Genomic DNA, 1,153,433 nt, shown 5'->3' with positions numbered 1-1,153,433 from the left:
TTTTAAATTCATAACTTCTGCAGATCAGATGTCTGACAATATTGGCTACATATCAGTTTCAGATGTTTGGTTGACACTTAATGACCAGAAAGATGAGCAGGACTGCCACGCACCTAGTATTGCTGAAGAGAAATGTTGGCCCCAATATGTCTCTTGCCTTTGGTTCCTTTTTTAGGCTGGTTTTAAACTTGAGGGGTATGGTGTGGTGTGTGGTTTTTTTTGGTTCCCAGGTAAGTTCAACTCATTTTCCCCTTCAACCACTTGCCGACCAGGGGAATTTTCACTGATCGGTGCTGCGTGGGCTCTACAGCCCGCAGCACCGATCAGGAGTGCAGCAGGGCGATCAGACTACCCCCCTTTTTTCCCCACTAGCGGGATGTCCTGCTGGGGGGGTCTGATCGCCGCCGGCCATTAGTGGGTAGCGGGGGGGGGGCTCCTCAAAGCCCCCCTCCGCAGCGTTTTGTACGCTCCCTCCCTCGCCTTACCTCCCTCTCTCTTCCTGGGCTGCGCAGGACGGATATCCGTCCTGCGCATTGTGGGATAGGCTTCAGCCTATCATATGCCAGCGATCCCCGGCCACTCAGAGGCCGGGGATCGCCGATCTGCCTTACGGCGCTGCTGCGCAGCAGCGCCGTATGATGTAAACAGCGGGGATTTCTTCCCCGCCTGTTTACATTTTGCCGGCGAGCCGCTATTGGCGGCTGTTCACGGAGACACCCTCCGTGAACTGACATGGAAAGGCCGCTCGATCGAGCGGCCGTTTCCATGGTAACCCGCAGACCAGTTTACGCCAATCGGCGTTAGCTGGTCGTCAAGAGGTTAAGGTCAAGTGCAGATTCTAAACCGCTTCTGTGACAGTATGATGCAATCTTAAACATAAAAGCATTGAACGGAAAACAAAAATCAGATTCATTTCTATGTTCCTAATGCTTTTATTAGGGCTTTGTTAGGGCTGGTGCACACCACAAGAGCTTTTTAAATGCTAGAAATGTTTAAAGCAATGCTATGGGGGATTTTTACTAAATCTCATTGCTCCAGTGTGAACACACCCAGGATAATATTAGCAGGAGCTTTTAAAATCTCAAAGCGCTCAGAAAAGCTCTTCTGGTGTGCACCAGCCCTCAGTGTGTAATCCCCCGCATGCAAATTCCAATTAATCAATAGTCGCGCATGCAAACTTTCACATCAAATGTTTCCTATGATATTGCTATGCAGAATAAAAATTCAGGTGCATTTAAACGGTGCTTAAAAGAGACACTGAAGCGAAAAAAAAAATTATATGATTTTGTATGTGTAGTACAGCTAAAAAAATAAAACATTAAGATCAGATACATCATTCTAATTGTTTCCAGTACAGGAAGAGTTAAGAAACTCCAGTTGTTATCTCTATGCAAAAAAGCCATTAAGCTCTACCACTTTCAAAGTCGTGGAGAGGGCTGTCTTCTAACTTATCTCAACTGTAAGTAAACATCTTTTTCTCTGCCAGAGGAGAGAGAGGTCACTAGTTCACAGGCTGCTCTGAAAGAATCATTTTGAATGCTGAGTGTTGTGTAATCTGCACATATTAGAGAATGATGCAATGTTAAAAAAAACACTATATACCTGAAAATAAAAATGAGAATATTTTCTTTGCTGCTAATCTTCTAGTAATTATTCATAGTACACAACCAATTCATTATATCATATTTTTTTCCGCTTCAGTGTCTCTTTAAAAACTGCATGTGAAACAGTGGAAATGGGACCTTTTCTAACATTTTGTAGTACACAATGTATATTTTCACTTTAATGAGTTATCCTTAGTGTAGAATTAGCTGGTTAATGGACTAGCGTATAATTTCTTAATTTTTCTGTCCCATAGGTATTGGCACAGTACCAGTTGGCCGTGTGGAAACTGGTGTGCTGAAGCCAGGTATGGTGGTAACTTTTGCCCCAGTCAATGTGACAACTGAAGTAAAGTCTGTGGAAATGCATCATGAAGCTTTGAGTGAGGCTTTGCCCGGTGACAATGTTGGTTTCAACGTAAAGAACGTTTCTGTGAAGGATATTCGTCGTGGTAACGTTGCTGGTGATAGCAAGAATGATCCTCCATTGGAGGCTGGTGGATTCACAGCACAGGTATAAAATAGTAACTGGATATTTTGCAACTCTCTGTAGAATGTGGAATCTTGCATTACCAGCAGATGGGACTTGGCAAACACTATAAATGGTTTGATTTTGTTTTTTTCCCCTTTCTCCAGGTCATTATTCTGAACCACCCAGGTCAGATCAGTGCAGGATATGCCCCTGTGCTGGATTGCCATACTGCTCACATTGCCTGCAAGTTTGCTGAGCTGAAAGAGAAGATCGATCGTCGTTCTGGTAAGAAACTGGAAGAAAACCCCAAGTCCCTGAAGTCTGGTGATGCTGCCATCGTTGAAATGGTTCCCGGCAAGCCCATGTGTGTTGAGAGCTTCTCTGACTATCCTCCCCTTGGTAAGTACAGACTGCAAACACAAAATTGTGTGTATCATGGTTATGTTCTTAGGAGTCTGCAAAGAGATTTTTTTTGGGGGGGTGGGGGGGGGGGGGGGGGGGGTGTTTCACGGTTTCGTTAAAACCAGGCAGGAAAGTGAGGTTTTCTGCACCACAAAAACTTATTATACCCCTGAATGTCCCTTCTATTTTTCTTTAAGTCAAAAAGGAGTGTCACTAAAGATTTTTTGTTTCCTAGGTCGCTTTGCTGTGCGTGATATGAGACAGACTGTGGCTGTTGGTGTCATCAAGGCAGTTGAGAAGAAGGCAGCAGGTGCTGGCAAAGTCACAAAGTCTGCTCAGAAGGCAGCAAAAACCAAATGAATTTTTCAACTATCCAGCACCACCTCAGTCTTAACCAGCGGTGGAAGATCGGTCTCAGAACTCTTTGTCTCAATTGGCCATTTCAGTTTAATAGTAAAAGACTGGTTAATGATAACAATGCATCGTAAAAGCTTCAGGAGGAAAGGAATATTTTGTGGACCATTTGTTTGTGACAGTTTTAAGTTATTAGTGTTTTAAATCAGTAATTTTTTAAGTGGGAACAACTTGACCAAAAACCTGTCACCAAATTTGAGACCATTAAACAAAGTTAAAGAGATGTTGTTGCTTTTTAATTACAAAAAATGTGTAGCTGTTTTAAAGTCTTAAATTAGAAGTCTGCCTCACTCCCATCAACAGCACAAGCCAGCACCTGGCATTATTTTAAAAGGAAGAAAAATGCAGTGGCCTCAAGCACTCACTACAGGCCATTATAAATGTCTAGACTAGAACTGGTCTTACATTAAAGGACCACTGATGTGAGATTAAAAATGGAAAGTGGAGGACCGCTCTATAGTGTAAAACCAAATTTATTTCACTAAAATGCACATAAAATTGCACTTACTAGACAGTAGATGTACATAGGCATATCAGATATGGGCAAAGCCCTGTCCTAGAACTTGAGGAAGCCGCCTTTTGTGCTGGTGATGCTGCCAGCACGCTTACACCCCTGTCCCTTTCCATCTGGACCAGGATCACCGCAAGCCACGGTGGTCACAGAACACTGCTCCCCCAGGGTTCTAGGACAGGGCTTTGCCCATATCGGACATGCTTATATACATCTGTCTAGTAAGTGCAATTTGTTTTATGTGCATTTTAGTGAAATTTTGTTTTACACTATTTACAGTGGTCCTGTATACTCTCATTGTTTCCATTTTGGCAGTGTTGCAACTGTGTATAACTGATTTGATCATTATACATGTAGAATAGTATCAAAGTAAGGTATTTGACTGGTTGCTGGTTGTATTTAGTTGCCACCCTAGTCCTTGATCCCATGAAGCCAAGGCTAACAGACTTGCCCAAGCTAAGATTTGAGTTAAAGCACACCTGACGTGAAAGGGATATGGACTTGTATTTAAAACAATGCACATTGCCTTGCATTGTTCGTCTGTCTTTAATACTTTTAGCTATAGACCTTAAACAAGCATGCAGAGTCTCTTGGCTGAAGTCTGACTGGATAAGCTGCATGCTTATTTCAGGTGTACTTCACACTGCAGCCAAAGAGATAAACAGGATGCCAGGCAACTGGTATTGTTTAAATGTTAACCCCCATGGCTATGTTTACAGTTCGTTGACTTTCTGTACAGTGATTGGGCCAAAAATACTGCCTGTAAATTGTGCCACTGTCCTGGCTTCAGCAGTTTCATTCATGCAGTTAATTAAGTACATGTTAGCACTGTTGCTTGTAAATAACCTGTTAATAATTTGATGCAGATATTCATTCTGCTTGAAATTGGACCTATCTGCATGTGGGGGGCTGAACCATGTAGCTAGGTTACACTTCTCTCACACTATTCAGAGGGATTTACTGTTATACTTTCCACACACACCCCACCACCTTTATCACATATATGAGAACAGCTGAGGGATTTTTGGATACAGAGACACAGGAACAGGCACACAGAGCTGCTGCAGATGATTTACACACATTTGAAACTATTTATTTCATTCTGAACACATTTTACTTGCAGTATAACAGCCAGTGAAGATTGTGTACTGGACAATCCTCCACAGTGAATAGTTTTCTGTAAATGTCTTCACACAAAATGTACAAGATCTTTTTATGGGTGTGCACATATATCCAGATTTACCACCTCCATGTAGTATGAGCTCTTGCCTACTGAATCTGTAGAGCATTTAAATTCTGTTGGCCCTCATACTACATAGTGGTGATATTGAATGTGTACGCATCCCACATTACATGTACAGTTGGTATATAAGCCTAAAGGCTAGTGATGGAAATTTTCATCTCCCAACATAGGTTGATTTGGGCTTATTTTCAGACCATCGCGAAGTAGTGCATTTACTGCTCTCTGAATACCCTGTATTCAACACCTTTAGCTGCTCATGTATTTGTCCTCAGCAATGTGCAAAGGCATCTTGGGTTTGGGCAGTAGTTTATCGCATTCATTGGCATTTGAAAACAGTAACTTCAAAACCTGAGGGTGGTTAAAGGCAGAGTATCCTAAACATGACTGACTGAACACGCGGAGGGATCACATTTGGGTCTTTGAAAAAAAATGGAGGATGTTTTAGGGCTTGTTCACGCAAATAGAGCTTCTTTTTTTTTTTTTTTTTTTTTTTTTTTTTTTTTACCACTTCGCATTCAGACCTTGTTTTCCCCCTTATTGACCAGATCAATTTTGACGTTTTAGCTATGTCCCTTTTTAATCAGCCATAACTTTATCCCTACTCACGACACCTAAATGATCTAGGTATCGTTTTTTTCATGACAAACTAGACTTTTATTGGCGGGTATTTTGTCCCTAGACCAAAATTTTCTATGCATTTTTAATGGGAAAAAGAGGGGGGAAATTAAAAAAATGCATTTTTGCTCAGTTTTTATCAATTCCAGTTTAAAAATAAGTGCCACAGAAGATAAAAACATGTCACCAGTATTCTGTCCCCCAGTATAGATGGCAAAATGTGTCCTGAGTATCAGACCCCCCCCCCCCCTATAGCCAGATGTGTCCCCAATATTAGTCACCCCCAGTATAGCTCGATGTTTCCTTGTTTGGCACCTCCCAGTATAGATAGACAGATGTATCCCCAGGATTACTGCCCCTCATAACTAAATGTTTCCCCAGGAATAGTGGTCCCCCATTATAGCCAGATGCGCCCTCAGGATTAGCGGGTGCACCCTGGATTAGGGGCCCCCTCACCATTATAGCCAGATCTGCCCCCAGTATAAAATTATGCACATTAAATAAAATTGTACCCCCTCTTACTTTATCCCCCCAGCTGCACATTTTACCCTTCACCAGGGCTCAACAACCCCCATAAGGGCCAGCCAGATGTCCCACCCCCCCCCCCCCCACCCAGGCAGCCCCCTCGATGGCCAGATCTGTTAAAAAAAAAAAGCATTAGAAAGCAGCCTGACTCACCTTTTTCCTGTTCCAGCCTGCAGACCAAGCCTCCGATCGCCGCTCTGCACGCAGCCCTGTGATGCCGGGTCCCGGCTTGATGACGTCATCAAGCCGGGACTCTGCTATTCAGCATCACAGGGCTGCGTGCAGAGCGGCAATTGGAGGCTTGGGCTGCAGGCTGATCGCTGGAACAGGAAAAGTATTGAAGGACAAAGTGGTTAAAGAGCTTTGTGATTTTAAAAGCTCTTGCTAATGTTATCCTATGTGCATGTTCTCACTGGAGTGGTGGGTTTTTTTTTTTTTTTTTTAATTCCGCATTGCATTAGCAAGGGCTTTTCAAATCACTTGCTTCTCTTGCAGTGTGATTCAGCCCTTAGTGAATTTTTTTTTTCCACATTCATCATGCTGATTTGAGTGGAAATTACACGCGCTGTTTGAAAGTGTAGCAAAGTGTTTTTGTGCGGGTGTGCACTAATGTGAGCCAGCTTAGTGCGCTTTACTTTATTTGGCTGCTAAAAGGTCAAAGTGAGTGCTCCAATTTGGCACAATAATGATCAGGTAAGTTATCTACAGCTGCACAAAGGATAGGTCTGTGGAAGGGCCTTTTTCCAAGGCTAGTTGAAGTCTGCAACAGGAGTCTAAAACACTAGACGTCTGGAGATTTGCATTCTAGGCACAAGGACAAGTCTTAAAATGGCTGTTCAAACAGGTATGTTAATTTGTTATACCACAAAAAACACAAGATGTGGCCCTTTAAAGGCAACTGAGCACCTCAAAACTTGCCAGGAAGTGTATTTGGTGCAAGTTTGAGATGCATAAATTACTATGCTGGCCAGTCTACAACCGGATGACTGTATCTGGTGTTGTGCATAAGTGTGCGCAATACATAAAAATGGACCATTCTAATTTGGTGATGATTGCAATATCAGTCTGCATACAAATTGCTTCAGGCCCTGTTCGGTGGTCAGTTGTGTTGCAAAATAATTTTGCATGTCAACTCACTGCCCATACAATTCTGAGGCTGTTCACAGTACTGCATTGTCACTGATCATAACTTGCATATGCAGGCTTTGTATCACTGTTAGGCTCCATTGCAGTACATTTACCACCAGTTATGCAATTGACCACTTCTAAAGGTTCCTGACATAGCTGTCATGTTGATACAGCAGTAACTTTTTTTTAATAACTTATAGGACCAGAAAAGATCATTTACTATATCAGAATTGGTCATACATTGCATATTTATATAGATGCTATTTGCTGGGACCTGAGGACACAGTTTACTGTATCCAAAGGTTTACTATGAAATTTGACTGTACCATCTTAGTGATGTTTGTATTGTGGTTTTTTTTTTTTCTTCTTTTTTTATGTACAATTTAGGCCAAAACCTATTTTTTATAGGCTTTTTCATGGGGGGGAAATGAGGCATGAATGCAGCATATGCATTCCATTTTCAGCCTTCCTTATTTTTTATTTTTTTTTACTATTTTTTTTTTTTTTTTCTACAGTAGAGCTGGAACTTTACAACTTTTGTTTAAAAGAGAAATCCTTGGAAATTGAACGCCAGGGAGGTTAAAGGCATTTTATGACAATTTGAAAATCTAACCTAGGAGAAAACTTGAGAGAAAAAGTGAATTGCATATGGGCCTAGGTGTGCATCAGCCCTAAGTTGCATTGTGTTGGGATTTGATGAGTTAAAGGGGCACTACAGCAAAAAACTGTAAAATATGTCCAAACCTATACCAATAAGTACATTTTTTTTTTCCCCCAGAGTAAAATGAGCCATAAATTATGTTTCTCCTATGTTGCTGTCACAGTAGGCCGGGCTTTCTCAACCAGGGTTCATTGAGTACTCGGCAGGGGTTCCTTGGCATTTTCCCCCATCGTGGGCATGTATAAAGGGAACCTAAACTGAGGATATGGATTTTTTGTAATACTTTTAGCCATGCCCCCTCAACAAGCATGCAGATCGGGTGCTCTGACTGAAGTCGGATTGGATTAGCTGCATACTTGTTTCAGGTGTGCAATTCTGCTACTGCAGCCACAGAGATGAGCAGGACTGCCAAGCAACTGGTATTGTTTAAAAGGAAACATCCATATCCCTCAGTTTAGGTTCCCTTTAAGGTACATATAGTGATGATGGGCAAATTCAACCAAGAGACAAATCCAGGGGTGGCATAGTGGTTAGCGCTCTCGCCTTGCAAGGCTGTGTCCCTGTTTCGAATCCCAGCCAGGTCAACATCTGCAAGGAGTTCTCCCTGTGTCTGCGTGGGTTTCCTCCCATATACCAAAAACCTACAGATAAGTTAATTTGCTTCCCCCTAAATTGGCCCTAGACTATGATACAATACATAGACCTATGACTAGATTGTGAGCTCCTCTTGGGGACAGTAACAAGACTATATACTCTGTACAGTGCTGTGGAAGATGTCGGCGCTATATAAATACTAAATCTCCCTAATTGAATCTGACTAGAGAGATCTGTTGGCTGCCCACGTACTGCAGGTTGATTCCTGATTAATTTCATGCTAAAATTGATCGGGAATTGGCCTTATGATGCCGCCGCTCCAACACAATGTGCCATTGAATAATGCAACCAATTTTGGGCTGAAATTGGTTGGATTGTCGGTCGGGCATGCACTTGGCGGCACCAATTTTAATCCAATTTGATAATCAAATCAGATGGTCGATTGGCCGCCAAGTCGCCTGATGTATGGCTACCTTAAAGATGCTAAATCCTAGTACACGCTTTAAATTATTCAAGTATTTATAAGGTCCAACCACTGACCAATGTTACCACAACCATGTAGTATGAGGGTGAACAGATGTTGAATACTAACATATTTCTAGAGTTGAGAAGTAGAGTGTGCGCTCCAATTATTCAAGAACAAATCGAGTTATACTGAATACTACCGTATGTGCAGATTTGTGAAGGTGTAAACACTCATACTACATGGATGTGATAATTGGTCAGTGATTGGGCAATCATAATTGCTTTAGTACCAGAATGTACTTGCATTCTTGCTTGCTGCTGTAACCCCCGCCTGTCACACTTCCCACAACCTTAAATCAACAGGATCTAATATCTTTACTACCCATAGAGTCCAACTAAAACGGAAAATTGTATACTTACTTATCGGTAATCTTCCTTTCCTGATGCATCCATGGCAGCACCTACGGGTAGTTGCTCCGCCCACTCACCCCCTATAGGACCAGTAACTAGATAAATTAAAGCCACCCCCTTTGCTACCTGTCTACTCCTTTTCGACCTCACCGAGCAGTAGGGTGGGTCCTCCCACCTGTTCTCCCAAATTCAACAGAGGAATTGGCAGCAGGGTCTACCTTATAGTGATGCATAAAGGTATGTACAGGTTTCCAGTTGGCAGCCTGACATATTTTGTCTGCTGAGACTCCTGCATATGCCGCCCAAGATGTGGTGACTGATCTGGTGGAGTGTGCCGAGATTTCTCAGGGTGGCTCCAAACCAGACTCTATAAGCTGATTGGATGGCCTTAATTATCCAGGATGATATGGACCTTGATGATGCCGGTTCACCTTTCCTGTAACCTGCTGGTATTACTAATAATTTTTCGGATTTTCTGAAAGGCTCGGTGACCTGTAAGTAGTGTCTCAGTAAACGACCCATATCAAGTTTGTGAAGTACCTCTGAGTCCTTTTCATGAAAAGTAGGTAGTGTCCAATCCTGGTTAAAATGGAATGAGGTAGACACCTTTGGTAAGAAGTGTTGCATAGGTCTTATGACTACCCTATCAGGGAAGAATGCTAGCGAAGGTTCCTTTATTCCGATGGCCTGTATCTCTGACACTCTTCTTGCGGATGACACTGCTAGGAGAAAGGTTGTTCTGAGAGTCAGATTCCATAGAGCGCAGGCGTCCAATGGTTCATATGGTGCCTTTGTTAATGCATCTAGCACTACAGGGAGATCCCATTTGGGAAAAATGTTTTTCCTAGGTGGTTTGATCTTCATTGCTCCCCTTAGGAATTGGATAACTAGAGGGTTCTTTGCCCATGTTTGACTTGTCAGAGCTGAAATAGCTGTAACCTGTACCTTGAGAGCGGAGTAGCTCAAGTGCTTATCTAGCCCTGATTGTAAAAAATCTAAAACCTGATGGACCTGTGGATGGGCTGAGTCAAATTGTTTTAACCTTGCAAATTCTATAAATTTGTTCCAAATGTTGTGATAGGTTCTGTTTGTTGATGGCTTACGGGCTTTTAGCAGTGTATCTATAACCTTATCTGAACACCCTACTGTCTTTAACGTTTCCCCTTCAATAACCAGGCCGTCAAATTCAATTTCCGTGGACTCGGGTGTAATATTGGTCCCTGGTGAAGTATGTTGTCGGTCGCTGGGAGTGGCCAGGGAGGCTCCACCTTTAGATTCCATAACAGGGGAAACCAGGGTCGATGTGGCCAGAATGGCACTATCGCTATGACTGTTTCCTCTCTGATGATATTCTGTCGAGGATTCTGCTGATCATCGGAGTAGGGGGAAAAACATACCCCAATCGAAAGTCCCATCTCGTCGTTACTGCATCCGTGGCCTCCGCTAAGGGGTCCGGATGTCTCGAGAAAAATCTGTGGCATTTTGAATTCTAGGACGTTGCCATGAGGTCTACCTGTGGGTGGCCCCATCGTTTGCATATGTTGTTGAAGATCTCCTGGTTGAGTGCCCACTCGTTGTTGGATAAGCGATTGCGACTCAAAAAGTCCGCTTTCAAGTTCTGATTCCCTGGTATATAAGTAGATCGAAGACTGATAAGGTGTTCCTCCGCCAATCTCATTATGTGTGCTGTCTCCTGGAGTAATCTCAAGCTCCTTGTTCCTCCTTGCCTGTTGATGTACGCAACCGCTGTCCTGTTGTCCATTCTGAGAAGTACCGCCCTGCCTTTCACATTCGGTAAAAACTGTTGCAGCGCTTGACTGGCTGCTCTCAGTTCCAGAATATTTGAGGGTTGTCTGGAGAACTCCTGACTCCAGTAACCTTGTGCTGTTTTGGAACCAAGAAAAGCCCCCCATCCTCTGGTGCTGGCATCTGTTGTTATGATTAAGGGAGTTTCCTGGGCAATGGGCTGTGTTCTGGAGAGATTGTGTCTCATCTCCCACCAGTCTAGGCTGGCCTTCATGCTGTCCGTGATCTGAATTCGTTGATTCATGCTGGTTCCGTCCCACTGTGTGAGAAATTCCCATTGGAACCTCCTCGTATGCCATTGAGCCCATGGGACCATGAAGATGGTGGAGGTTAGGACTCCCAACAGGCTCAGACATTGTCTCGCCTGACATTGATATATTCGTTTGGCTTCCCGTACTCTTTGTATTATAGTATCTTTTTTGACCTCTGGTAGTCCTACTGAGTTGCGGAGAGTCTGGAATCTTGCTTCTAGGAATATTGCGTCCTGTGATGGGATCAGTTGACTCTTTCGCCAGCTTATTATCCAGCCAAACGTCTGCAGAGTGTCCAGCAGGATTTGTCTCTGGTGTATTATGATCTTCTTGTCCTGGGCCAAAAGAATGATGTTGTCCAAGTAATGGTGTGTTCTCAGCCCTCTTAATCGTAGTAGGGCTATAATTTGTACTAGGACCTTGGTAAAGGTTCGAGGAGCCGTATTTATACCGAATGGTAGGCATACAAATTGTAGATGTAGTTCTCCTACACAGAATCTTAGGAAACGTTGATATTTGTGATGAATGGGTATATGGAGGTATGCGATATCCAGGTCGACTGATAATATCCAATCTGCACGCTTCATTGATGTTATTATTGAATGTAGTGATTCCATCTTGAACTTGTGTAATCTTATGTGTTTGTTCAGTTCTCGAAGGTCCAGGACTGGTCTTAGGTCTCCTGTTTTTTTCCTCACAAAAAATAGGGGTGAATATAGGCCCCTGCCTCGTTCTTAGTGCGGGACAGGCACTACCGCTCTTTTCAAGATTAAATCTTCTATGTACGCTCTCAATATCTCCTGTTTGTCTTGTGAGGATGGTATCTTTGTTGGAACAAATAGATCTTCCGGTGGATCTGATTTGAAACTCCACTGGTGACCCCTGATTATGGTGTTTATAACCCAAGGGTTGTGGGTGTGTTCCGCCCATCTGTGTCCAAAGTGGCGGAGTCTTCCTCCAACTGGGCACAGCTGGACGGAGACACCATCAAAAGCTCTTCGATGTGCTTGGTGTAGGTGCTGTTGATCTTTGTTTGTTCAGCCTTTGAAGTGTGGCTTGGCCTCCTTGCCAGTTCCTCCTGAATTCTTTGCCAGGTTTGTAAGATTTTGAATTTCGGAATCTAACCTGCTGAGACCTGTATTGTTGCCCTGGAAAGAACCTCCTTGTCTTCCGATCCTGGGGAATAAGGCCTGATCTTCCCCGTTACTTTAGAAATTGCGGAGTCCATCTTATCCCCAAATAGCGTCTTCCCATCGAACGGAATCCTACACCAATTTTGTTTGGAGGTGGAATCTGCTGACCATGATCTGAGCCATAGGGCCCTGCGTGCTGTGACTGCATACATCATTGTTCTTGCTGAACTTCTTACAATATCAATGGCGGCTTCACCTATAAAATCGGCTGTTAGATTGAATTCCTGAAGTGACCTTATTAGCGTTTCCTTGTCCGTATCTGCTGCTATGGCTGTCTGTAGATTTTCTGTCCAAGCCTTTACTGCTCTGCTTACTGACGTTAGCGCTACCGCTGGTTTTAAGGCTCCTCCTGTAATCGCGTAAACTTTCTTTAGGTCGCTATCCATCTTTCTGTCATTAGGGTCTTTGAAGGAAACTGCATCCTCAGTTGGCAGCGTGACGTGTTTAGCCAGTCTCATGACTGAAGCATCTACTGTCGGGACCTCCTCCAAGTTTTTAACTTTCTCTACCGGTAATGGGTATAATTTATTCAGACGATTGTTCATATTGGGTTTCCTATCCACCTTGCTCCATTCTTCCTGGATGATATCACTGATCTCCTCCATAAAAGGGAAGAATGTGCTACTCTTTTTTAAATGTTTGTAATAAGTTTTTTTTCTGCTTGGCCTCTGGGTTTTCTTCCTCCTCTTCCCATTCTATGGCCTGTCTTACTGCCTTAATGTAAGGTTCCACGAGTGTGAAGTCAAATCCTGTCACTCCTTCCTCTTCTTCTTCAAATTCCTGCTGTGACGTAGAAGGGGTTTGCTCTGTCTGGGATGTGTGAGGAATACTAGCCACATAGCTTGCCATAGAATCTTGGACTGCCTTTTTATTTTTTTATACTCTTTATTTATAAACATAGAAAAAAGTTTCCATTTACTCCAAGTACAGAAAGGAAGAAGCAATCACCAACAACACCTTTTCCATAAATTATCAGTAATAATAAGTATATTGCAAGTCCATGCCAAAATCCTATAGTCCCCTTGTATATTGCCAACTCCTTGCATACTTACAATTCTATAAGTTTCCCTCCACCCTCCATTCCCCTTACCTGGCCCTCCTCCACTGTTCCTGTTGTCCCCTTTCCCTCTACCCAATTCCTCACCCCCGTCCTATAGTAGCCCAGGCGGGGGGGAGCCTACCAGGGGGGGTCCTGTGTAGGGACTGCCTTTTTAATCAGTTCTGACACTTCCATCGGTTGCTGCTGTTCTGCCGACATTTGTGAAAAGCATCTATGACATACAAGTTTTCCCGGCAAGGGTGTCCTTCCACATGCCCAGCAGTGTTTTGAGGATCTATGATGGTGATATCGATAACGTTCATAATCTCTTGGCGATCTGCTTCTTGATCTATATTCATAGTAATATGAACGTGATCTTTCCGGTGATCGAGTCTTTCTGTAGTAGTCTTGATAATCTGCCTCCTTATTCTGTCTTCTGGGGCTGTCAGGGGACAAGAAAATGTCCTTTAGTTTCTGCACTCTTTTCTAGACCGATACTAAATACTTACCTAGTGCACCCTTACCTTTCTACATATTGCTGGTCTTTTAACTGATCGTCTTGGTCCTCCGCCTCCTCACCTTGTGAGGTAGCTTCCTCTCTTTCCTCCTCCATCTATGTATATGTAAACATAACAATGGCTATGTTAACTACCTAGCTAGAGTCCTTTGCCCGCGCCACCCTCTGCCACATCCGTTAACAACGATTCCTACCTTAATCGTAAGTCCTTAGTTTGCCTTGTCGCGTCCTGTACCAACCGCACACTGCGATCTATGAGGACGCGGAAGCCGGAGTTTGCTTCCGTATATGCGGCCAGGCGCCTCCCCTTGGGCATTCCCCAGTAACCTCGCGCCTATCACGTTGCCGGCGGAAGTGACGTTGCGGAAGTGGCTGGTGGAGCGCATCGGGCCAGCGTAATCCGGAAGGGGATTAGAGGGGACTGGAGGAGGAGGAGAGAGTGTGGAACGCAGCCCGCGTTCCTGTGACCCGCACCGCTCTGGACTATTAGTCCTATCCGCGTATATACAGATTAGCATGCTGCAAAAAAAAAAAAAAGCTATTAGCTTTTACCTGACAGCCCCGTCAGCAGCCATACCAGTGACCCCCTAAGACCAAGCAGAATGGGGGTCTGCTACAGGTGAACCATTGGAACACACGGAGCTCACCAGGAGAGGCTGAACCTGGGAAGAAAACCATCCATAGACGGCCGGCAGGGTGCACCTTTGTTACTGTTGTCCGAGGTGAGGACGAAAAAACAGACCGGTAGCAAAGGGGGTGGCTTTAATTTATCTAGTTACTGGTCCTATAGGGGGTGAGTGGGCGGAGCAACTACCCGTAGGTGCTGCCATGGAGGCATTAGGAAAAACCATTAGGGCCAGAACCCTCTGTGATGCTACTCTACCCTTAGGAATGTTTTGCTGCACTAAATCTAGACTGCTACAACTCTGGAGGTGTGGAGGCATTCTTTAATTGTACTGTATGCCTCACTGCATGGTTTCATTGCACCATGCAACTATTTGACTTGTATTGCAATGTGCTTAGTGTGAAAGGGCCTATATACTCAAGTACAAACATTGCAATGTGCTGTTTCAAGTTACAAATCAGGCTTTACATCACACATCATTCGACTGCATTGCACCATTGAATGTAGCCTTAAGGTAGCCATACACTGGTCGATTTGCCATCAGATTCGACCAACAGACAGATCCCTATCTGATCGAATCTGATCAGAGAGGGATCGTATGGCTACCTTTACTGCAAACAGATTGTGAACCGATTTCAGCCTGAAACCGATCACAATCTGTTGTTGTGGTGGTGCTGCCGCCGCTCCCCCCGCCCACATGCATTACCTGCTCCGCTGGTGCGACTGCCCCCGGTCACCGCTCTTCTTCTCCGTCTCCGCTCTGGCCTCCGGCATGCTTCCCTTCTTCCTGTCTGGGGGAAGTTTAAACAGTAGAGCGCCCTCTACTGTTTAAACTTCCTGCCGGGACAGGAAGAAGGGAAGCATGCTGGAGACCAGAGCGGAGACGGAGAAGAGCGGAGACCCGGGAGGCTCGCCGGCGGAGCAGGTAATGTATGCGGCTCTATTGCGTTGGTCGTCGGGCACTCGAACGCCGCTAGCGATGCGCTCTTTACCCGCGGGCGATCGACGGTTATTTTCCGCACGGCGCGATCGACGGGATTGGACGGAATAGATCGAAATTCGGCGTGTATCGTGAACGATTGGCAGCAGATTCGATCCCAGTGATCGAATCTGCTGTCGAAACGGGCGCAAATCGGGCCAGTATATGGCCACCTTAAGGCCTCTTACACAGTAAGACGTTGCGTTTGATGCGATGTTAAGGTCGCATAACGTGCCCCCAATGCAACGTATTGAAAGACTTTTTAGCCCTGCGTTTGGTGCGCCGTAAAAAAAACATTTACTGAGCATGTGCAAACAGTCTAACGCAGCTAAAAACATGTATAACGCATAGCATGTAGCACTTTCCTTTCATGTGCAGCGTTAGACACCAATGCAACGTCTGCACGGGGAACAGCCCATTTTCGTTGCTGTAAGTTACTGTTTGTTACATGTTGTAACGTGCGACTTTAACGTCGCACTGTGAAAGAGCCCTTAACCACTTCCCGACTGCCCAACGCACAGAGGCGGCCGGGAAGTGGACCCTGCAAGGACCACCGCATGCACAGAGGCGGCAGTCCTTGTAGGGGCATGGGCGGCGCGATCGCGTCATTCGTGACGCGATCGGCCGCCGGGGACTGGCTCCGCCCACCTCGCGCCGGCGGGTTACTAGCACCCGGATCGCCGCATACAAAGTGTATAATACACTTTGTAATGTATACAAACAAACAAACAAACACAGAACATTTATATCGCGCTTTTCTCCTGGCGGACTCAAAGCGCCAGAGCTGCAGCCACTAGGACGCGCTTTATAGGCAGTAGCAGTGTTGGGGAGACTTGCCAAAGGTCTCCTACTGAATAGGTGCTGGCTTACTGAACAGGCAGAGCCGAGATTTGAACCCAGGTCTCCTGTGTCAGAGGCAGAGCCCTTAACCATTACTCCATTCAGCCACAAAGTGTATTATACAGACTGCCTCCTGCCCTGGTGGTCCCAGTGTCCGAGAGACCACCAAGGCAGGCTGCAGCCACCCTAGTCTGCACCCAAGCACACTGATTTCCCCCCCCCCCCTGCCCCCTGATCGCCCACAGCACCCCTCAGACCACCCCCCTGCCCACCCCCCAGACCACTGTTTGCACCCAATCACCCCCATCAATCACTCCCTGTCACTATCTGTCAACGCTATTTTTTTTTTATTCCCTAAACTGCCCCCTGCTCCCTCCTGATCACCCCCACCCCTCAGATTCTCCCCAGACCCCCCCCCCTCCCCAGACACCCCACCCCCTGTGTACTGTATGCATCTATCCCCCTGATCACCTATCAATCACCCCCTGTCACTGCCACCCATCAATCAGCCCCTAACCTGCCCCTTGCGGGCAATCTGATCACCCACCCACACCAATAGATCGCCCGCAGATCCGACATCAGATCACCTCCCAAGTGCAGTGTTTACATCTGTTCTCTACCCTAAACACCCACTAATTACCCATCAATCACCACCTATTACTGTTACCCATCAGATCAGACCCTAATCTGCCCCTTGCGGGCACCCAATCACCCGCCTACACGCTCAGATTGCCCTCAGACCCCCCCTTATCAATTCGCCAGTGCAATATTTACATCTGTTCTTCCCTGTAATAACCCACTGATCACCTGTCAATCATCAATCAATCACCCCCTGTCACTGCCGCCCATCAATCACCCCCTGTCACTGCCACCCATCAATCAGCCCCTAACCTGCCCCTTGCGGGCAATCTGATCACCCACCCACACCAATAGATCGCCTGCAGATCCGACGTCCGATCACCTCCCAAGTGCAGTGTTTACATCTGTTCTCTACCCTAAACACCCACTAATTACCCATCAGTCACCCCCTGTCACTGCTACCTATCAGATTAGACCCCTATCTGCCCCTGGGGCACTCAATCACCCGCCAACGCCCTCAGACCCCAGCCCTGATCACCTCGCCAGTGCATTGCTTGCATCTATTCCCCCCTCTAATCACACCTTGAGACACCCATCAATCACCTCCTGTCACCCCCTAGCACACCTACCCATCAGATCAGGCCCTAATTTGCCCCGTGTGGGCTCCTGATCACTCGGCCAAACCCTCAGATCCCCCTCAGACCCCCTTCCGATCACCTCCCCAGTGCATTGATTGCATCTATTTTCCCCTCTAACCACCCCTTGAGACACCCATCAATCACCTCCTGTCACCCTAGCACTCCTATCCATCAGATCAGGCCCAATACAACCTGTCATCTAAAAGGCCACCCTGCTTATGACCGGTTCCACAAAATTCGCCCCCTCATAGACCACCTGTCATCAAAATTTTCAGATGCTTATACCCCTGAACAGTCATTTTGAGACATTTGGTTTCCAGACTACTCACGGTTTTGGGCCCGTAAAATGCCAGGGCGGTATAGGAACCCCACAAGTGACCCCATTTTAGAAAAAAAGACACCCCAAGGTATTCTGCTAGGTGTATGACAAGTTCATAGAAGATTTTATTTTTTGTCAAATGCTAGGTCGCAATAGCAGCATAGGGGGCAATATACAGGCTGGGAACGCGAAGAATCACTCGCGTTCCCATGCCTGTCGGCCGGTGACGGCCAAACCGGAAGTGTTCACCGGCGGGTGCAGAAGCATCTGAGCGGGGCTGCGAGGGCACCAATCGTCTGCAGGGGGCTGAAGGAAGCCCCAGGTGAGTTAATCTCATTTTTTTTTGTTCACTTTAGGTTCACTTTAAAGGGCTTACGAGACGAAATGTAAAAAAAAAAAAAGTTCAGTACCTGTAGCAAACTTAAATGCACAGAGGACGCCATCCGTGCCCTCTTCAGTTCTGCCGGGTCCCGACCCCACAGCCCGGGTCGGGCTCTCATGCCTCCTGTAAAATGTCCGCCTGAGCTGTCCGCAGCTGCGCTGTCCGCATAGACGTGAGTGCGGCTGCGCAGCTCTAGGGCCCCCGCGATCCACGCTACAGGAGACAGCCTGTAGCGTGGATCGGGGGAAGGCCCTAGAGCACGTGTCAAACTCTGGCCCGCAGGTCAAATTTGGCCCGCAGCGCAAGAAAAATTGACCTGCCAGTGCTTTCTGCACTTTACATTGTATTTGGCCCGTGGCGCTTTAAACAATGGCCCGCAAGAGGATCGTCATAGCCCGCGGTAACGCTCGCAACTCCTCCCCTCCCGTCTGTTGTCTTTGGGTGGCCAGCGCTCCTCCTCCATGCAAGTGATAGAGCGTTGCTACGTTCTATCACGCTCTAGCTTCGTGCTCCGCCTCCCATTGCCACGGGTTCAGCGCGGAGCTGTCAATCGGGCAGCGTCTTTTCCGCTTCCTCCACCTCCTCTTTCATCCTTGCTGGCTGCTGTACTCTCCATGGTGGCGAGCGGCAGCAGTTCTTCAATTTGCACACCAGCGTGACCCCCGCACACAGGAGAGCGGTGTGTCCCTGCCTTCGAGCGCGCGTATACAGCAAGTTCCTGTATATGCGCGCTAGCAGACAGGGACACACCGCTCTCCTGTGGCTGTGTCATTCTTCAGTGCAACGGTCATGCTGGTGTGCAGACTGAAGAACTGCCATGCCAGAGAGTACAGTGTCCAGCAGGGATTCAAAGTCAACCAGTGGAGGTGAGGAAGGGAAGGGTGGTGGAAAGGGGGCACAGGCTGTCTGGCTTTCTATAGGGGGCACCTACTATGCCTGGCTACCTATACAGGGGCAACTGCTATGTCAAGCTACCTTTCTCTGGTGTTTTCCATGGCAGCATACTAATGGGTAAAGCCTCGCCCCTTTTACCCCATGCAGGACGTCCCAAGATGTTAAAAGCCCTCCCCTTTGCCTCCTACCCCATTCTAATTTTTTTCCTCGCCTCGAGCAGATGTCCTGAGATGTCTTACGTTTGTCTTACCTCCGCATCAGCGGTATCCAGTAGGTTCACACTCTCCTACTGAAGTCTGTGTCTTGGGCTGATAAATTCTCCAATAAGGCACAGAACCCCTCTGGCTTTTCTCCGGGTTTAAAAAAAAAAAAAAAATAACCCCCTTTGTGTGGGGTGGTCTGTGTGCCACGCTACATACGTTGTTATGGTGGCCCCCTGTGCAGCTTGGCTGGTATTATATGTTAATTCATGCGTGGGTTTAAGTTTTGGCAGTACAGATAGGTCTATTATCTTTCTGTCTCTCACCTGAGTAATGGTAGTGCGAACGGTGATCTGTGTCGCTTTATGGTTTTTGTATTTCTTTCTTTTTCCGCGTTTGTTAGGCGGAGATGTTAGGGCAATAGTTCCGCTCCGTTTCCGGTTTGAGAGCCGATGGCGTCACCTATACTGGGCACCTGCTATGCCTGGCTACATATACAGGGGCAACTGCAATGTCTGGCTACCTATACTGGGCACAGGGGTGTAACAATAGGCCCTGCAGCGCCTGCGCCCGCGGGGGGGCCCGGCCCCCCCTGGGGCCCGCTCGGGGCCGTTTTTTGGGGGCTGGAGGGGTGGCAGCATGAGGGGAAAGCCTTGCCCACAGTCGGCGGGGAGAGGGGAAGTTCCCCCCTCTCCCTCACCTCGGGGCTCTCCCCTCCAGCTAGTGAACCTGTGTGGGCAGCGAGCAGCAGCGGCGGCAGGATACATACCTTCTTCCTTGCGTTCCATCGCCGCTTTCTCGCTCTAGCGGCTGACGTCACTTCCGCTTCCGGAAGTGACGTCAGCTGCTAGAGCGAGAATGCGGTGATGGAACGCAGGGAAGAAGGTATGTATCCTGCCGCCGCTGCTGCTCGCTGCCCACACAGGTTCACTAGCTGGAGGGGAGCGCAGAGGGGAGAGCCCCGAGGTGAGGGAGAGGGGTGAACTTCCCCTCTCCCCGCCGACTGTGGGCAAGGCTTTCCCCTCATGCTGCCACCCCTCCAGCACCCAAAAACCGGCCACGAGCGGGCCCCGGGGGGGGCCCGCTCTGAAATTCTGCAGGGGGGCCCGGTGGGGCTTAGTTACGCCCCTGACTGGGCACCTGCTATGCCTGGCTACCTATACTGTGGGACCTGATATGCCTGGTTACCTAAACTGGGGCACCTGATATGCCTAGCTACCTAAACTGAGGCACCTGATATGCCTGGCTACCTAAACTTGGACACCTGCTATGCCTGGCTACCTGAACTTGGGCACCTGCTATGCTTGGCTACCTAAACTTGGGCACCTGCTATGCCTGGCTACATATACTGGGGCACCTGCTATGCCTGGCTACCTATACTGGGGCACCTGCTATGCCTGGCTACCTATACTGGGGCACCTGATATGCCTAGCTACCTAAACTGGGGCACCGGATATGCCTAGCTACCTAAACTTGGACACCTGCTATGCCTGGCTACCTAAACTTGGGCACCTGCTATGCCTGGCTACCTAAACTTGGGCACCTGCTATGCCTGGCTACCTAAACTTGGGCACCTGCTATGCCTGACTACCCATACTGGGGCAGCTGATATGCCTAGCTACCTAAACTTGGGCACCTGATATGCCTAGCTACCTAAACTGGGGTACCTGATATGCCTAACTACCTAAACTTGGGCACTTGCTATGCCTGGCTACCTAAACTTGGGCACCTGCTATGCCTGGCTACCTATACTGGGGCACCCGCTATACCTGGCTACCTATACTAGGGCACCTGATATGCCTGGCTACCTATACTGGGGCACCTGATATGCCTGGCTACCTAAACTGGAGCACCTACTAGGCCTGGCTTCCTATACTGGGGCACCTGCTATGCCTGGCTACCTATACTGGGGCACCTGCTATGCCTGGCTACCTATACTGGGGCACCTGCTATGCCTGGCTACCTATACTGGGGCACCTGATATGCCTGGCTACCTAAACTGGGGCAGCTGATATGAATGGCTACCTATTCTGGGGCTCCTGTGCCTGCTGCCTATACTGGAGGCACATACCTGGCTAACCTACATACTGGGGGCACCTATTCTTGGCTACCTATATTGGGGCAACTATACCTGGCTTCCTATATAGGGGTTACCTATACTTGGCTACCTACCTACAATGAGGATGTATTTTGTTTGTTGACTGTAACGTTGTGGCTATCACGTGCAGTGCAAATTGTGGGGTGTTATGCGATCATTCCAAATGGGGGGGGGGGGGGGGAGAGTATACTTATCGGCCCTCGACCTAGTCTAAGTTTTACATTTTGGCCCTCCGTCTATTTGAGTTTGACACCCCTGCCCTAGAGCTATTTCCCTGGTGTTCAATTGGGATTTCTGTGCAAAAAGTGATCCATTCAATTTGAATTTTCTATTTTTACCTGTAACTTGCCAAAATGTGTCACACAAGGGTCTAGTACCTAGGTTCTCAACATGCGGTACGCGTACCCCAGGGGGTACTTCTGAGGGTTCCAGGGGGTACTCAGGCTTGATATACTTAACCAAGTATAACAAATTTAAAGATTTAGAAAATTATAATTCTTATTTAAACAACACCAAATTAGTATTTTTGCTAATTAAAAGCAATAATAAATGCTTGGAAATTGTTTAGAACCAATTATCATGTACTACGATTAAATATATATTTGTCAAGGGGTACTTGTGATCATGTTTACTATGCTAGGGGGTACTCGATGAGTACAGGGTATTAAAAGGGGTACACACTAATAAAATGTTGAGAAACACTGGTATACAGTGCAGGAGAGTATTCAGGTGTATGCACAGCAATACTGTTTTGTATTGACGTGTATAACCGTTAATACCGCTAGGAAGGTTAAATAGTCCCAGTTGCTGATCTATTTGACTGTAGTAGTGTCTGAATAACAACAAAAACAAGCATGCAGCTAATCTGTCTGACAATGTTAGAAACATCTGATCTGTTGTATGCAAACTATTTGAGGGGTTACTAAGAGATACTATACATGACTTCATAGTAGAAAATAATCTTATTTCTCAGCATCAACATGGGTTTACTAAAGACAGGTCCTGTTTGACTAACATGCTCAGCTTTTATGAGGTAGTGAATGCTAATATGGATATTGGGAATGCTGTAGATGTGTTATACTTGGACTTTGCAAAGGCCTTCGACACTGTTCCCCACAAAAGTCTGGTACAAAAGTTGAGGATGCAAGGACTGGGGAAGAGTCTGTGTTCATGGATAGGGAACTGGCTAATGGACAGAAAGCAAAGAGTTGTGGTCAATGGATCGTACTCAAAATGGGAGACTGTTAGCAGTGGGGTCCCACAGGGGTCTGTTCTGGGTCCAGTGCTCTTCAATTTATTTATTAATGACCTAGTAGATGCAGTAGTGAGCAATGTTGCTATTTTTGCAGATGATACAAAATTGTGCAGAATCATCAACTCTCAGGAAGATAGTGTCATATTGCAACAGGATCTGGATAGGATGGCTATATGGGCACATACATGGCAGATGAAATTCAATGTTGACAAATGTAAAGTCATGCATTTTGGACGTACTAATGGTCTAGCACCATACAAAATAAATGGGATACAGTTGGGGACATCAAACTTGGAGAAGGACTTAGGAGTACTCACTGACAACAAGTTAAATAATCGTACTCAATGCCAAGCAGCTGCAGCTAAAGCTAACAAAATTTTGGGATGCATTAAAAGGGAAAAATAAAAAATTGAGATGCTAGCAGAATATTGCCCCTGTTTAACTCTCTAGTAAGGCCACATCTGGAATATGGAATTCAGTTCTGGGCACCACATTACAAAAAAGATATTGCAGTTTTAGAGCAGGTGCAGAGACAAGCAACAAAATTGATGCGTGGGATGGAAGGTCTCACTTATCAAGAAAGGTTAGATAAACTGGGTATATTTAGTCTAGAGAAAAGACGCCTTAGAGGGGATCTAATTAACATGTATAAATACATCAGAGGGCAATATAATAGCTTGGCGGATGAGCTTTTTGTCCCTAGGCCTTCTCAAAGGACTAGAGGACATGATCTGCGCATGGAGGAAAAACGTTTTAGCCATTTATTTAGGAAAGGGTTCTTTACAGTAAGAGTGATTAAGATGTGGAATGCATTGCCACAGGAAGTCGTTATGGCAAACTCTATACCTGCATTTAAAGGGGGCTTAGATGCTTTCCTTGCGTTGAAAGACGTCCATGGCTACAATTACTAGGTAATGCCTAATGATGTTGATCCAGGGATTTTATCTGATTGCCATCTGGAGTCGGGAAGGAATTTTTCCCTTTAGGGGCTAATTGGACCATGCCTTGTAAGGGTTTTTTCACCTTCCTCTGGATCAACAGGGATATGTGAGGGAGCAGGCTGGTGTTGTACTTTATACTGGTTGAACTCGATGGACGTATGTCTTTTTTCAACCAAAATAACTATGTAACTATGTTGCATGCGTGTTCAGGGTGTATGGCTAAAAGTATTAGCGGCAGAGGATCAGCAGGACAAACGGGCAACTGGTTTTGCTTAAAGAAAACCTGTACTGAGAAAAACCTCCCCTGGGGTACTCACCTGGACTGGGGGAAGCTTCCGGATCCTATTGAGGCTTCCCCCGTCCTCCTCGGTTCCGTGGCGGTGGAGATGAAGCTTCCCGAACAGCGGGAGTGTAAATATTTACCTTCACGGCTCCAACACAGGCGCAGTATCGGCTCTCTGCCTCGGAGATAGGCGGAAATAGCCGATCGCTGTTGGGACGCTCTACTGCGCAGGCGCAAGTCTTCTGCGCAATAGAGTGGACCCGACGGAGATCGACTATTTCCGCCTATCTCCGCGTGGAAAGCCGCAACAGCTCCCCCGCTGGAGCCAGGAAAGGTAAATAAATCAGGGATTATTAGCGCTTGTCGAGGGAGGATTCTGGGACACTTCGGGGAGCCAGCGTTGGACTGCCTGCAGCTACAGGGGATGGGGAAGCCTCATTGGGACCCTGAGGCTTCCCCCTCCCGAGGTGAGAACCCCCCAGGGGAACTTTTTTTTTTGTTACAGGTTCTCTTTAAAAGGAAATAAATATGGTAGCGTCCATATCCCTCTCATTACAGTTGTCTTTTAATACATCCAAGGAGATTAAAAAACAAAAATGCACTTAACCTGGGGCTTCATCCAGCGCCTGGCAGCTGTCTTGTGCCCTCGCTGCAGCTCCGGTGGCTCTCGGTCTCCGGTGCAGATGCTGACCTCACCGGGTCTGCTTTTTCTGCACTCCAGCGCGCGGCTCACGTGGTTGCGCTGACGTCATCCGAACTGTACTGCGCAGGTGCCTGCACAGTACAGTGCGGATGACGTCAGCGCAACCATGTGAGCCGCACGCTGGAGCACAGAAGAAGCCGACCTACTGAGGTCGGCATCTGCACCGGAGAAGATCGGGAACCACCGGAGCTGCGGCGAGGTCACAGGACAGCTGCCAGGGGCTCGAGGAAGCCCCAGGTAAGTGGATTTTTGTTTTTTAATCTCCTTGGATGTATCTTTTAAGGCTAGGTTTAGTGAATGCATTGCTGCAGAGCATAATTTGCCAGGCACAATTCTGTGTCTGTCTTAATGTAATGGCAATGGATCCGCCATGCACTGAAAATGCATGTAGTAGAGCATTGTGTGATCCAGCAGATGCATTGGCCTCAATTCACTAAGATCATGCTGGAGATAATAAGGCAAGAGAAAACTGTACCACCACACAGTAAGAGAGTTATCTTATCTCTTCATTCCTTAAGTTGCCTCCTCTGTAGTTAATTTACCTCCTCTGTAGTTATTTTCACACGCATTTAATTAACAGCCTATCTTTAACACTGGAGTTATTTTAAGGATTGAAGACAGAAGAGTTAACTTTAGGTTTGCCTGAGGTAAAATGTTTCCTGAATAGGACATGACTCATCACCATGGTGCATATATTGTCAAAAAAAAGTATCCAAAACTTTATTAAACCACCAAAAACATATACAATTAAAATCCATAAAAGGCCCCCATATAATCACACAATATGTGGATCGCCAGTCAAGAATAAAGTAAAATTTGATATAGATAATCTAAGCTCCTAATCAGACATCAAATATAAAGTGCTGAAGTGAATATCGAGGCAACTAAATGACAATAGGATTGAATTTAGTGACTGTTTATCAACCAGTTAATCATAAATTGTGCAAAATTGCAAAAATACAAAGTCCTGCAAATAAATACAAACACACTCCCTGGACTTGTGGGCTGCAGTACACACCCAGAAAAACCGGGATGCGCGCCGCAGTCCACAACTCACCTGCAATGCCCACAATCATATACATATAATATACATAGCATACATAGAAAACCTTACAAAATACAAAAAATGATAAAATGTGGGAGCCAAATGTATAAGACTCCCACCGCCGTGCAATTTGTTACAAACAGACAATCAATCAAAGGTGCATAAATGTGCTAGATAACTTTAGAGAGAGCTTTACATAATCAGTGAAGGACCTGGCGTGGGGGATGCCGCCTTGCGCGCTAGCAAACCTCCGTTTGCTTCTACCGAGGCTAATCTCTGTTATGAGTCTGGTTGTTTAAATATAGGTCGGGCAGGGGGCGGGTTCCTAATATTCGAAGTACGTGGCCACGTACTTGACTGATACCATACGGCGCTAGCTATCTGCGCCGCTGGTATCGTCCTATCAACTAGGATTTGGGAGGAGCTGATTGTACAGGGGGTGCGGTAAAATCAACCGAGTTCAAGGCGATTGGTATTTCGCCGGCGTGCGACCATGACGTTGCTCGTCCGCACGAAAACAATACGCCCACCTGGTCCCATGTATCAGATATAAAGAATAATGTGCGGCGGTGCGTTCCAGTCGCATCGCAGCACGTCATAGGATCCAGGTATTCCTTACTCCCCGCAACCCACTTCTTTAGCCTGTCCAGCCTAAATAAATAAATCAAAAATAGTTCTTGAACTTAATATGCACAAGAATCTGACATTATTTATGTCAAAAGACAAGAAAAAAAGAAATTTAACAATTGTATTAAAAAAACATAGAATCCTCGTAGACGGAGACACATATTGTAGTGCTGGATCCTAAAGTAATACTGCCATTCTGTGGTGGAGGCTGAAAGGGCACCATCCCCAAAGTTAATTCCTCTAGAAGAAAACTTAAATACAGGGATATTTGTTAGTACCGTATATTCCGGCGTATAAGACGACTGGGCATATAAGACGACCCCCCAACTTTTCCAGTTAAAATATAGAGTTTGGGCTATACTCGCCGTATAAGACTACCCCTCTTCCAACGCACACCAAATTAAAATAAAAATAAAAAAATCATGTACTGGTGCTGTGTATGAACAGATACTGGTGCTGTACCTTATGTGTTACCCAGTATATAACAGTATATAGTCAATTGACTTGTTGCATTGGACAACTCTCCTTAAGTAGACTGGTCAGCTCTCCTTGTCTACCTGTTTATCAGAGCGGTATGGAAGAATAGATTGCACTCCCTCAGCAGGAAGATCTGAGAGGCGGTAACAGGATAGGGTGCATCACCCGGCATCAATGACACCAAGCGTATAAGACGACCCCCAACTTTTCAGAAGATTTTCAAGGGTTAAAAAGTAGTCTTATACGCAGGAATATACAGTACCTCATCTCTACAAACATATTCCAAACTTCATATGATCAGACAAGCTGAAGAAGGGGGGAAAAGGGGAATTTCCTCTACTCACAAAAGGATCCCCTGAAAACAAAAAGAGTCTGAAGGAGTGAAAAAGGAAAAAATCTATTTATATTATTCTCCAAGACCCTGTGTATTGTGCAAATGATGGAATCATGCACAGCAACCACACAACAAGGTGCCTAATTCACCAAAAGACAGAAAATAACAAACAATTTTGGATCTAAACCACCTGCTACTCACTTGCAGAGGTTTGGTCTCTGTACCTACCAACAGTGACCATGTATTACTAGTCAAAGATCACACATATCAAACACATACAAACATACTTACCTCATCTCTTTTATATTGCTTATATACTTACCTCATCTCTTTTATATTTCCTGCTGTGAATTCTAAAATAACATATAAAGAAAAATTACATACATATGTGCAATCTATTTAAGAAAGCACCAATGTATGTAATTTTTCTTTATGTAATAACAAAAGTGTTTGTTATTTTCTGTCTTTTGGTGAATTAGGCACCTTGTTGTGTGGTTGCTGTGCATGATTCCATCATTTGCACAATACACAGGGTCTTGGAGAATAATATAAATAGATTTTTTTTCCTTTTTCACTCCTTCAGACTCTTTCCACTCTTTTTGTTTTCAGGGGATCCTTTTGTGAGTAGAGGAAATTCCCCTTTCCCCCACTTCTTCAGCTTGTCTGATCATATGAAGTTTGGAATATGTTTGTAGAGATGAGGTACTAACAAATATCCCTGTATTTAAGTTTTCTTCTAGAGAAATTAAAGCGGAATATAACCCTGCATTTCAACTTTGCTCTAAAACATTATTTACAGCATATTATATGCAACCAGCATTTTTTTTTACTAGACCAGCATTGGAAGCTGTAAAGTTCCTGGAGAGAACTGCAGACGCATCCGAAGCTTAGATAGATACATTTAAGCAAAACAAAATGTAACAAGTGAGGAATGTTACACACTCTTTGGCTGTTCTCCAACTCCTGCACAGTCAGAGAGAGTGAGTCACATTCCACAGTTGTTACATTTTGTTTTGCTTAAATGTATCTATCTAAACTTCGGCTGCGGGGAGCAGTTCTCTCCAGGAACTTTAAAGCTGTGTGTAACCCTTCCAATGCTGGTCTAGTAAAAAAAAAAATGCTGGTTGCATATAATATGCTGTAAATAATGTTTTAGAGCAAAGTTGAAATGCAGGGTTATATTCCGCTTTAACTTTGGGGATGGTGTCCTTTCAGCCTCCACCACAGGATGGCAGCATTACTTTAGGATCCAGCACTACAATATGTGTCTCCGTCTACGAGGATTCTATGTTTTTTAATACAATTGTTAAATTGTTAAATTTCTTTATTTCTTGTCTTTTGACATAAATAATGTCAGATTCTTGTGCATATTAAGTTCAAGAACTATTTTTGATTTATTTATTTAGGCTGGACAGGCTAAAGAAGTGGGTTGCGGGGAGTAAGGAATACCTGGATCCTATGACGTGCTGCGATGCGACTGGAACGCACCGCCGCACACTATTCTTCGTATCTGATACATGGGACCAGGTGGGCGTATTGTTTTCATGCGGACGAGCGGCGTCATGGTCGCACGCAGGCGGAATACCAGTCGCCTTGAACTCGGTTGATTTTACCGCACCCCCTGTACAATCAGCTCCTCCCAAATCCTAGTTGATAGGACGATACCAGCGGCGCAGATAGCTAGCGCCGTATGGTATCAGTCAAGCACGTGGCCACGTACTTCGAATATTAGGAACCCGCCCCCTGCCCGACCTATATTTAAACAACCAGACTCATAACAGAGATTAGCCTCGGTAGAGGAAAACGGAGGTTTGTGAGCGCGTAAGGCGGCATCCCCCACACCAGGTCCTTCACTGATTATGTAAGCTCTCTCTAAAGTTATCTAGCACATTTATGCACCTTTGATTGATTGTCTGTTTGTAACAAATTGCACGGCGGTGGGAGTCTTATACATTTGGCTCCCACATTTTATCACTTTTTGTATTTTTGTAAGGTTTTCTATGTATGCTATGTATATTATATGTATATGATTGTGGGCATTGCAGGTGAGTTGTGGACTGCGGCGCACATCCCGGTTTTTCTGGGTGTGTACTGCAGCCCACAAGTCCAGGAGAGTGTGTTTGTATTTATTTGCAGGACTTTGTATTTTTGCAATTTTGCACAATTTATGATTAACTGGTTGATAAACAGTCACTAAATTCAATCCTATTGGCATTTAGTTGCCTCGATATTCACTTCAGCACTTTATATTTGATGCCTGATTAGGAGCTTAGACTATGTATATCAAATTTTACTTATTCTTGACTGGCGATCCACATATTGTGTGATTATATGGGGGCTTTTTATGGATTTTAATTGTATATGTTTTTGGTGGTTTAATAAAGTTTTGGATACTTTTTTTTTTACAACATATGCATTTGGATCATTTGTCATATACTTCCAGACCAGTTCTTTAAGAGGGTACTTGGTTCTTTCCTTTTGGTGTAATTTCTCATATATACCCATTGAATTGGAGCTGAGATGATTATTAATGCTATGCTCGTATGTATGTGTTAAGTCATCACCATGGTGATCACTCTAGAAACGTTATTAAAGACAGGAGGACGCCAATGGCCTCAATTCACTAAGCTTATCTCCTGTCTTTAATAACGTTTCTAGAGTTGTTACCATGGTGATAAGGCATGTAGTATTCAGGAAACATTTTACCTCAGGCAAACCTAAAGTTAACTTGTAATGATCTGCTCAGCTGCCTGTGCAGGCAGGCAGCTTTTTGACCATTGTTCAGGTCTGCATTCTGCAGGTCTCTGGAAGAGAGACCTTTTGTCAGTTTTGCAGCTTGCTTCTGCTGAGGAATTTGCATACGTTTGTCATGCAAAGTGCCTTGCCACATCCCTTGTAGGCCTGCTCTATATATACCATGTGATATCACAGACCTTGGCTGGTCATAAGCATTTAGTCCTGTGTAACACTCCTGGAGGAGTGTCAGCCTTGCTCTTTGTTTGAAGATCAGCTTAGAGTAATTCCTGGGATTGCACTAGGCAAATTCCCTAGTGCAGTTAGGATTGCATATCTGTTTTGTTCGTCTGTTGCGATTGTCCTGTCCCAGCGGTGGTCGACAGGAAATCATTCTGTGTGTCTGGGTGCTAACCGGAACAGCGGTTGTTACTGGTAGCCCCTTCTGATCTGTTTTCTTGGATCGCACTCGCCTTGCGCTGGTGCTGTGGATCCTTCTGTTCTGTCTTCCTGGATCGCACTTGCCTTGCGCTAGTGCTGTGGATCCTTCTGTTCTGTCTTCCTGGATCGCACTCGCCTTGCGCTAGTGCTGTGGATCCTTCTGTTCTGTCTTCCTGGATCACACTCGCTTCGTGCTAGTGCTGTGGATCCTTCTGTTCTGTCTCCCTGGATCGCACTAGCCTCTTTCGCTAGTGCTGTGGATCCTGTTTCTCGCTTGTTCCTGTTTTCGTGTGCCTGTCTTGTCTGCTACGAACGCTTGCTGGAGGCTCGGTGAGGTAACCGTTAAGCAAGCGCTCACGTCCTCTGTTTCATGGTTGTCTGTCGATGGTTAGTTAGGCGTGCTTGTCTCTAATGTGCTTATCACATGGAGACCGCGCATGAACGCGTGCACTGTTGCGAATGAGTGCGGTGTTCGCGTTCAGTTAGTGTTTGTTATTTTCCTTATCTCCTCATTGTATGATTTCCTGTGCCTTTGCTACTCTCGTGCTCCGCCTTGCTGTAGCCTTGTGTCACATCTGGCGATCGCACCTCTCGCGATCACGTTCCTACTTCATATCTGCTGTGGTGTGTGCACCGTCACGGGTTGGCGACTAGTTTGGTGCACACACACACAATCTGTCTCTGTGCTCACTCTCAATCGCTTCTCTTGCGATTGCGTTTCTTTCCTTCGTACAATTCCTGTCTGGCGTGTGTGGCAGGGCAGAGGAGCTGTTCCTCTGCACTCCACAGCTCCCCCTGTCGACAGGAATTTCCCTCTACAGGTGCATTGCACCTTTTGCTGGGTTCCCGCAAATTATACGCTTGTGGAGGATTTCCGCAGTGTCAGCGCACATCTTGTGCGCTGATCACGGAGAGAATCCCACAATCGTTACAGTATGACCAGCCCAACCGAAATTCCCAGTGTAGAGGGAATTTCTGATTTGTACGATTTTGTTGAATATGGGTCCTGTATCTTTAAGAGGTTTAAGATACTGGACTCTGAAACCAGAGATGACTTTATATCAGAATGTTCCAGATTCTTAGCAAATCCTGAATTTCAGGCCACCAATATTTCCACTTGGAGTGGTCAGATTGCTTACAATCTTTTCTAAGATGATTTGTTTGTGTGGGCGGATGAGTGCGCCAAACACGTGAATTTGAGACATAATCCTCGCAGATTTAGGAGTCATGTATTTTCTCGTAAGCTTAGAATTCCCCTGCCAAGTCATTTCTATGAGTTTTTTTCCTGCAGAGCATGATGCTGATCAGATTAGCTTATGCAACATTTCTGTGTCATTATCATATGTTAATGAGTTGGTGCTTGCAGGCCAATCTGCTGATTTGGCTTGTCAGTCAAAAGATTCGTTGCCCATGGCAACCAAAAATAAAGAGGTTGTTTCTGTCAAGTCTGAAATGTGCAAAACCATTCAGTATGATAATCAGTTCAATGTTTCTCGTGCCACTTTTGCTTCTAAACAGATGCAAGAGAACTGCCTGGATACGTTTTTTGCATTTAACCAGACATGCAAAGGGGCTAAAAAGGGAAAAATTAAAAAGCGCAAGCATCTGAATAAAACACTCCCTAAAGATGTGTGCAATGATTTTGCTCAGTCTCCAGGTTTTTGCCCCAATCCAAAGCTTATGTGGATCCTATTATAGGTAGGATCGTGCACTATATTAAAGCAGTTAAAAAATCTGTTCTGGTTCCTGAACTCCACCCATATGGAGATTATCTGGATACTGGCCTGTTTGAACCTCCATTTGCCTCATGGGACATTGGGGCCTTGATGGAGGAATTCGATTTTGATTGGAAAGCCTTTTGCGATTTTTACATCGCAAAAAGCGAACATGTCTTGAATGATTGTCTCAATTCCGTGTACACTTTGATAGATTCTGATGAGTGTGACAGATGCTTTGTGGATCCGGTGTTGTATGTGTGGCAGACGATTTTGGATGAGTTGCACACACACCAATCAATTGATTCCAATAAAGAGACATCGTTGTCGGATGATTGTTCCTGCATTTCTGGGGTAAAGCATGTGAGTCGTGACATTGTGCGATCTGAAATGAGTGGGTGTGCCACTGTGGTTGATTCCTGTGCGAATCCTGGAGGATTCTCTCCTGACTGCGTGCAGTTTAAATCTGTGCGATCTGATGCCTGTTTCTCTGATGTTCCTGTACATTGTGATCAGCATGAATGTGCCAGTTTTCTCAAGGATGTGTGGGACCCCTTATCATTTAGAGACAGATCTTTAAGATCTTCCATCTGTGATTCTGCCATGGGGAAAACTCCTAAATTTTGCAGCATCAAAAGTAAAAGTAATATGTCTAATAAAACTTTTCCTGATGTTGTCGCTATTTCTACTGCAGATGCGTCTTTGTCTCACACTGTTCACACCTGTAGGGGCCCATTGCCTGGTGACAGTTACTCCAGTGTTTCTGTCCTGAACACCTTACAGTCTGCCTCGCAGATCGCGGAGGTTTGCGCTATGGAAGCGTCAGTTTCACAACCTAAAGCGATTTTTGATTCGCAGGTTTTGCGTTCTGGCTCCTCGGATTTGACATTGTTAGCCGAATCTAAGAGTGAGACAGCGGTTCGGTTTTGCGAATCTGACTCTGAAGCATCTTTGCTGGATCCAGAGAAAGTTTCTCTGAGCCTGTCCTGTACCATGAATAACAATATGATGTCCAATCACACTGACATTTGTGAGTCCCTTTCTTGTTCTGAGGAAAATGCTGATTTTGCACCCTGTACTCTGGATGAGTTAAGATGGCCTTGTTTAGAGTCTCCTGCAGTGTCCCTAGAGGCTCGTCTAGGTATTGCCACTATACTCACCTGTTTTTCTGCAGTTTTGGAGTTACAAGCTAGTTTGACTGCTACGCAGAATTCTGGGTGCAGCAAGATTAAAGTTAGGGAGTCAGTGTGTGTTTCAGCAAATATTCCTGTACGTTCCGCTCATGATGATGAAATTCAGTCTCAGTTTATGGTGGAACCTTCCCTGGGACATCTGCCCTGTTCACAAAATAAAGTTCCAGTTTTGCCCTGTAACATGGATAGTACAGAATCCTTCTTAGAAAACTTGAAAAATGATGTTCCTGAGGTCTTGCCTGATTTCCTGGAGACCTCCGAGTTCCTCCCAAAGGGTGCAGAACTTGTAGGAGATGTCTCCTGCCCCCCAAGCCCTACTGAGGTGTTGCCCACTTCAGTAGGCATTGCTGCCTTGCTGACTACTTTTTCAGCTCTGGTGGAGCTTCAGTTATGCGTAGTCAACGATGAGTTTTTTCTTGAAAGTCCAATGCTTGAGACCACTGCTCATGATGAACCTCTGCCCGGTACTGGTTTTGGTCCTGTCGTGCCGGACTTTGAGGTTGGCAGTTCCCCGACATGTTCTGAGGTTTCTCCTATGCTGGTGTACCCCAATGTGCTCTGTGACCCAGAAAGCCCAAGTGTGCCTCGGTTACCAGCATGCTCAGATGCTTCTTCGGTGGAGACATGCTCTGATATGGCCTGCCTGCTTGCATGCCCAGAAGTGGTCCCTGAAAGTCTTGATCTTGATGGGTGTCCTCGAATTCTGAGTCTGGAATTGTCATTGGTTCCATAGGGGTTCTTGATAGTTCTCCATGTGAGCCTGGTGATTGTTCTGCCCTCTTGGGATCTCTGTGGAGCTTCAAAAGGTTCTGGGAGATTCCGGGAGAAATTTTGCTTGGTACCCTGGGTAAGATCAACGGTGGCTTTTGTGTTGTAAGGGACACTTCGAACAGGTATTGTGGCAGGTTTGGTATTTTCGGACGCTCCTTGGAAGGTGGTGGGTATTGTCTGGAGGGTGTCGATGGCTTCTTCTCTGGCGTTCACAGTCCTGATGGGTGTTATACTGAGACTGGTAGTACTGATGGGCATGTTTCGGTGGCGTTTGCTTCCGATGAGGTCGGTTTCGGCTGGACTGACTCTGGAATTGGACCTTGTCGGGCTGTCCTGACCTTCATGAGTCTTCAATTTGAGTCCTTTGCTAATAGCCGTTTTGAGGGTCGTCTGGAATTCGACCCTAGGGGGGGGGGGGGGTACTGTAATGATCTGCTCAGCTGCCTGTGCAGGCAGGCAGCTTTTTGACTATTGTTCAGGTCTGCATTCTGCAGGTCTCTGGAAGAGAGACCTTTTGTCAGTTTTGCAGCTTGCTTCTGCTGAGGAATTTGCATACGTTTGTCATGCAAATTGCCTAGCCTCATCCCTTGTAGGCCTGCTCTATATATACCATGTGATATCACAGACCTTGGCTGGTCATAAGGATTTAGTCCTGTGTAACACTCCTGGAGGAGTGTCAGCCTTGCTCTTTGTTTGAAGATCAGCTTAGAGTAATTCCTGGGATTGCACTAGACAAATTCCCTAGTGCAGTTAGGATTGCATATCTGTTTTGTTCGTCTGTTGCGATTGTCCTGTCCCAGCGGTGGTCAACAGGAAATCGTTCTGTGTGGGGCGTGGCTGCGGCGCGCATCAGGCCAGTCGCATGTAGACGGAGCTCCGCTCTCCGGCCAGTCTTTATGGATTTTCCCCGGAGCTTTTGCACTTCTCATCCTGTTTTAAGATACTCACCTCCGGGAGGACATTGAGGTGTATGAGAGGGAGGAAGAAACACCGAAGATCGGGGTCCCAATCTACCCTTGCGGCCTACTTCCTCAGAACGCGCCCGAGCATGGCGGCTACTCCTCATGGCGCACAGCCTCGAAAAGCGGGAATCCGGCGGGCTCCTCCGCTTCAGCCTCTCAATCCTCCCAGCCCTCGGAAGCTCTGCCTATTACCAAGCAAGTCCTGGATGAATCCCTGGACCGAATCTACAGCAAATTTGTGAGTAAACTCCAAACGGAGTTAAAAAAAACTGCTGACGCACTTACTAAAGAAATCGCTGAGATTGGTGCCAGGACTGATGTCCTTGAGCGCAAATATGATAACTTACTCTCTGATCATAATGGGCTTATGAAAGAGCATAAAGATCTTAAACAAGTTGTGGGCATTTTACAACTGCAATCGGAGGACTTAGATAACCGTAATAGGCGCAGTAACCTGCGTTTAAGGGGCCTACCGGAAGCCTACTCCGAGCTAAGGCTCTCAGTCCCTAAGTTATTTCACTCCATGCTGACAGACGTCCCTGAGGAGGACTTCATTTTTGATCGTATACACAGGGCCCTGAGAACAACTCCGCTAGAGGGTCAGCCGCCACGTGATGTAATTATGTGTTTTAAGGACTACTTGCTAAAAGAACGTGTCCTACAAGCTATGCGGGCTACCCCTGATCTTTCCTTCGAGGGTTACGCAATTCAAATATATCCGGATTTGTCTCCAGTTACGCTAGAGAAGAGGAAGGCTATGAAAGAGGTGACTGCTGTTCTGATACAAGCCAAAGTAAAATATCGCTGGGGGTTCCCATTCAAACTGATCGTAATGCAAAATGGCTCCGTGCTTTCTGCAACTACACCTGCTGAGGGACATAAACTCTTGGACAAACTAGGATTATCTGCTCGGGCCTCTACCTCTCCACGATCAACCCCCCCACGCTCTCAGAATGTGCGTGCTGCCTCTCCTATCTGGCATAATCATAACTCCTCTTCCCCTAAGTCCCAACGGTAGTACTTTATAAGTAGCCGAACTGTTCATTAGTGAGGGAATATGGCATGATATGCCCTACCCTACGAACACAATCTTATACGTACTTTATGTTTTTATTATAGAAAAATTCTCCCTACTCATACCCCCTATGTCAATGTTACCATCATTTGCTATGGCCTGGTCTATGCTGGTTCTGCCTAATTTCCCCCCCCTGACTACCACTGTACTGATTTTTTATCGCACACTATTTTCAGTACTGGAGTCATGGTTTCCTGGGTGCTTATGTTTGTTATTATAGCACTCAGAGGTTATTTTCACCTTTTATGGTTTAATGCTTTTATAGATGTTTTAGTGTTCATAACTTCTTTTTTCACAGGGGATTTAAGTATTCAATTGATTCCGAATAACTCTCAGATGGATCTACTATTGAACGGGGTTCCACCATGACAATGCTTAAATTAATATCTCATAATGTGCAGGGCTTTAATGAGCCATGTAAAAGGCGTAAAGCGTTTTTGCATTATAAGAGATTGGGTGCTACATTATTATTCCTGCAGGAATCTCATTTTCAACACAATAGAGTCCCTGCCTTCTTTGACAAGCACTTTATGCGTGGTTATTTTGCCACATTCTCATCGAAATCTCGTGGAGTGGCTGTGTTTCTTCATAATAAATTGTCCTTTGACCTCCAAGACACATTTCAAGACCCTGAAGGTCGTATCTTAATACTTAAAGGGACCCTTCAGGGAAAGTCCACTACTCTGTGTAATTGTTATGCTCCTAATACTGGGCAATCTGCTTTTTTTTCTAAACTTAATACTCTGCTTGAGCAATACCATTCTCCTAACATGATAGTTGCAGGGGATTTTAATGTAGTGGCAAATCCCTCATATGATAGGAGTGCCCTCTCCCCGTTTGCCCGATGTTTCCCCAAATCTTTAACTAGACTGATCAATTTACATAGATTGCTAGATGTCTGGAGATCATTCAATACAGGGTCTAGAGAATATACCTTTTATTCCAATTTTAGGAAATCATACGCTCGTCTTGATTACGTCTTGCTATCACCAGCATTAGTTGCTAATACTTTTAGCTCCAATATAGACTATTGTGCTTGGTCAGATCATAATTCAGTCTCTGTAACTTTTAAGCACTTTGGTACACCCTTTAACTATAGCAATTGGAAACTGAATGATAGTCTCATAGCCACAGAGGCAGACTGCTTCCCCTTTGCTGCAGCACTAGAGGAGTACTTCTGTTTCAATACATCTGCTGATATATCCCCGGGACACCTCTGGGCAGCTCACAAACCGGTGCTCCGAGGTTTATTTATCTCCCAAGCAATTGCCAATAAGAAGTCTAGGGCGGCCAAAATCCTACAACTCACCACAGAATTGGAGGCACTGACCAGGCAACATAGCCACTCCACAGAACCTGCTCTTTACTCACGTATTTTAGCAAAACGTACAGAACTAAATTTGTTGCTCAGCAATAGAACAGAACAGTCGCTCAAGTTTATGAAGGCCAGATTTCTGTTGCTGGGCAACAATGCATCTACAATGTTTGCTCGCAAGTTGAATAACTTCTATAAGTCCCCTCATGTGTATAAAGTACGGAACAGCAGGGGTAAATTAGAAACTTTACCACAGAAGGTTATGGATATATTTGTGGCATTCTATACCAAACTGTTTAGCCAACCAGCAACCATGGATGCTGCTCAGGTGTCCCTGTGGCTTTCCTCATTAAATTTGCCCAAGCTGTCCCAAGAACAACTGGATACTCTCAATGCTCCTATTAATTTGGAGGAAGTGTTGGGATCTATTAAAACCCTTAGAAACTCTTCCGCCCCAGGACCTGATGGCCTTACTTCACTCTACTATAAAAAATGTGGTCCCTCTTTGGGTCCTCATCTAGTAAATCTGTTTAATATGGTACTAAAGGGGGGTCATTTTCCACCTGAGATGCTTCTTGGGAATTTATCTCTTATTCCTAAACCAGGCCTAGACCACTCTTCCCCTTCTAATTTTAGACCCATTACTGTTCTAAATAACGATGTCAAATTATTCTCAAAAATTATGGCACAAAGATTAGCATCCATGGTTGCTGGGATAGTAGGCATTGAACAAACAGGGTTTATCCCGGGTAGAATGGGAGCAGATAATGTCAGATTAGCCCTTAACCTTATTCAAGATGCTGAAATATATGATGAGCGGTTTCTTATGCTTAGCCTAGACATTAGCAAAGCTTTCGATAGTGTGAACTGGCACTATATGCAATTGGCTCTTCAGTCATTTGGGATTACGGGAGGCTTTTTGTCGGCGATCTCGGCCTTATATCAAAAACCAGCCACTATTATTAGATTACCGGGGGTAGTTTCTAACCCAGTGACTCTTGCGGGGGGCACGAGGCAGGGGTGCCCTTTGTCGCCCCTGCTTTTTGCCCTTGCAATTGAGCCACTGGCACAGGCAATTAGATTGGACTCCAGTATACATGGTTATGGCCCTTTTAATGACAAATTGGTACTTTATGCAGACGACGTGTTGATGTTCTTATCACAACCTGTCACTTCTCTCCCGGTTCTGTTGCAACTACTTAACAAATTTGCTGACTACTCTGGACTTTCAGTGAATACAGCTAAATCAATGGCTATGCCAGTAAACTTACCGCATCTAGCTATTAAGCTACTTGAAGCTAACTTTGACTTTCAGTGGCGGAAAAAGAAACTTAAATACTTGGGAATTTACCTATCTCCATCTTTTGATGGACTGTTTGATGCTAACTACCCTGAATTGTTCTCTCAAATTAACAAATATCTAAAAGATTGGGCCTCATATAAAGTATCATGGTTGGGACGCAGCCTGGCCTGTAAAATGACACTTTTGCCTAAATTGTTATATTTTTTTAGGTTGCTGCCTATCCATCTTACCAAAACTCAGCTTCAACCTCTCCAGTCACAATTCAATAAATTTATTTGGAATAATAAAGCCCCTAGGGTAAGAGCCACAACATTGTATAGACACAAACGGTGCGGAGGCATTGGCCTCCCCCACATTTGGTCTTACTATCTGGCAGCAAGGTTGGCCCAATCGTTAGATTGGAGTTCAGTAACCCCTCCTCCTAAATGGGTCCAATTTGAAGCTAACTCAATTCTACCGTTTCACCTTCCAACCCTCATATCCTCAGCCTCTCAAACACAGGTACCTCAAATTTTTTCTCGTAACAAAATAGTAGGCTCCTTTGTTAAACTTTGGTGCCTAACTAAACTAATTTATGACTTAGCCCCCCCAATCTCTAATAGACTATCCTTTCTGGGTAACCCAGAATTTATACCTGCCTGGGAGTCTCCTGCTTCCTTCTCATGGTGGAAAGACCAGGGGTTGGTGACGGCTAATAGGTTCTGGATCGCCGACAAATTCCTCTCGTTTCATCATTTTAGATTCTCCAAAGAAATTCCATATAAAGAATTCCTAAGATATTCACAGATTGAGCACTTTCTTAAATCTCGTTTTCCTTCCCCTCCCGTTACCCACCTTACAGGATTTGAGAAACTATTTTATAACGGTGGGCGACACAAGGGATCAATCTCACGCATATATGATCTTTTGATTAATAGACATAAAGATAGCAAGCTGCCGTATATGTTAGCCTGGGAAGCGGACCTGGGAATATCTATCCCCCTCAAAACTTGGGATTCCATTTGGGCTAATGTAGGGTCAGTCACCCACTCTAATATACTAAGGGACACCCCGGTTAAGCTAATGTTAAGATGGTATTATACCCCAGTCAGACTCCACAAATTTTTTCCTTCTACCTCTCCACTATGTTTTCGAGGCTGTGGAGCGGTTGGAACGTTGTCTCATATATTTTGGGACTGCCCGATTGCCCAGAGTTTTTGGACCGACTGGATGGCAATGGTTACGCAAATCTTCCACTTCCCGATCTCTGTGACTAAGTTGCAAGCACTATTATTTGCCCCTAATTTGGATATCTCGGGCCCGCTTTTTAGGCTTTATAAGTTCTTGTTATTGGCAGCTTTATGGGTGATTGCATTTAACTGGAAAACCCCCTCTCTCCCACTTTCCCAATTAAGAAATCGAATGGACACGCTTAGACTGTCAGATCGAATTTTTTATTCCAGTATAAACAACTTGCCCAAGTTTGAAGCTGTATGGGAAAACTGGGTCTCATATTGCGCTACGCTATAGATTATGGTTCAATGTTGCCCCCCAAACTTGGGCCTTAACATTATGTACCTGAGCTCTGTTCAAAGTAATGTAGTCAATGATATTTTGGATAAAGTGTATCCCCTATGATTATAAGTATAGTTGTGTTATGATTTCTTGTTTTCTGTTCTTTGTCTTTTATGCATCACTCACTTTGTGTGAGGTAATATGCTTTTGTATTGTTTACTATGATATTTTTCACTAATAAACGCTTCAAATAGGAAATCGTTCTGTGTGTCTGGGTGCTAACCGGAACAGCGGTTGTTACTGGTAGCCCCTTCTGATCTGTTTTCTTGGATCACACTCGCCTTGCTCTAGTGCTGTGGATCCTTCTGTTCTGTCTTCCTGGATCGCACTCGCCTTGCACTAGTGCTGTGGATCCTTCTGTTCTGTCTTCCTGGACCGCACTCGCCTTGCGCTAGTGCTGTGGATCCTTCTGTTCTGTCTTCCTGGATCGCACTAGCCTCTTTCGCTAGTGCTGTGGATCCTGTTTCTCGCTTGTTCCTGTTTTCGTGTCTGTCTTGTCATGAACGCGTGCACTGTTGCGAATAAGTGCAGTGTTCGCGTTCAGTTAGCGTTTGTTATTTTCCTTATCTCCTCATTGTATGATTTGCTGTGCCTTTGCTACTCTCGTGCTCCGCCTTGCTGTAGCCTTGTGTCACGTCTGGCGATCGCACCTCTCGCGATCGCGTTCCTACTTCATATCTGCTGTGGTGTGTGCACCGTCGCGGGTTGGCGACTAGTTTGGTGCACACGCACACAATCTGTCTCTGTGCTCACTCTCAATCGCTTCTCTTGCGATTGCGTTTCTTCCCTTCGTACAATTCCTGTCTGGCGTGTGTGGTAGGGCAGAGGAGCTGTTCCTCTGCACTCCACAGCCCCACCTGTCAACAGGAATTTCCCTCTACAGGTGCATTGCACCTTTTGCTGGGTTCCCGCAAATTATACGCTTGTGGAGGATTTCCGCAGTGTCAGCGCACGTCTTGTGCGCTAATCACGGAGAGAATCCCACAATCGTTACATAACTCTTCTGTCTTTAAGTTAACTCTTCAATCCTTAAAATAACTCCAGTGTTAAAGACAGGCTGTTAATTAACTGCGTGTGAAAATAACTACAGAGGAGGTAAATTAACTACAGAGGAGGTAAATTAACTACAGAGGAGGCAACTTAAGGAATGAAGAGATAAGATAACTCTCTTACTGTGTGGTGGTACGTTTTCTCTTGCCTTATTATCTGCAGCATGATCTTGGTGAATTGAGGCCATTGTCTTTACATTGTACAGGCACACATTTAGCCTGCAACTGATGAGCTGATTCAGTAAAGCTAGCCTTTGCGCATTTCAGGAAAGCATATAATGATAGATATGCAAGATCAGAAAATACATATGGCCTCAATTCACTAAGATCATGCTGGAGATAATAAGGCAAGAGAAAACGTACCTCCACACAGTGAGAGAGTTATCTTATCTCTTCATTCCTTACGTTACCTCCTCTGTAGTTAATTTACCTCCTCTGTAGTTATTTTCACACGCAGTTAAGAAACAGCTTGTCTTTAACTGTGGAGTTATTTTAAGGATTGAAGAGCTAACTTAAAGACAGAAGAGTTAACTTTAGGTTTGCCTGAGGTAAAATGTTTGCTGAATACTACAAGCCTCATCACCATGGTGACCACTCTAGAAACGTTATTAAAGACAGGAGATAAGCTTAGTGAATTGAGGCCTATAGACTGCACTGTTACTTTTCACTTATGTGCTTCTCACTACTGTGTGCATTTTTGCAAAATTCGGCACTGCACAGGTAAAGTGCATAACTACGTCCCTAAAAGGGCGGTCCAGATTTTACCTGACAGCCTCGAAAGGCAATTTTATAGAGACATTTTATGCACTCACGTTGGAAGCCGTTCAAAAACTATGTAAAGAGGATGTCCACTATCCTTCCAATCTTACCCAGACTGAAAAGACAGCACTCAACCAGCTTAAAAGGAACCCCAATCTCATTATAAAACCCGCAGACAAAGGGGGAGGTATAGTGGTTTAAAAAAAAAAGGATTATGTGGAAGAATCCCTTCGTCTCTTAAGCGATTCGAACAGTCATGAGACACTCATGGAAGACCCTACACATGCATACAATAACCAACTCAGAACATTCATCAACAAGGCTCACATGGAGGGACTGATTACCAAGGGGGAACGTAATTTTATTCTGGTTGAAAATCCATCAATCCCCTATTTTTACCAACTCCCAAAAATACATAAAAATTTACAAAAGCCTCCCGGAAGACCGATAATATCAGGCATAGATTCAGTAACTTGCAATCTATCCAGATTTGTGGATTGTCACTTACAAAAACATGTCCGAAAACTTGACTCATACACAAAGGACTCAAAACATTTGATAGATATGCTCAAGGATTATGGGTGGAGTTCTGAGTATACTTGGCTGACATGCGACGTGTCAGCGTTATATACCAACATCTCCCATACATTTGGGATCGAGGCAACACAATATTATCTGAATTCTGACACTGATATGCCACAGATACAAAAAATGTTCTTAATACAATGTGTTGAATTTATTTTAACACATAATTATTTCTCTTTTATGGACACCATGTACCGTCAAGTAGGGGGCACAGCCATGGGCAGTAGTTTGTGCCCAGCTATGCCAATTTGGCCATGGGACTACTTGAAACATTATACATTTATCACAACAACCCTTTTTGGGAACATATAGTACTGTATAAACGCTATATAGATGACTTGGTGTTTATCTGGAGAGGTGACTCATCTCTTATATCATCATTTCTGGATCACCTTAATTCAAATAGAGCAGGCTTATCCTTCACAGCACAGCACAACCACACATCTATGAAATTTTTGGATCTAGTCCTGTTCCATGAACATGGACAGATTAAAACCAAAACACAATTTAAAACAGTTGTTTCTAACAACTACATTCATTTCAACAGCTTCCACTACAGACCATGGACGCTCAATACCCCATATAATCAATTTCAACGCATTCATAAAAACTGTACAGATTTAAAGGATTATAACACACAATCAAAAATTCTGGTAAAAAAATTTCGAGAACGTAAATACCCGAGAAAACTCATACAGAATGCAAGACTCAAAGCCAGATACCCGCAAATGACTACTAACAGAGATACCACCACACATACAGAATCGGAGAATGCACTCAGGTTCATTACGAGGTACAGTGCCCAACACAAGACCCTTAAAGACATACTTACTAACAGATGGGAGATCCTGCGACAGGACCCTTTTCTACGTGAATCCATCCCGGTAAAACCGATCATGACCTACCATAGGGCACCTAATCTTCGAAACCTCCTGGCCCCGAGCAAATTTAAGATGAAAGATTCCAAACCAACACAACCAGCAGGTTCCTATGCGTGCCATAAGAAGCGATGCTTAGCATGCAACTTAATTTCCCACACAAAACAGATTGTAGCATTCAGCAATACCAATACTTACCCCATTCTCAAATACATTGATTGTGAAACCAGATTTATAATTTATGTGGCATCGTGCCCATGTGGATTGCAGTATGTGGGACTATTGCGGGAAAGAATAGGACAACACAGACGCAACATTGAAAAAGGCTTCCCCAATCATAGCCTCTCTCAACATTTTGATAGTACCCATAATAGAAATCCAGCAGAGGTGTCTTTTACCGCAATAGAAACCATCAACCACACGGGTGTGAATGCATTTCAAACATTAAAGAACAGAGAGATGTTCTGGATCCAGACCTTGAGGACATTGGTACCCACAGGTCTAAATGAACAATTAGAAAAAACCTTTTAGCTTCTTTTTCTGAACGAAGATGATAGCTTTTAATTACGGTATTCACACATTTATATGTATTGGCTTACTAAATTGCACAAGTGTTTTCAGGCTTTATTTATTTATTATTTATTTACTAATTATTTATTATTCCTTATTATTATTATTTTCCAATTATGTTAGTGGCAAATGTAACACCATCCTTGCACTGCTATTAACAGTAAAAGGGGCTCCTTATATATTTGTGAGAACAAAGTACACCACTAGATGGTGCTATGATACTATATCTTAGCACAGAAATAGCCCAATAGTCTTTTCTAATGGTTAATTTGCATATATTCAGCAGTGGTGCCTGGAAGACATCTCGAGCTCACTCCAACCTGAATTATCGCAAATTCTTTCTGTTTTAGGAAAGCAAACTTTTGTTAGTCTTTTCTATTAATTTTATTTTCATTATTTTTCTAGTTATGTTTTTCCCAAATACGAATATTTGATTAATATGGCTATACTATAGCATACATGCGGCCATAGAATAAATTATTCTTTATATATGCCCCTCACCCTAGAGCGCATTGGATACATCAATTGTATCCTGTTTTTTGCACATACACATACATGGGTATAATAACATATAGTAGTGCATACGTTTCATATATATTTCCTGTTTTTTGTTTTTGTTTTATTCATTTTGCGAATTAATTATTTATTATTATTATCATCATCTATTAAGTTCTTCATCCCTTGCTTACTATACACAAGAAGAGTCAGACCTTTAGCCCAGCCCTGCTCAAACATGGAGGCAGCGGCAAGTGTGCCCTTAGGTGACACACTTCCGCTTAGCCACATGTAGTTTGTTTACCATCTAGAGGTCGGGGCGGAGAATTCCGCTCTGACCATTGCCCTTTCCCAATATGGCGGCTGCAGGAAGTGTGCCCATAGTTGGCGCACTTCCGCAATACCGCGAGAGACCTATCCACATCGCGGGGTTGGAGCGGGGACTTCCGCTCAGACCACGCCCCCTACACGGAACTCCCGCCGGCCACGCATTGGGAGATTGGAGTGAGTATATCAGATGTCAGTGCAGCGCCCGCTCGTAACAGAGGCGCTTCGCTTTGCTGCACAAACTTCTGAGGTAAGATACTTTTGAGTCACATTACAGGGGAGCACATATAATAGGTATTATACCATTAATTTGGATATCATCTCACAGGGGATATAACATAATCTATGGTCATGGATAATAATGTGTATAGTAGAAATGCTTGCAATATTATACTGTATGAGCTAAAGGTATTAATGCATATAGTAGATATGGTCGCAATATTGTATGAGCCAAAGGGAGTATATATATATATATATATATATATATATATGTATATAATTTTTAGGAGTGGAACAGGCATATTCTGCCTGCATGCGCTGTTTTATATTGACTATGTTGCTTACATTCAATGTATATTTATATTGATAATCTAACTTATATTGATATGTTCAGTTCTTATATACATTGCATATGGTCTTTTATTTGTGTACAGCTGCTCCTTTTTTGTATTTTGCCTGAGGAAGCGGGCTTGAGACCCGCGAAACGCGCAGCAATTGTTTTATTTAGAGTACAGATTAAAAAATGTTTTACCTATACTTATCACAGCAGTTGTGTTTTTGGATTCTTGGGAGGTAAGTCCACCCTTACCCCCTTGATTTTATTGTTTTTATAAATAGTTCTTATTTTTTTCTGCTGGCGCATCGGTGTTTTACTGCAGGTTTGGAACCACGGATGGCAACACAGATGCTGTACATTTTGTTGTGAACGCATGGCCACACCTGCACTGCACAGTGTGAACAATGCCAAACTCTGATGATCTCTCTGGATGTTGTCAACAAGCATGGGCGAATTCGTGATTTATGTGAAGCTTAATTGCCCCAGGTGTGCAGCTGGGAGAGAAGTCTGCTGCCATAACTCTGCGGTCTTCTATGCATTTCAAACGTCTTGCACGTGTCCTATTAGACGCATTGCAAGACTCACTACCGCGCACTTTCTCCTTCCGGCTTGAAGGAGGAAGTGCAGTAGTGAGTCTTGCAAGTGCAAGATGTTTGGAACGCATAGAAGATAGCGGATTTATGGGTAAGTAACCCCCTCGCTCCCAGCCGCACACCTGAGGCAATGAAGCCTCATTTAAATCACGAAATTAGAGTCCTTACGAACTCGTGAGCCCACTACTGGTTGTCAGTCATTTCAACAGTACTTACAAATGTTTGAAACCTATTAACTGGCTGACCAGTATGAAGCATAAAACATTGTTCAATGAGAAGAACACAAGTTTTGTACAGCTACATTCACTTAAAGGAAACATCGGGCAAAAAAAAAGGTAAAATCAGCTTTACTCACCTGGGGCTTTCTTCAGCCCCTTGCAGCTGAATGTCCCACGCTGATCGCTCCGCTCTCCACCACCGCCCCGGGCTCCCCGCACGCTGTTCAGGCCGACCTCGAGGTTGTCCTTACTGTGGCTGCGTGAAGCACCACTGTCAATCATGTCCGCGGTGTACTGCGCAGGCACAGTACGCCACAGACAACGTGGCCATTATTGACAGCGACGCTTTACGCAGCCGCAGTAAGGACGACCTCAAGGTCGCCTCAACAGCATGCGGGGAGCATGGGATGGCGGCAGAGACATCAGCGTGGGACAGTCGGCTGCACTGTCCACGTTTTGATTTTAGTGATTTTTCTACTGTAAAAAAAAAAAAGAAAATCCTTCACATTTCCCATTTTAAGTGCTATTTTGGGGGGGGGGGGTGTGGCTAGCTGGGGAGCTGAATGGAGGCTTGATCTTACAGCTCCACACTGAATACAGCAGCTCACAGCACTTAAAAACCCTGAAAACACAGCATTTTGGCAGGGGAGCATTCACTGATCATGTTGGATTACCACAGAACAACTTTTAAGAGAGGTAGAAACAGCCCTAAGCCAAGGAGGCTCACAGATCTGTACAGCTCTGAAAACCAAGATGGCCACCGCTGCAGAGACACAGAACAGAAGCATGCAGCCATCCAGGCTTATCTAGGGTGACCATATTTTGATTTCCAAAAAAAGAGGACGATCACAACAGCATGTGGGCGTGGTCATGGGTGGGGCCAAATACACAAGACCTTAGCAGTGTGCTGTCCAACTTCGCGGTCATGGAGGGCCTTTTTTTTTTTCCCAGACCACATGGTGGACCACAAAATGCAATGAGATTCGCAGCAGATTTCCCCACAAAATGCAATCAGATTGGCAGCAGATTTCCCCACAAATGCAATCTTATTGGCAGCACATTTCCCCACAAATGCAATCTTATTGGCAGCACATTTCCCCACAAATGCAATCTTAATGGCAGCACATTTCCCCTTAAATACAATCTTATTGGCAGCACATTTCCCCACAAATGCAATGAGATTGGCAGCACATTTCCCCACAAATGCAATGAGATTGGCAACACATTTCCCCACAAAATGCTCTTTCCCCAATGCTGCGTGCGGCTGCCTAAACATACCTCCCTCGCTCTCCCCTGCGGTGCAGCTGCCACCGCTAACACACCTCAGTTCGGCGGTGAGCAGGAGATAGGAGTCAGCCACGCCCTGGTGAATTCAAATGCAGGAAGTGACATCATCGGTCATGTCCAGCATTTAAAGTCTCCCGTGCGGCTGCTATGCGCCGGTCTGGCTGGTTCCCCTCTCCTGCTCACCGCTGATCTGATGAGTGTTAGCGGTGATGAAGAGCCGTTTTGGGAGCCAAGCGGCCGAGCCAGAAGAGCCGATGCTTAAAGAGCCGGAATTCCCATCACTAGACTAAGACTCAGTCTAGTGATGGGAATTTCGGCTCTTTAGAAAGCATCGGCTCTTCTGGCTTGGCCGCTCGGCTCCCTTTAAAGAGCCGGCTCCCAAAACGCTCTTCACTATCCGGACATTTCTAAAACCCTCCAGGACGCCCTGGACAGGTCGGAAAAAGTGGACCTGTCCGAGCAAAAGAGGACGCCTTGTCACCCTAGGCTTATCAGTATCATAAATCACTGTTTTCAGCACATTACAGTGTCCAGACCCCAGGACAAGCTGATCTGCAGCAGAGAGAGACTGGAGACACAACACCAGACACCCCGACCTCCAGAAGTCCTGCAAAATCAAGACTGCGCACAGAGCAACATGAGGATCAGGTAGGACCTGTTATACACATAACATCTCCAAATGAGACTGCATCAGAACAGAAGACAGCGTGTTAGACTTGGTAAACACACATCAAGCTCTCTGACAGTCAGTACTGGTGCACCCCAGGGCTGTGTGCTTTCCCCACTGCTGTACTCACTTTACACCAATGACTGCATCTCCACAGATCCATCTGTTAAGCTTCTGAAGTTTGCAGACGACACAACAGTTGTTGATCTCGTACAAAACGGGGATGAGTCTACATACAGACATGTGGTGGGACAGCTTTCCTCCTGGTGCAGCAGCAACAACTTGGAACTAAATGCTCTCAAAACTATGGAGATGATAATAGACTTTAGGAGATCTCCCCCCCAGCACCTCCCCTTAACCATAAATGGATCCACAATAACCCAAGTAGAGTCATTCAAGTTTCTTGGGTCCACGATCTCAAACGACTTAAAATGGGACAACAACACTGCCACTATTGTCAAGAAAGCGCAACAGAGAATGTACCATCTTCGGCAGCTGAAAAAGTTTGGCCTACCTCAAAATCAAATGGTGCAGTTCTACACTGCAATCATCGAATCCACCATAACATCATCTATGACTGTATGGTTCGGCTCCTGCTCAGCATTAGAAAAGGGGAGGCTGCAGCACATCATCCGATCAGCAGAAAGGATAATTGGCTGTAGCTTACCTTCCCTGCAGGATCTTTACGCTAGCAGGTGCAGAAAGAGAGCAACCAAAATAGCCTCTGACCCCTCTCACCCAGCTCACTCCATCTTCCAGCGCATGCCTTCAGGAGTAAGATTGCGGTCAATCGCTACCAAGACCTCTAGACACAAGAACAGCTTTTTTCCTCAAGCGGTAGCCATACTTAATGCTGAACCACGTTAGAGCTGCTAGGACTGAAAGTAATCAGCACAGAACTAAACATGAACAATTCACACATTGCTTACTGCCACTATACTTATAATGTCCTTAACTTGTAATATTCACACTGTCTGTCTGTAACGATCGGTGTAACACAGAGAGGATCTGATTACCGGTGATCTGCAGTATCACCGAGAATACAGATATATACCCGATTATTGATGATCTGCAGTATCACCGATAATCAGATATATCTCTAACCTCTGGACACCTGAGTAATATGAGTGTTTGGTGCAACAGTAATACTTTGAGGAGGGTCCCCGTAAAGGGGATACAAGGCAGTATGGGATACTGCCCGAAGGACAGGCTCCTTCCTCGGCCTGAGGCTCCCAAAACTCACTGACTTGACCAAAAACCAGCGAACTGATTAGTATCAAGGCCAGTGTGCAACTGACTCACTTTGCCTAATATATCCAGGAGGCAGAGCAGATCCAGCCCCCAGGATGCGAGACCTTTGATGCACTGCCGGAGGGATGCCGGGGATGCCTTCAGAAGATGTTGGAGGGAAGGACCAGAGTGTGAGTGACACCAAGGGTGGAGTGTCACTGACAGATCTGTGAACTATCTCTAAACAGAGGAGATAGTTCTCGAGGTCGGACTAGCCAGGTCGGCAACAGACAGACAGATAAGGTACAAAGACAGAAGGCTGATTCGGTATCCAAGACAGGCAGGGTTTGGCAACGTGATATCAGATATGCGTGGTACCGAATCAGAAAGCAGAGGAATGGTCAGGAAAGCAGAAGGTCATAACAGATAATATACAATGCCTAGTCTCGGTGTGAGCTCCGTGATCATCAACACCCTGGAACTAGTCTGAAGAATAACAGAATGATAATATAAGTCCCTAATCTGGGTGTGAGGTCCGTGATCATCAACACCCTGGAACTAGTCTGACGTATAACAGGTTGGTAACACAAGTCCCTAATCTGGGTGTGAGCTCCTTGATCATCAACACCCTGGAACTAGTCTGAAGTATAACAGGTTGATAACACAAGTCCCTAATCTGGGTGTGAGGTCCTTGATCATCAACACCCTGGAACTAGTCTGAAGTATAACAGAGATATAACACAAGTCCCTAATCTGGGTGTGAGGTCCATGATCATCAACACCCTGAAACTAGTCTGAAGTATAACAGAGATATAACACAGAATCTGACAAAAGGTCTGAGTGCTTCCACGTAGTGATCGCAACGGCAGACAACCAGAGAATGACCAGCACCCAGTATATATAGCAAAGCGCTCTCCAGCGCCTCCCCTAAGTGCTGCACTAATGGGAACTGGTTGAATCGTCAGCTGACCGGCTTGGTCAGCTGACTCCCTTCTGGCTGTCATAAAAGTTCTGCCTCTCTGCGCGTCCTTCTGAACCTGTGTGGACTATCAGTCCCAGCCACACCAGACATGTGTTGCAAATCACCTGCCGTGCTGGACGCGGAATCCGCCGCACCGCTATCAAGGCATGCGGCGGTTCCTCTGCATTCGGCCATCTTACTGGATGTAGGCCTATGCGAGGAAACCGCCGTGTTGGACGCGGAATCAGCCGCCCCGTTCTGAGTACACGCGGTGGCTTTTCCGCGTTTCCTCACACTGTCCTTGTATTGTTTTTGTTTGTGTTTGTTAAGCAACTGCCAAGACAAATTCCTTGTAGGTGCAAACTAACTTGGCGAAAATAAATTGATTCTGATTCTGATCAGATCCCCTGGCACAGTTTCCAGCCACTGATCAGCTGATTTCTCAATCATTCCTGAAAGACTTTATGTTGTTCTTTAGAAGCACCCTGCATGCAGATCTGAAACTGCTATATGATCAAGTGTCTCAGTCTGCTATAGACACAAACACCAGAGTTACTATCATAGAAAAGAAGATGTCTAATGTTACAGTGGCACACAATGAACTTGTTGATTCTCATGAGGAGTTAGTGGAAGAGGTTAGATGGCTTAAAGAAAAAATGGTCGATTCTGAGGACAGTATTCGTAGAAATAATGTGAAGATCAGGGGTATTGTTGAGACTGTAACAAATGATGGTTTACAACAACATGTTATGGAAATCCTCAAGACTACCCTACCTGATATCCGAGACAGTGAGCTGATCATTGACAGAGCTCACGTTACCTAAACCCAGTTTTTTTTTCTGATAAGGTACCCAGAGATGTGGTAATGAGGATACACTTTTATCACGTTAAAGAAGCCTTTTTGTCAGCTACAAGGAGAGGACAAAACTGCCTTCACCGTATCAGGATCTGACCTTGTACTCTGATCTCTCACAAACCACCCTTCAGGCTAGACGTGAGTTTACACCTGAAACATCCACTTTGAGAAGTCACAAAATTCCCTACAGGTCGGGTTTCCCCACAAAACTACTTATTCATAAGCAAGGAACTTTGTTTGTCCCGAAAAATCCCAAAGAGGACCTGGATTTGCGTAGTCAGTGGAATCTGCAAGTGGTGAACCCCAGAGAAGGAAGACCATCATCATTTAAGCCAAAACATATGGACTGGTCTGTGACCTCAGAGGAAAATAACAAGTCCCCTGTAGCATCAGGAGGTTCCTGAAGAAGATATGGATTTCGGTGCTTCACCCACAAACTTTTTCCCCCCAACTGAACCTTTCTCCTCTGGAAAATTCTGAGAAGAAGTTGTTTGTTTTGTTGTTGATCTGTTCATTAAGTATTATTTTTTCCAAAAGTGCTGAGAATGATGGACTGATGATTCTAGAATCAACAGATTTTGGTAACGGTATAAAACTGATTTGCAGAGTATATGAGGTGATAATATATGTGTTTCACAGTGAAATAATTATTGACTATGTCACAGGATCTTAAAATACTCTCTCTAAATGTGAGAGGGTTGAACTCTCACAGAAAGAGATACTTATTGCATAGGTTGAGCAAAGAGGAGAATGCTGGTGTGATTTGTTTCCAAGAGACTCATCTTAGTCAAGAAGGAGCATCTAAATTCAAATTATACCAATTTAACTCCATTTATCACTCCACATTGGAGAAGAAAAATAAATCTGGTGTCTATGTGGCGGTTAGGGGCTCCTCAGGTTTTGAGGTTTTAGACTCTTACAGCAGCAGTGATGGAAGAGCAGTAATAATCACAGGCAAAATTGGAATACAATCATTTATAATAGCCAACTTATATGCCCCAAGCAAAAATCAAATCAGATTCTTAAACAAAATCCTAAAAAAGATAGACAACCTCTCTAAGAGTCATCTTATTATTGTAGGCAGGGCCGGGCCGAGGCATAGGCTGGAGAGGCTCCAGCCTCAGGGCGCAGTGTAGGAGGGGGAGCACAATTCATTCAGCTGTCATTCCTAATTGTGTTTGAAGCAGAAAGAAATAAGAAAAGGGGATACATGGCAATGACTGCAAGCCAGATATCTAGATATTAAGGTGTTGGGGAGGTTGAGGGCCCTGTGGCGCCTCTTAGTCTAATAGCAATCAGTGTGTGATGGCTGGGGTGGCAGGGATGGAGGGGCGCACTTTGGTGTCTCAGCCTCGGGTGCTGGAGGACCTTGTCTCGCCTCTGATTGTAGGCGATCTTAATGCTGTAGCAGACTCAATCACTGACGGCTCATCAACAACAAGAAAGACGCCCCCAACTTCAATACAGTCTATCCTATTAAAACATGAGCGCTATGATGCTTGGAGGTGTCTTTAGACCAAAGAGAGAGATTACACTTTCTATTCTCCTCTTCATAAATCATTTACTAGAATTGACTATTGTTTGGTTGATAAGTTCACACTTCCCCTAGTAACAGGTGTAAAAGGAGGTACAAGATCATGGTCAGACCATACACCATTGACAGTTAAGATCTAATTAAAAGGTTCTCCATCAGCAACATATCTCTGGAAAATGAACAAAACAATACTTCACTCAGAACACACTGCCCCATTGATTAAGAAAAATCTTGAGGATTATTTTCATATAAATTATACCAAAGAAACAAAAAAGACCACTTTTATAGAACGCCCATAAGGCCTATATAAAAGGAGTTTTTATCAAACAAGATGCCATACTCAAAAAGAAAAAGAAAGAAAAAACTGATACACTATTAAAGGAAATTAAAAAACTAGAGCAAGACATCTATGCTGGTAAAAACTTAGAGATGTTATCACACTTAGAGAAGCTTAGACAAGAGTTAAGAGATGTATTATATCATCAATATGACCGATGGTATGCCATTTTAAAAGAAAACTGGTATGTTGACCGAAATAAAGCAGGAAGAGCTATGGTCCAAAAAATAAAAGTAAAAAGGATAGCACGGAGGATATATAAACTCAAACACCCAAGTACAGGAACAACTGTACACCATCCCACAGAGATTGTGGACACTCTGGTATCATACTATGAGAGTCTCTACAATCTGAAACAAAACTCTGGTACTCACGAACCCACTCAGAAGGAAATAAGTCAATATTTAGAGAATGTACAACTCCCCACATTAGCAGAATTTGAACAAAAACAAATTAACATCCCCTTTCAGCAACAAGGAATAGAAGCAGCAATAAAGACCCTTAAAAATTATAAAACCCTAGGGATTTATGGATTTATAAACGATTACTACAAGAAATTCATCAATACCCTTTCCAAACCATTAACCAAAATGTTTAATGAAGTAGCAGCCCTTGGTAGTTTTCCTACGGAATCATTAATAGCAATAATAACAACAATCCCAAAAGAAGGTAAAGACCTAAGTGACCCAAGTAGCTATAGACCCATATCATTATTAAACACAGATATAAAAATGTATGCCAAAATAATAGCCAATAGATTAGCTCCCTTAATTCCTCAGCTGGTTCATTCTGATCAAGTGGGATTCGTGAGGAACAGAGTAACTAATGATGCTACGAGAAAGGTATTGGCTCTTTTGTATAGGGATTGGGCTGTGTCGGACGCCTTCCCTGTTTGTCTCATTGGACGCAGAGAAGGCGTTCGACAGGGTCAACTGGAGTTACTTGTCAAGCGTACTAGAAAAATGTGGTTCTTCTGGCTATCTACACAAAGCCATTATGGCACTATATTCTCAACCTTCTGCAAAGGTATTGTCATCTGGATCCTTGTCTGCTCCACTTAATATTACAAATGGTACCCGTCAGGGATGCCCATTATCCCCATTCATTTTTATTCTCACCCTGGAACCACTTGCACAAAAAAATCAGAAATAACCAACTAATCCATGGTGTCAAGCTTGGTGAAATAGAAACAAAACTAAGCCTGTATGCAGACGACATATTATTATGCTTACAGGACCCCAAAATCTCCTTATCCAATCTAAAAAAAGAATTAGTCTCTCAAATTTTATATTATAAGCTCAATGAAAATAAAACTGTAATCTTGCCCTGTAATCTTGACCTAAAAATAACCAAACTACTAAATAATAAATACCCATATTCCTGGTCTGATAAAAGTATAAAGTATTTAGGCATATATATAACCCCCACTATATCTAAATTATATAAAGAAAATTATGAGCCATGGATTTCCAAACTTAAAAACCAACTTGAAGCACTGTCAAAACTTGAATTCTGGCTAGGAACGACAGCAGCTTTCAAAATGATGGTGTTACCCCAACTCTTATATCTCTTTAGAAATCTCCCAATTAAAGTTTCCAAAAGTTTCAATTCACTACAATCTCTAATCAATAAATTTGTTATGATGAACAAACACCCCAGATTCTCCAACAAAGTATTAACATTGCATGCGGTAGATTCTGGTGTTGGTGTTCCAGATGTCGAATTATATTTTAAAGCATCAATATTGGAACAATCTTAAACAATTTGGTCAGAAAACACAGCTAAACAGCGGTTTAACCTAGAACAGGCCCAAATACCCTATACATCATACACAAGTCTACTTGAAACGCAATTGGAATGGAAAAAAAACTAATCAATAACTAATCCTGTAATATCAACTACTGTAAAGGTTTGGAAAGATATGATCAAAACAAATGCTAACAATCCACTAGCTTCCAAATTTCCTATCCCATTAATGAATATCTCACAACTCATTAAAAACTTATCAGTAGATAACTGGATTACACTAGGACTAGATACAGTAGACAAATTATTTCAAAATTCAACACTCAAAACTTTTGATGAGCTAATCAATCAATATAACCTCCCCACATCAGATGCTTATAAATATAAACGAATACAAATATATTTTCATACCCATCCAATAACACCAATATTGCTCCCTTCCCAAATAAGTCAATTATTATCCCCAGAAAAGAGTCACCAAAAAGGTACCTCAATATTTTATAGAACATTTTTATCCTTTAGAGAAGGAATTCCCCAATGGCAACTTAAAAAATGGCAAAAATACTTTTTGCTTGACTTGGACCAGAAAGAATGGGAAAAAGCAGTCAAATCTTTAAGGAAATCTACACATTGTGTATCCCATCATGAACATCTAATTAAGACCATATGGAGATGATATTTAACTCCTGAAAAGATCACCAAGTTTGACACCAAGGCTTCCCCCCTGTGCTGGAGAGACTGTAGCCAGACAGGCTCTCTTGAACACATCCGTTGGGATTGTCCTAAAAGTCAGGGTCTATGGAATAAAGTAGAAGATTTCCTAAAAAGCTCCCAGTAAGCTTTACACAGATTCCCTCTTACATGGCCCTTCTACACATCAAAACCATTGATATACCACTAAGAGAGAGAGTGATATACAACCATGTGTTTTTGGCAACTAGGACTCTCATTACAGAACACTGGAAGTCTAAGTCTATTCCCGAGATTGAGGAAGTCCTCAAGAGAGTAGAGTTAAACTTACAGGCTGAAAAAACCCGGTCAATAAAAACAGGAAACCTTCAGAATTTTTTGAAAAAAACAAGCTTATGGCCCTCTATGTACCCAAACAGTAAGATATCTGATGTTTATTAAGACATAATCCTCTCACAGAGAGCTATCTTTGACCTATATAGCTCTGAAAAATATACCACCTATCAAGTAATGTGTTAAGCTTGGTGGTGTATTCTCCACAGTCAGCATGCAACGCATGAGCTGACGTGGAGGAGGTACACACACTAGCACAAGGAAACAGGCTATCCCTAGTATAGTGGAGGGGAGGACTGACTCCAATAGGAGATTGTGGCGCACAGAGCCGGTGCAGATCTGACAGTCACAAACAATGCTTTCGTTATAACGTCTCAGCGCAAAGTAGCGCTGAGCGCATAAACCAGAACTGAGGAGATCAGGACAGGTAGACAGAATGAACGCTTGCTAGCTAGCGGCTACTTAGCGACAGCAAGCGTCCAAAACAAGACAGACTGGAATGAGGCAGCCAATGCGATTGCAGCGATGGCGTGCCTCACAAAGACAGGACAGGATAGTCAGGAAATAGCAGGATCAAGATAGATGAACGTAACACAGACAAATATACAATAAGTATGTTTTCCTAGCGTATTACAATTACAGCTATCAATGAAACTATTTGTAACGTCTGACTAACATATGTATATATCGGCAATGAACCGATATATGACATAAGCAGGAACGCTCACTAGGACTGGAGTAATACAGGGAACAGGACTCAGAAGGATTCGCTATCTCTTCGCAGAGATGAACGCAATCCACAAACGGTAACAGAACAGGATTCAGAAGGATTCGTTATCTCTTCGCAGAGATGAACGCAATCCACAAACAGTAACAGAACAGGATTCAGAAGGATTCGTTATCTCTTCGCAGAGATGAACGCAATCCACAAACGGTAACAGGACAGGATCCAGAAGGATTCGTTATCTCCTCGCAGAGATGAACGCAATCCACGAACAGGACCAGGAGCAGGATACTAGCTCAGCACGGGTGCTCACGATACGCGCAAACTACCAAAACGTGCTGGAAAGCTGACTAACTGCACACAGGATATAAACAGTTCGTGTACGTATACATCAGCGACACTGATGTATCAACGTAACACGAATACAAGGAAAATAATAAACGTGCTGGTATGCATATATATTGGCAATGAACCAATATATGATGCAAAGACCAGCAAAGTATCTTTAGAACAAGAAACACGATCAGGGGCTGAAGCGACAGCAAGACAGGCTTAAACTGAAGCTATGAAAACCCGAGGAGTCCTGCAGGAAGCAGATCTTTATACTGAGGTCATCCAATGGGAGCAGACATGCAGATTCCCACACAGGTGAATGATAATCAGTCACAAGCTGACAGCAGGGAAAGGCAGACAAAGCTATGCAGCTTGCATGGAAAGAGATCAGAACTGCCTGAGCTGCAGCACTACTACTTCCAGCAACACCTGCTGCAGCAGCGATCATTACAGTACCCCCGCCCTTAAAAGCGGATTCCAGACGCTTTTCAAAACTGAAATTCCCAACAAAACAGTCTGACTGATAATTCATGATGACCGGGACAGCCCGGCAAGACCGAATTCCAGAATCAGTCCCCACAAGACTGGACCCATCAGAACCAGAACCTACAGAACCATGCCCATCAGTACTACAAGCCCCAGTGTGACACCCATCAGAACCATGATTTCCAGAAGAAAGCCCTCCGAAACTCCCTGAGCGATACCCACCGCCTTCCAGGAACCGTTCAAAAACGCCAAAGCCTTTGCAATGCCCACCGGGACTGTCTTTACCAACACAAAACCCACTGTTGAACCAGTCCAAGGCACCAGGACAAGTTTTCTCAGAGACCTCCCAGAACATCTTGAAGCTCCAAAGAGATCCCCATAGGTCAGAACGCCCCTTAGGCTCACATGGAGAACTATCAAGAACCCCTATGGAACCTAGGGCAATTCCCGAGTCAGGGCCACAAGGACAAACATCAAGATCAGAGCTTTCAGGGACCAGAACCATCTCTGGGCATGCAGGCAGACTGGCAACATCAGAACATGTTCCCACTAAGGAAGCATCAGAGCACGCTAACACCTTAGACACACTTGGGCATTCTGGCACACAAAGAACATCTGGGCACACTGGCACAAGAGAAACCTCTGGGCATGTCAGGGAACCGTGAGCCTCAGGGTCAGCCAAGACAGGACCAAAACCAGGACTGGCCAAAAAAAAATCATCATGACTAGACTTCGCAACTACTGGACTTTTACACGAGAATGCAGGATCAGACTTAGATGTCGCTGATTCCAGCAAAGTCAGTAACAAATCAGATTCAGGGGCACTAACAAGACAGGACAAATCTTCTGATGTATGCACTGAACCAGATAGGGACTCCACAACTACCTCTGGACTGGACAGAGACTCATCTAATACACTGGATTGGAGCTCATGAGGCGCTGCAGAACAAGTCAGTATTGCAGCAGCCCCCACTGGACTAGGCAAAACTGAGGAATTCCCTGGACAGGAAGGGTACTCTGGAACCTCTGCCACAGCGGCCAGAGAACCAGAATCTTTCAGGATACAGGGCTGGGTTTCAGGAACACTCATCAGACCGGACTGAAATTCTGAGATTTCTATTATTTTGACCAGAGAATCAGAATTATCCATGTTACAGGGCAAGACTTCTGAAACATTCAGAGGACAGGGCTGGAGTTCCTCGGCTGTTACAACACTGGAGAGGGACTCAACAACATTGGTTAAATCAGACTGTGTACAGGGCAAGGTATCTAACACACTTGCTGACGAGGAAAATATTTCAATGGCTTCTGCTTTGCTGGGCAGAAATTCATCAAGTTTTATTAGAGCAGACTGTAATTCCAAAACAGCTGCTAGACAAGTGAATATTACTGCAACACCAACTGAAGTAAGCAGTGCCTCAGACTCCTCTGCTAGAGGGTTTGAAGTATCCAAAGTACTGGGTGAAGCATAAGACTCTGCGACCACAGCTTCACTGGACAGGATCACTGAACAGTCCATATTGCAGGGCAAAACCATGGAAGCACCTGCTGGACAGCATAATGATTCTGTGACCGGAGTTTCATTGGAGAGATCTACTGCACAATTCATGGTACAGGGCAAATTTACTGGAACATTTTCTGAACAAGGTAATAATTCTGCGATTTCAGGTTCACATAGCAGATGCTCTGAGCTATTCACGATACAGGGCAAATTTACTGGAATATTTTCTGAACAAGGTAATAATTCTGCGATTTCAGGTTCACATAGCAGATGCTCTGAGCTATTCACGAAACTAGAGCGAGGTGTAGAAACAGGAAGATCAAGACACAATGTTTGCGCATCTGAATCACCATTCATTTGTAAAATTGGAAAATTCAGATGCTGGGGTTCTGAGGTTTCTAGACAGGATTGCTGGGACTCGGAAACTGATGTAGTGCATCTATTGGCATCTGCTGGATCAGACAGGAGTTGAACTTTATTAACACAGGTAATTTCTGCAGAAGTGTTTGCAGAGGCAGGCAAGATTTTTCTGGTGTCTGTTTCACTGAACAAAGAGTCATGAGTACTGGCTAGGCTGGACTCGGAAGTCAGCAGGACCTCTGGATTCTCTGCTGAGAAATTTGCGCAGGACAAGGTTAATAAGAATGTATCAGTGGCTTCTGTTTTACTGGTAAGTAACACTGAGTTATCCATGGTACAGGGTGGAATTGCAGGAACTTCAATTTCACACAAAAAGAGCTCCGAATCACCTGCTGAATCAGCCAAAGGTGCTGAAGCAGGCGGGTCAGAACGCCAAATTTGCGAATTCGGAGTCACATAAAAATCATCCAAAATCAGTTCCCACACATCAATTAATGGAGCCACAAAGTCATACCCACACACACCAGTTTTTATTAGGTTATAGGCAGACTTAATGCATGCATTCAATACTAATTCACTTTTTGCACTGTAAAATTGACAAAATGAACTTGAATCATTCTTCCATTCATTGACCAGAGCTTCCATCTCTCCTTTCTCAAATGGAGGATTCCAAGCATACTTAACAGGCAGATCATGGTTTGCAGATGTGATTGTAGCAGGGACATATATTGGGTTAATTAGCAGGTGATTGGCAGATTCCTTATTCCTAAGAATCTCCAATACCTGTAGCAAGTGCTGAACTGTAGTGTATGCAAACTTTCCTTGCTTCACAAATAAGTTGATTTGTTCAATACTCTGTAATATCTCCTCATAATCATACTCAGATAATTCTTTTAAACAAAAATCTTTATTTTCCCTAGCCAGGGAGGAAAGTTCATTAGTAGTTTCATAAGTCCATTTAACTCCCCTTAAAGACAATTGCATTTCATTATCTGTTAATGGCAGAATCTCATTATAGGTCTCAGTCGCTAAGGATAACGACTCTGCAGATCGGACACGTTTCTTAGAACGTTTGCGTTTTGCCTTAGACCCTGCTGTTTTTGGTGATTTATTCAAGGCTGCAGGAAAATTATCAGTAACACTTTCTGCTTGCTGAACATTTTTGCAAGCAATTGAAGGAGTAGCTGATTGGCCTGCTGCCAGGAGTTCATTAAGAGGAAAAGGCAATGGATCTATGCGCAACCAGTTATGGATCACAAACGCTAGAAATTCCAGCGGTCTCTCTTTCAAATCGGAATGATTGAGAACATCAAATGCCCACTGGAATAATTCCCCTTTAAACAAAATATAACTTAGTTGGAGTGCCCAGGTTGAAACAGGAGTCGCTTGGAGATCAGGATTGGCCAGGAACCTGGCACATTCAGAGAAAAACTCATTTTCTGTTTCAGAGCTAAGTTCTTCAAATGTCTTAAAGGAACAGGAACCATAATTAACAGTGTCATACTTTCTGGGAATTCCCCCCCACAATGGGGATTGGTAATGGGGTTTTCATAATGTTAAGCTTGGTGGTGTATTCTCCACAGTCAGCATGCAACGCATGAGCTGACGTGGAGGAGGTACACACACTAGCACAAGGAAACAGGCTATCCCTAGTATAGTGGAGGGGAGGACTGACTCCAATAGGAGATTGTGGCGCACAGAGCCGGTGCAGATCTGACAGCCACAAACAATGCTTTCGTTATAACGTCTCAGCGCAAAGTAGCGCTGAGCGCATAAACCAGAACTGAGGAGATCAGGACAGGTAGACAGAATGAACGCTTGCTAGCTAGCGGCTACTTAGCGACAGCAAGCGTCCAAAACAAGACAGACTGGAATGAGGCAGCCAATGCGATTGCAGCGATGGCGTGCCTCACAAAGACAGGACAGGATAGTCAGGAAATAGCAGGATCAAGATAGATGAACGTAACACAGACAAATATACAATAAGTATGTTTTCCTAGCGTATTACAATTACAGCTATCAATGAAACTATTTGTAACGTCTGACTAACATATGTATATATCGGCAATGAACCGATATATGACATAAGCAGGAACGCTGACTAGGACTGGAGTAATACAGGGAACAGGACTCAGAAGGATTCGCTATCTCTTCGCAGAGATGAACGCAATCCACAAACAGTAACAGAACAGGATTCAGAAGGATTCGTTATCTCTTCGCAGAGATGAACGCAATCCACAAACGGTAACAGGACAGGATCCAGAAGGATTCGTTATCTCCTCGCAGAGATGAACGCAATCCACGAACAGGACCAGGAGCAGGATACTAGCTCAGCACGGGTGCTCACGATACGCGCAAACTACCAAAACGTGCTGGAAAGCTGACTAACTGCACACAGGATATAAACAGTTCGTGTACGTATACATCAGCGACACTGATGTATCAACGTAACACGAATACAAGGAAAATAATAAACGTGCTGGTATGCATATATATTGGCAATGAACCAATATATGATGCAAAGACCAGCAAAGTATCTTTAGAACAAGAAACACGATCGGGGGCTGAAGCGACAGCAAGACAGGCTTAAAGCGGATCCGAGATGAAAAACTAAATATAACAAGTGACTTGTCTATATATCTTATCTAAAGTTTAGATGGTTTACACAGCAAATCTATCTTCAAACCGCTTCAACCGTATATTAATAATTTTTCCTGTGATACAATGGGAGCAGACATGTTTTCTGCTTGTCACTATTACACAATTACACACACAGGCAAGCTTATCTGTATCTAGGCATGCTAATCTGCATATTCTGTGAAAACTCCACTCTTATCTCCTCCATTACACAGGCAACTGATCTGTATCTGCACTGCAGCTCTCAGATTGTGAAAACTCTGCCTCTGAAATCTATAGCTAGTAACACCTTTTTCACCTGCCCAGACTGAAATCCCACAATCCCTTGCAAGCGCCAAGGCACTCTGGAGAAGCTGTGGGTGTGGATTATTTAGTTTATAGGAAATTAGGGTACTAAAACAAAACAAAACAAGTATTTGGCTTGAGGAATGCCCTATAAACTATATGTAAGGAACACAATTATGCAATGAGTAAAAGTTCATCTCGGATCCACTTTAAACTGAAGCTATGAAAACCCGAGGAGTCCTGCAGGAAGCAGATCTTTATACTGAGGTCATCCAATGGGAGCAGACATGCAGATTCCCACACAGGTGAATGATAATCAGTCACAAGCTGACAGCAGGGAAAGGCAGACAAAGCTATGCAGCTTGCATGGAAAGAGATCAGAACTGCCTGAGCTGCAGCACTACTATTTCCAGCAACACCTGCTGCAGCAGCAGCGATCATTACATAATGGCTAAAAGAATTCTCAGTAACTAATAAATAATAAGCTGTTGTTTTGTTTATGCTATAGTACAAAAGGAAACTATTTATTGGGGTATTAGACCGACACTCAGACTCATAAATGCTATTGATTCTCAGGAATACAAAGGAACACTTGACTGAGAAGCTTAAATAAAGATGGATGCAACTCTTGGGAATTCAGCAGGGTGGTTTCAATCCCCCAATTCCCAGGAAGATCTGCTCCCTACAACAGATACCCTTACAAGGGTATGATAGTCAAGTCCAAAAATATGTTCATTTATTATTCCTTTTGATCTATACTTAAAAAAAGTCCTTCTTATTGTACCAACATAACTGTGACCAGCTTTATAGTTGGTATAGATCAGTGTTTCTCAACATTTTATTGGTATGTACCCCTTTTAAAACCCAGTAATCACCAAGTACCCCCTAACATAGTAAAAATGATCACAAGTACCCCTTGACAAATATATATTTGATTGTAGTACATGATAATTGGTTCTAAACAATTTCCAAGCATTTACTATTGCTTTTAACTAGCTAGAATGTTAACTTGGTGTTGTTTAAATAGTATTTATCATTTTTTAAATCTCTAAATTTGTTATTCTTGGTTAAGTATATCAAGCCCGAGTACCCCCTGGAACCATCAGAAGTACCCCCTGGGGTACGAGTACCACACGTTGAGAACCTAGGGTATAGATAACTGCCACTAATGTTATCAATGTTCATTATTCGTTCAAAATGTAAACTTTATTGCGATACCTACATGATGCCTAAATAGGCTGTATTTAAAAACAAACAAACAAAAAAAAACCCTAATAACAATTATTGAAACTTAAGTGCTATTTTGAAGCCATTCCTGATGTAATTTCCTGCCCTACTCTCATCTGCCTGATTGCCCGCCGGTCACTACAGAAAGTGCATTTTCCTTATGCCTCCATGGCAGCACATTGGGTAATGGCCCTGCCCCTTTACCCTTTACCCCATAGGACCAGTGAATATTTAAATGAGGCTTTGAGGAGGTGCTGGCAGTTTTCTGCAGAAAATTTTTCTTTTGCACCTGCCTGACTGTCTCTTGCAGTCCCCACACACCTGCCTCCCTGTGTGAAGGCCCCCTGTAATGCCTTATAAACTAGAGTTATGGTGGGCACCCCGTTCTGCGGATCTTGGGAGTCTTGTTATAGGTATGCTGCCATTCTGGGCATTAATAATGCCTTTATTTCAGTAGCTATCTATCTTATATCTTTAATGACTCTAAAAGAGTCTGTTCTGGCCAGTGTCCTTCTCATCTTCTATTTTTCTCTGCTTGCGGCGGCCAGTGTGCGTTTCAGCTTGCACTATGCTGGGATGCATGTCGGGGGGCTTGTATGGAGGCGCGGCCATGTCCTCAGTGTCCTTTGTGTGTCTGCCGTTCTGTCTCTTTCCTGATTGGTCAGGCGGCGCGACTCTGTCCCGCCCAGCATCTGGTGAGGTCACACCTCCCTTCTGATTGGGGGAGGCTCTCTGCAAGGCTCCTTTTGTCCGACCCCTGTCCTTTCTTCCTAGGAAGTATATTTAAAGTGGCGGCGGCGGCAACGTTCGCCGCTGATACATTCTGACAGCATGGATGCGGGGGCTGAGGAGCAGGAGGACGTTATTATTGAGGTGGAAAGGTATGGCAAACAGTTATTATCATGCGATTTAGGTTATACCCATGCTCTTGATGGTCGCATTGGTTTAGTATATGGGAGCCAGGGGGACTATCGGGGCTGGGGGTATGTGGTTAGGTATGTAGTTTAATGGTGCTTGCTGTTTCTTCTAAGTCTATTCTTTCTTCCTTTCAGCTCTCATTTGTCAGCTCTACCTTCGGACACTGTTGCGCCAAAAACAGATCAGCAAACTATGGATAGGTAGGTGCTTTTCAGGTAGGTTACATTGATTTGGGAGTGCACTTGTCCAAATAGTCATTATTTTGACTATGTTGTGCAGCCTGAGAACAAGACAAGGCTCAAGCTCAAAGGGCGGGAAGGCAACCAGAAAATCATCGCCTCCACGTTACTATTAGTACTACAGCGAACAGAATGGCATTCCTTCTTTTAAGAGACAGTTTTTTTTTTTTTCCTTTTCCCAAATGGCAGGAAGCCTTCAGCAGGAACTGTCCCAGGCACCCAGCTGTGCTAAGGGCCCATCCATCAGATGAAGTTAGATAAGTAGCCTGACAGAACCAATTTAGAGGAGAGAGAGTGGGACTCCTCGGCCCCGATCTCAGCAGGGAAGCCGACACGTAGCCTGCTGTCCTAGCTTCAAAGAGCCCTTCACCTAGAAATGACCTGCTGTAATTCCTAGATGATGATATAATAAGTCATAAACTGCTATATTTGTCATATTTCCTGTGTTACAAGGCTGGCAGGCCCTCCAAACTCACAGCGCATGCCGGGCTTTGCCTGGCGCTGGTACTGAGAAATTTTCAGAACATTCTGAGGTAAGGGCTGTCAGTTAGGCAGTTCGAAAGTGCCCTGGTGATACCACAAAGGTCCTACCCCTCATGTTTGGTATCAGGGGGCTGGGTAAATCGGGACGGACCTGAAAATGTTAGTAAATCTGCCCTGACCTGTACGGTTCTGTGAGATAGAGCCCATATATGGTTAGATATGATTTTTGGTCCCCAGGAAAGGGGGAGGACTCATCTCATGTTCTAAGGGGGTGTGTGGTTCCCGCCCTCACTCCCTCCTACTGGATCAGGAGTATAAGAATGGCAGAGAACCCAAAATCAATGTCCTCCACTTTGAAACATCATCCTGATTACATCCTTGCCAGCTTGAGGACATGCTGGCATCTGGCTTGTTTGGACTTTAAAACTGAGTCCTCCACTCTGAAACCAAGGACTTAGCATTTCTTTCCCAGCAAGGACATATTTCCACGAACCTAAGTATTTCCTTCCTTTTATTTTCATACTGGCTATTAATGTTTCTATAATTGTTGATTTTAATGATTTTCTGTATATATTAATTATTTATATTGCGTTTTTAATAAACAATGCTAATGTCCTTTATTTGTTCAGCTACCCTATTATTCAACCGCACAAACTGAACCCTGGCTTCTGAAGAGTCGCTACTATTGCTAGCTAGACAGAATAGAGTGTGTTTAACTGTTTTATTTACAGGTCTACAATTAGCCAGTCAGTGGGCTCCTCTGTCCCATAGTAACAGAGGTGGTGGCAGTTATACCCTGAAATAGTGTGTAAATTGTATTACCGTAACTCACAGGCTCCCTTCTAATCGGTCTGCTGCCAAAATTCCAGCGTTTTCTGCGCACCGATTGCGACCACAGCTTGCATGGTCTGTGTGCTGAAACCGATTGGAAGGCATTTTGCGGTCCGGCCACTAGGGGCCCTGTGACACCATGTACATCTGGAAAGTTTCAAAATGGAGTCAATCCAATCTATCAGCAAGGCAATCCGCGTAAACAACTGGATGCTGTCAGTAGACTTGCAGGACGCGCGTTTACACATCCCGATTCGAGAAGATCTTCAGATGTTCCTGAGGTTTGCGGTAGGGGAATGCCATTACCAGTTCACATGCCTCCCCTTTGGCATTTCCACCGCCCCTCGAACTCTTACGAAAGTCCTAGTCGCTATCATAGCAATGCTCAGAGTTCAATAATTGCGAGTATATCATTATTTGGACGACATCCTACTACTGGGCACTAGTCAAGAAGAGATTCTTCAACACAGAGAAACCCTCTTACACACCTTGATGAGATTCGGATGGTTGATAAACCGGGAAAAAAGTCAACTAGTACCAACCCAGGACTTGGTGTTTCTGGGTGCTCGGTTTAGACCCATCTCAATTCAATATCAATTCCGCCAGAGAAAGTCCCTGCCATTCAAAACAAAGTGGAAAGCATGATGGTCTTGTCGACAGCTTTGGCAAGGACTTGTCTGAGCCTGTTAGGCACCTTATCGACCATTCCTATGCTTCCGTGGGCCGACTGGCACATTCGAGACTTCCAAGTAGGTTTTTTGGATCAGTGGAACAGATCGAGTCTCAATCAAGATATTCTCCTCAAAAAATTTATGACAGAAAGTCTTTTCTGGTGGCTACTAGATTACAATATCCACCGGCACTTGCAGTTGATGCCGGACCCCCCTGTAGTAATAACTACAGATGCCAGCAAGAGGGGATGGGGAGCGACATGCAATCACTCCGTAGCCCAGGGATTCTGGGATCAGGAAACATCAGTGGAATCATCGAACTCACGGGAGTTAAGAGCAGTGTTTCATGCCTTACAGTCCTTCCTATCTCTCATTGTCAGCAAAAATTTGTTACTTCGAATAGACAACAAGACAGCGGTGGCATACATCCAGAGACAGGGAGGAACACGAAGTCATACATTTCTGCAGATAGCCAGTCATATCTTTCAGCTTGCAGAAGACAATCTATTATCTCTCCGGGCGGTGTATATCCCGGGGTCCCTGAATACAGAGTCGCAGGGATCTGGACAACAACAAGTGGTCACTGGATCAGGATTCCTTCAATCTGATCTGCAGATAGACATGATCAGGATCGGATTTAGGGAAAGGCCCCCAAGGCTGGTTCCTAGGGCGCCAGAATGTTTGGGGCGGGTGGGGAGCCGCCTGTGCCATTTCCTATCCCCACAGACCGTTCGGCAGTTCCATCCACAGCCGTCCGCTTTGCACACTGCTGCCTGTCCTTGTGTGTTTGCAGTCAGCGGGCGGCTACAGAGAGGAGTCTGGGGAGGAGTGGCAGCAGTATTACAGTGGCCAGTCTGCAGGGAGGGACAGCAGCTGCGCCTGCACGGAGATCTCTCACACCGCTGGAGCTACACAGATAGCAAGTCGGAAACCCCCAGAGCTCAGGCAGAGAGATCTCCGTGCACAAATCAGCAGGACCAGCCACAGCAGCTGTTTGTCCCTTCTCACCTCCCCTTCCGAGGCCGACAGGAAAGCAGTGGGGAGGAAGAGAGTGATCGGCTGCTCGGAAGTTGTGAGTGGGACTGGAGCTCACATGGGAAGAGCCGAGGCAGGAAAGCATGGCTCTGGGTGCAGCTTTCTCATACACTGCACAGAAGAGGCACCTCAGTGCAGGAAGCTGGAGGATCGGATTTCTGGCTGGGAATACTTTTGCATCCTGTGACTGCAGCAGCTGCCAGCTTGTGAGTTTCTGCTTGTATGCAGCTGCTGTGACTGCATGCTTGTCCCATACCCCTCTAAAGTGTGCTCCCAGCATGCCCCCCCCCCCCACTCCACAGAGGCACCACTGCTCCCAGCATGCCTCCCCTCACTCCTTAGAGGCATCACTGATCCCAGCATGCCCCCTCACTCCTTAGAGGCACCACTGCTCCCAGCATGCCCCCCTCTCCATTGAGGCACCAGTGCTTCCAGCATGTCCACCCTCCCCACTCCACAGAGGCACCACAGCTCCCAGCATGTCCCCCCACTCCACAGAGGCACCAGTGCTCCCAGCATGCCCACCCTCCCCACTCCATAGAGGCACCACTGCTCCCAGCATGCCTCCCACTCCATAGAGGCACCAGTGCTACCAGCATGCCCCCACCTTCCCACTCCATAGAGGCACCACTGCTCCCAGCATGCCTCCCACTCCATAGAGGCACCACTGCTACCAGCATGCCCCCCCTTCCCACTCCATAGAGGCACCACTGCTACCAGCATGCCCCCCACTCCATAGAGGCACCACTGCTCCCAGCATGCTTCCCACTCCATAGAGGCACCAGTGGTTCCAGCATGCTTCCCCCACTCCATAGAGGCACCAGTGGTTCCAGCATGCTTCCCCCCCACTCCATAGAGGCACCAGTGGTTCCAGCATGCTTCCCCCCACCCCAGAGGCACCACTGCTCCCAGCATGCTTCCCCCCACTCCATGAGGCACCACTGCTCCCAGCATGCTTCCCCCCCACTCCATGAGGCACCACAGCTCCCAGCATGCTTCCCCCCCCCCACTCCACAGAGGCACCACAGCTCCCAGCATGCTTCCCTTACTCCATAGAGGCACCACTGCTCCCAGCATGCCTCCCCCACTCCAGAGGCACCACTGCTCCCAGCATGCTTCCCCCCACTCCATAGAGGCACCACAGCTCCCAGCATGCTTCCCCCCCACTCCACAGAGGCACCACAGCTCCCAGCATGCTTCCCTTACTCCATAGAGGCACCACTGCTCCCAGCATGCCTCCCCCACTCCAGAGGCACCACTGCTCCCAGCATGCTTCCCCCCACTCCATAGAGGCACCACAGCTCCCAGCATGCTTCCCCCCCCCACTCCACAGATGCACCACAGCTCCCAGCATGCTTCCCTTACTCCATAGAGGCACCACTGCTCCCAGCATGCCTCCCCCACTCCAGAGGCACCACTGCTCCCAGCATGCTTCCCCCCACTCCATAGAGGCACCACTGCTCCCAGCATGCCTCCCCCACTCCAGAGGTACCACTGCTCCCAGCATGCTTCCCCCCACTCCATAGAGGAACCACTGCTCCCAGCATGCTTTCCTCCACTCCATAGAGGCACCACTGCTCCCAGCATGCTTCCACCCACTCCATAGAGGCACCACTGCTCCCAGCATGCTTTCCCCCCACTCCATAGAGGCACCACTGCTCCCAGCATGCTTCCCTCCACTCCATAGAGGCACCACTGTGCTTCCTCCCCAATAGAGGAACTGCAGTTCCAAGCATGCTCCTCCTCCATGTAGTATTGGGTTGTCCCCTAGGGCTGACTGGCGTAACCCCCTGATCTCTCCCGGCAGACCACTTTTCACATTGGAGGAGGCCTGGCAGCCAGCTCTGGGGCCCTGGGGGACAACCCAATACTATAGGGAGACGGATGGGCATGCTAGGAACTGTGGTGCCTCTGGAAGGGGAGGAGCATGCTGGGAGCTGTGGTGCCTATGTAGAGGGGAGGCATATGATGAGAACTGTAATGCCTTTATGGAGGGGTAGGGGCATGCTGGGAGTTGTGGTACCTCTATAGAGGAGGGGACATGCTGAAAGCTAAAGTGTCTCTATAGAGGGGGGCATGCTGGGGGCTGTTTGCAGTTTGCCCCTATGGAGACACTGACCTTGGCTAGACCATTTATTTTTACCCTACCCTGGCAGACATCTTCCCTGTAAACTCCCCTAGTAGTGGGGAGCCTCTGGACATATCTCCCTATACCCCACTATTCTAGTTCTGTAACCCTCTCTGGACGAATAGGTATCTTCAGTACGCAAGCATGACCGTATCTGTACTGGGCATGTGCAAATAAGGTCCGCACATGCCCAGTAAAATGCTTGTGCATGGAGGAAAACAGCTACGTGCCTTAGTTCTACTGGGCATGCACCAAACTCACTTACGCATTCCCAGTGTGGACATACTTGTCCTCAGCCACGCTTGCACAATAAAGTAACCTATTCGATCAGAGAGGGACCCAGTGCTAAATGCTGGGATATCAGAAGGGGGTTGTTGTGTTTTGCATTTGTGTATTGATATGGTTGGAAGGGGGGGCGGCTGGTGACAGTGGGCCTAGGGGGGTAAAAAGTACAAATCCGGCCCTGGACATGATGGCAACTCATTACAATACCAAGTGCAAGAGATTCATAGTGAGATACTCGTTCAAGACTGCAGAGGCAGTAGACATCTTGACAGCCCCTTGGAACTTTACAAACGGGTATGCTTTCCCACCAACTCCAATGATTTACAATCTCTTGAGCAGATTACAGCAGAAGCTGGTCACAGTGATAGCGGTAATACCGGACTGGCCTCGGCACCCATGGTACCCACTACTATTGAGCCTGAAGATAGAGGATCAGTTTATGCTTCCAGTAAAGAGGACTCTCCTATCGCATGGGGCCGGTCCTACACCCAAATCCGGCTCGGTAGAATTTGTGGGCATGGAGGTTGAGAGGGAAAAGTTTGAACGATTAGGATGTTCCACGGATGTAATAAATACACTACTGCAGGCCAGGAAACCTTCAACCAATAGGACATACCACAGAATATGGGAAAAATTCTCAAGCTTTGCAGCATCATCTTCTTTCGATCCTCTACGGCCTCTACCTCACCAAGTGTTGGCTTTTCTTCAGACAGGAGCAGACAAGGGGCTAAGTTATCATGCGATAAAGGTGCAGATTTCAGCAATTTCTGCCTTATCAGACTGTAGATGGGCTTTGCATCCCTTGATAAAGCAATTTATGTTGGCTGTGATGAAGATTAGACCTTCAAGGAAGGCGTCTTGCTCTAAATGGGATCTTCCTCTAGTACTGGATTTCTTATCAGGAAGTCCTTTTGAACCGTTACATTCCTGTTCATTATGGAATTTAACTCTGAAAACCTAATTTCTAGTGGCGATAACATCTGCTGTAGAGTGTAAGAACTTAATGCCCTTGAATGCAAGGAGCCGTATCTGTGCTTTTTCCATGACAGATTCCAGTTGAAACCGGTAGATTCATTCCTACCAAAGGTGGTTACATCTTATCATATAAATCAGGAGTGGTCTCTTCAGGCCTTTCCGGACGACACAGGCTCTGCACTATACACCCTAGATGTGTCTAGAATACTGAAAGCTTACTTGCAGGCTACAGAGACTATCAGAAAGTCAGACCGTTTATTCATTGTCCCATCAGGATAAAGAAAGGGACAGACAGCCTCCGCAAGGACAATATCGTCATGGTTAGTAAAGACCATTCAGGGAGCGTATCGGGCTGTCGTTTTGCAACCCCCAGATTCAATCAGCGCGTACTCTTCCAGAGGTGCATCTGCCTCATAGGCAGCTTATTCCAATATCTCTGCATCCAAGATTTGTCAGGCCGCAAATTGGTCCAGCATTAAAACCTTCATTTCACATTATAAAATTGATGTGTCTGTAAATACTTCCGTAGAGTTTGAGAGAGCGGTTATCTCCTCTGTGTGTACTAATGAATACATTTTCTGTTATTTTTGCAGCATATTTTTGTTTCCCTCCCTTATTTTCTAATAGTTAGATCCCAATGTGCTGCCATGGAGGCATAAGGAAAACGGAAAATTGTTACTTACCTATCGGTAATTTTCCTTTCCTGGTGCATCCATGGCAGCACATGGATCCCACCCATCTATTCGGTAAAGATCCTAGTTACAAAAACAGCGAGCACCTCCTCAAAGCCTTATTTAAATATTCACTGGTCCTATGGGGTAAAGGGGCAGGGCCATTACCCAATGTGCTGCCATGGATGCATCAGGAAAGGAAAATTACCGATAGGTAAGTAACAATTTTCCGTTGCCTCAGCATGAGAAATATTTGTCAATCAGAGAGGAACAGAGGTGTGAGAGGGGAAAACAGGAGGGAAAGAGGCTTCAGCCAATCAAGCTGCATTAGTTAACTCTACCAAATAAGAGTCAGGTAAACTGGGGAATGATCATTTATCAACAAGAAAAGTAATAGTGATTTTAACTTTTGGGTTGCCTTTGTTAGCATCCTTATTACTTGTTTACCAGATAAAAATAAAGAATTGATTTTATGCCCGACAGTTACACTTTAAAGTACAACTGAAGCAAGAGGAATATGGAAAATGCCAAATCTAGTTTCTTTTTTTATCAATAACAGTTGCCAGGCTGTACTGCTGATCCTCTGCTTCCAATACTTTTAGCTATAGACCTGAACAAGCATAGGTAGACCAGATGTTTCTGACATTGTCAAATCTGACAAGATTAGTTGAGTGCTACTTTCTTGATTTATTTAGACACTTCTGCAGCCAAAAAGACCAACAGTGCTTCCAGACAAAAGGAAATAAATATGGCAGCTTCCATATACCTTTCAAGTCAGTTGTCCTTTAAATAGCCTTAATTAGTTCGCATTTTGGGATGTAGATTCTACATCAAAAAAAGTCCCCTGCTGTGTTTCTGGACCTAGAATCTACATCCGCTGATTAAAATCTACTGATCACTGCCACATGTGCCATTTAGGCCTCTTTTCCATGAACTGTTGTTGATAGGCAGTGAAATGCCTCTTAAACTCTCACAACTGATCACTGCTGCCTGGTATCTTCTCACTGCTGCCTGTTAACTGCTTGCTGAGCATTCTGAACATTCACTTTATACATACTGTATACTCCTCTTATGTTTGTGTGCTGCCTACCCCCACCTCCTTCCAAAATAAGGACAGGCCTTTTCTTACCTCAATGGAGGAGGTTGCATGACAATGCACAGGTCACGCACACTCACAAAGTGACTGATACACCAGTATAAATTCAATTCAATTCACTTTATTGTCATTGTGTAACACAACGAAATTACTTTTCAAACAAATATTGAACCATTTCTCTTTTTTCTATAACATTAAATATACATAATTAACAGTTTTTCCATGTACCCAATATCACATATACATGCACTCCAAATGACTGATCATACATTACACTGTATTTAATTTTTCCTATCCTTATATTGAGTTTCCTTCATTTCTTCCTGGTAGTATAACATCCTTCCTGACATCAAGCTTGCTCACTGAAAAGCACATGGCAATACTATCTCAAAGGACTTCTGTGCTGCACACATGCATGCTCATTACATATTACACACTGAGGCACCTTGCTGAAAGCAGTGTTTTGTGCAATCACAGGTAGTTAATCAGCTCTGCTGAGACACTTATTACCCCACCTGTGTATGTTTGTGGTTTTCTGCAAAACATGTACTATTGGTGGGCCTTATAGAATCGTCAGGCAAAAAAAAAAATGTGTTTCACTTACCTGGGGCTTCTACCAGCCCCATGCAGCCATCCTGTGCCCTCATAGTCACTCACTGCTGCTCCAGTCACCTGCCGCCAGCTAGTTTCGTATTTGCCGACCTCGGGGTCGGCGGGCCACATTGTGTACATTTTTACGCATTCCCTCTGGTGCAGGATCATTAACACATACATTTTTACGCGTTACCGGTGCAACGCATAAAAAATATGTGTTAATGTTCCTGCACCAGCTGGAATGCGTAAAAATGTACGCAATGCGGCCTGCCGACCCCAAGGTCAGCAAAAATGAAACTAGCTGGCGGTGGGGGACTGGAGCAGCAGTGAGTGACTACGAGGGCACAGGATGGCTGGAAGAAGCCCCAGGTAAGTGAAACTTTTTTTTTTTTCCTGAAGACTCCTTTAAGGATAGGGTTGGGGAGCTCTGACCTAGGGCTCAAAAAAAATAAGCTGAGCTATAGCCCACTTGGACTGCTCTCAGTAATGCCTGGTACACACCATGCAATTTCCTGTCAGATAAGAAGGCATAGGCAAACGCAGGGGGAAATTACAGCTGCCCAGAGTCCCCCCTCAGACCAGGGCCGGTGCAGTGCCCGTGGACAGGCACAAGTTGAGACACCAGAATATCTGCAGGCTTTCTGCAGCTCATCGCACCATCCCCTTTCTTTACCTGCTACAGTTGACTTTGGATAGAGCAGCAGTGTGTGTACAGAGCATGGAGCAGCTCTGGGGGAGTCAGGTATGAGCACAGCCCTGTGCCCTGCTGTGTGAATGCTTCACTTTCTCCTTCATTAGCAATGCATCCAAACTGCTCCTGATCGATCCCATTGTCAATTGGAAGCAGATCGGACATTTAGGAAATAATTGTCAGATCCTGTCAGTCGGATTGGAAATTGCATTATGTGTACCCAGCATGATGTCCTACCATATTATTATACTGTATTGTGCGTGGCAGGGGTAGACCTTTCAGGAATCCCCCCCTCCCTTTAATATCCTGGGTTTGACCCTGGAGAGGTCAAATCAATAATTTCTGACAGGTCCGAATTGATTTCTGATCAATTTTCCAATCACTTCTATGCAAAATCAATCAGATCGTACCTTTTGAAACTTTGACTAGACCGGTCGGACCGGAAATTGCATGGTGTGTACCAGGCATAAGCTATCCTAATCATGTGTTACGTGTGTAGCAGTCATTGTCTGAAGCCTCTTTCATGAGGGCTGGTTCACACTACAAGAGCTTTTCTGAGCGATTTGTGATATTAAAAGCTCTTGCTAATGTAATCCTATGTGTGTGTATTACACCAGAGAGAAAATGTGTGCATCAACCAAGTGAACCTGACAAATCTGGCTTTGCAAATTTGGCCTATTGGCTAATCCCGAGACATTGCTCATGCAAATATGCATTTGCTTTCGCATGCCAAAATATGCAGGGTCAAAAACCAACACCGCAAAGCAATCGTCCTGCGGGAATTAGTTCATGCTACATTAGCACTATCCAGGGGCGCCACGAGGAGGCTTCCCAATGCCCCCATACAACCGGGGGGTCGGGGGGGGTACCAGGCTCTCTTACTGCCTGGAGCCCACACAGTGGCACCCCGGAGGGGGAGGCTGGGGGGTGCAGGTGATCTCCCCAGCGTGGCCAGCGCCGGGAAGAGCCCCCCGCACTCACCTCCCAAAATTAAAAACAGGCACTTACCTTAACATCCATTGCATTCTGCTACATGCGCATGACCTGGGCGCGACACATAAGGGGGGGGGGGGGGGGAGGACAGGCGCAAACAGCCTGCTCCAGGGCTCTCACCTCCTAAAACAAGCCATTCACCACTTGCCTCCAAAGGAAAGAAAATGCAATGCAAGTTACACCAGAAAGAAAAAATATGTACATCAACCAAGTGAACCTGACAAATCTGGCTTTGCAAATTTGGCCTATTGGCTAATCACGAGACATTGCTCATGCAAATATGCATTTGCTTTCGCATGCCAAAATATGCAGGGTCAAAAACCAACACCGCAAAGCAATCGCCCTGCGAGAATTAGTTCATGCTACATTAGCACTATCCAGGGGCGCCACGAGGAGGCTTCTCAATGCCCCCATACAACCGGGGGGTCGCGGGGGTACCAGGCTCTCTTACTGCCTGGAGCCCACACAGTGGCACCCCGGAGGGGGAGGCTGGGGGGTGCAGGCGATCTCCCCAGCGTGGCCAGCACCGGGAAGAGCCGCCCGCACTCACCTCCCAAAATCCACTTTAGTGATGTGTTTTTGTAAAAACATCCCAGAGCATTGCATTAGCAAGAGCTTTTAAAATCAATAGTGCTTAAAAAGCTCTTTCAGTGTGAAGCAGCCCTTTCTGACTATACTAGTCAGGAGAGATTCTCAACACACCTTTGAAATGAGGCCAATTATTCAAGGCAGGTGCTAGTAACCCCAGCTGGTGGATGCAGTGGTGGATGACATCACCACATGTACTAATCAGTATGGAAAAATATGAGTCAGCACTGACATGAGTCAGGAAACAGAATATAAGGATTCAATGTCACACAGGCTTACGATAAAAATAGAAGAATAACCTAAGGGGCCGTTTTCACTTGTGCGGTGGGAATCGCCGCGGGAAAAATTTGCATGCAGATGCGAATTTCACATGCGGTTGTATGCGAATTTTCATGCGAATTTGCATACAATTTCGCATGGATGACTATGTATGCGAATTTAACCATTGCAGTGCCTGTGTGCTTTTCAGTTGTTTCTATGCGAAATCGTATGTGCATTTGCATGACAATTCGCATACCAAAACCGCATGCAAATTTCCTATTAAATACATTGCATGCGAATCGCATAGCAGTATGCGGTGTACGAATTCTGATGGCTCTGCCGTGCAGATTTTTTCTGCACAGCAAAACGCTCAGAAATCCTGACAAGTGGAAACAGTCCCATCCACTTGTATTGCCCATGCCAATTGTATTTGCGATAGTGGAAACTGACCCTAATGTCTTTCTCTAAATGGCTGTAAAAACAAGCACAGCGTGTAGTTTCTGCAAGTGACACGTCCACAGGACAAGCCCCACGTGTCAGCTGTAGGGAGGACAACATGGGGTAGGTCCAGACCTTAGAGACAGTTCATTATTTCTATGATGATCAATCCGTTCAATTGAAGTCTACAGCCAGCCAAACAACCTGTAAAATGTATAAATAACCCTTACTGCACAGCAGTCCAAGGGACAGCTGAGGAGGAGGAGCACAATAAATGCCTCACATGTTCAATGAAAAATGTTTTTTAAATGCAGTTTAATCACAGTTAACGTATTATTCTTACCCATATTGCAGATGTACATGTATCCCTAGCAAAAGCAGTGAATTTACTGCTGTATAGGGATCCCTGGCAAATAGACTTATTTGCATGAATACATTTTTTTTCTTTAAATGACATATTCCCCCCTCCCTCCCAAGCCTCTTAAACCCATAGTAGCCAGAATTCAGAGCTTCGACTGTGGGGGCTGGTGCCAGTGGCGTAGCCATAGGGGTACAGAGGTTGCGACTGCACCATTGGTCCTGTGCTGGTAATACACTTCTATACATGCTTTGTGCTTCTTGCACACAGGGACGTTACAGGCGCACGTTAGTGCAGCCTGTAACGCTCCCCCAACGCACAGCAATGTAACACAAGTGGGCTGTTCACACTGCCCACGTTGCGTTACACTGTAACGCAGCAAAGTGCTGCATGCTGTGCGTTCTATGCGGCTAAGCCGCGTTAGACTGTTTGCACATGCTCAGTCATGTTGGGGAGGAGGGGAGAGCGGCCGGGCACATGGCTAATTAATATTCACTGCTCGCAGTGACGTGCAGTGTTTACTTCCTGGAGCGGCCGCTCTGTGCGGCGATTGGCCGGGCGGGACCACGTGATGCCGCATGCGTCCAAGAGTATGCATCACAGACGCCAGAGTGAGCTGCACAACACGGCTCACTCCGATGTCCACACCAGAGAGCACCAAGCGTTGCGTTGGGGGCACGTTATGTGCCCTATAACGTCCCCTAAACGCAACGTCCTGGTGTGTAACTAGCCTGAATGTACGCCTGAGACACTGCTTGTTATGAGGCGAGGAATGATTCTTGGGATCTCCGAGGAGGCTGCGGTCTGCTTACAAAGTAATCCGTGAGTTTCTGAGGTTTTAAGACACCCAATTTGCGCTTTCTTGCGGCATCTGAAGTCATCTCAATTTCCTCCGGTAGGCTGGTATTGTTTGCAGCGGATTGAGCCATGCTTTTAGCCGATTTTGTTGTGCCGAGGTAGAAGCTGGCCTGTTATGCGTCCGTCCTGTCTCACGACGCGGCCACGCGCCCTTCTATACATGCTTTACATAGTGGTTATCATTAACAAACTGTTCCCCATTCCCTTCTTGCACCTCTTACACTGTGATTGTCCTTGGCAGGTTTTGTTGCGACAGATCAATTATTATGTACAGGGGTTGGACAAAATAATGGAAACACCTTGAAAATCAACAAAATATATTTTAATATGGTGTAGGTCCACCTTTTGCGGCAATTACAGCCTCAATTCTCCGAGGTATTGATTCATACAAATTGTGAATTGTTTCCAAAGGAATTTTAGCCCATTCTTCAGTTAAAACACCCTCCAGTTCTTTTACAGACGATGGTGGCGGAAATCAACTGCTTACTTGAATCTCTAATAACCTGACCTTAAATGCTCAATAATGTTAAGGTCTGGGGAATGTGGTGGCCAGATGAGATGCTCAACTTCATTAGAATGTTCCTCGTGCCATTCTTTAACAATTCTAGCTGTATGGATTGGGGCATTATCATCTTGAAAGATGGCATTCCCTTCCGGAAACAGTTCTTGAACCATAGAATGAACTTGGTCGCCCATAATTCCAAAATAGTCTCAGCTGTTAATTCTTCCATGAAGGGAAATCATTGGCCGGATTTCCAAGAAATAGCACCCCAGATCTTCACAGAACCCCCGCCATGTTTTTACGGCTGGGAGAAGGCAGTCTGGATGAAATGCTTCTTTCGGCTGTCTCCAAACGTACACTCGGCCAGAGGTCGAAAATAAGGTAAACTATGATTTGTCAGAAAAAAATCGAATTTTTCCACTGCTCGAGGGACCAATTCTGGTGGTTTCTACACCACTCTAAACGCTTTGAAACATTTGTCTTTGAGAGCAGAGGTTTTCTAATTGCAGTTCTTACGTGGAATCCAGATTTGTGCAGCTCCCAACCAACAGTTTTTGTGGAAACTGGGTGCTGTAGGTGTTTATTCAGCTCTGCAGTGATTTTAGGAGCCGTGGTCTTGCGAGGTTTTCTATTTAGATTTAGAGTCCGAAGGTCTCTCTCACACAACTTCGACTTTCGGCCACAACTGTGCTTTGCTCTTTCAAAGGCAATCATTACTTTTGAGACAGTACCTCTTGAAATGCCAAGCATTTGGGCAGTTTCTGTTACAGTAGTGCCTGCCATACGAGCACCAACAATTTGGCCTCTTTAAAAGTCTGAGAAATCTGCCATTTTTATAATAAAATTATAACCAACTTTGGTTTAAATAGCTGTAAAAAACAATTATTTTAAATAACAAAAATAATAAAACAAGAAAAATTTAACATGTAAAGTTTTGATTGCTTAAAACATGTTCAAAGATTATGATGCCAAAATGTTAGGTGTTTTCATTATTTTGTCCAACACCTGTAGAGTGCTTGGAGGAGGGGGGGGGGGGGGGGCTCTGGCTGCCACCATGAGCTATAACAGTCACATGATATGGGGGGATATCTCTGGAAGAGAGACCTGACAGCCTTCTCCTCTCACCTATTTTTTTGTCCACAGCATGGGCAAGGGTCTCATCCCACCAGAATAGAATGTACGGGGGCTTTACACTGAACCAAAAATATGCTCTTGTGTGACTGTACTGGTTTAAAAGTGTGTCCCAACCCAATCCCAAACCTATAAGTAGAGGCCTGTAATACAGTTTATGTAAAATGTAGAACAGGTAGGATTAATAGAGTGTTCCTGCCATCTAGTGGTTTATAAAGAACATGCCATTCCTAATACATTATACAGTGTGATGCGAAAGTATGTGCAACCTTGTTAATCGTCATGATTTTCCTGTATAAATCTTTGGTTGTTACGATAAAAAATGTCAGTTAAATATAACATATATGAGACACACACAGTGTTATTTGAGAAGTTAAATCAAGTTTATTGGAGTTACAGAAAGTGTGCAACAATTGTTTAACCAATTGAGGACTGCAGTGTTAAACCCCCCTCAACACCAGGCTCACTATTGATAAATTGGCCACTGCAGGTTTAAGGCCAAGCTGCAGGGCCGTACAACACAGCACACGAGTGATCCCCCCCCCCTTTTCCCCCCACCAACAGAGCTCTCTGTTGGTGGGGTCTGATCGCCCCCCCTGTGTTTATTTTTTTTAATCAATATTTATGTTTATATTTTTTTTTTAATAAAAATGCCTTTTTTTAAAACATTTATTCCCTGCTCCCTCCCTCCCTCCCCCCACCAGCCAATCAGCGTGATCAGCTGTCATAGGCTTCAGCCTATGACAGCCGATCACTCCCCAGTGTATGGAGGGGACAGCCGTGTCACACGGCTGTCCCCAGTACAGCGCTGCTGTCGATCGCAGCGCTGTACAAGTAAATAGACGGCAATCACACCGTCTAACAGTCTCCCGACGGCGATTGCCGCTCCGAGACTGAAGAGGGGGCGGAGCTCTGCCCTCCGAACATGAGATGCGCGCGCAGCCTGCGCGCGATCTCATGTAAATTAGAGCCCCAGGACTTGACGCCAATTGGTGTTAGGCGGTCCTGGGGCTGCCACCGCGACTACGCCCATTGGCGTGGGGTGGTCTTTAGGTAGTTAAACAAAATTAGGCAGGTGCATAAATTTGAGCACCACAAAAAAGAAAGGAAATCAAGATTTAGTAGATCCTCCTTTTGCAGAAATTGCAAGCTCTAAACACTTTCTGTAGGTTTGAATGAGAGTCTGGATTCTGATTGAAGGTATTTTGGACCATTCCTCTTTTCAAAACATCTCGAGTTCATTCAGGTTTGATGGCTTCTGAGCATGGACAGCTCTCTTTAACTCACACCACAGATTTTCAATGTATTCAGGTCTGGGGACTGAGATGGCCATTCCAGAACGTTGTACTTGTTCCTCTGCATAAATGCCTTAGTGGATTTTGAGAAGTGTTTAGGGTCGTTGTTTTGTTGAAAGCTCCAGCCCCGGAGCAGCTTCAGCTTTAGCTTTGTCAATGATTCCTGGACATTGGCCTCCAGATCCAGAATCTGCTGTTATTGTTGTTTTTCCTCCATGCATAACGCCCCTTGTTATGCCCAAATAACTCAATTTTAGTTTCATAAGTCCACAGCTCCTTATTCCGAAATGAAGCTAGCTTGTCCAAATATGCTTTAGCATACCTCAAGCGGCTCTGTTTGTGCTGTGGTATTTTTATGCATCACTCTCGCGTACAGCATCTCCTTGAGTAAAGTGCGCCGAATGGTTGAACGATGCACAGTGACTCCATCTGCAGCAAGATGATGTTGTAGGTCTTTTGTGCTGGTCTGTGGGTTGACTCTGACTGTTCTCACCATTCGTCGCTTCTGTTTATCCGAGTTTTTTCTTGGTCTGCCACTTTGAGCCTTAACTTGAACTGAGCCTGCGATCTTCCATTTCCTTAATATGTTCCTAACTGTGGGAACCGACAGCCGAAATCTCTGAGACAGCTTTCTGCATCCTTCCCCTAAACCATGATGCTGAACAATCTCTGTCTTAAGGTCATTTGAGAGTTGTTTTGAGACCCCCATGTTGCTACTCTTCAGAGAAAATTAAAAGAGGAGGGAATCTTACAATTGACCCCCTTAAATACTCTATCATAATTGGATTCACCTGTGTATGTAGGTCAGGGGTCACTGAGCTTACCAAGCCAACTTGAGTTCCAATAATTAGTTCTAAAGATTTTGGAATCAATAAAATGACAACAATGCCAAAATGTATGCACCTGCCTAATTTTATTTAAACAATTATTGCGCACTTTCTGTAAATCCAATAAACTTCATTTCACTTCTCAAATATCACTGTGTGTGTCTCCTACATGATATATTTAACCACTTGCCGACCGCCCACACCCGATAGGCGGTGGCAAGGGCTGAGCCCAAACGACCGCAATATGCCCATCGGCGGCGGCGGCGGGCGTGGTTATGCGGCGATCGCGTCATCCTAGCTACCCGATTGTCACATACAAAGTGTATAATACGCTTTGTAATGTATACAAAGCGTATTATACAGGCTTCCTCCTGCCCTGGTGGTCCCAGTGATCGAGGGACTACCAGGGCAGGCTGCAGCCACCAAGGTAAGCACCCAAGCAAGCACACTAATCTGCCCCCCCTTCCCTCTGCTCGCCCACAGCACCCCTTAGACCCCCCGCCCACCCCTCAGACCCCTGTGTGCACCCAATCACCCATCAATCACTCCCTGTCACTATCTATCAACGCTATTTTTATGATTAGGTCCTAAACTGCCCCCTGGGGGCTCCTGATCACCCCCCCACACTCTCAGATCCTCTCCAGACCCCTCCTCCCCCTGTGTACTGTATACATCTATCCTCCCCTGTAATCACCTGTCAATCACCCGTCAGATCACCTCCAAAGTGCACCCGTCAATAACCCCGTCACCACCTGTCACTGCCTCCCATCAGATCAGACCCTAACCTGCCTCTTACGGGCATCTGATCACCCACCCACACCATCAGATCGCCCGCAGACCCACCCTCAGATCACCTCCAAAGTGCATTGTTTACATCTGTTCTGCCATCTAATCACCCACTGATCACCCATCAATCACCCCCTGTCACCACCTGTCACTGCTACCCATCAGATCAGACCCTAATCTGCCCCTTGGGCACCCAATCACCCGCCCACACCCTCAGAATGCCCACAGACCCCAGCCCTGATCACCTCGCCAGTGCATTGCTTGCATCTATTCCCCCCTCTAATCACACCTTGAAACACCCATCAATCACCTCCTGTCACCCCCTAGCACACCTACCCATCAGATCAGGCCCTAATTTGCCCCGTGTGGGCTCCTGATCACTCGGCCAAACCCTTAGATCCCCCTCAGACCCCCTTCCGATCACCTCCCCAGTGCATTGATTGCATCTATTTTCCCCTCTAATCACCCCCTGAAACACCCATCAATCACATGTTCTCTGCTGCCATGTCCAGGTCACGATTTGAGAAGATCCTGCGCTTCTTGCACTTCAGTGCCAATACAACCTGTCATCTAAGAGGCCACCCTGCTTATGACCTGTTCCTCAAAATTCGCCCCCTCATAGACCATCTGTCATCAAAATTTGCAGATGCTTAGACCACTGAACAGTCATTTTGAGGCATTTGGTTTCCAGACTACTCACGGTTTTGGGCCCCTAAAATGCCAGGGCAGTATAGGAACCCCACAAGTGACTCCATTTTAGAAAAAAAGACACCCCAAGGTATTCCGTTAGGTGTATGATGAGTTCATAGAAGATTTTATTTTTTGTTAAAAGTTAGCGGAAATTGATTTTTGTTTTTTTCACAAAGTATCATTTTCCACTAACTTGTGGCAAAAAATAAAATCTTCTATGAACTCACCATACACCTAACGGAATACCTTGGGGTGTCTTCTTTCTAAAATGGGGTCACTTGTGGGGTTCCTATACTGCCCCGGCATTTTAGGTGCCCTAAACCGTGAGGAGTAGTCTAGAAACCAAATGCCTCAAAATGACCTGTGAATAGGACGTTGGGCCCCTTAGCGCACCTAGGCTGCAAAAAAGTGTCACATGTGGTATCGCCGTACTCAGGAGAAGTAGTATTATATGTTTTGGGGTGTATTTTTACACATACCCATGCTGGGTGGGAGAAATCTCTCTGTAAATGGACAATTGTGTGTAAAAAATATATTTCTCCCACCCAGCATGGGTATATGTAAAAATACACCACAAAACACATTATACTACTTCTCCTGAGTACGGTGGTACCACGTGTGGCACATTTTTGCACCCTAACTGCGCTTAGGGGCCCAAAGTCCACTGAGTACCTTTAGGATTTCACAGGTCATTTTGAGACATTTGGTTTCAAGACTATTCCTCAAGGTTTAGGGCCCCTAAAATGCCAGGGCAGTATAGGAACCCCACAAGTGACCCCATTTTAGAAAGAAGACACCCAAGGTATTCCGTTAGGTGTATAACGAGTTCATAGAAGATTTTATTTTTTGTCACAAGTTAGCGGAAATTGATTTTTATTGTTTTTTTTTTTTACAAAGTGTCAATTTCCGCTAACTTGTGACAAAAATAAAATCTTCTATGAACTCACCATACTCCTAACAGAATACCTTGTGGGGTTGTCTTTCTAAAATGGGGTCACTTGTGAGGTTCCTAAACTGCCCTGGCATTTTAGGGGCCCTAAACCGTGAGGAGTAGTCTTGAAACCAAATGTCTCAAAATGGCCTGTGAAATCCTAAAGGTACTCATTGGACTTTGGACCCCTTAGCACAGTTAGGGTGCAAAAAAGTGCCACACATGTGGTATCGCTGTACTCAGGAGAAGTAGTATAATGTGTTTTGGGGTGTATTTTTACACATACCCATGCTGGGTTGGAGAAATATCTCTGTAAATGGACAATTGTGTGTAAAAAAAACCAAAACATTGTCATTTACAGAGATATTTCTCCCACCCAGCATGGGTCTGTGTAAAAAGACACCCCAAAACACATTACACTACTTCTCCTGAGTACGGCAATACCACATGTGTGGCACTTTTTTGCAGCCTAACTGCGCTAAGGGGCCCAAAGTCCAATGAGCACCTTTAGGCTTTACAGGGGTGCTTACAATTTAGCACCCCCCAAAATGCCAGGACAGTAAAAACACCCCACAAATGACCCCATTTTGGAAAGTAGACCCTTCAAGGTATTCAGAGAGGGGCATGGTGAATCCATGGCTGATTTCATTTTTTTTTTTTGTCACAAGTTAGCAGAAATGGAAACTTTTTTTTTTGTCTCAAAGGCCTGGTGCACACCAAAAACCGCTAGCAGATCCGCAAAATGCTAGCAGATTTTGAAACGCTTTTTCTTCTTTTTCTGTAACGTTTTAGCTAGCATTTTGCGGTTTTGGGAAGCGTTTTTGGTGTAGTAGATTTCATGTATTGTTACAGTAAAGCTGTTACTGAACAGCTACTGTAACAAAAAACGCCTGGCAAACCGCTCTGAAGTGCCGTTTTTCAGAGCGGTTTGCGTTTTTCCAATACTTAACATTGAGGCAGAAACGCATCCGCAATCCAAAATCTGCAGCAGCCCGGGAGTATGCGTTTCTGCAAAACGCCTCCCGCTCTGGTGTGCACCAGCCCATTGAAATACATTACCCTAGCGGATCCGCACCCGCAAGCGGATCGCAAACCGCAGCAGAACCGCTCTGGTGTGCACTAGGCCGTAGTGTCATTTTCTGCTAACTTGTGACAAAAAATAAAATCTTCTATGAACTCACCATGCCTTTCAGTGAATACTTTGGGATGTCTTCTTTCCAAAATGGGGTCATTTGGGGGTGTTTATACTATCCTGGAATTTTAGCACCTCATGAAACCTGACAGGTGCTCAGAAGTCATAGATGCTTCAAAATGGGAAAAATTCACTTTTGGCACCATAGTTTGTAAACGCTATAACATTTACCCAAACCAATAAATATACACTGAATGGCAGTGTTGCTCGGATTTCTCATTATCCTATTCGAGTTTGGTCGAATTCGGATAGTAAACTATCCGAATTCACTCGAAGTTCAATATTCGAGTTAATCGAATCTCCGATTCGACCTCGGATATCCGACGTCACTATCCAAGTCTGTATTCGAGTAAAATATTCAAGCTGGCCTTAAATAGCTTTTAAAACTTGTATTGGAGGTCAATGATGCATGAAACCACCTTTTTTATGAAGAAAAACATCAAGTGATTATGTGGTGATGTAGTAGTTATAAAAAAGGTATAAAAAAATAGTAAATTAACTTCATGAAAAGTGTTTGCATGAGAAGGTGTGTCCAAAATGGTTGTTGGAAGTCTTCATTTACGTCGTCTTCATCTTCTTCTTCTATATCTTCTTCTTCTTCTATATCTTCTTCTTTTTATTCTTTTACTCAAATCTTCTTCATCTTCTACTTCTTGTATCTTCTTCAATTATCTTTTTCTTCTTCTATATCTTCTTCTTCCTCTTCTTCTTCTAGATCTTCTTCTTCTTCTATATCTTCTTCTTCTTCTATATCTTCTTCTTCTTCTTCTATATCTTCTTCGTCTTCTTCTTCTATACCTTCTTCTTCTTCAATATCTTCTTCTTCTTCTTCTTCTATATCTTCTTCATCTTCTATTTCTATATCTTCTTCATCTTCTTCTTCTATATCATCTTCTTCTTCGTCTTCTTCTTCTATATCTTCTTCTTCTATATCTTCTTCTTCTATATCTTCTTCTCTATCATTATGTGTCTTGGTTTTCCTTTCTTTTGTAATTTTTTTTTTTACTTCATATTTGTGGAAATATGTTATTTTAATAACACCATAGTTATATATTTGTGTTGATGGCATAATAGGTAGGTAGTGGCACATTGCAAGCCACAGCGCCTTTTTCTGTGTACCCTGGCGGTGGTAAAACACAGACATCAGCAGGAGGCGAAAGAAGTTGCAGGCTTGCAGCTATTGTAGTGTGATAATAGCTGCCGGTAGGAGAGTGGGTGGGCAGGTGGCAGCAGAAAATAGTTCTTCTTCTGTTCTCCCTGGCAGTGGTAGCAGCACACAGACAGCAGAAGCTCAATGCAGCTACAGGAGGAGAAGTAGTGTGTGTCAGGCAGTGTGATCTGTGATGTGACTGATATAATAGGCCCTGGTTCCTAGCGGTGGTTCCAGGGCCGTAAATACACAGCATGAGGTTCCAAACAGCGGTCGTGAAGCCCACATTGTGTCCAATACACAATTGGGACAGCACAGTTTTCAACCCGGACACCTCTAAAATAATTACAATTTTTTTTTTCAAATTAATGCAGGCAGCTATTTTTGAGCGTAATAGCTGTTGGCGCATGGGCAGCAGCACCTTGTAATGTGTTCCCTGGCAGTGGAGACACAGACAGCAGGAGGAAATACAGCAGCAGGCAGAGTGAGGAGGTTGAGTGTGTGGCAGACTGGCAGCAGGCAGGAGGGCAGGCAGCGAGACATAATAGGCCCTGGTTCCTAGCAGTGGTTCCAGGGCCGTAAATACACAGCATGAGGTTCCAGACAGCGGTCGTGAAGCCCACATTGTGTCCAATACACAATTGGGACAGCACAGTTTTTAACCCGGACACCTCTAAAATAATTACAATTTTTTATTTTTTCAAAGGGATGCAGCTATTTTTGAGCGTAATAGCTGGTGGCGCATGGGCAGCAGCACCTTGTAATGTGTTCCCTGGCATTGGAGACACAGACAGCAGGAAGAAATACAGCAGCAGCAGCAGCAGATGTAATGTGTGTGCGCCACTTCATGTCCCCCTCTCGCCCGACAACAGGGGCCAGGAATTCGCTTTCCACCCAAGCCTGGTTCATTTTGAGAAACGTCAGTCTGTCCACAGACTTGTGAGACAGACGAGATCGCTTCTCAGTGACGACTCCACCGGCTGCACTGAAGCAACGCTCTGACAGTACGCTGAAAGGGGGGCAGGAGAGCACTTCCAGGGCGTACTGCGCAAACTCGCTCCAGATCGGCAGGTGCTTGACCCAATACTCCATGGGATCAATAGGGGCCACGCTGTCAAGCCCGCTGAAGGACCCCATGTAGTCAGCCACCATGCGGGTCAAGTGCTGCCTGTGACTGGAGAAGGATGCTGCTGCAGGCACCTCCTCTCTAGTCCTTGGCAGCTCTACACTCATGTAGAGCTCTTGGGTCAGAGACAGCAGGTCTGTGGTGCACGTGCGCTTGCTGCTGGTGGATGCAGGCACCTGCTGCTGCCTCTGTGCTGGCTGGACAGTGGGGGTGGATGTCTGAGGGAAGGCTTCCTCCAAGCGCTCAACAAGGGACAGCTTCAAATCCCTCATTTGTTGCGCACGGTCTCCTCCTGCAGCCAGGAACTGGCTGAGCTTCCCCTTCAGACGTGGGTCCAGCATCATGCAGATCCAGATGTCCTCCCTCTGCTTCATCTGGATCACCCTTGGGTCCTTGCGCAGGCACCTCAGCATGTGCGCTGCCATTGGGAAGAGTCTGGCCACGTCTATTGGCACATCATCGGCAGCCCCAGAGCCGACAGTGCTGTCCTCTTCCTCTGCCTTCTCCACCTCATCCTACCTCCACCCCCGCACCACTCCAGCTGCACTCTGCTGCTCCCCCTCATCAGCAGCAAGGTCAGGGACCTCCACCAACTCCAAGCCCTCCTCCTCAGAGGTGGCCTGTGAAGCTTCCTGCAGCTCCTGCTGGTCCAAGGCTGCCGCTCCCTCTTCCAGCAGTGCATACAGGGCCCTGTCCAGCACACACACCAAGGGTACCCACTTGCACACCATTGCATGGTCCCTGCTTACCATGTTGGTGGCCTGCAGGAAGGGTGCCAGGACTGAGCACACCTGCTGCATGTGCCCCCAGTCCTCCGTGGAGATGATGGACGGGAGGTTGGTGGCGGCACGCCCAGTTGCAGTGATGGAGGCAACTGTTGCTCATGCAAGGTACTGGCTGACAGCCTGCCTCTGTTCAACCAGATGCTCCAACATCGCCAGGGTGGAGTTCCAGCGAGTTGGAACATCGATCATGAGCCGGTGCTGTGGCAGGTGCAGCTCCTTCTGCACCTCTTCCAGGCGAGAGCCGGAAATGACGCACAACCTTCCTTGCCGCCTCAAGGAGTCGGTCCATCCCCTGGTAGGTCCGCAGGAACTTTTGGACTATCAGGTTCAGGACGTGCGCCAGGCAGGGGATGTGGGTCAGGTCTCCCCTGCTGATTGCAGCAACCAGGTTTGCCCCATTGTCGGACACCACCTCTCCGACTCTGAGGCATCTGGGGATCAGCCAATTCCTCTCCTGCTCTCGGAGTTTGGCCAGGACATGGTTCGCCGTCAGTTTGGTCTTCCCCAGGCTGACCAATTCCAGCAGCGCTTGGCAGTGGCGGGGCTTCACGCTGCTGCTGAGGCGGGGGGTTTGGGCTGGTGTGCCGAAGGATGGAAGCGGATCAGAGGAACCTGCTGCAATTCCGCTGACCCTGCATGGTGGCACCACCCACTGCGTTGTTGGTGCTGCTGCTGCTCTGACAGTGCCCGATGTTGCTCCCCCATTCTCACCCCCTTCCACCAAGCTGACCCAATGCGCGGTGAAGGACTGATAGCGGCCTGTCCCAAACCGGCTGCTCCACGAGTCCATGGTGACGTGGACCCGTTGACCCACCGTGTGCTCCAGCCCTCTCCCGACATTGGCCATCACAGAGTGGTGAAGTGCAGGGATGGCCGTGCGTGCGAAAAAATGTCGGCTGGGGATTGGCCAATCGGGGGCTGCACACATCAGGAGCGCACGCATGTCGCTCCCCTCCTGCACAAGGGAATAAGGCAGGAGTTGGGAGCACATGGCCCGTGCCAGCAAGCCGTTCAGCTGACGCACGCGACAGCTGCTGGGAGGCAGAACCCTGACCACCCCCTGGAAGGTATCGCTGAGCAGGGTCTGGCGACGCCTTTTGCTGGCATGGGAATCACTGGAGGGAGCAGAGGAGGCCACTGAGGACTGGCTGCCAGAACAGGCCTCAGTGTCGGCGGCAGGAGTTGCAGAGGGAGGAGGAGCAGTGCGTTGCTGACGCACTCCTGCTGGTGCTGCTGGAGGAAGTGGAGGAGGGCGGGTGGCTGCTGCCGACGGCTTCTGGAGGAAGTGGAGGAGGGCGGGTCTGCCACTGCCAGCTTCCTTCAACTTCACGAACTCTTCATGCTCATGAAAGTGTTTCCCTGCAAGATGGTTGACCAGAGAGGTGGTGCCAAACGCAGAGGGCTCCCTCCCTCTGCTGAGCTGCTTGCGGCACTGGTTGCAGGTGGCATACTTGCACTCCACATATGGCAGGGTGAAAAAATTCCATATTGGGGAGGTGAAGTTGCCCCTTTGGCTGGAAGGTGCTGCTGCCACTGGTCTCCCTGTGGTGGTTGGGGTGGGGGGGGTGTTCTTGGTGCGGCTGGTGGTGGCACTGGCAGAACTCGTCTCCGGATCAGCACGCTGTGTGGCCTGCATACCACGCCCACTTGTGATCCTGCCCATGCCTGCGATGCTGATCCTTCTAGCAAGGCCCACAAATGCATCCTCCTCCTCAGAGCTGATGACATCCCCACTCCCAGGACCTGGCACCCAGTCTCTGTCCTTCACCCTGTCATCATCATCCTCCCCCTCCGCAAACATGTCCTGATGAGATCCCACAAACTCCCCTTCTGCATGCATGGGCGGATGGACAGTCACCACTGTCTGACTGTCCAAAGCATCATCCCCCAAAGTGCCCATGAGCATTCCTTCCTCCTCCAATTCTGCCGCAACAGCATTCCATAACCCCACTGCGCTTGGGGATAAGAAGGTGCTGAGTGACAGGGTGCTGGTGTCGCTCGCTGGGGCTGGAGAACTGCACTCCTCCTCCTCCCCAGGCAGTGCTGGTCGGCTGCTGCTGCTCTTGCGAACAGGAGTGGTGGAGGACTCGGTTCCAGAGCTAATGGTGGCCTGCTCATCCACCATCAGTTCCACCACAGAGTCTGCGTCCTTCTCCTCAATAGGACGGCTACGACCTGGCGGTGGAAGGGAGATCTGCGCCACACGCTGCTGCTGCTGCGTCTCTGCAGCGTGACTCCCAGCTGTTGGGCGGCCAAGGCGTCCACGGCCAGTGGCTAATGGCGGAATAGCCACTGGTGCAGATGCAGAACTGCGCATGGTGGTGGTGGCGCGGCTGCCACGCCCACGACCTCCTCTCTTGGGGATGCCCTTGCTGCCCCTGCCCAAACCGCGGCTGCCAGTGCCAGACATCATATATTTTTAATATTATACAAATGTAAAAAAAAACTTATGTATGTAAAGGCGGGTGGGACAAGTGGGGTACTTTAATGGGGTGGGACTGGTGGTGGTGGGTGTGTAAGGTGACGGACAGGTGTACTCTACAGCAGAGATCGGTGTAGCGCTAACGAGAGAGTGCGCAGTGCGCACACAAAGACCCTAGCTGACGCTGACTGACGGTGTCCCTATACACAGACTACAGTACAAGTCAACAAATACACAATAGAAGTAATAGAAAAAAATAGGACGGGTGTAGCACTAACGAGAGGGTGCGGACAGCGCAGACGTGCACTGCGCACACAAAGACCCTAGGTAACGCGGTGACGGACGGTCCCTATACACAGACTAGAGTACACTACAGTACTACTAACTAAACAATAGAAGAATCTAGCTAAATAATAGAACAGGTGTGACTAGATTACAGAGAGCAGATACAGGACAGGTATAGCAGTAAAGCTGGGCCTTGCTAACTACAAAATAGTACAAATCTATCTAACACAGAAGTAGTAGTACAGTAGAGTAGGACAGGTGAGAGCACAGGTAACTAGAGACTAGAGCACAGAGCAGGGCAGGCTGCCTTGCCTAGGCACAGGGCCTAGCTGCTGGCTGCAGCTGCAGCAGTGACAGTCTCCCTCCCTAGTCCCTAATCACACAAACTAAACTGCCTAAAATACAATCGATCTACAATACAAAGCAATACAGTTGTATATCAAGTGTTGGCGTGTAAAAACGCGTGGTTTAGAACAATATAAATACACTTGCACACAGACAAAACGCACTGGAGCAGTCTCTCAGTACAGTTAGTCAGTAAGTCGCAAGCAGGACGAGTGAGGCAAGATGGTGTCCGCTATTTATAGAGGGGGGCTTGGACAGGCTCCGGCTCTGTGATTGGCGGCAGTCAGAGGGCTGGGAGCCCTCTGATTCGCTTGTGAGGACTCGAGGTGACGTCAGACGTGACGCTATCCGAGCGGATGACGCTATCCGAGCTCGGATAGCTAGGATATCTCCGGATAGCTGCTTGCTATCCGAGTGCGCTCGGAAGCACAGCCTGGATAGCTAATACTATTCGAGCTCGAATAGTGAAAAAAGTGCTAGGATATCCGAGTACCTCGGATATCCTAGCTCAGATGAGCACCACTGCTGAATGGTTTTTATTTTATCAAAGACATGTAGCAGAATAAATTTGGACAAAAATGTATACAGAAATTTTACTTTTTTTGACAAATTTTATCACAGAAAGTAAAAAAAAAACATTTTTTTGACAAAATTCATGTCTTTTTTGATGAATATAATAAAAACTAAAAACTTGCAGCAGCAATCAAATAGCACCAAAAGAAAGCTGTATTAGTGACAAGAAAAGGAGGTAAAATTCATTTAGGTGGTAGGTTGTATGATTGACCGAGCAATAAACCATTAAAGCTGCAGTGGTCTGAATGGAAAAAAAGGTTTTGGTCCTTAAGGGGCGAAAAGACTGTGGTCCTTAAGTGGTTAACTGAGATTTTTAATCGTAACAACCAACAATTTGTACAGGAAAATCGTGGCGATTAACAAGGTTGCCCAAACTTTCGCATCCCACTGTATCAGATAAAACAAGGATCTTTCACAATTACTGGGGAAAGTGACCTGCTACGTATTCACAGTACTGCGTTGTAACTGATTGCGCTATTCTACCTCACTGCATGTAGGCTTTGTATTAACCACTTTAGGACCATAGGCTTACACCCCCCCCCCCCCCCCCCCCCCCAAGTGACCAGATTAGGGCATACTACTTAGCACACAAATGATTCCCCTCCCCCCTTTTCTGCCCACCAACAGAGATTTCTGTTACAATTAAAAAATACACAGACATGCCAGCAGGGATCCGAGCCCACCAACAGAGATTTCTGTTGGTGGGCTTTGATCCCTGCTGGCATGTTTGTGTATTTTTTAACTGTTTTTTTTTTTTTTTATAAAACGTAACAATTTTTTCTTTATTGATTAACCCCTCCCCCGACAGCCAGGGACAGCGATCACCTCTCATAGGTATTAGCCTATAAGAGCCGATCACTCTGTGAGCCTCTTTAGGGGACAGCCGAGTGACACGGCTGTCCCCAGTACAGGCTGGGGCTGCCACACTCCCAACACCAATCGGCCTTCAGCGGTCGGGAGGGAGTTAAAGTCTAAGGCCAGTCTCCATTGCCGTTCTCACTCATAATGTGTGCATTATGCAAATAACCACTGAACATAGCCTAAAGGGATACACCTTTATACTGGAGGGAGTTAAGGAGCCAACATTATGGATCCAGCCATTTTCCAATCTCAAAGATGGTTGAACTCTAGCTAGATCACAAAATAACTAATCAGATACTTCAGAATTATGCACAAAGATGTAGCCAGCCCATACCAGAAGGAAGAGTGAATCCCACAAACACTCTGGAGATCAATGTAGTTGTTCACAAATATTTATAGAAACAAGGAACACCAAGAGCCCCAATAGTGTAATATGTACTGGTAAATGGTTACTAGATAGAGTAAATATTAATACTCACAAACCAGGGTTACCATTAGGCAACCACTGTAAAGGCAGGTGGGGAGATTTTCCTGACCCCACTCAGGAATAAGAAGTCGCTCTCTGTAGATGAGAAAAAGGGGGTTCAACCCTCCACCCAGGGTGGACTCAATATTATGCAGGAGAACAGAGGCGCCAAAAGGATAAAAGGAAGCTAAATGAGCTTAAAAACCAAATTCTTGGTAAATAGAGGAGGTAGTGGTGGACTTACCTCCTCCAAGTAGACACACAACGACTGTAGTAAACACAGTCAATATATTTTATTTATGAACTTCAAATATGCAACGCGTTTCGCAGGTTTGATCCCGCTTCATCAGGCAATAACAACGGAGCAATAGCATATGTGGTCAGTAGAAGAGCCAGGCACCTCTGTTCAGTAGAAGAGCCAGGCACCTCTGGCCTTCTACTGACCACATATGCTATTGCTCCGTTGTTATTGCCTGATGAAGCGGGATCAAACCTGCGAAACGCGTTGCATATTTGGAGTTCATAAATAAAATATATTGACTGTGTTTACTACAGTCATTGTGTGTCTACTTGGAGGAGGTAAGTCCACCACTACCTCCTCTATTTACCAAGAATTTGGTTTTTAAGCTCATTTAGCTTCCTTTTATCCTTTTGGCGCCTCTGTTCTCCTGCACAAATATTTATAGACATGAACTCTCATTTTGTTACAGGATTGTCCCACATACAGTGACCTTGCAATAGGGTGTGCAGAGGTTGTGCCTTCAATGGGGCCCCTGGACCAGAGAGCCCCTTCTAGAGCCCTTCCTCTCCCACTGCATTGGCTCTTGATTGGTGCTATGTTGGTAATGATCACCTCCACATGTGTTTTGAATTGTAGTAATTCTTAAGAAATTTCCCACACTCTCTTCTTACACCACTAAAGGTGCATACACACATCAGACTATAGTCTTTGGAAAATGAAAGATCACAGACCAAGCTTACCACCCTTCATGTAGTATGAGAGCCATACTCTACACAGTCTTTTCTATGGAGCTGAACTCCACATTAGAAAAAAATCTTTGCAAGATGCTGCACACACAGATGCTGTACAGACACAAAAGCGGAAAATTGTATACTTACCTATCGGTAATTTTCCTTTCCTGATGCATCCATGGCAGCACATTGGGTAATGGCCCCGCCCCTCTACCCCATAGGACCAGTAAATATTTAACTAGAGTTCAGAGGAGGTGCTCGCTGTCTTTGTAACAATGATCCTCACCGAATAGTCGGGTGGGATCCATGTGCTGCCATGGATGCATCAGGAAAGGAAAATTACTGATAGGTAAGTATACAATTTTCCGCTTTTCTTATGCCTCCATGGTAGCACATTGGTATCTAACTATCAACAAAAAGAGGGAGGGAGACTATAATATGCTGCAATATAACAGAAAATTTATTCCAAATTGAAAGCAGAATTAAAGATAACAGCTCTCCCAAATTCTAAGGATGTATCTGCAGAAACATTAACTTTATAATGCGAAATGAATGTGTTTATTGTAGTCCAGTTAGCCGCCTGGCAAATCTTCGTTGCCGACACATTCGCGTAAGTTGCCCATGAGGAGGCGATAGCTCTGGTTGAGTGCGCCCCTATTACCTCTGGAGGATGCAAACCAATAGCCCTGTACGCTCCTTGTATAGTCTTGATTATACATGAGGCTATAGTTCTTGCGGATGCTTCCTGACCTTTCCTGTACCCTGAAGGAACTATGAAGAGATGATCTGACTTTCTGAATGACTCTGTAGATTTTAAGTACACCTTCAGTGTTCTGGCCACATCCAGCGTATGCAAAGTTGAACTAGTCTCCTCAAAGGTCGGGAGCGACCAATCTTGGTTGATATGGTAAGACGTAACAACTTTCGGTAAGAAGGAGTCCACTGGTCTCAATTGGACCCCATCATGGAAAAAGGTTAAGTAAGGCTCCTTACAACCTAGGGCACTTAACTCTGAGACCCTGCGGGCTGAAGTTATCGCCACCAAGAAGACAGTTTTCAGTGTCAGATTCCACAAAGAGCAAGAGTTTATCGGCTCAAAGGGACTTGCTGATAAGAAGTTGAGGACCAGAGGAAGGTCCCATTTTCCATATGTCGGCTTTCTAGGTGGTTTGATTTTGATCGCTGCCAAAATAAATTGTTTAACTAATGGGTGTAAAGCCCATCTGAAGTCTAATAATGCAGAGATTGCCGAGATCTGAACCTTCATGGCGTTATAGCTAAGACCTTTGTCAATTGCTGTCTGCAGAAAGGCCAAGACATGGTGGGGCCTAGGCTGATGAGGATCAAAACTTGATGTGGTAGCAAAGGATGTGAATTTTTCCCAAATCTTGTAGTAAGTCTTATTTGTTGAGGGTTTCCTGGCTTTGAGCATCGTATCTATAACTTCTTCCGAACATCCAAGTTGTTCGAGCTTCCCCCTCTCAAGTGCCATGCCGCTAAACACAGTCAACCGGGGTTCGGATGTAGAATCGGTCCCTGGCACAAGAGGTCTTTCCTCAAAGGTGAATCCCAAGGTTCTTCCACTGTCATGCTCAGTAGTAGCGGGTACCATGGACGACGTGGCCACTTCGGTAATACTGCAATTACTGTTACCGACTCCTGCTGTAGTCTCTTCAGTAGTTTGTATATTAGCGGTATCGGCGGGAACACATATCCCCTCGAGAAGTTCCAGGGGCTTTTTATATAACCGGAGGAGCAAGAGGGGGCAAGAAAATTGTGTGTGTGTGTGGGGGGGGGGTTGTCTCAGGGGCTTGGTGTAGAAAGGAATTGGGTTTGCTGGGCAGGGATATAGAAAGGGTGGAGCATCGTGCTGTATTAGTGCTTGATATCAAGCACTAATACAGCACGATGCTCCACCCTTTCTATATCCCTGCCCAGCAAACCCAATCCCTTTCTACACCAAGCCCCTGAGACAAACCCCCCCCCCCCCCACACACACACAATTTTCTTGCCCCCTCTTGCCCCTCCGGTTATATAAAAATTCCCTTTTCATCACCCCAGTTCCCCAAAACCACTCCCTAACCCACATATATATACACCACACAATAATGAAATTGATTTATCTATTTATTTATGTAATACGTTTTGTCCGAACACACACCAATATGTGCCTTTTTGTTCCCAGCTGTGTGCTCCTACTTTATACTGCCTGATGAAGCGGGTGTAGACCTGCGAAACGCGTTGTACTAAACCCTTTGGAGTGTACCATTAAAATTTTTTCCTATATTGAATTACACAGCCTTCCTGTGTCTGCTTGAGGAAGGTAAATCCACCACTGCCTCCAGAAGCAATTTTTAACATTTTAAATATTGTTTTTACTCTTTTGGCGCCTCTGTTCAGTCTATAACATATTATATATCCACCTTTGGTGGAGGGGGATACCCCTTCTTTTCACGTCTACAGAGAGCGACTTCTTAATCCTGAGTGGGGACAGGTCAATCTCCTCACCTGCTTATACAGTGGTTGCCTGGAGGTAACTAGAGTTGGGCCGAACCTCCGATTTTAGGTTCGCGAACTTCCGCGGAAGGTTCGGTTCGCGTTAAAGTTCGCGAACCGCAATAGACTTCAATGGGGATGCGAACTTTGAAAAAAAAAATAATTATGCTGGCCACAAAAGTGATGGAAAAGATGTTTCAAGGGGTCTAACACCTGGAGGGGGGCATGGCGGAGTGGGATACACGCCAAAAGTCCCCTTGAAAAATCTGGATTTGACGCAAAGCAGCGTTTTAAGGGCAGAAATCATATTGAATGCTAAATGACAGGCCTAAAGTGCTTTAAAACATCTTGCATGTGTATACATCAATCAGGTAGTGTAATTAAGGTACTGCTTCACACTGACACACCAAACTGTTCACTGAACAGAACAGGTATGCAGTGGCGGGTTCACTAAACAGGTATACAGTGGCGGGTCCACTGAACAGAACAGGTATGCAGTGGCGGGTCCACTGAACAGAACAGGTATGCAGTGGTGGGTTCACAGAACAGGTATGCAGTGGTGGGTTCACAGAACAAGTATGCAGTGGCAGGATCACTGAACAGGTATGCAGTGGTGGGTGGGTTCACAGAACAGGTATGCAGTGGTGGGTTCACAGAACAGGTATGCAGTGGCAGGATCACTGAACAGGTATGCAGTGGTGGGTGGGTTCACAGAACAGGTATGCAGTGGCAGGATCACTGAACAGGTATGCAGTGGTGGGTGGGTTCACAGAACAGGTATGCAGTGGCAGGATCACTGAACAGGTATGCAGTGGTGGGTGGGTTCACAGAACAGGTATGCAGTGGCAGGATCACTGAACAGGTATGCAGTGGTGGGTGGGTTCACAGAACAGGTATGCAGTGGCAGGATCACTGAACAGGTATGCAGCCAGGAAAAGCTAAGCCTAACTAATCTTTCCCTATGAGAGACAGACAGCAGCTCGCCCTACTCTCTCTAATGCAGGCACACGAGTGGCCGTAATGGCCGCCGCTGCCTGCCTTATATAAGGGGGGTGGGGCTCCAGGGGCTAGTGTAGCCTAATTGGCTACACTGGGCCTGCTGACTGTGATGTAGAGGGTCAAAGTTGACCCTCATAGTGCATTGTGGGGCGAACCGAACTTCCGGAAACGTTCGCCTGCGGGAGGCGAACGCGAACCACCGAAGTTCGCCGGGAACCGTTCGGCCCATCTCTACAGGTAACCCGTGTTTGTGAGTATACATTTTACTCCTTGCTCAAATATATCAATTGCCTTAACCTACTACACCATATTGGGCTCTCGGTTCTCCTTTCTTTATATACCTTTGGTGTGAATAGCTCTCCGGTGAGTGCCTCCTAGGTGGAGAATTCCATCTGTTATGATAATAGCAGTTATCGTGACTGTCACGGTAATCTCTTCTGGTAGGAGAACGACTTCTTGATCGATGTCTTCTATAGCGATCCGAGTAGTAGCGGGGAGGAGATGATTTCCTTGTCTCCTTCCTTGGTCTGGGACTGAATTCCCATTGATCTTCTGGGCTGAAAAACATAGTCATAGTAGACTATTAGAAAGAGGCACTCCCAAGTTTAAAGGCATACCTACCTGACATGCACCTACCTATATTTGGTTTGCTGATCTGTTAGAGGCGCATTTGTGTCCAGAGAGGAAGAAGAAGTTGAAGAAAAATAGCTGAGAAAGAGAAAAAAAAAATTAATATTATGCAATATAAAGTAAGGATAGTCAAAAAGACAGCCAGCTGCTAAAGAAAATTTACCCTCCTCTGTACTGTTCTGCCTTCCGCATTACACAGTACCTTAATATGAGGAGGGATGCTAGTTCAGCTGGCCTGTGAAGGAAGAAAGATGCCTTACTCCTCTGCAACAATGGAGAGTTCAGCTCCCACTATCGGCTGGCCGTTCGCCATGATGCCCCAGTGTCTCCGAGTGGCCGGACTGACATGCGACCCAACGCTGACAGGAGACGCCGCCGCCACCGCAATATACTTAAATCTATTTCCTGGAGGCGGCGGCGAAGGATGCAGGAGGAGTTAGGCACGCCTCCGTCTAATCAGAATGCGGACGGTGACGTCACGGGCCGCCGAGCATCGGGGACGTGGCCACGCCCCCCCAGCACGCCCCCAATGCGCTCCACAGACGGAGAAGGCTGGGACGCACGCCAGCCCGTGGGGACAGCGAGACAGAAGGCTGGACACGCGCCAGAGAGGTGACACATTTAGTGTCTTTCCATAATTTTAGTAAGCGCTGGAGCTTCCCCAATGCATAAGCAGTTTCACTGCCCTGGATGGGGAAGGCAAACAACTTACCAATAGGCCCCCAAGATCAGCAGAACGGGGCATCCACCATCACCCTAATTTATAGGATATACAGGTGGATCATCACACAGGGAGGCAATGTGTGGGGACTGCAGGAGACAGTCAGGTAGGTGCAAAAATACAAAAAATTTATTTCCTGTAATAACTGCAGCATCTGATCCTATGAGGTGAGGACAGGGAAAAAAAAGACAGCGAGCACCTCCTCTGAACTCTATTTAAATATTTACTGGTCCTATGGGGTACAGGGGCGGGGCCACTACCCAATGTGCTGCCATGGAGGCATAAGGAAAGATCAGTATCTGCAAAAGATCTGTTCCTGACAAAAATCCATTCCTGCAAATTGCATTCATAGTCTATGAGATCTGCAGATCATCATACACACATGATTTAACTGACATTCATCTGCAGATCAAGCAATCATCCGCAGATCTGAAAATCCATCCTGGTGGATCTGATCTGCAGATGAATGTCAGTTAAACCATGTGTGTTTGATGATCTGCAGATCTCATAGACTATCATTGCAATTTGCAGGAATGGATTTTTGGCAGGAACAGATCTTTTGCAGCTACAGATCTTTTGAGTGTGTGCAGCATGTTTGTGTGCAGCATCTTGCAAAGATTTTTTTCTGATGGGGAGTTCAGCTCCATAGAAAAGACTGTGTAGAGTATGGCTCTCATACTACATGGAAGGGGGTAAAACTGGTCTGTGATCTTTCATTTTCCAAAGACTATAGTCTGATGTGTGTATGAGCCTTTACACTGACCTTGGAAATCAGATTCTGGCTTTCTTTATTATACCATATCATGATATACAGTTCTGGTGGGGCCCAATGTAAAACTAGCAATAAGGCTCATGAGTGCAGCTATGACCCTGCTAACATATTTTTTAACACAAGGACGACATTGAATCACCTACATTACTGCATGAATTATACAATTTATACAATGGCCTTCGATTCATAGAGCTGTGTGCCGTGACTGTAAAATGCTCGTTAAGTCACAACATTAGGGATTTTAGACTTTGGTATGCTGATTCATAAAAATGCTCAGATGTGTAATTGAAGCTCGGTAATCTACCGCTTCAATAGACAAATCTCTGTGCAGGGACGGCATTACAATGCATCCCGACATCCCTTTAGATGTGCACGTTGTGCTATACTGTTTACTATACTGCCTCTGCTCGGCTCTGAATATGTCTATTAGTCTCTCTTAACATTTTATTTAGGGCTGGTTCAGACGGACGTTTGGAGGCGTCGCGTTCGTTGGCGTTGCGTTCGTGATGCGTTCAGGCTTTCAGCAGCGTTCGCATTGCGTTCGGATGCGGTCGCGTTTTTTCTTCCCCTAGAGGGACATTACCCGTCGCGGTTAACCGCCCCTGGAAGCAACATGTAGCTTCCAGGGGCTCCTTGAACGCCAGTGAAAATCGGGACCCGAACGCCGCGTTTGTGCAAACGCGCGTAAAAGCTTGGTACAAACGCTCCCATTCACTTGAATGGGAGCGTTTAACGCCAAGCCCCGAACGCTGGCAGTAAACGCTGGCAGTTAACGCTCTGCAAACGTCCGTCTGAACCAGCCCTTAATTGCCACAGCTTAAATTAACTTTTAGGAGACGTCACACATGCCCTGCTTTGAAGACAAGCAGCTAGTATAGGGAAAGCATCTATCAGAAATGCAAGAGGTTAAACACTGCTGAAGGGCTGCAAGGGAAATTTTATTTGTTCCTTTCTCTCTGCTCACTATGTGGGAGGTAGAAACTTTTGTTCCACCTGGGAAGCATGCGCTTACTATCAGCATCGGATCAACAGGACTTGAAGCAGACAGGAGCTGTTTCTATTGGCTCTGCTCCTGTCAGTCACAGCTTATCCCCTCTGCTTGTGGCTTTCACAGTGTTATCGCTCTCCTATCACTCTCCTATCGCCAGCCCAGAGCAGCTGGTAATTTTTCGGCTTGTTATGACATGTTCCAACTTTTATGAATTGACATTTACTGACATATTTCCCACTCAAATCGGGAATTTACCTCACTGCTCGGTAATTGTAGCTTTTCATGCGGTAACCGCTTTTATGAATTGACACTTTCCTAAGTGCTCGGTAAAGTCAGCTGTTTCCAGCATTACCGCATGCGGGAATGCTTTATGAATTGAGGCCAATGTCTCAACAGCTATGTTCAAAACCTCAGTGTTATGTATTTACACTACTGGTCAAAATTTTTAGAAAGCCCTAATGTTTCCACTTTGAGATTGAAATTCAAACAGTTGAATTCCAATGAATAGCTTGAAAAAGTACAAAGGTATGTGATGAATTGCCTGAAGTTAAAGTTAAGGTTAGCGTATTGGAAAATATTGTTCTTTTCAGAATTATTCAGAATGGTCTTTTGCAAGGAACAAGAAATAAGTTAACAATTTACAACTGTTCAGAAGCAATGGAAGCCTTGAGGGCTCGTTCACACAAAGGGTGTTTTTGCCCTTTTTTCAAACGCAGACGATGTTCAAAATCGCCCTAAAAACGCTTGTGCGATGATTCCCTATGAAAAAGTTCACAGCTGAGCGGTTCGTTTGCGATCCTCTCAGCAAAGCGGTGCATGTACCATTTTTGAGCCGGTTTTGCCTCAATGGAAGGTATAAGAAAAACGTAAAATGCTCACAAAATTGCTTGGTGCAGTAATTGCGTGAGCGTTTTTAAGAATAAATACATTGTATTTATTGTTTTACGGGTCAAAGAGAAAGAAAAGCGCTTTTACCACAAATGCAGCGCGCAGTGGAGTGCCGGGGGGGGTGGGGAGGGAGTGCACAAAACGCAAAGCGTTTGCGTTTTTGATTTTAGGTGAAAGTTGTCGTTACCAGTTTCTACAGGTGTCCCAAATTTTCCTGATTACTTACAACCCTTTCTGTCTGCATAAAAATAGTATTGGAATACACTGTGATACCATAAGGTGCGTACACACATGCGACTATAGTCGTTTGAAACGATCGTTCCCCGATCGTTTCAAACGACGATCGTTTAAAAAAAAGCAACCAACGATCATTAAGTCTAATGACGGACGAGCTAGATCGTTAAAAACAAACGATCTAGCTTGGCGGATTTTTTCCAACGACGATCGTTTGCAAAAGTAGTACATCGTTGGAAACGGTCGTTCGTACTAGCCTTGACATGCGCATGTTGCTATTTCTCCATGAAACTTCTCATTTTTATGCGCAAGCGCAATAGTTGCTTTACGTGATGTAACGTTTGTTCTAACGATCAGATCGTTACACACATTTAAAAACTAACTTTACTTAGGTCGTTCTTTCATCAATTAAAAGTTTGTTCGTCGTTCACAATGAACGATCGTTGTCGCATGTGTGTACGTAGCAATACCCTTGTGAGCGTTGTTTGAACTGTATTGTAATGCAATAGAATGGAAGAGAGACAGACCATCATAACACTTAAAAATATAGGTCTTTGCTATATAGTAATTGGGAAGAAAGTCAAGGTTGAAGTGACTACATTCTCCTCTGCCAGGCCCAAAGCAACAACAACATCAGAAAGTCAACAGCTTGTGTGATAGGCAGCTCATGGGACTACAACTTCAGGCCACATTCACAATGACTACTGCATTGCATTCCCTGTAACAGCAGGAATGCGAACAGATCGGGAAACTGGCACCACACATTACCCGCACAATGCAGGGTCGGGCCGAGGCATAGGCTGGAGAGGCTCCAGCCTCAGGGCGCAGTGTAGGAGGGGGCGCACAATTCATTCAGCTGTCATTCCTAATTGTGTTTGAAGCAGAAAGAAATAAGAAAAGGGGATACATGACAGTGACTGCAAGCCAGATAACTAGATATTAAGGTGTTGGGGAGGTTGTGGGCCCCGTGGCACCTCTTAGTCTAATAGCAATCAGTGTGTGACTGGGGTGGGGGGGATGGAGGGGCGCATTTTGGTGTCTCTGCCTTGGGTGCTGGAGGACCTTGTCCCGGCTCTGGCACAATGTGTTGCACACAGTGAAGCATACAGGCTAATGAAAAGTATGTTTTACTGTCACCACATGCATTTTTCAGTACCATGGTGCACCTCGTCATAACGGAACACACCCAAACTATAAACATTGCATAGGTGGTGCATTGCAGAGTGGCAGTTCCGCCTCAACGCACCACTGTGAATATGGCCTAAGGCTTCTTTTCCATGGGCAGCTGATGGTGGTGAATTTACCGCCTGTCAGCTGTTCCTAACCACTGGATGGATGCTTGCTAGCACTCAGAACGGGCAGTGGGCAGGTGGCCCCCATTTATTTTCCATAAGCGACAGGAGACGTTTTTTGGCCGCTAGGTAACACCATGTGACAACAGTGGTTCGCAGTTTTACCAAACGCTTCCATTTAGCTGCATGTCATTGCAGCCAAATGGAGCTTGTGGCCAGCAGCCGAAAGGCTGAACTGGTCAACAAACGACATACTTGATATTAGGTACACTTTCAGGTCGGTTTAAACCAGGGGTCTCAAACTCGCGGCCCGCGGGCCATTTGCGGCCCTCGATACAATATTTTGTGACCCTCACCGGCAAAAGCTTCCTTATAGTTCGCTTCAGTGCTCCCAAGTAATCTGCCACATCCCCGCCGCTAAACGAGGGCTGCAGAGCCCCCAAATTGCCCGGGGGGCAATCCACCGGCATTTCCTGGAAGGGGCAGAGCTTTCAGCTTCAGCTCTGCCCCTCCTGACGTCAATCGCCGCACGGATCTAGCCGGCTCTCCCCGCCCCTCTCTGTGAAGGAAGAGTGAGAGGGGCGGGCAGAGGCGGCGATGCGCCGCGATTGTGAAATTCCTTATGCGGCCCAGCCTCATCCTGACTTTTCCTCCTGTGCCCCCCCAGGTAAATTGAGTTTGAGACCCCTGGTTTAAACAGTGTTTGTTCAAGCTGGAATGGGTAGCACAACTGATGTACTGTAACCTTTTGGTCCATTGAGGTGTTCTGTGTATATGGAGGCTGCCATATTTACTTAAAAGGAAATACATATGGCAGCCTCCATATCCCTCTAATTACAGTTGTCCTTTAACTTACCTGGGGCTCCTTCCAACCCCCTGTAGTCACTCTGGTCTTTTGCCGCCATTCAGCACTTCTCTGTTTAGCTGCGGTCCCTCTCGCATTTTTTTTATATTTAATAAATTTGCCAAAAACGAATGAAATTTTTTTTTTCACATTGACGTTGTGTGTAGAATTCTGAGGAATAAAATGGATTGAATCCATTTTAGAATAACATAACTACAACATAACAAAATGCGGAAAAAGTGATGCTCTGTGAATTCTTTCCGGATGCACCGTAGGTTAATCCGACCAAAAACACCTGCTGGAAAAGCAAAGGATCAAACATACAGTGCTCATAAGCTTACAGCCAGCAGCAATGACACAGCCAGGGTTGGATTTACCTATAGGCACTGTAGGAGCGTGCCCACAGGCGGCCCATGTATAAAAGGTGGCTCATAACAGTGCGTCACATGCAAATAATGAGAGTAAGGGGGGGGAAAAATACTTTTTTTAATCATTATTATTGCCACAAATCCTGTAATCTAGCCGTGTCCTGCTCTAGCGCTCGGCCCGATGAAGACATATGTAAGATTTAAATGCGTTAGATGCACACCTACCTATTCGCTTTACCAGACTCACTGAGCCCTCCTCTGGTTGCCTCCGTTGCGGCCCTGATGCAAAAAGAGTGAGACCCGTACTACCCCACCCTGCATCCTTCCCAATGCAGGAAACGTCTTAGAACTGCCATGAACTGGAATTTCAACAGAGCTGACCCACTTATGTGCATCAATGGGGGCCCCCTTTAGCCAATCTGAGCCTCACAATATGCTTATGGCGAAAAAGTGGGCATGACCAGGTATTGCATGCAACCTAATATTTATCCCCTTTCCCTGCTGGTCAGTTTTCAACCTTAATATGTAAATGCAGAGTTCCCCATGCGTCTTCAATATGTTTTCTGCCTGCAGCCCCCCTACCTCTTCCCTGGAGCATCCCTGCACTGGTTGACTAACTCCCCTATTTGAAAGGCTGTGTAAAAAGCCAAAGAGAAAGCCAGCTTGAAGAGATTCCTTTTGTAGTAATCTCTACACACTAAATTCACTCCCTCCAATAGGTCATTTAGAAGTGCAACAGTGATTGGCCGGGGTTGCTGATCCCCTTTAGAAACCTTTTACCCCGTGTAACTAAATAGTCTTTTGTTACATACCTACCGCCTCTGAGCTTGAAGAGAATCTGTACTGCCCGATTTGTAAAATAAAAAAAAATACCAAACGATCACTGTAATCTCCTGGATCCCTCTTTGCCGTTTCCGCTGCTCCCTGCCGTGATCATATATATATATCGAGAGCAAGAGCGAGCGAGCGAGAGCGAGCGAGCGAGCGAGCGAGCGAGAGAGAGAGAGAGAGAGAGAGAGAGAGAGAGAGAGAGGGGCTGCTGCAGCACACAACAGAAACCAGTGACAGGGGCTCTTGGTTACGCTTTAACGCGCTTAAGCTCACCAATTGCGCTAAAGTGTCCCCAATCTGGTGAGTCCTACTCTAACCAGGCAAATATGCCAGTTTTTATTAACAGTCTAGTAGGAACTAAACCAAAAACCCAGTCTCACTAGACTGCTAATAAAAACTGGCATATTTGCAAGATTAGAGTAGGACTCACCAGATTGGGGACACTTTGGCACAGCTGGTGAGCTTAAGCACTTTAAAGCGTAACCAAGAGCCCCTGTCACTGTTTTCCTGTTGTGTGCTGCAGCCCCTCTGTATTTATATATTTCTTATGGAGTTTGGGGATCTCCAGTGCTGCGTGCATGCTTTGCACAAAATTGCATAAAATTTATGTATGTTCTCCCATTATAATTATCCAGAAAGTCATTCAACTCGCGATTCCAGATTTTGTCCTTGATCTCTGCCTTAACAAGAGCCCCCAGCAGTCCTTCAAAACACAGATATGTGCTGCCCTAGCCATGTCTGAAATTGGGGCTCTATCCCTTTCAGCATCTGGCCGCCCACCTTTTCACACTCCACAGGGCCCCGTTCTGCTACCTCTGGACTAATCACTGATCCCTGTAGTATTACAGAAACACTACACCCCAACATAAGAGTATCCTTACCCTCCCGGGGCATTGATAAAGTGAAGCCGCCTAAGCCCCCCCCCCCCCCCCCCCACTCCCCCTCCCACACGCTGTTATACCATTTTGCACAGATCTCTTGGCAATGCTCACAGGAAGTTAGAAAAGTCTACAGAATTTCATGTCCTACGATGTAAATTTTGAGACACACCACAGAGCACGTTTTGGATTGTTTTTTGTTTTTTCAAAGAAAACCACCCATTGACTTGTATTAAAATTGCGGCAAAATAGCTACGATCATGATTTTCTTTAAAAAATTGTGATTTTACTGCATTTTTAATGCAAGTCAATGGGAGCCTTTTTAAAAAAATTAAAATGACCCGAAAAGCACTCTACAGTACACATGCCCTTGTGAGACCCCCACACAGACCATCAACCTTGCGTGAAACACCCGCACACGCACCCTCATGCCACACACATACAGCAGCGCCCTTGCGCAAGACACACACACACAACCTTGTGCAGCACACAGGGCCAGGCAGAGGCAAGAGATGCTCCAGTCTCACGGCGTAGTGTAGGAGGAGTCGCACAACTCACTCAGGTACCATCACCCTATTGTGTTTGAAGCAGAGAGAAATAAGAAAAGGGGATACATGGCAGTGACTGCAAGCCAGATAACTAGAGATTAAGGTGTTGGGGGCCCTGGGGCGCCTCTTAGTCTAATAGCAATCAGTGTGTGACGGATGGAGTAGAAGGGATGGAGGGGCGCACTTTGGTGTCTCAGCCTTGGGTGCTGGGGGACCTTGTTACGGCTCTGGCAGCACACACAAGTGCTGTCGAGTGATACACACACCCCTGCGCGTAACACAGACAGGCACCTTCATGCAAATCACACACGTGCCCTTGGGCGTCACACAGAGACAAGCACCCTCGCACGACACACAGAAAGACAAGCGCCATCATGCGTCACACACATACAAGCACCCTCATGAGCAACACATACGAGAGACCTCATGTGACAAAACCTAAGCGCATCATACAGACAAATGCCCTCGGACTTCATACAGACTAGTGCCCTCGGGTGTCACACACAAACACATTCGTGCATCACCCAGACAAACACCTACGAATGTTACAGACCATTGCCCTCGCAGGCCACAGACAGGTGCCCTCCCACACACACACAGACAAGCACCCTCGTGCGTCATTAAATTTCCACCCTTTTTTATTTATCTTCTTGTATCTTGTAGTCTACTGAAAGCTGGAGTTTGCACTGATGAGGCATGCAGGGCAAGGCTGGTGCTGTAGATAGGGAGTAGACATTAAGGCACTTTCACACAGACAGCTGACAAGCAGTGAAGCCACCGCTTATCAGCTGCTCTCCTGCACCAGCCGGGCACTTGTTAGCACCCGGTGCCGGCGCTGTGCAGGGGCTCCCCCACGGAGAGAGATCTGAGCACTGCTGCAGCCGTGCTCAGACTCAACATGTCGCATTCCTCCCCCACCCAGTAACACCACCGCGTACCAACGCTTGACATGTTACAACTGCTGAAATTTGGCTGCATTTAAATTGCATCGGAATTGCAATGGCGGGCAGCAGAACTGCTTGGCAAACGCGCAGTTCAGACGTCCATGTGAAAGAGTGAGGCTCCAGCCTCAGGACGCTGTGTAGGAGGGGGCGCACAACTCACTCAACTATCGTTCCCCTATTGTGTTTGAAGCAGAGAGAAATAAGAAAATGGATACATGGCAGTGACTGCAAGCCAGACAACTAGAGATTGAGGTGTTGTGGAAGTTGCGGGGCCCTGGGGCACCTCTTAGTCTAATAGCAATCAGTGTGTAATGGCTGGGGTGGGAGGGATGGAGGGGCGCACTTTGGTGTCTCAGCTGGAAGACCTTGTCCCAGCTCTGATACTGACACATCTAGATTAAACAGATGCTGGGTCTACTTCATTTAACTAGCCCCTAGACCTAGATATTTCTTAGAAAATGTATGTGTAAGTAATTAAAGGGATGAGTTGGCCATACTGCTTCCTCATTTTGCACATTAAAGAGAGCCCGAGGTGGGCTAAAAAAATGTAGGTTACCTGATCCAAGGGCTGAACGGATCACAGGTAGCCGCAAAAAAACGCCGCTCCTGTGGGCCGCACTGGCCCACTTTCACTTTCGTGACCTCTGGTTCATGATGCTGGAATGAGAGACTGTGTCTCTTACTCTCAGCATGAAGGGAGGCAGGGGGCGTGGCCGGGGAGAGAGAGCTACCCAATGGCAGCTCTGGAAACCCTGCAGGAACGCCTCTGGCGGGTGTTTTAAACAGGGAATCCCTCTCCCCTATGTTTACCCCTGATCTCGGGGGGCTATAGTGAGGCGGGGGGAGGGGAAGGGCAGAGAGCGACGATCTGGGGACACAGAGGAATGTCATGAGGTAGAGAACATGCCTCTGTGTCCCACGAACTACCTCAGGTTCTCTTTATACAAAATGTAAGCAAAATATGAACACAACCCTGTTTGAGCTAAACAATATGCTGTATATTTTGCTATACGTTTCTGTTATTTTTATGATTGTTTTCCTAGCCACCACTGTTTTTTAATAATACTGTACTTCCTTCAAGGAATTGTCAGTAGAATGAATCACACATAAGTGATAAATCTCGGTGCTTCCCACAACAGCATTGCAGCGAGTGACATAGTTATGGTTTCATTTCCCTGCCTAGAGGGCACACCTATTTACACTGCAACAAGTTTCTGTAACTGGAGTTCAGTGCGTGCTAATGAGCAGCAAGTTATGGGAGACAATGACCGTGGGAGAGGCAGAAAGGCTGCTGCCACTGACTGCCTACAGCAGCCTAGGGGTAGAGGCAGGGGTACTTATAGCGCTCTACGGTGTGTCTCCAGCCTAATAGGGATCCTGGATGTTACACATGCCCTTGCACAACACACACAAATGTGCCTGCCTTCACACAACACACACACACAAACGTGTACCCTTGCGCAAAACAAGGCAGAGCTATCCCGCGCCCTCGCATTACACACACACACACACACACACACACACACACACACAAGCACCCTTGTGCCACATGCATACTTGCCCTCACGAGACACAAACATAAGTGCCTTGGCGCTTCATGCAGACTTGTGCCTTCGGGTGTCACACACAGACAAGTGCCTGCACGTCACACAGACAAGTGCCCATGCGCATCACACACACAGGGACAAACAAAAAATTGCAATTGGTCAGTGGGAACAGTTTTTTTAAAAACAAAAATGATCCGAAAAGTGTTCTGTGATGTGTTTCCAGCCTAAGGCCCCTTTTACATAGGCAGCTGACAAGCCTGTCAGCTGCTCTCCTGTACAGGCAGCCTATCCACAGAGTAAGATCTGAGCGAGGCCGACACGCATATCAGTGCCCTCTTCACACACACACACACACACACCAAGTGCCCTCATGTGAGGCAAACATAAGCTCCCTCGTGTGTTACACACAGACAAGCGCATATGTGTCACACGTGTGCGTCATCATAGACAGAAAACACCCTCCCAAAACACAGACAGAGAAACGCCCTTCTGCAACACAGACACCTGCATGCACCACACCTGCATGCACCCATGCACACACAAGGCAGGCACACGTGCTTGAGCAACACTGATAAGCACCCTCCCACGACGCACAGATAGACAAGCGCCCGCACACAAGCTTGTGTGACACTGACAAGCACCCTCCCACAACTAGAGATGTAGTGAACGGTTCGCCAGCAAACGGTTCCAGGCGAACTTCGGTGGTTCGCGTTCGCCAAAAGCAGGAGAACTTTTGCGGAAGTTCGATTCGCCCCATAATGCTCTATTGAGCAGAACTTTGACCCTCTACATCACAGTCAGCAGGCATATTGTCACCAATCAGACTGCACTCACTCCTGGAGCCCCACCCCCTTATAAAAGGCAAGGTCCTTGTGCCGTTTTACTCGTCTGCCTACACTAATTAGGGAGACTTTAGTTAGGCTTCTCCCTTTTCCCTCACTCCCCTCCTCCAGAGGGAGGAGGGTCTCATCTTCCAGGGAATTGTACAATTTCAAAAGCCAGCTTACTTACCTTGGCCGGGAATTGAACCCAGGTCTTGGCCAGGGAGTGAACCCAGGTCTGAGTGCTTGGTAGTCAGCTCTCTTAACCGCTATACCACCACCAAGACTACATGCTGAAGGCAGCCTAGCATGTACCATTATGATATATCCTAGAGAAAAATGAGCTTGCTTAAAGATTTGTAGGCTTTTAAAAGCCAGCTTACATTCCTTGGCCGGGAATTGAACCCAGGTCTGAGTGCTTGGTAGTCAGCTCTCTTAACCGTTATACCACCACCAAGACTACATGATGAAGGCAGCCTAGCATGTACCATTATGATATATCCTAGAGAAAAATGATCTTGCTAAAAGATTTGTAGGCTTTTAAAAGCCAGCTTACATACCTTGGCCGGGAATCGAACCCAGGTCTGAGTGCTTGGTAGTCAGCTCTCTCAACCGCTATACCACCACCAAGACTACATGCTGAAGGCAGCCTAGCATGTACCATTATGATATATCCTAGAGAAAAATGAGCTTGCTTAAGGATTTGTAGGCTTATAAAAGCCAGCTTACATACCTTGGCCGGGAATTGAACCCAGGTCTTGGCCAGGAATTGCACCCAGGTCGGAACCCAGGTCTTGGCCGGGAATTTAATCCAGGTCTGAGTGCTTGGTAGTAATGTCTCTTAACCGCTATACCACCACCAAGACTACATGCTGAAGGCAGCCTAGCATGTACCATTATGATATATCCTAGAGAAAAATGAGCTTGCTAAAAGATTTGTAGACTTTTAAAAGCCAGCTTACATACCTTGGCCGGGAATTGAACCCAGGTCTGAGTGCTTGGTAGTCAGCTCTCTTAACCACTATACCACCACAAAGACTGCATGCTGAAGGCAGCCTAGCATGTACCATTATGATATATCCTAGAGAAAAATGAGCTTGCTTAAAGATTTGTAGGCTTTTAAAAGCCAGCTTACATACCTTGGCCAGGAATTGAACCCAGGTCTTAGCCGGGGATTGAACCCAGGTCTGAGTGCTTGGTAGTCAGCTCTCTTAACCGCTATACCACTACCAAGACTACATGCTGAAGGCAGCCTAGCATGTACCATTATGATATATCCTAGAGAAAAATGAGCTTGCTTAAAGATTTGTAGGCTTTTAAAAGCCAGCTTACATACCTTGGCCAGGAATTGAACCCAGGTCTGAGTGCTTGGTAGTCAGCTCTCTTAACCGCTATACCACCACCAAGACTACATGCTGAAGGCAGCCTAGCATGTACCATTATGATATATCCTAGAGAAAAATGAGCTTGCTTAAAGATTTGTAGGCTTTTAAAAGCCAGCTTACATACCTTGGCCAGGAATTGAACCCAGGTCTTGGCCGGGAATTGAACCCAGGTCTGAACCCAGGTCTTGGACGGGAATTTAATCCAGGTCTGAGTGCTTGGTAGTCAGCTCTCTTAACCACTATACCACCACCAAGACTACATGCTGAAGGCAGCCTAGTATGTACCATTATGATATATCTTAGAGAAAAATGAGCTTTCTTAAAGATTTGTAGGCTTTTAAAAGCCAGCTTACATACCTTGGCCAGGAATTTAACCCAGGTCTGAACGCTTGGTAGTCAGCTCTCTTAACCATTATACCACCACCAAGACTACATGCTGAAGGCAGCCTAGCATGTACCATTATGATATATCCTAGGGAAAAATGAGCTTGCTTAAAGATTTGTAGGCTTTTAAAAGCCATCTTACATACCTTGGCCGGGAATTAAACCCAGGTCTTGGCCGGGGATTGAACCCAGGTCTGAGTGCTTGGTAGTCAGCTCTCTTAACCGCTATACCACCACCAAGACTACATGCTGAAGGCAGCCTAGCATGTACCATTATGATATATCCTAGAGAAAAATAATCTTGCTTAAAGATTTGTAGGCTTTTAAAAGCCAGCTTACATACCTTGGCCGGGAATCGAACCCAGGTCTGAGTGCTTGGTAGTCAGCTCTCTTAACCGCTATACCACCACCAAGACTACATGCTGAACGCAGCCTAGCATGTACCATTATGATATATCCTAGAGAAAAATGAGCTTGCTTAAAGATTTGTAGGCTTATAAAAGCCAGCTTACATACCTTGGCCGGGAATTGAACCCAGGTCTGAGTGCTTGGTAGTCAGCTCTCTTAACCGCTATACCACCACCAAGACTACATGCTGAAGGCAGCCTAGCATGTACCATTATGATATATCCTAGAGAAAAATGAGCTTGCTAAAAGATTTGTAGACTTTTAAAAGCCAGCTTACATACCTTGGCCGGGAATTGAACCCAGGTCTGAGTGCTTGGTAGTCAGCTCTCTTAACCGCTATACCACCACCAAGACTGCATGCTGAAGGCAGCCTAGCATGTACCATTATGATATATCCTAGAGAAAAATGAGCTTGCTTAAAGATTTGTAGGCTTTTAAAAGCCAGCTTACATACCTTGGCCAGGAATTGAACCCAGGTCTTGGCCGGGAATTGAACCCAGGTCTGAACCCAGGTCTTGGACGGGAATTTAATCCAGGTCTGAGTGCTTGGTAGTCAGCTCTCTTAACCACTATACCACCACCAAGACTACATGCTGAAGGCAGCCTAGCATGTACCATTATGATATATCCTAGAGAAAAATGAGCTTGCTTAAAGATTTGTAGGCTTTTAAAAGCCATCTTACATACCTTGGCCGGGAATTAAACCCAGGTCTTGGCCGGGGATTGAACCCAGGTCTGAGTGCTTGGTAGTCAGCTCTCTTAACCGTTATACCGCCACCAAGACTACATGCTGAAGGCAGCCTAGCATGTACCATTATGATATATCCTAGAGAAAAATGAGCTTGCTTAAAGATTTGTAGGCTTTTAAAAGCCAGCTTGCATACCTTGGCCGGGAATTGAACCCAGGTCTTGGCCGGGAATTGAACCCAGGTCGGAACCCAGGTCTTGGCCGGGAATTGAAACCAGGTCTGAGTGCTTGGTAGTCAGCTCTCTTAACCACTATACCACCACCAAGACTACATGCTGAAGGCAGCCTAGCAGGTACCATTATGATATATCATAGAGAAAAATGAGCTTGCTTAAAGATTTGTAGGCATTTAAAAGCCAGCTTGCATACCTTGGCCGGGAATTGAACCCAGGTCCTGGCCGGGAATTGAACCCAGGTCTGAGTGGTTGGTAGTCAGCTCTCTTAACCACTATACCACTACCAACACTACATGCTGAAGCCAGCCTAGCATGTACCATTGTGATATACCCAAGAGAAAAATGAGCTTGCTTAAGGATGTGTAGTATGTCAAAAGCCAACTCACATTGGCCAGGTTCAATTCCCGGCCAAGGTATATAAGCTGGCTTTTGAAATTCTACAATTCCCTGGAAGATGAGACCCGGGAGTGAGGGAGGAGGGAGGAATACACTGCCTGATATTGTAAAGCAGTGTAGGCCTGTAATTGAACATTGCATGAGATCTGTGACCTTAATAGGGGTTTATGTGAAATCTAGATGTTTGCCTGGGACTTTTGATGTGTATTTCACTCAATCATGTCTTTCTCCAGGTATTCGATTCCTTCAAACATGTTTTCTATCATTTTTCCAGCCGGTAGAAATTTTTCTAAATTTTGAAGTTCGCCTCCCCATTGAAGTCTATTGCAGTTCGCGAAAATCGGAGGTTTGCAACATCACTACCCACAACACACACACTTCCTGTTAAAAAGCATGCCTTTTAGTACTGTATAAGAGTTGTTGGAGGTGAAGGCATGCTTATCATATTTACCTAGAATTGTCAAATTACAGGATTTGAACAAGAGTTGAGGAATTGAACTTTCTTTCTGGGTGGAGCGTGCTTCTGCAGGCTGTCATATCTCCACAGTGATATGCATGGATTGTGGTAGTTGTCAGTATGATAATTACATTCTCACAGGCACTGAGCCACCTTCAACTAGCCACTGCCATACATACTCCCTCATAGAGTTAGCAAATCATCTCCTTAGGCCTCATTCACACCTAAAATTGCATACGCAGTGGAGCCCTCCCGGCGCTCCACTGCGCGCTGCGTTTCTTGTAAAAGCACTCTTCTAAGCACTTTTCCAGAGTGGTTTTGTAATTCACTCCCTGACGCAAGTCAGGAAGTGAATTCTTTGACCTGGAAAAGAATATATACAATGTATTTATTCTAAAAAATGCAAACACAATCGCTGCTTAAAGCGGTTTTGTGAGCGTTTAGCGCTCTTCCTATACCTTCCATTATAGCAAAAATGCCCCCAAAATGGTAAAGGCACCGCTTTGCCGCGCAGGAACTGCACTGATATGAACCTTCTCATAGAGATTCATTAAACAAGCATTTTGTGGGTGATTTTAAAAATCACCTGCGCTTGAAAAAAGCCTGAAAATGCCCCTAGTGGGAATGAGCCCTTAAAGAGAAGGTCCAAGCACCTTATAAAAAATCCACTTACCCCGGGCTTCCTCCAGCTCCCTGCATCCATCCTGTGCCCTCGACGCAGCTCCAGTGGCTCCTGGTCCCCTCCGGTGCAGATGCCGACCTCGTCAGGTCAGCATCCAGGTCGGCTTCTCCTGCGTTCCAGCATGCGATTTACGTGGTCGCGCTGACATCATCAGGTCTGTACTGCGCCTGCACAGTACAGTACTGATGAGGACACTGCGACTCTGAGAGCCACTCGTGCAGGCGCAGTGGGCATCTTGCCCTGAAGGGGACCCAGGGCCACCGGCGGTGAGCAAAGCTGCGGCGAGGGCACAGGATAGCTGGTAGGGGCTGGAGAAAGCCTCAGGTAAATGTTTTTATTTTATTTTTAGAGTGCTTGAATGTGTCCTTTAAGGCTGGTTTCACAGTGGGACATTAAAGTCCCACGTTACAGCAGCTAGTAACGCAGCCTAACTCACAGCAAGGATAAATCAATGGGCTGTTCACAGTGCCCACATTGCGTTACATAGTAACGCAGCACGTTTAAAGGGAACCTAAACTGAGAAGGAAATGGATTTTTCCTCTTAAAATAATACCAGTTGCCTGACTCTCCTGCTGATCCTGTGTCTCTAATACTTTTAGCCACAGCCCCTGAACAAGCATGCAGATCAGGTGCTCTGACTTAAGTCAGACTGGATTAGCTGCATGCTTGTTTCAGGTGTGTGATTCAACCACCACTACAGCCAAAGCGCTCAGCAGGACTGCCAGGCAACTGGTATTGTTTAAAAGGAAACATCCATATCCCTCTCAGTCGGAGCAGTGCTTTTCAGCGCTGCTAGATTTGGGCGCAGCCGGCGCCTCCATAGACTTCAATAGGAATCACTCCTATTGAAGCGCTCGGTGAGTAACGTCGGCTCCGTCAGAAGACAGTGCCGAGGTTGCTTAAAAACATAATAATTCGGCCTCCAGCAATCGCTGGAAGCCGAATTATTTCATTCCCCCACTATCCATGGCGGCCTGGAGGGGGAATAGTTAAATCGGCCCGGACTTGTGCAAAAGCAGGGTCAGCTATATACCGCTGTATCCTGTGCCCAAGTCTACCGGCGCCGATTTCAAATGTACTCCTCTCAGTTAAGGTTCCTTTTAAACAAAGTGCTGCATGCTGTACGTTATACTCAGCTAAGCCACGTTAGACTGTTTGCACATGCTCAGTAATGTTGGAGGAGGAGGTCTCCCCTCCTCCTCCTCCGCAGCGAGCCACATGGCTAATTAATATTCACTGCACTGTGGTGACTCATGGTAGGACTGTAGTGTTGTCCGGATCATGAACGAATCGTTCATTTGATCCGGATCTTTTTTGTGAGTCGAATCATCACAATGAAAGATTCGGTTCACAGTGGATGTCTGTCTGGAAGAAACAGGAACATACAGAATGTACAGTGCAGGGAAAGTCCTGTCCTGCTAGTCATTTCACCCCCAGTCTGCTTCCCTAGTAAAATGATTCAAATGATTCGATTCAAAGATCCAGATCTTTTAAGTGATCCGATTTAAATGATCCGAATCCTTAAAAAGATCCGGACTTCCTATCACTAACCTGGAGTGGCTGCTTTGAGAGCTGCATATCGCAGCTCAATCTGACGTCCAACTTCAACATTACGTTATGCATAATGCATTACGTTAGGGGCACGTTATGCGACCATAACGTCCCCTAAAACGCAACGTCTTGGTGGGAAAGTAGCCTCAAGGCAACTGTAGTGAGAGGAATATGGAGGCTGCCATATTTAGTTCCTTTTAAACACTACTAGTTGCCTGGCAGCCCTGCTCGTCTATGTGGCTGCAGTAGTGTCTGAATAAGGCCCAGTGCACACCAAAACCTCTAGCAGATCCGCAAAACGCTAGAGGTTTTTGAAGCAGATTTCAGAGCGATTCTAGGCATGTTTAGTGAGTTTCTCTAAACATGCCTAGCGTTTTTTGGAGCGGGTTTGTGTAGCAAATATTGTTACAGTAAAGCTGTTACTGAACAGCTACTGTTACAAAAACACCTGGAAAACCGCTCTGATCTAGCGTTTTTCAAAGCTGTTTTCCACTTTCCTATACTTTCCTATACTTTAACATTGAGGCAGAAATGCCTCAGAAATCTAAAAAATGCTTGCGTTTGTGGAAAAAACGAACCGCTCTGGTGTGCACCATGCCATTCACTTTCATTAGCCAAGCAGTTTTCCCCCCGCAAGTGTTTTAAAAAAACGCTTCAGAACCGCTCTGGTGTGCACCAGCTCTTCCACCAGAAACAAGCATGCGGCTAATCTTGCCAGATCTGACAATAATGGGCTCTATTCTCAATGATTTACCGCATGCAGAAATGCACTTGCAGTAAATTCCTGACTGAAAAAAACCCATCTTGACATTCACAACTGTTTACGCACGAACATTTACCGCATGCGTAAAATTGTACGCATTAGTTACTCGCATGCGTAAAAAATGCGGTAATAGTCCGCAAAAGTCGGTAGTTTCCTCAAAAAATCAAAATTTACAAAAAAAAAAGGCGCCTTATTTCTGACTTAACTACCGAATTTTTATCACCTACTTCCTACTAGTACTTGGTGATATATTTCGCTTCCCATTTACTTAAATGGAGTCTGGAGCCTTGAGTGCTCTGTTTGCTGGACTTTAAAGGATACCACAACTGAAATGTGACATAATGAGATAGACATGTGTATGTACAGTGCCTAGCACACAGATAACTATGCTGTGTTCCTTTTTTTTCTTTCTCTGCCTGAAAGAGTTAAATATCAGGTATGTAAGTGGCTGACTCAGTCCTGACTCAGACAGGAAGTGACTACAGTGTGACCCTCACTGATAAGAAATTCCCCTTTTTTACCTCTTTCTTGCTCTCAGAAGCCATTTTCTGCTAGGAAAGTGTTTTATAGTTGGAATTTCTTATCAGCGAGGGTCACACTGTAGTCACTTCCTGTCTGAGTCAGGACTGAGTCAGCCACTTACATACCTGATATTTAACTCTTTCAGGCAGAGAAAGAAAAAAAGGAACACGGCATACTTATCTGTGTGCTAGGCACTGTACATACACATGTCTATCTCATTATGTCACATTTAAGTTGTGGTATCCTTTAATTGTTTTTTTTGGGACAAGTTTTTTATGCAACTTTTTTTTTCCGCATGGTTTCCGCATGTTTACTATGTAATTACGCATGTTTCCCAAATTTTTTTTTACACATCGTTCACACATGCGGGAAACATGCGGAACATTTTTAGTGAATGTGGTAAAAAATGCGGAAATTATCACTGGCGGTAATATAGCAGTAAAAAATCTCTTACCGCATATGTGATTGAGAATAGAGCCTATAGTCAGAAACACCTGATCTGCATATGCTTGTTCAGGGTATGTGGCTAAAGTACCAGAGGCAGAGGATCAGCAGGATAGCCAGGTAACTGGTTTGCTTAAAAGGAAATAAATATGGCAGCCTCCATATCCTTCTTGTTACAGTTGTCCTTTAAATAGTTGCACATCTAAATTACACATGTGCTGGGGCTACTTTCACATAATCCGTGGCAAAATTGAATTTAACTAACCACAAGACCTGTATAATTCATGTGTCAGTAATTAAAGGGATGAGTTGGCAAAACTGCTCCCTCATTCAGCACATTCAACAAAACATAAGCAAAATATAGACACAACCATGTTTGCGCTAAACAATTTTCTGTATATTTTGTTATACACTTCTGTCATTTTTATGATTGTTCTCCTAGCCACCACTGTTTTTTTAATAATACTGTACTTCCATCAAGGAATTGTCAATCAAGTTAATCACACATAAGTGATAAATCTCGGTGCTTCCAACAGCAGCATTGCAGCGAGTGATATAGTTTCGGTTTCATTTTCAAGCCCAGAGGGCACACCTATTGCCACTGCAACAAGTTTCTGTAACTGGAGTTCAGTGCGTGCTAATGAGCAGCTAGTAATGGGAGACAACGGCCGTGGGAGAGGCAGAAAGGCTGCTGCCACTAACTGCCCACAGCAGCCTAAGGGTAGAGGCAGGGGTACTAACAAGCCCAGTGAAGGAGAGGAGAAACCAGGGGTGATTGGAAGTGCTGGAAAACAAACCACTGGTAAGAAGGCTCCAGAGAAACCACTGGTGAGCCTGAAGCCAGAGAAGGATCGCGTGTCCTCGGGACAGAGGGGAAAGGCAGCGGAAACTGGAAATGCAGCAGGACAATCCACTGTCAAGAAAAAATTAAAGGAGCCAGTGCAAGTGGCACAGCAGAAGAAAGTCAATCGGAATACAGAGGAATGTAGTTTAGTCCGACCAAAAACACCTGCTGGAAAAGCAAAGAATGAAACAGACGGCGCTCGTAGGCTTACAGCCAGCAGCAATGACAGAGCAGTACTCTGCAGGTCTATTACAGGTAAAGGAAGCTACCTGAGGGCCGTGGTGGAGAGCTTGAAGTTGAAAATGGGAGATATCTCCTGTGCTGCTGGGAAAGTCAACGACATCGTAAAACTGATCATTTCCGAGGTGTCCAGGCAAGATAAGCTGTTCCAAGGCATGGACAAAATGTCATCCGGGAGCTATTATGAAGGTGTGAAGGTAAGGGCCCATTCACAAGAACATTTCCATTGGCCTCTATTCATAAAACATTTGGGGAGAAAAAATTTGTGGAGGGAAAATACGGCATCGGTATTTTAGACTTCTGGGTGGTCATTCATAAAAATGTTTCCAGCTGCGATAGCAGTGCGGAGATTTCCCGCTGAAGGCTGTCGGTAGGCTTGCGGAAACACAGAAGCTGGCAGAGTCCCTCCGTGCGCTGCTCTCTCTGCTGCTGCTTGGGAGGTCTGACCCATTCACTTGTATGTATTCCGCGCGCTTCTCGATACATTCGAGGAAGCGGTATTTCCCGTCCACATAGCGCTTCCTCTAATCTTTATGAATGGACATTTTGTTACTTTTTCTAGATAAATCTAGAAAATCACTGCACAAGGCGGAAATTTATCGCTCTGCTGGGGAATTGTAACTTTTCATGCGGAAACAGCTTTTATGAATGCACATTTTGCTAAATGGTCGGGAAAGTCAGCTGTTTTGAGTGGTAAACAGCCACTACACTCATTGTATAAACGCTGTCCATTCAAGTAAGGCCTCCTTTCCACGAACTGTTGAGCTGTGTGCTCAGCAAGCAGTTACCAGGCAGCAGTAAGCAGTTGAGAGAGTTTGAGAGGAATTTCACTGCCTTTCAACAGTTCGTGGAAAGGAGGCCTAATGCTGCATACACACTTGAGATAAAAGTCTCTGGAAAAGGCAAGATCACAGACCAATTTTACCCCATTCCATGTAGTATGAGAGCCATACTCTACACAGTCTATTCTATGGAGCTGCACTCCCCATCAGATAAAATCTTTGCAAGATGCTGCACACAAAGATGCCTTTACACATTCAAAAGATCATTATCTGCAAAAGATCTCTTCCTGCAATAGATCCATTTCTGCAAAATGCATTCATAGTCTATGAGATCTGCAGATCCTCATACACACCTTGTTTAACAGACTTCATCTGCATATCTGGCAATCATCTGCAGATCTGAAAATCCATCCTGGTGGATCTGATCTGCAGATGATTGCCTGCTAAACAAGGTGTGTATGATGATCTGCAGATCTCATAGACTATGAATGCATTTTGAAGGAATGGATCTATTGCAGGAAGAGATCTTTTGCAGATAATGATCTTTTGAATGTGTACGGGCAACTTTGTGTGCAGCATCTTGCAAAGATTTTATCTGATGGGGAGTGCAGCTCCATAGAATAGACTGTGTAGAGTATGGCTCTCATACTACATGGAAGGGGGTAAAATTGGTCTGTGAACTTGCCTTTTCCAGAGACTTTTATCTCAAGTGTGTATGCAGCATTAATGTACAGCCACTGGCATGATCATTTACCATGGTTCACACAGTTGTGACGTTCCTCATTAGCTTGTTTTTCTTGGGCACTATGGGCTCTATTCATAAAAAATTTGTGGCGAAAAAACTCCTGGAGGGAAAATACCGCAGCGGTATTTTAGACTTCTGGGTGGTAATTCATAAAAATATTGCCAGCTGCGATGCAACTGCGGAGATCTCCCGCTGAAAGCTGGTGGTAAGCTGTCGGAAGGCATGCGGAAACACTTCAGCCGGCAGAGTCCCTCCGTGCACTGCTCTCTCTGGGAGGTCTGTCCCATTCACTTGTATGTAATCCGCAAAATCAGAGGAAGTGGTATTTCCCGTCCACATACCGCTTCCTCTAATCTTTATGAATGGCCATTTTGTTACTTTTTTCTAGATAAATCTAGAAAAACACTGGAGAAGGCGGAAATTTCTCGCTCTGCTGGGGGATTGTAGATTTTCATGCGGGAACAGCTTTTATGAATGCCCACTTTGCTAAATGGACGTGAAAATCCGCTGTTTTGAGCGGAAAACTTGCGGTAACCTTTTATGAATAGAGCCCTACATGTAGCGTTCAGGGTTGGGTAACCAGGGTTCTTCCATGTCCCCCTGCGAGGGTCGAAACATGGTTCAAAAATCAAATAAAGTGAAACGCCCCCAGAAGTTCCTAAATGCTTTTCTGTTATGCTGCATACACACTTGAGATAAAAGTCTTTGGAAAAGGCAAGATCACAGACCAATTATACCCCATTCCATGTAGTATGAGAGCCATACTCTACACAGTCTATTATATGGAGCTGAACTCCCCATCAGATAAAGTCTTTGCAAGATGCTGCACACAAAGATGCCCGTACACATTCAAAAGATCATTATCTGCAAAAGATCTCTTCCTGCAATAGATCCATTCCTGCAAAATGCATTCATAGTCTATGAGATCTGCAGATCATCATACACACCTTGTTTAACCTCCTTGCCGTTATAAAAAATCCGGCAAGGAGGCAGCGCCGCACTTTTTTTTAATCTTTTTTTTTTTTTAAATCACGTAGCGAGCCCAGGGCTTGCTACATGATAGCCGCTAAGCGGCGGCATCCCCCCACCCACTCCGATCGCCTTCGGCGATCAGAGTATGCAGGGAATCCCGTTGAGAACGGGATTTCCTGCAGGGCTTCCCCGGTCGCCATGGCGACCGGGCGGGATGACGTCACCGACGTCATAGACGTCGTGACGTCAGAGGGAACCCCGATCCGCCCCTTAGCGCTGCCTGGCACTGATTGGCCAGGCTGCGCAGGGGTCTGGGGCGGGGGGGGGCGGCTCGGCGCGGCGGGTAGCGGCGAATTGGCGGCGAGCGGCGGCGATCGCGTACTACACGCAGCTAGCAAAGTGCTAGCTGCGTGTAGGAAAAAAAAATTATGCAAATCGGCCAAGCGGGGCCTGAGAAATCCTCCTGCGCAGGTTACCCCGAGCTGAGCTCGGGATAACCGGCAAGGAGGTTAACAGGCAATCATCTGCAGATCAGATCCACCAGGATGGATTTTCAGATCTGCAGATGATTGCCAGATATGCAGATGAAATCTGTTAAACAAGGTGTGTATGAGGATCTGCAGATCTCATAGACTATGAATGCATTTTGCAGGAATGGATCTATTGCAGAAAGAGATCTTTTGCAGATAATGATCTTTTGAATGTGTACGGGCATCTTTGTGTGCAGCATCTTGCAAAGATTTTATCTGATGGGGAGTGCAGCTCCATAGAATAGACTGTGTAGAGTATGGCTCTCATACTACATGGAATGGGGTAAAATTGGTCTGTGATCTTGCCTTTTCCAAAGACTTTTATCTCAAGTGTGTATGCAGCATTAGTTTGCAGAAAAGCATTTGAAGTGAGATGCGGCCGGGCAGCTGGTTCAGAGGCCTGTCTGAACCAGCCCCGAGGAATGACTGGCCACAGACGATGCAAGAAAATTATCCATTTTTACTGCAATTCAGCAAAAAGATACGTTAAACAGAAAAATCTAAAGCTTTTTTTTTTCTTTTTTTTTAATCAAATGTCCCCCCTTTATTTTTTAATTATTTGTTAAAGCTGATCAAGAGTGGCAGATTTTTTGGAGCTAGTATGGCTGAGGTGACCCAGCAAGAAAGTTCACAGCCAATGTATAGTGAGGCCATATCATCACTACAACTGATCTGAACCCTTGATGTTCAGGAGGGTGCCGTCCACCCAATCATGTCAGTGAGACTTCAGTATGGGATTTCTCACTGGGTCACCTCAATCATACTAGCGCTGGTTTTTTTTTTCCTGATCAATTTTTAGGAAAATTAATGGTGAACTAAAGTAGATTGTCAGTGTGTGTGCGTGTTTTTATAATTCATAATTTAGCAAGGAGGAAAAGTGAATGTATGTGTGTGTTTTACATTAGTCAAATTTAAAAATCAGAAAATGTATTGTAATTCATAAATTCATAATATAAAAAATGTATGGTGTGTGTCCACCTTTAGTTAGATATACCAATAGAACCAAAAATTGAAAATCAGGGACTTGTAGATGATTTACTACTGATTGAGGCTAGGTTCACAGTGGTCAGCTGCATAACTTGCACATTATAATGACTGTGAACTGCAATGGAGACTGGCCATAGATTTTACTACATAGCCTGCATTCAGCGAGTTTGAATAACATGTTCTGTTACTGTGAACAGCCCCATAGAATTGTATGGGAAGTGAGTTGACCTACAGAATTATTCTGCAACGCAACTGACCACTGTGAACCTGGCCTCACAGTTTTGTTTTTTTTTGTTTTTGTTTTTTAATGAGTTGCTAAAGGTTTCAAGTTGATGCAAATATATGCAGCTTAGAATTGGACCCTGCAGCTGCTGCATGTTGATTGGGGAGTTAGGATGGTTGAGGTGACCCACTGGGAAAACTGCTGATGCTCTCTATGGGCCAGTGCACACCAAAAACCTCTAGCAGATCTTCAAAATGCCTAGTGTTTTTTGGAGCGCTTTTGTTTTGCAGATTTCATATATTGTTACAGTAAAGCAGTTACTGAACAGCTACTGTAACAAAAACTCCTGGAAAACCGTTCTTCATAGTGGTTTGAGCTTTTCCTATACTTTGAGGCAGAAACGTATCTGCAAACCGCAAAAATGCTGCAGGAGCCACATTTGCGGTTTGCTAAAAACCTTAAACCGCTGGTGTGCACCATCCCATAGAGATACATTAGCCAAGAGTTTTCACAGGCGTCAGCGGTTTTGAAAACGCTACCAAAAACGCTTGGTGTGCACCAGCCCTTTATCATGTTTGTGCTGTGCACACTGCGGCCTGTCTAGCTGAAGCTGCATGGTTTCCCAGTGGGTCACCTCAACCATAGTAGCTGTAATTCACAAATACAGGGAGCCTGAAGTGAGAAGTATATGGAGGCTGTCATATTTATTTCCTTTTAAAGGATACCTGAACTGACATGTGACATGATGAGGTAGGCATGGGTATGTACAGTACCTAGCACACAAATAACTATACTGTGTTCCTTTTTTCTTTCTCTGCCTGAAATAGTAAAATATCAGGTATGTAAGTGGCTGACTCAGTCCTGACTCAGACAGGAAGTGACTACAGTGTGACCCTCACTGATAAGAAATTTCAACTATAAAACACTTTTTTTTTTTTTAAGCAGAAAATGGCTTTTGAGAACAAGAAAGAGATAAAAAGGGGAATTTCTTATCAGTGAGGGTCACACTGTAGTCACTGCCTGACAGCCTTGCTGATCTCTTCAGCTGCATCAGTATCTGGATCACACCAGAAACAAGCTTGCAGCTAATTATGTCAGATTTTAGAAAAACATGTGATCTGCTGCATGCTTGTTCAAGATATATGGCTTAAAGTATTAGAGACAGAGGATCAGCAGGATAGCCAGGCATGGGTTGGAAAAGGATGCCTCATACCCCCACACACATCCAATCAATTGAAAATTACTCTGAGCAGAGGACCAAGCACTTGGTAAAGGGCATGTAGCCAGAAACATTGTGCTGTTTTTTTTTTTTTTTTTTTACGGTTATGTAATTGCTTCTGAGAATGCAACAATTAATTCTGGAATTATCCATGAAATGGTTGAGTGCGGTTGGAGTCATTATTCATTGATCACATGTACTAGGTGACCTAGATGAGGGAAGCCGATTAGCCTTGGCAGAAACTTTGGGCCAGAAAGGCAGAAAGTGTGTGCAGAGCAGAACATGGCGGCATTGTCATTGTCCTCTGTATGGGGGAAATCCTACCTCTCCCTCCTGTCTGGCCACCTGCAGCCCCGCATTGCGGAAATAGTAGCCCTGGCAGGGAGAATGCAGATCACAGAGTAGGGAATTGCTGCTGCAAGTTGTTTTCTGCCCTGTGGAAACTTGCTGGACAGCAGGCTGAGGAGCCCCTGCGGGAAAAGGTCAGATGATTGCTGACGTGTTATGGCCTGTGTTTACTATGTATTGATTTCTGGGGGATGATCCGTGCATTCCCTCTATTCTAATTGCTTTAGGTTACAGCACATATCTGCTGTGGATTATAAGTTAGTAATGGGAAAGGAGGAGAGAGGATCGTGTATCTTCAGCTAAACTGGAAGCTGTGTGCCCAGCGCAAACAAATATCAAGCTGCTGCAGTTTCTCAGTCAGTAGCTCCTTGATTGGTCCATTAGGCAAGGAGTACACTTATTTGAATAGCAGGCGGTTTGCCACATAACAGAAAACATACATGAAATCATGTACATTGGAAGTCTATGGGCCGCACACAAAATCGCATAGACTTGCAAATTGTACAGCTTTTTAGCTGCATACTACATGCAAATTGTGTACGTTCTCCAACGGAGATGCAATGGGCTCTATTCACAAAACCATGTGCGGTAACTGTTTTTTTTTTTTTTTTAGGTGAAAAATTACCACCAGTGATAATTACACTTTTTTTTTTTTTCACTAAACATTTACTAAGTGTGATAAATGTTTGTGCGGTAAAACAGGTGATAAAACAGTCAGCAATATGTACGGGAAAAAAAGCTTTCTTGACCACTGTAGGGCAGTCCATATGCTTGCCACCCATTACACAGAGACGACCCAGGAAAGCCTGTCACATTTAAAGTGGGGCCTCAACTCTTGCGCAGGATAGAAGGAAAACATATAGAAATGCACCCTGTATGTATATAATTTAGCCTGTCTAATTCCCCCTCATCTTTGATTAGTAACAACTGTAATTTGAGCTCTCAGCTGTGCCAGCTGGCTGCCTCAGCAGAGCAGCTAATGTGTAAACACAGGATGTTAACCCTATGTCTGCTTCCATGAAAGCAGAAAGTACACACTGGAGATTTTTTGTTGGATTTGTATCAGCTGTAACAAAAAAGTTTTTCTTTAAAGGTTATTATGCTGTTGCTTATCTTTTAGAGCAGAGAGGAATTTCCTCCTCGGCATCTATAAAATCCTCCAAAAGACTATGAGGTCTGAAAGCGCGCCTTGAGATTAGACGCACTCATCTTCTCTGCCTTCTATGTAAAATTGACATAAACTCGAGCGAACAAAGCTCAAAAGGCTCCATCCTGAAGGCCAAAAGCAGAGAAGTGAAAATTATCTCCTACCATTTGTAGGTGATAAAAAAATCCGTAATTAACACCAACTATTCAATTGAGAATCTCAAACTGGAGATACATTTTGAGGTAATTACCACACTTTTACCGCAAGAGGTAATTTAGGGAGAAAATAAATTGTGAATTTAAAAATGGAGATATTTTGGTTGGTATTTATCACTACCTAAATTACCTCATGAGGTAACTCATTGTGAATAGAGCACAATAAGGGGTGTGTTTTTGAGTACATTTTTATATAAAACAGATCTAAAGATGTATTTACATATCCTAATCTCTCTTGTTGAAAAAGCAGATTGGTAAAAGGGCAAATGCATGGCTAAGGCCATGCAATTAGTGGAATGATGTTTTCTAACAGTTTGTACACCTTCTAACAGATTACACGCGCACGCGCACACACGCAATTTTTTTTTTTTTAAAGCTAATGCAATGCTATGGGGGATTTTTACGAAATCACATCGCTCCAGTGAGAACACACACATAGGATAACATTAGCAAGAGCTTTTAAAATTACAAAGTGCTCCGAAAGGGTAGGTTGAACAAGCCCTAGGCAGCTTGGAGACTGAAGAGGGGAGCTCCGCCCCCCGAGCCTGGGAGACTGTTAGACGGCGAAACCGCCGTCTAAACACATAGTATAGCGCTGCGATCAGCAGCAGCGCTGTACTGGGGACATCCGTGTGACACGGCTGTCCCCCTGGGGGAAAAGAGTGATCGGCTCTAATAGGCTGAAGCCTATGACAGCCGATCGCGTGATTGGCTGGCTGGAGGGTGGGAGGGGAATAAGTTAAATAAAAAAAAAAAAATGTCCATTTGTAAAGAAAGCAAATATTAAAAACAAACAAACACCTGGGGTTTACCACTGTGGTCCTCAAGTGGTTAAACTAATATAGGTACGATTTTAAACCAATGTGTTGCAAAATTGTGCTCTTGTGTTTTGCAGTGTAAAGGAGCACTAAAAATGAACAAAAAAGCATTAACAGTTATGCATATAATTTAAAATGCGTGGAAAGGTGTACTCCCTGCCTTACCAAGCAGCATACATATATTCAGGGCCGGGCCGAGGCATAGGCTGGAGAGGCTCCAGCCTCAGGGCGCAGTGTAGGAGAGGGCCCAGAATTCATTCAGCTGTCATTCCTAATTGTGTATGAAGCAGAAAGAAATAAGAAAAGGGGATACATAACAGTGACTGCAAGCCAGATAACTAGATATTAAGGTGTTGGGGAGGTTGTGGGCCCTGTGGCGCCTCTTAGTCTAATAGCAATCAGTGTGTGACGGCTGGGGTGGGAGGGATGGAGGGGCGCACTTTGGTGTCTCAGCCTTGGGTGCTGGAGGACCTTGTCCCTGCTCTGCATATATTACCATTACATTATCCACCCCTGCTAATTTGCAGTGCCTCTGGCTGATCCTCAGAAAACTATCTGGGTAGGACACACTAGGCAAAATCGCATATGCGTTTTTCACGCTTCTGCCTAGTTTGTTCCTATCCTCTATGTTCACTTCAGTTGGTCTGGTGACCCATCTGTTCTAAGGTACCCTGACCAGATGTCCCGTTTTACCTGGAACATGTTCCAGGATCAGGGTCCCCTGTCCCAGGCTGCAATGTGTCCCAGGTTATGTCCAACTTTTGGCTGTCGGGTATCCCAGCCGTGGGACTCTGTGGCCGCATGAGGTAATGTTTGCGGAAGGAACGGTTGCTACAGTTATTATTTGATGGTTATAGAGGCTGCATTTGCTACTTTGGGGTTATTGTTGTAGCATTTGGCATTTTGGGGGGGTCATGATTATTAAATGGTATGCTAATACTGTAGCATCAGCAGCTTCTGCAGATTTTGCGCTCAATCTAATCCCACCATAGACCTAGTCTAATGTCCTACAATATTATGTATTTATATAGCACTGGCATCGAAGGCAGCACTTTACAGATAATGTAGTCCTGTCCATGGCGGAGCTCACAATCTAATCCCGGCCATAGTCAGTCTAATGTCTAATAATATCATTATTATGGATTTATGTAGCACTTGAATCTTCTGCAGAACTTTACAGAGTACTAAGTCATGTCATGGACTGACCTCTATGATGTAAATCTCCCATTTCACCACATCATTGTGGGAACACTGCTTTCTTATGCGTTTGGGAAAACATTGCCTAATTACCTTTAGGCTGGTTTCACAGTGGGACGTTACAGGCGCACGTTAGAGCAGCCTGTAACGCAGCCCACCGCACAGTAATGAAAAATCAATGGGGCTGTTCACAGTGCCCACATTGCGTTACATTGTAACGCTGCGTCACAAGACAACGTGCTGCATGCAGTACTTTAGACGCGGCTGAGCCGCGTTAGACTGCTTGCACATGCTCAGTAATCTTGTGGAGGAGCGGAGAGCGGCCAGGCACATGGCTAATTAATATGCACTGCATGTTGTGACGTGGAGTGTTTACTTCCTGGAGCAGCCGCTCTGTGCGGCGATTGGCCGGCGGGACCACGTGATGCCGCATGCGCACAAGAGTGCGCATCACTGACGCCAGAGTGAGCTGCACAACGCGGCTCACTCTGACGTCCAGATCCAGCACCACCAGGCGTTCCGTTAGGGGGACGTTATGCGACCTTAACGCCCCCTCTAACGCAACGTCCTGGTGTGAAATTAGCCTTAGGGATACTTTGCCTATCTATGTTTTGGGAGGAAACTCTCGTCCCTGCCTCAGAGTTGCATTACAGTTTGCCCCGCCTAGACCTTGTCATGGTCACGCCCATTTTACCACCACAGTTGTGGGCAAGCCCATTTTTTTGTGTGCGCGCTGCACTAGCACCCCCCCTCCCGTCTCAGATTGAGCCAAGAAAAATCTGATCACTGTATCTAAGGGCTCAAACTCACTAGCAGCCTGTTCTAAGCGCTAGTGATTTGAAAAGCTCTTGCTAATGTAATGCTATGGAGGATTTTAATAAAATCGCATCACTCAAGTGGGTTCAAATGCATAGCATTACATTAGCAAGAGCTTTTTAAGGGTAGGAACACACTAGGCAGAATCACATATGCATTTTCCATAGCACATAGTGGCAAACGCATATGCGATTCTTCCTAGTGTGTTCCTACCCTAAATCACAAGTGCTTAGAAATGGCTTAGTGACTTACTGCTAGTGGGTTCCAGACCTAAGACATGGAAATGACGGCTTTCATGCTATGCTATTTCCTGTTAAAACTCATGCCTTCTAGCACTGTATAATAGAGTTGTTGGAGGTTAGTGGAGACATGCTTATCATACTTACCTAGAATTGTCATGACAGGATTTGAACAAGAGTTGAGGAATTTAACTTTCTATCTGGGTGGAGCGTGCTTCTGCAGCCTGTCATATCTCCACAGTGATCGGCATTGAGTGTGGTAGTTGTGAGTATGATGATTACATTCTCACAGGCACTGAGACTCCTTCAACTAGCCACTGCCACACATAGGCCTCTTTTCCATCTTCCATGGCCTGTTGAGCTGTGTGCTCAGCAAGCAGATACCAGGCAGCAGCAAGCAGTTGTGAGAGCTTGAGAGGCATTTCACTACCTATCAACAGTCCGTGGAAAAAAGGCCTTAGGGCTCGTTCACACTTCGCGTGATTCCCGCTCACCGCAAACCGCTTGCGGTTTTTAAAAACCTCTAGCCCATGTAAACCTATGGCAGTGTTCTCACTGCCGCAATCGCGGGCATTTTGCAGTTGACGTTAACCACAAATGCGTTACATACAGCGTTTTGGCTGCGATTCCTGAGCGACCGCGATTAGCATGTATAGAACCGCTAATCGGGATGGTTCCCAAAACGATAGTGTCCAGTGATTTTTCTGTCTTAATCGTGAAAAAATCACTCCCGCAAAACGCTAGTGGTAATCGCTAGCATTTTGCGATTTTAGATGTGAACGGGGTCTTACTCCCTCACAGGGTAAATCATCCCTTTACATACTGACACATCTAAATTATGCAGGTGATGGGGCTACTTTCAGTGGCAAAACTGCATTTAACTAGCCACAAGACCTGGATAATGCATGTGTCTGAAATTAAAGGGATGAGTTGAGCAAACAGTGTTGTCATTCAGCAGTAGTGTGAATGTGTTGTATGAGGCCCCTTTTACACCTGGCCACTTTCTTCACCCAGAGTATTGTAACAGCAATTAAAGTCTATAGGGCCTAGTACACTTACCCCGCTGTGTCGTGTTGTGCCGAAAGTTCCCGACACGCCGCAAAGTCATTAGTGCCTCACCATGCGCCTTCGCTGTGACGCAGTGGCGGAATGCATGTAAGTCAATGGGCGACGCAGCAATTTTAAAATTGTTGGACGCAAATACGACAGGACAGGAAAGCTGGGCATTCCAGATATATATATATATATATATATATATATATATATATATATATATATATATATATATATATATATATATATATATATATATATATATATATATATATATATATATATATATATATATATATATATATATATATATATAATTTATATTTATTATTTTTCACGTTTCGTGAGTTTTCCAAAACCCCTTTGCCAAAAAGTAAAGCAGACGGAGTAGACAATTCTACCCTATAATGATGCATAATGTGGTAATGGAAGACCAGTTTGCAGCCTGACAAATTTTTTCTGCTGACACCTTTATAAAGGCTGCGCAGGTTGTCGACATGCTCCGAGGGGAGTGAGCCAACACCTGTTGAGGAGGTTCTAAGTTCAGAGACCTATAAGCTGTTTGTATAGTTTTAACAATCCATGAAACTATAGTCCTGGCAGACGCAGGCTTCCCCTTTCTATGGCACACCTATCATCCACTATTTGTATGGGTGGTTGTGTAAGATATGTCAAAAATAGGCACCCCATAAAAATAAACTAATATCTATAGCATTGCCAGCCTCAGCAATCCAAGATAATGCCAGCTATATCAGGAAACAATTCATGACCCTTTAGTAAATCACGATTAGATGGCAGCAGAGTGTTAAGACCTTATGACAGCACTGCAAGGGAGGAACAGAACACACCGATCTTTAGTTCCTGGGAGGACAGGATATACTGTCACATTCCTGTAACTCCAGACTGATAAAGACATGTGCTTGTTCATTACAGAAAATGTTCAACAAACACACTTCTGATTTCACCCAGCCCGCTCCCTTCGCACATTGGAATTATTAACCATACTTTCAGCATATGTGCAACAAAATTGGTGGCCCGTACGGGGAGCGGGTGAAGAAAGTGCAGTCCCGGAAGTGAAGAAAACAGTTAAAGGAATTCCATCAAACTTTTACTTTTTTCTGTAAGCACCATACATCAATTTGCCAACAACAGTAAGGATGAGCACAGCATATATTTTTGCTGTGCAGAGTGTCTTTGTCTTTATCTAACTACTGTCAGCTGTCCCCTGAGAAAACTGACGGCGACGGGGAATTGGGGCAGTCTATTATACAAGAGGGGAGCCTCTTTCTGAGTACAGCTGTGGTTTATTCTATTCTGATGGTCCCCACACAGCAGAGCAAGTTATACAGCATGTGATCCTTCTTATAAAGTTACTGTGAGGAGACCTCTCTCGCTGCAAGTCTGAAGGAGACTCTGCTGAGCTGCCGCTGCGTTACTACACAAAGGTAAACATATGAGCTGGAGGAGGGCGCGTCTTTGCTCTGAAGAGGAGCCGTAGAGGAAGATTTATTATGATAATAAATCTTCCTCTACGGCTCTCTTCAAAGCAATGACGCGCCCTCCTCCAGCTCATATGTTTTCCTTTGTGTAGCAACGCAGCGGCAGCTCAGCAGAGTCTCCTTCAGACTAGCAGCGAGAGAGGTCTCCTCACAGTAACTTTATAAGAAGGATCACATGCTGTATAACTCGCTCTGCTGTGTGGGGACCATCAGAATAGAATAAACTACAGCTGTACTCAGCAAGAGGCTCCCCTCTTGTATAATGGACTGCCCCAATTCCCCGTCGCCGACAGTAGTTAGATAAAGACAAAGACGCTCTGCACAGCAAAAATATATGCTGTGCTCATTCTTACTGTTGTTGGCAAATTGATTTAAAGTAGAGTGACCAGATTTTTGTTGGTTCAAACTGGGATGGGGTGGGGGGGCGCCGAAAAATGGGGGGATGCACGCCGCGCCAAAAAAACGGGGGGATGCGTGGCACCAAAAAATGGGTGTGGCCATGACATTGTATGGGCGGAGCTAACATAATGATGTAACAGTGAGGCATAAGAAAGCAGTGTTTACGCCATGATGTGGTCAGACGAGGTTTCGCATCATGGGTGTGCAGAAACTGTGTGATGCTATTTAATAGTATACCGTAACCCCAAAGCAGCAAGCATAGCCAACTATGACCATTAAATAATAAATGCAGCAACAGTTACCCCAGACACCAGAAAATAAACGCAATGTGGGCAAAATTTCAGCACAAAATAAATGCAATGGGCAACATGTCAGCACAAAATAAACGCACTGTGGGCAACGTCAATACAAAATAAATGCAATGCGGGCAACATGTCAGCACAAAATAAACGCACTGTGGGCAAACATGTCAGCACAAAATAAACGCACTGTGGGCAAACATGTCAGCACAAAATAAACGCACTGCGGGAACACGTCACCAGAAAATAAACGCACTGCGGGCAACACCTGGGGAAAAAAAGCATTTGCTCACCTGGCAGAAGACTCCTCTGACGCGCATCTCCCCCGGACGATCCTCCTGAAGTCTCCCGTGCTGACAGGCAGAGCAGGGCTACGGCAAGATGGCGCCCGAAGCCCTGTACTGGAGACACGAATAGTCTCCAGTACAGGGCTTCAGCAGCCATCTTGCCGTAGCCCTGCTCGCCTGCCGGTGTCTGAACACCGGAAGACTAAGGAGGCTGGAGCGGGGTTGCGGGCAATGAACTGGCACTGCGTCTATAGACGCCGCTGCCAGTTCATGAAGATAGTGGCCAGAGTCCCGAGGCCGGGACGTCCCGCTGCTAAAAGCAGGACGTTTCCCGGGACCTCATGCAGCCTGGGACAGCGGACCCCGATACTGGGATGCGTCCCGGGCAATCCGGCATGAATCAGTGTAAAGCAAGCACCCAAGGAGGGGAAAGGAAATAGATGTGCTGTGGAAGATGCTTGTCATGCTGTTTTAAACAATAAAGAGCTTTAATACTACAGATGGTGCTGGCTTGACTGTGGAGGTCCCGAGCAATCCGGGACGTCTGGTCACTCTATTTAAAGTCCTTACAGAAAAAGTAAAAGTTTGATAGAATTCCTTTAAGCGAAGCATTAGAGGAGATAGTAACCTCTGCAGCACCGCCAGCAAACACCAATGGATGTAGAGAAACTGCAAGATGAAATCAGTGGACACCTAATCTACCTGTCAGTGGGTAAACTTACCGATATTTGCCAATTCATCAAAGTTCCTGATGCCAGCATGGCGAAAGGGAAAACTCGGCGCCATTTTATGCGGATCATTAATGAGGTGATAGATGAAATGGTTGAGGTTGAAAGTGAGGAGGCGGTGACACAATTTCTGCAAGCTACAAACAGATTCATTTGCGAGCTAGAGGAGAAGAGGGACACTGCAGAAGTCCAAACCTTCAGAGAAAAAGACACCCAACCGACACAGCAATTGGCCGACTTAAAGCAACAGTACCACAAAATGCAGGAGAAGTTCCAGGAAACGTCCAGAATAATTGAGGAACAGATTAAAGAGCTGAGTACCAAAAGTAAAAACTCTAGTAACAGTCAGCAAAAATCAGCGTCAGTGCCACTTACTCAGAGACTACATCAAGGTAACTTGCCAGAGGTGACAATCAGAAAAGACTTTAAGATCACAGGTCAAATTGGAGAAAAAGAGCAGAAAGATAAGCTGACCTACAGCAATTGAATGCACCAAATCGACTGGGGACTACAGAAAGGATAATATACCCTGAGGCTGAGATAGTGGAAGCAGTGGTCAAAGCTATTAGCCCTGGCCTAAGCCTCAGAGGTATGCTGGAGATGAAAAATGGACTGACTCTAGTGCAACTTAAAATGATCTTGAAAAGTCACTACAAGGAGCAGAACACCTCTGAACTGTACCAGCAACTCCTAAATATTTCCCAGAAAAGTGATGAAACTCCACAGAATTTCCTGTTCAGATCGATTGTCTTGAAGGATCGGTTGCTATTTGTCTCTCAGGGTGAGGGCTCTGAAGAACATTTCGGGACTGAGATGATACATAAGAAATTTCTAAGATCGGTGGGTACTGGATTGAGAAACGACCACATCAAATTCCAATTAAAGCAGTATTTAGATGACCCTTCCATTCTAGATGAGGTGCTCATAGAGAAAATGAATGAAGCCGCTAGTATGGAGATGGAAAGAGAGCAGAAGCAAAAGAAAATTCAGCATAGCAGTATTGCGAAGAGGAAAGAATGTGAGTCTAATGCTGTACAGTGTCAGCCGGAACCCAGTGCCCTGACAACCACTGCCAACACAACACCTTGGTCTCCACCACAGGCAAGTAGCTCAACAAGTCAACAGCAATCTAAGAGCAACTCTGAACTGGAGAAGATGATGCTACAGATACAAAAAGAGATGCTAGAGATGAAGACACTTCTTCAAGGCTCAAGCACCCAAAGAAACCGTGAATTCCGAGGGCCTCAGATAAAAATGGGTACGAGTAAGGAATGTTGTCAATTCTGTAAAAGGACTGGTCAGACAAGTGCCTGCGATCATTGCTTAAACTGTGGACAATCTGGACATAGAGCAAGACATTGCAGAACACCCAAACTAGACCATTTAAACGGGAGAGGGTTGCTATCGAGGGACCGACAGTAACCTGTTCTATAATCCACCCTGTGTCCCAAAGTGCAACCCCTGTAAGTGGTAAGCCAGAAAGCTCCAAAATCCTCATCAGTGCCATGACTGGTAGAGGAAATTCAGAGTCTGTCCACAGCGGGCTTAACTTTGAAAATCAGAGGTCCCTACAGGTGGCTGAGCAAGTACCAACTCAGGTAGACAACATGACTAGGAGCCAGAACAGCAAGTTACTGAGTCTTGTTGGGAAAAGGTGCCTTGTGAACTGTGAAATAGACAATACTCCTGTCCAAGCCCTATAGGACACGGGCTCTCAGGTGAGCATCATCAATGAGAACTGGAGACAGCGGGTCCTGCCACATACAGTGGTCCGATCTTTAGAAGAATTTCTGGGGCCCGAGGTCCTCTGTGGGAAGGCTGTCAATGAAACAGAAATTCCTTTCTCTGGGTGGATTGAGGTAGTTTTTCAACTAACAGCTGGAACTAATAACACCAAACAACTAGTAGTGCCACTTGTGGTATCAGCAGATGAGAAAGTCACAGAGACGTCAATTATTGGATACAATGTCATAGAAGAACTCTTCAAGGAGACAGCTAGCAAAGGAAGGAGAACCATTACAGGGTTCGTGGACATACTAGGAGCCGCCTTGGAATTACCAACCCCCAAAGCAGAAATCCTGGTGAATAAATTACAAGCCGGCCTGAGAGAAACTTGTACTGCACTAAAGACTGGTACCAAGAGCCAAAGAATTCAGGCAAACACTGTGACTTATCTTAGATGTAGGGCTAAGGGCAAACTGTATTGTTTACACCGGATGGGGCTCATGTTGTGCCAGAAGGACTGTATAGCGGAGAAATATTAGTGTCACTCCAAAAGGGACAGTTTTCTAAATTATCCATCCCAGTTTGGAACACAACCCAGCGAGACATTATGTTACCAAGTCAGACTAGGATTGGGTGCCTTGAGCCCATCAAGACAACATATCCAGCTCTGGTGAAAAGAATCGGTGAATGTAACCAATCGACCAGTGATGCATAGTCTGCAGTCATCCAGAACAGGGCCAGTAGGTCAGATGGACAAGTTAAACACAAGGCAGTCACCGGTAAGCTATGCTCATCAAGAACACTGGGATCCACCAGTACCTATAGACCACCTGCCGGCGGAAGATCAACTGGTAGTCAAAACATTGCTAAGGGAGGATTGCCACGCCTTTGCCAAAGATGATTCTGATGTTGGATGTATCCCATCCCTACAATTACAACTGCGCCTCAAAGACAATACACCAGTTAGAAGAACTTACATGTCCATGCCAAGGCCACTACACCAGGAGGTGAAAGAATATCTGCAAGATCTGTTGAACCGCGGATGGATTGCAGAATCAAAATCATCATACTCTTCACCCATTGTGTGCGTGAGAAAGGACGGTAGTTTAAGGCTGTGTTGCGATTATAGGGAATTGAACCAGAAGTCCATCCCTGATCGCCATCCAATCCCTAGGATCCAAGACATGCTGGACAGCTTAGGAGGAAGTGCATGGTTTTCAGTGTTAGACCAAGGAAAAGCCTACCACCAAGGATTTGTGGAAGAATCCAGTCGACCACTGACTGCCTTCATTACACCTTGGGGTCTGTATGAGTGGATCAGAATACCTTTTGGTCTTAGCTCTGCGCCAGCTGAATTCCAACGCAGCATGGAAACTTGTTTAAGGGGACTGAGAGATGAGGTATGTCTGCCATACCTAGATGATAACCTTGTTCATAGCAGATCATTCGAAGAGCATGTGGAACATGTCCGGTTGGTACTGCAACGGTATCAGAAACATGGAGTTAAGTTAACAGCAAAGAAATTTGAACTTTTCCGTAACAAAGTTCAATTTCTGGTCAAGATAGTGTCCAAAGATGGCCATTCCATGGATCCGGCAAACATTGCCCCTGTGCTGGCCTTGGGAAACAACCAGCCAAAAACTGTGGGAGAACTCCGGAAGTTATTAGGATTAATTTCATACTATCGTCCTTACATCCAGAATTTTTCCAGGATTGCAAAACCCCTTTATGAATTGCTATCAGCAGATACAACACCTACCATAACATCAGTACCGGCTAACCAACAGAAGAAGAGGAAGAAGCCATCACCAACGATAAAAGGTCAACTACCTTCTCATCAGTCGATTAATTGAGGTCCTAACACATCCTCCAGTTATGGGTTACCCCGACTATAACAATCCTTTATTCTGCACTGTGATGCCTCGCAAGAAGGACTAGGAGCCATGCTACATCAAGAGGAAGAGGGAAAATTAAAAGTAATTGCTTATGGATCCAGGACTCTCACACCTGCTGAGAAGAATTATCACATGCAGGGCCGGATTTACCACTAGGCACTGTAGGCACATGCCTACAGGCGCCTGGTGTGGGAAAGGCGCATCACATGTGATGAAATGCCGCCTGTCTTTCTGCCCCTTCAGTCCCCGCCGCTTATGACTGTGCTGCCGCCGCTGTAAAGAAGTACCGGGACGATTTAGTTACTTGTTTCATCTTCCCGATCCTTTCCCTCTGCTTCAGCCACGCAGTTATGTCATGTGAATCACATGACTATTAGTGGTTATTCATGATTGGCTGTAACTTAACAGAGCGGGTGAGGTCGGGAAATGAAGAGAGGAGGACCCGGCAGCAGCAGGAGAAGGTAATATGGCTGTTGCTGGGAGGGAAGAGAGATATCTGTTCAGCACTCCGTAGTAAGTAACAAGGTTACAGACCTGGTTGTGCAATCATACACACATCCATACATGAAACAATTAGTTGTTGTATCTGACCTTGTGGGTGGGTGAGGGATGTAAAGTGGGCACTGTACTTATTGCCATATACATAGATCTCCCTCATCCACCCAGATACAATAAGTGTTTGGATTATATAACATGTAGGGATGTTTGGCACATCCACGTCTGTAACCTTGTTAAAACTGTCGGGAAACTTGGCCAGTGTCTGCATTGCACTGCACTCCTGTCAGGCTGCACCACTACAGGAGTGAGCTGTGATCAGACTGTCACTCACTTCCTCCCTCCTGGCTGTCCGTGCGTCTCATCATCAGGAAGACGCAGCCAGCAGCTCTGCAATAGAGAGCAGGGGAGTCCTGGCTGCCGTGAGACACACAAGCAGCAGCGCTGAATGGAGGGACCTGCAGCCTGAGCTGATAGCCTGTCACACAAGCTGTGACCTAAGGTCAGATTCCACCACATGTCAAGCTACATCCTGCTGCTTAGTTCCCCCACCTCTACTTCATTTATTTTTAACCCTTACAAAAGACTGGAGCCAGTATACCCTAACAAAACCTGTGGTGTCTCAAGAGCCAGAATGCCCTCTTAAACCATGATGACTTGCATTCTTACATAAAAAACAGATCACTTTTATAATACAGCTTTTCAGTGTATAATGCCGCCTCTCAGGGTACAATGCAGCTTCTTGGTATACAATGCCGCCTCTCAGGGTATAATGCCGCCTCTCAGGGTACAATGCAGCCTCTCGGGGTACAATGCAGCCTCTCGGGGTACAATGCAGCCTCTCGGGGTACAATGCAGCCTCTCGGGGTACAATGCAGCCTCTCGGTGTACAATGCAGCCTCTCGATGTACAATGCAGCTTTTCAGCTTTTCAGTGTATAATGCAGCCTCTTGGGGTATAATGCAGCTTCTCGGGGTACAATGCAGCCTCTCAGTGTACATCGATGTACAATGCAGCCTCTCGATGTACAATGCAGCCTCTCGATGTACAATGCAGTCTCTCGATGTACAATGCAGTCTCTCGATGTACAATGCAGTCTCTCGATGTACAATGCAGTCTCTCGATGTACAATGCAGTCTCTCGATGTACAATGCAGTCTCTCGATGTACAATGCAGCCTCTCGATGTACAATGCAGCCTCTCGATGTACAATGCAGCCTCTCGATGTACAATGCAGCCTCTCGATGTACAATGCAGCCTCTCGATGTACAATGCAGTCTCTCGATGTACAATGCAGTCTCTCGATGTACAATGCAGTCTCTCGATGTACAATGCAGTCTCTCGATGTACAATGCAGTCTCTCGATGTACAATGCAGTCTCTCGATGTACAATGCAGTCTCTCGATGTACAATGCAGTCTCTCGATGTACAATGCAGTCTCTCGATGTACAATGCAGCCTCTCGATGTACAATGCAGCCTCTCGATGTACAATGCAGTCTCTCGATGTACAATGCAGTCTCTCGATGTACAATGCAGTCTCTCGATGTACAATGCAGCCTCTCAGTGTACAGTGCAGCTTTTTGGGGTACAATGTAGCTTCTCAGTGTAGAATTCAGGCTGCCAGTGTACAGTGCAGCCTCTAAGTGAGCAATGCAGACTCTTGGTGTATAATGCAGCTACTCAGTTTGATACCACTAGGGATAAGCATTCCACGCCTAAACGCTGTTCCTAATGACTCGGAACAGAACATGAACTTGAAGCATAGTTGCCGTGGAATGGGGAGTTAGGTCACACTTCACACTGCCTCCTTCACAGCCGAAAAAGAGGAAGTAGCTGGTGAGTTTGGAACCACCATGGAGGGCAGCGCACACAGGAGGTTTCAAAGGTGACTTAAAGGGAAGGTTCAGGGACTAGCTAAAAAAAATAAAAATCCATTTCCACTTACCTGGGGCTTCCTCCAGCCCGTGGCAGGCAGGAGGTGCCCTCGGCGCCGCTCCGCAGGCTCCCGGTGGCCGACTCGACCTGGCCAGGCCGGCGGCCAGGTCGGGCCTCTTCTGCGCTCCATGGTGCGTTCCACGCCGGCGCGCTGACGTCATCGGACATCCTCCGGGTTGTACTGCGCAGGCTCAGAACTACTGAGCCTGCGCAGTACAGCCCGGAGGACGTCCGATGACGTCAGCGCGCCGGCGTGGAACGCACCATGGAGCGCAGAAGAGGCCCGACCTGGCCGCCGGCCTGGCCAGGTCGGGTCGGCCACCGGAGACCACCGGGAGCCTGCGGAGCGGCGCCGAGGGCACCTCCTGCCTGCCACGGGCTGGAGGAAGCCCCAGGTAAGTGGAAATGGATTTTTATTTTTTTTAGCTAGTCCCTGAACCTTCCCTTTAATCCCCCATGCTGCGGTCCGCTGTGCTTCAAATTTGTGTTCTGTTTCTGAGTCTTTGGAAACAGTGTTCAGATGTGGGATGCTCATCCCTAGATCTCACTGATGTGTAGGACATGCTGAGCCTTGTGGTTCCATAGAGGCTGCATCTGTTACAGTTTTTTGAGGTATTAAACATTATTGTTGAATGCCAGACAAACCTTCTAACACCATATTGTTGCCTAACCCTAAATTATCACCAACCTACATGGACAGCCACACCTAAATCCATTTCTAATCACTAACCTAGAAATTGTATCTGCTTGTTGTTGGTAATATTTGGTTAAATCTGCGTATCCTTGGTAATATCTGCATACTGTTGGTATTCTCTACTTGTGTTTGCTAATAGCTGCATTACCTTGCATGGTTTATTTAATAGGAAAAGGTGGGGGGAGGGGGGGGAGTAACTTGTGGGTGTGGCCTTTGATGAGGGGTGGGGCTTAAGGCGCCAGAACTATTGTGCCTATAGGCTCCTGAGCTGTAAATCCGGCCCTGATCACATGCATTCAGGGAAACTAGAATTCCTCGCAATGAAGTGGGCCATCTGTGAAAGATTCCGAGGCTACCTATACTACTGTCCATCCTTTGTAGTATATACTGACAATAATCCACTAACCTATGTCCTAACGACAGCTAAACTAAATGCAACAGGCCATCGATGGGTTGCAGAACTTGCTGATTTTAAATTCACTATTAAGTATCGTCCAGGAAAGAGAAATGCGGATGCAGATGGACTATCACGTATGCCACTAAGTCCTGAACAATATATGCAACAGTGTTCACAAGAAGTTGACCCCAAAGTCATCAGTTGTATAACACAAGTACTTCAAGTAAAACAGAAGAAATACCTTGGCTGTGTCCAATAACCATTGCAAATACCACATCAACAATAGATACTACCCAAAAAGCAGTAGCTCAAATACTTAAAGAGACCATAAGGACAGCACAAAAAGACTCAGTGATCGGTCCAGTGTGGAAGTACAAAAATCAAAACAGGTTTCCATCAAAACAGGAACGACAAAGTGGCCAGCTTGATATCCTCATCTTATTGAAGCAGTGGACCAAATTATACCTTGATGTGGATGGAATCTTGAGAAGGAAAACTCCCTTAAGTTCTCAACTAGTGTTACCCAAGATATATCATCCACTGGTGTTGAGAGAATTGCATGAAGAAATGGGTCACTTAGGAGTGGAACGGACTGTAAACTTGATCAGGGAAAGGTTCTTTTGGCCACATATGCAGAGAGAGGTTGAGCAATACATTAACAACCACTGCACTTGTCTGAAAGACAAACGTCCTCCATCGGGAAGCATGCAAAGGAGGTTATGAGTACATACTAGTAGTAATAGACCACTTCACCAGGTTTGCTCAGGCCTACGCAACCAAAAACAAGTCAGCAAAGACTGTTGCCGATAAGATATTCAGTGACTTTGTCTTGAAATTTGGATTCCCTACCAGAATTCACCATGACATGGGAAAAGAATTTGAAAATCGGTTATTCTTGGCATTAGGAAAACACTGCTACATTTAGAACTCCCATACAACCCCATATCATCCAGAAGGGAACGGACAATGCAAAAGGTTCAATCGTACTCTGTTGTCTATGCTTCGGACCCTGTCATCAGATTCTAAGAAGGACTGGAAGAACTCACTTGCCCAGGTAATACATGCATACAACTGCACCAAAAGTGAAGCTACGGGCTATTCTCCATTTTTCCTACTGTTCGGGAGATCTCCAAGACTTCCAATAGACAGCATGTTTGACATCCCAGTAACAGAAAAATATAAGAGTCACTCTGAGTATGTAAAAATATGGATGGAGAGAATGACTGAAGCCTATCAGATTACTTCAAGCTGCTCAAAGAGGAAAAGGACACTACGACAGAAAAAGTCATGGAGAACTCTTTCCTGGCAGTAAAGTCCTTGTAAGAAACCTTACTGAAAGAGAAGGACCAGGAAAGCTAAGATCCTTTTGGGAAGACACAGTACACGTTGTCCTGAGAAAAAAATGTGACGATAGCCCAGTGTATGAGGTAAAGCCAGAAACTGGTAAAGGCTGAACCAGAATTCTGCACCGCAATTTGTTATTGCCTTGTGATTACTTGCCCGTCGACCAAGGTCAGCAGATACCTGACAGACCCAGTACTAGAAGACAGGGCCAAAGTGCAAAGACTTCTCAATCAGGAGCACAGATATCAGAGGAAATGTCAGAAGATGAATCAGATCTTGAACAAGGGCAATGGAGATCATTCCTTCCTACACCCCAGACAGATCACACAAGGGAAAACATAGAACTGAATCCAGAAGCAGTGGAGTTTTATCCTTGCCAGTTGGAAACAAGTGGGGACAATACAGAGGAAGCTACAGTGGAAACTGCCGTGGAAGAGCCTGTAATTCAACCGGAAAATAATACAGGTCCATCAGGAAACACAGAGGAAGAAGACTTTTCACCAGATAAACCAACAGAGACAGTTGACAGTGAAGAAGGAGAGTTTGCTTTAGATGCCTTACCACTTCGTAGAATACAACCCAGAAGAAACAGGAGACAACCAAAAGTTCTGACATATGACACTTTGGGTCAACCCAGTAGTGTTGCCAGGAATGTAGCAGTACAAGTCATAGACTGTGTTCATACACCACAGATTTATCCTAGCTGGTACCTAAGTCCAGAGTGGTTTGCTAACTCTAAAAACTGGTAACCGTATCCATGTCTATAATGCTATGGTTGATGAATGTCTTCTTATGTTGAAAATGTGGACTGTTATGTTCCGTGGTTAACAAAAGGAAATTGCTTGCACTCTTACTGCAGACACTCCAGATAAAATAGCGTAACAAAACTAGGTAGTAGAGAAAAAGGGAAGGGACAGAATTAATAAGGTGTCCCCTAGTTTTATATATGTTCTTGTCTTCACAATATCATACACGACCTTGTGTAAAAGGGGTTTCTTACTAGTGGACTATAGGCCACAATATTTCCCCCCGGCGTCATAGCGCTGTGGGCCGGGTGGGAGACTGTGACATAACTGGGAGTAGATGTCGCAGCGAGGACAGTTCCTTAAGTAATTTTATCACTACTAAACCCTGGCTCCTAATGGTTGGAAGATGAGTAGGAGAATAGTGATTCTCATATTAAAGTCTGCGTATGTCGAGGACGACATCGAATTTTGTGGGGGAGAGTGTAAGATATGTCAAAAATAGGCACCCCATAAAAATAAACTAATATCTATAGCATTGCCAGCCTCAGCAACCCAAGATAATGCCAGCTATATCAGGAATAGAGATGTAGCGAACGGTTTGCCGGCGAACGGTTCCAGGCGAACTTAGGAGGTTCGCGTTCGCCTGCACCAGGCGAACTTTGCGGAAGTTTGATTCGCCCCATAATGCACTATGACGGTCAACTTTGACCCTCTGCATCACAGTCAGCAGGCACATTGTAGCCATTCAGGCTACACTAAGCCCTGGAGCCCCACCTCCCCCTTATATAAGGCAGGGTCCGGCGGCCATTAGCCTCACTCGTGTGCCTGCTAGAGAGAGGAAAGGGACAGCTGCTGCAGACTTTTTCTCCTAGGGACAGATTAGTTAGGTTCTAGGCTGCTTTGCTTGCTCCTGACTGATTATTATTGCTTTTAAAGCACCCATCAACAGCAACAGCTCTTTTCAGAGCTCATCCTGTACATATTTTTTTTTCTGTGTGTCAAACTGACACTTTTGTTGCATGAGCAGCCTTGCTAATTGATAGTGTGTGTGCCACTGCCAGCAGCCCAGCACATTCAGTGACTACCTGTGTGTGTGACAGGGAGCTGCACATTGTACTACCCAGTACTGCATATACCCCAGTTCCTGTTGTGTTTACTTAACCCACCTCATCACTGCATATACCTAGCTTTGTGTTGAGGGAACCCAGCTCACTGCATCTAACTACCTGTTGTGTTGAGTGAACCCACCTGGCCACCTCACTGCATCTAACTACCTGTTGTGTTGAGTGAGAACCCGCCTCACTGCATCTTAAGTACCTTTACTGTTCAGTGAACCCCGCTCACTGCATCTTACTACGTGTTGTGTTGAGTGAGAACCCACCTCACTGCATCTTAAGACCCCTTACTGTTCAGTGAACCCAGCTCACTGCATCTTACTACCTGTTGAGTGAGAACCCACCTCACTGCATCTTAAGTACCTTTACTGTTCAGTGAACCCAGCTCACTGCATCTAACTACCTGTTGTGTTGAGTGAACCCACCGCACTGCATATACCTAGCATCCCCCCGAGATGGACAAAATGGACAAACCAGGTAGAGGAAGAGGTAGAGGCAGACCCAGAGGAAGGCCGCCAGGCATCGGCAGGTCTGTGGCTGTGCGAGGTGGTGTTGCTGTGATTTCGTGCGGACCTGGCCCAAAGTACAGTGCTCAGAAGAAGGCACGTGCCATCACTTCCCAAAATCGTGAGGAGGTGCTTGAGTATTTAACACAGAACACCTCATCTCCCGCAGCCACCAGCGCTACAACAAGCACCACATCCACTGCATTTGACACTTCGCAGGAGTTATTTGGTGGTGGTGAAATCACTGATTCCCAGCCACTACTGCAACAACAAGAAGGCGCAGGTACACCACCTCATACGTCTGAGTTAGGTGGCGATAGTATGGACGTAACGTGTGTGGATGGGGATGATGGACCACCTGAAGTTGGTGCAGTTGAGGAGGTGTCTGAGGAAAGCGCAGCTGGCCAAGAGGATTATGATGACGATTAAACGGATACCACATATGTTCCCGGTAGAGAAGATGACCAGGGGGACAGTTCAGAGGAGGAGTCAGAGAGGAGTAGAAGGAGACGACTCCATGATAGAAGCAGAGGGAGCTCGTCCTCAGAAACAGCTGGGGGCAGTGTCCGGCGCCATGTATCGCCAGCTATGGCCAGCCAACATGCTCTTCAACGTCCGCTGCTTATGCCACCGTAGCGCCATCACCCCAGGGGGGCTCAGCGGTTTGGAAATTTTTTCATGTGTGTGTCTCAGATCGGAGTAAAGCCATCTGTTGTCTCTGCCAGCAACAATTGAGCCGTGGAAAGGCCAACTCTCACGTAGGGACAAGTGCCTTACGAAGGCACCTGGAGAGAAGGCACAAACAGCTATGGCAAGAACACCTGAGGAAAAGCAGCACCCCTCAAAAGACAAGCCACCCTCCTTCTCCTCTTCCTCCTTCAGGTGCATTGTCTTCATCCACTTTCTCCCTTGCACCTTCACATCCACTCTCCTCCACACCGCCTCTTCCCTTCAGCGGTTTCTTCTCCTCTGCCCACAGCAGTACCCAGCTGTCCGTGAAGGAAGTATTTGAGTGTAAGAAGCAAATGTCTGCCAGTCACCCTCTTGCCCGGCGTCTGACAGCTGGCGTGGCAGGAACTATTAGCTCGCCAGCTATTACCATACAAGCTGGTGGAGTCGGAGGCTTTCCGTAAGTTTGTGGCCATTGGTACACCGCAGTGGAAGATACCAGGCCGCAATTATTTTTCACAGAAGGCCATACCCAAACTGTATCGTGCAGTTGAGAGGCAAATAGTGTCATCTCTGGCACACAGCGTTGGGTCAAGGGTCCACCTGACCACGGATGCCTGGTCTGCCAAGCACGGGCAGGGCCACTACATTACATACACAGCCCATTGGGTCAACCTGGTGACCGATGGCAGCAAGCAGGGAGTACGTGGTTGCGCAGCGAACCGACTTGTCACACCTCCACGGCTTGCAGGCAGGCCTCCAGCCACCTCCTCTCCACCTGCTACCACCACTTCGCTGTCGTCATCCTCCTCCTCCTCCTTGGCTGGTGCCGCGATCTCCTCTCCAGCTACACAGCCCCAGCACCCCAGGGCCTATGCTGCATGCCAGGTACGACGGTGTCACGCAGTGTTAGACATGTCTTGCCTGAAAGCGGAGAGTCACACTGGAGCAGCTCTCCTGGCTGCTCTTAACAAACAGGTGGAGCAATGGCTGACCCCGCACAAGCTTGAGATCGGCAACGTGGTGTGTGACAACGGCAGCAATCTCATTGCTGCGTTGAATTTGGGAAAGCTGACACACATACCCTGCATGGCACATGTGCTGAATCTGGTCGTGCAAAGATTTGTGTCCAAGTACCCAGGCTTAGAGGACGTCCTGAAGCAGGCCAGGAAGTTATGTGGCCATTTCAGGCGCTCTTACAAGGCCATGGCACGCTTTGTGGACATTCAGCGTAGAAACAACTTGCCGGTGAGACGCCTGATTTGCGATAGCCCGACTCGCTGGAATTCCACCCTGCTGATGTTCTCTCGCCTGCTAGACCAGGAGAAAGCCGTCACCCAGTACCTGTATCATTACAGTACAAGGACACAATCTGGGAGGATGGGGATGTTGTGGCCCAACAACTGGACACTGATGCGAAATGCATGCAGGGTCATGGAGCCCTTTGAGGAGGTGACCAAACTGGTGAGTCGCGATGAGGGCACCATCAGCGACTTGATCCCCTACGCCTACTTCCTGGAGCGTGCCGTGCGTAGAGTGGTGGATACAGCTGTGGAGGAGCGTGAACGAGAAGAGTTACGGCAGCATGAGTCGTGGGAGCCATTTACACCCGAACCCGATGTTCCCACAACACCTGTGGCAGCACAGAGGGGGGAGGAGGAGGAGGAAGAAGAGGAGTTGTGTGGGGAAGGAGAGGAGTCAGACTCTGATGATGAGGAAGGTGTTTCTGTGGAGGAGGAAGAGGCGGCGGAAGAAGAACAACCGCGGCAGCCGTCACAGGGGGCTTCTGCTGCTCCACGTTCCCGTGGTATTGTTCGTGGCTGGGGAGAGGAAGAGGAGTTGCGTCCCGTCACTGAGGAAGAGCAAGAGTAGATGGAGAGTACGTCTGCATTCAGCTTTGTGCAGATGTCTTCTTTCATGTTGTCCGGCCTGTTGAGGGACCCCCGTATCAAAGTCGAATGACCTGTACTGGGTGGCCACGCTACTAGACCCTCGGTACAGGCACAAAGTGGCGGACCTGTTAACAACTCAACAGAAGGCGGAAAGGATGCAGCACTTGCAGAACAAGCTGTCGATGATGCTTTACAATGCGTTTAAGGGTGATGTGGCTGCACAGCGCAATCAAGGTACCATTGGCAGTAACCCTACTCCTCCCAAGTCCACGCAGGCAAGGACAGGACGCTCCTGTGATCTCAGGGTGATGTCGGACATGCGGACGTTCTTTAGTCCAACTCCTCGCCATAGTCCTTCTGGATTCACCCTCCACCAACGCCTGGACCGGCAGGTAGCCGACTACCTGGCCTTGAGTGTGGATGTAGACACTGCGAAAAGCGACGATGAACCCTTGGACTACTTGTTGCGCAGGCTTGACCTGTGGCCAGAGCTGTCCCAATTTGCCATGCAACTTCTTCTCTCTTGCCCTGCCACAAGCGTCCTTTCAGAAAGGACCTTCAGTGCAGCTGGAGGCATAGTTACTGAGAAGAGAAGTCGCCTAAGTCACGACAGTGTTCAGTACCTGACCTTTATCAAAATGAATGAGGAATGGATCCCGGAGGGCTACTGCACGACCGAAGACTAAGTCAGTCCCCACACACAGCATCTCTGCCTGCAGGCCGCTTGCCTTCTCCGCCAACAACAACAGGGTCCAGGACTCTAGGCGGATTCCTGAATTTTTAAGGCCGCTGCTTGCAGCGGCCGCTACACTAATTTTTCTGGTGCGTGTACATGCCTGCCTAATGTTTCTGGCTGCACTGCGGGCGGCTGCAACAAAAAAACAAAAGGCATGTACATGTGCCCATCCCCCTTCGTGATCATTACCTTGCCGCGGTGAAGGGGCTTGCGTATCACAATGAAGCAATGACCGCCGGCTATTTGAGTGTCTCGGGTGGGGGTGGCACACCAAAGATAATAAGGTTGTTGCTTCATTGTGGTCAGACCAAATTTGATCAGCTGGACAGTCACTGTTCTATCATTGAGCTACCACAGCCCGGCGACCATATGGGCTTGAAAAACGCCACGGCCTACACTCTCTGGCCACGGTGCGCACCACTCCAGCACGGCCATCACTACGCAAACAGCTGTTTGCGGTGCGTTACACAGTGAGTTTGGTGTGTCAGTGTGAAGCAGAACTCTAATTACACTCCCTGATTGATGTATACCCATGCAAGATGTTTGAAAGCACGTTAGGCCTGCAATTTAGCATTCAATGTGATTTCTGCCCTTAAAACGCTGCTTTGCGTCAAATCTAGATTTTTCCCCGGGACTTTGGGCATGTATCCCACTCCGACATGCCCCCCTCCAGGTGTTAGACCCCTTGAAACATATTTTCCATCACTTTTGTGGCCATTATAATTTTTTCTATTTTTCAAAGTTCGCCTCCCCATTGAAGTCTATTGCGGTTCGCGAACTTTTCCGCGAACCGAACCTTCCGCGAAGGTTCGGAGGTTCGCGACATCTCTAATCAGAAAACAATTCATGACCCTTTAGTAAATCACCATTAGATCGCAGCAGAGTGTTAAGACCTTATGACAGCACTGCAAGGGAGGAACAGAACACACTGATCTTTAGTTCCTGGGAGGACAGGATATACTGTCACATTCCTGTAACTCCAGACTGATAAAGACATGTGCTTGTTCATTGTAACGATCGGTGTCAGCACACAGAGAGAATCTGATTATTGGTGATCTGCAGAATCACCGATAATCCAAGTATAACTAACCTCTGGACACCTATATAGTGTGAGTGTTTGGTGCAACAGTAATGACTTTAAGTTGGACCACCCAAGGAGCAGGTGGTCTTTGGCAGTACGATCGATACTGCCCTCTGGGAAGTGTGAAAACTTCCCAGCAGCCTGAGACCTCCAAAGGGATGGAGCCCCAGGCTGAAAGTAGGAAGGACCTGTGAGTGAGTGACACCTGAAAGGTGGATGTCACTAGCAGGTCTGGAGACTATCTCTAATGGAGAGAGCTCTCAAGGTCGGGCAAGCCGGGTCGGCAACACACGGACAGACAAGGTACAGAGACAGAAGGCTGATTCGGTATCCAAAGGCAGGCAGGGTGGCAACAGATAATCAGATATGCGTAGGTACCGAATCAGAAAGCAGAGGGATAGTCAGAAGTGCAATAGGTCATAACAGATATCAAAACAATGCCTAGTCTTGGGTGTGAGGTCCGTGGTCTCAACACCCTGGAACTAGTCTGAAGTATAACACAATGATACACAGAAGTAATCTGGCTCAGTGTGAATTCCCAGGTCCTCCTGGTTCTAACACACTGTAGGATCTGACTAAGGTCTGAGTGCTTTCACACAAGTGTTCACAACGGCAGACAACCTGAGACCAGCAGTAACTATATATAGAGCGGCGCTCTCCGGCGCCACCCATCAATGATCAACCAATATTCATTTGCTCTGAGGTCAGCTGACCAACCTGGTCAGCTGATTCCTCCTTGGTTGTCATAAAGGTTCTGCCTCAACGCGCGTGCGCATATTCCTCAATCTGTGTGAACTAACAGACCCAGCCACACCAGACACACGCTGCTGCGTGCAAACCGCCGCGCTGGACGCGGAATCAGCCGCCTTGCTGTCAGTACATGTGGCGGCTTTTCCGCGTTCTATTACATTAATTACAGAAAATGTTCAATAAACACACTTCTGATTTCACCCAGCCCGCTCCCTTCGCACATTGGAATTATTAACCATACTTTCAGCATATGTGCAACAGTTGCCAATATATATAATTGATGCACTCTTACATTAAGTGTACCACTTTATATTTGGATCATATTGGTCACGCCTATTACCCTCTGTGAGTGGTTATGACCACACTATACTTTACTATTACTTCCCCAGGTCTCCTTACGGGGGATTGTTATAGGCGGTTACCAAGAATATTTTTCATATAGAGGTTTATGGAGGTCAGAGTACTACTCGTACTATTTTTCACCCTATCCAACTGACTTTATGTATGCCACTTTGGGGGGGGGGGGTCTCCTATAGTCTCTGGGTAATTACAGCACATTATAATTGTATATACAATTTTTCAAGTGTCTGTATTGTCTGACACTTTTTTTCACTCATGAGGGTGTACGGTTTATATATAATTTTCTAATAAAAGTGCAGTTTTGAGCAGCATATACTGTTTTTTTTCTTCTGGTACCTAGCTAATATACCATACACTTAATATTCTTTAATTGTTTTTTTTTTATTTAGTGTCCCTTTCTATAGCCTTCAGGTATTACCCAGAGTCTCGCTCTCTTTCTTATGTCTGCCGTCATGTCCAAATATGACTTTATTGCTTGGCCAACATCAAGAGGATGAATTTCTTGTGATGTTTCCTGCATAAAGGTTGGTAGTGTCTGTCACAAGCCCCCTAGTGGCCAGACCGCACAATGCCTTCCAATCGGTTTCAGCACACAGACCATGCAATCTGTGGTTGCAATCAGTGCGCAGTAACCACTGGTATTTTGGCAGCAGACCGACTAGAAGGGAGCCTGTGAGTTACGGTAATACAAATTACACACTTTTTCAGGCTATAACTGCCACCACCTCTGTTACCATGGGACAGAGGAACCCACTGACTGGCTGACTCTAGACCTGCAAATAGAAAATGGTTAAACACACACAAATGGTTAAATAGTAGCGACTCTTCAGAAGTTAGAATTCTTTCTGTGTGGCTGAATAGCAGGTGTAGCTGAACAAATAAAACAACTTTTTAATCGTTTATATTTAATGCAATATAAATGATTAATATATACAGAGAATCATTAAAATCAACAATTATGGAGACAATCGTAGTGCAGTAAAAAATGAAAAAGGAGAAAATACTCAAGTTCGTGGAAATATGTCCTTCTGGGAAAAGAAATGCAAAGTCCTTTGTTTCAGAATCATAGGCCTTTAAGCATATTTTGTAATCCAAGCAGATGTTACAGTTCCAAGATGGCTGCTGGGTGGTCCTCTGCCCAGCAGCAGGTCTAGTTGTAATCCAGATGATGATAAGATAAGGACTCAAGTCCGCCTGCTGGCAATGTGCTTTTGATGAAGCTGGTTTGGGGGTGTGGCAATGCCTGCCCCCTCTGAATTACCCACCAATGACAGCCCACCTCCTCCTAGGGGAATTTTGAGCTTAAATTGTAAAACACTGTAACTTATAAACGATAAATGTCATATTTAGGTGAACAGCAGATTCACAATTGTCAGAAAATTAATATGACATCTTGCATGAGTGCATTAGGCTGTCTTGTCCCCAAGAAGGGTCCTACACCCATAACCGGACGGGTTATTGTTATGAATTTTATATCAGCACATTGGGCAGATTTTAACGAATAAGACTATATGAATTTCATAGCTGTGCTATACACGGTTTTCATTCAACAGACCGAAATCATAAACCACACGCATTTAAATCTATTCCTAATCGGAGCCACTTCGGCTGGCCTCCCGCTGGGGAAGCTTGCCTTACTTTTTCCTGTGATGAAAGGAACTTTTGGTGCTCAATTAGCATCTGAGTATGACCAGCTAGACAATCTTTGACATATTACACCGGGATTCTGGCTAGCGTTTAACACCTCTGTGTCGCTGGCCAGCAAGGAACTCTTTTGATGAAGTGAATTTACACAAACATTAACTTCACTGGTCAACAAACATACTTCAGGAAAAGAAAAAATGTCATTCCGATCGCTGCAATGACTGCAAATTTAACTGGGAAGCGATCAGAAAATCAACTGCGCGAATCTTCCCGATTCGCCTGCATTTCTCACGGCTGTTCTGTGACAGTGTCCAGTCCTAATTAAGGTGATAGGTGGAAGACCCTTTCGGAATAAACTGTTGGATTGGAACAAACCTGTCTGGATAAAAAGTCAAATAAGGTTCATTACAGTCTAGGGCTTGTAATTCCGACACCCTTCTTGCTGAAGCCATAGCTACTAAGAAGACTGTCCTTAAAGTTACATTCCATAGTGAATTGCCTAGAACGGGGTAAAAAGGCTGTTTTGTTAGGGCCTCATGGACTAGTGGTGAGTCCCATTTTGGGAAGATAGCTTCTTGGAGGTTTTAACTTCAGTGCTCCCTTCAGAAACTGCTTGACTAACGGGTTCAATGCCCAAGATGTACCCGTCATTGCTGGCAGAGCAGAAACGTGTACCTTTAAAGTGCGGTATCCCAGATCTTTGGATAGACCTCTTTGTAAGAATTCTAGAATATGTTGAGGTTCCGGGTGTATGGCTTGCAAGTGTAATTCTTGAGAAAGTTGTAGAAATCTCGTCCAGACTGTCTGATATGTGGAGTTAGTGTTAGGTTTTCTAGCACTGACTGAGGATGGTCTTTATCACTTCTTGCGAACAGCCAGCTACTCTTAGCCTTTCCCCCTCAACATCCAGGCTATTAGGTTTCAACTTGCGGGGATCTGGATAGAGAATTGTCCCTTGTGTCAGTAAGTCTCTCCTATATGGGAGAAAAAGAGGAGACTGTAACATAATTTCCCACAACAATGGAAAACATGGCCGATTCAGCCAGTAAGGGATAACTGCAATAACCTTTACATTCTCCTTGTAGAGTTTCAACAGGAAACGATGTATCATGGGTATTGGAGGAAAAATATACGCTATTGTGAAGTTCCATGTTGCTGTTAAAGCATCCACAGGTAAGGTTGATTGCAATGCATCCTGGAGTAAAACTGCCTGCATTTCGTATACATTGGTGTTGCCATGAGGTCTATTTCCGGTATGCCAAGATGGTTGCAGATCCAGTTGTACACTTCTATGGACAGACTCCACTCGTTGTTGTTTAGCGGGTTTCTGCTTAGGTAATCCACTAACACGTTCTGTTGTGTGGTGCCTGGTGTGTATATATATATATATATATATATATATATATATATATATATATATATTCTATCGCAGATAAGTTCCATAGCGGTTGCTCCACATACTGGAATATCCATGCCGTTTCCTGAAGTAATTATGTACTCCTCGTTCCCCCTTGTTTTCTTATATAGGAAACAGCTGTCCAGTTGTCTATTCTCAATAGGACTGTTTTCCCTTGATTAGATGGTTGAAACTAAGTAGAGTCTCATACACCGCTTTCAGTTCCAGAATATTTGATGGAGTGTGAGTCATTGATTTCTTCCAACGGCCTTGAGCTGTTAGATTGCCACAATGTGCTCCCCATCCTAGTAGGCTGGCGTCGGTAGTAATAGTGATCGTATTTGTAACTTATCATATGGTTTCTGGAAAGGTTGTTCACATCTGTCCACCATATAAGGCTGTTCTTTATCAGAGTTGTCAGATATATAACTTGATTCCAGTTCCTTTTGTTCCACTGGGATAAGAACCGCCTCTGGAACGCTCTCACATGCCAATGCGCCCATCGTACCATCTGAAAAGTCAGAGATCCAAGGAAGCTGACACATTGTCATGCTCAAAGCGTTTTCAAAGTCATTATGTGATTCATCTTCTGTATTAGACTCACAATTTTATCCTGTGGAAGACTTACTGAGTAGAGATGGGCCGAACGGTTCGCCGGCGAACGGTTCCAGGCGAACTTTGGGGGTTCGCGGTCGCCTGCATCAGGCGAACTTTTGCGGAAGTTCGATTCGCCCCATAAAGCAAAATTTTTTGCCTCCATTTTACTGTCAGCAGACATGTTATTGTGAAACACACTGCTTTCAGTGCTAAAGACCCCACCCACCCTCCCTTCAAGCTAGGTCCTTTTATACCATTTGACTCAGTTGTCTGCCTACACTAATTAGTTATGGGACAGCTGCTACACACTCTGCTAGGGAGATTTTAATTGGGCTCCCACCTCCCACCTCCCACCTCCCTCCTCCCTCCTCCCTCCTACCACCCACGGATTGTCTATGTTCACCCAAATTTGTCCAAACTTCATTAGTCTTCCTCCAACAGGACAAATCTGGACCGATTCCCCGTCAAAAAGGTTTCTGTTGAGTGGAAACAGACGTAGCTGTTTGGCGCGTTATTCTTCGGAGGTTACTGTGGTTACTTTGCCAGTTCTTTTTAAATTCCTTGCCTGGCTTGTATGATCTAGCAGCCCAAAACCTGGCTTGCTAGAATCTGTTCGACTGTTGTATATCTGGTCTTCTGGGCTTTTTATCCTGAGGTATGAGTCCCGATTTTCCTCCTGTGATTTGTTAGGTGGCTGTATCCATTTCCTTTCCAAATAAATTTGTTGCATCATATGGTATCTTGCATCATTCTTGATGCGACGACTGGTCTGCTGACCATGATTTCAGCCATAAGACTCTTTTTGTGATCACTGAAAAGGACATAGCCCTTGCTGTGCATCTTATAATGTCTACTGCCGCTTTTCCAATATAATCAGCTGTCAGGTTAAAGTCATCTAATGCTGTAAATAATGCATCTTTGTCTGCATCTGTCTGAATTGCTTTTTCAACATTTATAGTCCACGCTCTGATGGCTCTTGCCACTGAGGTTAATGCAATTGCAGGTCTAGTAGCATTTCCAGAGATGGTATACTGTAGATCTTTCTTAGTTCCAAATCCATTTTCTTATCGAATACATCCTTGAATGTTGCAGCATTTTCTCTAGGTAAAGTTATATGTTTCGCTAGTCATATCAGACGTGTCTACAGACGGAGGATTATCCAACGATTTTGAATCTTCAGAGCTTAGAGGGTATAGTTTCATCATCCTGTTGCTTAAAGGTGTTTTTTTTTCTTGTCCAGTTTTTCCCATTCCTCTTTAAAGAGAACCCGAGGCGGAGTTCTTCCACCGCAATCCATATACAGAGGCTGGGTCTGTCTATAGAGCCCAGCCTCTGTTGCTAGTTAGTTCCCTCCAAAGCCCCCCCTGCGCGCTGTCAGACCCCATAAAACACAGCCACACTACGCGGCTGTGTTTACCTCACTACTGTCAGTCTCTGCTGCTCCCCCACCTCCTGAATCGCTCCGGTCCCCGCCCGCGTCCCTTCCCTCCAATCAGCGGCGAGGGAAGGGACGTGGGTGGGGACCGGAGCGATTCAGGAGGCGGGGGAGCGGCGAGACTGACAGTAGTGAGCTAAACACAGCCGGCTGCGACACGCTGCGTGTCGCCAGCGCGGCTGTGTTTTATGGGGTCTGACAGCGCGCAGGGGGGGCTTTGAAGGAAACGAACTAGCAACAGAGGCTGGGCTCTATAGACAGACCCAGCCTCTGTATATGGATTGCGGTGGAAGAACCCCACCTCGGGTTCTCTTTAAGGACATTGAATCTGCATATAGAGAAACTAAAAGATGGAGTCCATATACACAATTACAAGAATAATTCAGCCTCACGATTGGTTAATATCCATGGACCACTTGGATGCATACCTGCACATACCCATACATATGGAATTCAGGAAGTACCTAAGGTTTGCAGTAAGGCACAATCGCTACCAATTCACGAGCTCACCATTTGGAATATCCACTGCCCCAAGGACATTTACAAAGGTTTTAGTCACTTTGATAGTGTATCTGTTAAGAAGGGGAATAAAGATCCATCATTATCTCAACGATATTTTACTGATTTCAAGTGACAGAGAGCCTCTGAGACAACACAGACAGCAATTCATTGTGACGTTAGAAAAATTTGAACTCGGACTCTAACGTACTTGGAGACATGTTTCTGTACAAGGGACAATGCTATAGGCTTGCCAGAAGAAAAGATTGTTATTGTAAGATCAAGAATACAAGAATTTCTCACAGAAAAGACATGGCCAGCACTAGAGTGTTTGTTTGAAGATGATGGCTACCTTCACGGCCACAATCCCAATGGTCAAATGGGCGAGATGGCTCTCAAGACGTTTACAGGTGGACTTTCTGCAACAGTGGGACATGACAACTTTTGTCTTAAGAATTTGTATAACCAATCGGATGAGGGAGGAATTAAGATGATGGTTACACGAGAACAACCTGAGACAACAGGATCTATGACTGTGTATTCGTCAAATCACCTACTGTGGCCACCTTTTATGCATTACCAAAAGTCCACAAAAACATTTCTACACCACCAGGTCTCCCTATCGTATCGGGAAACAACTGTCTGACAGAACAAATCAGTAGATATGTTGATTCATTTCTAAGACCCCATGTTGAAAGCCTCCCATCATATATTAGAGATACCATGGATCTTTTGAATAAATTGAGTGATGTACATGTCGAGAGGAATGTGTGTTTGGCTAGTCTTGACGTAGAGGCCTTATATAATAACATCGACCACACACTTGGTCTAAATGCAACCAAATATTTTTCACAATCAAGAAGCATTCATCTCAAAGAACATTCATCCTTCCTATTGGATCTGTTGGAGTTTATTTTAAACCACAATTACTTCTTATTCCAGAACAAATACTACTTACAGAGAAGGGGCTGTGCGATGGGGACATCTTGTGCCCCCTCGTATGCCAACCTCTTTCTGGGATGGTGGGAGGACACAATTGTTTTTGGGGAGGAATTAGCAGTGTACACCTCACATATCGGCCCCAGAAACCTCTTTATTGATTTTGTTGAACAGCTGAATACCAATGATATTGGAATGTTCTTTACTCATGAGATACATAGAGACAGCATAAATTTTCTGGATGTACAAATTGTGAAAATAAAGAGGGTGGACTTGATACAAAAATCTTTCGGAAGCCCACGGCAACCAATTCGCTATTGGAATGGCATAGCTTCCATCCTGAACCCCTAAAAAGAGGTATTCCAAAAGGACAGTTCCTGCGGGCTCACAGAAACTGCACCAAGGAAGCCGATTTCCAAATGGAATGTAGGACCCTTGATAAACGGTTCCGGGACCGAGGCTACCCCAGAGAAGTAATCAGGGGGGCATATGAGAAAGCTCGGGCAGTTGAGAGAAGTGACCTGTTACTCCCTAAAACTAGAAGTCCATAGAAGGAAGGAGGCAAAGCCAGATTGATCAGCACGTTTTCCAGCCAGTCAAATAATGTCAAACGGATATTGGGGAGACATTGGTCTATTTTAAAGCTAGATCCACAGTTAAAAGAGTACTTACCACGAGCCCCCCTGATTACATATAGGAGGGGGAAGAATCTGGGAGACAGTTTGACACATTCATTCCTTCCAATGAGAAAAGGTGTCCCTGGGGACTTTAAAAAGACATGGCTGGACACACCGATGAAGGGTATGCATAAATGTGGAAAATGCAAGGCCTGTGCCAATGTCCTCAAATGTAATAGCTTTAGGGCACCCAAAGATAACCGACTCTTTGAACTATGGGATTTTTTCAACTGCAATTCTGAGGGAGTTGTGTATGCCATCCAATGTTCATGTCCTTTGATATACGTGGGTGAGACCACAAGAGCCGTAAAGGAGAGGTTTTTAGAACACTTGGGGGATGTACATCATAAACGTAGAACCCCAATTGCTAGGCATTGTCAAGAGAAACACGGTGGTGACTCCACGTGTTTAAAATTTTGGGTTATACAAAAATGGAGGATGGGCCCCAGAGGGGGCAATTTGGACCAAAAATTGAGGCAGCTCGAAGCCCGCTGGATTTATAGATTGGGAACTTTGAGTCCACATGGCCTAAATGAGGGCTTTACCTTCTCTCCATTCCTTTGAAAAACAGTTCTAGGGCCTCCACGTAAGGATTAACTGGAAACAATGGCTCTATGTTCATAATGAATACTTACCTGCTATTTTTGTGGCCGTATGCTTACAAGGTAGAAACAGTATCAATGGTGTTTACCACCCTCCCAATAAATAAACCACCCTCCCCCCCCCCCCCCCCCCCCCCCCCACCGCTTGGGCTGTATTTTTGTATATAGCCTACCGCCGGTAGTGTATAATTATTCACTGTTATGTTCACAGTATTTTCTCTTGAATAATGCATACTAACCATGTACTTCCCCTTTAAATAGGATACGAAGTACCTGTGAAGGGTTATTGATATCCATATTCATGTACTTCATCTTTAAATATTAAATGATTTATCTGCGAAGGGCTATTGATATCCATATTTATGTGTCATACCCTCCGGTTTTCAGTGGGCTATAAATGTTGAGTTGCCCTTTAATTTTAATCCCCTTAGCCCCAGTGTATTTCTTTATAAGATGGAAAGGCTTTGAAGGACTCGTTCTGCATCTAATGCAAATATCTCTCCACATTTCACACACACTTTAATTTGCCATATACTGCATTTAGCGAGTTTGACTATGCAGTGTATTTCAATCACTACATACCTCGCTCTTGGTATCTGCGTTACCGGGGCAACAATGTTTACAAACCTCCGTACGCATGTAAGAGCAGTGACGTATGGTGACTGTGCCACTCCCCTCGGCAGTACTACTCGTAATGCGAGGGGTAATGCGGATGATAGATGGCAGCCTATTGGCTGTTGTCCTGGATGCCAGCTCGTATATGACGAGTCTGACCACGCCCCTCCCGGCATCGCTACCCACGATGCGAGAGGTTGTACGGAAGGGAGATAGCAGCCTATTGGCTGAGGGCTTCGGATATCAGAGCGTCCAGGACGAGCCTGGCCACGCCCTTCCCGGATATCAAACCCACCAATGAAAAGGCAGGAAATACGAAATGTTTGTTTGTCACCCTTTTCGATCTGATGGGTAACATGTAAAAGTTAGCAGTGAATAGAACGCAATATACAGGATGGGGATATTTAAAGTGGACAGCTAACAGGTACTTTTTCTTCCCTTTTTAAATATCATTGTCTACAATGGATATACTTGGGATTGGCTAGGAATTTTGATGGATCCTTATAAGGACCAATTAATCCAAGTGATACATTCTCGTAAGGGGCGGTGACTTTACCCGCCCTACCCAGAACCCTCTGGGAGAATCAGTATACTATAAAAGGGCAGTATGAGTGGCTGTTTCTTTAGCAGGCTGCAGGGTTGCGGCCGATACTTTGTTACTTTGCTAAACTTGTACTAGCTATGTGATGTATATAATGTAATTGTATTTTTAGCACTATGGCACTCTAGCACTCTAGCACTGAGCACTGATCACTCCTGATGAAATTTCCCATAGAGGAAATGAAACATGTCGAGTTTTGTGTGGGGTTTATAGTTTACTAGTGGGGAAGTGGAGGGTGGTCTACTGTGGACCGTTATGTATATCTCCCACCCATGTATCACACATCTATGTCAATTTAGCAATTTAGATCCCTTTTAGAACAACCTTATTAAAAGTTAAGTTTTAAATTTAGTCCTCTTCCATAGGGTTTATATGTGTTATAATACAACAGGATCCCTCGGGCCCATGCACTTCTCTCCCCTGGGATGCTCTGAGTAGCTGCATGATCTGAACTACGAAGAGGAAATTGTAGAGATCTGCTCCCTTTGCCAGTCTTGTACACAACCCCACAAACCTGAGGCAATAGTATGAGCTAGCACATGGCTGGAAAATTATTTTATTCACATTTTTCCCAGAAATTCCGACCAATACTTCCTGGCTATCTTTAATCATCCTCCTTATTTGGACTCCCTCAGAGCATCTCTTGACAGCAGGAAAACAAAGCTGATGCTGACATGAAGTTGAAGTAGTGGTAATTAGTGTTTTGATTTATCATTTTTGAACTAGTGTAATCTAGCCTAAAGCATTCTAGATGGTTCTGCCCAGGGGTGGACTGGCAACTCATGGGCAATAGGAGATTATGGGGCCCTGTACATCCAGGCAATAGATTATGGGACCCCGTACATCCGCAAGCCATACCCACCTGCGCAGTGGAGGCGTAGGTGCCTCCAATATAGGTAGCCAGTACACTTACCCCAGTAAAAGTTAGATAGGTGCCCCCAGTATAGGTTAGATAGGTAGATGCCCGCAGTATAGGTTAGATAGGTAGGTGCCTGCAATATAGGTTAGATAGGTAGGTGCCTGCAATATAGGTTAGATAGGTAGGTGCCCGCAATATAGGTTAGATAGGTAAGTGCCAGCAGTATAGGTTAGATAGGTAGATGCCTCCAGTATAGGTTAGATAGGTAGTTGTCTTGGTATAGGTTTGATAGGTAGGTGCCTCCAGTATAGGTTAGATAGGTAGGTGCCCCGCACTGGCGGGGGGAGCGGACATAGCTGTTATAACTCGCCTTCCGCCGCCGATCCCTCGCAGCCTCGATCTTCTTCCTGTCCCACGTGTGTCACATTGGTAATGACATGCGGTCACGTCATCACAGGGAGGTCCTGTAACCAGCGCGACGGACACCGGGGAGAGAGGAAGAAGATTGAGGCTGCGAGGATCGGCGGCGGAAGGTGAGTTGTAACAGCTATGCCCGCTCCCCCCCCACTGCTGCGCCCCCCCCCCCTTTCCTGCCTCTCAATCATGCCGGGGCGGGCCCACTACTGACCACGGGCCCTCAGTCCATGCCCGATTGCCCTAATGGTCAGTTCGCCCCTGGTTCCGCCCCCACCAATAATCTCCCTACAATCTAGTGGCCTGTGAGTCCTACCCACCCTTCTTGTTATAGGGTTTGTATGATTGCTTAAAGGGGAACTGAAGAGAGAGGTATATGGAGGCTGTCATGTTTATTTCCTTTTAGACAATACCAGTTGCCTGGCAGCCCTGCTGATCCTCTGCCTCTAATACTATTAGCCATAGCCCCTGAACAAGCATGCAGCAGATCAGGTGTTTCAGTGGTTCAGACTTATAAGTCTGATCTGACAAGACTAGCTGCATGCTTGTTTCTGTTTTTAATCAGATACTACTGCAGAGAAATAGACCAGCAGGGCCGCCAGGTAACTGGTATTGATTAAAAGGAAATAAACATGACAGCCTCCATATACCTCTCTCTTCAGTTCCCCTTTAAAGGGAACCCGAGGTGACCGGGATATGAAGGCTACCATATTTATTTCCTTTTAAACCATGCCAGTTTCCTGGCAGCTCTGTTGATCATCTCGCATGAGTAGTGTCTGAATTAAAACCCTGGAACCAAGCATATGGCTAATCCAGTGAAACCTGAGTCAGCTGAGTACGTGATCTGCTGCATGCTTGTTCAGGGTCCGACTAAAGGTATTAGAGGCACAGGATCAGAAGGACTGCCAGGCAACTGGTATTGTTTAAAGGGAAACAACTTTTTTCATACTTTGGGGGGGGGGGGGGGGGAGTGAGTCTTCTAGTTAAAAAAAAACAGTATATATATTTGTTTTTCGCTCAGCTTTTAACCAAATTTTTTTCTGCAGAGGTTATTTGTCCTTTGAATAAAGCACAGTGTTTTTTTCCCGCTGCTCTGACTACGTGTTGTCTATTCACAGTGCAGGTTATCAGGGAGGTCAATAAAAGAAACGGGTAAACTGATGCCAGTTATTTAATATAAAAATGTTGACATACAGCACAAAATATGCACAGGCATTGGGAATGGCAGAAACTAATTTTAGGCAGAGGTCACACATACAGTATATCATGCATGTTTTTTAGACACTACATGTTTTGTATGCAGAAAAATGTTTACATTTTTTCCAAAGCAGCCGATATAAACAATAGAGAAAACGTGCACGATGTCTGGACATGTGCAGCTGTCTATCAGTTTTTTTGCCACATGTGAAAATCTGCATTACATAAGAATGAGCCCATTGATTTCAGTTCTGATGCAAATTTGGATTGCGGAAAACCACATGGAAACTTGTCAAGTTTTTGACCCCTGCCTTAGTTATTTTGTAACAATGTCTACAACGTTAAAGGGACCCTAAGCAGAGGCGTAAGTTGAAAATATGAACTTGCCTGGGGTTTCCTCCAACCTCCCATAGCCCGCGAGGGTCCCCCCCTCCCCCGGCATCCCCTTGGTCCCGCTGACAGCTCCGGTAATCCGGTGACTTCGACTGAAGTTCTCTAAAGACTGAACTGCGCAGGACGCTTACAGCGACCAGCCTGATGATGCGCCGGGTGCGCGCACTTACCGGAGCCACCAGTGGGACCAGGGAAGGGACCAAGAGGATGCCGGGGAACCTCGCGGACTATGGGGGGCTGGAGGAAGCCCTAGGTAAGTCCAGGTTTTCAATTTATGCCTCTTTTCAGGGTGCCTTTAAATGATCCCACAAAGCTGGGTTTGTAACTTTTCCATATCCACATAAAATGTCTACACGCCGTTTTTTAAATGGTACAGTGTTTTTTTAGGGATTTTTTGGGTAGTCCTGCAACTTGGTAGTCTTCCCATTACTATTTGCATTTGGCTGATGCAGTTTATATGCCAGAGACCAGAGGTTTCAGCATTAGCAATGTCTTTCTTGTAAGACATGCTGTTTTTTATCCTCCTTTTTCTTAGTGCTCGTTTTTAGTTTTTTAGGTTTTTTTCTCTGTGTTTTAGATGTGTTTTAGATTTAGTTTAGCTTAGAGGTGAGGGCTGATTCTGCATAACGTGCAGAGCGCCCCAGCGACCCTAACCGAGCGAAGCCGGCTCGGAACAGAGGAAGGCCACCCACGTGGAGCAGCGACGCGCACAAGCACCTGGGCCGCAGCCCTGGATCAAGTGCACTACAAGCACCGTGGATCTGCTCTCTCGGCCAGTACCTCCAGAACCCACGTGAGGTAACTCAATCCAGACCAGCCGATGCGCAGCATCAGCGACCATATGCCCACACCAGTCCACGCTCACCTTCAGTAGACCAGCTCCCACAGGGTCCTGCTCCCAGTCCTGGACCGCGGCTGCCTCTGCCGGATCCTCAGCGCAGAGCACAGCCCCCGCTGCCATTCCAGTCCACTGCACCACAAGAAGCTCCTCCGCAGACAGACGTCACCTCCTCCAGTCACGAGCGCAGTGTCCCAGTCCTGGACTGCATAGCGTGCAGAGCGCCCCAGCGACCCTAACCGAGCGAAGCTGGCTCGGAACAGAGGAAGGCCACCCACGTGGAGCAGCACCTCAGCCGACATCAGGCCATCCTAACCACCCTCTGCTCCCGCACTTCCTTCAGCCTGCTAGTCCCAAAACCCACAGCACTTCTCTGAGGCTACTGAGCAGCACTGGGGGGGCTACCTCACACCAGATCCAGCCCTTCCACTGCACCAGGACTCTGATCCCACCCTCCATCTTCCACAAGGTGAGACCCCTATCTTTTCTGGCCTCTGCCACATGGTCTTGCAAACCTTTTGCTGATACTGCCGCGGTGCAGCCAAGGGCACCATCACTGCCTTCTCTGGGAAATGTACAGTATGTACCACCTGGAGCCCTTGCACGGCTATAAGCATTGGCTGAGCACTGCTGATGTTAGTCTGTCTTGTGCATAAAATGCCTTTCGCTGCCAACTTATGTACTGTATTGCACCACAACTGCACTACTGATGGCCTATTATTGTACCTGCGCCACTCTGCTGAATGTCTGTTGCACATGCACCTTGCATCTGCGTCACACTGCTGATGGACTGTTTACTGCACAGGCTTTGTTTTTTACATCTGAGTCACACTGCTGATGGACTGTATTGTACATGCTTTTTGCATTTGTGTCACACTGCTGATAGACTGTTATTGCACATGCCCCTTACATCTGTGTCACACTGCGGATGGACTGTTATTGCACATGCCCCTTACATCCGTGTCACTCTGCGGATGGGCTGTTATTGCTCATGCTTTTTGCATCTGTGTCACACTGCTGATGGACTGTTTATTGCACATGCCTCTTACATCTGCGTCACACGGCGAATGGACTGTATTGCACATGTTGTTTTTACATTTGTCACACTGCAGACGGCCTGTTAGCGCACTTCTGTGCGCATTAGTACTATCACTATTACTGGTGTACATTCCATGTCGCACAGTGCTGGGTTACCATCCATGCCTCCATAACTACTCCACCTGCCTCGTACCTCCTACTCCAGGGCACAGCTACTCAAATGGGAACATATCTCAGCCCCTCACCCGGAGGACAGGCTCCTGACCAACTCTGTTTGGAACCACGTCCAAGAAATCACCGCTTCCACGTCCTGGCCCCGCACCAACCAGCGCCGCAGGGGCTGTCGATCAGGTGTTCGGGCGAGGCTGAAGAGGAGAGGCCTGCGGTCATCCATCCCCGCGGTCCTCCTAGCAAATGTCCGCTCCCTCCCTAACAAGCTAGATGAACTGAGACTCCTCAGCGACAAGAGGGAACTCGGTAACAACACTCCAGTCTTTTGCTTTACCGAAACGTGGCTTCATGACGACATCCCTCAGAGTGCCCTCCAGCTCCCAGGTTTCAGCCTCATCCGAGCAGACCGTGACAGCACCCTCTCTGGTAAAAAGAAAGGGGGCGGCATCTGCTTCTACATCAGCTCTGTCTGGTGCCCAAACACCTCCGTACTGGCCAAGAAATGCACACCAGAAATTGAACTCCTCCTCATCAATTGCAGGCCAATCTACTCGCCCAGGGAGTTCTCTTCCTACGTCCTCGTGGGTGTGTATATCCCTCCTGATGCAGAGGTAAATGCTGCCCTGCATGATCTCAGTGATACCATCATGCAGTGGGAGGCGGCCCTCCCGGACTCAATGTTCATCATCTTGGGGGATTTCAACAAGGCCAACCTCCGTATTGAGCTGCCCCGCTTCCATCAGCACATCACCTGCCCCACCAGGAATGCCAACACCCTCGACCATTGCTACACGGTCCTGAAAGATGCATACAAAGCAACACCGTGGGCAACACTAGGCTCATCTGACCACTGCATCATCCACCTGATACCTACTTACAAAAGGCGCCTGGAAACCTCAAAACCTGTCACCAAATCCTTCAAAGTGTGGTCAAGTGAGGCTAAACTACAACTTCAGGCCTGTTTTGACTGCACAGACTGGAAGGCTCTGGAATCGCCTAACTTGGACGAATGGGCAGACAATGTATCCTTGTACATTGGCTTCTGCGAGAACTCCTGTATCCCTACAAAATCCTTCAAACTATATCCAAACGATAAACCGTGGTTCTCAAAAAGACTTTCGACAACTGCGACGCAGCAAAGAAGCTGCACACAAGTCCGGCAACCAGGAGGACTACAAGAGGGCAAGAAACGACCTAAACACGGAACTGAGGTCCGCAAAGAAGTACTACGTCGAAAAGCTGGCAGAACCTCTCCTCAAACGACTCACGAGCTGTGTGGAAAGGGCTTAAGGCTGCCACCAACTACAAGCCTCCCCCTCAGCATGCTACACCCAGCACTGAGCTTGCAGAGAGTCTCAGCGACTTCTACTGCAGATTCAAAAACCAGCCAACACCTGCAGGACTCCCACAGTCGCCTGCACAATCCTCTGACATTGACGCCCTGGGCCCGAACCCACCCTCACCGTCAGTGAGGGAGGCGGAAGAACTGAAACACTTGCTAAGGCTTAATGCTAAGAAAGCCTCTGGTCCGGACGGAGTGTCACCAGCCTGCCTGAAAACTTGCGCTCGTCAGCTTGCTCCCACCCTCTTCATCTTCACCAGGTCCCTCCAGGGAGGCAAAGTACCCGCGTGCTTCAAGAGGTCCACCATTATCCCTGTCCCCAAAGAGCATGGAATCCTTGACCTCAACAACTTTAGGCCCGTGGCACTTACATCCGTGATCATGAAAGCTTTCGAAAGCATGGTGCTCCCCCTCCTTAAGCACTCCACAGAGGGACTGCCAGATCCACACCAGTTCACGTACAGAGCAAACAGGTCCACTGATGATGCCATTAACATCTGCTTGGAGCTCGTCTATGATCACCTGGACAGACCAGACTCCTACGCCAGGATCCTCCTACTGGACTGACTTCAGCTCAGCATTCAATACCATCAGCCCCAAAAAACTGCAAGACAATCTTGCCGCAATAGGAGTCCACCCCACCCTACGCCTGTGGATCATGGACTTCCTCACCAACAGGTCCCAGGTTGTTAGGCTGGGCACTATCTCCTCACAACCTAGGATCACCAACACAGGAGCCCCACAAGGCTGCGTCCTGTCGCCGTTTCTGTTCTCTCTGTATACGAACAACTGCAAATCCACGTCCGGCTCTGTAAAAGTAATCAAATTCACTGACGACACGACCATTGTCGGTCTCCTCACCAATAACGATGAGAAAGAGTACCGCCACCAGGTTGAAGGTGTCTGTCACTGGTGCAGAGAGAACGGATTGGTCCTAAACACAGCGAAAACTGTGTAGATGATCGTTGATTTCAGGAGATGCGCCTCCACCCCGCCCCCAATCTGCATCGATGGCAAGGAGGTGGAAAGAGTTCCCAGCATCCGCCTTCTGGGCACAACCATCTCCAATGACCTGAAGTGGAAGGCCAACACTGCCTCCACACAGAGGAAAGCCCAACAGAGACTTTTCTTTCTCCACCAACTAAAGTTTGGTATGGCCCAAAAATTTCTGACAAACTTCTACTCCGCTACAATCGAATCTGTCCTATGCTCTTCCATCCTGGTTTGGTACGCCAGCTCCTCTGCCAGTGACAGACTCAAACTGCAGAGGGTCATAAGATCAGCGGAGAGGATCATCGGGAGATCCCTTCCCTCTCTGGACCTCCTTTACCATTCCAGGCTGTACTCCAGAGCATTAAAGATCACCAACGACCCCTCACACCCAGGCCATCGCTTCTTTAGTCAGCTCCCCTCGAGCTGGAGACTCTGGTTCCGGTCCATCTTCACCAAGACCTCAAGGCATAAAAACAGTTTCTTTCCCTCGGCTGTCAACCTTCTGAACTCTCTCCACATAACTGCCCATCCCCAAACCACAACACCATGCCGCCACTGAGGCACTCTACACATAGATGGCGCTCTAGCTCAAGCTGAATTTTTTTGGTTGTTTTTGGGTGTTTTTGTGTTGTAACTTATGCTACATTGTCTCTCTCTGCATCTGGTATAATGTTGTGTTCCTTTCTGACTGCTTGATTTGTCCTGTATCTCTATCTATATCCTGTATCAGTACCCTGTATGTGCCAAGCCCAATTCCGGGCACGACCCAGTCGTGCTTGGCGATAATAAAGATTCTGATTCTGAAATAGCCCTAAATACCAGGTATAGGAATCAAGGGTGCAGTTACTATTTCAAAAGAAGTAAAATAACTGTGTATGACCCTATCAACTTTTTTTCCTGGGAGATAACTCAGAAGAAAAAGTATATTGCATATGGGCCGATAGGTATCAGGATTGCTTGAAATGTTCCGCTGCTTTATCTGTGGAAGGAGTAACTTATGTCTAAGATTCTTGAAATGCCTGTCTTAGTTGACTTTAACCACAAGGTGTCACCATTACATTACGCATTGTAGCATTTTTATAGTTGAATGTTCCTCTAGTTTCCATCTGTCCTGTTTAGAGAGCTAATGACAAGATTTCTAAGTGTGATCTGATTCACACCCTAATAATTTCTACCGTGGAGCCTTTAATTCATTTTGGAAACTTGCTTGTAATCCAAAGCACTCATATAACAAAGCAAATTTCCCTGTAAGGATTCATGGAAACTCTGAAGTTTCATTCCACAATCCAAAAACATTTTGTTTAATACAAAGTACTCAGGGGCAGTTCTAGACTTTTTGCTGCCGGAGGCAAACCTGTGAGGATGCCCCCTCTCCCCACCATTTGGATGGAATGATCTCACAGCACCCAAAAATGTTCACTCTCAGTATAGGTATGTAGGTAGCCAGGTATAGTTGCCCCCATTATAGTTTCCCAAGTGTAGGTAGCTAGTAGCATAGTTGCCCCAGTATAAGTAGCCAGCCTGCTCCCCTTCTCCATGCAGCCCCCACTCATCTTACCAGTTTCTTGGCAGTGGCTGCCTCCTGTAATACAGTCCCCGGCGCCACGCGCAGCGCCGCTATGACAGGACCTCCTAGCATAGCATACCACTTCCAGGGGAACCGCTTTCCTATTACTTCATCATGTGGCGCTGCATGAAAGTAACTGGAAAGCGGTTCCCCTGGTAACGGCGCATATACAGGAGGTAAGTACTTCCTGTATATGCGCCGCTACGGGAGCCACTGTCCTGTCACAGTGGTGCTGCGCGAGGGGACTGTATTAGAGGAGGTGGCCGCCAAGAAGGCGGCGGCCACAGGGGGAGGGGGTGGGATGCCGCTTCAGCCACACTGCACCTGTTGCCAAAGTTTCACCTGGCGTCATGGCTGTCCCGGCACTGAAAGTACTGTATAAAGTAACAATACATACAGTAAACCTTTACCTTTGAAAAGAATGGTGGCTGGCGTGAGGAAGATGCTAGATAAGAAAGGATGGGGGTTATTGTGTAAGGAGTCTTTCACTTTAAAGGACAACTGAAGTGAGAAGAATATGGAGGCTGCCCTATTTATTTCCTGTTAAACAATACCAGTTACCTGGCAGCCCTTCTGGTCTATTTGGCTGTAGTAGTGTCTGAATCACACCAGAAACAGGGCATGCAGCTAATCTTGTCAGATCTGACCATAATGTCAGAAACGGCAGATCTGCTCCATGCTTGTTCAGGGTCTATGGCTAAAATCATTAGAGGCAGAGGATCAGCAGGACAGCCAGGCAACTGGTATTGCTTAAAAGGAAATAAATATGGCAGCCTCCATATCCCTCTCACGTCAGTTGTCCTTTAATTAGCAGAAGCATTGTGATTTGTTGGCTTACTGGCATCTTCTTTTGTGCGAAGGAACTTATCCGATTACAGCAGCTTTTGTCTCTTTCTGAGGATTTCACAGAAATGTGACATTGCACAGTCACTACACATGGATTAAAAGTGTACCTGAGATGGGGAGATATAAAAAAATGATACATACCTGGAGCTTCCAGGCTGATCGCTCCCTCGCCATCCTCCTGTGCCACCTGCATCCTCGGCAATTCGGCCCCAAAAGTCCTTAAGTAGAGGCCAGTTGACACAGGCCGGCTGCGCATGCTCCCTGTCGTGCTCTTGCGGCTAGGAACATTCTGCACCAGTGCAGTAGTACTGCGCAGGTTCAGAACGCTCTGTGATGGGAGTGCAAGGGGGGTGTGCACGTGGCCAGGCCGCGCATGCGCAGTATGCTCCAGACTGAAAGACCTTCCGGGTTTAACGATCGGTGCCAACACGCAGAGAGAATCTGATTATTGGTGGGCTGCAGACTCACCAATAATGCATATATACACCGGATTATGAATGATCTGCAGAATCACTAATAATCCAGGTACGTCTAACCTCTGGACACCTAAGACGTGAGTGTACAGGATACCAGTAACACTTTGAGAGGAAACTGCCAGGAAGACTGGGGCAGTGAGAAGGAAATCCACCCCTAACCGTGGGTGAATTCCTTTAGGCCAAAGGCTCCCTAGGATAGGGACCTAGGCCTGGTTGCAGGAAGCCCTGCTGCTACTATGAACAGATTTGCCTTACCTGCTTGTGAGATCCTATCTCACCACAGCCTAGTGGCGTACCAAGGAGGTACAGGTATACAGTGCTAGTCTCGGGTGTGTGGTTCGTAGTTACAACACCCCGGAACTGGTCTAAAGCATAACATAGAACTGACACAGTATCCTAGTCTTGGGTGTGAGGTCCGTAGTCACAACACCCGGGAACTGCTCTAAAGCATAACATAGAACTGACACAGTATCCTAGTCTTGGGTGTGAGGTCCATAGTCACAACACCCGGGAACTGGTCTAAAGCATAACATAGAACAACATAACATGAGAAGGTAATCTAGCTCAGTGTGTATTCCCAGGTCCGTCCTGGTTCAACCACACTGTAGGATCTGACTGAGGTCTGTGTGCTAACACGTAAGCATTTGCAACGGCAGACAATGTGAGACTGAGGGACAAGTGGTTATATAGTGCAGCGCTGGCTAGCGCCGCCCAGTCCCCTTCAGCCAATCCGCATCCAGCCCTGGATCAGCTGACCGGCGGGGTCAGCTGATCCCTCTCTGCTTCCCATAAAGCTCCTGTCTTGCCGTGCGCGTATTCCGCAGCCTATGTGCACAGGAGGGCTGCATAACATCAGACACATGTCGCCCCGTGTAAACCGCCGGAGCGGACGCGGAAACGGCCGCCACACCGCCAGAGCCCGCGGCGGCCATTCCGCAATTCTTCACACCGGGCACTTTATAAATCAACCAGACTTTACTGTATGCCTGCCTTATGCTGACCATGGAGTAAGAGGAGAATGTGTGGACTGCCTTTGATCTAAGTGGGTCCACCACTCTGCTGGCTGGTGGAACTTGATTTGCCTAAACATGCTCATAGTGCCCAGGTTGGTAATGTTCTGATCACATTTTATTTGCAAAGTCAGGAAGTAAAAGGTTGACACTCCAAATAATGCATAAGAGATGTATTGCTGCTTAATACTAATCCAACGTTACTGGCTAACTATATACCCCTTTATCAAGATAAGCAATGCAAGAAGATGTGCACAAGGGAGAATACTAGCACAGTCAGGTAGCAGCAGTTAGTGTAATGGGCGCTGCTCCCCTCCCCTGGTGTTAGTACCGTGAAATCATGCACGCATGCATAGATAGTGCTGGATGCCACAGACTCCATTTTGGAAGCTGGCAGGAGAGTATGGTGATGGAGGGTAAACATGCCCTATAAGTGAATCGAAGTGAGTGTAGTAAAAGAAGAAAGGCAAGGTGTTAAAGGGGAATCCTTTTTTTTTTTTTCTTAGCTCGATAAAGGAAATTATTAATATTACTATTCTATAAAATCACATCAATGTAATACAATACAGTGTTTTCCAGCGGGCTCTGCTGCCATCTAGTGTCTTTAAACAAAAAATGTCACCTGGTAAAAGAGGGAATGTACTGCATTCCTCTTGGACTTGGAAGAGGTCCTTTTTATTATAGTTCGAAGACTAGATGGATTTGTATGTTGCCAGAGACTTCACTTTCAGGTCTTAACCTCTTCAGGACCACAGTCTTACACTCTCCCCTAGTGACCAGGCCATTTTTCACAACTCAGTGCTGTGCAGCTTTAACAGATCGCTGCACAGCCATACAACTTTGCACACAAGTGAATCTTGCTTCCTTTTCTTGTCTCACACAAGGCAGTCTTTTGGTGGTCTCTAATCACTCCTGCGATTGTTAGGTGTGTTTTTTTGTTTTATTTTGATTTATAAAAAAGGATCCTTTTTGTTAAACAAAAAACCTTATTTCCTTTAAACCCCCCTTCCCCCCCCCCCCTTCCTTTCAATTGTCCCTGGACAGTGATCAGCACATGCCTACAAGGCATAGGACTGTGGCAGGGATTAGATTGTGCATGCATCTGAGGGACGGTTAAGTGTCATGACTGTCACTTTCACAGTGCTGCGGGAGATCCACTGTTTACATTTAATTAAACCACCACCACCCCCCCTCGTCCCTCCCACCCACCCACCCACAGGAAATATGATCAGAAGCCTGCCAGACGCGATCGTGGGCTGGCAGGCTGATGGCTGTGGCCGCCTCTCTCCCCCTGTAGGGAACCGCGCTTGAACAATCCCTCGTTCCCTGCAAATCCCGCGCATCGTGAGATGACGCAATTCCGTGTTGGGCAGTCCTGGGGGAGCCACTCTGCGGCTGAAAATCTGTGTTAGGTGGTCGCAGAGTGGTTAATTAATATTTAAGCTTTTCATCCTTTTTTTTTTTTCTTCCCTTTTTTACATTGACCATTTCCACTAGTGAGATGATATCTAGCAATACATGATTAAACCCATTATCCCATCCAACATTTTTATATGCTTGTTATATGTACTTTGGCCTTTATTCCAGTATTCTCATTATTTCTTATTGAATTGTCACTTGCCTCTTGCATTCTCCCATTGGCTCTATATTAGTACTGAATTTAATGTTTTTATTTTCTCTTTCTCTTTTAGTAGTTCTACACTCAAGTTCTACCATGTAATACATCACTGGCAATTCCTACATTTACTATACTGTTATCAGCACAATACTGTATAGCTTAAAGAGGAACTCCAGTGAAAATAATTTAATAAAAAAAGTGCTTCATTTTTACAATAATTATCTATAAATGATTTAGTCAGTGTTTGCTCATTGTAAAATCTTTCCTCTCCCAGATTCACATTCTGACATGTATTACATGGTGACATTGTTACTGTGGGCAAGTTATGTAGCTGTTTCTAGCTGCTCTGGCTGTTACAGACAGCTTTAAACAGCCATTTCCTGTCTGTGAACATTGTTACATTGTGGCAGTTTGCCCAGAGTACCGCGGTATTCAGAGCCTCTTGTGGGAGAGGTTTCAGCACAAAATTAGTCACACAGCGCCCCCTGATGGTCTGTTTGTGAAAATCATTCTATTTCTCATGTAAAAGGGGGTATCAGCTACTGATTGGGATAAAGTTCAATTCTTGGTTGGAGTTTCTCTTTAAATAATCACAAATTACCATTTATGCAATCATTTATTTCTGTGTAAATCACCTGAATCAATCAAGTGCTGTCCCCTCTAAAACATATAAAATACAGTATATATGCAACTCTTTTAATCTCAGGAACCAGTTGCATATATAAACTAGTTGCTGCACCAAGTGCAGTATATCTGTGTCCCTCAGGTCTTCATCTAAAGTCCCAGGGACATAGATATTTGTCTATCGCTATCCGATCTTCAACTCCAATGCACCTCAAAGGAAAACAAACATAAAAAGTTCATTGCATAGAGTGTAATGCTGCAGGAATCTTCCACCTTTTATTCCCCGTGTAGTGTATTACAAATTCACCGCCTTTTCGTGCTCCACCACCACTAGGGACCGCCAGAGGCGTAGCTAGGGTTTTCAGCGCCCGGGGACAAAGACTATTAATGCGCCCCCCAAAGTCAAGGTTGCCGCGCCAAAAAGGGGCGTGGTCACATAATAAATGTGGGCGTGGTTATGGGTGGAGCCAAATGTATATGGAGGTTAGCAAGCTCACGCTCACCCACCCTCCCTCAGTATGTACCTTCCAGCATGTTCCAAGACAAATTCAGCAATCATGAGCCCCCCCCCATCAAGACAAATTCAGCAATCATGAGACCCCCAACATAACCAACTCAGCAATCATGAGGCCCCCAACAAGACAAATTTAGCAATCATGAGGCCCCCAACAAGACAAATTCAGCAATCATGAGGCCCCCAACAAGACAAATTCAGTAACCATGAGGCCCCCAACAAGACAAATTCAGCAGTCATGAGTCACATAAATAGACAGCATTTCACATAAATAGGTAGAATGCCCCCTTAATATGGTAGACACCTCTCACCTGGCAGCAGTTCTCCAAAATACACTCAATCTGACGTGGTTCCCCAAAAATAGGTAGCCCCAGGTCTATAGATGTCCCCAGAATAGGTGGCCAGCAGTATAGATGTCCCCAGAATAGGTGGCCAGCGGTATAGATGTCCCCAGAATAGGTGGCCAGCGGTATAGATGTCCCCAGAACAGGTAGCCAGGGGTAGAGATGTCCACAGAACAGGTAGCCAGGGGTATATGTGCCCAGTATATGTAGGCAGGGATATGTGTGCCCAGTATATGTAGCCAGAGGTATATGTGCCCAGTATATGTAGCCAGGGGTATATATGCCCAGTATATGTAGCCAGGAGAATAATATGTGCCCAGTATATATAGTCAGGCGTATATGTGCCCAGTATATGTAGCCAGGGGTATATATGCCCAGTCCATGTAGCCAGGGGGTATATATGCCCAGTATATGTAGCCAGGGGGTATATATGCCCAGTATATGTAGCCAGGGGGTATATATGCCCAGTATATGTAGCCAGGGGGTATATATGCCCAGTATATGTAGCCAGGGGTATATATGCCCAGAGTAGGTAGCCAGGGGTATATATGCCCAGTATATGTAGCCAGGGGGTATATATGCCCAGTCCATGTAGCCAGGGGGTATATATGCCCAGTATATGTAGCCAGGGGTATATATGCCCAGTATATGTAGCCAGGGGTATATATGCCCAGTATATGTAGCCAGGGGGTATATATGCCCAGTCCATGTAGCCAGGGGGTATATATGCCCAGTATATGTAGCCAGGGGTATATATGCCCAGTATATGTAGCCAGGGGGTATATATGCCCAGTCCATGTAGCCAGGGGGTATATATGCCCAGTATATGTAGCCAGGGGTATATATGCCCAGTATATGTAGCCAGGGGTATATATGCCCAGAGTAGGTAGCCAGGGGTATATATGCCCAGTATATGTAGCCAGGGGGTATATATGCCCAGTCCATGTAGCCAGGGGGTATATATGCCCAGTCCATGTAGCCAGGGGGTATATATGCCCAGTCCATGTAGCCAGGGGGTATATATGCCCAGTATATGTAGCCAGGGGTATATATGCCCAGTATATGTAGCCAGGGGGTATATATGCCCAGTCCATGTAGCCAGGGGGTATATATGCCCAGTCCATGTAGCCAGGGGGTATATATGCCCAGTATATGTAGCCAGGGGGTATATATGCCCAGTATATGTAGCCAGGGGGTATATATGCCCAGTAGATGTAGCCAGGGGGTATATATGCCCAGTAGATGTAGCCAGGGGTATATATGCCCAGTAGATGTAGCCAGGGGGTATATATGCCCAGTATATGTAGCCAGGGGGTATATATGCCCAGTATATGTAGCCAGGGGGTATATATGCCCAGTATATGTAGCCAGGGGGTATATATGCCCAGTATATGTAGCCAGGGGGTATATATGCCCAGTAGATGTAGCCAGGGGGTATATATGCCCAGTAGATGTAGCCAGGGGTATATATGCCCAGTAGATGTAGCCAGGGGGTATATATGCCCAGTAGATGTAGCCAGGGGGTATATATGCCCAGTAGATGTAGCCAGGGGTATATATGCCCAGTAGATGTAGCCAGGGGTATATATGCCCAGTAGATGTAGCCAGGGGGTATATATGCCCAGTAGATGTAGCCAGGGGGTATATATGCCCAGTATATGTAGCCAGGGGGTATATATGCCCAGTAGATGTAGCCAGGGGTATATATGCCCAGTAGATGTAGCCAGGGGTATATATGCCCAGTAGATGTAGCCAGGGGTATATGTGCCCAGTAGATGTAGCCAGGGGTATATGTGCCCAGTAGATGTAGCCAGGGGTATATGTGCCCAGTAGATGTAGCCAGGGGTATATGTGCCCAGTAGATGTAGCCAGGGGTATATGTGCCCAGTAGATGTAGCCAGGGGTATATATGCCCAGTAGATGTAGCCAGGGGTATATATGCCCAGTAGATGTAGCCAGGGGGTATATATGCCCAGTAGATGTAGCCAGGGGTATATATGCCCAGAGTAGGTAGCCAGGTGTCCCCCTCCCTGCCTCCCCAGCAGGAGGGGAGCAGCGCAGAGAAGAGGGAGAGCTGCTCTCTCTCCCTCGCTGTCCCCTCCATTAATGTCCGGGTGCTGGCAGCGGCGGGCGGAACTTACCTCCGTCTCGTCGCAGCGCGGATGGATCTGCCGCTACTCTGGTCTAGTCCAGACCAGAGCAGCGGCTGCGGGATCCGAACTTCCGGCCGGCGCTGGAGCGAGACGGAGGTGAGTCCCGCCCGCTGCGCCAGCACCCGGACAATAACGGAGGGGACAGCGATGGAGGGAGGGAGAGCCCTAAGGTGAGAGAAGGGGGGGAGATGGCCCCCTTCTCCACCGTCCGCATAGCTCTCCCTCTTCTCTTCTCTGCGCTGCTCCCCTCCGCAGAAAAAAAAAAAAAAAAAATCAGCTCAGCTGGGCGCCCTTAGGGACCCGGCGCCCGGGGGCACTTGACCTACCCCGACCCCCCCTAGCTCCGCGCCTGGGGACCGCTCTCACCTTCTGATATGGCTGCCCAGACCCACACACAGCTCACTCAGCATAAACACTCTAAAATCGTTGGCTCTCCGATTCCTTAAGCCTTGCAATGATCCTCGCATACATGCAATAAAAATTGTAATAAAATGACAGCGTAGACGGTTTTGAACACCTTATGGGGGAACACCATTGTCAGGTATATCACCATGTATTAACTTGGGGCCACCGCAACAGTGATCCTGTCATTTACAATGGTCCCCCTCCTGGTGTATTGGATCCTTCACCACCAGCCAAAAAACAGCCCACTGCAACTGGATACGCTTATATAGTGTAAAGTCTTTAAACATTTATCAGGCTGTGTATGCCCAGATGGACCTAAGTCACTAATACCTCAAATACTCTTTACCAAGGCCTTGGATTTAAAGTTCCTTTAAGAGAATGAGGAGGTGCATAGATCAAAGGCAAGAGAATGTATATCCTTTTTCACAGTTCATATTTTGCCGCTCTTCATATTGTGTACAAAAGCAATTTCCATGCGATTTTTACCACAGATTGATTGCACAGTCAGTAGTGGGGGGCATATTCAGCATGCATCCCATATCATGAGCAACATCAGATGTGGTAACTTTATTCATCTCCATGCAGTCCAAATGCTACGCTGCAAGGCAAGTTTGTCAGTCTTTTTAAGCAACTAGCATGTCCCAGATGCAATGGGGAAAATGCAGGCTGTGACACTAAAGAGGAACTGTAGTGAAACGTACATAATTAAATTGCTTATTTTTAAACAAAAAGTTTTAAACAAATAAAATTGCTTATTTTTTTTCAATATTTATTTATAGATTATTTATTCAGTGTTTGCCCATTGTAAAATATTTCCTCTCCCTGATCTACATTCTGAAAAGTATCACTGGTGGTGACATATTTTGCCAGATGATCTGTACGCAATGTTTATTTACTTTGAATTCTATGCACAGAGTAGAAGCAGTAGAGTATTGAACCATATTGGCCATCTGTAAAAGAGATAATGCCATTTATTGGCTAACTTAGGTAAAAAGGTAAGCTTTCGGCTAATAAGCCTTCTTCAGACTTTGTTCCTAAGGACAATATGAAAGAACACACAGCTTATATACACTGGATATGCAAAGGATAAACTTTGTTTTGCAAACGTAAATAAATGTCATTAGATGCCTTAATCACAACATCAGGAGGGACTCACAGGGATGCTTGCTAATTTATGACAAATCGATAAGACCACTTGTTTGCTTAAATATTCCATACCACAAACTCTAGGCTATGAGGAGACAGGCTCCAAATTGCAATACGTTCATCATGGGGGATGTTGGTGTACAGAGACTCCACCATTGTGGCAAGAATTGTGCCCTAAGGCACTGGGTCGATGGCTAGCAATTGGTTCAGGCTTTTACAGACCAGGGCCCATATGCAATTCACTTTTTCTCCTGAGTTTTCTTCTGGGTGATATTTTTAAAATTGTCAATAAAATGTGTTTTAAGCCTTCAGAACTTTATTCCAATACAAGGATATGTATATCAAGAACATTGAAGAAACTTGAAAAATTTATATATAAAAATATAATAAATCTTTATTGAAGACAACACTTGTGCAAAAATATTCATAAAAAGTATCCTTCAAGGAAAATTTTCCATAGAAAAGAATGGCAAACATACAGCAGTGATTAACATCACGATTAGTGCAATTGTAAATATTGAGGAAACGTCAACTTGTTTCGGGATAGACCCTTCATACTCTAACCACCCTGAGTTGTTCTCAGTGAGAGTTTCACTCCCTGAGATTATGGGTCTGCCTGGATTTCCCTCTTTGTGGGTTTTGGAATGCATGTAAAAGCAGGCTGTTCAAGACTTTCCTGGGATGAGGGCCTGTACATGTTGTCTGGTGTTTTGTGAACAATTTCTTCATCATCTTAGTGCCATCCTGTAGATTTTTGTGGGGTCCCCCTGTAGTTTGGCATAGTGCATGGTGTTTGACAACTGTCTTTGTGCCTCCTGAATGTGGTCACTGGTGTTCATGATAACTATGGCACCTCCTGTAGCCACTGGTTGATGACAATATCTTTATTCTCATTCAGGGATCTGATGGCCTGTAGCTCTTGTGATGCTATTTTCTGAGCCAGTGTTTATTGGACCTCACAATTTCACCACAATTTCAGCTACACAGGCTCCCCTGATGATCTGTTTGAGCAAAGGTAAAGATTTTCTTGTGGGAAAGGGAGTATCAGCTACCAACTGGAATAAAGTTAAATCCTTGGTTAAAGTTCCTCTTAACCCTACCTAAACCTCCTCCGGTGGATCCACTCTGTCAATGAAGTACTCTTGCTATGCTGGCAATCAGCAGCGTATGGTCTATGCTACACATGGTGACGTCTCCCCTCTACTCTCGTATCTGCGGCAGCTCCCTCCATCTAGCATACATTTCAGTCAGGATAGCAATGTGAACAAGAGCCTGCTGTAATCCAGGATCCATGCATTTCAACTGTTGACCAGTTTTCATCAGGATCTTTAAGCCTGAAGATAAGATGGTTGCAAACAGATTTGTTTGTTTTTTAAAGTGTAACTGTCGGGCATAAAATCAAAAAACAATTCTTTATTTTTATTTGGTAAACAAGTAATAAGGATGCTAACCAGCAATCCAAAAGTTAAAATCACTATTACTTTTCTTGTTGATAAATGTTTATTCTCCAGTTTACCTGACTCTTATTTGGTACACAAAAAAATTTGGTATGCACAAAGGAAGGTGCAGGGCATGCTGGATTATCCTTTTTTTGCTTCTCTACTTTCCCCTCAGACTTAACTAATGCAGCCTGATTGGCTGAAGCCTCTTTCCCTCCTGTTTTCCCCTCCCACACCTCTGTTCCTCTCTGATTGGCCAATATTTCTCATGCTGAGACAATGCACTTTCTAAAGTGGAGGGCTGGCAATGCATACACAATCAGGCAGAGAAAAGTAAGGGAGGAAATTACATCAGGATTGGCTTCAAAATAGCCACAGTTTAAAATGGGAAATGCTAAGAAGGATTTTCTCTTTTTTACTTTAGAAAAATAACTACAATCAAAATGTGGACAGCGCAATACATATGTTAAGTAGAGCAAGTATTTATCTACTTATACAGTGGGTTGAAAAAGTATTCGGCCCCCTTGAAGTTTTCCACATTTTGTCATATTACTGCCACAAACATGAATCAATTTTATTGGAATTCCAGATGAAAGACCAACACAAAGTGGTGTACACATGAGAAGTGGAACGAAAATCATACATGATTCCAAACATTTTTTACAAATAACTGCAAAGTGGTGTGTGCATAATTATTCGGCCCCCTTTGATCTGAGTGCAGTCAGTTGCCTATAGACATTGCCTGATGAGTGCTAATGACTAAATAGAGTGCACCTGTGTGTAATCTAATGTCAGTACAAATACAGCTGCTCTGTGAGGGCCTCGGAGGTTGTCTAAGAGAATATTGGGAGCAACAACACCGTGAAGTCCAAAGAACACACAAGACAGGTCAGGGATCAAGTTATTGAGAAATTTAAAGCAGGCTTAGGCTACAAATTTCCAAAGCCTTGAACATCCCATGGAGCACTGTTCAAGCGATCATTCAGAAATGGAAGGAGTATGGCACAACTGTAAACCTACAAAGACAAGGCCATCCACCTAAACTCACATGCCGAGCAAGGAGAGCGCTGATCAGAAATGCTGTCGAGAGGCCCATGGTGACTCTGGACAAGCTGCAGAGATCTACAGCTCAGGTGGGGGACTCTGTCCATAGGACAACTATTAGTCATGCACTGTACAAAGTTGGCCTTTATGGAGGAGTGGCAATAAGAAAAGCATTGTTAACAGAAAGCATAAGAAGTCCCGTTTGCAGTTTGCCACAAGCCATGTGGGGGACACAGCAACCATGTGGAAGAAGGTGCTCTGGTCAGATGAGACCAAAATGGAACTTTTTGGCCAAAATGCAAAGCGCTATGTGTGGCGGAAAACTAACACTGCACATAACTCTGAACACACCATCCCCACTGTCAAATATGGTGGTGGCAGCATCATGCTCGGGGGGGGGGGGGGGGGTGTGCATCTCTTCAGCAGGGACAGGGAAGCTGATCAGAGTTGATGGGAATATGGATGGAGCCAAATACAGGGCAAACTTGGAAGAAAACCTCTTGGAGACTGCAAAAAGACTTGAGACTGGGGCGGAGGTTCACCTTCCAGCAGGACAATGACCCTAAACATAAAGCCAGGGCAACAATGGAATGGTTTAAATCAAAGCATAGCTATGTGTTAGAATGGCCCAGTCAATGTCCAGATCTAAATCCAATCGAGACTCTGTGGCAAGATCTGAAAACTGCTGTTCACAAACGCTGTCCATTTAATCTGACTGAGCTGGAGCTGTTTTGCAAAGAAGAATGGGCAAGGATTTCAGTCTCTAGATGTGCAAAGCTGGTAGAGACATACCCTAAAAGACTGGCAGCTGTAATTGCAGCAAAAGGTGGTTCTACAAAGTATTGACTCAGGGGGTGAATAATTACGCACACCCCACTTTGCAGTTATTTATTTGTAAAAAATGTTTGGAATCCTGTATGATTTTCGTTCCACTTCTCACATGTACACCACTTTGTATTGGTCTTTCACATGGAATTCCAATAAAATTGATGCATGTTTGTGGCAGTAATGTGACAAAATGTGGAAAACTTCAAGGAGGCCGAATACTTTTGCAACCCACTGTATATGTGTTTGCTTGTTTTTCTGAGACAGTATGGCAGACAGCTCCTCTTTAATTGAAGAAATACAAGATCTAGGTCACATTAAGGTGGGGAAAGTGTAACGATCGGTGTAACACACTGATTACCGGTGATATGCAGTATCACCGAGAATACAGATATATACCCGATTATTGATGATCTGCAGTATCACCGATAATCAGATATATCTATAACCTCTGGACACCTGAGTGATGAGTGTTTAGGAGCAACAGTAATACTTTGAGGAGATATAGCTGGAGATCAGATTCCTTCCACAGGTCTGAAGCTCCCCAAGGGGCGGAGCTAGGCTGAGAGTGGGAAGGACAGAACGTGAGTGACACCAATGAAGGAAGTGTCACTGACAGATCTGCGAACTATCTCTTAACAGGAAAGAGTTCTCGAGGTCGGACAGGCCAGGTCGTTAACACACGGACAGATAAAGTACAGAGACCGTATACAGGGACAGAATCCTAAGACCAGCAGAGTTTGGCAACAGAGTATCCGAATGACTAAGGTATAGAATCAGAGATCAGAAGAATGGTCAGGAAAGCAGAAGGTCATAACAGATAATCAACAATGCCTAGGCTTGAGTGTGAGTTCCTAGATTCTCAACACTTCTGGAACTAGACTAGACAATAATGATGATACAAATGGTACAGAATTCCTAGACTAAGGTGTGAGTTCCTTGGCCATCAACACCTTGGAAACTGGTCTAGATAATAACACAGATAATAATACAATTCCTAGGCTAAGGTGTGAGCTCCGTGATCATCAACACCTACGAAACTGTCTAATAAACACAGATACTGACAAGGTCTGAGTGCTACCACGTAGTGATCGCAACGCCAGACACCAGAGAAATGACCAGCACCCAGTATATATACACCAGCGCTCTCTAGCGCCTCCCCTAAGTGCTGGACCAATGGAAGTTGCTGAAATTGTCAGCTGACCGGCTTGGTCAGCTGACTCCCTTCTGCCTGTCATAAAGGCCTTGCCTCTCTGCGCGCGCGTCCTCCTGAACCAGTGTGGACTATCAGTCCCAGCCACACCAGACATGTGTTGCAATATTCCTGCCGTGTTGAATGCGGAATCCGCCGCACCGCTGTCTGTGCGTGCGGCGTTTTCTCCGCATTCAGCATTACTGACACGAGTAAGCCTATGGGTGCTACATGCCGCGTCGGACGCGGAATCCGCCGCCCTGTTGTCTGGGCATGCGGCGGTTTCCCCCGCGCTCCGACTGCGCGCTAGCTGCCATGTTGAACGCGGAATCAGCCGCCTTACTTTGAGTACTAGCGGCTTTTCCGCGTTTCCTCACAGAAAGTTGTTTTTTTTTTTTTGTTTTTTTTTTAGCCCTCCTTCACATAAATCTGCCATATTAACAGGGGCATGTACAGTTTTTTATGTTCACTGTATCTGGCTCTTGCACTGCACACTGCAATACAGGTGTCACGGGGGTCAGTCTCGTGACATGCTTTTAATACCTTTCGTTAGTAGACCTTGCTTGTATTCGTTTTTTTTGCATTTATTGATACATTTACATTTAAAAATGTTTAAATTGGTATTTCTTATATACTGCTTATCATACACCATTAAAAGTCCTCTTCTTTCTTTTTATCTTGTTAGCTAAATATTCACACTAGAAAATAGTGTACACATTTTACACTTCTTTCATCCTATCCTATTGGGTCTCGGTAACAATTTTCCCTTTCTATTACAGATTTCAAGACCAAACGAATTTGATATAATGTTGAAAATACCACCTCTGCAGAGAGTGGATTTGATAGAGGTTGGGGACAATGGAATCTTCTATTTGCTACAATGCAGACGTCAAGTAGAAGGGTTTGTGGAACCTTATGTAGATGGAGATGACAACATTTCAGCCAAAATAATTCTGACTCTCTTTACAAAGCTGGTTAAACAGGCAGTCTCGGGCAAGTTTTTTTTTTAATATATATATAATTTTTTTCCAGTGTTTTTAGCTATATGAATATTCTGGTAATATATGAATAAGTAAAATGCCTAGATATGTGTATGCTGAGATTTTTTTCCCCATGTACAGCAAAATTGTCAATCTCACATGCTGGGTTATTTTAACGCAAAGGTCACCTGAGAGTTATATTGAATTGAAACTGCCTGATAGAAGCTGATCTCAGACTTTTAAAGGAGAACTGTAGTGAGAGGTATATGGAGGCTGCCATATGTTTCCATTTAAGCAATACCAGTTGCCTGGCTATCCTGCTAATCCTCTGCCTCTAATACTTTCAGCCATAGGCCCTAAACAAGCATACAGCAGATCAGGTGTTTCTGACAGTTTTGACCGATATGACAAGATTAGCCGCATGCTTGTTCCTGGAGTGATTCAGACACTTCTTCACCCAAATAGACCAGCAGGGCTGCCAGGTAACTGGTATTGCTTACAAGGAAATAAATATGGCAGCCTCCATATCCCTCTCACTACAGTTCTCCTTTAAGAAACTCAATGTAGCCACATAGACATGGTGAGAATACATTGCCTTGGCTTTGCCTCACCACGTTGGGAAGATCATTATGGGCCATAAAAATCTACTTGCCTTGCAAAATTAATCTGGCCCAAAAGTATGCAATTATACGACAAATTATAATGCATGATACACATACCCCTAGGGGTACTTCTGATGGGCCCAGGGGGTTACTTGGGCTTGATATATAGTTAAGTATATCAAATTTAGAATAAAGAAAAAAAGATAAAGCAAGTAAACACCAAACTATTATTTTAGCTAATTAAAAGCAATAGTAAATTCTTGGAAACTGTTTAGAAACAATTATCATGTATTACTTTTAAACATATCTGTGTTGAGGAGTACTTGAGATAATTTTTACCATACCAGGGGGGGTACTTTGCGAACATGGGCTTTCAAAAGGGGTACATACCGATGAAATGTTAATGTTCTAAAAAAACAAGGTCCATATGCAATTAACTCTTTCTCCTAGGCGATATTTTCACACAATATTAATAACATTTCTATCAAGCCACCAGCAAGCATGAAACTTACTTTTTTTAATTTTACTATTATTATTATTTAACAAGAAAACATTTGTAGAAAATTCAATATTGTAAACAATATAATGTGTAATTGAGATCAATTAAAGAAAACCTGAGACTGAGAGAATAAACACATTGATACTTACTGTGGGCTTCTTCCAGCCCCCTTCAGGCCGTAGGTCCCCACGCTGCCCCCCCAGGCCGCTCAGATTGTCTGCTAGCCATCTCAGTAATCAGGCCACAGTTGTACCGCTGTGGCCTGAAGCATTCTGGCCATGGGTGTGCGAAGTATGAAAATATCACCTTAGCTTATCCAGCTAAGAAATATCATCTATCCACCTGCCCCAGATAAGGTGAAATTGGTTAGGCCTATTTTTGTGATCCTAGATTCATTTATGATATGCTAGAGTAGAGTCAATTCTTTTCCGCCGAAAGCACACAGTGGGAATAATGTTCAATAATCACCTAGATACTCAGAATAATTTTGATGGTACCTGTTCACCTGTTTTTTGGTACTTTTTCAGTTTCAGAGTACTAAGCAGTTATCTTTAACAGAAAATGAAAAATGATCTCCTAGGAGAAAATTTTGGAGTAAAAAGGCCCATATTATTATTATTATTATTATTATTATTATTATTATTATTATTATTCATTTATAAAGTGCCAACATATTCCATGGCACTGTAAAAAGTAGGAAAATAAACAAGGGTACAGTATGATACAGGCAATGATATACTGTACATCAAATATGGACACTGGTACAAAATACAGAACTGGTGGTTACAATGACAGATGTAGCATGATGAATAAAATGTATAAGAGTGTGAGCTATGAAATGAACAACAAAATCCAAGACAGGGTGGGAGAGCCCTGCCCTGAGCCCTGCAATTAACTTTTTTTCCCCTAAATTTTTCTACATTTTCTCCTGGGTGATATGTTTACATCTTGTCGATAAAATGCTTTTTACACCACCAGCAAGCAAGAAAATACTCAAAATAGTTGTGATAGTACTTTTTATCTACTATTTCATATGCTTTCAATTGCAAAGTGCTTTTATTTTAACCACTTGCCGACCGCGCACTCATAACGCGCGTCGGCAAAGTGGCAGCTGCAGGACCAGCGACGCAGTATTGCGTCGCCAGCTGAAGGCTGATTAATCAGGAAGCAGCCGCTCGTGCGAGCGGCTGCTTCCTGTCAATTCACGGCGGGGGGCTCCGTGAATAGCCTGCAGGCCGCCGATGGCGGCTCGCAGGCTAAATGTAAACACAAGCGGAAATAATCCGCTTTGTTTACATTTGTACGGCGCTGCTCCGCAGCAGCACCGTAAGGCAGATCGGCGATCCCCGGCCAATCAGCGGCCGGGGATCGCCGCCATGTGACAGGGGACGTCCCGTCACTGGCTGCACAGGACGGATAGCGTCCTGTGCAGCCCAGATCTCCAGGGGGGGCCAGGTAGGAGAGGGAGTGGGAGGATTTCGCCGCGGAGGGGGGCTTTGAGGTGCCCCCCCCCCCGCAACACCCGCAGGCAGGAGCGATCAGACCCCCCCAGCACATCATCCCCCTAGTGGGGAAAAAAGGGGGGCGATCTGGTCGCTCTGCCTGCACGCTGATCTGTGCTGGGGGCTGCAGAGCCCACCCAGCACAGATCAGCTACAACAGCGCTGGTCGTTAAGGGGGGGTAAAGGGTGGGTCCTCAAGTGGTTAAAGAAATGATTAAAAATGATCTCCTAGGAGAAAAGCTAATTGCATGTGTACCAAAGTGAGTTAAATAAGGGCTTGGGAGTCTGATGTTTCACTGGAGTTGGGTCACTTGGGGTGTGCTGTGTCTCTGTGGACTGATCTGTAAATGAGGGGTCTGCTCTGTCTTTAGGCCTCCTTCACAGTGGGACGTTAAAGTCGCACGTTATAAAAAATTATAACGCAGACTAACGCACCGCAATACAAAGTCTGTGCGACATTCACAGTGCACACGTTGCGTTGTGTGTAACGTGTAGCAATATTTAGAAGGTGCTGCATGCTGTGTGTTTAGAAATACATTTGCTGCGTTGTGTGTTGCACATGCTCAGTAATGTTTTTTTTTTATTTAAATGTCATGCATGCGCCGTTTTCATTCCATCAGTATGCGACGAAAACGGCGCACCAAGAAACACATAACACAGTGCAAAATAACGTCCAATTTCATAACCAACATGCGCTGCGTTAGGTGCACGTTGTGCGACTTTAACATAACACCAAACGCAACGTCCCACTGTGAAAGAGGCCTTAGGGTCTACTTTGTTACTGGGCGCTAATCTGTAACTGGAGGTAAGGGCATTGTGATTTCTTGAATCTGTCACATTACCATACCTACTTTTCCATCTGGGAAGGGGGTAGAGAAAAATTCCTCCAAGATTAATCTAGCTCTCCAGCATCTAGTTGTATGCAGGTTCTCCATTCAGGTCCTGATCCGGCTCCTATAGGCACAAACTCCAGCCTCCACCGTACCAGTGATTTAGCAAATAACAATGCGCTCGGATCATCTGCCAAAGTGCACTGCACGTTTTCTGACTCCTCTCATTCCCTGTTTGGCTTGGCCATCACCTCTCCCCTTTCCCTGCTCGGTGTGTCTATACTCACCCTCCTGGAACCGTGCTGACATCATCAGAGCATATAGAAATGGATGAGCTGGCTGGATGGGACTGCCCATCAAGCTCTCTATGCTCCTTCGGTGGTATCCAGTCCAGCTTTGTGCATGTAACATAGAGAGCTGGATGGGCAAGTCCCATTCAACTCTCTATGCTCCCTCTATGGTAAACGGTTTATGCAAAGGCCTGAAGCTGCCAGGCTTTCTGGGCTGTTGTATTTGCCACCAAGAAGAGAAATTTCTAAGAAAAGTCTACAAGAATAACCTGTATGAAAGCGTGAAACCAATCACCCTGAGAAGAAAACACAGAGACAACCGGGACCCCAAACTGGTACTTTCAAGGGAAGGTTGGATGGGGAAGCAACCATCTACTGGAAGCAGGTTAAGATTTATAAAACCCAACTCCACTTAGGTAGAACAGGTGATGATGATCGCACTGTTGTAAAACAGCAGTAAGGTCCTAACAAGTGGCATCAGACTTGTAGTGTCCTGACATAACCCTCACAAAGGGGAAAGAGGGGTAAGAGGGGAAAGAGGGGTAGGAAGCACCCAGGAGTGTATAAAACTGAGTTGAAAACCACTAAAGGAGAAAAAGGAAGACTTGGCTTACCTCAATAATGACCACTTCATATGTAAATATAAATTATTTTTTTTTAATATGAGCACAGGCAATGCGTTACGTGGATCTTCGCCTACGTCCTCGGGCCAAATAAAGTGACTAAATTCATCTAATACAGAGAGCTCAATACTCATGCATGATATATGCATAAAACATACATAAAACACATCCTAATATCAAAATACAGCATATATAGTGTAAAAGCAAACAGGACAGTCCTCATGTACAGATTCTAACCGAATATCAGTGATCGAAAACAAAAATAAAATAATGGAAATTATGCAATGCAATTAAAGAGACACTGAAGCGGAAAAAAAAATGATGATATTATGATTTGTATGTGTAGTACAGCTAAGAAATAAAACATTAAGATCAGATACATCAGTCTAATTGTTTCCAGTACAGGGAGAGTTAAGAAACTCCAGTTATTATCTCTAAGGCAAACAAGCCATTAACTCTCCGACTAAGTTTAGTCGTGGAGAGGGCTGTTATCTGACTTTTATTATCTCAACTGTTCCTGGACTATTTACTTTTTCTCTACCAGAGGAGAGGTCATTAGTTCACAGACTGCTCTGAAAGACTCATTTTGAATGCTGAGTGTTGTGTAATCTGCACATATTATAGAATGATGCAATGTTAGAAAAAACACTATATACCTGAAAATAAAAGTATGAGAATATTTTCTTTGCTGCTAATCTTCTAGTAATTATTCATAGTACACAACCAATTCACTATATCATAATTTTTTTTCGCTTCAGTGTCTCTCTCTTTAAGTATAAAAAGTCTGTATAGGCATGTGGAGTAGCATATCTCTGTAAGAAAGTGCTTCTTTTGTAATGTATTCAAGAAGACCTGTGGCGAAGGAACACATCTGATAAGGAACACACTGTGATGTGCTGATTAATAGCTGGTTCATATTTATGGTGGAGGAACACCATAGCATTGCACATAAATAGTAATTAAAACTGAAGTGAGAAGACTATGGAGGCTGCCATGTTTTTCCTTTTAAACAATACCAGTTGCCTGGCTGCCCTGCTGGTCTGTTTGGCTGGAGAAGTGTCTGAATAACACCAGAAACAAGCATGCAGCTAATCTATCAGATCTGACAATCACGTCAGAAACACCTGATCTGCTGCATGATTGTTCAGGGTCTATGGCTGAATGTATTAGCAGAGGGTCAGCAGGGCTGCCAGGCAACTGGTATTGCTTAAAAGGAAATAAACATGGCAGCCTCCATATACCTCTCTCTTCAGTTGTCCTTTAAAAGCTCCTCTATGCTTAAACACATAACTTTTAAATGCAACTAAAAAAACATACATTATGCTTATAGATTGATTAAAAGTTGCTCACAAACACATAAACATACCTCCCAACTTTTTGAGATAAGAAAGAGACACTTAAGCCACACCCCTAACCACGCCTCTAGTCACACATACCATAAAGATTTCATAAGAAACATATATTGTTTTATAATTCATGTCACGTTGGTCCTTTCTATCCTGGTTCATTTTCCTTCATTTTAACATTTGAAAATAAGAAATATATCAATTTAAAGGATGGGAATAAAGTTTAGAGTCAGTTCAACACATTTTTCAGTAGATAAAATACATATATTTACATAGATTTGAACAGGAGTCCTGACAGAGGGACATTTGAGGAAGAAAGAGGGACAGACCGACAGGGTTCCCAAAGAGGGACTGTCCCCCCAAAAGAGGGACAGTTGGGAGCTATGCCATAAACTCGCAAAACTAAGCATGCTACCTAAAATATACAGTTGCAGGAGGCACCGGACTGATTGGATAGTGCCATCCTGCTGTTAAAAATAACATGTGTAAAGAACGTAAAACAAAAAACACATATTGCTTTGTGCAAAAAAGATGTTGCAGTGGCTGCATAAATAAAGGGTTAACTGGTAATAAAATCTATAGTGCAGTTTCTATGGAGTCTGGCAAGGTATAAGCGTGGTAGCCTGCATGTAAAATGTGAGCTTAGTGTAGAAGTAGCTTACTGAAAGGTATAACAAGCCAGGTGCAGAGTGCCTCTGTCGGCTCAGTTTTGCTGGCTCCTATAAATAACTTAGTGCTGTTTTGGGCATCTGCTCCAATTACAGGCTAGGGCCGCGGCGTGATGACGTCATTACGCATGACGTCATGCGTGGCTCTGTCTACCATTTTGGAGACTGGCATCAAGTAGGGAAAAGTGATTTTTGCTTTTTGATTTTGTGAGCAAGTACAGTAAGGGAGATTATAGTAATATAATAACGCCACTAAATGGAGCAGTGGCTCAAAATGTGAAAATGCTTTTGTATGAGACTTTTGTACAGAAATCTCTGTACCTGGTCTATCAGATAGTGCTGAATAATAAAAAAACAAGCATTGGGATTACAGAAGGGGGGTCTACAGATTGTAATTATATCGGGAGCTTCAACCTCAGGAGGTATTATGCATCTAGAGCTCACAGTAATAAGTGGTAAAAGATACTCATGGGTGCCTCTTACCGCTGTTTGGACAAGAATAACCTGAAGAGGCTCAAATAGAGCATTTTGATGTACAGGTACGGGAGATGCTGAGAATGTGATTTTTTTATTGGGGTATACTTGCTATACCCCAGTAGACTTTACTGAGATAAGAATTAAGTCTAGGCCATCAGATTTTAATTTTCCCGTATTGGAGGCTGTGACGGTGTGCTGCCCTGCCATCAGTATAGCTTACTGCTGTTAGGCGCATACACTGGGCTAAGACAGATTTGTTGTTTATTCTTAGGAGATAGTGAAGGCATTGCTGATGACCTTAAAGGTGGCCACTAATGATCCAATCTTTTTCATCCACTTTCACCAAATCTATGTAGTATAAGGGTAAATTAGGTGAATATATTGAATTGATAATTTAGCCATTCCCTTCTATTCCATATAAATGGTAAGATTGGATGAAAAAAATTGGATCGTTAGTGGCCACCATAAGCTCTCTGAGGTTTGAAGAAGCCTCTTCCTCCCAGGCTGACTTTATCTATTGTATTGGTGAGGGGCCCTCTTCCCCATCATGCCACTGAAGCATCCATGGTTGGGGTTCATTCAAACAATGTGCAGTGCTAGCAGTTATGACGGTGCAGGACATCCTTTTTTTATTATTATTATTATTTTAAAAAAAAACTCCCCCCCCCCCCCCCCCAAAAAAAAAACCAAAAAACTTTAATCAACCCCCTCTCACCCGTGCAGGATGGTATAGCCTGGATGGCTGGGACTGGCTTAACACTGCAGATTGGCGCCAGCGGTGCAGCTCTAGGGCCGCACCACCAAAAAAAGGCCTTTGGGGATTACCGCATTAGTATGCGATAATCCCCTTCTGGCCGAGATCCAAATAGGAAGTGACGCTCAATTTTTTTGGAAATACGGAAGTGCACGAAAGCGTATAGTAAGAAATGCGCTTCCGCGCATGTGCAACGCGAAAACTGCGGCAGGTTTTCACACTGACACGCATTGCCATAGACTTACATTACTTTTAGTCCGCCACACTTCGCCGCAAGTCGACGCAGAACCACACGGTAACCTAGGTTTATCCGAGCATCGGGGATACAGTGAAAACGTCACTTCTGTCGCATTACGCCTTACCGCATCAGTATGAAAGTCTCCATAGACTTTCACTGCCCTGCAGTGGGGTGTGGTAAAATTACTGCACCGCACTGCCCCTGTGTGAAAGGTCCCTGAGTCAACCTGCATGGGGCTTCTTAGTAAGAGGCTCCCAGATGCCCAAAGAATCCGGCAGGATTTTGGCTAGAGAGACTTTATACTTGCTTTGAGCTGGTAAAAAGTTCTCACCCATGTTTGACAGGAAGCATCAGTTCCTGATGCATCTTAACAGAATTGCATAAGGGGAGAAGACCTTGGTGGGGGATTAAATACTGAAAATTGAATTAGGTGAAGGTGCCTTCGCATAATTTCAGCTTATCGCTGATGAGCTTAGGAATTGCATAAGGTTTGTAATGATTTAGCAATTCAGCCCCATTTTTCCACTACTTGCGTGGCTGAAATTCTGCAAACACTGCAGGTGTCTGCATACTCTGTGGATGTTTTATGTAATTTATCCTTATAGGTGCTGTGAACATTTTTTATTTTACAGGTAGGGAAGTGACTGTAGAAAGAAGAAATCCTAAAAGTCCAGCATTAACTCTCCTGATTAAGAATAGTCCAGCTGAAATAGCGGTGGATCTGGTTCTTGCCTTAGAAATCAAGAAGAGCTGGCCAGGGAACACAAAAGATGGGATGAACATAGACCAATGGTTGGGGAAAAAGGTGAAGCGAGATCTCAAGTTCAAGTCTTTCTATATGGTGCCCAAGCAGTGCGATGAAGAAAGAACAGTGAAAGGTTAGTGTGGAAATCTCTCATTGTCCTTGCTTAATTATTTATTAAAAAGATTGTAGCGCTTGTACATATATTTAAGGTTGGCAGCAATAAGTTAATATAGAATCCGTCACTATATAGCAAAAAACATAAACACTAAAACTCATGCGCCTCTGCATATAAAAACAATGCAACATTTATTAAAACTTATCGATTAGATAAATCTGCACAACAGGAATGTATATCTAGCCTCGTTCTAGTCATATACCTGGATACATCAAAAGGTCCCAGGACCAGCTGCCTAGACTCCTGTGCTGACAAAATACTTCATGCATGCATATAATTCATTAAAAATGAACAATTTCCCTTTCTCGCTTGTACTAATTGTTCCTCATCAGACCTCCAAAATTGCTTCACTCAGCGTTAATATCTTTCAGAAAAAAATGAACTGCTTTCAAGCGTATAATATAGACTCTGCGTTTCCACGGTCCACACAACTTATAGACTGTTCCTCCACATAAACTTGATAGCATATGCTCTTCCGCTACCACAGTAGCTAACTCACAGTTTCTGCGCTAATCGGCACTGATTACTTCCAGTCTCTTCAGAGAGAGGAGGGGAGCGGAAGGGGTTCACAACCCTTCAGGTATCTTTAGATGTTGGATCCGCTTGAGTCCCGGCCGGCAACTCACTGCTGGATCGCTTCGTCATAGGCTACACACGGACTTCCGTTTCAACACACGGAGTCCGGGGGTGACGTCACCACACTTCTAAGCCTAAGGCGGACTTCCGTTTCAGCGCACGGACTTCCGTTTCAGCGCACTTTGCAACATACGGAGTCCGGGGGTGACGTCACCACACTTCTAAGCCTAAGGCCTTCCTTGCCGCAATAGCAGCATAGGGGGCGATATTGTGACGGCGAAACCGGAAGTGGCCGCCGGCGGGGACTGGAAGATTGGAGGGACACGGCGAGGGCACCGATCAGCTGCAGGGGGCTGAGGAAATCCCCAGGTGAGTAAAACTCATTTTTTTTATTAGACTTCACTTTTAAAGATTCATTCAATTTTCCCATTAGAGAAGAAAACTATTCACAAACTACCTCTATATACCAAGTATTTCCAAATCTTGCTCTTTTTTTCTTTCTTTTTCTGCCATCTAGGCAGGGGCGTATTTACAAATTATCGGGCATCCCAGCAAAACTAAGATAGGGCCCTCCAATTTTCTCAACCTGTCTCTTGCCTTCTCCTGGTGATCCTCACAGCCTGGGGGCCCATCATACAAGGGTCATAAAACAAGTGTGGACATCATAATCTTCAGACCCACACAAGTGTAGTCAAAAAACACCTGATCTGAAGGATGGACCCCGTTATCAGAGGGAGTGAAGTTGTAGTTGGGACCCCCTTACATCTCTGCCCCCCCCCCCCTCCTGCGGTCGCAGTGGCTGCTGCCCTTTAGTTACTCCCCTTCATCTAGGGAACTTCTACATTGCAAGAGCTTTGCTGTCATTCATGAATGATTCCCAAACAGAATCATAGGCTCTCTTTTTGTGCATTACTTGACCAATTCAAAGTAAAAATTATAGCATTGCATCTCGCTAAGGGCCCATTTCCACTATCGCGAATTCGCATGCAAATTCGCATAGCAATACAAGTGAATGGGACTGTTTCCACTTGTCAGGATTCTTTTGCGTTTTTCTGTGCAGAAAAAATTCGCATGAGAGCCATCAGAATTCGCATACCGCATACCGCTATGCGAATCGCATACAATGTATTTAATAGGAAATTCGCATGAGGTTTGGGTATGCGAGTTTTCATGCAAATTTTCATGCGAATTCGCATAGAAACAATGGAAAAGCACACCAGCACTGCCACGGTTAAATTCGCATACATCGTCATCCGTGCGAATTGGCATGAAAAATTCGCATGAAAATTTGCATATAACCGCATGCGAAATTCGCATCCGCATGCGAATTTTCACCGCGACGATTCGCACCGCACAAGTGGAAATGCAGCCTTACAGTAGAAGCTGCTTTAGCTCCTTCTGGGGGTTCCAAGCTGTTGCCATACCAGCTGGGACTTCTAGGAGGTTTCTTTAGAGCTGTTTTGTCAAAAAATATATTAAATAGGCACCTTCTTTTGATTTACCTTTCAGCTGCCACCTGCAGTGTTCTCCCTGTGGTAACCACTCGACTGTTAGCTATTCATACTACTGGAATGACATAATGCTTCGCTAACAGAGTGGGGAGGTGTGTTGTCTAGAGGAGTCCCAAGACTTCCTACGGATACAGGAAAAACACAGAGAGAGACCAGGAGCCCCTTATGGTATAGTGTATTAATGTCAGGTTCTGGATAAATAGAAAGTGATGAGGTACTCACAAAAGTGGGTTGCATGACTAGCCACCACAGTATAAAAGCAAATGAGGAAATCCCATCCTCACTCGGGTTCTTTGTCTTCAAATCTATGGGTCACACTCCAGAAAAAACAATTGTGTGGTTAAACAAAACTTTGACAGCAAGCTCTAATAGCTAGGGGGCTGTAAAAAATATCACTAGGAGGGAGAAGGCGCCCCAAAAAATAACCATAGATGTAATAAATATAAACATAAAATGGCTTACTTCTAAGAAGAAGGGGCAACGCAAATATAAGAAAGACATTTTAATAATCAGACACAAAAACGATTGTGTTTCGCGGAGCATAGTCCGCTTCCTTAGATCAAATGAAGCGGTGTCTGGGGTAGCCAAGGTGCAGAGCTTATATAGGAGAGAACAGAGGCGCCAAAAGGATAAAAGGGGTTTTAAAGGAGCTTAAAAGCCAAAAATTTGGTAATTAGAGGAGGCAATGGTGGACTTACCTCCTCCAAGCAGACACAACACGACTGTACATTCAGTCTATTTATTAACGAACTCCAGATAAAACAAAGCAACGCGTTTCACGGGTCAGTGCCCGCTTCCTCAGGCAATAGAAAAAGGAGTTACAGCATCTAGCAAAACAAACACTCGGCACCTCTGAGGAAGCGGGCACTGACCCGTAAAACGCGTTGCTTTGTTTTATCTGGAGTTCGTTAATAAATAGACTGAATGTACAGTCATGTTGTGTCTGCTTGGAGGAGGTAAGTCCACCACTGCCTCCTCTAATTACCAAATTTTTGGCTTTTAAGCTCCTTTAAAACCCCTTTTATCCTTTTGGCGCCTCTGTTCTCTCCTATATAATATTGTATCCACCCTGGGTGGAGGGTTGCGACCCTTTTCTACTATCTACAGAGAGCGACTTCTTATTCCTGAGTGGGGTCAGGATAATCTCCCCACCTTCCTTTACAGTGGTTGCCTATTGGTGACCTATGCTTGTGAGTATAACAACTATTACTCTTTGTCATTATCCCCTTTGTATATACATACTACACTATTGGGGCTCTTGGTGTTCCTCTGTTTATCTCGTTTGCAAGGTGCAGAGCTTGGAGCGCCTAAAAGTAACAGAGTGGTTTTCCATGCCAAGTTTTTGCCTAGGATGGCTATTGTTCATTCATGCAGCGGACAAGAAGTTGAACTGGTCTGTGTGCAGTTTGTGGTGATAGACAGGTGACATTTGATTTCCTGAAATTAGATCATGGACTTTGTGGATTTACTCTTTCTTGACTTAAGCTAGCCATACATACTGTAGGTCAACCATACCATGGCCTGATATACCAAGCTAATCAATCTCTATCTGATTGGATAGCGATTCCTTCTATACTTCAGCAGAAATCTATTGATCATCGATTGAACCCACTTGTTCACAAGTGCAACATAATGGTCCATAAAATCTGACCAATCAGACTGGATTGATAAAATGTACAAATTCATTTTGAAAGTCAATAGATCACATAAGTTGTCCTGGCAGATTAGAATCTGCCAGAAATTGTTCTGAAAAATTGATGCGGATATTGCCAGCTTTATACAGCAGTGCTTTCACTGTTGGCCTAAAATGTAACAATATTATAGTGTACTAGTAGACCTAAGCCCATTTAAAAACGGGCTCTAGGTCTGTGTTTCTAGGCGCGCGCGCCCGTCCGCTCGCCTGCCGCCGCGCGCAACCGCCGCCTGCTCACCTGCCACACATGCGGCCACCCGCCGCACATGCAGCCGCCCGCTCTCCCGACGCTGATTGTCGTGAACAGCTGTCAATGGGGCTAGCAGGAGATTGAGTGAGTCGGTGCGCGCACATCTCTGCTTGGAAGGTGGAGCTCCGCCTCTCCTCTAGTCTCCCAGCAGCGATCGCCACTTGGAGACTGTTAGACGGTGAAACCGCCACCTAACTAGACTGTACGGCGCTGCGATCTAAGGCAGAGCTGTACTGGGGACAGCCGAGTGACACGACCAGGGCCGGCCCTAGACTTTTTGCCGCCTGAGGCAAATTTTGAAAAAATTGTCGCCCCCGCCGCCGAGCTGGAGGGGTAGCGGGCAGGACGGGGATATTGGGCCTAGTGGCGGGGAGGGGGATCGGACCCCCCCTCCCTCGCCTGGGTCCCCCGATCTGCGATCCCCTCCAGCCTTAAATAGTTAAGAAGCAGCCGCTACTCGTAAGAGGCACGAGCGGGGAGGACTCACCACTTCCCAGCGTGCGCTCCACTGACGTCACTTCCTGCAGCGTTGCAGGAAGTGACGTCAGTGGAGCGCACGCTGGAACGAGGAAGAGGTGAGTCCTCCCCGCCCGTGACTCTTACGAGTAGCGGCTGCTTCTTAACTATTTAAGGCTGGAGGGGAGCGCAGATCGGGGGACCCAGGCGAGGGAGGGGGGGGGGGTCCGACCCCCCTCCCCGCCGCTAGGCCCAATACCCCCGTCCTGCCTGCTACCCCTCCAGCTTGGCGGCCGGCTCCCCGCACCCACGGACGGGCGGGTGCCGCCCCTAGAAATGTGCCGCCTGAGGCAAAAGTTTCACCCCGCCTCATGAGCGGGCCGGCCCTGGACACGACTGTCCCCTCTGTAGTGCAGGAAGTGATTGGCTGTCATAGGCTGAAGCCTATGACAGCTGATCACAGGAATTAGCTGGCGGGGGGAGGGAGGGCGGGCTGGGAAAAAAATAGTCCCATTTATTAATAAAATAAATATCTACACAAAAATATAAACATTGGGAGAGCGATCAGACCCCACCAACAGAGAGCTCTGTTGGTGGGAACAATAGGGGAGGGGGCGGGAATCACTTTTGTGCTGAGTTGTGTGGCCCTGCAGCTAGGCCTTAAAGCTGCAGTGGCCTAGTTACAGAAAAATGGCCTGGTCTTTAGGAGGGTTTAACACCGCAGTGCTCAAGTGGTTAAAAAGTTAAAATATTGTGCAGAGTGCACAGGGAAGCTATTGCCTGATCTTGGCGCCGTCTCTCCCCTTCACTCCGGTCCTGATAGATGCGCTCCTCTTCTCCTCTTGCAGCTGTGGATATAGTGGTTGACTGCGGCCGCCTGCCACTATACAGCTCCTAATCCTCCGTTCCTCATGGCCTTTGTACTTCGGTATTACTGGTCCTGTTACTGTAACACCAGTGCCAGGGTGTTACAGTAACAGGACCAGTAATATGGTAGTACGGAAGCCACTAGGAACAAGAGACCCGGAGCTGCATAGTGACAGGAAGTTGCAGTGTACCGCTGTATCCACAGCTGCAAGAGGAGCGCATCTATCAGCAGGACTAGAGTGAGGGACAGTGCAGCAGCAGGACCAGGTGAGATCAGAGAATAGTGTTAGTGCAGTGCAGTGTAGCTTAGCCAGTGGGGCAGCAGGGGTTCGTGTAGTAGTGTAGTGCAGTGTAACTGGTGTTAGTGTTGTAGACACAGCTTTGGGGGGAAAAGGTCCCTAAGATGCCCCTGCACTATAGACACACCAGGTTTAGTAATTTTTTTCCCTGATTTTTGCCCTCTAAACCTTGAAGCATACTATAGTCTGGAGATTGCAGCAGCTTCTTGGAATTCGCATGTAGCATTCACTTCTGTACACTCCCAGGACTGGACTTACTTGTCTATGGTAATCTGAGGTTATTGTTATTTCGACACATTCACAGATTTTTGTGAATGATTTCTTGTAAATAACAGACTTGCCCTGTTACAGGAAATGCCTGTCAAAAACAGGTTAATCATGCCAATGCCATTAAGAGATGAATCACAGATTTGTCCAAACGAGAACTTCATGAAGATTAACTGAATATCAATCACGTTTTGCTGCAGACTCGATCTCCTCCAAGAACACACACACACCTTACAAGCATTGTCCTTCCCCAGGGATCGATCTCTTAGAACAATTCAGGGCTGAGTGCTGTATAGACACATCGTGTAGTGTCTCTTACTATTGGGGGGTGGGGGGGGGTGGGGCATCAGCATCGGATACGCAATGTAACTCAACATAGCTTAAAGTGGTATGGGACTCGAAGTTTCTTCTTTGCTCTAAGAGATTCTTTCCAGCATAAAACCTACTACCAGAAAAAAATTGGTTGCATAATAGCATTCGAGCAGTTAGGGCTGAGCCACACTGTAAGCGCTTTTCAATCCGTCAGCGCTATGTTTGTGTTTTTAAAAACATGTTCCCATTGACTTTCAGTAAAATCGCGTCAAAATTGCAGCTGTCGTTTTTCATTTATTTTTATTTTTTTATGCAAATCATTTGAGCATATTTTTAGAGATGAAAACACAGCACTGATGAATCAAAAAGGGCTCTGCGGTGTGGCTCAGCCCTTAACCACAGCAATATCTTCTTTAGTGAGATGCCTATTTCTAAAACCTAATCTTAGGGGGTGATTACATTATCTTGTTTGTTTCTGTATCAGCCACAATTAGTAAGCATTTCTGGCCGTGCTTCAATTGCACGGCTTAAGCAGAAAGTGAAACCAGAAGCAAATTTTCACTAGATACATTATGGTATATAAATACAGCAGCAATGCAATGGCAGCTTTCAGAGCAGATAAACTGTACTCTGGGAATTTGTAATTTGGAAGCGGATGATAATACTTGTGCACAAAAGCAAATATAATCCTGTATGAGTAATAATAAGTAGGAAAAACGTTTTTTATTGAATATTATGTCAGAGTTTAATCCCACTTTAAGTCAGAAATGTAGCTAAAACATGGCTCCAAAGAGTTTGTAGTTGTGTGCAAATGTTTGGGCAGCCCTCACTAGGGGCCCATTGCCACTAGGGCTAAATACGGACCGAATATGCAGCGTTTCCCCACAGCCAAGTTGGGCGGGGATACACTGCCTGAACCTTGTATGGCGTGCCGTGTGAATCGCACTGCAGTGTGATTCTGAATGGCATGCTGCAGCACACACCCCAATCCCTATAGCTGTGTGATTTGGGCTGTGACTTCACAGAGCTTGGGTGTGGCGCCACCTGGAGGCAATAAGTCCTAAATTACATATTTAGTTCAATTTGTACACATGATAACAAAACAACATATTTATAAATGTGAAAGTTCATGAACTTCAAAACACAGGAACAAATAAATTAGTAACTGTGGCAATTTAAAGTTATTGTGTAGATTTTACCCATTCATTATGGTAGGTGATCAAAATGGTGAAAATGGGTGCCATTCCTTTTTGTATTTGCTCTCACCCATACCCTAGCACTTTGAGCTTTGCGAGATTAAGGCTCAGTTCCCATTTGCGTAGAAAACGTACCCATTCAATATTTTTTACGCACCTCCTAGAAACGCTTGAAGTGGATCCTATTGTTAAAATAGGGTCAGCTTCCACTTCTGCTGCATTTTTAAGACATGGACAGCAAACGCCAGGTACATGGGCGCAATGGTAGCCTGTAAAAACGGATAGTGTCCGTTCTTATTAGACTGGTCGCTGCATGCTAAATGTAAATGCTCACCTGTCCCGTGGATTTAGGTTCTGCAGATGCTCAGTTCGCAACAGGGGAGAATCCAGTATACACAGACCAGAGCCTGGCAGAAGCATGGGGCTCCCCATTGGAAAAAAAGGCCAATGGGAATCCTCCTTAGCTACAGGGAGGATTCTCATTGGTTTGTGGTGGAGTAATGAAAATCCTCCATGTTGCTGGGGAGAATTGGTCAGTTGTCAACCAATGGGGAGCCCCATGCTCCTGCCAGTCTCCGTTCTATGTATATCAGCTATTCTGTGGACCAAGCAGCAGTCAGCAGTGATGGCGGTGGGTGAAGCGGATGCAAAATGAAAGATAATATGAATGACGGAGTGTTCCTCTGATGGAGCACAGCACATCCTGTGTGGATGCACTTTTACCATGTCGTTTTGTATCTGCTTAAGTGGGAACCAAGCTTAACCACTTCACCCCCAAGGGGTTTTTACCGTTACGGACCAGAGCAATTTTTACCTGTCAGCGCTATTCTTATTTATTCGCCAATAACTTTATTACTACTTATCACACCAAAATGATATATACCTTGTTTTGTTGTTTACCACAAATTAGGCTTTTTGGGGGTGTTTGTTGTTTTCAGTAACTACTTTACTCTCTAATTATTATAAAGGGAAAACAAATGAAAAAATAAATTACACTACTTCTCTTATTCCATCCCCTATAGTTTTATAATGAACAATGCTACTGTCAATAAAACCCACACATTTTATTAACCCATTTGTCCCGGTTATTACAACGCTTAAATTATGTTCTTAGTACAATGTCTGGCGACAATTGATTATTTTGAAATAAAGGTGTATCTTTTGTGGGGGTTTTTTGTACCGGTTAATAATTACAAGCCCTTATTTGCTAAAATAACAGTAATATACCCTCATAACATACATAGCAAAAAAGGCACTGACGTAACTATGTATTTTTTTATATAGTGTAAAATTTGTATTTTTTTTTTTTTACCACAATGGCCTTAATTCACTAAGGGCTCTTTCACACCAGAGCCCTTTTTCAGCGTTTTAACGCAAAGTCTATACTTTGCGTTAACCAAGGTAAAAAGAAAGTTCATAGACTTTCATTTTACCTTTCACACCCGACGCTGCATTTCGATGCATTGCGGTACGACGCACCCGGGAACATTTTATCGTCTGGAATTGGCGGTTCCCCGTTAATTGATACTACCGCTGCTACTCAGCGTCGCACCGCAGATTCACGACGACAGCCACAGGCTACTCAACGCGTGCAGGAGAACAGCTCCTGCACGCGTTGTTAGATGTGAAAGGAGCCTAAGCAGTTTAGAATAGTCTACTGATGGTTTGGTCAGTTGCATCAAAGGGGAATTCACTATTACCAAATGTTGTAGACCTGTTTTTATACCTGGTCTAAACCATTTGGTAATTAGGTGGGTAAAGCTGGGGAAATGATCAAAAGATGCAATTCACAAACAGGTAGCTATGGCTGACATCCTTCTCCTTTGATGAGCTCTCCTCTGCATACAATTAAACTCCTAATTAATTCAAAAGGTTCTATCTTCACATCTAAAATACCTCACAGAATTACTTTACCGACAGAAATCGGCTGGTCTAATCTGTCAGAAAAAGTTTGCCTTTGTGAATTGCGTAATTACTGAATGTTATGCTGGGCATACACGGTAAGTTTATGCGCCGGTATCGAGCCAGCGCGGGCATGCCTTATCAGCCGCTCGATTCCCCCCTATTGTCCGCCCGCGGGGATCGAGCGGGGAATATATCTGGCGGGTCATCGGACCTGTCGGTTATTATCAATCGAGCCATCAGCGGCTCGATTGATAAGGAAACCAACTTACCGTGTATGCCCAGCATTAGACCAGGTCTAAAAACAGGACTTATGCTGGGAATACACGTTAAGTTTTTACTTTAGATAGATGGGTTCGATAGATAAATTCCAACCTGTTGGATCTGGTCGATTCTACTTTCGTTTCGATTCTCCTCATTCAAGTGAATGTAATTGATAAGAAAAGATAAGGAATCGAGAGGGGAATCGAGCAGTGAATCGAGAGTAGAATCGATCGAAAGCGAAAACGACGGCAAAAACGAACGCAAAAATGCATCGTGTATTCCCAGCATAATGCTGGGAATACACCATACATTTTTCTATTAGATTCTTCTGTTAGATTTTCTGTTAGAATCCATAATTAGATTATTTTCTGTAGAGAATGGTGATTATCTTTGGTGCATTGTCTTCTGTTTATCTCCTGCTGAGTAGAACAATGCCTAATTGCTCGGCAGATAGATGGTAAGATAGATACATTTCCAACATGTTGAACTTTATCTATCTGGCAGGTAAATCTAACAGAAAATTGTATGGTGTATTCCCAGCATAAAACGTTACACCAAACCATCAGTAGACTAAAAACCATCTGTAGACTAGTCTAAACTGCTAAGTGAATTGAGGCCAATATGTCAACACACACACACTATTCTGTGTGCTCTGAACAGAGTTCAAAGCATACGGGCAGTGTTGTTACAGGAAAGATCATTGGCTTCTCATTGAAGCCATGATCTTTCCATTACATTAACTTTGATTGGCTTAGGGAACACATGTTCTATTCACCAATCAAAGATGTGTCCGTCTCGGTGGATACGCGCGGTGGGCAACGTTTTTAAACATCCGTTTGCCATTAACAGACTGGACCTTTTTAGTATGCACAGCGGTTTGGTAGTGGTTAATTTGAGCATTGTCTTTTGGCAAGAACATTCACACTGTAGATCCACCTTCAGGGAATTATTACGGCTTCCAAAATGCCATTGCTAAAGATTTTTACTAGACAGGAGTAGAATTCAGCTACCGTGAGCACTACTAAAGATCATTGTTGATCAGAGTAGGCCTAGATAAGGAGATAAAGAGATTTAGGGGGCAGGGTGCCGCTTTATCTTTTGTTGCACCATTGTCCCACCACCAATAGCCACAGCACATGTCTCTTTGCTATACCCAAGGCATGTGCCCATACATGTTTTTTCCATGCAGTGTCACCTGCAGAATCCGGAGCAAATCCTTTTTATTCCAACAATATTTTTAGTGAAAAATGTAAAGAATGATACAGAACAGCATACACAGGAAAACATCCGTTAAGATATCTCATACAAAGGTATACAAAGCAGCGCTGCGTAATATGTTGGCGCTTTATAAATACAATAAATAAATAATAAATAAATAAAGCAGATATGGATATAAATACTTATTAACAACATTTAATACCTGTGGTAATGACGGATATGAAAAAAAACATATATGATAATTTAATAATAGTAATAATAATTCCTTTTTTTGTATAGCGCCTTTCTCCTGTCGGAATCAAAGCGCTTGCGAGGCAGCCACAAGAGCGCACTCAGTAGGCAGTAGCAGTGTTAGGGAGTCTCACCCAATGAACTCCTTACTGAATAGGTGCTGGCTTGCTGAGTAGGAAGAGCCAGGATTTGAACCCAGGAGTCCTACATCAGAGGCAGAGCCCTTAACCATTAAACTATCCAGCCCATTTAAGGTATTCACGCAAACAAGTATGGGCCCTATGCAAGTTGACCCAGTCTGTGTCCAGACATACCTGACCCTGAGGGGTTGCCTGGGCATAACTAGGACAGCTTGTGGGTTTTAAAAATTGGAGCAGTGGCTAAAAGCCTTCCAATTGCAGTGCCAAAAACAAAGATTAGAACAGGGCGAACAATATGTAGTGCAACCCTACAAGTATCTTCTTATGTTATAAATGCTAATGTATACCTATGACCATCTTATAATAAGGTTTCCACTATGTGTCAAATATTTTAGCAAGAGATGTGTGGGAAAATACTGCAAAACTTACTGTAAGTATTTCAACTAGTAGACGAAAATAACAGCAACAGAAAACACTGCTAATTAGTAAATTACTAATAATTGGATTGATCCTGGCATTTTTAGATATTGTTTATAAATCAGACTATCGGATGAATATCTAATTGAATTTAAGGATTAATATAATCCTCAATTACCATACAGTATATAACAAGTAGATCAGTAAAACATAAATCCTCAGTGGCTTTCCAGTTGCTCGTAATAATATTCAATGTGCCATGAGTAAGTGACAAATACGTTTCCTGTAGTGGTGATCCAGCTTATATAGATCCAAGCAGAGGAGGGCTAATGAAGGGGATAACTTAAAATCCTAGATGAAATGTTGTCTAATATACTGTATATCTTGAGAGAATTCCACAATTTAGATACTATAGGGCATTCCCTCAACATACAGTATGTAGCATAGTACCTATGCCTTGACCACACTTCCAGCAAATTTGAGAATTGTTTTGAGAAAGCGACAAGCTTCAGAGGAGTGAGATACCACCATGTAGTCGTTTTTAAAGAGTTGTTCCCAATGGAATTTACATTTAGATAGTTTTGTAAGCATTCTATGGGCTGATATTGATACTTCAATTCCTAAATTTGATGACCAAGAAGCTGCATATTTGGCCAAAGGAGATCTGCTGAGGGAATTTTGTCCGCTGTACCAAATGGCAATTATGCCCTGCATTGATTTAGTGGAGTTAAGCATTGTCATGATCTTTATTCCATTCAGGTATAAAGAGCTGCTTGGATCTGAGGAGATTGAACACCCCAAAGAGGGTGAATAGAGAGGATTGAGACTAGGGGCCATATGCAATTAACTTTTTCTCCTGAGTTTTCTCCTGGGAGAAAATATTTCATTTTCGATTTATAATAACTTTTTAACACTTTGCAATGAATAAACTACCAAAAAGTAGGTGAAAAGGTACTATCAAAATTATTTTGAATATTTTCTTGCTTGCTGGTGGTTTAAAAGGCATTTTATTGGCAAGTTTGAAAATTTCACCTAGGAGAAAACGCAGGTGAAAAAGTGAATTGCATATGGGCCTATATGTTTTGAGGACAAGTCTTTAATTGGGAGCCATCTATTTTGAGGTGTTCGTAGAGAGTACTATATCCTAACATTTAAATTGGAGTTAAATTCACATTAGGGAGGGATCAAAATTTTCAAGCTGTTAAGGGAATGATAGGTTGAAGTGCAGATTCTGTGGGGGTTGAAGGATGTCTTAAAAAGTGGAGGGTAGCTTGTATCGCACGATATTCGTTCTTATGTGGTTTGTAGCCCAAAGCCATACTAGACGATAAATCTCTAGGACATATTCGTAAGAGGTCACCTTCTGATAAGACCCATTTTTTACTAGTCGTTTTGGATCACCAATATTTAGCAAACTCTAAATTGCAAGTATAGTAGTATAGCTCTAGATTAGGGAAACCTAAACCACCCTTGTTTTTGGATAAAGTCAATAAGTTATAAGCAATACGAGATTATGACCTCCCCAAATAAAATGACTGACTATTCTTTTGAGGTCAGATAGAAAAGAGCGCTTGATAGGAATTGGAAGAGTTCTAGATAAATATAATATTTTTAGGAGAAGAAACATTTTAAAAGAAGCCAACCTTTCTGACCAAGATAAAGAAAATGTATCTAGTGCTTGGCATTTCGTTCTAATGTTTGACAACAGGGGTAAAACATTTGAGTGAAAGAGTTTTGAGGAAGATGCAGTTAGATGAATCGGAGCAAATCATTTTTCCACTGCTGTGGGTCAGCTGACACAGGCGGTGGGGTTCACTGGATAGAGTGTAGGGCAGGCAGAATGAGGGGTGAGGTTCACTGGATAGGGTGTAGGGCAGGTACAATGGGGTTGGTGTCAGAGACCCCAGTCTGATATATTTTAGCTATTGTTTAACTGTGAGGAAGCCAAAAAACTTTCGGCAAAACTGGTCAGCTTTTTCCTCCCCACCCAGGGGCATAGCAATAGCCATTGCAGCTGCTATGGGGCCCTGGAGCAGAGGGGGCCCAGGTGGTACTTGATGTATTCACTATTAACTTTCTTGTGTTCCTCCACCCTTTCAGTGCCCATTGACTATATGCAGTGTAGATTGCATGAGAAAGTAAATTGCCAATTAAATCCTATCCATAGAGGCAGGTGACATAGCTAAAGAGAGCTTAAATCTGAGGACCCCATGAACATTTTGCTGTGGGGCCCCATAATTAGCTATACCACATCACCCACTATGGACTTGTACTATGGATTATTACAAGAGTTACTTATTCCACATAGATTGACAATAGTTTGGACATGGATTCTGCTAGTCAGGATGATGTCTACCATGTGCTATGAGGAGCATGTAGTACAGGCCTGGGCAAACGTTTCACGGCCCAGACCGCATGCTGAGGAACATGGGCCGCATTCCTTCCACCTTCCTCCCTGCAGAGTCGCGAGTGGACGATAGCTAGGGTAACTTAACACCAACCTGATCATCATCCAGCATCGCGTCTCCATGGGAACAGGGCGTCACATAACATGACATCGGGACGTACCAGTGTATTGCACGCTGGCACATCCCGACATTGTGTCGTGATGCCCTGTTGCCATGGAGACACAACGCTGGATGGCGAGCAAGTGGGTTTGAAGTCTCCCCTAGCTACCGCCCGCTCCAGACTCTGCAGGAAGGGAAGGGGGGTAGGGATCCGGCCCCCTGTAATAGTGCAAGAGTGCCTAATCCGACCATAGTTTGCCCAGTGCTGATGTAGTATGACAGCTATCAGATTGAGCTATGAGCAGATTGGTTAGGTAAACTCGAATTACATGGGAGTGGTAAAATTGGATGTGTGTACTCCTAGTGGTATCTCTCTCTGCTACCACCAGATTCCACCACTTCTTTTTCCCATCAATGGTGTGGTGATATGTATATATGTATGTATATATGTGTGTGTGTGTGTATATATATATATATATATATATAATAATTATAGTGTGTGAGCATGATCCTTGGTAGCAATAAGATGTTTGAAACCTGTTTAAGGCTGGATGTGTAAGGAAAAGAGTAAACAAGGAAAAGTGCTTGGGGGAGTATACTAAAGCTCACAAGTTATGCAGAAGTTCACGGTCGTCTGCCTTCAGCTATTTGGATTGGTTCCCGCATGGCTCATTTAGTTGCTAAACTAGCTAAGTCTTCAGCTTCCTTTTAGAGATCCTTATGCCAAAAATGGTTATAAAACTATTAAGCTTATGTACTTTCTAATATTTATACTTTGCAGACACATGGAGAATTTCATTTTCCCACATTGAAAAAGAAATCTTAACAAACCATGGAAGTGTAAAAACCTGTTGTGAAAGTGGAGGAGAGAAGTGCTGCAGGTAAGTGCACTGCCTATCAAAGTATACATACAGCACAACACACCAAGAAATAGCTGGTGTTTTTCTTTTACTCCGAGAAGCTTGTTTTCATTTCTTAAAAAAAAAAATCATCACAGTGAAATGGTTTTGCAATATTCTGACACAGGTATAAATATTAGCTTGGGAATAAATACTGTAGCCAAAGGCAAGCTGCTGCATTTCATGCATTATGTCACACTTGGTAATATTGCTTCATTTAGTTAGTTGCAAAATATTTCTGCTACTGGTAATGTACATGTGAATCATCGCCTGTGTTAACATGTTAAATTTCACTTTTCCAGTGTAAACACTAATGCCTGATGCGCACCTTCAATTTTGATAAGCCATTCACTGACCACTAGAGATGGCCCAAATGGTATCCGGCGAACGTCCGCTTTTCGCGTTCTCTGCAAACATATGGTGTTTGACCCGCCCCCTATACATCATCATGGAGCCAAACTTTGACCCCTTACTTCAGTCAGCAGATACATGGCAGCCAATCAGCTAGCACCCCCTCCTTGACCTCCCCCCCCCCTTCCCCTATCAAAAAGCAGTTGCAGTGGCCATATTGGATTCATTCTCTGCTGGCTGCTGACTGTTAGTGAGAGCAGGGTCAGACTTGCTGCAGGTAGGGAAAGCATTAGCTAGGCCTGTGTTCTCTCCTCACTTGCTGTGAAAGCACCCCAAACAGCCCTTTTGAGGGCTAGCACATCGGGCTCTTGGGGGTTTTTTTGTGTGTGTGTGACACTCCTCAGCCCCCTGACACCCAGAGCTGTGTGCACACTACTGCTGTTGCTACAGTACCACTCCAGTGCATTATTATTTCACTGTATTCTGATAGTACTATTGCATTACTCTGTGTGTGACACTTCATAGCCCACACCCAGAGCTGTGCATAATGTGATTTCTGCCCTTTGGGGATTAAAACCCGACTTTGCATCAACTCCGAAATTTTTGGTGGGGCTTTTGGCATGGATCCCCCTCTGGCATGCCCCTGTCCAGGTGTTGGACCCCTTAAAACAACTTTTACATCACTTTTTTGGCCAGAAACAGTCTTTGTACGTTTTAAAATTCGCCTGCCCATTGCAGTCTATGGTGATTTGCATGATCGCCGTTCGCAAATGGAAAATTCTATGTTTGCGAGATCCCTACTGACCATTTTTACCACATACATGTAATATGAGAGCTTGCGTACACAATTTGCTCATAGTATCCAAAATCTGTTGGCTCTCATACTACATGGAAGTAGTAAAATTGGCCAATCAAAATTGAAGGTGTGTAGAGGTGGAACAATCAAAATTGATGAGAAGAACAACAATCAAAATTCACGGGGAGTTCATTTGATTGGTCAATTTTCAAGCTGCATACTATTTGCATCATATTTGAATGCAAGATGGAATTATTAACTTTTTATTAATCATCTCTGTTCATCACAAACTAAGTGGTTTCTTTGGTTCAAATGAGTCAGAGAATTAGTGAATTAGTGGCTGTGTGATTGCAGTTTTAGCCAGTATTCTTAAAAGGTTTATTTTGAATCTAGGGCAATCCCGTTTTGTAAAACAATAGCCTCACTGCTTGTGCATGCATATTACTGGGAACACACGATGCAATTTCTCGTCCAATCGATAGGTGATTGTTGTAGCATTTGTACATGTCCAAACTGCTCCCAATTGATAAAGGGGTACATTTTCCAATGATAACTTCGCAAAATCTATCCCTTTCTTGAACGGAAACAGATTGGTCAGAAATAATCACCCGATTCCCGCCAATCAGTTGCCAACGTTAACATTATGTCCATTGCGTCGCATCGCAACTGCCAATATCATCACATTACAAAGTGAAGGAATTATATTCCTAAGAGGCTATTGCATCAATTGCAATGCGGTGGGTTCATCGGTTCAGCATGCATTGCATTCTTGTTTACAGTGGCAGTGAGGTGTACTTTCATTGTACTGTATGCTGCACTGTATGGTGGCAGTGGCATAGCTACAGACCTTGGGGCCCCGATGCGGAATTTGGACCCCCCCACATTAAATAATCTGGCCCCATTTCACTGAGTATGGTAGCCATGGAGTGTGCCCCACTCCCTCACACACACCCAGTTCCATATGGTAGCCAGAATAAGTGCCCCAGTATAGGTAGCTAGGAATAGGTGCCCCCAGTTTAGGTAGCCAGAAATGGGTGCCCCATTGTAGGTAGCTAGGAATAGGTAGCCAGGCAGAGGAAGGGGGACGCAGCGGCTGGCGCACAAGCAGCGGCTGATGGGGTAATCAGATACTCACATTGCCAGGATCCACGCGCTGCCTGCATGTAATACTTACTCCTTCCTGTTCCCTTGTTCCATCTCACAGTAACAGAGCCCCCTAAGGGATGCTGTTACTATGGGATGGAACACAGGAAGTAAGTAACAGAAAACACAGGAAATGTAACTTTTCTGATATGACAATTGCATTGCAATTTAATCTTCATGGTGTGAAAGAAGCCTCAGTTTCAGGGAGCTCAGATTACCCCCCCCCCCCCCCCCCTATTTTTTCTCTAAGCATGGCCATACTTTGAATTGATTTCCCATAAATTTCAGTCTTCCTGTATGAATAAATTTAAACAACAAGAACCCTGGTTACTAGTTTTGCACACCAAGATTAATGAAGTGATTTCAGCAGGCTATGGTACACTACCATTTTTTAAAATGACTGTATTTCAATATATCACCAAGGCAATTGAGATGCAATGCTTGCTAAGATCTTTGTAATGTTTATTGTATGAGATTATTTTTCTCAACAAAAGTTGAACTTTGCATAGGTTATTGTTGAGCCATAACAGTTCAATTGAGACCTCTCTATGGAAATAACAGATAGGAGTGAATGTTTTTTTCACCCAAGTTTTTATTACTAAATTATAATTCCTCACTGAAACTGAAATCTTTGATATGTTTGTTCAACAGGAAACCGTGCCTTAAGTTACTGAAGTATTTGCTGGAACAGATTAAAAATAATGAGAGACCAGGCAAAAAACTGGAACCTTTCTGTTCATATCACGCAAAGACTGCTTTGCTGCAACAATGCATCATGTATACAAGTGATGACGAATGGAGGTTGGAAGATCTCGAGATCTGTTTTAATAGATATGTTGATTATTTCCTGGATTGCCTTAAAAAAGGACGCCTTCAAAACTTTTTTATACCATCCCATAACCTCTTTAGTGCGAACAATATAAATTGCAAGTTGCTGTATGATGCAATACGAGAGCAAAAAAAGAACAATTATCCACTTTTTGACTTGTAGAAAAGACAACATTAGGCTCCTTTGTTTCTGAAACCCCCCACATTGTTCCCCTGGGGCCCCTGCTGAGAATTTAGCAGTGTGCTCCTCAATCAGTCTGCATGCTCTCTTCATTATCTCCCATGGCTGCATTGACTCAGTGAATTGCCGCATGTAGCTCACTTAACAGGATGCTGGGTCACTGAGAAGATGCGGCCAGCAGAGATAAAGATGGGAGCCCCGGGTACCACTATAAACTCAGGGGGTGGATCATCAGCCAACTCGGGGGTCCTATGAAATGGCCCAGTTTGCCCTTATGGGGTGGTCCTCAAGGTGCCCATACATGGTACAATTTTTTATTTTTTTTCGATTACATCATTTACTTCGATTATTTCGCTAGATCGAATATAAAGATTTTTCCAACATGTCCAATCAGTCCGATAATCGTTTGAATTTCTTGATAATCGTTTGAATTTCTTGATCAGAAAAAAAAAATATTTTCAACTTTCATTCGATTCGATCATTTAGATCGAATAAACAGGAAAATCGAAAGTTTTTATTGTATCGTGTATGGGCACCATCAGCCAGCTCAGGGTCCCTGGGAAATTACCCAGTTTGCCCCTTTGGAAGTGCTGGCCCTGGGTGTATTAAACTCACCGATGTCAAAGAGCAGATGCCAGGCTACTGGTATTGTCTAAAAGGAAATAAATATGGCAGCCTCCATATCACTTTCACTTCAGGTGTCCTTAAAAGAAACCAGAGATGAATAATCAAAAAGATTTTATACATACCTGTGGCTTCCTCCAGCCCCATGAGCCTGGATCGCTCCCATGCCGCCGTCCTCCAATGTCTGCAGCTACGAGAACCGGGTCCCGTCACTGATGTCATCGGAGCCAGCCTACGCAGGAGAAGTGTGCCCTCTACATATCTCTCCAGCGGCTGCTGGAGAGATACGCAAAGAGCGCACTTCTCTTATGCTAGACTGAGTCTGACTGACGGCAGTTTGGGAACCCGGTTCTCGTAGCTGAAGAAATCGGAGGACAGCGGCATGGGAGCGATCCAGGCGCATGGGGCTGGAGGAAGCCCCAGGTATGTATAAAATCTTTTTGATTATTTATTTCTGGTTCACTTTAACCTCATTAGTGATAACCCTGAGCCTGACTCATGGTGACCGCCGTGAGGTCTATGCAGAGTGTGCAATGGGCATTTCATCTCACCTCCCCTGGGACCTAGACGCCAGCAGCTATTCTTCTTTCTGTCCTCAGAGGCTCTGGATCCTTCAGGTGAGATCGCTGTCTGTCTTCCACCCGGAGGACGGAGGGAGATCTGCAATGCTGGATCCCAGGGAGGTGAGTTAGTGCAGGGGCTGCTGCAGGCTTTCTGGCAGCATGATTGATTCGAGGTTTTGGGGTCTAAAAGTATGCAAAAAAATTGCACTGCTTTTAGACCCAAAAATATGGAAATAATCATACAGCCATGGAGGTTAAAGGAAAACTTTCCTGAACTTGATATCATTACTTCCATCCTCTAACCATATACATAGCATAGTTGTCTCTGTTTCACATGGGTTGCAATCTTGCTGAAATTCTGGAAATGTCATTACCTGCTAAGCTGATGTTCCTGAATGATACCTGACAGCTGCTGCAAACACTGAAGGGTTATCTGTCTCTCTGCAGCATCCTTGACATGTGTTTGTTTACACTATAAGTGGCATTTCAAAGTGAAGGTGCCAGGAAGTGCTCTCTGCATTTATAGCTCTACAGTGAAATCAATGAATATGGCTTAGTTCACACTTTGAAACAAATGCTGTGTCTCAGATTCAGCGGAAATGGATGTGTAAATGGATCCCATGTTAAAGTAAACCTGAGATGGGGGGGGGGAATTTATACATACTTGGGGCTTCCTCCAGTGCCCTCCAGACTTATTGCCCCCTCGCTGACCTCCTCCACCTCCAGGATCTTCTGGAATTGGCCCCGGAAAGTCCTCCCGTCTGGAGCATACTGTGCAACATGCGTGGCAGTACTACTACTACTAGTACACAGGCACAAACCGAGCGTGATGGGGGAGTGTGTGCGGCCAGACTGTGCCTGCTGGCCCCAGACTGGAGGAATTTTCGGGGCAAATTTTAACAGATCCAGGAGGTGGAGGAGGACGGCAATGGAACGATAAGCCAGGAGAGGGCTGGAGGAAGCCTCATGTAAGTATAAATCCACCCCCCCCCCCCTCGTCTCAGGTACATTTTAAGCATTGGATCCATTTACATTTACCACTAAAAGCAGATCGGAACAGGAGCAGAACACAAACACAGCTTCTACTGCCACTGGGGACCAGTGCTGCAATACTGATGGGAGCCCCAGCAAAAGCTGCTGGGGCTTCCTGTCTCAAACAAGCCAATAGGAATCCTTCCCCTTTCTGGGAAAGATTCTCTTTGGTCCACTACTCTGTTGTGAAATGTAACTAATTAGGTTCTAATCCAGGGAGGATTGCTATTGGCTTATTTCAGTCCCACTGGTACCAGTATGTTCCTACCGGGATTCCCATAGGTATTTTGCCGCTGGTCCCCAGTGGCAGGGGGAGTGGCTACAGATGCACAATGGTGTTAGTGTGACTAGCTGTGACTGACCTGCATTGGAACCAGCATATCCAGGATTTGTTGTGCATCCTTCCCACTGTGCACCAAGCCTATGCCCCGCAAACAAAAGACAAGTTTGGAATTGTATAGTGAAGGGAAAATAGACATAGCTTTTGTTTGTTTAAAGAAAAAAACAAAATGATAGCATTATCTAATAGTCAAATTAAAGGGATTGTTGAATTTGAAACAGAATCATGAATCTTCTCTTCTGTATTTGTGTCCCTTACCCAATATCTGTTTAATTGATAACGCTTTTTGAGGTGTACAGTTCTTGATTGTGCATATGCGTTTGTGATTTCTCATTCACTTGTATGATATAAGTAGAGGAATGAAATTTACACTTTGTCAATAGTTTGTATTTGTAAATTTTTATCTCATCAACATCCGTTCGAACTAAACATCTGCGATTAAAGCCACTTCCCTTGTGGGATCAATATGGTACACTCAGGGATGCTAAGGTCTATTGAGAAACACAGGGATGGTGTTACTAGATGGTGGGCTGTGTTCATTTTTAAAATAAATAATTAGTCGAAAAGGCTATTTGTTTCAGTACCGGTAGTAGATATGAATAGGAGCACTAGAGCTTGCTATACTCCAGCATTGTCGTACTGCATAGAGTGGATATACTGTAAAAAGTGTACACATCTCTGTTAACCTCCCTGAAGGTAACCCCGAGCTGAGCTCAGGGTAGGAAAAAATAGCCCAGAGCAGTAATCCCAAGCACAGCTCGGGGTAGGTAAATACCTGTTTTTTCTTGCTGTTTTGAGTCCTGCGCGCATCCAGTGCTGCACAGTGGGACTCCAGCCTTCTCTCCCCAGCTGTCAGCCTTCTCTACATGACCGCCGGGATCCTTGTGCCCCCGCTCTTCTTCCAGGGTCCCAGCGCCGGCAGCCAAACAGATCAGCGGTACATGTACGGAGGTACACTGTCGTCGTGATGTCATCGGGGACCGGCGCAGGAAGTTAAAGTGGACCTGAACTTTTGCAAGGGACAGAAAAAAAACAGAGAAATGCTGCCGTCTGCTGGGATTTATGCAAAATTAAGCTTGCCTAATCCCACCCATCTGGAACCGATCTGTGGCACAGGGCAGAAGATAAACAGAGAGCAATGCTGCCTATATTTTTGTAGAGCGTTTAGCCTGCCTAATACCCCATCTGGACCTGAACTCTTGCACAGGTCAGAAGGTAAACTGAGAAATGCTGCCTGTATGTAGAGAGTTTAGCCGGTCTAATTCCTCCTCATTTGTCTCTAGTCACAAATTGTAATTTGATCTCCTCCCATGTCAAATGAGTGCCATGGCAGAGATGGCAAATGAGCTAATTTGAAAGCATAGGATGTCAATATAGCCATTTGGTTCCCAACTGCTTCTGAGCTAAGTGCTTCTGCTGATCTGCCTTACTGTTACCGATTTTTGCCAGGATTTTGACTGCTCTCTGCCTGCCGCCTGCACCGACCTCTGTCTGGATTTTGACTAGTCTCTTTCCCTATTAGACCCATAAATCCAGACAGAAATGAACCTCCAGGGAGGTTAAAGTGCCAGGGTTTTGTGATGAGGTCACAATGAACAATTTCAGACCTTCCTAACATTTAATTTGACCTATAAACTGCACAATTCAATTGAAAAAAAAAAAATGCTTGGGAAAAACTATAAAATAAAAAACGTACAATTAGCTGGTTTCATATGTGTGCACATCTTTTTGATTTTATGACAGCATTCACGCTCCTTGTGTACACACCTGCCATCAATTAAAGATACTAATTAACCCCAAAAATCAAGCGCAGAATCGATCGGGCGGTAGATCGGACATGTCAGAAATTATCAATTGAGCCATCTAAATGGCTCAAAATCGAGCCATGTATTCCCAGCATAAAAGGTTTAATTAAAAGGTGCTTTAAATAAGTATTAATTTAGGGATGAGCACACTTGCACAACCAACTTATTGTACAGTTGAGGCCCAAAGTTTTGAGAGTGATGTAAAAACTAGTTTTCACTAAACTTGGTGCTTCAGTTTTTATGATGGCAATTTGCATATACTTCAGAATGTTATGAAGAGTTATCAGATGAATTGCTGCAAAGTCCTCCTTTTCCATTAACTTCAAATAGAAAAGTTTGGTTGTTGTGAAGGAGGCTTCAGGGCACTCAAATTCCAGTAAGCACCAGAACTGTCTCCTAAAGATGGTTCAGCTGCAGAATCAGGGTGGCACCCGTGCAGAGCTTGCTCAGGAATGTCAGCAGGCAGGTGTGAGTTCATCTGCATGCACAGTGAGGCGAAGACTTTTGGAGGATGTCCTGGTGTCAATAAGGGCTGCAAACAAGACACTTCTCTCCAAGAAAAACCTCAGAGGCTGGTTGATATTTTGAAAAAAATAATTTTTTCTGACGGAGCCCTTTTCTGAATCTTTGGGGCATCTGGCAAAATGAATATCTGGAGAAGAAAAGCTGAGCACTACCATCAGTCCTGTTTCATGCCAAGGGAACAGGGCAGTTTCTCATCAAAGGGAACAGAGTGAAATCACAATTTTGGCCTAAGAACACAGCCATGAATAAAGAATACTACCAAAACATCCTCTGACAGAAACTTTTTTTTTCAACCATCCAAGAACAGTTTGGTGAAAAACAATGCTTCAGGGGAACAAAACATTGAGAGTTTGGATCCATGGCCAGGAACTCCCTAGACCTTAAAGAGAACCTGAGGTGGGGTTCTAAGAATATGTGCACACAGAGGCTGGGTCTGCCTATATTGCCCAGCCTCTGTTGCTATCTCAATCCCCCCTAAGTTCCCCCTGCGCACTGCTGTCCCCCATAAATCACAGCCACGCTGTCGAGTCACAGCGGGCTGTGTTTACCTATGTACTGGCACTCTCGTCGCTCCCCCCGCCTCCTGCATAGCTCCGGTCCCCGCCCGCGTCCCTTCCCTCCAATCAGCGGGGGAGGGAAGGGACGCGGGCGGGGACTGGAGCTATGCAGGAGGCGGGGGAGCAGCGAGAGTGACTGTACATAGGTAAACACAGCACGCTGCGTGTCGACAGCGCGGCTGTGATTTATGGGGGCATAGCAGAGCGCAGGGGGAATTTAGGGGGGATTGAGATAGCAACAGAGGCTGGGCAATATAAGTAGACCCAGCCTCTGTGTGCAGATATCATTCTTAGAACCCCACCTCGGGTTCTCTTTAATCCAACTGAGAACTTGTGGTAAATCCTCAAGAGGCAGGTGGGAAAACAAAACCTATACATTTTGACACATTCCAGGCATTGATTATGATTATGCCATTAGGGCAAATTGCAAAGGTCTTGAAAAAGAAGGCCCAATAGTGCAAATATTGACCCTGCATAAACTTGATGTTATCTATACAGTATATATAAAATCGTGTGTGTGTGTGTGTGTGTGTGTGTGTGTGTGTTTCCTGCTTTTTTTTTTTGAACATGGGTCCAGGGCCCATTCAGGATTGCTGGAGTGAGTACCCTCGCCCGACCCCCCTCCCCTCCCCCCCATTGCAGCATTGCAAAGAGGCTGGCAGGTGAAATGGGACTATTTTCCACCTGCCGCCTCTCTGCATATCCCTCCGCCTGCCGACACTTCATAGTTCCGGCCTGGCCCGGAACACAGAAGAGCAGCGCTGGCTATGGCTCCACCCCTCCTGCGCGTAGCTGTGCCCCCTTCCCGTCTGTCTGCCCGGTCACAGCATCGGAAGCCAGACACTGTGAGTAAGTGGCCCATGGTGTGGGTGTGTGTATGTATATGTGTGTGTGTGTGTATGCATGGTGTGTGTGTGTGTGTGTGTGTGTGTGTGTGTGTGTGTGTGTGTGTGTGTATGCATGGTGTGTGTATGCATGGTGTGTGTGTGTGTGTGTGTGTGTGTATGCATGGTGTGTGTATGCATGGTGTGTGTGTATGCATGCATGGTGTGTGTGTGTGTGTGTGTGTGTGTGTATGTGTGTGTGTATGTATGCATGGTGTGTTTGTGTGTGTGTATGCATGCATTGTCTGTGTGTGTGTGTGTGTGTATGCATGCATGGTTTGTGTGTGTGTGTATGCATGCATGGTGTGTGTGTGTGTGTGTGTGTGTGTGTGTGAGTGTATGCATGCATGGTGTGTGTGTGTGTGTGTGTGTGTTTGTGTGTGTGTATGCATGGTGTGTGTTTGTGTGTGTGCATGGTGTGTGTGTATGTATGCATGGTGTGTGTGTGTGCAGGGGTGCCACCAGGGGTCTCACGTTTTTAGGGGCCTCAGAAGCTCCTTGACGTCATCGTGACGTCACACTGTTGCCCACAGGCCCCGCACTGACGCCGCGCCAGCCAGTTCACAGAGCAGGGCTACGGGAAGATGGCTGCCGCCGAAGCCCTGCTCTGGAGACTATTTGTGTCTCCAGTACAGGGCTTTGGGCGCCATCTTCCCTGTGTGTATGTGTCAGAATTGCACCTTACCATTGTTGGATTGGTACCAACCTCTTTTAGGCCACGTTTCCACTAGGTATGAATTTGCGTGTTTTTTCAGCACATGAATTTGTGTAACAATGCTTTTAAATTGCTTGTTTCCATTAGATGCAAAATTCATATCCAGGGGAAATTTGGACAGCAGTGCTACAATTTTTGGGATGCTGCAGGCCATTTTCAGGATCAAGGTTTTTTGTATGTTTTCGCAAGCATTTTCAAGTATGTCACTAAAAATAAAAAGTCGATTGCGCATGTGAATTCCAATGTAAAAATGAATGAATACATATGCAAATTTGCATTCACATGCGATTTTGCGCCTGCCAAATAGCATGTCAATTCACATGCTTCGAGAAGAATTGTACCCTAAAACCATTCTGCCACTAAATAAGTAAATATTTTTTTCATTTGTTTTCCTTATTTATGCAGATGATTTTCTGCACATGAACAGCATTTCCAAAGTATGTTTGATGGATTTTAAAGGACCACTGTTGCTAAAAAGGTACATTTTAAAATACATGTAAACACATACATACAAATAAGAAGTATGTTTCTTCCAGAGTAAAATGACTCATAAATTACTTTTCTCCTATGTTCCTGTCACTTACAGTAGGTAGTAGAAATCTGACAGAACCGAATTTGGGCTAGTCCATCTATTCATGGGGGATTCTCAGCATGGCCTTTTATTCTTTATAAAGACACTCCCTGAAAAGGATGTATACAAAGATGCTGGACAGCCTTCCTGCTCACTGTACACTTTTTGTCATTTGGACTAAGCTACTGTCATTCGCTAAGTGCTTTTGAAAATAATGAAAACCCTGAAAATCCCACATGAGAACATGGGCTAGTCCAAAACCTGTCTGTACTGTCAGATTTCTATTACCTACTGTAAGTGACAGCAACATAGGAGAGAAGAAAAGTAATTTAATTTAGGTCTTATTTTACTCTGGAAAAAATGAACATCGTATTTGTATGTGTTAACATGTATTTAAAATGTTATGTTTTTCATGATAATGGTCCTTTAACTAGCTCAGTACCAACGTGCTAAACCCCTTTCCTTCCCAAAGCAGTTGTTACAAGCCTTTGAATTTAAAGGACCACCATCGCGGAAAAAGTAGGCAGTTAAAATCTGACAGAACCGACAGTTTTTGGGACAGACCATCTCTTCATGGGGGAGTCTCAGGGTTTTCTTTGTTTTCAATATCATTTCCTGAACAACAGTTGCAAAGTCTAACTGACAAAATAATGTGCAAGTGAGTAGGGAGGCCGGCTGGTATATTACTATTTTGGCAGTTAAACTGCTGTTTAGGAAATGCTGTTGAAAACAAAGAAAACCCAGAGAATCCCCTATGAGGAGATGGACTAGTCCAAAACCTGTTGGTTCTGTCAGATTTGAACTGCCTACTTTTTTTGTGATAGTGGTCCTTTAAATAGCTTGGTCTGCTTTTAGTCTATCCATACAAACAGCATTGTTTGAACAGGGTTTTCTTTTGGAACTGTTTTAATATATTGAAGATGGAATTTTCTAGTGAATTTAGTAGAAAATATGGTTAAAAAAAAAGTATATTTTCCTGATGGTCCTTTTGGCAATCTGGGGTGGGAGATTGGGCAAAGAAAGTGGCAGTTAGGCCACCCTGACATCTACTAGGCCCCCGGCACCTGCCTAGATTGCTTTGTGGATGATTCTGCTCTGTTTTTTTCTACACATACAATTTGTATATCCACAACTGAGAGAGTGGGGGTGACTAATTCTGTACACACACTAGATTCTTGTGCAACCAGATGCCTCAGCTGAGAACCATCTAGCTTGTGCACATGTGAGAAGTTGAACAAGCTGGGCAGAAGTGAACTCGGGCAAAATGTAAAGGGACGTTAGCTCAAACGCACATGAAGCCATTGGATACACTCAACACCTAAAAAATAAAAAACTACAGTTTATTCACAGCCCTATACACTGTATGCAAAAAGCTCTGTAGTCACGTAACTTCCAGTGAAGCAGCCCTGCCGTTGCAGTGGGTCTAACAGGGAAGAGGGGCTCAGGTAACTCCTTCCCTCCCTCAAGGCTCTTCCTCCTCTGGTCATCTGGTAGCTGTTATCATACATCTTTCCCCCCTCCATAGCAACAGAACGGATAGAGCTTAACAACATATCTGTACAGCGTTTGGACCCGATCTGTCACCCGAGGGATTACGCTGTGAGTGACCTACTTTGTGCATTTGTATCCACCTTATGTGTCCAGTAAGCATTAGGAATAATGATGCAGTTTAAATCTAGTGTTTGTTATTCTTTGTCTTGGGCACCAAATGTTTCCATAGAAAGGCTATGGAGCAAGCAGAAGTTTTCTCAGTATACAGTAATCCACAATCCTACAGGAACTTTCAAAATAAATAGACTCAGGAGCTCAACTGCCAAAATGGAAGAGGAAGCCAGTCAGTGAAATGGCAAATGTTTCGGATAGCAGTCCCCACAAGCTGCAAAAATGAGCATCTTTGTAAACAAAATAATGCACCACCATTGGGTGGGAACACACTTCTACAAATGACAAGTCATTTTTAGCCAACAGAATCAAAGCACACTATTTCAAGGTAACTGAGCAGTCCGTATGAGATCCGCCATCTTACCCATGAAAGCCTGTTGTGTACTGCAGAGGCGTTCCTAGGGTCCTTGGAGATCGGTGGCACCTGTGGGCACTAGTTGGGGGGTATATGCGGCGCGCGTGGCAATAAAATGGGTGTGGCCATGCAGTGAGTGGGTGTGACCTTGGGTGGGGCCAAATGTACATGAACTTAGCAGCGGTGTAAGTTACAGATAACGGGCCTGCCCATCGAAATATTGGATGGAGCCCCCTGTCCTTTATTTAGATAATTTACAATCTGTATAGGCATAGATCAAAGATGTATACGCCATACAATTTTGATTAGTCAATCACTGACCAATTTTACCAGACACCTCTCACCTTGCTTCTGAATTCTCCTCTAGCGGCTACTGTGCCTGGCAATACTGTTTTTGGCTGGATTGGGGATGATGTGTGGGCTGAAAGGCCTGGCAGTGATGCTGTCGCCTGGCTGGCGGTGATGCTGTGGCCAGGTTGGCTGTCGGTGATGCTGTGGCCGATGATGTGGCTGGGTTGGCTGGCGGTGATGCTGTGACCTGGCTGGCAGTAGTGCCGGGCTGTGCTTGGCTGGTTGAAGTAAATGCTGGCCTAACTGGTGGTGATGCTGTGGTCTTTTTGACAGTGATTCTGGGCTGGTTGGCTGGTGGTGATGCTGGGCTGGATGGCCTGGATAGTTTAGGTAGTGACAGGTGCCCCCTAATTAAGGTAGCACCTGGAGTCCCCCAGGTTAGGTAGTGAGTGACAGGGACCCCAAGGTTAGGTAGTGAGTGACAGGGACCCCCAGGCTAGGTAGTGAGGGACGGACCCCCCTGGTTAGGTAGTGAGTGACAGGCGACCCCCCAGGTTAGGTAGTGGGTGACAGGGACCCCCCCAAGTTAGGTAGTGAGTGACAGGGATCCCCAGGTTAGGTAGTGAGTGACAGGCGGTGCCCCCCAGGTTATGTAGTGACAGGGACCTCCAGTTAGGTAGTGACAGGTACTCGCCTCCCAGCAGCAGCGTCAGACCTCAGTATCAGCCGGCGACCCGACCAGGTTGAGCGGGCACACAGACGCACCACTCTCTATATGTGGAAGTGATGTCACTTCCGCATTTCAGTGCGGTGTGCTTGGTCCTAGCGCCCGCACTAGTGGTCGCCAGCTGATCAAGGTCTGACGGCAGCGGCGGCCAGCAGGGAGGGGGGGAGGGGGCAGCGCCGACCAGCGAGGAGGGGGCAGCAGCGGCCAGTGGGGAGCAGCGGGCAACCCTGCAAATTGGGGGCACCTGCTGACATGTTGGGGACACAGGCCCCCCTAAAATAGGGCTAGCGACGCCGCTGGTGTACTGTATTTTAAGGCCCCAGAGAAGTCGTCTGCTCGCGACCATCGCACTATTCACATCAACTGACTACATCTCCTGGCATGCATTGCGACAGGCACCCTTCTCCAGGAAATGTGCAATGCAGTACAGCTGCAGGCTCTCCTGGCAAAGATGAAGCTCACCCCCTGGGTCCCCCCCTCCTTCCCACATGGCATATTCTAGTATGAACCTCCCTTATGGGGTGGTTTATTTTAAAGGTTTTAATTTCTAGCTGCTCAGTGCTCTTTCAGCTAGATGAACTTGCAGAGAGAGCTTCATCTTTGAGGCCTTCAGATATTGTTGTTCCCAGCTTATGAATCCAAAACATATCCATGCATTGTAGAATATGTAAATATTTTGCAGAATACAAGCAAAACAGATCGATTAGTAGGTCCTACAGCAGATTAGAGTGATCATTATCCAATTTTCACTGCAATGAACTGTTCTGTATCCATAAGCTGGAAGGAGTGAAGCGTGAATGCTTAGTTTCATTTGAGGTTCAGAATCTAGAAGGAAATACAGTAGAATTGCTTTAAAGTAAACTCCATGGAAACAGGAAAAGTAGTTTACTATATCAGAAGTTTACTATATCAGAATTAGTCATACGTTGCATATTTATACAGACGCAAGTGCTGGGACCTGAGGACTGAGTTTACTATATCCAAGTGTTTATTATATCAGAATTTACTATAATGAGATGATACTGATCAAGCAAATTGTGGTCCAAGCATACAGTATTTCACATTTAGTTGACCTGACCTTCTAGGAAGGTGAGAACATAGCACTGTGCTGTGTGGGCTGGTAGTGTAAATGCTGAGGCTGGGCACTGCCTTGCTGCAGTCTGTGAGATGGACCAGGGCTGCAATCAGTTTTTTTCTGTTTGCCCAAATGATAGGTAAACGTTTTGCCCTTTCCAGTAGGTTTGTGTGTCATCTTTCTCTTTCTCTCTCCTTACCCCAGTGTCAGCCTGGCCCTGATCATTACCCTCAGCCAAGCTGCCCAGGCAAGTGGGTCCCCATGTGGCTGCGGCAGCAGCATGCAGACAGCTTGAATCAATGGCACCCTCCTGTTGGATATTCACTGTCATCCTTCTCGATGCACCCCCACTGCTCAGTGTTACCCTTGCCTAGCACTGCGGGCTTGTGTCCAGGGCCGGATTTCTGCAAAGGCCACAAAGGTCACGGCCTAGGGCGGAAAAAAATCAGAAGGATAAAAGGGCGGCAGGACCTGAGAGAGATAAGAGGCTGCATGTCAAAATAAATCATTTCTCCTGCTCCAAAGCGCCCCGGCTTTGCTGCACACACACAGTCAGAATTCCAGAGCTCCGTGTATTTTCCTTACTTCGTGGTGTGCGATGAGACAGTGCTATCTACTGAACATACACGCTTCAGTTTATTGCCAGGGGTGAGAGAAACATGGATCACAATGTAGACAATTTCTGATCCAGTAAAAGTAAACATTTTAACAGAATTATTTCCACTTTACAACTCAAGCTGGGCTAAACAATGTATTGCTGGTCAGATTCTGTTAATGACTTGAGCCATTCCTTCTCCTCTCTCCCCCTGGATTGTAAATCTTAAACAGATAAGGTTTTTTTTTCCTTAGAGAGATTTATGGCAGCCCGTTCTAAGCTAAATCTTAACCCCTTGCTGGCTCATTTTAAAGGCAGCAGTAGTCTAGTATGAGATAGACAACTTCTCTATAATTATAATTACAAATGTACTGTTGTATACTTTTGTATTGTTACATTCTGTTTTGTATACCAAAAGTAATAACATACACTAAAAATTAAAAAAATATATATTTGTACCGTGTTGGCAAACAGTAAAAAAACACCTGTGAAAGAATCAGTACAATAAATACTATAAAATAAATGCAACAGATCTGTGATTACAGAAGAGCAGAGAGGGAGATGAATGCCGCTCTGCTACTTCATGCCTGGTACACACCATGCAATTTGCCATCAGATAGATGGGTTCAAATTGATTATTTCTGACAGGTCTAATCTGATTTCTGATCATTTTTCTAATCGACTTTGTATAAGTGATCGGAAAATCGATTCAACCCATCTATCTGGTGCGTACCAGGCATTAGGGACTCACTGCTCTAACAGGAAAAACAATCATTCATCATTTTTCAGAGAGAAAACATTCATAGGTATCCTGCAAACAAGTGATCGTTAAGGCTCATACACATATCAGACTATAGTCTTTGGAAAAAGAAAGATTACAGTCCAATCTTACCACCCTTCATGTAGTATGAGAGCCATACCTTCACAGTCTTTTCTATGGAGCTGAACTCCCCATCAGAAAAAAATCTTTGCAAGATTCTGCACACACAGATGCTGTACAGACACAAAAGATCAGTATCTGCAAAAGATCTGTTCCTGCCACAGATCCGTTCCTGCAAATTGCATTCATAGGCCTCAATTCACTAAGCTTAACTCCTGTCTTTAGTAACTCTTCAGAGCTGTTTTACAGTTATCACCATGGTGATATAATTGTGATAACTGTAAAACAGGTCTGAAGAGTTATTAAAGACAGGAGTTAAGCTTAGTGAATTGAGGCCTATGAGATCTGCAGATCATCATACACACCTTGTTTAACTGACATTCATCTGCAGATCAGACAATCATCTGCAGATCTGAAAATCCATCCTGGTGGATCGGATCTGCAGATGAATGTCTGTTAAACAAGGTGTGTATGATGATCTGAAGATATCATAGACTATGAATGCATTTTGCAGGAACAGATCTTTTGCAGATACTGATCTTTTGAATGTGTACAGCATCTTTGTGTGCAGCATCTTGCAAAGATTTCTGTCTGATGGGGAGTTCAGCTCCATAGAATAGACTGTGTAGGTATGGCTCTCATACTACATGGAAGGGGGTAAAATTGGTCTGTGATCTTTCATTTTCCTAAAGGCTCATACACACATCAGACCACAGTCTTTGGAAAATGAAAGATCACAGACCAATTTTACCCCCTTCCATGGAGTCCGAGAGCCATACCTACACAGTCTATTCTATGGAGCTGAACTCCCCATCAGATAAAAATCTTTGCAAGATGCTGAACACGTTCAAAAGATCAATATCTGCAAAAGATCTGTTCCTGCAAAAGATCCGTTCCTGCAAAATGCATTCATAGTCTATGATATCTGCAGATCCTCATACACACCTTGTTTAACAGACAATTATCTGCAGATCAGACTATCATCTGCAGATCTGAAGATCCATCCTGGTGGATCTGATCTGTAGATGAATGTTTGTTAAACAAGGTGTGTATGAGGATCTGCAGATATCATAGACTATGAATGCATTTTGCAGAAACGGATCTTTTGCAGGAACAGATCTTTTGCAGATACTGATCTGTTGCATGTGTACAGCATCTTTGTGTGCAGCATCTTGCAAAGATTTCTGTCTGATGGGGAGTTCAGCTCCATATAATAGACTGTGTAGGTATGGCTCTCATACTACATGGAAGGGGGTAAAATTGGTCTGTGATCTTTCATTTTCCTAAAGGCTCATACACACATCAGACCACAGTCTTTGGAAAATGAAAGATCACAGACCAATTTTACCCCCTTCCATGGAGTATGAGAGCCATACCTACACAGTCTATTCTATGGAGCTGAACTCCCCATCAGATAAAAATCTTTGCAAGATGCTGAACACGTTCAAAAGATCAATATCTGCAAAAGATCTGTTCCTGCAAAAGATCCGTTCCTGCAAAATGCATTCATAGTCTATGATATCTGCAGATCCTCATACACACCTTGATTAACAGACAATTATCTGCAGATCAGACAATCATCTGCAGATCTGAAGATCCATCCTGGTGGATCTGATCTGCAGATGAATGTTTGTTAAACAAGGTGTGTATGAGGATCTGCAGATATCATAGACTATGAATGCATTTTGCAGAAACGGATCTTTTGCAGGAACAGATCTTTTGCAGATACTGATCTTTTGCATGTGTACAGCATCTTTGTGTGCAGCATCTTGCAAAGATTTCTGTCTGATGGGGAGATCAGCTCCATAGAATAGACTGTGTAGGTATGGCCCTCATACTACATGGAAGGGGGTAAAATTGGTCTGTGATCCTTCATTTTCCAAAGACTATGGTCTGATGTGTGTATGCACCCTGAGTGTGTGTGTGTGTGGGGGGGGGGGGGCGGTTGGTGGTACCGGGCCTAGGGCACTGGGAAGTTTAAATCCGGCCCTGCTTGTGTCTCACACCTCTACCCTATCCCACCCCTGCAAGTCAGAAATACTGTATTTGCATCTCCTCAATCATCCATATTTGTGACCATATTTTTCCATTTAACCTCTACTCTTCACTGCCTATTCTCTGTCAATAATTCTGGGAATCCAGATTTTTTGGGGGGGCTCTTGTCTTTCAAAAATTGGAAATAAGGTTTTCAGTCCTGCACATTTGTCAGTGGAAATCATGGTCATCAAGTGTTAGTGCTCAAGGAATCATTTGAGAACCTCTAGTGTTGGGAAAGCCATTTAGCATATGTTTTACTGTATTGCTCCTGTCAGCCAAGAATTTGAAGATTGTTTTAGATTGTATCATATCTAAGATCTCTAGCTATTTAGTGCAGTGGTTGGGTCACGTTTCATTTCTCCGTTTTGACGTATGCAGTCTAACCAGTTTTGCAGAATCACAGCAATAGGGTATTTTACACATGATGCAATATGCATTTTAGCTTTACTATCATTTGGCATAAATAAGGCATTGTAGTACAGTTAAAGAGGAACTGTAACCAAATATTGAACTTCATCCCAATCAGTAGCTAATACCCCCTTTCCCACAAGAAATCCTTTCCTTTTCTTGAAAAGATCATCATTGGGGCAGTCAGCACTTTGAATGCGGGGCACAGTACCAAGACAGAGGGGAGGCCAAGCTCAGATGCCACATAGTTTAAGTTTAAGGGAGCATTGTAGAAGTCCCAGGTATGGCCACCTCTTAATTTAGGTGACCTCTAATATGGCTCCCAACTGTCTCTTTTTTGGAGGGACAGTGCCTTTTTGGCAAACAAATCCCCCTGTCCCTCTTTCTTCCTCATTTGTACATCTTTCAGGACTGATGTACAGATTTATGTGAATATATATTTTTCTACTGAAAAATGTGTTTAATTGACTCTAAACTTTATTCTCATTTTTAAATTGATATATTTCTTAATTTCATATGTTAATATGAAGTAAAAGGAACCAGGATAGACAGGACCAGGGTCCTACCTAGGACCCCGCCCACTATCCACCATTTCTACAACTCCACCCACAGCTTCCCTTTACCTACTTTAATATACCTTAAATGTTTAGACTGTAAGACCTTTTGGCCAGGGCTCTCTTCCCCATTTGTCTCACAATGCTGTGTAATGGGTGTACCTTTTGTAAAAACATGTAGTTAATTTGTTCACTGTATTAGCTGTTATACCCTCTTTTCTTGTATGAAGTGTTGTATTGTATGCTCTGTATTGTTATACCTTGTATGCTATTGTACAGCGCCACAGAAGATGCTGGCGCTATATAAATCAAAAATAATAAGAATTATAAAACAAAATATTCTTCTTATGAAATCTTTATGGTATGTGTGACTAGGGGTGTGTCGAGGACCTGCTAAGGGGTGTGGCAGGGGCGTGGCTTAAGTGTCCCTCTTTCTTATCTCAAAAGGTTGGGAGATATGCCTAATCAATTGTCAAGTCAAATTTCCTGTAAGTATAAACTTACTTGACCAAATAAATTCTGATGGTTTATTTACTGGCAGGTTCTGCTTCTGAGAATTCCCCCTATTTCTGCTTGACAAAATTTGGGTTTTGAATAAAACTGATTTTTTGAATTTGATAACCTTTTCACATCACCACTGGATGGTAAGCTTATTTTTATTGTTGATACTACATACTATTCCCCCTCTCCCACCTGCAAAATATTAGGCCTTTCTCTCAAACGATGCAAGATTCTACCAGTGTCTAATACCACTTTTCACCCCCTTCAAATCTAAAATAAGGAACCAGGATAGACATGACCAGGGTCCTACCTAGGACCCCGCCCACTATCCACCATTTCTACAACTCCACCCACAGCTTCCCTTTACCTACTTTAATATACCTTAAATGTTTAGACTGTAAGACCTTTTGGCCAGGGCTCTCTTCCCCATTTGTCTCACAATGCTGTGTAATGGGTGTACCTTTTGTAAAAACATGTAGTTAATTTGTTCACTGTATTAGCTGTTATACCCTCTTTTCTTGTATGAAGTGTTGTATTGTATGCTCTGTATTGTTATACCTTGTATGCTATTGTACAGCGCCACAGAAGATGCTGGCGCTATATAAATCAAAAATAATAAGAATTATAAAACAAAATATTCTTCTTATGAAATCTTTATGGTATGTGTGACTAGGGGTGTGTCGAGGACCTGCTAAGGGGTGTGGCAGGGGCGTGGCTTAAGTGTCCCTCTTTCTTATCTCAAAAGGTTGGGAGATATGCCTAATCAATTGTCAAGTCAAATTTCCTGTAAGTATAAACTTACTTGACCAAATAAATTCTGATGGTTTATTTACTGGCAGGTTCTGCTTCTGAGAATTCCCCCTATTTCTGCTTGACAAAATTTGGGTTTTGAATAAAACTGATTTTTTGAATTTGATAACCTTTTCACATCACCACTGGATGGTAAGCTTATTTTTATTGTTGATACTACATACTATTCCCCCTCTCCCACCTGCAAAATATTAGGCCTTTCTCTCAAACGATGCAAGATTCTACCAGTGTCTAATACCACTTTTCACCCCCTTCAAATCTAAAATAAGAGCGATACCAACACACCCTACTAAATAAACTCCCCTCCAGAGGTGCAGCTAAGCACATTGTAACGTTTGCGGGTTTCTATTTCCGTGGTCAGCACACAAGATGCGCGCTGACACAGCGGAAATCCTTCACAAGCGTATAATTAGATAGTACCCAGCTTGGATGCAATGCACCAGTAGAGGGCAATTCCCACCAGCAGATGGAGCTGTGGAGTGCAGACGAGCACAGCCTCTGCACGGCCACAGATGCCAGATGGGAATTGTAAAGATAAAGGCAAAGTAGGGCACGATAGCCCTCTAAGAGAGAGAGCACAGAGACAGACTAAATGTGTGTTCCCCAATCCAGTCACCACCCAGCGACGGTGAACACACATCCGCAGAAACAAAGCGGGAACGCAATCGCAGGAGAGAGGCGATTGCCAGAAGTGACACAAGGCTGAACAGAACAGAGCACGAGAGTAGCAAAGGCACAGCAAACAACAATGAGACGGTAAAGAAAATAACAAACACTAGCTAAACACGAACACCGGACTCATTCGCAACAGCGAATGCGTTTAAGCATGATCACCACGCGATAGTCGCCCAGTGATAAGCGTGCCACACTAACTAACCAATGACACACAACACGAAGTAGAGAACGCGAACGCTTGCTTAATGGTTACCTCACCGAGCCTACAGCAAGCGTTCGTATCAGACAAGACCGAGAGAAGGAGCAGCCAGCAGCAACCGCAGCTCTGGCCTACACTCCCAGACAGAGTTCAGAAGGAACCACCGCTGCTACCACTAGAGCGAGCGCGATCCAGACAGACAAACAGATGGGGCTACCAGTAGCAACCGCTGCTCTGGATAGCACCCCTGAGGCAGAATACAGAAGGAGGCACTGCCACTACCACTAGGGCGAGTGCGATCCAGACAGATGGAGCAGCCAGTCGCAACCGCAGTTCTTGCCTACACTCCCAGACAGACAGAAAATTTCCTATCGGCCGCCGCTGGCGACAGGACAATCGCAGCAGAGAGACAACACAGGCAAAACAGATAATGCAACCTGACTGCACTAGAAGAGCTGCCTAGTGCAGTCCCAAGGAATTACTCTAAGATAAACTTTAACAAACAAACAGGGCTGATACTCTCAATGTATGGAGGCGCCAAAAGAATAAAAATTTCGAATTAAGAACAATAAAATTGTAGGTGGCAATGGTGGATTTGCTCACCCCACAAAGAGCACAAACACTGATTCAGTGTAGTATAAAACATACAAATTTAATTATTACTCCTTATAAAAAACAAACAGTTTGCAACGCGTTTCACGGATCCCAAGTCCGCTTCCTCAGGCAACGTAAATACTCATAGGCAGGAGCAACAGTGTCACTGTGTAGACGAGAGTAGCGCCTCCGCGGAGGCGCTACTCTCGTCTACACAGTGACACTGTTGCTCCTGCCTATGAGTATTTACGTTGCCTGAGGAAGCGGACTTGGGATCCGTGAAACCCGATCTCCGTCGGGTCCGCTCTACTGCGCAGGCGCCGGAAACTTGCGCCTGCGCAGTAGAGCAGACCCGACGGCGATCGGGTATTTCCGCCTACTTCGGCGCCGAGAGGCATCAGAGCGCCTGCGCAGGAGCCAGGAAGGTAAATATTGCGTCACGGCTGTACGGAGGGCTACAGCGAGACCCCCGAGGGACACAGGACGGCGTGGGAAGCCTCATTAGGATCCTGAGGCTTCCCCCACCCGAGGTGAGTACCCCCCAGGGGCCGTTTTGTCGTTACAGTTCCTCTTTAAGGAATCGTCAAACAGCTGTCTGTGCAGACAGCTGAGCGGATCATTACACACATAATCTATGTCATGAAAGTATTGGTACAGAGAAGAAAGCACTGAGATTACACAGTCACATGTGATGCCTTCTGCCAAGCTGCTCCTACCCTTTGAAATGCCTTTTCCCATTTGGCCATAATTTCTCTATCCACAGAGATGTTTAAATACAGATGGAAAAGTCACCTTTTTAGTCTGGTATGTATAGACAGATAACTTACCATGGGATATAATTTACCCCTCCCCCAAGGTAAAAGACAAAAGCCTTGTACACACGCCTGACTTAAAGTGAACCTTAAGACAAACAAAAAAATGAGTTTTACTCACCTGGGGCTTCCAATAGACCCCTGCAGCTGTCCGATGCCCTCGCCGTGTCCCTCCGATCCTCCTGTCCCTGCAATAGCCACTTCCGGTTTCGCCGTCAGGAGCCGACAGGCTGGGAACGCGAGTTATTTTTCGCGTTCCCAGCCACAATATCGCCCTCTATGCTGCTATATGCTTGCTATAGCAGCATAGAGGGCGATATTGTGGCTGGGAACGCGAAAAATAACTCGCGTTCCCAGCCTGTCGGCTCCTGACAGCGAAACCGGAAGTAGCTGCCAGCGGGGACACGAGGATTGGAGGGACACGACGAGGGCACCGGACAGCTGCAGGGGGCTATTGGAAGCCCCAGGTGAGTAAAACTCATTTTTTTTGTTTGACTTTAGGATGACTAAGTCGGCTGAGGCGGCCAATAAGGACCGCCTTGGCTGAAAATCAGGTGTGTGTACGGCACTCGATGACCACCGAAACCCAACCCGTGAGCGATCCGCTGGATGGATCTCCCCCACTGATCCCATTGTTCCCACCACTCCCTCACCTGTCGGGTGACGTCACGTATGCACCACTCATCCCAACATTGGACAGTCCTCATCTAGGAATGTTGGATGCCACCTGATTTATTTTTATTTTTTTATTTTAATTTACAGCTAATATGAATTGTAAAAGGTGTAGCTTTTAAAGGTATCCATACACTTCTACAGATGGCCACAATATTTGACCTTCAGATACATCCCTCTCTGATCGAATCTGACCAGAGAGGGCTCTATTAGTGCCACATACTGTACACATATTTTCAATGGATTTCAGCATAAAATCTATCAGAAAAAATGTGGAACCACAACCGGCTGCCGGGTCCCCAAGTCTCCCCCATCTAAAATGTGTAACCAGACCGCGCCCCCCCCCCCCTTTCCAGGGTCGTGCAGAGAATTGGCAGTGGAGCTTATGGTCACCGGTCTACCAGCATAGTCCTCCTGTGTCCTGAGTCCAGGCGCTCCCGATGGCGAAGGAGAGAAGACACTGGACGTGTGTGCAATGATCAAATCTGCCAGGAAAATCAAGCAAGTCCATGGGCACCTTAAGTGATGCCAGAAAGCTGCCAATTGATGGTACTTGTATTTATCGAGACCAGGGGTGTGAAACTCAAATACAAAGTGGGCCAAAATTGAACACTGGGACCTAGTCGCGGGCCAACCTCAATGTCTACTGGCCACCTTATAAAGTTCCCTGGTGTCTAATGGTCCCCCTCCAACCCTTATACAGTTCCCTGGTGTCTAGTGGTCCTCCCCCTAAACAGTTCCCTGGTGTTTAGTGGCCCCCACCCTCTCCTATACAGTTCCCAAGTGTTTAGTGCTTTCCCATACCTACCCTATATGGCTTCCCTGGTGTTTTAGGGCTTCACCTCCAATTTAGCTTCCCTAGTTGTCTAGAGTGGGCCAAACATAATGCAAAGTGGGGAAATCACTTGAGGGCCAAATTTAATGGCTCTGAGAGCCAGATTTGGCCCGCGGGCCAGAGTTTGACATGTATGATCTAGACATTTGCTGCTACAGCCACCATACATGCATGTGCTTGGGCCTATTTTTTTTTTTGCTATTTAATTTCTGAATTTTTGGTGGCATTGGTGTTATCGTTGGGCACATTTTATGAATACAGTATGTTTATACAGGGAGTGCAGAATTATTAGGCAAGTTGTATTTTTGAGGAATAATTTTATTATTGAACAACAACCATGTTCTCAATGAACCCAAAAAACTCATTAATATCAAAGCTGAATATTTTTGAAAGTAGTTTTTAGTTTGTTTTTAGTTTTAGCTATTTTAGGGGGGTATCTGTGTGTGCAGGTGACTATTACTGTGCATAATTATTAGGCAACTTAACAAAAAATAAATATATACCCATTTCAATTATTTATTTTTTACCAGTAAAACCAATATAACATCTCAACATTCACAAATATACATTTCTGACATTCAAAAACAAAACAAAAACAAATCAGTGACCAATATAGCCACCTTTCTTTGCAAGGACACTCAAAAGCCTGCCATCCATGGATTCTGTCAGGGTTTTGATCTGTTCACCGTCAACATTGCGTGCAGCAGCAACCACAGCCTCCCAGACACTGTTCAGAGAGGTGTACTGTTTTCCCTCCTTGTAAATCTCACATTTTATGATGGACCACAGGTTCTCAATGGGGTTCAGATCAGGTGAACAAGGAGGCCATGTCATTAGTTTTTCTTCTTTTATACCCTTTCTTGCCAGCCACGCTGTGGAGTACTTGGACGCGTGTGATGGAGCATTGTCCTGCATGAAAATCATGTTTTTTCTTGAAGGATGCAGACTTCTTCCTGTACCACTGCTTGAAGAAGGTGTCTTCCAGAAACTGGCAGTAGGACTGGGAGTTGAGCTTGACTCCATCCTCAACCCGAAAAGGCTCAAGCTCATCTTTGATGATACCAGCCCAAACCAGTACTCCACCTCCACCTTGCTGGCGTCTGAGTCAGACTGGAGCTCTCTGCCCTTTACCAATCCAGCCACGGGAGCATCCATCTGGCCCATCAAGACTCACTCTCATTTCATCAGTCCATAAAACCTTAGAAAAATCAGTCTTGAGATATTTCTTGGCCCAGTCTTGACGTTTCAGCTTGTGTGTCTTGTTCAGTGGTGGTCGTCTTTCAGCCTTTCTTAACTTGGCCATGTCTGAGTATTGCACACCTTGTGCTTTTGGGCACTCCAGTGATGTTGCATCTCTGAAATATGGCCAAACTGGTGGCAAGTGGCATCTTGGCAGCTGCACGGTTGACTTTCCTCAGTTCATGGGCAGTTATTTTGCGCCTTGGCTTTTCCACACGCTTCTTGTGACCCTGTTGACTATTTTGAATGAAACGCTTGATTGTTCGATGATCACGCTTCAGAAGTTTTGCAATTTTAATAGTGCTGCATCCCTTTGCAAGATATCTCACTATTTTTGACTTTTCTGAGCCTGTCAAGTCCTTCTTTTGACCCATTTTGCCAAAGGAAAGGAAGTTGTCTAATAATTATGCACACCTGATATAGGGTGTTGATGTCATTAGACCACACCCCTCTTATCATTACAGAGATGCACATCACCTAATATGCTTAATTGGTAGTAGGCTTTCGAGTCTATACAGCTTGGAGTAAGACATGCATAAAGAGGATGATGTGGTCAAAATACTCATTTGCCTAATAATTCTGCACTCCCTGTACATATGGTATTTTTTAACTGTAAAAAAATATTTTTTCATGAACACTATCTGCATGGAAATTTGTATGTTCACTCTGTGTTTGCATGAGTTTCTTCCAGCAACTCTGGTTTCTTCCCTGGTTCCCTAAACAGCTCCAATGACACTTTTGGAGTTCAGCTCTACACTAAATGTCAAAAACCCCTAAGCTGAACACCTTTACACAGGAGTAAGTCGAACTGGAAGGATTATTATTGTTCCCTATGAGATTTTTTCATTTGTAGACCATCAGCTAAGTAGTTATTAGTTTCCAAATGTGATTAGCTCTCTACAAAGTTTGGTTCTGTCTACAGGAATCCCACTTTCCTTGGGGAAGAAACACACTTTGGGTAGATTCACATTCTGCACAATGCTTGTTGTTACAATGTGTGTGAACTACAATGGACACTCTGAGCGTTATAGCATACATGTAAATTCAAAGCCTACATGCAGTGAGTTAGAATAATGTGATCCTTTGCAGCACAGAGATGTCAACAGGTCCATAGAATTGTATGGGCGGTGAGTTCAGATGCAGAATGTCCTGCAATGCAACTGATATATAGTGTGAATGCACCATGAAAGTCACATTTTAAGCTCAGCCCTAATTTCTGAATCACAGCGTGGAAGTGAAACAGTTAAGAGCAAAAACATTCTGAGTTTCGTTTTTGGCATAACCAGTAGTGAGAGGAGGGAACATTACAAGAAAATGAAAGTACAATTAGAGGCTCTGGAATATCTGGTGTATTTGTACATCTTCCTCCAACAGAAAGGGATCAGAACAAGTAAAGGCTGTAAGAAATGGCATCTCGTCCACCTAAGAAACCAAGTGGGAAAGAAGCTGGTGATGGAATGCCCTCAAAGGGCAAGTGGGGGTCTGAGTCTTCTGCAAGAAGCAGAGCAAAGTCAGAGAGTAACAAAACAAATCCTTTTAACAGCAATGGTAACAGCAAGCCACAGAGGAAAGCACAACAAGCTAGTGATAACTCTTCATCTGTAACTAATGGCACAGGTCAGTCTGCCAACTCTACCAAAAGGATTCCTGGAAAATGCAGCGTTAGGAACAAAACCACAGAGAGTGGTGTAGCAAGAGTTTATAGGGGGCCATTGCAACATTCAGCCACTTTAGATGATGCAGTTTTGAGTACAACATCAAAGGAAACCACCACCAAAACATCTAGAAAATCAATGGAACAAGACCACTTCAGTAAAGGTAGTTATCAAGCCCACAGTAGCAATGGAGCAGTGAGTCCTTCAGGAGGAGGATGTACAGGGCCACCAAAGGCTCCCAGCAGAAGGAATAGTAAAATAAAAGCTAAGGAGGACACTACCAAATCAACCATTGGAAACCAGAGTTTCCAAACAACTGGACCGAAAAGCTTACCGAGCTCTAAACCTTCTAAGACTTTGAAAGATGCCTTAGAACGTTTGAGGCTGAGGAGTAATGACATTTCAGTTGCAACAGAAAAAGTTAAAAAGGTCATAAACTTAATCCTTAAATCTAAAGAAACCACAAGCCACAACTTGTTTAAGACCATGGAAACCTTGTCTACAGGCAGCTACTATGAACGGGTCAAGGTAAGAGAAATATTTTTTGCTTACGTCATAAGTATACTTTATTTTTCTCAAATAGCATGTGTAGATTAAAGATGAACTGCAGTGAAAATAACGTAATGAAAAAAGTGCTTAATTTTTACAATAATTATTTATACATGATTTAGTCAGTGCTTGCACATTATAAAATCTTTCCTCTCCCTGATTTACATTCTGACATTTATCACATGGTGACATCTTTACTGCTGGCAGGTGATGTCTGTGGAAAGAGATGATGCATATTTGGCAGTTGGAAACAGCTGTTATTTTTCCCACAATGCAAGGCTCCACAGTGTGATGTCAGCACCCTGTGGGAGGGGTTTCACCACAGTATCAACCATACAGAGCCCCCTGATGATCCGTTTTAGAGAAGGAAAAGATTACTAATGGGAAAGAGGGTATCAGCTGCTGATTGGGATAATGTTCAATCCTTGGTTATGGTTCCACTTTAAATGTGTCCATACACTCATCAATGTTCCCATTCCCCAAAATGTCAGATCAATTGACCAATTTTAGGTAAAAATTGATCAAATATTTTGATTGGACAGGATGAAAAATATAGGTCAATTGGGGGTGGGGCAACAGCACTGGTAGATCACTAGCCCATAGCTTTACACTGCATTGAACAGTGCAACTATGCCATTCAATTGTCAATAGATTCCCTGTTGGATTCTACAGGGAGTGCAGAATTATTAGGCAAGTTATATTTTTGAGGAATAATTTTATTATTGAACAACAACCATGTTCTCAATGAACCCAAAAAACTCATTAATATCAAAGCTGAATATTTTTGAAAGTAGTTTTTAGTTTGTTTTTGGTTTTAGCTATTTTAGGGGGATATCTGTGTGTGCAGGTGACTATTACTGTGCATAATTATTAGGCAACTTAACAAAAAACAAATATATACAGAATTTCAATTATTTATTTTTACCAGTGAAACCAATATAACATCTCAACATTTACAAATATACATTTCTGACATTTTAAAACAAAACAAAAACAAATCTGTGACCAATATAGCCACCTTTCTTTGCAAGGACACTCAAAAGCCTGCCATCCATGGATTCTGTCAGTGTTTTGATCTGTTCACCATCAACATTGCGTGCAGCAGCAACCACAGCCTCCCAGACACTGTTCAGAGAGGTGTACTGTTTTCCCTCCTTGTAAATCTCACATTTTATGATGGACCACAGGTAGTCAATGGGGTTCAGATCAGGTGAACAAAGAGGCCATGTCATTAGTTTTTCTTCTTTTATACCCTTTCTTGCCAGACACGCTGTGGGGTACTTGGACGCGTGTGATGGAGCATTGTCCTGCATGAAAATCATGTTTTTTTTGAAGGAGGCAGACTTTTTCCTGTACCACTGCTTGAAGAAGGTGTCTTCCAGAAACTGGCAGTAGGACTGGGAGTTGAGCTTGACTCCATCCTCAACCCGAAAAGGCCCCACAAGCTCATCTTTGATGATACCAGCCCAAACCAGTACTCCACCTCCACCTTGCTGGCGTCTGAGTCGGACTGGAGCTCTCTGCCCTTTACCACGGGCCCATCCATCTGGCCCATCAAAACTCACTCTCATTTCATCAGTCCATAAAACCTTAGAAAAATCAGTCTTGAGATATTTCTTGGCCCAGTCTTGACGTTTCAGCTTGTGTGTCTTGTTCAGTGGTGGTCGTCTTTCAGCCTTTCTTACCTTGGCCATGTCTCTGAATATTGCACACCTTGTGCTTTTGGGCACTCCAGTAATGTTGCAGCTCTGAAATATGGACAAACTGGTGGCAAGTGGCATCTTGGCAGCTGCACGCTTGACTTTTCTCAGTTCATGGGCAGTTATTTTGCGCCTTGGTTTTTCCACATGCTTCTTGCGACCCTGTTGACTATTTTGAATGAAACGCTTGATTGTTCGATGATCACGCTTCAGAAGCTTTGCAATTTTAAGAGTGCTGCATCCCTCTGCTATTTGTGACTTTTCTGAGCCTGTCAAGTCCTTCTTTTGACCCACTTTGCCAAAGGAAAGGAAGTTGCCTAATAATTATGCACACCTGATATAGGGTGTTGATGTCATTAGACCACACCCCTTCTCATTACAGAGATGCACATCACCTAATATGCTTAATTGGTAGTAGGCTTTCGAGCCTATACAGCTTGGAGTAAGACAACATGCATAAAGAGGATGATGTGGTCAAAATACTCATTTGCCTAATAATTCTACACTCCCTGTATTGGAAATTGATGTGCAGTGTATAATATGGTTATTAGCTTGCGTGCGATCTCCTGCCGCTGCGGCCACTCCCATCGACGTGACGCGGTCGGCTAGAGGTTAAAGAGACTCTGTAACAAAATTTTCAGCCATATTTCTTCTATCCTATAAGTTCCTATACCTGTTCTAATGTGGTCTGGCTTACTGCAGACTTTTCTAACTGCACTGTCTCTATAGTATATCTAATCTTCTTTTCTTTGTCAAGCTTTGTCAAGGCAGAGAGGAATGCACTGCCTTTGCTGTGATAGGGAGAAGTTATGCACATCCCCTCCACACCCCCTGCAGGCTCTGTGTGTGTGCATTGTTTATTAGTTACAGACAGCTCTCTGCTCTTAATTTCAGCTTGTCTGAGGGGGAAGGGAGCTTCCCATGCTGAGAAACTGAGAATCCCTGACTGGAGTTCACTATGTAATAAAAACTTGTAGTATACTGTAACATGATATATACACAAACATCACTTCCTGGTTAGCGGCCATGTTTTTGTTTGTAAACACTGCCTAAAACTGGCGATTCAAAGATGCGGAAATGGCAAAGAGGGATCCAGGAGGAAATCACAGTGACTCGATTGGTATGTTTTTTTATTGTACAAATCGGACAGTACAGAGTCTCTATAAAGTATTCCAGAGATCTGATAAAAAGAAGATTTGATACTCACCTGCGGCTTCCTCCAGCAGCAAAACAAGTCTGAGTCCCATGTCGTCCTCCCACGGTCTACCGTTCAGCCGCGACCAGCCCCGGTAACAGGCTGTCAGATCCAGTCTGGGTCTTCTGCGCATGTGTGGACCTGAGTATCAAATTTTCTTTTTATCAGATCTCTGGTACACTTTAAAATGAACTAAGCAACCATTATCTAACTAGAATTTCTCCTGGTGTAGAAGGTGCCATGTTCCCCCCTCCCCTTCTCACAGTCCTTATTTATACAACTCAGAGATGCTAACTTGATACAATGACACACACACTCTCTTTGAAGAAACTGTCCTAATTACCCTCCCCCCTCTGTTGATGAAAAGGTATTAGTTACTTCTTGGTTATGTCTATAAACAATTAGCTTCCTGAAATTTCTGTGGCTGGGGGCGGACTGGATGGACAGGCTTGCTGAAATAGGCTAATAAAACTACTTTGAATGTAAAATAAAAGGTAAAATGGAAGTCTATTTTAATAAAGAGACATATTGTTGGCATGTATTTTTCATGTGCTATTTAAATGCCCTGGGTGCTAAAAATGGTGCTCAGTTCTATTGGAATTTAAGGATGATATGCTTGATTTCTGGACCCTCAGTTACTTTAGACAACTGGTTTTAGTAAAAAGACAAGAGACAAGACAAGACAAATAACATTTATATTGCGCTTTTCTCCTTGCGGACTCAAAGCGCCAGAGCTGCAGCCACTAGGACGCGCTCTATAGGCGGTAGCAGTGTAAGGGAGACTTGCCAAAGGTCTCCTACTGAATTAGTGCTGGCTTACTGAACAGGCAGAGCCGAGATTCGAACCCAGGTCTCCTGTGTCAGAGGCAGAACCCTTAACCATTACACTATCAGCCAACTGCTGAAGAGCTGAAGACTTGATATGCAGAGTATTTCTTTAAATGACATAAAGACATTTGGAAAAATTACAGTTCTGAGCAGGGATGCTCAGCAGAGCTCGAATATTCGAGTAGCTCGAATATTCAAGCTCTTTTTCAGCTATTCGAGCTCGAATACCGAGCTCGAATAGCTACAGCTATTCGAATGGGCTATTCGAGTGAACTCGAATAGCCCACTCACTATTCGAGCTATTCGAGCAAACAGCGCTATTCGAGCTCGAATACCGAGCTCGAATAGCGTCATAGCCCAGATTGATGTCCTTAGAGCCAATCAGAGGGCTCCCAGGCCCTCTGACGGCAGCCAATCACAGAGGGGGACCCTGGCCAGCCCCTACCCTATAAATAGCGGCCGCCATGTTCGGTTTTTCCGTCCTTGCCTGACTTTGTACAGAGAGAGATCTGCTCCTTTGTGCTTTGGCTTAGCAAGTGCTCTATAGTGGTCAATTACCTAGCGTTTTTGCTCACATACACCTGCTATATACACCTATATTGTTGTTAGCTAGATAGAGATTGTATTTAGTTAGTAGCTTGTGTGTTACATAGAGACAGCTGCTGCTGCAGGCAAGCTTACACAGCTTTAGGCCTCAGGGCCTTGCCTGTGTGGGCAGCTGTCCTCCTGTCCTCTGTTAGTTTATTTCTCATTTATACCAGTGTTTCTGCTGTTTATTCTACCCTGTCTTGTCCTTTACTTACTGATTGATTATGGTATTTTGTATACTGTACTAGGGACACTCACTGTTACTGTTCATAGCTCCTGCGTGTGTGTGTGTGTGTGCGTGCACTGTCTGTAGTGTGTACACAGTACACAGTATTCCCTTCTACTGAATCATCTGATAACTACTGAATCAGATTATTGTATTTTCTAGTTGTACTTACTGTACTAGAGGGACACTCAGTCACTGTTCATAGGCTAGCTCCTGCGTGTGTGTGTGCGTGCACTGTCTGTAGTGTACACACACTCTATTTCCTTCTACTGAATCTGATTACTACTGATTATTGTATTTTCTAGTTAGTGTACTAGGGGACACACTCACTGTTCACACTTACTGATTACTGAATTATTGTATTTTGTATTTGTACTGTACTAGTAATCACTTAGCGATCTAATCACTTAGTGATTAGTGTCACCTCACCCACCAACCCACTCCATTAAAGTACCCCACTTTTTCACCCGCCCTTTTAAAAAACTTTTTTGTTTACGCTCAAAACATCTAAGATGTCTGGAAGTGGCAGCCAGCGTGGTTTGGGCAAGGGGAAGGGCAGCAAGGGAATCAGGAGGAGAGGGAGCAGCATTGTGGCAAGCCGCGGCCGCGCCACCATGCACAGTTCCGCAGCAGCAGCAGCTGCGTCAGTGGCTAACATTCCGCCTATAGCCACTGGCCGTGGACGCCTTGGGCGCCGCCCAGCAGGAGCAACTCACGCTGCAGAGACACAGCAGCAGCATCAGCGTGTAGTACCTGCTCCTATTTTCCTCCAGCCGGGTCAGAAACGTCCCATTGAGGAAAAGGATGCAGCCACTGTGGTGCAACTGATGACGGAGGATGAGCAGCCCGCCATCAGCTCTGCATCCGAGGCCTCCACCCTCACCACCACCACCCCTGTTCGCAGCAGCCGCCCAGCAGGGCCTGGGGAGGAGGCCAGTTCACCGTAAGTTGGCGATCTGTCATTCAGCAGTCTTTTGACCCCAGGCATCATGAGTCAATTGTCTGCTGTTGTTGGCGATTTTGAGGAGGAGATGCTGATGGGCACTTTGGGGGAGGAGGGATTGGACAGCAAGACTGTGACGACAGTCAAGCAGCCCATCCATGCATCAGGAGAGGAGTTTGGGGGGTCATCATCCCAGCAGGACATGTTTCAGGAGGGGGAGGATGATGATGATGATGATGACGTGGTGACAGACAAAGACTGGGTGCCGCCACCACCAGCAACTGGGGATGTCATCAGCAGCAGCTCTGAGGAGGAGGAGGAGGATGCGCTTGTGGGCCTTGCAAGGAGGCGCATCATTGCAAGCATTGGCAGCAGTAGGCAGGTCCCACAGCCTGCTGGTGTCTCAGGCTCAGCAGCAGCAGCAGCAGCATCTGCCAGTACCACCACCAGCCGCACCCAAGCCCCCCCCCCCCCCCCCCAACCACCACAGGGAGACAGGCAGCAGCGGCTCCAGGCCGTAGGGGGGGTTTCTTGTCACCAATCTGGCAATTTTTCACCATGCCACAGTTCACAGCAAGTACGCCACTTGCAACCACTGTCAGCGGAAGTTGAGCAGAGGTGCAGACCCCTTAAAGTTCAGCACCAGCTCTCTGATCAACCATCTTGCTGCTAAACATTACCACCAGCATGAAGAGTTCCAGAGGCTGAAGGCATCTGGTGCTGGCAGTGGCACCACACCCATCACTGCACAGCCTTCAGCAGCAGCAACAGCAGCCACCCGCCCTCCTGCTCCTCCAGCAGCACCAGCAGGAGTGCGGAAACGCACTGCTCCTCCCCCCTCTGCAACTCCTGCCGCCGACACTGAGGCCTGTTCTGGCAGCCAGTCCTCAGTGGCCTCCTCTGCTGTCTTCGCTGATTCCCGTGCTAGCAAAAGGCAACGCCAGAGCCTTTTGAGCGAGTCCTTCCAGGGGGTGGTTAGGGCTCTGCCTCCCAGCAGCCGTCGCGTGCGGCAGCTGAACGTTTTGCTGGCACGGGCCATTTGCTCCCAACTCCTGCCGTACACGCTCGTGCAGGAGGGGAGCGACATGCGTGCGCTGCTTGCTTGTGCAGCCCCAGACTGGCAGCTCCCCAGCAGACACTTCTTCGCCCGCCAGGTCATGCCTGCACTGCACCACTTTGTCATGGCCAATGTGGAGCGAGGGCTGGAGCACCCGGTTGGTGAAAGGGTCCACGTCACCATGGACTCCTGGAGCAGCCGCTTTGGGACAGGCCGCTACCTGTCCTTCACTGTCCACTGGGTCAGCTTGGTGGAAGGGGGTGAGGATGGGAGAGCAGCAGCGGGCACAGCAGCAGCAGCAACACAGTGGGTGGTGCCACCCCGCTGGGTCAGGGGAACTGAAGCAGGTTCCTCTGATCCTTTGCCATCCTCCGGCACACCTGGCCAAACCCCCTGCCTCCGCAGCAGCGTGAAGCCACGCCACTGCCAAGCGCTGCTGCAGTTGGTCAGCCTTGGGAAGACCAAACTGACGGCAACCCATGTGTTGGCCAAACTCCAGGAGCAGGAGAGGATTTGGCTGACCCCCAGAGGCCTCAGAGTCGGAGAGGTGGTGGCCGACAATGGGGCCAATCTGGTTGCCGCGATCGACAGGGGAAACCTGGCCCAAATCCCCTGTCTTGCCCACGTGCTGAACCTGGTGGTGCAGAAGTTCTTGCGCACCTACCAGGGGATGGGCGAACTGCTGGAAACGGCAAGGAATGTTGTGCGTCACTTCCGGCGCTCGCCTGCAGCCTTTGCGAGCCTAATGTTGCAAAAGGATCTGGAGCTGCCACGCCATCGGCTGATCCTTGACGTTCCAACTCGCTGGAACTCCACCCTGGCGATGTTGGAACGTCTGGTTGAACAGAAGCACGCTGTCAACCAGTACCTTGCCCTGGCCACTGTGTCCGCCGCTCAGAAAAGGGACAAGACCAGCAACATCCCGTCCATCGTCCCCGATGACGACTGGGGGCACATGCAGCAGGTGTGCTTAGTGCTGGCTCCCTTTCTGCAGGCCACCAACATGGTGAGCAGGGACCATGCTATGGTGTGCGACTGGGTGCCCCTGGTTTGTCTGCTGAACAGGGCCCTCGATGCTTTGCTGGAACAGGGAGCGTCAGCCTTGGCCCAGCAGGAGCGGCATGCAGCTGCACAGTCCACCTCTGAGGGGGAGGAGGAGGAGGACTTGGTGGAGGTCCCTTACCTTGCTGCTGATGAGGGAGATCAGCACAGTGCAGCTGAGTTGGTGCGGGGGTGGAGAGAGGATGAGGCGGCAGAGGAGGAGGATGAGGACAGCACTGCCGTCGATGTGCCAGCAGACGTGGCCCGCCTCTTCCCAATGGCAGCGCACATGCTGACGTGCCTGCGCAAGGACCCCAGGGTGATTCAGATGAAGCAGAGGGAGGACATCTGGATCAGCATGATGTTGGACCCGCGCCTCAAGGGGAAGTTGAGCCAGTTCCTGCCTCCTGCAGGAGGAGACCCAGCGCAACAAATAAGGAGCTTGCAGCAGGCCCTTGTTGAGCGCTTGGAGGAAGCCTTCCCCCAGCCTTCCACCCCCACTGTCCAGCCAGCACAGAGGCAGCAGCAGGTACCTGCATCCAGCAGCAAGCGCCCCACAGACCTGCTGTCTCTCAGCAATGAGCTCTACAGGACTGTAGAGGCTCCAGCAGTGACTAGAGAGGAGGTGCATGCAGCAGCATCCTCCTCCGGTCACAGCCAGCGCTTGACCCGCATGGTGGCTGACTACATGGGGTCCTACAGTGGGCTTGACAGCGATGCCCCTGTTGATCCCATGGAGTATTGGGTCAAGCGCCTGGAGATCTGGAGCGAGCTGGCGCAGTACGCCCTGGAAGTGCTGTCCTGTCCCCCTTCCAGCGTGCTGTCCGAGCGCTGCTTCAGTGCAGCTGGTGGCGTGGTCACCGAGAAACGCTCACGTCTGTCTCACAAGTCTGTGGACAGACTGACGTTTCTCAAGATGAACCAGGCGTGGGTGGAAGGCGAGTTCCTGGCCCCTGTTGTCGGCGAGAGGGGGACATGAACTGGCTGCCGGAATCGTTAATATGCCTTACCACCCTTTACCACCTCCTGGCTCCTGCTCACTACTAAGCCAGCCTGGTTCAGTTTGAATATTACGTCGCCTCGCCTGTAGCCACACATTTTACACCTACAGTGGGCTGCTGTGTACTGCCCTTCTGCTGTCTGTCTGTGTTTCCCACTGCCAGGGTACACAGATTTTACCTTCTGCTGCCACTCTGCCACCAGCTATTACGTCCAACAATAGCTATATGTTAACTTTGCTGTAAAAAAAAAAAAAAAAAAAAGTAAACCATTAAAAAAAAAAGTTTAAATTTTTCTGAGGTGCCCGGGTTGAAAACTGTGTTGTCCCAGTTGTGTATTGGCCACGATGTGGGCTGCACGATCGCTGTCTGGGATCTCCTGTTGTGTTTATTTACAGCCCTGGTATCACCGCTAGGTACCAGGGCTATTATGTCACGCTGCCTACCTACCTGCTGCCACACTCACACTATTCCTCCATTCCTCCTGCTGCCTGCTGCTGCTGTCTGTCTGCTGTGTTTCCCACTCCCAGGGTACACAGATTTTACCTTCTGCTGCCACTCTGCCACCAGCTATTACGTCCAACAATAGCTATATGTTAAATTTGCTGTAAAAAAAAAAAGTAAACCATTTAAAAAAAAAATTTTTTTTAATTTTTCTGAGGTGCCCGGGTTGAAAACTGTGTTGTCCCAGTTGTGTATTGGACACGATGTGGGCTGCACGACCGCTGTCTGGGACCTCCTGTTGTGTTTATTTACAGCCCTGGTCTCACCGCTAGGTACCAGGGCTATTATGTCACGCTGCCTACCTACCTGCTGCCACACTCACACTACTCCTCCATTCCTCCTGCTGCTGCTGCTGTCTGTCTGCTGTGTTTCCCACTGCCAGGGTACACAGATTTTACCTTCTGCTGCCACTCTGCCACCAGCTATTACGTCCAACAATAGCTATATGTGTTATTTGCTGTAAAAAAAAAAAAAAAAAGTAAACCATTAAAAAAAAAAAAAAAAAAAATTTCTGAGGTGCCCGGGTTGAAAACTGTGTTGTCCCAGTTGTGTATTGGACACGATGTGGGCTTCACGACCGCTGTCTGGGACCTCATGCTGTGTATTTACGGCCTGGTACCACCGCTAGGTACCACAGCCTACTATGTCTCGCTGCCTGCCTCATTGACTGCCTGCTGCCACACAATCATCCTCCTCCTGCTGCTGCTGCTGAATTTACCTCCTGCTGTCTGTGTGTTTCCACTGCCAGGGAGCACATACAATGGCGCTTCCATCATGCGCCACCAGCTATTTATTACGCTCAAAAATAGCTGCATTTCTTTAAAAAAAAAAGAGAGAGAAAAAAGAGAAGAAGAAGGAGGAGGAGAAGGAGGAGGAGAAGGAGGAGGAGAAGGAGGAGGAGAAGGAGGAGGAGAAGGAGGAGGAGAAGGAGAAGGAGAAGGAGGAGAAGAAGAAGATTTTGGACACAACTTCTCTTTCCACCTTTTTTTTTTTTTTTTTTTTTAAGGAACATCCCCACATAATCACTTGCTGTTGTTACTTGGAAAAAAAGATGTTTCTTGCATCATTCACCCCCAAAACAAGTGTTGGAAGCTATTTAAGGCCAATTCGAATAGTGAGCTCGAATTTCGAGGTCGAATCGAATAGTAAAAAATATTCGACTCAAATATTCGACCGACCTCGAATAATTTACTATTCGAATTCGACCTAACTCGAATAATAAAAAGGGGTATCCGAGCATCCCTAGTTCTGAGGTTTAGTAAGAAGACTTTCTATGCAGAGTTTATCTTAGAGAAAAATAGAAAAATTGCAAGAAGCATAATCTTCAGTGGAACATTTTGTGTGTCTTCCACAAGGCCGGAACGGGGTATCCGCTCAAGACGTACCGGCATACCGGCGGCAGCGGGGTAAAAATAAAATCTTTTCATATTTTCAAAAGGTAAACAATGGTCAGGGAACAGAAAACAATACTTTCCTAAGAATAAGGGAACAGGTCACTGGAAAATGGGATTTTCCAGTGCATGCACAGTAAAGACTGTGCTAATTCCATCACATACTCCTGTCAGCCTATTGCAAGCTGAGTATATGATTGACAGCGGACTCCACCCACTAGGGGTGGACCCCAGGGTTAGCCATTGACTGGCTGTTTACAAGGAACGGACTGTCTCGGGGAAATTACTTCTAGTTACTCTTTTAGTTATTTCTACCTCCTGACTACCTCTATTCACTTCCTAACTTCTTATACTGTATGCTGTACATAGGCTTATATGCCATAGGGACTGTACTAATTTAACATAGTATAGATGGTCATAAGAGGAAGCCTGAGCAATTCAAAAGGAATAGATCAAGAGCATGCAACGCTTAAGATGACTTACTAAAGATGGATTGCTTTGCTGAGGTAACAAAGCTAAGATTGCTGATGAACACACCTGTATGAGTTTATTAGTCAAATAAATTCCTTAAAGGGAACCTGAAGCGAGGAAAATGATTTAAAATAAACACATGGCGTAGCTGCAAATTAATATTACATACTTTCATCGCCATCAGTTCCTCTCAGAAGCTCACCATTTTCTTCTTACAGTGATCCCTTCCAGTTCTGACAATATTTTGACAGTTACCGTATTTTTCGGACTATAAGACGCACCGGACTATAAGACGCACCTAGATTTAGAGGACAAAAACCAAGGGAAAAAAAATCTGGTGCATTCATGGTGCAGGAGCATCTTATGGACCTCCCCTACATTATGTTCCCATTGTGCCTTCCTTGTACCTCTTGTGTTGCCTGTGTCCAGTGACTCCCTGTGCCCACTGTCCTCCTGTGACCAGTGTCCTTGTGTGTCTAGTGTATCCTGTGTCCAGTGACTCCTGTGTCCAGTGACCCCCTGCGTCCTCCTGTGGTCCAGTGATCCCGTGTCCAGTGACTCCTGTGTCCAGTGACTCCTGTGTCCAGTGACTCCTGTGCCCCCCTGTGTTCAGTGACCCCCTGTGTCCTACTGTGGTCCAGTGACCCCCTGTGTTCTCCTGTGTCCAGTGACCCCTGTATCCTCCAGTGTCCAGTGACCCCCTGTGTCCTCCTGTGTCCAGTGACCCCCTGTGTCCTCCTGTGTCCAGTGACCCCCTGTGTCCTCCTGTGTCCAGTGACCCTCTGTGTCCTCCTGTGTCCAGTGACCCCCTGTGTCCTCCTGTGTCCAGTGACCCCCTGTGTCCTCCTGTGCCCAGTGACCCCTGTGTCCTCCTGTGTCCAGTGACCCCCTGTGTCTAGTGACCCCCTGTGTCCAGTGACCCCCTGTGTCCTGTGACCCCCTGTGTCCTCCAGTGTCCAGTGACCCCCTGTGTTCTCCAGTGTCCAGTGACCCCCTGTGTCCTCCAGTGTCCAGTGACCCCTGTGTCCAGTGACCCCCTGTGTCCTCCTGTGTCCAGTGACCCCCTGTGTCCTCCTCTGTCCAGTGACCCCCTGTGTCCTACTGTGTCCAGTGACCCCCTGTGTCCTCCTGTGTCCAGTGACCCCCTGTGTCCTCCTGTGTTCAGTGACCCCCTGTGTCCTCCTGTGTTCAGTGACCCCCTGTGTCCTCCTGTGTCCAGTGACCCCCTGTCTCCTCCTGCGTCCAGTGACCCCTGTGTCCCCGTGTCCTCCTGTGTCCAGTGACCCCCTGTGTCTTCCTGTGTCCAGTGACCCCTGTGTCTCCCGTGTTCAGTGCCCCCTGGATCCAGTGTCCCCCTATGTCCAGTGATCCCTCTCCTCTTTCCCTGTGCGCTCCATTGTCCTCATGCATATACTTACAGCCGAAGACCCTTCAGGAAGCTCTGAGAGCATTGAGCCAGTAGATCTATGTGAGGTAGAAAAGCTCTTTCACCCCGCCTGGACCCACTGCAAAGCTGATTTCTACATGTCCGCCGCTCCAGCTCAAGGTTCCCCGTTCTCCCCACGTTCCAGCCTGCATGCGTAATGAAAGCGCGCCAGCGACGAATCACACAGTTACGCTGCCGTTGTATATACAGTACAACTACAATCAGGCGGGGGGCGCTGCCCCGGACCGCCTATTACAGCGCTGACTGCCATTCCGGCACAGATGCGCGCAGTGATTGGCCACAATGGTCCCACCCGCGAGACTATCGCTTCCTGTAATAAAACGAGCAGGAAGCAGAGAGCGCTGTGATAGGCGGTCCGGGGCAGCGCCCCTCGCCTGATTGGTAGTTGTACTGCGTATACAACGGCAGTGTAACTGTGCGATTGGTTGCTGGCGCCTCTTCATTACGCATGCAGGCTGGAACGTGTTGAGAACGGGGAACCTTGAGCTGGAGCGGCAGGCATGTAGAAAATGGCTTTGCAGTGGGTCCAGGCGGGGTATATATATATATATATATATATATATATAGATCTGCTGGCGCAATACACTTAAAGGTACAAGAAACGTCTCTGGCTGCAGTGTGGATTCCTGTCTGTCCAGATTCGCCCGCAGGCTTCCTGTTTTTTTTCCCCGCACCGCATACTGTGACATGGTATGCTGTGGGGAGCCGGCGGGCACAGCACATTCAAATTGGTGCATTCGGACTATAAGACGCAGGGACTTTTTCTCCCCACTTTTAGGGGAGAAAAAGTGTGTCTTATAGTCCGAAAAATACGGTATATATCAGCAGCTGTCAGTTACACCTGAATGTGCAAGGTAATGTTCATGTTTCGCTATGGCTCTAGTGGGTGATATTACAGTTTAACAGTGTGCTGACCAGGAAGCTGTTAGAGGGTAATGCCCATTTTTAAAATGGAGGATGGAGATTTCCATTGATCACAGTGGACAAATGGGAAGCAGGAGAGGAGAAAGAGAATGAGTATTAGACTACACAGGAGGTAAGTATGACCTGTGTATGGTTATTTTTACTTTTTATTTTCAGTTCAGGTTCTCTTTAAAGCTTGAGATGTTTGGGAATCCACTTTTGAGATGAGATATCTGCCGGCTATGGAAATGTCGTATCGTTGGGTGCAGCTATAAGCCGAACCGAAGGTGTGTTGTTGCCCATAGCAACCTACAAATTACATTTCTACAGGTTCACTTTAAGAACTGTGTTATGCACACAGACATCTGTAGTAATGTATCTTTTGCAAATCTCTAGGATAGTTACTGCTAATGTTGTTCAGTAGAGTTGCTAGCAACTATGTCACACCATCAGCTTCTAAAATCTCCATAGACTTTTATTGTAGCTGCTACATTCTGCTGCTTTGGAGTAGCAGATATACCGCTGTAGCACTAGACTGGAGCAGCTATGATAGAAGTGTATGGAGCTTTAAACCATATCTGAACTAACATGTGACTTGGTGAGATAAACATGTGTACATGGAGAAAGTTTACCTGTGTTCACTTTCCAGTTTTCTTTACTTTTTGCATTGAAGGAGTTAAAGTGTACCAGAGAACAAGAATAGCGGGCATCATCCAATGCAAAACAATCATTTATTTTAGTATCACTCCAGCAAGATCCAGCTTAACCAGACAGTTTTACAGTTACCAACAGCACCATTTGCTTGTGTCACCGTGCCTTTAACCTCCTGAGCGTTACACCGCTCAGGAGGGTTTGCAGCCGAGAGTCCCCCAGTATAATTTTTAAAGATCCCATGGCTGTAATAGCTTCAGCTAGCACTAGGCTAGCTAGCAGTGGTGGCCGGCATCCCCCCTCCCCCCCCGATTACGTTTGATCCCCCCGATCGCCTGCTAAATACATTGCCCAGCCTGGATCCAGCAATCCGCGCAGCCTCCCCAGACAGCTCCGCTCTTCTCTATGGGGAGGAGTGAACATGACGTCGTGGCGTCATGCGTAGACCCGATTCTCCCCATAGAGAGGACCGGAGATGTGCAGGGAGGCTGTGCGATCGCTGGATCCAGGGGGGGGGGGGGGGTAATGTATTTAGCGGGCGATTGGGGGGAATCAAACGTAATCGGGGGAATGCCGGCCACCATTACTAGCTAGCCTAGTGCTAGTTGAAAGCTATTACAGCCATGGGATCTCTAAAAATTATACTGGGGGACTCCTGGGGACAGCCGGCGGTATACCCGACACAGTGTCGGGCATACTGCCAGTGGCGGCGCTACACTGGGGCTTACCCAGGCTTAAGCCCCAGCTGACAAGCTGTCAGCCCCTGCAAAAGCCCCCCCTCCGCACGGTTGCCAAGCAGCAGGAGGGGTGGAAGCGGAGAGAAGAGGAAGCCGTGTGGACAGCGGCGGAGAAGGGGGCCGTCTCCCCCCTCCCTCACCTTGGGGCTCCCACTCTCTGCCTCGCTCCCCCCTCAGATATCAGTGGCTGGCGTCAGAAGACTCACTCTCTTCCCAGCGCGGCTGATCTGTGCGCCGATCTGGTCTAGGCTAGACCAGAGTAGCGGCGCACAGATCGATCTCTCTCTCCCGCACTGGGAAGAGAGGAAGTCTTCTGACGCCAGCCGCTGATATCTGAGGGGGGAGTGAGGCAGAGAGTGGGAGCCCCAAGGTGAGGGAAGGGGGGGGAGACGGCCCCCTTCTCCGCCGCTGTCCACACAGCTTCCTCTTTTCTCCGCTTCCACTCCTCCTGGGGACACCTATACACATGGTAAGTCCTACCTACCTATACTGGGGACAACTATATACCTGGCTACATATACTGGGCACATATACCCCTGGCTACATATACTGGGCACATATACCCCTGGCTACATATACTGGGCACATATACCCCTGGCTACATATACTGGGCACATATACGCCTGGCTACATATACTGGGTACATATACTGGGCACATATACCCCTGGCTACATATACTGGGCACATATACCCCTGGTTACATATACTGGGCACATATACCCCTGGCTACATATACTGGGCACATATACCTCTGGCTACATATACTGGGCACATATACCCCTGGCTACATATACTGGGCACATATACCCCTGGCTACATATACTGGGCACATATACCCCTGGCTACATATACTGGGCACATATACCCGGTACATATACTGGGCACATATACCCCTGGCTACATATACTGGGCACATATACCCCTGGTTACATATACTGGGCACATATACCCCTGGCTACATATACTGGGCACATATACCTCTGGCTACATATACTGGGCACATATACCCCTGGCTACATATACTGGGCACATATACCCCTGGCTACATATACTGGGGACATCTATATCATTATATGCATTTACTGGTGAAAGGCTGTCTGTCATTATGTGCATTAACTGGTGAAACACTATCTCTCATTGCATGCATTTTGTGGTGAAACGCTGTCTCTCATTACGTGCATTTACTGGTGAAAGGCTGTCTCTTATGTGTATTTAGTGGTGAAAGGCTGTCTCTCATTACGTGCATTTACTGGTTAAAGAGAACCCGAGGTGTGTTTAAAGAATGTTATCTGCATACAGAGGCTGGATCTGCCTATACAGCCCAGCCTCTGTTGCTATACCAAACCCCACTAAGGTCCCCCTGCACTCTGCAATCCCTCATAAATCACAGCCATGCTGTGAGGCTGTGTTTACATCTGTAGTGTCAGTCTCAGCTGCTCCCCCGCCTCCTGCATAGCTCCGGTCCCTGCCCCCATCCCTTCCCTCCAATCAGCAGGGAGGGAAGGGATGCATGCGGGGACTGGAGTTCTGCAGGAGGCAGGGAGAGCAGCAGACTGACACTATAGAGATAAACACAGCCAGATCTGACAAGCTGTTTGTCAGCAGCTTGGCTGTGATTTATGAGAGATTGCACAGTGCAGGGGGACCTTAGGGGGTTTTGGGATAGCAACAGAGGCTGGGCTGTATAGGCAGATCCAGCCTCTGTATGCAGATAATATTCTTCAAACCCACCTCGGGTTCTCTTTAAAGGCTGTCTCTTATGTGCATTTAGTGGTGAAACGCTGTCTCTCATTACATGCATTTACTGGTGAAAGGCTGTCTCTCATTACATGCATTTACTGGTGAAAGGCTGTCTCTCATTACATGCTTTTACTGGGGAAACACTGTCTGTCATTATGTGCATTAACTGGTGAAACACTGTCTCTCATTACGTGCATTTACTGGTGAAAGGCTCTCTCTTATGTGCATTTAGTGGTGAAATGCTGTCTCTCATTACATGCATGTACTGATGAAAGGCTGTCTCTCATTACATGCATTTACTAGGGAAAGGCTGTCTCTTATGTGCATTTAGAGGGGAAAGGCTGTCTCTCATGACGTGCATTTACTGGTGAAAGGCTGTCTCTTATGTGCATTTAGTGGGGAAACGCTGTCTCTCATTATGTGCATTTACTGGTGAAACACTGTCTCTCATTACATGCATTTACTATTGAAAGGCTGTCTCTCATTACATGCATTTACTGGTGAAAGGCTGTCTGTCATTACGTGCATTTACTTCATATTTTTTTTATGTAACTACATTAGCTGGTACAACTACATTACAGTTAGCCCCGCCCACAAGATGTCATGACCATGCCCACTCCTGTCGCCTCCCCCCCTTGAGTCCTGCCAGCCAGCCATTGTGCCCCTTTTGAGCCCCCCCCAAAATTCTGAAGCTGGAGCCGCCGCTGCATACTGCTAGGGAGGTTAACATCAGTTTGGAGGTGGGTGGTGGAACATTAAGGCCTTGTTCACACTAGGTACGTTTTTGTGTGCTTTTCAGAGCGCATTGCGTTGTTCGTCCTTTAAGTTATTAATTTTCCCATGTAATTAATGTGCCTGGTTCACATCTATGTGCTGCGCTGAGCTGCGTTACAAAAACGTAGTGTTGCATGCATTTCTGTGCATTGAGCTGTAAAGCGCACACCAATACAAGTGAATGAGTGCGCTTTTTTAGCAAATAGAGGCGTATAGAGTTTTTTACCCCTACATGAAAAAAAACACATTTTCATTTAAAAACAAATCTTTATTGACAACTGCTACAACTAGCAAAACATGCTGAAAAAAAACGCACCGCAACGCACTGAAACACGCACTAAAGCGCGCACAAACGCATACATTTTTTATCATGTGCTTTTACACGTTTCTCAACGCACTGTCTGATGTTCACACTGCATGCGTTCCGGACCAGTGCGGTCCGGGAACGCATGCTGCATGCAGTTTTTGCAGAAAACGCGCGGCTGTCCCATTCACTTTTCAGTGATGGGATCAGCCACGCAATGCATACAAACGCGGATGGCGTGCGTTCGCATGCGTTGCGTTCCGCATGCATGGCCATCCGCGTTTGTGATGTGAACTGCCCCTTAGAGTGGGGAAAAGGTACATTTTGTCAGTGATGCCCTTCACTGTCTTTCTAGGTTCATCTTTTATTAGCTCAACCAGAGCCACATTTCAGACTTTATTAGACCTTATCACTTGGACAGCAAATGAGCAGAATGCTTCACTGTGCAGTGGCGTAACTAGAAATTATGGGGCCCCATAGCAAACTTTTCATGGGGCCCTCAGAACTAGGTACTCTTGAGCAATGCCACCTGCCCCTACCCTATTAATATGAGTTGATTGGTCAATTTACATTCCCATGCAATGTACATCGAGTGTAGTCCTTGGGCTAAGAGACAAAGTGAGAGGGTGAAGAAACAAAGGAAAGCTAAAAGTACACAAGAAGTACAACCTGAGCCCCCTCTGCTCCAGGGCCCCATAGCGCTTGCTATGTCTATTTCTACGCCCCTGTCTCTGTGGGAACACAGGGGGCCTTATTTAATTCACTTTTTCTCCTACGTTTTCTCCTAGGAGATAATTTTTCATCTTTTGTTTTAAATAACTTTGCACTCTGCACTCTGCAAAAGAAAATATACAAAAAGGTGGGTATTTTCTTGCTTGCTGGTGGCTCAGGCATTTTATTGGAAATGTGTGAAAATATCACCTAAGAGAGAGGAAAAGTGAATTGAATAAGGGCCAGAGTGTAGTAACAGCCTGTCTAAAGGCTCATACACACATCAGACCATAGTCTTTTGAAAATGAAAGATCACAGACCAATCTTACCACCCTTCATGTAGTATGAGAGCCATACTCTACACAGTCTTTTCTATGGAGCTGAACTCCACATCAGAAAAAAATCTTTGCAAGATGCTGCACACACAGATGCTGTACAGACACAAAAGATCAGTATCTGCAAAAGATCTGTTCCTGCCAAAAATCCATTCCTGCAAATTGCAATGATAGTCTATGAGATCTGCTGATCATCATACACACATGATTTAAAGAGGAACTTCAGTGAAAATAATGTAATAAAAAAAGTGCTTCATTTTTACCATAATTATGTATAAATGATTTAGGCAGTGTTTGCTCATTGTAAAATCTTTCCTCTCCCAGATTCACATTCTGACATGTATTACATGGTGACATTTTTACTGTGGGCAGGTTATGTACCTGTTTCTAGCTGTTCTGGCCTTGCAGACAGTTGTAAACAGCCATTTCCTGTCTGTGAACATTGTTACATTGTGGCAGTTTGCCCAGAGTACCGTATGGTACCAGAGCCTCTTGTGGGAGGGGTTTCAGCACAAAATCAGTCATACAGCGCCCCCTGATGGTCTGTTTGTGAAAATCATTATATTTCTCATGTAAAAGGGGGTATCAGCTACTGATTGGGATAAAGTTAAATTCTTGGTCGGAGTTTCTCTTTAACTGACATTCATCTGCAGATCAGATCCACCAGGATGGATTTTCAGATCTGCAGATGATTGCTTGATCTGCAGATGAATGTCAGTTAAATCATGTGTGTATGATGATCTGCAGATCTCATAAACTATCATTGCAATTTGCAGGAATGGATTTTTGGCAGGAACAGATCTTTTGCAGATACTGATCTTTTGTGTCCGTACAGCATCTGTGTGTGCAGCATCTTGCAAAGATTTTTTTCTGATGTGGAGTTCAGCTCCATAGAAAAGACTGTGTAGAGTATGGCTCTCATACTACATGAAGGGTGGTAAGATTGGTCTGTGATCTTTCATTTTCCAAAGACTATAGTCTGATGTGTGTATGAGCCTTAAGTCTTTTACATTTTCCTTCATCCAGCAAAAACTTAAAGATCTGCCTGTATATATTTGTGTTATCCAGCAATGTCCGTATTGTGCTCTGCATTTCGCTATGGAAGTTAAAGTATATAAAATAATAATGACTTTTATTGTTGCAGATTAGTAAGCCCAATGAATTTGACATCATGCTGATGATAGAATTTGAGACTTACCATACAATTGAGATGACAAGCGTTGATGAGAGTGGTGTTTTCTACTCGCTGGCATTTAAAGACCGGAAACCCAAAGCCATGGAACCATACACTGATGATAGGAACAACATATTAGCCATACACATACTAGATGAATTCAGAAAACTCGTCAAAACAGTCCTTGGCCATTCAGGTAAACTTTTATATTTAAATATATATTTTGTATTTTAACTACAGTATATAATCGAGTATAAGCCGACCCAAGCATAAGCCGACCCCCCAACTTATACCCTAAAAAACAGGGAAAAATTATTGATTCGAGTATAAGCCAAGGTATATCCAGTATAGGTTAGCCAGACATAGGTGCTCCAGTATAGGTAGCCAGGTGTAGATCTCTGCAGTGTATAGGTAGCCAGCCATTGGTGCTCTAGTATAGGTAGCCAGGCATAGATGTAGGCAGTATAGGTAGCCAGCCATAGGTGCTCCAGTATAGGTAGCCAGGTGTAGATGTCTGCAGTATAGGTAGCCTGCCATTGGTGCTCTAATAAAGGTAGCCAGGTGTAGATGTCTTCAGTATAGGTAGCCAGCCATAGGTGCTCTAGTATAGGTAGCCAGGTGTAGATGTCTGCAGTATAGGTAGCCAGCCATAGGTGCTCTAGTATAGGTGGCCAGGTGTAGATGTCTGCAGTATAGGTAGCCAGCCATAGGTGCTCTAGTATAGGTGGCCAGGTGTAGATGTCTGCAGTATAGGTAGCCAGCCATAGGTGCTCTAGTATAGGTGGCCAGGTGTAGATGTCTGCAGTAGAGGTAGCCAGCCATATGTGAACTAGCATAGGTTTGATCTTTGCCTGGAGCCACCCGGAAAGGTTAGACACCCCGCTGCCGCCGCTGCTGCTGCTGTTATTTCAGGCATGGAGAGGGTACTCGAGAAGAGGAATGAGTCGGCTCGCGGCTGAGTCCCGCTGTTCCACTGATCCCCTCTCCTATCTAATCTTCCAGCCTGCGGGGAAGGGAGGGGGAGAAGAGAGGTGTGCATTGCCTGCAGGGGAAGTGGGGGCGAACTGCCTGCGGGGGAGGTATGCATAGTCACCTATACTCTCTCGAGTATAAGCTGAGACCCCCACTTTGGGACCACTTTTTTGGTCCCTAAAACTCGGCCTATACTCAAGTATATACGGTAGTTAACCACTTACAGCTCATTTCCACAGGCAGTGGAACTGTGTGCTCAGCAAGCAGTTAACAGGCAGCAGTGAGCAGTTACCAGGCAGCAGCAAGCAGTTCTGAGAGTTTGAGAGGCTTTTCACCGCCTATCAACTGCTCATGGAAAAGAGGCCTGAAGGTGTTTCCCCTTAAAGAGGAACTGTCGCAAAAATCTTAAAATTGAAAACACATACAGTACAAATAAGAAGTACATTTATTCCTGAGTAAAATGAGCCATAGATTACTTCTCTCCTATGTTGCTGTCACTTACAGTAAGTAGTATAAATCTGACATTATCGACAGGTTTTGGGCTAGTCCATCTCTTCATGGGGCATTCTCAGCATGGCCTTTATTCTTCATAAAGACATTCTCTGCAAATTATTAATACAAAGATGCTAGCGAGCCTCCCTGCTCGCTGCACACTTTTTTGGCAGTTGGATGGAGCAACTGCCATTCACGAAGTGCTTTTAACCTCCCGGGCGGTGCATTTCTGTCTGGAATAAGGAGTCAAAAGTGGTACATTTTTTTTCAAGAATTTTAGACCTCCAATTCTTAAAGGTGCCCATACACTCGTCAGATTGGCAGCAGACAGATAAGAAATGCATCTGATGATCTATCTGATGCGTTTTTAGAACATTTTTTACCAGGATAGAATTCCAATAGATTTCAGTTTGAAATCTGTTGAAATTCGATCTGATGGCATTTTTTTGCCATCAGATTTCCATTAAGGCCAATGCAAACTGATAAGCAATCTCATCAGATCGACCTAAATTTTCCACCCTGCTAGTTCGATGGAAATCCATCGAAATCGATCGAAATCGGCCGTCGATCGGTCGATTGGCCAACCGATTTGCGATCGATCGATCGATCGATCGATCGCGATCGATCGGTCGGCCAGAAAATCGGCTGAGTGTATGGGCTGCTTAAGTCTTAACTCACCAAAATATATCAGAATAAAGGCCTGGTAGACATTCTGCATATAAATAAGACTGGAACACAAATTTGCTGAAATAATTAAATTTATCAATAAACTGTAAACAATAGGAAAACTGTACAAATAAGGCAGCAAGCAGATAATTATACACTATGTACATACACGTATACTTAGTACACCTCCCGTGTATGATAAGTTTTAAAGCAGGGAGCAGCACAGAGTCCAACATTGCAGTCAGGGCAGTAGTGACTCCTTTCTGACTTTTATGCCCCTCTCATCAGTCTTGGAGCAGCAAACGACACATGTCCTGGCCGATGTGTTTTTTTGGCAGTGGGAGGTATGTGCTCCGGGAAATGACAGCCAGTGAGTCGCTCTGGATTAACGACATAGGAGGCACGTCGCCCCGTTCTGGCATCTGCTACAGTCTGGTACCTCAAGCAGATACATTTGCACATCCTCCATATGTAGTCCGCGTGTGAAATTGGCCTTTCACTGCGCTGCTTGTATAGTACATAAGAATTCCACAGACTCTACTCCAGAAGATTCCGGAATTTCTTTTTGTAGTACTTCTTCTGCTGCTTGCGGACTGTGGGATAAAAGGTCACTGCTTGGTCCGCTCTGTCCACTCCACCCATTGTTAGGTTGTAGTCCACCACAACCTGCGGCTTCTGAATTTCTTTTCCTCCTCTTATTCTGGTTCGGACTGTGGAGGTGTCGTGGACCGTGGAAAGGAGACAAACGTCTTTTTTATCCCGCCAGCGGAGAGCCAGCATCTTCCCTTTCTGCCAAGCAGCTATGTCCCCGGGTTTCAATTTCTGCTTCCCAAAAGATGTTGGCATCTCCCGCCTGTTCGGCCTAACTGTGCCGTAGGCATCAGTGCAATGCTTTATAAGGATCTCCAAGAGTTCCGGGGAGGAATAAAAATTGTCCATGGTGACACAATATCCCTTGTCCAGTAACCGCTCAGCCAGTGATAAAACTGAACGTCGCCACTCCATAGTCGTTGAACCGGGGATTGAACTTTGTTCCCTTTCCGGTGTACAAAACTGTGTTCCAGATATACCCGGTTGAAGACTCACACAGCATGTAAGATTTTATGCCAAAGCGGGCCCGCTTAGAAGCTATAAATTGCAGCCAGCTCAGCCTCCCCTTGTAAGCCATCAGGCTCTCATCCACGGATATATCCCGCTCTGGAACATACGTGGTCCTGAAGTTGTCCACCACCATCTCATACACTTCCCAGATTTTTTTCAGTTTGGGAGCAGGGTGAGTGGACTCCTCAAAGGTTTCATTATTGGCGAAGTGGAGAAATTTCATGATGAGCAAAAACCGATACTCGTTCATCACTGTACCAAACAACGGGGTCTCTATCATTTTGTTGGTGGTCCAATACCACTTATGCAGGGGCTTCCCCACCACTCCCTGCAGAATGATAAGTCCCAAAGATAGCCAAATATAAATAAAATTGGTGACTGGCTCCCAGGTCCTGCTTCTTGAAAAGGGGCGTCGTGGAGCAGCCAGTTGTTGGGTGGCATAGCGGTTCGTCTCCTCCACAATCTTCTCAATAAGGGCCTCATCAAAGAAGAGCTTCAGGTAGGCCAGGGGGTTGTGCTTACACATTTTCTTCAGGCCAGGCTCCCCAGTAAAAGGAAAATGGGGGGGGGGGGGCAGTGCCTGAGAAAGGTCAATGGGGCACCAGACCCGGACATCCCTGACCTCAGTGGTGATAGAATCACTCTCATTGTTGCTACCTGGGTCAGATGAGAGATCCTCAGGTGCGTCATTGTCGCTTGAGTCCGCCAGTGACTGCAAATCTCTGTCCTCCAACTCCACCAGCGATTCCGCAGTGAGACGCCTTCTGGAAGCTGACACCATAGCAAACTACAGGCAGACAGAGGTCGGTGAAAACGGCAGGCAGATAGTTGTCAAATCCATGCAGAGGTCAGTACAGGCAGTAGGAAGAGTAGTCAAAATCCAGGCAAAAATCAGTACACAGTAAATCAATCAAAGTCCAGGCAAAATCCGTGCAGGAAGAAGGCAGAGAGAACAGGCAAAAATCAGTAACAGGTATCCAATAATCAGCAATCAGCAACTCACAGATCAAAGCAAAGCTGCCACGGTCTCCAGAGAGCAAATGGCAACATTGAATTGAGTACAAACTAACTTGTATTCAATGCAATGCTAATGAAGTAAAATTGATACATAAAATGGCCACCTGTAAGCCATTTTGCCACACTCCCTTTGTTCTATACAGTTACACGTATAAGGCCACATACACACATCAGACCATAGTCTTTTGAAAATGAAAGATCACAGACCAATCTTACCACCCTTCATGTAGTATGAGAGCCATACTCTACACAGTCTTTTCTATGGAGCTGAACTCCACATCAGAAAAAAATCTTTGCAAGATGCTGCACACACAGATGCTGTACAGACACAATAGATCAGTATCTGCAAAAGATCTGTTCCTGCCAGTGGCGTCCCTACCATGGGGCGGCCAGGAGCGCTCCGCTCCGGGTGTCAGCTCCAGGGGGGGTGTCATCAAGGCCTCCCCAGAAGCCTTGATGACACAGGAGGGGAAGCAGCGCTGAAGGAGGGGTGGCAGCGTCGGCGGGGAGGGGGGAAATACCCCCCACATCTCCCTCACCTGGGTCCCCTCCTTCCGCGCTTCCCCTCCACGGGCGCCGGCAACGGGCACTGACAGGGCGGCTGATAGCCGCCCTCAGTTTACCCGAGCAGGGCTACGGGAAGATGGCCGCCGAAGCCCGCACTGGAGACAAAAATAGACGGCAAGATGGCCGCCGACGCCATCTTGCCGTCTATTTTTGTCTCCAGTGTGGGCTTCGGCGGCCATCTTCCCGTAGCCCTGCACTGATGACGCAGCAGGAGACGGCGCGGGACATTCAAGAGGAGCTGCGGAGGCTGCCTGGGACTCGGAAGACATCTGCAGGTAAGGTTTTTTTCTTTTACAGGTGCACCGGCCCGGCCACCCACCGCTGCTGCCCACCTACCCACCACTGCTGCCCACCACCTACCCACCACTGCTGCCCACCACCTACCCACCACTGCTGCCCACCTACCCACCAGGCTACCCACCACTACTGCCCACCTACCCACCACTGCTGCCCACCTACCCACCGCCGCTGCCCACCTACCCACCACTGCTGCCCACCTACCACCACTGCTGCCCACCTACCCACCACTGCTGCCCACCTACCCACCAGGCTACCCACCACTGCTGCCCACCTACCCACCACTGCTGCCCACCTACCCACCAGGCTACCCAGCAGGCTGCCCACCTACCCACCACTGCTGCCTACCTACCCACCAGGCTACCCAGCAGGCTACCCACCACTGCTGCCCACCTACCCACCGCTGCTGCCCACCTACCCACCGCTGCTGCCCACCTACCCACCGCTGCTGCCCACCTACCCACCAGGCTACCCACCACTGCTGCCCACCTACCCACCACTGCTGCCCACCTACCCACCGCTGCTGCCCACCTACCCACCAGGCTACCCAGCAGGCTACCCACCGCTGCTGCCCACCTGCCCACCGCTGCTGCCCACCTACCCACCACTGCTAGCAGGCTACCCACCGCTGCTGCCCACCTACCCACCGCTGCTGCCCACCTACCCACCGCTGCTGCCCACCTACCCACCGCTGCTGCCCACCTACCCACCACTGCTGCCCACCTACCCAGCAGGCTACCCACCACTGCTGCCCACCTACCCACCACTGCTGCCCACCTACCCACCACTGCTGCCCACCTACCCACCAGGCTACCCAGCAGGCTGCCCACCTACCCACCACTGCTGCCTACCTACCCACCAGGCTACCCAGCAGGCTACCCCCCGCTGCTGCCCACCTACCCACCGCTGCTGCCCACCTACCCACCGCTGCCTCCCACCTACCCACCGCTGCTGCCCACCTACCCACCAGGCTACCCACCACTGCTGCCCACCTACCCACCAGGCTACCCAGCAGGCTGCCCACCTACCCACCAGGCTACCCACCACTGCTGCCCTCCTACCCACCACTGCTACCCAGCAGGCTGCCCACCTACCCACCAGGCTACCCAGCAGGCTGCCCACCTACCCACCACTGCTGCCCACCTACCCACCACTGCTACCCAGCAGGCTGCCCACCTACCCACCAGGCTACCCAGCAGGCTGGCCACCTACCCACCACTGCTGCCCCCCTACCCACCATGCTACCCACCTACCCACCACTGCTGCCCACCTACCCACCAGGCTACCCAGCAGGCTACCCACCACTGCTGCCCCCCTACCCACCACTGCTACCCAGCAGGCTGCCCACCTACCCACTAGGCAATCAGGCTGCTCACCCTTCACCACCTACCCACCAGGCTATCAGCTTGCCAACACTCAAATCTGCTACCGATATTGTGTATTTTGTGGTCAGATCTGCTACCGACATTGTGTATTTTGTGGTCAGTTTAACTACCGTCATTATGTATTTTGTGGTCAGTTTAACTACCGTCATTGTGTATTTTGTGGTCAGTTTAACTACCGTCATTGTGTATTTTGTGGTCAGTTTAACTACTGATATTGTGTATTTTGTGGTGAAATCTGGTGCTGACATTGTGTATGTTCTGGTCAAATCTACCGCAAGATTGAATGATTTTTTTCTGGTCAAATCTGCCGACATGATTGAATGTATTTTCTTGTGAAATCTGCTCACATAACGTGTAATGTCTGGTGAAATGTTCTCGCATTACGTGTATTTTATGTTGAAAGCTTCTGACATTTTGTGTATTTTCTGGAGAAAAGCTGCGCAATGATGTGAATTTTCTGGAGAAAGGTTGACTAAAACTTGGGTGCACTTTTAAATTAGCTCCGCCCCATCCGGTCATAGCCACGCCCATTTTTTCGCCGCGGCGCGCTTCGCGCGCCGCAGGTAGTGTACCGTGGGGGGGTGTCTTTCAATACCTAGCACCGGGTGTCAAATGCCCTAGGTACGCCACTGGTTCCTGCCAAAGATCCGTTCCTGCAAATTGCATTCATAGTCTATGAGATCTGCAGATCATCATACACACATGATTTAACTGACATTCATCTGCAGATCAGATCCACCAGGATGGATTTTCAGATCTGCGGATGATTGCTTGATCTGCAGATGAATGTCAGTTAAAGGGGCACTACAGCGAAAAACTGTAAAATGTAAAATATGTGCAAACATATACAAATAAGAAGTACATTTTTTCCAGAGTAAAATGAGCCATAAATTACTTTTCTCCTAGGTTGCTGTCACTTACAGTAGGCAGTAGAAATCTGACCGAAGTGACAGGTTTTGGACTAGTCCATCTCTTCATAGGGGATTCTCAGCAAGGCTTTTATTCTTTATAAAGATATTCCCTAAAAAGGATTTAAACTATGATGCTGGCCAGCTTCCCTGCTCCCTACACAGTTTTTTGGCAGTTGGACAGAGCAACTGCTATTCACTAAGTGCTTTTGAAAATAAATATATCCCTGAGAATCCCCTATAAAGAGATGGACTAGTCCAAAATCTGTCACTTCTGTCAGATTTCTACTACCTACTGGAAGTGACAGCATTATAGGAGAAAAGTAATTTATGGCTCATTTTACTCCGGGAAAATGTACTTCTTATTTGTATATGTTTGCACATATTTGAAATGTTAGTTTTTCGCTGTAGTGCCCCTTTAAATCATGTGTGTATGATGATCTGCAGATCTCATAGACTATAATTGCAATTTGCAGGAATGGATTTTTGGCAGGAACAGATCTTTTGCAGATACTGATCTTTTGTGTCTGTACAGCATCTGTGTGTGCAGCATCTTGCAAAGATTTTTTTCTGATGTGGAGTTCAGCTCCATAGAAAAGACTGTGTAGAGTATGGCTCTTGTACTACATGAAGGGTGGTAAGATTGGTCTGTGATCTTTCAGTTTCCAAAGACTATAGTCTGATGTGTGTATGCACCTTTAGACTAGTTATCTTCTTTCACATGGTATCATGGGTTTGGAATGTGCTACTAGGGATGATTTGTCTTTCTTGTAGATAAGGATGGCGCTGTGTGAATCTCACCAGTCAAACTAGCCTTAAATTAAACAAGCTACTATTGAAGCAAAATGCCTCTAACAATAATTAACGACTGACTGATCTCATCCACTTAAATATTAATATGTATTCACAGGGTTGGACTGGGCCACAGTAGTACAGTTTTTTGCCTCGGTGGGCCCTACCTCCAGGTCTCTGGTGCCCCCCCCTCCTTGTCTGACAGAGCTCCAATTGCTGCCTGCAGCACAAAAATTCTCTTCTCAGTGCTGTAATCACTCATGCTGAGAGCAGTGGCGTAGCTAAGGAGTTGTGGGCCTCGATGCAAATTTTACAGTGGGGCCCCCCAAGCACTCTATACATAACAATATGACGCACCAAAACCTGCCAATGGCAACTACAGTGTCAGAGGTGCAAGAAGGGGATGGGAAATAGCTTGTTAATGATTACCACTATTCAAAGTATCTATAGAAGTGATTATTATGAGCAAAGGACCAATAGAGAGGTAATACTGTAGTTGAGGGAGGGCCCTTGGGGGCCCATCTGGCCCAAGGGTCCCGATGCGGTCGCAACCTCTGCAGTCGCAACCTCTGCAAAGTAGGACATTACTTTATATTGAAGGAGGGGACTCTAATCAAAGTTTTGCTGGGCAGCAGTGTCTCTGAATTACAATGCTGCTAAGATCATGTACATCTGGCCCTGTCCATAATACATCATGACCACGCCCACCTTTTGGTGCATGGTCACGCCCTTTTTTCACCGCAATCATGGGATGTGTGGGCCCCAGGTTGAAATTTCTTTGGTGGGCCCCCAGTGTCCCAGTCCGACCCTGTGTATTCATGTATTCATTTATGCTGTATTCTGTATTCCAATAGTTAACTTAGAGTTTTTGTGAGGATCCAATCAGGTTATTGGTAGGAGGAATGATTGTAATGTGTAATTGGGAGTATATAACTTCTGTTCCGAGCTTTGCAAGTCAGACATTGCTTTGCTATGATTCAGTGCATGTCTCCTGTACAGTAAATAAACCAATACTTTACTTCCAAGACATCGATTTGTGGTATTTCACAACACTACTTGTGGCCAAACAGATCATTTGTACTTTTTTTTTTTCTCCCTCCCTCCCTACCCCATGTGGCCAATAAGATCAGTTGTACTGATTTCATATCTCTCTCTCCCTCCCTACCCCATGTGGCCAATCAGATTAGTTGTGCTTATTTTACATATTATTTTACCTCTCTCCCTCCCTCCCTCCCGACCCCATGTGGCCAATCAGAATCTTTATTTTGCAGGTTTTTTTTTTTTCTCCCTGACTCCCTCCTTCCTTCCCCCATGACCCCACGCTGCCCCCCGACGTCACGCAGCAACGCCGGTCCATGTAACCGATTGGCCGCCGGGTCCCCAAAAGATCAAAGAGGTAATGGGGACTCTGGCGGCCGGGAGGGAGAAGCCTGGGTTCCGCTGTGCAGCGTGATTAGCGTGCAGGACCCAGGATTGCACAGCGCGGTGCTTTTCAGCCAGCCCGACCTGTGTTCGGGCTTACCGCTTTCAGCACACAAAGCGGAGCCTGAACACAGGTCAGGATTATCGCCAGGGGGGTTAAAAATAAAGAAAACCATGAGAACCCCCTATGAGAAAATGGGATAGTCCAAAATCTGTCGGTAATGTCAGATTTCTACTACCTACTGTAAGTGACGGCAACATAGGAGAAAATTAATTTATCACTCATTTTACTCTGGGAGAAATTTACTTCTTATTTGTATGTGTTTTAAATGTGAAGATTTTTGCTACAGTTCCTCTTTAAGGACCAGAGCAATTTTCACCTTTCAACGCTCTTCTTTCATTTGCCAATAACTTAATTACTACTCAGAACAGGGACAAGGTCCTCAGGCACCCAAGGCTGAGACACCAAAGTGCGCCCCTCCATCCCTCCCACCCCAGCCGTCACACACTGATTGCTATTAGACTAAGAGGGCCACAGGGCCCACAACCTCCCCAACACCTTAATATCTAGTTATCTGGCTTGCAGTCACTGCTATGTATCCCCTTTTCTTATTTCTTTCTGCTTCATACACAATTAGGAATGACAGCTGAATGAATTGTGCGTCCCCTCCTACACTGCGCCCTGAGGCTGGAGCCTCTCCAGCCTCTGCCTCAGCCCGGCCCTGTTACTACTTATCACAACAAAATGCTCTATATCTTGGGGTTTTTTTTGCCATTTTGCTAAGAATTATTTTATTCTAAATGCATTTTAACGATAAATAATAAGAAAAAAAATTCATTATTTCTCAGTTTTAAAATAAAACATTCTACTGTGCATAAAACCCACACATTTTATTAGCCCATTTGTCTAGGTTATTACAATGTTTAAAATAGTTCCCTAGTACAATGTATGCAGACAATATTTTATTTAGAGATAAAGGTGAATTTTTTTCCATTTTGCATCCATCACTAATTACAAGCCAATATTTGCAAAAATAACAGTAATATACCCTATGACGTGCATATTAAAAAAAGTTCAGTCCCTAAGACAAATATACATATATATACATGCAAATGTTTTATTTTTGTTACAATGGGAGTGTGGGGGAGGAAAGGGGTTATTTTTAGTGGTAAATGTATGTATTAGTGTGTAATGTAATGTGTTAAGGTGTAATTTAGTTTTTGGCTACCAGATGTGTCCCCCCCCCCCCCCCCCCCGAAGTAACACATGTATGTGTTACTTTCTTTTTTGTCTTTTTGTCAATGACATCTCATTGATGTTGCGATTATTGACACCAGCACTTAGATTCGTGAATGGGAACAATATTCACATTCACATTCACTGATCTCGTTACTAATGGGTAGCGACAAGATCCCGTGGGATTGCGAGAGGAGAGCGCACAGCGGCAGGCAACTATCAACGTCCCTGGGACTGCAGATGAAGTCCTGCAGGGTGTAGATATACTGCCCGCTGTGCAGCAACTAGTTAATGGAGTGTTTGATAAACTGAGAAAACTATTAGATAAAACACATCTTGTAGTGGTTTACATTTTTCTATGGATTCACAGTCGGTAAGACCCCTCGTGATTACCAATGGGCCTATCGGGTCCCTGCTAGAGATGTCGCGAACCCTCGTTTTTTTTGTTCATGAACGCGAACTTGCGAAAAAGTTTGCGAACCGAGAATCATGTGAACTACAATAGACTACAATGGACAGGCGAACTTTCAAAACTACAAGCACTAATTCTGGCCACAAAAGTGATGGCAAAGATGTTTCAAGGGGTCAAACACCTGGAGGGGGCATGGCGGAGTGGGATACACGCCAAAAGTCCCCGGGAAAATAACAGATTTGACGCACAGCAGGGTTATAATCCCTAAAGGGCAGAAATCAAATTGCATTCCTAAACTGGAGACCTAAAGTGCTTGAAAACATCTTGCGTGTGTACTATACATGGATCAGGTAGTGTAATTGGTGTACTGTTTCACACTGACAGACCAAACTCACTGTGTGACACACCGCAAACAGCTGTTTGTGTAGTGAGGGCCGTGCTGGACTTGTGCGCACCATGGCGAGAGTGCAGGCGATGGTGGTTTTCAAGCCCATATGGTTGTGCTGAGGTAGCTCAATGACAGAACAACAGTGACTTTGTGTCCAGCTGATCGAATTTGGTCTGTCCACAATGAAGCAATGACCTTATTATCTTCTTGGGTCAGGAGTGTCCCCCAACACACTCATATAGCCGGTCATTGCTTCATTGTGATACGCAAGCCCCTTCGCCGTGGCAAGGTAACAATCACGAAGGGGAATTGACACATGCACATTCCTTTTGTTTTGTTGTTGCAGCCGCAGTGCAGCCAGAAAAATTAGGCAGGCATGTACACGCACCAGAAAAATTATTATAGTGGCCTTAAAAATTCAGGAATCCACCTGGAGTACTGGACCATGTTGGTGGTGGCGGAGAAGGCAGTCAAGTGGCCTGCAGGCAGAGATGCTGTGTGGGGACCGACTTAGTCTTGGGGCAGGCAGTCACACGGCGTGCAGGCAGAGATGTTGTGTGGGGACTGACTTAGTCTTCAGGCAGGCAGTAGCCCTCCGGGATCCATGCCTCATTCATTTTGATAAAGGTGAGGTACTGAACACTTTTGTGACCTAGGCGACTTCTCTTCTCACTGACAATGCCTCCAGCTGCGCAGAAGGTCCTTTCTGACAGGACGCTTGAGGCAGGGCAAGCCAGAAGTTGGATGGCAAATTTTGACACCTCTTGCCTCAGGTCAAGCCTGCGCATTCATTAGTTCAGGAGTTCATCGCTGCTCGGAGTGTCTACATCCGCAGTTAAGGCCAGGTAGTCGGCTACCTGCCAGTCGAGGTGTTGGTGGAGGGTGGATCTGGAAGGGCTAAGGCGAGGCGTTGGATAAAGAATAAATAAATAAGAAAGAACAGGGAGCCAAGGCAGAGAGAAACACACCCAAACAAAGTAAATGACCAAAACCTAAACCAAATTATTCATGAACATAGATCCTCACATGCACCATGTCAGCAATTCTGAATAAGAAAAGCACAAAAAATCTGGCTGACTCTTAGGTGCATGTAAAATCACGACAGCATTATCCCAGATGTACTCAGAGGCTGCAGTCCTCTATTAGAGAAATCAACTTGCACGTGCAAGGTACCGTACTGCTGTTTAGTAGCATGATTGCATAATCTCAAGAGAAGTGGTATCTTAGAGCTTCGAACAGTTATATGCAAAGAATGCCCCTCCTGGACCCAATCACAGAGCAGGGATAGCGTAGCACCATATATCGAGATCGTTTTTGAAAGTTCTACACTATGGATGTAAACGGGACCCAATCACAGTTCATATAATTGTGCATATAGAAATTATTGGATGTTTTTCAGATGTATGAGATTCAAAGCCATCAATCTATTGTGCAGTAGGGCAAAGTTCTCAAATATCTCCGAGATATCAATGGTCAAAGCATAAGCAGAGAGCAAGCTGGAGATTAGTTCAAAGCAAATCCACAAGCGTAAGCAGCTAGGCGATGCAATCAGGAAGATAGTGAGCTCAGTAGCCACAATTTGTAGTTACCGAACCAGCAGACAGTAGTATTGATTCCAAAGTCCATAAAGGAGTCTCTCTGGGGTATGAAGTGGCGGCCATACGCCCTTTACCTGACAGCGAAAGTTCGGGGTTACAATAAAGCAGTTCCAGTTTAGATATATTTGGTGTTGGGTATTAGTATTTTTTTGTTGTTTTACTAATTAGAAGGTATTACGTACTAACTATGCCGGTCAACCGCGCTCTGTCTCCCCATGCCGGCCTATCAGCAGTGAGGCGCATGGCAGTCCCTGTTTGCATCCCACTGCTCTGTGACGCGGATGTAAACTTCTGCGCTGTGATGCGGACTTCCGCTATGCGCATGTAACGATCGGTGTAACACAGAGAGGATCTGATTACCGGTGATCTGCAGTATCACTGGGAATACAGATATATACCAGATTATTGATGATCTGCAGTATCACCGATAATCAGATATATAAGCTAACCTCTGGACACCTGAGTGGAGTAAGAGTGTTTAGTGCAACAGTAATACTTTGAGGACTGAGCCTCAAGAACAAGTTCCGTACAGCAAGGAGTACTGCACAAATACAGATTCCTTCCGTAGACCTGGACTCTCCCGGGGGAGGAGTCAGGCTGAAGGTAGGAAGGACAGAACGGGAGTGACACCCTGGAGGGGGTGTCACTAACAGATCTAGGAACTGCCTCTAACAGTAAGGTCAGTTCTCGAGGTCGGACAAGCCAGGTCGAAAACACACCGACAGATAAAGTACAGATTCAGAAGGCAGAGGCGGAGTCTAAAGTACAGGCAGGGTTCGGCAACAGGGTATCAGAAATATCGAGGTACAAAATCAGGAGGCAGATGCAGGGTCTAAGGACGAGCCGAGGTTCGGCAACAGAGTATCAGAAAGGCAAGGTACAGGATCAGAGTTCAGCAGGATAGTCAGGCAAGCAAAGGGTCATAACAGATAATCACAATCAAACTAGTACTTTAAACTATCAACAGACTCTAACTAAGTGTAGGATTACAGCTCCAGCTGGTCCCGGCACACTTTCGGATCTGACTCAGGTCTGCGTGCTACCACATAGTGATCACAACGCCAGACAACCAGCAACTGAACAGCCAGCAGTATATATACACAGACACTCTCCAGCACCTCCCTAAGTGCTGGACCAATGGGAGGACACAGAATTGTCAGCTGACCAGCTTGGTCAGCTGACCTTCTTCTGGCAGCCATATAGGCTCTGCCTCTCTGCGCGCACGCGCTTCATTCTGAATCTTGGTGGACTATCAGTCCCAGCCACACCAGTACTGTCTTGCAATGTATCCAGCGAACCGAGCGTGGGAGATGCCGCACCACTCACTACACCAGCGGCGGCTTCCCCACGCTCACCCCCCTTGTCAGGGACACTGCCATGCGGCAAGTCCGCCGCCTCCAATGTGGATTCCGCCGCTCCCAATGCGGATTCCGCCGCTCTGCCTATGCGGCATGCGGCGGTTATTCCGCGTTGTGACGCCATGCTGGACGCAGAAACAGCCGCCTCACCATGAGAAGCGGCGGCTTTTCCGCGTTTCTTCACAGCGCGGTATGACGCTGCATAACATCTGTTGTCACTACCTAGCTGCTACGTGGTTGGTTGAGGGCAGTGCGGAGGCGGCGGGCGTGGCTGCACAGCGAACTTGAAATGCCAGCTTCAGTTTTATGCCGGACAGATATCTTTAAACACGCCAATCTCCGAAGAGGCAGTTATGAAGACGGTTAAACATGTCAGATAAAGGGCGTATGACCGCCACTTCATACCCCAGAGAGACTCCTTTATGGACTATGGAATCAATACAATTGTCTGCTGGTTCGGTAACTATGAACTGTGGCTACTGAGCTCAATATATTACTGATTGCATCGCCTTGCTGCTTACACTTGTGGATTTGCTTTGAACTAATCTCCAGCTTGCTCTCTGCTTATGCTTTGAGAATAGTAATTGCGGTTTGGTATCTTCCACTGCGGTGTCCTAATGGCCACAAATTTTTGGAAGGCCTCAGAGTCCACCAGCTGGTATGGTAACAGCTGGCGAGTTAACAGTTCCGCCAAGCCAGCTGTCAGACGCCGGGAAAGGGGGTGACTGGCAGACATTGACTTCTTCCGCTCAAAGATTTCCTTCACGGACACCTGGCTGCTGCTATGGACAGAGAAGCAGGAACTGCTCAAGGTGAGAGGCGGAGTGGAGTAGGGTGGCTGTGAAGCTGCGAGGGATAAAGGCTGAAGATGGCAGTCCCTGTTTGCACCTGAAGGAAGAAGAGGAGGTGGAGGGTGGCTTTGCGTTTGTGTGCTGCTTTTCCTCAGGTGGTCATCCCATTGCTGTTTGTGCTTTCTCACCATGTGCCTTCGCAAGGCAGTTGTCCCTACGTGGGTCTTGGTCTTTCCACGACTCAATTTTTGGTGGCAGAGAGTACAGATGGCATTGTTCTTATCTGAGGCAGACACACAAAAAAATGTCCACACCGCTGAGCCCTTGAATGACGGCTCTTTGGTGGTGGCATCAGCAGTTGACGTTGAAGGGCATGTTGGCTGGCTGTCCATAGGTGGCGATACATGCCGCCGGACACTGCCACCAGCTGTTTCTGACGACGAGCTCCCCTGCTTCTTTCAGCAACTCATCGCCTCCTACTCCTCTCTGACTCCCCCGTCTGAACTGTCCCCCTGTTCATCTTGTCTATTGGGAACCCACGTGACATCCATGGCAGTATCATCATCATCATCATCATCATTATCCTCCACAGCTTCGCTTGTATCAGACACCTCCAAAACTGCACCAACAACAGGTACTTTATCATCCTCACACCTTAGGTCCATACTGGCGGCTAACTCAGACATATGAGGTGGTGGTGTAACATGCTTAGCGCTGTCATCTTGTAACAATAATGGCTGTGAATCAGTTAATTCCCCCCCATATAACTCCTGCGAAGTGTCAAATGGAGCTGATGTTTTGCTAGTAGTAGCAGTGGTGGCTGTGGAGGAAGATATGTCTTGGTTCTGTGCGGAAGCTGAGGAAGATGAGGTGTTCTGTTCTGAGGTAGTCAACTACGTCCTGGCAATCTTGGGAGTTGATGGCACGTGTCTTCTGAACACTGTACTTTGGTCCAGGGCCGCACAAAATCACGTTAGCGCGACCTCGTACAGACCTGCCCGGTGGCCTGCCTCTGGCTCTGCCTCTGCCTTTTGTTTTGTCCATATTGGGGGGGGATGAAGTGAAAGGTATGCACTAACTTGACTAATACAATGTGCAGTGAAAAGGTTGCAGTGACTGGTATATAAAACTGCATGCTGTCACACAGGTGCGGTGAAAGGTATACAGTGACTGGTATTACAATACAATGTGCAGCTGTCACACAGGTGCAGTTAACAGGTATGCATGGACCGGTATATAAAACAGCGTGCGGTCACACAGAGGTGCAGTGAACAGGTATGCAGTGACTGGTATATAAAACTGTGTGCTGTCACACAGGTGCAGTGAAAGGTATACAGTGACTGGTATTACAATACAATGTGCAGCTGTCACACAGATGCAGTTAACAGGCATGCACAGACTGGTATATAAAACTGTGTGCTGTCATACAGGTGCAGTGAAAGGTATACAGTGACTGGTATTGCAATACAATGTGCAGCTGTCACACAGGTACAGTGATAAGGTAAACCCTGAATGTGCTGGGCCTGGCACAGTATAGCAATTTGCAAGAAGCAGCTGCGACAGACAGGGCTGTATATGCAGTGTCAGTGGGCCACACACAAAAAAAAAAACACATCACAAGAGCATTAGCTGTTTTGGTCGTGCTTTTCAGCAACAAATATCAGCAAGGAGCAAGCTAACAGACCTCCTAACTATTGCTTTCCCTATCTCTCCAATGTCTCTCCCTTCTCTCACTGATACTGCAGCACACAGAGTGAAAACATGGCCGATGCTGCTGCCTTGTATAAGGGGGGGGGGGGGGGCTACAGGGGGGAGTGCAGCCTGATAGGCAGCCATGTATCTGCTGACTGTGATTTAGAGGGTTAAAGTTTAGCCCAATGATGTAGTATAGGGGGTGGGTTGGACCGCCATAAAGTTCGCGTTCGGCTGTGAATGCAAATCCGCGTTGTTCGTGCAAATAAGTTTGCATGCAAACAGTTTGGGACATCTCTAGTCCCCACCAATCATACCCCAGCTGCAATCTCATCAAAAATATAACAATTTATAATTAATAACCCAATAAGGTTAATCCAAAATATAGTGCCTACTCATAATGATAAAACCTGGTGCCAAATCTCTAAATTACATGATGGCGAAATCTAGCGATCCCTGTGGATGGGACTGGAGGAAGCCCCAGGTATGTATAAAACTCGGGCATATACTCATCTCTGGTTTCCTTTATATTCCACCAAAACCTGGAATATACCGTATTTTCAGACTATAAGACACACTTAGCTTTAGAGGGCAAAATCGTGGGGGTGGGGGTGGTTTGGGATCCTAAACTCTGGTGATTTCTATAGTGCACGGGTATCTTATGGACCTTTCTCCCCAAACTGTCTCTATATTAGCTACACTGCCCAGCTACACTAGCCCCTGTGGCTACACTAACTCCTGCTGCCCCACTAACACTACACTAACCCCTTCTGCCCCCCCCCCCCCAACCTACACTAAGCTACAAAGCCCACACTACTTAAACTAAGCTAGAATGCCCCCACTACCTACACTAAGCTGCACTGCCCCCACTGTCTACGCTAAGCTGCATCAGCCCCCACTGCCTACAGTAAGCTACAGTGCCCCCACTACCTACACTAAGCTGCACTGCCCCCACTACCTACACTAAGCTACAATGCCCCCACTGCCTACACAAAGCTACACTGCCCCCACTGCCTACACAAAGCTACACTGCCCCCACTGCCTACACAAAGCTACACTGCCCCCACTGCCTACACTAAGCTACACTGCCTCCACTACCTACACTAAGCTACAATGCCCCCACTGCCTACACTAAGCTACACTGCCTCCACTACCTACTCTAAGCTACACTGCCTTCACTACCTACACTAAGCTACAGTGCCCCCACTACCTACACTGAGCTGTACTACCCCTTCTACCTACACTAAGCTGCACTGCCCCCACTACCTACACTAAGCAACAATTCCCCCACTGCCTACACTAAGCTACAGTGCCCCCACTACCTACACTAAGCTGCACTGCCCCCACTACCTACACTAAGCAAATTGCTATACTGTGCCAGGCCCAGCACATTCAGGGTTTACCCAGTGGCGTAGCTAAGGAGCTGTGGGCCCTGATGCAAGTTTTACAATGGGGCCCCCAAGCACTCTATACATAACAATTGATACGGCGCTCCAAAACCTGCCAATGGCAACTACAGTGTCAGAGCTGCAAGAAGGGGATGGGGAACAGTTTGTTTATGATTACCACTATGCAAAGTATCTATAGAAGTGATAATTATGAGCACAGGACCAATAGAGAGCTAATACTGCAGTTGAGGGAGGGCCTCTCGGGGCCCCTCTGGCCCAAGGGCCCCGATGCGGTCGATACCTCTGCAACCCCTAGTGCTACGCCCCTGGGTTTACCTTATCACTGTACCTGTGTGACAGCTGCACATTGTATTGTAATACCAGTCACTGTATACCTTTCACTGCACCTGTGTGACAGCACACAGTTTTATATACCAGTCTGTGCATACCTGTTAACTGCACCTGTGTGACAGCTGCACATTGTATTGTAATACCAGTCACTGTATACCTACACTAAGCTGCACTGCCCCCACTGTCTACGCTAAGCTGCATCAGCCCCCACTGCCTACAGTAAGCTACAGTGCCCCCACTGCCTACACTAAGCTGCACTGCCCCCACTACCTACACTAAGCTACACTGCCCCCACTGCCTACACAAAGCTACACTGCCCCCACTGCCTACACTAAGCTACACTGCCTCCACTACCTACACTAAGCTACACTGCCTCCACTACCTACACTAAGCTACAATGCCCCCACTGCCTACACTAAGCTACACTGCCTACACTAAGCTACACTGCCTCCACTACCTACTCTAAGCTACACTGCCTCCACTACCTACACTAAGCTACAGTGCCCCCACTACCTACACTGAGCTGTACTACCCCTTCTACCTACACTAAGCTGCACTGCCCCCACTACCTACACTAAGCAACAATGCCCCCACTGCCTACACTAAGCTACAGTGCCCCCACTACCTACACTAAGCTGCACTGCCCCACTACCTACACTAAGCTACAATGCCCCCAGTACCTACACTAAGCTACACTGCCCCCAGTACCTACACTAAGCTACAATGCCCCCACTGCCTACACTAAGCTACACTGTCCCCACTGCCTACACTAAGCTACAATGCCCCCACTGCCTACACTAAGCTACAATGCCCCCACTGCCTACACTAAGCTACACTGCCCCCACTACCTACATTAAGCTACAATGCCCTCACTACCTACACTAAGCTGCACTAGCCCTTCTACCTACACTAAGCTGCACTGCCCCCACTACCTACACTAAGCTACACTGCCCCCACTACCTACATTAAGCTACAATGCCCCCACTGCCTACACAGTGCCCTCACTACCTACACTAAGCTGCACTAGCCCCCACTACCTACACTAAGCTGCAATGCCCCCACTGCCTACACTAAGCTGCACTGCCCCCACTGTCTACGCTAAGCTGCATCAGCCCCCACTGCCTACAGTAAGCTACAGTGCCCCCACTACCTACACTAAGCTGCACTGCCCCCACTACCTACACTAAGCTACAATGCCCCCACTGCCTACACTAAGCTACACTGCCCCCACTACCTACACTAAGCTGCACTGCCCCCACTACCTACACTAAGCTACAATGCCCCCACTGCCTATACTAAGCTACACTGCCCCCACTACCTACACTAAGCTACACTGCCCCCACTACCTACACTAAGCTACACTGCCCCCACTACCTACACTAAGCTACACTGCCCCCACTGCCTACACTAAGCTACACTTCCCCCACCGCCTACACTAAGCTACAATGCCCCCACTGCCTACACTAAGCTACAATGCCCCCACTGCCTACACTAAGCTACAATGCCCCCACTACCTACACTAAGCTGCAATGCATCCACTGCCCACACTAAGCTAAAAATGTATTTGTCATACTTACTGATCCTAGGGCAAAGGCCTGCTGCCAGGTACTGGGTTGTTGTGGATCCTGGGCTAATGGCTATGGGGATGGTGTCCTGGTTTTGTTCAGTCCTGTGCAGGGTGGCAGGGTTGTGCTGTGAAACAGGTGGGAAAGATGGGATGCAGAAGCCACGCCAGTGCCACTGCAGGAGCCGGAGTCACGTGGACAGCTCCAGCTGAGGCCCCATGTGAATCAGTTGCAATGTTTCTGGGTCCGCACAGCGGAGGTGAAGACTACATTGATGGCCTGAGAAACAGGAGCCAGAGTCATGTGGACAGCTCCAGCTGATGGCCCTCGTGACTCAGCTGCCGATGTTCATGGGTCCGAGCGGCGGTGGTAGTGAAGGTGGGATGCAGGAGCCAGGCTGCTGCAGGTGCCTGGAATCACATGACCAGCTCCAGCTGATGTCCCATGTGACTAAGCTGCAATGTTTCTGGGTCCGGGCAGTGGCGGTGAAGGCAACATTGGCAGCATGAGAGGCAGGAGCCCCTGCAGGGTCAGAGTCACTTATGAACGGACGTCCAGGGAGCAAGAGTGCAGTTCATCAGCTGCACAGAGGAGAGCCGAAGTGCACACGGAAGCAGGATGCAGGACTTGGAGCCCACAGCTGGATAGGTGAGGGCTTCTATTCTGGTACGTCCTGCACCTGCTTTTGGGGGACATCAGACCACACATTTGGACTTTTGGGGGAGAAAAAGTGCTTCTTATAGTCCAAAAAATATGGAAATTTACCTCTACTTTTTCTAATGATTGTACTATTTGGTTAATCAAGTAAATGGTCAATATCTTCCTGATATTGATAATTTACCTGGTCTACCACTTTGCATCAGAGGAGCTGAACAGATCCAAGTGTCCCCATCTCTGCATATTGGAGTGCAGCAGGACCAAATAAGAGGTTTGACTCACCTGCTGCAGGAGGATACTACCTGCAGCCCAAAAAGTGACTCATAAACTGTATCTTGTTAACACTGAGTGCAGCAATAGTTGTGGTTGTTTAATACCATGTTAATTGTCAATGTGACAAACACAGTACTTACAAATAGGTCTTTTGTCATAACAGAAATGGGTAAAGTAGTAAAGTTGCAGAAGAAAGAAGCTACAAGTCCTGCTGTTACTCTTCTTATTTCCCATGATCCTGAAGATATATCAGTGGATCTGGTTCTTGCCCTAAGCATGAGATCCTGGCCTAAAGAAGCAAATGGTGGAATGAACATTGACGGCTGGCTTGGCGCCAAGACGAAACAATCATACAAAAGAGGACCATGCTATGTAGTACCAAAACAAATCAATTCAGGGAAAGGTTTCAGAGGTAAATTTAATCACTGTCTTGTGGGACAGCTTTTTTTGCTACATACTTCTTTCTGTGCATATTTTCTCTCATTCTACAGTATATTGTTGGGCCCCATTCACAACATCAAATGCGGATGGCCGTGCGATTGGAACGCAACATGTACGAACGCACTCCATCTGCGTTTGTATGCGTTGCGTGGCTGATCCCATTCACTGAAACTGAAAGTGAATGGGACAGCCGCGCGTTTTGTTAAAAAATGCGTGCAGCATGTGTTCACGGACCGCACTGGTCCAGAACGCATGCAGTGTGAACACCAGACAGTGCAGTCTATGCACTTTCTGATGTCCTGCATGTCTGCCTCCTGCACGCGTTGCCGAAATCTGGACGGCAACGTGTGCATTGTGAACGGGGCGTTAGTGTAAAGGCAAGGCTGCTGTGGACATTGCTTGAATCAGCGAAGAGCAAAAAAGGATTCTTGTAGTAGGTACTACCTTTAAAGAGACTCAGAGATGAGTCATGTGGCCGTTTATTTACTTACCCGGGGCTTCCTCCAGCCCCATAAGCATGGATGCGTCCCTTGCCGTCCTCCCGCATTCCTACATTCAGCCGCAATCAACACCCGCTACACGGCTCATTAGGGCTCAGTTTGACACGAGTGATGTCAGCCGGGGTCTTCTGAGCATGCGCAGAAGGCCCCACATTGACGTCACTGAGCCGTTTACCGGAGAAGTATGCAGCTTCACGGAGGCACTAAAGGCTGGTTCACACGGACGCTTGGCGGCGTTTACCGCCAAACGTTCGGGACTTGTTGGCTAAATGCTCTTATTTAAGTGAATGTGAGCGTTTAGCATCGCACTGTACCGGCGATTACCGGCGATTGCGGAAAGGTGGAGTTCCAATCCCGATTAGACGCGTCGTTTCAGCTGGCCCTAGAAGCCGCATGCAACATCCAGGGCCGGCTACGCTAGCCGCGGCGGCTTTATGTTCCCTTGAGGGGTCGAGAAACGCCGATCGCGATGGGAAGCCGACGATCGCCGTACCACTGCCCCTGAATGAGACGTCACAGGACGACGCTGCTTCCCGGCCGCCCCATGCCGCCTGCCATCCATGTGAACCAGCCCTAAGGAGGACAGCAAGGGACACTTCCATGCTTATGGGGCTGGAGGAAGCCCCAGGTAAGTAAAAAAACGTCCACATGACTCATCTCTGAATGTCTTTAACCTCCCTGGCGGTACGCAGTTTAAGTGGCTGCGTCCGCGGGAGGGATTTTTTTAATTAAATGTTGTTGTTTTTTACGTTAACTAGCACTAGGCTTGCTAACTATGCTGCCCAAGTCCCCCGGCACCTCTCCGACCCCCCCCTGATCGCCGCCGGCAACACTCACCAGTCCGCGATCCCATGAAAGCCGCAGCTTCCCAATTAGCATCACTCGTCTCTATGGCGACGATCGGACATGACGTCATCGACGTCATGCGCAGTTCCGATCCTCCCCATAGCGAAGCCGGATGCTGATTGGGAGGCTGCGCCATAGCGGGATCCCTGGGGGAGTACGTGTACCGGCGGTGATCAGGGGCGATCGTAGGGGACCGGAGCGACTTGGACAACATAGTTAGCTAGCAAAGTGCTAGCTTAACAAAATGTAACAAATTTTATTTAAAAAAATCCTCCCAGGGCGATGCAATCCCCTGCGGCGGCTAGCCCGACACTATGTCGGGCTTACCGCCAGGGAGGTTAAGGAACACTTAAAGGGGAACTGAAGAGAGAGGTATATGGAGGCTGTCATGTTTATTTCCTTTTAGACAATACCAGTTGCCTGGCAGCCCTGCTGATCCTCTGCCTCTAATACTATTAGCCATAGCCCCTGAACAAGCATGCAGCAGATCAGGTGTTTCAGTGGTTCAGACTTATAAGTCTGATCTGACAAGACTAGCTGCATGCTTGTTTCTGGTTTTAATCAGATACTACTGCAGAGAAATAGACCAGCAGGGCCGCCAGGTAACTGGTATTGATTAAAAGGAAATAAACATGACAGCCTCCATATACCTCTCTCTTCAGTTCCCCTTTAAAGGGGCCCTGAGCAGTGGCCTAAATTGAAAACCTTCCGTGGTCCTGATGGAGGCTCCGGTAATCCAGTGACTTCAATTGAATTTGCGCGTGTCATCATGCCGGTCGCCGTATGCGTCCTGCGCATGCATGGTTTTCTAAAGACTGAACTGCGCAGGCAGACTTCAGACTAAGTCGCTGGATAACCAGAGCCACCAGTGTGACCCCGGAAGGGAGCAAGAGGAGGCCGGGGAACCTTGCGGGCAATGGGGGACTGGGGGAAGCCCCAAGTAAGTCCAGATTTTCAATTTAGGCCACTGCTCAGGGTCCCTTTAAGACCTGTACAGACCTGCAACTTTGGCTACCCAAAATGATTGTTTGTGATCATTTTGGGTGACTAATTTTCACTCTTTCTCTTAGGTAAATAAAAGGTCATTTGAAAGCATTCCTGTGTGTAAAAATGTTTACTTTCAATGACAATTGACTAATGAAATCATTGCTGGCTAGAAGCTCTCTGCCTGGTCTCTTCACTTTGCCCTCCCCCCTCTCACTTGGCTAGTATCCAGTGGCTGGATAGTGAGACCAGGGTTTGAATCTCGGCTCCACCTATTCAGTAAGGAGACATTGGGCAAGATTCCCTAACACTGCTACAGCCTACTGGCACTTTGAGCCTGCCAAGAGAAAAGCGCAATATAAATGTTCTGTGTCTTGTCCTCTCCTGAAGTGACTCTTGCTGTGGCAAGGTGTATATTCAGCAGATTAGGGGAGGGGGAGAGGAGTGAAGAGACCAGGCAGAGATTGTCTCCTTGCTGGCAATGATTTAATTTGCCGATTAGCAAAGATTAGCACAGCAGTACAAACTTGTATTGCTGGCTGCATTGAAAGTAAACGTTTTTACACATAAATAATGCTTTGCCTCTTTTATGTACCTAAGATTAGGTACTTAAATGTTAGTTTGGTGAGTTTAATTCCACTTAAACATGATGTATTTTAATAAACGAAAGAGCGAGGAAGTCTCTCATCTGATGCTCTGCTTGGTGTACAAGGAATTATGGTAAGGATGCTGCCACTGCACACCTACAATCAGGGCTCTGCTGTTGAGATCAGTTTTTAAGTGCCCATTAACGGCAAAAAATTTTCTTCAGATTCAATATTTCCAGGTAATTTTTACAATCGCCGCTCCTGTTACCATATGAGCGGCCGGCTGCTTCCTTCCTCATATTCCCCCAGGTGCCGCTAGAGTCTATAGGACCCAGAGCCTTCCCTCTCCTATGGTATCTTTTCAGTGGCTTTAGACTCATTTTAAAACCGCTCAAATCACACACAGGTATATAACATCGTTACTCATTGTTGCCCTATTTAAACTTTGGACAGTTAGTTTGGTAGGCTCCTGACTGTTGAGGTGAGACAGAACTCTAAAGAGCCATCTGAGGCCTTCAGAAAGAAAATGATTGCAGCTTTTAAGTCTAGTAAGCGATTTAAAAGAGAATTTGAGATCAGCCATTCCAGTGTTGGAATATAGTCTATAAGTGGAGAACTTAAAAAAAATGGCAAACATGCCTAGATCTGACTATCCATGCCAGTGCACCCCAAGAGCAGAGTGCAAGAAGCTAAAAATTGCAAAATGCTAAAAAAACAAAAAAAAACTCCTAAAACCGTAAAATGTAATCACGAGACCTGCAGCAGGCTCTTGCTACTGTTGATGTGAAAGTGCATGCCTTTACAAACAAAAAGAGACTGCACAACTTTAAAGGATACCCGAAGTGACATGTGACATGATGAGATAGACATGTGTATGTACAGTGCTTAGCACACAAATAACTATGCTGTGTTTCTTTTTTTCTTTCTCTGTCTGAAAGAGTTAAATATCAGGTATGAAAGTGTCTGACTCAGTTCTGACTCAGACAGGAAGTGACTACCGTGTGAGCCTCACTGATAAGAAATTCCAACTATAAAACACTTTCCTAGTAGAAAATGGTTTCTGAGAACAAGAAAGAATTAAAAAGGGGAATTTCCTGTCTGAGTCAGGACTGAGCCAGCCACTTACATACCTGATATTTAGCTCTTTCGGGCAGAGAAAGAAAAAAGGGAACACAGCATAGTATGTCTATGTCACATGTCACTTCAGGTATCCTTTCACTTGTATGGGAGGTGTGCAAGGAGGAAACCTTAACTCTATAAGAGAGCTACCCCCCCCCCCCTTAAACACACACCCAAACACACATTTATTCTCACTTAAAATGGCTCAAATCACACACTGATGTAGCACATTAGGTGCATTTTATTAGAACATTGTTGCTCAGCATTTTAAAGGTGGTTGGCCCTATTTAAACCTGATGAAGCTGAACAACATGGTGAAACAGAGCTATCTGAGGCCTTCAGAAATAAGATTGAGAGCAGTCTTGAAAGGGTTTTAAGTGGGTCTCAGAAAAAATTGAAATTAGTCAGTCCACTGTTAAAAATAGTCTACAAGTGGAGGACTTTCAAAACAACTGCAAACATGCCCAGATTGAGCTGTCCATGCCAGTTCAGTACAAGATGCTAAAATAAATCTCCAAAAGGCCTAAAATGACATCATGGGACCTACAGCAGGCTCTTGCTACTGTTGATGTGAAAGTGCATGCCTCTACAATCAGAAAGAAACTGCACAACTTGCATGGGAGGTGTGCAAGGAGGAAACCTTTGCCTTTTAAGAGAAAACATAGACTAGGACTTTTGGAATAATGTCTTTGGACAGATGAATGTAAAATTGAATTTTTTGGACACCAGAACAGAGGACATGTGTGGCATAAATCAAGTATAACTCCAGAAAAAAAAAACACTTATACAAACTGTGAAGCATGGAGATGGAAGTATCATGGTTTGAGTATGTATTGCTGAACCAGGACCTGGCCAGCTCATGTCACAGAATACACCATGAATTCTTCCATTTATCAGAGGGTATTTGAGGAACATGTTAGATTTGGAGGACCTCATCCACAGGGCCGGCCCTAGACTTTTTGCCACCTGAGGCAAATTTAGAAAAAAATATTTAATGCCCCCCTCTCCCCAAATAACAATATGCAGAGTGTCCCCAAAATAGTAATGTAGAATGCCCCAAAAATAGGCAAAGTGCCACCCTAATCAGACAGGGTGCCCTCCTACAGATGCAGAGTGGTCCCCTGGTCAGATAGAATGCTACCCTGATCAAAGGGGCAGAGTTCTCCCTAATCAGGCAGAGTGTCCCCTAAACAGCCAAAATGCACCCCTAAATAGGGAGTGGGTTCCCCTTATCAGGCACAGTGCCTCCTAATCAGGAAGCCCCCTCCCCCCTTCCATTAACAGGCAGTGTTCTCCTCATCAGGCTGAGTGCTCCCCTAAACAGAGTGAAAAATAAGTTATAAACTGTGCCCCCCTATATAATAATTAGGCAGAGTCCCTAAGCATTAGTGTTCAGTGGCTGCTACAAAAAAGATACCATACTCACCTGCACCAGGCCTCTGTGTCCCTTGCAGAAGTAGCAACACCAATCCTCTTGTGCGCTCCCTGGCTGGAACTACAAGAAGACTAGAGGCAGTGGTGGTGCTACACTGGGGCATCCCCACTCAGTAATATACAGTTAACTTTTCCAGGCTCCAGGAGCGTACACTAAACAGGATAGGATCTGTGTAGGCATTAAGAAAACCAAGGGTCTTATCTATTTGCCATAAATACCTCACAATCCTTGCAAGATCCCTTGTAATCAAGGTATCTGGATGACGCATGTTTGCAAAAAAATCTCTTCACCGCCTTCTGTATGTTCTAACATTGTCAGTCAACATTGTCAGGAATAGAGTCTGAAGAAGGCTTACTAGCTGAAAGCTTACTGTTTTTATTTTAAATTAGCCAATAAATGGTATTATCCTGATTCAAAATGCCCTGTCTGTAAAATACAGGCTCTAGTCTGCAGCAATGCTTATCTACTAAGATAAAGAATTACACACACAGTATTTCTCTTCCTTCTGCCTCTTCCCCCTCCCGTTGCTTGTAGAGTCATCAGACACAGACTGGGAGCTGGAATTATTTGTCTGTGATCAGTCCACACAGGAGCAGCTTGCTAGTAAGTAAGGAGGATTAAAACATGCCAGCCAACTAGCCAAGTACATCTGTAGGTAACTTTTCTTCCATTTGGACAATCTGCTCAAAAGCATCTAAGTTCTGTTTGTGATGTTTATATTTGGTTCCTGTAATTGCTGAACTAGTTAGCAAAAAATATCTAAAGCTTACCATACAAACATTGATTTTGACCACCCAAATAGGCCTCACCAGCCAACCGTTGTGCTCCTTTGTGCCCCTCAAAAATTTGAAGCTGGAGCCGCCACTGAGATGATGCAATACGCCAGCAGTCCATGCTGGTGGAGTGATACAAAACCAACTACATCCCCATGTAGAGTCCACATCACCATGATAGAGGGATAAACAGAGCCGGGACAAGGTCCTCCAGCACCCAAGGCTGAGACACCAAAGTGCACCCCTCCACCCCTGCCACCTGAGCCATCAAACACTGATTGCTATTAGACTAAGAGGCGCCACAGGGCCCACAACCTCCCCAACACCTTAATATCTAGTTATCTGGCTTGCAGTCACTGCCATGTATCCCCTTTTTTTATTTCTTTCTGCTTCAAACACAATTAGGAATGACAGCTGAATGAATTCTGCGCCCCCTCCTACACTGCGCCCTGAGGCTGGAGCCTCTCCAGCCTATGCCTCGGCCCGGCCTTATAGAGGGGAGTGCTTCATGTAGTTTCCGGCCAAGTGGTTCAGTATTGTTAATGCAAGAAGATTAAAGGCCTGCTGTTTTCAGTGAGTACAGCACCTTTTTTTGCATGCACACTGAACACCAATGCTTGCTGATAGACTGGAGCATACTATGGGATGCACTTGAGGGCTTGGACACACTATGGAGCTTTTGGAGCATTGGAAAATTGCAAGAAACTGGATGCTGGGACACACAATGGGGGACATTTGAAAGTTGGGACATGATGTTAGGAGCATAGAAAATGTTTTCAGATGCTGTTGCATGTGGCCATACACATATTTAGGCTCTTTCTCATGTACAGCACTTCAGTGTCAGTGTACTGACATTATAATGTTACTGTATTCAGCTAAATGAGATTACTGTTACCTCTTTTACAGATACATGGCGCATTTCATTTTCAAACATTGAAAAGCAAATAATGAATAATCATGGAAGTGGGAAGACCTGCTGTGAGCAAAAAGGAGCAGCATGCTGCAGGTGAGTGTCAGGAACAGCCCCCATGCTAGTGTGCGCTGGAAGTGTATCTCCTAAAGTATGCATAGGAAGTGTGCCAGTAGCTATAGTTTCCTCTGCTTTCTCTAAGGCTGCGTACACATAACGCATGTTGCCCGTCCAGGATAAGGACCTGATCCCCATGGGCGTCATCGCTGGGCCGGCCTGCTCACAAGTGTGTCAGCTGTGTAGCTGATGACATGCTGTGTTGCTATGTGGGGGGAGCGTGGGGATGATGGAGGGGGACAAGTGGTGTGTGTGTGACGTCATACGGTGTGGGCAGGGGGTTGGCGTAGCTGGGGGTGAGTAGATCCATCCGGTGGATTGCTCATGGTTGGGGGTCGCCGGCTACTGACAATAATCGCCTCAGCTGACTTATAGAGGAACTCCAGTGAAAATAATGTAATAAAAAAGTGCTTTATTTTTTCAATAATTATGTATAAATGATTTAGTCAGTGTTTGCCCATTGTAAAAACTTTTAAATCCCTGATTTACATTCTGACATTTATCACATGGTGACATTTTTACTGCTGGAAGGTGATGTAGGTGCTGCTTGCTTTTTTGGCAGTTGGAGACAGCTGTAAACAGCTATTTCCCACAATGCAACAAGGTTCACAGACAGGAAACTACCAGGACCATGGTTCTCAGAGTTTCTTGTGGGAGGGGTTTCACCATCACCACAATATCAGTCATACAGAGCCCCCTGATTTCTCATGTAAAAGGGATACTGATGGGCGAACAGTGTTCGCCACTGTTCGGGTTCGCCCGGATTTTGGCCTGTTCGGATTCGGTTCGGCACCCCCCGAACACCTCATGGTGTTCGGGAGGGTGCTCGGGCACGCTGCCCGAACCCGAACAGGCCTTCTTTGTTTGGCCAAACACAACCGTGTCCGGCCGAACATAGCCCCCTATAGGGTCCCAGCATAAAGGGAGAGCACGCGATGAGTACATCATGTAGATGACGCGTACCCTCGTTCGCGTCATCGCGGTACTTCTGCACCCTCTTGACGCGACTTCAAATGTAAACAGAAAGTGCGTCAAGAGAGGGCGGAAGCACCAGATGGTACTAGCGCCCAATAACTCCGGCTTCCCTCTTCCTGCCCTCCTCCTCCTCCTCAGGTACTTTTGGGCACTTAAATTTAATTATAGGGTACCGGCAGAAGGGAGAGCTTAGCGGGGAGGGGTTGGGGGCATTTCCGACCCCCCGCGCGCTCGGGGCATGCTCTCCTTTTATGCTGGGACCCTATAGGGGCCCCAAAGGGACATGTTCGGGTTGGGTTCGGGGTTCGGCTCGAACATGCCGAACATCAGGGGCATGTTCGGCCGAACCCCCCCGAACCCGAACATCTGGATGTTCGCCCAACACTAAAAAGGGAGTATCAGCTACTGATTGTAATGAAGTTCAATTCTTGGTCACGGTTTCTCTTTAAAGAAAACCTGAACTGAACATTAAAAGTCAAAAGAAACATACACAAGTCATACTTACCTCCTGTGTAGTCTACGCCTCAATCTATTTTTCCTCTCCTGCATCCTGTTTGTCCACTGTGATCAATAGAATTCTCCGTCCTCCATTTTGAAAATGGCCATTACACCATAACAGCTTCCTGGTCAGCACACTGTTTAACTGTAACATCGCCCACTTGAGCCATAGGGAAACATGGACACATCAGTTCTCCTCTCAGCTGTAACTGACAGCTGCTGATATATAACTGACAGCAACTGATATATTTCAGTTCTGACAAAATGTTGTCAGAACTGGAAGGCATCATTATAAGAAGAAAATGGTGAGCTTCTGAGAGGAACTGATGGCAAGGTAACTATGTAATGTTCATTTGAAGTTACCTCATGTGTTTATTTTAAATAATTTTACTCAGTACAGGTTCTCTTTAAGTCAGGTGTCTGTATGAGGCTTTACAGCAATCCTGGCATCTCCCCTGCGGCCTCTTAACTCACCACTAGAGCTCCAGACTCTGTCATTGTCATGTGACCACAGCTTGGAAGTCTCCCTGGGAGTGGCTTTCAAAATTGCAAGGGAAATTTTAAACGCCACGGAGAGTTCACCATAGCTACGGGCATGCTTCCAATGCGCACCCTGCAAAGAGGGAACCTGCTCATAAGTCAAATACACAGTCGCAAACAAGTAAACCCTCCACATTTTAATCATTTTGGGAATATAAAAAGGTTGGCTTATTTGTGAGTATATATGGAAGTGTATATATAGGGTTCCACGAATTCTGTTGGGACATGATGGCTGCATTTGTTAAATTAAAGTCATGGTGCTGACATAATGGCTTTTAGGTCACTTGTAAATTTTATGCTGAAATTAATCTTTAAAAGGCATTATATCTTGTTTATCGGCATAATGGTTCGTTTATCACGTTGTACTCTTGCATGACGCGGCTCTCTAACATTAGTAAAGCAGCCGCACATTCATGTTTGCCCAGGGCACCCTGTTACCTAAAATGTACCCTAGTCGTATTAAAATCAGAAGCTTGGAGGGAACCTGCATGAATTATAGCTTTATTAACTTGTTTTTGTGCTATTTTAATGCATTCTGTTTTATGTACTTAAATGAATTATCAGGCAAAATAATAAAAAAAAACAGATTTACTTACCTGGAGCTTCCTCCAGCCCCTGGAAGCTTATGTGTCCCTCACCACAGCTCCGCTCTCAGCAGGTCACCAGGGGGACCCTCCACAGCAGCTGCCAACCCGGCAAAGTAGGCGGCTACTGTGCCTGCGCTACCGCTGCTCCTGTTCATTCTCCTGTCACCAGGAGCGTTCTAAGCAGGCGAGGTCGGCAGCTGCTATGGAGGGGACCCTGGCCGACCCACTAAGAGCGGAGCTTTGGCAAGGGACACATAAGCTTCCAGGGGCTGAAGGAAGCCCCAAGTAAGTAAATCTGTTTTTTTTTTATTATTATTATTATTATTTTGCCTGGTAATTCCTTCAGTTTAAAGAGACACTGAAGCGAAAAAAAAATAATGATGATATGATTTGTATGTGTAGTACAGCTAAGAAATAAAACATTAAGATCAGATACATCAGTCTAATTGTTTCCAGTACAGGAAGAGTTGAGAAACTCTAGTTGTTATCTCTATGCAAACAAGCCATTAAGCTCTCCGACTAAGTTAGTCGTGGAGAGGGCTGTTATCTGACTCTTATTATCTCAACTGTTCCTGGACTATTTACTTTTCCTCTGCTAGAGGAGATGTCATTACTTCACAGACTGCTCTGAAAGACTCATTTTGAATGCTGAGTGTTGTGTAACTTGCACATATTATAGAATAATGCAATGTTAGAAAAAACACTATATACCTGAAAATAAAAGTATGAGAATATTTTCTTTGCTGCTAATCTTCTAGTAATTATTCATAGTACACAACCAATTCATTATATCATATTTTTTTTTCCGCTTCAGTGTCTCTTTAAAGAGAACCAGAGATGAAGCACCCTCTTGTATTTTACCTTATAAATCAGTGGGAACATGACAGTAAACACCTAATCTGCCCTTTGTTTCATTGTTCTCTGTGTAATCTGACTGTTATCACGTCTGATAAGAATCCCCGACTGAGAAGTCAGGCTGCTCCGTCTAGCTTTGCTACAGAAAGATTATAGCTAAGTCTGTATTCTGTGGTGTTATTTCAAGCCCAAGCCTGCCCCCTTGTGGCTTTGCTATAATGACTCAGCTATAATCATTCCCAGCAAAGCCAGATTTAATTGCTCAGTCTGGGATTCTTGTGACTGCTGTTAACAGACACTTTTAGCAGTGAGGAGGAAACAGAGAGCATGGTAAGTGTTTTCTCTAATGTTCTTACTGATATACATGGTAAAATACACAAGGGTGCTTCGTCTCTGGTTCCCTTTAAGGGCTCCGATATGGTACAGATGATAACTGTACATATTGTTTTTCTGCAGAAAGCCATGCCTTAAGCTGATGAAGTATTTACTGGAGCTGCTGAAGATGTATGGAAATGGCAGAAAAATGAATCAGTTTTTTTCATACCATGCAAAGACCGCCTTATTGAACCTATTGGCAAAACACCCAAAAGATGAAGACTGGAATCTGAAAGATCTGGATGTATGCTTTCACAGATATATTGAATATTTTCAGGATTGCCTGAAAAGATATGAGCTTCCTAATTTCTTTGTGCCTTCCCACAACCTTTTCAGTTCGCATTATGTTGATAAATCTAGCTGCGATTATCTCTATGAACAGTTAGAAGAGCAAAAACAGAAAAAATATGATATTTTTAGTAGACAATAGGGCATCCCACTGCCAGTCTACAGGCATGATGGTAGTGCTAAGCTACTATTCGTAATCTAAGGTCCCTTTTCCATGAGCAGTTGATAGGCAGTGAAAAGCCTCTCAAACGCTCACAACTGCTTGCTAATGCCTGGAAACTGCTTGCTGCTGCCAGATAACTGCCCACTGCTGCCTGGTAACTGCTTGCTGAGCACACAGTTCAACGGTCTGTGGAAATGAGCCCTAAAGAGAATTTAGTTGGTCCTGACCTTAGTTACCATACATTAGTTACTACTAATGTTTTCTGAAAATCTGCTGTCATAATGTTGTGTCATGGCCTGAGCTAAAATCCCAGCTTCATATTATAATAATAAAAATCTGATAAACTGAGTTAATGCAAATTTATGCAACTTGAAAATTAATCAAATTCCACCTTAGTAGGATTTGATTAGACCATTTTGAAGCTGGATACATTTGCAGACAAAAACTGCATAATCCTGCATCAACTCTGAATTATTTGCCTCTCATTTACCAAATAGTTCATTGATCTGCAAACTTGGCTCTCCAGCTGTTAAGGAACTACAAGTTCCACAATGCATTTGCTTTTATGAATCATGACTGCGGCTGTCAAACTCCCTAAATGCATTGAGGGACTTGTAGTTCCTTAAAGAACAAGCAACACCCATGCTAACCTAGAAATAAAAGTACTACTTCTAAAAGATAAATACTAAATCTACTTACATAACAGATGTATTGTGCTATCCACGTAATGATTCCTGTGAATTTTACAAAGTAAAAGCAGAAAATCCTAATCTAGGCAGTGGCCATCTTGCCAAGCTAATGCTGATATCATATCCTACCTGACTCTTGTTTCCCCCCTCCTTTCTCTTGCTCAATGTGTATTCATTAGCTGCCCTCCTCCCAGAGTCTTTTTTTTATTTACACATCCAATCACTGAGTCACCTCAGCCTTGTTTGTAAACACAAGTGATCAGCTAGGCAGGGAAATGAATGGAAGAGTAGGAATATATTATAGATAAACTCCCAGCATTCAAAATAACTCCTAGCATTCAACTTTTTGGCACTGTTTGGCACTAGGGCCAGTGCTCCTAAAGTATGTGATAACTCCAAACCATAACAGCAGAAAAAGTTTTGCAAGTTTTGAATGCAGGATTAGCATCTTTATCACTTAATACACTCAGACCAGTTGCTGTTGAAATTTGATTTTTATGGTGACAATACCGCTTTAACAGCTGGAGAGCCAAGTTTGCAGATCACTGAAATAGTTAATCCCTCCACAGCTGGAGAGTAAAGGCCCATACACACGTCTGATTTTTCGGAACAACGGGTCGTTTGAACGTCCCGTCGTTCAGACGTCCGCCCACTAAATCGGGCGTGTGTACAGACTGTCGTTCCCGTGATAAGACGTTTGAGTTTGAGCGATCCGCCCGGCGGATATGCAGTAAAATGCCTCTCAAACGCTCTCAACTGTCTGCTGCTGCCTGGCAACTGCTTGCTGAGCACACAGTTCAACTGTCGGTGGTCAAGAGGCATTATAGCATTGAACCCCTAGCTCATATGCAATTAAGGCCTCCTTTCCAAGAACTGTTGATAGGCAGTGAAATGCCTCTCAAACTCTCTCAACTGCTCACTGCTGCCTGGTAACCGCTTCTTGCTGCATGATAACTGCTTACTTCTGCCTAGTAACTGCTTGCTGAGCACACAGCTCAACAGTTCATGGAAAGGAGGCCTTACTTGTTCACCTGAGTTTTCTCCCATGTGATATTTTCACAACTTGTAAATAAATTACCTTTTAAACCAGAGGAGTAGCTATGGGAGGCAAGGGGGACAAATGTCCCCGGGTGCGGCACTGTGAGGGCGCTCAGCACAGTTGCTGCACCCCCACGTGTGTGAGAGGCAGCTCCCTGGCTGCCCCGAAGTGTCCCTGCATTCCCTCTGCAGAGGAGTGCAGAAGCATTAACAGCCGCAGAAAATGCAGGACACATCTTGCTACCTACTTTTTGGTAATTTTTCAGGTGGAAAGTGCTAAAAACTATTTTAAATACAAGATGAAAATTATATCCTAGGAGAACAATAAGGGCTTGTTTCCACTGTTGCGACGCGATTTCGGCCGCATTCCGACGCTTGTAAAAACGCATGCGGATGCGTTTCCACATGCGTTTTTACCCGCGATTTCGCATGCGATTTCGCATGGCAGGGTGCCATGCGAAATTAACCATGACACTGCCAGGGCTAAATAAAATTGAAAAAGGTGCGAAATCGCACGCGAAATCGCCGGTAAAAACGCATGTAACAAACGCATGCGTTTTTACTATTAAATACATTAGCGGCGATTCGCACGGATTCCCGACGCAGGCGAAATCGTTGGCTCTTTTGTGCGTTTTTTCACGCTGAAAAAAACGCACCTCAACAACGCTACAGTGGAAACAGGCCCATCCACTTGTATTACATGTGCGGATCTGCATGCGTTGGACGCATGCAGATTCGCGATAGTGGAAACGAGCCCTTAGTAAAAAAAGTTAATTACATATAGACCCCAAACTGCTTCCAGCTCCATGCTTAACTGGATCACATGACTGACTTTTTCAAAGGGAATTTCTTCAGAGTGGCTTTACCAAATATAAAAGTTGAATTAGTAATGGAAGGATCTGAGGACAAGTTCACAGTGCTCAGTTGCGTCGCAGAATAGGCGCTCAAACCCACTAGCAGCCTTTTCTAAGCGCTAGTGATTTGAAAAAGCTCCTGCTAATGCAATGCTATGGGGGATTTTCATAAAATTACATCGCTCAAGTGGGATCACACCCAAAGCATTACATTAGCAAGAGCTTTTCAACTCACGAGCGCTTAGTAATGTACTGCTAGAGGGTTCCAGGTCTTAAAGCTAATGGGAACCCGTTTAAAATAAAAAAAAGTCAGATACTCACCTGAAGAGAGGGAGGCTCTGGATCCCATAGAGCACCCCCTCTCCTCTCCCGGTGCCCGCTGCTGTCCTGGCTCCCCTGTAGCGGTATTCGACCATTTCGGTCAAATACCGCTGTCTCCTGGCCGAAGGGAGGCTTCAAAAATGCTTCGGGAGCCCGAGTGCTCCCAAAGACCGGCCGCTCTACGCTGCGCGCGCGCCCTCTATGACGCACTCGCGTGTGCGCCGCCTATCTTCGGGAGGACTCAGCTCCCGAAGACTTATGAATTCCCTGCAGTTGCGGATGTGAACGGAGGAGACAGCGCAGCAAGGAGGGCACCGGGAGAAGAGAGGGTAGGCTCAATTAGGACCGAGCCCTCCCTCTCCTTAGGTGAGTATCTGACTTTTTTTTTTTTTAATCTGGGGTTACATTGGCTTTAAGCTGCATGTCAACTCCCTTCCCTGGGGGCTAGAAATCATATCTACCCATATATGGGCTCTATCTCACAGAACCGTACAGGTCAGGGCAGATTTATTAACATTTTCAGGTCTGTCTTGATTTACCCAGCGCCCTGATACCAGACATGAGGGGTGGGACCCCTGTGGTATCATCAGGGCATTTTCAAACTGCCTAACTGGCAGTCCTTACCTCAGAATGTTCTGAAACTTCCTCAGAACCAGCACCGGGGCTCATGCTACACTTCCCCCACGTTTGGCGAAGCTGCCATCTCAGGAACCCCAGAAATATGACAGATCTGGGAAGTTATGGATTATGCTATGAGACTCAGCAGCTAGAACACATCCTGAATAAACCTAACAGCTGGCTTCCCTTTGATCTTTACCAGTGAGCAAGGTGTCAAGACCTCCCGTGGATTCGTAGCCTGCCTGGCTGTACCTAGGCATCTTTTGGTTAATTAACATCTCCATGAGATCAGCTAAGTGTCACCTGGTTCCCAGAACCAAAAGGGGAATTGTGCCTTCCACAGGGAATATGTCCAAGCTAATTAACACCTTCCCCCCAGGCTGTCACTTCAGCTAAGACAGATCTCCCAGCTGTTCCTAGGCATAGGGATACTACACGTCAAATCTTGGTTCTATTGATCTGAGGCGCAATCGATGCAGGAATCGAGTGCGATCGTTCTTTTCTTCACGGGCGGTTCCAGGACGCGCCTGCGTCCCCGCAATCGTCCGTGACACATGACCTCAATTAAACACTTTCTCACAACTTCATGGGAATGGAATGTGCATCTGGGGATTGTTTTTGCTGTCTTATGTATAGGTAAAAATCTTATTATAGATAAAAGACAACACAGTGTATCTAACAAACTAGCTAACCTTGAGTTACAACGGACAATTGTCCATGAAGGCTGAAACCCACTAGAGTGTTTTTTTTTAGCGTTTAGGGAGCTCTTTCAATCGCTAGTGATTTCCCTTAACGCTCTGCCAATGTACATGGATGGGACAGATTCCAATAGAGCGATTGCGATTCGGCAAATTGCAATCACAGAGCATGCAGCATTTTGGTAGAATTTACCATTCTAATGTATTGTATAGGAGCGTTTACCATTCTATTGTATTGTATATTGTATTGTATAGGAGCGTTTACCAATCTATTGTATTGTATAGGAGCGTTTACCATTCTATTGTATTGTATAGGAGCGTTTACCATTCTATTGTATTGTATATTGTATTGTATAGGAGCGTTTACCATTCTATTGTATTGTATAGGAGCGTTTACCATTCTATTGTATTGTATAGGAGCGTTTACCATTCTATTGTATTGTATAGGAGCAGGAATCACTCCCAAAATTGCTTGTAAAGTGCTACCACAAATTGCTAGTGATTGCAATAGCAATTTGTAGTGGATCCAATGCCTAACAAAGATCTATGAAGCAATTAACAAGCTTACCTACTTGGATATACATACAGTAAATATTCACGTATTCATTTATGCAGTTTTACATCACCCAATAATTAGTTAACTTATAAATCAGGATCCAAAAGGTGGTCAAGGTAGTTGGAATAATTATAATCTGTAATTCTTTCCAATGTGTTTGTCCGTCTGATCCAAGCTTCCATGGGCAGACATTGCTATGATTCAGTTTATGTCTCCTGTACAGTAAATAAACCTATACTACACGTCTGAGAGACTAATTAGTGATATTTCACTACACCAGTTTTATTGAAGCCTATTGCACCTGTATTCGCACCTGTATGAGAGTGTTAACCAAATGGCATCATATACAGGCGACTATAGGTGCGTACACAGGCACTACAAGAGGAAACGACGGGTTCGCTGAGCGGATCGTTTAGAAACAGCCTCATCAGTCCGCCGACAGCGCGTACACACGCGCTACTGTCTGCTAAAAGACCGCCCAGCGGAAGGGTCTGCCGAACCCGTCGTTTCCTCTTGTAGTGCGTGTGTACGCACCTATAGACTACAAAATGCTGGAGACCACTCACCCACAGCAAAGAGAGATAACAGACACACAGGGATGGGCAGGCCAGCTGGCATCTGCCTACATACTCACGCTCGTGGCAGGCAGTCAGGGCCAGTTTTATATGCATCACCCTGTATTATGCATTATAATGTTTAACAATGCATATAATGTAAATGACCCCTGACACACTAAGCATTAATGCTAGCATTGCGGAAAAAACGCTAGTGTTTTTGTCACTAATGAAAGTCTATGGGCCGCATCATTTTCAAAAAAGCATGTAAAACGCACATAATATAGCTCAATGGAGATGCAGAAGAATGCATTTTTACATGCATTTATTACTGTATTTAACTGCTTTGATTAGGGAAATTGAAATGCAAACATGAAACGCACAAAAAACACATTAAAATGCAAACATGAAACACAAACGCTTACAAAAATGCACAGTGCAGAAAACGCAGGGTTTTTTGCACTGGCTAGTTTGCTTCCTGCCTCCAGCTTGAATCAGAGAGGTATAAAGTACAATTGTTATTTCTGTTATTGCTGTTAACTGCCTAATCCCATAACACTCCGGCCTGGAACCCACTACAAATCGCAAATCACTAGCGCATTTGCTAACATTTTAAATTGGCGTTTTGCAAGTGATTTCATGATCATTTTCCAGCGATTTTGGTAGCGATTTTAAAAAGTGTAAGCTTTTTGCCAGCGATTGTGATAGCAATTTGCAATTAACGATTTTAATTCTGATTGGTCCTTTCAATTTATTATATATTTTGTTACAGTTTGCAGTAATTTAAAATCGCACAAATAGCTATGTGTAGTAATTCATGAGCGATTTGCCAGCGCTTATATACTTTACATTGAAGCGCAAACGCTCCCAAAATGCTGCATGTCCTGCAATCGCAATTTTGCTAATCGCAATCAGTACTGTGGAATTTGTTACATTTATTTACATTGGCTCCCTGAATGCTCAAAAAAGCGCTCTAGACGGGTTCCAGCACTCCATAGAGTTCTTCATTAAAACTGGCCCAAGACAGAGAGAGTTTTTGAAGTTTTTAGTTTTGCTTCTTGTTTTACTTGGACAGAATCATGGTGATCATTGGTATCTTACTGGCTGTTAGCTTACCTGCATCTCCTCTTGTTAACCCTTGCAGCATATATGCTTTTGTGAAAAATATAACAGTAATAAATCAGCCCCAATGTGTATTTCAAAGGGGGGAAAACCTTTCAATCCCTCAGAAAACTTATAACGGGATATGCTTGAGGCCAAGCTGATGCCGCAAAAGAACATCAAAAGGAAGAATGGTCTCCTGCATGTTGGAAACGCTGCTAGTTTGTAGCAATGCACTCTCCAATTTATTATTTAAAACTGCAAATCATGTTTCTCTAGGCTTTTGCTTTAGTTAATTCTTAAGTTGTTATTAGCGATTGCCCCATATTCTCATTTTTTTTGTCTTTCATGTTATCTATTTCTTTTTACCAATTGATAATAAAATGCATTTATCCTAACTGAATACAGAACTGTTCATCTCAAATCCTGTGTTAGGGCTGGTGCACACCAGAGCGGTTCTGGAGCGTTTTTTTTAAATACTTGCGGGGGGAAACCGCTTGGCTAATGACAGTGAATGGGCTGGTGCACACCAGAGCGGTTCGTTTTTTCCACAAACGCAAACTCGGGGGCTGGAGCATTTTTTAGATTTCTGAGGCGTTTCTGCCTTAATGTTAAAGTATAGGAAAGTGGAAAACCGCTCTGAAAAACGCTAGATCAGAGCGGTTTCCAGGCGTTTTTGTTACAGAAGCTGTTTAGTAACAGCTTTACTGTAACAATATATGAAATCTGCTACACAAAAACGCTCCAAAAAACGCTAGGCATGTTTAGAAAACCTCTACATGCCTAGAATCGCTCTGAAATCTGCTTCAAAAACCTTTAGCGTTTTGCAGATCTGCTAGAGGTTTTTGGTGTGCTTTGGCCTTTAAACTGAGAACTCATGTTAATTAATGAGCTAGTTAACACTTTAATGTGTTTTTTGCCCAGAAGAAAAAAACGGACATTCTGCAGTATATTTCTGCACATTGTGTGCATTTTCTATATCAATTACATTGATATAGAAAAAAAGCTTATGTTTTTCTGCCTACAAACATGGTGTGCAGAAAAACCTTCGAAGGAAACTGAAAGACAAGTGTGTCCCCGCCTAAGGCCTGGAACCCACTAGAAAACGCTATTGCTAATTGCAATCGCTAGCGTTTTAATGAGCGGTTTGTAAGCGATTGCTGGCGATTTTGGTTGCGTTTTTAAAAAAGTCAGCTTTTTGCCAGGGATTGTGTAGCGATTAGCGTTTTTATTGGTAATGTAAAAACACTAGCAAAATCACTCTGTGTAGGTTTTGACGAGCGATTACACCAGCATTTATATACTTTACATTGCAGAAATGCTATCGCTAAATGCTAACAATGCTGCATGTCCTGCGTTTGCGATTTTGGTAATCGCAATCGCTCCAGTGGAATTTGGCCCATCCATTAACATTAACTGAGTGTTTAGGGAAATTGCTAGCGTTTTGGCAGTTGGCTGATAGTGTAATGGTTAAGGGCTCTGCCTCTGACACAGGAGACCATGGTTCGAATCTCGGCTCTGCCTGTTCAGTAAGCCAGCACTAATTCAGTAGGAGACCTTTGGCAAGTCTCCCTTACACTGCTACTGCCAATAGAGCACGCCCTAGTGGCTGCTGCTCTGCTCTGGCGCTTTGAGTCCGCAAGGAGAAAAGCGCAATATAAATGTTATTTGTCTTGTCTTGAATCGCTCCCTAAACGCTCACAAAATCGCTGAAGTGGGTTTGATCCCTAACTGGAAATCGGTTGCTCAGTCCAACTGCCAAAATAGTGTGCAAAAGAGCTGGCTGGCATCTTTGTATAGATCCTCTAGGGAATGCTTTTGCAAAGAATAGTGAAAATACTGAGAGTCCCCCCCATGAGGAGATGGACTAGTCCAAAACCTGTCAGGTTTTCAATACCTACTGTAAGCATCAGCGACATAGGAGAAAAGTAACTTATAGTGCAGTTTACTCTGGGAGAATTGTACAATTTTTTGTGATAGTGTTCCTTTAAGAAAGGATAAGGAAATGTTTATTTCGGTGTGAGTTGCCCAGCACATTGAAAGAAATCTTTCTCTGTTGATGGTGCAATGTACATGATACCAGCACATAGTCCGCTTTGGGTAGTAGCGAAATAAGAATTTCAGATATGCCCAGCTTCTGAGTAAGAGCTGGTTCACAGTGCAAGAGCTTTTTCTAAGCGATTGTGATTTGAAAAGCTCCTGCTAATGTAATGCTATGTGTGTGTTCTCACTTTAGTGATATGATTTTATTAAAATCCCCCATAGCATTACATTAGCAAGAGCTTTTCAAATCACAAGCACTTAAAAAGCTCTTGCAGTGTGAACCATCCCTAGGATTGTGCCAAAAATGCTACTGGACCACCTTTCAGCTGAAAAGGTCATTTCTGTGTCAGATGGCAGTGACCTAGATCTTTCAAAGAATATAGAATCTGTAATATGTAATCTGTAATAGGCCAGAATTAACCTGTAATTTAATATTAACAAGCTGTTTAGCATTTTGGTGTATGTTTCATTATATCGTATATCTATCTCCAGTTAGTTCCAAAACTAACTCTCGCCATTCTTTCTCACCATCTATCACCTTTAGGCCTGGAACCCCCTGGAGCGATTTTGTGAGCGTTTAGTGAGCGATTCAAATCGCTAGCGATTTCCCTAAACGCTCAGCTAATGTTAATGGATGGGCCAAATTCCACTGGAACGATTGCGATTACCAAAACGCAGGACATGCAGCATTTTTAGCGTTTAGCGTTAGAATTTCTGCAATGTAAAGTGTATAAACGCTGGCATAATCACTCATCAAACAAACAAACAACAAACACAGAACATTTATATCGCGCTTTTCTCCTGGCGGACTCAAAGCGCCAGAGCTGCAGCCACTAGGACGCGCTCTATAGGCAGTAGCAGTGTTAGGGAGTCTTGCCCAAGGTCTCCTACTGAATAGGTGCTGGCTTACTGATCAGGCAGAGCCGAGATTCGAACCCAAAGCCCTTAACCATTACACTATCCAGCCAGCCAAAACCTACACAGAGCGATTTTGCTAGCGTTTTGAAGTTACTGCACACTGTAAAATAATTAAAATTAATTGAAAGGACCAATCAGAATTAAAAACGCTAATCGCTACACAACCGCTGGCAAACAGAATACACTTTTTAAAATCGCTGCCAAAAACGCTCATGAAATCGCTTATAAAACGCTCACAGAAAATGCTAGCGATTGCGATTAGAGATTGCGTTTTTAGTGGGTTCCAGGCCTAAATGATCTCACCCTCTTACAACTGTAATCTAAATAACCTTATAAATACACCATTTCTTAACAGTCTTCATCTTTTTATACCTCAAAAGTACTGTAATAAGCTAGCAGCCTGCCACATTCATTATCTGCTACTTTTTAACTCTCAGTATTAAAGAAAACCTGAACTGAAAATTAAAAGTCAAAATAAACATACACAAGTCATACTTACCTCCTGTGTAGTCTACTCTTCAATCTATTTTTCCTCTCCTGCGTCCTGTTTGTCCACTGTGATCAATGGAATTCTCCGTCCTCCATTTTGAAAATAGCCATTACACCATAACAGCTTCCTGGTCAGCACACAGTTAAACTGTAACATCGCCCACTTGAGCCATAGGGAAACATGGACACATCAGTTCTCCTCTCAGCTGTAACTGACAGCAACTGATATATAACTGACAGCAACTGATATATTTCAGTAGTGATGCTCATCCGGATATCCGGGTTAGCCCAGATATCTGACCATTTTTACTCTATCCCGATCAGATTCCGAATCTCGGATAGCTATAGAAATCTGCATAGCTATCTGCGGATAGTTTGATGCATGACCCGGATATCCTGGGATATCCGAATCTGAAATACTGTAACTAAGGTGATGACGTCCTGGAGCCAATCAGAGGGCTCCCAGCAGAAGCCCTAGCGTCCAATCACAGAAAGGAACACTGGCCAGCCCCACTGTATATTAAGGAGGGCTGCCATGATGAGACAGATTGTTCTGGCTTGCTGAATGCTTCCTGAGAGACATGCTGCAGTGCTGGTGGCCTAGCGAGGGCTGCCTGTATACAGTTATAAACCTAAAGCTGTTCATTGATTAACCCCCTCACTACTCTATAGTAATCGTTATTTAGCTTGATTGATTATCTCATAGTGTGACAGTGAGGGCCCTTTTCCACTAGCGCGTTTGCGCTAGCTGAATCGCAAAACCGCAAACCGCTAGCAATTTTACAATCGCTACGGTTTGCTTTTTAACATAGGAATCGCGGTAGGTAATTTCCACTACCGCGATTCGTTTTTTACTTGATCGCGATCGCGCCGCGGAGTGACTTTTGCCGCGATTTTGCTATGCAGTGCATAGCATAGCAAAATCGCGGCCGCGAACGTCGGGGAATCGGCGGTAATTGCGATTCAGCAATCGCTAGCGTTCAGCGTGAACGCTAGCGATTGCTAGTGGAAAAGGGCCCTTAGGGCCCTTTTCCACTAGCGGCGTTTGCGATGCTGAATCGCAAAAACGCAAACCGCTAGCGATTTTACAATCGCTACGGTTTGCTTTTTAACATGGGAATCGCGGTAGGTCATTTCCACTACCGCGATTCGTTTTTGCGGGGAACGCGAACGCGCGGCGGAGCGATAATTGCCGCGATTTTGCTATGCAGTGCATAGCATAGCAAAATCGCGGCCGCAAACGTCGGGGGAATCGCCGGTTTTGCGATTCAGCAATCGCTAGCGTTCAGCGTGAACGCTAGCGATTGCAGGTGGAAAAGGGCCCTTAGAGTGTGTGCTGCACAGCTGCAGTGCTGTTGCTGGGCCAAGGGCTTTACACAGTGATAAGCTCAGTGATTAACCCCTTCACTATCGCTACACTATTGTTAATTCATTAATGTGTTAGTGTGCACTAGTGTCTTCTCCTCTGCTGTCTGACTGTCATTTGGCACGTGTCACTTGGCACGTGTCACATGGCACGTGACACGTGCCACTTGGAAAGTGCCACGTGCCAAGTGCCTAGTGCCACGTGACACTTGGCAAGTGACACGTGCCAAGTGCCACGTGACAAGTGACACTTGGCAAGTGCCACGTGACACGTGCCACGTCCGGCAGGCTCCTGGCATACGTTACACCTGCTGCTGCTGCATTGCCCTGCTCCTGCTGCCTGTGCAGCTCCCACCGCCAGGCCAGGGTGCCACAGACCACTGATACCACCTATATTTAATCCAAAACACAATTGCTGCATAATTTTTCGGAGGTGTCTTGGCTGAAAACTGTCATGTCCCAGTTGTGCGGTTGGACTTTGGACACATTGTGGGCTGCATGACCGCTGACTGGAACCTAGGCCTGATGTTAATTGACAGCCATTTTTTTTAAGTCCCCACATCATCAATTAGGGTTCCCCTTTGCAAAATAATGATGATACATGCCTCATTTACCCTAAAAACACCTTTTAAAGCTATTTAAAGGGCACTTCCGATTTTTCTATCCAGATATCCGAATAGCCCGGATATCCGCGGATAATGCAACGGGATATCCGCGTTCACGCGGATATCTAAAAGGCTGGATTTGGATATCCGAACCGGATCCGGATATCTAGGTATCCGGATCCGGATCAATTCGGATTTTAAAAAGCACTATCCGAGCAACACTGTATTTCAGTTCTGACAAAATGTTGTCAGAACTGGAAGGGATCACTGTAAGAAGAAAATGGAGCGCTTCTGAGAGGAACTGACGGCAAGGTAACTATGTAATGTTCATTTGATGTTACCTCATGTGTTTATTTTAAATAATTTTAATCAGTACAGGTTCTCTTTAAGTAGCCAGAGGTGCCTCCCAAATATTAGATTACCACTCCACTATGCTTTTGACTGCAATTCATGAGGCCCACCTTAGGTCCCATTAAGTACAGTGCCTTATGGTAAATCCGTCCCAGGTTCTGGATATAGTGCTGATATAATCACCAAGATGGCGACAGCCATGCAGAAAAATAAAAACAGCAAAAATCAAGTTTGGAAAAGAGGTAACAGAGGAAACAAAGCGTGAGGGCTTGTTTCCACTTGAGCTGCACGCGTCTGCGAGACGCGCGGCGGCACTTCCGGGTCTGCGGGTACACAGACAAACCCCATGAACGGCTATGGGATTTGCAGCCTATCGCACCATTTCGGATGGAAATGCCGGCCGAATCACTAGTGCAAGCGATTTGGCCGATTTGTTCCCTATGGCAGAGTTTCCCTGCGCGATTTGCCTGTGGGAAACTCTGCGGATTCAGTGCGGAAACAGATAATGGCCTCAATTCACTAAGCTTATCTCCTGTCTTTAATAACGTTTGTAGAGTTATCACCATGGTGATGAGGCATGTAGTATTCAGGAAACCTTTTACCTCAGGCAAACCTAAAGTTAACTCTTCTGTCTTTAAGTTAACTCTTCAATCCTTAAAATAACTCCACAGTTACAGACAGGCTGTTTATTAACTGCGTTTGAAAATAACTACAGAGGAGGTAAATTAACTACAGAGGAGGTAACTTAAGGAATGAAGAGATAAAATAACTCTCTTACTGTGTGGAGGTAAGTTTTCTCTTGCCTTATTATCTCCAGCATGATCTTAGTGAATTGAGGCCATTGAGAGAGATGTTTTAATACATAATGTTACACTTATTTAATCAGTTTTTTTTTTCATAGGTATAACCGTGCACTTTACAGCAACTTTAATTTTTCAAAAAGTACATTGCATTTCTGGTGCTATTATATTTGCAAGGTGTTTTTCTAAGTAACTCATTTCTGGAGAATCAACAGAGACTTAGCAACATACAGGTTGGTATGAGCATGGCAGGGAACGCCACCTCACCATCTGTCAGTGTAATGTTTAATTGTTGCAGATAGCAGCTGACATTTTGGGACTTGCATGTCCCTTCATCAGGGCATAACAGGTCTATTCAACAATATCACCTGGGAAAAAGTCCATGCAGCCGAGCATACACTCACTAACAAGGGATGTGTTCTCTCAGGATGCTGTTAGCTTCTCTGATTATTTATTTCCTATTGATTTAGGCCTCATTGACACCTAAAATCGAAAACGCAAGCACTTTGTGTTTTTGTGCGCTTTTTTCCCCCTCCCGGCGCTCCACTGCACGCTGCATTTCTGGTAAAAGCACTTTTCTAAGAACTTTTCCAGAGCGGTTTTGTAATGAGTGAACTCTTTGACCCGTAAAACAATAAATACAATGTATTTATTCTTAAAAACGCTCACACAATCACTGCACAAAGCGATTTTGTAAGGATTTTGCGTTTTTTCCTATACCTTCCATTGAGGCAAAATCACCTCAAAAACAGTACAGGCACCGCTTTGCTGAGAGGATCGCAAACGAACCGCTCAGCTGTGAACTTTCTCATCGGGTATCATTGCACAAGCGTTTTTAGGGCGATTTTGAAAATCTCCTGTGCTTGAAAAAAGGGCAAAAACGCCCTTAGTGTGAACGAGCCCTCAAAGCGTACCCAAGGCAACGTGTGACATGACAAGATAAACATGCATTTGTACAGTGCAAAACCAATTACTATCCTGGCTGTTTTACTTGTTTCATTTTGCTGCCTGAAAGAGTTAAATTTTCGGCATGGAAGTAACGGCTTCTGTCCTTTCGGTACCTTGTCGGGAATATAGTAAACATCACTGATAAGCAAATTACAGCAATAAAAGTTTCCCTGGCATAATACAACTTCTGAGAGTAGAGGGAGATAGAAAAGTGTCAATAGTTCATGTATTTTCATTTAGGGGCACTTAATAGGCTGCCACGGAGCAGAGACAACAACACATTCAATCTACTTTGTAAATGTTTAAATATAAAATAAAACCATGGGATAGCTTAAAGTCACTTTTAGGAGTAGGAGGCTAAATACATTTTTTTATTTCATCAGTTTATTTTTACCTTGGGTTTAGTTTAAGGAACAAATCAAGTTCAAATAAAACGTTTGGCCTATATCGAGGGTGTGCAGGAAGCACCAACTTTCTCTGTCCTCATCTGTCAGGTTGTATATACCTGAAATTGCGTTCTTCATCAATGCTTTCAAACTTAGCAGAAAGAGTTTAGTATTCACTACTTTCCTCTAATGTGCTATATTAAATTCCACCAAGGCGGCAGTTTGTGGTCATCTCAACAGGGAGACAAGAGTGTATTCAGAGTGCCGGAGATTTAAACAGTGAACCCCGACCGCATTGTTGTCCTCCTTAGCCTTCCTGTTGGAAGCTGCTCCGTCATCTGCTACTCATTGTCCATCCTTCTGTCCCCATAGCAGAGTGAGGCGTCTGTACAGTACTCTGGCACCAAACTGTCTCCTAATGCTAGGTACACACGATGAGATTTTCTGGCAGATTTGCCAGATCGATTATTTCCAGCATGTCCGATTTGGTTTACGATCGATTCTACATGGGAGTGAATGGAAAATCAATTAGACAATCAATCAAAAATCTCATCGTGTGTACCTAGGATTAAGTTCAAATACCTTTGGGTGCCAACTATTTGTTGTATGTGTACCTTTAGAGTCAGTGTAAAGGTGGCCACACACGATACAATAAAATTATCCAATTTTACGGCAATTCGATAAATATGATCAAATTTCCCGAAAAAATCGAAAGCTTTTTTTTTAATTCGACTGAAAAATCCAACCAAATTTCCTGTTTTTTTATTTTTTATTGATCCAGAATGCTGGAAATTTTTCTTCAATTTTTCTAAAGATTGTATTGTGTGTTTTAGATTGTCAATTTGAGATAATTGCTAGGGTATGTATTTTAACAGAGTTTCCAATCATTTTTATTCTTGATTGGGGAAAAATTGAACATACGTGTGTGGTACATTGGTCATATTTTTGAAATGTTACAATTAGACACAAAAATTGATTGCAATTCTTGAATTGAACAGATATTTCAAAAATTGTATGGTGTGTGGCCACCTTTACTTATCAGGCACTAATTGCTCAGTTTTGCTACTGTAGGCATGAGGGTAAGGCCACGTTCACATTATCAAACGTGGCCGTGCGATTGGAACACAACGCCTACGAACGCACGCCATCTGCGTTTGCATGAATTGCATGGCTGATCCCTTTCACTGAAAGTGAATGGGTCAGCCGCGCGTTTTAGGAAAAAATGTGTGCAGCGTGCGTTCACGGACCGCACTGGTCCGCAACACATGCAATGTGAACATCCGATTATACACTTCTGATGTTCGTGCGTGTTGGCCTCCCGCACGTGTTGCCGAAATACGGACAGCAACACTTGTAGTGTGAACTGGGCCTTATTAAGTTTGATGCAAAGAGAACTGGAAAAATCATAAGATACAGCATTCAGAATTCTTGTTTAGTCTAACAGTTGAAAACTGGTTTTGCCACATTTTAAGTACGAGCCTGTGTTTGATTGTGGTTTCCACTCTGAGACATTTTGTGACAGGACTGCACAGCTGATGCAGGCGGTATAGCTGATGGCTGCTGCCCATACCACAGAAAAAGCACCAACTGCTTGGTCTTTCTGCACGTCTTTGTACTATTCACTCTTTATGTCCTCTGTAGAACATTGGCCAAATTTTTCTCTTTCTACATGGCCTTTTGCTTTCCTCCTTTCTTCAGTAAAATGTAAAGTGTTCCTGTGAATTGGGAAAAAAAGATCCGAGTTAGATACTTACCTCAGTAATGTTCCATCATGTATGGGGGCGACCACACGGCACAGGCGCAAGAATGGCCACGGCTTTGTGCTACTATGCAGACACTGGTTCTCCTATGCTGTGTGGTCGCGCTGTGACGCCTGAAGAAGAAGAAGAGGGTCCTGGCAAGCAGCATGTGGGGTGGATGAGGCTTTGAGAAGCCTCTGGGTCATCCCTCTACTGAGGTAAGTATATAACTTTTTTATTTACCTCATGGGTTTGCTTTAGAGCTTCAGTATACAGCCATTTTGCCTTGATTACCTTCTTCCTTGGTATATTAGCTTTCTGTCCATAGTCATTTGGACATTCTGTGCCAGATATAATCCTTTGAACTTGTTTTTCTTTTAAAATGACCTTGTAGTGAGAGGGACATGAAGGCTGCTTTGTTTCTTTTTAAACAATGCCAGTTACTCGACCGCACTTCTGATCTTTCTACATTAGCATTATTTTAAAGGAAATAAATATAGAAGCCTCTATGTACAGGGTCAATTTACCCTCTACTGAGTATTCATAAGGGATATCATAACATTCATATCTAATTAGCTTGAAGGCTTCTACTGTTTTGATTAATTTGATTCTAAACCCAGCAACAAGAAGCTGATTATGTGAGCCCAGGTCTTCTTTTTATACTTTGTACAGAGTTCTTCCATCTTCAGCTGCAGAGTATACAGTCAGTCTGTTTGTGGTATCAGACAATATCCATCAGGGGCATTTCTAGGTTCCTGTGAGATCCGGGGCACCGCTGGGCACCAAGAGGAAAAGATTGTGTGGCGTGCGCAGTGCGCCGCGGCAAGAAATGAGCATGGTCATGCCGTGGGAAAGTGGGCGTGGTCAAAGGTGGGGCCAAATGTACACGAACATAGCAGTGGTGTAACTTAAATATATTCGATAGGCAGTATTTCACATAAATAAGCCCCTCACCTGGTTTCTGTCTGTCTTGTTTTTAGCTGGCTGGCCTGTGTGCTGTACTCAGCTGGCGATTATGCTGGGCTTGCTGGTGGAGATGCTGGGCTGCCTGGCTGGTGGTGACAGGGGTGCCTCTGGCCATTTTGTCACTCCAGGCAAGGAAACCTGTGGCGCCCCCCCTCCATGAAAATATTTGCTATGCGGCAGCTTTTCACCAGAAAATAATCGTATTACAGTAGTGGTTCAGCGCAATACTACGAGCCCCTGATCTACCGCCACTATACCACTGTGTCCAATTGTAAAAATGTACTGCTTGATTGTACATTTTTGCCATGGATTGATTGAAATTCTGATCGATGTGGTGGTTGATAATCGCCAGATTGAATCATTTTGAAAGAATCTGTCTGTAAAAATGAATGCATGTATTGACATTGATAGGCTAGGGTTACTAATAAAAAGATTGGGTGATTCAATTGTAAGGGTAAGATGGGGGGGGGGGGGGGGGGAGTAGAGAGTAACAAGGAACATTTATAATTACTTTTTTCCTGGCGGACTCAGTGCTGACTCGCTCAGTAGGCAGTAGCAGTGTTAGGGAGTCTTGCCCAATGTCTCCTACTGAATAGATGCTGGCTTACTGAGTAGGAAGAAGCAGAGATTTGAACCCAGGTTGCCTGTGCCAGAGGCAGAGCCCTTAAAGTGTACCTTAAGTGTCCCAAAAAAATTGAGTTTTACTCACCTGGGGCTTACCTCAGCCCCTGCAGCTGATCGGTGCCCACGACGAGTCGCTCTGATGCTCCGGGTCCCGCTGGCGGCCACTTCCGGTTTCGCCGTCAGGACCCGTCAGGCTGGGGAACGCGGCTGATACTACGCGTTCCCAGCCAAAATAGCACCCCTATGCGGCCATATGTCCGCATAGGCACCCGTATGCGGACATATGGCCGCATAGGGTGTGCTATTTTGGCTGGGAACGCGTAGTATCAGCCGCGTTCCCCAGCCTGACGGGGAAAAAAAATTACTTTTTTCCTGGCGGACTCAGTGCTGACTCGCTCAGTAGGCAGTAGCAGTGTTAGGGAGTCTTGCCCAATGTGTGCTATTTTGGGTGTGCTATTTTGGCTGGGAACGCGTAGTATCAGCCGCGTTCCCCAGCCTGACGGGGAAAAAAAATTACTTTTTTCCTGGCGGACTCAGTGCTGACTCGCTCAGTAGGCAGTAGCAGTGTTAGGGAGTCTTGCCCAATGTCTCCTACTGAATAGATGCTGGCTTACTGAGTAGGAAGAAGCAGAGATTTGAACCCAGGTTGCCTGTGCCAGAGGCAGAGCCCTTAAAGTGTACCTTAAGTGTCCCAAAAAAATTGAGTTTTACGCACCTGGGGCTTACCTCAGCCCCCTGCAGCTGATCGGTGCCCACGACGAGTCGCTCTGATGCTCCGGGTCCCGCTGGCGGCCACTTCCGGTTTCGCCGTCAGGACCCGTCAGGCTGGGGAACGCGGCTGATACTACGCGTTCCCAGCCCAAATAGCACCCCTATGCGGCCATATGTCCGCATAGGCACCCGTATGCGGACATATGGCCGCATAGGGTGTGCTATTTTGGCTGGGAACGCGTAGTATCAGCCGCGTTCCCCAGCCTGACGGGTCCTGACGGCGAAACCGGAAGTGGCCGCCAGCGGGACCCGGAGCATCAGAGCGACTCGTCGTGGGCACCGATCAGCTGCAGCGGGCTGAGGTAAGTCCCAGGTGAGTAAAACTCAATTTTTTTGGGACACTTAAGGTACACTTTAACAATTACACTATCCAGAGAGAGGAGGAAAAGCACTTTTATTTTGCTTTCCTTTAAGACAAGAAGACAGCCAGCACTAGGGGAAGGGGGGGGGGGGACAAAGGTGAATGAGGGAGAGAGGAGGAGTGGAGAGAGACTGAGAATAGCCTGAGATGGAGCAGAGAGCTTATCTGTATTGCAGCCACATCACACAGACGCGACTTGCCAGTAATGTGACTCCTGTCCTGCCAGTCTCTCACACAAGTCTGCAGCAGCCCTCCTGGAGTCTAGGGACTGTCTAGGGAATTGTCTTTTCAACCTGTGTAATACATACCTCCCAACTTTTTGAGATGAAAAAAAGAGGGACACTTCTGCCATGCCCCTGCCACACCCCTGATCACTCCCCCAGTCACGCATACCATACAGATTTCACAAGAAAAATATGTTGTTTTATAATTCAAACCACACCGGTCCTTTCTATCCGGGGTCATTTTCCTTCATATTAACATTTTAAAAAATTAGTAATATATCAATGTAAAGGATGGGAATAAGGTTTACAGTCAAACACATTTTTAGCAGATATATATATATATATATATATATATATATATATATATATATATATATATATATATATATATTTACATAGAAAGAGGGCCAAAGTCCTGAAAGAGGGACACATGAGGAGGAAAGAGGGACAGAGTGACAGGGCTCCCAAAGAGGGACTGTCCCTCCAAAAGAGGGACATTTGGGAATGGGAGCTATGACCTTATCTAGCTGACCACATGCAGTCTTTACAATGGTGAGAAAGCAGACAGTTTTGTTTTCTAAGGACACTGTAGGAGGCAAGCCTCTCTTCTGCATCATGCAGTGTACATTTACCAGCTTGCCATCAAATTGTACATTTATTTCCCCCAACCAGCCTAGTGCTTCACATTGTTGGATCTCCATAAACCACAGACTTATACACTGTACCAGCAGCCTGGGGAAAAAAATCTCCCTCCTTCCTCCTGGCTAGTCCGTTCTGGAATGCACACAAAGACACCATCCTCCTCTTAAGTCATGAGAAAGGGCGGGCAGGACAGGAGTCACACAGACACACTCTAGATCCTGAGATAACACTAACATTAGGGAATGCCATACAAAGTGTTGTAGACAAAAGGTTTGTAGATTCCTTATTTAAGGCTGAGCAGTAGAGGCTTTCATTAGAACTTTTTATCTCCATTCCCTAAGTTTTCAGTCTCTAAGGACAGGAAAAATAAACTTTTTTTCCCTCAAAGCGCCCTGCAATAAATCTGCCGCTCTAGGCAATTAGCTTAACAGCTGGTCTCTAGAGGCGCCTCTGGGTGGTGATGCTGTGCCAGCCTGGCTTTGCTGGGTGCTGGGCTGGGGCTTTGCTGGGCAACTTGCTTCGGGCTTCACTGGGGTGAGGGCATTTTTGGACGCTTTGCTGAGCTGGGAGCTTTGCTTGGCTGTACGCTTTTCTGGGCTGGGGCCCGGAGGCTCTGCTGGGGGCTTTGCTTTGCTGGTCTGGGGGCTTTGCTTTGCTGGGACAGAGGGCTTTGCTTTGCTGGGGCTTTGCTTTGCTTGTCTGAGGCCCAGGGGCTTTACCTTTGCTGGAAACTTTGCTTTGCTGGGCCCCGGGGGCTTTGCTTCAGCATAGGTAGCTAGGTGATGCTAGATTCAGGATAGATAGCTAGGTATAGGGGTCTTCAGTATAGGTAGGTAGGTATAGGGGCCTCAGTATAGGTAGGTAGGTATAGGGGCCTCAGTATAGGTAGGTAGGTATAAGGGGCTTTAGTTCATTATAGGTAGCTAAGTATAGGTAGATTCATTATAGGTAATAATAATAATAATCCGAACATTTGTATAGCGCTTTTCTCCTGTCGGACTCAAAGCGCTCAAGAGCTGCAGCCACTGGGACGCGCTCAAGAGGCCACCCTGCAGTGTTAGGGAGTCTTGCCTTGAACTCCTTACTGAATTTTGAGTACTTGACCTAGCCAGGATTCGAACCCTGGTCTCCCATGTCAAAGGCAGAGCCCTTAACCAGTACTCTATTCAGCCATTCAGGTAGATGGTATAGGAGCCTTCAGTATAGGTAGGTAGGTATGGGGTCCTCAGTACAGGTAGGTATGGGGCCTTCAATATAGGTAGGTATTGGGGCTTTCAGTATAGGTAGGTATGGGGCTTTCAGTATAGGTAGGTAGGTATGGGGCTTTCAGTATAGGTAGGTAGGTATGGGGTTCTCAGTATAGGTAGGTAGGTATTGAGGCTTTCAGTATAGGTAGGTAGGTAGGTATGGGGCGTTTAATATAGATAGGTAGATGGGTATTGGGGCTTTCAGTATAGGTAGGTATGGGGCCTTCAATATAGGTAGGTAGGTATTGGGGCTTTCAGTATAGGTAGGTAGGTATTGGGGCTTTCAGTATAGGTAGGTAGGTATGGGGTCCTCAGTATAGGTAGGTAGGTATGGGGCTTTCAGTATAGGTGGCTGGGCTGGGCTGTGCTTCCCCCCCTCAAGGTCCCCCATTGGTCTACAAACAGAGGCAGCTTATCTCTGCCTGGATTCCAGTGTGGAGAGGAGACCAAAGCCGCAGACCTCTCTCTTCCTCCGGCTGTTTCCCCATGCTCGGTTTCTCCTAATGATGCGATTGGGAGACGTGCTGCTGTGAATGAAAACACAGGCATGGAGGAGAGGGCCCGCGGACAGCACAATGTGAAAGAGGAAGCGGCCGCCAGCTAAGGTATCATTAGCGGCGGCCACGGGAGCGAGAGGCCCACGGCCCAGCCAGAAACTGCCCACGGACCGGCAGTGGGCCGCATCCCTGTGGTTGGGGACCTCTGTGTAGAAGACCAACTTTTGCCAAGCGTCCTGTGCAAAATGAGATTGCTTATTTTTACCAGTGGAGCCCCTACTGAGGGTTTTTTCCCCTTCTGAACCAGAGCAATTTTCACCTGTCAGTGCTTCTCCCATTTATGTGCCAATAACTTTATAGCTACTTATCACAATGAAATGATTTATAGCTTGTTTTTTTGCAAGCAATTAGGCTTTCTTTGGGTGGTACATTTTGCTAAGAATTATTTTACTCTAAATGCATTTTAATGGGAATAATAAGAAATGAATTCATTATTTCTCAATTCTCTGCCATTATCGTTTTAAAATAAAATGTTCCACTATGGATAAAACCCACATTTTTATTTACCCATTTGTCCCGGTTATTGCAGTGTTTAAAATATTTCCCTAGTACAATGTAGGGCAACAATGTTTTATATGGAAATAAAGGTGTATTTTTTTTCTGTTTTGCATCCATCACTAATTATACTGTAAGCAAAATAATCAGGCCTGGATGAACCTCACAGAAGCCTATAGGCACTGATGTCCTGGCACCCTAGACTTCGCCCTCCATGAACCTACAAACCCCCGCCGAATTGCACCGAAAGTGTGCTGGCTGTCCCAGCTGTTACTTCTCTTGCCTGACATAAGTAGCTACAAGTGCCCCTTAGTATTGGGTAGCCAGAAGGACCCTGAATATTAAGTATCTAGAGGTGCCCCTATATATTAGGTAACTAGAGGTACCCTCAGTATTAAGTAGCTAGATGTGACCATGACTGAAGGGAGATCCCGGCGTTGGAAAACCGAGAGCAGGGTAACCTCTCATTTACACTCTCATCAGGACTCTGCATAGGGAAGGAGCAAGGGAGGGCACTCGGAAAGAGGAGTGCCGCCTTTCCATCATCAGGCGCCTGTACGCACATGCCTACAGTGCCTTATGGTAAATCCAGTCCTGCCCATAATTGCAAAAATAACAGTAATATACCCTCATGACATACATATTAAAAGAGTTCAGTCCCTAGTAGTAAGTATAGTAGTAGTGAATACTAGTAGTAACTACTTATGTATTTTTTTTTCATTTTTTCTTTTATATACATATGCAAATATTTGTTTGGGTATCTATGGGAGAGTGGGAAGGTAAGGGGTTAATTTAAATGGTATTTATTGTATTTTTATTAAAAAAAAAAAAAGTATGTAGGTGTAATTTTACTATTTGCCCACAAGATGTCCCCACACATTTTCTTCCTGCAGGTTCTGTTAGTACAGGAATAGGAGGTAACGCGTGTATGTGCTACTTTGTAAGTTACAATGACTGCAGGCATCTCATTGATGCCAACGAACATTGACATCGGCACTTAGATCGATGAATGGAAACTGCATTCCGTTTCACTGATCTCCCCACTGATGGGCGGCGATGAGAATGCGCACAGGAGCACACGACGGCCATTTGCTGCAATAGATGAATATCTGCGTCTCTGGGCAGGAACTGAAGTCCTGTAGGACATGGATATACTGTCTAAAAACTTAAGTGCTTAATATCACTTTAAACGGATTTATTCCACCAATTAGATTTAATGAGAAAGTATTCCTTTCCTTCAGATGCTGTTTTTTTTAACTACTTGAAGACCGCCCCCCTCATCAATGGGCGTGGTCGCGCCGGCTGCCCCAGGACTTCCTAACGCCAATTGGCGGCAAGTCCTGGGGCTGCATTTTGCAGGAGATCGTGCGCATCTCCTGCTAGGGGAAGGGCGGAGCTCCTCCAAGCCTTCAGGCTCAGGAAACTGTTAGAGGGCGAAACCGCTGTCTTTACAGTTAGTACAGCGCTGCAATCAGCAGCAGCGATGTACTGGGGACAGCCGTGTGACACGGCTGTCCCCCTGGGGGACAAGAGAGCGATCGGCTCTCATAGGCAGAAGCCTATGACAGCCAATCGCCAGGATTGGCTGGCTGGGGGGGAGGGAGGGGTTTAGAAAAAAAACAAAAAACAAGACATATAGTTAAAAAAAAAAATTACACAACATAAATATTTATTTAAAAAAAAGAAAGCAAGCTCACAAGAGAGCTCTGTTGGTGGGGAGAAAAGAAGGGGAGGATCACTTGTGTGCTGTGTTGTGCAGCCCTGCAGCTTGGCCTTAAAGTTGCAGTGACCAATTAACAATAAAAAGGCCTGGTCTTTAGGGGGGTTTAACACTGTGGTCCTCAAGTGGTTAAACCTCAGAGTTTAGGTTAAAGTTCACAAATGTATTAAAGTCTACAAGTATCTTAATTCTAATAAACAAATGTATAGTTATGGATAACCAGGTAGTGACAGGGCCGGATTTACCATAAGGCACTGTAGGCACGCACCTACAGGCGCCTGAGGATGGAGGGGTGGCTCACTCCCCTCCCCTAGCACCTCCCTCCTTCCCTATGCAGAGTCCTGAGCAGAGGGTAAATGAGAGTTTAGTCACCTGGCTCTTGGCATTCCACTGACAAGATCTCCCTTCAGTCAGGGGCACCACTAGCTGGCTATCTAATTCTAAGGAACACCTGTAGCTACTTATGACGAATAAGGGAGAAGTAACAGCTGGGTCAGCCAGCACACTTGCGGTGTGGTTCAGCAGGGGTTTGGGGATTTCTGAAGGGTGACGTTTAGCGTGCCAAGACATCTGTGCCTATAGGCTCCTGTGATGTAAATCCGGGCCTGGGTAGTGATGAATGTAGTGCCTCAAGGGGTGCATTCACTCTATGCGCATTGCATCATGAACACACTGCCAATACCAATGTATGGGCATGTTCACATCTCTGTGTAATGGTCGAGGCCACCTCTGCCAAGAATCTAGTATGTGTACAGCGGCTCCCAACTCCCCCTCAATGCATCAGTGGGCAACCCATCTGGCGGATTGACTTGGTCGAGTGCAGGAGAGGTCATTCTTTTCCTACTAACCCTGTCCACTCTCCTCCCCCTTGCCTAGCAGCGGAATGTGTTTAAAGCCTATAACTGTTGCTCGAGGGATCGACTCCGGATCCTTGGTGGGTATCAGTCCTTGTACTTATGTATAAGCATTTTCCCATTCCCACAAAGGATTAAATGTAAAAAACCCACAGACAAAGTTTTAAAATATTTTTTTTACTTCAATAATCTTTTATTCAAAGGTCACTGAACAGAGATACAAAAATGTTCCACTATTCAAAAATAAACAAAAAGTCACTGCCACATATTTATAAAATGGAGAGACAGATCAAACAAAGCTTCTCAAGGAATCTTTCTTCATCTCTGAGATGCTTACATACTGGAGTGTGGTAAGGTTAGTGTGTGGCAGAGGCCAGAGGAGGTTAGTGTGAGGGAAAGAGGTGGAAGTTGGAGTTGTCACCAAACAAATGCATCTTGTGGGTGGGTGGAGGAAAAAAGTGAGTTGGACCGGCCCAAACACCAACCTCGCCCTAGCAGTTGTGCCATGCAAATGGAAGAGTACTGCAATGTTTTATGGTGTGATTGGCACCATGGCAGCAAAAGAGAACCCCAGACAGCATCACTGCAACCCTGCTGCTATTGACAGCCCAGTGCAAAAAATGCATTTTCATACATTTTTTTAGTGGAGGATATGTGATTCCCACTCTAACATGATTAGATGCATTTTTTTTCCCATAAATGCTGTACTTGGTGGCAATAGCAGCGGTATTGAAGTCCTGCCACCTGGGCTTCTCTGTTTAATGACACAGTTTTGGTTTTGGTTCACACCATCTGCATTTTCCACAGGTGAAACAAACTAACGTATTTTTCGGACTATAAGACACATCTAGGTTTAGAAGGCAAAAACCAGGGAAAGAAATATACTACACCTGGTGCATCCATGGTCCAGGAGCTTGTTGAAGATGTTCTTCCCCAGTTTTTGTGTCCTCCTGTGTCCCTCTTCTGTCCCCATGTCCTCCTTGGTCCCCGTGTGTCCTCCTTTGTCTCTTTGTGTCCTCCTGTGTCTCTCCCCATGGTGACTTTTTTTTCCCACAAAATTGCACCTAGAATGCAGCAGGGACAATGAACGATGGAATTGCTGCAATATTCTATACTATAGGCAACGAGTCAGCAACATATATTAGAGTTACAGCTCTGGCATCTTCTGCAGCACTTTAGAGAGTACCTGTACATAGTTACTGTCTGTTTAAAGTTCACAATCTAACCTCAAACATATACTAGTTTTGTTGGTAATCAATTAACTTATCAGTAGTTTTTTTGGCAGAAAAGCAACACAAGCACAGGTACTGTATACAAACTCCCTGCAGACAGTGTTCTTTTTAAATTTGAACAAGTTACACAGCACTCCCCTAGGTCATCATGCCACACAAACATGTACCAATATTTGCCACAGTGAAATCATTGCTTAGTTCCTGTTTTACAGAAGTAATAATGCAGTTAACAGGATAAGTAGTAGATGTGGCCTTTCCTAAGAAGATGTTAACATTGCAAAAAGCTGTAATGTAAGAACAAAAAGAGGAAGTGATCTGTCTGCTGCACTTGCACATCTGACAGGATAAGAAGACAAATAACATACACTAACAGGAAAAAAAACAACAGAATCATCAGAAACAGCTTGTCTGAGCGCCCACAGAGGTCAGTCAATCTGTATCGGGCATCCACATGCACTCAGTAGGCAAACAGGAGTCTGACTCTGAGCCATACCCGAGATAAAAAGTGGCAAAGTTAGGCCAGCACCCCATCGTTACAATGCAGCTTTTTGTTTTATTGAATTAGTCAGCACAAGCTTGACATTTGTTTCTGGGACTCGAAGGGTATATCATTGTATGTCTGCACTTTTCTGAAGAAGGGGACCCTTTGAGGCCAATGGTCAAGATTGTGCTAATGCAATAAAACAAAAAACTGCATTGTGACAACATTGTACTGGCCTAACTCTATTTGCTACTATTGTTATTGGGGTGATGTGGCTTAGCACCCAGGTCCAGCACCCAACATTTCAGGCAAAGTGTGCCACTCCAGAATCGTTTGTGTACAAGATAAAAAGTGAGCATGCAAAGATAAGAATTCCTGATTATAATGCTGGGAACACGATGCAATTTCCTGTCCAATCAGTGGGTAATCTGATTGGAAGTTGTATTGTGTGTACATGTCCAAACTGCTCCCAATCAATAAAGGGATCGATTTTACAATGATAACTTTGAAAAATGTATCCCTTTATCGATCAGTAACAGATCAGAAATAATTATCCAATCCAATTCGGACCAGAAGTTGCATCATGTTCACAGCATAAGTATTTCTGGGTCACCATGAGCTATCTGGGTATTTTGTAGGATAAGACTACTAATACTGATGACTCCAGTGGTAGGATCAAGCACCAGAGAAAGCAGGGATGCTCAAAGAGATACTAATAATTGTGAGTTAAAGCAAATTTTATACGAATTATACCAATCAAATGAAGCAGCTGCAGTTGGTTAAAGAGAGCTTGGGGAGCACCATTTTATTCACATAACATGCATATCACATTGACCTTGCTTACTGGTCCTTTTTTTCATAAATCTCTACTCTGTGGAGTGTAACTGGTAAAGTGGTCCAATGAATAGTTATCTGCAATCAAGGAAAAAAGGTGCCTAGAAAATAAGGCGCAGGGTTTGTTGGTAGTAGAATGGCGATATTCTACAACTGAATTTCCATAGTAGAATATCGATAATATTTACGAATATTTTACTATGGCTTAACCTAACCCTACTCTCACACAGAACTCTCCTCTGGTGGTGCCTAACCCTAACCCCCCCCCCCCCCATGGTACCTAACCCTAAAACTCTCCCTGGGGTGTCTAACCCTAAGCTCCCCCCCCCCCCATGGTGCCTAAATCTAACCAGCCCCTGTTGGCACCTAATCCTAAATCCCCTGTAATGTGCCCCCCTCTTCCACAAAGCCTTGATAAGCGACTCTATAGGTGAACAGTGATAGGAGGGGGACATTTAGCACAAAGGAAAAGAAAATGGCTTGTGGATAGCTCTACTGCGGCAATGCATATCGGGCACCAACTTCAAGACCCCTCCACTTATGTCTCCTTACCCAGTTATCCCATCCTTGACTATAAATTAGCATTTGATCAACTAATTTCTATAGCTATGGGTGTACTGAAGAGGAGTATGGTGGGCTTCCTGAGGGTTCGGAGTCCAGTCATTCCCATCTTTTATCATCTCCTCAAGATGCACAAGCCAGGCCTTCCTCCAGAAGGTAGAACAATTTTCTCTAGCATTGGCTCCCTTGGGGAGAGTATGGGGTAATGGCTGGACTCCCACCTTCAACTTCTTGTCCTAATATGCTGGGTACACGCGTAATTTCCCGCTCGATCTGCGGGATCAATTAATTATTTCCAACATATTCGATCGGGTTTCGATCGATACAGCCGTCGATTTTGCATACTTAACATGCAAAATCGACGGCTGTATCGATCAAAACCCGATTGAACATGGCGGAAATAATCGATCCCGCGGATCGAGCGTGATATCGCAACGTGTACACCTGGCATTAGATAGCCAGGACTCATCAAGCATACCAAGCATCTGCTTGCTGGTTTGGATGTATTTGAGTGGCACCCTAACCTGGACAATAAAGGGTTATATTCCTCCATACTTCAAACTGGCCTTGGAATTCCATCTTTCTCAACATTTTTCCTACCCGATTCCAATTCAAGTTACATCCAGGTGGCCACCAGGTTCTTACTTTCACACAAGTATTTTAGTTTCGATGGGTGGTTTTCAGGGCCGGCCCTAGACTTTTTGCCGCCTGAGGCAAAATTAGAAAAAATCGCCGCCCCCCCCCCCTCAGCCGTGGGGGGGGGGGGGGGGGGGGCGCCGAGCTGGAGGGGTAGCTGGCTTAAAGGGGATATTGGGCCTAGCGGTGGGGAGGGGGGTCGGACCCCCCCTCCCTCGCCTGGGTCCCCCGATCTGCGCTCCTCCAGCCTTAAGTACCAGCCTGCATATGATGAAGAGGCAACGGGCGGGGGAATCACTCACCTCTTCCGCGTTCCATCGTGCGCTCCACTGATGTCACTTCCTGCAAAGCCGTCCACTTACAATACAGTGGGCGGTGTTGCCGGAAGTGACGTCAGTGGAGCACACGATGGAACACGGAAGAGGTGAGTGATTCCCCCGCCCGTTGCCTCTTCATCATATGCAGGCTAGTACTTAACGCTGGAGGAGGAGCGCAGATCGGGGGACCCAGGCGAGGGAGGGGGGGTCCGACCCACCTCCCAACCGCTAGGCCCAATACCCCCTTTCTACCAGCTACCCCTCCAGCTCGGCGGGCGGGCCCAGCATCCATGGACAGGCGGGTGCCGCCCCCCCAGATCTGACGCCTGAGGCAAATGTTTCACCCCGCCTCATGAGCGGGCCGGCCCTGGTGGTTTTCTCCAAAGATGCAGAGCTTCCATGGGGGCAAAGTTTTCGCCCTCCCTCTACAACCTCTACATGGAGTGGTGGGAGGAGCTCCGCATCTTTGGAGATTCTAAGCCCTTTTCAGAACATGTGATGTGGTATTATTCATCTATTGATGACCTTTTGATTTGGAAGAGTTCGGATGAGGCCCTAAATGACTGTGACCTACCTGAATGAGGAGTTCAATTTTACTTTTACCCATAGTTCCCATGATATCCAGATTTTTTTTTTTAGATGTCACACTTTTAGGATTGACAGATACAAACACGATTGTTACTAAAATGTATGGACAGTAGTGTGCTGGAAACTTGATTTTACAAACAAGTTGCCACCCTAAACACACCAATAGGGGTTCCCAGTGGATAAATAGATTAAAGCTAGCAGTAATTGCTCCACTAATGAGAGCATAGCACGAGTTTTTAATTACAAGGGAGTACATTGCGCAAAAAGGGTATTCCCAAAGGGACTTGCGAAGAGCGCATAACACTGCATTGCCCAGAGACAGGCATACTTTGTTACATTGTAATTCATGCAGAGGCAGTGGATCTGAAACAAATAGTAAACCAGCAAATTTATCACAACTTATAATAAGCAGTATGACCAGGTGACTAACATAATTAGGAAAAACATTCCAATTTTTTATGCGGACAATAAAATACAGGAGCGTCACTAGGGGCTTAGATCTGGGACACTGGCCCCTGATCTTGTTGAGAGTGCCTGAAGTATGGCGGTCCGGTGTGCCCGCTGGCAGTGCCTCGGATGTCCAGGGCCAGCAGCAAGCAGATGCTTTTCAGCCTGCTGGGGTCACATGGGGTCGGGCAGCCAATGCGGGAGGAGAACCTCTCCTGCCAAGTGAGGCTCCTCAGAGTGTGGCTTTGTATTAGCTGGAGCTCTGATGCTGCTGCCCGGCTGTCCTGTTCTCTCCCCCCCTGCTGTGACATTGGACTCTGTGTGACCTGGCAGGGGAGAGAATGCATGTGAAGTGCAGCGACCATGCCCCTTTGCACAAGACATGAACACAGTCCGGGAAGCAAAGAGGACACAGGACAGAGGCACATGACATATTACCTGTGCTCCCAGCTGCAGGACAGGTCCTCTTCTCTCCTCTTTAGTGTTATCACCATGCTGTGCATTTTACCGCTTGGCACATAATGATTGGCTGCATGCTGCAGGAATGAGCTACACTGAAGAGACGTTAACAGGCTCTGTCCTGCAGCCAGGAACAGGCAATGTATAGCACTCCGCTGCTGCTCTGCATAGTAACCATGGAGAACCTGGGCCCTCAAGCAACAGTGGGGGCTATTGTTACGACCATGCTGCCACCTCACTCCTTTCTGCTCCTCTTCCTTTTTCACCTTTCTAGTTATAGTCTAATATCCTACCATATTATTATGTATTTATATAGCACTGACGTCTTCTGCAGCACTTTACAGAGTACGTAGTCATGTCACTGACTGCAGAGGAGCACACAAACCATTCCTACCATAGTCATAATCTAATATTCTTTTATATTATGTATTTATTTATATACAACGCTGACATCTTCTGCAGCACTTTACAGAGTACATAGTCGTGTCACTGTCTGTCCTCAGAGGAGCTCACAATCTAACCCCTTTCATAGTCTAATGCCCTACCATATTATTATGTATTTTTTATAAATGCCTAAACCTGATCTATCACTATCCCTAACTTCTCCCCTTTCTCATGTCCGATAACTCTATCCTAGTCCTGTTGTTAGGGGGTGGCTCGTGATAGTGGGCCTTGGGTGGTAAAATGTACAAATTCGACCCTGCTGTTGGTGGGCACTCATGGATCCTTGCATAGCATGCCAGCCCTGAGCCCAGCATAAACGCCAGGCCAGCATTACTGCTAGCCAGGCTAGCGCAATATCACTATCCAGGCCAACAAACTGCTACCACCAACCATGCCTCAGCATCACTGCCAGCCATGCCAGTATAGCATCACCACCATCCAGGCTCGGCCTCAGTACAACCCATGCCAGAACAGCATTACTACCAGCCAGGCCTCCGCATCACCGCAAACCCAGGACATCATAACTGCCAACCAAGCACAGCGCCCAGGCCAGCCGAGGATAAGACAGAAGCCAGGTGAGGGGACTCTGCCTATTTATGTGAGATGCTGCGTATTTATGGTATTGATGGGAGGGGGTGGTGACATGAGCAGTAATTGCATGTGGAATACCCGCATTTAAACGACCCTGTTGTAAGCCAAGTAGACCGTGGGTTCCTGCTGGATGATTAAAAAAAGACTTTGGGAGAGGCTTGCAGTCAGAGGGAGCTTTCCTATAGTGACCTGTACCCAAAGCAGAAGCTGTGCATATGCACAGCTTCTGCTTTGGGTACTGTAACGATCGGTGAAGCACAGAGAGGATCTGATTACCGGTGATCTGCAGTATCACGGGGAATACAGATGTATACCAGATTATAAGTGATCTGCAGTATCACCGATAATCCGATATACTAGCTAACCTCTGTTCACCTGAGTAGAGTGTAGTGTTTCGTGTAACAGTAACACTTAGAGGACTAGGCCTCAGTACAGCAAGGAGTACTGCACAGATTCCTTCCGCAGACCTGAGCTCTCCAAGACGGGAGGAGTCAGGCTGACAGTAGGAAGGATATTCTGAAAGGAACCCTCAAGAGGAAGGGTCACTAACAGTGTGAAGAACCGCCTCTAACAGCAAGGTCGGTTCTCGAGGTCGGACTAGCCAGGTCGTACACACACGGACAGATAAAGTACAAGATCAGGAGGCAAAAGGCGGAGTCAAGGTACAGGCAGGGTTCGGCAACGGGGTATCAGATAGATCGAGGTACAAAATCAGGAGGCAGAAACAGAGTCTAGGAACGAGCCGGGGTTCGGCAACAGAGTATCAGAAATATCGAGGTACAAGGTCAGAGTTCAGAAGAATGGTCAGGCAGGCAATAGGTCATAACAGATAAACACAATCAAATTAGTACTTTAGCTATCAACAATCTAGCGAAGTGTAGGATTACAGCTCCAGCTGGTCCCGGCACACTTGCGGATCTGACTACGGATCTGGGTGCTCCCACATAAGTGATCGCAACGCCAGACACCCGACAACTGAACAGCTGGCTGTATATATACACGGAGGCCTCTCCAGCACCTCCCTAAGTGCTGGACCAATCAGGAGGGGAGCCAGGGTCAGCTGACCAACCTGGTCAGCTGACATCTCTGGCTGGCATAAATGTTCTGCCTCAATGCGCGCGCCCGCGTCATTCTTAATCCAGAGGGACTACGAGTCCCAGCCACAGCAGCCCCGCTCTGCGGTGTCTCCGCAGCGGGGGTATGCGCACCAACCGCCGCGTCCAACGCGGCAGTTTCTCCGCTCTCATTGGGTCCCTGCACGGAGACAGCCGCCTCGTGCTGAGATGAGGCGGCTGCCTCTCCGTGTGCAGCAACACTGCGTGCGGAAAGAGCCGCCTGCCGCTGGCTCCTGGCGGCGGCTCTTCCGCGTTTATTTACAGTACCCTCCCCCCCTCCTCCCCGAGGAGTGGACTACGGACAGCTCCTTCTGGGCTTTTCTGGATGTAAAGCATAAAACTCCCTCACTAACTCATCCGCATGCATACGGTTCCCAGGTACCCATTGCCTCTCCTCAATGCCATACCCTTTCCAATGTACGAGATATTGTACCGAGTTTTGTACCATGCGTGAATCTAATATCTTTTCCACTTCATACTCAGGTTGGGCATCTACCAACACGGGAGGAGGAGGAGTGGGACCCACCTGGACTGCTGGTTTAAGAAGGGACACGTGGAAGGACCTTACCCCCCGCATGCTGGTGGGAAGGTCAACGGTATAAGTAACATTATTAATCTTTTTTGCTACCGGAAATGGACCGACAAACATGGGGCCCAATTTATCTGAGGGCTGTTTCAGGGCCAAATGACGTGTGGACACCCAAACCAAGTCTCCTGGCTGGAAGCTCCACTCTACTGAACGTTTCTTGTCAGCTTGACCCTTCTGAGTAACAAACGCCTTTAGTAAACTATCTCTCACCGTACGCCAAATGTCTTTAAAAGACCTCTGCCAGGCCTCCAGAGCTGGAAATGGGGTGGAGGCCACTGGCAACGGTGAGAACTTGGGCAATCTACCAGACACAACCTGGAACGGAGAGAATCCGGTGGAAGAGCTTTTCAAATTGTTTTGTGCGAACTCCGCGAAGGGCAGAAATTTGACCCAGTCGCTCTGTGTCTCCGCAACATAGCACCTCAAAAATTGCTCCAATGACTGGTTGATTCTCTCCGTCTGCCCATTGGTCTGTGGGTGGTAGCCCGATGAAAATGACAGCTTTATGCCCATTTGTTGGCAGAATGCCCACCAGAATCTAGAAACGAACTGGACTCCCCGATCCGACACTATGTTTTCCGGAATGCCGTGCAGCCGGAACACGTGTAATAAACAGGTCAGCCAACTCCTGGGCCGAAGGGAGTCCTTTCAAGGGCACGAAAGGGCCATTTTGCTGAAGCGGTCGACTACCACCCAAATGACCGACATACCTTCTGACTTAGGAAGTTCACCCACAAAATCCATGGACAAATGAGTCCACGGCTCACTCGGGGTGGGCAAAGGCTGCAAGGTACCCACAGGTGCCAGCCGGGAGGGTTTACTCTTGGCACAAATCGCACATTCCCTCACATATTCCTTGCAATCTGCTGCCAAGGACGGCCACCAGGCGCATCTGGCTACCAGATCCTGTGTTCTAGATGCCCCAGGATGCCCAGCATTTTTATGCGCATGGAACATCTCTAGAACCTGGAGACGGAACGGCAGCGGAATGAACAGCACCCCGGAGGGCTTCCCTTCCGGGATGTCTTGTTGAAAGGGAATTAAAGTCCCCTTCCAATCCTCCCAAGTCTCAGTTGCGGCTAGTACCAACCTCTGGGGAATAATAGTCTCTGGAATGGAGGGCTGTGCTGTCTCTGACTCGAAGCACCGGGATAAAGCATCCGCCTTGACATTTTTGCTACCCGGGGTGTACGTAATAATGAAAGAGAACCTGGAGAAAAATAATGACCAACGAGCCTGATGAGGGCTCAACCTCTTAGCCCCCTCAATGTACTCTAGGTTCTTGTGGTCAGTGTAGACCGTGACCGTATGCTCCGCTCCCTCTAACCAATGTCGCCATTCCTCGAAAGCTAATTTAATGGCTAAAAGCTCTCTGTTGCCAATATCGTAGTTCCTTTCCGCAGGGGAGAACCTACGGGAGAAGTAAGCACAGGGGTGCATTCTACCCTGCAAACCAGATCGCTGAGACAGCACAGCCCCCACCCCGACCTCCGAGGCATCCACCTCAACAATAAATGGAAAAGACGTATCCACATGTCTGAGGATGGGTGCAGAACAAAATAGGCCCTTCAGGGTGGCAAAAGCCTGTAACGCCTCAGGAGACCAGTGAGTGGTATCTGCCCCTTTCTTGGTGAGACTGGTAAGTGGCGAAATGACCGTAGAGTACCCCTTTATGAACCTCCTATAATAGTTGGCGAAGCCAAGAAACCGCTGAAGAGATTTCAAGCCTACCGGCTGAGGCCATTCCAGAACAGCGGAGACCTTGGCAGGATCCATAGACAGGCCTGTGGTGGAAATTATGTACCCCAGGAAGGCGACAGATGTTACTTCGAAGATACACTTTTCTATTTTTGCGTACAATAGGTTCTGCCTTAGCTTGTTCAAAACGAACCTCACATGGGTCCTATGTTCAGAGAGATTGTTGGAGAAAATAAGAATATTGTCCAGGTAGACTAGAACAAATTTCCCCAACACCTCTCTGAAGACCTCGTTGATGAGTTCCTGGAAAACGGCCGGGGCATTACATAACCCGAAGGGCATCACCAGGTACTCGTAATGCCCGTCCGGTGTATTAAAGGCCGTTTTCCACTCATCGCCCTTTCTTATGCGTACCAGGTTGTACGCACCCCATAAATCCAGCTTAGAAAAGATCTGGGCGCCCGTGATCTGAGTGAACAAATCGTCTATCAGGGGTAGCGGATAGCGATTCTTTACTGTAATTTTGTTGAGACCGCGGTAATCAATGCAAGGCCGCAGGCCTCCGTCTTTCTTTTTTACGAAAAAGAAGCCTGCCCCAGCAGGCGACCGGGACGGGCGAATGAAACCTTTGGCCAGATTCTCCCTGATGTACTCTTGCATAGCCACTTTTTCGGGTCCCGACAAATTGTACAAATGACCCCGGGGGGGGTACACAACCAGAACGGAGATCAATGGGACAATCGAAAGGGCGATGTGGAGGTAATTTATCGGCTGCTTTGGGGCAGAATACATCCGAATATTCAGCATACTGGTCTGGTACACCTCCCACCTGAACTCTGGTTTGCCCCAATGTTAACTTCCCCAAACACTGTTGAAAACAATGAGGAGACCAGGAGGTTAACTGACCCGTGGCCCAGTCTATTTGTGGTGAATGGATCTGCAACCACGACGGCATGCCTAGGATAATAGTGGAGGTTGACATGTGTAACACAAAAAATTGTAACTGTTCCCCATGCAATACCCCTATGGTGAGCTTCACCACCAGAGTCTGCGACAGAGCACGATTCCGTTGCAGAGGGGAATCGTCCACTGCCGTGACCTGAATGGGGATTCTCACGGGCGTGAGTGGAAGACCCAACTCCTGAGCAAATTCGAAATTCATAAAATTAGCCGCTGAGCCAGTCAATAAAAGCTTCAGTGGATACAGATTTATCCTCCCATGTAACTGTACAAGGGAGAAGCAATTTTTTCTCTTTAAGGGGTGAAATTTGTGTGCCCAGGGTGTCACCCCCCACTACTCCTAGGCAAACTCGTTTCCCGACCTGTTAGGGCAGTTTCGCACCCTATGCCCTGCTGCTGCACAATACAGGCACAGCTGTTCCGTCATCCTCCGCCTTCGCTCCACCTGGGTCAATTTCGATCGACCAATCTGCATTGGTTCGGGTGGAGGCAAGGCCGGAGGGGATGAGACAGAGGGAGACGGTGTTACTAAGGGTGCAGCAGAGGGTGCCGCATAGGATGTCGCCCTTACACTGTGACTGCCTCGAATTTGCCTCTGATGGCGTAATCGACGGTCGACTCGGATGGCCGATGTGATGGCCTCATCGACTGTCCTGGGTTCGGGCAAAGTTAACATTAAATCGGAGACCTCCTCCGACAACCCAGACAAGAAGTAATCCATCAGGGCAAAATTATCAAATCTGGCAGTGACTGACCATCTGCGGAATTCTGCCGCGTAATCCTCGACTGAGCCTCTGCCTTGCCGCAAAAGTTTGAGCTTGCGCTCAGAGGTAGCCGCAAGGTCAGGGTCGTCGTATATCACGGCCATGGTCTTAAAAAAATTCCTCTACCGAAGTTAGAGCAGTATCATTGGGACGCAGATTGTATGCCCAGGTCTGGGAGTCACCGGTTAACAATGTTTTAATAAAAATGACCCGTTGGGTCTCAGTCCCCGAGGATCGGGGTCTCAGCTCGAAGTATGACAACACTCTACTCCTAAAATTCCTGAAGTCAGACTTGTGGCCGGAAAATTTATCAGGTACAGGCATACGTATGTCATCACTAGGAGAAGATCGCACTGAATCAACTGACGTCTGAAGGGTTTGCGCAGAGCCTTTTAGTGCATCAATTAAGGCTTTGTGCTGGCCCAGTGCTTGATGGATGGTATCCACCGAAGTGGCAAGCACAGTCAGAGGGTCAGCGCGTTCGTCCATCAGTATTGTGGTCTGGCGTTCTGTAACGATCGGTGAAGCACAGAGAGGATCTGATTACCGGTGATCTGCAGTATCACGGGGAATACAGATGTATACCAGATTATAAGTGATCTGCAGTATCACCGATAATCCGATATACTAGCTAACCTCTGTTCACCTGAGTAGAATGTAGTGTTTGGTGTAACAGTAACACTTAGAGGACTAGGCCTCAGTACAGCAAGGAGTACTGCACAGATTCCTTCCGCAGACCCGAGCTCTCCAAGACGGGAGGGAGTCAGGCTGACAGTAGGAAGGATATTCTGAAAGGAACCCTCAAGAGGAAGGGTCACTAACAGTGTGAAGAACCGCCTCTAACAGCAAGGTCGGTTCTCGAGGTCGGACTAGCCAGGTCGTACACACACGGACAGATAAAGTACAAGATCAGGAGGCAAAAGGCGGAGTCAAAGTACAGGCAGGGTTCGGCAACTTGGGCATCAGATAGATCGAGGTACAAAATCAGGAGGCAGAAACAGAGTCTAGGAACGAGCCGGGGTTCGGCAACAGAGTATCAGAAATATCGAGGTACAAGGTCAGAGTTCAGGAGAATGGTCAGGCAGGCAATAGGTCATAACAGATAAACACAATCAAATTAGTACTTTAGCTATCAACAATCTAGCTAAGTGTAGGATTACAGCTCCAGCTGGTCCCGGCACACTTGCGGATCTGACTACGGATCTGGGTGCTCCCACATAAGTGATCGCAACGCCAGACACCCGACAACTGAACAGCTGGCTGTATATATACACGGAGGCCTCTCCAGCACCTCCCTAAGTGCTGGACCAATCAGGAGGGGAGCCAGGGTCAGCTGACCAACCTGGTCAGCTGACTCATCTCTGGCTGGCATAAATGTTCTGCCTCAATGCGCGCCCGCGTCATTCTTAATCCAGAGGGACTACGAGTCCCAGCCACAGCAGCCCCGCTCTGCGGTGTCTCCGCAGCGGGGGTATGCGCACCAACCGCCGCGTCCAACGCGGCGGTTTCTCTGCTCTCATTGGGTCCCTGCACGGAGACAGCCGCCTTGTGCTGAGAGTAGGCGGCTGCCTCTCCGTGTGCAGCAACACTGCGTGCGGAAAGAGCCGCCTGCCGCTGGCTCCAGCTCTTCCGCGTTTATTTACAGGTACAAAGTGAGTTTGTTGTCTCAGGGGGGGCTCAGCGCATCTCTGTAGGTATACCAATCAGAGGCGGTCTGGTGATGCGTTAATCTACCTTCCTTTGACTGTTGCATTTTGAATTTCAGTTCATGTCGCACCCAGGTTATACATATGCATGGTTTTAATTTAGTTAGAGCTAGGGTCCCTCCCAGCCGAGTATGACCTCATCGTGGTGGGAGGGTCAAGTACTTCATAATTTGCATGCAAGCTATTATGGAAACTAACATCCTCCAGTGGTAGTCAGGTGCATCTCATTTGAATGCAGGGTGTGTATATTGTCTACTAGTAGTCCTTGCACACTTGAGGTGCGTACACACATGCGACTATAGTAGTTTGTAACTATCGTTCCCCGATCTTTACCAATGACGATCGTTACAAAAAACGAACCACCGACTATTAAGGCAAACGACGAATGAGCCAAATCGCTACAAAAGAAAATTCTGTCTCGGCGGATTTTAGCCAACGACGATCGTTTGCAAAAGTAGTACATCGTTGGAAACGGTCGTTTGTACTAGGCTTGACATGCGCATTTCACAATTTCTCCGTGAAACTTCTCATTTCTATGCGCAGGCGCAATAGTTGCTTTACGTGATGTAATGTTCGTTCTAACGATCAGATCGTTACACACCTTTTAAAGCTAACTTTACTTAGGTCGTTTTTTCATCAATTAAAAGTTCGTTCGTCGTTCTCAACGAACGATCGTTGTCGCATGCGTATACGTAGCATTACTCATACTGCATGGAATGGGGTAAAATTGGTCTGTGATCTTTCATTTTCCAAAGACTTTTATCTGATGTGTGTACCCACCTTAAAGTAACTGGCAGGCATAAAATCAAAAAATCAATTCTTTATATTTATCTGTTAAACAAGTAATAAGGATGCTAATCAGGCAATCCAAAAGTTAAAATCTCTATTACTTTTCTTGTTTATAAATGATCATTCCCCAGTCTACCTGACTCCTATTTGGTACATTGCTGCACAAAGGAAGTTGCCTGGCTATCCTGCTGATCATCTGCCTCTAATACCTTTAGCCATAGACCCTGAACAAGCATGCCACAGATCAGGCATTTGACATTTTCATTTCTGACAGTATTAGCTGCATGCTTGTTTCTGGTGTGATTCAGCCACTACTAATGCCAAACAGCAGGGCTGCTAGGCAATTGTACAAAAAGAAATAAATATGGCAGCCTCCGTCACTTCAGTTGTCCTTTAAACATGCTGTGCAATTCATGTGACAAATACCTGTGCTTTTAACCGCTTCCAGACCAGCAGTTAAAATATATGCACCGCTTGTGGCTGTGTGGCTCTGACAGCACGTAGATTTCAACAATTGTCGCTGTGCGGTCCAGCTGGTCTCACCACTCTGTCCCCGCCACAACCCACTCGTCCTGCTGTCCGTATGACAGAAGAGCAGTGTGCAGGGATGCTCTCAAATTAGAAAGTCGAATAGGGTTATTCGAATTCCATCCTACTAATTACTGCAGCTGTGCGGGTGGCCGAGGGGGGGTTAATCTTACCCATCAGGCATCTTCTTCGCTCGTCCCTTGGCGCCTCCCACGCTGCGTTCCATTCCGGCGTCACGTGACTATACACTTCCTCCTTCAACCTGGAAGGAGGAAGTGTATGCAATCACGTGACCACCAGATTGGAACGCAGCGTGGGAGGCGTTGAGGGACGAGCGAAGACGCCTGATGGGTAAGATCAACTCCCCCCCCCTCGGCCACCCGCACAGCTGCAGTAGTTAGTAGGATGAAATTCGAATAACCCTATTCGACTTTCATCCGAATTTGAGAGCATCCCTGGCAGTGTGATCCCATCAGGAGCAGATTTCATTGGCTCCTGACCCTGTCATAACTGTAAGCCAATCCCTTTGGTTTAGATTGATGGACAGCAGGGGTGTAGCAATAGGGGTTGCAGAGGTTGCGACCGCATCGGGGCCCTTGGGCCAGAGGGGCCCCGAAGTGCCCTCCCTCAACTACAGTATTAGCTCTCTATTGGTCCTGTGCTTGTAATAATCACTTCTATAGATACTTTGAATAATGGCATTCATTAACAAACTATTCCCCATCCCCTTCTTGCACCTCTGACACTGTCGTTGCCATTGGCGGGTTTTGGTGCGCCGTATCAATTGTCATGTATAGAGTGCTTGGGGGGGGCCCCTTGTAAAACTTGCATCGGGGCCCACAGCTCCTTAGCTACGCCACTGATGGACAGGTTCAGGAGCCAATCCCTCTCTGCCATTATAGACGGTAGAGAGAGGGATCTGTGGCGTGACCAGTGGGTATTAGTCGGGAGGCGCCGTTTTACTGTACCAGCAGTCATTGGTACTTAAAGTAGCCTTGACCCTTATTAAAAAAAAAAAATCACTGTGCTTCGATGTCAATCACAGCACCTTCCTCTCCCTCTCCCCACCCAAAAATCTTCAACTAGAGCAGAATGTCAAGGAAGGGCAGGGAGGAAGCGTAAGTACTTCCTCCTCTCTGCCCGTTCTCAGGAACGCCCCCTGCAGTCGCCGCTATTTGTTAATATCTGCATAGCACGCTGCGTGCAGTCTTGAGATAATTTAGCTGGGAACGATAGTGTACTTCTACAGCTATAAATACACATTTTCCAGCTAAAATTACCTCAGGACTGCTCACAGTGCAGTTTTTCAGCACGCTGTGCAGATAGGGACGTATAGCGGCGAGTGCCTGAGGACGGGCAGAGAGGAGGAAGTACTGACACTGGTAAATGATGCAAGTGACCTGCCACTAAGCAGTGTGATGCCCAGTAGTTAATAGCTACACATCCACATGCATACACCTTTCACCTGTCACAGTTTATAATGTCTGAAAGCTGTGAAAGTCTATAGCTCCATGATGGACAGGACATGATTGTAGTTAGCCTGACAACTTTGGATGTATTAAGGCAAAGGAACTCAATCTGCAAACTCATCTTAATAAATCAGGCCTTGTGTTTTAAACAGCAGGGTAGAATAGTTTAAAAGTGCCAGCATGCCAGTTTCCCATGGAGAACTTGACCCTCCACGGATATACTGTATATCCAACTGTTTTTATTACATTTACTAGTGGTGGTACAGCATAACAGCCAGCACAATGTTTTGGGCCAGTCGCCCTTTGTCAAGTGCAGATGCTGTGGATTATCTTTGAAAGGCTTGATGGACATCTCTTCCCAGTAGGACTCCCCGCTATATATACACACACACACATTGCCCCGGAGGCCAGTGGACTATTGGTCTACAAACTCTGCCACCCACTGGGAATGGGGTTATATGCCGATCAATCTCTTGGGGCTCAATTCCTCAGCCAGAAGTTTGGAGGCTGATGTGTTGCTGGCCTGTAGTATAGAGTCACATCCTGTTGATATGGAGGGAAGCAGAAGGCCAACGGCATGGCGAATGACAAAGCAAGCAGGGTCCATTAGAGAACAATGCCTTTGGTCTGCACTCGGCTCAGTCATTCTGATGCTTTAGGGCAGGGATGTCAAACCGGTCCTGAGGGCGGAGGTCCTCACACGTTTTGACACAGCTCAAAATTAATTGATGTGTCTGAATAAGGAAAGGTGTGGTCCATCAGATAGAACATATTCCTCTCTTTCTCAGTGCATCCTAAACACTGGCATGGATCTGGTCCTGCAAGTGCTGGAGTTCGACACCTTTAGGGGGTGACCGACCAGGAACCACACTGTACAAGGCTGAAGAATCATACCAGATGATTTATCTGCATGAAATGTGGGTGTGGGGAGATAGATATATATAGATATATATACACATACATACATACATATATATACATATACATATATATATATATCTGGGAGAATGTGCATTTGCACACTCGTCAGGTAATTATAATACAACACAGGAAAGTCTTAATCACGCAACAGTAAAACTTTATTACAAGTTTCTTATTTAACAGAAAGAAAAAAAATCTGAAAAAGGCTTAACGTAAACCTGAGGTGAGAGTGATATGGAAGCTGCCATATTGGTTACTTTTTAAACAATACCAGTTGCCTGGTAGTCCTGCTGATCTATCTGGCAGCAGTAGTGTCTGAAGTACACTAGAAACTAGCATGCAGCTAATCTTGCCAGTTCTGACAATATTGGCAGAAAAACCTGATCTTCTGCATGCTTGTTCAGGGTCTATGGCTAAAAGAATTAGAGGCAGAGAAGCAGCAGGACAGCCTGGCAACTGGTATTGCTTAAAAGGAAAAATATGGCAGCCTCCATAAAACTCTCACCGCAGGTTCACTTTAAATATACTTGGTGGGTTTCTTTAACTTTTGTACCAGTGTTTCAGTATTGGAAAGTAACATAAATAGACATTTTGCATGTCTAAGTGCTTCATTTTTCATGTCGAAAACTGCTCACAAGGCTTTCAGGCGATTAAGTTCTTACAGCATACATCCCATATCCTAGAAAAAAATAGAATACGTATGTAATCAAATAATTTAATGATGCACATACACTTAAAATAATTCATATAGCAATGAACTTTGAACAGATTCATTACAGCCCTTAAAGAGAACCCGAGGCGGGGTTCTTACATCGCAATCCCCATACAGAGGCTGCGTCTGCCTATAGAGCTCAGCCTCTGTTGCTACCGTATTTAACTTCCCCTAAAGCCCCACCCCTGCGCGCTGCGAGAGCCCATAAAACACAGCCGCGCTACGCGGCCGTGTTTACCTCACTAATGTCAGTCTCCGCTCTCCCCTGCCTCCTGAATCGCTCCGGTCCCCCACCCGCGTCCCTTCCCTCCAATCAGCGGCGAGGGAAGGGACGTGAGCGGGGACCGGAGCGATTCAGGAGGCGGGGGAGAGCGGAGACTGACATTAGTGAGGTAAACATGGCCGCATAGCGCGGCTGTGATTAATGGGGTCTCACAGCGCGCAGGAGGGGCTTTGGAGGAAGCTACATAGCAACAGAGGCTGGGCTCTATAGGCAGACAAAGCCTCTGTATGGGAATTGCGATGTAAGAACCCCGCCTCGGGTTCTCTTTAAAGTGGGATGGTCAGCCACAAAAAATTCCATTTACCCACTGCTCTGTGTTTATTATGCAGCCTGCAAGCTAATATAATCCTGTATTGCAAGCATTCCAATCTAATCATAAATGTTTCTGCTGTAATAAATCTTATCTCAGTGAACCTGGCTCTATTTGGTACATTGCCGAGGAGAAGAAAGTTTGTCATCTCCCCTCCACCTTCCCATGGATTGGCTGAGGTCACTTCAGTGTGACAAGGCTGAGAAGGGAAAGCTGCTGAAATCTGATCTATGTGGTGCTCACGTGTTTACAAAGCAAGCTAGATATGACAGTGCAGTTTCTAGGAAGAAAAAGTGTAAGGGAGAAAATGACATCCAGATTGGCTTCAGTTAGAAATAGTAAAAATGGAAAATGCCAGGAACAGTTCTATTTACTATATAAAACCCACTGAAAATCAAAATGTGGACAGTACGTGTTACGCAAGTATAACAAGTAATTATCTACGTATGTGGGTTTTATTTCCTGCGATAGTACAGCTGTCTAAAAAGTGGATGGCAGATTTGGGGAGGAGAATCAGCAGGTGGTGTTCAGCTAGAACAGTAGATCTTAGAAGAGGATAGAAATCATCAGGGGACTCCTACGCTGCTACCTTAAGGCGGCTTTCACATTAAGACGTTACAGGCGCACGTTAGTGCAGCCTGTAACGCAGCCCCACCGCACAGTAATGAAAAATCAATGGGCTGTTCACAGTGCCCACATTGCGTTACATTGTAACGCAGCACATCAGTTGAGAGTGCTGCATGCTGTGCGTTATGTGCAGCTAAGCCGCGTTAGACTGTGCGCACATGCTCAGTAGTGTTGGGGAGGAGTGGAGAGCGGCCAGGCACATGGCTAATTAATATTCACTGCACGGTGTGACGTGCAGTGTTTACTTCCTGGAGCGGCCGCTCTGTGCGGAGATTGGCCGGGCGGGACCACGTGATGCCGCATGCGTCCAAGAGTACGCATCACGGACGCCACAGTGAGCTGCACAACGCGGCTCACGTTATGTGCCCTATAACGTTCCCTAAACGCAACGTCCTGGTGTGTAAGTAGCCTAAATCTGTCATGAATGATCATGTCAGACAATGAAAATCTGGTATGTGCATAGCTTAAAGTGGATCCGAGGTGAACTTTTACTCATTGCATAATTGTGTTCCTTTCCTATTGTTTAAAGGGCATTCAAGCCAAATACTTTTTTGTTTTAATACTCTAATTCCCTATAAACTAAATAAACCACGCCCACAGGTTTTCAGAGAGCCTTGGCAGTAGCAAGGGCTCATGGGAGCTCAGTCTGGGCAGGTGGAGGAGAAGGTGTTACTAGCCAGAGATTTCAGAGGCAGAGGTGGGGAGGGAGATTAGGTTTTTTTCCACAGGCTTAGTGATCAAGATACAGATAAGCTTACCTCTGTGTAATGTTTACAAACAACATGGCTGCTGTCGTATCACAGGAAGAAATAATCATTTTCTATTAAAGCTGTTTGCAGCTAAATTTGCTGTGTAAACTATCTAAACTTTAGAGAAGATATATAGACAAGTAACTTGTTATAGTTAGTTTCTCATCTCGGATCCGCTTTAACCAGTTGAAGCTTCATGAGGTTAAAATAAAGCTGGCCATACACTGGCCCGATTTGCGCCCGTTTCGACAGCAGATTCGATCACTGGGATCGAATCTGCTGCCAATCATTCGCGCTAAACACACCCGCCGATCCGATTTCCTCCCGAAATCGGATCGGTCCGTCGATCGCGGCGTGCGGGAAATTACCGTCGATCGCCCGTGGGTAGGGAGCGCGTCGTTATCGGCGGCCAATCCGATCAGGTATACATTACCTGACGCTGGCTCCCGGGCATCTTCTCCACGCTGCACCGCTCTGTTCCTGCTTCCATCCCAGCGTACATGAACTTCCTGTGTCACTCCAGTGACCAGGAAATTCATATAGAGGGCGCTCTATTTGAACTTCCTGGTCACGGAGTGACACAGTGTACGCTGGGATGCGGTGCGGGACCATTCGATTTTCTGCTCGACCCTCTTATCTTCCACTCGCTTCTCTTATCTTTTTCCATTGACTTCTATAAGAAATCGAGCGGAAACTAATCGAGCGGAACATCGGACATGTCGGAATTTTATCATCGAAGGCATCTATCGGAACGATTCTTACAAAAAACATATTGTGTAATCCCAGCATTTGGAACAGACAAATGTACCAATTAGGTAGTGTATACGATGTGTTACTAATAAATTATCAAAACAAAAGAACTGTTTAAATAAACAGGAGAGATAGACAAATAAAATGTGTGGGTTTAATGTACAATAGGACTGTTTATATTAAAGCTATAATGTATGAAAGTGGATAAATTGTGTATTTTTTTCCCTTTTTTCATTTTAAAATGCATAGAAAATAAGGTAATTACTGAAAACAACTAGTTGTTTTCAGTAATTACCTTATTTTCTATGCATTTTAAATTCTCTCTCTCTCTCTCTATATATATATATATATATCTCTATATCTCTATCTCTCTATCTCTCTATCTACACACACACATCTATCTATCTATCTATCTATCTATCTATCTATCTATCTATCTATCTATCTATCTATCTATATCTATATATAAATATATAATTTAGTGGTGATAGTTATTGATAAAGTTGTTGCTAAAGTAATCAGAACTGAGCTGAACTGTGAAAATGACCAGGGACAAAATGGTCAAGGTCCAATTTACCTTGATGCCTGACTGCAGTGGGATGACCGCTTGTCAACTGCTGTTGACAGCCATGCATTTTTTGGGTAGCTGGAAACATTTGCTATAGGGGATGGTGGTACAGTGCTTCAAGGGTACTGTACTAACATGAGTGTGTGCAGTGTACGCCAGACATTACATACGATGGCTTTAAACTTTCCAGTTCAAGTTTATGCCAACAGATCTCCCACTTGGTTTCAGTAAAAAGGCAACCAAGCGTTAGGTTGATCAGCAGCACTGTTTAAGCATCCAAGTAAACTAGCTCTGAACAGCGCAACACTAACCAGCCACAACACAAAAGCAACCTGCATTCATTTTCCATGTAGCCATGTACTGTATTTAAGATAGAATATTAAGTCTTACAATTCCAATATCCTCCGCTTTGACGAGGAGTCATCCTTTTCTCCATTGCTTTCTTGTTTTTGAAACCTTCGTATCTCTTTGCCATTTGTACCAACTCGTCAGGCACCTCCTGTGAAGTAAGTAAACAGTGTAAGTGCACGGCAATCGGACTACTCAAAACATGCCAAGGAGATTAAAGGTTAACTGTAGAGTAGCAGCAGACACTAGTTCTGGTTGTCTCATTATGGTTCACTATAAAGATCGAGCACCGTTTCTGATAAGGACACAGATACTGGTCAATACTGGTGAGGGAATAAGTGGTTATGGCAATATCTAATGTCAGACTGCTTCTGTTTTTCAACGCTAAATGCTTGCACACAGATTTATGAATTCACTGCCTGTCAGCTGCTCCTGTCCACCCACCAGGCATTTTCTAGTGCTCAGCACAGGTGACCCCACCTAATGGAGTTGCATCTGAGCATGTGACATGACACTTTTTTGCCGCATGGTAGCGCTGCCGTGTATCAGCGCTTGACACGCATAGTGTTATAATTGCTGCCATTTGGCTGAGTTTTAATTGCACCCGAATTAGCATTTTACATGTCCATGGAAATGAGAACTAAAACAAATAGCCTCTTCGAAGTGTAACTGCTGCGCATAAAATCAAAAATTCTTTATTTTTATCTGGTAAACAAGTAATAAGGATGCTAAAGTAAAAAAAAAAAAAATCACCTTTCTTGGTGATAAAATGTTCATGCCCCAGATTACCTGACTCTTATTTGGTACACTGCCGCACATAGGAAGTTGCAGGGCATGCTGGGTTGTCTTCTTTTTTGCTTCTTTACTTTTCTCACAGACTTAATATTGGTAACTACCATGCGCTGGAGGGATTTCCCCAACACTTAAGCAGCGTGTATGACAGAGGGATCCCTCAAACCCTCAGGTAGTGTTGAATAGTTACAATTATAAACGTCTAACACGCGCTCCTGAGAACAGTTCACTTTATTTTTAAGTCAATTAAAAATGTAAAATGAAAATACATATACAAACAGGAGTATCATACCCCAATCCATTCATCCATTACACTCCGTTCCTTCATACACACCACTGAAGGGCCCTTCAGAAAATATTCAATAAAGATTATAAAAATATAAAAAAATATAAAAAAGTGTGTGTATACACAGGTTTCCTCAGAGTTTGGCGGATGTAGTACTTCCCAGTATGTATGAGTCCTTCCCCAGCAACTATCTATATAAATATATGAGGCTTGATAAGGACTCAGATCAACCTGACAACCGTTCTAGTGGACCGCCCCCATTCATATTCGGTGTTCCAGATACGGAATATAGATATTAGTCAGATCAATTGCTTAGCCCAGGGTTGTGCAAGTAACAGTCCTATGTGCGGATCCTTATACACTCCACATACCCTTCCTGGTAGTTCAATCGTTTAACCTGGAGCTCCGTTGCAGTCCAGTTCCCTTAGTGTTCTCACGCTGGCCTCCTGGTGTAGCGCGCGTCACTTCCGCTCTGAAGATACAGATCTTCAATCACCACACTTCCTGCTCAGCGTGACTCTCGTGTGCGTTGGCTGTAATTTCTCGGGTGACGTCACCACTCGCAAACAGACCTCTGGATCTTTCTGTATAGGTAACCGCTGCGCGCTTCCGCGGTATACCTCGTCCACGGTCTCTGCTGCCAACCAGTAAGATAAAGATAGAAACCTCTACGCGTTTCTGCCAAAATACGTTGGCCTTCTTCAGGAGGATTTGAGAGTCTTGAGTTGCACTATATTTCACTTCCTATATACTATCATTCCGGAACGTCCGGCCCCATGTTAATGGGGTCAAGGGTCAATGTCCACATAATGGGGTGTTGTCTTAAAGGTTAAAATAGTGACAATTCCTCATATCACTACCGATTACCCACTACATTCTCCAGAAATGGGTATATTTAATATAAAATCCACCAAAATGAACCAAAATGAAATAAAAAACCACAAACATTTACATTCATACAGATAAAATTCATATAGAACCATATGGATTCCGTCCTCATTGCTTTCCCTCATACTCTTAATAAAACAATCTCCTGAATACTCCCATGTAGTCACCCACTCTTCCCCAAACAGCAGTGTGGTATTCACAACACTCTCATATAGCCCATTCACCCAATTACTTAAAACTCCATGAGTACAGTCTGTTCAAAAAAAAGCGAACAATTCCATCTCACTATTCAAGCCCTTAGGAGATGGAATTGTTCGCTTTTTTTTGAACAGAATTGAATGTGAGGAACAGTAGGGAGGAGTGTCATTTTTAGGTAATAGTGATTATGGATTGGTATGATGGGGGGTGGGGTGTATGGGGTTAACTGAGTGTCCCCCCCTTTTTTACCTAACCACCTGATCAGTCTGAAATCCCCCCGTAACTAGAATAATTGATAGCTACTGTACTCATGGAGTTTTAAGTAATTGGGTGAATGGGCTATATGAGAGTGTTGTGAATACCGCACTGCTGTTTGGGGAAGAGTGGGTGACTACATGGGAGTGACTACATGGGAGTATTCAGGAGATTGTTTTATTAAGAGTATGAGGGAAAGCAATGAGGACGGAATCCATATGGTTCTATATGAATTTTATCTGTATGAATGTAAATGTTTGTGGTTTTTTATTTCATTTTGGTTCATTTTGGTGGATTTTATATTAAATATACCCATTTCTTGAGAATGTAGTGGGTAATCGGTAGTGATATGAGGAATTGTCACTATTTTAACCTTTAAGACAACACCCCATTATGTGGACATTGACCCTTGACCCCATTAACATGGGGCCGGACGTTCCGGAATGATAGTATATAGGAAGTGAAATATAGTGCAACTCAAGACTCTCAAATCCTCCTGAAGAAGGCCAACGCATTTTGGCAGAAACGCGTAGAGGTTTCTATCTTTATCTTACTGGTTGGCAGCAGAGACCGTGGACGAGGTATACCGCGGAAGCGCGCAGCGGTTACCTATACAGAAAGATCCAGAGGTCTGTTTGCGAGTGGTGACGTCACCCGAGAAATTACAGCCAACGCACACGAGAGTCACGCTGAGCAGGAAGTGTGGTGATTGAAGATCTGTATCTTCAGAGCGGAAGTGACGCGCGCTACACCAGGAGGCCAGCGTGAGAACACTAAGGGAACTGGACTGCAACGGAGCTCCAGGTTAAACGATTGAACTACCAGGAAGGGTATGTGGAGTGTATAAGGATCCGCACATAGGACTGTTACTTGCACAACCCTGGGCTAAGCAATTGATCTGACTAATATCTATATTCCGTATCTGGAACACCGAATATGAATGGGGGCGGTCCACTAGAACGGTTGTCAGGTTGATCTGAGTCCTTATCAAGCCTCATATATTTATATAGATAGTTGCTGGGGAAGGACTCATACATACTGGGAAGTACTACATCCGCCAAACTCTGAGGAAACCTGTGTATACACACACTTTTTTATATTTTTTTATATTTTTATAATCTTTATTGAATATTTTCTGAAGGGCCCTTCAGTGGTGTGTATGAAGGAACGGAGTGTAATGGATGAATGGATTGGGGTATGATACTCCTGTTTGTATATGTATTTTCATTTTACATTTTTAATTGACTTAAAAATAAAGTGAACTGTTCTCAGGAGCGCGTGTTAGACGTTTATAATTGTAACTTTTCTCACAGACTTATCTAACGCAGCCTGATTAGGTGAATCCTCGCGCCCCCCCTTTTCCCCCTCCCATACCTCTGCTCCTCTCTGATTGGCCAATATTTCTCATACGGAGACAATTCACTGTCTATTGCAGAGCTGGTTGGGAGTGCCTGAAGACTGGGAGGAGGGCAGGTAATGCATACACAATCAGGCAGAGGAGACTAAGGGAGGAAATGACGTCAGGACTAGCTTCAGAATAGACAAAGTTAAAATGGAGAATCCTAAAAATGATTTTTTCTTTTTTACTATAGAAAAAAAAAAAATCACTAAAATCAAAATGTGGACAGTGCAATACATGCATTATGTAAGTAGAGCAAGTAATTATCTACTTATATATGTGTTTTTTCCTGAGATAGTAAGGCTGACAGCTCTTTAAAAAAAAAGAAACAGGAAGAAGCACGCGCGCGTTATTTTATGTACATGAACATGAAATTACAATTTTTTCCTCCGTTGGAGTTCCATTCACCTATGACTTATTTTTTTTGCAAATAGCAGTAAGTAAAGTCCCCAGTTGGGGTGACTGATACTTCTGCACCATACCAAGAAAAGGCCTTTTCTATAATTTGCAATGCCTGTCAGCCAAACCCACACGTGGAGTTTTTTCACTGGTGATCCTCCCTAGCGGTATGGACAGATATATATGTCCATAAAAACACGTGCATATACATAAATGTGCATACACATCAATACTCTCCTGCACTGTATACTAGACCCTTGCTTGACACATTTTGGCAAGTTGCAGGAAAAAAAAAAGTTTTAAAAATAAATTTTATCACTTTTCGCACAGAAATCCTGGGAAAATTGAACACCAGGGAGGTTAATAATGTTCACAACTGGGGGGAAAAAAATAAAACCCACAATATATTTTTAGATTTAATACCACTAAAATCCCTGCAACATCATATAACTGCTTTTGGAGGTGCACTGAAACATATTACCACTGGCAGCAAGTTAGCAATGCAGAAAATATAAAAGAGGTTGTATAGGCAAAATAGCTCGACACACTGCAAAGGGTGACCTTTATAAGAAGTGTGCAATCTGTTCTTACCTGATTTGCCCGCGCCAATATAGCTATTAGCTCTGCAGCATGTTTCCAGTCGTTTCTACAGAACAGGGTAATCGATTCACCTTCACGTCTGTTAAAAACAAAATAGATTTAAGTTTTATTTGCAATAAAGCTTTCCATAGAATTCTTCTCTTTTGCTGGCCATACACAGATATTGTACTGCAGCCATGTTACATGATCGATGAATATATGAAAATCAAACAGGCAATTTACTTTATATAGGATTCTATTAGACCAAAATCGCACTTTGAAAAACACTGAATTAAACATACTCAGATTTAAATTGGCAGACTATGCTCAACTCCATCACAGTGATTATGAGTGGTATTGTAATTGTGTATCCAGCATTAGAGTTCATTGGAAGACATAGCATATGCCGGTTCACCCAGCATCAGGCTCTACCCCCTCAGATTACCAGCAGTAATGGCTCAGGAAATCCACAGCAACTAAGCACAAAGTCAAACAACACTTAAAAATAAAAGACAAACGCCTAAGGTCTCGTTCACATCATACACGTTGCCATGCGCATTTCGGCAGTGCCTATAGTGCGCAACTCGCAAGAAGTGGACAGTAGTTCTGCCGCTACCCTTAATTAGCGCTGTACTATCACACTGCTGCATGCATTTTTCTGGAAGTTCATCAGTGACCCATTCACTGTAATGAATGGAATCAGCAGCGCAGATGGCGTGTGATCGTACGTGTTTCGATCGCTTGGCCATCTGCGCAAAATGATGTGAACTAGGCCTATGCCATGGCCCTGGGAGACGGGACATTTTTATATAGCTTTTTTTCTTGGCAGGGTATGCAGAATCTGTACCTCAAGACCTATGTATTAAATGATTCAGTTTCAGTATCCAATCTTCCATATAATAGAAATGATGATGCTGTGTTTAAAGAGAACCATAGACAAAGCACCCTCATGTATTTTACCATATATATCAGTGGGAACATTAGAGAAAACACCTACCCTGCTTCCTGTTTCATTCTTCACTGCTCAGCCTGCTTCTAATCAACCCTGATAAAATCCACGACTGAGCATTCAGTCTGGCTTTGCTGGGGAATCATAGCGGAGACTGTCTTTTCAAGCCCAAGCCTGCCCCCTTGTAGCTCTGCTATTATGACTCAGCTATAATGATTCTTCAACAAAGCCAGACTGAATGCTCAGTCGGGGATTTTATCAGGGTTGATTAGAAGCAGGCCGAGCAGCGAAGAATAAAACAGGAAGCAGGGTAGGTGTTTTCTCTAGTGTTCCTACTAATATATATGGTTCAATACATGAGGGTGCTTTGTCTCTGGTCCACTTTAAAGAGAATCTGTATTGTTAATCGCACAAAAGTAAACATACCAGTGCGTTAGGGGACATCTATTACCATCTGTCACAATTTTGCCGCATTAAAAGTGGTTAAAACAGTTTTAAAAAGTTTGTTTATAAACAAACAAAATGGCCACCAAAACAGGAAGTAGGTTGATGTACAGTATGTCCACACATAGAAAATACATTCATACACACGCAGGCTGTATACACCCTTCCTTTTGAATCTCAAGAGATCATTTGTGTGTTTCTTTCCCCCTGCAGCTATCTTCCACTGAAGTGTCAGGCTGTTTCTTACTGCAGAGTGCAGACAGCTCTGCCTGTATGTAATTCCTCAGTATGTGAAAGCCCAGCCAGCTCAGAGGAGGATTTATCCAGCTTGTAAAAGATGAGAGAAGAGAGAAGCTGTCCTAATCTAAATAATACACAGGCAGTGTGCAGAGAGGGGCCTGGAGGGGGGAGATGCATCACAGAACCACAACACTGAAGAACTTGGCAGCCTTCCAGACACAGGCTGACAAGTCTGACAAGAGAGAGATAAGTTGATTTATTACAGAGATGGTGATAGTAGAACGTGCTGCAGTAAGCCAGAACACATTAGAATAGCTTTTGGAACTTGTAGGATGATAAAAAAACAGGATGAAGTTTTTGTTACGGAGTCTCTTTAAGGCTGTGTCTTAAGTCATCATACATTTAGTTCTGACAACTTTTGTATTTATACTCTCCATGTAACTTTTTTTTTTGTAAAATGAGAATATGGAAGATGGCAGTAATTGGCAAATGCCTGGGGGGTTGTGCTGGCCCAAGGTAGCAGCTGTGAACTGAGCAATGCAGTCAGTCATAACAGCCAATCTGCATTATTGATGTGCGGGACTGTGACTGCACGTCCATATTCCTCATGTTACATGTGTAACTTCAGGTAGCCTTTAAAATTACACGAAATAAACAGTAATACACACACATCTGGTTTAAAAAAAAAAAAAAAAAAAAAAAAAAAAGTTGTGAATTCAGCAAAATAAGTGTACCAACCCTGCTCTGCCTGTACGTCCAACTCTATGAACATATTCCTCGACATTACGAGGAAAATCATAGTTAAACACATGTGTAACATCATGTACATCTAGCCCACGGGATGCCAGGTCTGTCGCTACAATCATCTGTAATTTACCTGGGGGAGAGAATTTAAAAAAAAAAGCATTAGAAGAAAAAAAAATTAAAACATGAAGATTTAACTTTTGCCACACACTTACTAGAATACATAACTTTGCCAATATTAGAAGTATTGTGACAGCATAGTCTACAGCACTTTCAAGAGGACCCCAAAGCATACTAGTACACCAATTTTTCTTCCCCAAAACTGCCCAGAGAGACTAGCAGGGACATGAAAGTGAGTCCCACTATAACACAGCATTGTGAATTGCTCTACATGCCCTGTAAAAGCACAGCAGAAAAAAAATGCTATGAAAGTCAACACTACATTCAATAGAATGTTTTTGTCATTCACCATACCTAAAGGGGCCCACAGATTACTCGACTTGGTGGCAGATTGACTATTCGATTCAATAAAAATCAGATGAAAATAGGTGCAGCAAAGAGCATGCCATTCAATGATGCAACCAATTTCATGCAGAAATCGGTCACATGTATTAATCAGACATGTTTGAAAATCTCAGGCCGACATGCTCAATGGGGTGTGCGGCAGTAATGGTGTTTAATAATTGTTACTGAACGTGTCGGGAACCCCCAGGCTGCCGTCTCCCCTAGTGCGTTATGTCCCCTAGGTGACTACCAGCATATAGTAAGTGGGCCGTGTGTGAAGTCATACGCGTCCCACATGCTATAACACTAGTAACCACATAGGGGCGCAAATGAGGAAGGCAGATGGTAAACTAACCGCACGGGGCACCAGGGTACAGAGCTGACAAGCTCAAGTTGCATGCTTGTTTCTGGTGTAATTCAGACACTACTGCAGCCAAGTAGATCAGCAGGGCTGCAAGGTAACTGGTATTGTTTGAGGCAGGGAACACACTAAACAAACGCTAGCGTTGCGGAAAACGCAGCGAAAATGCACATAATGCAAGTCAATGGGCCGCATGTAAAAACGCATACATTTGCGTTTTGCAATGAGCGGTTTTAAAAACTCAAAAACGCAACAAAGTCAATGGTGACGCAGAGGTATTGCGTTTTACATGCTTTTTTGTTTAAAAAAAAACAACAACAAGTTTCATGATGTATTTCAGCTTTCTATTGACATCCTAGTGATTTGCATAAAACGCATATAAAAAAAAAAAAAAAAACACGCAAAACACATGCGTTTTGTAAACGCATGTGTGGGGGGGGGGGGAAACAAAAACGCACATAAAAAAACACACGCAGTAAAAAAACGCGACCTTTCCCACGCTGCCATGTGGCCAGACAGAGGACAAAATGAAGAGGGTGGGGGGAAAGGATTGCGTTAGCATATAATTAGGTATATAGCAATGTTAAATCAAACCTCTGATTATTGAGATAGATAGAAGTATTTCCAGTACTTGTATGCAGCTTGCAAAAGGGTCACTTAAATGTACCTTATGCCAATTTTTGTAGTTATTCCAGGCAAGTCTGACTTATTTGCATCTCACAGACCATTTCTACTGGCGATTAAGAAGTGGACTGGTGCCATCTAACTCATGCCATCTACTCAGTCAGTGCATGGCCAACAAAGCTTCTAGCACAATCAAGCCTGTGGAACCTCCCTCCCCTTCAGTTTGAAGCCAATCACACACACACACACATCCAATTTTGATTGGCCTATTTTACCAACTTACTGTAGTGTGAGAGCTTACCTACACAATCTGTTCTTAGTATTCAAAAGCTGTCGGCCCCCACACTACATGGAGGTTGTAAAATTGGTCTGATTGGCCAATAAAAATGTGATGTGTGTGTGTGTGTGTGGGGGGGGGGGAATCTATCTGGCAGGTAAATCTAACAGAAAATTGTATGGTGTGTACCTAGCATAAGGCTGAAGGGGAAAAAAAATCACTATCCCACCAAAGCGAAAAAAAAAAAAAAAAAACAAAAACAAAAAAAAACCAAGAGGGACTACTAGTATATCTCATTCATCATCTTACCTGAGCGAAACTGATCCAGTGTTTGTTCCCTATCACACTGTTCTTTATCTCCATGTAACGAATCCGCGTAATAATACCGAAGGCACAAATCACTTGTAATGTCATCCGCACTAAAGGAGAAAACAAAAACAATGAAACACCACAAGCTTAATTGTTACTCAATGCCCAAGATGTACATTTTGGCAGGCCTAATAAAAAAACATTGCATTACAGCTGTGGCAAAGCGCTTAATATAAATACCCTCCTATAACATTTCTTAGCTAACCACATACCTTTTAGCGTCAGGCCTTTCCACACGTGCAGCTGACAAGTGGTGAATTCACCGCCTGTCAGCTGCATCAGCCAGGCACTTGTTAGTGCTTGGTACCGCATTGTACAGCAACCCCCCCCTCCCTCTCGGGATCTGACCGCGGTCATGTTCCCCCGCCGCCCAGTCACACAAACACGTGTTAACACTTGACGTGTGGTGTTACAACCGCTGCATTTAAATTTCACCCAAATTGCACTGGCAGGCAGCAGACTGAAGACTGAACTGCTCGGTAAATGCGCAGTTTAGCCGTCCATCTGAGAGAGACCAAAATTCTGTATATTTTTCAAGCACATTTGATTTGTGTTCAGGTACATTTCACATGCATATTTCCATACAAAACAATAGCACACAAAAAACAAAAATATAGTAGTCTAACCACATAGGGCGCACACACACACCAAGGGATACTTGAAGTGGCAGGTTACACACAATAGGGGGTACTTGGTGCATGAAATCATTAATAAAGGGTTACATGCAATAATAATGCTAAGAAATACTGATAAAAAAAAAAAACACCACAATACTTACATAACTTTTCGTGAAACAAAAGTTATCAGTTTATCTGTTGGCTTTAAGCTTTCCACAAACTTAAGGAGAAAGGCTCTCTTTTCCTTTTCTTCGATCATTATAACAGTTTGTTTAACCGAAGTAACTGCCTGCAAACACAAGCAACAAAATATGTAAAAACTGAACCAAACTCATTATCTCCAGTTGGCTTACGCTAGAGAAGAAAACCTGATAGGACTAGGTCTATATCTATGAAGTGGCAATTGCTGGTACCAAGGATGTACTAGAGATATACAGAGAGATACTGCATGATTCATTGACCGTGTAAAGCTCTCAGAACAATGCCCTCCAGTGGACATCAGTAGTGCAGGCTACATAGGCACTCAACATTGATGATTGGGGCCATGTAGTCTCAAAGGACGGTATGCACTTGTCAACACTGGTTTTACCTCACCAAAAATAAGCCTAACTACCAACTACTTCAGTGTATATGAAACCTCAAGACTCTCACATTAAAATTTCACTTTTTTTTTTTTTTTTAAAGGAGATTAACCAATACCTGTATAGCGTGTAATATGAACGATCCCAAATTTTTTTTATTTTTTTTTAAATGCAGTTGCCTGGCTGTTAGGATAGCTTAGCTACAGTAATGAGACAGATACCAGCAAGAACAAGCATGCAGTCAATGGAGTAAGAACACCCGAGCTGCATATTAATTCTGGCACAGCGACTGAAAATACTAGGGGCTGTGGAACAGCTAAATAGCAAGGGAAAGGCATTGAGTGTTTAAAGTGACTAAGGCCTCAATTCACGGAGCATTATCAAATGTTTATCAAACACTTTAACGTTTGATAATTTACCTCATGGGTAAAATCTCACTAAGGTGTTCTATATTTGTTGAACGTTTAATCGGTAAAACATTCGATAAATATATAACACCTTAGTGAATTTAAAATGAGATTTTACCATGAGGTAAATTATCAAACGTTTGATAAAGTGTTTGATAAACGTTTGATAATGCTCCGTGAAGTGAGGCCTAAGCCTTTTCATGGACGCTTCTTTAACCTTCTGCCGCCCGCGTCACGCCAGTAGGCGTGGCCGCAGCGCCAGGACCGCCTAACGCCAATTGGCGTAAAGTCCTGGGGCTCTGTTTTGCATGAGATCGCGCGCATGGTGCGCGCGCATCTCATGCTCGGAGGGCGGAGCTCCGCCCCGCCTTCAGTCTCAGAGCGGCTATTGCCGCTCGGGAGACTGTTAGACGGCGATCCGTCTATTTACTAGGTGCAACGCTGCGATGAGCAGCAGCGCTGCACTGGGGACAGCCGTGTGACACGGCTGTCCCCATGGGGGACAAGAGAGCGATCGGCTCTCATAGGCAGAAGCCTATGACAGCCGATTGCCATAATTGGCTGGCTGTGGGGAGGGAATAAACTTAAAGAAACCGGGGTTTTGAAGAAAAAAAAAAAAAAAACAATATTTATTTAAAAAAAAATAAACATGGGGGGAGCGATCAGACCCCACCAACAGAGAGCTCTGTTGGTGGGGAGAAAAGGGGGGGGGGAATCACTTGTGTGCTGAGTTGTGCGGCCCTGCAGCTTGGCCTTAAAGCTGCAGTGGCCAATTTAGCTAAAAATTGCCTGGTCACTAGGGGGGGGGGTTAGCCCTGCAATCCTTAAGTGGTTAATGAACAGAGACTTACTGCCAAATCCAACGATCCCACATATACCATCATTGGATCTTTTAAGTATTTTTCGGCCAAACGCCGTACCCCATCTGGCCAGGTAGCACTAAAAAAAAAAAAAAAAAAAAAAAAAAAAAAAAGTATAAAATATTCAGGCATATCTATATTGATAAATGCTATCCGGTATACACACACACGAAAACACTAGGCATTACAACAGAGATTACTTATTTCTCAATTTTTCCCTCTCCCTTGTGTAGCTGAATTGTCAGAGAAACCAGGAAGATCTAGGAGACTTTGTACTAGTTTTCCTTGGACATCAATCAATTCAAATCAGAATTTTGAGCACCGTAAGGCTACTTTCACAGTAGGATGTTGTGTTTGATGCGACGTTAACCACTTTACCCCCCACGCGTACGCATTTCTCCATCCCTTTTTCCATCCTTTCACCACCAGGGACGGAGAAATGCGTACTTTCCGCACTCTCGCCGCTGCCCACGCTCCCGCTCGCAAACACGCCGCCGGCCGCTCGCCCGGGGATCAATGAACGGGAAAATCCATTCCCGGTCGTTGATCTAAGCCCCGCAATGATCCACTGCTTCTCCGATAAGCAGCGCAATCATTGTGAAAAAAAAAAAATTCCCAGCCTCGCATTAAACAAAATGTTACTGTGGCCATTATCTTGTGGCCAAATCGTAAAAATACATCATAAAGCATTTTTCACATACAAATAAATAAGTTTTACACACAAAATTAACACCTCCCACACTCCCCAATTTTTTTTTTGTAAAAAAAAAAAAAAAAAAAAAAAAAAAAATTTACAATTAAAAAAAAAAAAAAAAAATACATAAATACATAAACCTTAGGGACTGAACTTTTTAAATATTTATGTCAAGAGGGTATAACACTGTTACTTTTTAAACTATAGGCTTGTAATTAGGGATGTACGCAAAACTGAAAAAAAAAATTGCACCTTTATTTCCAATTTAAATATTGGCGCCAAACATTGTGATAGGGACATAATTTAAACGGTTTTATAACCGGGACAAAAGGGCAAATAGATTTCATGGGTTTTAATTACAGTAGCATGCATTATTTAAAAACTATAAAAGGTTAAAAACTGAAAAATAATAAATTTTCCCACATTTTTTCCTATTTTCCCATTAAAACACATTTAGAATAAAATAATTCTTGGCATAATGTCCCACCTAAAGAAAGCCTAATTGGTGGCAAAACACAAGATATAGTTCATTTCATTGTGATAAGTAATGATAAAGTTATAGACAAATGAATGGAAGGAGCGCTGAAAGGTGAAAATTGCTCTGGTGGTCAAGGGGTGAAGTGGTTATGGTCGCACAACGCAGCTGTAACGATAAGCATATACACTTTCCCAGTGCGACGTTAAAGTCGCACGTTAGAAAATGTATTTACTATGGAACAAAAACAGCACATGCGGAACATTTTTAAAAAGAATATATATATTACTGAGCATGTGCAACACAAGTAACGCAGCATATTCATTGCTAAACACACAGCACCTTCTACTAACGCTACACACAAACGCAACGTGTGCACTGTGAATGTCGCACAGACTTTCCATTGCTGTGCGTTACTCTGCGTTAAAACATTTTAGAACGTGCGACTTAACGTCACACTGTGCAAGAGGCCTACTGGCCCAAAGCAAAGCATGTTTGTGTATACTGCTCTTAACCTCCTGAGCGGTCTGCACCGCCGGAGGCTGCCGCTCAGGCCCTGCTGGGCCGATTTTTATCAAATAAAGTGCAGCACACGCAGCCGGCACTTTGCCAGCCGCGTGTGCTGCCTGATCGCCGCCGCTCTGCGGCGATTCGCCGCGAGCAGCGGCGAAAGAGGGCCCCCCTAGCCGCCTGAGCCCTGCGCAGCCGGAACAAAAAGTTCCGGCCAGCGCTAAGGGCTGGATCGGAGGCGGCTGACGTCAGGACGTCGGCTGACGTCACTCCGCTCGTCGCTATGGCGACGATATAAGCAAAACAAGGAAGGCCGCTCATTGCGGCCTTCCTTGTTTATTCTGGGCGCCGGAGGCGATCGGAAGATCGCCTCCGGAACGCCCTCTAGTGGGCTTTCATGCAGCCAACTTTCAGTTGGCTGCATGAAATAGTTTTTTTTTTATTTAAAAAAAACCCTCCCGCAGCCACCCTGGCGATTTAATCAGAACGCCAGGGTGGTTAATGTTCCAGACTAGCAGGAAACACTGCAGCATTCCAGAAGTTCCCTGCCATAATTCAAGTCCTCGGCGTGGGGAAAACATTTCCTCAAATTACTTTTTAATACTGTCACTTGAATTTGACAGAACGGGATGAAGAATTTAATAAACAGCAGAAAGCATGTACAAACAAGCCAGAACCCTTTCTTTTACATCCCCTACAGGCTTCCTCACCACTCAAACCACTGTAGTTTACTTTGTGTGTGGAGTTCAACATCCAGCCATCCTTATATTACCTTGTCATAATAGTTTGTCTTTGAGGCCTTATATCAATAAAGATCTTCAAAATCTGAGGTTCAAATCCAAGATCCAACATACGGTCAGCTTCATCTAAAACCTGTTCAGAAAAAGGAATGCTTAGTTTTAATAAAAGTAGTATTTATAAGAACAACTTATATGTTCAGATGGATGTCTTCCAACAAATTAATGCACCCAGTCACCATTGCTTAAAAAGGAACCAGAGACGGGAAAAAAAAAAAATTGCTACATTTGTGAGGGGGTGTGCAGAATCCAACTGCAACTCCAGTGTGCCTGCATCCTCAGTTTATCTGCAAAAGGCTCCGAGGGTCCTGTCCCTTCTACCTTCCTAGACACCTATCTAAATATCACTCCTCCTAGTTCCGGCCAATTCTAGCTCATGGATCAACCAGGTATTCTGTCAAGCTAACATTAGAACTAGGAGGAAAAAAAAAAAAAAGGGAGAGGCAATTTGGTCCTAGCTGCAAACAATCTGAATGGGCACCTGGGAGGAGAAGCTGTACACCTCACTTCCCTACCTAAATGCAGTGGGAATAGTGAGAAATGAAGGGCAATGCAAAACAAGAGAACATTAGCTGGGTTGGTGCTGAATAGTTCAGGAATTCATATGCAAACAAATGCAACACATTTGTTCTCTTACTACAAAATGTAAATACACCTTCCAGTAAAAAAAACAGAAAACATTACTTACCACATAGGTTAAACTGTTTAAATTAATGATGCCATTCATCTGGAGATCGTGCAGCCGTCCTGGAGTAGCAATAACTATATCTACTCCTTCAGTAACTACATTTATTTGTTCCTTTCGGTTTCCACCGCCATAGACACATATACTAAAAAACAAAAAAAGACATATTCAAGGATGTAAGGGGTCATCATAGTAAACTTGTGCCAAATTCCAAATCAAATAAGGGCTGCTATCAGTCACACTAACACTCTCCCAAAGCAAGTCTTTTAGAGAGTACAATTGCAAACAGATAACCAGCATTCTTAGGAGGCTGTAAGCAATGGCCACTTCCATTTCTCTTGCAACAAGCACACTTAAATCAATGCTGCAGTTCGTTCTACATATTTAATAGATTTCCTGCTGCAATCAATTGGAAATTGAGGTGCACAATGTAGTAGGAATTAATCGTGTTGGAACATTGGGTGGCAAATTTATATTAGCTATAGAATCAATCACTACCCCATTAATATTGTACCACATGAAGCAGTACAAAGCTTGACATGCACCTAAGTTTAACAAGTCCAGGCCCCCAAAAAATATACCTCTTCAAACTGCCACTCACTTTCCTCTGTCTTAAAGGATACCAGGACTGAAAAGGTTTGATGGGGAGGGGGGCTGGCATATACTACCACCCCCATAGCTCACCTAAAACCCCCTGGGATACTCTTCCGGTCACCAGAGTCGGACTTACTACGCAGGCACCGGCCAAGCACATGTGTAGGTACAGTGCAGAACAATTACCAGGTTATTTTTCTTCTATTTATTTTGCTACCGGAAAGAGTAATGTTTCAGGCATGCAAGTGACTTGTTGGTACCTTGCTGGGAATATAGTAAACATCACTGATGAGCAAATTACAGCCATAAAATGTTTTTAAATATAAACATTATGAAATAATTTATAAAAAATAAAACTTCTGAGGGCAGGGGAGAGATAGAAAGGTCAAATGGTTCATGTATTTTAACACTGACACACATAATAGACTTTAATTGAGCAATCTACATTGTAAATGTTTAAAGTGCATCCGAGATAAACTTTTAATCATTGCATAATTGTGTTCCCTTCATATACTTTATAGGGCATTCCTCAAGCCAAATACTTTGTTTTGTTTTAATACTCTAATGCCCTATAAACTAAACTAGCCTCACCCACAGCTTTTCACAGTGCCTTGGCAGAGGGGTGGAGAGGGGACTGAATTTACACACACAGGCACGCTGATAGCATCTCCAGCCCTCAGCCTGTGACAAACAGAATGTGGCTGTCCTCATTGTATCAAGGGAATAAATCAAACTTTTGAAGCTGTTTGCAGCTAGATATGCTGTGTAAACGATCTAAACTTTAGATAAGATATATAGACAAGTTACTTGTTATCGTTAGTTTTTCATCTCTGATCCGCTTTAAATATAAAATACAACCATGGGATATCCAAGAAAGTCAGTTTTAGGGCTTGTTTCAACTGTTGCGGTGCGGAATTGCCTGGATTCCACCGCGGACGCGTTTCCGCATGCTGTTTTTCCCGCGATTTTGCATGGCTAAGAAGCAGGCGAATTTAACCATGTCACTGCCTGTGTAAATTCCAACAACATCACATGCGAAATAGCACGCAAAATCGTGGGGAAAACCGCATGAAAAAGCCGCATGCGATTTCCCTATTAAAAGCATTGCGGGCGATTCGCCCGCATTCCAGCCGCACGCGAAAGCTGACGGCTCTGCCGTGCAGATTTCCCCCGCACACCAAAACGCACCCACACGACGCACAAGTGGAAACAATCCCATCCACTTGTATTGCCTATGCGAATCCGCATGCGGTGCCTGCATGCGGATTCGCTATAGTGGAAACGAGCCCTTAAAGGGAAAAGGATAAGTACAATTGTTTATCTCATAAGTTTATTTTCCCCTCGGGTTCACTTTAAAAAGGACACCCGAGGCGAAAATAAACTAATGAAATAAACAAATGTATCCATCTTCCTTCTGCTAAAAATGACTTAAAGGGACACTTAAGTCAAACCAAAAAAAAATGAGTTTTACTCACCTAGGGCTTCCAATAGCCCCCTGCAGCTGTCCGGTGCCCTCGCCGTCTCCCTCCGATCCTCCTGGCCCCGCCGGCAGCCACTTCCTGTTTCAGTGACAGGAGCTGACAGGCTGGGGACGCGAGTGATTCTTCGCGTTCCCAGACACATTAGCACCCTCTATGCTGCTATATGATATAGCAGCATAGATGGCGCTATTGTGGCCAGGAACGCGAAGAATCGCTCGCGTCCCCAGCCTGTCAGCTCCTGTCACCGAAACAGGAAGTTGCTGCCAGCGGGGCCAGAAGGATCGGAGGGAGACGGCGAGGGCACCGGATAGCTGCAGGGGGCTATTGGAAGCCCCAGGTGAGTAAAACTCTTTTTTTTACTTAAGTATCCCTTTAAGATATTCCAGTTTTGTTTTAGGTTTAAAGTTTTAACTGTTGTAGTGTTTTTGCTCAATGACACATTCATTGAAGTATGCCAGAGCTAAAATCTATGAACTATTGACCCTTTATCTCTTTCCTGCTCTCAGAAGCCATTTTCTGCAAGGAAAGTGATGTATAGTTGGAATTTCTTATCAGTGAGGGTCACACTGTAGTCACTTCCTGTCTGAGTCAGCCACTTACATACCTGATATTTAACTCTTTCAGACAGAGAAAGAAAAAACAAAAACAGTATATTTATGTGCTAGGCACTGTACATACACGTCTATCTCATGTCACCTCAGGTATCCTTCAAGTCTCAGAGTTATGAAAATTTGTAACCGCCACCCATTACTGTGCTATGGTGCCCAATATGCCGGCACAGTATATAATTAACCAACTATAACTGATCTAGCCCAAAGATTACATACCAAAAAATACACAAAAAACAAAACAAAAAAAAGTACAGTTTTTGATGCTTCTGTCTATCTACATACTGTATTCAGTGGATTATTAGGCAATTTGAATTCAACTGCAAGTTTGGCAAATATGGCTGCAGCAACGCTTTAAAAAAACAAAAACAGGAAACAAAAACCACACAGCACCACAGTTGTGTATCAGGAGAACAGAATATGCAATGCCATACCTTTTAAAGCCTTTGTACCGATATTTAGAACACTCCTCTTGTATTTGTAAAGCCAGTTCTCGAGTAGGTGACAAAACTAGCATCCCTGGACCCTTCCGCTCATGTCGCGGTCTATTCAAATTGGAAAGAAGAACGTAAAAATAAAGAACATGGCACAGTCCAGGAAAAAAAAAAGGGCTTCTGATGTATAGATATTTGCAGTACAATTGGTTGCGGTGGTTACAATATAATAATAACTATTGACTAGGACGGTCCACTCAAAGTTTTATTGTGTCCAAAATCATGTTTTGCATAGACAATGAAGCTCAAGCAATATATATATGCCACTTTTAAACTGGCAAATATAGCAAGCTGATTGACAAAACAATAACTGCATGGAATGGTCAGGAATAATTACTGTTTAACAAAATGCCAGTTGCTTCCCTACTCTGATCACTCATCTATGCAGGAAATACCACTCTTCCAGACAGGGAATTCATTCTGTACAGTAGCATCTTTTCTGCCATTTATCGCTTTCTAGCAGCAGAGATGTAATGGCTTCAAAGGTTGATATGTCAGTGCTGAGGCCCCAGATAAACAAAAATACTGAGTATTATCAATAAATAGGATAAGGAGTCTTACATTGGTTGATTGTCCAAATGGATAAATCCTGGTAGCAAGAATGCTAGTGTTTTCCCTGTCCCAGTCTGAGCTATGCCAATAAGATCATATCCTTGAAGAATGATAGGCCAAGCCTGTGCCTAAAAGAAAAATACAAAAAAGTAACCCAAATATACTCTATAGACATGTAGTTATTATTGCAGTTTATCATAATATTGTGGATTTTTATTAAAGGACCACTATCATAAAAATCTGATGGAACAGGGTTATTCTTTATCAAAAAATGTGTGGTACTGCAGCTGCAGTGCTGTACACACAATTTAAAGCAACCCTGAACTTAAAATAAACAGATGATATAAACAATCATATCCGTCTTCTTTCTTCTGCACTTGCTGTGCTTTCTTTGGCCAGACGGTGGTGCAACTTGGTGGCCCATTTAATCACAATGCAAGCACTAAAAAGCAGGACCGGAACTTGCATGATAAAACAAGTGTCCCTGACATTTTCCAATTGTGAGCACCATTAACCAGCTGTTATTAAAGTAATTTCACATCCATTTATTGTATAAATATCTTTGGCTGGACTAAGAGGTTAATGGGAGAAAAGTCCAGTCCTGTTTTTTTTTTTTTACAAAATAAAATTGAGCCTTTGCACATAATTCAAACAAGTAAACTATCATGGGAGGTACCCATAGGCATGACAATACTTTATCAGCAAACGATCTTCTGAGAAACATGCCAATGAGTCTTCAGTCTTCAAGCAACACTAGATATGTCAAAACAGCTTTTTTTGCCCAAGTGGCATCCTATCAGCCTGCCTCTATTGTATGGTCTCCACATGTTCTCAGGAAGGGTCCCAGTCATTGCTCTATAAAGCGTGTCATTCAGAAAAATGTAAGCAAGTGGTTGGTGCTCGTTTGTCTAACATATCAAGTCAGCCCTGCAAGTAAAATATGCCAGTTCCCATACTGCCTGATTTATCAGCTTCACATCAGCCACTATGCTTTAAACTGCTATTTGTGATAAGCATGGCATAGTCTGGAGGTCAAATGACTTTCCAATAGTGGGCAGTGGAATACTATATTTTTCGGACTATAAGACGCACTTTTTCTCCCCCAAAAGTGGGGAGAAAAAGTTACTGCGTCTTATAGACCGAATGTAACAGTCTGGTGCTTGCTTCCTTGGTCCGCAACGGGGTGGCAGCAGTGCAATACATTCTGAACGGCATAGGAAAAGCCGCTGTAATCATTCCCAATGCTGGCCCTTTGATCTGTAATCTCACCCAGAGTGCCCAGCAGTGCGATCCACATTGTTTCTTAGTGGCATTGGAGCAGACACTAATCTTCACAATGCATGTCCTTTGATCTTCAATCTCCAGCAGCGTTTCCCACAGCGAGATCCACAATGTCTCTGAACGGCATATGAAAAGCCGTTGTAATCATCCACGATTGTTCTTTGACTGTGGACAAGATGCACAAGACTGTGGACAAGATTCACTTTGTCAGCTTGGATCATGCTGCTGCGGGGCTGCTGGACAAGATCAAAGAACAATCGTGGATGATTACAATGTGGATTGGGTTGCTGGGCACGATTGGCGAGATTAGAGATCAATGATCACGTTGCTGCGGCTGCCAACACACTGTGCACCTCATAACAGCACAGGCACCCAAACCGGACCCAGCTACTGCCACTCAGGCTGGTGAGATCTTAATTAATGCAATTGTATTGGTTAGTTAGTGTAGGGGGGAGTTGTGTAGTGCAGTGTAGCTGGTGTGGGGGGGGAAGCAGGGGTTAGTGAAGTGTAGTTTAGTTTGTGGGGGCAGCAGGAGTTGTTAGTGTAGCCTAGCAGTATAACTTACACATCTTGGGGAGAGGAAAGGTTCATAAGACACTCCTGGACCATGGATGTACCGAGGTTTAGTATACATTTTTTTCCCTGGTTTTTGCCCTTTAAACCTAGGTGCGTCTTATAGTCCGGAGCGTCTTACAGTCCGGAAAATATGGTATCTGCACTGCATTTGTTGCTCAGTATAGCAGACAAACCTGGATAGGAGTGGGTTTTTCAAATCCTGCATCTTCAATGGCAGCGATAACATCGGGGAAGGCTTCAAACGCTTCCTGGAAAGTTTGTACAGGTTTTGGGATAACCCTTTTCCCGCCTTCTATCAAGTCTTCACATGTAATATCGTTATTTTCCTTCCTAAAAAGTGAACAAGAAAGATAATGCAAGTAGAATCAAGGCTAATTCTCCACTTATGGCAAAAAGGAAGACACCTCACTGATTTTGTACACACTGTAGGCCCTTACCCACTTTCAAGTGCACCAGGCTGCATGGTAATCATACTTCAAGTTAATCTTGTTATGATCATGTCTGCAGCGTTTACTGCTGGCTGCAGTGGTATTGTAACCCAAGCAGTTCTGATGTCATTACATGCATTTTCTTGCATAGTTTGGTTTGCACTTAAACTAGTTGCTGATTCCATCTGCAGTCGCTCTAAAGTTAATGACAGTTTAATATGCTTTTGTGTAAACAAACATTGTCTGCTGCAATGGAGGGGCAATCCCTTTCCTGCAGGCTGCATATCATTGTCTGCCTTTTCCTGCTGTCAGCCTGTGATTAATTACCATTCACTTGTGTGGGAATCTGCAGGTCTGCTCCCATTGGATGACCTCAGTATAAAGAACTGCTTCCTGCAATGCTTGATGGGCTACCATAGTCTCAGATTCTGTCTGTTACTCTGCTCGTGCCCCACCTCGTTCCTAGTCCGTGTGGACTGCGCTGACTCCTGCGAAGGGGTCAGCGAGTCCTCCTAGTTCTGCTCTTGTTCTAGAAGTTGTTACTTGCTTGTCTTGTGTCATATATTGGTTTATCGCCAATATATACGCATACTTGCGCATTTTGTTATTTTTCCTTGTATTCGTGTTACGTTGATACATCAGTGTCGCTGATATATACGTACACGAACTGTTTATTTCCTGTGTTCAGTTAGTCAGCCTTCCAGCACGTTTTGGTAGTTTGCGCGTATCGTGAGCACCCGTGCTGAGCTAGTATCCTGCTCCTGGTCCGGTTTGTGGATTGCGTTCATCTCTGCGAGGAGATAACGAATCCTTCTGAATCCTGTCCTGTTACCGTTTGTGGATTGCGTTCATCTCTGCGAAGAGATAGCGAATCCTTCTGAGCCCTGTTCCCTGTATTGCTCCAGTGCTAGTCAGTGTTCCTGCTTATGTCATATATCGGTTCATTGCCGATATATACATATGTTAGTCAGACGTTACAAATAGTTTCATTGATAGCTGTAATTGTAATACGCTAGGAAAACATACTTATTGTATATTTGTCTGTGTTACGTTCATCTATCTTGATCCTGCTATTTCCTGACTATCTTGTCCTGTCTTTGTGAGGCACGCCATCGCTGCAAACGCATTGGCTGCCTCATTCCAGTCTGTCTTATTGTGGACGCTTGCTGTCACTAAGTAGTGGCTAGTTAAGCAAGCGTTCATTCTGTCTACCTGTTCTGATCTCCTCAGTCCTGGTTTATGTGCTCAGCGCTACTTTGCGCTGAGACGTTATTACGAAAGTGTTGTTTGTGGCTGTTCGGATCTGCACCGGCTCTGTGCACCACAATCTCCTATTGGAGTCAGTCCTCTCCTCCACTAAACTGGGGATATCCTGATCCCTTGTGCTGGTGTGTGTACCTCCTTCACGTCAGCTTATGTGTTGTATGCTGACTGTGGACATTACACCTCCAAGCTTAACCTGCTGAGCGGTCTGGACGAGCTCAGCTCGTCCAACACCGCCAGAGGCTGCCGCTCAGGCCCTGCTGGGCCGATTTCAACCAAATAAAAAGCAGCACACGCAGCCGGCACTTTGCCAGCCGCGTGTGCTGCCTGATCGCCGCTGCAGCGCGGCGATCCGACGCGTGCAGCGGCGAAAGAGGGTCCCCCCAGCCGTCCGAGCCCAGCGTAGCCGGAACAAACAGTTCCGGCCAGCGCTAAGGGCTGGATCGGAGGCGGCTGACGTCAGGACGTCGGCTGACGTCCATGACGTCACTCCGCTCGTCGCCATGGCGACGAGGGAAGCGAAACACGGAGGGCCGCTCATTGCGGCCTTCCGTGTTATCTCTTGCCGCCGGAGGCGATCGGAAGATCGCCTCCGGAGCGCCCTCTAGTGGGCTTTCATGCAGCCAACTTTCAGTTGGCTGCATGAAATCGTTTTTTTTTTTATTTAAAAAAAAACCCTCCCGCAGCCACCCTGGCGATTTAATCAGAACGCCAGGGTGGTTAACAAATCTTTATTTTATACAATTTAAATATGAAACCTCAATCACTCATGACGTCACAAACCTCTTTTTGTTAACACAACTTGAATATATAACAGTAAAAACTGACTGTATAGCTGTATCCTATGGGAAAGCTGTACTGAAAAGACACTATACTGGTTTGTGTGTACTTCAAATGCCCAGTTTGGGTGTGTTCACATACAGTATTGCACGAAGCGAAAAGTATAAACCCAGCCACTGATGAGTTGATATGTGCCGAAACAGTAGGGCGGAGCTACGGAGCGACGCGAGTTTATGCATGACATCACCAAGAAGTGTTATGCTGTAGAGGCGGCTGGTGCTTAGGCTGGATAACGGCGGCCGGATTAATAGATTGCACCTGATTGGCTGACAGGCTGCCTGCAAATCAGATAAAGGAAGGAATGTGCTAACTGGGAGTGTGCATTTGTTTTTCGTGTTTTGTGTTTAGTAATTCAGCCCGATTACTTCTTTATCTTCTTATCCCACTCAGCAACAGAGCAATGAGACGTCAATCATTTTGGCTTGCATATGAATTGTGTACAGCTCACAACTGGGCCAACTAAAATCAATGGGAAGTACATTTGATTGGCTCACTTCCAAGCTGCATACAATTTGCATTTCATTTTTAAGCAAGCCAGACTTAGTAGCATCACATTGACACTAAGCACTCTCACATTTGAAAATGTTGCCACCTAGAATTTAGTTAGCAGGTACATGAGGGTTCAGAGTGGCACACCTTTCCTAGGTTCCATTGAGGTTGCCACCTAGAAAGTAGGTAGAGTTGTGTCAAACAAATTCAAAATTAAAGGTGAAACTGGTTTTACAAGAGGGGAAGGCACCCCACAGAAAAGAGCCTTTAGACAAGCATTGAATTCTGCATGAATTTACCTCCACTGTGCCACTTCCTCATCGGTCCTTAAAGACACAGCTTTTGCCTCTACGTAGAATGTTTTCAGAACAGGTGGGAGCGCTACAATGTAAAACAAAATCAATAATACATTTAAAGTATATTTCCTGTGAATACTTCCTCAGCAAAGTTCTCCGACTCTCAGCTACAGCTTCCGTACCAGGTGAAAGAGCATGAAAGAGGGATTCTCAGAGAAAGTGCCTAAGCTATGATGCTAGATAGAATAAAAAAACAGCCCCTATTGGCTAGAGTAAGCATGCAAGAACATTCCTTGTGATCAGATCTGAGAGTTTTGGAAAGGGGTATAAAGATCACCAGGGAGTGCGTTTCAGGCTGTGATCTGGACCGCTTTATCTATGGTTGGGCCGTATGGCGCCATAATGATTCTGCGGTTCCAGGTTTGAAGAAAAAGAAAAAGAAAAAAAAAAAAAAAGCTTGGCTAGGTTAGCTGCAACAAGAGGCCAGACAAAAAAATCCTTGAAGGACAAGTGAAAGGAGCATCAAGGCTGACATATGCTTTTAACCACTTTACCCCCACATGTACGAATTTCTCTGTCCCTTTTTCCATCCTATCACCACCAGGGACGGAGAAATCCGTACTTTCCGCGCTCCCGCCGCTGTCCGCGCTCCCAAACACGCCGCCGGCCGCTCGCCCGGAGATCAATGAACGGGAAAATCCATTCCCGTTCGTTGATCTAAGCCCCGCAATGATCCGCTGCTTATCCGATAAGCAGCGCAATCATTATGAAAAAATACTTTCCCAGCCTCCTAGTACTTCCTGCAAGCGTCCGGAAGGGGACTGAACTTTTAAAGTATTCATGTCAATAGGGTATAACACTCTTACTTTATAAACTATGGGCTTGTAATTAGGGATGGACGCAAAACTGAAAAAAATTCACCTTTATTTCCAATTAAAATATTGGCGCCAAACATTTGATAGGGACATAATTTAAACGGTTTTATAACCGGGACAAATGGGCAAATACATTTCATGGGTTTTAATTACAGTAGCATCCATTATTTAAAAACTATAAAGGCGAAAACTGAAAAATATTTTCCCACATTTTTTTCCTATTTTCCCATTAAAACACATTTAGAATAAAATAATTCTTGGCATAATGTCCCACCTAAAGAAAGCCTAATTGGTGGCGAAAAAAAACAAGATATAGTTCATTTCATTGTGATAAGTAAGGATAAAGTTATAGACGAATGAGTGAAAGGAGCACTGAAAGGTGAAAATTGCTCTGGTGGTCAAGGGGTAAAACCCCTCAGTTGCGAAGTGGTTAAACAATGCACATTACCTAGCAGCCCTGCTTACCCTCTGCCTCTAATACATTTAGCCATAGACCCTGAACAAGCATAGGCAAGCTCAGGCATGTCTGGCATTGTCAGAAGTGACAAGATTAGCTGCATGCTTGTTTCTGGTGTTATTCTACTACCACTGCAGCCAAACAGATCAGCAAGACTGCCAGGCAACTATTTAAAAACAAAACAGGAAAAAAAATGGCAGCCTTTATATTCTCGCTTCAGTTGTCCTTCAACAAGGCTGCAGTCTCTGGGTTTAAGGAGTAGACTGTGTCTGGGCTCCTAACTAGGTATTCAAAAGCGTGTCGACATCAGTTAAGTAAGAAGCTTTTATAGAGAGCTCTGCACAGGTCTTGGAAAACAATGGTGTAGGTGGTAGAATAGCAGATGTGTATAAACCCTGGGAAACCATCCATGCACATTACAGAGGAACTTTAACCAGGGATTGAACTTAATTCCAATCAATAGCTGAAACCCCCTTTGCCACAAGAAATCTTTACTTTTTTTTTTTTAATAGATCATCGAGGGGGTTTGTATGGCTGATATAGCGGTGAAACCCCTCCCACAGTGTGATGTAATGACCAAGGTCCAGACAGTTTGCTGCCTGTGAATCATTGCATTTTGGGAAATAACAGCTTTTTCCAACTGCCAAGCAAGCAATATCTCCCTCTGTGCATAGAACTCTCTGTAAAGGAACAGAACTAAAGAGGTCACCACCACCAGGGATACATTTCAGAATGTAAAACAGGAAGAGGAAAGATTTTACAATGAGCAAACACTGACTAAATAATCTATAAATTGATATTGTGAAAAAAAAAAATTGTATTCCTTGTTATTTTACTACAGTTCCTCTTTAACCTCCCTGGCGGTATGTTTGTTTATTTCCAGATTTTAGAGTCTGTTTCAAACCCTAAAATTAGGGGGGGATGGGGGGGGGGGGGGAGAAATACCGCCAGAATGCCTGTAGCAGCCACTGCTCTCACTAACCTCGCTGGCCTCCAGCGCTGCAATTTTACCTCCATCTTCCAGGTAGCACTGTAACTTTCTGGTGAGATCAGTAACGGAAATCTCAGCAGAGTGATTCAGAGACTCGGAGGACAGAAGGAGAACGGCTACCGGAATCTGGAACCCCCGGGAGGTGAGTACAAACGCCCGCTGTGCTACACTCTGCATAATGCTCCAGGCAGCTAGCCCGAGCCAAGCTCGGGATTACCACCAGGGAGGTCAATAAAAAGGCAATGCATGCAACAGCAGAGCAGCAATGCAGCACTTATTGACAAATGGACAGCAAGACGTCACAATAGATTGTACAGATTAGTGGAACATTAAATGTTAAGGCACAGTTTATTCAAATTTCTAGAATATCAAAAAGTAAATCGTGACTAAAACAAAACTAATAATAATAATAATAATAATGATAATAATAATAAAGCTTTACATACCAGCCCACTTTTGTGCGATATCTATCTTTGCCTGCTCTCGGAGAGCAATCCAGTCTATAAAGATCTCTGGTTCCTTTTCCTTAATTTCAGGTTCTGCCTGAAATGGCAGATATACCCCTACATATTGGAAAAAACAAACAAACAATTGTTCACTTCCATGTAACCAAGCATACCACCATCAATATTAAAGTTGTATGCTGACCTAGTAAGCTACATGGTCTATAAAAATTTGCAAGGCAACAAAACTTGCCCACTTTTACCACTTCTTTTAACGGGACTGAGAAATATAAAGGCTTAACTACTTGGCAATAAAACAATGACTGGTCTAACCCCTTCTATGAAAAATGGGGTTTGGGAGAGCTAAGGTCCTTTACAGGGCCTAAGACTAAGTGATAAGGGTAGAATAGGTCAGACCCCATCAGGTATGCATTACTGCCTAGAGTCCACCCGTTGTCTTCATTGTCCAGTGACGGGGTCAACAACAGTCTCCAAGTTCTCTCCAATGTTGATACACACAGTATAGTTACTTAGCAGCATGGATAAGTGAACATTTAAAGCAATCCTGAAGTGAAGAACAAAAAAAAGTTTTTGACTGACTTCAGAAAGTTGAAAAAGGTTTCCCTTGGTCATGAACAAGCACATATGGACAAGGCATGCGCAAATGACAGCTCTGCATACTCAGAAGGAAGCCCTTATGCATGAAAAACAAACAAAAAAACAAAACCTGTGCACAGGAGCTTAGTCTGCAGCCAGGAGATAACCAGGAACCCAGCGCTGGAACTGTGGGTTGTAGGGGGATCTGGGAAGCCTTTGGACTATCCAGAGGCCTACTGCTACTACTACTGCAAGTATCAAACTTGTGTTTCACTTCAGGATTGCTTTATTTTAAAATAAACAGATACTCAAGAAGAAAGGCTATGGGTCCTTTAGAGCCTTTCTGTTCTCAGTGATCCCCCGCAAGGTCCCCTGTTAGCAGTCCACGACCAATTTGGTCATGGACAGCTTTCTTCTGGTTTGGGGATACTTCAGCAGTCTTCAGAAGCACTCGGGCTTCCGAAGACAGGCTGCTCCATACTGCGCAATTGCATGAGTGCCCTCCCTGGCACACTCGTGTATTGTAAGGCCTCTTTTCCACGGACTGTTGATAGGCAGCGAAATGCCTCTCAAACTCTCACAATTGCTCACTGCTGTCTGGTAACTGCTCACTGCTGCCGGGTGACTGCTTGCTGAGCACACAGCTCAACAGTCCATGGAAAAGAGGCCTGAAAGTGTGCACTAACTGTCCAATTTCTAGCGAAAAATCATAGAGCGATCAGAAATTCTGATCGGATTGGTTGTAAATAATGGGCACAATCAATTACAAATAATTATAAAAATAGTCGCCCGATTGGTGCTTGGTCAAACCAAAATTTGGATTTTCTTGTTGGTTGTGATCGATAGGAAGCAAAGATTGGTTAGTTGATGGTGTAGTGAACGATTTTTTCTTCCGATCAGAATTATCTGATCGCTCAAACGATTTTTCACCAGAAATTGTGGCCACCTTAAGACTGCTCAACTGCAAAGAGCAGCTAGTCTAAAACAGCTGTAAATTGATATATGGGTCTCATTCCGTACTCTGTGATGGAAGCTAACACTAGGAATGTAGAGATGTGTGCTTTCTCCAAATTTTCATTGCTTCATAAACAAGCTTGCAGTAAAGAAAAGTCAATACAGCAGGAAGTGGATTTATCATTTCATAAAGATGCCCCTACATTGCGCAAATATTTAGGTAAAAGTGCACCACAACATAACAGTACATATGTACTGCCTGTTGGGCATTTTGAACCACCATAAATAAAAAGACAAAACACTTATACAGCGTTTTTCTCCTGGCGGACTTAAAGCGCCAGAGCTGCAGCCACTAGGACACGCTCTATAGGCAGTAGCAGTGCTAGGGAGACTTGCCTAAGGCCTCCTGCTGAATAGGTGCTGGCTTACTGAACAGGTAGAGCAGAGATTCGAACCCAGGTCTCCTGTGTCAGAGGCAGAGCCCTTAACCATTACACTATCCAGCCACTTTAAAGGGACACTGTAAGGGTCGGGGGAAAATGAGTTGAAGTTACCCGGGGCTTCTAATGGTCCCCCACAGTCGTCCTGTGCCCGCGCAGCTACTCCCCAATGCTAAGGCCCTGCCTCTTGTTCACTTCTGGAATTTCAGACTTTAAAGTCTGAAAACCACTGCGCCTGCGTTGCCGTGTCCTCACTCCCGCTGATGGCACCAGGAGCGTACTGCGCAGGCCCAGTATGGTCTGTGCCTGCGCCGTGTGCTCCTGGTGACATCAAGGGAAGCGAGGACACGGCAACGCCGGCACAGGGGTTTTCAGACTTTAAAGTCTGAAATTCCAAAAGTGAACCGGAGGCGGGGCCGGAGCATTGGGGAGTGGCTGCGCGGGCACAGGACAAGACAAATAACATTTATATCGCACTTTTCTCCTGGCGGACTCAAAGCGCCAGAGCAGCAGCCACTAGGGCGCGCTCTATAGGCAGTAGCAGTGTTAGGGAGACTTGCCAAAGGTCTCCTACTGAATAGGTGCTGGCTTACTGAACAGGCAGAGCCGGGGTTCGAACCCTGGTCTCCTGCGTCAGAGGCAGAGCCCTTAATCATTACACCATCCAGCCACATTAGGAGGTCTGCGGGGGACCATTAGAAGCCCCGGGTAACTTCAACTCATTGTCCCCCGACCCCCCCCTACAGTATCCCTTTAATAAGCAAAATCATATCCAGTTTATCTATGAGCACAAGAGAAAAAGAGCGTTTGCTTTCATATTGCTTATTTCAAGATAATAGCAATCAAGTTTTGAAACATTCCTCAACATTTCCCCTTCCTTAAAATCAGTCATCTTTTGAGCATCTGCTTGAGTTTGTCACATAAAATAATTTGGCTATGAAAACTCATCTAACATCTGAGCCAAGTAAAAAAAAAAAAAACAAAAAAAAAACTTCTCAACAAATAGTGTAGATATTCTGGTACTAGGTCTCCACCAGGTGGACACAGTCAGAATTACAGACTGCACCTTGACTAAATGTTAATGTTTACATCTTAAAAGGTTGATTTTATAATTTATTCATTCAAGTTTGATGTCAATTGTAGACTGAATGAAAAATAATCCATCAGTAGCTATTAGTAGTAATAGCATTACTTAGTATTTACTGACCTAAACACAAACTGCAAAATACAGCATATGTAGAAGATGCACAGGTACTTTTTAAGCAGACCTGAACTCAGAACTTCCTCTCTGCTCTAAAAGATTTGCAGCAGCATAACATTTAAAGAAAAAAATGTATTTGTTACAGCTGATAAAATCCTGCAAAAAATCTGCAGTGTATCTACTGCCTGCTTTCATGGAAGCAAAAATTAACATCCTGTGCTTTCAAAGGACCTTATCTGCCGTGGCAGTCAGGTGACAAGGGAGAGATCAAATTACAACTTGTGATGAAACCGCTGAGGGGGAATTAGACAGGCTAAACTCTCTAAATACATACAGGGTGCATTTCTCTGTTTTCCATCCTGTGCAAGGAGTTCGGGTCCACTTTAAATGCAGACCAAGCCCACAGTTTTGGGGGAGCAGGTGTCTACCATAACTCCAATATCTAATAAAATATACACCTGCTATCAGTAGCTTCTGATAATGAATAGTATTACTTAGTATTTACTTACCTAAACACAATCTACTAAAGACAGCATGGAAATAAATGCACAGGTACTTCTAAATGCAGGCCAAGCTCACAATTTAGGGGAGCAGATGTGTAACACCATAACTCAGATCTCTAATAAAAATATACACTGCTCAGCCATCTGGAAACAGAACAACAATAATATTTACAATTGACGTCTCTAGCCTGCGCAGTAGAAACACAAACTATAGCTACTGTCAATAGCAAATTATTAGCGGATTATGCCTGGCCAGACTCACCTTGCTCTTTTTGATAGTTCTCAATAATTTCATCAATCAAATGTTTAGCGTTTTGTTGTTGTGAATGATTACCAAATATCTTCACCTCTGAAAACTGGTAGTCTTCGTTTGTAATCTTGGAAAAAACACAAATTCACAATTTGTAGTGACAAGCACACACGTCTAGTATAAAATAAGTTTATCAAGTTGTCAGGTCCATTCCACTTAAAGCAGTTTAAGGCTACTTGCACACTAAGACGTTGCGTTTTAAGAGACGTTATGGTCGCATAACGTGACACTAACGCAACGCATGGTGGTGCGGGAGAGGACGTTAGAGTGAGCCGCGTTAGGCGGCTCAATCCGCATAAGGTCTCCCAGAGTGGCGCTGATTGGCCGGCGGGACCACGTGATGCGGAGCGAGACACTCCGCATCACGTGGTCCCGCCTGCCATTCAGCGGCCGCCAGTGCAGTGCATATTAAGTAGCCATGTGCGCGGCTACTGTAGCGGCATCTCCCCGCCCCCCACTGAGCATGTGCAAACAGTCTAACGCGCACAGCATGCTGCACTTTCACTACAACGTGCAGCGTTACATGTAACGCAACGTGGGCAGTGTGAACAGCCCACAAGTGTTACATTGCTGTGCGTTGGGGGAGCGTTACAGGCTGCACGAACGTGCACCTGTAACGTCCCACTGTGAAAGCAGCCTAAAACTGACAAAATATTCAACAAAAATGTGTTTTTCCTACTTTTTATAACCCATACATATATTTGCTTTTGTGCACAAGTATTATAATTCATTTATAAATTATAACTTCCCAAAGTTCAGTTTATTTACTTTGAAAGCTGCTGATGCGTTTTATTAAATGCAGCCATCAGTGATTTCTGACCTGTGTTTCACTCCAGGACTCATTAGCATAAGTTTCTGCACAGCCAGAGAATGTTTACTTAATTGCATCAAGTAAAGAATGTATATAGAAGATAAGCTAATCATGCATGCATACATACATACATACATATGCAGCTAGTCTTGTCACATTTGACAAATGTCAGAAACACCTGATCTATGGCTAAAAGTATTCGAGGAGGAGGTTAAGCAGGACAGTCAGGTAACTGGTATAAAAACAGAAATAAATATGGCAGCCTTCAAATACCTTGCGCTTCGGGTTGAAGTGCCCCTGCCTTCACAAATGATCGCAAACAGGTGGTTAGTCCTCACTGTTCAGGCACTTGGACCTTGTTCTACATCTTTTTGTGCAATTTTTCCATAATGCAAGAAGTAATAAAAGTGGCAGCCTATGTTACCCCTCTGTGCGTGTGTGAGGTCACCTGAAAAGCATGCACTGCTGGTGGGACTTAGGTTTAGGGCCCATTTCCACTGTGCCGTCATGCATCTTGCGAGATGCACGCTGTCACTTGCTAAGATAATAGACCACATGCAAATAATTGTGCCTTGCAGGGCTATAATGATCTGTACGCGGCATGCAATTTATTTCTGTATGCTGCGCCGTTTATCCTAAGTAAACAAATCGGATAGAAGCCTATTGATTTCAATAGTTACACTGGTTTTCCATGTTGAATTTTCATGTGGCGAAATGCAGCAATTCACCCGTAGTGGAAACGAGCCCTTAGGAAATACTGATTTTTGGGACAAAAAAATAAATAAAAACCACCAACTCTAAGTATCTTTATCTGCCTGGAGTCTAATATTAGCTAAGAGACAATATTGGATGACCACACTGGATCCTCCATCTTCTCTCCCATTCGCAGCAGCCCACAGCTTGCGCGGTAATTTGAACTTCCCAGCAGTGTAGTGCGCAGACTACACCTCCCAGCCTGCATCGCGGCGTGCGCTCAACGGAAGTTCAACTTGCCACACAAGCTGCAGAAGGCTGGGGACAGGAAACAAGGTGGAGGATCCAGAACAGACAGAGTAATCAATAGGCAAGTAAAGTTGATCACACTCAAGCCCAGTGGCACAAAATACGAATCTCCCTTATTTAATATTTTAAGACATTGCTCAGTGCCCTTTAAGGCTGGTTTCACACTGGAGCATTGAATATGATGTACACATAACACCAAGCAACTGACCAATGTGCACCTTCATTGACAAACATTGTGCACATCATGTATGCAATGCCAGCCATGTACTGCATGTTCTACATTATAACACCAGAATCCGTTGCATCGCAGATTAACTGATAAGGTGTAAACTGTACATAGATTTTGAATCACACCAGGTTACAGTGTGCTAAACGTTGTCTGTTACAATGCAACAAAGATTTTTGAAAAAGGTATGCAGTATAGTAAATATATATATTACACCATTTTCATGAACTTCAATTACCTTTATTCTTGCACCAGACTTTTCCTGTATTTCTTTAATTTTGCTACCTCCACGACCTGCAAAAGAGTTCAGTGTTAAAGATCAGTGACTCAGTGGAAAAATACCATGCTTTCTTTATCTATTTATAGACCGAGTACTAAGCTACTACTAAGCTACCGGAGTACTAAATTCCGTAAGTATACCATTGGTGGAGACCGGAGCATCTGTCAGTGGCTGTGCAGGCACAGGACGTCTGGAGACTATTAGAAGCCCCAGGTAAGTTCAATTCTTTTTTTCCCCCCTACCCCTGTGCACCCTGATTGCAATAGCAATTTTTGCATACGGTGGAGGAGGCTCGGGAATGGTGGAGGAGCGTGGCAGGCCAGCTTTGCGGGTGTCGCCGCTGCTTGCCGGACATCATGGGTACAGGATAAGTCCAGGGGGCTGCAATAAAATTTTACTTTATATTTCCTTTAAGGCCAGGTTCACAGTGTTAAGAAAAAAACTGTCTGTTCCTGGATCGGAAGGGAACAGACCCAATGTGAACCCATGGATCCGATCACAATTGTCTGTTCGAACGGATCGCAAGTTTGCTGCTGGACCAATTTTTCCAGACCGCTAAGCCCAACAGAACGGAAACGGATGCCAAAGCACTGCATTGGGGGCAATAAGAAAATGAAACATTTTCTCACACTAGTGAAGGAAAGGACCGTTCTAGACAGCAAAATCAACTTTGGTGATGGGGATCTGCAAAGATGTGAGGAAACAGAACGGAAGCAGCTGAATGGCAACGGAATGAAAACTGATTAGATTGACTGGTAAACAGATACACTTTCATGGATCCGTTTGACACTTAATTGCCAGTGTGAAACAGCCCGCTAAGACAATAGATATGCAGACAACAACTACAAACTGATTAATATAAAGAATAATGTCTTGTCAAGATGAAGAGTGCTGGGAAAAAAAAAAAAAAGATATAGATATATATATAGAGATATTTTAAATGCACCCCGCACAGAGCTGCAGAGAATCCACTGAGAATGTTGTGCACATTGAGCACAGAGGTGTTGTCTATTGCCCATAAACCTGGTTCAGATTGTGCATGAAGAATATGTAATAGAGGAAGAATCCCCTTATTCTCCTGCAGAGTACCTGCACATCATTCTTAAGGTGGCCACACACGACAATAAAATGATCCGATTTTACAGTAATTCGATAACAACGATCGTATCTCTCAAAAAAAAATCGAAAGTTTTTTTTCCATTCGACTGAAAAATCCGATCGGATTTCCCGTTTTTTTCGATTTAAATCGATCCGGAATGCTAGATATTTCTCTTCAATCTCTACCAAAGATTGTATGGTGTGTGTTGGATTGTTAATTTATTAATATACACACCCTAGCAATTTTCTAAGAGTTTCCAATCATTTTTATCATAATTGAGGAAAAAATTTAACACACGTACATTCATACATTGGTCATATTTTTGAAATGTTACAATCAGTCAGAAAAATTGGATTGCAATTCTTAAATTGAACAGATTTAAAAAATTGTATGGTGTGTGGCCACCTTTACATGTACCCACAGTTACATTGCCTAGGGCCTGATAGATGTTCTTTGTTCCGGTCTGTACCTTTTACAAGTACTCTTACCAAGGAATAGTTTTAGTCTGTGACAACACACACCATACAATCTAGGTTGTTCAATCTTACCAATTTCATGTAGTATAAGAGCTTATCCAATCAATCATTCAAGGTATTTTCAATCTGTTGGCCCTTATACTACATAGATTTGGTAAATCTGTACAAACAAGATTGTATGGTGTGTGTTGAGCTTAAAGTGAACCTAAAGTCACTTAAAAAAACGAGATTAACTCACCTGGGGCTACCCTCAGCCCCCTGCAGACGATCGGTGCCCTCGCAGCTCCGCTCCGATGTCCCAGGACCCGCCGGCGAGCACTTCCGGTTTGGCCGTCACCGGCCGACAGGGATGGGAACGCGAGTGATTGTTCGCGTTCCCAGCCTGTATATCGCCCCCTATGCTGCTATTGCGCAGCATAGGAGGTCGCAATAGCAGCATAGGGGGCGATATACAGGCTGGGAACGCGAACAATCACTCGCGTTCCCATCCCTGTCGGCCGGTGACGGCCAAACCGGAAGTGCTCGCCGGCGGGTCCTGGGACATCGGAGCGGAGCTGCGAGGGCACCGATCGTCTGCAGGGGGCTGAGGGAAGCCCCAGGTGAGTTAATCTCGTTTTTTTAAGTGACTTTAGGTTCACTTTAAAGGGAATAAGTTTGGCAATCTCCATATCCTTCTCACTTCAGTTGTCTTTCAAAATTCCTAAGCGTTGGCAGTTTAAGAGATGAATTTTATGTTACATACTTTCAATCAACAAGATTGTAATATGCAAATTAGAGGAGTCAGAGGATTATTGTACTAACTCTACAGCCCTGAACCTGCTCTATAGCTTTTGTAGATGCAACATGACAAATCACACATGCACTACATTTGAATCTCTCCAAAATAGGGTTTCTGAAGCACTTATTTTCACCAATGATATTCCGTGCATGAGCAGTTCTGTTACTCTTGAGAAAATCTGCAGCATTTTGCTATAGGTCAAAACAACATATAGTAACTGTCTATAGTGATGTGTTTTCAGGAGGCAACTGTGACTCAGCATAGCATAAAAAACAAAAAACACAACACACACAACACAGGCTAAATCACTTGCTACTCTACTGTATAAAACAGCATGCAATAAAAAAAAAAAAAAAAAAAAAAAAAAAAAAATGCACACCCGTAGCTAAAGTATGAGCCCGGCCCGCCTTCACTTTTAACCTGCAGTGGAACCAGAAACATACTACGGTTTACCAATTTATTTTAAAACAAAAAAAAGTCATTATGATTGCAATGTGTTTGCTTAACATTTGTAGTGCAAAATTTCTGAAACCTATTAAACATTCCTGAAACAGAGCTTTCATAAATTTCTCTTAACAGATGCTGCATCTTAAATACTACTAATACTCTTATAGTTTCAATGCTTTTACCTCACGCAGAATAAAGGGTTTCTCACCACTTTAAATACCTACAAAACAATTTTTGATGCAAATGCTTTTCTGGGTAGTGATAGTCATAGTCACCATATGATGCTGGCTCAAGTTATCTGCTACTACTGTTCCTTGGCATGCCATGCTTGAATGACATTGGCATTACGCTGAGCACACATACCATGTAATTTCCCATCAGATCAACAGGTCAAATCAATTTTGATCACTTCTGTACAAAATCAGAGACCTGATTGGACCTGTCGATTCGACCCATCAATCTGATGAGAAATTGCATGGTGTGTACCAGGATTAAGGTGCCCATTAATGATACAATATTGGTTGATTGTACAATCCTACCACTTCTATGTACTATAAATGTCTAGTTTAAGTATCTATGCAAAGTAGATTCACTCAGTTTACCCTACTACATAGATTTGCCAATAACAATCAAGGTTGTATTACTGATGGGCACCTTCAGTATATCAGGCCGTGTCCGAGGCTTCGGCATCCAGTCACTACTGACCTGTGACCTGGGCGAGGGGCGATTCAGCAGCACGTGTTACTACAGGAGCAGTGGATGCGTTATCCCCGGGGAAACAGGGGCAGGCCGCTTACCTATGACGAACCCGACCATCTTCGTGTCGATCTGAAAGCTTAGAGCGCCCTCCCGGCCAAAGCCTTGGTTAGCAGGCCTCTTCCACCCTCCGGCGTCATAGCTCCGCGCTTCCGATGACCAGCCATCATTGCGGGCATTCCGCTTCTTCTCCCAGCCGCCCATTCTCTGCCGGGACACGGGCTCCCAATCGCTTTCCATGACTACAAGAGGCAATGCACGGTTACCAAAAAGCAAAATACTCCGTCTCCGACATACACCTGCACCCCACCTGGCGCAACTGGGCGCGTCTCCCTGCAGCTGCTGTACTGGGTTCGGGCGGCAGCTACGCCCTGACTAGGCGGAGCTTGTAGTCATTGGTTCAACACTTCCCGCCTTAGCGGCCCACTGGGCTCAGTGGGCTGGCCGGAAAGCTCATTGCCTGTAGTAGCTGAGCTAGCGTTGCGTCTATGGATATTTACCTTTGTTCTTGATAATAATAGACGAAAATGAATACATTTTAGACTTCCATGCTCACTTGCAAGGAGGGCAGCGACATAATTATAAAGCAAGTCATATGCCTTGACTTCTTTTTAGCTGACACTTTGAGAATGCCAGGCTAGTGTTGCATAAGCCCATTTCCAAAGTTTTATAAATGTGGATTCGTTCACCAAATTTATCTCACAATCTCACCTTACCTGTTTTCCATTATTAGATGAAAAATTAATACCAGTAGACATCAAATTGCCAAAATTATTGCTAATAATTATTTAAGCTATCAAGCGTTTACTGTTTATATATACCTTAAAACAGGGGTCCCCAACCTTTTTCAGTCCGGGGACCGCTAGCTATCCAGACCAAACTATCAAGCTATCCAGTATAGGGAGTGGAGAATAGTTACCCCAGGATTGCTAGTATAATTGCCCCAGTAGAGGTAGTATAGTTAAGTTACCCTAGTATAGCTAGTGTAGTTGCCCCAGTATAGGTAGTATAGCTACCCCAGTACACCTAGCACAGTTGCCCCAGTATAGGTAGTATATTTGCCCCAGAATAGGTAGGTAGCTAGTATAGTTGCCCCAGTATAGCTAATATAGTTGCCGCAGTATAGGTATTATATTTGCCCCCAGTATAGATAGTATAGTTGCAACAGTATAGGCAGTATAGTTGCCGCAGTATAGGTAATATAGTATAGTATAGTATAGTTGCCCCCAGTATAGATATAGCTAGTATAGTTGTCCCTGAATAGTTAGCACAGGTGCCCCCAGTATAGCTAGTATGGTTGTTCCAGTGCGTGCTCCCCCCCCCACCCCGCGGCTGCCTGCTCCTGTTACCTTATGAGTTGGCGGCCGCTTCCTCCATAGTCCCCGCCTGCCCCTCTCCATGCGTGTGATGTAATAATCCCACAGCAGTGCATCTTGCGGCTGCTGTGTAGAGTCAGGAAGCAGGAGAGCGGCTCCCTGTAGCAGTGATGTACGGTATATCGCCATTACCATGGCAACCGTTGCCCTGCTTCCTGACTCTACACAGCAGCCGCGAGATGTGCTGTTGTGAGACGAGCAGACCCGCGGCCTGGCGCAAAACATCCCATGGTCCAGTAGCTGCGGACTGGGGGTTGGGGACCCCTGTCTTATAGGCATTCTTAAGTCTAATGAAAAAAATCAGTTTTACTCACCTGGGGCTTCTACCAGCCCACTGCAGCCATGCCATGCCCTCGCAGTCACTCTCAGATCCTCCTGTCCCCCGCCGCCAGCTACTTTCGATTTGCCCACGCGTCTTCTTCTTCGTGTTCCTGTCTGCAATAGAGTTATTGTGGACAGGAACGCCAAGAAGACTACATGTCGCCAGGCCTGTCAGCGAATCGAAAGTAGCTGGCGGCAGGGGACAGGAGGATCCGAGAGTGACTGCGAGGGCACGGGACAGCTGCAGGGGCTGGTAGAAGCCCCAGGTGAGTAAAAATGTTTTTTGTTTTTTTTTGTTAGGCTTAAGTGTCCCTTTAACGCTCTATGAGTTGTATGCAATAAAGAGCATTAAGCAGAGTTTCGTGCGAAAAGTCATACTGCACAATGGTCCATATGCAATTAACTTTTCCCCCTGAGTTTTCTTTATAAAACCTTTTATAGGGAACCTGAGATGAAGGAAGTCTCAGGTTCCATACTTACTTGGTCCCTCGCTGTCTCCCCGCTGTGTAGCTTTCTAGCCTGGGCAGAATAGGAGCCATACGGAGAGATGGCAAGGGACCGAGCGGCCTCGAGGGGATTAAAGAAAACCCGAGGTGGGTTTGTGAAATTATATTAGGACACAGAGGCACGTTCTTACAATCACCTGCCTCTGTGTCCTTTCATTGTGCCCCCCCGGGCTCTGCTGTCCCCATTATAAAAATCCCAGCACTTTGATTGGCCCAATAGGCTTCCTGTCACTTGACAGGCAGCCTATTGGGCCAATCAAAGTGCAGGGATAATGTCCTTTAAATTGATTGGATCCGGAGGGGCTCAGGGCAGGACAAGTGGAGCTCTCGTCATTGTCAATTAGCAGGCTTATTTCTTAGCACTCGCTATGCTACTCTGATAAGGCGTGTTAACTTTAAAAAGGTGTGTTAACTCTGATAAGGCATGCTATTTGTCTTAGTGAATCAAGCCCAATGTGCATGTTTGTTGCTGTTATATAGTGATTCACCATGGCGGATTGTGAAATGAGGGCAGATGAACACATGCTGGATGCTTAGCTGAACATTATTTAGTATACATTCAAGGCTGTAGAATCAAGATAGCATGTGCTTTTCTTGCTATAAAAAAGCTGGCGTGAAGCAAATGGATGTTTTGTGAAAGGAAATGATGTAGTTCTTTGCGGAGGATGTCATATTGTTGGCAGTAGATAAAGATAGTTCGATAGATAGAGACCTATTAGATGCTCATACACACCTACCAACAATCTGTCCAACTATCTTCCAAACTTGTCTGTTGGAAGATAAGTTTGGTGTGGGTACAGCTGACAAACAGTTTGTCATTTGGCTTGCGCGCATAGTATTTAAGTGCGTTGTTGTTTAGTTGGTTGCCGTGTGTATACGTACTTGTCAGATAAACAACTTGTTGTGTGGTTGGTCATGTTGTGCGGTTGGTTGTGCATTAAGTTGGATGTGTGTATGAGCTGATGCTAATCATTTAACCTCCCTGGTGGTAAGCCCGACCTACGCTCGGGCTAGCCGATGGAGAGGATCACATGGCCCTCGGAAGTTTTTTTCTTAATAAAATTTGATCTAACTGCTTAAGCTAGCACTTTGCTAGCTAATGATGCCCCCAAGTCCCTCCACTCTCCCCTGATCATCTCCGATCGCCGCCGTTATACGTACCCCCCAGCGATCCCGTGTTGGCGCAGCCTCCCAATCAGCTCCATGCTTCGCCATGGGGAGGATTGGAACTGCACATGACGTCATGTCCGATCGTCACCATAGCGAAGACTGAAGCTAAAGGGTGAAGATGCGGGATCGCGGACGGGTAAATATTGCCGGCGGCAATCGGGGGGATCAGAGGGGGACTTGGGGCCCACAGTTAGTTAGCAAAGTGCTAGCTTAAGCAGTAAGTTCAAATTTTATTTTAAAAAATCCTCCCGCGGACGCAGCATCTGAAACTGACAGCGTTTCCTACTTCGGAAATGCAGCTTAGCACATCATGTACAGGCATTTCAGGCAAGTGAAATCCCTGATTGAAAAATGCATGAAAAAGTGGGCACTGGTTTCTGGAAGTGCACAATACATTGTCTATGTGGTTATTATCAGAGGTTTTGAGACAGGACAAATGTGAAGCACAGTGTAGCAAAGTTGAAACCCCAAATACATACAGATAAGATAACTGGTATCCCCTGAATTGGCCCTAGACTACGATGGACATATGACTATGGTATGGTAGGCATTATGATCAAGATCATAAATCCGACATTTGTCACAGGCCTGTGAGTGAAGTCTGTGGATGCTTAAGCCTGGTACATACTTTCAATTATGATTGACCAATCACTGACCAATTTTACCACCTCCTAATAGTGTGAGGGTCAACAGATATTGAACATTATGAGCAGATAGGTAAACCTTCATACTAAATGAAGGTGGTAAAATTGGTCAGTAATTAGCCAATCATTATTGAAAGGGTGTACCAGGCTTTACGATCAAAGATGGTCCTACTCCATATAAGCCAAGGTTATATCTCTTTTATACCGTTATAAATCAAATTCCTTGTAAGTGCAAATTTATTTGGCCAAATAAAATCGATGGATTGATTGCTTTTTCCTGGCGTTTCCATATTTTTTCCTTGACCATGTTTCATCTAGTGCGTCTAAAGGTGCCCATGCATCACGCGACTTGGTGGGTGGTCGGGCATCCGATTTGATAATTATTATCAAATCAGATGCAAATTGGTTCTGCCACAAGCATGCCCGATTGACAACTCTACCAATTTGGGTCCAAAATTGGTTAAATGTATCGATCAGACATGCTGCAAGATGTGGTCGATCTGGTGCATGGCGGTAACAATGTGCAATATCGGGATGAGTGCCAAACATAACGGAACCTCCAGTGCTGTTTCCCCTAATGTGAATGTGCCCCCTACCTTTGCGTTTAATACTTTACCTGTCCACTGTCTCCTGCCGTGGTCCCCAGTCATCTTCTGCATTGCCCTTGGGCTTTTGTAAAGCACACCTCGCGTGTGTGATGTCACACACACACCACGTGCTTAACATAGGAAGCCTGCCCGCAATGCAGAAGATAAATGGGGACCACGGCAGGAGACAGCGGACAGGTAAAGTATTAAAAGCATGGGTGGGGGACATACTCACATTGGGGGGAGGGGGGCAGCAACAGAGGCGGCAGATGCGGCGTCACAAGGCAGATTCCCTCAGTCTGCTGGTGTATGGGCAGCCAACAGCTCTCTCTCCGATCAGAATCGAATAGAAAGAGATCTGTCTCTTGGTTGATCTGCCCATACAATGTTTGATGTATGGGCACCTTTAGATGCTATAAAGGGAACCTTAAACAGACACTGTAATAAAAAAAACCACCTGGGGATACTTACCTTGGGAGGGGTTAAGTCTCTGGATCCTAATGAGGCTTTCCCCGTCCTCCTCTCTCCCTCCCTTCAAGCGCTGGCTCCTGCAAAACTACAGCCAAAAAGCCTGTGGGCTGTGGCACAGGCATAGCGACGCCTGCAATATTTACCTTCCCCGACTCCAGCGCATTTCGTTCGGGCTTAGGTGGACATAGTCAAGCCTGATCGGGTCTGCTCTACTGCGCAGGCAAGAGTCGCCTGTGCAGTAGAGCAGACCCGATTGGCTATTTATGCCTAAGTCTGAACAGGAAGCCACTACTGCGCTAGATTGTGGTAGGAAAATACTTACCTCCCCGGTGTTCGGGGGCTTCAAGCATTGTAATGGAAGGATGGACTGAGGGCTGGTGCACCCCACCTTTTCAAAATGCTAGCACTTTGAAAAGAACGTGGCTAATGTATTTGGATGGGATGGACCACACCAGAGCAATGTAATTTTTTCCCAAATGCAAACGCGGGTCCTGCAGCATTTCTGAGGCGATTCAGCCTCATTGTTAAGTATAGGAAAGTGGAAAAATCGTTCTAAAAAACGCTAGAACAGAGCAATTTTCCAAACTTTTTTTTTTTTTTTTTTTTACAAAAGCTGTACACTTCCAATTCTACTGTACAAAAAATAAAAAATCTCTACACCAAAACGCTCCAAAAATCGCTAGGCATAACTAAAAAATCATATGCCCAGAATCACTTAGAAAAAACACTTCTAAAAATGCTGAGCGTTTGCAATTACGCTAGCGCTTTTAGGTGTGCACCAGCCTTCAGTCAGACTTCAGCCTCCTTCACTGATAAGGAATTTTCTTGGCAGAGAACTGAGCTTCTAAGCTACATACACACTTCCAACAAGCGCACAATGTGCACATGACCACCCGCACGACCTGATGAACCACACGGCCTGTATGTCCACACATCCAGACGGATAAATTACCAACTCATTTGCATACTGCGCAGACAAGCGGAACAACGGACTACACATTGAAAACAAGTTCAAGTCGTTCAAACAACTTGTACACCCGCATGAACTGCACAATAATAGACCAACAGTTGTGTGAATAGATCCGATAGTTGGATCGTTCGAAACACCTGTTATCAGTCGCTCATCAAGTCGTTTGCACGCGTACACATGCCTGATTGTCGGCCAACAGTCTTAAAACAGACTAAAGTCAGACTACAATCAGGCAGTTTGTTTGAGCACGTGTAAGGGCCTTGAGAGTAGGGGATAGATACAAAGTTCAGTAGTTCATATATTTTAGCACTCAGAGATAGGGGCCAGACTGTTTCATTGAGCTGAGACTTAAACAATAAATCTACTTTTTTTAAATTGTTAAACATAACATAAAACTGTGGGATATCTAATGCTGGGAATACACGGTACAAACCGGTACAAATGGCTCGACTGAGCCATTAGATGGCTAGATTGATAATTTCCGACATGTCCAATCACCCGCCGGATCGATTCCGCACTCGATACTGCGGATGGGACAATGGAAAAAGATAAGGAAAACGAGCAGAAGATAAGAGAAACGCCTGCGGGGACGAGCGGGAATCGATCCGGTGGCATAATTGAGCGGTATAAATGTACCGTGTATTCTTGGCATAAAAGTTATTTTTAGAAGTAGGAGGATAGATACAATTATTTATCTCAACAGTTTATTTTCACTTAAGTATCACTTTAGATTCTGTCCATGTGTGACAATCATTAGTATTACAATAGATTCTAGTATCTGGCCTTTGCAATTAAGGAGACAATGAAGTCCCAGCCAACAATAGTATTGAGAATAGAGATGTGTGCATAAAGGGGGCCACACACTAGCCCAGAGTTCCCCAACCCTGTCCTCAAGGCCCACCAACAGTACATGTTTTGCAGAAAACTACAAACATGCACAGGTGAGGTAATTAGTGTCTCAGCAGAGCTGATTAACTACCTCTGTGGATTTCCATAAAACATGCACTGTTGGTGGGCCTTGAGGACAGGGTTGGGGAACACTGCACTAGCTGACAAACCAACCAATCGGTAATCCACTTCGATTATTATAATCGAATTGGATGAAAATTGGTGCTGCCAAATGCATGCCCAACCGACAAAGCGAACAATTTCGGGATAGAAATTGGCTGCACGGTCGATCGCGCATGCTGGAAGATGTCGGGCCGAAGTTGGTTGGTCAGGTGCGCGGCGGTACGGCGGCCAAATTGCGAACGAGATGACGAATCCCCTGTCACAATGTATAAATGTATGTAGTGTAGTGCATTTATACATTACCTGTCCGGTGTCAGCCTCCACGCAGTTTCCGTCCATCTCGCTGGGTTCTGCATACACGCCGGCGGCGCTAAGTCTGACGTCATGAAGGCGCATAGCGTCTGACGTCAGACGCTATGCGCCGCTAGCATGTATGCGGCTTACCGACGAGATGGACGGATGGACCCGGCGAGCTGCTACAGGACAAGTAGTGTATAAATGAACACACTCTACATACATTTATACATTTTGGGGGCAGTGGCGGGGCGGACGCGGCGGCTCAGCCGATTCCCTGATGATTTCATGCTGAAATCGGACTGGGAATTGGTCTGTAGTGTATGGGCACATTCGACTACAGACAAATTTATCTCTAATCAGATTCGATTAGAGATAAATTTGTCTCTTGGTCGAATCTGCCCATATTTGTTCTAATGTATGGGCACCTTAAGAAGCTGCTCCATAGTTATTCAAAGGAGAACATTTGGGAATGAAAAAGGTGAACAATGCCAAATCAAATAGACTGTTTGCTTAACATTGTTCCTTATTTGCCTTTGAAACGGAATAATTTGGGCAGGAAACCGTATATTTTCACCAAGCACAGCCAGAAAGGTGGACAAAAAATATTTCAAAGAATGAAGCTAATCACTGCCAGGTCCTGCATGTTTGGAACCTCACACATTTGAAGAGAACAAGCATCATACAATATACAAAATATATTAATGGGTGCTACAGTTTGAGGGATAGGGAAATTACATGACAAAGCAAAAAAATAACATTCTATCCCACAACACAGACCAGGTACCATAAATCATATAAATACAATCAAATAATGACATTTAACAAACATATATTTCTCAGAATTTTTTTCTATAATTCATTGCTCTTTTTTGTGTTGTGGAATATATTTTTTTTTTTTAAGCCTGGGATACACCTTCAATTTTGATTGGCCAATCGCTGACCAGTTTTACCACATCCATGTAATATGAGTATAGTATTCAAATATCCATGTAATAGTCATAGTATTCAAAATCGGTTGACCCTCTTACTACACGGAGGTGGTAAAATTTGCCAGTCCTTGGCCAATCAGAATTGAAGTGTGTACCAGGCTTTAGGTTCTGTATGTTTAACACCTCAGAGCAATCTGTAATATATTACAGTATGTGTATGCGTGTCTGTGTGGAGGGGGGGGAGGGTAGGAGAGGTGTCTGGGGATAAAGCAATCAACAGAAACTATCCGGCCTGGCCAATTGCATGTGGCTCGCAGTGAAGCTTTATACTCACAATAGATTCTCCTTGGCAGAGATGGCCAGAGGCAAGCTGCCCGATAGGTTGCTGAAAGATCTGAATTGCAGGATCATCTTGCACAAGTACTTTGTCCCTGTCCTTAGTGCATACTACAGAAACCACTTCATTGTGTGCCCCCCCCCCCCCCCCCATAGCAATAGAACACATCACTCGGCTACAGCACTCAGCACCACGCAGTCGCCTGAGAGCAGGCATGAGCGAGAGTATTTTGCAGAGTCCAGGTGGAAAGAATTGAATATGGATGGTTTACTCACCTGGCTACCACCTGCATCCCGGTATGTTCAATGCAATGCACCACTGCGCTCAGTTAGATGGATCTCCACATACAAACAGTAATGCCACCAATAAGTGCTGCTCCTCGTTTACTCTGGGGCTTAAGTAAACCAACTGTAGAAAACAAATAAAAGAAAAGGAGAGGAGCTCTCTCTGGTGCATTAACTTTTTTAATGTTGCTTCTTTGCGCAAGGTTAAAAAGTAAAACTTACAAGATTACATGTTAAATAAAGCTCATCACAAATAATGCATATCACAGTGTCCTATGGATGGTATCACCGATCTGGTCGCCCCCAAACTATGGCCAGTAGTAGTGGTAATCCGAGGGATCCAATAACGCCCGCGGGGTCAGGAACACCTTCTGGTCGCCCCCACACTATGGCCAGTAGTAGTGGTAATCTGAGGGATCTAATAACGCCAGCGGGGTCAGGAACACCTTCTGGTCGCCCCCACACTATGGCCAGTAGTAGTGGTAATCCGAGGGATCCAATAACGCCAGCGGGGTCAGGAACACGGGAGAATGGTGGCAGCTGCCCTGCGCCTAGTCCGCCATAGCGCGTTTCGGCCTTGTCAGATCTGATGAAGGCGTGGAAAGCTGAAACGCGTTATGACGGACTAGGCGCAGGCAGCTGCCACCATTCTCCCGTGTTCCTGACCCCGCTGGCGTTATTGGATCCCTCGGATTACCACTACTACTGGCCATAGTGTGGGGGGTGACCAGATCGGTGATACCATCCATAGGACACGGTGATATGCATTACTTGCGATGAGCTTTGTTTCACATGTAATCTTGTAAGTTATACGTTTTAACCTTGCGCAAAAAAGCAACATTAAAAAAGTTAATGCACCAGAGAGCGCTCCTCTCCTTTTCTTTTATCCTGGTATGTTCCGCTGGCATGTAATTCCACATTCAGAGCAGGCAATGGAATGCAGGTGGTAGCCAGGTGAGTAGAAAACAATCCCCCCCCCCCAATATCCTGCTTTTGCCTTACACACTGCAATCCCTACCTGAGAAATCAAGTCCTAATAGCTCTGGCAACAGTCATTGTGCATGTGTACACACCTTAAGGGCTTGTTCAAAGGCGTTTTCGCCTTTTCTTAAGTGCCAGAGATCTGCAAAATTGCGCAATGATTCCCTATGAGAGTGTTCACATTTGAGCGGTTCAATTCTGATCCGCTCATCAAAGCGCTGCCTGTACCATTTTTGGGGAGGTTTGCCTCAATGGAAGGTATAGGGAAATCGCAAAGTGCTTGAAAAAACGCTTTGTATGGCGATTTCCCCAGCGCTTTCATGAATAAATACATTGGGCTTGATTCACTAAGACAAATAGCATGCCTTATTTGAGTTAATATGTCTTATCAAAGTTAACACGCCTTATCAGAGTAGCATAGCGAGCGCTACGAACTTATGCCTACCAATTGGCAATGATGAGAGCTCCACTCATCCTGCCCTGAGCCCCTGCGGGTTCGTAGCGATCGCTATGTTACTCTGATAAAGCGTGTTAACTTTGATAAGGCGTGTTATCTCTGATAAGGCGTGTTAACTCGGATAAGGCGTGTTATCTCTGATAAGGCGTGTTAACGCTGATAAGGCATGCTATTTGTCTTAGTGAATTAAGCCCTTTGAATTAAGTTCAGGAAGTGAAAAAACAGAATCGCTCTGCAAAAGTGCTTAGAAAAGTGCTTCATAAAAAAAATTGCAGCGCACAGGTAAAAAATTGTGCAAAAAATCAAAAAATGCTGGCGTCAGCGATTTCGATTTTAGATGTGAACAAAGCCTAAAGGTAACCTGAAGCAAGAGGTATATGGAGACTGCCATATTTGTTTCCTTTTAAAAAATACCAGTTGCCTGGCATCCTGCTGACCTTTCTGGTCAGTAGTGTCTCAATTACACACCTGAAGCATGAAGCTAATCCACTCACACTTCAGTCAGAAACACCTGATCAGCATGCTTGTTTGGGATCTCTGGATAAAAGTATTAAGGTAGCCATACATCTAGCGATGATAGGCAGATTCGACTGAGAGACAAATCTCTCTCTAATCAAATCTGATTAGAGGGAGATCTGTTGGCTGCCCATATACTGCAGGCGATTCCCGATCAATTTCATGCTGAAATTGATCAGGAATCGGCCTTCTGAAGCCACAATCGGCCGCCTCGCTAACCCTTTACCCCTAATGCACAAGTGTCGAACTCCGGGCCTGGAGGGCCAGATCCATGCCAGTGTTTAGGATGGACTGAGAAAGAGGAATGTGTTCTACCTGATGGACCACACCTTTCTGGATTCAGACCCATAAATTAATTTGAGCTGTACCAAAAATGTGTGAGGATCTTGGCCCTCAAAGGACCAGTTTGACATCCCTTCCCTAATGGTATTAACCCCCACCCTTTCCCCGATGCCCAGTGCAAGCAATACATTACCTGTCCGCGGCTGCAGCTTGTCCTCTGCTTGCTCTGGGCTTCCTCCGTTCTCCTTTTTTTCTATAATTTATGGTTTATCGTTTATGTTGTGGGATAGAATTTTCCGCTGCTGCTTGTCCAGCAGAGGACAAGCGGCAGCCATGGACAGGTAATGTATTGCTTGCACTGGGCATCGGGTAGAGGGATCAGGAACATTAAACATTAGGGGGATAGGGTCAGCGAGGGGCTGGGTGTGGCGCCACAAGGCCAATTTCTGATCAATTTCAGCATGAAATTGATCGGGAATTGGCCTGTGCACCCGATCGAGCAAGTCGGCCCTACATCTTGCAGCATGTGCGATTTGCCAGTGCGACCAATTTCGGCCCAAAATTGGTCGCATTGCTGGTCAGGCATGCACTAGTCGGCACCAATTTTCATCTGATTAAATTATAATAATCGAATCGGATGGTCTTTCGGCTGCTAATTCATGCGGATGGGGCTGGAGGAAGCCCCAGGTATGTATAAAATGGTAAGTATTCTTCATCTCTGGTATACTTTAAGCCACCAACAAAAGTTATTTTAAATAGAAGATGAAAAATCGGAAGTTCGCAAATGTGCGCAAAAACACGCGCAAAACCGCTAGCGCAGCCGTGATATGAGTTATCACGGTTTAGTGAATCAAGCCCCTTATCAAAGATATCACACCTTATCAAAGTTAACACGCCTTATCAGAGTAGCATAGCAAGCGCTACGAACGTATGCCTGCTAATTGGCAATGGCACTCGTCCTGTCCTGAGCCCCTTGCGGGTTCGTAGCACTCGCTATGCTACTCTGATAAGGTGTGTTAACTTTGATAAAGTGTGATATCTTTGATAAGGTGTGATGTCTTTGATAAGGTGTGATATTTGAGTTATCACAGTTTAGTGAATCAAGCCCATGAAGTGAGCCATTCCTGGCAGTGTAGACCTGACCAGCAATCAAAGCTCAACAGAGCCGGTTCTATCCCATAACATGTGGCTGAAATTGGGACATCATGATTTCTATTTAGTTGGATCCACAGTATATAGGAAAAAAGACAAACATGAGCAATGACCAAATGAAAACATATTCCCTCTTTATTTCCACTTTGAGGAAAAATATCCAATATATTCTTTTTATATATATGCATCATAGAATTGCCCAGATATGTGCACAAAATTTTATTAAATAAATTAATTTAAAACTAGTAAATTTCAAGCTCTCAAGCATTTCATTTAAGGCAAATACAGTTTACCAAGTTATGTGTGAATAAATTACCAATAAAACTGACTAAGGGTACCTGTTGAGTCTAATGAAGAAAAAAAAAGTAACAGATCTGTTTTTGTCCTTTTAAAAAAAAAAAAAAACATTTTATATTTTATAATCTTCTACTAAAATGCATACCTATTAGATATGGCAATGTACAATGAAATAAAGGCACGTGAAACATTTCTTTTAAATAATATGAAAAAAAATTCTGTATCGATGTACACATTATACAATGCTTCTTAATTTACAGGGTTTGTTATTTGGCTAAAAAGATGAAGACATTCAAAATAAGTTATTTCTAGTATGAGCTGAGATGTTGAGATACCCTAGAAAATGTCACAAAGTTATTAGTAAACAAGCTTTTGGTAAGATCAAACTGATATTGTACGGATTAAATAAAACTTCAAAACGGTGTATGAAATGGCAAACAGTAATAAGCTTTTTGTGCTTCAGACAGTTTTTTGGAATTGATCGTCCAATTTGTTTGTTCATGCGAGATAAACAATAGAACATAAGAATAAATTTGCAAGTCAGGGACATCATTTCAGGATGACTGGAGTTATTAATTCTGAATGGGAGAGTTTAGTCTTTGCAAAGATGGCTTTGATAGATACAAGGCTATGGAAGGAAAACAAAAGTCATATTGACCACAGTGCTCTACCTTCTGAAATGACATCCCTTGAAGTATGTTTTCTAGACATGGAGTCCATATATATAATATACAGTATGTAAGTACGTTCACATAACAAGCCTATCATTTAACACCCAAGAAGAGTTTAAAAAGAAATATGGAGGCAGATGTTATTTCTTCGTAAACAGGTTAAGTCCTTCATGAAAAATTTGTACAGCATTTAATATGGTTAAGACTTCAGTGACTTTTTTTTCATGTGTTATAAATTTTATATAGGAAAAGAATGTTCCTAAGAACGACCTGAAAGTGATGTGCAAATGTTTGTATTTTTGTTACAACACTAATTCACCTAAAATATACAGAAATCAACATTCATGTTATGTGTGCATTAGAAAGACGTGATGTAATGTGTATTCCTAGTCACAACTAGCAGCAATTCAAGTTCTTTACGTTCCTTGGTACAAATGCTAGCAGCTGTAACATCTTTTTATTTTTTAACTGTAAACACAACTATATACTTTTCATTTGGACAGAATATTTTAGATATATATATTTGAAATCAAGGTGCTTTGGGCAGTACCATCAAATACAAGTATTTCCCATAGATCTTTTTTAAACTGTGTTAAACTATTTTTGGCTTTGCTTGGTAGATGTTTTTACCAGCGTCATATATACGTTTGTAGGGTTAAAGTTAATATAGATATATATACCATTATTTAATTTGTACTCTTCCTTTTAAACATGCATTTTCATGCAGCCAGAAGAGATGGCCTTAAAGCGGCCTGCCTTTCAATTACCTTCTGAATCTATTACTCTTAATTTAAGGGCTTTCAAAATAGTTCATGCAATGACATGGATAAGCTGGAACCATAAACACTAAGAAAAAAAAAAGGTTAAAAAATGTTATTTATGTTTAACACGAGGAGGGCTTAGGTTGTCTGTACCATCCCTAGATTTGCTAATGCTTTGAGATGAAACTGTTATTCCAGTCCTCAAAGAGTCAGATAATAAAGTGGTTTCAACTGTAGGCTCAGAGGCAGTATCATAAGCTTCAGTTTCAGTCTCCAGCTCCTCATCTGCAATAAAAAGTTTTGATTCCCGCCATTGTGGGTAAAGTTCCTGGCTGCCTCTTGAGACACTTGAGTCACTGCATGAAAATTGTGCATTTAATTCTTCTGTTGACTGAATAAGATTTTGCACAGAAATTGATTTACCAAAATCTTTATGTTTAATGGGAACTGAAGTCTGTACTCCATTATTTGCATCAAGGCTTTTCCTTCTTACAAAATTTTTTCCTAAACTGGCTTGTGTAGATGGTACACTTTCCTTTGAGGCAACAAGGCAGGAGGTAACATCACAAATATCTTCTTTTGTGGTCATAGGAATTATGTGGATTGGTTCGGGCCTATTGAAATGCTTCAGGGAGGGTGCAGCTGGTATCTGTAATGTTGTTGGCGCTGTCGGCTTTGAGGCCTGGCTTATTTGGTTTGTTATACTGTTTGTTACCATAGTTACAGGGCCATCACTTGCATTTACTGACACCTGTGTAGCTTGGCTTTGCATTGTTGGACTAAATCCATAGTAAGCAGGTGCACTAAATTCATTTGGTGTTAGTACAAACTGTAACCCCCGAGGGATGTTGGCACTGGATGATCTTGTTATGAATCCACTGTTCTGTGCAGAACTGGACAAATCTTTGCTGTCTATTGGACTTTGATAATCTGAGGTTTGTTCACATTCAAATAATGGCATCTGAAATGAAGCCAAAGTCAGTGCTGAGGCAGATCCCTTCTTTAAGACCTGTTGGTAGATGTCAAGTAGGCTGTCTAGTTTTGACTCAATGGATTGTACCTGCAGATGAAATAATAAACAAATTTAATACATACTTACTGTACTTAATTCATATAAAACCATTTTATGTGCATTCAGGGCCGGATTTACCATAAGGCACTGTGCCTACAGGCGCCTGATGATGGAAAGGTGACTCACTCCCCTCCCCAAGTGCCTCTCTCTCTTCTTCCCTATGCAGAGTTCTGATGAGAGTGTAGATGAGCGGTTACTCACCTCTCAGCATTCCACTAACCAGAACTCCCTTCGGTCAGGGGCACCTAATACTGAGGTTCCTCTAGCGACCTAATACTTGGGGGCACCTCTAGCTACTAATAGTGTGGGTGTGTCTGGCTACCTAATACTAAGGGACACCTGTAGCTACCTATGACAGGCAAGGGAAATAAGTGAGAAGTAACAGCTGGGACAGCCAGTACACTTGTGGTGCAGTATGTAGGGGTTTGTAGGTTTGTGGAGGGCGAGGTCTAAGGTGCCAGGACATCAGTGCCTATAGGCTCCTGTGAGGTAAATCTGGGCCTGTGTGCATTATTAGAGTACAACCATAATGGCCAGTACATATTTCCATCATTATGTGGCCAAACAGCTAGACAACACTCTAAACACTAAGAGGATAGCATAATAGCTCATTCATCGAGGATATTACTCTTCTACTCACTCCATTGAGCGACACGCCGTCTGCCCTTATCTCTTTTTCATTCAGGCAGACTGCATCACTAGCTGTACAGACTCAGCCCTGAGCTGTCGTCCACAGAATCGAGTCTTGCTCCCTGCTGGGAAACAGCCCTTATATATGTGTATGAGGCTTTACTATCCAAAAATAACATGATGCAAACTTAGAAGAATAGCAAAACACCAGCATGCATAAGAATGCATAAGGAACCTTTTGATTTAGGCATTTGTGATCATGCTTTTATTTTATTTTTTGTTAACAATAAAAACACAAATCTATTAAATTTGGTGCCTATCAGCAAACAACAAGAAGCAGGAAATGTGCCATTTGTCGTATGCACCTGTAGACAAGCAATTAGAAATCAGAAACATTTTGTTAGGGCTGGTCCTAGCTACAATGACCCCCCACCTGACATCCCCCTCCAATTGGCATTAGGAACCCTTTGTTTCTGCCAAATTTCCACACCAACCCCAGGACCCCACAAGCTCCTGCTGTGCCACCCCAGCCCCCCCCCCCCCCAACCTTATTGTGGTCCCCTGCAAAGTTTTCTGTATAGTAGCAACTCACCTGTCCTTGCACCCTCCTCCATTAGACAATGGCTCAGTACGTTCCCATCTTCATCCTCACAGAGGTACCTCTGCTTTGTAACCCGGCACATATCATTACATAATGCAGCAGTAGAGGTGATATTGAAGATATGGATGATATTAAAGATATAGAGATATTGAAGGTCTACATGTGAGCACAGCCTGAAGGGAATGGTGAACAGTTCTTTTGGTCAGCCAAGCATTTAGTGCCAACCACCTTGTCTCTACTAACAGATATTATTACATAATATGCCGCTGGGTCACTGAAAAGAAGTAGCCAAGAGGATGAAAATGGGAATTTATGGAGCCAAGCACTAATGGAGGAGCGCAGCCGCCAGGACAGGTGAGTCGCTAGCTGCTGAAAACTTTGCATGGGTCCTGGGCTCCACAATAAAATTTAAAGGAGATCTTATGGTGCCTAGTTTTCCCCTATAGAAGTGCTGGCCCTGCGTTTTGGCAACTGATGCCAGAAGGGAAATGAAAGGGGTCAAAGTAGTAGCAGGCAGCAAGTGCTTCAGTATTACCGAATTCAACACAACATGGCTGCAAACTGTGGTCTTCTATACATGGGAACATTTGAAACATTTGAAAAGATGTCTATAGGCAGAAAGCTCTATGACCACCTCCACACCAGTGTTGACAGATTCCATAAAGTCTATGCACATAGGCTAGATGAGTTATAGGAGTAAAAGACCAAGGCCCTGTCACAGGAGCCCTCAGTGGCTGACCGCACTTAGCCTTCTAAACGATGCCAGCGCACAGATCGTGCGAACTCTGGTCGCAGTCAATGCGCAGGAACCGTTAAGAATTAGCCGCAGACAGCTCAGAAGGGAGCCTGTGAGACACGGGTGATTACAACGTCACCCACTGGTTCAGAGTAAACTGCCACCACCGCGGTTACTATGGGACCGTGGGGCCCACTAACTGACTGACTAATCCTGCGAATAAAACGGTTAAACACACGATATTCTGTCTAGCCAACAACAAACAAACAGTAGCGTATCTTCAGAGACCCGGGATCATTTCTGTGTGTGTGCTGATAAGCAGGGTAGCGGAAAGTGAATGACTTGGAGAAAGTCGTTTATTCACGCAATATAAATAATTAATATATACAGACAATTATGAAAACCAACAATTATGAAAACAGTAATAGCCAGAATGAAAAATAAAAGAAGGGAGAAAAATACTTAGTTCCTGGAAAGATGTCCTTTTTGTGGGAAAAATCAGAGTTCTGGTTTCCAATCAAGTTCAAGCAAAACGGTTTCAAGTTCTTAGAGTTCTTTGTTCAGATGGGTCAGCAAAATGGCCACCAGCCCTATGTCCTCTGGCTGGCAGCAGCTTGTCATGAAGATGGTAAAGGGAGGAATTCCCCGCCCGCCTGCTGGCCAGGTGCTTTTGATGAAGCTGGTTTGGGGGTGTGGCAATGCCGCCCCTCTGAGTCACCCACCAATGACAGTTCATTCCCTCTGAGAGATTTTAGGGCTAAACTTATGAAATGCTGTAACTCCTGAACCATACACGTTATATTTAGGGGGGTAACAGCTTCAGACTTGTTGGAAAATACAGATTAATATGACATCAGACACGGCTAAGCCAGCGGGTCAGGCTCCTGAGAAGATTAATATCTCGATAACCGGACGGTCTATCCCAAGGAATTTCATATCAGCACGATGGCCAGATTTTACCGGACAAGACGATATGAATTTTATAGCTGTGCGACATACGGTTTTCGTATGCCGACAGGAAATCATATCACCCATGCTTTCCTTATGGCCCATGCTCGGTGCCGGATCGGCTGGCTTTCTATGGCCCCCCTGTGGAGCCAGTTTCCTGGTCCTTTTCATGGGGACATCTGCTGTAGGGGGAATGAGCTAGGCCCTGCAGGGAACCCTGCCACGTGCGAGATTCCTGAGTGGTGAGGCATTCATGAGGGGTGAGGGGACTGCTTTGGCTCACAGGGGAACAGATCTCTGGATTTAAAACAACACAAAAATGTCGTTTTCGGATCGCTTGCATGACTGCACAGATCCGACAGGGAGCGATCAGGAAAGCGACTGTGAATTCTCTAGATTCACCTGCGTTTCTCACGGCTATTCCGTGACACCTCCCTTTCCTGATGCTGTGTAGGGGGTTGTCAGCAAGACATCCGCCGTAGCAGCCATTTGCGCTGTCGGGACCAGTTCCCCCTGACACCGGGACAGCCCATCTGCGTTTTGGTGTCGGCTGCCTGCTTTGTGTTGGATCGTAAAGTCGTACTGTTGCAATGACAGGCTCCACCGTAGGAGCTTGCCATTGGTCCCAGCAGTACGGTTTAGCCAACTGAGGGGGTTATGGTCGGTAATGATCGTGAAGGAGCGGCCGTACAGATACGATTGTAGTTTCTGTAGGGCCCACACAATCGCTAGGCACTCCTTTTCAGTTGTGGAGTAGGCTACCTCTCGGGGCAGGAGCTTCCGGCTCAGGTAGAGGATAGGGTGTTCATCTCCCTTTCCATCCACCTGGCTGAGGACTGCGCCGAGACCGTAGTCAGAGGCATCGGTTTGCACAACAAACCGACGACTGAAATCCGGGGCTTGAAGCACAGGGGCACTCGCGAGTGCCTGCTTCAACGCTTGGAAGGCGTTCTCGCAAGCGGGGGTCCAGCTAACAACCTTGGGGTGTTTCTTGCTAGTGGCATCGGTCAGGGGCTTCGCCAGGGTACTATAGGCTGGAACAAATTTCCTATAGTAGCCGGCGGTCCCCAGGAACGCCTGGACCTGCTTTTTCGTGATAGGCCGAGGCCATGCCAGGATGGCGTCAACCTTTCCCGTGTCAGGTTTCAGGGTGTTACCCCCCACCCGGTGACCTAAGTACTGCACCTCGGTCATACCAATCTGACACTTACTCGGCTTAACTGTCAGATTGGCTGCGGCCAGCCTCTCTAGTACCTGGGACAGGTGTTTGAGGTGTTCCTCCCAGGTGGGGCTGAACACCGCAATGTCATCCAAGTACGCTACAGCGAACCCTTGCAGTCCCTCCAGCAGGTCGTTTACGGCCCGCTGAAACGTGGCAGGAGCGTTCTTCATCCCAAAGGGCATCATCGTGAACTCGAAGAGGCCAAAAGGGGTGATGAAGGCCGACTTCTGCCTGGCGTCAGGTGCAAGGGGTATCTGCCAGTACCCCCGGCTCAGATCCATGATTGATAGGTACCTGGCGGACGCCAGCGTATCCAACAACTCATCAATGCGAGGCATGGGGTAGGCGTCTGTAGTGGTGATGGCGTTCAACTTCCTGTAGTCCACGCAGAACCGAGTTGTCTGGTCCTTCTTGGGGACCAGGACAACAGGGGCTGCCCAGGCACTACAGGACTTTTGAACAACCCCTAGCTCTAGCATCTCCCTCACCTCTTTCTGCATGTCCGCTTGCACCTCTGGGGAGACGCGGTAAGCGGATTGCCTGATGGGGGGATGGGTGCCCGTATCTACCCTATGCACTGCCCGACTGGTCCGCCCCGGGACACCAGAGAAGGTGTGCTGGTACGGACCCAGAACCTCCTGCAATTGCTCTTGCTGGGACGAGGAGAGTTGTGGGTTGACGCTTAGGTCGCTGTCCACATCTCGTATGTCAGCCAGCAGGTCTAACAGGGGGTCTGCCTCTTCCTGCTCTAACCGGCTGCACACTGGCAGCACATACTTGGTCCTGTCATGGTGGGCCTTCAGCATGTTGACATGAAAGCTTTTCTGTTTCCTGCCTCCCATGTTCACCAGATATGTCAGAGGGTTTACCCGTTGCACTATAGTGTAGGGTCCCTCCCAGGCCGCTTGCAGCTTGTTCTGCCTCACTGGAAGAAGGGCATACACTTTGTCACCTACTTCAAATGACCTCTCTCCAGCAGTGCGGTCATACCAGAGTTTTTGTTTGGCCTGAGCCTGGGCCATATTTTCCGTTACCATGTCTGTGAGGGACTCCATCTTGTCCCTGAACTTGAGGACATAATCCACTACCGAGACATCTGTGGGGTCCCCCTTGCCCTCCCACGTCTCCCGCATCAATTGTAGGGGTCCTCGGACATTCCTACCATACAGGAGCTCGAACGGGGAGAACCCGGTAGATTCCTGCGGCACCTCCCTGTATGCAAACAACAGATGAGGCAGGTATCGTTCCCAGTCCCCACCTTGCGACTCAACAAACGTGGTCAGCATTTGCTTCAGCGACCCGTTGAACCTTTCACACAGTCCATTGGTCTGCGGGTGGTAGGGACTGGAGACAAGGTGCGTCATCTGTATCTTTTTGCACAGGGCCTCCATAAGTCCGGACATAAACTGGGTTCCCTGATCAGAGAGCATCTCCGCAGGGAACCCGACTCGGGAGAAAATTTTAAGTAGCGCATCGGCTACCTTGTCCGCCCTCAGGGAGGAAAGCGCCATGGCCTCAGGATAGCGGGTGGCGTAATCCACCACCGTCAGGATGTACCTTTTGCCACTGCTGCTGGGAGTGGGCAATGGTCCAATTATGTCGACCGCCACTCTGTGAAAGGGCTCACCTATGATTGGCAGTGGACACAAGGGAGCTTTGCGGGGATTCCCAGCCCTTTTTACCTTTTGGCAAATGGTACATGAGCGGCAGTAGTTCGTCACATCTATCCGCATTTGAGGCCAGTAGAAATGTCCCCGGATACGATCAAGTGTCCTGTGGATCCCCAAGTGCCCGGCCAGGGGAATGTCATGTGCGGACTTCAGCACATGCCCCCGGAAGGCACTAGGTACCACAAGCAACTTGGTACCCATCCCCATTTCACCTTCGGTGGGGTGTACAGGCTCACTGTACAACTTCCCACCTTCCCAGTATACCTTGAATGTAGCCTCGTCTGTGAGGGGCTCAGAAGCCTGTTTTCTGAGGGCCTCGAGGCTAGGGTCAGTCTGGAGTGCTTGCACAAATGCAGCACTCTCACTCTCAGCCAGCTGGCCCGTGGCATATGAGGCTAGTGGCTGAAGGGTACCATCCCTGTGGTCAGAGGAGGGGGAGGAGGCCGGAACCTCCTCCACCTGTTCTGAGCTCAGGTTCTGAGAAGTATGGCTGCGTGTTACCGCTAGCACAGGTATACCTTCAGAATGGCACATATTGGCATCATCTACATCATTGTTACAAGCATTAATAACAGTAACAGGAACATTTTCATCACAGACAGTTTGTACATCAAACACAAGTTCCCTTGAACTGGGCACGTTCAACCCACCTCCCCCCTGTTCTTGCCCCTGGGTGCAAAGTACCTGGGTGTGGGCAGAGAGTCCGTCTCCGTCCTGGCATTCCACAGGGCTTGGTGCAGGTTCATAGTACGACACCAGCGTGCCCAAGTCGGTCCCCAGCAAAACGGGGACCGGCAGTTGGTCCAGGATCCCAACAACCTTCTCGTGGACCCCCACCCCCCAGTCGATGGACACCCGGGCTTGGGGAATGTGCGAAAGAGTGCCCCCCACTCCAGTGAGGGTGAGGTACTGGTCAGGAATGATGGCCTCTGCGGGGACAAGGTGTGCACGCACCAGAGTGACATCTGCTCCGGTGTCACGGAAACCAGTGACAAGCTGGTCATTCACAGTAACCAGCTGGTGATTGCTGGTGGTGGGGGAGTTCCCTGTCCCCGTGGCAAACATCATGTTGGATGCGGCTCCTGGTTGGGGTACACTGGCGGGTGGCGTCTGCCGCGGGCGAGGTGCAGGTGGGCCAGGTGTTGGGGTGGTCTGCCTCCGCTCCGGACAGGTGAACTTCATGTGTCCCGTTTTGTGGCAGTAGTGACAGGTGACCTCTCCAGGGGCTGCAGACCTGGGTGCAACAGCTGCGCTGGGTGGCCTCTGTGGCGGACGGCTCACAGGGGCAGGAGAGTCTGCCAGAGTATTGGGCGGACCTCCTCTCCAGCTGGATGGGACAGTTCTGCGGGTATCAGCCACCCGGGTAGTTGCAAAAGTCTCAGCAAGGTCTGCAGCGACAGTGGCTGAAGTCGGCCTGCGTTCTAACACAAACTGTCGTACATCAGCAGGGCAAATGTTCAGAAATTGTTCGAGGACTATCAAGTCCTCCAGGACGCCATAAGACCCTTTGGTGAGGCCTAGAGTCCACTGCCGGAGTGTGGTGAGCAAGCTGCTGACCACATCTCGGTACGAATCAGAAGACTTTTTCTGCCAGGCCCTGAACTTTTTGCGATAGGCTTCTGGCGTCAGCTGGTACTTAGTAATGATAGCGTCTTTTATAGCATCATAATCATTATCCTTTTCCGCAGGCAATTCTGCGAAAGCATCAAGCGCTTTGTAGCGCAGCAAAGGTGTCAGATGTCTGGCCCACTGGTCTTGGGACAGACGATACTGACGGCATGCTTTTTCAAAAGACCGCAAAAACAAGTCAATGTCAGTGTCTTTTTCAATATTAGCAAATTTAAATTTTGCACTTACGGGTGCTGCAGCTCCTTCGGCAGGGAGGCTGGGCGGTGAACTCCGGCTGGCCTGTTGAACCTTTGCCATGTTGAGCTCATGCTGTCGTCTCTCCCGCGCCTCTGCGGCATCCCTCTCCGCGTGGCGTTCAGCAGCAGCAGCAGCAGCTGTGCGTTCCGCAGATTGGCGTTCCTCAGCCGCCTTGCGTTCTGCAGATTGGCGCTCCTCACGCATGTACTGCAGGTACTTGTCCAGGTCAGTCTCCATGAGCTTTTGTAATGCCTGCTGCATTACCGGGTCAGCACCCATGGACAGTCCAGTACTGGCCAGTTCCGGGCGAGTACTGTCAGAAACTCTGGGATTGGGGTCCACACTGACATTCTCCGGCGTAACTGTTGATGCAGGGCCCTCAGGATGCACAACCTCTGTACGGTCCGGAGTCTCAGTCTCTGGTTCCCCTCGATTGTCAGATGGGCTGGTATCCACCTCAGCGGACACTCCCGGCTCCCGCAGTTGCTGGGTATCCCATCTGGACAAGTCGGCTATCAGGTCCCGTTTTGTCTTGCGGAGGATGCCAATGCCCCTCTCTTCGCAAAGATTTTCCAGGTCTGCTAGGCACATGTTCTGGTAGTTCCCGGACATTTCCATGCCAAATAAAATAAAACTTTGGGGAAGGGGTACTGGCTACACAGTCTCTCTGTATATATAAAAAATATATTGCCTTCCAGCTACACCAACGAATTAGTTCGTTTCTCGATAGCGCTAGCGCTATCGTAGATACTTTCAGCACAACACAGGTCCCAACCGCTGCCTAACACTGTCACAGGAGCCCTCAGTGGCTGACCGCACTTAGCCTTCTAAACGATGCCAGCGCACAGATCGTGCGAACTCTGGTCGCAGTCAATGCGCAGGAACCGTTAAGAATTAGCCGCAGACAGCTCAGAAGGGAGCCTGTGAGACACGGGTGATTACAACGTCACCCACTGGTTCAGAGTAAACTGCCACCACCGCGGTTACTATGGGACCGTGGGGCCCACTAACTGACTGACTAATCCTGCGAATAAAACGGTTAAACACACGATATTCTGTCTAGCCAACAACAAACAAACAGTAGCGTATCTTCAGAGACCCGGGATCATTTCTGTGTGTGTGCTGATAAGCAGGGTAGCGGAAAGTGAATGACTTGGAGAAAGTCGTTTATTCACGCAATATAAATAATTAATATATACAGACAATTATGAAAACCAACAATTATGAAAACAGTAATAGCCAGAATGAAAAATAAAAGAAGGGAGAAAAATACTTAGTTCCTGGAAAGATGTCCTTTTTGTGGGAAAAATCAGAGTTCTGGTTTCCAATCAAGTTCAAGCAAAACGGTTTCAAGTTCTTAGAGTTCTTTGTTCAGATGGGTCAGCAAAATGGCCACCAGCCCTATGTCCTCTGGCTGGCAGCAGCTTGTCATGAAGATGGTAAAGGGAGGAATTCCCCGCCCGCCTGCTGGCCAGGTGCTTTTGATGAAGCTGGTTTGGGGGTGTGGCAATGCCGCCCCTCTGAGTCACCCACCAATGACAGTTCATTCCCTCTGAGAGATTTTAGGGCTAAACTTATGAAATGCTGTAACTCCTGAACCATACACGTTATATTTAGGGGGGTAACAGCTTCAGACTTGTTGGAAAATACAGATTAATATGACATCAGACACGGCTAAGCCAGCGGGTCAGGCTCCTGAGAAGATTAATATCTCGATAACCGGACGGTCTATCCCAAGGAATTTCATATCAGCACGATGGCCAGATTTTACCGGACAAGACGATATGAATTTTATAGCTGTGCGACATACGGTTTTCGTATGCCGACAGGAAATCATATCACCCATGCTTTCCTTATGGCCCATGCTCGGTGCCGGATCGACTGGCTTTCTATGGCCCCCCTGTGGAGCCAGTTTCCTGGTCCTTTTCATGGGGACATCTGCTGTAGGGGGAATGAGCTAGGCCCTGCAGGGAACCCTGCCACGTGCGAGATTCCTGAGTGGTGAGGCATTCATGAGGGGTGAGGGGACTGCTTTGGCTCACAGGGGAACAGATCTCTGGATTTAAAACAACACAAAAATGTCGTTTTCGGATCGCTTGCATGACTGCACAGATCCGACAGGGAGCGATCAGGAAAGCGACTGTGAATTCTCTAGATTCACCTGCGTTTCTCACGGCTATTCCGTGACAGGCCCCCTTCAGAATTCTGGCAAAGAATAGCATTTGTTTCTAAGTGCATACCAATGCGCATCCTAATCAAAGTGTATGGCAGCCAGAACAATGCATGAGGCATCGGAAACAAAAGAGGTACTGAGGTCCTAAACTAATGCTGGGAATACACAATGAGTTTTTTCAGCAGACTCCAAACACTGGAGAATGAGTGAACACTGTACAGCCAACCTCCTATAGCTATTTTCTCCTCTAATGCCTAGCATACATGGTACGTTTCTTTCCTTATCAATCGAGCCGCTGATGACTCGATTGATAATAACCGTCAGGTCCGATGACCTGCCGGATAGATTCCCCACTCGATCCCCGCCGGCGGGGACTAGCGGGAATCGATCCGTACGCACGGACGAGCGGGAACCCGGCGGGAGTCGATCCGGCGGCTAATCGGCCGCCGGATCGACCCGTGTATGCCCAGCATTAAGGTAGCCATACACTGGTCGATTTGCCATCAGTTCCGACCAACAGATAAATCCCCCTCTGATCGAATCTGATTAGAGAGGGATCGTATGGCTGCCTTTACTGCAAACAGATTGTGAATCGATTTCAGCATGAAACCGATCACAATCTGTGAAGCTGCCGCTGCCCCCTTCCCCCGCATACATTACCTGCTCCGACCGGCGAGTGTCCCCTGGTCTCCGCTGTCTTCTTCTCTGTGCTCGCCTCCTCCAGCTTCACTGAACTTTCTGCCAGGGAAGTTAAAACAGTAGAGGGCGCTCTACTGCTTAAACTTCCTGCCGGGACAGGAAGTTCAGTGAAGCTGGAGGAGCCGAGCGCGGAGACCAGGGGAGACGCGCCGGCTGGAGCAGGTAATGTATTGCCGCTAGCGTCGGTCATCAGACATTTGAACGCCGCTATCGACGCACTCCTGACCCGCCGGCAATCGAGTGAAATCTTCTGCACGGACGGATCGACGGGAATTGACGGGAACGATGGATTTTGGACAGAAATCAATTGTTCTGTCAGCGTTTGCGCAACGATTTCACAGCAGACTCAAACACAGTGATCAAATCTGCTGTATATCGGCGGGAAAATTGTTAGGTGTATGGGTGTGGTGAAGGGCAGGTGGGTGTGGAAAAGTGTACATGGGGAAGATGCTGCAGGTGAACGGAGCTTCTTATCCCCACATTTGCTCAGCCTCACACCTCTCCATTCTGACTACTGTTGTCTAAACAGGTGCACAAAAAAAACAGTATTTTACATGTAATAAGACTACAATGATTACAGTTTTACCTGCTTTTCAACTTTAACCACACGACCCAACATACTAAGGTCATCTGCAGTCTCAATTTCAGAGACACTCTTTTCACGAGTCTTTTTATCAGCTGTAATTTGTCCTTTTCCTAGAATCTGGTCAACCCTGTACAAAGTAAAGAAAAACTGAAGCATGATACAGTTTAGCATTATAATAAAATATCCATCTATTGTCATTGGTGCAAATATCAAGACATACTGTCTGCATATTTAAATGGATGATTTCCTCAATTGTTCATTCCCCTTTTGTCCACTTTCACCTATCAATCCAAAGATAGCCTGAGGACAAGTAAATGAATATAAGCTGTGCCGATGAGTTATTAGGAAACTACAAAGCAGAGTCGAGGCCATAACTGCAGCCAGGGCCGGCCCGTCACTTTTTGCCGCCTGAGGCAAATGTGGCAGAGCTGCTGCCGCCCCCCCCCCCCCGCCCGGGGGGGGGGGGGGGCGGCCGCCAAGCCGGAGGGGTAGCGGGCAGGTCGGGGGTATTGTGCCTAGCGGTGGGGAGGGGGGTCGGACCCCCCCCTCCCTCGCCTGGGTCCCCCGATCTGCGCTCCCCTCCAGCCTGTAATTAGTAAGCTGCTGTCAGATCGTAAGAGGCACGGGCGGGGAGGACTCACCTTTTCCGCGTTCCATCGTGCGCTCCATTGACGTCACTTCCTGCATCGCCGTCCACTTACAATACAGTGGGCGGCGATGCAGGAAGTGACGTCAGTGGAGCGCTCGCTGGAACGCGGAAAAGGTGAGTCCTCCCCGCCCGTGCCTCTTACGATCTGGCAGCAGCTTACTAATTACAGGCTGGAGGGGAGCGCAGATCGGGGGACCCAGGCGAGGGAGGGGGGGTCCGACCCCCCTCCCCACCGCTAGGCACAATACCCCCGACCTGCCCGCTACCCCTCTGGCTCGGCGGCCGGCCCCCCCGGGCGGGTGCCGCCCTTTGAAGTTTGCCGCCTGAGGCAAATGTTTCACCCCGCCTCATGAGCGCGGAAAAGGTGAGTCCTCCCCGCCCGTGCCTCTTACGATCTGGCAGCAGCTTACTAATTACAGGCTGGAGGGGAGCGCAGATCGGGGGACCCAGGCGAGGGAGGGGGGGTCCGACCCCCCTCGGGGGACCTAGGCGAGGGAGGGGGGGTCCGACCCCCCTCCCCACCGCTAGGCACAATACCCCCGACCTGCCCGCTACCCCTCTGGCTCGGCGGCCGGCCCCCCCGGGCGGGTGCCGCCCTTTGAAGTTTGCCGCCTGAGGCAAATGTTTCACCCCGCCTCATGAGCGGGCCGGCCCTGACTGCAGCTCTTGATTGTAGATTACAACTGTAGCTGGTTTGCATGGTGTACATGAAATAAAAAGATGTGCTCACACAAAGGACTGTGTTTTGTATTTATCAAAACAGGTACAAAGAAGACTGGCACAACAAAGGCATACTTTTGCTTAGTGCCACCAAGTAAGCTATGTACACATTTTACATTATCTTTCTCCGAGGTAATTGTTTTTAGCGTTGTGACCAAAAATCTGTGTCCACTAATTTCACTGGCCCCTCCTATAGCAATCATAGGATGGATTGCTGTCCCATGACTGCTATTATTGCTGCAGCACCTGAGAAGGAAGCCCTGTGGTGTGGTGCCACTATACACATCTTCTGCTGGGAGACAAGCAGCATGTGTTTACAGCTCTTGTTCCTAAACTGCCACTGAAACCTATCTCTAATGATTGTTTTGGGCAACAGTAATAGTGAATCTGTGTGTAGCTTCAGAATTCAGCTGTAATGAAAGCCAGATTCTGAGTGATAATTGTTCTGGACAAATGCTTAAAGGAATCATCAGGCTAAAAATAAAAAATCAGCTTTACTCACCTGGGGCTTTCTCCAGCCCCTTGCAGCAGACTGTCCCACTGTTCTGTTGTCATTATTCTTTGAGGACCCACCCTTTACCCCCCCTTAAGGACCAGCGCTGTTTGTTTGGATCTGTGCTGGGTGGGCTCTGCAGCCCCCAGCACAGATCCGTGGCCACACAGAGCGATCAGATCGCCCCCCTTTTTTCCCCCCTATGGGGATGATGTGCAGGGGGGGTCTGATCGCTCCTACTTGCAGGCATTTTGCGGGGGGGGCACCTCAAAGCCCCCCCCGCGGCGACATTCTCCCCCCTCCCTCTCCTACCTGCTCCCCCGGGAGATCTGGGCTGCACAGGACGCTATCCGTCCTGTGCAGCCAGTGACAGGCTGTCTTCTGTCACATGGCGGCGATCCCCGGCCGCTGATTGGCCGGGGATCGCCGATCTGCTTTACGGCGCTGCTGCGCAGCAGCGCCGTACAAATGTAAACAAAGCGGATTATTTCCGCTTGTGTTTACATTTAGCTTGCGAGCCGCCATCGGCGGCCCGCAGGCTATTCACGGAGCCCCCCGCCGTGATTTGACAGGAAGCAGCCGCTCGCACGAGCGGCTGCTTCCTGATTAATCAGCCTGCAGCTGGCGACGCAGTACTGCGTCGCTGGTCCTGCAGCTGCCACTTTGCCGACGCACGGTATAAGCGTGCGGTCGGCAAGTGGTTAAAGTGACACGGCTGCTTATATACAGGTTCTATAAGGTGCTAGTTATTGTTTTTAGATTCCAGTCCTTGACTATGAGGCTAACAAACTGACAAGGAGCTATGACTTAGAACTTTAGCCTGTCTCTTCCGGCAACAAACCATTGAAAGCTGCAATTGCAAACAGCAGTGCACCCACAGGAAGCATAAAGGGGTTGGACAAAATGAGAAAAGTGAAGTTATTTATCCAGTGTAGACCACTGATTGTGAATGCCATCATAAACTATTGAGCCTTGTACGCATGCTAGATGGTTCTTGGCCAAGGTGGTCAGCGCCACCTCTGTCAAGATTCCAGCATGTGTACTGGAATGGAACCAACTTGGTTGAGGGAATTGTTCTCCTACTTATCCTGCCTGCTCCATGCTGCTCCATCGTCCCTTTATAGTAAAAGAATATGTCGCCAGCCTCATGACATTAGATCAGATTCATACTAGAATCTAATCTGATAATGAACAAGAATGTACACAGGCAAATTATCAATATCAAGTAGATATCAATGGTTTACCTGATTACATGGTGTAGTAGCAACATCATGTGGCAGACAAACAAAAAGAAACCTGATAACCACTTTCACACGTCAGAGTCCACTTTAAATGATCATTGGTAAACGTACGTACACACGTCTGATATTTCTGAACAACATGTCATTCAAACTGGTCGTTTGAACGACAGTTTAGCGTGTGTACGAACGGCCGTTAGACTGATAGCAACAGTTTTAACTGATCCGCTCGGCGTCCGCACGTGTACAAGTGACTTGTTGTTTGAAAGTCTATCAGTTTGACACTAATAAACGTTCACACAACAAGTCGTTTGATCAGTCATTTGATTTGGTCCATTGTTCTATCCAGTCCATTGACCAGTCAAACGACATGTAAATTAGCTGTAATTAGCATCTCAAATGTTTTGTGGTCTGTGTGTACAAGGAATCTGAACGACTTTTTGTTTCATTGAAAAGTCGTTCAAATGTGTGGTTTTTCACTACAAAGGGCATAATATCAGATGTGTGTACGCACCTAAAGGGGCCCATACACTCAGCTGATTTTCTGGCCGACCGATCGATCCCGATCGATCGATCGATTGATTGTTTGCAAATAGGTTGGCCAATCGACCGATCGATGGCCGATTTCGATCGATTTCGATGGATTTCCATCGAGCTGGCAGGATGGAAAATTTAGGTCGATCTGATGAGATTGCTTATCAGTTTGCATTGGCCTTAATGGAAATCTGATGGCAAAAAAATGCCATCAGATAGAATTCCAATAGATTTCAAACTGAAATCTATTGGAATTCTATCCTGGTAAAAAATGTTCTAAAAACGCATCAGATAGATCATCAGATGCATTTCTTATCTATCTGTTGCCAATCTGACGAGTGTATGGGCACCTTTAAAGTTATTCTTTACCGGTCTAATGGAAATAACACAGTTATCTTTGTACTGAAATTTTGGGATTTGAAAACACCCCATGCTATCTACTAACCTTGTTTGGAGACTCTTTATTCTGCATAACATGTCCAAATGGCCAGCAGAATATTGTTCAATCACATCTTTCACATCGTACGGACGCAAGGTCTCCTTAAACTTTCTTTTTGCTACATGGAACTTCATAATTCTGTAGGATGAAAATAAAAGCTCTCTGTTGTCACTTCCACCTTTTAGAGGCATGAAGAGAAGCATGTTATATTATCTCTGGAGCACTTTGCCTCTAGGGGCTTAACCACATATGTACATAATATACAGTATACACAGAGATATATGTCGGTCTCCTTGTTCCCCTTTATTTATTTTTTTGAAGAATATATTTTTATTGAAATTTTTAAAGCATGAACAGAGACAGGTAACATTGCCATAAGTATACAAGTAGGCATCAAAGACATATAATGTAAAAGAACCTAAGAACATGACTAGTATTATGAGAACAAATCTGAAAATAGTCATTTAGTGTCATATCTAAATATAATACATAAGCATACTTTAGAGAGGCATACTTTAGAGGAAGCACCTCATGTATACATAACCGAGAGATCCTCTGATTGGTGCCCTCTATACCCATGAGGCAATGGGGTCTTGTTCCCCTTTATGATTAGAAACACTGTATATATTCTCAATTCATAAGAGGGTTTACTTAAAAATAAAGTTTGTCGAACACAACAGTCATGGGTTAAGTTAACAGCAAAGTGTACCATCAATTGACTGCAAAACTGTAGCAAGGGTCTTTGCTGACCCTCCCCCCCCCCATTAATTTCCATGGGGTGTAGCTATCTTGCAAGTGTTTGCACCAAAACAGACCAGATGAACTGTTGCTTATCCCAAGATGATTGGTGGCTGTTGAATGTAGGGGACACACCTGCCCATTGGAAGGGTTTAAAACATAAAAAAAAAACCTGCCTCTGATATTAATAGATCAGAACAATCAAGACCCCATAGGGGTCAAAAATAACTCTTCATAGAAGGTAGCTGGGTGGTATACCATATCGAATTGTGTACAGTGAGACAAAAGTGGTGAACAGAGTGCCAACTCTACGATCGTTTCGCTCCTTAAGTGGAGCGTCGTCAAGAGTACATGTAGTGAATGGACTTATTTAAAGCCCAATGCTCAAAATGAAGAAAAAGATATGGCCCTGCAAAAAACCGCACCACAATATGTATGGAAAAGTACAAAATAACCTTTATTGATCCATAACAATATTTAAAACCATAAAATGATACATCATGGCACAATACAATAATGAAATGGTTGGTTAGCCTAGTATTATTGTTCAGGTATGATGGTGCTTGTCCAATTTTTGCTTTTAAATTATTTAAAGCCCAACTCTAGAACTGACACTGTTTTGGTCTTCTCCAAGTTGGTTTGGTGGGGATGCTCACACAACTCATTCTCTCCCAAGGATTGAAGCAAAGGCATGACTGTTATAGCCAGCTGTTACAATAGGGAGATGTGAGTGTGGTGATGTGATGAAATGGGGGTTCTGCAACATGGGGGCTGTTTGGAGGTGGTGTAGGGGGATCTGGAGGCAGAGGATCTGAGATATCGCTGCTAGGAGCCAAAGAATCTCTGTCTGGCCAAATGGAGACCATGAACGTGAAGACCAGGGCCGGGCCGAGGCATAGGCTGGAGAGGCTCCAGCCTCAGGGCGCAGTGTAGGAGGGGGCGCACAATTCATTCAGCTGTCATTCCTAATTGTGTATGAAGCAGAAAGAAATAAGAAAAGGGGATACATAGCAGTGACTGCAAGCCAGATAACTAGATATTAAGGTGTTGGGGAGGTTGTGGGCCCGGTGGCCCTCTTAGTCTAACAGCAATCCGTGTGTGACGGCTGGGGTGGGAGGGATGGAGGGGCGCACTTTGGTGTCTCAGCCTTGGGTGCTGGAGGACCTTGTCCCAGCTCTGGTGAAGACCCCTAGAGTTTAGTATGGCGTGGGGGTGCAACATTAGTTTAATTTGGGGAAGAGGGAGATAATTGGAAAAAGTGACTCAAACACTTTTGAAACTAAGAGGAAAATGTCAGCCAGACAACTAATATGGCAACAAAAAGGCTGATTCAAGTTAATTTCAAACATATTTTTGAAGTTTAAGTAACATGTTACAAGAGAAAAATATCTGTCTGATAAGGAACATAGGGGTGTGTGCAATAAACTGTGCTAAGTAGAACAATGTGTATAAAGTCTTACCGCACGTTGAGTAGAGCAGAATGCATTAGCCTCTACTCCTAAAACTTTACGCACATATTTCTGTTTGAGGCAGGGAACACACTAGACGCGTTTGTTCGTGTTTTGCTCACAATTCTATAGGCTATTGAATTCAATAGCTTTGCACAGGAAATGCTCGCCACAACCGTTCACGTTTTGCGTTTCCTTATTTCCACGTGTTTTTAAACTACACAGTTTTTTGTTTTTTCCAGCACAACATGGGCGTTCGCATACAGTATATGCCAGTATAGTTTGCGCAAACGATCGTAGAAAAATGTTCACGTTAAGCGCGAACACAAAACTCGATGGAAATCTGCGAATCACTGGGGAAAACAGCCTTGCAAGTGTGTTCCCTGCCTAAGGCAGTTTATTACATACACCCCATAGTTTCATTTTACAACTACAGGCACCAATTTAAAGATGTTCATTAACAGTACAATCTTTTTCACTAAATGCGATCTTTCGATGCGATTTTTACGATCGAAAATAATCTGAAGGTAATTATTGATAATTATCGATTTTATCCTATTTAGCAATTGACCAAAGAATCATTCCTTATTGATTATTGCCTTCATAAATGGCACATTTTCTATACAATTTGATCATTCAAATCGCATCGAAAGATCGCATTCAGTGAAAATATTGTATCGTTAATGGACACCTTTAATATACAGGATGCATTGGTTGAACTGCAAATGCCTGACCGCTCGATGCAGTACAGCGCTATGCAACCATCAATCTATCACTGCTCCTCCCCCACCCATTCACACAGATTTTTTTAAAATCTATCCCAGTTATGATCAATTAAATGCTCAAAAACAGTCAAAAGTGGATAGACTGGAAATGTTGGAGGCAACTGATGAAAAGTGATTATTCACTATATGGTTCATCAGTTATAAACAGAAAATAATGTCAACCCTTGTCAGTGGAAATAGGAGGGATGTTTCTGATATGACATCTGATTTTATACAAAATGATCTTTTGTGCAGTAATTCAGAACATGACTGCTGTATAAATACAGGACATTCATAATGATAACAGTTATATCCCATCTCATGTTACTGTTTTTCATTTATGAAACTTATGGATCCTTATTAAATTCACTTTGGGCCCCGATCCAATTCACTTTTTCTCTTAAGTTTTCTCCTAAGTGATTTTTCACATCTTATCAATAAAATGTCTTTTAAGCTACCAGCAAGCAAGAATATACACTCAATTATTTTGACAGTACTTTTTCACCTACTTTTTGGTACTTTTTCAATTGCAGAGCGCTGAAAAGTTATTTTAAACAGGAGATGAAAATTGTCTCTTAGGGAAAAAAAATGTAGGATAAAAAAGTGAATTGGCTCAGGCCCTTTTTTTCTCCTAAGTTTTCTCTTCACACATAAGAGAAAACTTAGGATAACTTATTCACTTGCAAAGTGCTGAAAAGTTATTTTCACAGAAGGTACTGTAGCTGTGAGATGCGATTGGCCCAGCTACAGACCTGCACTGTACCTACTCCTACCTATTGCCTGATGAAGCGGTGTCATACCTACAGAGAGCGACTTTCCTAATCCTGAATGGGATGAGGTCTAATCTCTCCACCTGCTGCTAAGCTCCATCTACACGGGTAGATGAAGCTGCGATCCGGCGGCTCGATTAGCCGCTGGATCGCCTCTTCCGCGTGCCCGCCGCGTCCCCGCTCGCCGCATTCGATTCCCCACTCATCCCCGCCGGCGCCGCTTATCTTCCGCTCGATTCCCTGCCATTGTCCCCTCGCGGGGAGTGAGCAGGGAATCGGCAGAAGCAAGATCCGTCCTGTCGGATCTTATCAATCGAGCCGCATCAGCGGCTCGATTGATAAGGAACATCGCAGCCGCATCTACGCGTGTAGATGCGGCTTTACAGTGGTTGTTTTTGAGGTAACCCTGCTTTGTGAGTATATTTGTATTTACCAACTTCATCCCATATTACCAGTACATACTACACTATATTTGCCTCTTGGTGTCCCTATCTTTATTCTCTTTGCAAGCTTCTTGACACATAGAATGAGCTCATGCATTTGTCTTTAAAAATGCGGTTAGCCTGGCTGTTGTACTGATCTTCTCAGACACAGGCGTACAAGGCACACAGGCTATTATTCACATCCAATCCAAACAATGATTCAGTAAAATGTTCAGATTGTCTGAGAAGTAGATGTAAATTTGGCTGAAGACTGATTGAAAAACAAAGGAAAACTGGATCTTTGAACAGTTGTTGAGAGACATACCGTACTAGTGAATATTGATCAATCGTACACATGATGTACACTGTGTTTGTGAGAAAGACAGATGGATTCCTTGGGACAAGAAGTTGCACAGAAATAAAAGATTGCATGGAGCTGTCATTGCCCACATGTCCATATTCCCCTGATGAAATGGATCAATCCGCCATAAGACTGTAAACTCCCTCCCCCCCCCCCCCCCAAAAAAAGAATGTCTATAAACTGCTAACTCACTGCACCCCTACCCCAATCCTATACCATGTCCCCCATTCTCCCTGCTTTGGCAATTTGGCAATGCCTGTATTGAAGCTTGGTCATGCCAATAAAGCTATCTTTGATTTGATTTGACTGTACGGATGTATGACTGTGTATGTGAAGACTCCTGTCTCACTGTGACAGCCAGGTACTTAGTGTTTATTAAAATGGAATATGGTTATAGCTGCACCTGTATTTATCTCACTTTAACTACCCATAAGCAAGTTTTTCTGCTCAATTTTGGAAAAAAAACATTCTTCCTGCATGTATCCACTTTAAAGATTAGTGGATTTGAAGATCAGCATTTATTCTTCTGCATACTAGATGAACTTTAATAGTGATTAAGCTAAAAGGCACAACATTGTAAAGGTTAACTTCTATCAATGCTGTTCCGTACACAGCTAACTTCTTTTCTGCAAGTAATGTTTAAGATGATTTATTACACTAGCATTTAAAAAGGCAGCTGATTTACTTCCATTTATTAGAAAAGCAATGTTGAAAAAATGTCCACTTTTTACTAACCTGACTGCTCGGATGACAGTTTTAAGAGGTGGGGTTAGATCTTCCACGGACACATCGCAATGACACACTTTGTCATCATGTACTTCCTCTGTTCCAAGGTTGACATCAACTACAAAGATAAAATCGGACTAAAATTGAGAAAGTGCATATGGGAATTCTAAGCTTCATCCTTTTATGGTTTCTACTAATATTGCACACTGTGTATTCATCAAATGAATGAAGCTACATTCAGTGATGTAGCTAAGAAGCTGTGGGCCCCCATGCAAGTTTTACAATGGGGCCCTCCCATGCACTCTATACATAACAAGTGATACGGCACACCAAAACCTGCCAATGACAACTACAGGGGTTGGGGAACAGTTTGTTAATGATTACCACTATTCAAAGTATCTATAGAAGTGATTATTATGAGCACAGGACCAATAGAGAGCTAATATTGTAGTTGAGAGAGGGCCTATGAGGCCCAAGGGCCCTGATGCGGTCGAAACCTCGGCAACCCCTATTGCTACACCCCTGGCTAAATTATATTGAAAGGGTTTTTGATTTGTTTGTTTTCAACCAGCTAAGGACTTTAGTTGTTATGTTAAGTAACATCATAACATCTAAATAAAAATCTGCTGTTAATATAAATATGAAAACAATTAGACATTAGTAGGAAAAAAATAAATAGTAGATTTTAGTATTGCTATTAAAGTTGTTAAGGTTCTTCCATCATAGCCTGGTTAATCACACATGTGCACCATGCCAGGGGGTGTTAACTTACCCTTGTCTCCACCGCTGGCCTCTGCGCTCCACCTCACATTCTAGCGCTCCAATACTTCCTTTTTCTGGCAGGACTTGGAGTACAGCAGCCAGAGACAGCAACAAGGGTGAGGTAACACCTCCTGCTGCAGTGTGCATGTTCAGGCTCTGATCGGAAGAACTCAAACACATCAACAGTAGTGTGGAGGAAGGGGACACAAAGCGTCATGGGCAGGAAGGAGATTGGCTGTCTATTGCAAAGAGAGCGTGTCTCTCTTTTCAATTTGCATCTATCACTTCGATATGAAGTAAGCCCAGTTCCATAGGTCTGAGCCTTTGTGGCCTATCCAGAAACCTGGCCCTGCTCAGTCTACTAGAAGCAACATATCCGTAGGACAACCAGGTAAGTAACATTATTGTCTTAAAAGTGAATTAAGAAGACACTATCTATATCCCTCTAACTATAGGTTTTATTTAAAGAGGATTTGTAACGTCAAAAGATCCCCTGGGGGGTACTCACCTCGGGTGGGGGAAGCCTCCGGATCCTAATGAGGCTTCCCACGCCGTCCTCCGTCCCTCAGGGGTCTCGCTGCAGCCCTCCGAGAAAGATGACGTCAATATTTACCTTCCTGACTCCTGCGCAGGCGCTCTGACGGCTGTCTGCTCCGAAGTAGGCGGAAATACCTGATCGCCGTCGGGTCTGCTCTACTGCGCAGGCGCAAGTTTCCGGCGCCTGCGCAGTAGAGCGGACCTGACTGAGATCGGGTATTTCTGTGTAGTTCGGAGCCGAGAGCAGCCACAGCGCCCCACTGGAGCCTGCAAAGGTAAATATTGAACTGACAGTCGGGTCTGTCGCCAGCTGTTCGGAGGGCTGCAGCGAGACCCCCGTGGGACAGAGGACAGCGTGGGAAGCCTCATTAGGATCCGGAGGCTTCCCCCACCCGAGGTGAGTACCCCCCAGGGGATCATTTTGATGTTACAGAGTCTCTTTAAAGTGATGAAACCTGAATTCCAGCTGTCAAGCTTTACAGCACACTGCTAATCTTAAAGGAGTACTGTAAGGGGTCGGGGGGAAAAGAGTTGAACTTACCTGGGGCTTCTAACGGTCCCCCCGCAGACATCCTGTGCCCGCGCAGCCACTCACCAATGCTCAGGTCCCCACCACTGATTCACTTCCAGAATTTGCAACTTTAAAGTCACAAACCACTGCGTTTGCGCTGCCGTGTCCTCGCGTACTGCGCAGTTAGAATCCCCAGGCAAGTTCAACTCTTTTTCCCCACCCCCTTACAGTACTCCTTTAGGGCCCTTTTCCATTGTAATAGTGATGTGAATGCAGCTACCTAGCCTCATCGCATCACTTCCGCTGTCATTCGTGTCACTTCCACATCGGGAGAGGCGGAAGTATATGGAGGGGACGGCAGGCGGATGCGGCTGTGCGAGAATCTGCAGCATGCTGCAGATTCTCAGATTGCTCCGCACGCAATGCACCACATGTAATGGAAACAGGCCCTTAAAGAGGAACTTTTGCGAAAAGGGGAGAAAAATAAAACAATACATTGCAAAGTGAGAAGTTAAAAAATAGAAGAGAGATTAATAGTCACCATGTAATTTGTTCATGTTGTTTTATTCACAATGAGCCTGTGAGTCATCATGTTTACTACTGGCAGACAAGAAAAAAACTAGACAGCACCAACTGCCATTGTTTATAACCACGACCACTAGCATTGCAATAGGCTAAAAGTTGTTTTTTTTTTATAGATATACATATGCACGGAGGGAAATACTGGCTACCTGACAGTTGGAAACAGCTGTTACTTCCCACAATGCAACAAGGTTCACAGACAGGAAACAATCAGGACCTACGTTCCCAACATCACACGGTGGGAGGAGTTTCACCACAATATCAGCTATACAGACTCCCTGATGATCTATTCGAGAAAAGGTAAAGATTTATCATGGGAAACGGGTATCAGCTACCGATTGGGATGAAGTTCAATCCGTGGTTAAAGTTCCCCTTTAAGATTCCTTTAGATTGTAAGCTTGCAAGGCCAGGGTTCTCTCTCCGTTTTGTGTCTTGGAAGTTGCTGTACACTTTGTAAATCATGTTACATTGATCACTGTGATTACTATGCCATCTACTAATTCTGAATTATGTACCAATCTATATATTTCGTGTATACCATTGTCTGTATTTGTATGTACCCTACCCTACCCATGGTTGTATATTACTCTGTACAGCCCCATGGAATATATGGGCTTTGTATACATCCATAATAACAGGGTAGTGTTTTCTCTGATGGTATTCTGTACTACTTTGTCTTGTGTGAGGCTGGGTCCGTGCTGCGCACATGCGCAGTAGCAAAAAGCATGGAGCCAGCTACACAGAGACAACTGTAATAAAATCAAAAGAATGAGACAGTATTGCTAATGGAGAGCCAGTGAATTTAGTTGCTTGGTCACCTCTGTGTTTATTTCCCAACATATAAAATATTTCCTTGTGGTGCCAGTGACTGAGTGACTGAATTCAGGATTGTTGCTGTGATTTGTTGATTTGGGCTTTATCTAGGGGTTTCCATAGTTGTCTCATGTTTATACTCACCCTACATACACTGAGTAAATGACAGTTTGGATATTGCTGTAAAGCATCTATATGAGGTTTTGTGAGTAGTCATGAATGTCTCTACCTTCTCCTTTAAAAATAAGAGACGAAGGATTTCTCCAGTGAACTTTCTATGCACTGTAATTAATTAGTTCTGTATGAGCTAGAAAGAAAATACACTGGGGCTATATTTTATGTGCCATGGAGAATTTATATATGCCTTTGGCATCTGCGTTTTACCAGCATTGCCTTATTCAGTAATGTTTCCCAGTGTTTCTTGACAACACACTTTGCAAGCGGGGACTGTTACACCAGCCTAATCTTGCTTGTAGTGGTGTCATTTTATCAGTATTTACGATACCATCTGTTTACTAGTTGAATATAGCATGTTTTCCTTTCCAGCTTCCTTTGTGTTACTTGGCAAAATGTCTTAATGTAATCTTATATGTATACAGTTTCCTTGGAGAGTCTTCCCAGCATTATGATAGATTGTGTGCTCAGCCTGTCTACAGTTGTATTAACATAATAATAATTTCTGCCTTTGCCTGTGAAACTGAATTATAATGTATTACCACTTGTATATTTACTTGGGTTGAGGATGGCAGAGGTCAAAGTGGTACGATGCTCCTGCTGATTCTCTTTCTTGTGTAAGCCACCCCCTTTTATGTGCAGTCATGTAGTATACAGTATGTGCAGCCTCCTTCTGTGTAGCCTTTTGGAATATCCAGAAGGCTCATGGTGACCCAGAACAACCTGGAAGGTATAAAGAGCTTAAAGTACACCTGAAGGGAAAAAGTGCCCCTGGGGACACTTACCTCAGGAGGGGAAAGCCTCTGGATCCTAAAGAGACTTCCCCCGTTCTCCTCAGCAGAGGCCATCCAGCGCTGGGAAACCTGAAAGACCCCTCGTCGGCGATTGTCACTGATGCGCGCATGTGCACTAGCTTCATTCCACTTGGGCTCTGGCAGAAATAGCCAAGCACGATGGAGTCCGCTTCACTGCGCAGGTGCAAGCCGCCTGCGCATGCACAGTAGAGTGGACCACATCAGGCTTGGCTATTTCCACCGGGACCCGAGCGGCAAGCCACTAATACAACTATGTGCAGCGGTGAATGTTGTTATTATGGTTTATGTTTGGGGGTGCCAGCAATGGATCAGGCTGCGTGTGGAATATAGGGAAGCCTCATTAGGATCCAGAGACTTCCCCCTCCGATAATAAGTATCTGTTTTCTTATAATTTTAAACTTTCAGATTTACTTTAAAGCAGGGGTATCAAACTCAATCACGTAAGGGGCCAAAAACCTAGTCTAAAGCCTGGGACACACTTTAACTATGATTATTCAATCACTGACCAATTCTACCACCACCATGTAGTATGGGGTTCAACAGTTATTGAATACTATGAGCAGATTGGGTAACATGGAGTGTGTACCAGGTTATAGTCTTGGGCTAAATTGTTTATTAAGATTTAACAACTATTGAACAGTCTCATACTAAGTGGCATAACTATAGTAAGCATGGAGAGCTAGCCCCCCACACTTTAATATTTACCTGCCCCAATGCTGCTTGGATCCTGGGGGGGGGGGGGGGGGAGGTGTTCATCTTGTGGAGGGGTCCAGTGGGTTATTGCTGTACCCCACTTCACCCCACTTCATCAATATTTGAAGCTCTTGAGGGCCACATAAATGGCAAGAAGAGCTGCACTCAGCCCGCGGGCCTTGAGTGTGACACCTGTGTTTAAAGATGCCAAAAAGCCCTGTATTAAAAAGCAATGCTAAATATAATGTTGCCTTCTTGAAACAGAGGGTATTCGTCAAAAGCTTCCTTTTGATAAGTAGCTGTCCAAGGGCATTGTTCTTGTGCTCCTACCCTGTACCATTCCGCCATGAGCCTCTCTGTTAGCCCTCTCCCTCCTCCCCCGCATAGTAACATCATGTGTCACTGGCCAAGGGAATTGTTCTCACCCACCCAATCTGTACCACTCTGCCATGAGCCTCTCCATTGGCCCTCACCCCCACCCCACTCCGCGCGCATGGGAACATAATGTGTCACTAGCCTGGAGGCTAGCAACACATATGTACAGCCTCAAATCCACACTAACACCGATTCCTGCTGTGCAACAGTCCTTATAATGTGTGTATAAAGACTTACACTTTAAGCCATCCTGTACTTAAATCCTCTTCTCCTTGTGTACAACAAGCAGTCGCTGATGCTAAGTACAAACCATACAATTTACTGACAGATTTACCTGCCAGATAGATTATGTCCAACATTTTGGATCTGAATTTCGAGGAATTTTTCTATTTTCCCATTTTTTTTTAATTTTTTTTTTAAATCAATTTTCATAGAACTGAAAGATAATTGATTAAAAAAAAATAATAAAAAAAGATTAATAAAAACTATTGGAGAATCGAAAAATCGTTCAAAATCCAGATTGAACATGTTGGAAATAATCGGTCTGGTGAGTAGAAAATTGTATAGTGTGTACCTAGCATTAAACTCTCAGATGTGCCAGCACAGGCACCCTGTGCTAGAAGCTCCGCCCAGGTACAAATGTTTCCTAGATCTGTGTAGGCACTCAGTTGTAGACCTTGTTTTTGTCTGTGTACAATACCCTTGATTAAGTGATGTCAAATAAATAACTTTGAGGCTGTAGAGCTGAGGGACAGAAAAGCTCTCAGAAAGCGTTCACAGTGTATCTACAGTGTAGATACACTGTGAACGCTTTCTGAGAGCTTTTCTGACCCTCAGCTCTTTCTGACCATTATTTAAAAAAAAAATGCTCCCAGTGACTAACATTAAAATTGTGGTAAAATTACAGCGATCCTAATTTATAAATAATTACGGTGAATTTACTGCAATTTTAATATAAGTCAATGGGAGCATTTAAACAAAAAGCCCTTAGAAAGAGCTCACAGTGTCTACTGATTGAAAATATCAGTCCAGAAGCTGTGATACTAATACGGGTTACTTCCTGCACCGCAAACTGTCTGTCGCTTCTCCAAGAGAATCAGTCTGTGTCTCCTGCTCTGCAATATAAAACAGTGAGATATACCATTCTGGCAGCAGTAGCAGCCCCGCCCACAGAGCCTGAAAGTGAATTTCCTAGTTCAGGGCTGCTGGTCATGTGATCAGAATTTCAGGATTCTCATTTTACATTGAATGTTGATAAAGGTTTTGTTCAGTTAAAAAGTTGGCAAATTGTTTAATATATTTAATCTAAAGAAGTGTGAAGACTTGCATGATAACATAATCTTCAGGATCTAATATTTAAGAAAAGCACTTACTATCAGTCACCGGTTTGGGCTGTGAGCTCTTGAGTCTTAGTGAAGGGCGGAAACGTGTTCTGTCATTGAAGCTCCAACTTTTTTGTACCTTTGTTGGGCTTGCTTCTGAGGTCCCATCAGCACTGGGAGAACGTCGATCCCCTGCTGTAGATTGTCTGCTTTTTATACTTTGCCCTCTTGGGCTTGCCATGCGCACTCGTTCCTTGAAGCTTAATTTCTGGCTGTGAAAAGAAAGTTGCATGATTTCAGATCGGGTCTAGCATTGTGTTATTCTGATGTAAATTATGAGCTTCTAATCAGTATAGGAAGACCTTATGATGCTTTTCTCTTGCTTAAACATGAATCTTTGCACTTGAAGTAAGTATCTATAAACGTGCATCATAGAATAATGCAGTAGAGGTGTCACTACTTGTGGAGCAGCTTCTGGGGCCCAGGGCCATGAAGTCCCCAACTTCTTACCCACCCCCGCCAGATGTTATTAAATGACAGATGGTCTCCTTGGCCTGGGGGGGGTCAGGGTCAGTATTACAGATAGAAATTGAATGAGTGATCCATAGATTTGATATAAATAATAATTCAATTTTAATGGCAAATTTACTATATAATAAACTTTGAAATAAAATAAAACTCTTTTAAAAAAAGGCCATATCCATTATTAAACATGCATGTTAGTTTTACAGCAGGCAGCTGATTTATTTACTTATCATACGTTCTCATGCAGAAATAACTTCAGTATGTTCACTATTCTTTTCATCTAAAAATGTTATACCTGAAATCGTTGTTGAGTAGTAAATTCACCAAACACTATTGGCAGCAGAATAGTACAGAGATCTTCAACCAAACATCCTACATCTACACTTCATAGTTGTAACTGGGCATCAAAGCTCTTAATTCCTGACATTAGAGAGAGAGAAAAAAAAAAACCTTGCAAAGGCTATAGTCTGACTACTATCTTAGATGGGAAGTTTTCACAGCAGTCTTTGATACATTGAAATGAACAGCGCTTAAATCTGATTAGTGGTGATTCCCCTTTTGCTGCAGCTGTTATTATAACCCTAGAAATGTACATTATTCTTTTTTCCAATTACATGCTTGACATTAAAATCGTGTGAACTCTAGAAGGGCTTGAAGAGGAATTTTAATGAGTACATTACTACTTGGACATTTGTAAATGTTCTAAATGACTATAATTGACATTAATGAGAACTGGTAATATAGTTTGATTAAACAGCTAGTATGGTATTGGAATAGTGTATACACCAGTTTGCAATATTCCTGTGGTCCACAGGACATTAAGAAATATTCTTTATCCATTTGAAAAACAGGAACTCTAAAGATAATACTCTTGTTCCACACAAGGGTCAGGACTCAATCCTTTGCGCAATAGTTCAGGGGCTGAGTGCTGTACAGATGCCATCCGTTTCTACGGGGAGGGGAGGAGGGATGATGGTGCTGCACACAATGAAGTTGCTTCAATGAGGCAGGTTGAGGAATGGAACAATGCACTCATGCATCGCTGATGTTTTAAGCCTTGTACACACATACATGAACTCAATCCCACAGGCTACAGCTCCAGTCTGATACTGTACAGACGTGTTGCTAGCCTGTAGGCTAATGATGCATTCTGTTGCTATGGGGAGTGGAGGAGGGATGATGGCACGGCACACAATAGAGAAGTTTCTGGCAGGCAGGTTCAGGAAGGGAACAAAGCAATCAAGCTTCTCAGCTGAGATAGTCCTTAAAAGACCATTATCGTAACTGATAGCTTTTTAGTAAAGTTCTAATTAAAATGGGTAGCATTATATTGTTTTTTAATTGGAAAAACTTATTTAAATTGCGTAATTTCAATGCACATGTCGCTATAGTGAAAGTGCATCAGTACAGCCTTGGCCCTGCAATGTTACCTGAGGGATCATGGCCAGGCAACATGCCTCTTATGTGTATACAAGGCTTTAGAGGCGACTTTAAAGGAATACAGAGGCTACCATCATTCTCCACAATGTTCTGCCTGTAATACTTCAGGTCTCTGGCCCAGAATAGGCATGCCGATAAGATGCTTTGTCTCTGGCCTGACTCCACTGGCTGCATGCTTGTTGGAGGGGTGTGACTCATACACAACTAAAGCCCGGGAGCCCTTTCACACTGGGGCAGCGCGGTGCTGTAAATTTACCACAGCCTATGGGGTAGTTCACACTCCCCTCTTTGCGGTACGCTGCTCCTGAAGTGCCCTATCTAATGCGCAGACATATCTACGTTATCGTGCGGCTCCTGCGGCGACCTGCCTCTGACCGGAAGTCATGTAAGGTTATGGTAACACACGTGTAACACAGTTCTTCCTGTCGCGCATGCATGGAAGCGTATTTTAGCAATACGCCTCCACGCACGTCATCGATTGGCCAACAGGAATTGAGCATCACATCCTGCTTGGCCGCATACTAACGTGGTAATAACAGAAGGCCTGTTTTTGGCAGTGTGGTGTGGCCCCCGGGTGTCACAAGGAAAAGAAACTGATGTCAGTAGTACAGGATCAGGCACATCAAGGAACATGTGGTTCAAAATAAGATTTGGGTTTGCATGCTAAGTATCCTTATTTCCACTCCAGCAAGAAAAATATATTATTTTGTATACAATAGGAATGTTCAGTTATGAAATACTGGCTTCACAACAAGTTTTAATAGTAAATCAAAGTAGAATTTATGGACCAACATTTTATTTTAGGCAACTTTTCCCTTTAGTAAAACTGGCCGACAGCTTTTAAGCTCTGCATTAAAAGCACAAACTTCTCATGCAATAAAGGCGCTATGCCAAGATAGCATTTGATGTCTTGCCAAAATATCATTACAAACAGATTTTGTGCCAGTGTTACTGGAATAGCTGTTTCAGATGTGCACACTGTGAGAAGATACAAGAAAAGTGTCCCTGAAGGAAGCCCCACATAAACAAATATTAATAATTTGTACCTTATAGTAACACTGATGCTTCCTGATTATTAAGGCTTGTTTCCACTGGGGATGATTCACAGCTTTTCCCTACGCCTGAATCCAGGTGGGGAATTGCAGCCTAATAGGCTGCTTCCAAATTCACGTCCGGGGATAAAAACCTAGTGCATAGCCGATGTCTGCCTCAGAGACGGATGCCGTCACAAGTGGAAACAGGGCCTTAAAGGGAAGATCCGTGCTGCCCCAAAAAAACAAACTGCACTTACCTGGGGCTTCTTCCAGCTCCTTCGCAGTAGAGACCCGATGACGTCACGTACCCCACGTGACCCGCGCCGTGGAGCGCACAGGAAGCCGACCCGGAAGCCGACCTGGCGAGGTCGGCTTCTTCACCGCTGGACCCCGGAAGTGAAAGGAGCTGCGGCGAGGGCATCGATCGACTGCCAGGAGCTGGAAGAAGCCCCAGGTAAGTGCAGTTTGTTTTTTTGTGGGCAGCGCGGATCTTCCCTTTAAGGTGGCCATACATCTCTCAACTTGGTGGCCGATTGACCATCCAATTCAACAATTATTATAAAATTGGATGAAAATGGGTGCCACCAAGAGCAAGTTCGGTCATCAATGCAACCAATTTTGGGTCGAAGATTGGTTGCATCTATTGATTGGACATGCTACAAGATGTTCAGTTGTCGTTGTCGATCGGGTGTGCGGTGGTAATGGCGAGCGATATCGGGATAATCACTGTCCCCCCTAGTGTATAAATGTGCCCCCCCGTGTGTGCATTTATACATTAACTGTCTAATGTCGCCAACTGAGCCGTGCCCATCCATTTTCTGAATCGCGCTCCTCCATTAGCGCTTTACACGGTGCCGGTGTATAGTACATGGCATTTGTCTGACGTCACACGTGCCACATGCTATACACTGGCGGCGTGTATAGCGCTATTGTATAAATGCACACATGGGGGGGCCAGTTATACACTAGGGCAGTGATAGGCAAACTTGGCTCTCCAGCTGTTAAGGAACTACAAGTCCCACAATGCATTTGCCTTTATGAATCATGACTGTGGCTGTCAGACTCCTGCAATGCATTGTGGGACTTGTAGTTCCTGAACACCTAGGTTCTCAACGTGTGGTACGCGTACCCGAGGGGGTACTTCTGATGGTTCCAGGGAGTACTCAGGTGTGATATACCTAACCAAGAACAACAAATTTAGAGTTTAAGACAATTATAAATCTTATTTAAACAACACCAGATTTGTATTTTAGCTAATTAAAAGCAATAGTAAATGCTTGGAAATGGTTTAGGAACCAAGTTTCATGTACTAGGATTAAATATATATTTGTCAAGGGGTACCTGTGATAATGTTAACTATGCTAGGGGGTACTTGGTGAGTACAGGGTTTTAATAGGGGTACATACCAATAAAATGTTGAGAAACACTGCTGGAGAGCCAAGTTTGCCTATCACTGCACTAGGGGGGCAGCAGCGAGGCAGCAGATGCGGCGGACGTGGCCAATTCCTGAAAGATCTCATGCTGAAATCATTTGGGAATCAGCTTGTGGTGTATGGGCAGCTGAGAGCTCTCTCTAATCATTTTCGATCAGAGAGAGATCTGTCTCTTGGTCGAATCTGTCCATTATTGCTAGATGTATGGGCACCTTTAGTTTGTGAATCAGATAACCAGTTCTAATTCACACGATTTTTTTATTTGTTTTACATAAATAGTGCTTTTAAAACATTTTAATGAAATTTCCAATTTTGGGGGCAATAAAATAATCAAAATAATTATGTATGTCCTCTTCAGTCCCAGCTACATACAAATACTGGATTTCCATTGTTAGAGCATTTTTAAAGACAATATACATATTGTTCTTCCCGCTGCAACTGCTACTTGCTCGCCTGCTGCTTGTTGCTCCCATCCCCCTCCATAGAACAGGCTGCTCAGCTATAGCCAAGCAGTGTGTCTATACTGCAGTCATTCCTAATATAGTAATTCAGAACATTCCAAAATAATTATTATTATTTATTGTATTTATAAAGCGCCAACATATTACACAGCGCTGACTTATATTGCACTCAAGCTTTGGTTTGGGTTAGGAGCCTAATATCAACTGACCTAGTGACGCCAATGGTCCACACTATGCTGGATTGGCAACATGTACAGCTACAGCAGTTCCACTGTCCATTTTAACAGACCTGCTTGGTATAACAATAGACCTTTTGTATCCATTGGTGTTTGTTGTAGCATACAGTTTGACCATGGACAGCAAGGAAGACCTGATGTGAAAGGGTCTGGGGTGGATATTGGATATTTTTGTTATGCCTGATCCCTATTAAAAGCACTAGTGAGAAAATATGTCATTAGTTTTGTTAGACATAGTATATTCATTGTCCGGAAAAGTCATGCAAGATGTGACAACTGCAATGGAGACAACAGATAAGTTGTAAATGGACATGTCTGAACGGATCTATAGATAACATAGATAACATAAAACAGGCTTTAATCTAGTGTGTACCTGAGGGCCCATTCACACTGGAAATCGCAGCATTTTGTAGTGGCGATTTTCTCACAATAAATGTGTATTTTTTAATGTACATTTTTGCGATTTTTGAGCCATCGCAATTCATGGTTATTAACATTGCAGTCGTGATTGCTGAAGAATCACAAAAAAGTGCTGCATGCACTGTGTTTGCGTTTACCATGAATCGCCATCGTTCGCAGAAGTGAGATTACTGCTATATACTTTACATTACCCTAATGATTTTAAAAGCACTAGCGATCACTGGCAATTCGTCAATCCACAGTAAACACCTGTGAATCGCCCCAAAGTGAATAGGCCCCAAAAGTCAAGTGAATTTTCTGAGCAGAGTCCCGTGCAAGTACACACTGTAAGAACTTTTTACATGTAATAATAAATCCAAGACTAGATTTATTGTGAAACAAAATCAAAAACAAAATCAGACATCAGAAATCAAACAATCAGACATCAATTTTCTAACCTTGAGGCTGGTTTCACAACAGAAATCAGTGTCAGCGATGCGGTGCTTTGCGCCTGATGCACCGCATTACACCGTCAAAAACATGCCTTCAGGGAACACCGCGCTATTACACGGTATTCCCTGTCTGGCCACCAGACAAGCAGGGAGTGACACGCGCGTGACGCACGCTTGCCCTCACTTCCTGCTTGAGGTATGCAGAAGTGTATTGTTTAAACACACTTCCACGCATGCGTGCCACAATGACTTCCAGGCCGACGCAGATCACCGCAACTAGATGCTGCACCACAGCATTAACGTAGTTCTTGACCTGCATCAGGGATGCGGCTAAAACGCCACTTCCCTCGCGACGTGCCGTAATGTCTACATAGACTTGTATTGCATAGCGGTGGGGTGCTGTAAAAACGGGCCCTTAAAGTGGACATGAACTCTTGCACAGGACACAAGGAGAATTCACCCTGTATGTATTTAGAGTTTAACCTGTTAAATTCCCCCTCACCTGTGTCTAATCACTAGTTGATCCTTCCCCTGTGTCACATGACTGCCTATGGCAGATAAGCAGATAAGCCAATTTGAAAGTACAGCCTGTAAACAATATGTCTGCTTCTATGAATCAGGAAATAGAGACTGTGCAGATTTATTTTAGGATTTGTATCAGTTGTAACAAAGAAATGTTTTTTGCTTAAAGGTTATTATGTTGTTATGTATCTTTTAGAGAAAATAGGAGTTCTGAGTTCAGGTCCACTTTAAGCAGTCTGTTGTTATCTTACATAAATCGGAAATCAGATTGAACCTGTCATAAACTATCATTTTGTCCTGTAAATCTGACCAGAAATTGCATGGTGTGTAACAGGCATAATGGTCACCAATGTTCTAGGCCTATGTAAATCAATCAATTGGCCAAGGAAATCAAGTCCATTGTATTTCTGATGTTAATTTACAGTAAACAGGACTGTGTCTATTCATGTGTCTCTGCTAATATTTCCATATATTTACAGCTTTAGCTTATGCACAGTATATGTTAAATACTCTAACCTTCACCAATGTGACCTTGTGTAAATCAATCAATTGGCCAAGGAAATCAAGTCCATTGTATTCCTGATGTTAATTTACAGTAAACAAGACTGTGTCTATTCATGTGTTTCTGCTAAAATTTACTTATAGTATATGTTAAATATTCTAGTCTTCACAATTCACAAGATTGCATCCATTCATGTATCTCCCCTATAATTTACATAGGAGTGAAGCCTCATACACACCTATGAGGAATGTTGCCCGGTGGTGATCGTTACCGGATCCCCTGCAGGGCCGACAATGCACAGATGTGTCACTATCCTGCAATTCTGTTGCTATGCAGGGGAAGGAGGGCTGATGGAGCAAGTGCGGTTGTGATGCCATGCTGGAGTCGGCTGACTGGGGAGAACAATATGCATACCGACACTACTTACACTATAGTAATTATATATATATATATATATATATATATATATATATATGTCCTTCATGCAAGGGTTAAAAATTCTCAAACTGAAAAATTCTGTCAAATATCAAGCTAATGATACTGCTGACCAGGGCCGGATTTGTACTTTTTACCGCCCTAGGCCGACTATACCGTCTGTATGGTTGTTATATCTGTGGGCACCAATGAGAATTCACTTACTTTCCATCATTGGTTTCACAGACAATAGCTATTTTAGTAATATGCATATAGATTATAAATTATGTTTTCCTTAAGAACTTTTATGTTATGCTTGTCATTTTGTTAATGATGGATCCATTTAGGCTGATGTGTACCTGCAGGATAGAGCTTACAGGTCTTGCTGGGATGACACAAGTACAGGACAAAGAGTTCTAAGGTTAAAACTGTCCTTGTAGATAGGGATAGCTGCATAGAACAGCTTTACTGCCCCTCAATGAGCCGCCCCTATATTTCTAGTGCCCTAGGCCATGGCCTATGCGGCCTTGCCAGAAATCCGGCCCTGCTGCTGACCTCACTGTCTTTGTAATACATGGTTGCTGTGACTGGTAATTACAATAATCCTATCAGCAATTGTGGTAGGGGTGGTTCAACACCCTATAGAAAAAGACACAGGAGACACAAACAGGAGCCCAGTAGTGCAATATGTCAGTAATCGCTATGGGAGTAAAATAATTAAAGGCACTACTCACAAAGGGAGGTTGCTGGGGGCAACCAACCACAGGAAGCAGGTGGAGACAACAAACCCGACTTCACTCGGGGTGGTCCTGGTCAGGACCAGGGGATGGTCACTCTCTTAGTGGAAAATAGGGGACAGGATCTACCGCGGGGACTCCACTAGTGGTCTGTCGCCACCCCTCGGACAGGGTATGTTCGGGGGGAAACTTAGCACAACGGGGGAAAGAGGCGCCCTGGTGTAATAAAAACAGCTTAAAACAATAGGAAGTATGAGGTAGCTTACCTCAATGACGAAATCTCTGTAATTTATACAAAATATTTTTATTATTAGCACAGGCAACGCGTTTTGCGGGTCTCAGCCCCCTTCATCAGGCCAATAGCAGTGGCAAGTAGAAAAAATAATTTAGCATAGGGAGCCTCTCTTGCTAAATGATTTTTTCTACTTGGCACTGCTATTGGCCTGATGAAGCGGGCTGAGACCTGCGAAACGCGTTGCCTGTGTTAATAATAAAAATCTTTTGCATAAATTACAGCAAACACTACAGCCATGAAGTATTGAACAGAGCAACATCTGACAGCTGCAAATATGGGTCCCCACAAGGCTCAGTATTCATGGGTTATTATTTTTCAGAGACATTAACCTGCAGTAAATCTGATCATGGCAATTACTGCTTTATCCTTCTTAGCTCATGAATTGGGGTATGGTACAATCAACATAGATAGACATTATACCACCTGGGTGTCAAATTTATTTGAAGTAGAAAACAGTATTGCCTCATCATCATAGAGTGAAAAAGCTCCTATGTGATGTTAGATATTTAGGCTACGTTCGCAGTAAGTATTGCATTCCCTATAACAGCAGGAATGGGAGCGGTGCCGCACATTATCTGTGCGTTGCGTTGCATACAGTGAACTGTACAGTCAATTAAAAGTATGTCACTGTTAATGCACTGCGTTGGGATGCCACACCCCTTTATACCACACCCGATGTACTCTGAACGTCTGCACTGCAGAGAGGCAAGCCGTGTTACAGTGCGGCCGTTACACTGCACCGCACCCGCTGTGAACAGGACCTCACAGGTACTATCTGCCACTTTTGCTGTCTGGACAAATACATTTTTTTTCCTTGTGAAAAATGGCAAGAAATCACCATAGACAGGGAGATAGATTAATGATATGCATTGTTTGGGTTTAAATTAGGTTTGTACAATAAGTCAGAAGAATCAATGTTATTTATTGGTTAATTTTGGAAAAGGTCGGCCATAATAGGTTAAGCAGTGGTTAAAGATAGTGGTTGAGATGAAGGCGCCATTCACACCATGAAGATTATTGTGCTTTTGGACTATAAGACTCACTTTTTATCCCCAAAAATGGGGGGGGGGGGGGGAAGTCACTGCGTCTTATAGTCCAAATGCAGGGAGTTCCAGACTTGTGAACGCCTGCCAATACGAACCTCCAACCCGCCGCAATGTCGGGGATTACCTGTACTGATTCCATGCAGAGGAGGACCCAGGGAAATACAGAGGACACGGGGACAAACGGAGGACACAAGGAGGACAAATGGGGGATACAGGAAGACACAAGGAGGACAGAGGTGGACACATGGGGGAGAGAGGAAGACACAAGGGGGACAGAGGAGGACACAAGAGGTACTAGAGGGCATGAGGTACAAAGGGGACATAATCCACAAGAAGCCCCTTCACCATGGATGCACCAGGTATATATTTTTTCCCCTGGTTTTTGACCTCTAAACCAAGGTGCGTCTTATGGTCAGGAGGAACTTATAGTCCGAAAAATATGATACATTGCAATGTCATTGTTCTTCAATCACGTTGCAACAAATCCAAAAAACTACATTGCACATTATTGGTGTGGTGTTACCATATAGTGAGGCATACAGTACAATTAAAGTATGCTTTACTGCCACTGTAAATGCGCACTTTACCCTTGCACTGAATTAAAACCCTCTAGTTAGGACATTAAATAAGTGTCCTAACTAGAGGCGATGTGCCTGGATATATATATTTTTTTTCTTGTTACTGACCCCTGTGTCTAGGGTTTTAATTCAGTGCACTCCCTCCTCCCCCTGTATGTGTTTGTCAGCATGCACACAGCTTATGCTGGTGTATGTGCATGGTGCACATGGATACATTACGTTAGCTCCCTTGTGCTATTGGTAAGATGCGCTATCTGTCCCAGGAGAGGACGTCAGGATGTGTGCTCCTAATCCCTAGATAGGTTTGATGCAATTAATGTTTGCATGTCTGCACTATGCATGTTACAGGGCCAGAGTTAGAACACCGAGGTTTACCTGGGTAGATCTGCGCAGTATAGGTGACTAAGCATAAGAATGCATTCTTCTGTGAACTAAGACCCCAGCTTTTAACTTAGCTGTAGGGATAACAGTGGTACCTGGATGAGTGAATCTGTGAATGCATTTGTTTGAACATTTGCATGCGAGAGTGCAAAGGGTTAACAGATTTTTGCATGTTTTCTGGCCACACCCCCTTCAGCACCTCCCTTTCCTTAATAACTTTTTTTTTTTTTAAACATGGTTTTATTGAAAAATTCTGCAAAAAGTACAAAACAGAATATCAATTACCTCATTACAAGATACAAGGAGTAATACAGGAGGTGGACATTTAAGGATATCGGTAAGACAAGCAGATTGATCAAAGTAACCAAAGGGTATATGTCAACTGGACATAATAAACATAACACAAACAGTGAGGCTGCGTCCACACTAGGTCCGGAAACGTATCCGTGGCTGCGTTTTTCAAACCTGATGAAAAACGGAGTCCCGGATACTAATTTTTAAAATAGCAGCCAGCCTCACCCAAGTAAAAAACGGATCCGTCTGCGTTTGCGGGGATCCGTTTTCAAAACCTGAACGGAAGGTCCGGACCTGCTGCATTTTCACGCAACGGATCAGGACCACGGATACACGCAGGGGTAGTGAAAGCAATGAGAAAACGCATCTCCAGCTCCACAGGCAAAAAACGGATGTGAAAACGGATAGCCTGAGCTTTATGATTGGCCCAAAAAATCCTCCCACTCCTTCCTAATGATAGAGACGTTTTCTGTCAGGGAAAAACCTGAACGGAAACTGATACAAAACTGATGCAAAACTGATGCACTTTCATCAGTTTGCAGTTAGTGTTGGGCGAACACCTAGATGTTCAGGTTCGCGAACGTTCGCCGAACATCGCCGCGATGTTCGGGTGTTCGCGCCGAACTCCGAACATAATGGAAGTCAATGGGGACCCGAACTTTCAAGCTTTGTAAAGCTTCCTTACATGCTACATACCCCAAATTAGCAGGGTATGTGCACCTTGGGAGTGGGTACAAGAGGAAAAAAAATATTTGAAAAAGAGCTTATAGTTTTTGAGAAAATTGATTGTAAAGTTTCAAAGGAAAAACTGTCTTTTAAATGTGGAAAATGTCATGTTTCTTTGCACAGGTAACATGCTTTTTGTCGCCATGCAGTCATAAATGTAATACAGAGAAGAGGTTCCAGGAAAAGGGACCGGTAACGCTAACCCAGCAGCAGCAGCACACGTGATGGAACAGGAGCAGGCGCAGGAGGAGAAGGCCATGCTTTTTGAGACACAACAACCCAGGCCTTGCATGAGGACAAGAAGCGTGCGGATAGCATACTTTTTACCGCCATGCAGTCATAAATGTAATAAAGATAAGAGGTTCAATAAACAGGGACCGGGCGTCAACGCTAACCCAGCAGCAGCAGACGTGATGGAACAGGAGGAGGCGCAGGAGGAGAAGGCCACGCTTTCAGGTGCAACTCAGGCCTTGCATCAGGACAAAAAAATGTGTGCGCAAAGCAATGCAATGAGTAGTTTTCAGGACACAATGGGCTATTCGGAGGAGCTATTCCCACCCCCACAATCTTCTACCTGTGAAAGGTCAATGGAACAGCCACAAATGTTGTGCCCGAATTCACAACCTTTTTCTGTGGAAAATGCACCTCGCACTGAAATGCAAGGCGAGGCCGAGGATGAACATGACGTCAACAACTCAACATGACGCAAAATGGGGGCGGAACAGAAAGCTGCTTTCAATGTTTTGAAGGCCTTAATTGCCTCCGGTGGCCAGTTAGATGCATCATTCATCACACCCAAATCCCAGAGCAATGTGTGCAGGAATTTGAATCGCAGGAGGTGTACCGAGATCATCTGGACAAGTGACCAAGTGACCAAGTGACAAGTGACCAAGTGGCAAGTGACAAAGTGAAAAGTGACAAAGTGACCAGTGACAAAGTGACAAAGTGACAAAATGACAAAGTGACAAGTGACAAAGTGACAAGTGACAAAGTGACAAAATGACAAAGTGACAAGTGACAAAGTGACAAGTGACAAAGTGACCAGTGACAAAGTGACAACTGAGAGGTTGTTCTGGGGAGCTCCACTGCACTCAGTCGCATATGAGGAGAGGTCTCGTCGGGACTGCTGATCCTCCTCAGCTTGCTCAAAGCCTTGAGGGTTCCTGAAGATCCTCTGCTTGGAGTTCGCCGGGGTTCAGCTTGGTGTCGGGGTCGGCGGCGTCCTCCTCACTCCAACGTGGCAGATCTTCTGTTGAAGGAAAAAAAACAAACATTGTTAAAAGTCCAGTACCGCTTCTGAAGGACTCACCAAGAGATGCAGGAGCGCTTCAATCTTGCGCACCATCGCTCGCTGGGTGATGTCCCGCCCTATGCGCTGGAATTCTACGCTGCACATGCTAGTACGCTTTTGCGCAGTGCCGAGGCGCATTCCAGCAGCTAGCTACCAAGCTTCTGTGGATCTGATTGGGCCACCATGTTGGATCTCTGCCAAGTCCTCCAAAATTTTGAGCAATCCACGTTGCGTGACTGAGCAGTGACAACTCTACAGTCAGCATTACAATACCACTGCTGTGTTTACTGAAGAAATCAATGTTGAAGATGGAAAGCGCTGGCATGATGCAAGTGGGGGATTCTGAAGATGAAAACGATCAGCGTGATGATACCAACATCAGGCAACCTGCCTCAGGAAACGCTGGTCCCAGCTATGACAAAGAACAGGACGAGGAACAGCTGGAGTTGGAGCAGGAATTGGATGCCCCCACTGCCGAGGGACAGAGCGGTGCACGTTGGACTTCCACAATTTAGCGGGAATGGACAGCAGAAGAGGAAGAAAGTGATGCTGGTGACGAATATGGTGCATCACAACAATCACAACGCTCACAAGAACATGAAGACAGAGGAGTCTGGCAGGACTCTCTGGCACACATGGCTCAATTCATGCTAGACTGCATTGAACGCGGCCCGCGCATTATTCACTATTCATTATTATTCATTATTCTGGAATTTGGACAACACCAATTACTGGGTTTATACCCAGTTTATACAAACACAATGTTAAAAAACTGATTGACGAAAGTGTCAGACAGGTCAAAAATGGAACAATTCCAGCAGGCCCTTGAGGATGGAGACTTTAGAGAGGAGATTGACATCCTCCTCCTTCTCTAGCCAGTTGTACGCCGACAGACTGACTTCAGCAAACCCAGGAGGACCAGGAGGGCAGCAAAGAACACAAGCTGCTGCTAGTGCCCAAAAGGGAATGGTATTGGCAGTGTCCTTGGAGTGGGAACATTTTCTGACACCCAAGCAGCAGCCCACAGAACAGCAATCGGGCAGTTCCACGTCCTCCAACACCAATCGCCTGGACACAGACACAGACCCCTCATCGTCCTCAACATTAACTTGGGATGCTGGCCTGAGCCAGACCTCCTCCTCCACATCAGGCCCCATCATCTCCTCAATGGCAGCCCTCATTAATCGCTCTGGCGACGGACCGATGGACACAACGTTCTCCTCCGGGCAGGGACGGATCTAGGGGGGGGGGGGGGGCGAGGGGGTATCTTGCCCCAGGCGCAGTTTGTTGAATTCTCAAAAAGGCGGCAAAATGAATGGCAGTTTAGGTGCCAAAAACTGACCTTTAGGCGCCAAAACCTGACCTTGCCCCAGGCGCAACTTGGTCTTGATCCGTCCCTGCCTCCGGGGAGGGCTGCTGCTGACCACTGGCTGCTGGGGTGGATGTTATAGCTTGCGTGGGGCGTTGGCTGTTGCTGTTGTTGGGAGTGCTGCTCACAGCGGAGATCTCTGAGGAACTCATGGTGAGCTCATATAGTGGTTGGCGGTGAGTGGAGTATTACTGATCCCAGCAATATACACACTGACTGGCAGAGTACGCAATGCTATATAGTCTGGCTGAGCGGTGTACACAGAGTGGCAGTACACACAATGCTATATAGTCTGGCTGAGCGGTGTACACAGAGTGGCAGTACACACAATGCTATATAGTCTGGCTGAGCGGTGTACACAGAGTGGCAGTACACACAATGCTATATAGTCTGGCTGAGCGGTGTACACAGAGTGGCAGTACACACAATGCTATATAGTCTGGCTGAGCGGTATACACAGAGTGGCAGTACACACAATGCTATATAGTCTGGCTGAGCGGTGTACACAGAGTGGCAGTACACACAATGCTATATAGTCTGGCTGAGCGGTGTACACAGAGTGGCAGTACACACAATGCTATATAGTCTGGCTGAGCCGTGTACACAGAGTGGCAGTAAACAATGCTATATAGTCTGGCTGAGCGGTGTACACAGAGTGGCAGTACACACAATGCTATATAGTCTGGCTGAGCCGTGTACACAGAGTGGCAGTACACACAATGCTATATAGTCTGGCTGAGCGGTGTACACAGAGTGGCAGTACACACAATGCTATATAGTCTGGCTGAGCGGTGTACACAGAGTGGCAGTACACACAATGCTATATAGTCTGGCTGAGCAGTGTACACAGAGTGGCAGTACACACAATGCTATATAGTCTGGCTGAGCGGTGTTCACAGAGTGGCAGTACACACAATGCTATATAGTCTGGCTGAGCCGTGTACACAGAGTGGCAGTAAACAATGCTATATAGTCTGGCTGAGCGGTATACACAGAGTGGCAGTACACACAATGCTATATAGTCTGGCTGAGCCGTGTACACAGAGTGGCAGTACACACAATGCTATATAGTCTGGCTGAGCGGTGTACACAGAGTGGCAGTAAACACAATGCTATATATAGCGTGGCTGAGCGAGGTACACAGTAGCAGTACACACAATGCTATATAGTCTGGCTGAGCGGTGTACACAGAGTGGCAGTAAACACAATGCTATATATAGTGTGGCTGAGCGAGGTACACAGTGGCAGTAAACAATACTATATATAGTGTGGCTGAGCGAGCGGTGTACTACTGTTCCCAGCAGCGACACACAATGACTGGGGGGGACCCTGGCTAGCGTGGCTGGAGAGCGAACTACCCTGCCTGCCTACCCAAAGCTAAACCCACAGACAAATGGCGGAGATATGACGTGGTTCGGGTATTTATTTACCCGAACCACGTGACCCGTTCGGCCACTCAGAGCGCGTTCGGGGTCCGAACCACGTGACCCGTTCGGCCAATCACAGCGCTAGCCGAACGTTCGGGGAACGTTCGGCCATGCGCTCTTAGTTCGGCCATGTGGCCGAACGGTTTGGCCGAGCACCATCAGGTGTTCGGCCGAACTTGAACATCACCCGAACAGGGTGATGTTCTGCAGAACCCGAACAGTGGTGAACACCGTTCGCCCAACACTATTTGCAGTACGGTGGTACTTCCCCTAATCTTCCCCGGATCCGGACTGCAGTGTCCGTCCTGCAACTGGGTCTAGTGTGGACCTAGCCTTAGTCTATCAGATACATTTCTTACAGCTGTTACAGTGAGCCTAGAACATCTTTAGAAGACACTTATAGAATTACTGTCAATGTTGATAGAATCCATTTGCTCCATACTTTATTATATTTACTGGGACAGTTTCTATGCTGGTATATTAGGTTAATATAAGGTAGTACACTGTTGACTTGAGTGACCCACTCAGACACTGTTGGTATTCGCGGTGCAATCCAACCTAGAGTAATAGATCTTCGTGCATACAAAAGAGCTTCATGTAACATGGTGCGCTCAATTTGTTATATTGCTGTTCAGGCTCTATTCCCAATAAGCAAATTTTAGGATCTTGTGCAATTGGCTTTTCCAGTATTTCAACTAACATCCGGATAACCTGTGTTCAGAAGGATTGTACTGGTGGGCACTCCCACAACATGTGCCAAAAGTCGGCTGAGTCGGCCGAGCACTTGGGACACGCTAGAGGATAGTTATTTTTAATTTTCGATAGTCTAAGGGGGGATAAATATGCTTGTCTAATAATATAAAACTGAATCAGTTTGCCATTAGCTGAGATAGATCCCTGAGTAGGCGAGTTAAGAGCGTCCTCCCACTCCTCATCATCCATGTCAGCTACTAGACGTGACCATTTAGACTTAACCTTCTGCCGACCGCGTCACGCCAATGGGCGTGGCCGCGGCGGCAGCCCCAGGACCGCCTAACGCCGATTGGCGTAAAGTCCTGGGGCTCTGTTTTGCAGGAGCGCGCATCTCCTGCTTGGGGGGGCGGAGCTCCGCCACGACTTCAGTCTCCGAGCGGCTATTGCCGCTCGGGAGACTGTTAGATGACGTGATCGCCGTCTATTTACATGGTGCAGCGCTGCGATCAGCAGCAGCGCTGCACTGGGGACAGCCGTGTGACACGGCTGTCCCCCTGGGGGACAAGGGAGCGATCAGCTCTCATAGGCAGAAGCCTATGACAGCCGATCGCCATAATTGGCTGGCTGTGGGGAGGGAGGGAAGGGATTTAAAGAAACAGGGTTTTGTTTTGTTTTAAACAACAAACACTAATATTTATTATAAAAAAATAAACGCGGGGGAGCGATCAGACCCCACCAGCAGAGAGCTCTGTTGGTGGGGAGAAAAGGGGGGATCACTTGTGTGCTGTGTTGTGTGGCCCTGCAGCTTAGCCTTAAAGCTGCAGTGGCCAATTTTACTAAAAATGGCCTGGTCACTAGGGGGGTTTAGCCCTGCAGTCCTCAAGTAGATCTGTATCCTTGTCAGCCAACACTGTGATAAGGGAAGTATACAACATGGGCACTAAGCCACTCATACCTTGCGTATGCAATACCCCAATTAACGGGAAATCAGAAAAGGTCATTTGGAGATTACCAAACTGGGTCTGCCAGCAATGCCTTAATTGCAGGTATTTGTAAAACTTAATAACTTATTTAATGTCCTAACTAAAGGCGATGTGCCTGGATATATATATGTTTTTTTAAGTATTTACTGTATATAGCGCCAACATATTACCCAGCGCTTTACAGAGTTTATTGTCTTGTTACTAACTGTCCCTCAGAGGAGCTCAGAATCTAGTCCCTGCCATAGTTATATGTCTATGTATGTATTGTGTAGTGTATGTTTCGTAGTCTAGGGCCAATTTAGGGGGAGGCCTATTAACTTATCTGTATGTTTTCAGGATGTGGGAGGAAACCAGAGTGCCCGGAGGAAACCCACACAGACACGGGCATGCACACCCTCACCACCTGGGAACCACCATCCACAAGTTAAGCCCGAAGGGGGTGGAAAACTGCAGGCAGCCCCCGCCTTTCTCCAAATGCCCTCACCACCAGAGAGATCTCCCACAACTACTCCCCAAAAATACAAACACAAAGGGCTCTGTTCACAATAACGTGCGGTAATTCTTTTTGGGGTGAAAAATTAACTCCAGTGATAATTACCTTTTTTTTTGAGTATTCACTAAAAATTTACAGAGTGTGATAAATGTTTGATAAAAGTGTGGTAAAACAGGTGATAAACATTCGGTAATTGGTTGGTAATGTTGAGGTAAATATGTTAAGTGTTCGATAACTTTACGGTAATTGGTCGGTAATCTGTGCATAAATAAAGCTTTTTTGACCAATATAGGACAGTCCATATGCTTGCCACCCATTACACAGAGATGACCCAGGAAAGCCTGTCACATTTAAAGTGGGACCTCAACTCTTGCGCAGGATAGAAGGAAAACATATAGAAATGCACCGTGTATATATATAATTTAGCCTGTCTAATTCCCCCTCATCTGTGAATAATCACAACTGTAATTTCAGCTCTCAGCTGTGCCAGCTGGCTGCCCCAGCAGAGCAGCTAATTTGTAAACACAGGATGTTAACCCTATGTCTGCTTCCATTAAAGCAGGAAGTACACACACTGGAGATTTATTGCAGGATTTGTATCAGCTGTAACAAATAAATGTTTTTCCGGGCACAATAAAGAAAATAAATGCTACTTACCGGGGTCTTCCTCCAGCCCCAAGCTCCCAGGACCTCCCTCACCGCAGCTCTGCGTGCAGCCGTTTGCTGGAGCTCCGACCCGGTCCCCGGCGATGACGTCAGAGCGACCTCCAGGTCGCTCTGTACTGCGCCTGCGTGAGCGGCGCTGTCAATCACCGCCACGTGGGCCGGAGCGGACTGCGGACTAGGCTCGATCCTGGTCAATCGATTATTTCCGACATGTTCGATCGGGTCTCAATCGATACAGCCGTCGATTTACTTATGTTAAGTATGCAAACTCGACAGCTGTATCGATTGAAACCCGATCGAACATGTCTGGTTGAACTCGATGGACATATGTCTTCAACCCAAATAACTATGTAACTATGTCGGAAATAATCGACCAGGATCGAACCGACCAATTCACCGGGAAATCACAATGAGTGTACCCAGCATTTGAGAGGCATTTCACTGCCTATTAACAGTCTGTGAAAAGAGGCCTAAAGGCCAACAGCAGAGAAGTGAAAATTATCACCTGCCATTTGAAGGTGATAAAAAAAAATCCTTAATTAACACCAACTACTCAATTAAGAATCTCAATTTGGAGATAAATTTTGAGGTAATTACCACACTTTTACCTCACGAGGTAATTTATGGAGAAAAAAATAGTGAATTTCAAAATGGAGATATTTTGGTCGGTATTTATCACTACCTAAATTACCTCATGCGGTAACTCATTGGACTCTATTCACAATCACACATGTGGTAAGAGATTGTTGACCGCTATATTACCGCCAGTGATAATTTCCGCATTTTTTCCACATTCTCTAAAATTTTCCGCATGCGGAAACAATACATAAAAAAATTGGGGAAACGTGTAATTACATAGTAACAATGCGGAAACCATGCGTAAAAAAAAGTGGCATAAGAAAAAACTTGTCCCCAAGAATCCCGACCACTATTTTTAAAGAGGAACTCCAGTGAAAATATTGTAGTAAAAAAAAGTGCTTCATTTTTACCATAATTATGTATAAATGATTTAGTCAGTGTTTGCTCATTGTAAAATCTTTCCTCTCCCCGATTTACATTCTGACATTTATTACATGGTGACATTTTTACTGTGGGCAGGTTATGTAGCTGCTTCTAGCTGTTCTGGCTGTTATAGACAGTTGTAAACAGCTATTTCCTGTCTGCGAACATTGTTACATTGTGGCAGTTTGCCCAGAGTACCGCGGTACTCAGAGCTTCTTGTGGGAGGGGTTTCAGCACAAAATCAGTCATACAGCGCCCCCTGATGGTCTGTTTGTGAAAAGCATTATATTTCTCATGTAAAAGGGGGTATCAGCTACTGATTGGGATAAAGTTCAATTCTAGGTTGGAGTTTCTCTTTAAGTCAATGGGAAGCGAAATATATCATCAACTACTAGTAGGTGATAAAAAATCAGTAGTGTTTGTGAATTTCAATTTTTTTGCGGGAATTACCGACTTTTGCTGACTTTTACCGCACTTTTTATGTATGTGGTAAATGATCATGCGTAAAATTTTGTGAATGTCAAGATGGTCATATTTCAGTCGGGAATTTACCGCAAGTCCATTTCCGCATGCGGAAAATGATTGTGAATAGAGCCCATTGAGTGTTAAGAGCTCACTGACTCCCAGGTAGCCTCTGGCTATTTAACTGGTCTGTGGGTAAGGCCCGGTTCACAATAACGTTTTTTTCCGGAACGTAACCGGAACATATACTGTACAAACGGAACGGATGAGAAAGGATCCAATGTTAACCTATGGATCCATTCACATGCGTCCATTGGTACAGATACGTTCCGTACGTTCCGGTCCCCGGGACTAAAAATTGCTGCAGACCCTAATCTTCCGGACCGCTCTGCTTAGCGGAACAGATCCGGACAAAAATGCTGCAGCATTGGGGCAATGGAAAACGGAACGTTTCTTCACACTAGTGAAGAAACGGACCGTTCCACAGGGGATGGAGGCATGTGCCGACGCAAATCTAGCGAAGGGAGGGTGAGGGGAGGGTGCAGCAGCTGGGGCAGATGGGTGAGGGAGGGTTTATACATACCTAATTTTCTGTAGCAGCCGGCGGTAGAGGCTTCCGTCTTCTTCCGCGTCATGTGACTAGTCACATGATGCGCTGGAAGAAAAGAAAGCCTCTACCGCCGGCTGCTACGGAAAATTAGGTATGTATTGCTGAGTGAAAACGGATCCGATCAATCATTGATCAGATCTGTTTTCACTATGTGAACTGGGGCACGGACTGAGCCATCCGCATCCGGTGAAGCGGAAACCGGATCCGCTCACCGGATCCTTTTGGCTCAGAACGCAGATGTGAACCGGGCATAAGCCTATCAACAAATACTAGGTCTAGCAAAGGCTTAACCAATTAAATTGTCTCCTCTGGCTATAAGTTCTAATAATTAGTTGTAAGTTCTAATGCAAATTTGCATGCGGAAAACAACATGCAATTTTGACTGGTGTAAACCCTCTCTGTCTCCTGAATAGCCATTTTTAAATAGATTGCAGTTGTGAAATGGAATACCTTGATAAAATGTAACACACTACTGTAAGAGGAAGTCCAATATTTATGGATGTATGCTGGATTCATTCTTACAAAATGAAGACAGTGTATATTTGAAACATCAGACACCAGTTGGTAACATACAAGTATCACTCACTGGTATTATTCTTAGCATGCAACCCCATTCCTAAAAGTTAAAAAGATAATCTTACATTCCAAAACATGTATTTAAATGGATTTCCTTTCAAGCTATTTAAATACTTAACTCAAGTTCCCCTGGGAGAACATGTGCAAAGTATTTCAAATCAGTGTTATCAATTACCTTACTTATATATATTACTAATACAAACAGATACAACACTGAATACCTGCTATTTAGCATAGAGACAAACGGGCAGGTTTTACATAAGAATATGCATACAAATAGTATGCAAATGTATTTATGTCTTGTGTCCCTGTCTGGGAGAATATACCTTCTACCTACCTTCCACACAGGAAGTGGGGCGTATAGGGGCGTTGCTAGGATCCTAAGAGATCCAAGGCACATTTGGGCACTCCAGCTAAAAAAAGGGTGTGGCCATGCACCAGAATGGGCTGTGGTCATGGGTGGAACCAAATGTACATGAATTTCACAATGGTCCAAGTAGGCCTGCCCAGCAAAATGTTGAATGAAGCGCCCCCCCCCCCCCCCCCCCATTTATTACAAAAAAAAATGCTGCATATCACATAAATAGGCAGTGTCACTTAAACATAACTAGGCAGAACAGCACTCAGCATGGCACCACAGCACCCAGTATGCTCCTGCACAGGGGCATAACAATAAAGGTGCAGAAATTGCAACTGCGTCTGAACTGCTTCTTCCAAATGTATGGTCTTACGCACAGATTATAGCATCAGCTTTAATGGGACTCTACTTTTGTGCACCATGGCCCATATGCAATTCACTTTACTGCCTGAGTTATCTCCTAGGAGATAATTTTCATACTCTTTAAAATAACTTTTAAGCATTTATAACTGAAAAAGTACCCAAAACTTGGTTAAAAAGTACTATCAAAAGTATTTTGAGTATTTTCTTTCTTGCTGGTGGTTTAAAAAGCATTTTATAACAAGGTGTGAAAATATCACCTTGGAGAAAACTCAAGAGAAAAAGATAATTGCATATGGGCCAATATATTTAACTTGGAGTAATTAAGTTTTATGTACAGCAATTGTACTAACAATTTGTTAGTGAATCAAGGCCAATCTGTCTAAAGGTGGCCACACATGATACAATTAAATGATTTAATTTAACGACAATTTAATAAAAAACAATCAGTTATACAGGAAAAAAATCCGTTCATTGGAGAAATCTTTTTTTTTCATCCTCAATGTCACACTCCTGTTTGGGTCTTTGTTTGGCATCATTGTTTGAAAAAAAACAATAGAAAAAAACAAGCATATCTATGACAAAACAAAGCAAATGTAAAGAAAAGGAAAAAGAAAGAAAGGAAAGAAAGACATGAAAATCCTACATTACACTCTATTCCTTCCTTACGCCAATGCATCAGTTAATAATGTTCTTCAAGTAGTTTTACCACCACACAGTCTTCCTCTCTTCTACTTCCAATCATTCTGTTTTATGCTCCCCACTAGCTCAAACTTAGCCTTTTCTTAGCATACATCTTTGACTCAAGTCCATATACCTTTGTTGTATACGTTCTCTCAATTTTTCCCTAATCTCTGCATTCTTCTTCTGAGCTTCCTCTGCTATTCCTTTTGACCCCTTATACAATCTTAGTAGCTCAGTTTCATCAGTACTCTGCGGAACTCTATTTCCAAAGTCCTAGCCTTAGGCACTGTTTACACTTAATCAGTTGGTACACGTTTTTTTATTCTCCATTGCAGTGCATTGTGAAAAAGATTTCCGTTAAAACGCATTAAGTGTGAACTGTGCAATAGGCAAACATGGGCATTACTTCAGTAATAACTGAGAGCAACTGATTAAGTGTAAACGGTCCTTAAGGCTCGTACACACATCTGATGAAAAGCAACGACGGGTCCGTCATCACCTCCCGCTGGGCGGGTTTTCAGCAGACGGATCGCTCAGAAACAGCCTTATCAGTCCACCGATAGACTGTACACACACTGTACTGTCTGCTGAAAACCCGCCCAGCGGGAGGTGACAACGGACCCGTCGTTGCTTTTCATCAGACATGTGTACGAGCCTTTTGAGCCATAATGTTTTATGCCTTGTACTGATTAAGGCCAACATAACCTCAAATAGGTGTCTGTAAATTGGATAAGTATGGCTTTGTAAAATGAATAGCCTATAGTCATACTGTACTGATTCTGATTTGCCATGACCTAACTGAGTACTTTTTATAACTTCTGTCATGACACAATGGGCTCGATTCACAAGCGGTGCTAACCCAGTTAGAGACTTTAGGCATGATAACCAATGCACCATGCTGGTGAAAAGCCAGTTTAGGTGTGATAAGTTTAGGCATGATAAGTTTACATGTGATAAGTTTAGGCATGATAAGTTTAGATAAGTTTAGATCGCTTGCAAAGTCCCGCACGCAAAGCAGCGCCATTAAACTTTATACAAAGTGCACCAGACTTTGCTAGCGTAAAACTTTTGATCAGCTGTGCACTGCGGTGCTAACCCAGTTGGCGCTTAAACTTATCATGCCTAAACTTATCACACCTAAGCAACTGTATATAGACAGCACCCCAGCGTTCTTCACGTTAGATGTGCTCGGCTAGTAGAGATCCAGCACTTCCATCTCCAATATCTTGTCAGAAAGTAGTCGCCGGCACCATCAATTTATAAGCTCTTTTATTAGTTAAAAAGACACATGACAGTAAATAGCAACGTTTCGGAGAAACCTCTCCTTTCTCAAGCTCTATCAGTGTCTGCACTAAGTATCATTAACACATTTCCTTTTATATCTAGCTGGATGGAAAATTAGCCAATCACATGTCACCACCACCTTGTGGCGACCAATCCCCGTCCGTCTAAACATGCGGACTTGATGGGGAACTTACTTTGCAAAAAGTGGACATGCGCACAAGAAGGAAGAGTCATCCTATGCGGCGGGGCGGAGAGCGCAGACCCGAAGCCGAGCGCGACGCCGACCAATGGACGTGGGGCAGGCGATGTCGTCACCATCCAGTTCCGCCTAACACATAGCGGACCAGATGGGAGACTGCCTCACGTACAGCCGCAGATGCGGCCACCCACTTGGAGGACGTAGGCAACCACGCGAGCGCAGTTGCCTACATCCTCCAAGTGGGCATAGGATGACTCTTCCTTCTTGTGCGCATGTCCACTTTTTGCAAAGTAAGTTCCCCATCAAGTCCGCATGTTTAGACGGACGGGGATTGGTCGCCACAAGGTGGCGGTGACATGTGATTGGCTAATTTTCCATCCAGCTAGATATAAAAGGAAATGTGTTAATGATACTTAGTGCAGACACTGATAGAGCTTGAGAAAGGAGAGGTTTCTCCGAAACGTTGCTATTTACTGTCATGTGTCTTTTTAACTAATAAAAGAGCTTATAAATTGATGGTGCCGGCGACTACTAAACTTATCACACCTAAACTTATCATGCCTAAACTTATCACACTTAAACTTATCACACCTAAACTTATCATGCCTAAACTGAGTTTAGGCATGATAAAGGGCTTTTCACCAGCGTGCTAACTGTTAGCACCACTTTGTGAATCAGGCCCAATGTATTTTTCTTCGGCATAACATAATACCTTAATTTTTCATGATTATACACACCAATGGAAATAATGTTATTACTTTGATGGCTCAAAGGATCTATCAGAATTTCAATATCTCCATTACCACTAAATCTTTTGATAGTTTGCGTATTCTGTGTCAGACCTATGGTGGATCTGTACAGGTCAGCAAGTGCAACCAATCTCAGTGGCTGGATTGGTCGCAAAAAGCAAATCTTACAGCCTGCGTACAAAATTCAAAATGGCCTCCTCAGCTGTTGCAAATATGGAAGCTTAATGAACAAGCAGTGGTCACCTGAGGACCCTTATGCATAGCATCGCAAAGCATAGCATAGTCAAGCACAGAGTGATCTGCACAGACTCAGTAAGCGAGCATTCTCTGATATTATTAAGGCAGCAGTGATGTTATTGTGGCCACAGCTCAGTTTAGTGAAAGCTTTTGCTAGTGATGATGCTAATTTCTAGTAACTTAGTCTGATAATTAATAATTGCTTAGCCTAATACTGCCATTATCTTTATACAAAAATTAAATATCCGTGAATTGCAAAGGAAAACAGTGTTCAATGTTCTTTTATTGAAGTGTGAGTGCAGACATATATTTGCATGCGCACACATGCACACATGTTTACACAAGGACACACAAATTGCACACATGTACAGTACACACACACTACTGGGGAGAAGCAGGTGCTGAAGGATATTTAAATACAATCCAATGCAGCATATTGTGATAAAGTTCATTATTTTCTGTAATGTACTGATAAACATTAGACTTTCATATATTTTGGATTCAAATACACACAACTGAAGTAGTTCAAGCCTTTTATTGTTTTAATATTGATGATTTTGGCATACAGCTCATGAAAACCCAAAATTCCTATCTAAAAAAATTAGCATACTTCATCCGACCAATAAAAGAAAAGTGTTTTTAAAACAAAAAAGGTCAACCTTCAAATAATTATGTTCAGTTATGCACTCAATACTTGGTTGTGAATCCTTTTGCAGAAATGACTGCTTAAATGTGGCGTGGCATGGAGGCAATCAGTCTGTGGCACTGCTCAGGTGTTATGGAGGCCCAGGATGCTTCGATAGCAGCCTTAAAGAGACTCCGTAACAAAATTTTCATCCCTTTTTCTTCTATCCTACAAGTTCCTATACCTATTCTAATGTGATCTGGCTTACTGCAACGTTTTTTAAATGCCCCCTCTGTGAAACAACTCACTGTTTCTTCATTCTGTCGGATTTGTCCCCTTCTATCTGGAAGGGGCTGTCTCCTCAGTAATGAGGACATGTTATGCACGCCCCTTCCATGCCCTCCCGTGTGGTGTATTTGCATTGCACCTCCTGATGAGTTAGGGAGCTGCGGAGACAGAGAGTGTGACAGGCAGAGGCTGGAAGAGCCTGTGTAACGAGCTGAAGGCTCCGATAAACAAGCCTGTCACACTTCATTGGATCACAGCGGCAGGGGGGACAGAAGGTAAATACTGACTTCACATGTCCGGCTGCAATACTTGTGAGTTTACAATGAATAATCTTTGTATCTGTCCCCCTGCGGCTGTGATCCAACGAAGCGTGACAGGCTAGTTCATCGGAGCCTGCAGATCGTTACACAGGCTCTCCCAGCCTGTCACACGCACACTCTGTCTCCGCAGCAACCCTCCCTTCTCCACCTCACAGAACGATAAGAGAAGGTAGGATGTGTAATGTAAACAGAGAGGGCAGCTGATTAGGATCCAGCAGCACAAGAGGGAATAATGCACATGCAGTAACCTACGCTCCTCTCGTGCTGAGATGTCCAGTGGACTGACGTACTTCCGGTTTTGGCGGCCATTTTTTTTGTTTATAAACAAACTTTATAAAACAGTTTTTTATGATGTTTAATGCGGCAGGGAGGGGCGAAATTATGACAGAGGGGAATAGGAGAGTTCCCTGAACACATAGGTATGTTTTTTTATGCTGCACTTTTTTAATACAGATTCTCTTTAAGCTCATCCAGAGTGTTGGGTCTTGCGTCTCTTAACTTTCTCTTCACAATATCCCACAGGGTTTTTTGGATTTTCATGAGCTGTATGCCAAAATCATCAATATTAAAACAATAAAAGGCTTGAACTACTTCAGTTGTGTGTATTTGAATCTAAAATATATGAAAGTCAAAAGTTTATCAGTGCATTACAGAAAATAATGAACTTTATCACAATATGCAATTTTATTTTAGAAGATCCTGTACAGTGGCTTGCAAAAGTATTCTGCCCCCTTGAAGTTTTCCACATTTTGTCATATTACTGCCACAAACATAAATCAACTTTATTGGAACTCTACATGATAGACAAATACAAAGTGGTGTACACGTGAGAAGTGGAACGAAAATCATACATGATTCCAAACATTTTTTACAAATAAATAACTAAAAAGTGGGGTGTGCGTAATTATTCAGCCCCCTGAGTCAATACTTTGTAGAACCACCTTTTGCTCCAATTACAGCTGCCAGTCTTTTAGGGTATGTCTCTACCAGCTTTTCACATCTAGAGACTGAAATCCTTGTCCATTCTTCATTGCAAAACAGCTCCAGCTCAGTCAGATTAGATGGACAGCGTTTGTGAACAGCAGTTTTCAGATCTTGCCACAGATTCTCGATTGGATTTAGATCTGGACTTTGACTGGGCCATTTTAACACATAGATATGTTTTGTTTTCAACCATTCCATTGTTGCCCTGGCTTTACGTTTAGGGTCGTTGTCCTGCTGGAAGGTGAACCTCCGCCCCAGTCTCAAGTCTTTTGCAGACTCCAAGAGATTTTCTTCCAAGATTGCCCTGTATTTGGCTCCACCCATCTTCCCATCAACTCTGACCAGCTTCCCTGTCCCTGCTGAAGAGATGCACCTCCAGAGCATGATGCTGCCACCACCATATTTGACAGTGGGGATGGTGTGTTCAGAGTGATGTGCAGTGTTAGTTTTCCGCCACACATAGCGTTTTGCATTTTGGTCAAAAAGTTCAATTTTAGTCTCATCTGACCAGAGCACCTTCTTCCACATGTTTGCTGTGTCCCCCACATGGCTTGTGGCAAACTGCAAACAGGACTTCTTATGCTTTTCTGTTAACAATGGCTTTCTTCTTGCCACTCTCCATAAAGGGCAACTTTGTGCAGTGCACGACTATTACCGTATTTTTCGGACTATAAGACGCACTTTTTCTCCCCCAAAGGTGGGGATAAAAAGTCACTGCGTCTTATAGTCCGAATGTATGGATTTGTGTCCCCCAAAAGCAGATGCAGGACATAGCGGGAGCTCTCACCTATCCAGCCGCGGGCTCCAGGTCCTGCATTCTGCTTTGTCCAGCGATTGGATCCAGCTGTCATCACGGCTTCTCTTGCTGATGAGCGGCACACCCCCAGAATCCTGCGCTCGCCGGTGCACCCCGTCTGCAGCCGCTCCATCACCGCTGTCACACACTGCCGGAAACCCAGGCTCATGTTCCTTGCCTGCACGGATGATGAGCGGCACCCCCCTGGAAATCTGCGCTCGCCGCTGCACCCCATCAACAGCCACCCGACTACTGTTTTCACCACAGGCCAATGTTCTTGCCTGCAGAGATGATGAGCGCCACGCCCCCGGAAGCCTGCGCTCGCCGGTGCACCCGGGGAATGCTTCCCTTCCTGGTGCACCCAGTCTGCAATCGCCCGACCACCGCTGTCACCACACTGCCGAACCCGGGCCGATGTTCCTGGCCTGCGTCACACCCCCGGAATCCTGCGCTCATGAGCGCACAAAGTTTGCAGCCGCTCCACCACCTCTGACGCTACTTCGCTGGAGACCCGAGCCGATTTTCCTGGCCTGCAGGGCTGATGAGTGGCACGCCCCCGGAAACCTGCTCTCACTGGCGCTGAAGCTGCTCCATGCCCGCCAAAGACCCGGACCATTATTTCTGCTGGGCTGCCTCTTACCCACATACTTTCGGAGGGCTGATGAGCAGCACTCATGCTCCCATCTGTGAACAGGGTGCACACCACGTGGGGACCTCCAGCTCCTGACTCCTATACCGATGCTGATGAGAGACCCTGCCACTGCAGAGGACCCACAGCAGCTGTGATCCTGTGTCCCTGGAAGCCCCCCTCCGCAAGTATTGGAAATGTTGGATGACTAATGTATTAGTATTTAGTGTAGGTTGTGGGGACTATGTAGTTCAGTGTAGGTTGTGGGGACAGTGTAGATTAGTGTAGGTTATGGGGTCTGTGTACATTAGTGTAGGTTGTGGGGACAGTGTAGGTTATGGGGTCTGTGTACATTAGTGTAGGTTGTGGGGGCAGTGTAGCTTAGTGTAGGTTATAGGGTCTGTGTAGTTTAGTGTAGGTGGTGGGGTCTATGTAGCTTAGTGTAGGTTATGGGGTCTGTGTAGGTTGTGAGGACAGTAGTGTAGCTTAGTGTGGGTTGTGGAGACAGTGTAGCTTAGTGTAGGTAATGGGGGAAGTAGGGGTTAGTTTAGCTGGGCAGTGTAGTTTATAGACAGTCTGCGGGAAGAGGGAGAAAGGACCATAAGATGCCCCTGCACTATAGATGCACTAGGTTTCATTTTTTTTTCCCATGGTTTTTTCCTCTGAAACTAGGTGCGTCTTATAGTCTGGAGCGTCTTATAGTCCGAAAAATACGGTAGTTGTCCTATGGACAGATTCCCCCACCTGAGCTGTAGATCTCTGCAGCTCGTCCAGAGTCACCATGGGCCTCTTGACTGCATCTCTGATCAGTGCTCACCTTGTTTGGTCTGTGAGTGTAGGTGGACGGCCTTGTCTTGGTAGGTTTACAGTTGTGCCATACTCCTTCCATTTCTGAATGATCGCTTGAACAGTGCTCCGTGGGATGTTCAAGGCTTTGGAAATCTTTTTGTAGCCTAAGCCTGCTTTACATTTCTCAATAACTTTATCCCTGACCTGTCTGGTGTGTTCTTTGGACTTCATGGTGTTGTTGCTCCCAATATTCTCTTAGACAACCTCTGAGGCCGTCACAGAGCAGCTGTATTTGTACTGACATTAGATTACACACAGGTGCACTCTATTTAGTCATTTGCACTCATCAGGCAATGTCTATTGGCAACTGACTGCACTCAGACCAAAGGGGGCTGAATAATTACGCACACCCCACTTTTCAGTTATTTATTTGTAAAAAATGTTTGGAATCATGTATGATTTTCGTTCCACTTCTTACGTGTACACCACTTTGTATTGGTCTATCGCGTGGAATTCCAATAAAGTTGATTCAAGTTTGTGGCAGTAATATGTAAAAATGTGGAAAACTTCAAGGGGGCCGAATACTTGTGCAAACCACTGTATATTCAGCAACCTGTGACACAGATAAAAAATAGTAAAAGTGTTAAAATGGAGGATATTAGTTTCCAGAAAACTGCACTGTTTTCAGCCAAGGTGGCTGTTCAGGCTACCTCTGCCGACAATCTAGACCCATCTTGACAAGAGATCCAGACTGCAGTATCGTCTCATCAGTCCAGCAAAACAAAGTCCCAGTGCAACTTCCAGGAATCGCGGTCCCCACATGACTATGCACAAGCTGTGGATCTTTAAGAAAATGGTGCCAGCCCAGAGCAGCATCACAGCAGCCCACAACATACCCCTGAGCCCAGCAAAATGGTTTCATGCTTAACATAGCCTCCCACATGTCCCTGGGCAACAGCAAAATGTTGCTTAACATCCAAACACCCTTTCACGTGTCTCCTGGTGACAGGAAAATGGTGCTGATCAGGGCAAAAATGCAGCAGGTGCACCAGAGACTATAGCGATCATTGGGGTGCAGCCCAGACACTATGGGGCACCTGGATCTTCTTCAGAAATCACACCCCAGGGCGACATTCGGCCTGATCCGCAGGTACCCGACGGATCCACACAGGGAGACATCATTACCCAACACATAGCTTTGGTGAGAGCAGGCACACAGCAAGGCTCCTGTTGAGTAGAGAGCAGCACACTGAAAGCTTTCTTCCTGTGTGCTACTCTCTACTCTCCAGGCTCTGCAGGGAGCTGTGGTCAGGAATGGTCCACCGGAGAAGTGGGGGGGCCCGTGCTGAATAGAATGTAACCCAACAGCAGAACAGGAAGGGACAACTTCTTTAATCCCTCCTTTCAACGAGTTGCTGCTCGGATACTCAGGTGAGCTTAGGTAGTAGCCTCACAACTCCTCCCTCCCACACTGCTGCACTTGCATTAATCACAACAGAATGAGGAGGATAATATGCAGGAGCTTCCATGGATGGCTGGACCCAGACAAGCGGCGCCATTGGCGGCAGAATCAGATGAGAACTTATCGAGACCAAACAGCACACTGCACAACATGACAGCGCCTATAAGCAGTTCAGAGCAGCTTGATTTGCTTGCAGTAATGAGGGAGATTCTATACTTACTGCAAAGCAAGGCACAGGAGAACAGTGATGCACAGCAAATGCACCTGTTGCTAGGCCCCAATGAGAGGTCAACACCTATGGTGTCACAGATGAGGGTTTGTAGCAGGGCTAGCACAACTTTGAGCAGGTCTTGCATCGAAAGTAGAAAGGCAGGTGCAATGCCCCCTATCTCTGATGCAGCTAAGGGTAGCACCCATGTGTCTTTTGAGAGGCCATTGGGGGACACACGTAAAAAAAGAAGTTAAAGAGTGGATATGGAACAGGGAATATATCAATATAAATCATCAAAAGATGTTGCGCTCCTCTTACTGGCTCAGTACCAATGACCAATTCACTTCACTGTACTATTATAAACAATATCATCAAAAAGTTGTCAGCACTCAGTCTATGGGCTCGATTCACAAAGCGGTAGTAACCCAGTTAGAGACTTTAGGCGTGATAACCATTGCACCACGCTGGTGAAAAGCCAGTTTAGGCATGATAAGTTTAGGCGTGATAAGTTTAGGCATGATAAGTTTAGATAAGTTTAGATCGCGCGCAAAGTCCCGCATGCAAAGCAGCGCCATTAAACTCTATGCGAAGTGCACCAGACTTTGCTAGCGCAAAACTTTTGATCAGCTGTGCACTGCGGTGCTAACCCAGTTGGTGCTATAGTTATCAGGCCTAAACTTATCACGCCTAAACCTATCACACCTAAACTTATCACGCCTAAACTTATCACGCCTAAATTTATCACACCTAAACTTATCACGCCTAAACTTTTCACACCTAAACTTATCACGCCTAAACTGAGTTTAGGCGTGATAAAGGGCTTTTCACCAGCGCGGTAACTGTTAGCACCGCTTTGTGAATCAAGCCCTATGAGTCCACTTAATACCACAGCATTCCAAGAGTGTCCCAGAATCTTGTATGGAGGACAAGTTGCAGATTTAAGCACAAATGTGTAGCATTTGGAGGCCCCAATCACTCCTGCATGAAGTGTTTTAAAAAGGATGGCTGGCTGGAAACCAACAATCGGCTGAGCTGGGTTCAAAAGGGGATGACGCCAGTGAGCATCGCCAATATGCTACCTTGGCTAGATAAATATCCTAATAGGGAGCACGCAGATTTACTGATCCATTGGTTTACAGATGGCTTCTCCACCTCCTCCTGTTACAAGACAGACCACGTACCTATTTTGGAGACTGAAGTGTGGAGAGCAGTGGCTCTTGTGACTCACCACCCAGGAAACCTGGATTGTTAACAGGGTCACTGAGGAGCAGCGGCATGTCCCAGGATGCCTGCGGACATCCGTATGTGCCAGCCGCTGTGTCCGCACAGGTAAGTGACACCTCCAAATCCAGTGCGTGCAATTTACAATGCCATAACTTGAAGTTGGCCCTCAAAATATAATTCAGAGCAATTTGCAAAAACAAGAAAAGCTGGACCAAAAGGCCTTTCAGAGAAGTTCTCCCCCCCACTTCCACATGGGAGGTAACTAGGCTGGATCCACAGGGATACAATAATTGTGGCCCGAGATATGTTCCCAAAACCTGGTGCTAGTTTGGTCAGAAATGGTTCCTAGGTAGCACTGGTGCTGGTAGCAATGGTAGAACAAAGCCATTGCAAAGTTTGTATGCTCAAGGGGCGGAATCTTTATCCAACATAAGTTGCTCAAAAAACACCTGTACATTTTTCGGGAAGACAGCGATCATTGCAATGAAGTGGAAACAACATCTTCCTGTTTAGGCTGAGGGAATCGCTGGAAGCAGCACCACTGGGCTTGTGGTGGGGCATTCAGGGTTGAGGGGAACTCTCGAAGTGCTGTGGCAGGTCCCTTGACAAGGCCGATGTGGATACTTCAATTATGGAGCTGGCAGAAGTTTGTACTCACCGTGCTGGTTAAATTATGTTACAGTGATGTGCTGCGGCTCTGAAAATGGGGCGGCCTTTTTTGGGGACTTGTATGTTGTTCTGTGATAATGGGTTGAGTAACCACTCTGTATATAGATTGCAATTTGAAAAGTTTGTGATTTATGTGAAGGAATTGTGTATAATGTCATTAAAAGCTGTTGCTGTTTACAAATTTAAAGAGGGAGTCGCAGTCCTTCATTTATTGAGGTAAAATCAAGGTCTCATAATGAGCCTATCCAGGTCTAGTACAGTATCCAGGTCTATATACATACTGTATAGTCAAGCACACATTCACACACACTAACACACACATGTGCACACAGATGCAGATGCACAAACACTCACAAACAAACAAACATGCATAACCCATTATATGAAGGAAACACGAGATCAACAATAGATAAACTGGTCCTTCACAGATTGTAACATGTCTATCCTGTTTTTAATCCTTTTGGAGACCAGTCATTTTAATTATCCCATCTGTTCAGTATCTTTTTAGCTCCTGATATGAAAGGGAGTTTTGTTTCAGTTACAAGAACATGAGGCTAACTCACTTTCCATAAATCCATGTGTGCAGTTGTTCACTGTAATATTCAATTCTATTTTTAAGACACCAGATCTGCCAAGTGGCAACAGCACACTGCCAGCATACTGAAAATACAGGCAGCAAACGGCAGTGAACATTGCAAGCACTAACATTACATAAAGTCAAAAGTAAGGAATATGCAGAGAACATATTGCAAAGCACGAGGGAGAGGGAGTCATTTGTCATGCACTGTCTTTTAGTTGCCATTCTCAGGTATCATAAGAGCAGACATGATGCTGAATACCTAGGCTTCCTTGTGGAGTACATCCTGAAGAGCTTCTGTTTATTACTACAAAGCTTACTAGGAATGAGGGGAAATAGAGGCTCAGGTTACTATGCTTGGCACAGGACAAGGGTTAGTCCACATCATGTCCTAGTAAAGAAACACATAGCATGCAAAGACACTAATAACAAAGGAAAGGATTGGCAGCTTTCACAGATAAATCTTCTGACATTACATGAAAGAGAAATGCATTATTTCAGTTAAGATATTTAAGAAAAAACATGAATTGTGTTTTTACTGATTACAGTACACTTGATTGCTAGAAAAATAGAAACTTGGTCTTGCAGCACTCCTGAACCCAAGCTCCTATTTACATATGTGGAACTACATAGAGAAATACATCTTCTGTTTCTGTGATTACATTGCATTTGAATAGGGTGCTTAAAGTGTATCCGAGATAAACTTTTACTCATTTCATAATCGTGTTACTTTCATATAGTTTATAGGGCATTCCTCAAGCCAAATACTTTTTTGTTTTGTTTTAATACTCTAATTCCCTATAAACTAAACAAGCCTCGCCCACAACTTTCAGAGAGCCTTGGCACTCAGTCCCAGGTAGCAGGGGCTTATGGGAGCTCAGTCTGTGCAGGAGGAGGGGGAGGTTACTAGCCATTGATTTCAGAGGCAGAGGGGAGGAGGGAGCAGGAGAGGAGACTGAATCTACACACAGGCAAGCTGATAGCATCTCCAGCCCTCAGCCTGTGACAATGTGACAAACAGAACATGGCTGCCCTCATTGTATCACAGCAATAAATAATCATAAATTATTAAAGCTGTTCGCAGCTAGATTTGCTGTGTAAACTATGTAAACTTTCGATAAGATATATAGACAAGTTATTTGTTGTAGTTTCTTTTTCATCTCGGATCCGCTTTAAAGTATTAATTAACTGGGTGTATAAAATCCATGATTGCAGATGTCAGGAGGGCATTCTTCAACCAAGACTGTACGGGTGCTGGGGCTTTCAATGGTGCAATGCTGAAAGTGTACAGTGAATGGATGAAAACACAAGGCCTCACCAAAACTGTGCTCCATGTGGAAGGCAGCCGTTAGTGGGCAGACAAGAGTGGTGTTGGGTGGTTAGGGGGAAATACATTATCAGTACAATATATCTATAGAATTGTGTAGTGCCATGACAAATATCAGAGTACATAATGAGTGGTTCTTTTGTATACACAGATTTAGGGCTCGATTCACAAAGCGGTAACCTGGTTAGCACGCCTAAAGGCTTTGGGCGTGCTAACTAGGGTGCTAAGTAATTAGCACCCACAAAACTTCAAAAAGCATATTTAGCGAATGGTGTGATGAAGTTTGCGTGCATAACTTTGCACACGATGCATTTTGCGTGTGATTTAGTGCGCGAACAGCTGTTTTAGGCATGCGAAGGGGCTTTCACAGGCGTGCTAACAGTTAGCACCGCTTTGTGAATCAAGCCCATAGTGGTGTAACTAGAAATTGTGGGACCTATAGCAACATGTTGATGAGGACCACCTAGCTTAGGCACATTTGAGCAATGACACCTTACACAATCCCACAGAGATGAGTTGCCATGAAAATGTACACCAACATGCAGTGTATGCTAAACTCAGCACATGGACACAGATATTTGAAGTCACAGGGTAAAGGAAAATTAAAAGGATACTAGCGAACACATGAGGGATCTCTTGGGCCTCACACATTCAGGGTCCCATGTAATCTGCTATGTCTGCTATGATTATTGTATGGATCACAACTAAAATACAAGTAATACCGATTTTAAACTTGTCAGAAAAGTGCATGGTATGCTAAGGATCATTAGCTTTGTTTGAAATGGACCTCTATGGTAGTAGGCTGAGGGTGTCTTTTATGATAAAAAGGCAGAGCCCTGCATGTACTGATAGCATACTAGTGCATTGTTTTGACTGGACATTGTTTCTTTATCCACATTATTATTATCGATTTATAAAGCGCCTACATATTCAGTTTTGGAACAAGATTATCGGTACATTTGTTTTTAAGAGCAATTAATCCCAAAATGATTTTTTTCTATGCAATAGTGTTGGATCTGATCTCCTGCGTGATCCTCCCTATTGTCAGGGACCCCGGTGGGGAGTTTTTTCTTTGCTTACATTTGTAGATGTTTCACACATGTACAGTATCATGTGTCGTAATAACCTAGTTTTGTTGATTCTTTGCCTCTGTTACTTTCCAAACCATAGGAACTGATATTCAGATCAGGTGTCCTGACTTCACTGTGACACCTCTGGTAGCATACATTTCTCAGGCATGTGAATGAGAAACCATTCAAACCAAAAAAAAAAACAGCATGGCAGCCATACAAGTCACATTTAAACATGTTAGTTTAAGTTTATTCCTTACATGATTTTAGGGAGGCTCAATTTAAAGGTGCTTGGTCGGCAGGGCCGGTTTAAGCAACAATGGGGCCTCAGGGCAAAATAAACCTGGGGGCCCCCCCCAACATATACCCCGGAACAAAAATCGGCATTAGGGGACCTTTTTTGCAGCTGGTATAGTCAGGGTGTGAAGTCCCAATCAGTCGGAGCTCCACATTCTGGCTATCCCAGCCTGCATGGGGGACAAGGGGTTAAAAAGTTTCAGGAGGGGGGACCCCACATAATTTATTTTTAAAAAAATTCCCAAACTCTAAACATAAAAAAAAATGGGAAAATAGGAAAAAATGCCAAGGATCTTCATACAGCCATATTGCGGCTGTATAGCGATCCCTGTCCAAAGCGCTGCGGCTGCGTATAGACCCCCTGGAAACCCCGTCAGGAAATTTATTGCTCTTTCGTTTGATGCATGTAAAATTACACTACCGTTAGGTTTGCTACTAAAAGTGACATTTACCGCATTTAAAAGTATACTTTTTTCCTTCGAAACTTTAAAATCGTTTGTCTCAAAAACTATAAGGTCTTTTTGAAAAATAGTTTTTTCCTCTTATTCCTAATGATCTCCTTAACATATCCTGCAAATTTAGGGTTTCTAGCATTTAAGGTGGATTTGCTATTTACCATTAAAGTTGGCAGGTTTTTAAATGTGTATTTTTTTTCCTTTGAAACTTTAAAATCGATTTTCTCAAAAACTATAAGGCCGATTTGAATTTTTTTTCCTCTTGTAGCCACTGGGGGCCCCTACAAGCTCTGGGGCCCTGGGGCAGCTGCCTCCTTTGCCTCTATGGTAGCGCCGGCCCTGTTGGTCGGTATCTCTATTTCAAGGAACTGGTGGATTCTTCAGAGGAATACTTGGAGGACTCACCCCAGTCTGAGGTACATATAGCTCAGCTGAATTCCTGATCTTGGCAGGCATGCTAACAGAGAAGGTCACCTTGAATGGGTAGCAAATTGTGCCCCCATCCACCCAAAATGAGAAAAAGTATATGTTGATGGCATGAATTTCCCCTATATGAGTGAAGAACTAAAGATAATCTGTTTTTCCAGTTGCTGTATTTTGTTGTAAGTATTGCTAATGATGTTCCAAAAACATACGGATAAGTTAATTGGCTCCCCCCCAAAAATTGGCCCTAGACTACAGTACTTACACTACATAATATAGTAATATGGCAATGGTAGGGATTAGATTGTGAGCTCCTTTGAGGGACAGTTAGTGACGATATATTTATATATATATATATATATATACACACTGTACAGCGCTGCGTAATATGTCAGCGCTATATAAATACTAAATAATAATAATAATAATAATAATTTAGACAAAATGAGATTAAATAAAAGAACAAACAGTAACCATGGCTACAATAAGACAATACCAAGTTTGTTAATGGTTGTTTATAGATAAACAATTATTAAAATCATGCTCTACTGTAATCACCTGTTACCAATATTTCTTTCCAGCTGTCTTATTCAATATTGTACAGCAACACTCACACGAGCACTTAGTAAACGTGTACTGGTAATGGTATTTATGCTTACATTTTAAATAGCATTAGATCAGTGTAAGGCAGGTCTGTCTATTAGTTGCACCTTTATTTATTTATTTTTTATACTTAGCTTTCTTAGGGAGACCCGCTGATGTAACAGTTTGAAGTGCCCATGGTGGTGTTGTGTGCTTCTGGCCGCTGCAAATGCATGCAGCGTTAGTCCTTTGATGTGAGTACATCACTTGGCAATGTTCTAAAGTTGAAGAACTACATCTCCTAGCATGCATTGTGGTGGCTGGAAGTGTGCGAGTCTGTAGGTCTCCCTGGAGTAGACGGTGGAGCACACAAAGATGGAGGGCTAGAGAACATCCCCTCGAATGTAAGTAATGCCTGACACCCCCCCCCCCCCCCGTACAGCCTATCACCCCCCTACAGCCTACTCTATTTCTGAATCTTCCTTATAGGGACTGGGAAGGTTTGTTTTATATATTTTGTCATATTTCCTTTACAGAGGGAATGCAGTCAAAAATTTTCATCTGCTCAAATAATTAATCTCACTTTTATAAGTTATCAAAACAAATTATTTTTATTAACAGTCTACCAGAATTGATAGGGTTATCTTCTGTTTCTAATGACAGCCTTAGGGCCCATTCACACTTGCTGATCGCAAAACGCTAGCGATTTTGCTAGCGTTTTGCTCTGGTGTTTTTTGGCGTTTTTACGCCAAAAAAATTCACCATTCACACCTGGCGATTTTTTTGCGCTCGCGTTTTGCACTTCTTTTTTTTTTTTTTTTTACTCTCAAAGGGTTTTATTGAGTCATAAAAGGTACACACATGAATACAGATATTTTGCATGAAACTGTCAATGTGATGCATACATGTCATACCCTTGGGTTGATACAATGATAGAAAACAAATAGGGAAATCAATTATCCCTTCATAGTGTCCATTATGGTCAGAAATTTGTCAAGCGACAAGATGGTTGAGAGTTAGGCAAGTAAAACTTACGATTATTGCAACCTAATAAAGATAACATAAGCTTATATAATCTACATAGTTCAATGATCGGAGAGCAGTATACCAGATATTATTCCCTTATTTCCCTTAGGGAGAGATGGAGGACTGTGTTCCATAGGGTGTATCATTTCCTGGTAGGCAGAGATTCTTACCATATTTAGAATTGAGCCATGGACCCCATATTTTATAGAAGGAGTCTGATTCATCTTTGATTAGGCCTGTTAGGTATTCATTTAGGCAGATGTTATGGATTTTTGCTAATATCTAAACCCAATTTAGATTGAGAGATAGCCATGAGTGAGCGATGTGTATTCTGCACGCTGTGGCTATTTTGGTGTAAAGTAAATTCTCTGCTTTAGACAGGTGCACAAACTGTAAATTTAGTAAGGAATTTAATGGAGAGGGGGTTATATTCCTTCCACTAATCTCTTTAAAGAGTAAGGATGTCTGCCTCCAGATATCATTGGCATTGGGGCAAGCTCACCATGTGTGGAAAAAGGTGCCTTCATCCTGACAGCCTCTAAAGCAATTTCTGGAGTGGCTGCTTGAGTAGTGGCAAAGTTTGGTAGGGTTGAGATATGTTCTGTATAGGACCTTCAAGGAAGTTTCTACTAGGGAGGAGTTACTGGAGCATTTAAAGGAGTTTCTCCATATATTTGTCCAGGTGTCCTTTGTTAATGAATCCCCTAGGTCTCTCTCCCAGGCCCTCTGCTAAGAATATGTTTCACTATCTTGTGGCATGATCAGATGTCTATAGATTACTGAGATTGCTCTAGGAACTTCACCTTTCCCAATTAAGTTACGCTCTATGACTGATCTGTCAGGAGGGAGTGGTTGTGGACTCTGACCTTTAATGAAGTGCTGTATCTGGAGGTATCTGAAGTGTTCCCTTAGTGGTACATCATGGCTTGATCTTCGTTCTTGAAAGGGTATCACCTCACTATTAGGGCATAAATCCCGGAGCGTACTGAAGCCATTTTTTGTCCACCATTCAAATTGTGTTGTTCTTAGGCCTGGTGTGAAATTTGGGTTTGAAGTAATCGGGGTTAAGGGCGAGTTAATTGATATCAGCTTATATTTAAAATGTAAGGTATTCCACATTTTAAAGGCGTCTTTAGTCAATGGGTTCTTGAATGTTTTAGGGAGGAGGCAGGGATGGGCCAACCACAGAATGTCTTGTATTCTGAAGGGGAAGGTATAGACATCTTCTATGTCTCTCCACTGCGAGTTATGGGAATTAAAAGTAGTGCTGAGGATTTGTGCTGCTCTAGCTGCCTCTTGGTATTTAATTAAGTTTGGAGTTCCCAACCCCCCCCCATTTCCTTGTGTCCACATAGTAATGAAGCTCTGATTGTGGGCTTCTTTTTCCCCCATATAAATCTCCTCACTTCTCTCTGGAGGGCTTCTAATCTTGTCCTGGGCAGTGATAATGGAATTGATCTAAAAAGATATAGGATCTTTGGAAGAACCATCATCTTGGTAGCCATTATCCTACCCAGCCATGATATTCTTAACCTGCTCCAAGTGAGTAGTTTATATTTAATATGCTTTATCATTGGGTTGTAGTTCAAGTCCAGAATTTTATCCAGGGAGGGTGCGCGTTTTGCACTTCTATAGCACTGAAACACGATCGCCGGGAAATTGCCTGAAAATGGGGCAGGCTACGCGTTTGCATTTAGCGTTTTTGGCCGATTTGCGTCGATTTGCGCAAATCGCCCAAATGAGAACGGGCCCATAGACTTATTACCCTAGCACTTTAAAAAAGTGCTAGCGCTTGAGCGTTTTACCGAAATCGCCGGCAAAACGCTCAAGTGTGAATGGGCCCTTGGGGCTGTTTTTCACTGACTGCAATTTTCTGAGTTTTGCAGATTGTTTGCAATCTGCCAAGGGCAAGCACACAGACTTTCTAATGGAAATTGTGCAGGTAAGTTTCCATCATTGTGATGTAATTGTGACACAATTTATTTGTGATGTAATTGTGACACATTTTTCATGTGTTTGTGTAGGAAGTATGGGAGTACAGGAAAATTGCTCAGCATCCATGGTGATATGCAATTTTCTTGTGATCCAGAAATTACATGAGCTGAGTTCAACTCCAGAATCAGAAGTAGTAGACAGTTATACACATACAGAACATGGCTCTGTATGTGTATAAGCTCCTTAAGGTGGCCATACACTTAATAGATTTGCAGCAGATTTGACCATCAGATAGATTTCTGTCAGATGCCTGTCAAGTCGAATGTGACAGCAATCTATCTGCTGTGTGCCACACACTAGGAACAGATTTACAATAGATTTCAGAATGAAATCTATTGGAAATCGATCTAAATGCATTATTGGAACATTAGATCCAATGCAACTGTATGGGCCATCGATCTGCTGCCAGATCAACCTAGATTTTCCATCCAGTCAGATAGATCAAATTGATTAAAATTGGCCGCAAATCGATCGATCGGCTGATTTGATAGAATCAATTTCCGATCGATCAATTTGATAGGCTGAAATCATGTATGGGCCCTTTTAGTTGATTAAAATTTCATATGGTTAACAGCTTTCTGTTTGGTGTAGTGAATTACCCCCACACACTTCATACATTCATCATTGTGAATTCATAGATCATTTATTGCTTCAATAATTCATGTCTACAATTTGGTATAATTAGTTGGGAGTTCCTGAAAGAAGAGACTGACAAGATTGTAGGGATTGAAAGTTCTATGAAATCAGACAGAACAATATGATGCTGCATCCATTTACTCAGGTGTTACACCACCTCCTTTAGAGACAGGACCCCATCCTCACCTTTCCTCGATCATTTTGGATCATCTCAATTCATTTCCCAGCAGGAATTGGTGAGGGCATGGCAAGATTCTGTCTCCCTGAGCACTCAGCATGTCAGCATGTGGCCAGTGTTAGGTTTCCTCATTAGAGAACTCAACATGCTTTGCATGGTTCTGCCATCTGCAACAATGGTTGTTTGTCCTTTTAGGTGACAGCGTGATGTCTAAACTGCTGTCTCCTCTCCTCTGCACCTTATTCTGCTTGGGTAATTTGAGGCCATTGGATTAATTTGGCAGATTGCTGTTGTACATGCTACTTGGCAGAAAGCTGAGCATACATTTCTGTACAGGGATCTCAAATATACAGTATTAGGTGGAGGTTGCTATGGAAAAAAGATTTAGAAGAACAAAAAAATAGAATAATAAAAATAGAGGGTTGGCAATTCCAGACTCACAGAAGAACTGTTTATTTTTAGCTGCTTAATACATATCCGGTGTTTTGGTGCAACAAGGTACCCCTTTATCAAGGTAAGCAAAGCGAAAACATGCACTCCGTCACTCCGAAATATCAGGCAAATTAATAAAAAACAGATTTACTTACCTGGAGCTTCCTCCAGACCTTGGAAGCTTGTCTGTCCCTCTGCACAGTTCAGCTCTTAGTGGGTCGCCCCGGGTCCCCTCTGTAGCAGCTGCCAAGGACGAGGTCGGCGGCTTCTGCACTTGCGCAAGCGTGTGGACACGGCGCTCGCAGTCACACTCTCGTCAATGGCAGCATTCTGTGCGGGCGCAGAACACTCCTGGAGACGGGAGTGTGAGTGTGAGAGGCTCGCCCGTGCACTTCCGCAGGTGCAGTAGGTCGGCAGCTGCTACAGAGGGGACCGGGGGCGACCCTGCGAGAGCGGAGCTGTGGCCTTCCAAGGTCTGGAGGAAGCACCAGGTAAGTAAATCTGTTTTTTTTTTTTTTAAATTTGCCTGATATTTCCTTTAAACCAGCACAATGTGCACAGCCAGGCAGCAGCGGCATTACTCAAAGGCTGAGCAAAAAGGGGTACCTTGTTGGATATGTATTAAGCAGCTAAAATAAACAGTTCTGTGATTTAGGAAGTGCAGACCCTCTACTTTGTTCTTTAATGGGTTAATTCAGAAACCAAGACTTTATGGGCCACGCTGTACAGGGTGCATCATCTCCACCCTACAAAGATTTAGGAGAGACACCTAAAGTGAATTTCTCTGGATACAAAATAGCTCTGGTTTCATGCAGTGCAGTAACTTCCAGAAGTGATAGTTAAATATTTAGTTATATATGTGAATAAATACTTTTCTGAGTGTCACTTCTAATGAACACAAAGATGCATGAAAAGGAGCCGTGCCGGATCCTGAGAGGTTTACTTTAGTAATTTCTGCTAGAAGTTTCTTTCCTGGCAGCACCCCCACCTTCCCAATGCTTTTCCACACACATCTTATCTAGCAGAGCTAAACTTTTGAACCATCCTAGCCCTTGTCAGTTTATATAAGATCTCAATCTTCACAGATCCCTCAGCTCTCTTGTGAGGTTTATCAGCCAAACCAGTAAACCACAGAAGAGATGGTCTCTCTAAATGGAAAAAAACATTTAAGTCTTCCCAGGAGAACCTTTTCAAATGAAAATCAGTAAATTGGCCCAAACACAGAGGCTACTCTGTTCCATCACATACTTGTTAGAACAGCAGTGGATAAACTTTAGTACCTCAATAAAAGCACGTCCTTGTAGCATAGACATTGGGCCAATGATGATGTAGTAAAACTGCTGCTACAATATCAGAAGTTATTGGAAAATAACCTTTATTGAAGAATATCAATATATGGTGTTAAATAGAATAGAGAAGTTAATATGATGAGTAATGATAAACTACAGCTAAACCCTTCCATTATGTATTAAGCTGTAGATTAAACATGTTAGGAGAGCATTAGAACCAGTTTATGCCCACATAATATGGACTACTAATTTCCTAACCGATTATAAAAGTATAAAACAAATTAAATACAATGACTACAGTATAAAAGATCATTGATGATGTTGACAAATCAGTAGATTTCATGCTCTTCTACATTATGGTGGTCATTACATGATAGCATACTGCAGGGCAATAGCGTGAAAAGAAAAACTTTGTCAAACAAATATTAATCCAACAAAGAAAATGGGCATGATTCACAAAGCTTTTTCACCTGTTTTCCTCATCTATGTTATACTTTTAAGCTTCCAAAGAGCAAAAATATAATAATTAAGGTATGAAAAGTAATATTGGAATGAAGTTAATCAGGAACAACTTTACTTTGAGTGATTATTTTGCTTGTAAATGTACTGAAAGGTTATTTTTTATCAATTAGGTGATAAAACATTTATGAGAAGTTTTGTGAATAGAGCCCAATGTACAGGGTGCATTAGTGCTCCTTGCAGCAGGTTAAAGAGGAACTCCAGACAATTCTTTTTCCGTATGGATAGACAGGGAAAAGTATGTCAAGTTTTAACACCTTCTGTTCTGACTGGGGATATTTCTCTTAAAATGTACCTGTAGAGAAAAAAAGTGCCCCGAATGGCTATTTACCTGCGGAACAGTTGAAAGTGGTGCAGGTGATGTCCTGTTTAAAATGGCACCCACTATAATAGCGGGCCCCGGGGCTACTGCTATGTAAACTGCGGTTGCATTTGCACCTGCTATTTGTAGGCGCAGTTTGCATAGTGGGCGGCTCCTGCACCCACTATTATAGCAGACGCCCTTCTAAACAGGACGAGTTTTAATGAGGGTTAAGGTTAGTTGCCCATCAGGTGGAATAAGGGTTAAGGATAGGCAACCACCAGGGGGTGTTAGGAATTAGGCAGCATCAGGGGAGGGTTCTTCTTGAGAGTAGGAAGAAGTTAGATCATAGTAAGATATCAGTAAAATATTGGTAAATATTACTGATATTTTGCTATATAAATGAAGTACTAAAATATTGGTAGATTTACCAATATTCTACTGCTGCTATCCTGCGCCATTTTAAATAGGCGACTTTATCAAATATATGCACTAACCTAGGTAAAGGAAAGCCTCTGGATAATCCAGAGCCTTCCGTCATCCCCCTCCACCTCGCTATTCCAGTACTGGGACCCGTCGGAGCCCGTTGACAAGGTCTTGTCAATGGAGCTTGGCCACACTGACGACCAGGGCCGGGCGGAGACAGAGGCAAAAGAGGCTCCAGCCTCAGGGCGCAGTGTAGGAGGGGCGCACAACTCACTCAGCTATCATTCCCCTATTGTTTTCGCAGAAGAGAGAAATAAGAAAAAGGGATACACGGCAGTGACTGCAAGCCAGATAACTAGAGATTAAGGTGTTGGAGGAATTGGGGGCCCTGGGGCACATCTTAGTCTAATAGCAATCAGTGTGTGACGGCTGGGGTGGGAGGGATGGATGGGCGCACTTTGGTGTCTCAGCCTTGGGTGCTGGAGGACCTTGTCCCAGCTCTGCTGACGACTCCCATTTGCACAGTAGCACAGAGCCGAACAGGCTCAGCTTCCTTTGCCTATCCCAATGTGCTACTGCACAGGTGTGAGCCATCAGGGATCCCAGCACTGGAACGGCGAGGTGGAGATGCAGAGGCTTCCCTCTACTGAGGTAAGTATGTCAATTTTACTTTTCTCAACATCACAGGTTTTCTTTCCCTTCCTGTTGAGGTCCAATTTTGGGTCAGAGACAGGAAGTGATGAAAATTGTATCAGTAGGTACACAGATGGTAATAAAAGCATTTCAGTATAATAGAAAGTTTGATTTTTTTATTGTTTTTTTCCTCATAACCTGTCTCAGTGTGACATAATCTCTCAGCAGGAAGTGAGGTAATGAATGCAAATGATAAAAAAATGTACCTAGTTTCTCCTTTCTCACACTTTGAAAAACTAGCAAATAAGTTTTTGCTGGTGTCCAATTTACATGAATAAGTACACTTAAAAGGATTTTTCTGTTTCCACCCACCAGAGATTTGCCATATGATAATTCTGCAGCAGGTATTTGGAAAAGCTATAAAATCCATTCTATAGGTGGGGAATTCATTATAATAGTAGGGCTTTGTTTTAATGGTTGCAATGATCTATAGCTTGGTCATGGAGCAGTTGGCATCCTTTCTTTATGGCCTACAGCAGGCAAGGGGGTATGGCTGTGCTGTGACACACACGTGCATTGCACATGCATGCAAAACGAATCACACATTTACACCGTAATGGCACACTTGCACTGCAGTTTGCACACCAAAGAACTCAAACCCTTGCCTGTTCCCTATTAAAGGGGTACTTGAGATGATGTAACTGACAACATGTTCTACCTGTCCAATACGGATGATCAAAGAGATACAAATAGTTTATCCTTACATTCAAATTTATTTGTAAATTATATGCAGCTTGAAATTGGACCAATCAGAATAACTTTCTGTAATTTTTTATTGGGCCAAGTTCAAGCTGCTTAACATTTACATTAAATTTGAATGCAAAGAGAAATTATATGCATCTCATTGATCATGCCTATTGGCCAACACATTGCATGCTGCAATAGTAGGAGAAACACTGCCAGACACTAGAGGCTTATACACATGTATTGTGAGTGTCACCCATGAGGATGGAGCTTGCTCCAGTGGATAGCACTGAGAGTAACAAGCACTGTACAGTCACGCTGCTCGGCTAGCTACTGTTGTTATGGGAATGGGGGGTGTTGATGGAGTGGCGCACAAAGGAGTGGCTTCCAATGGTCATGGTAAGGGGGGGGAGGTGTGATGCACTTTTGTTTAAAGACCTGGCATCGTGGATCCTTAAATGAGCATGGAAGACAGCTGTACACACACTAGATTCATCTAGCATGTGTACGAGGCTTGCCAACTTGTAGCTACACAACCAAAAATAAACTAGAGCAACAGCTTTATAGGGTAGTGTACACATTTCTCATTTGCAGTAACACTTGTGTGACATGGTCCATTGTTAAGCAAGTCTTGCAGAATATTTATTATGCACGTTAAAGATGAAATAAATGATCTTAATACAAACCTGCCAGATGTCTCGCCTTGTTCTTTCCTTCAGGTGTTAGTAAATGAAAAAGAAATAATGTAATTAAGCAACCTTTATTAATTGTTATGGTGTTAAATATAATGAATAAGACAATTGGATAACTGGAAACAAAGCTATTAATTGATTAAAACACACAACATACAGAGTAATGTAGCATCAACAGCAGGCACAAGGCTCTAAAAGCAGAACACATGACAGCTCTTCTCCCCACAGTCCTCATGCAACATGCTCAGTACATACCACAGCAGACTGGCAAAGCACTCAGTAAGGCAAAATGCATTGCTGACACATACTTTACAGAAAGCTGTAGACTTTTATACAGAAAATCTGTAGTGATAAAGTCAAATTGTCAATTTAGTCTTTTCCCATATAGTATATTGGGGCGTTTACAATATATTCTTATGCTGCAATCATATAGATATAGATATAGCGTTTTGTTTGTTAGTAAAACAACAGTATAGTTGTGTTTGTTCAACAATTGCTCTTCATGGAACTTTAAATATTTTCCAAAGACCCGTTATCCCCAGGCTCCAATTTAATATTCCTCTGATCTGTTAGCTTTGTGCTGACACTCTGAATGTACAAAATATTAGTTATGGGGCATGACTGCAGAGCTGATTAGGATTAGTGAGTGAATAGGCATGTCAATAACTCCTTTAGCAGATACTATACATTAAAGACAATCTTAAGGCTCACATATAAATATACCATCTCATAACATACCAGCAGAGTGCCCAGATGTTAAAATATATACCCCCCTCCCCCCCAAAGCCTCCAACACCTGCCCTGTCCCCCTTGCACGCATTCGCAAGTACAAGAACTAGACATTGAAATCAATAGAGAGACCATGGGCCATATGCAATTAACTATTTCTCCTCAGTTTTCTCCTAATTGATATGTTCAAACTTTCAATCACCAGCAAGACAAGAAGATACTTAAAAGAGTTTTGATAGTACTTTTCCACCTATTTTTTGGTACTTTTCCAATTACAAAGTGCGATTGAAGATGAAAAATGATCTCCTAGGAGAAAGCTCAGTGGAAAAGTTAACTCTATTTGGGCCCATCTGTTTCTTACTCACCTGCGTCATCTAGTGGCTATGGTGTTGGATGTAAACAAATGAAAACTGGGGCTTTTCAGATAACATGGTGATGACTGGGGGCACATTTTGGAAAACTGAGTTATGTAAATACAGTTATCTTACAAACCCAAGTTGAGACGCGGTTATTTTTGTATTTGCATTTAATACATCAGTATTTTAAATTACTATGCATGAAAAAAGGGTGTTTTTCTTTTCTTCTTTTTTTTAGGCCGCAGATTTTTCATAATAAAAAAAACATACCTGCTCCAGCAATTCATAGATCTTTAGCAACCTTCATCTGCCTACTCCCCTTTCCCACTCAGTGTGAAGCTGCCATGGCTCATGATAGGCTATCAAGCATCAGAAATGCATGCTGGGAGTGGGAGAGAGCAGGCAGCTGTAAGTGATTGCAGAGGATTTTTGAACTGGTGCAGTGGGAATTTCTCAATTTGCAAACATTATAAATATATTTACAAAAGATTGTATGCATAATCAAATTAAAATTCTATTAAATGCATATTAATACAGCTGTCCCTGAAATGGGAGATTCATCTTTTTTATTGTGCCAAAGCTGGTAACTGCAGCTTAAAATCCCTGTTTTAATGGAAACCTGTATAAATATGTTAGGGATAAATGACCTAGCTCATCTATTCTGCTAATCCTCCGTTGGTTTTATCACCCCAGTCACTGACCTCTAACCAGTATGCGGTAGGGTGTAACTGAGATCCCACTCCAAAGGCAGCATGCCTGCTCCCACTTGACTCACAGTATACCGTACTTCACAAGCCAAAAATTATCATGACAATGAGGGAACTGACATTTTTTTAAATATATGTCAGACTCTTTATTTTTCTCTCCGTACAGGTTTCCTTTAAAACAGCGTTCAACAACCTGAAGCAGCAGTGCTGGAGGAGTTAACAGCAGGCTCTGTAAGTGAGATGGATGCTGCCGCTTGGCTGTGCATCTGTTCTGGAGTACCAGAGAGTGCACACAAATTTAACTCTTTGACATGTTTACATTCTGTGGCTATGCAGGTTAGTGCATAGCCAAAGTGATTTATTTAACATTAAGGAGCTTATAGACATACAGAACCATGTTCTGCCACTGACTATCTACACAGGACTAGGAGACTATCTGATTCTGGAGTTGGACTTTTCAATAATTATGGTAATTAAGAGAGTCATGCTAATGAGTAGCAGCAAACAATATATGTTTAAAGACAATCTATACTTTTTATATAGTTATTATATTTTGGATAAACAAATATGTATAAGTTTTAATTGGGTAAAAAGTATTTTTTACAAATAAAATATCATGTTTAGCATCTGAAGCCAGCAGATGAAACTCCTGAGATGATATTAACAGTCTTGAGGCTTGTGCCTAGATTAGTGACAAGGTAAATAAGTGATTTATAAGGAAGGTGTAAAGAATTCTGTCCCTTGAGGCTACAGTTGATAAGTCAAGAACATGTTTGTCAGATGAGCCACAGGTTGCTTGCAAACAGTAGGGATGACCACTGCAGTTCGGATGCCCAATTCTGAATGAAACAGAGCCTTTAAACTTGTGGGCCGCTTGATGAGTAGGGATGAGCACACACAGTTTTGTGAGAAGTGAAACTTTACCCACTCATGTTGGAGGAAAGGGCTCCGGCAGAGAGGGCTAAGCTACTCTATCCTCCCGATACTGCTTCCTTCACATTGGAAGTTTCGGCTTGGGAGGATAGAGCACAGTGCACTCACTCATCCCAATTTATAAGCACCATAATCAGACCATTATAAATGGGAAGCAACAATAGGTAGGCATCATATTGGGGGTACTATAAAAAGGGAACTGCAACAGGGAAACACTATAATGGGGCAATATATATAGGCAGATACAATGGAGTAGTATCACAATGGTCACCCTATACTATAAAGTGTGGTATTTGCATGAAGGTGAGACCGCCTTAGCAGTCTATCATTAGACTTACATTTGATATGGGAAATATATAAAAATAGCACATTATAGTAAGTCAATTTGGACACCCTGGGGAAATATATATCAAATTGTCCAGTATAATTTCCCCTTTCTAAAATAAACCCAATTAATAAAATGTTCCTCGGCATTCCGAGGCATGTGTTTGCTTTATCTGAGCTGTGAATAAAGGCGCATACACACGCCATACTGTAGCAAACGACGGGTCCGTCAGACCCTCCCGCTGAGCAGACTGTCTGCTGACAGTAGCACGTGTGTACACGCTGTCGGCAGATTGATGAGACCGATTCTGAAAGATCCACTGTAGTGTGCAAGAGGCCTAATGCAGTTGGGGATTGGGATAATCAGATGCACTTCCACTCAACTTGGATTCACCCAATTCCAAGCTGCATGCAATACTCATTTAATTTGTATGCAAGTCACAAGCATCTCACTGACCATCATTACTCCAGTCATTTGACCATTGAATTCCAACCAAAAATATGTGACATTGTCATCAGTTATTTGAATAGAATTCTTATTGTTGCATGTAAAGGCTAGTGTGGTCCTGAATATTTGTAGAAATATACATATTATGCTTTGAGTTTATAAAAGGCTATGTGGATCTTTTCTGTCAGATACTAAATGCAGACTTTAAAGCAGTTTTATGTCTTATCAAGCACTGAATTGGGTGATTGCCTCTAACAAAGATGTAGACTGGTTAACTGGTGCCATTTATCCAAGCTAAGGATATCATGGTAAATAGTGTAGTTTTAGTACACTAATTATTTTCTGTGCTGCTGTGTGACTTCCCCTGCCTCCAATGTCTACTCATCCCCTATGTCTAACCCTAGTGCCCTCGACTTTCTCACTATGGCCCATATGCAATTCTCTTTTTCACCCGAGTTTTCTCCTAGGAGATAATTTTTCATCTTCAATTTTAAATAACTTTCCAGCACTTTTCAACAAAGAAAGTACCAAAAAGTAGGTGAATAAGTACTATCAAAATTATTTTGAGCCTTTTCTTGCTTTCTGTTGGCTTAAAAGGCATTTTATTGACAAGTCTAAAAATATCACCTGGGAGAAAACTATGGAAAAAAAGTGAATTGCATATGGGCCTATGACTGCAGACCTTCCTGACTGTTACCTCCCAACATCTGTATTCTTATACTTATGCATAACCTTAACCCTCCCCACCCCCTCCCACCAACTATTTAACCTTAACTAACTTATCCTTTCACCTAAACACAACCCTAATATACTTTTTAAACACAGCATGTAAGTGTAACCTTTATCCTGATCAATCAGTAATACCAATCTCACTAGATAATTTTGTAACCCTAATAATCAATCTATGGCTAGAGCTGTATACACATGCTTGGTGAAACTCGGCTGAGGCGGCCGACAATGACCACCTCTGTCACGAATCCAGTATGAGTACAGCAGCACTTGACACCCACCCCCTCGACATGTGATTAGCCTTGCACATCGGTGTGGCCAAGCGTTGTCTGAGAGCATTGTTCTCCCCACTCACCCTGACTAACGCGTGACTTCACACCCGCACCACTCTATCAGTCCTTGTCCCCTCCCACCCCTCAAACAGCAACAGAACATGTTGCTAGCCTCCAGGCTAGCGACGCCTCTGTCCAACTTCAGCCTTGCAATATCACCCCGAGGGATCAGATCATGATCCCCGCCAGGCAACACCCCTTGTACATGTTTACGAGGCTTTACTGTAGCCTAATCTCACATTAACCCCTTTCCCCTCAGCCTAAATATCCCTGAGCTTTGTAACTTATATCCCCTTTGTATTACATCCTGAATAATTTGTTTGCCATATTTCAGAAAAAGCTACTCCTTTAAGCAGCTTTATGAAAGTTCAACACATTTTATACAGCTAATGGTTAATGCAAATTAATGGCTCTACCATCTTGGCTTCCATTTCAGTAGCTCTTCCATTGTACCACAGTAATGCCTAATTATGTGCCTTCTCTGGTATAGTATGGTCAAGGTTAGTATATATCATAAAACGTACTGTTAGTCTAGGTCTTTTCTGTCCAAAATGGTTTGTGAGTTTACATGGCAGTTTTCTGAAGTATGAAATTGTAAGTTCTCTATTGGCAGAAACTAGTCTAAATAGTCAAGTGAACCCTATAGAATAGCCATTTGCCATACAGTGCAAATTTCTCTCACATATCACAGCATGAGCGGGCTGATTAATGAAGTGTAATGCTAAAACACAAATTTTATACATATTTGCTGTCATACATTACATTAAGCCATACATTATGGTTCTGCAATGGATTTAATTTGGAGCCTGGAGATCCAAGTCTGTACTTTGGTTTAAATCCATTAATTAAGGACTGTGACATAGAAAATAGTCATGATCTGGACCAACATGAATACTAGTGGTTCTAGAGGTTGAACAGACATCACGAACAACACCAGCTGCCATATTTGTACCTACTTTGTAGGGCTGCAGGTATGCAAGGCCTTCAAATGAGGCTTCCAGGTAGCAATGGAAACCGATTTCTCATCAGCCGCATAACTACGCCATACACACTACGTGCAGGATATATAATAAAAAAAAAAAAGAAAAACAAGGCAGAGGGGAGCGGGGGATAAAACAAAAATTGAAAAGCAGATTAGTAAACCAGTACAAGTCATAGCTTTATTCATCATTCATAGCATTGATACATGCCTGAGAAGTGGAAGAATACTTTCATAATATTGCCAGGTGGCTGTCAGGTATGTTCGACTGGAATCAGTGGAATAAAACCGCCATGTAGCCTGGTATGAGGAGAAAATAAAAAGCACAAGGGAACCAACAAAACATCAAATAAAGGAATAACCAAACTGGTTAAGGAATATTAATATTTTGCTCACACCAAGTGCATTGTCTGTTTAGTTGTCAGGGCAGCTGAAAATTACCGTAAGTAACTGAAGCTTGTGGCAAGCTAGATTACCACTGACATGTTTATAGAGATATGTTTTTGGAAATATCAAGACATTATGCTGCTGTTAGTTTCCAATGTGTTTTATTAATTCCCAAATACTTTTAATGTGCTGTAGGCATGTGCTTAATTCAAACAAGACTTCCAGTTGGTGGTGGTACAGAACTCCCAGGAGTTCGATCAATAAACATTCAAAAACGTTAGATTTATGCATGAGAAGAGTGGTGGAGTACACCTCTATGTCCTCTGTTTGGACGTGCCTCAGTTGATCGGGCAGCACACTAGATCCAGTTATCTGTGGTAAAGATAGACCAGCACCATCCAGGATAAAGCGAAGCAGCTTTGTTCGGCGCGTGGCTCAGAGCGTCATGCACCAAAGCTGTGCGCCGTCATAGCAGCAATGCTATGATGCGTGCCCCTCATAACGGTAATTTGGGGCTCTGGCAGCCTCTAAGGACACAATGCTCATTTAGGGCTACAACTAAGCCAAACCAGAATACAATTCTTATCAGTTCCATCAGTTTCAGCTCTCTGGATGTATTTTGATGTACCATTTACTGTATGGAAATCAGTGACGTGGAATTGAAGAAACCCTTTTTAATGTTTTTTGCAACATGTGTTAATAAAGTTTTTTCTACGAAATTTTGATACTACAGTATTCTAGTTCCTCAATTTTTTGTATCTTTTCCGTAAAGTTATTAAGGTCTATGTGGGCAAGGTGGATTGCCACTTAAGAGGACTGTTTTTTTTTTTTTTGATCCTTCACTTTAAAAAGGACAGTACCCTATTAAATATATACATAGGGTTCTGGCAGCTGCCAGACCCCGAATTACATCTCCCTCCAAGTTGCGACAGCTTGGAGGGAGAATAGTATTTAATGCTGCTGGGGAGTTTAGCAAACAAGTTGTCAGGATCCGCACAGTCTAAAATCTTCTTTTATTTTAGCTCTTTAAAATATCATAACATGTATAAAACTATGTGTATCAGTGTGATGAGCTTTTCTCCAAAGAGACCGGCACCACTTGGATAAATTAGTATAAAGCTCTTTTATTGCATATGAAGTGGCAGTACAATGACAGTCGCTGTTTCGGGCCTAGCCCTTTATCAAATTGCAGTAGCCATAGCAAACACCCTTGTGCAAAGTCCTTAAATCTCCCTCCCCCAGTAAAACCACCAATCGGTGTCCTAGTGGGCGGAGTTAACGGCGGACCTGATGGGGAACATGTAAAAAAACACACGTATAAGCACACAAGCCCAATACCTGTATCAAATCTCCATATGTTGCCAAACACCGCTAGACGCCACCTCCATGCGCCCCAGCGAGAGTATACGCGCCAGTAGGCCCCTCCTCTATCCTTCAAAGAGGACCAATGGGGCTGCTGCACGCTGTAACAACGAGACCGTCCCGTCTCGTAACCACCTGCGTTCCACAAGCCGACTTCCTGTCGGCAAACCGGATATGACGCTACGGGACCCGAACGGTCTCCGTAGCAACCACAAACACAGCACAGGACTTTGCACAAGGGTGTTTGCTATGGCTACTGCAATTTGATAAAGGGCTAGGCCCGAAACAGCGACTGTCATTGTACTGCCACTTCATATGCAATAAAAGAGCTTTATACTAATTTATCCAAGTGGTGCCGGTCTCTTTGGAGAAAAGCTGGTGTTGGTGCGTCCCAAGGGACACTGGGACGAAGACCGTGGCACACTGATCGCTACTCAGTTTTGTGGTGCTCCTCCTATGCTACTTGACTATTACAGCTGGTGTCCTGAGGAGTGAAGCATCATGTCTACCCCACAGGGTGAAAAGGTAGCTGGCGTATTCTGCTATAATGACCAACAAGCGACAGAAATCCTGGCTTTAGTGGAGAGGGGCTCTACCTTCCTAAAGATCCCAGACCCTAAGCCTCTACAGAGGGACCTCGAGTTGACCATGAAAAGGAAGATCAGTCTAGATTTGCATTCTAAGACGTTGGCGGAATATTGCCATACTAAGAAGATTCCTAGGTCTATGAGGGCCCATGTGGTACCGACTATGTTCCCTAATGATGCAGCGTATTGCGAGGTCTGGGCAAACATCTGGAACAAAGCTTCATTGGATGCGATGTTACATACTATTGTGCGCATCCAACAGGAATTGCCACTTCTCTCAGCTAAGATTGAAATCCTTACTAAGCAGCTCAAGGAGACACTGCCTGGTGAGAAGTTTGTTGAACTCATGGACACACTCAATAAAAAGATGGAGGCATTCACGAAATCGGTGGAAGAGGATAAGAGAGGAAAGTTTACACGTGATTCATATGATTATATATCTGGATATGTTTATCCATGGCAACGTCAACCTGGGATTCGCAATCCAAATCCAAGGGAGAGGAAACCACCACGAGGGAAGAGGCCACCTAGTGGAGGAGCTGGCTCTGGTGCTGGTTCGGCTCGGGATGACTCCAGCGCCTCCTCTCGTGACAACTCCCCAAACTGTGGAGAAGGAGGGGGCACCGGGGGGGGAGGCGCCGCAGGAGGGGACTCCACCAAGAAGAGATTGAGCCCTCGGGTTCTACGTCAGAGGAAACTCCGTTAGAACCTTTGGTGGTAAATATTTCCTCCTATACGCTTTCCTCAGATGAAATTCAGGTGTTGAATTTGGGACTGTCTTTTTGTCCGACCTTTCCCACCGATTTTTTCAAATTGGACCAGGAACTGTTTCGGTTCTTTCGGAACATTAAACTGAAACATTTCTTCTCTTGTCTACCCCCATTTCCATCTACTATACGAAATGATGATGACGGATGCTTTAGACTCAAGGAATTGGGTTTTAGGAACCCCAGTACATTCCTCCCCCCAAGTCATCCAATTATCGAGAACTTTGTTGCTAGGGTGCAAGAGGACATAAAAAAAATGGAGGAGGAATATAGAAGGGGTGAACGTTTTGTCCACCATAATTTAACAAGAGCAGAGAGGGAAGCTTTGGCTGGATTGCAACAGAATGTCTCCATCACCATCCGCCCTGCAGATAAAGGTGGGGCGGTTGTGGTGATGGACACATCAATGTATGAGGCTGAAATATCACGTCAACTGTCGGACTCTGGGGTGTATGGGTTACTGTTTGGAGACCCATTACCTGAGGTTCAGCGACAAATAGAGGATGTATTGTCTGATGCTTTAAAAGAGAATGTGATCGATCCTGGTTTATTGACCTTTCTAAAGGAGAAATTCCCCTCAACCCCCAAACTGTACACACTCCCCAAGATACACAAGTGTCTACAGAACCCCCCTGGCCGGCCGATTGTGGCCGGGGTGGGTTCTGTATTCGTACCCCTGGCCAGGTTTCTAGATTCCATCTTACAGCCTCTTGTACAGTCCATTCCATCCTATTTGAAAGATACTACTATGTTCCTGAATAAGCTACAGGGGATTAGTCTGCCCGGAGAGGAGGTTCTTTTGGTTACTCTGGATGTAGAAAGCCTCTACACCTCCATCCCGCATGATGGGGGTGTAGAGGCAGTAGATTGGTTTTTGATGACTAGGACTGATCTGTCAGTCGCTCAGAGAAAGTTTTGTTTATCTCTCCTACAGATAGTCTTGAAGTGCAACTATTTCGAATTTAAGGGTCAGTATTATGTACAGCTAGGGATGAGCGTAATGACCTAATTACGAATTTCCGAAATTTCGCGAAATTACTACAATTACGATTTCAGCAGTAATCGAAATTTCGTAATTTTCGCAAATTACGCAAATTTTCGTAATTACGATTACGAAATTTAGTATTTTAAAGTTTGCAAAGGTTTCTATCCCTGTAGATGCCTAAAATGAATAACCAACCAACCTCCTCCCCCTCCTCCCTCTCTCTCTCCCTCTCTCTCTCTCTCTCTCTCTCTCTCTCTCTCTCCAGAGATCTGTAGTATTTCAAAACCATACTCACATTCATGACATGTCCAGGGATCAAACCCAGGCCAACCACATGGAAGACAGCTATGCTCACCACCATACCACCAAACACACACTAAATAGACTGCTAACCTAAATCTTACTTGTAGACAGTCATATGAGACACATGCTGGGTGCAGGGCTTTGTGATTGGACCATGGACCATGCGATAGAGTGAGGTGCAAAAATGAAATCATGCCTAGCAGAGGATGGTTTCACAATGCTAAATGCTAGGCTGGCTGTGGTGCAATTGGTTAGTGTGTCTGGCTGGTAACAGCAAGGTTACAGGTTCGATTCCATCCAGGCATGTCTTTTCCTTTTGCGTTCAACAGTTGTCCAAACAGAGCCAACAGAGCCCCAGATAGCCATGTAGAGTTAGGTCACAGCTAGCCTGGCTGTGGTGCAATTGGTTAGTGTGTCTGGCTGGTAACAGCAAGGTTACAGGTTCGATTCCATCCAGGCATGTCTTTTCCTTTTGAGTTCAACAGTTGTCCAAACACCGAGCACAAAGTTTTGCATGCGTAAAGTTTTACGCACGCAAAATACCCCATGGGGTTCAATGGCGCAGCGCGCGCACGCAAAAGGAAAAGACATGCCTGGATGGAATCAAACCTGTAACCTTGCTGTTACCAGCCAGACACACTAACCAATTGCACCACAGCCAGGCTAGCTGTGACCTAACTCTACATGGCTAGGAGGAGGAGGGGGGGGAGGAGGGGGAGGAGGAGGAGGAGGGGGGAGGAGGAGGGGGAGGAGGAGGAGGAGGGGGGAGGAGGAGGGGCGGGGGGGGAGGAGGAGGGGGGGGGAGGAGGAGGAGGAGGAGGAGGAGGCTGGCTGGGCTATTCATTTTAGGCATCTAGAGGGATAGAAACCCTTACAAACCTGAAAAAGTAAAATTTCGGTTGGAGACACGAAATTCGTCATTACGGGAGTGAAATTTCGATTACGAAATTGTAAATTACGATTTGAAAATTAATTACGAAATTACGAATTTGGGTCGTAATGTTAAATTTCGCATTCGTAATAAAAGCAGTTCGAAATTTCGAAAATTTCGGCTCATCTCTATGTACAGCGCCGAGGTACGGCGATGGGTTCTAACGTGGCCCCCTCCTATGCTAATTTGTACATGGGCCTCTATGAAGAGGCCTTTGTTTACAACAATGCACTATTCCACCGGCACGCTTTGTGCTGGTGGCGTTATATTGATGACGTCTTTTGCATATGGAGGGGGCCACGTGGGACCCTTTTGGATTTTATCGCCCAATTACATGGCTGCTGTTCTTACATAAGGCTGACATCTCATAGTGATCATAATAGTATATCTTTCCTTGATACGCAGATCACTAGGGAAGGGGAGGTGCTAATTTCTGATTTGTATGTCAAAGACACTGACCGTAACTCAGTGCTGCATTACGGAAGCTTTCATCCCTTGTCAACCAAAGAAAGTATTCCCCTAAGCCAGCTTGGGAGAATAGATAGAATAGTGAGCAAGGAATCCAGTCGTAGACTTAGGAGAGAAGAGATGTCTGAGAAATTTCGGAGGAGGGGCTATCCACCACATACTTTATTGCCTCGTACAGGTGAAAGAAAAAAGAGCCGGATCGGCCCACGTATGCCATTCGTGTCGACCTTCAGTGCCTGCAGTGACATGGTGTCACGGGTGATTCGCAGGCACTGGCGGGTCCTCACTGATGGCTTTCCGCAGGTGTTGGAGTTCCGATATCCACCCATGATGGCCTTTAAGAGGGCCCCTACCATACGTGACAAGGTGACACCTAAGAGACGGCCACGTCTTGAGGGTAGACGTATTGGCATGTTCCCCTGTTTGGGGTGTCACATGTGTGGTATGGTTCTGAAGGGGAACAAGTTTACCCACCCTTCACGTGGAAATTCGTTTAACCTCGATCGCTTATACACATGTGACTCGACTTATGTCGTTTATATGCTGAAGTGCCCTTGTGGCTTGGCATACGTGGGGATGACGACGCAACGGCTCAAAGATCGGATCTCTTCGCATAAATCGGCTATACGGCATAAAACGCAGGGCCTATCGGTCTCCGAACATTTCTCAGCCCTCAGACACTCCGTATCTCAATTAAAGGTTACAGTAATTGATTCTGTCCCACCGGACTGGAGGGGTGGTAGTAGGGAGACTGAATTACGCAGGAGGGAGGCGTTCTGGATTAGGCGGCTCGGTACTCTTGAACCGGGCGGGCTTAATCGGGAATATGATTTAGGTTTCTGTGTCCATGCACGTTGAACTGTTTTTTCCAGTTTATGTCCCCTTTCTGTCCCAGCTACTTTTTTACTGTCTGATTGTTACAAACATTGTATCTATATATTTGAGATAAGCCTAATTGCTTTTTATTTTGTCTTGTTTTTAGATTTCCTGGACGGTGGTTCGGCTGACCTGTATTGGGTGAAGTATATAAGTCTTTTGCCTGTGGTTTCTCATATGTTGGCTATTAGTTTTGGGTGGGATATTATCCTACTCTTGAACAGAGTACTGGATGCCTTATGGCTCCTTTACTCTATCCTACTGTTCCATTTGTGCATTTATTTTTGTGCCCCCTGTTTCCGCGTGCTTGCGGAGGCTAAGGGGACGGATTTCAGCCTATCACAGCGCTGTGTGCTGTGTTTGTGGTTGCTACGGAGACCGTTCGGGTCCCGTAGCGTCATATCCGGTTTGCCGACAGGAAGTCGGCTTGTGGAACGCAGGTGGTTACGAGACGGGACGGTCTCGTTGTTACAGCGTGCAGCAGCCCCATTGGTCCTCTTTGAAGGATAGAGGAGGGGCCTACTGGCGCGTATACTCTCGCTGGGGCGCATGGAGGTGGCGTCTAGCGGTGTTTGGCAACATATGGAGATTTGATACAGGTATTGGGCTTGTGTGCTTATACGTGTGTTTTTTTACATGTTCCCCATCAGGTCCGCCGTTAACTCCGCCCACTAGGACACCGATTGGTGGTTTTACTGGGGGAGGGAGATTTAAGGACTTTGCACAAGGGTGTTTGCTATGGCTACTGCAATTTGATAAAGGGCTAGGCCCGAAACAGCGACTGTCATTGTACTGCCACTTCATATGCAATAAAAGAGCTTTATACTAATTTATCCAAGTGGTGCCGGTCTCTTTGGAGAAAAGCTGGTGTTGGTGCGTCCCAAGGGACACTGGGACGAAGACCGTGGCACACTGATCGCTACTCAGTTTTGTGGTGCTCCTCCTATGCTACTTGACTATTTCAGTGTGATGAGCTAAAATAAAAGATTTCAGACGGTGCGGATCCTGACAACTTATTTGCTTGGATATCCCTGTGCACTCCAGGGGCGATCGCTGCACGTCAACATTATCCATTGGTGCTGATCCACTTGAAACATTAGCTGGGGAGTTTAGCGGCAGCGGGGTGAGCCGTCATTCGTCTCTGCCTGCACCGAACTGAGCGTTGCTTGCCACAGTAATATGTACTCAGGATAAACATATATTGCTCTTTTATTTCACCAATGCAATAGCAATCAGTGTATTGAGCTGTGTGCTATTGCACTGATGAAATAAAAGAGCAATAGATCTTTATCCTGGATGGTGCCGGTCTTTCTGTACTTCACAAACTTTAGATTATCCTATCCCACCTCTACATGGAGATGCTATGGACATGACCACTCAGTTCTGTTTTACTATGAAATATTGTCATACATGTAATAATGAAACCATTCCCTTAAATAGATCAACTTCTGCATATACATTTCAAATTAAATAAATACATTCTTAGGTGCAAATATAAAGAAGAACATTTATTCAACTGAATAATAATAATAATAATAACTGAACAGTTTATGTCACAGAAATCATCACTAATTAATTCTGCAGTGGATATCTGAAAAATATTTTTTATACCACATTAAAATCAAAAATGAATTTGTCAAAGGCAGCAATGTTTTTTTTATAAGCCAGTTCACACCAATCTGTATTTAACATGCCTACATTTGGCACCTTCATTTTTGACAGACAAACTCAACAGATAGGATTTTTTTTAGGCAGTGGATGCATTATTTGATGAATGGCACACATCTGGCCTAAAACGGTGCCTCTACTGTCTATCTGTACAATATACGGTAGATATAGTACAGCCCATTGTAGTATAAACCAAGCCTTAAGGTGCCCACAAATTATCCAATTTTACCTTCCAAGTCAAAAAATTATCAAATTTACCTTCCAATCGACATCCCCATTGGTCAAATTGGATCAGATTGGATACTGTTGTTAACAATGGACAACAAATGATTGGATTTTCAATTGGATTATTGATCTGTTTTTTGGGGGGATCGATTCTATCTGAAATGATCGAATTGGTTATAATTTTTATTCCATTTATGGGCCTGATCAACGAAAGTTGCCTTTGGATCACAATTATCGGATCGGAAGATCGCTCATTATGTAAAATCGGATTGTTAGTGGGCACCTTCAATCCTTTCCCTATTTCACCAATCACATTCATACTTTGACAGAAAATGAACACTTGTATCAAGTTTTCTCAGCAGTATAATAATGTGCCATTATAAAACACCAGACGTGCTATGGAACAAAAATATTCCAAGGTCCTTTTTCAATTCACTTTTTCCCCTAAGTTTTCTCCCAGGAGATAATTTTTCATCTTCTGTTTAAAATAAATTTTCAGCACTCTGCAATTGAAACAGTACTAAAAGGTAGGTAAAAAGTACTTTCAAATGTATTCTGAGCATTTTTTTGTTTGTTGGTGGCTAAAAAGGTATTTTATTGGTAAAGCGTGAAATATCACCTAGGAGAAAACTTAGGAGAAAACATAAATTGAATACGGGTCTGGGTGTTTTAAAAACAATCATAAGGTGAATTTTAAAATACCTTTGCAAAAATGTTACCTGAATTTAATTGCTACTGCTGTTACTATGTGTTTACATATACGAAGCCAGAAACAGTTTGGGGCCCCCTCTGCTGCTGGGTCCCATAGAAATTGCAAGGTCTTCCGCCACAGTTACGCCCTCGGATCTGTTCTTTGTTCATTCTAAAAAATGTCACTGTAAAGCTGACCCTTTCTTTTTATGACTATTCTCTCCCTTCAGCTTTTATAGCAGTGCCTCTGTGCATCCTCAGTTTTCATTCTGTATTCCAGTTTGTGCCGCCTAATGTTTGTGTAGCCAAGAGAAAATGTTAAAATATGCTCTAGCCAAAGAAAACAAAAAAACTAGCGTGCCTCATGTAAGAGTACACAAGTGAAGTTCACTCCTACTTGACTTATTACTAATACTCCCATTGGCAGCTTCATTATTATCCTGTGAATAAAAAGACAATTTCATTGAATTTAAAGTGAAATTGTTACATAGTTACATAGTTATTTGGGTTGAAAAAAGACACACGTCCATTGAGTTCAACCAGAAAACGTACAACACCAGCCTGCTCCCTCATATATCCCTGTTGATCCAGAGGAAGACGAAAAACCCTTACAAGACATGGTCCAATTAGCCCCAAAAGGGAAAAAAATTCCTTCCCGACTCCAGATGGCAATCAGATAAAATTCCTGGATCAACACTACAGGGCAATACCTAGATAGTTAACATATGTGATATGTTATAACATATTCCTGGCTAGGAATATGTTATAACCTTTCCTTTTGAATTTGATGGAGCCATTCCTCCTTTTCAGTCCTGGTGATAACCAGGACATTGCTGTGAGATGAACATCCTGTTTTACTTCTCTGGGTCGTTTCCTTCATATACTCCTATGGTGCATTCCAGGGCCCAGTTCTGGCCATTTTGATTCCCTAGGTTAAGATATCCCCTCTCATTCTTGTCAGTGCTCCCATACTTACTTTCAATGCAACTAAGGTACTGCACTTATATGTTGTTATGTACTATAAAATCCAACCAATGAATTCATTTTGGAAACTGCTACTGTACTTGTACAGAAAAATGTAGCAAAAGTTTATCGTTTCTACCTGAAGTATTCGTGAGTGAAGTAAGTCGATAAAATACTATCTTTGCTGATTTTTGCACTTAATTAGCACATTATTGGAGCATGCCAACTGCTATTCAAATGAGGTCACCATTATTATTTTATTATTATGTAGTATTTATATAGCGCCGACATCTTCCGCAGCGCTGTACAGAGAATATAGTCTTGTCACTAACTGTTCCTCAGAGGAGCTCACAATCTAATCCCTACTATAGTCATATTTCTATGTACAGTGGCTTGCAAAAGTATTCGGCCCCCTTGACAGTTTCCACATTTTGTCACATTACTGCCACAAACATGAATCAATTTTATTGGAATTCCACGTGAAAGACCAATACAAAGTGGTGTACATGTGAGAAGTGGATTGAAAATCATACATGATTCCAGACATTTTTAAAAATAAATAACTGAAAAGTGGGGTGTGCATAATTATTAAGCCCCCTGAGTCAATACTTTGTAGAACCACCTTTTGCTGCAATTACAGCTGCCAGTCTTTTAGGGTATGTCTCTACCAGCTTTGCACATCTAGAGACTGAAATCCTTGCCCATTCTTCTTTGCAAAACAGCTCCAGCTCAGTCAGATTAGATAGACAGCGTTTGTGAACAGCAGTTTTCAGATCTTGCCACAGATACTCGATTGGATTTAGATCTGGACTTTGACTGGGCCATTCTAACACATGGATATGTTTTGTTTTAACCACTTAAGGACCGGGCTTGCTAGCGCAGATCTGTGCTGCGTGGGCTCTCCAGCCCACAGCATAGATCAGCAAGCAGCCAGAGCGACCAGACTTCCCCCCTTTTTTCCCCACTAGGGGGATGTCCTGCTGGGGGGTTCTGATCGCCACCGGCTATTTTCAATCAGCGCGGGGGGGGGGCTCCTCAAAGCCCCCCTCCGCAGCGATTTTCCACCTCCTCCCCCTTCCCTCCCTCCCCTCCTTCCTATGGGCGGCACAGGACGGCGATCCGTCCTGCGCCGCCTCTGATAGGCTTCAGCCTATCAGATGCCGGCGATCCCCGGCGCAGCAGCGCCGTATGATGTAAACAGCGGGGATTTCTTCCCCGCGTGTTTATGTTTAGCCTGCGAGCCGCGATCGGAGGCTCGCTGGCTGTTCACGGAGACACCCTCCATGGAAACACCACTGCGACCTGCGTCCGCCTATTGGCTGACGTTGGTCGTTAAGTGGTTAAACCATTCCATTGTTGCCCTGGCTTTATGTTTATGGTCGTTGCCCTGCTGGAAGGTGAACCTTCGCCCCAGTCTCAAGTCTTTTGCAGACTCCAAGAGGTTTTCTTCCAAGATTGCCCTGTATTTGGCTCCATCCATCTTCCCATCAACTCTGACCAGCTTCCCTGTCCCTGCTGAAGAGAAGAACCCAAGAGCATGATGCTGCCACCACCATATTTGACAGTGGGGATGGTGTGTTCTGAGTGATGTGCAGTGTTAGTTTTCCGCCACACATAGCGTTTTGCATTGTGGCCAAAAAGTTCCATTTTGGTCTCATCTGACCAGAGCACCTTCTTCCACGTTTGCTGTGTCCCTCACATGGCTTGTGGCAAACAGGACTTCTTATGCTTTTCTGTTAACAATGGCTTTCTTCTTGCTACTCTTCCATAAAGGCCAACTTTGTGCAGTGCACGACTAATAGTTGTCCTATGGACAGATTCCCCCACCTGAGCTGTAGATCTCTGCAGCTCGTCCAGAGTCACCATGGGCCTCTTGACTGCATTTCTGATCATCGCTCTCCGTGTTTGGCCTGTGAGTTTAGGTGGACGGCCTTGTCTTACTCCTTCCATTTCTGAATGATCGCTTGAACAGTGCTCCGTGGGATGTTCAAGGCTTTGGAAATCTTTTTGTAGCCTAAGCCTGCTTTAAATTTCTCAATAACTTTATCCCTGACCTGTCTGGTGTCTTCTTTGGACTTCATGGTGTTGTTGCTTCCAATATTCTCTTAGACAACCTCTGAGGTCATCACAGAGCAGCTGTATTTGTACTGACATTAGATTACACACAGGTGCACTTAGTCATTAGCACTCATCAATCAATGTCTATGGGCAACTGACCGCACTCAGACCAAAGGGGGCAGAATAATTACGCACACCCCACTTTGCAGTTATTTATTTGTAAAAAATGCTTGGAATCATGTATGATTTTCGTTCCACTTCTCACGTGTACACCACTTTGTATTGGTCTTTCACGTGGAATTCCAATAAAATTGATTTATGTTTGTGGCAGTAATGTGACAAAATGTGGAAAACGTCAAGGGGGCCGAATACTTTTGCAAGCCACTGTATGTATCATGTAGTGTATTTTTATTGAAGTCTAGGGCCAATTTAGGCGGAAGCCAATTAACTTATCTGTATGTTTTTGGGATGTGGAAGGAAACCGGAGTACCCGGAAGAAACCCACACAGACACGGGGAGAACATACAAACTCCTTGCAGATGTTGACGTGGCTGGGATTTGAACCGGGGACCCAGCGCTGCAAGGGGAAAGCGCTAACCAATACGCCACCATGCCATTGTTATGGTACCTGTGGGTGTCTATTTAGGGGTTAACAATTTACTGACCCGGCTAGATGTTTGAGCTGAATTGTTTGTTGCTAATTTTTCCATACACTCAAGGAGCGAGTGTATGCTCCAGTACACATAAGCTGATATGACTTTGTCAGGTACAGATGTTTCTAGAAAAAAAAACTGGACTTTCAATCATCCAGTTGAGCGGACCTTGCCTTCCTCTGTTATGTTGTAATGATAAGTTTTTTCGGGAGTGACATTTTTCTTTCATCCTAATTGTGAAAGAAGCTTTTCAGGAGCTGAAATAGGTTGTGTACACTTGCCTTGTGCTAAGCATGATTTACCATTATTGATGCACATCTTTGTTTTTCGTTCCAAAACATTATTGATGCATTTTGCAAAGAATGCTTTTTTTCATATTGTAATGCAAAAGAGTTTGACCCATTCATAGAAATAAGGTCATAATACAACACTTTCTGTATTGGCAAGGAAATACTATTATGCAAATATTAGACATTAAACTTTGCAATTTCCATTTTGTGATTTCATATTTATTTCTAGGCTGAATCAAATGACGCGTTTTCTATATACAGTTGTGCTCTTTCGGCACATATAAATTAAAGTTTAAAAGAACAGCAATTGCTTAATGGTAAGTAGGATACCATTCTAAAATACTTTATATCCAAATAACATTAGCTGAGAATAAGTAATATAAAGTTTAGCACCTAGTACTAGAAAATAATGTCTATGTGTCCACTCTTTCTGCTGCCCAGGGTTGACAGCGCCGCTTACATGTAACAAGAGTAACTAACTAAAGAGCTTTTCTAGTTCATACTTCAAATTAGGTATGTCTGTATGCAGGTTCTTTTTATAAATAATAAAGTGGGCCTAAATTAAGAACTTCCTCTCTGCTCTAAAAGATAAGCAACAGCATAAAAGCCTTTAAAGAAAAACATTTCTTCATTACAACTTCTAGAAATCCTACAAAAAACTGCAGTTTGCTTCCTGGACATTCCTGGGAGCACAGAAAGGGTTAACCTTCAGAGTTTACATATTAGCACTTGCTGATCATTTGCTAATAACAGCTAATTAGACAGGCAGGTCTCTCTATATACACACACAGAATGAACTTCTTAGCAACTATATGTGTTTTCATTGTCTCCTGTGTAAGAGTTTAGGTCCACTTAAAGCCTCATACACATGCTAAATCATCCTTGGCCAAGGCTATCATTTAGGGCAGACGTGGGACGTGGCTGAGAATCCAATGTGTTTGCAGATGTCCCACAATGTGGAGTACTGATCTCTCATGTGCTATCGCTAAAGGCAAGCAAAAAGGCCTTGTTGTATTTTGTTTTCCACTTAATGAGAAACTACACGCTTGTTCATTCATCGCTCCTACATTCTCCACAGAACAGCACATGTTGCTCGACTGTAACTGTAAGAATCTATACGTTGGTTGCTATTGGCAACAACACTACAACTTCATTCGGCACCATATCACAGGAAGTGTGATAACTTGACTCTCATCACAGCAAGCAGCATAGGAGATAGAACTTCTTAGGCGTCATCACAGTTTCAAGGAGTTTATTCAGTAAACAGATATACAGACACAGGAAGCATTATTTTAGACCCAACTTTGTAAACAGTAAGGAGGCCAGTGAGTCTGATGCTAGGTACACACTATGCGATTTTTCGGTCGATTTTCCGTCCGATCGATTTTCCGTTCAATTTTCTGATCGATTTTCCGCTCGATTCTCGTATCTTTTTTTTTATCAATTTCCATTCACTTCTATGAGAAAGTGACCACAAAAACGATAGGAAATAATACCGAACATGACGGAAATTATCTATCGAACCATCTATCTAACACAAAACTGTATGGTGTGTACCTAGCATTATGTGTTTGAATAAGTGTTTAGGTGCAGCTAGGCACAGCTATAACATAAATTACACTAGACAACATGTCCCTTCAGAATTTAACATGTTCAATTTGGAATTTAGTTGGGTTTAAGGCTGAGTTTACACTGGATAGAGGAAAAATGAATCCTGTAAAAATGGCTCCATTTTCAGGTTCAAACAGATTAGTGCATCATTCTCTCATCTGTGTTTTCTGTTTCACGTCTCCACCTGCTCGATATACCTGTTGGCATCCACTTTGTCCGTCTGATCTGGAAAAGCCATGCAGTACCCATACTTGCATTCCACTTGTACAGAATCCATTCACATCCAAGCCAATCTCTTCTGTTTAGTTCTGCTAAAACAGGACTTTTTTTAGTGCAGTGTGAATGCAGCCTTATGCTAGGTACACACAATACAATTTTCTGGAAGATTTACCTGCTAGATCGACTATTTCCAACAGGTCCGATCTGATTTTTGATCGATTTTCCATTCACGTTTATGGAAGTGTGATTAAAAAAATCGATCGGACATCAGATCAGACTTATTGGAAATAGTCGACCTGGCAGGTAAATCTGCCAGAAAATTGTATCATGTGTATCTACCATAACTGGGCCAATGAAATGCACGTCTTGCCAATTTTGTTTGCCCAATTTTAAAGCCCCATATAAATGCTAGATTAAAGGATACCAGGATACCATCAGGGGGCTGGCCTGATGCCCACTGTTCCTCCGTTCTCCTCTGCACCCCTCCTTTCATACCTAAAGCCCCTCTGGCAGCCTCTTCCAGGTCGCCGGAGTTGCACATCACTGCGCCTGCGTTTGCCTGGCTGTGTGGGTCCTACAATGCCCGACCACAGCCGTGAGCACGCTGCGTATGCACATGATGTAACTGTAACTACATGCGCATGGTCACGCGCTGTAGCACAGGTGCAGTGATGCCCGACTCCAGCGACCTGGAAGAGGATGCCGGAAGGGCTTTAGGTATGTAAGGAGGGTGACGGAGGAGAACAGGGGGAGCGGTGGCCATCAGAACAGCTCCCCATTCATGTCTGCTCCCCCCGTTTCTCCTAGTGTTTTGGTCTCTGGTAGCCTTTAAACTCGGATAATCTGGCATGTGTACAGCTTCAACCGACCAGCAGCCAGCCAGCCAACGATCTGCCAAGCAAATCAACTCAGACCTGCCCCTCCCACCATGTGACATCATGTCAACACTGCTCCACCTCCCCGCATTGAAACAGAGACTGCAGGCTGACTACGTGTCTGTACAGCCCGGTCCAGCAATGTCAGGGGTCCCGATCCCCGCTGGGTGTCATCAGTCACACATGTGTCATACAGTTTGCATCAGAATTGCATGTACATTTCAATTATTTGCATTATTTGCATTTCAAAAACCATATCTTGTCATAAAGTCCGTTGAACCAGACTTCTACCTTCAGAGCATTTTAATAGCAGGTAGGGTGCTCCCTGACGTACTGGAGATATACTATGCAGTTGGTTTAATTGTATGGAATCCCATATCTCTTTGAATCCCCCCCCCCCCCCCCTCCCCTGGCAGTTACAGACTTAAGCTTAAAAAAATGTGATGCCTTACTTCTGTTCACTGTGCTCAACAAATGGAGAATACCTGCTCTTATTATCAGAGCTTAGCTTAGTATGCTGGAGACCGACTCAGTGATTCACAGACAACCATAACACCCATCCTTGCATCCCAGAGCAGCACTACGATCAGTGTACATTACAAATAAAGTGCCAATATAATACTTTGTACTGTACAATAAATGCAAATTACAAGTGAAAGAGCTTATAGGCATTAGGTGTTTTCACCTGAAATGACTGTCTGGTCCTTTGAGGTGAAAGTCTGCTCAGCAACCTCTGATATGTGTGTACATGCAGGTTGTCTGGGCAGCATGTTCCCTTTCTGCAGGAAGAGAAAGAGGAGTAGGAGGCCTTCTAACATCGGCAACAACAAAGCAATTGTGGGAAAAATGTAATTTAGATCGATTGATATTTTGCTTAGGTTATGTTAGGTTCAGAAAACAGGGCTGACTGTACAAATATCAGGCTTTAATGAGTGTTTACATCTAGAGAGGTTCATGTTTGAAAGGTTCTATATATAAGTAACAAGTGCAAACTATGACACATGAGAAAGCCTCGCTCAGTACACTTACATTGTAAATGTATTTGGATAGTAAACCATTCTGCCAACAAACAGCTAGCCAATTGATGAAAACAGAGACTCTGCGATGTTCAAGCAGCACACTGTAAAGTTCAGGGATGCAGTGACTGGAGGAATGGCGTCTTTTTTTTTTACGTTTAGATTTAAAGCCCTAGTTCAGCTTCTATATTTTATGAATGCATATGATAGTAAATTTGCATTTGTTAGCAATTCACTTTGCTTTGACAAGATGGTAGAGATGGAGGTCAGGCAAAATCCTCGTAAGAAGCTCTAACGAGCGAAATGGCTGTCAGGCATATTAGAGTCCCGCACACACAGCTACTACATCCACCAGGTTTGTACACTCTTTATTGTCAGACACACAACTGTGTTGACAGCACATTTGAATCAATAAAGCCACAGCAGTGCCGGACCTCCATCTCTTACGTTTTGTGAACTACACTAACATCTGGTCCTTGCCAGCAATGATATTGTCCACAGATTGGGAACTTCCTGTGGCAGTGCCGTTACACTTCACAACATCCAGTTTGCTCTTTGTTTTGAGCATTGTGTGTCTTTTCATTTGTTCATTTCCTGTTTAGGTGACAACGCAATTTTTACTGAACAGAAAGCTGTCCTTGCTTTTCCCTTATCCCATTATTGCCCATACATGAAGTAGTCAGAAAAGAATCGGTAGGGGTTGCAGTTAGTCTCTCATGAGCACAGATCACCGGAACTCTCCCTTTCTCTTTTCTAAGAGATTAACTCTTTGTGGTCAGGACTGCAGCTAAACCAATTCTCCTAATAATAGCAATTTGCCAAGTTGCAGTTCTGGCCACAAAGAATTGATCTGCCAGCAACATAGAGAGGAGGTAGAGGGTGAAAGCAACTCTCTACCTGGGATCTTCCACTCCGCTCCCAACACCATTCTTGCTCTGGGTCATGACTTATTTTTCCAATGGAAACTTCTCCGGAATGATTGTATCAGTTATGAAATGTGTAAATATTGGCCCAATCCCCTATCTGGGAGGGTAAACTAGGGCCTTAATTATTTTAACCAGAGTAACCTCTCTGTAAAGGTATGCATACATCATTAGATTTGGTGAACATCTACCTGATGTTAATTATTTAGCACCTTGCCCCACTTCAGATTAGATCAGGTCCCATCGACATTGCTGCCAATACCTTTGTACAGCTTGATACAATACATAGTTAATGCAGCCTGTCTTGTGAACTGCTCCAGTCATGTTGATCTGCACAAAGAATGTCCTTTTCTGATCAATGCGTAATTTACAAAGCGATGGAACATTGATTGAAGGGGCCTTCATTTTTAGAGTTATTATGTGTATCTCTGCTTTAGTAAGCAAAACAAAAGTTTGCTTTCCTAAAACAGAAAGAATTTGCGATAATTCAGGTTAGAGTGAGCTCGAGATCTCTCCCAGGCACCACTGCTGAATATATGCAAATTAACCATTGTACCCTTAGAAGCTAAACACACCTCCAGAACCCCTGGAATGCAATGATGTGTCAGCTTGTTAATGTGTACAGAGCCATAATAATCCAACATGCATACAGGCTGTTTCGGATTGTTTGATCCTCATCAGTGCATGGCATGGATTAATTTGGCTCTATGGAGTAGGGCTTGTAAATCCGAGAGGCACAGACTAACCAGCAAGCTCATGGTGACCCAGAACTCATTGGGGTGTGTAAGGGACTACAATGGTCCTAAAAGCCCCCTTACTAAGATGTTAAGAAAAACAAAAGTTTGCTTTCCTAAAACAGAAAGAATTTGCGATAATTCAGTTAGAGTGAGCTTGAGATGTCTCCCAGGCACCACTGCTGAATATATGCAAATTAACCATTGTACCCTTAGAAGCTAAACACACCTCCAGAACCACTGGAATGCAATGATGTGTCAGCTTGTTAATGTGTACAGAGCCATAATAATCCAACATGCATACAGGCTGTTTCGGATTGTTTGATCCTCATCAGTGCATGGCATGGATTAATTTGGCTCTATGGAGTAGGGCTTGTAAATCCGAGAGGCACAGACTAACCAGCAAGCTCATGGTGACCCAGAACTCATTGGGGTGTGTAAGGGACTACAATGGTCCTAAAAGCCCCCTTACTAAGATGTTAAGAAAAACAAAAGTTTGCTTTCCTAAAACAGAAAGAATTTGCGATAATTCAGGTTAGAGTGAGCTCGAGATGTCTCCCAGGCACCACTGCTGAATATATGCAAATTAACCATTGTACCCTTAGAAGCTAAACACACCTCCAGAACCGCTGGAATGCAATGATGTGTCAGCTTGTTAATGTGTACAGAGCCATAATAATCCAACATGCATACAAGCTGTTTCGGATTGTTTGATCCTCATCAGTGCATGGCATGGATTAATTTGGCTCTATGGAGTAGGGCTTGTAAATCCGAGAGGCACAGACTAACCAGCAAGCTCATGGTGACCCAGAACTCATTGGGGTGTGTAAGGGACTACAATGGTCCTAAAAGCCCCCTTACTAAGATGTTAAGAAAAACAAAAGTTTGCTTTCCTAAAACTTCACAAATTCTTTCTGTTTTAGGAAAGCAAACTTTTGTTTTTCTTAACATCTTAGTAAGGGGGCTTTTAGGACCATTGTAGTCCCTTACACACCCCAATGAGTTCTGGGTCACCATGAGCTTGCTGGTTAGTCTGTGCCTCTCGGATTTACAAGCCCTACTCCATAGAGCCAAATTAATCCATGCCATGCACTGATGAGGATCAAACAATCCGAAACAGCCTGTGGCTTCTAGGACTTTTGGCAAATATTAGGTGGAGTTACTTTACTTGGTCTTGCACGGAAGGTATTCTGAGGGTCCTCCTTGTGGGGGCCCTCGATAAACGAGGAGAGGATGGCGGCTGCATCAAGTGGAGGAGGTATGCCAAAGCTGCGTAATTCAATACGCTTCATCGTGAAGGCGGAATGGAGGAGTAAGGGACCCAAGGCGTTTATTGACAAGGTACTGGTGGAGGGGTTGAAGATGACAAAGAATAATTTGTTTGCGATTCAGGATTTTCCTGCACAAGGAGCATATGATGTCACAATGTATAGTGAGGAAGAGGCTTTAAGGGTGCTGGCAGACTATAGAGAGAGCAGGGAGGATTTTGTTAAGTGGCTGGAGTCAGTTACACCGCTGTTTAATGAAAAAGCAAGACAAGTGTACGTTCACATGTAAAACCCGTTTGTGGAGCCTGATGTTGTGAGATTGTTTCTGCAGAGATACTTCAGAGATGTGAGTTGGGCAGAGAAGATCTATAATCACATCAGTGTTTATAGGAGCAAGATGAGATTTAATGTGGAGTTCAAGAGGCAGGAAGGGAGCTGGCATGATGTGGTTCACCCACCCCGTCTTTTCCATTGCCGGTGAGAGAGGCTATATCACCTACACTGGGCAACCGCTCTACTGCCGGAAGTGTTATAGTTTTGGGCACGGTGCTGGCAGCTGCAGCTCTGAGGAGAGGTGCAGGCACTGTAAGGAGCCGGTTCACCCAGGCTCCAAGTGTAAAAAGGTGAAGGTGTGTGACTTGTGTGGTCTATCGGGCCACTTGGCCAAAGAATGTGAAAAGCGGGGGAACACCCACATATATACCTATGCTGCTGCTGCTGGCTCCTATGGCAGGGGCAGGAGGTGGTCACTGGCTACCCGTGTGGAGCCCCGGGACGCTGAGGCTGATGCCGAAGCTCCCCTTTCTGAGGTAGCTGGAGAGGGCACCGGTGCTGCTCAAACGGGTCCAACCGCTACTGTGACCCCCCCTGTCCCCTCTGCTGAAGAGGTCACTGACTCCCAGATGCTGCAGGCTGAGATGCCAAAGCTGCAGCGTGTCAAGAAAAGGAAACTGGCTGAGCATGTGGATGAGGATGATGATGATGAAGCTGTGGGGAGTGGGGGTGAAGAGGATGCCGTGCCTCCTACTGCAGTGTGTCCCCCCGCTGAGCAGAATGCTGGTGCTCCTGCCTGTAAGAAGGCTGCTGCTGACGTGGCAGGGAGCAAGGCTGGAGAGGCTGATGTATGTGTACCTGATGTTGTCCCGTGTTCCCCCGCTGTGGTGATAGAGGCTGGGGCTGAAGGAAGTGATATTGTGGCTGAAACCCCGCCCCGGAGAGGCTCCCCGAAGCAGTGCCAGGCTCTCCAGCTGATCGGGATTCCCCTGACGCCGGTGATGTCACTTGCTCAGTTCCTGCTGAGCGGGGCCCGCAGCACGACAGTGGAGAGCGTTCTGAGGCTTCCCTGACCCCTGCCACCAGTACAGAAGCCGCCCCTTTGGTCCCAGGAAGCCAGGCAGATGTGCCTGAACCCTGCAGAGACTCCCAGCGGCCTGCCATGGACGCTAGTAGCCGCAGGTCCGCTGGGAGCAGTAGTGCCACAGCTGCTGATGCCGGCTCAGTCGGCGAGAATAACAGGAATGCAGGCGGGGAAACAGCTGTGCAGTCAGCTGAACCGCCAGAGATTCCTAAGCCCGCCCCTTCTTCTGCTCTCTCGCAGAAGAAACTTAAAAGTTTGCCAGTAAACCCCAGCCCTGCATCCAGTAAAAGCCCAAAAGCTGACAATGCGGTGAGGAGATCCCAGCAAGGGACTGCCTCATCTCCCTCCAAAAATAACGACTCCCCAAGTTCAAAAAAAGGAGGGAAATCAGCCAGCATGTCAGTCATGATCTCAGAGGAGGGAGGTGGGGTTAATGCAAATGAGGAGGAGGAGTTTGAAATGGACCTGACAGACCCTGGGTAGGTGGAAGGTGAAAAAGAGGTGGAGACAGAGGAGAATGATAGTGATTATCTACCACCTTATCAAGAGAGGAAAGAAGCTGTGACTGAGTCTGAAAGTGATGACACCCGTGTAACAAAAATGAGGATCGTCAGTGACACTGAGGGTGAATTAAAGGTGGATATGACCCAGTCTCCTGTGCCTACTAGCTGGAAAAACACTAGGCCAGCTAGGAGAGTTAACCCGGAGGCACCGGGACCGAGTACTGCTGGGGATTCTGGTCCGGAGGACTGGAACACAGCAGAATCAAAAAAACAAAGAAAGAAGAGGAATAGAAAGACAAAGCAGGAGCCCACCACTGTGGGTGTACGGAAGAGTCCCAGAGCACCTAAGAAATGAAGATGGCTGAGTGTAGGTTGCTTTTCACGTGGTGTCTTTTGGTGATGGTGCTGTCCCTGCTGTCTGTAAATGTGAGGGGGATAGGCTCCTCATACCGCCGGGCTGCAGTCCTGCAGGACCTCGCAAATTTTAGGGCGGATATTTTTTGTCTGCAGGAGTGTATATTGAAGACGGTACCTGGCTCTGGGGAATGGGCAGGGGGCAATGCCATCTGGTCGCCTGCCAGAGTAGGAATGAGGGCATTGGCGTGCTGTTTAATAATCCTAGCATTAAGGTTTCGTCACATGCTGTCATCATTCCTGGGAGATTGATGGTTGTGAATTTTGATTTTTGTGGCTCCCAGTACCGTCTTTTTAACTGTTACGCTCCTGCAGACAAAAAAGAGAGGGCGGAGTTCTTGGAGGTGCTTAAGTTCAATCTGCCAGGCCGCATTAAGACCATTGTGGCCGGCGATCTGAACTGTATAAGATCGGTTGGGGATCGAGTGGGGTCAGGAGAGACCAAGCTGGACTCCACCAGTAGGATCCTCAACCAGATTGTGACAGATTTTGGACTGCAGGATGCAGCTTTGGCGGCAGGCAGTAGGGACAGGGAATATACTTACTTTTCGGATTCGGGCACGGTTAAGTCACGCATAGATTACTTTTTACTTTCTAGGTATGTGTTGGTTTCTGCTGTCTCTTATCACCAGGTCCCTTTTTCTGATCACAGAGCCATTCTTTGTTCCCTGGAAGTGTCGGAGAGAGTGGTGTTTGGGAAGGGAGTCTGGAAGTTGAATGTGGAGTTGTTGGAGGATGTGGATGTACTCGAAAGATTTAGGGTGGAATATGCAGGATGGGTGCACAGGAAGAGAGGTTTTGTGGATTTGTTGGAATGGTGGGATTGGGTGAAGAGGAGGATTTCTGGCTTTTTCAGGAATCTAGCGCATGAGAAGAGGTGTTTGCAGAAAGAGGAGGAAGAAAGTTGGAAAGTAAGGTTGCAGTATTTGGTGAAGATGAAGGAATGGGGGTATGAGGTGGAGGAAGAGTTGGAGGAGGCAAGACAGCGAATGAAGAGAATGTTGACGGAGCGTGGGAAGAGGATTGTGTTTCAGGCGAAAGTGAGAGATTTGGAAGAGGGGGAGTCTTGCTCCCGTTTCTTCTTTAAGAAGGTGGTGTCCAGTAGAGATGTATTAGAGTCAGTGGTGGTGGATGAAAGGGAAGTGGTTGGTTCCGAGGTGATGGAAGAGGTGCGGAGGTTTTATGTGGATTTGTATGGAGGAGGGAATGCTGTGTCACAGGTGGAGATGGAAGAGTATTGTGATGAGGTGTTGGAGGAGTGTTTGGATCCGTTGGAGGTACAGCAGTTGAAAGAGTCGGTGGCCACGGAGGAGGTATGGGCGGCAGTGGGTGCCATGCAAACAGGCAAGACTCCAGGGAAGGACGGGCTCCCAGTGGAGTTTTTTAGGTGGGCCTGGCCTATCATTGGTGGGGAAGTGGTGGAGGTGGTCCAGGAGGTTTTTTCTTCTGGGCGGTTGTCCCCATCAATGCGGGAGGGAGTCATCACCCTGATTCATAAGAAAGGAGACAAAAAATTGATAAAAAACTGGAGGCCGATTTCGCTGTTGAATGTGGACTACAAGATAGTGGCGAAATTGGTCGCAAACAGGTTAAGGAGTGTGATAGCATCTATGATTGGAGAGGGGCAGACCTGTGCGGTCCCTGGTCGAAGAAGCGCCGATAACCTGGTTTTATTAAGGGACATGATTAATTTTTCACAGGAAAATAAAGTGCCGATGGTCATTGAGGGTATCGATTTGGAAAAGGCATTTGATAGAGTATCACACTCCTTCCTGTTCAGGGTGATGGCAAAATTAGGGGTCCCTGATTGTCTCCTGAAAGTTATTAGATGTTTTTACACTGGAATTTCGAGCCATGTCTTGGTAAATGGGGTTTTGTCCAGGTCATTCCCCGTTTTGTCCGGAGTCAGGCAGGGGTGTCCGCTGTCGCCTATGGCTTTTATTTGTGTGGTGGAGCCTTTGCTGAGGTATGTCCAGCGGGATAAAGTGGTGAAAGGGTTTGTTGTGCCAGGTGGTGGTGGAGAGCAGGTGAAGTATTTGGCTTATATGGATGATGTGTCGTTTGTGGGTGGGTCACAGGCTGATATTGACAGGGTGAATTTGCATGTGAAGGTGTTTTGTGGAATGTCTGGAATGGCTGTGAATTGGGAGAAGTCCCAACTGGTTTCCTTTGGGAGGCCTGTACCTTTGAATGTGGAGAAAGTGCCGGTGAGTCAGGAGATCAAGGTGTTGGGTGTGGTGTTTGATGCAGAGATGAAAGGCAGAAAGACTTTGGATGAGGTGAAAGGGAAAGTGGTAAGAAAGTTGAACTTGTGGAGGTTGCGGAAGTTGTCTTTTTCAGGGAAAGTGTTGGTGGTGAAAGCTGTGATATTGCCGTTGTTGTTGTATTTTTGTTTGGTCTTGCCTCTTGGCAAAAGATGGATGCAAGAGGTGCAGAGAATGTTGTTTGTTTTCTTCTGGGGTTCAAAGATGGAGAGGGTGGCACGGGTGACGGTTCACAAGGGTGTGTCTCTGGGTGGTTGGGACTTCCCTGATGTTGCTTCTTTTCTGTCTCTGCACTATCTGGTGTCTGTCCGTAGAGTGTTGGAGTCAGAGGGGAGGGTGAAGGATTTTGTGAGGTACTTGGGAGGATGGTTGTGGAACAGGTTGGGATGGGTCGCTAAGGATTTGAGCAAGCCTGTTGCATTCACTACTACATCATGCTACCAAAAAGTTAAAGAAATTCTGGACAGTTTCAATATGGCAGGAGCAGCTATAACAGACATAAACAAGCAGAATATAAAAAAATGGATCACAAGAAATGATATAATATGTTATATAAAAGGAATGACAAGTGCACAAGCGGAGACAGTATGGAAAAGAATGAGTATTAAAGGAATAACAAACAGGCAAAAAGATGTTGTCTGGATGGCTCTGGTGTCAGCGCTCCCTACTAGGGTTTTTTGCAAATTGAGGGGTATGACTCCCTCAGGAAGGTGCCCAAGAGAAGGGTGTGGAGGGGAAGAGGATGTGGACCACGTGTTTTGGGATTGTGATTTTGCAAAGGGTTTTCGGAGGAAGTTGAGGAAATTTTTAGAGGTGGTGGTGGAGGTTAGGGTCACATCTCTTTCAATGGTGATGGGTGGAGTGTCACTGGGTGCAAAGGAGAAGGATAGGAAGGGGTGGATTGTGTTTTCTGTACTTAAGGAAGTTTTGTGGGATGCAAGAAACTTAATAGTATTCCAGAAGGAGGAGTTGTCGCTGGAAGCAGTGTGCAATATTTTCTTAGCAAGATTGTATGTGGTGTACCTGGCGGAAAAAAAAGGTGTTGGAGAGGAGAAGGCGCAAGAATTGTGGAAGCAAAAGGAGTGGAGCTTATTGCTCTAAAATGTTTTGTTTTCTTTTTATTGATAAAGAACAGACTTAATAAAAGCCAGCATGATGATTGAACAGTGAAGGAAGGGCAAGATCGCTGCCAACCTGATGGAGAGATCCGCGTGAGGGCTGGTTTTTAAGTGATTTTAATCTGAAAGGCTTAAAAAAAAAAAAAAAAAAAAAAAAATCCGAAACAGCCTGTATGCATGTTGGATTATTATGGCTCTGTACACATTAACAAGCTGACACATCATTGCATTCCAGCGGTTCTGGAGGTGTGTTTAGCTTCTAAGGGTACAATGGTTAATTTGCATATATTCAGCAGTGGTGCCTGGGAGACATCTCGAGCTCACTCTAACCTGAATTATCGCAAATTCTTTCTGTTTTAGGAAAGCAAACTTTTGTTTTTCTTAACATCTTAGTAAGGGGGCTTTTAGGACCATTGTAGTCCCTTACACACCCCAATGAGTTCTGGGTCACCATGAGCTTGCTGGTTAGTCTTAGTAAGCAAAGTACATGAAACTTAAGAGCTGGAATAAAGGAATAATTGCCTTTGCTCATTGAAAGAGTACAAGAAGAACCAAACACTATACTAGTAATTAAAATTGCTGCAATAAGTTATGGCTACATCTATCACGTATCCTCACTGCTTAACAGGTTTACCCCCAGACTGGTTAAAGTATAGCATTATACATGAATTTACACAGGGTAGTTAGATTCATATTTCTAGTGTGTCTTTAAGGAGAAATTACTCAATAAACATGAATTACCTGAACTATTAAGTGAACTTAAATGGAACTTGAACTGTGTAAAATTATTTAAAATAAACACATGATGTAGCTGCAAATGAATATTACATACTTACCTCGCCATCAGTTCCTCTCAGAAGCTCACCATTTTCTTCTTACAATGGTCTTTTCCAGTTCTGACAAGATTTTGTCTGAACTGAAATATACCAGTTGCTGTCAGTTATGCATCAGCTGCTGTCAGTTACAACTGAATGTGCAAGGTAATGTCCATGTTTCCCTATGGCTCAAGTGGGCGATATAACAGTTTAACAGTGTGCTGACCAGAACGCTGTTATGGGGTAACGGCCATTTTTAAAAAAAGGGAGGACAGAGAATTCCATTGATCACAGTGGACAAACAGGACGCAGGAGAGGAGAAAGAGTTTGATGAGCAGACTACATGGGAGGTAAGTATGACTTGTGTATGTTTATTTTGACTTTATATTTTCAGTTCAGGTTCTCTTTAAAGTGGATCTGAGATAAACTTTTACTCATTGCATAATTGTGTTCCTTTCATATAGTTTATAGGGCATTCCTCAAGCCAAATACTTTTTTTGTTTTGTTTTAATACTCTTATTCCCTATAAACTAAACAAGCCTCGCCCACAGCTCCTTTTGTGCCATGGCACTGTAGCAAGGGCTTATGGGAGCTCATTCTGGGCAGGAGGGGAAGGTTACTAGCTATTGATTTCAGAGGCAGAAGGGAGGAGGCAGGAGGAGAGGGGACTGAATTTACACACAGGCAAGCTGATAGCATCTCCAGCCCTCAGCTTGTGACAAATGTGACAAACAGAACATGGCTGCCCTCGTATCACAGGTATAAATAATCATACATTTTTGAAGCTGTTTGCAGCTAGATATGCTGTGTAAACTATCTAAACTTTAGATAATATATATAGACAAGTTACTTGTTATAGTTAGTTTTTCATCTCGGATCCACTTTAAAGTGTAATGAAACAAGATTAACACCCATTAACATTGCACAATACAGTTGATTCATTGTACTTCCTTAGTGCTTTTAACCCCTGTTTTATCCTAAGTATAAGCATAAGCTTTGTAAGGAAATAAGCCATTTATTCTCCTTACAAAGCATCACACCAACTCCTGGTGTGCACAGAGCTCTTCAGACACCCCTAAACCCAAACCCATTGAGGTTCCCAATAAAGTGAGCCAGGAATTTTCAGTGAAAGTCACTCCAATATTTGAGCAATCAGATAATGACTCTACCCTGGTTAATTTGTAAAGGATTTATTTGAATATGAGTTTCTCTGAATATTTATGCTACATGGCGTGAGTCAGCAGCTGCATAACCCTGCTTCAGCACCTACACCCAGCCTAGTCTATAGAAGAAAACCAAAATCTTTAGCAACAAACAGAACATTAAATACTACAACCCCCTGTGTGTTTAATTGGCTCTAACATTTATACTTGTATAAGGGGTCTCAGGATAGCCTCTGTAGCTGATCATTCTAATACTAAGGGGTGATCGGATAGCACCATAGACTACCACTTTATTGCTGAGCATCCCAAGGGGAAATTCAGAGTTCTGTGGCCACCTGCAGTGAGTGCCATGCCATGCCTTAGGTGATGGTGGAGTAGACTTTGCATCCTTTCTTTGTAAAGCCCCCTTCTGCCATAGCTAACAGCCATAGGAGCTGATAAACAGGATTGAGAATTGATTCTCTGCTTATGACGAGCTGGGATTGAGAGCTCCTGCTGTTTATACTGCCTGCTCTTTTTTAGAGCTGCATTGCAGTAGCTGTAGCAGATACAAGTCAGTGCTGATTGGCTCAGGATAAATGTTACATTTCACATAATGATTCAGGCATCCAGTAATCTGTGGTACCCTGAAAATGTGCTATGTGCTGCAGCTTACTGAAATGTTGTTAAATCAGCTCAATTGTTCTAAATCTAAAACAAAGTTTTTAAAGTGTACCTAAGATGGTACACTGGCTGTTATTTATACTTACCTGGGGCTTCCTCCAGCCCCATGAGCACATGGCTTTCCTCACCGTCCTCTTCAGCCCCTCCATTCTCCGTTTAAGTATTAATAGGGCTAGTGAACCATTCACTTTAAAGAAGAACTCCAATAAAGGGAGGCTGAAGTGAGAAGAATATGGAGGTGGACATATTTGTTTTATTTTAAACAGTACACACTGCCTGCTTATCCTGCTGATCCTCTGCCTATTATTCTTTTAGCCCACGGCTAGGCAAACTTTTTCGGCTGCAGACCACGATCCACTAGCGGTCCACATGCTTCCCGCATTACTGTTCTGCCCCCTCCTCCCTCCCTCCCCCACTGCAAAATTGCACGAGGTGCTTACTTTATAGGTTTACTCACCCAATTGCACTTTCCAGCAACAATCTCCATGGCAACAGCGGCATCATTTGACACACTGGCACATACTGACTCCACCGTGGCCAAGGATATCGCCGCTGGAAAGTGCAGTTGGCTGACGTGCAGGGGCGCCCGAAGGCACAGACACTAAAGGCGGTGGCCTAGAGCGGCACGCCCGTCGGGGGGCGGAGCCAATGCTAACTCCAACTACCATCTCCCTATTTTGCAATAATGACCCTATTTTGCAGGTTCGTAGGCGCTGCAGGACTCACTGATAAGGCTCTTGGCTTCCTGCACAGATGCACGCCTTCATGAGCCCCCCAGCCAATAGAGACAGAGCAAACATGCTCTGCCCCGCCTCTAAGACCATGGCCCATCCCTTTTTGGCTCCTCGTAAGCCACAGGCGCAGAGAGAGCAGTGTCTGTGTACTGCCTGCGTGTAGCTCTCTGCCCTAGGCCCGCCTCAAACTCCGCCCCCCCGCCAGACACAGACTATCGGGGCTCCAGGCTGGAACTGAGCAGCATGCTTCCTGCATCCCCCTGCCCCGAGTATGACACTTGCAGCAGAGAAGTGGTGACTGAGGGGTTGAGCTGCAGCCTGGAGCAGAGGAGATGGAGACTCACAAACAAGCCATCAGTGTGAGGAGTGAAGAGAACTGTGCGAGGCAGCAATCAGAGGCACTGTAAGTTTTGGCTCTAGTTTGTGCACTCTGGCAATCAGTTCTGCCTGTGTAACTTGTGAGATACACAAGTGGAGTAGAGAATCGGCACTCAGATAATCAGCCAGGGTGAAAGCAAACAAAGATGTTATCAGTCACACACTGTAATGTCCAGACTCTATGCAGGCAGGCTGAGCTCTCATGGATCCCAGATTTACAATAGAAGAGACAATCCAGGCACAAACCTTCAGGAGTGTCTCTCTAGCCACACCCACCTGCCTGCATCATGTGACATTTTCCTGTAGACTATAGTTTATGAATGGAGACTCTTATGATTATTAAAAAGCAGAACTGAAGGTTGGTGCCCAGATTTTCATTCTGTTGTAAGTACTGTGACTTCATACGTGCTCTATGAAGTCACAGTACTTACAACAGAAGAAAAATCTGGGCACCAACCTTCAGTTCTGCTTTTTATTAATCATAAGAGTTACTGTGCAACGTTAGCTCCTCCCTCGACACTTGTGGGCTGTCTCTGCTGCTGTCAGTCAGAGGTGTGGCTCCTCCCCAACAATGGAATGCACTACATCTCAGTTGCTGTCAATCAGTGGTAGAGCACCTAACCCCCAGTATGGGTGTGCATTGTAGCCCCTCCCTCTGTCAGTCAGTGGACTGTGTCTGTGTAGTTCAGCCCCTAAAACAGTGAGGATGCTAGCTCCACCCTCATGAATCACGGAATTCATGGTGTAGCTCCACCCTCTCCGGTATGGACTTCTCCTTGCAGTAGGTTTGGCGGGTGTTGATCTAGTATGTGTTGGTCAGTGCTGGTGTTGGAAGATGGGGGAGAATGCTAGGTTTGTTTCATTTTCATACTTTTGTACGTATATGTGGGGCAAAACCGGAAGACCACTGCAGGTCATGTCCTGGAATGGGGGTGGCTAAGGGTGAGTGTGACAGGCTGAGCGTGATTGTCATGCGGTGAGGGTGATTGGGTGAGAGTGACAGACTGCATGTGAGGGTGACAGGCTGAGTGTGAGGGTGACAGGCTGAGCATGAGCTGAGTGTGAGGGTAACAGGCTGAGCATGATTTTCATGTAGTGAGGGTGATTGGGTGAGAGTTACAGACTGCATGTGAGGGTGAGAGGCTGAGTGTGAGAGTGACGGGCTAAACATGAGCTGAGTGTGAGAGTGACAGGCTGAGTATGAGGGTGAGTGTGACAAGCTGAGCAAGAGCTGAGTGTGAGGGTGACAGGCTGAGTGTGAGGGTGACGGGCTGAGCATGATCTGTGTGTGAAAGTGATGGGCTGATTGTGAGAGTGACAGACTGAGCATGATCTGTGTGTAAGAATGACAGGCTGAGCATGATCTGAGTGTGTGAGAGCGACCGGGTAAACATGAGCTGAGTGTGAGGGGCTGAGTGTGAGGGTGACGGGCTGAGCATGATCTGTGTATGAGAGTGACAGGCTGAGCATGATCTGAGTGTGAGAGTGACCGGCTAAACATGAGCTGAGTGTGACGGGCTAAGTGTGAGGTTGACGGGCTGAGCATGATCTGTGTGTGAGAGTGACAGGCTGAACATGATCTGAGTGTGAGAGTGAAAGGCTGAGCATGATCTGAGTGTGAGAGTGAAAGGCTGAGCATGATCTGAGTGTGAGAGTGACAGGCTGAGCATTTTCTGTGTGTGAGAGTGACAGGCTGAACATAATCTGAGTGTGATGGGCTGGGTGTGAGAGTGACTGGCTGAGCATGATCTGTGTGTGAGAGTGACAGGCTGAGCATGAGCCGAATGCGAGGATGGCAGGCTGAGGATGAGGCGAGTCTGAGGGCGGTGGGCCAAGTTTACCAAGTTTAATGGGGGGGGGGGAGGGGGGGGGCCCACAGGTCTTCTTGCCTGGAGTGACAAAAAGGCTAGAAGCACCCCTGCTGACGTGAGTAAGCACTGCATGCAACTTTGCAGGGAGGCATCTTTGACGCTTCTTTCCATTACCACACAGTCAATGTGATGCCTCCGTCATTCTAGAAAAATGACTGCAGATCCAAACTTGCGGTCTGTCCAGCAGATTGTGGGGAACAGATCCATTCACACGGACCAATGTGAATGGATCATAGGTTAACATTGAATTTGTTAGCATCCGTTCAGATCTGTTCCATTATGACCAGCCAATGGTACGTATTTTACTGCCAGTTTTTAGCAACAGCGAGTTCCGTTATTGGCCGAATGACATGGTCCGGCCCGTGAGACCATCAGAGCAAGTAACTAAGCAGGCAGCCATGATTATCAGAGCTGCACACCACTCAGCTGCAGCCATGTCAGGAGCCTTTCTCCTCCAACTCTCTGTGTTAAGGAGATTCAGCCTGCCTGAGGTGGCATACCCTCAGTCTGGTAAGCTTAAAGGACATCGCTCATCTGCAGCCATGTCGGGAGCCTCTCTACTGGCTCTCCATGTTAAAGGACCACTGTCACGTAAATCTTGCAAATTACAATATATGTTATACACATACAAATAAGAAGTACGTTTCTTCTAGAGTAAAATTAGCCATAGATTACTTTTCTCCTATGTTGCTGACACTACAGTAAGCATCAGAAATCTGACATTACTGACAGGTTTTGGGCTAGTCCAACTCTCCATAGGGGATTCTCATCATGGTCTTTATTTTTTTATAAAGACACTCTCTGAAAAAGATTTATACAAAGACGCTGGCCAGCCTCCCTGCTCACTGTATTTTTTTTCCAAAGCCTGTTGGTTCTGTCAGATTTCTACTACCTACTGTAAGTGACAGCAACACAGGACAAAAGCAATTTATTACTCATTTTACTCTGAATGAAATGTACTTCTTATCTGTGGGACAGTGGTCCTTTAAGAAGATCACAGCCTGCCCGTTGCTGCCCTCAGCCTGGTGGCATGCAGGTAAGGTGCGCGATTTGCGATGCGAGGGAGAGTGGCCAAATTGTAGTATCAGGTCCATAAGACGCACTGATTTTACCCCAACTTTTGTTAGAGAAAAAGTGTGGCTACATTATTGCAGGTAGAATGCCTGAATTATTTTGGCAGGAATGCCTTTATGAGTAAGCTTGAGGTAGAGCCCAGTTAAAGAAGTCACCTCATCTCCAGGTGTTTTCCCTCACAACCTGTACTTGCTATAATAATGAATAATTGGACAAAGCATTTTAGACTTGTGCACACAGTGCCATTTGCTTAAGCTCCTAGTTTTCAGTTGTGGCTTGTTTTGCTGCAGCTCAATGAAACTCCTTTATAGTGATCAGTCATACTTAAAGGATCACTAAGTACTGTGAGAGATGCACAAGGCAGCCAAATATGTGTCAAAGGATGGAGATATGCACCATAATAAGCTAACTCTGCTGTGTGTTTATGAGCAGTAAATTGCTGTACGCAGAAGCGTAGCAATAGAGTGTGCAGAGGTAGCGACCGCATCGGGGCCCTTGGGCCAGAGGGTCCCCGAAGGGCCCTCCCTCAACTGCAGTATTAGCTCTTTATTGGTCCTGTGCTCATAATAATCACTTCTATATATACATTGAGTAGTGGTAATCATTGACAAACTGTTCCCCATCCCCTTCTTGCTCCTCTGACACTGTAGTTGTCCTTGGCAGGTTTTGGTGCGCTGTATCAATTGTTATGTATAGAGTGCTTGGGAGGGCCCCATGTAAAACTTGTATCGGGGCCCACAGCTCCTTAGCTACGCCACTGGCTGCCTGTACGTACTGTATCTAATTAGCTAGCGGCAACACGCAGTGTATACAGAGAAAGACAATAGTTATTAAGATATGATAAACGTATTTAGATATAATAAGGATTACTCTGAGACTTGAAACTAATTCAGGTAGAATCTGATAGTTGTGAAAAAAAATCAAAGAAGACAGTGATGATTAATAAAGAAAACATTCTGGGTAGCAATGCTTCCCACTACTTTGCTCAGTATTGAGTAATACTGATACTGCCTATACAGTATTGAGTCAAACAGCTAAGTACCGTATGTTAAAACTTTTGTATAAAAACTTTTATATGTGATCATTTTTACAAAAAAAAAAAAACAACAACCCCAAAGTCATTTACAAATGTTCCTCCTATTCCTTTCCAATTCCAAGTAATTCTTTGTAGAGTTTTCCTTTACAGCCCGACTAAAGTTTGACAACAAGACTGGTGCCATGGTTTAGGCCCAGTTCACACTGGCACGGGTGGAAAACCAATAGTGTAAAACCTGAACTGTGGAAAGGATCAGTTTTCAAAGGCATCAGTTTTCCATCCGGAAAAATGACTGCAGATCCAAACTTGCGGTCTGTCCAGCATGCAGAACAGATCCATTCCAATGTGAACGGATCCATATGTTAACATTGGATCCATTAGGATCCATTCGGTACCGTTACAATCTGCTAACGGTCTGTTTTTCAGTGCCAGTGTGGACCCGGCCTTACCCTCATAAAGTATGAAAAAGCAAAGCTGACCTTATCTTGCACAACATTTATTAAGGACCACAGGCTTAAACCCCCATAGTGACCAGGCAGTTTTTTCAGCACACTGCAGCTTTAACAGAGTGCTGCACAGCCATGCAACTTAGCACACAAATAAATCTTAAAGGACTTCCGAGGCCAAAAACAAGAAAATGACACTATACCTTTTTAATATCAGAATCCACGGAGGACGTCCCCCGCACCGTTCTGCCGTCATTGCAGCCCTTTTCGTTCCCCCATGACTCGGCCCGACCCCACTGAACGGGTCGCATGTATGCCACAAGTAAGATGGCCGCCACCTTGAGCCGCGGCTGCGCAGTACGCTTTGCCGCGAGTGCGACTGCGCAGCCTTTAGCCCGCCTCCCGCCGCGTGCAGAGTCCCGTAATGCTGCCCAAGGCTGTGCAGTCGCACTCGCGGCAAAGCGTACTGCGCAGCCGCGGCTCAAGGCGGCGGCCATCTTACTTGTGGCATACATGCGACCCGTTCAGTGGGGTCGGGCCGAGCCATGGGTGAACGAAAAGGGCTGCAATGACGGCGGAACGGTGCGGGAGACACGCTGGACGTCCTCCGTGGATTCTGATATTAAAAAGGTATAGTGTCATTTTCTTGTTTTTGGCCTCGGAAGTCCTTTAACTCCTTTTTCTTGCCACCAACAGAGCATTCTGTTGGTGACATCTGATTGCTGCTGCGATTGTTTTTTCTTTTTTATTGGGCTTTTATTTATTGAGCCTTTTTTTCAATTACTCTAGTCCCCCCCTCCCTTTCCCCCTAAATTGACACTAGACAGCGATCTATACTTTTTCCCTCCTCTCATAGGCACCAGCCTTTGAGAGGGACTTGATTGTGAGCCGCTCGGAGGACAGCTAAGTGTCCCTTGTACAGTGCTGCACTAGATCGCAGTGCTGTAAAGATGTAAACAAAGAGGGTTTTTTTTATTCGTTAATAGCTTGCCAGCCATGATCATGGGCTGGCAAGCTGATGACAGAGCTACGCTCCGTGTCTCTGCAGGGAACGATCACACATGAACGCGTGTTCCTTGCTATACCCCGCCTACCACTCTTAACCCCGATCATGTTAGGCGGTCCTGGGGCTGCCACCCTCCCGCCACCGATCGGTGTTAGGCCTTGTATGGGGGACTGAACTCTCGTTAGTGGGTTCCTATCAGCTATTCATGGTGTGGCTTCCTAAGTGATTGTATTCACACACACACACACACACACACACACACACACACACACACACACACACACACACACACTCTCATACATACACACACACTCACACACACTCTCATACACACACACACACACACACACACTCACACACTCTCATACACACACACACACTCTCATACAAACACACACACACACTCTCATACACACACACACTCACACACTCTCATACATACACACACACTCACACACTCTCACACATACACACACACACACACACACACACACACACACACACACACACACACACACACACACTCTCATACACAAACACACACACTCTCATACACACACACACACACACACTCTCATACACACACACACACACACACACACACACACACACTCTCATACACACACACACACTCTCATACACACACACACACACACACACACACACACACACACACACACACACACACACACACACACACACACTCACACTCACACACTCTGTCTCAGGATGTGCCCACTGTTACATCCTGAGACAGAAATGTTTAATGAAAACACAGATTATATTTCTTACTCTGAACAGTCTTTTCAGTCTTCTCCAGTCATATGAAAAAAATTCTGCAGGTGGCTCCCACTTAAAGTGGAACCACACTTAGAATTCTTCTTTACTCTAAAAAATTAGCCACAGCATGTTAACCTATGGAGAAAAAAAATATTACAATTTATGGAAATCCTAGGAAAACCTAAAGTTTTCTTGGTTTCACTTTTGCAGAAGGTACTGAAAGGATTAAGCCTCAGTATTTACTATATGGGGAGCTGCCTAGTAAGAGCTCCCTTGCAGTCTATTCACAGTTGCTGATACGAATTAATTAGACACCTTAATCTGCCTAAATAACCACAGAGCATTGAGAAGTATTTTTTTTCAGCAACTATATGTGGAATAAAGAATTTTTATTGTGTGCCATGCAAGAATTCGGGTCGTCTTTAATCACTCCTCCTCCTTCCTTCCTTCCTTCCTACCTTCCGTCCAATGAGTCATACTGTCAGCTCTCCATCTAGACAGCTTGAGCCACCAGAATGGAAGGATAAATCATATAGGAGCCAGTAAGCTCAGAAGTGACTCCACTACTCCACTGCTAAGTTGATCTGAACTGATTTTCCCATGGCTGGCTGCAACACTAGAAAAGATTTTCAGGATATGAAACAGCATGGATATGAAACAGCATGATTAAGCATCTCTGTTTCAGGATATAACATTGTATTGAGGTGCATGGCTCCACCAAGGAGTCCTGTTAAAGCAGTTGTATCACAAAAAAATAGATGCTGCACACATAAATTAAAGAGGCGTAAAATGGAAGCTTCCTTGGTACAGGGGTGCATCATGTCACAGCAGTAACGTGAAATGAAACAAGCTGTGTGTATTCATTTACGGAGACAGTGACTTCATACACACAGCTTGTTCCATTTGACATTACTGGGTTTCCTAGACTAGTAAAGAATTCACAACTTTATGTGAGTGAGAAACAACGTGGATTTTATGACACTAAAAACATTATGATATCTTTAACATTATGATATCATCTGAAAACATTATTATATCATTATTATATAATTAATATTAAAATAAATATTAATTTACTACCAATATTTTGCATAAAGTATTTTACATGCATATTAGCAGTTTTCCTGTATGTGTGTTGCACTATTACCACTGCACACTATTTTGTCAGTTAGACATTGCAGCTGCTGTTCAGGAAATGCTATTGAAAATCAAGAAAACCATGAGCATCCCCCATGAGGAGATGGACTGGCCCAAAACCTGTCGGTTCTGTCAGATTTTTAACTGCCTACATTTTTCGCGATAGTGGTCCTTTAACAATATGTCCGCTTCCATGAAAGCAGGAAGGCAGATTTATTGCAGGATAAGCTGTAAAAAAGAAACGTTTTTCTATAAAGGTTATTATGCTGTTGCATCTCTTTTAGAGAAGAGAGGAAGTTCTGAGTTGAAAAGTGTATTACCAGTCATACAGTCATATCAATTCATGCCATGCTCTGATAAGGTGCGTACACACGTACTACGGCCACCAACGACGGGTCCGTCAGACCCTCTCGCTGGGCGGACTTTCAGGCGACAGTAGCGCGTGTGTACACCCTGTCGGCGGACTGATAAGGCTGAGCGGATCGCTCCGAAACAGCCTTATCAGTCCGCCGACAGTGCGTACACTTGCGCTACTGTCGCCTAAAAGTCCGCCCAGCGGGAGGGTCTGACGGACCCGTCATTGGCGGCCGTAGTGCGTGTGTACGCACCTATAAGGAGCAGAAAGTCCAAAACAGTGTATTGTTGTTAGCGGTTCTGGATGTAGGCCTTGCTATCTGGAATATAAACAGATGCTTTGTGTATTCAGAAGTGATGTATCATAGTTAACAATAGTCGCTCACTTAAAGGGAAACTTAAGCCTGAGGGGAAAAAAAACAGTTTTACTTACCTGGGGCTACTACCGGCCCCCTGCACTCATCCTGTGCCCATGCCAGTACTAAACGAGTCTCCGGTCCCCTGCCGCAGCTTAGTTTTGTTTTCGGCGACTGACTCTGTAGCCGGCCACTGCTTCTGCGTGGCCCTGGACGCGCGCGTCCTCCTTGTTGGCACAGGTGTAGTAGAGATTTTCTTGCACTGTGCCCACGCAGGACACTCCCAGCCACAGAAGCGCAAATAAGGACGCATGCGGCCAGGGCCATGCAGGAGCAGTGCCCAGCGGCAGAGCCAGTCGCCGAAAATGAAACTAAGCTGCGGCGGGGGAGCGGAGGCTCGTTTAGTACCGGCATGCGCATAGGATGAGTACAGGGTCGGTAAAAGCCCCAGGAATGTAAAACTGTTTCCCCCCAGGCTTAAGTTTCCCTTTAAACCTGAATTATTGTAAATACCTTCTGTTTTAAGAAGGCAAAATTATATTCGTAGAGTGAATATCAGCTTGAAATCCAGTTGTCCACTTTAAATGGCTATGTAAAAATTGCTATTCCTAATCGCTCTCCTCCGACCTGACCAGGATTCTTGTTTCCACATCCACTTTGGCGCAAGTCACAACAATATAATTCTAGACTCACTTGAATGTTATGTCTTATACAGAGAATTTTGTGTTGGCTAGGTTCCCATTATGCACGTTACATAATTCCTGTGCTACAAAGTAAGCATAATGCAGTGTGAACTCTGCACATTATAACGTGCACGTTACTTTTCACAGTATATAGAATAGCCATGTCAGCATGCTGATTAATACAGACACTATCCGGAAATGCACTGTAGAAAGTGCAATAGGATAATGTGGTCAGTTACAACACAGAGATGTGAACATGCCCATCGAATTGTACGAGCAGTGCATCCACATGCAGCAACGTGCACTGTGTGAATGCAGCCTTAGCCCTTATCACTTGTGCATGATATATCCTCAGTACAGTTAAAGCTAGATATGCACAGATCAATTACAGTCCAATATGTCAAACTGGACCGTCTTTACCCAGTTGTAAGTTGATTGGACAGTAATTGATTCCTTCTCCACACTACAAGCTGAATCTCAATTGTTTTTAGCAGAAATCTACCAGGAACTGGTGGAACCACAAGCGTAGCACTACATAATGCAATGTCAGCAAAAGCTCGGTATACAGAGGCGCCAGAGTAGAGTAAAACGTTTTAAAAACCGTTTAAAAGCAGAGGAGGATGTTAGGGTGGACTTACCTCCCTCTTACAAAAAAGAAAACTCACTCGAGTCTCGATAAAACAGAATTGACAAATAATTTATTCAACTCCACAAATGCAACGCGTTTCGCCGGTGTGACTCCGCTTCCTCAGGCAAAAATGGGAGCACAACTCAGTGGGTCAAGCAGTAGGTTTGAGCGCCTCTGTCACAGACTGCACTGCTGTGACAGAGGCGCTCAAACCTACTGCTTGACCCACTGAGTTGTGCTCCCATTTTTGCCTGAGGAAGTGGGGTCACGCCCACGAAACGCGTTGCATTTGTGGAGTTGAATAAATGATTTGTCAATTCTGTTTTATCGAGACTCGAGTGAGTTTTCTTTTTTGTAAGAGGGAGGTAAGTCCACCCTAACATCCCCCTCTGCTTTTAAACGTTTTTTAAAACGTTTTACTCTAATCTGGCACCTCCGTATACCGAGTTTTTGCTGATCTTCTAGTCCACCCTGGGTGGAGGGGTGCATCCCCATCTACTATCTACAGAGAGCGACTTCTTAACCTGAGTGGGGTCAGGTCCTAATGCTCCCCACCTGCATTTAAAGTGGTTGCCTATGGGTAACCTGTGTTTGTGAGTATATACACATAAAATTGTATTGAACTCATTTTACCTGACAATACTGCACCATTTTGGGCTCTCGATTCTCTTCTTGTTTTTAAGCATAATGCAATGTATTGCTATACAGATATTGATCCACTATTGTTGCTTCTGCCCAGCACCTCTTGCACAGAGATTCTCCGACAAGTCCAATCACACTTTTGATCGATAAATTGTCCAAAATCAATTGAAAGTAAATAGATAGGAATATTAAACGTACTTACATTTTGAATAGAGAATTGGAGAAAGTTCTGAATATTGTTTCAGTTTAAGGGCTCAATTCACAAAAGAGTGCTAACTCAGTTAGCACGCCCAAAGCTTTCATTGATCGCGCGCAAAGTTTACCGCTGCGCGGTAAGCGCGAAACGTCGGACCGGGTGCGACTAAACCGTCGCACCGGGTGCCCCTAAAGCAGGGGTCTCAAACTCAATTTACCTGGGGGCCGCAGGAGGCAAAGTCAGGATGAGGCTGGGCCGCATAAGGAATTTCACAATCGCGGCGCATCGCCGCCTCTGCCCGCCCCTTCACTCTTCCTTTACAGAGAGGGGCGGGGAGAGGCGGCAATCCGTGCGGCGATTGACGTCAGGAGGGGCAGAGCTGAAGCTGAAAGCTCTGCCCCTTCCAGGAAATGCCAGCAGATTGCCCCCCGGGCAATTTGGGGGCTCTGCAGCCCTCGTTTAGCGGCGGGGATGCGACGGATTACTTGGGAGCACTGAAGCAAACTATAAGGAAGCTTTTGCCAGCGAGGACCACAAAATATTGTATCGAGGGCCGCAAATGGCCCGCGGGCCGCGAGTTTGAGACCCCTGCCCTAAAGCATTGAACCAGGTGCGCCCGAAACAACGTTTCGGGCGCACCTAGTGTGATGTTTTAAGGGGCACCCGGTGCAACGGTTTAGCTACGATTCGCACGCACCACGCAGCGCTAAACTTTCTGCACGTTAATTTAACGTGCAAAACTTTGCGCGTCCTAAGGGGCTTTAGGCGTGCTAAGGGGTTTTTAGGCATGCTAACTAAGTTTGCACTCTTTTGTTAATCTAGCCCTACATTTTTTGTGTTGAGTGTCAAAGAAAGACATTTGAAATATTTGAAATACGCTCTGTTTATGTGAAATTGGGGAGCAGTAATCGGGTATAAAAATAGAAAAATTGTCCATTAAAAAAATTGTCTTTTAATTTGGCAGTGTGGCCTGCAAACAAAAATGAAATGCATTGTTGTATACAGGCAGTAGAGCTATTCTGTATTGCTATCCATTTGATGGAATCCTTGCACATCTGTGCCCATAGACTGGAGATGGGAGTGCTGCTGTGCACAGGTGTCAGTAAAGGTGGCCATACACTTTTACTGTCAATAGCTAGCAGAATGATCAAATCTGCTAGAAAGTGATGCAGCAACCAATGCCCAAGTGAGCAATTTCCAGCCAAAATCAAACCCCTCAATGGCACTGGACAAACGATATTGCTCAATTGGCAACATTTGTTTTCAGGACTACTAGTGTGCAATGTTGGCAGCAGAGTACACTCGCCTGTCTGCCGGTGCTCATCTTCTCACCATTGGCTCCAGGTTGCTCCTCTCTGTCTCTTCTCTTCATTTCCTGTGTCCCCATGTGAAACATTAGAGGCCGAACACTACAGGCCACGTAAAGTACATGCCACCGGGCCTTTAGTCTTCAGCCCCTAGTGTTTGCCATGGGACAAGGGGAGGAGCAGCCCAGGCAGTAATGGAAAGAAGACAGGTGAGTGTAAGTTCTTCTGCCAATAGTCTGCACGGCCATGGGGGAGACCTGGGGGGCCCGGCAGTTAGTGCACAGCTCTACAGATTTTCAATAGATTTCATGCAGAATTCCCCTATTGCTAAACTATTGGAAATATGAATGCATACACCGGGCTCTGTGACGGTTATCTCAGCAGTTGCTGATCAGGAAGACAGCGTGACTGCAGTTAGACAGCAAACTCCCTCTAGTGGCTAATCTACAAACCTGAACATGTGAAATAATACTGCAACACCAGCACACTACACAGGTGATGCACTGACACATTTTCAGCAGCCTACAGTACCACTTGTTTTGCCAGATGTGGGGACCATAAAATGAAACGCCTCTATTTCTGAGAAAATGGCAACATCTTGAGTTCAGCTCTGTACGCTGCAGTGATTATGGCAGGCCTTTATTCCCCTAGCTTACAGGCAACCATGTGAAACACACATCTGCAGAATATAGTTATAGCACAGGCTTCTTTTCAGACACTGATATGGGGATATCAAAGTTTGCTGTCGGTCAGTGGATTACCTCTAATCGAGATTCGATCCCTTGAGCAAAACTATTGGGCTATACAGACACATCGCTAGCCTGTAGGCTAGTGACACATTATTTTGCTATAGAGGGGGGTGGATGGATGATGGTGTGGTGCACAATGGAGCAGCTTTGTGCAGGAGGGGTAAGGAGGAGGACAATGCTCTCGGCCGAGATGACCAGGCATTTCAGATATCACAGGTTCCACTCTTGGCAGAGGAGGCCCCAACTGGCTGTCGCAGTTAAGAACCATTTGGTGCGTGTGTATGAGGCTGTGTGCAGCTAACTACTCAAGCTAGAAGGTGGGAATTTTCTCAGTAGTCTATACTCAAACATGGGGAGCACAGATCGCATGGTAATTCATCTTTTGGAAATAAAAACTGTCCACAAAGTAAAATGGAAAGCTGCTTTAAATATAAATATAAATTACAAAACATCTTATGATATTCACTTTTTAGCAATTTTGACAGAATGTGGAGTTTTACTTTTATAGTGCTGTGGAATCATGCAGCGTAATATAATGTGGAAACCTGCAAACAGCTTTTCCAAAAAAACAACTGAATACAATACCAGTAACATAGGACTGGCCATGGGTTACCTTACATTGTAGTATGAATGCACACAAGGATCTTTATGTATTTTATCACTCTACTCATTGTACCCATTGTCATAAAAATCCCGGATCCAGGAAATTAATTTTACAAGACAAGCATTTTAGTTGCCCTAAACGACTGACATTCACTCACTGTTTTCTGTGAAAATCTTTTGGACATCAGCAGCCAGATTTAGAATCTTGACAAATAAATGCATATGCTATTATTGGTTATGTAGGTTTTGTTTTCCACAACGGCCATGTAAACATTCAGGATGTTTCTGTTCTCACCTGAATTAAGCTAGCTGCAGGGTTCCTCCTCTTTTCAAAGTGCTTCTGTCTGTGCTGTTCTTGAACTTTTAAGGCAAACCCGGAACCAAGAATACCCTGTAATGCAATACATCCATTATTGTTTTGCAGAATCGGGGTTACTGCTGTGCACTGCTAATAATAAGAAAACATAAGAATAGTAATTATATCTTTCTAGGAGGGAAATTCCACTTTCACTATAACATTACCAGAAATGGAGATTATTAATGGAGAGGGCTTTTTTGTTTGTTTTTATTTTCAATTGAAATGCTATTAAAAGGTACATTTCACTTTTATTCTGTATCCATTAAAACATTTCCAAAACTGACAGTAAATTCAAATTGTTCTTCCACGGCATTGTACTCTGTGCATTCTGTTTGGGATACTGTTGTTATGTGGCAGTCTAGACAATCTAACTTTGCTGCAGAGCAGTACAAAGCCTCAGTCAGTGTTCAGCAACTGGACTAATCCATTGACTGACAACAAACTCTGATTCTCACACCCACCAGTCTCTGCTACCAACAATCCACAATGACTGTGTTTTCATACAGTACATCTCAAATTTTGTAGCTTTGAAAAAGGGACAACATATGGTGAGCGAAGTGTGCCACAGCAAAAATGTGGGCATGGTCATAAGATATGGTGGGCGAAGCCAAATGTACATGAACCTACTAGTAGGGTGCCCCTTTTTCTTGAAGAAAAACATAAGGCCCTAGATACAAAACATAAGCTAATTTCCACAGTAACCACTTTTTACATTATACTTAACCAGAAATATTCCCCACACCTGAACCACAAAGCCATCTAAGACAATTTAGCCTCAGCTGTTCTCACCTCCACAGAGCTGTTCCAACTCTGATCACAGGCCTGCTCATGTACAATATAGTAACAGTGTATATTAGATGCTTGTCTCATCTTGGCAGGAATGTGCCATTTCATGCCCCTTCTAGACTGCCCTCCCCTATTGAAGCCTCTACCATGTATGGGGGAGAGGGGGGCTTTGGTGGCCCAGTAAAGATGCATCCCTCATTCATTACATTTGAAGTGGAATATCGCCACAACCTTGTTGATAATTAGATATAATTATCAGCATTTCTCTGGCCTGAAGGATCTGTTTACTCATGGTTTTTTCAAAGCTACAAGATAAAGTAATGGAAGGAGCTCAGCAGTTAAAACTAGGCTTTATCACAATGCTCGTTTCCTGCATAGCTCTAAATTGTTAATAATGTAAAGGCAGACATGCTAGATTAAAGTTGGCTGAGGTGGCCGATAACGACTCCCTCTGCCGATAATCTGGTACAGTATGTGTACAGCAACCCTGACTGCTGCCTGGCTAGTGATCTGCCAGAGAGATGAATGTGGCTGAGAGATGTCCTATAGCTTTATTCTCCCCGCTCAGCCCCACCACTGTCTGACGTTACATCTGGGCCACTCCGTTGGCACTCTGCCCCCCTCCCCCCCATATTGCAATAGAACATGTCAGTAGCCTGAAGACTAACTTTGCATCTTTACAGCCTCGGGTCACGATCACCGTGGGGTGACATGAATCTAGCATATGTACCGGCCTTTAATTCTTCAGCAGATTAGACTTCATTAAAAATTCATTCATAAAGATCAGATTGCATCTTACAATCTGACACTGTGCTATAGAATGCTTTCTTGGAGGCTCTGTTCCCACTACCACATGCGGCCAGCAGGAGCGAACAGTGTCGTGTCATCTCTGATCGTCCACCGTGGTTACGCTGGACCGCATTGCAGAGGTGCTTCCCTATAGGCTATAAGGGGGAACGCATCCGTGTCCCCGGGATTATCGTGGACTGCACAAAAGTGTGGCAGCTCATCACAACTGATCTCACAGATCTGCTGCAGAGTGACAAGTGTGAACGGCTCATATTTATAACATATGAGCTGTTCACATGATGAGCGGAGAATGGACAAAAAAGTCCATTCCCTGCTCAGAGCCTTATCCTTATCCATGCAGGCTAGTAAAGTCTGCTTGTGGGGACATATCTGGACATCTAAATGTCCACTGAGAACGTGCAAATTGTATTAACAATTTCAAACAAGTAAAATAATAAAGTTTACAGGTGAAAAGCTTCACCTTTTAGGTAATCAGGAAGTCATCCATGCTCCTTTTTCCAGAAAATCAGAATACTACAATGAAGGACAAATACAGTCTCATTGTCACTGAATAATTAATTAGATGAAGTTATTTTCCAAGGGGACTGAGGTGGGAGTGCCTTTCAATCTAGAGAGGTGCTAAATTGATTAACCAAAAGATTAAAGAAAAGCAAACAAGGTTAGCAACTTTGTGTATATGGATGATTGGGATTAAAGAGAAAACCACACAGAATAGGTTAAATAATAGTTGTCATTGCTTTTTGCTGACAGTCTGCTTACAGCAATAATATAGTAATATAGCAGTGATAGTTGTCATTCCTTTTTTGCTAACCGTCATGTGGCTGTGCTGAGGCTCCTGTAATGTCCTATGTATAAGGGGACAAGGATGAGAAGCAGCAGACATGTAAAATACAGCCTTGGCCAATTTCTTACCGGTACAGACATCAAATCTTCAGCCAGATCACAAATGATCTATTATAACTGAACATTTAAACTCCTGGTCATCATAGCTTTAGACCAGCAGGGGTACTGAAAACAAATGTTATATATTGAGGAAAAGAGAAATGGGAATAAAGAAAGAAAGAAAACTAAGATCTATAAATAGTATTCGCTAACTGATAATTTTGCATGGTGGTCCATAAGCTTTTCATTAAAAGATCTGTTCCATGTGTTACATAAAAAGAAAGATTAAACTCTAAATCAGGACATGAAACAATTACAACATAGCAAGGAAAGAATTAGTTATTAGACCTGCAGATTAAGCAGGAAGTATAGTTGTTATTAATAAAGCTTAGTACAGATTGGAGATGGAAATACTATTATCTCACATTGACACCTTCAGTGCAGGGTTTGGAACAGTGGATCTTGATGACCAGGAATATAAATACATGTAGCCTGGGGTGGCTCATATACTCCCCAAAATGCAGAAACACAAAGAACACGCCCCAGAGGGCTCTTTAGTAAATGGTATTGGGCCTCTGCTCCAAGACTGTCTGAATATTCTAAATAAATATTTTTGCATTCTCTTCTTCTTGACATAAAGCATTATATATAGAATCTTAAAGGTATTGAATTGGAGAATTACTTTTTTTCTAACAGTGGCAGAGGTTTCCTTTCTTTATACCACTACACTGCAAGAGATGGGTGTAGACATTTAAGCAAATAGGATACACTGAAAACTACAGAGATTTTGTCTGGGAATATATGAAATTATTCAGAAATGATTTGCAGTAGGAGGCATGGGTGTAACTACAGGGGAGCATTAACAGTTATGCTAACAGTGAGTCCCTTGTGAAGTTTGAGAGGATATGGGATATATGGCTAGATTCTCAGGACACGCTGGATGCAGACCAGGTATAATAATATTGTCCTATCTATATACAGTTGATGCACCTATGGAAATTTTCTTCTGGCACTGATACATTTACCTAGTTGTTTGAGTTTGGCGCTATGTTGGTACCTTTAATAGTTTGAATACACTGTCTGTAAATGCATAGTTTCTTCGTTGCTATGTTATATACTATGTAAGAGATGTTTACAGCTTGTGTACTATTCCTGTACGTTTTGTTGTCATTGCTGGAGTATACACTCTGTTGTTGTGCTATTTTTTTTTAATTTGCATTTATATGTCCAATAAAATAAATAAAAAAAAAAAACGTTATGTGCACAGCAACAATGCAAATCATATTTTACTTTGGACCATTAGGATTCCCAGTTACCGTATACTGTATAATTTCTCAAAAATTTCAGAAACAAAGGATAATGTATAAAATTTAAACAAAAGCAAAATCAGAATGTGTAGGGTGTATGGGTCATCGTTCTCAGTCAGAAATCCTGACAGGTCAGTTGTATCAGCTACCCTAATCCAAAACAGTAGCACATCCGTAGATGAAAACATTGAGCCACCTAATGTATGAGGAATAATCTTCTAGGAAGATGAAGGTCGGTTTTATCGTTACTTTACGTAAACCTATTAAGAAGCTAAATGTCAGCAGCCACCCACTCTTTATATAATGAGGTTATATAAAGCCTCAACCATCAGCTTGACATATAAAATTTCATTTAGCAACATCCCACTCAACCAACTGACTCTTCTCAGTAAAACATAACCATAGTACTGTGTTCTAAGATCTGTTTTTCATTTTAATTGGTCTCGAATAATCAAAATCGACCATATTATTGTACTTTTAAACTCTGTCTGGTGGCCTCATTAAAAACTTTTTTCTTGCAGACATTGATCTGAAAACGAATAAATTCAATAACATCAGTCTCTAGTGGACAAAGACCAATATGTGAGCTACAAATCACAAGCAACAATCTGAAAGGATATTAACTTCATTAATTCTAACAGAATGCTTGATATTTAAGAAAGAAATCTTCTATTCTGGCTCTACATGAACAAAGAACCTGGAAGTAATATATTAATGTGTCTCGTGAGGATATATTTTAAGATAAAAGATATATTGTTTTTAATTTGAGGAGAAGGCTATAACAATTTTCTTTTTTTAAAAAAAAGGAAAGAATATTTCTGTTAAGTTATCTGCTGTTCAAGATGCACTTACACATATCCACTACGGCCATTCAGCAATACATTTATAAAAAACACTTTGGTGGCAAAACCTGACATGTTGTTGATCATAGCATTCTCTCGTAGATAGCTCAGGTGGTGCAATTTTTTGATATTCAGTAACTACATACATAAGGAGGGATCAAAAAACCTCTAATTGGTCACCCTGGCCATTGACCAAGCAACAAAATAGATAACTACAGTAAAGTATAATTTATTCAACACAGGCGGGGATTGGCTGATGTCGGATATGGGTTCTTTCCGGTTGCTTGAGAAGTCAAGCAACCAGGGCCTAAATTTCACACTAACCTTCCCCTACAGATCAAATGCAGAGCAAGATGTTGGCAAGAAGGTGAGTGCTCGCCCTGCAGGTGGGAGTTAGTGAGCTGATGGCTGAGCTGACCAGGGAATGGGGGCAACCAGCACACTTGGAGTGCAGATGAATCTACATTCTTGTCAGAATGTTTGTGTTTAGCAAAGGGTGGAGTCTAAGGCTCCTAAGATGTAAATCTGGCAATGCTCACTAGCAATTATTATCATACTTACTAATCCCGATTCACAGGTCATCGCCTCCATTCAAAACAAGCATTTAAAACTTGCTTCAGGAAAATTGGTAGAGCCATGCAAATCATTCCTTTATACCCCAAAACAGGGGTGTCTAAACTTTTTCAAGGAGGGCCAGATTTGATAATGTAAAAGAGCCCAATGGCATTATATTAAACAATACAAATTGCATATTAATATTCTGGTTTTTAATATTGTCATTTTTACACAGCAAATGTAAGAATTTAGATATACAGATTATGGTATACAAGTTATCTGAATGTCTAGCAGAAATAGAAAACATCCAGAAAATCAGCAGTGTCTAATTTTGGTAAAAGAACAACAGGTTTTATTTAATGTAACCATGACAGTTGTAGGGTCACTGCAAGTTTTACACAGCCATGTGGTGTAGCTATGTCTTTGCTGAAAAATCATTGGTGTCAAACCTGAAAAACTCTACAGCACTGCATGTCTAGTGAGAGCTGTGATTGGTCAATCATTCATACTTATATTATGGTAGTTGGCAGTTGTTTGTTATAAAGTGCTGCCACCATGTGTTCAAAAGAGAAACTGCATGTTGAATTGTATGATTTATTTATTGTTTATGCCCGTGGGCCAGAAATAACATATTTTGAACAGGTGTGAGCCACATCAAAATACAAACTTGAGCCATGATTGGCCCTCAGGCCGGTAGTTGGATTTCATTGGTGTATTGATTAGAGAGCTATGATTCTCAAATTGCATTCTGGTTTTTATTATTAATATTATTTAGCACCAACACATTCCATGGTACTTTACATTTCCTGGAATGCAAACTATGTATATGTTACAGCCAGAACCTGAAGTCTAGCCGCTTTGAGTTCTGGCCAGCCAAAATGGGAAGTGGCTGGGCTACCATGGCCAGTGTGAAAACAGGCTGATGTGGCATGAGCAGGACAGTTGAAATCGAAATTCAGATCGGACATGTTGGAAATAATCGATCTGGCAGGTAAATCTACCAGAAAATTGTATGGTGTGTACCTAGCATAAGAATATCTGCTGTTTTGTAACAAGTTCATTGAACTAGTTGCTGTCTTTGTATTTTATAACCACATTTTAACTTTAAAACTCTCCTAAAATTGCAGACTAAACAGACATTGATCACAACTCATAGTGTATTTTACAGCCTTGCCATTTTATGAGGTTTTATCAAGCTTGGTAAATAGATTTTGTATGTTTTATTCATACTTACTGCAGGCAATGCAAAGAAGGAAATACCAAGCAGAGCGAAGCCAGCTGACAGGAGTCTTCCAAGCCATGTGTGTGGAGTTTTATCACCATAGCCAATGGTAGTCAGTGTGATCTAAGGGATAACATTGAGATGAAACCGGTTACTGACATGATTTTACCCTTCAGTACAGACATCATTTTCTTCAGGTTACCATTTTACAATCCATTATACAGCCATGTATACTGAGGGGTGAGGTTCCTGTGCAATGCTGGGAATGCACCATGAGATATTTTGGCACATAGATGATTCAATAGATAATATCCAAAAGGTCCGATCTTTTTTTCGACTGTTTTTCTGATCGATTTCTCATAGAAATGAATGGAAATTGATCAGTAAAATGATCGGAAAATCAATCAGAGAATCGATCGGAAAGTAAATCTACTGAAAAATCTCATCATGTGCTCCCAGCATTAGATGTACGTATATGTGGATTGCAAGCAATTACTAAAGCCCTAGTTCAGAATTGTCATTCTTAGTAAAGGTGAACATATTTGATGCATATCAATTCAGCAGATCAACTCTGATCAGATTATGATCATAATGAGACTGATCTATAGCTGCAGTAATGACAGGGCTGGTTCTAGCTACAATGGGGCCCCGGGGAAAAAGTAGCCCAGAGGCCCCCCTGACACCAACCACTCCCCCGCATGCATTGACGTGACATAACATGCCTGTGTCATGTCGAGGAGAGCGCCGTTGCAGCTGTGACTGTGTAGGGAAGAAGGGAACCATGGTAACAGATGACTCGCAGTGGATCAGGACAGGAGGCAGGACTAAGTGGCAGCCTCAGCGTATTCCAAATAATGTATTTTTAAACAATGTTGCCCTGCCTGCTGGCTGCTGCTACTGCCTAGTGCCCTCCCCCACTCCCACAACATGCCACAACTATGCCAGCCAACTGGGGGCCCCCTACGAACTCTGTGGCCCTGGGGAAATTGTCCCCTTTGCCTGTATAGTAGCGCTGGCCCTGAGTGCTGTCCAGGAAGAGTTAATCTCTCACTGTAGGGAGGAGTGGGAGAGGTCATGTGATCTGTGCTCACAGGGAGCAAGCTTTTGTCTGCATCCTTGCTAGTTCCTATTCTTCGTGACTCTGTGGCATGTTACATGTAAGCACACAAAATAAAGAAGGGAGTGTGTCGGGAAGGTACAATGGCTCTTCTGTGAGTACTTTGCAGGAGCCACGGGGAATGCCTAATCGCTTTGGGGGGGGGGGGGTGATTGCGGGACAAGGGAGTGGCATGTTATTCTTGCCCAGGGCCTTATTTTGGCTAGAACCGCTGGCTAGAACCAGAGTGATTGTAACATTTCAAAAATATGACCACACACATATGTTTAATTTTTCCCCAATTTTGATAAAAAATAATTGGAAACTCTGAGGAAATTGCTAGGGTGTGTATATTCATAAATTGACAATCTAACACACACTATACAATCTTTAGAAAAATTGAAGAAAAATTTCCAGCATTCCGGATCAATAAAAATCGAAAAAAAACGGGAAATTTGATCAGATTTTTCAGTTGAATGAAAAAAGAGCTTTTGATTTTTTTTTTGGAAGATCCGATCATATTTATCGAATTGCCATAAAATTGGATCATTTTATGTATCATGTGTGGCCACCTTAAGGCTTATAGACAGACCAGCTAATCCTCAACCAAGGCAAATATTCTGCCCCACCCTAGCCTTGTAGCTAGTGTTTGTACAGCTGCTTACAACATCATTTAGTGATCCACCACAGGAGTCTCTTTGTTCCAGTGCTGCAGGGAGCCTGCTTGCCTGTGCACTGTTCCTCATCCCTCCTCACCTATCCATTGGACAGTACACACTCCTCAGCTGTAGCTAAACAGTTTCTGTACAGCACTTATGAAATGTCACCCTAAATATAATTCAATGATCAAGAAGAGCAATATTAATTGAGTGTGCCAATGAACTGGTGGGAGGCAATGTGTGAGGAACAAGGCGCTGTAAGCAAAGATTGGAATCTGACTTTTGTGAGAGTGTTTGGTAAATTTGCTGTATTGTTATGCTGGGAATACACAATGAGCTTTTTTGGCAGATTTATTGCCCGATCGATTTTCCAATCAATTTCCATTCACTTCTATGGGGAAAGTGATCAGAAAAATGATCGAAATCAGATCGGACCTGTCGGAAATTATCCATCCAGTGGTGGCTGGATGATGTCCTGGTTAAAGGCTCTGCCTCTGACATGGGAGACCAGGGTTCGAATCTCGGGTCTGCCTGTTCAGTAAACCAACACCTATTCAGCAGAAAACCTTAGGCAAGTCTCCCTAACACTACTACTGCCTATAGAGCGCGTCCTAGTGGCTGCAGCACTGGCGCTTTGAGTCCGCCAGGAGAAAAGCACTATATAAGTGTTTGTCTTTGTCTTTTTTGTCTTTGTCATCCAGCCATCAAGCTGCCAAAAAACTCACCATGTATTCCCAGCATTAGAAAGAAACTGATGTCCTGACCACAAAGATACACTTCATCCATGACAGCAAAGAACTCTGGACCACTGCATCTTGCTAGATCTGTCTCTCCATACACACACAGCCTGCCGGCGCTCTCATCTCGGTGAGAGCAAATCTTGACATCATTTAGCTGATCTCAAAACCTAAAGAGAAGGTCTAAAGAGTCCCTGCAGTCAGGAAAAGGCTGTGAAAGTAAAGATATCCCTAGGTCACGACTTATAGTTAGTGCCATAAGTTACCTGATCCACATTAGCATAGTGTGGCATCCCCCAAAGCAAGCTTTGTGCAAATCCAACCAGCATCCTGGTCACACAGAGCTGGACCTGGATACTTTAGCCAGCTCCGCCTCTTTCCTTCCACATCATGATGTCACACCCCACCCACCTTCCCCTCTCCAGCACGTCCATTTGTAGGGATACATTTACTTTCATTACTTTGTTCTCACTACATGGTGTCTTTATGAAGACAAAGGCAGTGCTGGAAATACAAGAGAAGTGCATAAATTCAACATATGCTTGAATGGTTAAATTTGATTTAGCTGTGAAAACAATTTTGAATAACCTTATATATCTATAGTGTAAGTACACTGACAAGTGTCTGAAATGTGATTTATTTTTATTAAGGTTAAAGTAGCAGACTTTAAAAAAGAAGTCTTAGAGCACACCTGAAGTGAGAAGGATATAAAGGCTGACAAATTTATTTCCTTTTAAACAATGCAAATTACCTGGCTATCCAGCTGAGTCTGTGCCTCCAATACTTTGTAGCCATAGACCCTGAACAAATGTGCAGATCAGATTGTGGTAGAGGGTGACTGACACCCTAAAAAGGAAGGACACGGAAACAACAGGAGCACAAATGGTGCAGTACATCAGTACAGCTAAATGTAAAAAAAGGATGTGGTACTCACAAAGGAAGGTTGCACTGGGGGAAACCTACTATTGAAGGCAGGTGGAGATTTATAGTTATAAATCTCCACTCGGAGGACCAGCTGGAACAGGATTCGGTCGCACTCTTGGCAAAACAACAAACGGACCTATCAGTGGCAGAGCCACTGGGTACTGGAGTACACCCTTCCAAAGGAGGGTGAAAAGCACAAAGGGGGGAAGAGGCACCCAATGATAGATAAAACTGTGTTAGAAACAGCTAAAATAGTAATGGGTGGCTTACCTCAATAATGACACATTCATACATATATGAAGTTTAATTATTCACAGGCCATGTGTTTCGTGGGCTTAACACCCACTTCCTCAGACCAAATACAGTGCCAGAGATGTATCTAGAGCCAAGAGGCGCTCTGATACATCAACCGTGGAGAGTGCTCTAAGTGGCTGAAACTGTAAAACACTTGGAGTCTGCCAGGTGAAAAGTGTGATATAAATATTATATGTCTTGTCTCATCTGCTCATTAAAAAGTACCCAATTAGTGATAGAGGTGAGCTACGGGTAGTTCCAATGCTTGTAATCAAAATTACAAGTAGGACTTGTTGGCCATGGCAGAGTGGGGTTAACTTACCTATGTCGCCGCCGATAGCCAATGCGGTTCACTAGCGTTTCACATCACTCACATGCTTCTTCCTTCCAGGTTTGAAGGCACAAGCATGTGAGTGACATGGAATGTTAGTGAACAGCATCAGCTGTAGGCGGCGACATAGGTAAGTTAACCCCCCCTTTGTCGTGGCCAGCAAGTTCTACTCGTAATTTTGATTACAAGCAGCAGAGTTACCCGTAACTCACCTCTAATTAGTGGTGACCTACATTACAATTTTTCCCACTGATGTAAAACTTAAAGAGAAACTCCGACCAAGAATTGAACTTTATCCCAATCAGTAGCTGATACCCACTTTTACATGAGAAAAATAATGATTTTCACAAACAGACCATCAGGGGGCGCTGTATGACTGATTTTGTGCTGAAACCCCTCCCACAAGAGGCTCTGGTACCGTACGGTACTCTGGGCAAACTGCCACAATGTAACAATGTTCAGACAGGAAATAGCTGCTTACAGCTGTCTGTTAAAGCCAGACCAGCTACATAATTTGCCCACAGTAACAATGTCACCATGTAAAACATGTCAGAATGTAAATCTGGGAGAGGAAAGATTTTACAATGAGCAAACACTGACTAAATCATGTATACATAATTATTGTAAAAATGAAGCACTTTTTTTTATTACATTATTTTCACTGGAGTTCCTCTTTAAAGCTGAGGTTAGTAGAGGAGCATGCTGGTATGTATAATTATCTGTCTGACATTGTGCACTCTGCTCCAAGCTTAGCCTGCTGATCTGGATTCCTCACTGACCTGAAAGGTCATGTCATGTGATGCATTGCAAAGTCATATGACCATCAGGGTCAAAAGGGAATACAAGTGGGCAGTATGAGGACTGAGCACAAAGTGTCAGAGAGGAAAATATACATGTGAATATGTTCCTCCACTTAATGTAACTCTGCACTCTTGCACATTAGATAGCTCTCAGCCAAGACAGCTGGGCACAGTCCTATCTGTTCCCCCTTTTATAGCAAAAGCACTCGGCCCAAACTACCTCCTGAGGGATCGAGTCCTGATCCCGGTGGGCAACATTCTTTCTGGGTGTGTATGCAATTAAAAGCTGGAGAACTGCTTGGGCTGCAGATGAGTTGACAATTTGGATGGAAAGCTAGTAATGCAGGCTGAAATCGGGAGAGTTATCGGGTATTCATAGGATCCTATAATTGGCAATTCTATTCTGAGATCCTTGGAAGTGTAAATGAGTTACAGGTCTTACTAATGCAAATTAATTCATTTTCAACAATGATAAACCCTGAATTGATGAACATGAGCAGCATGTCATATAATGCTCACAGTTCATAGAGGTCAACCATGGCTTACTTTGGCAAAACAATCAGTGTGACGAGATAGGCAATTAAAAACAACAACTTTAAATGGTTCACATTAACAACCATTCCTATTAGCACTTTGGAAAGAACAACAATGGGGTCAGGTCGAAGACTTAACATGGCCGTACTTGCCAGAAATTGATTTTCAATTATGTGCATTCATTCAACTGTCTTAAAATATTCTAAAGTGTATAATTGTGAGCGCAGCAATTTCACCCGATGAAAACAGCTCTGTGCTTGTTTATATCTCTCACACTATTTTTATGTGCATTAGCAGTCTGGTGGTTCCTGAACAGAGTGGCAGATTCAAAATAGCACACTGTCTTCAAGAAAAAAGAAATCTGCTGTAAAAATAAATGACTGAGATATTCATCATGATTTTTTCAGGGTGTAAAATTGCTTAATGGCCCCATTCAGTATAATAGCCTCAGTGGTCGCTAAGTTACTAATTTGAGTAATTTATTTTAGTGGAACAGAATGTATGTTTTTAAATGAAGTGAGATTTTATAAATTAGCAAGTTATGTCTTGTCATTGGTGCAGAATTCTAAAAGATATATGAATAGGGTCATATGAGTACATAGAGCACAATTTTAAAATTCACCATCATATCTAAGGTCCAAGCAACAATATTAACACTAAAGTAATAGACATATTATCAACAAAACAAGAAAATCAGCGCCAAGGAAATCAATAGTTCGATCGCTGCTGAGAAAGGACAGAGTCCAAAAGTCCACACATATAAAAGCTATTAAAAAGTCAGCGCAGATCGTAAATGAATGCACTGTTTCACAATCAATCGTCTTTCACCAAAGTGGTCATTAAATTCTCATATCCAAGGGGTAGACCGTCACCCAAAGGAATATGCTGGATACACACCATGCGTTTCCGCGTTCGATGCGTCCGTCGATACGCATCGATTCGATTATTTCCGACATGTCCGATTCAAGCTTCGATGGATTGTTAGGTCGATTTGCCATACTTTACATGGCAATTGACCTAAAAATCATCGAAATGCGTTCAGAAATGCTCGGAAATAATCGAACCGACGCGTATCGACGGACGCATTCGACGCGGAAACACATGGTGTGTATCCAGCATTAGAGGGAGCTTACCAACTGCTGACAACCCAAGTTATAAGGTTGTATGTCTTGCATTCAGTGGTAAAAGGAACCAGAAACCACCCAGGATCCAAGACTTCCAAAAATCCTTATGTTAGTTTGGGTAAGCCATCCGGAAGATCAAGGCCAATAAAACATGCAAATAAACTGTAGATCTAAGTGTAACCCGTTTATTAAAAAACATAGCACATAGCCATAAAATAATGAATAAAATTCAATAAAACGTAGATATGGGGCCCAACCAATGGGAACCCCAAAACAATATTGCGCTTGTATGCTGGTCTACAACCAGTAAGAAAGTATAAAAAGGTGCCGCCTGTCTCTTTCCATTACTTGGGCCCCGTATGTAAGTTTTATTGAATTTTATTAATTTTTTTATGGCTATGTGCTATGTTTTTTAATAAATGGGTTACACTTAGATCTACAGTTTATTTGCATGTTTTATTGGCCTTGATCTTCCGGATGGCTTACCCCAACTAACATAAGGATTTTTGGAAGTCTTGGATCCTGGGTGGTTCCTGGTTCCTTTTACCACTGAATGCGAGACATACAACCTTATAACGTGGGTTGTCAGCAGTTGTAAGCTCCCTCTAATCCTTTGGATGACGGTCTACCACCTGGATATGAGAATTTAATGACTACTTTGGTGAAAGACGATTGATTGTGAAACAGTGGATTCATTTACGATCTGCGCTGACTTTTTAATAGCTTTTAAAGGAATAGACATACAAGGGTTTCTTATTTTATGTGTGTTACATTTCACAAGCTTGAAATAGCACAATATTCAAAATCAGTGACTTTGTTTGACTTGCATAGTTGTTAAAAATAACTCAAGCTAGGCAAGTGTATTATAAATGATAGAAGATGAAAAGTACTAATACACTCAAAGCTCTTTTCTCTCATTAAAAAGAGTGGGCGTTTAATAATAAAAATAAATGATACCTATAATAAACTCAATTTTCTAAAATCAAATCTAATTTATTAATAACATGAGATGGTGTATGGTAACCTTCAGCAGGTCTATTAATTAATTTTAGGTGGAACAGTTATTATTAATTATTATTATGATTTATAAAGCGCCAACATATTCCGTGGCGCTGATATCTCAGCTGATAGATGGGAATAAGAAACAAAGAGAAGCTTGTGAATCTTTACCTGCCCCATCAGTATATAGACTGCGTAATACAAATGTGCACATAGCCAAAAAACATATACAATTAATATGCTTTAATAAAAGATCAGATTTAAAGACCAGAGTAAGCGTAAGATGAATGCCAGTATCCTATCCTCTTGTCTAACTCACCAGCATTAAGAGGTGGTGAGTTATAAAATCAGGTGACGGTAAAGTTGCCTGAGCCTGCTGCTGCTTTACATCCCATTCTATTCCCCTTTTCATGCTGTCGGGAAGCGATGCTTCCTGTCAAGCATGAGGGTTAGCTGTGACCAGCTAAGAGTATTTCTGGGCTCTGACTAGGCCACACAGTCAGTGGTCAGTTTTGCTTCAGGTCATTGTCATGCTGGAAGATTTACCTTCTTCCCATTGACTGCTTACCACATGGACTACTTACTACACTTAGAAACTCTACATAAGCACTATCCCCTGGAGTATGAAAATTGGGCCTGCCTCTTTTTGGGTCCCTGTAGCTAAATTGCAGACTTCATTCAGACACTCTGACAGTTAAAATTGATGACGTTAAAATCAACATTGCACTCCTGCACAAAGATCTACAAAATCTGTGGGAAGAACAACACAACAGCGAATCATATATTCCAAACAGATGATGATATACTGTATGCCCAATGCCTTCACTACTAATAACAATAGTAAAACAAGTGACAACACTCCTAACAAGGCACAATCATATGGAAGATATACTCAAGTGAAATAATGTACTCTTATTGGTACTCCCAGAAAGATTAGAAGATGCCAACCCAGTAACTTTTTTGGAGGAGTTATTGTTGCTGGAACACTTTGAGCAGGACACTTTCTTGTTAACCTTTTGTTATGTAAGTTGACCCCCCATTGAGGTAAGGGCAGCTGAGAGTGTGGAATCTAAGTGACCCTGGGTTTTGACCAGAGCATTTCACAGAGTCATTGGACTTTGATGTTTCAGAAACGATGGGCAAGGTCGGTGCAAGCGAAATTCAGTCAGAAAAGGAGACAAGCCGGAGTTGGGGCAGGCAGACGATAACCAATAACAGGCCAAGGTTATGCAGGGAATACACAATGACTTTTTTTCGGCAAATTTTCTGGCCGATCGTTTTTCCGTTCGTTCCTCCGATTTATTTTTCTGAATGATTCCCGTTCACTTTTATGAGAAAATAGTTCAGAAAAACGATCAAAATCAGATCGGACCTGTCGGAAATTATCTATCGAGCCATCTATCTGCCAAAAAACTCATGGTGTATTCCCAGCATAAAACCAGGAATACAGATAGAGAATAGTCAGACGAGCCTAGTCAGAACAATAGAACAACAGGATCAGGATAAGTGATGCACAATGCTAGGTCAGGCACAACAGAGGAATAATCACTGGGCATATGGGGAGGCTGGCTGTATTGGCAAAGTGTAGATGTTTTGGCGCAAATGTTCATACAGCACATATGCAAATGCATATAGGTAGAAGCAGTAAACTTCACCCATATGAACGCAGAGCCTGACGTGAATGCAAAGCCTGACATCTTGCATACATGCACACACCCCCAGCTATTGTGGACACCAATAGAGTTATGGCAAAAAGTGGGCCACTAGAGTTTTTGGGCATTGCAAAGAATACATATGAACCTAGCTAGCAGGATTGTGACTATAAATCAGTGTCCCTCCAACAACATAATTAGGCATCTTATCCCCTACACAATATAATTAGGCATGAATATCCTTCAAAAAAACAAGAAAGATAATTAGACAGCATATCCCCTCCAAAGAACATAATTAGGCACCATATTCCACAAAAATAACATAATTAGATAGCATGTCCCTAGACTACAATCAAGTTTTGTGGCTGCAGCATATATAACTCTGCTTGAGCACAAATAGGAGATCCTGGAGTGAGACTTTTTAGTCCTGTGGAAGGTTCTAGGGCTCTGCTGGTAAGGATGTGGTGCACATGACCCAGATCATTAGTTCTAGCAGTGTACATGCACACAGCACACACATATTACCTCTGTGCAGTGGTCAAGGCATCACCTGCTGAGAAGCTGTGCTGGACACAATCTGCCTGATAGAATGGGCAGAAGGGCAGAACTTCTGCTTCTACCCATGTGTTGCTAATTAGGAACAGAGCTGCACACAGCCTGTGACAGAGAACAACAGTGAATCAGGACACCCAGCAGCGAACATCAGCCATGCACAGCTTTAATGCTCATTGCTGTGAGGCTGTATGCTACTGTAAGGGAGGGCAGTATGTGCTTCACATCAGGTGCACCTAAGGCTGGTACCTCTGCCATAGCCCAGAGGTGTGTGTGTGTGTGCGTGTGCGTGTGTGCGTGTGTGCGTGAGTGTGTGAGTGTGTGAGTGTGTGTGTGTGTGTGTGTGAGTGTGTGAGTGTGTGAGTGTTTGAGTGTGTGAGTGTGTGTGTGTGTGTGTCTGTGTGTCTGTGTGTCTGTGTCTCTCTGTGTGTGTGTGTGTGTGTGTGTGTGTGTGTGTGTGTGTGTGTGTGTGTGTGTGTGTGTGTGTGTGTGTGTGTCTGTCTGTGTCTCTGTGTCTCTGTGTCTCTGTGTGTGTATGTGTGCGTGCGTGTGTGTGTGTACAGATGCGCGTCTAACGGTGTCAAAAATTAATTTAAAGATCATTGGAAAATTGTTTTATTTAAATATTTTTTTTTCTAAATGCATTAAATAAAACATAAAATTATAATTCCCTAGTGAACAGCACTGAATTGAGGTGTATTGATTAAAAGCAACCAATTAAAGTGGCTTCTTAAAGCAACTAATTAAAGTGGTTTCTTAAATCATAACTGTATTCTTCTATATTCCTAAGTGTGTGACGAAAACAACAGGCTTCGCATAAATAATCATCTCTACTTAACATTCCCATGCCTTTTATTTTCATTCAGCATTAATGCAATAGCTGAAGAACTGATGATCTGTTCATTTCTGCGGAAAATGGTTGGTGACCCCCATCAGTACAGAAACCAATTCTGCATTGTTTTCAGTGCAACCAGACTAGTCTTTATACAAGTATACAATTTCCTTTAGCTCAGGATTGATTTTACTTACCGTACCCCACCATAAAGCATCTGCATATGTTTGAAATTGCGTGTTAGCTTCTTTCTCCACCAGGTAAACCAGAAATGAGGAAAAGATAAGCACTAGAAATCCTATGTACCAAGCTGTGATGAGTTCCTGCAATGTAAACACACAAAAATCAAACATTCCACAATAGTTGGTTGAAAAGGGGTCATAATTAACATTGTATTTAATAGAGTGTTAAGCAAAAAATAAAAGAAAACTAAAAACAAAATACAAAAAAAGTGACTCTTATTACTCTTTGTGTGTACTCATGTTGCATGGTCATGTTCTTCCATGATGGAGGAAATACAGTGCTTTACAATGGTTTACAGACCCAACATGAAAAAGATAAACAAACAGTGAAACTAGTGAGCAGCCAGCACATCCTTTATGTAAGCTAGAAAAATGTCATATTTTAACAGTTGTTATTGAAGAATGATTTTATTATAATAATAAATGTATAGACCTATTTATAAATGGATGGATTGCAACTGCATATACACTTTTATACCATCATCTCACTTTATAGAACCCTTTAAGATTAGATTTGGAGGCATGGTTGACAGTTCTGGATTTGCAGGACTTTCATTCAATACTGGACTTTTAAAAAAAATAATAATTGTGCCTCAAAGCATTAAAATGGTTATTCCATCCTAGGTGTTGGGTGTGAGATGTAAGGTGTCATTATCCATTTGGTTCTGAGCAGAGAGGATGGAGTCCCTACCGTGCAGATCCCTGGCAATTGTCATGTTTCTTCCCTAGTGTCTTGCTCAGGCTAGGAGCACCATACGGTGCTGTTGGCGTACCATATATCTATTGTGATGGAGTCAACTTGTCACATACCCTTTACAATTGTGGCATTGGGAAAAATATATTTGTATATGCATAAGGCCTTTATATATTTATTTACAACAAAGGGTTAAGTAAAATACAGACTATCTAGTATGACCTTTAGCAGGGTGTCAAGCTCATTCACAAAAGGGGCCAAAATCTAAAACATTTTAAAATTAAGATTAAACATTTATTGAACTGTCTCAAACACTGTCACTGGTGTGCTCTGGAAGCGAAGGCAGCGTGCAGGCACGTGCAGTAAAAGGAGGACATGGAAAGCACCAACCTGTGCTGTATACTTTAGTACATGAACATGCTCACAGCAAACTGGAAGGTGCATTCGTATTGTAGGGTGCCCAGGCAGGTGGGTCATAGGGGTGGTGGCTCCAAACAGTTTAACCACTTGACAACTGAGAGTGTTTCCCCCTTGTGGACCAGAGCAATTTCCACCTGTCAGCGCTCCTCCCTTTTTTTCGCCAATAACTTAATCACTACTAATCACAGCGTAATGATCTATATCTTGTTTTTCTCCCCACCAATTAGGCTTTCTTTGGGAATTACAGTATGCCAAGAATTTTTTTATCCTAAATGCATTTTAACATGAAGAATAAGAAAAAAAATGAAAAAATGCATTATTTTTCAGTTTTTAACCATTATAGTGTTAAAATAAAACATTCTACTGTGGATAAAAGCCACATATTTTATTTGCCCATTTGTCCCAGTTATTGCAACGTTTAACCACTTGAGGACCGTGGGCTTTACCCCCCTTAAGGACCAGGCACTTTTTTTCCATTCAGACCACTGCAGCTTTCACGGTTTATTGCTCGCTCATACAACCTACCACCTAAATGAATTTTGGCTCCTTTTCTTGTCACTAATAAAGCTTTCTTTTGGTGCTATTTGATTGCTCCTGCGATTTTTACTTTTTATTATATTCATCAAAAAAGACATGAATTTTGGCAAAAAAATGATTTTTTTAACTTTCTGTGCTGACATTTTTCAAATAAAGTAAAATTTCTGTATACATGCAGCGCGAAAAATGTGGACAAACATGTTTTTGATAAAAAAAAACCCATTCAGCCTATATTTATTGGTTTGGGTAAAAGTTATAGCGTTTACAAACTATGGTGCAAAAAGTAAATTTTCCCATTTTCCAGCATCTCTGCCTTTTCTGACCACCTGACATGTTTCATGAGGGGCTAGAATTCCAGGATAGTATAAATACCCCCCAAATGACCTCATTTTGGAAAGAAGACATCCCAAAGTATTCACTGAAAGGCATAGTGAGTTCATAGAAGATATTATTTTTTTTTCACAAGTAAGCGGAAAATGACACTTTGTGACAAAAAAAAAAGTTTCCATTTCTTCTAACTTGCGACAAAAAAAAATTAAATCTGCCACGGACTCACTATGCTCCTCTCTGAATACCTTGAAGTGTCTACTTTCCAAAATGGGGTCATTTGTGGGGTGTGTTTACTGTCCTGACATTTTGGGGGGTGCTAAATTGTAAGCACCCCTGTAAAGTTTAAAAAGGTGCTCATTGGACTTTGGGCCCCTTAGCGCAGTTAGGCTGCAAAAAAGTGCCACACATGTGGTATTGCCATACTCAGGAGAAGTAGTATAATGTGTTTTGGGGTGTATTTTTACACATACCCATGCTGGGTGGGAGAAATATCTCGGTAAATGACAATTGTTTGATTTTTTTTTTACACACAATTGTCCATTTACAGAGATATTTCTCCCACTCTCCCAAATAAAATGTTCTATGAACTCACCATACTCCTAACGGAATACCTTTGGGTGTCTTCTTTCTAGAATGGGGTCATTTGTGGGGTTCCTATACTGCCCTGGCATTTTAGGGGCCCTAAACCGTGAGGAGTAGTCTTGAAACCAAATGTCGCAAAATGACCTGTGAAATCCTAAAGGTACTCATTGGACTTTGGGTCCCTTAGTGCACTTGGGGTGTAAAAAAGTGCCACACATGTGGTACCGCTGTACTCAAGAGAAGTAGTATAATGTGTTTTGGAGTGTATTTGTACACATACCCATGCTGGGTGGGAGAAATATCTCTATAAATGACAATTGTTTGATTTTTTTTTACACACAATTGTCCATTTGCAGAGAGATTTCTCCCACCCAGCATTGGTATGTGTAAAAATACACCCCAAAACACATTATACTACTTCTCCTGAGTACGGTGATACCACATGTGTGGCACTTTTTTGCACCCTAACTGCACTAAGGGGCCCAAAGTCCAATGAGTACCTTTAGGATTTCACAGGTCATTTTTGTTTGTTTTTTGTTTACTCCTCACGGTTTAGGGCCCCTAAAATGCCAGGGCAGTATAGGAACCCCATTAATGACCCCATTTTAGAAAGAAGACACCCCAAGGTATTCCGTTAGGAGTATGGTGAGTTCATAGAAGATTTTATTTTTTTGTCACAAGTTAGCGGAAATTGATTTTAATTGTTTTTTTTTCACAAAGTGTCATTTTCCGCTAACTTGTGACAAAAAATAAAATCTTCTATGAACTCACCATACTCCTAACGGAATACCGTTGGGTGTCTTCTTTCTAGAATGGGGTCATTTGTGGGGTTCCTATACTGCCCTGGCATTTTAGGGGCCCTAAACCGTGAGGAGTAGTCTTGAAACCAAATGTCGCAAAATGACCTGTGAAATCCTAAAGGTACTCATTGGACTTTGGGCCCCTTAGCGTACTTAGGGTGTAAAAAAGTGCCACACATGTGATACCGCCGTACTCAGAAGAAGTAGTATAATGTGTTTTGTGGTGTATTTTTTTACACACAATTGTCAATTTACAGAGAGATTTCTCCCACCCAGCATGGGTATGTGTAAAAATACACCCCAAAACACATTATACTACTTCTCCTGAGTACGGCGGTACCACATGTGTGACACTTTTTTGCAGCCTAGGTGCGCTAAGGGGCCCAACGTCCTATTCACAGGTCATTTTGAGGCATTTGTTTTCTAGACTACTCCTCACGGTTTAGGGCCCCTACAATGCCAGGGCAGTATAGGAACCCCACAAGTGACCCCATTTTAGAAAGAAGACACCCCAAGGTATTCCGTTAGGTGTATGGCGAGTTCATAGAAGATTTTATTTTTTGTCACAAGTTAGTGAAAAATGACACTTTGTGAAAAAAAAACAATAAAAATCAATTTCCGCTAACTTTTGATAAAAAATAAAATCTTCTATGAACTTGTCATACACCTAACAGAATACCTTGGGGTGTCTTTTTTTCTAAAATGGGGTCACTTGTGGGGTTCCTATACCGCCCTGGCATTTTAGGGGCCCAAAACCGTGAGTAGTCTGGAAACCAAATGTCTCAAAATGACTGTTCAGGGGTATAAGCATCTGCAAATTTTGATGACAGGTGGTCTATGGGGGGGCTAATTTTGTGGAACCGGTCATAAGCAGGGTGGCCTTTTAGATGACAGGTTGTATTGGGCCTGATCTGATGGATAGGAGTGCTAGGGGGGTGACAGGAGGTGATTGATGGGTGTCTCAGGGGGTGGTTAGAGGGGAAAATAGATGCAATCAATGCACTGGGGAGGTGATAGGAAGGGGGTCTGAGGGGGATCTAAGGGTTTGGCCGAGTGATCAGAAGCCCACACGGGGCAAATTAGGGCCTGATCTGATGGGTAGGTGTGCTAGGGGATGACAGGAGGTGATTGATGGGTGTCTCAAGGTGTGGTTAGAGGGGGGAATAGATGCAAGCAATGCACTGGCGAGGTGATCAGGGCTGGGGTCTGAGGGTGTTCTGAGGGTGTGGGAGTGCCCTAGGGGCAGATAGGGGTCTAATCTGATAGGTAGCAGTGACAGGGGGTGATTGATGGGTAATTAGTGGGTATTTAGGGTAGAGAACAGATGTAAACACCACACTTGGGAGGTGATCTGACGTCGGATCTGCGGGCGATCTATTGGTGTGGGTGGGTGATCAGATTGCCCGCAAGGGGCAGGTTAGGGGCTGATTGATGGGTGGCAGTGACAGGGGGTGATTGATGGGTGATTGACAGGTGATCAGTGGGTTATTACAGGGAAGAACAGATGTAAATATTGCACTGGCGAATTGATAAGGGGGGGGGGGGGGGGTCTGAGGGCAATCCGAGCGTGTAGGCGGGTGATTGGGTGCCCGCAAGGGGCAGATTAGGGTCTGATCTGATGGGTAACAGTGACAGGTGGTGATAGGGGGTGATTGATGGGTGATTGATGGGTAATTAGTGGGTGTTTAGGGTAGAGAACAGATGTAAACACTGCACTTGGGAGGTGATCTGACGCCGGATCTGCCGGCGATCTATTGGTGTGGGTGGGTGATCAGATTGCCCGCAAGGGGCAGGTTAGGGGCTGATTGATGGGTGGCAGTGATAGGGGGTGATTGATTTGTGGCAGTGACAGGAGGGGATTGACAGGTGATTGACAGGTGATCAGTGGGTTATTACAGGAAAGAACAGATGTAAATATTGCACTGGCGAATTGATAAGGGGGGGTCTGAGGGCAATCTGAGCATGTAGGCGGGTGATTGGGTGCCCGCAAGGGGCAGATTAGGGTCTGATCTGATGGGTAACAGTGACAAGTGGTGATAGGGGGTGATTGATGGGTGATTGATGGGTAATTAGTGGGTGTTTAGGGTAGAGAACAGATGTAAACACCACACTTGGGAGGTGATCTGACGTCGGATCTGCGGGCGATCTATTCGTGTGGGTGGGTGATCAGATTGCCCGCAAGGGGCAGGTTAGGGGCTGATTGATGGGTGGCAGTGACAGGCGGTGATTGATGGGTGATTGACAGGTGATTGATAGGTGATTGACAGGTGATTGACAGGTGATCAGGGGGATAGATGCATACCGTTCACAGGGGCAGGGGCTGTCTGGGGGGGGGGGGGTCTGGGGAGAATCTGAGGGGTGGGGGGGTGATCAGGAGGGGGCAGTTTAGGGAATAAAAAAAATAGCGTTGACAGATAGTGACAGGGAGTGATTGATGGGTGATTAGGGGGGTGATTGGGTGCAAACAGTGGTCTGGAGGGTGGGCAGGGGGGGGGGTCTGAGGGGTGCTGTGGGCGATTAGGGGGCAGGGGGGGGAAATCAGTGTATTTGGGTGCAGACTAGGGTGGCTGCAGCCTGCCTTGGTGGTCCCTCGGACACTGGGACCACCAGGGCAGGAGGCAGCCTGTATAATACACTTTGTATACATTACAAAGTGTATTATACACTTTGTATGCGGCGATCCGGGTGCTAGTAACCCGCCGGCGCTTCCGAGCGGCCGACGGGTTACAGCGCGAGGTGGGCAGAGCCAGTCCTCGGCGGTCGATCGCGTCACGAATGACGCGATCACGCCGCCCATGCCCCTACGAGGACCGCCGCCTTTGGGCATGAGCTGGTCCTTGCGGGCTCCACTTTACGGCCGCCTCTGTGCGTTAGGCGGTCGGGAAGTGGTTAAAAAATGTCCCTAGTACAATGTATGGCGCTAATATTTTATTTGGAAATAAAGGTGCATTTTTTCAGTTTTGAATCCATCACTAATTACTATTACTATTATTTTATTGTAAAATGTTTCCCCCTTTATAAATAAAAAAAACAAGTTTGGGTACTATGGGAGGGTGTGGGAGGGAAATAGTTAATTATAATAGTCTGTGTGGGTATTTTTATTAAATAAAAAGCAATTTTGGTGCAATATACTATTTGGCCACAAGATGTCCTCAGTCATTATTTCCGATTCACCTACGTAAGCACGTGAATCGGAAGTAATGCGTGGCTGTGTAACAACAGGAAGATACAATGAATGCTGGCGTCTTGTAGACGCTGGTATTCATTGAATGCGGCTCCATTCATTAACTCCCCCTCTAAGCGGCTGTAACGGCGGGACGGGAGCGAGCGGCGGCTGCATGCCGCTGCAGACTTGTATTCACGGCCCTGGTGCATCCTGTCATTTTTGCAGTGCGGTGAATATACTGCACGGCATGCAGCAAGTAGTTAAAGCTGTTTTGGGCAAAAAGAATGATTACTTGCAGCTTTCAGAGATGAGCATCAACCGTAGACCTGACTCCTACCCTTTTATGAACACATGCCATTGGTACAAAGCAAAACATTATGTGCATGGATGTATATCCCTAGAAATGCCAGATGCCTACTTCTAGTTTGCTGTGAGCATGTATACAGAACAAGTTGGTTCTCTCCATTTGCTACTGGCTACCATCATGCACATTTACAGCTCATGTCAGACACATAAAATGGCAAGGCAAGCCAAATTCGGCCAATGGACCACGAGTTTGACACCTGCATGTGACCTATGGTATTGCATGATATGGACCTGAATCATTGCTGCAGCTGAACAAATATCTCCTCTTAAAGTGAAGGGTGCTGAATATTAGCAGCACTTTTTTTTTTGCAATGTAATAACGTTGTGACTTTATGTACTGTACACAGAACGCTGTATACAATTATCCAATGAGACTGCAATGATATTTATTGTTACATTTTGTTATTGTGATTTATATATATAATATACCTTTTGAATGTTTTTCATGAATTAGCCATTTGTAATGCTTTTAAGGCAGAATTGGTATCTCATAACAACCTCAAAACCTCATCTTTTTTTCTTTTGCGAATTCTTCTGTTGAAGATGATGCTGGCTGGATACAGTCATGAGAAAAAATACTTTATAACACTGTTTATTATAAAATCATCTATATAGCTCACACATATTTTTATGAAAGCCACATTCACAGGTTAGTACGTTAGGTTTATCCGTTTGGGTAGCAAATATCTAGACAGGCACCCAAAAAACTGGAGTAGAAGTGGATAAGTTATGCAGAGGAACCAATAAAATTCAGGTTTTTTTTAATAGTGAATATCGGATTGTTTGCTCTGTACACTTTTTCTCCCAATTTCCTAATCCCAAAACTACCACACACACAATCACTATGCCTAGTTGAAAAATATGAAACACAAAGTCACGTGTATACAACTTTAAGAAATGTCACTTACCTTGCTGTGTGCATAAACAACAGAACCCAGCAGTTTCCAAGTCCCCCCTCTTCGATCCATGCGCACCATACGTAGGATCTGTAGGAATCGAAGACTTCGAAGTGCTGATGTAGCAAAAATATTTCCCTGAGATCCAGCAGACACAACTGCCACTGACGCAATAAGAACTATGATATCTGGAAAACCAAAGTATAATTGTAACTTCACATTCATGTTCAGCAATACGATATAAACAGTCTATTCTTTGTCACTGTATAAAGGGACCCTGAGCAGGGTATAAAAACAGAATTTACACTTACCTGGGACATCCTCCAGTCCACCATAGGCCGCAAGGTCCCCTGGTGTCCTCATGGCTCCTTCCCTGGTCCCGGTCCCGGCTACATGACAACTTCAGTCTGCTTCCCGCTGCGGAGATTCCGATCATGACATCACTTTGGCCGACTACGTGTTATCATGCCAGCCAGCATGAGAATCCTGCGCATGCGTGGTTCTCTAAGATTGAACCGCACATTAGCAGGAATCTCACGCCGGCTGGCATGATGATGCAGAGTTGGCCAGCGTAATGCCACAATCGTGGGAAGCAGACCTGACGACTTCAGGCCAAAGTCATCGTGTAACCGGGAATAGGAAAGGAGCCATGAGGATGCCAGGGACCGAGCAGGCTACGGTGGGCTGGAGGAAGCCCCCCTGGTAAGTGTAAATTCTGTTTTTTTTACCTATTCCGGGTCCCTTTGAAAAAAAAAAATCTAAAGGCTGAGCTGTGTAGGGGGGCCTTCTACTACCCTTCCCTTCCTCTGATACACGGGACTGTACTTCAGATCAGGTGGTTTTGTGGCTATACTTATTAGGTGTGACGATCATGATGGCTACACTTGTTTTATGACCCTTGTGAGATGGGCCACAAGGCCATAAGAGGCACCAAGGGGAGGCAAGAGAACATTGGAATTTTGACATTTTCACTGGGGAGCCCCATGAAATAGTTACGACACTACTGTGGTGTTTAGGAGTACCTAAAGTATCCATGCAAAGTATATTCACTCAGCTTACCCTTCTAATACATACATGTGGTAAGATTATATAATCAGGATTGTATCATTAGCGGGCACCTTATCATTAGTGGGCACCTTAAGTTGTGACTGAAACTGTGAATATGATTTGAAAATGCAGTGATGTCGAGGACTGACTGGAACTTCTCTTCAGTCCCTGTTGACCTTCCCACGATGGAAGAGGCTTTACGCAGTAGTGGAGTCTAGGTGACCATGGGTCTTCACCCACACACCCTTGAGGGGAGTGCAGGACCACACCCCCAGGAGGGGGATGTGGAACTTAGCTGCCTAGTGCCCTACCAGGTCACTACTGGGATTACCTCAGCAAGTGGTTGGGAGAACAGAGACACTAATTGTGGAGAAAGCGTGGTCAGATGAGATCCGGAGGTCCAGGGTAAACAGAGATCAGCGTAGGTCGGGGTCACAAGCCAAAGGTTGGGGCAGTTGGAGATCAGCAGTAGTTGGGGTCACAAGCCAAGGGTCAGGGCGGGCAGCAGACAACGGTAATCCAGAAGACAAGCCAAAGATCAGGGCAGGCGGAGATCAGCAGTAGTCGGGGGTCACAGGCCAAGGTCACAACAGGAGATCAAATCAGGATAATAGCAGGACTGGAGCAACGGTTCACCAACAGGCTAGCCAAACTGTTCAGAACGAGCAGCACTGCAGTTAGGGGCAGTGCTGCTTTTATACTGTGCATTGGCGCCGAAATTAGCGTGCGCGTAACTCTTTGCACATGCGCGCGCAACACTTTGCGCATGCGCACGCGTGCAGCACTATGCGCGCACAGTACTTTGAGCACGCACGCTGCGCGCAGCGCCAAACGCCGTGCTGGGAGAGGGACTACAAGGACCAGAGAGCCCCCGCACGTGCGCACTAGAGGACGCACTCGAGAGCCCCGTGGAAGACCCAGATGGTGAGTGTGACATTGCCCCCCTCCCAGGGGCAACCTCTGGGTGCCCCTAGGACCAGGTTTGCCAGGGAATCTCTTGTGAAATTGTTTGATCAATCTAGGGGCATGTACATTACGGGCAGGCTCCCATGAGTTCTCTTCCAGGCCAAACCCCTTCCATTTGATGAGTGTAACGATCGGTGAAGCACAGAGAGGATCTGATTACCAGTGATCTGCAGTATCACAGGAAATACAGATGTATACCAGATTATACGTGATCTGCAGTATCACTGATAATCCGATATACTAGCTAACCTCTGTTCACTTGAGTAGAGTGTAGTGTTTGGTGTAACTGTAACACTTTGAGGACTGGCCTCAGTGCAGTAAGGAGAGCTGCACAGATTCCTTCCGCAAACCTGAGCTCTCCAAGGCGGGAGGAGTCAGGCTGCCAGTGGGAAGGATATACTGAAAATAACCCTCTGGTGGAAGGGTCACTTAACAGAACGAGGAACCGCCTCTAACAGTAAGGTCGGTTCTCGAGGTCGGACAAGCCAGGTCGTACACACACGGACAGATAAAGTACAAGATCAGGAGGCAAAGGCGGAGTCAAAGTACAGGCAGGGTTCAGCAACGGGGTATCAGAAATATCGGGGTACAAAATCAGGAGGCAGAAGCAGAGTCAAGGAACGAGCCGGGGTTCGGCAACAGAGTATCAGAAATATCGAGGTACAAGATCAGAGTTCAAAAGGGTAGTCAAGGCAGGCAGGAAGTCATAACAGATAATCACAATCAAACTAGTACTTTAGCTATCAAACAGAATCTAGCTAAGTGTAGGATTACAGCTCCAGCTGGTCCCGGCACACTTGCGGATCTGACTACGGATCTGGGTGCTTCCACATAAGTGATCGCACGCCAGACAAAGAGCAAGTGAACAACCAGCAGTATATATACTCTAGGACCTTTCCAGGACCTCCCTAATTGCTGGTCCAATGGGAGCAGTGGAATTTGTCAGCTGACCCAGCTGGTCAGCCGACTCCCTTCTAACAGCTATTTAAACTCTGCCTCTGTGCTCGCGCGCGTGTAAGTCTGAATCTTGGTGAACTATCAGTCCTAGCCACACCAGTACTGTCATGCAATGTATCTAGTGCGGGGGCCGCCTCTGCTGCGGATTCCGCCGTTACCAATGCGGATTCCGCCGCTCTGCCTAAGCGGCATGCGGCGTTTTTTTCGCGTTGTGACGCGCTGCTGAACGCGGAAACAGCCGCCTTACTGTGAGAGACGGCGGCTCCTCCGCGTTTCCTCACAATGAGGCATTGAAGAGACCCTCTAATTCTTCTACTGTCCAGTATCTTCTCCACCTCAAACTCTTCCAAACCGTCAATCAAAACTGGTTGAGGTGGATCCGAGGAACGGCCCGGGAAGCTATTTGGAATCACCTTCTTCAGACTAGAGACGTAGAACACGGGATGTACCCGGAGTGAAGCAGGTAAAGTCAGCTTGAAGGCTACTGAATTGATTTGTTTAGACACCGGGAAGGGCCCAATAAACCTGGGCGCAAGCTTCTTGGAGGCACAACGCAGTTTGAGGTTCGCGGTGGAGAGCCAGACCAGATCTCCGGGGGTGAAAACTGGACTTTCCTTCCGCCGACAGTCGGCGAATCTCTTCCCCTTCTCTTGGGCTTGTTTTAAGGCATTGCGAACAGTGTTAAAATTGCCCTTTATGGTAGAAATCCTCTCTTGGACTCCGGGACAGACAGAGGTAAAATCCACGCCAGGTAGGAACAAAGGATGATAACCGTAATTGATGAAGAAAGGTGACTGCTGAGTAGAGGTATGGACGGAATTATTGTAGGCAAATTCCGCAGTAGCCAACAGAGGGTACCAATCGTCCTGAGAGGCTGAAGTAAAGCATCTTATATACTGCTCCAGGGTCTGGTTTGACCTTTCTGTTTGTCCGTTGGACTGCGGATGGTAACCAGAAGAAAGGGAGACCTTAATTCCCAGACATCTACAGAGTTCCTGCCAGAATTTGGAAGTGAACTGGGTTCCCCGGTCAAACACGATGTCCGCAGGTAAACCGTGGAGTCTGACAATCTCTCTAACGAAAGTTTGAGCCGTCTCTGTAGCAGAGGGGATATGTTTAAAAGGCAGGAAGTGAGCCATCTTGGAGAAACGGTCAACAATGACCAGAATGGTAGTGAACCCTTCCGAGGGTGGCAGATCCACCACGAAGTCCATTGCGATATTTCTCCAGGGTTGTGTTGGCACCGGAAGAGGTTTCAGAAGACCCCACAGTAGGCCCCGAGTGGTCTTGGAACGGGCACAAACCTCACATGAGGCCACGTATGACTTACAGTCCTTAGATAGTTCGGGCAACCAGAAGTTCCTCTGCACTAATTCTTGAGTTTTATGAGCTCCAAAGTGGCCAGCCAGTTGATTGTCATGGCAGGCTTGAAGTATTGACAAGCGAGTCTCGGAGGGAGCAAAGATTTTCCCCTGAAACAGGTAGAGTCCTTCCTTGAGTGGTAAATCCGGGAGTGTACTCAGACCTGCGGATGCTGGTCTAATGGAATCCATCAGTCTGGAGTGCAAGAGCAGGAAATGCTGTGGAGACAGGATGTTCTCAGGTGATGATTCAGGGCCTGACTCGGACTGGTACATACGGGACAATGCATCCGGTTTTATATTTTTGGATCCGGGACGGTAGGTCAAGTGAAAGGTAAACCTAGAAAAGAAAAGTGACCACCTAGCCTGACGTGTTCGGAGTCTCTTAGCAGTCCTGAGGTAATCTAGGTTTTTATGGTCCGTGAGTATTAGTATGGGGTGTTCAGCACCTTCGAGTAGATAGTGCCACTCCTCAAGAGCTGCCTTAATAGCCAGGAGTTCCCGATCCGCCACGTCATAATTTCTTTCCGAAGTATTCAGTTTCCGAGAGAAGTTGGGTGGAGGACAGCCTTAGGACCGAAGCGTTGAGAGAGGATTGCTCCAATAGCAACTTCGGAGGCATCTACCTCCAAGACGAAGGCTCTGGTAGGATTGGGATGTTTCAGGATGGGTGCTGAGATAAAGCAAGACTTCAATTTCTCGAAAGCTGACCGAGCTTCTGGAGTCCAGCAAAAGGACTGACGGGTGCTGGTCAATTGAGTGATGGGTGCCACAATCCGTGAGAAATTCTTGATGAACCGCCTGTAAAAGTTGGCGAACCCAATGAAACGCTGTATGGCCTTCCTATCAGCAGGTACTGGCCAGTCAAGAAACGCCGAGACCTTCTGGTGGCAGTGCTGCAGCTCCCTCTACTAAGCCTGGAGCGGGCTCGTTATGAGCCGGAGAAGCAGCTACCTGAGCAGGGGCTGCAGCAGGAACAAGCACAGGAGTAGGGGCACGAAGTTGATCACGGATCTCTTGGTATCCTTTCTGAACTTCGTCCATAGAGACTCGAAGTTGGGTAACCAGGTCATAAAGGATCTCCACCGGGGTATAAGCTCCACTAGTGTCCATCTTGGCTGCTCGTTACTGTCAAGGACTGACTGGAACTTCTCTTCAGTCCCTGTTGACCTTCCCACGATGGAAAAGGATTTACCCAGTAGTGGAGTCTAGGTGACCACGGGTCTTCACCCACACACCCTTGAGGGGAGTGCAGGACCAAACCCCCTGGAGGGGGATGTGGAACTTAGCTGCCTAGTACCCTACCAGGTCACTACTGGGATTACCTCAGCAAGTGGTTGGGAGAACAGAGACACTAATTGTGGAGAAAGCGTGGTCAGATGAGATCCGGAGGTCCAGGGTAAACAGAGATCAGCGTAGGTCGGGGTCACAAGCCAAAGGTCAGGGCAGGCGGAGATCAGCAGTAGTTGGGGTCACAGGCCAAGGTCACAACAGGAGATCAAATCAGGATAATAGCAGGACTGGAACAACGGTTCACCAACAGGCTAGCCAAACTGTTCAGAACGAGCAGCACTGCTGCTTTTATACTGTGCATTAGCGCCGAAATTAGCGCTCTGCGCATGCGCAGGGCGCGCGTAACTCTTTGCGCATGCGCGCGCAACACTTTGCGCACGCGCGCAGACCTATGCGCGCGCAGTACTTTGTACACGCGCGCTGCGCACAGCACCAAACGCCGTGCTGGGAGAGGGACTACAAGGACCAGAGAGCCCCCGCGCGTGCGCACTAGAGGACGCACCCGAGAGCCCCGTGGAGGACCCAGATGGTGAGTGTGACAAGTGATACATGAAAAAATGCCATCGTGCATCTTCTTTACAGATACTATCACAACCCCAAGAACACAGCTCAACAAGAATGAGAATGTGCTTTACAGATTCTTAGAAATTCTAAATGTTTCCTTAGGGCTCAGGCACACTGTAAGAGCTTTTCTGAGCGTTTTTTGGCCATCAGAGCTTTCTGAGAGTTTTGTAAAAAAAAAAACACTCCCATTGACTTAAAATCGCGGTAAAACCGTGATTGTGGTAAAATCACTCAATTTTACCGCGATTGTGATTTTAATGTAAGTCAATGGGAGCGTTTTTTAAAAAGCGCACAAAAAGCTTTGATGGCCAAAAAACACTCAGAAAAGCGCTTATAGTGTATCTGAGCCCGAAGGTTAATTTGTGCGCCTTACAAATCTTCATCTCTGTCATTGCTAGTACAAAGCCAGCAGGAGCATCCTGAACTCTATTGCTTTACTTCTCATCTTTCGGAAACTTTTTCTTAGGGTGCAAACAATGGTAGTTTATTTAATTCACTAGAAATTTCAGTTCTCGGCTTTCTATTACAGCTCAAACATTTTATCATGCAAACATATAGGAGTGAAATGTCATTAGTGACAAAACTGAGAGATCTTACATCTCTCTGCCCTGAGAAGCAGAACATTTGGAGTATAATAAACCAGGGAAGGAGAAAGGTCAGAAAAATGTGCATAGCATTTAGAATGCTTCCTGGCTCGCTGCATAGTAAAAACAGTGCTGGGCCAGAAGCAATATTGAAGATTTAATACAAAAAAGTAATACACAGGAACACTAGGAAACCCAGTCCTTATACTGTATGCATTGAAATATCATCAGTCTATATTAACTATGCATAAAAAGGTTTGAGAAAACACTGTTGATTTGGCAAAATAAAGGAAAGATACTTGCCACAGCAATTTATAGCTCCTCACCTGCTTCTCAGCTACAGAGGGTCGTTCTACCACTTTGTTACACATTTGTTGCAAATTTCATGCAGCCTTAGAAATGGGAATATCAAATGTAGTTTCTGCTTGTTTTGATTGGTCCAATTTCAAGCTGGATGGAATTTGCAGTATAGATATCTTCAACAAAGGTGGAAAGGCAGCATCTCACTGATCATCTTTACTTAGCAATCACCATCTACCTGCTCATGTCCCCTCTGCACTTCCCAGTCAGTCTAAAGACCTAACAACCTGCCAGCCAATAGGTGGTGTGATGTCAGCCTAGTAAATGTATACTAAACAGCCAAGGCTTTACGTGGTCCAGCTAGCGAGCCTGGTCTAGATTAATTAACTACTTAAAGACCGCCCCACGCCAATGGGCGTGGTCGTGGCGCCAGGACCACCTAACGCCAATTGGCGTCAAGTCCTGGGGCTGCATCTTGCAGGAGATCGCCGTCTATTTACATGTACAGCGCTGGGATCGGCAGCAGCGCTGTACTGGGGACAGCCGTGTGACACGGATGTCCCCTTCTGAGGCTGCACAGTGATCGGCTGTCATAGGCTGAAGCCTATGACAGCTGATCACCCTGATTAGCTGGCGGGGGGAGGGAGGGAGGGGCAGGGTAAGACATATTAAAAAATATTTATTTAAAATATATATATATACAGTGGGTTGCAAAAGTATTCGGCCCCTTGAAGTTTTCCACATTTTGTCATATTACTGCCACAAACATGAATCAATTTTATTGGAATTCCACATGAAAGACCAATACAAAGTGGTGTACACATGAGAAGTAAAACGAAAATCATACATGATTCCAAACATTTTTTACAAATAAATAACTGCAAAGTGGTGTGTGCATAATTATTTGACCTGAGTGCAGTCAGTTGCCTATAGACATTGCCTGATGAGTGCTAATGACTAAATAGAGTACACCTGTGTGTAATCTAATGTCAGTACAAATACAGCTGCTCTGTGAGGGCCTCAGAGGTTGTCTAAGAGAATATTGGGAGCAACAACACTGTGAAGTACAAAGAACACATAAGACAGGTCAGGGATCAAGTTATTGAGAAATTTAAAGCAGGCTTAGGCTACAAAAAGATTTCCAAAGCCTTGAACATCCCACGGAGCACTGTTCAAGCGATCATTCAGAAATGGAAGGAGTATGGCACAACTGTAAACCTACCAAGATAAGACCGTCCACCTAAACTCACAGGCTGAACAAGGAGAGCGCTAATTAGAAATGCAGTCAAGAGGCCCATGGTGAATCTGGACGAGTTGCAGAGATCTACAGCTTAGGTGGGAGACTCTGTCCATAGGACAACTAATAGTCATGCACTGTACAAAGTTGGCCTTTATGGAAGAGTGGCAAGAAGAAAGGCATTGTTAACATAAAGCATAAGAAGTCCCGTTTGCAGTTTGCCACAAGCCATGTGGGGGACAAAGCAACCATGTGGAAGAAGGTGTTCTGGTCAGATGAGACCAAAATGGAACTTTTGGCCAAAATGCAAAACGCTATGTGTGGCGGAAAACTAACACTGCACATCACTCTGAACACACCATCCCCATTGTCAAATATGGTGATGGCAGCATCATGCTCGGGGGTGCATTTCTTCAGCAGGGACAGGGAAGCTGGTCAGAGTTGATGGGAAGATGGATGGAGCCAAATACAGGGCAAACTTGGAAGAAAACCTCTTGGGGACTGCAAAAGACTTGAGACTGGGGCGGAGGTTCACCTTCCAGCAGGACAATGACCCTAAACATAAAGCCAGGGCAACAATGGAATGGTTTAAAACAAAACATATCCATGTGTTAGATTGGCCCAAAGTCCAGATCTGAATCCAATCGAGAATCTGTGGCAAGATCTGAAAACTGCTGTTCACAAACGCTGTCCATCTAATCTGACTGAGCTAGAGCTGTTTTGCAAAGAAGAATGGGCAAGGATTTCAGTCTCTAGATGTGCAAAGCTGGTAGAGACATACCCTAAGACTGGCAGCTGTAATTGCAGCAATAGGTGGTTCTACAAAGTATTGACTCAAGGGGCCGAATAATTACGCACACCCCACTTTGCAGTTATTTATTTGTAAAAAATGTTTGGAATGATGTATGATTTTCGATCCACTTCTCACATGTACACCACTTTGTATTGGTCTTTCACGTGGAAGTCCAATAAAATTGATGCATGTTTGTGGCAGTAATGTGACAAAATGTGGAAAACTTCAAGGGGGCCGAATACTTTTGCAACCCACTGTATATATATTTATAAAAAAAAATAAAAAATAAAAATAAACAACTGTGGAGCGATCAGACCCCACCAACAGAGAGCTCTGTTGGTGGGGAGAAAAGGGGGGGGGTCACTTGTGTGCTGTGTTGTGCGGCCCTGCAGCTTGGCCTTAAAGCTGCAGTGGCCAATTAACAATAAAAAGGCCTGGTCTTTAGGGGGGTTTAATACTGCGGTCCTCAAGTGGTTAAAGATGTCTTCAAACTCTCACCTAGGTCAAGCAGAATGAGGATTTTTTTTTTTTGTAACTGTTGTCTTATATCATTAATGGATAAGAGAAATCCTCTCAAAGAGGGCCAAAAGCAGCACCAAGTGTTGGAATCTCAAAAAGCTTTTCTAGCCCTTACTGTACTTTTTGTCCATATAACCTGTAAGGTTGGTTATTAAAATCACAGAGCTTATTGAATGTCCAAGAAGTGTAGGGAGGTCTCAGACAAGTAATCCCGTAAGAGGAACAACAGTAATTAGTGTAAATATTACCCAAACATAACAGGTTTTTCGGAGCATACAGTATGACTTATGACCATTTTGCTGACATAACCTGGCTCAGCATTGCACACCTGCTGGCTGAGGTTGCACAACTAACAGGTGGCAAAGTCTGAAAGGGACTGGAAGGATATCAGTGTAAGATGTTGGGTCTTACTGGCCCTGGAGCCGTTCTGCAGCTGGTTTCCTGGGAGTTACAGCTCTGGCTGTTGCTTATTTCCTGCAAGTATGTTAGCTTCATGTCACTGCAAGTGTATCATACTCTAGAAACGTTTTCTACAGCAGAGGCGTAGCTAGGGTTTTCAGCGCCCGGGGACAAAGACTATTAATGCGCCCCCCAAAGCCAAGGTTGCGGCGCGCGTAGCACGCCGCGCCAAAAAGGGGCGTGGTCACATAATAAATGTGGGCGTGGTTATGGGTGGAGCCAAATGTATATGGAGGTTAGCAGGCTCACGCTCACCCACCCTCCCTCAGTATGTACCTTCCAGCATGTTCCAAGACAAATTCAGCAATCATGAGCCCCCCCCATCAAGACAAATTCAGCAATCATGAGACCCCCAACATAACCAACTCAGCAATCATGAGGCCCCCAACAAGACAAATTTAGCAATCATGAGGCCCCCAACAAGACAAATTCAGCAATCATGAGGCCCCCAACAAGACAAATTCAGCGATCTTGAGGCCCCCAACAAATCATGAGGCCCCCAACAAGACAAATTCAGTAACCATGAGGCCCCCAACAAGACAAATTCAGCAGTCATGAGTCACATAAATAGACAGCATTTCACATAAATAGGTAGAATGCCCCCTTAATATGGTAGACACCTCTCACCTGGCAGCAGTTCTCCAAAATACACTCAATCTGACGTGGTTCCCCAAAAATAGGTAGCCCCAGGTCTATAGTTGTCCCCAGAATAGGTGGCCAGCAGTATAGATGTCCCCAGAATAGGTGGCCAGCGGTATAGATGTCCCCAGAATAGGTGGCCAGCGGTATAGATGTCCCCAGAACAGGTAGCCAGGGGTAGAGATGTCCACAGAACAGGTAGCCAGGGGTATATGTGCCCAGTATATGTAGGCAGGGATATGTGTGCCCGGTATATGTAGCCAGAGGTATATGTGCCCAGTATATGTAGCCAGGGGTATATATGCCCAGTATATGTAGCCAGGAGAATAATATGTGCCCGGTATATATAGTCAGGCGTATATGTGCCCATTATATGTAGCCAGGGGTATATATGCCCAGTCCATGTAGCCAGGGGGTATATATGCCCAGTATATGTAGCCAGGGGGTATATATGCCCAGTATATGTAGCCAGGGGGTATATATGCCCAGTATATGTAGCCAGGGGGTATATATGCCCAGTATATGTAGCCAGGGGTATATATGCCCAGAGTAGGTAGCCAGGGGTATATATGCCCAGTATATGTACCCAGGGGGTATATATGCCCAGTCCATGTAGCCAGGGGGTATATATGCCCAGTATATGTAGCCAGGGATATATATGCCCAGTATATGTAGCCAGGGGGTATATATGCCCAGTATATGTAGCCAGGGGGTATATATGCCCAGTATATGTAGCCAGGGGGTATATATGCCCAGTCCATGTAGCCAGGGGGTATATATGCCCAGTCCATGTAGCCAGGGGGTATATATGCCCAGTATATGTAGCCAGGGGTATATATGCCCAGAGTAGGTAGCCAGGGGTATATATGCCCAGTATATGTAGCCAGGGGGTATATATGCCCAGTCCATGTAGCCAGGGGGTATATATGCCCAGTCCACGTAGCCAGGGGGTATATATGCCCAGTATATGTAGCCAGGGGTATATATGCCCAGTATATGTAGCCAGGGGGTATATATGCCCAGTCCATGTAGCCAGGGGGTATATATGCCCAGTATATGTAGCCAGGGGGTATATATGCCCAGTATATGTAGCCAGGGGGTATATATGCCCAGTATATATAGCCAGGGGGTATATATGCCCAGTATATGTAGCCAGGGGGTATATATGCCCAGTATATGTAGCCAGGGGGTATATATGCCCAGTAGATGTAGCCAGGGGGTATATATGCCCAGTAGATGTAGCCAGGGGTATATATGCCCAGTAGATGTAGCCAGGGGTATATATGCCCAGTAGATGTAGCCAGGGGGTATATATGCCCAGTATATGTAGCCAGGGGGTATATATGCCCAGTATATGTAGCCAGGGGTATATATGCCCAGTATATGTAGCCAGGGGGTATATATGCCCAGTAGATGTAGCCAGGGGGTATATATGCCCAGTAGATGTAGCCAGGGGTATATATGCCCAGTAGATGTAGCCAGGGGTATATATGCCCAGTAGATGTAGCCAGGGGGTATATATGCCCAGTAGATGTAGCCAGGGGGTATATATGCCCAGTAGATGTAGCCAGGGGTATATATGCCCAGTATATGTAGCCAGGGGTATATATGCCCAGTAGATGTAGTCAGGGGTATATATGCCCAGTAGATGTAGCCAGGGGTATATATGCCCAGTAGATGTAGCCAGGGGTATATATGCCCAGTAGATGTAGCCAGGGGGTATATATGCCCAGTATATGTAGCCAGGGGTATATATGCCCAGAGTAGGTAGCCAGGTGTCCCCCTCCCTGCCTCCCCAGCAGGAGGGGAGCAGCGCAGAGAAGAGGGAGAGCTGCTCTCTCTCCCTCGCTGTCCCCTCCATTAATGTCCGGGTGCTGTTAGCGGCGGGCGGAACTTACCTCCGTCTCGTCGCAGCGCGGATGGATCTGCCGCTACTCTGGTCTAGTCCAGACCAGAGCAGCGGCTGCGGGATCCGAACTTCCGGCCGGCGCTGGAGCGAGACGGAGGTGAGTCCCGCCCGCTGCGCCAGCACCCGGACAATAACGGAGGGGACAGCGATGGAGGGAGGGAGAGCCCTAAGGTGAGAGAAGGGGGGGAGATGGCCCCCTTCTCCACCGTCCGCATAGCTCTCCCTCTTCTCTTCTCTGCGCTGCTCCCCTCCGCAGAAAAAAAAAAAAAAAATCAGCTCAGCTGGGCGCCCTTAGGGACCCGGCGCCCGGGGGCACTTGACCTACCCCGACCCCCCCTAGCTCCGCGCCTGCATAACAAGGCCCTTGTTATGGTGTTGACTGTTTTGGTGATGACTGTTTTAAAAGTGCTTTGTTTACAGGTACCTTTAGATGATACCATTAATAGTTAAGTCACTTGGGTACATCAGTGAATTATTTCCTAAAGATAACTGCAGTTCCTGTGAGATAAAAATATAGCAGAGTAATCTGCTCACTGATAAAGATAAGTCAGGTCTGCACCTATAGACATTACTTCTCCTCTTCTTCTTAACACATCGCTGTTGTTTTCACATTATTTTACAGGAACACATACAATACAGTGATAAGTGAATTCAACTTTGATCTTTTATTTATTTGTGAGACAGAATACCCAGATTGCTCATAGTGACCCAAAACTTAGGAAGGTGTAAGGGGCTAAAAGATATTGGAAAAGCCTTCTTACTAAATGACACTTGGCATTACTTATTTTTGTAAGTCCTTAATTTTACAAAACCTACTTGGAATACAAATTGCAATTTGCATTTCCTTCATTAAGACACAGTATGTTACACATATTACAGACTAACTGCAATCTTTTCCATCGGAAGCAATATTGGTGTCAGACTACCAAAGATGGTGTACTATAGACCATACCACTTTAAGGAGGCATGATAAAACAGGAAACGCAATCCAAACTAATCAGCAAGATATCTAATTATGTTTAGGTTTAGTCACTTAATAAACATGTTCATAAAAGATCTTCCTTAATTACAGTCTTTTGAAAATGAACATCAAGTCATTAAATACGCTGTTTAGATGCGGAAATCTAGTTTTTCACTGAATGGATGAAATGAAGTCATTCCACAGCACAGGCTGATAATCAAGTTTCTGAACTGATTGTTCATTACTGGTAAAATTCTGATAGTAAAACTTTATAAAGTTTTAAATTATGATTGTGGGAAGGGAAGTTAGAGTAGTGCTAGTCGTTTAAAGGTGCTGACATTGACTGTGCTTTGCTCTTTACATAGACATCAGAGAGAGTCTGCACTTTACATTATTTGCTGGCCAAATTCCTGCATAGAAGGCTATCCATGTATTGTATGGTCTAAATTGAACCTGAGGTGAAAATAAACTCATGAGATAAACAATTATATTTATCCTCCTCCTCAAGCGACCCTGAGATGAATGAAAATAAAAGATTAATACATACCTGGGGCTTCCACCAGCCGCCTCCACACAAATTGCACCCATGCTGTCTTCCTCTGCTCCGCTCCCGTTTGAAGCTCTGTCAGTTTGGCCAGTTGGGGCGCACTACGCATGTGCGGGGCAGCCTCATGCACATGCCCCATCGTTTTCCAGTTGCCGGTAGCGCTCTGGGCCTGTGCAGTACTACTGTGCAGGCGCTGAACGCTCCCAGCCGCGGGAGCTAGATGGGGACACGCGCAGCCGCACTGCACATGCGCCGACTGGCCAAACTTACGGGGCTTCTAACGGGACGGGCTAAAGGAAGCCCCAGGTACGTATAAATCTTTTATTATCGTTCGTCTGTGGTACACTGTAAGTATCCCATGTTTTTCTGTTTTATTTAACCACTTGAGGACCACGGTGTTAACCCCCCCCCCCCCCCTAATGATCAGCCCATTTTTTACTAAATGGGTCACTGCAGCTTTAAGTCCTCATTGCAGGGCCGTACAACTCAGCACACAAGTGATTCCCTCCCCCCCACTTTTCTCCCCCCCACCAACTGAGCTCTCTGTTGGTGGGTTCTGATCGCTCCCCCAGTGTTTATTTTTTTCATAAATATTTATTTGTTTTATTTTGTAAATTTTTACTTATTTTTAAAAAATTTTTATATCCCCCGCTCCCCCGCCAGCCAATCAGCTAAATCGGCTGTCATGGGCTTCTGCCTATGAAAGCCAATCACTTTTGTGCCTGCCGGGGGGAAAGCCGTGTCACACGGCTGTCCCCAGTACAACGCTGCTGTAGGTCGCAGTACTGTACAATGTTAATAGATGGCGCTCCCGCCATCTAGCAGTCTCCGAGCAGCGATCGCTGCTGGGAGACTAAAGGCGGAGCGCATCAGCGCATGCAATCTCCTGCAAACCCCATTCCAGACACATGTTTATCTTATCGTGTCACATGTCACCTTGGGCACACTTTAAATATGTCCCTTAGCTGACATTCACAACATCTGACTACTGGTCTGGTACTGGACTGGTCATTGTAGTTTTAGGAAAGAGGAAGATCGAATTATCTCAGATGACAGCAGGTTCATTGATGACCAAAAGTTTGGCCATGTAAGGTTCCCAGTTGGTACTATATACAGGAACAGGTCATCTCCTTTGGTTGTATTTACCATACCTAGTAAAAACTTCAGCACTTTGAATGGGAAAAGTGTTACTTGAAACCTCATTGCACACGGTCTCTGGGTATGAGAACTGTCAGAGAACTTCTTAGAGAGAATTTCTATGAGAATCTGTGTCCAAACTGTTTAGAGACTAGGCCAGTTTTGAGTTGTACATTTTGCTTGCCCCTTCCTTCCTCACTCAGCTGCTTCTATTGGCCAACAACAACACTAGATGACTAAAAATGGCAATAGTTGTTCAATGGGAGCAGCTTAGTGAGGGAGGAAAAGTACCATAAGTAAAGTTTATGACTTAGGCTTGAGTTATGTGGACACATAAAAAACTGGGCAAATTATATGATTATTCAAGACAATGATCACTTTATAAAAATGCTTGCATGTGCTGCCTAAACAAGAATAATCGTACAATGGGCATAACCCAGGTACACAGTACTGGTGCCAGCCTAATCTCAGGAGACAATACTGGTGCCAGCCTAATCTCAGGAGACAGTACTGGTGTAATGAGAAGGCTATAATTCTATACCTGCATTTAAAGGGGGCTTAGATTCTTTCCTTGCATTGAAAGACATCCATGGCTATAATTACTAGGTAATGCCCTGTGGTGTTGATCCAGGGACTTTATCTGATTGCCATCTGGAGTCAGGAAGGAATTTTTTCCCTTTTGGGGCTAATTGGGCCATGCCTTGTAAGGGTTTTTCGCCTTCCTCTGAATGAACAGGGATATGTGAGGGAGCAGGCTGGTGTTGTACATTGTTTTCTGGTTGAACTCGATGGACATATGTCTTTTTTCAACCCAAATAACTATGTAACTATGGTGTCAGCCTAATCTCAAGAGACAGTACTGGTGCCAGCCTAATCTCAGGAATTCCTGATAATCTATCTTTTTCTCAAAATCTGTCAGTCCAGGGGTGTCCACAGTGGTCAACATAGCCTTCTCATTACACCTTTTTTTGCTAGATCAGGAGAGGGTCATATTTTGTCGATGCACTGAGGTAAGTGGTGGTGTGATGTAGGTATCTGCTGTATAATGGTAAAATACAAGTATGCAAACGGGTCGGCACCACTAAAGTGGTATAAAGCTCTTTTATTCCATGAAGCACTGCTTCATGGAATAAAAGAGCTTTATACCACTTTGGTGGTGCCGACCCGTTTGCATACTTGACTTCAGAGGGCCCCAAGAGGCACTGGGGCAGGGGTCTGGGCACACCCTCAGCGTTCATTGGTGCTCCTACCATTTGACACTTTGGATAATGGTAAAATACATACCTATTACACAAAAGGGTTTCCTGGCATATCTTAACCTTCCCTGCCATCCTCGATAGCGACAGCAGCATCCTGCAGACCATATGCGAATAATATACTCCAAACCAAACACAACAATCATTACGAATTCCTAAAATGAAAGCAGAAGCAAAGGTGAATATCAAGTAGTGGCGGTAGTTTGTAATTTGTATAAATTATGCTTTTCTAAAAGAACAAGAACATTGTTATTAAATGCTGAGAGAACAAAAACTGAAAAGACAAAAGTGATCCAATAACCTAATGTAACATACAATTGAGAAGTGTTATTGTTTGTATTATGTATGTTAGTTAATGCTACCTCCATTTGTTAAAAACAATTGTATTATTAACAGTCTTTGAAGGGATCCTTGTAAATAATCCAACAATTACGTTTGTACCATCTTCTGAAGAGGTTTGCTGCTCTGCACAGCACTTAAATGTCACTAGATTGAAAGTTCTTTTCAGACATTTGAAGGAGGAATAGAGATGAAGATGAGAGAACACTTATCAGGGTCACAATGGCTGCATACAGCTTACTTAGAACTAGAGCAATAGCAAAGCACTCCAGTATGGAACATTTATTCCTGCCAACACCCAAGATTTAAAACTGAACACTGCAGAAAGATCTGTGAAACAGAATTCTTGATTCATTCATTTATTTTATTTATTAACATTTTTTTCAGTATATTTTTAATTGACTTGTGTTACACTGTTGATATAACAACCATCAGAGCAGGTGGCATGAGTTTCTAATAGATGGCATGAAAATACTAGTTATACAATCTTATATTCATTTTGGCACCAAAAAATGTGCTAGGCCTTATGGACACCGTGAACAACAATCTACAAATATCTCATTCTAGAACATTATCATAAGTCTCGAAACGCAAATGTTATCTAATTTAAGAATATCATCATAACTCTCCTAATGCAAATGTTATCTCATTCTAGAACATCATCATAAGTCTCGAAACGCAAATGTTATCTCATTCTAGAATATCATCATAACTCTCCAAACGCAAATGTTATCTCATTCTAGAACATCATCATAAGTCTACAAACGCAAATGTTATCTCATTCTAGAACATCATCATAAGTCTCCAAGCGCAAATGTTATCTTTTTCTAGAACATCATCATAAGTCTCCAAGCGCAAATGTTATCGCATTCTAGAACATCATCATAAGTCTCCAAGCGCAAATGTTATCTCATTCTAGAACATCATCATAAGTCTCCAAGCGCAAATGTTATCTCATTCTAGTTTCAAAAGTTTTATTGAGAGATAGCAAATTGAACAAGGGTGAATAAATCTAGATACCCCACGCAGGGGGGAAGAATAATAGCCAAATACATGAACGTATAAAAACAATAAACAGAAACAACAAGACAGAATAAAGATACGGTACCTATAGGTGCAAATTCAAAAAGGGAATTGTTAGGGCCTAGCACGATATAGCACAATATAAGGCATGCTAGATACAATGTGTATAGTGCCTCTATGTTAGGTAAAGAAAATAGAGTAGCGAAGTCCATTATTTTCAGCATAGTCGATCCAGGGGGACCACGTGCTGGCGAACTGGAGCATCCGGTCCTCCGAGATAGCTATCATTCTCTCCAGTATCATAATTCTGTGGACTTTACCGATCACGTGGTCTAAAGAGAGAGAGGGATCCTTCCAGCGAGAAGCTAAGTATGTTTTAGCAGAATTTAGGATATGCTGGGTTAATCTATGAGCTGGGTGTTTCAGATTATTGGCTTTATCACCCATCAGAAAAACAGATGGGGTGGGAGAGAATGGGATCTGAAGGACGGATGCAATCAGTCCGGCAACATGTGACCAGAATCTGGCAACCAAAGGACATGTCCACCACATATGGGCTAATGTTCCCCTAGAACCGCAACCTCTGTAGCTTAGGGCGGAGGCTTGAGGGAAGATGCCAGAGACCCGCACTGGAGTTAGATAAGCTCTGTGTAATAATTTGACATTAGTTTCTAATATTGAAAAATATAAACTTCCTTTCATAAGGGCTTCAAAACAGTGTGCCCACCTTTTAGGTGTAAGGTGGAAGTTTAGGTCAGTTTCCCAATTTTCCAGAACGGTGTCCATGGCAGCTTGGGCTCGAGTAGCTAATTGAGCATATAAGTATGAGATGATACCGCCCTCTAAGGGTGAGATTTTGCAGAAGTTTTCGAAAAAAGTATATGAGGGTGTCAGAGGGCAGAGGGCCCAGAGATGACCAGAAGTGGTAGACCTGCTGGAGGTGAAAAAGTTGGTGAGGCCTACAGGAGAGCGATTCAGATAATGTGGAAGGAGGAATCATAATCCCTAGCCTTTGAAATTTAGCTAAATTAGTATGATGGGAGGAGATTAGCCACGCCATGTCCAGATTTAGGCCTGGAGGGAAGTCAGGGTTACCAAACAGTCGCGTAGATAGTGAGGGGGATGCTTGTAATCTTAGGCTATAGCGGTATCTTTTCAAGATCTTTAGGGTGTGAAGAGTGTAGGGGGATGTAGACAGTAGCTGAATGGGATGCGACAGCGAGGACCATACTAAGGACTCAACTGTAAAGGGTTTCAAGAGAGATGACTCGATGCTGACCCAAAGAGGTGCACTTGGTCCAGCTTGAGAAGGAGGGATATGGGCTAATTGAGCAGCTATATAGTAATTGTAGAAGTTAGGAACAGCAGGGCCCCCTGCGTACTTGGGAAGTTGCATCCTCGTAGAGGAAATTCGGGGGGGCTTATGGGCCCAAATTAATTTAGAAAGTTCTCTTTGGAGAGGAGTCAAAGAGTTCTTAGGAACTAAAATAGGGAGGACCCTAAAATAATAGAGAATTTTAGGGAGCAGAGTCATGCGAACAGCATGGATCCTTCCGCTAAGGGAGATTGGGAGCTTAGACCAGGTGGTAAGTAGGTTTAGCAGGTTAGATATGAGTGGGGAATAGTTAAGGTGAAACATATCAGAGGGATTTTTTGCAAGTTTTACTCCTAAGTATTTTATGTATTTCTGCTGAATACGGAATCCAAAATGAGAGGACAAAGCATTAACAATGGAGCTGGGAATGTTGCAAGGAAGAAGTTCTGATTTGGTGATGTTCAGAGACAAGCCAGATATGTCTTTAAAATTTGACAAGAGGTTCAGTACTAGGGGTATTGTTGTGGTGGGACTGGTTAACGTTAGGGCCAGGTTATCTGCGAATAATGAAATTTTATGGTAGCGTCTACCTATTTGGTAACCCTGGATATCCGATGCCTGTCTGATCTTAACTGCAAGAGGTTCCATGCATAGCGCAAATAGCGCTGGGGATAAGGGGCAGCCTTGCCGTGTTCCCCTTTCTATTTTAATTGAGGGTTGACGTGTGGTTGAGGGTTGACGTGTGGAGGTAAGCTTCAGGGAGGCCGTCGGGAGGGAGTAGAGGGATTTGATTACCTGGAGGAAAGAGCCGGTAATACCAAATCTTTGTAGTGTTTGAAACATAAAGGGCCAAGATAGGGTGTCAAAGGCCTTTTCAATATCGAGAAGGAGCACTGTCAGGGGATGTTTAAGGCGGTGGGCATGGTGAATGATATTTAGAAGTTTCCGGATGTTATCGGAAGCCTGGCGCTGGGGGATGAATCCCACCTGGTCTTTGTGGATGAGTAAAGGTAGCAATTTGTTAAGGCAGGAGACAAGGACTGAGGTGAAAATTTTGTAGTCAGAATTTAGGAGGGAAATGGGACGGTAGTTGGGGGGATTTAGAGGGTCACGGCTTGGTTTCGGAATGACTACTATTGTAGTATAGTTATAGAAGCTAGGAATTCAGGGGGAGTCGAGGCCCCTCGTAATATGAAGTTGAATAATGCAGTTAGATGGGGAATTAGGATATCAGAGAACTTTTTGTAGTAGGAGGCAGTGAAGCTGTATGGGCCCGGGGCTTTATGGCTCTTAAGATGTTTAATAATCTCTTCAACTTCGTCAGAAGAGATAGGCAGATTAAGTGTGCTCGCTGTTAAGGGTGAAAGACAAGGGATTGGCACATTAGAGAAGAAGGACTGAGAGTCTTGGGCAGATGAGGGAGAGGGTTGGGAATATAGTGAGGTATAGTATTGGAGAAAACGATCATGGATTTCGTCTGGGTTGCAAGTTTCTCTGCCATTAGAGAGCCTAATCTTCTTAACATTGTTTAATTGTTGTTTCTCCCTAAGTTTAGCAGCTAGCCATCGATCAGGCTTATTAAGTAGTTTGTGACACCGGGATTGAGTCCACCTATGAGCCTTCTCAGCCTGGTGAGAAAGGAGAAGGTCAATTTGTATTTTGGTGTCTCTAATTAGTTTGTAGAGATATAGGGAGGGGGAAGTTTGATGTTCAGCTACAAGTATATTTAATTTGTATTGTAAGTTGCGTAAGGATTCAGAGTGCTCCCTCTTGATGCGCGAGGCCAACCTGATAATTTGGCCTCTTATATAGGCCTTGTGGGACAAACATAGAGAGGATTTGGCTATACCTGGGGTATTGTTTATTTCCAAAAACTCTGTGAGGTGTTTAAATAAATCAGAGACTACCGTGGGATTGGTTAGAAGGGATTCATTTAGTCGCCAGGAGCGGTTAAGGCATTTTGGGGACTGTGAATTGAATGTAGCTAGGATCATGTCGTGGTCTGACCATGAACACGGCACGTGGCGAGCATAAATTAGATTGAGTATGCTACTGGTATTAGTGAATAGAAGGTCAATACGTGAATGTGTGCGATGTTGAGGAGAATAATAAGTGTATCCCCTTGCTTGCCCATGGAACTCCCTCCACACGTCAACTAGAGATAGAGATACCAACATTTTATGGAGGGTTTTTAACTTAGTCTGAGACAACCTGTAATCTTGCAAGGTAGAAGAATCTAGGTTGGGGACGAGAACAGCATTGAAGTCTCCACACCAGTAAATGTGATCATAAGTTTGTTAAGGGGTCTCTTGGGTGAGAGTATGAGGAGACCAGGCATACTCGTCTTGAGTGGAGCGTGCCTAGTAAGATAAGGAAGCGGCCTAGTTTATCAGGGATAGCCTGTTCCACCTCCATGGGAAATGCGTTATGGAGAAGTAAAGCAACACCAAGAGTTTTCCCAGAGGGGGAAGAGGCTAAATAGACTCGCCTATATTGTGCATGTATAAATTTGGGGAAGGAAGCTTGGGTGAAGTGGGTCTCTTGCAAAGCGATAACATCAGGCTTATGAGACAGGTAATTTTGCATGGCCTTTCTTCTTTTAGGGGGGGGGGGGATTAAAACCCCGGACATTGTGGGAAATGATTCTACACATTGGGAATAATTAAGTGCTGCATATTAATAGACATGACAATCATGAGAAGTCTAGGTTCAAAAAATGAGTCATCAAATAGGCCCAGAGTAAGGGTAGGTAACAGGATATAGTCAGGTACCGTAGACAAGGTAAAGCTATAAAACAATACAAACAAACATAAAAGAACAGAAAAATGGAGGAAAATATTCCTCTCCAGGCGATTCACAGATGAAGGGGACCATATTAAAGGGACCCTCATGCGTGAATCTATTTGGGGGTCAACATAGCAGTCTCCGGGATACCTGAAAAGTAAAAGGTTAGTTATAAGCTTCGTAAGCCTCAATTAGTGCGAAGGGAAACAAACTTAAAATGGCACAACAAGCGATATTTGTATAAGAACATACTCTAAAGGGGAGTATCATATAAACAATCCAGTGTTAAAGGATAAAATCTTAACTGGAAAGGTGGATCGGGACAGCCAAATCAAACGAGAGGAGTGATGCAGTCCAAATGGGCAGTATACTTGTAGGAGAGGAGCCTCATGCCCTCATCGTATAAGGCAGTCTTTGGAGTAGACAGCGGAGGTAGAAATAAAAGGCTAGAGAATATAGCCAGGTGGGCTCCGTGATGTATACGGGCATACACTCATAGAGGTCAATAACAGTGTTTCCAACATGGAGAATAAGAGAACTATCATATGAAGAGTTAAGACATTTGGCCATCAGTACAATACCTATAGCTTTCCCTTAGATTGTCTGGGAAGAATATACCAGTGAGGGAGGAGAAGAAGGATTCTCAGAGGTTCGTCGTTGTCTGCGATGGGTGACTTCAGTCCAGACTCTGGTCGGTCTTGGGGAACTTTGAGGAATCGACACCGCAGTATGAGGGGGCAATTGTAGGCCGGATTGCTCCAGGGCTATGCGTGCTTCGGCAAATGTCTTGCAGGCAAAACTCCGGTTGTTATACTGGAAACACAAGGAAAAGGGGAAGCCCCATTTGTATTTAACAGAAGCTGCAATCAGAGCTTGGGTTGCTGGTCGCATATCTCTTCTTCTTGCCAGCGTGAGGGGGGAGAGATCGGCGTAGAGGTGAACTGAATTAGGAAGGCCTGGGAGTGCGTTCAAAGGCCTAGCGGCAGCTAGGGTAGCATCTCGCATCTCCTCGTGTTGCATCTTTAAAATAATGTCCCGGGGGAGATCAGCATTGCGGGGGCGTTGTAGGGCCCGATGTATACGCACAATTCTGAATTCCTGCTGATCAAGCTGCGGAAGGAGAGCAGCGAAAAGATTAAGAGCGGTCTCTTTTAGGTTGGTGATAGCCTCCGGGACCCCCCGTATGCAAATGTTCGCTCTTCGGGACCTATTCTCGAGGTCTTCTGATTTCAGTTCCATGGTCTGGATGTTTTCGTCTTGATCGTCTATCTGCAATTTGTCGGCCACAACTGCATCAACTAGGGAGTCGGCCTGCTTTTCGAGGGTAGCCACACGTTCACCCACCTCTTTAATCTGGTTCGAGAGGTCCGTCACAGCAGTCGCCAATTCCCGTTTAAAGAGCCTGCTGATATCCCTGTAGAGCTGCTGGGATTGCTGGCTCGTAAGAGGAAGCTCCGCCGCTGATTGCGGTGACTCAGGTATGGAGGTAGGCGAGCCGGGCTCCGGGGAAGGAGGCGCGTTTGAGGCAGCGGTGGCCATCTTGGACCTCGTGGCAGCAGGCCCGAAATGGTCTGTAAGTTTATGCTGCTTGTTTTGCTTCTTAGGCGCCTCTGGTCGGGACAAGGAGTTCTTCTTCGCCCTCCTGGACATCTCACAGGGCAAGGCAGATGATTTGGTGCCATCTTTTGATGAATGTGAGGCTATTATAGGGTAATCTCAGGAAACTGGAGACGGAGCACAGCCACCTAGCGTCTGCTCATGACGGCTCCGCGCATGCCCCAAATGTTATCTCATTCTAGAACATCATCATACATTTCCAAACGCAAATGTTATCTCATTCTAGAACATCATCATACGTTTCTTAAACGCAAATGTTATCTCATTCTAGAACATCATCATAAGTCTCCAAACGCAAATGTTATCTCATTCTAGAATATCATCATAACTCTCCAAACGCAAATGTTATCTCATTCTAGAACATCATCATAAGTCTCCAAGCGCAAATGTTATCTCATTCTAGAACATCATCATAAGTCTCCAAACACAAATGTTATCTCATTCTAGAACATCATCATAAGTCTCCAAGCGCAAATGTTATCGCATTCTAGAACATCATCATACGTCTCCATACGCAAATGTTATCTCATTCTAGAACATCATCATAAGTCTCCAAACGCAAATGTTATCTCATTCTATTATATCATCATAACTCTCCAAATGCAAATGTTATCTCATTCTAGAACATCATCATAACTCTCCAAACGCAAATGTTATCTCATTCTAGAACATCATCATAAGTCTCCAAACACAAATGTCATCTCATTCCAGAACATCATCATAAGTCTCCAAACACAAATGTTATCTCATTCTAGAACATCATCATAAGTCTCCAAGCGCAAATGTTATCTCATTCTAGAACATCATCATAAGTCTCCAAGCGCAAATGTTATCTCATTCTAGAACATCATCATAAGTCTACAAACACAAATGTTATCTCATTCTAGAACATCATCATAAGTCTCCAAACACAAATGTTATCTTATTCTAGAACATCATAATAATTCTCCATTTGTTAAACTAATACATCCTGATCTGCTGGATCACGCAGGCTCTCCACTGCCCTCCTGCCCTCCACCTTTACTAATCAGGGGTGTGTTGCATTCAAAGGGTATTCATATGGACACAGAGGCTTTTAAAATGAGATCACAGGATATATATATATATATATATATATTATATATATATATATATATATATATATATATATATATATATATATATATATAGTATAAAAATGTGTATTACAGCATGGCCACATTAAAATCTATAGTAGAACTGTTTCAGAATACACAAAATCTTTACGACTAGTTTATTATTATAACGGCCTCTCAGCCTCATTTTGTCCAAAACCATCCTTGGTCCTTGCAGAACCATGGAAGTCTGTGGTTCTCTGCACACCACAGAGGCGTTCAACCTGGTGTTAACATACATGGCGAGCAGGAGCGTAACTAGACTTAGTAAGGCCCCCTGCAAAAATAATAGCACGGGGTCCCCTTGGTCCCAGAACCCCATGCAGGTCACATGATCTGGAGCTGATGAATGGCAGCAGAGAGTGTTCTGCTGAGAAGCAGTGTCTTGAAGCAGGGGGAAAAAAATCACAAATGCTCCTGCACATGGTTTTGGGGAGTGAACGGGGAGGTCTTCTTGTTAATAGAATGCACTTGCGGATGGGGAGAGGGAGGAGGAGGGGTCCCCAAAGCCTCTGGGCCCCCTGCGATGGCACGGGTTGCAGAGGTGCCCATGATGGCGAGTTAGACTGAATGGTTGCCGAGTGTGATCCTTTGGATTAGTAAATCAAACCCAAAGAGTCATGGTGGTGGGAGATGCTATTCATAAATAACACACAGAGTGGCAATAGAGGCCTACAACAATTGCCAGCTGTTTTGAAATGGATCATAAGCTGCCCCACCAACACCTTCAAAAAGTGCCAGATGTGAACTGCAAAGATTGATTTTATTTTTAAAAGCTTGAGTACAAAGGTGTTTAAATGGCTCACATAAACATTGAAAAGTGAAGGGAGAAGACTCAAATACACTTGTATACAATAGCTGAATATGCACTACAGGTTACGCTAAAGCTGGACATACACCATACAATGTTAATTGTACATTTTACCCCTTCTATGCACTACAACCAACAGACGCGAAATAGATTGTTTATGAAAATGCTTTAACTACATGAATGTGGTAGAAAGAGGCAACACGGTACAATCAAGATTGTATGGTGAATCGGCAGGTATAGTGAGTGTACAGCCTGTAGGAGAATAGTAAACATTCACCAATAGGTATGTAGTATGAAGGCCTACCTAATCAGTTTATTTAAATTGTATCCAAACAGGCAGGACTTCCCATTGCATGGTTATTGGTAACTTATATAGATATGAAAAATGAATTCCAGAACAAATCCTAATTAGGGAGACAGGGAAGAAAAAAAAACAGCATATGCCATGCAAAGTAGAAAGACAGTAGCTGAGATGTCGACACCTGTGAGCTTAAATACTATATAAGGCGCTTTTTCCCATGGGTAGCAATGACCTGCTTATGTTACTTTTCATCTTTGCTCTGTCTCTGACAGTGACATATGAAGGGCAGCATGAGGCTATTCAGTCATGGGAGGAGGACTATATAGAAAGGACAGCGGGGGAGTAACGTATGACATGTCCCACTATCTTACTACACTGTGCACAATATTTGACACATACTGCATTTACTGCATAAAGATAGGCAGCTTACAGCTCCCAGAGGCACAGGTTGTTAAGTAGGAGTCGTTCTGCTTTTACTCTTTTATAGACACAGGTTTACAAACTTAGCAATGTTCCCTTCACCTGTTTTCACTTTAAATACCCACTTTCTATTCTGTTTCATTTTCCTTCATATTAACATTTGAAAATAAGAAATACATAAATTTAAAGGACGGGTATAACGTTTGAAGTCAATAAAACACATTTTTTCAGTAGATAAAATGCATACAGTATATTCACATAGATCTGTACATCAGTCCTGAAAGAGAGACAAATGGAGGAGAAAGAGGGACAGAGGGATTGGGTCCCCAAAGAGGGACTGTCCCTCCAAGAGAGGGAAACTTGGGAGCTATGTTGCTGTAGTCTGGCGCTGACCACACAATGCACTGCTATAACTTCCTGGTAGGAATTGGTGAGCTGGACTGATTAGTGTGTATAAATAAACAGGGGAACCCTAGCATCCCCACAGATGTGCATTCTGCTGTCTGACCATGTAGAATGATTGCAGGTAATGCTATCCTGTATAGTACCACCGTCGTATGAACAATTTGTACAGCTGCCATTTCTGATACATTTTTAGGTTTTACTCAGGTTGTACATTAAGAATGATGTTTTAATTCTGCATGATACTTTATAAGCGGGCCTGAATTCAGAACTTCCTTTCTGCTCTAAAAGATACGCAACAGCATAATAACCTTGAAAGAAAAACATTTCTGTTATACAGTAGCTGATACAAGTCCTGAAATAAATCTGCAGTGTGTCTACTTCCTGCTTTCATGGAAGCAGACAAATTGTTAACATCCTGCGTTTACAAATTAGCTGCTCTGCCATGGCAGAGGAGATTCCTGAGCTGACACAGCTGTAGAGATCAAATTACAGTGATGATTAGTCACAGATGAGATGGAATTAGACAGGCTAAACTCTCTAAATACATACAGGGTGCATTTATCTGTTTTTTCTTCTGTTCTGTGCAAGAGTTCAAGTCCACTTGAACAGATGTTACATCTTCCCTGTCTATGGGAGGATTTATGATTCCCATCCCATGATTCTAATATACATTCATCTAATCAATGTAAATACATAGTGGGAGAAACATGAAAACTTTTTTGCTGGAATACAATTAAAATCAAGTGGGTGAAATTTTCATTAGTAATTTCTTTCAGTACAGCAAGGGAACAATTATCTCAGTAGTTAATTCTCCTCTAATTGAAATCAGTAGAGCAGATATCCTCGTAAATTTGTGATATCCTGCTCAGTTTGTTCCTTATAAATGTTTAACCAATTTTATTGACCCAATAAAAAATTTTTTTTTCAATAGTAGACAGAGCCCAGCACTAGATGCTGGATGGAGATGGATATACAGCAGAATTGTGCCATGACAGTGTCTGCTCTCAAGGAATACAGCAGTCAATCAGTGAAATAAAGAAGCAGCCGAGGCATTACTCCGTCCATAAAGGGCACCTTTATTCAAAACTGCGTGCAGACATGGGGTACAGCAGTGGGGGTGGTGAGGCCTGAGCCTTTTCACTTAAATCTCTTCTTCAGAGACCAATGTTACACACAGAAACCCCCCAGTTTTGTGTTCTTATTTGTGCTATCACTTACACGGCTTACACGCCTACAGACACACCGCTATGGCCATTCTGGTGTTTCCGACATAGTGACTCCGCCTCCCTTCTGTGAGCTGCTTCACTCGGTGAGCTGCATGTCTCCCTGCACCTTCCATCACTCCACAGGACCTTTTGGGATTTGTGTCATCATCCTCCCCAGCTTTGCTTACTGTTGCTATGTGATCACCTTAACAACCACGCCAAGAGAGAGCTGGGAGGAGGGCAGACAATGACGTTAATCCCAAGAGGTCCTATGGCCTCATAGGCAAATGCAGGGGGGATTACAGCGGCCCAGGATCCCCCCTCATACCAGGGCCAGTGCAGTGTCTGGGGACAGGCACAATTTGAGACACCAGAATATCTGCAGGCACCCTGCATCTCACGGCACTGCCGTTTTTCTTTCCCTGCTACAGTTGACTTTGGATGTAGCAGCAACGTGTGTACAGAGCATGGAGCAGCTCTGGGGAACTTAGAGTCAGATATGAGCACAGCCCTGTGCCACTGCTGTGTGAATCTTTCACTTTCCCCCTTCATTACCAATGTCAGCTGTCCTCATTACTATCTGTATCCAAACTGCTCCTGATCGATCCCGTTGTCGGTCTGTCAGTTGGAAAGGAAATTGCATTATGTGTACCCGGCATGATGTCCTATCATATCATTATACTGTATTGTGTGTGGCTGAGGAAGACCTTTCAGTAATTGAAAAATCCTTGGTTTGTCCCTGGGCCTATAGCCCATATTTCATATATCCCCGGTCCTTCTAACAAGTGTCCTCTATATGACGACTGCCCAGGACTCATAGCGCTTGTGCACCAAATAATATAATTTCTGCCTCTATTGCTTATTCCTCCATAACTGTTGCCTCATGGAATACCTGCTCAATGAACAATAATGTTCAACATAGCTACAGCATGACATTTTTACTCTACTTCTCTCCCTTTCTGGTCCTCATGGAAAAACTGTCATCTCCTTTTGGTATGTTCTTACTTTTTGCAATGTCATATGGGAGCTTACAGCCTTACATCCAATGTGTAAATAAACAGGATGGTGGTGTTGGCATCCTATCAGAACAGTGTTTATCTTATTTATACCACTTTCTCCTGCATCTGCCTTCTGCCTTTCATCTTTTGACATTCATTTGTTGCTTGTCTGTTGCCCGTTTCACTTTAAGATTACTTTACCTTTAAGTAAATGGGCCCTAAGAAGGTTAAACCTTCTTCACAATACTTAAAAGTATTCATGGAGGAAGAAAAAGAATCGATAAATATCCTAATGGGGACACACATAAAATAGAAGCATGAAGTGGCTCCAGGCCTTCCCTGGTCTACTCATAATTAGAAACACTTTTTGATTGGAACTCTGATAGATGCAAATTGGGGTTTACTAGAGTTAATGAAAAGGTTCAGAAAAAAAAAGAGGAGAAGCTTCTTTTCTGTGGAGGTATGCTGATGTCTATGACATGCTTTTGTGCGCTGGGAGACATTTGTTCTTCATGATCTTTAATAGCTGGCTCAACAAAGGTGGATCATAATGTGGCAGGGATTATGCTGGACATGACAATAAGCCTGCACACCAGAGGATTGACTACAGGTGCTCTTTTATTAAACATGATTCAACATTTTAAGGCACAACAAATGAAATATTTCTTCACAAAGGATGCAGCATTCACTCACATTTGCTTTCATTTCAAAGAATGTACATGCAACTGATTTGTCCAGGATCAATTGGGATTTACGCAGTGACAAGTCTATCACCAAGGCAACATGTATAGCTTCATCATTCAGAGTCAACATTCTCCAAAGGCCTGCTAATACCAGAATGCTCTTGCCCTTTTTCACCAAACCCTGTGACCATAATTAATTATTATTATTGTTTTCATTAAATACAGCCATCATCTATTATAGCTCTTTGCAGCATGCAAAGAAGAGCCTAGGTTCTTAACACATGGCTCTCGCTCCTCAAGTGGTACTTGTTGAGTGTTGCTTTTCCATGTGCACCTGTACACACACACACACACACACCACACACACACACACACACACACACACACACACACACACACACACACACACACACACACACACACACACACACACACACACACACACACACACACACACACACACTCTCATACACACACACACACACACACACACTTTTCACCCAAACAATCTTTATTATCCCAAAAAAGTTTGCGCTCAGCAAAAAATATTGTACAATATAAGAAAACACAGAGAGTGAGAAAATCACAAGTTACACTCAAGTTACTACCTTCATATGCAAAACAACATGGGGCTCTACGTTCCTCGCTAATAAATACTTGTTTAATGAAACATGGCTACATTTTATACTGTTTCTGCCTCACTGCACTACTTCATCCATGAATCACAAATGAGGTGAATAAGTACCAAACCTCCAAATGCAATCATGTACCTAACAGAATGAATCCTGCTGCAGCTTGTTGCAGTAGCCATTAGTCTCTATGAGATAGGAAAAAGTACCTGCGGTGTGACACGATGCGACAGAAGTGCTCTAGGCGCCACAGGGTAATGCAGACGTTGCAGTGTGTTACACGCCGATTCCCAGAAGTAAACTGGAAATCCCATGTTAAATTAAATGTATTTTTGTTAAGTAATCGCACCAGCAAAGTATGTAACCAGCCCTACTGATATAGCTCGGTTCCTTACAATAAGCATGGGGCAGAGATTTATGCACAGAATGAATGAATGAATATGACAAACTGTGGAAAACTTCAAGGGGGCCGAATACTTTTGCAACCCACTGTATATATGATATGAATATATGAATAGATATATATGAATATCTCAAGCAACACTGTTTATAAAGTTTCATAAAGACATATTTTTTGCCTGAATAGCTTTGCCATGGTTTAATTCTCGGTTAATGTCACTTTTTACAATCGTGTCCCAATCGTGGCAATGAGTGATAAGCAGATGGCCTGTTCAGCTAGAGCTGAGCATTGGAGACGGGTAAAGAGACACCGGACACCCTATGAGCAAGCAAGGCAAGGAAACAAAAGAAGAAATTTGAGCTCATTTGTTGTTCATCATATTGTTCACTGTCATAGATTGCAAAAATGACAACGTGGGGCAGATGTACACACACTACATTCTCAGACAAGATGGTGCAGAGTGATCGTCTCAACAAAGAGTTATCTACAGTAGTGTTTGCATGAGGCTTAAGTTAGTGCAGTCCTTTTTATTAGGTCCACAATTGCTTGTTCCCCACAGTGGCTACCAATCATGGCCTCTGTTTAACTACTTAAGAACCGAACTAATTGAAATCTACGCCCGGTTTTGGTGGGCTCCTGGCTGGCAGGGCGTAGATTTCAATTAGCTGCCACTGCGCGTACCTGCCATTTCCGTCGTTCCCCCATGATCGCGCCACTCAAACCCAATGTCTCTTGCCGCAGCTCACAGGCTCTGTCTGTCTCTATGACGGCAGAGCCATGTGAGCTGGTCAGGAGCCGATTTCACTGGCTCCTGGACATACAGTGGTGTGAAAAACTATTTGCCCCCTTCCTGATTTCTTATTCTTTTGCATGTTTGTCACACTTAAATGTTTCTGCTCATCAAAAACCGTTAACTATTAGTCAAAGATAACATAATTGAACACAAAATGCCGTTTTAAAGGATGGTTTTTATTATTTAGTGAGAAAAAAAGCTCCAAATCTACATGGCCCTGTGTGAAAAAGTGATTGCCCCCCTTGTTAAAAAAATAACTTAACTGTGGTTTATCACACCTGAGTTCAATTTCTGAAGTCATCCCCACTCCTGATTACTGCCACACCTGTTTCAATCAAGAACTCACTTAAATAGGAGCTATCTGACACAGAGAAGTAGATCAAAAGCACCTCAAAAGCTAGACACCATGCCAAGATCCAAAGAAATTCAGGAACAAATGAGAACAAAAGTACTGTAATTGAGATCTATCAGTCTGGTAAAGGTTATAAAGCCTTTCTAAAGCTTTGGGACTCCAGCGAACCACAGTGAGAGCCATTATCCACAAATGGCAAAAACATGGAACAGTGATGAACCTTCCCAGGAGTGGCCGGCCGACCAATATTACCCCAAGAGCGCAGAGAAAACTTATCCGAGAGGCCACAAAAGACCCCAGGACAACATCTAAAGAAATGCAGGCCTCACTTGCCTCAATTAAGGTCAGTGTTCACGACTCCACCATAAGAAAGAGACTGGGCAAAAACAGCCTGCATGGCAGATATCCAAGGCGCAAACCACTTTTAAGCAAAAACAACATTAAGGCTCGTCTCAGTTTTGCTAAAAAACATCTCAATGATTGCCAAGACTTTGGGGAAAATACCTTGTGGACCGACGAGACAACAGTTGAACTTTTTGGAAGGTGCGTGTCCCGCTACATCTGGCATAGAAGTAACACAGCATTTCAGCAAAAGAACATCATACCAACAGTAAAATATGGTGGTGGTAGTGTGATGGTCTGGGGTTGTTTTGCTGCTTTAGGACCTGGAAAGCTTGCTGTGATAGATGGAACCATGAATTCTACTGTCTACCAAAAAATCCTGAAGGAGAATGTCCGGCCATCTGTTCATCAACTCAAGCTGAAGCGATCTTGGGTGCTGCAGCAGGACAATGACCCAAAACACACCTGCAAATCCACCTCTGAATGGCTGAAGAAAAACAAAATGAAGACTTTGGAGTGGCCTAGTCAAAGTCCTGACCCAAATCCTATTGAGATGTTGTGGCATGACCTTAAAAAGGCGGTTCATGCTAGAAAACCCTCAAATAAAGCTGAATTACAACAATTCTGCAAAGATGAGTGGGCCAAAATTCTTCCAGAGCGCTATAAAAGACTCGTTGCAAGTTATCGCAAACGCTTGATTGCAGTTATTGCTGCTAAGGGTGGCCCAACCAGTTATTAGGTTCAGGGGGCAATCACTTTTTCACACAGGGCCATGTAGGTTTTGAGTTATTTTTCTCACTAAATATTAAAAACCATCATTTAAAACTGCATTTTGTGTTCAATTATGTTATCTTTGACTAATAGTTAACGGTTTTTGATGAGCAGAAACATTTAAGTGTGACAAACATGCAAAAGAATAAGAAATCAGGAAGGGGGCAAATAGTTTTTCACACCACTGTATCTATCAATGCTGTAATATGTACGAACAGAGGCGCCAAGCAGAGTAAAACAATGTTCTAAAAATGATAAAAAGAGGGAAGTCGAGGTGGACTTACCTCCCTCTGGTAGTGGACATATACTCAAATGCAGAGTAAAAATATATATACAATTTATTCACAACTCCATAAAATCGCAACGCGTTTCGCGGTCAACAGTCCCGCTTCATCAGGCAGTATAGGAGCATAAAAAACTGGTTCAGGTCCATAAAGCGTGTGAGCGCCTCTGTGCAGAGGACGCTTTATGGACCTGAACCAGTTTTTTATGCTCCTATACTGCCTGATGAAGCGGGACTGTTGACCGCGAAATGCGTTGCGATTTTATGGAGTTGTGAATAAATTGTATATATATTTTTACTCTGCATTTGAGTATATGCCCACTACCAGAGGGAGGTAAGTCCACCTCGACTTCCCTCTTTTTATCATTTTTAGAACATTGTTTTACTCTGCTTGGCGCCTCTGTTCGTACATATTACAGCACGATTAAGTCCACCCCTGGTGGAGGGGTTCTTTCCCCATTTTCCTATCTACAGAGAGCGACTTTTATACCTGAGTGGGGTCAGGTACTAATACTCCCCACCTGCCTGTCAAGTGGTTGCCTGATGGTAACCCACCTTTGTGAGTATAAGAACCTTTGACATTATTTTATATATTGAGCTTACCAGACAATATTGCACTATTGGGCTCTCGGTGTCCTCTGTTTTGTTTTTACAAATATCTATCAATGTAAACCGCTCCCATTGGCTTACATTGATAGACACGGTCTGGAGCCAATGAAAGCGGCTCCTGACTGGCTCACATGACTCTGCCGTCATAGAGATGGCAGAGTCTATGTCAAGAGAATCCCGGTGTGCGGCGGTGATGGCGGTTGTGGCGGGTATGCGCGCGATTCGTCGGGATTCCGTCGGTATTGTACCAGCGGTCTCTGGTCCTTAAGGGGGCAGAGACCGCTGGTACTTAAGTGGTTAAAGCAAGAATGGTAGGATATTCCTAAGCTGGTGAATTGCCTATCATGTGATCATCTGATACAGCCAATAATGGACAGCTGGACTACATCACATTTCTTTCTCTTCTCAAAACACAGGCCTGAATTTTGTGTTGCGTAGTGATGTGATGTGGGGGAGAGTAAAGTGGTGTTTTATGGCTGTTTTATAAATAGGCCTCCTCTTCAAGACAGTAACATTTCTGCAATGATTGTATCTGCAAATTACAGCAATTATTGTATCTGCAAATTACATAATAATGAATCTTTAGCTCATATAGGGGGTATATTCAGGGCTGGATTTGCACTCTTTACCGCCCAAGGCCACTGTCAGCAGCCGCCCCCCTTCAGTATAGGTAACCAGATGTCCCCTCCCCTCCTCCAATTTAGGTGTCCAGATCACCCTTCCCAGTATAAGTAGCCCATTGACCCTTCCCGCTGTTATAGACAGCCAAATGACCCTTTCCTCCCCCCACACCTCCAGTATAGGTAGCCAGGTAACCCTTCCCCCTCCTCCAGTTTAGATAGCCTGATGCCCTCCCCCCTTCCCTCTAGTATAATAAGCAAGATGACCCTCCCCCCTTCCGTAAGGTTATCCTGATGGCCACCCCTCCATCCAGTATAGGTAGTCAGGTGACCCTTCCCCCCTTCCCTAGTATAGCCTGCTGCCCACCCGTCCCTTAATCCTATGGTGCCCTAGGCCATGGCTTATGTGGCCTTGGCTTAAATCCAGCCCTGGGTATATTCACTAAATTGCACTAATCAGAATAACGTGCGTAAAGTCATACTGAATGATGAGCAGAGTATAATGCATTGCATGTAATCAAGTCCGGATTTATACTTTTTCTGCCCTAGGCCTAATGTGTTGTGACTTCCTTCCTTGTGCAGCAGCACCCCTCCCATTCCGTGTGCAGCCCCCTCTTCCATGTGTATCCATGTACTGCAGCCCCTCTTTTTGCTTGCATGGACATTAGCTTCCCTTTTTCCTGTGTTTCTCCCCATTTGCAGCCTCCTCTTTCAAATGTATTGATCTCTTTTTCATGACCAGGCCCGCCCCTGGGATGCAGCCACCCGAGACCTGGGCGTTTGTGGCCTTTCCAGAAATCAGGCTCTGCATTTAATGTATTGCATTCTGCTCTGCTCATCGTGCAACATGGCTTTCTACACGTCATTCTGATCAATGCAGTACCCCCGAATACTTTATACAGTCGAGTAAAAAAACGAATGCTCCATTTCTGATTTCTATTTTTGCATACGTTTTCATAATTTCTGCTTTTCAGCAACATGCATTTTGTTCACACTAATGTACTTTTCTTTGTGGATTCAGATTATTAGTGTTAAATGTATTTAATTAGCTGACCTGTTTGCCAAATGAACCAGCTCTCACAATGTAATGTTGACTTTGATCATTAGCTCTGCTTGGTTTTAGGTCATTGCTTTGTAGGAAAGTCATTTATGCAGACTTTCTGAATTGTGACATCAGCTTTGTTTCTGAACTAATTAGTTATGGACCACGTAAACTTGCCAAGTTTGTTTCTAATAGATTAAGTGAATTAATGAACATATATATTTTTTGCAAGACATAACTTGGTTAGAGCATTTGTGTAATGAAATCCTCTTTTTGGTGCACTGGTTTGTCATGCAGTGACACAGATGCTTAAAGCATGATTGTCAGCCACAAAATCAAATTCCATTTAAATACTGCACTGTGTTTATAATGCTGCCAGGTACCTTACTCTGCAGTGCAAGCTCTCCAATTTATTCAGAAATCCCTCTGCAGTAATTATCTTATCTCAGTTACCCAGGCTCTATTCTCTTACTGTCACTGAAGACAGTAGAGAGAGAAGCTTGTCATTTTCCCTTCCACAATCCTGCTTCTCATTGATTGGGCTGAGCACACTGCAGCATGACAGGCTTGGCTGAAACCTCATCCTTTGCTCACATGTGCTTAGAAAGCAAGCCAGAATGACACAGCAGATTAGAGGAGAACTAAAGGAGGAAATGACACCAGGATTTTGCTTCATACTGTGGGAAAAACACATGGAGACTGCCAGGAACAGAATTCTGTTAATTTACTATATAAAATTCACTAAAATAAAAAACGTGAACAGTACAATACATCTGTTATGTAAATAGATCAAGTATTTATCTCCTTATATATGTGTTTTTTTTCATTTCATAGTATGGCTGTCCCTTCTGCTTTAAAGGGAACCTGAAGTGAGAGGCATATGGAGGTTGCCATATTTATTTCCTTTTAAACAACACCAGTTGCCTGTCAGGCCTGCTAATCTCTAGTGTCTGAATCACACACCTGAATAAAAAGCATGTGGCTAATCCAGTCTTAATTTTTTAACCATGCTGCCTAAAAATGTTGGTGCAGATATGAAATTACATTATGATAATTTAACAAAACAAATGATGATTATGGCAAATCACTAGTAAATATGAATGAATGAGCTAGGTCATCACAGGGAACACTTTGGCAATTTTACTGAGCTTTGGGTTGTTGATTGCCATTCTGTGCTTCTGTAATTGCATTATACATTGCTGTACTCTGTGTCAATTACTACAGTAAACATCAGCAGTTACTCACAGTGGTGACAAATACTGATAACAAAAGTAATCTAAAATGAATGCATATAAAACACAGAAAGACTGTCAGTCTTCAAGGCATGCATCATAAAACAGATGCTTTATACATTGATTACAAATAATGAATGGATACTTGAATATTGATCAGCAGCCTCTGTGCTCTGATAAACAGCCTTGCGCTGGCAATGTGTCAGGAGACAAAAGATCCGGTTAGTGATGTTTTAATTATTACCTGCTCACTTCTTCAACATAATTAACATCTATGTTGTAGATTTAATAACAAGAATGTCGTTCAGCAAATCACGTTAATGTGTAAACACATACTGGTGACAATGCAATAATGCTAACCTTACACACAGGTCTCCCATACACACAATGTACTGACAGCACAAGTTTTATCCCATGTCCACCACACACATAGCTATCAGATTAAGCTCAAAACGAATACAAAAATAAGGTAAAGGGTTAGGATGGCAAGCATATTTGTTGTCATATACTTCTATCAAAATTTCCTTCTTCTCTTTTTCCTTTTTTAATTTGTTCACGACTTTTCCCTATCTTTTCTTTCGGCTTTCTTCTTGAGGCTGTCGACGGGTATGCATTATAGAGTAATGGTCAGGGCCGGATTTACCATAAGGCACTGTAGGCAAGTGCCTACAGGCGCCTGATGATGGAAGGGCTCCTCACTCCCCTCCCAAAGCGCCTCCCTTTCTCCTTCAATATGCAGAGTCCTTGTGAGAGTGTAAATGAGAGGTAACTCACCCAGGTCTCGGCATTCAACTGACAAGATCTCCCCTCAGGGCACCAGTAGATACGTAATACTGAGGTTCCTCTAGCTACCTAATACTTGGGGGCACCTCTAGCTACTTAAAGGGGAACTGAAGTAAGAGGTATACGGAGGCTGCCATATTTATTTCCTTTTAATCAACACCAGTTGCCTGGCAGCCCTGCTGGTCTATTTCTCTGCAGTAGTATCTGAATAACACCAGAAACAAGCATGCAGCTAGTCTTGTCAGATATGACTTTAAAGTCTGAAACACCTGATCTGCTGCATGCTTGTTCAGGGGCTATGGCTAATAGTATTAGAGGCAGAGGATCAGCAGGGCTGCCAGGCAACTGGTATTGCTTAAAAGGAAATAAACATGGCAGCCTCCATATACCTCTTTCTTCAGTTCCCCTTTAATAGAGTACTTCTGGCTACTTAATACTAAGGGGCACCTGTAGCTACCTATGACTGGTAAGGGAAAAGTGATGGACTTGCGGTGCAGTTTAGTGGGTGTTTGTAGGTTCATGGAGGGCGGAGTCTAAGGTGCCAGGACATCTGTGCCTATAGGCTCCTGTGAGGTAAATCCGGGCCTGGTAATGGTGTTGCATGGTTATTATACATTATGCAATGTATGCTTATGAGTGGTAACATATGGTAATTATTTAAAGGGATCATTAATTACCAATACAATGAGATGCTGTAAGTATTTGTCTTACCTGCTAAAAGCACTGGTCATGTATGTTACAAATTTGAAATCTTGAGTGATTCATGTAAATAGATTCCTGTCTAAATCCTGTCCAAATAAATATATCATACAGTAGTATGCATGTTATTGAGCCTCTTGATCTGTGTTGTTACTGTTGTTTGCTGTATTTATAAATTCAATAAAATCGGTATGTAAAAACAATACATACTGTAAGTAGAAAAAAAGTTATGATTTACTGACTCAAAATGAGCATGAGGAACAATTAACCAGATGCCAGTCTGAGTGTTCCAGGTGCGTGACTTGGACACTACCATAAAGAGCGTGCCAATGAGATAACGGGTATCTGGAAAAAAAATATAAATAAAGGTTTGAATAATACTTGTTTTATTTCCTTTTTGCTTTATTTTGCTGTATATGAACTAAAATGTTTGGCTGACTGACACTTGGTGGCGCAAGCTGACCATTTTTATTTAGTTCCTTTTTGTTTCCAACTCTATTTGTGTAACTTGCATTTGACATTAATTTACAGTCTTCATATTCTCCAGGATGACATTATGTGACATTTATTTTGAAAATTAAACATTTATAAGGTTGGTCTGTAATCCGGTTGCATTAAAAAAATTTGAAGAGCAACACTAAAATTGTAAATATCCCTGAAGTTTAAAAGTCCTTTAACTTTACCTGAAACTGATCTCTGTAAAAGCCTTATTCAGATAGACACATTATGCCTGTGTCAGTGTTGCAAGGTGGTCCTCTTTTGTCATATCATTGAGAAAGTCCAAACTCACTCCATCTAACAGAGACAAAGATGGTGATAGCTTGAACCTATAAATATACTGAGCGATACCTGAATCTGATCTCTGTAAAAAAAAAAAAAAAAAAAAGCAGATCAGCATAGATGCTTCTAAATAGCCCAAATCTGAAAAACACATAGATTTGGGCAACTCAGAATCATCTATGCTGATTTTGATAGCTGGACAACAGTGTACCAAAGATGGGAAGAAGGGGCATTGTCTTGGCCAGACAAGAAGTGCAATTTTTCACTGGTTTGCTTTGCTAGATCTGACATACAGATCTGGTTTATGAAACCACCGTCTCCGACTCCAGGTACCCAAAATTTCTCCAACTCCTTAGTCTAATACTTACCAGGGCCATCTAATACTTGCCAGACTCCTCAGTTTATGAAACCTCCGACTCCAGGTACCCCAAAATTGCTCCAACTCCTCGATTCCACCGCCCTGCTCTTGACACAATTGATCATGAAGTCTTGCTTAACAGGCTGCAAGAGTATTGTGGATTAGCTCTCCAGTGGTTCAATTTATTATTTGCTGGTACAACACATGGGGTATCCTTGGGGCCTTTTCTGTCCAACCCTGTACCACATATATATGGTGTGTCTCAGGGCTAGATGCCATCCCCTTTTCTTTTGACTATATACATGCTACCACTTGGAAAAATCATCCCAAAAAATAGTCTCACATGCCACTACTATGTCGATGACACTTGCTATGTTTATCATGTTTATCATTCAAACCTGGCGTGACAGATCCTATTCCAAAGATAAATCTGTGCTCAGCTGAACTTCTGAATTTGCATATTTAGTGGTAGTGCATTGTGGGTAACCACAAATGTTCATTTATAATTGAATTATTGCAAATTCCCTTCTGTTTTAAGAAGGCAATTACACCAGCTGAACTTCGGGAGTGGATGAATTGTCAACTGGCTAAAACAAAATGCTGACAAAACTGTGTTTTTTGTCATTGGAGGTCAGCGCTTGACAGCAAGGCTACTCCAGTCTAAATCAGCACCACTAAGGATAGGGAGTTCAGACCTATAAAGCTCAGACTTTGGCCCATATGCAATTCACTTTTTCACCTGAGTTTTCTCCTAGGAGATAATTTTTCATCTTCTATTTAAAACAACTTTTCAGCACTTTTCAACTAAAAAATACCAAAAAGTAATTGAAAAAGTACTATCAAAATTATTTTGAGTATTTTCTTGCTTGCTGATGGCTTAAACTGAATTTTATTGACAAATTTAAAAATATCACCTTGGAGAAAAGTCAGGTGAAAAAGTGAATTGCATATGGCCCTTTGTGTGCAACTTGGGCATACTGATTGATGGGAATTAATCTTCAGTGATAAAATCTCTCACTCTTTATTTGTTTAATCGACTCAAACTCTTCATGACCATATGTACTTTTGCACACCAGAGGTGTCTGTCAGTCACTGCTTCTTTCAGCTGTTGCAAGGGCATGTTCATAGCTTCACATATGCTGTTTATTCATCTTAGCCTCTGCCATCCTCTTCCTATTTTGCCCTCAATTTTTCCAAGCATCAAGGATTTCTCCAAAGAATCTAGCCTTATTTATTTTTTATATTGACTATTAGATCTTCTTGCAGTCCAGGGAACTCTTAGTAGTTTTCTCCACACCAACAATTCAAAAGCACCAATATATTACTACTGGGAGGACTACAGTATAACTATCTTTGCTGGTAAAGCGACATCCCTATACTTTAGTATCTTGTCCAAATTTGCCATAGCTTTCCTCCCAAGTAACAAGCCTCTATTAATCTCATTGCTGCAGTCACCATCTGCAGAGATCTTCGATCCCAGGAAGATGAAATCTGTTACAACTTTTTCTCTCTTTATTTGCAGATAATTCATTGAAGCAGACTTTAGTTTTCTTGATGTTAAAGGATACCCGAACTGGCATGTTACATGATGAGATAGACATGTGTATGTGCAGAGCCAAGCACACTAATAACTATGCTGTGTTCCTTTTTTTCTGTCTCTGCCTGAAAGAGTTAAATATCAGGTATGCAAGTGGCTGACTCAGTCCTGACTCAGACAGGAAGTGACTACAGTGTGACCCTCACTGATAAGAAATTCCCCTTTTTTACCTTTTTCTTGCTCTCAGAAGCCATTTTCTGCTAGGAAAATGTTTTATAGTTAGGAATTTCTTATCAGTGAGGGTCACACTGTAGTCACTTCCTGTCCGAGTCAGGACTGAGTCAGCCACTTGCATACCTGATATTTAACTCTTTCAGGCAGAGAAAGAAAAAAAGGAACACAGCCTAGTTATTTGTGTGCTATGCACTGTACATACACATGTCTATCTCATCATATCACATGTCAGTTCGGGTATCCTTCAAGTAGTAGACCAACATTGGCACTATTTTGTTTGACATTTATGAGTAGGCTCTTCAATTCTTCATCGCTTTTAACCATCAGAGTGGTATCATCGGCATATCTCAGCTTGTTAATATTCCTGCCAGCTATTTTACTTCCAGCATGGGACTCATCCAAACCAGCTTTCAGCATTACATGTTCAGAATATAAGCTAAATCACTAAGGAGACAATGGTCTTAATTCATCAAGCTGCGCTGCTTAGCAGCGCAGCTTAATGTGAAGGAGCACCCACTTTAATTCACTCGCGGCTGCTACTATGTTAATTTACATAGTCACAACTATGTAAATTAACATAGTAACGGCCGCGAGTGAAATATCGTGGTTACAATACCTTACAGGATCGCCCACAGTTAAAGTTACGTCAGTTGCTATGTAAGCGCGTAACTAAGGAAGTCACACTCCTTACATAGCAATGAGCGCTGCTATGTAAGCCAGGCAAAGTGGGTGATCCTTCACATTGGTTTACAATTGGAAAAGGACTGCGGGCCTGATTCCTCAAGCTGCGCTGCTTAGCAGCACAGCTTGATGAATCGGGCCCTATATGCAACCTTCTCACACTCCTTTTTTCAATTGTAAACCAGTCCGTTTTTTCTATACACTGTTGCTTCTTGGTTTGGATATAGATTCTTCAAAAGGCAAATGAGATTGCCTGGTATCCCTTTTTTCATGAGAATCTGCTACAGTCTGTCATGATCTACACAGTCCAAAGCTTTTGAATTGTCATTAAAGCAAAAGTAGAATCTCAGCCATTGTGAAATATTCCTTTTTTCACCTGAGGGACATTGCTAAAGTTAGGCACCTCATTCCTCCAGCGGATCTTCCAGCCCTAGTTCATCACATCACAGCTGGACTATTGCAATGTGCTCTATACACACCTTCCAAATAGAGACCTGTACAACCTGCAATTAGTACAAAATGCCACCGCAAGACTGTTGACAAACCAACCCTGCCATTGCCACTTAACACCGATGCTTCCGCTCACCCCACTGGCTGCCCATACAACGGAGAGTCCTCTTCAAAATTGACCTATAAACATTCAACTCTTTACACAATCTGGGCCGTGGATACCTAAAGGATTTGTTGCAACACACCTCACAAAATCTCAGATCAAACAGAGAGAAAGGCTTTTTTCTACAAGTGGTTACACATAAATTCCATATTCTTCACTAATGTGCAGCATTTATTAAAACCTAAAGCTAAAAGACACCCTGAGGACTCTTACCCCTTTAAAACAGACAGCATAATTATGTTAAACTAAAGCCACATAGATGCTGTTGGAAAACTGTTACGAGTGCTGCACCCGAAGGATAAACAATTCATTCTCTTACCCTTATGTCTTAGTAATTCATAATTATTTTCTAAATAGCAATGATAAAGTACAGGAGCATATGCTGCACTTGAAAGACAAGCTTGGCTGACTCCTCTGACCCTCCTGAGGCATCTGAGGTAATAGGGAATTAGTCAGCACGGATGGATGAAGAATTTATTGCATTGGCTCAGATAGCGTAACAGAACAAATGTATAAGGTACGTCATATGTGTGACATTTCATACAGTCCTTGTGCTTGAGCAGGGAAAAACAAATGTGTTTTGTTATTTACTGAAATACGGCAGTGTGACGTCTAACACATGACACATGTGACATGTTGCACTTTTTTGTTTTAATTTGCGGACGTATTTTTAATTTGTCCGTACAATATAAATGACAATCTGTTTCTCAAAATCAAGATGAGGCACCAATATAAAAGTATGTACTATTTTTATTTGCAAACCATAAATGCTTTAGAAATAAAGGCCCATGTGCCTTATAGCAAACTAATAATACAGTGGGTTGCAAAAGTATTCAGCCCCCTTGAAGTTTTCCACATCTTGTCACATTACTGCCACAACCATGCATCAATTTTATTGGAATTCCACGTGAAAGACCAATACAAAGTGGTGTACACGTGAGAAGTGGATCGAAAATCATACATCATTTCAAACATTTTTTACAAATCAATAACTGCAAAGTGGGGTGTGCGTAATTATTCAGCCCCCTGAGTCAATACTTTGTAGAACCACCTTTTGCTGCAATTACAGCTGCCAGTCTTTTAGGGTAATGTCTCTACCAGCTGTGCACATCTAGAGACTGAAATCCTTGCCCATTCTTCTTTGCAAAACAGCTCCAGCTCAGTCAGATTAGATGGACAGCGTTTGTGAACAGCAGTTTTCAGATCTTGCCACAGATTCTCAATTGGATTTAGATCTGGACTTTGACTGAGCCATTCTAGCACATAGATATGTTTTGTTTTAAACTATTCCATTGTTGCCCTGGCTTTATGTTTAGGGTCATTGTCCTGCTGGAAGGTGAACTTCCGCCCCAGTCTCAAGTCTTTTGCAGTCTCCAAGAGGTTTTCTTCCAAGTTTGCCCTGTATTTCGCTCCATCCATCTTCTCATCAACACTGACCAGCTTCCCTGTCCCTGCTGAAGAGATGCACCCCCCAAGCATGATGCTGCCACCACCATATTTGACAGTGGGGATGGTGTGTTCAGAGTGATGTGTAGTGTTAGTTTTCTGCCACACATAGCGTTTTGCATTTTGGCCAAAAATTTCCATTTTGGTCTCGTCTGACCAGAGCACCTTCTTCCACATGGTTGCTGTGTCGCTCCCATGGCTTGTGGCAAACTGCAAACGGGACTTCTTATGCTTTCTGTTAACAATGCCTTTCTTCTTGCCACTCTTTCATAAAGGCCAACTTTGTACAGTGCATGACTAATAGTTGTCCTATGGACAGAGTCTCCCACCTGAGCTGTAGATCTCTGCAGCTCGTCCAGAGCCACCATGGGCCTCTTGACTGCATTTTTGATCAGTGCTCTCCTTGTTCGGCCTGTGAGTTTAGGTGGATGGCCTTGTCTTGGTAGGTTTACAATTGTGCCATACTCCTTCCATTTCTGAATGATCACTTGAACAGTGCTCCGTGGGATGTTCAAGGCTTTGGAAATCTTTTTGTAGCCTAAGCCTGCTTTAAATTTCTCAATAACTTGATCCCTGACCTGGCTGGTGTGTTCTTTGGATTTCATGGTGTTGTTGCTCCCAAGATTCTCTTAGACAACCTCTGAGGCCGGCACAGAGCAGCTGTATTTGTACTGACATTAGATTACACACAGGTGTACTCTATTTAGTCATTAGCACTTATCAGGCAATGTCTATAGGCAACTGACTGCACTCAGATCAAAGGGGGCCAAATAATTATGCACACACCACTTTGCAGTTATTTATTTGTAAAAAAATGTTTGGAATCATGAATGATTTTCATTCCACTTCTCATGTGTACACCACTTTGTATTGGTATATCACGTGGAATTCCAATAACATCGATTCATGTTTGTAGCAGTAATGTGACAAAATGTGGAAAACTTCAAGGGGGCCGAATACTTTGGCAACCCACTGTAGGTAATCTCCAAAGGCAATCAATTTATTAAATAGAAACTACACAGAGAATAAGTGGCATGCAGCCAACAGATCAGTTTAATAAAAATTAATTTAAAATGTAATAATTAGATGCAATTTAGGCTGTAGGCACCCTACGATCTTTTCTGACCATCAGAGCTTTCCGAGCATTTTAAAACAAAAAATGCTCCCATTGACTTGCATCAAAATCACAAATTACTGAAAAACTGCATAGAGCAAAAAAAAAAAAAAAAAAAAAAAGATTTTAGTTCCTATAGTCACATCTTTCATAATACAAAATAAATGGAGGATTCAGTGGTCGGCCTTGGTTGGACTCTACCCAAAACAAAAAAAAAATCTGTTTTTAGAGACCTGTCCATTAAAGTGAACCATGCTTTACAGGAAAGAAATCATATGCAACATATGTACGGGCATCACGGTGGCGTAGTGGTTAGCATTCTCGCCTTGCAGCACTGGGTCCCCAGTTTGAATCCCAGCTAGAGCACTATCTACAATGCGTTTGTATGTTTTGTCCATGTCTGTGTGGGTTTCCTCCGGACACTCTGGTTTCCTCCAACATCCCAAAACATACAGATAAGTTAATTTTCCCTAAATTGGCACTAGACTACGATACACATACACTAAATGATATAGACATAAGACTGTGGTAGGGATTAGATTGTGAGCCCCTCTGAGGGACAGTTAAGTGACATGACTATGTACTCTGTACAGCACTGCGGAAGATGTTGGCGCTATATAAATACTAAATATTAATGATAATGCACTACATTAAACCTAGCTGGGAATCCTTTCAGGCACCAGGAAGTCAAATGGCATTATGCGACAACCAACACAGAATGCAAATCAGTGCTGAAGAATACATAAACACAAACACTTATTTCTATCTAAAATATTGAAAATTGCCATTTCTTTTCACCCTTGACACATATCAGATTTAATCATCATTTTCCAGCTGGCGGGCTTTGTATCAGCACTATTCAGGCTGGAATGTCTGACTACAGCAAACTCATATTTATGCAATATTTCTCACACTGGTGTTTAGAGGTTGAATGCTTATCGGTAAGACTCTCTTGGAAGCTGTTCAGGGGTTGTCAGAAATCCCAACAACCCAATACACATGCCAATTTCTCCAGGCGTGATTATGTCATTTCCATTATATTATAGTGATCTCTCCTCTCTTGCACAGGAACTCCAAACTGTGTAAAACTGAAACTATGGTGGGTTATGAATGAATCCTCATAATTTATACAAGGAATTGTAGGCATTACTTAGGCAGACACCTAATATGCACCAGAGACATTAATAGTCACAGAGATCTGCAGTGTAATTTACAGTGCGTCTGTATATTCATGCAGGAACAGTTCTGGGAAATATCCATTCTGAATAGAAACGGGCTAATGTGATTCTAGCGACTAGGCAAACCGTATGAGAAAAGGGAACAAAATAAAATCTCTGCCATATACCGAGCATTGTAGAAGTCTCAAAAGCAGCACCAAGCACATCAAATTGAATACGTTCTATCACAAACAGTATTGCAGCAGAGGAGAAAAATAACTTATTCATGGTGAGCTATCTACAGGAATGAGTTTTAGGAGGTCATGCAGGGCTTTCAACCAAGAGGCTTTCTAGATAGACACTTTTACATTTATTAAGACGTCAAGATGAGAAGGAAGTAGACTGTGGAATTAAATTAACCCTTCTTTTCTTAGAGCTCAAGCATCCAGTCTTTTGAAATCTTTAGCTACACTTAATATAAAATTACCAAACGCCAGGCGTCCCATTTACTTAGTATCGATGGGACAGTCTCTGAGCCCATGCCAAGCGTTGCAATTTACTCGTGTATTCTCCTCTGCAATTACCGCCTGCAATTTTAGCTAATTCTAGCATCATTAACAATTTACATCAATAATCTGCAGACAATATAAGGCTGAGTCATACTTGTTAATTTCCACACTAGTTCCACCACTTTTTACTCCAACAATTCTGAAGTAAAGACTAGTTGTAATGGATTACACCCATAAAATGCCATTGTAAATACTGCAACCTCATGCATTAAAGGCACTTTGTAGTATGCTTCTTCAGTACTAACTGCAAGGTAACCAGCACTGAATTATGCATGGGGCCATCAAGTATATAAAATAACTAAGCATGGCAGATATCCTGTTTGTTACAATGAAAAGTAGCATTCCATAATAACCTGTGTGAGGGGTTGCACTCACAAGCATCAACACCAAGAAAGCAGCAGGTCCTGGTAGTGTGCAAGGATGTGTGCTCCAAGCCTGCACTGACCAACTAGCAGAAGTAAAAACACAAATATTCTCCATCTCCCTGTCCTTAGATGTAGTCCCCTCATGGCTGAAATCCACAACTATTTGCAGGTTCCAAAAAAGCTAGGATAGCCTGTTTTAATGACTACTAACCAGTTGCTCTCACTCCTGTCCTCGCCAAGTGCTTTGAACGACTAACCAAACACTTCAACGCCACCATCCCAGCCAAACTAGATCAACACCAGTTTGTCTACGGGACAAGTAGACCAACTGAGGACACCATCCGTGTGCCTCTGCATGCTACCCTCTCACATCTGGAAAAGCCTAAAATCTATTTTAGGATGTTCCTAGTCGACTAAAGCTCAGCATTTAATACCATCGTACCTTGTCAGTTGGTCAACAAACTTTATGCACTAGTCCCTCCATATGTAGCTGGTAATTGGAATTTCTTACCAATCGCTCTCAAGCTGTCAGAATAGGAAAACACACATCCTTCACCCATACCCTGACACTGGCATGCCACAGGACTGTGTATCTGTGTATTAAGCTTGAATTCTTAAAGGACAACTGTAACATAAACGATATGGAGGTTGACATATTTATTTCCTTTTAAACAATACCAGTTGCCTGGCTATCCCACTGATCCTCTGCCTCTAATACTTTAAGCCATGGACTCTGAACAAGCATGCCGCAGATCAGGCGTTTCTGACATTATTGTCAGATCTGACAAGATTAGCTATATGCTTTTTTTCTGGTGTGAATCAGACACAACTACAGCCAAATAGATCCCCAGGATTGCCAGGCAACTGGTATTGTTTAAAAGGAAATACATATGGCAGCCTCCATATCCCTGTCATTACAGTTGTCTTTAAAGGGAACTTTAACTGAACGGAGGGTAAAGAGTTTCACTTACCTGGGGTTATTACCAGCCCCCTGTAGCAGTCCTGTGCCCTCGGAGCCGCTCTGGAATCCTCCGGTCCCCCGCTGTCACTTAGTTTCATTTTTGACGACTCACCAGTCGGCCGGCCGCCATGCGTATTATTGGACACATTCTCTACTGCAATAAGCGGACCGCAACGCATACAAAAATACGCGTTGCCTAATATCTACGCGTGCGTAATGCGGCAACGCGTATTTTTGTACGCGTTGCTGTCCGCAACAGCGCTAATTGCAGTAGGGAATGCGTCCAATAATACGCATGGCGTCCGGCCGACTGGTGAGTCATCAAAAACGAAACTAAGTGACAGTGGGGGACCGGAGGATTCCAGAGTGGCTCCGAGGGCACAGGACTGCTGCAGGGGGCTGGTAATAGCCCCAGGTAAGTGAAACTCTTTACCCCGTTCAGTTAAGGTTCCCTTTAAGCAGCCGGCATGCACATACATGTGGCATCAGGCAATCCCTGCCTTTGCCCGGATAATAGGGACTTTATTATATATATATAAATAAATAAATATATATATATATATATATATATATATATATATATATATATATATATATATATATAGTAGATAGATAGATAGATAGATAGATAGATAGTATTTTTGATGATGAAACCAGAAAAATTTACGTTAAAGTGGGTATTTAGAATATTTTACTGCATTCTACACTAAGTCACTATGGTGCCTCTTTAGCATTACTTAGGCCCGGTTCACATTAGCGGTTTTCAGCCAAACGGACCGGATGGCCTGACCGGATCCGGACCGGATCCGGATCGGAACCGTACGGTTCTGATCCGGATCCGATCCGGATCCGGTCAGGTTGCATCAGGTGTTCATCCGGATGCGATCCGGATCCGTTTGGCAAAAGTCACGTTAAAAAAAAAAAAAATGTTGGGGTCTGGGAGGTCAGCAGAAGGGGGGCCTGTGGAATCAGGCCCTCCGCTGTTTAGCACTCACCTCCACCTCCAACATGCTGCCAACATCTCCAGCTCGTGCTGCTCCACTCCAAAATGGTTGCCCATGTGTCCCCAGCCAATATCGCCGCAACAATCCTCATAGGAAGTGGGGTAGAACATCCGGATTTTTTGCCAGTGTGTTGTGCGCTCTCCGGTTCTCATTGGTTTCCATTGGCCGGATGGTGCAGTCCGGCTCCGCCCCGGATACGGCTGCCGGAGGAGCCGGACCCAAAAATAGCGCATGTTGGAACGGACGCCGGAGTCCGGATCCGGTCCGGCTCCGGTCCGGACGAAACGGACGCATGTGAACACTGGCATAGCCTTACATTGCTATGCCGTGCGTCCGTTTCGTCCGGCCAGCATGCGGTGCGGCTCCGGTGCGGCTGCGGCACGGCTATTCCGGATAGCCACCGCTAATGTGAACCGGGCCTTATACTTATCGCTGTAATATTGCTGTACAGTTGCATTGTTCCATAAATATGTCCCCATTGTTTTTTAATCCTCTAAGCCATTAAGTGAGTTACGGTGGTGCACAAACCCTTCACCCTCCATATCCAGCTTATTTTTTATTTCAAGTAGCCTGATTACAACAGTTCGGCTAAAACTACCTATTATCAGAATAAACAGTTTTGTTTTTATTTTTTATATTAAATTCCTGTTTGTCACAACATAGTACAAGTGGTATAGTGGAAGTTAGATCAGAAGGACATACTCATTGCAAATAAAATTACTGATCAAAATATGTTTCTTTTTCTGTTATGTTTCCTTTGATTACTGCCAAGAAAGGCAGCCAGCAGAGAAGTGCTGCAGAACTCCCTGGATAAAATCCATCAAGTGAACAGAAAGAACAACAATAACAGACCTCTGGGAGAGTTACAAGTGGATTTTGTATTTAAAGAAGAGCAAATCTTCTGTCAGTCCATAAAAAGGACTTATTCAGCCAGCAGAAACTTGGGAGGCTCATTAGTTAAATCCTACTGAGAAACTAGCACCAGTCTATCATGGACAATGGACTTTTTAACCAGTCACATATATTCAAGCTTTATTTAGCACAGGCTTTATGTGTATATGTAGCAGTATACACAGCTCTGCTAGAACAAAAGTTCAACATCCATTAAAACATGAAGCCAAGGAAAGTTGTGGAGAGGCCACTAATAAGAACAAAAACAGAAAAAGGTTGGGAAGCAGAGTCATGTCATGTATAACTGGCATATGCTGCAGTTATGCTAACTGCACCTGATATCTGATGAACATAGTAGACTGTGTACCAGAAAACAGGCTCAGGTCAGTACACTGCTCTGACTGCACTAGGCGGGTGACTCATGTTGGATTCTAAATTAAATTTCCAAATTTAATACCAATTTGCAAATAGCATTGTCTGAACCTACTACACAAAACAACACAGTGGCGAAGCTCAGCTAGGACTGAAAAGCACATAGAAATAACCTTCATTTTGCCCTCACTGTGGACAACAATGCATTAATTGAAAGGAACTGTAGTGAAAATAACGCCATGAATACATTTGCTTATTTATATTTACAATATTAATTTATCAATTATTATTATATGCATTGTTTGCACATTGTAAATCTTTCCTCACCAAGATTTATATTCAGAGATTTATTACAGGTGGTGGCATCTTTGGTCCAGTGATGAGAGAAAATGCAAATATTCTTTTCGCCGAATTTTCGCGAAAATAAATACTATTTTCGTTTCGAAAGGCGAATATTTTCGCATTAATTTTCGCCTAAAGTCCGTTTTTCGCGTTGAATATCTAAGCCCCCTTACAAGCTAGAATCACCAAATTTGCAGGGTATATTAAGGAGATATGTGGGTACAAGAGGAAAAAGAAATTTTTCAAAAAGACCTTATAGTTTTTGAGAAAATCGATTTTAAAGTGTCAAAGGAAAAAAGTATACATTTAAATGCAGTAAATGACAGTTACTGTAGCAAACCAAGCAGTAGTGTAAATTGACTAATATCAAAAGAAAGGGCCAAGTGTAAGTGCCATGGGCTAAGTGCAAAGGGCCAAGTGCCAAGTGCAAAGGGCCAAGTGCAAAGGGCCAAGTGCAAGTGCAAAGGGCCAAGGGTCAAATGAAAAGGGCCAAGTGCAAAGGGCCAAGTGCAAAGGGCCCTTGGCTCTTGGCCCTTTGCCTTTGCACTTGGCCCTTTTCATTTGACACTTGGCCCTTTGCACCAGCACTTGGCCCTTTGCACTTGGCCCTTTGCCTTTGCACTTTGCCCTTGCACTTGACCCTTTGCACTTGGCCCATTGCACTTGCACTTGGCCCTTTGCCTTTGCACTTGGCCCTTTGCACTTGCAATTGGTCCTTTGCCTTTGCACTTGGCCCTTTGCCTTTGCACTTTGCTTTTGCACTTGGCCCTTTGCACTTGGCCCTTTGCACTTGGCCCTTTGCACTTGCACTTGGCCCTTTGCACTTGGCCCTATGAACCTGCACTTGGTCCTTTGCACTTGGCCCTTTGCCTTTGCACTTGGCCCTTTGCCTTTGCACTTTACATTTGCACTAGGTCCTTTGCACTTGGCCCTTTGCACTTGCACTTGGCCCTTTGCACTTGTAATTGGCCCTTTGCTCTTGGCCCTTTGCCCTTGGCCCTTTGCCCTTGCACTTGGCCCTTTGCACTTGGCCCTTTGCACTTGGCCCTTTGCCCTTGCACTTGGCCCTTTGCACTTGGCAGTTTGCACTTGGGAGTTGGCCCTTTCTTTTGCTATTAGTACATTTACACTACCTCTAGGTTTGCTTAAGTAACTGTCATTTACTGCATTTAAATGTATACTTTTTTCCTTTGAAACTTTAAAATCGATTTTCTCAAAAACTATAAGGTCTCTTTGAAAAATTTCTTTTTCCTCTTGTACCCACATATCTCTTTAATATACCCTGCAAATTTGGTGATTCTAGCTTTTAAGGCGGCTTAGATATTCAATGCGAAAAAACTGACTTTAGGCGAAAATTAATGCGAAAATATCATTGCGAAATTTCGCCTTTTGAAGCGAAAATAGTACTTATTTTTGCGAAAATTCGGCGAAATCGAAAATGGGATTTTCGATGCGAAAATGGCTTTGGCGAAAATTCGCAAGCAACACTGCTTTGGTCCTGTCAGGTGATCACTGCAGGATATAAAATCTGCAAAACTTCAGCGCTGACTTTAATGTTCCACCACCACACCAAAGTATTTGTGAACACGCTTACCAAAATGATGTAAAATTGAATTATAGGGTCTAATCACGCATTATATGGACCAGCAGAAAGCTTTTCTTCTGCCAGGTCTCCTCCCCTTCAAGCAGTATCCACAGCCACTCCAAGTAGTTAGTTCTGCCGAGATGAGAACTTTCTGTAAGCGTAATCTATATAAACACCGATCCAGCAACATCTCCATGTGGCCCCTGAGGAAGCTTTAATAGTGAAACCTGTCGGTGTGGTGGACTGATGGTTGGACGGAGTCCTGCACTTCTGATACCCTGTGTAGTCACATGGGTCCCTGTCACTAGGGCACTCATGTGAGTTGATGTTTTAATTCAAATGTTTTTATAAATGAAAGACATAGATTGGTACACTTCAGCCCTCAGTGTATTTTCCCTTTATGATCCAGTGCAATTTTCATAATCAGGGCTCCTCCCATTCATTTGCCAATAACTTAACCACTACTTATCACAATGAAATGATCTGTATCTTGTTTTTTCTGCTACCAATCAGGCTTTCTTTGGGTGGTACCTTTTGCTAAGAATTATTTTTTTCTAAATGCATTTTAACGGGAATATTAAGAAAAACAATCTAAAAAAATCATTATTTCTCAGATTTCAGCCATTATAGTTTTAAAATAATACATGCTATCATAATTAAAACCCACATATTTTATTTGCCCATTTGTCCTGGATATTTCTCCATTTAAATTATGTCCCTATCACAATGTATGGTGCCAATATTTTATTTGGAAAAAAAGGTGCATTTTTTCAGTTTTGCGTCCATCGCTAGTTAAAGCCCATAATTTAAAAAAAATAACAGTAATATACCTGCTTGACATACATATTAAAAAAGTTCAGTCCCTAAGGTAACTATTTATGTTTTGTTTTTTGTGTTTTGTTTTAAATGTATTTTATGCAAAAGATTTATTTGGGTATTTATGGGAGAGTGTGGGAGGTAAGGGGTTACTTTTACATTATATGTAGGTCTTTTTATTAATATAAATGAATGCAGGTGTAATTTTACTATTCAGCGACAAGATGTCCCTCAGTTATTAGCTTCCTGCGCGTGCTTTTAGTACGCGAAGAGGAACGAATGCGTGTAAGTGTAACTTACAGTGTTTACAAATGACCGCAGGCATCTAATTGATGGCACGATCATTGACACGGGGAACTAGAACAATGGATGGGAACAGTGTTCCCATTCTTTGTTCTCCGGGCTAACCTACAGCGGCGAGAACGAATGCGTGAGCACGTGCACAAGCGAGTGTGAGAGTACGGATATCTACTCCCCTGGGGCTTAGATGAAGTTTTTAGGGGAGTAGATATACAGGATCTTCTCAAAAAATTAGCATATTGTGATAAAATTCATTATTTTCTGTAATGTACTGATAAACATTAGACTTTCATATATTTTAGATTCATTACACTACAACTGAAGTAGTTCAAGCCTTTTCTTGTTTTAATATTGATGATTTTGGCATACAGCTCATGAAAACTCAAAATTCTTATCTCAAAAAATTAGCATATTTCATCTGACCAATAAAATAAAAGTGTTTTTAAAACAAAAAAAGTCAACCTTCAAATAATTATGTTCAGTTATGCACTCAATACTTGGTCGGGAATCCTTTTGCAGAAATGACTGCTTCAATGCGGCGTGGCATGGAGGCAATCAGCCTGTGGCACTGCTCAGGTGTTATGGAGGCCCAGGATGCTTCGATAGCAGCCTTAAGCTCATCCAGAGTGTTGGGTCTTGCGTCTCTCAACTTTCTCTTCACAATATCCCACAGATTCTCTATGGGGTTCAGGTCAGGAGAGTTGGCAGGCCAATTGAGCACAGTAATACCATGGTCAGTAAACCATTTACCAGTGGTTTTGGCACTGTGAGCAGGTGCCAGGTCGTGCTGAAAAATGAAATCTTCATCTCCATAAAGCTTTTCAGCAGATGGAAGCATGAAGTGCTCCAAAATCTCCTGATAGCTAGCTGCATTGACCCTGCCCTTGATTAAACACAGGTGACCAACACCAGCAGCTGACATGGCAACCCAGACCATCACTTACTGTGGGTACTTGACACTGGACTTCAGGCATTTTGGCATTTCCCTCTCCCCAGTCTTCCTCCAGACTCTGGCACCTTGATTTCCGAATGACATGTAAAAGTTTCTTTCATCCGAAAAAAGTACTTTGGACCACTGAGCAACAGTCCAGTGCTGCTTCTCTGTAGCCCAGGTCAGGCGCCTCTGCTGCTGTTTCTGGTTCAAAAGTGGGTTCATGCTTCCATCTGCTGAAAAGCTTTATGGAGATGAAGATTTCATTTTTCAGCACGACCTGGCACCTGCTCACAGTGCCAAAACCACTGGTAAATGGTTTACTGACCATGGTATTACTGTGCTAGATTGGCCTGCCAACTCTCCTGACCTGAACCCCATAGAGAATCTGTGGGATATTGTGGAGAGAAAGTTGAGAGATGCAAGACCCAACACTCTGGATGAGCTTAAGGCCACTATCGAAGCATCCTGGGCCTCCATAACACCTGAGCAGTGCCACAGGCTGATTGCCTCCATGCCACGCCGCATTGAAGCAGTCATTTCTGCAAAAGGATTACTGACCAAGTATTGAGTGCATAACTGAACATAATTATTTGAAGGTTGACTTTTTTATTTTAAAAACACTTTTCTTTTATTGGTCGGATGAAATATGCTAATTTTTTGAGATAGGAATTTTGAGTTTTCATGAGCTGTATGCCAAAATCATCAATATTAAAACAATAAAAGGCTTGAACTACTTTAGTTGTAGTGTAATGAATCTAAAATATATGAAAGTCTAATGTTTATCAGTACATCACAGAAAATAATGAACTTTATCACAATATGCTAATTTTTTTGAGAAGATCCTGTACTGTACTGTATACATTATCCACTTGCCGACTGCGCACTCATACCGCGCGTCGGCAAAGTGGCAGCTGCAGGACCAGCGACGCAGTTCTGCGTTGCCGGCTGCAGGCTAATTAATCAGGAAGCAGCCGCTCGCGCGAGCGACTGCTTCCTGTCAATTCACGGCGGGGGGCTCCGTGAATAGCCTGCGGGCCGCCGATCGCGGCTCGCAGGCTAAATTTAAACACAAGCGGAAATAATCCGCTTTGTTTACATTGTACGGCGCTGCTGCGCAGCAGCGCCGTAAGGCAGATCGGCGATCCCCGGCCAATCAGCGGCTGGGGATCGCCGCCATGTGACAGGGGACGTCCTGTCACAGGCTGCACAGGACGGATAGCGTCCTGTGCAGCCCCGATCACCAGGGGGCCAGGTAGGAGAGGGGGAATCGGAATTTCGCCGCGGAGGGGGGCTTTGAGGTGCCCCCCCCCCCCGCCAGCCACACGCAGGCAGGAGAGATCGGACCCCCCCAGCACATCATCCCCCTAGTGGGGAAAAAAGGGGGGTGATCTGATCTCTCTGCCTGGTGTTTGATCTGTGCTGGGGGCTGTAGAGCCCACCTAGCACAGATCACAGAATTCAACGCTGGTCCTTAAGGGGGGGTAAAGGGTCGGTCCTCAAGTGGTTAAGTGGTTAGATTCAGTCTTTATTCTATGTTTTATTGGGAACTCGTGTGAACTAACTACTTGGGAGTAGCTGTAGATAGTGCTTAAAGGAGAGGGGACCTGGCAGAAGAAAAGCCAGCTGCTGGTCCATATCATGCATGATTAGACCCGATAATTCAGGTCTACATCATTTTGGTAAGCTTGTTCACAATTACTTTAGTGTGGTGGTGGAACATTGAAGTCAGTGCCAAGGTTTTGCAGATTTTATGTTTGAAAAGGTGTGCTGAAGCACAGTACTTTTAGCTGCGACTTGTATATTTATTAAATAACGTGGGAGTGCAGATATATTTTGGATCTTTTTGTGATCTCTGCGGGATGTTTGGTTACTGACAGTTCCAAAGCCAGTACAAAATGTACCTGGTCTCCCTGAATGCTCTGGTGGGGAGAATTCCACATAATAAACAGCTAAGCCTCAGTGGGAGGGCAGGGTTACATATCAATATACAGAAATATATAGATAGTAGCCACAGAGCCCATTTAATAACAGGCTGGCATGCCCGGCACACTGCCGCGTGCATGAATGTGACTCCGCATGCAAAAGAAAACCCCATGCATGCCTGCGACCTGCATGAGCCCAACAGCACACACCCCCTGCCAGTACCTACTGCTGCTTGAAGATTGTTTGCGTGCCGCACATGCACGCCAGACACAACAGACGTACGGACACAGGAGGAAGCAGGACAGGGATTTTATTATATAGGGTAGGAAGTGTTCCTGATTAATTTACTACATTCTACTATGTGTCACTACAGTGCCTCTTTACATTTTAGATGAACTTTGTTGAAGCAGAAGCTGTCAGACTGTCTCATCTCTGATCACTAATAGCAATAACTAAACCACAGCGATGGCCGGCAATAATAACAATAAAAAATAACAGATATGGTGGTGTTGCGGCATGCTGAACCATATTTTTACAATACGCTTCCGCGCATTTCCGTACCTCTAAAACAGGAAGTGACCGCAACCGAGTGTCACTTCCTGTTTGGATCACGACCAGAAGGGAAATACCGCATACTAACGTGGTAATCCCCGAAGGCCTTTTTTTGGCGTGCCGCACCGCTGCCAAAAAATATACAGTCTGTAGCTAACCACAAGGTTTTAGGTGTCCAGTCACAGATATAAGACAGTGTTGATCTCCATTTGGCAAGGCTAAAATCCAATAACCTATTATTATTATGATAATGATGATTATTTTATATTGTCATTATATTCTGGAATTGCTGTATGACTGTTCTCCCTCTTGTCTGCCTGACCCTGATTCTTCTTTTTATAGTCTCTGGATTCGAGTTATATCTGTCATCTACCCAATTCTCACTACTCTTCATCACCTATTTTTAATAAATCCTTGGAGATAACTAATGTATAATTAAATTGTGTATATAGCTTTGTAAACAGTAAGATAATCAATGAGCAATGAGGAGGGTAAAACGGTAAATCCTGGAGAAGTAAAGCTTTTAATTTCAGATTGCTGAGGCTTGTTAAAGAAATAATGCACTGTAATGCCATTATATAAAGCCGAATGCCCATAATACCACATGACATGTCCATTATTATAAATAGAGATGGTCAAAGCAAAGAAGTTCCACTTGCATTCAAATTTCATGTAAATTGTATGCAGCTTGAACATGGACCAATCACAACTGACAGGAAGTTATAATGATTGGTCCATTGACCGTCTCTAAATTTTAAATAGCTGCTGATCTCACTACACAGCATATTATTGGATGAAATACAATTGATACCGGTGTGAAAATAACTCACTTAGGGGTCCAAAGAACCTCTACACTAGTTTCCTTGTTATAATAGATAAGATGCCCTATATCTGTGGTTCCAGTGGGATCACTCATCATGTAACCCGCTGGTACATGCTGATGAGATGCCTAGGAGGTAGGTTGATTACATATCTGGAGTGCAGAGAGTTGATTGGCCTCTCCACTCCACTCTAGTCACTGCTCTGCAGGCCAGGGAGCTCACTGCAGATCTCCATGAGGCAGACTATTATGAATTTATGTTAATAAATTACTCACTAACTGTGCCAGGAAGACTGAAGGTATGCATTTCCTTGGTGGTCGTTCAGACTTAATTTATGATTTATGAAAATGCTGATGATATTTTTTCATCTCTGCTAGAAAAATATATCTACAAACTATGCTTTCATACAGTATATAATTTTCCCTAGAAAGAAGACCAGAACTGGACTATGATTCACTAAAATGCTTTAATCCTGAAGCCGCCCGCTTCTTTAATAATGTTTTATTGTCTCCTGGGTTAGCTCCGTGGTCATTAAAGGAAATGTATTCTGAAACCACCCATGGAAATCGGGTCATTAGGCTGCAGTTAATTAATTTGCATAGAAATACAAATCACATTAAGTGGCAACTGTTCTAAACAAACCTCCCTTAAAACATGTTACATGTTCTCTCTCTGGGTTTCTTTATCTAAGATCATTGCTATTTATATTTAACATAGATTTGTTTTGTCGTGAAGCTGGCTGCACAAGGGGAGATGTCAGCATATCTGTTTCTATGAACAGGAAAACATACGCCTCTACTAAAGAGTTGCACTTCCCTGAAACTTTCAAGGCACTCCTCTGCTTTGGATGATGGGGTTAGCTGAACATACAGGGCTAAGGCCCGGTTCACATTAGTGTTCTGAGCCAAAAGGATCCGGTGAGCGGATTCGGTCCCCACTTCACAGGATCCGGATGGCTCAGTCCGTGGCCCGGTTCACATAGTGAAAACGGATCTGATCAATGATTGATCGGATCCGTTTTCACTCAGCAAATGCATACCTAATCTTCTGTAGCAGCCGGCGGTAGAGGCAGAGGTAGAGGTACAGCGTGTCATGTGACTAGTCACATGACGCGGAAGAAGACGGAAGCCTCTACCGCCGGCTACTACTGAAAATTAGGTATGCATAAACCCTCCCTCACCCACCCACCCTGCGGCTGCACCCTACCCTCACCCTCCCATCGCTAGATTTGTGTCGGCACATGCCCCAATCCCTCGTGGAACGATCTGTTTCTTTACCAGTGTGAAGAAACGTTCAGTTTCCCGTTGCCCCAATGCTGCAGTATTTTTTGTCCAGATCCGTTCCACTGGGCAGAACGGTCTGCAGCATTTTTTTGATTCGTGGACTGGAACGTATCCATACCAACAGACGCATGTGAATGGATCTATAGGTTAACATTGGATCCATTCACATCCGTTCCGTTTGTACAGTACACATTCTGGTTACGATCTGCAAAAAAACGCTAATGTGAATCGGGCCTAAGGCTTGCTTCCCCTTTCTCCATTGAGAAGAGAACTACTGGCAACTAAAGATAATCAATTTATCATACAGAAAATCTGCTGACGTATAATTAATGGATAAGCTTGTGGTCAATTAGATTAGATCATCTATTTTTAAGTTTCTTATTAACTAATCTTGTAGACAAGGGCTGTAGACCTTCTATGTCACCCTCTTGGTTGACAACAAGAACTGGGTGACATTGTATGGCAACAGAACCATGCATGGGGTACAGGAAAAAGCTAGTAGTCAGGGCAGACAGCAATCAGGATATTGGTGCACAAGCCAGAGTTGGGATCTGAGATTGCAGGGATTGCTACGCAGCTGTAACATTTCTTTCATGTATCCAGGGTCCACAATATGTAGTGATTTAAATGTCAGAAGGCCGATCTTGAATAGGACCCTCCATTTTAAAGGTAGCCAGTGAAGGGAGTGCAGGACTGGTGTTATGTGGCAGTGACGGGGTGGCTTGGTTGGTTAACAGTCTGGCAGCAGTATTCTGTATCAGCTGTAGGTGGTACAAGTCCTTTTTTGGAAGGTCGGCGTAGAGAGCATTACAATAGTCAAGTGGGGATGTAATAATGGTATTAACTAAGGTTGGCAGATCTTCTGGGGGCATGAGGTGCTTGATTTTTGTGATGTTCTTCAGGTGAAAATAGGATGATTTCATCACAGCAGAGATGCGAGTTCTGAAATTTAAATCCCCATCAATTAGAACTCACAGGCGACGCACATTCTCAGAGCTGTGTAGATCGGTGCTTCCTATTCCCAGTAACGAATACTGCAAGTTAAGTTGTTTTGTTGTCATGCGCTGCCCTCTGTTCAGAAGGACTTCAGTTTTATATACATTTAATCTCTGCCAGTTGTCAATCATCCATTGCTGTAGTTCACCTAAGCAGGTGTTTATAGTTGGATATGCAGGTCAGACAGACCAGCAGTGGGAACAGTAAGAAACACACTTATTGATCATGCACTGAGAAAGTGACTTCAGCATCCTTAACTAGTTTTGCCTCATTTTACACATAAAAAGCGGAAGGGACTGATCAACAATCCCTACAATTATAAACGTAACCTCTGCTCTGCCAACATCATTCTCCTCTCATCCTCCTTAGTCATCTTCTTGTATTGTCATATAGAAGATTTTCTTTGTGTATATCTCCTCCTCTGGAACTCCCTCCCAGAACCTGTTCAGCACTCACCCACCACAAGTAAATACTGAGCCGCCACGCACGAGTACATACTGAGCCGCCACTGCCTCTGTTGGGTGCCGGGTGGTACAGATAGTTAAAATATCAGTAATGTAATATTACCAATATTATACTATAGACTTCCCACACAGTCTGGGCATTGTCTACAACACTTGTTTCTTCCGAGGCATGGAAGGTACAAACATCCCACATTGCGGAAGATGCTGCTGGTAGGAAGCGGATGAGGAGATGTGGTTACCCAGGGATGGTTAGTCGGCACAATAGCCATTTTGCATTATTACATGCCTGCTCATGTTATTGTCTGGCCATGGGGCAGCACAGCATGGGTCCAGGAAGTAAACTCTGTGCCAAACTGCTCCCTGTGCAGTCATTGGAGCAGAAGGCCTGCTTAATGACTGCACAGCAATGTTATAGACAACACGTCACTCCAATCACTGGCGGGATACCCAGACTGCATTACTATTGCTTTTCTAACACAGAGAATGTGTAATTGCATAATATATGTTTGATACCACAATTAATGACTGGTATACATAGCAGAGTGATTGATGCAGAGTGATTGTATATTTAAAGGCAGTAGGGGATCCATATGGTTTTTAATTAATTTTATGGGGTAATGGCGATATCTTTGTCATCTGTATTATACAGCCTATTTTTGTACAGTTAATTTCAATAAAGTTTTATGTAGTCATTAAAGATATTCCCAGTTGAGCGATCAGTTTTATTTATACTCTTAATACGGTATAATCTTGGTAATGCTCCTGCTAAGGCAGTTGTGAATATTGTGTTCACTGGCTCTCTAGTATATTAAGTAAATCATATATCCTGACTTAGGACATTTTAACTAGTTACTGATTTGCCACTGTACTATCTTGTATTAGTATTACACAAAAAGGCACACACTGCCACCTTCTATTCTGGCTCCTAATACTTCTTCCTGACCGTTTTACCTTATATTGCAAGCTTAGAAGGGCAGGGCTCCTAAGCATTCCAGAACGTCTGTATATACTGTACAGCTTTACTTTATGTGCAATTTACAAGGTGAGCTGTTCAATGTTGTATTATCTGTATTGCCATCATTGTTTGGAAGGTGCTGATGCTATATAAATCATTAATAATATCTAAAGATGCAACTTGGCTGTGGCCATGCTGAAGCAAGCAGATGCATACAGGACTGCCAACATAATGGCATGAAAGATTATAAGGCAGGCTTGGTAGTGAGGTTAAGTTTAGATGCCAGGACTACAGGGGTAGAGGCAGCCACAGGGGAGAAACAGCCATCACAGAAGCTGTGGGTGGGACTGCAGAGTAGAGTGACACAGTAATCACACTTCCACAGAACTAACCTGTGACATCATGTCCCTCTTCTGCTACTGCTTTCTCTATATACATTGTACTAGCTTAGCTGTTAACCTTAGGGGCTGTGGAACTGGGATGGGGTTTCTCCACCAATAACTAAGCTCAAGATGTCAACTGAATTAACATGCCGGCTGTAAGTGACACCCCTCATATTACTGCAGCTGCTGATCAGTAGGACAGGATGTGCTCATTCACTTACTAAAATCATATTTGGACTTATTAAGCCATCACAGCTAAAACTACCTTGTTCAATGGAAAAGGCAAGTCCACTTTGATTTCACAAAAATACACCTCTGGAATAGTTACAATACCTCAATTTCTCTGGAGGTGCATATCAAGATGCACCTGCCATAGCTACTTTTGTGACCGATCTTACTATTCATTCATTACTATACATTCTTTACATATATATTACTTTAAAAACAATATTCACAATATGTGTTAAATATTATCCCTGATCAGTTATGTCAACTCTTTGTATTATCTCTCTCTTTATCACGTTCCACATAACAGTGTTTACAAATAAACTCATTCCCATTCCCCCGTTCCAAGTACATACTGCAGTGCCACTGTATGAATTGGGCACTGGGTGGTGCTGCTATTAAAAAATAATGGTAATTTACATTACCAACATGTTACTTTGCACTACCTGGCACCCATTCTGAATTGAACCCTCTCCATTTAGACCCTAAAACAACCCCAATGCCTAACACTACCCCCAAAGTGCCTAAAACTACCCCCAATACCTAACACTACCCCCACCACCCGTTGAAGTGCCTAAAATGATTCCCCCCTCCCTGTACCTAAAACTAAACACCCCATCTAATGCCTGACACTAACCACCCCTTTAAAGGGAAGGTCCAAGCAAAAAAAAAAAATGAGATTCACTTACCTGGGGCTTCTACCAGCCCCATGCAGCCATCCTGTGCCCTCGTAGTCACTCACTGCTGCTCCAGTCCCCCGCTGGCAGCTTTCTGACCTCGGAGGTCAGGGCCAAATTGCGTACATTTTTACACATTCCCGCTAGTGCAGGATCATTAACACATACATTTTTACGCGTTAGTGGTGAAACGCGTAAATTTTTGTTCCTGCACTAGCTGGAATGCGTAAAAATGTATGCAATGTGGCCCTGACCTCCGAGGTCAGAAAGCTGCCAGCGGGGGAATGGAGCAGCAGTGAGTGACTACAAGGGCACAGGATGGCTACATGGGGCTGGTAGAAGCCCCAGGTAAGTGAATCTCATTTTTTTTTTTGCTTGAACCTTCCCTTTAAGTAGCTAGAACTAACCTCCCTCTCCTAATTCCTAACAATAACCCTGGCACTCAAACGGCTGTTAGTTGTAGCTGATCATCTATGATCAGGTACAACCATTATTTCCTATGTAATAGCCAATTTGCTAACAGCCAGTTTGCTATCTGTCATATACCTGCCAATCCTCATGCCGAAATAACCTAATCTGTCCTGACCCACCTGCATGAAACCTAATTTGTTAGCACAGGGTTCCTGGAGCTACCTGTGTTTGTATGTTTGAGCAGAGAAGGAAAATACAGGCAAATGAGGTTTTGAGGAGGGCACAGATTAGTGCTAGATCAGCACTGCAATAGTGTCAATCGGTATCGGTTGAAAAGTTTATATGGGCTACACCAGGCGCCTTTTTTTGTAGCCGTTTTTATATGGGCTACAAGCGCTGGAAGCCGAATTATTTCATTCCCCCACTGTTATGATCGCTTCTGCAGCAGGTACTGCTGGCAGTAGTAGTGCTGCAGCTCAGGCAGTTCTGATCTCTTTCCATGCAAGCTGCATAGCTTTGTCTGCCTTTTCCTGCTGTCAGCTTGTGACTGATTATCCTTCACATGTGTGGGAATCTGCATGTCTGCTCCCATTGGATGACCTCAGTATAAAGATCTGCTTCCTGCAGGGCTCCTTGGGCTATCATAGCTTCAGTTTAAGCCTGTCTTGCTGTTGCTTCAGCCCTAGATCGTGTTTCTTGTTCTAAAGATACTTTGCTGGTCTTGCATCATATATTGGTTCATTGCCAATATATATGCATACCAGCACGTTTATTATTTTCCTTGTATTCGTGTTACGTTGATACATCAGTGTCGCTGATGTATACGTACACGAACTGTTTATATCCTGTGTTCGGTTAGTCAGCTTTCCAGCACGTTTTGGTAGTTTGCGCGTATCGTGATCACCCGTGCTGAGTTAGTTATCCTGCTCCTGGTTCTGTTTGTGGATTGCGTGCATCTCTGCGAAGAGATAGCGAATCCTTCTGAGTCCTGTTCCCTGTATTGCTCCAGTCCTAGTCAGTGTTCCTGCTTATGTCATATATCGGTTCATTGCCGATATATACATATGTAGTCAGACGTTACAAATAGTTTCATTGATAGCTGTAATTGTAATACGCTAGGAAAACATACTTATTGTATTTTTGTCTGTGTTACGTTCATCTATCTTGATCCTGCTATTTCCTGACTATCCTGTCCTGTCTTTGTGAGGCACGCCATCGCTGCAAACGCATTGGCTGCCTCATTCCAGTCTGTCTTGTTGTGGACGCTTGCTGTCACTAAGTAGAGGCTAGTTAAGCAAGCGTTCATTCTGTCTACCTGTCCTGATCTCCTCAGTTCGGGTTTATGCGCTCAGCGCTACTTTGCGCTGAGACGTTATCACGAAAGCATTGTTTGTGGCTGTTCGGATCTGCACCGGCTCTGTGCGCCACAATCTCCTATTGGAGTCAGTCCTCTCCTCCACTAAACTGGGGATATCCTGATTCCTTGTGCTGGTGTGTGCACCTCCTTCACGTCAGCTTATGTGTTGCATGCTGACTGTGGAGAATACCCCACCAAGCGTGACACCCACTATCCATGGCGGCCTGGAGGGGGAATAGTAATTAACACATCCCGGAGTTGTTTTGTAGCCGAAGTTTTTATATGGGCTACACTAGGCGCCTTTTTTGTAGCTGAAGTTTATATGGGCTACACCAGGCGCCTTTTTTGTAGCCGAAGTTTTTATATGGGCTACAAGCGCTGGAAGCCAAATTATTTCATTCCCCCACTATCCATGGCGGCCTGGAGGGGGAATAGTAATTAGCACATCCAGGAGTTTTTTTGTAGCCGAAGTTTTTATATGGGCTACACCAGGCGCCTTTTTTGTAGCCAAAGTTTTTATATGGGCTACACCAGGCGCCTTTTTTTGTAGCCGAAGTTTATATGGGCTACACCAGGCGCCTTTTTTTGTAGCCGAAGTTTATATGGGCTACACCAGGTGCCTTTTTTGTAGCCGAAATTGGTATATATGGGCTCCACCAGGCGCCCTTTTTTACAGGCGCCCTTTTCATATAAACCTGTGTCAATCATTTACCAACAATAGCCCTACCACTGCCCAAAGTTATAATGGGGTGGGGGATTAGTTAAAAAGAATAACCTTAGCATTACTGATTGCAGGGTTCTTTTCAAACATTCTATGAAAAATGTCTGGAAACTGAAAGTCTAAAAGGATTTTTCATGTTCAGTAATTGTTTTTCACTTTCATGTGCTGTATGGTACCAAAAAAGGCCAAGAAATCCGAAAGCTGGAGCAGCCTCTGAGTTGCATTTCTCATTGCTTCAGAGCTGACTGACAAAGTTTATGAGAACAGAACCTCTGCTAATTCATGTCACTAAGCAGATTCAGACACTTGTTATTTGTAGCTTCTGTCCATCTTCGCACACTATTCTGTGTCTCTGAGCCTGTGAAATATGCACGGCTTCTACTCTCCACGCTCCTACATAACATATACAGAACTGAGTTTGGCACTATATATTTCTAACATGAATATGCCTTTGGCTGACATAATAGAAAAATGAGAAGTACCAATTCTAGACGAGTCTTTCAGAAACACTGGCAGCTCTGCTGATAACAGTAGGTCCTGTTGTGCTTCGGCATTGATTCGTTTATACCAGATGGCAGTTGAAATGTTGCATTTATATAAATGTCTTGCTGCTTGACACCGTGGGGTCAATTAATTAGTCATGTGCCTCCTAGCATTATAAGCACGTATGAAAGCATAGCTAAGCATGGAGACTGCAGATCTGCAGGTCTTCCTACTAGGAACTGATTGCTTAAACTTCTCTGAAGATTCCTACTGTATGAAATTTATGTATATTAAAGCATTAAGATATTCCATTGAAAATTCTTCCATGTCCTCATTTTACATAGCAGACATCAGTTAGTTTGACTTTCTTATGTTCTTCACTTGTGTCTCCAACTTTCAAAATGGATGACATGAGCATAGCATGCAATAAAGCCAATCTAACCCCAAGGGCCGGTTCTAGTAACATTTAGGCCCCCTTCCTTAATGCGGCATTAAGGTGGACACTAACGATACAATTTTCCTGAATGGTCGTCTACTAATGATTCTTCGTATGAACGATTGGAAATGATCGTTTGGGACCACTAATGGACAGAATCTGCTAACCAATCTTATCAGATTAATGAAATCGATCCGAAAATCGGATTGATTTCATTAGTCTGATCGGATTGGTTAGGTGATTTTTGTCCATCAGTAATCCCAAATGATCATTTCTGATCATTCATACGAAGAATCGTTCATAATCAATCTTATTTTTTATCATTAGTGGCCACCTTTAGGGACCTTTTGTTGCTGCACAATCCCCCAAAGGCCCCAAGCTGGCTCCCCCCCCCCCACTAGGTCAACCCCTATTTCATTTTGCCCCACAGTGTCCCTGCAGAGTCTTTGGCAGAGTAGCAACCTACCTGTTGCGGTGGGCACACTCCTCCATTGGGCTAACATTTCTTTATCTTGCATTAACGGGAAGCAAGGGGGAATGGAGGACCTAGCAGCGGCTCAGTGAACGGCACCTGGCTGAGAAAAGGATTGTGGCTGGAGTGAGGGGGAGAGGAGCGCGGCTGCAGGGTTGGTAAGAGCTTCCCTGTGCACTCTGCAGCTCTGGCACCAATGTTTGCCGTATATTTGGCACTTTTTCCACCCTGTTTTGGGGAAGAAAAATACAGTACTTGCAGAAAAATACAGTACTTTATAAGTGCACTTGTCTTTAAAACTGATACAATAGTTCCTATTTAATACAATACTTAACAAAATCTAGAGAAACACTGAAAAGTGTTTAATTACCTATTATTTGTCAATACGTGTTGAACCATCTTTGGTGGAAGTACAAGCTTATACCATTGTTTAGCTATGCACAATCTGCAGCCAGAATAAAAAAAGTTTTCTGTCATTCTTACACGAGCCCATCCTTGTGTAATCAAATATAGCCATCCATGTGAAAAGTGTCAGAATTACTATTAGCATCATATTAATTATATTTTCAATCTCTTGCCAAAATAAATAGGCCACCTCACCCTATTTGAACAAAGTATTCTTGATTGACAACCGCTTAAAGAGACTCTGAAGCGAGAATAAATCTCGCTTCAGAGCTCAAAGTTAGCAGGGGCACGTGTGGCCCTGCTAAACCGCTGCTATCGCGCCGCTAAACGGGGGTCCCTTCACCCCCAAATCCCCCCCCCCCCGCACGGCTTGGTCATACATTTGGTCGCTCCTGGAGGCAGGGCTAACCGCCGCAGCCCTGCCTCCAGTCGCGTCTATCAGCGGGGCATCGCCGCCTCTCCCCCGCCCCTCTCAGTGAAGGAAGACTGAGAGGGGTGGGGGAGAGGCGGAGATACGTGCTGACAGACGCGCGTGGGGCAGGGCTGCGGCGGTTAGCCCTGCCCCAACCAGGAAGCGCTCCCCTGCTTTATGGAGGGGATTTGGTGGATAAGGGATCCCCATTAAGCCATGGGATAGCGGCGGTTTAGCAGGGGCACACATGCCCCTGCTATTTATGAGGTCTGAAGAGAGATTTATTCTCGCTTCAGACTCTCTTTAAAGCAGAACTACAGAGTGGCATAACTTACAATTAAAAACGTGTTTTCCATCTCCTTATTAACTATACAGATATCCTATCTACCTGTCCCTATGTAATGTCATCTGTGGAAAAACACAATTTCTCCAGGTTAAATTCATTTCTGATATCTTGAATTTAAAATGAAAATGAGTTTATAACATAAATATGCCAAATCAACCATAGATAATTACTTATCAATAGATAAACTAAAATGATTTACTGATTTACCTCCCCTAAAAGGATCTGAGGATACCCTGGCTACAGGTTGCTTAACTACTTGCCGCCTGCTCCACGCCAATTGGCGTGAGCAGTGCAGCAGCCCCATGACCGCTCCATGCCAATTGGCGTGAACAGTCTTCTATGGGGCTAGCAGGAGATCGCACGCATCTCCTGCTCGGGAGGCGGAGCTCTGCCCCGCCTTCAGTCTCTGAGCGGCGATCGCCACTCGGAGACTGTTGGACGTGAAACCGCCGTCTATTAGGGCAGTAGAGCACTGCGATCTAAGGCAGCGATGTACTGGCGACAGCCGCGTGTCACGGCTGTCCCCTCCAGAGTGTCCACGGTGATCTGCTGTCATTCATAGGCTGAAGCCTATGACAGCCAATCACAATGATTGGCCAGCAGGGGGAAGGTGGGCTGGGTGTTCAAAAATAAATAAATAAATACACATTTTTATTTAAAAAATAATAATATTTATTAAAAAAAATAAACACTGGAGGAGCGGATCAGACCCCACCAACAGGAATCTCTGTTGGTGGGGGCAAAAGGTGGGGGGGGGATCACTTGTGTGCTGTGTTGTGCGGCCCTGCAGCTTGGCCTTAAAGCTGCAGTGGCCCTATTAACAAAAAATGGCCTGGTCACTAGGGGGGTTTTACACCGCGGTCCTCAAGAGGTTAATCATTTTTCCCTTTTAGAAGCAATGTCATGCCTGAGTGTGGCTGTAGCCTGTCTCATAAGTACTGCCTGTGTGGGATGGATACCTCTCCACTGCCCATGCCGAGTGGGTGCAAGTGCCCGGCGGGTGCACCAGAGCAGCTAACAGTTGGTGGATTCACCACTTGTAGGTGCTCATGTGAAGAAGGCCTCAAAGAAGAATTCAATAAAGCATGACATAGAAGTACAACATATATCAAGTATTTTTTACATATTTGTAATTACTTTAGAATTTTTTTTTTATTTGCTTACTTTGAAAGATCACTTAAATCTCTATGCCAATGTCTTGGCCTCAGTTTATAGATCTATCACTTAGTGCTGACTAAAGATAAAGTCTGGCACTAATCAGAACTGCTGATAACAAAGATAAATGAATACAAACATAATTAGGTATAAATTACCCATGTTATTTTAATTTGCTTCAAGCCTGATGACACTTGGCAGAGTTTTCCTTTGGCTGGGTTCACAGTGGGCGTTGCGTTCCCAGTAACAGCAGGAACACAACAGAACAGGAAAGCAGAGCTGCATGTTACTAGAGTGTTGCGTTGCATACAGTGCGGGGTGTTATTTTTTTGTTTGTTATAAAATCTTTTTATTGTCATAAATCAGAAATACCAACATATTAAAATACTAGTCTACCTAAGCCTGTGTAAAAACGGGCTCTAGGTAGTGGTACCGCCGCCACCGCCGCTCCATGTTAGTGCGCATGCCCGCACCCGCCGCATGCACACGACCGTGCGCGCCGCGCACACACCGCGCACGCACCCGTCCACCCGGCTCCCTGGCTCATCCTCCTGTCCCAACGGTTGACTGTACTGCGCACATGCGCAGTACAGAAAACCACGGAAACACAGAGAGGGAAAGAAGATGACGCACGGACAGCCTATCCATCCACATTTTTTAAACTCTTAAGTACCAGCGGTCTCTGCCCTCTTAAGGACCAGAGACCGCTGGTACAGAAATGGCAGAATCCCGATGAATCGCAGCAAATACCCGCCATAGCCGACATCACCGCCGCACTTCGGGAACCTGGGCCACCCACTCTGCCGTCTCTATGATGGCAGAGTTCCTGTGAGTCGGTCAGTAGCCGCTTTCATTGGCGGCGGTGAGTTGAAATCTATGCCCTGGCAGCCAGATAGCCATCAAAACAGGGCGTAGATTTCAATTACGGTGGTCCTTAAGTAGTTTAAGTAATATAAATAAGAGAAAGACAGAAAAAAGGAACATATCACTTATACATTCCAAGAACCATATCTGTTAACGTGCGCATTTTGTTGTAATGCACTGCATGCAGTGCATTATGATGCTGCAACGTACCCACCACATCACAAAGGTGGTGCATTGCAGTACAGCAAGCAGCTTTACAATGCACCATATTGCACTTGCATTTTTACAGTTATTTTTAAATGTTTAATAACATATTTTATACCATTTTGTAAACATTGTATACCAGAAAGCCTGGCCGAATGCAGTAGTTTTTATAAAGTAATCCCCTGGAGCCACCGAAAACTATGAGAAGCCTATCCTATTACAAGCTTTCACAAATCCAATATGAGCTGCAGGTAATTGTAACTGGCAATCCACAATACTATTACATTCAATTTACCTAGATCTATCATTGTAGTCTGGCAAAGCGAACATAATGTAGGTCAGCTCTGTTATTCGTTTTACTGCTTATCACATGGGATTCTCACAATGGATAATATTTCTGTGGGAAATGGATGCACCATCCTTCAAAAACACATGCACACACACACACGGACACACACACACATACATACAAATGCATGCGCATACAAGCATAACACAATACATAACATTACTTGCACTGATTGCTCTACAGGAAGGCATGTTATGTACATTGGATAAACTCTGGTAAAATTTGTGCAAACGTAATTTGTGCAAACGTCTGCAAACGTAAATTGTATCACTGTTTATTGATTCTGCCCCATAGATACAAACATTTATACAATCATGTGAAAAGTACGTGTTGTAAAGAATGCAAAAGTCCTAAATGTAGGATGGGGAAGCGTTAGAACCTTTTCAAGTTGTCATTTCTGTCGGTGCTAAAATATTAATTCCCCCAGTCACATTCAGCTATTGTGGATGTAGATTCTGCATACTGCTCATTAAAGATCTGGGAAAGTCCTAGGACCAGGAAGTGATGGAAGATCTCCCCACTGAAGCACTTGTAACAGAAACCATCTTTTAACGCTTCCCAGCACTATCCAAAACTAATAGACTTCTGTTGTTTTTTGGGTTCTGAGTTTAGGCATATTAATTTTAGACTCAAGGCATCGGTTATTGCATTTAACTCTTTCCACTCTGCCATCAGACGTGTCACACATATGCTTCCAAGTACAACAAAGTGAGCAGTCAACATTACGGCAATTAGAGGGCACAAGGGACAGTGGTGTGTCGAATTTAAACTCTGCAACCCACTCCACACCATCACGGAGTGCCCAGATCACAAAAGTAAGGAGTAGATCCGTGTATCAAGTAGAAGGTAGTCAGCACTGCCAGTTGAGTGTTTATTGGTAAATTGCGTGCAAATCACAGTCCATTAAAAACTGAAGGAAGACCACTGGCTAATAAGCCTATCGGAGTGGGTGCTGCAATGGTGGATGCTGGGTACAGATTAGTGTTGATCGAACAGTGCTCGGCACTGTTCGTTATTCCCCGAACATTCGCCTATTCGGGTTCGGGTCGAGCACAGCCGAGCACTGCATGGTGCTCGGCCGCGCTGTTCGGTCTCCTCCCCTCGCTTATTGGTGCCTTTGCAGGCAGCCAATAAGCGGCGACAATGCTTTTTCCACAGCTATGGTCACACAGCCTAGCTAGCTGTGACCATAGCTGTGATTGGCCGAGCGGGTCACATGGTTTCGGGTATATAAATACCCGAACGCGCGCTGGCTCCGCCATTCACATGTGAGTTTAGCTTGGGGTAGGTAGGACTAGGAGACAGAGCTAGTGGTTAGGTGCCAGCACTAGCTTGGAGTAGGTAGGAGAGAGAGCTAGCGGTTAGGTGCCAGCACTGCCAGCCAGGCCAGCTACAGTGCCCCAGCCTCACCACCACTGCCAGCAGCAGCCACAGTGCCCCAACCTCACCACTGCCAGCAGCAGCCACAGAGCCCCAGCCTCACCCACTGCCAGCAGCAGCCACAGAGCCCCTGCATCACCACTGCCAGGCATTGGCAGCAGCCACAGTGCCCCTGCCTCACCACTGCCAGCAGGCACTGCCAGCCCACTGCCAGCAGCCACTGTTCCCATTGTTTTTGATGCCAGGCCAGCCACAGTGCATCTTTTTTGTAGCCAGCCACAGTGCACCTGCCTCACCACTGCCAGCAGGCACTGCCAGCAGCCACAGTGCCCATCTTTTTTGTAGCCAGCCACAGTGCACCTGCCTCACCACTGCCAGCAGGCACTGTGCCCATTGTTTTTGTTGCCAGGCCAGCCACAGTGCACCTGCCTCACCACTGCCAGCAGCCACAGTGCCCATCTTTTTTGTTGCCAGCCACAGTGCACCTGCCTCACTACTGCCAGCAGGCACTGCACCCATCATATTTGGTCCCAGTTTCAGTGCCAGCTGGGAACAGTTGTGCCCATTAAAATACACAGTTTATTGAATTTTACTGTTGCTTATTGTTGAAAAAAAACAGTACTTTTAGTGCCAGCTGGGAACAGTTGTGCCCATAAAAACACACTTTATTGCATTTTACTCTTGCTTAGTGTTGTATAAAAAAGCAGTACTTTCAGTGCCAGCTGGGAACAGTTGTGCCCATAAAAAAACACACTTTATTGCACTGTACTCTTGCTTATTGTTGCCTCATGCAAGGCCTGGGTTGTGTCACAAAGCATGGCCTTGTTCTCCTGTACCTCCTCTTCCATCATGTGTGCTGGGTTAGCGTTGCCGGTCCCATTGGTTCTTTTCAAGATCTCATTTGTATAAAACGTATAAATGCATGGCAATAAACTGCATTGGCCTTAAGCGTGCAGTTTTTCCCCATACACGTATGCCTTTTTTTGGGATTTGTTTTATTGGCAGTCAAATATAATTGGCGCACTGCTCTGCAAACATGAGTCCCTGCTTTTATTCTGAACCTAAGATCTATGTGTAAATGCCCCCTCCCCCCCCCCCTCCCACTATTTCCAAACCATTTTGCAGAAGTTTCCCTCATTTTGCAAGTTTTTTCAGGCCTGCAAAGCAGGCATGCTCAGGTCCCCATTGACTTCAATTAGGCTCGGTGTTCGGCCGAATATCCCGAATATCCGGACCATGTTCGGCCGAGCCGACCCGAGCCCGAATATCTGGGTGTTCGATCAACACTAGTACAGATAAGCCTAATGAACGTTTCATGTGTGGCACTTCATCTGAGGCTTGTTGCTACAACCCCTACCCTGTATCTCTTCTCTACCCTGTGGCCCAGTATCATGCGCCCTTTCCAATGCCCCTTCCTTATTCTACCAGCCCTTTCACTACCCTACCCTGTGTCCCTTCCCTACTATACCCTACCCTTGTCCCTTCCTTACCCATCCTTTGCCCCCTTCCTATGCTGTGCCCCTTTCTACCCTAACCTACTCCCATTCTCTGTACCTGTTCTCTACCTTACCATGAGCCCTGTCCCTTCTCTACTCTGTGCCCCTTCCCTACCCTACAATGTGCTTGTTTCCTACCTTACCTCTTCTCTCCTCTGTGCCCCTTCCCTACCCTACTATGTGCTTGTTTTCTACCTTACCTCTTCTCTATTCTGTGCCCCTTCCCTACCCTACTATGTGCTTGTTTTCTACCTTACCTTTTCTCTACTCTGTGCCCCTTCCCTACCCTACTATGTGCTTGTTTTCTACCTTACCTCTTCTCTACTCTGTGCCCCTTCCCTACCCTACTATGTGCTTGTTTCCTACCTTACCTCTTCTCTACTCTGTGCCCCTTCCCTACCCTACTATGTGCTTGTTTCCTACCCTACCTCTTCTCTACTCTGTGCCCCTTCCCTACCCTATGTGCTTGTTTCCTACCTTACCTCTTCTCTACTCTGTGCCCCTTCCCTACCCTACTATGTGCTTGTTTTCTACCTTACCTCTTCTCTACTCTGTGCCCCTTCCCTACCCTACTATGTGCTTGTTTTCTACTTTACCTCTTCTCTACTCTGTGCCCCTTCTCTACCCTACTATGTGCTTGTTTTCTACCTTACCTCTTCTCTACTCTGTGCCCCTTCCCTACCCTACTATGTGCTTGTTTTCTACCTTACCTCTTCTCTACTCTGTGACCCTTCCCTACCCTACTATGTGCTTGTTTTCTACCTTACCTCTTCTCTACTCTGTGCCCCTTCCCTACCCTACTATGTGCTTGTTTCCTACCTTACCTCTTCTCTACTCTGTGCCCCTTCCCTACCCTACTATGTGCTTGTTTTCTACCTTATCTCTTCTCTACTCTGTGCCCTTTCCCTACCCTACTATGTGCTTGTTTCCTACCTTACCTCTTCTCTACTCTGTGCCCCTTCTCTACCCTATTAACCTCCCTGGCGGTTAATTTATTTTGCCAAATGGGCAAAAATCCTTTTTTTTATTTATTTTTTTGTTTCATGTAAAGCTACCAGAGTGGTAGCTACATGAAACACCACTAGAGGGCGCATGTGGCCCTCTAGTGCGATCGTCGCCGGCATCAATAGCAAACAGGGGAGCGCGTATATAACGCGTTCCCCTGTTTGGCTTCTCCTGTCGCCATGGCGACGATCGGCATGACGTCATGGACGTCAGCCGACGTCCTGACGTCAGGCGCACTCGATCCAGCCCATAGCGCTGCCCGGAACTCATTGGCCCGGGCAGCGCAGGGCTCTGGTGGGGGCCCTCTTCCGCCGCTGCGTGCGGGCAATCGCCGCAGAGCGGCGGCGATTGAGCTGTGCGTGCGGCTAGCAAAGTGCTGGCTGCGCGCACAGCACTTTGAATGGGGCGAATCGCCCCAACAGAGCCTGAGAAATCCTCCTGCGCGGCATAGCCCGAGCTCAGCTCGGGCTCACCGCCAGGGAGGTTAGGTGCTTGTTTCCTACCCTACCTCTTCTCTACTCTGTGCTGCTTCCCTACCCTACAATGTGCTTGTTTCCTACCTTACCTCTTCTCTACTCTGTGCTCCATCCCTACCCTACTATGTGCTTGTTTCCTACCTTACCTCTTCTCTACTCTGTGCCCCTTCCCTTACCTACTATGTGCTTGTTTCCTACGTTACCTCTTTTCTACTCTGTGCCCCTTCCCTTACCTACTATGTGCTTGTTTCCTACGTTACCTCTTTTCTACTCTGTGCCCCTTCCCTACCCTACTATGTGTTTGTTTCCTACCTTACCTCTTCTCTACTCTGTTCCCCTTCCCTACCCTACTATGTGCTTGTTTCCTGCCTTACCTCTTCTCTACTCTGTGCCCCTTCCCTACCCTACTATGTGCTTGTTTCCTACTCTACCTCTTCTCTACTCTGTGCCCCTTCCCTACCCTACTATGTGCTTTTTCCTACCTTACCTCCTCTGTACTCTGTGCCCCTTCCTTACCCTACTATGTGCTTGTTTCCTACCTTACCTCCTCTCTACTCTGTGCCCCTTCCCTACCCTACTATGTGCTTGTTTCCTACCTTACCTCTTCTCTACCCTGTGCCCCTTCTCTACCCTACTATGTGTAACGATTGGTGTCAGCACGCAGAGAGAGAATCTGATTATTGGTGATCTGTGGTATCACCAAGAATGCAGATATATACCTGATTATTGATGATCTGCAGAATCACCGATAATACAGATATATTACTAACCTCTGGACACCTAAGGGTATGTAAGTGTTTGGTGTAACAGTAGTACTTTGAATAATGCACCTGCTGGGCAGGTGATATTAGGCAGTAAAGGAATACTGCTCTGAGAGCACAGGAACCTTCCAGCAGCCTGAGACTCTCCAAGGGGTGGAGTCAGGCTGGAGACAGGAAGGGCCAGAGAGTGAGTGACACCTGAAGGTGGATGTCACTATCTGATCTGGAGACTATCTCTTAAAGTGGACCCAAATTAAAAATACAAGATTTCAGAAATAAAATCTATTTTTTAAATTATAATAATAAATAGCAGCCTTTTTTCAGCTGCATGATGACAAATATAAAATATTTTACATTTATTGAACGAACCCCTCCCCTTCCTTTCGAATTGCCGGGATTTTTCCGGCAAACTGGTGGAGTAGATGGTGTCTGGCAATGGAGGAATTGCTAATGGCTGCCCCCAGTATAACCCTAGCTATGAAAAGAGAAGGGTGAAAAGCATGCACTGAAATGATCATAGGTTTGAAGGAGTGTATATTTATCTTTGTACGTGTCAGAGTGGTGCAACTAAATATTTTTAATTAAAAAAATGTTTGGTTTGGGTCCGCTTTAAGGGGAGAGATAGCTCTCGAGGTCGGACACGCCTGGTCGGTAACACACGGACAGATAAAGTAAAAAGACAGAAGGCTGATTCGGTATCCAAGGCAAGCAGGGTCTGGCAACGGAGTATCAGATATGCGAGGTACCGAATCAGAGGACAGAGGAGTAGTCAAGAAAGCAATAAGTCATAACAGATATCAAACAGTACCTAGTCTGGGTGTGAGGTCCGTGGTCTCTCCACCCTGGAACTAGTCTGATGTATAACAAAATGATCGCACAAGTTCCCTAGTCTTAGGTGCAAGGTCCGTGGTCTCAGCACCCTGGAACTAGTCTGATGTATAACACAAATGATAATACAGTTCCCCAGTCTGGGTGCGAGGTCTGTGGTCTCAGCACCCTGGAACTAGTCTGGAGTATAACACAAATGATAATACAGTTCCCTAGTCTGAGTGTGAGGTCTGTGGTCTCAGCACCCTGGAACTAGTCTGGAGTATAACACAAATGATAATACAGTTCCCTAGTCTGGCTGTGAGGTCCTTGGTCTCTACACCCTGGAACTAGTCTGGAGTATAACACAAATGATAATACAGTTCCCTAGTCTGAGTGTGAGGTCCGTGGTCTCAGCACCCTGGAACTAGTCTGGAGTATAACACAAATGATAATACAGTTCCCTAGTCTGGGTGTGAGGTCCTTGGTCTCTACACCCTGGAACTAACTTAAGCATAAACAGAATAACAGTTCAAGTAATCTGGCTCAGTGTGAATTCCCAGGTCCACCTGGTTCAAACACACTGTTGGATCTGACTAAGGTCTGAGTGCTTCCACGTAGTGTTCGCAACGGCAGACAACTTGCAACTGGCCAGCAGTAACTATATATGGAGTAGTGCTCTCCAGCACCACCCCTAATTGATCAACCAATAGTATCCTGGTCTGGAGTCAGCTGATCGGCGTGATCAGCTGACTCTCTCTGCCCAGTATAAGAATTCTGCCTCTCAGCGCGCGCGCGCGCGTATTCCTAAGCCTGTGTGCACTAACAGACTCAGCCACACCAGACACACGCTGCCGCGTGCAAACCGCCGCGCTGGACGCGGAACCAGCCGCCTTACTGTTGTTACATGCGGCGGCTTTTCCGCGTTCTGCCCTGCTACCAGACACACGCTTCCGCGTGCAAGCCGCCGCATTGGACGCGGAATCAGCCGCCTCCTCAGTAGCACACGCGGCTTTTCCGCGTTCTCTCACACTATGTGCTTGTTTCCTACCTTACCTCTTCTCTACTCTGTGCCCCTTCCCTGCCCTACAATGTGCTTGTTTCCTACCTTACCCCTTCTCTACCCTGTGCCCCTTCTCTACCTTGCCCTGTGCCCCTTTCCTACTGCATGGGACATTTTCCCAGCCTGCTTGCATGTCATCCATACTGTGGGCCCAATCCCATTCGCTTTTTCTCCTATGTGATATTTTCACATCTTATCAATAAAATTCCTTTTAAGCTGCCAGTGCCAGCAAGCAAGAAAATACTCTCAGTCAGTGATTTAATGTTGTGGCTCATTAGTGTATAAATTATTATTAATAATAATTATAGAACTTTACAAAAGCATTAGACAAGGTAAAAATAGCAAAGGTAAAATCTATCTTTTATAAACCATAGACTACTTTAAAGGACAACTGAAGTGAGAAGAATATGGAAGATGCCATATTTATTTCCTTTTAAACAATACCAGTTGCCTAGCAGCCTTGCTGATCTATTTGGCTGCAGTGGTGTCTGAATAAAACCAGAAACAAGCATGCAGTTAATAATCTTGTCAGGTCTGACTATAATGTCAGAAACACCTGATCTGCTGCATGCTTGTTCGGGTCTATGGTTAAGAGTATTAGAGGCAGAGGATCAGCAGGACAGCCAGGCAACTGGTATTGTTTAACAAAAAATAAATATGGCAGCCTCCATATCCCTCTCACTTCAGCTGTCTTTTAAGATCCATTTAATGGTCCTTTTATACTTTATAGCTACTTATTTTTATTATCTTATTAATACACACACATATATTATCAATAATGCGGGGGGGGGGGGGGGAGGAAGAACAGGACATTTACAGAAATGCAGCTCAGTACATGGTGAAGTCAGCATTAAATTCAGATTAACACTTCTTCATAATTAAATGTACACTGATTTCACAATCTTTCAAAAATGCCATGTACACAACACCCTAGAAATATTTATCTGAACACAATCAATGTAATTTCAACTCAATCCTTCAAAAATGTCTTAACAGAGAATTTCCCTATTGACTGGTCACTTGAACTCGGTATATAAAGAAACGCATTCACAGTAATAGCAAACCTGGCTGAATAGGGCATGCTTCGATGACATCATATTTGTAGAGACTGCATGACCTCACATAATACTTGCTCTAGAAATATCATAGAATATATATATATATATTTATCCCTGTATTAAGCATCTAGGGGAATATCAGATGTTCAATGAAGTGTTGATATGACAGAAAGAAAGATCAAAAGCTGTAACATGCTGGAGAGCAGTAAAGGTTAATTGATCCCACAAGACTGTGCTAAGCCTGCTGTAAGAAGAGCCGCAGTCTGAAGGAAAACACTGAACACCTGCGTGGTAAGGCTGTGTATGAACTCTGTGATGCCTGGAGACCCTGTCTAAGCCCTATCTCCAGGCACTGCAGAAATCCCCTCTGTGTAAGTTTAGAGTGCTCAACTTGTCTTACAAGGCTGGAAGTATCAATTTGCAGCTGAAGGGCCACTGGTGCCTGTGTGATCCCTTCCCTCATGCTTTAAATACTTCACACTTCAGCTGTTTGATATGCAAGACAGTTATGTGTAAACAGACAAATTTGATTTTTGATGTTTATACACAACTATAACACCGCATTCAGTCTGATATGGGTAGAAAATAACTACAGACATTAAGGGGCAGTTTGCATGCGGGGCAGGGAGTTTTGGGCATCGGCGGCCTAGCGATAAAATGGGTGCTACATAGACTGCATTGGTAATTGAGGCTACAGTGGTGCCCAGGGGGTAATATAGGCAACAGCATCACTTTCTAAATATCAATGGTAGGCACCAGAAACGGTTGACATAGAGAGTTTTTAGTGGCAATGGCGGCGCAGACATCGGCGGAGATTGGGGCGCATGGGGGTAGATTAGTGTTAGGCATTGGTAGAGGGGGGGGGGAGGTTAGTAAGAGAAAAGAGAGTTTGGTTTGGAAATAGTAAAATATCAGTACAAATTACCAATATTTTACTATCACATTTAGCCACTGCTGAACAGTCGAGTATCAGCAAGTTATGGAGATTCTTCTAGGAGCTATTCCCTGCACCTGTGATACCGTGGCACGTTTTTTACATGAATGCGTCTGCGTGACCCCCCTGAGCCCTACTGACAGCTGTTTATGGGCCTAAGCACACTTACACATTGCTGAGCTGATTCTGCAAAGCCTATCAGTGTGCAGTATGCAAGGACAGGAATGTCTGATGGGCACACTTCTGCACTGCACAGCTGTGTGTTTCGACGATAACACAGTGCCGCATGCAGGTCTGGATTTATATCACAGGAGCCTATAGGCACAGATGTCCTGGCACCTTAGACATCATCCTCCATGAACCTACAAACCCCCACCGAACTGCACCGCAATTGTGCTGGCTGGCCAAGCTGTCACTTCTCCATTACTTACCATGCCAGTCATAGGTAGCTATAGTTGCCCTTTAGTATTAGGTAGCAAGAGGAACCTCAGTATTAGGTGCCCCTGATGGAAGGAAGATCTCATCAGCGAAATGCCATGAGCCGGATGAGTAGCCTCTCATTTACACTCTGATCAGCACTCTGAATAGGGAATGAGGGAAGGAGCCGCCTCTACATCATCATGCGCTTATAGGCACATGCCTACAGTGCCTTATGGTAAATCCAGCCCTGGCTGCATGAATTACTGTGTGCAACGCAGTGCTGTCCCATTTCTTGTGATTAAATGGGGCTAGCACTGCAAGACCGAGCAATGCAGGTGCCATGCTTTCTGTAAGAAGTGCTTTTGTGTTTGGGTCTTAACAAAAAAAAAAATGAACACTCAGCTCGGTCCATCCTGCATGTTTACATCTAATAGGCCCATACCATATGCAATTAACTTTTTCTCTTGAGTTAATTTATATATTCTCTTTAAAATCATTTTAAGAATGTTACAATTTAAAAAAAATTCCTAAAAGTTGGTGAACAAGTACTATCAAAATTATTTTGAGTATTTTCTTGCTTGCTGGTGGTTTAAAAGGCATTTTATGACAAGGCGTGAAAATATCACCTAGGAGAAAACTCAAAAAAAGGAATGAGCATAACAGGCAATAGACAGTGAAGGGAAATTCTAAAGCTTTCTTCATATAGACCTTGAGGTCGCATTCACAGCGGGACGTTGCAGTTAATGCGACGGTAAAGTTGCAACGTGTCTGGGTTAAGAGGTAACGCACTGCAAGCAGTGAGTTACCACAACAAAACATTTTTTAATGCGACTTTAACGCCGCACTATGAATGACAAATAGGATTAGCATTGCAGTGCGGTAAGGATGCGACTTTAACGTCGCACTATGAATGGCAAATAGGATTAGCATTGCAGTGCGGTAAGCTGCGTTATAAGGGCTGGTTCAGACGGTTCTGCGTGGCGTCGCGACTGGGGGCGTTGCGGCGGCTGCGCGGTCAGGCTTTCAGTAGCCTTCGGTCGCGTCGTGATGCGGTCGCGTTTTTTTCTTCCCCTAGGGGAACATTAGCCGTCGCGGTTGGCCGCTCCCTGTAAGCAACATGTCGCTTCCAGGGGCAGCCCGAACGCTCGTGAAATTCGGGACCCGAACGCCGCGTTCGGGTAAAAGCGCGGAAAAGCTCGGTGTAAACGCTCCCATTCACTTGAATGGGAGCGTTTACTGCGACGTTCCGAACGCTTGCGGTAAACGCTCCGCAAGCGTCCGTCTGAACCAGCCCTAAGACTTTATAACATGCGACCATAACGTCCCACTGTGAATGCGACCTTAAACTCCCGTTTTCTGCTCATAAAGTGTTGCTTTGGAGCCTAGAAAACATTCTTTATGTTAGTGGAAACATCAGTTTTGTGTGTATTTTACGTACTGGTCACACTACTTTACTCTTTGGAGCATCTAAACCACTATCGAAACAATCAAAACATTTGCTTGATTTTTTTTTAGCATTAAAGGACCACTATCACAAAAAAATGTAAATTTAAAATACATGTAAACACATACAAATAAGTACATTTCTTCCAGAATAAAATGAGCCATAAATTACTTTTCCCCTACGTTGCTGTCACAGTAGGTAGTACAAATATGACAGAACCAACAAGTTTTGGACTAGTCCATCTCTTCATGGGGGATTGTTAGCATAACCTTCATTCTTTATAAAGACACTCCTTGTAAAGGATTTATACAAAGATGTTGGCCATCCTTCCTGCTTGCTTCACATTTGTTGGCAGTTGGACAGAGAAACCACAATTCGCTAAGTGCTTTAGAAAATTAAGAAAACCCTGAGAACCCCCCACGAGAAGATGGGCTACTCTGAAACCTGTTGGTTCTGTAAGATTTCAACTACCTATTTTAAGTGACAGCAACATAAGAGAAAAGTAATGTATGGCTCATTTTACTTTGGAAGAAATGTACTTCTTATTTGAATGTGTTTACATGTATTTAAAATTTTAAGATTTTCATGATAGTGATACTTTATGGACAGAGGTTGAAAAAACTAAAAGCAATCCCATCCTGGGATGTTACTTGGTGTTTACACATCAAACAAACACAGTAATGATTCTGTATAAATGCCACAGGTTATTGCCAACATTTACTCATTCAAAGTTGAATGTCAGACTGAAAGCCTATGTAAATTAATTCTAAGTGTCAGAGATACACAGGAGATAAAATCATTTTACATTAAAAGAAGAGAAATGCCACTTAGTTCCTGATAATAAATACCTATGTAATCTATCTTTACAAAGATCTGGTACATCTCAGCACTGTAAAATGCATTTTATGGCCTCTCTCCGCTTCATTAGGTTAAAAGTGCAAAGACTATGACCAAAAAGCATTTGGGCTCCTTGGTGTGTAGAGTTTTTTTTCTACTATATTATTAAACGATTGTTGGCAAGTTGGCGGGGCTATGGTAACATCTGTATTTCTCTAAATTATATTTCACTGCAAAACTTAATTTCTTACTTGAACACTTAGCAACAGTTTGCCAGTCACAAACCATATGGTAGAGCCACATTTCATGGAATATGGGATCATAATGCATCCTTTGAATTACAAAGGAGGATGCTTTCATTCAGGAACACTAGAGGGCGCTCTCAAGCGTCCCACAAGACATTTCCTTTCCTGAGATCTACACCTGTTGAGAGCATGAAGGACCATTATTGTACTACCTTTGGAAATGAAAGTCAAAGTATCTGAGAGTGGTAAATAACAAACTGTCCTATAAATTGCTTGATAGCTTTCATAATTCAGAGATTCAAAACAGGAGGAAGATCTTCAGAAAATGAATTCATTTGGTGTGGAAAGTAATTGCCTTCAATGTTTATTTGTACTTGTTTGTACTGTTTATAGGGAAATGTGGCCAGTTGATTAGGCCATTCCATTGGTAAATATGCATCCAGCATTGATATCACAATGGACAGGGACTCTCAGTTTATCAAGTGTTTAATTTACATAAGTGTGAAATAACTCAGCCATTTGGTTGGATTTACAGAAGTTGTTTACAATATTGTGAGTTTGTTAAGTGTACTGGGAGAAGCCATAGTAGACAAGACACGTAACATTTATATCGCACTTTTCTGCCAGTGGACTCAAAGCTCCTCAGGGCTGCAGCCACTAAGGGTGCACTTTACAAGCAATCAGGATCATTAGGGAGCCTTGCCCAAAGACTCCTTACTGTTTTATGCACTGGCTTGAGCAAGGATTTGAAAGGCAAGAGGGAACCTTACAACTAAGGCAACAGCCTTAACCAATACTCAGCTGACTGCTGGACAGATACCAGGTAATACATCTTATTATCTCTCTTATCTCGTCTTATCTCTCAACAATCTACTACATATGTTCACAAAGCTTAGCAACCATCTAGGAAAATATGCAACCGTATTTTTTTCCCCATAAAAGCTTGTGCACATGATTTAGTCGTCAGTTGAGAAATGCACAGTGTTAAACCTTTTTGGAACCTGGAATAATGCACAATCAGATGCAAATGTGCACAGTATTAAACTTTACTGTAGCAGTATAGACTAGAGGCCTGCATCAGGCCGGGTGCCCACGGGTTACTCGAAATGTGGGTCAGGTTCGGGTACTTGTTTTGATTTTAATTGGGCTGTGGGTCAGGTGCGGGTAGCAAGTCTGCAGGTACAGATCAGGTGAGGCTACCAGATTCACCAGAAAGCGGGTTGTGGAGCAGTTGCAGGTAGCGGGTCACACACGGCACCAGGTTGGGTACCCACAGGTATCTGCGGGTTACCTGAAATGCGGGTCGGGTTTGGGTACCCATTTTGATTTTAATCGGGGTTGCGGGTCAGGTGCAGGTAGCGGGTCTGAAAATTTAGACCCGCAGCATAGCAAATGTGGGTCGGGTACCTGTTTTGATTTTAATCGGGTTGGGTGCGGGTAGTGGGTTCGGGTTCCAGATTCACCAGAAATCGGGTTGCAGGTTGGGTGCGGGTAGCGGGTCTACGGGTCTGAAAAATTAGACCCACACAGGGCAACAGGTCGGGTACTCGTGGGTACCCACGGGTTACCTGAAATGCGGGTAAGGTTCGGACACCAGATTTGAGTTTAATTGGGTAGTGGGTTGGGTGCGGGTAGCAGGTCTGCAGGTGCAGGTCAGGTGCGGGTATCAGATTCACCAGAAAGCGGGTTACAGGTCGGGTGCGGGTTTGAAAAATTAGACCAGCACAGGGCATCAGGTCTGGTACCCACGGCTGACATGCGGGTCGGGTACCTGTTTTGATTTTAATCGGATTACGAGTTGGGTGCGGATAGAGGGACTGCAGGTGTGGGTTGGGTGCGGGTCTGAAAAATTAGACCCGCGCAGGCCTCTAGTACAGATACAGAAATATGTACAAATGTGAACATTGATATTAATCTATAAGGTAACAGTACTAAGGCAGAATTATGTACAAACATGCACAATATTACCATTTTACGTAACAGTATTAATGCAGAATTAAGTACAAATTTGCACAATACAAAAGTGGCTTTGAAACCATTTTATTGTAATATTGTAATATCATACTTCAGTTACAACTGTGTTAGCATATACTCATTTTTTTTCAGCTTACCAAAGGTGGTGCTGGTTGCTGACACGTTTTAGGGTTTGTTTATTTTCTCATGCCAGCTATTTCTAAAAATCTATTCTGCCACTGAGAAAACAGAGGGTGGTGCAAAATGTGTTCATTTGATTTCTCAAAGTTAAAAATACATTTTTACATGTAAAGAATACAGATTTTAGTGGAAGTCATTATTTTGGTCTCATGCGAAATGAAGTATATACATGGACTTCTACTTTAAGCTTTATGGAAACAGTACTAATGCAAAATTATGTAAAAATGTGTACAATACTAATCATCAGGCACAGGCAACACACTAATCTGTAATACTGTCTCTGTATACACGCTGACCCTGTCAAATCCAATACAACTCTCCCTGTATCCCCCTCCCTCCCTGTGCCTACAACCATGAGTGAAATAAAATGAGAAAACCCTCCCACTCTCCCCTTTTTAGAAGGATGGGGATGTCCTAATTCCTATTACTTGCTAGGGGCAGGCTCTGTATAGGCTGATTCTTTTGCAAGGCTGCCTGGGAACAATCTTCTCTTAAAATTATTACCTCATGGAGATTTAGTGAGATCAGCCAGTTTTGCTCTGTATGGTTTTCATTAGTAAGCAGGTCATTCATATATGGATATTAATTGAAGAATTTTCCAATTACTCCACTTGTAATCAGTTATTTAATTGGTGTAAATGTGAATCACACGCATGTTTTCAGCTGTGCACAAAGGTTTTGTCTTTAACGTTTATAACACCGTACGCTCAGTGGCCACTGTTAAATACAGTATAAATGTAACAAATATAAATGTACATGCGATCCTCTTGGAAAAAAATACTTACGTAGACTGAGGATTCCCTGTATTAAGAGCGAGATTCTAGACAGCATGGGATAGAAAGCTCTCCACACTAACGCAGCCAATTCAATCTGCTAGAAAAGCAGGTACATGCACTTGTATGAAGAGAGCTATCACTTCTCTAAAGTTTATTTATTTACAGCGACACTATAGAGATTTGCCTGCATTTCTTTGGGGCATCAGATTCTGCACTGTTAGAATTTAAGACTTGCAGCAACTGAGGATGCTAGTTAAATTATGCTACATAAAACTGCTTACATTGGATTCTTAACTGATCTGCTGCGTGTTTTTTTTTACGATTGTGGGGACAACTAATAAACGTCTGAAAGTGCTAACATTTTCCGCTGTACTTTACAGAGTATGTTGAACAATACAGATGATCAATGAATTGCAATTCTTTCCCAACTTAATGCAAATTTGTTTGCAATTTGTATGTAAACTAAAATTAAACCAGTCAAATTAAGATGTTGCTGGTTTCAATTGGCCCAGTTTCAGTCTACATACAAAATTGCGATTATAGAGTGAGATAGTTAAGCCAGTCCTCATGAACATGTCACTGAAGCAGTCTGTATGGGAATAGAAGAAGTTAAATAGGCCAATAGTTAGTTGGCTGAAGGACCCATCAACAATTTCTTAAGTATTAACGTTATGAAAACCTGTTTGAATGAGGGATGAATACCAGTGGAAAAGGGATAGGTTCAATGGGTTAAGGCAGGTATGAGAGAGTGGGGAAAATACAGAATGAAATGAGAATGAAATGAGAGGTAATGGGATAAAGACAGCTGGTAGCAAGGTGGGCTTGGGAGATTGGAGAGGGTAGCTTTTGGTCAGTTAAATGTTTGTCAGTCAAAAGTCCATCAAAGCACACCTGACCTAAGACAAAACTACATAAGATAAGCACGACCCATATTCATCTGTGTATTGTCCATTCCTCTCCTCCTTCCCCATGGTCCCTGTAAAATTTGATGTTTGGCTAAAGTCACATTTTCCGACAGGAAAATGCAGGCTTGCAGCAATGTTGTCTCCTATGGCCCTCCAATTTCCTCCTCTTCCCCACCACATTCACAACATTTAAAGGCATGAAACTGTGACTTTAGCTAAAAGTGAAATTTTTTCAAAGTGTGATCATGTGGATCTAGAGAACAAGGAGAGGAATAGACAAAGCACAGAGGTATGTGTGTCCAGCATGAACATATCTCTGTTCTTACCTAAAGTAGCTTTGCCTTGAGTCAGGTATCCTGTAAAGAGTAGGTAAAGGGAGAGGTCTTACCTGAAACAATAGGCAGTGCAGTAAATTTGCCACAGTAGAAATGCAGTACGTTATAGAAGAAGGTAGTGCAGAATCCAGGTATTATTATAGCTACATAGCAAAAATAACTTTAAGAAATGTTCTGTAACATAACATATAAAGTGTATTCTGACTCTGAGGGTTACATATACAAATTGGCATCTTTTCTTTGCATAGTGATGCACTTTTTGGAAAAAATAAATAAATAAAAAATACGAGTTATGCAGCTATGGTGGATTTCTTGCCCAGAGACAACTCTGTGCACACATAATGGCTATAGCTTTGATTCCAACTAAAATACGAGTGAAATTAAAATTGAAGATGATTGCTTTCCAATATATTTTGATTTGACCTTTCTTCATGCTCTAAAAGATTAAATAATATCAACATTGTGGTACACCATACACGCTGTAGCTGTTTGAAAGTGACTTTTGCAGCCTCTGACAACATCCTCCTCAAATCAACCTAATAAAATTACCTAATAACATGTTTAAAGAGTGTTCACATTATACATACAGTATATCCGTCTTTTGATGGAGGATGAGTATCTATCACCACTGACACCTTATGGTGGCATTGTGTACTGCAGAAAGAGAGAGCGCCTGGGGGGGCTAAGCATGAGAGGGAATGGAGACATTTTTTTAAAAATGTCAGTTACTTGACATGCAATATAACCATGAAATTAATGAAGGTTGCGGAGACCAAACCAAATTTTGTTTAGCTGGCCTAAAGGAACCAAAGTGCTTTCCATTGACTGCATTGCAAAGTAAAGCCTGGAAATGGAAAGATCATCACTTCCAGCACAAATGTGATCAGTGCCACACAACTCTTTTTGCAAGTTACTGGTATTAAAATGTTCTTACGGTTTCAATCTGCGGCCAGGTTAAAATCTCAAAAGCTCACAGTAAGGTCAAATTGTTATTTTAGTAACCATAGCAATAGTATTTTTTGTTGCTGTAAGATTTCTCCTTGCAGGAGTAATTAGCTGCACAGGACAGTAGGCTTTACTTTTACACATTTTCAACACCTGCACTAATCCGTTGTCTGGTAGCAAATTCTGACACATCTATCTACCACTTTTGTTAAGCCTTATACACAAGATCAATTAATGTCATCCTTCATTGGTCATTGATCAATGATTAGAACATTTCCAGAAACAAGTGCTGTACATGCACACTGATGTACTAGTACTGGGTCTCTATTTAGTTGACTTTTTTCTTGAGGAGATATAGAAGTGATATTAAACTTATTCTGAGTAATTCCTTGCTTCTTAGAGGCATAAAAGTTGCTTTATTGATAAGGTATGAAAACATCTCCATTGAGAAAACTAAGGAGTACATGAATAGAAAAGGGGCCCAGGTGAGTAGCATATATTGTTCAACTAAGCCAGGAGGACCTCTATATACTTCACTGACAATAGTTTGAAAGTGTTGTCACTAAAGTGGAATAAAACTCTGACATAACATTCAATAAAAATGCGTTTTCCTACTTTTAATTACCCATACAGTTATCATATTTGCTTTTGTGCACAAGTAACATTGTCCATTTACAAATTACAAGTTCCCAAAGTAGAGTTTATCTGCTCTGAAAGCTGTCTCATCTGTCTGTACTTGTCAGCTCTGAGCAGTTGTGTGGCTGCATGTGGCTGCATGTGTAACTAATTGTAACAACCGTGGAATGTAAACAAAAGATAGTCTTATCTCCACTTCGGATTGGATTGTAAGGGACTTTCCATGGCAGAACAAAGTGCTGTGTTTAACTGTTTGAATGCTGTTCTGCTACAATTTTTTGGGGGTGATAGTCGTTTTTAGGCTGAAAATAATCTTTTAGCGCAAAGAAGAAATGCTGAGTTTCAGACCACTTTAAGATGGAATCACTGCCTCCTTGTATTTCATGCTATGTTAATGTTTTTGTCAGAAGTTCTGGAAGCACAGCTGACCTCAGGGAATTGGTTTACTTGAATGTGCACAACTGCACACATGTGGGGTAGATTGTGTGCTTCTCATATTTGTGGTGTAAGCCATAATAGTCTGTTTTAAGAAAACATTTGTTTCCTTTGTCAGCCAACAAATATTTTCCATTTGACTTCACTGGCCACAGATACAGATATGGCATATTTTTAAAATCTGTTCTTTCAGAATTGACTAATTAAATTGACAGGGTGTAATAAGGACAGCATACGTTTCTCCATAGAGCTTGTGATAAAAAGAATCACCGTTAGTTATCATCTACCAACTGATCTCCTGTCTTAAAGTCAGCTGTTGTCGATGGAATGTCCCCCTTTCCGATGGTCTAAACTCTTCTTTGTTAGAACTCCATGTAAGCTGTTTGTTTGCAGGTGAATCTACATTTAAAACTAGAAATGTATGAATTTTGTTGGAATTAAATAAGATTGCACCTGTGCACCTAATTCTGCATTACTACTGTTATCATAATGGTTAATGATGTGCACAGTAGTACATAATTGAGAGCTACTACTGTTATCATAAAGGTTGATATTGTGCTTATTTCCAGGTAATCTGCATCATGCCTATGTATTTTTGTAATAAAAAAGAAACTGGTCACATATTTGCCTACAGATTCATGAAGGTTTCGCAAACCTGTGGTAGTTTCACAAAAAGTTCAGCAAATCTGTTTTTGAAACATTTACTCAGCTGCAGCGATGAACAACAAGGCTGATAATATTTTCGCATTCATTTTTGCAAAAATAATGTAAAATTTGATTTTCAAGAAAAAATGCCTTCAAAATTAATTTTTTAATATTTTTGCAATTTTTCAAGTTAAAAGGTGTGATTTTCCAGTTTTTGTGTTTTTTTTTCCAAGTTAATAGGAGTGATTTTCACGTTTTTTTGCAAATATTCCAATTGGGCAAAACTTGTTTCCTTTGAGCAAATTGCAAAAATACAATGTATTTTCACAAATATATTCTCAAAATCGAAAATAGATTTTCAATGCAAAAATTACTTTGGCGAAAATTTGCAAGCAACACACCTACTTAGACTGCCATGGAAACAATGTAACTGTCACTGATAACTAATTACAGGTAATAAATCTATAGTGTGGTTGAGTGCAGGGAACAAATTAAAAAAAACTGATTAGTTCAACATTTGTCTGTGTGGGAGAGGAATAAACATTGAATAGCTAAATGTAAAATATTTGTTACAGGTACATAAGGCTATGTTGCTAACACCAAAATAAGACTATGGGATTCCATAAATAGGTGTTTAGGACTAGAACTATAGATCATTAGCACAACATCTAGTTTTCGCTTCTGGTTTGCTTTATTTGCAAAGTCCAGTCTTGGCGTCTGTTTAATATTATAATGTATCACTTACCAGGACAAACAGGCAGTATGAAGCTTGTTCTTGATGTTCGGGGATAGTGGAAAACACTGACAAAATTAAGCAGCTGAAGACAAGAAGAAAGCTGAAAACACAAAAAAGAAACACAAACATCAAGATAGGTTTCTTACAGACAGGTTTAACATTATAATTCATGTATTCTTCCTAGAGAGGGTAAATAATATGCTATTGCTAATACCCCACTGTATACTGTATACTTCCATGTGCTTCATGTGAATTGGCTCAGTTCCAAGCTGCATATTATTTGCATGATATCTGCATGGCTTGGGAATTATTAGCATGTGATTATCCATCTCTAACTCTGCCATATATGTTTACAACATATATTTAATTGTTGCATTTAAGTGGTAATTTGTGAATTATTTAGCTAAATACTATATTTTATAATCAGAACTTGCCCAAAATAGGAAATCCACAGACTGAATAACGTTGTATGTATATATTTTAATCCATTAGCAGCTTCAATAGAGTTATCTGGTTTGAGATAAGAGCACTGCTTTTGACATCAGTCGGCAGAACGCGTTGTGCTGTAAATTCTTGGAATGCTTTGATCTCTCCCTCTAGCAGAAAATGTAGAAACTGAAAGCAGAAGTCCTCCGTTATTGTCTCACACTGCTCCCCAGTGATTAGTGGCCATAAATACACATTACAGCAGTACTTATTAGAAGCAAGAAAATGTAACAAATTAAGAAATAAAAAAGATGTTCTAAAATAAATTGGTCTGGAGCACCTGCAAGCCTCTAAATAAATTGACTTACAAATAGGAAAAAAGTCAGCACCAAATGCACTAGCAGGACCTCAGTGTGACGGTTTCAACTCCAGTGGTGTGCACTCACTAAAGATGCAAATCCATTCAGCAATACGAAGAGCAGACAAGGCAACAACCACTATGCTCAGGAATATTTTATTGGAACACCATCACCAGCACAGACATCAATAAGCAGCTAAGTGGTTGGTGCCACGTCTGCTCTTCTTATTGCTGAATGCTCTAAATAAATTGGCTGCTAAAGGGTTAAACAAATCATGTCCTTCAAAGAGTGCCAAGTACTGAATTACTTCCAGTGTAAAAGACAGAGCCTGTCATGTCAGGCTCTGTCTTAAAGCGGTATAAAACCCTGACATAATATTCAATAAAAACATGTTTTCCTACTTTTTATATGCCATACGGTTAGCATATTTGCTTTTGTACATAAGTATTATTCATTTAGAAATTATACATAAGGCTGTTTCTGAGCGATCCACCCGGCGGATCGCTCAGAAACAGCCTTATCAGTCTGCTGACAGACTGTACACACGCTCTACTATCGCTGGTACGCCCGCCCAGCGGGAGGGTCCGACTGACCCGTCGTTCCAGACTATCAAGCGTGTGTACGAGCCTTAAAGAGACACTGAAGCGGAAAAAAAATTATGATTTTATGATTAGTATGTGTAGTACAGCTAAGAAATAAAACATTAAGATCAGATACATCAGTCTAATTGTTTCCAGTACAGGAAGAGTTAAGAAACTCCAGTTGTTATCTCTATGCAAAAAAGCAATTAAGCTCTGCGACTTTCAAAGTCATGGAGAGGGCTGTTATCTGACTTTTATTATCTCAAGTGTATTTGAACTATTTACTTTTTCTCTGCTATAGGAGAGGTCATTAGTTCACAGACTGCTCTGAAAGAATCATTTTGAATGCTGAGTGTTGTGTAATCTGCACATATTATAGAATGATGCAATGTTAGAAAAAACACTATATACCTGAAAATAAAAATATGAGAATATTTTCTTTGCTGCTAAACTTCTAGTAATTATTCATAGTACACAACCAATTCATTATATTATATATTTTTTTTGCTTCAGTGTTTCTTTAAGTTGCATCACAGCATTAAGAGCAACTAAACCACAATAACATGTGTGGAAGAAGTTGTTTAACCCAGTAGGGTCAGTTTAATCTCACTCCATGGCATACAGTGCTTTTGTTTTCAGAAATCTGAATTATAAGCAATAGAAAATAATAATGGGGTTAATTTACCTAAATAATCCTGGAGTTACCTTTTAAAAGATTCATTTAACCATATGGCAAATCAAACAAATAAGATCATCTACAGATGGAAGTCACTGGTTGTTGTTCTAATAACATGGCCAAAGCTTAAAATAATACAAGAAAAAACGGCTTATATAATTCAGCTTTGTCGCACTTCTTAGACTTTCCGTATTAATTATCCAAAGTAAAATGAGGTAGACATGATGTGAAATATCCCCTCACTGCATTTCCATAATTTATTGAATTACGTTGTGGGATTCTTTGGATCATGTCTAACTCTTATAAAATTTTCATTAGAGTATATTAATCAGTGTGACAGTAAAATCGTGCATAGAGTTGTTTTTTCTGTTCTGTCTATGCACCATTGGGCTTCTAGCAGTCAGTCAGCATTTATTCCATACCGGACACATTGGGTAAAATCTTGCTGGTTGCTGACATCTAGTGGGTCTCATTGCTTGGAAGTAAGGTAATGTGTGTGTGAAGACAGTCTAGCAGATTCACTATGTTTGTCTTCAAGCTTCTATAGATATTATAAAGTGGCCAGGCAGACAGGTTCAATCCAGCTGCTCTTAAGGCATTCTGTAGGCCAACTTAGCCTGGTCATGATACAGGAATGAACCAAAGCTTGACATAGCTGATATTGGTGTCTTTAGGAAGGGTAAGACAGGTGAGTAGTATGAGAAAACAGATTCTCCCATGCTTACATCAGGGTGAGGGATGGATGATATTTGTCAGTGGGATAGGATGCCTTCTTACATAATCAGTTTCACCAACAGCACAAAGCATGTAGTCATCCCCTTAACCCCTCAAAGATAAGTGATCAGTCCCCAATCCCCCCATTTTGGCCCACAGCCATCTCATATCTAAGAGTAACTTTATTGTTGTTGAGTAAGAGTATGTTTATTGTTGTGGTGCACATGTATGGCACACTCCTCTGATTAAATATAGAGACAAAACTGAAATAAAAAAAATAATAAAAGCTGTCCGGAACAATAAAAATCCTATTCTTTTTAAATCTCTCTTATGAGATTTTTGAAGTAAAGAATCTTTACTTGTTGCCCTTGGAAATTCCCCACTGTTTAGCAGCCATTAGCAGTCTCAGAACCCTGATGCACCCCTGGCAGACACCTACAGATATCTTCTTTTTTGCTGGTAAAGAATGCGCTAGAGCAGACCTGTCCAACATTTTTTCATAGAGGATTATTTTTACAGTAGCACCAGCTCACGGGTTAATATTGGTTTGTGTCAATCTGCACTGCCCCTATATTCAGAGAGTAAAGAAAACACGGGATACAGGAGCTTGCTGAGTGTAGCAGTATGACCACCACTGGGGGGTGTGCTACAAACATTCTTATTTACTGAAGAGGATGCCCGGTAGCAGCCATAAGGCATAAGACTAATGTGGAGAGAAACTGTCACTCTTTTTGTGTTTGTAATCAGTTTCTCTCTAAACTGTGTGTGTGCAAGGATGGCGGGGAGGGGGGTGTTAGTGTAGTATTACATAGTAGAGATTACATAAAATTGCAAATGGGTATAGTGGTACCGTGTGTGTTTCATTTTAACACACCACAGACTTTAGAACCTACATGAACATTTAACATGACATATGTCTAGAAACTATATTCACCAGCAAGGGCGGATATATACTTTCATTGCCCCTAAGTCAAGTATGTTGTGGTTCCCCTTTTTTATGCAGCAGTACCCCTCCCATTCCATATGCAGCCCCCTCTTCCCTGTCTTTCATCCATGTACTGTTGCCCAGTGGTATAGCTAAGGAGCTGTGAGCCCTGATGCAAGTTTTACAATGAGGCCCCCCAAGCACTCTTTACATAACAATTGATACGGCGCACCAAAACCTGCCAAGGGCAACTACAGTGTCAGAGGTGCAAGAAGGGGATGGGGAATAGTTTGTTAATGATAAGCACTATTTAAAGTATCTATAGAAGTGATTATTATGAGCACAGGACCAATAAACAGCTAATACTTTTGTTGAGGAAGAGCCCCATGGGGCGCCTCTGGCCCAAGGGCCCCGATGCGGTCGCAACCTCCGCAACCCCTATTACTAAGCCCCTGCTGTTGCCTCTCTCTTTCATGAACAGCTTCCTTGAGCATCAGTTTCCCCTTTCATGTGTTGTGCCCTATTTTCAGCCTCCTATTCCATATGTAGCAGCCCCTCTTTCATGTCCAGGTGCCCCCTTGGGCTTCTGCTGCCAACGGCCCAGATCCATATGCCCTTTCTAGAAATCTGGCCCTGTTTACCAGCATGGTGGACAAACCTTGGTTTTATAGCACTGTCATGCTGCAAGAGACTTGGGGGCTTTTCCCTCCACCAGCCTTCACTGGTTATACACTGATGAAGGCTGTGCCACTTTGTTTCAGTTCTGGCTAGTGGTGCATTGTTTCTTGCCTGCAGTTTCATTCATGTTTTTTTATGAGTTCAGCTTTTATTGGTTAAATCTGAGTAAATGAATGCAAATACCACATACGGGAATTCAGAAAAGAGCACTGAAATATTCATATCTAATGCTCATATTTAATTGAATGTCTCTTCTATTAAAATTAAATATGTTTTTTGAAAATGCATAAAGAATTAACATCATTTAACCTAACATCACCTCTTGTAAACTTTACGGCTGGCTGATTGAGTCTGGAACGTTCATAATTAAATTCCATTTGAAATGGAGCATTTTGTTGCATTTTCAGGTTGCCTTGTTTTTGGGTCTATCACAGAAACAGATGATGCTCTCTTTACTTTGATACACTCCAGAAATCAAATGCTAATTATATTTTCTTTCAGTCTACAATTGCCCATATACCTTGCAGTGTGTGCCATGTGCTGGATGAGCATCTAGTATACAGTCCTCTGCAGCATTAATCAATGGGCAGTTGTTTTACAGGATTTGGATTTTAAACATGGCCAGAGTCATGCCTTTGAACAATGCCAACACTGGTCTCTGGGATGGAGCGATAAGAGAATAACTTGAATGAGCACATGGACAATAATGCTAAAGGAAAACCTTAAAAGAGGTGAACTTTACCAAATCCAGCTCTGTTCTTGATTTTGTGTATCAGAGCCGTGTAAAAACTGTACTTGTCTCGGCCCATAGACACCATATTAAGGCAAGGCTGCAAGACTGAAGGGCCAAATAATAACAAAATAATACCATACACTTGAAAAATCAAAAATATGAATAAACAAAAAAATGAAGGAAAGTTTTTAAGGCCCTTAGATCATGTTAAAATAGTATAAAACATAACTTTTAAATACAAACTTCATAAATACAAAGAAGGGACAACATATAATAAAAAAAAGTCCTTACTAGGTCTCAGGGGTGTAACTAGAAATCACTGGGCCCCCCTGCAAAACTTTGGATGGGGCCCCCCCAGCTGTCATTGCTGGAGGGGGGATCGTTAATAGTAGCCCATGGTGAGGGGGGGAGTCGGGGCTCCCCCTCCCCGCTGCTGTTTGTGCATGCTCCCCCTTCCTGCACCTCCTCCTGCCCCTAGAAATTGCCCTAGAGGGCCCCAGAGCCAGGGCCCCCCTTCAGGCTTCTCTTCCTAAGGACCCCCCTGCGGCTGCATCCCTTGCAGGGGCTATTGTTACGCCCCTGCTTGGTCTCACCATGACCTACTATAGGACTCCCTGAGCTGCACACCATTTGGTGATAGCCACACTATTTCTGACCCTTATTTTGGACTATTAGGATTTGATTATCAGTCCTCCAGTCCTCCAGTGATTAGCATTGACAAATAATCTGTATCGATAAAATCTGGTTAGAACTCCACTGACCAGATGGAAATGACACCTGCAGCATTTGAGATGTGGAGTTATATTGTAGCCCACATACTTGCTGTTTTAATTGCCTACTGCCACAGCTTTTGATTTTTTGACACTTTGTCTCTGAAGAAGCGACAACGGTTATAGCGACAAAATGCATTAGGCCATTGACTATATTGTTACGTGGCATAAGGACTGTTTTTATTATATGTTGTCACATTTTTGTATTTACAAAGTTTGTAATTAAAAGCTATGATTTATACTCAATTAACATGATCTACTGGCCTTAATACCTTCCCCTAATTGTTTGTTTATTCATATTTTTGACATTCATTAGAGGGGTGGCCATTTTATTACTTACTATCCCTATTCACACTTGAAAAATGGAACAAAACCCTCCCCTCTTCCTGGCAAAATAGCTGGAAATCTGACACAGCTGATATCATCCTTCACTATAAGGTATGGTCATGATATCCGCCCCAGAACCACAAGGTAGAGATTTAATGGTGCTTTTAGTGATGTTCATTAATACCAAGGTACAATTCCTGTTACTATTGCTACAGCATACTTTTTAATACAGCTCGTAAAATACACACTTACATGACATCATATCAGTAATTAATAAATGTCAGTTTTACATGATCCATCAATACATAGTATCTATGCACTGCATCTTGTCATGTCTTATATAGTAGAATGCTGGCATATGAAACTTAGCCACTTCTTCAGAGGCCAGTGATCAATTTGTGTCTCTACAAAGACATGGATGCCATCAGCATATGCAATGAACCTCATTTGCCAGTAAATATTGGCGAATAGTTGTCAGTCTATGAAACAGGGGACTATGGATGTGACCTCAACAGCTGCAGGGTACTATTAATATAAGATTGTAGTAAGCTTATATGTGCTATGTAAACAAAACCTAGTGGTAGTCCGGAGGTGTCATCCCAGAAGAATGCTGTTCTTGCCACCTGTTTGGTATTTGTGTATCACCACTGGAGTCCAATGTTAACCTTTTGCACTCAAAGTCCATGCAAGCAGCTACTTGGGATACAGGCAGAGCTAAAAAAAATCAGGCAGTGCTAAAAAACAGTAAAGATGATAAAAAAAAAGAAAAAGGAAAAAGGGATTCCGCTACACCGGTGGCTGGGTGAAAAAAGTCTCCGTTTATTGCCACATCAGTGGATACACAGCATTAAAAAGCTCACGCGTATCGGAGCTCAAGGCTCCTTAATCATAGCTAGTAAAGATGATAAAATGGAGAGTATTAGTCCTAAAAAAAAACAGTAACAGGTACCCATGTGAGATAAACGTTCTCACTGTAAAAGTTAAAATCAGAGGGCTTTGTCATATGTAGCACTGAAGGGGTAACATACACCATGTACAAGAGTGCTTCACATTTGCGTATAGCTTACAGCATTCTGCACAACTATACCTCACTTAGGTGGGTGGTGTGGTTTACCATATTATTGTGACTGTGCATGTGAACAGCTCACTAGAGCTGTTAAATATTCCTACTTGTGCATAAGTTCAATAGCATCTGGATCTCTTTAATATTCATAGTAAACAGGTCATATAAAAGTAAAGTAAGGAAGAATAATTTGAATGAGGCTTTATGATATTTACATTTCTGACAAATCCCAGGGTTTCTTCACTGGGGGATAGGGACCAATGGAGATGCTAGCTATAGTAAATAAGGCCAAAATATAATGAAATCTGTTTTGAGCACGCTTGTCTTCCATGCTGAGGCATTAAGACGCAGGAATATGTCAGCTACTGTTACTAGTGCTTTTCAAAGAGGTAGCATGCTTATAACAGTATGCTTTGAGTGATACAGTTTCCAAATGGGTTGACAAGCAATTGTGGAAACATTTACAAACTAAAACATCGCCTAGCTTGGCATGCCTTAATGTCCCTCTAGCGTAAGATCTCCCTTAAAAAGTCATCTTTCCAACATTTCTCACAAACCAGATAGCGCTGGCCAGACATGGTGGAAAATAATTGTTTAACAGTTTTGATAATGCAAGCCATACGACTTAAACTTTCCACCATTTATAGTTTTAGCTTGAGGTGTTTACATAGGAAAATGAGATATGGCAAAGGTTGTTACCATTTGTTAAATGTGTTTGACAAGTGCAGTATAGAGGACAAGATTTCTTCCATAGACCATGCCTAGTATAAACTTCAATTAGAATGATATAACCTTCTGTTCCACAACATTGTCTGCATCTCAGCTATCACAAAATGTCTTACGAGTATATAAACCCATAAAGTGATTACAGTAGCTTACAGAAACAATTCTGTTAAATACCCCTGAACTGTTTACTACTGCATCATATAAGAACATGATAACTAAATAATGCAGAGATTTAAGTGGTAAGCCCTGTCACTGTGTGGCACTGGAGACCTGTGCTCACTTTCTGCTTGACTGTGTACAATGACATTTTTAATGTTCTTTTTAAAGCCAGGCTACAGTCTATCATTACATCGAATTAAAAACCTGTGTCCAAATGCCATATTGGTTATATAGTAATCCTACCTGCCTTTTGCCCCAATGTAAAGTAAGTAATGTCCACCCCTGGTCACTGTTTCAGCTAGTAATGGAAGCTACCATCTTGCATAATAATGTCATAGCCAGTATCTAAAGTCAGAACATAGAGTCACCATTGCAAACCCAGAATCATGTGCAAGGCATAAAACACTGAGCAATGCAAATTTTGATATCATCCACACAATATGCACTAACAATTATCTATCTATCTAGGTCTTTAAAGCCCATTAATCAAGCAAAAAATAATTACTTCATATTGTTTTCTCATATGCATCCTTGCAAAACCAGAAGACTGGCAAAAAAATTTTGATGTTTTTGGCAGCTTCAAACACTGCATATGTACACAATTGTGCATGCACCTAAGAGCAGAAATGTGCTTGCTAAGCATTGCCTCCAGACAGTAGCCAATGGTGGAAAATAGAATGATGGCAGTAATGGCAAAGCAATGTACACCATGGTGGCTGAGATATATCACAGTGAAATTGTGAACTACTGTGTACAGATTCATATTTATTTCACAGTTATATTCTAGTGACACTTACATTTTATAAGATCAGGATTATGTAACAAAATGTATGTGACACCAATAGGGATCTCATATTGATTCAAAGCAAAAAAGACTGATTCATCAGACAAGTCCAGCTACAACATGCTTTGAAGGAGTAGCAACCACACATAACACAACAAATTCATCCATGTGCAGTGCTGAGCCAAAGCAGTAAAATTATATTGTGTAGCCCAACCCCACGCCCCCCCTTGTCCAAAACTGGCTGTGAACAACAGAGGCATGAACTCTAAGACTTTTGAACGTCTCCTGTGCTATGTGGAACATAGAGAGCAGCTGCAATATCTAATGGTGTTTACATATGCATCCCTCAATTCCTAAATTCCTCAGGAGGCAGTTTGAGGTTGATATATAGATGCGTTGCTAGGCTACAGCTGAACATTATGTTCTGTTGCTATGGAGAAAGAAGGAGGTGAAGCCTGAAGCGCTGCCAAAGAAGTCCGGAGCTCTGGCAGCTGTGGCCTGGTAGGTGGCTGCTGGGCTGGGTGCATGCAATAGAGGTGGGGGTGGCCACTGAGCTCTGGACTTCTTTGGCAATGCTTTGGGCAAAAACCGCCACAGCAATTTGCGGATGGGGTAGGTCGAGTATAAAAAAAATCACATTTACAGGTCGAAAGCTATTAGATCCCAAACCAGTACCGATCAGCAGTGATAGATGGTTTTCCACCGCTCCAGCAGCTGAGGATCATTTGGGGCACTCTGCTGGCAGCGACTGGCATTCAAGCAGATGGATAATCACCATACCGTATACGCCATGCTTGTGAACAGCGCATAAACCGCTCAGTGGATCAGTGGCTGTACCACACAGTAAATGTGCTATTCAACAAACTATGGAAACCAGAGAGAGCTATTTTCTTTTCTATAGAAGAGATTCTAGGTTCAAGAAGTATTATTTATTATAGGCAACAGAAAAATGCAACTCATTTCAAAATAATAAATAAAATGATAATTCTCTTACAATCATAAGTCGAACAGCAATGAAACAAATACAAATAACAAATACAATAAAATCAGCTAAGGTTAATGGACTGATTAGTAGGTGAGGATTATATTATACTTCAGCTGTTGCAGAGGTAGCATGAGTGTAAATACAGCCAAGGTTCTTTGGCTCATTACCATCTTCTGTGTCTCAGCATCCTGTTGATTTAAAAGATGGATAAAATGAAGACTACCGCTCTTACACTTGGGAAACAAAGCATGAATTATGGATCCTTTGCACATTTACAGCTCTAAATTAGTTAACATTACTGCTCTGAAAACTCTGCAAGCTTTTTGTTTTATCTGCTATTTTTTTTTTTCTGTTCTGTTTTCTGCACAAATAAAAAAGTAATTGAAACAGATCGGTATTTAGACTCCGGAGATGTGTTTTGCATCTCTTTATAGTAATGCCACCTAAATTGAAATCTCTTTATTGCTAGGTTGACAGTGCTGGCGGAGGTATTTTAATGCAGGAAGGAAAGACGGAACAAAGAAAACAGATCCTTTACAAGAAATGGGCTGCGCAGTCAGACTTGCTCCGCATCAAATGACTATGCACTGTCTAAATTTAAAGCAAATGAACATAGCTTGGCAATGACATAAAACCCACCCTGACACTAACCAGGCACCATTTCTAAATGCACTGTAGCCGCATTGCCTATTGCAGCTCCATCTTCTGCTAGACTCAGCAAAACTTTCCATATCTCAATAGAAGGCCTGTGGTGAGTTCTGCTGAGAATTATTATTGTGTATTTTTATATATGTATTTACATGGAGCTGACATCAGCAGAGTTCACAGTCATGGCGCGGACTGTCCTTGGCGGAGCTCGCAATATAATCCCAACCATAGTCATTGTCTAATGCCCTTATCATGGTCTAAAGCTCCATAGACACACTACATGACACTACTGCTACATGATAGCATCTGCCTCTGCAGAGGATCCAGCGTGAGTTTGGCAGCCACTGACCCATCTTGACTGCTCGGCCATCGGAATAATTTGGCCAAATGGTAGCCTAGAGCATTGGTCTCCCCACTTGCCCTGCATGCTGTGTGACAGAACATGTTGCTTGCTTACAAGCCAGTGACCCATCTGCACAGCCTTGGCCCTGCTATGTTGCCGGAGGGATCAGGTCCCAATCCCAGTCGGGCGACATTGAATATGTGTACTGGACTTTAGTCTAGTTTTGGGAGGAACTAATTTAATTATCTGCATGTTTTTGGGGTGTGATGAGAAACCAGTGGAGGCTGAAGGAAACACAAACGCAGGGAGATTATCCATACTCTATGCAGCCAGTGTCCTGGCTTGTCCAGGTGGATCCCTAGCACTGCAAGTCAAGGCCGTGATTTGCTACAGCACTGTGCTGTGGGATATAGTTGTGTTGCCTGGCCAGCTGTGCAAGGCTCATATATTTTCATTCAGTTATGTTTGTACAGTCCTGCTTTAAAAAATAACTTCATGTAGTTTTATTGGCGTGGATAGTCAATAAGAATAACATATATACTGTATGCCTTTTAAACCATTGTTTGTCCTTCAAATGTTCTTACCTACCATTAAGACTGTAATACTGCTCAAACTTAATGTTGCTCCTTAATCAAATTAATAATCATCCAGAATAAAATAAATGAACACTGAAATAAACACACATTGCCATGCAGTGCACTGTGGCCCCATTTAGTATAACTGCATCTCAGTGCATGGAAATGCTGCAGGCTGGACCATTTAAAGCTCATCACTTTATAGTTTAATTCAGAAGCCAAATAGCAGTGGTTTGGATGCTGTGCTGAGTGGCAGTCTCAGAGACTTTATGAACTTTCTGGAAGAAACTGCTTATCAATGCTATCACAAAACAAGCCCATTCATTATTTATCCTGACTCATGTCATGACACAAAATTGTGTAATACCCACTTAACTTTTATGTCAAGCTGATTCAGTAATCTTTCATGGCAAATTACAAGCAGGAAGAAAATAAGGCCATTAAAACAGATTTACAAAAATCTGATGTTACTCTGGAAATATTAGGCTATACTCACTAAACCTTACAGTATGCAGGTAGAGCATATAAAGTTATGAGAGCGTTACGCAATTAGCCTAATCTGCCTTGTACAGTCCACTTACTGTATATGTTGAAGGTAGAACATGTGTTATTGGCTGGCTTGCTCAGGCTCACACTAGCTGGATCAGCCAGTAACCCACCTTATCCAAGCAACGTTTTACATTGTGTGTATAACGTGAGTTACACTACTTTCGTAATGCCTACTTAACTTTAATTGCACTGTAAAGGTTAGTGCATATACGCCTCTGTTATTTGATGTTGTCCATTAAGAAAGTTTCCTTTATTGGAGTTCTCCTTTAGTATTTACCACCTTTACAATTTGTTTCTCAGTCCATGAAAACTGCCCATGATGTCTGCTTGTTTTATTGATTGTGTTCGTGATACAGCATGGTGGTGTAGTGGATAGCTCTCTCGCCTCACCTTGCAGTGCTGGGACCCCGGTTGGATTCCCAACCAGGGCACTATCTGCACGGAGTTTGTATGTTCCTCCCGTGTCTGTGTGGGTTTCCTCTGGGCACTCCGGTTTCTGCCCACATCCCATAAACATACAAATAAGTTAATTGGCTTCCCCTAAATTGGCCCTAGACTACGATATATATATACACACACATGGGTATGGTAGAGATTAGGCCAGGTCCACACTTGTCCCCTGCAGAACGGATGCGTTTTAAACAGATCCGTTTTTGTAAACAATTTTTTTTCCCATTTTGAGAGAAATGGCTATTTTTGCAAGGACGTTTCCAGTCCATGAAAACGTGCCCAGCCCTTGCCGTGGGTGGGGGGCGCCATTCTGAAGGGGAGAGCAGGTAGGAAGGGGGCAGTGGTGGGGAGGGGGGCCGTCGTCCCCTCACCTGGGTCCCCCCTTTCCCTGCTCCCCCTCCAGCTAGTTTAAATAATTAAAAAATTGTTTAAAACCAATGTAAGTAGCAGAAGGCAAGCAGGGAGCAAACTTCCTTGTTCTCCACTGCTAGCCACTTCCTGTAATGCTGCCCAATGAACATCAGAGGACGGCATTACAGGAAGTGATGCGGCAGCGGTTGGACGTAAGGAAGTAAGTTCCCCGCTCGCCACCTGCTACATTATCTTCATATTAACCGATTTTTAAATGTGAAACTAGCCGGAGGGGTAGCGGGGACGGGGGACCCAGGTGAGGGAGCATGGCGGCCCCCTCTCACCCACAGGCTGCCTGTGACACAGAAACGGATCAGTTTCTGTGTCCAAAACTGCCTGTGAAAATGGGGATCAGTTTTTCCATTGCTTTTCACTACCCCTCCATGTATCTGGGGTCTGTGAAAATGCAGCAAATCCGGACTGTCCGTTTAGGTTTTGAAAACGGGTCCCCATAAACGCAGACATATCCGTTTTTTTCTTGGGTGAAGACGGCTGCTATTTTAACATTGCTATCCGTGGCTCCGGTTTTGATTCAGGCTTAAAAAGCCACAGATACGTTTCTGGACTTAGTGTGAACTAGGCCTTAAGGATGGCCAAACATGTTCACCGTCTAACAACAGCCATTTGCCATTCGCATTTTACAGCAAATTTTTGTGTCCAAAATTTGTGTTTGCATTTAACATTGAAGTCAATGGCTGCCAAATTTATTGGTTAATAGCAAAGCCCCAATGCATGCTACAATTACCAAATCACCAAGTATGTAAAGGAGAACAGGAGTGGGAACAAGAGATTTTTTTTTTTCAAAAAGACCTTGTAGTTTTTTTAGAAAATCAATTTTAAAGTTACAATAGGAAAAAAGTATATACAGTATTTACATTCAGTTAAATGACAGATAATGCATCAACATAAAATCAAAGGGATTAGATAGTGAGCCGCTCTGAGGGACAGTTAGTGACAACACTATATATACTCTGTACGGCGCTGTGGAAGATGTCGGCGCTATATAAATACTAAGTAATAAAAATAATAATACTAAACGTGTGTACAGGTAAACTGTTTCACTGACTCACAGTCTTATAATGACGTCATTTCCAATTAACTTAAAGACATGATGTTCAAGCTCCATGCAAGGATACCTCACTCTTATGTAACCTTTCAAGCACAAATCGCACAAATCTTTTCTTCTTACCACAAAGGGGAGTTCAAAGCGCTTTAATTTCAGCAGTACATGATTTCCAGAGCTGTCAAGAACAGGCATCAGCACTCCACTTCAGTGAATCTGCTCTCCATCTGACACTGCTCACTACAGCTTTTCCATTAGGAAGCACAGAGATTATATCAGACTATTGTTACAAAGTCTTTTCTTACACAGAAACATGTTCACACATTAATTTTGCTCCTGAATAAAGTAAATGATCATCTACAAGCATAATCTCACCCTGCAATAAAATAATCTCTAAACCAACTGTCAGCGCTGTAAGTGCCCTTGGCAAATATTAATGAGATATGAACAAAGGTACATGAACTTGCTGAAATATTACATACTGTCTTATCACCACCCTAGTGCTTGGTGAAGTTTAACAATGACTGTGCAGGGAATAATCATGTACCAATGAATGGCAAATGGTTGTCAATTACCTCATCCAAGCATTCATTAAACTTCCATTTGTGGAACCTGTTTTACTGTGACTAACTTAAACAGAATCTGTACTGTCCGATTTGTACAATAAAAAACATACCAATCGAGTCACTGTGATCTCTTGGAACCCTCTTTGCCGTTTCCTCGCCGATCCTGGCTTTTAATCGCCAGTTTTAGGCAGTGTTTATAAACAAAAAACATGTCCGCTAACCAGGAAGTGACATTTGTGTGTGTGTGTGTGTGTAAGTATATATATATATATATATATATATATATATATATATATATATATATATATATATATATACATATATACAGGATCTTCTCAAAAAATAAGCATATTGTGATAAAGTTCATTATTTTCTGTAATGTACTGATAAACATTAGACTTTTATATATTTTAGATTCAAATACACACAACTGAAGTAGTTCAAGCCTTTTATTGTTTTAATATTGATGATTTTGGCATACAGCTCATGAAAACCCAAATTTCCTATCTCAAAAAATTAGCATATTTCATGCGACCAATAAAAGAAAAGTGTTTTTAAAACAAAAAAAAGTCAACCTTCAAATAATTATGTTCAGTTATGCACTCAATACTTGGTCGGGAATCCTGCTAATTTTTTGAGATAGGAAATTTGGGTTTTCATGAGCTGTATGCCAAAATCATCAATATTAAAACAATAAAAGACTTGAACTACTTCAGTAGTGTGTATTTGAATCTAAAATATATGAAAGTCTAATGTTTATCAGTACATTACAGAAAATAATGAACTTTATTACAATATGCTAATTTTTTGAGAAGATCCTGTATATATATTGTTACAACATACTACAAATTTTTATTACATAGTGATTTATCTGCACTCCAGTCTGGGATTCTCAGTTTCTCACATCACAGATAAGCTGAAACTGAGAGCAGAGAGACGCTGTAGGAGTAAACAAAGCACACAGAGCCTGCAAGGGGCGTGCATAACTTGTATTCATTACAACAGATGCAGCCCATTCCTCCTTGGGTCGACAAAGCTTGACAAAGAAAAGAAGATTAGATATATTACATAAAACTGAGACAGTGCAACTAGAAAAGGCTGCAGTAATCCAGACCACATTAGAACAGGTATAGGAACTTATAGGATAGAATAAATAATGCTGAAAATTTTGTTACAGAGTCTCTTTAAAGAACTTGTGGATCAAAAGTAAAAGCACAACCACATAGCCTATTGATAGCAGATTTTCTGTCTTATGTCATCTTTTGAAATAAGACTGTTAACTACCCAATTTTCAGGTTAATAATAGTGGTGGCATACTGAATACAATTGTTGCATTAGATTTAATGTTCTCCCACTGTGGGTGGGTTCTTAGCTCCATGTGACTTCACATACCCACTTGAAACCTACTTTTATGCTGTGCAGTGGCATCAGTGTAATAAGGTAAGTTTAAGGCAGAGGTACCCATTATGTCGAGCCTAATCTACCAGCAGATCGCAAAGGACTACTTGGTTGATCGCAATTGCACTCTGAAAGGAGCGGACAGTGCAGTGCTGGCCAATGAGTGCAGTCAAAGTGTTTGTGGACCCTCCCCAGAGCAGTAAATGTGGCAACAGCCAATGAGCGTGGAGACTGAGTCCATGGCCCTGCCCCCTCTAGCAGTTCCCATGGACTTGTTAGTAACAGAGCTTCTGTCGAGTCTTGTGTCGACATCTTTATAGCAGCCATGGAGCCAGAAGCATTGGACGAAAGAGCCTGACGGAAGGGAAGAGATGAAGAGAGGACAGAAGAGAGGCTGCAGGTGAGTATCTGTCTTGATTTAATAGGTGCCCACCAATGACTTGGCATAACAATGTAAGGTAATAATTGTCTGCATAATTATGTTTATGTTTGGGAATAGGGATTTGGGTTATGCCTAATTATGCTTGAAGACGGGGTTGGCGCTCTGCCTAATTTGGGGGGGAGGGTGTATGCCTAATTAGGAGGGGAGAGGCGAGGCGGTATATCTTTTTGGCTCGGTAGATCTTAAAATAGCTCGCGAGCTGAAAAGTGTGGGCACTCCTGGCTTAAAGTGTACCCAAGCCGAAGCTCGGGTACAAAAGTAGATACTTACCTAAAGAGAGGAAAGCCTCAGTATCCTTTTGAGGCTTCCCTCTCTGCTCTGCTCTCCCCCGTCATTGAACGCAGCCCCCCGGAGATTGGCGACATTGCTGGTGACATTGCAATATCGCCAATTCCTATTGGGGCAACGCCGCTCCTCTTCCGCATTCTTGGCTGGGCTGTAGACGCTTGAGCCCGCTCATGGATGCGCAGTAGCACAGAGCTGTGGGCTCTGTCTTACTGCGCATGCACGGCCGTGCTTGCCCGTCTCTTGTTCAGCCATGACAGCAAGGAGAAGAGATGCGCAGCCACAATGTGGAGAGGGGCCACGTTCAGCAATGGGGGGCCACGCTCAGCATTGGGGGGCTGCTGCTGCCCAAGGGAAACCTCAATAGGATCCCAAGCTTCCCTCTTTTAAAGATAATATATTAAATAGCAAACCCGATCTTTGACTAGGGTTTGATTTAAAGTGTGGACAAAACATAATGAAGAATAATAATAATAAAATAAAAAAAAATCACACTTTATTTTGTAGCTTTTCTACACACTTCTCTCTGTTATAGAGAGAACATAAACACAGAGCGGATATTTTTTCTCTACATAAAAAAAAAAAACCAAAGCACTACGCACATCAAAGCAGCACAAAGAGATATCCCTGTGTACACCCCTTCCAAATCTAAGAAATCAGAGAAACTATCCTGGATTTCCACTGGTCCATTAGTCTGCACCAGTTAGAACTTTCGGCAGGACAATCAAATATGCCAGCTGCAGGATTCCTCTCATTTGGCAGAGCACAAATAAAATACATTAAAACACAGATGAAGAAAAGAAGAACACAACTAAACAATTGAAATCAGAAGTGGATTTATGACAGCACAACTTTGTATGCCACTCTGCAATATTGGAAAGCAAGGAGGGGAGGGGGTCTATTATGTTGTGTATGAAAAGAAATATTAAGGTTTAAACTATTTAGATGTTATTCCAGCATTTCTTTGAGGTAGCAGCAATGTTCTATTAACTTGCCTCTCATCCATCTCTTTCTGGCTGTTTGCTGTTTAACATGACTTCTGTAAATCATCTTCTATGCGTTCGTTTTGGTCTATGCTTATTACTTTATTTTTAAATACAGAAAAAATGTAAATATATTACTGTATACATTGGAATACTTCATAAAACTGTGTCTGCTGAATTCACTGTGTAGATTTTTCTGTGTGATATTAAGGCACATGCTCAAGCAATTTAAGGAAATTAAATAGTTGTTTCCAGTTTTGTAGGTCATGAAGTCAGGCAGCTTTTGCTAAATATAACCAGTGTAATAAAATGCAATGTCAGGATGCCAGCATTCATGTGTGAAACCAAAAATGGATCATTGTGAATGAGCAGTGACTCACATATAGAAGGCTTTCTTCACAGGGGTGAAATAGAATGTTTGTGAGGAAGTCTGTTGCTATGTCTGGTCTCCCCTCGCCAGTACTCCATCAGCTGCTATAATATTCCTCAGACTAGCTTTCAGTGTGCTTTTCTTCGGAACATTTTTCCAACAATATCAGAATAGTAGGAGTCTGTGTGTTAAACACTTACTATATTTTAAGACCACTAGAAAGATTTAAATTCCACTAGGCTACAATCCAGAAATGTAAACAGAGTGTCATTGAAATGGGATGATGGAAAAACAGTTTATACACACTCACCACACACACATACACACACCATCCACACACCATCCACACTCTCTCTACACAGAGATGCACATACACCTACACATATAACCACACACAAGCCCCTCACACAAAACATATGCACTTAAGCTAAATACTCATCTCACGAGGCAAGAAGATGGATCCAGCGATGCCCCATGATTAAGCGCCCCCGATCCTACCGGTGGGAATAAGGGACATCACGCAACATCATTCCATGTGTGCATACGACAGTTCATATGATTACGGTACTTCGCGCAGGAGTCATCAGAGATCTTAAAGATTCGATCAGCCGTGTTGGTTGTTGTTGCTGCACTTTGCCAAATGGAGTGCCTGTAATTGGATGCCTGTACCCATGTCACGAGATCACGAGAAGTCGCAAAAAGTGATCGTTCAACGCTCAAAAAAATCAGAAAAACTGTCTAAAAAACCACATAGTGGGTACGGGCCTTTACACACCACATACAGTCTCTCTCCATACCCAGGTAAACCATACACATACCTCTTGACTGTCCTTTTTTTCTTTTTGAGAACCAAATACTTCATCTTCTTCATTTGTCCCTTTTTCAGGACTGATGTGCAGATCTATGTATGGTATATTTATATGTACATGTGTTTTACTACTGAAAATTGCTGTTAATTGACTCTACACTTTATTTGCATCCTTCAAATTGATAAAAGTATTTTTTTTTCAAATGTTAATATGAAGGAACATTAATGATGATAGAAAGTGCCTGTGTGGTTTGCACTATAAAGCTACTTCTTTTGCTTATGAGTACTTAGTGGTATGCATGACTAGAGGTGTGGCAGGGGCAAGACTAGAGGTGTGGTAAGGGCAAGACTAGAGGTGTGGCAAGGGCAAGACTATAGGTGTGGCAAGGGCAAGATTAGAGGTGTGGTAAGGGCAAGACTAGTGGTATGGTAAGGGCAAGACTAGAGGTGTGGCAGGGGCAAGACTAGAGGTGTGGCAGGGGCAAGACTAGAGGTGTGGCAGGGGCAAGACTAGAGGTGTGGTAAGGGCAAGACTAGAGGTGTGGCAGGGGCAAGACTAGAGGTGTGGCAGGGGCAAGACTAGAGGTGTAGCAGGGGCAAGACTAGAGGTGTGGTAAGGGCAAGACTAGAGGTGTGGCAGGGGCAAGATTAGAGGTGTAGTAAGGCAAGACTAGAGGTGTGGTAAGGGCAAGACTAGAGGTGTGGCAGGGGCAAGACTAGAGGTGTGGCAGGGGCAAGACTAGAGGTGTGGTAAGGGCAAGACTAGAGGTGTGGTAAGGGCAAGACTAGAGGTGTGGTAAGGGCAAGACTAGAGGTGCGGCAGGGGCAAGACTAGAGGTGTGGCAGGGGCAAGACTAGAGGTGTGGTAAGGGCAAGACTAGAGGTGTGGTAAGGGCAAGACTAGAGGTGTGGTAAGGGCAAGACTAGAGGTGTGGCTGGGGCAAGACTAGAGGTGTGGCAGGGGCAAGACTAGAGTTGTGGTAAGGGCAAGACTAGAGGTTTGGTAAGGGCAAGACTAGAGATGTGGTAAGGGCAAGACTAGAGGTGTGGTAACCGCAAGACTAGAGGTGTGGCAGGGGCAAGACTAGAGGTGTGGCAGGGGCAAGACTAGAGGTGTGGTAAGGGCAAGACTAGAGGTGTGGTTAGGGCAAGACTAGAGGTGTGGTAGGGGCAAGACTAGAGGTGTGGCAGGGGCAAGACTAGAGGTGTGGCAGGGGCAAGACTAGAGATGTGGTAAAGGCAAGACTAAAGGTGTGGCAGGGGCAAGACTAGAGGTGTGGTAAGGGCAAGACTAGAGGTGTGGCAGGGGCAAGACTAGAGGTGTGGTAAGGGCAAGACTAGAGGTGTGGTAAGGGCAAGACTAGAGGTGTGGTTAGGGCAAGACTAGAGGTGTGGCAGGGGCAAGACTAGAGGTGTGGTAAGGGCAAGACTAGAGGTGTGGCAGGGGCAAGATTAGAGGTGTGGTAAGGGCAAGACTAAAGGTGTGGTAGGGGCAAGACTAGAGGTGTGGTAAGGGCAAGACTAGAGGTGTGGTAAGGGCAAGACTAGAGGTGTAGTAAGGGCAAGACTAGAGGTGTGGCAGGGGCAAGACTAGAGGTGTGGCAAGGGCAAGACTAGAGGTGTGGTAAGGGCAAGACTAGAGGTGTGGTAAGGGCAAGACTAGAGGTGTGGCAGGGCCAAGACTAGAGGTGTGGCAGGGGCAAGACTAGAGGTGTGGTAAGGGCAAGACTAGAGGTGTGGCAGGGGCAAGATTAGAAGTGTGGAAAGGGAAAGACTAGAGGTGTGGTAGGGGCAAGACTAGAGGTGTGGTAAGGGCAAGACTAGAGGTGTAGTAAGGGCAAGACTAGAGGTGTGGCAGGGGCAAGACTAGAGGTGTGGTAAGGGCAAGACTAGAGGTGTGGTTAGGGCAAGACTAGAGGTGTGGTAGGGGCAAGACTAGAGGTGTGGCAGGGGCAAGACTAGAGGTGTGGCAGGGGCAAGACTAGAGGTGTGGTAAAGGCAAGACTAGAGGTGTGGCAGGGGCAAGACTAGAGGTTTGGTAAGGGCAAGACTAGAGGTGTGGCAGGGGCAAGACTAGAGGTGTGGTAAGGGCAAGACTAGAGGTGTAGTAAGGGCAAGACTAGAGGTGTGGTTAGGGCAAGACTAGAGGTGTGGCAGGGGCAAGACTAGAGGTGTGGTAAGGGCAAGACTAGAGGTGTGGCAGGGGCAAGATTAGAGGTGTGGTAAGGGCAAGACTAGAGGTGTGGTAGGGGCAAGACTAGAGGTGTGGTAAGGGCAAGACTAGAGGTGTGGTAAGGGCAAGACTAGAGGTGTAGTAAGGGCAAGACTAGAGGTGTGGCAGGGGCAAGACTAGAGGTGTGGTAAGGGAAAGACTAGAGGTGTGGTAGGGGCAAGACTAGAGGTGTGGTAGGGGCAAGACTAGAGGTGTGGCAGGGGCAAGACTAGAGGTGTGGCAGGGGCAAGACTAGAGATGTGGTAAAGGCAAGACTAGAGGTGTGGCAGGGGCAAGACTAGAGGTGTGGTAAGGGCAAGACTAGAGGTGTGGCAGGGGCAAGACTAGAGGTGTGGTAAGGGCAAGACTAGAGGTGTGGTAAGGGCAAGACTAGAGGTGTGGTTAGGGCAAGACTAGAGGTGTGGCAGGGGCAAGACTAGAGGTGTGGTAAGGGCAAGACTAGAGGTGTGGCAGGGGCAAGATTAGAGGTGTGGTAAGGGCAAGACTAAAGGTGTGGTAGGGGCAAGACTAGAGGTGTGGTAAGGGCAAGACTAGAGGTGTGGTAAGGGCAAGACTAGAGGTGTAGTAAGGGCAAGACTAGAGGTGTGGCAGGGGCAAGACTAGAGGTGTGGCAAGGGCAAGACTAGAGGTGTGGTAAGGGCAAGACTAGAGGTGTGGTAAGGGCAAGACTAGAGGTGTGGCAGGGCCAAGACTAGAGGTGTGGCAGGGGCAAGACTAGAGGTGTGGTAAGGGCAAGACTAGAGGTGTGGCAGGGGCAAGATTAGAAGTGTGGAAAGGGAAAGACTAGAGGTGTGGTAGGGGCAAGACTAGAGGTGTGGTAAGGGCAAGACTAGAGGTGTAGTAAGGGCAAGACTAGAGGTGTGGCAGGGGCAAGACTAGAGGTGTGGTAAGGGCAAGACTAGAGGTGTGGTTAGGGCAAGACTAGAGGTGTGGTAGGGGCAAGACTAGAGGTGTGGCAGGGGCAAGACTAGAGGTGTGGCAGGGGCAAGACTAGAGGTGTGGTAAAGGCAAGACTAGAGGTGTGGCAGGGGCAAGACTAGAGGTGTGGTAAGGGCAAGACTAGAGGTGTGGTAGGGGCAAGACTAGAGGTGTGGTAAGGGCAAGACTAGAGGTGTAGTAAGGGCAAGACTAGAGGTGTGGTTAGGGCAAGACTAGAGGTGTGGCAGGGGCAAGACTAGAGGTGTGGTAAGGGCAAGACTAGAGGTGTGGCAGGGGCAAGATTAGAGGTGTGGTAAGGGCAAGACTAGAGGTGTGGTAGGGGCAAGACTAGAGGTGTGGTAAGGGCAAGACTAGAGGTGTGGTAAGGGCAAGACTAGAGGTGTAGTAAGGGCAAGACTAGAGGTGTGGCAGGGGCAAGACTAGAGGTGTGGTAAAGGAAAGACTAGAGGTGTGGTAGGGGCAAGACTAGAGGTGTGGTAAGGGCAAGACTAGAGGTGTAGTAAGGGCAAGACTAGAGGTGTGGCAGGGGCAAGACTAGAGGTGTGGTAAGGGCAAGACTAGAGGTGTGGCAGGGGCAAGACTAGAGGTGTGGTAAGGGCAAGACTAGAGGTGTGGCAGGGGCAAGACTAGAGGTGTGGCAGGGGCAAAACTAGAGGTGTGGCAGAGGCAAGACTAGAGGTGTGGTAAGGGCAAGACTAGAGGTGTGGCAGGGGCAAGACTAGAGGTGTGGTAAGGGCAAGACTAGAGGTGTGGCAGGGCCAAGACTAGAGGTGTGGCAGAGGCATGTAACAAAGATATTTTGACTCATCACTACTGACAAGAGTAGTTACACTGATGACTAAAATGGTTTATGGAAAAAGTGGAATAATTTCAGTATAATTAGTCTCTATATAGGAACATATTTAAAATCTACAAATATAAATGTTACTAGCAAATCAATTATGTGTGTTTTAAAAGGTTAAGTTCAGCTTTATGGAAAATAAATAAATAAATAAATAAATAAATAAAATGTTGTGTTGCTCTACGTATAGTTTACACTATGGTTTGAAGGCCAAAAACCATAAAAAAAAGAATTCTGCACAGCAAAATCCTTCAGTCTATTTTCAGGACTCCCTTGTAAGCACAGAGCAGGCAGAACAGCTAAAGAAAGAAGACTGCATCTCTTTCATTTATCTCTAAAAATCGTATTAATGTCAGCAATACAATTGTAAGCATACATTTATTAAAGCGGACCCAAACCAAACATTTTTTTTAATTCAAAATATTTAGTTGCAGCACTCTGACACATACAAAGATAAATAAACACTCATTCAAGCCTATGAGCATTTCAGTGCATGCTTTTCATCCTTCTCTTTTCAGAACTAGGGTTATACAGGTGGCAGCCATTAGCAATTCCTCCTTTGCCAGACAGCACCTACTTCACCAGTCTGCCGGATTCTGTTCCGGCAATATGAAAGGAATGGAGGGGTTCCTCCAATAAATGTAAAATATTTTATATTTGTCATCATGCAGCTGAAAAAAGGCTGTTATTTATTATTATAATTTAGAAAATGTATTTTTAATTTGGATCCACTTTAAATAAATAAAAACAGAAGAGCAGGATTTCATACAAATGCATTAAAACAATTGCAAAAATTCTGATTTTCTAATTCTCAACAGTCCTTGGTGTGTTCTGCAATGTCCAAGACAAAGTAGCAAAGTTTATTCAAGTAACACCAAATTATATTTAAAGGACTACTGTAGGGGGGTAGAGGGAAAAAGAGTTGAACTTACCTGGGGGCTTCTAATGGCCCCGTGCTGACCGTGCAGCCACTCACCGATGCTCTGGTCCCCACCTCCGGTTCACTTCTGGAATTTCCGACTTTAAAGTCAGAAAACCACTGTGCCTCTGCGGCCCGGCCCTTGCTACTGATGACATCACCAGGAGAGTACTGCACAGGCGCAGACTGTACTGGGCCTGAGCAATACACTCCTGGTGACGTCAGCGGTAGCGAGGGCGCGGCCGCACAGGTACAGTGGTTTTCCGACTTTTAAGTTGGAAATTCCAGAAGTGAACCAGAGGCGGGGACTGGAGCATCAGTGAGTGGCTGCACGGGCGCAGAACGTCTGCGGGGGACCATTAGAAGCCCCGGGTAAGTTCAACTCTTTTTCCCCCGACCCCCCTACAGTAGTCCTTTAATACATTCAGGATTTGTTTGCAGAACTACTTGAATCCTAATTTAGAAACATTTTCAGCAGGATTAGTGGTGACTAGTTCAGTACTCTCCCCATTAGTTTAACTCGCCCTTGCTGCTTTTCTGTAGTATATAGTGGTGTGCGGAGTGATATGTCACTAACAGAAAGGCGTCCGGGCAGAGAGCCTCTGCCTACCTGGCAACTTCCTCTTTCCTCTGAAGAAGAGCAGGATCAGCTAGGTAAATCTAGTAATACTTTTAATAATAATAAATATATATATATAGATAGATAGATAGATAGATAGATAGATAGATAGATAGATAGATAGATAGATAGATAAAAATTATTTTATTTTAAATAACTTTTGGTACCTATTTCTAGGTACAATAAAATATGGCTGTGGGAGTTTAGTCCCCCTTTAACAAACAGGGCCCTGCTGCATCCCCAGCTATGAATCCATGAGGTTTATGGCTGAATCTCTTTACTCAATAAGGACTTTTTCTAAGTGGGACCACTGGTGTAGCGTTTTGCCGATCGCCGGCAATTGGCACGTACTACAAAAGCGGATCCCAGACCTAAGTTGGTTCTACAAAATAAGAAAATTTCACTTTGACTAAGTTCACACTACAGTATTTGTGTTGTGTAATGTCTGCACTACAATACGGGCATAACGCAAAGCACACGCTGCATATTAAAATGTGCATGTTATTTTCATAGCATTACGGATTACTATGTGGCATAAACTTTATCACAAGTTATCCAGAAACACACTGTAGAAAGTATTTGGATAAAGTGGTGCACTACAACACAGAGGTGAACACACCCATACAATTGTATGGCCAGTGAGTTCACATGCTGCAACGCAGCGCAAAGCAACACGCATAGCGTGAGTTTTTCCTTTGCCTGCTTTGACTTCAGAAATCCAACCAGGCTCAAAATATTTAAAAATTTTATATTTTCATGAATATTGGAAATAACTCATGAAAAGAACTGGATATTTAAAAACAAAAAAAATTAGATATGTGTGTAGTTATGGCAACCAATATAGTGTGTTCACAAATATGTTGTTTTTATTTTTTTTTTATTGTGGCTTTTACACCAGTTTATTTTTCCCACTATTAAAGATCAGACCTTGAATGAGCAAATACCTGTGAAATGAATGTGATTTAATGATATCTAATATATATATATATATATATATATATATATATATATATTGTGACAGGGTGTCACAATGTTTATCAGAGAAAGTGCTGGATGGTGTATATGTTGCACCACGATTCCAGCACTTCATGTGTTAAAAGGCTCCAGGAATATTGTTGTTTTCTTCTTTCCTGAAGCCTATTGGGAAAAAGAAAACCAGTCTAGGGTCCTGGAGCCGGTCAGGGAAGAGCTGGGTGGGTTCCCTGACCACCTGGAGCCAGTCCGGGTTTTTTCCTATCTGTGTGCTGCTCACACAGGTGTAGTACTTAAGTTAGCAGGCTGGACAATGGGAGAGCTTCCTGTATGCAGTCTGCCTGAAAGCTGCAAGGAAAAGGAGCTCTGTGAGTAATTGCAAACCTGCTAAACTGTAAGTTGCTCTGTTTTGTTTCATGGACTGTGATCAAATATATTTGTGTTGCTAGTATAGATAGGACTGCTGAGTGAGGTAGGCAGGAGCCAGACGGCTATGTTTATTTTCCTTTTTGTTTATTGTTTTGAGCAACTTGCAAAATAAAGCCTGAGCAACAGACTGGTTGTATGGGAAAAACTGGTCACTACCCCTGTTTGTGCATGGTGGAATCCTGCAAGAGGCTGCAACAGTCCACAATTGGTGCTCGGATGCGGGCATAAAGATTCCCTACCAAGTGCGTTTCATCTAGCAAGTTGGTTGCATTGCATCACGTCTGCTGTTTGTAAAAACGATGGAAGATCTTGTGTTACGCTTGGCTCAACTTAGTGCAGCCCAGCAAGAGGCAAATGTGCTGCAGCGAGAGACTAATGCACAGCAGGCTGCCCAGCAGGAGGCGCTGGCTGCACAGCAGGCTGCCCAGCAGGAGGCACAGCAGGAAATTGTACGTCTGCTGAGTGCTCAGGTGACAGCCCTGGCTGAGGCAGCAGAGAGAGATAGGAATGTGCAAGCTGAAGCTGCCAGGAAAGACAGAGAAACCCTTGCGGAGGTTCTGCAGCAGCTGAACTTGCGCCAGGAACAAGCTGGCAGTGCCACTGGTAACAGTGGCTTGGTTAAAGCAAGCCACTTTCTCCAAAAGATGACTCCACATGATGATGTGGAAGCATTTCTGAATACATTTGAGCGTACAGCAGAGCGAGAGGCGTGGCCTAAGACCCAGTGGGCAGGCTTGGTTGCTCCGTTTCTAACCGGTGATTCTCAGAAAGCATATTTTGATTTGACTGCTGAGGATGCTCAGGACTATGAGAAATTAAAACTAGAAATTCTCCGCCGGTTGGGGGTCACTCCAGCTGTGCGGGCCCAACGAGTGCACCGTTGGAATTACCTGTCTAATAAGTCTCCCAGGTCACAGATGCATGATTTGATTTATCTTGTGCGAAAATGGTTACAACCTGAGATACTCACTGCACCCCAGATTGTCGAAAGGGTCACGATGGATCGATTCTTGACAGCTCTGCCGCATGAGTTAAGAAAGTGGGTTAGTCATGCTGATCCAAAGTCCGCAGATGAGTTGGTTGAGATGGTAGAACGCTACCTAGCGGCAGAAGGGTTTTTAGCAGGTGTGTCGGCTCCAGAGAACTTACCTGCAAAGCGGCGTCTGCCAGCAGGGCCAGGAAGAGGCACATCAGCCCTAAGTTCTCCTGGGGGTTCTAAAACATGGGTGAAGACCAACATGGATACCAGGTGTTCGAAAGATACTCTACCAGGCTCCAGTATCCAGTGCTGGCGGTGTAAAGCTTGGGGGCATGTAGCTGCCAAGTGTCCTATGGTCACAGAGCCCATGGAGTGTGAAGCAGCACGGCGGTTATCCTTCTTTGCCCATCCTGCGTGTCTGACATCTGCTGTGGCCCACATGGCGCTGGTCAAAGTGGGTGGAAGGAGTGTCCAGGCATTGCTAGACTCTGGGAGCCTGGTCACGCTTGTACATTCAGATCTGGTAGCACCAGACCAGATGAAAAAACAGTGTATTGGTGTTTTGTGCATACATGGTGATGCAAAGAGTTATGGTACAGCGGTGGTCCCAATTGAAACCCAATTTGGTGTAACACCCCATGAGGTTGGAGTGTCTAAATCATTGATGCATAGTGTTATACTGGGACGTGACTTTCCCTTGTTTTGGGAACTCTGGAAGGTCGAGTTCCCACCCCAGACTCCCTTAACTTTGGGAGATGAATGTTCAGCTTCTTTGCCAGAAATTGGGGACTCAAGTTCTGAAGTCTCAGCTGTAAGGGTAGCCCCACTCGAGCCTGACCAATTCCCTCTCTCTGTGTTGGTTGGGGACACTGAAGCGTCCCAGGAGACTGTGGAAGAGTCACCTATGCCAGAACTGGAGTATTCTCAGGATAACTTTGGCACATCCCAGTTAAGGGATCCAATTTAGCTCATGCTTGGGAAAATGTGGCTGTGATTAATGGTGTTGCCCAGGGTACAGGATTGGAGAATGTGTATCCTCAGTTTGTTGTCAACCATAATCTCCTTTATCGTGTTGATAATATAAGAGGTGAAATGGTGGAACAACTGGTTGTTCCTAGTTCACACAGAAAAATTGTACTTGACCTGGCTCATAAAAACCCAATGGGAGGACACTTGGCTGCTGAGAAGACTCAGCAACGAGTGCTCCAAAGGTTTTTTTGGCCTGGGGTGTTTGCAGAAATCAAACGTTACTGTGGGTCTTGCCCAGAATGTCAGTTGACGTCCCCTGCTCCTCATTTCCGGGGCCCCTTGGTACCACTACCCATCATTGAGGTACCTTTTCACCGGATTGCTATGGATCTGGTGGGGCCCCTGGTGAAGTCTGCAAAGGGACATCAATACATTCTGGTGGTTTTAGACTACGCCACAAGATATCCAGAGGCGATTCCCTTACGGAACACATCAGCTAAAACAATTGCCCGGGAACTGTTTCACATGTTTGCTAGAACAGGTATACCCAAAGAGATCCTGACAGATCAAGGAACGCCCTTTATGTCTAGGGTAATGAAAGATTTGTGTAAATTACTGGGTATACAACAGTTAAGGACATCAGTCTACCACCCTCAAACTGACGGGTTGGTAGAGCGATTCAATAAAACTCTCAAAAGTATGTTAAAAAGGGTGGTTGATGCAGACGGGAGAGACTGGGATTGCCTACTCCCTTACTTGATGTTTGCAGTTCGTGAAGTACCTCAGTCATCTACTGGGTTTTCCCCGTTTGAGCTTTTGTACGGGCGACACCCCCGGGGACTTTTAGATATTGCAAAAGAATCATGGGAAGAGGAGCCTTCTCCTCACCGCTCAGTTGTGGAACATGTTTTACAGATGCAGGACCGCATCACAGCAGTAATGCCCATAGTTCAGGAACATATGAGGCAGGCTCAAGAAGCCCAGAGTCGTATATATAATCGGGGAGCCAGACTCAGGGTTTTTGAGCCAGGTGATCGGGTCCTGGTTCTGGTCCCCACAGCAGAAAGTAAATTTCTAGCAAAGTGGCAAGGTCCCTATGAAATTGTGGAAAAAATGGGGGATGTGAATTATAAAGTACACCAACCTGACAAACGGAAAAAGATACAGATCTATCATGTTAATTTAATCAAGGCCTGGAAGGACCCTTTAGTCTCAATGGCAGCTGAGCGTCTCAGTCCTTCACTCCAGGGAGGAGTTCCTGAGGTGAGGGTCTCGGAGGCTTTATCAAGGCCCCAAGCCCAAGAAGTAAAAGAATTCCTCCTTAGAAATGCTGACGTATTTTCAGATTTGCCAGGGTGCACTCATGTCATTGAGCATGATATTGTTACCGATCCACAAGCTCGGGTTCGCCTGAAGCCATATCGTATTCCTGAAGCCCGCAGGCAGGCAGTAGCAAGGGAAATTCAGAGAATGTTGGAACTAGGGGTTATTGAACCATCACATAGTGAGTGGAGTAGCCCTATTGTCTTGGTACCAAAACCTGATGGTTCATTGCGGTTTTGCAATGATTTTCGTAAACTTAACGAGGTCTCAAAGTTTGACACTTATCCGATGCCACGGGTGGATGAGTTAATAGAAAGATTAGGGCCAGCAAGGTACATTACCACCCTGGATCTAACCAGAGGGTACTGGCAGATTCCACTTACTCCAACTGCTAGAGAGAAGACAGCATTTTCTTCCCCACAGGGCTTGTTCCATTATGTGCGAATGCCATTTGGGCTTCATGGGGCCCCAGCCACCTTCCAGAGGCTGATGGATGAGGTCCTCAGACCACACCAGCATTTTGCATCGGCGTACCTTGACGACGTTGTGATATTCAGTTCGGACTGGGAAAGTCATCTTCCCAAAGTTCAAGCTGTTATCAACTCCATTCGGCAGGCCGGTCTGACTGCCAATCCAAAGAAATGTGCCCTGGGCCTCGAAGAGGCACGATACCTAGGGTACATTATTGGAAAAGGCCTCATCAGACCCCAGGTCCAAAAGGTACACGCAATCAAGGAATGGCCTCAACCTTGCACAAAAAAAGCAGGTCAGGACATTTCTGGGCATGGTAGGATATTACCAGAGGTTTGTCCCAGATTTTGCCACCATAGCTGCCCCACTTACGAACCTAATCAAAGGCAAAAGCTCAGGGGGAATTACTTGGAACAAAGATGCTGAGGTTGCATTCTGTAAACTCAAGGAAGTGTTATGTAGTGGGCCAGTCTTGATTGCTCCTGATTTCAAAAAAAAGTTTGTGGTACAAACGGATGCGTCCAATGTGGGCCTAGGCGCTGTGTTGTCACAGATGGTGCATGGAGAGGAGCATCCAGTGGTATACTTGAGTAGAAAATTAACTCCGGCTGAGAAAAACTATAGTATTGTGGAGCGTGAGTGTTTGGCCATCAAATGGGCCTTGGAGGCTCTACGATACTATCTGCTTGGCCGTCGGTTTCGTTTGGTGACTGATCACTCCCCCCTTACCTGGATGGCACAAGCAAAAGGTCAGAATGCGAGAGTAACTCGCTGGTTCCTGTCTCTACAAGACTACAACTTCTCAGTGGAGCACAGAGCTGGAAAGCTGCAGGCTAATGCTGATGCTCTCTCCCGTACTTATTGTATGTTTATGGAAAGTGTCCGTACCCACGGGTTCGAACAGAGGGGGGAGGTATGTGACAGGGTGTCACAATGTTTATCAGAGAAAGTGCTGGATGGTGTATATGTTGCACCACGATTCCAGCACTTCATGTGTTAAAAGGCTCCAGGAATATTGTTGTTTTCTTCTTTCCTGAAGCCTATTGGGAAAAAGAAAACCAGTCTAGGGTCCTGGAGCCGGTCAGGGAAGAGCTGGGTGGGTTCCCTGACCACCTGGAGCCAGTCCGGGTTTTTTCCTATCTGTGTGCTGCTCACACAGGTGTAGTACTTAAGTTAGCAGGCTGGACAATGGGAGAGCTTCCTGTATGCAGTCTGCCTGAAAGCTGCAAGGAAAAGGAGCTCTGTGAGTAATTGCAAACCTGCTAAACTGTAAGTTGCTCTGTTTTGTTTCATGGACTGTGATCAAATATATTTGTGTTGCTAGTATAGATAGGACTGCTGAGTGAGGTAGGCAGGAGCCAGACGGCTATGTTTATTTTCCTTTTTGTTTATTGTTTTGAGCAACTTGCAAAATAAAGCCTGAGCAACAGACTGGTTGTATGGGAAAAACTGGTCACTACCCCTGTTTGTGCATGGTGGAATCCTGCAAGAGGCTGCAACAGTCCACAATATATATATATATATATTGCTAATGACTAGATTCATTTTGCTCGATGACTTCTGTGTGCACATTGGTAATACATACTAGATGCAGTCATTTTAAAAGTGAAAGCAGTTTTATTAAGACTGCATTTCTGTTCAGTAGGAACCAGCAAGGCACCAAATGTTCCCTTCAAAAACTATTTGATATTCCTTGGAATCAAATAAAAAAGGACTTCCAGTACATACTGATTTTTAGGAAGATAAATTATATTTAATTAGCTAATGACATGCAAATCAGAAAAAATGCACTGCATAGGTAGCTGATCATTATTTTTGGTTTCTCTAATAGCTGACATTTACTTAAGAAATGAATTTTAAACACAGTTATTCTAATGATTTTTCAGCAGTGTTTCTCAACCTGTGGGTTGTATGCATACTTCTCCAAAGTACATTTCAGCATCAATAAATTGAATGTGTCTTTATGCATTACTGGCCTTACCCAAAGAAAGATAACCATGTCAGTGCTTGATCAGTCATTTAGGCAAAATCCACACATCCTCAGGGCAGTTGGCTGCTCCATAAACATGAATGCTCTGTTTAGTGAAGTAGTTATGTATTGTTTAGTGCTGCATGAATATGCCTGGGTTGGCTGAACAAGGAAAATGTTTCAGATTTGAATGGCCTTAAATCCGAACACCATTAAAGTCAATGTTGACAAAATAGAGGTAGGTTTCTCTTCAATTTGACAGACTACTGCAGTCCTTTATATAATTTATATGGGATCTTGGGTTTTTAAACCTTCATCAATTAAGCTAGGTTTACATTTAAGCTAAGCAAAGAGGCTTACACAAAAATGAACAGTTTAGAGGGCCAGAGTGAAAATTGAACACCCCTTTCCTTGTATTATTTGTTAAGAACTTCCCCAACTTCATTTAGTGAAATTCTAACCCTAGACCTAGTTGTAAAGGTTAGGGTTAGATGGGGGCATATTATTACTGCATCAGGCAGTTCGGCACAGGGTGAGCTGAATGATGGCTCTCCCTGCTGCCGCTAAACTCCAGGCTGTGTTAAATACTAATACTCCTCAGAGTTGTAGCAACTCGGAGGGAGATGTAATTCGTAATCTGGCAACCGCCAGGGCCCCAAATTACCGTTATGTGGGGCAGGCAGCATAGAATTGCTGCTATAATGGCGCCCAGCTTCGGAGCTTAGTGCCAAAATTAACTGATCCGGGGTTATATAACCAAGATGGCAGCAGCCTGCCCAGCCAGCGGCCAACGTATTTTGGGTTAAACTGTTATTAAACATGTATAACACTAATACTATGCATTCCTAGAGGGGTGCATAGTGATGATATACTGTGTAATGTTGCTATGTGGACTGCTGTGATCACTGATCAGTAAGATCAGCAGTTCCCCCATCAGCTAACTGACTACACACATCATTAATTATCTCATAAGGTTATTTTCAGCCGAGGATTGCTCTGATGTGACTGTATGCTGTTAATCCCACTGTAACATAATCCATTCTGATAATATTTTAATAGGTTTTAACTATATGTAATCAATTTTGATACACAACCAAGTTGTTCAATTGTCCATGGGATTCAAGCTGAGTACCATAAGAGAGGTTGCTCTCTGTTGTTTGAACTTGCTTTCATCACTTCACTGTCAGTGGATTACTGTAAGAGGAACAAATAAAATTTATTTTGGGCTGTTCTCCTGGTGGACTCAAAGTGCTTAAAGGACAACCGAGGTGACAAGTGACATGATGAGATGGACATGTGTATGTACAGTGCCAAGCACACAAATGACTATGCTGTGTTCCTTTTTTTCTTTCTATGTCTATGTTTAGGCCACTGTAGCTTTAAGGCCTCGCTGCAGGGCCATACAACCTAGCACACAAGTGATACCCCCCCTTTCTGCCCACCAACAAAGCTTTCTGTTGGTGGGCTCTGATCCCTGCTAGCATTTTTGTTGTTTCGTTGTTTTGTTTATTAATTTGTTACTTATTTTTAATAAATTCTCCCTTTTTTCAATTACATTATCCCCCCTCCCCCCCACCATCCAAACACATCAATCGGCTGTCATAGGCATCAGCCTATGACAGCTGACTGCTTCTGTGCCTCCCAGGGGGACAGCCGTGTCACACACTGTACAGTGTAAATAGATGGTGGTTTCACCGTCTAACAGTCTCCTAGCGTCAGTCGCCTCTGGGAGACTGATGACAGAGCTCCGCTCCATCATTCAATCGAAAACGAGCGCACATCTGCGCGAGAGATCTCCTGCAAAACCCTGCCCCAGGACTTTACGTTAATTGGCGTTAAGCGGTCCTGGGGCTACCGCCGGGTTCACACCAATTGGTGGGGAGTGGTCGGCAAGTAGTTAAAGATTGCCATATTCAAAGCACATATACGTGTGTCCATTATCACTATAGAAGCAATAAAGAGCTACTGCAATGACTGTTGGAGGGCCCCATGTGAGTCTCTTAGGTCCAGGGGCCCCAGGGCAGTCACAATCTCTGCATCCCTTATTGCTATACCATTGAATATTTCCTCTATTACAAGATGGGTAGTCAGTGATGACCAGCAGTCAGCGTTCAGGATTTCCATAATGGCAACTGCTGTACTGTGCTCTACTGTGCTCCCACTGATATAAAAGATGATGTCAGAGCAGTTACAGAAGAAAGGCCAAAATGCCTATTTAGGGGCCTTTTTTTAAATGCATATACTAGATTTGTATTGATTTTTTAATCATGCACCGTTTTGTTTTAGATTTAGTTTGACAGCAATTAAAATGTTATCTACCTGATGTGGCAGTTCATTGTCACTCATCACCACTTCTGCAGTCATCTAGGTGTTCACATCCTGGTTAAGGGCTCCGCCTCTGATACAGGAGACTTAGGTTTGAATCTCAGCTCTTCCTGTTCAGTAAGCCAGCACCTATTCAGTAGGTGACTTCGGGCAAGACTCCCTAACACTATGACAGCCCATAGAGCGCGCCCTAGTGGCTGCAGCTCTGGCAGTTTGAGTCCACCCGTTAAAAAGTGTGATATAAATGTTATTTGTCTTGTCTTGTCTCCCTCCTATTAGTCATAATACATGCCCTCATACTTATGTGGCCAGTGCTATGATGTGGCTCATATATCCAAGAGTGGTTTGTGACTGCTCTGCTGAAACAATGCCTCCCTTCTTAGTGACAGTGAGTTTGTCAGTAGAGAAGAGTGGGTACAGTAAGCACAGCTACAGCCGTCGCCTTGCAACATGGACTGGACCACTGCATGAAGAGGTGACATTAAGGGGCATGATCTGCATCTGAACAAAAGGGGCAGGAAGTGGGCAGGACCTGGGGTTTATCAGGAGAAGAGATAAGCATTAACCACTGAGTTAGTGATTAGCACTTTTTATTGCAAGAAATAAACTAAACTTGAAAACGTGTTCTGAAATACAGTAAACATAACCATAATATGTGGTCTACCACAAAACAGGCTAGCACCTCTCCAATCCCTTCTAAATTCAGCGGAATGCCTCATTCACCTCTCCACACGCTCTTCCGATGCAGCCCCACTGTGCCATTATTTTCACTGGTTACCCATTACGCAGAGGATCTAGTTCAAACTCCTGACTCTAACATACAAAGCCCTGCATGAGTTGTGCCCTCCATACATCTCATCACTAATCTCAAGATATTGTCCCTCCCGCAACCTCCGCTCCTCCCAAGAAATTCTCCTGGCCTCTAAGCTGATCACCTCCTCTCATGCTCGCATCCAAGACTTTACACGAGCATCATCCCTTATCTGGAACTCTCTTCCACAGCCTGTACGTCATGCTCCAAACCTGGATATCTTCAAACGCACTCTTAAAACACACCTTTTCAGACAAGCTTATAAAATTCTATAGCCCTTATTTACTTATCTGACACAATGTGATCAGAGGCAAAGGGTCACTGCCTCATCCATCCTCCACCCCCTTACCTAGTGTGTCCCCCACAACCCATTAGATTGTAAGCTCGCAAGGGCAGGGTCCTCATCCTAATGTTTACTGTTTTTGTCACAATATTTGTGCTGCTTGGAACTCTGTTGTACATTCTGTTAGTGTATCTATGTTCTCCTTGTCGTCTTATTGTGCTTTGTAAAGCGCTGCGGAATATGTTGGCGCTATATAAATAATAATAATTTAAAAAAATAATAATAATATATAAGGCCCAATATATTACATAATATAATATATAGTATTTAACATAATTTTCAAGCAAAAACGAAAACTGCTAAAAGAAATAAATGTCTTAAAAGAATAAAATACAAATCTAATAACACTATTAAAGAATGCTAGGATTCTCCCCCTTGCTCCTGACAGACAGGGTTAACTCTTACCTCTCCCTCAACACACTGTAACTGTGTGAAAACTGCTAATCAAAAAGCTTGAAAATGACTGCAGGTATTCTGAAAAGTGGTTGACTTGTTATTAGCAGGGACACAGCTTTATAAATGGCTAGATAAATAAATAACGCTACAGCTCCGTGTACACTAATGTTCCTTTTCCCCTGAAGGTTCCTAAGAATAGTAACTCATTAACTTGAAATACAAGCTGAGACTGCATTACAAATGTCACTGGAAATGTACCTTTTTAATGTGCACATAACACACAACAACCGCAGCATAATCTCGCGCAACATATATTTATTTATTTTACCAAAATCATGAGGGGAAAACAATGTGCAAAACTGTGTAAGTCAGCAAAATATATGCCTATTAGCTGGTAATGTTCAGCTTAGGCTTACAAAATAGTTACTTCTTGCCTAGAAAAAGTATGCAGTGTGGGCAGTAAATGAGACCCAAGCTAAAAGTTCTTAACAGTGTTTTACTTTTCTGTCTTACTTGGAAAATTTTACAAACCAATATTCCATTTGTCTCTTGTGCTCCACCTACTGCTGCCTTTGGCAGTGTTTTTGCAGTAAGAAGGGGTTATTCTGTTCTTCTGTTCGGTAAATATAACATAACTCTATAGTGTGCCATATCTTAGTGAAATAATTCAAAGTTACTTACAAATATCAGTTTTAAGGTGGCCACACACCATACAATTTTTTAAACATCTGTTCAATTTAAGAATTGCAATCAATTTTTCTGACTGATTGTAACATTTCAAAAATATGACCAATGTACCACACACCTATGTTACATTTTTTCCTCAATTATGATAAAAATGATTGGAAACTCAGAGAAAATTGCTAGGGTGTGTATATTAATAAATTAACAATCCAACACACACCATACAATCTTTAGTAGAAATTGCAGAGAAATATCTGGCATTCCGGATCGATTTACATCGAAAAAACAGGAAATCCAATCGGGTTTTTCAGTCGAATGAAAAAAAAGCTTTTGATTTTTTTTTCGAAACATACGATTATTTTTATCGAATTACTATAAAATCGGATCATTTTATTGTATCGTGTGTGGCCACCTAGAAAAGGGTGTGATGCTCAAGGCATGCGTGTGCACAGTGCTGTTATAAGTGGTGTCACAAGCCAATCATTTATTTTAGTGTGAAAAATACAAAAAATCACAAACTTATTGCAAAATGATTTTCAAAGGCTTTTTCACAAAGTCGAATTGAACATAATTTTCATGAAAATGAACCCTATTGTCTTTTGGACAGTTGGCTATTTTTGCCGTCAGTATATTGCTTGTACACTGTATATTAAAGCTAGCAATGAGTACTATTATAACTTTTGGAATAAGGGTTTAAACACACAACCACACACTTACTCACTGAATGAGATTCTAAATTACATATAGGCATTAAAGTAAAGTCATCATTGATCCCTTATCCAGATATACAGGCTGAGAGCTGGAAGAAAAACAGCATAACTAACCCACAAAGCTTTCAATATTGGGGTACCTTGGGGGAGAACAGAAAACCCTCCCTATATGCTTGAGAACACCCTTGCCCCAATGCTGAGTGACAAAGGGCTCCCAACTGCTCATATTGAGCTCTTCCCAGTGCCCAGGGAGGGGGTACACCAGAGCAGCTGACAGGAGCTGGATTTAACAGCTGGTCATGTGAAATGGGCCTAATAGAAATCAATGTGTTGCTAGTTTCTTTCTCTGTAGGATGACAATATGATCTATATAAGCAGCTGAACCTCATCTTATGCTTTGTTCTGCGTAATATGAATGTTAATTCATTCCCTTCTTCCCTGAGCTTATAGGCTAGAGACCGTTTTCTGTATGTTAAGACCCAATCAAGGATGAACAAGATGAAAGGGAGAGAACTGTGCTATTTATAGCTGTATTTATTTTATTTATTTATTTCCTCTCTTTATATAGAGCAGAAATAATATGCAGCTCACTACTGATTGTGGTAGAATCATTCACACCTGTCTGTTGCTGAAATGAACTCTCAATCTGCCATATATACACAGAGTCATGAGAGTTTTGCAGTGTGCCAGATAGTCTGACTATATGTTTTTTGGGGGTTTTGGAAAGACATCAGAATGCCAGAAAGAAACCCACTAACAGAGAGAATATGCAGACTCCATGACAATAGTGTGCAATCCTTCACTCAGAGGTAAAATAGACAAAATAGATTATTTGGGCGCGGGTGGTGCTTGGGTAAAATGGGTGCCGCTTAGACCTCAATGATCAGAAATTAGCATGGGTCCCTAACATTCTTATACTAAACTAACAGTAAACTTGTGACCTCTACAGTCCCTTACTTGTGGGGCCCCTAAGGAGCTTGAGGCCCTGAGCAATTGCCCAGTTTGGCCCTATGTAAGCACCGGGTATGCATACACTCTAGAGCGGCAATGCAAGTCTGCTGGGCATTTAACCACCTTATTGTCCATTAGGAAACAGAAAAAGGCTTCTACAACTAACTGCATCTATAAAATATATATTTCTTACACAGGGCATTAGTACTCAGCAACCAAAAATAGAAAAAAAGTAAGCTAGAATTGAAAACAAAAAACAAACAAACCCTTAAGTATTCATTATTGCAAGGATATAGTACTTTATTTAAAACAAAATCAACCCCTCCCTCCCCCCAAAAACACGGTTTACATTGCTTTAAAGAGACACTGAAGCGAAAAAAAATATATGATATAGTGAATTGGTTGTGTACTATGAATAATTACTAGAAGATTAGCAGCAAAGAAAATATTCTCATACTTTTATTTTCAGGTATGTAGTGTTTTTTCTAACATTGCATCATTCTATAATTCAAAATGAGTCTTTCAGAGCAGTCTGTGAAGTAATGACCTCTCCTCTAGCAGAGAAAAAGAAAAAAATTCACTTACAGTTGAGATAATAAAAGTCAGATAACAGCCCTCTCCATGACTAACTTAGTCGGAGAGCTTAATGGCTTGTTTGCATAGAGATAACAACTGGAGTTTCTCAACTCTTCCTGTACTGGAAACAATTAGAGTGATGTATCTGATCTTAATGTTTTATTTCTTATCTGTACTACACATACAAATCATAATATCATAATTTTTTTTCGCTTCAGTGTCTCTTTAAGTTGACACTGGATTACATTCACATAATGCTGATGAGAAAGCCTAAATGGTTTCCTAGCCACACCCACTTCTGACTCTTTAACCACATCCACCCCTACAGCTTAAACCCCACCCAACCCTATTGCTTTAGTCACACCCACCTCTGCATTTAGTCACATCCCTTGCATCTCTTTCATTGGCAAGGTCAGCTTGGTTAGAAACCCCTTATTTCTGTACTAGCCCTACGTCTGAAAAACAGACAGTCAAAGCATGCTCTCCAGATTTAATTTTCTTTAATAACAGACATACTTTTTTTTTATAAAAAAGTAAAGTAACTGTGATCTGCTCAAACAGAAAGAAAAGTACAACTGTTATTTTAGTCAGTTATTAAACGATAAGCGCAAAAGACAAATTGTGGAACAAGAGACTGTTAGAGTAATCTAAACAAGTATTTACAGCACCAAGCGTGCTTTCATACAGGCCAATTTTCCATGATGCCACTGGCTTAGAAACCTTTGAAGCATCGTGCCAAAAGCCTTTTTCAGATCTGGAAGAAGAAAACAAAACAAAAAAAAAGATATTTCCATAAGTTAAATACAATCTCCAAGTTAACAGGATCCAGATAAAAAGGTAATGGTGGCTGACAAGATTAATAAAGTACACCAACACGCGCAGCTTTGGCAGCAAGTTTACGTCAGCTGAAATACTCTGGCCAGCCATTTGTTTGCAAGCAGCTTCCAGTTGTATTAAGCAGATGCTGAACAATATTTTACTGTTCAAGTGCAGACAAACTTCCACAAGTCTGTCTCAGCGATCAGTCTACTTCTGAAGAATTAGTTTATGTAACAGTCACCTCTTTTGGCTGGGTGTGTTGGTGAGGAGTAGGACTATTCCTGTAAAACATCTGTGACTATTACTGGGAAATATTTTAAGTGATTGTCATAATTATTTGAATGCACAGTGCATGTGTAGGCGGTAAGGGGACTTAGGCCAGAGCTCCAAACAGCTGAATGTATAGCTAATATGAACGCATGGGGATTATTTTACCCGATAAAGGATTTATAATGCTGTTTAGCCACTCGTTATTGACATAACCCTATCACACCAGTGAGTGTCCACACTGTACACACATGCTCAATTACTGTCACACTTAACAATTCTTAATCAGTTGCTAGGGCAACAGTTCTAGGAATAACCCCTGTACAGGCATGCTGGTCAACTGCAACTGAGCAGCATGTGCATGATAAACTATGGTAATTTAGTGCCTGAGGCTTGATTGGTGGAATTTAGATCTTAAGATTGTGACAATTACTCTTTTCAAAGCCAACAGCCACTACTGGTCACACTACTCCGAACAGGTGCCTGGCTGTGTGCTAATAGGTCCTCTCGCACAATGTGTGTCCTGGTGCATTTCCAGACCTAAGTGAATACCCTTGGGATCACATACAGTAGAGTCCATGATATCCAGAACTCAACTAACCAGCACAAATCACCGACAGTAGTCATAGAGGTAAATACTTATTTGTGGGCTCTGCTGTGATTAAAGACCTCCCCCAAGGTTAATATACTTTTAATTACTGTATTTAACATTTAATACAAAGTTCATGGTATGCATATAAAGTGGAGCATAGTACAGTATTAGCTAGGCCTAATTTAGACGAGTCTCAAGCAACCAGAAAGCACACTTATCTGGCATGTGCCGATTCCTATCAGTGCCGAATAATCCCATTCTTTATCATCCCAATCAGTCACTAAGCTGAACCATTTTCTTGGAAAGGGTTGCTGATTGGGCTTGTATTAAAGAGGAACTTTAACCAAGGATTGAACTTCATCCCATTCAGTAGCCGATGCCCCCTTTCTCATGAGAAATCTTTACCTTTTCTCCAATAGAACATCATGGGAGTCTGTATGGCTGATATTGTGGTGAAACTCCTCCCACTTGGCGAATATCAATCATTTTGTGATCTCATACCTATTTTTTAACCTCTCACTTTTCAATCTATTGATTTATTTTTCCCCTTTTCACTCATTCCTCTTTAATGATGTATGTTGGAACAAAATCAACTCTCCATCCCCTGCATAGTTTTCTGTACACGTTATTTATTTTATTTTTTTACAAATACATAACTATATACCGTATTTTTCGGACCATAAGACGCTCCGGACCATAAGACGCACCTAGGTTTAGAGGACAAAAAACAGGAAAATAATATATACTAAACCTGGTGCATCCATGGTGCAGGGGCATCTTGTGGATCTTCTTTCTCCCTTAATTATTATGTGTCCCTGTGTCCCCTTTGTACTTTTTGTGTCTCCTTTCTGTCCTCTTCTGCCCTGCTTGTGGCCTTCTCTGTCCCCATGTCCTCATATCTGCTCTCTTTATATCTGCCCCCTGTGTCCTTATATGTGACATATGCGGAAGTGAAGAGGGTAATACTTTGCTTGCCAGCGCGAACCCCGAGTCCGCGGCTTTACAACGAGGATTACCTTTTTGAGTCTTTTTCGGGAATTTCCTTTTGAGCTGTTACAGGATTAGATTTAGAGCAAAATTTAACCTAATTCTAGCTTTCCAGATTGATGGAGAACATCACACATTTTCTTAGCTGTACTGGGAATTAATAAGGACGTGCATAGGCCTTGACAAAAGCTCACAGCTTGATGTTTAGCTAATTAACCTAATGGCTGAGAGTCGGTCAAGAATCTGAGTTTAACATGCAGTCAAAAAAAGGGCCCTTTACACTGTCCATGTTCCATTTTGTTTTTGAAGAGGCTTGCGATTTTCCAAACCCAAATACAGTAAAGTTACAATTGGAATCGTGGAAATGCATTTATACTGAATGCGTTTATGAATTTATAAAAAGGCAATCATAGTTCTGCTGCATTTTTCCTGTGTTTTGATAGAGGCCAATACAGTGAAAATCACAAAACACATTTTTGTATTTGCGATTGCATTTTGAAATTTTTGGTGTGAAAGAGTCTTACCCTCACATCCCTGACAGCTCTGATTGTAAAAGATTGGAGCTTGTAGAAGATCAGAGTTTACAGTGGGTCCTGAGTGTTAAGCTGTGTACACACATTAAATTATTGTTGCCTGTAGAGTGTAGGGCGTAGAAAAACTGAAAGGTTTTAGGTAATAAAGGTAAATATTTTACAAAGCAAAGCAGATTCTATGATAGTAATAATGATGGTGACAGTATACAGAATTAATTAAATATAATACATATAATATAATTTTGCTTTGGTAAGTGATTTTTGACTCTATTCTCTGCTATAAATTATAAAACCACCTATACACATTGATTATACCAACATATTTTATTCCTTTCAAGTGAAAGAATATCAATGAAAAAGAAAGCTTTATTTTTGAAAATATAAAGTCCAGGATACTGGTTCCCATTGCTTAGGGTTGTTTTTTGTAAGAATTAATAAAAAAGTGAACTGTAAGCACAGGTCTTGTTTTCTTGTATGGTATCTCAAACCTCAGCCCTCATACAGCGATAGATTTCAAGTTCTCCTCGTGGGATGAAAATGTTGATTTATTTTTTTTTAAGCTTGGCAAACAGTAAACAGATATTATTGTATTGCTGGTTATTGGATGCAGCCAAGGGAAACACCTCAAAGAAATGTTTTAGGCGCAACAGTTCAAAGTGTTCCACTTCACAAGCCAACTCTGCTGGAAGCATTCGATCTGAGAAGAGAACCTTCTTTTGCCTGTCTTCAGCTCCAAATGATTTAGGCCAGGCTTGACGTAACCTATTGACGGATCTCTAGTTTTGTACTGTGCTTTCCATAGCATGGGCATTTGCAATGGATTTTAAATAATTGATTTTACTAGATTAAGTTGCATATTTTACCATGATCAAGGTGGAATACCTAATAATAATAATAAAGGCTCTGAACAGCAAAATGTACATGAAAGTCTTTACATGCATAACATATCTATAATGCATCACGACAATGGTGGTCTTCATTGCCATACATTGATTTTAATGGATCAACGATTTCTGTACTGTATTTGCAGGAATCTCTACTTCTGTATGCAAGTATGATCAGTCTTACTCAGCTTCCCATGTGAATTTACTACAAGAGTAGTCATCAGAGAAGATCAAGAAATTGTTCACGGGCAACCATGGCATGTCTGGACTGTATGCATGCACAGGGAAAATGGCCTCAGGAGCATTAATTATTCAGCTTTATTTGTTAAGGTTTATACAACATTTTTAGATAGCAAAAAATATGGAATATGTTATATTATTCCACTATATTGCCCCCAACCACATCAATATTTTTTATAAGAGCCACTGAAGACTTTCTAGCCTTAATTATTACAGTATTTACTGCAATTAAATTAAGAACGTATTTTGAACTTAAAAATATATATAATAGAAAATGTACTCCATTATTTTTCATGGTTTTTTTTTTTTTTTAGATTTGAGAAATATACATCTCTGTATGGTATGGTCAATGCCTTGGCCTTGCATGAGATCTGGCCTGTAGGTTTTGGATGACTGTATAAATAAGACCACTGTAGAAGTCTCTTGGGCTGGGACATGGGATTGTTCTGGCCGCATCTGACTTTGTCCTGTACTATGCTCGGTTGCTGCTCTGCCTTCACTCATCTTGCATGCCCTGATTGGTATTTGTCAGTGCAATATTCTAACCCTTAGAGCAGTGGTCCTCAAACTAAGGCCCGCGGGCCAAATGTGGCTCCCTGAGGCTTTTTTACCAGCCCCCCACACACAAAATGTATTATAGATGCGGTCAGCTACAACTTTAAATATTAGTGGTCCGCATATAGAATGAAGCCAAAAAGCAGTAGTTCGCTGATTTCCAATCAAATTCCACCTTAGGTGACACTGTTGTCCAATTACATAGTTATTTGGGTTGAAATTGCACTATAGGTTGTCACCTGGGTATGCTTCACTGTCTGGTGCACAAAGACTTCTACATCATTTTATGTATAATCCGGCCCCCCAGCAGTCTGAAGTATGTTGACCCGGCCCTCGACCCAAAACGTTTGGGGACCCCTGCCTTAGAGGGTCTGGAGATTACCTGAAAGGCACCTAGATTCTGTGCCAGTCAACCAGGCTAGCTCCACCAAAATCCATCAATCAAGTCTCCCATTGCTGAGGTCAGACCCTCCTGCAGACAGGCTCTGAAGTACTGGCTAATCACTGCTTGGGGTTCTCTACCCCATTTCTACTATAACAGTATTGATAAACAAAAGAAACTGTTAAATTAAAAGTCTTAAAGACCCTTGTAGATATGCATTATTTTTCAGAAAAGCAGAGCTGCAAAGCAGCTTAAAAAAAAAAAAAAACAAGACAAAAAAAAAAAAAAGAAAACAGGTGGCAAGCAGGGAAGTCTGAGCTGGTACCTTGTGTATTTTAATTTGTCTCTGCTCTGATCTTACATGTGACCAATGCCCATCACGATAATGGATGGAAATTATAGTAGAGGGTACTTGCAGTGTGATGTTCTCTACAGTGGGTATAGACTGCATTAATAAAACTGCTGCCAATAAATCAGCATAAACAATGTTAGAAATGTGTTCTAACTTTAAACACAGACGTATTATTTTCATAGTAGATTCTGCTTTATTAATGCCACAATGATTATTCTCAGCACTTAGCAGAGGAACCTGCAACCCCTGTCTGGCACTTGGTAGGAGCTATCACTGTCTCCTCCATTATTTTATGTTAACTTAAGCAATAATTTCATTCCCGCTCGAAAAAAAACAATGTCACAACTGATTTCCACAAGACTACATCAGAAAGATAAGGAAAGTACAGAAAAGTCAACAAAGGTTAATTAGAAAATTTCTTTATAAAATAACAAGAGAAAATGAGGGTAAACTGAAACAGAGCTCTGCATTATGGGTCATCTTGGTAATTTTAGGACATAAGTAGATACAGAAATGTTCTCTGGAAATCTTTCTTTAGCATTTATCTGTTGTGTCTGTTAACAAATGAATAGCATGTGGTGACATACAATGACAGGACATTGCAATTTCAACAATATTTAATACAAAACATCATTCATATGCTTTTAGAAGATCCTATAGCTTCGCAGAATTTTAACTATCTCATTTTTATCTTGCTACCATTTCAATGAATACCTGCATCTCCCGGACTACATCTCCCAGCATGCATCATGGCGTGAGCGTGACCCCCACCAGGAATTATAAATGTTGGCAGAAGCTGGGGTCAGCTTAAAGAGAATCTGTACAGAAAAAAAATGCCCCTGGGGTTACTCACCTCGGGAGGGGAAGCCTCTGGATCCTATGGATGCTTCCCCCGTCCTCCTCTTTCCCACTGTGGTCTTGCTGCAGGTCCAGGAACGGCGGCGATGTAAATATTTACCTTCCTGGCTCCAGAGCAATAGCAGCTCTCAGCAGGGAAATAGGCGGAAATAGCCAATCCCAGTCGTGTGTAATGCGCAGGCACAAGTCTCCTGCATCTGCGCAGTAGAGCGGACCCGACTGAGATCAGCTATTTCCGCCTGTTTCCGAGCGGAGAGCCACAAGAGCGCCCCTGCTGGAACAGGGAAAGGTAAATATTGCACAGCCTGACAAATTGTCGGCTGTGCATTCCATGGGCTAGAGTGAGGCCACCGTGGGACATAGGAAGACAACCGGAAGCCTCAATAGGATCCAGAAGCTTCCCCCTACTGCGGTGAGTACCCCACAGGGGCACTTTTTTCTGTACAGAGTCTCTTTAAGAAGGTGGTGCATATCGTCATTAGGCCCATTGTTGTCCTACACATCCTGCTAACTTGAAGCCGCTCCATCATGCACCATGCCATCACCAAACTCAACAAGTAGTAATAAAGGTGCCCATACACTGGTCGATTTCAGCCATTGAGCGATCGATTGGAAATTGATTCTATCAAAACAGCCGATCGATCGATTTTCTGGCGATTTCGATCAATTTGATCTATCTGACAGGATGGAAAATGTAGGTTGATCTGTTGCTGGCAGCTGATTGATGGCCCATAGAGTTGCATTGGATCTAATGGTGCAATATTGCATTTAGAAATTCATTCTATCGGAAATCTGTTACTAGTGTGTGGCACACATCAGATAGATTCCTGTCAGATTCAACTTGACAGGCATCTGACAGAAATCTATCTGATGGTCGAATCTGCTGCAAATCTATCAGTGTATGGCCACCTTAAGAATGAAGCCACTGAAGCCCAGTGCAATTTAGTTTTCTGCCTATGGTAGAGATAAGATTGTGAGCCCCTCTGAGGGACAGTTAAGGGGCCAATACACTTGTCGATTTCAGCCATCATTCGATCGATTGATTCTATGGAATCAATCAGAAATTGAATCTTTCAAATCTATAGATCAATCTGACAGGATGGAAGATCTAGATCGATCTGCTGCTGCCAGCAGATCAATGGCCCATAGAGTTGCATTGGATCTAATGGTCCAATAATGCATTTAGATAGATTTCCAATAGATTTCATTTTGAAATCTATTGGAAATCTGTTCCTAGTGTGTGGCACACATCAGATAGATTCCTGTCAGATTCGACTTGACAGGCATCTTCCAGAAATCTATCTGATGGTCAAATCTGCTGCAAATCTAAAAGTGTATGGCCACCTTTATGTGACAAGACAATATACTCTGTACGGTGCTGCGGAAGATGTTGGCGTTATATAAATACTATATATACTAAATAAATATTAGTATAAATACTAAATAATAAATAAACAAATTGTGGACAGATATACGCTACATGCAACAAGCTGTACACAAGCTTTGAGATTTTTTTAAACCTTTATTAATTTTGGCAAACTTGCACTATATGACAGAAGAAACTAAAAGTAATTTTGGAAATTGGTCAACCATTTTCACAAATCCTTAAAATTTGTAGGATGTTGCAGCCTTTTGCTTTAAAGAGAATCTGTACTGTTAAAATCGCACAAAAGTAAACATACCAGTGTGTTAGGGGACATCTCCTATTACCCTCTGACACAATTTCGCCGCTCCTCGCCGCATTAAAAGTGGTTAAAAACAGTTTTAAAAAGTTTGTTTATAAACAAACAAAATGGCCACCAAAACAGGAAGTAGGTTGATGTACAGTATGTCCACAAATAGAAAATACATCCATACACAAGCAGGCTGTATACAGCCTTCCTTTTGAATCTCAAGAGATCATTTGTGTGTTTCTTTCCCCCTGCATCTCTCATGCACTGAAGTTTCAGGCTGCTCTTTTCTTCCTGCAAACAGCTTTGCCCTTGTCTGAATTTCCTCAGTTTGTGAAAGCCCAGCCAGCTCAGAGTAAGATTTATCCAGCTTGTAAAAGATGACAAGAGAGAAGCTGCTCTAATCTAAATAATACACAGGCAGTGTGCATAGAGGGGCCTGGAAGGGGGAGTTCATATCAGAACCACAACACTGAAGAACTTGGCAGCCTTCCAGACACAGGCCGACAAGTCTGACAGGGGAAAGATACATTGATTTATTACAGAGATGGTGATAGTAGAACGTGCTGCAGTAAGCCAGAACAGATTAGAATAGCTTTTGGAACTTGTAGGATGATAAAAAACAGGATGCAATTTTTGTTACGGAGTCTCTTTAAGACCGAATTATATTCTGGCATAACATTCAATAAAATCCCTACTCTTTATTTCCATTACAGGTATCCTACTCGCATACATTTAACTAAATCTGGCACCAGATGTTACCAATACATAACTGTCTGTAATATCTATACTTTCTCTCTTTCTTAACCACTTGACGACCAGGTGTGGTTTGCCTGATCTGTGCTGCGTGGGCTCTCCAGCCCGCAGCACAGATCAGGATTATGCCAGGGCGATCAGACTTACCCTTTTTTTTCCCCACTAGGGGGATGTCCTGCTGGGGGGTCTGATCGCCGCCGGCTTGCTGCGCTTTGCGGGGGGGGGGGGGCTCTTCAAAGCCCCCCTCAGCAGAGTTTTCTGTGCTCCCTCCCTCTTCCTCCCTGGGCTGCGCAGGACGGATATCTGTCCTGCGCATTGTAGGATAGGCTTCAGCCTATTATATGCCGGCGATCCCCAGCCACTCAGAGGCCGGGGATCGCTGATCTGCCTTACGGCGCTGCTGCGCAGCAGCGCCGTATGATGTAAACAGCGGGGATTTCTTCCCCGCGTGTTTACATTTTGCCGGCGAGCCGCTCTCCGGCTGTTCACGGAGACACCCTCCGTGAACGGACATGGAAAGGTTTCCATGGAAACCCGCAGACGACCAGTTTACGCCAATCGGCGTTAGCTGGTCGTCAAGAGGTTAAATTAACTTCTCCTGGCAGCTAACAATAACCTCCCTTGTACCTACCTAACACTAAGCTCCCCTCCCCTGTACCTGTCTAACACTAGCCTACCTCTCCACGCCTATCTACCTAACCCATGGGGCTCAGCTCTATTACAGTCAAATCCGTTCCTAAACTCTCACACTAACTCTCTGACCCTGCCACTATCTGAGTCCGGTACTGTGTAGCCAAACCACACAATCGATTTGACCACCACCATAACCGATGACTGTTCCATGAGCCACCCCTACCGCTTTATGGGTTCGGCTACAGTGCATCCAAACTAACCCCCAGCGCACCATAGACGCAACTTGTGGTCTCTGGTAATGCCGAAGTGCGCCTGTCCTCCTTGCACCCAAAATCCCTGCTTACATATTACTTGCTTTTGTCACAAAGTCATGTGTGTAATGCTGGGAATACACAATGAGGTATTTTTGGCAGAATTAATGGCTGATCTATTTTTCCGATCATCTTTCCAATCGATTTCCATTCACTTCTCTAAAAAAATTGATCAGATGATTGAAATCAGAACGGACCTGTCAGAAATTATCTATTCAGCCAGCCATCTATCTGCTGAAAAATGCTGAAATATTTAAAATTTTAAAAACGTTTAAAGTGTCCATACACACATCAATTTTCCTATTCGATTCCCAGCAGATGTGATCACTTTGATCGAATTGGATGTAAATAGATTCCTTTAAATGTTCAATTCCATCAATTTTAGCCAAGAATTCATTGAAACAATTGCTCAGACAAAACAGAAAATGTAGGTTGATTAGAGGTGGGGCAGGTGCTTTGGACAATTGATAGGCCACAGCATTGCTTTGAATTGAACAGTGCAATGGTGCAGTTCTATCAGTTTTCAATAGATTCCCTGCTGGAATCTATTAATATAGATGTTCTGTGTGTGGTAGGAATCAATTCTTTCAGAAAGGAATCAATTGTTTTGTAACATTGGGTGGAAATCTATGAGTGCTTGGCCAGCTTTACATTAAGGAAAATTATTAGAGTCATTCTCATGCTTGTCAACTGCAGTTAGGGATAAAAGGTACATTTGGGAAGCTAAGCAGCACTGTGCCCTGTAACTGATAAGCGTCTGAGCAGAGTGAGGCTCGGTTCACCTTGCATCACATGCAGAATGGTCAGACTGAGCGGATCCTGAGCAGATACGCTGTGGTCCATGGCAGTGTCTGACGCAGTGTAAGTCACCTCATCTGTCCGGTCCACCTGCTGCCATCACTTTCGTTTCCACCACCGCTGCAGTAGCTGCTGCTCAGGTCCCCTGCAGAGCAGAAGCGTTGGTATACAGCAGAAGCATTATAGGACTCCTCATTGGATTGCAGAATCCTCCCTCCACTAGGGAGGATTCTCATTGGTCCATTATTCAGTGAACCAATGAGAATCTTCTCTGGGGAGAGAGGTTTTTCATTGGTCGGTTGCAATTTAATGGGGAGCTCCATGCTTCTACCAGGGCTCTGATCTGTGTACCAGTTCTTTTCTCCTGCAGTGGCCCCAAGTGGCAGTGGCCGTAGTGGTTGTGGACCTGAAGTGACATAAGACAGGTGAGTGAAGACAAGTGAGTAAAGTGGCAAAACATATGCCGTGACCAGTCTAGTGAATACCGACACTGTTCATCCTCATAGGCTTCCACTGATTAGATTAGCATCCGATGTGTCAAGGATCCATATTCGTAATTATCGCTTGCCATAAAGCCTTCAGTTCTGCTCATAAGAACTGATCCGTTCCTAACGGACAGATTTGAACAGATTCTATTGCATCTCATAGGATCCGTTTATTGTCTGTTGATCCATTCCGCTCAGCACCGATGAGCCGAACATTTTTATGGCAGTATGAATTAAGCCTAAAACAGAACTGTCTAATTAACCTTTTCAGTAACCATCTAGCAAATAAGTTCCACTTTAAAAGTCATCTCTTGTCTCTGTTTAGCTACATTTTCTGTATCCAAAGGCATCTGAGCATCTTGCATTAGGGCCTGACTTCACAAAACGTATTAAATACTGCTTAAGTGTTTGTTCGATTTTACTCACTGTTTTATCTTTAGTTTTTTATATGACTTGATTTCAGATGTAGCAGATGTAGACAACTATGAGCAAGCGCACAATGTCTGAACTACACCAGTTCTTATTATAAGACAGTGATTTAGAAGTAAAAACCATCATCAAAGAGCGCTGAGAACATCTGCATTGTACTTGAAACAAGAGGTTTGCTATTGTCTTGAACCATCTGCTGCATAGCTCAACAAACAGACCAGGTGAGCCTATTGTGGAAGAAAAGCTATGATGAAAATCAGAAAATTTGTTTGTATAATACTAACAAAATGCTAATCTGCAGCCATTATGCAAATGGACAGTTTGGTGAAATCATGTTCACATGCTTAAAGTTACAATGTGCAACAAAAATGCGGATAGTGATGTCAGCCACTATTATATCCAAGTTTAGCGATTTGCATGTTACACCATGCTGAGAATGTTTCTATATTTGGGCTGTTGTACTGAGCTGCATATCAGTGTAAAACTACATTATACAAGCCAAACATGCTGCATTAAATATACTGTGTGTGCTTATTTAAGGCTCAGTGTAACATGTGGTTTTATTTCCCACATTTAGGACAGGGACACATTAGTAATCACTGTGGCACTTTGAAATTGTGCAAGCGTTGTGTGAGATTACAATTGTGATTACCAGCATTTTAAAGCGTTTCTGATTTGTCTGTGTAAATAAAGTTTTACATACTCAGGGCCCATGCACACTTAGGCGATAAGTGGACGTGTACCGCTAATCACCGAATCGCCCTCGATCACTAACGCCTTTTAAAGCGCTAGCACAATGTAAACTATATGGCAGTAATCTCACTGCCGCGATCGCCGGCGATTTGCTATTAGTGCTGGACACAAAACGAGCTACGTGCAGCATTTTTTGGTGTTATATGAGCGATTGTGATTGCAATGTATTTCAATCACAACCCGCAATTGCTCAAAAAAGGCGAAACTGTCCAGTGATTTTTAAAATCCCTGGCGCATAAGGCTACCGCTAAGCACTAGCGTTTCGAGATCTCTAGTGTGAATGGGCACTTACTGGGTTTTCCTGCGTTCTCCTGGTCTGGCTTCCATCTGCTGCCCCACCACCTAGCAGAAGAGGTCATAGGCGCTTCCCTATCTCCAATCAGAGAAGCACCTGTGACCTCTTTCTTCTACGGATGGAAGCCAGACATCTAGATACCCGGTGAGTATATTAAACCTTATTCAACCACTTCAGCCTTCAGTCGTTTTCACTTTTGCATCCGAGCAATGTTCACCTCCCATCCATTAGCCTATAACTTTATCACTACTTATCACAATAAACTGATTTATATCTTGTTTTTTTTTTCTGCCACTAATTAGGCTTTCTTTGGGTGGTACATTTAAGAGCTACTTTACCGTAAATGCATTTTAACAGGAAGAATAAGAAAAAAAACTGAAAAAATTCATTATTTCTCAGTTTTCGGCCATTATAGTTTTAAAATAATACATGCCTCCATAATTAAAACCCACATATTGTATTTGCCTAATAGTCCCGGGTATTACACCGTTTAAATTATGTCGCTATCACAATGTATGGCGGCAATATTTTATTTGGAAATAAAAGTGCATTTTTTCCGTTTTGCATCCATCACTATTTACAAGCTTATAATAAAAAAAAATAGAAATATTTCATCTTAACATAGATATTTAAAAAGTTTAGACCCTTAGGTAAATATTTACATGTTTTCGTTTTTTTATTGTAATTTTTTTTTTTAACATTTTATTTGGGTATTTGTATATGTATTATTATTTTTTTAAATGTACATGTAGTTTTACTTTTTGGCCACAAGATGACAACCTTGAGTTTGTTTACATGACGTCACTCTAAGCGTAACTTGTATGCTTAGAGGGACATAGGGGGACGTAAGAGGCAGAAAAAGCGAGGCTTCCGAGAGAAGCGGTCGCTTTTTCTGCCCGGGAAAGGGATCAATGATCGGCACCATGTCCCGATTCATTGATTCCTGGGCTAACAATCCGCGGACCAGGAGTGCGCGTGCACACGCGCAATCAGCCACGGGAGTGCATGCAGACTTTTGGACGTAGCTTCTACATCCAAGAGTCTTAAATGGTTAATAAAAAAAACATTTTGTCCCCAAATCACTGCAAAATTGCTATCAAAATCTATTCAAAAGTGATTCTGCAGCACTTGTATACTTTCTATTGGAGAGCAAATGAGCCCAAAATGATGCATGTCCTGCTCTTGTGAATAGCCCTAATCACATTTTCTTTGGTGGGTTCCCTGCCATTAAAATTCATTGGCAAAGCATATTTTGGAATCCCCGGTGATTGGGGATTGACCTCCATGGATCAGCAGGGAGCAGAATGAGAACTTGAGACAAGTTTAACGTCTACATAGCTTAATATGCAGCAAGCTAGGGTGTACTGAGTGTTCTTACACATTTCTCTCGTAACCTGATTTAAATGTTTCATAAACTTGATACAGTAGATTTTCTGTGGTATTGGACCAGACAGCCTAGACTCTACTTCTTATGACCAGTTTTCCTTGGACTACTTTTAGTAGCGGTCAGGGCCTTTTTCCACTAGCCTGCGATTTGCGATTTGCTTCTGATCGCAAATCGCAAGGTACATTAAACTAATGGAAACCGCAGCAGCAATTTCCATTAGTGCGATCCGATTGCGATGCGATTTTGGTCAAAGCGCAATCGCCGTCCTGCCGCGTTTTGTATGCGATTGAGCTATGCTATAATGAGTATAGTAGCTCAATCGCAATCGCAATCGTATAGTGGAAATTGAAACGCGATTGCGATCGCGATCGGAATCTTCATAGTGGAAAAGAGCCCTCAAATAGCATCTCACCTGACTTGGGGATGGACATACTGCACACAGCTGCTCCCTGGCTTCTTTTGGATTCGGTCTCTACTGTTTGCACCCACTCTGAGTTCAAACACTAGAGGCCAAATGCGAGGTGACACAAAGTTGTGGTATGCAATGAGTCCGGGCCTGGGCCAGGTAAGATACTCTTCCACCCCTTCCACTACCTGTCCTCTGCAATGAGGTGGTGCAGGGGAGGGGGAGGGAAGACCACTAGCCACCAGGTATGCTCTCTGGGGGTGGATACGAAAGGGGGGGGGGCACTGGTACAGAGGGCTTGCTGTATATGCAGAGGCCACTGGTAGTATAGGTGGAGAGGGGACTACTGATCCAAGTATAAAATGGTATTTTACCCTGGAGACAATTTTTAGGAGCAAATAAATTTTGGTTTATACTCAAGTATACAGTGGCTTGCAAAAGTATTCGGCCCCCTTGAAGTTTTCCACATTTTGTCACATTACTGCCACAAACATGAATCAATTTTATTGAAATTTCACGTGAAAGACCAGTACAAAGTGGTGTACACGTGAGAAGTGGAACGAATGTCATACATGATTCCAAACATTTTTACAAATCAATAACTGCAAAGTGGGGTGTGCGTAATTATTCAGCCCCCTTTGGTCTGAGTGCAGTCAGTTGCCCATAGACATTGCCTCATGAGTGCTAATGACTAAATAGAGTGCACCTGCATGTAATCTAATGTCAGTACAAATACAGCTGCTCTGTGACGGCCTCAGAGGTTGTCTAAGAGAATATTGGGAGCAACAACACCATGAAGTCCAAAGAACACACAAGACAGGTCAGGGATAAAATTATTGAGAAATTTAAAGCAGGCTTAGGCTACAAAAAGATTTCCAAAGCCTTGAACATCCCACGGAGCACTGTTCAAGCGATCATTCAGAAATGGAAGGAGTATGGCACAACTGTAAACCTACCAAGACAAGGCCGTACACCTAAACTCACAGGCTGAACAAGGAGAGCGCTGACCAGAAATGCATTTAAGAGGCCCATGGTGACTCTGGACGAGCTGCAGAGATCTACAGCTCAGGTGGGGGAATCTGTCCATAGGACAACTATTAGTCGTGCACTGCACAAAGTTGGCACTTATGGAAGAGTGACAAGAAGAAAGCCATTGTTAACAGAAAAGCATAAGAAGTCCCATTTGCAGTTTGCCACAAGCCATGTGGAGGACACAGCAAACATGTGGAAGAAGGTGCTCTGGTCAGATGAGACCAAAATGGAACTTTTTGGCCAAAATGCAAAACGCTATGTGTGGCAGAAAACAAACATGCACATCACTCAGAACACACCATCCCGACTGTCAAATATGGTGGTGGCAGCATCATGCTCTGGGGTTGCTTCTCTTCAGCAGGGACAGGAAAGCTGGTCAAAGTTGATAGGAAGGTGGATGGAGCCAAATACAGGGCAATTTTGGAAGAAAACCTCTTGGAGTCTGCAAAAGACTTGAGATTGGGGCGGAGGTTCCCTTTTCAGCATGACAACGACCCTAAACATAAAGCCAGGGCAACAATGGAATGGTTTAAAACAAAACATATCCATGTGTTAGAATGGCCCAGTCAAAGTCCAGATCTAAATCCAATCGAGAATCTGTGGCAAGATCTGAAAACTGCTGTTCACAAACGCTGTCCATCTTACCTGACTGAGCTGGAGCTGTTTTGCAAAGAAGGATGTGCAAAGCTGGTAGAGACATACCCTAAAAGACTGGCAGCTGTGTAATTGCAGCGAAATGGGGTTCTACAAAGTATTGACTCAGGGGGCTGAATAATTATGCACACCCCACTTTGCAGTTGTTGATTTGTAAAAAATGTTTGGAATAATGTATGATTTTTGTTCCACTTCTCACGTGTACACCACTTTGTATTGGTCTTTCACGTGGAATTCCAATAAAATTGATTCATGTTTGTGGCAGTAATGTGACAAAATGTGGAAAACATCAAGGGGGCTGAATACTTTTGCAAGCCACTGTATATGGTATCGAAAATGTGACTTTTTTAAGGGGCAGAGGGGGAGAAGGGAGGCCACACAGGGTCTCCTAATTCAAAAATATAGAAGAAAAGCTTGCTGCAAACTGAAATGGATAATTGTGACAGCATTACATTTTTTCAAGAAGACTAGTACATCACTGATCTGTGCTTACAACAGTTTTTTGTAGCACAGGTACAATCTTAGTTGAAGAGCAACTCTACACATTTCCTGTGTTTTTACTTTCAGGGTGGCTTTGATATACAGTGCGTCATCAGATGCTAGCACATAATGTGGGTATGACAGAACTGTTCCTATGAACACAAAAAGACAATAGAAAATAAACAGTGTTCTACTTCACAAAAACACTATAAAACATAGACCTCAAAAGATTTTGTAATCTATTCCAGATGCATTAAAGCATGTACTGTAGGGCTGATGGCTATTAGCCTTTGTTTGTTTTAAAAGCAAATTATGTTGTGCCATTCCCATTAGCAACCTTTGTTAGACCTCTATGTACTGTAGCATTTCTCCAGCTCCCTGTAAACTTACACTGCTGTTGCAAAAACACTGGCACAATTGACTTTAATTGGCACTTTACTTTTCATTCTCAGATGAGATGAAATGGACAGAAGAACTTGAACTGAGTTGTTTGCTCTTTTATGTGGTTTCTCCGGAGTACAGTTGGATCAGTCAGTCAGGATAGTTTAGACAGAGGAAGCTGAAGACATCAGAGACAGGAGCCCAGCTCAGGATGTAACTGATTAGCAGATGAGTAGCAGGCAGGAAGCAACTGAATTAACTGAACAATGTTATAGCTTAAGTTCTTGACCAGCTAATTTGTTCACTCTATTTCCAAAATAAAAGAGAGACATTTCCAGAATGGTCTTTCTTAAAACATATATATATATTTTGGGATGTTCAATCATTACTTGAGGTTTTTCAACAATTATCAATCAGTGCATGAATCTAAACGGAATTAGTAGCATTAAGTGTTTGTTGTACCTCATCAAGACTGACAGGCAATGACGTCTGGACATTGTTAGGTTGAAGCAGACAGCCTTGGGTTATAAGGCATAGGGGAAAACTCTGGCTATACTAGGGACCTGATTCGATAGCAGGAGTAAAAATCACAAGCAAGTAAATTATTGCCATGCACTGCACAGATTTTTTTCTAGCTGGTCCAATTGCTAATGGTGCATTTTGGATGCCCCTGTAAGATAACATTAATTTGGTGGGCTAAGACTACCAGCTTTAGCATTAGAATGCTGCTTAAGGCTCACTGTTCAGTGACTACAATTGCTTTTGATAACGTTTCTTCAACACCACACATCACTTACTACCTACTGTTTCACTGACCCTAAAATGATTATTGTAGTTATTTTAAATTATTTTTGTGTTTTTTTTTTTTTTTCAATAAAAATAAAACAAAAAACAAACATATCCTTGCCCTCCTCGAGCACTTGCTAACATAAGTTGGTTTAGCCAGAATGATTAAGTCTGCCAGTTTGACATTCCCTTCCTGAACAATATCAGTTGCATAATGGATGTTTATAAACATCCTATTTATTCACCTTTAGTGTCAATAGGATGTTTATATAAACATCCATTTTGCCGAAGTACATGTGCGCATTTATACCCTTCAGTCCAAGGCATGAGGTGGTTAATGTAGCTTACAATCTTACATTACAGCTAATTTAAGATGATCTGATTTTCACTGAAGTTTGTTAAATGACAATGACCAAACCCTTAGGAACACCTTGCAGATTAAAAACAAATCATAAGACCAGATTTACTAGGGATAAGCACTTAGATTTCCCAGAATTTTGCAGTTTCAAGTTGAAAATTGTATACATTTTAAATATCACGCACTAATAATAGTAAGTCTTATGACATGAATGAATCCAAGTAAGTATATCTTTGTCTGCTTATGCCTTGATAAAGGGGACCAGATAGGCCCTGAAACGATTGTCGGCTTGGACGATCAGATGTCATTTACTGTATCCAAGTTAGGACATCAGAGGAAGCAGCAGCTGGGAGTGTTTGTAAATCATCAAACAAGCACAGTGACCAAGTAATACTGGCTGTGCCATTCACAAACAGTGTAATGTTGCCATTGCTGCAAGGAAGCATACATGGAATTGTGACATGTCTCACAAATGGTTATCTATTTTTCTCTAGATCAGACAGGGGTAATGACTTTCAGCTTAGATTGCTTGAAACAATTATTCAGGACCATTTTTATTGCCTTTACAGGTGTAATTCAACGCCCGGCAACGGTTGCTGGAACCATGCCTAACTGCTATTTCTATTTCTTGATGCTGCTTAGTCCTGCTCATCCTTCAAACCTCTATATTGCAGATTATAGAAAGACTGGCTGGCTGGAATGATCAAGAATTATCATATGGAAGTCTTATATTGATGGCTTTTACCGGACCTTAGTTTACTGCAGTACATCTTGTTATAATAATTGCAACTGACAGTTGTTGTGGAAACATTTTTTCCCAAGAACATTAAAGTACGATTTAACATTCAGACGCTCAAGCAAAACACACTGAGGTATTTATTTAAAAACACCTAAACAAACATTTTACATTAGTGTCCTGCTGGTGTTAAAATCCCAAAGCTCTTCCTAGCTATGTTCATGTCCAAACAAATAGTCTAGAGCAGCCAATGTCTCACAAATCATTCTTACAAAACGCAATCCAACTGCACTGATAGTATCTTACAATCTGAGCAGTGTCCTAAAGCCTGACTTTATTGCGGCATAAATCAGACATATGTTCCCAAATAGAAATGTTTCTTAACTAAATACTTAAAATTGTAACAGATGGCTTCACCACTTCAAGTGGAGTTTTAAACAAACCTCTTTTATCACAGAAGGGTTTAGGATCCAGCAGACTGCACACACGCTTGACTGTAGCAAATTCTGCTAAACAAAAAATAACTTTCCATTTTAAGAGTAACAGGTTAGCAGATGGAAAGCTGCTTTAATTACGTCTGTGCTTTTTAAAGCTGATGGTCTGGATTTATTTTTTTCCTGGTCATATACTCAAGGTCCCCTCATGGTTAAATATAAATAAGAAAAACTCTCACCCCAAAAAGCCTTAGATATTTACTAGCTGCAAATTCCAGTAATGACCTCATTTCACATGGCACCCTCTGGCCTGTTCCCTGGGCTTTTTGGAGGCGGGCTACTGTGTCATCACAGAGGCCTGCAGTAGGAGGTTAAGGAGGATATGGAGCCTTATTCCAATCACTCACCCTGCCAAAGTTTCCACTAGGAAGGAATGTTGCCACATAAATCAACCATCAGTCATCCAGCACAGCTTATGAGCAAGTCATATGTCAACAGGGACACAAGTCTCATTGTTTTGAGACAAGGGCCCATATGCAATTCACTTTTTCACCTGAGTTATCTCCTAGTAGATAATTTTCATCTTCTCTTTAAACTAAATTTTCTGCTTTTTACAATTGAAAAAGTACCTAAACATTGATGAAAGAGTGTTATCAAATTTATTTTGAGTATTTTCTTGCTTGCTGGTGGCATAAAGGGCATTTTATGACAAGGTGAGAAAATACCACCTAGCAGAAGACTCGGGAGAAAAAGTGAATTGCATATGGGCCAAGGAGTGCAACGAAACTAAGCTAAAAAATAAACCAACCCCCTCCTCCCATCACCCCAAATGTAGGAGTTCAGGGGAAAAAAGAAACAAGGTTGAAGTTATCATGCAGAAACAGTCAAGTTTCAGAATATCATATCCACATTTGGTGGATTGCTTGGGCTGAGTGATGGACAAGTGCATTAGAGAATTATCCTCCCTATTCATCTGGCTCCGGTGTGATGTCACCCCCCCCCCCACTTCTCCATCACCCCCCCCCCCCCATAGCAACAGAACATGTCAATAGCCTGCAGGCTAACAATGTGTTTGTACAGTGTCACAAATGACCTTTATAAATGAAATATATATTCAGGTATATAAGGAATGACAAATTAGGAGTCACCTGTTATTTGTCATCTATTAAATCTCAGTACAGGACGTTTGTGCCTTGCATTTTCTTCTTTTGTGTATGTGAGGAGAATCAAAGTTAGTTTCTCTGAAACATTCGCCCTGCTTCCATCTGTCCCTCCTGGCAAACAGAGCTGAAACAAGGTCCTCCAGTTCCCAAAGCAGAAACAAAAAACTCCTCCGTCTTCTCCCCCAAAAGGGCAACATCTTCACTGCTCAGAGTGCCATTTGTCTATAGCAGGGGTATCAAACTCATTCACAAAAAGGACCAAAATATGAAACAAAGTCTTAGTAGCAGGCCAAATCCTTTATTAAGATTACCAGAGTACCAGTTTAATATTCACCAGCTCCATTGCTGCTTTGGGTCTCCTTAAATCTTCCTGATAGACACATGCTCTATGCGGCTTCCCTCCGCCTCTGAATGCATGTCACGTGATTGGGAGTGAGTTGGAGATATGAAAGTATAGAGCGTGTAACTGCCAGGAAGAGCAGAAGAGACACATTGCAGCTCTGGAGCAGGTAAATAACACATTCCTCTGCTTTGTTATGTGAGGAGAGGGTGATGGGGGAAGGGGGTGGGAGAGGTATGTGCGTTTTTTACCAGCCACATTAGGGCTGTTGTATCCAAGGAGAGGTCCCGTGGGTTCTTGCTGCAAACACTGTCCTCTTTTGGATGAGAAGGCAGTGTACTGCTGTTCATGTACTACTTACAATGGTGTACATTTGAAGTTCTCAGGGGCCAGATAAAATGGCAAGGAGGGCCACATTAGGCCTTGGGGTTTACACATGTGGTCTAAAGCATTCTGCAAATACATCTGGCCCATGTGCAATTAACTTTTTTTCCTGATTTATCTCCTAGGAGATAATTTTAATCTTCACTTTAAAATAACGTTTCAGTATTTTACAAAAAATACCCAAAAGTTGGTGAAAAAGTACTATCAAAAAGATTTTGAGTATGTTTTTGCTTGCTGGGGGATGTAAATGCATTTAAGGGCCACGTGTAGACAAGGGGCCAAATGTAATTCACTTTTTTACCTGAGTTTTCTCCTAGGAGATTTTCATCTTTGATTTAAAATAACTTTCCAGCACTTTTCAATTAAAGTAGGTGAAAAAGTACTACCAAAATTATTTTGAGTATTTTCTTGCTTTCTGGTAGCTTAAAATGCATTTTATAAACAAGTTTAAAAATATCACCTAGGAACAAACTTGGGAGAAAAATGTAAATGCATATGGGCAATAGTGTCTCTGAACCACCAATCAGCAAGTTAAGGGCAACAGGTGCCCTTACTGCCAGTGCTCCCAAGGCACTCCTAAACTTATAGTATGAAAGCAATAGAAAAATTAAATCACACAAAGAAAACACACCAAAACAATATCTGGAATTTAAACATTCTAGATTACTCAGAGCATAAACATTTTTTTCTCAAACTCACAAGTGTTTTCAGCAGATTAACATCCTTGATTGCTTTTGTAGCATCCAAAACTGTGCGGCTAAAATGTACTGCTGTTTGCTTACATATCTTGTAGCAAATGAGATAAAAAAAGATAATGGAAACAAATAGGGGAAAAGCAAACTGTCAATTTCTATTTATTTGTCGACTTACTTGTTCAAGTGACTCAAATGCCTTCATTAGAAATAAGCAGGGTATTTGTGTTAAAAGCACCACTTTCCTCATATCCTATTTTTGCCCCTGGCCCAGTGTTTTACATGTCAAACAAGGTCGTTTTCAAAACAAATAAAAAATTAGCTGCATGTTGCCTGGAGACAAAGTGGAGGAACGAAATAAACACATTTCTCCAACCTCAGTCACTCTGACTGCAAAACGCAACATAAAAGAGAAAGTTAAAGAACAGCCATTCTATGCCCTTTAGAATGAGTGTGACCACTAATGTCTCTCCTTAGCTGTGGACAAAGTGATAATTAAAAACCAAAACCAATTATTATGTTTTTAGTCCATTTTCCAGAGTTCACCATGAATTTGTCAATTTATTTTTTTTATTGCTAAATTGAAAATGAATGTTTAAAGTCATCATATTCAGGTTATGTCAACATGGCCTTCCCTTCTCAAGTTAGCTTTGTGTATCTGATAAAGACTATAAACACCATCTTTCAAGTTTAAAATACATTAAAATTATTATCTTGACTATCTATTTTTTGGATGATTTGTTATTCACATTTGATGTACAAATTCACAGCTAAAGTACAAAATCGTACTTGCTAAAGGACTTGAATTTCTAATTCCCATAGCTATGATTTAGATGGCTTTGAAGGGAATCTTAACTGAGAGGGATATTGATATTTCCTTTTAAACAATACCAGTTGCTTGGCAGTCTTGCTGCAATAGTAGCTGTATCACGTTCCTGAAACAAGCATGCAGCTAATCCAGTCTGACTTCAGTCAGAGCACCTGATCTGCATGCTTGTTGAGGGGCTGTGGCTAAAAGTATTACAGACACAGGATTAGCAGAAGAGTCAGGCAACTGGTATTATTTTAAGAGGAAAAATCCATATCCTCCTCAGTTTAGGTTCCCTTTAAAGCGGACCTGAACGCTTGCACAGTACACAATGAAAAGTATTTATTCCACATGTAGCTGCTGAAGAAATCCACTGCTCTGTGTTCTATGTTGTTGAGCTAGATCAAAGTGTCTAACTTTTATCAGAAGCTGAGAATAGCCTGCAGGAGCACGGGCACACAGATCTCCCAATTCAGTAAACACTAAGGCTTAACCCTTTCAGTGCTCCCTGAAAACTACAACCAAATTGTAAACCAGTTTATTTTAAGATTTCCATATATTGTAATGAATTTTTTTATCCATAAAGGTTAGCGTGCTGTGGATAATCTTTTAGAGCAGAAAGGAAACTCTTAGTTATAGTTCCACTTTAAGAGCTAGAGTGCCCTTTTCAATAAGGACAACACTTTTGCCAGTATAATATGAAGGATTGGTGAAAACGTCATTACATTTTGGGTCATTTCTACTATTTTGAATTGGGAGAGTACTGCGCCTGTGAACTATGCTCCTGGTGTCACAGGTGGTGGTGCACGTGGCACTGGCACAAGCCCGCACATGCACAGAAGGCACTGACCCATCCGGGGGGGTCAGCGTGTTTCAGAGGCTGCCAGCGGGAGGCGAAGGAAGACCAGAGCTCTGGGGAAGGTCACATGTTGGGAGAAGCCCCAGGTAAGTAAAAATAGTTTTTTTTTACTCACCTCATGTGTGCTTTAACCCCCTTGCCGGTTATCCCGAGCTCAGCTCGGGGTAACCTGCGCAGGAGGATTTCTCAGGCCCCGCTGGGCCGATTTCTATCAAATAAAAAGCAGCACACGCAGCCGGCACTTTGCCAGCCGCGTGTGCTACCTGATCGCCGCCGCAGCGCGGCGATCCGCCGCGTGCAGCGGCGAAAGAGGGTCCCCCCAGCCGCCCGAGCCCAGCGCAGCTGGAAAAAACAAACAGTTTCGGCCAGCGCTAAGGGCTGGATCGGAGGCGGCAGACGTCAGGACGTCGGCTGACGTCCATGACGTCACTCCGCTCGTCGCCATGGCGACGAGGAAAGCGAAACAAGGAAGGCCGCACATTGCAGCCTTCCTTGTTACTTTTGATCGCCGGAGGCGATCGAAAGTGCGGATCCGGAGCGCCCTCTAGTGGGCTTTCATGCAGCCAACTTTCAGTTGGCTGCATGAAATAGTTTTTTTTTTATTTAAAAAAAACCCTCCCGCAGCCTCCCTGGCGATTTTAATAGAACGCCAGGGAGGTTAAAGCACTGTGTAAGATCATTAGCGTAAACACACTGATCTGAACTGAAGTTATTATTTGATATACACAAGAGAACCACCTCACTGTGCTAATGTATGCACGGAATTATGGTATCACATATGTGGTACAGCAACAGCAGCCTATTAGCACATTGCAACAAATCTCATTTGCACTAAGCAGATGTGAATGTGTATATGGACGCCAGGCAGGTGCCATAGACAACACTGGTGGTTGTTTCACTTTTGTGTCATTTCAAGACTGCATGCTTTTCATTGCTCAATAATGAAATGAGATGTTTAATTGTATTTCCACCGACACAGGGAACACATTCTCTTATGCTGGCCAGATGTTCTTAGCACAGCGCTTATCTGCTTTATATCAATGACATGAAAGCGAACAATAAACATGCCTTATTTTCAGCATTCTACTCACTGCTTATTATAGGAGATAAGAGAACTTTCAGGAAGCAAGAAGTGATATCATCATGGGAAAAATTGAAAGTTGGCCGTTTAACTAATGCAAAAATGTGGGATGAAAATAATAGCATCTTCCCTATGATTTATTACACTCTTAAAATATAAGTCTGATCGTAGAGGCTTTTTGTCATGTTAATTCCTCTTTTGATGCATGGAAACAACACTGTTTTCTTTTTTCTTCATGAATGTAAGTGGCAAACGGGCAGCATTTTACTAGTGAAAGGGAATTCTGTGCTAAAAAGTGGGACCAATGCCAAAGTGTGGCAACAGCCTACTTGTCAAATCATTTGTAATTATGGCATGTCTCAAGGAACTGGGGAAGAAGGTAACCCACAGCCTGTGATCCAGTGGCAGCCCACTGTAAGGCTAATTTGTCTTCTCATGTGTAGTAATTCAGTACTCAGTGCCCATCCTTTTACTGTAATCCTCACAGACTGAAGGACAGCCCTCACATAGATTTAGCTTAGAGATATAATATCCAGTTCAACTTACAGTCTCTCTTTCTCTTTGGGGATTAGCAGGATCTGTATGGTGCAAGGATCAGGCGATGGAACAGTTGCATCTCAACCGTCCCGCTTGTCTTATGCCTGGTACACACCATGCAATTTTTAAAATATGTTTTCAATTCACTACAATTAAATTGTCTGACTGATTGTAACATTTCAAAAATCTGACCAATGTACCACACACATATGCCCCCAATGCCCCCCCCCCCCCCCCCCGCCAAAAAAATGATTGAAAACACAGAAAAAATTGCTTGGGTCTGTACATCAAGAAACTGTCAATCTACCCTACACCATTCAATTTTCATATAAATTGATCAGAAAAATGCAACACCCCCGATCCTCTTTTATTGAACAAAAATGGGAAATTTGATCAGATTTCTCAAACGAATGAAAAAAAATCTTTCAATTTTTCTGTACAACTGATCTTTTTTATTGAATTGCCGTAAAATTGAATCATTTTATTGAATAGTGTTTAGCCACCTTTATAGTCTCTGACATTAGCTGTCCCAATACAGGAAGCTCTGAATAACATGAACTTGTTTCACAACGATATTTTCTTGCTAGATATATTGCTGTCCTGCCATGGGAAGCTACAAGTAAAGATTTAGTGCATTGTTTTCTGAACTCTGAACTTCGAACATTACTTTTTGACAGCTAACCTTAAACCTCCTTTTGGACACCTAACCCTTACTATTATTATTATTGCCTAACCCTAGCCTTCCTTTATCAGTGCCTAATACTAACCATGTTATCACAAACCCAGTAACCATAACCTACACTCAGATAATGATATCTGCACCAACACCTCTAAAAATGATAACAACTCCAATTTCAAGAATGTATTCCAGTAGCATTGTTGCACTGGAACACATTCCCAGTACACTGGTAGAAGCATGGTGGATTAGTGGGTTGGTATAGCAAAATGATGCTACCTGAAGTGAGAAATTATGCAAATGGGCAAGCCTGCCTACTCTACCAAGGTCACATGGTGTGTTGACAGAGAAAGCATGTGCACATGATGCCAGCCACTGAACATCAAGCAGTTTCCTAGATAGCTGCCAAAAATGAATGATGTCTATGCAAACAGCTTTAACAGCAGCTATTAGTAGCACTGTTGCCATTCTTGAATTACTGTTCTAGTAGCTCCCTCCAGCTATATATTTCCCTTTGCACAATGAGTATCTGGTATGTTGTTGGTGTTCAACAATAGTTAACAGTAAGTGCAAGCAGTTATTACTAAATGGCTGAATACTGCAGGTACATAAATGAGTAGAACTCTCACATCAGGCTAGCTCAGCAAATCCACTATAATAAAGCTCCATTTCTTAGGGGCTATTATTAACCATCTCAAAGTGTTGTCATTCTTCTCTGGTAATAATTCACTAGCTTCCTTTTGTCATTGGTTCCTGGGAGTGCTAATAACGTGGATACTGAAAATGACACTAGCGCTACTAGGCTCCCTCTGAGCTTTCGGAAATCTCTTTTCTTATTAGCAAAAGATATTATGTATGAACAATAATATTAACATTATTAAATTTTCAATTATCTCACTGCCAGCTTTACATTGCCTTAGGACTCTCTTTAGGTTGTCAAGTTCCAAGATATTATAAGGTCTCAATACAAGATTATTTCTTCTCGCAATTAACTTATCTGGATCTATCTTTGTTTAAAAGGAAATACCGGAACATGTATTAATACAGTAATTCAGGTAATCATAGGTGCGTCTGAACATAGCGGAACATGTTCTTTTGTTTATTTGCTTTGTTGAATCCAATGCAGGCTGGACATCGTGTGCCGGCAGCATTTTGGTGCACTGGACATATGGCCCCATTGGTAATGATGTAACACAGCAATGTGGCTAGCTGCAGAGTAAGGGCTTTACTGAGTGGTGTGTAACGGCTGGTTTTGCTCTGGAGTGAGTGAAGCCCTCAATCTTGTCCACAGTCCTAAAAGTGCTGACAGTGTACTGAAAAACTGATGAAGAAAGACAAAAATGTCCCCTAATGTATCCTTTTAAGTTTGAAATACTAACTTTCTCATAAATACAGTTTCAACAGACGGCATCACCAGATGTCAATTGAAATAGCATATTTCTGGAGTCAGTCTTATGCTGGGGATACATGAGTCGACCCGGCGGCTCAATTAGCCGCCAGATCGACTCCCGCCGTGTCCCCGCTGCCGTCCGGATCGATTCCCGCTCGTCCCTGCAGGCGCTCCTTATCTTCGATTCCCCGCTATTGTCCGCCCATAGGGATCGAGCGGGGGAATCTATCCGGCGGGTTATCAGACCTGTCGGATATTATCAATCGAGCCATCAGCGGCTCGATTGATAAGGGAAAAACGACCTGTCTATGCACAGCATAAGGTCTGTATTTCTTAACCCCCCTGGCGGTCTATTAAAAACCGCCAGGGGGTAGCAGAGCAGTTTTTTTTTTTAAAATCATGTAGCGAGCCCAGGGCTCGCTACATGATAGCCGCTGTGCAGCGGCATCCCCCCGCCCTCTTTGATTGCCTCTGGCGATCTCCGATCAGGATGTCCCGCTCAAAGAACGGGATTTCCTGGAGGGCTTCCCCCGTCGCCATGGCGACGGGCGGCATGACGTCACCGACGTCATTGACGTTGTGACGTCATTGGGAGTCCCGATCAACCCCTCAGCGCTGCCTTGCACTGATTGGCCAGGCAGCGCACGGGGTCTGGGGGGGGGTTGCGGCGGCTAATCGGCGCGGAGCGGCGGCGATCAGAGTGCACACGCAGCTGCGTGTTGCAAAAAAAAAAGTGTGCAAATCGGCCCAGCAGGGCCTGAGAAATCCTCCTGCGCGGCATAGCCCGTGCTCAGCACGGGCTTACCGCCAGGGAGGTTAAAGTACATGTGAAGGGAATGAAAAAAAAAGACAGATACTTACCTATGGAGAGGGAAGGCTCTGGATCCTATAGAGCCTTCCCTGTCCTCTCTTGGTCCCCTCATTCCACTACTATCACGCCTGTTATGGCTATTCGACCAGCTGGTTAAATATACCTTTGTGAGCCCTCAGAAGGCTTTGAAATCACTTTTGTCCCCGAGTGCTTCCGAAGACTGGTGGCTCCATACTGTGCATGCACTCACGCACACTCGCCCATGCACAGTATGAAGCTGCCCATCTTTAGAAGCACTTAGGACATGTTTTTCTAAAGCCTTCTGAGAGCTCAGTACATTTGAATGGTGATGACAGCAGTTTAGTCTGGGCAAGGAAGAGAAGTCTGTTGGAAAATAGCAGCTGAGATACTTAGGGTAAGTAGCATGAGACAACCTGGTCTCTTGTCGGCAGACCATGTCTACTTGACAGGCTTTGTAATAGTGAAATGCTTTAGATCTTTTGTAGGGAGAACCAAATCCCTGGTCATTGTGGGAATATATATGCAGTGTGTTTGCATTAATGGAGGATTAGAGGGAGAGGCCGATCAAAAGTTACCAGGCTGTAAGGCAGAGAAGCCAGAAATATAAAAAAGAAAGGTCAGAGAGAGAAGCAGCAGTAGACTAGTTAGATTTTGGAAATAGTAGAGGTTAGAAACTCCAGATTTTACCAGAGGAATATGGAGCCTCTGCCCCACCAAAAGATGAAGTGTCAAAAAGAACCATCATATTGTCTGAATTTTACCTCAGGAGCTACTTTGTAATACAGCACTATCTTTACTGAGGTATTCTTTGACCAACATACAACTTACTGAAAATAAGCAAATATTCTCATGCATGAGAGAAGAGGATCTGTATTAAATTGACCAACCAACTGGCTTATAAAGATTAATGCTACTCAGTTGTGGTGGTGATCTCAATCTTACACCTAAAACCTTTCTTAGATTTGTCTGAGGTATCATAACATACATAACAGACATCTGCTAAATGCTTTATTTCTGAAAATGTACCGTGCATTTTGTATTTTTAATATAAAAACATGAATACAACAGATTCATTTATTTTGCTACAGCTCCAAAGAAACTTAATAAAAAAGACAAAAATACTTCCAAGAATGTAAAAAAAAAGTACTGAATAATGGCAAATTGTTTAAGGATATAATTTGACTAATGCATTTATCCAATAATGAAAATGCATGAAATCATCACTTCATTGAAAACTGGTTTACACACCAGGTAAATGATGCTACATGAAAATGCCAGATTTTGTAGATACATTTTTTTTCTCAGTCCTTAGCAAAAAGCTAAATATTTATTTAAAAAAATCTACCATCTTCGGTGTTTGTCTACATATTTTAGTTATGCAGCATTTCAGTATAAGTGCATTATTATCAGCACCTGACTAGTTGCAAAACAGACATAAATTTATAGAATATAAATAAAACTGCCATTTGCAATAATGCCTGGGAGAGTAGTTACAGTAAATATAATTTCTTGTGTTGCTGCAGACCTCCTTTTCCAGCAAGGATGGTGGCCTATGAGGAAGCAGTAGATTTGGGCGCATGAGACAAGTGGACAAAAAGGGCGCCCCATTCACTTCCATTATAAATATCGTTTAATGGGCGCTGAACAGGGAAAAAAAGGCGCCGGAGATTTTTAAGGATTTATAACGGCGCCCGGAGATTTTTAAGGATTTATAACTATGTTTGTGATGATTTAAGTTTACAAAATGAGCCCGTGACGAATAACGTTTATGAAGATACTAAATCACTATTTCTAAAACATTTCTAAAACATTATTATCCACCCAAAAAAATAATTTACATTTTTTTCTTTACATTTTTTATTTATTAATGTCTGTAAAACATTATTATCCATAGGGGGTTTTAGGTTTAGGCACCAACAGGGGGGTCTTAGGTTTAGGCACCAACTGGGGAGTCTTAGGTTTAGGCACCAACAGGGGGGTCTTAGGTTTAGGCACCAACTGGGGGGTCTTAGGTTTAGGCACCAACTGGGGGGTCTTAGGTTTAGGCACCAACAGGGGGGTCTTAGGTTTAGGCACCAACTGGGGGGTCTTAGGTTTAGGCACCAACTGGGGGGTCTTAGGTTTAGGCACCAACAGGGGGGTCTTAGGTTTAGGCACCAACTGGGGGGTCTTAGGTTTAGGCACCAACTGGGGGGGTCTTAGGTTTAGGCACCAACAGGGGGGTCTTAGGTTTAGGCACCAACAGGGGGGTCTTAGGTTTAGGCACCAACAGGGGGGTCTTAGGTTTAGGCACCAACTGGGGGGTCTTAGGTTTAGGCACCAACTGGGGGGTCTTAGGTTTAGGCACCAACAGGGGGGTCTTAGGTTTAGGCACCAACAGGGGGTCTAGGGGTTAGGGATAGGTACAGGGAGGGTTTTTATTAAACGTAAATATAAGTTTCACTTTACAAATAGGGAAGATTAACGTTTTAAGAATTGCCGATCTCATACACATTATTTAGTAATTTATAAATTCTTAAAACACTATTTATAAACGAAATTCTACACAATATTTCTATAAACGATATTTTCCATTTATCGTTTATACCACGCGCCCTTTTTTCCCGACGCCCTTTTCGTACGTACGCGGCCTATGAACCCTATGGCCATATCAAGACAAATAGAAATTCCCAGAAGAGAGAAGGCACAGATTTTCCTTGTTTACACACAATAATATCTTTATACCTTGAGTATAGTATCTGTTACTCTTGTCCCTATCTATTACAAAGCTTTGCATATTTGTACTAACCTTTTCCCAAAATACTGTATATCAAATATATACATTGAGAATATGTACAAAGTATTACTTACTCTTATACAGACAGCACCACCTCTTAGTTAACAGAGTACCAAAACTCAAAAAATGCCAAACTGCTTTTAGAGCCCATTCACATTGGGGCAATTTGCTGGCATTAACCACCGATCACCAAATCGGCAGAAATCGCTAGCTGTTGTTCTGTGAAAAAATGCTAAAAAATCCCTGTTGCAAAATGCTAGTGATTTTGCTGGCGTTTCCTAGCGTTTTTCGATCCCCAGTGTGAACGGGGCCTTAGAGAGTGCGCAATAAGCATATATGAGTAGGACATATCAATGGGAGTATACAATTCTAAATAAATCCATCCCACAGTGCCCATTAGAGGAATTATTGAACAAGAGGATACAAGACCATACAAAAGTGCAGGTGCAGCTGATAGCTTTTAAAGTTGTAACTAGTTTCTTGCCATTCAATCAGCTGAGAAATAGGCAGGGAAGAATTTGAATTTGAGAAGCTCAGAGACATGCTGGAAGAAGGATTGGTGTCAATTATGCAATTTATTTTTTTGGGTTTGGAACAGGGAAGGAGACCCCTTGCACTATAATGGAGCTGAGAATAATCAAAAGCATGATGTGATGCAGAGTTAGAGATAAAAGTTACACCTTTAAAATACTGATAGACATCTTAAAACTAGTTTAAATGCTAAGAAGAAACCTGGTGCTGCAGATCTCAGTGACTACAGACCAATCGCCCTTACCTCAAATGTCATGAAGCTCTTCGAAAGGCTGGTCCTGTCACACTGGAAACTCTCCAAGAATGACTAAACTCACCTTTTCCAGTTCACCTACAGAACAAACAGGTCTGTAGATGATTCCATTAACATGCCTGGAGCACATCCTTTCCCATCTGGACAAACTGGTCACCTATGCCAAGATTTTCCACCTCGACTTCAGCTTCGCCTTTAACGCTATCAGCCTCAATATCATGTACGACAAGCTGATACAACGCAGCATGCATCACACCCTCTGCACGTGGATGAATGACTTTCTTACAAAGAGGACTCAAGCAGTGAACCTTGACACCTTCACCTTCAGTGTGCTAACCACCAACACAGGCGTTCCCCAAGGTTGCTTTCTGTCACAAATCCTGTTCTGCTTATACACCAACTTATGCACCTCACAGAACAACTCTGTCAAGGTGATAAAGCTTGAAGATGATACCACCATCCTAGTCCTATTGAACAAAAGTAGTGAACAAGCCTACCACCAAGAGATTGAGTTGTATTAGTGGATGTAACTTTTAGAGCCGTACAGCTGAAGTGGAAATAGTGTAGCATGGACGTAACATCAGAGGATTATGCAGATGGGAAAATGGCATGCCCCAAGCCAGCCCAGCGGCCCACACAAGGGGTAGAGCCTGCTAAAACTGTGTGATTGTATTCATCATTTTATTGTAAGCGTGCACTCTTATTCATAATAAAGTTCTTATACTCTTTTACGCTATCGTGGCCTGAATGTTTTTATCTGAGGTGTATTGATACATGAGAACTGTATAAGAGGAAGTCTAAGTGAGTCCTAAAAGGTGGCGATGGCCTAGATGACCCCAATGTGCTGCAAACCCATCTAGCAGAGGGTCATATATAAAAGGTGAGTGCCCACTTCTGAGGGTGAGGTGGTGGTGTCTCACTTGAAAATAGTCTGAAGGTTGCGTTCTTGAATGTGGACCTTGAATCCTCTGTTATGTTATTTGGTGGAAGAATACTGCATTTTTTTTGCATAAAGGACTTTATGTTATCTATTTGTTCTATCATAATATTACATATTGGATATTTATTTTGTGTTAATGGAAGCACACCCCCAGGACTGTTAATCAGTTGAACCTTCCACCCAAGTGGTTTATTGTGTCAACACAGCTTATATCTGTTAAAGAGGAGCTGTTAGGTATAAGGCCTCAGAGAAAATAAACACATATATCAGTAGATAAAGATTGGCTGTACTTACATTACATATGCATTTCACTGTCCACGTTTGGATTTCACAGAATTTGTATATAGTATATGCAGAGATAGATGCTCCTGACAGCTCATGGCAGGCTCCATGTTTTTCTGTCAAATGTGTCGTCATGTCCTGCCTGCTTCCTGATCACAGATAAGCTTGTACTAAATAACACAGTGTGCAGTGAATATTAATGAGCCATGTGGCTAGGAACAATAGCTGACTCCTGCAGTGTACTCTGCCCGAGATTTATCAGTGCTACGCGCTGGACTGATTACACAAGCTGCTGTAACGTCTCATTAGCAGCGGAGGGGAGGGCCCCAGAATGCTTTGCAGTTTAGTATGCGGCTTGTGTCTTTATGGGTCTATAACAGCCTTTAAGATAAGCACACATCAAAGGTAACTGAGATTTTTATCTTCACTAATTGCTTTTGGGCTTCCTTCTAAACTGTTTAACACAGGAGAATAGAGGTTTAAATTAGCTTCTGCAGCCTGACAGTTACTCTTTAAAAACCACTGGACTGTCCGTTGACTTCAGGAATAACCCCCCTGAACACCCTCCGGTTCTCACTGAGGGCTCCAAGGTTGTCAGAGTCCCCAGCCCCGCCTCCTGGGTACCACCATCTCCAGCAATATATGATGGTAAGCCAACACCTTCAAACTTCAGAAAAAGGACTAATAATGGTTGTTCTTCCTGCACCAGATGAAAAACTTTAGCATGTCTTGTGTCCTTTTTACTTGCTTTTACTTTGCCACCATCGAGTTGATTCTCTGCTCCTCCATCATACTCTACCATTGTATGGTAGTTGGGTGCCTTCGGTAGGGACAAGCACAAACTACAGAGAGTCACCAAAGTTGCAGAGAAGATCATCGGAACCTCCCTTCCCATCTCTAAACGTGCTGTACTTCTTCAGTTTGCAATCCAGGGCAGTTAGGACCCCTTCCACCCTGGAAACCGCTTCCTTAACCTACTCCCATCGGGACACTGCTTCAGGACAATTTTCATAAGGACCTCCAGGCACAGGAATTCTTTCTTTCCCCAAGCTGTCCTGGTCCTCAGCTCAGGGCCCCCCTCCCAAATTAGCTATCCCCACTGTTCAATGTAAAATGTAACTAGCAATCCACACTCTGTAATTTTAATTTGTAATATGTACATATCCCCCTGATTATGGTCTTCTGTGCTGTCTGTGCCAAAAATAATTCCTTGCACGATTCACAGTACTTGGTGAATAAAATCTATTGTTATTCCTATTATATCAGTGTAATTGAAAATGTATGGCTTACTTGTTATAAATGCAAACTTTTCCAAACCGCCAAAGTTGATAGCAAACAACTTTAACAGTAAAAACAAGAAAAGGCAGGTTGCTGGTATGAATGATTTGGTTAGTTGACTATGCATACCTTACGGGGTGCCCAATGGCAATTCACCCAGAAAGTAATACCAATGTAGACATCTGTCATTCTCATGTCAAGTCAAGAATGAACAAAAGAAACTAGCCTTATGTGGGTGCGATTACTGGCAAAAGTTCAGTTAACAAAAATAAATCCTCTATCTTTAATATCTCAATTGTCAGTATAGTTGGTCTACAATAATTACTTGAAGGAAATTTCACAGATACGACTAACAGACATTCCAGATTTAAATATCGCAAACAACTAGTTCATAGATTGTAAATTTGAAATAAAGCACCTGCTATATTTCTATACAGAGAACTGCTCAATAACATCAAATACATCATATAACAGTAGTGATAGCGGAGACCTGGTGTAATCACAATGGCGATTAGAGTATATAGTCTACAGAGCTCTGATTGATTTATATGTCTGAAGGAGAGAAATTACATTTTTGATTGGTGCGACTTGCTGTGCTTTTTAAGTAAGTTTAAACTGTAATGGGTGAAAAAATAACTGCTATGGCAGTAGCATACTAATGTACCTGAAACATTGTGAATGAGACTGTACACCAGGGGTCCCCAAACGGTTTGGGTCGAGGGCCGGGTCAACATACTTCAGGCTGCTGGGGGGATGGAGCATACATAAAATGATGTAGAAGTCTTTGCGGGTCAGACAATGAAGCATATCTGAACAGCAGGGTCACCTGATGTGGAATTTGATTGGAAACCAGTGAATTACTGCTTTCTAACTTCAATGTGGATGGGTGGTGCCAGCACTGCTATTCTATATGCAGACCACCAATATTTAAAGATGTAGCTGCCTGCATCTATAAGTAATACAATTTGTGTGTGGAGGGCTGGTAAAAAAGCCTCAGGGGGCCACATTCGGCCCGCGGTCCTTAGTTTGAGGACCACTGCTGTACACTAAGTTTGAGTCTGGCTACATTGCAGTGTATCCCATAAACATAATATAACTTTTTTTTTGTAAGAAACTGGGATTATACAGCCAACTGTGACAATAAATTCCTGCAGATGTCTTTGTGAAGTATAAACATATAAATAACCTGGTACTGTTGTACTTTCTGTTTAGCTTCCACAATTTACAAAGTCACGTCACTCTACGCATTGTATTATGGAAGTTGAAGCATATAATTAAAATAAAACTTGTTTTGTTAAAAACTGATATAATAATATACAATAGATATATACATTTTATAAATTACCAAAATTACCACTATTAAAAATTACCTTTTATTTGGATTCTTGCCCAAGCAAGATATTCATTTAAAGAAAAAAATCAATGGCCATATTCAAATAGCCGTGGAGCAGTGGTGAAAACATTAGGTTCAATGACATATATATATATATATTTTTCTAGAACTAGAGGCCATTGCCTGTAGCTGGGAGATAGCCTGCTGAATTAGAATAACAGAGAGTTATCAATGCTTGACTCTAGTGGATGGAAGGAGAAAACTCCTCTCAATAAGAGACAGTCCCAGGTTCGGAATTCCTGGATGAATCAAATGTAACATGTAACCATAGTAACATTTTTTTTTAAATGTATCAATTCCCATATTCGCAATACTCACAATCCCCCCTTTCCTGTAATTAGCTAAGTAGGACCTGGAATACCGAGCATTGATGGTTATTTCCCTGTTGCCAATATACGGTGGTTGCAGGGACTACAACCCACCTTTATGAGTACTGTATAAATACTCTTATACTACAATCTAACATCTAATACCAAACAATACTGCACCATTTGCATTCTGATCTTTCCTTGGCATGCAGGTGACCATGGTTTCCCCACAGTGACCACCTTTTCTACAATTATTATTAAGGAAAAAACCTTATGGTAGGCAGAAAGAGTTAGCATATTCCTGTTTGTTAATTTGCCAATGTAATTTACTTAGGTGCCCATTAAGTAGTTGAAATGTTGTTTCTCAGAAATAACTACTGTAGAGAATGAATTCTAAAGCAGTTAGTACTGAGAGAGTTTTTCCAGTCTCTTTTTTAGATCTAATAATATAATTAGAGTTTCTTAAATTGTGATTTTATCCTGGAGGAACAATCACAAATCCATTTGTTTGATCCTAGCCTGGAAAACTACTAGTGTTAAGCAGAGTTTAAAACATATTTAAGTACGATGGCAAGAAAGTTACTTATCCTGGCAAGAACTGTGCTGTATGACGCGTATACTGAACAACTGTGGCTGATTACATAACAAAGACTGTACATTAATAGAAGTGTTAAGGGTTTTCTATTAATTACCTCTGCTTCACAGTTGGGTGAATGGTGCTTATGATTAGCTTTTACATGTTCATCTAAAACAGAAGGTTAATCGAACGAGCCAAATACTAGTGGAACAGAACATTTCTGCAACAAAAAGAGATTTCTGTTTCTTCAAAATTAATTAAAAAGCATACACTCTCTAGTTATAAAACTGAAAACTCTATATTTTATTATATAGTTCCATAGCTGTCGCATTAATTTTTTTTGTGCATTTATATAGTACATTGTCTGCAGTATTTTACAGAGTACATGCCACCATCTTTCAAAAGAACTCACTGTCCAACATGGTGGTACTGAGCCACCGGGAGGGCGGGGAAATCCCCGGTGGGCCCCACCCCCCAGTCCCAATGCTGCAAGCTGTGTGCTCACACAGGCACCAGGATCATGCCATGGCTAACAGTGTAGCCCTGCTGCAGGCACACTTAGTTGAATAGAAGTGGAGGAGAATTTCAGCCCTGGCCAGCCAGTCACCGCATGAGATTTGCTGCTGACACGGGGAATGTGTGGGTAAACCAGGATCTTAGATTGCAAGAAGACGGAAGGGAAGCAGAACGTGAGAAGTTACATGACTCGGCTCTCAGCTGATCCCTGGAGACTGAGCAGCGCGCATATTTTCAATTGTAAAGCCAGGGAGAGCTGGCCCGAGTGAGATGCAGGGCTGTGACACTTCTCCACCACCTTGACTAATTAGTCCAGTGAAGGGGGGCGGCAGCAATATCAGAAACGTCACAGCTCCTTCCCCCGTCAAGCTGGAGAGCATCAGCAATAGGCAAGGAGGAGGAGAGGTACATTGTGGAGAAGCAGCACGTGCAGTTACCGAAGCTGAGTGTCTCCAGCAGCAGGGAGGAGGGGGCACACAGCAAGGAGACCCTCTGTCAGGTCTGTGACTTTGCTGTGTGATGGTTGGTTGCAGATATTGAGTGCTGCAACTGACTGCAGAGGATAATTCCAGCAGAAATTGTGTCAGTTCACATCAGGCGCAGCACCACTTGGTGAAAAGTGGTGATTTTTACTTACCTGGGGCTTCTTCCAGCCCCCCAGTCTGTAAGGTCCCTCTGCTGCTCTGCATACTCTGGGCCCCCTTCTATATGCTGTTGCCACCTGTGACTAGAGCTCTGAAGTGTGATTTATTGTTTGAACTGTTTTAGTCTACATGTATGCTTATACCTCAGGGTAGAGAGCCTAACTGATATTTTAAATGATTTTGTGCGACTGTTCTCAGAGAAGCTCACAATCTAATACCTACCATAGTCATAGCCTAATATCCTACTATATTATTATTATGTATTTATATAGCACTGACATCTTCTGCAGCACGTTACAGAGTACATAGTCATGTCACTGCCTGTCCTCAGAGGACATTCTCTACCATAGTCATGGTCGAGCGGCGGCTCGGGGCGGCGCTTTAGTTTGGCACTCGTTCGGCTGTGGGCGGTACACTACAGGAGGGGTAAGCCTGTGATATGTGATCTAATGTTCTTATACTATACTGTATATATAGGCTTTGCTTATACACTGGGTATAGCTTGCTGCCTCTGATGAAGCAGGAGATTCCTGCAAAACAGCTGTCAGGCATATTTTAATTGCAACTTTGTCGGGAAGTACGAGGTGAAAATAAAGCTGACATTGGTGGACTGGTGCCCGGATCTCTGCCTGCTTTCTGTGTTGCTTACTGGGAACTGCTTTATCTGGAGGCACAGACCCTGCACCACACATCCCTCCACTGCCAGTCAGACCTCTAGTGCAGATTCTTTCCTCTCCTACAGCCCGTAGTAATGTCCTACCATATTATTATTATGTATTTTTATAGCTCTGACATCTTCTGCAGCACTTTACTGAGTACATAGTTATGTCACTGACTGTCCTCAAAGGAGCTCACAATCTAATCCTACCATAGGCCTAGTCTAATGTCCTACCAGATTATTATTATGTATTTATATAGCACTGACATCTTCTGCATCACTTTACAGAGTACATAGCCATGTCACTGACTGTCCTCAGAGGAGCTCACAATCTAATCCCTACCATAGTCCTAGTCTAATGTCCTACCATATTATTATTATGTATTTATATAGTACTGAAATCTTCTCAGTGTTCTCCCCAGAAATTTTCTCCAGCAGGATAAAGTAGCCGGGCGTGGCTAGATTAGAGAATGCAAGGCAGGTGCTTTTTTTTGCACAACTCTTCTTATAGTATAGGAGGAGGTGAGTCAATGACAACCGGGTGCTCACCAAAACTAGCCGGGTGGATCACCCGGCTAAAATAGGCTGGGGAGAGCACTTTACACAGTACAAAGTCATGTCATTGACTGTCGGCAGAGGAGCTCACAATTTAGACCTACCATAGTCAGTCTAATGTCATCCCATATTATTAGTATGTATTTATACATAGCACTGACATCTTCTACAGCACTTTACAGAGTACAGGGGACTGTATGGGGAGGGAGGGGGACCACTATACCACTAGGTAATGCTGTTATGGGGACTACGGGGTAGGGTATGTGAGCTCAAAATCATGGGGCTTGTGGGCCCCAGGTTGAAATTTCTCTGGTGGGACCCCAATCTCACAGTCCGACCCTGCTGTCCAACGTTGTTGCCATAGCCACAGTCTAATCACTCTAACAAAGTCTAGGGATGTCATTGAATCTATCAATAAGTTTTTGGGATGAGGGAATAAAAACCATACAAACTCCAAGCAATTTGTGTCCTGGTAATCAGACCCTAGTGTTGCAAGGCAAGGGGACTAGCCATTTAGCCATCATGTTGCCTAATGTGGAACTCAGCGAATGTTTCTGCCTTTATAATGACTAACTGTTAATAGAAGTACCAGCCTGGTTGTTTTCTTTTTAATGCAGCTATGACAGTAAAGAATTAAGGTGTTTTACATTTTGATCAGATAAATCAGGATTGTACAGAAAAATAAAACATTACTGTTACCTAAATGTTTCCAGCATTTATTTGTGATTGTGAAAAATATATATATATATACAGTGGGATACAAAAGTTTGGGCAACCTAATCGTCATAATTTTCCTGTATAAATCGTTGGTTGTTATGATAAAAAATGGCAGTTAAATATATCATATAGTAGACACACACACTGATGTTTGAGAAGTGAAATTAAGTTTATTGGATTTACAATGTGCAATAATTGTTTAAATAAAATTAGGCAGGTGCATAAATTTGGGCACTGTTGTCATTTTATTGATTCCGAAACCTTTAGAACTAATTATTGGAACTCAAATTGGCTTGGTAAGCTCAGTGGCCCCTGACCTACATACACCTGACCTACATACAAAGGTGAATCCAATTATGAAAAAGAGTATTTAACCATTTCACCTCGAAGGGTTTTTAAAAAATAATGAAAATGTATTTCATTTTTCTATGGGAAGGTGTATAATAGGGCATTTGGATGTGGTTTTACTTTTTGGCCACAAGATGAAGATACAGAGTTAGTGTGTTCTAAAAATAGAAACAGAACCAAGTGTTTGTATTTGTTTATATTTGTGTAAATACAGGGATGTAGATACTTATGCTGGGGGAGGTGAAAAGGTTAAGGGGGTCGTTGTAAGTTTCCCTCCTCTTTTAATTTTCTCTGAAGAGTAGCAACATGGGGGTCTCAAGAAGACCACAGGCTCAGTTCAAGTTAAGGCTTGAAGTGGCAGACCAAGAAAAATCTCGGATAGACAGAAGCGATGAATGGTGAGAACAGTCAGAGTCAACCCACAGACCAGCACCAAAGACCTACAACATCATCTTGCTGCAGATGGAGTCACTGTGCATCGTTCAACCATTCAGCGCACTTTACACAAGTAGATGCTGTATGCAGAGGAAGCCTTTTCTCCACCCACAGCACAAACAGAGCCGCTTGAGGTATGCTAAAGCATATTTGGACAAGCCAGCTTCATTTTGGAATAAGGTGCTGTGGAATGATGAAACTAAAATTGAGTTATTTGGGCATAACAAGGGGCATTATGCATGGAGGAAAAATAACACATCATTCCAAGAAAAACACCAGCTACCTACAGTAAAATCATGATGTGGGGCAGTGTGGCCAGTTCAGGGACTGGGAATCTTGTCAAAGTTGAGGGACGCATGGATTCCACTCAGTATCTTCAGATTCTGGAGACCAATGTCCAGGAATCAGTGACAAGACTGAAGCTGCGCCAGCGCTGGATCTTTCAACAAGACAACGGCCCGAAACACTGCTCAAAATCCACTAGGGCATTAATGCAGAGGAACAAGTACAACGTTCCCCAGACCTGAATATAATTAAAAATTTGTGGTGTGAGTTAAAGAGAGCAGTGCATGCTTGGAAGCCATCAAACCTGAATGAACTAGCAGTGTTTTGTAAAGAGGAATGGTCCAAAATACCTTCAACCAGAATTGAGACTTTCATTGGAACCTACAGGAAGTATTTAATGGCTGTAATTTATAAAAAAAAAAAAAGGAGGCTATACTAAATATTGATTTCATTTCTTTGTTGTGGTGCCCAAATTTATGCACCTGCCTAATTTTGTTTAAACAATCATTGCACACTTTCTGTAAATCCAATAAACTTCATTTCACTTCTCAAATATAACTGTGTGTGTCTCTCCTATATGATATATTTAACTGACATTTTTTATCATAACAACCAAGGATTTATACAGGAAAATCATGACGATTAACAAGGTTGCTCAAAATTTCGCATCCCACTGTATATATATAATTCCTGACATTTTATTATAGTATTTGAAAGATTTTCAAATTTACAAGATCATTTACAAGATCATAACAACCAAGGATTTATACAGGAAAATCATGACGATTAACAAGGTTGCTCAAAATTTCGCATCCCACTGTATATATATAATTCCTGACATTTTATTATAGTATTTGAAAGATTTTCAAATTTACAAGATCATTTTTGTTAAATCAAAGAAAGTTTGTCAATATAGAATATTTGTTACTAGTGGTTATTCACCCTAGCCCAAATAAACAATATTTTGTGTAGAAGATAGATAGATAGATAGATAGATAGATAGATAGATAGATAGATAGATAGATAATTCAACTTTAATGAAGACAGGTAAAAAATGCAATTCTTTAACCTGTAGACAAGAGAATTTTGTGCAAAATATGTTTATGCATAATACTCACAATGGCTATCATTCATAAAAGTGTGTTTGGCAAAAAAAAAAAAATCTGTCCGGGAAAATACCGCATTCGGTATTTTAAACTTCTGTGTGCTCATTCATAAAAATGTTTACAGTTGCGATAGCAGTGCGGTATTTTCCCGAACTAGGCTGGCGGTAGGCTTGCGGAAACACGAGAAGCTGCCTGAGTTGATACATTTTCTCCCCCAGTGACATACAATAGAAGAGGCAACCCCAGCTTCCCTTTACATGTGCATTTTTTTTAAACTGCCTCTGTTTGCACTGAATCTGCGCTGCATCTGTCTATTAGTCTTTCTAAACAATCTATTTAATTGCCACAACTTAGAAGAACTTCAAACAAATGTTACTCATGCAGGCTTTCTGATGTGAAATATATCTGAAAACAGGTACCCAAGGGGTTAAAAACACAGCCTGGGTATTCCGGGATGCCTTTTTTTGCTCTGCTCTCACTGCTGCTGCCTAGGAGGTCTGTCTCCATTAACTTAGCTGTTATCCGCATGCTTATCGCCACATCCGAGGGAGCGGTATTCTCCATACTGATACCGCTTGCTCTAATCTTTATGAATTGACATATGGTGATAATCACCGCACAAGGCGGTAATTTTTCCCTCTGCTCGGGAATGTCAGCTTTTCATGTGGTAACAGCTTTTATGAATACACATTTTGCTAAGCGCTCGGTAAAGTCAGCTGTTTTCAGCATTTCTGCATGCGGGAATGCTTTATGAATGATAGCCAATGTAGGGCTGGAGGTAATAAAACTTCCAGTCAACAGAAAAGGTTACTGTTTGCATGAAAATCTCCAGGCGTTTTTTCCTGTGCGGATTCGACTAGGTATAGTGGAAATGGGCCCTTATGGTGTTACTACTACTGTCTGTGTTCAGGAAATTTGTGAAAACTGTCATGTGTACTTCAAAAGAAAAAAAATTAGCCAAAAGTCTAAGGGCAGGGCAGTTGGCACTCTCTGGCAAACTAAGCTGCTGCTGGAGTCTGTCATATTTTACCATCCCAGGCCATCCTCATGTGGGTTGATTGGGGAGTAGACTTATTGCTGTATCCCTTACTGATCTATTGCTCATATGATCTGTAATGTTCATGTTTTATATGACTCAATAAAAATGTTGAAACAAAAGAAAACTACATAAAAAAGGAGAAAGAAGTATTACAGTCTGCAAACATCATACTTTTTGATAGGTTGCAAGTTTCTGTTATTACTGAGGCTTTCTTTGTGTAAGTGACAGCAGAGTAAATCGCTGGTGCAGCCAGCTTTCAAGTATAAAATTCAAGGTAAGGTCAAGGTCTTTGGAGTATGTTCAGTCATCAACAATATCCCTAACACAAGTGTACAGCTAAGTTTATAAAACATTAATGGTTGTTTCCCTCAGAGCCTTCACTTTCTGGAGACTCAGGCAATTATTTTCCCTGTAGTCAGTATACAGGTCTATCACTTAACAGATTCCTGAGCGCATAACTTCAATTTGTTTGTTTCTCCAAGTAATTCCTGAGGTGACCCTTTCAATAAAAAAGATCTAGACATATGGCAGGTCTAGTCTTTAAATTAGAGTAGGCATGAGTAAATAATAATGATGAGGTTATTCTTTTGTTAAATTCATCCAATCACTTTCCACCTGTGGCAGGGCTCACACACTACAGTACACTGGGAAAAACATACTTGGCGTAAGACTCCTGTCCAGTCTAAAAGCATCATAGGTTACAATGTTTAGCTATGAGAATATATATGTAGATAGCAACAACATTTCTGGCATTAAAAACAGTATATGTGAAGCAGAAAAAAAGCTACTTGTCCAAGTAAGCCCGATTAGTAAGTGTAAAAGCCAATTTTCTGGTGATTTGGCAAATTGAATTCCACAATCCCTTTGGAAAGGATTAATTTTATTATTTTTTTAATTATATATGTATGGTGTGTGTGTAATTTTATTTTTGGCCACTAGATGGCACCACAAACACTATCCTCTCCTTACTTTTACTACCTCCTTTGTTATGAATGGACATGGCCGCTGATCAGGGTCATGTCCATTCATTCCAAGCACTGTGATTGGTTCGGGAAACACTTGTTTCCCTTTACCAGTCACGGATCTCCGTGTCTCAATGGGTGTGTGTGCACAGTGGGGGGTGGGGTGGGGGCAAATGACAAATTAAAACATCCTAAAGCCATTAAGAGGCTCTAGCACAACATTTTAATGTGGCGGCTTGCCGCTGACTGGTTAAAGTGAACCTGAGGTGAAAATAAATTGAGGTAAACAATTGGATCTGTCCTCCCAACCCTAAAAATTACTTTATAAGACTTCTCGTTGTTTTATTTAATGTATACACATTTACAAAGAATATTTAATGTTTTATTGTCACTGCTCAATTGCAGTGTCTCAAGCGCCCCTGAGCGAAAATACATGAATTATTGACCTTTTTATCAGTGAGGGACGATATAGCCCGACTGGAAACAAACTGTCAGTTGCATAGCTGAATATTAACTCTTTCAGGCAGGGAAAAAATGAGCACAGCATAGGTGTCTGTGATCTTGCCACTGTTTATAAACATGTCTATCTTATCACATCACATGTCATCTTGGGTACACTTTAACCTCCCTGGCGGTAAGCCAGAACTGAGTTCGGGCTATGCCGCCGGGAGGCACCGCTCAGGCTCCGCTGGGCCGATTTGCATAACTTTTTTTTTGTTACACGCAGCTAGCACTTTGCTAGCTGCGTGTAACCTCCGATCGCCGCCGCTACCTGCCGATCCGCCGCTATACGCGTCGCCGCAGCCGCCCCCCCCCCAGACCCCGTGCGCTGCCTGGCCAATCAGTGCCAGGCAGCGCCGTGGGGTGGATCGGATTCCCCTTTGACGTCACGACGTCGATGACGTCGGTGACGTCATCCCGCCCCGTCGCCATGGCGATGGGGGAAGCCCTCCAAGAGATCCCGTTCTTTGAACGGGATCTCTTGATCTCCGATCGCCGAAGGCGATCGCAGGGGCTGGGGGATGCCGCTCAGCAGCGGCTATCATGTAGCGAGACATTGTCTCGCTACATGAAAAAGAAAAAAAAATGTAAAAAAAACTTATTTGCTGCCCCCTGGCGGATTTTAATAAACCGCCAGGGAGGTTAAGTAGCTCTTTATGTAGCTACAGACACAGTCTTGATGCACATGTTTTTCAATATACCATAATTAAACTGTTAACCCTATAAATTAAATGTTTTTTATAATGTTATGGAATGCGTTAATAAAATGTCTTAAAATAAATTCCTATCCAGTTTCTCTAACATTTTTCTTCAGCAGAATTGATTAGCAGCTTAGGCATTTTCTTACTGACCCTGCATGACCCAGCATATTTTTGTCTAATGTATTGAGATCCATTTTCCAGGTGCATCAGCTGCTTACAGCATGGAAGGGTTTTAAGGGCACATCACTGTTACATTTCCACCTCTCCTCCAACCACTTGCAGATCTTTGTCTCCTCTTCCAGCTGGAGGGCAATGTATGCTACTAGCATCACAGTAATGGCTGCACTATTCATCCACCAAAGTTCAAAAGGAAGCTAAAATTAGAATCCTTTCATCCCTTGTTTTTCACATTACAAAGTAACTGTTAAGTGCAAAAACTGTACAGGCAACACATTTGAAATATGTTTAAGACAACAGAGCAAACTTGCCCGAGGATAAGAGATACTTTCATAGGAAAAAATATTCAAAATATCTAATGCTAAAAAAGTTATAAGAACAACCAAATTTGGTAGGAGCAAACATCAGGTTTCCTGGAGCATTTCAGGAGTTTTAAAATGCATAAAATCGTCGAATTCAAATTTCTGGACATATTTTAATCAGTTAGGCCTGAAACACACCAAAGGAGTTTTTCAGAGCGTTTTGAGTTTTTAAATCTGCTGCTAATGTTATCCTATGTGTCTGTGCACACTGGAGCAATGAGGTTTTGTAAAAAACCCCATAGCATTACATTGGGAAGAGCTTTTAGAGGTTTCAAAACCTCTTCCCAATGTAATGCTATGGGGTTTTTTACAAAACCTCATTGCTCCAGTGTGCACAGACACATAAGATAACATTAGCAGCAGATTTAAAAACTCAAAACGCTCAGAAAAACTCCTCTGGTGTGTTTCAGGCCTAAATGAAATGTCAGGTGTGATTATTCACTATTTTAATGGGCATTTGTTATTTTTAAGCATGCTTGCTTTTAATTTACCATGTTTTCTAGTACTAGTGTTTTCTAGTAAGACTTTAAAAGGAATCTGATGTGAAAATAAACTTATGAAATATTGAATTGTATGTGTAGTACAGCTAAGAAATAAAACATTATTAGCACAGATATGAGTCTCATGTTGTTTCCAGTACAGGAAGAGTTAAGAAACTTCAGTTGTTATCTATGCAAAAGAGCTTCTCTAAGCTCTCCGACCAAGCTTAGTCGGCTACATTGCTGTTTTCTGAAGCACTTATCTCAACCTGTCTCTCACTGTTCCTTGTTTGTTTGAGGTTTTACTGCAGAGGAAAGTTGAAGGGTCATTAGCTCTGCTCTGTTTCATAGTTTAAAATGCAGAGTGTAATTTGTAAACTGCAAATATTAGAGAACCATGCAATGTTATAAAAAAAAGCTATATAACTGAAAATAAAAATAGGAGACTCTTTTCTTTGCTACTAATGTTCTATGAATTATCCGTACTACACATACAATTCATTATATCATATGTTTTTTTTTCGCTTCAGTGTCACTTTAATTACAAAAAATGAATGCTATATATGAAGCATTATAAATGTTTCAGTTATTATTTGGTCTAATTGCACTTCAACCTAATAATGTGTTTTGAGCACAAGAGAACTTTGCTTTACGAACGTAGAAAACAAATCTTTAACAAGAGTTGTCTGTCACCACAGACTTGGTGACAGACAACTATCTGATCTTACACTTGATAGTCTTAGGCCCCGTTCACACTTGCGGTTTTGTCAAAACCGCACCGGATGTCCGGACCGCACCGGAGCCGGACCGGACCTGATCCGTACGGTTCCTATCCGGATCCGGTCCGGATCCGGTCCGTTTGCATCCGGTTTCCGTGCGGTGTGAACACGGTTGCGGTCCGGATCCGGTTTCTTAAGGAGATAACATCCTGTAAATACCTGGGGTCTGGGAGGTCAGCAGAAGGGTCTGGGGTCATTGTTGGAGACAGGTGGACGTGTGGAGACCATCCGTGGATACAGAGACTGCAGTTGGGACCATGGATCCAGGCATTTTTTACTCGTAAACCTGGGAATTCTCTCCTTCCTGTTGTTCGCCTCCTCGTTATCAGACATCAGACATGTTGCTGCCAAAACGAGCTCCAGCATGAAATCGCTGCTGCCCCACTCTTTGAACACTGGGCCCATGTGGTCCCCATCCAAAATGCATAGGAAGTGGGGTAGAACGTCCGGTTTTTGTAGCCAGTGTGTTGTGCGCTCTCCGGCTCTCATTGCTTTGTATTGGCCGGATGGTGCAGTCCGGCTCCGCTCCGGATACGGCTGCCGGAGGAGCCGGACCAAAAAATAGCGCATGTTGGAACGGACGCCGGAGTCCGGATCCGGTCCGGATCCGGTCCGGCTCCGGTCCGGCAGAACGGACGCATGTGAACGGACGCATAGGCTTTCATTGCTATTGCCGTGCGTCCGTTCCGTCCGTTCTGCAAGCGGTCCGGCTCCGGCACGGCGATTCCGGACGGCCACCGCTAATGTGAACCGGGCCTAAAGTGAAGCTCTAAGTAAGTACTACATTTTTGGTTTATGATATTTAATATTTTTCAGATGAAAATTATTTTAAAAATATATATTTTTCTCCACTTAACTAAGTGAATAACAAAAATATCACTGTATATTCCCTACAAAGAACACTTAAAGTGAGAGGGCTTTGGAGGCAGCCATATATATCCCCCCCCATTAACAATATATGCTGCCTGGCTATACTCAAGGTGTGTTCGTACAGCTCTCTTTCACAAGTTCGCCCTAATAATTGCATGTGTGTACAGCGCTTAAGTCCACATCCAGGACTTAAGTAACAATAAGAAAGAAAAAAATGATAATTGACAGGTGTCACTATTAACATGTGAGGGTAAGAATTACACTTTTAAAAATACACAAATTGGGAAGAGACGCGCCAAAGATAGTGTGCACTAAATTCTGAGTGGAAAGTGAAACCTCAGACTGATGGTATAAAAATTAATTTTATCTTGATTGACACCAGAAAGGACGACACATTTCGCAGGCCTGACCACTTTTTAAGGTCAATAGTACATTGTCTTAATGCAGCTGCATGCATGGGCTTGTAGCGCCTACCCTTCCTGACATTTTTAAAAATACCCAACTTAAAACTAAACAATGATAGGTGGAAGGTCTACTACAGACCACCGCAAGAAAACCAAATGCTTGGAGTGCAGGAGCCAATAGACAATCAAATGGAAGAGAAACTCTGCTTCACCAGTTGAAAATGTAAAAAGTTCAGTTTTTATTTATAAAGCAAAGGACAGCAGCACACCATTAGCTCATGCGTATCGGAGCGGGTGTAGCTCCTAAGTCAAGACTAAAGAGCTACACCTGCACTGAAGTGCATGAGCTATTGATGTGCTGCTGTCTATTGTTTGATAAATAAAGATTGGACGTTTTACATTTTTAATGAGTGAAGCAGAGTTTCTCTTTCAATTGATTAAAACTAAAAATATAGCAAAAAATACCAAGCAAAATGTAGGGGAACGTGGAGTAGAGAATTTCAAGAATGAAATATGGGTAACATCTTCTTGCTGTACTTTCAGCCTCACAATAATCTGCACAAGGACTCATTTTTTAAGCCTGCTAAGTTGTTTCTCAGTCTTTCATTTGCGTAAATCAATTATATTCCATCATGGGAACTGGGAAATGTCTCATGTTTCTGTTTGCTGTCTCTGTCATCTATGAAACAGTAAATACTTGTGCATAATTGTTTGACTATAATTAGACAAACTTGTTACTTTTGTCTTTCTGTTTTTTATTCCCAACTAAAGTACAAAATATGTAGTGCAGATCTTGCATCTACTTACCCTTGTTATATGGAAAATAATTTTATAACTCTAATGCCACTAAGTGGTTATGGTTAGAGGGTAAAAGAATGTTGTTTCCTGAGAGCCTGCCTTCAAGTTAGAGATACACAGTCTTTTCAATAACTTTTTCCAGAAAGGGGGGGTTGGAGACAGATCTGATTCTGTAGCTCCTTAAAATATCTGGTTCTAAGGATGATTTCTTGCGAAGCGGCTTGATGATTGCTTCTTTCAGGTGGGTGGGAAACCTCCCTGCTTGCAAGGAACAGTTAACTATTTTGTTAAATGCTGGCCTGAACAGATCAGGGCATTTCCTCATGAACTGTGTTGGGCCAGATTCCAGGTCACAGGTAGTGTGGCGAAGGTTTAAAACAAAGCTTGAGATATGCTCTTCATTAATTTGTTGCATAAGCAACCGTGGCCATGGCTCTACCCAACTCCATGACCACACACAGCCCTGCATTGGGGAAGAGGCTGAATTACAGTTATGTTAATGGAGGAGAGCCCTTCAACTTGACTCCAAGAGGCTGGTTTCATATCAAAGTGGGTAGGGCTCATCTTCACCCACATGATTTTAAGCCATTTGAGCCAAAGCAGAGCTGGTCTTCTGGATGGCTACACATTTGTGCTATAAAGTGTAAGAGGTGAGTGGAAAGAACTAACAATACAGTAGTAATATACAACATTAGGGTTTCAAGGGAGGAATAAAGCAACTTTAACAAAGTTGAAGGAAGGCAGATAATGATCTAAAAGAACATATAAAGATGCAAGGCAAATCTGTCCTTATAGAAATCCAGATAATAGCACTATAAGAAGCCTTTCTGACCCTAATATGCATACAATAATGCAGATTCATATTTATTTAACTTTATTTAACTATTGGGACTGAGAACTCTTAGGGTGATTACTAGCTACTGGTCATAATGATGGGGGTCATAATAGACCTCCTGTAAATGCTAAACATTTCATGATATTAGCAATTGTGAAATAATTTGACCCCATTTTTACAAAGAGAACATCATTCCTAATTACTAATATTACCATTACTCAAGCGTGCTCAATGTACAAAAATAAAATGAATAAGTCTTCTATTATGTACTGTTAGTTCATAGAAATACTGTTCCATGTGAATGAAAAGTCTCAGTTCACAAGATATATCATTCTGAAACAACTGGCAGCTCATCTATAGTTCTCCTGGATGAGAAGCCCTGTTGTGTCACATTTAATATCTCAGATCACTTGATCTCCTGTAATAATTCACTTCGGTATAACTCCTCTGTGGTGAGAGGGGGATTTGCTTTATCCTGCTCAAATGTGAAATGTTCCATAAGCTAATCCCATAACCCCAAAGTCACATTTAGTTATATCAAAATCTGTGCTTGGTGTGCATCTGTACACATATTTGCAGGTACACAAACGTTCCAGTACTGATTTATGTGTATACAGCATTTGACTGCATACATATTATTTTGTCATACATGTCTACATAAACAGGATGTTTTATATTTGCTTTATACTTGTTTATTCCACAATTGTGAGAGTCATGTTATTAATTGGTGCGGTTCACCTGGAAGGATTTTTAGAAACATTATTTCTGGCTGAAATAATGTTTCACAAAATACTCCTTAAACATAGATATGAAGATAAAAACAAGGAACACCAAGAGCCCCAATAGTGTAATATGTACTGGTAAATGGTTACTAGATAGAGTAAATATTAATACTCACAAGCCAGGGTTACCATAAGGCAACCACTGTAAAAGCAGGTAGGGAGATTTTCCTGACCCCACTCAGGAATAAGAAGTCGCTCTCTGTAGATGAGAAAAAGGGGGTTCAACCCTCTACCCAGGGTGGACTCAATATTATGCAGGAGAACAGAGGCGGCAAGAGGATAAAAGGAAGTTAAATGAGCTAAAAAACCAAATTCTTTGTAAATAGAGGAGGTAATGGTGGACTTACCTCCTCCAAATAGACACACAACGACTGTAGTAAAGACAGTCAATATATTTTATTTATGAACTCCAAATATGCAACGCATTTCGCAGGTTTGATCCCGCTTCATCAGGCAATAACAATGGATCAATAGCATATGTGGTCAGTAGAGTGGAGGAGGATTACTGGCAGTGGTACCTTTATTGCACTGTCTTGACTAATACAATTTGCAGTCAGACAGGTGCAGCTAACAGGTATGCACGGAGTGGTATATCACACTGCATGTACTCACGTAGGTAGGTGGGTGCACTGAACACAACAGGTAGGTATATGCATTGATGAGGTGGGTGCACTGAACACAACAGGTAGGTATATGCAGTGATGGGTATTACAATGTGCACCTGTCACACAAAGACAGGTAGCGGACAGGCACAGTGACACTACGTGCGCTCATATCACGTAGGTAGGTGGGTGCATTGTGAACAACAGGTAGGTAGGTATATGCAATAATGGGTATTACAATGTGCACCTGTCACACACACACAGGTAGCGGACAGGCACAGTGACACTGGGTGCGCTCACGTAGGTAGGTGGGTGCACTGTGAACAACAGGTAGGTAGGTATATGCAGTACTGGGTATTACAATGTGCACCTGTCACACACACACACAGACAGGTAGCGGACAGGCACAGTGACACTGCGTGCAGTCATGTAGGTAGGTGGGTGCACTGTGAACAACAGGTAGGTAGATATATGCAGTACTGGGTATTACAATGTGCACCTGACACACACACACACAGACAGGTAGCGGACAGGCACAGTGACACTGCGTGCACTCACGTAGGTAGGTGGGTGCACTGTGAACAACAGGTAGGTAGGTATATGCAGTACTGGGTATTACAATGTGCACCTGTCACACACACAGGTAGTCACTGAATGTGCTGGGCCTGGCAGTGGCACACACACAGTATGCATTAGCAAGGCTGTGTATGCAACACAAGTGTCAGTGGGACACACGGAAAAAAAATAGATCACAAGAACAAGATTAGCTCTCAAAAGAGCTTTTGTGGGGTGCTATTTTAGCAATAAGAATCAGCAAGGAGCAAGCTAACAAGCCTACAAGAGCCTAACTAATCTTTCCTTATGAGAGAGTCTGCAGCAGCTGTCCCTTCTCTATTTACTGCAGGCACACGAGTGAGTATAATGGCCAGCGGTGCCTGCCTTTTATAAGGTGGGGTTGAGGCTCCAGGAGTGTATCCTGATTGGCTACAATGTGCCAAGAGGCGCCAGCAGAATAAAATTAATATAAAATTGTTAAAGTGGTGGACTTCCTCTCAATAATTAGACACCAAGGTCTGTCATCAAATCAAACGAATACATTTATTCAATAGTACCCCAAAATCTGCAATGCGTTTCGTGGGAACAGACCCACTTCTTCAGGCAATAAAACGGGGAAAACAAACACTGTGAACAAAGGACAGAGGGTATTGCTATAAGATTTCCGCAAATAACAAACATACAAAAAGATCACAAAACGATGATATAGCAATGATCATATATCAAAAAATCAGGATAATGGTTATGTAACAAAAGTAGGGACTAAATCCATAGGTGGCACATGAGCTAAGTGGAGTATCCAGACGTATACATAGGAGTATCAACATATGTACAGACAATAAAAGTTGATCAAAATATAATAACAACAATAAGTATAAAAGATAGGGACAATAACTATATATACTAAGTTCATATGTTTGCTAGATCAAAAGCCATAACAATGTAAAATAGGATGGTAATATATCAATGAAAGAACAAAAAAAAAAAAAATTGGGCAATTAAATTTGTACAGATGATAAAAAGGATGAAAAAATATTTATGTGTTAAATACTTGAGGCAAAAAAACAAAAATTAGGGTGGAAACATGTGAAGGTCACGATTGACCCTATTTTTCCCGTTCCTTATAACGTTAAGGGACGGGAAAAAAAGGGACTAGGTATGTGCTTAGTGTCAAAGAACCCGTGGTTTTGCTAGTAAGAGATGGTTATGGGGTATAAGGTTTTGCTTTAGAGATACCACCATTAAAGACAAGGCTATAGGAGTGGAGGATACAGAAAAATATGAACACATGGGGAAAGATAAAAATAATAATAATAACACCACCTGGGACAGCGGTTAAATGGTGCTAGAGTCATATTAATTTGTGACATGTTTAGGTGAACATATTGGGGCAAAAAAAGGGGGTTAAAAATAAGCAAAAAAAAGGGCATAAACAGCATAAATAACAGATGCAAATTTACCAGCAATCAATGTGCAGTGAATTTAGCGCCCCTGTACTGGTCTGAGGATGCTGGCTGGTTTAAACGTGAAAGCAGAATGTCATCTAGCCAATGGGAAGGCTCGTTTGATGTGGGAGGGAGGTGTGGATGGTCATGGTGATATTGATCTAAGGAATCAGACTGCAGGGAGCCGCTGAGTCTGATTGGGCTGCTCTTTTTGGTGGGAAAGTGTCATCAGTGATGCGTACTGTCATGGGCGGAGGGAAAAAAAAAAAAAGACAGGCAAAACTTATCTGGACAGTTTCCCCTCTTTTTCTCTTTTCCTCCCCTTCCCTCTTTCTTATGCCCTCCCTTCCCCTCCTCCCCCCTCCTTTTTCCCCTCTATCCTTTCTCCTTCTCCCTTCTCCCCCCCCCCACCTTTATTTTTCTTTCCTTCTTCCCCTTTTACTTTTCCTTCCCCTTTCCTCCTCCTTCTCTCTTTCCCTTTCCTTTCCCTTCCTTCCTTCCCTAATTGCGCATGACACAGAACATTTTGATATGCAACACTGGTGGCAAGTTGTTCAAAAAGATATAGAGCAAAGAAATGCAAAAGACAGGGACAATTGGAGATAAAAAAGACATGGACAATTTCTAAAAGTGCATGATATACAACATCCTGATATGCAATACCAGTGGCAAGTTATTCAAACAAATATATATATCTATTAAAGAAATGCAGAAGACAGGGACAATTGGTGATAAAAAAGACAGGGACAATTGAAAATAAAAACGTAAAAATGCATTAAACAGATCCATGTTAAAATACACGATACATAAATAATAACAGATTGTAAGGTATAAAATAGTAAATGTAACGATTGCGGAATTATCTCCGTGGTCAGCGCACCAGACGTGCGCTGCCGCGGCGGATTTCCTCCACAAGCGTATTATTGCGGACACCCAGGCTAGGTGCTATGCACCTGCAGAGGGAAATTCCTGTCGGCAGGTGGAGCTGTGGAGTGCAGAGGAACAGCTCCTCTGTCCTACCACACACGCCAGACAGGAATTGTACGAAGGGAAGAAACGCAATCGCAAGAGAAGCGATTGAGAGTGAGCACAGAGACAGATTGTGTGTGTGTGCATAAAATTAGTCGCCAACCTGCGACTGTGCACACACCACAGCAGATAAGAAGCAGGAACGCGATCGCGAGAGGTGCGATCGCCAGACGTGACACAAGGTTACAGCAAGGCGGAGCACGAGAGTAGCAAAGGCACAGCAAATAATACAATAAGGAGATACGGAAAATAACAAACGCTAGCTAACCGCGAACACCGCACTCATTCGCAACAGTGCACGCGGTTATGCGCGGTCTCCACGTGATAAGCACAATAGAGACAAGCACGCCTAACTAACCATTAACAGACAAACATGAAACAGAGGACGCGAGCGCTTGCTTAACGGTTACCTCACCGAGCCTCCAGCAAGCGCAGCAGACAAGACAGACACACGAAAACAGGGACAAGCGACAGAAGGATCCCCAGCGCTAGCGAAAAGTGGCTAGCGCGATCCCAGAAGACAGAACAGAAGGATCCCCAGCGCTAGCGAAAAGTAGCTAGCACGATCCCAGGAGACAGAGTAGCAGAACAGAAGGATCCCCAGCGCTAGCGAAAAGTGGCTAGCGCGATCCCAGAAGACAGAACAGAAGGATCCCCAGCGCTGGCGAAAAGTGGCTAGCGCGATCCCAGAAGACAGAACAGAAGGATCCACAGCGCTAGCGAAAAGTGGCTAGCGCGATCCCAGGAGACAGAACAGAAGGATCCCCAGCACTAGCGCTAGGGCGAGTGCGATCCAAACACACGGCAGACAGAACAGATGAGGTAGGCAGAAACAACCGCTGTTCCAACCTACACTCCAGACTCAATCAGAAGGATCCACAGCCGCTGACGCTAGGGCTTGTGCGATCCAAACACAAGACAGACGGAACAGGCAAAACAGATAATACAACCTGACTGGGCTAGAAGGGGAGCCTAAAGCAACCCCCAGGAATTAACTATACTAGATAGCAATGGCTGACACTCCAGCAGTGTCCATCAGGAACAGACCATGGAAGGGAAATGTCCAGCAAAGCATTCTGGGAGCAGAATGTTTTTATAGTGCCAGTCATCAAAAGAAGGCAGGTAACGGATTTGCATGACTAATGTATGCAAATCCCTCAGCAACACAAGCTGCACAACTGACAGAAGGTCTCCTTTCCAGAGTCCTGCATCAAGCAAACCTAAACAATGGTCAAAAGGCTGCCTGCCTGCGCAGGCAGCTGAGCGGATTCTCACAGTAAAACAAAATAGTCATTAGAAGAGAGTGACTAAGATAAAAGAAAAACTGTCAGAATGTATAATTAATGTATTTTTTCTAAAATTTCATTGAGGCCCTCCGGAACTAAAGTTTTTAATGTTTGAATCCAAAACATTTCTCGTTTTTTGAGGTGCTCGAATGCATTTTGCTTACTTGGATCCACTGAGTCAATCAGTGTGATATTGAATACTGATGGGTTGCTGTCGTGGTGGGTGCTGAAGTGGCGTGAAACACTGTGCAGTGGAAAATTCTTGATAATATTTCTTTTGTGCTGTCCTATTCTGCTTCGTGCTAATTGTGTGGTTCTACCCACGTACTGAAGTCGGCATGGACAAGAGATCAAATTGATCACGAATTTACAGTCGCAAGTGAGATGTTTATTTATGGAGAAGTAGCAGTTGGTACTCGTGGAGGTGAATGAGGTATCTGTACGGATAAATTGGCATGCTAGACAACGCATCCTGTTGCATGGGTCAATCATGACCTTCACATGTTTCCACCCTATTTTTTTTTTTTTGCCTCAAGTATTTAACACATAAATATTATCCCTATTTTTTCAACCTTTTTATCATCTGTAAAAATTGAATTGCCCAAAAAATGTTTTTTTTTATTTTTGTTCTTTCATTGATATATTACCACCCCGTTTTACATTGTTATGGCTTTTGATCTAGCAAACGTATGAACTTAGTATATATAGTTATTGTCCCTATCTTTTATACTTATTGTTGTCATTATAATTTTATCAACTTTTATTGTCTGTACATATGTTGATACCCCTATGTATACGTCTGGATACTCCACTTAGCTCATGTGCCACCTATGGATTTAGTCCCTACTTTTGTTACATAACCATTATCCTGATTTTTGATATATGATCATTGCTATATCATCGTTTTGTGATCTTTTTGTATGTTTGTTATTTGCGGCAATCTTATAGCAATACCCTCTGTCCTTTGTTCACAGTGTTTGTTTTCCCCGTTTTATTACCTGAAGAAGTGGGTCTGTTCTCACGAAACGCGTTGCCGATTTTGGGGTACTATTGAATAAATGTATTCGTTTGATTTGATGACAGACCTTGGTGTCTAATTATTGAGGGGAAGTCCACCACTTTCCCTCCCGGCAATTTTTAACAATTTTATATTAATTTTATTCTGCTGGCGCCTCTGATTACCTACCAGTATACTTGAGTCCACCCCAGGTGGAGGGGTGACCCTACCCCATTTTTTCTGATCTACAGAGAGCAACTTCTTAATCCTGAGTGAGGACAGGTCTAATCTTCTCACCTGCCTATACAGTGGTTGCCTGGAGGTAACCCATGTGTGTGAGTATAACCATCTCACTTATTCATTTCCCTTCGTATCTCTGACATACTACACCATATTGGGCTCTCAAGTTCTCTCTTTTCTACAGAGGGTCAAAGTTGACCCTAATGGTGCATTATGGGGAGGAACCGAACTTCTGGAAAAGTTTGCGGTTCTCTGCGATAGGGAACCACCGGAAGTTCGCCGGGAACCGTTCGCTGGCGAACCGTTAGGGCCATCTCTAGCAAACACAGACTAAATCATTTATACACAATTATTGTAAAAATGAAGCACTTTTTTATTACATTATTTTCACTGGAGTTCCTCTTTAAGTCATTTAAAGGTGAGTATATTATGCAAAGATGTTAATAGTGAGAACTGAGATTATGTTAGGCAGAGTTATTAGGGTTAGATGTCAGTAATGAGATTGTATAGTGAAACAACAACAAAACATTTGTAAAGCACTTTTCTACTATAGTACATTTTTAAAATCATCAATGTCCTGTAATACAGTCATTTTTAATGCACAAAATTAGTTCTAAAAATTCTCCCCAGTGGTACAAGTTAGGGCTATTTTCCATTGCAAAATGCAAATATATATATTCGCAAATGCAATATGACTGTGATTGTGATGTTTCAATGCAATTTTACATTGAGTGGGCTATCCTTTTTGTTCGGGTAGCAGGAGACGCATGCAAAATGCAACATGTGTGATGTTACCAGTCTTAGCAAGGCATCACTACCGGTTTTATAATGATTTATATTTTTGTGTTTGCTATTATCTCTTTCAATTACTGTTGTTCCGGGACAGGTAATACAAGCAGTTTCCTCCCCAATCTATTTTAAGGCTGATCACATAAGGTTCCTCCAGCTGAGAGTTTCATTTTTCTAGTAGTTGGAAATGCTGGAGGAATGCTGGCAGGCACAGCTGTGTGCTCATGCCATGATTTCACTGCAGAATAGTGACACTATCGCAGAATGTCATCATCATCATTCTAGGGGCTGAGGGAAGCTTTATGCTGCCGCACAAGAACTAGCTGACTGCTTGTAAATTCACCATCCAAATATGACATCATGGGAAAGTCTGTCTATCTATGGAGCTAAAAAATAAAGCCAAATGCATAAAGAAGATTAAACTGAACTCCAGAAATTTATGGGAAAATAGATCATCTCAATAGCTACCAGAAACGCACACTCAAAAGGATTTCCAGGTGAAAGTAGAAATAGAGATTATTAGTCTTACATCATGCTTTAAAAATGATTCCTTGCAGCTATTGCTCGTTTTTTCCTAATCCAAGACATTTTAGTTTTATTAGTACATTATTACAGAGAGCACTTTTTGGCTTTCTAAAATAAACTGTTAGCAGCCCATCAATATTCTGTAAAATCGCCAGCTAGTAGGTGGACATGCCAGGCCTCCCATGTTGTTGGGTCTGCTACGCATCCATCCTTGTACTGCATGTTACAATTATATCTTTGTAGTGTAAAAGTTATGTTGGGTCTTATAAACTATCTAAATAAAGATATGCTTAAAAAAGTCTAAAGGTTTAAACCTTAAACCAGGAGACTTGTAAAAAAACAAAGGAAAGAGATCAAGAGCTCTTGATAGTGTAGTATGTTAAATGTCCAAAATCATATAGAAATCATAAAGATGGTGTTGATATCACACTGTGGGAGGGGTTTCACCACAATATCAGCACACAGCGCCCCCTGATGGTCTGTTTGAGAAAAGATTTCTCATGGGAAAGGGGGTATCATCTACTGATTGGGATGAAGTTCAATCCTTAGTTACGGGTTCTCTTTAAAAAGCAACAAGATAAAAGTAAAGCATATACTGGTCTGAAACATAGTGCTAGAGAAGTCCACTTTCAGCCTGGATCTCCAGTTAGAGTTAAGAGATCTGGAATACTGAAACAGGGACAATACACATTTTCAAACCTGCTAAGAGTAACAAGGCAAAGAGGACCTTACACCTCTGAACTGTCTGATGGACGTATATAGAGTGCCAGTCGTCTTGCACCTGTGGCAAGACTTGTTTGATGCTTCATTTGATGAAGGACATGGTCATGTTACAACTGATCTACTAACCAGATCTACTCAAAGAGTCAGAAGACCACCTGTGTGGACAAATGACTATGTGAAGTAGTCAATTTGGATAGTACTGCTATCAGGGGTCGAGTCCTGCGTGGACGCGGGTGGACGGCGTCCACTTACTTTTTCCAGAGAGTGGACGCCGTCCATCCTGGCTTGTGTGGAGGGGAGCAGCGCAGAGAAGGAGAGCTATGGGGACAGCGGGGAAGGGCGGATGTCTCCCCCCCTTCCCTCACCTTTGTGCTCCCCTTCCTGCCTCTCCCCTCCGGTGTTTTCAAATGTCGGGCCGGCGGCAAAAGTGGGCGGAGACTTACCATGTTCTTCCAGCCGCAAGGGACGCTCCGCTCTGTGTGCGGCTAGTCTGGTCTTCTAGTCGCACACAGAGCAGAGCGTCCCTTGTGGCTGGAAGAAGGCTTTAAGTCTCCGCCCACTTTCGCCGCCGGCCCGACATTTGAAAACACTGGAGGAGAGAGGCAGGAAGGGGAGCACGAAGGTGAGGGAAGGGGGGGGGGGAGACGTCCGCCCTTCCCCGCTGTCCCCATAGCTCTCCTTCTCTGCGCTGCTCCCCTCCTGCTTGGGGCACACCTGGCTACCTGGGGACATATACCCCTGCCTATATATACTGGGTACATATCCCACTGGCTACATATACTGGACACATATACCTCTGCCTATATATATATACTGGGCACATATCCCACTGGCTATATATACTGGGCACATATACCCCTGACTACATATACTGGGCACATATACCCCTGACTACATATACTGGGCACATATACCCCTGACTACATATACTGGGCACATATCCCCCTGACTACATATACTTGGCACACATACCTCTGGTTGCATATACTGGGACATATACCCCTGCCTATATATACTGGGCACATATCCCTCTGGCTACATATACTGGGCACATATAACTCTGCCTATATATACTGGGCACATATCCCACTGGCTATATATACTGGGCACATATCCCACTGGCTATATATACTGGGCACATATAGCCCTGACTACATATACTGGGCACATATCCCCCTGGCTACATATACTTTGCACATATACCTCTGGCTACATATACTGGGACATATACCCCTGCCTATATATACTGGGCACATATCCCACTGGCTATATATACTGGGCACATATACCCCTGACTACATATACTGGGAACATATACCCCCGGCTACATATACTGGGCACATATACCCCTGGCTATATATACTGGGTATATATATATATATATATATATATATATATATATATATATATATATATATACTGGGCACATATAACTCTAGCTACATATACTGGGCACATATACCCCTGGCTATATATACTGGGCACATATACCCCTGGCTACATATACTGGGCGCATATACCCCTGGCTACATATACTAGGCAACTATACCTCTGGCTACATATACTGGGGACTACAATACTCATGGCTACTTATACTGGGGACACCTATAGACCTTGCTACCTATGCTGGGGGTACCAATTTTGGGGGTACTGCTGTCAGATTATCTGCATTTTTGTGGAACCACTGTTATGTATTTTGGGTAACAGCTGCCAGATTATGTGTATGTTAGGGGAACGGCTGCTGCCAGATTACATGTATTTTGGGTAACAGCTGCCAGATTATTTGTATGTTAGGGGAACGGCTGCTGCCAGATTACATGTATTTTGGGTAACAGCTGCCAGATTATGTGTATGTTAGGGGAATGGCTGCTGCCAGATTACGTGTATTTTGGGGGAACTGCTGCCAGATTGTGTATGTTTGGGGGACCACTACTGCCAGATTACATGCATTTTGGGTGTTACGTGTATTTTGGGTGTTCCGCTGCCAGGTTTCGCGTATTTTGGGGAACTGCTTCTGAAAATTATGTGTATATGTACACTACGGCAGAGCTCAAACTTCCTCGGCAGACCTTTTACATCACTGCTAAGGTCATGTATATTTGGCCCCATCCATGACGACGCGCACATTATGCTAGACCACGCCCATTTTTTGGCGCACTGCGCAGAGGTTTTCCAAGTGGGTCCACTTACTTCTTTTCCCAGGACTAGACCCCTGATTGCTATGTGTCAAAATTGAACATTTGTATACCTGACATTCATTTAAAGAAGCATTTGTAACAAGAGGGAAATATAGTGTTCATATTTCTTGTCCGTAGATGGCACGGTGATACGCTATACACTGTTGTACTGCATGATTAAACACAGAACACTTGTTGGCGCTCATACAGTACAATTGAACCTTATTAGGTGTACAAACCTCCTCGGCATTAAAGTTACTGTTTCAAAGAGGCCACTCTGTAGAATAGAACCACTGTCACAAAGTCCCCCTTTGACCTATTCAACCGGCTTCCACCAGTTCTTCTACATGTTCATATATGGTCTTGACTCCGGAGATAGACAAAAAACAATAATAACATAGTATAGTATCTTACAGCAGATTTTGATCATTACTATCTCATGGTACACAGCACATGTAGGTTTTAGTGTAAATACTGTCACCGCCAACACAGGCATTGGGTGCTGGGGAAGTTTGGGCACCCCATAGACACCCATGTTAATATTGGCTTTTTTAGGGAGATGGAGCCCAATAAAATAGCAGGTGCCAGGGCCTCCCACTATACAAACTGTGGCTACAAGTAGCAACTGCAATTTAATTGAATGAAACTAGGGAAAAACAATCAAAGATTTTTGATTGGTTCAATTCATTTATTTATTGGTTGGTTCAATTAATTTTTAATAAATTGGTTCAATTTATTTACTTATGGGTGTTAATTATAACTATTATATGCAATAATATATATATACTTGTACGGTAAAGGCGAAGTGCAGACAGATGGGATTCTATAGGCCTGAATTCTTATGACATATCTGAGAGAAAAATATACAGTTTAGCTGGCCTTGATTTATTTAAAATCCTCTGGATACATGTGTCACCAGTGTATAACCCTCATCTGAGTCATATCAGATCATAGAGAGGGTTACCAACATTAATAAATATGCGATTGCGCAATATCAGCCACATGCCACATGCACATGTATTTTCATTACAAAAAAAGTAGCAAATGATCTGCAATGGATTTTTTTCTGTTTGTAGAATCCTGAGTATGTTCTGCCATGAAGAAAACTCAGGATAAACTGGAGAGAGAATAAGTTAACAGTAAGAGTTAAAATTTTACTTCGTAATTCTACTTGAATGAAAAAATAAAATATGTAGCACATATCAATAATGTATTGTCAGGAAGGGATGTGCGTCATTTCTCTGCCTTGTGTTGGTATATGTTTTTTTTTTTTTTTTTAAATTGGTGAATTTTCCCTGCATCTGATCTGTATTGTTTTCCACAGTTTCTTCTATGCAGCAAAACATATTTATTCCTCAGTGCTTACGAGACCACATTCTAGTATTCTGAGATAAACTGCATAATGCATAATGTTGATCTGTTCCCTCTGTAAATTACATTTCTGCTCCAGATCCTCTCTTCCAGGATAGACACTGTGGCCCTTTCTTACAGCCAGCTACACTTGGCTGCTATGTATTTCCAGCTTGTCTCCTCCAGCTACTGGCTTCTCCTATTCTTGTGTTCTATGCACACAGCAGCCAATGAATCAGCATTATAATCAACATGCCAGCAATTCCATCAAAGCCTCTATAGAGAGAGCCCCATGTATGTGAAATGAGCAAAGAAAATCTGAGGAAACAAAGATGTGTTTTATTATCCAAAATCATAAGTACAATTTTGCCAATAACAGAAGGTAATTGCAAATGTTCATCTTCACATGAGCATGACATTACTCCCATAATGCATCACTGCAAGCCAGTCAGTAATTATGCAAAATATTCCTTTACATCCCTGGAATCTAGATGCAAATCAGAATTGTTGATTTATAGCACACTGTAACGTATTAGCTTTACAGATGTCAGGGACTTACCTCAGGGATCCCGCGACGCTGCCGTCTCCGCTGGTAGTCATGCGGACTCTGGCACTTCCGGGTCCGCGCCGTCCTCTCGCGCGCACAGCAACCCCAGCGTCTATGGCAACAGGGGTGTGCGCGCGCATTCAGGTAACGAGCGGGGACGGACGCATAGAGGCAGGCGCCCGTCCTATACGCTCAGAAGACGTATCCTGTAGTCAGCTGACACTGCCAGTCAGCTGACATGATAGAGGGCTGCTGTTGGTTGTGTCAGCTGGAGATCAGCTGACACTTAGGCAGGGGATTGCTGCTTATTGATTGGTTGCTGTGTGAGTGGCCGGCCACTGATTGGGTGAGTGAGTGTATTTAAATCTTACTTCCTCACTAGCACATTGCCCGTGATAGCTTTAGCTTATGCTTGCTGGGTGTGATTACTACTGTGGATTTTCTGTGTACCGACTTGCCTGGATATCAACTACTCTTTGACTGCCGCCTGAACTGACCCTTGCCTGGAAATAACTACTCTTTGATTGCCGCCTGAACTGACCCTTGCTTGGAATATAACTACTCTTTGAACGCCGCCTGTACCGACCTCTGCCTGGACTCTGACCCTGATACCGTTTGTTCCTTCTGTACCGCGATAATTCTGATCTACTGTGTATGACCTTTGATTGTGCTGGACTGTGTTACCTCTTATCCTGTTTGGCCTGGAGGTTTATTCATTCACCCTGCATTCAGCCCCAATACTTTGCACACTTAAGGCCTGGGTGTAACCGAAGTCGGGTAGGTGTTGTCTCCTCACCTCCTGTTCAAGCGGGGACGCGCCACATAGGGTGAAGCGTGTGGTGATAGATTGGGGCATTGGGGCTGATTCGTGAGTGGATATTCTGACAGGTCTTACATTATCACGGGCCCATCCCCAAAATCGGCTATGGACGTTGACGGGGAACGTTCTCAAATGGAGGCCCTCTGTGACCTGGTGGCTCAACTCAGAATTTCGGTGGAAGAAGTTCAGAAAAGTTATTCGCAGATTCAGGAACAGCTACGTGCTCCAGGAAATCCTCCCACCCCGGCTTTTGCGGTCGCGGCCGCACCCGCACCTGCTCTACCTCCTCCAGTTGAGGCTGCACCTGTTCATGTGCAACCTCTCGACCATCAAGTGCCAGAACCCCGACTTCCTTTACCAGAGAGGTTTTCTGGAGATCGTTCTAAATTCAGACTTTTTCGGAGCGCATGTTTTCTACATTTTTCACTGCTCCCCAGAACCTATGCTAGTGAAAACACTCGAGTGGGAGCAATCATTTCTCTACTTCAGGGAGAACCTCAGGCCTGGGCACTTCGGTTAGTAGAGCAACAACATCCAGCTCTTACCAATACCACCACACTCTTTGAGGCCTTAGCTGAACTTTATGAGGATCCCGGTAAAGGAGCTTCTGCCGAAACTGCTCTGCAAGCTCTCCGCCAAGGCAGGCGACCGGTGGAGGAATATGTGACTGAGTTCCGTCATTGGTCCGGGGACACGGCATGGAATGATGCAGCTTTAAAACATCAGTTCAGGTTGGGACTTTCAGAGCAATTAAAGGATGAATTGGCCAGGGTAGGAGTTCCTGCTACCTTGAAGGAATTGATCCAACTTTCCATCCAGATTGATCGACGTCTCAGGGAAAGACGTCAGGAGAGATCCTCATCTTTTAGACCAGCATGGTCATTGTCTGTTCCTCCAGTTCCTGTTCCAGTTTCTGTTCCTTCCTCATCCACCTCTGATGATCCTGAACCTATGCAGCTAGGTGTGTCTAGACTTTCTGTGAGCGAGAAAGCCAGGAGGAGAAAAGAAGGATTATGCCTCTATTGTGGGGGCTTGGGGCATTATGCTCAGGACTGCCCTATTAAAAGAAAGAAACAGGAAAACTCCAGCGCTTAGGTGAGGCCGAGAAAACTCACCTTAGCGAGCAGGTATCTCCTCTCAAATATGATCGTGTGTTATTACCTATTGATATTGTCTGGGGTAGCAAGAGTTACCAAGGTCAAGCGTTTGTTGATTGTGGAGCTGCAGGTAATTTTATGGATCTATCTTTGGCACAGGAGCTCGGCATTCCTGTTTCTGCTTTTTCTGAAAAACTGTATGTGACAGCCATTGATGACACTCCATTGCAAGCTGGTCAGCCAATCTCTGTCACACCCGGTATCACTGTAAAGATTGGTGCACTACATTCTGAAGTTTTGAAATTTTATGTGTTGAATATTCCCTCTAGCCCCATCATCTTGGGGTTACCATGGCTGAAGTTGCACAATCCCACTATTGACTGGCAGTCTGGTCAATTAGTTAGATGGTCCTCATATTGCAATAATGGTTGTCTCACACGTTTATGTCTAGGTGCCACTTGTGTGGAGGAGAAGTTACCAGAAGTGTATCATGAATTTGCTGATGTCTTTTCTCCTCAGGCCGCTGACAAGTTACCTCCACACAGGTCCTATGATTGTCATATTGACATTTTTCCAGGAACCATGCCACCTAGGGGAAGGTTATATAGCCTTTCAGGGCCTGAAGACCAGGCAATGAGGGACTATATTAAGGAAAATCTAGACAAGGGGTTCATACGTCCCTCCTCCTCCCCTGCGGGTGCCGGGTTTTTCTTTGTCGAAAAGAAGGATGGTGGATTAAGACCTTGTATTGATTATAGGGGTTTAAACAAGATCACCGTGAAAAACCGCTACCCCTTGCCATTAATTGAGGATCTGTTTGCCCAGGTAGCCGGGGCTAAGATATTTACTAAGTTAGACCTCAGGGGCGCTTATAATCTTATAAGAATAAGACAAGGGGATGAATGGAAAACGGCCTTTAATACCAAGGATGGACACTACGAGTATTTAGTGATGCCGTTTGGGTTATGTAATGCTCCAGCTGTGTTCCAGGATTTCATTAATGATGTGTTTCGTGATTATTTAGGACGTTTCCTGGTGGTGTATTTAGATGACATCTTAATTTTTTCCTCCTCTCTAGATGAACATCGGGAACATGTTAAGAGGGTCTTACAGAAACTCAGGGAGAATTGTTTATATGCTAAGTTGGAGAAATGCGAATTTGAAATTCAAGAAGTATCCTTTTTAGGTTATGTTATGTCTAGTTCTGGCCTGGCTATGGACCCTGCCAAGCTCTCAGCAGTTTTGAACTGGCCCCAACCCACTGACTTGAAGTCTTTACAACGGTTCCTTGGTTTTGCTAATTTTTATAGAAAATTCATTAAGAATTTCTCTCTCAGAGTGGCCCCATTGACGGATCTCACTAAGAAAGGTGCAGATCCCTCCATTTGGACCCCTGAAGCACAGGCAGCATTTAAAGAATTGAAAGAAACCTTTTGTTCTGCCCCAGTTCTGACCCATCCTGACGTGCAACGACCTTTTATTTTGGAAGTAGACGCCTCAGAATTAGGAGTAGGGGCAGTACTTTCTCAGTACACTGGTTCTCCTGAATGTCTCCACCCGTGTGCCTTTTTCTCGAAAAAGTTTTCCTCTGCTGAGCGGAACTATGATATAGGTAACAGAGAGCTGTTGGGGGTTAAATTGGCGTTTGAAGAGTGGAGGCATTGGTTAGAGGGAGCCATTCATCCTGTCACGGTTTTTACAGATCATAAAAACCTCGAATACATTGAGAACGCTAAAAGACTTAATCCTCGACAAGCTCGATGGGCTCTGTTCTTTTCGCGTTTTAATTTTACCATAACGTACAAACCTGGGTCGAAAAACGTGAAAGCAGATGCTCTGTCCCGTAGTTTTGGGAGTCCTGATCTGCAGGCCGGGTCTCCTGAAACTATCATTCCTAAACAATATATCATTGCGGTTATTAATTTGTCCCCAGATCTCTCAGAAAAGTTAAAGTCTGAGCAAAGGGAAGTTCCACCGGGGAAGCCGAGTGATTGCCTTTTTGTACCCCCTCATCTCAGGTTACAGGTCTTGCAACAATTTCATGAGTCTAAAACTACAGGGCATCCAGGCGAAAAGAAAACACTTAATCTGTTAAAAAGACTTGTGTGGTGGCCTTCTCTGAGCAGGGACGTGTGTGCGTATGTTAAATCCTGTTCAGTTTGTGCCCGCAGTAAAGTATTACGTACCAGTCCCCAAGGCACTCTGATGCCTCTACCTGTTCCACTAAAACCTTGGACACATATTTCCATGGATTTTATTGTAGATCTGCCCATCTCTCAGGGGAATACTGCTGTATGGGTCGTTGTGGACAGGTTTAGTAAGATGTGCCATTTCATACCAATGCCAGGATTACCGTCTGCTAAAGAATTAGCTCAACTTTTTATTTGCAACATTTTTAAGTTACATGGGATACCTGAAAACATTGTATCTGACAGGGGGGTCCAATTTGTGTCACGATTTTGGAAGGCTTTTTGTAATTGTTTAGGAATTTCATTATCATTCTCTTCAGGGTACCATCCAGAAACTAACGGTCAGACAGAAAGAACCAATCAGAATTTAGAGCAATTTTTGCGATGTTTTGTAGCCAACTGTCAAGAGACTTGGTCTGACTACTTGTTCTTTGCTGAATTTGCTATCAATAATGCTGAAAATGCCTCAACTAAGATGTCTCCCTTTCAAATTGTTACAGGATTGCATCCTAAATTTTGTTCTCTGTCTCCACCTTCCTCTGATCTTCCCGATCTGGACAGTTGGGTTGCTCACATGGAGTTGGTCTGGAAACAGGTTCAGGAGAATTTAAAGGTGGCAGGGCAGCGACAAAAGTCATTCGCTGACCGTCATCAGTCTTCCGAATCACAGTTTGTTCCTGGGGATTTGGTTTGGGTGTCTACTCGAAACATTCCTCTTAGACAACCGTCTACCAAATTGGGACCTAAATTTATTGGTCCTTATCCAATATCTCAAAGAATTAATGACGTGACTTATAGAGTCAAGATGCCTAATTCCCTCAGGGGGGTAGATTCATTTCATGTGTCGCTTTTGAAATCTGCTGCTAATTGCGACCAATCAGTTACTCCTCCAGATCCTGTAATAATCAATGGTGAACCTGAATATGAGATAGAGAAAATCTTAGATTCACGTATCGTTAAAAAATCATTACAATTTCTTATTGACTGGAAAGGTTATGGGCCAGAAGAAAGATCATGGGTTCCCGCTAGACAGGTTCATGCTGATCAATTGATTAAAGAATTTTATGACAAATTTCCTCACAAACCTCGATTAGAGTGTCCTGGGGCCACTCCTCAGGGGGGGGGGGTAATGTCAGGGACTTACCTCAGGGATCCCGCGACGCTGCCGTCTCCGCTGGTAGTCATGCGGACTCTGGCACTTCCGGGTCCGCGCCGTCCTCTCGCGCGCACAGCAACCCCAGCGTCTATGGCAACAGGGGTGTGCGCGCGCATTCAGGTAACGAGCGGGGACGGACGCATAGAGGCAGGCGCCCGTCCTATACGCTCAGAAGACGTATCCTGTAGTCAGCTGACACTGCCAGTCAGCTGACATGATAGAGGGCTGCTGTTGGTTGTGTCAGCTGGAGATCAGCTGACACTTAGGCAGGGGATTGCTGCTTATTGATTGGTTGCTGTGTGAGTGGCCGGCCACTGATTGGGTGAGTGAGTGTATTTAAATCTTACTTCCTCACTAGCACATTGCCCGTGATAGCTTTAGCTTATGCTTGCTGGGTGTGATTACTACTGTGGATTTTCTGTGTACCGACTTGCCTGGATATCAACTACTCTTTGACTGCCGCCTGAACTGACCCTTGCCTGGAAATAACTACTCTTTGATTGCCGCCTGAACTGACCCTTGCTTGGAATATAACTACTCTTTGAACGCCGCCTGTACCGACCTCTGCCTGGACTCTGACCCTGATACCGTTTGTTCCTTCTGTACCGCGATAATTCTGATCTACTGTGTATGACCTTTGATTGTGCTGGACTGTGTTACCTCTTATCCTGTTTGGCCTGGAGGTTTATTCATTCACCCTGCATTCAGCCCCAATACTTTGCACACTTAAGGCCTGGGTGTAACCGAAGTCGGGTAGGTGTTGTCTCCTCACCTCCTGTTCAAGCGGGGACGCGCCACATAGGGTGAAGCGTGTGGTGATAGATTGGGGCATTGGGGCTGATTCGTGAGTGGATATTCTGACAGGTCTTACAACAGAGCCATTTAGCTTGCTGGCAGCTGTTTCAGGCATTTTGGCATTCCTTGGTGCGAGCCTGCGAGGTATGGAAAATATGAACTGATGGCCGCTTGGAAGGAGCTACAAAGTTTATGGAGAATTCAGTAATAACACTGAGAACAAAAATTACTAGGGTTTTGTAGAGAAACAAAAGAAACCACAAACCTTTCCTAGTGAACAAGATATTATATGTTCAAGAGAACCTTAGAGGAAGTAAGGAAAATAATTGATACTTACCTGGGGCTTCCCCCGAGCCCCATGTACACTGTTGCCTCCCTCACCATCATCCCCAGCCACTCCATTAGTCTGCAATCTCGCCCGGTATTAGGGCTCCAGTTGCACCAGTTGGGGTCCACTGCACACGCGTAGCCTGGCCGTGCGTGTGCCCCTATCTTGCTCCCGTCGCTGGCTGGAGGCAATTTGCACTGGCTGGCTCAACTGGAGCCCTAATACCGAGTGAGACTGCAGACTAACGGAGTGGCCGGGTTGACGGCAAGGGAGGCAACGGTGTACATGGGGCTGGAGGAAGCCCTAGGTAAATATCAATTATTTTTCTTAATTTGTCTCAGGTACCCCTTAAGTACTATTTTCAGGAGAATATTAGTAAATTTACTGATATTCTACTACTTAATTCATATAGTAAAATTTCAGTAATATTTGCCAATATTTAACTATGACCTAACCTCTCCCTCCTCTCACACAGAGCCCCCTTGTGATGCCTAACCTTAACCCCCGCTGGTGGGCACCCAACCTTAACCCCTCCCTGGTGGGCAACTACCATATGTACTCGCAAGCAAGCCAAATTTTTGACCCCCCAAAAGTGGGCCAAAAGTTGGGGGGTCGGCTTGCTTGCGAGTCGCATTGGTCGTAGCCCCCCTCCCCCACGGCCGCCGCTGCTATTGGCTTACCCTGCGGCTTCCAATAGTCCCCTCTCCGTCTCCTGGGGCATGTAAATAATTCACAGCAGCTCGCTCCACGGCGGCTGCTGCGTGATGACAGGAAGCTGTAGGCAGAGCGGTTTCCATACTAACGGCGAAACACATCGCCGTTACAGGAAGCCGCTCTGCCTACAGCTTCCTCTGCCATCACGCAGCAGCCGCTGTGGAGCGAGTTGCTGTGAATTATTTACATGCCCTGGGAGACGGAGAGGGGACTATTGGAAGCCACAGGGTAAGCTAATAGCAGCGGCGGCTGTGGAGGGGGGGGGGGGGGGTTGGGTGAGGAGGGGAGCACTATCTACCTCTACCGAGCACTATACTAGCTATACTGAGCACTATAATAGCTATACTGGGCACTATACTAGCTATACTTGGGCACTATACTAGCTATACCGAGCACTATACTACCTATACTGAGCACTATACTAGCTATACTGGGCACTATACTAGCTATACTTGGGCACTATACTAGCTATACTGGGCACTATACTAGCTATACTTGGGCACTATACTAGCTATACTGGGCACTATACTAGCTTTACTGGTGCACTATACTAGCTATACCGAGCACTATACTACCTATACTGTGCACTATACTAGCTATACTGAGCACTACCTACCTATACTGAGCACTATACTAGGGCACTATACTAGCTATACTGGACACTATATTAGCTATACTGAGCACTATACTAGCTATACTGGGCACTTTACTAGCTGTACTGGGCACTGTACTGGGCACTATACTAGCTATACTGGGCACTATACTAGCTATATTGGGTACTTCACTAGCTATACTGGGCACTACCTACCCATACTGGGCACTATACTAACTATACTGGGACACACTGGGGGGGATCACACGGCCAGCATTTCCTACCCCCGGCTTATATGAGGGTCAATCATTTTTTCCTGGTTTTTCAGGAAAAAGTTGGGGGGTCGGCTTATATGTGGGTCAGCTTGCTTGCGAGTATATACGGTAACTTAAACCCTGTGGCCAACTAAACTTAAACCCTCTCCCCGCCTAGCCTTATCCCCCGAGCTTCACACCCGCTATTAGTAGCTGCAGTTCGCATAGTGGGCTGCCTGCTAACATAGGTGCCCAGATTTGCTCACACTATTTTAGTTGTTCCATTTTTTGGGGTTCCTTTTGCCCCTCTACAGCAATCCCAGCAGTTCTGGTTCTGCATGACTTAACTGGGCATTCTGTAACAACATGAGCGGAAAAAAAACAATGAAAAAATAATATGAACACTAAAATAATGCACTGTCTCAGGAGGATAAAATACACGTCAGATGTGCTTTTTTGCTGTGAGGCTCCCTACCATTCACTACCTATTCTCAGGTCTCTAGAGAGTTAATTACTTACAATGAAGGACCATTCCTTTATATGTCCTGTAGCTTGTAACATCTCAGCATCTTTCACATGCTAGGGTTGTGATTTTATAGGCACGCTGGCTGATGGTGTAATGGTTAAGGGCTCTGCCTCTGACACAGGAGACCAGGGTTCGAATCTTGGCTCTGCCTGTTCAGTAAGCCAGCACCTATTCAGTAGGAGACCTTTGGCAAGTCTCCCTAACACTGCTACTGCCTATAGAGCGCGCCCTAGTGGCTGCTGCTCTGCTCTGGCGCTTTGAGTCCGCAAGGAGAAAAGCGCAATATAAATGTTATTTGTCTTGTCTTGTCTCTTTTACACTTTTTTAAGTTATATTAATTTAAAAAAAAGCTACCAAATTAGTAATGTTGCTTGAATAGAAGGCTGTTAGAGTACGTAATGTGCAAGATCCCTGAATATTGCTGTCAGGAAGCTGGATGAAAGTGGACAGCCAATTGTTCTGCATGCTGTCACATGTCACAATATCACAAGAACCATATGGAATTTGTTAGAAGGGCTTATGCAGAAGCTGGAGAAAAGAGAGCATAGTGGTAGCTGGGCCAGCTTAGGATATTCCTTTACCTATTTATGAATACCAACAAGACATCAGATTTGCAGATTCAAATGAATGAAATAATATATTTCATATATATCATAATATAAGTCCATCTCAGAACATCTCTAGGAACAACTCCTAGTGCATAATATCATTAGGCTTAATTCACAAAGCTTAAAGAGGAACTATAGTGAAATTAACATAATGACTTAACATAATAAAATAAAAAGTCTAGCCAGAAACAAAACTTAAAATATGAAATCTGTTAATGTCAACATTTTGTAGTATCTTTTCCAGCTTACAAAATTCTAAATATTGTTATCAAAGATTTACTAATGTCTTAATTGTCAGCTTGTCTTAACCTCCAGATTTCTGACCCCAGTAATTAACCACTGTTGAATTTACTACTGTGATGTTGGGTTTTAATGATGTTCTGTTGTTCCTTTGCAGAGGATGATGGGAGCTCAGTGTCTACAAAGCAGTGGATGGTCCCTTATGAGCCAGAGCTCTGACACTCAACGAAGAGACCTGTGCTATTACTGACAGCATGCAGCACCCTAACATTACTACCCAATTCCCAATCTGAAGCTAATTCAAAACAGCCCATTTGCTGTACACTACCTCCTTCTATGTGACCAGAGACCAAATGTGTTGCAAAAGATTAGCCACCTGTCACAATCCATAAATACATTTTCCTAATTTGCATGAACTTTGGCTTCATCCAGCAAACTCTGATGAGTCAAATGTTAACAATAGCTTTTATAACATTTTGAGGAAGTGTTTGAGGAAGTTTTCCTTTTGTTGTACAGATGCAGTTTAATAGCTATTATTGTTAGATGAGTAAAGTAAACAAGACTTCTGAGAACAGAATGAATAAAAGCAGTGTGTTTCACAGCAGGTACGTCAAGGTCACATCTCAAACTGGCTCAGGTATAAAGATGATCAATTATTTGCATCTCACTGGCCATCTCTGCTCATGTGCAATGCAAATCTCTGATTTTCGGTTTATTGGTCTTTTATGATTGTGTTTAGTCAGCAGCATTGATGTGCATTTATCAGTACATACATTAACATTCTCACACCAATGACTCCTTACATGATTGTAGCACATGCAAATTATAACCGTCTGCAGAATGTAAAAGGCCCATATTGGTATACTATACTGTCTGGCTGCGATGTTATTTTAATTAGATTTGTTTGTTTTTCATCAGTATTTACACTTTCACAAGAACTGACAGCTCAGAATCTAATTGGTTTTCAAAGCTGCAGTCTTTCAGATGCTCCACTTACTGCACAGGGACCACTTTCACATCCCTAATCACTCATTCAGGAAACTGTAAATCCATTGCATGTGAATGAACATCTGCACAGAGGGGCCTGTACACCGTGATCACACTAACATGCTATATGCTGCATATATATATATATATATATATATATGTATATATATATATATATATATATATATATATACACACATTTACAGTCATAGCATAACAAATGTAAATATAGACTGTCTTTGTTTCTTGTTATCTGTGTAGGAATATAATCTTATTGACAATGAAATGACTAGTCTTATTACAGTTTTTTGTCATTGAATGTGCTGAAGATGAAGGTGCTAGGGCCTTTATGAGGCCTGTAGTCAAGGGGAGGTTGGTGGTCTCAGCACCCACAATGGGCCCCCTAAAGTGCAGAGTAAACTAGAGTGCTGGGGGAATTGACATAACTTGCTGGGCTCCACTGATGATCTACCTTCCTCTTAGCATCCTTGTATCCATCACAAAGCTTGGGTTATGCAACAAAAGAGGGCACTGCAATCATAGAATTGTGGGTACATGGAGAAGGTAGATTGTCAGTGGAGCCTGGAAAGGTATGTCAATTCTTTCCAGCACTCACTAGTCTGTATATAAGCAGAGAAGGGAGGCTAATCTGGCTATCTCTACAGCGCTGGGAGCCTAGGCTACCTATATTGTCAGGTTAATCTGGCTACCTATACTGTAGGGTTACCTATACTGGGAGGGGTGGAAGGTAATCAGGCTTCCTATTCTGGAGCTACCTATGCTAGAGTCCCTTCTTGATACCTTTTGTTGGGGGGTACATCTGGTTACTCTAGTTACTTATACTAGGGGACTACTTTACTTTAGGCTGCCTACACAGGGGAGCACATCTGGCTACCTATACTGGGGGTCTACCTAATACAGGAGGGTACCTCAAGCTACCTAAACTGGGGGGGGGGGGCTATTTCTGGCTACTTTCAACGAAGGACACATCTGGCTACCTATTCGGGGGCCTCTCTTGCTACCTATACTGTGAGGTAGAGATGGGCAGAATCTTAAATTTTGGGTTCGCGAATCTGGCAAATCTGTGAATATCCATAGACTTCAATAGGCAGGAGAATTTGAATGGTTTTGGTCACAAAAATGATGGAAAAGTTGTTTAAAGGGGCCTAACACCTGGATGAGGGCATGCCGGAGGGGGGTCCATGTCAAAATTCCCACCAAAAATTACGGAGTTGACCAGAGTTATGTTTTATTTGCTCAAGGGCAGAAATTACATTCCTAAACTGGTGGAATAAAGTGCTTTAAAACATCCGGCGTGTGTACATGTCAATCAGGTAGTGTAAGGGTTACGCCCACTTCCCCATGACAGATGAAACGCCGCGTTTAACGCACCTCACTCCGCAAACAACCGGAAAAGTCCTTTAGTGATCACGTCAGATGAGCATATCTTTGTTTTTACCAGTTGACACCTCCAGGACATAAATGTTAATCCTTTCGGTGGCACTCTTTGTGTAGTGGTGTATAGTGGCTGCCGTGCTTGTGAGCACAATATTTGGAGTGCAGGCGATTGCGGTTTTCCAGCCTCTATGGTTAGGCTGAGGTAGTTCAATAACAGTTAAGTGACCAAAAAAACAACCTATGGTTGAGCATATGGTAGCCAATAGGTGGAGCACAAAATTGACTTGATTCACATTCTTGCTACTGTCGCCTTATCACAATTTCTGCACAAGTAGAACAACAATTCAAGATGTAGGTGAATCTGGAAGGCTTCATAAATAGGGAATTCTAAGACAGTGAAAGTGTAGCCAATTAAGGATGCAGGTTGGACAAATTCTATATTCATCCCTTTGCAAACAGAAGTATTTTCATCTGGTACGCAGGAATATAATGCAATCAATAGTAATTTAAGTACATTTTACTGAATGTCTTTACAAAATACAGTGGAATGAGTTCTACTCAATATGATTACATTTCCTTGTTAAGATGCAGCAGATGTATTTACTTTGCTCTGAATAGACTAGCTTTATACTGAATCAACTTTACATCCCATTAGTTTCCAAGTCATCCAGAATGCCCTTTAATTGACTTCTCAGATAATGTTATTGCGGTGTCAGATGTCCATCAGGGAGCAATACTGGCTGGAAAGTCACTTTAACAGGCAATTCCACCAGAGCTGGAAATGCATTCTATCTCACCATATGAGCTTTACTGCCATGCCACATTCCTCCTATTATGGTTTTGTATTAAATAACGTTGATATAGAAATGCAAGCCATAACTGGAACAGATTAGGGTAGCCAGGCAGACGAAAGCAGTAAGCTCAGCAAGAGAATTTCTTCAGTGCACAACACAAGCACCTGAATTTCTCTGCAGTCCTGTCAGCTGTGAAATCAGAAACAGGTCTGTTTGTGAATAGACAGAGGGCTTTATAGGAGAAACTGTGGAACCCCAAAAGGCTATAAAGGACAGTTTCATTCAAAGTCTGTTTGCATTTGAACTAAGTTTCTAATCATATTAATAGCCAAACTGGATTATATCACTACTAGAATATGTGCTTTATACTGTCTATGAAAATGATGGGAATTAGTATACACTATAATCACCCAAAAAAGAGCAAAGCAGTCTAAAAGGGCAGATTGGGTTTTGGGCACCATATAATGCCAAGTACAATTTTGCCATCATGCAGGTGAAATGCAACACCATCACTTCAGGAAAGTGGGTTTAATATGCAAATCATTCCTTTATCATCTGGATTTTCACCAGGAATTTCCCTACAGATGCTGCACATGACCTCAGTTACATGGATGCTATAAAACACTTTGTCATCTAATAGCAGACAATGCTTAAAGAGGAACATGTGTAAGAAGAACAATGAATCCGCCACTATAGAATGAATTTAGTGCAAATGCATCACAGTATATAGGTGGCCATACATCAGCGAACTTGGCGGCCAATCGACCATTATAATCGAATCGGATGAAAATCGGTGCTGCCAAGTGCATGCCCGATTTATAGGCTGAAATTGGTTGCATTAATCGATCAGACATGCAGCAAGATGTCGGGTCATCATGGTTGGTCGCAGCAGTAAGGGCGAGCGATATCGGGATGAGCAATTAACACGACGGTCAATGTGTTCCCCTGGTGCTCAGTGTACAATACATTACCTGTATGCGGCTTCCGCTAGCTAGTGAAGGGCGGGAGCCAACGGGAGGGTGTCACAATCAAACCGGAAGTGATGTCACAAGTTTTTTTCCCCTAACGTGTGACATCACTTCCGCTTTGATTGTGGCACCCTCCCACTGGCTTCCGCCCTTCACTTGGCTGTATTTAGCCAAGCTGGAGTGTCCTCACTCCTCACAGAGGCGCTCAGCTTTGATGTTACTAGCAGATGGTAAGTCTCCTGTTCCTTTTAAACAGGAGCTGTTAGGTATAGGGTCTCAGAGAAAATAAACACATATATCAGTAGCTAAACATTGGCTGTACTTACATTACATATGCATTTCACTGTCCACGTTTGGATTTCACAGAAGCTTTATATAGTATTTGCAGTGAATGATGCTCCTGACAGCTCATGGCAGGTTCCATGTTTGTCTGTCTCCTATGAAGCCAAATGTGTCGTCATGTCCTGCCTGCTTCCTGATGATTAGACTCACACAAAAGATCGGTATTGTAAAACACTACTGTGCAGTGAATATTAATTAGCCATGTGGCTAGGAACAATAGCGGACTCCTGCAGTGTACTCTACCGGGAGTTTTTTCAGTGCTGTGGGCTGCTGCTTTTGTAACACGAGCCCTGTAACTTCTCACTAGCAGCCGAGGGGAGGGCCCCAGAATGCTTTGCTGTATGGTATGCGGCTCTCGGCTTCTTAAGAGCTTGGGTCTAACATCCTTGCTGATAAGCACACATCAAAACTAAGAGAGATTTTTAACTTAAGTATTGCCTTTTTGGCTTCCTTCTAAACTGTTTAACACAGGAGAATAGAGGTTTAAATTAGCTTTTGCAGCCTGACAGTTACTCTTTAAGTCCCCATTACAGGTGTTGCGGCACTATTGAATATGTGACCATTTCACTACCTGTTCCTCTCTACCCAAATGCACTAAACTTGCTGATTTTTTTTGAAAAAATATCCTGGATAAATATCCCTGCAATCCTTGTCTCCTCTTCTCACCTACAACTGATAGCCCTTTTTTTTACACATTAATACTATTGTTACTTGTAATAATTTCACACGGGCTAATAATAACAGCTAATCACTGCTGTGCAAATCACCATTATACATCACGCTCTTTATTTGGGATTATATTGTGTAATCATGAATGTGTGTGATTAATACACAATATATATGTATATATCTATACGTCACCATTGAACATATGACAGATATATGTATATCTCTATACGTCACCATTGTTCTGTGATATTTTTATGAACTAGCTATAACAATATTAATTCCTATGCAAGCATTCTAGTTGCATTGATTCCGTGGTCTCTATGATTCTATGATTTTTACTCCTATCTGTATTGCCTGAGGAAGCAGGTTTAACCTGCGAAACGCATTGCACTTTATTTTGGAGTACCCAATAAACGTTTTTTGACTGAAAATCTACAGTCGTGTGTTCTCTTTGGAGGAGGTAAGTCCACCACTGCCTCCTCTATTACCAAGTTGCTTTTTAAGCTCATTTAGTCCCTTTTATCCTTTTGGCGCCTCTGTTATCTTATTGCTACATTGAGTCCACCCTAGGTGGAGGGTTGTACCCACTTCCATCTTCTACTACAGAGAGCGACTTCTTAATCATGAGTGGGGTCAGGGCAATCTGCCCACCTGCCTTGACAGTGGTTGCCTAATGGTAACCCTGGTTTGTGAGTATTACATTTTGAATTACTCTATAAATCTTCCATTACCAGTACATACTATACTATATTGGGCTCTTGGTGTTCTCTTCTTCTCTAATCAGATTTGATCAGAGAGAGATCTGTCTCTTGATCGATCTGCCCATACATCGCCTGGCGTATGGGCACCTTAAATGTACAAGCATAATTGGTAGGAACTTATCATGATAATTCTTAAAAAGGAACTGCTCAAGAAACCCTCCCTCGACCCCTCGCTACCCTCCAACTACCGCCTGATCTCCCTCCTCCCCTTTGCCTCAAAACTCCTTGAGCGTCCGGTTCACAAACGCCTGACCCAGTACCTCAATGCCAACTCACTACTAGACCCACTGCAATCTGGATTTCGGCCTGCCCACTCAAACGAAACAGCTCTCACCAAAGTGGTCAATGACCTTGCCTTAGCTAAAGCTGAAGGTAAATACTCCATTCTCCTCCTCCTTGACCTTTCCGCAGCTTTTGATAGAATAGATCATCCCCTACTCCTCCAGTCCCTCCAGTCCATGGGCATTCACGATCTCGCCCTGACCTGGCTTTCATCCTACCTCTCCAACCGCTCTTTCATGACCTCCTTCAATGAGTCCTCATCCACCCCCAACCACCTCTCAGTGGCAGTCCCCCAAGGCTCGGTCCTTGGCCCCCCACTGTTCTCCCTATACACATCCTCCATTGGCAAGTTTATCTCCTCCATGGGTTTTAACTATCATCTCTATGCAGATGACACCCAAATCTACCTCCACATCCCTGACATATCCACCACTACCATGGACAAGGTCTCCTCCTGCCTATCTGCCATCTCCTCCTGGATGTCCGCTAGGTTCCTGAAACTAAATCTAGACAAAACGGAATTTATGATCTTCCCACCCCGGTCCTCCCTGGACCTCCCAGATGTTCAGGTCACTGTTAACCACACTACCATTCGCCCTACCTTTCAAGCCTGCTGTCTGGGTGTCACCCTGGACTCCGCACTCTCCTTCACTCCACACATCCAAAACCTCACAAAGTTCTGCAACTTCCACCTTTGTAACATCTGTAAGATTCGCCCTTTCCTGACCTCTGCCACCACCAAACTCCTCATCCATGCCCTCATAATTTCCTGCCTCGACTACTGCAATGCCCTTCTGTCTGGTCTCCGTATGACACGAATAGCCCCACTGCAGTCCATCATGAATGCGGCAGCCAGAATTATCCACTCCTCCCATCGCTCCACCAGGGCGGCTCCCCTCCGTGAATCCCTCCACTGGCTTCCTATCCAGTCCAGAATCAGATTCAAGATATTGTGTCTGACCTACAAATCCGTCCACAAAACCTGTCCAACCTACATTTCTGATCTTACTCAGAGATACACACCAAGCCGCTTACTCTGCTCCTCCAATGAACTTCGCCTGACCGTCCCCCGCATCACCCAGTCCCATGCACGCCTCTAGGACTTCTCAAGAGCTGCTCCAACTCCCTACCTCCACCCATTAGGGCAGCCCCCTCCTTCAACACCTTCAAGAAGGCCCTCAAAACTCACCTTTTCACTCTGGACTACCACCCCTCACAATTGCTCTAAACCCACAGCTGAACTCTGGTCCCCTACCTCTCGTGTCCCTACCTCTCGCTCTAGATTGTAAGCCTTTGGGCAGGGTCCTCCTCCTTTTGTGTCCTACCTGATCATGCACCTCCATTACTGTAAACCCATGCTATGCATTTGAATGAACCTAACTTGCCTAATCTCCATGCTCCATCCAGTGACTGACTAAGCATTACCTTGTACTCATACTGTGCTGCATGATCTGGTCTTTCTTGTATTCCTGAATCCTGTATTGTCATATTGCTGTATGTGACCCCTAAATATTGTCTGTAACCTAAATTAATGTCCAGCGCTGCGTAATATGTTGGCGCTTTATAAATACAATAAATAATAATAATAATAATAACTGTAGAAAAAATAACACAATAAATAAAATTGCTTATTTTTAATTTTTTTTACAATATTCTTTTATAAATTATTTAGTTTGCTCATTATACAATTTTTTTGTGGTTTTGATTTACATTCTGAAATTTATCACAGGCGGCAACATCATTAGTCCTGTCAGGTGTAGCTCTGTGGAATGTTTGTTTATGAGAATTCCAAAGCCAGTGAAAATAACGCTTGGTCTCCTGAATGCTGTGGGAGGAGAATTCCACAGAGCTAAGCAGCCTAGGCTGAGCATCATTGGCTACATACCAATGTACAGCAATATATAGCTACAGGAAGTGTTTGTGATGCTGAAACCAGGACACTTACTATAAACCTGGGTATCCTGAATAAGTTACTGCATTATACTATATGTCACTATAGTACCTCTTTAAAGTGGAGCTGTCAGCCATACTATCTCAGAAAACCAACATATAAGTAAGTAGATAAATACTTACATATGTATTCCCTTGTCCACATTTTGATTTTTGTGATTTTTGTCTGTGTCTATCTTGAAGCCAATCCTGACATCATTTCCTCCCCTACTCTGTCTGTGTATCATTGCCCGCCTCTCTCCCAGTCTTCAGACACTCCCACCCTGGTCTGCAGTAGAAAGTGTATTGAGAAATACTGGGCAATCAGAGAGGAACAGAAGTGTGGGAGGGGAAACAGGAGGGAAAGAGGCTCCGGCCAATCAGACTGCATTAGTTAAGTCTGAGGGGAAAGTAAAGAAGAAAAAAAAGAAAACCCAGCATGCCCGGCAACTTCCTTTGTGTGGCAGATGTACCAAATAAGATCCAGGAAAACTGGGGAATGATATTTTATGGAGCAGAAAAATAGGAATGATTTGTAACTTTTGGATTGCCTGATTAGCATCCTTATTACTTGTTTACCAGATACAAATAAATAATTGATTTTTTATTTTATGCTCGAAAGTTACTCTTTAACCACTTCCCTACTCTTGCCACGCTTATCTACGTCCCACAGGGTAGTAGATAAGAGTCTCTGTTTACTTACCTCGATCACAGAGGGACAGGATGTGGCGAATGCAAATGGGAGAGACGCAACAATCATGAGCGGTGGTGCTCATGATTGTTGCGTCTCTCCCATTTGCATTCGCCACATCCTGTCCCTCCGTGATCGAGGAATGAGAAACAGCTGTTCTCAAACTCGATCTCCGTGCCTGTGATGAAGCAGAGCTTCCGGTGGCTCTGATTCAAAAAGCACCCCGACTGTAAACACCACCTGTAAACGCTTTGTTCCATCTTCTATTTATAGAACACGTAGTGTATCACCATCTTGTGGCCAAAAAGTAAAACCACACCCAAATACAAGATAATACATTTTCACATAGAAAAATTAAATAGATTTTTATTATTTGTAACTCCTTCCACCCCTAACCCAAAGTTACCAAAATAAAACACTTATTAAAAAAATATATTAAAAAAATTACATCATTAAAAAAAACTAAATAAAAGTTACCTTAGGGACTTTTTTAATATGTACGTCATGAGGGTATATTACTGTTGCTTTTGTAAATAAATGCTTGTAATTACTATTATAGTATATATAAAAAAAAACGAAATGGAAACAAATATACCTTTATTCCCCCAAAAATATTATCACCAGACATTGTACTAGGGACACAATTTAGATGTTGTAATAACTGGGACAAATGGGCAAATAAAATGTTTCTGTTTTATCAACAATAACACATTTTATTTTTAAACTACAATGACTGAAAGCTAAGAAATTGTGAATTTTTTCAGTTTTTTCTTCTTCTTCCCTGCAAAATGCATATAAAATAAAATAATTCTTAGCAAAAAGTACTGCCCAAAGAAAGCCTAGTTTTTCAGCCCCAAAAAATAATATATAAATCATTTCAGAGTGATAAGTAGCGATAAAATTATTGGCGAAGGAAAATTGCTCTGGTTTTGAAGGAGAAAAAACTGTGTTAGGGAAGTGGTTAAACGACATCAGTTCAGGTTTGCTGAATCACACAGGTTATTCGCTGCTCTCCACCTCTGCCCAACCTTTGGAAAATACGGACCACTGGTAACTGTGGGTGTCGGTGGTTGGGAAACACTGCTGTAAATATTGGTGTCCTGAGGAGGCGTGACTACACGCGAAACAGCTGTTGACACAGGCGGCTTGTACTCGTTGCTTGTAACCGTGCTTAAATAAACTACCTCTTGCTTTGGAGTGCCAGAGTCCATCTTCTTCATTCGTCAAAACTGCTGTAAATATATTCATGCCATTTGTTATCTGTACAGCTCTCATGTTTCAGTACTACTGTACATGAAGGAGTTAAATGGATATGTCTGCACTGTTACAAGACTGAAAATACAGTTTAATAATAAAACATTATAAGAGTTATATTGTCTACTGCATATTACATATATAAAACTGCTGACTTGCATTTATGAGCTCAGCTGTACCAGGCAAGTGGCTGTGAGCAAAAGAGTCTTTGGCTGTTATCCCACGCTGTATAACTGCTCCATTTTGAGAAATATAGTAAATGTATCCAAGTGTAATATAGTGTGACAGGACTGTTTCCACTGCCAATTATTGGAAGGGCGAATACCGTGATTTGCTGTATAATCTGAAGCGCAGCACCTCAGGATAGAGACCAATTTATAGACAAGTAGTGAAAGCTCAACAGTTCACAAGTGTAAAGATGTTTTGCAAGAGTTGTACTTAAAAAATAGACTGCTTTCCTCTAGGATAGTCCAGTTTTAACCACTTGAGGACCGTGGGCTTTACACCCCTTAAGGACCGGGCACTTTTTTTCCATTCAGACCACTGCAGCTTTCACGGTTTATTGCTCGCTCATACAACCTACCACCTAAATGAATTTTGGCTCCTTTTCTTGTCACTAATAAAGCTTTCTTTTGGTGCTATTTGATTGCTGCTGCGATTTTTACTTTTTTTTATTATATTCATCAAAAAAGACATGAATTTTGGCAAAAAAATGATTTTTCAACTTTCTGTGCTGACATTTTTCAAATAAAGTAAAATTTCTGTATACATGCAGTGCGAAAAATGTGGACAAACATGTTTTTGATGAAAAAAAACCCATTCAGCCTATATTTATTGGTTTGGGTAAAAGTTATAGCATTTACAAACTATGGTGCAAAAAGTGAATTTTCCCATTTTCAAGCATCTATGACTTTTCTGACCCCCTGTCATGTTTCATGAGGGGCTAGAATTCCAGGATAGTATAAATACCCCCCAAATGACCCCATTTTGGAAAGAAGACATCCCAAAGTATTCACTGAGAGGCATAGTGAGTTCATAGAAGATATTATTTTTTGTCACAAGTAAGCGGAAAATGACACTTTGTGACAAAAAAAAGTTTCCATTTCTTCTAACTTGCGACAAAAAAAAATGAAATCTGCCACGGACTCACCATGCCCCTCTCTGAATACCTTGAAGTGTCTACTTTCCAAAATGGGGTCATTTGTGGGGTGTGTTTACTGTCCTGGCATTTTGCGGGGTGCCTAATTGTAAGCACCCCTGTAAAGCCTAAAGGTGCTCATTGGACTTTGGACCCCTTAGCGCAGTTAGGCTGCAAAAAAGTACCACAGATGTGATATTGCCGTACTCAGGAGAAGTAGTACAATGTGTTTTGAGGTGTATTTTTATACATACCCATGCTGGGTGGGAGAAATATCTCTGTAAATGACAATTTTTTGATTTTTTTTTTACACACAATTGTCCGTTTACAGAGAGATTTCTCCCACCCATCATGGGTATGTGTAAAAATACACCCCAAAACACATTGTACTCCTTCTCCCGAGTACGGCGATACCACATGTGTGGCACTTTTTTGCACCCTAACTGTGCTAAGGGGCCCAAAGTCCAATGAATACCTTTAGGATTTCACAGGTCATCTTGTGGAATTTGATTTCCAGACTACTCCTCAAGGTTTAGGGCCCCTAAAATGCCAGGGCACTATAGGAACCCTGCAAATGACCCCATTTTAGAAAGAAGACACCCCAAGGTATTCCGTTAGGAGTATGGTGAGTTCATAGAAGATTTTATTTTTTGTCACAAGTTAGCGGAAATTGATTTGTATTGTTTTTTTCACAAAGTGTCACTTTCCGCTAACTTGTGACAAAAAATAAAATCCTCTATGAACTCACCATACTCCTAACGGAATACCTTGGGGTGTCTTCTTTCTAAAATGGGGTCGTTTGTGGGGTTCCTATACTGCCCTGGCATTTTAGGGGCCCTAAACCATGAGGAGTAGTCTGGAAATCAAATGCCGCAAAATGACCTGTGAAATCCTAAAGGTACTCATTGGACTTTGGGCCCCTTAGCACAGTTAGGGTGCAAAAAAGTGCCACACATGTGGTATCGCCGTACTCGGGAGAAGTAGTATAATGTGTTTTGGGGTGTATTTTTACACATACCCATGCTGGGTGGGAGAAATATCTCTGTAAATGACAATCTTTTGATTTTTTTTACACACAATTGTCCATTTACAGAGATATTTCTCCCACCCAGCATGGGTATGTGTAAAAATACACCCCAAAACACATTGTACTACTTCTCCCGAGTACGGCGATACCACATGTGTGGCACTTTTTTGCACCCTAACTGCGCTAAGGGGCCCAAAGTCCAATGAGTACCTTTAGGATTTCACAGGTCATTTTTGTTTCAAGACTACTCCTCACGGTTTAGGGCCCCTAAAATGCCAGGGCAGTATAGGAACCCCACTAATGACCCCATTTTAGAAAGAAGACACCCCAAGGTATTCCGTTAGGAGTATGGTGAGTTCATAGAAGATTTTATTTTTGTCACAAGTTAGCGGAAATTGATTTTAATTGGCTTTTTTTCACAAAGTGTCATTTTCCGCTAACTTGTGACAAAAAATAAAATCTTCTATGAACTCACCATACTCCTAACGAAATACCTTTGGGTGTCTTCTTTCTAAAATGCGGTCATTAGTGGGGTTCCTATACTGCCCTGGCATTTTAGGGGCCCTAAACCGTCAGGAGTAGTCTTGAAACCAACAATGTCGCAAAATGACCTGTGAAATCCTAAAGGTACTCATTGGACTTTGGGCCCCTTAGCGCACTTAGGGTGTAAAAAAGTGCCACACATGTGGTACCGCCGTACTCAGGAGAAGTAGTATAATGTGTTTTGTGGTGTATTTTTACACATACCCATGCTGGGTGGGAAAAATATCTCTGTAAATGACAATCTTTTGATTTTTTTTACACACAATTGTCCATTTACAGAGAGATTTCTCCCACCCAGCATGGGTATGTGTAAAAATACACCCCAAAACACATTATACTACTTCTCTTGAGTACGGGGATACCACATGTGTGACACTTTTTTGCAGCCTAGGTGCGCTAAGGGGCCCAACGTCCTATTCACAGGTCATTTTGAGGCATTTGTTTTGTAGACTACTCCTCACGGTTTAGGGCCCCTAAAAGGCCAGGGCAGTATAGGAACCCCACAAGTGACCCCATTTTAGAAAGAAGACACCCCAAGGTATTCCGTTAGGAGTATGGTGAGTTCATAGAAGATTTTATTTTTTGTCACAAGTTAGCGGAAATTGATTTGTATTGTTTTTTTCACAAAGTGTCACTTTCCGCTAACTTGTGACAAAAAATAAAATCCTCTATGAACTCACCATACTCCTAACGGAATACCTTGGGGTGTCTTCTTTCTAAAATGGGGTCATTTGTGGGGTTCCTATACTGCCCTGGCATTTTAGGGGCCCTAAACCATGAGGAGTAGTCTGGAAATCAAATGCCGCAAAATGACCTGTGAAATCCTAAAGGTACTCATTGGACTTTGGGCCCCTTAGCACAGTTAGGGTGCAAAAAAGTGCCACACATGTGGTATCGCCGTACTCAGGAGAAGTAGTATAATGTGTTTTGGGGTGTATTTTTACACATACCCATGCTGGGTGGGAGAAATATCTCTGTAAATGACAATCTTTTGATTTTTTTTACACACAATTGTCCATTTACAGAGATATTTCTCCCACCCAGCATGGGTATGTGTAAAAATACACCCCAAAACACATTGTACTACTTCTCCCGAGTACGGCGATACCACATGTGTGGCACTTTTTTGCACCCTAACTGCGCTAAGGGGCCCAAAGTCCAATGAGTACCTTTAGGATTTCACAGGTCATTTTTGTTTCAAGACTACTCCTCACGGTTTAGGGCCCCTAAAATGCCAGGGCAGTATAGGAACCCCACTAATGACCCCATTTTAGAAAGAAGACACCCCAAGGTATTCCGTTAGGAGTATGGTGAGTTCATAGAAGATTTTATTTTTGTCACAAGTTAGCGGAAATTGATTTTAATTGGCTTTTTTTCACAAAGTGTCATTTTCCGCTAACTTGTGACAAAAAATAAAATCTTCTATGAACTCACCATACTCCTAACGAAATACCTTTGGGTGTCTTCTTTCTAAAATGCGGTCATTAGTGGGGTTCCTATACTGCCCTGGCATTTTAGGGGCCCTAAACCGTGAGGAGTAGTCTTGAAACCAACAATGTCGCAAAATGACCTGTGAAATCCTAAAGGTACTCATTGGACTTTGGGCCCCTTAGCGCACTTAGGGTGTAAAAAAGTGCCACACATGTGGTACCGCCGTACTCAGGAGAAGTAGTATAATGTGTTTTGTGGTGTATTTTTACACATACCCATGCTGGGTGGGAAAAATATCTCTGTAAATGACAATCTTTTGATTTTTTTTACACACAATTGTCCATTTACAGAGAGATTTCTCCCACCCAGCATGGGTATGTGTAAAAATACACCCCAAAACACATTATACTACTTCTCCTGAGTACGGGGATACCACATGTGTGACACTTTTTTGCAGCCTAGGTGCGCTAAGGGGCCCAACGTCCTATTCACAGGTCATTTTGAGGCATTTGTTTTGTAGACTACTCCTCACGGTTTAGGGCCCCTAAAAGGCCAGGGCAGTATAGGAACCCCACAAGTGACCCCATTTTAGAAAGAAGACACCCCAAGGTATTCCGTTAGGAGTATGGTGAGTTCATAGAAGATTTTATTTTTTGTCACAAGTTAGTGAAAAATGACACTTTGTGAAAAAGAACAATAAAAATCAATTTCCGCTAACTTTTGACAAAAAATAAAATCTTCTATGAACTCGTCATACACCTAACAGAATACCTTGGGGTGTCTTTTTTTCTAAAATGGGGTCACTTGTGGGGTTCCTATACCGCCCTGGCATTTTACGGGCCCAAAACCGTGAGTAGTCTGGAAACCAAATGTCTCAAAATGACTGTTTAGGGGTATAAGCATCTGAAAATTTTGATGACAGGTGGTCTATGAGGGGGCGAATTTTGTGAAACCGGTCATAAGCAGGGTGGCCTTTTAGATGACAGGTTGTATTGGGCCTGATCTGATGGATAGGAGTGCTAGGGGGTGACAGGAGGTGATTGATGGGTGTCTCAGGGGGTGGTTAGAGGGGAAAATAGATGCAATCAATGCACTGGGGAGGTGATCGGAAGGGGGTCTGAGGGGGATCTGAGGGTTTGGCCGAGTGATCAGGAGCCCACACGGGGCAAATTAGGGCCTGATCTGATGGGTAGGTGTGCTAGGGTGTGGCAGGAGGTGATTGATGGGTGTCGCAAGGTGTGATTAGAGGGGGGAATAGATGCAAGCAATGCACTGGTGAGGTGATCAGGGCTGGGGTCTGAGGGCGTTCTGAGGGTATGGGCGGGTGATTGAGTGCCCTAGGGGCAGATAGGGGTCTAATCTGATGGGTAGCAGTGACAGGGGGTGATTGATGGGTAATTAGTGGGTGTTTGGAGGAGAGAACAGATGTAAACACTGCACTTGGGAGGTGATCTGATGTCGGATCTGCGGGCGATCTATTGGTGTGGGTGGGTGATCAGATTGCCCGCAAGGGGCAGGTTAGGGGCTGATTGATGGGTGGCAGTGACAGGGGGTGATTGATGGGTGATTGACAGGTGATTGACAGGTGATCAGTGGGTTATTACAGGGAAGGACAGATGTAAATAATGCCCTGGCGAATTGATAAGGGGGGGTCTGAGGGCAATCTGAGCGTGTAGGCGGGTGATTGGGTGCCCGCAAGGGGCAGATTAGGGTCTGATCTGATGGGTAACAGTGACAGGCAGTGATAGGGGGTAATTGATGGGTGATTGATGGGTAATTAGTGGGTGTTTAGAGGAGAGAATAGATGTAAACACTGCGCTTGGGTGGTGATCTGATGTCGGATCTGCGGGCGATCTATTGGTGTGTGTGGGTGATCAGATTGCCCGCAAGGGGCAGGTTAGGGGCTGATTGATGGGTGGCAGTAACAGGGGGTGATTGATGGGTGGCAGTGACAGGGGGTGATTGATGGGTGATTGACAGGTGATTGACAGGTGATCAGTGGGTTATTACAGGGAAGGACAGATGTAAATAATGCCCTGGCGAATTGATAAGGGGGGGTCTGAGGGCAATCTGAGCGTGTAGGCGGGTGATTGGGTGCCCGCAAGGGGCAGATTAGGGTCTGATCTGATGGGTAACAAGGACAGGTGGTGATAGGGGGTGATTGATGGGTGATTGATGGGTAATTAGTGGGTGTTTAGAGGAGAGAATAGATGTAAACACTGCGCTTGGGTGGTGATCTGATGTCGGATCTGCGGGCGATCTATTGGTGTGGGTGGGTGATCAGATTGCCCGCAAGGGGCAGGTTAGGGGCTGATTGATGGGTGGCAGTGACAGGGGGTGATTGATGGGTGATTGACAGGTGATTGACAGGTGATTGACAGGTGATCAGGGGGGATAGATGCATACAGTACACAGGGGGGGGGGTCTGGGGAGAATCTGAGGGGTGGGGGGGTGATCAGGAGGGGGCAGGGGGCAGGGGGGGGGGATAAAAAAAATAGCGTTGACAGATAGTGACAGGGAGTGATTGATGGGTGATTAGGGGGGTGATTGGGTGCAAACAGGGGTCTGGGGGGTGGGCAGGGGGGATTTGAGGGGTGCTGTGGGCGATCTGGGGCAGGGGGGGAGAAATCAGTGTGCTTGGGTGCGACATAGGGTGGCTGCAGCCTGCCCTGGTGGTCCCTCGGACACTGGGACCACCAGGGCAGGAGGCAGCCTGTATAATACACTTTGTAAACATTACAAAGTGTATTATACACTTTGTATGCGGCGATCGTCGGGTTAACATCCCGCCGGCGCTTCCGTATGGCCGGCAGGATGTTGCTGCGGGTGAGCGGAGACAGGCGGCGGCGGAGGATCGCGTCACAGATGACGCGATCGCTCCGCCCATGCCCCTACAAGGACCGCCGCCTTTGGGCATGAGCTGGTCCTTGCGGGGTCCGCTTCCCGGCCGCCTCTGTGCGTTAGGCGGTCGGGAAGTGGTTAAAAAGAGAGGTAAAAGCATTTCTTGCTGTGAGAACTTATGATTGACTGTGATAAACTTTATTGACAATAAGGTGCTGAACATAATGTACTTTCATACTCTTAAGCTAGGCAAGGTGACTGAATGAAGCGCGGGCACTGAGGATGTGGCTGTGTGAGCTTTTGGAAGAGCAAGCTTCAATCTGACTGCATCTCATGAAAGACTGCTATGTCTTCTCCATTAGGCTACCCTTTCATTGTGTCCATATGGACAAAGTCTGTATTGGCTTCTCATGTCTTGTTCAAAATTGTGTGTATAAAAAGAACTTATTTAATATATTCAGCATGAAATATCCATACAGTAGTTAGTGGCTATCCTTTAGAGTATTCACTTAAGTAATGCAATAGATTCCAGCTACATCTATTATAAAGAAGTATATATTAGAGTACAGTATAAAAATATTTGTTTACAATTTGCCAAGTACTGTACATGAACGTATACACACAAATTATTCAAGTGGCTATTTTACAGTGCATCTAAGTACGCCTAAACGCCTGACACTTCTGCAAAGCATCGAGCACCCAATTTATTGCCTGAGGGATTGAGTTACATGGCAGAGAGCTTCATTAAACCAGAGAGGACTTAGGAAATGTTTCTTGGGTATCCATACATTGTTAGGCATTTTCTTGGGTATCCATACATTGTTAGGCATTTTTAACAAATGATAGATTTAATAAAAAAAATATTAAAAATAATAGAATCCAATAAAAATCTGTTTAGAACCTTGGCACTTCAGTTTACTTTTTATCAAAATATCATTGAAGAATTGATCACAAATGCCAGTTCTGCTATGGCTTGAGTGTGTCAGGTGAGAAGACATGTGATTACCAGTTGCATAGCTTTGTTCTACATGGAGTTGTTCACAGCTATTGGTATCAGTGCTGCAATCAACATTTGCTTAGATTTCTGCAGAAAGCAAACCTATAAGTTTGGCAAAGGGAAAAGTGAGATACGTGCCTCAGTAAAGAGACACCTCTGGATCCTCCACAGCCTTCCCAAGTTCTGCTCTAGACTACTGTTTCTCACTGAGGCCTTCTGAAAACTCCCAGCCGTGCTCCAGTATACGAACACTACACAGGCACTGTCCGGCTGCAGGTAGCATAGGGCCACCTAAACTTGGCGGAAAAAGCCAAGCCCATTTGGCCCTGTGCTACTGCGCAGAATGCGGCTTTTCTCTGTCGACAACCCCTTGTTGAGGTTTGGGGAGCCCCAGCTCTTGAATGGCGAAGTGGAAGGAGACGGGGGAAGGCTCTGGATTATCCATAGGCTTTCTTCTACTGAGGTATCTAAACTGGGCAATCTTACCAAATCTTTGTAGTAGAAAGGTAAACTGAGAGAATATACTTTGGATGGATACTTTAGGTAGTCCCTCATATTACATAGAAGTGGTAAGATTGTGTCACTAGTGGGCACCTTTACAGGTGCATATGAGTGAATATGAAGTGCTGCAATAAAAGCTGATAAATGATAGTTATTACGGAGATAAGGATCATTTACCTTAACCTTCTGCCGCCCGCGTCACGCCAGTAGGCGTGGCCGCGGCGGCAGCCCCAGAACCGCCTAACGCCAATTGGCGTAAAGTCCTGGGGCTCTGTTTTGCATGAGATCGCGCGCATGGTGCGCGCGCATCTCATGCTCGGAGGGCGGAGCTCCGCCCTACCTTCAGTCTCCGAGCGGCTATTGCCGCTCGGGAGACTGTTAGACGGTGATCACGCCGTCTATTTACTAGGTGCAGCGCTGCGATGTGACACGGCTGTCCCCATGGGGGACAAGAGAGCGATCGGCTCTCATAGGCAGAAGCCTATGACAGCCGATCGCCATAATTGGCCGGCTGTGGGGAGGAAGGGAGGGAGGGAGGGAGGGTAGGGATTTAAAGTAACAGGGTTTTTTTTTAAAGAAAACAAAACAAAAATATTTATTAAAAAAAAAATAAACATGGGGGGAGCGATCAGACCCCACCAACAGAGAGCTCTGTTGGTGGGGAGAAAAGGGGGGGGAGATCACTTGTGTGCTGAGTTGTGCGGCCCTGCAGCTTGGCCTTAAAGCTGCAGTGGCCAATTTAGCTAAAAATTGCCTGGTCACTAGGGGGGTTTAGCCCTGCAGTCCTCAAGTGGTTAACAGCTAAAAACCTAACAGTGTCTGGAAGGCTTTGCATGATACAAAGTGAGTACAAACTATATACTGCCGAGCAATAATCATTTCTAATTGCTCTGCAACACAGTTTTAGAACTACTGAAGCACAAAATAATTGTAAATAAATTCACCCAACAGTCAGTCTGCAATGAATCTTCTGCTCTGTACAAGTCAGTGGAGGATGAAAATCATGATAAATTTGCTGCCTATGAACACAGCAAAATGACAGCCTCGTAGAGCAGCACAGGTGATGAAGTGTCCCATCAAATGCCTCCTCCTGCAACCAACCGGGTCTACTGATCACCTTTCATCAACATTCATTGGAAGATCTGTGCTATGTCCAGTACAGGGATTAGAAGGATTTTATAAAAAAAAAATTAAAAAAACAAGCTATGGCCTTGATCAATAGAGCCAGTGTCATACCTCAAAATTCAGAAACATCTATATAACTTTAGGAAGCTTTAACCAATTTGTGCTAGATAAAATGATCAGGGCAATTTGGGAGAGTTGAACAATGGTACGGGCCAAGTTTCCTTCTTACAGATGAAATTACTTGAGCTTGTTAGTCTTTGATGGAAGCAAGTCTATTAGGGAAATGCTCACTGATCTCATTTGGACATGCAAATCCATAGTGACGGATTTCCTTCGAGTCTCTGGCATTTCTGGCCTGAGCATTTCTCTCTCCATCTTTGTGTGTAATGCAATGAAGACATGAAAGACATTCTTACTAATGGATCAATTGAACAATTGCTCTGGAAGTTCACCATACCATAAACAATACATCCCTCGTATTTATAGCACAGACTTCCAACCAAATGTGCCAACCAGCAAACAAAATTTTAATTCCTGTAATTATATGCAACACCTGGGCCATTAATAAATATGTTGGAGGAGTGTCTGTCAACTTGTACTGCAGAACAAATACAGACAACATGGGCATACTGTTTTTTTCTTCTATTTTTTAGGAAACTAAATAAACCATTAAATAGATTTCTCAGCAGACATTATTAAACATGAACTTTTTCAAGCAGAAACGTTATTCTTGATTGGAATGAGTTTCATACGGCCAAAAGTTGTGCAATGAGGAACTTTATTAAACTCAAAATAAGGATGATTTAGTCTGTTAGAGTTTCAAGCTGGATAGTCTGAAGTTGTCATTAGAACATTACCCACTGCTTTATATGCTTGTTACAGAGAGATTTTCTTTAGTTTATTTTATATTAGACACTTTTTTTCAACCAAAATAAATAATGCTTCAGTGCCAATCAGGAGAGGAGATAAATGTTAAATATATAAAACCGAAGAACTTCTCTTTGTGTTACTGTTTAGCTGTGGTGCTTCTATGTGATTCATATGCTTTTCTATTTGGAACATATATGTAGCACTTGTGTACAATGCAGGTAGCCAGAGCAAAGTGTGCAGGGTGCAGGACATTCTGATGTCCCTCCCTATCTATTCTGAGCACACAGGAAAGCTAGAACTGTACTATGCAGCCTACACACAGTAAATAGCACTAATACAGAGAGGAACTAAGTTCAAGAGCTTTTTCCCACAAGAGGCTGGAGTGCTTGCTTGTTGGGCAGTTCGGCCTCCAGTCTACTGAGTGCCTTCCAGCTGCAATTTCCCATTACCGAATGTCAGTGTTTGTAATTTCACGCATGTCAGTGTTGGACACTCCCTGCGGCTACCCGGCAATAAAATAAAAAATACCATAAAACATTATGAAGTTCCAAACTGCAAGATGGCAACTCCATCTGTCTTTTTCTCTCAGTGTACTGTGGGAGACCGGGGGCCATATGCAATTCACTTTTCCTCCTTGGTTTTCTCCAAGTTGCCATTTTTAAACTTGTCAATAAAATGCCTTTTAAGCCACCATAAAGCAAGAAAATGTTCAAAATAATTTTGATAGTACTTTTTCAACTTCTTTTGGGTACACTTTTAGTTGAAAAGTGCTGAAAAGTTACTTTAAATTGAAAATGAAAAATTATCTCCTAGGAGAAAACTCAGGTGAAAAAGTGAATTGCATATGTCCCTGGGTGTTTTTTCTAATCACTTTGGACTACACAACAAACAAACATTCTGCAGCAAAGCTCCTTCCTAGCCAGAAGTCTGTGATCACAGCCTGGCCCATATGCAATTCATTTTTTCACCTGAGTTTTCTCTTAGGAGAAAATTTTTCATTTTAGATTTATAATAACTTTTTAGCATTTTGCCAGGAAAATTACCAAAAAGTAGTTGAAAACGTACTATCAAAATTAATTTAAGTATTTGTTTGTTTGCTGGTGATTTAAAAGTTTTGTTTATCAGCTTTTGTAACAAAGTTGGCAACTGTAAGGCCGGGGCTGTACTATGTAGATAGGTTCCAATTCTCTGTCACTATTCACAGAGGAATTATTTACTGTTTGTCTCAATACCCATCACATGTGACACTAGCACCAGCCATAACAATACCTATCAGATATGACACTAGCACCAGCCATAAAATTACCCATCAGATGTGACACTAGCACTAGCCATAACAATATCTATCAGATGTGACACTAGCACCAGCCATAACAATACCTATCAGATGTGACACTAGCACCAGCCATAAAATTACCTATCAGATGTGACACTAGCGCCAGACATAAAATTACCCATTAGATGTGACACTAGCACTAGCCATAACAATACCTATCAGACGTGACACTAGCACCAGCCATAACAATACCTATCAGATGTGACACTAGCATCAGCCATAAAATTACCCATCAGATGTGACACTACCACTAGCCATAACAATACCTATCAGATGTGACACTAGCACCAGCCATAAAATTACCCATCAGATGTGACACTAGCACTAGCCATAACAATAATTATCAGATGTGACACTAGCACCAGCCATAACACTACCCATCAGATGTGACACTAGCACCAGCCATAACAATAATTATCAGATGTGACACTAGCACCAGCCATAACAATACCTATCAGATGTGACACTAGCACCAGCCATAACAATACCCATCAGATGTGACACTAGCACCAGCCATAACACTACCCATCAGATGTGACACTAGCACCAGCCATAACAATAATTATCAGATGTGACACTAGCACCAGCCATAACAATACCCATCAGATGTGACACTAGCATCAGCCATAACAATACCCATCAGATGTGACACTAGCACCAGCCATAACAATACCTATCAGATGTGACACTAGCACCAGCCATAACACTACCTATCAGATGTGACACTAGCACCAGCCATAACACTACCTGTCAGATGTGACACTAGCACCAGCCATAACACTTCCTATCAGATGTGACACTAGCACCAGCCATAACAATACCCATCAGATGTGACACTAGCACCAGCCATAACAATACCCATCAGATGTGACACTAGCACCAGCCATAACAATACCTATCAGATGTGACACTAGCACCAGCCATAACAATACCCATCAGATGTGACACTAGCACCAGCCATAACACTACCCATCAGATGTGACACTAGCACCAGCCATAACACTTCCCATCAGATGTGACACTAGCACCAGCCATAACAATACCCATCAGATGTGACACTAGCACCAGCCATAACAATACCCATCAGATGTGACACTAGCACCAGCCATAACAATACCTATCAGATGTGACACTAGCACCAGCCATAACAATACCCATCAGATGTGACACTAGCACCAGCCATAACACTACCCATCAGATGTGACACTAGCACCAGCCATAACACTTCCCATCAGATGTGACACTAGCACCAGCCATAACACTACCTATCAGATGTGACACTAGCACCAGCCATAACAATACCCATCAGATGTGACACTAGCACCAGCCATAACACTACCTATCAGATGTGACACTAGCACCAGCCATAACACTACCTATCAGATGTGACACTAGCACCAGCCATAACAATACCCATCAGATGTGACACTAGCACCAGCCATAACAATACCTATCAGATGTGACACTAGCATCAGCCATAACACTACCTATCAGATGTGATACTAGCACCAGCCATAACACTACCCATCAGTTGTGACACTAGCACCAGCCATAACACTAGCCATCAGATGTGACACTAGCATCAGCCATAACACTACCTATCAGATGTGATACTAGCACCAGCCATAACACTACCCATCAGTTGTGACACTAGCACCAGCCATAACACTAGCCATCAGATGTGACACTAGCACCAGCCATAACACTACCTATCAGATGTGATACTAGCACCAGCCATAACACTACCTATCAGATGTGACACTAGCACCAGCCATAAAATTACCCATCAGATGTGACACTAGCACCAGCCATAACAATAATTATCAGATGTGACACTAGCACCAGCCATAACAATACCTATCAGATGTGACACTAGCACCAGCCATAACAATACCTATCAGATGTGACACTAGCACCAGCCATAACAATACCCATCAGATGTGACACTAGCACCAGCCATAACAATACCTATCAGATGTGACACTAGCACCAGCCATAATAATACCCATCAGATGTGACACTAGCACCAGCCATAACAATACCCATCAGATGTGACACTAGCACCAGCCATAACACTTCCCATCAGATGTGACACTAGCACCAGCCATATCAATACCTATCAGATGTGACACTAGCACCAGCCATAACACTACCCATCAGATGTGACACTAGCACCAGCCATAATAATACCCATCAGATGTGACACTAGCACCAGCCATAACAATACCCATCAGATGTGACACTAGCACCAGCCATAACACTTCCCATCAGATGTGACACTAGCACCAGCCATAACACTACCTATCAGATGTGACACTAGCACCAGCCATAACACTACCCATCAGATGTGACACTAGCACCAGCCATAACACTACCTATCAGATGTGAAACTAGCACCAGCCATAACACTACCTATCAGATGTGACACTAGCACCAGCCATAACACTAGCCATCAGATGTGACACTAGCACCAGCCATAACACTACCTATCAGATGTGACACTAGCACCAGCCATAACACTACCTATCAGATGTGACACTAGCACTAGCCATAACACTACCCATCAGATGTGACACTAGCACCAGCCATAACACTACCTATCAGATGTGACACTAGCACCAGCCATAACAATACCCATCAGGTGTGACACTAGCACTAGCCATAACACTACCCATCAGATGTGACACTAGCACCAGCCATAACACTACCCATCAGATGTGACACTAGCACCAGCCATAACAATACCCATCAGATGTGACACTAGCACCAGCCATAACAATACCCATCAGTTGTGACACTAGCACCAGCCATAACAATACACATCAGATGTGACACTAGCACCAGCCATAACAATACCTATCAGATGTGACACTAGCACCAGCCATAACACTACCTGTCAGATGTGACACTAGCACCAGCCATAACACTACCTATCAGATGTGACACTAGCACCAGCCATAACACTACTCATCAGTTGTGACACTAGCACTAGCCATAACACTACCTATCAGATGTGACACTAGCACCAGCCATAACACTAGCCATCAGATGTGACACTAGCACCAGCCATAACACTACCTATCAGATGTGACACTAGCACCAGCCATAACACTACCTATCAGATGTGACACTAGCACCAGCCATAACAATACCCATCAGGTGTGACACTAGCACTAGCCATAACACTACCCATCAGATGTGACACTAGCACCAGCCATAACAATACCCATCAGATGTGACACTAGCACCAGCCATAACAATACCCATCAGTTGTGACACTAGCACCAGCCATAATAATACACATCAGATGTGACACTAGCACCAGCCATAACAATACCTATCAGATGTGACAATAGCACCAGCCATAACACTACCTGTCAGATGTGACACTAGCACCAGCCATAACACTACCTATCAGATGTGACACTAGCACCAGCCATAACACTACCCATCAGTTGTGACACTAGCACTAGCCATAACACTACCTATCAGATGTGACACTAGCACCAGCCATAACACTAGCCATCAGATGTGACACTAGCACCAGCCATAACACTACCCATCAGATGTGACACTAGCACCAGCCATAACACTACCCATCAGATGTGACACTAGCACCAGCCATAACACTACCCATCACATGTGACACTAGCACCAGCCATAACAATACCCATCAGTTGTGACACTAGCACCAGCCATAACAATACCTAGCAAGTTGTTCAGAGTTTTCATTACTTTTTGGAAGTGGAGACGATTGCTGGAGCAGAGCTGAACAATGTTTGCAAGGATATACTCTGGAGCAGAATGTTCGTAAGGATATACTCTGGAGCAGAGATGGAATTAGGCTTGCTCGAGCAAGATAATATAGCAAGAACACAAGGCAGGATTTCAATCAAATCCAGCCTGATGGGCATAATGAAAGGATAGTCTCCGGCTGAACATTCATCAGGACTCTGATAGTGGAGATCTGCATGCAGTGAATGATAACAATATGAACCTGGTGTACAAATCATCTTACTAATAACGTGTTTTGTGATTTGTCTTGTGTGATGGATGCATTTTCCACAGTAAGGTGTTCTTGTGACTTTCCTATCGCTGATTAATGAAGCAGAACTGTTCTTTAAGTAGTATATGTATTGCAGGATTTTTTACTTACTATTCATATGCTGCTGACAATAGCTGTGGAATACCAGATTAAAAGACAGAATTGTGACTGAAACAGATCTATAGTCAACTCAAAACAAATAGCATGTTTCAGGTATTTCCAGTTATATAGTCAAAAAAACAATATTTAATCTATTTTTAAAGGCAGTTTCTGAAGCTGGTCTTAATGTTAGTTTATTGAAAGCCTTTATGCAGCTCGGCTAGAACTGAGAAAAACAAAAGTCAGTAGTGTGAGCCAGACGGGAATCGTTACATTGTATAGTGTTTGCACAGTAGAAGTGGAAATAAGAAGGGTGGCCTCACCAGGACCTTAAAAAGTGGACCTTAAAAATGTAATACAAAAGACATAAGACATGTAATACATATCACTACTCTAATGTGTATTATTTAACTTTTCATATGCTGTCATTTTTATGTCTGGTGGAGTGTACCTCCATACGCTGGCTGGCCCCGTCCTCCTGCATTTGCTTATTAGCTGTGGAATTGTACATCTGCACAAGTGTTTGCTTCCCTGCAACACTGAGTGGCCTTAAACATTCTTGTATAAGAAAGAAAAAGATCCAGGAGGGTGGTCTAGGGTATGTGAATACCAAGTGAGCTGTCCAGGGCTCTGTTACATGAGTCATGTGTGTCTCTCCCTGGATCCTCCCTCCTTCCTTTCCTCTCTGGACAATCCTGCTTATTAGTTCCCAGCATGACTAGCACTGCACCTGGCATATTTTCTCGGCATCATGTCGCAGGGGAGGAGCTAAACACATAAATAAATGAAAATATGCCTGGTTATTAAAAATTAAAGTAAATTTTGAAAGTACTTCCACTTTAAGGCTTGCAAGTCACATGATCAGGAGCTGGAGGATGGCAGCGTAGACCGTGTGGCTGCCAGGAAGAACTGAGGAGACACAACATTGGAGCTGGTAAACATTACACTGCTCCCTGCGCTAGAGGAGGAGTGGAACTTAGGTAACTGGCACTGTAGTTACGACACCGAATGTGACAACAAAGTCTGAAAACTCAATCATGGAAATAGGAATATCTGTTTAGTTCATCTCTTCAAATTGACTTAAAAAAACTGAACTCTGTCTTTTGTGAACTGCCCTCTGGACTCTTAAAATAAATTACTGTGGAAGAATATATTTATCTATGAATTTCTCAACGCTAAAATTAGACCCACCTTGAGTCTTTGACAATCTAAATGACATGCTTTGAAATATATTAGAACACTGCTGAAAGATACATTATTATTATTATTTTCAACTAATGGATTTAACAGAGAGGCTCCAGAAATATATCTGTGCTTGATTTATGTTCAGCCAGTTAACATTTGGCCAAACTGTGTCTGGTGTTGAAAGCCAATTATGAAGTGCATTAATCAAAGGAAATATAATAACTGGACATGGAGAAAGCCTTAAAGAGAACCCGAGGTGGGTTTGAAGAATATTATCTGCATACAGAGGCTGGATCTGCCTATACAGCCCAGCCTCTGTTGCTATACCAAACCCCCCTAAGGTCCCCCTGCACTCTGCAATCCCTCATAAATCACAGACACGCTGCTGACAAACAGCTTGTCAGAGCTGGCTGTGTTTATCTCTATAGTGTCAGTCTGCTGCTCTCCCCGCCTCCTGCAGAACTCCAGTCCCCGCCTGCATCCCTTCCCTCCCTGCTGATTGGAGGGAAGGGACAGGGACAGGGACCGGAGCTATGCAGGAGGCGGGGGAGCAGCTGAGACTGACACTACAGATGTAAACACAGCCTTACAGCATGGCTGTGATTTATGAGGGATTGCAGAGTGCAGGGGGACCTTAGTGGGGTTTGGGATAGCAACAGAGGCTGGGCTGTTTAGGCAGATCCAGCCTCTGTATGCAGATAACATTCTTTAAACACACCTCGGGTTCTCTTTAACACTCATTTAAGAGAACAAATGCATACTCACTTAAAATTGAATTCTCACGGTTTCTTTCTCATTCAGTTCTCAGAAGTAGTTATATAACTTCAAAACTATCAAATCAATAAAGTTCTGTTTACAGTCTGTTTATTGACTGGAAGCGATAGAAGAGGACAGACCTCTGCTAGACTCTCTTCACACCAGATAGAAGATTGCAAACCAAATTGGGGGTATTCTACAATCAACAAAACAGGAGCTAAGCTGCAATGAGGGCTGCTGATAAAAATACAGAGGAACTTAAAGACTTCATAATAAAATACAACCTGTGTGTTTAATTGCCTGTAACAATATTGGCCCAAATATTAAATATAGTTTTCTTGACGCTATAACTGGAAATACCTGAAATATGTTTTTGTTTTAAATTGGTTTACTCCCAAAAGCACACAGATAAGTTAATTGGCTTCCCCCTAAAATTGGTTCCAGACTATGAGACATACACTACATGATACATATATAGACATTTGACAATGATAGGGATTAAATTGCGAAGCCCTCTGAGGGACAGTTAAGTGACAAGGGAATATACTCTGTACAGCGCCGCAGAAGATGTCAGTGCTATATAAATACTTGAAACATAGTTCTGCAATACTGGAGAGGGTGGGAGTAAGGGCAGTGCAAGTAGTTTCTACATAGAAAGGTGGGTGGGGACCATATACTGTATAATCCAAACAAAACTTGAACCATGGATAAGCAGACCTCCCCCCTGCACCCCCCCCCCCCTGCAAGTTTTACTCCAATTTTCTTGAACAGAAACACACTAACTGCATCTCTCTATGAACACCACCTTGAAGTTGCTCTAAAATTTAAAATGAACAGTTTCAGTTGCCCAATATAGGACCAAGTTTACACAGGGCACTGAACTATGTGGCCATTCTCATTTGAAAACAAAAACTGTTTTTTAAGGTGAAAAGATAGAAAAGGGAAAATAGGAAACTGAAAGGATAATAATTATTATTTCAAGGGACACATTCTGATAGATTGATGATGCAGTACTGACCACACTGCAACAGGTAGGATGGTGGATGGGTCATGGGTCAAGACTCATTGATGTGCAAGGAAAACAAAGACTAGCCTCGTCTGTCTGGTCAAATGCCTCAAAAGACTGACTGTACAAGAAATAGCTAAACTTAATGCTGGCCATAAGGGAACAGTGGCACGATGTACAGTGCATCAAAACGTCCTGCATATATAGTTGCATATGTTGGACTTGTTAGAGAATCCATGCTGGCCCCTATCTACAGCTGAGAGTGCTTAGAGTGGTCATGTGAGTCTCAGAACTGGACCATGGTGCAATGGAAGAAAGTAGCCTGGTGAGATAAACAACAATTTCTTTGCTTACTTCCCTGCATACCTCAGTCTGATCAAGCATTTGTGGGGTGTGCTGGAAAAACAAATGTAAATCATGCAGGTAGCACCTCACAACTTACAGGACATAAAGAATTTGCTACTAGGGATGGTCGGAAATGCCCATTTCTGAATCCGCGGAAATTACTAATTCTGATTTCCAATTTTCCATTTTTCTGAATTTCCATTTTTTTCTGAATTTCCGAATTTTCAATTTTCTGTACTTCTGATTTCCGAAGAGTATTTTATTACTTAAGAGAATGCAAAAAATGTTGCATAAGTGAATGCAAAAAAAAAAGTTGGAAAAAACAGAAATCAGAAAAAGGAAAATCATTCTTTTGATTGGTCTAAGATTCAAATTTTGCAGAAAAATTCTTCATTCTCTGATTGGTCCAATGCTTCCAAGTTCTGTGATTGGGCTAAAATTACAGAGTTGTAGTAAATCAGATTTCTGCAGAATTCTGGAAACACAGAAATTTCAACTCCACAGAATCCCATCCGAATGAGCATCCCTATTTGCTACTAATATAATAACCCAAATGTATTAGTTTTGATTTGATATGGCAGATAATTCCCAGTGCTTTCCCGTCCAATTGTGATAATAAAGCACCATTTACTTTACAAAAAGTCTTAATGTGGGAAATTATCTATTTAGCAGTGACATTTAATTTTTGTGGTTAAAAAATATTCACATCTTTAGAAATGACATTTGTGTTTCACAAGCCCGGGTTGATTCTTAGAGGATGCTCCCAGTTACCACACAGTTACCAGTCACCAGCTGGAGGAATTACCTACCACAATGACACAGACAGAAAGAGCAACACAGGAAACCTTGAGGTGGATAATAATATCTGTGCAATGTATACAATTCTTCTGTAGGGGTGTTCATTTTTTACCTCATGTAAGGAATGGAAGTGGTGAAGTTTACCTTATTTCACTCCACTACAAATCTTTTGTGTTCACCATGCTGACAACAACACAGTTTTTTCCCCCAATTACTTTAGCTACAAATATGTAGCATCTGCCCACATAAGTTTATTTACCTATAAAGGTATCTTACAAACAATATAGATGCATTTATTGTCTCAGAAGTCTTTGTTTACCACTTTATGTTAACAACTACAGAGATTTAGCTTTTTTTTAATTCCCAGAATAATGACTGGAAAAGTACATTAATAACAGCCAACAATTAACTTGAAAATGGTTGAATTTATTGTCAGGGCATTAAAACAAAATTCCTATTTGTTCTAACACAATTAGATACAGGCATCATTCATTAAGAGTTAGCAGCTAATCAAATCAGAAGGCATTTACTGTGAGTCTGGCATCTGCTTGTTCTCTCTTTTTGCTTAGTAAAGTGAAAAGCGTCAAAATAAAAGAAATAAATTATGTTATACTGTCCTGACTTTTGTAGCGTGACAAACTATATATTTGGATGCATACTTGGTATATGAAAAAATAATAAATCATCAGCATTAAGTAAAGGAATGAAATGTCTCTATCAGTAAGACTGCATTAATGTGCACATAAATTACTTTACGTTACCCCATCTTATTGAGCCCTGCATTTAGGCATGATTAATTAAAACTGTGCGGCCTTCAGGTCACAAGTGAGCCAGTTGCAGCACCACTCTACACACTAGGCTTACTAACATAGCTAACACAGGGCGGGGTTTCAGCTCACAAATGGCCAGTGCAATATAATGCAGCACCACTCTACACGCTAGGCCTACTAACATAGCTAACACGGGGCAGGCCTTCAGCTTACAAGTGAGCCAGTGCAATATGATGCAGCTCTGCTCTACACGCTAGGCTTACTAATATAGCTAAAACAGGGCAAGGCTTCAGCTCACAACTGAACTAGTGCAATATGATACAGAACTGCTCTACACGCTAGGCCTAGGCCTCCTAACATAGCTAACACAGGGCAGGGCTTCAGGTCACAAGTGAACCAGTGCAATATGATACAGCACCGCTCTACACGCTAGGCTTACTAAGGCCCAGTGCACACCGAGCGTTTTTTGGAGCGCTCCGCCGGCCGCATCCGCCTATAAAAACGCTTGGCTAATGTATTGCAATGGGATGGTGCACACCGGCGGTTTGAGGTTTTTGCCAAGCCGCAAACGCGGCTCCTGCTGCGCGTTTGCGGTTTTCTGAAGCGTTTCGTCTTTTTCGTTTTCTGAAGCGTTTTCGCAAACCGCTCTTAAAAACGCTACTTCAGAGCGGTTTGCCAGGCATTTTTGTTACAGAAGTTGTTCAGTAACAGCTTTTACTGTAACAATATGTGTAATCTGCTACACAAAAACGAACCCAAAACCGCTAGGTATGTTTAGAAAACCTCTCTAAACATACCTAGAATCGCTCTGAAATCAGCTCCCAAAACCGCTAGCGTATTGCGGATCTGCTAGCGGTTTTGGTGTGCACTGGGCCTTACATAGCTAACTCCGGGCAGGGCTTCAGCTCACAAGTGAGCCAGTGCAATATGATGCAGCACCCCTCTACACCCTAGGCTTACTAATATAGCTAACACAGGGCACGGTTTCAGCTCACAAGTGAGCCAGTGCAATATGATGCAGCACATCTCTACACGCTCGGCTTACTTATATAGCTAACACAGGGCAGGGTTTCAGCTCACAACTGAACCAGTGCAACATGATGCAGCACCGCTCTACACGCTAGGCCTACTAACATAGCTAACACAGGGCATGGCTTCAGCTCACAAGTGAGCTAGTGCAATAGCTAGGCTTACCAATATAGCTAACGCAGGGCAGGAAGCTTTCCAAATTGCTGAATGTGTACAGTTTTGGAAAAAGCCAGGAAGGTAAAACAATGTGCTGGTGCTGTACTGGTCCTACCCTCCAGGTAAAGGAACTGGCTATGAGTAGAAAAAAGACCCCCAATGACCTTGCAAGCATGCAGAACCATCAACTCTGTTCAGTGGAGCTGAATTCAGAACTTCTTCTCTGCTCTAAAAAATAAGCAACAGTACAATAGCCTTTAAAGAAAAACATTTTTTGTTACAGCTGATAGAAATCCTGCAATAAATCTGCAGTGTATCTACTTCCTGTTTTCATGGAAGCGGACATAGGGTTAACATCCTATGTTTACAAATTAGCTGCTGTACCAAGGCAGCCAGTAGAGATGGCTTGAACCGCCGATTTTAGGTTTGCAAACCTCGAAAGCGAACTTCCGCAAAAGTTTGGGTTCGCGCGAACTTCGTGAACCACAACAGACTTCAATGGGTAGGCGAACTTTGAAAACTACAAACATTTATGCGGGCCACAAAAAGTGATGGAAAAGATGTTTCAAGGGGTCTAACACCTGGAGGGGGACATGGTGGATTGGGATACATGCCAAAAGTCCCGGGGAAAAATCAGAATTTGACGCACAGCAGCATTTTAAGGGCAGAAATCACATTGCATGCTAAATTGGTGCTTTAAAACATCTTGCATGTGTATACATCAATCAGGTAGTGTAATTAGTGTACTGCTTCACACTGACAGACCAAACTCACTGTGTAACGCACCGCACACAGCTGTTTGTGTAGTGACGGCCGTGCTGGACTGGTGCACGCCATGGCGAGAGTGCAGGCGATAGCGGTTTTCAAGCCCGTATTGTCGCCGGGCTGAGGTAGCTCAATGATAGAACAACAGTGACCAGCTGATCGAATTTGGTCTGTCTACAATGAAGAAACAACCTTATTATCTTGGGTGTGCCCTCCCCCCCCCCCCCGACACACTCATATAGCCGGCGGTCATTGCTTCATTGTGATACGCAAGCCCCTTCACCGCGGCAAGGTAACGATCATGAAGGGGAATTGACACATGTACAGTACATGCCTTTTGTTTTGTTGTTGGAGCTGCAGTGCAGGCAGAAAAATTAGGCAGGCATGTACACACACCAGAAAAAAATGTTATTGGTTTTGTTAGCGGCCTTAAAAATTCAGGAATCCGCCTGGAGTCCTGGACCTTGTTGGTGGTGGTGGAGAAGGCAGTCAAGCGGCCTGCAGGTAGAGATGCTTTGTGGGGACTGAGTTAGTCTTGGGGCAGGCAGTCACATGGCGTGCAGGCAGAGATGCTGTGTGTGTGGGGACTGACTTAGTCTTCGGGCAGGCAGTAGCACTCCGGGATCCATGCCTCATTCATTTTAATAAAGGTGAGGTACTGAACACTTTTTGTGACCTAGGCGACTTCTCTTCTCACTGACAATGCCTCCAGCTGTGCTGAAGGTCCTTTCTGACAAGACGCTTGAGGCAGGGCAAGACAGAAGTTTGATGGCAAATTGTGACAGCTCTGGCCACAGGTCAAGCCTGCGCACCCAGTAGTCTAGGGGTTAATCGCTGCTCAGACTGGTGATGGTTCTTTCTCTACCATTGTTAAAGAAAGGGTAAGACCAGGGATCAGGGTTCGATTCTGGTCCGGAGTGGGAGCCCGAGAAACGGCTACCACCACACATCCAAGGAAGGCAGCAGGCACGGCACACAGGTCCCGACTCGGGGAGGTAGTGACGAAAAATAACAATACAGGACTCTTTCGAGGCCCTGTATAATGATAAGTACACTTGAAATCCTTTAATGGGAATCTGTTATGGAGGGCAAGTCTGCCATTCATTCAACTGTGTGGTCAACACTCTTTGGTACTTTCTGCACCACGGGTAATGGCCGGGGAATCAGAGTTCGATTTCGGTTCGGAGTGGGAGCCTGAGAAATGGCTACCACCACACATCCAAGGAAGGACCCAATGTGCTGTATAAGTAATGTACCTGCCCTGACCGTGCTTTGCAGACCAGGCATCTGTGGTCAGATGGACCCTTGACCCTACGCTGTGTGCCAGAGATAACACCACTTGCCTTTAACGTGAATCTGTTATGGAGGGCAAGTCTGCCATCCATTCAAGTGAGTGGTATGCACTGACTCCCAGGTATAATACAATGTGCACTGACAGATGCAGTGAAAGGTATTCAGTGACTGCTGGTATAACAATGTGCAGTCACACAGGTGCAGTGAACAGGTATGCAGTGACTGGTATCAATACAATGTGCAGCTGTCACACACACAGGTGCAGTGAACAGTTATGCAGTGACTGGTATTACAATTGCTCTTAAAGTCGTTCAAAACACCAAACCAAACGATATCAAAGGCTCATACACACGTCCAACATGCACACAAACCACATGACCAACATGACAAACCACACAACCTGATGAACCACATGACCTGTACGTACACACGCCTAGATGGCTAAACAACCAAACAACCAACTCAACTAACATACTGCACATGCAAGAGGACTGATGGACTACACATTCAAAACAAGTACAAGTCTTTCAAACAACTTGTACACATGCACCAACTTCACACCAACTACATGATGTCAGACCAACATAGATCTAACAGTTGGATTGCTCAAACCGCCTGTTATCATTTGCTCATCAAGTTGTTTGCATACATGCCTGATTATCATCCAACAGACTAAAGTCAGATGATAATCAGGCTGCAGGTTGGTCTGTGTGTACTTAGCTTTAAAGAGAATCTGTACTCTAAAATTCTTACAATAAAAAGCATATCATTCTATTCATTATGTTCTCCTGGGCCCCACTATGCTGTTTCTGCCACTCCCTGCTGCGATCCTGGCTTGTAATTGCCTGTTTTAGGCCTCTTGCACACTGCATGCATTTCCGATTCCGATTCCGCTTTTTAATCGTTTTTTACATCCGATTCAGATTTTTAATCTTTACTGCATGCTGCGTTTTTTAATTCGTTTTTTTGTTGAATGTATTCAGGGAAAATCGGAATTGAAAATCGGAATCGGAAACGGAATCAGAAAACAGGTTTGCAGTGTGCAGGGAGCCTTAGGCAGTGTTTACAATCAAAAAAGATTGCTGCTAACCAGCATGTGGTAGGCTGAGAGAAGCTCAGTCTGTGACTCATACAGAGCCCGCAGGGGGGCGTGGAGAGGGTGTGTATAGCTTCTATCCTATCACATCCTATCACAAGCAGTGCAGCACATTCCAGCCTGAGTGCCTGAGCCCGACAAAGCCGTTAGAGGAAAGAAGATTAGATTATATAACAGAGATAATACAGCCACTGTGCAACTAGGAAAGGCTGCAGTAAGACAGACCACATTAGAACAGGTATAGGAACTTATAGGATAGAAGAAATAAGGCTGAACATTTTGTTACAGAGTCTCTTTAAATTGGACGTGTGCACACACATTTAGAAAAAGCACATGAATGTTCCCTTACTGCATGACTATGGCTGTACACAAGATATAGTGCAGAGACGGTATTGGCATAATATACAGATTAATGTAACACTTGAGGATTAACGTAGTGGATATTTAGGGAAAGCAACAATTAACAAAGCATATCAACTAAAGCATACTAAGCATATTTATGTCAAGGTTTCATTATAGTCCTTTGTTGATTTAGTTCTATCAAACAGCATCTGCCATCCTTTAATTAACCACTTTTCATTTATTATTTATAGGAACAATGTGGAATGCTATCTTTTTTAACACAAGCCATTTATTCCATAGCATCACTATGAGATGCTTGCACTTAAATGCCCTCTCTCACACACATCATTTAGTGGAAAGTAGCAAATAGAGGAGTAAAATTTTCAACAACAGAACTGGCAAAACAATACGATACCTCATCCTGAGCATTGCAGAACGTCTACATAAGAAGGATGCACATGGGATGATTTACAAAGACATAGGCAAAAATTCAGCAACATTCCCCAGAATTCATCTGTTAGGCTTGGTCCACACTTGTTTGGTACCAGATCGGATCCATGTTTTTTGAAAAAACAGACCCGTTTGACATGGATCTGATCTGGATGTAGGGCACGTTCCGCCTAGCAACAGGGAAAATTTTCATTGGTTCAACATGAACCAATTAGATTTCTCTCTGCTCTGGTGACTTTAGGTCTCATAAGAGTCAGACATTTTGAAAGGTAAGACAACTTTGTAAGACAGCCCTATCACCTCTACACTCCATTTATTCCTTTGCTCTGACCCGGCTGCTTCTCCTCCAGCCCCCTCCTCTGCTACAAAATGAGGGGGTGGAGGTGGCCTGATAACCGAAGCTATCTGCAATAAGAAGCCATCAGAGGAGGCAGCAGAGGTCAAACAGCACTTTTGCTACTAGGTATACAGCACTTGTGGGGAATGGAGCAGCAAGCGAGCGTTTTCATCTACTAAAGAGAAAGATCATCATCAGCTCATACTGTGACTGCACAAAGCAATGACTACAACTCACACAATTGTGTTCCTCCAGATCTTGGATCTAGTGAAGTGCATTAAAGGGATACTGTAGGGGGGTCAGGGAAATGAGTTGAAGTTACCCGGGGCTTCTAATGGTCCCCGTACAGGCATACTGTGCCTGCGCAGCCACTCACCGATGCTCTGGCCCAGCCTCCTCTTCACTTTTGGAATTTCAGACTTCAAAGTCTGAAAACCACTGCGCCTGCGTTGCCGTGTCCTCACTCCCGCTGATGGCACCAGGAGCGTAATGCGCAGGCCCAGTATGGTCTGTGTCTGCGCCGTGCGCTCCTGGTGACAGGAGGCGGGGCCAGAGCATCGGAGAGTGGCTGCGCGGGCACAAGATGTCTGCGGGGGACCATTAGAAGCCCCGGGTAACTTCAACTTATTTTCCCCCGACCCCCCTACAGTATCCCTTTAAGTGAGATGCGACCAAGTCACTGCACTGTGTATCCAGAAGATAGTTACTTATATTTTCAGACTTGTGCACTTTCGGGTAAAACACTATTGTAAATAAGAGCAGTCACTTGCTATCCTCCCATCACATGCAGTATATATAGAAGAAGGTGTGAGGGGTGCCTTCTGCAGTCTTCCTGCTGCCTTCTCACAGGAAGCCTCTGATATCAGGGATTATCCACACTGCTAATAAATCCACTGTATTCCCTCATTGAAATGAATATATGGTGCACTTCATAAAAGGTGTATTTCAGTGGCATCAGGGAACACCTGAGAGCTGCAGAGGACATAATTTAGCCCTATTTCAATGAATATGCAACAAGAGATCTCTAATAGGTTATATGTGCTTTGAGCAAGTGCAAACTCTCAAATGGCTCTTAATTATTTTTACAGCCCTCCCTTACATGAATGCAGTTTGTCATTAGCAAGCCTACAGATGACAAATCTGCCAGTATAGTGGCACACACAGACATGATACCTAGTTAATCAAATTCCACCCCTCTCAAAACTCCTGTACTCAGCTGATGTGTTAGCAGCTATCTAATTACAATAATACATGTCAATAATTTACAGAAGGATGAGAACACAGTTACAGGAGGGAATCACTAGGATGGTCATAACAACTAGACAACTATTAACAGATTTAATTTGGATAGGTAATTGTGTTCCAGCAGCTATGTAAGCGTTTTGTCAGTTTTTAAAATAAATGACAGCAGCTGTCTAATACATGCATGACACGAGGTGTACATAGCGCTGTGTTGGTGAACAGCATGCAGCCATATATTTTACTCCACTAAGTAAGCACAGCAAAAACACATTAAGAAGAATTTAGTAAAAATGTGAAAAGCGTTAAAGTACTCATAAGCAGCCAATTATACTCTGTGACTGCCAATAAAAGTGCAGGATGGCTTTTCCCATCATGTGTGCCTACTGAGATCAGCTCATTTCACATAGTTCTCGTGCCCGAGGAGGAATCTTTTTGCAGTATGCTTGCATCTAGCACATCTGCCTGCAGCTCGCACTTGGCAAAGCCCACCGACTCTTACAGCGAATGTTTGGCAATTCATTAGTCATTTTAAAGACACACACAATCCTTAAAGCTATGTATTATTTTCAAAACAGTGAACTGAATTCTTTAAATTGAAAAATTCTCATAATTGTATGGTACTTTCCTATTAATACATTAGGCTGACTGATGGAACTGCACAGTATTTACAGTATATCTGCAATCTGATATTATTCATCTTCTTGGTAAGGACAGATTCCTTAAACTGCATATGATAGTCACTTAATTAATTAGTCACACTAAGTGTGTCTGTATGGGCATCCTCTAAATTATTTGCTGTTTCCAGATTGGCCCTCTGAAATTCTGCCTGTTTCAATGTGAAAGCTGTCTCTCAGCTTTTACTGAATGCGAGTGATCACTCCCAACTGTGTGTAAGCAGATATAGGATCCCTACAAATCTGAGTCTCCCACCTCCATTGTATTCAATGTGTCATTGCAGTAAACCCAGCAAAGCTGTAGGGATGAAAAATAATAAGTAATATTGTTTTTCTTTCTACTTTGTGCAGACTTACAAACCAATAAGACATATAGCAGCTACTGACTGAATGAAATGTGATATTTAAAGTGGGACAAAGTTCTGACATAACAGTCAATAAAAATGTGTTTTCCAACTTTTTATTATCCATATTTGCTTTTGTGTAGAAGTAACATTGTCCATTTACAAACTACAAGTTCCCAAAGTATCAGTTTATGTACAGTTTATCTGCTCTAAAAGCTGCCATTGAATTTTATTCCTAGCTACTGTAATTATATATTAAAATCTTCTAGTGATCATTTCTCAACTGTGTGCATACTAGAAGCAGAGGCAGCTTATTTTCAGCACAGCCAGGAATGTACGGATCTGAAACTGAGGCAATCAAGCCAAGTAGCTGCCGATTACCGTAATTAATCAGCTGCAAGTTAATTAATCAGCAGCTACTGGTCTTGATAAGCTCAGTTTTAAATTAGTGAAAATTCACACGTAAAGACAAAATTCAGGCCTGCTCTTTAAGAGTACACAAGATTTATGTAACACTTTTAGTCCATTAATCAATTCACAGTATATGGGAACTATGACATCTATAGGCCGGGACAAACAATCATGCATTAGGACATGTTATAAATGTATAGTACTGCATATATCAGACAATGTTTCATACTAGCTTGGACATGGAGGAACTGCATATTCTTGGGTAATAAAATAAAGATGAAAAGAACTATAGTGGTTAGCTTTGCAATAGCCATGAAATGGATATTATTACAAAGACAGCTGTTTTTACAGCACCTGCATTCCACTTTACTATGATACTCTACAGTATATTAACTGCAAACATAAATGATGAAAAGTGTTTTCGCTGCACAGTTTACCACATTCCAGAGTTATGTTAAAGGAGAACTTCAGCCTAAACAAACATAATGTCATCAAGTTACATTAGTTATGTTAATTAGAATAGATAAGTAATATAATCTCTTATCCACCCTGTTTTAAAAGAACAGGCAAATGTTTGTGATTCATGGGGGCTGCCATCTTTGTCATGGGGGCAGCCATCTTTTTGGTTGAAAGGAGGTGACAAGGAGCAGGAGACACAGTTCCAACTGTCCTGTGTCCTGATTACCCCTCCCAGCTGCACATGCTAGGCTTCAAATGTCAAATTCAAAATGTAAAAAAAAAAAAAATTGCACCAAAACAGCAGAATGAGAACAACAACATCAGAAATCCCATCATGCTTTGCACAGCATCAGGGGAAAAAAGCCCGGGCAGTTTTCTTTTGTGTAGCTAAAAATTAGGCTTGCATAAGAGAAACAAAGTTCTGATGCTGTGAAACTGTTAAAGAAACACCATGCCTTTTCAGTGCTGCTGAGTCGATTTTTAGTCCGGAGGTTCACTTTAAAGGTAACCGGCAGCGGCACAGGTGAACTGTTATAGACCAAAGCCATTGATTCACACACAAACAATGCTGACTCCGAGATTTATTAATATCAAATATTACAGCATTCAATAGAAGTAACACGCCTAATGCATTTCACACTGTTCAGTGCTTACTCATAGGGTAAGCATTAAAGTGTGTGGAAGACGATAGTGGTTATTGCTTCTGTGGAATGCTGTAATATTTTATATTAATACATCTCCAAGTTAGCATTGGTGTGCGGATCAATTGCTTTGGTCTATGGATTGGGCTGGCAGTTCCTGATGCACGCACCTGACAGTAAGTGAACTGAGTCTAGCTGGCTTAAAGGACTTACGAGGCGAACTGGCCCCAAAAAGTTAAATACCTGTATGAAATATCAATGCATGGAGGGCGCCGTCCGCGCCCTCCGTGCCGTTCCGCCGGGTCCCCGCATCTCAATGTGCCCCCCCGGCCGCCCCCGACCCCACAGCCCGGGTCGGGCTCTCCTTCCTCCAGTAAGATGGCCGCCGGAGCTGGCCGCGGCTGCGCAGTCCGCATATGCGCAAGTGCGGCTGCGCAGCTCTAGGGCCCCCCCCCCCCCCGAATCCACGCTATAGGCCGTCTACTGTTGCGTGGATCGGGGGGAAGGCCCTAAAGCTGCGCAGCCGCACTCGCGCATATGCGGACTGCGCAGCCGCGGCCAGCTCCGGCGGCCATCTTACTGGAGGAAGGAGAGCCCGACCCGGGCTGTGGGGGGGCACATTGAGATGCAGGGACCCGGCGGAACGGCACGGAGGACGCGGACGGCGCCCTCCGTGCATTGATATTTCATACAGGTATTTAACTTTTTGGGGCCAGTTTGCCTCGTAAGTCCTTTAAAGAAAATCTGTAACTAAAAAATCTCCCCTGGGGGGTACTCACCTCGGGTGGGGGAAGCCTCCGGATCCTATTGAGGCTTCCCCCATCCTCCTCGGTCCCACGGCGGCGGCGAAAATCCCCCCGGAGCTGTGGCGATGTAAATATTTACCTCCGTGGCTCCAGCGCATGGGCAGTATCCACTCTCTGCACGGAGATAGGCGAAAATAGCCGATCTCCGTCGGGCCGCTCTACTGCGCAGGCGCAAGTCTCCTGCGCAGTAGAGCGGACCCGACGGAGATCGGCTATTTTCGCAAATCTCCGTGGGAAGAGCTGCAACAGCGCCCCCGCTAGAGCCAGAAAAGGTAAATATTGCACAGAGTGACAAATTGTCAGCTGTACGTTCCGGGGGCTGCAGCGAGACCGCCGTGGGACACAGGAGGATGGGGGAAGCCTTGATAAGGTCCAGAGGCTTCCCCCTACTGAGGTGAGTACCCCCAGGGGAACTTTTTTTCAGTACAGGTTTTCTTTAAGTGAGCTCAGCTTCTTCTCCTCTTTCCAGGTGAACCGGTAAACAAAATATTTGTATGTATTGATTGATCCCTGTATCGTTGCTGTCAGCTATATCTAAAAATAGTGAGTGAAATTTAGTGAAAAATAGTAAAATAAAACCTGAATTAGATATTGGGTTATTATTAGTGAGATGTAGTGCTACAGCGACACTTCAGCTTGGATGCTCTCAGCTCTCTCTGCCCCATTCCTTAAAGCGGTATTGTCACCATAAAAATCAAATTTAAACAACAGCAACTGGTCTGAGTGTATTAAGAGATAAAGATGCTAATCCTGCATTAAACACTTTTTCTGCTGTTATGGTTTGGAGTTATCACATACTTTAGGAGCACTGGCCCTAGTGCCAAACAGTGCCAAAGAGTTTAATTCTGGGAGTTTTTTTGAATGCTAGGAGTTCTTTTTATCTATAATATATTCCTCCTCTTCCATTTATTTCCCTGCCTAGCTGATCACTTGTGTTTACAAACAAGGCTGAGGTGACTCAGTGATTGGATGTGTAAATAAAAAAAAAGACTCTGGGAGGAGGGCAGCTAATGAATACACAATGAGCAGGAGAAAGGAGGGGGGGAAACAAGAGTCAGGGAGGATATGATGTCAGCATTAGCTTGGCAAGATGGCCACTGCCTAGATTAGGATTTTCTGCTTTTCCTTTGTAAAATTCACAGGAATCATTACATGGATAGCACAATACATCTGTTATGTAAGTAGAAGTAGTATTTATCTACGTATATATGTGTTTTTTATTACAAGATTATCATGGGTGTCGCTTGTTCTTTAAACAGAGCCAGATCCAGGGGCAGGAGACATAGAACAAAATTACTTTCATTACGTAAGTATGGTGTTTCTCCTTGGTTTGCAGTATTTACTTATAAATATCCTTGAAAAAAAGGCAAGTAAGCAGGATGAGTCTAGGTAGATACACATTAAAGGCAATACCATTTCTGCAATGTACAAATTTAGGGGCCAGCCCAGCAATGTGCTCAAGGGGACAAGGGGATCTGGCCCTAATCTCCAATGGGAAACATACAGTAAGTGAAAGGTGTGTATTCACCTTCAGGTCTGTTTTGATGACCTCATCCATTATACTGATGCAAGTGTCCATTCACACCATTATCAGACAGCTAATGTTAAGCCTGTGCTCAAGGGACACAAAAAAACTATGTTCAGTCCCCAGCTTATTGATGTTTTTATGAGTGAACCAGTATTGGAATTAACAGATTTCATTCTAAGTGACTACATCCCACCTGAACATCTACGGTACTTAGAGAAGAATCGCAGCCATAGGAAATAAGTGGAAACTTTCCAAAAAGGAACATAATCATTGGCACAAAGTGAGTACAAACTGAGAATAGGCCCTTCAGCACCCTATCAAAAACTACAAAAAATTGTATTTCCATCTATTTTATTTCACATAATAATCATTCAGTAAATATCTCTGTTCTATAAAAATAGCCATAACAAGAAATACTTGCTAGAATATATGTAGACTCTACCTTTAAACATAAGCGAAATAAGTTATTCCATAAAGTTTAAGTGTTCCTTGTCTCACGTGGAAGCTTATTATTTGTATAATGCTTTCAGAGTGCAACTTATTTTTTTGGATCAACCATCATTTTGTACCTACTACAGGAACTATTTCTTATTACGTTACAAAACAGGTAAAATGTGTTAAAAGAAAGCCTACACAATGCACTTAAAAGAACAAAAGAAACAGAAACTAAAAGCTATATAGTGATGTACAGTAGTCTTTCCCAGAATCATAGTAATTTGGTACTACTGTGTTAATTTGCATTGACAAAGATGAAGCAAAAGCTCAGCTCAAGAAGAAAATGTATTTTAGTTTTGGATAGTGTACAAAGAGATTCCTTCAGCTGCTAACATCCTCACTGGATGATTTTCTCTAACTTCCTGTGCCTGAGACCTCCATTAACTTTCATGGCTTTAAAGTGCACCCGAGACAAACTTTTGCTACCTTCAGTTTTCTGCCCCTTACATATAGTTTATTGGAAATTCTTACCCCCAAATGCTTATTTTATTTATTACCTAATTGCATGTAAATGAATGTATCCACGCCCACAGCGACTAGGCATTCTGAGTCCCATGCTGCAAGTGCTCATGGGAGCTCAGCCTGGGAAGGAGGAGGGTTTTGCTGAAGTATGCATGAGATTTCAGAGGCAAGGGGGCAAAAAGGGGAGGAGGGAGGAGGAGAAGGGAGTGGTGTTTTCAGAGACGGAGGGGTGGAGATGCAGAGCAGCTTGCCTGTGTAATGATGACAATCAGAATGCGGCTGCTCTCATTGTATCATAGGAAGAAATAATCATATACTGGTGAAGCTGTTTGCAGCTAGATTTACTGTGTAAACCATCTAAACTTTAGATAGGATATATAGACAAGTTACTTGCTATAGTTAGTTTTTCATCTCAGATCCGCTTTAAAGACCAGTTCTAATTACAAAAAGGTTCTTTTCAATAACGTTGAAAGGAGCTAGACCACCTTTTGGATGTTTATTGTTGGGTGTGTCCTCTATAGGCATTAATTGTAACTATCTCCGTAAAGTACAAATATATATATATATATATATATATATATATATATATATATATATATATATATATATATATACACATTTCTCACCACTGTTTATAGAACTGGCAATACTATGTCAGGGAGGCAAATATATATGCTTTTTACACTGCTATTTTGGTTGCCATGAAAAGCATGGAATAAGGAGCTTACAATGCAAGCTACTGTAATACCTGTAAGGAATTCAAACAAAAGGAAGAACAGAGCACTGCCAACATTCTAATGAGGAACAAACACTGTATTTCCCATTCCCTCTACACATTGGATCTGCCGATACATTTAAATGAGAAGACACCACCTTTAGCTCTGTACACCTACACGACTGCCATCACCCGAGACGGAACAACGGGTTGGCAGAGAATCATTTTAAAAATGGTGTCCCAACAGTGAAAGAGAGCAATTATCGTCCATGTAGCCTCATCTGTCCTGGCAGATTGGTTCGTATGATAATCAGTGTTAATCATTAGCATCCAACAATAACGATTTCTCCATTCAAACTACTCAGATGTGGCGAATTTCATACTTCCAGGTACTCATTTTAGTGTTACTGCTAACGATCCAGTCTGCGAACTGTCGTTGTGCCATCATTGAATTCAACGTGTTGTGTTCCAACGTCATTTGTCGGCGCCAATCGGGGATCGTTTTTTTTTTTTTTTTTCCGACAGTGATCAAGCATGTGTAAAGAGCATATGTGTTAGGTAGGTAGATACAAATATGTGATCCCCATGTATAGTTTCAGACCTGTTATATCTATTGTGGATCCTTCTCGAAGCACACCTGGGTAGACCTGTGTCATTCCCTTAATAAATTTAATGCATGTACAGATATTATGAGATATAATAAAACCCTGCCTGATATCTGTTCTCTTTTTTGTGATTGGTTCCATTGTATATAAGAATAACTGATAGTTCCCCTGCTTTCTGCTGTCATGTTACAGTGTTTCTTTGCAAATGAAACCAGACATATGGCTGGCTGCTAGGGGCAACATGCAAAAATGTTACCCACATAGGTGTCCCAGAGCAGTTTATCTCTCCCTTAGAAAAAGCTGTTCTAGCATCATTCAAGTCCAGTAACTTCAAATCCTGTCACTAATATCACACAACTAGAGACAGTCACATATGGACAAATGTAGCAGCTTGGTGAAGGAGGAAGGGATGGGTACAATTTATGAATGAGGCCTGAAGGTGGCCACTAACGATCCAATTTCTAGCGAAAAATCGTTAGATCGATCGGATAATTCTGATCAGAAGTGGAATATCATAACACATTGTTCACTACACCTTCAGCGAACCAATCTTTGCTTCCTATCTATCACAACCAACAAGAAAACCAAATTTTGGTTAGATGAAAATCTAATCATTCATACTCGATTGTGCTCATTAACAGAGATTATTTACAACCAATTTGATCACATCTGATCAGAATTATCTCAAACGATTTTCCGCTAGAAATTGGACCGTTAGTGGCCACCTTAAGTCTCACTACATACACATAAGAAAAAAGGCAATTGCACAGCAGAGAGAAATTGAGAGCATCTATAACATGGCAACCTGTATGATGCTTTTCCAGTTGTTATACTGTAACCCGCAATCATTAAATAGACAATAAAGCTCCTCCTAGTGCTACTGGGATAATACTTATACACTTAACATATACTAAACTTCATTTAGACAAAATGCTCTCTGACCACCTTGGGAGAATTGGTAAAATCCATCAGATTACACACTAGACAGAGGATGAACAGTGACTCATCCTGGGAGAATGCCGCTTTGTCAATCAAAATAAAATTCAGTGAATGATGCATGCTGGATATTAATATAATACATGGACATATGGACTATGGATATGCATTAGCTAATAACTTCTGTATGTTCTCTGAGCTAATTGCCAGAAAACAATTGACCGAATAGCCATATGTTATTTCTCACAAAGCAACCATAAAAAGTCTACTAAAAAACAACTCAAAAACTGAGTAGAGCTTCCTTTGATGTAAAATTGCTTCAGGAGGTTCTGCGTTTGAAAGAGAACTATATTAATGTACCTACTAGTCAGGCATGCCTTTGGAAAAAATACAGGCAATCAAATAAAGCCAAGAGCACAAAAAATGTAATGCAAAGTTTTCTTTAAACTCTCAGGAAACAGAGCTGAGCTGTGCATGCTTGTTTCATATTACATGGTGCGACTCTAGCGATCTCGCCTCCCAACATGTATTTCCATGCTACAGTTCTAAAAATAGCTGATGGATTTCCTTACATTATGTTTGACAGCAACATAATACCTGTGTGATGGCCCTACGGGTAGCACTTTAGCTAAGATCACATTATTGTCTTGCATTTAATGGAGCAGCAATTTAAGTTAGAAACACACTGTCTTTCGCAACCATTCCTGCCTATACATGAACCTGTGTAATTAGTCTGAAAATGCTGCATTACATGAGCAATTATCCAATACACAGCCGGGTCCTACCCAAATCAATCACATCCTTTGAATGTGGGAATTCTGTCAAATTCATTTCTTCACTGGTGAAAAACAGGATGACAAGCCCTGTGTGACACAGATTTCACACCATCGGTAAAGCTAGCCCTGGGGAGTCGCTCCCTTTCTGTCTCTAGCTTTCTACTTGCAATTACAATGCTAATTAGTTCACACTTTATTTGTCTACTTTATTTTTTATTAATATTTAACATTGTTTGCCAAATCAGTAGCCTTGGGGCATGTTTGGATGAGCAGAGAGCGGCCAGTGCCACTAGTATGAACAAATGAAGCTGTCATCTAGACAAGTAAGTGGATTATCACTACATTACACGGTGATTGGCCAATCATTACAGTGCACTACAAAAGTAAGACATACATTTCAACATACTGCATGTCAGTGTAATGCAGGGTGGCAATAAATAGAATGAAAATCTCGTATCTGTAGGCTTTATAAAGAGAAACAATAAATAAACAACGCTCAACCTGTGCTGGGTAAAATTGATAACCTTATTTGACCAATGAGTGCCAATATTCACTCAAAAGGAGGAGCGTTACCCACCCCCAGGGACCGATATAACCCAAAAACCCAAAGCATCAGACTCTACAACCCACAAGACACACAACAGCTGGCCAGCACTCACACCAAACTACTGCTGGATCCAGCATGAAAGGGCTTCCAATATCCAGTGTGTATTCTGCTGCTACTAAATAAAGCTGAGTATGGATCTTATTAAACTTCCGAAGTAGTCCATTGCTGGTGCACCAGAGGGTTTAGGACAATCTCCGTGTGTAGCTCACAAAGGCCAGAGTCGGAGATGCCTGTAGCCAGGGCGTAGTAGTATGGTCGCCCCTAAGCGCACTGCACGCTTCATGTGTGTCCTGAGATATGTCCAGTTTCATCTCCCGCCCCACGGTCATAGTAATCTAGGGTGCCCATAAATAAAGTGAAAACCTCATATCTGTAGGTTTCCTGTCATTGAGACTTTTCAATAGTTAAAGTGAATGCTGGGGTTGGAAAACATTGCCCAAGCACCATAATTTTTTATTGTCACTGCACATGCCCTTCTGCAGAAATAATCACGTGTTTGGCTCTTCTTTCAGTCTGCATACATTATTGCGTTGAATTTAAATAATTAAAGTAACTCTGTGTAAAGTTGTACAGAGAGGCAAGTAAGGCTCCTTTTACACTTAATCCGCTGCGTTGGGCAGGAGTTTGCATTAGTACGTGTTTTTTCTCCAAATGTAATAAAAAAACCTATTTGTTACAATCCCCACATGCTGGAATCCACAAAAAGAGTACAGTACTTGTTGCGGATACCAAAACGTACTAACGCAAATGCATGCCCAACACAGCGAATAAGTGTAAAAGGACCCTAAGGGTTAGGCTGAACACTGTGCAGCATTACCACCTTCCATGCAGTTCTTACAAGGCTGAAGAAGCATGCTAGGTACTGCTACTGCTTATCTCCCACCTGACTACATGTCTATGTTCCAATGTACAGGACAGAGGATGGTCAGGCTGGTAGGAGGCTTTACTATAGGAATACAAATTCCAGATGAAATAAAAGGCCAGTATGGCTAAATAATACTGTTTTGGACATGATTAGCTGTAAAAGATGTCTGAACTTTCAAATTCCCATCAAAGTATCTCCCAGCTTCCGAATTCTCATCAAAGTGTGTGCCAGCTTTCCATTCCGCTCAAAAGGTCCCCCAGCTTTCCAGTATCCCTTGCAGTATGCTATCACCTATGTAGAGCTTTTTGTAATGTATTTCAACTTTGCTCTGTGACTAGAGACTAGACTGTGGCTGCACTTTCCCCACTGATTGGATTGGGAACATAAGTGGATGGAGGCTGCGCTGTGACCAATAACTGAAGGAAGGCCACATTGTAACCACTGGCTTGGGAGTGTACAGTTACCAATGACTAGTACAGGTCAAACTGTGACCAGTGTACTGGAATAACACAGTGACCGCTGTCTGGAAGGAGCTGTTCCTTGCATTATTTATCTGCTTCTGTGCCACCCAGCTCCTTAGCTTTGCATACAGCAGAAGTTCTCTGTAATAGCTGCCCTGCCCCACCGAGTTTGTGTGAGTTGGGCGCTGATATAAAAACATTTTGGTGATTTATATTACTAAGAATAACAATAACATTTTTATAACGTTTTTCTCCCATTTATATACTGTATGGGCACATAAATGGCAGATGAAATTCAATGTTGAAAAATGTAAAGACATGCATTTTGGTCATACCAATGGTCTAGCACCATACAAAATAAATGGGATACAGTTGGGGACATCAAACTTGGAGAAGGACTTAGGAGTACTCATCGACAACAAGTTAAATAATCGTACGCAATGCCAAGCTGCTAAAGCTAACAACATTTTGGGATGCATTATAAGGGAAATAAAAACTCGAGATGCTAGCATAATATTGCCCCTGTTTAACTATCTAGTAAGGCCACATCTGGAATATGGAATTCAGTTCTGGGCACCACATTACAGGAAAGATATTGCAGTTTTAAAGCAGGTGCAGAGACGAGCTACAAAAGTGATACATGGGATGGAAGGTCTCACTTACCAAGAAATGTTAGATAAACTGGGTTTATTTAGTCTAGAGAAAAGACGCCTTAGAGGGGATCTAATTAACATGTATAAATACAACACAGGGCAATATAAAAGCTTGGCGGGTGAGCTTTTTGTCCCTAGGCCTTCTCAAAGGACTAGAGGACATGATCTGCGCATGGAGGAAAACCGTTTTAGCCATTTATTTAGGAAAGGGTTCTTTACAGTTAGAGTGATTAATATGTGGAATATATTGACACAGGAAGTAGTTCTGGCAAATTCTATACCTGCATTTAAAGGGGGCTTAGATGCTTTCCTTGCGTTGAAAGACATCCATGGCTACAATTACTAGGTAATGCCCAATGATGTTGATCCAGGGATTTTATCTGATTGCCATCTGGAGTCGGGAAGGAATTTTTCCCTTTTGGGGCTAATTGGACCATGCCTTGTAAGGTTTTTTTGCCTTCCTCTGGATCAACAGGGATATGTGAGGGAGCAGCCTGGTGTTGTACTTTGTTCTCTGGTTGAACTCGATGGACGTATGTCTTTTTTCAACCCAAATAACTTTATAACTATGACTCAAAAAGATTAGGCTCTCTCAGATTCAGACAGTAATTAATAGCAGGATGAAGTATTAACACACAGGATAAAATTACATTTCTGCAAAAGCCAAAATGAACAGGTGGGTTTTCAGTCTGGATTTAAACACATTTAGAGATGAAGCTGTCCTGATCTGCTGAGGTAAGGAGTTCCATAAAGTAAGAGTGGCATGACAGAAGGCTGTGGAACCAAACGTTTCCAGGTGGATTCTGGGTATGACTAGATTATTAGAACCTGTGGATCTGCGATTGTGGGGATTGCTATGCACTGCAACATTTCTTTCATGTATCCAGAGCCCAGATTATGTAGTAGTATTTTGCTGTAGACAGTCCCCATTCTGACATTATCCATTTGTTACTAGTGCCTAACACTAAACTCCCTCCTAATACCTAACACTAACCCCGGCACCCAAACAACCTCTATTTGTAGCTGATGGTCTACAAATAGGCTGCAACAATTCTTCCCTACATAGGAGACACCTGGACGCCCGATAACGGTACTTATAATGATACTTTATTAGACCCCTGTCAATCCTAGTGCCCAAATGTCCTGATCTTTGCCTTGCATCCCCTGAAATGCTGTAGTATCCAGGAAGACGCACACTTGTTTCCTGAGTGAACAAACAGTAAATCTGGAGAGGTAGACCCAAGTGGGGAGGCTGAGAGCTCAGTGAGGAGAGAGAGGAGCACACAGTTGGGAGCATAGTCATAGAGGGGACACAGTGGGGGAAGAGAAAAGAGTTTGTGCTTTAAATTATATAATGATCAGGGCAGAGCAGATATAGATCTAAGAGGTGGGGGTGCAGTGCAGAGCAGATATAGGTCTCAGAGGTGGGGGATGCAATGCAGAGCAGATATGGGTCCCAGAGGTTGGGGATGCAGTGATGAGAAGATATGGGTCCCAGAGGTTGGGGATGCAGTGCAGAGCAGATATAGGTCTCAGAGGTGGGGGATGCAACGCAGAGCAGATATGGGTCCCAGAGGTTGGGGATGCAGTGCAGAGCAGACATGGGTCTTAGAGGTTGGGGATGCAGTGCAGAGCAGGGCCACAAGTCAGGAGGAGCAGGTTGGAGCTCCAGGCAGCACTGGATTAACCCTTATGTTGCTTAGTCCTTTCTCAATCTGTAATAAGCAAATAAATGCAACACAAAATAAACATGCATGTGGAATAAATCTGGTCCTTATTAACACAGTAAACAAGCATCTTGTTGCTTTACTTTCTCACAAATGGGGATATCTAATCTTAGACTAAATAAGCTAACAAACTGAATAAATAATCGTCAGTTCTCATGATCCGGTCGTTTAGCTGAACACAAATTTAGTGAAGTGTTAATTACCTTCTACAAACTATTTCTGCTTGTGCCAGGGTTGTTGTGTATACCGGTCCTAGCTTTACACTAACGCTCGTTGTCACATGAAGTTACAAAACTCTAATTCAGCCTGAGTAACTTCAGACTGCTTCTATGCAGGGAGGTCTATGGCAATGTACAACTGTGTTCTCATTATGAGCTAGAGATGTTTTCCATTAACAAGAGAATCAGCTGTTCTAACCATTTGCTTGCTACAAGGCTACATCCAAGCTGAGGAAATGCCGCACATTCTTCCACGTAAAACAGTCACACTTTCCTCTCAAGCAGCTTAATAAAAGAACCAATGATTTATTTGCTTTGCTGTTGATTTACTTTTAGATGCAACGGATTGGCGCTTATTAGTATAATATTTAAAGCTGAGGTATTTCTGAGTACCAGTCATGACAGCACAGCTAGATGTTATTATTAAAACTGCCATTAGAAACGTCTGAATTGATTGGCACTAGGGTAGCTGGGAGCTATACAGAGCCCTTCAGGGTCAATCAGTCAGCCAGGCCTGCATTGAGAAATCTATCAGACATGTTATTTAGCTGCAAACTCTCACAATCTTAAAACTATGATAAGGAAAATCTGACAGAAAAGAAATATAATGCTAGTACTAGATGGCTTTCTGCAAACTATAGGACTATCATTGTTTGGGTTAGTTCACAAACACATGCACAATAACCATCATTTATAATGATCAGAACCCTAGGGTGACACGTCTGAGCATGAACGTTGTACAGGCACACAACTCAGCTGTACTGTTCAATGTAGAAGGGAGGTGGGATAACTGTACAGCACACAGTGGAGCAGTTACTATAACATCTTTGTTCATCCCAGCTTTCTCAGTATATCTGCAAAATATATGCTGTCTAAAATTCGTATTAAATCAAAATTATTTATATGGCATATTGTGCTATTTCAAATATGGGTAAATGAAACGTGTAAAATGAGAACCCCAGCCAACCTGAACAGTTCAGACTTTAAGGTACCCAACCCAAGCAAAGCTACCTAAGGAAAGCACAAAGGGGTGTCCATGCTGGATCCACACACCTCTGTGCATTGTCCATTCCTCTTTTCGTTCCCCGATGCCCGTAATCGTTCCTTGAAAAATCTGACATGACTAAAGTCACGTTTTCAGACAGGAAGAGGCAGGCTTGCTGTGAATTTCCCTGCTATCACCCTCCCATTCCATTTTGATGGATTCGATTTGTAGAGAAATGACTGCAGCGCTGCAGGGTTAAATGTTATAGGCGGTAGGCTGCAAGGGGAAAGATGGTGTAGTGTTCCTTAGCCCATCAAGAAAGAAAACAGTGAAAAGAGAAAAACTCCTGTGCCTTCGCAATTTAATGCTACTATTAAAATACACATAAAACAAATAAAAACATCAATCTAATTCAACATGTAAGAACAATCATCTCATGTGCATAGAGGAGACCTAGACATTAAACAGGCAGATGGTGGTTCCATAGCACAATATATTGTCACCTCACTCAAAAACCCACTCAGTAGAACCTTTGAGATAGCGTCCGTATAGGCTATTATGTTCCACAACAGTACTGGCGGGTTGTCATATATCCCTTTGTAGACTGTACTAATTGTACCATTCCTTAAATGTGTACTGATGTCTATATCACAAAGTTCCCTCTTACCGGGATTGAAAATCGTTATAGCGAATTGTTTCAGGCTCTCTCAACAAAGATTCAGAGTGGAGGGAGAGGGCAAAGGTTCCCAACATTAAAGTCCACTCAAATCCTGCATGGGATTAGGGCCCTGATGAAGGACGCGTATCCTTTCGAAACGTGTTAGCGTGATTAGTTGAAACTGCACTGTCACGAAGCAACACTTCCGGTGAACCGGATCTTGGTTTCTTAACAACATTTCCTTTGTACAACCGACTCTCCTGAGACGTGTGTGAGTGGCCGCAGCCACGCAGAATTTGAGCGGACTTCGATGTTGGGAACCTCCACTCTCTCCCTCCCCTCTGAATCTTTGTTGAGAGAGCATGAAACAATGTGCATTAGCGTGCGACGGTCAGCGTGAAGCAGCTACTGCATGAAGCAGCTCACATTCGCTACAATGATTCTAAATCCTGGTTAGGGGGAACTTTGTGCTATAGACATCAGTTTCAGTATACGTTTAAGGAATGGGACAATTAGTACCATTCCCATTCTAGAGGGCTCATGCATTAAAAACATGAACTAAGGCTTTAATTACCATAAAGTTGGATAAAATCAAGAACCTAGGTTACTTAAATAAACATGCGTGGTCATTCTCTGGAGCTCAGTGAATTCCAGTGTGCTACTATGGTTGGATGTCACCTGTGCAACAAGTACATCCAAATTTCCTTGCCACTATTCTGCAGTTAACAGTTGGCTCGTTGTAACAAAATTGAAGCCAATTAGGAACAACAGCAGCTCAGTCACAAAGTGGTAAGTCATGTACAATCCCAGAGCTGGGTCAGTGCATACTGAGGCACACATAGCCTGCAAATCACCAACTTTCTATCGAGACACAGCACAAGAGACTTCCAAACTCTGTACAGGCTTCAGATTAGCTCAAGAACAGTGCATAAAGAGCTTAATGGAATGTGTTTTTTATGGCTAAGCAGCTGTATCCAATCCTTCTATCACGAAGTGCAAAGCAAAGTGTTGGATAGAGTGGTGTAGAGCACACCACCCCCGCACTGCAATGGAGATGTGTTCTCTGGAGTAACAAATCACGCTTCTTTGTCTGGCAATCTGATGGACAAGTCTAGGTTTAGCGAATACCAGGAGGACGGTACTTACCTGACTGCATTGTCCCAAGTGTAAACTTTGGTTGAGAGGGTATTATAGTGTGAGGTTGATTTTTAGGGGTTGGGCCCAGTTACCAGGAAAGGAACTATGAATGAACCAGGACACCAAGATATTTTGGACAATTTCATACTCCCAACTTTGTAGCATAAGTTTGGGGGTGACTCTTTTATGTTCCAAGATGACTGTGCATAAGTGCCTAAAGCTAGGTCTATAAAGACATGGATGGGTGAGTTTGGTATGGATAAACTTGACAGGCTTGCACAGAGTACTGACTTTAACCGGGTACAACACTTTTGGGATGAATTGTAGTGGAGTCTGCGCGCAACAGCCTTGCACACAGCCTCCACTCCAATTCATCCCAAAAGTGTTGTACCAGGTTAAAGTCAATTCTCTGCGGAAGCCGGTCAAGTTTATCCATCCAACATCCGTGCCTGACTGCACAAATGCTCTTCTAGAGCAATTCTCTCAACAATTCCCATAAAACACCCCTAAACCTTCTGCACAGTGTTCCCAGAAGATTTGAAGGTGTTATAGCTTCAAAGGGTGGACAAACTTCAAATTAAAGCCTATAGATTTAATCATGGGATGCCAGTTCCTGTGCGTGTAAAGGCAGGTGTCCCAATACCTCTGGCACTAGAGTGTAAATGTGTATTCAAAATTAAGCCTTACTAATTTCTTCTAAAATCAGAGAGAATGTAGGTGAGCATTAAAGCTGCTGTATTTCACAATGCTGGATTATGGTTTTTCTACATTATAGATAAAAAAAACTAACCATTAATAGAAGGCATGGCTATAATGACATATGGTGAAATGCATCAAATAGTAAAAAAAGGAGGAATATTTTTAACAGAACTCACATCACCAATTAACTATTCCATCAGTAACTCAACAAAACAAGCCCTGACACATTTTTACATGCTCAACATGTTTGCAATTTAGCTGATACCTCAATCTCACTGGAAACGTATGGCATCTGTTTTGTAATGAAACCTGCACCTGCTATGCTGATTGGTCTGTGTTTGTTTCTCAGTCACTCACACATTCTACTGATATTCGTATAATGCAGCATTACTAGGGATTACACACAGCAGATTTTAATGATAAAAGAAACATGGCTCCACACAATGAAAACAATATCCTAAGCAGTAGGCAATACAAATATTAACATATGCAATCATTGGAAGAAGGTTATACTGGTCACAAATAAGACTCATTAAATGCCTTACTCAAAGTCCACTGGCCCCTATTCAATTAACTTTTTCTTCTGAGATTTCTCCAAGGAGATAATTTCACTCCTTGTCAATAAAATGTTTCTTTAAAGAAGATCTGCAAGAAACCCCCTTGAGGCTTCCCCCATTCTCCTTAGCCTCGGCGATCAAGTGCTGGATGCCCCCCAACACCGGCGAAGTATATATTTAGGCTCACACGAAAATAGCAGAGTCCAATCAGGTCTGCTCTACTGCGCAGGTGCGATTCGATCAGGCTTGGTTATTTCCTCCTGAGCCCAAACAAAAAACCTGCACTGGAGCAATTGAAGGTAAATATTGCAGGTGCTGCTGCACCTGCGCCACAGCTGACATCCATGTTGGCTGTGGTTTCAGCAGAGCAAGGCTTAGGAGGATGGGGCAAGCCTCATTAGGATCCAGAGATTTCCCCCTCCTGAGGTAAGAATTCCCCAGGAGGGGGGGGGGGGTATTTTCTTATGGATTCCCTACCTGAGATGAGCTTTGTGGCCCAATTTATACTTACCCGGGGCTTCCTCCAGCTGCATGAGGTGCTCGGAGTCCCACAACATCTTCCCCGGCCGCTCCTTTCTCTCAGAATGCTCCAGGGTGCAGGAGCGCGACCTGGGGTGCGTGCGCAGCTGAGCCACTGATGCTCAGAAGAGCGCGGCTGGCCTGATTACTGGGAGGTTTTGTGAATGAACGGAGCAGCCAAGGAGGTTGTCGATGGACTCAAAGCACCTCATGTGGCTGGATGAAGCCCCGGGTAAGAATAAATTGGGCCCAACAGCTCATCTCAGGTACACTTTAAAGGGAAGGTTCAAGCAAAATAAAAAAATGAGTTTCACTTACCTGGGGCTTCTACCAGCCCCATGCAGGCATCCTGTGCCCTCGCAGCCACTCACTGCTGCTCCAATCCCCCGCTGGCAGCTTGCCGACCTCAGAGGTCGGCGGGCCGCATTGCGTACATTTTTACGCATTCCTGCTAGTGCAGGAGCATTAACACATACATTTTTACGCATTACTGGTTCAATGCGTACATTTTTGTATGTGTTAATGCTCCTGCACTAGCGGGAATGCGTAAAAATGGACGTAATGCGGCCCGCCGACCTCCGAGGTCGGCAAGCTGCCAGCGGGGGCCTGGAGCAGCAGTGAGTGACTACAAGGGCACAGGATGTCTGCATGGGGCTGGTAGAAGCCCCAGGTAAGTGAAACTCATTTTTTTATTTTGTTTGAACCTTCCCTTTAAAGGGGAACTTCAGCCTAAACAAACATACTGTCATCAAGTTACATTAGTTATGTTAATTAGAATAGATAGGTAATATAATCTCTTACCCACCCTGTTTCAAAAGAACAGGCAAATGTTTGTGATTCATGGGGGCTGACATCTTTGTCATGGGGGCAGCCATCTTTTTGGTTGAAAGGAGGTGACAAGGAGCAGGAGACACAGTTCCAACTCTTCTGTGTCCTGATAACCCCTAACCATAACCTGCACACACTAGGCTTCAAATGTCAAATTCAAAATGAAAAAAAAAATTGCACCAAAACAGCAGAACGAGGACAACAAAATCAGAAATCCCATCATGCTTTGCACAGCATCAGGGGAAAAAAGCCCGGGCAGTTTTCTTCTGTGCAGCCAAAATGAGGCTTGTAAAAGATGCTGTGAAACTGTTAAAGAAACACCAGGCCTTTTCAGTGCTGCTGAGTCGATTTTTAGTCCGGAGGTTCACTTTAAGACACCGGGAAATTAGAAAATTCTCAAAATATATTTGATATTACTTTTTCACCTACTGTTTAGGAGAAAATGCAATTTTTTTTTTTAAATACCGTAATTAAAGGGCCAATGTGTTACAAAGTGAATTGTGTTGATTACAATGTACAATTATACCAATATACAATGTACCAATTATAATAAACTCTATAACTTTCAAGAGGGTAACACAGGTCCATTTTGTGCATACTTCCCAGCATGAACTAGAGGAGTGGAATGGAATTTCGGTACAATAGAAAGAAATAGAAGAATTTTATCCCTGCAATTCCTGTAGAGTGTTTATCAATGCTCTCCTTTCTCTTAGCTCTATGACAATACTGAGAATTGCAGACATTCAGTAGAGATAATCAATTACAATGGCATGGAAAAAACTCCAAGTAATTGTGTGGTGAGACATGAAGACACATTTTAACATGTTGTGAAGAACTGAAAAGTCTGGTACTTTATATAGAAATGTCCTGTAGTCTAACATCCAATATGATCTATATTTCAGTGTACCATCTCAGTCTTCAGGAAAGGGAGCAATTTTTTAATTAACTTAACAAATATGTTAGCTTTTACGTCTGTCACAAGTAAACAGGAAGGCGAACATTTCCTCCTGCTGCTGGCAAACGAGGGGAGGAAATGCACTGTGGAATAAACAAAATCAATTATTTATTGAAATGACTTCTGTGTGGCAGTATTACATCAGGAATCAAAAGCAGATTTGCTCAGCAAATCTCAAGGTTATAAATAAAAGCAGTGTGACCACCTGTTTTAGCTGAACGATGATTGCGTCTTGTGCTCTGGTGCCTTGTGTATGAACACTGTTGTTTCAGCACTAACAAGTATTGGCACTGAGAAACCAGCATGGAAATATTTCAGTAAAACACTACACACTAGCCAGCCCCACCAGATACTAACCTCTTCAGAAAGCCTTATGGCCCATACTCACGGGCAGCAAAAGTTGCCTGTCGCCAGCACATGTGAGCGTGTGGGCGACAGGCCGGCGACGGCTCCTCCCCAGGTCCCTCCGCGTACACACGCGGAAGAGGGACCAGCGGCGCGACGGAAGCTGTTGCCGACGTTCCTCCTCCCCCCGCCGGAAGCTCCGCATTCTCAATGGAGGTTGCTGTCGCTAGTCCGCGTACTCACGCGGACTAGCGACAGTTGCGGCGGAGGTGCGGCAGCGACTGTCGCCAGGCGATTGAAACTTTCAATCGCCTAGTGACATCAGCGACGTGCGACAGTTCGGGGTGCGCGCCCGTGCGACGGCCCATACTCACGGGTGACCTGTCGCCGCAACACGCGCGCGCCGCGTGTTGCGGTGACAATTGTAGCCCGTGAGTATGGGCCATTACACTGACCGTAAAGGGGACCTGAACTGAGTAAAATTATTTAAAATAATCACATGATGTAGCTGCAAATGAATATTACATACTTGCCTCAATATCAATTCCTCTCAGAAGCTCACCATTTTCTTCTTACAGTGATCCCTTCCAGTTCTGACAAGATTTTGTCAGAATTGAAATATACCAGTTGCTGTCAGTTACCGTATTTTTCGGACTATAAGACGCTCCGGACCATAAGACGCACCTAGGTTTAGAGGACAAAATCCAAGGGAAAAAATAATTTACTAAACCTTGTGTGTCTATGGTGCATGGGCGTCTTATGGACCTTTTCCCCCCAATTATTATTTACCTCTTGTACCTTCCTTGAACCTTCTGTGTCCTCTGTCCTCCTAGGTCCCCTGGTGTCCCTGTGTCCTCTTTCCTCCTTTCTCTGTCCCATGTTCTCTGTCCTCGTACTCCATCCACCTGTGTCTTGTTTCCTCTGTCTTCTACCCCTGCGTGTCCTCTATCCCCTCGTCCCTTCTACCCTCACCATGTCCTCTAGTGTGTTAAATACTTTGTCTGGCATCTCTATCCCTGTGTCCTCTATCCCTCATCTCCCTTCTATTTCCATGTCCCCCTCCTCCATCCTCATGTCCACCAGTGAGTTACATACATACAGTACATGTAGCAGGGCATCTCAATCCCTGTATTCCACTGTGTCCTCCATGTCCCCTGTCACTCATCTGCTGGGCATCTTAATCCCTCTGTTCCTGTGTCCCCATCTCTTTTTTTTCTGTTCTATTGCTGATGTCCTCCTCTGTCCCCGTGTCAGCCAGTGCATTTAATACTGTACATACTTGTAGCTATTCCCGTTCTTCATGTCCCCATGTCTTATGTACCGTCTATTGCTGGTGCTCGTCGGTACACCTGGCCGTTTTCCTCCGGCACCCCACGTGTCATCCAGCGTTTCAGATTCAAACTGGCAGCCGCGCAGCTTCCTCCATTCAAAAGTCACAGGACAGCTTTGCTGATCTATGGGCGGGACAACAGCTCCATCAGTGGGGCCAATCAGTGCACTCCCTGCTACTGAGGGAGTGCCGTGATTGGCTCCAAAGACGGACTGTACTCCCGCCCTCGGGGCTATCGGGTGCTGTTTGATTAGAGCAGAAAACATCAAGCAGCGTGATTGGCTGGCTGGGGCAGCGCCCCCCGCCTGATTCGCTCATAGATCGGCAAAGCTGTGCACGTTAATGCGGGGAACTGTGCGCCTCCTAGTTTGTGTCTAAAACGCTGGCAGGCACCGGGATGGAGGAGGACATCGAGATCGGGAAATACGTGATGGGGACACACAGGACACCGCAAACAGGAAATAGGTGATGCGGACACGCAGGACGCCGCGATCAGAAAATAAGTGATAGGAACATGCAGGACACCGCGATCAGAAAATAAGTCATGGGGGACACGGAGTACACCGCAACACAGCTCAGCTACAAGTATGTACTCGAGCACACTGGTGGACACGGGCGGATGAGTAGGACATCGGGGATAGAAGGGAGAGGCGGGAAAGGGGACAAATAGGACACAGGAACACAGGGATTGAGATGTGCGGCTGTCTATGGCGGACACTGACTGAGGCACAGATCCAAATATGTAGTATTCGGACTATAAGACGCACTGACTTTTCTCCCCCACTTTTGGAGGAGAAAAAGTGCGTCTTATAGTCCGAAAAATACGGTATATATCAGCTGCTATCAGTTACAACTGAATGTGCAAGGTAATGTCCATGTTTCCCTATGGCTCAAATGGGTGATATTACAGTTTAACAGTATTCGGACCAGGAAGCTGTTATGGGGTAATGGCCATTTTCAAAATGGAGGCCAGAGAATTTCATCTATCACAGTGGACAAACAGGACGCAGGAGAGGAGAAAGAGATTGATGAGCAGACTACATTGAAGGTAAGTATGACCTGTGTATGTTTATTTTGATTTTCCACTAAGTGTGCTTAGAGATGCAATTGCGATCGCAATCAGACTGCAAAAGGCTAGATACACTCCAAACTAGCAGAAACCGTGGGGGATGTTTCCATTAGTGGGATGCGTTCACAATTTTCCTCATTGTCCTGCTCGTTGCATGTTCCATGCGATTGGCCTCCTATACAACGTATAGGAGTGCAGGAAAACTGCCTAGCAATTGAGCAATGGAATATTTTCCAAGCCATTTTTTTTTCTCCTGTCCAAAATCGCAAACACCCAACAGAGCGCAGCGGGACCGTAGTGGAATAGCGTTAATGCAGAATAGCAGAAACTCAATTGTACTGTACAAACTTTAAGTTATTGCAGTCCAAAATAATTGTTAGCAATTGTTCTGGGTGTCAGTCAAACAGCCTGTTCTGTTCTATTTGTTCTATGAAGAGGAGAAAAGGATGACAAGTCCATGACAACCTGTTGTGGGAACCTCATACTTCAGCTTTTGATCAGCTTTTGACTTCAGCTTTTGATCATTAGTGGATGGATGAATCTTATTGGTGATGTCAGATGTTTGTACACAATACAGATTTTTAGCCAAGATAATTACAAATGATCAAGAACCATCTAAAATGTGCACCTAAGCCTTAAAAGAGACACTGAAGCGAAAAAAATATATATGATATAATGAATTGGTTGCGTACTATGAATAATTACTAGAAGATTAGCAGCAAAGAAAATATTCTCATATTTTTATTTTCAGGTATATAGTGTTTTTTTCTAACATTGCATCATTCAATAATATGTGCATATTACACAACACTCAGCATTCAAAATGATTCTTTCAGAGCAGTCTGTGAACTAATGACCTCTCCTCTGGCAGAGAAAAGGGAATTTGTTTAGTAACAGTTGATAAAAGTCAGAAAACAGCCCTCTCCACGACTTTGAAAGTCGTAGAGCTTAATGGCTTTTTTGCATAGAGATAACAACTGGAGTTTCTTAACTCTTCCTGTACTGTAAACAATTAGACTGATGTATCTGATCTTAATGTTTTATTTCTTAGCTGTACTACACATACAAATCATAATATCATAATTTTTTTTTCGCTTCAGTGTCTCTTTAAATGTGGGCATGTTGGGTTTCTTTAGTTTATGAGTGTAATGGTGGACTTTCTTGTCTAAGATCTATGTCTCCACAGGATGATTCCCGTTAATGGGATGGCTGACTGTTACCAACACTTCTTGGCAATTTTAGAGCATCAATGTCTGCCATTGGGATGCAAAATATTTGTTATCTCTACAGCAGTGTTTAAAGGGAACCTAAACTGAGAACGATATGAATTTTTCCTTTTAAAATAATACCAGTTGCCTGATTCTACTGCTGATCCTGTGTCTCTAATACTTTCAGCCACAGCCCCTGAACAAGCATACAGATCAGGTGCTCTGACTGAAGTCAGACTGGATTAGCTACATGCTTGTTTCAGGTGTGTGATTTAGCCACTATTGCAGCCAAAGAGATCAGCAGGACTGCCGGGCAATTGGTATTGTTTAAAAAGAAACATCCATATCCCTCTCAGTTAAGGTTCCCTTTAAGTATGTTTGAAGCAAGAGTGCAAAGAAGATTGAGTGGTTTAACCTCTGTGAGTAAAGTGCATATTGTAGCAGTAAATTGAAGCTATTTGTCCTCATATCTTGGTTCTCAGTGAAGCATGGAGACTCCAGGGACAGTGCATTGATAGTGTAAGTATGGGAGGTCTTGCAACTCCATCTCGGCTGGTAATAGAACTAATCTGAATATTTTTGGGGGAATAGAAGTAAAAGAGAAGGACTTTTAAAGCAATATATAACTATTTTTTTTTAACCAGATAATGTTATATATTTTTTAACCAGATCATGTTATGAACACTTCAGCACTATATAAAAACGACATTTATAATTATTAATATGTTAATAACACTTCTTATTTAAGCATGTCATCTTAAATCCAAAAGAAGTAGGCCAATTTAATCTGAATTTTGCTTAATTGTACACTAAAGCCACATTAAAGACCAATAACCTTCCTCGGAGGCAAATTCCCAATGGAGTTGTTTGAATTTCCTGCTTGGATTTATTTAAATTTGCCAGTCTGGATTCCTACTGGTCAACAACAATGGATGACTAGGAAGCCCCTGTGAAATATTGAAATATGCGGATGAAGGTCATGAGATGCACAACAGGTATTTTACTGAGGACTAAATCTTTAATGCTACTGTATATGTAAATAAAATTGACTTTTTAGTCGATTATGCTCATTTAATAGTTTCAGGTGACCATTTAGGCCAACATGTGTGTGTAATTTGACTTGCATGTACCTTCAGATTTGTGACAGAATGAAACTAAATGATATCAATACTACATATTCCTATAATCAGAACTCAAGTTGCAAGACTTATTCAAGAGAAAATTAATCTTATGAGAATTGAAACTTTATTTTTAGACTCGGCCTCTCACAGGGTCGAAGGTTTTTCCCTCTCTAAAGTATGATCAGGGCCAGCCCTAGGTTTCACAGCGCCCTGAACGAAACCTGATTTTGGTGCTCCACCACTTCATCCTCTTCGCATGTTCACGCACACACACACAGGCCCATATGCAATTCACCTTCTCTCCTGAGTTACCTCCTAGTGCAGTGGTTCCCAACCTTTTTGAAGTCGTGGCACATCATGCCAAATGCTCAGATCTCTGTGACACATCACATATGTATAATAGAAAAATACTAATAACCACAAAATGGATAGAGAGAGTGCCTTATCCTGAATACACTTAAAAACGAAGGCTAGAAACTTTCAGGAATATTAATTAAAACAAGTGGGACAGTTAGCCACCCCCCTCCCCCCATTTGGAATGATAGCACAGCACCGACTATTTTCCCCACACGTTATAGCCGCAGTGCGTGCCCCCCCCTTCCAAAAAAACCCTCTCTCAGACTCAGTATAGCTAGGTAGCCAGGTATAAGTGCCCCCAGTATAGGATCTCATGTGTAGGTGTCCTAGCTAAGCACAGGTGCCCCCAGCAGGCACGTGCAGAGGGGGGTGCTCTGGGTGCCCAGGCACCCCCCCTTTTTAAAATCAGTAAAAAAGGCCCCTCTGATCGCGCAAATAAGCCCCGCCCCTACCGCGGTAAGCCCCGCCCACCTGCGAGAAGCTCCGCCTCCTCCTGGGGCACTTTCAGGTGAAGAGGTCTGGATAGGAAGCCTAGTGTGGCATACTGACCTCACCCTCCACCTACGACCCATACTGACCTCTACCTCCCCAAGCACCCATAGTGACTTCTTCCTCACCCACAGGGACCTCTCCATCCACCTAGCACCCACAGTGACTTCTCCCTCCCCAGCACCCACAGTGACCTCTCCATCCACCTAGCACCCACAATGACCTCTCCCTCCACCTAGCACCCACAGTGACCTCTCCCTCCACCTAGCACCCACAGTGACCTCTCCCTCCACCTAGCACCCACAGTGACCTCTCCCTCCACCTAGCACCCACAGTGACCTCTCCCTCCACCAGCACCCACAGTGACCTCTCCCTCCCACAGTGACCTCTCCCTCCACCTAGCACCCACAGTGACCTCTCCCTGCGCCTAGCACCCACAGTGACCTCTCCCTCCACCAGCACCCACAGTGACCTCTGCCTCCACCTAGCACCCACAGTGACCTCTCCCTCCACCAGCACCCACAGTGACCTCTCCATCCACCTAGCACCCACAGTGACCTCTCCCTCCACCAGCACCCACAGTGACCACTCCCTCCCACAGTGACCTCTCCATCCACCTAGCACCCACAGTGACCTCTCCTTCTACCTAGCACCCACAGTGACCTCTCCCTCCCCCAGCACCCACAGTGACCTCTCCCTCCCACAGTGACCTCTCCCTCCACCTAGCACCCACAGTGACCTCTTCCTCCACCTAGCACCCACAGTGACCTCTCCCTGCACCTAGCACCCACAGTGACCTCTCCCTCCACCAGCACCCACAGTGACCTCTCCCTCCCACAGTGACCTCTCCCTCCCACAGTGACCTCTCCCTGCCACAGTGACCTCTCCCTCCACCTAGCACCCACAGTGACCTCTCCCTCCACTTAGCACCCACAGTGACCTCTCCCTCCACCAGCACCCACAGTGACCTCTCCCTCCACCTAGCACCCACATTGACCTCTCCCTGCGCCTAGCACCCACAGTGACCTCTCCCTCCACCAGCACCCACAGTGACCTCTGCCTCCACCTAGCACCCACAGTGACCTCTCCCTGCGTCTAGCACCCACAGTGACCTCTCCCTCCACCAGCACCCACAGTGACCTCTCCCTCCACCTAGCACCCACAGTGACCTCTCCCTCCACCTAGCACCCACAGTGACCTCTCCCTCCACCTAGCACCCACAGTGACCTCTCCCTGCGTCTAGCACCCACAGTGACCTCTCCATCCACCTAGTACCCACAGTGACCACTCCCTCCCACAGTGACCTCTCCCTCCACCAGCACCCACAGTGACCTCTCCCTCCCACAGTGACCTCTCCCTCCCACAGTGACCTCTCCCTGCCACAGTGACCTCTCCCTCCACCTAGCACCCACAGTGACCTCTCCCTCCACCTAGCACCCACAGTGACCTCTCCCTCCACCAGCACCCACAGTGACCTCTCCCTCCACCTAGCACCCACAGTGACCTCTCCCTCCACCAGCACCCACAGTGACCTCTCCCTCCCACAGTGACCTCTCCCTCCACCTAGCACCCACATTGACCTCTCCCTGCGCCTAGCACCCACAGTGACCTCTCCCTCCACCAGCACCCACAGTGACCTCTGCCTCCACCTAGCACCCACAGTGACCTCTCCCTCCACCAGCACCCACAGTGACCTCTCCCTCCACCTAGCACCCACAATGACCTCTCCCTCCACCTAGCACCCACAGTGACCTCTCCCTCTACCTAGCACCCACAGTGACCTCTCCCTCCACCTAGCACCCACAGTGACCTCTCCCTCCACCAGTACCCACCCTCTCCCTCCACCAGCACCCACAGTGACCTCTCCCTCCACCTAGCACCCACAGTGACCTCTCCCTCCACCAGCACCCACAGTGACCTCTCCCTCCCACAGTGACCTCTCCCTCCACCTAGCACCCACATTGACCTCTCCCTGCGCCTAGCACCCACAGTGACCTCTCCCTCCACCAGCACCCACAGTGACCTCTGCCTCCACCTAGCACCCACAGTGACCTCTCCTTCCACCAGCACCCACAGTGACCTCTCCATCCACCTAGCACCCACAGTGACCTCTCCCTCCACCAGCACCCACAGTGACCTCTCCCTCCCCCAGCACCCACAGTGACCTCTCCCTGCGTCTAGCACCCACAGTGACCTCTCCCTCCACCTAGCACCCAAAGTGACCTCTCCCTCCACCTAGCACCCACAGTGACCTCTCCCTGCGCCTAGCACCCACAGTGACCTCTCCCTCCACCAGCACCCACAGTGACCTCTCCCTCCACCTAGCACCCACAGTGACCTCTCCCTCCACCAGCACCCACAGTGACCTCTCCCTCCACCTAGCACCCACAGTGATCTCTCCCTCCCCCAGCACCCACAGTGACCTCTCCCTGCGTCTAGCACCCACAGTGACCTCTCCCTCCACCAGCACCCACAGTGACCTCTCCCTCCACCTAGCACCCACAGTGACCTCTCCCTCCACCTAGCACCCACAGTGACCTCTCCCTGCGCCTAGCACCCACAGTGACCTCTCCATCCACCTAGCACCCACAGTGACCACTCCCTCCCACAGTGACCTCTCCCTTCACCTACCACCCACAATCACCTCTCCTTCCCCAATTCTAGCAGTGATCCTGCCTACCCCAGCACCCACACTGACCTATCCTTCCCCCAGCACCCACAGTGGTCTTTCCCTCCCCCAGAGGCTACCCTCCTGTCCCCTGCAGCACTTACAGGGACCTCCCATCCCAAAAGCAGCGTCCACACTGATCTCTCCCAACACACAGCATCCACAACTACTCCCTCCTTCAATAACTACAATGACCTCTCCCAGCACCCACAGTGACCTCCCCTTCCTCCAGCACTCATACTGACCTCTTCCTTCCACAGAACTCACAGTGACCTACCCTTCCACCAGCACCCACACTGACCTCTACCTCCCCCAGCAACCAACCACACTGACCTCTACCTCCCCTAGCAGCAACTATGCCATTCGTAGCAGTACCCACAGTGTCCTCCCACTCCCTGCACCCACCGCAATCCCACCAATATTCAGCACCCACATTACACTCAACCAGTAACCCCCACTATAGCAAGCACCCAGTACTTGCACCAAGCAACTTTCACCTAATAATTATATCCGACCTCCATATGGCACTTAGTACTTGCATCATTCACCCTATAGCTGGCACCCAGTACTCACACCCACTTGGCACAGTACTTGCACATTATCTGAACTCACATAAACTAGTACTAGCACCCAAAGTACCTGCACTCAGAATCCACATGACACACGATGCCCACCCATAGCTAGCACCTAGTGCAGGCAATGCACCAAGTATTTGCACCCATGTACCTGCACCCAACACCCACATGTTTCATCTGCAGTCGTTCCAGTTGCACTAAGCCTCCACTTGGTGCCCACTGTCCAGCACAAACACCAAACACTCACATATGACATCCAGTACTTGCACCCAGAACTCACAAGGGACTGAGTACCTGCAATCAACACTTACATGATGCTTGACACCAACCCATACAGCCAGAATGCACATGACACCCTGTGCCAGCACCTAGAACCCACATGGCACCCAGCTTCTGCATTTAGCACTCACATGACAACAAATACCCCACTAGCCAGCACCCATTACCCACATGCTACCATGTACTTGCTCCCAGTACCCACTTGGCACTCAGTATTTGCACCTAAGACCCACATGACACCCTATAACCCCCATAATCAACACCCACATGGCATAGTGCTCACACAGCACAAAGTTCCAAAGCCATTATATGCACCCAGTACCCATCCATGGTCAGCACCCAAATAGCAACCAGTACCCATCCTTGGTCTGAACCCATATGAGACTCAGTTCTCTCGCATGGCACTCCCTGCTCACTCATGTCCAACACTCACATGGCTCCCTGTACCAATTAGCACTCACATGGCACCCACTATTGTTTATCGCCTTCTGCTACTCATTCAGCACCCAATATAGCATAGCACCCACTGCAAATAAGCACCCAATACAAACTGGACCTTGGTACCCACAGCAGCTTGACACGGACTTTACTTTGGCACATCGGCACCCACTGCAAATTAGCACAAACTGGACCTTTGCGTCTTACCAGCCACTGCATCTGTGCACCCACTGCACCTTGGCACTTACTGCAGTTTTGCATCTACTAATGCTTAGCAACCACTGCATATTGGCAACCACTGCTTCTTTGCCTGAAAAGAAGCTTGGGTGCTGATCTAGAGGGACAGAGGTCCCAGTAATGAAAGGTGAATCCATGCCTACATCAGGCTCCACTGTGCCCACTCTAATAGTGTGCACCTATGACTGCCGATTTGAGGGTGGTGGCACCAAAGAAGTTGGTTGGAAGAAGACACAAAGTCTGCCTGATACTTCTATAAAGGTGTGTGTGTGTGTGTGTGTGTGTGTGTGTGTGTGTGTGTGTGTGTGGTGTGGGGGGGGGGGGGGGGGGGTTAAGACTGCCTAGTGCTTTCTGGAGTAGGGGTATTACATACACAATTTAGCACGATTTATCGATTAGGGCCCCTTTTTAACATTTGAGCACCCCCCCTTGAGAATCCTCTGCACGGCCCTGGCCCCCAGTATAGAAAGTCAGGTGTAGGTCTCCCCCCATAGGTAGCCAGGTGTCAGTGTCTCCAGTATAAGTAGCCATGTGTTGGTGCCCTCAGAATAGGTAGCCAGGAGTAGGTGCCCTCCCTCTGTTAGATAGTCACTTAGCCAGCTCTAGGTGCCCCCTTGGAAGTCGGCGCCCTGAACGACCGCTTGGGTTGCTCAGGTTAAAGGCCGGCTATGAGTATGATGGTAACCTTTAGTGATCTTTATGTTATAAGAACTTGAATTTATCATTATGTGTGTTGAGGTTAATTATTCAAACTATACATGCACCTCTATTATCAGTTGTTCGCACCAGTAATATCAACAGTTGTCTCCAACTCTGTCCAGCTACTGCACCGTAGCTTTGCAGATTTGACCCTTTTCTGAACTATAACGAGCGCCCACAGCATGCGCTATGTTTTACTTATACTTTGAGCTATAATTACATTTGGTACTTTTTGAGATGGATTTTGGCTGATGTCATTAATTTTTTTTGATGTGAATAAATTGCCTCTAAAACCCTTTGGTGCTGGTCTATTCCAATCTTATAGCAATCGCGGGTCCTGCAGCCTTTTTGGAGCTAATGTGTTCAAATACAAAGTATAGGACCGCTGCAAAATAACTTGTACAATGCGATTTTGTAGCGATTTTACTACCCAGAATTAAAAAAAACAAACAAACATGAAATTCACCAGTCAGAATCGCTGTACAAATTAACAGCATTAAAATAGATAATGTTTTAAAAGCACCGGAAATCACTCTGGAAAATGCTGCAAAAATTGCTACCAAAAGCGCTTAACGATTTGCAATTTGCAGTGGGCCCCACGCCCCAGGCCTAACAGACATTTGATTTAGACTGAAGCTGCTATTCAGGACTGTTTACTTTAAAATAACAAACTAGTCTCCCCTGACATCAGAAACTCGTAAGTGGCTAAAACTGATACTTCATTTTGCCATAGGGAATGGACTCAGGAAGAGACAGACATTTTGCCAAAGCCATTACCATTACCTATATATTAACCAACAGTCATCTAACTGATCAGCAGCTACTGACTGTGACTAGCTGATTTATTTCCCTCCCTGGGATAGTGGGGATTTACATAATAGGAAAATATTCTCCCTAATACCAATATGCACCATTTATTATATCTGCTAATTAAATTATTATAGGCTAATTAAATTATTATAGGCTAATTAAAGGTCAATGCTGCAGACAAATGAAATAGTTAATGTTAGAGATAGGCCCAGAAGAGGGATGAAAACTAGTGTTGGGAACAGCCAGAGATGACTGAACAGTGTTATGCCAAGGGCAGAGTAGATGGCTGTGTGTTTTGGTGTTTGGGGGGAATAGGTTGCTTCTCCCAACAAACCATGTGCAGTTTATGACACCCAAAGAAAGCTCCAGAAACATTGCAGTATACCATATAAGGCATATAAAGTTAGCTAACTAGTAGTCACCCGGGCCGTCATCAGAAATTTTGGGGCCCCTCACACAACATCAAGCCTGGGCCCCCCTACAGACTGCTGTGCACGCCCTCTAGCCACCCCAGTATAGCCAGTACAGTGCCCCAGTATAGCCAGTATAGTGCCCCAGTAAAGCCAGTATAGTGCCCCAGTATAGCCAGTACAGTGCCCCAGTATAGCCAGTACAGTGCCCCAGTATAGCCAGTATAGTGCCCCAGTATAGCCAGTATAGTGCCCTAGTATAGCCAGTATAGTGCCCCAGTATAGCTAGTATAGTTCCCCAGTATAGCTAGTATAGTGCCCAGTATAGCTAGTATAGTGCCCAGTATAGCTAGTATAGTGCCCAGTATAGCTAGTATAGTGCCCCAGTATAGTGCCCCAGTATAGCCAGTACAGTGCCCCAGTATAGCGCGCCAGTATAGTGCCCCAGTATAGCTAGTATAGTGCCCAGTATAGCCAGTATAGTGCCCCAGTATAGCCAGTATAGTGCCCCAGTATAGCCAGTATAGTGCCCCAGTATAGCCAGTATAGTGCCCCAGTATAGCTAGTATAGTGTCCCAGTATAGTTAGTATAGTGCCCCAGTATAGCTAGTATAGTGCCCAGTATAGCTAGTATAGTGCCCAGTATAGCCAGTATAGTGCCCCAGTATAGCCAGTATAGTGCCCCAGTATAGCCAGTACAGTGCCCCAGTATAGCCAGTATAGCGCGCCAGTATAGTGCCCCAGTATACCTAGTATAGTGCCCCAGTATAGCCAGTATAGTGCCCCAGTATAGCCAGTATAGTGCCCCAGTATAGCTAGTATAGTGCCCCAGTATAGCCAGTATAGTGCCCCAATATAGCCAGTATAGTGCCCCAGTATAGCCAGTATAGTTCCCCAGTATAGTTCCCCAGTATAGTGCCCCAGTATAGTGCCCCAGTATAGCCAGTATAGTGCCCCAGTATAGCCAGTATAGTACCCCAGTATAGCCAGTATAGTACCCCAGTATAGCCAGTACAGTGCCCCAGTATAGCCAGTATAGCGTGCCAGTATAGTGCCCTAGTATAGCTAGTATAGTGCCCCAGTATAGCCAGTATAGTGCCCCAGTATGGGTAGGCGGTGCCCCCCGCTCGCCCCCGCCGCTGTTGTTACCTTAACAGCGGCTGCTCTCCCCTCTCCGGAGCGTTTACTTATTCCAGCAGCATCTCCCGGCTGCTGTGTGTGATGCGGCAGGAAGCAGGGCAGCGGCTTCCTGTAGTGTATCGCCGTTACTATGGGAACCGAGCCCTGCTTCCTGCCGCATCATACACAGCAGCCGGGAGATGCTGCTGGAATAAGTACACACGCCGGAGAGGGGAGAGCGGCCGCTGCTAAGGTATTAACAGCGGCGGCCAATGGGGGAGGGGAAGCGGGAAGAGGACAGGAGGTTAATGCCTGGGGGGCCCGAGGCTGCGGGCCCTGGGCCTGCCCCGGGCCCGTGACGTAAGTCACAGTTGTACCCCCCTGATGGCGGGCCTGGCCGTCACACATGTACTGTATATCAGTGTCACTGGGACAGTAACATGTACTGTACATATGCATAAAAGTAGCCAACTTTTGAAAGATTGACTAAGGCTTATTTTACACCATACGCTGAAAAACTGATGATCTTTAACTTTTCATAGCAGTGCATTGTGAAAAGGCTTTCAGTTAAAATGTGCATAGTGTGAACCGAGCCATAGGGAAACATGAACATTAATTTAAAAATAAACAAGCAACTGATCTAGTGTAAAAGTACCCTCAGTGATTAGTTTGCAAGAAATAAACTTAGCCACTGCTCTTTAAAGTGAACCTTCAGACTAAAAATATACTCAGCAGCACTGAAAAGGCTTGGTGTTTCTTTAACAGTTTCACAGCATCAGAACTTTGTTTTTCTTACATAAGCCTTATTTTTTGCTTTACAAAAGCTAAGCTCCGCCCCATCAAAGAAAACTGCCCGGGCTTTTTTTTCCCTGATGCTGTGCAAAGCATGATGGGATTTCCTTTGTTGTTATTCAGGTTGCCTAGCAACTGGGAGGGGTGATCAGGAGATCAGGACACAGGACAGTTGGAACTGTGTCTCATGCTCCCTGTCACCTCCATTCAACCAAAAAGATGGCTGCCCTCATGAAATCAAAGATTTGCCTGTTCTTTTAAAACAGGGTGGGTAAAAGATTATATTACCTATCTATTTTAATTAACATAACTAATGTAACTTAATGACAGTATGTTTGTTTAGGCTGAAGTTCTTTTTTAACTTATAGATTTCTCAAATCATCCAATACAGTAGTTTCTGGATCTCCATCAGCTCAACACTTACACAAAACAAATACTGATTCTCCATGCAGGGGCGCCTCTAGGCAAAGGCAGTACAGGCCATTGCCTGGAGTGCCATTGGTCCTGGGGGGTGCCATGTTGGTGGATTAAGCCCCGCCCCAAATTAAGTCTCACCCCCAGACTAAGCCCCACCTCCATGGGTGTTCTAATACTTGCTTCTGCTGCATCTACTTAGCGTAAGTTGCAGGCAGCTGCCACCTCTGTGTCTTGTGCATCCTTCTGTCCCCTTTTGTGGCTACTTCTGTCTCCTTGAGCCTCCTTCAGTCCCTTGTGGCACCTCTGCCTCCTTCTGTGCCCTATTGTGCCTCCTTCTGAGCCCTATTGTGCCTCCTTCAGTCCCTTGTGCCATGCCTGACCCCCTGTTTGTCCTTCTGTCCCTTTTGTGCCTCCTTCTGTCTCCTTGTGCCTCCTTCAGTCCCTTGTGGCACCTCTGCCTACTTCTGTGCCCCTTTGTGCCTACTATATATATATTATCATACTGATCTCAGTACTGCATCTGATGTATCTTGGATTCATGCTTTCACCACAGCAAATTCTTGTAATAAAACAGGAAGGGTAGAAGTGCGACTGGTTTAAAGGGAACCTGAAGTGAGAGGAATACAGAGGCTGCCATCTTCATTCTCTAATAAGCAATGCTAGTTGCTTGACTTCTGTGCTGATTCTCTGCCTCTAGTGCTGTAATCACTGGCCCAGAATGATCATGTAGATAAGATGCTGTGGTCCATATGCAATTCACTTTTTCACCTGAGTTTTCTCCTAGGTGATAATTTTTCATCTTCAAATTAAAATACCTTTCCAGCACATTTCAACTAAAAAAGTACAAAAAAGTAAATGAAAAAGGACTATCAAATTATTTTGATCATTTTCTTGCTTTCCAATGGCTTAAAATGCATTTTATTGACAAATTTAAAAATATCACCCAGGAGAAAACTCAGGTGAAAAAGTGAATTGCATATGGGCCTGTGGCCATATGCAATTAACTTTTTCTCCTACGTTTTCTCCTAGGTGATATTTTTCAACGTGTCAATAAAATGCTGTTTCAGCCACCAGAAAGCAAGAACATAATTAAAATAATTTTGATAATACTTTTTCACCTACTTTTTGGTGAAATCAAAAATTAAAAATTATCTCCCAGGAGAAAACTTAGGTGAAAAAGGGAATTGCATATGGGCCAGTGTCTCTGGTCTGACTCCACTGGCTGCATGCTTGTTGCAGGTGTGTGACCTAAAGCCTTAGGGCCCTTTTACTCAGTTGCTCTCAGTTATAACTGAAAGAAAACTGATTTTCAAAGTAATGCCCATGTTATTCTATGGCCTCTTTTACACTTAACGCGTTTTAACTGAAATCTTCTTCCCAATGCACTGCTATGGAAAAAACGCGTACCAACGCACACTAACGCACACCAACTGATTAAGTGTAAAAGGGGCCTTAGGGCTCTTTCACATCAGAGCTTGCGTTGGAGAACGCTCAAAGCATACGTTTTGTTGTATGCGTTTTAATGCGTTTTGATATGTGTTGCACTGCAGTGAGTGTGCGTTTTTAATCCGTTTTCAATGCGTTACAGCACATAGGAAAACGCAGGTAATTTCTTTTTCTTTTAGTTTTCAACTTTCTACATTGTTCCTCTGTTGCATTCTGGGACTGATTGCCTGCGTTAATGGATTAAAAACGCGCATAGTGTGCGTTTTACATTGACTAACATTGTAACGCATAAAGCTAGCGTCGGCCAAAAACTGCGCCTGGGTGCAGTGTAACGCAACGCACAAAAAGGCTGCGTTATATGTGAAAGCTAAAATGAAAGTCTATGGACTTTCATTTAACCTTGGGTAACGCAAACTTTACCCTTTACGTTGAAACGCGGAAAATCTGCCCTAATGTGAAAGAGCCCTTAAGACTCAGCATGACTGCCAGGCAACTGGCATTGTTTATAAGGGAAAAAAGATGGCTGCCTCTATAACCCGCTCACTTCAGATTTCCTTTAAAGAGACATTACTGTGAAAGGGTGACAATCTGTCTACCAAAAACAGCTCTATATGAAGTCTGTGTCAACATAAGGGTAGACTTGTGATTTAGGATAACATATCTGTACACTAACAGCCCACTACCACAAATAAATTATATAATTTCAGTATTTGTATAGTGCTTTTCTCCTGTCAGACTCAAATCGCTTGCAAGGCAGCCACTAGAGCACACTCAGTAGGCAGTAGGGAGTCTTGCCTAAGAGCTCCTTACTGAATAGGTTCTGGCTTACTGATATAAGAAGAGCAGAGATTTGATCCCAGGTCTCCTATGTCAGAGGCATTCAGCCAGTTTAACAAAAATGTAATGGCATCACACCAGTGTAGACTAACTGAACATAAGTTTATCAACCCAAAAGTATCCCTACGGGCACAGGATAGGAACATACTTAACATTCTCTCAGTCAGTTCTCTCAGACATCTATCATTAAATTACATTTAAGTTTGTAGAAGCCAGTTAATGTAGAAGGGAATGATACAGATCTTTCCAAGCGCTATAAAGGATGGTGTTCTCAAAAACACATTAACCAAGCTCTATACAAATCCTTCAAAATAACAATTCCCATCCAAAGTATCAGTGAAAACTCAACATATATTAAAGGGGCACCTTAGCAGAACATATACAGTTGTAATATACCTATTACATTTATCTAGAGTGTATTTTAAATAAGTGCCGCAAATGCTATTTTTAGCATCTGTAGACACATACATTTTCTTGTACTAAAGCCTCATAAACATGTATGAGGCATGTCATCTGGCACGGATCGGGACCCGATCACTCAGGCATCAATTCAGGGCCAAGGCTGTACAGACGCGTTTTAGTGATGTCACACGGAGGGAGGGGTAAGTGGGGGGAACAATGCTCTCAGCTCGTCCAAAGCGATCCACTTTGCTGGCCAAGCAGGTTCAGGGGTTGCGGTACACATGCTGAATTCGGGCATCTGAACCAGCAGCCCACAGCAGTTCGGTGTTTCGGTGAAATGCTTTTCTGTTTCGGCCGTGTTTGGCAAATGTGTCGTGTTTTGACTCCCACAGGGAGACAAGGATGAGCTGCGGTTTGCTGATCCTGGACGCTACATGCAGCATCCAAGATCCAAGATGAAATGAGATGATGTGAAACTACAGAATCAAGTTTGGCATTAAATGTTCATGGTGACAGCTGTCCATTCACTTGAATAATTTAAACAACGAGCGCCGCAACTGTCGTTTAACGCCCTGGAGACGTCCGTGTGAAGCGGTCATTCATTTCTGAGCACTTATAAACATATAATACATTTTTCTTTGTATTGTGTGCAAGTTATAAGTGCAGTGCATACTATAAGGCTTGCACTATACGAAAGCCATTAACTTCTTACGTTATCCTGCCAATACAGGGCTAATCATGGTTCAGGAGAACTGTTAAAAGGATTGTAAATGGCGAAACACAAAAAATACCACTAACAATATGACAGCACTAAATAAACGATTGTGTCTCAAAGCAGCCCTCAGAGACTACAAATATGAACAAATAAATCCTCCCTTTAAACCTAAAGATGTAACAAATTTATTGTTCTAAAGATGGAGATGATCTACTACTGCTGCTGAAAAATAATTAATTGCCTTCCTGAAAACCTCCCACACTGCACAATCTCTCCAACTATTAATCATTATTCCTGAAGTGACTGCAAAAAGAAGCTGAAGGAGGCAATAAGAGCTGGCTTCCTGCTGGCTTCCCAACTGTTACTCTATAATAGGTTATTCCATATTAACAAATGTAAGTTCATCTTAAAGTGTTATCAGCAAATCTAGTGGGGAAGCCATTCATCATATTTTACTGTAGAAGCTACAAGCCTCCCATGATCATTAGTGACATAGTCAGTAACCCCAAATAGCACACGTTATAACTCTGTGGATGCACACTAAGAATTCAGTCAATTAAAGAATATGTATGAATGAATTTGCTCATCATCCTCCTGTATAGGTGAGAAACTGCAAGAGATTGCTTGACCTTTATTGCATTATTGAACAACTATTCTGATCTTTTTTTTATGTGTATACTGTTCCGGATCTCGTCCGCAGTCCATCGCTCAAGATATGATTGCTCAATTATTTCAGTGATTATTATTATTTTGTATTTATATAGCACCAATATGTTAGTAGTGCAGTGCGTAGTACATAGTACAAAACAAATTGTGGAAAGCATAGATACATCTTGAAAATGGACCAATCAAGTCGCACCCAGGTGTAAACCGATTGGTCCTTTTTCAAGCTGCATATATTTGCATAAAAATTTACATAAATCTGCATGAACTCAGAAATATTTGCATCTGATTGGTCATCACTAATGAGACGTTCAAAACTCTGTACAATAAGGACATCCAGCAATATACATAGAAATACATACATAGTTCATGTGTGGTTTGAGTCATCACCAATACAGGTTCATATGATAAATTACAGCAGAATAAGAGACACTAGGCGGAGGTCCTTGCCCTTGCGAGCTTACATTCTACAGAGTAGTGGGTTGGAGACATCAGGGAAGGACACACAGGGGTGAGCGCAAGAGGCAGTGAACCTCCAGTGATTCAGACAAAGACACAGTAAAAATGCTGTGGTAGACAGCATAGGAATTGAATGGGGTAAATCTCACAAAAAAAGAGAGCAAGAGACTATGCCAGGATATCCTTCCCTCTGAGTATAGGTAGAAGAGGACATTTGTTATGGATGAACAGGGAAGACGATAGAAGAGAAAGATGCATATACAGTCAAGGGAGAGGGAGTCGGGTAAACTGTTCTCGAGCCCTGTTAAAACAGCGCAGGAGATTTGGGCGCTGCCGCACCACCATAGGCTGTGATAGGAATTACGGCTATAGCTGCGCTTAGTAAGTAACTTCGGCACCGTCAGAAGATGAAGCTTAAGTTACTTTTAAAACACTATAATTCAGCCGCCAGCAATAGCTGGAGGCCATAAAATAAATGTGGCTATGAGCGCTCCTCCAACAGGGCAATAACTCCAAAATGTAGGCAATATATGCGAAATATCATACAGTCACTATCATAAGCGTTCTTTAGTGTGTATGGATCGCCACACAGTGGGGGGTAAACACCCTGTAAGAATGTAATTTGATAGTCTGTGCAGGCGCTCAACATATAAATGGTTGAAGCTGGATTACGCTATGCCCTTTTTTTTTCCTTGTTTGAGTTTTAGGTGCAAGCAGATTTGGACAGCGATGGGATATCAATAACATGCTATCTTTGCTGATCTGTAACATAATCGGCCTGCACATTCAGTGAGAGTACCCAATGTTAGGTTTTTTTTTTGTCTGTTTGGAGTTTATGAAGATATCTAGAGATTGGAACTGTTGCCGTTTATGAGATTTATATGTTGAGCACCTGCACAGACTATCAAATTAAATAGCTGGAGGCCGAATTACATCATTCCCCACCATCCATGTCAACCTGGAGGGGGAATAGCAATGAAAGCCGCTGGGAATTGTGCAGGAGCAGGGTAAGCCATATATCAGCTGTATCCTGCGCCCAAGTCTCCTGGCGGCTATTTCATAGGTATGCACTGTTCTGCCCTTTGTATCTGGGCTAAATGGGTCCTACATTCAGCTGAGTGGAAATATTTATTTTGGTGCTACTCTACTTTAACATGCTTTATTTCACATTCAGAGTGCAGATGTGGTAGATGACCATAGTTCGGTCAGGAGCAAAGGTATCTACTATTCAGATGGAAGAGACTCTGGCCTTTATTCAATTCACTTTTTTTTCTTAAGTTTTCTCAAGGTGATATTTCCCACCTTATCAGTAAAATGCCCTTTAACCTCCCTGGCGGTAAGCCCGAGCTGAGCTCGGGCTATGCCGCCGGGAGGCACCGCTCAGGCCCCGCTGGGCCGATTTGCATAATTTTTTTTTGTTACACGCAGCTAGCACTTTTCTAGCTGCGTGTAACCTCCGATTGCCGCCACTACCCGCCGATCCGCAGCTATACCCGTCGCCGCAGCCGCCCCCCCCAGACCCCATGCGCTGCCTGGCCAATCAGTGCCAGGCAGCGCTGTGGGGTGGATCGGATTCCCCTTTGACGTCACGACGTCGATGACATCGGTGACGTCATCCCGCCCCGTCGCCATGACGACGGGGTAAGCCCTCCAAGAGATCCCGTTCTTTGAACGGGATTTCTTGATCTCCGTTCGCCGAAGGCGATCGGAGGGGCTGAGGGGATGCCGCTCAGCAGCGGCTATCATGTAGCGAGACATTGTCTCGCTACATGAAAAAAAAAAAAATTAAAAAAAGGTATTTGCTGCCCCCTGGCGGATTTTAACAAACCGCCAGGGAGGTTAAGCAAGAAAACACTCATTATTCTGACAGTACTTTTTCACCCACATTTTGGTACTTTTTCATTTGCAGAGTGCTGAAAAGTTATTTCGAATAGAAGATGAAACATTATCTCAAAGGGAGAAAACTTATGCGAAAAGTTTTTCAGCTTTTCAAGACAACCCCATTGCAGGACAGGATCCCTGGTTGGTGATGTATAGGCTCCATTGCCTTCTGTAGAGTACATGGCCCCTGTGTTTTCCAATGCTGTCAGTGCTGATAAAGCGAGAAGGGTCACAGACTCAGAAGGCCTCGGGGCATCGTAGGCCTGTTTAACTTTAGTCTTGAGTTGCGCTTCAAAATAATTAGCGGCATTTGTTGGCTGTCCTTTTGGAATGATGCCTTTAAAATGGTTACAATTGTTTAGCTTGTGAGCTGGCCGACTGGCTTATAAGTAGTCTTGTTTAACCCCCATCAATGTCAAATAAATAATGAATGTTGAAGCTGTAGAAGAAGATTCCAGATCAGAACAACCATTCAGCATGGCATGTTATCTCACTGTGCTTTACCAACAACAAATTATGCTGGGTAAAAGAACCTTTCAGATTTTTACTCTGCACACAATTGTGTTTCCTGTCAGCACAATGCTGGGATATTTATGTTCTGTATCAGAGGAGATAAAGAACAACTGTTGCAAGCCCAAGCCTTAAATGGGTTACCTTTTATCACATCTTTCCAGCACTCACAGCACAATGTTTTTTCTACAACCTACAGATGCTTAGCGCTTACACATGCAAATGAGGGCACAACTTAATTAAGTGATACATCTCAAAATAAATCGGAGAATAAAAAATATTGGGAGCACAGAAGTAAGGCAGGGTTTATTTTAAAATTTAAAATAGAAACTAATCAACATTTTAGGATTCAATCTAGAGCTGAACAAATACATGTTTGTGGACAACTCAAAAGGAATCATGAAAGTTTGAATTCCCAAAACACAGCGAAGGATTATTAAAGGTTTAGTAAAATCATAGTCTGCTGGAATGTTTAGACGCAGCATCAGAAATGAAGTCAAGTGTAAGCCGGTGAATACATGACTTTTTATCAAACCTGAAGCCTGCTATGCAGTAAACATGCAAACACATATGCCGTTTTTTTCAGCTGAATGATGTTTTTAATTATGTCATGAATGCATGGATTCTATGGCTTACTACTGTAACCAGCATAATAATATTGATAATATTAGAACAAAAATCAGTATTGTTTAATCAGAGTTGTTTAAGAAACTAGCCTGTTTGCACAAGAAGCAATGGCTGCAGAGATTTTGTTTCCTTGTTTTTGTTTTCTTTTCTTTTTTTGTTCTGTAGTCACAAGCCAAACTTGTGCTGGGGGCCGCCTCCAAGCAGGACCAGGCCTTATATAAAGCCCAGTGTTGGTTCCTGCCCCACACTTACCACCCATCAAACCATTCCTAAACCATCACTCGCTTCCCTTGTTCACCTAAGACTCACAACCCCACAAATCTTATCAATGTTACCATGTAAATCCATCATTTCTAGTCCCAGACCTAGAGCCCTATGCAAAACTATCCTCTTGGATTTCTAAGGCCTAAATTACCACTTGCTCCCTCGATTATATTCCCTCTCACCTCATTCTGCACTTCCCCCCACCCCTCAACTTTTCCATTTTTGTTTAAATGTGCTGTCACAACAACTGTGCAGTATGGAGATAGAAAGGTAGGGCTTATAGCAGCAGAGTAGGGTTGAAGCCACAGGTGGAGGTCAAGGCTAGTTGACAGGAGTGACAGTTTGATGTCAAAGGCTGAGATCAGGACTAGCAGCAGGCAGAATGAGGTTGAGATCACAGGCTGAGTCCAGAACTGGTGGTTAGCAAGAGCAGGAACAAGGTCAGAGGACAAGCTCAGGATGAGTGGCTTGTCGAGTGGGGTCAAGATCATAGGCCAAAGTCAGGACTGGCATCTAGCAGAGCATGGTCAAGGTCACAAGTTGATGTCAGGACTGGCAGTCAGCAGAGTGCGGTTGAGATCACTGGCTGGAGCAGCTAGAAGAGCAGGCTTGAAGTCACAGGCCAAAGTCAGTAATAGGCAACTACGACCAAACTACTATATATCTCAATGGAGTGGTATAGATCAAACAACATTTGGGTGTAGGATGGAGCTACTAGTAGTGCATCTGAGGCTGATGTGTGGGTGTGGCTACAGAAAGCGCAAAAGAGCAGTAGGGTCAGGTAACTGGAGAGCCATAGATCCAGGGTAGGATCTAACCCAGCGGAACGCCACAGGAAACCTGTCCGCATGCAGCCTGCCTGCTATCTTTCGATGTGCACATTACCTGCACGTGCACATTTGTCAGTAAGATCCTGTTATATTTCCTATTAAACATCTTTTATTTATTACAGTGTGAGTTTGCTTCTTCTGCGGTATCTACAATAGCCTGCATAAGAAGCCTGATGCCTATGGGAATATATCTACCTCTGCAGACATTTGGTCAGCCCAGTACTCTGTGGAGTTCTGGCACTGTGTTCACACACCAGGCACACTTTGCAGTACTTGACTACCACAAGTGTGGTTTGGGGGCGGAACCGGCTGTAATTTTCAAAGGGTAACCAGATAAAATTAATTACTGTTTCATCCTGCAGGTTAACCTTGGCAATACCAGTGCAGGACTGGTGCCGTATACATCATATTGTCTGGAGGACTGAAACAGGCTCTGAGGAGGGCGCAGCAGTTTTTATTTTATACATATGAACATTTTTGGTTTATTAACTGCAGCACCCCAATTTGCTAAGTATTAAGACTGTAACTGACTCTTACTGTAAGCTTATAAGTGCAGAACTGTGACGGCTGTGGGGGAGTGCGACCTAAACAAAAAATAAACTGTTATAGCAAAGGTCAAGCATGCGAGAGTGAGATTCAGCTTTGTCCGCTGCAAAACTGAACTGGTGTGTTAGTGGGCATGGGCCCACCTATGTCGCTGACTCACTGATGTGCTGCTCCCCATAAATTAACCCCAAGGGGCGTAGTGATAAGGGATGCAGAAGTTGCACCTGCACTGGGGTCCCTGAACCAGAGGGGTCCTCCTTTATCCATCATATTAGTTTTTCATTGGTGCTATGCTGGTAATGAACACTTCTATATGTGCATTGCATAGTGGTAATCCGTACCAAACTGTTTCTTTACTCTAAATACACCTTTCAGACACTGTCGGCAGCTGTCCTTGATAGGTTTTGGAGCTCCATATCAATAGAGTGCTTGGGGCACCAGGTAAAACTCACACTGGGGCCCCAAGCTCCTTAGTTACACCAATAGTTAACCCTCTCTGCCCTGGGCCCCTGCTCGCTCACACGTCGCTTTCTGCAGAACCGTTCTCGCCCCTTCCTTCCTTTTCTTACCTCCTTTTCAGGACACAGGACTACAGGACCGACAGCAATTGCAGAACCAAGAAATCCAAGAAAAAGCGAAGAATCAAATATACACAAATGCCTACTAATGCTACTACTAATAATATACAAAGAAAAAAAGTAATGTCGAAAAAAATACTTCCAAATTATGAATTGCTCAATTAAACAAGAAACAAAAGCAGTATAACTATGATATAACTATGATTAATGTCCTGCAGGCAGGCAGAGCAATAAACATGTTTGTTAGGAGTAGCACACATTACTCGCATTAATGTGCATTTTGCAGAGTAAGCAGAACTCATGACTATGATAAAAACAATTATTTTCAAGAGTCATTTAAAGCTTGTGGAATAGCAATATCAATATTCTCATCCCTAAGCACTTCATCAAAGGCTCATCAGCAGCAGGCTCTTGGTAGAGGAGCACAGCCTTTCATTAACATTTATAACAACTGGTTTACAGTGTACACCAGGTCTCATACCTGAATACATAAATGCATCAATTTGTATCATAGTACATCTTAATAGAAGGGCCAAAGTCCTTTATTCATTTCCCATGAAAATGCATGGTTTTACTTTCTTACATTGATACATTTTAAGAATTGTGTTCATATTTTTAAATTGAGAAATTGAATCCAGACTAAAAAATCATCAAGTATTTTTGGTAAATGGATTGGCATCTTAAAGCTTAAAGTGGTCTGAAACTCTGACATACTATTCAATAAGTAGTAGCAGTAGGGTATTGTACCGTGTTAGCCATCAGTAAAAGCAAGAAGTTTTAAATCAGGATGATACAATTTATTGGCTAACTACAAATGAATAAGAACTATGAACAAATGAACTATTCAATAAAAATGTGTTTTCCTACTTTTTATTACTCGTAATATTGTCTGTTTCTAAAGTGTAGTTTATCTCACCCTGAAAGCTGCCATTGCATTCTATTCCAGATGCTTTTTTATTATATATTAAAATCTTCTAGTGAGCTGTTCTGAACTGTGTGTATGCCTGAAGCACACAGAACTTATCAGAGAGCGTTATCAGTTTTTTACACACAAATGTAACAACATCGGAATGTAAACAAAGATACTGTTATCTGCAGACTGGATGCAAATCTCAAGCTGAATAGCTTTTCCATGGCAGGACAAGGTGCTGTGTTTAAGGGCTGGTTCAGACAGATGTCTGCGGAGCATTTACCGCCAGCGTTCGGGACTTGGTGTTAAACGCTCCCATTGTCCCAAGTGAATGGGAGCGCTTGTACCTGGCTTTTAACTGCATTTACGCGAATGCGGCGTTCGGGTCCCGATTTTCCCTGGCGTTCAAGGCGACCCTGGACGCTACATTTAGCGTCCTGGGGCAGTTAACTGTTTCAATGATGTTCTGCTACAATTGTTTTCTGGGATTGTAGCTTCAAAGCTGTTAGGAATCTCTTAGAGCAAAGTAGAAATACTGACTTTTAGACCACTTTAAGCAATTAAATTGTCCAACAGATCAGAATCTGATGGGCAATTACTATACGGTATTGTTTCTTGAGTTTCTGGTGAAACAGCTGAAACTTAGAGATTACAGGGGATGCCAACATTTCAACAGCACATTTCTTTTAAATGCACATTCTTTTACTCTCTTTACAAATAATATTTTGCTGAATGATATATTTGGCACAATACACCTTTACACTTTATGTATGCACATAAAGTTTAACGGCATTTATGAAAACTATGTAATGCGCATTACGCAACTAGCGTAACTTACATAATGTAAATAAGGAATGCATTGCTTGTATGACGTCCCTTATTGGCTGAGAAAGACATTATAGAAAGAGACACCATGGATCGCTGTATTGAGGAGGGAGGGTCAGAAGGAGGAACAGAACCACTAGACAGTGACACTAGATACTTGCAAAGCAATACCAACTGCTCTACAGCAATACATTTTCACTTTAAGACACGCACAAATGCATTTTTTGGCAGGGCATTACATATAATTTCTCTGCTGTTTTGTATAACAATTGGCTGAAAGGATCCCCTTGAAGCACTAATCTAGTAGCAGCTTCTTGCCAATCTATTCATACAGAGGCATAATTTCATAACTATTCTTATAGAGGACACAGATGTAGAATGAACAGACTTCCACAAAGACTTCACTGAAGGTATGTGACAAGCAGCTTTCTAACAGTTATTCAATGACAAATTAGGATTACGGTGTTTATCAATAAAACAGAGGGAAGCAGTGAATTGAAAGAATCCACTAATACTCCATATCCACTTCTTTGTAATCCAGTCTGGTTGCAAAGGCTTATCTGGCTGAGAACAATCTCATTACAGCTCACTGAATAGAGCCCACTATTAGTACTTCTGGCACCTTAATCCTATTACATTTACTTGTTCATACAATAATTTGATTATCTAATCATTTTACATCATTGTTGTTACTGTATTTAGCATCCATAATGGATGCCCAGAGTTTATAAGACTGGTCATAATTCAATGGCTATCAGAAGACCTAATTATAGTTCCATGCTTAGTGTCACTTCAATGGAATGACAAATGTAATGTGAATTTACCGCTGCATGAGTACCAGACTTCTTCTGAGAGTGAAGCCAATGTCAGTTTAAAATAGAAAATAATTCAAATAGACTGGAGGTCATACACCTGTTGATCTGCCACCAGATTAATCATCAGATAGATACCTCTCTGATAGAATCTGATCAGACAGAGATATATTGCCTGTCCACGCACTGCTATATTGCCTGTTCACGCACTGCAGACAGATTACTAATACAATTTTTGGAAATTGATCTAGCGCCGCCACCTGCGATGCCACCAACCTCCTGAGTGTATGTGCCTCCCCCCTCCTTCCCATGGTGAGTATTGAAGGCTTACCACTCCCACTGGCTCAAATCCACCACAAGTGACCGTTCCACATCACACAGGAGCATGTAGTGACATCAGTACATATGATGGTGTCATGTGGTACAGGCGCTCCCGCTAACAATTCAAAATGATGCCAGACACAGGAGGAGGCGAGGATTTGCATCATGAAAGGTGAGCATGCAACACTCCCCATTGTTACACATACACTTGAGGGTACAGCAGCTGGTGGTACATCTGTAGTCGGGAAATGAAATGCCTATTTCAGCAGGGAATTGAAAATCAACCAAACTGCGGAGTTGTACTGTTCCATGCTGTGCAACGGTATGAGTCGTCAATCTACCGCCGCTTCTGCTCCGCCCCCAATTGCCCAAGATCTACCGTCCAGTCCGATTGATTCTTGATCAAAATCGACCAAAACTCAATCAGTCATTTTGGGGTAATGATTACCTGTAGTTTAATTAAATCTGCAGGAATCAAAGGGGAAAATCGATAAGTGTATGAGCACCTTTACTTTAAAAAATTCCTGTGCACCATTAGCTCTAAACTGCCTGCACTGCCAGTATGTACCCTGATGCCATCACACGCCAGTCTTTTCACCAACGTAGAGGTAGGAACATGGTCACATGGGTCATGGGGGGCATTTCAGTGAAGTCAGCCTGCAGGGGCTCAGAATATTTACTAAGCAGCATTGCAGCTTCCAAAGTAAGGCGGCCTTGTCTGCATTTTAGCTCAGGTCCTTTTTTTTGAGGGTCCTTTCACATTGAGGTGTTGCTGTGCGGTACATTTGCCGCACCACGCCCCCTGGCAATTAAAGTCTGTGGGGGAGTTCACACTCCCTACGTTGTGGTGCGATTCACCGAAAGAGCCCTATCTAACGCAAGCACATACCTGTGTTACCGTGCGGCTCCTGTGGCGACATGCGGCAATCTGCGTCAGCCTGGAAGTCATGTCTCTTTAAATACGCATGCGTGGAAGCGTATTTTAGAAATACGCTTCTGCACACATCATCGATTGCCCAACAGGAAGTAAGTGTCACTTCTTGTTGGCCAAATGCCAGACAGGGATTACCGCTTTTCCCTGAAGGCCTGTTTTTGGCGGTGTGCGGAGCGCACAGCACCACTGCCACCAAACTGCAGTGTGAAGCCGGCCTAAATTGTTTGCCAGGACGTTTGGTTCAATATGAATAGTCCTTTTTGTTGAGAAATAAGCAGACTGTAAAACTTTACATTATTAGCTTGTGAACTGGAGATTCTGTTGGCAGCACAGGTCTTAAAATAAACTAAAAAGACAGTTTGAACTAGAGTTTGTATTCCCTGCTGAGAAAGAATGGAACTTATCAGACAACCACTGTGCAATCTGTTTTACTGTTTCTAAGAAAAACTAGATGAAAAGAAAACAAGTGCTGTCCAATAACACCAATCAAATACATTCTCTAATTTTCCAGTCTGTGCTGAAAACCTGAAGCGTGAAATCCAGACACAAGCTTCACCTTACTAACTTTCAGGGCTGGATAACACTGGGGTTCCAAACTGATCCAACAAATCTGTCTTGGATTCATTACAATTGTTTGCTATCAGCTTTTCAACCCTGGCCTGGACCAAAGCAGACAATAGCATGGCTTGTCAGGAGACTGTTGAGTGGTGATTAAACAATTGGGGTTAAATAGCTGCACCTGCAATGGGGTATTGTTATAACTGAAACCAGAACAGTCAGTAATTCTATAAACTCTCATCAAAATTAGTCCTGGGCAAATTTGTAAATTTTTAAGTGATCCCCAGCTTTTCTGGACCTTTGCAAATGGATTTATGTTTTCACTGAATAGCAAACTCAGAGAGATATCCACCCCCAGCTGTGATAAGAAGCTATCACTACTGCTGTAATATTTTGTGCAGTCTTTCAAGTTTCAGGTGTGAAGAAAAACTTTAGCCTAACCCAAACCTTTGTTTTTGCTTAAAGTGAACCTAAAGTCAAGTAAAAAAAATGAGATTAACTCACCTGGGGCTTCCCTCAGCCCCCCGCAGCAGATCGGTGCCCTCGCAGCCCCGCACCGATGGTCCAGGACCCGCCGGCGAACACTTCCGGTTTGGCCGTCACCGGCCGACAGGCATGGGAATGCGAGTGATGCTTCGCGTTCCCAGCCTGTATATCGCCCCCTATGCTGCTATTGCTCATTTTTTTAACTTGACTTTAGGTTCACTTTAACCCTATCCTGTTTTCTTTGCCAAACCATAACCTTCACTTGGATAAGCTCATCCCTATAGCTGTGCCTCTTCTATATGCTAAACTCTAGCTTTTAACTGCTCTCGTACTAATGTTACCTTGTCCTTTCCCTATCCTTCTTACTAGAGTGTCATGTTTCCACTACTCTAGATGTCCAAAACAAGGTGCTGAAAAAGTTTACGCCGGTGCTAATAAATATAATCAGCTTAATTTAGGCACTGTACCTATACTGTCTATTATTGTTTGGAATGCGGGTATTGTATTGTATTCAGAGCTGTTAAATATGAATTTTAAAAAGCCTGTCATATTCTTGTGGTTTTAGTTGGGAAAACATACTAGACATGCAAACAATGAATACTTTAAAAAATAGCAGCTGCTGACTTTAACCACTTCACCACTGAGGGGGTTTACCCCTTGACCACCAGAGCAATTTTCACCTTTCAGCGCTCCTTCCATTCATTCGTCTATAACTTTATCATTACTTATCACAATTAAACAATCTATATCTTGTTTTTTCCACCACCAATTAGGCTTTCTTTAGGTGGGACATTATGCCAAGAATTATTTTATTCTAAATGTGTTTTAATGGGAAAATAGGAAAAATGTGGGAAAAAATTAATTATTTTTCAGTTTTCGGCCATTATAGTTTTTAAATAATGCATGCTACTGTAATTAAAACCCATGAAATGTATTTGCCCTTTTGTCCCGGTTATAAAACCATTTAAATTATGTCCCTATCACAATGTTTGGCGCCAATATTTTATTTGGAAATAAAGGTGCATTTTTTCAGTTTTGCGTCCATCCCTAATTACAAGCCCATAGTTTATAAAGTAACAGTGTTGTACCCTCCTGACATAAATATTTAAAAAGTTCAGTCCCTAAGGTAACTATTTATGTATTTTTTTTTATTGTACATTTTTTTATTTTTTTTTTATTACAAAAAAAAAAATTGGGAGTGTGGGAGGTAATGAGTTAATTTTTTGTGTAAAAGTAATTTATTTGTATGTGAAAAATGTGTAGGGTGTAGTTTTACTATTTGGCCACAAGATGGCCACAGTAACTTTTTGCTTTAATGCGACCTCCAAGCGTCCTTTCGGAAGCTTGGAGGAAGTACTTGGAGGCTGGGTAAGTTTGTATCGTTTCACAATGATCGCGCTGCCCATCGGAGAGCAGCGGATCATTGCGGGGCTAAGATCAACGAACGGGAATGGATTTTCCCGTTCATTGATCTCCAGGCGAGCGGGCGGCGGCGTGTTTACTAGCGGCGGGCAGCGTGTTTACGAGTGGGAGCGCGGGCAGCGGCGGGAGTGCACAAAGTACGGATTTCTCCGTCCCTGGGGGTTAAAGGATGGAAAAAGGGACGGAGAAATCCGTACGAGCGGGGGTAAAGTGGTTAAAGCTGCTCATGCTCTTTGAGTCCTATTGGAAGAAAATCACTTTATATATGTTAACTTGTTCATACAATGCCTAATACAATGACATTTGAACAAGTTAACATATATAAAGTGATTTTCTTCCAATAGGACTCAAAGAGCATGAGCAGCTAACAAGAGCACGCGTGTTATAACGCGTGTTATAACGCGCGCAAAACAATAGTGCGACTGTGATATCTGTTATCACGGTTTAGTGAATCAAGCCCTGTGTGTGATCAGAACCATGTGCCTATAACACAGTGCTGTCTATGCTTTGTCTGATGTCCCTGTGTATCACACAATGAGACGCATTGCTGAAATAAGCTTAGCAATATAACAGCGAGCTCAAGCACTAAGATAACCCTGTGTCACTGTCACTTACCTGTGCTGCTGTGCAGACCCGGCGGCCGGCACGTATGGATGTCCGCGGGCTTCCTGAGGCACGCCATCGGCCCCTTAGGCACATGGTCCTGGTGGTATTTTTTCGTGAGTGCTGTGCGTGGCAATGTAGGCCTTGGTGCCGGAAGGCATAGGGTTGAACTAGTTACACATGCACGCACGAACAGGTGTGCGCATGTACATGTCATCACGCAAATAATTATGCATGCGTGGGTGCGTTGCATACATCATTACGCATTACACCATCTTTGTGTCCAAACAGCCTATATCAGTCTGCACAGAACCTTTACCCAGTTCAGTTGTATTGCAGCTTTGTGGTGATTGTTCTCCTGTGACTTGATCTAGTATCTGCCTGAGTTCCTGATCTTTTGCCTGTATGATTGCCTGCCTGGTTGCCGACTTCTGCTTGTTCCGACTACCCTCTCCATTGCTGACCTCTGCCTCTCTGACTTCATGATTTCCTGCCGACTTCTGCCTTGGATGACTTCCCGCTCTGGTACTGACTCTTGCTTGTATGAGAACCCACCTCGTTGCTGACCTTCGAACTCCCATGAAGACCACTCTCTTGCAGACTCCCACAGATCTGTTCAGTTTTGGACTGCAGTCTTCAACAGTTGCTGAGTTATTGTAATACCGTACTTAGCCAAAGGAAGTGCTTCAACGCCATCCAGGTCACATGCTTGGTCGTCACGCCGGTTGGTTTACTAGTGCTTGCTCTCCAGTGGACCTGTTCACATTCCATGGTTACTGGGTGGTGAGCCGCAAGAGCAGCTGCCCTCCACACTTCAGCCTCCTACAACTTAGGTAAGTGGTCTGTTTTGTAACACCCTGCCATATACTGTCCAGTAGTAGTTTTGGAGTGTCACACCTTTCACAAAAGCTGTCAGCATCAGCGAAGGCATAATGTCATTACTGAGATGGAACTTGGGGAACCCACAAGTTTCTAAGGATCGGTTTATGCTTTCTTACATTTGGGTCTTTTCCTGCTTTGCACTTTTGCATTCTTCTTCATGTTCATGTATTGGCCACAATGCTATCCCATTCTCCATTGCTTTATTTCAGTTGAACAAGCACCAGCAGCTCACTGGCCAGTACTGCATCTTGTTATTCAACTGGTCAGTTTATAAAGAACTTACGTGATTACAAGCAATTTATCTTATTAAGTCTGTGTATTTTAGTAATTAGCACAGTTTCCACTATGGTGTAAAGCCTCTGCAGGCTACCCTGCAAATGCATTTTACCTGTTTTCCGTCTCCAGCTTGTTGCTGTTCTTTCAGCACTCAGCTTAATCAGGGCAGATTATCTGTACTTCTGAGCTGAGTGAGAATGCCATAAACAATACAACTATTTTACAGGAGAGATTTACACTCTTACAAAGACTCCATAAAGCTCTGGTTTATGACTTAAATGACTCTGCCCCCTGGTGTTCATCAAAACACCTCTCTATCCATTAACAAAATTCAATTACTGTTCTGGCAACGCTTTATAGGCTCTAGAGATGTAAAAAAAAATTAAACTAATTTGCTATATGAATAGTATAATTCAATCTTATTATTGAGTACATGAACATATATGTCTGTATAAATTGTAGGGGATGATCAAACAATATATTGGTGATAAAAATACAATATTTTGGGAATGTAGCATGAATAGCAGAGTTACATATCAGAGTCATGTGAGTTATTAAAGAAGCAGGGACAGCCATACTATCACAGGAGAAAAAAACACATATCTACTGTAGGTAGATAATTACTTGTTCTGCTTACATAGCATATGTATTGTACTGTCCACATTTTGATTTCAGTGAATGTTATATAGTAAATAAAGAGAAAACTGTTTCAGGCATTTTCCATCTTTATTGCCTCTGACTGAAGCCAATCCTGATGTAATTTTCTCCCTTACTCTTTTTTTCTCCTAGAAACTACACTGTCATATGCACCTTGCTTTGTAAACACATGTAAGCACAGCATAGATTGTATTTCAGCAGCTTCTCCCTTCTCAGTCCTTTGTCACGCTGAACTGCCCTCAGCCAATGAGTGAGGGGCAGGAATGTGGTAGGGGAGATAACAAGCTTCCCTCTCCTCAGCAATGTATCAAATGGAGTCTGGCTGACTGAGATTTATTTTTGATTATATTGGAATGCTTGCAATGCAGGGTCAGGTTGTAGACATAGAGCAGTGGGTAAATGAATTTGATATTATGGCTGAAAATCCCACTTTAACATAAGCTACATTATTCCACTGCAAAGGCTAGTTAACTTGCCAGTTTAAGTACATCACTGTAAAGTACAATACTTTGTTATAAAACATACAGTAAATAATTACTCTGAAATGGCTGATCACAAAACAGCAAATTAAATAAATACTCTAAAATTACAAACATGCTATAACCAGCAATTCAGAGCAGATGTGGACTGGGTGAAATGGGGCGCAAGCTACCTGGCTTTTTTGATAAGGTGATGTGTGAAAGAAGGGGCCAGCTAGACCGCTGGATACCATTCAGGCTCTAGGCACCTGCCTAAGTTACTAGGGAAATGATCTGGCTCTGATTCTGAGTGCATGTTTGGTCTACAAAGACAGCAGGGAGAGATTTGTTTGGCTTCCCTCACTGTCCTGAAAACCTTGCTTGGATATGTGCTGGTGGTGACGATCTGCATATTCCTTTTATCAAAATAAAGATTAAGAAGAACTACAAAAGGCTGCATCAGGTTAATATGAAAAAGTGTGAGTAGGCAAAATAGGAATTAAAAGTTCTAACAAATATATATTTAGACATATGAATAAAGCTACAAAGCCAATAATTGGCATTTCTAAAGCTAAAAAAGTTCAACGTTAAATACTTACCTCAGTCGATGGAGGTTTTTGGTCAATACAAAGGCTTTCTCCCTCCTCCCTGACCGCAACAATACAGAGCTGGGACCCTCTGAACATATTTGAAAATAAAAACTTGTCAAATATGTTCTCACAGCCTCACTCTTGTCTGTGTAAGAGTGTGGCTGCACTGCACAGGCTTTGGTAGGGTTTGCATTTGCACAGTAGCCTAAAGCCTAGGTTCTCAACGTGTGGTACGCGAACTCCACATGGTACTTCTGATGGTTCCAGGGGATACTCGGGCTTGATGTACTTAACTAAGAATAACAAGTTTAGAGTTTTAGATAATGATAAATCTTATTTAAACAACACACAATTAGTGTTTTAGCTAATTAGAAACAATAGTAAATGCTTGGAAATTGTTTAGAACCAAATATCATGAACAAGGGGTACTTGTGATAATATTTACTATGCTAAGGGGTACTTGGTGTGTACAGGGTTTTAAAAGGGGTACATACCAGTAAAATGTCGAGAAACACTGGCCTAGTAGTGTCTGCGCAGTAAGGCCACCCTCATACAGGGATGGGAACGTGGATGGGAAGAAGAACATGGGAAGCACGGGGATCATCCAGAGTCTTCCCACTACTTAGGTAAGTATCTATTTTTTTTCTTCTCATGTTTGTTTTAAAATAATAATAGGTCTAGCCAGATTCAGAAGATTACTGGCTTTTTTTAATCAGACAAGTCCTATAAAGTCAGTTACTAATTCACATTATGCTAGGTACACATGCTACAATTTTCTTAGTTGCCAGATCGATTTTTTCCAATGCGCGATCTGAATTTCGATCGATTTTCCAATTGATTTTCATTTACTTTTGTGGAATCGATATTCAGATCGGACATGTTGGAAAAAATAGATCTGGCAGGTAAATCTGCCAGAAAATTGTATTGTGTGTGAAAATTGTATTGTGTGTACCTAACATTAGTGATCACTGATCTGTTGAATTGGTAGCTTCAGGTCCAACTATCTATCTTCTGTAATCCAGTCTAGATCCAATGTAAATAAAGATTTAATTGCAAAACCTGTTCTGGAGTACAAAGTAGGAATAATAGTTAAATCCTTATGCCTAATACACACGATGCAATTTCCTGTCTGATTGAAGGAAATCGAATGACTATTTCCAACATGTCCGATCTATAGGAATAATAGTGAAATCCTTATGCCTTATACACACGATGCAATTTCCCGACCTATTGAAGGGAATCGGATGATTATTTCCGACACGTCCGACCTAATCCCGTTTGATAAGGGATGGATTTTGTGAAATAGTCATGTAATAATTGATCCTGTTATCGATCGGAAGCAGTTTGGACATAAACGTACGATACAGCTTCCGTCAGATTTCCCTGCGATTGGGATGGGAAATTGAATGGTGTGTACCCGGAATTAGTGTGGGATGCAATATCTCAGACTTTGCTTTATAGAGCATGCAGAATTCATTTCTAAAGTGTTGTGCATTAGCAATCATAATGTTAATTAACAGTAACACATTAAAGTACTGTTGGCCACTTAGGAGCTCTAAAATCTTTAGTGGATCATTCAGGTTTTATAATGAGAGTGTGAGAATAAAAACACTGACACTGAACTGAGGTGTTAATATCCCTTAATGTTCAAAAGCAGTCATTAATTTTCTCTGTGTTAGCTGGCCAACTTAAAAAAGAAATACAGTTGAGATATAAAATTCAGGCCACACAGACATGGTATGTAGAAAGATTACCGTTTGCACTGGAGTAAAAAAGCATCTAAAACTTTTGTTACTGCAAGAATGGCAAAAGCAGTAGAGGATCACTCACTCGTACTACCTCTCCGTAAAACTGAACTCACCGCTCAGCTGGGAGAATGAGCAGTATGCCTGTACAACTCGTTTTCCTACATTGTTATCTGAAGTGATCAAGAATGAGCATTTCGGGTGACAAAGTTTAAAGAGTGTTTGCAGCTTAACTGTATGGGGAAGAGAAAAAGAATATGAGGAATGGAGAGCACAGCAGAGCCGTGCTGAACTAGCCAGCTCTCTGCTGTGTTTTTAATATTTGGGTTTAGTAAGGCTTTTATATGATAAACGATAAAACGTACTCAGATAAATATTTAGGTGTTGTTTGTTATTTCCCTAAACAAATTGCTAGTTACCCGGATGCAGTGCCGATCCTCCACCTCTTCTCGAGTATGGAGATCAGATTCTGACCACTATTTCCATACATGTTTAAGGTTTGAAGTTTAGAAAGTACTAAAAGCCAAAGGGTGAGAATTAAGCCTAAGAAAAAGAAAATATTAGAGGCAGCACACATATTTACACATTTGTTTATGTAAATATACACATTTGTTTTAACCGCTTCACCTCCAAGGGTTTTTTCACTTAAACAAACCAGAGCAATTTTCACCTGTCAGTGCTCCTTCCATTCATTCACCTATAACTTTAATACTACTTATCACAACAAAACAATCTATATATTTATTTTAACTGGAAAAATAAGAAAAAAATTGAAAAAATGCATTATTTCTCAGTTTTCGCCATTTTAGTTTTAAAATAATACATGCTACTGTAATTAAAACCCACACATTTTATTTGCCCATTTGTCCTGGTTATTGCAACATTTAAAACATTTTCCCTAGTACAATGTACAATGTATGGCGCCAATATTTACTGTATATTGTTTTTTTTACAAAACATAATTGGGGGTAACTATTGGGGAGTGTGGGAGGTAAGGGGTTAATTTTAAATGTTAAATTATGTCAATGGAAAAAAAATGTTTGTAGATGTAATTTTAGTATTTGGCCACCAGATGTCCTTGCGCATAACTTTCATGAGCATAGTAATACTACGTAAACAGGAAGTAATGCGTAGACGTGTAAGTATCGGTTCTTGTGAATGACGGTGCCGGTCATTTAAAAGGGGACTTAGATCAATGAATGGGAACTATGTTCTCATTCACTCATCTCCTGTCTAATGATCGGCGGCGACAACGAGCGCGGGAGAGAGCGAGAGTGCATGGTGGGAAAGGACGTGGTTGCTTCATTCCTGCAAGGAGAAGAGGGAATTTGAAGGGATGTAGTTACTTGTTCCAGGGGAGGGGAAGTAGTTAAACTACCGGTATTTAAAAGCCTTCCAAAAAATATCTGGTGATGACTTTTTATTTTATGAGAGGCATTTTACGCTGCAAGCTTAAAAAAATTACAATTGCACTTTGCAAGTAAAATTATGTCTCAGATGTCCACTGAAATACATTATTTTTCATTGTATTGAATGTAATAGCCTGGATTCATATGACAGGGCACACAGGTCTGTAGACGTAATGTAATCAATTAGCAGGAATGGAATGGTATCTGGTTGGGAGACTACATGCATATATGACAGCAGATAGTTAGCTGGAGCCTTTGAAATGTCACTGTAAGGCTTGAAAGAGGAGGTTATATGCTTTTCACATACTGAACTAAATAGTAAGGAAAGGAACAGATGAGTAATAAATTATTATAAATGCAGTATTAAAGGAAAACTGCCTTTGTAAAACAAGAAAATAAAAAAGATAACTTTTATGCAAGGGGTGAAATCGTCAGAACTTATTCCATACTTTAAAGAGAACCCGAGGTGGGATTTTATTATGCTAGTGGGGCACAGAGGCTGGTTGTGCACACGGTTGCCTAGTAACGTTGCCACGTTTATGACATCTCACGTCATACGTGCGCCCTTACTAGAAAACCATGTGGATCACGCATGTATGGAGAGAAGAGTGCATCCGGAGCCAGCAGAGGACAAGGTAATGTATAATTTGCACTAGGCACCGGGGGGACATTTAACATTAGGAGAGACAGCGCAGGGGTTTTGTCGCATTCATTGATCGTTCCAAAATTGCATGCCGTTACTGCCGTACTCTCGATCGAGCAAGTCGGCCCAACATCTTGCAGCATGTGTGATCGACTTATGCGACCAATTCATCCTGAAATTGGTTGTACTGTCAGTTAGGCATGCACTTGGCGGTACCGATTTTCATCTGATTCGATTATAATAATCGAATCGGATGATCAGTTCATCTGCCAAGTCGCCTGATGCATGAGTACCTTTACAGTGCAACAAAAAATGTGACATACTAACATAAGTCTACCGTATACATATATGTAGCTTATGATCTCATTTATGACATTGCTTGCTCTACACCACATACTTACTTCTGTTAGATGTCTGTACTACTGATCATTCTGACACACAGTTTCCACTCATGTATTTCTCTTATGATACAGGGACGTTTTAATGTTACAGGGTAGGCAATTAGGCCCGTTTCAAAAACAGGTGCTAGAATGTGCATATCGTCCCCTTGTCAGCATCCACCTGGGCCCACGTCCGCCCAGAGGCATGCGCACCCACGTCCGCCTGTGAGCGTGGCAAAGGCGAAGACTCCATGCCTGCGCACTCTGCGGATGACACGGACTCAGATCACAGATGCAGGTAATCAGGAAAATGACATGTGATTTGCACATTTTTGTGTCTGTTTTCCATTATTCAAAACTGCTGAATATTCTATCATACGCTTGCTTGATAGGGAAATGCTGCTGTGCCACTTCTACTCATTACATCCTGGTTGTACACTGACCAGGAGTCAGTATATCTGAATTTCCCACCAGACGTTCCACTGAAATCTGCAGCTTTCTGTGCTTTGTGGGGCACATTGCTGCCCAGGCTGCTGCAGTGGACTAAACTGAGGAATCCCAATTCACAATCTTCCAGCCTAGTAAATTAGGCCCACTGTGTTAGACCATGCTGATTGGATTAGCTTTCTGCTCCCTTATTGAATTGTCTGTAAATACTCATTTTGTCTTTCTCTAACAGAATTGTTAATAAAAAGTTGTCATAATTACCTTGTTTTTAAAAAGAGGAAAAAATCTAAAAAATAAGTGCTGTTTCAAATCTGAATTTAGAGTGTACCCAAGATGACACGTGACATGATGAGATAGACATGTGTATGTATAGTGCCAAGCCTACAAATAACTAGGCTGTGTTCCTTTTCTTTTTTTTCTGCCTGAAAGAGTTAAACATCAGGTATACAAGTGACAGTTTCTCTGCAGTCGGGACCTAGACTATAGCATTACACTAAAAGATAGGGAATGACAGCCATAAAACTCTTTACAGGCTAAGAGCAGTTTCTTAGTGAAAGGTATAGATAATAAAAATGTATAGTATATATATCTTTTAGCTTCTGGGTCACTGAACAACTGTATTAGTCATATGAGACAATGCATCATTAAACATAATTTTTTTAGCCGATACCTAGAAAATAAAACTGTGGGATTCTAAAACAAAGTCATTCTTAGTAGTAAGTTGATAGATACAGTTGTTTATCTTAATTTATTTTTACCTTGGGTAAAAAAAAATCCTTTAAAGTGTGAGAAAGTGCCAAATTCACTTTGTGCCTGCATGCCTGTTCTTCAATGTATTTATCATTACAAAAAAAATATAGGGGACCTGGCACAGGATGGCTGTCAGCCCAGGTATTGCATACTTTATGAGGTCAGCATGATGTAAACTACAGTATTATTCTAGTGTTTGAAGACTGATGGAAACTTAAAGCCCCTACCGAATCCTCATTCTATCAAATATAAAACTAACAAAACTCTGGAGAATTCACTTACAAAGCAGTGGCACCTTTACTATGGCATCATTGATAAATATAAGAAGCAGATGGGTAGGTTTTCTTATTTTTTTCACTCTGCATTTATCCACATGTATCTGACAGCTATTTGATTTAATTCACTTCTCTGCACTGCCTTTCAGAAGGAGATCAGTGGAAACAGTGAACTGTGAATTGCTGTTAGCAAATGTAAGCAGCAGGTAGCAGTTAGAGGAAGTGTCCAGGAATCATCTGCCAACGCTAATCCGTTAATAAACTATCCTGACTTCCAGTGTGTATTTTACTGCTGGCTTTGTACAATCCCCAAACAAACCAGGTGAAGGGATAAAATGCCTATGGATAAATGTATTTATATCAGTATACAGCACAATCCTGATGCAATGGTGGTGACCAGGCAATACCCCAGTACTCCACATGTGTACATGTACTCCAATGCGTACTGCTGATGAATGCATGTGGTGGCTGTGCTAGACAAAGGCAATTCATTAACATAGGTTTGTGTAAGAAAAAAACAAAAAACATAAATCACATGTAAACAGAAATGTTTTTTGGTTAATGAGGGGATAATGGAAATAAAGTTTACATTGTCAGGGCGTATTGCTAATAATCACAAACTTCAGGAGTACTTCATATAATATTACGCAAATCAAGAGTAAATGCCAGCTTTATGAATAGTGAGCCCCTTGCTCTCACAAAATAAATGCACAATTTGTAAAACAGACACTATTAAAAACCACTGAAGGTGTTAAAAATGGAAGATATTACTATTAATGAAAAGACTGTAGTCTTTTGCATCATGCCATTCTCCAGCGGTTAGGTATCCTCCTTGAAACTGATTCCTATTCAACAGGCAAGCAGACACTACAGCATCAAACCTTAATTGGGCACATATATGCAGTTCTGAGCCTTTAGTTAGAAGAAACATACACCTCATATACTGTATCTTCCTATCTAGCCAGGCAAGGACAAACTCACATTATAAAAAAATGGGATGTAGAGGCATATATCGGTATATACTACTATATACTATACTATAAGATACTATTGATTTATTCAGTGTGTACCCATGAACATCCTCAAGGACAGTAAAGTTGTATTTAGGCAGCTTTGCTGTCCTCCTCCTAGTATACCCCTGGCACTGATACTCTAGGCCGAATACAAATTGCAGTGGCACAGCTTGAGATGGGTGGCATGTGCCGCTGCTAGTAGTACAATATTGGTAATTTATTTTATCAATATTTTACTATGTACTGATCCAGCATCCATTCTCACATGAACCCTCCCCTCCTAATACCTAAAATGAACCCCCCCTCCCCATTTAATGCCTAAAGCAAACCCTCCTCCTACGTGGCAAATTATAATCCACCCCCTCTAAGTGCTTAAAATTAACCCCGCCTCCCTAAGTGCCTAAGACATACCCCTCACCTATTGCTAAAACCCTAAACCAAACTCCATTCCTAGAGCCTAAAACTATCACCGCACCTAATGCCCAACCTCCCATTTAAACACCCCTCCATCTAAGTACCTAAACCAAACCTCCTAACCCTGGTGGCCAAAGAACTGCAAGTTGTAGCTAATTGTCTTCAGCTAAAAACGTTAATTCCTATGTATTAGCCAGTCGGCTACTAGCCGTATCAGGCGGCAAACTCACCACTCGGGTGCCCGATTACCGCAAATTAACACAGGCGTCTATGGATGCCTGTCAATCCCTACACCCAAATGACCTGACCCATTCTAGGCCTCCGCCTTTCTCGACACATTCCATGCTGTGTACAGGTGTATGTATTGGATTACATAATTGCATATGAAAAGATATTAGGCTGCCAAGCTGTGGGCACTTCTGCCCCATCCACTTCTCCAATTCAAAGTCTGACTGCAGTGCCATGCGGAGCAGCACTGCATTTTAAGCTGGCCACTTCCACACCATCAGCACTCCTGGACCTTGAAGAGAAGTCATAGCAGTATAAGCATTTGATTTAGGTAACTATGCTATATTGTTTCCTGTTGAATGTTTTTCCTTATAAACTCCTTGCTTATCACCCATTGCAGGCAAATTAGCAGAATGAATACAGGCACACTTTAAATCGTGTGCTTACAATATGGAGAATGTGCTCCAGTGTGAAAAAAATGCTCTTTAACTGATTCATCAGATATTTCAGGCTGTTAAGTTCTTTATTAGTGTAAAGGGGAAACATTCATTCTTAATATTTATCTTAATACTTCCAATGAGCACAGTCAGTGTAGGCTTACTGTCAAAATAATATGCAGATTCATAGATACAGCTTGATTTTATTATATCCTCTCATCTTGCTAAAAGCATGTATATTCTGAGCCACAGATCCATCACAAAACATTTTTTTATATTAAAGCATTAACATTGTCAGAAATCCAAACAGTGATACATTAGCCATTTTAGTACTGGTATGTTGCCATGGCAATTTAACATTTTACAAATATAGATAGATAGATATATTCAATGTTTATCATAATTATTTAATTATTATTGAGTAACCTAAAAAGGAACTCAGATTCACCCAAAAGTGGATCTTATATGGGCGCTGCTGGACGTGGAATCGTTGCCTCGGAAACAGTTTTGGGGTCAGCACCATTTTTAAGATGGGGACCCATTTTTCTTAGGTGAGTATTTTGAAAATATGTTTATTTCACAGGTTTTCTTTGGGTTCAGAGGTACCTTAAATCGCCTTCTCTGAATGAGTCTGAATTGTTTGACCTGTTTTACTGTCACAGGCCATAAGTAGCTGTAACGTGTCGAAGGTCAAGGCATGTGACAATTCCTTAAATCAAACTTGGACGAAACTTTATAGTAACAGATGTCTGCTCTGCCATGTTGTACATACCCGAATAAAGTTGTTTAAGTTATATGCACAGCCATCTAACCTGGTCCTAGCTGCAGAATGTAATGTCTCTGTGATGGGGGTTTCTATTGTACTTTCTGCAAATTCTAAAATTACATAAAATGCATAGGATACTCTCTTTTGGATCTAGTTACTGCTAATTAGTTCATTTAAAGTGAGTCTGAAGCCAGAATAAAAAAACTGATACTTGTCTAAGGAGGGAGAAGGCTCTAGGCCCTATAGAGCCTTCCTGTTCCTCTCCTGGTCCGACTCCTGGCGTTCCTGCGCTGGCTCCCCCATTAGCAGTTTCTGACCAATGGGTTAGAGACTTCTCTCTCGTCTCCTGCGTACGGAGCGGTCCATCTTCGGGAGCACTTGGGCTCTCAAAGACTGCCGAAGCAGCCACAGCAGAAGGGAGAGCAGTCTCTGATCCATCGGAGACTGCTGTCACTATCAGTGGAAGTAGGCATAAAAAACTTAGCAACATCCAATGACATTGATTTGTGCTAGCAAAATAAGTCCATGTCTCATTCTGATGTCCACATGTATGTAAGTTTTACATTCAAGATTTAGTTCAGTAGACAGGATGGAAACTCAAAGTAATATATCATTTTTTAAAGTCTGCTTGTTAACTCCACTAAGTTAGCCAATAATTTATATACTTCTTATTCAAATCTTTTCAAAATATCAGTAGTGTAAGGCAAGGAGGAGTAAGAATAGTCACCGCTCCCCGCTCCCGGGTCTAGCAGGCAAAATACTGAGCAGTAGGTGCGGCAGCTGGAGACCATTTGTTAAAGAGGAAACTTCACTGTGGATTAAATCATCTATTCTAAACATAGCTTGCAAGCACCAAAATGAACTGCTTACTTTTGTTTTGACTCTTTGATGATGAAAGCAACTATATTTGATTTTTTCTTTTTTAATAATATACCAGATTGTAATTCTACTTTTTTTTTTACTCTCAATAAGTTTATTAAACAACATGTTAGATTGATGAGCTATACAGTGGGTACTTTGAAGGCTGCCAACAGGTGTACAATGAAAACATAGAGGCCTGTAAACAAACCAAAACTATGAAAAAAACAAACAAACAAGAAAAGCATTAGATAAAACAACAAGCAGTTATAACAGGTACTTTTATTGGATAATATGTACATAGTAAAAGAGTTAACATTTAGAATATATTAGAACCAAGAGCAGCCTCCAGAATTTTAAAGTTGCAGTATGAGTTACTTTAGGCTAATTTTATTGCTGCGTTTTGTTGAGGTGCGAGCCAAACTAAAGGTAGCCATACATCTAGCGATGTATGGGCAGCTTCGACCAAGACACAAATCTCTCTCTTATCGAATCTGATAAGAGAGAGATCTATCAGCTGCCCATACACCACAGGCTAATTTCCGATCAATTTCATGCTGAAATTGATCTAGAATTGGCCTTGTGCGCCGCTCCGATGCTATGCCCCCAATCTCCCCCGTGCCCAGTGTAAAGTATACATTACCTTTCTGAGGACTCCGCTTGTCCCTGCTTGCTTCCAGGATTCCATCTCTGCATAAACACGCCCCATGTGGTTTCCTAGTAAGGGCTTACTAGGAAATGAAGTGGGGCGTGCGTGTATGGAGAGGGGAATGCGCCCAGAGCAGTGGAGGGCCAAGTGCAGGCAGCAGACTGGTAATATATACTTTACATGGGGCACGGGGGGACATTTACATTAGGGGGGCACAGCTTCGGGGTTTCGATGATCATGGGGAAATTGCATGCCATTCCCGAAGCGCACCCGATCGAGCAAATCGGCTCAACATCTTGCAACATGCACGATCGAGAATGCGACCAATTTCCGTCCCGAAATTGGTCGCAATGTCAGTTAGGCAAGCACTGAGCGGCACAGATTTGCATCCAATTCGATTATAATAATCGAAATGGATGGTTGATCAGCTGCCAAGTCGCCTGATGGATGACCACCTTTAACCACTTGCCGACCGCACGCTTATACCGTGCGTCGGCAAAGTGGCAGCTGCAGGACCAGCGACGCAGTACTGCGTCGCCAGCTGCAGGCTGATTAATCAGGAAGCAGCCGCTCGCGCGAGCGGCTGCTTCCTGTCAATTCACGGCGGGGGGCTCCGTGAATAGCCTGCGGGCCGCCGATGGCGGCTCGCAGGCTAAATGTAAACACAAGCGGAAATAATCCGCTTTGTTTACACTGTACGGCGCTGCTGCGCAGCAGCGCCGTAAGGCAGATCGGCGATCCCCGGCCAATCAGCGGCCGGGGATCGCCGCCATGTGACAGGGGACGTCCTGTCACTGGCTGCACAGGACGGATAGCGTCCTGTGCAGCCCCGATCACCGGGGATGAGCAGGTAGGAGAGGGAGGGGGGAATTTCGCTGCGGAGGGGGGCTTTGAGGTGCCCCCCCCCGCAACAAGCCTGCCCACCAGAGCGATCAGACCCCCCCTGCACACCATCCCCATAGGGGGGAAAAAAGGGGGGTGATCTGATCGCTCTGCATGAAACCTGATCTGTGCTGGGGGCTGCAGAGCCCACCCAGCACAGATCACTAAAAATAACGCTGGTCCTTAAAGTGGTCTAACACCCAGCATTTCAACTTTGCTTTAAAAGATTGCTTACAGCTTAGAAACGATTATGCCAGATTTTTTTTTTAGCAGAAATTCACTGAATGGATTAAACATGACATTTTAGTGCTGCATTTAGCTAGAAATCCTCCTCCTTGCTTAGGTTTAGTTACAAATGTATCTATTTACAAAGTAATAAACAAACACTGCTGTGAGAGAACAAAGAGGGCTTCCCCAGCAGGCTTTTCAGAGGTCTAATTGCATTCCAAACAAAGATACATTTGTAACTAAAGATAAGAATGGATGCGGATTCCTAGTTAAATCCAACACTAAAATGTCATGTTTAACCCATTCAGTGAATTTCTGCTTAAAAAAAAATCTGTCTAATTTCTAAGCTATAAGCAATCTTTTAAAGAAAAGTTGTAATGCTGGGTGTTAAACCGCTTTAAGAGGGGGGGGGGGGGGGGGTAAAGGGTGGGTCCTCAATTGGTTAAAGATCATCCAAATATTATTCATTAATACAGATGTTATTTGTTCAATTTATCAAAAGGACCCATTGAAGGTGAGGTTTGAGCCACTTAGAGGTGATATGTATTTGTCCAACAAAAGAAAAACAAAAGTTTGCTTTCCTAAAACAGAAAGAGTTTGCAATAATTCAGGTTGGAGTGAGCTCGAGATGTCTCCCAGGCACCACTGCTGAATATATGCAAATTAACCATTGTACCCTTAGAAGCTAAACACACCTCCAGAACCGCTGGAATGCAATGATGTGTCAGCTTGTTAATATGTACAGAGCCATAATAATCCAACAAAAGAGAAAGAGGTACATGGCACATCTGCCACCACTGGCATAGCAAATCAGTGCAAGTTGTTGGACATGCTCATGTGCAAAGGTAGAACAACATGTGATTAGTAAAGCAGAAGAAGCTATGCACTGTCCAAACGTGTTATCTATTTCAGCAGCAGTTGTATATCCAGATACCGTGGAAGTACTCACATGCTGGGTGTAAAGGCACAACGGTGGAGGTGGGGTGGGATGCCAGACACAGGCGGACCATCACAAATGGCTGTTTCATATCTGCTGTTAGAAGTTTCAGAAGCAGCTTGTTGCCATAATCATTCAAGCTCCGGACTTTAAAACTTAAAGGAGCATTCCTTGGGTCTGCCTGAACATGATGACAAAAAATACTACTGCCTAATCTATAGATATCCTGCCAGAATTTGAAAATCACTGGGCATTCCTACCACGTGTGAAGGAAATCCCCTGTAGTGGTGCTATATAGAGCTATATTTGTGTTTTAAGGGAATATTTTACTTAAAGCGGACCCAAGCCAAACATTTTTTTTAATTCAAAATATTTAGTTGCACCACCCTGACACACACAAAGATAAATAAACACTCATTCACGCCTATGAGCATTTCAGTGCATGCTTTTCACCCTTCTCTTTTCATAACTAGGGTTATACAGGTGGCAGCCATTAGCAATTCCTCCTTTGCCGGACACCACCTACTCCACCAGTTTGCCGGTTTCTGTCCCGGCAATATGAAAGGAACGGAGGGGTTCCTCCAATAAATGTAAAATATTTTATATTTGTCATCATGCAGCTGAAAAAGGCTGCTATTTATTATTATAATTTAGAAAATAGATTTTATTTCTGAAATCTTGTATTTTTAATTTGGGTCCACTTTAAGTGATATTGAAGGAAAATGTTACATTGTTCTCCTATATTTTCTCCCACCTTTCTTCCCATATATTTTTATATTTGGCATGGTGCTTTATTTGTAGAGTGAAATTTTGAAAACTGAACATAAATCAAGGAAATCATTATGAGCAATGGACAAAAAACTTTTTCTTTAACCCGCAACCCCCCCCCCCCCCCCCCAAAAAAAAAAGAGGAAATACAATGTGTGATCTCTAAAATATGCCTCAGTGGGGAAATCTTTTCTGTCTCTAATCTCCTTAACAGAGATTACTTTACCACCACTAAGAAATATAATTCTACTAAGCCTTACATAATGCAAAATAAACAGGAATGTTCTTTCATTTTCATTATCTTTTTCTGTTCTTCCAGTTATGTCTCTATTAGGTTTATGTAAAGTGCAGTTGTGCATGCGTTGTTCACAATGCATATCCAATAACAGAATGACACTCAAGTACTGGAGGAGGGGAATGTGTACACCTCTAAAATACATACTGTACTTAGTGGAAATATTCTTTTCTTCAAGGCTCCAGTGTCTTTTCACCCCTGCTGTGATTGCCGATGCTCATATTCATGCAAAAACTGTCCCCATCAATTTCTTCTGCCTGACAACTTGCACACAATCTTTGGTATAAATGCACAGCCGGGCTGGAATTACATGGTAGAGCAGGCTGATTCTACTAAACAATTTGCAGGAGATAAGGAGGAACATAGCAATATGTCTCTGAGGCCGAATCAGGTAAAATGGATGCACCATGAACCTTGTACTTTGGCCATCCCCATAGACCACAATGTAAACTGCGGCTATGGCAGCACCCAGAAAGTTATTTGGGCCCCGGACTCATCTATAGTATAGATGATCTCCAACTATTAGTGCAGTGGCAGCGGAGTGATAAGAGTCGCTCAGCGATAATATAGCCTGAAACACAATTTCTGTGCTAAGCTGCTTCCTATCATGTGTTAACTACAGGACACTGTTTTCTATAAAAGGTAACATGCTGTCACTTTGATCACTAAGCTGTTATGTAGATCTGTGGATTCTGATAGTAAAGTTTACCATCAGAGAGCGATCTGCGGGTCCCCTTGTATCACAGGTGCTGCTACCTGTATAGAACAGTGCTGGATATGGAGACAGAAAGGATAAAAAAAGCGCACACTGTGATACTAGTAGGTGAGGGCTCTAGGCCATATAGGAAAGGTCTCACCTGGTTGTCGAGGCTGGAGAAACCTATATAGGAATGCCAGCTGTCACACTTGTGTCCCTCTTATGCCGGAGACCTGGCTTGCACGGATATCCTCACGGTCTTGGATATATTGGTAGGTGAACAGAGGCGCCAGAAGGATAAAAGTACATAACATTTTTAAAAAATTGCTGGGAGGAAGTGGTGGACTCGCCTCCGTTAAAGCAGACACCAAGGACTGTAAATGTATAGATATACACATTTATTGAAAATACCCCAAAGATGCAACGCGTTTCGCGGGCACAGCCCACTTCTTCAGGCAATAAGAAGGGGATAAACAACTGTAAACAAAAGACAGAGGCATAGCTATAAATGTTGCCATAAAAAGATACAAATGGATTATTATTTAGTGTAATAAGAATAGTATTTCAAACATAGTGTTTAGTGATATGTTATAGTAGGGGGGTGATTGCAAGGAATGGGTCAGTGTAAACTACATAATGTGTATAGGGGAATGGACTAGATAACAGTGGTAAAAGGTAGTTAGTAAATCAGATTAAGTTGGTATCAAATTGACCGCTTTAGGTATATTTCAGTAGAAGGTAGGGAATGGAATAAGTTGTAGCTGGCAAGAGAGAAAAAAAGGCATGTGTAATGGTTAAAAATAAAGATAAAGACTTACCAGCAATTCAGTTATAGCAAGCAGAGCACCTCTGTACTGTTGTGAGGTCGCTTGCTGCTTTAAATGTGTTAATGCTGGCAGCTCTGGCCTATCCAGAAGCTGCTCCAGTGTGGGTGGGTGGAGTCAGTGGCCATGGTGACAGAGAGTCCTCCAATCAGCTGCTGCCAGCTGTAAGGAGTAGATTGGTGTGCATGTGGTCTTACATAATATGCATGCTTTCTCTGCATGCACAGGGCGGTGTTGTCAGTGGGTGGAGTCAGTGGCCATGGGGACAGAGAGTCCTCCAATCAGCTGCTGCCAGCTGTAAGGAGTAGATTGGTGTGCATGTGGTCTTACATAACATGCATGCTTTCTCTGCATGCACAGGGCAGTGTTTAGAAAGGGAACATGGAGCACAGTGGTGTGTTTGCTGCCATCTAGTGGTTCAAAAGAACAAGTACAGTGAAGAGACTTCAAATGTCATTATACATGCTGAAAGATAATGAAGATAAAAGCATGATCAATGTCCGACTTTTTACAATTGGTAAATAAAATAGTGTATACTTCTGAAATTAATAAAATAATAATAATAATAATAATAATAATAATAATAATAATAATAATAATAATAATAATAATAATAATAATAATAATAAAATATATATAAAAAATATAATAAAGATTATAAAAAAAATAATAATAAAAATTTATAATAAAAAATAATATGAATATGACATGAAGATATAAGCATAAAATCGAAAGAACACATAAAAAACATAAAAACAATTGTAATATATCCAAAATATGAGGAGGCCATTGGCAAAAATTGTCCAGGCCTGGTAATATATAGTGTATAATCCCGTCTACGGTTTTGATATCGTAGACGAATGTATGCAGCTGTAATAATTATCATTGTATTAGAAGAATGATAATAATAGGCATAATGAAGATAATAATAAACATCAGTAATAGAAGATAAGATACATATATATATACACATACATATATATATACATACATAAAAATATATTTTGTTTTCTTTGGGGGGGGGGGGGGGGGATAAAAGAGAGCGACCAAGATAAAAGCAAAACTTTTGACAGGGATGGTTAGTGGATTTTTTCTATAACTTCGTTAAGGCCCTCCGGGGATAGGGTTCTTAATGTCTGTATCCAGAACATTTCGTGTTTTTTGAGGAGATCAAATGCATTTGGTTTTCTTGTATCCACTGAGTCAATCAGTATAATATTGAATAGCAGTGGATTGCTGTTGTGATGGGTGCTGAAGTGACGTGACACACTGTGAAGAGGAAATTGTTTAATGATATTTCTTTTATGTTGTCCGATTCTGCTGCGTACTAATTGGGTGGTTCTCCCCACATACTGGAGCCGGCACGGACAGGAGATGAGATAGATGACATATTTGGAGTCGCAAGTAAACCGTTTTTTCAAAGGGAAATTGCAGTTGGTACTGGTAGAAGAGAATGATACACTAGTGTTGATGAATTGACAGGCTGTGCAGCGGGTCTTGTTACATGGAAAGCAGCCTGGTTTGAGTGGTTCTGAATGAGTGGGCAGGGGCTGTGTGGGCAGACACAGTTTACTGGGTGCAAGAATGTTGCGGAGATTGGGAGCTCTCCTATATGTGATGGATGGTGCTTTGGGTAATAGCGGCCTTAAGAAGGGGTCCTGCATCAGGATCTCCCATCTGTTGGTTAGAATGTCACGAATGTGCGAATGCTGGGCATTATATTGAGTAATGAACCTTGGAGGGCCTGTGTTGTTAGTTAGTTTTGCATCAGTACTCGGGGGGTTGAGGCGTTTGGCTTTAAATTTAGCGTTTTTTATCAAGGTCTTAGGATATTGGCGGTCCGTGAATTTTTTGGTGAGGATATTGGATTGGATGTCATATTGTGATGTATCTGTGCAATTCCTGTAGATTCTCCTGAACTGACTGTATGGTGTATTGGTAATCCAGGGGTGATGATAGAAACTTTTGAAGTGAATTTAATTATTGGCATCGACCGGTTTGAAATAAGTTTTTGTTTTGATGTGATTCGATTCGATGTATAGGGTAAGGTCAAGGTATTCTATGGAAGATGTGTGATGGTGGTATGTAAATTGTAACCCTGCTGGGTTGGAATTAAGATAATCAATAAAATGTGGGATGGTAGAAATGTCGCCTTTCCAAATAAAAATAAGGTCATCAATGTAACGTCTGTAAAATACTATATTATTGAAAAACTGGTTGCCAGGGGAGAATTTCATTTGTTCGAGGTAACCTATCATGAGATTAGCGTACGATGGGGCAAACGAACTCCCCATCGCCGTTCCGCTAATCTGATGGTAAACTTGTTCATTGAATGTGAAGATATTATTCTGAAGGATAAATTCAGCGCATTGTAGCAGAATCGTTTGTTGTGTTGTAGGCATGGAGGGATTGGAGGCTAGGAAATATTGTAGTGCACTGAGGCCGAATGGATGGGGGATGTTGGTGTAGAGGGCAGAAACGTCACATGTCAGCCAGACATAGTCAGGCTGCCAGGGGACATTCTGCAATAAACAAATGAGTTGCTGAGAATCTTTGAGGAATGATGGAAGGGACTGGACATGTGTTTGTAAATGTTGATCAAGAAATTTGGAGAGATTGCTGGTGATTGAGTTGAGTCCTGAAATAATCGGTCGACCAGGAGGTTTATGGAGACTTTTATGGATTTGGGGTAAATAATAAAAGTTCGGAGTGGTCAGCTCACTTTTTTTGCAGTAATGGAGGTCATCTTGTAAGTCGACCTCTATTGCGCCCTGGCTACGCGTATCCTAGTATGTGTTCCTGTGGCCAGGCGTGCTCTGCGCAGGCGCAGTATGAGAAAATCTCTACTGTGTCTGGCGTCCGGCTACGGGAACGTGAACGAGGAGGCGCGCAGGCACAGTTCTCCCGAACTGCGCAAAGTGAAAGTGAGCCACGGCGTGGGACCAGAGCATCGGTGAGTGGCTGCGTGGGAACAGGTCAGCTGCAGGGGGCTAGCAGAAGCCCCAGGTAAGTGAAACTCTTATTTTTTTAGCTGTTTACCGTTCCGCTTTAAGAGCGCCGCAAGTAAGTTTGGTACCTGAGATGTCTTTCTTCTTAGGTACACTTTAATAGCTACACTAGGTACACTTTAATAGCGTGACCTTAGTGAGTGCAGGCCTGGTGTTTCTCTTCACAACTGTCAATTACTAATAGACACAATGGCTCATATGCAATTAACAAAAAGTGAATTGCCTATGAGCCAAAGTCACTAAATGCTTTATTAGATACAGCACCAAAAAAAAAGCACTTCTCCCTACAGTAACTGTAAGGAATATCTGCCAGTTCCTTGAGCTAAGCCCCACTAAGTATCCCATGATAACCTGTAGAGCCATGTGCTGTCTTATTTGGAAGAGGCATGTGAGATAATCTTTTTCCTCTTCATTCAGCATTAGCTCTGAACATTTTAGGTGACACAGAAGAAGCATACGGGAAACGTACAAAACACCCAATTTTGTGTCAGTTACTGATATGGATCAGAGCCAGCAACTGCTTCCTTAGAGATGCTTCCTCTAAACATTGCTACTGTAAACTGTTACATGACAAACCATTAAACAAATCCTCAGCTGTTCAATATGCGATGTGAAATAAACTCTGCTGTTCTAATACTACTTTCATTAAGAAATAATGCTGAGAAACCTCGCCAAACAACTGCTGACAGAACAAGTGACACAAGGTAGAGCAGCCTCTTGGTGTTGAGTAAACAATAGAAAGCAGAACATTTCCCATACTAACCACATTGCTGCAATTATTGCCATTGTTGTTTTTTATTTAAAATAACACCTTTCTCTGCCACTTTTCCTCAGAGAGCACATGCTAATTATAACAGTTTACAAATACAATAACAATGTTGGTTGAGAAAGTTTTTATTATCCTGCAAACTATTCTCTGGGGAGGCCTCTGACCCCAGGCACACTGACCCTACTAAGGTGCTATGCAGAAGTATTGGAGGGTGGATAAAATAGCTAAGCCAATTTGATCAGATTCATGGAATCAATCCATTTTTTTTGGATTGATCCCATCGGATTGGTTAGCAGTAATTCGGACATTAATGGGTATGGCCATTTGTTTCTGATCCATTACTGCGGCATTCAGAAATGATCCGTCGGCTGTGAAGTTGTACCATTAATGAACAGCTTATGTTTTAGACAAAGGGCAACTTTTTCAGATGACAAATTTCTTCCAGGCTCCTCCTGCATCCAAGAATGTTTTCCACAGACCCTTCCAGCCAGTGTGTGAAGCTAAATTGGTTAATATAGGGCCCCAGTTGCAGCTAGAGTGCCTCGCAGTGGCTATTCTGCAGCCCCCACAGTATCTGCACAAAACTGCCAGTCACATGGGACGTCATATTGAGAAGCAGAAGATAATTAGATTTTGAGTACAAGTATTCTTACAAAAGCAGTTGGAGAAAGGTACCTCGTATTCTCAGAACATAGTAAGCAATCTATGCTTTACAGCTTAATATACCGCACAAAAGGTATATTAATCAAATGTTCTGACTTACAAAAAACAGCTGCAATGTTTGTTAAATTGTGCTGGCAGATGACTAATCTACATTACTTATTGCCAGACATTGCATTTTAATATTACCTTACAAAATCTGTAATTACCATGCTGCAGCTAAACCACACTATGTACTTAAATTTGCCATGTTTAAGGCATTCTTTTCAAAAAGGAAAAAAAAATGTTGTTTGTAAGTTGGGAAAATAGTTGAATGTACTGTTTCTGTTCAGTTTGGTAGAATGTGACGATGGATGAGTAACCATGTTTGTGTGGGAGACACAAGGGAATGAGACTTGTGAACCTGTAATTGTCCCCCTACACTTCTCTGAACAGCCTATAGTTAGCTTGTGTACAACTGTCCTTACTATCTAGTTGGAGTAAATACAGTATGTGTAATGTTTCTTGACACAAACCTAAAATACTGTATACTGTCAACACATGGGTATTTACCATAACACATTACTGTCATGGAAGGCACAACATTTAAATTACTAATAGGTGAAGTGAGTGAAGTGATTATCTAACTACAGTGGCACCTATGAAAAGGTGGCAGGAAGTAGGAGGAAATAAGCAGGAAGTATGTGGCAGAAAGTAAGAGTCAGATGCATTGAACGCAGGGAAACCAAGGGAGGAATATTAGATCAGATTTCCTCTGAGATCTGAACTAATAAGGAGAGGGGCATTGTGGGAAGGCATAAAGTGACAGATATCAGGGATATACTGATGGTTTACTGCATCTCTCCTTTCTATACCAGGCATAACCCCCTGGGTTATCAACAATATGTCTGCTATAAACAAACTTCTGCTTGGACACCAGCAAAGGCAGACATAACCCTATAGTGTCTACGGACGCTGCCAAACATCATTCAGTAATTCCTGTTTGCATGGAGAGAAAGGCAAGATGAATATCCCCATGATACAGTAACAGCAGATTCTGCAGCCCTGGCCAGCAAGGTGAGATGACAAACGAGCCTTAGCAATATAATGCTTTTTAGGTAAGTGGAACACGGAAGACATTATTACTAATTATTATTACATTACCTTATGTTTTTGGGATGTGGAAGGAAACCCACGCAGACAGGGAGAACATAGATACTTTGTGCATATAGTGCGCTGGCCGGGATGTGAACCAGGGACCCTACAATGCAAGGTGAGAGTGCTATCCACTACACTACCATGCTGCAGACACGGGCTCAAGTGGAGAAAAGTTTAGTTTAGGCTTGCTTTAAAGAGGAACTGTAGTGAAAATAACATAAGAAATAAAACTGCTTTTTTTTTTTTTTTTTTTTTACAATTTTAATTTATACATTATTTCGCCAGTGTTTGCCCATTATAAAAGATTTACTCTCCCTGATTTACTTTCTGAAATGTATTACAGGCAGCAACATCTTTAGTACTAGCAGGTGATCTCTGCAGAATGTCCATTTACTGAGAATTCTATGCACAGAGGGAGATGCTGCTTGCTTGGCAGTTGGAAACACCTGTTATTTCCCACAATGCAGCAAGATTCACAGACAGCTAACTGTCAGGACCATGGTCATGACATCACATTGTGGGGGAGGTTTTACCACAATATCAGCTATACAGACCCCCCTGATAATCTATTTGAGAAAAGGTAAAGACTTATTGTGGGAAATAAGTAAGAGTAATATCTGTTACTGATTGTGATGAAGGTCAATCCTTATATTGTAGCTGTCATTGCTGATTTATTTTAAAGATGCATGTTCTCAAGTTGTCAATTTTTAGTCTGTTGTAGTAATTATAAATGTAAGTCAGTTATCCAGTCACATCGGTGGCTGCTTGCTTGTTCCAGCACAGTGACTCATTGAGACCAATCCGACATACCGTAGGTAGCACAAACAACCACAAACTCCATGCAACTCATGTTTGTGCACCTGGTATGAGGTAACAATCCTGTGGTTGCGCTGCTTCTTTAACCACCCTGGCGTTCTATTAAATGCGCCAGGGTGGATGTGCAGCACTATTTTTTGAATTTTTTTTTCTATCATGTAGCTAGCCTAGCGCTGGCTACATGATTCCGCCCTCCCTTCCGCATCCTTCCCACCCTTCCGATTGCCGCCGGCGCGTCTTCCCATAAGGAAATCCCGTTCTGAACGGGATTTCCTTTAGAGCTTCCCCCGTCGCCATGGCGACGATCGTGATGACGTCATCAGGAGTCCCGATCCACCCCTCAGTGCTGCCTGGCACTGATTGGCCAGGCTGCCTATGGGGTCTCAGGGGCGGGGGCCCTCTAGCGTGGCGGTAGTGGCGCATAGGCGGCGACGATCAGAATAGACACGCAGCTAGCACTTTTAAAAAGAAAATGATGAAAATTGGCCTGAGCGGCGCCCTCCGGCGGTAATGGACGAGCTGAGCTTGTCATTACCGCCAAGGAGGTTAAAGTAAATAGATTTGATTTAGAACATTTAAAGGAACACTATCAATACCCAAGTGCTCTAAAATGACATTGTACGAATAATTTCTAAGTAGCAGTGTATACACCAGTACTTAGCAGCACTGCCCAAACAATTGAAAAAAAAACATGGTAATCAATAGTGTTCCTTTAAGTTAACCCCTTAAATTCTTTAGTGACCATTTTGAAATTGATAGTGTAAGAAAATGACATCTGAATCTTTATGTGTGTGGCAGCATTACACCTGTGACCTTGCTTAAGAGAAAAGACCAGAGTGATGACTCATCAATCGCTGCTGCACTTCACTGTTCATACAGCATGTCCTGACCTGGCTGCATTTCCTGGATGGCAGTAATTGAAGAAGAGGTCATATTGCTAGTTGTGCTTTCTGACTGGGCTGCCTACCATCAATAGCATTGGTCCCCCTACAGAACTATAGGATTCTTGCTAGGTAAAATATTTATATTATATGATGTACTGTAGTTCAACAACACTTTTGGTTGTCTGCTCAAAGTTCAGCTGTTCAAACTTTATTCAAGTGGAAAAAATATTATATATACTGTATGTAAATATTTAGGTCATTCAAGTTTTATAAAGCTTTACAGTATTTATTTTTGCAAATGCCAGGAAACACCTACTGAATTTAGAATGTGATTAACAATGTGCTTTAAATCCATAAAATACACTAGATTTTGTTTTATCACTTCAGTGCAGCGATAAGCATTTGTTTCACAGAGGACTGAAGAAAGCTGCTTTTTCTTGGAAGTGGCCCAGCTGGTAGCATCCCAGCTGCAGCATCGGATCAGGCAGATATTCATTGTGTAATAGGTCGTGCATTTCCTGCTTCCTGTTTGGACATTCCAACTAAAATTGCTCCAGATTGTCACCAGCTTTCATACGGAGATGGGTCAAGTTTCTCTCCTGAGATTTACAAAATGCAGTGATTTCTGATAATGCAGGTTATCCATTAAAATGTATTGTGAACAGTCATAAATAGTGTCAGTGTTGGTAATAAAAAAAAACCTTCACATACATGGTATAATAGTTGAACTTCAAAAAAAATATAATGCAATCAGCACTGATTTAAAGGGGCACTATGGCGAAAAATGTTTACATTTAAAATATGTGCAAACATATACAAATAAGAAGTGCGTTGTTTCCAGAGTAAAATGAGCCATAAATTACTTTTCTCCTATGTTGCTGTCACTTACAGTAGGTAGTAGAAATCTGACAGCAGCGACAGGTTTTAGACTAGTCAATCTCTTCATAGGGGATTCTCAGGGATTTATTTATTTTCAAAAGCACTTAATGAATTGCAGTTGCTCTGTCCAACTGCCAAAAAACTGTGTAGTGAGCAGGGAAGCCTTCCAGCATCATTGTTTAAATCCATTTTAGGGAATATAGTTATAAAGAATAAAAGCCTTGCTGAGACTCCCCTATGAAGAGATGGACTAGTCCAAAACCTGTCACTTCTGTCAGATTTCTACTACCTACTGTAAGTGACAGCAACATAAGAGAAAAGTAATTTATGGCTCACTTTACTCTGGAAAAAAAAGCATACTTCTTATTTGTCTATGTTTGCACATATTTAAAATGTTTTCAAAATTTTCACCATAGTGCCCCTTTAACCAATTCATGTCCTACCTACAGTATATTCACATCATTGCAAGTGGCTTCTGAAAGCCACATGACGTGAATATAAGTTATGCCCTTTAAATGAGCACAGCGTGCGTGCTAGCACGCACCTGGGCTCATCAACCCCCCTCCCTCTAACTACTCTAATACTGGATGCCTTCCCGGGGGTCCGATCCCCCCACCCCACGCCCGATCCCCTGTAATGATACCCCCCTCCCCCTCCATGCTGCGATCTGGCAGCATGGGGAATTACAAAGAAGATTTCCCACCTAAGCATCTTCCAGTGCGGGGATCGGCTCCCCTCCATTCAGTACTGCTGACAGCCTCTATGTGCAGAGTGGATCGGGTCCCGGCTTGATGACGTCATCAAGCCGGGACCCGATCCACTCTGCACATAGAGGCTGTCAGCGGTACTGAATGGAGGGGAGCCGATCCCCGCACTGGAAGATGCTTAGGTGGGAAATCTTCTTTGTAATTCCCCATGCTGCCCGATCGCAGCATGGAGGGGGAGGGGGAAATCATTAAAGAGAAACCGCTGCTCAGATGGGGGGGTGGGGGAGGGGGAAGGGAAGGAGAGCAACACAAAAGGGATTAACAAGGGGGGAGGGGATGGTAAAGGGGCGCACACACCTAGCTATGGAGGGGGGGGAGGGAATAGACACATCCAGCCAGCTTTGGGGGAGAGGGGCCAAATATATACATCTGGCTAGCTGGGGGGGGAGGGGTACTAAGGCCTGGCTGGGGGGGATATCCAGAGGCCCATCTGACCAACTATGGGGGAGGGAGGCATATGTAGGTGCACATCTGGCTAACTGTGGGGAGGATCAGATTATAAAGGAGGAAAAAAATAACTAAATAAAAGTCGGACACAAATTGAAAAAATGCATTTTATTTCCAAATCATTAATTGTCATCATACATTGTACTAGGATTGAAATTTAAATGGTAAAATAACCAGGGCAAATGGAAAAGTAAAATGTGTGGGGTTAACTTACAGCAGCAACTTTTATTTTCAAACTATAATGGCTGAAAACTGGGAAATAATGACTTTTTCATTTTCTTACCCCTTGTTCCCTTTAAAATGCATAGAAAATAATATAATTCTTAGCAAAAAGTACCATCCAAAGAAAGCCTAATTGGTGGCGGAAAAAACAAGGTATAGATCATTTATGTATGATAAGTAGTGATAAAGTTATTGGCAAACGAATGGGAGGAGTGTGAAATGTAGAAAATTGTTCTGTTTTTTTAGGGGGAAAACCCCAGGGACGCAAAGTGGTTAATAGCTATAGCCAGTAAAGGTATCCGCTTCCTGTAACACATATCAGCAGTGTTCAGGCTGTCAGTGGGAAGGGCTGCACTGTGATCCAATCAGGCATAGCTGCATTGCACACTGCTGGTAGTTCAACAGTGGGTTTAACTATGCAGTAGAATGAAGATTTGAATAGGTAGCGGCTGATGTGCACTGAACTATCAGCAGTCTAGATAATATACATTTTATTTTTCAAATAGTGCTTTTCAGCTACACAGAGAAGAAAGGTAAGCAAAGAGCTGCTATAGAATATATCATATTCAGAGTTATATGACTTCCTGGAGATTGGCTTTAAAGTGTTAAGGTATGTACAGATGCACAACCAGTGTCACCCTTAAGTATCAGTATACTTTAGGTGATACTGCAGGCACCAGCATCATATAGCTACATACACACATTGCCAGAGTATAGCTGAGTGATGTGTACTGTTTCTATGGAGGGAAGGAGGGACATTAGGCAGTGCACAATAGAGTAGTGGATGGGGTAAGTGCGATAACAATGAGGTCATTCTTTAGTGTTGTTTAGAGAACCAGTGTGATGGACCTCTAAGTGACATTGTGAGACACCTGTATGTGCATGTGCTAGAGTCTCATCTGAGACCCCCTCTAAATGGGTACAAGGCTTTGGTGTACTTGTACTTAAGTGGACAGCACGGTGGTGTACTGGTAAGTGTTCTCGCCTTGCAGCGCTGGGTTCCTGGTTTAAATCCCAGGGATTATCTGCAAGGAGTTTGCATGTTCTCCCTGTGTCTGTGTGGGTTTTCTCCGGGCACTCTGTTTTCCTCCCACATCCCAAAAACATACAGATAAGTTAATTGGCTTCCTCCTAACATGGCCCTAGACTATGATACATACACTACACGACACATACATAGACATATGACTATGATAGGGATCAGATTTCGAGGGACAGCTAAGTGACAAGACCATATACTATGTAATCAACAATGCAGTATGTACACACACACACACACACACACACACACACACACATGCAACACACAAACACATACTGTGTATATATATATATATATATATATATATATATATATATATATATATATATATATATATATATATATATATATATATATATTATGGATTTTAGCCTCTGTTTTAAAATGCAAGTATATCATGCCTGTTTCTTTAGTGAAGATATGATTCCTCACTAGCCATACTCCTCCATACTCATTCTTTGTGGTAGAGTTCAGAAGACTTTCACTGAGCTGTATACCAAGTAGAGGTATGTGATTTATAGTGTTGACCTGAATATTCAAATTTGGAACAGTTTTCCAAATTCTTCAGATCAGGACCTGAATCTTTGAGAGAATACGCAGAGTTTGCTAACCCACTCATGTTTCTGCCTCTGGCCGCTACACTCAACATCAGGAATTCAACATGGAGGACAGCGCACAGAGGCAGTGACAAGAGTGAGCTAACACCCCATGCTGCGGTGCACATGCATGAAGATTCCGGTTCTTATCGGAAGAATATGGAATAAGCTTCTGAATTAGAATATTCTGTACGAGTCAGTACTAATGATTTACAATCAGGGAGGAGGGAGGGAAGACTTAAAGGGGAACTTCAGCCTAAACAAACATACTGTCATTAAGTTGCATTAGTTATGTTAATTAGAATAAATAGGTAATATAATTTGTTACCCACCCGGTTTTAAAAGAACAGGCAAATGTTTGTGGCTCACGGGGGCTGCCATCTTTGTCATGGGGGCAGCCATCTTTTTGGTTGAAAGGAGGTGACAAGGAGCAGGAGACACAGTTCCAACTGTCCTGTGTCCTGATCACCCCTCCCAGCTGCACACGCTAGGCTTCAAATGTAAAATTCTAATTGTAAAAAAAAAAAAAATTGCACCAAAAGCAGAACAAGAGCAACAACATCAGAAATCCCATCATGCTTTGCACAGCATCAGGGGAAAAAAGCCCGGGCAGTTTTCTTCTGTGCAGCTAAAAATGAGGCTTGTATAAGAGAAGCAAAGTTCTGATGCTGTGAAACTGTTAACGAAAGACAAAGCCTTTTCAGTGCTGCTGAGTCGATCTTTAGTCTGGAGGTTCACTTTAAGAAGCACATATTTAAAAGGAAGATCAGCACACCCTGTACAGTAGTTAGTTTACAGTAGTAATCTAATTATTTTACTGTACACACTGTAGGTGACAAGCTAGTATTATGAAATGGGAGTAAAATCAATAGTACAGTTACATTGCATGATTGCTCAGGGACCCATTTTAAGATATTGTAAGCAAACTTTATGGTAAGTCCACTAACAATGCAAAGTTACATTGTTCAACAAAAAAAATGTATATAAATATATAGTGAAATGGCAGAATAATGGTAATTTAAGAAGTATGGGGAACTAAAGCATTAAAACATGGATTCAGCTACCGTAGTTATCACTCCTACATTCAGACATAATTCATATTGTAAACATGAGGCATGTGTCATTTGAGGTCCCAGGTGATAAGAGTCAGCACTGACTTGTTATCAGCTTAGGTATCATGCTGCTGTCGCTTTCCAAGGTGCTGAATACATTCAGTACTAAGTGAGTCCCCTTCAGAGTAAGTGAAGATCTCATCTCTCATCTCCTCATCTGTTCAGTGAAGACTGCAATCAACATTAAGAAGATGGCTTTAAGCAAACTGCAAACTGACAACCGACTATCCAAGTAACAAGAAAGAAGACGTGTTGAAACACAGAAGAGCATGGAAAAAGTTGTGGATGAAGATGAGAACCTCCCCCCCCCCCCCCCCCCCAAATACTTTGCCCAGCAGCTTAAATTAGAAATTACAGCTCTGCACAGCCCTATGCATATTGGCTTCACTTTTACACTTATGTGAAATATATAACGGGTCGTGTGTAGATCCCTGTACACATTAGTCAGGGTAGGGGTGCTTGCTTGATCACTTCATTGTGGTGCAATTGTATAGCATCACAACCTGGTTACTCTTTGTAAAAAAGCAAAAAACAAACAAATACAAAATAGTAAAATGTATGCACAAAATGTGTTAATTTAGGTGGGAAATGAGGTGTTAAATGTTAATGACTCATGAGAGAATGGGAAGTCAGCAAAATCTTAAAACAATTATTAAAGCGGATATTGAAGACACTAGAGAATTTTTAACTCATTGGACACCATGGTATAGTTTCCCAGAGAAATGCAAAGGAACATTTCTAAACAGAAACAATACCAATTCAGCAGAATACATTGTTCTGTGAAGGAGCACTTCAGGCAAAACACAACTGCATTCATACATATGCAAATGTAATACCTACTTAGCTGAGGAAGCTTTTTGGTTTTGGTTTTTTAACACTTGGAGTTAAGTAATATTCATACATCTTAGTCTTTAGCTGAAAATGGAGTATCATTTGAAAAGACTACAAGTTGAAAAGGGCACAGCTATCTCAACTATAGATTATAGTGGTTATACAGAAATCTTGGCACAGACAGTTTTCAATTGGTGCCCGCTATAGTAGTGGCTACAATTTAAAGCCGCTAGTTATAGCTGTTTTTTTTAAAGGGACTCCGAGCAGTGCAGAAACTATGGAAAGATGCATATCATTTTAAAGCTCTCTTTCCAATGACATATAAACCGCCGCCCTACGCCTTTTAGTTTTCGCTATTTTCGCGATTGAAATTGCCGCGGACGCGATTTCAATCGCGAAAATAAAGAAAACTAAAAGGCGTAGAGTGACGATTTAGGTGTCGCCAGAAAGAGGAGAAAGAGAGCTTTAAAATGATATCCATCTTTCCATAGTTACTTGTATTACACAGGCCAACTTTTTCTGCTGAATGGAGCTGCTGACACTGGGGAAAGTGTCGTCCTGTGTAATACAATGTAACTATGGAAAGATGGATATCATTTTAAAGCTATGATATGCATATTTCCATAGTTTCTGCACTGCTTGGAGTCCCTTTAATGTGTTGACGCTATTTGTAGCATATATTTTCAATGTACAGCCGCTATAGCAGCTACAGTTGTAGCCGCTATTTGTAGCTGCAGAGATGAAGGGTTAGGCACCACCAGGGGTGGGTTTAAGGGTTAGGCACCGCTAAGGGGGAGTTAAGGATTAGGCACCACTAAGGGGGAGTTAAGGGTTAGGCACCACCAAGGGGGGGGGATAAGAGGTAGAATAGAGAGAAGTTACGGTAGGTCATAGTACTATAGCGGCTAGAATTGTAGCCGCTATTTGTAGATGCAGAGATTAAGGGTTAGGCACCACAAGGTGTGGGGTTAAGGGCTAGGCACCGCCAAGGGGGAGTTAAGGGTTAGGCATCACCAAGGGGGTGAAGGGTTAGAGTAAAGAGAGTTTAGGTCATAGTAAAATATCAGTAAATATTCCTGATATTTTACTATATTTATGTAATAGAACGTTGGTCACACTATTAATATTCTATTATCACTATACTGCACCCTTTTAAACTTGCGTTTTTTTTTAATGTATGCGGAAATAGGGCCTGACTCAGACAGTGTTCTGCTTTTGTGGCTTTTTAGACCAGCTGGTGGTATAGTACTGTGCTGAATGGCAGTGATTTCACCCTTCCCCACTGACAAGAAAAGGTATGAGATATCTTTACTGGGATGCAAGACAGTCTCTCGTTTGTAAGCCAAAGGATTTTCTTTTTTTTTCTTTATTTAATGAAACAAAAACTAGACAAAGACTGTATATTTCAGTGAACTCTGCACTTCAAATATTCTTAACAAACAGTATACAGGGAAATGGTGCATTTGAACTGAAGATAGACCTAGGTAATGTATTATTTATTTTTTTCTCAAAGTATAAAATGTACACGTTTGTACTTTTTCTTCTCTATTTTAGACCAAAAAAAAAGAAAAAAAACTTTATGGTCCACTTCCCACCTCTTGTGGCGCACATTGCTCTGCAGTGACTACTCAAAGATGCTTGCACAATACAGAGGTGTCCTGTAGATGTACTGATCATGTCATCTTATTGGTGCATACTGAAAAACCCAACTGTGAGAGACATGAATATTATAAAATAAGTCATTTGGAGTGGGTCAAAACAGTCTTTAGTATATATACAGTAGACAAAGAAGTCTGCCTAACCAATAAACGTTAACACAACACTTTTAACTATAAAGGTACCATTTATGAGTGTTCAAAACATTTCACACATCCTTCAATTGCCGAACATAAGCAATTAAATTAAATTTTTTCATAAAGTATGTTTATTAGCGGCACAGTGGTGTAGTGGGTAGCACTTTTGCCTTGCTTTCTTCCACAAAATTGGCCTGAGACTATAGTAGGGATTGACCTGATGGACAAATGACTATAGTACAGATTAGATTGTGAGCCCCTCTGAGGGACATTTAATGACAAGACTATGTACTTTGTAAAGCACTGTGAAAGATGTCAGCACTATTTAACTACAAAATAAATAATTAAATGCTTGTCCCAAATGTTACTCTTAGCCTTCTTAGGCCCACCTTAAAAGCCCCTCATATCTGTTCCATAATATCTGTTAACCAAGGCTGTAGCAGTTTGTCTACATGCTGTGGGATTGATCCTTCCAACTCATGTGAAGGAAATGTCAGATTGCCTTATAATAGTTTCAATGGACCATCAGCCCTTTGTTTATAATTCAAAAGGTGGGCATGGCAAGTGAATAATACAGTATTCGCTTTTGGGTTCAATAGGCCTGTCTGTAGGAGTAGCAGGAACCTCTGTGCTGTAGGGGAGCTAGGGGAAGCAGTAAAGTTATATATATACTTTTTACATGAATTAATAGAATTAAAACTAAATATTCAACTAAGTAAAAGTTTTCATTTACCTAAATTATCATTATTTCTTTTGTATAACAGCCTTCCTTAATATTGCTTTTAAATCCCTTGAAAGATGCTGTTGTGCCACATTTTCCATGGTGTTGCAGCTGAGGCCAACATGCCAAGCACAAGCTGTCTCCCAGTACTGACTATCTTTCAGAAGGCAGATGCTGAAGTGACATAGTCACCTCCGTCTCATTCTCCAATCCCGCGAGAAGATCTCTTCCATTCCAGATGGGACATGTCAGCTTTGGAAGAGGAACACTCAAACATGGCAGTGGCTTCATGAATGACCTTTTTCAGACTTCCTGTCATGCTCCAGTTCCACTTCTATAGTTCACATGAAGGTCAGACAGATTCACTTTCAGCAGAAAATTAATTTTACATTTTGTCTCAAACAAAACCGTCTAAGGTTTATATTCCGTTCATTTAAAATTAATTCATAAAAAAGCTGCTATACAGCCCGCTGTAAAGACACTTATTTATGCAAATTCTTGTGAATTTATCAGATAAGAGAACATTAAAACCCCTATGTCACATTTCAAAGCTTATGTGAGATTTTTAAAAGCTTGGTTAAAAAAAGAAGAAGAAAAAAAAGCTTTTGCAACTCTCATTTCTTAGGATAAATCCCGTAAAGAAAATCAGGACTGTAATTGGAAACCAGGCATACCAAGCAAAAATGGTGTCACCTATTAACTAATCTGTAGCAGAAAATGTGTTCCAATTGTTTCCTTCAATAGTAAATACAAAAAAATGAGTATTGCTTGCTAAAGGCCTATAGCTTTAATTGCCTTCAGTCCAAGGTCAGCAACACAGCACAAGAAGCTCCATCAGTGAATGACAGAACATCCTGTGAATGATATGAAGATCGCTGTGAGCCATTCACACATGAGTATAACGGGCCTGTCATTTAGTGAAGGACCTTCGCACTGAAATATATTATAGAAAAAGAAGTAGATAAGACCTGTTTTTTTACGGAGCCTATGTGTAGCTACAGGCTACAGTTCCAGTCTGTGGAAACGTCCCCGGCCCTTGCCGTGGGGGCAAGGGGGGAGGGGGTGCCATGCTGGAGGGGGTAGCAGACAGGAAGGGGGGCAGCAGTTGGGAGAGGGTCCTCATCCCCCTCCCTCACCTGGGTCCCCCCCTTCCCCGCTCCCCACTGCTCCCCAGAAGAATTAAGAAAAAAATCTGCCTGGCTGTAAAGTCTGCATTTTATAGGTAACCTATGCCTTCAGTCAATCCCATTACTGCACACATCGCATTTATCATAGGTCCACTTTGTTTGAGGTCTATGAAGAACCAGAGAAGCAAAGCGATTATACTTTGCAGATTAGCCTAGCAGCAGTTTGCACTGTTTTGAAAACCAAAAACAGATAACATAACTGCTCTTTTGAGGTTATTTATTTTTGCAGGTGTGTACTATCCTATATAATAATCTTCATGTCACTGTGTCCTCTTGTGTCTGTGCATCGTGCCTGTTGCACTTGCATGGAATGTGGAAAATCTCCGGCCAGCACAGGAGGACGGGGACAGGTGTATGCTAGTGTTGGGCAAACATCTAGATGTTCGGGTTCGGGCCGAACAGGCCGAACATGGCCGCGATGTTCGGGTGTTCGACCCGAACTCCGAACATAATGGAAGTCAATGGGGACCCGAACTTTTGTGCTTTGTAAAGCCTCCTTACATGCTACATACCCCAAATTTACATGGTATGTGCAACTTGGGAGTGGGTACAAGAGGAAAAAAAATTAGCAAAAAGAGGTTATAGTTTTTGAGAAAATCGATTTTAAAGTTTCAAAGGGAAAACTGTCTTTTAAATGCGGGAAATGTCTGTTTTCTTTGCACAGGTAACATGCTTTTTGTCGGCATGCAGTCATAAATGTAATACATATAAGAGGTTCCAGGAAAAGGGACCGGTAACGCTAACCCAGCAGCAGCACACGTGATGGAACAGGAGGAGGGTGGCGCAGGAGGAGAAGGCCACGCTTTGTGAGACACAACAACCCAGGCCTTGCATGAGGACAAGAAGCGTGCGGATAGCATGCTTTGTACCGCCATGCAGTCATAAATGTAATAAAGATAAGTGGTTCAATAAACAGGGACCACGCGGCAACGCTAACCCAGCAGCAGCAGACGTGATGGAACAGGAGGAGGCGCAGGAGGAGAAGGCCACGCTTTGTGAGACACAACAACCCAGGCCTTGCATGAGGACAAGAAGCGTGCGGATAGCATGCTTTGTACCGCCATGCAGTCATAAATGTAATAAAGATAAGAGGTTCCATAAACAGGGACCGGCAACGCTAACCCAGCAGCAGCAGCAGCACACGTGATGGAACAGGAGCAGGCGCAGGAGGAGAAGGCCACGCTTTGTGAGACACAACAACCCAGGCCTTGCATGAGGTACCGCCATGCAGTCATAAATGTAATAAAGATAAGTGGTTCAATAAACAGGGACCACGCGGCAACGCTAACCCAGCAGCAGCAGACGTGATGGAACAGGAGGAGGCGCAGGAGGAGAAGGCCACGCTTTGTGAGACACAACAACCCAGGCCTTGCATGAGGTACCGCCATGCAGTCATAAATGTAATAAAGATAAGTGGTTCAATAAACAGGGACCACGCGGCAACGCTAACCCAGCAGCAGCAGACGTGATGGAACAGGAGGAGGCGCAGGAGGAGAAGGCCACGCTTTGTGAGACACAACAACCCAGGCCTTGCATGAGGACAAGAAGCGTGCGGATAGCATGCTTTGTACCGCCATGCAGTCATAAATGTAATAAAGATAAGTGGTTCAATAAACAGGGACCACGCGGCAACGCTAACCCAGCAGCAGCAGACGTGATGGAACAGGAGGAGGCGCAGGAGGAGAAGGCCACGCTTTGTGAGACACAACAACCCAGGCCTTGCATGAGGACAAGAAGCGTGCGGATAGCATGCTTTGTACCGCCATGCAGTCAAAAATGTAATAAAGATAAGTGGTTCAATAAACAGGGACCACGCGGCAACGCTAACCCAGCAGCAGCAGACGTGATGGAACAGGAGGAGGCGCAGGAGGAGAAGGCCACGCTTTGTGAGACACAACAACCCAGGCCTTGCATGAGGACAAGAAGCGTGCGGATAGCATGCTTTGTACCGCCATGCAGTCATAAATGTAATAAAGATAAGTGGTTCAATAAACAGGGACCGGCAACGCTAACCCAGCAGCAGCAGCAGCACACGTGATGGAACAGGAGCAGGCGCAGGAGGAGAAGGCCATGCTTTTTGAGACACAACAACCCAGGCCTTGCATGAGGACAAAAAGCGTGCGGATATAGCAGCAATGCTTTTTGCCGCCATGCAGTCATAAATGTAATACAGAAGAGAGGTTCAATAAACAGGGACCGGAAACGCTACACCATCCCAGATGTTCATTGGTCATGTTACTTGGTTGGGGTCCTGGAGTGTTGCGTAGTCGTTTCCAATCAGGATTGATTCATTTTAATTTGAGTCAGACGGTCTGCAATTTCTGTGGAGAGGCGGATACGCCGATCTGTGACGATGCCTCCGGCAGCACTGAAACAGTGTTCCGACATAACGCTGGCTGCCGGGCAAGCCAGCACCTCTATTGCGTACATTGCCAGTTCGTGCCAGGTGTCTAGCTTCAATACCCAATAGTTGAAGGGTGCAGATGGATTGTTCGACACAGCTACGTCATCTGACATGTAGTCCTTGACCATCTTCTCCAGGCGAGCGGTGTTGGAGGTGGATCTGCACGCTTCCTGTTCAGTGGGCTGCTGCTGCATGGGTGTCAGAAAATTTTCCCACTCCAAGGACACTGCCGATACCATTCCCTTTTGGGCACTAGCTGCGGCTTGCGTTGTTTGCTGCCCTCCTGGTCGTCCTGGGTTTGCGGAAGTCAGTCTGTCGGCGTACAACTGGCTAGAGGAGGGGGAGGATGTCAATCTCCTCTCTAAAGTCTCCACAAGGGCCTGCTGGTATTCTTCCATTTTGACCTGTCTGACTCTTTCTTCAAGCAGTTTTGGAACATTGTGTTTGTACTGTGGATCCAGAAGGGTATAAACCCAGTAATTGGTGTTGTCCAGAATGCGCACAATGCGTGGGTCGCGTTCAATGCAGTCTAGCATGAATTGAGCCATGTGTGCAAGAGTCCTACCAGAATCCTCATCATCCTCTTGTGGGCGTTGTGATAGTTGTTGTGATGCATCATAGTCGTCACCTTCCTCCTGGTCTGCTTCTGCTGACCATTCGCGCTGAATTGTGGAAGTCCAACGTGCACCGCTCTGGCCCTCGTCAGTGGTGGCATGAAATTCCTGCTCCAACTCCAGCTGTTCCTCCTCCTCTTCTTCGTCATAGCTGCTGGGGCCAGCGTTACCTGAGGCGGATGGCCTGATGTTGGTACCATCACGCTGATCGTTTTCTCCTTCAGATTCCCCCAGTTGCATCATGACAGCTGTTTCCTTGATTTTCAACATTGACCTCTTCAGTAAACACAGCAGTGGTATGGTAATGCTGACTGAAGAGTTGTCACTGCTCACAACTGGCTGAGCGGTGTACACAGAGTGGCAGTACACACAATGCTATATAGTCTGGCTGAGCCGTGTACACAGAGTGTCAGTAAACAATGCTATATATAGCGTGGCTGAGCGAGGTACACAGTGGCAGTACACACAATGCTATATAGTCTGGCTAAGCCGTGTACACAGAGTGTCAGAAAACACAATGCTATATATAGCGTGGCTGAGCGAGGTGCACAGTGGCAGTACACACAATGCTATATAGTCAGGCTGAGCCGTGTACACAGAGTGTCAGTAAACAATGGTATATAGTCTGGCTGAGCGGTGTACACAGAGTGGCAGTACACACAATGCTATATAGTCTGGCTGAGCGGTGTACACAGAGTGGCAGTACACACAATGCTATATAGTCTGGCTGAGCGGTGTACACAGAGTGGCAGTACACACAATGCTATATAGTCTGGCTGAGCGGTGTACACAGAGTGGCAGTACACACAATGCTATATAGTCTGGCTGAGCGGTGTACACAGAGTGGCAGTACACACAATGATATATAGTCTGGCTGAGCCGTGTACACAGAGTGGCAGTACACACAATGCTATATAGTCAGGCTGAGCCGTGTACACAGAGTGTCAGTAAACAATGGTATATAGTCTGGCTGAGCGGTGAACACAGAGTGGCAGTAAACACAATGCTATATATAGCGTGGCTGAGCGAGGTGCACAGTGGCAGTACACACAATGCTATATAGTCAGGCTAAGCCGTGTACACAGAGTGTCAGAAAACACAATGCTATATATAGCTTGGCTGAGCGAGGTGCACAGTGGCAGTACACACAATGCTATATAGTCAGGCTGAGCCGTGTACACAGAGTGTCAGTAAACAATGGTATATAGTCTGGCTGAGCGGTGTACACAGAGTGTCAGTAAACAACGGTATATAGTCTGGCTGAGCGGTGTACACAGAGTGGCAGTAAACACAATGCTATATATAGCGTGGCTGAGCGAGGTGCACAGTGGCAGTACACACAATGCTATATAGTCAGGCTAAGCCGTGTACACAGAGTGTCAGAAAACACAATGCTATATATAGCGTGGCTGAGCGAGGTGCACAGTGGCAGTACACACAATGCTATATAGTCAGGCTGAGCCGTGTACACAGAGTGTCAGTAAACAATGGTATATAGTCTGGCTGAGCGGTGTACACAGAGTGTCAGTAAACAACGGTATATAGTCTGGCTGAGCGGTGTACACAGAGTGGCAGTAAACACAATGCTATATATAGCGTGGCTGAGCGAGGTGCACAGTGGCAGTACACACAATGCTATATAGCCAGGCTAAGCCGTGTACACAGAGTGTCAGAAAACACAATGCTATATATAGCGTGGCTGAGCGAGGTGCACAGTGGCAGTACACACAATGCTATATTAGTCAGGCTAAGCCGTGTACACAGAGTGTCAGAAAACACAATGCTATATATAGCGTGGCTGAGCGAGGTGCACAGTGGCAGTACACACAATGCTATATTAGTCAGGCTAAGCCGTGTACACAGAGTGTCAGAAAACACAATGCTATATATAGCGTGGCTGAGCGAGGTGCACAGTGGCAGTACACACAATGCTATATTAGTCAGGCTAAGCCGTGTACACAGAGTGTCAGAAAACACAATGCTATATATAGCGTGGCTGAGCGAGGTGCACAGTGGCAGTACACACAATGCTATATTAGTCAGGCTAAGCCGTGTACACAGAGTGTCAGAAAACACAATGCTATATATAGCGTGGCTGAGCGAGGTGCACAGTGGCAGTACACACAATGCTATATTAGTCAGGCTAAGCCGTGTACACAGAGTGTCAGAAAACACAATGCTATATATAGCGTGGCTGAGCGAGGTGCAGAGTGGCAGTACACACAATGCTATATTAGTCAGGCTAAGCCGTGTACACAGTGTCAGAAAACACAATGCTATATATAGCGTGGCTGAGCGAGGTGCACAGTGGCAGTACACACAATGCTATATTAGTCAGGCTAAGCCGTGTACACAGAGTGTCAGAAAACACAATGCTATATATAGCGTGGCTGAGCGAGGTACACAGTGGCAGTAAACAATGCTATATATAGTGTGGCTGAGCGAGCGGTGTACTACTGTTCCCAGCAGCGACACACAATGACTGGGGGGGACCCTGGCTAGCGTGGCTGGAGAGCGAACTACCCTGCCTGCCTACCCAAAGCTAAACCCACAGAGAAATGGCGGAGATATGACGTGGTTCGGGTATTTATTTACCCGAACCACGTGACCGTTCGGCCAATCAGAGCGCGTTCGGGCCCGAACCACGTGACCCGTTCGGCCAATCACAGCGCTAGCCGAACGTTCGGGGAACGTTCGGCCATGCGCTCTTAGTTCGGCCATGTGGCCGAACGGTTTGGCCGAGCACCGTCAGGTGTTCGGCCGAACTCGAACATCACCCGAACAGGGTGATGTTCTGCAGAACCCGAACAGTGGCGAACACTGTTCGCCCAACACTAGTGTATGCGCGTGTGTCATGGGGCGTGCGTGGCCGCGGGCATGGAGTGTGCCCATTGTGGGGTATGGGGACTGAGGCCTAGCACCCATTTTTAATGGGCGCGCCTCTAAACTAGTTTAAAATATTTTTAAAAACTGTCACACCAATTTTCTGGATGTCCTGAAAAGAAATCAAAATTTGCAGCACGTTATGGAATATAAAATATTTTCATCTGAAGCAGACTGTTTCCTTTCAGATACTGTAAATTGCAGTGAGATACTGACTCCCTCAGTACGATTATTTATGTTTTATTATTTATCATCCTCATCATCTATTATTTATAAAGGAGCAACATACACAGTGCAGTCCAATAAATAAGGAGTGCAAATGAGGAGCCTGCAGACATAACGTGTGCAAATAATGAGGAGGAGAAGCATACTAAGCCCCAGTCCAGCTTACACACTTAGTGTTGGGGGGGCATAGCTGATTTACAGTTCATGTTACACAATGCACAAGCCCCCCACCAAATAAAGATGGGCAGAGCCATTTGTATCTGACATGCAAGTTAAAATACAAAAGAAAAATTAGGTGCTGCTAACAGAAGGCAAAATAAGAAAAGACTGCGTAAAGTATATAAGTAAGTCGAGTGAGCAGAAAGACAGCGACTGACGTCACTAACAGGCAGACCAGCAGCATGAAATGTGGGGAGGCAAACAGTGCAGCAGCATGACGCGTGTAAGTAAGCAGAACAGCTTATTATTCAGGGACCAGATGAATGCCTGCTGGAATCTTGAGTGGGAAAATGGCTAAGGAATAAACCTGATAAGGGAAAAAGAAACACATGTGACACTTGTCAAGTTACAAAAGCTTTAGATTATCCTGCTGCTTTGGAAATGCTTGGAAATCAATGTGGAAACATTCTGTTTCAGGTACCGCGGGAGAAAGAATAATAAGGGCAGTCGCCAGTAACATTTACAAAAAAGAAAAAGGCACAAATTATCTTTTTTCCTGTAACTCAAATTAGCTTTTTTTGTGGCCAGGGAAACACAAATTAATCTTTTGTTGGAAATATATTGTTGAAACTTGTGGCATTTTAAAACTTGCATGACAAATTAATAAACACAAATGAATCTCCGGGTTTATTTTTACCATGACTTGCTGCTGAATTCATAGGGGTTTCTGTACTGCGATGGAATTATACTTTAACAATGGAAACTATTTTTATGGAGTAAGTGTAATATAAATAGTGTGGAGTGCATCTTTTTGCTGTAACTAGAAGCAGACTAATGTGCGGCAAGTGGCTGTTTATTGCAGATCTCTGCAGCGTGGCAAACCAGTCTCTCGTTATTATAAATTATGGCCTCTGCATGCATGGAAAAGAAAATGGGTCTGCCTTAAAATAACTTCCAGCCTTAGGATCCATCCACCAGGCCACAGCAATAGGGGAGAAAGAGGTGGTGTAGTGGTGGAGGAGATTTTGTAAAAGAAATAAACATGTATAAAATCCTCTCACTGGTGGAGGAGATCTGGAGGAATACCTTGTGCACTTGTCTCTTTAAACATTAAGAACAGAATTCAACACCTTTAGGCAGGGTTTACACTTAAACTTGTGTTTGCCATTTGTGCACAGATTTTTTAATGCGTAGGATATGCATTTGTTGCACATTCACCAGCAGTATGACTGTGCAGTACTGGATAACATGTACGTTTACAGTTGCAGTGAACCATAGTTATTATGTACTGTATGCTTCGCTGTATGTGTTGCATTGCACACATGCAACACAATGCAATCATCGTAACTCATGTTACCATATCAGCGCATGCATTACCCATGTAGGACAGGTTGCGCTAACTGTGCAATGCACAGTACTCTGCTGGCGTTAGTACTAGCCTGCGCATGGCAATATTACTGGCAGTTCGTGGACCATGCCGAATATCTGCAAAGGTCCTTGTAAGATATATACAGTATATGCACTATCAACAACAGTGGAATATGACTTTAAAAGTATTATTGGCTTGATGCACACAATGTCCTTGAATACTTTTATGAATACTTTTATTTGTGGTACATTACACATTTCAAGCAGCGATACATCTTCAGTCCAAAAACAAGATTTGTTCAATGTGTTCATAACCTTACAATTCAAAACATCTCAGCACTTGGACTAACTTGAAAGGCATTTTCATTCATCTAGTTTTAGATTCATCCTCTGTAAAGCTTTAAAAGCTATTGATAGGAAGCAGAAAAAAAAGTAATTTAGGAGATTGTATAGCAGTAAGCAGCACAGTGCTGCAGTGTCACAGCAAGAACTTCCATTGATTTGAATTTTCTGAATACATTCAGATACTTCGACAACATCTATGTTGACTGGCTGAGCGAGCAAACCGGAGACATAAAATGTCAGCCTGCAGACAATGATTAATAACAAGAGCTGTAATAACAAGATTAAGTATACTGTTCAATTCCATCTACTGTAAAAGAGCTTTCTTTTGTTCTTTTAGGCAAACCTCTGATATTTTCAAAGTTGTGCTTTTTTATACCAGTGTTTAAAAGAACTCAATTTTTACAGATTTAAAAGGGATATTCCAACCTTTTGTGAAATATTATAATGCTTGATGTAACTGTCCTTAGGACTGGCCACTGTGCTCCACTCACATGTTCCAATCAATTCCAGGGGTGTGTTGGGAGAAAGACATGTCTTTATGTCCTGCCCACTGTGGTGGAACTTTGCGTATAGCATTATGTGCTTAGATGCAGCACCTAGGGCAATGATTAATGACATAATTCAACCAGAAGAGATGTGGGTGCTGTGCATCTCCCAAGACCAGACACCGTACATCACTAGCGGTTAAAACGGAATGCAACCCAATTCTTCTTTGCTCTAAAACATTATTTACAGCATATTATATACTACCAGCATTTTTTTTTACTAGAACAGCATTCAAAGGGTTAAACACAGGACAGAAAAGCTCAATGCTGGAAATGCTGGATGCATCCGAACTGGAGATGTTATCTTGTGTTTAATTGTACCGAATGAGGAATGTAAACAAACACTTCTCTGACATTGCAGACTCTCCTGAACACAGACAGACAGTCAAAGCATTTCTGCTTATATTTCAAGATGAAAAAAAAAAACAGTTATGAATAAAATGCAAAGTCAGCTCTCAGAGCAAAAAAGTGTACTTTGGAAACTTGTAATTTCTAAATGAATAATAATACTTATGCACGAAAGCAAATATGATAACCGTATGGCATATAAAACTTAGGAAAACATGTTTTTATTGAATATTATGCCAGGGTTTTATACCGCTTTAATACACCATGGTATGCCTGCTAGTTTTTCCACAAAGGGTGGAAACTAACTTTAAAAGTATATGTATAAAAAAAAAAAATAATTACACTGACTTCATAAACACTGTGCCACTACAGAGAACAAGTGTTAACATTTCACACAATATTACTGCAGTGTTGTTAATTGTTGTGCTATACAGAGCAATACTGTCAAAGTAACTTAGAAACGAATTGATGGATAAGCAGCCCTTAAGCGAGGTACAACTGCCTGGGGTGAATCCTGTTATGTGAAATGAAATGCACATGACATGTCTGTAAAGATTTAGCAACACCATTTAAAGAAATTAGTTTTTTCTTTGGTACTTCAGTCCATTATCCTATAAATGCATCTTTGGACTGTATTGTTTCACTGAATCTATTTTGGACATGAACATATACCTTTTTTGTGAACGTGAACATATATTTTATTAGTAAGGAATAAATATCTGCTTCCTCAAACAATTCATCAAAGGAAATGTAGCTACTTCAGACCCACAGAACTGATTTTTCTGATTTGGGTAAGCTGGATAGCATAGCGGTGAGGCTGTTGCCCCTGATGGAGGCTTTAAGCCATTGACCAGGGTTTGAATCCTGGCTCAAGCCAGTATGTAAAACAGTAAGGAGTCTTTGGACAAGGTTCCCTAATGATCTTGGTTGTCTGTGGAATGTGCCTTAAGTGGCTGCAACCCTGAAGCGCTTTGAGCCCACCAGGAGAAAAGCCAAATATAAATGTTTTGTTTTTTCTCTAATTAAACATCCTGTTAAAAGTGCACACTTGGAAAGTAGGCTTTAGGGCCAGGTGCCAAAACAGTACAAAAGCTTAAAGAAAGATAGTAAAATAGACCAAATTATCATACTAATATTGTCAAACATAGTCACACTAGGAGACATCTCAAAACAAACTGTCACATTTTTTTAGCTTCAGACTTTTTTCATTAAGGGTTTATTAAAGTGGACCTGAACTTTTGCACAGAACAGAAGGAAAACATAGAGAAATGCACCCTGTATATATTTAGAGAGTTTAACTTGTCTAATCTCCCCTCATCTGTGTCTAAGTTGTAATTTGATCTCTCCTCTGTGTCAGCTGACTGCCACGGCAGATAAGCTAATTTGAAAAAAGAGGATGTTAACAATATGTCTGCTTCCATGAAAGCAGGAAGTAGAAACACTGCAGATTTATTGTAGGATTTGTATTAGCTGTTTTCTTTAACCACTTAAAGAGACACTGAAGCGGAAAAAAAATTATGATATTAGGATTTGTATGTGTAGTACAGCTAAGAAATAAAACATTAAGATCAGATACATCAGTCTAATTGTTTCCAGTACAGGAAGAGTTAAGAAACTCCAGTTGTTATCTCTATGCAAAAAAGCAATTAAGCTCTGCAACTTTCAAAGTCGTGGAGAGGGCTGTTATCTGACTTTTATTATCTCAACTGTAAGTAAACAAATGTCTTTTCCTCTGCTAGAGGAGAGGTCATTAGTTCACAGACTGCTCTGAAAGAATCATTTTGAATGCTGAATGTTGTGTAATCTGGACATATTATAGAATGATGCAATGTTAGAAAAAACACTATATACCTGAAAATAAAAATATGAGAATATTTTCTTTGCTGCTAAACTTCTAGTAATTATTCATAGTACACAACCAATTCATTATATCATATTTTTTTTTTCGCTTCAGTGTCTCTTTAATGACAAGCTGACTTATAAAAACGTCCTGCTAGAGCCTCTTAATGGCTCCAGGACGGTTTTTTAAGTCAAACAGTGCTGCTGCCGCTGTGCGCGAGCACATGTGCGCTCCCGCATGTGCACGTGCATTCCCGTGCACGTGAAAATAGAGGAAAAAACACCACCATAGAAAAAATACACCTTTATTTCCAAATAATATATTGCCACCATACTTTGTACTAGGGATATTATAAAAAATCTTGTCATAACCAGAACAAATAGGCAGATACAATGTGTGGGTTTTATGCACAGTAGCAGTGTTACATTAAAACTATAGGGGATGATTTTTCCCTTTAAAATGCATAGAAAATAACGTAATTACTGAAAACAAATATCAGCCCCAAAAAGCCCAATTGGTGGTGAAAAAAACCCCCAAGATATAGAGATCATTTCATTGTGATTAGTAGTGATTAAGCTATTGGCAAATGAAAGGGATCCGCACTGAAAGGTGAAAATCACTCTTGTCCGTTAGGGTAAAAACCCCTTTGGGGTGAAGTGGTTAAAGGTTATTAAACTGTTGCGTATCTTTTAGAGCAGAGAGCAAATTCTGAGTTCAAGTCCGCTTTAACTACCTAAAGACTGCGTCGCGCCAATGGGCGTGACCGCGGCGGTAGCCCCAGGACCACCTAACGCCAATTGGCATCAAGTCCTGGGTCCAGCTACTGCAGGAGATTGTGCACAGGCTGCATGTGCATCTCCTGCTTGGTAGGCGGAGCTCCGCTCTCCCTTCAGTTTTTACTTTTACTTGGTACAGCGCTACGATCTGCAGCAGCGCTGTACTGGGGACAGCCGTGTGACATGGCTGTCCCCTCTGTTGCTATGGATGTGATCGGCTGTCATATGCAAGAAACTTGTTTCTGTGAGCTTATTAGAGTATTTTAAAATATGTTAAATGTTAAAATAAAGAAATAAATATTTATTAAAAAAACAAACAAACACCTGGGGGGCGATCAGACCCCACCAACAGAGAGCTCTGTTAGTGGGGAGAAAAGGGGGGGAGGGATAACTTGTGTGCTGTTTTGTGCGGCCCTACAGCTTGGCCTTAACCTGCTGGGCGGTCTGGACGAGCTCAGCTCGTCCAGTACCGCCGGAGCCTGCCGCTCAGGCCCTGCTGGGCCGATTTGGCTCAAGTAAAAAGCAGCACACGCAGTCGGCACTTTGCCAGCCGCGTGTGCTGCCTGATCGCCGCCGCTCTGCGGCGATCCGCCGCGAGCAGCGGCGAAAGAGGGTCCCCCCAGCCGCCTGAGCCCAGCGTAGCCGGAACAAAAAGTTCCGGCCAGCGCTAAGGGCTGGATCGGAGGCGGCTGACGTCAGGACGTCGGCTGACGTCCATGACATCACTCCGCTCGTCGCTATGGCGACGAGGGAAGCAAAACAAGGAAGGCCGCTCATTGCGGCCTTCCTTGTTTATTCTGGGCGCCGGAGGCGATCGGAAGAACGCCTCCGGAGCGCCCTCTAGTGGGCTTTCATGCAGCCAACTTTCAGTTGGCTGCATGAAATAATTTTTTTTTTATTAAAAAAAAACCCTCCCGCAGCCTCCCTGGCGATCTTAATAGAACGCCAGGCAGGTTAAAGCTGCAGTGGCCAAATTTTTAAAACATGGCCTGGTCTTTAGGGGGGTTTAACACTGCGGTCCTCAAGCGGTTAAAGGATACTGGAGTCCAATCACCCCTGTTAAAAAACATATTGTGCTGGTGGGAGGGGGTTCGTTGTCACTTACCGCTCCCTCTGTTCGCTGCTGCGTGTCTCTGTTCTCCCTGTTCCCGAGCCCGTTCTGGCTCCTGACCAGATCGACCAGTATGGAAATACTGCCCTGCGGATGCGAAGCATATCCTTTCTGCTCATGTGACTGCACTCCACTGAAATCAATTACACGTGTGCGCAGCAATTTCCACAGCAATAACTGCAGAGGGCTGTGGAGTGCGCACGCCGGGACGCCAGCAAGACGGGAGCGAGCATGCGTGTCTAAGTGATGTCAGAGGAGCGCAGTCACAGGAGCAGAAAGGAAATGCTGCGCATGCGCAGGGAAGTATTTTCATACTGGTCAATAGGGTCAGGGGCCAGAATGGGCTCATGAACAGGGACAACGGAGGCACGCAGTGGCGAACAGAGGGAGTGGTAAGTGACAACGAATGCCCTCCCACCAGTAGAATATGTTTTTTTTAACAGAGGCGGTTGGGTTCTGGTATCGTTTAAGGGTAGGTATCAGTAAGGAGGTTTACAGGAAAGGGATTTTCATAAAGGAGGATGTTAGAGTCAGAAGAATGACGGAGGGACAAACAGTTAATAAAAACAGCATCATAGACCTGACACAATAGATGATCCTGAACCACATAGCTAAAATGTGATACCTACATCTAAAACACCTGCTCAAAAGTGCAGAAGGTAACAATTTCTGAATGCATGAGCAGCCTTCCTGCCAGTTCACTGAGCACCCAGATACAACTGCACAGATAAAATGTTCTATTCACTTGTTTCAGCTTCATAACATCATCTCTTATGTTTCCAAATTCTGCCCTCTTTATCTGCCTGTTCCGAATACTCAGCTCAGACGATCTGCATTATTGACTAGAAAGTCCATTTAAAGCTTTTGGTGCAGAATGCTTGAAAAGTAAATTTACACTTTAAGTCTAACTTTTGAAGTTTGCTGAACGCGTTTTCTTTCTTTTCTTCTCTCTTCAATTATGTGTATTGCTGCTTGAAAAGCAAATAATAAAACCTTAACGTGTCTTTAAATCACCAGACCTCAACACAGGGGATTATATCCCACATCACTTTCATGACAACAGAGCAGTAGCAATATATTAAAAGTCTATTTCTGACTGGCATCCCCCTGTCTTCATTTTCAGTCTGCCAGCTATTACTGTCAATTAGCTGAAATGGAAGGGCACAGATTTTCTTAAATAACAGATGATAAATCTGGCATGTAAAACGAGAGGTTTTCTCCTAAAAAAGAATCTCTTATTAAGTGTGCCGTCAATCAGGCTGCTTGCTTCAATAAGCTGGAGATTGAATCGGCTACACTCCAGATGTTGATAAGATAATTAGGGTGAACACTGATGCAGAATCACCAGCTGTGGAATGAACTGGTGACTGGACATGTATACAATAAGAATACATAAGCTTTGAAACAGACACACACAACACACACACACACAACACACACACACAACACAAAACACAGACACACACACAAAATATAAAATACAGACACACACACACGCACACACACACACACACACACACACACACACACACACACACACACACACACACACACACACACACACACACACACACACACACACACACACACACACACACACACACACACACACACACACACACACACACACACACACACACACACACACACACACACACACACACACACACTACAAGACACATACACTATAAAACACACAAACAAGGCACGCAGAGACACAAAAACAGGCAATACACACACTATAAAACACACAAACAGGCACACAAACACAGACACACAAACAGGCACAGTGCAAAGTAAGACTGGAAACAGCCCTGTGATTCACCATCACCAGTGTTTATTTGTGATGTATGGGCTATATACAGACTATTTACAATATTTACAGAAAAACAGGTAAATAAAATAATAAACATAAATCGTGCCACTAGATGAGATTCCAACTTTGACCTTAACCACTTGAGTACCCACCCTTTACCCCCCCCTTAAGGACCAGCGCTGTTTTAGGTGATCTGTGCTGGGTGGGCTCTGCAGCCCCCAGCACAGATCAAAGGGCACTCAGAGCGATCAGATCGCCCCCCTTTTTTCCCCACTAGGGGGATGATGTGCAGGGGGGGTCTGATCGCTCCTCCTGGCTGGCATTTTGCGGGGGGGGGCACCTCAAAGCCCCCCTCCGCGGCGAAATCCTCCCCCTCCCTCTCCTACCTGCCACCCCCGGGAGATCTGGGCTGCACAGGACGCTATCTGTCCTGTGCAGCCAGTGACAGGACGTCCCCTGTCACATGGCGGCGATCCCCGGCCGCTGATTGGCCGGGGATCGCCGATCTGCCTTACGGCGCTGCTGCGCAGCAGCGCCGTACAAATGTAAACAAAGCGGATTATTTCCGCTTGTGTTTACATTTAGCCTGCGAGCCGCCATCGGCGGCCCGCAGGCTATTCACGGAGCCCCCCGCCGTGAATTGACAGGAAGCAGCCGCTCGTACGATTAATTAGGCTCGTCCTGATTAATTAGGCTGCAGCTGGCGACGCAATACTGCGTCGCTGGTCCTGCAGCTGCCACTTTGCCGACGCACGGTATAAGCGTGCGGTCGGCAAGTGGTTAATGAATATAACTTAACCCTCCTGGCGGTTTGCAAAAAAATCGCCAGGGGGCAGCAAATCTTTTTTTTTAAATTTTTTTTTTTTTTTTTCATGTAGCGAGACAAAGTCTCGCTACATGATAGCCGCTGCTCAGCGGCATCCCCCCAGCCCCTCCGATCGCCGCCGGCGATCGGAGATCCGGAGATCCCGTTCAAAGAACGGGATCTCCTGGAGGGCTTCCCCCGTCGCCATGGCGACGGGCGGGATGACGTCACCGACGTCATCGACGTCGTGACGTCAGAGGGGACTCCGATCTGCCCCATAGCGCTGCCTGGCACTGATTGGCCAGGCAGCGCACGGGGTCTGGGGGGGGGGGCGGCCGCGGCGAGAGGAATTGCGGCGGATCGGCGGGTAGCGGCGGCGATCGGGCACTGCACGCAGCTAGCAAAGTGCTAGCTGCGTGCAGCAAAAAAAAAATTATGCAAATCGGCCCAGCGGGGCCTGAGCGGTGCCTTCCGGCGGCATAGCCCGAACTCAGTTCGGGCTTACCGCCAGGAAGGTTAATGAATACAATTTCTTTATTTTTTACAATTTCACTTTATGAATTAGTCAGTGTTTGCTCAGTGAGCAGAAACAACACCTGGTCTCCCAGAGTGTACAACGAGGAGAAGGCTTTGTGACATCATAGCCTAGGATACGCATCACTGGGAGGGCGGGATTACATACCAATATACAGCAATATATAGATATAGGAAGTGTTTCTGATGCTGAAACCAAGAAAATTAACCACTCTGCGCAGAATGGCGGTCTCAGAGCGGCTCTCTTGTTCCTCGATCACGCCAGATGGTATACTGCTGCGCATCTTTTAGAGCAGAGAGGAAGTTCTAAATTCAGGTGCACTTTAAGGGTAGGTGTCAGTAAGGAGGTTTACAGGAAAGGGATTTTCACAAAGGAGGATGTTAGAGTCAGAAGAATGATGGAGGGACAAACAGTTAATAAAAACAGCATCATAGACCTGACACAATAGATGATCCTGAACCACATAGCTAAAATGTGATACCTACATCTAAAACACCTGCTCAAAAGTGCAGAAGGTAACTATTTCTGAATGCATGAGCAGCCTTCCTGCCAGTTCACTGAGCACCCAGATACAACTGTACAGATAAAATGTTCTATTCACTTGTTTCAGCTTCATAACATCATCTCTTAGGTGGTATTCCCGACCCAGGGAAGATGCTGCTAGCCCAAGCCTGAGACAGTGTAGCCACTGGGAGAAATATAGAGAGCATGCAGTGGTGTGCCATTTAGAGCTCACCTCCCTCAGTATCTGGACACTCGCAGCCCATCTACTTCCGGTCCTCTAAGGCTCCTCCTCTCTCGAGTGAGATTGTCATCTCTCACATGACGACAGATGGTGATCTCACCATAGAGAAAGAACTCCAACCGGAAAACAGGTGGAAGAAATGCAGCAATGGATCTCGAGGAGGTGAGTTCCAGTGCAAAAGTGATAACATTTTTACCAATTGTGCATACAATTGACATTGTATCATGTATAGGCACACCATCTAATCTTCAACATTTACTTTTCTCACAGTGCATTCGCCTTCAGAAGCCTCTAGTGGATGAGACCTGAATGGCAACTGTGGCATAGTAAGACGGGATTGGCGGGTGTTGTCACAAAACTCTTTGTAATCTACTCTGCCACATTGTGGTCATTCCTCACACTGGAAAGGTTTTCTTTTATATTTGCAGCATAGCTCGTTTTCCTTTTAAGTATAAGAAATGATCCTGAAGATGTCAGCGCAAAGAAAAAGTGCTGAATGGCTTCACATTATGATAATGGCTTTCAGGTGAAGAAAGAACACAACAGCCAAAAAGCAGATTTATTAGAACATGCATGACTACAATTTATACTTATTAGATTCCAGTCCCGCATGCAATTCAGCAAACACCCACCCAGGCTCTCTTCACACAGGAACACTAGTAATCTGCATGTTGTAGTAAAATACTCTAATAAGCTCACAGAAACAAGTTTCTTGCATAGTTACATGGCCTAATTGTATCTCCTTCTGGAATAAAAAAACATAACAATTCTACTTCCATTGAATATGTATGTACTGTACATGTATTAACATATTAAGTACTGTACAAATGTATTTTGTACAGTGCAAATTACTAGAATGCTACCAAGGAAAAAGGAGAGATGGTTATTGTTCTAAAGTGCATAATACGTTTTAATAGATGGGGTTGTGAATTTTGCTAATGGCATTTAACCACTTAAGGACCACAGGTTCCCTATACCTCCCTATTGACCAGGCAATTTTTACAATTCAGTGCTCTGCAACTTTAACAGCTCACTGCAAAGCCATACAACTTAGCACACAAATGATTTTTTCCTCTTTTTGTTGCCACCAACAACAATGCTTTCTGTTAGTGGCATCTGATCACTGCTGCAGGTTTTTTTTTATGAATTTATTTGTTCTTTTTTTTTTTTTTTAATAAATTTGACATTTGGTTTTTTTTTTCTATCCCCTCCCTCCCTCCTTCCCCCTGAGGTCCAATCAGGGCGATACTTTCTCATAGGCATCAGCCTATGAGCAGGGTTGCTCGTAAACTACGCCAGCGCAAATCTACGCATCGTAGTACGCAACTACGCATCGTAGTTCGTAGGCGAAGTTTAAGAACTACACGTACGCATTTCCGCGTAGTCGTAGTCCCGCTATGCGAAGCTTCGCCTGCTATGCGGAGTTGACATATGTATTGCGAAGTCAACTACGTGTGCGGTAACTGCATCTATATGGATCATTGCGCATGCGCAGAAATATTATTGACCTTTTATACGCATACAATTCCGCATTGGAAGGTGGAATGTACGCTTATATTAGTTTATATTTGCAAATAGGTTGAAGATTATTGCGGAAATTTTTCCGCATAAGGTCATAAGCGGTCACATCAACTACGCTTCGCACTACGCAAAGCTTGCATATTTTAACATGTAGTCTACGGAATGCAAACGTAGTGAAGTTTCTGATTACATAGCCGTAGATTGCGAAGCGTATTTGCGTAAAAATACGCGTAGTTCCAGTGTAGCGAAGTTGGCTGACTACGACCATCCCTGCCTATGAGAGGGGATCGCGTAGAGAGCAGTTTCAGGGAACAGCCAAGTGACAGGACAACATAAATAAATGGTGCTCCGTTACTCAAGCGGCGATGCACGTGCATCCGTGCGCGCGATTCCCGCTAATCTCCTCCCCCAGGACTTGATGTCTTTTGGCCTTTGGCGCTCCTGGGGGAGCGACTCTGCAGCCGCTGATCGGCGTTAGGCGGTTGTAGAGTGGTTAAATTGAATATCCAGTCTTGCAGCTTGCAATGATTCGCCAAACCAGCTTAAAGAGCAAGTTGCTCCTATTTTATAGCTTGGAATTTGTACTACTGTATGTAATTCAATAAAGATAGTTCAGGTATTTACTCTTTCAGCATGATTAATTAGCTGATAAAGCAACAGGGTTGTCATTCCTATAACCTGGGCCCTATGAGATACTCTGCAGGTAAAGCTCAGGGACAGAGATTGGAGGACTGAATATTTTTACAGCATTTTTGGGGGACAATATTTGTGCCTTCTGATGATACAAATTCAGGTAACAAATTACTGGACTTGAGCCCATTTCTGTTGCTAGAGTTAGCTATTAAAATGAATCAATTGTTTTAGTCAGTGAACAGAAGAAGGGCATATGCTGTCGCTCACTGAAAAGGGAAAGATCTATCTTGGTGCAAAAGTCATGTACAATTTCCCTTCTTATGAAAATGAGCCATCAAATAGAAGGGAAATGCTTTCAAGGTCCACTTTCAAGTTGTGTAAAATTGGCCTTTTTGTATTTATTCATAGCCTGGCTAGTTTTTTTTGTCTACTTTGCGCGCTGTGGCCGGGACGATGCATGACGTCACAATGTGGTTGAGTGCCGAGCGCTCCCGGCCGCAGGCGCGTAATGTTGGACATGCACCTGAGCAGTAATGCCCGACATGGCCGACCCAAAAGAGCTTAGGTAGCAAAGGAGGGGACAGAGGAGAATGGCGGGAGCGGTGGGTATCAGTACAGCTTGCTGTACATGCCTGCTCCCCCTTTTTCCCACTCACTTCAGCTCTACGCACTGTTTGGAGTCGGTTTTCTTTGCCAGGGCGTAGATTTCACCTCACTGCAGCCATGCTTTCTCGCCACTCTCGCTAATCTCGACGTTGTCTCCCCACTGCAGCCCACTCGCCCTGCTGTCGGTATGATGGTATGGCCCTGTCATCAATGTGAGCGAATCCCATTGGCATACATTGATCACATGGTTAGGAGCGAATGAAAGCAGCTTCTGACTGGCTCGCAGAGCTCTGCCGTCATAGAGATGGCAGAGCGGTAGGCTAAGGTGACGGGTGTGCGGAGTGCATGGCGGTAGCGGTGATTCAGAGCGGCGGTTCCTTGGAAGGAGACGGTTTTTGCTTCCAGTGGTCTCTGGAAAGTCTGTTTTAGATAATCAATATAAAGAAGTAAAAAAAAAAAAAAAGAGAAGAAGCAAGTCTCTCAAGTTAACCTCTTGAGGACTGCAGGGCTAAACCCCCCTAGTGACCAGGCAATTTTTAGTTTAAAAGGCCACTGCAGCTTTAAGGCCAAGCTGCAGGGCCGCACAACATAGCACACGAGTGATCCCCCCCCCCTTTTCTCCCCACCAACAGAGCTCTCTGTTGGTGGGGTCTGATCGCTCCCCCCATGTTTATTTTTTTTAATAAATATTTGTGTTGCTGTTTTTTAAAAAAACAAACCCTCTTCCTTTAAATCCCTTCCCTCCCTCGCTCCCTCCCTCCCCACAGCCGGCCAATTACGGCGATCGGCTGTCATAGGCTTCTGCCTATGAGAGCCGATCGCTCTCTTGTCCCCCAGGGGGACAGCCGTGTCACACGGCTGTCCCCAGTGCAGCGCTGCTGCTGATCGCAGCGCTGCACTGAGTAAATAGACGGCGATCACGCCGTCTAACAGTCTCCCGAGCGGCAATAGCCGCTCGGAGACTGAAGGCGGGGCGGAGCTCCGCCCCCCAAGCAGGAGATGCGCGCGCAGCCTGCGCGCGATCTCCTGCAAAACAGAGCCCCAGGACTTTACGCCAATTGGCGTTAGGCGGTCCTGGGGCTGCCGCCGCGGCCACGCCTACTGGCGTGACGCGGTCGGCAAGAGGTTAATGAAAGAGACAAAATGTTACAGAAATGTTATTTTGTGCCATGCAAAACCAGTACCATTTTGTGTTTTATTGATGCCAAGTTGCTAATTAGTACATGTGCTAATAATCTAATAATTAGAATGCAGTCAGACATAGTAATGTGATAGCACTTTACAGGGAAATTATATGTCTGGACATACTTCTACTCAGCTTGAAATGAGGAACAGCATTTCCAAATGACAAACACAGTGGCACTCATACAAGAAAATTACATTTTTATGAAGAGGAAGAACATTTGCGGTGCTATTTGATGAAAGCACTTTACCTAAAATATATAAAAAATAATATAACAAAACCATATAAATTAATCATATGAGCAGAATGTATGGTGCACAGTACAGAAACTCAAAATAGTAGACAAATGAGATGCACTGACTGTACATGAATTAATTTGTTTCACTCATTCAAAGATTCAATCCAAATGAGTCAGATTAAATCTAAATAAATCTTTGCTGCAGTTTTTTAAGCTTATTGGTCAAACTCATCTGCTACCACATAAGTGAACTGGCCATAAGGGGTCTGCTGATCTGATACCGCAAAGTGAACTGGCCATAAGGGGTCTACACGTCTGCTACCATATGAGTGAACTGGCCATAAGGGGTCTACACGTCTGCTACCGTATAAGTGAACTGGCCATAAGGGGTCTACACATCTGCTACCGCATAAGTGAACTGGCCATAAAGGGTCCCTGGGGTCTTTTTTAAACTGTATCCCTGTTTTACTAAATAAGGTATTTTTTCCCTTTTTTCCCTTTCTGAGACCCACCACCTTTATCATGGTACAATCTTCCGCAACCCAATGCTCACTGTGATATAGACCACCCATCACTGATAGCCTTCACACTTGTGATTTTACTATCTACAGCACAGAAAATGACAATCATCCTATTGGTATTGGGATTATAACATTTAAAGCCCATCTCAAGACACAGATTTAAATATTAACCTTCAACAGCTTAGTAATCAGAGCACTCATATACTACATTTTAGGATGGACATGTTTCACCAACGATTAGGAGGATTTGGATCAGTTGAGATTAGGGGTAGGTTAAGAGATTTAGAGGTAAGGGACATGGCAGGGAGAGGTCAGTTGTGACTGCCAGGTTAGTTGATTAAGGTTAGGTGTCATGATGTAACGCTGGGGGGTCATACTTCCTGACCAGCCAGCACAACAAGGCTAAGAGCTGGATAATGGAAGAGGCTACACAGGCTGCCCAGAGCAATTGCAGCTCTGGGCTTCTGATAAAACGCAATGGCAGCGCAGTGCGATGTTGCGCTGCTCTTGCGATAGCAAACATTCAGACAGATACAAGACAGACTGGAATGAGGTAGTCAATAGCAACCACAGCAATGGCTACCTGCAAGAACAGGACTAGGAAGACAGAGGCTGACAGAATGAATGCTTGCTAATCTAGTCACTATCTCAGTGACAGCAAGCATTCACAAAGACAAGAGTGAGGTAACCAATAGCAACCACAGCAATGGCTACCTCGCAAGGACAGGACAGAATAGCCAGGAAATAGCAGAATCAAAAGGCAGGCAAATGTAATACATAGACAAATATACAATAGATATGATTTCCTAGCGTATTACAATTTACAGCTGTCAATGAAACGACAAACGACTGACTAACATATGTATATATCGGCGATGAACCGATATATAACATAAGCAAGGAACACTGGCTAGGATCAGGAGCAATACAGCGAACAAGACTAGGCAATACAGAATCCCTATACTAGAAGGAGTACGTATGTATGTCCCCGTGGGAAATATATAACGTAGCTGCACAGGACTAACTGAACTAAGACAAGGAATATATAATTTTATAATAACAAGGGACCCAGTAACAGCTTAGACAGAGGTGAAACTATGAAGGGTCAGGGTCTAGCAGGAGAAGCAGGCCTTTATGCTAGCATCAGCCAATGGATGCAAGCATGCAAATCTCCACACAGCTGAATGGTAATCACTCAATCCTGTGCTGGCCTGAATACCATTTGCTAGCTGAAAGACCATCATAACAAATACATGCAGTTCTATGCAATAACATGCATGCAGGAAATCCAGGGCTATCTGGCTGCAGCTCAGCTGCAGCAAACCAGTAGTGAAATAATGACAGTATTCTGAGCTGTCCAGAACTGCAGAGCAATTGCAAATGACAAAGTGACTCACTGCGAATGCACTCAGGCGCGGAGCTAGGGGGGGTCGGGGTAGGACAAGTGCCCCGGGGCGCCTGGTCCCCAAGGGCGCCCAGCTGTGCTTCGAGGTTTTTGTTTTTTCTTGCGGGGGGGGGGAGCAGGAGCAGCGCAGAGAAGAGGGAGAGCTGTGCGGACGGTGCGGAAGGGGGGCCATCTCCCCCCTCCTTCCCTCACCTTAGGTGCTCTCCCTCCCTCGCTGTCCCCTCCAATGTCCGGGTGGCTGGCAGCGGCGGGCGGAACTCACCTCCGTCTCGCTCCAGCGCCGGCTGGAAGTTCGGGTGCGCAGCCGCTGCTCTGGTCTGGATCAGACCAGAGTAGTGGCAGATCCATCCGGCGGTGCGACGAGACGGAGGTAAGTTCCGCCCGCCGCTGCCAGCCACCCGGACATTGGAGGGGAGAGCGAGGGAGAGCAGCTCTTCCTCTTCTCTGCGCTGCTCCCCTCCTGCTGGGGAGGGGGACACCTGACCTGGCTACCTACTCTGGGCACATATACCCCTGCCTACATATATTGGGCACATATACCCCTAACTACATATACTGGGCATATACCCCTGGCTACCTACTCTGGGCACATATACACCTGGCTACCTACTCTGGGCACATATACCCCTGCCTACATATATTGGGCACATATACCCCTAACTACATATACTGGGCATATACCCCTGGCTACCTACTCTGGGCACATATACCCCTGGCTACCTACTCTGGGCACATATAGCCCTGCCTACATATACTGGGCACATATACCCCTAACTACATATACTGGGTACATATACCCCTGGCTACATATACTGAGCATATATACCCCTGGCTACATATACTGGGCATATATACCCCTGGCTACATATACTGGGCATATATTCCCCTGGCTACATATACTGGGCACATATACCCCTGACTATATATACTGGGCACATATTATACCCCTGGCTACATATACTGGGCACATATAACCCTGACTACATATACTGGGCACATATACCCCTGGCTACATATACTGGGCACATATACCCCTGGCTATATATACTGGGCACATATACCCCTGGCTACATATACTGCGCACATATACCTCTGGCTACATATACTGGGGACACATACCCCTGCCTACATATACTGGGCACATATACCCCTGGCTACCTGTTCTGTGGACATCTCTACCCCTGGCTACCTGTTCTGGGGACATCTATACTGCTGGCCACCTATTCTGGGGACACCTATAGACCTGGGGCTACCTATTTTTGGGGAAGCACTGCTGTCAGATTGAGTGTATTTTGGGGAACTGCAGCCAGGTGAGAGGTGTCTACCATATTAAGGGGGCATTCTGCCTATTTATGTGAAATGCTGTCTATTTATGTGCCTCATGACTGCTGAATTTGTCTTGTTGGGGGCCTCATGGTTACTGAATTTGTCTTGTTGGGGGCCTCATGATTTGTTGGGGGCCTCAAGATCGCTGAATTTGTCTTGTTAGGGGCCTCATGATTGCTGAATTTGTCTTGTTAGGGGCCTCATGATTGCTGAATTTGTCTTGTTGGGTGCCTCAGGATTGCTAAATTTGTCTTGTTGGGGGCCTCATGATTGCTGAGTTGGTCATGTTGGGGGCCTCATGTTTGCTCATGATTGCGGAATTTGTCTTGATGGGGGGGGCTCATGATTGCTGAATTTGTCTTGATGGGGGGGGGCTCATGATTGCTGAATTTGTCTTGGAACATGCTGGAAGGTACATACTGAGAGAGGGTGGGTGAGCGTGAGCCTGCTAACCTCCATGTACATTTGAAGGGGCGTGACCAAATGTGGAGCACCCATAACCACGCCCACATTTGGTCACGACCCTTCACCTTAGGGGGCGCATTAATAGTCTTTGTCCCCGGGCGCTGAAAACCCTAGCTACGCCTCTGAATGCACTACCGAATGCAGACTGACAAACCAGAACTGTCCACCTACAATGGACAGAACACGTCACAGGAGAAATCCTAACACATGAAGTGGTTAACATTAATGAGAACGGAGCCTAGCATAACCACGCCTTCTTCTTCTCCCCTCTATTACACTGCACTGATGATGATGCTGAGCTGCAGCCTGAATGTAGCTGCTTCTCTCTGTCTCCAATGGTAGTGGAGGAGAAATACAAGATTGTTGTCCTCCGATGGTGGAAGAAAAGAGCCTGTATCACAGTAAGGAGGTCATGCTGGCATACCTGCTGTCTACAGCCATGCACTTCCTGCCCGGGTCACTTAGTGATATAGGCCATTATGGCCATCTTTGTTTTGCTCAAATTTCTGAGAAAATGTCATGTTTTCGCACAAATGAGAATACTTGTGGTAATATAAAAAACAGTAACACCAAATGCACTGCAATCAACAGGCATGAGAAAACACATTTTCACACAAAGCAGTACATCTATGTGATGGACATGCATGTGAAAATACTCATACTGTTTTAAAATGTTATTCATGATAATTTTTCTATAGCTGTTAATTATATTGCATTTGTTAAAGGACCACTACCGCGAATCATTTCATTTTTAACCATCCCGCAGTAGATATAACAACTATATAGAAGCTACGCTGTGTCTTTTTTTTTGTGATGGCCCTTTAATTTTACATATCTCACTGTATTCTGGGTCCGTCAGTGCCTGACATAATGCTGACGGACTTTGTAACTAAAAAAAAAATAGCAGGGGGAGCCTTGTTAGGTTGTGGGGAAAAAGACTGATGGTTTAGCCCTGCTTTCCCAACTGACAAAACTGTACTGCACATGATCACTTGTTGCCAGTCTTCCCTCCATCATGAGCCGTGACAGCGAAGGACCCCCTGCACTCAGGCATCCCAAAGGCTTTGAGGAAGGCAGCTGTCAGCGCAGACTCTGCTGCACAATGAGCCAGTCTCTCCCTCTTCATTGTTTCGCCTGCAGGTCTGCCAGTGATGACGTGCAGCGTAATGAGCCAGTCTGCCGTCTATCGCTGCCGCTCTGCCTTCCTGATGACACAGTTTACTAATCAGCTGCTCCTCTCCGGCTTATTACACAGCGGCTCATTAAAGGGGAACTGAAGAGAGAGGTATATGGAGGCTGCCATGTTTGTTTCCTTTTAAACAATACCAGTTGCCTGGCAGCCCTGCTCATCCTCTGCCTCTAATACTATTAGCCATAGCCCCTGAACAAGCATGCAGCAGATCAGGTGTTTCAGACTTTAAAGTCAGATCTGACAAGACTAGCTGCATGCTTGTTTCTGGTGTTATTCACATACTACTGCAGAGAAATAGACCAGCAGGGCTGCCAGGCAACTTGTATTGATTAAAAGGAAATAAATATGGCATCCTCCGTATACCTCTTACTTCAGTTCCCGTTTAAGCCGCACGTCATCAGGGGGGCAGAGCCGCGGCGATAGATGGCAGACCGGCTCATTAGGCCTGCAGACTGGCTCATTACGCCGACAGACCGGCTCATTACGCTGCACGTCATCACTGGCAGACCCGCAGGCGAAATGATGGAGAGGGGCTCATTGCGCAGCAGAGTCTGCGCTGACAGCTGCCTCCCTCAAAGCCTGCGGGATGCCTGAGTGCGGGGGTCCTTCGCTGTAACGGCTCATGATGGAGGGAAGTCTAGCAACAGGTGATCCTGTGCAGTACAGTTTTGTCAGTTGGGAAAGCAGGGCTAAACCATCAGTCTTTTTTCCCCACAACCTGACAAGGCTCCCCTGCTATGTTTTTTTAGTTACAAAGTCCGTCAGCGTTATGTCAGGGACTGACGGACCCAGTATACAGTAAGATATGTAAAATTAAAGGGCCATCACAAAAAAAAAGACACATCGAGGCTTCTATATAGTTGTTACATCTACTGTGGGATGATTAAAAATTAAATGATTCATGGTAGTGGTCCTTTAATAAACTGTAAAAAGGCATTTTTATAGCTACTTATCTGATTTGAGTACCACTGAATGAATCCTTGCCTTTCTGGAGATTCGCCACCCAAAGTATTGTATTTTTTCAGTAAGAATAGATTGTGTTAACCCTTTGTTTTTAGCTCAGATTAGATAGTGTGTTCCTCTTTTCCAGAATATAACAGGTGGTGGAAGCCTTTTATCGTAAAATTGTGTGTAGTATAGTTTTGTTTTTTTCCACACGTTTCCTCCTGGCCTGTCTGTTTGCCCAATTCCAGCTGCTTCTGCACATTGATTGCATCCACGAGATTGGATGGTCTGTGGGCTGAAGCAGATTGGGAGGCACTAAGTGGCTGGAAAATAGGGGGCTTGTGAAAGTTAGGGCTAGGTATGGAGGTGTGGTTTGCTTAGGGTTAGACATCAGTGCAGGGGGTTGGTTAAGGTTAGGTATAAATGGGGGGATCTGATAGGCTTAGACATCGGTGCAGGGATCAGTTAGGGTTTAACATCGGTGTAGGAGTGTGTCAGTAAGGGTTAGGCTTTGGTAGAGGGATGGCTCATGTGGTTAGAGGATTAGGCTTAGCAGTAGTAAAATATCTGTAAATTTTAGTGATATTTTACTAGCAGCTATTTCTAGCCCCCAAATTTCCATGTTTTCCAATTGGCATGTACACGTATCAGACAGCTCTTACCTACCACTGTTGAATCTATTTGTATGTTGTCATAAGTAGCTCTCACAATTGTCCTAGTTTACAAAGTTTATTAGATACCTTTTAACTTCCATAGCAACAAGGAGTCTTAAAGAAAGTCTCCATCAGGGGCAACAGCCTCACCCGCTATGCTATCCAGCTTACCCAAATCAGAAAAATCAGTTCTGTGGGTCTGAAGTAGCTACATTTCCTTTGATGAATTGTTTGAGGAAGCAGATGTTTATTCCTTACTAATAAAATATATGTTCACTTTTACAAAAAAGGTATATGTTCATGTACAAAATAGATTCAGTGAAACAATACAGTCCAAAGATGCATTTATAGGATAATGGACTGAAGTACCAAAGAAAAAACTCATTTCTTTAAAGAGAGTCTGAAGCGAGAATAAATCTCGCTTCAGACCTCATAGATAGCAGGGGCATGTGTGCCCCTGCTAAAACGCCGCTATCCCGCGGCTTAACGGGGGTCCCTTCACCCCCAAATCCCCTCCGTGCAGCCGGGGAGCGCTTCCGCATTGGGGCAGGCCTGACCGCCACAGCCCTGCCTCATGCGCGTCTATCAGACGCGAACCTCCACCTCTCTCCCGCCCCTCTCAGTCTTCCTTCAATGAGAGGGGCGGGGGAGAGGCGGCGATGCGCGTCTGATAGACGCGACTAGAGGCAGGGCTGCAGCCGTTAGCCCTGCCTCCAGGAAGAGAACATTTTACGACCAAGTTTACGACCAAGTTTTGCGGGGGTGGGTTTGGGGGTAAAGGGACCCCCATTTAGCCGCGGGATAGCGGCGTTTTAGCAGGGGCACACATGCCCCTGCTAACTATGAGCTCTGAAGCGAGATTTATTCTCGCTTCAGAGTCTCTTTAAAAGCTTGTAGCTCTCATATAAGTCTTGAATGCCAGAATTAAAACTCTGCCAGGCAATTCTAAATATCATAATTATCAGCAGGTAGATACCTATCATCACATACATTCTGGAACAGCCTGTGTAATGGATCCTTTCAGTGAATGTGGGCTATACCTGCCAATTCTGAAGCAGCTGAACTCTGGTCTGAGGCATTAGTTAAGCTTTGTTTCTCATACGTATTGGCTTATATTCTTATATAGATATGGAAGTATAATGTGCAACAAACTAAAGGCCTCCCTCAAAGTGGCTTTGGCATTGCTAAAATAAGGCACACATGCCACCGTGATTTTAATTGCAAACAGGCAGGTATAATCCGTTTGACTTAATTCACATACACTCTGACTCCTATTAAAACTGTTAACAGTTTTCCACTGACTATCCAGAAATTGTTTGGGTCAGCAACTGGAAAAGGTGGAAGACAGCTTGATTTGTAGTGGAATTAAAGGATCATTTTCACGAAAATCATAAAATATAAAATAAATGCAAACACATACAAATAAGAAGTTGGTTTCTGCCAGAGTAAAATGGGCCATAAACTACTTTTCTCCTATGTTGCTGTCACTTACAGTAGGTAGTAGAAATCTAACAGAACCAAGGTTTTGGACTAGTCCATCTTTTCATGGGGGATTCTAAGCATGGTCTTTATTCTTTATAAAGACACTCCCTGAAAGTGATTTATAAAAAGATACTGACCAGCCTCCCTGCACACTTTTTTGGCAGTTGGACAAAGCAACTGCCATTCACTGGGTGCTTTTGAAAATAATGAAAAGCCTGAGAATCCCCCATCAGGAGATGGGCTAGTCCAAAACCTGTCGGTTCTGTCAGATTTCTACTACCTACTGTAAGTGACAGCAACAGAGGAGAAAAGTTGTTTATGGCTTATTTTAATCTGGAAGAAATGTACTTTTTATTTGTATGTGTTTACATGTATTTACAATTTTAAGATTTGTGTAGTGCATTTCTACTGTGTAATGTACTGATCAGGTCTGAACTGCTGCATAGTAGTGCTATCAACATAAATGTGTCAGCAACTAGAGTACAGAGTGGGGCATCAGCAGTAAATCAGGATTCCAAACAGTGAAAAGTAATTCATGGCAAGGAACCATTCTCATTTTTTGTGTGTCCAGCTTAGTGACTATAAATGCTTTTATCGCCCTCTATGAAAATGAGTAATAAAAATGACTTCACTATGCCCTAATTAGGCAGGTTGCCCAGCATACATGAAAGACAGGATGAGCATGTCAGGTGATTAGAAGTTATTTTGGTGAAGTGAAAAATCAGGATCAGAATTTGGTGCCACCTATTATTAAAGGAGATGTGATTTGATAAAAGAGCACCACATACCTGTTCTCTGCTTTTCAAAGTCTGACTATCAGCTTTTTTTAAAGCCTTATTTATGAAAGCACAATCAGATTTTGTTGTTTGTAGATGAACGTTTTGATCTCCATCTCATATTTATACTGTAAATGACAATCTGAACTTCAATAAAAGAAAAGTGAAAAAAAATGATTAATTGTATGTGTTTTACTAATTTAAACATAGACTTTAGTCCCATATTTTTATGCTCAGTTTAAGTGCTTAATTTTAAAACGTAACTTTTAAGCACCATCCATGACAAATCTGCCTTGCTAAGCTGAGGGTGCCTAATATGAGGGTAGTCTAATAGCAATAAGTGTGTGACGGCTGGGGTGGGAGGGATGGGGGTGCGCACTATGGTGTCTCAGCCTCGGGTGCTGGAGGACCTTGTCCTGGTTCTGCTCATGATGTACCCTGAGTTTTATGCTGCTTCTTCTCCACACTGACTGGCACCTCAAGACTCGGTAGCACCTTTCCACCTATAACAATAATCCTTTCTAATGCTCACAGCTAACAGCACAAATAAGAGCACTTGTAAAGTGAACTACTCTCTTTTCTAACACTCACCTGAACAAAATGTCTCAAATGGGAGAGTATTATTCAATGTAATGCATGTAAGTGACATGCACTTAATGTAAAGTGTGTAATCAGTGTGACAAATATGTCTCTATTGTAGCGTGTGGTTGCATAGAATAGTTTTACAGTAGACAAAAGGTTTCTAGTTGACTTATTTTATTCACAAAGGAAAATACATAAATTAATATGTTTTTTTAAAGTTTTCTTTTATGATAATTTTAGTGTAATGAGTGTAATTTAACCAGCTTCAAAGGCTGCTTCATTCTTTTCAGCAAGTACCGCAATTCACAGATTAAAGGACATACTCTATACAAGTTTCATAATATATCGCTGCTTAACTGTACAAAGGTGACTGAATTCACATTTCATTTCAGTAAACATGCAAAATGTTCTTTCCGAGGTAAAAAGCACATGAACTTGTTAAAGCAATGCACATGAAGAAAGTGCTACAACATGAGTGATTTGTAAATGGGAAGGCAGCTCTTTGTGTTGTCAATAGTAACAAAATTCCACTTTCTGTGTTAACATTTACACTGTGTCTGCTGAAGGTGAGGGTGCATTCTGTGCGGCCTCCCCACTCTCTGACGCAACTGGTTTGGCTCATATAATGGTTGTTGCTGCTTTCCTCCCCAGCAACTAAAGCCTGGTACACACCTTCAACTTTGATTGGAGGTAGTAAAATTGACCAGTGATTGGCCAATCAGAATTGAAAGTGTGTACCAGGCTTAATGGTGCAGGCACACATACAATTTTGGTTGGCTGATTACGGGCCAATTTTACCACTGCCAGGTAGTATGAAGGCCAACAGATTCTAAATACAATTGTATAAACAGATTGTGTAGGTAAGCTCTCATAGTATATGGAAGTGGTCAAACTGGATGTGTGTACCAGGCTCATACATTGGGATAACCCACGGAGCACCTATACCGTGTTCCTTTGTTTAGTATTACAAATGAATAAATAATCTTTAATAATCTTTCTTTTAAAAAATAGCATTAAGTATAACATTACAAAAACATGATTATTTTTTGAAGCTCTTAAAGTGTAAGCTTTGCACACATAGACAAGTCTCTAACATGCAGGAGGCCAGGGGCGTAGCAATAGGGGTTGCAGAGGTTGCGACCGCATCGGGGCCCTTGGGCCAGAGGGGCCCCGAAGGGCCCTCCCTCAACTACAGTATTAGCTCTCTATTGGTCCTGTGCTCATAATAATCACTTCTATAGATACTTTGAATAGTGGTAATCATTAACAAACTGTTCCCTATCCCCTTCTTGCACCTCTGACACTGTAGTTGCCATTGGCAGGTTTTGGTGCGCCGTATCAATTGTTACGTATAGAGTGCTTGGGGGGGCCCCATTGTAAAACTTGCATCGGGGCCCACTGCTCCTTAGCTACGCCACTGCAGGAGGCAATTCACATGACTTGATGACAGTACACCTGACCCGAAGCAAAGTAAGCACAGAGGTACGTTCAGGATAGATCCAAATACCTTTGTGCATTGTCGGTCAGTCTCCTCATTCCCGGCCCCCATAATCACTCCTTGAAAATGTAACTTTTGGCTAAAGTATCATTTTCAGACAGGAAGAGGCGGGCTTGCAATGATTAGTGTTGGGCGAACAGTGTTCGCCACTGTTCGGGTTCTGCAGAACATCACCCTGTTTGGGTGATGTTTGAGTTCGGCCGAACACCTGATGGTGTTCGGCCAAACCGTTCGGCCACATGGCCGAACTAAGAGCGCATGGCCGAACGTTCCCCGAATGTTCGGCTAGCGCTGTGATTGGCCGAACGGGTCACGTGGTTCGGACCCGAACGCGCTCTGATTGGCCGAACTGTCACGTGGTTCGGGTAAATAAATACCCGAACCACGTCATATCTCCGCCATTTGTCTGTGGGTTTAGCTTTGGGTAGGCAGGCAGGGTAGTTCGCGCTCCAGCCACGCTAGCCAGGGTCCCCCCAGTCATTGTGTCGCTGCTGGGAATAGTAGTACACCGCTCGCTCAGCCACACTATATAGCATTGTGTTTACTGCCACTCTGTGTACCTCGCTCAGCCACACTATATAGCATTCTGTTTTTACTGCCACTCTGTGTCTGCTGGGAATAGTAGTACACCGCTCGCTCAGCCACACTATATAGCATTGTGTTTACTGCCACTCTGTGTACCTCGCTCAGCCACACTATATAGCATTGTGTTTACTGCCACTCTGTGTCTGCTGGGAACAGTACTACACCGCTCGCTCAGCCACACTATATAGCATTGTGTTTACTGCCACTCTGTGTACCTCGCTCAGCCACACTATATAGCATTGTGTTTACTGCCACTCTGTGTACCTCGCTCAGCCACACTATATAGCATTGTGTTTACTGCCACTCTGTGTCTGCTGGGAACAGTAGTACACTGCCGCTCACTCAGTCACCCCATTACTATATAGCATTGCTGGGATCTGTAGTACTCTGCTCACCCACCCATACCATTGTACTGCCAGTCACTGTGTATATTGCTGGGATCTGTAGTACTTCCCTCACCGTCAACCACTATATAGCATTGCGTACTCTGCCAGTCAGTGTGTATATTGCTGGGATCAGTAATACTCCACTCAACATCAACCACTATATGAGCTCACCATGAGTTCCTCAGAGACCTCCGCTGTGAGCAGCACTCCCAACAACAGCAACAGCCAACGCCCCACGCAAGCTATAACATCCACCCCAGCAGTAAGTGGTCAGCAGCAGCCCTCCCCAGAGGAGAACGTTGTGTCCATCGATCCGGCGCCAGAGTGATTATTAAGGGCTGCCATTGAGAACATGATGGGGCCTGATGTGGAGGAGGAGGTCGGGCTCAGGCCAGCATCCCAAGTTAATGTTGAGGACGATGAGGGCTCTGTGTCTGGGGATGTTGGGGTGGCAGAGGTGGTGGGTGGGTCAGACTCAGGAGAAGAGTTGTATGATGAGGATGATGATCGGGACCATCTGTATGTGCCTCAGAGTCCGACCCCGGAAAACATGTTGTATCGTGTGTTTAGGTACTAAAATCTGCGTTCCCACTTCCCAGTACTGCCCGGGTCCACGGATCCATATAATTTTTTGGGCAGCACTATCAAACTGTGGTACTATGAGTGAGTTGCCATGGTCCTTCTGTGCTGTCACACTCACCGTCTGTCTGCAGATGGATTGTTCAACACAGCTACGCCATCTGACATGTAGTCCTTGACCATCTTCTCCAGGCGATTGGTGTTGGAGGACGTGGAACTGCCCGATTGCTGTTCTGTGGGCTGCTGCATGGGTGTCAGAAAATGTTCCCACTCCAAGGACACTGCCAATACCATTCCCTTTTGGGCACTAGCTGCAGCTTGTGTTCTTTGCTGCCCTCCTGGTCCTCCTGGGTTTGCTGAAGTCAGTCTGTCGGCGTACAACTGGCTAGAGAAGGAGGAGGATGTCAATCTCCTCTCTAAAGTCTCCATCCTCAAGGGCCTGCTGGAATTGTTCCACTTTTGACCTGTCTGACACTTTCTTCAATCAGTTTTTTAACATTGTGTTTGTATAAACTGGGTATAAACCCAGTAATTGGTGTTGTCCAGAAAAATGAATAATAATGAATAGTGAATAATGCGCGGGCCGCGTTCAATGCAGTCTAGCATGAATTGAGCCATGTGTGCCAGAGAATCCTGCCAGACTCCTCTGTCTTCATGTTCTTGTGAGCGTTGTGATTGTTGTGATGCACCATATTCGTCACCAGCATCACTTTCTTCCTCTTCTGCTGTCCATTCCCGCTAAATTGTGGAAGTCCAACGTGCACCGCTCTGTCCCTCGGCAGTGGGGGCATCCAATTCCTGCTCCAACTCCAGCTGTTCCTCGTCCTGTTCTTTGTCATAGCTGGGACCAGCGTTTCCTGAGGCAGGTTGCCTGATGTTGGTATCATCACGCTGATCGTTTTCATCTTCAGATTCCCCCACTTGCATCATGCCAGCGGTTTCCATCTTTAACATTGATTTCTTCAGTAAACACAGCAGTGGTATTGTAATGCTGACTGTAGAGTTGTCACTGCTCAGTCACAAGCAACGTGGATTGCTCAAAATTTTGGAGGACTTGGCAGAGATCCAACATGGTGGCCCAATCAGATCCACAGAAGCTTGGTAGCTAGCTGCTGGAATGCGTGCTAGCATGTGCAGCGTATAATTCCAACGCGTAGGGAGGGACATCACCCAGCGAGCGATAGTGCGCTACATTGAAGCGCTCCTGCATCTCTTGGTGAGTCCTTCAGAAGCGGTACTGGACTTTAAAAATGTTTTTTTTTTCCTTTAACAGAAGATCTGCCACGTTGGAGTGAGGAGGACGCCGCCGACCCCGACACCAAGCTGAACCCCGGCGAACTCCAAGCAGAGGATCTTCAGAAACCCTCAAGGCTTTGAGCAAGCTGAGGAGGATCAGCAGTCCCGACGAGACCTCTCCTCATATGTGACTGTGTGCAGTGGAGTAGAGCTCCCCAGAACAACCTCTCACTTGGCACTTTGTCACTGGTCACTTTGTCACTTTGTCATTTTGTCACTTTTCATTTGTCACTTGTCACTTTGTCACTTGTCACTTGTCACTTTGTCATTTTGTCACTTTGTCAGTCACTTTGTCACTGGTCACTTTTCACTTTGTCACTTGTCACTTGGTCACTTGTCACTTGGTCACTTGGTCACTTGTCCAGATGATCTCGGTACACCTCCTGCGATTCAAATTCCTGCACACATTGCTCTGGGATTTGGGTGTGATAAATGATGCATCTAACTGGCCACCGGAGGCAATTAAGGCCTTCAAAACATTGAAAGCAGCTTTCTGTTCCGCCCCCATTTTGCGTCATGTTGAGTTGTTGATGTCATGTTCATCCTCGGCCTCGCCTTGCATTTCAGTGCGAGGTGCATTTTCCACAGAAAAAGGTTGTGAATCCGGGCACAACATTTGTGGCTGTTCCATTGACCTTTCATAGGTAGAAGATTGTGGGGGTGGGAATAGCTCCTCCGAATAGCCCATTGTGTCCTGAAAACTACTCATTGCATTGCTTTGCGCACGCATTTTTTTGTCCTCATGCAAGGCCTGAGTTGCGCATGAAAGCGTGGCCTTCTCCTCCTGCGCCTCCTCCTGTTCCATCACATCTGCTGCTGCTGGGTTAGCGTTGCCGCCCGGTCCCTGTTTATTGAACCTCTTATCTTTATTACATTTATGACTGCATGGCGGTACAAAGCATGCTATCCGCACGCTTCTTGTCCTCATGCAAGGCCTGAGTTGCGCCTGAAAGCGTGGCCTTCTCCTCCTGCGCCTCCTCCTGTTCCATCACGTGTGCTGCTGCTGGGTTAGCGTTGCCGGTCCCTGTTTATGGAACCTCTCATCTTTATTACATTTATGACTGCATGGCGGTAAAAAGCATGCTATCCGCACGCTTCTTGTCCTCATGCAAGGCCTGGGATGTTGTGTCTCAAAAAGCGTGGCCTTCTCCTCCTGCGCCTCCTCCTCCTGTTCCATCACGTGTGCTGCTGCTGGTGCTGGGTTAGCGTTACCGGTCCCTTTTCCTGGAACCTCTTCTCTGTATTACATTTATGACTGCATGGCGACAAAAAGCATGTTACCTGTGCAAAGAAACATGACATTTTCCACATTTAAAAGACAGTTTTTCCTTTGAAACTTTACAATCAATTTTCTCAAAAACTATAAGCTCTTTTTCAAATATTTTTTTCCCTCTTGTACCCACTCCCAAGGTGCACATACCCTGCAAATTTGGGGTATGTAGCATGTAAGGAAGCTTTACAAAGCACGAAAGTTCGGGTCCCCATTGACTTCCATTATGTTCGGAGTTCGGCGCGAACACCCGAACATCGCTGCGATGTTCGGCGAACGTTCGCGAACCCGAACATCTAGGTGTTCGCCCAACACTAGCAATGATGTTCTGTCCTATCACGCTCCCAGTTCCTTCCCTTATGGAAAAGAGGAGGGAATGGAGGGGGAATAGGAGGGAACATTTTCTGAAAATGTGACTTTAGCCAAACAAATCACATTTTCCAAGGAGTGATTACAGAGCCAGGGGGGTATAAGGAGGGGAGCGGACAACACACAGCGGTGTGTGGATCCAACATGAACATACCTCTGTGCTTACCTTAGGTAGCTTTGCCTCAGGTCAAATAGCAATTGTTTCCCATGAACTTATCTTTTTTAAACAGCAATATGTTCTGCAAAAAAAACAAATCTTCCAAGCCATCAGATGAAGCTACAAAAGCAAACATTCTTCAGTAATATTTCGTAATTTTAATTTAAAAATCTATTTTTATTACTAAACATATGAACAACAACAGCAAAATCACTTTACATCTACCAAGTAGTTTAAAGGTTAACGTTAAGGCTGTGCAGCTCTGAGATCCTAGTCAGGGTCACGTTCCCATCTGGAAAACTATCTGCATGTAGTTTGCATGTTCTGCTTTGTTTACCCGGCATTCTTCCAAGAGCTGAATGTTCCTCACACATTCAACAAATATACTGACAGGTTAGTCAGATTCAAATATAACTGCCGATTATCCTGTGTCTCAGCTACTTTAGACTCAAAGGCATAATGTGAATGGATTTATATGCAAGTTATGGTGCTACAAAGACTGTCAGCTGTGTGCAAATGAGCATCAAAAAATACAGGGAAATATCTCTTGTTGCGAAAAGCAGTTAATTCATTCAGCTCTGTATATTTCAAAAATTATTAGCAAATGATAGTTTAAATTGTGTACGGTACTTAGATTTTAAGTGCATATAAAGAAAAGCAATTCCTGTATTTCTGACAGAAATTGGCAGAAAGCAGTATCAATGTTTGCCACCCATCAATAAAGGTGCAGCTGATTAGTCATGAGGGGAGGTGGAAACTTACAGGCTATCTGTTCTCCAAAACACTGTTGTCATGATTATAACAGTATTAGAAATTATTTGCTAACTGTACATTAAAATATAAAGATTATTTTTCATAATTTTATATTTAAATTATGCAGCAAGGATCTATAGTATGTTTGTCTTTCTTTTCATAAAATCTGAATTTCCTTTTAATCTTCTTGGTAGGTAGTATGATTCTTTCTGGATTTTATGATCCAAAAGCAGTATATATATTTTGTTTTTACTTTTAGATCCTAAATCCCAGATAAATCATACCCTGGAGAGATTCTCCAGCAACTCCTGCACAAAACTCCACTCCCTGGGATACAGCGCTGCATGTATTCCTCCTGTCCTCCAGGTGGCACTCTATCTCTATGGTGAGGTCACCATCTGTCGTCTTGGAATGGTAGTTTCACCTTAAGGATCGAGAGCCGCGTTGCTGTGCCTGCTCTGCAGTTACCTGCCCAGTAGTTGCCCCAACCAAGGCTCAGGATTACTCAGCATGTTTTTTAACCCTAAGCCTGTGTCAGGGATACCATTAGGAAGGCTGAAGGAAGCCAGATTGGAGGAAGGAGTTGGCTTTTAGTTACCTGAGGAAAGATTACTGACTAGTGGGCTTCTGCATATGCACAGTCCCCGCCTCCTTGATCACGCTCCTGTGGCCGGAAAAGTTCTCCACATGTGCAGCTAAGTTTTACGAATTGCACATGCCCAAAAGGCTCCTGTCCACAGGAGCATGTCCATGCATGCTCAGTACCCGGTGACTAGAATCGTCAGCAAGCTTTCCAAGGGGTACAGCAGCACAATAGAGGAGGCCTGGAGGGAACTGAGGAACCTGATAGACTGTGGGGTGCTGGAAGAAACCCCAGGTAAGTAGAAGTACATTTCCCCACCTGCCTCAGATATCCTTTAAGTGTTAAGTACTAAAATGTTATTTCAACAAACATAAAGATTCTCTGCCCTCTATCTGCAATTTACTAATTGTTAAATGTAATGCGCAAAAAGGAATTCTCTCACCGATTGTCAGTTCTCTGTTATGCTGGGTACACTCGATACAATTTCCCGCCCAATCAATGGGTGATCGAATGGGAAGTTGCATTGTGTGTACATGTCCAAAGTGCACCCGATTGATAAAGCAATCGATTTTCTAATGATAAGTGTAGAAAATCGAGTGCTTTATCGATCAAGAGCCGATTGGACATGTTGGAAATAATCAATCGCTTCCTGTCAATCGGCCAGGAAATTGCATCGTGTGTACACAACATTAGAGTAGATTATAAAGAAAGGAAACAGACACCTTCCACTAAAACTAAAACTAAACAAACATTTTTTCTTGGCATCTCAAAGTGGAATTGAAAATGTTGTACATTTGTTTTACATTGACGTTCAACTCCACAACAGAGCACTGATGCTGGGGAAAGGTGGGGAGGGGGCTCTGTTAGCATTAAATAATGCATAATTACGTGGCAAATTTTTCCTCTGGCTTCACCCCATCATTTTCCGGCAAAATATATGCAAATTAACAATGCTTTTAAGAGTGTCAGGAGGAAATTCCTCAGTGTCAAGAAAAAGTCATTGTACCATGACTATTCAACAGCATGTATTGGCCCATTAATGTAATGGGAGGCTTCATAAGAATAAGGCTCAGTGTTGTTTACTTTCTAACTAGTTTACATGGCTGAGGTTTATTTCATGGTCACTTTAAATAGAGCTTGCATGGTAATAGATATACAGCATGAGAAGGCAGTGTGCAAAGTGCAAACAATAGCTGCTTGGGAACAAATGGCAGAAGTTCAGTGATTATTATCTAACAAAACTCTAGGAACAAAAGTAAATACTAGCAGATCAAGACGTCAGACAGCAGAGCTGGCGTAGTCCACAAGGCATTTCCTGTTCCAGCCTGGTACATAATAAGCAAAATCATTTATAAATAAATCTTCTAAAAGCAAATGATTTCCGCTATCCTGTTTAAACATCCCTGTAAAAAAGATACTTTTTCTTTAGCTGTTTATGTCTCAAAACTTTAGGTACACTTTAAGTAGATTGCCTTCATGGACCAAGCCACTCAAGTTGTTAAGTCAGCTACCAGCTGTTACACTTGGATATTAACGAAAAACAGAGCCATAAGCTAGAAACTGTCTCCAACTTGTTGCCTACATGAAAAATATCATATCAAAACAAGAATTTAAGGACAGAAAGCGCTTGGTTCACTAAAGCATGAATCAGCCAAAATTAATCAAGCTCTGTGAACTCTGGCTACAAATCTCACGCCTTCACGGCTTGGCAGTGTGCTCATTTTTAAAAGCAGCTGAGCCATCATCAACTATAGTGTTCAGTTCCTCTTTAGTCTCAGCAAAAAAAAAATTCCATTTTTATATTACCTGTTCAACTGCAGATTTATTTGGTTACCCAATGCAAGGCAAAGCTTTTTCAAACAGCATAGATTTCAAATGGAATCTATTGGGTTTTTTTATGGGCTCTTTCACACTATACACATTGTTATGCATTTTTTTTTAAAAGTATAGCACATGTACTTTAATGGGACAATTCTTATATGGCATTTTTGCAAATGCACTGGAAGCTGCATCTTTGTTTTGTTTTGGTTTTTCTCCTATTATGGAAATCACCCACGTACATGCGTGAAAGTGAATACAACACAAGAACATACGTGTTTTCACAAGTGCACAGGTATCATTTAATGTACAAGAAAAAAGTTTTTTAGATTTATATGTTCAGTTCAATACTTAGTACAGGTGCCACTCAAATTCACACGTAATAGCAATAAAGTCCCACAAACTTCACAACATGGAGTCCTTTTCTTCCTCTGCAAATGTTTCAAGGTTCCTCTTCTTGCATATCACAGGTCCCTCTTCTTGCGTATCACAGGTCCCTCTTCTTGCATATCACAGTACACCTCTTCTTGCATATCACAGGTCCCTCTTCTTCCATATCACAGGTCCCTCTTCTTCCATATCACAGGTCCCTCTTCTTCCATATCACAGGTCCCTCTTCTTGCATATCACAGTACACCTCCACCACTCCCAATCAGAAACCACTCACCAGATGTGATGACCACCAGGGTCTAGTAGTGTGTTGGGAATATTCCCAGGTTACTCCACCTTCAATATCCCATTCATGGCCAATGTGATATCCTCAAATCAAAACCTCTCATAACGTAATACTGTAATCGATTCCTTGTGAAGGCATACATGTAGCCAGAGCCGCTCTCGCATAAAGCTTGACTCTTCATCTGACCTTAATTATAGCTCTAAGCCTTGAGACAAATCTTAATAACAAATTTAACCCACAGTAGTGTTATTTATTTTTTACGCCAACACATAAATAGTTTTGTTGAAAACAGATCTACACCTAAGTACTATAAAATCCCATCTAACCCTGAGAAAGACAAAAAGTCCTTGAAAAGCATAGCTAGTGTGTTTTTTTAAAGCAAAGACATCCTTTGTCACAGCGCTTTGAGTTCCCAGGGAGAAAAGCGCTATAAAAATATTATTGTTATTGTTGTTATTGTTATCCACATGGCAATTAAATACATTCCAGGGTCAACACATTACTGTTTATTAGTGGAAATATAGCCAGTCCTCTAAAATATAGACCTTTTAATTAGAAATATAAATTTCCTTATAAAATTGCAATCCCATCTATGTAAATCAATGCTGCACCATGCTTTTTGTAGTTTATCCTTGCAAAAAAAAAGTATTTTTTCATTTCAGCTTGACCTAATTAACAATTTCCAAAGCTAAATGTAAACTCCAGTTGGACTTCTCTGCTTTCGCCTTGCGTGATTATTTGTATAGAGCAGGAACTACTGATACTCATTTTCAACACCTGCACTAATCCACTCACTAGTGGCATTGCTTTCCAAAGTCTACCAAAGAGAGCTAAGTCATCTATACAAGCCTCAATAGCAGTCACATGATCACTTACAGTACATTTATACCTAAATGAGCTCACAGCAACTTAAAGAACCAATATCACAAAACAATGTAAAATGAATAAAAAGCTGAAAGATCTGACAGATTTTGGACTCCTCATGGGAGAGTCTCAGTATTATTCTTTACAAAAGCACTGCCTGGAAAGGAACTATACAAATATGTCAGCCAGATTCCTTACTCTTTTGCACACTATTTTGGCAGTTGGATTGAGCAGCTGCAGCTCAGTAAGTGCTTTTGTAAATAAAAAAAGCCCCCTATCTTTTCTACTCATATACAGTCATGGCCAAAATGGTTGGCACCCCAGAATTTTGTTTCCAGAAAATCAAGTATTGCAGTAACACATGTTTTGCTATACACCTGTTTATTCCCTTTGTGTGTATTAGAACAAAACAAAAAAGGGAGGAAAAAAAGCAAATTGGACATAATGTCACACAAGACTCCAAAAATGAACTGGACAAAATTATTGGCACATTTGTGGATAAATAAGGTTGTTTCAAGAATGTGATCCTCCTTTAAGCTGACCTGGGGCAGGTAACAGGTGTCGGCAATTTAAAAATCCCACCTGAAAGCAGCTAAAAAGTAAAGAAGTTCATTTAGTCTTTGCATTGTGTGGACAACAGAAAGAGGAAAAGAGAACTGTCTTAGAACTTTAGAACCAAAATTGTGGAAAAATATCAATAATGTCAAGGTTACAAGTCCATCTCCAGAGATCTAGATTTGCCTTTGCCCACAGTGCAACATTATCAAGAAGTTTGCAACCCATGGCACTGTAGCTAATCTCCCTGGATGAGGATGGGAGAGAAAAATTGATGAAAGGTTGCAATGAAGGATAGTCGGGATGGTGGATAAGGTGGTGGAGGACTCCACTGCTGACACAGAGACATAAAAACTCATGGTGTGATTTGCCTTCTTAAAACAGAAGGGAATTTGCAATAATTCAGCTTTAAGTGAACATTTGTGGTTACCCACAATGCACCTCTACTGAATATGCAAATTATCTCTTTATGCCCCTGTAAGCCAAGCTAGCATCCAGAACTGCTTCTATATAGGAAGCCTATAGCTTTAAATTTTACACAACCACATCAACCCCACATTTAGACAGCCTGTGGGGGGTGACCCAATTGACTAGGAATGTATAGGGGGTATATACATAGCCCCCTGTCACGAGCGCAGCCATGCTGCAGCAAGGCAAGCACAACCACACCTGGGCAGTAGATATCTGGTTGACCCCTAAAAATGGCAGTTACAGATTCTACCATTTGTTTCACACATAATATTACCACAACCTCCTTTTTGGAGCACAGAGAAGTGTGGAAGAGGTCCATTGCTCTAAACATTGAGACAAAGGTACTTGAATTTATAAGCCTAGTACTATAGTTGTCCACTGAAGCAAGAAGCCTCCTGCTGCTCTTCTACCTCCCCCTCCCCAGGAGAAAGAACATGCACATCTAAGTCTACACCAAGCTAAAGTACAACCCATTACTTTACCTAAATAACCACCTCAACCAAGGTGAAGGTGGCAATATAGAAGAAGAAGCCTACGTCAAAACCGCTGGGTCATGTGCAGGCTAGATAAAGAAAGACAATATTGGAGAGCTTAAATCATCTTAATAATGACACGTCCATGCGCGTCTGACGTCACTGCGAGCGGAGCTAAGCCGGTATTGCTCGGCAGAGCGGGGAGACAGGAGCCCAGGCGGACGGAGTGAGAGGGAGAACGGGACGCCGTATCCACCCAGATGCCAGGACAGACCCCTCTGCATAGGATATACTGATGTGCAATAACTCAAGCTGACATACGTGAGTGCGCATCTGGTGCGCGGCAATTTTAAATGTTTTAGCTGTAATACACTATGATGGGTCCATGTGTTTTTATGTTTTGTATGTGATGGAAACTTTTATCCGGATATTAAAAGCAAAGTTGAAGATTACAAGTGCCATTGGGGTGATTTAAACCAAAACGCTAGATCCACCTGTTCTGTGAGGTGGCTACAATTTGGTGAGCGCAATCTACTTTGGGCAGTGGATTCACGAATTGTCACAATAGTCACTATCATTTGGGTGTTTGTGATATTTTAATGGAATTACGCTATGTGTAGCACGTTTATGGTTTATAGGAAATTATGGTGAGTGCAGCTCAGCGATTTATATCATAATAATGGCACAGGCAGATGCCTCTCAGCCCAGAATTCTTAGAAAGGTATTTGTCCATGTATGGGTTCCTGATGTCTTCTGTGCATACCAAAATTTCCTACTCATAATAACAACTGTCATCATGAAGCTGTACATGCTTTTTTATTTTTTATTCCCTTTTTTTCTAAGACATCAGCTCTATTTACTGGACCCAAAGTAATCCGCTCCATCAGCTCATTCCTACATCCACAGTATTTATTTGCATCATTTGTCTAGTTTTCTGTACATAAGTATTATTATATAAACATTATTTTGTAAGTAGTATTCTTAAAACAAATGTTTATTTTACATAATAAATGGATGTCTCCCTTTTCTATATTCCTCCACCCCCCCCCCCATCCCTCCCGCAGTATGTTTCTTCCACTACTTTGTAGTAAAAGAGGTTTAAGACTATTACATTGTTTGTGAGATTGAGTACCACTTTGCCTTTGCTATGTTTAATAAATGGGGTGCCAGTGATTCTAGATCTGTCCGTCCTTCTAGTTCTAATAGTCGTGTTACTGTAATCTGCAATTCTTGTATTGTTGGAGCTTCCTTTTTTTGCTAGTTCCTTTATATATAATGATTTTTTTAAATGCTGCTTTAAGTTTATAAATTAATGTATTGTTTTCTCTATCTATTGCAGTTGCCAGCATTGCTGCATTGCATTGCTGTTCTTATATCCAGGTTTGTATACCATATTATTATTTATATATCGCCGATATAGTATGTACTCATAGGTCCCTTGATCATTAAAGCATCTCCAGCATTAATTGCTTTTTTCCAGGTTCCATTTCAAGACTGTCTGGGGTTAAATGCCACTTGTTCACTATTTTGTACTATAACAATTGATTTTTAAAGGGATACTGTAGGGGGTCGGGGGAAAATGAGTTAAGCTTACCCGGGGCTTCTAATGGTCCCCCGCAGACATTCTGTGCCCGCGCAGCCACTCACCGAAGCTCTGGCCCCGCCTCCGGTTCACTTCTGGAATGTCAGACTTTAAAGTCTGAAAACCACTGCGCCTGCATTGCCGTGTCCTCGATCCCGCTGATGTCACCAGGAGCGTACTGCGCAGACACAGACCATACTGGGCCTGCACAGTACGCTCCTGGTGACATCAGCGGGATTGAGGACATGGCAACGCAGGTGCAGTGGTTTTCAGACTTTAAAGTCTGAAATTCCAGAAGTGAACCGGAGGCGGGGCCGGAGCATCAGTGAGTGGCTGCACGGGCACAGGATGTCTGCGGGGGACCATTAGAAGCCCCAGGTAAGTTCAACTCATTTTCCCCCGACCCCCTACAGTATCCCTTTAAGTGTTTTTGCATATCCAGATGTTTTGATATATTTCTGTCCAGTTAATTTCACATTTCCTTACTCCAAGCAACTTCCCAATTATCTTCTTGCTTTGATTCTTTCTTTTTAAGTGAATTTAAATATTTGTAGAATGCAGATAATACTTTCTTTTGTTCTTTTATTTGTAGAATTCACGTTTTATAATCAGTGAATTTTTATTTTATATTTTTCAGCTGGTCTAGAAAATGATTAATTTGCAAGTTACCGAAAACAGTTTTAAGTTTTATTTTGTCAGGTTTGTTATTTCCCATTATTTTCCTTGTTCTAGTGTCTCATCTGATTCAGTTTCTCCAAAACCACCTTTGCTCATTCGCTGGCTCACAGTAGGAAACACTTCTAATTGTTCTGAATAGTAGATGTCATTTCCTTCTTTTTATTCATTTCTTCTAGCGTTCTTAGTGTTGGTGTAACTAATGGGTTTTCATTTTCTTTTTTTACTTTTCTAAGGTGTTTTATGTTCCAATTCTTTATTAACTCATGTTCTATGTCTGATAGTTCCAACTGTGTCCAGATCTTATTTTCTCTATGATTAATCCAATCCTTTACTTTCTGCAAGTGTATTGCCTTCTAGTAGTCAAAAACTTTGGGGGCTGCCATTCCTCAGTCTTTTATCTGCCTTGCCATTTTCTCACATTAAATTCTAGTTTTTTTGCCCTTCCATATGAATTCATAAAATATTCTGTCTACCTGGTAAAACCAACTATTGGGGATTTAGATAGAGATAATCTGTAGGAGGAAAAGCAGTTTGGGGAATATTTTCATGTGTATTATTTTCATTTTCCTAAACAAATAAAACAGGATTTATTCCATGATTTTAGGAGATTGAGACATACATTTATAATCTGTTTATAATTATACTTGTAAAACTTCATAAGTTTTATGTACCTTACTACAAATATTGATCCCTAAGTAGTTAATATATTCATTATGCCACTCCAGTTTGTTGTTTTCATTTATTTTCCTGCATCATTTCCTCTATGCAGCAAGGAAGTGATGTCACACGGTAAGAGGGGTGAGTGTAGAAATCAGTGCTCTGACTGGCCTTTGGCCGAATTGATCAACCAGGCCAATCAGTGGCAGAGGTGTCAGGGAGAATCTACAACAGCTATACATGTGCTAGATTCTCAGCTGAGGTGAATATTATCGGCTGCTTTGACCAAGTTTCATCTAGCATGTGCACAAGGCTTTACAGTCAGTGCTCTTTGTTTCTCACTGTAAATATACTAGACAGGATTTGTTTTGAAACAGGAGCTAAATACTAACACATATTTCATTTTTCCTTGTTGTTCTTCATGTCAAGAAAGTATACTTTTATACTTAAAGCAATATGATTTGTATGTCATCTGCCATACAGTAATCTGAACTTTACTGACAAATCCCCATTATATTTGTCAATCTGTAATCTCTCATATAATTTTTTCAAGTTTCCTCTCTGAAAGTGTTTTATGAATTCAAAGTAACAGCCTTAGAAATCCTGAATAGTCATTGTGGTAATTTTTTGACGTAATACTATGAGTGGGTTATTTTTAGTGCGCACACTAAACATCCCAGAAAGGATCTGGAATTCCAATTTTGTAAAAAGACTTAAGCATTGATTAAGTTAATGTAAGCACGCCTGCATTAATCAAGCACATTCCTTATCATAAAGGGGGCTCTTTCCATAAAATCATCAATCATTTTCATATTTACAATAATAGTCATGTAAGAAAGATGAGTGCTCGTATCTGCTGATTTATCCATCATAAAACAAAACCGTGGCCTGCTGTGTTTCAGTTCATTCACAGAGTCCGTGTCATATTAACCTGTCTGTGGCTGATATTTATGGCAAAACGCTGTGTTTGTAGCACAATGTACTGTAAAAGCCACACTGGAAGGGAAGCTGCAAGCATAGTCATATTTCTGAAAGGATTTGGTTTATCCAGGTCATGGAACAACCTTCAGAAATATAAACTTCATCTTCTATTGTGAGGTGGAGGCACAACTATAATGAATGGGTGCAAAGAATTTTACATTTATCCCTATTTATTTAAAAAGCTCTTTAGAATAAAATGATGTATCCTGACCACAGTAGAGCTACTACTATTATTTATTGCACGCCACTCATACTGAGAAAACATCTTTCTTAAAGCTGAATATTTAAAGAGCTACACAGTCACACTGAAAACTACAAAATATCATAAAACGGGGAAAAAAAGAATCATTTTTCCATGTACCTCAGCATCTTCCCGCCAATCCCCCAAGGCCAAGCTGGACTAATGTGCAAGGCAATGCAGGTATGGGATTTAATATGCACTATGCTTAATTATGAATCAAGGCTGCACACATGAGAATTTTATTACCCAGGAGGCTGAAATATTATGGCACGAGTGTCACATCTTTACGGAATATATACATAGAATTAAATTAAACTACAGGAATATGGTGCTTGGTGGAGGTTAATAATGATTTAGGTGATATCAGGAACTTTACTGTACATATTTTTACAGTATTCATTTACACATTATTTTGTCAATGCTTGCCCACTGTAAAATCTTACCTCACCCAATTTACATTGTAAAATCTATCAGAGATGCTTGCATCTTTACTGCTGGCAAGCTGAATCCCTATGAACTGTTTTAAATTGTTTTCCATTTGTGAAGTGAGCAGGGACATCGCCAGGTCTCCCAAAATGCTTTGGGGCAGAAGGCTGTGTGACATCATAGTCTATTATTATTATTATTATTATTATTATTATTTATTGTATTTATAAAGCGCCAACATATTACGCCTCGCTGGACAATAAATATATACAATGATACAAGGATGACATACATAGGGTTATACACATAGAACAAAGTTATACATACAAATTGTACAAAATAAATGATCATGCAATATGGGCTGGTTAGGTAGGCCCAGTAATACAAGTACAGGCTGTCATAGGACAGGAGCACACTATCATGTAGATTACACTAGGGAGTGGAGGACCCTGCCAGAGGCTTACAATCTAAAGGGAGGGGTGGAAACACTAGGGGGGGCTGTTAAATATTCCTTAGAGAGGAATAGCCTAGGCTAAACATCACTGTTACATATCAATTTACAGCAATATATAGAGATAGGAAGAGCTTCTGATGTTGAAACCAGGAGAATACAGGTAAAAATGGGTATCCTGAATAATGAATTACTTTCTACTATATGTCACCATGGTTTTTCTTCTTTAAATGTATTTCCTGCAGAGTAATCAGATTGAAAGGTCATGATTTTTCAGCAGTTGCTTTCTGGCACATTATATTTCAGCATAGGTATCATATTTGCACATTGGATGTGCAACGTGTCTTCTTTGCTGTACTGTGGAGGAGGCTTAAAGCAAGGGGAAGCACCAGGAACGCTTTATTCCTTTTAGTTTGGAGCTGAAAACTGAGCAATCCAATAACTAATTGGTTCAAAAAGTTAAGAACTTGGTTAATTTGCATGTGCAACTGGTAGAAATACAGGTTGCCCTATCTAAAAATACTGAATTTACAAGGAGTTTCCAAAATGTAAAGCTCAGAGTCAGCGTCTTTTCTTTTACTCCCTTCTGCTTTGTCTCTCCACTCATACCTCTGAGCTTCTCAACCATCAAGGATTTGTGACTCCTCTCTAAATAAAACTTCCACAATGACCTGCAACACACCCACAGCCTCCTGTGCTGTACCATTGTTACCTACCGTAGTAAAGAGAAGGTTGGTCAGCAGTTGTGACAGCCATATACTCTCCCCAACAGAATAACAAAAACAGGATGCCCCCTTTTCTTACTAGACTGCTTAGGTTAGAGAGCTTCCATAATAATGCCCCCTCCAGAAGATACCAGGACTCTACAGGAAGCCACAGTATTATGACATTAGTGAACCTTTGCCAGTGAAACAAACGTGATTTATTTTTGTTTCTTTGTTTCTTCATAACTTGTAATCAAGACAACTTCAGCTCAAAAACATCCTGTCATCAGGTATCAAATGACCATATTCTTCAAGACCAAAGTAATGGGTGCTGGCTAGAAAGATACTGTATATTAGCCTATTAGTGTCTAACAAACTCTTGGGGCTCAGACCAATAATGACATTTAGTGTTTATTTTGCACCCCAATATTTACAGTATAGGTTGCTACAATGTACTTCTACTGATACTAAATAAACTACAGTGTATGCAGTTTGAAATATCTCTTTTGAAACAGTTTCTATTGCCTCTACAAAGAGCATTATCCATTCAAACACTTTACATAAACCCCAGTTACTGATGAAGGAATTCTGTTACCACATAAACCCTCTGTATTTCTGTAATCATTACTGTGAAAGGTAATTTCATATGATTTGTCTTCTCTAGTGATGAACACAGAACTTGCCTAATATGCAGCAGGCCAGACGGGCTGCTGTGAGATAAGTGATCCACAGTTATCACTCTTGATTTACTCACCAAGGCTTCTTCTTCTACACAAATGGACATTTTCATATTGGGCTAATTGTATGCTTTACATAACTATTCTCATTGCCTATGTAATTGATTGGTGGACTATCATTTTAGATTGGCCTGCTGCAGCTTCTTCCAAGTGAGTGGAGATTTGTATATTATGCAAATTTTCTGTTCAACACTAAAGAAGAGCAAGTATATTAAAATAACCTTTTTAAGGCACTGATTAGAGAATAAATGTTTAGGAAAGAGGTACTACATTTCTATGATCAGTACTTTATAAAGTGTAAGACTGAGTTACACTTTTTTGCAATTAAAGGGATCCTGAACACAAAAAAATAAATGGGATATGGATTTACCTCGGTCTTCTTCCGGGCCCCCCGGAGTCTTTTGGGTCCCCTCCGTGGTCTGGCTGGCGGCTCCATTAACCTGGCAACTTCAGCTGAAATCAAGCATGCACGGGGCCGTCCACACACCCAGCGCATTCAGTCTTTCAAGAACCGTGTATAGCCAGGACGCTTACAGCGCCCGGCGTGATGACGCATCAGGTGCATGGTCTTCAGCTGAAGTTGCTGAGTTAACAGAACCACCAGCAGGACCACAGAGGGGACCCAGAGGATGCTGAGGGACCTTGCGGGCTATGGGGTCTGGAGGAAGCCCCAGGTAAGTCCAGATCCCGTTGGGACCTTGGCATGTATACCCTGAAAAGCTTCCTAACTTTGCTGATAACTGCTGGTGAGATGGGAGCACTGGTCCTGTTCACTTCTACAGCTGCCTGCTGTTCTCTACACCCTCGTCTGGCTCCAGATATGTCACATGACCCACATCAGGTCACATGCATGCATTGGGCGCTGTACAGAGCTGATGCAGCAAAGCAGCTAGAAGCTGCAGGAAGTGACTGGCGCCTTGAGCTGGAGCGTAAGCAGTTTCCTCTGCGTGCTGCTCTGCATTTGCTGTGTGTATGTGTGTATGTATGTGCGTGTGTGTGTGTGTGTGGGGGGGGGGGTGTAATGTTATGTTTGGGGCCACCGGCATCAGGCAGGCCTTGCTGGATAACAGAGGCTCTAGTGTATAACTTCTTTTGCTAAACTGGAGTCACTCCAATGCTGAAATTGCCTTACAAGTCCTCCAGTGGTGTTTTACTCATGTCATTGCTTCTGTATTTATTGAGTGCAAATCAGAACAAGCATGCAAGTCAGTAATTTGAATTGCAATGGCTACTTGCCTGTTCCAGTTAGTAAATTATGGAGCCCATCCATGAAACAATGTTTATTGTACAATCTTACCACGTTAATGTAACATGAGGGACTATCTAAAGTATCTACTCAAAATATATTCCCTCAGTTTGCCCTATGGCTGCACAGATTTGGTAAGATTATACAATCAGGAATCATATCATTAATGGGCATCTTTAGGATATAGTGAAGGCATGGGCACAAACCAGCATCATTTCAAAACACAGCAGCGATGGTAATGCACACATTTCTACAGATTTTTTAAAAAGTCACATCTAACAGCACCACTGTAATAATAGCACACTACAACAACAATTATAATTACGTTCTAAGAACTCAATGGGACACAGAAATTCTTAAGAATAATTTACATCATTTTTGTAAAAATATAAACTTGACAGTTGTACAATAGGCAGATGATTAAATGGTTTACAATCAACAAGAACAAAGAAAGTTACTTTATAATCTTATATGTTTTTAGGGTTTTTTTTCTTGTCAAACGATAACTAGATAAAGCTGCTTAGATGATGTTGGATGGTTTCACGCTGTTCTAGTCCATACAACTGAATCCTGGTGACAGAGATATTAATCTCATGATGTGAACTTTGAAAGCTTTGGCATTCAATATTTGAGGTCGTAACTTAAAGTTTAACATTGATCTTTTTTGAGACTTTGCAATGGCCATACCTAATTAGACGAAAATGATGGTGATCAGATATTGCAAATCCCTGAGCAAACAGGGATCCATATTACACAAGTCTGACACCCAATACATTATTCTGCCATATTAACAAGCATTTAAGATGTCTTTTAACAAGTTACTTTGTGTTCACAGTCAATAAATGTAAGTATGCATCAATAGGCCGTGTATCATTATGAAACATTTAGAGGACTTCTCGAGATAACTAGCAACAATTTAGTGGTGTTCTGTTCTGAACTATAAGTTCTTCTCATGAAGTTCACACTGCAATTTTACCATTACTAGGGCATAGGGGTGAAAACTTTACTGGAGATTAGTGCATCAGGCCCATAGAATGCTAAAACTGAGCTTAATAGGACCTTTAACCCAGGACTGATCTTCATCCCAATCAGTAGCTGATACTCCTTTTCCCATGAGAAATCTTTACCTTTTCTTAAATAGATCACCAGGGACATCTGGCCACGGCCATGACAGTTTTTGTCTCTGCACATTGTTGCATTGTGGGAGATAACGACCATCACCAACTGCCAATAAAGTGGTATCTCCCGCTGTGTGTGTGTTTGTGTGTGTATAATATATATATATATATATATATATATATATATATATATATATATATATATATATATATATATATATATATGTACACAGTAGCAAGAAATTGTATGTGAACCCTTTGGAATTATGGAATTATATGGATTTTTGCACACATTGGTCATAAAATGTGATCTGATCTTCACCTAGGCCACAACAATAGACAATTACAGTCTGCTTAAACTAATACCACACAAATAATTAAATGTTTCCATGTTTTTATTGAACACACCATGTAAACATTCACAGGGCAAGTAGAAAAAGTATTTGAACCCCTAGACTAATGACATCTCCAAGAGCTAATTGGAGTGAGATGTCAGCCAGCTGGAGTCCAATCAATGAGATGAGATTGGAGGTGTTGGTTACTTTTTTCACCTACACTTGGAATGTTTACATGGTGTTTTTAATGAAAAAAGGGAAACATTGAATTATTTGTGTGGTATTCATTTAAACAGACTGTGATTGTCTATTGTTGTGGCTTAGATGAAGAACAGATCACATTTTATGACTAATTTGTGCAGAAATCCATATATCCATTTCCAGGGGTCTAGTCCTAGAAAAAGAGATGAGTGGACTCACCCCAAAAACCCGCTGAAAAATGGGCGTGGTTAAGCATAGCATGGGCGTGGTCATGGGTGGGGCCAAATATACCTGGCCTTAGCAGTGGTATAAAAGGTCTGCCAGGGGAAGTTTGAGCTCTGTCGTAGTGTATCCCCAAAAAGTAGATGTAATCTGACAGCATTTCACCAAAAATACACATAATCTGGCAGAGGTTGCTCCAAAATACAGATAATATGGCAGTGGTTCCCCCAAAATAGACAATCTGGCAGCAGCAGTTCCCCCAACATACACATAATCTGGAAGCAGTTCCCCAAAATACGTGAAACCTGGTAGTGGATCACCCACAATACACATAAAATACATGTTATCTGGCAGCAGTAGTCCCCCAACATACACAATCTGGCAGCGGTTCCCCAAAATACACGTAATCTGGCATCAGCGGTTCCCCAAAAATACATATCTGACAGCAGTTCTCCCAAAATAGGTACCCCCAGTATAGCTAGCCAGGTCTATAGGTGTCCCCAGTATAAGTAGCCATGTGTATAGTTGTCCCCAGAATAGGTGGCCAAGTGTATAGATGTCCCCAGAATAGGTAGCCAGGTCTATAGGTGTCCCCAGTATAGCCAGGTGTCCCCAGTATATGTAACCAGGTGTTCAGGTGTCCCCAGTATAGCCAGGTGTATAGGTGTCCCCAGTATATGTAGCCAGGTGTATAGGTATCCCCAGTATAGCCAGGTGTATATGTCCCCGCAGTATATATAGCCAGGTGTATATGTCCCCAGTATATGTAGCCAGGTGTATAGGTGTCCCCAGTATATGTAGCCAGGTGTATAGGTGTCCTCGGTATATGTAGCCAGGTGTATAGGTGTCCCCAGTATATGTAGCCAGGTGTATAGTGGCCCCAGTATATGTAGCCAGGTGTATAGTGGCCCCAGTATATGTAGCCTGGTGTATATGTCCCCAGTATATGTAGCCAGGTGTATAGGTGTCCCCAGTATATGTAGCCAGGTGTATAGTGGCACCAGTATATGTAGCCAGGTGTATAGTGGCCCCAGTATATGTAGCCAGTTGTTTAGCGGCCGCAGTATATGTAGCCAGGTGTATAGCGGCCCCAGTATATGTAGCCAGGTGTATAGCGGCCCCAGTATATGTAGCCAGGTGTATAGCGGCCCCAGTATATGTAGCCAGGTGTATAGCGGCCCCAGTATATGCAGACAGGTGTATAGTGGCCCCAGTATATGCAGCCAGGTGTATAGTGGCCCCAGTATATGCAGCCAGGTGTATAGTGGCCCCAGTATATGTAGCCAGGTGTGTAGTGGCCCCAGTATATGTAGCCAGGTGTATAGTGGTCCCAGTATATGTAGCCAGGTGTATAGTGGCCCCAGTATATGTAGCCAGGTGTATAGTGGCCCCAGTATATGTAGCCAGGCGTATAGTGGCCCCAGTATATGTAGCCAGGTGTATAGTGGCCCCAGTATATGTAACCAGGTGTATAGTGGCCCCAGTATATGTAGCCAGGTGTATAGTGGCCCCAGTATATGTAGCCAGGTGTACAGTGGCCCCAGTATATGTAGCCAGGTGTATAGGTGCCCCCCCAGCTGGAGGGGAGCAGCGCAGCAGAGAGGAGCATTGGGCAGAGCAGCTGGGAAGGGCGGACGTTTCCCCCCCCCTCCCTCACCTTAGGGCTCCTCTCCCTGGCTCTCCCCTCCATAACATTGAGGCTGTGGCTGGACGGCGGTGGCTGGCAGCGGCGGCGGTGGGCGGGACTTACCTCCTCCAGTGTTCCGGCGAGTGCAAGTGCAAGTGGAAGTGAAGACCAGACTAGCTGCACGCACGCACAGCGTCCACTCGCCGGAACACTGGAGGAGGTAAGTCCCGCCCACCGCCACCGCTGCCAGCCACCGCCGCCAGCCACAGCCTCAATGTTATGGAGGGGAGAGCCAGGGAGAGGAGCCCTAAGGTGAGGGAGGGGGGGAAACGTCCACCCTTCCCCGCTGCTCTGCCCAATGCTCCTCTCTGCTGCGCTGCTCCCCTCCGGGGTGCTAGGGGGGACGGCGTCCACTCTGCAATAATAGTAAGTGGACGTCGTCCCCCGCGTTCACGCAGGACTCGACCCCTGATATAATATCTATCTATCTATCTATTTATCTATCTATCTATATTCTACCTTTTAGGCCAGCGCTGCACAAACTACAAGCTACAGCATGTGCTGTAAATCGAGCCATCACTGGACAACCCAACTCCTCTCCTCCCACCTTCCTTACAGAAGTTGCAAGCAGGGGTAAGAGGTATTTGTTAACTCACCTAACTGTCGCTTCCAGGTCTCTGTGGCAACAGCAATGCCATGTGATCAGAACGTGCCAGTGTATCACATGCTGGCATGTCCTGCCATTGAGACCCGATGCTGGAAGTGGTGATTAGGTGAGTTATCCATTCCCTTTCAGCCCACTCGCAACTCTGCAGGGAGGGAGGTAAGAGAGAAAATGTTAGAAATGCAGCCTGCGGTCCGCAGCCTGTGGCCCAGCCCTGTTTTAGCCACATTGTTAGTGTTTACATATATGGGCAGTTGGTGCTGTCCTTTTTTTCATGCCTGTCAGCAGTAAAGATGCTGAAGTGCAGGCTCAAGGTGTTTTAAACAACATGGATGAATTACACGGCCAGTATCAATCATGTCTTGAGTTATTTTCTATTTCTTAACTTCTTACTTCACACTGTCATGATTTATTTACCCCCCCCACACACACACTACTATATTTCGGTAAAGTTCCTCTTTACTTCTCATGTCAGGGTACTATTACATCACATACAGCAGCAGAAGGGATATAATCTCTATAATCCACTCCAGCATTTTTATTATTTATGCTGTGACATGCAGGCCATGAAATTGCTAGTTATGAATGTCTAAAACACCTACAGCCAATACATTTGACGTAAAGGAAGTCATAGATGTTCATGTTGGACCCTTATGCAAATCACACCTGTTTAAAGGACAACTGAGGTGACATTATGAGATAAACATGTGTATGTACAGTGCCAATCACACAGTTAACTGGGCTGTGTTCCTTTTTTTTCTATCTCTGTCTGAAAGAGTTAAAAATCAGGCATGCAAGTGACAGTTTCTGCCCGGGTCAGACTAGGTCCGACTATAGCATAACCCTCACTGATAAGTAATTACAGCCATAAAACACTTTCCTGTCAGTAAATGGCTTCTGAGAGCAGGAAAGAGATAAAAAGGGTCAATAATTCATAGATTTGAGCTCTGGCATACTTTAATGAAGGTGTCATTGAGCAGAGGCAATGAAACAGTAAAAACTTAAAAACTAGATTTAAATATAAAATAAAACTGTGGGATATCTAAAAAAAGGTAATTTTTAGGAGGAGGAGGATAGATACAATTGTTGTTCTCATCAGTTTTTTTTTCGCCTCGGATGTCCTTTAAACAAAATAGTGATTTTGCTGAAATATATTTCTACTACATTAATAAACAAGCTGCACAACTTTCTTTACACAACCGATATGTTACTATAAACCTTGGCAAAAGAGAATTATAAAATCCATCTGCAGCTTTAGTTTGCAATCAAAAAAGAAATAAAGAGATGCACAATTACATTTGCAAACTGCATTCCCCTTTCTCTTGGAAGCAATATATTTGTTCCCTGATTCCATAAATATTTCATGTATAAAATATTGTGATGCTGCAGAATTGCTTTCTGACAGTCTGCAAAAAGTCCATTATATAAAATATCTAATCCAGTAATTACTACAAGTTGGAAAAGTGACAACTCTTGAGGAAGTTCCATTAACGTCTCTGCACTGACAGCATTACATCCAGATTTACCTGGAGCGCAAGGCAGGAAAAATATTGCACTTTTATAGCAATATATTCTGAACAGACTCATTAAACCTTGCATATTAGTTCCGAAATGTTCCAGTTACTGAGCCACTTCATCACTCTCTTGTCAATTGCTTCTTGTTACTGTCAAAAGTGAACACATTTTCCTAAGTTCATCTTATTTTAATTACTTTTTATGAAGCAACAGCACAGCCCAGTCGCTTACCTAAGTTGTGTAAAGCATGCAGGTTTGTGCTGACTATTGTGACATATTTTTCTAATGAATAATGTCTTGGAATTTCTGTCACTGTCATTCATTCTATGTCTACTGGGAAGTGGAAGAAGGATAGATGAGGCAGCACACATCTGTAATTCAATGGTTGTTTTTATTCAAGGATAGGCTTGGCTTCTAATTAGCATAATGTTTATAATATATTATATCTAGAAGTTTCCCTCATATGAGATGCAGGCTCACAATTCCTATTTCAGTTATATTAACTCTTAGTAATAAGAAGACAGGAGTTTATGCAGCAAAAGTCATTATTGAATTTTTTTTTTCGACTCATAAATTTAGTTACGCATTTGCTATATCCATCCTTGCTTCAAAACATACACACACATATACATGCACACACAGACAAAAACACACACGTGTACAGACACACAGATAAACACACAGAGAAATAAACAAACAATCACGCACACACATGCACAGACTAACACACAGTCTCACACAGAGACACTCACATGCTCATAAACAAACACCTACATGCAAAGACACACACACACACACACACACACACACACACACACACACACATACAGACAAACATACATGCTCAAGTAAAACACACACATGTGCGTCAATGCACAGACACACATACATGTACAAGCAAACACACACACACACACACATACACTCCTGCACAGACAAACAACATACAGACACACACACACACATAGAATTGCTAGACTTGAAAGCATGACTGCACAGACCCGAAAATGAACACGTCTCATCCTGTTTGCTACTGTTTGTTGTACTCTCATTGACTTCTAATATCTAAACTGTGCATCCTTGTATCGTATTGTCTGTGACCATTAAGCTGCTGCCAAGTCAAATTCCTGTAAGTGCAAATTTATTTGGCCACATAAAATCGATTCTGATACACAAGCAAACAACATACAAACACTAACGCACACACGTCAGACAAACACACACGCAGACACTCATACACACACATGAATAAATAAAGATACTCACACATGCACAAACACATACACACACCCGTCTGAAGAAGTCACGTGGGTCGTGACGAAACGCGTCACGTGAGACGCTTACAGATGCGGAAGTGTGACTGAGGATTGCCGCCCGTGCCTCCGCTACTCTTCCTCCCCCCTCGCACATTGAAACCGCTCTATGCGTCCTTGCGTTTATGCCCTGAGCATGCTTGCCAGCTACAAACAGGTCGAGCCACTGGAGAGGTTTCCCTTGAGACGGCTGATCCACGCCATTCACGGCCATCCATACAGGTCACGTGAGTGCCAGCACACAAGTATGTCAGTGCTATGGGGGTTGAGGTTAGACACCTAAGGTGTCTGTAATGAGGGCGTAAGCGGACTTTGCAGAGGCGTGTATATACAACTATACACACGGGCTGGCGTGCAATAACATCTTCGACCAAGTTCCGTTATTTGTTGGGTTGCAGCTGTTTTCCTGGGCCTGAAGAAATAAGCATGCATGCGTTTTGATTAGATAGGAGTGCACTCCAATTCATACGCTTTTTCCCAGATGTCAGTTTGCTCCGTTAGTGTTTTTATTGGGAGGGTATGCGTTTGTTTGTCAGTTGTCTGTCTGTGGAACCTTGCCATGTATTAAGAATAAATTTACACTTTTTCACTAGCTCTGAGCTCCCCATACACTTTGTTGGTTGTATGCGGATATTTATGGGTGAGACGAGCCTATTAGGGTGATATCCCGTACCCCCCCACCTTTTGATACATACACACACTTGCACAGACAAACACAGACACCCACAATGGCAAACATACAAACACACAGAGACACACTGCTCTATTGACTAATGAATGTTCTTGCAACGGTAACAAGGGCACACTGCTTTTGGCTCTTAATGGAGTCAGGCCATGTGATCAAATCAAGAGTCAAAAACACTGAAGGAGAGAAGCGCTGTGGAATATTTGAATGTTAAGGGCTGGTTCAGACGGGCGTTTTTGTGGCGTTTAACGCAGCGTTTGAGACGCAGCGTTTTTTGGGATCTACTGCCATCCCATGCAAGTGAATGGGAGCGTTTAGAGCTGGCTTTTGCAGGCTTTCATGAAAGCCTGGCATTAGATCCCAGCGTTGCGTCTAGTCTCAAAAGCAACATGCTGCTTTCAGAGGCAGTAAACGCGAGGAAACAATAGCAGAGACCAGAACTGCTAGCCTTGAACGCTTTTCAAAAGCCTTCAAAAGCTAGCTTTTAAACGCTGGCGTTTAAACGCTGGCGTTTGAACGCAATGCCAAGCAAAAGCTCAGCAGACGCCCGTGTGAACCAGCCCTAAGGCAGGTTGAGAGATGGAGTTAATATTTGTGCCCATGCATTGTAATAAGGACCTGGTTCATTAGTGCAGGGCAAGCAGAATAATCTAATCCCTAGGCAGAGCTGGGACAAGGTCCTCCAGCACCAAGGCTGAGACACCAAGGCTGCCCATCCACCCCTCCCACCCCAGTCGTCACACACTGATTGCTATTAGACTAAGAGGTGCCCCAGGGCCCCCAACCTCTCCAACACCTTAATCTCTAGTTATCTGGCTTGCAGTCACTGCCATGTATCCCTTTTCTTATTTCTCTCTGCTTCAAACACAATAGGGCAATGATAAGTGAGTGAGTTGTGCACCCCCTTCTACACTGTGCTCCAAGGCTGGAGCCTCTCTTGCCTCTGCCTCGGCCCTGTCCCTAAGTGGCTGTACTATGGTATACATTATTCTTTATTGTAGCATCCACCATAGAGCAGGCACCTAAAGAAAGTAATAGCTAATGCTCTGTGTATTTTATGGATGCTACTATGATGGTAATGTATCTTATGAAAGGCACAACCCAGGAAAGCAGTTCAAAGGGGATTACACAGGAGGGGAAATGGTGTTTTAAAATGAACTAGAAAAAATGATATGACTTGGATAAAACTTTTATTCAGTGTATCGTGGAATTCATTTCTAACCAAAACTCCTTGTAGCTGTGTTTTCAGGAAAGCTCATAACTGCCGTCCCTCAGCTGAGATTTTTTTTTAATGAAGCCTAAATTAGAAATCTGTTGCTCAGCAGTAGCTCCTAATAGGACAGCTTTAGTGATGGGGTCAGAATGCTGTTTGCACTGAATGCATGTTTGGCTGATTTACCATTGTTTATCATTGTCAATGCTGTAAAGTAGTTCCAGGGGCTGTGGAAACACACACTGAATCCTACCAGGTAGATGTATACACCTATAAGCATCATTTAAATCACAGTAATCTTCTCTTCCTAAGCTATGTACAAATCCTGGATTCATTTCAGCCATGGCGGCTGATAAAGCCCGCTTCAGGCAGGAATCTAGAGTGCATACGAGAGCCCTGGACCTTTAGTGACATCCAAAGCCTGAGCATAAGCCATTGTTCTCCTACTGACCCCACCAGCCGGAAGCCACTCCATTGTGTGCCATCCATCCTTCCCCTGTATAGAAACAGAACGAGTCACTAGCCTGCAGGCTAGAGGGGTGTCCGTACAGCATGAGTACCCAAACTGGTGCCCGAGGAATCAAGTCCCGATCCCCATGGGTGACAGTAACTGCAGGTGAGTAAGTAGCTTTAGAAGCGATGAAAATCAATCAATTATTCAAGGTATCTGACTAACAATCAATCTATCTTCTAAAATTTTGATAAAGATAAGATTTATTGCATCAGAGTAATTTTGTCAAGGCTTTGATGCACGTTTTGGTCGTGTGATTATCAGTCATATTTTTGTCTTTTAATCCAAACTCATTTACCCTAACTCTACTTATTTTAGTCTAACAATAGCCCGTCTTTGCACTGCCCAACTCCCACCCTGATCCCTTTACCTTAACCCTCTTTTTGGCACAAAACCTTTATCTTCGATATTTTGTTAATAACACTAACCTTCCCCTAACCTATACCCTAACCTTGCTTACATCTTCCTCACTGCTGAATTACTTTGGCATAAGGTTTAATATAGTAAAGTTTTTCATTGCCTACCCCTAATTTTCAAATTACAGTATATTCTGGCATATAAGACTACTTTTTAACCCTTGAAAATCTTCTGACAAGTCAGGAGTCATCTTATATGCTGGGTGTCATTAATGCCGGGTGATACCGCCTCTGAGATCTCACTGCTGAGCACTGTAGTGAAGTGGCGCAGGCACACTTGTGCGAGATTTGAGAGTAAGAGAAGGAGGTAAATAGGGTACAAGGGTGGGTCAGACTGGTGAAAGAGGCGTGTTTATGGGCACAGCACGATCTATTCTTCCATATCGCTCTGATAAACATGGAGACAGGGAGAGCTGACCAATCCACTCAGAGAGAGGGAGAGTTGACCAATCCAACCAGTCAATCGCCTATATACTGTTATATACTGGATACCACATACAGTACAGCACCAGTATCTGTTCATACATAGCACCAGTATATGTTTTTTTTAAATTTTTATTTGGTGTGCGTTGGAAGAGGGGTAGTCTTATACGGCGAGTATATCCCAAACTCTATACTTTAACTGGAAAAGTTGGGGGGTCGTCTTATAAGCCGGAATATACGATATCACCAATAAACAATGTTATCTTATACAAAGAGGAATGCCTAAAGTTACGTACACACGTCCTGATTTTCCATCCGACTTGTCGTTTGAACGACAAGTTGGAAGTGTGTACACGCAGTCGACCAACTGATAACAGCCACTTTGCCCGATCCGCTTGGCAGATAAGTTGGACCAACTGTCGTGCAAACAACAGTCAGGTCCGTACATGTGTACAAAAGACTTGTAGTCATTTGTCCAACTAATATACGTTCAAACATACAGTCGTTTCATCAGTCGTTTAATCTAGTCCATTGTTCTATCCAGTCCATTGTTCATTATCAAGTAGGTTAAATGACATGTAAATTAGGAAATCAGCCGCTTTGTAGGTCAGTGTGTACAGGGTGTCTGAACGACTTGTTGTTTGCACTTCAAGGCATTCAAAAGACCAGTTTAAACGACAATCAGGCGTCAAGTTGGACGTGTGTATGCACCTTAACCCCATGCCAAAATGATATGTTGCGCCAGATTTGTGCTGCTGCATATATTAAGCCACACAGAGTCTCATCTTTATCAATATGAAGATCATCTGCATAGTGGAAAGCAATGATTTTATTTCCCTTTGATTCTTAGTGATTATGCAGCCATGAAGACTGCTTACTTTATGAACTGCATCACTTGCAATCATAATCTCCCAAGCTGCTATATAGAATGTTGCAATATGCTTACTTTAATCATTCTTCCAAGCAGAGGCAATATTATCTTAAGAAATATTTAATGCCATTTGCATGTGAAACCAGGGGAAATATGAAGTATTTTTCCTGCAGTCAGGAAGACACATCTGTTATAATGAAGCCATGATTGCAGATATGCATTTATGTTGCTTATTTAAAATTAAATGAGCCAGATCAGCAAAGATATTGGAAATCTTAGGAAACGCTTTGCAGGTACAGCAGAAAATATCATTACATAGAATATGCTTCCTAATTGGTCCATTGATTACTCATATCTCATGAGAATAAAACACAAGGTGAACGATGCTACTAATGCTCTTGCTTTTGCTATAATTATTTCAGCAAACATTAACTGAATGTCAACTGTTAGCTCCATCTGGCAAAGAGCCCTTGCCACTTGTAAGTGTCTATATCAGTGGTAAAGATAGGTCCTCTGATGGCAACAACGATTCCTAATATCTGACAGCTTGCTAATATTTGTGATCAAATTTAAGGGTACCTCCATTTGTTTTAAACATTATATAATGTAAGAAAACTTTAAAAGCCTTTTTTTTTTTAATGTTATTTAAATTAATGTTTATTCCAATTTTAGACCAGTTGTAGTTTAGAAAAAAAACAACAACAACTTCTCTTCAGCAATGGCAGCTGTGCAATGTTTGGTGTAGAGAGCTGTTGACAATAATTGGGTGTTCTAAAAAACCTTTCAGGAAAACACAAAGAGACACCAGGAGCTCAATATACTGTGGTTTATACAGTGCAAGGATTGAATGCAGTAATATCAAAAAAGGTGGGTGCCCGCAAAGCCTTCTAGGCAACCATCATCCGTGTGTGTGGAGAACACTGAATACCTGCCTCCACTCAGGTAAGAGGAACATTCTCTCCAAACAAATATATTATGTTGCCACAAAAAGTTCAATCCCTCCCAACAGGATTAACTAATTAATATTTCATAGTTATTTTGGTTGAAAAAAGACATACGTCCATCGAGTTGAACCAGAAACTAAAGTACAATATTGGAAAAGAGGAAAAGGAGGCACCCAAAATATATATAAAATAATTAAAACTGTTTGAAAGAGGCAAGTGTTGTCTGGAGACGGTTAGAACTCTTATAGTATTGGAGCCATAGCAACTACTTATGGGAGCAAAAGATATCCATATGTCAATTACAAGCTAATCAAATAATCTTCGCTCATCCTAGTACCAAAGATTACAAAACTTTGTTTGGCACCTGACCCTAAACTAACCCCTACAGAGTTGAAGCACTTAACACTCACAAACACACACACACACACACATACACACACACCACATGCACACGCACACACACGCACACACACACACACACCACACGCACACACACCACACGCACACACACACACCACACGCACACACACCACACGCACACACACACACACACACCACACGCACACACACACCACACACACAGTACACACACACACACACACACACACACATCACACGCACACACACACACACCACATGCACACGCACACACACGCACACGCACACACACACACACACACCACACACACACGCACGCACACACACACACACACCACATTTGTGTTTTTAGCCACATTGGATACCTACATTATTGAGGTAAACAAATACTTGCCTCTTTTAAATAGTTTTAATTATTTTATATATTTTTTGCACCTCCTTTTCCTTTTTTCCTGTTTGGTATCGAGATGTTCTCATATTCTCATCTTTTATATGTGTACTTATACGCTGCACAGAACCAAAAAAAATAAAATAGCATAACAGATTTAAAGTGGCCGTGCAAAATTCAACCACAACATTCAGTTTTCCTTTTCTTCCATTCGAAAAGTTGATTGTCATTTTATTAATCACAAAATGTGTTTTATCTCCTTCAATTTAAAATAATTATCTATTGCCTGATCTATTGCCGTATTTTGATTGATTTTTAGAAAAATGTATTAAGGTAATGTATATTGGGTTATGTTTTTATCCAATTACATCAATCTAGAAAACATATTCATTTTAAAAGATCTACAAAATAAATAAAATTGAATGGTGTATGGTATGCTCCACAGCCCATGTTATGTATTGTATTGCCTTTTCTCTTAAAGAGAATCTGTATTGTTAAAATCGCACAAAAGTAAACATACCAGTGCGTTAGGGGACATCTCCTATTACCCACTGTCACAATTTCGCCGCTCCCCGACGCATTAAAAGTAGATAAAAACAGTTTTAAAAAGTTTGTTTATAAACAAACAAAATGGCCACCAAAAAAGGAAGTAGGTTGATGTACAGTATGTCCACACATAGAAAATACATTCATACACAAGCAGGCTGTATACAGCCTTCCTTTTGAATCTCAAGAGATCATTTGTGTGTTTCTTTCCCCCTGCATCTCTCATGCACTGAAGTTTCAGGCTGCTCGTTTCTTCCTGCAAACAGCTTTGCCCTTGTCTGTAATTCTTCAGTATGTGAAAGCCCAGCTAGCTCAGAGGATGATTTATCCAGCTTGTAAAAGATAAGAGAGAAGCTGCTCTAATCTAAATAACACACAGGCAGTGTGCATAGAGGGGCCTGGAAGGGGGAGTTCATAGCAGAACCACAACACTGAAGAACTTGGCAGTCTTCCAGACACAGGCCGACAAGTCTGACAGGGGAAAGATACATTGATTTATTACAGAGACTGTGATAGTACAAAGTGCTGCAGTAAACCAGAACACATTAGAATAGCTTTTGGAACTTGTAGGATGATAAAAAACAGGATGCCATTTTTGTTACGGAGTCTCTTTAACCAACATTATTACTGTAATACATATTTTACAAGTAAAAGTAACACATTTTGTTACTTTGAACACCACTATCCCTTGGCTGATGAGCAGCATTGGCTGACAAGCCAAAGCTAAATGCTTCAAGCAGATTACATCATTTTGATTGATTTTGTTTGGCATTTTTTACATGATCTAAATTAAAGTAAAATAACCAATTTGTCTATTTGGTATATTGCAACTCTTCTGTGACCTGGCCAAACACTGCAGAAAATAAACAAGTCAAGTCAACCAGATACTGCTAAAAGACCACATTTCTGAATTGAAAACTTCTGTTACATATTACAGTTTATTTCATTAGTTAATGAGTGTCACACCTAAGAGACTTTTATTAAGTGGCCTTGTAATTCACTGATGACTAACAACGTAATTACAAAATGTGTGATTTTCACACTCCTTTGTTTGGGACAGTATTACATATTCACAAATACAGTAATGTCTCCCACACAATCAAGCAATGTAACTATTTCTAAATTATTAAGAACATTCAACTGTGTTTTTTTTCAGAATTTGTAAAAATGCCTCCCAGTATATTAGTTAAAGAACAGTAACCTGCTGTTACACTAATAACTGTTTTTAGTATTGACCAAGCAAACTGCTGTTTGTACTAGACAAATGAAATATGCATTCATAGGCATTTGTGCACTAATAAATTAAGGGAAATTCTACTTTCACAGAAAAAGATATTATAAAACTACACAAGTGTTTTTGTAATTGAATGAATAAATAAACTGCAAACTTGCACACCAGCTTTGACTGCAAGTCAAATGGAACTTCTTTAAAAGCCGTAATTACCCACTCTCTGTGATGTATGGACTGCCTAGAATTTTTGTCATAGGCAATGAGCTGCACAGAGCAGGAGCCCTTGTTGATAATTATTACACTGCACTGATCCAAAAATTAGCAAGATGCGTTTACACTTCCACCTCAGTCTTTGGAACACTGTGGAATGGTTGTGTAGTGCATGCAAAAAATGTAAGCAAGGCAAATGAATGTTTGCCATTAATATTTGCATGGAATAGAGATGAACTGGAAGTAATGCTCATATGTCAACAAGAGTGGAGTGTCATGTCAAAATAGATTAACTTTTTAAGGGCCCTTTTTTATAGAGGTGTTTAAGTGATCTGCTAAAAGATTACGGCCCGTAATTAATTCACTCTTTCTCCTAAGTTTTGTCCTAGGAGATCATTTAGCATTCTGCAATTTAAAAAGTACCAACACGTAGGTGAAAAAGTACTATCAAAATTATTCTGGGTATTTTCTCGCTTGCGGGTGGCTTAAAATGCATTTTATTGATAAGGTGTAAAAATATCCCCAGGAGAAAACTTAGGAGAAAAAGGTATTGTATTGACCTACGACTTCTGAGTTTGAGTGTATGAAGATCGCCTTGTGTATAAAGGGACGATCTTAGATTTTCATAGTAATAATCAGGGCTTGGATTACCTACCACAATGCCGCTAAACTGGTGCTTTGCAGCTTCCACACATCACATGTGGTGTGGCCAATCACAAAAAATGGCCTTTAATGACATATTTCTGTCCACTATTGTGTTCCACTGAAACCAGTGATGATCTTCACAATGGTATTTGGACATCTATGAAGTGGTAATCACACTAATACTACTTTTGAAAAACAGTGGTAATCATGGTAATAGCATAAGTGGTAATCATATAATCGTATCTCCATTTTTACAAATATGCAGTCTGCAAATCTCCAGAAAAATGCCATTATTTCTGCAGATTATAATCTTCATATATAGGTCCCTTAGTCTTGTTTTTTTTTCATGTGTATCACCAGATTTAGGGCTGGTTCAGACGGACGTTTGGAGGCATCGCGTTCGTTGGCGTTGCGTTCGTGATGCGTTCAGGCTTTCAGCAGCGTTCGCATTGCGTTCGGATGCGGTCGCGTTTTTTCTTCCCCTAGAGGGACATTACCCGTCGCGGTTAACCGCCCCTGGAAGCAACATGTAGCTTCCAGGGGCTCCTTGAATGCCAGTGAAAATCGGGACCCGAACGCCGCGTTTGTGCAAACGCGCGTAAAAGCTTGGTCCAAACGCTCCCATTCACTTGAATGGGAGCGTTTAACGCCAAGCCCCGAACACTGGCAGTAAACGCTCTGCAAACGTCCGTCTGAACCAGCCCTTATAGTAGAAAGTACAGTATGAATTAATGGCCACAGACTAGTGGGGGTAAACATTTACACTAAAGTCACATTTACATGGTGGATATGATATGCAAACTGCTAGTCATTAGTTCCACTGCAGAGTTGGCAATGAATATTACAATAATTTAATTAAACTAAAATAATTTAATGCATGACAAGGAAGTTCTACAGGAAATCACAAAAGTTAATTAATTGAACTAGAACAGACATTTGGTTTTACTTACTGCATCAAATTAAATAGCTGATGACAATTAAACGAGTATACAGAATGCAGAGTAAGATGGAAGGAAAAAGGGCAAGCTAGATTATAGATATAGAAGGCAGACAGATGATGACTGGCAGACAGATAGCTGGAACAATGAAATCTAGGGCCAATCTTCTCTGTACTGTACCCAGAAAAAGCTCAGGTCAAATTAGTGTTAAGGGGAATGTTAGTGTGAGGGTCAGACATGGTTGACCCTTATATTAGGCAACCTGAGCCGCGTCCTTCAGGCAGCAGGAATTACAGTGTAATTAGAGGGCAGGCAAGCTGGTAAATGTACACAGCATGATGCAGAGCTGAGGCTTGCCTGCAGGTTCCATAGAAAAAAAAATTGTCTGCTCTCTCACCATTGTTCTGCACAGCTAGATAAGGTATTATACACAAGTTGAAAAGTTTTTGACTGTCCTTATACTCCCTAATCTCCTCTTACATTTTAGTAAGGAGGCTTTTTGGTGTCTTTCAGCCCCTTACACACTCTTAGGAGTTCTGGTTCACCATAACCTTGCTGGGCAATCTGTAACTCTGGGTGTTTCAAATCCTCCATAGAGCCATATTAATCAATGCCATGCACTGATGAGAATCAACCAACCCAAAACAGTCTGTATACATGTTGGATAATATTAATAAACTGACACATCATTGTATTCTAGCAGTCCTGGAGGAGTGTTTAACTATCAGGGACCACAAAGAGATGATTTACATATTCAGCAGTGATGCACTGTGGGACACCTCAGAGCTCACTCCAACCTGAATAATCACAAATACCTTCTGTTTTAAGAAGGCACATTTCTGTTCTGGTGAAATTCTCTATTTACATGGCTTAAAAAAAGATGGCACACTGATTAGAATCACATGCGTTTTGCCGTAGAGCAGAATACGCATGCATATTTGTATAATGTAAGGCTAGGTTCACAGTGGGTGTTGTGTTCCCTGTAATAGCAGAAACACAAAATAATGTAAAAGTCATTACCACACGTTATCCACTCATTGCGTTGCATGCAGTGAAGTACACAGTCAATGTAAAGTATGCCTCACTGTAAAGGTTAACATACCTGTGTGACGGTAAAGCGCTGCATGCCCTGTGAAGTGTACCTGAGCCAAACTTTATGCACAAAATCATACACTCACCTAAGGAGAGGGAAGCCTCTGGATCCTAATGAGGCTTTCCACAGCATCCTCCATTCCCCCGTTGCCACTCGCAGACCCTAAAAACATTAATGACAAGGGCTTGTTGGTAATCTGATTAGAGGCGCGCTTCTCTACTGCGCCTGTACGAGTTTGGCTGCGTCTACACAGTAAGTATGTGTGGTCATGCTCATACAGGTGCAGCACTCCTGTGCTTGTGCCAGAAGAGGAGCGTGCCTCCAATCAGCTGGAGTGTTTGCGAGAGGCAATGGGGGAACAGAGGACAATGTGGGAAACTCATTAGGTTCCAGAGGCTTTCTTCTCTGTAGGTGAGTATGTGTTTCTGAACCTTAGCTTCGACTCAGGTTCTCTTTAAGGGTCATGGACTAGCCATGCTCTTTGTTGTCAGATTAGTATTAAATTCCATCTACATGTTCTAGTTAATCTGACTGATTTTCTGTAGCAAATCCCTCAGTTCTGCTTTAACCTTACAGTTCTGCTTGCTTAGTGCAATGAACACCAATGCGAGGTTCCATTAAAAAGTGACAAAAGGTGAAGATTTGTGTGCTTGTGTCCCAAGTGGCACTGGGGCATTTTTCTGCAACCTTCACCACATGTGCCCCCCAAAAAAGATGTCACATTAAAATGAACTCAACAAAATAATGTCAGCTTCAATATTTCTAGATTCTCCTAACTGGAGGTTATTTCCTCTGCTATGGGAAAGTATTAGAGGGATAGAATCATAATCAGGATGACCAGACAAAAAGCAGTATTCAAAGGAAATAAATCGAACAGCTATCCTATTCACTGCAGATCCCGTTCACCCACTAGGAAATGTGACATAGAAGCCAGTCAAGATGTAAGACATGCATATGGTTTATTATGTACTGAATTGTGTTAGACCTAACAAGTTTTCATCCGTTCCTAGCTATACTTATAATAGTCCTTCAATAAATGTCTTAAATGTCTTCTTCAAGTGAACATCTGTGGCAATGTTCACAAAGGGCATTTGTCTGTACCACCCTGTCTGCAATACTTCATTTGAGAAAGGAGGCTTTACAGAAGTCCGACAGATTGTAGCAACATTAGACTTGGGCACGTCTTTAGGTTGTTAGATCCGGAGCACAACCCCAAATCTATTGCAGTAATGCCCCGGATTTTGTCCTGACACAGTGCCTATAGGTTGGGGAATCCTGGAGTGGCATTATTATTATGTATTGTATTTATAAAGCGCTAACGTATTACGCAGCGCTGTACAATAGATAAATGGGTTAACATACAAGGTAGGACATATAAGTAGCTCACAACAAAAGAAACAGGCCAAGACCAGCATCACCACCAGTCAGCCCTTCATCACCCCAAGCCAGGCCAGCATCACCACATGCCAAGCCAGCCAGCCCAGCATCACCACCAGCCAGCCCAGCTTTACTGCCAGCCAACCCAGCAAACATCTCTGCCAGACCAGCCAGCACAGCATCACTTTCAGGCCAGCCGAGCACAGCACCCAGGCCAACACAGAAGCCAGGTGAGGGGACACTCTGCATATTAAACAGTAAATCTACTTTTTAAGTTTTTAATTATAAAATAGAACTGTGGGATATCTAAAAAAAATATTTTTTTACAAGTAGGAGGAAAGATACAATTGTTTGTCTCATCAGTTTATTTTCACCTCGCGTTCACTTCAAACTTTTAGCAGCCACATAAAGTAAAACATTATGTGGCTGCAGGGCCAAATGTTTTCTGGCGCTGGGGAAGTGTGACTTCCTCAGCCTGGCAGGCTATGCAGAGCGGTGCAGGGAGCTCTTAGATTTACCTGTCCATACATTTGGATCGGCTTCTTCTCTTCCTGCAATCCCAACATCCTCTTCTGAGTTCCAGTCACATGGTATTACATGTGATCGGGGCTCAGAAGATAGTGTCAGTGTTGCAGCACCGCCCTGTGGTGGAAGAGGGGTGATGGAAGAGTCTCTTCCTGAGAAGAGGATGCCAGGATTGCAGCATCAAAAGTAGATGAAGCCGATCCAGCTGTCCAGACAGGTAGATATAAAAAGACTCCCTGTGGATTTATGCCAGCTGCAGATGCCCTGCCACAAATTGTCTAAAATGAGACGACTCGTGCAGGGCTGCTAAAAGGTTAAATGTACCTAACCCGTGGATATTATTTTGAAGTAGGACAAATTTATTTGTATGCTATTCTCTGAAGAATTAATATCTAGATACCTTCTCTGAAAAGTCCCATTCCTCACATATTAACACTTCCTGTCTGTAGACTTACTGAATATTTGTAAAGTTAAAGGCAAAGTAAAGTATGCAGCCAATCAAGCTTTAGAGGTGAAAATAAAAATAGCCTTTATAAAAACAAAACAAAAAAGACATTCAGAGGTCAAGCACACTTAAAATGTTGGCACAATAGATGAAATGACATTGGTGCATTATTTTGGTACAAAGACACTACAAAAAGCCGGATATTTATCCAGACACGAAACCGCAATAATGCATTAGCTCAGATAGAATTTATACTGGTACAGGGCAGGCACCTAAACATCAATAATTATTAAACATTAAAGAGTATAGACTGCATTTTACAAAATGACACCAGAAGTGCTTTTTAGCAAGACAGGAATATTTGTCCAAATAATTAGTCAAATGATTTTAACCTTTTTTCTTTTCAATAGAAGGTGAAGACTGGCACCATTAATACGTATTTAAACTCTTCATTTATTAACCTCTTGTCTTGAGGACCAGAGGTTTATACCCCCCTAGTGACCAGGCCATTTTTTACAATTCCGCACTTTACAATTTTTAACGGTTTATTGCTCAGTCATACAACTTAGCACCCAAATGATTTTTTACCTCTTTTTCTTCCCTCTAATAGATCTTTCTATTGGTGGTCTCTGATTGCTGTTGCAATTGTTTTATAAATTAAAAATGATTAAAATGTTTACATTTTTATTCAACCCCCTCCCTCCTCCCTTCCCCCCTAAATTGACCCTACACAACCTTATACACATATGGCTCTGGCAATGATTAGATGGGCCCATCAGAGGGACAGTTAGTGACAAAACAATTTACCCTGTTAGATGTCAGCGCTATTTTGTGCGAGCTCCCATCTAATCTTGCTCCTCGCGAAATCACGCCGAATGCCCTGGCTGAGGAACAAGAGAGCCACTCTGTGGCCGCTATCCTGCATTAGGCAGTCGCAGAGTGGTTAAAGACACATAGGCCTCAATTCACTAAGATCATGCTGGAGATAATAAGGCAAGAGAAAATTTACCTCCACATAAGAGAGAGTTATCTTATCTCTTCATTCCTTAAGTTACCTCCTCTGTAGTTAAGTTACCTCCTCTGTAGTTAATTTACCTCCTCTGTAGTTATTTTCACCTGCAGTTAATAAACAGCCTGTCTTTAACTCTGGAGTTATTTTAAGGATTGAAGAGTTAACTTAAAGACAGAAGAGTTAACTTTAGGTTTGCCTGAGGTAAAATGTTTCCTGAATACTACATGCCTTATCACCATGGTAACAACTCTAGAAGAGATATTAAAGACAGGAGATAAGCTTAGTGAATTGAGGCCATAGACATTCTGTTATACAACAACAGCTGCTGTTGTATAACAGAATGTCTATTTGTCTTCAATAAATGAGGAGCTTAAATACATATTGATGGTGCCGGTCTTCTCCTTCTATTGAATATACATGGGGCCTGAGTGCTGTGGGATCCAACAACCTTTTACTGCAGGTGTGCAGTCTACTTCCACTACTACAAAACACCACACACTACCAGTATTGGCTGCTCTATCACCAAATGTCATTTATTGATCAAAATTCAAAAGAGGACTTTATATGTCTGCTCAATTATTATGCTATTTGAGTCCTAAAAATAGGGACATGGTCATTGTATGGAGTCATGAGTGTTGAGGCTTTTTTAGGCTGATTGGCCTTACGGGACTATATTGTCCTAGTAGTGAATCTTTGCTCAATGTAATTGATATATACAATTCGTGCATGACCTGGTAATTTTGAATCTTGATCAATAAATGACATTTGGTGATAGAGCAGCCAATACTGGTAGTGTGTGGTGTTTTGTAGCTGTTAAGTTTGACCAGTGCTGTCTCTTACCTAGGTTGCATACAATCATATAAAAGAGGTTAATGTACTTTCTTTTTACTTTCACTACTAACCCTTTTTCTTTTTGCATGTCCATGTTGCATTGCGTATTTTGGAAACACATTTTAAGGCTATAATAAAAGAGGAGGTAAGCTGTATTCATTTATCACTTGTATATGTAAAGGATTGTAAACACTGGAGACAAAAAAAAAATAAAAAAATGACCATATGCATATATTACATCTTGCCCTAAAATTTGGTGTTGGTTTGCAATTTTTTTTTTATTACATTTCTATATGTGTATAAAAAAGGAGTCATTCTCTGATACAAACATTTGTTTCATTCTCTAAACAGTACAGAACTAGCTGCTCCCCAAGACAGTTTGTTCAGTTTTAGATGACAATTGTGCTGTTTACTATATGTCAGAGTTAACTACAGGACAGCCCTACAGGGTGAAGGAAAACAAGTACTGGGATCTTTTGAATGTTTCTGTTGTCTTTTTCATGGTTACAGTAGAATTCATTGAAAGATGTGAGTGGCAGCTCAATGGCATATGCGTGCAGCTCAGCAGCATGGAATGGTAGGTGAAATAATCTGGCAAATCATCATTATTACTTTACCAAAATAAAGATCATTAAAGTAAACATGAATTAAACTTTCTATTTGGGCCTGATTCACAAAGCGGTGCTAACAGTTAGCACGCTGGTGAAAAGCCCTTTATCACGCCTAAACTCAGTTTAGGCATGATAAGTTTAGGTGTGATAAGTTTAGGTGTGATAAGTTTAGGCATGATAAGTTTAGGCATGATAAGTTTAAGCGCCAACTGCGTTAGCACCGCAGTGCACAGCTGATCAAACATTTTACGCTAGCAAAGTCTGGTGCACTTCGTATAAAGTTTAATGGCGCTGCTTTGCGTGCGGGACTTTGCAAGCGATCTAAACTTATCTAAACCTATCATGCCTAAACTTATCACACTATCATGCCTAAACTTATCACACCTAAACTGGCTTTTCACCAGCGTGGTGCAATGGTTATCATGCCTAAAGTCTCTAACTGGGTTAGCACCGCTTTGTGAATCGAGCCCTATGTCTTAATAAGATTGTTGTTTAACTGCAACATTTGTTGTCTCTGTGTCATGGGTGAAGTGGTTGGTAAGCAGCCATTTTATTTTTCTTGATGCAGGCAGAAATAATTGAGAAAGGTATAAAAAGCTCCTGGGAACATTAAAGCATTCGGGCTGGTTCACTCAGTTGCCTGTTCCCATTCCCTGATCTAAATGCCTGTGATCAATGAGATGCCAGTGGTCATTGGCAAAAGTGAAAGTAAAGCATGCATGCGTTATTTCCTGTAACGCTTGTATGTAGTAAACAGTACACACTGGGACTAAAGTGGGAGGAACATCTAGTGGCCAAATAGTAAAATTACACATCCATACATCCCATTAGTGGTGGGAAGAAATTACGCCTATGCATAATTATGCGTCGTAATTCTCAATTATACATTTTAATCTTAATGCGAAATTTGAGGATTATGCGTACATTTTTTTTGCATGTAAACCTCATCGTTAACTGTAATTATGCATGTTAACATAATTTATGCGTGATTTCGGACACAATCGTTTTTACTCATACAAACAGATTTTTCGCATTCAATTTTTTTTTTAAATAGCCATGCATGTGCAGTATACTGGCTGTTAAATGCAATTTGTTTTCACATACGAGTGCATTTATTGAATTGAATATTTAACTAAGCCACTCATTTACAGAATGCTGAGTGATGAACACAAATTTTTATTGGCATGAGAATGCATTTTTTGCATTGAATTTTACGCGTAATTGCGTGATTACAAAATTACATTTAAAAAAATACATTAATAGCTACCTTAGGGATTCAACCTTTTTAATATGTATGTCATGAGGATACATTTCTGTTATGTTTGCAAGTAAGAGCTTGTAATTAGTGATAAAATATTGTCGCCATACATTGTACTAGGGACATTAATTAAATGTTGTAACAACCGGGAGAAATGGGCAAATAAAATGGGTGGGTGCTATTCACAGTATCACATTTTATTTTAAAACTATAATGCCAGAAAACTGAGAAATAATAATTTTTTACATTTTTTTCTTATAATTTCCGTTAAAATGCATTTAGAATAAAATAGTTCTTAGCAAAATGTACCACCCAAAGAAAGCCTAATTAGTGGCAAAAAGAAACAAGATATAGATCATTTTGGTGTGGTAAGTAGTGATAAAGTTAATGGAGAATGAAAGGAAGGAGCGCTGAAATGTAAAAATTGCTCTGGTCCATAAGGGAAAAAAAGTCAATGGTTTACTAGTTAAGCTGCCAAGAAAAATCCTCTGTTATTAAATATATTAGTAAAAAGGATAATTATTGTGCATTTTATAAATAGAAATTGTGAGTTAGAAGTGGCTAATACAACACAAATACTCTATCCAGTCAGCTAATAACAAATCAAATATCCAATATTAGCGCTGATTGAATGAGCTCAACCCAATATCTTTAAACCTAGATCAAAATACTGACCATGGGAAAGTATATCCGCAAAGCACCTTGAGGAAATCATTTGCTATCAGCAGAGGATAGAATCAAAGGGATAATATCTGTATCTTTCAGCTTAAACTAGTCCTAAAGCAGGTCATGTCATGAGGGAGAGAAGCTATAACCCTCCATGAGAAACTGAACACTGATGTGTGCAGAGGATGCTAATGTCATTGTGTTAATGGAGAAAAATTATTACTTTATTAAAATTGTGAAAAATGAGCTAGTGGTAGATTCAGAGAAGTTGAAATAGATGTGATTTTGGATACAGACTTTGTACAAAAGGAGAAAATAAGCTGAATAAATCTTACATTTAGATTTACAGACTTATTCTAAAACCGGCTGTTACATATGCAGCAGAAGCCTGGGTAATAACAGCTACTGAAGTGTTACACTTAACTGGTTAGAAAAAATAGCTTTCAGGTGGACTTATGGATGAAGTCAGATTAGTACAAATTCAAACAGGGTCATATGAAGTAAGTAGTGCAGCATGTAGCAAAGCCGATCTACTACCTGTAAGACGTGTTATTATTTATTTTCTTCACTTTGCTCTCATCATAAGGTAGACTGGGAAAGTTTTGTTTAATTTCAAGACGCAACAGTTACACATCTATCCACAGCATGCAAATGTTTTTATTTCTTACCTATGGTGAAATGGAGAGCTTTTATACCCGAGGGCTGGCAGAGGAGAAAAGGAACAGAGTGGTGTAGAAGCAAGAAAAACCCAATCAGACCAAGCCAGGGCAAAGGTATCAGCAGCCAATCACTGTGAGCCAAGGAAAAGTGCTAGGAACCAATTACTATGAGCCAGAGAATGGTGTCAGCAGCCAATCACTATGTCCCAGAGAAAGGTACCAGCAGCCAATCACTATGAGCCAGGGAAAGGTGTTGTACCATATCCCCGGTCGCTATGCTTAGAGCAATGCAGTCTCTATCATCAGTAAAGTTTTTAAAAGGTCCCAGGGTTGTCCATGCATCCATTAGCCATAATTAGAAAACAACTCAGTCAAAGTCAGCACTTTGACTGAGTATCCTTACAACCCAACATACTGTGTGCCCTTCTGCCTTGGGCTGTATATCCCTCATCATCTATCCTACTACCTCACTATCTCCTACCTGTAGTTCACCTATCCTACCCCTCCCATCACCATATCCCCAATCCACTATGAGCTCCACCCTTGCAACTTGTCCTGCCCAACCCTCTTTCTTACTAACCCCACTGTATTCTCTTCTACTCTGTTCTCACACTTTACCTGCCCACATCTCTTGGTTCCTCACCTCTCCTGAACTCCTTACACTCCAACCCCACAACTATCACCTAAATTCCTTGTCCATTCAAGTATTCTGCAGCCAACTTTGTTTCCCTGCTCTACCAGTTCCCACTGAGTGAAACGTGCTTAGCTCAATTGACACATATTTATCAGTAGGAAATATAGGAATTTAGATTCCCTGCACATAAGGCAAATTTAACTCTCTTTTATTGAAATAAGTCATAAAGATACATGGTCACAGGCCTTTAATAAATCAATAATAATAATTAAAAAATACACATAAAACTGCATACAATATTATAAAAAATATAAGACCACTGATCACGGTTTTTAAAAGGAGTCTTTATCCACTCATTCCACACCACATTCAACCAGAGAGGTTGTAGATACGTAACCTCCTTAGTGGTAGCCCCGAGTCAGGCTCGGGACGGAAATCCGCAGCTCAAAGCAGTAATCCCGAGTTGGATCCATCGGAGGTGTGGAATGTGCAGTGCTGCCGTAGATCTGTCAAGCGGTATGATTTTTTGGGTTGAAAGCTTGTGAAAAAATTGCAGCGTTTTTGTAAAAAAAATTAATCCTACCACCAAAGAGGTTAATGGGAACCTAAACCGAGAAGGATATGGATTTTTCCTTTTAAAATAATACCAGTTGCCTGATTCTCCTGCTGATCGTGTATCTCTAATACTTTTAGCCACAACCCCTCAACAAGCATGCAGATCAGGTGCTCTGACTTAAGTCAGACTGGATTAGCTGCATGCTTGTTTCAGGTGTGTGATTCATCTGCTAATGCAGCCAAATAGATCAGCAGGACTGCCAGGCAACTGGTATTGCTTAAAAGGAAACATCCAAATCCCTCTCAGTTTAGGTTCCCTTTAAAGGAGTCATCAGGCAAACTTAACTACCGCCCATTTACTTACCTGGGGCTTCCTCCAGCTTCTTGCAGCTGAGTGTCCCACACAGAAAGCTCAGTTCACAGCCACCGGCCCGGGTCCCCCGCACGGTGCAGAGGACGACATCCTTACTGCACCTGCATACTACGCAGTATGGCATACTGCGCAGGCGCAGAACTACTGCGGACAACGTGAGCTTAATTGACAGTGACACTTCGTGCAGGCGCAGTAAGGCCGACCTCGAGGTCGTCCTCTGCACCATGCGGGGGACCCAGGCCAGTGGCTGGGAACAGAGCTTTCTGCGTGGGACAGTAAGCTGCAAGAAGCTGGAGGAAGCCCCAGGTAAGTAAATGGGCTGTAATTAAGTTTGCCCGATGACTCCTTTAACAACCACCAGAACTCTTTCTTAAAAATCCACTTATAAGACAGTATCAGGATTAGAATGCTTAGTAATTGGCATAATGGTGATTCATCTCCTCATATGTCAGCTCAATGCCAGTATATATGGAGACCACTCAATGATAATTCATATAGAGACCGCTAAATGCTAATTCATATAGAGACCGTTTAATGCTAGTATATATAGAGACCACTCAGTGCTAATTCATATAGTGACCGCTCAATGCTAATTCATATAGAGACCGCTAAATGCTAATTCATATAGAGACCGCTCAATGCTAATTCATATAGAGACCGCTAAATGCTAATTCATATAGAGACTGTTCAATGCTAGTACATATAGAGACCACTCAATGCTAATTCATATAGAGACCGCTAAATGCTAATTCATATAGAGACCGCTAAATGCTAATTCATATAGAGACCGTTCAATGCTAGTACATATTGGGTATCATTCATAAAGCATTTCCGCATGCGGAAATGCTTAACACCGGTGACTTTCCCGACCACTCAGCATAAGCCCCATTCATAAAGGCTCTTTCCGCATGAAAAGGTGACAGAGCGATACATTTCCGCCTTGTGCGGAGTTTTTCTAGATTAATCTAGAAAAAGTAACAAACACATCCATTCATAAAGATTAGAGCAAGCGGTATCCGGAAGGAAAATACCGCTTGCTCGACAGTAGCGATAGGCGGGCGGAATACATATAAATGAATGGGAGGGACCTCCCAAGCAGCATCAGACAGAGCAGCGCAGGGAGGGAATCGGGCAGCTTTTAAGTTTCCGCATGCCTACCGCCACGCTACCGCCAGCTTCCTCCAGAAAACCTCCGCACTTCTTCCGCAACAGGCAGACTTCTTTATGAATGGCCACCCAGAAGTCTTAATTACCGGTTGCGGAGAAGAACGGTGTTTTCCCGCACTACCGACAGCCTGTTTATGAATGATACCCATAGAGACCACTCAATGCTGATTCATATAGTGACCACTCAATGATAATTCATATAGAGACCACACTATGCTAATTCATATAGAGACCGCTCAATGCTAATTCATATAGAGACCTCTCAATGATAATTCATATAGAGACCGCTCAATGCTAATTCATATAGAGACCGCTCAATGCTAATTCATATAGAGACCACACTATGCTAATTCATATAGAGACCGCTCAATGCTAATTCATATAGAGACCTCTCAATGATAATTCATATAGAGACCGCTCAATGCTAATTCATATAGAGACCGCTCAATGCTAATTCATATAGAGACCACACTATGCTAATTCATATAGAGACCGCTCAATGCTAATTCATATAGAGACCGCTCAATGCTAATTCATATAGAGACCACACTATGCTAATTCATATAGAGACCGCTCAATGCTAATTCATATAGAGACCGCTCAATGCTAATTCAGATAAGAGACCACACAATTCTAATTCATATAGAGACCGCTCAATGCTAATTCATATAGGGACACCTCAATGCTAGTATATATAGAGACCGCTTGATGCTAATTTATATAGAGACCGCTAAATGCTAATTTATATAAAGACTGCTAAATGCTAATTTATATAGAGACCCCTCCATGCTAATTCATATAGAGACCCCTCCATGCTAATTCATATAGAGACCACTCAATGCTAATTCATATAGAGACTGCTCAATGCTAATTCATATAGAGACTGCTCAATGCTATAATTCATATAGAGACTGCTCAATGCTAATTCATATAGAGACTGCTCAATGCTAATTCATATAGAGACCACTCAATGCTAATTCATATAGAGACTGCTCAATGCTAATTCATATAGAGACTGCTCAATGCTATAATTCATATTGAGACTGCTCAATGCTAATTCATATAGAGACCACTCAATGCTAATTCATATAGAGACTGCTCAATGCTAATTCATATAGAGACTGCTCAATGCTATAATTCATATAGAGACTGCTCAATGCTATAATTCATATAGAGACCGCTCAATGCTAATTCATATAGAGACCGCTCAATGCTAATTCATATAGAGACCGCTAAATGCTAATTCATATAGAGAGCGTTTAATGCTAGTATATATAGAGACTACTCAGTGCTAATTCATATAGTGACCGCTCAATGCTAATTCATATAGAGACCGCTAAATGCTAATTCATATAGAGACCGCTCAATGCTAATTCATATAGAGACCGCTAAATGCTAATTCATATAGAGACTGTTCAATGCTAGTACATATAGAGACCACTCAATGCTAATTCATATAGAGACCGCTAAATGCTAATTCATATAGAGACCGCTAAATGCTAATTCATATAGAGACCGTTCAATGCTAGTACATATAGAGACCACTCAATGCTGATTCATATAGTGACCACTCAATGATAATTCATATAGAGACCACACTATGCTAATTCATATAGAGACCGCTCAATGCTAATTCATATAGAGACCGCTCAATGATAATTCATATAGAGACCGCTCAATGCTAATTCATATAGAGACCGCTCAATGCTAATTCATATAGAGACCACACTATGCTAATTCATATAGAGACCGCTCAATGCTAATTCATATAGAGACCGCTCAATGCTAATTCAGATAAGAGACCACACAATTCTAATTCATATAGAGACCGCTCAATGCTAATTCATATAGGGACACCTCAATGCTAGTATATATAGAGACCGCTTGATGCTAATTTATATAGAGACCGCTAAATGCTAATTTATATAAAGACTGCTAAATGCTAATTTATATAGAGACCCCTCCATGTTAATTCATATAGAGACCCCTCCTTGCTAATTCATATAGAGACCACTCAATGCTAATTCATATAGAGACTGCTCAATGCTAATTCATAAAGAGACTGCTCAATGCTATAATTCATATAGAGACTGCTCAATGCTAATTCATATATAGACTGCTCAATGCTATAATTCATATAGAGACTGCTCAATGCTATAATTCATATAGAGACCGCTCAATGCTAATTCATATAGAGACCGCACTATTCAATTCAGGTTTGCTTTAAGTCAACAGTCACCCACTAACTATCATTTCCACCACTCTTGGAAATAGCTGATTTACGAGTATATCCTATACAGCTCTTTCTTCTTTTATAATTTTTCCCTTTCCTCCCAATAAAAGGTCTTGCTGATATCTCAAGATGTCCTTCTGTAAAAGTATAATTACCAGACAAAAAGGGCCATGGCCTGTGTGAGCTTAAAACTCTGTGCACAACAAAAGATTGATAAATGACTCACCTACTAGTGTCCTAGATTTATCTTTCAGAATAACTTTCAAGAACTGATGGGTGCTAATTGTAATCAAGTAGACAATTTTATATAAATTAGACAGAATACGTTCATTGATTTGTGACCCACATTTCCAGCAAAGGTGCTCAAAAACAGCAACTAATAGAAACCGGTACATAATGATGATGAGGTTTGGCTGTATAAACAATTCATTCAGCTTAGATGATTAAGACATATTATAAAGACACAAATAATTTGAGATAACATCTTACATCTCAGATCTAACAATGGCTATGATGTAAGATCCCAGTGTTGTAAATATTGTTAGTTACATAAAATATTCACTTTATGACACGGCGAACCGCTCATTTACTGACACGTATAGATAAAACAATTTCAGTAGTTGATTAAATTCAAGTAAAGCACTGAATCTTACTAACCACATCATTTTTTGATTACTCAGACATGTCAGAAAATAGGAGATGAGCTGGATTCACACTTGCGTGTGTTGAAACCGCTCACGTATTTTCGTACTTGTTTTTTCAGACACTACAAACATTTGCTTTTAAAAAGAAGCCCAATGTAAAAAAAAAAAAAAAAAAAAAAATAGAGAGAACACAGGCAGCGTCTAAAAAAGTACAACTGACTATCTATATTTTCCCACGCATACAACTTGAAAGAAAAATTGCACCTGATGTGAACTGCCATAAACTACCCATTGATAATAATTGGGTGTGCAGCATTTCAACTCTGGTGATACTGAAAAACATGTGCAAACTTTGGCAAGTGTGAACTCTGCTTATAAAGAACCTATTTGTGCTGCACACAATCACATATACAATTTACCCCCGTTCTCCATTAGTTTTTATAAAGTGTGAACTCTGCTTTACTAACGTTGTTCTTAAAGGTTATCATGCTGTGGCTAACATTTTACAGCAGAGAGAAAATTCCACTTTAAAGTTCCACTTTAAGGTGTTGACATTTCTCAGCTGTTTGGCTGATGTGTGTAGCATTACCATTTTTTGAATGCAAATCTTTAATATTGCATGTTCCTTTGTTATAGTCACGGCTCTGATATCCTCATTTTCACTTTTTTCTTTTCTTATTTTACAGTTATGAGGCGATCTTTTTATAGTTGAAAAGTAATATGTCTTCATTAGCTCTCCTAATTGTTTTATAGACTTTTTAGCCCAAATAATAGAGACCTTGAATCAATGAAGACAGAAAAGTTTTCTAGCGCAGCCATTTTGTGCTCACATCTATTATCATACATATTAATGCAGCTTTATCCTCACTATATTATCTATTGATTGATAATTGAAGCATAAGCTCGGTGCTGCCCTTAGCTTGGCTGGCATGACTCAGCAAGATTCATTGCTGCTTTGAGTTTTCATCATTGATTAAAGTAAAATAACAAAGGAAGCTTTCTCTGCTCCGCATAACAGATCAATCCTTCTTAATATGCTTAAACAAATGCCTTTATAATCATATTTATGTTTGTGAAAATAGGAGGCTCTCATAGGCCAGCCATAGAAGGGCAAAAAGATCAACTCCAGCCATCTTGTGCATGTACCAACTACTGCAAAAGGGAAAAGAATAGAGGCTATCATAGGCCAGCCATAGAAGGGCAAAACGATCAGCTCCAGCCATCATGTGCATGTACCAACTACTGCAAAAGGGAAGAGAATAGGAGGCTATCATAGGCCAGCCATAGAAGGGCAAAACGATCAGCTCCAGCCATCATGTGCATGTACCAACTACTGCAAAAGGGAAGAGAATAGGAGGCTATCATAGGCCAGCCATAGAAGGGCAAAACGATCAGCTCCAGCCATCATGTGCATGTACCAACTACTGCAAAAGGGAAGAGAATAGGAGGCTCTCATAGGCCAGCCATAGAAGGGAAAAACGATCAGCTCCAGCCATCATGTGCATGTACCAACTACTGCAAAAGGGAAGAGAATAGGAGGCTCTCATAGGCCAGCCATAGAAGGGCAAAACGATCAGCTCCAGCCATCATGTGCATGTACCAACTACTGCAAAAGGGAAGAGAATAGGAGGCTCTCATAGGCCAGCCATAGAAGGGAAAAACGATCAGCTCCAGCCATCATGTGCATGAACCAACTACTGCAAAAGGGAAGAGAATAGGAGGCTCTAATAGGCCAGCAATAGAAGGGCAAAACGATCAGCTCCAGCCATCATGTGCATGTACCAACTACTGCAAAAGGGAAGAGAATAGGAGGCTCTCATAGGCCAGCCATAGAAGGGCAAAACGATCAGCTCCAGCCATCATGTGCATGTACCAAATACTGCAAAAGGGAAAATAATAGGAGGCTATCATAGGCCAGCCATAGAAGGGCAAAACGATCAGCTCCAGCCATCATCAACTACTGCAAAAGGGAAGAGAAAAGGAAACTGCTGATAGCACATTGTAAGTAATGTGCCAGCATATTGCAAAATCCCCATGTCTAGCCTGGACCACTATCGCGAAAATTGTAAACAATTGAAATGCATGTAAACACATACAAATAAGTATGTTTCTTCCAGAGTAAAATGAGCCATAAATTACCTTTTTTCCTATGTTGCTGTCACTTACAGTAGTAAATAGTAGAAATCTGACATTACAGACAGGTTTTCGACTAGCCCACCTCCTCATGGGGGATTCTCATGGTTTTGTTTAGTTTCAAAGGCACTTGGGGAATAGCAGTTGCTCTGTCCACCTGCCAAAAAAAGTGTGTAGTGAGCTCGAAGGCTGGCCAGCATCATTGTATAAATCTTTTTCAGGGAATGTCTTTATAAAGAATAAAGCCTTGCTGAGAATCCCCCATGAAGAAATGGACTAGTTCAAAACCTGACAGTTCTCTCAGATTTCTACTACCTACTGTAAGTGACAGCAACATAGGAGAAAAGTAATTTATGGCTCATTTTACTCTGGAAGAAACATACTTCTTATTTGTATATGTTTTCATGTATTTAAAATGTTACGATTTTCGCGAAAGTGGTCCTTTAACCACTTTACCCCCGCCCGTACGGATTTCTCCGTCCCTTTTTCCATCCTTTAACCCCCAGGGACGGAGAGATCCATACTTTCCGCGCTCCCGCCACTGTCCGCGCTCCCGCTCGTAAACACGCCGCCCACCGCTAGTAAACACACCGCCGCCCGCTCGCCCGGAGATCAATGAACGGGAAAATCCATTCCCGTTCGCTGATCTAAGGCCCGCAATGATCCGCTGCTCTCCGATGGGCAGCGCGATCATTGTGAAAAAAAAACACTCACAGCCTCCTAGTACTTCCTGCGAGCATCCGGAAGGACGCTCGCAGGTCGCAATAAACAAAAAGTTACTGTTGCCATCTTGTGGTTAAATAGTAAAACTACACCCTAAGCATTTTTTACATATAAATAAATTAGTGTTACACAAAAAATTGACTCATTACTTCCCACACTCCCCATTTTTTTTTTTTGTAATTAAAAAAAAATTAAAAAATTTACAATTAAAAAAAATACATAAATAGTTACCTTAGGGACTGAACTTTTTCAATATTTATATCAAGAGGGTATAACACTGTTACTTTATAAACTATGGGCTTGTAATTAGGGGTGGACGCAAAACTGAAAAAATGCACCTTTATTTCCAAATAAAATATTGGTGCCATACATTGTGATAGAGACATAATTTAAACGGTTTTATAACCGGGACAAATAGGCAAATAAATTTCATGGGTTTTAATTACAGTAGCATGCATTATTTAAAAACTATAATGGGCGAAAACTGAAAAATAATTAATTTTTTTCCCACATTTTTCCTATTTTCCCATTAAAACACATTTAGAATAAAATAATTCTTGACATAATGTCCCACCTAAAGAAAGCCTAATTAGTGGCAGAAAAAACAAGATATAGTTCATTTCATTGTGATAAGTAATGATAAAGTTATAGACGAATGAATGGAAGGAGCGCTGAAAGGTGAAAATTGCTCTGGTGCTCAGGGGGTAAAACCCCTCAGTGGTGAAGTGGTTAAAGTGGACCTAAACTCTTGAACACGACACAAGGAAAACATAACAGAAATGCACCCTGTATGTATTTAAAGAGTTTGGCCTGTCTAATTCCCCTCATGTGTGTCTAATCCCTAGTTGTAATTTGATCTCCCCATGTGTCACATGACTGCCTATGGCAGATAAGCAGATTTTAAAGAGGAACTCCAGTGAAAATAATGTAATAAAAAAAGTGCTTCATTTTTACAATAATTATGTATAAATGATTTAGTCAGTGTTTGCCCATTGTAAAATATTTGAAATCCCTGATTTACATTCTGACATTTATTACATGGTGACATTTTTACTGCTGGCAAGTGATGTAGCTGCTGCTTGCTGTTTTGGCAGTTGGAAACAGCTGTAAACAGCTATTTCCCACAATGCAACAGGGTTCACAGACAGGAAACTGCCAAGAGTACGTACTCAGAATTTCTTTGTGGGAGGTGTTTCACCACAATTTCAGCCATACAGTGCCCCTGATGGTCTGTTTGTGAAAAGGAATAGATTTCTCATGTAAAAGGGGGTATCAGCTACTGATTGGGATAAAGTTCAATTTTTGGTCTGAGTTTCTCTTTAAAGGGAAGGTCCAAGCAAAAAAAAAAAATGAGTTTAACTTACCTGGGGCTTCTACCAGCCCCATGTAGCCATCCTGTGCCCTTGTAGTCACTCACTGCTGCTCCAGTCCCCCGCTGGCAGCTTTCTGACCTCGGAGGTCAGGGCCAAATTGCGTACATTTTTACGCATTCCAGCTAGTGCAGGAACAAAAATTTACGCGTTGCACCAGTAACGCGTAAAAATGTATGCGTTAATGTTCCTGCACTAGCGGAAATGTGTAAAAATGTACGCAATTCGGCCCTGACCTCCGAGGTCAGAAAGCTGCCAGCGGGGGACTGGAGCAGCAGTGAGTGACTACGAGGGCACAGGATGGCTGCATGGGGCTGGTAGAAGACCCAGGTAAGTGAAACTCATTTTTTTTTTTGCTTGGACCTTCCCTTTAAAGTACAGGCTGTAAACAATATGTCTGCTTCCATGAATCAGGAAGTAGAAACTATGCAGATTTATTTTAGGATATGTATCAGCTGTAACAAAGAAATTATTTTTGTTTAAATGTTATTATGCTGTTGTGTATGTTTTAGAGCAGAGAGGAATTATGAGTTCAGGTCCACTTTAAGTTACATACACCCATCAAGTAACAGGTGCTCTTTTCTGTGTCCAGTAGTGTGTTCTGTCCTATGGAGGAAAGGGGGAGGACAAGTGTGAGGCCCCCCATGGAACACATTACAGGACAAAAGTAGCTCAATTATCCTGCATAGTTCATCAATGAGCATGACCATGACATTATATGAGGACACCTGTAGTCACAAACACACATATTTACTGATCAAACAAAACAGAAGTGGTAACACAGTAAGGGGGGTTGCTCTTTTTTCAGGGTAGAGTGACTCCACTTGAATGTAACAAAAATGTTAAGGGTAACCTGGAAGGTGAATTTCCAGGTTAGACCTGCTGGGGCATGTTTTTACTGTTGAATAAATGGTAACATCACAAAATGCAGTAATTATCCTCATATAAACTTTCAGCTTGACTTACAGAGGAAGTTTACTGAATATAAATTAATAAAACAAATTACTGATTTTTTTACAATATTACTTAAAACTAACCTGTGACTTTAGTTTAAAAGAAAATCAGATACTTAGCTCAGGAGGGGGAAGCCTCTGGATCCTAATGAGGCTTTCCCTGTCCCTCTCCGCCCCAGCACTGGCAGCCTCCATAAAGGGTAAACAATGACAATTGCTTACCCTTTATGGATGTGCCGGTGTTCTCCTTGAGCTCTGGTGGAAATAGCTGAGCCCGATTGGGTTCACTGTACTGCGCAACTACATGGCATCTGCGCAGCAGAGTGGACCCGTTCGGGCTCAGCTATTTCTGCTGGGTCCCATCAGAAAGCCACTACTGCCCCTGCGCACACTGCTGACAAGCCCTTTTCAGTGGATCTTCAGGGGTTACCTCTGGTGAGAATGACAGGGTAAGCCTCTTTAGGATCCTAGGGGCACTTTTTTCCCTTCAGGTACACTTTAAGAAATTATTTAGTCAGTGTTTGCCCAATGTAAAAAATTCTCACCCTAATTTACATTCTTACATTTGTCACAGGTGGTGACATCTGTACTGCTGGCAAGGAGCATCACTTAGGAATGTTTGTTTGTTGAGTGTTCTGAAGTAAGCAGAAAAGAACACCTGATCTCCCAGAGTGCACTGAGAGGATAAGGCTTTGTGAAATCCCATCACATGACATCACTGGAAGGGTGGGGTTACATAGCAGTATACAGCAATGCAGATATATAGAAAGTGTTTATTATGCTTTAACCAGGATAATTACCTGCATGTATAATAGGGTATGCTGAATAATGAAGTTCATTATTCTTTATGTTGTAGCAGTACCTCCTATGGGCTCGATTCACAAAGCGGTGATAACCCAGTTAAAGACTTTAGGCGTGATAACCATTTTATCATGCCTAAACTCGGTTTAGGCATGATAAGTTTAGGCATGATAAGTTTAGGCATGATAAGTTTAGATAAGTTTAGATCGCGCGCAAAGTCCCGCACACAAAGCAGCGCCATTAAATTCTATGCAAAGTGCACCAGACATTGCTAGCGCAAAACTTTTGATCAACTGTGCACTGCGGTGCTAACCCAGTTGGTGCTTAAACTTATCACGCCTAAAAACTTATCACACCTAAACTTATCATGCCTAAACTTATCACACCTAAACTTACCACACCAAAACTTATCACACAATGCAGATAGTAGTACATACCAGATCATAAACTGGAGTGGTAGTGGTAAAAATTACCAGTTCCAAATTCTGGGTAAAGTGCACACAATCAAGTAAGATACACAAGGGGAGAGGGCCCTGCCAAAGGATTACAATCTAGAGGGAGGGGTTGGTGACACAAAAGGAGGGGGTGCAGCAAGAAGTTATTGGCAGAAAGGATTAGGGCAGTGTTGAGTTGATGTAGGCCTCCTTGAAGAAGTGAGTTTTTAGTGCTTTTTTGAAGGTGTTGAAGGTGGGAGCGAGCCTGACAGGCAGTGGGAGAGAGTTCCACAGGATGGGGGCAGCTCTAGTGAAGTCCTGCAGTCGTGCATGGGAGTGCGAGATGCGTGGGGTGGTTAAGAGGAGGTCGTTGGAGGAGCGAAGTGGACGGCCAGGTGTATATCTCCTCACCAGTTCAGAGATGTAGGTTGGGCAGGACTTGTGTATGGATTTGTATGCCAAACATAGGATCTTGAAGCTGATTCTGAAGTGAATTGGAAGCCAATGAAGGGATTTGCGTAGGGGAGTCGTGGAGACAGAGCGGTGGGAGGAGTAGATGAGTCTGGCTGCTGCATTCATGATGGATTTTAGGGGGGCGATGCGGTTTTGAGGAAGGCCTGACAAGAGGGAGGTGCAGTAGTCCAGGCGGGAGATAATGAGGGCGTGGACAAGGAGTTTGGCAGTGTCTGGGGTCAGGAAAGGCCGGATCTTGGAGATGTTGCGCAAGTGGAAATAGCAGGCTCTAGCTACGGTTTGGATGTGGAAGGTGAAGGAGAGGGCTGAGTCCAGGGTGACACCCAGGCAGCGGGCTTGTGTGGTAGGACGAATGATTGTGCCATTGACAGTGACGTAGAGGTCAGTGGGGGGTGAGGCAGCACGTGGCGGGAAGATTAGGAGTTCAGTCTTATCCAGGTTTAATTTTAGGAACCTGGCAGACATCCAAGATGAAATAGCCGAGAGGCCAGAGGATACCTTCTCCATGGTGGTGGTGGAGAGGTCAGTGGTATGGAGGTCAATCTGGGTGTCATCTGCATATAGGTGATAGTTGAAACCCAGAGAGGAGAGGAGTTTTCCGATGGAGGCGGTGTAAATGGAGAACAGCAGGGGACCAAGAACAGAGCCTTGGGGGACCCCAACTGAAAGTGGGAGGGAGGTTGAGGAGGAACCATTAAAGGAGGTCTTAAAGGAGCGATTTGAGAGGTAGGATGAAAACCATGCTAGGGCAAGGTCTTGGATACCCACAGATTGCAGGGACTGGAGAAGCAGGGAGTGATCGACAGTGTCGAATGCTGATGAGAGGTCTAGGAGGAGAAGGATAGTGTATTTTCCTTCGGCCTTGGCAAGCGTGAGGTCATTAACGACCTTGGTGAGGGCAGTCTCGGTGGAGTGGCCTGGCCGAAATCCTGATTGTAGGGGGTCAAACAGGGAGTTGGAGTCAAGGTAATGGGTCATGCGTTGGTGGACTAGACGCTCTAGAAGTTTAGATGCAAAAGGGAGTAAGGAGATAGGGTGGTAGCTGGATGGAAGTGAGGGGTCTAGTGAGGGTTTTTTAAGTAGGGGAAGTACAGTGGCCTGTTTGAAGTCAGAGGGGAAGGTACCCGTGGAGAGGGAGAGGTTAAACAGAGAGGTGAGGACAGGAGCCAGAACAGGGAAGTGAGGACGGAGGCATTGGATGGCACAGGGTCTAGGGGGCTGGAGGTGGTAGGAAAAGTGGCTAGGAGATGGCTGATTTCGTCCTCTGTGATAGGCGTAAAGGCAGTGAATGGTGGGTGGGGTGGGGTATAGGTATTGGTGGGAGAGGAAGAGTTTAGGCGTGATAAAGGGCTTTTCACTAGCGTGCTAACTGTTAGCACCGCTTTGTGAATCAGGCCCAATGTATTAATAGTTGCTTATTTTTTAATAATTATTTTATTCTCATTTAAATGGCACAGTGATTATTCGATACATCTGGTAAAAGAATTACATTCCCTGTACAAACTACATTGGCGCCTGAATTCTCTTCCAAATCTATATGGATATAATGCCATTAATAAAAGAGAAATTTAGAATTGTGGCGATCATGAAACTGTCACTATCCACCAAGAACACACATTACAACAGCAGATTCTTGCATACCATAGTAGGTATATGATGTGTTAACAGGTTCAAGAACAACATTATGAAAACACATCAACCATGCAAGACATACCCTTAGCAGTGCATTTTGTGCTCCCAGGATAAGGCAGGAAAACTCGAGTACTTAGTGAAGATGAATTTCACATCTCTATCCAGCTGTTCTACTGCTACAGTTAGAACAGAGCAAGTCAAAGTTCAAGGCTTTCCTTGTCTTCAATTCACTACAGCTGCCAGAGGAACAAAAACAGTTGGTAGGCAAGAACTTAATTGGCATTTTAGAATCCCAAAGAAATAACAAGAGACACATCAAAAACACAGAATAAATGCTAAAGTTATGTTTGTGTTCATTTTGTATAAGTTTCACTGTTCTATAAAATCCTATTGGTCAAAAACATCTATGAAGTAGTGCAGCCAAGACCACAAAGGCAGAGAAACAATACCTGGGCTGTGCCTTGCTATAAAATCCAGATAAGCATCTTCAAGTGGACATGTAATCTTTACAGCACTTTGGGCCTGTTGTATTATTGACTAGATAAGAGGTAAAAATTCTAATTGATATATATATATATATATATATATATATATATATATATATATATATTTTTTTTTTTTTTTTTTTTTTTAAGGCTAGGATGATGCACTAAGCATACGCACAGAGGGAAGATACGGGGATTCTGAAAGTGAGTAATATGCTAGATCTTGACATCTTTCCCTGGGCTGCAGCAAACCTTTAGGATACCGGCTTAACAGTCTCTTATGTATGCTAAGGTGAAATCATATGTTTCCATTTACGAGCTATATCTAGCATTGCTGAATTGACCCTATTTTATCTTTTCCTATGACCAGGGAAGAAGAGACTATCTGTAAGGAAACGCGGAAATGCCGCCGTCTCTCAAGGTGAGGCGGCTGTTTCCGCGTCCAGCATGGCGTCACAACGCGGAAAAAACGCTGCATGCCGCATAGGCAGTGCGGCGGAATCCGCATTGGGAACGGCGGAATCCGCATCAGAGGCGGCCCCCGCACTAGATACATTGCATGACAGTACTGGTGTGGCTGGGACTGATAGTCCACCAAGATTCAGACTTACACGCGCGCGAGCAGAGAGGCAGAGTTTAAATAGCAGTTAGAAGGGTGTCGGCTGACCAGCTGGGTCAGCTGACAAATTCCACTGCTCTCATTGGACCAGCAATTAGGGAGGTCCTGGAAAGGTCCTAGAGTATATATACTGCTGGCTGTTCACTTGCTCTTTGTCTGGCGTGCGATCACATATGTGGGAGCACCCAGATCCGTAGTCAGATCCTTAAGTGTGCCGGGACCAGCTGGAGCTGTAATCCTACACTTAGCTAGATTATTGATAGCTAAAGTACTAGTTTGATTGTGATTATCTGTTATGACTTTTGCCTGCCTCGACTATCCTCCTGAACTCTGACCTTGTACCTCGATATTTCTGATACTCTGTTGCCGAACCTCGGCTCGTTCCTAGACTCTGTTTCTGCCTCCTGATTTTGTACCCCGATATATCTGATACCCCGTTGCCGAACCCTGCCTGTACTTTGACTCCGCCTTTGCCTACTGTATTTGTACTTTATCTGTCCGTGTGTGTACGACCTGGCTTGTCCGACCTCGAGAACCGACCTCACGATTGGAGGCGGTTCCCAGTCCTGTTAGTGACACTTCTTCCTGAGTGTCACTCTCGGACTTTCCTTCCTACTGTCAGTCTGACTCCTCCCGTCTTGGAGAGCTCAGGTCTGCGGAAGGAATCCGTGCAGTTCTCCTTGCTGCACTGAGGCCTAGGCCTCCTAGTGTTACTGTTACACCAAAACACTACACTCTACTCAGGCGAACAGAGGTTAGTTTGTATATCGGATTATCGGTGAGACTGCAGATCACTTATAATCTGGTATATATCTGTATTTCCGGTGATACTGCAGATCACCGGTAATCAGATACTCTCTGCGCCCACCGATCGTTACAGAACGCCAGACCCAAAAAATGCAAATGGACACACATACTGACCGTCTGGGCGCACTTGCCACTTCGGTGGAAAACATCAACCAAGTGCTGGGTAGCCACAAGACTATGATTGATGTCCTGTCAGGCTCTGTGCAAACCCTCCAGACGTCAGTTGATTCAGTGCGATCCTCTCCTAGTACTGACATACGTATGCCTGTACCTGATAAATTTTCCGGCCACAAGTCTGACTTCCGGAATTTCAGGAGTAGAGTGTTATCGTATTTCGAGTTGAGACCCCGATCCTCGGGTACTGAGACCCAACGGGTCACCTTTATTAAAACTTTGCTGTCTGGTGACTCCCAGTCATGGGCATACAACCTGCCTTCTACCGATACTGCTCTGACCTCGGTAGAGGAATTTTTTAAGGCCATGGCCGTAATCTACGACGACCCTGACCTTGCTGCATCCTCTGAGCGGAAGCTCAAACTTTTACGGCAAGGCAGGGGTCCAGTCGAGGATTACGCGGCCGAATTTCGTAGGTGGTCAGTTACGGCCAGGTTTGGCACTTATGCCCTGTTAGATTACTTCCTGTCTGGGTTGTCGGATGAGGTCTTCGACCTAATGTTAAGCCAACCCGAACCCAAAACAGTCGACGAGGCCATCTCATCGGCCATTCGAATCGACCGTAGGCTACGCCATCAGAGACAGACTAGGGGCAGTCATCGGCTTAGGCCGACCTCTTACACAGTGCCTCCCGCTGCACCCCTAGTAACTCCGTCTCCTTCTGTCTCATCATCTCCGGTCTTGCCTCCACCTGAGCCGATGCAGATCGGTCGGTCTAAGTTGACCCAAGTGGAGAGAAGACGGAGATTGTCGGAACAACTATGTTTATACTGTGGTGAAGGGGGGCATAGGGTACGAGACTGTCTCATTAAGCCTAATAAGGATAAGCCGGGAAACGCTACCGCCTAGGAGTGATAAGGGGTGACACCCTAGGCGCCCAGCTCGCACCCCTGAAAGAAAGACGATTGCTCCTCCCCTGTACGATTACATGGGGGGACAAATCTGAAGCCACGGAGGCCTTTATTGATTCAGGCTCCGCGGCTAACTTCATGAGTTCCGAATTTGCAGAGAAGTTGGACATTCCTCTCACCCCAGTAAAACCACCTATCCAGGTTACTGCCGTGGACGACTCCCCGTTACAAAGGGACCGTCCGCTGTCCCAGACACCAGAGGTGGAAGTCATTACTGGGGTACTGCATAGGGAGAGTTTACGTTTTTTTGTGTTACATATGACCACCTCCACCATTGTCCTAGGTATGCCTTGGCTGCAGCTTCATTCGCCACAGATTAATTGGGCGACAGGACAATTAACCAGTTGGTCAGACTTCTGTTCCCAACAGTGCCTAGGAAAAGTGGTATTAGGTCAGACCAAGGTACATGTGGAGGGTGTTCCCGAGCAATACTCCGAGTTCTCGGATGTATTCTGTCCCAAGGCTGCTGATAGGTTACCTCCTCATCGCCCTTTCGATTGCCCCATCGATCTCCGTGCCGGTTGTATGCCCCCTAGGGGTCACCTGTATAATTTGTCTGGACCAGAGAAGGTGGCTATGCAGGAGTACATCCGTGACAATCTGGCCAAGGGGTTCATTCGCCCCTCCCGCTCGCCTGCAGGGGCCGGTTTCTTTTTTGTTAAGAAAAAAGACGGAGGTCTTCGACCTTGCATCGATTATCGGGGCCTAAATAAAATCACGGTGAAGAATCGTTATCCGTTGCCATTAATAGACGATTTATTCACGCAGGTCACAGACGCTAAGATCTTTTCAAAATTGGATCTGAGGGGTGCATACAACCTGATCCGCATTAGAGAGGGCGATGAATGGAAGACGGCCTTCAACACACCCGATGGGCATTACGAGTACTTAGTGATGCCCTTCGGGTTGTGCAATGCGCCAGCCGTCTTCCAGGAATTGATTAACGAGGTATTCAGGGAGGTGTTGGGTAGGTTTGTGCTTGTATACCTTGACGATATACTAATTTACTCCAACAACCTCTCCGAGCACAGGGTCCATGTCAGATTTGTGCTAAACAAGTTGAGACAAAATCTGCTGTACGCCAAGTTGGAAAAATGTATTTTTGAAGTTACATCTGTCGCCTTTCTGGGGTACATAATCTCCACCTCGGGCCTGTCTATGGACCCTGCCAAGGTATCCGCTGTTCTGGAGTGGCCTCAGCCGGTGGGGTTAAAGTCGTTGCAACGTTTTCTGGGTTTTGCAAACTATTATAGGAGGTTCATAAAGGGGTACTCCACCGTTATTGCACCTCTCACCAGTCTCACTAGGAAAGGGGCGGATACTACTCACTGGTCGCCTGAGGCCCTACAGGCATTTTCGACCTTGAAGGAGCTGTTCTGCACAGCACCCATACTAAGACACGTAGACACTTCCTTCCCTTTTATTGTTGAGGTAGACGCCTCAGAAGTCGGGGTGGGGGCTGTGCTGTCTCAACGTTCAGGCTTACAGGGTAGATTGCACCCATGTGCCTATTTTTCTCGGAGATTCTCTCCAGCAGAGAGAAACTACGATATAGGCAACAGGGAACTCTTAGCCATTAAACTAGCCTTTGAAGAATGGCGTCATTGGTTAGAAGGAGCGGAGCATACTATCACGGTTTTTACCGACCACAAGAATCTGGAATACATCGAGGGGGCTAAGAGGTTAAGCCCTCGTCAGGCTCGATGGTCCCTGTTTTTTTCAAGGTTCACATTCGTGATTACGTACACCCCGGGCAGTAAGAATACTAAGGCAGATGCGCTATCCAGGTGCTTTGAGCCAGAAACAGCACAGGCCTCCGTCCCGGAGACAATTGTTCCGCGAAAATTGGTGCTGGCTGCAATTGAGACTTGGGAAGACTGGAAGGAGACGTTGAGCCCCTTCCAGCAAGACATCCCGGAAGGGAAGCCTGAAGGGGTCATGTTTATTCCCTTGCCCTTTCGTCTTCAGATCCTTGAAATGTTCCACGCACATAAAAATGCTGGACATCCTGGAGTTGCCAGAACACAGGATCTTGTAGCCAGGTGTGCCTGGTGGCCTTCCCTGTCTGTTGATTGCAGGGAATTTGTTAGGGAATGCGCAGTATGTGCTAAGAGTAAACCCTCCCGGCTGGCACCTGTCGGTACCTTACAGCCTTTGCCCGCCCCGAGTGAGCCATGGACCCACTTGTCCATGGATTTCGTGGGTGAGCTCCCCAGGTCTGAAGGCATGTCGGTCATTTGGGTGGTAGTCGACCGCTTCAGCAAGATGGCCCATTTCGTGCCCTTGAAAGGACTCCCCTCGGCTCAGGAATTGGCCGACCTATTCATCATCCACATTTTCCGGCTGCATGGCATTCTGGAAAACATAGTGTCGGATAGGGGAGTCCAATTCATTTCTAGATTCTGGAGGGCATTTTGCCACCAAATGGGCATGAAGCTGTCTTTCTCGTCCGGCTACCACCCACAGACTAATGGCCAGACTGAAAGGATAAATCAGTCTCTAGAACAATTTTTGAGATGTTATGTTGCGGAGGCACAAGACGACTGCGTCAGATTTTTGCCCTTCGCAAAATTTGCTCAAAATAACTTGAGAAATTCCTCCTCCGGATTTTCGCCTTTTCAGGTGGTAACGGGGAGATCGCCCAAGTTTTCCCCCTTGCCAGTTGCCTCCTCTCCGTTTCCAACCCTGGAAGCCTGGCACAGGGCATTTAAAGTCATCTGGGGGAAGGTGAAGAGTAATCTGGAAAGGGCATTCCAGAGTCAAAAGGGTCAGGCTGACAAAAGACGCTCATTGGAGTGGAAGTTCCAGCCAGGAGACTTGGTCTGGGTGTCCACACGTCACTTAACCCTGAGACAGCCCTCAGATAAACTGGGCCCCAGGTTTTTGGGTCCATTTTCAGTGGCCAAGAAGATCAACAACGTTACGTATTCCGTTGATCTTCCCGCCAGCATGCGTGGGGTAAAGTCCTTCCACGTATCCCTGCTTAAACCAGCAGTCCATGTGGGTCCCACTCCTCCTCCTCCTGTGGTGGTGGACGACCAACCTGAGTACGAGGTAGAAAAGATATTGGATTCACGCATGGTACAGAATTCGGTACAGTACCTCGTACATTGGAAAGGGTACGGCATTGAGGAGAGACAGTGGGTACCGGGTTCACGCATGCATGCAGACGAGTTAAGGAGGGAGTTTCATGCCTTACATCCCGAGAAACCTGGTAGGAGTTGTCCGGAGTCCACTCCTTGGGGGGGGGGGTACTGTAAGGAAACGCGGAAATGCCGCCGTCTCTCAAGGTGAGGCGGCTGTTTCCGCGTCCAGCATGGCGTCACAACGCGGAAAAAACGCTGCATGCCGCATAGGCAGTGCGGCGGAATCCGCATTGGGAACGGCGGAATCCGCATCAGAGGCGGCCCCCGCACTAGATACATTGCATGACAGTACTGGTGTGGCTGGGACTGATAGTCCACCAAGATTCAGACTTACACGCGCGCGAGCAGAGAGGCAGAGTTTAAATAGCAGTTAGAAGGGTGTCGGCTGACCAGCTGGGTCAGCTGACAAATTCCACTGCTCTCATTGGACCAGCAATTAGGGAGGTCCTGGAAAGGTCCTAGAGTATATATACTGCTGGCTGTTCACTTGCTCTTTGTCTGGCGTGCGATCACATATGTGGGAGCACCCAGATCCGTAGTCAGATCCTTAAGTGTGCCGGGACCAGCTGGAGCTGTAATCCTACACTTAGCTAGATTATTGATAGCTAAAGTACTAGTTTGATTGTGATTATCTGTTATGACTTTTGCCTGCCTCGACTATCCTCCTGAACTCTGACCTTGTACCTCGATATTTCTGATACTCTGTTGCCGAACCTCGGCTCGTTCCTAGACTCTGTTTCTGCCTCCTGATTTTGTACCCCGATATATCTGATACCCCGTTGCCGAACCCTGCCTGTACTTTGACTCCGCCTTTGCCTACTGTATTTGTACTTTATCTGTCCGTGTGTGTACGACCTGGCTTGTCCGACCTCGAGAACCGACCTCACGATTGGAGGCGGTTCCCAGTCCTGTTAGTGGCACTTCTTCCTGAGTGTCACTCTCGGACTTTCCTTCCTACTGTCAGTCTGACTCCTCCCGTCTTGGAGAGCTCAGGTCTGCGGAAGGAATCCGTGCAGTTCTCCTTGCTGCACTGAGGCCTAGGCCTCCTAGTGTTACTGTTACACCAAAACACTACACTCTACTCAGGCGAACAGAGGTTAGTTTGTATATCGGATTATCGGTGAGACTGCAGATCACTTATAATCTGGTATATATCTGTATTTCCGGTGATACTGCAGATCACCGGTAATCAGATACTCTCTGCGCCCACCGATCGTTACACTATCCTTATCAGAATTTCAGAAAACTATAGCAGTTGCCCCCAGACAGACTTAGTTGCTAAAGGAAACTTCAATGGGTGGGAGAAATTCTTTCTATAGGCACAGCTTGGGGAGAAAATCATAGAGGGTGGCAAAAAATGGCCATAACACCACCTGCTCTGGTGGCTGGATAATGTACAGGTTAAGGGTTCTACTTCTGACATAGGAGACCAGGGTTTGAATCTCAGCTCTTCCTGTTTCATAAGCCAGTACCTATTCAGTATGGAGACCTTGGGCAAGACTCCCTAAATCTGCTACTGCCTACTGTGTGCACCCTAGTGGCTGCGGCTCTGGCCCTTTGAGTCCCCCAGGAGCAAAGCGCGACACAAATGTTCTGTGTCTTTTTATCTAAATATGCTTTTTATATAAATTACAAGAAGTATAACTTAACAAATGCATGTCTTTTACATGGCTATGGAAATGTCCGGCAATAGGAAGGTTCTGGGTTACTGTCTCTCGTTTCCTGGCTGTGTGAAAGTGAGGTGTGAAAGAAAGAGGTTACCAAAGAACCTTTTCCATACCATACTTATTTCACTATGCAGAAGCAACAAATGTGAGTCAGAGTACCACGCCATACGATTAAAATCCCTGTTATAGGACATTTGGTGCTGGCTGCGGCCCAAAAAGTTATCTATAATAGATGCTGCAACGTCTTCACTCTCTAATGTTCATGATGCGCTCTCCTTTTAGCCCCGCTTGGAAAGGTTGGACACTATGCTAAATGGAGAAAGGAACCAAACGGTTCTTTAAAAGATGGAAATTGTATATAATTCTGACAGTAACAACAGACAAAATAAGTGATTTCAAATATAGTTAAATATAGTGCCCATCATGCCTATCAAGAGTTGAGTGGCACCTTAGCACTGCACCTATTTTGTCAGGGAAAATATTTATCAACTTCCACCTCAAATATTTATTATATTGATATCTAAGTATTTTTAAACTGTGTAATCTGCTCTAGATAGTCATTAACTGGGCACATGGGTTGGATCTCCAGCAGTGAAAAGTCAGCAGTCATATGAATCTTCCCACTTGAGCCGTAATCAACCCACATGGCTCTCAACACTGAGTACCTTGCAGGTGCCAGGTGCAATGTCCTTCATTGTGCAGCAGGCAAGATTACTTAGATATTCCCCCTTCACCTCTCCACAGCTGTGTTAAGGTGTCCATACACAATTCAACCAATTCAATCGATTTTCCAGATTTTTTGATGAAAACTGGTTGTATAGAAAAAAAATGTTTTTTCTTGATTGAGAGATAATCATTGATTTTAAGAATCTTTTAAATAAATATCTGATCAGACGCGGGATGAAAAAAATGGATGTTTTATTAGATCATTTTTTATTTTCGGAAAAAAGGATCATAAGTGTATGGTATATTGATTGGATCTTCCAAATTATTTGAGTAACAGTCCAAAATAACAATAAATGATTGAATCATGTACCGCCACTTTAAGAAATACTGGAAATGAACTTCTATGTGTGTCAACAATGTTCACATTCACCCCCTCCCCCCCCACACACACACACACACGCATACGTGTATATATATATATATATATATATATATATATATATATATATATATATATATATATATATATATATATATATATAACTTATTTATCTAGCTTCCGTAGTACTGTACATAGTAGAAAGCAGCATAGATACATGAGTAGTTAGACACATTGTACAATCAGGACATCCAGTGACACAACTACAGATACATACAGTTTGAGACAGAAACAGGAAACACTAGGGGGAGGTCCCTGCCCTTGTGACTCCCCAGCCCCAGATGAGTTGTGTACGTATCCTCATCTTCTATTATTTTTTTTACATTGGCTGTTATCCTTAGAAAACCTTGACAACAAGATTCAATGGAAAATACAATCATTTTAAAAAAATGTAAATCTATTTAAATAATGTAAACAGCCATATCCTAATGGCCAAATGTTTCTTCCTAGGCAACCAATTCATTAGTCACAGTTTTTTCTTTCTGTACTGTTCTAGCTGCAGTGCCATTCCTCTCAAAAGTTAAAACAACTCATTACACTTTGCATTGTGACACAAGATACAACAAGTGACTCACTGGCACTTTAACTTACTTCCACCCAAAGATGCTTCTCCTCAGCATGTTGCATACATATGTCCTTAAAGGGAAGGTCCGCGCATGATATAAAAAACAAACTGCACTTACCTGGGGCTTCTTCCAGCTCCTGGCAGTGATCGGTGCCCTCACCGCAGCTCCTCTCCCTCCCGGCGTCCAGCGGTGAAGAAGCCGAGGTCGGCTTCCGGGTCGGCTTCATGTGCATTCCACGGCGCGGGTCACGTGGTGTAAGTGACTTCATCGGGTCTCTACTACGCAGGCGCAGCAGTTCTGCGCAGTAGAGACCTGATGACGTCACATACACCATGTGACCCCCCGCCGTGGAGCGCACAGAAGCCGACCCGGAAGCCGACCTGGCGAGGTCAGCTTCTTTACTGCTGGACGCCGGGAGGGAGAGGAGCTGCGGCAAGGGCAACGATCGACTGCCAGGAGCTGGAAGAAGCCCCAGGTAAGTGCAGTTTGTTTTTTATATCCTGCGCGGACCTTCCCTTTAAAAAGCACTTCAGATTACATTATTGGCAGAAACTTGTACTAATGGTATGGCTATGAGACAGGATTGAAGCACTGTTTTCTAATATAACATTTTGGTGTTTCTCATCTGACACTGTTCATCCATATTCATAGGTGAATAACTCTAAATGGCTAATAAACATTTTATATTAACGTTACCAGTGCATATCAATGAAATCTGCTGTAGGATGATGTACTTTAATTAGTGATATAATCATGCCTTATCTATTTACCCGTGATATATATTGTATATACATGTTAATAGATACAGTAAAGTACCCTTTACCAGTATGTCAAAAGTTAAACATGCCTTCACTTCAGAAGTAGCCATTTCCTTATGTGGAAGTACATGTAATATACCTCAGTGGATAAATAACCATAGCCTTATAAGGAAATGTGTTCGAAGACCACTAATGACTGGCTGGGACTGTGTCTTTGTTTGTATGGGTATATTAGGGAGCCAATGCCCTATATCGACGGCTTCATGACAGGACTGTTGTGTTGACCACATATGGGGTCCCTTCGGAATAAATGTGAATTTACAGTACCTGATCGAGCTTACAGATTTCTAGATGTTTCACCATCATTCTGTAGCAAAGTATTTATTCAAATAAATGTTATATATTTTTCCTCTAAGTGCTGTCTGTAAGTTATTTTTATGTGTACTGAAACTGTGAACCTACTACAAATAAAATTCCTTGGTGACAAATAGGCGCTTTGTTTAACTAGTTTTGTGAATTAAAGTGGACCTGAACTCAGAACTCCTCTCTGCTCTAAAAGATACACAAAAGCGTAATAACCTATAAACAAAAAAACCTTTCTTTCTTACACCTGATACAAATCCTACAATAAATCTGCACAGTTTCTACTTCCTGATTCATGGAAGCAGACATATTGTTTACAGCCTGTGCTTTCAAATGGGCTTAACTGGCCTTAACTGGCTTTCTGCCTTAGGCAAAAACAGGAAAGGCTCACCCTCAGCTCAACCGCCTGATACTCATGCACCAGGGAGTCAACCAGCCCAGGCCGAAATGTTGTGTTTGTTTTTGCTATGGTACAATAAATACAGCATTTCGCTTAAAGCGCAACTGTAGAGAGAAAATAAACACATTGGGCTTGATTCACAAAGCGGTGCAAAGTGTTTGCACGCCTGTGAAAAGCCCTTTATCACGCCTAAACTCAGTTTAGGCGTGATAAGAAGAAACTCGCGCGATCTCCCGCGCGCAAAGTTTTGCGCGCGTAGCGCACTGCACTGCGCGCGCAGTGTACCATGCTTCGCGCGCAGCGTCCATTGAGCCCTATGGGACTTTGCGCGCGGGAGCTTCGCGCGAAGAGCAGCACAAATCGGTGATAACTCAGCTTTGCACGGCTTATCACGCCTAAAGTCTTTTAGGCGTGATAACTGAGTTATCACCGCTTTGTGAATCAGGGCCATTGTTTCACTTACCTGGGGCTTCCCCAAGCCCCCAGCAGCCGTCCTGTCCCGCGCCGCTTCTCGATGAGGCTCCGTTCTCCCGCCACCAGCTACTTTCGGTTTCGCTGCCGGGCCACTGCACCTGCGCAGCTCTGGCCACACGTAACCTTTCCTCGTGTTCCCCGCTATTGCAGAGGGGAACGCGAAGAAAGGATACGCTTGGCAGGGCTGCGCTGGCATCGACTTACAAGTCGAGAAATGGGATGGAGGGGCGGCGGAAGAACGGAGGCTCGAGCAAGAACGGCGCTAGACAGGACAGCTGCTGGGGGCTTGGGGAAGCCCCAGGTAAGTGATACAATGTGTTTATTTTCTCTCTACAGTTCCGCTTTAAATCCAGGTGGACACCCAGTCATTCTTCTTTTCCTTTCTGCCTTATCCTGGGCATACACGAGTCGACCCGGCGGCTCGATTAGCCGCCGGATCGACTCCCGCCGCGTCCCCGCGCGTCCTGGCAGGCGGCCGGATCGATTCCCGCTCGTCCCAGCGGGCGCTCCTTATCTTCCGCTCGATTACCCGCTATTGTCCGCTCGTGGGGATTGAGCAGGGTATCGATTCGGCGGGTCATCGGACCTGTCGGAAATTATCAATCGAGCCATCAGCAGCTCGATTGATAAGGGCGCATCGGCCCGTGTATGCCCAGCATTAGGCAGTCATGTGGCACAGTGGGAGATTAGATTACAACTAGTGTTTAGACACAAATGAGGGTAAATTACACAGGCTAAACTCTTTAAGCACTTAGGTACCAGCAGCCACTGTCCCCTTAAGGACCAGAGGCTGCTGGTACGCTAAAACACCGCATCCCGACGAATCGCCACAATAATCCGTCGCTCCCGCTGGTCACGCCGCTCTGTCCCCGCCACAGGCTGCTCTCTCTGCCATCTTTATGACGGCAGAGCGCTGTGCGCCAGCCAGGAGCCGCTTTCATTGGCTCCTGACCCTGTCACTCAATGTAAGCCAATGGGATTGGCTTTACAGTAATGACAGGGCCAGGAGCCAATGAAAACGGCTCCTGCCCGGCTCACAGTGCTCAGCCGTCATAGAGACGGCAGAGCAGCACAGGGAACAGAGCGGCGAGAGTGGCGGGAACAGGCGGGGACACGCAGTGAATGGGACATAGAGTTTACGTCCGGTCAGAACCGCAGCGCCCCCTGCCCGCCGTAGATTTAAACTGCGTCGGTCCACATTAGGTTAAATACATACAGGGTGCATTTCTGTTATGTTTTCCTTGTGTCCTGTGGCAGAGTTCAGGTACACTTTATCAAGTTTTTTTTTTTTACAAGTTTTGTGAATTAAGAACACATCTGCTAAACTAATTTATTCTTAAAGTGAAAGAATAAAATATAAAACTCTTCCAGAAAAGTTGCACTTATTTTGGCACATGCTGCAGCATCATGTACATTGTTTCAGTTCCATCGCTGCAGTGTACCATCCACATAGCTTTCATTTACCATTCATTTTCTGCTATTAAACCCTTGAATGCATTTTAATAAAGTTATGGGATTGATTTAAAAGGTGACTGCATTACCTTTTACAATCAAATTCTTTTACTTATGGTTTACCATGTAATATGCATTCTACTAGGAATACATTTAATTTAACTGGTAAAAACACTGCTGCAGTACATAATTACACATTTTCTTGTAAAACATTAATACAAGAACATATACATCTGTTTATTATCTGACGCCATTGAGCTATGTTTAGGTTTATTAATATTTTGTGCCCTTCATATATAAAATATTTCACAGGTTTACACTGAATGGAAAACACACACACACACACACACACACACACACACACACACACACACACACACACACACACACACACACACACACACACACACACACACACACACACACACACACACACACACACACACACACACCACATAAAACAAAAGCTGTAAACCCATATTACACTTATGTAAGAGCTAGTCCCTATATTCAATATTTAACAACAAACACAAATATAGCGCCAACATCTTGAGTTAAGCTGTACATGTTACAAAACATACGATAGTGAGGAGTATAGATACATGAGCGTTTAACACACTGTGCAGTAAGGGCATCCAAAAACACAAGTGCAAATACATACAATTGATGTGTTTTACCAATACTCATACATATTCAACTGATATAATACACAGAAACAAGAAAAATTAGGGGGCTGTCCCTGCCCTTGCAGGTTTACAATCTAAAGGACAGTGCGGTGGAGACACTAGGGGAGTGGAACAAACAGGTTATTTAACATGTTTATTTAATCGATTTATAAAACAAAAAATGAAAGTCTCTTTACTAAAAACAGAAAAGCAAGTTCCTAAATCCATGATGTACTGTTACTGAATTGTCGACACTATTCAAGACTTCATTTCTTTATATACAATTCAACTGTTTGCAATTTATGCGCATTTCAGTCTAGGAAGAATCAACAATCTCATAGGTAAAATCTTAAGCCCCATCTACACCATACATTTTTTTGTCCGATTCAATTCGATTCATTGATTCGATTCAATTAACTCTGACATGTCAGATCAGGATTCGATTCAATTCAATTTGCCATTGCAAAACAATGGCAAATTGAATCGAATTCCTATCGGACATGTCTGATTGAATCAAATCGAATCAATGAATCAAATTGGACAAAAAATTGTATGGTGTAGATGGGGCTTAAGGGGACCCACTAATAATACAATCTTGATTGTACAATCTTACCAATCTATGCAAAGGGTAAACTGAGTGAATGTACTTAGAACAGATACTTTAGTACCCAATTTTACATAGGAGTGATAAGATTGTACAATCAAGGTTCAATCATTGATGGGCACCTTAAGGCGGAATAAAACCCAGCAATTCTTCTTTGCTCTAAAACATTATTTACAGCATATTATATACAACCAGCATTTTTTTTTTACTAGAACAGCACTCAAAGGGTTAAACACATAACAGAAAAGCTCAATGCCGGGAAAGCTGGACAATCCAAACTAGAGATAATGTTATCTTGTGTTTAATTGTATCAAGTGAGGAATGTAAACAAACACTTTTCTGACACTGCAGGCTCTGCTGAACAAACACAGAGAGTCAGGAAGTATTTCTTCTTATATTTAATGATGAAAAAAAAACAGTTATAAATAACTTGCAAAGTCAGCTTTCAAAGCAAAACAGTATACTTTGGAAACTTGTAATTTCTAAATGAATAATAATACTTATGCACAAAAGCAAATATGATATCCGTATGGCATATAAAAAGTAGGAAAACATGTTTTTATTGAATATTATGTCATGGTTTTATACCGCTTTAAGTAGAAATCCACTGTATAAATGTCTCCTTTACATTAAGACTCTCTGTGTTATACTTGCATTTTCTATACATTATCCTGTGATTCATCTGATTTTACCAAGTTCTCATAGTACGTCACACTGGCAGAGTAACCATGTATGCACAAATATCAAACACTGCTGCCTTGACAAGTTTCCCATGTCATATTTTTACATCATGACAGCAGACTATAACTGCACACTTTCATAGCCACCAGTCATCACTGCATTGAGCCCATTTCACTTTGACAAGTATATTGTCAGAGACACATAAAGGCATATGTCCTGGATGCACATTATCAGGGGACCCACCTGTCATTACAGAAGGGAAAATGTCTGCCTCTGTCAGGATATATCTCAGTCCTATCAAGGGCTGGGGGTTCGAGTTTCTGCTGTTTTCATTTTTCATTAACAGCGTTCCTTCTGTGATGCTAGTATGACAGGGTTGACTTCTAGTCAGTCTGTATATGTTTTACCTTAGCTTTTGACAAAGCAATACAAATTCAATGTAACACATTCCTGACCCCTCTGAACTTAGGCATTATTACCGTCAGCTCCAGTATGTTTTTAACTTGCAGCCTAGGGCACACCTATTTCCTCCAGCTGTCCCGGCAACAGAGGGGGCAGATCCCTGTGTCCCTACAGGCAATTTTTGTTCTGTTTAACCGTGCAATATCAGCAAATGCTTGACCTTCCAATCTGATAATTGAGATTGGAAGGAAACAATCGTAAATCATTACAATGACTGGAAATATAGCCAATTTATCATTTCAGATAAAATTAATCTGCAAAATGGATCCATAATATGATCATTTGTTTTTGACTTGCTCGATCAACACTTTCCAATCCAATTGCAATGATCATATCGGAAGTTTGAAAGTTCACAAAAATTGGACCATTAATGGCAAGCTTAAGGCAAGACAGAGTCGGTCCAAAAAGTCTGGTATGCAACCAAGCCATGAATGCTTCTATGGCCCATATGCAATTCACTTTTTCTCCTCCGTTATCTCCTATGAGATAATTTTCACCTTCTCTTTAAATTAACTTTTCAGCATTTTACAATTTAAAAAGTACCCCAAAGTTGGTGAAAAAGTGCTATCAAAAATATTTTGCATATTGTCTTGCTTGCTGGTGGTGTAAAGGGCATTTTATGACACGTTGTGAAAATATCACCTAGGAGAAAACTAAGGAAAAAAGTGAATTGCATATGGCCCTATGTGTGGACTTGGAAATGGTACAGTAGGTACTCTATATTATGCAGTGCTGATTGCACTCACACTTCTCTTAACACCTGAATTCCTTCCATCATATGTTTCCAGTGTTTTAGCTCTTCTCCAATGTCTCTGATACTATCACGGGCCCTCTAATAGGAACAATTCATTCTATTAGGGAGTGTGATTAATTTGTTATCAGACCATTTAAAGCTGTTCTTAAAGTAGGAGGCATTGCAAGGAAGCCCAAATTGCACATTAGATGCTGTGTGTTTTGCAGAACCTCCACAAAATGTCAAAATCCATTTAATAAGTCTTTCCCTGCCCCAGAACTGCTTGCTCATGTCACCCACCTCAGACTTAGTAAAGTCTCTCACTATCAAAGTGCTTCTCGATTACCTGTCTTTGCTTTACGCTGTGTAACAGGTCTGGAAAACAATGAATCACTTTCTTTATGAGAACTGTCTTCCTTTATCTCATCACCACAATAAAAGTCATCTTCACTATCAGAGCTACTATTATCAACTTTCCAATCACAAGCACTCTTCACTTATGCTTTCTAACAACTGCTCTTATATTACCTTTACCAACCAGCTCATAGTTCTTTCCATTCATTTACTCATATCAGATGCTGTCCGTTTATCTTCTAGATATTGTACCCTAGAAGAAGCTAGATTTATAATGTTCTTTTGTAACAGAATTAGCATTTTCTGAAGATTAAATATTCTTCACCAGATATGCTGTTTTTCCTATCAGTTCTTGTAGTTTGTCATCTAGTTTATGGAGCCGAGTCCGGAAAATCCAGTACATTTGCCAAATGCAGCGCGCTCTGTTCTACACTGTCTTTCATGTCCAAATTCTGAAGCGTCAATGTAACTCCATTATCAAACTTTGACCATGCAATGCAGGTAGGCCCAATTCCCTCAGTATCGGCTATTGTAACCCTCTGACTATGTGGCCAATTAGGAAAGCTTGTTCTCTCTTCCAATTTTGTTTTTCTTAGCATTTAAAACATAATCATTTTCATACTACTTGTGCTGCTAACAAAATAAAAAACACAAGATTCCAAAACCAGTGACAGAAAATACTGATTGGAATTGTAGAGTTCCTTCCTTAATTAGACAGCATCAACTATATTCATTGATGTGCAAATAAGTAAATAAGCTGGAATTAAGTAATGATACATTTCTAATTCAAGATCATTGATTGCAACTGACATCGCTGTAGTCGCCATCAGCTTATGAGAAAGAAAGAATGTAATTGCCGCAAGACCAGACAAACCGGGTCATTTAGTTCAATGGCTAACATTCTAAAAAAGTAATACAATTAGTAATTTATCATATCATTCTATTATTCTTTCCCAAAACACTGACAACTGCATCCGTATTAGCAAATATAGAAAAAAAATTATCCAAATTATTTAAATTGACTGTATTGGTTAAAATGAAAGAAATTGCACATTTGAAGTTGTAATTCAAAAAAGATATTACCCCTATTTATTGGAAGATGCATGCAATGGTCGTGGCGTGGACAGTAAAGGCAATGATCATGATTACTCCCTGAGTAAAAACCTATGTGTTCTCTCATGTCTGCAGCAACTGGGTGAGCATGGCTGGGAATGTGGACCAGATGCTAAAAACTTCATTGACAAACGTCAACTTATACCTTATCAAAATCATATACAAAAGTTATATATATAGAAAAACAATAACAACAATAATATAATGACAGCAATATTACAAATAATGCATTATGGTTATTATTATAATTATGATCATGGACTTTCCGAACATCAGAGAACAATATAAATATATATTGTATTTTTAGGGACAGTTAGTGACATGAATCTCTCAAAGTACTCTGTAAAACTAATGCTGAAGCACCATGTAAGTGTTTAATGCTCATCCCATCAACCCCTGACAGAGTCTTAGACCATTAAGTGAAACAGATATGTCTCTTTCCTGCCTCAAATTGTGATCACGATTGCAAGATTATCAGGGGTGGATTTCTGGAAAGGCCACAAAGGCCCGAGCCTTGGGCAGTTGCAGCTCAAGGGGGCACCTGAACATGAAAGAGGGATTGTTACATGTGAAAGAGAAGGCTGACAATCAGGAGCAAGAGATGAAAGAGGGAAAATGATGCCCTAGGGAGCTGTACATGGAAAAGGGAGGGGAACTGGAATGTGAGAGACGCTGCTGCAAATAAACCGGGAGCAACAACATATTTGGCCTAAAATGCATAAATACGGCCCTGGCTGTTATCTGAACACGATTGGCAGCTACCTCACAAACATGATTGTCTGTGTGTTGTGGTGCAATTTTTTATGTGATCGTCTTTTTTCATATTGTGTTTGCAATTCTCTGAGGTTAGGGTAGTTTTACGTAAAACATCATAAGAAAGTCTCCTAGTACCGTGCTTGCTATGCAATTTCCTTGTGCTTCCACTGGCTTTAACCCAAATGCAGGAAAACTGCAGTATACACTACCTTTGCAATTAGGTAAAAATGGAATCACATTGAATCACCATTGAAGGAACGGGGCACCACAGTTACATTGATAATAATAATCATGGTTCCTTGCAATTTGCGAAGTGCAGGAAAAAACATCTCAGATTTGAGTTTAGGATTTGAATGCGGCCGGTGGAAAATAACTGTTAGTGCTTGCCATATAACTTCTTATTCCCAGTACTATTAGCCAATCAGATCCTTCTAGATATATTAGTAAGATAAAATTTCAATTAACTCAAGCAAGTTAAACATGGATTGATAGCAGCCTTGTTTAGCAAAGAATCTATGAATCCCTTGGATTGGAAATTAATTGGGTGATTGACTTACCACCATGAATCACTCACAATTGATCTCAGCAGCAATCTGCTTGAGAACTGAACAAGCGCATGTCTTCCATGGCTTTGTATTGCTGTTTGCAGTACATTATCCAAAAACTATTAGAAGGTTATCAGATTAGGCTTGCTGGGGTCAAAATTTAATCTGCCAGAAATACTGTTCCTTATGTCTACAGCTATAAGGGAAGACCTTTGAACATATGAAAGTGGATACCACCACTGCAGACAATAAAGTCAGAAGACCTGACTGAATATTTCTTCATGGTCAGTAAATCGCTATGTCAGTAACGGTGTACTCACAATTCCATCATGAGAGGAAGTATCAATAATACAAGCAATGCAATAGATTCAACCACCATCTGTGACAATTAAAGACACACATAGGTGGAGATTAGAACATTGTCAATTTAATATTGTTGTCCTTGTCCCCATAAAAGAAATTTCCTCTGATTTCCAGTCTTTTGTGATACCCGTGAGAGAGACAGAAAGTCAGTGAAATTCCCCTAACAGGGACAAAAACAGGAATAAATAATATGAGGTTCTAACCTTTTCCCACTCCTTAAAAAAAGGTTTCTGTATTATTGTAGAGACTTCCTCTAATTGAATTACTTTTGCAGTAATAAGTAAATGCCCTTCTCACTAATCTGCAGCCAATTGGCTGACATTCTTCACCATGCTTTATTAAAGATTTCCCCAAAACGTTTTGTGTGGGTTTTTAAAGAGGAACTCCAGTAAAAATAACGTAATGAACAAAAGTGCTTAATTTTTACAATAATTATGTATAAATTATTTAGTCCCTGTTTGCCCATTGTAAAATCTTTCCTCTCCCTGATTTACATTCTGACATTTATCATATGGTAACATTTTTACTGCTGGCAGGTGATGTCAGTGGAAGTAGTAGCTGCTTGCTTTTTTGACAGTTGGAAACAGCTGTTATTTCCCACAATGCAATAAGGCTCCCACAGTGTGATATCAACACCATGGTCCTGACATCACACCGTGGAAAGGGTTTCACCACAATATCAGCCATACAGAGCCTCCGATGATGCGTTTGAGAAAAGGAAAAGATTTCTCATGGGAAAGGGGGTACCAGCTACTGATTGGGATGAAGTTCAATCCTTGGTCACGGTTTCTCTTTAAGTCATGTAGGGATTTAATACACGCAGATTATTTTAATCTATTGAAAATAAATATCTGCCATCAACTGCTGACCAGTTCCTTTTCTGTACAGCAATAGATTCATCACATTTGTGCCACAAGGTTTCAATCAGTGCATCTTGGCACTGGGGCTATTGACCAATCAGGGATTCCAAAACCCAGGTGGACAGACAAGACAGACCAGTTCCATGAGCCAATAACATCGGAATAAATGCTCTTATGAATAGTTTGAACAATTTGGATGCTGACAAAAGTTATTTTTGCAGCGAAAATGATTTAGTAAAAATAGCATAATCGTTCCGTCTACTCAGAACAGAGTAATGCATTTGCAATTATGACTATAAGGTAGTTTGCATAATACATTTTAGAAGATATTACGCAAGCGAAATTGATTATTGTGGTGTCTCAGCATAATACACAATACATTTCATACCTCTGCAAAATTCATTCTAATCCAGAGGGGTTTCTAATACATTTTAGTAAAATAAAAACGTTGTCAACGTTTCCCTCTGAATCCAAATCTTATCCTAATAAAAAAAGCACCTGTAAGATGTGGAATAAAGCCATGGTGATTGTTGTTGTTATTCTAGTTGCCCATGTGAGACGATCTATTATGTCAGTTTAGCAACATCAACAGAAGTCTTAGTGACTTTGGATGTTGGAAGCGAAAGGTAGAAGAGAACTACTGAAGAAGTCTAGGTCAGTTTAGTTTAAGGAAAAGCATCAAGTTAGGTTAGGGTTAACAGATCAGATTCTAGTTTAGGCAAACTTTCAACAGTGTGCAGATTAGGTAAAAAGTTACGTCAGAATTAGACATTTGAGGTACCGTGATAGGTTTAAGTTAAATTAAAAAATAAGTTCAGGACTGTTGAAGTTGTAGTGGTCAGGAAATATGGTTATGTGCTAGAATTAAGCATAGACTGGGAAGAAGTTATGATCAAGCTAAAGGGACGGGGGAGAGAAGAATGAAGGGTGACCGAGGTCATTTGGGGGCACAGAAAATTAGGGGAGATGTGCTGCTTACACTGATTTCGTGTGCCCAGATAAATGGTGCTCAGATTTTAGAGCCATACATGCGTGTACATAAAGGAGAGACACCGGGACCAATACACATCTGCTGTACATATTCACCATGACAGGGAAGCCAGAACCACAGGCTTATGCATCTACAGAACAGTGATCATCATGCCAAAAACTAACACGTCATGTCTATGGTCAACGTTACTTTTATAGGCTGAGTTCTCTTAAAAGGCATACATGTATATGCATCTAATATGCTGTACCTTAACACACACAGCCTTCTAATGGAATATTAGCATGACTCTGTATTTAATTATACATCATCTAAATAAATATGCATTAGACTAATGTCTGAGACAGTCTAAGGATAATGTACTCAAAAGATAATGTACTCAAAGCATATTGCATAATACAGTGCACCAAGATATATAGATGACATTTTTGCTAGCTAAACCAAAGTTTCTGTACTGCAAATCAAGAAAACAAGTCGATCACAGCTATAAATAAGTAATATCTGGGTGCACTTTGGGGGAATTAAATAATTATGTAATGTCAGAGAGTGCACAATATATAAACGTTGCAGGTATCTCAGGCCAATAAAGCTATGAACTCTTTTCTAGCTAAACTGTACCTTCCATTTGTCCATCTGAAATATTACAAGCAAGCCACAGAGTAGATATGCAACAGAAATAATGAACTTGCCAATCAAACAGCAAGCACAGGATACAGCGGTCACCAGAGTTAGTGGCAGGGATTGAGCACAACTGGGAATATTCAACGTAGCTTTGCAAAGTGCAGCATCTGTGCATATTGTGGGACAACTTGTAGCAAATAACAAGACTAAGGTTCAATCTTTTTAGATCTGAAAAAGACAGATTTTGACTGTATTGTATCACGTCAACTTTCTCTTTAAGCTGTCACATTTAATTCAACTGCAAACCACAAATAATCCCAATAAACCTTTGGGAATGGTAATAAATACATTTTGTGAGCACCCAGAGCTATCTGCACACAGTTTTACTTTTTATTCAGAGACATTACAGGACATCTAAGACCAAAAACAAAAATGATGTGTGATGGAGTACATACTTTTGCTAGTAATGGCATCCTTTGGCAGGCTGTGTCCTACATTCCCATCCCATCTGCCTCCTTCCATCTGTTTTAAGTGCCATTAGTAGGCCCCGACTAGTACTAGTCAGGACCTTTGAACAGGAAGTAATCCACCTCTCGAATGTGCAGTAGCCTACCCATAGTCATGAGTGAGTGCCAGGCAGGAGGTGAGCTGCTGAGAGCAAGGACAGTGCCATCAGCGCAACTATGGGGAGACTATCGCTTGAGTGCCATTACTTCCAGTTCAAAGGTCCTGACTAGAACTTGTCGGGACCTACTAACAGGACTTATAACAAATGAAAGGAGGTGGCGGGAGGGGGGGGGGTAGTTCTGCAGAGAACACAGCTTGCCACAAAGGATGTAATTAGAAACAAAAGTATATGCTCCAGAAAGACATGAAGAAAAACTGTGCCTCCTATAGAGTAATACATTTTATTACAAATGATGACACATATAAAAGATATACTAAGCAGTGTGTGCTGGATGAGAAGTCGTTCAGACAAAGAGCCGTGGCCAGTGGCTGTTACATGTCGGTATTTCGGGCAAATCTATGACACTAACAAAGCAGGACAAAATGGAGGAAAACTCGTCAGAAAGCTCCACCGTCAAGCCTCTACATCACTACACGTTTTGGGGATCCTCCCCCTTTGTCAGACCTGACGAATGGAGAGGAAATACATATGGAGGATGCTATCTTAATGTCTTTAAAAATTCTGTTTGGTTGTCTGTTGTGCTGATCATCATGTCCTTAGTACATTACGACCCATCTGAGAAGTATCAGGTGTTCTGCCTCCAGTCTCATATTTCCTTAAATACTGCTTCAATGATTTGTAGAAGATATGAATACCAGAGAAAGTTGTCTGGCTATTCAGGTTCCTCTAGCAAAAGTGCCTCATCAAAAAAAGAAAGAAAAAAAAGATTTAAAAATATTTATCAAATCAGCAACATTATTTACTTAATACCCTGGAAATGTGGCTGATAGAGCTGGTTCAGTATCGGGAAATACTGCTTTACCTTTCTGTTAAATGTATTTTCCTTTAAAACTAACAGAGCAGTGTAGGCCATATCCTGGTAGAATTCTCCTTAATAAACCAATGAAATGAACATGTTCTAATAAACTGCCAACCAGCCTAACCAATGTAGGCCACTAATTAATTTAATCAAAGTGTTTTCCAGACACTGGTCAATAGGCTGACAATAAGCTTTCTTAAATTGTACTGAATGCTAAATAATCACTGCTTTCTTAACTCCTTTTGTATCTTACACTTATGCACTTTGCTTCTATGCATTTAGCGCTTTATTTAGCTCACTAAGTAAGCATTAGGCTAAAAGGGAAAGCAATTCATGTTGGCATCAGTACTGTTGTCCATGGAAACCACTGCTAAATGGAAAAACTTCTACTCTCAAATTGGTGACTCACGTTGAGCAAAGAGGCCAAGCAAAAGCATTTCTATGAAGAAATATATGCTTAACTTGGAGCTGCTGCTAATGATTGAGATCCGGAAACAATCAAAACTTGTTGCAGTCCACCCTCCTGGATTTTTGTTGTTGTTAGTAAAGACAAATAAGGATCTATGCTATCATTCACACAGTTCTCATATCTCATGCAAAAGTTCCAGAGAAATTCCCTTTGGAAAAGACAATCATATGACCTAGAGGTCTATCCAGAAAGCCTGGACCTGGCAACACAGTGGGTGTTCCCTAGCTAAGGAGAAGTTCTCACTGCTGAGCACAGAGCCACACCATCCACTTCATCCTGCTGATTAGAGATTACCTCTTTGGGTCCAGCACTGCAGCTCAGCAGATTCTTATTTTTATAACAATCTGCTTAGCTGTAGTGCTGGCCACAAAGAGTTACTCTCTTGCCAGCACTGGGAGGAGATGGGCGAGGTCAGGTGATTAAGAGAAAGACTGGCTAGCGCCCCGTCCTCCATGATTAACTCATGTGGATAATGATAGGATGGGGGGAGGACTTTGGCCTGCTTTCTGTCTAGTAAAATGCTACTGTCATCTTAAAATGAAAAAGAGCTACATGAAAAAGTCAGCCTGAAACTTTCAATATATTTACAGATGTGCAATGCACAAAATATTGCTAAAAAATGTTAATTTGCTGTAATGCAATTAAAAACTATAAACTCATACAGCAGGAGGAATGGCAGCGCTTTCAAAACTCATATCTGAATAATTTTTTTGCATAGATGTGCAGCGCTTCAATAACTACGGGACTAAAGTACACACCAACACTCATTGCAGGCACAAAGGGGGGGGGACATAGCTTCAGTGTGGGGTGAACCTATACCTGAATGAATTATCTGCCATAATGTGCAGAGCTCCAATAACTACTGGACTAAAATACACACCTGGCTTTCACTACAGGCAAAGGGGGGTGTTAGCTTCAGTGATATGTGCACAAATTATAACCTAATAGACTTCCCCACGGCGGTGACGTACCCCCTTGGGAAAGACCTACGCTAATCTAGCGATAAAAACACAATATTTCCAGTGCAGCTAGTCAAACAAATGGTATACACATTTCATAAAACAAACTTTAGTCCAGTAGTCCAGTAGTTATTGGAGCTCTGCACATCTATGCAAAAAAATCATTCAGGTATGAGTTTTGAAAGCGCTGCCATTCGTCCTGCTGTATGAATTGAATGTAAGTATACTAGTGGCCAGCTGCATTCACTGCTTCAAAATCACTTCAAAAAGCTTTAGATTACAATTAGTACACAATTTGCATCTGCTTTGCATTCAGGGCGTGTATTTAGTTACAGAGGGGCTCTGCACTGCCTCTGTAGGCTTGCAATCAGATGCATCCATGAGCGCTGTCACCAGTTTGTATGTTTGTTTTATAAAATGTGTATACCATTTGTTTGACTAGCTGCACTGGAAATATTGTGTTTTTATCGCTAGATTAGCGTAGGTCTTCCCCAAGGGGGTACGTCACCGCCGTGGCGAAGTCTATTAGGTCATAATTTGTGCACATATTATCACTGAAGCTAACACCCCCCTTTGCCTGTAGTGAAGGCCAGGTGTGTATTTTAGTCCAGTAGTTATTGGAGCTCTGCACATTATGGCAGATAATTCATTCAGGTATAGGTTCACCCCACACTGAAGCTATGTCCCCCCCCCCTCCCCTTTGTGCCTGCAATGAGTGTTGGTGTGTACTTTAGTCCAGTAGTTATTGGAGCTCTGCACATCTATGCAAAAAAATCATTCAGGTATGAGTTTTGAAAGCTCTGCCATTCCTCCTGCTGTATGAATTGAATGTAAGTATACTAGTGGCCAGCTGCATTCACTGCTTCGAAATCACTTCAAAAAGCTTTAGATTAGAATTAGTACACAATTTGCATCTGTTTTGCATTCAGGGCGTGTATTTAGTTCCAGAGGGGCTCTGCATTGCCTCTGTAGGCTTGCAATCAGATGCATCTATGAGCGCCGTCACCAGTTTGTATGTTGGTTTTATAAAAACTGTAAACTGGTCATTCAAGAAGAAATGGTGGTTGCTCCCATTATCTTTTGCCAGTAATATATGAATCAAGCAACAGCAATGCTTGCTGACATTACTTTGCAAGTCATAATATGCACAATACTTCAGGACCATGCGTATTAAAATCTACGTCCTTTCTTTGAAAGCTAGTTTCTGGCACATAGTAGATTTTTACTCCACCATTCTTATGTACAGCTTACACCTTCTGGAATGAATGAGGAGTCATTTTGATTGGCTCCTGATTACCTGATCACTAGGATCGCATAATTATCACCTTTTCACTCTTAAAATCCTAATTTCCACCTGTATTTAGTGCCCATGCAGCAAACCTAAAAAATAAATAATCTACATAATTTTGACATCTCTGCATAGACAACATTAGAAAAATCAGTTTCTGAAAGTTGTACTGCTGCAATTTGAGATAGTTACGTATTTTTGGTTAAAATATTCAGAAAATTCCATTTTTTTTTCATTTTTTAAGCATATTATCTCTTTAAAACACAAGCAAATTCCAGATTTACTATAATTAAGTGATATCAAAGAAAGCCCTATTTGTCCTGAAAAAAAAAAACTAGAAATTGGGTAGACTAAAAGTTGGCCAAGATCTATCAAGCAAAGGAATTGCAGAATTATGAAAATTGGCTTGGTCCTGAAGTGGTTAAGGCATCCTAACTGCTTCCGGATGCAGGTGATTAAAATCTACCCCCTGTTTGTGGCTGCTTACTCCTGCCAGGGCATAGATTTCAGTCACCCCCGCTGCGCCGTCTGCTCGCTCTTGCCATTCCTGCCACTATTCGTGTCAAACCTCCATAATTGCAGTGAGCCAATCACAGCAATCACAGTTCATAAAAAGGTACAATCACAGTTCATAAAAGGTCATGGATAGCTCTGGTCTTAAAGGGGCCATAGCCATAAACAGGTTCCTTGGGTTTCTCTGTTCTCCAGTAACATAGTCAGCATAGGCTTCTTTAACAGGCTTGGTATCATTGTGATGTTTAATATGTATAGTATCATCATTCTGGAAGGGCTTCACTGATATATGTAGCTAATATGGGACATTTGGGAAGGTTTCACCTCTTCCTTTGTCATATTTTTATGAATCTTTATCTCAAATTTGTAATCTACCTGCTTACTTTATGTATGGTGCTGCACAATATAGTGGAGCTTTACAAAGAACAACAACACATAATATACTTGTAGGCTGTTGATTTAATTTGGAATCTTATGATTCTACCACTTCCTCCTATCAGTTGTCCTTGTTATTACTGGCAGATGTATACATGGAAGTCTGTCTAGACATACTATTTGAATATTTGTAGTTGGATGTTTACTCAATTATATGACTGCATCATATTTCAACAAACAACATATTTATACAAAGTTACCTCGGGATGTGCACAACTGGTGTACACTATACTGATTTAGTTTTTGATGTTTTGATTGCCTATGAAAATAATTTATGTCTTGACTACATATCTTAACATTACAAAGAAAAAAATATGTACATTTTTTAAAGTGTTGTAATGTTATTTGCTTAAATCCTGTATGCACAGCAGACGAATATTGCAAACACTGAACACAGCACACAACATTCTTAGCCGGAGAAACATATAGGAAGAAATGTAACTCCTCATCAGTATTTGTCTCTGGCTTTTAACTGAGACTTTTACAATCTGATTTGTATGGATCTTTCTGTATGATAGAATAATATATACAATGATGGGCAGCAGAAGAAAATACTCCCCAGGGAAAGATACTATCCTGCAAACTTATTTTGGTTTGTGTTAATTTATCTAGATCATGGTTCTTCAAAAGAAGTACAACGTAGTTTCTGGAAATCCTTTATATATCCTTGAATATGTTTTATTGCTGTTACAAGCCCCTTTTCAACTGGACTGAGGAGGTTTCCTACCATGGCAACTATCGGTGTTCTAAAACATTTGTAATTCTCTATTCTCTCATTGTTATTTTTCTTGTATCCAGAAGAAATGCCATTGTAGGTACAGTTCACGCTGCCTCCTCCGTGCCACCATGCAGGCTCCCCAATTAATAATGCAGTGCTCGCACACTGCCTATGGTATGACGCAGCACCATGTAAACAAATGCATCTGAGTGTATTTTTTTATTTGGTCCTTATACACATGAAATGCCTCTCAACCCCTTCCGTTCCTATGTCGGACTGTGTCCAACACTTTCTAGTGTAGGTCCAATATTGGACAGAGTCCGACATAGGAAAAAATAGCCACTGCTAGGGGCGCTATTGCCGAATAAAATCTGGCATAGTCTCAGTTCCTTTAGATCAAAGTATTCGAAACTTTGATCACCACTAGCCCCCCACACCGCAGCTGCGCCGCATAGTTTAGATATTAGGTGGGTGCATTTGGGCTCATTGCTAGGGGCACTGTTAAGATATCTATCTATCTATCTATCTATCTATCTATCTATCTATCTATCTATCTATATATATATATATATACACACACAAAAGCACCAAGGGTTGCAGCACACCAGCTCTCTTTATTACGGAGCAAATCAAATTTTGTTTACAGCAACCGTTTTGGATGTCCCCGTCCTTCATCAAACTGACAGCTTCATAAAGGCCCGGGATGTCCGAAACTGTTCAACAGCTTGATAAAGGTATATATATACATACACACACACACACACACACACACACACAAATGTCGTGGCATTTTTGTCTAGTCTAGCATGGCATCAGCCTTTGTGGGTCAAAGTGTCCAACTAAATCTGACACTTTGAAAAAAAAAATCAGACACTTTGATCCCCTTGATATCCTTTTTATGCTGGCTTGTGTGCAATGGGGGCGCATCTACAGTGTGTGGACCTAGTATAAGGTGATGCTGGGTCCCCACCTTGCTTTAGTATGTGGACACAGAGACCCATCCTGACCTCCCACTGCAGCATTCTCACGATCGTCCCCTCCCCCCACCCCTTTCACACCAGAGAAAAGTAAGTGCTGGGGGGATATGGGTGAAGAAGGAAATGGATTGGAAAGTGTTGATAGCCTCTACTCCACTTTAAGTTTTTGGTTTAGTAAAGTTTTAGCTACAGTATTATAGATAGGTTTAGAGAATAAGAATATTGAAGTTTCTCAGGCTTACATATTATGGCAGCAAATCAATTTATTTTCACCAAAAAAGCCAAGAATAATCAAGGATGACTTGATTATGTGTAGAAATATGTCCTTTTCCCTAGAAACAAATTTTACCACTGTGCCTTACAAATTACTGGAGAATGTATGCTGTCATTACACTTGAGACATGAGAACTTAATAAAAAAAAGTTTTAACCACTTGCATGTTAGCTGAGATATATATATGGGCAGCACAGTAGTGTAGTGATAATGCTCACCCTGCAGCACTGGGTCCCCAGTTTGAATCCCAGCCAGGGCACAATCTGCAGAGAGTTTGCATGTTCTCCCTGTGTCTGTGTGGGTTTCCTACAGGCAGGCTGGTTTTCTCCTACATCCCCAAAACATACAAATAAGTTAATTGGCTTCTTCCTAAATTGGACCTAAACTATGATATAGACACTACTATGGTAGGGATTAGAGTGTGAGCTTCTCTGAGGGACAGTTAAGTGACAAGTCAATATACTCTGTACAGCGCTGCAGAAGATGTTGGTGATATTGAAATATTAAAAAAATAATAAAATAAATCATATACAGTGGTGTGAAAAACTATTTGCCCCCTTCCTGATTTCTTATTTTTTTGCATGTTTGTCACACTTAAATGTTTCTGCTCATCAAAAACCGTTAACTATTAGTCAAAGATAACATAATTGAACACAAAATGCAGTTTTAAATGATGTTTTTTATTATTTAGTGAGAAAAAAACCTCAAAACCTACATGGCCCTGTGTGAAAAAGAAATTGCCCCCTCAATCTAATAACTGGTTGGCCCACCCTTAGCAGCAATAACTGCAATCAAGCATTTGCGATAACTTGCAATGAGTCTTTTACAGCGCTCTGGAGGAATTTTGGCCCACTCATCTTTGCACGATTGTTGTAATTCAGCTTTATTTGAGGGTTTTCTAGCATGAACCGCCTTTTTAAGGTCATGCCACAACATCTCAATAGGATTCAGGTCAGGACTTTGACTAGGCCTCTCCAAAGTCTTCATTTTGTTTTTCTTCAGCCATTCAGAGGTGAATTTGCTGGTGTGTTTTGGGTCATTGTCCTGCTGCAGCACCCAAGATCGCTTCAGCTTGAGTTGACGAACAGATGGCCGGACATTCTCCTTCAGGATTTTTTGGCAGACAGTAGAATTCATGGTTCCATCTATCACAGCATGCCTTCCAGGTCCTGAAGCAGCAAAACAACCCCAGACCATGACACTACCACCACCATATTTTACTGTTGGTATGATGTTCTTCAGCTGAAATGCTGTGTTACTTCTACGCCAGATGTAACGGGACACGCACCTTCCAAAAAGTTCAACTTTTGTCTCGTCGGTCCACAAGGTATTTTCCCAAAAGTCTTGGCAATCATTGAGATGTTTTTTTAGCAAAATTGAGACGAGCCTTAATGTTCTTTTTGCTTAAAAGTGGTTTGCACCTTGGATATCTTCCATGCAGGCCGTTTTTGCCCAGTCTCTATCTTATGGTGGAGTCGTGAACACTGACCTTAATTGAGGCAAGTGAGGCCTGCAGTTCTTTAGATGTTGTCCAGGGGTCTTTTGTGGCCTTTCGGATGAGTTTTCTCTGCGCACTTGGGGTAATTTTGGTCGGCCGGCCACTCCTGGGAAGGTTCATCACTGTTCCATGTGTTTGCCATTTGTGGATAATGGCTCTCACTGTGGTTTGCTGGAGTCCCAAAGCTTTAGAAATGGCTTTATAACCTTTACCAGACTGATAGATTTCAATTACAGTACTTTTGTTCTCACTTGCTCCTGAATTTCTTTGAATCTTGGCATGATGTCTAGCTTTTGAGGTGCTTTTGGTCTACTTCTCTGTGTCAGATAGCTCCTATTTAAGTGATTTCTTGATTGAAACAGGTGTGGCAGTAATCAGGCCTGGGGGTGACTACAGAAATTGAACTGAGGTGTAATAAAGCACCTTTAAGTTATTTTTTAACAAGGGGGGGGCAATCACTTTTTCACACAGGGCCATGTAGATTTGGAGTTTTTTTTCTCACTAAATAATAAAAACCATCATTTAAAACTGCATTTTGTGTTCAATTAGGTTATCTTTGACTAATAGTTAACGGTTTTTGATGAGCAGAAACATTTAAGTGTGACAAACATGCAAAAGAATAAGAAATCAGGAAGGGGGCAAATAGTTTTTCACACCACTGTATATCTTTAAGTGACTACAGAGTATACTCGGTAAAGTGCTGAATACATTGGCAGAGCTCTAAAGATAAATAATAATAATATAGATAATACTAGCTACCTTCTATTGCATGAATTGTGTTGTAGTATATGTGCCTCAGTGGATGATCATTTGATCATATTTTTGCTGTATTCCTAAAGGCCTGTCACTGTTTTAATCCATCGTTAAGAAAAAATAATGGACTGTAAATCCTGTTTGCACTTATAAATCAGACCCATTTCCTCTAAAGCATCACCTATTGAAAGGCACAGAGAATCCTTCTTGAAAAGCTAATGAGGCATGAAGCCAGCTGGTTCATCTCACTTGTGTTCTACTGAACCTTTTTTTGTAAGTCTTCATTATACAGTTTTTTTCCATGACTAAATCCAAGCAAACCTGAATGAATAATTTCAAACCCAAATCATTTTAGGTGCTTAGAGCACCTTTTAGATGTTGGCTGTCCATTGCTGAGTGGGTGTGATGCATGTACAACAATATATTACAACCATTTTCTCAGAATACAAATTAGCAATGTGATTATTTTTCCTAGAAAGGTGGAAATAATTGAGCCTGATTAGGAGCATTTTCAGCATCTGGAAGGGATTTTTATCCCCCCATTGCAACTGATAACTGCAACTTGAAGTGTAATAAGGTGCACTAAAGACACCTGAAGTTTGAAGGATAAGCAGGCTGAAACTCTTGCACAGGACAGAGTTTAGCCTGTCTAATTCCCCCTCATCAGTGTCTAATCACAAGCTGTAATTTGATCTCTCCCCTGTGTCCCCTGACTGCCATGCTAGATAAGATCATTTTAAAGCACAGGATATTAACAATATGTCTGCTTCCATGAAAGCAGGAAGTAGAAACCGTGCAGATTTATTTTACTTATTAACTCACAATATACTCAAAGAATATACTCTCCTTATGTAACTTTACTCATGATTTATCCCTCCTCAACTGACTGAACTCATGGTTTAGCTCTCAACAGAATTGACAGGCAACTGGTTCAACCAGTTTAGCATCCAAGAAAAAAAATCCCACGTTAACCGCCGGCGTACTCGTCACCTCCCTTTCGCCCGGATATCAATGAATGGGAACGCGTGCATGCGGTCATTTGTAAACACTTACACGCATTGCTTCCTTTTTCGGGTACTAAAAGCACACGCAGGAAGCTAATGACTGAGGACATCTTGTGGCCAAATAGTAAATTTACACTTACATACATTTATTTTATAAAACAGACCTACAAATATTTTAAAATTAACTCCTTATTTCCCACACTATCCGAAAAATACCCAAATAAAACTAATGGCCGAAAAATGAGAAATAATGAATTTTTTCTATTTATTTTCTTAATATTCCCATTAAAATGCATTAAAAAATTATTTTTGGATTTGGGAGCAGCCCCCCTGAAGGTAAGTAATGCCAATCATCCCCACCCCACTCTATTAAGAACCTACCTTTTGAGGAGGTTAACTTTATATATTTTAACTTTACATATTTCCCTACATAGGTGCTGGGTACCTTTTAATAGTATAAAACGGTCCCATCAGGCTACACGCAGAGAGCACCTTCAACTCCCTCACCTAGGACCCCATTGTAAATACACTGATTCTGCGTCACAGTAAGCAACCAGCACCATTTTCTCTACGGCACATTGGTAAATGCTGCCAGATATTAGCTGAACAACACATGTAGGTATGAACAAAACCCATTATTCCGACTCCTTTTTACTGTTTATGCTCTCTGTGAAAGCAAAACCAGTCATACATCAGCCACTATAGAAATTGCTGTGGATTTTTGCTTTTATCAAGCATTTCTCCAATCCAGAAGCCTTTGTCAGACAGCTATCATTCTACGGGTGTGGAAGTTATAATTTTCAATGCTGATGGCTGTCCAGAAAGGTCAGTACTGGCAAGTGTGCCCTTTTAGAGTTTCATGTCATTAATGATGATGACTAAAGAACTCCATGTGTAGTTGACTCACAAAACTTTCCTCATTTCTCTCACCTAATGTGGTTTTCACCTTTTATATATATAAAACCTTTCAAGCATCCAACAAGCAAAAGGGCAAAATATATACCGGTATATATTTTTTTCACTTGAAAAGTGCTGAAAATATATGATGTAAGCAGCAAGTAAGGAGACATAATTCATTTGATAACTTTTGTGAATTAACTTTCATCTGTTGACAGATGATTCCATTGTTCTTAGGAAGTTCCTAATTTGGGCGCCTTCATGCGCCTGGTAATTTGGGTGCTGCATAGACCCCAGCATTAATTGCAGCTATAGCGATACTCAGTTTACAATTCGGGTGCCGGAGGGGCTGGATACAGTCGTATGCTTTCCAGGGACTAATAGCGGTGGAGGGAAAGTGCAGATGGCAATAGAAGGACAGATAACGGTGGTGATAAGTGATACAGTCCACAAGGTTATACTTTTATGTAGCCGAACACAACATAGAGGCACTAACAGTGTTAGGCATAGGCAGGCGGGCTAGTGTTAGGAGTAGGTAGGGTGTAGGTTAGTGTTGGGAGATGGTAGGGTGTAGGTTAGTGTTAGGAGTAGGTAAGATGTAGGTTAGTGTTAGGAGTAGGTAAGGTGTAGGTTAGTGTTAGGAGTAGGTAGGGTGTAGCTTTGTGTTAGGAGTGGGTAGGGTGTAGGTTAGTGTTTGGAGTAGGTAGGGTGTAGGTTAGTGTTAGGAGTAGGTAAGGTGTAGGTTAGTGTTTGGAGTAGGTGGGGTGAAGTTTAGTGTTAGGAGTTGGTAGGGTGTAGGTTAGTGTTCGGAGTAGGTAGGGTATAGGTTCCTGTTAGGAGTAGGTAAGGTGTAGGTTAGTGTTTGGAGTAGGTAGGGTGAAGGTTAGTGTTAGGAGTTGGTAGGGTGTAGGTTAGTGTTAGGAGTGGGTAGGGTGTAGGTTAGTGTTAGGAGTAGGTAGGGTGTAGGTTCCTGTTAGGAGTAGGTAAGGTGTAGGTTAGTGTTTGGAGTAGGTAGGGTGAAAGTTAATGTTCAGAGTTGGTAGGGTGAAGCAGATGATAAACTCCCTAAGCAAATTGAGGAGTTCTTCTTTATTCATAGAGATGAAGAAAACAGAAAACTTTTATGGGACACATTCAAAGCGTACCTCAGGGGCTCTTTGATACAAGCGGTTGCAGCACATAAGTCTGATACCAGGAGCAAACTACAAACAGCCACTCAAGTACTACACTCCACAGCTCAATACACTGCCCACCCTAATCTAGAGACCAAAAGAATAATGTATAAATCTCAACGGGAGCATTGCGAGTTACTAAAAGAAATGACCCTTAGTAAACTATTTTTTAATAAGCAGATGCGATACGAAATGGGAGAAAAAGCTGGCATATTGCTTGCCAACTTAGCTAAATCCTACACCACCCCTCCAATTATTCCATGTATAACTGACTCGTCAGGTCACATTGTTACTTCACCCCATGAAATTAACGAGGTCTTCTATTCTTACTACTTATATTCTAGTAAAACCCAAGCCTCACAAGTAGATGCCGAAATACACCTCTCTGAACGTAATTTACCACGACTATCAGAAACACAACACACTCTCCTGGATGGCCCTCTCATCCTAGAAGAAATAGACTGTGCCATTGCTAGTTTTCCCAATAAAAAGGCATCAGGCTTAGGTGGCATTCCCCCTGAAATATACAAAAAATACACAGATGAACTAGCACCCACCCTACTGGAAGTTTTCCAACAATCCTTCGAATCTATGGAACTTCCACACTCATTGCGGGAGGCTCTTATAGTTGTTCTGTCCAAACCTGGCAAGGACCCACAGTTTTGTGAATCTTACAGACCTATATCACTTCTTACAGCTGATGTGAAGGTTCTTGCCAAAATTCTCGCTATGAGACTTAACTCAGTTATACTCTCTTTGGTGCATGCTGACCAAACTGGGTTTATGCCTGGCAAAAACACAGCAATTAACATATGCCGGATATTCTCTAACATACAATGTAAACACATTAATGCAGGTAACAGGGCCATTGCCTCATTGGATATGACCGAAGCCTTCGACTCTGTGGATTGGCCCTTCCTGTTTGCGGTCCTTGCCAGGTTTGGGTTTAGGGAAATATTTTGTATATGGGTTCAGCTACTTTACACCAACCCTCTTGCTCGCGTCTGTACAAACTCCTGGATATCAGATACATTTCCCTTGAGTAGAGGAACACGGCAGGGGTGCCCCCTGTCGCCTTTACTATATGCCCTGGTAGTGGAGCCCCTGGCACACAGACTCAGATCACACCCTGGAGTGGTGGGCTTTAAAACCCCTCACTCGGAAGACAAAATAAGCATGTACGTCGATGATACAATCCTATACTTGGCTACAGTGGTCCTTCCCTGTCCTGTGCCCTAGATGTGATAGATGAAGCCAGTTACTACTCCGGGCTGTGTGTCAATCACTCCAAATCAGTGGTTCTTCTACTAGATGATACTGGTGACTCCCCCTCCGCCTATGTAATACCTCTGCAAGTTGTGAAATCCTTCAAATATCTAGGAGTCCAAATAGTCATTTCTACCAAACAATTTCTCATTGATGAAATATACAGTCTAATTCCCATGTGCAGACTCGCTGTAAAGCCTGGGCCAAGCTCCCCCTTTCCGTGATAGGCCGTACTAACTTAATTAAAATGGTATTACTACCAAAACTGCTGTATCTTTTTCATCACTCCCCCAGCAAGTTATGCAAAATTAGTACATTATAATCAAGGACAGAAGGAGGCTCAAAGGGTGACAGAAGGAGGCTGAAAGGGGAACAGAAGGATCCTCAAATGGGACAGAAGGAGGCAAAAAGGGGGGCAGAGGTGGTACAGAGGGACACAGTGGAGGTAAAGGTGGTACAAAGGGACAAATTGGAGGTAGAGGTGGTACAGAGGAACACAGTGGAGGTAGAAGTGGTACAGAGGGACACAGTGGAGGCAGAGGTGGCTCAGAGGTGGACACTGAAGGCAAAGGCGAACAGAGGTGACAGAGGGAGACACTGGAGGCACAACGGGGGCACAGAGTAGAACAAGAACAAACCTTCAGTCCCTATCTCATTCATAAAATGGGAACTACTTGTTCTGAGGGCCCTGGTTGCTTGCACTCTTAAGCAACTTGAATTTCATACCCAGTATCAAGCAATCCCTACTGTATAAAAAAGAGACATGGGAGGAGAGAAAGAAATGCTCATGTCCCTGCTAAAGCTGCCAGTGATCTCCAATCCTATTCTGTAGACATTTCCTCCACAAGCCCCACTGTGAACATCCAACAAGTGCAGTAGCATCTTCAGCGCCATATCTCAATCAAAGTTGATCCCTCTGTGACTTCCATTGCACGCAATCTTTAAGAGTAACTTTAACGCAGGATTGAACTTCATCCTAATCAGTAAGTAACCCTTTTCCCATGAGAAATATTTACCTTTTCTCAAATAGAGCATCAAGGGGGGCTGTGTGGCTAATATTGTGTTGAAACCCCTCCCACAGTGTGATGTCAGGGCCATTGTCCTGATGGTTTGCTGTCTGTGAACCTCAATGCATTGTGGGAAATGACAGCTGTTTCCAACTGCTCAGAAAGCAGTATCTCATCTGTAGACATCACCTTGCCAGCAGAAAATAAGTCACCACCTGTGATACATTTCAGAAAATGAATCAGGTTGAGGAAAGATTTTACAATGAGCAAAAATAATATAAAAACGTACTGTTAAAAAAAGCAATGTTATTCACTGCAGTTCCTCTTTAGGCTGGCAGAGTAAAGACGAAGAGGATCAATTATCACTGTGAGACTTACTACGTGATTTTTTTGGATATATAATGCATAATTGCCACTGCACCAATGGTTGAATAGACGTTTCGGAATCACCTTTGGAGTCACAAGTGCAATGTAGACCACTCCATAAGATTCGCACCATCTAAAATCCCTTTATTTAGGCTTCTTTAAAACATAATAGCAGATTAAAAATCTATACGTGGGTCTGTGCTAGATGATGCACAGGCATTTCGGGCCATCCTAGGTCCTTTCTCAAATCATGACCAGCCCACAATGTTATTCCATTCTTAACAGCATTCATATAAAGCCCCATAGAGGACCACATATGGAACTAGGTAATTAGCATATTTGCATATTCATCAACCCCATCCCACCAATCAGGATCTCAGATTTAGTGTCCCATAGGTTTCCACATACAGATTCATGAAAGATCTCAAATAAAAGCAGACCATATCATCATAAAAGGAGGATATACACTAGACACTCACTAAAGGTGTCTCCCGTGTCCCAAAACACGAGAAAACACTAAAAATTCAAAGAGATCCCTCTGTCCACTGAAGATATCCAGGTATATCTTCAGTGGACCGGGGTAATCTGTAGCTCTCTTCTAATTGGTGGAAGTTGATGAGCGGACGTTGTAGGCGTCCCTCTAACTGGACACAATGATCTCTTTGAATTTTTAGGTTTTATTTTATTAGCTTTATATATTCATAGAGTGTAAACCCCTGAATTTATCTCTCAACGACTTCAGCACAGTCTGGGAAGGAGGAATAGTGTATCTCTCAGGAACTGAGACTTCAGTGATCATTGTCCCCCTGGTCTGCCCATTTCACCCAGCATGTCAGTCAGGATACTGGATGTACTCTTTAGAGGGTCTTTCTGGTGCTTTCTGACCCCAGAAGTGACTAGACACAATCAGAAACCTTTCAGCAGGTAAGATATCTGTACATTGTAAAGTGTAAAATGTCCTTTATCAAAAAACACAATTGATGAAGTCATTTTTGTGGCACTCGGCTTTGATCTGGGTTCATGGTCAGTATAAATTCTCAACCTGTGCTGAACTGATATTATGTGATGTTTCTGTTCCAGGTCTCTGATCTATATACTGAGTGCTCTGCTGTCATCAACTCTCCGAGTGGTGACGGTCATCTCCTGGTCTTCTAGAATAATGAAAGCCACAGTTGTTATGTAGAAAAAACACTTCAAAGGATTCACAGTATTGATGTAAAAGAACCAATTTTTAGCAAAAGAAAGTGATAATGGAAAACATTTCTTGGAAGAAATCACAGTATTCAATAGCTCCTGTTGAAGTGGAACTTAAGTCAAACACTGTTTGCTTCTGGATATAGCAGAGAATGGGTAGAACTTCTGTTCCTGTATTTGTTGTTTGTGTCAGTGTTATGGGGATCCTCTCAACTACCTCTGCAGTGGCTGCCACAAGGACGGAGAGTAAGGTGACCTCCATAATTGTACAGATGTTCCTGAAGCTAGCTATTGTAACTCTAGCATTAAAAACCAGATAAAGCTCTTAGGTGTGGATACAAGCAGCAGTAAAGCGTGATACAGCATCAAGGATGGACATTTTTTACCTTGGATTTTCTGCTAAGGTTAAAAACGTTAGTTGACTGGAGTTGCATTTTAAAATGCAATTGCAATTCTGGCAAAAAAAAAACTTAATATATCATATGTCGGTGCTACAGGAGCTATTTAGTAATTCAATGCTAATAAAAATGACTTTTTCAATTTCATTTTCAGCCAGGTATGATTTTCTAAAAATGATGGGCTATTCAGTTTTTTTCTATTCTGCAGCAATGGAGACAGTACTTAATTTTACTTTAATATTTACTTTAAAGGAGAGTCCTGCAGTGAGACAGGTACCTGTTGATACTTATTAGTGCCCATGGGCTACCAAAAAATCAGCACTGGGTACGGGTCCATTACATGGAAAAGGCATTAAAGAGACACTTGAGCGAAAAAAAATGATATAATAAATTAGTTGTGTAGTATGAATAATTACTAGAACATTGGTAGCAAAGAAAAAATATTCTCATATTTTTATTTTCAGTTATATAGTTTTTGTTATAACATTGCATCATTCACTAATATTTGCAGTTTACACACTACGCAGCATTCTAAATGATTTTACAGAGCAGGCCAGTGAACTTTGAACTATCCTATGCAGAGAAAAAGAAAATACAGTCAGAAAACAGTTGAGATAAAAGCTTTAGAAGACAGATCTCTCTGGGACTTTGAAAGTTGTGGATCTCAATGGCTCTTCTGCATAGATAACTGGAGTTTCTTAACTCTTCCTGTACTGGAAACAATATTAGACTTATGTCTCTGCTCCTAATGTTTTATTCCTTAGCTGTACTACACATACAAATCCTTATATCAAAAAAAAAATTGCTTCAGTGTCTCTTTAAATATAATTTGGGTAGAGGCTGTATTCCAGTAAACCAGCACACGTTTCTGGCTTATTCAGAAGCAAGAAATAACTATTAGTGTGTGTGACTGTACAAGAGAAGAAGAAATCTTACTCTTCCCTCTACATCATTAAATCAGTATAAAAAAACCTAATGCAGGACCTACAGACAACCCCCTCCATCCCTGCTTTTTTCTTTGTGTTTTTTTTCTGTGATATTCTGCGCATTTGCAGTTCAATGCTCATGACTGTAACAGTCATCTGAATTAAACCGCAATCGTTTTGTTTTGTTTTTTTCAAAAAATCTGTACAACATTGTATTTGCACTGTTATGAACATGTTAATAGGTTTCAGCAGAGAACTGTGTGCAACTTCGGCTCCTTGTGGATCCACAACTGCACACAACTGTAGTGCCCAGTGGTTATGGGTGCTACTCTCTCAGTGCATAAGTAATTTGTTAGCAGAACAGGAAGTAAAAGTTTAGCATCCCCGGGCATCTTCCTTTAAGTTACTGAGATCAAACTTTTATATTATGCACCTCTAAAAAGGAGGACTTTATACATATTTCTGTTCAGATAACCTAGAATTGCTTAGTTTATTATGGTAAACTGATACGTCTTAAAGAGAACCCGAGGTGTGTTTAAAGAATGTTATCTGCATACAGAGGCTGGATCTGCCTATACAGCCTAGCCTCTGTTGCTATCCCAAACCCTGCTAAGGTCCCCCTGCACTCTGCAATCCCTCATAAATCACAGCCGTGTTGTGAGGCTGTGTTTACATCTGTAGTGTCAGTCTCAGCTGCTCCCCCGCCTCCTGCATAGCTCCGGTCCCTGCCCCTGTCCCTTCCCTCCAATCAGCAGGGAGGGAAGGGATGCAGGCGGGGACTGGAGTTCTGCAGGAGGCGGGGAGAGCAGCAGACTGACACTATAGAGATAAACACAGCCAGCTCTGACAAGCTGTTTGTCAGCAGCATGGCTGTGATTCATGAGGGATTGCAGAGTGCAGGGGGACCTTAGGGAGTTTTGGGATAGCAACAGAGGCTGGGCTGTATAGGCAGATCCAGCCTCTGTATGCAGATAATATTCTTCAAACCCACCTCAGGTTCTCTTTAAGCATTTTCTGTGAGGTAATCAGTGCAATAGCTAGCATTAGTGTATGCACATCAGAACAAGAAAAAAAATTGGAATAGAATTTCCTTAAATATCAGCAATATACAGAGCTGACTTACTAAGGATTTTTTTTCCTCAAGAAATGTCACTGCAAACACTTTGCATAAACAAATCAGCTATAGAAAACAGAGACCAGATAAATGCCATGTAGTAACACAGTCTTCCACCCACCTCCTGAGCTTCACACATTTCCAAACCCGCAGTCTGGTTTTAAAAATAACTTCTGTACTGATTTCAAATCCAGTGCATCTGATCAAAATCAAAGATAAGCAGCTCTGTAGGGGAGTGATTCGGGTGTTGTAGTGCATTGTAATCAACAAGACAGGCAATATGTCAATTTCACACTGCGCTCCTATGTATATAGTCCTTATCTAGTACTATATATAAGACTTTGGGGTTAATTCATGAAACTGCACTGCTGCTGCAGCAGCGCAAGTTAAAAAACAACTTGCGAGCTCTACGCGCAACCATGCTGCGTAGTGTCTTCCTTATTTACATGCGCTTTTTACTTAGTTACGTGCACTGCTTAAAAGGACCACTATGGCGAAAAATTGTAAAATTTAAAATACGTGTAAATATATACAAATAAGTATTATTATTATTATTATGTATTTATATAGCGCCGACATATTACGCAGCGCTGTACAGTGTGTATATATATATTTATATTGTCTTGTCACTAACTGTCCCTCAAAGGAGCTCACAATCTAATCCTCAGTAAAAATGAGCTATACATTACTTTTCTCCTATGTTGCTTTCACTTACGGTAGTTAGTAGAAATCTGACAGAACCGATAGGTTTTGGACTAGTCCATCTCTTCATGGGGGATTCTCAGCAAGGCGCTTATCCTATATAATAAAGCTGCAGGTGTCCCTGCGTCATCAGTGTCCATGTGTTTTTTCTACTGTGCATGTGCGCACCACGAACAGCCAGGGACAGGAGCAGGATATTCCAGGGGACCGGCCGGGAGGGAACAAATCTCGCTTCAGCTCTTATATTCAGCAGGGGCATGGGTGCCGCTGCTAAAATGCCGCTATCCCGCAGCTAAACGGGGTTCCCTTACCTCCCAAATCCCCTCCGTGCAGCGGGGGATCACTTCCGCATTGAGGCATGGCTAATGGCCGCAGCCCTGCCTCACGCGCGTCTGTCAGCACGTATCTCCGCCTCTCCCCGCCCCTCTAAGTCCTCCTTCGCTGGGAGGGGCAGGGGAGAGGCGGCGATGCGCCGCTGATAGACGGCGCTGAGAGGCAGGGCTGCAGCCGTTAGCCCTGCCTCAACAGCAGCAAAATCTACGACTAAGTTGGTCATAGATTTTGCAGGGGGGATTTGGGGGTAAGGGACCCCCGTTTAGCGCGGGATAGCGGCGTTTTAGCAGGGGCACACATGCCCCTGCTGAATATAAGCACTGAAGCGAGATTTATTCTCGCTTCAGTGTCTCTTTAAAGAGAAACTCCGACCAAGAATTGAACCTTATTCCAATCTGTAGCTGATACCCTCTTTTACATGAGAAATCTATTCCTTTTCACAAAAAGACCATCAGGGGGCGCTGTATGACTGAGATTGTGGTGAAACCCCTCCCACAAGAAACAGGAAAAGTACGTACTCTTGGCAGTTTCCTGTCTGTGAACCTTGCTGCATTGAGGAAAATAGCTGTTTACAGCTATTTCCAACTGCCAAAATAACATGCAGCAGCTACATCACCTGCCAACAGTAAAATGTTCACTGGAGTTCCTCTTTAATGTAAGTGACAGCAACATAGGAGAAAAGTAATTTATGGCTTATTTTACACTGGAAGAAGCATCCTTCTTATTTGTATGTGTTAACATGTATTTTAAATTTTCGCAACAGTGGTTCTTTAACTGCCATGAGCTGTTAAGTATCGCGACCACGGTACTTCACTAGTACAGCCGCTACTTTGTTACCGGTAATTAGTGTAGTAGTGGCCACCCTAGTGAAGTATCGTGGTTGCAATACTTCACAGCGAGCGGCTATTAAAGGAGCGCGCATAACTAAGTAAACTGTGCATGTTACTAAGCAATGCCCACTACGCAACGTGGCTGCTGGCTGCTTTGCGCTCGCAAGTTGTTTTTTTATCTCACGCTGCTGTGGCAGCGCAGTTTCATGAATTGATCTCTATATCTTCAGTATGTCTCTGGTATACACAAACCACACAGCAGCTAATTTACAGACAGGCTTGTCAAAACTCTGAGGACATTTCCCTACCAGTGGCATTCCTACCACAGGGCGCAGAGGGGCGTGGCGCACCGGGTGGCAGACAGTCAGGGGGGTGTCGCCACGACCCCCCATAGATAAAGTCATGCAGGAGCGGGGAAGAGCAGTGCTAGGAGGAGGGGTGACAGCAGGGATAGCGTCGGGGAGGGGAGACATATCCCTGCTCCCTCATCTGGGTCCCCTCCTTCTGCCTCTCCGAAATGCGGGCAGCGGGTCGGGGCAGTGGGCAGCGAGCAGGCGGGCGCGGAGAATACTTACGTCACTTCCGCGTATCAGCCTGGAACGCTGCGTCGCCGTCACGTGCCTCTTCTGCGCCTCCAATCAATGGAGGTGCAGAAGAGGCACGTGATGGCAACGCAGCGTTCCAGACTGATACGCGGAAGTAACATGAGTATTCTCCGCGCCCGCCTGCTCGCCGTTTGCTGCCCGCTGCCCGCATTTTGGGGGGGGGAGAGGCAGAAGGAGGGGACCCAGGTGAGGGAGCCACTATACTACCTAAACTGGGGGCCACTATACTACCTAAACTGGGGGCCACTATACTACCTAAACTGGGGGCCACTATACTACCTAAACTGGGGGCCACTATACTACCTAAACTGGGGGCCACTATACTAGCTATACTGGGGGCCACTATACTACCTATACTGGGGGCAGCTATACGGGGGCCACTATACTAGCTAGACTGGGCATGGGGGTCGCTACACTAGCTATACCGGGGGCCACTATATTACCTATAGGGGGGGGGCACCATACCAGCTACAATGGAGGCCACTATACTAACTACACTGGGGGCCACTATACTAGCTATACTGGGGCAACTATGGGGGCCACTATACTACCTATACTGGAGGGCAGCTGTACGGGGGCCACTATACTAGCTACACTGGGGGCAGCAACACTACCTACATTGGGGGCAGCAGCTATGCTGCCTATCCTGGGGGCAACTATACGTTTATGTTCTGGCCAGGTCTGCTTCACGATTGAAGTGTTTTCTGGGCAAATCTGCCGACATGATTGCATGTATTTTCTGGGCAAATCTGCCGACATGATTTCATGTATTTTCTGGGCAAATCTGCCGACATGATTGCATGTATTTTCTGGGCAAATCTGCCGACATGATTGCATGTATTTTCTGGGCAAATCTGCCGACAGGATTGCATGTATTTTCTGGGCAAATCTGCCGACATGATTGAACGTATTCTCTGGGCAAATCTGCCGACATGATTGCATGTATTTTCTGGGCAAATCTGCCGACATGATTGAACGTATTCTCTGGGCAAATCTGCCGACATGATTGCATGTATTTTCTGGGCAAATCTGCCGACATGATTGAACGTATTCTCTGGGCAAATCTGCCTACATGATTGCATGTATTTTCTGGGCAAATCTGCCGACATGATTGCATGTATTTTCTGGGCAAATCTGCCGACATGATTGCATTTATTTTCTGGGCAAATCTGCCGACATGATTGCATGTATTTTCTGGGCAAATCTGCCGACATGATTGCATGTATTTTCTGGGCAAATCTGCCGACATGATTGAACGTATTGCATATAGAAACAGATAGCGTGCATCTTCCGTCTTAAGCATGTAGATTTATTGCCAGTGTTATACATCAACATTGTATTCTGTGCATGGCATATTCCATAGCTGCATACAAAATCTGCATAGTATTGCGCATATATAGTACCTTGCGGCTCCTTGTGTGGGCCTGTCAGTGTAGGAGGTGGGAGTGAGGGACTGATGTGGGCCTAGCGACGGCCGTTTCGCGTCCTCCTGGACGCTTGGTCACGCCGTGTTCCTCTGCAGTGGAACACGGCGTGACCAAGCGTCCAGGAGGACGCGAAACGGCCGTCGCTAGGCCCACATCAGTCCCTCACTCCCACCTCCTACACTGACAGGCCCACACAAGGAGCCGCAAGGTACTATATATGCGCAATACTATGCAGATTTTGTATGCAGCTATGGAATATGCCATGCACAGAATACAATGTTGATGTATAACACTGGCAATAAATCTACATGCTTAAGACGGAAGATGCACGCTATCTGTTTCTATATGCATAATGATTGCATGTATTCTCTGGGCAAATCTGCCGACATGATTGAACGTATTCAATCAATTTGCGCACCGCATGTTATACCCCCACCCGTTTTTTGCCCCTTTACTTTTTCTTCGGGGGGGGGGGGGGGGGTGTCTTATAATACCCAGCACCGGGTGTCAAATACCCTAGGTACGCCACTGTTCCCTACCTTCCATATGCATACCATACTGAACTTACTACTTTTAGGAATTGGTTAAAACATTTCCCTTATTTTAGACAGAATTCTTTATTTTTCTTAGCTTTACTTTTACTTGCTATGAATGTTGTATGCACGTATATCACTGCAGTAACATTTTATAGATGTGATGCTGATGGTTAGCACTCTTACCCTTGCAGCTGGAAGCCCTCAGTCACTGTACTGTACTGTATAATTTGCCTTATCATGTTAGTGGCTCATGGAGTTTCTAAATTACAATTGTAAAATAATACTTTTACGGGGCTACTTTTAAGTGTTGGCCATCATCTCTGCAGATACACAAGAGTGTGACAATCGTGTAACTTCAGTTGGAGAGAAGAGAACCCCGTGACAGCTTAACCATCTTCTCACACAAGCAAATACATGCTACAATGTCTAGAGACTTCTATACACAGCGACAGCACAGACCACAATGCTACCAGACATGAGCGGTGTCATCTTTTAACTGTGACACCGGGGGGTTTGAAAATAAAAACGGACACCTACCTGGGGCTTCTACCGGCCCCCTGCAGCTGTAATGTCCCATGCCGTCCTCCAACGATCTTCTGTTCCCTGCCGCCGGTCCCCGTGTAATTACGATTCTAATAAGACTGCGGCTGCACAGCCGAGGCCGTACGCATGCTCGCTCCTGCGCGCATCATCGGGAGCTTACTGCGCAGGCACAGTACAAGAAAACTTCCTATTGCGTCTGCGCAGTAAGCTCCCGATGACGCACGTGGGAGCGACCACTATTGGTCTTGTTAGATGAATATCAGACTAGGACCTTTAACACAGTAACAACTGAGTCTAAATTATATATACAACACCATAATAAGTGTCCCAACAGATGCAGAATAGCTGCATAATAACAACAAGAAAAGATCATCTGTGTGGGCAAGGAATCAAACCAAAAAGGCGAGAATAAAGCTTAACATAATCTTTATTTGATACACTATGACAAAAAAATGGATAAAAACATTTAAAATAGGGTGACACCCATTGGGAGACTCTGATACAATAATTGGATAAAAGGATCAAAACACCATGTAAAATACAAAGATGTTTGGTTGAAGCACAAGACAGAAATAACAAGTAAAGTAATCTTACACCTGTCGTCCAGTGTAGAAACAATCTGTATACACAGGATCAAAACAATCTGAGATCGCAATTAATCAAACAGCAAACCAGTTGCAGGGCACAAAAAACCTCTTAGTACAATATTTCACCGTGCTCGTATCAAGCATGGAAGAAGAACTGCCACAAAAGCGCTGTTTGAAAAAGACAAGGTGCAACAAAAAAACAAAAGAAGAATATGTATAATTACCTGCTAGTTCCTTGCCCACACAGATGATCTTTTCTTGTTGTTATTATCAGACTAGGACCGTCGGCGAGGAACTGAGGATCATAGGAGAACAGCGCGGGACATGACAACTGCAGGGGGCCGGTGGAAGCCCCAGGTAAGTGTCCGTTTTTATTGTCAAAAGCCCCCCCACCCACAGAACCCCTTTAAGTGCCCGCTTCCATTGAACATGATTTCTGAAGCAATTTCATTTTGCCAATTGTAAAAGGGCATTTCTCTATTGATGTAAATCTTGGTGCTCTGTTCTCACTAGTGCAATGTGATTGTTGTGCTATTGTAAATGCACTGCATACAACCGCGCTTCCGTCCCATTCAGAAGAGCTGAATGGGACTTTGCAATTGCAGGAAGAATCGCATAGCAAAAACACAGAAAAAAGACGCACATTTGCAATTTGCGTATTTTGTAGAGAAAACAGGCCCTTAAAGTGAATCTGTTCCTAAGGCTAGGTTCACAGTGGCCATTGCTCTGCGTTCCCTGTAACAGCAAGAATACAACACAATGGAATGGAATAGTAGTGCTGCACATTATCCGCTCATTGCATCGTATTCAGTGACAAATGCTTCACTGTTACTGGTAATGTGCCTGTTGTTATGATAATGCACACTGTTATACTGCAACACACCTGCCATATTCTGAACGTCGCATAGGTAGTGCAGTGCAGTGCAGTGCAGTAAGCTAGATTACTTTGCAGACGTTACACCACAACGCATCACTGTGAACCTAGCCTGACACTTGTAAACTGAAACTGCTGTTTAGCTTTTAGCAGCACAAGGTGCCAACAATTCTTCCAGTGGCCATCAAAAGCCTCTGATGCACACTCCTCTCTGGCTGGCCACAAACCAATAAAAGCATGCTAACTGCTAATAGTGATATCCTGGCTGGTTCACAAAGAGCAGCAAGGTGTAAGGCATAATTCCATGATTGTGGAATTATCATTATTATATTATTATTATGTAGTATAATATAGCAGCCATCTTTTAGTACCTGAAACTAAACATCAGTGTGTTTACACACATGATCACTTCACTGGCTGGTACACAGGTTGTGCAATTGCCATGGCTGAAAATGTAGTGTATGTACAGCCACCTCGATGCATCACCAGAAGACTCTCCATCATGCACTGCAACAAAACATGTGACATCTGCATGGCACTCGTCTCCAAATATTCGCTATACTCTGATATGAACCAAGTGTACATTTAAAAATCTTGTCATCTAATAACGTACATATTTTAATACTCTTAGGTCAGGTTAGCAAGATCTTTCTTGTTCTCCAGTTATCTCCACCGCAAGAAAACTTTAATAAAACAAGTTCTATGTATACAAAAAAACCCCTATGAAATAAAGCCTGCAGCAGGATAACAAAATATTCCGGTATGATGCTGGAAGATGGCTGTATAGTGTAATGGTTAAGGGCTCTGCCTCTGACACAGGAGACCTGGGTTCGAATCTCGGTTTTGCCTGTTCAGTAAGCCAGCACCTCTTCAGTAGGAGACCTCAGGCAAGTCTCCCTAACACTGCTACTGTCTGTATAGCGCGTCCTAGTGGCTGCAGCTCTGGCGCTTTGAGTCCGCTCAATAGGAACTCCACTAAAAACTGCAAAATGCATACAAATTGACTTTACCTCCAGGTACAGGCAGGTCTTTAAACTGATCGGTAAATTATGTGCTAACATGCCCCCTAATTTCCATGAGAATAGCTATTTTTACCTCATAATTTACCTCATGAGGTAAAACATGAATAAAACCTGCCAGAATTGCTTAATGTCATTACATCATGAGGTAAACTACCTCACATGAAGTAATTTGTTTGATAACCCTACCAGAATTGAGGCCATTATGAAAGGAAAAAGAATAAATAACTGAAAGAAAGGTATGCTGCTGCTTTAACTGACTTGCATGTCACATAACTGTCTAAGTATATTTTGAGAGGCAACAGCTGATAAGACTGTTTCGGATTTTGGCTGGAACAAATGTGGATTGTAAAGCTATTCTTTATGGATCATCCTCTGATTAAGGTTTTATCTGTAATTGCTTTTTATAACAGACAATCTGCTAGATCTGGTAAATACCACTTGCTTAGTTCCTTTGAATAGACCCGAAATGATAGTGCCTATAGAGGTCTTACTTTGGTATGGTAATGAGCCTACTGAATAATAATATCTAACATTGCTGTGTTTTAGGATAGAACTGTCAGACTTCTCATCAGCTACTAAGGTACTTCTGATTTATCACCCTGGAAAAGATAGTAAATATAAAGTGTATGCGTGTTTTTATTGCAGGTAACTTGTCCTTAGAAATAAACTTCAACTTTCCACAATTTTCAGTAAAGCCGCTTTCTTGAAAACAAAACTACCAGTAGTTTATGGGGGCTTTTACCTGGATGTAACATGCATACATGATAAGTGTAATAGTACCCTTATTATGATGGTGCTTCATTCTGAGAAATTAGGGCAACAGCTTCAGACTATAATTTATTTTGTTTGTGCTGATTTTTATACATGTGACATCTTCACCTTTAATGTTAGACAGCCCATTGCAAAGAGTTATGCTGGGAATACACGTTTCGTTTTTGCCTTCGTTTAAACCTTCGTTTCGATTGTGCCTTTTGTCCTTTTCGATCCCGAAATAATCGATCGTACAGTTAATATCACCACCCACGGTTTCGTTTTTTTTTCCGATTCTGATGGTTTCGTTTTCGAAGGCTGCAAAGAAACGAAACGTAGTACAGGGACGGACGGCATAAACGAATATATAATCGATCTGAACGGCCATCAAGCCTACCAATGGCTCGATTAGATGGATAAAGAGAGATAATATCAAACATGTTCGATCACTAGTCGTTCGTTTTTGGGGTCTATTAATCGAAACTATAATGAGATTATGACTATTTTCACATACGTTTTCAACACTCGATTCGTTTACCGAACGAATCGAAGGCTAAAACGAAGGCAAAAACGAAACGTGTATTCTCAGCATTACACAGATCTGCACTATTGTTCTTTTTATTTACACTTGCAACATGTTTACCTTAAACCTGAAAAAGTTGCAAGCCTGTAACAGGCACCATTCTCCATATAAGTACAGAGAGGTAGGCATTTATGATTTAAAATACAATATTACAGTGAATCCTGAAAGTGTACCCAAGCTGTAGCTCGAGTACAAAACTAGATACTTATTTAAGGAGAGGGAAGCCTCAGTATCCTACCCCCCTTGATGATTAGCCCGCCTGCTAACCCACAGTAAGCTGCAGGCTTCGTGCTACAGCACTTGCGTGGGTGGGCACGCGCGCCTACGGTGGCATCCAGACCACAGAGAGAAGCCTCAATAGGATCCTGAAGCTTCCCTCTCTTCAGGATAAGGTCTGATTTTGAACCCGAGCTTAGGCTTGGGTTAATTTTAATAGACAAGATCTGGATGATGTACCAGATGGAACACATCTCATACAAATTTAGTGCCAGAGTCCATGTGTTAGCCCTTATTTGGGAACCCAGGATCATGCGGTTTCCCCTGGACCAGGTCTCTAGTCCATAGGTTCTGCTTTTATAGCTACAGAGATGAAGTCCATTCCAGTTAGATTTTTTCTCCTGTTGGAGTAACAGATTACTATCATGTACTGTATATTAATGATATCATTTCTCCTTTAATTGGCCCACTGCTTGGGCCAGCTTGATATGTTTATTTTGTTGTTGTGTTATTTATAACAAAAAATGAATAGGGAAATAGAAAGCAAAAGAAAAAAAAGAAGATACACATCCAAGTTTCTACAACAACTACACTTCAATATCAACCAAACTCAGGTAACCTTGCAATAAACTTGCCACAAAGAGGCAGTGATGCAGAACTCAGATGACTCTGGACCCTTTTCCTTCAGCCAGTCACAGCTATGGGCAGGCAAAGGTGTGTTATTGCAGCAACGCCACTCTCACAGGTGCTCTCAAGATAAATATATTCATTACCATGCAATTATTTTATGTTACAACACATTCTATTGATGTTACAAAAATAATAACTTTTTACTTCCATCAGAGTTAAAGGACCACTATTCCAAAAACGTTTTACATTTAAAATGCATGTAAACACATTTACATAAGTAGTATGTTGCTTCCGGAGTGAAATGATCCATAAATTACTTGTCTCCTATGTTGTTATCACTTACAGTAGATAATAGAGATCTGACATAACTGACAGGTTTTGGATTAGCCTATCTCCTCATGGGGGATTTCCAGTATTTTGTTTATTTATAAAAAAAAAAAAACCTGGAAGGGATCTATACAAAGATGCTGGCTGCTCTCCTCCACCCACCTCTTTGCTCACTTTTTTGGAAGTTAAACTGAGCAACTGCCATTCACTAAATGCTTTTGAAATGATGAAAACCCTGAGAATCCCCCATGAGGAGTTGGGCTAGTCCAAAAACCTGTCAGTACTGTCATATTTCTACTACCTACTGTCAGTGACAGCAACATAAGAGAATAGTAATTTATAGCTCATTTTACTGTGGAAGACATGTACTTAACTTAGTTATATGTGTTTACATGTATATTACATTACATTATATTATATATACATTTTAATTGTGATAGTGGTCCTTTAAAATGTCATTCTCCATTGTACATTCTTCTAATATTGAAATTCATTGTGAAAAAGTATGATTTAATTAACATCATGAATCTTTCAACGATATAAGGCCTCTGGCTATACCCATCAGGCAAGGGATATAACATTATTAATACTCTTGGGACAAGATATGAAAATCAGTTTGACAAGAGGTGTGCAGATGTTCAGCACAGTCAGCACTCGGGAAGGCCAATTCAATAATCAGCTCTATTTCCTTTCCAGAATCTTCATTACCTTTAGCTCCCTGGATGATATTTAATCAATGGCACTATAGTTAATTTTGGTTGAGCCCCTAATATTTGTGGGCAACTATTGGAGGAACATCATTCTGTTAGCGTAGCTGATCTGGGCTCTTTTTTCAGTAATAATTTTTAAAGAAGATTAAATGCTTTAAAGCAGTTTCATTACTTTGGGTCCGTATAAAGACAAAAGTAAACAGAAGTATTATCAGTATGCAATCTCCGTCTGCAGAATGTATTTTCTATTTCTGTCTGTTAAGTTTCAGACCTGCTATAGAGCATCTCATATGTGAGTTCATAAGGTAATTGATTAATATTTAAGTATAGGCAAGTGCAGTAGGAATGTTACGTGGCATGATATGAAAATCAGTAGATACATTATTCAGAGGATGTGACTTCCAGTCATACAAAACAGTAAAACATAACACTGCATCTTAGGACATAACTAAACAAACCGGACTGCTGGTAAGAATACCAATGGCACAACAAACAGGAGTTAGCAGCCATTTTCTAAGATATATTAGATTTGATAAGTTAGCCAGCATCTAATGATCTACTCCACTTATAGCAAAGTGGACACATCTATGGAGCTGTGCTGTCAGGCAACTCAATGCGGCTACACTCTGATGCGACTCAATGCGGTGGCCACGTCTCCACTGCTCGTCTCCCTAGCAAGCCTCAGGGGTACATTCAAAAGTGGCGCTGCACAAAAATGGCGCATGGTGATGCCGTTAATGGCATCTTGCTACTAAAGTTATTTATTGTTTTGGAAATCCATCGAGTTCTGGTTGAACTTGATGGACGTATGTCTTTTTTCAACCCAAGAAACTATGTAACTATGTAAATGTACTAAAACTTAAAAACTTAGTAAGAAGATGTCATTAGCAGCATCAGTGATACATTACCTGCTCCCAGCGATCCCGTTTCCTCTCCACTTCCTGTTTAGTTTGCAAGAGTCCTGCAGCCAGCCAATCACCATGCAGGGACTGAAGCCACTTGATGATTGGCTGGTTGCCGGACTCATTCAGACTAAGTAGAAAGTGGAGAAGACGGATGACCCGGGAGCAGGTAATGTATACAAATTCCCTGTCTTCTCTCACACTGAACCCTCCCTCTACCTCTGCCTAAACCTAACCACTCCAGCCCCACTGCCTAACTCTGGACTACTCCCCCTCCTGCTGCTTAACGCTAACCCCCCTGCCTCTAGCTACTCCCTGCTGCCACAGGTGGCAAAAGTACAAGCCACGATTAGCAGCAAGGAGATTAAATTATGGTGCCCGATAAATAGTGGGCATCTATTGTGAAAGAGGCCTATAAGAGATTGCCCGAAGAATTCTCAGGCTCTTACACTATATTAATTTAGTAATATTCAAGATTGTACCATGAAGGTTGTATGTTGCATGGCATTCTTTACTTGCACCCAAATACGGTAGTTATGAATTATCATTTGGTTATCAGGAGTCTCGGGTTGCTACAAGTCTAATACAACTACTTTGTTAACCAATGGTAGTTCTACACAACTATTCTGGGCGATGATACAGAGTGTGACTACTCAGGCTCCACAAGATGGTTTCTGGAATGCTATTCTTATCAACCAGCACTGGGATTCTCTTGATAGATATTTTGTTTTGCCTTCGACTACATGTCATGTCAGTGTTCAGCTAGTCGTCATCATGATTCATGACATGTTCCTCTTGTCTTGTCTGCCTGTGTCTGCTGCTCATCCACAGCTCAAGGAGAGTTGTCAGACTAAAAAACACCTGATCTTGAAAATCGAGCACGAGTTTAAAATATTACATGCTATACATTTCAAATTTCACCGGAAATGCTTTTTTTTTGTGTACAGACATTTGAAATAAATGTGCTGTAATCACTCGATATTTTTAACTTTTTTGTGCATTTTGGATTTCCAGGTGTTGTTTTGACAATTCTGGAAATTAAACTAATCAAACAAAGTTCCATGCCATCATTTCAGGCTTGTGAAGTTATAAATAGAAAGCCATAAATTAGAATGGGATTATATTGCCCTTTTCAAAATGCAGTGTCTTTCTCATTGTAAACAGTTCACCACAAAAAGTTCACTACCTCAGGGAATTCAGCAAAGCAGAACGACAGGATTTTTTTCCTTTCTATTAATTGCTACATTGCTATTATTGCCATTTTTTTGACCACACTAAATACAAACTGCCGTAGAGAAAAATGATAAACAGAGATGGATTACAATATCAATATTGCTGAAAAAAGACGAGTAAATTATATTCATGAAATAAACCAGTACTTAAAGCGGATCCGAGATGAAAAACTAAATATAACAAGTGACTTGTCTATATATCTTATCTAAAGTTTAGATAATTTACACAGCAAATCTATCTTCAAACAGCTTCAACAGTATATTAATATTTTTTCCTGTGATACAATGGGAGCAGACATGTTTTCTGCTTGTCACTATTACACAATTACACACACAGGCAAGCTTATCTGTATCTAGGCATGCTAATCTGCATATTCTGTGAAAACTCCACTCTTATCTCCTCCATTACACAAGCAACTGATCTGTATCTGCACTGCAGCTCTCAGATTGTGAAAACTCTGCCTCTGAAATCTATAGCTAGTAACACCTTTTTCACCTGCCCAGACTGAAATCCCACAATCCCTTGCAAGCGCCAAGGCACTCTGGAGAAGCTGTGGGTGTGGTTTGTTTAGTTTATAGGAAATTAGGGTATTAAAACAAAACAAAACAAGTATTTGGCTTGAGGAATGCCCTATAAACTATATGTAAGGAACACAATTATGCAAGGAGTAAAAGTTCATCTCGGATCCACTTTAAAAAGACACTGAAGCGAAAAAAAAAATATGATATAATGAATTGGTTGTGTACTATGAATGATTACTAGAAGATTAGCAGCAAAGAAAATATTCTCATACTTTTATTTTCAGGTATATAGTGTTTTTTCTAACATTGCATTAGGCTAGGGCCACACTAGCTCCGGGTGCGGGACGCATCCGCTGTCCGGGCTCCGATTTTCAAAAACCGGAACGCAAACGGATCCGTGCTGCCTTTTTTGCAGCACACGTTCTGGATCCGTTTGCGTTTTTTTTTTTTTTTTGCTAAAGGGGTTAGCAGCCAGGACGGGGGGCTGCGGGGAAAGCGGCGGCCAGGGGGGTCACACCCCCCCCCCCCTTGCTCACCTGGGTGCCCCCCCGTCCCCGCTCCCCCTCCAGCTCGCCCATAATGTAATAAATTGTACCTAAGGAGGTTCGGCGAGCCGGGCACTTCCGCCCACACCGCTCGAGTCACTTCCTGCAATGCCGCCCTCTGTATGTCAGTGAGCGGCATCGCAGGAAGTGACCCCCCTGGCCGCCGCTTTGTCCGCAGCCCCCCGTCCTGGCTGCTACTCCCTCCAGCATGGCGGCCCCATCCTTCACCAAGGGACACTGGAAACTGATCTGTTTCCAGTGTCCCAAAATGTCAGTGAAGAGGGAGGCCCGTTTCTCCATTGATTTTCACTACTCGTACGTGTATACGGGCCCGTGAAAAATGCTGCAAGTCCGGACTCTGCGTTCCGGGTTTAAAAACGTATTCCGCGGATCGCACGCGGATACGTTTTTAACTTGAGTGTGTGCTGTTCCTATTTTTAACATTGGTATCCGTGGCTCAGTTTTTTGTCCGGGACAAAAAACGTAGCTACGGATACGTTATTAAAGCAAGTGTGAACTAGCCCTTATTCTATAATATGTGCAGATTACACAACACTCAGCATTCAAAATGATTCTTTCAGAGCAGTCTGTGAAGTAATGACCTCTCCTCTAGCAGAGGAAAAGTAAACAGTTCACTTACAGTTGAGATAATAAAAGTCAGATAACAGCCCTCTCCACGACTAACTTAGTCGGAGAGCTGAATGGCTTGTTTGCATAGAGATAACAACTGGAGTTTCTCAACTCTTCCTGTACTGGAAACAATTAGACTGATGTATCTGATCTTGAATGTTTTATTTCTTAGCTGTACTACACATACAAATCATAATATCATAATTTTTTTTCCGCTTCAGTGTCTCTTTAAGATCATGTCTTCAGAGTAGCTCCATGTTTATGAAAAACAAACCTCTGTATACTATGAATGCAGCGTATAGGCTTGTGGCCAGTTCCTCTGCACTGGGAGGCCTCCCGCTTGCTCACCTCTAGGCAAAGGGGGAAGAGAAGGCGAAGCAGGGGGACTTCCACTGTGGGAAAGTACAACAACTGTATAAAATCATGTAGATTGCTGTTGACACAAGCTATGATGACTGCTTAAAATGGGATGTCTATACTTGATCACAGTGTCACAAAATGTTCAAGAATCCTTGTTTCAGAAGACAAAATTCTAAGGGCTCATTTCCACTGGAGCAGATTCACAGCGTTTCCCCGCACACAATTTCAGATGTAGAAATGCAGCCTGTTGAAGTCAAAAGGCTGCACCTGAATTGTGTGCGGGTGAAAAGAATTCTGCTTGCTGCAGTTTTTCACAGAATGCATCCGAATCCCCGTAGCCATACATGGCACAGTTATAGAGATTTGCACATTTGCAACAGCAACAGTATGTACAGGATATGCATCCCCCTGGTCTCCTTCACTGGTGCCACAACCCACCAACTACTCCAATGTAAGGTACAGATGGCAGATTGGAGGTGTTGGGAGAGTCTGCATGCCAAGCTGTTCCCTTACATGCCATGATGTCATTGCATGGTTGTAACAGCCAAGGGTATCTAAAAGTGAGGGCAGGCAGTTATCCATTTCAGCCTGTGGGTTGTTTTCACCTTATGGACAAGAGGAATTTTCACATTTCAGCACTCCACCCTTTCATTCCCCAATAACTTTATCACTACTTATCACAATTAAATGATCTATACGTTGTTGTTTTTTCCACCACCAATTATGCTTTCTTTGGGTGGTACATTATGCTAAGAATAATTTTATTCTAAATTAATTTTAATTGGAATAATAAGAAAAAAAATGAAAAAATTCATTATTTCTCAGTTTTCGGCCATTATAGTTTTTAAATAAAACGTTCTACTGTGGATAAACGCCACACATTTTATTTGCCCATTTGTCCCGGTTATTGCAACGTTTAACCATTCCTGCCGCCTGGACGTGATTGTCACTGGTGCTGGGCTCCTGTGCACTCCTGCACGCGATCGGGTGCACGCCCGCGCGCTCCTGTGCCGCCCCCCATTAGCCCTGAGATCAATGAATGGGAATATATTTCCCATTTATCTATCTAAGTCCCCGGCAGAAAAACCAACAGCTTCTCATCAGAGGCCGCGGTCTTTCTGAAAAAAAAAAGTTTACTCTTAATGCTCCCTGGAAGCGAGTCGTCGCTTCCAGGATGAAAAAAACAAAACAAATCTTACTGTGGTCATCTTGTGGCCAAATAGTAAAACTACATCTACATACAGATTTTAATAAAATAAACCCACATTATTACATTTAAAATTAACTGTTTAACTCCCACACCAAAAATTACCCAAATAAAATTTTGAACGGAAAAAAAATACAATAAAAAAAACATAAATAGTTAGCTAATAAAATACGTAGGTTTTAATTATGGTAGCATGTATTATTTTAAAGCTATAATGGCCGAAAACTGAGAAATATTGAATTTTTTTCCATATTTTACTTAATATTCCTGTGAAAATGCATTTAGAAAAAATAATACATAGCAAAATGTACCACCCAAAGAAAGCCTAATTGGCGGTGGAATAAACAAGATATAGATCAATTCATTGTGATAAGTAGCGATACAGTTATTGGCGAATGAATGGAAGGTGAAAATTGCTCTGTTGCATAAAGTGAAAAATCCCTGCGGGCTGAAATGGTTAAATTTTATCCCTAGTACAATGTATGGCTACAATATTTTATTCATCACTAATTACAAGCCCACAATTTAACTGTAATATACCCTCTTGACATATATATTAAAAAAGTGTCAGTCCCTAATGTATGTAGATGTAATTTTACTATTTGGCCACAAGATGTCCTCATACATTATTTTCTATTGCGTACTATAAGTATTCAAATAGGAAGGAATGCGTGGCTGTGTTACATCGGAAGTGATACAGCCATCTGATTAATGCCAGCGATCACAGGGACTTAGAGGGTAGATGAATAAATGGGAACAAAGTTTCCATCCATTTAACTAAGAATCGGCTGCGGGAGCGTCAGGAACAAGCAAACGGGAGTGAGTGTGGCTGTGTGATCGTTTCTTCGTCTGAGAATGGTTACTGTTTTTTAACAAAAACCGGTGAGCATTCTCGCTCACCTTCTGTCCCCTGCCACCAATCCCTTCTGTCGCCGGGACCACCCCGCAAACTGGACAGACATAAGTCTGACATCCCTGCGGCTCTAGCAGCACCAGCCGCGGACGTGAGACTCATGTCTGTGTGGCTAAAATAGTTAATTAGGGACAGTAAAGTTACTTGAATACTGTCTTGGGCCCTGTTCCACTGAGAAACACAATCACAAATGCAATATCCACTGCAGTGATTCTGCCACAATCCCATGGGTGTATGGCGCGATTGCATTGCCTTTGCAATTTGTGACAGGGGAAAAAGATGACAGAAAAATATTTTGAATTGCTGGATGGTGGAAAAAAATCACAATTGCTATGCGATTTTCCTGCGCCTCTATACTTTGTACAGAAGCTCAAGCGCACGACAAATGCAGCAGGCACTACGAATGTCATCGGGAAAAATCACATCACAAACATATCACCTTAATGGAAACATAAGTACCTAGTGATTTGCATTCCCCAAGTGATCGGAATCGGATTGCAAAGCGTTACTAATGGAAACAGTCCCTTACTGTCCTTGCTAGTTTCACCAGCCCACAGTAAAGAGGGATATCAATCACACTCTAACTAGAACCCACAAACTTACTTCTTGCATGTAATCTTTGCATCCATTATTTAGCTGCTTTATGTTTAAGGTATGCCTGAAGTCACAGACAAATAAATGATTCAATACCTTCTGAGAAGCACTGTGGAAAATGTCAGTAGTATACACGGTAAATGCCTAATAATTATAATGAATGTTAAAGCAACACACAAGAAAGGCTTTCTGCTCAATTTTCTCGTCAACAAGCTCCGGGTCTTAGAAAGGAAATACTGCAGATTGCTATGAACTCTGACTAGCTCACCGTGATAATAAACATCACTCCTTCAGCCTGAGCAAGCATGTGTCTGGATTACAAAAAGCCAATAAAGTATAAAGATTTAGGGAAACCCTCCTAGATTACTTGGTGCTACACCAAACCTGCTAATCTTCTTGGAGTTCCCCCTTTTTAGTTTTATGTATGCCTGTCAAATACACTAAATTACTGCTGACGGAATGATCTGAAAACATGGCAGTGGAGCTGACTTACTGAAGTGGAGAAAATAAAGAGGTCTAGAAAACTTGGACTGAAATTAAAATGTCTTCCAAGAGGTGGCAGCACTTTGGAAAACTCACCTGGGTCATATCATAATACAGTGATAATTGTTGATAGGTTATATCTTTAGTTTGTTCTGCTACAGTCATACAGTAGGCAGCATCCACAGCGAGGACTTTATAATACAGAAAAACTCAGATTTAGTCAAATAAAACCTCACTGCGGGTGCTGCACATGATTTCAGTCACACTACTGTTAATTTACAACCCCACCATACTTACTAGTCACATTAATATGAAATGTTACTAGCTGTATTCTCTGGCAGCAGTTGCCCTTTATCAACACCCTATATGACTTGTAGAGATCCCACATATTTATGTTGTGTTTATAAACTAAATAGATTTATTGTTTTGTCTCAGCTGAAACAGTCTGTCCCGTCCCTCAGCGTTCTACAGTATATGAACTATTGACCTTTTTATCTATCCTCTGCTCTCAGAAGCCCAGTTCTCTGCCAGGAAACTATTTTATGGTTGTAATTCCTTAGCATTGAGGGACCCAAATAGTCTGACTGGGTCCCGACTGGAGAGAAACTGTCAGTTGCATAGCTGAATATTAACTCTTTCAGGCAGAAAAAGAAGAAAATAAAACTCAGCATAGTTATTTGTGTGCTTGGCACAGTACATACACATCTATCTCATCAAGTCCCTTACGCTTTTCTTTAAGTAATGATAATATTACTTTGAGGAGTCATGGTCTTAGTCATTAGCCAATGATGTACCACTTAGAGTTTGCATTATGGGGTCTACCAATCCGTAAAAAATTTTTAAAATGTATGTGTGCTGACTGTGTATGTAAATTTTATGGGGTGTTATGCAAACGATGTAATGTGTTACATTGTTTGAGTAAGTTGCTTGTGTATTGTGCACTTCGCAAATAACATACTGTGTGTTATACAAGCAGTGTACATGTTGTGTGCATAGTGAGTCTTGCACATTACTTTTACTGTTTCTTTTTTAATATATATATATTTTTTAAAACAATCCTATGCATGTTGTGTCATGCAGTGTTACTGCATGTGAACCCACTTCCCACACAATTTTATGGAGAGGTTCACCTCTCTGCATTGTGTTTTCATGTGCAATCCATTATGCCCATGTTGTAGCGTGGGCATTGTGCAACTCATATAGTGTGAACATAACCTTACATATGGGCAAATGATAGCTAAGATTTTTAAAGACGTCAGGTTACCTTGACAAAACAAAATATTTAGACAACACCTATCCTGTTTCCCCGAAAGTAGGAAACTATCTTATATTAAAGGGAACCTGAAGTGAGAAGTATATCGAGCCTGCCATATTTATGTCCTTTTAAACAATACCAGTTCCCTGGCAGCCCTTCTGGTCTATTTGGCTGTAGTAGTGTCTGAATAACACCAGAAACAAGCATGCAGCCAATCCAGTCAAATCTAACAATAAAGTCAGAAACCTCATCTGCTGCATGCTTGTTCAGGGTCTGTGGCTAAAAGTATTAGAAGCAGAGAGTCAGCAGCATAGCCAGGCAACTGGTATTTGTTAAAAGGAAATAAATATGACAGCCTTCATATCCCTCTCACTTCAGGTGTCCTTTAATTTTTCCTTCAAAATATGTGCTAGGTCTTATTTTAGGGGAGGTCTTATAAATTATCCGGGTAGCGTGATCCCTCTTATGCATAGCCAGATCCCCCTCGTTTATGGCCACATCCCCCTTGTGTATTGCCAGATCCCCCTCGTTTATGGCCACATCCTACTTGTGTATTTCCAGACCCTCCTTTGTGTAATAACTAATGTATAGCCATAGCCAGATACCCCTCCCCCCGATTCCCCCGCCGCCACTTTACCTTCTGCCGACCTCCTCCTCCAGAAAGTCGCATCCCGTTCTCCACTGCCCCCGACATAATTCAAACCAAAGATCAGCGGTAAACTGCTGATTCCCCCACTGCTGCTTTATTTCCTGCTGGCCCCGTTCTCCACTGCCCGCTGGCATAATTCAAACCACAGATCAGCAGTGAAGGCAGCTAGAATTTCACTGTAACGGCGCTTCCGTGTACAGGAAGTAAACAGAGAAGTCACTTCCTGTACACAGAAGCGCTGTTACAGTGAAACTAGCTGCCTTCACTGCAGTTTACCGCTGATCTGCGGTTTGAATTATGTCGGCGGGCAGTGGAGAAAGAGGATGCGACTTTCTGGAGGAGGGGTTGGTAGGAGGTAAAGTGACGGCGAGGGAAAGGGGGTGGGGTCAGACGGACGGGATGGGACTTCCACAGTCACTAGTGCTGCTTATATTAGGGATATGTCTTATATTTCAAGCATGCTCGAAGTATGTGCTAGGTCTTACTTTTAGGGGATGTCCTACTTTTGGGGAAACATGGTAAATGCAATTACAAACTGTGTTTTGGCAGACATTATGTTCTAGATAGGCCACCCAATGTGAATAGGAGAGGTTTAAGCCCACACGCATGTTGTTATCAGAAGAGCAATTAAGAGATCTAATGCTTTCCAAATTGGATCTGGGAATCCAAGCCTACTTTCAGGAGTCATACCAATTAAATCCAGTATTTTCTTTGCTATTTGGTATGCTCGTCAGTTATCTCTGTGCAAATGAGTTTGCACTAGTAATATTACAGATTTCATGTAATACAATTAATGCTAAAGGTCAAACGGGGCAACAACAACACTGGTGACTAGCACAGGAGCCTGGGCACGACTTTATAGATATATCTGTAGCAATTTAATAAATATTATAACTTTTTAATACAGGTTAGTCTCTGGGAACAATTCCTCATTATTTGCATTATCCTTCTGAAAATGTTAGTAACATGGTTGCCATGTATACACATCAGAGTCGCTGACCTCAAAACCACTGTGGAGATCAGGTCTTCTCTCTGACTTCAAATGCTACATGTTCTTCTAAGTGCTTTAGAATTAATTGTGGTAGGAGAAAGTCTGGCAGCTTCAGAAGGTACGCCGTGGTAGCCTTCATAATCCTTCCAGTATTAGCATAAAATAATCTACCTCAGTACAAAGGAAATGACCAGGTCACCAAAGCTGAACAATTAAATTGTATTTGATAGACAGAGGCAGTTCTAATTTACTTCTGCTATAATGAGTTGTGACCCTCTCCCATCCTTCTTCCCCCTTGGCAGCATGAAACAGTCCCAGTATCTAAGGGCAGTCTATCTTCAGATCCTGGGCTAAAGGTCTAGCAATAGACAAAAGCCAGAGCTAGATTTCTCTAGGTGTTTATGTACACTCTGACTACAGGTACGTAAGGGTCAGGTGACATGGATGTCACCCGACTGTCCTGTACAGCCTCTGGATAGTGCAGAGGCTTTCCAGATCTTCCTGAGGAATTGCGCTGGGGCCCTCTAAACAATCTTCAGCATTAATGTTGAAAATTGCTCATGCCTGTGCTCCCCTCTGTGTATGAGTTTGGCCACATTGCCCAGGTGTTAAAGCAGTAGGATCAGCCATACTATGCCAGGGGAAAAAACACATATATAAGTAGATAAATACTTGATCTACTTACATAACACATGTATTGCGCTGCGTAATTTGTTGGCGCTTTATAAATGCAATAAATAAATAATAAATAAATATTGTACTGTCCATGCTTTGATTTCAGTGAATGTTATATAGTGAATGAAGAGAATTCTGTTCCTGGTGGGAACCATGTCTTTTGCCCACAGTTTAGGCTAAATCCTGATGTCATTTCTGCCCTTTACTTTTTTTTCTTTTCTCCTCCAATCATGAGTCACCTCAGCCTTGCTTGTAAACACAAGTGAGCAGGGGATCGTGTTTCTGATAAGCAGCTAGGCAGGGAAATAAATGGAAGAGGAGGAATATATTATAGATAAAAAGAACCCCCAGCATGCAACTGTTTGACACTGACTACTAAAGGGCCAGTGCTCCTTAAGTATGTGATAACGCCAAATCATAAAAGCAGAAAAAGTTTTGAAAGTTTTGAATGCAGGATTAGCATCTTTATCACTTAATACACTTAGACCATTTCCTGTTGAAATTTGATTTTTATGGTGACAATTCTGCTGTACAGTTTACCAGAGCTGAACAAATCGAAAGAATCAATACTTAACCGGGGTTTCCTCTAGTCCCATAAGCACATGTGAGTCCCTTGCCATCCTCTTGCGGTCTGCCATTCAGCCGCGATCAGCCCTGGTAACAGGTTCATTCGCGTCAGTCATGGCCTTCTGTGCATGCGCATGAGGTCCGTGCATGCACAAAAGCCCCAACTGAGCCTGTTAGACGGGCTGAACGGCGAGGGGCTCACACGTGCTTATGGGGCTGGAAGAAGCCCCGGGTAAGTATTGATTCTTTAGATTTGTCCAGTTCTGGTTTACTTAAGTACTGCCCGAGCCTGCGAAGTAGTAGGATGCCACTTGCGCACACCTTTTTTACTCTATGCAAGAGCAAAAGTGCAGACATGACCCACTGGAGCCCATGGACTATAGCAGCACTCATACACGGGGGGGAGTGCAGACCCTGAAGTTGAAGAGGGTCCCCGCTTCCCCTACTGAGAAACGTTACCCCTACTGAGGTAAGTATCTAACTGACTCCAGAGGACAAGATAGGAACAGGCCCCTATGAGATGCTGCAGTGCTCTGGTACAGAACAGGGTGAGCTCTGCTTAGATTAACAGTAAGTATGTATGGCTATTACACAATGATGACTAACTAATTATGTAGTATAAAGAAGCAGAGCTAAAAATATAAACAGCCCAAGAGCTGAAAATCTTGCTTTGAGGCACAGCTGTTTAATAAAAGAATACACTACCGCCAGCATTACGTTTCAAGTCTTGCACGCTTCTCACCCAGTGTTATTCTGTTAATTAGAATTTGTCATGAATCAGTGTTAATGCCCTGAAACAACTCTGAGCAATCTTTAAATGTCTGATGACTTGCTAAAGAATGGTAAAAGCTCTGACGGTATATTTTCACTCTATTGATTTCTTGTCTTGTATATAAACAAAGCCTTTAAAAGTCTACCCCGCTGCAGCAGGCAGAGATCACACAGTGTTTGTATGGATAGAAACTCACAAGTTTTTTTTCCCAGCCATCTAATATTTTCATACTGTCAATTTTCTGTCACGTAGCAGTTCTCATCTTCTCATACCATAAATCACGCTCAAGTCAGGTTTGATGAATTATCCCTTTTCATAAAATGAGATCAATTGCATTTGGGAAGCGGAAAAAGTACGAGGAATATGTGTGCAAAAATAGAAACAAATATTTTGCATACGGAATGTACGTCATTGTTCTGTTTATATTCTTCAAATGAATACCAGAATGGGATCTTTTTAAAAGGCAACTCCACTCACAAGAAAAATAAAACCAAGTTATTATTATTATTATTGATTTATACAGTTTCAGCACTGTACAGAATACAAGGCATGCCAATATAATATAAGCAATACAACTGTGAACAATACAAGACAATAGTAAAGTTAACCATAAACTTAACTCTTAGACTGCCATAAATAAGATGACTCTTGGCAATGCTGCATTCTTCATTAACAGCCATTGTTGAGATCAATCTATTTGTAAAAACTGTTTAACCACTTCCAGACCTTGATGATTGAAATCTACAACCTGTTTTTATCCTGCTATACCTGCAGGGTTGTAGATTTCAAACATCCTGCCACACCCTCCCACTGCTACCGCCGCTTGCATCGCTTCCTCCACGCTGCAGATAACTCGCCCTGCTGTCTAATTGTTACCCCTATCAGTTGCTGCAAGTGCTACTTTCCATCTACCATTGCTGCTGCCTGCTTCCATGCTGCTTTCACTTGGCTACTTTCTCATCAGGATGGCCAATCCATGATCTAGTGTGTAGGGAAGGGTTCAGAATGGAAAGAGTGGGAAGAGGTGAACAAACATGAACTCTCATGCTTGCTTATCTCTGAGATCTACAGCCATGAAACAAAGAAGTACTCTCATAAGCACTGCCAGGTTCACATCTATGTCCCGAAGAATGCAACAGAATTAAATAAATTAGGATCTCTCTGTTCCTTATCTCCATCAATGACTAAACAGATCAGTCCTCTGGTTTGTCTAAAAATATATTTTAAAAAAATTAAAGACTGCAAAAAAGATTCACAATAAAAAAAATCTGCCCCTGTACCCCTCCCTCTGCACATACTGACTGCACATAAATTTAAGTACATACTCTGCATTTATGCATACACTATTAACCACACTCCCACGTAATTGCTGTGCTACTGTGCACTGTTTTAATAAGGCACACAGATGTCTCTTCTGGTCTATAGAGCCATATAAAAATGTTGTGCAGTCTGCACTGTATACCTTGTGAATTTTTTTTTTTTTTATAGAAACCTATGTGTAATTGTACATAATTAAAAAAAATATATAAATTTAGAAATAAAATTTAAAGTACACTAACACAAAATTAATAATTATATGTAGTAATAATAATAATAATAATAATAATATACATGAATAAATGTATAATAATATCATAATAAATATGCCAATACAAGCAAATAATAATAATAATATTAATAATGATGATAACAATATTATTATTATTACTATATATAACATGTTTACTGTCCTTTTGTATACACTGTTGCGAAAATTATGCACTTTCTGATATTTTTACTTTTGTTTTAATGTATGGGGTTAAATATTTGAAATGGAGAGAAAGTCCTATACGTCTTCAAAGAAACGATACCAAGATTGGGTATGTGGGGTAGACTATGCAAGCGCTATAATCAGAGAAATAGTCACACCGCTAATACTGAAACAACAACAACAAAAAATAGCCTGCAGGTTACTAAGGTATGATCTCATTTCAACGATGAAATACATTTTAGTATTACGACGTTGGCTGCAAGTACCTTCTGGGGTTTGCAACAGACTAGATGAATATTTTTTTTACTAGATTCTAATAGAACACATTTTAGTACAGTTAGCCTTGGGGAATTTTTACTGTGAAAATAGTTTATTTTAGAAGGGCTGTAAGGAATGTGTACACAATGTCAAGAAACAGGATCAACATAAAATGCACAATACATCTGATCCCTGTTGTCAGAAAAGACAGGTAAGGGGGACTCTCCAGAAATGCACATGCAGCATTGCAAATGTACCCTGTTAGGAAATGACTTACTGCAAGGGAAATTAGTTCAAGTATAAATCAGCTTTATTGAAGATCCATAACATTCTGTTGGATCTTCAATAAAGCTGATTTATACTTGGAAGTGGAGCGGACCATTATCTTCAAACAAGACGGATCTTTACCGTTTGTACAAGGGGTTGGTTCTCGCACACCCACAGAAGATTGCCGAGGTGCTGTTCCATCTCTCTTGCAAGGGAAATTAGTTTACTTCAAGCCTCATTTCATTCTGTGGTCTAAAAATGTTTATGGGTAGATTTAAAGGCTTTCTTCCTACACTGCTAACAATTATTGCTGATGTAAGTAGAATCCTTTTCAGACGAGGGTTTATAGTGCCTAGAGTTAGCTTTCAATATGTCATGTAAGAATTCTATATGCATATGTAAATAAAACACAACAGTACATCACAGTAGTGTCACTGAACACAGAAGTGCATGATGTTGAGGTGATTTACCTCACATTTCCCCTTCTTGCTCTGGTTTCCCATCCCATGGCTCCTTATGGTAGCCACATTGCTGCTAACATAACCAGTTGGCATGTGATGTCAATTCAAACATGCCAAGTAGATATGGTGATTTGAGCCGGTGTGATGTTACAGGAGGCAATGGCCCCCTAATTGGCTGGAGGAGGAAATGCAACAGCAGGACAGGTAAGTGACTTACTTTAGCTCACTCTGCTGCTGCTTACTCTGTGGCATTTTTTTTTGAGTGGGGTAAACATACTACTATTAGGGGACAATCACATGGCTACCTAATACTACATCTTTGTCAAAAATAGCTACCTAGTATTGATATCTAGGAGACACTGTACACATGACCTCCTAATACAACTACCAAGCCTGCATGGTTTCCTAATACTATGATCTGGGCATATCTATGAAATAGCCACCGGGCGATTTGGGCACACGATAAAGCCAATATATGGCATATCCTGCTCCTGCACAAGTCCCGGCGGGCGATAATTACTATTCCCATCCAGGTCACCATGGACAGTGGGGAATGATGCAATTCAGCTTGAGCTCCGTCTTTTGACGACACCCAAATTGCTCACTGAGCGCTGCCATATACGTAATTCCTAGTACAGCCTATGGTGGCGCCAGCTCTGCCCAACTCTCCTGCGCTGTTTTAACAGCGCCCGCGATCTGGAGGGTTTACATGGGCACCTAATATGTATTATTATCTTGGAGTACACTTGACAACCTAATACTGAAATCTAGGGGCACAATGGCTACCTAATACTGCTATCTGGAAGCATACATAGTTATTTTGGGGGCACATGACTACTTGATTCTTGTATCTGACGGCACGGGGATAAGTCGTTTTTGTATGTGGGGAGGGGGGAACCTGGTTATTTCATTCTTTTTTTCAGTGGGCACTCAAGTACAGTAGTTAGTTCTTATATTTGGGTCTTTAATCTAGTGGCCTCTGGCTACTTAGGGCCATATCCTATTGCTGAACTCGCCAGCACTAAGCATTGTCGAGTTCTTAATTCAGGCGATGGGGGCATCACCTAATCCTATCCAACTTAAGTCCCCCCAGACGGAAAAGAACCCGCTTGGGCGATATAATCCCTCAGCGAGTTCTTTACACACTTATCTTATTGCCTTTATCATGCCTCTGGAAATACATGGGCATTAGCTTAGACCAGCAAAAAGCAGGTCTAAACCAGGTAACGCATGTCGTCGCTGCAGCATCCGGGGGTTTCCTTTTATAAAAAGACCCCCAGAGCTCCCCGTCGGGTCGCCGCACATCTTTAAAGCCCCCAGGTAGCTGCGCCAGGCACCCGTCATTCTACATACTGCCGCTAATCACCCGCCGCCTCTCGCTGCAAATTCTGTTGCGTAATTACAGTGTATCTATCACTGTAATTACTGTGCGCATAGCAGCCTGGGCAAAGCATCTTTGAATCTGCAACTGGGGCTCCCCCGGACCAATGGGCAGCCTCTGCTGCAGATACAAAGATGCTTTGCCCAAGCTCCTATGCGCACATTAATTACAATGACAAATACACTGCAATTACGCAACGGAATTTGCGGCAAGAGGCGGCAGGTGATTAGCGGCAGTATATATCTTTACAGGGCTGACCGGCAGAGCTTCATAGAGGGCTTTAAAGATGTGCAGCGACCCATCAGGGAGCTCTGGGGTCTCCTTATTAAAGATGCCCCCCAGATGCTGCAGGGGATGTTTAGCGTGTTTGCACATGTGTGGGGAGTGAGGCCGTGGTGCTGAATGACAGCACAGCGTAAACCTCACTCCCCATCGCACGGTAAAAGGGAGCATCGCTCAGGCATTCACCTGAGTAATGCTCCCTAACGATTGGCCATCACGCGAAGGAAGCTGGCAATAGAATTTGCCGGTAATCTTCGCGCAATGGCAAGGTGATAAGTAGCTCGCATCTGCAAGCTACTTATCACCTTGAATAGGATATGGCCCTTAGTATCTTCTACTACTTGCATACTACTTGTATCTGAGGGCACATGACAGCTATCTTGATGTTAGCTTTGAAGCAAGAAAACAGTATATTACTGCCAACTACAAAGACTAGACAGATCCCGAAAACAGTAAATATACTTTACAGATTTGTGATATTAGTTTTGCTGTGTTTTTAATCTTAATTTCTGAGTTCTGAGTTGATGGGGGAGATCCAAATTCCACATTAGAGCTCATTGTGTACACGCAGAATTGGATAAGACATTAAAGATGTTTATCCAAAAGTTGTTGAAGAAAAATATAAAAGGACAAGTAAAAATAAATTCTCTGCAAATACTCATTTAATTACTTATTTTAGCAGCAAAAATCTATAAAATCCATGCTCTCAAGTCTTGTACACACAAAACGAGGCATGTCCCCCCGTCGGTGATCGGTAACCAATCCCTTGGGTAATATGGCTGGGCGAAGCCTGACAGACAAATTGTTAGCCTGCAGGCTAATGATGTGTTCACTTCCTATGTGGGAAGGCAAAGTGGCACGGGCAGGGTAAGTGGAGAGAACAATGCTATCTCCATCATTTGACAGAAGCAATCTGCCAGGTGTACAAGAGGGGTCAAGGACTGCTGTAAACATGCTTGATTCTCTGCATAGGTAGGTTGTTAACAACTGCCTCAGACGAGTTTCATCTAGTGTGTGTATGAAGCTTCCCTGTTCTGTAATCTTCACACACAATACTTCAGCAACATGGGAGGTCTGGGGCTGTTGATTTTGCCATCTAAGTAGTTAGTGCAACAGATTCTGGTGCTGGATCCAAGTGAATTAAGCAAGTCCTGCTAAGCAGCTAAGTCCAAGGCATATGTTAATGAGTTTTAATATTGATTGGCTGCCATTTCAGAGTGACTGGCATGCTAAACAAAGGTTGCAGAGAGTGAAAAAAGAGCAGATATTTCAATAGTGCCCACTCCTACCCTTGTGTATGTGTTCATGGCTTTAAATGGGAGCAACATTGGAGGTAACATGAGGTAAAATCAAAATGCTGTAAACAGATAAGAAAAAGGCAAATTCTGAAAAAAACTTCACAGGGAACAAAGACACATAAACACGATATTGAATGTATGACAATCACTTCGAGGTGGGTCAGTGTGAAGTCAAAGGAAGAGGTGAACAATGACAGTTTAACAGCAGCGGGACTGTTTTTGTTAGTTTAGATGCTAAAATCACTCATAATGGCTGTAGTTATGCCAGACGATAAGAAATCAGGCAGAACAGGAGTCCAAGACAAAATGGATGCATGAGTTCAGGAACATTCAAGCTGCTTTACAGAAACCTTTCTTAAGTTCTGGAAACAGCAGGCAGATTAGAATATTGTTTGACTTTTTATTGCTATCTTCATTGAAAGGACCTCAGGTCTGATTCAGGTACAATAGCGCCAGCCCTTAAAGGACCACTTTCACAAAAAATTGTAAAATATAAAATACATACATATCAAATGTATACTTCTTCCATAGTAAAACGTGCTATAAATTCCTTTTCTCCTACATGGCTGTCACTTGCAATAGGCTGTAAAGAGCTAACAGATCTGACAGATTTTGGACTAGTTTATCTCCCCATGGGAGATGTGGACATCTTCAAAAGCCCTTCCTGAAAAGGATCTATAGAGATGCCAGCAAGCCTCCCTACTCATGTGAAAACTGTTTTGGCAGTTGTACTGAGCAACTGCTGGTTGATAAGTACCTATGTAAATAAAGAAGTACCTGAGAATCCCCATGTGAAGATGGACTAGTCCAACATTTTTTAGATCTATCAGATTTTGACTGCCTACTTTAAGTATCAGTAACATAGGAGAAAAGTAATTTATGGTGCATTTTACTCTAGGAGAAATCTGCGTTTTATATGCAGCATTTAACATTTATGAAATTTTCCTGATAGTTGTTCCTTAACTCCTTTGGGACCAAGGACATTGCCGATTGTAACTTAGGCGGTGGCAGTAGAAGAGGATCCACTCACCTCTCCTGACGTTCCTCTAATGATCGTCACTCACCCTCCACTCTGACCGGCATCCAGCCTTACACTGCCTCTAGTGTCGGGTCCCAACTTGATGACATCTTCAAGCTGGGACCTGGATATTAGCGACAGTGTGAGGCTGGGTGCTGGGCAGAGTGGAGGGGTAGTGACGATCGCCAGAGGAACGTCAGGAGAGGTAAGTAATTGCTGGATACCTATACTGGGGACACCTAAGCCTTGCTATCAATACTGGGGATACCTATGCATGGCTATCTATAATGGGGAAATCCTTAATTTTACACCCCGGTCTCATGGTGGTTAAGGGCTGGCGATGGTTTAACGCATGTGTGACGCCGTCGATATGACATATCGAATGTGTCATGGCGTTATGAACGCCAGTTCTTCGCAAACCAACCAAACTGACAGTTGTTGGCTTAAAATCCCCTTATTTTTTCTCTTACACTTTGGCTGCTAACAAATCCAGGCTCTTTGGTAGCTTCTAATTACAAAACCTTGCACCTACATGGGACCGGGCGTTTCCTGGCCTTATGTGGCCCCCTAGAGAGTTTATAAGCTCATCCATCAGATGACGGGTAGATATCAGTGACAGAAGCTCATAAATTGCAGCTTTCTCCAGTCTGATCGGCCCCAGTCTCAGCAGGAGATCTGACACCTAGGCTGCTCCCTGAGCTTCAAAAGACTTCTGACCTTAGGAAAACCTTTTTTCTGATCTCACAAATATGAAATCCATCTTTTGTCATAAAGATGACTTTCCAAATAGGCAACGGCCTTTAGAACCCGCTTATTATGAAATTCGGAACAAACCACACGATTGGATGTTCCCGAATGAAAGGTAAGCCCTGCCAAAGCAGAGATGTGCATTTTGGGGTCACCGTTCACTCTAAACCCCCCTAGTTTGGTATCAATGTTCTTGATAAATTCTGACAAACCTAAAAATGTTATTAGATTTAACATAACTTGTACGGTTTGCAGATGAGCACACCTATCATGATTCAAGTAAATTCTTGTTTCTATGAGAGGGGCAGAGACCTCCTGCTGCAAAGAGGTGTGTGATCCATGCCCCCTAACCCCTCCTTGCTGGAGTGGGGGCTATAACCACAGAGAGCCCAGAAAGCTCTGGGTCCTTTACCTTCAATCTGATGCCTAGTAACATCCTGGCAGCCCGCAAGGACACGGGCCAAAACCTCCATCTTGGAACTATTTCTAACAAAGGCCTGTTGGCCGCATGGCAACCGCCATTTTGGGACTTTCGCCAAAGACTTGCGATTGCCGCATGGCCTACCAATAACAGTATTTGAACTGTATATTCAGACATTCTGTTTCTTTTCCTCTCTTCTCTCTGTCAATCAATCTGTTCTAAAATAAGCTGTGTGTATGTAGTTTAGAAATAAACTAACGATTTTATCGTTCAGTCTTGTGCCTTTTCTGGTCATCTGATTGCTGCTATAACGAATCTGCCCTCTGAAGAGTCAGTCATACTACCGCATTGTTTTATGATTTGCTTATAAATTGTTGATTTGCTAGCTAGGTTGTAAATAACTGTTTCTTCCTTCTAGGAGTAGCTAGTACCAGATTTCCTGTGCGAAATCGATAACTTTCCATTCTCGATTGTAAACACAATTCGAGATTGCATCATATAGGGGCCCAGTAACCTTTCTTTAACGTCACATTGCTCACAGTCTTTAAACCGTCGGAAGTGACTATTCCCCGAACGGTGACTGGAGCATGTTGAACGTGATTGGGCTGGCTACCGTATTGTGACTGCGGGAGTCTCTTTCCTCCCTGAACTGGAAGAGTGGTGGCAGTGTATTTACCCGATTTCCAGCGCGAAATCGATATTTTTAGTTTACAGATTGTATATACAATCAGAATTGTACATGTATGGGCACCTCCAACCGATCTTAACCGTTTACTACGCACACAGTGAATTTGCCTCCAGCAGTCTCTAGTGCATGAGACCTGCATGGCAACAGTGGCCTAGTAATACGGGATTGGTGGATGTTTGTCCCATTACATATTGTCGGCAGCTGCGCGACCAATCTTTGTCAGTCTGTTCACCGTACTTCCTGCGTATGCTAACGGGAGCAGATTAGACGGGATTGGCACGCTCTGTCGCCTTTTCTTTCTTCTTCCTTCTGACAATCAAGCAACCGGTCTCATTGTCCGTCTGCGCCCGTACTTCCTGCGTACGCTAACGGGAACAGATCTCAACGGGATCGCGGGGCTGGATTGTCACATTGGTGGCAGTGGTGGGATAGCACACCCCAAAACCAGGCATAGCCAGCGTTTGGGAAATCAGAGCGCAAAGATCTGACAAACTCAGTCTTTGCAACCAGAATAATAAGACAGTGGTCACTAAGTATCCTGTCTTGCAGAACCAAAGTTCTGGGCACAAAACGGTACACATTGATAGCGAATAGATTGGTCTACATTTCCTAACTTTTTCTTTGCTATACCCTATTCTTTCTTATACTCTTCTCTTCCGAATGTCTGATTCAGTTCAGGTTCACCAGAATTGGTTTGTTCCTGACTTGCAAGCCCTCTGCAAATCGCACGGCATTGCTGTTTGCAGCACAAACAAGGCTGAGCTGGTGGCATTACTCCAGAGATGGAATCCTTGTCGCCACCTTGCTTAATGCCTCTATTACTTGCAATCCTGATACCCCCAGAGTGGTTGGCAAACCTGACCGGCGAGGATCTGCGCATATACCAGGAGCACCAAGAGCGGATGCGCCAGTTTGATCTCCAGGCCAAGGAGCGACGACTCCAGCATGAGGCAAAGATGTGCCTGCTGAAAGCAGTGCACCAAGAGCGTCTGCGCCAGTGGGATCTCCAGGACAAAGAGCTACGGCTCCAGCGTGAATTGGAGTTGGCCCAGCTAACCCAATCGAATCAGCACTCTTCACTATGTGTTTCGGTGGAGAGATGCGAACCTCTACCCGTGACCCCCACAGCAAATCTTCCTACCATGGGAGAGGGCACGGAACAAGACTTTCCTGTGCGCACCTCTGAGAGGGCGTACTATCAGGTTCCTGTACCTGACAACCAGAGAACTCTGGTGCTGGACAGTCACAGACCACTGTCCCAAGACTTGGAAGGAGGTAAGCCTACTGCATTCGCTCCTCCTGGCCCAGTGAGCTTTGTGCCACTGAGACCTGCAGCTGCTGCTATTGCTGCATCCCAGTCTGACACACCTGCCATTCGCACGTGTAATCTTTGTGGCGCAACCGGCCACATAAAGTTCTTCTGTCTCAAGAGGAAGAGCGACCGTCCCTAGCCCGAAGATGGCTAGCAACCCTGATCCGTCACCTGCAGCACCCTCTGCACTGCCTGTCAGCGTGTCAGAGATGCTCTGCGGTTCCGGAAATCGTCACAGTGCTCCAGTGGACGACCAGATCATCTTTTGCTCCAGTGCTCCAGAAGCAGATGTTTCCTTGGTCTGTTCCGACCTTGCCACAGAGGAAGATATTCTCCCACAAAAGCTCCTCACCCTGACTGAAGTCAGGACCAACCACCACAACCCTGTTATCCCAGGTCCCGAGAAGGCCGGATGGGGGGTGGGTTTTCTAGAGCGGGCTGTTGCCGAGATTCCCTCTCCTCCTGTGCTTGGCACTGATCTAGGCACGCTTGTGTGCCCTTCAGAATTTTCTGCTGATATGCAGGAGTTCCCAGCAGGACTCCCTGACCACCAGGTACTGTACAAGCCTTTGGGAAACCAGGGAGATGTCAACCCCTTACCTGCTATTGCTACTGTACCTAACGCCGCTGGGCGGGAGGTACCCTCAGATTTATATGTACCAGCAACTGACTGTCTTTTATCTCTTTCCGCACCGGTTATTACTAATGAAATTGCATGTGTCAGTGATAATTGTGATAGAAACGCTGTACATTCTTTGGCCATTACATGCCCTATAGCCATCCGCATGAACTCAGAGCTGACAGCCGGGATTCCCTCTGACAATTCTGACTTTCAGGTGGGTGACACTCATGCTAAAAATGACATGTCATGTTATGCAAATGCTTTTGATAATGTTGTGCATGTTTGTGAGAGTACGCTGGATGACACTTTCACTGTCACCGGTAGTCCGGACTCAGGACTATCTGGAGGAGTCTCGACTTCCCCTGATATCTCTGACCCCCAGACCAAGGTCAATATTGACCTGATTTTGATTTACCCAAAAGGTGATGTTTATTGTGGTGTACCTGTGCAGACAGACACACACAGTACTGTTGGTAACCTGAGCTCAGAGCCTGCAGGCATTCCTGTCAGCTTTGACCCCAGAGAGTTTGATTTTCAGCAGCTGACCCCAGATCACACTAGGCAGCTGGCTGAGATTTGTAGTCCCACATCCGTGAGGATACTACAGAGCGACTCCGACCTGTGTGTACTTAGTGGCCAGCCCACTAATCCGCCAGTAGCGGAAGCTCCACTACGGGTGTACCGGGAGAATGGTAACTACTCCAGTGATCCCATTCCCCATGTAACTGACACCCCAGGTGGAAGCACGGTCCATGTGGATCTGTTAGAAGCCCAGTCAGACAGGATGCAGTTAGTTCTAGGAGAGTACGGCCACTTAGAGCAGGAAGACACAGGTCCCCTGTCAGGCTTTATAGCTCCCACACGAGGATTGGTGGATGATGTGAAAGTCACCCCCCACCTCTCGTACTCCCAGAAGGCCTCGCTGAAGCGCACTGCGCCCTCACAGCGAAATCTTCGCAGCAACCCTGGGCAGGATACAGCAGTCCACAGAAGGGACCCGGGGACTCCCAAGTCCTTATGGCAGATCCCCTACAGCGCCTCTCCGGAGGTGCAAGCCAAAGTAAAGATGAAGTATGAGGAGATGTTACAGATGGCTGTCCTCCGCAAATCCTCTAGCTCACAGACCACTAGGTTCTGTGAGGACTATAGGATGCCGGACGACATCCCAATAACCGTTGCGTATCCCATGACTCCCCTCGGTGATCTGGTGGATTGGCTGGCATCCGCCAACTACCTAACGACCATAGATCGGAGCTACGGATACTGGCAGATTCCAACCGTGCCTGAGGCACACCTGGAATCCACATTCACCCTGCCCTTGGACTTAAACGCCTCGATGTGGATGTCTTTTGGTAGGAAGAATGCCCCAGCCACCTTCCAACAGGCCTGGAACGACCTGTTGAAGGGCAAGCACGGTTGTACAGTCACATACCCGGATGAAATCCCTGTGTTCCGCCCGACATGGGAGCAACACTGCAATCACTCGTCCCTGGTACTAGGACAGCTATCGGCTGAAAATCTGACCGTTGAACCAGACGTAGATCAGATTGTCATGACAGAGGTACAGACCTCTCTGGGAACAGCGGGGTACTACAGGACGTTTGCGAGGCCCTGTAGCCCCCTGGCTAAACCACTGACCAACATGAAAAGGGCAACCCCCAAGGTCATGTGGAATCCGGGCTTTCCCGCTGTAATGAGCCCAAGTAGCAAGTTGGTATTGCTTCAGTCAAGGTCCTGCTAACCTATCCTTCCCCAATCTGGTAAGGGGAGGAGATGTGACGCCGTCGATATGACCTATCGAATGCGTCATGGCGTTACGAATGCCAGTTCTTCGCAAACCAACCAAACTGACAGTTGTTGGTTTAAAATTCCCTTATTTTTTCTCTTACACTCTGGCTGCTAACAAACCCAGGCTCTTTGATAGCTTCTAATTACAAAACCTTGCACCTACATGGGACCGGGTGTTTCCTGGCCTTATGTGGCCCCCTAGAGAGTTTATAAGCTCATCCATCAGATGACGGGTAGACATCAGTGACAGAAGCTCATAAATTGCAGCTTTCTCCAGTCTGATCGGCCCCAGTCTCAGCAGGAGATCTGACACCTAGGCTGCTCCCTGAGCTTCAAAAGACTTCTGACCTTAGGAAAACCTTTTTTCTGATCTCACAAATATGAAATCCATCTTTTGTCATAAAGATGACTTTCCAAATAGGCAACGGCCTTTAGAACCCGCTTATTATGAAATTCGGAACAAACCACACGATTGGATGTTCCCGAATGAAAGGTAAGCCCTGCCAAAGCAGAGATGTGCATTTTTGGGTCACCGTTCACTCTAAACCCCCCTAGTTTGGTATCAATGTTCTTGATAAATTACACTGAGCTTTGCTTTTTTAGTAGGAGGGCTTTTTGGTCCCTTTTATCCCCCTATACATTCCTAGTAGTTTGGGTCACCCTGAGCTGCTTGGTTACTCTGTTGTACTCGTCCAAGCCCTATTTCATACAGCCTTATCAATCCCTGCCATGTACTGATGAGGACCAAAGGTCCGAAACAGGCTGTCTACATGTGGGTTTGATATGGCTGTGTAAAACTTAAAGCTATAAGCTTGCTATACACCAGCGGTTCTGGATGCTTGCTTGGCTTACAAGGGCGAAAAGGGATAATTTGCATATTTAGTGGTAGTGCATTGTGGGTAACCACAAATGTTCATTTATAACTGAATTATTGCAAATTTCCTTCTGTTTTAAGAAGGCAATTACACCAAGCTTTGCTTTTTTAGTAGTATACATTCCTAGTAGTTTTGGGTCACCCTGAGCTGCTTGGTTACTCAAATGAATTCACAATGACATATTTATAAAAATTATATATATATATATATATATATATATATATATATATATATATATATATATATATACATATATATATATATATATATATATATATATATATATATATATTTTTTTTTTTTTTCTCCTACTGTTAGTGTTCTGTTATTCTTTTCTACTGTTCTTCTGCCTTTTTTATTCCAACATGTTCATTGAAGAGCCTTAAGGTGGCAACACACCATACATTTAAAAGATCCAATTTCCTCGAGATGGACAACAAAAGCATATGGAAAAATGGGAATTTGACTTGCCTTCCATGATACACTAATTATTGACCAGGTAAAGATTGCGATAATTGACCCTACTCAATTAGTAAACTAACCCAGCTCCGACCCCCCCCCCCCCCACTATACCCCACCCAACAGATGCTCCCCCACCACTCCATCTGGCTGACCATCCTTCTTAGTCGTAAGTCCAAGTCATGGAAAGATCTAGAAAAGGACCTCTGTGACTAGTTACAGGTGTTTTCTCTACTGCCTAATACTCAGACAACCCATAAGTTGTACTATGTCTATAGTTAAGTACTTCCCTTTTTTCATATAAGTTCCTAACTGGTGTTCCCTTCACTGATTGTTCTAATGTTATATCAATTGCCTTACTAAGTTGCAAAACTTCCTTGTATTTTCTGTCCAGGAGGACTTCCTCCATATAATTCAAACTCAACTACTGTATATAGATTGACATCTATACTAATAAGTATTATCTGACAATTCTTTTTATGTGGTATGGGCCCTCCTCAGAGGAATCACCAGCACTCTATAATGTATGGGCCTGAAGCCTCCGCAATTGATCGCAGCACACGCTGGGGGTATCACCTCCCTAAATGATATTATATTGTAATGTGTGCAGCGCTCCAATGGCGGGGAAGTAAATGGAGTTATGGGCTCACTATCTCCCTTTTACAATATCTCACATACTACACAAGGATAGAATATCATATAACATCACTCAATTCATATTACATTGAACACAGTTCATAGTCCCTTGTTTACACGATATGTTCTCAAGTCCAGTGTAAAGTAACCACACTGATTCCAAGCTTTTTGATAATAGACAGTTCCACAATTCAACAGTTATACTCTCACCAATATCCAGTGGCTGATAGCATAAATATCAGCAACCGCGCTTGTTTACAAATCCGGACCTCAGGCTTCCTCATCAGCTTCACTCTATATTACACTCAAACAGGTCAAAGGAGAGAGAAAATACATAGCGTAATCCAGTTTAGGCACTATTACCAAGTGACACCCTCCACCAGTGAGCACCTATGTGCCAGCACACTGTGTCCGTGTACAACCACCGCTATAAGCACCTAGCCGCTCACCAGATTCAATGGCTGACTGTTTCCAGACCAGCAAGTGCGCTTAGGTGTCATTCAGGTACTGCCATGCGGACTTCCGCTTTCCACCAGCTGTTTTCTTCCTTAAGAACTCAAAACAAATGCCTCCATAGCATAATTCCACTTTATTATAATATATAAAAGATTAAAAGTGCACTCACAAGTGTAAAAGAACAATGCGCATATCACATGTAAAAATCCTCGGCCGTTGTCTGCCCTGTGCGTCTCTGCTGCCGCCGCTCCTGAGGCCACGCCCTACCGGTTTCGTCACGTATGACTCATCAGGGGCTTGCCTCTAGGTCGGCAGGGAGACGCTATGAACGCTCTGCTATGCAAATTACTTCCTGGTTTGCGCGATACCCTCTACAATAGCCGTTACTATATATGGCACTTCCTGTTTACATATTACTAGATCACAGATAACATTGATATAACAAAGTACCATAATCCTTCTCTTGGTATTGTATCCATAATTTATTATATGGATACAATACCAAGAGAAGGATTATGGTACTTTGTTATATCAATGTTATCTGTGATCTAGTAATATGTAAACAGGAAGTGCCATATATAGTAACGGCTATTGTAGAGGGTATCGCGCAAACCAGGAAGTAATTTGCATAGCAGAGCGTTCATAGCGTCTCCCTGCCGACCTAGAGGCAAGCCCCTGATGAGTCATACGTGACGAAACCGGTAGGGCGTGGCCTCAGGAGCGGCGGCAGCAGAGACGCACAGGGCAGACAACGGCCGAGGATTTTTACATGTGATATGCGCATTGTTCTTTTACACTTGTGAGTGCACTTTTAATCTTTTATATATTATAATAAAGTGGAATTATGCTATGGAGGCATTTGTTTTGAGTTCTTAAGGAAGAAAACAGCTGGTGGAAAGCGGAAGTCCGCATGGCAGTACCTGAATGACACCTAAGCGCACTTGCTGGTCTGGAAACAGTCAGCCATTGAATCTGGTGAGCGGCTAGGTGCTTATAGCGGTGGTTGTACACGGACACAGTGTGCTGGCACATAGGTGCTCACTGGTGGAGGGTGTCACTTGGTAATAGTGCCTAAACTGGATTACGCTATGTATTTTCTCTCTCCTTTGACCTGTTTGAGTGTAATATAGAGTGAAGCTGATGAGGAAGCCTGAGGTCTGGATTTGTAAACAAGCGCGGTTGCTGATATTTATGCTATCAGCCACTGGATATTGGTGAGAGTATAACTGTTGAATTGTGGAACTGTCTATTATCAAAAAGCTTGGAATCAGTGTGGTTACTTTACACTGGACTTGAGAACATATCGTGTAAACAAGGGACTATGAACTGTGTTCAATGTAATATGAATTGAGTGATGTTATATGATATTCTATCCTTGTGTAGTATGTGAGATATTGTAAAAGGGAGATAGTGAGCCCATAACTCCATTTACTTCCCCGCCATTGGAGCGCTGCAAACATTACAATATATTATCTGACAATTGTTGTTGTCACACTCTACATTCATTTATGTAAAAAATTGGTTATGCTAAACTTTTTGTAAACTGTTAAATCCTTCAATAAAATTATTGGAAAAAAAAAAGATCCAATTTTTCACCAATTCAATAATTAGGATTGGTTGTCACGAAAAATTGAGAGCTTTTGTTTTTGATCGAGAAATCCGAACATATTTCCTGGTTTTTTTTTGTTTTGTTTTTTAAGATTGGACATGTTGGAAATTTCATACCAACTTTATCAAGAATTGTATGGTGTGTGATGGATTGTCAATTACTTAATGTACAGTTCCAAACAATTTTTTCTGAGGTTTTAATAATTTTATTCATGGTGTGTGGTACATTGGCCAGATTTTTGAATTGTTACACAATCAATCAGAAAAATTAATTGCTATTCTTAACTTGAACAGATATTTAAAAAAATTGTATGGTGTGTGGCCACCTTTACACTCGTCACCATACCGCCAGACTTTGATTCAATATAAGCAGCATAAGGCATCTTCAAATTCACCTTCGGTGCTTTCTGTTCCTCCACTGGTTGGACCAAGGACATACTTGTCAGATCAATGGACCAGGAGAAGCCCTGGCAGCAAATTCAAAGATGGTTTTAACCAGGCTCCCTTCTCTTTGTTACTGTCCCATAATAGAGAGAATTTGCCACAGGAGTTTACCACTTATCTTTCGATCTGACCAATGGAAATATTCTTCAGGAAAGATGCTCATTAGTCCAATGCATTTACCAGTAGAAAGCCCTGGCAGGTGTTTTAACAATGCTTTACGCTGTAAAGTTTCAAATTCCTAGTAGTCTCTTTTCATAGGTAGTATGGTGCCCCCAGTATAGGTAGTATGGTGTCCCCAGTATAGGTATAGTAGTGCCCCCAGTATAGGTACACTCTCCTCCCCTGTGTTTACCACCATCCCACGTCAGCCACCCCCCACACGAGCGGAGAGTCAGTGAACAATTGAGCCTGACTCACCAGCACTAAAGAGCCATCCAGTCAGGCAGCCGCAGATCTGATGGATTCAGTCCAGCCAGCATCAGCATGCTCTCCTCTCCTCCTTGCAGGCATGGATGCACTGACATGATGTCCATGCCTGTGTCACATAGGGGGTGCCCCACATGGCGTGTATGTAACAGAGCGAGGGAGTTGGGGAACCATGGAGACCAGGATGCCGCTGGGTCTCGGCTCCCTGACTCCTCGCATGCATGTTGAAATCACCGTTGACACCCAGCACAGCGCAAGCAGACCACACAGACAGCAGCCGGGCAAAGCATCCAGCAGCTGCTGGACAGACTGCATTAGGCAGACATCGGCTGGCAAAGGGGCCCCCAGGGAGTCAGGGGCCTATGGCGCATACATTTGAAATTGGCGCCGGTAGACTTGGGCGCAGGATACAGTCTGTATATGGCTGATCCTGCTTCTGCACAAGTCCGGGCCGTGTTAATTACTATTCCCCCTCCAGGCCACCATACATAGTGGGGGAATGATATAATTCGGCTTCCAGCGTTTGCTGGAGGCCGAATTATTGTGTTTTTTAAGCAACTTCGGCTCCGTCTCCTGACAGCGCCGACGTTACTCACTGAGTGCCGCTGTAGTCTATGGTGGCGCCGGCTGTGACCAAATCTAGCAGCGCTGAAAAGCACTGCTCCGCCTGGAGCAATTGACTCCTTTGCCTTACTTGTAGTGCCGGCCCTGCTTAGTAACAGATGAGCATGAGAAACATGAAGCCCTGGTTGGCTGATATGATTTTTGCTGCTTGTTGACAGAAATTGCGATACTATGAGGGGGTATTGTAACATTTTAATTTAAAAAATTGACAGAATGTTTGTTTTGACTTGTAGTTGTTAACTCTTTTCTACATAGTCACCATCCAGATTTGCAAATTTTTCCCAGCGTTTCTTGACATTCCGAATAGCATTATAGAAGTTTGCAGATGGCACCTTAAACCACTCTTCCACTTCAAGAAATGTCAGTTTTGTTTTTGGTGCAACTTACTTGGTGCAAGATTGGGGGAATAAGGCGGGCGGATGCTGCAAGATCTCAAAGCCACATTTCCTTGCTTTGTCAGCTGCAACTTGAGATGAGTGAGATGGTGCATTGTCATCACACTGCAATCCTCAATCTTTTACATCTCACACTTTAGTCACTTCGGGCACAATTTGCAAAAGAAATAAAGGATCCAATGGCCTGATTTTCTCAACACCTTGCACTTAGGGACCAATGATGACACTGACAAAATGTCATCAATATATGATAATAACTTCCGGGTGATAGTTAAAACTTTATGATACCCCCTTGTGCAACATTTTACTTTCAGCATATTTATTACTAACTGATATGTATATCTGTGGATATGTATATCTGTGGATAATGGCAAAGCAAGCTGCATGCGAGTAGACCAGCATTTAAAGCTAAAACAAAACAAATTAATCCTCATGGTATTTTGGTTTTAAAAGACACACAAATTTGGCTCATGTTAGCAGATAAATCAGCCACAACACTAATTTTGGGGTACTTATCCGTTAGCCGGGCGCATCCGGCAGGTGGCGCTAATTACTATTCCCCCTCCAGGCCGACATGGATAGTAGGGAAAGATGTAACTCTGGTGGAGTTTTGTCGCCACCTAGAGGATGCGCCCGGCTAACGGATAAGTACCAATTTTGGCTCTTCTAGACAGTGATTTGTTAGGTCTGCATGTATTGGAGGTGTAATTATAATCTAATTTTACACACTGATGGAGTAAGGCAATGATAACTCATAATGTACACCTTTTCATTATGCTGTAGTTTCAGCTTCACGTGGGTTGATGTTATCTTGAGGAATTATAATGCATAAAAAGTCAATAGTTTTCTGGAAAGCTATTGAAAAAAAGTATAAATCACCCTGAAAAAGTCAGGCTTTTTATGGCTTACTTGCATCTGATTAACACACAGACTACTTAGTTAATTGAAGTGAGAATTGTTATGCATCTGCAGAGCAATCAAGGCAACTAAATAAAATGCTTTTTCTCAACTCTTGGTGCTATTTATCAATGTTTAGCATCAAGCTTATAAAGCTACAGAAGCTAACTATGCAATTCACCATGGCAGAAAAAGTGCTCTAGAGGCAATATAAAAGACTGCAGTTTAATTAGTGCATAGTGTATATTCTTGAGTGGCTTTTTTTGCCAATATATTTAGATGCCAGAAGCTATGCCTCTGTTATGCAGACTTGTACAAATCCTTACATTTTACATTACAGTCATTTTCAACCAAGGTACTTGGATAGCTAGCCAGTTGTATTAAAAGGGGAAAAGAGAAAACAATAAAGAAACAAATGCCAGTGCAGTGTTATGAAGTGTGCTTAAACTGACTCAAAATGAGGCTCATGTCAGTAATGCTATGTATTTGTTTTACTGATTGTGTTCTTGGTCTAAAAGGCATGTCATACAACTCAGAACGCAATCCTTCGGGTTAACACTGCAGGGCCATGGCTGTACAGATGCATCACTAGCCTACAGGCTAGCAATGTGTCATTTTGCTATGGGGGGGTGGGGGCAGAGACAGAGGGCCATTGGAGTGTTGCGGGAGTTACATCATGCAGCAGGTTGAGTAAGTGAGGAAAACAATTCTCTTGCCCAAAGCAACTGCCGTGGCGATACCCCACGCTCACCACTGGCTGGGGGGTCAAATGGCGGGGGGGGGGAGATGTCAGTTTTTAGACTGTCTGTACACCAAAGACAGTGCAGATCCTATGCATGTAAAGAAGTCCAATATGACTTGCAGTAAGTCTTTAAGTTTGCTGCATGTTGAGTCTTCAATTGGAGGTTTGCTGTAAAGCAGATCATAAGGAAAATGTATTATTCTTCCCTCTCTCGCTCCACCCATGGTACTTCAATGCACTACTATTAACAAACAAGTTATGTGAGAGGCATATGAAGGCTGCCATATTTACTTCCTTTTAAGCAATACCAGTTGCCTGGCAGCTACACTGGTTTATTTGGCTTTAGTAACGTCTGAATCCCACCAGAAACAAGCATGCAGCTAATCTTGTCAGATCTGACAAAAATGTCAGAAACCTGATATGCTGCATGCTTGTTCAGTGTTTGTGGCTTAAAGTATTTAGGCAGAGGATCAGCAGGACAGCCAGGCAACTGCTATTGCTGAAACGGAAATAAATATGGCAGCCTCCATACACCTCTTACTTCAAGTGTCCTTTATTGAATCCAAGATTTCCTGCAAATACCTTATTTTATGTGATTACATGACAACCACCAGGCTGTTACTCCTCCTACCTACTATGTATCAGACCAATTATGCATTACCCCGCTTAGGGCTATTGGAAGGCCATGAATCAGAATGTTCCTCAGCATCCCATGGAACCCAGCTATGTGGTAGAAAGAAGTTACCTGTACCTTGAGGATCTCTGGAAGTTCAGCGTACAGCCTCGTAGTCTCCTCTTAAAGATGAGAGACATGACATAATTATTATGAACATTTTCATGCTTCAGACTTATCGTCTGGGATTAATTAATTTTCCTAAAATTCTACTTTAAAATCTGATATTCTCCTAATGATTTACTTTTGTTTTAGTATCCTAAACTGGGCCCAGGTGTGTTTAAAGGGGAACTGAAGTAAGAGGTATACGGAGGCTGCCATATTTTATTTCCTTTTAATCAATACAAGTTGCCTGGCAGCCCTGCTGGTCTATTTCTCTGCAGTAGTATCTGAATAACACCAGAAACAAGCATGCAGCTAGTCTTGTCAGATCTGACTTTAAAGTCTGAAACACCTGATCTGCTGCATGCTTGTTCAGGGGCTAGGGCTAATAGTATTAGAGGCAGAGGATCAGCAGGGCTGCCAGGCTACTGGTATTGCTTAAAGGGAACCTGAGACGGAGCAAACTAAAAAATAGGAAAAGCTACTATACATACCTGGGGCTTCCGTCACTTCCGGCGGATGCGGCTAATTTTCCTCATCACAGGGGCCTCCCTCCATATCCGTACGCATGCACCTGCGCAGTATGGAGGCGCATGCGTACTTATATATGGAGGGAGCCCCTGTGACGCAGACAATTGGCCGTGTCCGCCGGCTGTGACGCAGTGCGCTTGCTTCAACTGGCTCGACTGGCCGGCAGTACGGACCCGGTGCCGGCGGATAGAGGCAGCGGAGGACGCGTGGGAGCGATCCAGGCTTATGGGGCTAGAGAAAGCCCAAGGTATGTATAACATTTTTTTTTCTACATCTCTGGTTCTCTTTAAAAGGAAATAAACATGGCAGCCTCCATATACCTCTCTCTTCAGTTCCCCTTTAAAATGTCTAAAAGAATAGGTCTGGCAGAATATCTTTCCAAAACTGCACATTCAACATAACACTAACATTATTAATAGCTTAAAATATATGGCATTTTAAGAATTCTATTTTTAATAGAGTAGATTGCACAGTCAATTTCCTGGTGTCTTAGGCAAAGTTATAAAAGTAGCTGCAATCTGGGAATAAAAGGTCAGCTTATGATTAGTTTTAAATAATCCATCTTCAGGATGTTTAAAACAATACACCACAGACATGCTGAGGAAGTATTTGTATAAGGCAGGCAAAGGCAAAAAGGGTGAAACCTACTACTATATGAAATGATGGTTAAAATGTACCTGAGATGAACAATAAGAAAAAAATGATACAAACCTGGGGCTTCCTCCTGCCTCCTTCAGGCTTACTGGTCCCTTGCCATCCTCCTCCGCCACCTAGATTCTCTGGTAGATGCCCCATTATCTTCAGAAGTACTGTCCGGCCACGCGCGCTCCCCTGTCGCTTGGCGGCTGGGAGCGTTCTGCACCTGTGCAGTAGTACTATGCAAAGCACTCCCAGCGTTGAGAGCATGTGCGCACAACTCAGCGGTGCATGCGCAGTACGTCACGACTGGTAAAGATAACAGGGCTTCTACCGAAAGATCTAGGAGGTGGAAAAGGATGGCGAGGGACCAGTCAGCCTGAAGGGGCAGGAGGAATCCTCAGGTATGTATCATTTTTTTCTACTCATTCATCTCTTTCTGTTGCCTCAATAAAAATTGGAAGTTTTTTCTACATGTGCGGAGTCCATTGACCAGACTACTATTATTTGTTACCAAGAGAATAGCTGCTTCTCAGAAGACTTTCCTGGAACACATTTGCCCTAGTAAGTCTTATTACACCCGCACTTCTGTCTAATGCCTAATGGACATATACCATGTACTTATGGTATGTTTCAATTTCTGCCCAAATGCAAAAGTAGAAGCATGGTCGCATTCATAATGTGGAGGATATGAAAAGGACCAATGTCAGCCCAAATTGAATCTTACTGAGGGGCCCGAGCAGGGTCTAGGGGAGCATGATTTTGACAATTGAAAAGGAGTAAACCTTAAAATTGGTTTTGTTTTGAAAAACGTAATTGTATTATTACGTGACATGTAGACTTATATGCAATTCACTTTTTCTCCTATGTTTTTTCCTAGGTGATAATGTTTCATTTTTGCTTTAAAATAACTTTTCAGCATTTCGTAATTGAAAAACGTACCAAAAAGTAGTAGAATAAGTACTATTAAAATAATTGTGTGTATATTCTTTCTTACTGGGGGTTTTAAAGGCATTTTATTGACAGTGGGCTTGATTCACTAAACCGTGATAACTCATATCACAGCCATTTTCGCGCGTGTTTTCGCGTTTGCGTGCAATTGCAAATTTGCATGCGCAAACGCAAATTTTCACAAGCAATCACAAATTAAATTATAGATTGCGCGAAAACGCGCGCGAAAATGGCCGTGATATGAGTTATCACGGTTTAGTGAATCAAGCCCAAGGTGTGAAAATATCAACTTGGAGAAAACTAAGGAAAAAAGGCAATTGCATATGGGCCGTATTCTTTTAACCAAGTTGATTTCCTGGTAACTGTTTTTTCTCCGTACACAAACTATGAGGCTGTTTTTGTTGAAGGACAGTCCCCATTTTGAAACCAAATACCTTTGTTCCTCTTTCCTCCATATACAGTGCCGTGAGTATACGCTGCCAGATCATGGAGAGGGGGCGCCAGCAAACATGAAGATAGAGGGACACAGACACAAGGTAGTGCACAGCGAGTATTCACCAAGCAACATCACAGAGCAGGAGAGGAGACAGACTGGAGCATGTAGCAAGTCTCTGTACACAGCAGCAGGACATGGCAAATAAAACAGTCATGCAGGCCAAGCAGGTAACAGTAAAAAAGGGCGCAGGAGGCTAGTGGACAAATCGGGCGCTGCCATTCACTCCCATAATAAATATCGTTTAATGGGCGCCCGATAGGAAAAAAGGGCGCCGGAGAAAAATAACGTTTTAAAAGCGGCGCCCGGAGACTTAATGTTTTATTACTGCTTCTCATGATTACACATTATTTAATGATTTATACATTTTTTAATATTATTTTTAAACGAAAAACAGTACAATATTTTATTTATTTATATTAGATTGGCATCAGAGGACATCTAAATGACACAGTGTTCACCTGAATAGCAAGCAAACCTGCTGGGGCCAGACATTAACAGTATGTGGGGTGGTATTTTTGGCATTTTCCCTTACGTTTATAAAACATCTCTGTAGTGTTTTTAACTTAAAAAAAACTTTTTAGATAAAATTCTTGTTTATTTATTTGAATAAATTACAAAAATAATGCATGCTCTCCCCTAAGTAAATAATGTTGCTTGCGAATTTTTGCCAAAGTCATTTTCGCATCGAAAATTCCGTTTTCACCGAATGTTTGTGGAAATTAGCTTAAATTTTTGCTTTTTCGCCCAAAAGCGAAATTTAAAGGGAAAGTGCCATATTTTTGCCCAAATACTAAATTTCGAAAAAATGACTGCTATATTTGACATGTGCTTAGCATGAAAATTCAAAAATTGATAGGAAGTAATGTCTTCTCTCCCCATATTAGGTCTCCCATGATTCTTAGCTTCAGAATTGACCCAGGAACCATATAACTACAACCAATCAGACAACAGACAGCCCCCTGAGAAGACTATCTCCCTGACACACCAGCCTCTGTTGGGAAGAGTTAGTGGATGTGATAGGAGTAGAGAGAGCTTATCTAGCTACTAGGGGCGTAGCAATAGGGGGTGCAGAGGTAGCCACCACATCAGGGCCCTTGGGCTAGAGGAGCCCCGAGGGGCCCACCCTCAACCACAGTATTAGCTCTTTATTGGTCATATGCTGATAATATTCACTTCTATAGATGATTAGAATAGCAGTGATCATTAACACACTGTTTCCCATCCCTTTCTTGCACCTCTGACACTGTGGTTGTCCTTGATTGGTTTTTGGTGTGGCATATCAATTGCTATGTATAGAGAGCTTGGGGGGCCTCAATGCAATACTTGCACTGAGGCCCAGAGATTCTTAGCTACACCACGGCTAGCTACTGCTCATTTATTTGCAGTCTACTGTGTGTTGGTGGTTTGGAAATCTCCACAAATAAAATCTACAGCAGGCTGGATTGTAGTGGTATTCTAAAACAAAAGTCTTTTTTAAAGGAGATCTGTAGTGAGAGGTATATGGAGGTTACCATATTTATTTCCATTTAAGCAATACCAGTTTCTCGGCTGTCCTGCAGATCAATGTGGCTGCAGTAGTGTCTGAATCACACCAGAAACATGCATGCAGCTAATCTAGTCAGATCTAAAAATAATGTCAGAAACACCTGATCTGCTGCATGCTTGTTCCGGGTCTATGGCTAAAAGAAATTATTCTGGACATTAGGACCACCAAAATGACCACTCACCTACCGCTAATGATCAATGCAGAGGCTGTGGAGAGAGTTTCCAGCTTAAAATTTTTGGGAGTCACCATCGCAGAGAACCTGTCCTGGGCTGACAATGCTTTAGCTCTAACTGGCAAAGCACAACAACGCCTCTACTTTCTGAGAAAACTAAGGAGCGCTAATCTCCCACAGAAGATGCTGGTTAATTTCTACAGATGCACTATAGAAAGCGTTCTGACCAATTGCATGACGGCCTGGTACAACAGCTGCACGAAGGCTACTAGAGAAGGCTTGCAGCGAGTTGTTAAAACAGCAGAAGCCATTAATGGCACTGAACTACCATCACTGGAACTTTTGTTTAATACTCGCTGTATGAGAAGGGCCAAAAACATTATCAAGGACAACACTCACCCTGGAAATGCCCTGTTTGAGCTCCTTCCATCAGGTAAACGTTTTAGATCAATCCGCACACACACAAACAGACTGAAAGACAGCTTTTTCCCATCTGCCATAAACTTGATGAACTCTGAATCCTCTCTGAAATAATTAACACTGTGTACAAATTGTTTAAATATCTGTAATACCTGGCATACTTGTATAATTTCTTCTCTTTCTACCTTTGCTACTATCACTATGTTCCTGATATGCACCGTGGGGTTGTCATGAAAAGTAATTTCGTTGTGTTACACAATGACAATAAAGTGAATTGAATTAAATTAAAAGTATTAGAGGCAGAGGATTAGCAAGATAGCCAGGCAACTGGTATTGTTTCAAAGGAAATAAATATGACAGCCTCCATATTCTTCTCGCTACAGTTGAAAAAGAAGGGACACCGAGAGCCCAATATAGTGTAGTAAGTTGGGTGATGGGTATATGGAAAAGTATATGATAGATATACTCACAAGTCAGGGTTACCAATTAGGCAACCACTGTGTAGGCAGGTGAGGAGATTAGGCCTGTCCTCACTCAGGATTAAGAAGTCGCTCTCTGTAGATTAGGAGAAGAAAGGGAATTCAACCCCTCCACGAAGCAGACATGATACTGTCGGTTTTAGTACAAACACATTTATTTATATACTCCAACATACAGCGCAACACGTTTCACGGGTATATTCCCGTTTCTTCAGGCAATAATTAACAGAAGTACACACAGTGCAGTCTTTAGGTCACGATAAGCGCCTCACATAGGCTCTTATTAATTGTACTCCTGTTAATTATTGCCTGAAGAAGCGGGAATATACCCGTGAAAAGCGTTGCACTGTATGTTGGAGTATATAAATAAATGTGTTTGTACTAAAACCGACAGTATCATGTCTGCTTCGGGGAGATGAGTCCACCACCGTCTCCCGAGGAATTTTAAAGTTATTAGATATATGTAATTCTTGCGACAGTTGTCCTTTAAAGGGCAACTGTATTGAGAGGTATATGGAGGCTTCCATATTTATTTCCTTTTAAGCAATACCAATTCCCTGGCTATCTTGCTGATCCTCTACCATTCATACATTTAGCCATAGACCCTGAACAAGCATGCAGCAGATCAGGTGTTTCTGATATTTGTGTCAGATTTTTGACAAGATTAGCTGCATGCTTGTTTCTGGTTTGATTCAAATACTACTGCAGCCAAACAAACCAGCAGGGCTGCCAAGCAACTGATTTTGTTTTAAAAGAAATACATTTGGCAGCCTCCATTTCCCCCACTACAGTTGTCCTTTAAGCATGGTCGCTGTGTCCAAGCCGATGTTCTGATGTGTTGTTTTTTTTTGTACACTGCCAGCTTCTCCTGACTTATGGGGGCGATGGTTACACAGACCAAGCCATTGACCAATTCCCCCCCCCCCCGCTACTGTCAATTTATAGGATATGTACACTGCCTGCTTTTCTCCTGACTTATGGGGGTGATGGACACTTTGATTGAGCCACTGCTCCCCCCCCCCAACTGTCATTTTATGGGATGTGTACATTGCCTGCTTCTCCTGGACCTGACTTATGGGGGTGATGGTCACTCTGACCAAGCCGCTGCTCCCCCCACTACTGTCATTTTACAAGATATGTACATTGCCTGCTTCCCCTGGACCTGACTTATGGGGGTGATGGTCACTCTGAGCAAGCCGCTGCTCCCCCCACTACTGTCATTTTACGAGATATGTACATTGCCTGCTTCCCCTGGACCTGAATTATGGGGGTGATGGTCACTGTGACTCACTCATTCTGACTGAGCTGCTGCTCCCCCTGCCACTGTCATTTTATGGGATATGTACATTGCCTGCTTCTCCTGGACCTGACTTATGGGGGTGATGGTCACTCTGACCGAGCCACTGCCCCCCCCGCCACTGTCATTTTATGGGATATGTATACTGCCTGCTTCTCCTGGACCTGACTTATGGGGGTGATGGTCACTCTGACCGAGCCACTGCTCCCCCCGCCACTGTCATTTTATGGGATATGTATACTGCCTGCTTCTCCTGGACCTGACTTATGGGGGTGATGGTCACTCTGACCGAGACACTGCTCCCCCTGCCACTGTCATTTTATGGGATATGTACACTGCCTGCTTCTCCTGCCTTATGGGGGTGATGGTCACTCTGACCGAGCCGCTGCTCCCCTGGCACTGTAATAATACTGACACATGCACTTCATATAATATTTTTTTAAATTCAAATCACTATGTATATTGAGGCGTTTATACAGGGGCAAATTGTCTCTTTATGCCCCTGTAAGCCAAGCTAGCATCCAGAACCGCTGGTGTATAGCAAGCCTATAGCTTTACATTTTACACAGCCACATCAACCCCCACATAAAGAGATAATTTGCATATTAAGTAGAGGTGCATTCTGGGTAACCACAAATGTTCACTTAAAGCTGAATTATTGCATTGCTTTTTAGTAGGAGGGCTTTTCAGTATCTTTTGGCCCCCAATACATTCCCAGTGGTTTGGGTCACCCCAAGCTGCTTAGTTACTCTGTTACCTATTTTTAAAAAAGCATGGAGTGCTTAAATTTTTTTTTCTGGTTATAAAACCCTGCCATCTGTCCTTCCCCATCCTGTCAGCATGAGCTGGCAGCAGTGGCAGCCATGGTTAGGTATGTTGGCAACCCCTTATACCTATGGTCAGATGTACATTCGCGTGTGCGACTGGTTCCAGGTGTGTGGCCCTCATGTTAGCATATGGTTTCTTACCTACACATATGTTGCTGTCTGTGGGCTGGCAGCCATGGATAGGTGTTTGTGTAATCCCTTATGCCTGTGGTCAGTGGTGCATTCACATATGTGTGACTGATTGCAGGTGTGCCCATCCTGTCAGCATGTGTGGCTTCTTAGCCTACACATGTGTTGCTGTCTGGCGTACAAGAGAGAACGGCTGCCGCACGAGTCCGGGCCGTGTTAATTACTATTCCCCCTCCAGGCCGACATGGATAGTGGGGGAATGAAATAATTCGGCTTCCAGCAATTGCTGAAAGCCGAATTATTGTTTTAAAAGCAACTTCAGCTCTCTCTTGTGACGGCGCTGAAGTTACTCCCTGTGCCTGCGATAGCCGTAGTTCCTATTACGGCCTATGGTGGCGCCGGCTGCGCCCAAGTCTCCTGCACTGCTGTGCCTAAGTGTCCAGCGCTGGATTTACCGTGTTCGCTGTCTGTGGGCTGGCAGCCATGGTGTGTGTTACACCTTATATCTGAGTTTAGTGGTGTATTCACGTGTGTGACTGGTTGCAGGTGAGTGCATGGGCATGCAGTCCTAAGCTTAGGGCGTGTGTAGATGTCAGGGTACGAATGGTAATCCTATGACAGACTTTACCAACAGGCTCTGCCAAACATTTTCAGTTTCTTTTCTAGGTTGTAGGAACTGAACTTTGTTCTTGGATGAGATAATACAGGGCCTAGCCTGAAGTAGACTGCTGCCCCTGAGAGGGTTTTAATAAAATAAAATAATGATCTGGGGTATTGTTCTATATGGTATGATCTACACCTGCACACAGTAGTTCTGTTACATTGGAAGAATGAAAAATGTTGTACCCAGGGCAGTTTCTAGGCTAAATTTCACCCAGGGCGAGGGTGTAAAAATCGCCCCCCTCCCCCCCACCGTGGAGCCAGGTATAGGTGCCCACAGTATAGGTTAGCTACGTAGGTGCCACCAGTATGTGTTAATTAGCTAGGTGCCTGCAGTATAGGTTAGATAGGTAGATGCCCCCAGTATAGGTTAGATAGGTAGGTGTCTGCTGCATAGGTTAGGTAGGTAAGTGACTGCAGTATAGGTTAGATAGGTAGGTGACTGCAGTATAAGTTATATAGGTAGGTGACTGCAGTATAGATTAGGTAGGTAAGTGACTGCAGTATAGGTTATATAGGTAGGTGACTGCAGTATAGGTTAGGTAGGTAAGTGACTGCAGTATAGGTTAGATAGGTAGGTGACTGCAGTATAGGTTAGGTAGGTAAGTGACTGCTGTATAGGTTAGATAGATAGGTGCCAGTATAGGTTAGATAGGTAGGTGACTGTAGTATAGGTTAGGTAGGTAAGTGACTGCTGTACAGGTTAGATAGGTAGGTGACTGCAGTACAGCTTAGATAGGTAGGTGCCAGTATAGGTTAGGTAGGTGACTGCAGTATAGGTTAGGTAGGTAAGTGACTGCGGTATAGGTAAGGTAGGTAAGTAATTGCAGTATAGCTTAGATAGGTAGGTGACTGCAGTATAGATTAGGTAGGTTGGTGCTGCAGTATAGATTAGGTAGGTAGGTGCTGCAGTATAGGTTAGGTAGGTAGGTGCTGCAGTATAGGTTAGGTAGGTAGGTGCTGCAGTATACATTAGGTAGGTGGGTGCTGCAGTATAGATTAGGTAGGTTGGTGTTGCAGTATAGATTAGGTAGGTAGGTGCTGCAGTATAGGTTAGGTAGGTAGGTAGGTGCTGCAGTATAGATTAGGTAGGTAGGTGCTGCAGTATAGGTTAGGTAGGTAGGTGCTGCAGTATAGATTAGGTAGGTAGGTAGGTGCTGTAGTATAAGTTAGGTAGGTAGGTGCTGCAGTATAGATTAGGTAGGTAGGTAGGTGCTGCAGTATAGATTAGGTAGGTAGGTAGGTGCTGCAGTATAGATTAGATAGGTAGGTAGGTAGGTGCTGCAGTATAGGTTAGGTAGGAAGGTGGGTGCTGCAGTATAGGTTAGGTAGGTAGGTGCTGCAGTATAGATTAGGTAGATAGGTAGGTGCTGCAGTATAGATTAGGTAGGTAGGTAGGTGCTGCAGTATAGATTAGGTAGATAGGTAGGTGCTGCAGTATAGATTAGGTAGGTAGGTAGGTGCTGTAGTATAGATTAGGTAGGTAGGTAGGTGCTGCAGTATAGATTAGGTAGGTAGGTAGGTGCTGCAGTATAGATTAGGTAGGTAGGTGCTGCAGTATAGATTAGGTAGGTAGTTGCTGCAGTATAGATTAGGTAGGTAGGTAGGTGCTGCAGTATAGATTAGGTAGGTAGGTAGGTGCTGCAGTATAGATTAGGTAGGTAGGTAGGTGCTGCAGTATAGATTAGGTAGGTAGGTAGGTGCTGCAGTATAGATTAGGTAGGTAGTTGCTGCAGTATAGATTAGGTAGGTAGGTAGGTGCTGCAGTATAGATTAGGTAGGTAGGTAGGTGCTGCAGTATAGATTAGGTAGGTAGGTGCTGCAGTATAGATTAGGTAGGTAGGTAGGTGCTGCAGTATAGATTAGGTAGGTAGGTAGGTGCTGCAGTATAGATTAGGTAGGTAGGTGCTGTAGTATAGATCAGAGCACAGAGGAAGAGGGAAAGTCAGATTAGCAGCAGGTCACTTACTGTATGTGACCACCTGCTGAGAGAGGCGCCGATGATCCGGGGGGAAAGCACGCTCGCAGGGCGGGTCACCAGGCAGGGGATGAGGGGAACACACAGACGCATGATCAGCGCTCTGCCTGGCCTGTGTAATCTCAGAATGGGCAGCCCGGAAGCAGCCTTCCTCACTGAGTATCACGCATGCTCAGTGGAAAGTTAGACAGCATTTACCTGAAATATCTCCGCTTCCGCACCTCCTACACTTCTGAAATTTTCAGAGGAGGGAGGGGACCCCCAGATCTAGCTCTGTGTCGAATTACAGCGCCTGAGCCCCGCTAGTTCCTGAGATAGGTTTGCTGCAATCAGTCGCGGGAACCAGCGGGGCTCGGGGGCTGCAGTTCGGCCCAGAGCTAGATCTGGGGGTCCCCTCCCTCCCCTGAAAATTTCGGGAGTGTAAGTGGTGCGGAAGCGGAGATATTTAGGACGTTTTACATGGCTGCACAATTTAATGGGACACAGGCTCCTACTGCGCATGTGGGGCTGCCCAATCTGCGGGGCTGCCCATTCTGACACTACACCTGCACCACTAGACGTCAAGTGTCATGTCAGCACGCAGTGACGTCAGAGCGGAAGGAGCGCGCCCAGGAGGAGTGTGGGAACTGGGACGGATGGTGATGATCGCGCTGGCGTACTTTCATTCGCCTGTACCGCGGCACGCATCACCTGTCCTGCTCACTCAGCGGCTCCAGTCAGTGTCTTCTTGCCGGCGCCCCCCTTTCTGTCCTACCAGTCTGCGCTCAGTGCGGTCGCCCGGCCCGCACGGTGGAAAAAACGGCCCTGGTTGTACCCTTTTCCGATATTTTCATAAATGAAGATAATTTATCAAATAGGAGCAGCTTGTAACCTGTAAAATGATACAGTCTCATGACAAGTCTGATTAAAATAAAAATTAAGCAAGTTCTGCACAAGTTGGTCTTTCTCCGGATGCTTGTCATTAAGATTACCAAGCAGAACTTATCAAACATAATTAGTACTCTGTGTTAAAAGATTTTCTTCTAATTTGTGATAGGATGATTTTCTCAGTAGTGTCTGCTTTTTATTTTGGTTAAAAAGATGCTGGGAATGTATTTAGATACTGGAAAGGAAAAACTTCCATGTGATTGCTGCGATTACACTAAGATTACACATTATGTGCCATTGATTTGAAAAGCAGTTAAAAGGGCAATTGCTGCATTTACTATTTAATGAATTTAAAACACATAGATGCTAAAGAGATGTCTAACTGTTCCATGTCTCTATGTGCAGTATAAATGACTAATTCCAGAGATGTTACCTGTTGTGGATCAAGCCATGTTCCACTTGTGTTATCAGCATCTTTTGTAGCAACACAATCTAAAGAGGCTTGCTACTTGTGTTAGAACATCAGTAATGTGACGCTGTTCTGGGTAAAGCAAATTGGGCTTATAAACCACAAATTGAAAAAATACATTGTAAATCATAACCAAATGTTTTTAAAGTGGAAACAAATAAAGTCCTTCAGCAAGCCTTAGTGTGTTTAAAGTATACGAGTTTCTTTTACAAGTGAGTTTGTATTTCAGCAGCAAAACCATCTTCTTGTAATTCCTGGTTATCTTATACGTATGTCTGATTTACCGAATGTATTTGAATATAAGTCAGGTTCATGTATAAGTCAACCCCAATATTTGACCCTATTGAGCTGGATTTTTTAAATTACTCCAGTACAAATCTATCCAGCAAAGAATTATAGTGCAAATAGAGGACGCTCACGCCCGGCATTACAACGTTTTTTACTGACCCTTACAGTAACCCTCATAGTGTCCTGCGAGTAACCTATGGTGTCCTTTTGTGGTGACCCCCATGTGTAACCATAATTCTCTATACATACATTGCAGTACAATCCCTCCATTGCAGAGTACATTCTTTCTTACTTCATGTCACTGCAGCTGCCTCCTGCATGTCCAACGTTTGGGGTGCAATGCTGGCGAGATGCGAGCATCTTGACTTTGTGCATGGACAGTGGCAATATTTATACACAACACATCTCTGGCCATAATGGTAGCCTATATGTCCCCCAAGAGTGTTTTTTTTGTATGGTGCACACAACTCTCACTGAGTATTATTAAACTAGTGCTGCAGCGTAATTCCTCACTCACCAACCTAGTGCTGGGCTCAGTGTCCTCTCACCCAGCGTGAGTAGTGTAGATCTGGCTCCCAATGTCATGTGACTTTGGTAGCCGGAGCTTCTCTAATCATGCAGACCGGCTTGAGTGAAGATGATGAAAGGAAAACTGACCCCTGCATTGGATCGGTGAGTGACAGCTTCTGCTGCATCGCTTGGAATATGAATCCACACGGGGGGGGGAAGGATAGAGAGAGGCAGCAGTTTTGGTGGTAGGTAGGTAGGTAGCCCCTCAGCAATGTGGAGAGGGTAAGAAAGCGGTGCCCCTATCCCTATTATGGCAATAAGTTGGGAAATTTTGGACTGATTTGAGTATAAGGCGACCCATACAATTTTATATTTTCAGTCAGTCCTGCATTTCTTGACTTATAGTTGAGAATATATGGTAAAATACTTAGCCTGCCAGATCCCATTTCTGGAATTAGATGACAGGAGAGAATGGGTTGAAAGTGTAAATGAAGTAGAAGTGAAGCCTTGCCCTATAGGCTAATATCAAGTCCTGACTGTGGAGCAAGTAGGACACAGATGGAAGTACAGAACAGCAAGAGAAATCCTATGCGGTTGTATTCACGTTGCCTCCAGCTTCAACAATTCCCACAGATGTCAGTTGGTAGGGTAAGTTATCTGTATTAGACATGCAGAAGGGATAGGCAGGAAAAGGGGGAAAGCTCTCTGTATGCCGCTGGATTGCATGCTCTGTCACATGTATTATGTACTTATGTACCTTATATGACCACATGCTGAAGAGGGTTTAGTGAGATGGGATTTAGTTGGAGAGGACTGGAAGAAGTTAACTTATCAATATGATTTTTAAATGACAGTGTTGAACCAAATGTTATTCCCAGGCAACAATCTTTGGGAAATGGAGATATTGGTGTACTATCTCTATTAATAGTTATGACAGGTAAGGAACCTGAGAAGCTACAGAAGTTAATCCCTTTCAATATTTTTAGTAGATAACCTGCATCCCCTAGGACATACTTTTATATTCACTGTGCGGGGGGAGGGGGGGGGGGGGGGGGGGATCTGGGGAGAATACTCGTCTGACAGTGAAGTGGAAGGGGTTAAAGTAAAAAAAATTAAGGAGTAGTAGCAGAGAAGTAGTTTTCTGTATCATCCACATATAAGCTATTTTCGAGCCCAGAGGAGTTAATGATATAGCCAAGGCTAGAGATGAGAAGATGTTCACAGACTTGTACTCCATCAAAGAGGAGATGAGTGGAGATAACGTTTTAGAGCCGTTGACAGCTGAAGACAAATACAAAAAATAGAAAAGTAGCATTTAGATTTAGCAGCTAATACATCATTGATTGCCTTAGCAAAGACAGTTTCAGTGCAGATCAGGCCATTTGGGCACTGGGTTCGGCAGGCATCTAATATATGCCAATGAAAAATATCGGTATTCGGCCAACCAGTAGGTGAGTTGGGTGCCCAATGCGAATACTAGTAGCAAATCAGCTACAGCAGTAACCGAACAATGACTACATAGTGATGAATTACCCTGGTTGATCATCTATTTGCAGATGATCGGCTGGTGGTTAGAATAGCAGAGTAGCTGGTAATGACCACATATGGTATTTTACATGTTTCCAGCTAAAATCAGATTGTTGTTAGTCCTTGCCGACAGAATACTAGTAAACATGATTTGTTCAGAGCAAGACCTATACTTTAGTAAGATAAAAACAATGAACATCTGTTCAGTATAAACGCATCACTAGAAAGTTACGATGAAAACAGATGCTAATATACCTTCTAATAACATGAAATCTAGCTTCTCTCAAACATAACTTATATGGAAGATGTGAATATCTAGGCTGCATGCCAAAGGCAAGTATAATAAATCAGTGTTAAGAATTTACAGTGTGCAAATCTCCATTAAAATTCAGTGTGTGTGCGTGTGTATGTTTTGGGTGTCTATCTTCAATGTTTACTGTAACTACACTTTCTTTAAATTGTACCTGAGATCGGCAAATAGTAAGATTATACTTACTGGGGGCTTCCTCCAGCCCCATGAGCACCGATGCATCCCTCGCCATCCTCTTCAGTGCCTCAGTTCGCAGTAATCTGGCTCAGTTGCGCCAGTCGGTTTTTCTACACATGCATGGAAGGGTCCTATAGTGCCTTCCCACTCCTCTCTTATTCCCCGTTCCAGCGCTGGCCCCCCAGTAGCAATATTCCATCAATTTGGCCAAATTCTGCTCACTCTCTTTATCGCAAAGTATGCTTTGGAAGTCTTTGGGAGCCGGGGCGCTCCTTACTGTGCATGCGTGAGCACGCTCTCTCACGCACTCATGTCTGTCTTTGGGAGGACTCGGCTCCTGAAGACTTCCAAAGTCCCCCGTGTCTGGAGTTTAAAAAAAAAGGGATGGAACACTTAACAGAGGGGACTGGGAGATGAGTGTGAAGGCTCTACAGGACCCAAAGCCTTCCCTCTCCTTACGTAAGTATGTTTTTTATATAAATTCCCACTGACTTTAAAGTTCCACATGAGTCATTTTGTAATACTGTGCTATTAAAAATGACCTTTCTAAAGCTGTTGTCTACAGAATGCCTTATTGCCTTTTTGAAAACCTGAGACTGACCAAGCCAGACCACTGCTGCCATTTAACACTTCTTGACAGGAAGGACAAAAATATATATTAGCTTGCTATAACGTTATCTTTGTTAAAGCAAATTTGAACTGAAAATAAATGGAGATAATTAAAGGGACCCTGAGCACAGCACGTGTGTATGCATTTAAGCATACCCACAAATACTTGGTACCCCTTCACTCACCGCCCGTGAAATAAAGCTCTGTTTCCCGGTCCAGGTGGTGTAAATGGCAGTGGGGCCGGCGACTCTCAGCAAAGTCGCGCTGTGACTCTAAAACTCCTCTGTGCACTGAGCACAATTACGTGCTGCTCGTGCACGGATAGGCTTAGAGGAGGATGACAGAAGCCAGAGCATGTGCAGAGTGCATGACCCGACTTCCGCTTCCAGGGTCACATCGCGACTTTACTGAGAGTTGCTGGCCCCAATGCAATTTACACCGGCTGGACCGGCGACAGAGAGCTTTATTTCATGGGCATCAAGTGAGGGGGTATAACCAAGAATTTATGGGTATGCTGAAATGCATACCCACGCACTGTGCTCAGGGTCCCATTAATTGTATGTATAGTACAATACATATACAGTACTACAGTACACTGAACAGAGTCCCATATTTTTATTTTCAATTTAATGTGAACCTGATGCTGCCTGAAAAAAAGATATTGACCTAGGTAGAAGGAAGTCTCTGCTGTGCAGTGAATCCGATGGGGGGAGGTTAGTGTTTTTTTTAATGCCTGTTGCTTGAGGCTTTGTTCACATCTAAAATCAAAATCGCTGATGCCAGTGATTTTTGATTTTTTGTGAGTTTTCCCCTTCCCGGCGCTTACTTGCACATTGCGATTTTGTGTAAAGCGATTTTCAAAGCGCTTTTGCAGAGCGATTTGTTTTGTCACTTCCTGACGCAAGTCAGGAAGTGAACTCTTTGACCCGGAAAATAATACATTGTATTTATTCTTAAAAGCGCTCAAGAAATCGCTATACCAATTGCTTTTTCAAGCATTTTGCAATTTCCCTATACCTGCCATTATAGGGAAATCACCCCAAAAATGGTACAGGCAGCGCTTTGCTGAGCGGATCAGAATCGAACGCTCAGATGTGAACACTCTCATAGGGAATCATTGCACACGCCCTTTTAGGGCGATTTTGAAAATCGCAGGCGCTTAAAAAAAGGCGAAAACTCCCTGGGTGTGAACAAGCCCTGACTTCTCAAGCAACCAGCACGAACACATCCCCCACCTGTGCCAGATAACTGAGACTGTACTGTACTTGGGACACGCTTTATTCTTATTAATAGGATGCTGCTGTATTTGCTATTTCCTTTACCCTGCAATCTGAGAATAATTACAAACGTCTTCTGTTAAGTCTGTACAGGAATTCTTACAAACCTGCTGATGTTAAATGTAAGCTCTTTTATTTCTGTAGGCTAAGAGCCAATAACTCTGCCTTCCAAGCCCCATCCAACATTTTAAAACTGGAATTCTTGTGACCCTACAGTAAGGCTACTCCTTCAACCATCTGTATGTTGTCAGGAAAATATACTTACATGGCAATAACATTTTATCACATGATGGAACTGTTTCATAGATGGAATGTTTAGACTTTCACAAGCTCTGAAGAACCCCTGTCATCTATATGACAAAATAGCACAGAGCAATAAATTGTCGGATAGTTCATCATCTAACCTGCAAGAACACATACTGGAGAGAAACCTTTCAACCTTACAACTGACACGTTTTAATTAAATACCAAAGAGATATAGCTTGTAGACTGTATGTTGTTTTTATCATGCTCTGCAGGTATGACCTGTGCTGTTCAGCCAAGTGATGTTAGCTACAGACAATAAAGCACAATAAAATAGATCAATGTATGAACATGCATACTTGGCTCAGCTAAACACAAACGTTCTCATCAATGGAGAAGGTCAAGGGGGAGAGGAGCAGATGACCTCCTGTAAAACCTTATGTCCAGGAAAAGGTATAGCAATTGGCAGGGGTCCGCAAACCCTTCAGAGTTAGAAATAAGAGTTTGGGCAACAATCCGTAACAATAACGTGAAGAACAAAAAGGCTCCTGACTAAACATTGCATCTTTTAGTCACTTATTAATTCTGCATTAGGTGAAAAACTGTGTAAAACAGGAAGCACATGCATCTACCAAGTGATGTTTATCCAGACTTTTTTCCCCATTTCATATAACAATAACATTGCAGCCCATACTGCTAGAGCACATGTTCTCCTGGCTCAATAGTATTAGCAGTTATGCATGAAGAAAACCTAACCTGCCATTCATAGCTGCAACTGACTGGCTGCTCGCTCCCATCCAATGAGAGTTCTCCAATTGCCACCATGAATGGTTAATGACATCCATATGCACTGTCACTATACTGGACACCAAGGAAGATGGGTACAATGGGAAGATGGATACAATGGACACTGCATCCAGAACTGTTTTGAACAAAAGAATACAATTCAATGCATTCTTTGTAGTGATAAAACATTTATTGCAGCAATACTAAAGGACCACTATTGCGAAATATTGTAAAATGTAAAATGTGTATACATACTTATAAGAGGTGCATTTGTCCCAGAGTACAACGCTCTATGAATTACTTTTTTTCCTCTGTTACCGTGTCAGCGTAAATTTGATAAGTCTGACAGTTTCTGGACTCAAGGGGGATTATCAGGGTTTTCTTTTTTTCTTACTTTTTACAAAAGCACTACCGGGAAAGGATCTATACTAACATGCCAGTTGACCTACTAAGTTGCACATTAAAGGGGCACTATGGCGAAAAATTGTAAAATTTAAAATATGTGCAAACATAGGCAAATAAGAAGTACGTTTTTTTCCAGAGTAAAATGAACCATACATTACTTTTCTCCTATGTTGCTGTCACTTACAATAGGTAGTAGAAGTGACAGGTTTTGGACTAGTCCATCTCTTCATAGGGGATTCTCAGCATAGTGCCCCTTTAATTTTAAAGTTGAACTGAGCAACTGCCATTCAGTATGTTCTTTTGAAAATAAAGAACACTCAGTGAATCCCCCGTAGGGAGATGGAATAGTCCAAAATATGTCATATCTGTCAGATTTTTACAACTTAATTTAAGTGACAGCTGCCTAGGTAAAAATAAATGTATTTTGCATTTTAACAATTTTCATTTTATACATATGCATACACGGATTTTAAACTTCCACAAAAGTGGTTTTAGGAATAGTATGAATACCCAAATTTACTACTTATGCTTTATAGTTTGCTTCCTTCTTTCACTAAAGTTTTTTTTTTTAGACTGAAACAGTCCAGGTTCCGTAGCTCTAGCTTTAGAATGTATCAGTATGTAATTGGTCATATAAAGACTACATACTGATTGTGTCCTATGACAAAAAAAAGCTTCAACATAGCCAGTTTACATAGCATGGCAATGATTCCTGATCCAGCTCCATTTACTGTTTCTGTAAAGCAGTCATCTAAATGTATCTTATGTCTACATTAAGTTATGGGTGTACAGCACGAAAGACAGAAACCCATATACAGCCGCCTTAACCAAATGCATATGCTATGTCTTTGCTAAAAATGAGCTTCTTTGCCTCACACAACCTTTATGAAATGCAGAGAAACCAGTCTGTATGTTTTAACATTTTCTGCCAATAAAGCCAGGAAGTACTTTTCGGGCAGTAAAGTATTTCATGGTAACACTGTAAAAAAAAAAACTACTTTTTTTTCCAGCTAAAATGTAACACAGGTATGTCTCATCAGGGAATGTCCTGTCGGCAAACAATATTTATGTTTGGCATTACAATAATAACTGCAGTCAGATATCAGTTGTTCACTAGAACATGATTGTAACATCACTATAACTTATTTCTGTGGAGGTTAAGCAGGAGTAATCTTATCTAAACACTGTGCAATTGTGTATAGATATTTCTCTTCATACACTTCATTGTAAATATAATCAGCTGCAGGTAGTTTTGCTTTGAAGGCAGGACTCTCTTTTATCTTGACTTGAAAAGAATATTATGTTTAGTAGGAAAGCTGTGTATGAATGATGCATATTACATCATTACTGAATGCATTTGTACTGTGGGTTTGAAAAGGTGTAATACTTATACAGTAATGAAAATACTTTATAGATTACCGGTACTTAGGTCAGACTTATTCTATAGATCAATGAACCGCTGCATAATAATGTATTGAAGCAGGGTAAGTGAGGGCTACAGTTGGTTTGCTGGATGAACTTTCTTTTCTGTTTCAGTAACCTTGCTGTACATTTCGAGGACAAGACAAATATTTAAATTTTGCTTTTGTCCTGGTGGACTCAAAGCACTTGAGCTGGACTGGAGTGCGCTCAGTAGGCAGTAGCAGTGTTAGGGAGTCTTGCCCAAGGTCTCCTTACAAATAGGTGCTGGCCTACTGAACAGGAAGGGCCCAGATTTGAGCCCAGGTTGCCTGTGTCAGAGGCAATCTCTTAAAGTGACACTGAAGCGAAAAAAAACCTCATGATATAATGAATTGGTTGTGTAATATGGATAATTAATAGAACATTGGTAGCAAAGAAAATAGTGTCATACTCTTATTTTTAGGTATATAGCTTTTTTTTTATAACATTGCATCATTCTCTAATAATTGCAGTTTCCACAATACACTCAGCATTTTAAATTATTTCACAGAGCAGGCTATTGACTCTATGAACTTTTCTGTGCAGAAAAACCATAAACAAAGAAGAAACAACGAGAGACAGTTGAGATAAGAGCTTCAAAAGACAGTGCTGTCTATGACTTTACAAAGTCACAGAGCTCAAAAAAGCTCTTTTGCATAGATAACAAGTTTCTTAACTCTTCCTGTATTGGAAACAATATGGGACTCATATCTGTGCTAATAATGTTCTATTTATTAACTGTACTAAACATACAAATCATTATATCATAAGTTTATTTTCACTTCAGATTCCCTTTAACCATTACACTATCCAGCCACTGCAAACAGAGAATGTATGGATTATGCAAACATGCAAACAGCTATACATTTTTACATGAAGCACATAAAGATATTGTTGATGCATGTGTTTGCCATAACGCTTAAAGGATACCAGAGCTGAAGCTCATATGAGAAACATCTTACAGGTTGCCAGAGTAGGGCATCACTGTGCAGGCGCTGGCTGCACACGTCCTGCAGTCATTCATGATGATGTCATGCACATGCGCAGAGAGCTCCTGGCCACGCGCTTTAGGATGCTCGCAGCTGGGCCAGCACAGGCCTGAGTCCGGTGAACCAGAAGAGGGTGCCAGAGGGCATTTAGTAGCAGCAGAAGGGCAAAAAGAAGAACGGGGGAGCGGTGGGTATCAGGACAGCTCACCATACATGCCTGCTCCCCCTGTTTATCATATGTTCTTCGGCTCTGGTAGCCTTTAAAAGGTAAATGTTTACAATGCAAATTGACTAAATCAATCCCATATTGCCCCATGACCAGTAATGACGATTATGTGCCTCTTGAAGAGATCGGTGAATTATATGGTTTTCTGTTGTTTATATGTGCGTCTCCTACCAGAAACCATCTACCTTCTGTTCACAAATAGCTCATGCAACACACGCAAGGGTGGGATTTCTGGCTACCTACCTGCAATTCTCCATGGAAGGACATCAGGATTCCACACGTCTATCATGTGAGATATTAATGTATGCTGGGTGGGTAGACAATATTCAAGGGAGTATCAGGAGGTGTGACCAGTGGGGTGAAGAAGGCTGCTGCCCCCTCATCTTCTTATGCAAACAGCAGCGGTATGGCTTACCACTGAGCCTTAAGCTATTCTCAGGGGAAGGAACAGTAGGTGAATTTAGTTCCATAACATCCTTTAATAACTCTGTAATGAATCTTGAGTTCATGAGGTAAAATCCTCACCTATGAAAAGCACTGGCGGTGTCACAGTGTAAAAAGCACTAACGTTGTCAGCAACAGATGCACATAGCAGAGAAATGTGCCATGTTCCAGAATGCCAATGCTCACTTTATCATTTGGGCATTCTTCTTAAGATATATCCCCAGTCACAGTACACCTAAAATTGTAAAAATGACTTTCTCAGTGTGTTACATGATATCACATTAAAATCAAGTGGGCCAATGCACAGTGCTGACATGTATAAGCCGTGCGTGAAGTGTGGAGAGATGGTCTGGGGAATTCTGCTAAGATTTATCTTTATCGTTACAACAGAGCAGCAGAGGTGCGTCCACAAACACGATGACCTAATAACTGAAGAAAAAGAGAGAGAGAATACCATTTTTACATCAAGAGCTTTGGTTGCCCTCCCTCTAGGCTACTCTTGATCCTTGGAGTGCAAGCTTAGCAAACTGAACTAGGCTAAAACAGAACAGCAGCAATACCATTTCTGCTTAGGTCACATTAACTTTCAGCATAACATAACTATGAAAAAGAATATGTTACATTCCATTATTGACACTTGTTAAAGTGCAACTAAACTGTATATTAAACAATTGAGTACATGGCATAATGATTAGTATGCTTCCATATGGCAGCTTTATGTATTTACATATGGTTTGGATGATTGTCACTATAGCACTATATGCAACATGTTGCCTTCTCCCACTACAGTGTTCAATCTTCTTTCTGCCGACACTCCCCTCCATGACTACGTCATTCCCACATGCATGTAGTCAGGGGCGTAACAATGCAAGGGATGCAGCCGCAGGGGCCCCTTAGGGTGAGAAGCCTGAGGGGAGGCCCTGGCTCTGGGGCCCTCCAGGGCCATTTTTAGGGGCAGGAGCGGGTGCAATGCAGGAAGGGGGATCAACAGGCACAAACAGCAATAAGGAGAGGGGCCTGACTCCCCCCTCCCCTGACAGCTGGGGAGGATCCAAAGTTTTGCAGGGGGGCCCAGTATTTTCTAGTTATGCCCCTGTTTGTAGTTATCCTTATGGCACGTGACCTGGCCAGACCACCAAACATCAGCAAATAAGACAGGTCCTCTATACCAGGGGTCCCCAACCACCTGGCCGCGGCCCACTGCCAGTCCGTGGGCAGTTGCCAGCTGGGCCACGGCGGGACTGGCCTCTCGCCCCCCTCCCCCCGCCGCTCCTGTCACCTTATGAGCTGGCGGCCGCTTCCTGTCACAGATTCCCCGTAGCCGCTCTGAGGAATGCAGCATCTCCTATTGCAGCAGCGCTTCCTGCGCAGCTGCTGTAAGGAGGGAAGAAAGCGGGGCAGCGGCTTCCTGTAGCGGCGATCGCCGTTACCATGGAAACCGGCGCTGTCTCGCTCGCTTCCTTCCCTCCTTACAGCAGCTGCGCAGGAAGCGCTGCTGCAATAGGAGATGCTGCATTCCTCAGAGCGGCTACGGGGAATCTGTGACAGGAAGCGGCCGCCAGCTCATAACAGGTAAGAGAAGCGGCGGGGGGAGGGGGGCTACACTGGGGCACTATACTAGCTATCCTGGGGCACTATGCTAGCTATACTGGGGCACACTGCGCACTATGCTAGCTATACTGGGGCACACTGGGCACTATACTGGTGCACACTAGGCACTATACTAGCTATCCTGGGGCACACTGGGCACTATACTAGCTATCCTGGGGCACACTGGGCCCTATACTAGCTATCCTGGGGCACTATACTAGCTATCCTGGGGCACACTGGGCACTATACTAGCTATCCTGGGGCACTATACTAGCTATCCTGGGGCACATGGGGCACTAGACTAGCTATACTGGGGCACTATACTAGCTATACTGGGGCACATGGGGCACTATACTAGCTATCCTGGGGCACATGGGGCACTATATTAGCTATCTTGGGGCACACTAGGCACTATACTAGCTATACTGGGGCACTATACTAGCTATACTGGGGCACACTGGGCACTCTACTAGCTATACTGGGGCACTATACTAGCCGCACCAGGGTACCTAGACTCCCTATACTGGGGCAACTGTGCTTGCTGTGCCGCCGCGAATACCCCTACCCACCCCCCCAGGGGCCCCAGAGAAAATTTTGGACTGTTACCGGTCCCCGGGCCGAAAAAGGTTGCTCTATACTGATGGCTGAGTCTCTATAACACCCATTATCTCCTATGAGCAGATTCAAGCTCTCATTATCACCTCAGTAAAAATCACAGTGGACATGACTAACTACCATTTCTTACTAAAGAAATACAAAAAACTGTAGCAAGTCAGTTTGCCGGTGCAACATGTATATGTACAGTCCAAATCCTACTTAGAGCTATGTCCATTTTCTCTTTATGTTCTCACTATTAAGGTGCCCACTAATGATACCACCTTACCAATTCTATGTAATATAAGTCACTACCTAAAGTATCCATTTGAAGTATTTAATAAGATTGTACAATTGAGTTTTTAGTAGGCACCTTTATCGTGAGGAATCCAAGGCTCTAAGTGACAGTTTCTTTCCGTAGCTCTCCCTGATCATTAATTAGAGGTTTAACTGTAGTGTAACTCTAAAGGTGCATACACACATCCAACAAAGTGCACGACCAACACCATAACATGACTGACCCAACAACAAACCATTTACATGGTTTGTATTTTCCTTGCACCAACCAACTGAACAACCAACTTATTTACATACTGCATGTGTAAGTGAAACGATGGATTGCACAACATGGCTGCATTCCAAACAAGCGCATGTCGCTCAAATGACTTGTACACTTGTAACCAACTGCACGATATGGGCCCAACAGTTGTGTGAGTTTATGCATTGGATGGATCGGTCAAAACGCCTGTTATCAGTCGCTCGTCTAGTCGTTTCCATGTGTACACACACTGGACCATCATTCAGACTAAATTCAGACAACAATCAGGTGGATTTGTTAGACGTGTGCACGAGCCTTTAGGGCTAATTAATCAGAGGTCACAAAACTCCTGTGTGGCTGAGAAACACTTCTGAATGTAGGGAACCAATAAAAAGCTCAGGAGTTCAAGATACGTCTGTAGGGAAGCTGAATAAACATAAAAAAAAAAAACTTTTAAAAAATGTTAACCTTTAAAGGGAAGGTCCGAGCAGCTTAAAAAAAAGACATTTACTTACCTCCTCCAGCCCCTAGCAGCCGCTATGTAGGTCCCTCGCCGCAGCTCTGCACTCAGCCGCTGCCTCGCCAAGTCGTCCTCTACTGCCCCTGCACGACCGCCACTGTCAATCACTTGCATGTGATCTGGAGTGTACTGCGCAGTACTGACTTTTAAATGACTTATTTTTAACCTCCCTGGCGGTAAGCCCGAGCTGAGCTCGGGCTATGCCGCGCAGGGAGCTATCTCAGCCCCTGGTGGGGCGATTTTCGTCATGTAAAGTGCTGTGCGCGCAGCTAGCACTTTGCTAGCCGCGCGCACAGCTCGATCGCCGCCGCTTTGCGGCGATCGCTCGCCAAGGAGGTTAAGCTGCTCGGACCTTCCCTTTTAAAACAACTATAAGATTCCAGTACAGATGTATACATTATCAGCACAATCTGAAAATTCAGTCTTGCAAAGGCAGGCTTATCAATTAATTTTATGCTGTTTTGAATGCATTAGACTATAGATGAAATTTGATGGCAATAACACGTTAAAGTGCAAATTTTCAAGTAAGAGCACAGACTAAATAGACAGTCATCAGTCTTACAAGGAAGGTGAAAACCTCATGCAGAAAGGCTTTCCTGATCAGCAGTTGCAAACTTTTCCTGTTTTAAGTTGCTTAAAATCTTGAAAAGATAACAAGTTTATCTGTTCTTTATGCAGCCCCCTCCTCCCTCTCCTGCATCATAACTATGTTTTCATTTTCCCCTATTATAAATGAATCTAAAGAGAAGATTAGAGACATTCCAAAGTTACTTGGAGCAAGCTGAGCCTGAGTCAGTTTCAGCGTTATCTACAGAATTGATGACAGCAGCACTTCAACGTAACAGCTAAGAGATCATTATGATACCACTGTGACATCACTGTGCGGAGACTGAGAGAGAGAGAGACGTAGATAGGAAGTAATGGGTGGATAGAGAATGTGGATTTTGGTAAACAGAAATGATTTGACCTCAGAAGCCTAATGTGAATAGTGCTAACCTTACAGGCAAAATGGCAATATTAATAGCAATATTTATATAGTCATAAAAATAAGGAACACAGATAACTTATGGGGAATAGATATAGCTGGAAGCATACTGTGGTAAGCATATCTGTTTCATTGAGATACAGAGTTACATTTTCTAGAGTATGATGCAAAGACTGGTTTTCTTTAAAGCATGAACAAGCTGCAGCAGTGAACATTTTTGTGATAATTCCAGTGTCGTTTCAAAAAGAAACACATTACATATGAAATACAGCAGCAAATTGTTAAGTATGGGGAATTTTGTGGTATCTGAACTGCTGCTGGGCATTCATACTACATATGCTATGACTTGTTCACATCCATTTTTGTCTTTTATGTACTAGAAATTCTACAAAACAAGAAATACATTTGATTAGGCAGAGACTGCTCCACAGGCAGTTGCAGGTGTTTCCCTGGTGATCTCTGATCTGCAATCGCCATGACGATAGCAGAAAAAAAGGTATCCCAATTCTATTAATTGCCTGGCTCTTGTAGATGATGCTTTGAATTTACATTCTGTAAAAGATGCCTGGGTTTCATTTCCAATAACTATCACAAATCATTAGTCTGAAAAATGATATTTATTTTCATGTAGTGAAAGTCTATTACGTAAAATCTTGCAGGCACATTTAATCCTATAACAAAGACCTTACAAGGTTTTATTTGGCACAGAAGTCAATGCAGCATGAAAATCTTGCAAAAGACTTGTTAATCCTTTTATTTTCCACCAAGTTTCAAAGCTGTCACGATATTTAACATGTTTATAAGACTGGTGCCTTATGTAAAACTGATTTACTTGTATAGAAAATCTGAACTTATGTGCAACATGTATTTTTCCTTCAGCAAACGCTTCATATTCCAGTTAGGGAGCATGCAGAAAATATCATTGGTAAAATTTACCTAGTATATTTCAGATTTGTGCGGACTTGAGCTGAAAATAAGCAAATGAGTGAACCAATTGCATCTATGAAACCAATGTTGAAGTAGCCCTGAAGCTTTTTAAAAAATACAATTGAGATACTTATCTCAGTAGTGGGAAGTCCAGAGAATCCTTGTGTCTTCCTACACCCCACTGTTCCAGTGAAAGGCCCCTCTAAACGTATTGGTCTGGAGCCAGTGGAATAAGCTTCTGCAGGCCACACTCCTGGGTATAGTTCACCCATGCCCAGTAGCACAAAGCATTCTTGCATGGAAGAAAAAAACCCTTCATTTTGCTGGGCAAGCACAGACCTGCCAAGTTAGTGGCAGTGACTGGTTTAGGCCTCTGACACAGAATACCAGGGTTCAAATCTCTGCTCTTTCTGTTTGAAGCATGATTTAAAGCTTTGCTTTAATTGTATATTTAGTTTCAGTACAGAAAGGACAACAAGATGTTAGGATGGGTCACTTGGTTACGTCTCTCCAAGACTCAAGAAACAACATGTCCAGATACTATTGTGCATTGCCTGGAGGTGATCACTGATCAATCCTGTATAACAGATATGTGCTTCCTGGAATGCAGTGGCGGCGCCAGGGGGGTGCTTGGGGGTGCTCAAGCACCCCCTAGAATTGTACAAGCACCCCCAAAGCACCCCCTTGCGTGAACTGACTTCAGGCGTCTAAGAGACGCCGAGTCAGTTCACAGCGGCAGCCCGGAGCAGCAGGCAGGGCTATGGTAAGATGGCCACCCGAAGCCCTGCTCTGCAGACTTGGAATCTGCAGTGCAGGGCTTCGGGTGGCCATTTTCCCGTAACCCTGCTTGCCGGGTAATGCAGGCTGCTGCAGGAAGGAAGAGGATCGTGGGAGCTGAGCTGCGCGCCACAAGGAGGTCGGAAGAGGAGGAGGTTGGAACAGGAGGTCTTCTGACTAGGTGAGTAAATGGGGTTTTCTTTTCTTTTTCAGGTGGCGCTGCTGATTGTGGTCAGAACTGCTGAGCATTGTGCATATTGGGGTCATATCTGATAAGGATTGTGCATATTGGGGTCATATCTGATAACGATTGTGCATATTGGGGTCATATCTGATAAGGATTGTGCATATTGGGGTCATATCTGATAACGGTTGTGCATATTGGGGTCATATCTGATAACGGTTGTGCATATTGGGGTCATATCTGATAAGGATTGTGCATATTGGGGTCATATCTGATAAGGATTGTGCATATTGGGGCCATATCTGATAACGGTTGTGCATATTGGGGTCATATCTGATAACGGTTGTGCATATTGGGGTCATATCTGATAACGGTTGTGCATATTGGGGTCATATCTGATAACGGTTGTGCATATTGGTGTCATATCTGATAACGATTGTGCATATTGGGGTCATATCTGATAATGGTTGTGCATATTGGGGTCATATCTGAAAACAGTTGTGCATATTGGGGTCATATCTGGTAACGGTTGTGCATATTGGGGTCATATCTGATAATGGTTGTGCATATTGGGGTCATATCTGATAACGATTGTGCATATTGGGGTCATATCTGATAACGATTGTGCATATTGGGGTCATTGAACGTGTTTTTTGTTCAAATCTGCTCACATTACGTGTATTTTCTTGAGAAAACCTGCACAATTATGTGAATTTTCTGGGGAAAGGGTAACCAAAACTTGGGCCCTCTGTCTTTGCGTTTCACTTTTAAAGGGAACCCGAGGTGAGAATAATATTGAGGCTGCCATATTTATCTCCTTTTAAGTAATACCAGCTGCCTGCCTGCCGTGTTGGTCCTCTGACTCTAATTCTTTCAACCATAGACCCTGAACAAGCATGCAGCAGGTCAGGGGTTTCTGACAATATTGTCAGAACTGACAAGATAAGCTGCATGCTTGTTTCTGGTGTAATTCAGTTCACTACTGCAGCCAATAGATCAGCAGGGCTGCCAGGCAACTAGAATTGTTTAAAAGGAAATAAATATGGCAGCCACCATATCACTCTCACCCTGGGTTCACTTTAAATTACAGTTAGCCCCGCCCTCATCCGGTCATGACCACACCCATTTTTCTGCCGCGCCACCGGTTGTAGCCACACCCATTGTTTGCCGCGCCGCACTTTGCGTGCCGCAGGTCGTCAGCTCCCCCAGAAATTGGTCCAGCACCTGCATAGCACCCCCTAAAAAAAATTCCTGGAGCCGCCACTGCTGGAATGACCAAAGTGTACTTGAGCTCTAAAACTCTACTTTCTAACATAAGAAAAAAGAATCTAATGCATACTTTTTGTTTGTAATGGCAGTAGCATGTTGAGCAGATCTTTTGTCCCTTGCCTTGTCTGAGTCAACATTTGCAACATACATGGAAATAGCTGAGTAAAGAGCTGAGTCAGAACTATCAGTTCTGACTATAACTTAAACTATTTTGCTCTACACACTCGTTCTGGGTCAGAGATTCTGAGTACACTAGAAGCTGTGGATATGTGCAACAGCCAGGCAAAAACCACAAAAGACAGCAATTACATCATATTTCCTCACTTCATTTTTTTTTAATTATACGTATTTTTGCATTAAAACACAGTTAAGAAGGATATATCATAGTTCACAGACATACATAAAAATATTTGAAGGCATAGAAAGCACAATTTAAAATTAATCTGAACTGGCCAGGGAACAAAACGTTTTATACTTACCTACGTCGAGGGAAGTCTTAGGCTTCCCATGTCCTCCTTGACCCCCTGCTGTTGCCGTGCTTGGACTTTCTGAACTTATATGAGAGCTTATCCAATACATTCTCCTTGCTACGCTACCTGCTGTATTCAAGCATGGCTGTATTGTGCTGTCCACTAGCAGCTCCATGCTACTGGCCAGACATGACCGTACTAGTGCTGGCACAATATGGCCATGCTCGTTCACGAAGGGGAGCACAGCCATGAACTGTCTAAATGTCCCAGCTAGCGGTGGTGGTGTCGAGGAGCAGGGATGAGCTCACCAGTGCTCACGAGTAGTGAGCTGCTCAAATTTGTCATTAAAATGAGGCTTGATTGCTTCAACTGTGCGGCTGGGAGACAAGGGGTTACTTTCCCACAACGCCGCCGGCTTCTATGCGTATGGCATCTTGCACACGGCCTATTGGACGAGTTGCAAAACTCACTAGCGCGCACTTCCTCCTTCCGCCTTGAAGGAGAAAAGAAGCCTAAAGACTTTACAGAGACTTCCCTCTACCTAGGTAAGTACTTAAAGAGGAACTGTAACGCCAAAACGGCCCCTGGGGGGTACTCACCTCGGGTGGGGGAAGCCTCAGGATCCTAATGAGGCTTCCCACGCCGTCCTGCGTCCCTCGGGGGTCTCGCTGTAGCCCTCCGTGCAGTCCGGGCAGCGGTGACGTCATTATTTACCTTCCTGGCTCCTGCGCAGGCGCTCTGATGCCTCTCGGCGCCGAAGTAGGCGGAAATACCCGATCGCCGTCGGGTCTGCTCTGCTGCGCAGGCGCAAGTTTCCGGCGCCTGCGCAGTAGAGCGGACCCGACGGAGATCGGGTATTTCCGTCTATTTCCGTGCCGAAAGTCGCCACAGCGCCCCCGCTGGAGCCAGCAAAGGTAAATATTGAACTGACAGTCGGCACAGTCGCCGGCTGTTCGGAGGGCTGCGGCGAGACCCCCGTGGGACAGAGGATGGCGTGGGAAGCCTCATTAGGATCCGGAGGCTTCCCCCACCCGAGGTGAGTACCCCCCAGGGGAGGTTTTTGTTGTTACAGAGTCTCTTTAACTTTTTTGTTCTTTGGCCAGTAAGTTTTGCTTTAAGTTTACACTGAGCTTTTTAGTTCAATGTTACTTAAGATTATAAACAATACAATAATAAGGTTTCTTGGTTCAGTAGATGTTCACATGAGGCCTACAGACATCTTACATTGAAATGCCAAATCACTTGTGCCGATACGATTTGTGTCAGTACTGTGGGCTTAACAAAAAAAACTTGCTTTGTCTAGCATTGTTTTGTCTGTGGTTCTGTAACGTTTTGGTCTGTTAACAAGAAATTATACATGATACAGGCTTTAGAAATGTAGGAAAAAAATAAATATGTAGACAATAATATTCTACATTAGGTGGATTTCTCTTAACTGTATGCTCAAAAAAAATATAATAAAAAAATAACACAGTTCTAGCAGTTCTAACGCATATCATTCATATAAATACTTGAGCAAGGATTAACTCAGCATTGTGAGCGATTCTGTATCATAAACATTACCATTGTTTGTTCATTAACATTAGTAAAGCATGTTAAAGCGGAGCCGAGATGAAAAACTAACTATAACAAGTAACTTGTCTAAATATCTTATGTAAAGTTTAGATGGTTTACACAGCAAATCTAGCTGCAAACAGTTTTAATAGAATATGGTTATTTATTCCTGTGATACAATGACAGCGGCCATGTTGTTTGTAAACATTACACAGAGGCAGGCTTATCTGTACCTTGAGCCATCAGCCTAATCCTCTCTCCTCCTCCCTCCTCCCCCCTGCTTCTGAAATCAATGGCTAGTAACACCTCCCCTTCCTCCTGCCCAGACTGAGCTCCCATGAGCCCTTGCTACTGCCTTGGCTCTCTGAAAACCTGTGGGCGTGGCTTTTTTAGTTTATAGGGAATTAGAGTATTAAAACAAAAACAAAAAAGTATTTGGCTTGAGGAATGCCCTATAAACAATAGGAAAGGAACACAATTATGCAATGAGTAAAAGTTCACCTCGGATCCACTTTAAGTAGAGACCACATAACAGCACGACGAGAGTCCCTTTCATTTCTAAGCTGGACTGTCAAAGATACTGAAGAAGGCTGTCTAATTAGCATGATATGATTCATCGGCAGACTGTTCTCTTTAGGACACAATAGTATGCCATTTCGTGCTTTTTTTCAATCGTTTTTCTCACTGTGGTGCTTTGCAAGATTCATTTCATTTTTCCTGTTACTGACAACAGAAATCAAGTATCAGCATGGTGGCTAAGTGCATAGTACATGGCTGCAGAGTTCTGAGTGTGGTTCCAGCCAAGAACACTATGGAGTTTGTATGCTCTTCCCATGTTTGCATGGGTTTCCTTCTGGTTCTCTAATTTACTCCCACATCCCAAATAATTACAAGCAGGTTAACCGACTTCCCCTGAAAATTCACATCTAGGCTGTATGTGGAGATACACGGTTGTGACTCACACTGAGGGACAGTTAATGATACAACTAGTGTTATATCCTCTGTAAAATTCTGCAGAAAATATCACAGCTACAAGATGTTTTCTTGGAGTGAGAGAGGGAGTTGCAGGGGACAGAAATTACCCAATTACATTTGCTACCTACTCTTCCTGCCTGTCTGCTTAAAGGGACTACGAGCAGTGCAGAAACTATGTAAAGATGTATACCATTTTGAAGCTCTCTTTCTTTCTCCTTTTTCCAACAATATATAAACCACTGCCCTACGCCTTTTAGTTTTCGCTATTTTCGCAATCTAAATCACGGCAAAAAATAACAAAAACTTAAAGGCATAGGGCGGCGATTTATGCGTCGTTGGAAAGAAGAGAAAGAGAGCTTCAAAATGGTATGCATCTTTCCATAGTTACTTGTATTACACAGGACGACTTTTCTCCAAAGCCGGCAGCTCCATTTAGCTGCCCACTTTGGGGAAAAGTTGTCCTGTGTAATACAAGCAACTATGGAAAGATGCATACCATTTTGAAGTTCTCTTTCTCCTCTTCCCAACGACACATAAACCGCCGCCCTACGCCTTTTAGTTTTCGATATTTTCGCAATCAAAATCACGGCGATTGCGAAAATAGCGAAAACTAAAAGGCGTAGGGTGACGGTTTATATATCGTTGGAAAGAGGAGAAAGAGAGCTTCAAAATGGTATGCATCTTTCCATAGTTTCTGCAATGTCGGAGTCCCTTTAAGGGCCAGTTCACACGGATGTCTGGGCAGCAGTAAAACATGGCCCACGCATGTTGTTTAAGCGCTGCCCATTCAAATGGACAGTGTTTGGTACCATCATTTGTGCAAACTCTGTATCTCGATCCCAATTTTTCCCGGACGCATCCTGCAGCAGCCAGGATTGATAACCACAGCACTTCCTGGCCCTCTGTGGGGGTCAAAAATGCAACGTACTGAGCAAACAACATTGAGTGAAAAACTGGAAGCGCAGCCAAAGGTAGCCAAATGATTTTCATCATGCTTGTAGAAAAAACATTTGAATGAGATGTCGGCCTGCTGCAGGCTGTTAAATCAGACACCCATCTGACCCAACCCTTACTGGTTACTGCAGTTATTGCTTTGGTGTTAGGGTAGCCATGCACAGCTCAGCTATGAGCTGATATGCCTATTCGATCAATCACTCTCCAATCAGAATCTGATGTGATTATGAGTGTTTCCTTCCACACACAGCACATTGCAGCAGGAAATCTATTGAAAATCAACTAAACTGCAGGGTTGCACAAAGCACTGCCCCTTCCTTGCCCAACTGATAGAGTTTTAGGTCAAAATCAATTGGAATTTGCTTGAGCAGACATTTTGAGGCAATCTTCTACTGGCAGATGTGATAAGAGTGATCATATTTGCTGGGAATCTAATAGGAAAATTGATGCATTATGGGTACCTTTAATTTCTGACTATGCAAGGACAGGAGGCCTATATACTACATAAACATATGAACACTTCTGTCCGCTGAATGTTTAAGAGAACCTCTCTCCTCAAAACAAGTAAAATACATTTCTTTCCTAATTTTACATGTACTCCACTCAACTGAAATACTTGATCTCAAGAGTTTTTTTGGTTCAATGGTAATTGGGTGACTGTTAGTTGATGTTCTAATTCATCTTTCTGAGAGCCAGCCTGTCTTTGGCTGGTAATTCAGTAACTGCAACAAATTTATAACCTCTTCCCCGCTATTTAGCCGGTTATTGTACAGTCACTATTTCATAGGTACATCAGGATTAGCTATAAAGATAACGTTTGAGAGACTGTTGACCAGACTGAACAAGTTTGACTTGTGACAGCAAACAGCAGAACACTGACAGGGATATTTGTCAAATAACAAAACAAGACAACTTGTCCAAATGTGTGACCTCAACACATAAAAGTGAATAAAAAAATAGTTTCATGGCACATTTACAATATTTTATAAGATCATGGAAACCCCATTGTACTAATTAAACAACACAGCACACTCGGTTTAGGGGCTAGTGTATATGTAGCTTTGTCAGATGTCAGTTGCACATTTATTTTATAGTTATTTTATAGCAGATAATCTATAACTTGAGTAGATTCCTATTCACTTCTTTAGCTGGGACATGAACTGGTTACCTGATTTTAACCTGATGTTAAAGATATGTGCACCAAAAAATATATTAGTGATGGAACCGCAAAGGGTCATTACTTGTGTGCTCTGTTCTGTACCAAGTTTAAAGTTTCCAATGAGACCTTCTAAAACCCACAGACTCCTCCCACTTCCCACAGATGGAGTTAAAGGAATACTATCAATGCCCAAGTGTTCTAAAATTACAATGTACAAATAATGTCTGAGTAGCTGTGTAAATATTTTCCTACTTTTCATGTTAAATATCAGAGACAAAAGCTTTAATTTATTGAGAGTAGGATTTAGCTATATTGGGACAAATCAATTGCAGAAGGGGTGTCTGCTTCAATGCACTGCCAGAGTTGCATATCAGACTACAGAGTATTTTTCTCAGAAAGCAAAAACAGTATGAAAAGCTGTGATAAAAGCTGTGAGCTTTCTCTCTCTCGCTCACACAGGGTTAACTGATCAAGTGTGAGGGGAATTTCCCCTCTTCTCATGGCTCATTCTGCCGTCAGTTTTGGCGTCAGTAAAGTTTAAAGTATTTTGATAACAGTAAACAAAGAGGTTGCCAGTGAAATGTATACACCAGTACTTAGCAGCACTTCCCAAACAATTCGTATCTCAATTGAAAAAAATATGTAGATCGATAGTGTTCCTTTAACCAGTGTGAAATTAACCAGTACACATACTGTACAAATAATCCTTCCAGATTCAGCAGAAATCTGTGACAACACTGTACAAATAATGAATACGGTTCTGTGGTTGATTTGGTTATGAGCAATCTCTCAATATGGACATACGATGTAAAAAATGTCTAGGAGTAGAGTTCTCCAATCATATGGAACAATAAGTCAATACATAACTAATGTATGTGAACCTTTGCTCTCAATATAATCATCATGTAGTAAAAGAAATCCAAGGTGAATAAAAACTGATACTGTGTCGGAAAGAAATACCCACATTTTCTCCACAACCATTGAACACTATGTAGTGGAGAAAGTAACATTGTAACACTGCAAAGCAGTTTATTTCGGCACGGCGCTAAGTGCCAAAGCTGGGCGCCATCATAGCAGCAATGTTATGGTCTTCGGCGTTGCCAGACCGCGCATTACATCTCACTCCGAGTTGCGACAACTCAGAGGGGAAATAGTATTTAATGCTGCTGGGGAGTCTGGGGGCAGCACAGAGAGGCATCATTCGGCTCAACCTACGCCGAACTGCCTGGCGCCCAGATGACCTGCACTTGTAATACTCCTCTAGCAGAAATCACACAAGCAATGCTCCAGTATTTGAGTTTACTTTTGTTGGATAACAAAACCAACAGTCCAAAAATAATACTAATGTCCAACTCATGGCACAGTTCTAATGAATCTAACATCTTAGTAAGGAATTAGTAACCAGATTTTATGTATGTGCCACATGAGGCTGCTGCAGCTACAAGCCTGTATCTAAAACTGGGTTATATGACCTTTGGAACTCTTTAGCAAATCAACCAGCATATCTCCATTTGTATAGGTATTCAATCCAGACTGAAAGGCCACCTGTTTAGTCTGGCATTTACGGGCACGTAGCTTCCTTCCTCTGAAACATAATACACCCCCTCGCTAATTACTGATGTGACATGCCGTGAACGTTGAGCCTATGGGAGAAAAGCGCTTCACAAATGTTGTTGTTGATGTTCTACATGTTACTTAAAGAGACTCCGTAACAAAAATTGCATCCTGTTTTTTATCATCCTACAAGTTCCAAAAGCTATTCTAATGTGTTCTGGCTTACTGCAGCACTTTGTACTATCACAGTTTCTGTAATAAATCAATGTATCTTTCCCTTGTCAGACTTGTCAGCCTGTGTCTGGAAGGCTGCCAAGTTCTTCAGTGTTATGGTTCTGCTATACACTCCCCCCTCAGGGTGGAAAGAAACACACAAATGATCTCTTGAGATTCAAAAGGAAGGCTGTATACAGCCTGCTTGTGTATGGATGTATTTTCTATGTGTGGACATACTGTACATCAACCTACTTCCTGTTTTGGTGGCCATTTTGTTTGTTTATAAACAAACTTTTTAAAGCTGTTTTTAACCACTTTTAATACGTCGGGGAGCGGCGAAATTGTGACAGAGGGTAATAGGAGATGTCCCCTAACGCACTGGTATGTTTACTTTTGTGCGATTTTAACAATGCAGATTCTCTTTAAGAGATTTATGGCAAGTTTTATAGACAAGGTATGTGCTTAGCAAGGCATACCCATGTTGTTCAGACAGCGAAGAGGTAGGACAATGACAGAGCTCTATGCTAGGACTGCAGCCTGAAGCTTCATAAGTCTGTGCTGTAGAAAAGTGCTGGTGCAGGAGTCTGAACTATGCACTCTAAGTGATTTATTGGGCATCAGTGAGATGGGGAACAAGTTCGATTTTACTTATCTGGGGCTTCTTTCAGCCCCCTGTAGCCTTACCGGTATTTTGCTTTAGACGCCATGTGTTGCTGCCCTTCCTGAGCTACTGCACATGGGCTACTGCACATGGGTGGCCCAGGCTGCGTGCCTTCCTCAATTAAGCCGCAGGTAAGTAAAATATAACTTTTCCCACATCTCAGGTACACTTTAAGTAAAGAGCTTTACCCAGAAAAAGCAAACTAGTTTACTGAATGCTTCCACAGGGCTAGATTTGAGATGGATAGGGCTGGTTATGCTGACCTAGCTGCTGGATACTAATATCTGTGAGATTCCAGAAATCATACTTTTGTCCTTGCCGTCTTCTGAGTTATATGTATTATGAAACATAGGAAAATAACATCATTTGACAATAATTACAGCCATAGCATTTCTGGTAGCAATATCTTGTCAATTGGGCCACTGAGAAATACTGTATATCAGAAACCTGAACATGATCGACTCTCTTTGAAAAGAAAAAATAAATACATAAAAATAAATAAATAAAAGCTTTGGTGTTAAAAACACATGAGGAAGTGATAAAGCCTGCCATCCTCGCTGCTATAAGTCTAGGGATTCGGCGTACGGAACAATATTTGCATACACTGTAAGCAACTCCAGACAGGACTGACCTCATTTACAAAGAACACATACCAGTATGCAAAGTGACTCCGGCAGCTAAGGCTGCAGTGTGACATAATCGGTTTACTACTATTTACATATTCTAAACGAGGACTTACAAGGTGTTTTCTGCAAGACCAGTTTGCATGAAAACAGAATCCTACACATTACAGTTTAATGCTACAGATTTGTACTTTGTTGAGCAATTTGCTTGTCCAAGAGACTGAATATGAGAGGATGGCTAAACATGGCTCAGCAGCATTGCTTGCAATGACTGTGCAAGGACTTGCCATATAGGGATTACCTAGGAGTTTACAATAAGCATTTTCAACTGTCAGATGCATTCAATATTTCACATGAGCTGACATCGATCTTGCTTTTCTATTGAGAAAGAGAAGGTCAAATCATCAGTGTCATGTATACCTGTCGCCCGGATCTCAAAGAACATTGTGTGAGATTCCAAGGGATTCAAAGATCCTGCCATCCTTAATAAGCACCCACCTCCATAAAAATACATTTATGCACAACAAGGCAGGCATACCAAAACAAGTACAAAGAAAACTGGAGCAAAATTGGTACAAAACCCGACCTATTGATATGGGTATCTGCTCTACTTTTGCACTTGTTTTAAATTCCCTGGTATTGATCAACCAGTCCCAGTCACGCTGATTCATCAAGACCAGTAAAAATAATATGGGAGCAAAGCTGATGCCTAGGACTGCCCACACAAGGAAGCCCCACCCACATATATAATGCCCTGCAATGCAGTCCTTGTGCATAAACACAAACACTTTTGAAAGCAATACTGAGCACTGTGGAGTGGGTAGATGTGCAGAAGTGGACAGAGGAGACTGTGCTTTGAATCATTTACATTGAAGCCAGTAGATAATTTATTTTATCAAGTTCAAAAATGTTATTCACAAAAGAAAAATCAACCACAAATCATCAGTGATAAAAAGCAAAGGAACACAATCCAATATGACAAGTAGATATTACAGTATGGATTAATTTAACAAAACTAAAAACAGTATAAGGCTCCCTGCACACTGCATGCGATTCAGATTCCGATTTTTTATCGTTTTTTACATCCGATTCCGATTTTTAATCGTTACTGCATGCTGCGTTTTTTCCTCCATTTTTCTGTTGATTGCATTCAGGGAAAATCGGAATTGCAAATCGGAAATGGAATCGGAATCACAAAACGGATTTGCAGTGTGCAGGGAGCCTAAGATGTCTTGATAAAAAAAGACATCATCATCCAGTACTTCGTTTTAGTGTTGGGCGAACATCTAGATGTTCGGGTTCGGGCCGAACAGGCCGAACATGGCCGCGATGTTCGGGTGTTCGACCCGAACTCCGAACATAATGGAAGTCAATGGGGACCCGAACTTTTGTGCTTTGTAAAGCCTCCTTATATGCTACATACCCCAAATTTACAGGGTATGTGCACCTTGGGAGTGGGTACAAGAGGAAAAAAAAATTTAGCAAAAAGAGCTTATAGTTTTTGAGAAAATCGATTTTAAAGTTTCAAAGGGAAAACTGTCTTTTAAATGCGGGAAATGTCTGTTTTCTTTGCACAGGTAACATGCTTTTTGTCGGCATGCAGTCATAAATGTAATACATATAAGAGGTTCCAGGAAAAGGGACCGGTAATGCTAACCCAGCAGCAGCACACGTGATGGAACAGGAGGAGGGTGGCGCAGGAGGAGAAGGCCACGCTTTGAGACACAACAACCCAGGCCTTGCATGAGGACAAGAAGCGTGCGGATAGCATGCTTTGTACCACCATGCAGTCATAAATGTAATAAAGATAAGTGGTTCAATAAACAGGGACCACGCGGCAACGCTAACCCAGCAGCAGCACACGTGATGGAACAGGAGGAGGCGCAGGAGGAGAAGGCCACGCTTTGTGAGACACAACAACCCAGGCCTTGCATGAGGACAAAAAGCGTGCGGATAGCATGCTTTGTACCGCCATGTAGTCATAAATGTAATAAAGATAAGAGGTTCAATAAACAGGGACCACGCGGCAACGCTAACCCAGCAGCAGCAGCAGCAGCAGCACACGTGATGGAACAGGAGGAGGCGCAGGAGGAGAAGGCCACGCTTTGTGAGACACAACAACCCAGGCCTTGCATGAGGACAAAAAGCGTGCGGATATAGCAGCAATGCTTTTTGCCGCCATGCAGTCATAAATGTAATACAGATGAGAGGTTCAATAAACAGGGACCGGAAACGCTAAACCATCCCAGATGTTCATCGGTCATGTTACTTGGTTGGGGTCCAGGAGTGTTGCGTAGTCGTTTCCAATCCAGGATTGATTCATTTTAATTTGAGTCAGACGGTCTGCATTTTCTGTGGAGAGGCGGATACGCCGATCTGTGATGATGCCTCCGGCAGCACTGAAACAGCGTTCCGACATAACGCTGGCTGCCGGGCAAGCCAGCACCTCTATTGCGTACATTGCCAGTTCGTGCCAGGTGTCTAGCTTCATGCCCGGTTTCAGGTCCAGCGGTGCCAGCCACAAATCCGTCTGTTCCTTTATTCCCCTCCAAATTTCCTCCCCTGTGTGCTGCTTATCCCCAAGGCAGATCAGCTTCAGCAACGCTTGCTGACGCATGCCAACAGCTGTGCTGCACTGCTTCCACGATCCTACTGCTGCTGGTGCTGGGTTAGCATTTCCGGATGAGGTACAGCTTTGAGATGCGTTGGAGGAGAAGGAGTCAGAGAGGTAGGTGCTGCTGTTGTTATCCAGCTGTTTGCGGCGTGGGCAACACCCGCGCCGTAGCAGGTGAGGAATCGCTGCCAGGCTCCACAAGGTTCACCCAGTGCGCGGTAAGGGAGATGTATCGACCCTGGCCGAACGCACTCGTCCAGGTGTCAGTGGTGAGGTGAACCTTGCAGGCAACGGCATTCTTCAAGCTTCGGGTTATTTAGCTGACCACGTGCTCATGCAACTCAGGCACTGCAGAGCGCGCAAAGTGGTAGCGGCTGGGAACCACGTAACGTGGGATGGCCACTGACATCATGCCCTTGAAGCTGTTTGTCTCCACCACTCGATATGGCAGCATTTCGCAGGCCAGAAGCTTGGCTATGCTGGCTGGCTGTTACTGCCACGGCCCGGGGGTCATTTGCTGGCAATTTCCTCTTGTGCTCAAACATCTCAGAAACAGACAACTCAACCGTAGCGCTGCACACCGAAGGGCTGTTGGTTGTTGTGTTTGATGAACACTGGGAGACCTCAAGAGCACTAGTCCGGAAAGTGACAGTGTCAGCATCGTCTGATGTTTGTGAATGTTGTGAACCACGCAATGGCTGGGCTACTGCTGCTGCTGAGGCGGGTCTGGTGGTGAGTCTGGTGAACCCAAGGGAGGCAGTGTTGCTGGTGGTACCCTGTCCTGCCGCGTTTGCCCACAGAGTGGGATGTTTGGATAGAATGTGGCGGCTCATGCTGGTGGTGGAGAGGTTGTTAATACTTTTCCCCCTGCTCAGGCGGGTCTTGCACACCTTGCAAATCGCCATGGTAACATCCTCAGTGCAGTCTTCAAAGAAAGCCCAGACTTTAACTGGCTGAGGACTCGGACCTCGTGCGTGATGTGCTGGTGCTGCTTAACCCACTGCTGGACGCTTGAGAGGTCATCCAAGTAATTATCTGGTCCTGTTCTTTTGGATCTGTGAGGGTTGTTGTCCTGGACAACATGGGCAGTATTGAGTGGGTTTTCTTGGGTGCTCCCCTGTGGCCTGTACGTGAACCGTCAGGGGAAACACCTCTTCCCTTGCCCCTCCCTCTTTCACCGGATTTCTTCCTCATTTCACTTATCCTTAAAGTACACGCTGACTGGCAGCAGTACAGTGGCAGTACAGAAATGCTATACAGTGGTGGGTGAGCGGTGTACCACTATTGTCAGCAGTGACACAGAGCACAATGCTATACAGTGGCGGGTGAGCGGTGTACTACTGTTCCCAGCAGACACAGAGTGGAAGTAAACACAATGCTATATAGTGTGGCTGAGCCGTGTACACAGAGTGGCATTAAACACAATGCTATATAGTCTGCTATGTTTAACTTTTTCAGGTAGAGAAAGAAAAAAAGGAGCACAGCTTAGTTATTTGTGTGGTAGGCACTGTACATACACATGTTTATCTCATCCTGTCACATGTCACCTCCGTTGTCCTTTAAAGGAAACTTTAACTGAAAAAAAAAACTCCTGAAGTCTTCCTAGTCCTTCTCTGTCATACCATGCTGCTTGGTTCCCTCAGTGTAGCCCTCAACATTGCTGGGAGAACCCCATAGCATGTATCCATAAATATGCTGTATCCTCAACCCCATGCATCTGTTCATTAATCCACTTTACTAAAAGAAGACTCACAATAGTTCACCACAAGTAATAGTATCTACACACGTCTGATATTTCTGAACGACTTGTCGTTCAAACCGGTCGTTTGGACGACAGTTTGGCATGTGTACAAACGATCTTTAGACTGATAGCAGAAGTTTTGACTGATCCACTTGGCGGATCTGTGAACTAACTTTCGTTCAAATGACAGTTAGGTCCGTACATGCGTAAAAACGACTTGTTGTTTGAAGGTCTATTAGTTGGACACTAAAAGACCTTCAAACAACAAGTCGTTTGATCAGTCATTTAATCTAGTCCGCTGTTCTATCCAGTCCATTGACCATTACCAAGTTGGTTAAAACAACGTGTAAATTAGGTAAATTTGCATATCAAACAACTTGCTGGTAAGTGTGTACATGATATCTGAACGATTTGTTGTTTGAACTACAAGTTGTTCAAACGCCAAGTTGTTCAGAAATATCAGACATGTGTACACACCTTTAGATATCATGCAGCACATTGTATACTGACTTGCACTAATATACAGGGTAGAAACAGCCCCACTACACAGGGGCGTAACAATAGACCTTGCAAGAGATGCAGCTGCAGGGGGGGCCCAAAAGCCCCATGTACCCCTGTCCTGAGAGACTGACAACTAAGGGCATGGAGAGTAAAAACTTTCTGTTCTCTGCACAATTGTTCTAATGACTGCATCTGCTCAGCCACTGATAAGGAATCATACACAGTATTGCAGTCAAAGATTTGTAGACAGTTCCTATTCAGTGTGCCGCAGTGTATAGTACTATTCTACTCAAAGCCTTTCTACCCCTTCCCAAGTGCCGTGTACTGTAATGATACTTGAGGAGCCTGGGCACGGAGAGAAACACACACACAGTAAAGGAAGGATATGTATCTAACTGCTTGTTGTGCTTCTCACCCAAAGTGTCTCCAGCATGGGAGCCATAACCCCACCTGACCACAAAGCATGTCCAACTCCCACAAAATATATCCGACTGAGATCTCTCAACAGGCCCACAAAATGGTTGAATGAAACCTAAAGCTCCGTACACACACCAGATGACACTCAGCCGTGACGGCCAATAACAATTATCTCTGCTGTAAAGCCAGTGTGTTTACGGCAGCCCAACCACTCTCGACTGCTTGGCCAGCAATCTGTTTTGCGGGACCACTACAGCTGAGCTACAGCCAGAAGCATTGCTCCCCCCAGAAGTGACGTCACTTCTACGCCTCAGAAGTGCTGTCACTAAAAGTCATTAAAGAGTTCTAAAAATATCTTACAATTGAAAAAGGATAATATATATATATATATATATATATATATATATATATATACACACATATATTATGTTATGAGAATACACAATGAGATTATTCAGTAGATTTACCGTCCGATTGATTCTCTGATCGATTTTCCTAATGTTTCTCTTATAATTTTCCATTCACTTCTATGAGAAATCAATCAGAGAAGCAATCGAAAATAAGATCGGACCTGTCGGAAATTATCTATCGAACCATCTATCTGCCAAAATATCTCATGGTGTATTCCCAGCATTAAGAATAAGTGTGTGTTTGTGGAGGTGCATATAATTTAATACAAAAAGGATATAAATGCCCAACTATAAAGATTAATGAAAAATGTATAAAATCCCTCTATTAGAAAGAATAAGAGCTTAAAAATAGAACTGTTCTGTGCTGTACACAGCATGCTTCATTTATCCCCTTTTGTTTATATTGTATTATAGCTTTTCTTCATGTAATTTTGTGAGGTGTTCCATACACTGTGCATACTGTGCAGATAAAATGCAAGTGTGTGGGTGTTGCAAGGTGCACACCAAGGAAGCAGAAAGCTTTTCTGAACAAATGTTAGAAATAGAAACATTTAAAGATAATATTTCACGGGCTTTGATAAGACTGCAAAAGGTGATGTGTAGTAACTCTTAGCAACCAATGATAAAACAGTTATACCAATGTGACTTCTGATAGTGAATTTAATAACTGCCAAAGACAACTGCCTTACATTGCAATTTTCACCTAGGCTAGGACTTCATTTTATTAGGTAAAGATCTCACTCACCTCAACCAGTCAAAATGTTTGTTACATCAGTCTAAACTTGCTAAATGTAAAAAGATTTGATGCCACGTGCAGCTGTACATCACATATATTTTAGATTGTTTTATAGGATAAATAATAAAAATAAAGAGCTGGAAGAGATGATCAGGCATATTTTATAAAGCAGCGTTTGATACAAAAATTATAATTTCAAGACTTGCAAGAGTTTTGCTAAAATGGAGAACACTTTGTCTTTCTTTTGAAAATGATTATGAAGGCCAGTGGCACTTGTGGGAACATGTCTCTAGTGGAATTTAAAAAAAAGCCTGCAGTTTTTCCAAAAATCCAATTAAACTTTGGCAGGACAACATGGTTTTGAATGACTCTCACTCTTCTCTTTCAAAGCTCACTTGACAAATATTAAGAACAAGTATAAGTGGGGGTAATAGTATTTATAGAAATTTTTTTTAAATGCCTTTTTTAGTAATAAAGGGCAGAGATATGTATCCAGTCTCATGAAAAATTGTAGGGCGTATTGCAAACTATTTACAGTTAAAATTCCAGTATTGTAATCCAATCTAATCGAGGGTCCATCAATTTAATCTCAATGTCCTCGCTGTTGTATGGGACTTCCTTTTCTGATCAGTTTCTAAATATACTGGGAAATTGTAATTAGGTGCAAGTCTTATGCTAGGTACATATGATGCAATTGTCTGACAGATTTACTGTCACATTGATTATATCCAACATGTCTGATATGATTTCCAATTGATTTTCCAATCGACTGTCCATAGAAGTGAATGGAAAATGGTTTGGGAAAGCATTTGGAAATCAGATCGGACATGTTGGAAATAATTGCATTGTGTGTACCTAGCATTATTTTATTAAAAAAAATATATTTTTTTTTTCTCTTTTGTGCTCCTATTCCAAAACTATAACTAAAATACTGAAAATGGCAATCTTAATCTGAAATATTCTAGACACTGGGAAACCTTGTGATATATTCTGAACCATACAACTTTGCCCAGTTTAACCAAACCTCTATAATATAAGGGTAACGTGATGGATTTTATTTTGAACAGATTATTCCTCCATGGATGTAATAGAATTGGGCAACCTTGTGCAATCAGAATTGTGTGGTGTAGGGCCAATTTAAGTAATGTGCTGTATAATGTAAGTAAACTGTCAATGCACAAGCTATGCAGAGAAAGGTACAGTATATATACAGTACTTAAATCTCCCTATATGTTCAATAAGTGTGGCATACTTCAGTGGAAATAACTGCGTCAAATGCCCTTCGAAGCTGTGCTCATTACGTCTAACATACACTTTTATGCCTGCTGTTACTTGGAGTGAAATAAGGATGCCCAGTACATTTAGAAGATGCTTTGTTCGTGAAGAGATCAGATGGAAAAAAAAATCTCAAGTTTAGGAGTCGCATGGCAACTACCCAACTGTAATTCAAAGGAGAAATAATGTAAGGATGAAGAGATTTATGTAAATTTTCATTTACAGAAGGCAGCATGGGATCTTTCATCTGCATGTGTTGTTCCATTAAATGCTGAAAAAGTGGCAATTTCAAACCTACACACTATGTGGAAAATTAGCTTCCCTATTGAAACATGCCCTATTTTTAGCACACTGAGTCTTGTACTTAAATCTTCAACTGATTTGAAAACACAATTGAGTGCTATTCATGTAAGTTTTGACAGAGTGAAAAAAAACTTTACAATTAAGAAAAACAAAATATAAAATGGCAAATGTTTTGTTGTTTTGTTAACTGGTAAACATTCACTTGCATTGCACTTTTCTGATATCATTTAATTCAATAACCGAAACTCTGATGAACGGATAATTATCTAAAATAAAGGATGATACATAGACTTGTGTATGAAGTGCCTGATTGTAGAACAACCTCAATCCTCTGTGTTTAAAGAGGGCCTAAAGTAAAGTACACATTATAGTTAATTTATTCCTCATTGGTAACATAGGATAGGTGAACAGGTAAAGAATTGACCCATTCCCCAGGAAAGAGATTTTATTCTTAACCTTCCTGGCGGTAAGCCCGAGTTGAGCTCGGGCTATGCCGCGCAGGAAGTTATCTCAGCCCCTGGTGGGTGCTGTACGCGCAGCTAGCACTTTTCTAGCCGCGCGTACAGCTTGATCGCCGCCGCTCTGCGGCGATCGCCCGCACACAGCGGCAGAAGAGGGCCCCCCCGCCAGAGCCCTGCGCTGCCCGGACCAATGAGCTCCGGGCGGCGCTATGGGCTGGATCGGAGGCGTCTGACGTCAGGACGTCGGCTGACATCCATGACGTCATTCCGATCGTCGCCATGGCGGCAGGAGAAGCCAAACAGGGGAGCGCGTTATATACGCGTTCCCCTGTTTGCTGTTGATGCCGGCGACGATCGCACTAGAGGGACACATGCGCCCTCTAGTGGTGTTTATGTAGCTACCACTCTGGTAGCTTTACATGAAACAAAAAAAAATAAAATTTAAAAAAAAAAGGATTTTTGCCTATTTGGCAAAAAAAATTAACCGCCAGGGAGGTTAAACCTCCCTAGATGGCTCGCCAAGAAGTCTGGAGCTCTGTGGCCACCCTCTTCTGTGTTGCCATGGCCCACACCCAGCATGGCAGCCATGGCCTGATAGGCTGCCGCCGAGCTTAGGGAGAACCATGGCAACACAGGTAAGGGCGACCACAAATCTCCAGGCTTCTTGCTTCTCCCCTTACTATGAAAGCTTGCAGTATGTAAGGAAATACCAACTGGTGGCTAGTAGGGGGAAACACAAATGGACTAAAGATAATTCACAAATGAAAAGGTCTGAAGCATCCTCAAACAGATTTTACACTCAGATGTATGAAAGCATACTGTCACTATTATCTGCCCCACAAAGAGACCAGGTTCTGCTCCCCTCCCATGTTCCTTTCACTTTGCTACATAACCCACTAAAACTGCACTGAAATCAGGGCTCCAAATGGGTACAAAGGGGGTTTTAATCATACCTTTCGTTCTGAAGTTTAGTAGTGTTGGGCGAACATCTAGATGTTCGGGTTCGGGCCGAACAGGCCGAACATGGCCGCGATGTTCGGGTGTTCGACCCGAACTCCGAACATAATGGAAGTCAATGGGGACCCGAACTTTTGTGGTTTGTAAAGCCTCCTTACATGCTACATACCCCAAATTTACAGGGTATGTGCACCTTGGGAGTGGGTACAAGAGGAAAAAAAAATTTAGCAAAAAGAGCTTATAGTTTTTGAGAAAATCGATTTTAAAGTTTCAAAGGGAAAACTGTCTTTTAAATGCGGGAAATGTCTGTTTTCTTTGCACAGGTAACATGCTTTTTGTCGGCATGCAGTCATAAATGTAATACATATAAGAGGTTCCAGGAAAAGGGACCGGTAATGCTAACCCAGCAGCAGCACACGTGATGGAACAGGAGGAGGGTGGCGCAGGAGGAGAAGGCCACGCTTTGAGACACAACAACCCAGGCCTTGCATGAGGACAAGAAGCGTGCGGATAGCATGCTTTGTACCACCATGCAGTCATAAATGTAATAAAGATAAGTGGTTCAATAAACAGGGACCACGCGGCAACGCTAACCCAGCAGCAGCACACGTGATGGAACAGGAGGAGGCGCAGGAGGAGAAGGCCACGCTTTGTGAGACACAACAACCCAGGCCTTGCATGAGGACAAAAAGCGTGCGGATAGCATGCTTTGTACCGCCATGTAGTCATAAATGTAATAAAGATAAGAGGTTCAATAAACAGGGACCACGCGGCAACGCTAACCCAGCAGCAGCAGCAGCAGCACACGTGATGGAACAGGAGGAGGCGCAGGAGGAGAAGGCCACGCTTTGTGAGACACAACAACCCAGGCCTTGCATGAGGACAAAAAGCGTGCGGATAGCATGCTTTGTACCGCCATGTAGTCATAAATGTAATAAAGATAAGAGGTTCCATAAACAGGGACCGGCAACGGTAACCCAGCAGCAGCAGCAGCAGCAGCACACGTGATGGAACAGGAGGAGGCGCAGGAGGAGAAGGCCACGCTTTGTGAGACACAACAACCCAGGCCTTGCATGAGGACAAAAAGCGTGCGGATAGCATGCTTTGTACCGCCATGTAGTCATAAATGTAATAAAGATAAGAGGTTCCATAAACAGGGACCGGCAACGGTAACCCAGCAGCAGCAGCAGCAGCACACGTGATGGAACAGGAGGAGGCGCAGGAGGAGAAGGCCACGCTTTGTGAGACACAACAACCCAGGCCTTGCATGAGGACAAAAAGCGTGCGGATATAGCAGCAATGCTTTTTGCCGCCATGCAGTCATAAATGTAATACAGATGAGAGGTTCAATAAACAGGGACCGGAAACGCTAAACCATCCCAGATGTTCATCGGTCATGTTACTTGGTTGGGGTCCAGGAGTGTTGCGTAGTCGTTTCCAATCCAGGATTGATTCATTTTAATTTGAGTCAGACGGTCTGCATTTTCTGTGGAGAGGCGGATACGCCGATCTGTGATGATGCCTCCGGCAGCACTGAAACAGCGTTCCGACATAACGCTGGCTGCCGGGCAAGCCAGCACCTCTATTGCGTACATTGCCAGTTCGTGCCAGGTGTCTAGCTTCATGCCCGGTTTCAGGTCCAGCGGTGCCAGCCACAAATCCGTCTGTTCCTTTATTCCCCTCCAAATTTCCTCCCCTGTGTGCTGCTTATCCCCAAGGCAGATCAGCTTCAGCAACGCTTGCTGACGCATGCCAACAGCTGTGCTGCACTGCTTCCACGATCCTACTGCTGCTGGTGCTGGGTTAGCATTTCCGGATGAGGTACAGCTTTGAGATGCGTTGGAGGAGAAGGAGTCAGAGAGGTAGGTGCTGCTGTTGTTATCCAGCTGTTTGCGGCGTGGGCAACACCCGCGCCGTAGCAGGTGAGGAATCGCTGCCAGGCTCCACAAGGTTCACCCAGTGCGCGGTAAGGGAGATGTATCGACCCTGGCCGAACGCACTCGTCCAGGTGTCAGTGGTGAGGTGAACCTTGCAGGCAACGGCATTCTTCAAGCTTCGGGTTATTTAGCTGACCACGTGCTCATGCAACTCAGGCACTGCAGAGCGCGCAAAGTGGTAGCGGCTGGGAACCACGTAACGTGGGATGGCCACTGACATCATGCCCTTGAAGCTGTTTGTCTCCACCACTCGATATGGCAGCATTTCGCAGGCCAGAAGCTTGGCTATGCTGGCTGGCTGTTACTGCCACGGCCCGGGGGTCATTTGCTGGCAATTTCCTCTTGTGCTCAAACATCTCAGAGACAGACAACTCAACCGTAGCGCTGCACACCGAAGGGCTGTTGGTTGTTGTGTTTGATGAACACTGGGAGACCTCAAGAGCACTAGTCCGGAAAGTGACAGTGTCAGCATCGTCTGATGTTTGTGAATGTTGTGAACCACGCAATGGCTGGGCTACTGCTGCTGCTGAGGCGGGTCTGGTGGTGAGTCTGGTGAACCCAAGGGAGGCAGTGTTGCTGGTGGTAGCCTGTCCTGCCGCGTTTGCCCACAGAGTGGGATGTTTGGATAGAATGTGGCGGCTCATGCTGGTGGTGGAGAGGTTGTTAATACTTTTCCCCCTGCTCAGGCGGGTCTTGCACACCTTGCAAATCGCCATGGTAACATCCTCAGTGCAGTCTTCAAAGAAAGCCCAGACTTTAACTGGCTGAGGACTCGGACCTCGTGCGTGATGTGCTGGTGCTGCTTAACCCACTGCTGGACGCTTGAGAGGTCATCCAAGTAATTATCTGGTCCTGTTCTTTTGGATCTGTGAGGGTTGTTGTCCTGGACAACATGGGCAGTATTGAGTGGGTTTTCTTGGGTGCTCCCCTGTGGCCTGTACGTGAACCGTCAGGGGAAACACCTCTTCCCTTGCCCCTCCCTCTTTCACCGGATTTCTTCCTCATTTCACTTATCCTTAAAGTACACGCTGACTGGCAGCAGTACAGTGGCAGTACAGAAATGCTATACAGTGGTGGGTGAGCGGTGTACCACTATTGTCAGCAGTGACACAGAGCACAATGCTATACAGTGGCGGGTGAGCGGTGTACTACTGTTCCCAGCAGACACAGAGTGGAAGTAAACACAATGCTATATAGTGTGGCTGAGCCGTGTACACAGAGTGGCATTAAACACAATGCTATATAGTCTGCTATATAGTCACCCCGAACAGGGTGATGTTCTGCAGAACCCGAACAGTGGCAAACACTGTTCGCCCAACACTACTGGGAGGGAACGCAGATTTTAGTACCTAAACACACGATACAACATGTTTTCCGGGGTCGGACTCTGAGGCACATACAGATGGTCCCGATCATCATCCTCATCATACAACTCTTCTCCTGAGTCTGACCCACCCACCACCTCTGCCACCCCAACATCCCCAGACACAGACCCCTCATCGTCCTCAACATTAACTTGGGATGCTGGCCTGAGCCAGACCTCCTCCTCCACATCAGGCCCCATAATCTCCTCAATGGCAGCCCTCATTAATCGCTCTGGCGACGGACTGATGGACACAACGTTCTCCTCCGGGGAGGGCTGCTGCTGACCACTGGCTGCTGGGGTGGATGTTATAGCTTGCGTGGGGCGTTGGCTGTTGCTGTTGTTGGGAGTGCTGCTCACAGCGGAGGTCTCTGGGGAACTCATGTTGAGCTCATATAGTGGTTGACGGTGAGTGGAGTATTACTGATCCCAGCAATATACACACTGACTGGCAGAGTACGCAATGCTATATAGTGTGGCTGAGCGGTGTACACAGAGTGGCAGTAAACACAATGCTATATAGTCTGGCTGAGCGAGCGGTGTACTACTGTTCCCAGCAGAATCAGAGTGGCAGTAAACAATGGTATATAGTCTGGCTGAGCGGTGTACACAGAGTGTCAGTAAACAATGGTATATAGTCTGGCTGAGCGAGCGGTGTACTACTGTTCCCAGCAGAATCAGAGTGGCAGTAAACAATGGTATATAGTCTGGCTGAGCGGTGTACACAGAGTGTCAGTAAACAATGGTATATAGTCTGGCTGAGCGGTGTACACACAATGCTATATAGTCTGCTATATAGTGTCAGTAAACAATGGTATATAGTCTGGCTGAGCGAGCGGTGTACTACTGTTCCCAGCAGAATCAGAGTGGCAGTAAACAATGGTATATAGTCTGGCTGAGCGGTGTACACAGAGTGTCAGTAAACAATGGTATATAGTCTGGCTGAGCGAGCGGTGTACTACTGTTCCCAGCAGAATCAGAGTGGCAGTAAACAATGGTATATAGTCTGGCTGAGCGGTGTACACAGAGTGTCAGTAAACAATGGTATATAGTCTGGCTGAGCGGTGTACACAGAGTGTCAGTAAACAATGGTATATAGTCTGGCTGAGCGGTGTACACAGAGTGGCAGTAAACACAATGCTATATACTCTGGCTGAGCGAGCGGTGTACTACTGTTCCCAGCAGACACAGAACAGTAAACAGAATGCTATATAGTGTGGCTGAGCGAGCGGTGTACCACTATTCCCAGCAGACACAGAACAGTAAACAGAATGCTATATAGTGTGGCTGAGCGAGCGGTGTACCACTATTCCCAGCAGACACAGAACAGTAAACAGAATGCTATATAGTGTGGCTGAGCGAGCGGTGTACCACTATTCCCAGCAGACACAGAACAGTGAACAGAATGCTATATAGTGTGGCTGAGCGAGCGGTGTACCACTATTCCCAGCAGACACAGAACAGTGAACAGAATGCTATATAGTGTGGCTGAGCGAGCGGTGTACCACTATTCCCAGCAGACACAGAACAGTGAACAGAATGCTATATAGTGTGGATGAGCGAGCGGTGTACCACTATTCCCAGCAGACACAGAACAGTAAACAGAATGCTATATAGTGTGGCTGAGCGAGCGGTGTACCACTATTCCCAGCAGACACAGAACAGTGAACAGAATGCTATATAGTGTGGCTGAGCGAGCGGTGTACCACTATTCCCAGCAGACACAGAACAGTGAACAGAATGCTATATAGTGTGGCTGAGCGAGCGGTGTACCACTATTCCCAGCAGACACAGAACAGTAAACAGAATGCTATATAGTGTGGCTGAGCGAGCGGTGTACCACTATTCCCAGCAGACACAGAACAGTAAACAGAATGCTATATAGTGTGGCTGAGCGAGCGGTGTACCACTATTCCAAGCAGACACAGAACAGTGAACAGAATGCTATATAGTGTGGCTGAGCGAGCGGTGTACCACTATTCCCAGCAGACACAGAGTGGCAGTAAACAGAATGCTATATAGTGTGGCTGAGCGAGGTACACAGAGTGGCAGTAAACAGAATGCTATATAGTGTGGCTGAGCAAGCGGTGTACTACTATTCCCAGCAGACACAGAGTGGCAGTAAACAGAATGCTATATAGTGTGGCTGAGCGAGGTACACAGAGTGGCAGTAAACAGAATGCTATATAGTGTGGCTGAGCAAGCGGTGTACTACTGTTCCCAGCAGTGACACAATGACAGGGGGGACCCTGGCTAGCGTGGCTGGAGCGCGAACTACCCTGCCTGCCTACCCAAAGCTAAACCCACAGACAAATGGCGGAGATATGACGTGGTTCGGGTATTTATTTACCCGAACCACGTGACCGTTCGGCCAATCAGAGCGCGTTCGGGTCCGAACCACGTGACCCGTTCGGCCAATCACAGCGCTAGCCGAACGTTCGGGGAACGTTCGGCCATGCGCTCTTAGTTCGGCCATATGGCCGAACGGTTTGGCCGAGCACCGTCAGGTGTTCGGCCGAACTCGAACATCACCCGAACAGGGTGATGTTCTGCAGAACCCGAACAGTGGCGAACACTGTTCGCCCAACACTAAAGTTTAGGGAGAGATGGCACTTAAATAAAGAGCACCTGAAGTATGCACAAAGGTTATCTCTACAGCACTATCTAATTACTAGCAATAATGCTCAGTCAGAAACTCTAATTTACTCACCCACTCGCTTTAAATGTTTGCAAATTCCCCACCCCTCAATAGGAAAAAGTGCTTCAGCATTTTTTATAAGGCCTGGACTGCTCAGCCACAGGCCAGTTTTCAGCTTTGTGGCCGTGGCATAATTGTGCGAGATTCCTCCTTGTGAAGAGAGGAGTCTTCAGCAATTATACTGCGGCCACAGAGCTGGAGGCTGGAAAGTAACAGAGGCACATTTTCCCATTCAGGGGATTTTCACCAATATATTGATAGATATTTACAGGTGGGAATGTGTGAGAATCATGGCAAGTAACTAAAGATAGTGTTGTAGGCATTAACTTTGAGCATACTTTAAGCGCTATTTAATGCCACAGGGATAGAAGAACATACAATATTTAAAGTATGTCTCCAAAGCTGTCTCTGCTTGTCTGTGTGTGTGTGTGTGTGTGTGTGTGTGTGTGTGTGTGTGTGTGTGTGTGTGTGTGTGTATGGGGAGGGGGGGGTGTTGTTTGCCTCTGCCTGTGTTCACTGCCTTCTGGAAAGATTCATTTCTTTTGCATAATGCAACACAGAATCTCCCCAAGGGAGAAAGAAAAAGTATTTTTCTAATGCTGCCCAAGGTTATCCACCAACTAAAAAGAGAAGCTGGCTATAGTATGTAAGATGTTATCCATTAAAAGTGTCATTTTATTTCTGTTTGCTAATATAACTATGGGTGTCAGGGTAGGAGCGGCAGATACAATAATACGACATATGGCCTGTACTTCCATGAATCTTCTGTTGACCCCTTTATGCTCTTGTTCTTTACCCTCCCACTAGGTGGTACTGATCTAGAGATGTGCTTTGTGCTTTTTTTTATTGAGCAGCTCATGGCCTGTCTCCACTCCAATCTACCATGCGGCTGATCATAACACAGAGCCAACTTCTACAAAGACTACATGGACTGAAAGAGAAGGATGACTTGGTGCATACATTAGCAAAAGCATTGTTGTCACTGAGAGACATGTTCTGTAGCGTTATGTATTCTGACTCATGAAGAATATAGTTAATGCCAAAAATATATAGTATTCTCAGCATAAGAAAAGCAGTTTTCGCAAAGCATAATTTTGAAATAACAACATAAAACCACCCACTTACTGTCTAAGTGTGCCCAAATACAATACTATATTTGCAGCAGTGTTGCACAGGTGTATTCAACATTGTATGGACCAAAATGTGAGAGCCCTCCCAGGCAAAAGGAATGACTGGACTAGTTTCAATTTTGACCCTGGAATCTTATGAAAATAAATGTGGAACTGGAAATTATTAATTAACATACATAAAATTATGGTATTGGTTTACCTTAGATCGAGGAAAAAGTTGATCATTATGGAGAATGGGTTCAATCTTATCGCTTAGTGATTCCAGTGGAAAATAGAGAATAATGACTTAGTTAACTGATGCCACTAAATATGAAGTTAAAGCTTGTGTCCTGGAACAGATTGTGGGTATCCCATGTGGAAAGGCCAGTGCACTCATGGCTTTACCAGTTCCAAAGTGGTCAAGATCAAAATCAATGAAAAATGTTGTACGATATTTCCCAATGCCAGATAATTTGAAAACGTATGCTAAAATGCTAAAGGCAGTCGCTAGTTTGGCTGTGAAAGGTTACTTCATTGGATTACATGGCACAAAATGAGTGCAATAATTTACTTTTACTTTTCTGGCTAAGAAAGACACTATGTTTTCCAAGCATTTCATTTTCATATTTGTTTTATTCAAACAAGAAACCTTCAGGCAAGAGTGCTAATTTCTAGGGAGAACCACAGGTGTGTTAATTATAATATGTTAAATAAACACTAAATTAATTCTGAACAGCCAACAGCAAAAACATTGGTACTATATGGTATATAATTACCAAGGACACAATTCAAAATATTGCTTGGGTTAAGATTTAATCCAGTAGGACTGACCATCTATAAGTGATACACTCAATAACATTAAAGTGATTTGCAAAAAATAAGTTAGACATTTTACTGCTGGGCTCTGGTAACGTTAATCAACCAGCACAGTGGAATACATCAGAGGCCCTCCTTGTGTCCTTAAGTGCTTTGAAAATGATCGGATCCGTACCGTGCATGTATGAGTCCGGGCTCGCGCATGCCCAGTATGGACACTCCTGTCTTTGGAAGCACTTGGGGATGCTGCTACATCTAACACTTGCCAAGGATTCCAAAGGTGTGGAAATTCAATGGGAAACAGTGGTGGAACAAGGGGATGAAGAGAGGACCGGAAAGGCTCTATGGGATCCAGGCCCATATACAATTTACTTTATCTCCTGATTTTTCACCTAGTTTTCGCACCTTGTCATAGAATGCCTTTTAAATTTCTGGGAAACAAGAAAATGCTCAAAATAATTGTAATGGTACTTTCCACAATTGTAAAATGCTTCAAAGTCATTTTAAAGAGAATATGAAACTTATCTCATAGGAGATAACGTAGGAGAAAAAGCGAATTGCATATGGCACTTAGAGTCCCTCCCCATAGGGGAGTATGTAACTCAAGTTTTGCAAATCATTTCAGAATTGCTTTAAGAAAGTGACCTACTTCCTGTGTGTACTGCATTTATGCATCCACAAAAAAATGGGTGAAGCACATAGCTATATGTATTTGGTAGTCAAGATGCTTGCCTGGAATAAGTTAAAGACATGACTTTTTACTTTTTTGGATTTTAAAAACATATTTATTGGAGAAAATGATGTTGCCTTTTTACTTCAATGTAACAATGCAGAACAACTGTGATTTGTAGTCGTAGGTTATTAAACCATACAGGAAAATAAAGGGGGAGCCAGATGCAAGTTCCAAGTAGCTTTGGTACTACACATACATGTTTATCTTATCATGTTACATGTCACTCCAGGTATACTTTTAGTTTCATTTAGCTAAAAGGTGTATTCTTATTTTTTAATCAGCTGACTGGATAGTGGACTGGTTAAGGGCTCTGTCTCTAATACAGTAGACCAGGGGAAACTCAGCTCCTCCTGTTCAGTAAGCCAGCACCTATTCAATAAGGAGACCTTGGGTAAGGCTCCCTAACACTGCTACTGCCTATAGAGCGTGTCCTAATGGCTGCAGCTCTGGCGCTTTGAGTCCGCCAGGAGATAAGCATGATATAAATGTTCTGTGTCTTGTCTGAATAAACATGTCTACAAAAATACAGATAAAGACTGCATCCATTATGTTACTTCACAAAGCATCTGATCTAGGTGGTTAAATAGGAAATTTACTGCGTGCATGCGCATTGCTTGCTGCCTATTGCTGACTAACCTAGTAAGTTACTCTGTCATGAGAGGATAGGTATGTGTACCCATGGACAGCTGTTCTATCACTTAAAGAGAGTCTGAAGCCAAATTAATTTTCTATTTTTAATGTCCACACATGTTAAGCATTAACACCAGAGCTGATTGGCAACAGCACGGCAGAACAAGGTTTTTTCACCCCAAAATCCTGATGCAAAATTCCACAACTTTACAGGTCATGGATTTTGCTGCCTGGGGAGGCAGAGCTTTGCGCTGTAGCTCTGCCTCCAGTACAGAACCAAATGTTATACAGATGCGTTGTTAGGCAACTGCCAAGCAAAGCTTTCTGTCTCTATGCAGGGGAAATAATAATAATAATAATGGCAGTATTTGTATAGCGCCTTTCTCCTGTCGGACTCAAAGCGCTTGCGAGGCAGCCACTAGAGCGCACTCAGTAGGCAGTAGCAGTGTTAAGGAGACTTGCCCAAGAAACTCCTTACTGAAATAGGTGCTGGCTTACTGTACAGGCAGGCAGAGCCGAGATTTGAACCCAGGTCTCCTGTGTCAGAAGCAGAGCCCTTAACTATTACACTATCCAGCCAAGGTGGAACAATGGCACGATGGAGTGGATTCCATGGGTGGGGTGAGGAGAACAATATGCTCGGATGCCAATTATTGCTTCAAGATTCTGCATTCTGGACCATTAAGTGGCCATGGCGAACATATGTATTAACGATAGATTCTTGGCCAAGGTGACTCCAACTGGCTGCCTCGGCTGAGAACAGTCTAAGGTTAGTATTGGTCTAAATGCTGTGAGTATCTAGAACTAGTGGTCACCTGTCATTATGGATTTTTTGCTGCTGATTAGTTGTTTCCCCCATAAAAAGAACTGATTAATTCTATGAGAACCCAGACCAGGGAATGACTTCTAGGAAAGGGGCTTCTGCTCGGAACGCAGTAAATCAGTCCAGCCCTCTCTAAATCAATTAGTTACAATCCAATACAGGCCTCGATCCCAATGCAAATTTTGCAAATTAAAAAAATGCAACATAAAAACAAGTTTTTAAAAAGTAACCCCAAGAAAACAGAAATGTCCCTATTCACTGCAAAAAGCATTTGCCGTAAAAAGTGAACACCCCATTAATGTTTACTCATGCTTCATCTTGTTCTTATGACGTGAACATTTTCAGATACAGGATTGTGTATTTTGACCTATAGAATGACTTGTTCCTAGCTGGAAATGGGCAAGCTGAACGTCTGTATACATTACTAAGCTAGCAATTTAGGATAACAGGATTAAAGACATGCAAGTTATAGGCATGTATCCTAGCAAGGATAATTTATTGGAAATCTGCCCATTGAAATGTAACAGAAAGTGTCATCAATTTGGCTCTGCTTTCAATCAAGATATTCCAAAGGTGATTAATCCGGCAGTGCTTTTAGCATTGTGCTCCATAGAAAGTGAAATGGAAAAAGTGCAGCAGAGGGTGAATGTGTCTTTATGCACGTGCTATATTTTAGTGTTAGAACAAGCTGCTGCTCTACATATAATATACATCATCCAGGAAAACAGCGAGAGGATACAATACACCTACAATGCACATTTCAGGCAAACACATTAAGAAAGAAAGCTGTTTTTCTCAGTTCTTTTGGCATTCCTACTTGCCAAATATGCTATTTGCAATTTAAAATTGGCTCCCTTTCCATACAGACAATTATTTAAACTCAGCTGGCAATTACCCTTGTTTACCATGCTGCTCTGGTGCATCAGATTCTCTGAAATGTATTTTCACCCCCCTCTTGTTTATCGCTAGCTCTCCAAATCTGTGTGCAGGCTTCTGTGTATTAACATTATCTACAGCCACAAATATTCTGCACAGTATGTACTGTATGTAGGTAGAATGAACTATGATAAATGTCTTAGGAACGGGATACATAACAACATTTTGAAGGTGTTTTTTTCTTTTGACCTACATCAACCACACAGTGAGAAGCACACAGAAAGGTGGGGGATTATATAGATAGATGGCTATTAAAGATGAACTTCAGCCTATGCTATAAAGCAGGGATTCTCAACAGGGGTTCTGTAGAACCCTAGGGTCCTGTGTCATTTTCATGACACTTAATCGCAGGCCAAAATAGCCCTTCATCTTCATCTTGAGTACCGCAGAGCCGCAGTATCACCCGAAGCCAGTTGCTTGGTTCAGGTGCGGCGGTGTATTTCGATCAAGGAGTAATGCAGTGTTAGACTGGGCAACTTGGTAAGTATGCTCTTTTTTATCACCACTGGACACTCATGATAATGAGGGCATTTTTTTAAACAGTGGAACAACAGACAATACATACATATTTTACACCACTGAACTGAGGGCACTTATTTTGTAGGTGGGTGTAGAGCAATGGAGGATATGTAATTATTTTGTGTCGCTAAACCCCAATGTTTACGGGGGCTAAATTTTACGGGATGCCACGGTGGCTGCAGTAATTAAAAAGGAGGCCATACTTATAAAAATGCAATTATAAAAGCGGACACAGACAGAACACATTAAAAATGGTCCATGGAGGCTACACATTATTAGTGGGCAAACTAGTTGTCATAATGAAGGAGGCATAAGGGTACATCTGTATTAATGAGCACACTTTTTAGATGGGATAATCATGGCTGAATTTTCTGTTTATGGGCTGTTTTTGTCATCTGGGGGTTCATGGTCACTGTATCTGTCACCTGGGGGCTACTGCACCTGTCATCTGGGGTTCATGGCGACTGGACTTGTCTCCTAGGGCTCATGGCTGCTGCATTTGTCAACTGAGTCTCATGGTAGCTGCATTTGTCACCTGGGGCCTCATGATCACAAGCTTTTGTTGCCTGTGGCTCTTAGTTTCTGCCTTTGTCATCTGGGGTCTCACCATCACTACCATTGTCACTTGGAGATTATGATTGTTGCATTGCATTTGTCATCTGAGAGTTTGTGATCACTGAATTTATCATCTCGGGGTTCACCAACATTGCATTTGCACCACTTGGAGGCTCATGACTGTTGTATTTGTCATCTGGGGGCTCATGGGCATAAGCATTTGTCACCAGCAGTTCAGTCACTGCATTTGTCATCTGAGAGCTCACAGTCTCTTCATTTGTCATCTGGTTGCTGCATTTGTCATTTAGGGGATCACTGCTGCTGGATATGTCATTTGAGGGGCCACAGTCATCTGGGAGCTCACTGTTATTGAATTTGTCACTTGGGGGTTAATGGTTCTTGCATTATTTTATGTGATGAGTTGTGGTCACTGCATTTGTCATCTGTGGTCTCATAATTGCTGCATTTGTCCCTTGGGAGCTCATAGGGCTTATGACTGCTGGATGCAATTTTAAAGGCCATTGAAATCAATAGGCTAAGTCCGAGTTTGCATGTGGGGAAAAAATGTATGGTCCGCATTCCAATAAGCGTTGGCATCACATCTAGCAGACGCATGCCGGCACAAGTGGAAACCCAGCCTTGTATCCAAAGAGTGTTAAAGAAATTATCGGATGTAGATTGGGAAAATACGTGAGACATAATGTTAATGCCACCAAACTCTCAATATATCTCAATATTAGACAAGACACATAACATTTATATTGCGCTTTTCTCCTGCCTGACTCAAAACACTTCAGGCTGCAGCAAGTAAGGGCACGCTCCATGGGCAACCAGGATCATTGGGGAGCCTTGCCCGTAGACTCCTTACTGTTTTACATACTAGCTTAAAGGGGTTCTTTCGCGAAAAAAGTAGGCAGTTTAAACATGTGACAGATGACAGGTTTTGGGCCAGTCCATCTTTTTAAGGGGGATTTTTAGGGCTTTCTTTGTTTTCAACAGCATTTCCTGAACAACAGTTTAACTGCCAAAATAGCAAGATACCAGCCGGCCTCCCTAATCACTTGCACACTATTATGTCAGTTAGATTTTGCAACTGTTGTTCAGGAAATGCTGTTGAAAACAAAGAAAGCCCTGAGAATCCCCCTTAAAAAGATAGACTGGCCCAAAACCTGTCATCTGTCACATTTTTTAACTGCCTACTTTTTTTGCGAAATAACTCCTTTAAGCCAGGATACAAACCTGGTCAAATGCTCAAACCCTACATCAAAGGCAACGGCCTTAACCAGTATGCTATCCAGCTGATAATATATCACATCTTTTTTAGACCAATTCTAGATTATGGAAAATGTGCCAATAATATAGCTAAACAGAAAGCACACTTTTCACATTTGGATGAAAATGTGCTATCAAAGGCTTTTAATTATTCTTGAAAAATGATTCCTTCATCCAATCATAGAGAAATGTACCTCAAATAATTCTACTATTCTTATACAGTATATCCCCAAACAAGCTTACAAAATGTGATTATAATGTGGTAGTGGACAAGGAGATTTGGCACACTGTCTCTGGCAATGTGCTGTTATTAAATCTTGTTGGCGTAGGGTAGAGAATTATACTACAGACAAACTCCTCAAAGTATACCCCTGATTGGGCACTTTTTGGAATAACAAAGGGAAAAAGGGAACAAGGGTGACTAAAGAAAGTAGAAAGTTGGCAACAATTGTGTCTTTGGTGGCAAGGAAAAAAACATCCTAGGGCTGGTTCACACGGGCTTCAGCTGGTGTGTCAGGCAAATGCTTTCTGTATGCATGCAGAAAAACGTTTGACAGCTTCCTGTCGACTTCCAGCAGTTTTCACCCCAGCAGGGGGACACGGATATGTGGCGGTAAGCGACCCTGGAAGCAGCGTGTTGCTTCCAGAGTCGGCTGAAACAATTGGAAAAACCAGGATCAGAAGGCAGCATTCGCACACACAATGGTAGAGGCACTGCTCATTCAACTGAATGGCCAGCGGTTTAACAACGAGCAGTAAGCGTCCGTGTGAACAGGGCCTCAGCTGATTGGATTACTTTGAAACTGACCAAATCTATAACAATTAAAGAGAAATTGTATAACTTTTTTGTAATGGACTGAATAGAAGCTTCCTTACATACAGAAGAAAAAAAACAAACTAAACAAAAATGTTTTTAAACGGTACTTTTCAATTAACACAGTGGTATCAATAGAGGATACTTTTGGGGAACACACCAATTTTGACATGGTGGTAGTAATATCAGGTATGTACACCAAGTGTGCCGGGTAACAATAGTTCAGGGTTCTATAGATACAGAGATCCCTGTCCTCAGGGAACACAAAATACTTCAAGAGGAATGAATACAGTACATTAACACTTATAGAATAAAGCAATATTCCACACAAATTGTATGCAAAAGGTAATGTGTAAACATGCAAAAAAAAGGTAGATCAGGGCATCACCAGGCCGCCTATGATTGGGTACCAACAGAGATGTGCTGAGATCCTCCAGAGACAACAAACACACCTTGAATCCAAAACAGAAGCGCTGCATATGCATTAGTTGCAAGTATATACAGTATGCAGAGCTTCTGTTTTTGGAATCAAGGTGCATATGTTGTCTCTAGGGGGGCTCATCGCATCTCTATTGGTAACCAATCAGAGGCAGCCTGGTGATGCGCTGATCTACCTTTTTTTGCATGTATAAACTTTCACTTTTAGTCGCACCCAGGTTATGCTTATGCATGTTTTTTATTTAGTTAGAGGTAGGGCCCCTCCTACAGAGGTGGACCTCATGATGGTGGGAGGGTCAAGTACTTAATCATTTGCATGCAAACTATTGTGGAAACCAACACCCTCCAACAATGGTAATTTAGTGCATCTGATTTGAATGCAGGGTGTGCAAGTTGTCTATTAATAGGCTCTACTCACTCAAGCAGCTAGTCATTTGGATGCAGTTTGTCCTAAATCGCCCTGCCTTTCTCTGTCATGTACAAATGGTAATGTGTAATACTTCAAAAGATAACAAATGTGCAGTATGTGTGCTGATGTGCTCAGAGCAAGGTCTGATTTGACAACAAAGAAATTGCAAACACAATATGTACAGTCGAGGGAAACAATAGTGAACAAAGTTTGTTGTTTGTTACAAAGAGGAACATGCAGCATACTTTAAAAGTAAATAAACAGCATGCACCACACTATCGAAATGGTAAAATTAGTACGCTGAATACTAATTGCAATCACACAAAATAGCAGACAAAGTTACTCAAACTTTTGTATACATTTTTTTGTATACATTTACACCTGTGCTTCTGGTAGCTTTGTCTGGATTCAATATGTCTTGTATCCTGGTGACTGCCTGGATGGTTGTCTTTATTCAGGGTTTCATATCGCTAGACATTGACCCGTTTTTTCCGATTTTTTTGGATTCTTGAGGAGATAAATTTCACCTTTAAATTCATACATGTACTGTTGGTTTGTCACATTTTTGCTGTTCTTGTGGGCCTGATGAAAAGTTTTCTCCTAGGTCATATTTTCAAACTTGTCAATAAAATGCCTTTTAAAACACCAGCGAGCATGAAAATACTTTAAATAGTTTAGATTATCCTTTTCCACCCACTTTTTGGTACTTTTTAAATTGCAAAGTGCTTTAAATTTATTCTAAATATAAAAAAATAGATAAAAACTCAGGAGCAAAAAGTTAATTGCATATGGGCTATAGACTCGAACCAGCTGGCATTGTCGCCTAAAATGATGCAGCTTATTATGCCATATGAACTCTAAGATCTGTATGCATTTTTGCAATTATCCCTCTTGAAGAACACTCAGTATTTTTGTACCTGCTGTATAAGTCTGTATTGTATTGGAAACGTTTTGCATTAATAAAGGAAGATTGTATAAGATTCTTTGCAAATACGAATCGGTTTCTTGATTGTTACCTCAAAGTACATATCCTTTGGTTATATGAAGCTTGTTGAGGGTGTGGTGGAAGACCATTAAGGATATTGAATTGTTAATACCCCCATCTAACTTGTTATGCAATTCTTTGTTGTCTAATCAGACCTTGTTCTGAGCACATTAGGCCACATACTGCACATTCATATCTTTTAAAGTATTACATATACAGATTACCTTTTCTATGCAATTTACACAGAGTATTGCTTTCTTCTATGTGCATAGATTCATTCTTTTTTTTTTTTTTTTTTTTTTTGTAGAAGGTTTTAAAACCTGCATCAGTGGGGAGACAGAAGCTAAACTATGACAGAGTGATATGAAGTGGGAATGGGGGAGATGTCAGAATATGAGTCAATAGACATTTCATGCTAGGAATAAATCTTTTTCATCATTGAAACAATAATACATAGAAAAAAACGTAAGAATCTTTCTACTACTTGATTAGAAGTTGATATTTATGATATGTTTCATATTGACAGTGCCGAGAATGGTTATGTATTTCATTGCTTTTCTTTTCATAAAAATTTTTTTGAAATGTAAATACAAACACTACAGGTGCCCTTTCCACATACAAATGAATGGAATTTCTGCTTAAATGCAGTAAAACATACGCTGGACAGATGTTTACGGGTCATTGGGTTATACACTCTTGCAGTGTAAAATATGGATAGCTACACAGCCTGATTTCCTGTGTGTATGACCATTCCATGTTTCCAGCTGTCTCATATAAGCAGCTCTTCTGTCAAACCAGCCTTCTACAGCTGTGGCTCCTCACTACTGGCAATAGATGTATAGGAAAGGCTCTGCACTGCTGAACTCCACGGCGCCTGGTAAGGATATGGTCCCAGGAATATAAGATGAGCCTGGGAAGAAAAATATGCTCCAGGGGATTATGAAATGCAAAAGCATCTCTGCAAACATCATGCTTCCTCTTACAGGGAATTCAGATTTGTATCCTCCATAATATGGTCGTCGTGCAGTCTTCACACACAAAAAATCACCATTTAGTGGAATACGGAAGTAATCTATTACCCCTGTTTGTCTTTGTGGGTGATTTAGACTTAACCCACCTCCAGGCATAGATCTAAATAAACAAAAGAATAGCAGTAATCAAGAGTGCTCAAATTGCAGATTTTTGTGTGAAATGAGGCTTCTGCAGCTAAAAGTCCAGTCTTGAAATTTTGATAATTTGATCAAAAGCAGGCATACATGGAGTTTATTCCAGTCTGTGTGGATGGTGCTGCTGCTCAGATTGAAAAATCCTATATCTCAGATCGTAGGCACGGACTGGATCTCTGTGAGAGGACTGCAGCTTATAGCACAGACAGTCTGTGGTACAAGAAGTGACAAGTTCTGGGCTACTAATCAAGTATTTTACAGGTGATTTGTGTGGCATTCCCTGATCAGGGAGCTTCTGCTCAGACAGTAGAAAAAACTCTGCAACTACAAAGGTCTATGAAAATACTTGTGGTTGCCCTAAGGCTTTGTGGTGTAAAAAACCTTACAACTGTAGATGTTTCATCCATTAGACATATCTAAAAGAGAAATTCCATACTAAGTGCAGGAACAGAGGCAAGAGACATGCAATTCTGAAAGAAAAAGGATTAAGGAGAGGTCTGTGAAATGCCTAACATTAGACACGGCTATTTACTCCAATTCTGAAGAACATAAGAGGCAGCCAATAGAGGGGTTTCCTCATTTGCAGTTTCCTTAGCTGTAGCCTTTAGCTGTAGCAAAAAAAAGCTGTTCCTTTGACTTCTACTTCAACCACTTCCTGTAATATGGATGTTTATAAATAAACTATTAGTGCACCGTTAGTGCAAATAGAATGTTTATATAAGCCCAGGTACATGTGCAAGCACATTTGTTCCCTTCAGCCCATGGCATGAAGTGTTAGGCCTCTTGCACACTGCAAGCGATTCCAATTCAGATTCCGCTTTTTAATCAGTTTTTACATCCGATTCAGATTTCGATTTGCAGTGTGCAGGGAGAAAACTGCAAATCGGAATCTGAATCGGATGTAAAAACTGATTAAAAAGCGGAATCTGAATCGGAATCACTTGCACTGTGTAAGAGGCCTTAATGTGATCCAGTACAGCAGTGCATCACTGACCCTCTATCTGTCAGAACAGAAGTATACATGGGATTATGCTTAGCCACTCTAGATGGACCAAAATATAAGTATGGACTCAACTATTACTCCCCCTTCCATTCCTGCCCCCACATGACATCTGCCTAACCTCAGTACTGCTGCAAAGGTAATATGATGATATTACCACCAGGGGACAGGGGGGCAGTGTGGCCAGATTAGGTGGGAAGAGGAATGGCAGGGGTGGGAATTGTCATGGATCAGTTTATGAACCAAGAAGTCCAGACAGGTCCTCAGATTAACCTAGGTTGAACAGGGCCTTGTTAGTGAGAACATTTAGTGCTGCAAAGGTTATAAGCTACAGTATATGTTATGCAGCATTACAGACAGGCAGGGAAGCAGTGACCAACTGCAGGGCCATTACAGTTATTCTAATAATCTGTAGTATGTAGTGGCATGGTAAATATAGGCAGGTTATGCTGCTTGTGAGTTTCCAAAAGAGGACTTTAGGACACACAGTAATTACTTAGGGAAGTCATGGAGCTATAAAAAATACACTTATGAAACCAGGTATTTGCATATATCTGCACAGATGGCATAAAAGAAAACTTAATGTATTTGAAATGCTGCTACTACTAAAATGAAATAACACATGCAGTCACCTGCATTATGCCAAATAACAGATCAGGGATAGAGCCAATAATATGTAACCTTCTTCCCAACTTCCACATACCACATTAATATACCATATTATATTCCAATGAGTAACATGTTGGAGGGATGATCATTGAAGTGTAGGTGTACTTACCAGTGGTGCTCAGCAGAGCTCGAATATTCGAGTAGCTCGAATATTCGAGCTCTTTTTCAGCTATTCGAGCTCGGTATTCGAGCTCCGAATAGCTGGAGCTGTTCGAATAGGCTATTCGAGTGAACTCGAATAGCCCATTCACTATTCGCGCTATTCGAGCTAACAGCGCTATTCAAGCTCGAATACCGAGCTCGAATAGCGCCATAGCCCAGATTGATGTCCTTAGAGCCAATCAGAGGGCTCCCAGGCCCTCTGAAGGCAGCCAATCACTGAAGGGGACCCTGGCCAGCCCCTACCCTATAAATAGCGGCCGCCATGTTCCGTTTCTCAGTCCTTGCCTGACTTTGCACAGAGAGAGATCTGCTCCTTTGTGCGTTGGCTTAGCAAGAGCTTTATTGTGGTCATTTACCTAGCGTTTTTGCTCACATACACCTCCTATATACACCTATATTGTTGTTAGTTAGATAGACATTGTATTTTAGTTAGTAGCTTTTGTGTTACATAGAGAGAGACAGCTGCTGCAGGCTTACAGCTTTAGGCCTCAGGGCCTTGCCTGTGTGGGCAGCTGTTCTCTCCTGTCCTCTGTTTATTTCTCATCTATACCAGTATTTCTGCTGTCCTTTAGTACTGATTGATTGTATTTTGTATTGTAGTTATATACTGTAACTGTACTAGGACACTCACTCACTGACACTGTTCATAGGCTACTAGCTTCTGCGTGTGCGTGCACTCACTGTCTGTGTACTGTAGTGTACACACACTCTATTTTCCTTCTGAATAGTTATATACTGTAACTGTACTAAGACACTCACTGTCACTGTTCATAGGCTACTAGCTCCTGCGTGTGCGTGCACTCACTGTCTGTGTACTGTACACACACTCTATTTCCTTCTGAATAGTTATATACTGTAACTGTACTAGGACACTCACTGTCACTGTTCATAGGCTACTAGCTCCTGCGTGTGCGTGCACTCACTGTCTGTGTACTGTACACACACTCTATTTCCTTCTGAATAGTTATATACTGTAACTGTACTAGGACACTCACTGTCACTGTTCATAGGCTACTAGCTCCTGCGTGTGCGTGCACTCACTGTCTGTGTACTGTACACACACTCTATTTCCTTCTGAATAGTTATATACTGTAACTGTACTAGGACACTCACTGTCACTGTTCATAGGCTACTAGCTCCTGCGTGTGCGTGCACTCACTGTCTGTGTACTGTACACACACTCTATTTCCTTCTGAATAGTTATATACTGTAACTGTACTAGGACACTCACTGTCACTGTTCATAGGCTACTAGCTCCTGCGTGTGCGTGCACTCACTGTCTGTGTACTGTAGTGTACACACACTCTATTTCCTTCTGAATAGTTATATACTGTAACTGTACTAGGACACTCACTGTCACTGTTCATAGGCTACTAGCTCCTGCGTGTGCGGGCACTCACTGTCTGTGTACTAGGAGGCAGCCTTCATTGCTCTCATAGATCCGCATTCACGCTGCCCACATAGCCACCCAACCCTCCAGCTCAATGGGCTGGGGTGATTAGTCAGCGCCCTGACCAGTGCGGCCCGCACAAAGGACGCATTGTGCCATTATCCTGCCACCACGGGTTCTCCTCCAGTTGCGTGTTTGGGTACCATGGCAACCACCCAAACAGCAGCTGATGACGTGGCTCCAACCAGTGCGTCCCGCAGAAGGGACGCATCGTGACGTCCCCTCACCGTCATGCTTCCCCTCCCAGCTGCGAGATTCGGGTTGCCATGGTGGCCACCCGAACAGCAGCTGATGACGCGGCACCGAACGCTCAGACCAGGCCCCACCACCCAGGGCAGCGGTCACTACATTTGCATGACGCTTGCCATAGGCAGAATATGCGGACATCAGGCCGCACCCACCTCTATTCAAATGGGCATATTGGAGGTTAGCACTATACCCCAATCACGCCCCCTGCCGGATTAGCTTCCGCACACGCCTCCACCTAACGTCCTTCTCTAAATAGAGATGAATCAATTAGCTCCCTTTCTCGTACATATTTACCCAGCAGCAAGAGTGTTGCAGTCATTCCCTGCACGATCCGCTGCACTGCGCGGTAGCCACCAGCCCCATCGCACTGCAGGTAAGATCCCTGAGGCTATACATAATGTTTACAATTTACCCTTTTCTGATTGACAGGGTTCCAGCCAATCTCTTTCTCCCTAATTCAAACGCCCACGTCAGGGCTGTTACACACAAATGAATGACAGAATTCCTTCACCTATAGACAGGTTCATTCAAAACCACCCCCAAAAAAAGGGAGGGACATGATAACCCAGTCCCCACCCCTCATTATACATTTCCCTCCGAATGGAGAGTATAAAAGCACACATTGTTCAAGCTGGCAGCGTTATCTGACGAAGGCGTGGAACGCCGAAACGCGTAATAACGCAGCCAGCATACGTTTTATCCCTTGGGGGAGCATCCAGGATCACTTTCCACCAGATCCTTTCGACTCCGATGGCCACGGTAGTTTGAGGTGCAACCGCCAAGGAAGGATTTTTAAGGATTTTACATGTTTGCATTCAACTTACATCCAGTAAGTGAATTTTTATTTGCGCAATTGTCTTAATAAAGCGATGTCACACTAGGAGCGCTCCTCCTTCTTTCTCTTTTTTTATATACTGTAACTGTACTAGGACACTCACTGTCACTGTTCATAGGCTACTAGCTCCTGCGTGTGCGTGCACTCACTGTCTGTGTACTGTACACACACTCTATTTCCTTCTGAATAGTTATATACTGTAACTGAACTAGGACACTCACTGTCACTGTTCATAGGCTACTAGCTCCTGCGTGTGCGTGCACTCACTGTCTGTGTACTGTACACACACTCTATTTCCTTCTGAATAGTTATATACTGTAACTGTACTAGGACACTCACTGTCACTGTTCATAGGCTACTAGCTCCTGCGTGTGCGTGCACTCACTGTCTGTGTACTGTACACACACTCTATTTCCTTCTGAATAGTTATATACTGTAACTGTACTAGGACACTCACTGTCACTGTTCATAGGCTACTAGCTCCTGCGTGTGCGTGCACTCACTGTCTGTGTACTGTACACACACTCTATTTCCTTCTGAATAGTTATATACTGTAACTGTACTAGGACACTCACTGTCACTGTTCATAGGCTACTAGCTCCTGCGTGTGCGTGCACTCACTGTCTGTGTACTGTACACACACTCTATTTCCTTCTGAATAGTTATATACTGTAACTGTACTAGGACACTCACTGTCACTGTTCATAGGCTACTAGCTCCTGCGTGTGCGTGCACTCACTGTCTGTGTACTGTAGTGTACACACACTCTATTTCCTTCTGAATAGTTATATACTGTAACTGTACTAGGACACTCACTGTCACTGTTCATAGGCTACTAGCTCCTGCGTGTGCGGGCACTCACTGTCTGTGTACTGTACACACACTCTATTTCCTTCTGAATAGTTATATACTGTAACTGTACTAGGACACTCACTGTCACTGTTCATAGGCTACTAGCTCCTGCGTGTGCGTGCACTCACTGTCTGTGTACTGTAGTGTACACACACTCTATTTCCTTCTGAATAGTTATATACTGTAACTGTACTAGGACACTCACTGTCACTGTTCATAGGCTACTAGCTCCTGCGTGTGCGTGCACTCACTGTCTGTGTACTGTAGTGTACACACACTCTATTTCCTTCTGAATAGTTATATACTGTAACTGTACTAGGACACTCACTGTCACTGTTCATAGGCTACTAGCTCCTGCGTGTGCGTGCACTCGCTGTCTGTGTACTGTACACACACTCTATTTCCTTCTGAATAGTTATATACTGTAACTGTACTAGGACACTCACTGTCACTGTTCATAGGCTACTAGCTCCTGCGTGTGCGTGCACTCACTGTCTGTGTACTGTACACACACTCTATTTCCTTCTGAATAGTTATATACTGTAACTGTACTAGGACACTCACTGTCACTGTTCATAGGCTACTAGCTCCTGCGTGTGCGTGCACTCACTGTCTGTGTACTGTAGTGTACACACACTCTATTTCCTTCTGAATAGTTATATACTGTAACTGTACTAGGACACTCACTGTCACTGTTCATAGGCTACTAGCTCCTGCGTGTGCGTGCACTCACTGTCTGTGTACTGTACACACACTCTATTTCCTTCTGAATAGTTATATACTGTAACTGTACTAGGACACTCACTGTCACTGTTCATAGGCTACTAGCTCCTGCGTGTGCGTGCACTCACTGTCTGTGTACTGTAGTGTACACACACTCTATTTCCTTCTGAATAGTTATATACTGTAACTGCACTAGGACACTCACTGTCACTGTTCATAGGCTACTAGCTCCTGCGTGTGCGTGCACTCACTGTCTGTGTACTGTAGTGTACACACACTCTATTTCCTTCTGAATAGTTATATACTGTAACTGTACTAGGACACTCACTGTCACTGTTCATAGGCTACTAGCTCCTGCGTGTGCGTGCACTCGCTGTCTGTGTACTGTACACACACTCTATTTCCTTCTGAATAGTTATATACTGTAACTGTACTAGGACACTCACTGTCACTGTTCATAGGCTACTAGCTCCTGCGTGTGCGTGCACTCACTGTCTGTGTACTGTAGTGTACACACACTCTATTTCCTTCTGAATAGTTATATACTGTAACTGTACTAGGACACTCACTGTCACTGTTCATAGGCTACTAGCTCCTGCGTGTGCGTGCACTCACTGTCTGTGTACTGTACACACACTCTATTTCCTTCTGAATAGTTATATACTGTAACTGTACTAGGACACTCACTGTCACTGTTCATAGGCTACTAGCTCCTGCGTGTGCGTGCACTCACTGTCTGTGTACTGTACACACACTCTATTTCCTTCTGATTACTGATTGATTATTGTAATTTCTAGTTGTACTTACTGTTACTACTTACTGTACTAGTAGGGACACTCAGTCACTGTTCATAGGCTAGCTCCTGCGTGTGCGTGCACTCACTCACTGTCTGTGTACACACACTCTATTTCCTTGTGATTATTACTACTGATTATTGTAACTTCTAGTTGTACTTCCTGACTGTTACTACTTACTTACTGTACTAGACACTCACTCAGTCACCTCGCCCACCAACCCACTCCATTAAAGTACCCCACTTTTCACCCGCCCTTTTAAAAAACTTTTGTGTTTACGCCCAAAACATCGAAGATGTCTGGAAGTGGCAGCCAGCGCGGTTTGGGCAAGGGGAAGGGCAGCAAGGGAATCAGGAGGAGAGGGAGCAGCATTGTGGCAAGCCGCGGGCGCGGCCGCGCCACCATGCACAGTTCCGCAGCAGCAGCAGCGTCAGTGGCTAACATTCCTCCTATAGCCACTGGCCGTGGACGCCTAGCAGGAGCATCTGCAACTCACTCTGCAGAGACACAGCAGCAGCAGCGTGTAGCACCTGCTCCGATTTTCCTCCAGCCGGGTCGGAAACGTCCCATTGAGGAAAAGGATGCAGACACTGTGGTGCAACTGATGACGGAGGATGAGCAGCCCGCCATCAGCTCTGCATCCGAGGCCTCCACCCTCACCACCACCACCACCCCTGTTCGCAGCAGCCGCCCAGCAGGGCCTGGGGAGGAGGCCAGTTCACCGTCAGTCGCCGACCTGTCACTCAGCACTCTTTTGACCCCAGGCATGATGAGTCAATTGTCTGCTGTTGTTGGCGATTTGGAGGAGGAGATGCTGATGGGCACTTTGGGGGATGAGGGATTGGACAGCAAGACTGTGGCGACAGTCAAGCAGCCCATCCATGCATCAGGAGAGGAGTTTGGGGGGTCATCATCCCAGCAGGACATGTTTCAGGAGGGGGAGGATGATGATGACACAGTGACAGACAGAGACTGGGTGCCACCAGCTCCAGGGGATGTCGTCATCAGCAGCTCTGAGGAGGAGGAGGAGGATGCGCTTGTGGGCCTTGCAAGGAGGCGCATCATTGCAAGCATTGGCAGCAGTAGGCAGGTCCCCCAGCCTGCTGGTGTCTCAGGCTCAGCAGCAGCAGCAGCAGCATCTGCCAGTACCACCACCAGCCGCACCCAAGCCCCCCCCCCAACCACCACAGGGAGACAGGCAGCAGCGGTTCCATGCCGTAGGGGGTTGTTTTTGTCACCAATCTGGCGCTTTTTCACCATGCCCACAGTGTACAGCAAGTACGCCACTTGCAACCACTGTCAGCGGAAGTTGAGCAGAGGTGCAGACCCCTTAAAGTTCAGCACCAGCTCGCTCATCAACCACCTTGCTGCGAAACATTTCCACCAGCATGAGGAGTTCCAGAGGCTGAAGGCATCTGGTGCTGGCAGTGGCACCACACCCATCACTGCACAGCCTTCAGCAGCAGCAGCAGCAGCAGCAACAGCAGCCACCCGCCCTCCTGCTCCTCCAGCAGCACCAGCAGGAGTGCGGAAACGCACTGCTCCTCCCCCCTCTGCAACTCCTGCCGCCGACACTGAGGCCTGTTCTGGCAGCCAGTCCTCAGTGGCCTCCTCTGCTGTGTCTGCTGATTCCCGTGCCAGCAAAAGGCCACGCCAGAGCCTTTTGAGCGAGTCCTTCCAGGGGGTGGTTAGGGCTCTGCCTCCCAGCAGCCGTCGCGTGCGGCAGCTGAACGGCTTGCTGGCACGGGCCATGTGCTCCCAACTCCTGCCGTACACGCTCGTGCAGGAGGGGAGCGACATGCGTGCGCTGCTTGCTTGCGCAGCCCCAGACTGGCAGCTCCCCAGCAGACACTTCTTCGCCCACAAGGCCATTCCTGCACTGCACCGCTTTGTGATGGCCAATGTGGAGCGAGGGCTGGAGCACGCGGTTGGTGAAAGGGTCCACGTCACCATGGACTCCTGGAGCAGCCGCTTCGGGACAGGCCGCTACCTGTCCTTCACTGTCCACTGGGTCAGCTTGGTGGAAGGGGGTGAGGATGGGAGAGCAGCAGCGGGCACAGCAGCAGCAGCAACACAGTGGGTGGTGCCACCCCGCAGGGTCGGGGGAACTGCAGCAGGTTCCTCCGATCCTCTGCCATCCTCCGGCACACCTGGCCAAACCCCCCGCCTCAGCAGCAGCGTGAAGGCCCGCCACTGCCAAGCGCTGCTGCACTTGGTCAGCCTTGGGAAGACCAAGCTGACGGCAACCCATGTGTTGGCCAAACTCCAGGAGCAGGAGAGGATTTGGCTGACCCCCAGAGGCCTCAGAGTCGGAGAGGTGGTGGCCGACAATGGGGCCAATCTGGTTGCCGCAATAGACAGGGGAAACCTGACCCACATCCCCTGTCTTGCCCACGTGCTGAACCTGGTGGTGCAGAAGTTCCTGCGCACCTACCAGGGGATGGGCGAACTGCTGGAAATGGCAAGGAACGTTGTGCGTCACTTCCGGCGCTCGGCTGCAGCCTGTGCGAGCCTGGAAGACGTGCAAAAGGAGCTGGAGCTGCCACGCCATCGGCTGATCCTTGACGTTCCGACTCCACCCTGGCGATGTTGGAGCGTCTGGTTGAACAGAAGCACGCTGTCAACCAATACCTTACCCTGGCCACTGTTTCCGCCGCTCAGAGAAGGGACAAGACCAGCAACATCCCGTCCATCGTCCCCGATGATGACTGGAGGCACACGCAGCAGGTGTGCTTAGTGCTGGCTCCCTTTCTGCAGGCCACTAACATGGTGAGCAGGGACCATGCTATGGTCTGCGAGTGGGTGCCCCTGGTTTGTCTGCTGAACAGGGCCCTCGATGCTTTGCTGGAACAGGGAGCGGCAGCCTTGGACCAGCAGGAGCGGCAAGCAGCTGCACAGTCCACCTCTGAGGGGGAGGAGGAGGAGGACTTGGTGGAGGTCCCTGACCTTGCTGCTGATGAGGGGGATCAGCACAGCGCAGCTGAGTTGGTGCGGGGGTGGAGAGAGGATGAGGCGGCAGAGGAGGAGGATGAGGAGGACAGCACTGCCGTCGATGTGCCAGCAGACGTGGCCCGCCTCTTCCCAATGGCAGCGCACATGCTGACGTGCCTGCGCAGGGACCCCAGGGTGATCCAGATGAAGCAGAGGGAGGACATCTGGATCAGCATGATGTTGGACCCGCGCCTCAAGGGGAAGTTGAGCCAGTTCCTGCCGCCTGCAGGAGGAGACCCAGCGCAACAAATAAGGAGCTTGCAGCAGGCCCTTGTTGAGCGCTTGGAGGAAGCCTTCCCCCAGCCTTCCACCCCCACTGTCCAGCCAGCACAGAGGCAGCAGCAGGTGCCTGCATCCAGCAGCAAGCGCCCCACAAACCTGCTGTCTCTCAGCCACGAGCCCTACAGGACTGTAGAGGCTCCGGCAGCAGTGACTAGAGAGGAGGTGCATGCAGCAGCATCCTCCTCCGGTCACAGCCAGCGCCTGACCCGCATGGTGGCTGACTACATGGGGTCCTACAGCGGGCTTGACAGCGATGCCCCTGTTGATCCCATGGAGTATTGGAGTATTGGAGTATTGGGTCAAGCGCCTGGAGATCTGGAGCGAGCTGGCGCAGTACGCCCTGGAAGTGCTGTCCTGCCCCCCTTCCAGCATGCTGTCCGAGCGCTGCTTCAGTGCAGCTGGTGGCGTGGTCACCGAGAAACGCTCACGTCTGTCTCACAAGTCTGTGGACAGACTGACGTTTCTCAAGATGAACCAGGCGTGGGTGGAAGGCGAGTTCCTGGCCCCTGTTGTCGGCGAGAGGGGGACATGAACTGGCTGCCGGAACTTAGAACCATTGTTAATGTGCCTTACCACCCTTTACCACCTCCTGGCTCCTGCTCACTAAGCCAGCCTGTTTCACTTTGACTATTACGTCGCCTGCAGCCACACATTTTACAACTACAGTGGGCTGCTGTGTACTGCCCTTCTGCTGTCTGTCTGTGTTTCCCACTGCCAGGGTACACAGATTTACCTTCTGCTGCCACTCTGCCACCAGCTATTACGTCAAAAAATAGCTATATCTGTGTAATTGGTTGTAAAACCAAAACTACAAAACCATAAAAAAAAAAAGGTTTAATTTTTCTGAGGTGCCCGGGTTGAAAACTGTGTTGTCCCAGTTGTGTATTGGACACGATGTGGGCTGCACGACCGCTGTCTGGAACCTCCTGTTGTGTTTATTTACAGCCCTGGTATCACCTGCTAGGTACCAGGGCTATTATGTCACGCTGCCTACCTACCTGCTGCCACACTCACACTACTCCTCCATTCCTCCTGCTGCTGCTGTCTGTCTGTGTTTCCCACTGCCAGGGTACACAGAATTACATTCTGCTGCCACTCTGCCACCAGCTATTACGTCAAAAAATAGCTATATCTGTGTAATTGGTTGTAAAACCAAAACTACAAAACCATAAAAAAAAAAAAAAAAAGGTTTAATTTTTCTGAGGTGCCCGGGTTGAAAACTGTGTTGTCCCAGTTGTGTATTGGACACGATGTGGGCTGCACGACCGCTGTCTGGGACCTCCTGTTGTGTTTATTTACAGCCCTGGTATCACCCGCTAGGTACCAGGGCTATTATGTCACGCTATCTGCCTGCTGCCACACTCACACTACTCCTCCATTCCTCCTGCTGCTGCTGCTGTCTGTCTGTGTTTCCCACTGCCAGGGTACACAGAATTACCTTCTGCTGCCACTCTGCCACCAGCTATTACGTCAAACAATAGCTGCTCACATTACTCCTCCATTCCTCCTGCTGCTGCTGCTGCTGTCGGTCTGTGTTTCCCACTGCCAGGGTACACAGAATTACATTCTGCTGCCACTCTGCCACCAGCTATTACGTCAAAAAATAGCTATATCTGTGTAATTGGTTGTAAAACCAAAACTACAACACCATAAAAAAAAAAAAAGGTTTAATTTTTCTGAGGTGCCCGGGTTGAAAACTGTGTTGTCCCAGTTGTGTATTGGACACGATGTGGGCTGCACGACCGCTGTCTGGGACCTCCTGTTGTGTTTATTTACAGCCCTGGTATCACCCGCTAGGTACCAGGGATATTATGTCACGCTGCCTGCCTGCTGCCACACTCACACTACTCCTCCATTCCCCCTGCTGCTGCTGCTGTCGGTCTGTGTTTCCCACTGCCAGGGTACACAGAATTACATTCTGCTGCCACTCTGCCACCAGCTATTACGTCAAACAATAGCTGCTCACATTACTCCTCCATTCCTCCTGCTGCTGCTGCTGTCGGTCTGTGTTTCCCACTGCCAGGGTACACAGAATTACATTCTGCTGCCACTCTGCCACCAGCTATTACGTCAAAAAATAGCTATATATCTGTGTAATTTGTTTTACAAACAAAACCAAAAAAACATAAAAAAAAAAAGGTTTAATTTTTCTAAGGTGCCCGGGTTGAAAACTGTGTTGTCCCAGTTGTGTATTGGACACGATGTGGGCTGCACGACCGCTGTCTGGGACCTCCTGCCTGCTGTGTTTATTTACAGCCCTGGTATCACCGCTAGGTACCAGGGCTATTATGTCACGCTGCCTGCCTCATTGACTGCCTGCTGCCACACACTCATCCTCCTCCTCCTGCTGCTGAATTTACCTCCTGCTGTCTGTGTGTTTCCACTGCCAGGGAGCACATACAATGGCGCTTCCAACATGCGTGCGCCACCAGCTATTTGTTACGCTCAAAAATAGCTGCATTTCTTTAAAAAAAAATTTGAAAAAGAGTAATAAGTGAAGAAGAAGAAGACGATATAGAAAAAGAAGGAGAAGAAGAAGAAGGAGAAGAAGAAGAAGATGAAGAAGAAGGAGAAGAAGAAGAAGATGAAGAAGAAGAAGAAGAAGAAGAAGAAGAAGAAGAAGAAGAAGAAGAAGAAGAAGAAGAAGAAGAAGAAGAAGAAGATGAAGAAGATCAAGAAGATCAAGAAGAAGAAGATGAAGAAGATGAAGAAGAAGAAGATGGAGAAGATGAAGAAGAAGAAGATGAAGAAGATGAAGAAGAAGAAGAAGAAGAAGATGAAGAAGATGAAGAAGAAGAAGAAGAAGAAGAAGAAGAAGAAGAAGATGATGATGAAGAAGAAGAAGAAAAAGATGAAGAAGAAGAAGATGAAGAAGATGAAGAAGAAGATGAAGAAGATGAAGAAGAAGAAGATGAAGAAGAAGAAGATGAAGAAGAAGAAGATGATGATGAAGAAGATGAAGAAGATGATGAAGAAGAAGAAGATGAAGAAGAAGAAGACAATATAGAAGAAGAAGAAGAAGATATAGAAGAAGATATAGAAGAAGAAGATATAGAAGAAGATATAGAAGAAGAAGAAGAAGATATAGAAGATAAAGAAGAAGAAGAAGAAGAAGAAGAAGTATATACAGTACTGAACAAAATTCTGGACACAACTTCTCTTTCCACCTTTTTTTTTTTAAAGGAACATTCCCACATAATCACTTGCTGTTGTTACTTGGAAAAAAAGATGTTTCTTGCATCATTCACCCTCAAAACAAGTGTTGGAAGCTATTTAAGGCCAATTCGAATAGTCAGCTCGAATAATGAGCTCGAATACCGACTCGAATAGTGAGCTCGAAGTCCGAGGTCGAATCGAATAGTAAAAAATATTCGACTCGAATATTCGACTGACCTCGAATAATTTACTATTCGAATTCCACCAAACTCGAATTTTAAAAAGGGGTATTTGAGCATCACTAGTACTTACACTTAAAGCTGAGCTTGCATGGACGTTTGACCTTGCTAGGGCCCGTTCACACTGAGCTAAAAAAAATGCTGGAATTTCTGGAATGGTATTAAACGCAAAATCAAAAGGTAAATGTTAGTGATAGGATGCATTTAGACTGTCAAGTGGAACACGAATGGAATGCACATGGACGGGACAGCAAATGCAACTTTCCAACATGCTGAATTTATGCACGACTGGACCACAAGCACACCGCAAATGGACACAATGGAAGCTTATGGGAACAGTGGCTGTTCACACTACCCTGGGTGCGCCATGCAGATGGCTTACCTGTCCCATAGGTTTTCAGTTCCACTGCCGCTGTTTGGTCCACTTCAGGGAATCCAAGCAAAGCAGAAGCATGGTGCACCCCATCAGTTTGCAAAAGAATCAATGGGAATCCTCCTGCATCAGGGAAAGTTTTCATTGGTGGACCAATGAGAATCCTCCATGTTGCTAGGTAGAATTCACATTTTTTTTCTTTGTTTACAAACCAACAGGAAGTCCTATGCTTCCTGGTCTGTGGATTGAACAGGGACTGCAGAGGACGGCGCCAATGACAGGAAAAGTGGTGGAAGTTAGCAGAAGGGTGTTAGCTGCAGGGCGTCAATGCAAATGCAGCAGATGGAAATGGCAGTAATGTAAACAGCGTGAAACAGGTACAAGCGCATCCTGAATGGATGCACTTACCTGCTGTTTCTGTTGCATTTGTGGCGCAATGTGAACCAAGCAAAAAATGCAGCATTTAACATGCTTAACACCGCCCACATAAATAAACCTTTTTGGCTGAGATGGATCTGAACGGCTCCCTCAGCCAAGTGTCATCTAGTATGTGTACCAGGCTTAAATGCTAGCAGAACTAAGTCCGTAACAAAAAATAAAAAAAATGGTAATAAGTGCACTGAACTATTGAGTCCCATTTAAGTGGGGGAAGGGGGAAGCAAAGAGTGCCAGTTGCTAAGGAACTGGTCAGTTTTCAATCACTTGGTAACAGTGTGGTTCACATACAAATACAATATATGTGATACACATGTAGTAGGAAAGTAACAAGGGCTCCTACTCTGTGCATCTAATTACTCTACATGCACAGGAAAATGATAATTTCTTAGCAGTACATTTTTCTGAATACTGGCACCATTGTTGCAAAGAAATGAAACTTGAGCTTACTGTTACCAAGGTGAATAAAAAGAGCAAATTGTTAATAATATGAATTTATAAAATGGTACTGGTAAGTTGGGGATGGGGTTAATTAAGCACAAGGGGGGTTATGTTAGGTTTAGATGGAGTAAAGTGTTAGCCATTAGGGGGGAGGGTGTAGTGAGGCAGGGTCGAGGGGAAGACAGTTTCAGCACCAGAAAAGAAAAGGCGGAGGGGTTGTTTAGGGGCAAGAAAACAGTTGTAGGCTTTTGCCTTTTAATGACTATTTAGCTGCAAGCACTTAGGCTGACAGTTCAGAGCAGAAAACACACAGTTCTGACAAACGGCAGCAAACAAATAGCATGGACTCTCTATAAGAGGGAGTTATGACCCTTTTGACAAAGTGAGCAGCAAGGAAAGCTTTATAAATCTAGCTGCTTTCATAGTGTCGCACAGTGCTCTAGTTTTGCTCTCTGTGCTGGACGACAGATCTGGCCAATGTCCCCCAGAGATATGCTGTAGTCATGTGTTCTAAGTTCAAAATCAAATCACCGTGGCAACCTTGTGCATGTTATAGCTGAGAAATCCATATTTTATTTCTATTGTTCTTTTATAACCCTGGAATACTAAATGCCGAGGCTCCTTGGCAGCTGTTATATACAGTAGGTGCATATTTAACTATAAGATGATGAGACTTCAGTGTGTGTTTTGCTATCATATCAATCTCAGCAGAACAGGCGTTTATTGTTCAGTGTAAGTATTCTCTTTTATTGCTGTGAATGTTTGCATAAATCAAATGGAATGTGAAAATCATACTTTCAAAACAAAGGGAAGCCTATTTAATGGCCTACTTACTGATTTATATATAAATATCAAAATATACAATGTTTCTTTGCAAAAGCCTTACAACATTGTTGTATTAAACATCATACATGTGTTATCTAAACTAATCAGTAACTCTGTAACTTGTTCTGTCTGTGTATTACTCAACAGGATTATTAATGATGACAATGCCGTCCAAGATTTCTTGGAGGGACAGCTGCAGAGCTGGGAGAGCTGGAAGGGAATGTCGCTGCCTTTGCTTCATTTTCTTACTTGAAAAGGCATCCTGGATTCAAACACTTGTTTAAAGAGACACTGAAGCGAAAAAAATATATATGATATAATGAATTGGTTGTGTACTATGAATAATTTCTAGAAGATTAGCAGCAAAGAAAATATTCTCATACTTTTATTTTCAGGTATATAGTGTTTTTTCTAACATTGTATTATTCTATAATATGTGCAGATTACACAACACTCAGCATTCAAAATGAGTCTTTCAGAGCATTCTGTGAAGTAATGAACTCTCCTCTAGCAGAGGAAAAGTAAACAGTTCAATTACAGTTGAGATAATAAAAGTCAGATAACAGCCCTCTCCACGACTTGAGGAGCCCATACACTCAGCCGATTTTCTAGGCCGACCGATCGATCCCGATCGATCGATCGATTGCAAATCGGTTGGCCAATCGACCGATCGATGGCCAATTTCGATCGATTTCGATGGATTTCCATCGAACTGGCAGGGTGGAAAATTTTGGTCGATCTGATGAGATTGCTTATCAGTTTGCATTGGCCTTAATGGAAATCTGATGGCAAAAAAATGCCATCAGATCGAATTTCAATAGATTTCAAAATGAAATCTATTGGAATTCTATCCTGGTAAAAAATGTTCTAAAAACGCATCAGATAGATCATCAGATGCATTTCTTATCTATCTGCTGCCAATCTGACGAGTGTATGGGCACCTTAACTTAGTCGGAGAGCTTAATGGCTTGTTTGCATAGAGATAACAACTGGAGTTTCTCAACTCTTCCTGTACTGGAAACAATTAGACTGATGTATCTGATCTTAATGTTTTATTTCTTAGCTGTACTACACATACAAATCATAATATCATCATTTTTTTTTCGCTTCAGTGTCTCTTTAAGCGACAACTGTATTTTACACATCTCTTCACAGAAAGTTTACACATCTCTTCATTACAAAATACAATGCACCATATTGCTACCAATATCCCTGGTATTTACTACCACCTCATCCAAACCTGAGAGTTCTTTGACCGGTTACAGTCACTTACTGACAGCACAGGGAAGATGCAGTAGCAGTGGTGTGGCATTATAGGACCAAGGAATGTTCTTGGAATGTACTGGGGTGGCTCGTGAGCATGTCAGGCCTGCTGTTCAGCCTCCCTCCCATTCCATTCTATGAAAGGGAAGTATAGCTCAGGGATGGGGGCAGCTTTAGAGCAGTGCAGGCCCAGCACTACAGTGATGTGGATCCATACAGTCTGCTGGGAAGGGTGGGTGAAGGGTGTTTCTTCTGGTTGTTGTACAGTTGTGGGAAAGTTGAGGATGGAAGAAGCAGAGATGGATTAGGATGTAATAGGGCCCTAGGTAAGGTAGTACACTTGGCACCCTCTTGTGGTCCTTTTTTTAAGCAGTAGTTAAGAGAGGGCAAAGAAGGTGACAGGTGGGCCTCTTGACACCCACTAGGCCTCAAGCACCTGCCTAGGTTTCCTGGTGGATGATCCTGCTCTGAGAAGAAGGGATATGGGTATAAAAGAGTAACAAAAGTAAAAAACGGAAACTGGGTTGTAGAGAACATCTTCCACCAGTCAGAGATGTTTTTCAGATACTTCGTAGTTATGTATAATTTCAGCTGCTGTTGACTAGTGATTCATTGGCTGCCTGTATCACCAGGTCTGTAATGGCCACCTCACTCACTAGTAACATGAAGAGCACAACGTTCTCCTGTGCCTCACTTTCTGCTCAATCCATCTCCTATAGCAAATAAGCAAAGCAAATGTTAGCGCTGACAGCGCTTCAAGCCATTACTGACCCATATGCTTCCATAAAAAAGATGAAGCATTTATTTATGGTGTGCGAAAAGTAGAGGAAATGAAAATAAACAAATAGTATTTGCGTATAAGGAGAAACAAGTCCAATAAAAACAAAATTACTGCTTTAGAGTCACAAAGGACATTAATGCTAACCACACACTACATAAATGACTACCAAGCATTGTGGGAAAACAGTAGCAGCCCCTGCAAATCACTAGAAAGAAATGAGACTTCATGGCAAAGCAAACATTTGTTTTCAATCAATTGCTCATTATGTACGCTGCTTCATGGAGAAGTCCTTTATTTATTTTTAATAAAAGTGCTCAAAGTTTCCTAAAGCTAACCTCACACCATACTTTCCTGCAAAGAAAACCTGGTGACCTGCCAGAGCTAAAATCTATGAACTATTGACCCTTTTTATCTCTTTTCACCTCTCAGAAGCCATTTTGTGCTAGGAAAGTGTTTTATAGTTGGAATTTCTTATCAGTGAGGGTCACACTGTAGTCATTTCCTGTCTGAGTCAGGACTGAGTCATACACTTACATACCTGATATTTAATTCTTCCAGGCAGAGAAGGAAAAAAAGGAACACAGCATAGTTATTTGTGTGCTATGCACTGTAAATACCCATGTCTATCTCATCATGTCACATGTCACTTCGGGTATCCTTTGTTAGCAGTAATGGAATGATCACTATAGTTATAAACATTTAACACATGGCGATTACCACCTCGGAAGTGGAGGATGCTATAGCTTTAACTGTTGCTCACATACTTTGTTGACAATTGTTATTTGAAAAGGTTACAATCTGCAGCTGAAATACAAGTAATTGGCTGTTGGTTTTTATAGTGACTGTACCTTGTAGCTTTTCTCAAATGAACAGATCCACAGATTGAAACTTTAATTATCGATGGGAAGAAAGCATTGAACACCAACCTTTTATAAGGTAGTAATCTTAAAGGGGAGATCTGATTAAAAAAATGATTATCAAAGAAGTTACTATCTGTTATCACATTACCACTAATTTACAAATAGGTCCCTAAGGCTCTTTTCCCATGATGTCCCTAGTGCCTGAGTGCAATGGACAATACAATCACATGAACACACGATGTAATTATATTCCAGTGGTGCTTTCACACTGGCATGTTTGCGGTACGATGCATTACTGAGGGACATGGCCAGCACTGGGTATGGTACAAACATAAGTCCATGGACCGTATGCTGCACTGTATGTGTTGCATCAGATTGAAAATTTACAATGCGATTTTTGATCACCGTTGCGATCCTATTTTTCTGGATGCACAATGATATAGTGAGCAAGTAGCCTTAGCAGTGCACACCTCTTTTCTGGTGAAGAAGGTGGCAGGTTTCAGGTGCCTACACATATAGTATACTCGGCTGAGGCAGCAACAAATAGCAAATCAAGTGTGTGTGCAAAGGCGTTTCTTCAGCTTCTTTAAAGATCCATAATACCGGATATTTAAATGACAGCGGCCCCTAGTGCACTGTTCCCTTCCTCACTTCTTCTTTAGGAAGCCACTCTGTCCTGTGCCATACCATCTCCCCTCCTCCCCTTCCTAAAGAAACAGATGCAGCGCTCAGTACGTTCAGCAATCAACTTCCAAACTGTCCACCATTGTGCATTTCTGTGCACTTTTACACTCTGTTTATACAGTATCAACCAAGGCCATTTTATCCACTACACCTCTGCTTTATAATGAGTCTGAGGCAGCTTTAAGCCACACATTCTCATCACATTTCTAGTTCAGCTGTACAGTCTTGGCTGTGAGAGAGGCCAGGAATACACAGAAGGCCTGTGGCAGCCAGGAGGTGACATTAAACATGGGTCGTCATGCATGCTAACACCCTGACTACAGGAATTCTGCCTGCAGCTTTCACATTTACTAAAAAAAGCAGAAGGAAGTGATCATCAGTCCACAGCAACATTCTGACCTATTCCTGTGTCTTATTTCTTACTATGGCATTTCAGCACCTTAAAGTGCTGAAAAGAACAAATCTAATTGCCAGGATTTACAGTAACTGCCGAAGTCTTTGCTGTACAGCTGAAATCTATAACCTGCCTTGCAAGACAACATAACATTTTATAGAAAATATTTATCTAACTTTTTTTTGTTATAAAGCATTTGTAAATGGGAACTGGATGCAGATGGTATTGGCCAGACTGGAGCTAATAAGTATCTCTAGCATTTTAAAAGCAAAATAATATGTTTCTGGCAGAGCCGGGACAAGGTCCTCCAGCACCCAAGGCTGAGACACCAAAGTGCGCCCCCCCATCCCTCCCACCCAGCCATCACACACTGATTGCTATTAGACTAAGAGGCGCCACAGGGCCCACAACCTCCCCAACACCTTAATATCTAGTTATCTGGCTTTCAGTCACTGCTATGTATCCCTTTTTCTTATTTCTTTCTGCTTCAAACACAATTTCGAATGACAGCTGAATGAATTCTGCGCCCCCTCCTACACTGCGCCCTGAGGCTGGAGCCTCTCCAGCCTATGCCTCGGCCCGGCCCTGGTTTCTGGTATCCAAAGGAATTAGGGTATGTAAAGCATTCTGTACATACTGGGAAGTTGAACCCCACCTTTTGTATCAGTAGTAAGGCATACCAGGGAGACTCAAAACCCTATCAGCACTGTAAAACAGGGCTCCAATGGGTCTCTCAAGAATTTGAATGAGAGCTAACTTAAAGAATAAGTGAGGCGACAAAATCAGTCTATCTTTACTTACCTGGGGCTTCTTCCAGCCCCTAGAAGTAACGTGCGTCCCTCGCTGCAGCTCCAGTCTTTTACCAGTTCCCCCTGGCAGCCTCTGAAGTATCGCCGACCTCCAATAGGTCGGTGTCCTCTGTGCATTTGTGGGCACGTTCGGGCCTGGGCATGCGCAGAAGATGCTGACCCATTGGGGGTCGGCAATACTTCAGAGGCTGCCAGCGGGACACACGTGACTTCTAGGGGCTGGAGGAAACCCCAGATAAGTAAAGATAGATTTATTTTGTCGCCCTGCTTATCTTTTAATTTCAGCGCCCACATGTAACCACCATTTGGCTAATGCTTTGGTACTGAGGCTCAGCATGTGTGGGTGTGTGGTCACATGTAAGAAGAGTGTGACTGTGAGTTGGAGGGACATGGCAGGACATCTATGCACAGTTCTCCCACCAACAATGGGTAGCCCGTTAGTATGCAGCATTATCACATATATTACTTAGAGATAGTTCTGCCTCTTAAAATAAAACACTTTTTATAGAGCTTTATGGAGCTTGACCACAGAAGTTTTAATTGTTTTTTTTGAATTTTACTTTCCTTCAATGAAGTGCAGCAAAGCAAGCACAGTATATGCTGTATATTTACATTAAAGGACATTTGGGGTTGATTCACTAAGCTTACTTATTCTTCACATTAACTGTGAAGCCTCATACACATGCTTGACTAAAGACAGCTGAGTCAGCCGATAACGACCGCCTCAGTCGATAATCAAGCATGTATACAGAGGCGCCCAATCCCTGACTCGCGACGCACAAGCTATACGCCCAGCGGATCAACTCACCCTTAGGGATGGCTGATTTCTTTGTGCACATCGCTCTCCCACCCGCCATATGATACCACACATGTGCGCTCTGACATCCCTCCTCCCCCCTTCATAGGAACAGTATGCATCATCAGCTACACAGCTGACCCGTGTCTGTGTAGACCAGCCCAGCCATGTCGCCCAAAGGGATCAGGTCTCAATCCAAGACAGGCAACATCCATCAAAGTGTGTACTCACCTTAAAGGAGTTATCAGCCTTTCTCCGGTCCCTTGCCGCCGACACTTCCAGCGACACAGCTCCGCTCCCATCCACCAGTCCGCAGTCCCCACCGGTGCAGAGGCTGACCTTGAGGTTGTCCTCTACTGTGCGCAGAACTACTGCACCTGCGCAGTACACTCCAGACAATGTGGACTTGATTGACAGCTGCGCTCGTGCAGGTGCAGTACAGGATGACCTTGAGGTTGGCCTCTGCACTGGCAGGGACCCCAGGCCTGAAGCTGGGAGAGGAGCTGCGGCGTGGGACGTGTCGGCTGCAAGGGGCTAGAGGAAGCCCCGTGTAAGTAGATGGGGGGGGGGCTTTTTTTGGCAGATAACTCCTTTAAGGAAAACTAATGCATAAGATAAACAAATAAAGAGAAATAAATCATGAGATTAACAGATAAGGAGAGATAAATCACGAGTTAAGTCAAATAAGGAGAGATAAGCCATGAGTTCAGTCAGTTAAGAAGAGATAAATCATAAGTTAAGTTAGATAAGAAGAGATGAACTATGAGTTAAGTAATTTAAAGAGACCCCGAAGCGAACAAAATGATGATATTTTGATTTGTATGTGTAGCACAGCTAAGACATAAAACATTAAGATCAGATACATCAGTGTAATTGTTTCCAGTACAGGAAGAGTTGAGAAACTCCAGTTGTTATCTCTATGCAAACAAGCCATTAAGCTCTCCGACTAAGTTAGTCATGGAGAGGGCTGTTATCTGACATTTATTATCTCAACTGTTCCTGGACTATTTACTTTTCCTCTGCTAGAGGAGAGGTCATTACTTCACAGACTGCTCATTTTGAATGCTGAGTGTTGTGTAATCTGCACATATTATAGAATGATGCAATGTTAGAAAAAACACTATATACCTGAAAATAAAAGTATGAGAATATTTTCTTTGCTGCTAATCTTCTAGTAATTATTCATAGTACACAACCAATTCACTATATCATATTTTTTTTTCGCTTCAGTGTCTCTTTAAGTAGAGATAAATTGTGAGTAAATTAACAAGGTGAGATATTTCAACAGCAAAACTTTGTGAGTTAGCCCTTATAGGAGATAGAGCAATGACCAATCTATATATTTCATATACATACCATTCATCTCTGCACTACAACTACACATAGCAGACATTAAAAACACATTTTGCCCAATATTCTGTACAGTGACATGACAAGGTGCTTTTTTGTTATTATTTTATGTTAAGCTGAGCCTCTAGTGGAGGGTACACCAGCCAAAGGTCTATAACAAATCAGATCTGATAAATACCAACATTTCCAGATTACAATTGCAGGCTTTTAGCGTCTCTGCTGGACTCCCTGTATTTGGAGTCATTGCTCATCTATGCATGGCGTTCCATCAGGGAATAGAACAAGTATTGGAGGGATACACCATGAATAAAGAGCAAGTGCCACAGACCACATTCACTGTTACCGAGGGAAAGCTGAGTAACTTTGCAGAAATGAATGTGACATTGGAGAAAATGTCATTTTATCACAAAGCTGTTCTGTAAATGGAACTAGGGACATTTGCAATGTCAGATTCTTGTAGCCTAGGGCAACTATACCTGGTTACTTTAGAGAATGTAACAATGAGGGATGTATTAAAATAGCACATCCTAATAAAAGTAATATGTTAGTGTTATTTCTACTAAGAAAATTCTGTGGTGCAAAACAACTACAGGGTATTGTATAAACATGACTGGCTGTCACAGCAGGCTGAGCTTGTGCTGTTTACCTCTTCGAGTGACAGTGCGTACATGATTTGCTGGTTCTCTCTTTCTCACATCGCTTATGAACAAATGACTGGAAAATTTCATGTGAACAGTGGGCTTTGTAAATATGCAGAAAAACAAACCTACAAGCATGACAGAACAATACACTGTTTACTATCAATGTGTAAAACTGCAAAACAGCACAGAAAGTTAAAGAAACAGTCTTTTAGATGGGATAGTGGGGCTAAAACTGTAAAAGTGCCCAAAAAACAGGCGACTTTGGCGGCCTATCGACCAACCAATTTCATTATTATCAAATTGGTTGAAAATCGGTGCCGCCAAGTGCAGGCCGATACGACCAATTTCAGGACGAAATTGGTCACGTTAGTTGATGTGCCTGGTGCAAGATGTCGGGCCAAAGTTGGTTGCTCGGGTGTGTGGTGATAATTTCCAGTGGTGTTATATAACAGGAGGAATTACTAGTTCAAGGCTGGGAATCTAATTGTCAGCTTCTTACAGAAATTCTCTGCATATGGCAGTGCACAGAGATTAATGGCTCTGAGGTGTCTCAGAGAAATTCATCTGTACTGCATAGCAAACCGCAGGAAGGATTGCTGAGACATAAGTGAATTAGATTTTGTGCTATTGCAGTCATATGCTCGCACTCACGGGAAGAAATTATTTTAATAAATCCAAAACAGCACAGATCTTTTGGGGGGAAAAGGCTACTGTAGGGTTGAAAATAGCTACCGTATTTTTCAGACACACTTTTCCTCCCCTAAAAGTGTATGGGGGAAGTCAGTGCCTCTTACAGTGCAAATGTGTGGCCAGGTGTCACCTACCAGCAGGTGCAGGATGTAGTGGAAGCACTAACCCATCCAGCTGTGGGCTTTAAGTCCTACATCATGCTTCCCCCTGACAGATAACCCCTGATGGGGCTCTGGTTTTAGTACTAGTGCTCTCCCTGACTGTAGCTACCCTACCCAAGATGGCGCCATAGGGCTCCGACTCTTTACCTTTTTATGGACTCTATTTTAGCCCTCCTTTATCCCCCCTGGACCCCCGCTAGGCTGCCTCTCACCTGCATGTTCACTCAAGAGGGCTGATGAGCGGCACTCACACTGTGATCAGTGTTGCGCCATGTGGGCTGCTCCAGCTGATGGCCCATGTGACGAGCAGCTTCAGCTCCCCCACCACTGTCACTGCTTCTCCACTAATGAGAGACCTGGACCCTGTTTTCTGTGCCGCTGCCTGGACCCAGTACATTGGCAGCACAGTGCAGCCCTGCCACTTTCTGAGCCAGACCATACAGATGGACTTAAAGACTCCATCGTGCCAAATCCACAGCAGCCCAAGATCCACAGTACTACAGTGGAGGCAATGTAGCTTAGTGTAGGTAGTTAGGGCAGTGTAGCTTAGTGTAGGCAGTGTGGCTTAGTGTAGGCAGTGTAGCTTAGTGTAAGTAGTGGGGCAGTGTAGGTTAGTGTGGATAGTAGGGGCAGTATAACTTAGTGTAAGTAGTGGGGGCAGTGTAGCTTAGTGGAGGTAGTGGGGGGAGTGTAGCTTAGTGTAGGCAGTGTAGCTTAGTGTAGGCAGTGTAGCTTAGTGTAAGTAGTGGGGGCAGTGAAGCTTAGTGTGGGTAGTAGGGGCAGTATAACTTAGTGTAGGTAGTGGGGGCAGTGTAGCTTAGTGTAGGTAGTGGGGGGAGTGTAGCTTAGTGTAGGCAGTGTAGCTTAGTGTAGGCAGTGTAGCTTATAGTAAGTAGTGGGGACAGTGTAGCTTAGTGTGGGTAGTAGGATCTAAGATTTCTCATGGGAAAGGATGTATCAGAAACTGATTGGAATGAAAATCAATCCTTGGTTACAGTTCCTCTTCAAGCAAACTTTTGATGGTAATGTCCTCCTAAGAGCACGATAAACATGATTATTGTTGTAGCCAAATGGAGCTGGACTCCTTTCAGCACTTTCTCTTGTAACAAGACATCTACTACAGGACGGGTGAGAGCTTTCCAATATAAACAGACTCCCTGTCTGCGACTGGGTCAGGGTTAGCCTGCTGCAGTTCTTGTAACAGCACTTTCTTTCATTATATTTGCATTTTATCAATGCATATTAGGCCTCACACCGAGTCCGTAGCAGCAGACAGTATAAACGCATTTCAACGCAATCTAACAGAGTGTGGTATCCAAATGCACTGCATGAGTGCATTACCGCATAATCCTTGTGTTAACAGTGACAGTGAAGCATACTTTTCATTGACGGTATGCTTTACTCTATGCGACACAATGCGTGCATAACGTGGGGTGTGACTTTACAGTGCTGTTGCATTCCTGTTTTTGCAACTCCCATTGTGAATGTAGCCTCATCCTTTGACAGATACTTGCTGCAAACAAAACTATAATCAAAACACCCCCAACAATTTGAAACCATATGTCAGAGAGCGAGTACAAATAGAAAATTAACTGGTGCAGGTTCCATGACCTGAATCTCATGTCCAAATCTTCTACTCTAAAGATTCCAAGACTTGAGACTCACGTCCTGTACTAAAAGCTGCTGCTACCGCCAGCATGCACGTGCATGCATGCCCCTGTGCGTGCATGCACGCGCCCTGCTGCTGCTGCATGTGCACAAGCTCACGCACCCACCCAGTAGTGAGTGATTGCTGCCGTAGCAGCAATCAGTCATGAATTTTTTTTTTTAAAGTTGTTTTTTTTAGTTAAAGTGACAGTGTCCCATTAAAAGTAAATTGTTTTCTTTTTGTCCCTATAGTGAATTGTTAACGTCTACCTAACTAGTTAACCCCTTGCGTCATCTAATTGTCCTTAAGATTTGTGGACACCAATTATGGCTGCCACCCAGATGCGACCAGGCACCCAATGCTGCATTGATGCATCGCTATGTTGTTGCCTAGCAATTCAATTGTACAGCACTGCAGTCCCCAAACTGTGCGCCCTAGCGATTGCATACAATCGCTCCAAATGCACAGGATGGCGATAATGGTACGCTACATGTCCAACTAGTGATGAAATATGGCATATATGGTATTGTTTTAACCAGGACAAGCCAAATAATGTATTTTGAGGTGTTTTAAAACTGTGACACTTGTTATGTGAATATTAGGAAGGGTGAAACATGAAAAAAAAATATTTGTGTTTACTCCTAATTTTCCCCTATAAAATGCATATAAAGTTAAACAATTCTTGGAAAAAATATTACCAAAAGAAAGTCTAGGTTGCCCTAAAAAACAATATATGTATTACTTTGATGGCATAAGTAATAAAACGCTGTATCAAAAGCCAGACAGCCGTAAAGCCAAAATTGTCAGGAGTAAAAACTCAGGAATGCAAAGTTGTTGAAAGGATAAGTTATAGATTTCAAGAAAAATAAAACAAAAGAAAGGAAACATGGCTTTAAACCAAAACCCCATAGAATATACTAAAATGCTGAAGCAAAATAAATATTATGAACTAAGATCACCTATTATAAGAAAAAAGACACATGTTTATTAGAAACTGTATTATAAAAGGGAGGAGGGCTCATGTAAAAATTTTTTGCACCTTTGATCGAGTCCAAAGAGAACACAAGTTTGTAACCAATGGATTCAGAATACTTAAACTGGTATAAAACCCAGCATTTCTTCATTGCTTTAAAAAATTATTTACAGCACATAATACACTACTACATTTTTTTTACGCAGAACAGCATTCAATTAGTTAAACACAGGACTTACTTTTTCAATAGATAGCTCCCTGCAGTGAGAGCCAAATCCGAACTGGTAATAACATTATCTTGTGTTTACTTAATTGCAGCAAGTCAGGAAAGTATACAGCAGGAGATATATATAGTAAAGCGCCCCACAGCGCCGCCCAGCTCCCATCAACCAATCACTGACTGAGCAGGAATCAGCTGACCGCCCATATCAGCTGATCTTCCTCCTATTGGTATAAAGAGCTTGTCTTGCAGTGCGCGCGCGCGTAGCTCTCCATCTGTGTGCACTACTAGTTCCAGACAGCCCAGACACATGTTGCTGCGGGGAAACCGCCGCACTGGACGCGGAATCCGCCGTCTTACCGTCAGAACATGCGGCGGCCCCCACACCATTCTTCCCATGTGCACCATTAGTTCCAGATAACCCAGACGCATGCTGATGCGGGCAAACCGCCGCATCAGATGCGGAATCAGCCGCCTTACTGTCAGAACACGCGGCGGCTTTTCCGCTATTCATCACAAATTCTTTTCGAAATTACAAGTTCCCAAAGTATAGTTTATTTGCTCTGAAAGCTGCCATTGCATTTTATTCATAACTGGTGTATTTATATTGTAATGTACCCGATAATTATTTCTGAGCTGCTGTCTGTGTTCTGGACACATGCTGGGAATACACAATGAGATTTTGCAGCAGATTTACTGTCAATTTTCCAATCGATTTCCATTCACTTCTGTGAGAATATGATCAGAAAAATGATCGAAAATCAGATCGGACAAATTGGAAATTGCCTATCAAACCATCTATATGCCAAAAAATCTCATGGTGTATTCCCAGCTTTAGAAGGAGTTTCTGCATATTTCCCCGTGTCCATGTGTCTGGGCTGTCTGGAACTAGTAGTGCACACAGATGGAGAGCTACGCGCGCGCGCGCTGCAAGACAAGCTCTTTATACCAATAGGAGGAAGATCAGCTGATCTGGGCGGTCAGCTGATTCCTGCTCAGTCAGTGATTGGTTGATGGGAGCTGGGCGGCGCTGTGGGGCGCTTTACTATATATATCTCCTGCTGTTCAGTTGCTGGTTGTCTGTCGTTGCGAATGCCTTTGTGTTAGCACTCAGACTTTAGTCAGATCCTTCAGTGTGGTGGAACCAGGAGGACTCGGGAATCCACACTTAGCCAGTTACTGTATATCATCTGTGTTATTCTCTAGCATAGTTCCAGGGTGTTGAGATCACGGCCCTCACACCCCAGACTAGGAATACTGTATATCATCTGTGTTATTCTCTAGCATAGTTCCAGGGTGTTGAGATCACGGCCCTCACACCCCAGACTAGGAATACTGTATATCATCTTTGTTATTCTCTAGCATAGTTCCAGGGTGTTGAGATCACGGACCTCACACCTCAGACTAGATCTTTCTGATACCTGTTATGACCTGTAGCTTTCCTGACTATTCTTCTGTTCTCTGATTTGGTACCTTGCATATCTGATACACTGTTGCCGACCCGGTCTGTCTGACCTTCTGGCTGTCACCCTCCCTCAGGGTGTTCAGCATTCCCGCAGGGGTCCCCTGCTCTACAGAGGGGACACTGCTCCTTGTCAGTCTGGGACTCCCTCCCAGGTGTCCTTGACTGCAGTAGAGTCTTCTATACTTATTGGACCACCTGCTACCCCGGTGGTTCAAAGGTTACTGTTGCACCAAAACACTTACTCACTCAGGTGTCTAGAGGTTAGTCATATTTGATTATTGGCGATTCTGCAGATCCCCAATAATCAGGTATATCTGTATTCTTGGGGATACTGCAGATCGCCAAGAATCAGATTCTCTCTCTGGTTGCTGACACCTATCGTTACAGAATTATAATACCTGTGCACAAAAGCAAATATGACAACGTATGGGTGATAAAAGTAGGAAAACACACTTTTATTGAATGTCATGTCAGAGTTTAATACCTCTTTAACATTGGTTCTATATCCTGAAATGTAAGCCCTTAAAGAGAACCCGAGGTGGGATTTAATTATGTTACTGGGGCACAGAGGCTGGTTGTGCACACTAAGACCAGCCTCCGTTGCTCCATGGTGTGCCTCCAGGACCCCCCTGCGCGCCGCTATACCCCCCGCAGTGCTGGCAACACACAGCGTGTCGCCAGCACAATGTTTACCTATGCGCTGTCAGTCAGCGCCACTCCCCCGCCTCCTCCGCATCGGCGCTACCCGCCCGCGTCACTTCCCTCCTATCAGCGGGAGGGAAGGGACACGGGCGGGTAGCGCCGATGCGGAGGAGGCGGGGGAGCGGCGCTGACAGACAGCGCATAGGTAAACATTGTGCTGGCGACACGCTGCATGTCGCCAGCACTGCGGGGGGTATGTCGGCGCGCAGGGGGGTCCTGGAGTCACACCATGGGGCAACGGAAGTTGGTCTTAGTGTGCACAACCAGCCTCTGTGCCCCAGTAACATAATTAAATCCCACCTCGGGTTCTCTTTAAAGTAAGTCTAAAGCCAATTAAAAAACAAAACAAAAACAGATACTCACCTAAAGAGAGGGAAGGCTCTTGGTCCTATAGAGCCTTTCCGTTACTCCTACCCTCCCCGCATTCCGCTGCTGGCTTCCCCATTAGCAGTCTCCAACTTATGGGTCGGAGACTGCTCTCTCTTCTGCAGCTGGAGGCTTCGGCAGTCTTCGGGAACTCCCGAAGACGGGCCGCTCCGTACCACAAGCATGCGCAGCATGGAGCAGCTTGTCTTTGCTTGGCGAATAAACAGATTCTGACTCTGAAAGCCATATACCAATCCCGGAGCCCACCTTGAACCCAGTACATTGCTGAAAGTGCCTACATGGGACACATAAGTGTAAAAACTGACTGCGCAAAGGATGAACGTGGCCTGGTGTAATGAATCACATTTTTTTGGCTTCCAAATTCCCCAGATCTCAATCTGATTGATCATCTGTGGGTGTGCTGGGTAAAAAAAAAGTGTATTAAAACACCACAAAACTCGAAGGATCTAACGCCATAAGACCTCTGTCACCCCCAGAGGTCTTATTGCATCCATTCATCAACAGGTCAGGTCTATTTTAGTGGCAAAAAAGGGGTCTACATAATATAAGTCAGGTTTTTTTAAAGCCCCTGTTCAGACTCCCTTTTTAATGCATAAAATCATACATATGCATTAATTAGCAACTGAAAATATTTTGTGCATTGCATGTGTGTACTTTTTGCTACAAATAAATTACACTTATGTAGATGGCTGGCTCCTGTCGTCCCATTGCCCTACTGAGATGAAGGTGTAATCTTACTGGAGAGCTGTTCCAACTTCTACCCCCATCCCACCATCACCCACATGAAGCAACCAGAGAGGAGCTAAGAGGAGGCACAAACCACTCTCAGTACTGATCACCTGACCCCTCTTACCTCCTCTCTCTGCTAGGAAAAGGCTAACTGTTTGTGGCCAGCACTGCAGCTACAGGGGAGTTTCATAATGAAATTGATAAATGATCAAATTGCCTAAACTCCAGTGTTGTCTTCAAATAGTTAATTTGTCAGCAGCTCTTCAATGGAGGTGATAGCTGCTTTCTAGCTGGGGAACATCCACTGTGCTATAAGCTACATGCTTGCTGGAGGGATCTCCAGGCTACATGACATAATGTTTCAAAAGGGAATTCCTATGGAACAGCTGCAATAGAAAACCTGAGTGAGTAATGGCATAGTCCCTTATTCAGCTTTATTGACAATGGCAAATCTGAGAGGCTGAACTGACTGACTGAAGCTTTAATGTTTTGGCTGATCCATGTATATGCCATTATTATTTGTTACCAATGCCCAATCAGCAGTGCAGGCCACATTTCCGGTGAAAAATGTATTATAGAGCACCAACACTATAAGTACTCCTGAAGAGAGAGGTACAGTATATAGAGGCTGCCATATTTTTTTCCTTTTAAATAATACCAGTTGCTTTGAAGTCCTGCTGATTTTCCTGGCATCAGTGTCTGAAACACATATCTGAAACAAGCATGCAACAAATCCAGTCAGCTTTCATTTAGGCCTAAACTGAGCGTTTTCCAAACAATGCAGTCTGCCATCTGCTGCTGGCCAGTGCAATTTAGGTGCAATTAAAATGCAACCAAATTGCAGCAGTAGTAACACCATGCGTGTCACTACCCAAGGACTGTGACTTATCAAGTCTGAGCATGGCTGCAGTCACGCTGACATCTCACTCCATGGGGGTGGGGCACCTGTCCAGTGCCAGTACTGAGCGCTAACAAGCTACCGTCCGGTGCAAGAGAGCAGCTGTCAGGCAGTAAGTTCACCTCCTGCCAGTTGCCCTTGTGAAAGGAACCCGAGAAACACCTGATCTGCATGCTTGTTCAAGGTCTATGTCTAATAGTATTACAGGCAGAGGATTAGCATGACAGCCAGGCCATTGTATTGCTTTAAAGAGAACCCAAGGTGGTTTGTGGGAGGGAAGATGGGACACAGAGGCATGCTCTTTGCCTCATGACATGGCTGTGTGTGTGTGTCCACACCGCCACTCTCTGTCCCCCCCCCTTACACACACACACACACACACACACTGCCGTGCTATAGCCACTCGGGATTAGCGACAATATTTGTCGCTTTCTCAGAGGTAAACATAGGGGAGAGGGATTCCCTGTTTAAAATGTGTTCCTGCAGGGTTTCCAGAGCTGCCATTGGGTAGCTCTCTCTCCCTGGCCATGCCCCCTACCGCTTCCCCGCCTTCCTGCACACTATAAATGAGAGACACAGTCTCTCATTCCAATGTTGTGACCCAGGGTTCACGGAAGTGAAAGTGGGCCAGTGCGCCCCACAGAAGTGGCGGGGAGCGGTTTTTGCTGCTACATGATCCTCTCAGCTTCCCAGATCAGGTAGCCTAAGTTTTTTTTTATATATATGAGCTCACCTCAGGCTCTATTTAAAGGAAATAAATATGTCAGCCTCCTTATTCCTCTCACTTTATGTGTGCTTTAAGTAGATGCAGACTGTAGAAACAGGAATGTAACAACTTAGACAAAGATAAACACCACATGCAGTAAAGATCTTATGAATGAAATCAGGAAATAGAATAATTCATGGTTTGTACACAAACTTGGCATTGACATTGCATCAGATTGCTTGACCTTGTTTTCTATTGCTTAAAACCCCAAACATATTTGAAGAGCTGTGTGCTCATGCTTGATAACAATATTACATGAATATTGCATTTGCTTTATTGCATTCCTATGCATGTAACCTTAGCTGTACGTTTACAAATCCTGCAGTTCGCCTGTTCACTTACAAGGCAATTACAAGAAGACCCACAATCAAATATTTGACTAGGTGAAAAGATGACGCAGAAGTAATGAAATCACATGCCTGCCTTATAGGACAAGGATTGTTGGCTGCAATGTAATAGATCAATTGTTTATACAAAGGTTATTTTACCTAATGTTTCCATATTCTAATGCAATTACTTCTAGCATGTATTCTAATTGTATACATGCAAATTATTCAGAACCATTTCATCTTGAGAAATGGAGCTCATCCCTCAGCACAAGAGAATATAAACATATTGTGTGTGACACTAATAGCACTTTCCAAGCCTCCGGGAAAGCCTTGGAATTAATTCTGCAGCAATACAGGTACTGAGAGTGCGTACATGTGACTGTGAGCAAGCTGCCACTGCTTCCCTAACTTTCCTGACACCCTTAGCATGGTCTGATATGATGCAAGTGAGGCCAAAAAGACTCTTTGAATATATTCTCCTGGATCACTCAGTTTCTTCCATGAGCTTAAGTAATTAAGGCGAGGTTTGCACATAAACTTGTGGAGTGCCGTGGACAGTGACAGCACATACACTGTCACCTTCCATGCAATGGGACACCCATTCAGACGTGTCCATTGCATTGGACGTGTCATAATAGCAAAGCTCAAACATGAAATAACCGAGCTAATGAGGCATAAAGCAAAGTACTCACGGTAAGATTAGATCGGAGAACTCTGCCAACGAACGATCGTTCCCCGATCTATCCTTCACAATCAGCATAATGCAAATGAAGGGGTGAAAATGGCTGTTAAAATGATCATTCAAATAAATTAAGGTCCATACCCATGGCAAGATTTCATTGCTCATTTTGGCCAATGATTGTTCGTTTCAACCCTTGTTTAACAAAAATGCGCTAAAGACGGACGACAAACTGCAAATGATTGTTCATTGAGATCGGCCATCATTAAGGATCACGAACGATCATTCGTATTTTTGCTAAAGTCAATAGAAATTAACAATCTTGCCGTCGGTATGGACCTTAATGTAAAAATAAGGTTGAATGTAAATAGTGTGGACTGTGCTCAAAAGGCATAGACAGTTTAATAGTTTTTGTTCACTTAAGGTACACTTTAGGGTTGTGTATAAAGCTGAAGTCAGGGCTGTCACAGGAACACAGCACAAGAAGGCGGTATGGTTAGGTACAGGCGGTGGGGAAGGTCAGGGTTAGGTATAGGGTGAGGTTAGGGTTTGTCTTCGGGGACACTCCAGGTCACATGAGGGCACAAAAGGACAAGATATCGGGTTTGTGCGAACTGTTTAGATATCCTGTGCCTCAGTTTAAGAGCATGGAAAACACAAGTCCATACAAATATATCCAATATATAAGCAAGCTTGTCAGCCCACAACATTGCTACATATAGACCCTGTGACTTGTTGATGTGTGCATGTGATAGATACCAGTGAAACAATGTAACCAATCAGGTTTATACAGGAACTCAAATACATCCACTAGAATGCTGTGAGGTCCAGTGCAGCCTTCCAAAATCACAAGTATTTCTCTGTCATCACTTCCCTTAGGAAGATCTAAACACTGAAAATACACTTCATAGCGTATGCTGGCAAGGAGATGGAAGGCTGAGCTTTATAATGCTGAGGCTGAAGTGCTGAGGACTCCACACACTGCAAGCTCCTCATGTCAGCAGCAGGTGCTCAGCGTACAGCAGCTGCTTGGCGCATCATTTCAAATGACAAAACAAGGAAGGCAGGAAGAAACCTATTGATTACTATACTATAAATGGGAGCTCCCTTATCCCGCATTGGAGCAAATCTGAAACAAGAGCTCTCAGAAAGATTGTAAGATGGTACTGGAATAAACTGGACAGCTGGAACACAGCCATGTTACTGGACAACACTACCTTGTTTATCATTTCAAATAACAGTCCACAGAACGATATCATGGACACAGACGTGACAATGCTGAAATCTGCAGCAATCCTGTCAGAAATAGGCAAGGCTTCAAGAACAATGTGGAAGCATGAAAGGAAAGATTGCAACATCAATCATCCGGAACACATAAATAGAACCAAATTTACACTGATAATAAACAGTTGCTGATAAAGACCCCTGAAAGCAGAAGTATATGACTAAGAAGTAAATTCAGGCTGCCTCCTTTCTGGCTGTTTTCTGAAAGTGCACTGTGAGTCACAAAGCCCACCAGCAACAGTTAGTGGTTTCCGGCCTCTCTTACCCACAAACAGAAATCTAATTATGTGCTGGATAATAAGCTTCTATCACGCCCTATTACTATTTCAGAAACTTCATTCACTTCTCTCAAACAAGTGGACTTCCTTTCCAAAGCATGTTCAGCAGATATAACACATGGCTTAGTGCAGGCCTAGCCTACGCTGGATAACAAGTGCAGCCAGCTGTGTGTGTGCCCTCATAGCTGACGTACTACTGCTGGCCACTCAGGAAACATCCATCTACAACTGAGAAGTTACGCAACTGGTCTGAAAGAAACATTAGTTACACAGGTGGCTGGTGTTATAACCTTAATAAGGGTGGCCACACACCATACAATCTTTATTGTACAGATTTATCACATCTATGTAGTCATGGGCCAACAGATTGAAAATAATTTGAAAAGATTTTGATAAGCTCGTACACTACATGTATGTGGTAAGATTGAACAACCAAGATTGCATAGTATATGGTGAGTCTAATGGTTAAAGTTAAAGTTCGATTTTCCCATTTATTCGACCAAAACCATTGAATCTAATGAAAGTAAAAAATAATATTTTTTTCAATCAAGAAAAATGTTGGACATGTTGGAAAAATCTTTATATGCTATCTAATGGAGTAATCGAACAAAATTATCTAATCAGGAAAAAAAATTAAACATTTGTACCATGTATGGCCACCATAATACTGATAGTTAATGTGCTCAATTTACTAGATTAGTTTTAACATCAGCAACTGTATGCCTAGAATTCTGTACAGTCTTGAGAGTCTGCACATTCCCAGAGTAACCTGGGAGGCCACTGATCACCTTCATCCAGATGGCTCTAATCCCAAGGCCCATGCACACTTGTAACCCTTGACCAGTCGCTATTGTTATGTATTGCCAGTGCCACAGGTGGTGGCAGCTCACTTCAGCTCCCTCTCTACCACCCTTCACCACAGAACAGACTAGCAGATACCAAAACACCATTTTTCTATGGGAAAATTCAGTCCAAAAAAAACCCAATGGATGGCCATTGTTGCAAGTACAAACAGGCCTTTATGCAGGCTGCACATATTGTAATGTGATTGTACAATCTTCATGCAATATACCACCGCCTATGTAACATGAAAGGTTACCTAAATAATCTATTCCTTTGACTCTCTAGTATGAATATCAGGCTGATGCTGACATTACACAACTGCTGATAATGCCTCCTATACACTATTAGATTTTTGCTTGATCAAAAAATCCATATTTCTGTGGGATTAACAGTTAACCTGGACCAACACCTTACATCACTGCATGGGGATATTTGATGGAATATCAATCAGAATGCTGTCATTGCTAGCTTTGTATCGCTCGATGTAGAACAAAACTATATGGCCACTGGCTGACCGTGGCTTAATGGACTTCCGAGGCGAGAGAGGATGAAATACTGTTTACTCACCTGGGGCTTCTTCCAGCTCCTCATTAGCCGTTTCAGTCCCTTGCTGCAGCCCTGGTCCTCCTTGGTGTCCCCGCTGGCTGCACATAATGATGGCAACCCCCCGGCGGGGTCACCGAGTGCCTGCGTGACCACGTCATCTGGTGCGTACTGTGCCTGCGCACAACTACAGCACAATCATTACAGGCGGCCAGCGGGGAGACCGAGGAGGACCAGGGCTGCGGCGAGGGACTGAGACGGCTGCTGGGAGCTGGAAGAAGCCCCAGGTGAGTAACAATAGATTATGTTTGTCGCTTCAGAATTCTTTTAAAGCTGGGTACACACATTACGATTTTCCGCTCGATTTTCCCAACCGATCGATTTTTCTGCTCGATTCTCTTATCTTCATTCGTTTTTCTTATATTTTTCCATTCACTTCTATGAGAAATCGAGAGCAGAATCCATCAGGAGTAATATCGGACATGAGGGAATTCATCAATCGGATGCATCTATCGTGCATAAAAATTTTAATGTGTGTACCCAGCATAAATCTGGTACACACATCCAATTTTGATTGGTCAATTTTACCACCTTTATGTAGTATGAGGGACAACAGATTTTGAATATTATAAAAAGATCGTTTAGCTAAACCATCATACTACATGGAAGCAGTAAAGCATAAAAGCAGTAAAATTGGCCAATCACCAGCCAATAAAAATTGAAGGTGTGTATTAGGCTTTAGTCCCATCCTCAAATGAAATAAGAATAGCCTCTTCCAAAATATATTGGGTTTGATTCTACTGAAACCCACATCTAATCAATTAAATACATCGATTAGTGTACAGGAGGTTTACCTGTTGGTGTCATTGTACACAAATCCTACAAACACCTAGTTGCATTCATTAACACCAACTTTTACAGCACATACTAATCACTTGAAGAGGGCAGCAGGCTATGACTCCACTATGTAGATGTACAGAAATCCGTTCAGGTCAGGTGCACATCTAGCTCTTGAAACAACCTAGCAAGCAGAAGAGCAACTGTACTCCACAGCATGTACAATCACTCCACTCCAGCCGTGACTGACAGCCGTCACAAAGCATTGCTCAGGAAAGTCAACAAAGAATGATTTGTTATTTACTCACACAAAGACGTGGTAGACAAAAGCCCAGCCCCTGGGTCTCTCCAGCACGTTGTACAGATAGTTTTGAAGCTTCCTGTACTTGACGTTCCTTCGGCAGCTCTGACTGCTATTATAAGACAGCGGTTTCCCCAATAGGCTCATGCGAGCTCCTTGTTTCCCCCTCCGGCTCTCGTGCAGGCTGCCCCCTGCGCCCCTGGCAGAGTCACCTGTCCCCAGCAGCAGCAAGCCATCGCCTCTATTGGAGTTCAGCAGCACCCTGTTGCCCCGGCCGGACTCCACATCCTTCATGCCGTAATAGCGCTCTCTGCCCCGTCCTCTCCCTCCAGAGCTGCTCTTTATCCAGAGCCCAGAGCCTCCCTCATCGCCTCCACTATGGTTGCGGGGCATGGCATCGCCGGGGTGGCCAGAGAGGGCAGAGCTGCTCGCTCTGGGTGCATGCAAAGGGCAGAGCTGCGCCTCCTAGAATAGGAAATCTCACAGCGTTCAGGCGGACTGTGTGTCAGATGAAGAAGCCAGGCGAAGTTGGCAGACAAGACATTGTGCAAGGCATATATGGGGAGAAGACGGATCCTATAGGTGTGCTGCTCTCTGCCAGGCAGGTTAGAGGAGGCGCAGCTCTAGCAGAAAAGCAGCGTGGTAGTCAGATGTTGCTGAGTGATGCTTGCTGCTGAGCCTGCTCATATTCTCCCTGGGAAACTCCTTTCGCGACGTTCTTCACCCCCCTTAGCAAATTAGATCAGGCTTCCACTTTGCCCCCTTCTGTCAAGGAGCAGCCCGCCTTGTGTTCAGATGCAGCATCCCCGGCTGATTGCGTGCAGAGTGCTGAGTGAGTGAGTGCTCTGCCTGTGATGGAAAGTCGCAGCTCTCTCTCACACGAGGTTACAGAGCACCATCTCCTACCAGAGGATAGCAGTAATAATAAGCCAGCCTGAATGACCCCTTAGAAAGTGACACAGATCCAGCAAGATCTCCTGCCATCAACTGTTCCAATCTCCTTGTGTGGAATAAATAGAGAGACACAGCTTTATCATGTGATGGCCACTGATGGCTTGTGTTCTCATCAGCTGCACCAATGTAACCTATATCCCTCCAGATGATCTTCTCAGCTGATGTCACGCCTGGAGCTGAACACAGAATGGAATTCCCTTGCTCTGTGTACAGGAGGGGCCAGATCGCTCAGTGCACAACCACATCCCAAGTCATCCCACAGCTCTCTACATCCACTGGTGCAAGGGCGGCCGCTACACAAACTATGGGCTGTCTTGGGAAAGGGACATGGGTGCCCACATTAACCTGCAGGCAGCTTATACCCGTCTGACAACTTTTTCTGTAAAGCTGGGGAAGTGCTGTCACTCTGTGTAGTTCTTTCACTAGCAGTTTACAGAGGCTTAGCCTGGGGGGAGCAAAGGGGTGCACATGTCTCTGAGCAGGAGGAGACCAAGGGCACATGATACTTCATCATAATCAGTGCAGAGCTGACAGCAGACTGACTGAGCGGAGCGACTGTGTAACATTTCTCCACAGTCATTCTCCTCCAGTCTCTGCATTCTCTTCCTGAGCACCCCCTCCCTAGTGAAAGGGTTGAGCAGAGGAGACCGGGAATTTCAAGGAAGTAAGCTGTGGATGATAGAGATGCGAAGTTCGGATCTTTTCAATGATCCGGATGATTCGAATCGGATCATTGAAAACATCCGGATCTTTGATCCGAATTTCGGATCATTTTACTACCGAAGCATTCGGGGGTGAAATGACTATCAGGACAGGAGAAGGGGGGGGGGGGGGGGGTGGACACACAGAGAAGGGGAGAAGATGGACAAAGGACAGGGAGTGGACAGAGGAGGGATGAGCAGGGAGCAGAAATGTTTGCTTGCACACAATACCCACATGCTGCAATCATGCTTTACATATATATTTCACCTATATGTTCATCTGTATACTCTGAATGCAAACCTCGCACAGTGAAAGAAAGCATTCCCCAAAGCATTCCCAAAAGTGAAGTGCAGCTGTTTAGAGCAGTGCAGCACATTTCATCCAGTATGTGTGCTCTACACATATCTGGCAGTGGCACCCATGTCCCCTCTCTCATCTACCTGTCCCTGGCTCCCCTCCAACAGAGCGATCCATCTCTGCTCTGCTTCCAGGACCCCGCTGCCCGCTGAGAGGGGGCGTGTCGCTCCTGGCCCTGCCCCTTTTGTGATCCGAATCACTCATTTTGATGATTCGACTCACAAAAGAGATTCGGATCAAAGATCCGAATCGTTCATGATCCGGACAACACTAGTGGATGGCGTCGGACAAGTAGCTCTATGGGACGGGGTACTGTGGACAGTGATGTATCTGTGTAGCAGAGCACTATATGGCTGCACACAGCGTGTATAAGGGCTCTCTTTCTGGCTTGCCTGTCACTGTGTGCACCTCTATCTCCCTCAGCCAGGCCACCTTTCCTCAGTAAACTGTTATTACCAGGGCTGTAGAGTCTGAGCAATTGTACCTGAAGTCGGAGTCAGTGGTTTCATAGACTGAGGAGGAGTCAGAAGATTTTTTTTACCAACTCCACAGCCCTGGTAAGTATTAGACTAAGGAGTCTGAATCAAAGGCTCGAAGCCATTTTGGGTACCTGGAGTTAGAGATGGGCTGAACGGTTCGCCCGCGAACGGTTCCAGGAGAACTTTGGATGGTTCGCGTTTGCCAGCGAAAGCGAACTATTGCGGAAGTTCGTTTCGCCCCCATAATGTTCCATTAAGGTCAACTTTGACCCTCTACATCACAGTCAGCAGGCACATTGTCACCAATCAGACTACACTCACTCCTGGAGGCCCCCCCCCCTTATAAAAGGCAAGGTTATAAAGAAAGAGTTCCATGACTTACATCCTGGGAAGCCTGGTGGAAAGTGTCCGGAGTCCACTCCTCGGAGGGGGGTACTGTGACGGATTGCGGAGAAACCGCCGCGCATTCTGACAGTGAGGCGTCGGAATCCGCGCACAGAGCGGCGGTTTCCCCGCAGCAACATGCTTCTGGTTTGCCTGGACCTAGTAGTGCACACAGATGGAGAGCTACGCGCGCGCGCTGCAAGACAGGCTCTTTATGCCAATAGGAGAAGGGTCAGCTGATCGAGGCGGTCAGCTGATCCCAGCTCAGCAGGTGATTGGTTGATGGGAGCTGGGCGGCGCTGTGGAGCGCTTTACTATATATATATCTTGCTGTTCAGTTGCTGGTTGTCTGGCGTTGCGAATACTTATGTGTTAGCACTCAGACCTTAGTCAGATCCTTCAGTGTGGTGGAACCAGGTAGACCTGGGAATCCACACTTAGCCAGTTTACTGTGTATCATCTGTGTTATTCCTTAGACCAGTTCCAGGGTGTAGAGACCACGGACCTCACACCCCAGACTAGGAATACTGTGTACCATCTGTGTTATTCCTTAGACCAGTTCCAGGGTGTAGAGACCACGGACCTCACACCCCAGACTAGGAGTACTGTGTATCATCTGTGTTATTCCTTAGACCAGTTCCAGGGTGTAGAGACCACGGACCTCACACCCAGACTAAGGAACCTGTGTTATCATTCTGTTATACATCAGACTAGTTCCAGGTTGTAGAGACCACGGACCTCACACCCAGACTAGGCATTGTTTGATATCTGTTATGACTTATTGCTTTCCTGACTTTCCCTCAGCTTTCTGATTCGGTACCTTGCATTTCTGATTACCTGTTGCCAAACCCTGCTTGCCTTGGATACCGAATCAGCTTCCTGTCTTTGTACTTTATCTGTCTGTGTATTGCCGACCCGGCCTGCCCGACCTTTCTGGCTGTCACCCACCCCTTGGGTGCTCAGCATTCCTGCAGGGGCCCCCTGCTCCGAAGAGGGGGTACTGCTGCAAAATCAGTCAGGGTCTCCTTCTCCTGGAGTCCTTGACTGCAGTAGAGTCTGTCTCTACTCATTGGACCACCTGCTACCCCGGTGGTCCAATTACTACTGTTACACCAAACACACGCTTCAGGTGTCCAGAGGTTAGCAATATATCTGTATTATCGGTGATTCTGCAGATCATCAATAATCAGGTATTTATCTGTATTCTTGGTGATACTGCAGATCACCAATAATCAGATTCTCTCCGCGTGCTGACACCAATCGTTACAGAATGCCAGACCAAACCAATATGGACGCACTTAGCAGTCGTCTTGACACACTCACCACAGAGGCGTAGCTAGGGTTTTCAGCGCCCGGGGACAAAGACTATTAATGCGCCCCCTAAGGTGAAGGGTCGTGACCAAATGTGGGCGTGGTTATGGGTACTCCACATTTGGTCACGCCCCTTCAAATGTACATGGAGGTTAGCAGGCTCACGCTCACCCACCCTCCCTCAGTATGAACCTTCCAGCATGTTCCAAGACAAATTCAGCAATCATGAGCCCCCCCCCCATCAAGACAAATTCCGCAATCATGAGCAAACATGAGGCCCCCAACAAGACAAATTTAGCAATCCTGAGGCCCCCAACAAGACAAATTCAGCAATCATGAGGCCCCTAACAAGACAAATTCAGCAATCATGAGGCCCCTAACAAGACAAATTCAGCGATCTTTAGGCCCCCAACAAATCATGAGGCCCCCAACAAGACAAATTCAGTAACCATGAGGCCCCCAACAAGACAAATTCAGCAGTCATGAGGCACATAAATAGACAGCATTTCACATAAATAGGCAGAATGTCCCCTTAATATGGTAGACACCTCTCACCTGGCAGCAGTTCCCCAAAATACACTCAATCTGACAGCAGTGCTTGCCCAAAAATAGGTAGCCCCAGGTCTATAGGTGTCCCCAGAATAGGTGGCCAGCAGTATAGATGTCCCCAGAACAGGTAGCCAGGGGTAGAGATGTCCACAGAACAGGTAGCCAGGGGTATATGTGCCCAGTATATGTAGGCAGGGGTATGTGTCCCCAGTATATCTAGCCAGAGGTATATGTGCCCAGTATATGTAGCCAGGGGTATAAATGCCCAGTATATGTAGCCAGGGGTATATGTACCCAGTATATGTAGTTAGGGGTATATGTGCCCAGTATATGTAGGCAGGGGTATATGTGCCCAGAGTAGGTAGCCAGGGGTATATGTGCCCAGAGTAGGTAGCCAGGGCTATATGTGCCCAGAGTAGGTAGCCAGGGGTATATGCCCAGTATATGTAGGCAGGGGTATATGTGCCCAATATATGTAGGCAGGGGTATATGTGCCCAGAGTAGGTAGCCAGGGGTATATGTGCCCAGAGTAGGTAGCCAGGGGTATATGTGCCCAGAGTAGGTAGCCAGGGGTATATGTGCCCTGAGTAGGTAGCCAGGGGTATATGTGCCCAGAGTAGGTAGCCAGGGGTATATGCCCAGTATATGTAGGCAGGGGTATATGTGCCCAATATATGTAGGCAGGAGTATATGTGCCCAGAGTAGGTAGCCAGGGGTATATGTGCCCAGAGTAGGTAGCCAGGGGTATATGTGCCCAGAGTAGGTAGCCAGGGGTATATGTGCCCAGAGTAGGTAGCCAGGGGTATATGTGCCCAGAGTAGGTAGCCAGGGGTATATGTGCCCAGAGTAGGTAGCCAGGGGTATATGCCCAGTATATATAGGCAGGGGTATATGTGCCCAGAGTAGGTAGCCAGGGGTATATGTGCCCAGAGTAGGTAGCCAGGGGTATATGTGCCCAGAGTAGGTAGCCAGGGGTATATGCCCAGTATATGTAGGCAGGGGTAAATGTGCCCAGAGTAGGTAGCCAGGGGTATATGTGCCCAGAGTAGGTAGCCAGGGGTATATGCCCAGCATATGTAGGCAGGGGTATATGTGCCCAGAGTAGGTAGCCAGGGGTATATGTGCCCAGAGTAGGTAGCCAGGGGTATATGTGCCCAGAGTAGGTAGCCAGGGGTATATGTGCCCAGAGTAGGTAGCCAGGGGTATATGTGCCCAGAGTAGGTAGCCAGGGGTATATGCCCAGTATATGTAGGCAGGGGTATATGTGCCCAGAGTAGGTAGCCAGGGGTATATGTGCCCAGAGTAGGTAGCCAGGGATATATGTGCCCAGAGTAGGTAGCCAGGGGTATATGTGCCCAGAGTAGGTAGCCAGGGGTATATGCCCAGTATATGTAGGCAGGGGTATATGTGCCCAGAGTAGGTAGCCAGGGGTATATGTGCCCAGAGTAGGTAGCCAGGGGTATATGTGCCCAGAGTAGGTAGCCAGGGGTATATGCCCAGTATATGTAGGCAGGGGTATATGTGCCCAGAGTAGGTAGCCAGGGGTATATGTGCCCAGAGTAGGTAGCCAGGGGTATATGCCCAGTATATGTAGGCAGGGGTATATGTGCCCAGAGTAGGTAGCCAGGGGTATATGTACCCAGTATATGTAGTTAGGGGTATATGTGCCCAGTATATGTAGGCAGGGGTATATGTGCCCAGAGTAGGTAGCCAGGGGTATATGTGCCCAGAGTAGGTAGCCAGGGCTATATGTGCCCAGAGTAGGTAGCCAGGGGTATATGCCCAGTATATGTAGGCAGGGGTATATGTGCCCAATATATGTAGGCAGGGGTATATGTGCCCAGAGTAGGTAGCCAGGGGTATATGTGCCCAGTATATGTAGGCAGGGGTATATGTGCCCAGAGTAGGTAGCCAGGGGTATATGTGCCCTGAGTAGGTAGCCAGGGGTATATGTGCCCAGAGTAGGTAGCCAGGGGTATATGCCCAGTATATGTAGGCAGGGGTATATGTGCCCAATATATGTAGGCAGGAGTATATGTGCCCAGAGTAGGTAGCCAGGGGTATATGTGCCCAGAGTAGGTAGCCAGGGGTATATGTGCCCAGAGTGGGTAGCCAGGGGTATATGTGCCCAGAGTAGGTAGCCAGGGGTATATGTGCCCAGAGTAGGTAGCCAGGGGTATATGTGCCCAGAGTAGGTAGCCAGGGGTATATGCCCAGTATATATAGGCAGGGGTATATGTGCCCAGAGTAGGTAGCCAGGGGTATATGTGCCCAGAGTAGGTAGCCAGGGGTATATGTGCCCAGAGTAGGTAGCCAGGGGTATATGCCCAGTATATGTAGGCAGGGGTAAATGTGCCCAGAGTAGGTAGCCAGGGGTATATGTGCCCAGAGTAGGTAGCCAGGGGTATATGCCCAGCATATGTAGGCAGGGGTATATGTGCCCAGAGTAGGTAGCCAGGGGTATATGCCCAGTATATGTAGGCAGGGGTATATGTGCCCAGAGTAGGTAGCCAGGGGTATATGTGCCCAGAGTAGGTAGCCAGGGGTATATGCCCAGTATATGTAGGCAGGGGTATATGTGCCCAGAGTAGGTAGCCAGGGGTATATGTGCCCAGAGTAGGTAGCCAGGGATATATGTGCCCAGAGTAGGTAGCCAGGGGTATATGTGCCCAGAGTAGGTAGCCAGGGGTATATGCCCAGTATATGTAGGCAGGGGTATATGTGCCCAGAGTAGGTAGCCAGGGGTATATGTGCCCAGAGTAGGTAGCCAGGGGTATATGTGCCCAGAGTAGGTAGCCAGGGGTATATGCCCAGTATATGTAGGCAGGGGTATATGTGCCCAGAGTAGGTAGCCAGGGGTATATGTGCCCAGAGTAGGTAGCCAGGGGTATATGCCCAGTATATGTAGGCAGGGGTATATGTGCCCAGAGTAGGTAGCCAGGGGTATATGTACCCAGTATATGTAGTTAGGGGTATATGTGCCCAGTATATGTAGGCAGGGGTATATGTGCCCAGAGTAGGTAGCCAGGGGTATATGTGCCCAGAGTAGGTAGCCAGGGCTATATGTGCCCAGAGTAGGTAGCCAGGGGTATATGCCCAGTATATGTAGGCAGGGGTATATGTGCCCAATATATGTAGGCAGGGGTATATGTGCCCAGAGTAGGTAGCCAGGGGTATATGTGCCCAGAGTAGGTAGCCAGGGGTATATGTGCCCAGAGTAGGTAGCCAGGGGTATATGTGCCCAGAGTAGGTAGCCAGGGGTATATGCCCAGTATATGTAGGCAGGGGTATATGTGCCCAATATATGTAGGCAGGAGTATATGTGCCCAGAGTAGGTAGCCAGGGGTATATGTGCCCAGAGTAGGTAGCCAGGGGTATATGTGCCCAGAGTAGGTAGCCAGGGGTATATGTGCCCAGAGTAGGTAGCCAGGGGTATATGTGCCCAGAGTAGGTAGCCAGGGGTATATGTGCCCAGAGTAGGTAGCCAGGGGTATATGTGCCCAGAGTAGGTAGCCAGGGGTATATGCCCAGTATATGTAGGCAGGGGTATATGTGCCCAATATATGTAGGCAGGGGTATATGTGCCCAGAGTAGGTAGCCAGGGGTATATGTGCCCAGAGTAGGTAGCCAGGGGTATATGTGCCCAGAGTAGGTAGCCAGGGGTATATGTGCCCAGAGTAGGTAGCCAGGGGTATATGCCCAGTATATGTAGGCAGGGGTATATGTGCCCAATATATGTAGGCAGGAGTATATGTGCCCAGAGTAGGTAGCCAGGGGTATATGTGCCCAGAGTAGGTAGCCAGGGGTATATGTGCCCAGAGTAGGTAGCCAGGGGTATATGTGCCCAGAGTAGGTAGCCAGGGGTATATGTGCCCAGAGTAGGTAGCCAGGGGTATATGTGCCCAGAGTAGGTAGCCAGGGGTATATGCCCAGTATATATAGGCAGGGGTATATGTGCCCAGAGTAGGTAGCCAGGGGTATATGTGCCCAGAGTAGGTAGCCAGGGGTATATGTGCCCAGAGTAGGTAGCCAGGGGTATATGCCCAGTATATGTAGGCAGGGGTAAATGTGCCCAGAGTAGGTAGCCAGGGGTATATGTGCCCAGAGTAGGTAGCCAGGGGTATATGCCCAGCATATGTAGGCAGGGGTATATGTGCCCAGAGTAGGTAGCCAGGGGTATATGTGCCCAGTATATGTAGGCAGGGGTATATGTGCCCAGAGTAGGTAGCCAGGGGTATATGTGCCCAGAGTAGGTAGCCAGGGGTATATGCCCAGTATATGTAGGCAGGGGTATATGTGCCCAGAGTAGGTAGCCAGGGGTATATGTGCCCAGAGTAGGTAGCCAGGGGTATATGCCCAGTATATGTAGGCAGGGGTATATGTGCCCAGAGTAGGTAGCCAGGGGTATATGCCCAGTATATGTAGGCAGGGGTATATGTGCCCAGAGTAGGTAGCCAGGGGTATATGTGCCCAGAGTAGGTAGCCAGGGGTATATGCCCAGTATATGTAGGCAGGGGTATATGTGCCCAGAGTAGGTAGCCAGGGGTATATGTGCCCAGAGTAGGTAGCCAGGGGTATATGCCCAGTATATGTAGGCAGGGGTATATGTGCCCAGAGTAGGTAGCCAGGTCAGGTGTCCCCCTCCCCAGCAGGAGGGGAGCAGCGCAGAGAAGAGCTGCTCTCCCTTCCTCGCTCTCCCCTCCAATGTCCGGGTGGCTCAGGCTGGCAGCGGCGGGCGGAACTTACCTCCGTCTCGTCGCAGCGCCGGATGGATCTGCCACTACTGAGCAGCGGCTGCGCACCCGAACTTCCGGCCGGCGCTGGAGCGAGACGGAGGTGAGTTCCGCCCGCCGCTGCCAGGCCAGCCACCCGGAGGACATTGGAGGGGACAGCGAGGGAGGGAGAGCACCTAAGGTGAGGGAAGGAGGGAGGAGATGGCCCCCCTTCCCCACCGTCCACACAGCTCTCCCTCTTCTCTGCGCTGCTCCCCTTCCCCTCCGCCGCAAAAAAAACCCCCCGCAGCTCAGCCAGGCTGAGGGCGCCCTCGGGGACCAGGCGCCCCGGGGCACTTGTCCTACCCCGACCCCCCCTAGCTCCGCGCCTGACTCACCACCTCGGTGGAAAACCTCATCAGAGTGATGGACGGTCAGCAGGCCCAGATCTCTGCTTTATCTGGGTCACTACAAGTCCTTCAGACTACTGTAAATTCACTGCGATCCCCTCCTGTTACAGACTTGAGAATGTCTGTACCTGAAAAGTTTTCTGGCCATAGATCTGACTTTTAGAATTTTAAGAATAGTGTAATGTCATATTTTGAACTGAGGCCTAACCTGTTAGGAACACAGGCACAGAGAATTATCTTTATTAAGACCTTACTCTCAGGGGATGCTCAGACCTGGGCGTATAATTTAGAGTCAGGGCATGAAGCACTCAGGTCAGTTGAGGAGTTTTTTAAGTCCATGGCCATAATCTATGATGATCCAGACATTTCCTCTACCGCGGAGCGGAAGTTAAAAACCTTGCGCCAGGGCAAGGATCCTGTGGAAGTTTATGCAGCGGAGTTCAGGAAGTGGTCGGTGTCGGCCAGGTGGGGGGCTTTTGCATTGCTGGATTGTTTCCTATCAGAGTTATCAGACGCAGTCTCTGGATTGATGTTGGGATACCCTGAACCAAAAACCATTGAGGAAGCAATCTCTTTAGCAGTGCGGGTTGATCGTCGACTATGATATCAAAGACAGACCCGTGGTAAGGACCGAATCAGATATGTTTCCTATACCACTTCTCCACCGGCCTCACCGCCACCTGAGCCAATGCAAATTGGTCAGTCCAAATTAACGCGGGCAGAGAGGAATCGCAGGAAAACAGAACAGCTCTGTTTGTACTGTACAGAGGAGGGTCATAGAGTGCAGAATTGCCCCAGGAAGTCGGGAAACGCTGCCGCCTAGCGAGTAAACCCTCTCGTCAGGCCCCCGTTGGCACTTTACAGTCCTTGCCAGTCCCCAATGAACCCTGGACTCATATTTCCATGGATTTTGTGGGTGAACTCCCTCGGTCTGAAGGCAAGTCAGTCATTTGGGTGGTAGTGGACCTTTTCAGTAAGATGGCACACTTTGTCCCTTTGAAAGGACTCCCCTCAGCCCAGGAATTGGCTGATCTCTTCATCCTGCACATCTTCCGGCTGCATGGCATTCCGAAAAATGTAGTGTCAGATCGGGGAGTCCAATTTGTTTCAAAATTTTGGAGGGCCTTTTGCCACCAATTAGACATGGAACTCGCATTCTCATCAGGCTATCACCTAAGTTTGCTCCTTTGCCGGTCGCATCTACTCCTTTCCCAGCTCTGGAGGATTGGCAAAGGGCTCTGAAAGAGATTTGGGGAATGGTTAAGAGGAACCTAGGGAAAGCTTTCCAAACCCAGAAGAAGCAGGCCGATAAACATCGGTCTGTAGAGTGGAGATTCTCTCCAGGAGATTTGGTATGGGTGTCCACTCATCACTTGGCCTTAAAACAATTGTCACCCAAGCTGGGTCCTAAGTTTATAGGACCTTTTCCAGTGGCCAAGAAAATCAATAAAGTCACGTATGCTATTGATCTCCCACCCAGTATGAAAGGTGTGAGATTGTTCCATGTGTCCCTGTTGAAACCAGCAGTACAGGTGGACTCCTCTCCCCCCCCCCCCTGTGTTGGTGGATGACCAACCAGAGTATGAGATTGAAAAGATTCTGGATTCTCGCCTGGTACAGAATTCTGTGCAGTATCTGGTCCACTGGAAGGGATATGGCATAGAGGAGAGATCTTGGGTGCCAGATTGTCGCATGCATGCGGAAGAATTAAAGAAAGAGTTCCATGACTTACATCCTGGGAAGCCTGGTGGAAAGTGTCCGGAGTCCACTCCTCGGGGGGGTACTGCGAAGGATTGCGGAGAAACCGCCGCGCGTTCTGACAGTGAGGCGGCGGAATCCGCGCACAGAGTGGCGGTTTCCCCACAGCAACATGCTTCTGGTTTGCCTGGACCTAGTAGTGCACAGATGGAGAGCTACGCGCGCGCGCGCCGCAAGACAGGCTCTTTATGCCAATAGGAGAAGGGTCAGCTGATCGAGGCGGTCAGCTGATCCCAGCTCAGCAGGTGATTGGTTGATGGGAGCTGGGCGGCGCTGTGGAGCGCTTTACTATATATATATCTCTTGCTGTTCAGTTGCTGGTTGTCTGGCGTTGCGAATACCTATGTGTTAGCACTCAGACCTTAGTCAGATCCTTCAGTGTGGTGGAACCAGGTGGACCTGGGAATCCACACTTAGCCAGTTTACTGTGTATCATCTGTGTTATTCCTTAGACCAGTTCCAGGGTGTAGAGACCACGGACCTCACACCCCAGACTAGGAATACTGTGTACCATCTGTGTTATTCCTTAAACCAGTTCCAGGGTGTAGAGACCATGGACCTCACACCCCAGACTAGGAATACTGTGTATCATCTGTGTTATTCCTTAGACCAGTTCCAGGGTGTAGAGACCACGGACCTCACACCCAGACTAGGGAACCTGTGTTATCATTCTGTTATACATCAGACTAGTTCCAGGGTGTAGAGACCACGGACCTCACACCCAGACTAGGGAACTTGTGTTATCATTCTGTTATACATCAGACTAGTTCCAGGGTGTAGAGACCACGGACCTCACACCCAGACTAGGCATTGTTTGATATCTGTTATGACTTATTGCTTTCCTGACTTTCCCTCAGCTTTCTGATTCAGTACCTTGCATTTCTGATTACCTGTTGCCAAACCCTGCTTGCCTTGGATACCGAATCAGCTTCCTGTCTTTGTACTTTATCTGTCTGTGTATTGCCGACCCGGCCTGCCCGACCTTTCTGGCTGTCACCCACCCCTTGGGTGCGCAGCATTCCTGCAGGGGCCCCCTGCTCCGAAGAGGGGGCACTGCTGCACATCAGTCAGGGTCTCCTTCTCCTGGAGTCCTTGACTGCAGTGGAGTCTGTCTCTACTCATTGGACCACCTGCTACCGGTGGTCCAATTACTACTGTTACACCAAACACTTACATGCTTCAGGTGTCCAGAGGTTAGCAATATATCTGTATTATCGGTGATTCTGCAGATCATCAATAATCAGGTATATATCTGTATTCTTAGTGATACTGCAGATCACCAATAATCAGATTCTCTCTGCGTGCTGACACCAATCGTTACAGTTCTCCAGCCGTTTTACTAGGCTGGCTTCAGCATGTAGCATTGTAGTGTGTTGTTTTGGTGGTATAATGGTTAGGATAGCAGCCTACCAAGTGGTAGGTCTGGGTTTGATTCCTGGCCAATGTATGTGAGTTTGCTTTTGACATCCTACAAATCCCTAAGCAAGTTCATTTTTCTCTTGGATATATCATAATGGTACATGCTAGGCTGGCTTCAGCATGTAGCATTGTAGTGTGTTGTGTTGGTGGTATAATGGTTAGGATAGCAGCCTACCAAGTGGTAGGCCTGGGTTTGATTCCTGGCCAATGTATGTGAGTTGGCTTTTGACATCTACAATTCCCTAAGCAAGTTCATTTTTCTCTTGGATATATCATAGTGGTACATGCTAGGCTGGCTTCCGCATGTAGTGTTGGTGGTGGTATAGCGGTGAGGAGAGCTGCCTACCAAGCACTAGACCTGAGTTCGATTCCCGGCCAATGTATGTGAGCAAGCTTTTGAAATCCTACAATTCCCTGGAAGACGAGACTCTCCTCCTCCGGAGGGGAGGAGGGGAATACACTTCCCGATATTGTAAAGCAGTGTAGGCCTGCAATTGAACATTCATCGTGATTTCTGACCTTAAACAGTGGTTTGTATCAAATCTAGGGTTTTTATTGAGACTTTTGACATGTATCCCACTCAACCATGTCTCTGGTCCAGGTTTTAGACCGTTTGAAATATCTTTTCCATCATTTTTCTGGCCACCAAAAGTCCGCCTCTCCATTGAAGTCTATAGCAAACCTGAAATCGGAGGATCGGCCCATCTCTAGAGGTTTTATAAACTGTGGAGTCAAGAGTTGGAGTCGGATGATTTTTGTACCGACTCCCTGAGTCCTGTCCCTCATCCTGGGTCAGTCCTACAGTTCTGAGCTCCACAAAGGCATACCTTTCAGCATCCAGTGTTACTGCTGCAGTCCCCCTAGTCAGCCCCCCTTGCCTAGCACCAGTAAATACGGTATTATCCACTTTCCCTGATGGTCTCCCCTTCCTGCACAGCCCTCCCCCTCCTCTTGCAGCCACAGTGACCAGATCTAGGGTCACTAAACACAAAATATATACAGGTAATAATTGTGCTGAGCAGCTTATACAGTTATGCAATTTATCCTGTACACACATTACACAGCAAGCTAAATGCATTAGTGCACAGTGCCAACATACGCTAACCACTTAAGGTGCCCATACATTAGACGATGTATGGGCAGATTGACCAAGAGACAGATATCTCTCTGACTGGATAGAGATCTGTTGCCTGCCCATACCCCACAGGCCAATTCCTGATTGATTTCAGCATGAAATGTGCTGGCCCCCTAGTGTAAAATGTTCCCCCTAGTGCAGTATACTTTACCTGTCCATAGCTGGAGCTGTGCTCTGTCCCCATACATGTAGTTGCTGGCATATACGTGGGTGTGACGTCATACACATACCCATGTTACGCCGGCAACCACTTGGGGAGCCTTTATAAAGATGGAGTCCAGAGCTAACGATAGACAGGTATAGTATACTGCATTGGGGCACAGCACTGGGGGTTCCATCATGTTCTTCACTCATCCCAATATTACACGCCGTTATCACCGTGCATCCAGTCTAGCAAATCAGCCCTACATCTTGCAGCATGTCTGCTCAATACATGCAACCAATTTCGGCCAGAAAATGTGTCACATCGTCGATCGGGCATGCTCTTGGCGGCATAGAATTTAATACGATCAGATTATAATAATCAAATCAGATGCTCGATTGGCCACCAAGTCGCCTGATGTATGGCCACCTTTATATTATTATTATTATTATTATCATTGTGTATTGTTTATGTAGCGCTTACATTCCCTGCAGTACTCTACAGAATACATAGTCTTATCACTGACTGTCACAGAGGAGCTCACAATCTAAAATAAAACTACCATAGTCATAGTCTAATGTCCTACCATATTATTATTATGTATTATTATGTATTTATATAGCGCTATCTTCTGAAGCACTTTACAGAGCACTTAGTCATGTTCTTGACATTTCTGATAGGAGTTCACAATCTAATCCTATCATTGTCATAGTCTAATGTCCTCCCATATTTTTATTATTATTATGTATTTATATAACACTGACATCATCTGCAGCGCTTTACAGTGTATATAGTCATGCCACTGACTGTCCTCAGAGGAGCTCACAATTTAATCCTAGCATGGCCATAGTCTAATGTTTTACCATATTAATATTATGTAGTTATTAAGCACTGACATCTTCTACAGCACTTTACAGAGTACATAGTCCTGTCACTGACTGTCCTTCAAGGAGCTCACAATTCTACCATAGTCATAGTATAATGTCCTGGGTACAGTTAAAAATGGTGCACCGCTCCAACGATAAATGTATCATAAAATGTTATTTACCTTTTTAATGTAAATATAAAAAAAGATTCATAGTATAACGTCCTATAATATTATTATGCATTCATATAGTACTGACATCTTCTGCAGCACTTTACAGAGTACATAGTCCTGTCATTGACTGTCCCTCAGAAGAGCTCACAATCTAATCTTACCATAGTCATAGTATAATGTCCTGGGTACAGTTAAAAAAGCAGCAGGTTGAAAAATGGCGCACCGCTCCAATGATAAATGTATCATAAAATGCTATTTACAGTTTCAATGTAAATACATTAAAACCCTAAATTGCGTTTTATGATACATTTGTTGGTGGAGCAGTGGCAATGCAGGGGAGCTAGTGTTAGGCAGCGGGGGTCGGAGGGGGAGAGTATAAGGCAGCGGGGGTGACGGGAGTAGGATTAGGTGGAGGGAGGATGTGTGCATAGGCATACATTACCTTAGTACATAGCAAGGAAATGAACAGCGCTACTTAAAAACAGGCAAGTGCCTACCTGCAAAAGAGTGCAAGCCCCACTTGTGGGATATAATACACACCGAGCATACACATGGCCTGTCTACCACTAGAGGAGGATGTTAGTTTCCTGTAACAGCTTGCATGCAACCTATTAAGTACTCGTCCCTCCCACTGCGAAGAAGTCGATCCTCCATGGGAGGGGCCTAACACTAACTAAACCCTAACCTATGTATATGCATAGCCTGGGTGCGGCTAATCAAATAAAGTCGAAAATTGAAAATTGCGCAAAAGGTGGATCAGCGCAACACCAGGCCGCCTCCGAATGGCCTCCAATCAGAGGTGCGCTGAGCCCCCCCATACATTACCTTGTCCCAGCGATCGTTCCTTCACTTCCTAGTTAATTTGCAGTAGCCCTGCAGCCAGCCAATCACCATGTGGGGACTGAAGCCACAAGGTGATTGACTGGATGCAGGTAGTGTTGGGCGAACAGTGTTTGCCACTGTTCGGGTTCTGCAGAACATCACCCTGTTCGGGTGATGTTCGAGTTCAGCCGAACACCTGATGGTGTTCGGCCAAACTGTTCGGCCATATGGCCGAACTAAGAGCGCATGGCCGAACGTTCCCCGATTGTTCGGCTAGCGCTGTGATTGGCCGAACGGGTCACGTGGTTCGGACCTGAACGCGCTCTGATTGGCCGAACGGGTCACGTGGTTCGGGTAAATAAATACCCGATCCACGTCATTTCTCCGCCATTTGTCTGTGGGTTTAGCTTTGGGTAGGCAGGCAGGGTAGTTCTCTCTCCAGCCAGGCTAGCCAGGGTCCCCCCAGTCATTGTGTCGCTGCTGGGAACAGTAGTACACCGCTCACCCACACTATATAGCATTGTGTTTACTGTCACTCTGTGTACACCGCTCACCCACACTATATAGCATTGTGTTTACTGCCACTCTGTGTCTCTGCTGGGAACAGTAGTACACCGCTCACCCACCACTGTACAGCATTGTGCTCTGTGTCGCTGCTGGGAATAGTAGTACACCGCTCACCCACCACTGTATAGCATTGTGCTCTGTGTCGCTGCTGGGAACAGTAGTACACCGCTCGCCCACACTATATAGCATTGTGTTTACTGCCACTCTGTGTCTCTGCTGGGAACAGTAGTACACCGCTCACCCACCACTGTATAGCATTGTGCTCTGTGTCGCTGCTGGGAATAGTAGTACACCGCTCACCCACCACTGTATAGCATTGTGCTCTGTGTCGCTGCTGGGAACAGTAGTACACCGCTCCCCCACACTATATAGCATTGTGTTTACTGCCACTCTGTGTCTCTGCTGGGAACAGTAGTACACCGCTCACCCGCCACTGTATAGCATTGTGCTCTGTGTCGCTGCTGGGAATAGTAGTACACCGCTCACCCACCACTGTATAGCATTGTGCTCTGTGTCGCTGCTGGGAACAGTAGTACACCGCTCACCCACCACTGTATAGCATTGTGTTTACTGCCACTCTGTGTCTCTGCTGGGAACAGTAGTACACCGCTCACCCGCCACTGTATAGCATTTCTGTACTGCCACTGTACTGCTGCCAGTCAGCGTGTACTTTAAGGATAAGTGAAATGAAGAAGAAATCCTGTGAAAGAGGGAGGGGCAAGGGAAGAGGTGTTTCCCCTGACGGTTCACGTACAGGCCACAGTGGAGCACCAAAGAAAACCCACTCGTGGCCTTCTCCTCCTGCGCCGCCCTCCTCCTGTTCCATCACGTGTGTTGCTACTGGGTTAGCGTTACCGGTCCCTTTTCCTGGAACCTCTCATCTGTATTACATTTATGACTGCATGCCGACAAAAAGCAAATTGCTATCCGCACGCTTCTTGTCCGAATGCAAGGCCGGGGTTGTTTTGTCTCAAAGCGTGGCCTTCTCCTCCTGCGCCGCCCTCCTCCTGTTCCATCACGTGTGCTGCTGCTGGGTTAGCATTACCGGTCCCTTTTCCTGGAACCTCTCATCTGTATTACATTTATGACTGCATGCCAACAAAAAGCAAATTGCTATCCGCACGCTTCTTGTCCGCATGCAAGGCCTGGGTTGTTGTGTCTCAAAGTGTGGCCTTCTCCTCCTGCGCCGCCCTCCTCCTGTTCCATCACGTGTGCTGCTGCTGGGTTAGCGTTACCGGTCCCTTTTCCTGGAACCTCTCATCTGTATTACATTTATGACTGCATGCCGACAAAAAGCATGTTACCTGTGCAAAGAAAACAGACATTTCCCGCATTTAAAAGACAGTTTTCCCTTTGAAACTTTAAAATCTATTTTCTCAAAAACTATAAGCTCTTTTTGCTAAAAAAATTTGTTCCTCTTGTACCCACTCCCAAGGTGCACATATCCTGTAAATTTGGGGTATGTAGCATGTAAGGAGGCTTTAAAAAACACGACAGTTCGGGTCCCCATTGACTTCCATTATGTTCGGAGTTCGGCTCAAACACCCGAACATCGCGGCCATGTTCGGCCTGTTCGGCCCGAACCCGAACATCTAGATGTTCGCCCAACACTAGATGCAGGACTACAGCAAACTAAGTGAGGAAGTGAAGGAGCGGTCACCGGGACACGGTAATGTATGCCTATGCACACATCCTCCCTCCACCTAATCCTACTCCCGTCACCCCCGCTGCCTTATACTCTCCCCCTCCGACCCCCCGCTGCCTAACTCTAGACCCCTGCATTTTTTTAACACTTATAATGCTATTTAGCGTTATAAGTGTAAGTCACCCTGCATGCGCCATTTTTTAACACTTATAATGCTAAATAGCGTTATATAATGTAAGTCAATGCGGCGCCATTTCTTTACCCTCGGTGCTGTGCGCCATTTTTATCTGCCCCGTAATGTCCTACCAAATTATTATTATATATACATACAGTATACAACTGACATCTTCTGCTGCGCTGTGCAGAGTACATAGTCAAGTGACTGACTGTCCTCAGAGGAGCTTGCAATCTAATCCTACCATAGCCATAGTCTAATGTCCCACCATATTATTATTTGTATGTATTTATATAGCACTGACATCATCTGCAGCACTTTACAGAGTACATAGTCATGTGACTGTCCTCAGAGGAGCTCACAATCTAATCATTCCATTATCATGGTGGAATTTCCTATCAAATCATTATTTACATTGCAAACGCCTGATCTTTCAGCAACAGTTGAACATGTTGGTCCCCTTCTCACCCCGCCTGCTGGAAGCAATCTCATATTATATTGTGCCATCTTCCCTCTTCTCCCTCTGTTATGAGCTTGTAGCCAAAACTGTAACCCAAGTACCGATCCCTATGGGTGATAGTTATGAAGCATTGTGTACATGGTTAAGTGGACCATCTATAATACAATTTAGATTGTAAAATCTTTGCCTGTGTACTTACACTGTGTACTTTCACTAGAAGTTCACAGGGAAGTGCTCCGAGTCTGTGTAGTTTCACCAGTAGTTCATAGGGAAGTGCTCTCACTCTATGTACTTTCACCAGCAGTTCATAGGGAAGCGCTCTCACTCTGCACTCTTAACAGCAGTTCATGGGGAAGTGCTCTCACTCTGGACTCTCACTAGCAATTCATGGGGAAGCGCTCTCACTTTGCCCTCTCACTAGCAATACATGGGGAAGTGCTCTCACTCTGCACTCTCACTAGCAATTCATGGGGAAGTGCTCTCACTCTGCACTCTCACTAGCAATTCATCTGTGAAGCGCTCTCTCAGAGCACTTAGTCATGTTCTTGACATTTCTGATAGGAGTTCACAATCTAATCCTATCATTGTCATAGTCTAATGTCCTACCATATTTTTATTATTATTATGTATTTATATAACACTGACATCATCTGCAGCGCTTTACAGTGTATATAGTCATGCCACTGACTGTCCTCAGAGGAGCTCACAATTTAATCCTAGCATGGCCATAGTCTAATGTTTTACCATATTAATATTATGTAGTTATTAAGCACTGACATCTTCTATAGCACTTTACAGAGTACATAGTCCTGTCACTGACTGTCCTTCAAGGAGCTCACAATCTAATTCTACTATAGTCATAGTATAATGTCCTGGGTACAGTTAAAAATGGTGCACCGCTCCAACGATAAATGTATCATAAAATGTTATTTACCGTTTTAATGTAAATATAAAAAAAGATTCATAGTATAACGTCCTATAATATTATTATGCATTCAAATAGTACTGACATCTTCTGCAGCACTTTACAGAGTACATAGTCCTGTCATTGACTGTCCCTCAGAAGAGCTCACAATCTAATCTTACCATAGTCATAGTATAATGTCCTGGGTACAGTTAAAAAAGCAGCAGGTTGAAAAATGGCGCACCGCTCCAACGATAAATGTATCATAAAATGCTATTTACAGTTTCAATGTAAATACATTAAAACCCTAAATTGCGTTTTATGATACATTTGTTGGTGGAGCAGTGGCAATGCAGGGGAGCTAGTGTTAGGCAGCGGGGGTCGGAGGGGGAGAGTATAAGGCAGCGGGGGTGACGGGAGTAGGATTAGGTGGAGGGAGGATGTGTGCATAGGCATACATTACCTTGTCCCAGCGATCATTCCTTCACTTCCTAATTAATTTGCAGTAGCCCTGCAGCCAGCCAGTCACCATGTGGGGACTGAAGCCACAAGGTGATTGACTGGATGCAGGTAGTGTTGGGCGAACAGTGTTCGCCACTGTTCGGGTTCTGCAGAACATCACCCTGTTCGGGTGATGTTCGAGTTCAGCCGAACACCTGATGGTGTTCGGCCAAACTGTTCGGCCATATGGCCGAACTAAGAGCGCATGGCCGAACATTCCCCGAACGTTCGGCTAGCGCTGTGATTGGCCGAACGGGTCACGTGGTTCGGGTAAATAAATACCCGATCCACGTCATTTCTCCGCCATTTGTCTGTGGGTTTAGCTTTGGGTAGGCAGACAGGGTAGTTCTCTCCCCAGCCAGGCTAGCCAGGGTCCCCCCAGTCATTGTGTCGCTGCTGGGAACAGTAGTACACCGCTCACCCACACTATATAGCATTGTGTTTACTGCCACTCTGTGTACACCGCACACCCACACTATATAGCATTGTGTTTACTGCCACTCTCACTCTGCACTCTCACTAGCAATTCATCTAGGAAGCGCTCTCACTCTACATTCTCACTAGCAATTCATGGGGAAGTGCTCTCACTCTGCACTCTCACTAGCAATTCATGGGGAAGCGCTCTCACTTTGCACTCTCACTAGCAATTCATGGGGAAGTGCTCTCACTCTGCACTCTCACTGGCAATTCATGGGGAAGTGCTCTCACTCTGCACTCTCACTAGCAGCTCATGGGAAAGTGCTCTCACTCTGCACTCCCACTAGCAATTCATGGGGAAGCGCTCTCACTTTGCACTCTCACTAGCAATTCATGGGGAAGCGCTCTCACTCTGCATCTTACTAGCAATTCATGGGGAAGCGCTCTCACTCTTCACTCTCACTAGCAATTCATGGGGAAGCGCTCTCACTCTGTACTCTCACTAGCAACTCATAGGGAAGTGCTCTCACTCTGTACTCTCACTAGCAATTCATGTGGAAGCGCTCTCACTCTGCACTCCCACTGGCAGTTCATGGGGAAGCGCTCTTACTCTGCACTCTCACTAGCAATTCATGGGGAAGTGCTCTCACTTTGCACTCTCACTAGCAATTCATGGGGAAGCGCTCTCACTCTGCACTCCCACTGGCAATTCATGGGGAAGCGCTCTTACTCTGCACTCTCACTAGCAATTCATGGGGAAGTTCTCTCACTCTGTACTCTCACTAGCAATTCATAGGAAAGTGCTCTCACTCTGTACTCTCACTAGCAATTAATGGGGAAGTGCTCTCACTCTGTACTCTCACTAGCAATTCATGGGGAAGCTCTCTCACTTTGCACTCTCACTAGCAATTCATGGGGAAGCGCTCTCACTCTGCACTCTCACTGGCAATTCATGGGGAAGTGCTCTCACTCTGCACTCTCACTAGCAGCTCATGGGGAAGTGCTCTGACTCTGCACTCTCACTAGCAATTCATGGGGAAGCTCTCTCACTCTGCATTCTCACTAGCAATTCATGGGGATGCGCTTTTACTCTGCACTCTCACTGGCAATTCATGGGAAGCGCTCTCACTCTGCATTCTCACTAGCAATTCATGGGGAAGCGCTCTCACTCTGCACTCTCACTGGCAGTTCATGGGAAGCGCTCTCACTCTGTACTCTCACTAGCAATTCATGTGGAAGCGCTCTCACTCTGCACTCCCACTGGCAGTTCATGGGGAAGCGCTCTTACTCTGCACTCTCACTGGCAATTCATGGGGAAGTGCTCTCACTTTGCACTCTCACTAGCAATTCATGGGGAAGCGCTCTCACTCTGCACTCCCACTGGCAATTCATGGGGAAGCGCTCTTACTCTGCACTCTCACTAGCAATTCATGGGGAAGTTCTCTCACTCTGTACTCTCCCTAGCAATTCATAGGGAAGTGCTCTCACTCTGTACTCTCACTAGCAATTAATGGGGAAGTACTCTCACTCTGCACTCTCACTAGCAATTCATGGGGAAGTGCTCTCACTTTGCACTCTCACTAGCAATTCATGGGGAAGCGCTCTCACTCTGCACTCTCACTAGCAATTCTTGGGGAAGTGCTCTGACTCTGCACTCTCACTAGCAATTCATGGGGAAGTGCTTTCACTCTGTACTCTCACTAGCAATTCATGGGGAAACGCTCTCACTCTGCACTCTTACTAGCAATTCATGGGGAAGTGCTCTAACTCTGCACTCCCACTGGCAGTTCATGGGGAAGCGCTCTCACTCTGCACTCTGACTAGCAATTCATGGGGAAGCGGTCTCACTCTGCACTCTCACTGTCAATTCATGCGTAAGTGCTCTGACTCTGCACTCTCACTAGCAATTCATGGGGAAGCGCTCTCACTCTGCACTCTCACTGGCAGTTCATGGTGAAGCGCTCTCACTCTAAACTCTAACTAGCAATTCATGGGGAAGCGCTCTCACTCTGCACTCTCACTGTCAATTCATGGGGAAGTGCTCTCACTCTGCACTCTCACTAGCAATTCATGGGGAAGCGCTCTCACTCTGCACTCTCACTAGCAATTCATGGGGAAGTGCTTTCACTCTGTACTCTCACTAGCAATTCATGGGGAAACGCTCTTGCTCTGCACTCTTACTAGCAATTCATGGGGAAGTGCTCTCACTCTGTACTCTCACTAGCAATTCATGGGGAAGCGCTCTCACTCTGCACTCTCACTAGCAATTCATAGGGAAGTGCTCTCACTCTGTACTCTCACTAGCAATTCATAGGGAAGTGCTCTCACTCTGCACTCTCACTAGCAATTCATGGGGAAGCGTTCTCACTCTGCACTCTCACTAGCAATTCATGGGGAAGTGCTTTCACTCTGTACTCTCACTAACAATTCATGGGGAAACGCTCTCACTCTGCACTCTTACTAGCAATTCATAGGGAAGTGCTCTCACTCTGTACTCTCACTAGCAATTCATGGGGAAGTGCTCTCACTCTGCACTCTCACTAGCAATTCATGGGGAAGTGCTCTCACTCTGTACTCTCACTAGCAATTCATGGGGAAGCGCTCTCACTCTGCACTATCCCTAGCAATTCATGGGGAAGTGCTCTCACTCTGCACTCTCACTAGCAATTCATGGGGAAGTGCTCTCACTCTGTACTCTCACTAGCAATTCATGGGGAAGCGCTCTGTGGAAAGAATTTTATAATTAATCTGTTAATCTTTATGTATATCCTTATAGCCACATGCACAAGATTAGATTATTGTGTTAGAGTGACACTTTAAGTAAAAGGATTATTGTTAACCAGAGAATTATCACGATATCACATATATGTTATGTATTCTTCCTCTGAACTATTCACTGTGCGCAGTCTCATGTTTTTTCCACAGCACCTCCCCTCCCCCCTCAGTGTCATTCTGTGCCAGGCCCTGAGGCAGGATGTTGGGAAGGGCAGTCTAAACTAGTTTTCTGAAGGTGGATATGACTTTGAGAGGAATGAACCAAGGAACTGATGTCAGAATATTTCTCTTTCCTGTTGACTTTCTATTCATTTATGAAGGACACAGAGGAGGACCGGACCCACCCAAAAGAAGAAACTGGACATTGCTCATTGGACTCATGGGATTACAGACTGTTTGGAGGGAGGAATATATTAGCATGTTAACTGGGGTATAAAGATCAACAGGTGGAGGAAGTCTCCACCCTTTTGTGACTAGCCGGGCTGCAGCTAGCCTGTTTCTCCTTTAATAAATGCTGGTATATAAAAGGGTCCTCAGCTGAGTGAATAAAGATTTCATTTTCATTGGCACGAAATGGAGGAGTCTCATTGAGTAAGTTTATTTCCTTTAACATCTGGTCTTCATCGAACCGGAAAACCTATAGTCACAGAGAGGTGAGTCCTAGGAGCGCGTTTGCGACTGGCGAATCTGATAAAAAAGCTGGTGAAAGTCCACCGGGACTACGTTTCCTTCAAAAACAGGTGGCCAAACGCAACTAGAGCTCACGTCTTTGTGACGTACGGTTTATTTCGAACCGTGAGACTTCTTCAGCCAAGGTCGGTGAAATCGCCTGCTTAGGATTCTAAAACAAACTTCTCGGGTGTCCTGAAAGCTTCTTAAATTGTAAGTACTACCTTTTATTTCTGTAACTTCTCATACATAGGGCTGCGCAAAATTAGAGTATAAGTTTTGATGTGTTGTTATATTGTTTTGCATGACACAATCTGTGGTCAGTTTCCTGAGCTACTGTGTGCCTCAGCGGAATTGTAAGTTTTTGCAATAGAACACAGCTGCGTAACAGGCAGTAATATCGGAGTGGATCTAGATCACAGGTTGTTTCTGTATTTTAGTCAGGGGTACCCTCATGCAGAAGTTCATCACACTGAGTGAATCCGGTCTCCGCTGCAGCTCCCGACGGGCAGATACGTAGTTCTGCCAGGTAGAAACGTAACTCTACAAATCCATCTCAGGGACGAGACCGCTGACATTGTAATTCTCAAAACAAGTGTATGAACGAGGGAGGTTGAGAATGGGGCAAGGTACAGGCAAAATTAAAGCAACTGATGATGAATATGTCATGCGCAGGAGGAACAAAAGCTGGGTAAAATATTGTAGCCTGTGGAGGAGTAAATTTGGTTTTTCGGGACACCTTCACCCTGATGGGTGCAAGAAACTCGTTTCTCAAATTAAATGTGAAGCACAAAGTGACAGGAAGCTAGAAGGTCGGTTTGGTTTAGCAGAAGCTAAAATATGGCTAGAAGAGGCGCATAAGAGGCAGAAACAGGTGAATACATATTGGTTAGGAAAAAAGAACAAAAACCTGGAAGTGGTAACATGCACTCCACGCCAAGACCCCCAGATCCCTCCCCCAGCCCAGGGCCAAGCCGTACCAGTCCTAGACCAGGCTGAGGCCCTCCCACATGACGCAGATGGGGCCCCACAGGGAGGTGGAACTAAGCAAAAGGAGGAAGGGGGGGCCACGGGAGGTTTGGAGGTAGGAACAGATAGAGAGGGAGTGCTGACGAGAGCCAGCAAAAAGAAGATAGAGGGGGAGGCAGGGGTGCACGTTTCACAAGTATATCCACCACTACCCCCACCATATGTGCACCTGCGGGCTACAGCCCCTGCCTATGAGGCAACTACTATGCCCATGATTCAGATGCCAAACCCTGCGGGAGGTGAGGCTGTGAGGGTTTATAGGCCATGGACAGATAACGATGTGAAGGAAGCTCTACAGGGCATACCCTCACATCGTGAAGACATAGATACATGCATAAGGGATATGAAAAACCTCCGTATCAGCTATGGCCTAGACGGGTTGGAATGTGAGAGGGTCCTTAGAGGGAAGTTCCAAACAGACTGGCACATGGTAGCTGGTACCTGGAACCCCTTTGATGCAGGAGATCCAACAGGAGATCCACCTGTTCCCCCTAAACCTCTGGTCTGGGACAGCGCTGATCTGATTCAAAGATATGATGCTGTACTCGACAGGGCTAGGGAGAAGTATAAGACGTCACCTGATTGGGGCCAGATTTCCATCATCACCCAAAAAGATGGGGAGGGAGTGGATGAGTTAGTAGTAGCCAGGGTAGTGGAGATTTTCAACAGACATAGTGGCATAGCTCCTCCTGCTGACCGAACAGTAGATTCCCCATACGAACAACAACTTAAAATTGCCGTACACAGAGCTTTGAAAGAGGATGTGGCCAAGTTTGTGACAAAGCATATGGTTAACCATAGAACTTGCAGACTGAATGATTTTCTAGAATATGCCCGGCATGCTGAACGTGTTATCAAAGAAAAGGTAAAGAAGGGGAAGAAAGTTGCCACAAATGTTTATGATTGCAGTGATGAGAATGGTTGTTATGTGAATGATAATGGGCATTTCACACGCCCACGAAAGCGCAGATCTAAGGATTTTGAAGGTCGCAGAGAACGCGGAGAATGTTTTGAATGTGGGTCGAAAGATCACCTGGCCCGGCATTGCCCCCAAAGGGCCCGAGGTCAACAGCGACAAAGTATGGTTAAGGGTATTAATTCTGCCCTAGTTGAAGGCAACTGAGTAAGTGAATTTATTGATGAAAATAGAATGTTACGTTGTGGTGTGTAAGATGTGAAGCTGGGAATTCTGAGCTCTGAAATCTAAATCACCAGAGCTCCCAGGGGAAGTATCCAGCTGAGGAGGAGGAGGGGGGCTATAGGAGAAATCCACAAGTTATGAGCTGCTGTTTGTCTGTCTGTTTGTTGTTTGTGTAGTTTCCACAGTATATAAATGTCTGTATAAGTTTTATACTCTACCTGTCTGATGTTTGTCTGAAGATTGGAAATTTAAAAGTGATTTTTACTGTCTGCAGTTGTCTGTTTGTAATGTTAAATTTTGTGAAATTCGAGTGGAGTTTCTGTCTGGGATTTGTGTGAAGGTATGGGTTACGCCCATATTTCTGAGGAGGGGGCAAGAGGCCTCATGGACAACTAATCCCAGCCTAGATGTGTGTATGTGTGTTGGAGCGGAACGGAGTGATTTGAGAGAATGCATGTAGCAAGATGAAAGGTTTGTTTGCAAGAAGTTAATGTATATATTTTATGAAACCCAGAATGCGGGATATTAAAAAAAAAAAAGGAGAAACCCCGCAGATATTACTTTCAATTATAAGAGTAAATATGATGATTTTTGTTTTTTGCTTCTGGGAACAATTGATTGCTGCATTGCTGTAGTATGTGGGTCATTGTCATCGATTGATTGGCCGTTTTGATTGACACCTGATTAAATTTTTATAGTTCATGGATATGTTAGAAGGAGTTCAGTAAAATGACTTTGATAAAAATATTTTGACTACAAAGCCTTGTCTAATGGCGGACTGCAGAGAGGGATGCATGATCGTAGTTCTCTGCCAAGAGCCCAACCCCACCCCCACCAGCCCCACCGCACCCCCACCAGCCCAATCCCACCAGCTCCATCCATCCATCCCCCCCCGCCTATGCTGCACAGCCAGTTTGCTTGGGCATTTACGTCTTCATTGTCCAAAAAAGCTGCACCACCCTAGCCCCTGTACTTTTGTTTTCTGTGTTGTTTATTGACCAGAGGATGTTTCTCCCATCCGCATCTG

General features: G+C 43.8%; 5 protein-coding genes across 6 annotated transcripts in view; 3 read left to right on the top strand and 2 right to left on the bottom strand.

Annotated features, from left to right (window-relative positions):
• Nucleotides 1–3,112, top strand: part of EEF1A1 (eukaryotic translation elongation factor 1 alpha 1) — an 8,643-nt gene extending 5,531 nt beyond the window's left edge. Inside the window, exons 6-8 of the mRNA XM_068281490.1 lie at nt 1,859–2,115; nt 2,238–2,472; nt 2,711–3,112. Coding sequence (XP_068137591.1) covers nt 1,859–2,115; nt 2,238–2,472; nt 2,711–2,835 — 617 coding nt within the window. The 3' untranslated portion in view covers nt 2,836–3,112. The remainder of the gene's footprint in view (nt 1–1,858; nt 2,116–2,237; nt 2,473–2,710) is intronic.
• Nucleotides 3,113–118,173: 115,061 nt separating this feature from the next.
• On the top strand, nt 118,174–209,240 carry LOC137570673 (cyclic GMP-AMP synthase-like). Its single transcript, XM_068279374.1, has 5 exons — nt 118,174–118,806; nt 181,684–181,897; nt 190,346–190,591; nt 205,521–205,620; nt 208,580–209,240. Exons 1-5 carry the CDS (start codon nt 118,180–118,182, stop codon nt 208,917–208,919), a joined length of 1,527 nt encoding a protein of 508 aa, XP_068135475.1. The 5' UTR covers nt 118,174–118,179; the 3' UTR covers nt 208,920–209,240.
• A 23,574-nt stretch (nt 209,241–232,814) lies between these two features.
• On the top strand, nt 232,815–293,551 carry LOC137571812 (cyclic GMP-AMP synthase-like). Its single transcript, XM_068281489.1, has 5 exons — nt 232,815–233,657; nt 253,368–253,593; nt 274,890–275,138; nt 282,318–282,417; nt 286,350–293,551. Exons 1-5 carry the CDS (start codon nt 232,881–232,883, stop codon nt 286,696–286,698), a joined length of 1,701 nt encoding a protein of 566 aa, XP_068137590.1. The 5' UTR covers nt 232,815–232,880; the 3' UTR covers nt 286,699–293,551.
• Nucleotides 293,552–328,522: 34,971 nt separating this feature from the next.
• LOC137570672 (probable ATP-dependent RNA helicase DDX43) lies at nt 328,523–369,578 on the bottom strand. The gene is made up of 17 exons (XM_068279373.1): nt 369,253–369,578; nt 365,614–365,669; nt 363,289–363,403; nt 359,335–359,451; nt 356,569–356,650; nt 353,423–353,579; nt 351,402–351,520; nt 350,781–350,891; nt 347,667–347,808; nt 346,954–347,054; nt 344,494–344,581; nt 342,816–342,943; nt 341,978–342,087; nt 339,897–340,035; nt 337,538–337,625; nt 332,772–332,880; nt 328,523–329,061 (listed from the first exon to the last, which is right to left on the bottom strand). Coding segments are annotated over exons 1-17 (1,863 nt in total). The 5' UTR covers nt 369,452–369,578; the 3' UTR covers nt 328,523–329,059.
• Nucleotides 369,579–381,983: 12,405 nt separating this feature from the next.
• KCNQ5 (potassium voltage-gated channel subfamily Q member 5) lies at nt 381,984–1,127,225 on the bottom strand. 2 transcript variants are annotated; one of them, XM_068281488.1, is made up of 14 exons: nt 1,125,958–1,127,225; nt 620,412–620,502; nt 547,396–547,522; nt 530,851–531,026; nt 523,003–523,128; nt 512,284–512,394; nt 505,805–505,900; nt 463,585–463,673; nt 457,831–457,857; nt 411,372–411,592; nt 404,746–404,854; nt 399,514–399,645; nt 395,435–395,561; nt 381,984–384,291 (listed from the first exon to the last, which is right to left on the bottom strand). In XM_068281488.1, exons 1-14 carry the CDS (start codon nt 1,126,341–1,126,343, stop codon nt 383,344–383,346), a joined length of 2,766 nt encoding a protein of 921 aa, XP_068137589.1. In that variant the 5' UTR covers nt 1,126,344–1,127,225; the 3' UTR covers nt 381,984–383,343. The 2 variants fall into 2 exon arrangements, with proteins under 2 accessions (XP_068137589.1, XP_068137588.1); XM_068281487.1 differs by lacking the exon at nt 463,585–463,673 and adding an exon at nt 463,351–463,445.
• Between the last annotated feature and the right edge of the window lie 26,208 nt (nt 1,127,226–1,153,433).

The sequence above is a fragment of the Hyperolius riggenbachi genome, chromosome 4 (assembly GCF_040937935.1).
Source record: "Hyperolius riggenbachi isolate aHypRig1 chromosome 4, aHypRig1.pri, whole genome shotgun sequence".
In the NCBI taxonomy this organism is placed as follows: Eukaryota; Metazoa; Chordata; class Amphibia; order Anura; family Hyperoliidae; genus Hyperolius; species Hyperolius riggenbachi.
Note: the sequence above shows the minus strand (reverse complement) of the source record. Positions and strands in the feature narration are given on the sequence as shown.

Coding starts and splice junctions, on each gene's coding strand:
- LOC137571812 (XM_068281489.1), top strand. CDS start 232,881: ATGGCATCTCGTCCACCTAAGAAACCAAGTGGGAAAGAAGCTGGTGAT. Junction 275,139..282,317: donor TTCAGGGAAAGGTTTCAGAG/GTAAATTTAATC, acceptor CCTCTTTTACAG/ATACATGGCGCATTTCATTT. Junction 282,418..286,349: donor AAAGGAGCAGCATGCTGCAG/GTGAGTGTCAGG, acceptor GTTTTTCTGCAG/AAAGCCATGCCTTAAGCTGA.
- LOC137570672 (XM_068279373.1), bottom strand. CDS start 369,451: ATGGAAAGCGATTGGGAGCCCGTGTCCCGGCAGAGAATGGGCGGCTGG. Junction 359,452..363,288: donor GAACTATCAAAAAGAGCAAG/GTGAGTCTGGCC, acceptor TCCAATATGTAG/GGGTATATCTGCCATTTCAG. Junction 342,944..344,493: donor TGGGATCGTTGGATTTGGCA/GTAAGTCTCTGT, acceptor TTGTGTTTGCAG/GCAGTTACTTCGGTTAAACA.
- LOC137570673 (XM_068279374.1), top strand. CDS start 118,180: ATGGGAGACAACGGCCGTGGGAGAGGCAGAAAGGCTGCTGCCACTAAC. Junction 118,807..181,683: donor GCTATTATGAAGGTGTGAAG/GTAAGGGCCCAT, acceptor TTTCTATTACAG/ATTTCAAGACCAAACGAATT. Junction 190,592..205,520: donor TGAAGAAAGAACAGTGAAAG/GTTAGTGTGGAA, acceptor TATACTTTGCAG/ACACATGGAGAATTTCATTT.
- KCNQ5 (XM_068281487.1), bottom strand. CDS start 1,126,343: ATGCCCCGCAACCATAGTGGAGGCGATGAGGGAGGCTCTGGGCTCTGG. Junction 463,446..505,804: donor CTGCAGCTAGCTTAATTCAG/GTGAGAACAGAA, acceptor TCCTGCACGTAG/TGTGTATGGCGTAGTTATGC. Junction 411,593..457,830: donor CAAGGCGAGACATCTGGCAG/GTTTGTATTAAG, acceptor TTCTTTTCACAG/CCAGAAATTAAGCTTCAAGG.